This window comes from Schistocerca gregaria, chromosome 2 (assembly GCF_023897955.1).
Source record: "Schistocerca gregaria isolate iqSchGreg1 chromosome 2, iqSchGreg1.2, whole genome shotgun sequence".
Taxonomy (NCBI): Eukaryota; Metazoa; Arthropoda; class Insecta; order Orthoptera; family Acrididae; genus Schistocerca; species Schistocerca gregaria.
In genome coordinates this window covers 341400514-342553946 of record NC_064921.1, presented here as the reverse complement: position 1 = coordinate 342553946, position 1153433 = coordinate 341400514, and the positions used below count along the sequence as shown (strand labels likewise).

At 41.3% G+C, this 1153433-nt stretch overlaps 5 protein-coding genes and 1 non-coding gene across 24 annotated transcripts; 3 read left to right on the top strand and 3 right to left on the bottom strand.

The window, feature by feature from the left end:
* Positions 1-29281: 29281 nt before the first annotated feature.
* LOC126337019 (uncharacterized) lies at positions 29282-129212 on the bottom strand. The gene is made up of 3 exons (XM_050001286.1): positions 129125-129212; positions 72581-72798; positions 29282-29830 (listed from the first exon to the last, which is right to left on the bottom strand). The coding sequence occupies exons 1-3, from the start codon at positions 129171-129173 to the stop codon at positions 29666-29668; spliced, it is 432 nt and encodes a 143-aa protein (XP_049857243.1). The 5' UTR covers positions 129174-129212; the 3' UTR covers positions 29282-29665.
* Positions 129213-243157: 113945 nt separating this feature from the next.
* Positions 243158-419524, bottom strand: LOC126337018 (protein nessun dorma-like). Of its 2 annotated transcripts, XM_050001284.1 has the most exons (9): positions 419152-419524; positions 390374-390549; positions 342991-343086; positions 290346-290570; positions 267205-267363; positions 267013-267131; positions 247256-247593; positions 243570-243700; positions 243158-243490 (listed from the first exon to the last, which is right to left on the bottom strand). In XM_050001284.1, the coding sequence occupies exons 1-9, from the start codon at positions 419380-419382 to the stop codon at positions 243382-243384; spliced, it is 1584 nt and encodes a 527-aa protein (XP_049857241.1). In that variant the 5' UTR covers positions 419383-419524; the 3' UTR covers positions 243158-243381. The 2 variants fall into 2 exon arrangements, with proteins under 2 accessions (XP_049857241.1, XP_049857242.1); XM_050001285.1 differs by lacking the exon at positions 290346-290570 and having other exon boundaries at positions 243167-243490; positions 419152-419506.
* A 216-nt stretch (positions 419525-419740) lies between these two features.
* Positions 419741-538653, top strand: LOC126337016 (ADP-ribosylation factor-like protein 2-binding protein). 10 transcript variants are annotated; one of them, XM_050001274.1, is made up of 7 exons: positions 419741-419897; positions 422450-422571; positions 493440-493550; positions 493686-493792; positions 500745-500830; positions 522820-522916; positions 524744-524950. In XM_050001274.1, the coding sequence occupies exons 2-7, from the start codon at positions 422535-422537 to the stop codon at positions 524801-524803; spliced, it is 498 nt and encodes a 165-aa protein (XP_049857231.1). In that variant the 5' UTR covers positions 419741-419897; positions 422450-422534; the 3' UTR covers positions 524804-524950. The 10 variants fall into 10 exon arrangements, with proteins under 10 accessions (XP_049857231.1, XP_049857234.1, XP_049857232.1 ...); XM_050001276.1 differs by lacking the exons at positions 419741-419897; positions 422450-422571 and adding exons at positions 464859-465000; positions 469776-469878; XM_050001277.1 differs by lacking the exons at positions 422450-422571; positions 524744-524950 and adding an exon at positions 538438-538653 and having other exon boundaries at positions 419741-419933.
* On the bottom strand, positions 529850-717741 carry LOC126337015 (nuclear pore complex protein Nup93-like). 3 transcript variants are annotated; one of them, XM_050001270.1, is made up of 18 exons: positions 717615-717732; positions 717366-717418; positions 700381-700554; positions 699210-699390; positions 689285-689413; positions 677795-677965; positions 677573-677712; positions 635589-635816; positions 628247-628384; positions 617481-617647; positions 616554-616745; positions 610243-610369; positions 609994-610144; positions 585244-585336; positions 584885-585121; positions 541010-541164; positions 536462-536522; positions 529850-530080 (listed from the first exon to the last, which is right to left on the bottom strand). In XM_050001270.1, exons 3-18 carry the CDS (start codon positions 700548-700550, stop codon positions 529961-529963), a joined length of 2460 nt encoding a protein of 819 aa, XP_049857227.1. In that variant the 5' UTR covers positions 700551-700554; positions 717366-717418; positions 717615-717732; the 3' UTR covers positions 529850-529960. The 3 variants fall into 3 exon arrangements, with proteins under 3 accessions (XP_049857227.1, XP_049857229.1, XP_049857228.1); XM_050001272.1 differs by lacking the exon at positions 717366-717418 and having other exon boundaries at positions 717615-717741; XM_050001271.1 differs by lacking the exons at positions 717366-717418; positions 717615-717732 and adding an exon at positions 716031-716235.
* A 407-nt stretch (positions 717742-718148) lies between these two features.
* Positions 718149-1077679, top strand: LOC126337013 (protein PALS2). 7 transcript variants are annotated; one of them, XM_050001265.1, is made up of 12 exons: positions 718149-718669; positions 863822-863943; positions 1012592-1012744; positions 1025250-1025402; positions 1030315-1030551; positions 1037607-1037705; positions 1041411-1041569; positions 1047695-1047905; positions 1067431-1067633; positions 1068396-1068524; positions 1075559-1075633; positions 1075752-1077679. In XM_050001265.1, exons 1-12 carry the CDS (start codon positions 718552-718554, stop codon positions 1075926-1075928), a joined length of 1836 nt encoding a protein of 611 aa, XP_049857222.1. In that variant the 5' UTR covers positions 718149-718551; the 3' UTR covers positions 1075929-1077679. The 7 variants fall into 7 exon arrangements, with proteins under 7 accessions (XP_049857222.1, XP_049857219.1, XP_049857223.1 ...); XM_050001262.1 differs by having other exon boundaries at positions 718196-718669; positions 1030315-1030605; XM_050001266.1 differs by lacking the exon at positions 718149-718669 and adding an exon at positions 719007-719214.
* Positions 727139-727213, top strand: Trnas-cga (transfer RNA serine (anticodon CGA)). The gene has a single exon. It is a non-coding gene; the product is annotated as a tRNA-Ser (tRNA).
* Positions 1077680-1153433: the final 75754 nt, after the last annotated feature.

Here is a 1153433-nt window from a genome sequence, read left to right as displayed (position 1 = left end):
GTATTTTATTTTATCGCGTCTATAGTTGCAAATCTTCGTCCTGTCAACATGGTTTTGAGCTTTGGAAATAAGCACAAGTTCGCAAGGATCGGGTATGGAGGGGACAGGGGATGAAGCAGCACGATGATGTTCTTTTTTATGCAGTAATCACGCAGCAACAGGGGTGAATGTGCGGGTGCGTTATCGTAATGCAAGAGCCATGAATTGTCTCGCCGTATTTCAGGTCGTTTCCTTCTCGCATTTTCTGGTAGGTGTTACATTCTTCTGCAATCTCTCGGATAATTAGCCTTCGATTGCCACGCACAATTTCGTTGGCGTTCCTGACATTAGCGTCGCCGGTAGACGTCGATGGTCGTACTAAATGAGGTCATCTTCAACTTCCGTTCGGCCACCGAGTACAGCTTAAGCACTCGTCGTCGCAGGCTTCCTACATCATTTTATGTGTTTCTGTAAATGTTTTCTTCAGTTTCACGCAAAATTTAAAGCAGACGCGTTGCTCCTCTAACTCTGCCATCTCGAAATTCGCGAACGGTGTGCCACAACGTTCTACTCAATACAGCACGAACAATAACAAACAGATAAACAATAATGAAACTTCCGGCAGTTGCAAATTAAACACAGGCGGGTGCAGGGATGCAAACAGCATTTCGCTCCAACACACCATTGGCGCGAAATTACGAATGATCTGAATTTTTTTGAACAGATCTCTGTAAGTGTTACGTCTCCAACCAACGCACGATGTGTTACGAACTAAAGTCAAGAATGTAAGTGTCGAGGTCCGGTGTGCCGGCCAGTCTGTGGATGGTTTTTAAGGCGGTTTTCCATCTGCCTCGACGAATATGGGCTGGTTCCCCTTATTCCGCCTCAGTTACACTATGTCGCCGACTTCTGGTGGTGGTTGTTGGGATGTGTAAGGGGGACTAAACAGCTAAGGTCATCAGTCACCCATTCCAAACACAGGCGAGACGAAAATTTACGGAGCAGATAAAACCCCAAGGGGGGAGGAGACGCCTCTAACCCCAGTCACTGAAAGAACACCAATGTGGCAGCGAACACTAGAGACAAGAAGAGTACAGACTAACACCGGACAGAAACGGAAGAAAAGAAGAGGGCCGGAGACCGGTTGTCTGACCATGAGAACAAAAAAAGGGAAAGAGTCAACCATCCGAATACACACTAAAATCTGCAACCAATGAGAGACTCGAGGACAAGAGACACAGAAAGGGAAAGGGGCAGGACCCCCCTAAATGGAACCATAAAAAGGACTACCACGGATAAAATTTAAAACGTCGTCAGCCATGGAGGCATCGTCGCATAAAACCAAAGGCAACGTGCCCGGGAGATTAAAAGACTGCCGGAGGGTGCGCAGTCGGGGACACTCCAACAAAATGTGGGCGACCGTCAACCGGGACCCACACTGACACGGGGGGTGGGGATCCTCCTGACGCAAAAGATGTCCGTGCGTCAGGTAGGTATGGCCGATGCGGAGCCGACACAGGATAACAGAGTCCCTGCGAGAAGCCCGCAGGGAGGACCGTCACACATCGGTCGTCTCCTTAATGGCCCGCAGTTTATTCGGCGAAGTCAGGCTACGCCACTCGTCATGCCACATCCCAAGCACCTTACGGCGCATCGCCAGCTGCAGATCACGAGCCGGGAGGCCGATCTCCAAAGTGGGGGCGTCGATCGAGCCCTTGGGCCAGCCTGTCGACACGTTCGTTCCCTGGGATGCCAACGTGACCTGGCGTCCAAACAAAGACCACCGAACGACCAGAGCGGGTAATGGCAAAAACAGACTCCTGAATAAAGGATACCAGAGGAGAAGAGGTATAGCAGCGGTCGATAGCCTGGAGGCTGCTCAGGGAGTCACTGCAGATGACGATGGACGTACCTGAGCAGGAATGCATATGCTCAAGAACGCGCAATATGGCCACCAGCTCTGCAGTAAAAATACTGCAGCCAGCCGGCAAGGAGCGCTGTTCAACATGGGCAGCGTGAGCAAAAGCGTAGGCAGTACGATCATCTACCAGGGAACCATCAGTGTAGACAGACTCACAGCCTGAAAATGAGGCGAGGAGCGCAAGAAAACTGCGACGGAGGGCCACAGGCGGAACCGAGTCCTTGGGTTCCCGTGCCAAGTCCAGGCGGACGGACGGTCGCGGCATACACCAGGGAGGCGTGGGTGCACGGACCCGGAAGGGTGGCAGAAGAGGGAACGACCCTAGTTCCGACAGCAGGGACTGGACGCGGACAGCAATGGAAAGCCCAGACCTAGGTCGCCGGTCGGGCAGAGGGAGGACCCTGGCAGGGAAAAGCAGGCGATGATTGGGATGGCCCGGTGAGCAATGCACGTGGACAGCATAGTCGGCGAGCAGTCGGTGGCGGCGAATCCGCAGCGGGGGAACCCCGGCCTCCACCAGCAGACTATCCACGGGGCTCGTACGGAAAGCGCCAGTTGCAAGCCGAACCCCACAGTGGTGTATGGGGTCCAACAACGTCAACACTGAGGGCGATGCAGACCAATAGGCCAGGCTCCCATAATCAAGCCTGGACTGCACAAGGGCTCTGTACAATCGCAACAGCGTGCAGCGATCTGCACCCCAATACTCGTGGCTCAGGCAGCGGAGGGCGTTGAGGTGCCGCCAGCACTTTTGCTTCAGCTGAGTAATATGAGGAACCCATGTGAGCTGGGCATCAAAGACGAGTCCTAAGAAGCGGCTAGTGTCCACCACTTCAAGTAGGTGGCCGTCGAGGTAAAGTTCCGGATGAGGGTGGACCGTCCGACGCCTGCAGAAGTGCATAACTCGAGTCTTGGCTGCAGAGAACTGAAATCCATGAGTCAGAGCCCATGATGCTGCCTTGCGAACGGCTGCTTGCAGCCTGCGTCCGGCGACTCCCGGAGTCGTTGAGCTAAATGAGATGCAGAAGTCGTCGGCATACAAAGAAGGAGACACCGACGACCCCACGGCTGCAGCCAGACCATTAATGGCCACTAGAAATAAGGAAACGCTCAACACCGAGCCCTGCGGGACCCCATTTTCCTGTATATAAGATGAACTAGAAGCGGCACCGACTTGCACCCGGAAAGAGCGGCGCAATAAAAAGTTTTGAAGAAAAGCTGGGAGCTGACCACGAAGACCCCACTCACGCAACGTAGCAAGGATGTGATGCCTCCATGTTGTGTCATATGCCTTCCGCAGATCCAAAATTACAGCAACGAGATGCTGACGGCGGGCAAAGGCCGTACAGATAGCAGATTCCAGCCGCACCAAATTGTCCGCAGCAGACCGGCCCTGACGGAAGCCACCCTGGGATGGAGCGAGGAGTCCGGGCGACTCAAGGACCCAACACAAACGCCGCCCCACCATACGTTCGAGCAATTTGCACAAAACGTTGGTGAGGGTAACGGGACGATAGCTGTCCACCGCCAGAGGGTCCACACCGGGCTTCAAGATGGGGACAATAACACCCTCTCGCCATTGCGACAGGGACACGCCCTCGCTCCAAATGCGGTTAAAGATGGTGAGGATGTGTCTCTGGCAGCCCCTGGAGAGATGCTTCAGCATCTGCGCGTGGATGCAGTCCGGTCCTGGTGCTGTATCAGGGCAATCGGCGAGGGCAGCGAGGAATTCCCTCTCGCTGAAAGGTGCATTGTATTTTTCAGAACGACGTGTGTGGAATGATAACGGCGTCCGCTCGGCGCGCTCCTTCAGAGAGCGAAAGGCGGGAGGGTAAGTTGCAGTCGCAGAGCTCGTAGCAAAGTGCGCGGCAAGGTGGTCAGCAATGGCGGCAGCGTCAGTGCAGACAGCGCCGTCCAGGGAGATTCCAGGGACACCCATAGGGGTCTGATATCCATAAATCCGCCGGATGCAGGACCACACGAGCGACGGGGAGACACGGAAGCCCAAGGATGAAACATACGTCTTCCAGCACTCCTGCTTATGCCGTGCAATAAGACGACGGGCCAAGGCTCGGAGCTTCTTAAAGGCGATAAGGGTCTCCAGAGACGGGTGCCGCCTATGACGCTGGAGAGCCCGCCTACGGCCGCGAATAGCCTCAGCAATCTCCGGCGACCACTAGGGGACAGCCTTCCTCTGAGGGAGTCCATAAGAGCGGGAGATGGCAGCCTCGGCCGCAGAAATAATTGACGTGGTCAAGACACGGACCACCTCGTCAATGTCACCCTGTGGGGGAGAAGCAATGGTGGCAGCGGAAGTAAAAGCCGGCCAGTCAGCCCTGTTGAGAGCCCAGCGGGGCAGGCGCCCAGAAGAATGACACTGGGGCAGTGACAAATAGATGGGAAAATAGTCACTACCACACAGGTCAGGATGCACTCTCCAGTGGAGGGATGGGACAAGTCCAGGGCTGCAAAGAGAGAGATCGATGGCCGAGAACGAGCCATGGGCTACACTGAAATGCGTGGGAGCACCGGTGTTCAAGAGGCTACGGTCGAGCTGAGCCAACACATGCTCCACGGCATGACCGCGGTCATTGGAGACAGTCCCACCCCATAGAGGGTTGTGGGCATTGAAATCGCCCAGAAGCAGCAATGGTGGTGGGAGTTGAGCCAGCAGCGCAGCCAAGACATGTCGGGGGAGCTCCCCATCCGGAGGAACATAAATAGAGCAAACAGTAATAGCCGGCGAGAGCTCAAGCCTGACAGCGACTGCCTCTAAAGGCGTCAGAAGGGGTACTGGCGAGCTACAGACAGAGTGGTGAACAAAGAGGCAAATTCCACCTGAAGCTCGTTGACAGGCAGCGCGGTTCTTATGGTATCTCCGATAACTGCGAAGGGCAAGGGTCCGCATTGCTGGAAACCAAGTTTCCTGAAGAGCAATGCAGAGAACAGGGGAAACACTCAGAAGCATCCGGAGCTCAGGCAGGTGGCAGAAATAACCGCCCCAATTCCACTGGAGAATGGAAGCAGGAAGGGACTGGGAGGGCGTGAAGGCGACTAAGAGGCAGACGGCGCCTCAGAGCCAACGGCCGCCACCGGGCGAGAGTCAGCTGCATCCATAGGAGAGGCCCCCGAGGGTTCCGTGAGGGCGAGATCCGCGGCAGAGGCGAGGATCTCCACCTCATCCCCAGAGCCAGAACTATGTACAGCAGGCGGTACTGAAACCGACGGAACGTCCTTCTTCTTGGACACGTTCCGTTCCTTCTTCTCGCGTCTGTCCTTTGGGTTAGAGGGCTGGGAAAGTTTTTCTGAAGGAGCGTCGGAGGCTGACGACGACGCAGAAGCCCTACGACCAGCAGGTGGCGGAACCTTCAGCCACTGGCTGACATCCGGCTGGGTAGGAGAAGAAACGGAAGAAGGGAGGGCCCCAAGGGACCCCTTCCGCGAGAAAGGAACTAGCAGAGGCAACGCCGGCGGAGAAGGAGGGGAGGGGGAAGGATCGAGCCCCCTGGTTTTTGAGCAGATGTCACTCCCGAAGCATGTGTGGGGGGAGTGACAGAAGAGGGTTTGCCCCCAACTGCTAAGGGGGCAACAGAGGAAGGCTTGCCCCCAGACACGAGGGGGGCAGACAGAGATGTACGGCCCCGAGGGCCCACTTAAGGCGGCACAGATGAGGCGACAACTGCCGCCCGCGAGGGCGACGGTAACGTGGCTGCAGCATAGGATGTTCGAAGTGGGACTGGATACAACCTTTCGAATTTCAGTTTTGCCTCGCGATAAGTAAGCTGGTCCAGGGTCTTAAATTCCATTATCTTCCGCTCCTTATGAAGAACGGGGCAGTCCGGCGAGCATGGAGAGAGGGGCGTCCGCAATCTCGACATGTGGCGCTGGATGGGCAACGGGAGGACATTTGCCCAACTTCCAGCACTGGAAGCACCGCATCGGGGGAGGGACGTATGGCTTGACGTCACAAAGGTAGACCATTACCTTGACCTTCTCAGGCAATATAGCACCCTCGAAGGCCAAGATAAAGGTACCGGTGGCCACCCTGTTAGTCTTGGGTCCTCTATGTACACGACGGACAAAATGCACACCACGTCGTTCCAAGTCGGCTCTCAGCTCGTCGTCGGATTGAAACAAGAAGTCGCGATGGTAAATAATCCGCTGGACTATATTTAAGCTACTGTGGGGAGTGACGGTAACAGGGACGTCTCCCAGCTTATCACACAAGAGCAACGCCCGTGACTGGGCTGGGGAGGACGTCTTGAGGAGGATGGACCCATTCCTCATTTTAGACAACCCCGCCACTTCCCCAAACTTATCCTCCAGGTGTTCCACAAAAAACAGAGGCTTTGTCGTAAGAAAGGAGTCACCATCAGTCCTGCTGCAGACAAGGTATTGTGGTACATTAGGCTCCGGCTAGGAACTAGATCTGCGTCCCTCCCAAGGTGCAGCCAACGAGGGGAACGACTGAGGGTGGCAGTGCGACCACCAGCTTGGTGAGATTTATTGCGCTTCATTGCGCCACATCCGCCCAGACGTCACCTACTCCGAACGAGGGCTCTCCCCTTGGGCGCCACCCAGCCAAAGCAACAGGTACCTGGCCGATATCCCGTTACCTGGAGTCCCCGTGCCCCAGACAAGATGGGCACATACTCCTTGACATGCATGGGGAGGAAACAGCTCTGGCATCTGTAGTGCGATCCCTGCGTGGTCAGGGGGCTACCACCAAGAGGGTACATGACGACCCCACCACAACGGACTGGCTACCATGCTGGATTTTAGGTGTTGAAAGGGTCCACAGTTGTCGTGGGCGCTAAGAAGGGGATTGCGCACAAGATGAGAAGGAGGCAGCCCAGAAGACATGGGGTGTAAATCCCGCCACACGACAATAGATAGCATGCAAGATGGTGGTGCACGATGGACCAATAGAAAAACACCACGTAAGGCGTCCTTCCCCAAATGGCACGCACTAACAACGGAAATTTTGAAAATTGGAGGTCAAATCCAAGAGGGCGAAACGTTTGAGACTCCTTTTAGTCGCCTCTTACGACAGGCAGGAATACCGCGGGCTTATTCTTACCCCCGAACCCGGGGGGGGGGGGGGGGGGCGATTTCACGCAAACACTTTGTCCACGTGCGCGTACGCCATAATTACTCTCCCACGCAAACACTCGTCTGGTGTGAAACGTTCCCGGGGGGTAGGGGTGGGGAGGGGGGTGTCCAATGTGGGCCGAACCGCACAATAACCCTGGGTTCGGTGTGGGGCAGCGGTGGGGTGAGTGGACTGCTGTAGCCTGTTGTGGGGTTGTGTACCACTGTGGGCTACGGCGATGACGAAGCCTCTCCATCGTTTCTGGGTCCCCAGTTTAATACAATACAATACAATACAATACAATACAATGTCACTCATACGTGAATCAGGCAGACTGCTACGTATGAAACAAACACGTTCTAGAGTTGTCTTTCAAATTCTGATTCGGTCTGTTAAACCGGATTTCAATGCATTACCTAAAACAATAGCCAAACTGTGTTGTAGGTACTTACACGTTCGGGAGAGCCCTGTCCAGAGGTACCACTGCAACCAAAATGCATAAACATTCTTTATTCCACACGCCTCTAGGAATGAAAAGAGAAAATATTTGTAGCCAAGAAATATCGTTGAAACTACAAGAGATTCAGGCAAGCAACGTAACGTGTTGAACAAAGATCCTAGTGCGGTGGACTCCTGCGCTCGTAACTCGTCCACAAGGACCTAACGATTCCACGTTCCTATGATGGGGCGGGAACTGGACAGCGTGTGTCGCTTGGGTCAAGTGTGGCTGCGAACAGGAAACAGCCGGTCGAAATGTGGAGCACAAGTGTAGTAGGCGCCACTTCCAACATGCGGACAGGCCGACACGACGGCTTCGCATTCTAAAGCGCGTGTCCGCTGCGATCGCTACTTCAAACGTTGTACAGGCAAGTGTGCTGTAGCTGTGTCGTTGTGAGAGCAGTATAAAGTCAATGAAAGGAAAAAAGTTCAAAAAGCAGCACACGAAAGATCGGCAGATGCCGCGTCGTCTGACAGTAAATTCACTGTGACAGACTGTAAATTGGCCGAGAGTTTACTGGCGGCCCACAGAAAGCAGCCAAACTCCTGAGTAATTCTCTGGATTGTTAGCGCCTATACTGAGCCTATTATAGTACCCAATAACACTTAGGAAAGCAAGAACAAACCGCAAAAGACAAGAAGAATGTTGGAAGAAACATGATGATGGACGAGAATACTACCGCTTCAGCAGTGCCAGTGTCAGAGCCAACACTCGCTATTCTTAATGCGTTGCTGGTGACACGCCAATGCAGTCATATCCAACGCCAACAGAAACGACGCAGATGATAATGAACTACTCATCAACAATTATGCTTAACGTTTCACTCAAAACGCTCTCGTTGTTCATCCGGATGACTAACAGCTCGCAAACTGAATATAAAATTATAATGAGCACGGAAACGATGCAATTAATCAGAAACCTACAAATTTGTGAGACAGACCTGCTGGCTAATGCGCACCTTAAAGAGGGGGGGGGGGGAGGGGTTATTTAGTGCTGCCAATAGACATGAAAGTACAAACACTATCCTAGCTTTCGGAGCTATTCGTTCCTTCTTCGGGGAGAAGAGAATGGTAGGTTAGTGAGTCCCTCTCATCCTGAGGTATGTGCCCTTCCTTTTACCTTCCCGAATCTATCATTCAGTCTTCCCTGGTGAAGAAAGTAATACGAGGGTGTCAGCACAACCTCGTATGTCTCCGAATTTTTTATGTGCAAACTCTTGAAGCTTTTTAAACAAAAAACTTGACTAATACATTGCATCTTTGTTCTTCATGTCTACATATTTATTTCTCAACCTAGCCACCATGGCGACGAACACATTTCTCTGAATGAGAGATCGATTTGTTCAGAGATGTTCTTTAAGTTTCGGAAACAGATGAAAATTGGATGGTGCCAAATTCGGGTTGTATGGAGGATGATCTATGACACTGAACCCATACCAGACGTTGGATTGTTGAAAATGTCGCATCGCTCGTGTGTTTGGCTTTGTCATGCTGAAGGAGAGGGTGCTGCATGTGTGGACGAACTCTTCCAGTTCGCGGCTTCAGTTTTCTAAGAGTCTCACAGTACCATGTAGAGTTTGTGGTGCTACCTTTACGCATGCATTTCAAATGCAAAACTGCTTGAACACCCTGGAACGCCGTGAGCTGACTTTACCTGCTGATCTCACAGTTTTGAACTTTTTTGGCGCGGTGGCTCTTCCCTTGTTTTCGTGGTCAAAATGGTGAACCCAGTTTTCTTCGCCTCTCACATGTTGTTAAGGAAGGTGTGTGTGTGTGTGTGTGTGTGTGTGTGTGTGTGTGTGTGTGTGTGTGTGTGTTGTCCTTAGAGTAAGTTCGTTTAATTTAGATTCAATAGTGTGATTGCGTAGGGACCGATGACCTCAGTAGTTTGGTCCCCTAGGGACTTACCACAAATTTCCAATTTTCTGATGAGTTCATCAACCCGATTTTCATTAGTCTTGTCGTACGCGGTCATCCATTCCAAGCTCTACCACACGTGTTGAGGTTAGCCCCCACGGTTTCCTTTATTACTAGCACCAACAACCCAACGCTGTACATTACTGACGTCGATACAGTCATCGGTGTACACAGCTTTCATTCTTCATCAGCGAAGCGGAAAAGTCCACCGAGTAATACCTCAACAGATATTTGAAATAGAATAAAAAAAACCATAGGCATTACTTTTCACCACGCCATCCTAATTCCAAATGTTAATAGACCGTCGTGTGTTTTTATAAACGTGTACTGGCAGTATTGGATATTTCAACCTCTGAAGGAGTTTTTTCGAATAAGTTTTCCTTGTGATATGAAGAAGTCCTCTGACACGGAGGACATACGCATGTTATTAAACGCAATATCAGTACTATGGAGTATCAAACAGTTCGTTCTGGCTTTTACTCAAAACGGAGATCGGCTTTCATGTTTGAAATCCGCTTTAAATCAAACGATGTAAGTTTCGATAACAGTCAGTGGCATAACGCTGCAGTCTGATATTCGTCTGAGGCTTGACAGCGATTAATTTTTGCGATGCCTTCCATTTGCTGTTGCCATAAGTGGAAAGCTTTTCGATTTATGCTCTTTCGCCTATAAGCACTTAAGAGCGGATCCTGTAATCCTTTATTATCGGCGGATTACAGACAGTGGCATGGTGGTGTATGTGCGCACGAGATACGGACAACAGCCTTACATTGCGGTTACTCCCTGACGAAAATAGCTGCCAACCAATAAAAATCTTTGAAAATTCGCCCACGGAGGAAAAAACCATACAGGTAACAAAATTGACTACAAACTGAATCATAATCTCTTGAGAGCTCCAGAGGGGTGGAGGCGTGGGGGTACGGGTGCGGGCAGATCGATAGCACATCCACTTCTAAGAATAAATCACCCTAAAAAATTAAAATAACTCAGGATTAATGTAAAACATAGTCATAGGAATTTGACATCAGGTCGCCATTTCTCTATTATTTGTTACCGTCAAAACGAGATATAGCAATCGTCATCCATAAAAGATTGCAAATAAGTAAAGGAAATAAAGCTTACTTCGAGAAACTATTTTCAAACTACAGTGATGGAGTCTTTTCTCATGAGTGCTAACGAATAATACACGGTTAACAAATAGTTGCACTGTATCAGACGCCTACAGTAATTCGCAGAGCGTAAACCCAGAAGCAGAACGTAACCCATCACTATAACCGGCGCTTCAGTCCTCATTGCTCTACATACCGACCACAAAACTGTTATTGCGGCAGGCAACGAGACAAGTATGCAAGGTCCCAGCAGCTGTAGGAACAGATGCAGCCGCCACGATTAACTCAGCGGGCCCACACCAAGTGTACTGTCGCTTTGTCAGTACTGCCAGTGCTGCTGCCTGTCGCCTGCGGATAGTGCACGTCATTTTGGAAGTTACCACTGTGTCACTCCTGAGAAGACTTGGCGCTGACACAACACAGAAGTCACAACGATCGACAGTGTTTCACACCTAACGTAGTGGCCTTTTTTTCTGAAGACCGTGGGTTCAAACGTATTCCGTTCGAATGTTCTAGACAAACTTGTAAGGACGAATTTTATGTTGAAGCTCACGTTGTCCACCTCTACTGGAAACTGGAAGAATCAAAGTCAGCTCTATAATTAAAAATGTCAATTAGTGCAAAAACAGAGTAAAAGTAAAAACCTCTCAAAACAGCACATTTTTTTGTTCCTTGCGCTGACTGCCTGAAATAAACACCAATTTTGTGGGAAATAATGGCACTCTCTTTTTACAACTTTCATTGTGTACTTTCTGGGCATTTTAATCCCCTGTAGCTATGATTTTTAAAACACAATCTATATTTTAATTTAAAAATTATTAAAAAGAAACTGGGCAAGGAAGGAAGGGCACATAGATCTTTGTTTGGAATTACAGGAATTGGGGTTCGTGGAACTTCCCAGAAATTCCTCGCTACAAGCGCATAACATGTATGACTTCTGCAGTAATAATGATTTGAACTAGTTGTTGCGTAATACGAAGCCATCTAGTGTCAAAATCGTGGACAGTTAAGCAGTAGCCGAGCTCTCTATACTGGAAAAAGCACTTGTCAGCACTAACTGCCCAGCTTGCCACTTTCAAAATGGCTCTGAGCACTATGGGACTTAACTTCTGAGGTCATCAGTCCCCTAGAACCTAGAACTACTTAAACCTAACTAACCTAAGGACATGACACACATCAATGCCCGAGGCAGGATTCGAACCTGCGACCGTAGCGGTCGCGCGGCTCCAGACTGTAGCGTCTAGAACTGCTCGGCCACTGCGGCCGGCTTGCCACTGGAGGAAATTCTTGTCTGGCTGCTGTTTAAACAGGACTCAGCAATGACGGTGCACGCGCGCGCTCGACACACACACACACACACACACACACACACACACACACACACACACACACACACACATAGAGAGAGAGAGAGAGAGAGAGAGAGAGAGAGAGAGAGAGAGAGAGAGAGAGAGGGGGGGGGGGGGGGGTTGGGAGGGGAGGGGAGTTAGCGGTACCCGTTTGGTTACTCACATTAATACAGCATACAGCGGAACAGCATATAATGGAAAATACAAGTTAGCATATTGTGTCGTACCCCTTAGGCTAGGTAAAGTCACACACTCCTGCCTTCTCGGAGGACAAGCATCCAAATTGAAACGCTGGCCACAAAAGGTTTGTTTCACTGTTGCAAGCAGATGAAAATCTTACGACGTAGGATCTAGTATTGGCGATGCTCGTAGTTGCAAGCTCTTGAGATGGAGCCACGCTATAAAATAGATGAAAATATATTTTTCAATAATGCATTACAGAATTTTATATCAAGAAGCATTTCAAAGATGTTCCGCGGGGATTTGAAGAATAAATAAACATTTTTGAACACCTGACATTAAGTGAACTTTTTCCAACAGCTAGTCTTAAGGCTGTGCCTTGAAATCACTGTTAGCTCCTTGTAGCAGAGGTTTGGAGACGTGGCTCCTCCACAGTACAGCTCCTAAAGGCTTCTAGAAGGCTTAATAAGCTGAGGCTACGCGAGTCGTACCAACCGATGGTTTTCGCCTTCTGTTGCATACAACGAAGGAGAATCAACAGAGTTCGCTCTCTAATTCTTGTCTATGTATCTCTCAATTATTCTTCGATGTACCACTAATCGACGTTTAATACTAAGTCGGGATCGTGTTACTCCTTTACCTCTGGCATTGGCAATTCTATCCACTGTAGCAAAGGGATGCTACGACAGCAAGTCGGAGCAAGAGCGCACTAGGATACGGCAACGTGTGTCCAACTAGCGTTCCGAACGATTACATCAAATTAGAGAGCGAAACATGTGTCGTTATTTTCAGTTGTTACAAAGAACTTTGCTTGGAAACACTATTTGCTTCTTAATGTGGGTTATTTGCATTTTTAATTTTTTTTTTACTTTAGGTATCTTTTAACGGTTTTAGTGTGCATCGGATGGAACTGCGAAAAACACGTATTTTGAGAGACGACTGCTGAGGACAAAAAATTCATAGTACTCTCTTGCAAACGAGAATCTGACCAAAAGCGGTAACAGTTCACACCTATTCCCAGAATGGAAATATGGAAATCAAGAGCCGCGACTGGTCTAGAATGTACTTATGTCCGAGAGTTAAGCGAAGTCGGAAATTGAGGAAAAAGGAAACGAAGCAAGTGAGCAATCACTGTAAATGGCCGTCAGTATTTCCTATAAGGGAAAAAATTTGTTCTCTGTGAAGAAAGAGCGCCCCCTACTTCGAATATACACATTCAAGAATGACGAAAAGAATTATATTATATCCATAATGCTTGAGCCATGTTTGCACTGTCCTTGTACACACAATGTAGAGTCTTCGTGGAGGTCTTAACGTAATGACACAGACCTTGTAGCAGGTAAGAAAAGACCTCCAACTCAGCAACCTTGAATCCGCTGTAAAGTGTCATTCATAAAATTGAAGATGGTTACGAGACACTGAAAAAGCTCGTCAACACGCAGTAAAAGCTCGACCAAGAGTCAGTGAAGCACGGAAGTTGGCTTCCATAGTTTGCAAGCAAAGTTATTCAACTACTGCAGCCAGCTACACACCAGCGAATAGTAGCAGTGCGAACACAGCAAAAACGACAAATTGTTCCATATATCTGGATCGGCCGGTGGTCGCCTGCGTAGATTCGGTGTGTTTTTATACGTTCCTGTAGGTGGAACTTTTTCTTTTCATATGATTTTGTTCGCCAGTCCTGCACTTAGAAATACGGTTGTCATGGTCTAATGGAAATGTTATAGAATGTACGAATTCAAGTATACGAAAGATAGAAAACGGTGCTCATATACTAATGAAAAATACTAGTGAGGGCATGAAATGTGGAAATTTATGGACTTGACTTCTGAGGGTTACCATAGTTAGAATATCACAGCATCTCCCAATTCCTCAACTTCAAGCATCTGAAGAGGGCTGATGTTTTCTTCGACATTCATTCTTTTAAGTGCTACCTATTTAAAAACAAAAACAAAAAAACTATGCAAGAATTCAACTGACAACTGATTCAATTAAAATTACAAAAGCTTCATTCTATTTTTTCGTCGATGCATCATAGTCTGTTCAGTTAGATGCGACATTTTACTTCGGGGAAACCAGGAGCTTTTCAGCGCCGCAACTTGTGCTGGTGTCGGCAGATGTTCTTGCAACGAAGCCACTTTGGAGATAATCACAGCCGTGCGTGACCTACGCAGCCCTCCTGTCCGCCAGAAGTGCACAGCCGCGCCGCGTGCACGATGACTGGCTCCAGTCGCAGCTGTATAGTGCCAGAATCCCAAATCAGAAACACTTCACAAGGTGCCAAGAACACTGCGGAGGATGACACTATGCAGGGCGCTACCGAGAGAAATCACGCTACAAGACGGGTTATTTTGAACATCGAGATCAAACAGCGTGTGCAGGGCTGTAGGGCCACAGCTGCAATAACGTACAACTGTTTATAGAGTGGCCGTTTCCTAAAGAATCGTACATGAGCAGCAAACAGCAGTAGGCCTATAACATAACATGTCCCGCTCATAGCAGTGCGGCGAAGATCCAGATAGTGGTTGCCCGTCCATTCAAACGAACGTCATGGAAAGAGATAAGTTTGGTGGTATACTTTTGGAAGTCAGCCGACCAAAACACTCAGAACCAAATAAAACACATACTGCTGGATATTAGATAGAGGAGTGTTATTGAGAATGTAAAATCCCAAAGAGGTACGAAACCAGGATCAGATCACTATCTTGCGTTGAAAACTACTCGTCAAAGAATAGAATGCAGTAGTTGCAGGAGAAGAGAAGCAGACCGAAAAATAAACGCAGATCTGCTGGAAGATGACCACTTTAATGACAGATATGCAATCGAAATTGCTAACAGGTTTGCTGTCCTGGAGATGATGTACACAAGTTATGGTCCAATCTCAAGATCGGAGTCAAATAAGCCGCAGATGAGGTGCTGAAATCATTGGAGAGGAGGAAGACGAGGAGGAAGAGAAGCACACGACGGTTCAATGATAGATGCGGAGATGCTTTCATTAAGAGAAAAGCGCCTAAGAGTGTTTTGGCTGACAAACGGAAAGCACAAGGTAGGGATTCATGGAAGCAGCTAGACAAGCAAGGAAAGTCTTCCGAAGAGTAAAGCGAGTATGTATCAAGAGCAAGACAACACTGAAAAAAGATGATCGAACAACAGGCAATACGGAAGATTTTTGGAGGGCAGATGAAAATTCTTTAAGAAAGGATATAACAGAAGGACTGACATAAGGTCATGCAGGAGAAATAATAACAGATGAAACGTAAGCTACGAGAAACGGGAAAATACTTCGAAAATATCTTGAATGTGGACGTTGCGGCAGAATAAGATGATGAAGAAGAAGAAGAACAGTATAGAGAAAACAGAGGACATTATCAACAGGGAGAAATGTACTACCGAGCATGGAAGAGGTAGAAATAATAAAAATACAAAAAAGAGGAAAGGCATCAGGAATAGATGGCATACCTGCAGAGATGCTGAAAGAGGGAAGAGGTATCATACAAGAGAGAGTGCACCACTTCCTCTATTTAATTTGGAAGAGAGAAATGATACACGCAGAATGAAAGAAATCTGTCATCTGCCAGATATTTAATAAACGAGACCCAATGAGATGCAGCAGCTATAGAGGAATTACCTTACTACGTTATAAGATCTTGAGCTTCTTGTTGCTAAAAAAAAAAAAAAAAAAATAAAGTTCAAATGTGTCTGAGCACTATGGGACATAACTTCTGAGGTCATCAGTCCCCTAGAACTTAGAACTACTTAAACATAACTAACCTAAGGACATCACAAACATCCATGCCCGAGGCAGGATTCGAACCTGCGACCGTAGCGGTCGCGCGGTTCCAGACTGTAGCGCCTAGAACCGCTCGGCCACCCCAGCCGGCGAAACGGCTCACATCATATATGACGAAGATGTACTTGTATTCCAAAAAGTAGCTTTTCGAGAGAAAAAAAATCAAGGTAGACCAACTATACATAATAAAGCAAGTGCTATCAAAGAGCCAGGAATTTCTCACAGATGTTCGCTGTCTTCTTATGTACTTCCTTAAAAGAGTATGATAGCGTGAACATGCAAGCGATATGGCAAGAAATGGAGAGCTCGCAGGTTTCCAGAAAACTACCAAAATTAACACAAGCATGTGTACATTATACGAGAGACAACGTGCACGGTGAAAGTGAGTAAGAAGGTTTCAGAGAAGTTTAATCTGGTGCTAGAAAATGCACTGAGAAACATAACAAGCCTACAGCTAGGCAGGAGGATCAACACCCTGGCCTATGCGGTTGATATGGTTTTAATAGCAAAACGTAAGCGAGATACCGTTCAGGTGGCAAGAGTGTTAATAGAAGAGGCAATGAGAACAGACCTGAAGATGAATATGGATAAGAAAAAATACTTCATAGAAAACGATGACACCCGTTGGAGATGGCTGGTAAAATCTTTGAAAGGGCAAAAGCGTAAATATCTTGGGGAAGTACTCACTGAAAGTAATGTATAGACTAGCGAATAAGGGCGAGGACTTATGCCCTCGTAAAGTTGCCCAAGTCCCGGCTTCTATCGAGATCCAAGAAGATTAGGATCTACAGGACTGCAATACAACCACTCATGACTCTAACCCAAACCATAGAAAGAAAACTGCTCTGAGACGTCAGTGCAGGATGGAGTCAACTGGTGAAAAAAGAAAAACCGCGAATTGCAGGGGTTGTACAAATTTCTGGACATTGTGGCTGTGATTAGAGAGAGGAGACTGAAGTGGTATGGGCACGTAATGCGTCGAGAAAGTCAGCTCATCAAGTAAGTAGTGGTAGAAGACACCATATGCAACAGACAGAGGGTAAGGTACGGCTGAGATGGATTGACGCGATCAGAGAGGATATGAGTATGATGGCACTAGATGCAGAAGAATGCATGGACCGAAGGAGATGGAGCAGGCTGATTGGCGAGCCCAACGATCGCCTGCTTTTTGTGTGCCCAATCTAGTAAAAGTAACGTTCCTTGTGTGGGGACGCATCGTGTTGGACTGGTGCAGGGAGCTACATATTCTTGTTTGTGGTCGAAGGAGTACAGTTGACAGTCAGAAGTAAGAAGATGAGGTACCACAACCAAAAGTAGGATTTTTCAGAGACCCAATCGATTCTTACCACCTCGTTACGGACGATGACAGCCCGTATTGAGATTTTCTGGTGGGTTTATGACTTGCAGGTGAAGTTAGCCATCGCCTTAACGGGCCAGTGAGGTCTCTGAATCTGAATAATGTAAAAAAAGTGATTCCTAAGCTGAGGGCAATGACCACCGAAGAGGAAAATAAAATTTCCGACCAGTAAAAACTAAAATGATTCGAGTAAACTTCGAAGTACTTTTTTTTACATACTCACATTTCGTTAAACTCTAATACTCAATAGCTTGTCACATCATCATTCGCCATTTGACATCTACTGCCGAATGCCACCCCTACATTTACAACGCATTATCATCTTTAATTAGACACATCCACATTGCACCCGGACGTTTTCCAATGTTACCTACCAACTTTTCACTCCGTTTCGTTCGTTCCCTATCGCTTAGCATCACACGTCGCTTGGATACATGTCCCATCCACTTCCATTTAATTTTAATTGCGGTGACAAGGACGTCTTGGAAATTAACTCTGTTTCCTAGCCCATTTCTTTGTTTTCCTCTCTCTACCGGTAATTGCCAACATACATCTCTCCGCTGCTCCTTAAGTGAACCCTAGTTTCTGTAAGGTTCTCCCATAAAAGACCACGTCTTTCGATCAAGCCAAAACTAGTGCTACATGTAGATTGTAAGCTTTCCTTTGACACATCGGAAGCTTATCTTTACAAACTCTATGCAAACTGATGTGCAAAACTTGAGGACAAAAGTAGCTTTCGCTTGGTGTGTCATTAACAAGCAACATACAATATGGACGGCTATTGAAAGAAATACGCCATGAGACAAACAAAAATGACACTTTCATGCAACGACAATAATTACATTTAAGTTCCTGTGTTGATTACCTGGACATTACGAAAGTCTGGCCATGGTTCTTAATAGGGTGTAATATCACCACGGACAGCAATGCACGCGGTGCAACGTGCTCCAACGCTGACCACGTAGTTAGTAAGGAGTTCTTGTGGTAGGACTTTACATTGCTCCTCAAGTGCGGTTGGCAACTGCTGGATGATGCTTGGGGCATGTGGACGTGCTACAGTAGGTCCCCCAAACGCATACAGTAAGTACCCGCCGCTGTGGCGGAGCGATTCTAGGCGCTTCAGCCCGGAACCACACTGCTGCTACGGTCGCAGGTTCGAATCCTGCCTCTGTCATGGATTTGCGTGATGTCCTTAGGTTAGTTAGGTTTAAGTAGTTCTAAGTTCTAGGGGACTGATGATCTCAGATGTTAAGTCCCATAGTGCTTAGAGCCATTTGAACCTTAAGTGCTCGATGGGATTTAAGTCGAGAAAACGGGCAGGCCAGTCGTTCGCCGAGTATACTCTCTTTCCAAGAGCTCCTCCACCTGTACGGTCCGATACCGTCGCGGACTTGAAAATGAAGTCAGGGCAGAAAGCAGCCCTGATAAGAAGCACATGGGAAAGCATAACAGTGCCATAATGGCGTTGGCCGGTGAGTTTGGCCTGTTCAAAAATTTGGAAGTCAGCATGCCCATGCAACATTATGCCTTTCGACATCTTAACACCTGGACCACCAAAGCGATCATATTCGACAACATTCCTGGATGCATTACGTGTTCCCCCCTCTCGCCACATGAGGCAACGTCCAGAACCATGTCGATCGTTTTGGTGGTCCAGGTGTTATGGTATCGGAATTCATATTATTGTGTCCGCGTTTTGACCTCCAAATCTTTCAACATGATTCAGTGGTCGACGTTATTGTGACATTGTACTCCTTCCCTATGTGCGTCTTTTCAGGGGTGCATTCGGGCCTGACTTCATTTTTATGGGTGACAATGTGAGACCGCATCTACTGCGCAGGTCGAGGAGCTCTTGGAACGACAGGATAGTCGGGGAAAGAATTGGCCTGTCCGTTCCCCCGACTTAAATCCCATCGAGGCTGTGGGGTTGCGATAGGGAGACGCACTGCAGCACGTCCACATGCACCAACGACTATCCGGCAGTTGTTGGACGACGAATGGAATCCCCCTACCGCAAGAACTCCCTATCAACCTTGTGGCCAGCAGGTGAACACGTAGAAGAGCATTATTGCTATTGAGAAACATGTCCAGAAATTTTAGAAATGTACATCAATCAGTCGCTTATAATCTCTTTCTTGCAGATCTAACTAGAGTTCAGCCATTGCGTGGCTATTATCAGTGCGCTAAGACGCAAGACAAATCGCCATTATTGCTTGCATCTTACCATGATAGCTACACAGTGGTTAATTGTAGGTAGATCTACAATAGAGAGATTATTAGCGACTGACTGCTGTACATTTCTCAATTTTAATAAACACTGTCGCTGAGGACACACCTCACACATAGAATTGAACCTGATAACCTTACGTAGCCTCTTGTAATGTCCAAGGGGTCATCATAAATCGCGGTGACTTTAGTCTAATTATGTTTTTGAATAAAAAGTGCCATTTCTGTTCAGCTCTGTAGCAGTTCTTTCTATTTATAGTCCAAGTTTCATTGAGGTATGTTACTTGGGAGTGACACATCATGCGGAAGTTACTTCCGTTCTTAAGTTCTGAACATCTGTATGGTTTTCAAAAAGCACACCGCACAATTCTTAAACCCTTGCTTGCTTACTTCTTGTACTGTACAATGAGACAATAAAAGTCACGGATATTTCCTACATCGTGTCGGACCTCCTTCGAACGGCGTATTGAGCGAATTCGTACAGTGATTAGCACACTGGATTCGGATTCGGGAGGATGACAGTGCAAAACCCCGTCCGGCCATCCAGATTTGAGTTTTCCCTGATATCCCTCACTCGCTTCCGGCACATGCCGGGACGCTTTCTCTGAAAGGGCACGGCCGATTTCCTTCCCCATCGTTGACACAATCCGATCATGTGCTCCGTCTCTAATGACCTCGATGTCGGCGGGATGTTAAACCCTACTCTCTTTCCGTCCTCCCTCTCTCTCTCTCTCTCTCTCTCTCTCTCTCTCTCTCTCTTTTTGCTGGTACAGCGCACCAACTCGGCGCGTCATGGTCTCAAAAAGTCGTTGGAAATCCGCTGCAGAAATACTGAGCCATGCTGCCTCAATAGCAATCCAGAAATGAAAAAAATTTGCCCGTGCAGAATTTTGTGCACAAACTGACCTCTCGATGATGTCCCATAAATGTTCGATGAGATTCGTGTCGGGCGATACGGGTAGCAAAACTATTCGCGCGAACTGTCCAGAATATACTTCCAACCAAAAGCTAGCATTTGTTATCCGCATTTGTTATCCGGTGACATGGCGCATAGTCACCCATAAAAATTCCATCGTTGTTTGCGAACGTGAAGTCCTTGAATAACTACAAATAGTCTCAGTTGGTTCAGATGAACCAGAGGAACCGGTCTATTCCATGTAAACACAGCCTACACCATTATAGAGCCACCAGTAGCTCGTACAGTTTTTTGTTGACAACTTGGGTCCATGGCTTCGAATTAACGACACATTTCGCCGCACTGTCCTAACTAATACGTACGTCTCACACTGATTTCCGCAACTATTTCAAGCAATGATGCTTGTCTGTCAACACTGACATCTCAACGCAAACGCCGCTGTTCACAATCGTCCAATGAAGGTCGTCGGACACTTCGTTGTCCGTGTTGAGGGGTAATGTGCCTGAAATTTAGTATTCTCGGCACACTCTTGAGACTGGGAACTCTGAATACTGAATTCCTTAACGATTTCCGAAACGGAATGTCCCATGGTTCTAGCTCCTACTACCATTCCGCGTTCAAAGTCTGTCAACTCCCATTGTGTGGCCACAATGGCATCGCAAACCTTTTGACATCTCCGCCAAAGCAGGGCCCTTTAGTACCTTGTGTACGCAATACTACCTCCATCTTTATATTTGCATATCGTTATCCTATGACTTTTGTCACCTCAGCATACGTTCTGTAGCAGCAGTAAGCATCTGTCGTAAATGGTAAACTCTATTAGTAATTACTTTTTCTTCAGTTGGAAAATCATCAAATAAATACTTGGACTCGAAGTATGTTCCAGTGAATGAAGGACTGCTCTCAGATTTTGAATTTCGAGTCTAAGGACAATATCCTGGGTTCCGCGGAGGCAAAACACTGAAAATAGACTGATGAAACAATATTAACATGGCAATATTTTCATGAATGATCAAAGAAACAAAAACGGGAATATGCAGTACCAAACGTCTGCAAAAATATGACTTTTGTTCTTTAAAACTTTACCTGCGAATTATTTGACTTTTGTACTCTTAAAATGGCAATTTCTTTCTTCAAGTAAAGTTCCATGAACACTGAATTTACCGATATCACTCATCTGCTTTGATACATGACGTTATCTAAGCGGTCGAAATAAACCACATCACAGTCGTTGCCTTCACCAACACACAAACAAACTTTCACAATTTAACCTTACTTAGACATCGGGCTGAGATACTGATTAGTCTGTCGCCATTACCTACATTCCTCTGGCTAAATAAATGAGCAGCTAGATGCCAAATAAACACAATAAAGAAAAGTACATTCCAAAAAATAAATTGGAATCGGAATTACTAGTCAGCATTCTGTTTGTGCAAGTACGACGTCACATGTCAAACGGACCGAAGCCGACGTCTGGGATCAGTAGGTTGAGTCAGCCCGACAGTTTCTTTAAGTTCCTCACTTTGCTGGGTTATTCGCTGGTATTGTATTTTGTCCAGGGGTAGAGGTCTCAGAAAAGTTGGGAACAGTGGTTCCCACGTACATTGGGGAAGCGACTTACAGCTTCTCGCAACCACTTTTCAGGACTGGGGTCGACTGATAAAAGGACTTCGTAGAAAGCATGCTATCTCTCAGCCAAACTAATGGACTGTTTTGTTAATTTTTTAATTTGAACATTCGGTTTCAATTATTATGGAAATATTTGTTTCCAATGTGTTGTATACCAAATACCTTGATATTAAGTTTTAACAATTTCGGTAGCCCTTCTGACGTCCTATTCCCATGTTATGTTTCACTTTTGTAGACCAGTGTAGCTGTTTGTCATTGACGTACAGTACATTTGTGTGAATCATCATCCACTGTCAATATTTCAAATGCAGATGAGTGCTGGGGAAGCTGAGTGAGTGAGTGGTTTATAGCACGCCTAGATGAGCGCGTCTTCTACTTTTAAGATCGAGTACGACTTCTCTTGACACTACATGCGGTGGCACCCAAAGTATGCCAATATACGAAAGTGGACATTGCAAAACTGAAACATATTCCTGGGAACATCCGATTAATCTTGTTTTCATCGAACTGATAGACACTGCTTCAGACATTAACTAGTGTACTATAAACTATCAATGACACTGATCTGTGGAATGGGTAGAGTATTGAACTCGAATTGTCGTGTTGCGTGGTGTAAGTGCAAGTGGTGTGCTTACTCTGTGTTGTTGTTAGCAAAACTTGACACGAATTAATTGGTCAATGCAACTTCCAATACCAATAACGAAATACAGTTACTGCAAAATACATTCAGCCCCTTATGCACCGAATCATCTGGCCCTGTTCAAAATTGATAACTTTGGTCCCTGTGCACGTAACAAATAAATTAAATTGTCTTATCTCTCCAGCAGAAACGGTGGAACGCGATATAATCTGGTCTCTCATTATATGTATAATGAGGTACGGCCAAACTTTCAGGAAACATTCCTCACACACAAAGAAAGAAAATATGTTATGTGGACATATGTCCGGAAACGTTTACTTTCCATGTTAGAGCTCCTTTTATAACTTCTCTTCAAATCACATTAATCATGACATGGAAACACACAGCAACAGAACGTACCAGCGTGACTTCAAACACTTTGTTACAGGAAATGTTCAAAATGTCCTCCGTTAGCGAGGATACATGCATCCACCCTCCGTCGCATGGAATCCCTGATGCGCTGCTGCAGCCCTGGAGAATGGCGTATTGTATCACAGCCGTCCACAATACGAGCACGAAGAGTCTCTACATTTGGTACCGGGGTTGCGTAGACAAGAGCTTTAAAATGCTCCCATAAAAGAAAGTCAAGAGGGTTGAGGTCAGGAGACCATGGAGGCCATGGAATTGGTCCGCCTCTACCAATCCATCGGTCACCGAATATGTTGTTGAGAAGCGTACGAACACTTCGACTTAAATGTGCAGGAGCTCCATCGTGCATGAACCACATGTTGTGTCGTACTTGTAAAGGCACATGTTCTTGCAGCACAGGTAGAGTATCCCGTATGAAATCATGATAACGTGCTCCATTGAGCGTAGGTGGAAGAACATGGGGCCCAGCCAAGACATCACCAGAATGCCTGCCCAAACGTTCACAGAAAATCTGGGTTGATGACGTGAATGCACAATTGCGTGCGGGTTCTCGTCAGCCCACACATGTTGATTGCGAAAATTTACTATCTGATCACGTTGGAATGAAGCCTCATCGGTAAACAGAACATTTGCACTGAAATGAGGATTGACACATTGTTGGATGAACCATTCGCAGAAGTGTACCCGTGGAGGCCAGCAACTGCTGATTATGCCTGTACACGCTGTACATGGTACGGAAACAACTGGTTCTCCCGTAGCACTCTCCATACAGTGACATGGTCAACTTCTCTGACGCTGACATTAGGGTTATCGTCAACTGCACGAAGAATTGCCTCGTCCATTGCAGGTGTCCTCGTCGTTGGAAGTCTTCCCCAGTCGCGAGTCATAGGCTGGAATGTTCCGTGCTTCCGAAGATGCCGATCAATTGCTTCGAACGTTTTCCTGTCGGGACACCTTCGTTCTGGAAATCTGTCTCGATACAAACGTACCGCGCCACAGCTATTGCCTCGTGCTAATCCATACATCACATGGGCATCTGCCAACTCCGCATTTGTAAACAATGCACTGACTGCAAAACCACGTTCGTGATGAACACTAACCTGTTGATGCTACGTACTGATGTGCTTGATGCTAGTACTATAGAGCAATGAGTCACATGTCAACACAAGCACCGAAGTCAACATTACCTTCCTTCAATTGGGCCAACTGGCGGTGAATCGAGGACGTACAGTACACACTGACGAAACTAAAATGAGCTCTAACATGGAAATTAAGCGTTTCCGGACACATATCCACATAAAATCTTTTCTTTATTTGTGTTTGAGGAATGTTTCCCGAAAGTTTGGCCGTACCTTTTTGTAACACCCTGTATATCGCGTTACACCGTTGCTGCTCTAGAGATAAGACAATTTAATTTATTTGTTGCGTGCACAAGGACCAAAGTTAACAGTTTTGAACAGGGTCAGGTGATAGATATATGCTACCTACAAGCTCAACAGTTTGCAATGCTGGTCATACTACTTTCAAATGAACATGAAATTCATTTGCCTGATAAACGAGAACACTTATGAAAAATCCAACTTCTCTGAAAAACATATGACCTGGACAGGGGGGCGGTATTGATTATGGTGAATTACTAACACTGAGTTCTTTTTGGCAAAATTATATTGCAAGTTAAGTTTATCTTTTTCAAAAACATCTCACAAATGAAGTTACAATCTTCAAAATTGATTCACAAACAATGAGATTTAAACAGTAAGTATTATCTAACCTCATTAAACCAGTATAAATGCAAATCATCACATTACATATAGCTGTTAACAAATCTTAGAAGCATTAAAAAATGGACTACCTAACTAGCCTTTTCACCGAAACAGTCTACGTACATTCTGAGGTTACTCAATAGTTACAAATTATGAGCCAACTGATCTATGCTAACGCGCTGGGAAAAACAAAAAATCATAATTGTTTAACATCTTTAACTCGCTTTCATGAAGACTTCCGCTTCCAAGTTCAACAATATTGACATACCTAAATTAGTCTACAACACACCACAAAAACTGTCCACACCATCGTCTTTCCCTCACAAACAGCTTCCTGCAACCATGCGCCCAGCTCTCTCTTACTCCAACACTACAATCTCAGACCGGAAGCAGTATCTTTGGCTCTACGGTCGCGCACTGTCAGCGACTCGCATTATCGAGCCTATCAGAGACATTAATGTTTTAGTATATTCGTTTCATTTTAATTTATTGATATTCTTATCTTATTCTGGTGCCACATACAAATGTGCCCCAGTCGTCTTCTTTCAGTGTGTGTGTGTGTGTGTGTGTGTGTGTGTGTGTGTGTGTGTGTGTGTGTGTGTGTGTGTGTGCGTTTGGGCACGCACGTTTTCTTAAGCAAGCCGTCTGACACTACCTACATCAAAATTCACTGCCCGAGTTCGATCAGTCCAATTCATCTGGATCGGAACGCCAATGTAAGTGCCTGAACTCCGAGTAAGCAAACTGAACAAATTTGGGTACCTCTTCCTCAATATTTTCCTTACTTGTCTACTACTTCGCTGTGACGTATTTCTATATGATATTGAATAAACATTCCCACGTTAATATCTCGTAAGCTACAATGCATGGTAGAACTTGTATTAGCGTATTCCACAACTGATGTAAAAACATCGCCAGAATTCCCAAAGCATGGGACAAAATAAGTGAAACTTTTTGCTAGAAAACGATGAGTAGCGATGATACAGTAGTGTAATATCACCATGTGATTTATATACAGGTGTCTACAAGCATTTCCGGAGCAGATGAGAGCACGAAATGGTAAAGAAATACTGCAAAATCCAACTCAAGGGGCCAAGCGATGGGAGTGTTTCACACTGTCCCCAACGCTAATTTGCAGTACCATGTAACCCTATATTACAGAACGACATTTACAAAGTAAAGGATAATTATTAATATATTCTACAATAGGGTGCTTAGTTCTTTGCCTCAGCATTGTGTAACAGACGGCACTGAAGATGTACTAAGAAATAAGAAATGAAGAGGAAAATGCAATGCGCATGGTAGTTAATATGGCTAGTTACGTTGGGATTCTCTTAGCGAGGGTAGAAAACGCATATAAAAATGTTGCGGCCATATCAAGGCAACGAAGCCACATAAACTTACCACAGAAACGTCTGTACTACGTGGAAACAGCAGTGGCGATGGAATGGAGAATGTGAACGAGTGAATATAAAATCACCTAAAATTGCGTCGGACAACATAAGAAAATATCCAGTGATTGTCTATCTCATCCTCTTTATAGCCGTGTTTTGATAGAAACAGTAAAGATCTGGTACGAAAAACTCAAAGAGCATAGATTATTACCTAATCAGCTGGACAGAAAAACAAAGGTGTTGCAGCCTACTGCCGTGCATATGCCTTTATACACACTCTGGACTTCTACAAGTTCAACGTTACACAAATAAATGACAGAGATGATTTTAAGATCTAGACGGAGGAAAAAGAATATAAAACATCAATAACCCACATACACAAAAACTTAAAAGATGAAATAAAATGTTTTACATAAATCTGCCACACAGGGGAAAAACTACACACGACAAAACATTTTAATCGAAAGAGCTCAAATTAGAAGTCCCAGATATAGTAGTGAAACTAAGACAATTATATGTGAGCAAATGTCTAGTACTAAATTATAAATACGGTCAATTAGAAGTACTGGTAGGAGAAGTCTTGAAAATTAAGAAGTTATGTTGCTACGTATCAGAACACACATAAATATGATAGAAATCATGCGAAGGCATAGTTTATGTTCCTATGTCTATAGCGAGTCGTAGTTAATCAAACGGATTTTTGGACGCATTTAGGTAAAGAAGACAACAAAAACAACAACTACCTTGAGACAAGAGGCCAAGAAAAATTTGAAAAGGCAGAGTAGAAAAGAACAAGGAACGACAGAAGAATAATTTTTTCGAATAAAATCTTGAAAAGAATTCAAGGTAGGAAGCAAAAGAAGACTAACGCAAAATTGTCCAAGAGGAGAAAGATAAGAAATATTAGAGAACAGGAAGGGAGCAACACGGACTTACGTATTGAAATTGTATGATTTTGATAGAACATTTAAACGCTAGAAGGAATGATATAAAATAATGTTGTGTTTCTGTTCCCTCAATCTCAGTTCCTACCTGGATAAATACACAAGATGTTGGCAGCTGCAGAGCGTAGAGATCGTATTTGTGATAGGTTGCCGACAAAATGGAAGGAAGGAAGATTATTATTTGACGTCCCGTCGATAAGCGACGAACCCGGTGACATAGGCAGGAAACTGTTATGGGACAGCGAAACATTTTCTTAGGCACTACATTTGATACACTCTTTTGGCAGACAAAAATACATCTACCAAAAATGGCTGTTGCAGAGAGCAAAATAATACACAGCTGGTATCCAGCGCGTTGCTGGAACAGAAGAAATAATTGTGGAAATGTCGTCTGAAATTTTAAATAGTTCTCTTGTTTAATTAGGAATGAGAGTAAGAACGACATTTATTTTATTGTCGATAGTGAACACATTTACAGACATTGAATGATATGTATAAAGGAGGAATATAAGAGATGTTCATTTCACTTTTGTTGATTTAATAAAAGAGCTTTAAGGTAGTTTACGCACGTATCTCCAAAGAAGCGATGTTCTGAGGCAAGGGTTGAGCTCATCAGCTGGTGTTGATGTAGATGTCACTGAAAGGATTTGTCTAAGCTCGTCAGATAATATAATGAGAGCGACACCGAAAAGCTGTGCATCTGATCGTAAGAGTTCGATCAAAGCTTCAATTGATTTCTTATAAGCCATGGCGCATTCGTCCCACACAATGAACTTGCCGAGTTCCATTACTTTAGACTTTCCATATCCTTTCGAAATGTTACATGTTGAAGCTTCTGAGAAACGCATATCCAATGGGAATTAGGGCGTAAAGTTCTCTACTCGTTCACCATCTAATCAAATAACCGCAATGCCTGATGAAGCAAGAGCCAAAGCAATTCCATTTTGAGATCGAATGTGAGACGACAGCAAACAGATGAGGGACGTTTTTTCAGCGTCAGCAGGCACATCAAAGAACAAACCACCTCTGCCATTTGACACGGCATTTGTAATTGTGTCGTAGGCCAATTTTTGTTCCACAAGCAAAGTTTGTTCGTTTGCTTCAACAAATGCACGCAGATCATTATCACTGTACTGTCGTTCTCTCACTACTCCGCAGTCATAAAGGTCTGGTGCACAACATTTTGGAGCAATCATGCCAAGAGGGATGAGTTCTTTGTTGTTGACGATTTCGATCAGAGATAGATTGAAAATATTGTCCAAAAAATCCCTGGAACTTTTATTGCTGTTTGCACGAACATGGCGCAAAATGTCTTCGCTCAAATCCTCTCTGAACTTTTCGCACAAATCTTTAGGGCTAGATGGCGAACATGAGGTCAAAATGATGGCAAATAATGTTCGAATTGGGTAGTGATGACCTCAGTTGTTGAGTCCCATAGTGCTCAGAGCCAATGGTCGAATTTGTCGCGGATGCCAGCTGGCACATGCATCCGTCAATGATGTTTCCCAGCGTTCGTCACTTTCGAGCAAATGAAGATTGTGACGTAAGCTTCTCTCTACGTAAAGGCTCGTTTACGCTGGGGCAACATGATGCAACATTGTGGCATCGTCTTGTAGTATGCTACACAAGGCAACATCTTACAGCCTATGTTGCACGCGGCAGATTAATTTATATCAAAGCAACAGAATTTGTTAACACCGAGTCGGTCCTGTAGGAGAGTGGGTGATAAAGTGATTGCGGCGGCTACTTGGTCATCGCACTCGCCGCTAACGATGGAAATGAAAATAAACGAAAAAGAGACGAGGGTGGAGGAGAAGAATATTTAAAGAAGGCCCACGAACGAGTATACTAGATCTTGCAGCAGATGATGGTGCATTATTTAGTAATTTTATGAGAAAGTCCAATGAAGACTTCAATTATTTATTACAGTTAACTAGCCCTTTTTAGTCCTAAGAAGGATACCAATTTCCAAGACAGTTTTTCACCAAGAATTCGACTGACCATCGCATTACGAATTTTAGTCACTGGGGATTTGTACAAGTCACTAATGTACTTATTCAAAGTATCATATTCTGCTATTTCCCTCATAGTGAAATTTGTGAACCTATTTCATCAGTGCTTAAGAATTACCAAAGTACACGACGTTCAATACTCGCTTTATTTAAATAATTCATTTTTAAGTAGATTATAATTGAAATTAAATAATTGATACGAAGTAATTCACTTATTTTTTAAATCGCAAAAATTGATGGAGCTCTTCTGATGTGCCTGGTACTTCAATGAATTCTTCACTCTCACCAGTGTCATTGTCAACGTATATAATTTCGCAGTTAGCTTCTGCAGTTTTCCAATATGGCAACCGCTATTGGTGTGATGCTGGGAGTTCGCTTCTCATACTCCCCGAACGCTGCTCTGAATAGCACATTCCCTATGGTGTGTTTCACAAACGTGTGTGATGTGAGGGAAAAATTTCTCATTTCATTGGCGATGAACTCTCCATACACACTCCATTCATCTCTGTTGCTAACAGTTCTTAAAATCTGATAACTTTCCTCAACTCCAGCATCTCTCACCATTTTCTGAGCTGTTCTTTTTTGCGTCTAGTAATTCTCTTTCTCTCTGTTTCCTTAGAAGACGTAGCTGATGTCTGAGGCACATTGTCTTCAGAAGGCTGACTTGAATCTTCATCTTTTGTTCTGTGTCCTCTGTGTCGTCATTCTGAAAAAAATAGGGAAAGTAATGATAATATTTTACTTTTCAGTCTCTGAAGGATACTGAAGAATGGAAGAATGTTGCCAGAAATTTCGAAGTGAAGTGCAACTTCGCTCACGGTGTAGGAGCCATAGATGGCAAACATGCTCAAATTATATGCCCTGCCAACACTGGAAGTGAATATATTAACTACAGAAAAACATTTAGCATCGTCCTTGTGGCGATTTCAGAGGCAAATTACTGCATTCAATATGTACATGTTAGTTGTCACGATCGCGTATCAGATGGAGGAGTTTTTAAGAACACTTCGTTTCATAAAGCGTTAACGGAAAATGAATTAAACATTCTTCCCCCAGAATCTCTTCCAGTAAGAAAATTTGACACCATAAGTTTTAGTAGCGGAGTAGGCATTTCCATTGACCACAAATGTAATGAAACCGCATGCTGGACAGTTACCAAGATCGGAGGAAAGAATATTTCATTACCGACTTGCTCGCGCAACACGTACTGTCGAAAACGCTTTCGGAATAATGTCCTCCGTTTTAAAATGTTTAGGAATCCAGTTTTACTTAAAGCTGAGAACGCTGAAACAGTTACAGAAGCTTGTACGTATCTCCATAATTTTTAAGGCAAACTGCAACGTACAGAACTATTCACCTCCAAATAGTTTGGACACAGAAGACATAGATAATGGTGTAATTAGTCTTGGAGAGTGGATAGAAGATACCCGCCACTATACAGGTTTAGTGAGTTTATCAAAGGTACCTCCAAGACCTTACTGTGATGCACAGGCAAGACAAGAGGAATTCAAAGAATATTTTATGACACCCACATGGAAAGATAGAGTGGCAAGAGTGATGCCAATAGCATTATCCAGCACCAATATATATTAATTATGTTCGTACTGCACTGTATATTCATTTACGTAAATAAATAGATTTATGTAGGTGAACTCTAACTGTTTAGTTACTTTCTTCCTACAAATTTGTTTGTGCGGTCCACTATACCAAAATGTATTTTTAAACTACTCATTTACTCGATTACATTCTTATTCGAATGCATTTGGTAGAAAGTACTATATGTAGCAACAATTTTGCAAATATACTTATAATTTTGTTGCCCTGGACTGATATACTACAGCACTCAGTTAAGAAATATGAATAGTTATTGAAATCGAGATACTTACAACTGAGTTCTCCAGTCCTGCACGTGGATCTGTCACATCTAAGATGAATTTCAATGAGTCATATTCGAAACATTTTTTTTTTCTCGTATTACGCTCTGAGCCGCTTTTTTATTCGTCACACGCGTGTGTTCGCCATGAAACGCACTTCTCAGATTTTTCATCTTCTTCGCCACAGCATTGTCATCGATTTCATATTTTGAAGCGAGATTTCGTTCAACCTTTATTTTCTCCGTATTATTTTTATAATTACTTTCACGTACATTCCACAGAACTTCAGCTTATCTGCAGTTCTCTATGAATGCTAAATGCTTCTTGTTCGACCACTCCATATTTTCAAATTTACCGCTGCCGCACAGAAAATGTCGCACACGGAACCACTCAGCTCGGGGGCTAGCTACGGCACATTGCGGCAGCTTGCGACATGACGCACGATGTTGTCTCTGCCGCATGAATCATGCGACAACGACCGTCATGTAGCATGCATCATTGTTGCATGCCACAGTGTTGCAAGATGTTGCCCCAGCGTAAATGAGGCTTACGGCACTCTGTGTCATCAATCGCTCTAAAATCTGCAAACGAATTAGGACATTTGACACAAGTCAACAACATTCTCGAATAGTAACACCCGGCGTTATTTGGGAGTAACGTACAAATACCGCCCAGTGCGTCAGAGGAATACAGATTTTGACAGCCATCAAACATGCATGCCTTGCTTACGTCGTTGGGATTTCTTGGATGCAGCATTCCATGTACAGTACTTTGAAATTTCTGATTAAAACAATGCCTTGGCATATACAAATTCTTCACGCAGTGCAAAAAATGCTCTACGTGTTGCGTGCGCTGGTTCACTGAAAAAATAGAAAAAATACTGTTTGCACTGGCAAATTTCGATTACATGTAAATCACATTTATCGGCATCGAAGTGAGTATACAAAAGAAAACGCTGATCTGTATGTTTCTGTCACATTCAAACATCTCACTACTTCCAAGCTCTTTCAAATACACTTGGCGGTACGACACGCGCGACACCTACTGTAAGTTAATCGCACTATGCTTATAACCTTCGCGTTGACGAAGTTTTATCGCAATCGCATGACGTAATGGCAGCGCATAAAATACAAACACACATTGATTTTTATATATTAGATGTAAGCAGCGCCCTTAGGGTTAGGCATCGGCTAATAGTTCATCTCCATGGAGCAACGTTATTGACGTAATTCCCAATGCATATAACATCTGCATAATTTAGCATGCAGCGTCACGTCTCGCCGCAAACCTACCCATGTCGCAGGTCAAGATGCTACACGATATTCAGGAAAACATAGCTTGCACCGCCGATTCTAGGAAAATAAAAATGTACACCAATTTTCAACTGTGACTTTTTTCGGAACAATATGATTTAAAAAAAAGATATGGTGTTTCTGACACTGTACGTCCCGAACTTCGTTTTTTTCTGGCGATTCTAAGTAAGATAACCTTGAAACAATGTGAATTACAACACTGGCAGCTATCCTAAGCTTGCGAAATCATGTACACGTGTGCTTGGAACTATATTTTGACACTGGACGTTCGACCTAGGGTATCAGCATCTAATTACGGTTCGTGTCGTCCTGCTTTCCGATGACAACTCCAATCAAACAGGTACACTTGTAAGTCCTGAGCGCCAACAGCCTTTTTTATTTTATTTTTTTCTAAATGAGATATTGGGTAGACATCAACGTAGACCCTTACGATCGAAACTCCTATACATCGAACAAATAATCAGTAGGCATATAAATTAGCCCTCACGTGGGTAAGTCCTGTTTTAGTTAGCTCTTCTCCCGGTGACTGCACAATGACTGAAACATACAAGATTCATCTGTGAGCATAACTACTGACTGCAGATACGAGGTTTGTCCGGAAAATACGTATAAAAGTTGAATAATGTCTTTATGTTACAAGTTGCAGTAACCGCCAGGTGGGACTACTGCAGTAATCAAACCCATCAACGCTCAGTTCGAGTCAGAGCACTCTGCGTGAAGGTGGGAGTGTGCGGCAGCTTACTGACAGTTACCTTTTTCACCTGCAGTCGGCATGGAGCTCTCTGATTGAGGAACAGAGCGTCAACATCAAGTTTCTTCCAAAGCTAGGCAAGAAAGGCCGCGAGATTTTTGAGTGTTTGAAACAGGTTTACGGAGACAATTCCCTGAAGGAACCAACCGTGAACAAGTGGTTAAAAAGGTTCCGGGATGGCCGAGAAGAAGTGAACGATGACCCTCGACCAGGACGCCCGCCGACATTGAGTTCCGATGCAAATGTTGTAAGAATTCGGGCTTGTGTTCTTAAAGACCGTAGATTGACAGTCAGAATGATTGCTGACGAGCTGTCATTCCCCAAAAGAATCGTTCAAGAAATCCTGACACAAAAACTTGAAATGAAGAAATTGTGTGCGAAAATCGTACCGAAGTTCTTGACGCCAGAACAGAAAGCAAAGACGGTTGAGTGCTGTGAGGATTGGTTGGAAGCAGAGGAACGAGGGGACTTTCTCAACCGAGTCATCACTGGAGACAAGTCCTGGTTTTACGAATTCGATGTGGAGCTCAAATCTCAAAGCAAGGAATGGAAACTAGCAGGAGAATGGAGAACAAAAAAGTCGCGACAATCAAGGTCCAATGTGAAGACAGTGTTATTGTTTTCTTGGATTCTAGGGGCATTGTTCCCAAGGGATTTCTCTCTCCCGGCCAGAGTGTGAACGGAAATTTTTACGTTGAAGTTCTGACACGTCTCAGAGCTCGTGTGGCCGGAGTTCGACCGGAGTTGGCAAAAGGGGGCAGGTGGATCCTTCATAACGACAATGCGCCCGTTCACACGTCGCTCGTTGTGCGCGAGTTTTTGGCCCGAAGCTCATTCACCGTGACAGACCACCCGCCTTATTCATCCGATTTAGCCCCGTGTGACTTCTTCATGTTCCCGCAATGCAAAATGGTGCTTCGGGGGCGGCACTTGGGAGATGTGGAAGCCATCAAGGCGGAAACGACACGGCAACCGAACAACATCACAACTGAAGACTTTCAGCACTGTTATCAACAGTGGAAACGGCGTTGGCAGAAGTGTATCGCGTCTCAGGGCGAGTACTTTGAAGGAGACCATATTATAATACCTGAATAATTGTAAAATAAAGTTATTATTCAACTTTTATACGTATTTTCCGGACAAATCTCGTATGTTAGCGGCAAGAACGCCCTTGCAACCCACTGCAGCGACAATGTAACGTACAGCAGGTAACGGTTCAAAAATACTCTGAGAGGAAGGCGACCTCACTTCGCTCTAAAAAAAATTCCAGTTGTAAAGTTCTTATGAATCCTACGCAGGCCAATGAACGCCATCCAGCAGAAATTTTCCCCACAATCTCATGATCCTGTGGCTTAGTTTCACATACCCATGTGACGCAGTGCTTAACTTCAGACAATACTCGCACGTGTTCTTCCCGGGTAGATACACTACCATGGTAACCAAAAGTACGCTCCTCGCGCCATAACGTCACGTTGCTACAAATAGGTAGTCAGTATCGAGACAATGCAATTGTTTGGCGATGGTGGCGACAAAACTCGGCGGACGAAACAGAATTTCTATTTCAAAGCTTTTCTCTGGAGCTGTGTAATTCAGAGGAGACAAAAGGGCCACACTAACTTGTCACACTGTTCGCTCACAATCTTTATACGTCGGCAAGGTGTAAGTTCTCGATCTGGCTCAGAGATGGTGTTGTTATGACTATTATTTTGTGGTACATTTTACGCAATAACTTAATTGTCAGCTTGATCTATAGTACTATGTGTAGTGTGTTTCATCCAGACAGATAAGCTTAATTATCGTGCACTCATAAATAATTTTGTCGACGGTGCACTTCCAACGACAATTCATCCTTAGTTGGCGAAGGCTGATAAGAAATTTGCTTTAAAACAATTAGGAAATGAGAGACTGAATTCTGCTGAACACCGGACATCAAAAACAGGCTAAGTGCCAAAATTTAAAAAAAATAGTTAAGACACATAAAACAAAGTTAAATGCCATCGCTAACAACAACAAATGGAAGCTAAAGGCTGCAACCACAGATAAGTGGTGTATATAAGGCGTGGAAGACTGCAGGAGGTGTGTGTTGCCCCACTCGTGAGGCTAAAGCGCGCGAAGTGCCACGAAGCTCTTACAGTTCATCGTGAATGCTGACAACGACTATAACACCCCGAGAATTCAAACCTTATTCTGTTATTAAAATCTGTTGATTGTGCCTTCACTTTGTTGTTTTCAGTTTTTTTACACATTATTGTAATAAAAACGAAATGAAACAATGAGAGAGAGAAATGGAAAATCAGTTTGCTAAGAACAACAAAGACAGACACACACACACACACACACACACACACACACACACACACACACACACACACACACACACACACGAGAGAGGACTCGAACCTCAGGCGGGAGGTGCAACCTTAGACATACACACTTTATGTATATTTCCGTACGGGAGAGACATTTTTAATTGGAAGTCGCTTGCCCGGTGTCGGCGGATAAATAAGATATTGCAGTGCCTGCGGCCTTCAGAGATACGATGCTATGTTTATCCGGGCATGCATGCATGTCCGGATAAATACCATATTGTAGTGCCTGTGTTGTTCAGAAGTACGATACAATGTTCCTTCGGACATGCATGAATTATTTTCAACGGCTCCTACACACTGAAAGACAATATGAAATAAAACTCCTTTTTGATGGTTTTGATGGCCACTGATTCTGCAAAAAGGTGTAATGATGAGAATGATGTTGCAAGCAGACGGCTAACTATGGTTTGTTATTCGTTGCCAGGTTGGATGGGTAACATTGTAGAAGCTTGTAAATGAATAAAAAAAGAAACAAAAAGATAGATAGATAGATAGAGAGAGAGAGAGAGAGAGAGAGAGAGAGAGAGAGATCCCAGAAAAGCTGAGTAATGAAAGTTATCATTAATATAACCAAGGACTTGGTTTTACCGTCACAGCCACGTGAAAATAAATTGTCTGCTCAGAAAAGTTACCTGCAACAGATGCTATCTTATAAGAAGGAACGTAATAGAGCATTCTTCGAAGAATTCATCAGTTAAAATAGCTTAAAGTAAAAATAAGATTTCAAAATAATTGACAGCATGAGGATGTGCTCGAAATTATTGAAAGCTTGGCATTTTTTTCAAGGATATTTACCTCGTTTTTGCCGATAAAAGTAAGGCACTTAGCACTTTCTACTTTTTTCGGAGTAAAATATTACTTTTCAATCACAAGAGAAAGGAAAGAAACCGTAATCCAGACATATAAATTAAAAGTCCCAGGCGCGTTTATCTCAGGTAGTAGTATAATTATTTTTACACGCTTTTCACTGACAGACTGATTCATGCAGATGGTTTGTGTATTTCTCTGCCTGCCTGTGAAGGATAATCTCAGGCACTTCTGTACAGATTTTGGTAGGGTTTTCACTAATAGACAGTGTGACGCACGAGGAAGGTTTGTGCGTATAATTTATTACCGCTACGACAGATAAAGTCGTCCGGCCTTAGATACTTCGTGCTACCCGTGTGAAGCCAGGGCGGGTCACTAGTAGTGAAATTAATCTCGTCCTAGATAGAGAAATAAATAAATTGTTTCATGTTTCTTTCTCAAACGATTATGGAGAAAACAAATGCAACTGAATATTAGTCTGTTTCCAGATGTTCTGCCGAGTGGTTTTACCATTTTATGCACAATATTTCGACGACTCATGCAGCCGCTTACAGGTGCTCTGGGTGTTGCTGTTATGTGTTCTCGCTGCCTGGACTCCAACCAGACTGTCGGGTACTGTTCGTCTCACGCCGCTATCTACGACGCCCACTAAGCATCCGGCGAAGGGTCTACCCGACGGGAGGCCCTAGCCACACGACATTTATTTATTTTACTACTCTCTTTGACGTTCTTTCGTTTTTCAGAGCTTGCACTGATATTACGTGAAACGCAAATTCTCTCAGCGTTTTCTATTTCTGATGGATGTGATAGACGACGACATTTTAATAAATTGAGTGCCCGACCCAAAGCCTCGTTTAAACTGAACCTTCCATCCCTGTTTACTAGGTTCTCCGTTATCTTTATTCAGATAAGACTTCTTAATTATACTGTAGCAGAAAACTGGCGTCTGCACCACTAAACTGGTTTCATGGTTCGTGGAGGTATGTGCCGTCTATGCAACTAAATGAAGGCAGTTTGTTTGTTGCCATACGCGTTTCGCTTCATTTATTTGGGAAGCATCATCAGTGGCCTGAAATACATGTTTCTTTTTATATATACTATAAGCGTATTATCTGCTAGATATAATAAGTTGATATATTACATTTTGTCGGGTTTTTTAGGTTAGAAGCAACTTTGTAGGATGAAGACCAGCAAATACATCTCCAGAAAGACATACATGTGTTAGCAGTGCTGGAAATCGTAAGTAAAACGAAAGATACATCATTTTACGGAACTTGTGCTACAACAGTTGCTTCTAACCTAAAAAACCCGACAAAATGTAATATATCACCTTATTATATCTAGCAGATAATACGCTTATAGTATATATAAAAAGAAACATGTATTTCAGGCCACTGATGATGCTTCCCAAATAAATGAAGCGAAACGCGTATGGCAACAAACAAACTGCCTTCATTTAGTTGCATAGACGGCACATACCTCCACGAATTTAAAGCAACTAAAGGATAAGACGGAAAACAGTAAAAATGACGATGGTTTCATGGTATTTCATTTTACGATTATATTTGAGGCAGTGCTCGGCGACAGCTGATTTGCTCGGTTATTTTAGTCGGGTATGTCGCTGATGTTTCTTGCATTTCTCCTCGACTGTTCTGATAGCACGCTCCACGTTGAGACATGCCATATTCGCATGGAATGCGATACACACCCGGATTGCGATACACACACAGATTTCGGAGATCTAGATAGTCTTTGACATTGCAAATAATATTTATTATCTTAGTGAAGGGAGCAAAATACAACACATCACCACATGCTACGTTTCCAGAGTCTACCCATTTTCCGGATGTTGGCCCAGCGTAAGATAGACAAGCGATTTTTGGCTTCTCTTCCTCGGTCTCAGTCTCAACTTCTTGCTCGTTTTTGATTTTGACTGCATCGCCCGTTCAGTTTGATGATCCGCGTACGCTTCCTTCGGAACACTGTTCGCAGGTGGTGTAAATTTGTGGTGAGTTATTATGGGACCAAACTGCTTAGGTCATCGGTCCTAAAGCTTACAGACTACTGATCTAACAAACTAACTTACGCCATGGACAACACACACACCCATGCCCGAGGGGGGACTCGAACCTCCGACGGGGGGAGCCGCGCGGACCGTGACAAAACGCCTCAAACCCCGCGGCTAAATCGCGAGGCGCAGGTGGTGTAATTTTTCGGCGTGGCAGTCCTTGTCTGGAAGTGTTTGAGCTCTATTCATCGCCGAAAAAGTTCTGTGAAACAATCGTCGAACTCTTCCGCGATTAGTTCCAAGGGCACTGACAATGGAAGCCTCGTAAAAAGGGAGACTACACCGAAACTGGTCATAATATCCTTATGCTGGGGCCGCAATAGATCGACACAGTAAACTAAGTCAAAGCAGTTGCGGATGAGATGTTAGCACTTCCCCACATATTCTGCAAGAACGCGTTTCAAGTATTTTTCCAGGTTGGTGCCTAAGTTCGTAGCGTTTTTGTTATGCCTGTTGGTACTCCGGCTGCTAGTGGTTTATTTAACGATTGTCATTTTTTATCTGTAGTTCACTGTTGCTATCTGAGTTTACATATTGTTATTGTGTCACATGAAGACAGTGAGTGGAGCTATGGGTGCTAGAAAATTCAGTGCTAAGCGGAGAAATCGGAACATTTACGACGTATTCTTCTGTTTGAGTTGAACAGAAGGGTGACAGCAGCGGACGCAGCCAGAATCATTTGTGCCATGTATAGGGATAATGCCACTGGACAGAGCATGGAAGTAAAATGGCTTTCTTGTTTTGAGGAGGATTGATTTGACATTAGTGACTCTCCATCGCAACGTAGTGATGCGCGCCAGTTCAACAGCTGCTCAACAGATGTCGCCTTCGGCGGAGGAACTACCTTGGCCGCATCCCCCGCAGACGCCAATCCGAGACTATGAGGACATCACGTGGACGGGACAGTCAACCGGCGACGAGATTGCTATCCCCGATAGCGGCGACCAGTCACGCCACTCCAATGTATTCATCCACACGGTGATATAACCCATGACCGAGGGCTGCAGAAGCAGTCTCATCACGTAGTCGCGACTGGTAGTTCTTCAGTGACAGTGGACTAACTGGGACGCCGTAGCAATGACCAACTATTATCGTAACCAGAACAGTCAAATACTGGATCTCCATTTGGACGTAGCCTCAGGCACAGATTGTCTGGCTGGAAGCACAGGATACATGTTTCAGCATTCTATTCAGTTATATTTAAAAGTAGAGTTACTGAACTTAGACTAACTTATTGTGTAATGATTCCAGAACGCTACACTGGCGCCAGCAGAGTGACATACTTCACCAGCCAGAGAGCAAATCGCAAAACAATCGAGTCCCAAGAATCTGTTGAAAGTTTAGCCGACATGACGTAAAATGGAGATGATTAAGCGCTTTTGAAGTGTCATTTAGCATTCGTCGGTTGTCACGGATTCTCTCTCGTACTAGAGCAAGACACGCATGGCCCCTAATCATATTTACCGCTGGGATGTTAACGTGACGGTCTCTTTTTAGCGAAACTACTAATTGTTCTTCTCGACACCTTTTTCGGAAGGTTAACGTACTAAGAAATCGACCTTCGTTTTGACGCAAGTTATCCAACTTGTGTACCTTGCACATCATCTCCGAATAGAGAGAAGTGAAGTGATCTCCCTCTGTTTTTTCAGTGTGATTCATTAATAATGTGCTCCTAGGTGTTTCGCCGAGTTGTTTCCATTTTCTGCACAAAATGTCGACGAGAGACCCAGCCTGAGATCTACTTTTTCCCTATCCGATGGAAGATATTATGAACAAATCAATAGCGTGGCGATGAATAGTCAGTCTGTTATCGCTTGTCGTGGCAGTCGTCTATATAGAACACTTTCAGTCATAGGCATTAGAATCCACCAAGTCGAAAACCAACTTGTTTCTATGAGAATGTGGACGATGTATTTGCAGTGTAGCCACATGTAGGAGAAATGCTTCAAGATTTCCTGGACATTTAAACTCTTATTCATCGTAATATAAAATTCACGATGGAATTTGAAAAAGAGGGCCAACTACTTTTCCTCAAAGTTTTAGCTAAGAGAAAAACGGCCAGATTCCTGTGTCACGGTGTACAGCTTATCTACTTTATGCTGGCCCCATGTCTGGAAACTGTAGACTCCTACGGAACCCTGGCATCCCGTGTATTTCGTTCCCTTCAACTAAGACAAAAAAGTATTCTTTGCAATGTTGCAGACGACCTAGGTCTCCGAAAGCGGGGTGTGTGTCGCAGTCCATGTGAATGTGGCATGTTTTATATGAGTCAGACTATCAAAACAACTGAGGAGACATCCAAGAAACGTCAGTTACACACCTGACTAAACCACCAAGCACTGCCACGAATATAATCATGAAATGAAATATGATGAGAATATTATGGTGCAAACGCCAAGTTTCTTGGGCACCCTACTATGGAGTTTATCGAAATAAAAATGTTGGCCGGCCGGAGTGGCCGAGTGGTTCTAGGCGCTACAGTCTGGAACCGCGCGACCGCTACGGTCGCACGTTTGAACCCTGCCTCGGGCATGGACGTGTGTGATGTCCTTAGGTCAGTTAGGTTTAAGTAGTTCTAAGTTCTAGGGGACTGATGACCATAGAAGTTAAGTCCCATAGTGCTCAGAGCCATTTGAACCATTTTTAAAGATGTTGAAAAACCTAATAAACAGGGACAGAGGATTCAATTTAAACAGGCTTGGAGACCAGCACTCAATTTATTAAGATCTTACTGGCGATGACATTCCCCAGAGCAGGGAAAAAATGAGACCATATGAGCTTCACAGAATGTCAGTACAGGATTCGAAAAACTAAATTGGAAACACGAAACACACTATTAATCCATCGCGCCGAGAAAACCTCAGGGATGAAAACTGAATAACTCAGGTTCAAGTTTTTGTTACTCAACCCAATACTTATGTCCAGTCTTCAATGATGATCGTACGGTTTGATAATGATCGATGTCAAAGACACCCCAAAAGTGAACCACAGCTGAAAACATTGAGAAAGTGAACGATGTGTTATTCGTGATTGGGAACTGAAGGTATATGAGATGACTGATGCCACAGGTTCAAATGGCTCTAAGCACTATGGGACTTAACATCTGTGGTCATCAGTCCCCTAGACTTAGAACTACTTAAATCTAACTAACCTAAGGACATCACACACATCCATGCCCGAGGCAGAATTCGAACCTGCGACCGTAGCAGCAGCGCAGTTTCAGACTGAAACGCCTAGAACCGCTTGGCCACAGCGGCCGACCGCACTCAAAGGGTCAACCCATATGTAAGGTACAGGTACTGATCCTAGGGCAAAGTAGCAGATGTCACACATTTTTTACGGCCGCTGTGGCCGAGCGGTTCTAGGCGCTTTAGTCCGGGACCTCGCGACTGCCACGGTCGCTGGTTCGAATCCTGCCTCGGGCATGGATGTGTGATGTACTTAAGTTAGTTAGGTTTAAGTGGTTCTAAGTTCTCGGGGCTGATGACCTCTAAGTCCAATAGTGCTCAGAGCCATTTTCACACATTTTTATGGGAATTATTCTGGTAAGTTTGAATTCTATATACCACTAGCATTATTACGTGTTGTGAGTGTGGGAAAGAAAACTTTCATTTGCCCAGAGTTCCTCCAGAGTACAAACAGTCTATGAATAATGAGACTATTACTTACTAAAGAAGCAGTACAAAGGATTAGAATAAAGAATAAAATATTCACGTACCATGGACACCTGGAGTTTACGATTGGAGACCTAAGGTTAGTCCTCACGACGCCTAGATATAAAGAGAGTTGACTCCAACACTTAGTGAAATACTCCCATTTAATAATCAAAGTGAAGTCCTCGAAGGTGTTCTTGTAAGTTTTGGAAACAAATGCAATCGGATGGGGCCAAATCGGGACTGTGTGGAAGATGATCGATGCCAGTGAATGCAACGAGTCGAGTTGCTGCATGCGTCGCAGTGCTCGTGTGTGGTCTGGCATTGTCGTGCGCAAGGAGAAGGTGCTCCATATGCGGACGAACTCTTCCAATTCGAAACTAGATTACAGCGCGTTCTTTCTCACGCAGCGCGTAGCTGCGTTACACATTTTGTCACACGCTACAATTCGGAGCCCTCTAGCGGCAGACGTCTGCAAATATGTACATATGAAAAATAAAGATGTAGCATGTTAATAATGTTTGTTTTATTCAAAATACTTTATGAGTTTTCACGTTAAAAACTCGGAGGCATTAGTTTTCAGCACGCTCTCCTACAACTGGTCATCGGAATAACAAAAGTATTCAAGTACATAATAAGGAGTAATAAAGAAAGCACAACAAATTAAAAAGCTCAATTTAAAATTTCAAGTAGTCTGCTTCCTCGCTGTCCCTAGTTGGATGATATTCTTAACTAAGTCACTTATTTACTGGCACACATTTGTACATACTTCACAAAGTGAAGAGAACAAACAATTGGTACCACGCGTTGAGAGACGGCACTTTCGTTTTTCGCGCGCAGTGGGTCTAAGTTATTAGTTACTAGCATGAATAAGAGGTCTTCTCCTATACTGGCTTTTGTAAGATCAAAGGGAAAGTAATACAAGATATTACCTCCGCACAAAAAGAAGAATACATCACGAATAAAACATCGAGTGACAACGAAAAGTAAAAGACATCGAGCAAGATCGAAAAGCAAAAGAATATATAAAGTTCTCTTGTGAAGACTGAAATACTCTGAAAGATGAAAGCAAATAATATGATATGCAAATGCAATTCAAAGATTCGTGTGAGGTGTAATATCTAGAACCACATGGCGATAACAAGAGATGAATGAAAAACACAGATGAAAAATAAGTAATGCCAGATCCCAAAGGTACTTGCAAAATTATTTACAGTACAGTAATGAAAGAAGACATTTCCGCAGATGTGGAGCAATGCCATAATTATTCTATTTTACAGGAAACGGATCAGTCAAAATGTAGACGGCTACAGACCCGCAACCATCCACTTTGCACGATACACATTACAATTTTCACAAACCACATAGGAAAGACATTGTATTGTAAACCGGTAAAGAAATATGCGCTCTTTATAAGGTTATATACTACAATGGAGGATTTGAAAGTAGTGAACAAAAATACACAACGCAGCAAAAAATACGAAATACCACTTTTTTTTGTCAGGAAGAAAGGGATTCTGGAAAAGTTTTTTTCTCAATTTCAATAAAATCTGTACTAGCAGCCCTTGAGAAAGCAGGCATCGATTCAACTTACGTGCTTATACTTAAAAATGCAAAGGGTGTTCCATAACCACAGAGTCAAGGCTCCAGAAACAGAGTATTTTGAGACGGGGCTTCAATGGTTGAAATCAATATTCCAGGGAGTAGTACATACTGAATAAGCAATGTGTACGAGACAAGTGTTATCAAACTGCTGATGTTTCTACATAAACGTTTGTTTTGCTAACTTGATAAACCAGAAACAACAGTTTGAAAGGTTTCCACAGTGAAATGTCTTTTCTTCGAAATTACATGAGGGCGCTAGGGTAGGAATTGAAGAGGAACCTAGTTATACTGTCCTAGCCAGTCAGTTTCACTGAAGTAAAGTCGGGTCTTGTGGATAGTGGTACAGCGCGTACCTGGAAACCGAAACGTTGCGGGACGAATCCTGGCTGCAAAACGGAATATTTCAGCTGGCTTCAATCTAGCCTTCACCTCTCAATTTGCGAAGATTCTACAAGAGCGACACGTGGTTCGGATTCGACGTTAAACAGTGGATGTCGTTTCTCAGGAGAATTACCGTGGTAGATCAGGGACACGTAAGTAGCAGAAGTGGCATCTAATCGAAAAACGTGACCAGACCGTAGAGTTAAACGGAATTATTGTTGCCGAACGAAAGACGACAGGAATATGGCTCTGAGCACTATGGGACTTAACTGCTGTGGTTATCAGTCCCCTAGAACTTAGAACTACTTAAACCTAACTTACCTAAGGACATCACACACATCCATGCCCGAAGCAGGATTCGAACCTGCGACCGTAGCGGTCACGTGGTTCCAGACTGTAGCGCCTAGAACCGCAGGGCCACTCCGGCCGACGACAGGAATATCTGGCAAAATTGTATGTGCCGTTGTAATGAGTGTACTGAGGTTGACGACCATCACTTTGCACAGTTGCTGCAAGCTACGTTGTTGCTACAAGATGTAACTTGTTTCTGTCAATTAAAAAAAACTAGATATTCATTCACAACTATTAGTTCTTAAATCAATATACTCAAATCACGAAACTCTTCCAACCACGTAATTTTGGTCCTAAAAGTGTGAGCACGTTAGATCCGTCAATACTACAGTTTCCACTGGGCTTCTTCAGGACGGTGGGAAACGCAGACTCGAAATAAAAACTAAACAGCTTCCTATCCCTATATCTGTACTACGCATGGCAGCCCACGTTGTGTGGAGGAGGATACTTGTGGTATCACTATCGTTTCCTCCTTCGCTGTTCCGCTCGTGTATGCTGTGTGTACGAACAATTGTGTGCAAGCCTCCGTACCAACTACAATTGTTCCCTTTTTTCTTCCTTGCATCACTTCGCGAGACGTATATGGGACGAAGTAATATGTTGCCTGAATTTCTACGGAACATATGCTCTCGGAATTTTAACAATAAACCTCTCTGTGATGCACAGCGCATCACTTTTACCATCTATCCACTGGAAGCTGCTGAGCATTTCCGTAACGCTCCCTGACGCACTAAACGACCCTTCGACGAAACGTGCCGTGCCTCCTTGGATATTCTCTCTCTCTCTTCCACTAATCCAACCTGATAAGGTCCACAGACTAACGAGCGACACTCAAGAAGGGGTCGGACGAAATTTTTGTAATGCACTTCCTGCTACGGCGAATAACATTTCCATTATATTATTCCAATTAATCTAAGTCCGGCATTTGCTTTATCCAAAACTAATTCATGTGATCATTAAACTTTTAAGTTGCACCGGACGATTACTCCTAGGTGGCATTTCACGGCTGTATTGTTTCCCTTGATTTAACGGCAACAGCTTATCAATGGATTTATTCTCCTATCTATGTGTAAAATGATGTATTTATTAACGTTCAGGGTCAAAGGCCAGCCCCTGCATCAGTCATCGGTCTTCGCAGCCTTGCTACATTCCGCTAGTCTTCTGGTGCTGTACCCATCCTATTGACAACACCATCGCCTCCGAACGTCACAGCGCTGGGCGCCCCACAATCCAAACATCCGAAAGTCACAAAGCATCCAACGTTGTACAATAGATAACTTACGTATACTATGAACAGTAATGACTCTTCTTTGTGGAACTTTCGAAGTTAATTTTGCGACAGGTAATGATGAAGTTTTAATTGCAAATTACGTTATTAATTTTTTTCTTTGTTTGCGTATACATGTCTGCAGGCATGGTACACAATGAAATCCCTACGCCACAGAACCGTAGCACACGGCCAGAGAAACCTTAATGGTGCGGTCCGTTGATAAAGTGAGGTATCCTGAGTTCTTAATCTTTGAGTAAAGATAATGAGGTCGTTCTGTAAAATTGCGGATAAAAAGATACGAACTTAATCTCGTTCTGCACTGTAGAGATTCCCGACCTCTTGTTTTTATTCTGCCGGGAGCTTACTTTTTCTCCCTAGAACAAGAAATCAAAGTGTGCGTAGCAGCTAAAAGTATTTCTTGCGTAATTTCAGATCACTTCAAACTGATTTTCACCATTAGCCGCAAACGTCATTGTGGAAATTACAAATTCTTCAAAGGGGCTCTGGCAAGACGTGTAATTACCTGCTTTACACAATATTCTTACTGCTTTGTGATGCTGAATCAATACTTCATTCATTTAAGTTTTATTAATATGTAAAGTAATGCCACTGCATGCTTGTTAGCGAAACTAAGCAGATTTCGCAGGTGCCCCGTCTTGCGCAATCCCCTTAATTCCAAAACTAGCGTGTGTAATTTATGTACGAATTGATTAAACTCTTTTACCTGTTCTACTGAACTCCAACGACTCTTGCGCACAGGTTTTCTACTAGCGTTTTCACCACTGAAGTCTGTTTGCACCACCTATAGGTCTCTTTTTTTGTTATTGTTTCAAACTACGCAATGGGAAATTCCGCGAGATTTATACTGAAACTGTTTTCTGTGAATGACTTAAAGGGCTAGTTCAGTTATCATGGTTTTCTTAAGGGTGGTTGAGTTTGCGGTCTTTATTGGCATGCTTATGTTATCACTTTCGAAATGTGGTGCTACACAAGAATGCTGAAGATTAGATGGGTAGATCACATAACTAACGAGGAGGTATTGAATAGAATTGGGGTGAATGAAGAGTTTGTGGCACAACTTGACCAGAGGAGGGGATCGGTTGGTAGGATATGTTCTGAGGCATCAAGGGATCACCAATTTAGTAAAATTGGTAAAAATCGTGGAGGGAGACCAAGAGATGAATACACTAAGCAGATTCAGAAGGATGTAGGCTGCAGTAGGTACTGGGAGATGAAGAAGCTTGCACAGAACAGAGTAGCATGGAGAGCTGCATCAAACCAGTCTGAGGACTGAAGACCACAACAACAACAACAACAACAACAACAACGTTATCATGAAACATCACAATTCGCGAACAGTCCCTTTAAGTTAGTGCATGTTGATTTATATGGGTCATATGGATAAAGAACGGCATTGAACCTTGTGGGGTTTAATACTTTATGTTCCCCCAGTCGAGATTTGGTTTCGGTTTTGTGGAACGGTTTGTCAATGTAGTCCTCCGCTTCCTGCTATGGAGTTAAAACTCCACCCATGGAAAAGGGATACTATTTCCACCTACCATCCTAGTTCCATAAATAGAATCTTACAATCGATATAATAAAAAAAATCAATGTAAAGAGTGTTATGTAGCTGAACCATACCTTCATTCATGTGATGATACACTTACATTGCCTGTGGAAATTTCTTTACACCGACAAAAACAATAGTTAACAAATTCTGTTCGCAAGAATGGATCGGTATACAATTGGAGGTTAGTTCCTCAATTTTCCTGTTTAACTGGAAACAATTAATTGTTCTGCAATTGGATGTGAAGTTCTTATCTGCGTTTTTACCGATAGGTGTTACTACTGAAGAGCTAAGCATGTATGGAAATATATCATGTTATTTTCTAATTGCAAAAATATTTGAGGGTTATCACCAAGAAGAGGACCGACACTGTTGTAGAGGGGCACTGCATTGGTAGTGGAGGCGCTACCACGTATCACCAAAGTTGATTAAACAATGTCCTTCAAAATGGAATAGAAGATTAGAGAAGTGTATTGGTGCAAGTGGAGAGTACTTTGAAGGGGATTGAAGGTTTATGCTTAAAATGTGGATAAACAGGTAAAACAAAAGCTCAGTTTCTTTCGGGTACCCTCTTTTAGAATATTAAAATACAATGAACCAAGTCTTAAACATTTAATCTATACAGAGAATAAATCAGTACCCACTGACGAATCAGATGTTACAGGTGAAAATATAGCGTCGCAGTTTGATGTACAGTACTTCGGATTGGGTTGGATGCAAGTATAGGTTGATATCGAGATAAGGGTCGACCAAAAATCTGGCAACGAGGTTTTTCGTGAGGCAACGTGTAATCGCTTTGGGAGTACATGCACAGCTGACCTGAAAGCATTGACAGTGCGATGCGTTTCCCTTAGTCACCATTGTACTTGTTCACTGCAACGTCACCTCGTGTTTCTGATAATGGCCAAGTGCAATAATATCGTGGTTGAGTATTACAGTAGTGTGTTAAGTGAACTGAAAATTATAGTCTTCTAGTGAACTGTAAGACCTGGTGTACTTCCTCAAAACTGACGTTATTTCAAATTTTGCGTCTATCTTCAAATGTGGCACAGTTTCCAAATCGTCTAATAATGACAGTAGTGAATGCTTGTCAGGGTTATCTACTTCAGGCTTTGATGAATTTTGTCTATTGGTGTTTGCTGCAAGTACATAAAAGTCTTCTCCTCTGTCATCCCCCCCCCCCCCCCCCCCCTCTTACGAGAACTGGAGACAACTCCACTCTCAAGGTAAGGATCATTTGTCTCATCCGTATGAGCTGCTTCCAACTCTGCTGGTTTAACGGCCATTACAATAGACGGGAAATTTCGCATACGAGAATATAGGAATTTTTGTTGTGATGTTACACCTAGCGGACTGGACTGTCCTCGCCAACTAAACACCAATGTGTGACTGGCTTTGTAGGCTTCCAATTGTGTTGCCACCTAAGCTGCACAAAGCATTGTGCCTGCCATTTCTCAAGTAGGAATCTTTTACGCACGCGAAAATATCGCCTATTTTAAGTAAAATACGTAACTCCAGCCCTATACAAAATTAAGACTACTTTTTGTAGGTGCTTACACGTGCAAGAGGCATCTATACCGTAAGTGAATTCGAAAATATTGACGAGCTTTTTGTAGGGGATAGAGACTTTAAACTTCTTACCGCTTACAAATTAAATATTGACAAAATTGCAACAAAGTTAAAAAATAAACTGTCGCTAGTCGAAGCCTATACACAACAAACGGAATGTGAAAGCAATTTCCAACATATCCAACGGCGAGCGACGTATTTTGGTAAACAACTACACAAAAGTATTTCAATGAGTTCAATAATTTTGAAATACGAAGTGATACGTTTGATACAGCTCTCCACGCTACTCTATCCTGTGTACGCCTCTTCATCTCCGAGTAACTACTGCAAGATACACCCTTCTAAATCTGCTTACTGTATTCATTTCTTCGTCTCCCTCAACGATTTCTACCCTCCACGCTCCCCTCCAGTACCCTCGATGCCTCAGAATGTGTCCTACCAACCGATCCCTTCTATTAGTCAGGTTGTGTCACAAATTTCTCTTCTTCCCAATTATATTCAGTAACTCCTCATTAGTGACGTGATCTACCCCTCTGATCATCAGGATTCTTCTGTACCACCACATTTCAAAGGCTTCTATGCTCTTCTTGTCTAAACTGTTTCTCGTCCATGTTTCACTTCCATACATGGCGACACTCCATACATTTAGGAAAGATATCGTGACACTTAAACCTATATTCTATTTTAATAAATTTCTTTTCTTCAGAAACGCTTTTTTTGTCATTGCCAGTCTACATTTTATATCCCCTCTACAGGTTATTTTGTTGCTCAGATAGCAAAACTCGTCTACAACTTTAAGTGTCTTGTTTCCTGATCAGCATCACCTGATTTAATTCTACGCCATTCCACTATTCTTGTTTTGCTTTTGTTGTCTACTCCACTTAGCTGGTCTTCCAAGTCCAAGACTGTCTCTGACAGAATTACAATGTCATCGGCAAACCTCAAAGTCTTTATTTTTCTCCCTGAACTTTAATTCCTTCTACAAAATTTTATTTGGTTTCCTTTACTGCTTACTCGATGTACAGTTTGAAGAACATTGGCGATAGGCTACAACCCTGTTCACTTCCTTCTCAACCACGGCTTCCCTTGCACGCCCCTCAACGCTTGTAACTATCATCTGGTTTCTGTACAAGTTGTAAATAGCCTTTCCCTCCCTTTCAGAATTTCAAAGACAGTATTCCAGATAACACTGCAAAAAGCTTTCTCTAAGCCTACAAATGCTAGAAACGTAGATTCGCCTTTCCTTAATCTATCTTCTACGAGAAGTCGTAAGGGTCAGCGTTAACTGACGTGTGCTCAAATTTCTCAGGAATATTCCCCGAGGTCAGCTTCTACCAGTTTTCCATTCTTCTGTAAAGAATTCGAGTTAGTATTTTGCTATCATGATTTAATAAACTGATAGTTCGGTGATACTCCCACCTGTCAGCACCTGCTTTCTCAATAGCTGAAAATGAAGGAGGCGGCTTCTTATACATATTCGTGAAATTTGGATGAGTTTCTGCTGTCGAGACACATACTAAAACAAAGATTTGTACAACGACTCGGTATTGCAGGCTACACTACTGGCCATTAAAATTGCTACACCAAGAAGAAATGCAGATGATAAACAAGTATTCATTAGACAAATATATTATACTATAACTGACATGTGATTACATTTTCACGCAATTTGGGTGCATAGATCCTGAGAAATCAGTACCCAGAACAACCACCTCTGGCCGTAATAACGGCCTTCATACGCCTGGGCATTGAGTGAAACAGAGCTTGGATAGCGTGTACAGGAACAGCTGCCCATGCAGATTCAACACGATACCACAGTTCATCAAGAGTAGTGACTGGCGTATTGTGAGGAGCCAGTTGCTCGGCCACCATTGACCAGACGTTTTCAGTAGGTGAGAGATCTGGAGAATGTGCGGGTCAGGGCTGCAATCGAACATTTTCTGTATCCAGAAAGGCCCGTACAGGACCTGCAACATGCGGTCGTGCATTATCCTGCTGAAATGTAGGGTTTCGCAGGGATCGAATGAAGGGTAGAGCCACGGGTCGTAACACATATGAAATGTAACGTCCACTGTTCAAAGTGTCGTCAGTGCGAACAAGAGGTGACCGAGACGTGTAACCAATGGCACCCCATACCATCACGCCGGTTGATACGCCAGTATGGCGATGACGAATACACGGTTCCAATGTGCGTTCACCGCGATGTCGCAAAATACGGATGCGACCACCATGATGCTGTAAACAGAACCTGTATTCATCCGAAAAACTGACGTTTTGCCATTCGTGCACCCAGGTTCGTCGTTCAGAACACCATCGCAGGTGCTCCTGTCTGTGATGCAGCGTCAAGGGTAGCCGCAGCCATGGTCTCCGAGCTGATAGTCCATGCTGCTGCGAACGTCGTCCAACTGTTCGTGCAGATGGTTGTTGCCTTGCAAACGTCCCCATCTGTTGACTCAGGGATCGAGACGTGGCTGCACAATCCGTTATATCCATGCTGGTAAGATGCCTGTCATCTCGATTGCTAGTGATACGAGGCCGTTGGGATCCAGCACGGCGTTCCGTATTACCCCCCTGAACCCATCGATTCCATATTCTGCTAACAGTCATTGGATCTAGACCAATGCGAGCAGCAATGTCGCGATACGATAAACCGCAATCGCGATAGGCTACAATCCAACCTTTATCAAAGTCGGAAATGTGATAGCACGTATTTCTTCTCCTTCCACGAGGCATCACAACAACGTTTCACCAGGCAACGCCGGTCAACTGCTATTTGTGTATGAGAAATTGGTTGGAAACTTTCCTCATGTCAGCATGTTGTAGGTTCGCCACCGGCTCCAACCTTGTGTGAATGGCCTGAAAAGCTAATCATTTGCATATCACAGCACCTTCTTCCTGAATTTCGCGTTTGGAGCAAGTCATCTTCGTGGCGTAGCAATTTTAATGGTCAGTAGCGTATTTAAAAAAGCGATATGAAGAGAAACACTCCGCAGGTCAAGTATACAGTTGACTTACGCAACTGCGCAATACGGAATAACACAACAAACCTGAGACATCTCTGATACGAATGTCACCTCTGCGCCGCGCCGAGAAATTTCAGCCTGGCCGCTACAGATGCCGGAATCGCGAGCCGGAATGTTTTTTAATTATTCGCGTGCCTGTGGGAGCGCTCGACCAGCCCGGGAAACAGCGCAGGCCGCGACAATTACCGGCCTGCGAATAGTCCGCAGTGCGCAGCGCAGCGCCGGCCGCCCAGGTGCCGGCGTCGTTAATCACTCCGTGTGCTGCGAACATCTGGCCTACTGAAAAGCCGCCCCACTCTGTATTTTACCCTAGAGATATATGACGCCCTTTTCGCCGTGCGTACAATGTAAGTGGCAGGATTAACTGCACCACCGGAGTATTACTGCTAGCCGTAGAAACAGTTCCCTAAATGTGCTGTACGAAGAATCGCCATTTCCCTTTCTGTCTCTACTCCTATTATCCTGACCTTGTGCAGCATTCTACATAATTATTTCTCTTTCTCGCGTATTTCCGTCCCGAAATCGCTTCTATTAGCATAATATTTTTCGCAGTTCTTACATGCTCAGTTTTTGGTACTGGACGAAATAATTGACCATCCGAATACTTCTAATAGGAAAAAAAGAAAAAGAAAAAAAGCACGACGTACCAGGGAGAAATTATTCGAATGGGACGGAAATCGGTAGATGTTATGTACATCTACTGACAAACAAATCACTACAATTTCAGAAAAAACTGGATGATTTATTCAAGAGAAAGAACTTCACAAATTCAGCAATTTGGTCCACTTCGGCACTTATGAATGCAGTCATTCAGCTTCGATGTTGCATGATGTTATCTTGAGGGGTATCATGCCACATTCTGCCCAATTGGTGCGTTAGAGCGCCAGAATTCCGAGCTGGTTGGAGGGTGGTGTCCATAATGTTCCAAAAGTTCTGAGTTGGGAGGAGATCCGGAGACCTTCCTGGCCAAGGAAGTGTTTGACAAGCAGGAAGACAAGCAGCAGAAACTCCCGTCGTACGCGGGCGGAGATTATCTTGCTGAAATGTAAGCCCTGGATGACTTGCCATAAAGGAAAACGAAATGGAGCGTAGAATATCGTCGACGTACCACTGTGTTGTAAAGTTGCCGCAGAAGACAACCAAAGCGGTCCTGCTACGAAAGAAATGGCATCCCAGACCATGACTCCTGGTTGTCGGGCCGTTTGGCGACAATTAGGTTGGTATCCAACTGCTATCCGCAGCATCTCCAAACACGTCTTCGCTGTTCATCGGAGCTCATTTCGAAGCAAGACTCATCACTGACGACAATTCCATTTCAGCCAACCAGATTCCAGGCCGAAGACGTTTCTGGAGCCGCCCCGGACAGTGGTGTGATACCGACCCTAACTGTCGCCCTCCAAGCGGTCCGACAACCTTGAGTGATGGTCGGGGGTGCCATTTCTTTTCATAGCAGGACCCCTTTGGTTACCATCCACAGCACCTTTACAGCACAGCTGTGCGTAGACAATATTCTACGGCCTGTTTTGTTGCAATCCATGGCAATCCTGGGCTTACATTTGAGCAAGATAATGCCCGGCAGCGCACAGTGATAGTTTCTACTGCTTGTCTTCACTCTTGCCATACCATATCTTGGCCAGTATGGTCGCCGGGTCGCTGCCCAGTTCAGAACGTTTGGAGCATAGGGGCATGGCCTTCCAACCATCTTGGGATTTTGACTATCCAACGCGCCAACTGCACATAATTTAGCACGATATCAGTCAGGATGACTTCCAGCAACTCTGTTAATCAATACTAAGCCGAATAACTGCTTGCGTAAGACCCAGAGATGGACCAACGTGTTAGTGACTTTCTCGATTTGTGAACCTCTTTCCCTTGAATAAACCATTGGATTTTTGTGAGACTGTAATCATTGGTTTGTCTGTACATGTACATCGCATCTATCGCTCTCCGTCCTATTCGGGTAATTCCTTCATGATGTGTTTTTTTTTTCTAAGTGCATAAAAACCTAATTTCTAATGTTTGCTTTACAACTTACCTGTAACTCACTGACATTACGTTTATTTTTCCTCTCGTACTACTACACTTCGGAGATGGTGTAAGGTTGGCGACAGATTAAAACTGTGAGCCGGACTTAAATCCGGATCCTTCTCTTTCGGGGGTAATTTTTACTCTATCCATTGATCTATCTGTTGTGTCTGGATAGACCAATGGGGAAGTAGAAATCACCCACGAAACGTAAGGATCCGGGTCGAGTTTCGGTCCGTCACATAATTCTAATCTGTCAGGAAGTTCAAAAACAGTGTCCGACTGCTGTGTCAGTTAACCCGCCAGTGAGAGAACCGCGAGTTCCTGTTGCTAAAAAGGCGAGTACACCGTTTGTTTATTAAATATTTCTACGAACTTCAATCAGGAGCGACTTCTTTTCAGTTACCTGTGTAATTACTAGTACATTTTTGTAATTTCTTGCGTGTTTAAGTGCTTACTAGGAGCCACCTTTCATTTCATTTTAAAAACAGTGTAGCGTACAGTGCCGTCGTTGCTATCGACCGTTGTATCCTCCATCGTATCGTACAGGCTTAGTGTAGGTTAGGCCGTCAGTGAGAGAGCACCGCGAGTTCCTGCTGCTAATAAGGCGGCTACACCATTTGTTTATTACATATCTTTACGAGTTTCAAACAGGAACGAGTTCAGAAACGGATAGGTATTGTGATCGCTGTGTACAGATGCGAGCTGAGTTGGTGACCCTTCACTCACAGACGCAGGCAGTGTTGGCTTCCGTCACACAGCTTGAGGCTGCTGCCAAGGGGCTTCACCGTGGGGAATCGGACGCGGGAATGCGGGGACGTCGAGCACGAACCACTTGTCCCCAGACCGATACACTGTTGCGGCCTGCACTGAGGGTGACCCCTCAATCCGTGGTCGAGTGGGAGATCACTTTGTTTGACCAACAGGTTTCGGGCGTTATCTGTGGCTGACGAAGTCTCTGCGCCGGATGCAGTCGTCCACGCTGTTCCAGAGGAAGCTTATCGGCCCGCAAGGTCTGGGCTTTCAAAGAGTGGGTTTGCTGGTAGTTGGGAGCTCCAACGTAAGGCGTGTAATTGGGCCCCTTAGAAACAAGGCTGCCAAGGAGGGGAAAGAAGCCAGTGGGCACTCCGTGTGCATACCGGGGGGAGTCATTCCGGATATGGAAAGGGTACTTCCGGATGCCATGGAGAGTACAGTGTGCAGCCAACTGCAGGTGGTAGTCCATGTCGGTACCAAAGACGCGTGTCGCTTTGGATCGGAGGAGATTCTCGCTGGTTTCGGGTGGATAGTGGAAAGGGTAAAGACTGCCAGTCTTGCTTCCGAGATTAAGGCATAACTCACCATCTGCAGCAAAGTCAACAGAACCGACTGTGGTCCTTTGGCGCAGAGCCGAGTAGAGGGTCTGAATCAGAGGCTCAGGCGATTCTGTGACCGTGTAGGCTGCAGATAGATTCCTTGACTTAGCCATCGGGTGGTGGGTTTCCTGGTTCTGCTTAATAGGTAAGGAGTCCACTACACACAGGAGGCGGTTACTCGGGTAGCGGCGGCTGGGTGGAAGGCACTGGGCGGTTTTTTACGTTAGAGGGGAGGGTCTCAGGAAGGGTCTACAAAGGGGCAGGTAAAACACAGTTAGGTAGTTGTAGAAACGATTGGTATTGTAGTTGTAAGTAGTCGTAGCTGTGTTGGGAAAGAACCAGAGCTCCAAGCCCTAATAGAAAGCACTGAGCCCGCATCTCGTGGTCATGCGGTAGCGTTCTCGCTTCCCACGCCCGGGTTCCCGGGTTCGATTCTCGGCGGGGTCAGGGATTTTCTCTGCCTCGTGATAGCTGGGTGTTGTGTGATGTCCTTAGGTTAGTTAGGTTTAAGTAGTCCTAAGTTCTAGGGGACTGATGACCATAGCTGTTGAGTCCCATAGTGCTCAGAGCCATTTAAACCATTTGAAAGCACTGAAACTCAAATAGTTATAGGTACAGAAAGCTGGCTAAAGCCGGAAGTACGTTCATCTGAATTTTTTTTTTTTCGAACGATCTAAAACTGTTTAGAAAGGACAGATTACATACAGTTGGTGGTGGAGTATTTATTGCTGTCAGAAGTATATAGTTCCTGCGAAATAGTATGGGTAGAGGTTACACTTGACAATCGGTCTAAACTATTAATTGGATCGTTTTACCGACCCCCTATTCAGAAGATATAATTGCTGAACAGTCCAAAGAAAACTTTAGTCTCATTTCAAATAGGTACCCCACTCATACAATTATAGTCGGTAGCGACTTCAATCTACCCTCACTACAGTGGAAAAATTTTACGTTTAAAACCGGCGGAGGCATAAAACGTCATCCGAAATTGTACTGAACGCTTTTCTACCTGCTGCCCACTTCTGTATCTGTGTTAGCAGTAAAATTTTCTAACCGCTCACCGATTCCACAGTCATAGTGGTTTATTGAGTAGGGAAGTAACTTGACATATTTTACAAAACAAAGTTACAGAAACTTAAAGCATATAGTAATAATTACTTACCAAATACTTCACGATAATATTTTATGAAAACCTAAGGAAAATATTTTTAAAATCCCTACCGCCCACCGTCCAGCAGAAAAGCTTGAACGGCCACTCACTGACGGTAGAGACGAGGTTGACTATCAGAGTATTAAGGTTTCTTCCCATATGGAACGTGGGAAGAGTAAGTTTTCACAGCTTTGTGGAAGCCATTAAACTGATTTTATTTTCATGATATGTACCGGATAAATATGCAGGGAGCTGCAGGAATATAAGTAGTTTTCGTCCCGAAAGTCAGTTCCTACGAATTTTTAAGCCAAGTTTCACAGGGTATATAGCGTCTTTCCTCTAGTTACGCCAGTTTGTCTTTTTTAAATATTTCTGTTCCATTTTCACGCAAGTTAAGCCATTCTTTGCATACCCTCGACGTCCCCTGGTAACGCGGCCTGATTTGAAGACCGTGCAGTATGAGGGCAGGATCTGCCAACCCACTGTCCCAGCCCTCGAGTCAGCATTTTGGCGAGCGGCTACTGCGTAAGTAATGTTCGAGTATGAGCCATACAAATGTTTTGCAGCCACTCTCTTTTGTGGACAAACTGCAATTCCCCAATTGATGAATCGAAGCCTGAAATGTTCTCAACTGAGCGAAAGAGTCATTCCACTTATTTTAGACATTGTTATTCACGAATAAACTTCTCGAAACGAGATTTTCACAGTATCTGTATCAGTAAACGTTTACGGGCTTATTTTGAAGGGGAACAGGAAATGACAGAAAAAGCCTTAAGGGGAAAAAATAAATAAAAATTTAAAAATCACACAACAACGTAACTGTCAAGATTATATAAAAAAAGAAAACCACAAAAATAGAAGCGTTCGAAAGTGCGCGTTTTTGCAAATCTGCTGCTTTGAGTATCGTATTGCCCCATCCCGTGTATTGTGACATGCATGGAGGCGTCCCACCTAAGTGTCGGGGATAAGGGGAAGGAGGGAGACGACAGAGGAGGCTTGGAGGGGGACTGGCGCTGCTGCAACAACGCACCGAAAGTTTCAACTGGTACATGCTCAGTCGGATTCATGTCAGCAAATACCATTGGCCATTCCAATACGTCGATTCCTGCCGACTCAAGGTGAGCTCGTGAATTATCGACTTGAAAGACGAAACTTTCGCCAAAATATTGGCTGCTGGACTGGAACAATGAGCGTGGTATCGCCATAACAAAGCCAGCATCTCGCATCGATACCACAGAAGCTTCCGATCTCTCGCTGCATTCCGCAACGACGAATGGTAAAGCCGCACCCTCTCTCCCAGCGCCGCAGCACCACCACTCGGAGGGCGAAATATAACAAAAAGAGGAAGGCTCGGCCACGGTTTGTGGTCTCCGGTCAAAAAGACAACATCGACTAGCTAGAGTCCATGTGTTACTCACGTCTTACATAGAACTGTACTTTTGAACTTTGTACTTCGAGAGAAGCGTTTAGTACGTCGATTGTAGTTTTGTCAAGTCATAACAATGAGTTGGGAGAAATTACCGTCGACAGCTATGAAGCAATGAGATCAGCCACCACCCAGACCTGATATAGGCCCAAAACCTACAAATTCACCTCCTTGCTGAACACATGGAACGATGTACCTAAGATGTGCAATGGTAACTAGGTGTCTTCATGCTATTCTTCAGTGATCATCAAACGTCAGTCGTTGAAGATAACCTTACACCAAGGATCCATACTCCAATCAAGGTATTCATTTGCTCACATTCTACGCCCACCGTGATGCTGGAGAGGGGTAAGGGGGTTGTACTGCTGTCAACAATGGAAGCCTGGAGATCAAACTGATCGTGTGGAGAGGTTGGGTACTGTCTGCGTAAACCCAGTACACCCACCTCACTCCAAAACGGCATCGCGCAGATGTGTTGCCTTGTCGTCGGTGTAGCAAAGAATCATAATTAGTAGGTTGCGGTTATTGACCGTGGGTGACCATCATGTGACAGATCTTTAACATTTTGAAACTTCCTGGCAGATTAAAACTGTGTGCCCGACCGAGACTCGAACTCGGGACCTTTGCCACTCGCGGGCAAGTGCTCTACCAACTGAGCTACCGTGGCACTCGGTAGCTCAGTTGGTAGAGCACTTGCCCGCGAGTGGCAAAGGTCCCGAGTTCGAGTCTCGGTCGGGCACACAGTTTTAATCTGCCAGGAAGTTTCATATCAGCGCACACTCCGCTGCAGAGTGAAAATCTCATTCTTTAACATTTTGTCTCTCAAATACAAACTGCATCTTCGAATGTGTCGCCGCGGCGTACATAATTTGGTGGGCTACTTCCTGTGATTAAAACCCTCACTGCCATACAATGACAATGAAATGATCCTTCGAGTCATGTTAACACACTGAAAACTGTACACTAGAAGCAATATCCCACTGCCGGTTTAAGAGACAACGCACTCTACAGAGCACTGAGAATATAAATTTATTTTCGCCCTCACTACACACATGGTAATCGCCAGTAACGATTTACAGCGGCCAATAACAAGTACTGAGAAAATGGTTGCCGATCAAAAATACAATTGCTATGGAAGTCGTGACGCTGTCGTAAAATCTAGTTTGAGCAGTCTATCTGTATGGTGCAAATGACTATATTTATGACTCATTAATCCTGCAGTCAAAGGCTAACACATTCGTGAAGTGGAAAACTTTATATTTTTCAACATTATAGGCTAATTGTAAAGCCTTTGCAAGAGACGAACATTTTTCGAGACTGAAGTGGATATTACAAAAAAAATTTATCCAATACAATTTCATGACAAAAACTCCCTCATTTGTGAAACGTTTAGGTTGCAACTAAGCGTATTATCCGCTAAGTCATTACTTTATAACAGAGACAGTAGTGGTACTGTTCCACTTCGCTGGAGGGCACCGGATTTTACCGAAGCGGCTGTAGATAAAAACTGTGTGCTACCTCCCACGACTTATGCTGTCTATTTTCTCCGATAACTCTGAAAAACTGTCACAGGAAAAAGGAAACATATCAAAAGTCCCTGTTCTGATATGCTAGCGTATATGTCCTAAAGGCGCAGCCTATGAGGAAAGATGTTTTATGAATAGAATTTGAAAGACAGAAAACAAATACGTAGAAATTATAGTGAGAGGGCATTTTTCAGTCCTCTTCGCTGTCTATAAAAATTATAAACTATTTTGTTTATAGTGTTAACATTTAATTGCCAATCTTTGACTGCATGCTACTAAATGGCTCTGAGCACTATTGGACTTAACAGCTATGGGCATCAGTCCCCTAGAACTTAGAAATACTTAAACCCAACTAACCTAAGGACATCACACAACACCCAGCAATCGCGAGGCAGAGAAAATCCCTGACCCCGCCGGGAATCGAACCCGGGAACCCGGGCGCTGCATGGTACTGTTAGGTATATTTTAAATACGATTGTTTTACGTTATTTTCAATTCTGAACAATTCGTAATTGGATTATATCAGTACTCTGGTTGTCAGCTTGTTTATAATTTCTGCACATTGTTGCACAAGTACCCACTTCTCAACTGTGGGGAATCTAACTTTTGACATGTATGGTATTTTAGATTTTCTAGAGCATTACCTCTGTATGTTTGAGATATCTGAAGATGTTAATCGCTGAAGGAAATTAATTACCTGGACTTTGAAAATGCTATGTCAAAGACTATGAATAAAATACTTTAAGCATTATCAGGATCACTGTCAGCTGTTGGCGACAATGTTGCAACTTAAGTTTCAAAAAATTGAGCTTATATGTAAACTTGAGCACGAACTCTGAACAGTGATAGGGGTTGTTACTTAATGTGCGATCACAGCAGATTTCGGACAGTTGTTGCCAACACTTCCCGCGAGTCTACCACTTCCTGTAAAATGAATTTGGTATGCACAATCTCATAAATATCAGCGGCAAATCAATGAGCAATGTAGAAGTGACAAAGCCAATTTGTACCTAACTTACTTGATCTAAGTCAATGACACAGTATTTATCCGTTAATACAAATGCATTAGACAGTATCGTGTCTATAGCCTTTTCCAAATCAAAACAATCATAACAAACTGCCGATAAATAGCGTTCTTAATATACTTTTCTGAAAAATGGCACAATAATTAATTTTTGTGGATAGTTTGGTGGCTGGTAAATATGACCAGAAATACCCGTGGATTCCGGCATGCCGCACACGTCTCTCAAGGCGACTTCTACGCCAAGCAGCAGTGCCGGCGGCAAACCAACTGCGTTATTACATATTACATCGAGATCGATGTGTAGCATGACGAGATTTGTGGGCAAACTGCCTGTGGCAGTCTCGACAACATCACCACGCAGTTTCATGTGCTGCACTTTGCGGCAGATATGAAAAATACATTGTTGGACAGTACAGAAAACCTTTCCCAAGTTTTTCGGTTTCACTTGCCACTTAATACAGAGTATTATATGATCCGACGTAATGAAGCTCAAAGTTTGAAACTCCAGTCACAATAGAGACTGACGCCTCCCTAGAAAGGAAAACTTGATGTTTACGCCACATTCGGCGGAGATTGAAGTGGAGCAAACATGCTCGTTCAACAATTACCGACTAATAGTAATTTAGCTGCTCTCCTATGAAAAATTAATACATTAATTTTAAGCTAATAATGAAATTCTTAAATAAATGTAGCTTTATCCACGAAACACCGGGCAAATTCCTAACACAAAGATACAGACATGGCTACAGGGCCTTCAGGGCAAAACAAGATAAAAGAATATTCTTCGCAGCGCGCCTTGTAAGTTTCTTTCGTGATTTCTTGTCAGAGCAACAAAATAGTTATCTTTGATATTCTTGTGGTCTTCAGTCAACAGGGTACTGTGATGCAGATCTCCATGACAGCCCATCCTGTGAAGCCTCTTCATCTCTATATATACCGCAACCTACGTCCACTTCAACCTGATGACATCGGAATAAGTGTCCAAGGAATAGAAAAGCAAACTGAAATCACTCAACAGAGGAAAGTCCACTGGACCTGACGGAACACCAATTCTATTCTACACAGAGTACGCGAAAGAACTTGCCCCCGTTCTAACAGCCGTGTACCGCAAGTCTGTAGAGGAACGGAAGGTTCCAAATGATTGGAAAAGAGCACAGGTAGTCCCAGTCTTTAAAAAGGGTCGTCGAGCAGATGCGCAAAACTATAGACCTATATCTCTGACGTCGATCTGTTGTAGAATTTTAGAACATGTTTTTTGCTCGAGTATCATGTCTTTTTGGAAACCCAGAATCTACTCTGTAGGAATCAACATGGATTCCGGAAACAGCGATCGTGTGAGACCCAACTCGCTTTATTTGTTCATGAGACCCAGAAATTATTAGATACAGGCTCCCAGGTACATGCTATTTTCCTAGACTTCCGGAAGGCGTTCGATACAGTTCCGCACTGTCGCCTGATAAAGTAAGAGCCTACGGAATATCAGACCAGCTGTGTGGTTGGATTGAAGAGTTTTTAGCAAACAGAACACAGCATGTTGTTATCAATGGAGAGACGTCTACAGACAAAGTAACCTCTGGCGTGCCACAGGGGAGTGTTATGGGACGATTGCTTTTCACAATATATATAAATGACCTAGTAGATAGTGTCGGAAGTTCCATGCCGCTTTTCGCGGATGATGCTGTAGTATACAGAGAAGTTGCAGCATTAGAAAATTGTAGCGAAATGCAAGAAGATCTGCAGCGGATAGGCACTTGGTGTAGGGAGTGGCCACTGACCCTTAACATAGACAAATGTAATGTATTGCGAATACATAGAAAGAAGGCTCCTTTATTGTATGATTATATGATAGCGGAACAAATACTGGTAGCAGTTACTTCTGTGAAATATCTGCGAGTATGCGTGCAGAACGATTTGAAGTGGAATGATCACATAAAATTAATTGTTGGTAAGGCGGGTACCAGTTTAAGATTCATTGGGAGAGTCCTTAGAAATATAGTCCATCAACAAAGGAGGTGGCTTACAAAACACTCGTTCGACCTATACTTGAGTATTGCTCATCACTGTGGGATCCGCACCAGATCGGGTTGACGGAGGAGATAGAGAAGATCCAAAGAAGAGCGGCGCGTTTCGTCACAGGGTTATTTGGTAACCGTGATAGCGTTACGGAGATGTTTAGCAAACTCAAGTGGCAGACTCTGCAAGAGAGGCGTTCTGCATCGCGGTGTAGCTTGCTCGCCAGGTTTCGAGAGGGTGCGCTTCTGGATGAGGTATCGAATATACTGCTTCCCCCTACTTATACCTCCCGTGGAGATCACGAATGTAAAATTAGAGAGATTCGAGCGCGCACGGAGGCTTTCAGACAGTCGTTCTTCCCGCGAACCATACGCGACTGGAACAGAAAAGGGAGGTAATGACAGTGGCACGTAAAGTGCCCTCCGCCACACACCGTAGGGTGGCTTGCGGAGTATGAATGTAGATGTAGATTGGTTTTCCTCTACAATTTTTTGCTCCCCACCCCCTCCCCCCTCTCTCCATTTCTAAATTGTCACTTCTCTTATGCCTCAGGGTATGTCCTATTAACCGATTCCTTCCTTTAGTAAAGTTGTGCCATAATTTTTTTCCTCAATTCAATTTAGTAGCTCTTCAAATGTAACTCTATCTACCCCTCCAAACGTCATCCTTGTTCAATGCTATCAAATTTCAAATCGTTCAATTCTTTTCTTGTTTGAACTGCTTATCGTCTATATTTCACTTCCATATAAGACTACAGCCAGACCAATAACTTCAGAAAAGGCAACCGAACACTTAAATTTATATTAGATGTTAATAAATTCCTCTCTTTCAGAAATGCTTTTCTTGCTGTTTCCAGTCTGCTTTTTATATGTTCCCCATTTTGGCCACAGCCAAAATTTTGCTGCTCAAATAACAAAGATCATTTAGTACATTGGTATGAAAAATTTAAGGACGAAAGTAAACTTCGCGTGTTGTGTCATTGTTAAGTAACACAGTTCGACGGAACTAGGACCACGCACACAGTACTGTACAATACAGAAGGCAATTGAAAGAAGTACGCAATCAGACGAACAAAGTTGCCACTTTTACTCAATAAAATAATGACATGATGTCATCGCGATTCATGATGGTCCCCTGGACAATACAAAACGCGACACATGTGTGTGTGATCACTATGGACTGCAATGCATGCTCTGCAACCTTTTCCCTTGTTGGCCACAAGGCTGATAAGGAGGTCTCGGTAGGCCGTTCCATTCTTCCACCAGCGTGGTTCACAACTGTCGGATGGTCGTTGGTTCATGCGGACAGGCCGCAATACGTCTCCTCGACACATCTCATATGCGCTCGGTGGAATTAAAATAGGGGGAATGGTCAGGCCCATCCGTTCACCGAATATTTTCTCGTTCCGAGAGTTCGTCTAACTGCGCTGTTTGATGAGACCGGACACCGTCATCAACAAAAATTATGTCAGGGTCGAATGCACTCCCTAAAGGAGCCCATAGAGAAGGAGTACAGAGTCACAATAACGTTGACCTATGACTGCAACGTGTTCAGAGATTTTGAAGTCAGTGCGCCCATGGAACATTATACCTCCCCACACCCTAACATCAAATGATAATGTTCGAGTATGCTGGACGTAGCTGCATATAGCGAGAGGTGGGAACATATAACGCACCTACGAGCACTGTTGAACAAGATTATTTTGGAGGACCAGGAGTTATGGTGTGAGGAGGCACTATACTGTATGGGCGTTTTGACCTCCAAATCTCTGAACACCGTACAATCACCGATCAACGTTATTGTGAAACTGTACTCCTTCCCCATGCGCGTCTTTCCAGGCGTACAATCGGTCCTGACTTAACTGTTATGAATGACGACCCATGACCGCATGGAACAGCGTACGTGGAGCAGCTTTTGGACAGAAAGGCTAACTGGCGACTGGACTAGCCTGCCCGTTGCCATCGAGCATGTGTGGGATGCGTTGGGAATCCGTTTTATAGCACGACACATGCACCAAAGACTAGCCAGCAGTTGTCAACAACGCCACAAGAACTCCTTACCAGCTACGTGGTCAGCAACGGGAGCACGCTGCAGAACATGCATTACCGCCCATGATCATCACACACACTATTAAGAGCCACGCCTTGCTTTCTGTAACGTCCAGGAGATGAATCGCGAGGACTTCGGTGTAATAGCTGTCTTTGAATAAAAGTGACATTTCTATTCGTCTCATAGTGTATTTCTATCACTTACCTTTTGTACTATACCGTAGCAATTCTTTCCATGTAAAGTCCAAACTTCATCAAGTTATGTTGCATGGCAGTGACACATCATATGAATATTACTTTTGTCCCAAGTTTTGCAGACCAGGGTACTTTTAATGTGTCATTTCCCAATCTAATTTCTTCAGCATCGCCAGATTTACTTCAACTACATTCCATTGTCCTTCTACTACTTTTATTAGCTGGTGTTCATCTTATAATCTCTTTTCCAACACGCTGTACATTTAGTTCATCTGCTCTTCAAAATCTTTAACCGTCTCTAACAGAAAATGCCGTCGCCAAACTGCAAGGTTTTTATTTCTTCTCTCTGAATTTTAATTCCCATTCTAATTTTCTCCTAGGTTTTCTTCGCAGCTTGCTAAAATTACAGACTGAATAACGTCGCGGATAGGTTACAACCCTGTCTCCCTCCCCACTAAACTACGGCTTCCGTTTCATGTCCTTTGACTCTCATAACTGGAAGCTGGTATCTGTGTAATCACTTTTAGTTCCCTGCATTTTATCCGTCAAAGTTTCGTAGAGTGTAGTGTAGTTCACTCGACACCGTCAACGGTTTCTCTAACTAATCAAATACTATAAACGTACTTTTGTCTTTCTTCAACCTATCTTCTATGATAAATCGAAGTATTAGTATTGCTTCGTCTGTTCCTACATTTATCCGGAAGCCGAATTGATCTTCCCCATGGTCAAGGTCTACGAGATTTTCCATTTTCCTGTAAACAATTCGTGTCAATATTTTGCAACCATAAACTGATGGTTCGGTTGTATTCACTCCTGTCAGCTGGACGCGCAAGTCGTCGCAGTGTCATCAAATACAGAAGAAAGAGTTGCACCATGCAGACCAAGAATCCCAGTCGGCTTCAGTGCATTGTGAAACGCTGCATTGACGACCAACAGCCGTATTCAATTAAGAATGAACTAGCAAACTGCGATTATGGTTCCACATCACCTTTACAATATATCAGAATAAATGTAAATTTGTGCCAGAACGGTACATAGCAAATCAATGATGAGAGAAAAGAGTGTGTCACCCTGCACGGGAATCACGGTAATACAGTGCGAGAATGAGAAATTTGGGCGGCACCTGGACGCATGCTACGATAGCGGAAGTGGTTATGGCGACCGCTCACGAAGGGGGAAAACCGGGTTTGAGTCCAGGTCCGGCACAAATTTTCATTTGTTCTGTAATATTCTACAGCTGGTGCAGAGCCATAATAGCAGTCTGTGCCCCAGGCCAAGATATTCCGGCCAATAATGCCACATGATCATTTCATTCTTTCTACATGTGTTAGCACCTGCCTTCTAAACAGTTGCCTAAGTGAATTTATGGTATAAGGCATCTGTTGTCTCTAGTGGATAATTGCATATCGTTTGATTTCTTAGCCCCATGTATTTTCATATCTGAACGGCACTGGAAAAAATATTTTCAGGCAGTGCAAATTTCGACAGTGTATAATTCGTCTTTCTTGCAAACAAACTTGCTCCATTCGCTCACGGCACTTGCTGTTGGCAACTTTACTCTCAGCCCTGAAGCACTTCGTACGGCAACGAAAGAGCGACGACAACCACATCAGAGTACTTTTGCACATGTGTTTTGTGACGTGCGTTTTGGTGATTGTATTATTACAAGATTTTTCACAATCGCCAAGGTATTTTCGCGGACACAAAGATATCTGGCGTAAGAAACCGAATAAAATATAATTAGTTCATTACTCTGCAATAAGCCACCGGAGACCATTGGTCTCTTATATCAAAATACTCGGAAAATATCTCTGAATAGCCTCTGAAATTTTCTCGGTGTAATTCACGTTCATCCTGCATAAATGGAGCTGTACTGCAACGGTGTTACTTGAGAAAGCCGTTGCAAATTTTGAAACGGATGCAAACTTGAGCGAGCAAAACTTCCTGTATAGCATTTTTCTTAAAACAGCACAGCAATGGGTAAATAAAATTATAAAAAAAACACTACACACAATGTTTAATGTCCACTCAATAAAGCCCAAAGTGAACGAGCTCCGTATTCAAGTCACAAGCAGAAATGTGAACGTGTTAGGGTTCCTGTGAAGGTCGGGCTAGGAATGTGTCAGCCATAGTGCTACTAAAAGTAAAGGAGTTTCAGTTGTTCTTGCCGACTCTTCCAAGGTTCTCATGTCGTCGTTCCAGCACTTCTACAGTGGTCGTTCGCTCAACAGCAGGCGTATGACTGTTCATCTGCTCAACTCTCTTGCAGCGCGCAAGACAATCTCTAAGTCATCCTACTTGAGCAGAAATGTTTAGCAACGATCATACGAGGAGCGAACATGAATTTGCATTATTAAAGGCAAAAATCAAGTATAAATTCGAGCTTTGCACGGCAAGACAATCACTTGTCCCTAACTAGCCCGCTGCTTACGGTTTATGCTGTTACTCATTTGTAGAGCACCGCCTGAGTACAAAAAAAACTCGGTGCAAAGTCTTGAGAATATGGAAGCTAGATCAGTGACTCGTTTTCCATTTTTGAAAGAGAAAAACGCTTAAACTTTATGTGGGATTGTCGCCGTATTTACAGACGATACCACTAAGTATGACACTGCGGTTAGGTGGTAATGTACAAACGAGTCTGTGTGAGACATGCATTTTAAGTGTAGAAGTCTGTAATTAGTGTTTATTGAATTTGCGCCGTGTATGTGTGTGTGTGTGTGTGTGTGTGTGTGTGTGTGTGTAACACTGTGCGTTACCGACCTCGCCCCCCCCCCCCCCCCCCCCTCAAACCCAATCCCGCCTCTTCTGTACAGCAGTTATTCGTTTTAAAAGCTTAAAAGAGACAATTTCATACTGCTTCGGTCACACAGGAAGTCACATACTTCCTCTATTAAAAAGTAAAAGAAATGGAACTCATGACGTGGTGTATTAGTGCTGTTGGTTTGAAAACCACACTGCTTTACAAAGTATTCTTCTTTTGATGGTAGTCATGTCCTTGCCTTCACACCACCTTTGAACTGACATACCCAACCATTTACAGGGTAACTTACAGTTTAACATGGACTTCGAATCATGGCGCAGTCCGGCACGTTCCACATTAATAAACAATTCCAAGCGTGAAAGAAATGATAAGTGACGGTTAAAAATCGTAGATCTGACTTAATCAGTCTTTTTTCCAACTTCATTTTACTTTACACAACTATCTCACTTTTCATACAATTGCGTTTTTATGAGCAACTTTAAACAATATCAAAATTACGATTTATAAATAAACTTCTTGCACGATGAAAAAACAAAAATAGTGTTGCTTTCAACGAGAAGCCATATGTAACTTGATCGCTAATTACAACTGGCAATTGCAGCTTTCGTACAGTAAGGACTTCCTTCGAGACACACACATGAAAATAAACTGGTAAGTGGGGTATTTACACTGTCACTCTTATCTGGTGGCATTGCTGTATCTCTTGTTTCACCTTCTGAGATTTCTCTTATAAGTTAGCAAGCCGTAAATAATCATTCTACAGTTCTTGATGCGATCGACTGCGGCTTCTCTGGAGTACAAGCTGTCAGCAGAAGAAGTCTCGAATAGTAATTTTCAGTTTCATCTTTCCCTACTTCAGCCTCTAGCACCATCTCTCGAGAACATTTATGAATCAATTTCCTGCCTTTTTTCAACAGGATATTTATTCGTTGAATGTGTTTACCATTCGACTTTTCAGCTATTAAAATGCATAGTTTATTCATTTAAAACATTAGGAATGCTGGGTGGCACTTTTGTCTCATTTCCGCCGACATCGTGAAGCTCGCACATTTTCCATAATTCTTGGATTTGGCATTCATACGAGGGTCACTCCAAAAGAAATGCACACTATTTTTTTTAAATCCATCTGTTATTCTACATGTTTGATAGTTTCACAGTTTTTAGATACATCCTTTAGGAACAATATTTTCATTTCTCCACATAATTTCTATCCCTCTCAACTGCCTTACGCCATCTTGGAACCAGCGCCTGTATACCCACACGGTAAATTCCAGGACCAACCTGTTGGAGCCACTGGTTGGCAGCGTGCACAAGGGAGTCTTCATCTTCAAACCTTTTTCCACGAAGAGACTCTTTCAGTTTCCCCAAGAGATGACAGTCACATGGAGCCAGGTCAGGGCTGTAAGGCGGGTGCTTTAATGTTGTCCATCCTGAATCCACCTGGTACAAATCTTTTTTAACGCCAACACTTTCAGTATTCCCCAAACACTTCCTTCCCCTATCCCAACGTAGCGTGACAGTCTGTTCACTGTGATGCGTCTGTCAGCAGTCACCAATTCGTTAACTCTCTGCACATTGTCTGGAGTGTGCAGTACCAGGCCTGCCGCTGCGAGGACAATCCTCAATATTGCCGTGCCCGCTTTCATCACATAACTTGCTTGCCCACCGACTAACTGTACTGCGATCGACAGCAGCACCACCATACACTTTTTTCAACCTCTTGTTGAGTTTCCTACTGTCTCGTTTTCACAGCACAGGAATTCTATGACAGCACGTTGCTTCTGACGTACGTCAAGTGTAGCAGCCATCTTGAAGACCTGCTGTGACGGCGCCACTCACCGCAACAGGTTGAACTAAGTTTGAAAACAAGCGGAAAGGATGTATCTACACACAGGAAAACTTTCACACATGCAGAATGAAAACAGTATGTTTACAAAAATAGTGCACATTTCTTTTGGAGTGACCCTCGTAATTTTGGCCTAATCTCACGTTCTCTGGTAGAACAACACATTTTTTGACATGAAATACGGCAGAATATAGCGACACTGGTGTCTGCATACGTACACACATTCCGCAAAAATGGTTGAAGTGGCTCTGAGCACTAGGGGACTTAACTGCTGAGGTCATCAGTCTCCTACAACTTAGAACTACTTAACCTAACTAACCTAAGGACATCACACACATCCATGCCCTAGGCAGGATTCGAACCAGCGACCGTAGCGACTGCGCGGTTCCAGACTGTTGCGTCTAGAACCGCTTGGCACACATTCCGCCATGAGGATTTAAACGACTAATATTGGTCCCATACTTAGTCGTATTTTAGCCGGCCGCTGCGACTGAGCGGTTCTAGGCGCTTCAGTCCGGAACCACGCGGCTGCTACTGTCGCAGGTTCGAATCCTGCCTCTGGCATGGATGTGTGTGATATCCTTAGGTTAGTTAGGTTTACGTAGGGGACTGATGACCTGAGATGTTAAGTCCCATAGTACTTAGAGCTAATTTAACCATTTAGTCGTATTTTACTTCAAGAAGTGTCTTCGTCGGCGGCTGATACTAGTATCCGAGTTTTCATTTCTCTCCTGAGATTTCCTTTGTCACGGTTCAGGCGTGAAAGTGTCGTTGATGGCTTAGCAGTCCAATCCTAGCTTGGAACAGGCGGCCACAGAAATTACAGCTGATGGAAGGAGGAAGACTTGGCTGAGCCTGGAAGAATTTACGTCTCCGGCGTTTGTCATTCTCCATTCTTCCATGTTCCAGCTCAAAATTTTGAAGAGCATTTGAGGTAACTGAGCGCCAGCGACTTCGATCTTCTGCTATTGCGGACCAGTTATTCGGATCGTTGTTCAAGTTTTTCAGATTTTTCTTGTACTGATCCTTATAACGTTTGAGAGGGGAACATCGAGGCCTTTTACCTGTGCTCACTTCGCTGTCAGTGGAAGTCTGTCATTTTTCAACCGCTGAACATGTCCGACCCATCTGAGTTGATGCCCAATGATAAGCGCTTCCATGCTATACATTTTTGCTTTCTCAAGAACAACCGTGTTGAATATGAAGTCATCCCATTTCAGGTTCATGATATATCTTAGCTTCTGTTGGTTGAAGTGTTCTAGTTTCTTCAGATCACAGCAATACAACGTCCAGGTTTCGCAACCATATAGCAGGGTGGAAATGACTACAGCTTTGTACACCATCAGTTTGGTGTACAGTGTTAGGTCTTTATTTAGGAAGACACGCTTTGTAAACCGTCCAAATGCTACATGGGCAGCACGTAATCTATTCTCCGCATCTTTTCCAGATGAGCAGTTAGATGACAGTATGCTTCCTAGGTAGAGGAAATGGTCCACTTGTTCCAAGGCTGTATCATAAATAATACGCTGAAATCAGGAACGGAGGAGCCAGGAGTTGGCTGAGCCATCACCTTTGTCTTTGGAATATTGATGGAGAGACCAAATCGTTCGTACGCCCTGCTGAAGGAATCAACTGACAGCTGCAACTCTGCAGGTGAATGAGATGGAGAAGCATTGTCTTCAGCATACTGCAGCTCTGTCACACGAGTGGTACTGGTGAACCTTTTTGAATGGAGTCTGGACTGGTTGAATAATCCTCCATCGAACCTGTACTTTAGTTCTATTGCTGCATTGTTTACGGATGTCTGGTAAAGCATAGCTGCCAGATATAATGCAAATAATGTTGGTGCAAGAACACATCCTTGTTTAAGCCCACTTGTTGTTGGGAATTCACCAGCTGTTTCATTCTGGCAGAGGACCTGTCCAGTCATATCATCGTGGAGAGATTCAATCAAGTCAACAAAACGTTCAGGGCAGCCGAAGCATTTTAAGACCATCCACATGGCTTCTCTGGGAACTGTATCAAAGGCCTTTTCAAGACATGTACAGTGCTAAAAACCAACGTGAGATTAGGCCCAAAACGTCAGTGCCAAATCCAGGAATACCTGGAAAATGTGCAAGTGGACGACACTCACTGACCTCGGCAGAAATCATACAAAATGTCACCACTGACGACCTTTTAAGTCAATAAGAAGAAACGCATTTCGCAATACAGAAACGATTTTTTAGCTTGAAAACGTATTTTAAATATGACCACACAAAGGAAAAATTTACTTTATGTCTTTTTGTTTTAACTTCGCATATCAAATAAAAATATGTATTCAACTTCTTTGTGGTTAACTTTTAGAAAGTTAGGGTATCCGGTGTTGATGTTGAAGACATACCCAATAATTAATATATTCGCCCAGCGTAGGAAACGAATTAATGACTCAGATTAAGTCTCAAGTGCTACTGATTTTGTGTATGAGGGGCAGTAAAATGAAAACCGAAGAGTCGGCACAATGGGATCACGAAAGGGTTTCATTCAGAAGCAATCACCACACGCTTTGACGTTTATTCCAGTAGGAGAAAGACGATCAATTCGTGTTTCGTAGAACGCGGTCGGACACTGATTCATGTACATCCGCACGCACTCTCGCACTTCCTTATCCGACTGAAACCGACGTCCTCGCTTGTCTTTCTTCAGGTCGCCAAAGATGTGAGAAATCACACAGTGAACGTTCCGTGCTGTGCAGACGAAGTTGCAGTGTTCCCCAGCCAAATCGCTGGAGCGTAGCCTTCGTCCGATTGGCAGTGTTGGGGCGGCCGTTATCGTGTAACATGATGATTTCGTCCCACAGGATTCGTGGGCTTTTTGACTTTATGACGCGTCGCAGTTTCTGCAAAGCGTCTTCATAGCGCTGCTCATTAACTGCGGTTCCACGTTCGGGGATCTCGACGAGCGGAGGGCACCTGCGGTCGAAGGAGGAGGCCATCATGATCTTAGTGGACCTCGAGTGGACAGTTTTGGATTTCTTTGGAGAGGGAGATGTGAGATGTTTCCACAGTTGGCTTTGCAGTTTGCCTAGGGCTGTCGGACGGAATCGCTGAATAACACTGCAACATCCTCTGTACAGCCCGGATCTTTCACCGTGTGATTTTCACACCTTTGGCGACCCGAAGTATGATACGCGTGGACGTTCGATTTCAGTCGGATAAGGAAGTGCGAGAGTGAGTGCGGATATACATCAATCAGTGGCCGACCGCGTTCTACGAAACACGAATTAATTGTCTCGACTCCCAGTGGGATAAATGTCTTAGCGCGTGGGATGATTACTTTTGAAATGAACCATTCCAGGGTTCTATTGTGGCGGGTGTCCATTTTTCATTTGACTGCCCTCATATCTGGATGGGTCTAATTCTTATGTTAAAGTACAGACAACTGTTTCTACTTGGGACGTAGTCCGGAACACCTGAGCCACAGAGGACGGCAGCAGCAGCTACGTACCTGCAGAGCGTCGTCGTCGTCGTCGGCGCCACTGTGAGCCTGCTCCGGCGGGGGCCCTGGTCCTGGGGAGAAGGCGCGCAGCACCACGATGCACTCCACCTGCGCGTCGCCCACCGCGCCTGTCTGCGTGCTCACCTCCATTATCGCGGGCAACAGCTTACCGGCGGACTGCACTAGCTTGGCGTTCTTCGCGTTTCTCGACACGACTTCAGCGACAACTGCCAAACAAACATAGCGAAATCTCATTATACTTTGTGGGAAGGCAACATCGCTAACGCCACACTGTAACCTCACCACCCACTTTTCGATTGTTTATACTGTGTCTTGGCTGGAATAGCTGTGTAAGACAGTCTCCATGTCACATGGAATAAATGTTGCCACTCGAGGAACATGCTTTGTATTGTTCCTCAATTCAGAATTTCATATTATTGTGTGGTGGTATGCTGTGTGAGTGTCTGCTGTTTTTAAAGGTGTTACTTGCGCAGGTATGGAAGCCGATTACTGGATATCAGTTTCGTGATGTCGTTAGTTGACATGAATACTGAACAATATCCAAACTTTTCTATGACAAACACACATTATCACACTATACGTATATATCGGGAGTGTTCCGCATGGGTCGTTAGGTGAGTTTTCTCTAATGTTTCGACAGATATTTGTAGTTTTTTTTTCGCAATATTTATCTCGTGTCAGGACAAACAACTCCTGCTCACCACGTCCTCCATGCGACACTCACCGCTTTGTTTCCATTTACAAATAAAATAATTTTTAAATCGTAATTCGACGTCTCGTGCGTTCAAACTGACGCTTTCCACTGACGCAGGGCGTCGCATGAAAGACGTGATAAACAGTATTTGTTTGGGGCTAACTAAAACTACACGTTGCAAAAAGAAAACTGCTTCTCACATCTTCTAAAAACTCCAGACTGCCGCCCCTAAATACACAACACATTTACAGTACTACGCTCAAAGGAAAACTGACCACCACACTGAAATCACAACACGAACGAAAGGTGACAGAACGACACAGCATGACAGCAGCACTGCAGGCAAAATAGTAGAAAATATACGTGTACAGACGCACTGACGGCACAGAAAATTTAAAAGCTGTAAAATGTACGTACAAGTGCTCAAAGAACAGTCGACTGATATGTAGAAATCAAACAACTGTTCCACTGCAGCAGATGCTGAAAAATTTCTAGCTTTCTTTTTCTTTTTTAAGGTTTGGTTCCGCTGACAATATTTTCACCAAGACTGTACATTTGCTGAGGATGTAATTTATACTGCTATTCGTCAGTTGTGGTTAGTTATTTTCAAATGGACTTGACACTGGAAGAGGACGAATACAAGTCATGCGATATATGAAAACCAGGCAGCGTGGAGGGGAGTATGTTACATTCTTGGTTTCGTATACTAAAGATTATATGAGTTTTGTAGCCTCTGTGATACACAGCGTGATTAGATGCCATGGTTGTTTACGTGTAGCTGTTTTGGTGTATGAGTGTCATAATTTATTACTTCAATCCCAGGTCTTGTACAATCAACTCCATTTGAAAATACCTCTATCACCGAAATTGACTAATTGTAGCATTCTCAACATATGTACAGTTTTTGCGAAAATAACAAAGCCTTTCAAAAAAAAATTTAAAAAGCGATCATACAAAGAAGTAACATTGTTTATAAGCGTCAGAAAAAATTTGACAAACTATAACATCCTATTGTAAAACTGTTCAATACTTTTGAAGTGGGTAGACATCAATATAGCTATAAAGATTGTGGGGAAGCGGCCTGAAACGTTACAGGAGAAGAAAACGACGTAGCGGAGTTTTTTGAATGTGTCGGGACACAGGATAACAATAGTTGGTTAGCTTGAATGGTGAAGACAATGAAACCATTATTTCCGTTCACAAACATTTTCAATTGGGAAGTTTTGATTATTTCTCTATAAGTTTATTAAAAATATGGTTCAAATGGCTCTGAGTACTATGGAACTTAAAATCTGAGGTCATCAGTCCCCTACAACTTAGAACTACTTAAACCTAACTAACCCAAGGACATCACACACATCCATGCCCGAGGCAGGATTCGAACCTGCGACCGTAGCAGTCGCGCGGTTCCAGACTGAAGCGCCTAGAACCGCTCGGCCACATCGGCCGGCTAAGTTTATTATTTGATGGATTTCTTACAAATGTAAGTTCGTCCTATTTGTAGTAGTATGTCTACTGTAGGTCTGCTGGATTTTGAGATTGCGACAAATATTAAATTTGTGCGTCAGCGTGTAGAATGACGCAGGACTGTGTTGTTTTGCCCTGCTCCTTCGCACGCTCTATCGATGTTCAAATGCAGCATTCCTTCTTAAAAATGGACATTTACAATTTAAAATAGTAACTAGCAACTACTAACACTATGTTCATGTCTTTCTGGAACATTTTTTTGGAGGCAATGGTGAATAAGAAAATACCGATTTGAGATATTCATGGGATGAAAGTAACATGAAATCTGTAGTAACCCTCGTAATAAAGTGTAATTTGGGATGACTTATGCCTCTTTGAGTTTCAGAAAAGTGATGACGAACGAGAAACTCCAGACGAGTCGGTGTGAAACTACGTTTGGCTATATTTTCACCATGTGATGAAGTAGAAGTAACACATACAAATATTTTTACTGGTGATGAAGACTATGCAACTTCTATTTACTGCTACGATTTATTCGCCTGATGAAAAGGCTGGGGAGTATGGTTGAGGTGCACGAGCTGTTCAAAACAGAGCCAGTAGATTCTGCTGTAGTTTCTAAGCAGACAGACAGATAGCCGATCAGGCAACGACTGACTCACTATCTGTATCGACAATACTATCCAGGCTGATACTTTAAATCTGACATGTCAGTTTTTTAAGTTCCCAGAGGTAACGTCACATTTTAAATTTTGTTAATGAGCGTTGTTCCGGAACCGCGCGACTACTACGGTCGCAGGTTCGAATCCTGCCTCGGGCATGGATGTGTGTGATGTCCTTAGGTTAGTTAGGTTTAGGTAGTTCTAAGTTCTAGGGGACTGATGACCACAGAAGTTAAGTCCCATAGTGCTCAGAGCCATTTAAACCATTTTTTTTAGCGTTGTTACTTTGTTAGGGATATAGTTCTAATCTTTAACCCAGATACTATTATAGTTCAATTATTTTATCTTGGCGGCTCGCGCATGCTCGCCCAGACGCGGGAGATTGCCGCGTTGCCAGTTGAAAACGACGCACGCGCCAAGAGAAGCAGCGCCATAGTACAGTATACTTTAGCTCTCAAACTTACGTTAGGGGGGAGCGCGCGGTTTGTGAAAGTAAAGCCACCACGCCCGCGTTAACCCTTTCGCTGTTAACAGAGACGTGTTCCCCGCATTCGGCGCTGTGCGCGATTTTGTCATCACTGCACTACTCGCCTGTGCTAACGCATGGTGTTCCGACTGCTTTGACACACTTATCATTCGATTTCACAAAAACTATTTGGCCCAAAAATTTCATTTTTACAGATCTTCTTGACTGATACCTTCTCCCCATAAATGACCTAATTTTGTTTCGATGTTCAACGCAGTTATTGTGCAGCATTAAATGCAGAAAACAATTGCACGAAATGTTGAAGAGTTTGCAGATGTGAAAGTCCATAGCGTATACTTTCTGTATGGTCGATTTTAGTTGCCACAATGTTGAGAATGAAATGTGGACAAGATACTTAAATTACATATAGAATTTACTGTATAACAATGTCTCATTTAATTTAAGTACCAGATAGTTGTCGTATATAATACTGAGAAATATTCCGCTCTTGCGACTGCAATAAAAGTTTTATTTATACCAGAGTCATTTCGCTTTTTTCTAAAAAGTTCTGATTAAAACAAAGTTGGCTAAGTACACAAAACTGAATTGTGGACATTATAGAACATAGAAATTGAAATACATTGTCAGTGAGACGCAGTCGGCAAACAATTTGTGTTTGTCACAACGGACAGCAAATACTTGCCAAAACATAGATCAGTCGACGAAAACATTGAATATGATGATGATGCCAAAGCAGCGAAGCAAAGAATTGCGTTAGACAATCAAGTAGCTCGACAACATACGAGCCGAAATTCTGCTCTACATAATACTTTTAATACTGTCGCAAAAGAATATACATCATCATCATCATCATCATCATTTAAGACTGATTATGTCTCCAAAATGAGATCGACAGGAAGTGCAAAATGACTAAGCAGGGATGGCTAGAGGATAAATGTAAGGATGTAGAGGCTTATCTCACTAGGGGTAAGATAGATACTGCCTACAGGAAAATTAAGGAGACCTATGGAGAAAAAAGAACCACTTGTATGAATATCAAGAGCTCAGATGGGAACCCAGTTCTAAGCAAAGAAGGGAAAGCAGAAAGATGGAAGGAGTATATAGAGGGTCTATACAATGGCAATGTACTTGAGGACAATATTATGGAAATGGAAGAGGATGTAGATGATGATGAAATGGGAGATATGATATTGCGTGAAGAGTTCGACAGAGCACTGAAAGACCTGAATCGAAACATGGCCCCGGGAGTAGACAACATTCCATTAGAACTACTGACGGCCTTGGGAGAACCAGTCCTGACAAAACTCTACCATATGGTGAGCAAGATGTATGAAACATGCGAAATACCCTCAGACTTCAAGAAGAATATAATAATCCCAATCCCAAAGAAAGCAGGTGTTGATAGATGTGAAAATTACCGAACTATCAGTTTAATAAGTCACGGCTAGAAAATACTAACGCGAATTCTTTACAGACGAATGGAACAACTAGTAGAAGCCGACCTTGGGAAGATCAGTTTGGATTCCGTAGAAATACTGGAACACGTGAGGCAATACTGACCCTACAGCTTATCTTAGAAGCTAGATTAAGGAAGGGCAAACCTACGTTTCTAGCATTTGTAGACTTAGAGAAAGCTTTTGACAATGTTGACTGGAATACTCTCTTACAAATTCTGAAGGTGGCAGGGGTAAACATACAGGGAGCGAAAGGCTATTTACAATTTGTACAAAAACCAGATGGCTGTTATAAGAGTCGAGGGACATGAAAGGGAAGCAGTGGTTGGGAAGGGAGTGAGACATGGTTGTAGCCTATCCCCAATGCTATTCAATCTTTATATTGAGCAAGCAGTGAAGGAAACAAAAGAAAAATTCGGTGTAGGTATTAAAATCCATGGAGAAGAAGTAAAAACTTTGAGGTTCGCCGATAGCATTGTAATTCTGTCAGAGACAGCAAAGGACTTGGAAGAGCAGTTGAACGGAATGGACAGGGTCTTGAAAGGAGGGTATTAGATGAACATCAACAAAAGCAAATCGAGGATAATGGAATGAAGTCAAATTAAGTTGGGTGATGCTGAGGGTATTAGATTAGGAAATGAGACACTTAAAGTAGTAAAGGAGTTTTGCTATTTGGAGAGCAAAATAACTGATGATGGTCGAAGAAGAGAGGATATAAAATGTACACTGGCAATGGGAAGGAAAGCGTTTCTGAAGAAGAGAAATTTGTTAACATCGAGTACTGATTTAAGTATTAAGAAGTCGTTTCTGAAAGTATTTGTATGGAGTGTAGCCATGTATGGAAGTGAAACATGGACGATAAATAGTTTGGACAAGAAGAGAATAGAAGCTTTCGAAATGTGGTGCTGCAGAAGAATGCTGAAGATTAGATGGGTAGATCACATAACTAATGAGGAGGTGTTGAATAGGATTGGGGAGAAGTTTGTGGCACAACTTGACTAGAAGAAGGGATCGGTTGGTAGGAGACGTTCTGAGGCATCAAGGAATCACCAATTTAGTATTGGAGGGCAGCGTGGAGGGTAAAAATCGTAGAGGGAGACCAAGCAGATTCAGAAGGATGTAGGTGGCAGTAGGTACTGGGAGATGAAGTGGCTTGCACAGGATAGAGTAGCATGGAGAGCTGCATCAAACCAGTCTCAGGACTGAAGACCACAACAACAACAACAACAACATGCCTTTCAGCGTTCAGTCTGGAGCGTAGCCCCACTTATAAAATTCTTCCATGATCCCCTATTCAGTGCTAACATTGGTGCCTCTTCTGATGTTAAACCTATTACTTCAAAATCATTCTTAGCCGAATCCAGGTACCTTCTCCTTGGTCTGCCTCGACACCTCCTACCCTCTACTGCTGAACCCATGAGTCACTTGGGTAACCTTGCTTCTCCCATGCGTGTAACATGACCCCACCATCTAAGCCTCTTCGCCCTGACTGCTACATCTATAGAGTTCATTCCCAGTTTTTCTTTGATTTCCTCATTGTGGACACCCTCCTGCCTTTAATCCCATCTACTAGTACCTGCAATCAACTTAGCTGCTTTCATATCCGTACCCTCAACCTTGTTGATAAGGTAACCTGAATCCACCCAGCTTTCGCTCCCATACAACAAAGTTGGTCGAAAGATTGAGCGGTGCACAGATAACTTAGTCTTGGTACTAACTTCCTTCTTGCAGAAGAGAGTAGATCGTAGCAGAGCACTCATTGTATTAGCTTTGCTACACCTCGCTTCCAGTTCTTTCACTATGTTGCCATCGTGTGAGAATATGCATCGTAAGTACTTGAAACCGTCCACCTGTTCTAGCTTTGTTCCTCGTATTTGGCACTCAATCCGTTTATATTTCTTTCCCACTGGCATTACTTTCGTTTTGGAGATGCTAATCTTCATACCACAGTCCTTACATTTCTGATCTAGCTCTCAAATATTACTTTGCAAACTTTCAATCGAATCTGCCATCACAACTAAGTCATCCGCATATGCAAGACTGCTTATTTTGTGTTCACATATCGTAATCTCACCCAGCCAGTCTATTGTTTTCAACATATGATCCATAAATGATATGAACACCAGTGGAGACAGGTTGCAGCCTTGTCTTACCCCTGAAACTACTCTAAACCATGAACTCAATTTACTGTCAACTCTGGTAACTGCTGCCTGACTATCCATGTAAAGACCTTTAATTGCTTGCAAAAGTTTGCCTCCTATTCCATAATCTCGTAGAACAGACAATAACTTTCTCCTAGAAACCTGGTCATATGCCTTTTCTAGATCTATAAAGCATAGATACAGTTCCCTGTTCCACTCATAACACTTCTCCATTATTTGCCGTAAGCTAAAGATCTGGTCCTGACAACCTCTGAGAGGCCTAAACCCACACTGATTTTCATCCAATTGGTCCTCAACTAATACTCGCACTTTCCTTTCAACAATACCTGAGAAGATTGTACCCACAATGATGATTAAAGAGATACCTCTGTAGTTGTTACAATCTTTTCTGTTTCCATGTTTAAAGATTGGTGTGATTACTGCTTTTGTCCAGTCTGATGGAACCTGTCCCGACTCCCAGGCCATTTCAATTATCCTGTGTAGCCATTTAAGACCCGACGTTCCACTGTATTTGATGAGTTCCGACTTAATTTCATCCATCCCAGCTGCTTTATTGCACTGCAATCTACTGACCATTTTCTCCACTTCCTCAAATGTGATTTTATTTCCATCCTCATTCCTATCCCATTCTACCTCGAAATCTGAAACATTGCTGATCGTATTTTCACCTACATTGAGCAACTCTTCAAAATATTCCCTCCATCTGCCCAAGGCATCCACAGGAATCACCAGCAGTTTTCCTGACCTGTCCAAAATACTTGTCATTTCCTTCTTACCTCCCTTTCGAAGACTGCTAATTACACTCCAGAATGGTTTTCCAGCAGCTTGACCCATAGTCTCCAACCTGTTTCCACAGTCTTCCCAAGATTTCTTCTTGGATGCTGCAATTATCTGTTTGGCTTTTTTTTTCTTTCTTCAACATATCTTTCTCTGTCTACCTGAGTTCTAGTATGTAGCCATTTTTGATACGCCTTCTTTTTCCTTTTACAGGCTGCCTTGACTGTGTAATTCCACCAAGCTGTTTGCTTCATCCTACTTTCACACACTACTGTTCCAAGACATTCTTTAGCCACTTCTGGTACTGTGTCCCTGTACCTTGTCCATTCCTTTTCCAATGACTGTAACTCACTACATTCAACTAACTGGTACCTTTCTGAAATCGCTGTTATGTACTTGAGCCTGATTTCATTATCCTGAAGTTTCTCCACTCGTATCCTCCTACATATGTACCTGACCTCCTGCACTTTCGGCCTCACAATCCCAATTTCACTGCAGATTAAATAATTATCAGTGTCATCAAAGAATTCCCTGAATACACGTGTGTCCCTCACAGCCTTCCTCAATTCCTGATCTGTTATTATATAGTCAATGACAGATCTGGTTCCCCTGCCTTCCCAAGTATACTGGTGAATGTTCTTATGTTTAAAAAAGGAATTTGTGATTACTAAGCCCATACTGGCACAGAAATCCAAGAGTTGTTTCCCATTCCTGTTGACCTCCATATCCTCTCCAAATTTACCCATAACCTTTTCATACCCTTCTGTTCGATTTCCAATCCTGGCATTAAAATAACCCATGAGCAGAACACTGTCCTTGCCCTTTACTGTAACAACTACATCACTGAGTGCCTCATTAAAACTATCCACCTTATCTTGATTTGTCCCTTCACAATGCGAATATACTGACGCAATCCTAATTTTCTTGCTCGACACTGTCAAATCTATCCACATCAGTCGTTCGTTTACATACCTTACTGCAACTACACTGGGTTCCATTTCTTTCCTGATGTAAATCCCTACACCCCATTGTGCTATTCCTGCCTTGACTCCTGACAGGTAGACCTTGTATTCTCCCAGTTCCTCTTCTTTCTCACCCCTTACCCGAATGTCACTAACAGCTAAAACGTCCAGCCCCATCTTACTTGCAGCCTCTGCCAGCTCTCTTCCCAGGGTAGCCACCATTGATATTAATAGCTCCCCATCTCATTACCATTTGTTTGCCAAGTCGTATCTTAGGACTCACTGGTTCGTCAGTTAGAGGTGGGACTCCGTCACCTCCAAAGGTTCGAGGCATTTTGCTCTGATTGTTGCCAGCATCATATTTAAAGTACCGAGTCCCATTGGGTTTTACCGCTAACGGCTGAGGGACTAACTGGTGGATTTGGTAGTCTTTGCCGTATGAGCACAAAGGTGACCACGACTCAGAATATGTCCGAGATGCCCAGCCTTATTCCTAAGTAACTGGTATCCCGACTGTTGGGACCACTTACTTGGCCACTCATACGTTGCCCGTGGTTCATCAACTAGGACACGACTACAGGAACCCACACCATGAACCACATATATCTCAATATGAATAGTAAAACAGCAACTGAGGAAGAGAAGATATACAAACAAAGCTGATAACATGAATATTGTAAGTGTGCCTTTTCATTGTTTTTAATTGCTGCGAAAAGAAATATTGGAGGACAAAATTAGAAAAACAGAAAACTTATTATGATTATAATGAAGAGACAAAGCAATCGAAATTTCAAAAAATTACATTCGAACGAATAAAATTCATGAAGTAATACACTTCGATGTTATTTTTGAATAACGAGATCTGTTCAAAAAATTCCGGAAAATTCGTAATTTCCCGTCAAAGGTGTGTTGGAGCGAAAGCAGTTGGCATCCTTACACAAGACTGTTTAATGTGTAGCTGCCGGAAGTTTCATTGTTGAATGTCTGTTATTTTTCAGTGCTGTATTAAGAAGAACGATGTGTTGCACAGTTTGCGAACTTCGAGACTGCAGAGTTACAGCAGCAACGTGTCTGCATTAAATTTTGCGTGAACTTCAAGAAAACCTTTACAAAGACACACCAAATGGCTCAGGAAGCCTATAGTGATGATTGCCGTACTCGGGGCTACGAATGGTTCACACGGTTTAAAAAACGGCCGGACGGAAGTTGAAGATGACCCACGTTCAGGACGCCCACTGACGTCACCTACTACGCTCATGTCAGGAACGTCAACGAAATTTTATGTGCAAATCTAAGATTGATTGCAGAAGAATGTAACATTTCAGTTGGATCATGCCACGAACCAAGTTCGTGCCACGGCTCATGAGTCAAGACCAGGAATACCTTTGCCTCGCAATTTGTGAAGAGCTTTTGGATCGCGCAAAAGAGAACGAGATGTCCCTTAAGAGAATCATAAGTAGTGATCAGACGTGGCTCTTTAGTCAGATGTTGAGACCACGGTTCAATTTTCACAATGGGTCGGGAAAGGTTCACCAAGACCAAAAAAGGCTCGTCAGGTCATGTCCAATATCAAAGTCATGCTGATAGTTTTCTTTGACTATGAATGATTAGTTTATCATGAACGTCTAACGTGCCTAAGAGTCCTTCGCCATATTAATACGAAGAATAAAAAGTAAGTAACTGTCAATGCTTCATTACATTAGCCATGAAGAAACCGTCCCATGGGTGACGCAATACAGCACTGACAGTGGCTAGCTGGCTGTTACCTCCCTGTTCCACGGGACTCTTCGTCACGTTCGACGCCTCTGTCACGATTAGCAAGAGGCGAAACGCCTCACGTGTGAAGATTAAATAAACTTATCTTGTGCACCCAACACCGTTTTTTTCTGTTCTAAAGAATAAATTTGAAGTCGAAATACTAACAACCTAATCGACTAGAGTAAAGGGATAGCTAAAAACTATCACTTCCCCTTTGAGAGATGGCGTAAAAGGTTGAAAATTGAATTTCCTTCGCCATATTAATACGACGAATAAAAAGTAAAAAGCGACCTACAGCTCATGCTGTATTTGCTAGAATATCTGGTAATTCAGATGTCAAACACACACTAAAATTTAAACGGTTATAAAATCAGCGTCGGATCAGAAAATAACGCACTTTCAATGGTTGCTTGCATTAAGCAGAGGTTCGAATTAACAAATGACGGTGACTGAAACAACAAAGTTTGTTCCCATATACAGAAGATCAGCGTTCATGCCACAGTGACACAATGGTCCTACGTTCACCAACACAGAGATCATCTGAAGGGATAACATAGCTAAAAGACCTACGTAGTCGGACTGCAGCCTTGGCAGCAGCATCATTCTCCAACACTCCGAAGTGATCAGGGACCCACATGAGCATCACGTTGGCTCCATTATCAGCGTGTAAGTGGAAACATTCTTGGATTCGTTGTACTAAAGGGTATGTGTATGCCACACAGAGGCTCTGGAGGGTACTAAGTGAATCGGGTCATAACACACAACTGGGAAGCCTGTGTCGTCAGACGTACTGGGTGACCTATTAGAGGGTAGAAATCTGCAGTAAAAATCGAGCACTCTTCTAGAAGTCAGTATCTGAAATGTTTGTTGCCAGAGACAAAGGCACATCCGACACTTCAGTCAGTCTCAGACCCATCAGTGTAGACGAAGGTGCTGTCTCCAAGTTGTGTGCAAAGTTCGATAAACTTACAGTGATACACTGAATCTACAGTAGTGTCCTTGGGTTGGGAACTAAGTCCAAGATGAATGCTGGTCTCTACATGAAGCCGAGGCAGTGAAGGGCTTCTGATCCGTTGAGAACATGGCAGGTAACGTAAGGTTAAGCTCCCAAAGCAATATACAAAAGCGAACTCCAAGAGCCAACAAAGAAGTTGTGCTCACCCCGTATTGGCGGCCAACGGAGTCATCCAAAAAGGGGGCATAGGATGGCTGGTTGGGCATAGAAGACAGACGGCACGTGCATCTGCTGAGGAGAACGTCACGCCAGTATGACAGACTCTTGGACAGACTAACTGGGATAGTGTGGAAAGCTCCCGTGAAAAATAGATGGTCATGCAGATGGGTAAACGAGACACCTGTAGTCCATTTTTGATAGGACAAGGGATCAGAACGAGTGGAGGAAGATTTTATGATCTCCTCCCCATGACGTACCATTTGAAACAAGTAGGATATTTAGAGATTGGCTGCTGCCAGATATGATTTGTGGGAGAACACACAGTTTCCTATCGAGCGTAAGTCCCAAGGATTTCGTGGTTTCGACAAACGGAAGAGGAACCGGGCAGATATGTAAAGACAGTGGAGGGATAAACTCCTTACTCTGCCAGAAGTTCAGACAGATAGTTTTTTTAGTGGAAAAGTGACAACCGTTGTTGTTGATTAAAACGGTCTAGACATCACTGAAGTCATCACTCAAGTAAACAGGTCCAACGAGACCTGCAAGTAGGTAGTGAAGTCATCAACAAAGAGGGAGCCTGAAATGCCTTGCGGAAGACAGTCCCTGATAGGGTTAATTACTATGGAAAATAGGGCTATGCTAAGCATAGAGCCTGCTCCAGAATAAAAGAGTTCGACAAAGCCCAACCGACAAGTACGTTGAAAACCTGGTCTTTTAAAACTCCGAAATAAAATGGGGCAGGCGGTTTCGAAGCCGCACATGTGCACTGTAAAGAGGAAGCCCATCCTCCTGGAGGTTTTATAAGCCTTTTCTAAATCAAAAAACACAGCTACAGTCTGGCATTTCTGCAGAAAATTGTTCACAATATGGGTTCACAGGGTGACAAGATGATCAACTGTACAGTGGTGCTTACAAAATCCACATCGCACTTTTTTTACCAAATTCTGAGACTCAAGCCACAATACCCGCTGACCACTGATCATGTATTCGATCACCTTGCAGACACTGCTGGTGAGAGAAATTGGGCAGTAGCTGGATGGAAGATGTTTGTCCTTGCCAGGCTTGAGTATGGGAATTACAGTGGCTTCGTGCCAACATCTGGGAAATGCGCCATCTGCCCAGGTGCGATTATAAAACAAAAAAGGAAGTGCTTGCCGTCAAGACATAGGTGCTGCAACATCTGAATGTGAATAACATCCAGTCCTAAAGTGGAAGATCACGACAAAGTGAGACCACGTTCGAGCTATCTCATAGTAAAAACAATAATGTAGCATTCGTGATTCTGAGAGGGGAAAGATATCTCCTGAGACATCTCGTTTCCAAGATAGGAAGGTGGGATCGAGATATCTACAAGGTATCGACCCAATGACATCGTTCGCTACAGCCACGACAGGAATTGGTAGCTGTACCTTGTTTCCAAAAATCAATGTAGGTCACACAAAACAACAGAAGAGAGAGTAAAACGGTTAAAAGAATTAGTAAAAAGAGGTCCCAGTATCTTTTCTGCTATCTCTGATAATACGATGACATTCTGTGCACAACTGTTTACAACGAATACAATTCTCCTTTGTGGAATGACGTTCAAAGACACGGAGCGTACCTCTCGCTGTGCAAATCGCATCACAGCATTCCTCAGCCCACCAGGAGACTGGGACACGTCATGGTAGGAAACATGTTCGGGGAATGGAATACTCTGCAGTTGTAAGTGTAACATTCATATGGTACTCCTCCTGAGCATCACTGATGTGGAAACGTTGTTCGTCGAAAGTTGGCAGTGAAAAGTAGAGCTTCCAGTCAGCTTTAGAAAGCTGCCACTTGGTCTTGCTCACCGATTGGACATGAGTTATCAGACGAATTATGAACAGGAACTGGTCGCTTGAGTATGAATCTAAGAGGACGGACCACTCTACATGACGAGCGAGCTGTGCAGTACAGAACTGGTGGGCAAGATGTGTAGTACAGAACAAGAGATCCAGGTGCGAGAAAATGAGTGTGGAATATGAAAGAAATGTGGTTCACCAGTCTCGAGAGAAATTAGAGTAAGCTGTTAAGAATATCTGCCAGGGTCTCAGAGAACCCGAAATGGGATAGTGGGCACTAAAGTCGCTGAGCAGCAGAAAGAGTTGTGGGAGCTGAGCAGTAAGCTGCAGTATGTCTGCCCTGGTGAGAACAGATGACAGCCGTATGAAGAGTTTACAAAAAGAAATGGTATAACTTGGGAGAGAAAGACAGACAGTAACAGCTTGAGCTGGGTGCTCAATGAAGTGGTTTGGCTATCGTCCTGAATGACCATCGTGAATGAGCGAGTTCCTTCCTCGGAAGGAAGGTCAAAGGGTAATGTGGAGCCTTAGAGGTCAAAACAGTCTTGAGAGATGTAATTTCGTTTCTTGGAGGCATAAAACAACTGGGCACTGTGATCGCAATAGTAGCTTACATCTACACTGTGTGATCTGATGCCATGAATGCTCCATTGGAGAACAGCCATATTAGATGATATGAGATATTTCTCTTATACGAGACAATTACTTCAATGGTTGTGAGAGCCAATTTCGGATGCGTACTACTACAACGTTCTGAGGCTGGAGGATACTGTTCCATTAATGCTTCGAAGGTACCAGTAATATCCCTAGTTCGATCAGTTGACTCCGGGGTGTAGAATCAGTTGGTGACTCGCAATGGTGAAATGGAGGTTGGCTGGACAGACATTTCACGCGGTGTCACTGGTACAGAGGACCTCCAAGTTGGAGAAAGAGAAGAACGTTTGGCTTTGTTCGACTTCTTAGGAATTTTGTGTTTGTTAGACGAGGACCCAGATGTTTGATGACTTGAAGTGCACAAAAGTTATCTTGGAAGTATTCCCTTTTAAATTTCTGTTCTTCTGTCTCATCACAGGTGACTTCACGGGCGTAGACAAACGTTTAGGCGTGTTGAGCAACTGTAGTGGACAGAGGTGAGGATGTCACCTTAGCACTAGGCCATTTTACAGCCATATAACTGAGCCAGAGGTCGCAGGTCAGTGTGGCCACATTTTTCGTGGGTTGTGGCGTAACAACAAAAGTGCTGAAACTGCCAGATGGTGGTATGCATGCTATTAGCTGGCTAACATTTTGCGAACAACATTGTGCGGTACCTTTTCCTTCACCTGGATCTCCTGAGATACTCGCCCACCAAGGTATATGGGGCATCTGTGGGCTGAAGTGGCACAGTTAACAGTGCAGTTGATGCAGCAATCTCTCTTATGAACATCCTTGTTGCAAGTTACATATTTGGCTGCCCTTTTACAGGGCATGTGAGTGTGTTTATAATGCTGACAATGGTAGACTGCCTTCGTCTTTGATGAGAACTCCATTCGATCAAACACTAAGGAAAGGTTGCAAGCAGATGCTAATTCTGCATGAACCCTCTTCATAACCCAATGGGCTGTGGTTACGCCCTGATCAGGGAGGTAATGTTGTGTATCTCCCTCAGTTACACTATCAAGCAGTTGAGTATATATGACGCCATGCAAAGAATTCAGGGTTCGATGAGCCTCTACATGAACAGAGTATCTGTGGAGGAGCATAGCTTTAAACAGTCTTTGGGCTGGAGAGGCACTGCCTGTTTCTATAAGCAGAATTCAATTGCGTAAGCGAGTGAAAAACATTAGTGGGCCTACAACAGTATCCAAATCTTTCTGAATGACAAACTTGTTCACTGAAAAGAAGTTCTCACCTTTTTCCAGAATGAGATTTTCACTCTGCAGCGGAGTGTGCGCTGATGTGAAATTTCCTGGCAGATTAAAACTGTGTGCCCGACCGAGACTCGAACTCGGGACCTTTGCCTTGCGCGCACAAGTGCTCTATCAACTGAGCTACCCAAGCACGACTCACGCCCCGTCCTCACAGCTTTACTTCCGCCAATACCTCGTCTCCTACCTTCCAAACTTTACAGAAGCTCTCCTGTGAACCATGCAGGACTAGCACCCCTGAAGGAAAGGATATTGCGAGACATGGCTCTCATTCATTAAAAGCCTTTCAATCTGGGAAATCAGTCTAAATTCCAGTCAAATTGAGTACTTCAATACCCCTCACGATTTCCTAGTAGAAATTCATTTTACTACGGACGAAAATGTCAAGAATAAAATCAAGGAACATTTGAAGGGATTTGAAAAATTTCAAACACTATTTCCCCGCTCTGTATAGTTGTAACAACTGGATCCGCAATCACTTGGAAAAGTCAGTTTTGAATCTACATGAAATGTAAATTAAAAAGAACAGCTAATCGAATCTTCCAATGACTAAGTTACAGAAAATAAACATTTGTCACCCATAAGTTTCTGCTTAAGCTTAAAGATGGAGTTTCCTATGCTGTCAAATAAGCGATAACAAGTTTATTACCTAGCGTGTCCATATACCAGTGCAAAAAAGGCTTTTCCTTCTTAACGTATAAAGGGTGTTACAAAAAGGTACGGCCAAACTTTCAGGAAACATTCCTCACACACAAATAAAGAAAAGATCTTATGTGGACATGTGTCCGGAAAGGCTTAATTTCCATGTTAGAGCTCGTTTTAGTTTCGTTCTTCCACCTACGCTCAATGGAGCACGTTATCATGATTTCATACGGGATATTCTACCTGTGCTGCTAAAACATGTGCCTTTACAAGTACGACACAACATGTGGTTCATGCACGATGGAGCTCTTGCACATTTAAGTCGAAGTGTTCGTACGCTTCTCAACAACATATTCGGTGACCGATGGATTGGTAGAGGCGGACCAATTCCATGGCCTCCACGCTCTCCTGACCTCAACCCTCTTGACTTTCATTTATGGGGGCATTTGAAAGCTCTTGTCTACGGAACCCCGGTACCAAATGCAGAGACTCTTCGTGCTCGTATTATGGACGGCTGTGATACAATACGCCATTCTCCAGGGCTGCATCAGCGCATCACAGATTCCATGCGACGGAGGGTGGATGCATGTGTCCTCGCTAACGGAGGACATTTTGAACATTTCCTGTAACAAAGTGTTTGAAGTCAGGCTGGTACGTTCTGTTGCTGTGTGTTTCCATTCCATGATTAATGTGATTTGAAGAGAAGTAATAAAATGAGCTCTAACATGGAAAGTAAGCGTTTCCGGACACATGTCCACATAACATATTTTCTTTCTTTGTGTGTGAGGAATGTTTCCTGAAGTTTGGCCGTACCTTTTTGTAACACCCTGTATAAAAAATAAATCCGAAACAAACTTCACAGCGAGAGTAATTTGAAACCGTGTTTACCTTCTGTCGTTCCTGATTTTAAAGTTACGTCACGTTCAGAGCAGGCGGATCCTCCCCTCAACGGATTCCGAGGAAGGGTTTAGCCAGTCAGTTCCATAGTGAAAACTTTTAGATTAACAGAAAAGTGTGAAACACATTAACATTGCATACCAAGACCTAGCCATTGTGCCAAAGCTTCATCAGCCCTTTTGATGTGGTGCACGTGAAACGTAAAGAGTTATAAAAGCATTAAGGGTATTAAAACATTTGTTTGAATCCAATTACTTCCGTGCTACAGTAAGTACTTCTTTGTGTTGCATCCGCCATTTTACATTACTTGTTATTTTTCTTTGTAAAGGATCAAGAACGCCCTGTTCCAAGCACATCAAACCTTCATAATTCTCAAAGGAGTGCAGGGGATTCAGAAAGCAGATTCACTCGCGAGTGGCAGGTCAGTCCCACCTTCCCAGCGCTGCCTGTTTCCCGGTTGCACTGAGCCCTGTTGACACCCGGGGCCGGCCGAGAGTTTCTAGGCGCTTCAGTCTGGAACCGCGCGAACGCTACGGTCGCAGGTTCGAATCCTGCCTCGGGCATGGATGTGTGTAATGTCCTTAGCTTACTTAGGTTTAAGTAGCTCTAAGTCTAAAGGACTGATGTCCTCAGATGTTGAGTCCCATAGTGCTCAAAGCCATTTGAACCATTTTACACCCAGGTTCGGCCGGGTACCCGACGAGCCATAGGCCTCGACGGTGCGTCGCGGCTCGCGCACTCAGTTGAGCTCAGCTACCCGTGGTGCGGGTAAGGGGACGGAGCGATCTGCCGCTATTGGGCTCGGGCGGGTAAATGCACAGTAGGTACCACAGCGAATTTTTTTTAAGGATGCAAAAATCGCTCAAGCAGTCACACTGCAAGGATCGACATGCCAAACATTTTAAAGTTATGATATGTTACTTCTTGGCAGATTGAAACTGTGTGCTGGACCGAGACTCGAACTCGGGACCTTTACCTATCGCGGGCAAGTGCTCTACCAACTGGGCTACCCAAGCACGACTCACGCCCCGTCCTCACAGCTTTACTCCTGCCAGTACCTCGTCTTCTACCTTCCAAACTTTACAGAAGCTTTCCTGCGAACCATGCAGAACTAGCACTCCTGAAAGAAAGAATATTGTGGAGACATGGCTTAGCCACAGCCTGCCTGGGGATATGATATGTTGTGTGCACTGCAACAGTGATAATTATCACAATCTGGATAAAAACATTAGTAGTAGAGCAATGAGGCGGCCACCCCATTCTCCATTGTTGCCAAAATTATTCAAGATGGCGGATCCAAGATGGCAGCGATAGATATGACAACATCGCAATTACGTCATGGTTGGAAATTCGAATTTTGGCAGGAAGATAGGTCATTTTGGCTACCTCCACTAACCTACCCCCTCCAGAATATGGCGGGAACTTCAGAGTCCAGCAGGACAATTCAACACACCACAGCTACCTCCAATAACCTAGGAAAATGGCGGGGAAAAAGGTCACTTGGGCTAGCTCACTAACCTAAGTCATCCGACCCGCACCTCTTCCTAGGAATTGGCAGAAAAAGGACTCAGCCTATGCTGGGCTGCTGGATAGGGTTGACCGAAATCTTTATTTAAACAATTAGAGGCAGTAGCACCATCCAGTGTGTTCACCACGAGGCCCGGAGTCTAACTGACCTACTACACAATACTGCCACCAGAGGGCGCCGTCGCCGCAACCCGTGACGTAGTCCAAGATGGAGGTCGGGGGTGTGGGAAAATAGCGGGAAAAAGGAGTGTACTTTATTTAATTCTGAACAATCTATTAACAAATGGATTTGACATGGGATATTTATTAAACTGATACAAAACACTCACCCTGATTTGCTTGGGCTCACAGTAAAAGGTCTGCAGACCTGCAAAAAACCACGTAAACTGTCGAAATAATGCAGTACACTGATGGACAGACACGCAAACTACTCGTAAATTACCGAAATAATGAATAGCAACCCTGCAGACCTGCAAACTAATCGTAGATTGCCGAAATAATGCATGGAAACGCTCTGCAGACATGCTTGCTAACTATAGCCTGTTGAAATAATGCATTGCACAGCCTACAGACCTGCAAAGTACTCGTAAATCACCAATATAATGCAGTTTGCTGATGTGCAAACAGGAAAACAACTAGTAAATTTCCAAAATAATGCATGTAAAACGCTCTGCAGACACGCTCGCTAACTATACACTGTCGAAATAACGTGTTGCACAGCCTGCACACCTGCTCATAAGATAATGCAAAAATCACGAAAAAAAACTTGTAAATGGTCAAAAAATAATGCTAACGGAACATGTGAGCTATATCACCACGAAATCTTCACACAGTGACCAGGACCTGTTTACGAAAATAGCCCCGAATAACACCGATTACATTCTTCCTGATGGTCCTAACTAGACATCACATGTTCACTTCCTGGAAATCGTGACGCCCTGCTGTCAACATACGTCTCAGAAACGTTAAACATTCTCACCACTAAAAGCCTTTGTCATGTCTGTGTATGCTTGATAAAACACTGTTAATCATAAGAGCATTCTTAATGTTTGGGAAGAGAGCACTGACTAAGCACAGGCGGGCAGGCGGGAGGGGAGGGGGGGGGGGGGGGGGAGGTCGGAACAATTACGCAAACAGAATTCGAAGCACTGTGCTACAGAAGGGAAAAATGGTGGGAATTTTCGGTACCTTACAGTTGGAGATATCCTAATGCCACATTGGCAGATGAGTGACGGCATCCCTGCCAGTGAAGGATGGTCTGCTTCAACTTGTCTTTAAACACATGCTTTCTCAGAACTTTCTGTAGACACCTTGCCTCCATCTTGTTTGAATCGGTTTGTAGGGGCTCCTATGCCCCAGCACAAAGGACATCTTGTGAATGAATGGAGTGTTCTGATTGGATCTTACTGAACTTACCCTCCAAATAACTGATGTGACAGGTGTGGAAGCACTGTCTGTCTTTTTTTTTTCTTTCTGTAGATGAGACTTTTAGCAGCAAAAATATTTTGTACAGATCACCATATTGCATTGACAATTGAACCCTGCAAAGTGGCCTACAGATTGTCAAATACAGAAAAACTCTTACTCACTTACACTGTTCTGACACTGAGGACAGAAGCTTGAATATTAGAGGGAGAAAACAATCTCCAACCCGACAATATACCACCACGTACCGTGTCGATGTAGTAAACATACAATTCATATCCTGCACCATAGAAAATCGCCCCTTTTGCATCATGGATATAGTTATCGACTGCCAGACACTTGTACATATAAGGCAAACACATATAGCATAAGCATGTGCACCGTAGTTATACTCCTCGCTGCACTAGATATTTCCCACGAGGTCGGGCGGCCATCCCCCACCTAGAGTGACCACAGCACACTCAGCAGATGGAAGTCACTTTCAGAACTGTTGTACAAAGGCTGAGTCAGTTCCCGTCGGGACGAGTCATCACATTTTCTGCTTCCAATCTGCTTGCTTGCTTTCTACACAAATCTCCAGATCCTTGGATTACAAGAATACATGTATTTTCACACGGTTTGCCAGAATATTATACCATTTACACGATACTTCTCTATATCAACCACATACTAATATCGCTTACATAGCAGTACCTCTACACACCTGAAATTTTAGTGAGGAGGATTGTGCTGTAAACCACTAAGTAACTAGAAACTTATCTCGCTTGCAAAGACCTTTACATGATAACTCGAAAAAATAGAGGAAACTGATATTTCCACTCATGCATACCAATGTCGGTGATGTAACAGCTTCCAAATCATCCCTATAATTTACATAGTCAAATAAGGTGTTTCTCATGTCTAGAGAACCAGCAAACGTGCCTTTCACCTGCTAGATGCACAGACCACAATCGATGTTCCCTCAACTAAATAAAGGCGCAAAATGTGCAGCAGCAGTCAACTGGACATTTTACATGGGAGGGAATAATGGTCCAGTGCAAACACACGTCCATATTGAATCTTCTTAAATTTTCACGCTATCACGAAAGCTGTCAAACACATACTAAGTATTAGTTCACTATTCGGCCCTCTAGGGAACGACATGGTTACGTCAGCTACATTCCTACACCTCAACATGCCTCTCCATTTGGACAGCTTCTACCATTAGCTGGAAACATGAATCATTCCCGCCACAGGTCACCAGCCGCTGCCCACCAAGCACGCATAGACAGAATCGTCCTAGAAAAACCGGCCACATATCTATTTTATCCTTGTATTTACAATTAAATATTACAATCGCGGTCTCAATTGGTCGACATTTGACAATAGGCGAAGTATCAGAAATACACCATGCTGATGGATGTGGCTCTGGAAATAGAAATATCTGTACCATTCTTATGACTTGACATACTCTTCCCTTTGCTATCACAGTACATGTGAAATCCATACCTTCCTTACGACTGGACGTAGTCATTTCCTTTGCACATGTCGGAACAGAAAGACATATTTTAAAAGCCTGATGCTCAAGGTGAACCTGTCATACATCCCCTACTAGTAAGTGTAATACTTGGCCAATAACTGACTGCCTGCGATACGAAATAATACTGACCAAAAATCAGTGATTGGTGGACATGTGTCATAAGTTTTCTTGCGAGTTGTACCACTGTGCTTAGAGAGGCATAATCATCTTACAAACCACCAGATGTTAAAAAACAAGATCGCAATGATCATATTACTATCACAAGCGGTGTTGATTCTACAGGTGCATACATATATCCATGTTAAAAGCTATACTGGCTTTATAAATCGAGGTATGGCATTACCTCTGAATGAAGTGGTTTTATCCAGACAAATACCGTGACACTGACTATAGAAGGTGATCGCCGGAGTGTATACTATCAGACCAGCAGTGCGGTTACACATTGCCGATGGTGCAACCTCGTAATAAAATTACCGAATTTAGAATGTGATTCTGCTAAGGAATATTGTATGAAACCGTTATTTGCACTCCCTCACACCACCGCTCGATATAACTCTCCAGTATTTGTAATGCATTCTATCTCGATGCCACGTCAGATGTTCGGTGATATATCGACTGGGTTATAGGGAGTGGTTGACTGAGAAGGATCACAAACAGTAGATGGTGTGCTGATTGAGGTCGTAAGAAATGCACATTAGCTTTCCAGATCTCTAGTGTAACACTCGCCAGTAGAAATGCTGTCTGGGATTTGGAATCAAATCTTTCCATTCAAACATACCTGCGTTGAATCCTATGGAAAAATCCTTTAATGATAATAGCCACTAGTGAATCATATTTCTGGCACTCTCATATCCTGAAACAGTGTAATTGAGTAAGACTCCTTCCGTATTTGACAATCTGTAGGCCACTTTGCAGGGTTTACTTGTCAGTGCAATATGGTGATCTGTACAAAATAGTTTTGCCACTAAAAGTCCCATCTACAGAAAGAAACAAAAGGCGGGCAGTATTTCCACACCGGCAGCAGCAGTAATTTGGAGTGTAAATTCAGTAAGATCCAGTCAGAACGCTCCATTCACTCACAAGACGTCCTTCGTGCTGGGACGTAGGAGCGTCTACAAACAGATTTGAACAAAATGGAGGCAAGGTGTATACAGAAAGTTCTGAGAAAGCATGTGTTCAAAGAGAAGTTGAAGCAGACCATCCATCCTTGGCGGGGATACCGTCTCTCATCCGCCATTGTGGCATTAGGACATCTCCAGACCAGTAGCTGTAGGATACCGAAAATTCCCGCCATTTTCCTCTTCTGCAGAACAATTCTTCAATTCTGTTTGTGTAATTGTTCCGATCTCCCCCCCCCCCCCTCCCCCACCACCACCACCACCGGCTGTAATTATACAGTGCTCTCTTTCCAAACAACAAGAATGCTTTAATCATTAACGATGTTTTCGCGAGCGTGCACAGACGTGTCAAAGGCTTTTAGCGGTGAGAATGTTTAACGTTTCTGAAACATATGTTGACAGCAGGATGTCACGATTTCCAGGAAGGGAACACGTGATGTCTCGTTAGGACCATCGGGAAGAATGCAATCGGTGTTATTCTGGGCTATTTTCGTAAACAAGTCCTGGTCGCTGTGCGAACATTTCTCGGTGATGCGTCAGCCACGCTGGGCAGGTAAGCATGCGTGCACGGCTAGACGAAGCTCACATGTCCTGTTAGAATCGCGAGGGAGAAAGCAGTCGATGTTAGCCTGGAACAGATTTCTAAATTGCGACCTGTGACGTCAATATCCACAGGTGGAGAGATCTCGCGCCAGCAACGGCAAACACGCGCCCGCGGGCCAGAGGCATCTCGCGTATGAGACCGGCGTGGGCGTGCCGCCTGGCGTGCGCGCCTCCGAGTCCTGTAGGGGGCAGTTTGCTGATACGTCATGGCTGACGATAGTTCTAAAGTAATTTTACGTCCATTGAGTGTTTGTGCACTGAATTATTTTCGGCTGTTTAAACGTTGTGAGAGTGTTTGCATAACGTCACACATGAAATGTTTTTTGACGATTTACGAGTTGTTTTCGTGTCTGTTGCATTATTTTGTGAGCAGGTGTGCAGGCTGTGCAATGCATTATTTCGACAGTTTACAAGTTGTTTGCGTGTCTGTACATCAGTGTATGACATTATTAAGGTAATTTACGACTTGTTTGCGTGTCTGTACATCAGTGTACTGCATTATTTCGACAATTCACTCTTTCCTCTCTCCAGCAGCCCAGAGCAGGCTGAGTCCTTTACCTGCCATTTCCCCCCACCCCAGACCTCCATCTTGGATTACGTCACGTCACTGTGTAGTAGGTCAGTTGGACACTGGGCCTCGTGGTGGTACTGCCTCTAATTGTTTAAATAAAGACTGTCTGCAAAATAAAGACTTGTGCCCAACCTATCCAGCAGCCCACCACAGGCTGAGTCCTTCTCCTAACAATTCCTAGGAAGAGGTGGCGGTGAGATGACTTAGGTTACTGCAGGTAGCCCAAGTGACCTATTTTTCCGCCATTTTCTTAGGTTAGTGGAGGTAGCCGTGGTGTGTTGCATTGTCCTGCTGGAATTTGAACTTCCCGCCATTTTCTGGAAGGGGAGAGGGGAGGGAGTTAAGTTAGTAGAGGTAACCCAATTGACCTATCTTCCTGTCAAAATTTGAACTTCCCACCATGACGTCATAACGACGTTGCCGTAACTGCTGTGTTGAATGAATTTGGAAACAATGGAAAGTGGGGTGACGTTCTTGTTATTCTACTACTAGCGTTTTCACTTACATATGAATTGTGAAACTGCAAACATGAAACAAACAGCAGTATAATTTCTGTATGTCATAGCATAGCAAAAAACCACTCCAGGCAGAATTTAGGGATTAGTTGGTACATGAAAAAACATACTGTGTCATTGTGTGCGTGCGTGTGTGTGTGTGTGTGTGTGTGTGTGTGTGTGTGTGTGTGTGTGTGTGTGAGAGAGAGAGAGAGAGAGAATCATTAAAACCCTTTTTGCAGGTGACATAATTTAGTATCCTCAAACAGTAAGACAGTCTGATTCTTCACTGGTCAAAGTAATGCTTATGCTTTTGCACACAACATACAATGTGAATGTCAGTGAAATTAAATGGATTGTTGTCAAAATGGCATCAGAGAGTCTGTTCAATCTAGTAACGGCATTGCGACAGTAGTGTGATATTATACAGTAATCAGTGGGCTCCATCTAAACAATAATTCAATGCTAACTGTAGCCATTTTCAGCAGAAATACTCTAACTCCCTTAGTGGTAATGGATGGCCATGCTATCTGCAGCATGACTTCCCATAAGCAGTGAAGATACACACTTAAGCGCCAAAGAAACTGGTATAGGCATGCATATTCAAACACAGATATATGTAAACAGGCAGAATACAGCACTGCAGTTGGCAACGTCTATATAAGACAACTGTCTGCGGCAGCTGTTAGATCGATTACTGCTGCTGGGTCATTCCATGTCAATGCAGTAAAGTAACATTTTCAACTTGACCATCTCAGATTTCTTTCAAATTTGGTGCATTCAATGACCCATAAACGAGATGGAAAAATACCAGCTTGCAGGTGTGTGTTACAAAAGTGAAGATCTGTTAAGTTTGGAATTAGTGTGAAATTTACACGCATCTGTCATAACATAAATGACTAATTCTGGTTCTAATTGAGTTACAGCACCAAAAATGGTACCATTGGAAAGCTAACGAATAGACCTTTACATTGATATCCTACATTGCAAGTTTCTTAGAATTTTCATACTAAAGGTCATTTGATCTTGACTGAGTATCTCATAACACCCCACCATCAATTTTTTTTAAATATATATTTCATTGCTCTAGTAAGTAAATATGTAATGGTAAATATCAAGATGGCACACCAAAGGCATCATGCACAAAAAATTATTTTGACAGCATCAATAAACTACTGAAATGAATAAGGTAACACACATACTGTATATGAAACACAAATTATGATAAAGTACAATCCGTAAGTAATATTGTACAAAAATATTATTATAGTGGCATTACGAATTATTTACATTACATTGCATTATTTACATTACAGTTGTAGTGAAAAGGCAATGAAAAGTTGTTACATCTCTCCTCACAGTTGGTGTCACTGGATCCACTCTTGTGATAATGTCACATTTTCTGATAACACAAGTTTCTGGTTTGGCAGGAAACACAAATGACAGAGATGGTCCATGTGGATGCAAGGAGTTGACCTTTACTTCATCTTTTTCTTCACATGTTTGTAAGACATATTCAACCCACCAATGACTGTCATACATACAGACAACAAATCCATGTATATTTGTTAACAGCAATTCATTCACCATAGCAATCACTGACTCCTCTCCACTCTCTAAAGAGGCAGAATATGTCTCTGTCTTTAATAAACCTTTGTTAACAGGTATTACACAATGAAGCTCATGGGTACCTGGAATCGTCCTTGTATTTTTCAAACATTGTATGAGCTTGGCCGTATTTTCATCATGATGGGAAACCAATGTATAATGGAACACACATGAAGGAATATTTTCCTTGCAGCACTTGAACAACTATTGTGATGTCAAAGTATGATTTTCATAAGGTCGTTTGAACCTGGCAAGTTTTGCTAATCTCTTTACAGTCCCTGCTATCCCATCATAAGGTAGCAAAAAAATGCCATTCTGCTGTAACATCAAAATCTTCTTGATGGTACGACAGATTCATGAAGTTCTTTCTGTTTTTGTATTGGGCAGCACATCCATTCGAAAGGTAATAAATGTGCTTTGGATTTGAAAACTGACCCTAAAGGGGTCACTTCTCCAGATTTTGATGTTACAGCAGAATGGCATTTTTTTGCTACAGCACATGGTAAATGACCTTATGATGGGATAGCAGAGACTGTAAAGAGATTAGCAAAACTTGCCAGCCTCAAACAACCAGGTAAATAATTGAAGAGGTGTTAGAATGTGACCTTCTGTAGGGTGCTGCAGACTAGCTCGTGATACCAAGCGCTTAATGGTAGCACCAATACCATCACATACATTTTTACCACGACTTGCGAAAAAATTCCATTCTGCGTGAATCTGAAACTCATGGTAATGCATGCATACATTTTTGAGATTTTTACAGTTTTTGTACTGACTAGCTGCCCCATCACTGAAGTATTTCGCAAAATGTATGTGAGGCAGTTTGTTTTTCACAAATGCCGTGACAGTGCGAATGTGGGAATGAACTGCAATGGAATCATGAATTAAACAGTCACTAAAAATGCACAGGTTCATGACAGACACATCACCTGATTCACCTCTGTAGTAAATCGCAAATGGCTGGAGAGTTGCTTGACTGTTCTCCCAATTATATCCTTGGATGGCATCTTGAACTATAAATGCATAATTTTCAGAAAAGTCTAGTATTACTATAATTTCATCTTGTTTCAAATTATCCTTACAAAACTGGATATAAGCTGATTGTGCTGTTGCTGTGAAGCTGTGTGTGGTCAGTTTGTCAGTTTTTTGACAACACATTTCAACAAAATCTTCCACTGTACTGTGCTTTGTTTCAAGACTTGTGCGATCCATGTGTGTCCATTGTTTACAAGAAACAAGTTCATTGTCAACCATAAGGAGTTAACCATACAGTTGTTTATTCATGTGTTTTACAAGATTTGCCTTACCAGGACACTTTTCACACCAGTGTATCATGCACTGGTAGGAACTGATGTCACACACTAGCAGCTTCATTGCACCTTTGTAATCCAGACCAGAATCCTTTATAGCAGCAAACATCAGCTTAGCATTTTGTGGGTCTCATATACACAAACATTGTGTGTGCTCCTTGCACTTACAGGCATAACCCATTTTGGCCAAAGATTGAAAAAAGATAATAAACCTACTTTGGTATTGGTATACTTTTCCTTGAATTCTACATATAGTTCTGATATGTTGCATAGCAACAGTCTTTTTTGCATCTGTACACATACATTTCCCATTTTCACTGTTACATTTTTTTTCTTTCTTTCTTTTTGCCTGGCATTATTCGGCTGTAGTCATTATTTTCATAAAACTCCGACACTAGCAACTTTATTTCTGAACTCAATTGCTTACCCTGAGCCTGCCGACGTTGTGGAAGCACTCCTTGGGTTGCTTTTATTTTCCTAGCTTGCTTTACCATTCCTGAATTCCCTTGCAGTGTAGTCAATAGAACAGCTGGAAGGTGTAAGGGTAAGAATAATTACTTTTTTATTGTGTGCAGATTTGGCACATTTTTCTTTCGAATCATGCACAATTTTGTCCAAATCAGAGCATTTCTGGCATGATTTCTGTTACTTTTGAGCAGATAGTTCTTCCTCTTCCACTATTAGTGTGTTAGCTATTTTGTGTTTTAATTCCAATTGAGCTTCTTTTAGTTTGCTTCTACCATAGCTGGGCCTGTCTCTTTTTCCCAACTTTGTGTGTCTTCATGGGAGACAAACCAAAAGCAGTCACTGAAGTATTTATTGATAATCCACTGTGGTTGTAGGTGGCTGATACTCTTTGTCACTGTCATGTAAATTATCAGAATATTCTTCATTTTTTAACAGTGTAACACACCTGGAACATAACTTTTGTCCAGGTCTCATGTTAAGTCCCAAGCACTGATTCACTTTTAATACTGATTTTATATCCGTTTCTCTGAGGCTACACTTCACTGTCTTCTTATGAATCCAAAATGGATCAAAATAACTTCTTTGTAGGAAAGAATACTTATCCAGAAACACTTTCATATGATGATAACAAACACTAACGTTTCCTGGAACTGTACTTCTTGTGCCCACAGGGTGTATCCCAGATCTCCATAGCAACAAATCTTGGTCCGATCCATCCAGATCATACAGTACAAAGCGAATGCCACATTTTGTTCCATATGTTTTTTTATGACATTCAGATGCTTGTGAACTACCAATACTGCAACTTGTTTGAACAAAAGCACCACTAGTACACTCTTCTGCCTCCATACAGATTTTTCACAACAGTACTGACCAGTCTGAACTAGAATCTTAAAAACATGAGTAACCTGTGATTGTGGCTTGTTTCCTTTGTTGTTCCTGCCTAACAATGATTCATTCTGTCCCTGAAAACTACCATTGTTTAACTTTCTGTTGCCTAATGGTTCCCAACAATTGCTGCAGCTTTATCTGAAACAAGCTGTCTGCACTATTACTTGCTAAATCATGTTAAAAGAAACATAACCGAATACATCTCTGTCAACTTTTATTGTACACAAATGCCTTGCAATAACAAGTTGAAATTTGCCACATATTATGGTCTACTTATGCAGTGTTTGAAATTTGGCTTGGATACCACTTGTCCCTTGTGCTACCATACTTTGAAAATCCATGTTTTTCAGGTAATTTTTCAAATTGTTGTATTTTCATGTGCATGTAACTCAGTTTTTGTGATGGATATGGGCATGATGAGTTCTGTGTGTGTTTAGGACACATTAAGCTTACCACAAAAAAATTTATACCCTTTCTGAGTGAATTATATTTGGCATAGAGGGCACCAACAATATGTACCTTTTAACGTATTATATTTTTTTAATCACATTTTGGAATTTTTTATTTTCCCTCAGAAATATGTTTTTGGTGTTTTGATTCATAGAGTGTGTTCTCCAAGTGGATGTCACTGGGTTGTAAAAATTTCACTTGGCTGTGCAGAATAGTTGCTAAGTTATTAAGACCTGAAGTTGGGTCTGAAGATAGAGTGCCAGATGCGGGTTGCAATTTCCAGGTCACGTCACCTGCTTTCACAAGCCATAATTCTGGAAGTAATTGGCAGGGGAACTTAAAATTTTGTACATTAGTGTTGCACACTTGGTAGCATTGGTGTGATAAATTTCAGCCACATCTGAGACTATCAGCTGGAACTTTTTCACAAATTGGTTGAATTGACATGGAATAACCCAGTTAAAACTTGTGTTTTGTCACATGTACGGTCTGAATTGTGAAACTTGTCTTTCAGCTGGGTGATAATTTCACTTTCTCCATTTTCACTCTCTTCTTATTCCCATTGTGCCACATAAGCATGCTCCAACACAGAGACCTTTTTTTTCAGTTTTTGCTTTGGGTTCTTTTTCTCACTCTGAAGCCTCTTTTTCTTCACGGGAGATTCTCCTAAATACTGAAGGCTACTATTTAAAGCATTGGGTGGCAGATCTGATGCTACTTCATCTTCACTTAAATCTTCTCTCGACGTACAACTAAGGCAATGTCTGCAGTGATTGTTGGGTTTTGCAATATTTTTTCTACATTTGCTGCAAATTTTTCCATCTAACAATACATTAGGATATTTGTTTATCATCCACTCCTGAACATTCCTTAAATTCTTCTACACTCTTACATGACCTCCTTCCCTAAACGGAGGGCTTGAAATAAATTTTTTAACTAAATGTTACTTTACGACACTTTTACAATGCACTTTGTTAACAGGCCACAGCCATAAAACATATGAAACAAAATTTGCATAATATATAGAGATCAGTGGACTACTGGTTACTAGTTGAAATAAGGGTGTCTCTGATTGACTGTTCACTAAAACAGGCTAATGTTAATTGGTTGAAATAAGTGTCTCTCATTGGCTGTTCACAGCTAGAAATGTTAAAGAACTGGTCTGAATAAAACTAACTGCTATTGGCTGGTGTTATGGAAAAACCTGGATACATAGCTGCATGTTGACGGTGTACTTAAGTTGACAAAATAATTTTTTGTGCATGATGCCTTTGGTGTGCCATCTTGATATTTACCATATTTATAGTAACAAACTGTAGCAATTTTATATATATATGTTTAATTGAAGCTGCGGTATTTCGAGACATTCAAGGTCAAAGGTCTAGATCAATGACCTTTAGTATGAAAATTCTCAGAAACCTGTCATGTGACATATCAATGTAAAGACCTATTTGTTAGGTTTAAAATGGTACCATTTTCATTGCTGTAACTGAATTAGAACCAGAATTACAGTAATTTATGTTGTGACATACGCATGTAAATTTAGCACAAATTCCAAACTTTCCAGATCTGTGACTTTCTTCATAGCTGTAATACACATCTGCAAATTGGTATTTTTCCATCTCTTATCTGGGAGATTGAAGGAACCAAATTTGAAAGAAATCTGAGCGGGTCACGTTGGGAGGTGCGTTGAAACGACGTGGAATGACCCTGCTACAACAGCAGGTTATCAAGATTTAAGTGAGTTTGAATGTGGTGTTATAACCGGCACATGAGCAATGGGACATTTCTAAGGTAGGGAGGAAGTGGGGACTTTCCCGAACAACCATTTCACAAGCGTACCGTGAATATCAGGAATCTGGAAAAACATCAGATCTCCGACATTGCTGCAGCTGGAAAAAGATCCTGCAAGAACGGGACCAATAATGACTGAAGACAACCGTTCAATGGGACGGAACTGCAACCCTTCTTCAAACTGCTGCAGATTTCAGTACTGGGCCATCAACAAGTGTCAGTGTACAAACCATTCAAGGAAATATCATCGATATGGGCTTTCAGAGCTGAAGGCCTACTTGTGCACCCTTTATGACTAAACGACACAAAGCTTTACGCCCCACCTGGGCCCGTCAACACTGACACTGGACTGTTGGCGACTGGAAGCATGATGCCTGGTCGGACGAGTCTCGTTTCAAATTGTACCGAGCCGATGGACATGTACGGGTATGGAGACAACTTCATGAATCCATGGACTCTGCGTGTCAGCAGGGGACCTCTGATATTTCTAGGTATTACTCTGACATGTGACACATATGTAAGCGTCACGTCTAATCATATGCATCCATTCATGTCTATTGTGCATTCCAATGGACTTGGACAGTTCCAGCAGGGCAATGCGACACCCGACACATCCAGAGTTGCTACAGAGTGCTCCAGGAACATTCTTGTAAGTTTAAAAACTTTCCTGGCCACCAAACTCCCCAGACATAACATTATTGAACATATCTGGGTTGTCTTGCAATGTGTTGTTCAGAAGAGATCTCCACCTCTCCTACTCTTATGGATTTATGGACAGCACTGCAGGATTCGTGGTGTCAATTTCCTCCAGCACTACTTCAGACATTAGTCGAGTTGCAGCATGTCTGCATGCTCGTGGAAATCCTACATGATATCAGGCAGGTGTAACAGTTTCTTTGGCTCTTCAGTGTATAATGATACAGGATGCATTCGTTTACAGAAATATACATGTGAGAATCTAATGTATGTGGACTATGCAGTCTAGCATCTGTTGATGAATGCATCAGCTGGCAGCCATATGTATATGATGATAATTATTGAACTATAAGGAAAAAAAACCTATATTAGTTACAGACAATGGCATGCACACATTTTTTTCAACATGTAAACATCACTACAGATATTTGGAATTAGATTATGACATGTTCGATATGCCTGCTATTACTGGTGACAATGTGGCACAAACGAATAGTGAAATTCTGTATGATTCACTGAAGTGTCAGAATATCAATGCTATTGACGACCTTCTGAATGGCTGTTCTATCTAAGCAATGCTTTTAGGGTTATTGCTGTACACCTTGTCTTTAATATAGCCCCACAAAAAGGAGTCACATGCGTTCAGATCCAGAGAATATGGCGGCCAATCCAGGCCCATGCCAGTGGCCTCTGGCTATCCCATGCCATCCCCGAAGTGCTCCTCCAGGGCATCGAACACCCCCGAATCGATGCTTTTGAGGTCAGCCTTGCATGAACCACATCTTGTCGAAATTAGGGTAACTTTGGATAATGGGGATGAAATCATCTTCCAAAATCTTCGTGCACCATTCAGCAGCCACCGTACCATCAAGGAATATCGCACCGATTATTCCTTGACTGGACATTGCACACCACACAGTCGCCCATTGAGAGTGAAGAGACTTCTTGATTGTGAAATGCGAATTCTCAGCCCCCCGAAATGAGCTAATTTTACTTACTGATGAACCCATACAAATGGAAGTGGGCTTTGTCACTAAACCAAACCATGCATGTGCATACTAATTCCCATCATGCCTGACAGCCAACCATGCAGTTTGAACGTCCTAATGCAAGCCATTCAGAAGTTATGATGATTTTATTTCATATAGTTCAATAATTGCCCCCCCCTGTAAATAGCTTCTATGAGAGGCTATGGAAGAATTTGGTGGAGCTTTCATGTCAGAATGTACATGGCTGGCAGAAGAGGTTGTTCAGCATTATGACATATTCTGTGCATCATCAAATAACAAAATGTATTATTCCAAATGTATGTATGGGACTACATCATTTTTAATCACATTCATATCTATCCAGCCACATGCAAAGCTTTATAACATATCCACACACAATAAATAAAAAGGTTTACATCATGTTTCTTTTCTTCATTTTTCTCTTATAAAATCCCTTATCTGCTTGCACAGGTAATATCACGCATAGATGGATGAAATGCTTGCTTTGCAATAACTGACTTGCCTGCAACACTACAGGAAAAAAAGACTGGTCCACTTCTGCCCTACAATACATGATCTGTAATTGTGGACCAATCAGATCGTGGTAACAGGAACATTATTGAGATAAAGATAGCTTCTAACATGAACATGTATTTTGAAAAATATTATTTCAGCCCAATTAGCCACTATTATAAGTGATATTGTCAAGTACTGATGGAGTAACATACAATATGTTTCATGAAAGTGATGCTGTTCTATCACCGAAAGGACAGAGCTGAATATTGTGTTTATATTTGATGATGTTGCTGTGGAAAGTAAGGAACAGAAAATTTCTGAATTGGTAGTCAAACAATGCTAGCTCTTTTTCATTTTAGTCAAACTTATTTGTGGATTCCAAAACAACTTTTAGAGATAACACAAACCTTACTGTCAATTTTGAATAAGATGACCTGTATGTGGAGTTTGCAGATATCACACAAAGTACAAAGTTTTCGTCACTGATAAAACATGACAGTTGAATGAGGGGTTATACATATGAAACTTCCAGTTAAAAAAATAATAATAATAATAATGCAACTATATTTATGGGTGCATAGAGTCATATGGTGCAAACTAACAATTGACTGTACATAACCCTCAGAGTTTAATTAATTAATATACTTATAGATGTACACAAAAATATGAAATACATTGATGCAAAGCACAAAATCAGCACTGGAAACATATGGCAGAACTTTGTATGTTAACAGATTGGGTGATGGACCTTGAAGTTGTGAAAATTGAAATAATAATTGTCTCACGGAAATAAATGCCCATCAGAAAGCCACACTAGGATTGTTAACACAAAATTTGAGTGGAACGTTCAATAGATTAACATAAAATTTGCTAAATTCTGAGGCACAACCAATATGTTAGCTGCAAAGGCTGTGGTACTTGAAAACATGCCAACAGAGATGAAAGAAATAAAAATAAAATATACAACTACTCACAGAGTATTTAAGCTGCATACATGTCAATCATGATGACAAAATGCAAAGTCACCACTGCATGTAAAGCAGTTCGACGCAAATTATGATTGCTAAGAGCAGGACAGCTGGAGAGAGAACCATGTTCCAGACAAACGTTTAAGCCTGCTACTGAAACTAACATTACCAACACAAATGACTAATATAAATGGTGAAGGATACACAACTGGTGATTTCATTACTTGTCACAACAATATCTAGGTAGATATAACATATGGACTCCGCACGAAGAATCACATATGTTGGTGCCTTATCTGTAGAAGTAACCAACAACACAACATACATGATTAATATTTTGTGACTAACACTGTCTAGATCACTTATTAAAATTTCTTTATTTCCTACACTACCTCAGTTACTACCATCATTAGGCATCAAAAAGCTGAGATTTTATTAAAGAATGTTCTTTTAAAAGTTCTAAGCTTTTTGTTACTTGATCATGACAGCAGCCAAAATGTCACAATAAACAAAGAAATGTTAATAAGTGATGTACACAATTATATTCACAAAATAACATACAGTGCGAATAGAGTATACCTGGTTTTCTGCATTTAACATTGTTAAAAACTTCAAAACATTACAGGTATTTAGTGAAAGAATTAGGAATGTATACAGAACTACAACTACAAGTAATGTACATATGGAAGACAATTCCCTCATAGCATAAGTAAAAAGTCCACACAGTATTAAACACAAAAATATTATTAAACCAGCTGTAGAGGAACATGGTGGAAGTCGTGTTATTGACATTCAGCATAAAAATGGACAACTAATCTCAGTAAAGTATATATACACGCAATATTACAACAAGCCGTGGAACATTTGAATGGAACAATAAAAACCCACATGCCAATGTGTTTTAACTTTGTGGGTCATAAGAATAGACTAATATCCTTTGACAAATAATAAACAAACATTACAACATACACATTAAACCACTTGACGTTTGAGATAATGAGCTTCTAAATACTGTGTACAGTCATATTAAAATGGTGAATTTATGTAAATAGTAACTTAATGTAGGTGATTTGGTACATATTTCACCATACAAGACTGCATTTGAGAAATCATACTTAACGAACTGGTCAACAGAAGTGCTTACAGCACCAATGTACAGCAGACGAGTCTGAAAAAATACACACATCAAAAAGAGCTTTGCATCACCCCAGTTCCCAGAACTCCTGAAGACAGATGTTAACGGTGGATATTGGATCACGACGGAGGAGGTTCAACAGCCGATCAGTTCCAGTCATTCCATCAGGAAGGAGGTACACGGCTCCTGTTGTCTGTAGGTCAACCATGGGTAGAAGGTCAATACTGCTGTTCAATCATGTCCACATTGTTACTTTGTGGCAGGAAGGGCTCTCAACAAGGGATGTGTCGAGACATCTCAGAGTGGAACAAAGCGATAGTGTTCGGACATGGCGGAGATACAGAGAAACAGGAACTGTTGATGACAGCCTCGCTCAGGCTGCCCTTCCAAAGGGCTGCTACTGCAATGGATGGCTCGGAGGAACCCCGACAGCAACACCAACATGTTGAATAACGCTTTTTGTGCAGCCACAGGATATCGTGTGACAACTCAAACTGTGCACAATAGGCTGCACGATGCGCAACTTCACTCCCGACGTCCATGGCAAGGCCCATCTTTGCAACCACGACACCATGCAGTGCGGTACAGAGGGCCCAACAACATGATGAATGGACTGCTCAGGATTGGCATCACGTTCTCTTCACCAATGATTGTTACATATGCCTTCAAACAGACAATCGTTGGAAACGTGTCTGGAGGCAACTCAGTCAGTCTGAACACCTTAGACACGCTGTCCAGTGTGTGCAACAAGGTGGAGGTTCCCTGCTGTTTTGGGGTGGCATTACATGGGGCCAACATACGCCATTGGTGATCATGGAAGGCAGCTGTAATGGCTGCACAGGCTGTACGATATCCTCCAACTGATAGTGCAACCATACAGGCAGCATATTGGCGAGGCATTTGTCTTCGTGGATAGCAATTCGCGCCCCCATCGTGCACGACTTCCTCCAGGATAGCGACATCACTCGACTAGAGTGGTCAGCATGTTCTCCAGACATGAAGCCTATCGAACATGCCTGGGATAGATTGAAAAGGGCTATTTATGGAAGACGTGATCCACCACCCACTCTGAGGGATCTACGCCAAATCACTGTTGAGGAGTGGGATAATCTGGACCAACAGTGCCTTGATGAACTTGTGGATAGTATGCCACGACAAATACAGGCATGCATCAATGCAAGAGGACGTGCTACTGGGTATTAGAGGTACTAGTGTGTGCAGCAATCTGGACCACCACCTCTGAAGGTCTCGCTGTCTGTTGTTACAACACGCAACGTGCGGTTTTCACGAGCAATAAAAGGGGCAGAAACGATGTTTATGTTGGTCTCTGTTCCAATTTTCTGCACAGGTTCCTGAATTCTCAGAACCAAGGTGATGCAAAACATTTTTTGATGTTTGTACATTTGAAAGGATAGCAATGATAATGAAATACCAGGAAGTTTTTACACTGAAGAATTATAGAGAAGCATCATGGAGCAAGTGTTTCTCAAAGAGCATGCCATGAGATGTTGAGGGAGCAGTGTGTTTGTCCAATGGCTAGATTTCCCTTTACCACAAAATAGTTGCATGGTTGTCAAAGAGTTTGTACATAACAATACCTGAGAATCCTCAAACCACAAAGTAGCACAGCAGACATAACAGTCTGTGCATCATACTCTTACGTGGTAGTGGCAGTATTACCCACAAACTATCTGTAGAATTATGCATTCCAACATATAACTATTCTGAGCCAGAAGCAAAGCTGGAAAAACGGGTAACACATGGTGATAAAGAAATTGATCTGTTGAATGAAGTTTGCAGTGAACCTGATATTGCCTACACAACAAGTAAAGATCAAGCAGAAGAATTTTAGCTGATAAAGCTATGCAAATATGTGCAGGAAGAGAGAACTGGTATAGGACAATGTATTGCTTCATTTACTGTTGATAAAATAATGTGTCTAACTTTAATTGTATGCAGGATAAAGTTTCTGAAAGTTATGAACACCACTCAGTGAGCACTAAAGAAAACCCAAAAGGGTTTAAAAAATATGCGTTCAATCATTGTCAGCAGTTGAATGTACCATGAAGCAGAAAAGAATGAGACTGGTTAAAATACCATGGCTTCTACTGACACATCAGACATAAGGTAGAGTCCTCCCATTCATAACCCTGCACTGGCATGACTTTCAGCTATTGGGTCATTAGCTAGAGGAAGTGCTGGAGGTGGTAGCCATGTGTACGCAAGGTGTGCTTGCTTTGGCCAAAAGTTAATGTGTGCATATCTGCAACTCTACTTGTGATTTTTACAGTGAGCAGCAACCTCTCTTTTCCTTACATTGTTGGTATTCCAACCTGGAGTTTACATTCATAAACCCATCACACAAAACAAAACAACACAATACAACACAACACAACACACACACCTTTATAACTGATCAGACCAACTTTTTAAATTAATAGACCCCTTAATATAGCATTAAATATTGACATACCTCTACCTATGTCACCATCTCCGTACCAACCTCCCCCCCCCCCCCGGCCAGCACCCACCCACCCACCCACACTCAATTCCCATTCCCCACTAATACCTACTCCCAGTTGCTCTGCCTATAGACAGTGTTTACACACTTCATAATAACCACACAAAAATGTATTACACCCTGCAATTCCAAACTCTAAGACACGGTTTCTGCTTCTATATGTGGCTATTGGGAGAAGTATATATACAGGTTGATTTTACTAAATGGTTATGATGTTTGGTTTTGTGGGGCACTCTACTGCGCTGTCATCAGCACCTGTACAAAGTCCCAATTTTTTTCACAGTCCAAATTTTTTTTTTTTACACAATCCAACTGAGCCAATGTCATGAATGATGATGACGGGCATGAAATGATGAGGACAACACAAACACCAGTCCCACAGCAGAGAAAATCCCTAATCTGGCCAGGAATCGAACCCGCAACCCGCTGATCCAGAGACAGCAACGCTAGCCACTAGACCATGAGCTGCGGACTTACTAAATGCTGATAACATGCAGGAAATGGTTCTTAAGGGGATAAGGAGAAAAAGAGGTCGTACAGACAAAATGCATTGTGTCTCTGCTTCAGGGTATTTATTAAATCACCATTCCTGTATAATACAATGTCATGCACAATATACTGTGATGAGAAAGCCATTACACACAATGTTTGAAGTAGCTCCCATGGCCTTCAAGCAATTGTGCACATGATACAACAGTGACTGATGCAGAAGTTCAAACGTACCATCTTGCAACTGAATGGCATCACACAACTTCTTTCATGTGCCCCCCCCCCCCCCCCCCCCCCCCCCCAAAGCAGTAATTTAAATGGTTGATATCTGGCAATTGCACACCAAGGATAGGTTAAGCATACACAACTTCTTTCAAGTCACTCCAAGTAGAAATTTAATGGGTTGAGATCTGGCATGCTGCTGAGCGACCTCCTACGATCCCTCAGCCAGGTCAAAATGTGTCTGGATAGAACACAGAAGAAAGGTGGAGTACAGATATGCCCAGTGTGTGAGGTATTGTGGAAAGATGCCTGGTCCCACGAGAGAGTCATCAATAATTTCTACCCATACACTGAGGCTGAACTGCGTTTATAGTTCACTGATCTCCTGTAGGTCACAGGTGGATGTTGGAAAGGTTGATGATACCACCCATTCTAAAGGTAGTGTCATCTATGGATAAAATGCATGAGGGAAATCCTAGCACTGTGGTGGCCTGTGAAATGAACCAGCAACAAAACTGTTGCTATGGAGGCAAGTCCATAGGCAATAAGGCCTACATGCATTTCAAGTGGTACCGATAGTAACAGCCGTCATGGAGAATGTTCCATACGGATGTCTTACATACCCCATGCTGGCAGGCCACCTATATCATGTAAACAACAGGGTGATATTCTAGTGTTCAACACCTGCTTCTGTAGGGCCTGTGTACATATCACACACACCTGCCTAGAATAGTAGCTCATCCCCATAAATGAGCCTGTTTCACTCAAAAAACAAAACACTGCTATAAACAGTTATGTTGCAGCTGTGTCAGCTGAGATACCTTTACTGGTACAGTTAAGCTGCTGCCCAACCACTGCCATTTGCCTGTCTTTATGCATGCAGAAATCATGTCAGCCTGTTTCTGGTTGGTTTATCAGACCATTGTCTCCTAGTGTTGCATTACATGACATGTTCACACCAGAGTGAGTCAGCAATTTGTGAAGATGCCACTGTCATGGACGAAATTACTACCCTCTTGAGTGTGGGACTAGTGTAGTATACAAAGCTAGTATAGTGGTATGCACAGGATATTCCGATTTGCTTTGCATGTTCTCATGTATGATTTCAATCATTGAAATCTACATTGTCAAAGATCTTTTATCTCCATCTTCAAGTTTGTGTACCTCCCTTGGAATGTGTTTCCAGCCATATGTCCACATGAGCTGTTTGCTACTTATACTCTCAGGGAGTTTGTCCCCATTTGGCAAAGTCACCTCATATTAACAAACTTACTTCCATTACAAAATTAGGGAATACACATTTTATATGATGTCCCAGTCTATGATCTGTAAGCAGTAGTTACAGCACATTTTGTGATGAGAAGTATGCTATGGAACATCCATGGGTAATGTGGATACACATATAATGCAGAACAAAGTATAAGCTTTTTCTCTAAACCAGACTAAAGATTGGAAAATAGCGTCATTACTGGACAAAGGCCAACAAACACTCTTCCAATTACGATGGGACAGAATTAAACACTGTAATTTAATCTGTCATTACAATTTTCACCAAAGAGCAACTATCAGAAGCAGTTTCATTTCATTATGATAATTTCTTATCATTTCAAAGAGATTTTGAGAATGAATGACAACATCCAGAGACTGTATCTATCAGTTTTTCTCTTCTTCTGTAAACAAGCCTTGATTCGGTACGCAAATTAAGAATTAAATATTTCTTTAAGGTGTAAGCATTTTGGGTCCTCAGCTGCTGTGCCAAGGAAAATGTGTTCAAATAATGGCTGAGTCTACAAATCAGTGGAATTGCAACAACAGTTTCCTTTTTTTTTTTTAAAAAAAAAAAAAATAATCTGCTAGAGTCTGGAATGCAACCTGAATTAGATCTTCTATAACAATGTCTTTGCTCACCAAGGACTTGCCCTGGCATCGTAATTGCAAAGCCTGCGAATTCTCTATGGTTGCAAGATCAAATCGGTGGAAGTGAAGTGTGTGGGACTACTGACGGTGCAAAATTAGGAAATGATACTGGTAACGTATACAATGACTCAAAAAAAAACATATGAACGGAGAAAGAACACTCCCTGCATAGTTGGCATGTTGAGTTGCTGACAGGCATACGAAAAAAAGGATGAAAGCTTTGCTACCTTTCAAACGAAGCATTTAACAAGCTACCCCCCTCCCCCCCCCCCCACACTCTCTCTCTCTCTCTCTCTCTCTCTCTCTCTCTCTCTCTCTCTCTCTCTCTCTCTCTCTCTCTGCCACTATTATGCAGGATGAGCACACAATGACTGCAATTCGATAGATAGGCGGAGGTGTGGTTTGCGTCAAATGAGGTGGGTAGGCTTGGGAAAGGGTGGCTGAAAATTCTGAAGGAGGCAGCAAGCATGCAAGAGTCATGCAGGAGAAAAAGGCAGCAGATGCACAGGATAAGGATGGGCACTGGAGTCAATGAGTTTGTGCTGTGGAATGACGATAATGTGATGGAGTGGACAGAGAGGATGCAAGACAGAGCTAGTATGACTGTTGGGTAGATGACTGTGGTTGCTGAGATCGAGACCAGGAGGATTACATAAATGAAAGATGTGTTGCAAGGGTAACTCCCATACATGTTGTTCAGAAAAGCTAGTACTGGGGAAAGTAATGAGATGCCACTGGTTCTGAAACAGTCATGGAACCGAAGCATTTTCTGTCTAGAAGTGTGTTCCACCACTGGGTTGTCAGCTTCACTCTTCGCCACAGTTTGGCAGTGGCCCTCCATTCTGATAAAATGCTAATTTGTGGTCATTCCACCATAAAATCCTGTGAAAAAAATTGGTATATGACATGGTTGCTTTCACAGGTGGCCCTGCCTCTACTGGGATAGAATACGCCTGTGACAGAATTACAGTAGGATCTTCCACAGGGTTATGACCACTGTGACATGGGTTTGGGAGTGAGAGTGGCATTAGAATAGACCAGGACATTGTGTACATTACGTGGACGGTAGACTAAAACTTTTGGAGGGACAGGAAGGATTGTGCGTATGATGTCGCTCATTTCCAGGTGCGACAGAGTGTCAAAACAGTGGGTAAGGGTATGGTACAGTTGCTCTAGTGTGGAGTGATAATGGTGACAAGAGGAGTGCTTCTTAGTAATTGTTTCTTGGGATGTAGTGAGGATATAGTGCATAAACCTGTTTGTGGACTAGGTTTGGGGGTTATTGCTTTTCTGTGAAGGTCTTTACAAGACCTTTAGCATATTGCCATATGGGCAACCATGGCCATTCTGCGGATTTGTTTGTATCTCTTCCCATCAAAGCAGTGGTTGTGTGTGAGGTTGTAATTGGTTAGATGTATAAAGAATGATGTAGCGAGTTTGCACTCGGGAGAATGCTGGGAGGGGTACTGTTCCATGGAAGCAGTTTGGCAGTTCATTGAAAGGGCCATGCAGTCTCCTGAAGATCCACAACATGACGTCTCTGGAATTCATTTGTCATGAACTGCACTTACAGACACCATCACGCTTGGATATTTTCATATCCAGATAAGTGACACACAATTTGAGGATAACAATGAAAACAATTATTTATAAAATTATTTAATTGGATAGATAAAAAATCTACTCACCAAGCAGCAGCAGAACACATACACAAAAGACCACTGTGATTGGCAAGCTTTTGGAGCCACTGGCTCCTCCTTCAAGTGAAGGTTGAAGGGGAAGTAAGAAGGGTGAAGGTAAAGGATTGGAGAGGTGTAGGAAAAGCGGTAAATTTTGGGAAGGTTATCCAGAACTGTGAGTCAGGGGAGACTTACTGTACAGGATGAGAAGGAAAGACAGATTGTTGGGGACTGCATCAGACAAGATTTGATAATCTGAGAACTTAAAAGCGGAAGACAGGGTAATATGCAAGACAGAGATTACTACTAAAACATCATGTTCGAGCTACTAAGTGTGAGAAGCTAAGTTCATTGTACATAGCAGAGGTGAGAGGGGGCAGTGAAAAATAGAGGGTAAATAGAATGAAACTTGTAGAATACTAAACGGAGAAAAGCTAAAAGTAATTACAGTGAAGAAAAGCAGAGATGGAAGAAATTAACATAAATCAAGGCCAGGTGTGTGGCGAGAACTAAGGACATGTTGTAGTACTAGCTCCCACCTGCAGAGTTCTGAGAAACTGGCATCTGGGGGAACAATCCAAATGACGTGTGTGGTGAAACAGGCACTGAGGTCACGAATGTCATATTGCAGTGGCAATAGGAGCCATAGGATAAGGAGATGTGTGCAGAAGGGGCATAGGGTCTGACAAGAATATTGCAGAGACCGGGAGAGCGATAGAAAGCTATTCTAGGTGTGGTGGGCGAAATTTAGGACAGGATGGATCTCATTTCAGGGCATGATTTTAGGAAGTCCTAGCCCAGTCGAAGTAGCTGATTAACACATTCCAGACCAGGATAATACTGAGTCATCAATGGTGAGCTCCAAAGTTCTTTTGTGGAGGGGTCAGCAGTACCAGGATTGGATGTGATGGTTTGGGAAATCTGCTTTTTAACTAGGCTGGTGGGGTAATTACGAGCAGTTAAGGCTGGGGCGAGATTGGTGGTGTATTGCTGTAAAGAGTCTGCATCTGAACAAATACTTTTGACTCAGATGCCAAGGCTGTATGGGAGGGAATGTTTGACACAGAAAGGATGGCAAGTGTCAAAATATATGTACTGTTGTTTGTTGGTAGACTTAATGTGGAGACGGAAGTGTGTACCTGGCCTTCGGTGAGGATGAGATCAAGATCAAGGAAAGTGGCATGGGATTTGGAATAGAACCAATATCAACATCATCATCATCTAAGTGTCAATAAAATTCCAACGTTTCGGCGTCTGTTGCAAGACGCCGAAACGTTGGAATTTTATAAATGACAATGCGGCCTCTAACCCAGAAGAATTTTATTGACATTGACAACGGCCGCGGAAGCCTACGGTTACATTTATCATCATCTAAGACTGATTATGCCTTTCAGCGTTCAGTCTGGAGCATAGCCCCCTTATAAAATTCCTCCATGATCCCCTATTCAGTGCTAACATTGGTGCCTCTTCTGATGTTAAACCTATTACTTCAAAATCATTCTTAACCGAATCCAGGTACCTTCTCCCTGGTCTTCCCTGACTCCTCCTACCCTCTACTGCTGAACCCATGAGTCACTTGGGTAACCTTGCTTCTCCCATGCGTGTAACATGACCCCACCATCTAAGCCTGTTCATCCTGACTGCTACATCTGTAGAGTTCATTCCCAGTTTTTCTTTGATTTCCTCATTGTGGACACCCTCCTGCCATTGTTCCCCTCTACTAGTACCTGCAATCATCCTAGCTACTTTCATATCCGTAACCTCAACCTTGTTGATAAGATAACCTGAATCCACCCAGCTTTCGCTCCCATACAACAAAGTTGGTTGAAAGATTGAACGGTGCACAGATAACTTAGTCTTGGTACTGACTTCCCTCTTGCAGAAGAGAGTAGATCGTAGCTGAGCGCTCATTGCATTAGCTTTGCTACACCTCGCTTCCAGTTCTTTCACTATGTTGCCATCGTGTGAGAATATGCATCGTAAGTACTTGAAACCGTCCACCTGTTCTAGCTTTGTTCCTCGTATTTGGCACTCAATCCGTTTATATTTCTTTCCCACTGACATTACTTTCGTTTTGGAGATGCTAATCTTCATACCATAGTCCTTACATTTCTGATCTAGCTCTGAAATATTACTTTGCAAACTTTCAATCAAATCTGCCTTCACAACTAAGTCATCCGCATATGCAAGACTGCTTATTTTGTGTTCACATATCTTGATCTCACCCAGCCAGTCTATTGTTTTCAACATATGATCCATAAATAATATGAACACCAGTGGAGACAGGTTGCAGCCTTGTCTTACCCCTGAAACTACTCTGAACCATGAACTCAATTTACTGTCAACTCTGGTAACTGCTGCCTGACTATCCATGTAAAGACCTTTAATTGCTTGCAAAAGTTTGCCTCCTATTCCATAATCTCGTAGAACAGACAATAACTTTCTCCTAGAAACCTGGTCATATGCCTTTTCTAGATCTATAAAGCATAGATACAGTTCCCTGTTCCACTCATAACACTTCTCCATTATTTGCCGTAAGCTAAAGATCTGGTCCTGACAACCTCTGAGAGGCCTAAACCCACACTGATTTTCATCCAATTGGTCCTCAACTAATACTCGCACTTTCCTTTCAACAATACCTGAGAAGATTGTACCCACAATGATGATTAAAGAGATACCTCTGTAGTTGTTACAATCTTTTCTGTTTCCATGTTTAAAGATTGGTGTGATTACTGCTTTTGTCCAGTCTGATGGAACCTGTCCCGACTCCCAGGCCATTTCAATTATCCTGTGTAGCCATTTAAGACCCGACGTTCCACTGTATTTGATGAGTTCCGACTTAATTTCATCCATCCCAGCTGCTTTATTGCACTGCAATCTACTGACCATTTTCTCCACTTCCTCAAATGTGATTTTATTTCCATCCTCATTCCTATCCCATTCTACCTCGAAATCTGAAACATTGCTGATCGTATTTTCACCTACATTGAGCAACTCTTCAAAATATTCCCTCCATCTGCCCAAGGCATCCACAGGAATCACCAGCAGTTTTCCTGACCTGTCCAAAATACTTGTCATTTCCTTCTTACCTCCCTTTCGAAGACTGCTAATTACACTCCAGAATGGTTTTCCAGCAGCTTGACCCATAGTCTCCAACCTGTTTCCACAGTCTTCCCAAGATTTCTTCTTGGATGCTGCAATTATCTGTTTGGCTTTTTTTTTCTTTCTTCAACATATCTTTCTCTGTCTACCTGAGTTCTAGTATGTAGCCATTTTTGATACGCCTTCTTTTTCCTTTTACAGGCTGCCTTGACTGTGTAATTCCACCAAGCTGTTTGCTTCATCCTACTTTCACACACTACTGTTCCAAGACATTCTTTAGCCACTTCTGGTACTGTGTCCCTGTACCTTGTCCATTCCTTTTCCAATGACTGTAACTCACTACATTCAACTAACTGGTACCTTTCTGAAATCGCTGTTATGTACTTGAGCCTGATTTCATTATCCTGAAGTTTCTCCACTCGTATCCTCCTACATATGGACCTGATCTCCTGCACTTTCGGCCTCACAATCCCAATTTCACTGCACATTAAATAATGATCAGTGTCATCAAGGAATCCCCTAAATACACGTGTGTCCCTCACAGCCTTCCTCAATTCCTGATCTGTTACTATATAGTCAATGACAGATCTGGTTCCCCTGCCTTCCCAAGTATACCGGTGAATGTTCTTATGTTTAAAAAAAGGAGTTTGTGATTACTAAGCCCATACTGGCACAGAAATCCAAGAGTTGTTTCCCATTCCTGTTGGCCTCCATATCCTCTCCAAATTTACCCACAACCTTTTCATACCCTTCTGTTCGATTTCCAATCCTGGCATTAAAATCACCCATGAGCAGAACACTGTCCTTGCCCTTTACTGTAACAACTACATCACTGAGTGCCTCATTAAAACTATCCACCTTATCTTGATTTGTCCCTTCACAATGCGAATATACTGACACAATCCTAATTTTCTTGCTCGACACTGTCAAATCTATCCACATCAGTCGTTCGTTTACATACCTTACTGCAACTACACTGGGTTCCATTTCTTTCCTGATGTAAATCCCTACACCCCATTGTGCTATTCCTGCCTTGACTCCTGACAGGTAGACCTTGTATTCTCCCAGTTCCTCTTCTTTCTCACCCCTTACCCGAATGTCACTAACAGCTAAAACGTCCAGCCCCATCTTACTTGCAGCCTCTGCCAGCTCTCTTCCCAGGGTAGCCACCATTGATATTAATAGCTCCCCATCTCATTACCATTTGTTTGCCAAGTCGTATCTTAGGACTCACTGGTTCGTCAGTTAGAGGTGGGACTCCGTCACCTCCAAAGGTCCGAGGCATTTTGCTCTGATTGTTGCCAGCATCGTATTTAAAGTATCGGGGGAGCAGGTTGCTAGCCTTACTTGCCCCGAGTCTCATTGAGTTTTACCCCTAACAGTTGAGGGACTAACCGGTGGATTTGGTAGTCTTTGCCGTATGAGCACAAAGGTGACCACGACTCAGAATATGTCCGAGATGCCCAGCCTTATTCCGAAGTAACTGGTATCCCGACTGTCGGGACCACTTAGTTGGCCACTCATACGTTGCCAGTGGTTCATGAACTAGGACATGACTACAGGAACCCACACCATGAACCACGAATAGAACCATGTGTAATTTAATTGGGAGAAGGTATTCAGAGATTCCAGGAATTTTAGCAGGTCAGGCTCACCATGAGTCCATATGGTAAAGATATCATCAATGTATCTAAACCAAACCAGGGGCTGGCGACTTACGGATCCCAGGAAAGCCTCTTCCAAGCAATCCATGAAAAGGTTGGCACAGGTAGAAGCCATTGTGGTTCCCATGGCCGTACCCCTGATCTCTTTGTATGTCTGCCCCTCAAGGTGAAGTAGTAGTTGGTCAATATAAATAAAGTTAATTAATTAGGAAGTATGTCATAGGTTTTTAATCAAGTGGGCACTGACTGAGGAAATATTCAGCAGCAGACAGACCATGTATGTGTGGGATGTTGGTATAGAGGGAGATGGCATCAATGGTGACAAGCACTCCCTTCCTACATCAAAGATACCAACCATTTCCTAGATTGTCTGAAGTCCGTGCCTATCCCACTCCCACCACACACATTGCTTGTCAATTCTACCCCTTTTCCTAGACCTCTGCAGTCCTTTCCCCTCACCCTTCTTCCTTCCCCTACAACAATTCTGCCTGAAGAAGGAGCCACAGGCTCCTAAAGCTTGCCAATCACAACTGTCTTTTACATGTATGTCCTGCTGCCACTTGGTGAGTAGATTCTTTATCTATCCAATTAAATAACATAATTTGAAGAGCTGTTCAATACAGTACTCATTTTTTTTTACTTTCTGTTTTACAATAATATGACATTACCCTTTATTACTTGCAATACATTAACTTCATTTGTATACTTCTAAAGTTATAATACATGAATGGTTATTTACCTCTATGTAATGGTAGTAATATAGAAAAGGCAACATTGAATAAATAAAAAATTTAAAAGCTATAAATAAATAAGTTATGTTCAATCTTACACAACATTTCAAATGCTCAAAATTGATGTTAACAGTTTGGTACACATCACATAGTGCTTGGGATACCTAAATCACAACCTATGATGCACAACAACTGCCTTTTCTTTCCAGCTGCTATAATTTTTTGTCTATCTGACTTCATTTTAATTACAAATAATGGAAAATACAGGATGGAATAATGATAATATTACGTTACTCATCATATGGCAGATAGGCACAACAAAAAGACAATATAACACATTAACTATCAGCCAGAAGACCTTCTTCCGAAATAGACGACACACACACACACACACACACACACACACACACAGACACAGACACAGACACAGACACAGACACAGACACAGACACAGACACAGACACAGACACAGAGAGAGAGAGAGAGAGAGAGAGAGAGAGAGAGAGAGAGAGAGAGAGAGAGAGAGAGAGAGAGAGAGAGAGAGAGAGAGAGGAGGGGGGGGGGAGAGGGGGGGAGAGAGAGAGAGACCCAGCAGCCAGAGAGAGAGGTCACATGTGTGTGAGGTGTGTGTGTGTGTGTTGTCTCTTTCGGAAGAAGGCCTTCTGACCAGAAACTAATGTGTTTTAATAGTCTTTTTGTTCTGCCTATCTGCGACTCAACATCTTCATTTTAGTTGCAGCATTTAGTCAGATTCAGCATTATAAAGTATGTGTTCAAAGCTAAATATATTGATGACAAAAGAAGTGCTTCCTATGTGGCCAGCTGGTAGGCCTGTTGATAAAATATCAATACATCAATATTTTTTCCAAAAAAAAAAATATCAGTACATATTGGTGATATTTTTTCACCAATATATCAATATCAAGTGCTGATATTTTTATTTTGAATTAAATATTTTTAGCAATTTTTGGTAGATATTTGAAATTGTTCTTTTGAAAATGTAGTGGAACATAATTTTACTTTCACAGTGTGAAGAAGTCTTACTACACTTTCAGCTTTCATCATGTCCAGTCTTTCTCCTTCACTGTGTGAAACAAGTTAGGCGACACAAAGTAGTAGTCTTATGGCACTGAGGAGAGTGGAGGTGGAGGGAGGGTGAATGGAATAACAAGATTTTTGATTTGAAGAAACAGCACACCAGAAGTATTAAACAACAATTTTTGAATCAACTAGTGTGCTATGTCTTCATATTGGCATTCTTCAAAAACAGCTGCTGAAAATGATCAACAAAAATCTAAATGACAAGACTGGTCATTGCGGTGAGCGGAGATGCATGAGGGAAAATACTGACATAATCAGTGCTCGTCACTACCAACAGAAACTGCAACATTTAACTTAACCGCACAATTCTGAAACTACAACTTCTAGTTTGCTGGCTTTTGCAGAAATTAAAGAACAGGAAAACCCACATGAAGTGTTCCGAACAAATCGATATGTGAGGAAACTGAACGCTGGACCTACTGGACACCTTTTATTGTGCCATTTACATGCAGTTGCTGTTGTTAGCAAAGTGGTTATCGCCAAGTGTGAAAGTGCGTCATTTTCCTTTCAATTATTTCTCTAAAGGGGGATAAGCAGGCTGCTAGCTTGTTGATGTACAGAATATCTAATAACAACTCAATACTTAAATGTACGTTTACAATGTGCAGCCAATATTTTTATGGGCCAGTAAATTGATATTTTTTCAGTCGATAATACCAAGGGCCGATAATGGTATTTTTTTAAATACTGATATATCGGATTCCAAATATTTTTCAGTGTATCAACTGTCCTACCAGCTGGCTCGTGTGCTCCTTGCAACTGACTGAATGTTTATTTTTGACATTAAAATTACAAAGATTGTGACTAATTACAACTGGTTCTTAACACGACACATTTTTTGCAAATTTGTCCTGTCAGACATGGTGCCACATGTAACATAGAAGGTATGATGGATCTATGTGGACGTAATTTATCAGCTACTAAAAAAACCTTTAAACTGCATATAATGTTGGAGCAGCTCTTTCTCTATACAAGTGTTTCAGGACATATTTTCCCAGGCAAATGATAAACAGAATTCAAGCAAGATGAACTAGCCATTAAAACATTATGGGGAAAGACAGGATGCAAAATGTACAGCATCACCAGAAAGTCAAAACCAATGTGCACAAATAAACAACGAGAGGGAAGCCAGCAATACAAACAGTACAATGGGAGACCATCAGCTGTTGCCACTGGCAAAAATGATCAGATGCAGCTCACCAAAAATCCTGTGCTCATAGTCTCTGATGTGATTGTTTTTAACATATCTTAAAATTCAAGACAAAGCAAGAAAACCATAATTTGTTGTTTTGCCCAAAAAAATTCCTTGTGTGAGACAAATACCTACAAGGATGACACCTCTGTTGACATTTTTACTTATTGCTGAAATGCTGTATCTCCGAAGTGGTATTTGGTATTTTGGGAAAAACATTTTTAATTGTAATAAAAATATGGGTAGCTACAACAAAAGAAGGTTGATTCATCTTTCCAAAATGGGGATATTTTAAACAGAAAATGTCCGCCCCGACAGCTGAGTGGTCAGCGTGATGGATTGCCATCCTACGGGCCGAAGTTCGATTCCCAGTTGGGTCGGAGATTTTCTCCGCTCAGGGACTGGGTGTTGTGTTGTCTTCATCATCATTTCATCCCCCTCTGGCGCAGCTCGCCCAATGTGGCGTCGAATGTAATAAGACCTGCACCAAGGTGGCCGGACCTGCCCCCAAAAGGGGCCTCCCGGCCAATGACGCCATATGCTCACTTCCATTTCCAATCAGAAAATTATAACCTTTCAAATGAAAATAAGTAACATTGTGAAGCATTCCATAGACACAACATTTCAAATTTACATGCACGTGATGGATATTGTGTGGGGCAACATCTTCAGTGTTCTGTAAAATTTTATGGACAAAATAAGAAGATAATAGTTTAATACTTTCTCTTGCATTTTAACACATATTAAATTCAATGATATCTGAGACTATAAAGGTAAGACTTTCATTTTCTTTACTTGCCTGAAATGATACTGATGACTATGGCATTAGTAAGTGGGTGACAGCTTGATTCATGCAGATAGGCATGTCACAAATTTGTGAGCTAGCAGCAGAATAAAGTGACCACAATGAAATTCAGGTGATGATGCAAAACTAAAGGGATTGGGAATTTCATGGAAAATATGTACCTGAGGACTGGATGCTGATTGAAGGGAGATAATGGTGAAGTCTATTCAGGTCTGCTTAAAATGCTTGAAGTCTATCATGATGCTTTACCTCCTGACCTTGTGACACAAATACAAATGGAGACTTACCTTTATGATAAAAAAATGAAGAATCAGTCCATGGAATGCTTAACATCTCATCTGCAAAGCCTCAGAAATTTAATAGAAAAAACAGAAAATATCACAGTGACTGTTTTGTTTGGGAGAAGAGACAACATTAGAGTGAGACAGCATCCAAAATTTACTATGATGATGTGTGAAATTGCATCACCGTGTCCCTCGCCCATTGCACAGCCTAGATGTGCTGCCCTCTGATCTGTTATATTTAATAGTCGTTGGCCAAAATGATTTCGTGACAAACTATGAAACACTGGCAGGAAAGGAGAGAATATATGACGGCACACACAATATTATTTTTAATGATAGTTAGAGAGATGGATTTAACAATGTTGCAAATGTATTACTTTAATGGAGAGTATGTTGAGTAGGTATTTTGTGTACAGGAAGCAATGCCAACTAAATTTGCAATTTTGACCCTCTACACAAAGTAGTAGAGAAGTTGTGACTTTGTGGGAGTTTCAGTAGTTACAGCACTTCTTTCTACGTGAAAGACATGTGGAGGAGGACTTTGGGGCAACAACATCCACAACAGCATCTCTAAGTATCCATATACAGACATCAAGCTGTCCATGCTTGCACTGGAATGTCTGAAATATTTGTCTATGAGATAAGCACTGTACGGTGGGGTGATAACATGTAGTATGAAATTGTCACTTGCTCAACCAGTGCAAGAGGATAAATAAGCATGAAGGTCATCACTCCTTTGGTTTTCAAGAGTGAATGTAAAGTGAAGCTCCCACAGGAACTCCCAAGACTAGATTATGTTAATTACAGCACACACAGAGGCATTTAAACAGATATTGTAGTCATGCTCCACACGTGAATGGAATGGGAAAAACCCTAATATGTTGCACAGTGGGAAGTATCCAACCCCCCCCCCCCTCCCTCATACAATAGAAGTGGTTTGCAGAGTATGGATGTACCTGTGCACATTCACCAACACCTTACAGAAAAATAAAGAAGTCTGTACATCCACCGAGATATATAGGGTGTCTCACTCAAACCTCCCCGATTTCAAAGACCCAGGGGGGGGGGGGGGGGGGGGGGGGGAGAAACCCGCAGTGCATACGACAATGAAAAATGCGCCACATTATGGAGCATCTTAAAGAATTTATTTCTTTATCATCAATACACAACATGTGAACCATTTGTAGCACAAAGAATATCGAGTCTATATTAAATTTCTTGCCAAGTTCTTTGTAACATTTCCTCTATTATTGTTGCAATCGTCATTAGTGATACGATGTCGCAATGTAGGAATATCATCCACTATGGTCGCATACACTTAATCCTTCACGAATCCCCACATGAAGAAATCAAGTGGCATAATGTCGGATGAACATGGTGGTAAGGCAATGGAGCCTCTACGTACAATCCAACAATTTGGGAACTTCCTATCCAGGAACTTGCAAACAGCCATTGATCAATGCGGCGGAGCTCCATCTTCTTGAAAAATGATGTTGGGTTGAAAGTCTTGTATCTGAGGGTACACAAACTACTCCAACACGTCCAGATACACTGACCCATTCACAGTTTGTTCCGCAAAGAAGAACGGTCCAACAATCCTGTCATGCATTAGCCCACACGAGATGTTTAGTTTAGAGCTATAGCGAACACGTTCAATGACAACGTGCGGATTTTGTGAACCCAAATCCGAACACTATGCCTATTAACCCTTTCTGATAGATGAAAGGTTGCCTCGTCTGACAATAAACACCTTTCATGAAAGCTGGCATCCATATCAATAGAGTGCAGCATATCTGCAGCAAATTATTGTCGGCATGGTTTGTTGCAGAATTTGTACTTTGCAAGCACACACACGAAGACGCTGGTGAACTACATGATGCAATGTTGATCAAGGTGCATCAAGTTGCCTAGATGCTTGACGAATTAACTTACATGGGCTTCTGAGAAACATTTGTCTGATCTCCTCCACTGTATCTTCTGAAACTGTAACATGTACTGCCAGAATGTTTCAGAACACTTGCTGTTGCCAGAAACTTCCTATACCATTCCTGTGGATTCTTTGCAGAATAATCAGCAATTTTGTTTCTGCAAACCACACTACTGCTTGCAAGCGCTGCTGTGGAGTCGTCATTTTCACTTCATGCGACCACGCTGCACTCTAGTGATGATACTTGGCACTTCTGACACGGGAATATAAATTCTTTGAGATGCTCTACAATGTAGTGCATTTTTCATTGTCGTATCTACTGTGGTTTTTCTCTCCTGGGTCCTTGAAATCAGGGAGGCTTATGTGGGACAGATTCTGAAGGTATGTATACAGTGAATGTCTAAGGATTGTGTTCAACATGGATTCCAATGTTGTTACGAATGATAAACAACATATTCTTCTGAGAACATTACACTTTGGTAAAAATAACTTCACGACTGATGTTTCAGCAAGTGAAGTGATGGGGGTGTCCACCAACCACAGTTCTCCTGAGGACTCCACGTGCTTGTCATTTTACTTGTTTTGTAGATATGTGCAGAGTATTGGAAAGAGAGGCAGGCTACATAGGGTGGAAGGGAGACATTCAAAAAGAGGAGTTTACATTTGTAGTTGGAGTACAGGTCATCAAGAGCACCCATATGCAAGAGCAACAGGGGTGGCTGTGACAACCCTCCCCCTCCCCAACCAGCTCTCACGGAAAGGAAAATTCATAGTGTAGTCACACGTTTTAATTTTAAGAAAATGATTTAAAAGTCGGTGTTACAAAGGTTTATAAAAGGTCGTAAATGGAACTTTTTATGGCTTCCTACAAGTCACCATTCATCTTTCTAGATATCAAAAATACTATACAACCCACTAGGTCCCCACCTATAAACTATCATATCAACATCCTTGCATGTAATACTCACATGCTATATGGCAACATTGCCACCCCCCCCCCCCTCCCTCCCACTGAGCAGAGAAACATATGTCAACAACAAAGACATAAGGTAACATTCGTAGTATTATTTAACTCAACAGGCCATCAGTTATAAGAAAATCTATTATGCAGAAGGTAAAAGTCAGTATTACTTTAGCACTAACACAGGTTATGGTTGGTATCATAGATAACAACCTTCTGTTATCATTGACATGTGCATACTCAATTAATGGCATACAATTGTAGAGAAACATATTTAAAGATAGGAATTTCATCCCCTAAAACACCCATACAGCTGGAAAAATATGACCACTTAAAACCCTTAAAATTTCAAGTACATGAGAGTATAGCCTGGAAATGTATAGGAACACACTGGGCGCACGAGGGGGACGGGGGCACTCCAGTGACAATGTGGATTCATTTAGAGGAATTTGCCGTATTCACTTGGCAAAAATAAGGCAATATGTTAGTACAACAATTCATCTATACTTACGCAGCAAGAATGTACTGGACTATTCTGAAGCACTGTTTTTTAATAATAAAAAAAGAACATTTGCCACCATGCAATGCAGTATTGGCAGCTCGACAAAAAAATTTCATTACTTGTGTGTTGCATGTACACACCACAATTTATTAATATCGTAATTTCTGTTATTACTGCATGTTCCAGGTTGACAGCTTCTTGCCACAAGAATGTAGCAACAAGGACAAGAGTCACTCACAAACACAAAAAATACTGGGAAGAGCAGCAGAAACATTACATGGCTGCTAATAGAGTGGCAGTCTACCAGAAATTTTAGTTTCAAACATAATGAAACAGACAACTGGAAAACTCACACTACAAGGCAAACTCTCACATTTTGTAGAAGCTTAAGCAAGAGGTACTTTCATGAAAAAAGCCAGAAGCAAAAGTTGTTCGAACAGTGTACTGACTTCAGCCAACAAAAAGCACCTATATTGCGAGTATTTGTCTTAAGAGACTGGAGATAGGTTTTCAGGCAATTTCTCAATTACCAAACAGGATACAAAAGTTGCCAGTTTCCACATGTCTGTCTGGCATTTATATTGAGCTTTACAGTATAGATACAAAATAATAACCCAAAGACATACACAGTTCTTTACTCCTTCCTTTCCTTTCAGTTCTATCCTCATTCACAGTAATTATTCATATTACTGATAATACATTTACATACAAACATCCATCTCCAATCTATCCAGAAATGAATTGTGATAACATGCAGTATCATGGATATTAAATATAGCAGACAAACCAATAATGTAGCAAATGTATAACCCTAGAACAGGTGCCTCCAAAACATCAAACACTACAATACCCATGAAATTTAACAAGCAGCAAAATGTTCAAATGGCTCTGAGCACTATGGGACCTAACTTCAGAGATCATCCGTCCCGTAGAACTTAGAACTACTTATACCTAACTAACCTAAAGATGTCACACACATCCATGCCCGTGGCAGGATTCGAACCTGCGACCATAGTGGTCGCGCGGTTCCAGACTGTAGTGCCTAGAACTGCTCGGCCACCCTGTCCGGCTAACAAGCAGCATGCACTTGACACAAAGTGGTGAGAAATGAAGTGTTATTCCTATTAAATAATATGGTGCTTCAGTAGCTAATTGGTGATCAGTGGAGGTGACAATAAATTTTTACAACCATACTCTACCATTTTTTGACTGAGTCACTAGGATGTCAAACACAGTAAGGCATATCCCATTTGATTTACAGCTACGTGAGATCTAAAATTTCTTGTCACATATTTTTTAAAATTAATGTACTGTCACAAATTCAGTTGCCTGGAGTAGTTTCAGTTTATGTCAGAGCAAAATAGGCCCACCTATCAAATCTATCTCCATTTCAGTATCATATGCTGATAGTTGATGATTTCATACCACTTAACAGCTTTAGAGGTATTTCTCAGTTAAAACCAGTCAAAAGAAGATGTGCAAAACAAACAGAACCTCTTAAAAGGTAATAAAATTAATAGTCTTTGAAACGATTTGTAGACTCAACGCTGACATTTTTCCTAGGTTGCACTTTGGTTTGAAACACTATTTACACTTAAAAAATTATTCCAATGTCAACATTCGATCTTATTAATTATTTGAACTATACAGTGATAAATGTTACTTTGGATAAATCATGGCATAGCCTAATTTTTTTTATTTCAAAAAATCCTTCACTACAGGTTCATTTATTTCGTGCCACAGAAATCTTCCTAGCTAGCTGATTGGAAGGGCACTTTCTATGAACGTATCAGAATTTTAAAGGAATACGTTACATCTTACAAATGTAATAACATGGAGGAAAATGTGTTTTTTTGGATGACAGCACTCTTTAGTGTACTATTTACTTTTTGCGTAGGCTAAAAGGAATTCTTTCCAAACTTTCTATTCCACAAAAGCTATGCGTAACTACTAATGTCTCTGTACTCTGATAAAAGAAACAAGTGGGCAAGGCTTATAACACGTCTTGAACGAAATGTAAATAACAATAACATTTACAGACAAGTAGTTGCACACATTCTTCGTCTGTGTTGCATTGAACTGCCGATATGGTTCATAGAACAGTACGTATATCAGCTGACTGGTTACTGAGCCTAAAGTGATCAACAAAACAAAAACAGATTTCGCCGCACTCAATCGCAAAAGGTGACGGCTTGATGCCCCTACTTTAATTTAATTCATTTCACAAAAAGAGGAATTTTGTAAAAGTAACGAAGCGTCCTCCTGTAATAACAACCATAACACTTCAAGTCTGCATTATTCGAGACATTTGAGCAACGCCTGCTACTGCTATTACACCCTGTATGATAAAGCACGCCGGTAAACAAACACATAACCTCAACGACACCGTGTTATAAATATAAGCTCTGTACACGGTAACACCTGTTTTTCTGTGTTTCTTCTTAGCTATTGTCAGTCTTAAAAACTAAAATTAAAAAGAAAAACAAAACTTACAACGTGATTTGCGACAAAAAGCTGTAAATATATTCCATACAACTGCCATCTACAGTACCAAACGCCAAGCACTCAGACGCGCATACGGTATTTCATATTTCCCCCTCTGATGAACGATCAACGAATGTTTCGATTCTTTCACTACATCGACTACTCCAAGCGTTATTTCCTTGCGGTTCAAACTAGCCAGCTCCCACTATCAGTTGCAGATGTAAAGCGGATAATAATCAGTAGAGTAAGTTTTGTTGATAAAGGTTAGATAAATTTTCAACAAGTCTTCGATCAATTAGGCAACTTCATTAATGTAACTGCTGAAGAAAATAGGCCTTTTTCCTTCCTGGATTAGAGAACATCAATTTGTTAATCACTTGTCGATATGATTAACTTCTTTATTTGAAGGCAGTATTTTAATTGAAAATCGTTCGTTGCACTTCTTGTTTTCTTTCGCCAGAACAATCATTTTTGTGGTGTCATTCATTTCTTGCATTGTAACTTATGTAAGAGCTAAGACAAGCTTAATTAGTCTTGACTGCCCAACTATATGCATGTCTAATTATCGTTTCTAATTTTATAATAAATACCCATCAAAAATAAATTTTACCACTAAATAATCGCATCTATCATGCTACACACAAAAAGCTGGTGGTCGTCTTATTGCAGGTAAGTGTTCGAATAACAATGTTACCGAGTCTGAAACTGCAGAGTTAGATGCAGGTGTCCACGACGACGTGTAATAATATGGACACATGTAATGACTATGATCTTTCAAGAGACACAGGATTGGAAAAGAAATTTCAATATATGCATCCTTCCTCTTCGAAACTCTGTGAAACAAATGGCAAAGGTTACATTCCAGGATATCACCTATTACTGTTTCGTCCCGTCCAGTTCACGTATGAAGCCTGGGGCAGAGAGAAAACTTAAATGCCTCTTTGCGCGCTGTATTCTGTCTTATCTTGTCTTCGTGGTCTCTGCGGATGCTATATATAGGGAGCTGTAGGATATGTCCAGATTCCCCAATTCATACTGGTTCTTCAAACGTTGTAAATAGGCAATCGCGAGATAGTATCTCCAAGTGTCTGCCACTTAGGCTTTTTGCATAACAATTATGCACTCCCGTGAGTAAACCTCTGACCATCTGTGCTGCCCTTTTCTTATGAGGTCAATATCCTTTGTAGCTACAGTTTAACAGTGCCTCACACACTTGAGCAGTATTTTAGGGTTGTGTTGCATGAACATTTTGTACTAAATCTACTACGTAGACTGATAACATATTCCTAATATTCTACCAATGAACCACAGTCTGCTACCTGCTTTATCTACGGCTGAGCCTGGGTGATCATTCTATTTCATATCCCTAAAAACTGTCAAACCTAGGTATTTGTATAAATTGACTAATTCCAGTTGTGGCTTACTCATATTACCTTTTATGGACGTGCAGTTTTAGGTTTTTGAAAATTATAGGAACTTGCCACACTTCGAAATCTCAAATCAATCTGACTCGATATTCATGCAGCTTCTTCCACTTAGTACGGTACTTCATTACACAGGCGTTGGACAAAAATATGGAAATGCATGCTTGAACGTAAATGCAGATGCTATCCAAAACAGAAAATTGCACTCTTGTATTTGACTACAAACGGCACCAGTGCATTGTTCTCAATACACTGCAAGTGTCAGTCGTGGTCAGAACACTGCTCTGAGTAATTGTGAGTTCATTATATCGAGATACGTGAATTCGAACATGGGTAAGTAGTTGGTGCTCTTACGGTGGATGCTTCTGTAACCAAAGTAGCGGGAGCGTTCGGTGTTCCAAAAGACACTACTGAAGATTTATATCACATCAGTGAAAGCGAAAAATATGATCCGCTAAGTTACAACGCGGGCTACAATGTATGTTGAGTATCCTAAGAGGCGCTCATTGAAGAGGATTGTGAAGAAAACAAGTACCGATGGAACACGGAGGGAGTTCTAGAAGTAGGGAATTGTGTGGCTATCTGGAATTACAAACCCGCACATTAGTGATGCAGATGGCGGTAACAGAAAACGTAGCGCCGATGCTATAAAACCTCGACTATGGAGCAACGAGAGAAAGTATTTTGACAGTATGAGGTATGCTGCATACTGTTTCCAACTTCTGGGCCAGTTTATGTTCCCAAAAGTGAAACATAGTGGGCGTTCGATGACGATTTGGGCAACCATATCGTAGTACTCCATGGCCATACGTGTTATTCAGCAACGTCACAATACTGCCAAAGATTATGCTATCATTTTGGCTGATCAGGTCCATTACGTAGTGCAATGTTTGTTCCCCAATGGTGATATTGTGTTCCAAAACGACAGGTCCACTGTCCGCAAAGCTCGCATAGTTCAAGACTGGTTTTGTGAGCACAAAGATGAATTACTGCGTCTTCCCTTGCCACCATAGCTACCAGATCTCAATATTGTTGAACCTTTGTGGTTTACTTTGGAGAAAAAGGTGCTTGATGTCTGCCCACCTCCACCATGATTACTTGAACTTGCCATTATTTTGCAGAAAGAATGATACGGTAGCTATATCTATGTATTTTGAGACGACTGGAAGCTGTTTTGAGTGCCCAGTGGTTTCTTGTGCCATATATGCGTAGTAATGTGTTGTGTTTTTGGTGTTTCGATTTTTTGTCCACTCCCTCTAGATAAGAGCATCACAAGCAAATGTGTGAGGTCGCTACCAATAGAGCTAGAGTGAAGATAAAAGAAAATATGATATCTAGGTAACCCACACACCATTTTACTCGGATCTATCTGAGTCTTACGACACACCCCTCAGAGGTATGTTTGCACAATATAAATTACTTTGTTTAGTTGTTGTAGAGATCACTTCTATCTCTACCATCAGATTGTAATATTATTTTTGGCTTTCAATCTATGACTATATGACTAAGTGGACTCTGACCAAAATTTATTGGTTATGAACTGTAGACTAAAACTGAAGAAACTGCAAAAAGGTAGGCATTTAAGAAGATGGGAACTGCATAAACTAAAAGAACCAGAGGTTGTAGAGAGTTCCAAAGGGAGCATTATGGAACGATTGACAAAAACCGGGGAAAGAAATACCGTAAAAGAAGAATGGGTAACTTTGGGAGATGAAATACTAAAGGCAGTAGAGGATCAAGTAGGTGAAAAGACGAAGGCTAGTAGAAATCCTTGGGTAACACAAGAGATATGCAATTTAATTGATGAAAGGAGATAATTAAAAACATGCAGTAAATGAGCAGGGGAAAAGGAATACCAATGCCTCAAAAATGAGATCGTCAGGAAGTGCACAATGGCTAAACAGGAATGGCTAGAGAACAAAGGTGTTGTAGAAGCATTTACCACTAGGGATAGGATAAATGCCATCTACAGGAAAATTAAAGAGCCTTCTGGAGACAAGAGAACCACCCACACTATGTGATCAAAAGTATCCAGACACCTGGCTCAAATCACTTACAAGTTCGTGGCACCCTCCATCGGTAATGCTGGAATTCAATATGGTGTAGGCCCACCCCTTAGCCTTGATGACGGCTTCCACTCCCACAGCCATACGTTCAATCAGGTGCTGGAAGGTTTCTTGGGCAACGGCAGCTCTTATTCACAGAGTTCTGCACTCAGGAGAGGTATCAATGTCGGTCGGTGAGGCCTGGCAAGAAGTCGGCGTTCCAAAACATCCCAAAGGTATTCTATAGGATTCAGGTCAGGACTCTGTGTAGGGCACTCCATTACAGGGATGTCATTGCCGTGTAACCACTCCGCCACAGGCCGTGCGTTATGAACAGGTGCTCGATGGTGTTGAAAGATGCAATCGCCATCCCCGAATTTCTCTCCAACAGTGGGAAGCAAGAAGGTGCTTAAAACATCAATGTAGGCCTGTGCTGTGATAGTGCCACGCAAAACAACAAGGGGTGCTAGCCCCTTCCATGAAAAACACGACCACACCATAACACCAACGCCTCCGAATATTACTGTCGGCAATACACACGCTGACAGATGACGTTCACCAGGCATTCGCCGCATCCACACCCTACCATCGGATGGCCACATTCTGTACCGTGATTCGTCACTCTACACAACGTTTTTCCACTGTTCAATTGCCCAATATTTACGGTTCTTTCACCAAGCGAGGCGTCGTTTGGAATTTACCGGCTTGATGTGTGGCTTATGAGCAGCCGCTCGACCATGAAAACCAAGTTTTCTCACCTCCCGCCTAACTGTCATAGTACTTGCAGTGGATCCTGATGCAGTGTGGAATTCCTGTGTGATGGTTTGGATAGATGTCTGCCTATTACACGTTACGACGGTCTTCAACTGTCGGAGGTCTCTGTCAGTCAACAAACGAGGTTGGCCTGTACGCTTTTGTGCTGTATGTGGTCACTTCACATTTCAACTTTACTATCATATCGGAAACAGTGGATCTAGTGATGTTTAGGAGTGTGGAAATCTCGTCTTCCGAGTTCATTTATATTCTTTCTCCAGTACTTTGGGGCAGATTTAGTTAAAACTACATAATTCAAAGAAATCTGATACAAAGCTAAAATTAAAAAAGAGCTAAGATATGAAAATCAAGAAACTCACATCTTTTCAATATTGTATATAAACGAATAAAATATATCGATGGAAGTGTCTAAACTAATGTGAGGAATTTACATGTGTAAAATGAAAGCCTTTCAACTTTAAAATGTGGAGTCTATCTCTCAAATTTATCCAATTTTACGGGAGGTGCACTGAAAATGAAACTAGCACAACAGCGTGCTCCAATGCATACACTAGTTCTACATCTACAGCTACATTTATACTTCGCAAGCCACCCAACGGTGTGTGGCGGAAGGCACTTCACGTGCCGCTGTCATTACCTCCCTTTTCTGTTCCAGTCGCGTATGGTTTGCGGGAAGAACGACTGTCTGAAAGCCTCCGTGCGCGCTCGAATCTCTCTAATTTTACTTTCGTGATCTCCTCGGGAAGTATAAGTAGGAGGAAGCAATATATTCGATACCTCATCCAGAAGCGCGCCCTATCGAAACCTGGCGAGCAAGCTACACCGCAATGCGGAGCGCCTCTCTTGCAGAGTCTGCCACTTGAGTTTGCTAAACATCTCCGTAACGCTATCACGGTTACCAAATAACCCTGTGACGAATCGCGCCGCTCTTCTTTGGATCTTCTCTATATCCTCCGTCAACCCGATCTGGTACGGATCCCACACTGATGAGCAATACTCAAGTATAAGTCGAATGAGTGTTTTGTAAGCCACCTCCTTTGCTGATGGACTATATTTTCTAAGGACTCTCCCAATGAATCTCAAACTGGTACCCGCCTTACCAACAATTAATTTTATGTGATCATTCCACTTCAAATCGTTCTGCACGCATACTCCCAGATATTTCACAGAAGTAACTGCTACCAGTATTTGTTCCGCTATCATATAATCATACAATAAAGGATCCTTCTTTCTATGTATTCACAATACATTACATTTATCTATGTTAACGGTCAGTTGCCACTCCCTGCACCAAGTGCCTATCCACTGCAGATCTTCCTCCATTTCGCTACAATTTTCTAATGCTGCAACTTCTCTGTATACTACAGCACCATCCGCGAAAAGCCGCATGGAACTTCCGACACTACTAGGTCATTTATATATATTGTGAAAAGCAATCGTCCCATAACACTCCCCTGTGGTACGCCAGAGGTTACCTCAACGTCTGTAGACGTCTCTCCATTGATAACAACATGCTGTGTTCTGTTTGCTAAAAACTCTTCAATCCAGCCACACAACTGGTCTGATATTCCGTAGGCTCTTACTTTGTTTATCAGGCGACAGTGTGGAACTGTATCGAACGCCTTCCGGAAGTCAAGGAAAATAGCATCTACCTGGAGCCTATATCTAATATTTTCTGGGTCTCATGAACAAATAAAGCGAGTTGGGTCTCAAACGATCGCTGTTTCCGGAATCCATGTTGATTCCTACAGAGTAGATTCTGGGTTTCCAAAAATGACATGATACGCGAGCAAAAAACATGTTCTAAAATTCTACAACAGATCGACGTCAGAGATATAGGTCTATAGTTTTGCGCATCTGCTCGACGACCCTTTTTAAAGACTGGGACTACCTGTGCTCTTTTCCAATCATTTGGAACCTTCCTTTCCTCTACAGACTTGCGGTACACGGCTGTTAGAACGGGGAAGTTCTTTCGCGTACTCTGTGTAGAATAGAATTGGTGTTCCGTCAGGTCCAGTGGACTTTCCTCTGTTGCGTGATCCCAGTTGCTTTTCTATTCCTTGGACACTTATTTCGATGTCAGCCATTTTTTCGTTTGTGTGAGGATTTAGAGAAGGAACTGCAGTGCAGTCTTCCTCTGTGAAACAGCTTTGGAAAAATGTGTTGAGTATTTCAGCTTTATGCGTGTCATCGTCTGTTTCAATACCATCATCATCCCGGAGTGTCTGTATATGCTGTTTCGAGCCACTTACTGATTTAACGTAAGACCAGAACTTCCTAGGATTTTCTGCCAAGTCGGTACATTTTACTTTCGAATTCACTGAATGCTTCACGCATAGCCCTCCTTACACTAACTTTGACATCGTTTAGGTTCTGTTTGTCTGAGAGGTTTTGGCTGCGTTTAAAACTTGGAGTGAAGCTCTCTTTGCTTCCGCGTAATTTCCTAACTTTGTTGTTGAACAACGGTGGGTTTTTCCCGTCCCTCGCAGTTTTACTCGGCACGTACCTGTCTAAAACGCATTTTACGATTTCCTTGAACTTTTTCCATAAACACTCAACATTGTCCGTGTCGGAACAGAAATTTTCGTTTTGATCTGTTAGGTAATCTGAAATCTGCCTTCTATTACTCTTGCTTAACAGATAAATCTTTCTCCCTTTTTTATATTCCTATTAAGTTCCATATTCAGGGATGCTGCAACGGCCTTCTGATCACTGATTCCCTGTTCTGCACTTACAGAGTCGAAAAGTTCGGTTCTGTTTGTCATCACTAAGTCCAAGATGTTATCTCCACGAGTCGGTTCTCTGTTTAATTGCTCGAGGGAATTTTCGGATAGTGCACTCAGTATAATGTCACTCGATGCTCTGTCCCTACCACCCATCCTAAACATCTGAGTGTCCCAGTCTATAACTGGTAAATTGAAATCTCCACCTAAGACTATAACATGCTGAGAAAATTTATGTGAAATGTATTCCAAATTTTCTGTCAGTTGTTCTGCCACTAATGCTGCTGAGTCGGGAGGTCGGTAAAAGGATCCAACTATTAACCTAGCTCGGTTGTTGAGTGTAACCTCCACCCATAATACTTCACAGGAACTATCCACTTCCATTTCACTACAGGATAAACTACTACTAACAGCGACAAACACGCAACCGCAGGTTGGATGCAAACTATCCTTTCTAAACACCGTCTGTGCCTTTGTAAAAATTTCGGCTGAATTTATCTCTGGCTTCAGCCAGCTTTCTGTACCTATAACAATTTCAGCTTCGGTGCTTTCTATCAGCCCTTGAAGTTCCGGTACTTTACCAATGCAGCTTTGACAGTTTACAATTACAAGAGCGATTGCTGCTTGGTCACCACATGTCCTGACTTTCTCCCGCACCCTTTGAGGCTGTTGCCCTTTCTGTACTTGAACGAGGCCATCTAACCGGAAAACCGCCCAGTCCACGCCACACAGCCCCTGCTACCCGTGTAGCTGACCGCTGAGTGTAGTGGACTCCAGACCTATCCAGCGGAACCCGAAACCCCACCACCCTAAGGCGCAAGTCGAGGAATCTGCAGCCCACACGGTCGCAGAACCGTCTCAGCCTCTGATTCAGACCCTCCACTCGGCTCTGTACCAAAGGTCCGCAGTCAGTCCTGCCGACGATGCTGCAGATGGTGAGCTCTGCTTTCATCCCGCTAGCGAGACTGGCAGTCTTCACCAAATCAGATAGCCGCCGGAAGCCAGAGAATTTCCTCGGGTCCATAGCAACACACATCATTGGTGCCAACATGAGCGACCACCTGCAGATGGGTGCACCCTGTACCCTTCATGGCATGGCATCCGGAAGGACCCTTTCCACATCTGGAATGACTCCCCCCAGTATGCACACGGAGTGCACATTGGTTTTCTTCCCCTCTCTTGCTGCCATATCCCTAAGGGGCCCCATTATGCGCCTGACGTTGGAGCTCCCAACTACCAGTAAGCCCACCCTCTGCGACCGCCCAGATCTTGCAGACTGAGGGGCAACGTCTGGAACAGGACAAGCAGCCATGTCCAGCCGAAGATCAGTATCAGCCTGAGACAGAGCATCAGAGCCTGAAACCGGTTCGTCAGACAAACTGGAGAGGCCTTCCGTTCAGCCCTCCGGAATGTCTTTCGCCCCCTGCCGCAGACGACCTCTCATTCTACCACAGGTGAGAGATCAGCCTCAATGTGGGCAGTATCCCGGGCAGTCACAGTCGTAGTCCGATCGGGGGATGCATGGGACGAGCTGGCCATCCCCGACAAACCCCCATCCGGACTCCCACAGTGATGCCCACTGGCAACAGCCTCAAGCTGTGTGACCGAAGCCAACACTGCCTGAAGCTGGGAACGAAGGGATGCCAACTCAACCTGCATCCGAACACAGTAGTTGCAGTCCCTATCCATGCTAAAAACTGTTGTGCAAAGAATGTGTGAACTAATCTACAGAGAGCACAAACAATTCGCCACAAAATTTAAACTGTTATTAAAATACAAGATTGCTTAATAGATGCAGTAATGCTGCTACTTGCACACTGCTGACACACTGCTCGGCGGCGGAAGGAGACTACACGACATTACACTATTCAGGTACTAAAACGCGATGCTACACTCTCAGATATTATAACACGCCCGAATTTTATGAATTAAACAATGAAAGTACCAAAAACACGCAAATAAATGAAGAATTAAACTATGTAACAAATAAGTGAGTTAAGAGTATACGACTTGCTGTTGCAGCTGCTTATCCAACGGCGGCAGGGAGCCCACTGCATTTTTTCCAGTAGCCAAGTGATAATAGCTGTACAAATGATGGAGCCAAGAAAGTGGCGACGCGCACAGTTTACTAGTATCTGTGGTCCAAGGACTTCACTGATTATTTGATCGCTGATAGTAACAACTCGCTTTACGGTACTCCCACGTCACAAATATTTGCACGGAATTTTGTTGTAGCTAAATAACGGTAGGAATGGCACCACCATTAATAGGCCAGTATGCAGCCAATAACCGAGAAAATGCGACAGGTGTGCCTGTGGTGGTATAAGCACATCAACAAATTTTCTTCACAGTCTCACCGAGGATCAGGAGAGATACTGATGAAATGTTGCAGACCTACGCCCAGAAGACATGTTATCGAAAGAAAATGCGAATTTTGCGAACGGAGGACAACTCAACGAGGAAGAAGGAGAAGAGGAAGAAGATTATAAAGAAGGAAAGACTGCGAGGAGATATGAATTTTTTTATTTTTTATTTTACACATCTAGTTCTGTAGGACCAAACAGAGAAGTAGTCTCCAAGGTCACGGAATGTGTCAGTATGTAAATTACAACATAACAGTGATAATAGATAAATTAAAATGTTTATGAACCCAAAAAAGAGAAGCTATAAATTTATGTAAATGCAATCAACAATATAACACAAGAATCAGCTTAACTTTTCAAGGAACCCCTTGACAGAATAGAAGGAGTGACCCACAAAGAAATTCTTCAGATTCGATTTGAAAGCGCGTGGATTACTGCTAAGATTTTTGAATCCTTGTGATAGCTTATTGAAAATGAATGCAACAGTATGTGCATGCCTTTCTGCACAAGAGTCAAGGAAGTGCAATCCAAATGCATATTGGATTTCTGCGTAGTAATAACTGAGTGAAAGCTGCTAATTCTTCGGAATAAGCAGGTATGGTTAACAAGAAACGAAATACGACAGCCAATGTCAGAATACCCATACTAATGAATGTGGGTCGATAAGAGATTCGCAAATTTACACCACTTATTGCCCTAATCGCCCACTGCTGAGCCAAAAACATCCTTTGAGAATGAGAAGAGTTACCCCAAAACATATACAATACGTTATAAGCGAATGAAAATAAGCAAAGTAGACTACTTTTCATGTCAAACTATCACTTATTTCAGATACTGTTCGATCAGTAAAAATGGCAGCATTAAGTCTTTGAACAAGATCCTGAACGTGGGATTTCCATGACAGTTTACTGTTAACTGAACTCCTAGAAATTTGAACTGTTCAGTTTCATTAATCAAATGCACATTCTGTAAAATTAAAATGTCGGGTTTTGTTGAATTGCATGTTAGAAACTGTAAAAACTGAGCCTTACTGTGATTTGGGGTTAGTTTATTTTCTACAAGCCATGAACCTGTCTTGAACTGCACTATTTCAAACAGTGCCAATCTTGCACTCAACATCCTTTACTAACAAGCTAGTGTCATCAGCAAGAACAAAAATATTTTAGAACAGCTAGTAATACTAGAGGGTATATCATTGATATGAATAAGGAAAAGGAGTGGCCCCAGCACTGACCCCTGGGGCACACCCGATTTAACTGTGCCCTTCTCAGACACCATATGATTGTGGAGAATGACCTTTTGCTGTATGTTATTAAAGTAAGAGGTGAAGCAATTCCACAATGCTTCAAATTTTGGAGAAATATTTTGTGATCAACACTATCAAACACCTTAGTTAAATCAGAGAAGATGCTTAGCATTCGAAACCTGTTGTTTGATCCATCCAGTACCTCACAGAGAAAAGAGCATATTCAATTGTTAAACCACTTGTAAAACAGTACTATACATTTGATACCAAATTCTGTGAAACAAAATGATCAATTGTCCTTACATACACAGTCTTTTTAATAACTTGAATACCTTTCTCCCCTTTTATAAAGCGGTTTTACTACTGAATACTTTAATCATTCCGGGAACTGACCACTCTTAAAGGAAAAATTACAAATATGGCTAACATGTGCAGCACAGCACTTTAATATTCTACTAGGTACTCCATCATATCCATGAGAGTCTTTAGCCTTCAGTTATTTTATTTAATTATTGACTCAGTCTCTCCCTTGTCAGTATCACAGAGAAGTATCTCAGACATCAGTCTCAGAAAGGTGTTTTTCAAGAGAGTCATATAATTCCCTCTAGAAACTAAGTTTTTAGTTCATTCACCAACAACGATCAGAAAGTGATTGTTAAATACTGTCATATATCTGAGTTAACGGTAACAGAAACATTTGTGCTATGAACTGACTATCATCGACATTGTGCTGCTGACCAGATATTCATGACTGACCATGAATTCTGTGAATACTATTTGCTTACCACATACTTTTTGCCTTCCTGATAATGTTTTTAAGCACTTTACAATACTGTTTGCAATGGACTACTGTAGCTCAATTGCCACTTCTTCTAAAATTTTGATGCAATGCCCACTTTGTTCTACATGATATCCTAATCCCGCTAGTCAACCACGCAGGGTGCTGTTTACTGCTAGTTCGCTGTTTAGAACTTTCTAGTGGAAAGCAATTTTCAAAGGATATGAGAGATGTGTTAAGGAAAGCGTTATATTTGTCATCTATGTTATTGGCACTATAAACATCCTGCCACTTTTCTTCCTTAATGAGGCTTAAAAAACTCTCTTCTGCTATTGGGTTAGCTTCTCGACATAGTTTGTAATTATATGTAACATTTGTTTGAGTACAAAAATCGTTTAGTGTTAAAATTCCTACATCATGGTCTGAAAGGCCATTCATCCTTTTACTAACATAATGCCCATCTAGTAATTAAGGATGAATAAAAATATTGTCTATGTTTGTGCAACTGTTGCTATTCCCTCTCACCCTCGTTGGAAAAAACACAGTCTCAAACAGATTGTATGAATTTAGGAGATCTTCCAACATCCTTTTTCTTGCACAATCATATACAAAATTAATATTGAAGTCTCCACATATAATTAATTTTTGGTACTTCCCATAAAAAGAACCAAGAACCCTCTCTAACTTGAACAGAAATGCTCTGAACAAAGAGTTAGGTGATCTATAAATAACAACAATTAGAAGTTTAATTTCACTAAATTCAACTGCCCCTGCACAACATTCAAATACCTGTTCAGTGCAGTGCTGTAATATGTCTACAGTCTCAACTGGAATACTTTTCTTTATGTACATGGGCACTCCCCCACTGTGAAAAGAGCTACTTGAAAAACAGCCAGATAATCTGTATTCTGGTAAAGGAAGCCTCTGAATTGTCAAATTATTAAGTGGTGCTCCAATACACCAATAATGTGAGAGTCAACATCGATAAGCAGTTCACTAACTTTAATACCTCTTGTATTTTGATGAATTATGCTAATTCCTTCTCTACCTGGAAACATTATATCCTCTGAAGGCGAGCCCTTAGTTAGAGGGAGTTCCTTTAAGCAGGCATACCTATCAGCTCAGTTGGTAGAGCACTAACCCGTGAAAGGCAAAGGTACCGAGTTCATGTCTCGGTGCAGCACTCAGTTTTAAACTGCCAGGAAGTTTCATAATAACGCACACTCCGCTGCAGAGTGAAAATCTCATTCTGAATACCTATCAGCTGACTTCAATCTAAAAAAAGGTGCAGCTCTAACACCAACTACTACAAGAATTTTTCCATGAGTGATCCCACCACCACCCATTACACTGTCACCTATAAGCTTTGCCAGTCTCTCCTTCCCATATCTATTGAGGTGCAGGCTATGTCTAGTGAAACCTGCTCTATTGACAGACTCAACTGGCAGCACTGCCGTGTGAGCCAAGCCCTTCACCATCAGTTCCTTCTCCAGCCCTGCGTTAACACGCCTAACGGCAGCATTTAAGATGAGGTCGATCCTGACGCTAAAACAGTTGCACCAAGTGCACATTAGTGCTACTAGTGTGAGTAGCTGCCTTTACCAGTTCATCACTTACAACAAACTCCTCGTCCCTGTCCAGACTGTTCCCAGCTCCTCCCACAATCACTAACTGATCCTCTTTCGTAAAGTTACTACGTAACTCCCCTACGTTAACAGTCACCTGAGCCAATCCTGCACTATGCTTCACAATGCTGGTGACCTGATACTCACTGCGCTACACTTCCTACATCTGCTGGCCCACACCTCTGCCACGCGAACTACCTACCTGCAGAACCTTCTTGTTTCTGTTAGAATTTGCAGCTGACTTAGGCTCCGTAACTGCTGAGGCTCCTCCTAGGTGCCTTCTTACCAACTGCCAATTCACATTCCCCAGTGCCCTTCACCCTCCTCATCCTATCTTCTAGTCCCTCCTTTGCATTTTGTAACTGGGTCTGAAATGAGACGAACATAAAATTAGTAGTAGGCATGGCTAATGGAAGACTAAAATTTGTTGGGAGAATTATGAAAAAGAGCGAAGCATCAGAAAATTAATCCTTTTCCTTAGGGTGATGGCAATTTTGTTGCTGTCTTGCGGTGAAGCCAGCTGTGTGACTTTGCAGAAATAGAATCCGCTAACATCTGTCAATGGGTCATAAAACACACACCAGAAAAGGATGCCTACCCTTTTCCGACACAAGAGTGACTATGGTACTACACCACCACGTCCAGTACACAAGGACACCCCTCTCCCCTGCCGCACAACGTTATCGCAGTAGTAGTGTACTACCTTCGATTCATCAAGAAACAAATCTCGCGACGGCTTGCTGAGACTACATTCAGCTTTAAACGGCTGAACAATTTTAGTAAACCTTGAAGAAAGTGCTCCGTTTATACTGTAGATGTGGTCATCTGTACTTCGTCTCTGGATACAAGCGCAACAGAAGGGAATGAGAAAATGCCAGGTTTTGAGGTGGAAACGAGAAAAAAAATTATGAAATGACACGATCAAAAGATGGCCTCTCCAGAATGTGGCACCTTTCCGATCCCTATGGGAGGCAACACATCGCAACATCCAGACTGAGAATTACGAATTCTGTAATCCCGTTGCATGGCTGCAAGACAAGGTGTCAATCTGAGAAGACGGAGATGGACTTTGTTCAGTCCTGGGTGTTAAGAGTGGGCTCTGCAGGCAAACTTGAGGGCGATTTTGGGAGGTTTCTCACATTCAGCTACTCGAAAGTTAGATCTGGGGTGCACTTTACACAAATAACCCAAAAATGTAGTTTCTAGAACTTTCAACGATGCCAGTTGACATTTTAGGAAAAAAGAAGACATAAAGCAATAAGTTCATTAACATGATCGGGTGTTGACCTTTGTAATCGAAGTAGTGGCAGTCTTGAAAATGCTGTTTTTAAAAAGAAAGCTTACTTCCCCTTTCTCCACTCTGAGGGATACTAATCAATGGCATTTTTTGCTCGTTACTTTTTTAAATATCCAATAGGACTGCCTCAGTCACTTTGATTTTTTTTTCTATTTCTGCCAGTGTCAACGTGATAGCTTTGTTTCCCAGCTCTTTGGATACACTGGATTTAATCGGATAATGTTGTAATTTAGCCTCTTTAGCTCCAAAAAGATAAGATTCGTAATCGCATTGATACTATAAAAATTGGCCAGGTGCGAGCAGGGCTCTCGCTCTGAGGGTTCCTTACAAATATAGTTACTTATATAGATAAATCATCCATCCTGGAAATCGAGAATCTCTTCGATTTTTGCGTGTTATCGATACTAATACTGGCAAGGTATACCTCCCAGGACCCCAAGACTTTCGAAAATGTTTTAATTTTAAGACTGATATCGAATAACAAATGACAAAAAATTTCTTCGTATTATATAATTCAAAATTAACGCTTCTCGGATTTATTTTCCCTGTAATTGTACTGTTAAAGTTCGCTTCTTGCCAAATTTCATGATTCTAAGTCAATGGGAAGTACCCATAGGTTTTGATGAGTGAGTTTGCGAGAGTCAAAATACGTGGCATTAATGACTGTAGGGACTGTAGACTTTAGTATGTGACATAAATTTCAACTTGCTGCGTCTACCCGTTCCTGAGGAAATGGTTTTTTATCAGTCGGACAGACAGGCAGACGGAAAACAAAGTAAGCCTTTAAGGGTTTCACTTGTACCGAGTGAGGTACGGAACCCTAAAAATGATGTACTTGAACCACCGTAATGAAATATGTGTAGCTTTTAGGTATCAACATTATCTATCTTAAGAAACTATTGTCTGGAACCCTACAATTCCTTTGAGACAGAACGAGCTTTATGTATCGCTAGGAAAATACAGTTCTTGGGACAAAAGAAATCTTCTACCAATTAGTTACATAAAAAAAAACAATTTACAAAATCTTGCCCCATCTTGCGTAAATTTCTTCGGACACCTAAGAATTGGGACAACCAATTCTAGAGTATTACTCAAACATCAGACATCGTTATCAAGCTGCATGATATTAGGCATTAAACTAATTCACAGTTAATCTCCTTGAAACACCACTGTATCCCAAATGGAGGTTCACATTATGGAGATACGATGTTCAACAAGATAAGCGGTGTGAACGGCGATCTGATGCAGAAACATCCCACATTGTTGGAGCGCTTAGAAACACAGGGGAAGCGACTTAACTGGTTCATGCTGGGACGACAGCAATAAAACGCCGATATATATCTCTGTCGCTTTGATTGACGCAACAGGGTGAGCTTGTCCGTGTTTTTCGGAAAGCATTTTTTTTTTTTTTTTTTTTTTTTTTTTTTTTGCTGTTGCCCATATTTACACCGTGGTGACAGAAGTCATGGAATACCTCCTAATATCGTATCTCATTGACTGGAATACTCTCATTCAAATTCTGAAAGTCACAGGGGTAAATTACAGGGAGCGAAAGGCTATTTACAATTTGTACAGAAAGCACATGGCAGTTATAAGAGTCAAGGGACATGAAAGGGAAGTAGTGGTTGGGAAGGGAGTGAGACAGGGTTGTAGCCTCTCCCCGATGCTATTCAATCTGTATATTGAGCAAGTAGCAAAGGAAACAACAGAAACGTTCGAAGTAGGCATTAAAATCCATGGAGAAGAAATAAAAACTCTGAGGTTCGCTGACGGCATTGTAATTCTGTCAGAGACAGCAAAGGACTTGTAACAGCAGTTGAACGGAATGGACAGTGTCTTGAAACGAGGGTATAAGATTAACATCAACAAAAGCAAAACGAGGATAATGGAATGTAGTCGAATTAAGTCGGGTGATGCTGAGGGAATTAAATTAGGAAATGAGACACTTAAAGTTGTGAAGGAGTTTTGCTTTTTGGGGAGCAAAATAACTGACGATGGTCGAAGTAGAGAGGATATAAAATGTAGACTCGCAATGGCAAGGCAAGCGTTTCTGAAGAAGAGAAATTTGTGAACACCGAGTATTGATTTAAGTGTCAGGAAGTCGTTTCTGAAAGTATTTGTATCGAGTATAGCCATGTATTGAAATGAAACATGGACGATTAATAGATTAGACAAGAAGAGAATAGGAGCTTTCGAAATGTGGTGCTACAGAAGAATGCTGAAGATTAGATGGGTAGATCTAATAACTAATGAGGAGGTATTGAATAGAATTGGGGTGAATGAAGAGTTTGTGGCACAACTTGACCAGAAGAAGGGATCGGTTGGTAGGATATGTTCTGAGACATCAAGGGATCACCAATTTAGTAAAATTGGTAAAAATCGTGAAGGGAGACCAAGAGATGAATACACTAAGCAGACTCAGAAGGATGTAGGCTGCAGCAGGTACTGGGAGATGAAGAAGCTTGCACAGGATAGAGTAACATGGAGAGCTGCATCAAACCAGGCTCAGGACTGAAGACCACAACAACAACATCGTATCTCATCTCCTTCTTCCCGGCGTAGTGTAGCGACATGTCGTCGCACGAACTCAACAAGTCGTCGGTAGTCCCCGGAAAAAAAAGAAAAAGAAAAGCCAAGCTGCTTCTATAGCCGTGGATGATTGCGAAAGTGTTGGTGGAGCAGGTAGTTGTGCACGAACTGGTCTCTTGATTATGTCACATAAATGTGTGACGGCATTCATGTCGGACAATCTGGGTGGCCAAATGATATGCTAGAAACGTCCAGAATTTTCTTAAAACCCAGCGCGAACAATTGTGGCTCGGTGAAATGACATAGTAGTTTGGTAACAAGAAGTCCATGAGTGGCTGAAAATGGTCTCCAAGCAGTCGAACATAACCATTTCCGGTCAATTTTCGATTCAGTTGGACTGTTCTACGCAAACACAGCCCACACCATTATGAAGCTGCCACTATCTTGTACAGTACCTTGTTGACAACTTGGGTCCATAGCTTCCTGGGGTGTGCTCCACATTCCAAGCATACGTTTCCCTTACCAACTGAAAGAGGGTCTCACCTAACCAGGCCAAGGTTTTCCAGGCGCCTAGGGTCCAAACAACACGGTCACGAGCCCAGGAGAGGCGTTGCAGACGATGTCGTGCTGTTACCAAAGGCACTCGCGTCGGTCGTCTGCTGCCATAGCCCAGTAACGCCAGATTTTGTCTGTGTCCTAACGGATACTTTCGTAGTATATCCCATATTGGTTTCTACGGTTATTTCACGCAGTGTTGCTTGTCTGTTAGCAGTGACAACTCTACGCAAACGCAGCTGATCTCCGTCGTCAAGAAATAATACCTGAAATTTGGTATTGCTACAACGCACTCGATACTGCGGATCTCAAATAATAAAATTCCCTAAAGATTTCCGAAATGGAATGTCCCGTGTTTCTGGCACCAACCACCATTCCGCATTCAAAGTCTATTAATTCCTCGTGCGGTCGTAATCACGTCGGAAATCTATTCACATGTATCACCTGAGGACATATGACAGCTCCACCCACGCACTGCCCTTTTATGCACTGTGTACGTGATATTACCGCCATCTGTATATGTGCTTGTCGCTACCTCATGACTTTTGCCACCTCTGTATATTGTTATACTTTGAAGTAAAACACTGTGCATATTTTAAAAGTTTGCAGTGAAAAATGTTGTCACTGCCCAGTTTTTATTTGGTGCACGTTAGGGCACATATTGCTGCGTAAGAAATGCAGCTAACGTATCGAAATTGATTTTAATGTAGGAAGGAGAGTCATGCCTCTTTCTAGTCTCGACTAAATAGGTGATACATTTCGACGTTCGGCTGCGACAAGCTACCACACTTAATGAATGCCCGGTGACTGTTCTTTCGAACATGTCCGAACGAACAGACACCATGCGGAATCCGCAGCTGTGATAAATGGTTCAAATGGCCCTGAGCACTATGGGCATCTGAGGTCATCAGTCCTCTAGAACTTAGAACTACTTAAACCTAACTAACCTAAGGACATCACACACATCGATGCCCGAGGCAGGGTTCGAACCTGCGACCGGAGCGGTCGCGCGGTTCCAGACTGAAGCACCTAGAACCGCTCAGCTACACCGGCCGGTGCAGTTGTGATACATTTGATGTAAATTTAAGGTGCAGGTGGAGTAAAAGAAAGGGAAGGGAAGGAACTCTTGTTGTCAGCTGCATTAGGACTTCAGGCGGAATGAACGACAACGAGTGAAAATGTATGGTGGACTGGGATTCGAATGCAGCATTTTGTGTTTGCTAGGCAGTTGCATTAACCACTGTGCCAACTGCACACAGCGTTTATCGTAATTGTGCGAACTATCTCGGGGCGCCTCCCAGCCAACCTTCGGCCATAGATACATCTACATCTACATCTACACCCATACTCCGCAAGCCACCTGACGGTGTGTGGCGGACGGTACCCTGAGTACCTCTATCGGTTCTCCCTTCTATTCCAGTCTCGTATTGTTCGTGGAAAGAAGGATTGTCGGTATGCTTCTGTGTGGGCTCTAATCTCTCTGATTTTATCCTCAAGGTCTCGTCGCGAGATATACGTAGGAGGGAGCAATATACTGCTTGACTCTTAGGTGAAGGTATGTTCTCGAAACTTTAACAAAAGCCCGTACCGAGCTACTGAGCGTCTCTCCTGCAGAATCTTCCACTGGAGTTTATCTATCAACTCCGTAACGCTTTCGCGATTACAAAATGATCCTATAATGAAGCGCGCTGCTCTCCGTTGGATCTTCTCTATCTCTTCTATCAACCCTATCTGGTACGGATCCCACAATGCTGAGCAGTATTCAAGCAGTGGGCGAACAAGCGTACTGTAGCCTACTTCCTTTGTTTTCGGATTGCATTTCCTTAGGATTCTTCCAATGAATCTCAGTCTGGCATCTGCTTTACCGACGATCAACTTTATATGATCATTCCATTTTAAATCACTCCTAATGCGTACTCCCAGATAATTTATGGAACTAACTGCTTCCAGTTGCTGACCTGCTATTTTGTAGCTAAATGATAAGGGATCTATCTTTCTATGTATTCGCAGCACATTACACTTGTAGACTGGCCTTGCTGTGCAAAAGCTATGTGGCTGGTGTGGCTCCAACATAAACCGCGTGACTGTTGGCAAAACGTGGCGGGATTTCAAATCAGCGGTCTGCCATCCTATGTTTTTATTTTACCCATATTTCTCAGTTGACTGCCAAACGCTTCCAACAAAAATTACTTTTTTATTTGCGAAAAATTATGTCAGAACTACATTTGACTTGGATTTGTTCACAGTACTATTCATAAAATCTAACAAATACATCGAACGCCCCTCTGGTGGGCAGCGGAACGAAATTACTATAAACTATCAATTAAAGTAAAATGTCGTTAAATTTCTTTTAAACAGTAAGAGTGGGCTCGTGTCAAAACTTTAAACATTGGATTCACCGCGTTTTGAACTCTAGTCACTTATAAAAGAAAATGGGATATGGGAATTATGCCAGCTATAGGTGCCAAAATTGTCGACTTAGGAGCAGGTCCATTTTAGAGTATCAATTTTAGGTGCATTTGAAAGGTACAGGTCCTACTATTTTTACAAAAGTTTAAACTATCATTTTTTAAAAATATATATATTTTAGATGAAAGGTGAGACTTTGAAGTTTCAGAAAATAATTTTGGAGTCTACATTTATTTAATAGTATTAGAAGGTAGAAAAAAATTCTCTTCACGTGCCGACTATAGGTGCTCTTACCTTATTATAATTTCATTTGTATATACAAAAAGGAGCGTATGTGCAGATGGCTTAAAGTTTTTCCGTTTCAGGGCCTGTATCCAAAGCTGCCTTCGGTTTTCATCCTTAGGGAACCTTCTTACTTCTGTAACCGAATTATCACAGATAGTTTCCAAAATGTAATATGAGTCGGACTTTATAGGCACCACTTTCAACACTTTAATTTGCGTGATACTCTATTTCAAATGTAAAAACACGTCAGCAGATTTCAATAAACGCATCTGTACTATCATGGAAACACTTACACGTACAATGTCATGCCACGAAAATGACGTCAGGGGCAGTCTATTATATTTATGGTCGAAGCAGCCAACCCACATTCCCACGTGGCGCCACCGACCCGCAGTCCCTGTCCACGTCCTCTAAGCTCGCTACTATGAGGTTCCCGCAGGAGGTCAGACGTAAACGTGCATCCGCACTTAACCTGGTGGATTCATTGCCTATCGAGGCAAATCAGTTATATGAATGCGTTCCATCTGTTCTTTCAGGCATTGAGTGAGAATGTACAATAACATTCGACCTCTTACGGGAATCTCAACGTAGCGAGCATGGGGGATACGGACGGGGACTGTGGGCAGGTGGCGCTAGGTGGGAATGCAGGTCGGCCGAGGCAGTCCGCCAGTTGCAATAAACGCTGTGTTCAGATGGCGCAGTGGCTGAAGTAAATGACTAGTAAACACACGAACACCTTTAAAACATGGACCTGGCTGATTAACCCACTTGCCCGGCATGCTACGAAGTAAACACCGACTCATCTGTGGGGACGCGGAGCAGATATACCTTGTAGCCGGATTTTAGCGTATATCCAACGTGCAACGCCGCACCACATCGGCCCACACATGATTCTTCTACCGAATGAAACATTGTACCCCAGGGCTCGGACGAATGCCTTCTTGTGGATCCGCGGGCAGGCCACGAAATATCTCTACCGTGATGACGTTTTTGATTTCTGGTGTTATAACCATAAGCGCCACCATACCATTGTTCGCCACCCACAATAGGATCAGCTTTTTTTTAAATTTACCTTTGGAGTGTCTCGTATCACTCACGGAATAGCTGGAACGTCTACATCTACAGCCACATAGATACTGTGCAAGCCACCGAACGGTGCGTGGCGGAGGGTACTAGAGTTCTGCATGACCGAGTAAGCGAGCGCAAAATACGAGATAGGGCGAGCACACCCTAACTGGATAGGCTGCCCGCACTAATTCTAGTGACCGAGCATGGATGTCGTGACCGAATACGTAGTATGTAACTTCAAACACATTACACGTGTCATTATCCGTGTGAGACTGCAGCCAGTACGGGCTTCTCATTTGTGGTGTCTCTCTCTCTCTGTAATCATGCAGCATGAGGAAGACAGTGCAGTAAGACGTAACATTGAAACCAATGTTTACACACTGAAGAAACGGGAAGGTCTAAAAAGCCAAGTATGGAGTACATTTCTGTTGGTTGTAGACGAAAACAGTGCGTCTCCAGGGTACATATCGTGCATAAACTGCTGCACATTATTGTGTTTCCAGTCGGGAACCACTCATTTAAAGAAACACAGTTGCAAGAAACCTCACAAAGATACAGCTCCTTCAGGGATACCGGCAGTAACAAAAAAATAGTATTACAGCAAAGTGTGTTGAAGTGTGTACTAAAGATATGAGACATTTTTATTCTATTTCCGGTGAAAGTTACAGGGAACTAGGCCATGGATTAATACATCTAGCTGGGCATTATGGAGAAATTAACGTGGTAGATGTCATGCCACATCTCTCTACTATAAGCAGACATGTCAAAGAACAAGCTCATGCAATACGAAACAGCATAATGCCTTCTGTTATTGCGAGTTATTAATAAAACATGTGCTGCGACAGTTGATATGCGGACTGATTCGTACAATCAGGTGCACTGTTTGACGATAACAACATATTACATTAACACAGATTGGTCTCTTGTGAACAATCCCCGGACGTTAATATTATGAGAGAAATCGACGAGAGAATGGCTGAATGGGACATTTCGCCGAACATGTTGCACAGTTTTGTTTTTGTCTCCGACCAGGGTGCCAATATAATAAAGGCTTTGGAAAGTCACGAAAGGATTCATGGTGCTGCTCGATAAAGATAACTTCTTGTTAAATCGTGCTCCGAACATCGCATCAACAATAAACACTGCAAAATGCATTCTTAGGTACATTAAGAAAAGTGTCCTCTACTCGTCTTTGAAATCATCGCTGAAACAAGAGGTCTGCACACGCTGGAACAGCTTGTACACAACGCTGGAATCCTTACACACTCAGTAGAACGAAGCTCCTGCTTTGCTGACGGAAGAGGTCTATGCTTACAGATTGCAAGGATATGATACTGAGCTTGAAGGAAAAATTGCGCATTTTCTGAGACCATTGAAAGAGGCCACAGAAGAATCAGAAGGCGAAAAAGAACCAACAATCCAGTTAGTTCTTCTTTGGTTTCACAAACTGCAACACGTTTTCAGTGTCAATGAAGCTGACTGTCAGGTGAGTAATTACTGCTGTTAAAAGCACTGTTTGATTATGATACGCATAGATTTATAATTAACCAGCGTAATTGACGTGTACTCACAGATGTACTTTTTTTTTAACGGGAGGTACAAAGGATTAAGAAATCGAGCCTTGACTTTCGTTTGTGAGAAGATTGTGATCACTTCCAGACATAAAATTGCTACGTTTCTTGGGCCGTCTTTCCGTGATCTTAATATGCTTTAAATAAATGAAAAGCAGGAAATTCTTAGCAATGTGCGACAAATGTGTGCTACTTACGCAAGTACAACATGCAATCATTAACATAGTCGTTTTTGCAGAGTTAGTGGATATTGTACTATAGAGAAACGGGAACGTTATAATTCTTAAAATATTTCATGAACGTAAAACACCTCGTTTTTACGGGAACGTTTCGAGGATTTCCACATCAGTTCTGTATTACTTGTCTCTTTTGTTTATTAGATCCTTCAAGTACTGTGTCACACCACCAGAAAAAGGGATCGTTTCAAGGAATGGAGGAACAACTGATCATCCACAGCATATGGGGTAGATCTCTACATTTTAATGCATCCCGAAGATGATGATGACATCTTAAAAGTGGTGGAGCAGACATGAAACAGATCTGCCAGGTCTGCATGCAGTTGCAAGACATATTTTATGTATCCGAGCAACAAGCGCACCTAGTGAAAGATGCTTTAGTAAAGCCGGCATGTTACTAACAAATCGCCGCAGCCATTTAAATCCGGGGCGCGTTAGTGATTTACTGCTGATCAACAATAACTATAATGTTGTTTCTGTTGCAAACAAGTGAAAAGTATGACAAGTTACATCTGTAAATGTTTAATGTTCTTTGTATGCCTTCTTTATGAAGATGGTTGTCTTCGAGATTACAGGGACAGCACGTTTTAATGTTTTTCTATTAATGAAAGGAAATATATATCTTCCGTTTGGAAATGAGACTCGTCTTCTATCCGCTATTGTATTGAAATATCATTTCACTTTCCAAGTACTTTATGAATTTATCTGTGTCACGTACCCGTTCTTGGAGACTTTACTTTTGTATTAAAATAGAGAGAGAGAGAGAGAGAGGACACAGATAAATACATTGTGTGTGTTTGTGTGTGTGTGTGTGTGTGTGTGTGTGTGTGTGTGTGTGTGTGTGAGAGAGAGAGAGAGAGAGAGAGAGAGAGAGAGAGAGACAGGCAGGCAGACGTCAGATTTGTACAGTACAGTGCAGCGAGCCGGGGCGAGGCGAGGTGAGATGTCAGCGGTGACCGGTCATGCTCGGTTATCCGCGTGTCTGGAATCCGGACAACAGACATGAGGCGAGCACTTGACCGAGCCGAGTCGTATGGGGCCGGACACGAGCGGCTCGGTTCCCGCGTCAACAGGAGAGCCGTGACCGGTCAAACATTGAGCGTTGCAGCGCTCTTGGTCTAGAGGGTACCTTGTACCACTACTTGTCATTCCTTTTTCTGTTCCACTCGCAAATAAAGCGGGGAAAAAACTACTGTCTGTATGCCTCCGTATGAGCCCTAATTTCTCGTATCTTATCTTCGAGCTTCTGCCCGACATCCTATATGCTGCCCCTTTTACAGATGAACCACTCTTTCCTAAAATTCTCCCAATAAACCGAAATCGACTATTCGCCTTCAAAATTCATATTCAAATGTTTGTGAAATCTTGTGGGACTCAACTGCTAAGGTCATCAGTCCCTACGTTTATACTATACTTAACCTAAATTATCCTAAGGACAAACACATGCCCGAGGGAGGACTCGAACCTCCGCTGGGACCAGCCGCACAGTCTATGACTGCAGCGCCTTAGAGCGCTCGGCTAATCCCGCGCGGCCATTCGCCTACCCTATCACAGTTCTCACATGCTCGTTTCACCTCATACACAGTCGTTTAGTCCTCCCCCTCCAACTTAGCATGGAGTACCATAGATCTTCCCCTTTGGTTCTTCATGTATAGATAGAAATTTTAAAAAGCAGATAAAAGTAAAAAAATGAAAATAAAATACAAAAAATAAAATAAAATAAAAAATAACACAATTGTTGCTCTATGGCTGTATTACTTTATTTGTCTTTGATTTTCGTTTTGCCGCATACTTCCCTTCTCTCCCTTTTTCTTACGATGTGAAATCGTGTCCAGGCCCAGGTTGCGACCCCTGCACACTCTACACATGATCCCTTTCCATATGCCCCAGATTGGGAAAAAAAGCGGTTAAGGCGACAGCTCGCGATAAGTGACTAAAAAAAGAAGAAAGTAAGCAGCAGATCCGAGGTTCGAGTTCCGTTTCGGCAGACATTTTCATTGGTCTCCGCCGATTCTGCATAAGGTCCAGTTGCAGGTGAATCAATAGTTCCTTCCCCTTCCTTTCCTTTCGCCCTCCTCCATCTTCAGTTCACATAAAAATAATTGCTGCTCACGTCACACTCAATGCCGAGTCTGTGGCAACATTGCCACCGCGTGGGTGGTTGGTTAGTGTCCGTTCCGTTCGTGTTACGTATATGCGATGGAAGGCGGAATCCACTGACGTTCGCGTTCGGTTGGCGAATTCATGTAATGGTATCGGTTTCGGTGTTAATGGCTGTGATCGGTCGTTACTGTGATAATGGGAGACGTATAAATACTCTTACATCGGCTGCGGCGCCGTCACACCGCCGGCTCCGGGGGCATCGTCTTCGGCGGCGGAGGCGTGTGACGTCAGCGACTGCGGAGACAGCAGAGGCGTCAGCCAGCAACAACGGTGTCTGGACGTATACGTGAGTCCCAACACAGCAAGGCCTAGCTAGGTATCTCATCCTCACTTTGTGCAATATGGATGAGGCAAAAAGCGACACGAGAGTGCAACAAAGCCCTCCACAAAAACTTCCGAGCACTCAGAAACAATTGATGTACAGTCGGACGAACCTGAATGCATAATACAATACACTGATGAGGGATTGCGTGTAACTACAGAGGTTACTGCCGCAAAGTTGAAATACAGACTCACTCATTGGGCAATACCACACACAAAACTGCTTTGGCGTAGAAAATAATTAGAAAAGAAAAGGAAACGAAAATATGACGGTCCGTTCTTTCGCTAGTGCTGCAACTATTTCTCCATTCTTTCAGACGGTCGCCACAAAATCGAAGACTGAGACCCCACAAGCCAAGCACGATAGCACACTATTCATCAAATTCAAGGACAATGTTCTTGGAGCGGGAAATACAAAGAACCAAATATGGATTCTGCACCATTGTGCAATTCTCTGGCAAGCATCACAGTAAATACGAACGCAGCAGATACCACGTCGACAATCGAAGAAGGTAAAACATTGTCCAGGAAGAGAACTATTAAACCCAAGCCCACTGATATAAAGGATTATAAAATTACCTGTCATCTTTGTAAGAAACGGAAACCTCTATCCAAAATAAATAGATATTCTGGTCCAATGCGAAGGGCAGAACGAGAAGAGACACAGCGACACAACCCGAAAACGTGACTGACCATATAGACAAGGGCAATAACGAGATGGACAATTGAAAGGCCAATAGTATGAAAAATGGAGAGGAGTGCAGTTTTTGGAAGTGGCTAAGAAGAAAGGAAAGCAAGGAGCAGACAGCATGTCCTTCTCTGGACAAGGATGACTTAAAGAAGAATATATTATCGAACTCATAAAAAGTTGAAAGCGCAATAAGTTCAAGGTGTGACCGCATGCAACACGTTGCAGTAACGAAATGTGATGACACGCAACAGCTAATGGAGAAAAATTACGAAAATACACAGATCATAGAACCCACAGATGACAATGGGAATTATGAAATGGATATAAACAATGGTGGACATGGCATAAAAATGGAGAAACGTTTATGCCAGACGCGCGGTCTGTTCACTAAATGTTTGAAAATGCAATGAGACCGGCTAAATTAGAGGATATGCACGTGTTAATCGTAGCAATAAGACATAAAGTTAGGCACAGTCATCCAAAAGGCTGTACCATAAATTTTCCTGACACAGAGGAAGTTGATCATATTCATCTCAGTGTCAACAACTTGTCTATAAATGCGAAGGAACAGCAGACTCTACTTGATATCTTAAAGACGATACAAAAGACATTTTATATGGAGCATCTGTACAGGCAATTGGAGATGACACGTGGCCTAATTGTATATGATCACAGGTTACACTGGTCCCATGGCTGTGTATTCACCAGGTTCCCGTAGCATTCACTTACAATCAAATCTCTCCGTAACGACAATGGAACGGAGACAAATGATTAAAATCGGCCAGATTAATGCGACGCGCCGTGCCAGGATGATGCAAGAACTCGGGACCCTGTTAGAGGAGTTGGTCCTACAAATACTACCTGTACAGGAGCCACATTTCAGAAACGGGGCATTACCCCACATACCAGTTACAGCACAGATTATAATATCAGGTCCATATCCAATGGCCGCGATTGTGGTGCCAGATAAAGACGTAACAGTGACAAAGATACATCAACTCTGTGAGGAACGCCTGCGACAATAGAGACTTAGGAAAATTTTACACAACTGATCAATATTTTCAGCACAATCAGGTCGTGCAATCACACATAGAAAACTTAAAAACAGCAACGATACAGGGTTGAAACAACAGTCGTACGAGTATTGTCGTAAAGTACGCAAATCCAAAATCAACATTGTTGTATAGCAAAGTAACGGAAGAAAGAGAACTCTACCTTCAGGACACTATACAAGTACTTGTCCTTCGCGTTATAAACAGGCCATCCATCTCGCATACTTTGCGACAGCAAATATAAATATCACCCTCGTGAACTCGAAAGTCAGTGACCACACTGCTAACTGGAAGGTCTGTGACGGACTTACAAGTCACCATAATCTCATTTACTTCACAATTCCAAACGCAGATAATGATTTGTACACTGACATCCTGCCCGTGCGACTATACAATCTACGCAAAGCGAATTGGGAACTTTTAAAGGCAGAATTCAAAATACAACCACTGCAAGAAAGCAGGTTTGATGTTGACGCCAAAGCAGATGAATATCTGTGCGAGCTCTGCAGATAGCGCAAAACAAGGCGATCCCAACATTTATTAGAAAGTCAAAAAGGTTTAAATTTCGCTGGCGCCCCGCTCTACAGTCTTTCAGACAAAGAGCAAGGCAGGTGAGGAGGTACTACCAAAGATCTTTAGGAGAAACATAATGACAAAGCAGGCTGATTTTCTATCGAACAAACAACTGTTAAAGAACTACTACACCAAACAAGAGTAGACAAACGGAAGGCGTACATTATGGACCAAATGGTGTAAGTAGGCTGTTTAGGTTTTCTTATTGGTAACGCCACGTACCGCTCCGTATGAAAATCACTGGCTGTGCTGTGTGCTGGTTGGCATTTTTGTAAAACTAGCCATTGTAGTGTTGGGCAGCTGGACGTTAACAGCGCGTAGCGTTGCGCAGTTGGAGGTGAGCCGCCAGCAGTGGTGGATGTGGGGAGAGAGATGGTGGAGTTTTGAAATTTGAAAGAATGGATGTCATGAACTGATATATATGACTATTAAGGTAAATACATTGTTTGTTCTCTATTAAAATCTTTCATTTGCTAACTATACTTATCAGTAGTTAGTGCCTTCCGTAGTTTGAATCTTTTATTTAGCTGGCAGTAGTGGTGCTCGCTGTATTGCAGAAGTTCGTGTAACCACGATTTTTGTGAGGTAAGTGATATGTGAAACGTATAGGTTAATGTTAGTCAGGGCCAGTCTTTTGTAGGGATTTTTGAAAGCCAGATTGCGTTGCGCTAAAAGTATTGTGTGTCAGTGTAAGCAGAGCCCTGTACAATTTTTCTAAGGGGATATTTCAATGGTAACAGATGTTTGGGGTTTTCTATACAAACTGGCAACAAATAAGGTTCAATCTCCCACTATATTATCAACCCTCAGAAGATCCGACGGCACGATGACAACATACTGGGAAATATCATTGCAGTACCTATTCAGAACTTTGTTGCTCGACGATACAACTATTGAAGACACGGAGTTCCAGTAGCATCTTCGCCCTGAATTACTACAGCAGAATGTGAATACTAGTGTTGTGATTCCGTTTTCCCGGGAGGAAGTGGGACAGGCAATAATGAAGTTAAAGAAAGAGCAAGTACCAGGACTTGATAGAATACTGGCAGAAGTATCGCATCAGCTAGTGCACAAAGTTGTGCCATATATAATATTGTTATTAAACGAATGTCTTTTCCAGGGTCGGATGCTCAGAATCTGGAAGGTCATGAATATCGTTATGCTAAAAAAAGGGGAAGACAAAGAGCCACGAGAATTGAAATCTTACAGGCCGATTTGCTTGGTAAATGGAAAATCGACGAAAAGCAAAACTTTAATGCACAGGTAGAAACCGTCTGCCAGAGAAGTAGTAAAATCCTAAATAAAGTAGCAACAACTGGCCAAGAAGTTTTCAGCTGTCACTATGTGCAGCAAGAACGTACCAGAAAGCAATCTTACTCGCTATAGTGGGCCACTGATCGAGCGTTTTGGTTTGTAGAGCTAGACAGACAAGGACAGCACAGGCTCTATGGGGAGCACACAGGAGTGTGCTCCTGCGCCTGACAGGTGCGTATGAAACAACACCCACGGAGGCTTGATGGTGATATTAGGCTTGCTACATCCAGACCTAGCAATAAGAAAAACAGGTGCACAATATTGGCTCAAACATCGCGAACACGATAAGGTAAAGGACATAGCATGAGCCGCATCGAAAAAGGAAATAAAAGCGTGCATTGACATAGAATGGCAAGAAATCTCGCACAGACTAGAATCAGGGAGGAGAACCTACCACTTCCTTCCTGACATAAACGTAAGGGCAAGAATGACGTACTTCCATCTGACCAAGGAAGCTGTACACTACCTGTCGGGATATGGTCCGTATCCCAGGTACTTACTAAAAATTGGACAGCACACCACAGACACTTGTGAATGTGGAGCAACGGTACCCGTAGCACGTCGTCTGGGGGTGTGCCGTTAGACAAGATGTTACAGTCCACGACAGGAACCCATTTGGAAATGCAGCAGCCTATAATACAATAAGGAGTGAGGAGCTGTGGCATAAGCTGAACTCGCTTACAGCTAAGATATCAGCCTATGAACTAAAGTCCTGCATGGCTGAGAGACAACCAAGAAGAGGCCTTACATCATGATTATAACGAGACCCGCCATGCAGAAGATCCCCATCTACAACAACCTCCTCGAATGAGTGAGAAGATGAGCCTCGGGAAGAAGCAGGAAGGACTTCCTGAGACCCCGACAACCTGAAGTTTCCATAATGGGTTTCGAATCCAGTCGTACTCGTCAGTATTGATGGTGGAAAAATATGAACTCAGTTTCTCTTCTAAACTTATTAAATGATCTACTTCTATTGGAAGTGTTTCATTTGTGCCGTGCTCCTTACCAACGGGAACATTTCCAAGTTACCTTGATCAGCTTTTCTTTTCCATATTTGTAGTTTTCTATGAAACGCTTTAATTTTGTCGGTGTATTTGAGGACATTTTCTTCTTTCTCTACCATGCTAGTGTTCAAAAGATTGAACTGCTGAAATATGTTGGCCCAATACTGCAATCTGGCAATCCAAAATTTACTCTGAAGGAGGTTGCAAAAATGTAAATGTTTTATTTCTTCGAAAAACGCGAGAAGTTCTTGTAGTAACTCATGCACACGGATAAATACTTTCCCCCTCGACAACCACCTGACTTCTGTCTGCTAAAGTAACGGTCTGTGTTCTGACTGCATATCGATACAAAGTTTTTTGAATAAACGGGTTTTGACAGGATTTGTTCTAATAAAATTTACCATTTGAACAACTTGCTCTAAGACTTCTCTCAATTTTTCACCCAATGTTTTTGCTATTAAGGCGTCCATGTGAAGAAAGCAGTGAGCTACGATAACATCTTCGTATTTATTTATTTATTTATTTATTTTACAGAAAAATAAGGTCCTTGTCCTTACTATTGAAGGGGCGCCATCTATACAAATGCCTACACACGACTTCCATATTAACAGCCACTTATTTAGTTCATCATCATCAGTTATCTACTATATTAGCAGGTCCTTTGCTCTCCATTTTTTGCGATCCATTGCTTCCTTCTTAAGGCTGCTGTATGTTGTACCATCCCTCATGTCGTCCAGTATCTGGAATCTCTTCCTTCCTCGCTTCCTTTTCCCTTCTACATAACCTTCTAAAACTGTTTTTATCAGTCCATCATTCTTTCTTATTATATGCACAGTCCAATTTCTTTGTCCGCAGCTCGTGGTTGTCCGCGTTCTCGCTTCCCACGCCCGGGTTCGATTCCCGGCGGGGTCAGGGATTTTCTCTGCCTCGTGATGACTGGGTGTTGTTTGATGTCCTTAGGTTAGTTAGGTTTAAGTAGTTCTAAGTTCTAGTGGACTGATAACCATCGATGTTAAGTCCCATAATGCTCAGAGCCAGTTGAACCAATTTCTTTTTCTTCTCTTTATTACATCTTGTAACTGTCTTTTCTCTCCCACTCTTCCCAGTACCTCTTCATTTTTTACTCTGTCCATCCAACTTATTCTTTCCATCCTCCGCCATGTTCAGATGTCAAAAGCCTCCAGCCTTTCTCTGTCTTTCTTCCTCATAGTCCATGTTTCAGCGCCATATAGAGGAACACTCCATACAATACATTTTATGAGTCTCTTCCTGAGTCCTCTGTCCACACCGCTGCAGAAAATTCTCCTTTTCTTATAAAAACGCCTCTTTTGCCATTGCTATCCTTGTTTTAATTTCTGTGGTGCACTTCCAGTCAGGGTCTATCCTGCTTCCAAGATACTTAAAATTTTGCACCTGTTCTAGTATTTCTCCATTCAGCATAATTTTTATTTCCTCCTAGTGCCAATATTTTTGTTTTATTTGTGTTAATTTTCATTCCATATTTTTTCCGTTAGTTTCAATGGTGTCCACCAAATCCTGTAATTCTTTTTCCCCTGTGGCTAGAAGGACCATGTCATCAGCAAGCCTCAAACACCCTACTCTACTTCATCCAATTTCTACGCCTTTGTCATCTAATGAGCATTGATCAGTCATGTTTTCCAAGTAGAGGTTGAAAAGAGTAGGTGACAGACAGCATCCTTGTCTTACTCCTTTTCCTAGCCCGATCCAGTTTGTACTTTCTCTTCTCACTTTAATTGAAACTTTTTGATAAAGGGATAATGAGTTTACAAGTCTTCTGGTTTTTCAGTCCACTCTCTCTTCCCTCATTATAGTCGCCAGCTTGTTCCAAACCACATTGTCAAATGCCTTTTTTAGATCGATGAAGCACATATATATGTCTCTTCCTTATTCAATAAACCTTTCACCCACGATTCGTAGGAGACCTATAGCATCTCTGGTACCCGTATTCCACCTAAAACCAAACTGCTCCTCGCCAGGATTCTCCTCCATTACTTTTTCAAGTCTTTTATTAATTATTCTTAACATCACTTTGGGTGCATGTGAAATGATGCTGATTGTCCTGTGCTTGCTGCATTTCTTGGTTCCTGTTTTTTTTCAGTAATGAAATCACTACTGTTGTCCGAAAGTCTTCAGGCCATTCACCACTGTCATATATTTTATTACATAATCTCAATATTTCTCTTATCCCATCTTGGTTCAAGCATTTTAATATTTCTCCCGGTATCGTAATTGTATCTACCGCTTCGCCATTTTTCATTGCAGCTATGGCAGACTTTACTTCTTCCATTATGATGGTTGGTCCTTTCTCGTCATCACTTACACTGTTGTGTGATTCAAGTTCCAGAGTTTCTGGTTTGCTATTTGTGTCATATAGCTCTTTTAGATATTCTTCCCATCCCTGGAGGACATCGTCACGATCTTTGTACACTACCTCTTCGTCTTTACTCAAAATGTCCATAGTAGCACTTCCTGCTCTGTTTTGTTCCCAAGTCGTATCTTCCCTTCCTATCCAGTTCTTCAATTTCATCACATTCCTCTTTTAGGCATTTTTCCTAGCCTGCTCTGTTTCTCTTCGCAGTTCATTATTTAACCTTCGGTATATCTTTCTTGCATTTTCAGTGCTCTTATTTTTCAATTTTCTTCTCTCCTCCATCTTGGAAATCATTTCTTGTGTGACCCATGGTTTTTTTGACCTTTCGCATTTTCCATATTCTATATTTTGCTGTCCTGCTTTAATGATTCCTTCTTTCAGCATATTCCAGTACTCGTTGGCATTATCAGGTGGTTCTTTGTCTCGTAATGTGTTTAGAAACTCCCGAGACAGCGTTTCTGTAATTTGCTCTTTGTTGAATCTTATCTTCTCTAGATCCCAGTTCTTCACCATGGTCGCCTTCTTTAGTTTTTTCATTCTTATTTCTATTTCTGCCATAAGTAAGTTGTGGCCACTTTTAATATCTGCACCTGGTAATGTGTATCTTTCTTCTACCAGTATAAAATCGATTTGGTTTCTGTATTTATCCCCTAGTGGTTTCCAAGTGTAGAGCCTCCTCTTGTGGTTCTTGAACCATGTGTTTGCCGCTATCAGCTGACTTTCCCTGCAGAAGTCAATTAGCCATTCTCCTCTATCATTTCTCTTTCCAAGACCATGACTGCCTACCATGTTTCCCTCTTTCCTTCTTCCCACAATGGCGTTCCAGTCTCCCATTACTATTTTGCAGCATTTTTTATTTTCGACCATTATTCTCTGTATTACATTGTAGGTTTCCTATACAGTTCGGTCATCATGTTCTGAAGTTGGCATATACACCTGGACAATCATTAAATCTTTTTGTTCTCCTTTCAGCCTTACACCAATAACCCAGTCATTTACATAGTCTACATACTCCACACATTTAGCAAATTCCTTTATCATAATCATACCTACTCCATTCATTCCTTTTACTTCTCCTCCTGAGTAGTAAAACACATATTCATCTGACTGCAACTCTCCATGTCCATTCCATCTTACCTCAGCAACTCCTACGAGGTCCATATGATTCTTTTCCATCTCTCTTTTAAGGTTTTCTAGTTTTTCCGCATGTAGCAGAGTTCTAACATACCAGGTACCAATTCTCATTTTGATTTTTTGCCTCCTTTCAAGTTGTCCACCCCGGAGATCCGAATGGTGGACTATTTTACCTCTGGACACTGATTCAACATGAGAGGAAGCCATTTTTGTGCATAAAATGGAGAGGGAGTAACACCTAGTGATTACATGGCTGGCGACCACGGGGCTCCGAGCTGAGTCCTGGCATTGCTTCCACTTACTTATGCCAGGCTCCTCACTTTTATCTTTCCCATCTGGCCACCCTTGGCCAGCTCTTGTTCTTTTCCTACTCTGACACTATGAGGTTTCGAGGGCTAGGGCTTTCATTTTCCAACAAATACTTCTTATGCAGCGTTTGACCCAGGGCGGGCGGCTGCAAAAGGCGTATGTATCCCATGTTAGAGGCGGCCTCCACAACTGCGGAAGGCAGCGGAGTACCACCGCAGATTATCTTCCCTGCATAATATAGTCTCCATTTTATGCACTTATTAAGTTAATCATTTAAAAAGTTGAGAAAGACCTCACCTTTAGAAGACACATTTAATTCTTTGCAGAAAAAGTAACTCATTGACTATTTGATCTTGATTAATGAAACGCGCACAAATGCTAAGAGTTGCGATTGGTTGATAGTGTCAGCTTGCAACGCAAAGTTTGAGTGCTTAAGTTTACTACTGCATACATTTTTCTCAATATCAGTAGACATTTCTATAATACGCCTGCGAACTGTATCATTCGACAAAGGAATCTTGCTTATTTTCATAGCTGCTTCGTTTCCTGGCATCGTCATGAACCTTTTTTTTATGCGAACAGGCAAGCTAAGTGATGTTATGAGCTTTCATACTCTTTGCTATTAGTTCAGAGACTTGGTTGGAAGCGACCAGAACTACATCAGGCAATCTCTGGTTTATTTTGCTAATGTGAATGCATTGTTTGAAAATGTTTGCTCAGTTTACTTGGAAGCAGAGATTCATTTGCCATTTTATACACATATACTAAGGATGGTGGGAAAGGATAATATTCACTCCGAGTCCAAGTGAAACCACGGCTTAAGAAGCTTTCATTGTACTTACGAGTAGGCCGCTGTTTTGCATTTTACTAGCACTTAGCGTTTGTTCACTTCCAGAATCGGATTCTTCGACGGCATGCTTGTTTTTCAGAAATCTGTCCATTTCATTCGATTGTATTTTGCATATTAGATTCACTTCTAGCGCTTTGAAGATAAGCGGTCACAAAACAGAAGTCCCACGTACGTCAACAACAACTCACTGACATGACGGCTGAAAGCTCTGCGATAACGTCAAACGCACAACAATGCAAACGCGTCTTCATTCTGGGCCCGGTTTCTTGTGCCTCCATGGGTTAACAGTTCTGCCAATGATAATTTTCAAGATCTGTTAACCTTGCTGGAAACTTCTGTCACGAATCCGCTGGATCACTAAACTGCAGTGGAAATGACGCTCAGAAGTAGCAAGGCTTCATGAAAAATGATTATCATGTTAACGTGTCCTACTCATCTCTAACAAAGAACGTAAAATGAAATTATTTTAGTCACGGACAGCTCGAGGTCAAACAATAAGCAACTCTCATAGTTAATTTCCTATCCCAATTTTTCTTTTCAATAATATTTTTTGACAACATAAAGATATGCATTTTCAATAAAATATTATTAAAAAGTACCTGGTTGTGGATGTTATTTATAGTTTTTCGATACACTGTCGCGGTACCTAAATATGTCATAATGTCCAATAATAATAACATGCAATTCACTTCCTATGTGCTGTTGCAGTGCCACTCAGAGTTAGGTGGAACAGGTTCGCAGTCATTGGGAACGACACAAAACCTCTCGTTTTCTGTGGACAAGCTGTGATCACATGGCTACCATCATAAAAGAAAAACGATCAGACAGTATGCGTAAGAGTTTCAGTCGGAAAAATCCGTCAGTCGTCAAATATTTTTTCACCGTTTTCTCCTGATTCCGGACTTTTGAATCTGATGAGAAATCCATTAACGTTCGACAGCACTGTGGATTAACTCAATGTTTATTACAAATTTTAAGAGCGACACAAGTGTCGTACAGTTTGGTTACGGAAATAAGAAACAGAACGAAAAAAATTTGCACCGCGCCTACAGGACGAAGGGTGGTGAGAGAGAGTGATGGTTTGGATAATTCTACTGCCAGTGCTAGTCATCCACGGATGCCTATGTGCCTGGTACCGACCGGCGACTAAGATAGTTACATTTTACACCCAAAAGTAAAAAGCGTAGGTAAAATCGCATTATTTCTATCAAAAATTGTGAAATTAAGGTAAGGCTGTTGTAATGCAGTTCTAGTGCAAGGAACTGAACATAATGGCATTTGAGGCATTTATTAATTATGAATGACCATGAAGCACTATGTTGTAAGAAACTAGCAGTCCATGGTTGCAATATTGGATTGCAAGCTTCTTACAACATATCAAATAAAGCACAAGATTGCATGAGTGATACTGAGAAAGCATTTGGCCAAAGGCTTGAAATTAAAAAAACAAACAAACAACCAAAACTTAATGAAATGAAAAGAAGCCTTGAGTCACCAGCTGATAATCCTGACTCGGTGTGTTTTCAGTCTACACTCACTGCTTTCAAGAAACTTAGGGACAGTTATAAAACAGCTCTTAAGGGCAATAATCCTTTTACTTTTGATCATTATCTGGGCGAAACCGAGAAGACTAACAATTTTCTTCTTCGTTATGGGTTCCTTCCATATCAAACACATTGTCTACCTGTATACAGAATTCACCAGCTACTGCTACAAGATCAGTGGTGACTTGTCTAACTTCAAATCCGACATTTCTTGATAATACATCTGAAGCTGAACGACATACTAAGTTTAGTTATAGAACAGTTGTAGATTTTTAACTTGTAACCATTATTTGTACATGTATTTCAATGAATAAAGTGCCACTAGATGGTCTTACCAAAAATAATCTTTTGATGGTGGCACGTCACCTACACATTTCACCAACTTACCTTCTCAGCAGGAGAAACAGCAGTTCGAAAATTTGTATCCTGGTTTTATCAGAGTATCTGATACATGTGGCTCCACAAAGTGGAAATTGTCTGAACTCGTTCTGTAGAATTCATGGAATCTGTGGACGTGTTGAGAGAACTGATGAAACACCAGAGCTGAATTACGTATGATATTAATAGCTTAACTTAATCATAGCTTAATCATAGCTTAATCATAGCTTTACTTAGTCATAGCTTAACTTAATCATAGCTAACACTTGGTTCAAGAAACGTGAAGGAAGGTTGTATACATGGAAGAACCCTGGAGATACTAGAAGGTTTACGATAGATTATATACTGGTAAGAGAGAGATTTTGGAACCAGATTTTAAATTGTAAGACATTTCCAGGGGCAGATACGGACTGTGACCACAATTTATTGGTTATGAACTGTAGATTAAAACTGAAGAAACTGCAAAAAGGTGGGAATTTAAGGAGATGGGACCTGGATAAACTGAAAGAACAAGAGGTTGTACAGAGTTTCAGGGAGAGCATAAGGAAACAATTGACAGGAATGGGGGAAAGAAATACAGCGGAAGAAGAATGGGCAGCTTTGAGGAATGAAATAGTGAAGGCAGCAGACGATCAAGTAGGTAAAAAGACGAGGGCTAGTAGAAATCCTTGGGTAACAGAAGAAATACTGAATTTAATTGATGAAAGGAGAAAATATAAAAATGCAGTAAATGAAGCAGGCAAAAAGGAATACAAACGTCTCAAAAATGAGATCGACAGGAAGTGCAAAATGGCTAAGCAGGGATGGCTAGAGGACAAATCTAAGGATGTAGAGGCTTATCTCACGAGGGGTGGGATAGATACTGCCTACAGGAAAATTAAAGAGACCTTTGGAGATAAGAGAACCAGTTGTATGAACATCAAGAGCTCAGATGGAAACCCAGTTCTAAGCAAAGAAGGGAAAGCAGAGAGGTTACTTTTTATTTATTTATTTATTTATTGTTGCGTGGGATCAAATTAAGGAGACGTCTCCATGGTCATGGAACAAGTCAATACATGAAATTATAACACGATATTAGAAACAGATAAAAAATGTAAAAAACATATTCAGGAGACAAGTAAGTTTAAATAAAGAAAATCAACAATGTAACACAGGAATTTGCTTAATTTTTTAGATCTTCCAGGAGCTCCTCGACAGAATAGAAGGCGTGAGCCATGAGGAAACTCTTCAGTTTAGACTTAAAAGAGTTTGGGCTACTGCTAAGATTTTTGAGTTCTTGTGGTAGCTTATTGAAAATGGATGCAGCGGAATACTGCACTCCTTTCTGCACAAGAGTCAAGGAAGTGCATTCCACATGCAGATTGGATTTCTGCCTAGTATTAACTGAGTGAAAGCTGCTAACTCTTGGGAATAGGCTAATATTGCAAACAACAAACGACATTAAAGAAAATATATACTGTGAGGGCAATGTCAGAATTCCCAGACTATTGAATAGGGGTCGACAAGAGGTTCTCAAACTTACACCACATATAGCTCGAACAGCCCGTTTTTGAGCCAAAATACCCTTTTTGAATCAGAAGAATTACCTCAAAAAATAATACCATACGACATAAGCGTATGAAAATATGCGAAGTAGTCTACTTTTCGTGCTGAAGTGTCACTTATTTCAGATACTGTTCTAATAGTAAATAAAGCAGCATTTAGTTTCTGAACAAGATCCTGGACATGGGCTTTCCACAACAGCTTACTATCTATCCGAACACCTAGGAACTTGAACTGTTCTGTCTCGCTTATAATATGCCCATTCTGTCTGATCAAAGTATCGGTTCTTGTTGAATTGTGAGTTAGAAACTGTAAAAACTGAGTCTTACTGTGATTTAACATCAAATTATTTTCCACAAGCCATGAACTTATTTCATGAACTACATTATTTGATACTGTTTCAATATTACACACAAGATCCTTCACTACCAAGCTGGTGTCATCAGCAAACAGAAATATTTTTGAATCACCTGTAATACTAGAAGATATATCATTTATATAAATAAGAAACAGCAGTGGGCCCAGCACCGACCCTTGGGGAACGCCCCACTTAACAGTCCCCCATTGGGACTGAACATCACTACCACTCTCAATATTGCGGAGAATTACCTTCTGCTTTCTGTTCTTAAAGTATGAGGCGAACCAATTGTTACCTACTCCTCTTACTCCACAATGGTCCAACTTCTGCAGTAATATTTTGTGGTCAACGCAGTCAAAAGCCTTCATTAAATCAAAGAAAACTCCTAGCGTTCGCAACCTTTTATTTAATCCGTCCAAAACCTCACAGAGAAAAGAGAATATAGCATTTTCAGTTGTTAAACCATTTCTAAAACCAAACTGAACATTTGACAGCAAATTATGTGAATTTAAATGCACCAGTAACCTTGTATATACAACCTTCTCGATAACTTTAGCAAACTCCGATGGTATAGAAATAGGTCTATAATTGTCAATATTAGCCCTGTCTCCCTTCTTATAAAGTGGCTTCACTACCGAGTACTTTAATCAGTCAGCAAACCGACCACTCCTAAAGGAAAAGTTACAGATATGACTCAGTACTGGGCTAACATACATAGAACAATACTTCAGTATTCTGCTAGATACCCCGTCATATCCATGAGAGTTTTTGGTCTTTAGTGATTTAATTATTAACTCAATCTCCCTCTTATCAGTATCATGGAGGAGCATTTCAGGTAACAGTCTCGGAACACTTTTTTCTAAGAGCGCTATATGATTCCCTGTTGGGACTAGGTTTCTGTTTAGTTCACCTGCTATATTCAGAAAGTGATTATTAAATACTATACATATATGCGACTTATCAGTAACACGGACATTCCCACTACGCACTGATTCTATATCCTTGGCCTGTCTCTGCAGACCAGCCACTTCCTTTACTACTGACCATATGGTTTTAATTTTATCCTGAGACTTAGTTATTCTATCTGCATACCACATACTTTTTGCCTTCCTAATAACATTTTTAAGCACCTTACATGACCGTTTGTAATGGGCTGCTGCATTTAGATTCTGACTGTCTCTAACGTATTGATATAATTGCCACTTTGTTCTACAAGATATTCTTATCCCTCTAGTCAGCCACCCAGGCTGCCTGTTTGTGCTAGCACCCTGTTTTGAACGTTCTAACGGAAAGCAACTTTCAAAGAGCCGAGAAAAGTATTGAGAGATGCATTATATTTATCGTCTACTGTATCAGCGCTATAAACATATTGCCACTCTTGTTCCTTGATAAGGTTTACAAAGGTCTCTACAGAAACTGGATCAGCTTTCCTAAACAGCTGGTGACTATATTTAACACGTGTTGCAGAAGAAAAATTTTTTAGAGTTAAAATTTGTGCATCATGATCTGAAAGGCCATTCACCTTTTTGCTAACAGAATGCCCTTCTATTAACGAGGAATGAACAAAAATGTTGTCTATGGTTGTTCTACTGTTCCCTTGCACTCTCGTTGGAAAGAATACGGTTTGCATAAGATTATATGAATTAAGGAGGTCTACCAGCATCCTCTTCCTTGCGCAATCACTTATACAATTAATATTGAAAGTCACCACATATAACTAACTTTTTGTATTTCCTATAAAGTGAACCAGGAACCTCCTCTAGCTTTAGCAAAAACGTTGTGAAATCAGAATCTGGGGATCTATAAATAACAACAGTTAGAAGTTTAGCTCCATTAAATTTAACCACACCTGCACAATATTCAAACACCTTTCCAGTGCAGTACTTTGAAACATCAGTTGACTCAAATGGGATTCCGTTTTTCACATACATGGCTACTCCCCTACACTGCAAAGAGCTCCTCGAAAAGCTGCCAGCCAACCTGTATCCTGGTAATGGAAGTCTCTGAATTATATCCTTCTTTAAGAAGTGTTCAGATACACCAATAATTTCAGAGTCAACATCTATAACAAATTCACTAACTTTATCTCTAATACCTTGTATATTTTGATGAAATATACTAATTCCCTCATTACTCGGATACCTAAGCTTTGTCAAAAGTGGTTCCTGTGTTAGAGAGACTTCCCTTAAGCAGGAATACCTATCAGCTGACTTCAATCTAAAAAAGGTGGAAGGAGTATATAGAGGGTCTATACAAGGGCGGTGTTCTTGAGGACAATATTATGGAAATGGAAGAGGAGGTAGATGAAGATGAAATGAGAGATAAGATACTGCGTGAAGAGTTTGACAGAGCACTAAAAGACCAAAGTCGAAACAAGGCAACGGGAGTAGGCAACATTCCATTAGAACTACTGACAGCTTTGGGAGAGCCAGCCCTGACAAAACTCTACCATCTGGTGAGCAAGATGTATGAGACAGGCGAAATTTCCTCAGACTTCAAGAAGAATATAATAATTCCAATCCCAAAGAGAGCAGGTGTTGACAGATGTGAAAATTACCGAACTATCAGTTCAATAAGTCACATCTGCAAAATACTAACGCGAATTCTTTACAGACGAATGGAAAAACTAGTAGGAGCCGACCTTGGTGAAGATAAGTTTGGATTCCGTAGAAATATTGGAAAACGTGAGGCAAATCTTAGAAGCTAGATTAAGGAAAGGCAAACCTGTGTTTCTAGCATTTGTAGACTTAGAGAAAGCTTTTGACAATGTTGACTGGAATACTCTCTTTCAAATTCTGAAGGTGGCAGGGGTAAAATACAGGGAGCGAAGGCTATTTACAATTTGTACAGAACCCAGATGGCAGTTATACAAGTCGGGGGGTATGAAAGAGAAGCAGAGGTTGGGAAGGGAGTGAGACAGGGTTGTAACGTAACCCCGATGTTATTCAATCTGTATATTGAGCAAACAGTGAAGGAAACAAAAGAAAAATTCGGAGTAGGTATTAAAATCCATGGAGAAGAAATAAAAACTTTGAGGTTCGCCGATGACATTGTAATTCTATCAGAGACAGCAAAGGACTTGGAAGAGCAGTTGAATGGAATGAACAGTGTCTTGAAAGAAGGGTATAATATGAACATCAACAAAAGCAAAACGAGGGTAATGGAATGTAGTCGAATGAAGTCGGATGATGCTGAGGGAATTAGATTAGGAAATGGGACGCTTAAAATAGTAAAGGAGTTTTTCTATTTGGGGAGCAAAATAACTGATGATGGTCGAAGTAGAGAGGATATAAAATGTAGACTGGCATTGGCAAAGAAAGTGTTTCTGAAGAAGAAATATTTGTTAACATCGAGTATAGATTCAAGTGCCAGGTAGCCGTTTCTGAAAGTATTTGTATGGAGTGTAGCCATGTATGGAAGTGAAACGTGGACGATAAATAGTTTGGACAAGAAGAGAATAGCAGCTTTCGAAATGTGGTGCCACAGAAGAATGCTGAAGATTAGATGGGTGGATCACATAACTAATGAGGAGGTATTGAATAGAATTGGGGAGGAGAGGAGTTTGCTTCACAACTTGACTAGAAGAAGGGATCGGTTGGTAGGACATGTTCTAAGGCATCAAGGGATCACAAATTTAGTACTGGAGGGCAGCGTGGAGGGTACAAATCGTAGAGGGAGGCCAAGAGATGAATACACTAAGCAGATTCAGAAGGATGTAGGTTGCAGTTAAGTATTGGGAGATGAAAAAGCTTGCACAGGAAAGAGTAGCATGGAGAGCTTCATCAAACCAGTCTCAGGACTGAAGACCACAACAACAACAACAACAACATTAGGTGAGCGTTAGTCTGATGGCCATTGCCTAATTGTTAATCGTCTAAGTGCCTTATCAGCTTTTTCTCTTAACTTTTCTGTTGCTGTGTCCATAATATTATTATAATTGAAAACTGCAACAAGAACCCGAAATATCGGAACTCTCGGCGAGGCAGCCTGGAAGAATATACGAGAATACTACTAGAGTTCTGGTTTCTGCGACCCGTTCTGATTAGTCATTACTATAAAATTGGAACAGTATCAGCCTCAGTACCGTCCCCCGAGTGACTCCTCCGTTCACATTTGCAAAATCTGAAGTTAGGGAGACCTCTATCCTCTCACACTAGTGACAACATACAAATTATTTGCAGCCCTCCTCAATCCCATATTTTCTATTAGATATATAGAAGTTATTTGTGATTTATTGAGTAACTGACCTCTACGACGATTACTGCTTCACGTTTCTGTTTACCTAACCCTAATAAAAGCGGTTTTGTAAACGTTATGTCAACAATCTCTATTTCCTTTCCGCCCTTGAATGCTAAATGCTCTTCACGCAAAACGTGGCATATGATAAAGTAATCCGTAAGTCTATTTATCACAATAGTTTGCATTATTTTTGAAAAGAAAAAAAGACTATAAAATCTGGCATACATTTCCTACATTTTCTCTGTGACCTTTTTGTGGAGAGGAGATAACTATTTTGGAATATCTATATACAGGGGTTAAAAAGCCCAGAAAGGCTCAGTATGTTGTATAGAATGGAAAATTGATAAGTTTTGAAGAGAGAAGCTTCCGCCGAATTGGTAAGTTTTGAAGAGAGAAGCCTTCGCCGAAATGTATCTTGTCGGCTGTGTTGGGCGTATAAGTCTGCTAACAGTGGTGCCAAGGCTATTTCAGATTATCTTAATTAGTTACGCAATCCATTAGCTATTAGAGTAAATTTGATGTACTACTACAACAAAACTCTTAGAATGTTAAGCAAGACTGATCCTATGCTCGAAAACTCATGGTTTGGACTCTGTGGGGCGTCAAAGTTAAAGACCGGTTTGGACACGGTGATGGATAAATATTCCATGTTTCGTTAATTGTCCCAGCAATAGCATCATTCTGTACATGGCATTGCCGAAGAGATTTTAAATTTTGACGTCCAATCTCATCGCAGAAACGAGATTGGTGAAACAAGGAAGCTCATTATTTCAGTCACAACATTGATTCGCCTGATACAGTCCGCACCATTGTCTTCATAGCAACCCACATACAATAACCAATAGATGCAAAATTTGATGACTTTTGATGTCATGGAATAGGTGCCCCTAAACCATTCCGTCGATTTCGGCGTGAAGCGTCAACTTTATTTAAACAAATGCCACGCTAATCCCTGCCTCTGTAACCACTGGAGCCGTTCGTGGCAGAGAAGTTCCGGGAGCGAAGAACCAACGCGCCCTACCTTGCTCGTGCGCCAGCTGGTGTCAGCCCCGTACACACGACTGCCGCAAAATACCTCATGCTTGCAGCCGTCTTGACTGCCAGACGCGACGTGCAGACTGCGATCTCCCGCACCACAACACAGTACACATGCACTAAGTTAAAAATTGCAGGCTATTCAAAATTCCAAGATAGCAGTTCTGATTTATATTTATGATGGTGCTGTAGTCATAGCCCACGTGTCCTAAGTTAAAATGATGGGAAAGTTTCAAAATACTAAAAAGGCACTCTTTATCTCACACTGAAAAATAGCCGGAAAGCACAGATTCTCCTCAGATTTAGATGTGCACACTTACATCCCGCATCACTGTGTTATTGCAGCTGTCCATGCAAGAAATTCAAAAATTACCGTTGCACTCTTGTCCTTTGTGTAGGATGTGTGCAATGGCTCATTCGCTGAAAGGTTCAGGTACTATGTTTTTAAAATTCAGCACAAAATGTTTTGGTGCTAGAGGGTGACCACTCTTAAGTCTGATGAAGTAATAGCCAGCTTCCAGAAATCTGCTTCTTTTTCCCTTTAATCCCCCCCTCCCCCCCACCCCCTGCCCCAAATGGGTGAGGGGGGTGGGGAGAGGGGCTGTCAGCGGTACAATATTCCACTCTTCAGCCAAACGAATGTATAAAAATTTTACAATGACAATTAGCAATTAGAAACAAAATAAGAGGCTGTTTCTACTATAACTAAAAATAAATAAAGACACATCGCATTAAATTGAAATTCGTCTGTTAAAAAACATTGAAGCACTGCATTTCCACTAAAAATCTGAAAGACCTGCACAAGGTGGGAAATGTCAGAGGAGAGAGTATGTTCCATAGGGCTGAGCTGTGTAGGTAAAAAGATTGGTGTCTGTTAGGTAAGAAAATTATGTAGATGATAGGCAGGAGTTGAGGTGGATAGTGGCAAATACAGAGGTGAGGAGTCGTGTGGTGTGTGGTTACAAGAGGAAAGGGATAGGGATGGGTGGCGAGGGAGAAAGGAACCCTGATGAGATCTATGAAAACACAAAGCATCTGGCATTTTCCCTCTGCATTTGAGAACGGAACATAATTTACGAATTGAATCGCCACTATCTAAAACGCTACAAATACAAGTGTCGAAAAGAAAGACACATTACAAGAGTAGCACTTAATACCCCAATTGTGCAAAGCATTCTGAGATAAAAACTTTGGCGCCATTAGCGGAAGAGTGCAACGCCACCTAGCGGATGGATGCTGAGGCTGTAATCGGGAGCAGCCAAAAGAAACTCACACGAGAGTGCCTGACTATTCACATACACACAGTGGAGGTATCCACGACTGCAGCCGAGCGGCACCACAGGCGGCGTCCTGGTGCTGTGGCAGAACAGCAGACAGTGGCACGACTCGTGTCTGGTGTCGCACTCGGACTGCCAATAACACAGATTTTTTTCTGTATATACCTTTTACATCCAATACATCATATGTTTTCGAAATTGTCGCCGGATTGCAGTTCAGCAATTACGTTGTCTCCGGAAGGACGTGACCAAACAGGTGAAGAGGTGTCACTTGTAGCACCTAAACGTCATCTTGGTACCTGTAGTGTGCGTACTGTAAGACCTTCAGTACACAAACCATCATATTATTTGACTTGTCGCTCTAACGAAGTAGGCGAGTGGCAGCAATATGTCTCGTGGTCTTATCGGGGTGTGTATATCTTCTGCCGTTAGGTCAGATGATAGAGATGCCACTTGCACACTTAGAGGAGCAGATTGATGGTGACCAACTTTAAACAGAACTTGATTAGTTTTTCACACACATTTACTAAAATAATAACAAGCATAAAAATTACTAAACTTGGTTATGGATGCTATTTACAATTGACAATCTGAAGTTCCTTTGGTTTTGGGTACGTTAATCTTATTCTCACGTACATCTCTGATACTTGCCAAAAATGTCTATACATTTATCTTCATGGCTATGTACAGGAATATGGTACTCTTATTAGGCGCAGACTGAAACTTGACTATAGACTGGTACAGACTAATGTAGACTGGGACAGACTAATGCAGACTGGTGCAGACAAATGCAGACTGAGTAATCGGAGGTCTGTACACTCGTTATAATACCTCGCGCGTTCATGTATCACTGCGCGAGTGTGATCCGTGAGGAGAAAAGGTTCTACGTTAGCAGCAATCTCATTGGCTGCATTACATATTAATACGCAGATAGGCGGAAGCAGAATTTGGTCCGCCTCTAAGACAGCGCCATCTCGTAGTGGGGAGACGGACGAGCGCTGCGCCTGCGCTGTTGTGCTTAGCGGGGCGCGCTCTAGTGAGAAAGTTGTGTACGCGCTGACTACGCGGAACATGTACACAATACTACCCTTACAGACGTGAGCCCAATTGTTACGCATGTCCGTATTTGCGGTTGGGAGTGGGACTACTATTTGCTAGCAAGGTGTGTTTTCGGCGAGCTTACATGATAAGCACATATTTAAAATTTTCTTAACTGCTGATGACATTGCTACATCTCGAATATGTCACAAAACGTAGAATCCATCCTGTAATGCTTAGTATTGTCCAACAAGAACTGTAATTCGTGAAGTCAAAGACAGATTTCTTGGTGCTTACAATTAGCACACTATGTTTGAAAAATGCACGCTTAGTACAACTAAAAATGAGGCAGAAAGATTCAGGGCGTTGAAATACGAACATCTGGATGGAGGTCAAACAAGAAAAACAATTGTCCAAAACGACAAAAGAGGAAATGGACACACACAATAATACCTTAGCCCAGTCCATTTTGCGTCGGAATCAGCGCATTTTGTGTCGAAATCACTGAATTTTGTGCCAAAATCAGCTAATTTAGTGTCACACCTTTTTGTCAGTTCCAGGTTTACTCAAGATTTATTGTTGCAGCAGGTCATATGGAGTACATGAAATGATTACAGTTACAGATCAACAGCAAAAGCGGTTTTTAGGTACCAGGTATCAACCCACAGTGCAGTACCGATGATATTAATGCGTGGTGTAGTCTCCCTGGGCGGAAATACAGGCGCTGACTCTGGCATCCAGTCGATCTTACAGATGGCGAATGTTGTCCTGAGATACTTTATTCCAAGCCTGCTCTACCTGCTCACGTAGTTCTGTAAGAGTTGTGGGTCGATGAGTCGTGTGAGTCACTTCTCGTCCCATCATCCCCACAAGTCTGGAGATCGTGCTGGCCAGGGAATTTGGTACACGTCTTGCGGAGCACAATGAGTTTCACGGGCAGCGTTCGGGCGAGTATTATCCTCTTGTAATAATATATCACCTTCCTGTTGCAAGAAAGGCAGCATTCTGCATATACCGAGCGGTGGTCAGCAATATCTCCAGAAATACCAAAGACGTACGACAGTTGCGGCTTATCACACTCCAGACCATAAGGCCTGGGGTAAGACCAGCGTGTCTTGGACGAACGCACTCTACGGGACAATTTTCATCAGGTCTACGTCGTACGCGCAAACGACCTCCGCTTGCGTGTAGGCAGAATCTACTTTCGTCGCTGAAGGCCATAGCACGCCATTCTATCTTTCGGGTGACCCTCTGTCTGCAGCAGTCGAGCGATGCACGTCGATGCTGTGGCTAGAGACAAGAGGTGTGCGTGCTCGTAGCCCCGTTGCTAGTAACCAGTTCGCAACAGTTCCTGTGGACAAGTCTGCTCTCACAATCCCTCTTATCTATTATTTTGAAGAATCAGCCTCAGTTGTACAATTAATATTTTGAAGAATTAGTCTCAGTTGCACATTAGTCTACCACAGTTGCTGATGGGGCTGCAATATGCTAAAAAAATTCCTCCTATCTTGTAAGACGTCGTGGTCTCCTGACCTTCATTCCGCCCTCACAATCATATTCCGCACATCGAGACACTTAATTCGAACCCGAACTCGATAAGATAAAGTCAATGTTGTATGAATTCATGTAAATGATATGCAAATAACAAGTGAACACCGGGGTTGAAATACTCGAGGCTGGTGTACAGACATACATTCCAGACACGACGGTCACAGAAATTTTTAGTTCTTGGTCTAAATGACGCTTATGGGATCCAAGGTTAGTTTCTGTGATGAGAAATTTGCTCAGTGAACAATAGAAAATCAACGCAGAAGCGAAACAATATCCGACGCGTTAAGTATGAGTGTCTGAATCGAGTAGGGCTGTCAGATAGCGAATAATGTTATCTTTTGGTTGTTATTCACTTATAAATATGGACATATTTAATAATAGCAAAGTTATGTGAATCGCATGACCACTACTACACAGAATGTATTTACAGACACCGAACAACTGGCTTTAATGAAATTTTCATGTACAATAAAAAAGTCTAACATTGAAAGAAGAAATGCGTGCAAAAATAATACTGTCGTTCAAAATTTGATAATTCACGGAGACATTGAGTAGTCTGTATCTGCATTCGGTCGGGATGGATAGTAGTCATCTACTTTCACAAGCTGCGACATGGTCGAGAATACAACAGTGACCCAGAAAGTGTAGAACAAATTTCTTTATTTCCGTCTATGATCACAAATTTGTTAGGTCCTCAGACTACCGATTTCGGTCAGCAATGACTATCTTCAGATCGGGTTTAAAAATATGTCCTAATATTATGGAGTCATATTAGAGTCGTCAAAACACAAACACCAAATCAGCTTAGCATCGTAGCACGTTTGTAAAATATGGTATGTACTTGAATCGTCTCGTTAACAGCGCTGCTGTTCATAACAAACTGCTGCTGTGCTCAAAAGTCGCAGTTTCCGACAAACTGTTCAAGGCTCGGAACATTAGTCTGTGTGCCAAACACGCAGCTCTGTGTATCTCGGTCTCGGCAGTGCAGAGATGTGCTCGTTTACTGAGAAGTTTGCAGCATCGAGGTTGGAACGTACATGAGTGGATCAAAGTGCGCGTTGCAGTTGAACCCACTCAACACCTTGCAAAGTGATCGAGCCACACATTCATCTGGAGGGAAAGATCAGTTTCTTCTTAGAGGATCTTGGTACGTTGAGTCGTGATGTTCGTGTATTGAGCTTCCCATCTTCACTGTTTGTCATAGGATCATTGTTAGCCTCCAGAGGAACAGAGATATGTTACTACAAACATGTGTGCGACATTTCAGAGGCGTAGTTGGCCCAGTTTTCCCCTCGTGGACGGTAATACCTACCTACCCCGAGCTGCTCTTGAGGATGAATTTCATGTAGGAGAAGATATTCATTACTTGGGCTGGTATAAGGCCTCCAGGCCAGTACCTATAAATCATGCCCAAGGTGCATTGGGGAGACGAAGTGAAGACCATCAGCCGCTGTCAAGGGCTCTCCAGACCTAAATGCAGCTCTTCTTCACGAATGAAATTAACTGCCAATAGAGCTCTCGAAGCAACTCTTAGAGAAAAAAAACCAACATCGAATTAGCTGCAAGCACATGTGGGAGTTAAAGTAAGCATATTCTATTGTGACGTAACTGCTTACTCACATGTTGATAAGCGAGCATAAATACTGTTATTGCTATTGTATTATCCGAAATTCTCCTGATGGAGGAACAGGGCTTGTGAAGTCTGGAGTATTGAACAAGTTGAATTCCCCATTGCTGGAACGGAGTGAGAACGGCCAACTGCAAACTTAGGCCCTTGGTTGGCCGAGGAGCGGACTTCTGGGTCGTTTGCCTGATTTCCCTCCAAAGACGCTAGAGCCGTGTGTGATGGTTGGCAGGGTGCTCCCAGGGCGGAGTACCATTAAGCGCCTTCTCAGCTCTGTGCGAAACGCAAGTGATTCCTGGGGTAGCCAGAAACAGTCTCTGCTTTTCCTAGAAGCATACGCAGAGAAAGAGCCTCCGCCATATTACGGTCCACACAGAATAGGAACGGGCTGCATATTGCGCCCAGGTGAATTTTCAGCAAATTGGGGTGAAAAGCCATCCAGTAGCAACATCTAGTCAGTTTATGGGAAAACAACAAGTGCTTTTGGAGACAATTCTGCATGCTTCCTCTGTAAGTTTTAGTGCGTGGTGAAGTTCCCGGCTGTCGCGGTGGCAAAACTCGGGACTGGTCCCGCTCACTGGTAGCGTTTAGAAGCGGTGAGGAACATAGGAGAGGACGGTCAGAAGCAGTCAGGTTCGAGGACCTGGTGTGTGTGGGCTGTTCGAAGATACGCGAAGTGTCGGGCTCTGCTTGGCGCTTCTTCGCTGTTCTTTTTGAGTAAATGTCGCGGTTAGCAACTGCGTTTCGTTTTGCCTGAGAAACTCATAAATTGCGTTTTTATTTCGCCACGTGAGTTCCCGTTTTGTGGTGGATTTCTTATTCTGGTACAGTCAGTCGATCTTCTCCAGTATCACTACATTTGTGAGCTGCTCGGAATTTGAAAGGTTATTACCTTGTCGAGTAGCGTTTTATTATAGAGCATTCAGGTGTCTTCAGCATTTATTCAGTGCGGTCAATGTAGACAGGAATTTTATCTCATTTCTGGATGATATCTTTCTGTTTGTAGTTGCATGCATAGTAATTTTTTTATTCATGACGTGATGAATTGTCACTGTAGTTTCCCTTTGTCTGTGAATCATTTTACTTTTGAAGCAACAGATTAAAGGCTAAATTTAACGAATATAATTGTTTTTTCTGTCCTACAAGCATCTGAAGAGACGACCGTTTTCTCTAACTAGATATCAACATGCGGCTCTGAACGTCTTAATTGTGCACTTGCTGTGTCGGCATTCCAGTGTAAAGCAGGGGCCATCTTTATCTGGAATATTTTTAATTAACCAGGTAAGATAACTGTTTCATTCTTTTCCTGTATGAATTTCTGGAGGTTTATCTGTTGGAAATTAAAGTTCACCTGCTTCTGCATTGATCAGCGCGAGTGGTTATGAATGACAGCGTCGTTCTGTGGTGTTGTAAAGGTACCAGGTGTCGAACAGCTGTCGAATTAAACGTGTTTTGAGTCCGCAACTGTGACAGGCATTTGCATTCACTATTGTCGAACCCCATATGGCTAACACGAACCTTGAAGCACTACAAACGCGCCAATACCACAACATTAAACTTTATTAAATATTATGCTGTGTGTTTGTATTAGGATAGAAAGCCTTTGCATTGTTCTGTACCCTTTACAATGTACTATTCAGGAAATATACTATAATTTTTGACGGCTTACACATGAATACTAAACTGCTCGAACAGTCGTAATACACAACCCCGCTGCGCCGTTGTTTGCAATACTCATGGGTACGACGGAACGCCTGCCTCTCAGGTGCACATTTCCACGTTCACTCTGTTACAAATGTGTCCTTAACCTTTAGCGTTAAAACGATATATATAGTACAGGATCCTGAACTTACTACCGAATGATTTATAACTAGCGGTCGGCAATGAATATTTAGGTTTTACTGACGTAAATGATGTCACGTAAGAGCAAAAACTTAAGCTAGTCTGACTGCATGCATTATAACGGCTTTTGCCACTCCCTAGCTCACTAATGATGCGGTGGATCTGGTTTGTATTATTTACTTAATTATTTATTAGACGGCACCAGGTGAATAAAGCATTGTCATCTGTAACAACCAGATACTGTTCAGTATCTACTGCGGTTCCATAGCCGGCCGCTGGTGGCCGAGCGGTTCTGGCGCTACAGTCTGGATCCGCGCGACCGCTACGGTCGCAGGTTCGAATCCTGCCTCGGGCATGGATGTGTGTGTTGTCCTTATGTTAGTTAGGTTTAAGCAGTTCTTAGTTCTAGGGGACTTATGACCACAGCAGTTGAGTCCCATAGTGCTCAGAGCCATTTGAACCCATTTGATTTTTTGCGGTTCCATACATCGACGACTTCACGCAAAACACTGGAAAAAGAACGAAGTGTGTAAACATCATCGGCGATTGGGTATTATTTTTCTATGTAGTGCGACAACCGTCGCTGTACAAACATAAACAGTTTAGAGCAGTGGTCGTCAATCTTTCCTGCGCAAGAGCCAATACCGACAGTGTTGAGTGGCATCTTGAGCCGCTTATGTACCGATCTTATTATCACTTGTGAACTTACATAAATTAACATTTTTGAGCCCCCGATACACTCCATACAGTAACAGCGTGATGTGTTCGCCACCGGTCCCACGTCCTGATCGTTACAAGTCGGTTCACTCTGTGTCGCCTGTTCTTTGTTTCAAACTGCTGCGACAATCAGCGACCCTAAAGTTGTGACTCCGTAATTGCCTGACGAGGTGTTGTGCTCTCTCTGTGAGCGGATGATTAAGTGATTAATAACAGTAATTGTACTTACATTGTGCGATATAAGAGGCGATCACAAATCTTTACTAGGTGTTTTGAATGTCATCTTTCGTCGTATTAGAAAAGAGGGTAATCTCCCAACAGAAAATATAATTATAATGTTCACATTTAGTGTAACATCCCAACAGAAAAATCTTTAGTAGGTGTTTTGAATTTAATTTTTCGTCTTATTAGAAAAGCGTGTAATCTCCCAACAGAAAAATAATTATAATATTCACATTTAGTGTAACCTCCCAACAGAAAAATCTCGTTTAAGTCCCCAATAGAAAAATTTCTTTCCAATAATAAAATTTCAAGTTTTAATGTGACCTTCCATTAAAGACTGACTGCATATCGAGATTAATAAGTTTTGACGTTATCAGCGCTGCGTCATGGCCCTGTGAAACCATCCTGAATAAACTGAAAAATTCTTACCCCACAATGATGTCGCTGAATAACGCCATCTATATATCTGCTCCTATAAGAAATTTTGGCACAGCTCGGTGCAGTGCTGGCCACTAGATTTTCATTTGTAGGAATACAATTGATTTTATTTTGCTTAATCAACATGAGTATGCACAGAAAAATTTCGTAAAATCTGTAAACTCAGATAAACGACTGGCAAAGAAGTTTTCTTCAGAACAAAAGTTATTACTGAAACATTTCTTCAAGGAATTACATGGGACTTTAACATTACAATTTTGGTTAAATCAGTTGTGGCACTTAACATATGTGCGTGGCAACAAAGAACAATATTTTTTTTATTACCTTATACTACATCGCTCAGGCACCGCCATCGTTCTGCACGACCGGCCCAACACAAGTCAACCGCTGCACTGCCCTGTCCGAATTACAGAACTCAAGTGCTCTGTGCGAGCTACAAAACACGACTGCTCTCTGCGAGCTACTAAACTCGACTTAATGCCAACACTGCTCTGACGTTCGATTCTATTGTAGCGTAGATATTCCAGGCAGCGCGTGAGCAATCCATCGAAATTACATCTGCTCAAGTGCGCTAGCGAATAGTAATGAACCCCTTACAAGCATTAATTTTATTTCATATTTCTTGCTACAAGTAAGTACCTCATTTGAAGATGAGCGTCTCTGTAACACAAATGGACGAATCCACGTTACTTCTGTTTGCAATTTATGCCGCAGCAGATGATCCGTACGAGTCGCCCACGCCCGTGAGTTGTCGGTAGTGGAAGACAAACAGTAAAACATTCTCCCTCTCACATCCTCTAACCAAGCAGTGACCCCACGCAGATTTACCACTCTGTCCCAGAGGTAAACGACCGACTTTACTTAGCTCATGGCCAAATTCACGAACGTCAATTAAAATTAACCCGATCTTAAAATACTACTGCGTTTGTATGTTGTTTTTTTCCTGAGCAGGAAAGCCATACTCTTAAGAAGCTCTCACAGTTAGTTGAAGGTTTTGGATTCGACTGTTAGCTGCTAGGTACACATTATTATAAAATAGTCTGAGAACCGCGAGACGCACGAACATTTGATTCGGGCTGCACGTGCGCAGTTCGACGGCCACTGATTTTGAAACATGTGTATAGGTACCCATTCAGGCCGTCATATCACCTGATGTGCTCCTTTCTTGTCTTTGGTTCCTTAATTCAAGAACATCCAGCGTCTATACAACTTTTACTTCAAACTTGCAGGACACCCTGTAAGTAGTGTGCATTAGTTACTTCTTTTCTTTAAGTAGAGACCTTCCGTTTTCTACAAGGATAGTGGCGAGACACAGGCAATCCTCTTATTTTATGAGCGTAACAATGAATAAAATCTACTTACGTAACTGTACCAGTGGACAATGCTGGGTTTACGTTTTTTGAGGCCCTGGACGCAACAATAATCGTGCCCCACCCAAGAGAGAATAAAAAATTACGGCATATTTTATTCAAATATTTAAACACTTGAAATATTGTGTAATATTTATGATTTACCTAGAATAAAATTTGAGTTTGATGTTTGTATAATTTATTTTCTTCTCAGCGTCTGTCTTATTTTAGAGGAGGATCAGCTTGTTCAAATGGCTGTGAGCACTATGCGACTTAACTTCTGAGGTCATCAGTCGCCTAGAACTTAGAACTAATTAAACCGAAATAACCTTAGGACATCACACGCATCCATGCCCGAGGCAGGATTCGAACCTGTGACCGTAGCGGACGCTCGCCTCCAGACTGTAGCGCCTAGAACCGCACGGCCACTTCGGTCGGCTCAGCTTGTTCAGACATTAAGTTTCCATCCTGCGCAACGTTCGTCTCCTTGAGCGGTAACTCCCACTGTGCTCATGTCGTTCCGTTGGAGATCAAGCCGTCTCTTCCTTTGTAACGTAAATAATGACAGCATAATAATAATCACAGAGTTTCGAAGTAATAATTGAACAGAAATAGACATCGTGCTAAGATCCGTCATCTCTGTTGTTTTATGAAACCTGAGTTTCGTAACTTTAACGCATAGTTCATTCTAGAATCAAAACACCACTAATACTAAAACATTGTTTCCAAAATACGACTTACCCCAGCACGTGTTGCTGCTGCTGAAACACTTGCTAAACAATGCTTTCTAACGAGAATGTTCACACAACGATTATGAAGTTCAGCGATTACGGCGTATTCTTTGGAGTTTTTGACAATAGAGTAGTTCAGTGGTAAAAGCAGCGAACACATGCCAAAAATATCTGTACCTGGTTTGTACACAGAGTTTATTTTAGTCATTTCTTGCGTACTCCTGTGAAGAATAACGTCTATTTTTTCTGATTTTTAAAATTATTTTTCTGTTAGTGCCTGTAACTGACAGCGTTGTTTAAGCTGACTTTGTACTGCTGTGCTCCAGGCGTGTTCACAAGTAATACGCAGCAACAAAAACAGCAGTACTTAGTTTGCACTGATCGCATACTTTAGTCGTTGTATTACAGGCTTCTACTTCGAAGAGGGCAGTACCTGTTAATTTATTGTTTGCGTTGAATACCGCTTTTCATTTCTCCATTGCTAGCGCATTTTCGGAGCGTTAGGGCGGCATTTTCTGACTTTGTAGTGTAGTTTCAAACGGTCCAGTCCTACAGTTGCCTGACTAAATTTGCTTTTACGGTCGTTCCTAATAGTAGTACACCAGTCCTTGCAGAGTGAGTGATAGCCAGCAGTGATTAGCTTGTATTAGGTTGCTAGAATACGCTGATATGACAAAAGTCATGGGATACCTCCCAATATCGTGTCGGACCTCCTTCTGCCTGGCACAGTGCACGGACTCGACTGAACAAATCGTTGGGAGTCTCGTGCAGAAATACCGAGTCATGCTGTCTCTGTAGCCGTCCATACTTGCGAAGAGTGTTGACTGTGCAGGATTTTGATCTCTCGATTATGTCCCGTAAGTACTCCATGGGATTTCTGTCAGCGATCTGGATGGCCGAATCATTCCCTCTAATTGTCCAGAACGTTCTTCAAACCAGTCGCGAACAACTGGACCTGTTTATATAGCGCATTGTCATCCATAAAAATTCCATCGTTGTTTGGGTACGTGAAGTCCACCAATGGCTACAAAAGGTCTCAGTTGTTTCAGCTCGTCTAGAGGATCCAGTGTGTTCCACGTAAACACAGTCCACACCGTTATGGAGCCACCAGAGCTTGCACAACGTCTGGTTGTCACCCTGGGTCCATGGCTTCGGGGAGTCTGTACCACACGAGCACTGCCATCAGCTGTTACCCAGGACTCATGTGACGAGGCCACGGTTTTCCAGTCGTCTCGGATCCAACCGATATGGTCACGAGCCCAAGAGAGACGCTGCATGCGATGTCGTGCTGTTAGCAAAGGCACTCGCGTCGGTTGTCTGCTGCCTTTGTCCATTAACGCCATATTTCAAGCCATTGTCCTAACAGATACGTTCGTCGTACGCCCCACATTGATGTCTGCGATTATTTCACACAGTATTGTTTGCCTTTTAGCACGCAAACGTCGCTGCTCTCGATTGTTAAGAGAAGGCCGTCGGCCACTGCGTTGTCCGTGGTGAGAGGTAATGCCTGAAATTCGGTGTTTCGGCGCACTCTTCATGCTGTAGATCTAGGGATATTGAATTCGCTAACGTTTTCCGAAAAGGAATGTCCCATGCTTCTGGTTCCAGCTACCATTCCGTGTTCAAAGTGTGTTAATTCCCGCTGTGCGGCCATAATCACCTCGGATACCTTTTCACGTGGACCACCTGAGTAGAAATGACAGCTCCGCCAGTGCACTGCCCTCATGTACGCATACTACCGGTATCTGTATATGTGCATATCGCTATCCCACGGCTTTTGTCGCTCAGTGTATTTCTTGTTGTGCAGATGAAAGCGGGTAAACACGGATAGGGACTGCATCTGTTGTTGCAGGGGAACTGGCTACGGTCTGCAAACAATTGGAAGCCACACTTGCCACGCCCGACAGGCGTCGGGTTACTCGAAGCTCTGGTGGCAAAAGTGTTTTGATGCTCCTCACGTGGCAAATCAGAGTGAATAGCCATTATCCACGACCGACAGGCTGCGCGCAGCTGCGGTGGCCTATACCCGGATCAGATTAATAAAGTGATTGACAGCGAAGAACAGTTGAGTGTGGAGGAGAGCGATATTGTCGAATTAGCGGTGTGTGCGCGCACGTTATTGCTGTGAGCTGTGCGGTTCCTTACTGGACTATCTTCTCACGCCGCCTTTTAATGTGCGGTATCGAGTTCCCTTCACATGCTCATTATATCCTTGTGGCTTAAAAAACGCACTCCCGTGTATAAAATGACACCGTGTTCCTATTATTTGTATATCTCAACCAAAGCAATAGGAACAGCACCGTGCCGGCCGCTGTGGAAGAGCGGTTCTAGGTGCTTCAGTCCGGAAACACGCTGTTGCTACGGTAGCAGGTTCGAATGCTGCCTCGGGCCTGGACGTGTGATGTGTCCTTAGGTTAGTTAGGTTTAAGTAGTTCTAAGTCTATGGGACTAATGACCTCAGATGTTAAGTCCCATAGTGCTTAGAGCCATTTGTACCATTTGAAAAGCACTGTTTTTGCAATAATCAGAACTAATCACGTTCAACTGTCGTATTAGATACGTAAGGGGTGTTAAAACGGATCTGGATGTAAATACAGTAACTAACAACATGAAAATAATATAAACTGATTGAGTAATTAGGAATCACTCTACTGTGGATGCAGAGTGTCGCACTTGTGCAGAGGAGTCTTCTTTCATAATGAGATGAGATTTATTGTACAACTGCAGTACACACCATTCAGTCAAAAATACGAAATACAAACAAGACGAATTAAGGCAAAGGGTTAATGCCACTTAGTTCAGAATCACTTTCTTCCTCGCTACTGTAGTCATCTGAGCTCTGGTCCGTGGACGAACCACTGGAATTGCCCAAGGATTTCATTATATTTTCTATATTACTCTCGACACTCAATTCGCTTTTCCACACTTCTTTAAAAACCGTTTTTGTACGACGTACATTTCTCCACTTCTCTGGCGTTATTTGTGCCATTGCTTGCTGTAACAGTGAATTTCTGACACAGTTAAAGTGGCAGTGGTATGGCAGAAGTCTACGAACCTAGTGACCATGTTCTTAACCTACCTCGCCCAGTTTCTGTTGAAACTGTGGCTGATTTTTCTTTACTATTTCCATGAGCTCCACCTTACATAAATCGTCCTGAATTTTCATGTTGTGGCGTTTCAACGATTCAACAATATAAACTTTTTCCGTTACCACTGTTGGAGCTTTATCTTCAATAACTGAATGATATGGGACATCATCCATTACAGTCCACAGACGGCCGATCTAAGTTTTCTGGTAGGTGCCCCTTGAACCACCTCAGAAAACTATCATGGTTCATCTCCTCGTGGCAGTCGTTTGTTTTCCTCGATTTGTAAACGAGGAGACAGTTAGGTACGAAATCAGATGTAATTCCAGCATGCATGACAATAATTCTTGTGCCCTTTCGCACTGGAACAGCATAACTTCCACATACACTGTCATCTGTCCAGTCTTCTCTGACAGAATTACGCGCTTATCCTGGTTTCGTCGGGCCACACAATGTCTTCAAACGGCAATATAACGATAGTTCTTAAAAATGGACAACGCCGCACTACGAAGTCGCCTCTCTCCATTTTAATTCTACGTCCATCAATTTTTTATACCGAAAACCGAGGGCTCTGACAACCGTTAACAAAGACGTTTTGCTGCCACTGGATAACTTTGCCTCGCGAAGAGCAACGCACAGTTTTTAAATAGTTGTATGTCCTTCTCTCTCGTAATATCCGTACTTGTCACGCCGAACAGCATCTTGTTGGAAAGCGTCCAAATTTCTTACATGTGGTTCTGTCCTTCTCTTCTTTCCGGGTGTCCGCTGTTGGATGGACCAGGCTCTATCCCTTCTGCACAGTATTTCTTCTTAAAAATTCTGACGACGGTATTTTTGTGTATCTTCAAGGCGTCTGCATTTTTTTTCGACCTTCTTCGTTAGAGGCAATAGAGTTGCATCATCATCGCTCTCTTTCTCGAAATATTCTCGCACCGAGCACACAGACTCACGTGTCTGACCATGCAAAATGTGAGTAGATCATTGAACTTTCCGTTTAGCACCCACACTTTTTTGTTCACTTCCACTACGAGCTTCAGACCTGCTGTAGCAAAATAAACTCGCCAGACAGGGAAACAAAGCACACAACGAAACGGACGACAACTAATAGCTCTGAGCACTATGGGACTTAACATCTGAGGTCATCGGTCCCCTATAACTTAGAACTACTTAAACATAACTAACCTAAGGACATCACACACAACCATGCCCGATGCAGGATTCGAACCTGCGACCGTAGCAGCAGCGCGGTTCCGGACAGAAGCGCCTACAACCACTCACCCACAGCGACCGGCGGACGACAACTGTTTAGGTTACCAGCCCCTAGGCTCGTCCAGTACTGGCCGCTACCTGCAGTGGAAGAGAGATTTGACAACGGTGAACGGAACAGGAGGAGCGGCCAAGCGCGTTCACTGATTGGCTATTGCTGTGGTAGCAGCCCTGTGAACAGCTAGACGTCAATCACTTTGTTATTCTGATCCGGGTATAAAGCCTTGATTACAGGACGACATTGGGTTGCGCGACTCGTTGAGTGGAATGAGTCGCATGCAAGTGGTTTCATATATGACTGTAGACACGGCGACACCAGTATACACTTCAATTTCGTCGTTTTGCGGGTCCCTCAGTCATGTCTGAAATGAAAGTTTTGGCAGCTGCACGTCGCACGAGTTGTGATGGAGTTAAAGCTTGTTGCGTGGAATTACTGCATAAGAAAAAATAAGAAACGTGTTTCGATTCGTGACTGGATGAGGAAAAGACGTCAGCTCGGTTGCTCAGCATCCTTGCTGAAATGATTTATGACGGAAGATCGAAAAAGTTCTTTTAGTTACCTTAGACTGTCACCAGAACTGTTGACGTTTCTTCTGAATAGAATTAATTATGCAATAAGGAATAAACGTAATGTGATACATGAAGCATTGTCGCCAGAACTGAAATTACACATTGAAAGGTCTCTGTTCGATTCCTTTCATGTTAATTTCTTAAATATGTTGTCATTTACAGCATAAATTCCTCTTATAAATTTACTGTGGTGTTTCTGACTATCTGGGAGGAGACTGAGCAGTGAAACGTGTTACTTTTGCACATAAACAAGAACGATCTGTCACACTACTACACTTTAAAACACAGTTTATATGTAAATCATGAACCATGGACCTTGCCGTTGGTGGGGAGGCTTGCGTGTCTCAGCGATACAGATAGCCGTACCGTAGGTTCAACCACAACGGAGGGGTATCTGTTGAGAGGCCAGACAAACGTGTGGTTCCTGAAGAGAGGCAGCAGCCTTTTCAGTAGTTGCAGGGGCAACAGTCTGGATGATTGACTGATCTGGCCTTGTAACAATAACCAAAACGGCTTTGCTGTGCTGGTACTGCGAACGGCTGAAAGCAAGGGGAAACTACAGCCGTAATTTTTCCCGAGGGCATGCAGCTTTACTGTATGATTAAATGATAATGGCGTCCTCTTGGGTAAAATATTCCGGAGGTAAAATATTCCCCCATTCGGATCTCCGGGAGGGGACTGCTCAAGAGGATGTCGTTATCAGGATAAATAAAACTGGCATTCTACAGATCGGAGCGTGGAATGTCAGATCCCTTAATCGGGCAGGTAGGTTAGAAAATTTATAAAGGGAAATGGATAGGTTAAAGTTAGATATAGTGGGAATTAGTGAAGTTCGGTGGCAGGAGGAACAACACTTCTGGTCAGGTGACTACAGGGTTATAAACACAAAATCAAATAGGGGTAATGCAGGAGTAGGTTTAATAATGAAAAGGAAAATAGGGATGCGGGTAAGCTACTACAAACAGAATAGTGAACGCATTATTGTGGCCAAGATAGATACGAAGCCCACACCTACTACAGTAGTACAAGTTTATATGCCAACTAGCTCTGCAGATGACGAAGAATTTGATGAAATGTATGATCAAATCAAAGAAATTATTCAGATAGTGAAGGGAGACGAAAATTTAATAGTCATGGGTGACTGGAATTCGGTAGTAGGAAAAGGGAGAGAAGGAAACATAGTAGGTGAATATGGACTGGGGCAAAGAAATGAAAGAGGAAGCCGCCTGGTAGAATTTTCCACAGAGCATAACTTAATCATACGTAACACTTGGTTCAAGAATCATAAAAGAAGGCTGTATACATGGAAGAAGCCTGGAGATACTGACAGGTTTCATATGGATTATATAATGGTAAGACAGAGATTTAGGGACCAGGTTTTAAATTGTTAGACATTTCCAGGGGCAGATGTGGACTCTGACCACAATCTATTGGTTATGACCTGTAGATTAAAACTGAAGAAACTGCAAAAGGTGGAAATTTAAGGAGATGGGACCGGGATAAACTGAAAGAACCAGAGGTTGTACAGAGTTTCAGGGAGAGCATCAGGGAGCAATTGACAGGAATGGGGGAAAGAAATACAGTAGAAGAAGAATGGGTAGCTTTGAGGGATGAAGTAGTGAAGGCAGCAGAGGATCAAGTAGGTAAAAAGACCCAGGACTATTAGAAATCCTTGGGTAACAGAAGAAATATTGATTTTAATTGATGAAAGGAGAAAATATAAAAATGCAGTAAATGAAGCAGGCAAAAAAGAATACAGACGTCTCAAAAATGAGAATGACAGGAAGTGCAAAATGGCTATGCAGGGATGGCTAGAGGACAAATGTAAGGATGTAGAGGCTTATCTCTCTAGGGATAAGATAGATACTGCCTACAGGAAAATTAAAGAGACCTTTGGAGATACGAGAACCGCTTGTATAAACATCAAGAGCTCAGATGGAAACCCAGTTCTAAGCAAAGAAGGGAAAGCAGAAAGGTGGAAGGAGTATATAGAGGGCCTATACAAGGGCGATGTACTTGAGGACAATATTATAGAAATGGAAGAGGATGTAGATGAAGATGAAATGGGAGATACGATACTGCGTGAAGAGTTTGACAGAGCACTGAAAGACATGAGTCGAAACAAGACCCCCGGAGTAGACAACATTCCACTGGAACTACTAACGGCCTTGGGAGAGCTAGTCCTGACAAAACTCCACCATCTGGTGAGCAAGATGTATGAGACAGGCGAAATACCCTCAGACTTCAAGAAGAATATAATAATTCCAATCCCAATGAAAGCAGGTGTTGACAGATGTGAAAATTACCGAACTATCAGTTTAATAAGTCACAGCTGCAAAATACTAGGCGAATTCTTTACAGATGAATGGAAAAACTAGTAGAATCCGACCTCGGGGAAGATCAGTTTGGATTCCGTAGAAATGTTGGAACACGTGAGGGAATACTGACCCTACGACTTATCTTAGAAGCTAGATTAAGGAAGGGCAAACCTACGTTTCTAGCATTTGTAGACTTAGAGAAAGCTTTTGACAATGTTGACTGGAATACTCTCTTTCAAATTCTGAAGGTGGCAGGGGTAAAATACAGGGAGCGAAAGGCTATTTACAATTTGTACAGAAACCAGTTGGCAGTTATAAGAGTCGAGGGACATGAAAGGGAAGCAGTGGTTGGGAAGGGAGTGAGACAGGGTTGTAGCCTCTCCCCGATGTTATTCAATTTGTATATTGAGCAAGCAGTGAAGGAAACAAAAGAAAAGTTCGGAGTAGGTATTAAAATCCATGGAGAAGAAAATACAAACTTTGATGTTCGCCGATGACATTGTAATTCTGTCAGAGACAGCAAAGGACGTGGAAGAGCAGTTGAACGGAATGGATAGTGTCTTGAAAGGAGGACATAAGATGAACATCAACAAAAGCAAAACGAGGATAATGGAATGTAGTCGAATTAAGTCGGGTGATGTTGAGGGTATTAGATTAGGAAATGAGACACTTAAAGTAGTAAAGGAATATTGCTATTTGGGGAGCAAAATAACTGATGATGGTCGAAGTAGAGAGGATATAAAATGTAGACTGGCAGTGGCAAGGAAAGCGTTTCTGATGAAGAGAAATTGGTTAACATCGAGTATAGATTTAAGTGTCAGGAAGACATTTCTGAAAGTATTTGTATGGGGTGTAGCCATGTATGGAAGTGAAACATGGACGATAAATAGTTTGGACAAGAAGAGAATAGAAGTTTTCGAAATGTGGTGCTACAGAAGAATGCTGAAGATTAGATGGGTAGATCACATAACTAATGAGGAAGTATTGAATAGGATTGGGGAGAAGAGAAGTTTGTGGCACAACTTGACCAGAAGAAGGGATCGGTTGGTAGGACATGTTCTGAGGCATCAAGGGATCACCAATTTAGTATTGGAGGGCAGCGTGGAGGGCAAAAATCGTAGAGGGAGACCAAGAGATGACTACACTACGCAGATTCATAAGGATGTAGGCTGCAGTGGGTACTGGGAGATGAAGAGGCTTGCACAGGACAGAGTAGCATGGAGAGCTGCATCAAACCAGTCTCAGGACTGAAGACCACAACAACAACAATGATAAGATACTGTCATCCCCCTTCCTTTCTGTGTGAGAGGATGAATGAGCAAATGTATTTATAGTTGCATGCTTGATTGTAGAAGACAAGCCTGTCTGCTAGATAACAGTAGGACCAACGTCGGAACAGGTAGCTACGCTTTCTAAAAGCAGAGAGGTTTCTATTCTTAGTATGGTAATGTCCGTCCCTTGTCATGTTGGTATAGGAAGCTGCCTCTCTGGTCACTTCCGTATGTATCTGTTAAGCACCCTCGGTAGGGGCCCAGTCAGTCTGTCCGCGGCGAATGTCTGAAGTGGAAAGATATCCTGCTAAGCGCGTCTCTGCTAAGTCCGTAGGACATTGGATTTCTTATGTTCAGCCTAACTGAAAATTTAATCACCTTTATTTCAGGTTTAGTTCTAAAATATCTAATGTTATCTTAAATTGCAACGCAGTGTTATTCGAGTGTGAAGTTCAGAATATCTTCCGGTAGTTGCTTTGTCAGTACTTTGTGAGTAAAGTGGAACAACGTGTTGATCAGTAACTCTAAGATCATCAATCTTAAATGCGAATGTGCGTGAGATTATAACGTCTCGTCTTGACAATGTTTTTTAATATAGCAACTTTTCTTTATGTTCAACCCACGTGGGGTGTACTTTGTGAGACCAGTACCACGTGCTTATACAATTGTTTGACCCATCAGGTTAATAGTAAGACGATAGTAACCAGTTCGAGGATTTTCTTTTGTAAACTGCGTTTCGATGTAATTTATTTTAATTATCAAAATTATTGTGGAGTTACACTCTTTGTGTAAACCAAGTTGACCACGTGAAGCATGTGTTGTAAGCTTCAAAGTAGCCCTCTGTTATTCTTTTTGGGAAGATTTCACATAGAGTTAGTATGAATTTAGTATACCAGTGTGTGGTAATTTCATTACAGACAGGATTGCGCTATGAACGTAACTTCTTTGGGTGATAATTGAATCGCTTGTTTGTGGTTAATTTCCTCTTGGATATGTGTCAACGTTCTTCGTCTGTTATTTTATGAATGCAGTGTTGTGTGTAGTCTCCCAATCTAGGCTCCCTATTTGATGTGTTCCGTAAGATTACAAACTCACATTTTCACAATCCTAAATAAGGCACCAGTTTAGTTATGAATCAAGTTTGATATGCTGAAATTTTAACGGAACAATTACCAATGTTAAAATAAGTGTCTAAATATAAACTGATTTATTTCTTTTTATTTAAATTGTCTTTTTTATATATAAATCACCGGTTATCGTAAGATGAGTACTAAAAGATTATAATTAATATTAGTCTGGTTGGAAATTTGGTAAGCTAGGCTGGATACCTGGAGAAACAGTTGCGCAGTAATGCAAGGTTAACTTCCTCAGATAGGTCACTGCTTTTAACCTACTTTTATGGTCTTGAATATCAGCACCGCTTATAGAACAATTTAATGCAACAACATTACATCATATTGCGTTCATTGCAATCGAGAACACTCGGCGTGCTGTAAGATACGGTTTTAGTTGGCGATGATGCTATTTCATTAACACCAATAATTATTAAAATTAACAGTAATAATTATTAACATTAACAACAATAATTACTCGAAGCAGGCCGCATTGAGAAGAGAATAGTTTGCAAACTACTCTCTTCAAGAGAGATTTTTACAGAGGTAATATTTTAAAATTCTAACATATGTGAACGGGGAGCACTGCACCGAGGTTTTAAATAGATGAATGTTGAATAAAGAATGCAGCTTTTTGAATTTGTACAGCCTTCCCTCCTGTCAACAATATTCCTTAACAAAGAGTTAGCCAAATCGAACGATGGTATTTTGGTCTTGTAGACGAGAGCATTGCCACAGCTAGAATTATACTTGCTTGTATTTTTCTTAATTCAGTTGTATATGTGCTCCTAACTCAAAAAATTTTGCCCTGCAGCTCAGATATTGTCAAAGCATCTGTGTTATGATCGCGCATGGCGGTCTCAGGGGCAGCAATATGTTGTTTATGTTTGTAATCAGCATCACTGAAATCCCACAAACACGTAAGCAAAGCATAGATATCCAAAAAGCGAACATATTCTCTCATCCTCACTTCATATTTCAGTTTGTCTACACTCTACGAACACACAGAACCTCAAAACTCATGCAACTAGTGTCGCCAAAGTTGGAACACGCCGAAAGTGTATAGTTTCACCAACGAGTTTCGCAAACGTGCGGCGCGCATGCGCAGTGGCCGGTAGCGCAGTTGCCTACAACCTAGTGTCGTGTAAACTAGGCCTGTGCTGGCGTGTGAGAGTGAATGGCGAGCAGTGTGGGTTTGTGAATCTCTGGGCGAAATGCGACTGGATAATGGTTATGCGTTTGTCCCTTTAAACCTTAAAAACGTATTTGAGGTTATAAGGCAACGGAATGATCCAGTGCCGACCTGATCTCGTTACGTTACACTGGTTGACTTAAAGTGTGTTAGTCAAGAGTGATTAATCCACTAAATTTCGGGCATGCGGCCACGAAAATGTTACTTTTTCCGCTGATATTTCGACAGTGTACTGCCCGGCTAACCTCAGAGTGAGTTACAAGGCTGACAGCAAAGTATTTTTTTTGTTTTTTTTGTTTTTCTTTATTGTTATTTCAATTCCCCACAATTCGGCCGGCTGGCACAGGCCAAAAACCGCCCTTCAACCGAAGATTGCAAAAACTGTATTTAAAAATGGTTAAAATATATCAAGGGTGACAATAACAGATGATTTTGTAAAAACATACATAGGGTGACGATACTGACGATTTTATACACAAATAATTGACAATGAATGAAGATTTGTAAAATTCACATAGGTGAAAATACTGATGGTTTGTAAAACTAGTTTGACGATTTTACATTACAGTGAAAATACAGTCACTCTTGAATGTGAATAATGCCATGGTGTAACGTTGATGCTAGGTGATACAGGAAAAAATTGTCATGATGCAACGGCAAGGCGCCAAGCACGGCCTTACATGCTCCACCGCAGTGGTATTGCGCATGTGGATCACAGATGCTGGTAGGCGGCAAAGATGTGCCCTTATACATACCCCACCTGTGGTGAAAACGTTAACATTCAATTCGCTTATCGATGTGTGTTCGGCGGCGGTAACATGTTGATGACTACTGTGCAATTTAATAATACCACGAGCCGGGTTCCAGGCCTTATACAAATTAAAGTTATTACTTAATCTAATTTCTATGGCTTCTTTGAAAATAGAATCCCAAATGGGAGAGGTGGATATTGAAATCTTCATGTCACTGTAGTTCATCGATTGACTCTTATCTATAAAATGTTCTGCCACAGCTGACTTACCCGGCTGTAGTAAGCGTGTTATCTTCGGCGTCCCGTGCACTTCTAGTGCATGGTGTGTGTTGTCTGACCTATTATGGCGTAACACAGTTCCTGCAAGGAATCTGATACAAAGTCGCCTTACGAAGCAATAAATCATCCTTCACAGAACCTAGTAAGCCTGCAATCTTGGTAGGAAGCTTGATGATCACCTTAACAAGGTGTTTCTCGAGTATACGGCTTATCTTAGAGGAAATAACACCCACATAAGGCGAAAACGCTCTTGATCTGAAGGATTTGTTGCACCGTCGGTTCCTTAAGACCTTAGTGCAAAGGGTGCAATGTATAACCGACAATGATAATTTATAAGAAGATCTCACATACCACAAGAGAATTTTGAAAGCGAATGGATATTTCCAGCAATAATGTGAAAAGAATTTAGTTAAATTTATTGAGCCAGCCTGTGTGGCCGTGCGGTTCTAGGCGCTTCAGTCTGGAACCGCGTGACCGCTACGGTCGCAGGTTCGAATCCCGCCTCGGGCATGGATGTGTGTGATGACCTTAGGTTAGTTAGGTTTAAGTAGTCCTAAGTTCTAGGGAACTGATGACCACAGATGTTAAGTCCCATAGTGCTCAGAGCCATTTTAACCATTTTTGAACCAAATTTATTGTGCAACTCAAAAGCAATAAAAGCATACTCAGAAGCACAGAAACCAGGATCAAGAAAATTAAATGGATATCACTCTCTGGTATTAAATACAGCTGTTCCAAGTACAGAGTACCACTGTTGGCGAAAAATAAGTGTACACTCGGTCTCTCTAAAATGTAATGACCCGCCCAACTCTTGCAGCTCCTATAATATTGTAAATAAACCAGTCCCAAACACGTGGACTCCAGCTATCAGTTTCAAATACAGCGAGAGCTACAGTTCTCTACCCATCAGAACAAAGCATATTTATGACAGGTTCGCGCACACCCCGCGTAGTGGAGATTTGCAAATTTGCTCACATGAGGAGGTTATTTATTTATGAAGCGAAAAACCGCAATCTGCGAAACGTAGCAAGTTCACTGAATGAATGGGAGCACGCGTGACCACTATTTTACAGATTTAGAAAATAATTGTAAGGCGGGATATGGAGCGAACACTACATTTTCATGTCAGTGCTGTTGCGGTTAACAATGCTGTCGATCTATAAGCTGGTTTCACAAGACGCCACGAACTGCTACTCCGACCTCTACGACGCCGTGTTCCAACTCCGTCAGAGAGTCTAATGAGGACACCTTTCTGTTACTGAACAAGAAAATTTAAAAGAAAATTCAAGGAGCACCCATTTCAAGAAGGAAGAGCAACTAAGAGTCTGTTTTATACCTTTTATGATGTCCTTCAACGGTACATCGGAAGTTTTTTTCTGTGTTTCGGCAAATCTCAGGATCATTTTAGGAACCTTTCCCTGTAGTTCACGCTCGTACACAGTGAACAAGTATTAGTATGTGACCTTGCGTTCCAGCAAATTAGAAACTTGCTTTCACGTTACCGTAGAAACAATTACACAATCAAATACATATTTTGATACAAATGGTTCAAATGGCTCTGAGCACCATGGGACTGAACATCTATGGTCATCAGTCCCCTATAACTTGGAACTACTTAAACCTAACTAACCTAAGGACATCAAACAACACCCAGCCATCACGAGGCAGAGAAAATCTCTGACCCCGCAGGGAATCGAACCCGGGCGTGGGAAGCGAGAGCGCTACCGCACGTCACGGGATGCGGGCTTGATACAAATGACATATAAGTAGAAAGCGTTATCTTATTACGCACATTATTCTAAATTTATTTCTGTAGACATATTTGAATTAGATTTGCTGGATGATAGTTCGTAATGATGTGAGTTCATGTGTGGATCTATTTTGGCTGTCAAGAGTGAATTGGTCAGTGGGTAGCGTGGGGAATTTCATGTTGATCGTGATGTTGTATGTAATATCCTTGATGCTGAAAAATAGAACTGGAAAATTTGAGTACAAGCTACTCAGTCCCTTCTGTTTCTTGCCATTTCTATAACCATTAAAAATTTCGTCCACTGTGTATAATTTCACACGTTCAGGATGCGTTTTATGCTTAGGCACTAAAGACAACATGAACAAAGTATCTTCATCTTTCTGTTCTTTCGATTTGCAACAGCCATAGAATATAGCTTTAAGAGTTTCAGTAAGGTCGTCTGTTTCTGCACGCTCCATCGTACGTTTCTTCTTTTAATTATGCATAGGAGCCGCATGCTCTTCGGTCCCTTCGACTTATGATGAGTCGTGATGAGGATCATCTTCAATCTGCTCTTCGACACTATTAGATGTTGCTTTACAGGAATTTCAAAAACTCGTTAATTCTCAAAGAAACTACTGTTTTCAACCGGAATCTGCAGAACCATACTCCTCTCCCTTCTTTTTTACATTTCTCTGGTGTAGGAATCTCTTAAGCATTTCCAGTTTTCTTGAGAAGTGGCTGTTGAAAAGAAACAAACAAACAAAAAGTCCAGTTATCTGGGAGCACTGTAGTCTTAATGTTTTAGTGTAGTTATGGATTTGGAAAAGCAAAGGAAATACTTCTTGAGGGTAACTGGTATTTGTCGTTTTCAGTTACTCTGGAGCGAGAAATACGATGACAGACCTACACCTGCAATATCGAATTTACCTGTCATTCGTATCTGGTATAATACGACAGTATTTGAGACTAGTCTGCTTTTCCCTTATGGCAGTAAGTCGACTTCTAGAATCTGTCACAGCCTTTGAAAGGACAGACAGTTTCCACAACTGTGTCACTGCCATAGGTGGTAGATATATATGTGTCATCAATGCAGTTGTCAGTGGATCGCTTTATTACTATTACAAAAAAAAATTGTCTCCATATTCTTGCTAACCATGTGTGATTCCCACTACATATTCACGCTCACTTGGTCCATATGCAAGATCGTCAGATTCAACGATTCTCAAGAATTCATTCCTTCATGAAAAGTTAATTAAGAACGAAGAATCAGGCAGTTGTTTCAAGGCTCATAGGCCCCGATTTCTTCCACTTTTTAATGGTTGGTGGTGTTTTCAGTATGTAATAATTCTCACAGCGTTTATACGGAGGTCAATCGTATCAAAAAAAAAAAAAAAAAAAAAAAAACCTACCGTCTCTGTAAGCCCGCCCGGCTAGCTGCCCGGTCTCACGCACTGCTTTCCGAGTGGGAAGGCGTGCCGGTCCCCGGCACGAATCCGCCTGGCGGGTTAGTGTTGAGGTCCGGTGTGCCGGCCAGTCTGTGGATGGTTTTTAAGGCGGTTTTCCATCTGCCTCGGAGAATGCAGGCCGGTTCCCCTTATTCCGCCTCAGTTAACACTATGTCGGCGATTGCTGCGCAAACACGGTCTCCACGTACGCGTACACCATAATTACTCTACAACGCAAATATTTGAGGTTACACTTGTCTGGTGTGAGACGTTGTCGGGGAGGTCCAGTGGGGGCTGAACCGCACAATAACCTTGGGTTCGGTGTGGGGCGGCAGGGGGTGGGTGAACAGCTGTGGCCTGTTGTGGGGTTGTGAACCACTGAGGGCTACGGCGGGACGAAGCCTCTCCGTCGTTTCTTGGTCCCCGGTTTAATACACACTACACAATACAATACCGTCTCTGTAGGTCTAGAAGATATGCTGAATGTATTTTCGGAATTCTTCCTAACAAGTGAAGAATATTTCATCCACCTTTGAACATATCTCCATAACTTGCAGAGGATACCATAAAAAAGGCGTCTGTGACATAATTTTGTACGTGATGGAGAGGGATACTGTGTGTGCCAAAACGCACGGGGTACGTTCGCCCTTACTGGTGCTGAGCGTCTTGCGTGATAAATCAATGATAACACCTGGTGGTCACGATAATATATGTGTATGATGTGGTAAAACCCAAATCAAATTGTGTTCTAGATGATATGAGAGCGTCTACGGAATAGCAGGTGGCGAGCATGCGCGACTGCAGCGATATACCATATCGCCCTCGCTGCGTCCAGAGACGCCTCCTGAGCGACGCGCAGCAGCCGGCCCCTATTGCGAAGAATCGACAGCATCGATGATTATTACATTAATTGTTAAAAGTTGGCGTGGCGTTGATTGTTTGTTCGTTTTAAATGGTTCCTATTGTACAACGAAAAGGTTTAGTTAGTTCCCGGATAGACCTCTCACCGACCAAGTGATGGTAGTGGTGTATATCAGGTCTGATCTTATAGCGTTTCAGTGCGTGGTGTAGTGAGGCTACTCAGTTGACACCTAAGTCTCGGGAGAGTGCACGGATTTTTTTTATTATAGTTGTGGGAACAGTTTCGTTCGTAAAATTTGCTGGGGTGAGACTCGCGTGAGCCTGATTTAATTGAGAGATCGATTTGTTAGGTGCTGAGATTTGTGGAATCGGTGTGACCGATATCCCATCTGCATTGTATGTTGATTGGTCGCGACGCGCCCAGAGATAATTTGGGTTGCTTGTCGTTTTTATTGAGATGGTTTGGGAATTGTGCGCGTGTGTATCGAGAAGGGAAAGCCTCGAACACGTGTTGGTAGTTGTATTTTCAAGGCCACTAGCTTGCAGCAGACATAGAACGAAGAACTGTTTCACTATACGGTGATGGTGTGCACGTATCACTGAGTAGCCAAGCGATAATAAATGGAAGGAACCATTTAACGAGCTACACGTAGCTAAACCATAACTTGATTCATCCTGAAGAGGTCAAGATTTGCTTTTAAATTGTAACTTAAGGTTAGTTGAAAAGTGGCGGTGACATTCAGGATTTATGTTTGATATTTTTATTACTTGTTTCCGTATTGTGGGGAATGATAATATATTTGCTGGCACTCGTTCACTGGTGATAACCAACGTGTATTGAGATACCTAGAAGGAAAATAAATCCAATTTTATTGGGGTTAAAGGAAACCTTCCAGTCTATTTAATTGGTTTCTAGTGTGAATATATCTATATCATTTTCGGAAATATAAAAGAGTGTAATTCAGAGATATTGATACAGTGGAGTCGATATCACGTATAATGTGGTGTTTTTAAAAGTGCTTGGTATAAGGTTCCTGAACGAATGAAATTATAAATAATCTACTGAAAGTAGTTCTTCTCAATATTAAAGAAAAGATTTCAATTTAGGGAAAAAGTTTTCTAAATGATGAATAAGTTTAATTGAAGTAATTGAATTATTTACGGAAAGGCCAAAGATTTTGCTACTAACAAAGATTCGTTATTCTGTGACGCATGCGAAGTCTCATCGTTGCGTCGAGTTGGAAAAATATTTAAAGGAGAATTAAAAATGTTTTAATTCCTAACAGTAGTGATGGAAGTGTCCATAAACAGAATAATCATTTCAAGACGGTAGACAGATTGGTGTTTTAGTACAAGTAAATAAAACAGTACCGAGTTTATGTCAGAGAGTACGTCCTGCGTTGTGAAAAGCTCGTTGCGAAAGATAACAATTGCTAGTTGGATGTCGCATTTATCGTCACGCAAGATAATCAGGTACTGAAATTAAAGTAATTTGCTGCTCTGACGAGATCAGTATCGTAGACAACGAGAGTGGTTCATTAAATAGGCCCATTTATTCACTACTGCTTAACTTCAGTAATCATTGGTGTGTGAATATTGTTAAGTGATTATTCGTAGTTCTGTCATTGCTTGGTACGATTTCGGCGTCGTGTCTAGGCAGGGTGTTGTTCCCTTTATTTTGCAAACAGGATGTTTGCATGGTCAGCGGTTGAGGTGGCTGCAATATTAATTGTACTAAGGCTGATTTCGTGTCCGATTAGTTCATTGCCAGTGTGATTGCGGCGTGGGCTAGATTCTTGTCGTCATCAGAGGCTCCTCTCCAACTGGAATCTTCTGCAATTAGATAGCGTTCTGCAGTCTTAACATATATTTAAAAATAAGAAACTGTACCTAATTAATTGTGTGGTAGTCGACTGGTGGCCTAAGTACTTTGCGCAACAGGATACTCTGCAATAACGGTACGATCACTTGTCTTTCTCAATCGATCTTGGGTACTGCCAGGCACGGACTAGTACAATACAGGTTTGAAGGCACTATAACTACTTGTGGTTTGCATGACATGTCAACACACCCAGCAAGTTCCATGGCATATATATGAGGCCACGATGCTCAAAATCTCATTTAAAAGTAGTACATTTTGTATGCTCGATCGTTTAATAAAATTTTAGTATATGTCCAGTTCGTTAGTTATGGTATTATGACACTCTCCAGTTTTTTTCTTCTCTGTAGCACTTTTGCCTCCAAAATCCGGTGGAAACTTAGAGGTGAGTGCCTCCCACATATTAATCTTCTCCATTTTATCTGAATACTCATCAGACTCCATGTTCCATATCGATGGATGTTTTTCAGCTTGACAGATGAAATCTATATTGATTACCGTCTCTAGTCAACAGCGTGACCTACACGATTGTACCGCCAAATAACAATGACCAGGGGTCCCCAGAAGTCACGTGCTGTCAGTTGGTGTGCGGTGCTACCTGCTGCTCGGTCTATCAGCAGCGCCGCCGTTTGGCGTCGAGTGAAGACCGTTACTAGTTGGGCAACGCGATTCTTTTTCCCGATTCCATTCCTACGATTCAATCTAACATTGCGAATCGATTCCTACGATTCGTTCACGATTCTTTCACGATTCAATCTAGTCTGCGATGGCATGATTCTTACGGAATGCAAAAAGTTCTACATCTTACTCACAGATAGCAGGACATGTCTGAAATAGACAATGGGGTTAGAATCGAACTGTGTTATGCTAAGATTTGCCAGAAATAGTTTATTTATGAGTAAACATGCATATGACGTTACAAGTGTGATTCTCGATTTATACGTGTAATGTCATAAGTGATGAAAGGTCACTTTTGATTTGATTGCATCTATTGTTTTATTTCAGTATGCCAGGAAAAAGGAGCCGATTTGTGCGAAAGGTGGTATGCCAGTTTGGTTGTGTGGCTTGAACGTATCTAACCACAGACGTCTGTTTTATAGTAACAAAATCTAGCAGTGAGGCAGACGTGGTTTGGCACATATCATGTTTTTCTGTTATGCTATGTTTTCTCATAACGGAGATGATAGCCCTCCCACACAGCAAATTTAGCTCAACTTTCATTTCTTCTAAATACAAAGCATAGGTATTTTGCTTTTAATTTGTCTGAGAACTTGCCGCTGCCACTACTATTTACGCGAGAAGACGACATACTTCTAAGCAGTAGGATTCAATCGTTGTTGTTGTTGTTATGGTGGTCTTCAGTCCTGAGACTGGTTTGATGCAGCTCTCCATGCTACTCTATCCTGTTAAAGCTTCTTCATCTCTCAGAACCCACTGCAACCCACATCCTGAATCTGCTTAGTGTAGTCATCTCTTGGTCTCCCTCTACGATTTTTACCCTCTACGCTGCCCTCCAATACTAAATTGGTGATCCCTTGATGCCTCAGAACATGTCCTACCAACCGATCCCTTCTTCTGGTCAAGTTGTGCCACAAACTTCTCTTCTCCCCAATCCTATTCAATACTTCCTCATTAGTTATGTGATCTACCCATCTAATCTTCAGCATTCTTCTGTAGCACCACATTTCGAAAACTTCTATTCTCTTCTTGTCCAAACTATTTATCGTCCATGTTTCACTTCCATACATGGCTACACCCCATACAAATACTTTCAGAAATGTCTTCCTGACACTTAAATCTATACTCGATGTTAACCAATTTCTCTTCATCAGAAACGCTTTCCTTGCCACTGCCAGTCTACATTTTATATCCTCTCTACTTCGACCATCATCAGTTATTTTGTTCCCCAAATAGCAAAACTCCTTTACTGCTTTAAGTGTCTCATTTCCTAATCTAATTCCCTCAGCATCACCTGACGTAATTCGACTACATTCCATTATCCTCGTTTTGCTTTTGTTGATGTTCATCTTATATCCTCCTTTCAAGAGACTATCCATTCCGTTCAACTGCTCTTCCAAGTCCTTTGCTGTCTCTGACAGAATTACGATGTCATCGGCAAACCTCAAAGTTTTTATTTCTTCTCCATGGATTTTAATACCTACTCCAAATTTTTCTTTTGTATCCTTTACTGCTTGTTCAATATACAGATTGAATAACATCGGGGAGAGACTACAACCCTGTCTCACTCAATTCCCAACTACTGCTTCGACTCTTATAACTGCCATCTGGTTTCTGTAGAAATTGTAAATAGCCTTTCGCTCCCTATATTTTACCCCTGCCACCTTCAGAATTTGAAAGAGAGTATTCCAATCAACATTGTCAAAAGCTTTCTCTAAGTCTACGAATGCTAGAAATGTAGATTTGCCTTTCCTTAATCTTTCTTCTAAGATAAGTCGTAAGGTCAGTATTGCCTCACGTGTTCCACTGTTTCTACGGAATCCAAACTGATCTTCCCCGACGTCGGCTTCTACTAGTTTTTCCATTCGTCTGTAAAGAATTCGTGTTAGTATTTTGCAGCTGTGACTTATTAAACTGATTGTTCGGTAATTTTCACATCTGTCAACACCTGATTTATTTGTGAATGGAATTATTATATTCTTCTTGAAGTCTGAGGGTATTTCGCCTGTCTCATACATCTTGCTCACCAGATGGTAGAGTTTTGTCAGGACTGGCTCTCCCAAGTCCGTCAGTAGTTCCAATGGAATGTTGTCTACTCCGGGGGCCCTGTTTCGACTCAGGTCTTTCAGTGATCTGTCAAACTCTACACGCAGTATCGTATCTCCCATTTCATCTTCATCTACATTCTCTTCCATTTCCAAAATATTGTCCTCAAGTACATCGCCCTTGTATAGACCCTCTATATACTCCTTCCACCTTTTTGCTTTTCCCTCTTTGCTTTCAACCAGGTTTCCAACTGAGCTCTTGATATTCATACAAGTGGCTCTCTTATCTCCAAAGGTCTCTTTAATTTTCCTGTAGGCAGATCTATCTTACCCCTAGTGAGATAAGCCTCTACATCCTTACATTTGTCCTCTAGCCATCCCTGCTTAGCCATTTTGCACTTCCTATCGATCTCATTTTTGAGACGTCTGTATTCCTTTTTGCGTGCTTCATTTACTGCATTTTTATATTTTCTCCTTTCATCAATTAAAATCAATATTTCTTCTGTTACCCAAGGATTTCTAATAGTCCTGGGTCTTTATACCTACTTGATCCTCTGCTGTCTTCACTACTTCATCCCTCAAAGCTACCCATTCTTCTTCTACTGTATTTCTTTCCCCCATTCCTGTCAATTGCTCCCTTATGCTCTCCCTGAAACTCTGTAAAACGTCTGGTTCTTTTAGTTTATCCATGTCCCACCTCCTTAAATTCCCACATTTTTGCAGTTTCTTCAGTTTTAACTGACCAATAGATTGTGGTCAGAGTCCACATCTGCCCCTGGAAATGTCTTACAATTTAAAACCTGGTTCCTAAATCTCTGTCTTACCATTATATAATCTATCTGATACCTTTTAGTATCTCCAGGCTTCTTCCATGTATACAGCCTTCTTTTATGATTCTTGAACCTAGTGTTCCCTATGATTAAGTTGTACTCTGTGCAAAATTCTACCAGGCGGGTTCCTCTTTCATTTCTTAGCCCCAGTCCATATTCACCTACTACGTTTCCTTCTCTCCCTTTTCCTACTACCGAATTCCAGTCACCCATGACTATTAAATTTTCATCTCCCTTCACTATCTGAATAATTTCTTTTATTTGAGCATACATTTCTTCAATGTCTTCCTCATCTGCAGAGCTAGTTGGCATATAAACTTGTACTACTGTAGTAGGTGTGGGCTTCGTATCTATCTTGGCCACAATAATGCTGCCCCCATGAACCATGGACCTTGCCGTTGGTGGGGAGGCTTGCGTGCCTCAGCGATACAGATAGCCGTACCGTAGGTGCAACCACAACGGAGGGGTATCTGTTGAGAGGCCAGACAAACGTGTGGTTCCTGAAGAGGGGCAGCAGCCTTTTCAGTAGTTGCAAGGACAACAGTCTGGATGATTGACTGATCTGGCCTTGTAACAATAACCAAAGTGGCCTTGCTGTGCTGGTACTGCGAATGGCTGAAAGCAAGGGGAAACTACGGCCGTAATTTTTCCCGAGGGCATGCAGCTTTACTGTATGATTAAATGATAATGGCGTCCTCTTGGGTAAAATATTCTGGAGGTAAAATAGTCCCCCATTCGGATCTCCGGGTGGGGACTACTCAAGAGTCTTTCTGCAGAGCTAGTTGGCATATAAACTTGTACTACTGTAGTAGGTGTGGGCTTCGTATCTATCTTGGCCACAATAATGCGTTCACTATGCTGTTTGTAGTAGCTTACCCTCATTCCTATTTTCCTATTCATTATTAAACCTACTCCTGCATTACCCCTATTTGATTTCGTGTTTATAACCCTGTAGTCACCTGACCAGAATTCTTGTTCCTCCTGCCACCGAACTTCACTAATTCCCAGTATATCTAACTTTAACCTATCCATTTCCCTTTTTAAATTTTCTAACCTACCTGCCCGATTAAGGGATCTGACATTCCACAGTCCGATCCCTAGAATGCCAGTTTTCTTTATCCTGATAACGACATCCTCTTGAGCAGTCCCCGCCCGGAGATCCGAATGGGGGACTATTTTACCTTCGGAATATTTTACCCAAGAGGACTCCATTATCATTTAATCATACAGTAAATCTGCATGCCCTCGGGAAAAATTACGGCTGTAGTTTCCCCTTGCTTTCAGCCGCTCGCAGTACCAGCACAGCAAAGCCGTTTTGGTTATTGTTACAATTTCCAGATCAGTCAATCATCCAGACTGTTGCCCCTGCAACTACTGAAAAGGCTGCTGCCCCTCTTCAGGAACCACACGTTTGTCTGGCCTCTCAACAGATACCCCTCCGTTGTGGTTGAACCTACGGTACGGCTATCTGTATCGCTGAGGCACGCAAGCCTCCCCACCAACGGCAAGGTCCATGGTTAATGGCGGGGGGGAGGGGGGGGGGAGATTCAATCGTATACAGAAACATTAGTTCACTAAAATTTAATATGAATCTGAACACGATAACGTTCGAAAACTCGAACTTGAAATTATTGAATTAAAAAGCTTTTGTTTAAAGACGTTATTACACGCCGATCCGCCAAGAAAGGTATTGGTTAGAGAGCCTATACTCTCTCTATATGGGCTCTGTAATTTTGGTCTAGTGCGACAGCCATTTAGTGGCAGCACTGGTGGAACTAAGAGAATTAGCAAATTAGCCGTGAAGTAATGTCGCCTGTACACGATTGTATCCTACACTTTAGAAGTACGTCGTCTTCTCACATAAACAGTAGTGGCAGAAGCAAGTTTTCAGACAAATTAAAAGCAAAATACTTATGCTTTGTATTTCGACTAAACAAAAGTTAAGCTAAATTTGCAGTGTGTGAGGGCTGAAAGCTGCTTTATTATGAAATATAAGGTGCTGTAAAATTGGAAAGAGCACAGAAAAACGTTTGGTTTTCACGAGTAATATTACGTCCCACGAACTTCGTTTGATCCTTCCGAGCTTCCTTTGTTCACACACATCCTCCATTTGACTGCCATCTGGCGGTCGTAATCATTCGGCATGATTCGGAAGTTGCCTTCGAAGCATAGCGTATTAAGAATCGATGAATCGTTGAAGTTGGAATCGTCACGACTCGGAAACACGCAATCGTTCTTACGATTCTTTGAAACGACGATTCGTCCGTATCACGATTCGATTCTTACGATTCTTTATTTAGAGTTGTTCAAATGAACGACTCATTCACGAATCGCCATAACTCTAGCCGTTACTAGAAGCAGTTCCTCTTCCCCGTCAGTGACTGCGCTGCACGTCTGCAGGCGCCCATTTAGACCAATGCTTCGTCGGCGAAAGCGTCACGAAGCACATATCAGTGGCTCCTTGTTACGGGGCCCTAATGCGTATTACAAGCGGAAACATTTTATTTTTAAATAAGAAACCTGTAATGCATGATTTTTGCAGTTGAAAGCCCGATCCTATTTAGCAGTCTGTTTCAGAAATACACTTCGCTAGCACCCCAACTCGTTGCAGGATTCCAAGACAGTATGCCGAGCGTGACGCTGCCTGGTTTTGACGATTCGGCGTTGAAAATTAAGTCTCCAGATCCATTATACAGGATGGTCCATTGATAGTGACCAGGCCAAATATCTCAAGAAATAAGCATCAAACGGAAAAACTACAAAGAACGAAACTCATCTACCTTGAAGGGAGAAACCAGATGGCGCTACGGTTGACCCGCTAGATGGCGCTGCCATAGGTCAAACGGATATCAACTGCGTTTTTTAAAATAGGAACCCTCATTTTTTATTACATATTCGTGTAGTACGTAAAGAAATATGAATGTTTTAGTTGGACCACTTTTTTCGCTTTATGACAGATGGCTCTGTAATAGTCACAAACGCATAAGTACGTGGTACCACGTAACATTCCGCCAGTGCGGATGGTATTGCTTCGTGATGCATTACCCGTGTTAAAATGGACCGTTTACCAATTGCGTAAAAGGTCGATATCGTGTTGATGTATGGCTATTGTGATCAAAATGCCCAACGGGCGTGTGCTACGTATACTGCTCGGTATCCTGGAGGATATCATCCAGGTGTTCCGACCGTTCGCCGGATAGTTACGTTATTTAAGGAAACAGGAAGTGTTCAGCCACATGTGAAACGTCAACCACGACCTGCAACAAATGATGATGCCCAAGTTTTAGCTGCTGTCACGGCTAATCCGCACATCAGTAGCAAACAAATTGCGCGAGAATCGGGACCCTAAAAACGTCGGTGTTGAGAATGCTACATCAACATCGATTGTACCCGTACCATATTTCTGTGCACCAGGAATTGCATGGCGACGACTTTGAAAGTCGTGTACAGTTCTGCCACTGGGAACAAGAGAAATTACGGGACGATGACAGATTTTTTGCACGCGTTCTACTTAGCGACGAAGCGTCATTCACCAACAGCGATAACGTAAACCGGCATAACATGCACTATTGGGCAACAGAAAATCCACGATGGCTGCTACAAGTGGAACAGCAGCCACCTTGGCGGATTAATGTATGGTGCGGCATTATGAAAGGAAGGATAATTGGCCCCCATTTTATAGATGGCAATATAAATGGTGCAATGTATGCTGATTTCCTACGTAATGTTCTACCGATGTTACTACAAGATGTTTCACTGCATGACAGAATGGTGATGTACCTCCAACATGATGGATGTCCGGCACATAGCCTCCGTGCGGTTGAAGCGGTATTGAATAGCATATTTCATGACAAGTGGATTGGTCGTCGAAGCACCATACCATGGCCCGTACGTTCACCGGGTCTGACGTCCCCGGATTTCTTTCTGTGGGGAAAGTTGAAGGATATTTGCTATCGTGATCCACCGACAACGCCTGACAACATGCGTCAGCGCATTGTCAATGCATGTGCGAACATTACGGAAGGCGAACTACTCGCTGTTGAAAGGAATGTCGTTAGACGTATTGCCAAATGCATTGAGGTTGACCGACATCATTTTGGGCATTTATTGCACTAATGTAGTATTCACAGGCAATCACGCTGTAACAGCATGCGTTCTCAGAAATGATAAGTTCACAAACGTACATGTATCACATTGGTACAACCGGAATAAAATGTTCGAACGTACCTACGTTCTATATTTGAATTTAAAAAAAAAAAACCTGCCTGTTACCAACTCTTCGTCTAAAATTGTGAGCCATATATCACAAAGCGAAAAAAGTGGTCCAACTAAAACATTCATATTTCTTTACGTACTACACGAATATGTAATAAAAAATGGGGTTTCCTATTAAAAAAAAAAAAAACAACGCCGTAGATATCCGTTTGACCTATGGCAGCGCCATCAAGTGGGCCAACCATAGCGCCATCTGGTTTCTCCCTTCAAGTTAGATACGTTTTGTTCTTCGTAATTTTTTTGTTTGAGTCTTATTTCGTGAGATATTTGGCCCGTCACGATCAATGGACCACGCTGTATATCTGCTGCATATAATGATAAGTCTCTCAGCTGTCATCAGGAGCTTTATGTCGTGTCATGTCAAGCCGGCTCCTTACTTTTGGGCACGAAATTTCCGGGAAATACCTCGTCTTGGGTTCTGAGCTACATGGCAGTGGCCTTCCAACAGAAGCAAAATTGTGACTGATGGATTCATCACACCACGGTTTTGTGAGTTGTCACTTGAGCAGTTTAGCATATCCGTGAGATACCACAAATCCAATCCTCGATAAGTTACAGGAAAGGAAATCTCCGTGTAAGACCGTGCAAATCTTAGAGGAACAGTGGCATGCGAAGGATAATGTCTTATTAACTGCAAATTGATATCGGTGGCCCAATTACGCATGAAAATGTGGGTACCACACCTCACATGAATATATTAATAAAGGATTCATCAAACGACAAAATGGAACTAGTGGTCACTATAACAGTTTGTTTTATTGCCATTTGATATCAAACAAAATGACTTACCAACTGACTCAAGTATGAAAACATTTAATAACCGGATAAGATACTGAAAATACGAACTATAGCCTTAGCGCAGGTGGGTGGACACATGAAAGCACAATATGAAACTACACATCATTAATGACTTCGAAAGTAGTTATTGATGTGAAGAATGATCCCCAGAAAAGCAAGCATGTACATCAATATTTTCACCAGAGTGCATGATGGGTGCAACTAGTTGGCTCTGAGTGTTAAATGTGCACAATGAAACCCTGTTGCAAATTAACCAGCTTCACATCTCCCTCTCAGTGGCTGCATTGATAGCACAGCCGGCCGGGGTGGCCGAGCGGTTCTAGGCGCTACAGTCTTCAACCGCGCGACCGTTACGTCGCAGGTTCGAATCCCGGCTCGGGCATGGATGTGTGTGATGTCCTTAGGTTAGTTAGGTATAAGTAGTTCTAAGTTCTAGGGGACTGATGACCTCAGAAGTGAAGTCCCATAGTGCTCAGAGCCATTTGAACCATTTTTTTTTATACACCACGTACTTACCATTCTTGAACAGTGCAAGTGTGGAAGATGGCTGCAGTAGGGGCTAGGAATTTTGATACCAGCTTGTCCTCTTTACTTTTCTCTAATTCAGGACACCTCTTTCTGCGAATATCTTCAGTAGCTGCCTAAGGTGAACTGCATTATCGACAGCGACCCTGAATCAAGTGCTGCTGACGTAACTATATCAGACTTGGCTGGTTCTGTCAGCGTCAGAATCTCGGCAGCCAATTGCAGCACACTTTGCGAGTTCTGACCAACAATAATTATACAAACAAGTTTAACAATTTCCTGCTCATGGTTGAGCAATAATGGTATGGCATGGAAAAGACGGCAGAAAATATCTCCCACAACACAACAGACTTACATCCATGGACAACCAAAAACCTTGCGAGTAGGCATGTCCCTTCTACCTCATTAATCACTGGGAGCCAGTCACAGAACCCCTTACTAGAATTTTAACGAACATTCCTGAGTGGCTTGGCAGCGTACAACAACTGGTCTCTCTTAATACTGTTCAGCTGTCGTCAGGGCATCATGTCGTAAAATTATCGTCTGAAAGAGTGCACAACAAGAGTTACGCAGAACAGACGTATTTATGAAGTACATTTGACTATGAAGTGCCCTACTCTGTGACGACTGGAAAACATATGAAGTTTAAAGAGTGATACTATACAGTTTAGGGTTTATTCACATAAAAAACCACAGTGCTCGCAATGTTTAAATCTGAACGCCCAGTTCACACTTTACTCAATCACTTTCTGTCTAGAATGAGATTTTCACTCTGCAGCGGAGGGTGCGCCGATATGAAACTTCCTGGCAGATTAAAACTGTGTGCCCGACCGAGACTCGAACTCGGGACCTTTGCCTTTCGCGGAATTCGAGTCTCGGTCGGGCACACAGTTTTAATCTGCCAGGAAGTTTCACTTTCTGTCTGTAGTTCACACGATATAGTGTAAATATTGAGTTACACAGTGTGTGTGTGTGTGTGTGTGTGTGTGTGTGTGTGTGTGTGTGTGTGTTTTGACAAATTTATGATACTTATCACTAAATCTGTTATACACTATGTGATCAAAAGTATCCGGACACCTGGCTGAAAATGACTTACAAGTTCGTGGCGCTCTCCATCGGTAATGCTGGAATTAAATATGGTGTTGACAACCCTTAGCCTTGGTGACAGCTTCCACTCTCGCAGGCTTACGTTCAACCAGGTGCTGGAAGGTTTCTTGGGGAATGGCTGCCCATCCTTCACGGATTGCTGCACTGACGAGAGGTATCGGTGTCGGTCGGAGAGGCCTCGCACGAAGTCAGCGTTCCAAAACATCACAAAGGTGATCTATAGAATTCAGGTCAGGTCTCTGTGCAGGCCGATCCATTAGAGGGATGCTATCGTCCTGTAACCACTCCGCCACAGGCCGTGCATGACGGACAGGTGCTCGATCATATTAAAATATGCAATCCCATCCCCGAATTTCTCTTCAACAATGGGAAGCAGGAAAGTGCTGTGATAGTGCTACGCAAAACAACAAGGAGTGCAAGCCCCCTCCATGATAAACACTACCACACCATAACTCCACCGCCTCCGAATTTTACTGTTGGCACAACACACGCTGATAGATAAACGTTCACCGGGAATTCGTCATTCCCACACCCTGCCATCGGATCGTCACATTGTGATCCGTGATTCGTCACTCCACACAATGTTTTACCACTGTTCAGTCGTCCAATATTTACGCTCCTTACACCAAGCTAGGCGTCGTTTGGCATTTACCGGTGTGATGTGTGGCTTATGAACAGCCGCTCGACCGCGAAATCCAAGTTTTCTAACCTCCCGCCTAACTGTCATATTACTTGCAATGGATCCTTATGCAGTTAGGAATTCCTATGTGACGGTCTGGATAGATGTCTGCCTGTTACACATTACGATCCTCTTCAACTGTCGGCGGTCTCTGCCAGTGAACAGACGAGGTCGGACTGTAGGTTTTTCCACTTCACTATCACATCAGGAACAGTGGACCTGGGGATGTTTAGTAGTGTGAAAATTTCGCGTACAGACGTATGACACAAGTGACACCCCATCACCTGACCTCGTTCGAAGTCCGTGAGTTCCGCGGAGGGACCCATTCTGCTCTCTCACAATGTCTAATGACTACTGAGGTCGCTGATATGGAGTACCTGGCAGTAGATGGCAGCACAATGCAGCTAATATGAAAAATGTATGTTTTGGGGAGTTCCGGATACTTTTGATCACATAGTGTATCTCCTAGCTCTAATAAGTGGCAAAAACGTGTACTTTCCAGCGCCTGGCATAGGCTACCCAGCATGTCAGGCATATTATGGGAGTAGATCGGCTTGCTTTATTGAACTATACTGTAACACTTGCAGATACGCATGGCTGGGGACCGGGTTGAGATGGATAGAGGAGGGGTATGGAGAGTGCGACGGGGAGGAGGAAGTTGACAGAGAGAGGTGAGAAGAGGAGGGATGCATAAGGCCAGTGGAAAGTGTTGGGCAGATGGAAAAGAAAGAGGGAGAGTTGGAGACGTAAAGAGAGGGGGAGAGGAAGAAATGGTCAAAAGGAGAAGGAGGAGGAGGAGGAGGAGGAGGAGGATGTGGACATAGGGAGGGGCTGGAGGAAATGGACGAAGAGAGGGAAGAGCAGATGAAGAGACAGGGAGAATGGGCAGGAGGAGAAAAAAATGTTCAAATGTGTGTGAAATCTTCTGGGACTTAATTGCTAAGGTCATCAGTCCCTAAGCTTACACACTACTTAACCGAAATTATCCTAAGGACTAACACACACACCCATGCCCGAGGGAGGACTCGAACCTCCGCCAGGACCAGCCGCACAGTCCATGACTGCAGCGCCCCTAGACCGCTCGGCTAATCCCGCGCGGCTGGGGAGGAGGAGATAGACAGATAGAGATGAGGTGGACGGACAGAGGGAAGAATAGGTCAATACAGAGAGGGGACTTTCAAGCAAAAGTATTTCTATATGCTCCCCAGAGCTATAACTTTGCAAAGTCTTGCCCACTGCTGAGAGTTCATTTGAGCCAGCATGGGAGGTTCCTCTAATCTTTAAACTAATGCCTGGAGGAGGCTGCATTACATCTGTTTGCTGTACCAATAAAGAAGGTAGTTAATAAATTCCCGTTCGACAGTTGCCACAATATTTAGTATTGAGCCCTTAACAGATAGGACTGGGAAAAAAAATAAAAGTAAATGATGACAGCATATGTTTTCACTCGTTCGTGCATTTAGGGGCAGTTCGAGAACATTTTCCCACAAAAGTGACATGTCTTCTGATACCCCCTATGCATCCCCTCAGACATTAGTTGCCTTTTGGTAAGACCTTTAAAAATATATCTACTAGCGATTGCGGAAATGTGTTTCTAAATAAGTAGTGTAAAGATATTCCTTTGTAACAGAAATAAATTTTTGAATCTTATCCCAGCACTAAATCAATATTAAAACAAGAAACAATTCAGTTCTGTTTAAGGTAATTAATGAGGTCTTTCAAAACTTTTAGTGAATACAGAAGGCACTAGACCTATTATATTGTTCTAGTTTCAATAAAAATGTGCTACCTGTCAAAAGCTCAGGAATATGATACATGCACAATGGAGCACAAGCACTTTTTTTGGTTCATGTGAGATGCTTTGATGTAATGCTCCAAAACGGCCTGGGACGGATAGGTACTTTGACCTCCAAGATCATGTGACCTCAGTACGCTGGATTTTTCTGGGATCACTACAAAAGTTAATAGTACAGCACTACTGTTAAAATGGTTGAAGCAGTGGAACAGGTTTCTCAAGATTTGCTAGAGAATCCAGGGCTGTTTGAAACAATTTGTAACATACAGCAGAGATGAGTGCGTTATTATCTGAAAATATGAGGATTTTGTGTCTGTACAGGAGCGCCGACGTCGCAAAACCGTCCTATCGGCACAAATGTCGCTACTCTAGTCTATCCTTTTAAGTAAATTAGAATATTATAGTGTAACAGGAAATGCTGCAAAATGGTTCAAATCTTGTATCTCTGGCAGGAAACAAAGGGTGTTATTCGGAAAGAGACATGTCTCAAGCTATCAGGCATCATCCAACTGGGATCTAATTACATGTTGGGGCCCCTACTTTTTCTTGTTTATATCAATGACCTTTCAACAGTAACATTACCAGATGTCAATTTCGTTTTGTTTGCTGATGATACAAACATTGCAATAAATAGCAAATCAAGTGTAGTCTTAGAAAGATCAGCCAATAAAATATTTGTGGACATTAATCACTGGTTCCTAGCCAATTCTTTGTCATTAAACTTTGAAAAAACACACTACATGCAGTTCAGAACTTGTAAGAGGTGTCCCACGAGCATATGTCTAACATACGATGACAAGAAGATAGAAGAAGTGGACACTGTTAAATTCTTGGGATTAAAGCTTGATAATAAATTCAACTGGGAGGAGCACACCACAGAACTGCTAAAGCGTCTTAACAAATCTCTGTTTGCAATGCGAATTTTGTCAGACATAGGTGATATAAAAATGAAAATGCTGTCATACTATGCTTACTTTCATTCCATAATGTCATATGGGATTATTTTTGGGGTAATTCATCAAGCCAAGATAAAGTTTACTGGGCACAAAAACGTGCAGTAAGAGTTGGATGTGGTGTGAACTCAAGAACATCTTGCAGAAGCCTGTTTAGGGAACTAGGGATACTAACTACTGCTTCCCAATATATTTATTCCTTAATGAAATTTGTCATTAAAAATATATCACTTTTTCAAACCAACAGCTCAATTCATGGAATCAATACTAGAAATAAGAATAATCTTCATAAGGATTTAAAGTCACTTAGTCTTGTACAAAAAGGTGTGCATTATTCAGGAACACACATTTTCAATAACTTGCCAGCAGCCATAAAAAGCTTAATAACCAATGAAATTCAGTTTAAGAGAAGCCTAAAGGATTTATTGGTGGCCAACTCCTTCTACTCCATTGATGAATTTCTCAGTAAAACCAACTGATTTGTATATAAGTACAATATAACTTGTGCTCAATTTCAGTGCAGTAATGTGTTAATTGAAAATTTGTGTGTGTGTGTGTGTGTGTGTGTGTGTGTGTGTGTGTGTGTGTGTGTGTGTGTGTGTGTGTGTGTAAGTACGATCTAACTTCTGCACCATTTCAGTGCAGTAATGTGTTCATTGTAAATAAGTATTATAGTAGTTCTATTACATGTTTATTACCTTATAAATAAATAAAAAAACTTTTTTATTTTAAATTCAGTGCATTAGTATTTGTAAAATGACTCTTTCATATAGTGTTCATTAAAAAATGACGATCATTCCACTTGGGACCTGTGGAATGGTACATTAGCTTATTTGTTTTAGTTGTAAATATTTGTCATGTTTTGTTGTTTTTCTGACATGTTCCACATCCTGAAGGACCTCCTCACTACGGATCAATTGGAATGTAAGTAAATCTAATCTAATCTACGTGACCAGGAAACCACGGAGCTGGGATCCGAGAAGGTTAAACAAAGTCTACGTGTCGGCCGTCGACAGGGGAGCAAGGAGTCTGAACATCATATAGAGTCAGACATGGAGAAAAGGCACAAACACGAGCAGTATTAATGGCAGAAACAAATAAGCACACGGAACCAATAGCATGGTGCGATGTGGAAGCCAGGTCCGACCTAGTCGATCTCACAAGGGGACTGCGCCTGCCCGTCATAATCGATTTCGTCCAAATTTATGGTATATGCTGGGCATGACCATAAATGAAAATGACGGAAGCGGGAGCTCCAAAAGGTCAAGCGTTTAAAAACATTACATTTTTGGCGTGTATAGGGCGAGGCATGAGACGTTTAAGTTAGCCTAGTTTCCAGGCAGCTGTTGGGGCAACGGTAAAAGTACATAACGGTAATCTGAGGGTCGAGGGGGCGAGTCCCTGTGCGAGAACATTTTTATTATTAGTTTTTACGTTGCTTACACTACAAATCAACCTTAATGACCCTGAATATAGTATGATTATTCATATTTTCGTAAAAGGTATCAAAAAGGAAAGGCGAAGAAAAATTTGAGATTGCAAATAAATTTCCAAGAAAGGATTGAAGCTAAAGCGTCCGATTGAACAGGTAAATTGAGAATTGTTATTCTGCGATATCATTCTAGATACTATTTTTGACATTACGTATAATAACATATTTTCATTCGTTTGTTCTCTTTCGAGGTTGCCAGTACCAGTCAACTTGCCACGCGGGGAACTGCGCGGTCTTAACGGCGCCTTGCCACGGTTCACGTGGCTTCCCCGGCCGGAGGTTCGAGTCCTCCCTCGGGCATGCGTGTGAATGTTGTCCTTAACGTAAGTTAGTTTAAGTTAGATTAAGCGGTGAGTAAACCAAGGGATCGATGACCTCAGCAGTTTGGTCCCATAGGAATTTACCACAAATTTCCAAAAGTATCGGTCAGCTTATACCCCAACTCTGGACCATTGGGGGCAAAAGTAGTTCTTGTGAAACACAGGATGTGAACAAAGTAACACATTCGCACAAAGCGCATTATGCTGTAACCCTTATTTGTCAATAGTATACTTAAGACTACAAGACAGTCAAGGTTCTTTTGGACCGAGGATTTAAAAAACGCGGAATGAGTACACGTCAAAACTAGTTTCTAGTTCATGGCTGGATACACAACATCGCTGTTACAAGAAACGTGCGAAAACCTGTTCATGAATGTTGGCCACTGGTGAATCGTGTATACGGGTGGAGTTTACCCCATCAGCGTCAGTCAATTCCTGAAGATTGCGCGCTGAAACTGGTAGCCATATAATAAATAACATCGTAAGGACCGTTGTAGATATTGCATTTCATTACATAAGTGAACGGCCGATGTGTCCCAACCCTCCAGTCACAAGGATGGATATATAAAAAATTTACAAATGTTCTCATCACTTAATCAAATTCTGGGAAACTTACAACAGCTTTACGCAATATTTTTTTGACTAATGTGATGAAGTCCTACGTGCAAGAGAATAAATTACTTCTATTAACTGACTCGTGGGGAGAACATACAAATCCATAATTACACGACGAGATTTTTCAAGATGGAGAAGGATTGCCATAGTGCATCATTAAAATAGTTCCGCGAAAATGCACTCCCCTAATTCAATTCTGCTATGTCTATTTTTATTGTCGGGTAACGAATTTGATCGAAATGCTTCAAAATTGCTCTTATCTCGCCGAGAGAGAGAGAGAGAGAGAGAGAGAGAGAGAGAGAGAGAGAGAGAGAGAGAGAGAGAGAGAGAGAGAGAGTGAGTGAGTGAGTGAGTGAGAGAGAGAGAAATTATCTCCCGAGAATACTGTATTATTGTACATCAGCAGCTATCCTTGCCAATATTTTGCGAATGGTATGTTACATATGGTTTGCTGTCAAAGTATGCGATGAGAGGGAACCTTTTACGAATGTAAACCAAGTCTGTTTTTCTATACAAACTTCAAAACAGCCATCTTATTGTAAAAAAAGTGGCGTCTATAACGTGTGACGTATGCCAAGAAAATTCCTGCGTCCCGTATTTTTACGATGAATAGTACGGTCGATACGGTTTATAGCGATGCCGTTATTAACAATTTATTGGCTACAACAGTGAAATATAACTGTTCCCTCTAAATCCTGTGTAAGCACTGTATTGACAAAATCGCTTAGTACGACATTGTTAACTGCAACTTACCATATAAAACGATATATTTGTAATTACATTTTCGGAGAAATATATCGGCCTTAACGTCCAATGTTCGTTTTTGTTCGTTGGGTATCTAGGGATTACCAACAACAAAGAAACGCTTCTTTTCAGACTCTTGTTTTCTGTAGACTATTCGTTTCAAATCAATATTTGTGTTAAACAGTCAATGTAAGTATCGCAAAAAAAAGAGGCATGTATTTAATATTGATGAAAAGTCACACATGACAGAAAGTGGGGAAACAAACATCAGCATTGCGAAGGAACTCCCTGTCCCACAAACCGATTTCTACTTATTTGGAAGGAGCGACAGAAATTACGGTCTCAAGATCAAATAATGTACCGATCAATGGGCCTATTCTTCAAACGAAAGCAAATGAATTTGCGCATCTGTTGGGATATATTGTTCTTCATTGTGGATACAACGTTTCCGGGCTCGCCATAATATTATTGCCGGGAAAATTTGTGACGGAGCTCCCGGTGTACCTAATAGCGTAACGGAAGAGTGGCTAACAAGTGGCCTGTTTTGTGTGAAGCTTAGGAGCCAGATGATACATTCAATGCAGATGAAACTGGCTTGTGTTACAACATGACCCCCAGACGAGACAATGAAATTTAAAGGTGTACGTTGTTCAGGTGGGAAAACGTCTAAGGCATGAATCACGATTATAGTTGCTATCATATAAAGAAAAGCTTTTGGTGGTCGGAAAATCGAGAAAACCTAGAAGTTTAAAAACTATTCACTCCCTGTCTGTAGTTTATGAAAACAATACAAAATCTTCGATCACATCTGACATTTTTTTAAAAGTTTTTGCGTACGGGGACACTCAGCTGAAATCAAAGAAACGAAAAATTACTCAAACGAAAGGGAATTACAAACATTGGCTGCGAGGAAAGTTTAAAATTTGTGGCGGCCCAGGATTTGAACTCGGGTTTTCTGTTTTTGTTTTTTTTGTTTTGTGATCCCATTTCGTTTGTGATTGTTCCTTGCATTTGTTCGGGGTCGACGTCCCCTGATACCCGTTGAAGTTCACTGTTGATACATTCACTGTTACCGTGCAGTCTCTGACCACAATGGTCATCCCAACTGTACGGATTACCATTGCACGCCTCCTATCAGATTCAAATTCTCAACTTATCCACACACTAAAAACAGAGTAGAGCCCCGTTTCGAACATATCCAAGAGAACAGGCACCACGTATACAGAAAAATTATCCTCTTTGGCTGATAACTGCACTGCTCAACCAGTAGTTGACGATCTACAGTGCGTAAGGCTTGTCTTTCTTCCTCCAAACGTTTCTTGAGTTCTGCAACTTAAAGAGCAGCGAGCTATAAAATCTCTGAAAATGCATTACAGAAAGCTTCAGGTGATGAACATATTGCAAAAAATTGAAGAAGGTAAAGAAACAGTTTTTAACCTTCTTGATGCAATTTTAGTGATATCAGACGCATGGTAAAATGTCATTCAAAAGACGATTGCCAGTTGCTGTAAGCATGCAGAATTCAGAAATCTTTCTGCATCATTCCACCGTGAGGGCGACACGTTTTCATGGTGCTCATAATGAAGGTGAGGACGACATTCCCCAAACGGAATTCGCGCGAGAACTTTGTCCGTCTTTATGAACTCTTGAAATAGGACTTCGTCCAGGTAGACAGTCTTACCGTGTGCGTCACAGTAACAGTCTTACCGTGTGCGACACAGCGAGTGAGGAAGAAACTTTAGCTGCCATCCAAAGCAAGAACGTGATTGACGAACATGAAAATGAACAAGAAGAACAGTTTGTTGAGCCATCACTTAACAAAGCTCTCTTGGCAATGAAGATTTTTACTAACAATTCTAACTTTCAAAGAAGCGTTCAGTACAAATGACAATAAGAAGGAGTTAGAAAGATTGCAGGGTAAAACGCAAAATGCACACGGTCATTTGAAATGGATAAAAACTGATTACCTTAATTAGGGCAGTATACAGTAGTATGTGTTGCTGTATTGCAGTTTAAAGTTAAAGCAACTGGTGAAAAAACTAAACGATACTGTCTTTGCTGTGGTCATAGAAAACTAGAAAATTAAATTCCAATATATATTATTTTTGTCAAAGTATAGAATTGGAATAATACTGTATTCGTTACTGATGTTTTGTGGTTGTGTAGGCCTTCATGTAATTTATGTATAGAAACCTGTCTTTTCATTTCGGTACCGTTGATTAATTTTTGTAATACAGTAAATGGAACGCCTTTCAACTGTTATACGAACTATCCAGCACTTAAGGTAAGTTTTAAACATGCTCAACATTGTAACTCATTCGTAATCCAAGATTGTGATCGGCAATATTGAATAAATTATATTGCTGCTACTTCTTTCTTCATGCATTGCAGATTTTTACATTTTGCTGGCATGTTATTGTTATAAATACTACACGACAGAAGAAAAATTCCTCTTCTGTCGCCGGCCGTGGTGGTCTAGCGGTTCTAGGCGCTAAGTCCGGAACCGCGCGACTGCTACGGTCGCAGGTTCGAATCCTGCATCGGGCATGGATGTGCGTGATGTCCTTAGGTTAGTTAGGTTTAAGTAGTTCTAAGTTCAAGGGGACTGATGACCTCATATGTTAAGTCCTATAGTGCTCAGAGCCATTTCAACCTCTTCTGCCCCTCACCACAAAAACAATATTGTAAGTACTGTACGTGTACTGTAGAGCTGTAGGTTAATTTGATTGGAAACTGCAGTCTTTTAAATTGGAATGGTAGTTCAGGAGAAATCTGGAGAGAAATCCTGTGTCCTTTCTACTTTCCAGTCAAAGTGCGGCTTCGATGATGTAATTTGACAACTGTTTGACGATCATACTTGTTCTATTACATAGTTTTGATGAGTTGAGATCTCTGAGTAGTATTATCGGAGATCCTGTTTTAAGTCAAGGCAGTGTAACTGCATTCCTTGGAACCAGTATTTTTTGTGATGCTAGCAGAAACATTTACGCCTCCAGAAACAATAGCAGCAGCAGGAACAGCATAAAAACGTAGTTGCAGGTGGTGCTCAAATAGAATGCGGACTTGCTCTGCTCCCACACGATACTGGTGGTGACCAAGACACCACCAGAGAAGCCTTCTGCTCCTCTGTCCCTGAAGCCGTTTACTCTCGATGACGACTCTATGGAAAGATGGAAGATTTACCAGCCCCAGTTCTTGCTGCGCTACCAAGTAAGGCATATCACCGATCCAGCTGATAAGGCCACTTTGTTGTTGTCTAGCAGAGTGGTAAGAAATTGTGCAAAATTTGAAGCCCTCCACCGACCCAGAGAAGCTTAACTTTGAGTAACTCTGTGCGCTGCTCACGCAGTATGTTGGACATCAGACCCATGTGGTGGCGGCCTGATTTCAGTTTAAGCAGCACTGCAAGTGTCCCGAGTAATCCTACAGGGCCGCGATGTGCATGTGTTGATTTCAGTGTCCATATTGTGCAACGTCATATGCGGACTTGATGATCGAGAACCTGATTGCCCAGCTTCTAACCCCAGAGGCCCGGTTAGGACACTGGCCTTGTACAACACTTCTGTAACCAAAGTTGCTCAGATTGCAGAATCACATGAGTCTACAGCAGTGGCAGTGGACGTACTCTCCGACAATTAGCAGGTGGCAAAGTTAAATACGAGTGGTAAATAGATGCGCTGCCCCATGAGTTTGGCCAGGTGACTTTCACTTGTGCTGTGTCTCCACGTGATACTGCTGTCGACAATTTGGCTCTGGTAATTTCACAGAACTACCCATCTTCGCCCAAGGCGAGCTCAGTGGGCACCTGTAAGTCGAAGAATCACGATCCCTGCTCGGGACTTTTTTGGGTCCTGCCTGAATTTTCATTTGGTGCATTTTTGCTAAGATTGTCTGCATATCTATGCCTTGTTTGGGGCATGCCAGAAGGCAGGCCATTTGGCATCATTTTTGTGACAGTCAGCGAGGCACAGGCTGGCCATCAGGAGCCTCAGTGCCTTCCCTGGACTCAGAGGCTGCTTTCCCAAAAACACTGCCCCACCATATTCTGCTAATGTTGACCGTGGACGTCAATCGATTGAGTTTCAGGTCGACACAGGGGTGACAGTCAGCCTAATTAACTTAGATGTGAACACACTTGGGGGCTGTCCTATCTTGCAGCTGCTGCTACATCACATTGTATCTTATTTTGTTGTGGGGGAAACTGTCAGTCTTCGCACGCTATAGGAATGTCGAATGGCAACTTAAATTGTTAGTGGTCAGTTTACTGTTGGCGAAAAATATTTTTGGGCTAGATGCCTCTTTTGTTTTTGGACTCCAGATCGTTGACTAAGTCCATTTAGTGTCCCAGTTGTGCCCCTTTCAAGATTTGGGCTCTTTACTAAGGTCATACAACCATCTATTTGCGAGTGCCTGGGTAGGCAAAAAATTTCTAGACCCATGTCTCCTTTAAGCCATCAGCAATACTTAAATTTTTTCACGCCTGCCCCATACCCTTTAAAATGCAGAACAATGTCATGGCCAAAATGAGTGTTGGCAGAATATCGGCGTCGTTTCTTCTATTTCGTCGAGTAAGTGGGCCACTTCTTTTTTTGTTATCAGAAGCCAGACGGCACTGTATACTTTTGTGGCAAAATTATCAGGGGGGGGGGGGGGGGGGGGGTCAGTGTTTTTCACACACTAGCTTGTGTTACACTCAGAGTTCCTTACTGCTGAACACACCCTTCGAGCTTAACCATTTTAATCGTTTGTTCTTTGGAATTTCGTCTGAGCCAGGAATTTAGCAAAGATATTTGGAGCAGTTGATTCAGGACACTTCCTGTTGTGCCAACTACTCAATGACATCTGCAAGTGGTTTTCCAATGCCTTTTGGAGAATAAGTTTCGTTGCTAATTCGAAACCGCAGTTTGTTTGCCCGCAGAGTGTATTTTTTGGTCATGTACTTCGTAAAGAGGGCTTCGACCTCAATAACGAGCCCTGAAAAATCAATGTCAGCTTACTAAAACCTGAAGGAGCCCCACTCCTTTCTGCGTAAGATTTCTTATAATGCATTCATTCCCCAGGACACGCACATATGTCGTCCTCTTAAAGTGCGCTCTGACACAACAGGCTTTTCAGTCCTTCAATCGGTATTTATGTTCCACTCTCTGTATAGCATTGTTTACACCAAGTAACTTGTTAATCCTGACCGCTGGCCCCTCCCACGATGGCATTGCTTCAGTCCCGTTACATTGCAATTTAGGTGGTTCTGGGCAGTCCATCGCTTATGCATAGAAGACGCTTTCACAGTAGTGCAAAGTACTTTCGAATTAACTGAACGCTTCACGCATAGCCCTCCGTACGCTAACTTTGTCGTCGATTAGCTTCTGTTTGTCTAAGAGGTTTTGGCTGCGTTTAAACTTGCAGTGAAGCTCTCTTTGCTTTCGCAGTAGTTTCCTAACTTTGTTGTTGAACCACGGTGGGTTTTTCCTGTCCCTCACAGTTTTACTCGGCACGTACTTGTCTAAAACGCATTCTACGATTGCCTTGAACTTTTTCCATATACACTCAACATTGTCAGTGTCGGAACATAAATTTTCGTTTTGATCTGTTAGGTAGTCTGAAATCTGCCTCCTATTAGATTTGCGCTTACAGAGTCGAAAAGTTCGGGTCTGTTTGTTATCAGTAGGTCCAAGATGTTATCTTCATGAGTCAGTTCACTGTTTAATTGCTCGAGGTAATTTTCGGATAGTGCACTCAGTAAAATTTCATTCGATACTCTGTCCCTACCATCCGTCCTAAACATCTGAGTGTCCCAGTCTATATCTGGTAAATTGAAATCTCCACTTAAGACTATAACATGCTGAGGAAATTTATGTGAAATGTATTCCAAATTTTCTCTCAGTTGTTGTGCCACTAATGCTGCTGAGTCGGGAGGTCGGAAAAAGGAGCCAATTATCAACCTAGCTCGGTTGTAGAGTATAACCTCCACCCATAATAATTCACAGGAATTATCCACTCCTATTTCACTACAGCATAAACTACTACTAACAGCGACAAACACGCCACCACCGGTTGCATGCAATCTATTCTTTCTAAACACCGCCTGTGCCACTGTAAGAATTTCGGCAGAATTTATCTCTGGCTTCAGCCAGCTTTCCGTACCTATAACGATTTCAGCTTTGGTGCTTTCTATAGCACTTGAAGTTCTGGTACTTTACCAATGCAGCTTCGACAGTTTACAATTACAATAGCGATTGCTGCTTGGTCACCACATGTCCTGACTTTCTCCCGCACCCTTTGAGGCTGTTGCCCTTTCTGTAATTGCCCAAGGCCATCTAACCTGAAAACCGTCCAGTCCACGCCACACAGCCCCTGCCACCCGTGTAGCCGACTGCTGGGTGTAGTGGACTCCAGACCTATCCAGCGGAACCCGAAACCCCGCCACCCTAAGGCGCAAGTCGAGGAATCTGCAGCCCACACGGTCGCAGAACCGTCTCAGCCTCTGATTCAGACCCTCCACTCGTCTCTGTCCAAAGGTCGGCAGTCAGTCCTGTCGACAATGCTACAGGTGGTGAGCTCTGCTTTCATCCCGCTAGCGAGACTGGCAGTCTTCACCAAGTAAGATAGCTGCCGGAAGCCAGAGAGGATTTCCTGTCATCCATAGCGACACACATCATTGGTGTCGACATGAGCGACCACCTGCAGATGGGTGTACCCTGTACCCTTCATGGCATCCGGAAGGACCCTTTCCACATCTGGAATGACTCCCCCCGGTATGCACACGGAGTGCACATTGGTTTTCTTCCCCTGCCTTGAAGCCATATCCCTAAGGGGTCCCATTACATTACATGCCTGACATTGGAGCTCCCCACTACCAGTTAGCCCATCGTTGAATAACCATCGCAACTTACATCCTTCCGGATCTACTTACTGTATCCATCTCTTAGCCTCCCTCAACAGTTTTTACCCCATACACCTCCCTCCAATACTACATTGGCGCTTCCTTGATGTCTCAAAATGTGTCCTATCAACCACAGATTTCTTTTCTCCCCATTTCTATTCAGTACCTCCTCATTAGTTACATGATCTACTCATCTAATCCTCAAAATTCTTCTGTAGCTTCACATTTCGAAAGCTTGATTCACGTTTATACGCCATAAACCTACCTTCAGAAAAGACTTCCAAATACACCTATATCTGATGGTAAGAAATTTCTCTTTTTTTCGGAAATGCTTTCCTTTCCATTGCCAGTCTATATTTTACATTCACTCTACTTTGGATATTGTCAGTTATTTTGCTACCCAAAGAGCAAAACTCATCTACTGCTTTCAGAGTCTCATTTCTTAATCTAATTTTCTCAGCATTACCTGATTTAATTTGACTACATTCCATTATTCTTGTTTTCCTTTTGTTGGCGTTCAATTTGAATTCTTCTTTCAAGACACTGTCCATTTCGTTCAACTACTCTTCCAAGTACTTTGATGTCTCTGACAAAATTTTTTATTTCATCTCCCTGGATTTTAGTTCCCACTCCAGATTTTTCTTTGGTTTCCTTTACTGCTTGTTCAATGTACAAATTGAATAACAATGGAGATAGGCTGCAAACCTGTCTCACTCCCTTCTCAACCACTGCTTCCTGTCTGGTTTTTCCACAAGTTGTAAATAGCCTTTTGTTCTCTGTATTTTACCACTGCTATCTTCAGAATTTCAAAAGGAGTATTCCAATCAATATTCAACGATGTCAAAAGCTTTCTTTAAGTCTACAAATGCTATTAACACAGGTTAGGCTTTCCTCAACCTTTCTTCTAATACAAGTTGTAGGGTCAGTATTAGTTTCACAAACTCCACACTTAACCAGATAATACCTTACATAAACTACATCACACATCTCTGCAAAAATAATTAAATACTGCTAATGTATGACAAAGTAGCAAGAAAAATTATAGGAAACACAGTACAAGGACTCAAAACATAGGACATATGAGACAGATAGGAGCACTGTTTGCATTTATGAGTACATACAACTATTCCTCAAACCAAAATACACACATCAAAAAAAGTTTTGCATCACCCCAGTTCCCACAAATCCTGAAGACATTGACTGTGGATATTTTATCAGACACACAGTCCCTTTGACTGTTCAGAGATGTCACTAAACCCACCCAAAGATGTGAACAACGATGCTTGAGCAGCGCCTATTAGACAGAGGAGGTACAACAGTGGATCAGTTCCAGTCATTCCACCGGGAAGGAGGTACACGGCTTGTGTTGTCTGTAGTTCAACCATGGTTCAATCATGTCCGCATTGTTACTTTGTGCCACGAAGGGCTCTCAGCAAGGGAAGTGTCTAGGTGTCTCTAAGTGAACCAAAGTGATGTTGTTTGGACATGGAGGAGATACAGAGAGACAGGAACTGTCAATGACATGCCTCACTCAGGCCACCCAAGGGTTACTATTGCAGTGGATGACCGCTACCTACGGATTATGGCTCAGAGGAACCCTGACAGCAACACCACCATGTTGAATAATGCTTTCGTGCAGCCACAGGACGTCATGTAACGACTCAAAGTGTGTGCAATAGGCTGCATGATGCACAACTTCAATCCCAACATCCATGGTGAGCGCCATCTTTGCAACCACAACACCATGCAGTGCAGTACAGATGGGTACAGATGGGCCCAACAACATGCCGAATGGACTGCTAAGGATTGGTATCACATTCTCTTCACCAATATGTGTCGCATATGCCTTCAACCAGAAATTCGTCGGATACGTGTTTGGAGACAACCCGGTCAGACACACTGTCCAGCGAGTGCAGCAAGGTGGAGGCTCCCTGATGTTTTGGGGTGGCATTATGTGGAACCAACGTACGCTGCTGGTAGTCATGGAAGCTGTAACGGCTGTATGATACGTGAATGCTATCGTCCGACCGATGGTGCAACTATGTCAGCAGCATATAGGCGAGGCACTCGTCTTCGTGCACGAGCGTTCGCACCCCCATCTTACACATCTTGTGAATGACTTCCTTCAGGATAACGACATCACTCGACTATGGTGACCAGCATGTTCTCCAGATATGAACCCTATCGAACATGCCCGGGATAGATTTAAAAAGGCTGTTTATGGATGAAATGACCCACCAACCACTCTGAGGGATCTACGCTGAATCACTGTTGAGGAGTGGGACAATCTCGACCAACAGTGCCTCAATGAACTTGTGGATAGTATGCCATGATGAATACAGGCATGCATCAATGCAGGAGGACGTGTTACTGGGTATTAGAGGTACCGGTGTATACACCAATCTGGACCACCAGCTCTGAAGGTCTCGCTGTACGGTGGTACAACATGCAATATGTGGTTTTCATGAGCAATGAAAAGGGCGGTAATGATGTTTGTTGACCTCTATTCCAATTTTCTGTACAGGTTCCAGGACTCTCAGAACCAAGGTGATGCAAAAATTTTTTTGATGTGTGTACTACATCAGGTGATGAAGCATCAGTCTGATAGTTCCAGTTCTGTAGGTTTTTTTAATGATAGGAATTATAACTTTATTTCAGTCGACAACATCACTGGTCCTAGCAACATGGTTGATTCATATGCTGTTTTGTATTTTCTACAACACTATCACATCAGCAATTCACAATTCCACAACTGGTTTCAACCAGCCAGTGGTCATGTTAAGGCTGTCAAAAGAGAAAAATAGGATACAAAGAATCGTTGTATACTCTCTAAAATCTGCCAAGTAGCTATCTACATAATCAGAACCTTCAAAGGAATAAAATCACACCTACAACAATGCCATGAACTGCATGCAGCTTCTGCTGCATTGTCGGCAATACTGAAGGCAACAGTAGGTAGATTGCGAGGTTTTGCAGCCCAAGTCATAAACAACAACTGAGGCAACAACTGCGCCATACGGTCACAGCCATGATCACATTTATAATCTTTCAGCAATTAATACCGTTCGTACTTTGCTGAAAATGTAATTACAATACATATAATCATCATACTTAAAGACTTATGGTGACAAATAATTAAAAATTTTTTTTCTAAATTTGTTAACATCATTTTACAGCTCTGACTGGTCTGACACGTATATGTGACACCTTTTGTATTATTCACATATCATTTTATTTTGTGAAATTCCTGACTTACCTTGAGATATGTGGAAGGTATTTGTGCTTCTAATGACTTCACATCACTTAGATAAAACTCCTAATATGCAGATCAAGAATAACTCTCTGGTGTAACTCAAAGCTTTTTCAAAGGCATTTTCTAATTTTTCCATCCATATAGTCACAAACTCTTTTGCATGTCATGTAAATCTGTTTTTAAAAAACAATTGTATAAAACTGACTTCACTGACAGAAATTGGAAAACATAGACTAAACTGACCAATACAAAAAATATGACTTCTGATTTCACTGATCATTTACCATCTCAGCAAGTTTATACTGTATATGTTTACACTGAGTGAACAAATCATTAAACCTGTTGGAGGTGTCACCACTTAAATGATACCATGTGTGCAGCATGAGATAGAGTACTGTTTGGGAATTGTGAGTGTCACCAATTATGCTCACATCAAGTTAATTAAATGATGTTACATAGGACTTAAAACTTTATGAATGTGTGCATGCATGTATCTAATTCCGTGCCGATGTTGATATTAACTATGGGATTCCAGCCACCTCAAATAAGGGAAAACATCCTGGCCCACTACGTACATGCTTTTTTTTTTTGCAGTTTGTCTAGTAAGTATAAAAATTACTACATAGGCTATGTTTCCAAAATTATTATTGACACATTAATTTGTTTTCTGATTCCTATGGGACAATGCTGAGATTATTTATTCTACACAAGAACTAGATAGTTTAAAACAAAGATTCCAAGACCTACCAAGTGGGAAAGCGCCGGTAGACAGACACAATAAAATAACACACAAAATTTCGAGCTTTCGCAAACAGCGGCTGCTTCGTCAGGAAAGAGGGAAGGAAAAGGAAAGATGAAAGGATGTGGGTTTTAAGGGGGAGAGTAAGGAGTCATTCCAATCCCGGGAGCGGAAAGACTTACCTTAGGGGGAAAAAAGGATAGGTATATGCTCGCGCTCGCTCGCACACACACACACACACACAGTATCTCTCTCTGTGTGTGTGTGTGTGTGTGTGTGTGTGTGTGTGTGTGTGTGTGTGTGTGTGTGTGTGAGTATATACCTATCCTTTTTCCCCCCTAAAGTAAGTCTTTCCACTCCCGGGATTGGAATGACTCCTTACCCTCTCCCTTAAAACCCACATCCTTTCATCTTTCCTTTTTCTTCCCTCTTTCCTGACAAAGCAGCCGCCGGTTGCGAAAGCTCGAAATTTTTTTGTGTGTATGTGATTTTATTGTGCCTGTCTACCAGTGCTTTCCCGCTTGGTAAGTCTTGGAATCTTTGTTTTTAATATATTTTTCCCATGTGGAAGTTTCTTTCTATTTTATTTACAAGAACTAGATAGTTAATATTTCCTTGTGAGATGAGATACAAATTCTGCCACAGCTAATAAACTTTTTGGCGTATTTTCCTAAACTGATTAAAAGTAATATTTTTCCTGATTATACAATTGTGTGCAATTTTTCCTAGTACACTATAGTTTTGAAGTTATTTTAATTTGTGACTGTCACTGCTTATTACAAAACAAGTAGTAATAGATACTGCTTAAATTATGCTCCAAGCTAGCAGTATGTGATTAATTAATATTTAAATATGTAAATGAATTACTGCTGATCTCAATGAATGTGTTAATTTTATTATGATGTTAACTGAAAATACTATAGCATAAAATGTATGAAACGAACTTTTTTCCATACATTTGGAAGTGTTACCTGTAGGAATTCCAGATGAAAACTCCTCTTCTTCCTCTCTTTTTTGCCATTGGTAAAGTCAATAATTAGTTTATAGGAACTGTCTTTGGAAACAAGTTGTGGCCAGAGTGGGCAGTCACATATGAATATAGGATGAGGAACACTCAAAGCTCACTTACATGGCGAAGCATAACACCATCCAAGCTCAGTGGAAGTACATTGTTTTGAAATTTACTGCACTATATTGCTTGCTTCATGATTGAAACTTTTTGTGGACTTTGTAACCAACTTGCTTCATTCAGACAAAGAAGCTCTAAAAAAATATTCAAACTGGGATCATTTTATGTATGAATTAATTAGTTTTATATTTCTGAACTACAGAAAAACAGCGATACTCCATCTATAATTTTACATAACTGTACTTCCTGTTTCCTTTCAGTATTGTCTGTATGTTGTTAAATTTTCCATAGACATAAGAAAGTCACTCTGTATATCCAGTACAATGAAGGGAGGTAAAATGGAAATTTTTATAGAGTACTGTTAGGAACAGCAAGTAATGCTCTGAATGTACTTCACGTGTAGCACACTTAACTATGTTAGCTACGTTCCCAGGTTCGAATCCTGCCTCGGGCATGGATGTGTGTGATAGCCTTAGGTTAATCAGGTTTAAGTAGTTCTAAGTTCTAGGGGACTGATGACCTCAAATGTTAAGCCCCATAGTGCTTAGAGCCATTTTTAACTATGTTAATTAACTACATGCACTCTGTGAACTGTAATGTCTCAATAATTAGTAAAAGCCTTTGTGATGTCTCTAGCCAGAATTATTCATTAGAAGCACATGGCAGGAAATTATTGTTTTAGGATGGATTAAACTCTTTTAGTGAGTTAGGTTTTTGATTATCATCAATTACGAGAAAAGGTTGTTGCACAAATCAAATTTTCAGAAACGTTTACTGTGGACTGCAAAATTTATTGAAATAATAAATTTGGATCATAACTGAACAGTAGACTCTAGAACATTATCAGGTTGCAACATTAAGATTGTAACAGCATGTTTAATGTACAGCAGGCATCCTGGAGAGATGTGGCCTTTGGGTAGAGGCGTATATCATCTGCATATATAGTTTAAGGTTTTGTGGTGTACAAGTTTCAGTGTTATTTTTTGTTTAGTATCAGTCTTCCGATTGGTTTGATGTGGCTCACCACAAGTTCCCATCCTGTGCCAACCTTTCCATCTCTTGCAACTTATGTCCCCAATTTTTTGCTGTATGTATTACCATCTCTGTTTTCCTCTCCAGTTTTTATCCTCTAAAGCTCCCTCTAGCACTGTGGAAGGTACTGATGTGTTGACAGATGTCCTTTCATCCTATTCCTTCTTCTTGTGAGTGTTTTCCACATATTCCTTCCCTCTCTGATTCTGCAGAGGACCTCATTGTCATTCCTTACCTTATCAGTCCACCTTATTTTCAGTGTCCTCCTGTAGTACCACATCTCAAATTCTTAGATTGTCTTGTTCTGGTTTCCCCACAGTCCATGTTTTACAACCATACAATGATGTGCTACAAATGTACAGTCTCAGAAATTTCTCTAACTTAAGGCCTATATTTGGTACTAGTAGACTTCTCTTGGCCAGGAATGCCTTGTTTGCCAGTACTAGTCTGCTTTTTATGTCCTCCTTGCTCCATCCATCATAAGCTACTTGGCTGCATAAGTAGAATAATTCCTTGCATTCATCTACGTTGTGAGCTCAATCCTAAAGTTAAGCCTCTCACTATTCTCATTTTTTCTACCTCTCGTTATGTTTGTCTTTCTTCAACTTACTCCCAGTCCATATTCAGTACTCAGTAGACTTAATTCCTTTCAACAGATCCTGTAATTCTTCTTCACTTTCACTGAGGATAACACTGTCATTGGCTAATCTTATCACTGATATCCTTTCAGCTTGAATTTTAATTTCACTCTTGAATATTTCTTTTACTTCCATCATTGCTTCTTTGACGTATAGATTAAACATTAGGGATGAAAGATAACATCCCTTTCTATCCTTTTTAATCTGAGCATTTCGTACTTGGTCTTCCACTCTTATTATTCCCTCTTGGGTCTTATCCATGTTGTACATTACCAGTCTTTCCCTGTAGCTCAATCCTATTTTTTGCATAATTTTGAACATCTGGCACATTTGACATTGTCGGACACTTTTTCCAGATCAAAAAATCCTTTGTATGTGTCTTGATTTTACTTGAGCCTTGCTTCCATTATCAACCACAATGTCAGAACTGTCTTTCCATTTTCTAAAGCCAAACTGATCATCATCTAACAGATCCTCAATTTTCTTTTCCATTCTTCTGTGTATTAATTTGGTCAGCAACTTGGATGCATGAGCTGTTAACCTGATTGTGGAATAATTCTGGTAGTTGTCAGCTCTTGCAGTCTTCGTAATTGTGTGGATGACGTTTTCCCAAATTCTGATGGTATACTGCCAGTCTCATACATGCTACACATCAATGTGAATAGACTTTTTGTTACCACTTGCCCCAATGATTTTAGAAATTCTGATGGTATGTTACATATCCACTCCGCCTTATTTGATCTCAAGTCTTCCAAAGCTCTTTTAGTTCTAGTACTGCATCTCTTCTCTCATCCCTATCGACTCCTGTCCTCGATCTACTCTCTGCACCTATCTGCTCTCTCCTCTGCATCTAGGAGAGGAATTCCCATTCCACTCTTAATGGTAACACCCTGGCTTTCAATTTCACTAAAGGCTGTTTTGACTTTTCTCCACTCTGAGGCAGTACTTCAAACAATCATTTCTTTTTCGATTTCTTCACATTTTCATGCAGCTTCTGTGCACTTTCTGTTTATATCATTTCTGTATTCCTGAATTTCTCTGAACATTTTCTGACGTCCTTCATTTGTCGATTGATGAATTGCTTTTTCTGTTACCCATGGTTTCTTCGGAGTTACCTTCCTTGTACCTATATTTTTCTTTTCAACTTCTTAGATTGCTCTTTTTGCCCATTCCTCTTCAGTTCAACTGATAACTGAGCTATTCATTATAGTAGCATCTAAAGCCTCAGAGAGCTTCAAGCATATTTATTTATTTCTTAATACTTCCATATCCCACTTCTTTGCACACTGATACTTCCTGACTAGTCTCTTAAACTGCAACATACTCTTCATTATTACTAAATTGTGATCCGAGACTGTCTGACCATAATGTAATCTACTTGATACCTGAAACTCCCTGGCAGATTAGACCTGTTTGCCCAAACCGAGACTCGAACTCAGGACCTTTGCCTTCCAGAAGTACTAAAGCTGCAAGGTTCGCAGGAGAGCTTCTGTGAAGTTTAGAAGGTAGGAGATGAGGTATTGGAGCTGTGAGGATGGGTCGTGAGTCGTGCTTTGGTAGCTCAGTCAGTAGAGTGTTTGCCTGTGAAAGGCAAAGGTCCCGAGTTCGAGTCCCAATTCGGCACACAGTTTTAATCTGCCAGAAAGTTTCGTATCAACACACACTCCACTGCAAAGTGAAAGCTTCAATCTGGTAACTGATATCTGCCCGTATTCTCCCGGCCCTTTCCAAGAATACCACCTCCTCTTGTGAGTCTTGAACAGAGTATTTCCTATTACCAGCTGAAATTTATTGCAAAACTCAATTAGTCATCCTCGTATCTCATTCCTGCTACCTGGTCCATATTCTCCCATGACCTTTTGTTCTACCCCTTCCCCTACAACTGCATTCCAGCCCCCATGACTATTAGATTTTCATCTCTCTTTATGTACTTAATTATCTGTTCAACATAGCCATATACTTTCCTTATCCCTTCATCTTCTACTTGTGATATCAGCATGTATACCTGAACTACTGTTATCAGCATTGGTTTGCTGTCAATTCTGATGAGAACAACTCTATCACTGAACTGCTCACAGTAACACTCTCTCTGCTCTACCTTCCCACTCATAACATGTCCTTCTCCTGTTATACCATTTTCTGCTGATGATATTACTCAACTGACCAGAAATCCTTCAGTATTAGCAGTATATAACATTGGGCAGAAAACTGGCCCTTAATAGAGATACAGCAATAATCTACGTGGGGTCTGCTATCTCACTTCTTAATGGAATGTACGCCCAGTATGTCTGAAGAACCCTGTAAATAAATAAATGTATTGAAGGCATCTGGAATTTTAACTTACAATTAGCATAGGAGTTAGTACATTATCATACACTGCTGAGATATTGAAGAAGACTGTGGGGAGGAAGTTAATGCAGCAAAGATTTTGATCAATAATATTGCCCAATTTTACAATGTGGCTCCTGCAAAATCATGTACAATATCACTAAAAGTTTTTGAACATTAGAAATACTCCTAAGTCAGATTAGGAATAATCTTTTATTGAAACTAAATAAATGCAGTCTAATTTTGCTCTCCTCAAAGTAGCCACCTTTAGCTTTAATCACTGCTCAGCACACTTGAGGCATTCTTGCTGTCAGCTTTATCACGATTTCCTCTGTGATATGCCATTGGTCTTTTAGAAGTGATGAACATTGGTAACAGGCCTTGATTCAACTTGAACCAAGTGGTCCCAAACAAGTACAGTAGGATTACAGTTTGGTGGCTGGGGTGGCCAGATCTTATCTCTCAGTTCCTTCGTTTTTTCTAAATTTTCCAAATACGCTTTACACATTTTTTAAGTGTGTTTAGGGTTGTTATCTTGCTGTAGAACAAACCTCTTGCCAATCAAACATCTTCCACATGGCTTTGCATGACCATGTGGAATGTGATGTTAATCCTCTTTCTTCATTGTTCTGTTTATTTGTACCAGATCACCCGAGTTACCATCTCCAAAACATCCCCAGACCATGAAGGAACCCCATTCATGCTTTAATATTGGAGATACACATTGGTGTAACACTCGTTCACCTGGCAACCAGCGAACGAACTTGTGTCGCTTTGTGCCAGAGACCTCAAATTTGGATTTCTCGCTGAAAAGTAACTTCTTCCACTGATTTATTGCCCAACTTAAGTCGTCTTGCCCAGTGTAGTTCATTCTGCATATGAATAGCTGTCAGTAATGGATCCTTAGCCACCACATGCCTGTCAGGGTTCACTGCCTGAAGACATCTTTTAACAGTACTTACACTCACTGACTTTTCCATACTATGGTTGTGTTCTGCTGCTTAATCTGGCACTGTTTTGAAGTGATCATGATTACTTGTGACTACTATATATTTGTAATCACTTTTTGATGTGACCTCTGGTCTACCCTTTTGAGGTCGGTCCATATTCTGGCCAATACCCACATGCCTCTGCAAGGTATAATAGACACATCCCAAAGAAATACGTTTTTGGTGTGCTATTTATTGCATATTAAGACTGGCTGCATGTAAAGACACAATTGCAGAACTTTTTTCCGTTGGAAGCTCCCATCTTCTTCCCATTATCGATGTTTACACTGAGCATTCACTGAAGTTCACTCTTTGATATCTTGTGCATAACTAAATGCTCCTTTCTTACCTGTAAACATGTTTACAGATTAGTTGATATCCCATGAACACCATCTAGAGAGGAAAGATTATATTACGCTGTCACAACACAAAATTAGTGGCACGAAATGCTGGAACCTCAATAGCATAGAAACAGAAAGTTAAGCTTTGAATGATTTCATATTTAAAAATGTGGATTACTACTCTTAAACACTATATTGTGCATAACAGTGGGGAAATGATATCTCCATTTGGAAACGATATACTATGGAAAAATTCTTCCTGCCTTCGGCTTACATGATATCTCATACTTTTTAACCTTCATCTAGCCTCTGTAGCTGGTGCTGGGTTGGTATTTTATATTTAACAGTCGTGTTGTGATGATATGCAAAGGCCAAGTAATTTACAAATACTACCACACATTGTGTTTACATCTTGGTTGGTGAAATGTTAAGAGTCATCAATCCAGTTGGACAATAATCAAATTGACATATTACATAGCTCAGTGTGTATACATGGACAGGGGAAAAAAATTCCCCTATTTTTCCCAGTCAGAAATACACGGGTGAAAATACACCCTTCCCATGTTAAGTAACAGAATACTTTCCCTAAGAATTGTATAACTTATCAATCTTTTGAATGGTTAAGGTTTTATACACTGATGTAGAACTTTCTGGTGCTTTAGAAAATGAGAAACATATTTTGGAAAGATCTTTGATGTACAACAACATGTACACTGCATATTTGTATTTGAGACATGCTGCATATTATCATATTACGAAAGTAGACATTCGAATTCCACCAAACACAGCACACCAGTTTCAAAAGCATTGAAAGAGTTGTAATGCACTTCTAGGAGCCAATAATAGCTCATGTCACATACTCTCGCTAGCTGATGATAGCAGATATTCAGAGCATAGGACATGTGATGAAGTCAGCCAATAGCAACATCACTGTTAAGTAGTGCAAACACACATATAGGGAAAGTTAATAGTTTGAATTAATATACATAGTGTAGCTACAAGAAAAGCTAAGCTTTCACTTATAATACTGGTCTTTCTTGCATGTGTTTCATTTTAATATACAACAGACATATGTGCCAGTAAAATTTTAAATAATGACATAAATGTCTGACCTTCTGGGCACGAAATTCTTCTATGTGGCAGTGTTAAGTTTTGAATGAGAATCAAACTTTCTATGGTTTAAGAAATTCATAGCACGTTCGCACACGTAACATAATTCATCTTGCAAAAAATGAAATTTACTTTGAAAACAACGCTTTTAAAACCACCGTCCACAGTATTTTTCTGTGAGCTGTTAGAATTCATTTCAGAAGTTATCAGATAGTGCCAAAAATAAGCGTTACTGTGCTTGTGCAGCTACGATGATGTAGGAAGCCCGTATGTGTATAGCATTACAAGATCTTATATTATGTCATAAACAAAAGAGGACATCACACGATAACTCCAACAGCATCGGAATTTCGTAAACCATACTAAAGTGCATAATTCGGCTTAAAGTGATCATTCATAAGTACAGATTCACAAAGAAGTAGGCCCCAACCTGATAAAACGCTTTTCAGTGTGGTTTTTGGGATGCAAATTTTCTTGGAGTACCAGTACTGTATTATCTCATGTTTTGACTTTGATGGCATAACGCCGTACGTGCCAGAAGATAAAAATCAGCACTTGAAATTCAGCGAACAGTTGACACTAGCCAACAGTGTTTCAAAGAAACTGACTGCCTCTGCAGGAAAGATTAATAAAAGCCAAATGTATTTTGCAAATTGTCAAAAATATCTTCATTGTTCTGCAAGGCAATTAATGCCTGACTGCCAAAAACCTGGAAATAATATAAAATCACGAAACTGAAACTAATAACATATTTTAGCCTTCCATAATTATGTGAATGCATTTTAATTCAGCTGAGAGCTCCTGGTAACAGAAGACCATTTTGTTTTCATTTGATATGAGGGCTGTACACTAAGAGAAACAGCAATATCACTAAATGTAAGCAAGTGTCATGGGGAAACTACACACGTCCCCACTATAACTCAGACTGCTCTGCACATATCTGGCAGCTTTGGCACACCAGAAAAAAACTTCAAGTAGCCCCAAGCAGGAGAAGGTACAGCTATTATGCGACTCAGGTGTGCATGTGCATTAGCCAGCTGGTAACTGCTCAAATGACCGTAATATAAACTCATCAGAAGCAGTTTGTTGTTATGAAGTATTGCATTGTATTCATCCCAAAGCCTTTGACATATTTTGCTGTTGGCAGACGCTTCTGTGTGCATGGTGTTTTGACGTTGTAATTGGCGCATTCCAATGCAACTTAAGTTTTATTTAATTTTCTCTCTCTCTCTTGTTCATGTTTTATTTCTGCAGCAGTGGAGTAAAGTAAAAAAAGAGTATCGGTTCTTACCAGTCAAAACTACAAAAATTTAACTAAAAACTAAAACAATGAAAAATATTCAGGTTTTCCCTGGATTTCCCGGTTGTCCAAGGGTGTATACACCCCTATAGCTTCTCTGCACTAAAGGTATGCTTTTATGCAGCACTAAGAGAATAACTGCTGCTTTGGTTAAAGAAATTGTTATTGAATAATTTAATCTCAATGGTTTCCTCCGTGATAATAACTTACTAGTTACTACTAACTTATTAATTACTATTTCTACTGCACCTGCTCATAAATGTAGTAATGTTTTGTTCTGACCTCGTTATTGTCAAAGAACCCTTCTTCTTATTGTACACTACACGCTTTGAGAAAGACCAAAGTGGCACTGACCTAATAGTAAACAACCTTGCGGTGGTACATATACAGGGTCAACATTAATAAAACCAACAAACTGCTGGGACAGATTCTTGACTTGAAATGTAGGAAAAAGAGCCAACGAACATGTTTTTGGAAATGCATTGTTGCCACGATAGATGGCGCTGATTATTAGCAGTTCCTCTGACTGTTTTTTGTATGTTCCTTCTGTGTTGCAGGTGATATGGATAGTAACGGTTGTCATGCAAGAACCAAATAATTGTACTTTAGCTTACACCATGTTGGAGGACCACTTGCCTGATGCATGTACTGGCGTTGTTCTCAATATCCTGTAGAACTGCTCCTACAATACTGGTAAGTGCACAGTCCACCACTTTTCTGCATGTCTGTCTGTCTAAAAAGACACACAATCACACAAACATCCAAAAAGGGGCTTGAAATGTTGTGAGATGTGGTTTGTGTCTGTGAGGGTACTTGTTTCAGTATAGCCATGATGCCTCTTGACCATACGCAAACACCATCTGTTTGTTCCTTACAGTATGCTGTGTCAATCACACAGCCTGGAACATATGGCACATGGTCAAAGGAACCGTCATTTGTCAGTGCCCTCTACTGTGGCAACAATGCATTTCTTGACACATGTTCAAAGAACTTTTTTTCGTAAATTTCTGTCATTATTCTCTCCCTGCAGTTTGTCGGTTGTACTAATATTTACTCTTTAGTTTAATCCCACTACGTTAAGGATACAGGGTACTTTTCTGGCTCAATATTATGTAAAAACCAACACCTATGTCTTTCAGGCACTGTTTATTATGTAAATGTTTTACAGATTTTTTTAAATGTCAGGTAATGCATCACACGTTCTAAATAAATTAGAAGTATTTTGAATATTTTTGAACCTACTTAGGATTATAAAAAATACTACAAAGAAATTTATGCATTTTTATCCCAAAATCCTTCCTCAAATTGAGGTACAATTTAATCCAATGTTACACATTTGAAGGAGACCGTTTTTTACCAAATATACATGACATGATGGCTGAGGTACTACATCTATTTAATTCCACCTATTATGTATATTACAAGGTTAAAAAATATCACATCTTACATTTTAATTTTTATAATTTTTTTCCTGATAAAAATGTTATTTTTTCTATAATTTAGTTGATTCTGCAATAAAGCTTAGGTCTACTACATAAGTATGGGGTATTGCAAGTTAAAGGAAAAAATTAGAGGAATGCTTTATAAACTTCAGGAAATATTTGTACCTGAATTCTGAAAAATACAACTTGCAGGAAATTGCAAATGAAGATATGAGTCCAATTAAACTGTGCCTCAGAACATTTCTGAAGCATAGTCTTCATCCTACAGTATTTCTTCGTCTTCAAGCTTCCTATTATCATTCCTCTTAGCACTTCATGCTTCTTTGGTAACTTGAAGAGTGAATTTTTCAGCTTCATGCACCCGTTGTCTGTCACATGCAAGCAATTGATCTTCCACATTAGAGCTACATTTTATGCCTAAATTTCTCAGGACTTCCAATTTTCCTATCACTCCATCATTGAAACATTACTGCATCTAGTACACCAACTTTTAATGTATTTACTCCTACAAAAACATTCTTGGGTAATCTTTCCCATATGCAATGGTTGAAACCCTCATTTGTATTCTGAGTGCCCCTATTAAGACATTTACTAAGCAAAACAGGGTTACTCAGGTCTCTTAAAATTGATTTTATTTCATTCATAACAGGCTCAGGAAGAGAATGCTTATGATGGTATATTTTATCATTTTATTTTGTTTTTTGGTAACCACACCAAGAATCTGCTCCTTTAAGACAGAGTCCGTCAACAGGGTGATCATCTGTGGACAACTTAAAAAAGTAGGTGGCCCATACAGCTTTTCTTATTGCTGTATCATCATACAGGAGTGTAGTTTGCCTAATGACCAGTCCATAACAACTCTGAAGGAGGTCTATTTCAGTTTCTGTCTATCTGCCTTGGCCACAAAGAGATTTTCCATCAGATAGCAATTTTCATTTCTCTTCGTAGCTTCCTCAATGTAGCACCCATCCTCTTTTGCATATGTCCACAACACTCCAGTTTTGTTACCAAGGTATTACCATAAACACTGAACTCATTAATTTTATTGAGAGCTTTAAGTCCCCATCATCTAGGTACTTCGTTATAAATGGGCACAGACACCCGAAATATTTTTAGAGCTCAATCACCCTCCGTACATCCACTGTAACCATCACAATCCTTAGAACACTGATGTTCAGTATGTCCTTCAGAGCTACCATGGCAGGTGTGGCAATACTTAGATAAGCACTCAACAACAACTTTTCCATTCTACAGTGAAATAGCACCTACAACACCAATGAAGGAACGAAGTCCTCAACCTCACCATGTTCCATCAAGTGCAACAGCAATGTCCCTGGTTCCACTAATATTCACAGTTTCTTCTTCTGCACATTTCATAGAAACAACCGTCAAGGCACCTAAAATTATTTTTACGTACTTGCTAAACCTACTGCGAGGAGGAGGAAGATCCATCAAACCACAAGACGTTTGAGCAGCCTTTTTTCCTTTTCCTATTGCACACGTAGCATACACTAACTTCAAATTCGCCATCATATGAATTATGCACAATGTTCAAAGTCATTTTTGAGGTATATTTATTGCCGGATCCACACAGAACAACTAATTTTGATGCTAAACCCTTCCTGCTACTTTGTTGTTCAGTTATTTCAGACAGCCTACACCATCACATTGTTTACATTTTGCCACTTCCTTTACCAAAGATGATAAGATGAACACATCAACAACAAAAAATCCACTACAAACAGTGTCATTGTTAACACAAAAAAATTTAAATCACCAGGAGGCGTGCCATGTGGGAGTTTCTTCCCTGAAAAACTGATACATGGGTTACTTTCAGCAGTGTGGCTTGTTTTGTTTGCGAATTTCCTTTTATTGAATTTCTTGATGCGTGGCATAGTTCATATTTATAGCATACTAAAGGATATGTACTTCCACAAATATATGTAACACTTGGGCAAAAAACATTCAGTAACACGTGAACAAACTGCTTCAGTGAAACAAAAGTAAATACTAGCAAAAATAATCATTTACAGACACTAGAAACCTGTACTGTAACCAACATATACAATATACCACACGTATAATCGCTGCAAACCGATAGTTCACAGCTCTTTTCAAAATAATACTGGTTTCTGTAACAGAAATAATGGGAGTGTGACACATGACAGTGACTTTAAAATTTGGTATGTATAGGTCAATTTTCGTTTGAAACCCTATAAACGACTATAGAATTTAATAAAGTCATAAAAAAATTTCGATTTTTCCACCATTTGTAAGTACCCTGTATCCTTAAATGTGTACAAGTATACTTCACCTGTAACACTGACATAGAGTTGCTAACTAAAGCAATTAAAAGTAATCAATAAAACTGCTAGGATGGAGGTGGCCAATAAACCTGTACACAAAGTCAATGAGCTGCTTCCATTAATGGAAATCAAACTGAAGAAAAATAATAATAGTCTGTGAAATAGTCGAAATTAGAAGCAAAGCCAGGTGCGTATTTTTTTAAAGATAGCTTTACAAAGGTACCAATGTGGTAATGAAGACAAAAAAAAAAGAAAAAAAAAGTGTGTTTTCTTACCTCCTACACATTCTATTAAAGGCAACGTGCAGCAAGGACAAAAATACTGGTTTGTATTACAGCAAGGTATGGTCAGACATTCAGAAGGATTTTATTGCAGCTTTAGTATGTTTCAATAACACTGTAATTCCAATAATGAGAATCAAAGCTCACTGCAACCCACTGCAGTCACATTTCAATTCCTAGTTGTTTACGAGTTCCAACTGATACCACAAAGGTGCCTTTATATTTAAGCTATGATGTGCAGACTGTACTTCACACTGACAAAGGAAGTTTCGATTTCTGAAATAATTATTAAAATTTGAGCCAAGCCGTACACTTGTGCTGAGAATGAGAAATAAGAACTTCAATTATTATATATCAACCAATAAAATTCAACTGTTCTTCTCTCACCCAAAAGGTAATTGCTACAGGAAAAGGGATCTACACGAGTCACCTCTGCACTTAAATTACAAGCTCCTGATTAATGTGGATCCAAGACTACAATGATAACAAAAAGGACTCTGGTAATTCAAATACATACGTTCTTACATATGTTGCTGCTATTTATTATGCTTATGAAAACATTCTACATGTAACTTTTGAAAGCCCACTGCATTAATAATGTGTTACTCATCAGAAACTGACTACTTACTTACAAAATTACGCTTTAAACTAACTTTGTATATGATTTCAGTTCAGTTTCGGGAAATAATCTTAAATTTTTTTCTGTTTCTGTTCTTCATTAACTTTTTTTTTTTGAGATAACAGGTATAATTTTCCGTAATGTCAAAAGAATTTTGTCCTGCATACTTTACTAACAGATCAATCCATTTCAATGCCTCGGTGTGTGTGTGTGTGTGTGTGTGTGTGTGTGTGTGTGTGTGTGTGTGTGTGTCGTCAGTGAGAGAAAGACTTCAGGTTCAGTTACTATATTTTCTTAAATTTCTGAAATATGCACAGATAATCCAGAAATCCACATCAGGTAACTGAGAGTTCATTTTACTTAAAATTGTATCCTTATCTTTCCAACAATGAAATGGGCTAAAACTGTGGAAGAAACAATTACTGTTGTTAATGAAGTATTTTATTGCACTCACTTTAATGTTCATTTTAATTGTTATCCAATACAAGTAAGTAACAAAAATAAAGCACTGTTTATTAAATATATTAAAGTATTTATGAAAAATTAAAGTGTATGAAACTTTATGGCACTAAGTAGAATTATATTCCAGTAAAGCAGATTGCACATATGCAGGAAGAATAGCACAGCACACCTCAATGTATAAATTTACACACAAAATTCTTCGTATGGAGCTAAATCTCCACTGTGAATTACTATGACCTCATCACCAACTGTGCTTTCAATAGCTAAGTTGTTGCTTTTAATCCCACAGAAACTGAAATAAAAAGGGTGCCTATTAATTTCTGCAGCATGTTAAGAAATATGTAAGTAATACTTCATTTCCCTCCCCTTACCTAGAAACGATGTCAGTTGTCCCACTACTTTTTTCACGGTTTTCTTCCTTAATGCATTCTATCTTCATGGCACACTCTGTGGATTTAATAATTTTCAAACCATCTGTTACTAAGATTGCATCATCTGATATCTGAAAGACACAAATGTAAATCATGTATGTACTCTCCTTATGGTACATTTTCCCTTTATATCTAATAATTACACACACATTCTTTTAAGTAAGAAACAACCTACATGTTTTTAGACATTTGTTCTGGAATTTAGCTGGGCATTGACTTACTGGAAGTTAATCTATTTTGATTGAATATTTTTGTTCTATTGCAGAAAGCTAGGAACAGCACCCCGTCTCGGGTGCAACCTCTCCTTCTATAATACCCTCATCTGTTCAGATTCCACCAGTCCTTAAATCTCACCAACATAGTGCTGCAAAACTATATCAATCAAGTCCAAACTTCCTTGCAATATCTTCTTTCCATCCATAAGATTCTCCTGCTATGCAATACCAAATTCCTGAAACTCTTAACACGCACTGAAACTCTTCACCTCGAGGAATTAGAGCAACAAGCACACCACCATCTCAAATAACTCTCCACCCTGTTCACTTCCTCCTCCTGCCTTTGAGAACCACTGTTCACCACCTCTACAACAACCTCCTAACCTCCCCTATGTCGCCTCATAGCTGAAAAACCCTTTCTTGCGGCTACATTTAACCTACTATCCAAAACTCCCTCACAGCACCCCACAGAATCCAGAATCTAAAGAGACTCTAAACATAGTCATGAACCTTTCCTCCAAAATCCTTAGCACTAGACATATAACAATCCTTTCCAAAGGCCTCACCTTTTGCCCCATTCCCAAATTCAACCACGCAAGATTATTGTTGAACTATTAACTTTCCAGAATTTCTTAACCTTGAACCTTGCCTGACTGTCATTCCCCAAATCCCTCAACATGCAAACTAACCTTACATCCACTTTTTATCCACAATACACCATCTAGAAACTGATCCTGACCTTTTAATCCTATCTGCGGACAAAGATTCCACCACTGTTCTTTTCAACTGCAAAAGTTACTTGGCAGAAGGACTCTGCCAGCTGTCAGATACATACACTTACAAAAATTGCCACAGTGACCCCGTTTGAGAAATCCAGCAGGATCTTCAGTGTCTCCCCAGAGTCCATCTCTCTGCTCACTCCTACCACTCCCACACTCCTACATGCTTCCTAAAGTCCATAAACCCAACCACCCAGGACGTCCCATTGTGACCAGTCACTGTGCTCCCACTGGGAGAATCTCTGCTCTTGTAGACCTACATCGTCAGCCTTTTACCTGGAACCTATCCTCCTCATATAAAAAATACCAACCATTTTCTCCACCAACTATCCACAGTTCCTGTTCTTTTATCACATCGTACACTGCTCGTCACTTTTGATGCCACCTCCCTTTACACTAACATTCCCAATACCCATGGCCTTATCACTTTTGAACACTATCTTTCCAAACGTACAATGGATTGCAAACCAACAATCTACTTCCTAGTCTCCATGACCAGCTACGTCCTCACCCACAATTACATCTCCTTTGAAGGCATTACCTACGAACATATCCGGGTTACAGCTATGGACACCTGCATGGCACCATTCTATGCCAACACATTCATGGGCCAACTAAATGAATCCTTCCTACACACCCACAATCCTCAACTCCTCACTTGGTTCAGATTCACTGATGATATCTTTGTGATCTCGATCAAGAGTGAGGATATCCTATCCACATTCCTCCAGAACCTCAAAACCTTCTCCCCCATTTGCTTCACATGGTCATACTCAACCCAACAAGCCACCTTCCTAGATGTTGAACTCCACCTCAAAGATGTCTACAATAGTATCTCTGTCCACGTGAAACCTACTAACTGCCAGCAATATCTCCAATCCGACAGCTGCCACCTGTTCCATACCAAGAACTTCCTTCCATACGGCCTAGCTACCCGCAGCCGTTGTATCAACAGTGACAAGCGATTCCTACTGAAATATACTGAGGGTCTCACTGAAGCCTTTACAGACTGTAATTATGCTCCGAACCCTGTACAAGAACAAATCTCCTATGCCTCATCTTTCCAGTCACCTCTCCCCTCCCAGTCTCACCGTCCGGCCACAGAGGAGCATTTCCCTCCTAACTCAGTATCACCCTGGACTCGTACCAACTGAGTTACATTCTCTGCCAGGGTTCTGACTACTTCTCGTCATGCCCTAAAATGAGAAATGTCTTGCCCACTATCCCTCCTACCCTTCCCACAGTAGTATTCTGCTGCCCACCGAAACTATGCAATATACTGGTCCATTCCTATACAAACCTTGCTCTCAACCCCTTACCTCATGGGTCATATCCCTGTAGTAGACTTAGATGCAAAACTTGTCCCATACATCCTCCCACCACCACCTACTCCAATCCTATCCCATAAAAGGCAGGGCTACCTATGAAACCAGTTGTGATCTACAAGTTCAGCTCCGACCACTGTGCTACTTTCTATTTGGGCATGACAACCAACAAGCTGTCTGTCCACATGAACGGCCATCGAAAAACTGTGGCCAAGAAACAACTGGACCACCCAGTTGCTGAGCATACTGCCCAACACAACATTCTTCATTACAATGACTGCTTCACACCCTGTGCAATATGGATCCTTCCCACCAACACCAGCTTTTCTGAATTGTACAGGTGAGAACTCTGCCTACAATATATCTTGTGTTCCCATAACCCTCCTGGCCTCAACCTTTGTTAGTCATTGTCCTCACCCATTTAACCTCTTCCCTGTTCCCATTCCAGCACTACACAGCCCTCTATCCCACCAACACACACAGTCTTTCTTCTCTCTTTTTCGCCATTTCCCCCGGCCTCCGTCTAACATCCCGACTGCACCTAGCTGCTCTACCCTCTCTCCACCTTGTCCCTGCATGCTCCCCAGCAGGACTTCGCCCCTACCTTGCTACCCCTCCCCTTCCTTACCCCCACCCAGCTGTCTCTCCCATCATGCACTGGTGCTGCCACTCATAGTCTGGCTTCAGCTGCCAGAGACTGTGGTCATGTATGTGTGCAAGTTGTGTGTGTGTGTGTGTGTGTGTGTGTGTGTATTTTTGACAAAGCGCTTGGCCAAAGCTTATCTTGTGACAGTCTTTTTGTTGTGCCTATCTGCAACTCAGCATCTCTGCTATATGGTGAGTGAAATTATCCTTTTCATAATTTTGTTACATTCCATCCTAGATTTTCCACTCTTAATTTATTTGTTGTTTGTAAATAATCAGAAAAATGCTCTGAACTTCACCTTTTTGAAAATTGGTTTTGCTCATTTGCGATATAATTTTATTTTGCAGCAAAATACAACTTAGTCAACAGATCTAATACAATCAACAATAGTCAGTTTCCCTGAATTTCAAATACACAAATACAAGGCAATTTTCCTCTTTTTCCTTAAACTTAACAGAAGTTTGTCTTGTTCTGCTAAGTGATATCATCTACACAACCAAATAAAACCTTTTCAAAATTATTGCATGCATAGGAATTACCTCTCATCTATGTTGTTACACAAAACACTCAAGGAACTTCACGATAATTATGCAAAAGAATGGGCATTTGCAACATCTCTTAAGTATTTCAAACACAAAATATATTAAAAATGTAGTTTTACCTGTATTCCAACAGAACAAGAAGAAATTTCACTAGATGCAATATGCACAACTGCACCTGGACATATAATTAAAGCAGTTCCAAGATTTGAAAAAACAGAGCTGTCAATTTCAACATGAGCTCCTTGTAAAACTATGATGGCGGGAGAGTTATATGACCACTTTGTCCCAAAGAAACGACAGTTACGAATTTTTAGAAATCCACTTCTAATAATGACAGATGCTGTGTTGTTTTCACAGCTTATGATTAGGTCCTCCAATGCAAAATTGCCCCCTGGGCAGTCTAAGATGCAGGATCCCTCAGCAACTAATGTGCTGCTAAGAGGATGACCAGCAAAACCTGAAATTTATTCACAGAGAAATATATGAATATTAATTATTGATTAGAAAAGGTGACTAATGTATAAATTTACAATAAACAGATATTGAGTCTTTTCCACTGAAAATCTCAACTCAGGTAATCGAGTAATTTTACACAAAAAACGATTGCTCACAAAGAATAACATTCCAACGATATGAGGATAAATCAGTCAACAACTACTTTTATTATTATTTGAGCAACAATGTGATATTAGAAATCCTGACAGCTCCCACAAGTGGGTCTTATCATCACCATCATCATCATTTTATTACAATTTTTTCTCACATGGTTCCAGTGCATGGCTTCAGATAAAACTTACTGCCCAAACTGATTTGTAAAAGTTACTAAAACGCTTAATTTCCATGTTAGAGCTCATTTTAATTTCGTCAGTATGTACTGTACTTTCTCGATTCACCGCCAGTTGGCCCAATTGAAGGAAGATAATGTGGACTTCGGTGCTTGTGTTGACATGCGACTCATTGCTCCACAGTACTAGCATCAAGCACATCAGTACGTAGCATCAACAGGTTAGTGTTCATCACGAACGTAGTTTTGCAGTCAGTGCAATGTTTACAAATGCGGGGTTGGCAGATACCCATTTGATGTATGGATTAGCACGGGGTAATAGTCGTGGCACGGTACGTTTGTATTGAGACAGATTTCCAGAACGAAGGTGTCCCAACAGGAAGACGTTCGAAGCAATTGATCGGCGTCTTAGGGAGCACGGAACATTCCAGCCTATGACTCGCAACTGGGGAAGACCACGAACGACGAGGACACCTGCAATGGACAAGACAATTCTTTGTGCAGTTGACGATAACCCTAATGTCAGTGTCAGAGAAGTTGCTACTGTACAAGGTAACGTTGACCACATCACTGTATGGAGTGTGCTACGGGAGAACCAGTTGTTTCCGTACCATGTACAGTGTGTGCAGGCACTATCAGCGGCTAATTGGCCTCCACGGGTACACGTCTGCGAATGGTTCATCCAACAATGTGTCAATCCTCATTTCAGTGCAAAATGTCCTCTTTACGGACGAGGCTTCATTCCAACGTGATCAAATTGTAAATTTTCACAATCAACACATGTGGGCTGACGAGAATCCGCACGCAATTGTGCAATCACGTCATCAACACAGATTTTCTGTGAACGTTTAGGCAGGCATTGTTGGTGATGTCTTGATTGGGCCCCATGTTCTTCCACCCACGCTCAATGGAGCACGTTATCATGATTTCATACGGGATACTCTACCTGTGCTGCTAGAACATGTGCCTTTACAAGTACGGCACAACATGTGGTTCATGCACGCTGGAGCTCCTGCACATTTCAGTCGAAGTGTTCGTACGATTCTCAACAACATATTCAGTGACCAATGGATTGGTAGAGGTGGACCAATTCCATGGCCTCCACACTCTCCTGACTTCAACCCTCTTGACTTTTATTTATGGGGGCATTTGAAAGCTCTTGTCTACACAACCCCGGTACCAAATGTAGAGACTCTTCGTGCTCATATTGTGGACGGCTGTGATACAATACGCCACTCTCCAGGGCTGCAACAGCGCATCAGGGATTCCATGTGACGGAGGGTGGATGTGTGTATCCTCGCTAACGGAGGACATTTTGAACATTTCCTGTAACAAAGTGTTTGAAGTCATGCAGGTACATTCTGTTGCTGTGTGTTTCCATTCCATGATTAATGTGATTTGAAGAGAAGTAATGTGGAACTAGTTTCAAAGTTTATACGAAACTAGTCAACTGACATTTGGAATCCTTAATTAAGAAGCTTCTATCAAATACTAAAGATAAGGAAACTATTTTCTGTCACATATAAAATTAGTGCTCATAAGTTATCTGATAACCTTCTATCACTAATATTGTCATCTCTAACCGCTTGAGCTCCTTCAAAGATGTCTCTGTCGCAACTACATACTTTCTTCTGCAATTATCATTTGATAATTATGATCAAGACTCCATATTTCATCACTTTCATTCCTATTAATAACTATTTCGCCACTAGAATGTAGAAATAAGTATGGAAGATTAGAGTTTAGCAATCCAATTGCCAATGAGTTCATTATAAATGGAGCACAAGCTTGGTTTGGGAAAAGATCACAAGGGAAATTGCTTGTGTCTTTTTCAAGGGACCCTTCCTGGCATTTGCTTTAAGCAATTTAGGAAAGTACAAAAAAATAAATGGTCTTGACTTGACTTGAATTGACATCATCTCATTGCGCCATTTCACTTAATATGACATGTTGAAGATACAGTAGTCTCTTACTGACCACTTACAAACCATTTCTCTGGTGTTTCCAAATTGCCTTACACTGATTTTGAAATTTTAGTGATAATATATTTACATCAATATACAATATATAACTTAAGATTTTATTTTAGGACATTACTATCTTTACAGTTAAGATGTTCCATGATGTCTTCGTCAACACTATACGCATGACCTTAAGAAACAGCAGAGGTAATTCCTCTGATGGCATAGTGATAACATCTTATTAAACAGCCACTCTGTCAAGCTGTAACTATCTTGGCACATGCCCTAAAAAGAAATTCATACTTATTAATATTCTTCCCATTACAGCAAAAGGAGAGGATTTGCACGCAATATATTCACAGCTGACCGAGCAGTCTTCTGCATGTGCTTCGAGCATTAAACTGCTGCATGCAGGCTGCCTGGATTGCAACCAGACTGTGAGCTTTCCTTGTCTGCTTGATATTAATAACCACCACAAGAGGTCTTTGAAACTGTAATCTATATTTCCTGAAAATGAAAACATATGTAACTGTTCTCATTTGTACACTTATCTGATGCACCTACTTTTCTTGATCATTAGCTACTCCTAACCATTCACAAATGAGAGCACTTGCACTATATATTAACTCATGTTTAGGCACATTTCACAACTGTATTAGGTAAAAATGAAGTCTACAGTCAACTGTCCATATTGACAAAAATATATTATCCTGCTGAAGAGCTTGTTCTGCAACTTTAACAGGGAGTTTTGCATTTGTCTTACCACAATAATTACTTCTAGTATTATTTCACAACTTTACAAGCAATAGTCACACCACAGAATACTGTTGTTGTACTCACGTTTATGCCTTGGACTCTTTCTTCCATATAATTTTAAACTCTGTCTCCCCCCCACTACCTTTTGCTATTGCAATTGTCATTTTTACTCACACTCTTTTCTTCTCTCAGAATTTTCTCTCTACTTTTACGTATTATGTTACATTTTCTCTTTTCTCCACTGTTTAGTCTCTCTTTTTCCATCTTTCTTGTTTGCTTATATACATCTTTCAATTGCCAACTTCTATCCGGTTGAATGTCTCATTATTCCTGGTTCTTCAAAAACACTTCCACAAACCTTGGTGACAGGTTCCATACACCAAAACAAGAAAAATTTTAATTTAAATGTATGCCCAAAAATCCTCAGTTTCAGTGGCAGCTCATGCTCACTTTCATTGGTGGGACCTAGATAAAAAGTTAGTGAACTTTATGACAGAACTGTTCTGAAATGTTCATTATATAACCTTCATTTATGTCATACTGCTTAAACATGTTCTAATGGTAGTGAATGTGCCGTTATAAATATAATCCATGAAATACTGTAGTCAATAATAAAATTTATTGACTAACTGTTGGTGTTTGGAGCTCTCTGGATTTAAACCGAAGTTCACCAGCTCTCCTTCTTTTGGTGTTTATACTTATTCTAGTTGTGTTTCTGTAGTCTCTTTGTGGCATAAAAGGAAAAATGATGCAACTGTGGGAGGAAGCATGTAACTTCTTTCCCACTGGGAGTACACAAAGGAGCAAATGTAGGGACCATCGTGGTTTTTATCTTACGGCCAAAGGTAAAAACTCTGGAAAAAACCTTGGCTAGGAGTGGTTTCACACATATTTTACCCAACTAGCACATTGAGCAATGAGGTCCCTATCCTGGCAGGTTGTAACACTGGCAAAAAGACACGCACACACAAAATTTTTTGTAGGGCCTGGCTCCTTGGCCTCTTAGAAGGAACTGCTCCTGCTCAGTTTATTAAAAGAGCTTGAATAAAAGTTTAATGGAATGTAACATTCAACACATCATCAGCTTTAGCATGTCATCAAATCAGAAAACCATAATAAATACATAAAATTTTGTCTTCTTGCTTCCACATATTTATGCGCTTTTCGAATCATAGACTATTGTACTCTTTCAAATACTGTACTCAGTGACAGTGTTGAATGGTTTCACAAGAGTCTTGAGCTGTTGATGAAGAGTTTCTCCATTCAAGTTGGCTGTAACATAAACCAAATGTTTAGTGTCCCCAAAGATAAAAATCTTTGATGAGGTTGAGAGAGTGTGGAGTCCATGGAACTGGTCCTCCTCTACTCTGTCATACTGTATACCAGTTAGTGCATTTCCAACAGTGAGATTAAAATGTGCTGGAGTACCATCATGCATAAACGATATTTTTTTGTTGTTTGCACGGGCACAGCTTCTAGCAAGTCTTAGGGAGTGTCTGGATAGTCCCCTTAGATAGCACCTGCAAGACATACAAGGACAATGTATAGGTCTACCTGCCAGTCACCTACACACACAGTTTAAAACCAATGCTAGCCTGATCTGCAGCATATGAGTTCAGATTAATCCGTAAGTGCTGGTTATGGAATTTTTTATTCCATGCCTTCTAAATGTTGCCTCATGTATAAGCTTTCATAAACAACCTCAAAATGAAAGATTTTCGGACTGTGGTGTGAAATGTTGATTCTGCAGATTAACATGTTCCACTTCTAACCACTCAGAGACATCATTTAAGTTCTATTAAGTATATATACTGTTGTCTATGCTGTATGCAGATTACTGCCCACAGCATGTAGGCAATTTACCAGAAATATTAAGAAAACTAGAAGAGTTATCTAATGATGTTGAAGCCACCAAAGAGGAATTGTTGAACAGTGTTACAACCCTAGAGATTTAATTGAAGAAATAGGAATTTCTCAAATTTAAAAAGGCAAGGGGAGGGCATAGCTAAATAAGTAGATAAACTTTCTAATATAGAAGTGATCTTGTTAAAGTTACCTAAGGAATTACAAACAGACACAAACAATGTGATTTAGTCTGGAATGAAATTGAAGAACAGTATAAAGAGGTAAATGATTAGATGTGACAAATAGAGAAACTGCTAACCTATGAATTTGAAATTATATAATCGAATCTCAGAAATACAAGGCCGAGTAGAGGTGTTAGAACAAAGTAGTGAATCCGGTGAAGTAATAAATGCACCGAACACTTTGACTAGTTTGTAGAAGCATCTGCAGGAGCTAGTCGAACAAGAAGTACAAGAGAAGGCTGAGGCTACAAGCACTAAATATACTGTGGAACACCAGAAAGAGTTGCAAACATTGGAAGAATGAGAAAGCGATTCCAAATTCAAAACATTGAGTCAATTCAATGGGGGCTTTAAAAGAGAGTTAAAGTATCCAAGTGAACTTAGGTAAAGTGTGTGTTTGAGTAAATCTAAGTATGACAAATATTTAACTTGTAATGAATAGGGGAATGAGGATTTGAAATCTGATTTCACTGATGGGCATGTGAGTATGCTTGCCAGTAGGGATATTCAGTCTGTAATGGATTTAAATTTTGTAGTAATAAGAGTGTAAACATCAATGGGTATTTAAAAGAAACTGAGCTATGAAAGTGCATTTCTTAAGTCATGTGATCTACTGTCGGTTGGGAAACCGCAGTTTATTAGTAACGATGCTGTGTAGTGAGACACATTACAAGCTATGTACTGTTGTTGCTGCTGCTGCTGCTGCTGCAACTGGAGGGCGCTCAACATAACGTTCATCAGCGCCCTTACGCTGACCGTGGGGGGCGAACAGGGCTACAGCACACAAAAATGAGGATAGCCTAAAATACAACTTTCCCTTGTACTCTTTTTTACATGAACAAACGCGAATCCTCTGAACGTTACAATGGAGCAAGCGAGTCAAGCAGACGATTGCAAACAATGATTTCTGATCTGGACAGCCACTATGAGGCAAGTCCAGAAAAGAAGAATGGCAGATCATAAAATAGTAATTGGATGAGCCAGTTGTTTTCTAACACCCTGAAAGCTTCGACCCAGGAGTAGGTCGAAGGAAGACAAAATACAAATTGTAAAACGCATGCCAGCTTCAGTTCATTATCACCTAATATTGAGGGCAGGTCTGTTGGTAAACCAGCTGCAAGCCTCTCGTCATTACATAAAGTACAGTCAGCTAAAATGTGGTGAATCATAATCAGCACACTACATGCATCACAAACAGGCAGTTTTTCAAGTCTGAGAAGGAATCCATGGGTCAGGGGGCTGTGTCCTATTCGAAGCCGGCCGGAAGCAGGTGCGCCATGGTCTCTTGGTCTGTTTTACATATCGCAACTTATTTTCAGTCATGCTCAGCCACCCTCCCTTCCAAAAATGCAAGATAGACCTTCGCACCAATGAGAGCGCAGCGAGCAGAAGGATAGGGTAGTCAGTTACATTGGGAAGGGTACATGCCTCCTTGGCTGTGGTATTGGCCAACTCATTCTCACAGATACCCATGTGTCCTGGTACCCAACAGAATGAGACCTCCTTTCTTTGTCTTTGCAAGCGCAGGAAGGCACTGTGGATGTTCTGGACAGTTCTATCTGCTGCGTACATAGACTGGATTGTCTGCAGCACACTAAATGAGTCAGAGCATATGAGGAATTTGGATCCACAATCTCATTTCTGATCTGATTCACGGCCTGTAAAATCGCATAGAATTCAACGTCAAATATAGTAAACACACAGGCAGATGGAACCTAAAGCCAAAGACAGGAAAAATGACAGAACAATCGACAGCATCCCTGTCTTTGGACCCATCTGTGTACACCACGGTAGTGTGCTGGTACTCATTTAAAATGGTAATAAATTTATTCATAAAAATGTAATCTGGAATGAACAATTTGTTGCACTCTGTCAAATCTAAAATTATTCTAGGTTTCAATAGCAACCAGGATGTAGATTTGCACCAACATCCCTCTGTATGTCTGATGGAGACAGTCCCAGATCCATTAAAAGCTGCTTTGCCCATATACTGAATGGTTCATTCGTTGTGGACGAGTGGAACACAATCATTCTAAGGATTCACAGATATTAATAGCTGCAGGGAAAGCCAGCAGAGTTGGAAACGAATAGAGCTTGAGCACAAGAAACCACTGCCAAGCAGCGAATGATGGCTTCCCTGCTTCTGCACACAAGCTCAGTATAGAGCTCGTCCCATAGGATCCTGTGACCAATCTGATACCCTTGTGGCATATGGAGTCCAGCATCTTTAAATACGTTGGTCGTGCTGAGACACAGATCGTATAACCATAATCAAGACATGATTGCATGAAATCCATATCGAACTGTGTCAAGCAGGATCTATCTACACCTCAGTTCTTCTCATTCATGCACTTCATGATATCCAGTGTTCTTGTTCTGATCTCCTTGAGATGTGGCAGCCAAGTAAGTTTGCTATCAAATAAGAGACCTAAGAACCACATCATCTCCTTAAAATGTATAGCAGTGTCTCGCAGCCTTAGTTCCGGAGGTCACAAAAAAGGACGATCACAATTAAAATCAATATATACTATTTTCTCTGGGGAGAAATTAAAACCTGTCCAAGCAGACCATTCTTCCACTCACTCAAGTGTCATCTGTAACTGATGAGAGGCAGATATGGGACTAGAAGTGGAACAAAAAATAGAAAAATCATCCACAAACAAGGAGCACTGCAGCACAGGACTCCTCACTGTAGACGATATGCCATTGATCACAACTGTGAACAAAGTCATGCTTAACATGCTCCCCTGTGGGAGACCATGGACTTGAGGAAATCTACTGGAAAGAGGATTCCAGACTCTGTACCAAAAATAATGTTAAGCAAGAAAGGACCACAGGAAAATAAGGAGGCAGCCACAAAAGCCCTATTAATGTAGCTGAGAAAGTATATTGTGTCTCCACGTAGTGCTGTATGCCTTTTGAATGTCAGGAAATATGGATATTAAATGCTCCTTCCATAGGAATGCCTTCTGTAGAGCCGGATCCAGTAGGGTGAGATTATCAAGAGTGGAATGATATCTTCTAAATTCACACTGGAAACGACTGACGAGATTGTGAGATTCCAGTGTCCAGACAATGCGGGAGTTGATCATCTGCTCTAGCATCTTTCCTACACAGCTGGCAAGAGCGACACTCCGATAACTGCCTGGAAGTGTGCGGTTCTTTCCTGGTTTAAGAATGGGCACCATAATGGATTCCCTCCAAGGGACAGGGCATTTCCCATAGAGAGCAAGTAAGATTTATTTAGATTCAGGGTCGAGGTGCCGTAGCATACCATTATGTATAAAGCCTGGCCCGGGAGCGGCCTCATGAGCTACAGCTAATGCTGGGTCCAATTCTGACATGGAGTACGGGAGGTTATAGGCTTTGGCATTGTTGGAAGCGAAAACAAGACGTTTCCTTTCCCAAACTTCATGATAGTCCTGGAAATCTGGAACTGTACTTATGGACGATGTTACATTGTAAAAGTACCACGTCATGGTGTTATCAATATCTGCAGGCGTTACTTTCAGGATTCCATTGTCCTTTACGGCAGCTGATGGACATGACATCCTTTTCCCAGATTTCTTCCTTATGGATTCTCATACTGCAGTGACAGAAGTTGACCAATTAATGGACTTCAGAAGCTTTTGCCATGATTGCTTATTGCTCTCCTTTACTGTCCGTCAGGCTTTGGCTCTCGCTAACTGGAAGGCTCGAAGGTTCTCTGCTGTTGAACAATGCACGAAGCTGCGCAATGCTGTCCACCTCTCCTCTACAGTGCAATGACACTGATCATTCCACCAAGGAACAGGTTGCCTTCTGTGACAGCCTCATTATTTAAATATAGATATATCAGCGGCAGTATGGATTACACCGATAACGTGACCCACAGAGTTGTGGATGCTGTCCCTGCGCTCAAGCACAGCCAGCTGCGTATAAAGAGTCGATTCCACCTTGGATAGCAGCCACTTGGGTGGTTTTTCCCTCAAACTCCATTAATTGTAAAAGGCAGACAGTAATAAGAAAGTGGTCACTGGAGTGGAGGTCATCTGCCACATCCCATTCCAAAGAGTCTGTGAGAGCAGGAGAGCAAACTGACAAATCAATGGTGGAGAATGTCCCTATTACTGTAAAAAAATGTGTCATGGAGCCTGTATACTGACACGTGGTGTCAGATCGTAATACACTTTCAACCATTTGTCCCAATGGGAGGTGGAGAGACTACCCATAGAATCCCCTAAGAGTACAAACAGTCGCAGAAGCTAGTCGATCGACTCGGAAAGTGCCTCATCATCCAGTGGTGCCTGTGATGGATGGTAGAGGGAACATGCTATCAGAAAGGACACAAAACACAAATTGACAGCAGCTGCCTGCAGTGTGGTGACTAGGGATACAGGAGAGGAGTAAAGTGTGTCATGGATTAACACTGCCACTCCTTCCTGAGCTCTGTCGCCATGAAGGGCTTTTCAATATAGACAATATCCACTAAACACAGGGGTATCCGATTCTTGAAATGTGTTTCCTGAAAACACTCTCTCTCTCTCTCTCTCTCTCTCTGGTCTTTGTGAGGAACATTAATTCACCCACACATACTCTGAAGCCGTTTAAATTCCACTGCAAGATATCTGTTATCTACTGGGAAAGTTTGTCTTCCCTTTCTCTTTGCACCTTTGTGGTGGACTAGTAGGACTAGGTGGTGGATTGCTGATGGGAAGCACATCCATTGCTGAGTCAGCAGTAGCAGCCAGTTTCGCTGCACGTGCTTTAGGTACTGTTCCACTGGATTTTGACTTGGTCTTTGTGGCAGTGTCTTTGGCATGTGCAGCAACAGGGGCATGTTTTAGCAGTGGGAGTCACCACTTCCATATGTGCCAGGTGTCGTCACTCTAACTTCAGCTACGGGCTGTTTCAGAGCTGATGCAAACGAGCTAACATACGATGGGGGCTGCATGGATTTAAACACAGCTTCTTTGCTTCGGCATATTACACGCAACATGTAACTTGAAGTGTTTGAATTTTTTTTCCATCCCTATAGATGGGGCACTCTACTTTAGACTGGATGTGAGTTAGAGCAATTAACACACTGAAGGAGATGAATATTCCATATCTGGTTCATGAGCTGCTTGACAACAGTTTCCACATGTAGCACGACCATTACACGCAATGACAGTATGAGCAAATTTTTGACACTTGAAACTCGACATGGGATTTGGAGAAAAAGGGTGAACTGGTAAGCCTAAGAAAACTGCCTTAACATGGCTGGGCAGGTCTTATGTGTTGAAAGTTAGGACGAATGTAGGTGTTTTGTCAAGATGCCCATTCACTCTCCTTCACATTTTGAACTTCCGTAACACCTTCGGCTGCCCATTCCTTTTGTAAGACACTGATGTCCTCATCCATGAGCTCTTACCATGTCAACATCCCGTGGCTGGGATAAGAGGTTTTATGCAGTTCAACAGTAATAGGGTATTCACCCAATGCTGTTGCTTCCACAAGTGTCAGTACTTGCCCTGAAGAGGCTGTTTCAATAATCAATAAACCATTACAAAGCCTTTTTACTGTCTTTAGACCACTTGTAATACCATCTAAACCTTTTTGAGTGTATAAAGAGGACACCTTCGCAAAGGTGCCCTCAGCCCTTTATCACAAAAACATTTTGACACACCTGTGTCCTGTTACTATAACTGATTCTTCACTTCTGAGGAGCATGCTCACGAGAGGTACCCTCAAGGCTTCTCTTATTGGGATGGGCAATAGGGCTCACTAGTGGCCCACCCAATCCACTGGGACCAGTTTTTTAAGAATTAAGAGGCTCAATGATCGTCCCATGAGCAGCTAGGGAATGGACGTCAACCCAGACAGAGCCCGCTTGCCTGGGTAAACCTTGTACAACTGAGGTGTGGCAGGTTCCCCAGGTTGCCTGCTAATGACTGTTTCAGCTCACCTCAACAACCATGCATCATACACAACATTCCACCTCTGTGCTACACAGTGATCACTGAAGCATGTCCAGAGCTTACAGTGACAGAGGACTGGTGGTGTTTTCCAGTTCCCAGCACAGAAGCTGCATTCACTAAGCCCGCACTCAGCAAAACAAATGCTGAGCCCCTGAGGGGATAAGCTATATAGGGGAGAAGTTTATACTTAAAAGAAGTGAATGGTTTTCTGGAGAAGCAGGAAGAGATTTAAGGTGCATCTTTTTTCCTTACCCTGGAGGAGCTGATCATATATTGTGCCAAGGGCATATAAAGATCATTAAAGATATAATGTGCCTCAAATTAATCAGTTATTGAACTGTAGAAAGATCTAAGGTTTATTTTAAAGCTGTGGGTTGAATTTTTACAGTTTTATTTATTTTTATTAGATAGATGAGGCTCTATAGCATTATTACCTACTTATTTAATGGTTGATGTTACAATACATCTCAGGCATGTCACTTGAACAGGGGTAAGAAGAAGAGAAAGGAAACCATTCCCTAAATGGAGTATGAAGGGGTAACATGCTAGCAAAGAAGCAACAGTTTGGTGAGTCAGTTGTTTTGCTGCCGTAGCTGAGACTATTGTTATCTCTGGTGAAGGAATGGTAATTAACTGTTCAACAGCTGATGCACAAAAATAATAAAAATGACTAGTTATATCTGATGAGAGAGCACTAATGAATAAATGATTTAAGGGATGTACTTAAAAAATGGCTCTGAGCACTATGGGACTTAACATCTATGGTCATCAGTCCCCTAGAACTTAGAACTATTTAAACCAAACTAACCTAAGGACATCACACAACACCCAGTCATCACGAGGCAGAGAAAATCCCTGACTCCGCCGGGAATTGAACCCGGGAACCCGGACGCGAGAAGCAAGAATGCTACCGCACGACCACGAGCTGCGGACTAAGGGATGTACTTATCAGTGTCTTAGGTTAATAGCCGTCATACCAAAAACTGATGAATTATTAATTAGATGTCTTGTATCTGACAAACAGAATAGAAATTAAGAGTAAACTTAGAATTATTCTCAACAGTACTCGAGAAGCTACCTTTTTCATATGCATAGCAAGCATTCCTCTATAGAAATGAAGAAAAAACATGTTTCATGAAGGTAAACATTCAGTACTGTATTCTTGGACTGTTTTGATGTGAGAGGAATGTGATTGCTTTAATCATAAAGAATAAAGTTAAACTTTATAACCTAGTAGCAACGAATAGATCCTTGGCGGGCAGTCATTGACAACAAGTATATATTGGAAGGTGAAGACCTTCGAGAGAAGCAAGCATGGATATTATTAGCAACAAATGATAAAACAAAAGTAGGAGAAATAACATGAGAGAAAGTTGATTGTTAGGTGAATTAATAGAATATTTATATACGTTAAGGAGTTAGAAGCATAGGTACAAAGATAAGAAAGAAGGGAATAGGGAACATATGTTTAGTGTAACGAGGCAGAGTTGATATGCTATGGAGGAACTTCATCATTGAGATGCATAAAGATAACGGACAGAGGCTGTGCATACTGTTACAGATTTGTGATGGAGCATATATTATTTTATATAGGTAGTGAAAAGGAGAAGAGTAAGCAAATCCAGGGAAGAGGTGATCTAATCCTTGGTCAGGTGAATCCATAGACGGAATGCAGACCCATTTTTTTTTTATAGAGGGCATAATAAAGTGGTACTCGCATCACCAAGATAAAAAGGTAACACCACTATCTGACTGCTGAAGAAAGTCGAAGCACAGCTCTTACAGAGGTAGGAAAATGTACAGTGACTTGTTAGTCACACTGTAGAATTGTTCTGCAAAATAGTTAAAGGCTAATAGACTTTCCTGGGCAGTGATGATTTTTGAATTTACATCCGCACATGTTCAACTCACCACAGACCTGAGATCTAACATTGTGGAGTGGTGAAGAGCTAAATGTCAGCACGTAACTCCTTATAGGAAAGATTAACTTAACAAAGAGTAAGAGTACTGTAATAGTGATACAGCCTGATAAGAAAGCACAAATATCTCTCGTTTTTAATCTATGAAAATGAAAGTAATAGTGATACAGCCTGATAAGAAAGCACAAATATCTCTCGTTTTTAATCTATGAAAATGAAAGTGTATGTATAGAATAATTAGATGATAGCACAAGGGAAATCCAGTAGAAATGGAGCACTGAAACAAGTAATGTGAAAGTCATTTACTAGATTACAGCATGCAATGAGCAACTGAATGTTTGAAATGATGAGTTGAGACATAGTAAATTAAAGGCAATGTAGATGGTAACTGTTAAGTTTCTCCTTGGAAAGTATTCATCAATTAAAAGGGCTGAATGAAAAGAAATATACTCTTACAGGTTTCATTGTTTCAGGAAATAGATATGGGTTTGATCCTAAGTGACATTAAACACAGATAATAATAATAATAATAATAATAATAATAATAATTCAATGAAAGTTAAAACAACTGTTACTTGGCAGACATTTTTCAATGTTATGTGATCTTTGTAAGTAGTTAAGTAAATTGACTTATATGACATCTTTTGTCTCAGCAGTGGCATCTGTGGTATAACATGTTGATACTACAGCAAAACACGTTGTTTAGCTAGGTGTTAAGTGTGGAACATTCCACCGTGCATATGCTGGTTTGCAATATAAGCAGCCGGGTGTAAAAGATGTCAGTTCAGAACACAGACAAGCTGTGACAGCGAGTGAGTGTCTCCATCTGCTGGAGAGGGCTGTGTATGCTTTGGTATTGTGGCTTGGTGTTGCTTTGGACTTCACAGAGCAAAGGCCACAGGCGGTAATTTGAATGGTGGTAAAACTGAAAATTACACATGGAACTGTCAATCTACAATTATGGAAAGGATAGATTACTATTCACAGTAAAGACGCCATGCTGAGTTGCAGACACACATGACGAGATGACTGTTACACATTAAGCTTGCAGCCAAAGCCTTCATCAGAAGATAGAAACACACACACACAGCAAGCACACCTCACACACATGATTGCTATCTCATGCTGCTGAGGCTAGACTGATACCAATATAAAATCTGAGCTATGACTACAGCAGAGCTGGTACACAACGTGGCTGCTTTCACAGGTGGCTCGGCCTCTGGTGATGTAGGATAAACCTACAATAGTACTGGAATAAGAAATGCTAGATGGGTGGATTGGGAGTAGATTAGGTAGATCTGGCACCTGGGTCTTCCACAAGGATATGATTCCTTTAACAAGCAGTTGGGATTGGGTGTTGCATAGGTATGGACAAGGATGTTGTGGAGGTTGTGTAGGCAACAGAACCCCACTTCAGGAGGGGTGGGATGTCAGATAGTGTGCCCCTCATATCAGGGCATAATGCTAGATAATTGCAGTCCTGGCAAAGGAAGTGGTTCAATCGTTCCAGTCTTGACTGGTATTGGGTGACAAAGAGGGCACTCCTTTGTACGTGGTTCTGGGGGATGGTGAGAGGATTTAGGGTGTTTGGGATGTGGCATGGGAATGTTTGAGGACTAGGCCTGGGGGATAGTGGCTGTCTACGAAGTCATTTGTGAGACCTTCAGCATACTGAGCAAGGGGGCTGCTGTAACTGCAGAAACTGTCCCTGAATGGCTATAATGTATGGGAGGGATTCTTTGGCGTGGAAATGATAGCAATGGTCAAAATGCAGGCACTGTTGGTATCTGGTGGGTTTTATGTGGACAAGGATGTGTATGGAGCCTCAGAGAGGAAGAGGTCGAAGTCCAGGGAGGTTGGATTGGTAAGGACCAACTGAAGTGGATGGGAGAAAAGATAATGAGGTTGTAAGGAATGAAGATAGTAGGGTGTCCTGACCCTGAGTCCAGACCATGTAGATACCATAAACGAACCTGATGAGATCAGAGGATTGAGAGGTTACAAAATTTTCCTCAAGATGGCCCATAAAGAGGTCAGCATAGGAGAGTGCCATGTGTGTGCCCATGGCTGTGCCATGGATTTGTTTGTACACATTCCCTTCCAAGGAGAAGCAATTGTGTGTTAGGACAAAGTTAGGAAGCTGTGTTAGGGAGAGGTTGTCAGCCTGGAGTCTGAAGGACATTGGGAAGAGGTAGTGTTCAATAACAGCAATACCATGGGCATGAGGGATGTTGGTGTATACGAAAGTGGTATCAACAGTGATGAGTAGTGGTCCAGGAGGTAAAGGGGTCAGGGTGAAATGTTGATGAAGGAAGTGGGAGGCTAGATTTTGGGCAATAGGTTGGACGTGTTGGTCAAGGTGGGTTGAAATTTTTTTAATGGGAGCACAATAACTAGCTACAATAGGGCACTCAGAATTGTTGAGTTTGTGGATTTTGGGAAGCATGTAGAATGGGGATGTGCAAAGTGTCATGGGGGGTGAGGAGGAAAATGGATTCAGGGAAAAGGTTTTGGGAAGAACCAAATGCTTTAAGCAGGGATTGAAGGTTATGCTAGAATTCTGGGATGGGATGGAGAAGTCAAACAATTGGGGAGGCCTTTTGCCAGGTATTTACTGTGATTCATGACAACAGTGGTGAAAACTTTGTCTGCCTGTAGTATCATTAGGTCAGGATCTCATTAGAGGCTGTGTATAGCTGTCCTCTCTTCTGCTGGAAAGCCAATGTTCTTAGGAAGGAACTGGGGAAGGATGGTGACATCAAGTTGTAGGTAAGAAATTTCTGGAAGGTGACCCATGGGTGGTTAAGTGGAATGGGTGGAATATCATAGTTGTATGGTGGTATGATTCAAAGTTAGGACTAGGTTGGCTTTGGCTGGAAGAACTGGTGGCAAAGAAGTTTTTACATTGCAGTGAATTGTCAGTCTGAAATTTCAAATCAGTAAGTCGATACATGTTGTGAACTACTGTGAGCTACATGTTAAGAGAGATCTGCTTCACCTACATACAATTGTAAATGAAGTTGTACAGTGTAAACATTTTGCTTATAACAGAGAAGAGTTATCGTAAAAAGTGACTACACCATTTTGGTAGCTTAAATAGATTGGAGCTCTCTTTCCGCACTCACCCCTGCCAAGGTGAAAACGTCCATTGTCAAGAGGACACATCACATTTAATGGATTGACATAGCACGTGCAATACAACAAATTACATCAATAACAGTGACCACATGATATATGTAAGGTCAAAGTTGCCATAACGTCAGCTGGGTGACAGATTGTGTACTGAATGCAACCCATCATATAGGATGTATGTATGTGGCGTTGCAGGGTGGGGGATCTTGACAAGATGGTATACTCAGTGATGAAACAAAGCAGTAGGCTTCACCAGAAATATAGACCCTCAGACAATGTGTCTAATAGTGTATTTTAAGTACAACAGTATGCCATCTTAGGCACTGTATAGCACTTAAAACACTTGATAATGACACTTTGAAGCCGAAATCAAGATAGTGTAAGTATAAATGTAACACTGCAAATAAACAACAGTCTAATGGTGGTACTGACTTTAAAGAAATATATTATGATTGTGGCCCCGCATTATGAAAAAATTATTATTCCTTGACTAAGTTTCCTAATTCTCAAAATATTCCATTAGCCAATTCCACATTACAGCTTGCTGGACATTCTCCAATATCCTGTGAAGTAATGTCTACACTGCTCACTGAACACAACAAGTCTTCAAATGAAAATCATATTAAAAGGAGCTGTAATACCAACTCTTGGTGTCATTCATGATTTTCAGTCATTTATAGATAGTGTTTTGCATATATTTTGTTACCATTTATATTTATTTCTGATTTGTACAAAATGTGAACCACTTCTATACACATAATATAATCTGTGAAAATACTGTTTGGTTTCTGCGCAGTTAAAAAAAAGGGGGGGGGGGGGAGGAATGAAAGCAAGGGAAAAAAAAGATATTTCTTTAATATTTACATCTGATTTTTTTTATTAAAATTTCGTCCATCAGAGTAAGACTGTTTCAGTGCAAAAACAGTGTCATAGATAACAGTACACATGAATGTGCACCTACAAATGCTAAAGAGACTCTCTCTGGATAAAACAAGTGGAAAAGCATTTTCAGATTTTTCTAGAACAGAGTCTATCCTTGTCTTTTCTTCTTACCGACAGGTTAACATGTTTGCTGGGATATGCGGACAGTGCTGTGTGTTATCAGCCATGTAGTAAAACAAAGCTCATTTATAAATAGCCTACTCCGCAAAGAAATTGAAAGTATCTGTTACTTTAATGAATAATATTAATGAAATTGTACTATCTTTCTTCCCATTTATGATGTGCACCACAGGCATAGCTACATCATCCAATGCAGTGTAATTTTATGAGTGGAACAGGAACAATACAGTCCAAATATTTGACAAAATTCAAAATTTTCTGAATCAAAAACTATCTTTAATAAAAATTACCATTTCCTTTTTAACAATATTAGATGGTCGAAAACTATAATTGAGTGAATCTTTCTGTTGTGCCTATCGTGAGTCAGCATCTCCGCTATATGGTGAGTAGCAACTTTCCTTCTCTTATTGTTACATTCCATCCTGGATTTTCCTTTCATTTTAAAAAATGACATTATAATTGCTCCAAATATGGGGTTGACAGAGTCTCAACGATAGAATAGGAGAAGCAGGAATGAAGTCCCTCTATGTGGAGGAGGCGAAAGTGTACCAGTGGAAATGATGGAAAGCACATCGAGCTTATGTCAACTGAGGACAAAGCATTTCAGTAGTCAGCCATCATAGTAGATCTTGGATCATACATGAGGCTAAAATCTATACAAACATATGGAAATATTGCCTTGGATGGTCACTGGCTCATATATTAAAGATGTGGAATGCCCCATGGCAATTGTTGACTTGACGAAGAGTCGTGTGCGAGCATTGTAAATGCCACTGCTAAAACTGCATATTATACCACACTGACTTAGTGCTTGATATTGTCAACTTCAGGAGATGTATGGTTTTCTTTAGCACCGTAAATCACAGGGGCCAGTATATATCGTGTAGTCTTTTATCAATAAATTTTTAGCTTAGCGTAATAATTATAAAGAGACTCTAAGAAATTTGTCTTACCTTGAAAAGCCACTTAATAATTTACTCTAGTTAAAAAGGATTCCAAATTTGCCTGTTCTCATCATGAAAAGCCAACTGATAATGTATAAGTAATCTTATTCTGATGATATTATTCAACAAACATTCAAGACAAACCACAATTTTTTTGTTTAGGATTTCATTGTTTGTAGAGTGAGTGACTAAGTTGTTGTGCACAGTCTGGCCTCAGCAGCTGGAGACAATGCCGTGTGTGTGTGTGTGTGTGTGTGTGTGTGTGTGTGTGTGTGTGTGTGTGTGTGTGTGTGTGTTTGTTTCAATTTTAGAAGCTCTTTGGGCTGAAAGCTTAAATGTATAGTAGTTTTTTGGTTGTGCCTGTCAGTAACTCAACATCTCCTCTATGTGGTGAATAGCACACTATCTTTTCATAACATTGTAGTTATTTCGTCCTAGATTGTCCACTGTTTAACTCTGGCAACAATTATATTAAGACTCAAACAAATGAGATACTAATGAAATGCCGATCAGATTGATTCATTCTTGGGATACATTTTTATGTACAGGTTTCGTGTTCGATACTGGCATTTGACAGAAGCTTGATGTATATGTTGAAGGACAAAATTATTGTATATATATGATTTTCATATATTATTCAAGAAAAGCAGAAATTGCAGTGTTACATTTCCTAACAACAATAATCGAGCAAGAAGGAGACAAAGTCTTTCATCACTGTCTTTGAATAAATGACCAAGCAAACCAAAGGTCAGGAAGAACAATATGAAACCTCGACTGAATAAATCGAGTCCAACTCAACCAGAATTTGATAGCAGCAACTTCTATTTTAGGAAATATTAATTTAAATGCTGCATGTGTTAACATATATGGTTTCAAGCAAATGTTTATCTTTTCCCCCCATACCAACTCTGCTGTTACATGGTATTGTTCCTTCTGTGACTTGAGCTTCTGTACTTTTTAATTCATTAACAATCAAACAATGACTATACTCATATGTATAATTTTAAAAATAATCACCATAGTGGTTGGTAGAACCAATACCTCCACATTTTAAAAGCATTTTTATTTGGTTTCAACTGTTTGGGATGAGGTATTCTGCTTGTTAGAATACAGTGAAAGGCAAATAATAATTTTAGAGCTGCACAGTTATTTAGCTCACAAAATATAACAATTACAGAGCTTTCTTTTGTAGATATAATCATAAGCGAAACATTACTCCCTTCTCAACTAATAAAATTCATGCCACATTTGGAAAAATTACTCAACTTCGAACAGAAAACGTAGTTACTCACCTCTCAAGACGCAGCAACACTGAATATCCAAGTTGCTCATTTTATGAAGTCCTGGGCAAAGTACAATTACTTTATTTTTGGATGAACTCTCCAATGCACGCTGCACTGTTGAACAAGAACTGAAGCAAAAAGTTTAATTAAATTGAGATATTTATACAGTAGGTCACAGATAGCTCTGAGAATGGAACATACTTGACATATGTAGTGGATGGGAAATAATTTAGGATTTTTACTATCAGTTCATTAATGTCCTGAACAGATTGGCCCTGGAATACAATCCATGTACTTTTGTTGCCGATACTTGCTCCTTCATTTGCTATGGCTGTTTTCTGCTTTTGAGTCAACAGTTTCCTGAAAGAGTAAAACGTAACGTAAGGAACTCTTACAAACATTTATGTTGGTGGTCAGGAAACAGCTGTTAGTGCGTACTACTGCTGTTGACAACAAAATAATAATAGACAGCACAGGATGAACTAAGAAAATGTGCTGATGGTTCTTTAAAGTGATTCTAATGGTACTTCTATAAATGACCTACCAAAATCTTAAAATTTACAAATTAAATTAGTCATTTAGAACAATCAAATCTTCTCAAATCATGAAAAACACATACTAGTGTGTTATTTTTCATATCCATTAACTCAAATACATGGTAGTCACATTAATGTGACGACTCCCTATGTTCGATTTCAATGTGCAATAAACACACACATAAGGCAGGTGGCAGCACTTGCAGTGAAGATTATAAATGAAGTGTCTCGGAAGGATGCAGAAAACAGTGCAGTCGTTATCATGTGGAGCAATGTATCTGACATCCAAATGGGCATGATTATTGGCTTTCAGGTCAAGTGTGGAATCATTACCCAAATGGCTGAGTCGTAATTGTTCGTGTGCCACTATGGTTAAAATATACCATGCATGGAAAAATGACGCTATCCAAAACTGGTTCCAAGGCAACTCTGGTGCACCACAGGCTATAGACGACATGGAGAACAATGGCTGCAGAGATGTGTACAGGTAAAATGAGTGGCAACTGTTGAGCAACTGACTGCCAAGATGAACCAAGGGACTAATGGCAGGGCTCCTCAATGACTATTCACCAAACAGATGGCGCCCGGTACACAGTGTAACGACACATCGCTCTGCCACAAAAAGGAAAAAACTATCAGTTCTTTGTGTAAGCAGTGTAACAAGCGTGTAATGAAAGGTATCTTATGCGTAAAGTGCAATTTCTGGCTGTACGAAAAGTGCGCAAAAGTAAGTCTAAAACTCATAAACGACGATTCTCCGTGGACGTGCCCAGCATGTTTACAAAGTGAAACAAGCTACCTATAAAATACGATCAAATCAAAGTACGAAATAATCAGACTGCTGCAAAGTGATATTTAAATTGCGTAGAAGTGAAATTCTCTCTCTTAAGGAAGTAAATGCGAAGTTACAAAGTGATTTCGCACCCTGTATTTGTGGGAATCCAGTACCAAACACGGAAAAAAAAAAAACTGTGAAAAATTCTAGTGTGTAATCTACGAATCCTGTGCCTAGTGTGGAAAGGAACAGTGAAAATTATCATGGGCAAAATACAATTGAAAAAGACGTAGGGTTTTTAAACTGTGGAAAATCTGCATGTAAATACAGCTGGAAAACAGTGACATATAGTAAAAGGGTGAAACGTGAAATTGCCTCACAAAAGCAGAGTAATGAAAAGGAGTTCTTTGTTATTGGTGATTCTATATTAAAAAATGTAGTTTCACCAAACTGTGAAATAGATGTTCGCCCTGGTATCTGACCTCATCAGCTCAACAAACATTTTAAAAATCTCTTAAGTGCAAAACAGTCTACAACTAAAAATGGAAACAATCCAAAGACCAATTACGAAGGTGTTTTTATTCATTCTGGGATGAATTCAAAAAAAAGTAGCAGTCAGGGAGAAATTGTAAGTGAGACAAGAAACATCATTTTTTCAGCCAAAGCATTGTACACAAAATTCAAAACTGGTTATAAGTGGAATTCTGCACAGAAGGTCAGTAAGCAGTTCTTATTTAAGGAACATAAACAGTGCTATCAGGGAACAGTGCGATGAACACGGGACAATATTTGCTGACCCCAACAAATTTTTAAGTGACTAATGCCTGGGAAAGGGCGGCGTGCATTTAAACAGACTAGGCTCAATGAATTTCAGGAAAATGGTTACAGACATCTGTAAAATTGTCAAGAACAAGGGAAACTGATGCCGTGTGGAGGGGGTGAAAATTCAAAAGTGAAAATAAAAAATATCTTCCAGGCAGAAATTCCAATATAAATATAAGTACTAAGGATAGTAAGTTTCAGAACTCATGTTTAACTCCAAACCTGACGGTATTTCATCAAAATGTACAATTCCTATCCATCAAAGTAAACGAATTTCAAATTTTGTTGGAAAGTCACATGAAAAACACCTCTGTCTTATGTTTCACTGAATATTGGCTTGAGAAAGAGAAACATCATGTGCTATGCATTCCAAATTTTGTATTGGGTAGTATTTTTTGTCGTAAATTGTATAAACATGGTGGTAGTTGCATTTATGTTAAAAATAGCATAAATTTTAAATGTATGCCGTATGTAGAAAAATTATCCATAGAGAAAGATATTGAGGTAAATGGAATTGAAATCACAGACGAAAAAATTGCTGTAATTTGTCCATACAGGGTGCCAACTGGCAATATTAACATTATGTTAAAGAACCTTGAAAATATCTTGCACAAAACTACACAAAAAATAGAAAACTAATTATATGTGGGGATTTAAACATTGACTTTGCAAGTGAGTCTAATCAAAAAACTGCTTTACTGAACCTCTTAGCAACTTTCAATTTAAAGGCTACTATAGAAACGCCAACACACATCACAATAACCTCAGCCACAATCCTTGATCAAATATTTACAAATGTGCCCTTGAAACATACAACACAAACCCACAATACAGGGCTTTGGGGACCACACAGCCCAAGAAATTAGTATAAGATTAGGAAAACCACTTAGTTCAACTGAACTACATCTAGGAAGTATAATGACCAAAATATACAACATTTCTTTAACTATCTGCATAAAGAAACTTGGGAAGGCATGTACGAATGTGAAAGTACAAATGTAAATTCAATAAATACCTAAATAGTTTTACCTATTATTTTGAACTTTGCTTTCCACTCCATAAAAAGACAGTCACAAAAAAGGATCTGAAAATAAAATGGGTCACAACAGGGATACAAATATCTGTGAAGAAAAAGAGACTACTTCATGAAATATCTAGACAGCACACCACATCCCCAGAATTTGATTCATATTTTAAAAGATTTTAACTAAAGCCATAAAAGAAAAATGGCAAATAGTTCCTTCATAGCAAATGCACAAAATAAAATGAAAGCCATATGGGAGATTGTAAGGCATGAAACAGGAGTAAAACAGATAGAATACAATAATATCAAACTTAATGAAAACACTTCTGTAATATCTGATCCCCAGCAGATAGCAAATAATTTTAACTCATATTTCTCTGAGGCAGCTGAGATTCTGGTGAAGCAAAACTTTCAAACTGCTGTCACTGTAAATCACATTAAAACTATCCCTAGTAACAAGTCTCTCTTCCTACACCCAACAGATGAACAGGAAATGCTAAAAACAATAGGGGAGCTAAAAATCTAAATTTTCCTCTGGTACTGACAACATACCAGACCATATCATTAAAAAATGTGCACCCTTAGTAGTTAAGCCCATGGTAGACATATGCAATAGTTCACTTTCTCAGGTAAACTTCCCAGAAAGGCTAAAAATAGCTAAAGTGAAGCCATTGTTCAAAAAGGGTGAAAAAACAGATATAACAAATTATAGGCCAGTTTCTCTACTATCTGTTTTTTCTAAAATAATTGGAAAAATCTTTTATAAAAGACTCGTAGATTTCATTGAAAAAAAATAAACTTTTCTCAGCTACACAGCATGGTTTCCGAAAATGTAAATCCACTGAGACAGCTATTATCGATTTCTTAAATGAAGCTTTAAATGCATAGATAAAAAAGAACACATAGCAGCAATATTCCTAGATCTTTCAAAAGCATTTGACATCATTAACCATGGTCTTTAGCTTAGAAAGCTAGAAAATGTTGGTGTCAGAGTCCCAGCCTATGAATAGGTAAAGTCATATCTACAAAACAGACACCAAATAGTTGAAGTCTTGTACAAAGAAGGAAAAAATTTAACTTCCTATCAGTCAGAAAAACAGTGTGTTAAATACGGTGCGCTGCAGGGTTCCGTACTGGGATCAATCCTGTTCTTGCTGTTTGTAAATGACCTGGAACCATCCAGCCTTAACTATAAGTACATTAAATATGCCGATGATACAAATATACTTACCAAAGGAAAGACCCAAGAAGAGCTCCAAAATGAAATAAAAAAGAGCGCTACACATGTATCAAAATGGTTCGCAATGAACAACTTAATAATAAAGACACATAAAACAAACACTATGCATCTACACACATCTACTCACAGTGCAGAATAAACAGCCTTTAACTGCAACCATAGAACTGTTAGGCAAAAGACTTAAAATTGTAAATAGCACAAAATTATTTGGAGTTTGGATCCAAGATGACCTAAGATGGCAGAAACACATACAACATCTATGTAGTAAATTAAATACCATTTGTTATAGTACAAAAATTCTTGCTGGATGCACATCTATGCAAGCCATAAAAATGTGTACTATGCCCAACCAGCATCATTACTAAGATATGGTTTAATTTGCTGGGGAAATTCACCACCCATCAAAAGCTGTTTTATTGCACAAAAAAAATTATAAGAGCCATGGAAGGCTTAGCACCTTGATCTCCATGCAAACCCTCATTTAAAAAGCTTCATATTCTTCCATTACCATGCCTATATATCCTAGAAACAATAATGTTTATAAGGAAAATCGTAGATGAAAATAACAAGATTGCTCCAAAAAACCAAAATATCCATTCATACAACACAAGAAATAATCAAGATTTACATATGCAGTTTTACATACAACACTAAAACAAAAAGGACCCTTGGAAGCAGGAAAAAACTGTATAAAAAACTACCTAAAGAAATTAAGGCAATAACTGGCATGCATAAATTCAAAACTGCAATGAATTGTTACTACAGTGTTGATGAATTTTTATCTACAATGTAAATATGTGAAAAATTTAAATAGCTTATACAATTAAGGCCAAAATAAGAAATGTGTACGTTAGATTTATCTGTGTATTATATGTGGTCTATTACATATATGTATGTGTCTGTATAATCAAGGCCAAAAGTATGAAAGGTGTGTGTGTAAAATTTATCTGTGAAATGTTATTCCCATATGTTAGAGTTATATTGCTATATACTGAAAACCATACAACAGCTTTTTCTGTTAAACTTTATTGCAAATTATTTGACTTGTCCTATATCATTATGCACCCATGTACAGTGTATGATTCACAGGACCAATAAATATACAATACAATACAATACAATGCTGTGCAGGTGTCTCTGCAGCAGGCGTCTAGTTCATGCACCCACAGTGACTGCTGTTCATTGGTGACAAAGACTGGAATTTGCACATCAGTACCCAATGAGTGGCAGCAAGTGGCTTTCTTTTCGATGAATCACATTTTATGTTCCAGCAGACAGATAGCCATTGATTTGTATGGCCCTGCAACAATTGTTGGAAGGGTCTGGGCCAGAAAATGCAGCATTATGACCTGTGGAATGTTTTGCGGCATTCCCTGGGTGATCTCTTCATTCTGGAAGGAACAATGGGTCAACACAAGTATCCATCTATTGAGAGAGAACATGTGCAGCCCTACATGCAGTTTGTTTGATCTTTGGCAGATAATGCAATATGTCACACAGTTCTCAGTTTGTGTGTGTGGTTCGGAGAGCACCAGGATAAGTTTAGCATAATCCCCTGGGCACGAAACTCCCCGGATTTAAACCCAGTCAGAAATGTGTGCAACCACCTCAATCGGGCTGTTCATGCCATGGATCCTCAACTGAGAAACCTAGTGCAGCTGGCGATGGTACTGGAGTCAGCATGGCTCCACATCTCGTTGACGCCTTCCAGAATCTCACTGACTTTCTTCCGGCATGTCTCAGGCTACTGACATGTGGTCACATTAATGTGACTGGACTGTGTATCTATGGACACACATAATTACCGCACAGCAAATCTCCATCTTAGGAAATGGGAGTTTGGGAAAATAATAATAGCTATTTCCAATACATAGTGCCACAGAAGTGCATATATTAACATAAAATGTTATGAAAGACAAAAACTACATGTTTACCTAAAAAACATGAAATTTCTGAGCATGGCTGCAAAGAAAAATTTCATGCTCTGCAATACAGATTTTATACAACTAAGTTTTATGTTTAGTGAAGTTGCCATCTCTACATGCATACCAATTCTTGTTACACACTGCTGTTAATTTGGGTCTTAATCTGATCTGACAGCTTTGTCCCATGTAAATGGTTACTGTCACTGGTGGCAACATCAAGATACATAAAGGTGAACTCAAAATACATTGATATTATTAGTAAACGACTATTTCCAGTAGAGCAACATCCCTGCCATGATAATTAATGCTAAAAATAGTTTACCATTCAAATAGTTCATTTATTCACAGAAAACAGCATTGATATAGGTATGTATTTATTTTTTAATTTTGTACTTAAAGTGGAGAACATTTCAATATGAGATGTGTTCAAAAAGAAACCAAACTTTTGAAATAGCATGTCAGTCAACAGGGGGATGCCATCACGCTGGATATATATTAGATCTAATGACAACAACCAGCTCTGACATCTTTGAGAAAGTCCACATTGAAACTGATATCAGTGATCGTGAGGCAGTTATAGCAACAATGAATACCAAAACACAGAGGGCAACTAAAACACACAGAAATATTTATATGTTCAGCAAACTAACATCTCAATGAGGAAACATGGATCAAGTTTAAAAGAATGCTTGACCATGTACCTGACAACTATGAACTTGGTGGAGAAATTTATAATGGGAGAGATCCTCCATGGTATAATGCTACTGTAAAGAAACTTCCAAAGAAACACAAACTGCACAATTAGGTACGAAACAAAGTATAGGGCTATAGGTACAGAAATGCTGAATGAAACTTATTTGGCAGTCATGAGAGCAATGTGTGAAGGCATCAATAATTATCACAGCAAAATAATGTCAAATGATCTTTCACGAAACCCAAATAAATTATAGTCACATGTAAAGGCTGTTAGTGGCATCAAAGTTAGTGTCCAGTTACTGATGTATGAGACAGGAAATAAAATTGAGATTAGCAAAGCAAAGGCAGAAATGTTGGAACTCTTCTTCCACATGTTTCTTTACAACGAAAATCTCAAGAGTAATGCCCCAATTTAATTTTCATACCACTGAAAAGATAAGTGAAGTAGGTATTAGTGTCAATGGCATGCATAATCAACCAAAATTGTTTAAACTGAACGCAGCCCTAGGGCCCAGTGGAATCCCTACCAAATTCTGCTCTATCCTGCTACTAGTGCATGTGTGTTTAGCTCTGTATTTGTACTTAAATCACCCACCAACTATATCAGTGTGAGGTGGCCACTTGAGGTTGCGTGCAGGAATATTGCACACAGCACGGTCTCCGCACCGTCTACCAGCGACTCACGCCTATATACACGTAGAGCACCTCTGGCTCACTCTCACTACGTTCTTTTAGTTTGTACCACTCGCATCAGTTGTTCTGTATATTGCTTCTGTTGCACATTCTGTATGATACTTTGGTCTTGTTACCTGTGGAGTAGTCACAAGAGGGTTATTACCAATACTGTTGGAAAGTTTATGAATAAAACTATACTTGTGGTACTTGGGTTGGTTTCTTCTATTACTTGGTTACTACAAGTTTGGCAACAAGTTAGGAATGGTTTCCGCAGGTGCAGTCTTTAAGTGCAGTTTAGTCAATATGGATACAGTGCTACCGGCCCTGATTGAACAGATTATTTCGGCAGTGACCACTTTGTCGGCTTCCCCTAACACACAGGATAACGTTCCATTGGCCTATCCATCCATTTTTCCTTCATAAGATGTTTCAGCTGAGGATTGCGAGCTTAAGAAAAAAGATTCAGGCAGCATTTTTTGGCTTTCATTGTCACAGACTCGAATTTGTCGAGAACCTTATTCCTCACACGGATTCCACCTAAGCTGTATCACAACTACTGTGTCAGCTTGCCCCTTTACAAGAACCGGCAGCTCTTACTTTTGATCACACATGCAGATTATTGTCCGACTACCATAGCGAATGATCACACACCATAGCAACGTGAGTTGAATTCTACTGATGCCACAAGAAACCAAACGAGTCATAGAGGGCCTGGGCAGCCCAACTTCATGGCCTTAGTCGTTAACGTCAATTCATTACTGACGCCCATAACAATCCTTATGCAAACTTTACAGTGCATGACACAATTATATGCTTAGCTAGGGACAAGGAAGTGCACCAGAAGTCTTTACTCCATGGAGGCCGCTGTTGACAGAAGTTTTGCAACTAGCACAGTTTTTTGAAGTTTCTCGGTCAGATGGTGACCAAACTGCAGTGCAGGGCTATATGGTGGTAGCGTCACAAGATATGCCAACTAGGACTACAGGTAGCTTGCATGAGGAAACGGTAGTAGTGGTGATTAACATGTGGATCCAGTGCCAAGCAGACCGAGGCCAGCCCAAGCAGCTGTGACCACCACAGTAGCAGCATCAGCGTTCTCTGTTTTAGAGCCCAAGCCCTAAGTGCTGGGCTACTTGCAATGCTTGCCAGAGGAAAAGTCACACTGCCTCTGGTGTATCGTTCGCCGAAAGTTGTTCAGGATATCCACATGTACGTAAACTGCGAGGCTCCAATGCTTGTGACTTCTTCCAAGTTGTTTATAGAGTTAATAGTTTTTGCAAAGTGATGAGACTTCAGATCGACACAGGTGCTGCAATGACATTATTGAATTCTCAAACTTATGTGAGTTTAGGCTCGCTGCTGTTGACACCGGTCATGCTGAAGCTGGTCAGTTATAACAAACTGTTGGGACAATTTACTGCATCTGCCTCTTACAAGTCAGTGGTTCGTTCCATTACATTTTTTGTGGCTGCTGATGCCAGTGTTGAGAGCTTGTTCAGAATGGATGCATTTCAGGCATTCGGATTTTGTTTATCACCAATGCTGTTCACTTGTGTTTAATCGGGTACCGTATTCTCAATTGGGGACGTGTGTGTTTTTGTAAGGTATAGGGTGTGTTACGTATTTTCTGTACATATTTCTTTGAAATCCACAGCTCAGCCTCACTTTTGTCGTGCATGTCCTATTCCTGTAGCCCTGAAATATCAAGTGAAAGCACAATTGCAATCTATTATGGGTAGTGAATGATTGTCTCTGCTGGTTCTAGTCCGGAAGCCATTAGGGAAACTTTGCTTCTGTACAAACTTCATTACTACTGTTAACACACGGTCGATTGTGGATATGTACTGTTGGCGATATCTGCAGCTTCCTGTGGATGAAGTGCCTTGGCGAGTTCTGGTTTTGAATATTCCTTTCGGTCTCTATCAATATTTGCGCCTTCCTTTTGCTGTGGCTAGCACTCCTGCTATTTCCAATGATTTTTGGAGCAGTTGACATTGCCTGTCCCATGTTGCCTTCATTACATGCATGATATTGTTGTCACAGGCTCCTCCATGGCTGATCACTTGAAAAATTTGTTCACTTTTTCTGTGTGTCTTTCTGCCTTATGGTGTAATCTCACAAAATCTCAGTTTTTCAACCTTCTACTGTTTATCTAGGGTTCAAGGACTCGTGGGATGGGGTTTGCCTTCTGCCAGACTACATCTGTTGTTACTTCTAAGCCTCATCCCTCGTTCACGAAGGAGCTTTAGGCTTTCTTAGGGAATATAGTCTCCTAATATAAATTCCTGCTTGGGGCGGCCACACAGAACCACCCACTGCATGCCTTGTTATGCAAGAATGTACCTTTTTGCTGTGGCCTGGAATGCAAATGTGTTTTTTAAAAGTCAAAATTCAATCTACTCTCAGTCCCTTGTTTAGCTACATTCTCTCTGGGCCAGCACATAGTTTAGGCAATTGACACCTCAAAGTACAGCCTCGGCGCAGTCCTAGCACACTGACAGATCTAAACAACTGGTTGCTCATGCCTTTAAATAATTCACTCCAGCCTAGCAGCTTTACTCTGCGATGGAAAAAGAGGCTCTTGTCATACTCAATGCTGCCAAGATGGCTCCAAGTTTCACATTATTACTGACCATAAACCCTTTGTTTCCTTGTTAAACCCTCACACCTACAATGTTGGGTGCTGTTCTTGTCTTACTACAATGACGAAATCCATTTTCAACCTATGACTAAATGTGCCAATGTGGATGCCTTGTTCCGCCTTCCTGTGGGTCCTGATCCTGACTTTGATCCTGAAGAATTGCTTTGCTTCCATCTTGATACTGAAACACAGGTCGTGGTCGAGGGTTTCCCTATTACGAACTCGCGCACAGCACCTGCCGTTGTTGCCAACCAGGTTCTCTGCCATGTGGTTCAGTTTGCTCAGCAGAGCTGGCCAGATAAACCACCAGGTTGGGCTTTGGACCACTTAAGCAACTGTTTTTCCTTATGGTATTGCCTCTCTGTTTCTGAAGGTGTTTTGCTGTTGTCCATGAAAGTCCTCTCTCTCAGAGTAGTCACCTCCACCACGTTACAGTGCAAGATTCTACATCTTCTCCTCCACAGTCACTGGCAGGTTTCAGGCACTGATCTATTAGCTACAAGACATGTTTTCTGGCCAGGAACTTATAGCAAAATTGTCTATTTTGTCTCGGCTTATGAAAAGTGTGCCAGCTCCCAGGGCACCTCTATCCCCCTGGTGCACTCAACACCACCCAAAGGAACGGATTCATGTAGACTTTGCAGGTTCCTTCTTGAATTCCTATTGGCTCCTGGTTGTAGATGCATTTTCCCGTTTTCCTTGCATTCTCCAGTGTGCATCAGCGTTGGCTTGTGTCACAATTTGTAAGCTTGAGGGTTTTTTCTATTAAGGAGTTGCTTTATAACTTAATTTCTCACACATTTTGGTTTTGTTTCTGCCATGGCATTCACCACGTTACAGCTCTTGTCATTCCACTCTCAATGCAATGGTGAGGCAGAATGCTAGTGTGAACATCCCAAATGAAAAAGTTTGTTGTGGATCCTTCGCCTGATGGCACCCTTCTCTGTTTTCTGAGCATCTATCACTTCACGCCTACGGGGGAGTGGAGCCTGGCTGAGTTGCTTCACGGCCAGCAGCCACGCATGCTACTCCACCTACTGCGGCGTGCACAGCATCCACCTACTGCAGCGTGCACAGCATCTGCTGTAGTCGATTTTATCTGGCAACTTCATGCCATGATCACTGGTGTGCGCACGAGGGTACGGTCGCTGGCCCAAATGGATACTGGCCACTGTTGTCCACTGTCGGGGATGCCGTCTTCGTGATATCCGTATGTGGCATGTCACTTTCATCAGTTGTGTCCGTGCTCACCGCCACAAACTACAGGTTCATGAGTGTGGCTGCCATTGCTGCAGCCTGCCCATTGCCCTCTGCTTCGAGCCAGTCGTTGCCTGCCAAGGAGTCCCATTGACTGCCTCCTCCATGTGCATTGTGCTGGAGTTCCAGCTCTCCGGCGCTAGGTGCCGGTCCATCTCTCTGCCCTCGGGTCCATTGCTGCAGCTTACTGTTTCGGTCACACTGCTCCACCAGCCCCTTACCATCATCGCCTTAGCCACTGTCGTCTTGGGTCCAGCCCTGTCTCCTCTGTACTGGGACCTGCCTGCTGATGACGACACAGAAATGGTGATAGCACCCTACTCCCCAGTGCTGTCGTCAGGTGCTGTGCAAGTCCACTGCCTTCGGGTGTGCCCACATCTCCACATGTAACAGCCCTATACTCCGGTGCCCGTCCGGCACACCGTCCTGCCCCGCTGTTGGCACCACCTGCTGCCATTATAGATCTGATGGATGTGTCTCTCGTTGTACCGCTGGTGTTTCCTCCATCATCTGGGTTCCCTCTTTGCATGAGGGAGAGGTGTGCTGCATCCGGTTGCCACACGTATGTACTTACATCAGCTGCCAACTGTATCAGTGTAGACCGGCCACTAGAGACTGCCTTTGGGAAGTGTGCAGACGCAATGGTCTCCGCCATGCTGTCTAACAGTGACTCATGCCTATATAAGTGTGGAGCAGTGCTGACTCGTTCTTAAGTTCTTTTAGTCTGCATTGCTCACATCAGTTGTTCTGTGTATCACTTATGTTGCACCTCCTGTGTGATTCTTTTGTCTTGTTATGTGTGGAGTCACGAGAAGCTTATTTCAATTACTGTTCAAAGGTTTATGAATAAAGAAATATTTGTGTTACTTGGATCCGTCTTTTTTATTACTTGCCTACTACAAAGCCTGCACCCAATGCACAGCTGAATTAGCCTCTCCGTTAACTACAATCTATTGTAGACCACTTGAACAATAAAACAGCACCCAGTAGCTGGAAGGAAGTGCACATCACACCTGTTTATAGGAAGATGAGAAGTGATAAAAAATAACCTACTGTCCAGTATCTTTGATATCGATCTTTGTAGAATCTTAGAACATATTCTGAACTCAAACATAATGAGGTATCTTGAACAAATGACCTCCATATCAACCAGCATGGATTTCAAAAACACAGATCACATGAAACCAAACTAGCACTTTTCTCATATGACATAATGTAAGCCATGGACCGAGGCAGTCAATGTAAATGCAGAATTTCTCAATTTCCAAAAAGGATTCTGATCAGTACCACTCCTGTGGTTATTCTCAAAAGTACGATCATACAGGGTATCAAAAGAAATGTGAGACTGGATTGGGAATTTCTTGGTAAGGAGAGCACGGCATGTTATCTTGGATGGAGAGTCATTGACAGATGTAGAAATAACTTTGGGTGTACCACATGGATTTGTGTTGGCTTCCTTGCTGCTCATGTTGTACAATGTGATCTTGTGGATAATATTAAGAGTAAGCTCAGACTTTTTGTAGATGATGCAGTTATGTACAATGAAGAACAGTCTGAACAAAGCTGTGGCAATACTTGATAAGATATCAAAATGGTGCAATGATTTGAAACTTGCTTCAAATGCTCAAAAATGTGAAATTCTGCATTTCACAAAATGTAAAATATTAGCATCTAATGAATACCATATTAGTGAGTCACAGCTGGAAGCTGCAAACTCATGCAAATACTTGGATGTAACACTTAGTAGGAACATGAAGGGGAATGATCGCGTAGGCTAATTTGTGGGTAAAGCACGTAGCAGAATTTGGAATATTGGTGGAATACTAGGCAAATGCATTCAGCCTACAAAGGAGTTATTTACAAATCATTCATGACACACATCCTAGAATTTTGCTCGAATGTGTGGGATCTATATCAAATAGAACTAGCATGTGATACTGAACGTACAGTGTATAGAAGTAGAAAGTGTGATCTCTTGTCTCCAATAACATGGGCTGAATAGGGTTAGTGTGGTGATCTCCCACTGCACAGCGCTGTGATCGTTTGGCGCTCTCTGTTGTCTATGTTTATAAATGCTGTAACATGTGCTTTGTTGCCGATTTGCAAATATTTTAGTTATATATGTGCAATTATGCAGTAGTACCGATTATTAGTGGTACTTGATCATAAATTAAACAAAAATACATGGTTGCCAAGCAAATATTTCAATTGAAACTAATAGTTGGGTCTGCAGTCTCCTAAACTGAAGAGACGACACCTTCCTGTTTTGTGCCTGGTTGTTAGTAAGGTTACAGAAATTGCAAAGACGTAAGATGCATTTTCTAGCCCCCAAAAGATGTAGAAAATTTTAACAAATGGAAAAAAGTTATCCCAGGAGAAGATAAGGAGCTAATAAGAAACTGATATTTGTGATGCTCATTTTGCTGAAAATTTAATATTAAAACACAAAAATTCATTATTGATGGAAAGGAAGCAGAACTGCCCAGAATTAAACCAGATTCAATGCAAGCAATAAACTCAAATCAGAGAAGGCTAGAGTAATTGTGCTGCAGGCAGAAGTAAGTAGACTAAAGAAACGGAAATGTGATGAAATACAATAGTGAATTTCTTCTAGATAGTTTTTTTATTACATATAAAATCTCCTAAGGGTTAAAGCACTGCTTGAAACATGATCTGTTACCTCTTTCTTCAGATGTGCATTTGTGGAGATACTTGAAAGGTTTCAAATGCACAGATGATATTAACAACACAGTCATAGACGCTATTAAAGAGAATTTTAGAGAAGAGACTGATGAAAATATAAAGACAATTGTAATTATCTTTGATGAGATCTTAGGGAGAGAGGATATTCAAATCAACAGCTTCTCTTTATTCATAGATGGATTTGTAGACTTTGGCAATACACCGCCTGCCAGCTAAAATAGAGTCTTAGCTGATCCTGCCCTTGTTTTAATGTACCTCTGCTACACAATTGGATACAACCAATTGCAGTCTATGCCAGAAACAAAGCAACTCCTGGAGAACTGTTACCAAAAATTTTAATTCAGGTTGTAATACAACAAGAGCAGGCAGATTGTAAAATTGTAGTGTTTACATGTGATGGCAGCCAATCTAACAAACAAGCCCGGAAACATTTGCAAATATTAGGAAAGAAGGGGGATATTAAATGCTATTTTCAAAATCCTGTTGATGAGAACAGAAAAGTTTGGCCTTTTTCAGATGCAGTACATAATTTGAAATGTATATGTAACCTCCTTCATGATATACATACTGTGCTGCTTGCTGCTGACATCACAATTTATTTTATGAACGTGTTTATGAAGTTGACAATTCACTAGAGTTTGCTTGTGTAAAGGCATGTAGTACACTGACATATTTACACATACACCTGACCTAATTTTAGTGATGAATGCTAGCCTTACTTTCCAGTTGTTTAGTACCAGCATGGTGAAAGCTATAAATGTTTTTGTAGAAAATGGCATTGTGGGATTGAAGATAGTAAGCCAAATGAAAAATTTACTCAGTATATAATCAACATTTTCAATGCTCTGAATTCAGAAACACCATCATGTGGTAAGAGAAATGATTCAGATTACCGTGAAATTCTGCAGAATATTTCTCATATTCTGACCACCTCAGACAGTACTTTTGCTTCAAACAGAACATTGGAATTGCTCAGAGTAACAGTACAGAACACGTTAGAAATAGCTGAATACTTGTGGAATAAAGCAATCAAATATGTATTGATTGCCAAGTTCAATCAGGATCTGCTGGAGCGATGTTTTGGTATTATCAGATCACTGACCTGTGATGACCACCCTTCATCAATAGATTTTCTACAGTTACACATGCTCCAGTTGATATATGTGCTTGTCAAGAATGTTTTATCCAAGGCAGGGAATTGTGAATCAGGGACAGAACCCACTGTTACATCCTATGTCAATCAGATACGAATCTTGGCAAAGAAGACTAAGAAGGAACACACTAGGGGAGGGGGAATCTGTGCTGGAGAATATAGATGAGAAACTTACCACCAGAAATGCTAGTGAAAGTCATTCTGAGTGGACAGGCAATGAGCCCCCCAAGAGTGTTCTCGATAAGGCAAAAAGAACTATTATACACAACATAGCAGGTGACATTGTGCACCAAACCTCAAAAATCACTAAATTTTGTGCCTGCTTAGATGCACTAAAGAATATGTCCGTTGAAAATCATCCTTTTTCACTTTTCACTAATGTGAAGGACAATGGTCCTCATCAAGAACAAAGTTATTTATGTCACCCTTCAGAAGCACTGTTAAATATTACAATTGCTTACTGGAACACAGGTCAACTTGTTGCAGTGGGTGGACAATGTATCTCCTCGTCCAAAAAAAGCATCGTATAGAGGTGGTGTTAAACAAGGAAGTCTACCTGGAAATCCCAGCGTGCATGAGGGATGCTCGGACATAAAAGAGGCCTAACCTGTACGAAAACCTGACTTGGATGTTGCATCATGACAATGCACAGGCTCACACGTCGATCCTTTTCCTCAGCTATCTAGCAACACATCACATCCTGCTGTGTCCTATATACTGTATTCTGTGGATATAGCCCCATCAAACTTTTTCCTTCTTCCCAACCTTACACTTTGAAAGGACGACATTTTCAAACCCAGAAGAGTGTCAGGACAATGCAACAAGATACCTGTACACCATCGCAGAAAATGCATTCCAGAAGGCTTTCCAAAAGTGGAAGAAATAGTGGGAATGGTTTATTGCCTTAGAGTGAGCTATTATGACGGGGATGTATTAAGATGATGTACAATACACAACAAAGGTTTTATAGCATAAGTTCAGGTTCTTTTTCAACAAATCTTGTTTGCCTGTAACTGGGTCTACCTCGAGGACGATTCTTGACAGTGGCAATAGACAGTGACTTTTACAATTGTGTGCTTTAGCTGGGAGCCAAACACATATCTCTTCTTTGACATTAATTTACCTATGGCAATATAATATTCAGAAACTATTTTTGTCATGGCTTGCTTGTAGACTATGATGGGGTTGGATAGTGTTATATTCATTACTGAACATTTCAATACTTACCCATATTAGCTGTTTAGACAGCACACATTTTCTTCATATACTGGTTAACATGTTATGGCAATAAAATTAATAGCAGATCTAACTCTCAGTGTTTAAACTATGTCCATTAAGCAATACATTTTTCTTTGACTGTAATGCCCATCTATCAACTGACCTTCCTGTTATAGCAGCCAATATACTGTCACTATTAGTCTTCTTCAGCTGACATTTGTCAATCGCCATTAATTCTAGTTTAGTCTTCTGTTTTACTTACATAGTCATTACTAAAATTTGCTCTTTACACTTAATTTCTTTGCTTCATCAAGTGTAAAGAAAACATTTTGTAGCAGTATTGAAGGACTGCATCACACATGTGTGTGTGTGTGTGTGTGTGTGTGTGTGTGTGTGTGTGTGTGTGTGTGTGTTGTCCACCATTTGCCTATGACGCCTTGCTGGCCGTACATCACATCACATTCTTAGTTCCAAGTGAATAACCTCAGGCTCCAAATCACTGCTGCAAAGCCATGCTCTATGTCACTAACTAAAAAATGGGGCAAACAAATGTCAAAAACCATAGGAATTACTGCAAGCTCTCCACGAGACTTTACTGACTACAGTGAGCATTCTGCCCTGGTATCATGTCCTGTTACATAACGTAGTGTATCATATGGTTTATATTCTAAAATGTATTTAAAATATGCACGAGTGTGCACTTCATGCGGCAGCAATACCTTAGCTTCGTGCACCTGCCATCTGGAAAAGCTATATTACTTATCAATGTAGGGATTGCATGTTGCTTATGGCATCCACTCGCTGATTCCTTGCTTATCATAAAATGAATTTTAATACGGCTTAAGAGCTCTATCACCAACTCACTCATTATCTATCTCTCAAATTATTGTCAGCTGACGATTGCTCGTTTAGTTCAGGTACGGCATGCTTTATGATACAAAAAAGTTATATCTTGCACATGTGTTCTCCTTGAACAACTGAAATTGAACCACTGGAATTGAACCACGACCTATAATTAAAAGATGAACTTCAGATCCTCTTTTGTGATGTATGCAGTTAATTAAGAAGCTTTCAGCTACACAATTGCGATGTTAATTAATAAGCCTTCAGCTCTGTTTACAAGTACATTTTTAGTGTGACCATCATCATGTTCTTATCTTGTGTTTTTCAATAAAAACTAAATCCAATCATATGATTGTTTTCCCAAGACAAAATAGAACCTGCATTTTCACTTACGAAGCCAAATTATCAACTTTATTAGCATTTTAAACATTATCAGCACTAGAGAGTATGGGTGAGGTGAGGTGCAATGTAATAACAGCAGAATGCTGGGTCATCTGGTTACCAACATACAATTTTACAGATCCATAACTTTGAACATTTAAAGTAGCCAGTCAAATTATATTTTGGTCTGTCAGTACTGGTATTAAACTAAAACTTATTTTCATCTTTTCCTAGTTCCTTTCTTCAGCTTATGTTTTTCTCCTTTTACATTTTGTTTTTCACTGATAGTTTCCCTTTACTTTTGACACCATTTCTGATTTTGTTTGCTATTTATAAACATTTCTTGACTAAGGTGTTGTCCAAGCTTTTTCACATTTTTTAACATCACCTCTGACTTCTTTTCAGTTTGTAACCTTATCTCTGATCTATAAATTAATTTTACCACCAGCTCATCACTAGTACGGAATTTTATCATATATTTTGCTGTCCATTATGATGCACAACATTTTCTCATGAACACTAGGTGAATCTCTTGATGTGGGGTTGTCTCTAATTCTCTTCCTTGCACCAAATTTACATTCATATTTTCAAATCAGTTTCCAAATACATTTTCTCGTGAAGAAACAACTTCTATCACCAAAAGCTTGATACTGATGTCTGTTTCTATTTCTACATCGTACTGTGCTTTTTCTTGGTTAGGCAGTTGATAAGGTGACTCCTTTTGCGCGTACCATCTGTTTCTTTCTTCCATGTTTTTTGAGCTAATATAATGTCATGTTGAACCACAGTCAAGTCCACATCCAAAAGCAGAATCATCAATGAAATACAGCACTTAGAAATGCAAGTTTATTATGAACACTAATGTACTGCCAGTGCAGAACTGAAATCCTGGACACATAATGTAGTTATTTACACAAATACACAATGTGATCAAAAGAATCCGGACACCCCCAAAAACAAACATTTTTCATATTAGGTGCATTGTGCTGCCACCTACTGCCTGGTATCCCATATCAGTGATCTCAGTAGTCATTCGACATTGTGAGAGCAGAATGGGGCGCTCTGCGGAATTCGAATGTGGTCAGATGATTGGATGACAAGTAACAATTTCCGCCGTACTGGATTGTATTTCCTCTTACACAATGCTCCACTTATTAACTGAATTTCTCTGTTAGTTGGTTCCTCCTCCTTCAAGGCACCTATTGTTTTGAGCAGCGCTGGATCTTCTCTCTGTTCAGCAGCGATTTCATCTAATGCAGCTTGTTGATGGTCCAGATAACTACAAAGCACTTTTTTTCAGTTGTAAAATAGTTTATTTTGAATATGGGGAGCACTCTGGAAGTATAAGCTATCACATGTTCAGCAACAGCCTCAATTTGTATTAAGACAGCTTGTATCCCTAAACTGCCAGCATCAGTGTGGAGTACTGTCTCAGCACTCACGTCACACAGTGCTCCCATGAGCCTTTTATTTTCTCTAGATCAGACTGGACTACATTACCATCCATTAAGTGCCCCAAGATTTTTATCTCTTGAATGACGACGAGGCACCTTTTCTGATTCAGGTAAAGACCTGCAGTGTAAACGTGCTTCAACACAGTTTTCTGCAACTTAGATGTTCATCTAATGTCTGAAGGAGGCTGTCCATCGCTCATTTTAAGGTGGCTGGAGTGCTACACAGCCCAAACAGCATAAGTTTGAATGCATCAGGAATTATAAAGGCAGTCTTTTCCCAGTCAGCATCATCAACCTTGATATGCCAGCTCAGAAGTCTTCATGTCCAAAGTTGAAAAAGATTTTGCTTCTGTCAAGCAGTTTAGGTTGAGATCAACGTGCAGCAATCAACATAAATCTTTCTTCGTGTTTTTGACTGACTGTGTGTAGTTCACACAGAATCCCCAAATGCTGCAGTTCTTCAGGAGGACTATAGGAGAGAACCACAGACACTCTGAAGGTTTGATGATTTTATCTTTTAGAATATTCTCCACTTCCTCCTTCCTCCCCAGTTATCCATCATTCACCTGGCGACACATTATATGAGCACTGGCTAATTGGCTGATGATCCCCAGTTGGGATACAGTGTTTTATCATGGGCTGTTTGGTGTCTCTTTTCCCAACTCCAGATCTGATGCAGAATGGCTATCACCACCATCTTGGTCAGGCTAGATTTTACTGGCAGTTCGATAGTGGTTATCTGCCCTGTATTGTCTGTTGTGGTAGTGGGTGGAAGTCATGGAGGGTTCAATAGTAGATTTGGATAGAGTTTGAGTATGGATGCCTGACTCAGTTTACTCCTACAGCCAACTGTGATCCACCCAGCTGCCCTCCTGCAAAGTTTCCAGAATTTTCTAACTCTAACCTTGCCCAACCATCACTCTTCAAATCCCTAAACGTGGAAACCAATCCCACAACTGCAGAATTACCCACAATTTACCACCTAAAAACCGATTCTAACATTATAAAACTACCAGCCAACTACAGCTCCACCACTATGGTTATGGACTACAGGAATTAACTGGGGGGGGGGACTCTGCTGGCTATCAGATACTTCCACCTACATATCCTGCCACAATGGCCCCATTCCCAGAAATCCAGCAGGATCTCCAGTCTCCCATCAAATCTTTAGGTTCATCCCAGAACCTCTTCCGCCCAACTCACCCCCCATAACTGCCCACACACCTACCTTCTACATGCTTTCTGGAGTTCATAAAACCAACCACCCAGAACACTCCTTTATTTATGGTTACTGTGCCTCCACATAGAGAACATCTGCCAAACACCCATGGCCTTACCACTATTCAACACTAACTTTCTCAAAGCCCAACTGACTCCAAACCTACAACTTTCTTTCTAGTCACCATTACCAACTATATCCTCACCCGCAATTACTTCTCCTCTGAAGGCATTACCTAAAACAAATACGTGGTAAGGCAATGAGTACGTCCATGGCACCATCCTATGCTAACCTATTCATGAACCATGTAGAGGAATCCTTCATAATCTCCCAGAATACCAAACCCTATGCTAACCTATTCATGAACCATGTAGAGGAATCCTTCTTAATCTCCCAGAATACCAAACCTATCATCTGGTTCTGATTCACTGATAACATCTTTACAATTTGGACCAAGAATGAGGACATCCGATCCAAATTCGTCCAGTACCTCTACACTTCCAGCCCTATTCGCTTCACCTTGGCTTCCTCAGCACAAGGGCCATCTTTCTCGATACTCCCATTCACCCCACCTCAAGGATGGCTACATCAGTATCTTTGTCCACATAGAATCTACCAACCACCAAGAATACCTCAATTTTGACAGGTGCCACCTATTCCCACACTAACAAGTATTTTCCATACAACCTAGCCACTCACAGTTGGGGCATCTGTAGTGACAAGCAATCTGCCTCCAAATAAGGCAACAGTCTCACCGTGGCCTTCACAGACCAAAATTACCCACTCCACTTCGTCCGGATACAGATCTCTATCCTCCCTACCCCTCCCACAGTGGTATTCCGTTGTTCACCAAACCTACACAGTATTCTCGCCCATCCCTACTCCAGCCGTGTTCCTAACCCCTTGCCTCAGGTCTCATTTCTCTGTAACAGATATACATGCGAGGTCTGCCTACTATCAACTACTTCAGTTCTGCCACAGGCACCTCCTGCCCCACCAAAGTCAGGGTCATTGATGTCAGCAGCCATGTGATCTACAAACATAGCTGCAATCACTGTTCTGCATTGTATGTGGGCATAACAACTAACAAGCTACCTGTCCACACGAATGACAACCACTAGCTGTGGCCAGAGGCCAACTGGACCACCCACTTGATGAAAATGCTGCCCAACACAATGTGCACTGTTACACAGAATGTGCCATTTGGATTCTTCCCACTTACACCAGCTTTTCCGAGTTGTGCACGTGCAAAATCTTGCTACAACATATCCATTTTATTAGTCCCTATCCTCTTACCTGGGCCTTTACAGCGCGCGCGCACACACACACGCACACACACACACACACACACACCCCTTCTATCTCGCCAATACCCCTACAAGCCCATTCCTCTTTTCACTAAGTCTTCTCCCCCCCCCCCCCCCCCCCATCTCCCAAAACACTCTTGTGATGCTGCACCTAATAGCCCTATCCAGTCACCATTACGTCCCTGCAAACTTCCACAGATAGCATCTTTCTGAACCTCTGCCCTGCTGTCCCTTCCCCTCCTCAACCTATGCCACCTCCTTACCCTCACCACCCACCTTAGCATATTGTTGCTCATGTAAAACTCAATTGGGCCTCAGCAGTCAGAGACAGTAGTAGTGTATGTGCACAGGTGTGTGTGTGTGTGTGTGTGTGTGTGTGTGTGTGTGTGTGTGTGTGTGTGTGTGTTCTGAGGAAGGATTTTGTGCAAAATATTTTGTATTTCTAATATCCTTTTCACTGTGTGTTTCTGTGACTCAAGACCTCATATGTGAAATGTACTGTATTGATTGTATCAAACTTAATTTTCGGAAGGACTGCATTTACTAACAATATTTTTCTGATTAGTGTACTTCTGGATAGATGAAAGTTGTAGAGATGTTTAAGTTTATTAATAGTGAACATCTTAACCAACACAGTCTACATTCAAGGTAAGTGTTGAAATAGAGCTAGAATTTGGTAATCTAAGATTTCTGTCACCACAGATGGCATATAGTGCTTTGAAATAACAATCCATAATAACAGAACAGCTTGTGTATTATTATTATTAGTAGTAGTAGTAGTATTATCATTATCCAACAAATGAGATAGGACGGTAATGTCAAAGCTCCAAAACTATATCTTGAACAAGCAACTGTATGTTCAGTCTCAAAGTTTTCTAATTACCAGATTTGGACACTGTTGTATGCCGAAGTCTTTAAATTGTCCCACTACCCTCCCACAAATTGTTCAGGAAATATTCTCAAATTTTTCAATTACACATCACTTTTCAGCACTGATGTAGCATACATGAACTCTGTCCGCAACAGAATTCTTTTGTGACCACCACATACTTTCAGAATGAATTGTTCACTCTGCAAAGGAGTGACCAGTGTTTTGGAACATACAGACAGATTAAAACTGTGTGCCACATCAGGGTTCAAGTCCCAGTCCAGCACACAGTTTTCATCTGCCAGAAAGTTTTAATATCTGTTTTGCTTTCAAAGGAAATGTTTATTTTTGAATCACATAATAACATTTTCCTTTTGCTGTTGCAATTATACAATTTTCTCTACGTTTTTCAAACCTATGCTTTTTTACTTTTTCATTTACAGAACCATGATGTATGTACTTTCCAGTGATCCATAAAAATTACTTTGTGAAAAATCAGATGAGCTGAGGAGACAATTTTGGCATTAACAAGAATCCTGGTTCTATACATGAACATTATTCAAATACTAATTCATAAACTTCAATAATATATAAAACTACCAAACCTCGTTACAGGATTTTCAAAACTTTCAACCTCTTTCTTGATTTGTTTCAATCGCAGATAGTATTTTGTAAGTGAGTAGGTAACTTCTACAGGAACTTCTCCATCTTCTGTGAGTTCAGAGTCAAGAGATTCCATATTTTGTTTTATGTCTTTCGCTTCTTGCAAGAGAGCCCGTAAGTATTCCCATTTCTCACGGCATATGGCATCGGACTGCATTACTTCAAGTCTGAAATAAAATATCCCTTTTGTTCTCATATGGTAAAGTAAAATTTTACAAAATGAAACAGAGATAGAAAGGAAAGTAACTTTGCTAAGTGCCACTTTGAGGAAATTAACAAGGACAAACAGATATTTAACATCTCCAATTAGTTTTCTTGTAAGTTCAACTACTTTGTGTGAATCAAGGAGGAAAATAGAGTACAGGATTTTGACACTTGCTCATTGTTATGAGAATTGTGGAAGCTTTGTGGGGATTCATAAAAAATATAATTAATGGGCACAGGAAAACCTTGGTCAGTTTGAGTTAGTAATGATGGGAAAATATATGCTTACAAAATTTAATATACGACTCTGCTGTTAGCTGTTCTTCCATCATTACTTTTAAAAACTACGGTGATGTGGGAACTAGTACTCCTACTAGCAACTAAATAAATGGTGGGCTATAATGGGAAGAGATTGCAATGTCACAAGCCACTTTACTGATGATAGTAATACACGAGACACAAAAAATTCATGGGTGTACAGAATATATATCAGCATATCACTCATATGAAGAATATACTCACAAAAATGGAACTAATTACATTGGTCGACAGCATTTTTGTCACAAAGAATGTGAATGGTATTTTTAGCTAATTCATGATTATTGAATTAAAAATCAAAATCCATTTTTGCCTATTGAACTCCTACTGTATCTATAAAATAACTTGAAAATGCTGGGTGTTGGTTACTTTGGAATTGCTTGATTACTTTGTTTTTAATTTTTTTGGTGGATGTAACTGTTAGTAAACAAACAAAATATGTCCAAGGAATTCCACACGATCCTCAGTTCCGACATTTACTACTAGATTATGAAGGAGGTTGATGCGTCATGCTTAGGTTGCATCGCACTGGGTCGTGTTTGACGCAGTCTCAGTAGTGAGAGAGCCCTTACCTCATGAATTGAGTTGCTGTAGGTTCTTGAAGATTTGTGTTTACTGCAAATTCAGAAGAAGAAATGACCCATACCTATATAAATAACCCAAATTCTTTTTGTTATATCTATGGTGAGTTAACTACGAAATAGAAAAAATGAAAACTTAATCTTCTTTCGAAAAGCATATGAACTTTATTCTGAGTGCGAGGTTGGTGACTGGACAAAAAAGGGCCCTGCTGTTTGACCTGTGTTATACTCCTGATAGGCTGCTTAAAAGCATCATGTCACGTATTCTTCGGTGCCCCATGATTTGGAGAGAACCAAAGGGTCACATAAAAGACTTATTTTTGTGTGACAAAATAGCTAGAATCACCTCTAAAACAAAGAAAACTGTCAACATATTACAGTTGTTGAACTACCTGCTGGATCTTATAAGTAAATGTTCCTGAGGCAAAGTATCACAGGAAGTCAGGAAGAATTTATTATTAGATATGTTTATTCACATTTATTTACTCTTTTGTTGATTAATTTGTGTACTGATACATGTTTTTGTTTTCCTATGTGATACATAGGCTGATGTGATCATGTACAGAAACCAGTATCACTTGGAAACTGAGGCAGGTACAAAAATTCTGAAATTACATCTGGAATTAGGGACAAAATATCTTCCAGAAACAGTGCGGCTTGTTTCTGTCACTGAAAAAAAATTAATTGTTTGTTGAACAGTGAGTTATGGGTTATAGAAGATTTTCGATCGGGTACCCATGCAAGATGGACTGTAAGGTCAGAAGGAAGAATTTCTGACAAATATAAAGAACCAAAAATTACAAAGGATGATGTCCTCATTATGTATTAGTCGAATATTCCAGCACAAAAAAGATTAATTAATTGTGACTTCCATGTTTTACATCAACCATTTACTGATTTACGGTTTCTAGTATTCTATGTCTATGTAGCAACAGCACAAGAATTGAAGTAAGCTGATGCACATGGTGCTTTACTCCACTTTTAATTGCTCGGAATGCACAATCAGGTCATGTAATAAAATTTTGGAGAAGTAAGGCTCTCAGGTTTCTGACTTTCCTTTGTCCACATGTGAAAACAAGACATAAACAAAAAGTAAGGTACTATCAATGGTGATTATATATTTTACATTGAGCACTCACAGGCATTGAATGGGCAAAATAGGAACTAGCTGGACTTTATTCACCGTACACTCACTGGCAGATATGTAATTTAGTTGCTCTAGTTTAATAGTACTGAGCGATTAAAGGAGCGCTCTTCCTGTGCCTGACCAGCAGGAGTGGGAGCATGTTACAGGTATATGGATATGGGGCCTGTGTGACCTGTCTTGGGACAAGGTTGAGACAGTAGTTTAATACAAATACCGCAAAAGTTCAAATTACTAACTCTTCAGGCTACCATGTCCCAGAAGACTATACCATAATAGTCCTGAGAAATTTGGTTTCAGTCTGTAAAGGCCTTGGCTAGGTCTTCAGCATACTTTAAGAATAGTTGTTTGCTTGGATTGAAGCATACCCTCCCCATTACTTCCAAAGTGGATTTTGCAAACCACCAATCACAGCTCGAAAATAACTAACATTCATAATTGTACTACCAGAAGGAGAAATTATTTCCTTTATCTTTGACTCATCTTTAATGTAGCACAGAAAGGAATGAGGTATCAAACAACAGAAATCTCCCATCACCTACCCAGGGGTGCAAATAATTTAGTAGATAATAAAATTAACTTCAAAAACACAAACTGAAATTATATTTGCTTCACTACTCTGTGAGGGTGTTACAGACCAGGGAAAGGAATGAGTTTGAGTCTAATGTTGAGGGTTGCATACCTCAGAATTCAATGTACTGCTGTTAGGTCACTGCTATACTGGCTGCTTCATTCGCACTGTAGTTATGAGAGTATGACGAGTCTGAGAACAATGGCACTGCAACTGTTTCCCACTCGTTAACCTGTTCTCTCTTACTGAAGGTGCACACGTGTAAGGCAACTTATGACTTAGTAAGTAAGTTGAGTGCATGATCTTGCTGTTGCAAGGTGGCATGGACAGGGCAAACAACATGATTACTGGTACCAGGTGGCCTGTAACTAACCTGTGTTCTGCCAGGCTGTGGAGGTTGCAGGCTGTGGAGGGTGCAAGACAAAAATTAAGTGATGTAGTGTATACAACTGCAAATGCGCTGCAATACAGGAAGAGTAATGTCTGGAAAAAGTTCAGTGTTGTAGTCCACTCTTCAGTCAAAAAAATCTATAAAGTTTGTTCACTGCAAACGAAATAGTTGTATTTTCACACTATCACGAGAAAAAATATTTGCTCCAATGAATGAATACAGGGTACAGAACAATGTCATTTTTATGTCCTGCAACCAAAAAGCATGCTACTTGTTCATACTTTAGTCTTTTGTCAGCTAATAGAAAGTTGTGTCACTTATCATTCTTTCCACTAACTGTTTCAATTTTTTTTAAAATTATTAATCACCATTCAGATAATGCACTTCATCCCTGTGTCCTGTTTCCTTGGTATTGTCATCATGTGCTTGGTAACATCTCAGAAGTTTATGTTAATGTAATTGTCAAACATTCTCTGAATAGAGAATAAGTATTCTTAAAAAAATTATAGTATTCCTTAAAAAAGTTTTACACACACACACACACACACACACACACACACACACATATTCACACAGATATATATTCACTTACACATATACAGGGTGATTCAGCTGTCCTCACCACTGTTATTTTATGCCAACCACAATGTCTTAGCTGCCCTTCATAATCCACATGTGAGATTTTCATATCCCCTCACTCACTCCTCGCATACTATTAGTCCCAAGTAATAAATGAGCAGGACTTTTTTGTACGAAATTCAATGTAGGCCTAGTTAAATTTTGTACTATGATACATTTTCACTGGAGGCTACAGTTTTCGTGTTATTCAAGGAAAATGTACAAAAGTGACCTTCAAATGCACCTCCACCCCGCACTCATCCCTCACCAGCCAGGATTTCTAATACGTTGTTTGTGGCACTCCCTCTTACTACTCTACAAAAAAATTTTTAATGCAAGAACTATGGTATTCCCGATATTCAACCTCTTTTTGGTCTCAGCTGATTGGGCTGTTACACCACCAGCATAGTATGCTACTTTGTTAACATTAATTTTTAATGTTACCGTGAGGACCATGATCAAAAAACTACTTTTGCGAATGTCAGACTAAAGGTTATTACATTGACAGTTCAATCAAAATTTAACGTTTAGAAGCACAGTAGTTCTATAGGGGTCAGGTCAAATGTATATAATGATGTAAATTTTAACTTTCTGCTGTTATAATTCACAAAAATGTTAAGTAAAATTTACACAAATGTTAGTTTTATGATTTGTAAGTCCACAACTAACCAATGATATAACTAGGCCAGTCAATGAACATAAAAAAGGGTCATATGTGGGTAATAATACGTGCAACCGCAAACATTTGTACAGTGGTAGGAGGGAGTGCCGTGAACAACATACTATAAACACTAATTTTGTGTGTGTGTGTGTGTGTGTGTGTGTGTGTGTGTGTGTGTGTGTGTGTGTGTGTGTGTGTGTGGTGGGGGGGGGGGGGGTTGAAGGTCACTTTTGTATATTTTTCTCCAAGAACTCAATAACTGTGACATCTGGTGAAAATGTACTTGAGTACAAAATCTAACTACATTACATTTTCTATACAAAGGTCCTCTTCAGTTTTTTCTGTAGGACTAATAATTTGCACGTAGCGAGTGGGAGATACGAAAATCTCATGCGGGGCTTATGAAAGATGAAGGCCTTCTATAACATTGCCGGAGGCTTGAAATACCAGTGGTAGGGGCAGCTGACAACCCCCCCCCTTCCCTCCCCACATACACAAAAAAAAAACTACCACTGCCACCAAAAGTGACAACTAAAAACTATACCCTGGATCCATCAGGTCAAAAAGGACTTAGAAAAGGCTCATGTAAGTCCATCATCAAACCTTTAAACAGAAACTCTGAGGCAAAAAATTAGCAAATGGGAAGTACTGCAGGAATGTAGTCAGTGTCTGGCCAGGACCTACAGGACTGAAGAAAGAAAATGAATCGAACATGAAAAAATGGGAGCTACTTAGAAACACCAAAGACTGAAACATAATAGCTTTGCATAACATCAGATCACACCTAATAATACTAAAATAATAATTACAACAACAACAACAACAACAACAATAATAATAACTAATAAACAGAAAAATATTTACTACTAACTAGTCAAGTCATTGTACTGGTATGTAATCATCATCATTCTCAACAATTGCTAATGTAGCACCACAGCCTCGAGTCCTCTGTTATACTTGCAAACTCATGTGCTCACTCTCATTTCTACGATGGTAGAGTTCATTTGCATCTGACACAAGAAAAGTAATGAGTTTACAGTTATGAATAGGCAGTGGCGAAGACTTACGAGTTGAATCTCCAAGCGCATGGAGATGGTGATTTTGGAGATGACATTGTCCACAGTCTAGAAAGGTCACAATTATGATCTGCAGAACAAATGTACAGCTAAATAACTTACTATTCTAGCCCTGTCACTGGAATTCATACCCCACTGAGGCTAGTGACGGGAACAACGGAATGAAATCCATTCGATTCATTTGGTTGTTGGGAAACAGGCGACTCATTTGGTTGTAGTTTTATGTATAGTTGAATTATTCATTCACTTTTTTGAGTGAAACCAGTCTGTGGGAGCAACCAACGAAAACAGTTTATCAGTTAGTCAGACTATTCATTCAATCATTCTTTCGAATGAACCAGTTTGTGGGAGCAACCAAATGGAAACAGTTAAGTCAGTCAGTTTTAACTTTGTGTGTCCATTGGATTATTATTCATTCTTTCTTTTCAAGTGAAAATAGTCAGTAGATTTTCTGTCAGTTGAACCATATATCCATTATTTCAACTGAAACCATCTTTGTTCTAGATGACTCAGCTATTCAGTCATTCTCCTGAGTGAAATCAGCCAGTAGTATTTTCATTATTTGAACTAAAGCAGTGCTACATTATTCTGCCAGAGGGTAGTCCTACCCCCTAGTGTAAGTGAAGACATCTCAGAGGGTACACCAAATTTAAAATAAGCATTGTACATAGTCAATTAATTACGCAGAGATGAGGACAACTTTTCTTTTCATCACTTAACCTTTAACTACACGGGTGGGGTCTCAGCAGACGCCACGCTACATTTTCGGTTTATAATTTCCATTGTTGGCGCACTCCATTGATTGCTGTGAGTTACGAGCTTACCTTGGATTACTTCTGTTTACATCGATATTCCAAGTTACATCATGAAAATGTTATACCGCTACGGGCGACTGATTTTACTGGAAGAGACATTTTTCGAGGTGTAATGAGGATAAACATATTTTTATTCATTCATTTCAATGTAACCTTTGATAACATCAGCATTCAAGAAGAAAGAAAATCTACAGATAAACTGGCTTTGATACGAGGAATTTTTGAACAGTTTATTAACAATTGTAGCGCGAACTATTCTTGTTCAGAATATTTGTGTGTTGACGAAATGTTGGTAAAATTTCGAGGAAGGTGCTCATTCAGAATGTTTATCAAAAGTAAACCTGGAAAATATGGCCTGAAAATGCAGTGTATTTGCGATGCGATAACTCATTACGTACATAATACGTTTATATACTCTGGAACACTGCTTACCCAAAGAAATATCCCTTTCGCAGTGCCAACACAGGATATCCTAAAACTTGCAGAGCCATTTTATCGAACTAATAGGAATACCACTGGAAACAGTTGGTTTATGTCTGTTGAGTTAGTAGATGAATTATTGAAACAAGGACTAACATACATGGGTACTGTATAAAAAAACAAACGAGAAATTCCTCATCAGATTTTGCCTGATAAAAGAAGACCCACTGAATCATCATTATTTGGATTTGTTCGGGACAAGACCTTGGTATCATTCGTTCCAAAGACGTATAAAAGTGTACTTTGATTTTATCCATACTGGATGAGAGGTCGTGGTTGTGAATGACAATGTTAAAAAAAATATATCGGCTCAACCACTTGTTTATAGTGCCGAACACTAAGATCTTAGTGTTTTACACTGTAAACAAGTGGTTTAGCCGATATATTTTTTAACATATAAAAGTGTAGTTTTACTAACTTCCATGCATCACAACGTGTCTGTAAATCAACAGTCGAAGAAACCTGCAATTATAGACTTTTACAATGTGACTAAGGGAGGAGTTGATGCCTTGGATTTGATATAAGTTTAGTGAGAGGTTAGTATCTGTTGATTTTTATGCCATTTTAACTGAGCTATATAAACAGAAAACCAAAATGACATGTTTTTGTAAATGGCTTAAAGTTTCTGATAAGACTGATTAATGTAAGCACAACAAACAACTGACATAATAAATATGTTAGAGGGGCTGGCCAGTACGTACCTCAGCTCAGTACAGCTGATAAATACACAAAAAACAACCGAAAATTTACATTCCTAGCTTTCGGAATAAATGTTCCTTCATATCTTTGGCTTCCCTCTGACAACCATGCCTCCATCCTTGCTACCCTCTACATCTACATCTACATCTACATCTACATCTACAGCCATACTCCGCAAGCCACCTGTCGGTGTGTGGCGGAGGGTACCCTGAGTACCTCTATCGGCTCTCCCTTCTATTCCAGTCTCATATTGTACGTGGAAAGAAGGATTGTCGGTATGCTTCTGTGTGGGCTCTAATCTCTCTGATTTTATCCTCATGGTCTCTTCGCGAGATATACGTAGGAGGGAGCAATATACTGCTTGACTCTTCGGTGAAGGTATGTTCTCGAAACTTCAACAAAAGCCCGTACCGAGCTACTGAGCGTCTCTCCTAAAGAGTCTTCCACTGGAGTTTATCATCACCTCCGTAACGCTTTCGCGATTACCAAATGATACTGTAACGAAGTGCGCTGCTCTCCGTTGGATCTTCTCTATCTCTTCTATCAACCCTATCTGGTACGGATCCCACACTGCTGAGAAGTATTCAAGCAGTGGGCGAACAATCGTACTGTAACCTTTATATGATCATTCCATTTTAAATCACTCCTAATGCGTACTCCCAGGTAATTTATGGAATTAACTGCTTCCAGTTGCTGACCTGCTATTTTGTAGCTAAATGATAAGGGATCTATCTTTCTATGTATTCGCAGCATGTTACACTTGTCTACATTGAGATTCAACTGCCATTCCCTGCACCATGAGTCAATTCGCTGCAGATCCTCCTGCATTTCAGTACAATCCTCCATCGTTACAACCCCTCGACACACCACACCATTATCTGCAAAAAGCCTCAGTGAACTTCTGATGTCATCCACCAGGTCATTTATGTATATTGTGAATAGCAACGGTCCTATGACACTCCCCTGTGGCACACCTGAAATCAGTCTTATTTCAGAAGACTTCTCTCCATTGAGAATGACATGCTGCGTTCTGTTGTGTAGGAACTCTTCAAAACAATCACACAATTGGTCTGATAGTCCATATGGTCTTACTTTGTTCATTAAACGACTGTGGGGAACTGTGTCAAACGCCTTGCGGAAGTCAAGAAACACGGCATCTACCTGTGAACCCGTGTCTAAGGCCCTCTGAGTCTCGTGGACGAATAGCGCGAGCTGGGTTTCACAATGACTGTCTTTTTCGAAACCCATGCTGATTCCTACAGAGTAGATTTCTAGTCTCCAGAAAAGACATTATACTCTAACATAATACGTGTTCCAAAATTCTACAACTGATAGACGTTAGAGATATAGGTCTATAGTTCTGCACATCTGTTCGACGTCCCTTCTTGAAAACAGGGATGACCTGTGCCCTTTTCCAATCCTTTGGAACGCTTCGCTCTTCTAGAGACCTACGGTACACCGCTGCAAGAAGGGGGCAAGTTCCTTCGCATACTCTGTGTAAAATCGAACTGGTATCCCATCAGGACCAGCAGCCTTTCCTCTTTTGAGCGATTTTAATTGTTTCTCTATCCCTCTGTCGTCTATTTCGATATCTACCATTTTGTCAACTGTGCGACAATCTAGAGAAGGAAGCACAGTGCAGTCTTCCTCTGTGAAACAGCTTTGGAAGAAGACATTTAGTATTTCGGCCTTTAGTCTGTCATCCTCTGTTTCAGTACCATTTTGGTCACAGAGTGTCTGGACATTTAGTTTTGATCCACCTACCGCTTTGACATAGGACCAAAATTTCTTAGGATTTTCTGCCAAGTCAGTACATAGAACTTTACTTTCGAATTCATTGAAAGCCTCTCGCATAGCCCTCCTCACACTACATTTCGCTTCGTGTAATTTTTGTTTGTCTGCAAGGCTTTGGCTATGTTTATGTTTGCTGTGAAGTTCCCTTTGCTTCCGCAGCAGTTTTCTAACTCGGTTGTTGTACCACGGTGGCTCTTTTCCATCTCTTACAATCTTGCTTGGCACTTACTCATCTAACGCATATTATACGATGGTTTTGAACCTTGTCCACTGATCCTCAACACTATCTGTACTTGAGACAAAACTTTTGTGTTGAGCCATCAGGTACTCTGTAATCTGCTTTTTGTCACTTTTGCTAAACAGAAAAATCTTCCTACCTTTTTTAATATTTCTATTTACGGCTGAAATCATCAATGCAGTAACCGCTTTATGATTGCTGATTCCCTGCTCTGCATTAACTGATTCAAATAGTTCGGGTCTGTTTGTCACCAGAAGGTCTAATATGTTATCGCCACGAGTCGGTTCTCTGTTTAACTGCTCAAGGTAGTTTTCAGATAAAGCACTTTAAAATATTTCACTGGATTCTTTGTCCCTGCCACCCGTTATGAACGTTTGAGTCTCCCAGTCTATATCCGGCAAATTAAAATCTCCACCCAGAACTATAACATGGTGGGGAAATCTACTCGAAATATTTTCCAAATTATTCTTCAGGTGCTGAGCCACAACAGCTGCTGAGCCCGAGGGCCTATAGAGACATCCAATTACCATGTCTGAGCCTGCTTTAACCGTGACCTTCACCCAAATCATTTCACAATTCGAATCTCCGTCCATTTCCTTCGATACTATTGCACTTCTTATCGCTATAAACATGCCTCCCCCTTGATTGTCCAGCCTGTCTGCGGTATACATTCCAATCTGAGTTTAGGATTTCATTACTGTTTACATGTGGTTTCAGCCAACTTTCTGTCCCTAGTACTATATGGGCGTTGTGACCGTTTATTAATGAGACCAGTTCTGGGTCCTTTCTATAGACACTCCTGCAGTTTACTATTAGCACATTAATATTGTTATTCCCTGTTGCATTTTGCCTACTCCTGCCTTGCCGCGTCTCAGGAGGCGTCTTGTCGGGCCTAGGGAGGGAATTCTCTAACCTAAAAAAACCCCATGTGCACTCCACACGTACTCCGCTACCCTCGTAGCCGCTTACGGTGTGTAGTGCACGCCTGACCTATTCAGGGTGACCCTACATTTCTCCACCCGATAGCGGAGGTCGAGAAATTTGCACCCCAGCTCTCCGCAGAATCGTCTGAGCCTCTGGTTTAAGCCTTCCACTCGGCTCCAAACCAGAGGACCGCGATCGGTTCTGGGAACGATACTACAAATAGTTAGCTCTGATTCCACCCCGCGAGCGAGGCTTTCCGCCTTCACCAACTCTGCCAACCGCCTGTACGAACTGAGGATGACCTCTGAACCCAGACGGCAGGAGTCATTGGTGCTGACATGAGCAACAATTTGCAGTCGGGTGCACCCAGTGCTCTCTATCGCCGCCGGTAGGGCCTCCTCCACATCTCGGATGAGACCCCCCGGCAAACAGACACGAGTGAACACTGGCCTTCTTCCCCGACCTTTCCGCTATTTCCCTAAGGGGCTCCATCGCCCGACTAACGTTGGAGCTCCCAATAACTAATAAACCCCTCCCCCCGTGTGCCTGCTCGGACCTTGCTGAAGGAGCAGCCTCATGTCCACTCACAGGCAGAGCGGGCGATGGCACACGGCCCTCCCTGTTTTCCTGTCCCTGTTGCTTCATAACCTGGGTTGTGAGTAACTAAATCCACTTTCCCTTCTTCCCTTTCCATCCCCTCTCTCCTCCCTGATGAAGGAATATTTATTCCGAAAGCTAGGAATGTAAATTTTCGGTTGTTTTTTGTGTATCTATCAGCTGTACTGAGCTGAGGTAAGTACTGGCCAGCCCCTCTGTCCCTTTGTTAGTATTTGTTTCACATCTTTATACGAGATTTTCCATTAATTATAATAAATATGTTGTTTTTTATTATGTAAATATAAAAATATCTAAGTTATTTCCAGTAATTACTTGTAAGCATACCTACACTGTTGGGGCACTTCTAGACTCCACACGTGACTGTACGTTGTATTTGAAGGTTAAAACTAATTCACATATTGTTGTGGATTAAGTTGTATCAGGTGTCATTAACGGTTAACCAACTAAGGTGATTTATCGCCGGGGTAGACCTGTCGCCATTTAGATTGCCGATCCCAGACAAAAACTTCAAAAACCCCAGACATCTGGGTCAAATTGGATTAGTTTTCCAGGCACACACTGTTTGTAGATGATAAGTTTACCACAGGGAACATTATACAGACATTCACATTCAAACACAGTACTAGTTTGCAGTAAGTAATATGAACATAAATTAAGTAAGTGTTAATTCAGTTTCTCGAGTAGAAAGCAAATGACATTTAAAATATTTAGTTGCCTGGCAGGCAGGTTAGCACTGCAGTGCATGTGATCGCTAATCGTCAACGGAGTTTCATTGTCTCAATAAATAAGTATGGAAAATACGTGGTGTTCCTAAATTAACTTCAAAAATGGGGAGAGGTAGAAACATGGGGTTTGTGACATATTCCTACACACTTAGGGTTCTAGCAGCTGCTTAACAGAGTTCAGTGTTTTGAAGTAACCATATTTTTCTAGAAAAAGTTGGGAAATATAAAAAAGTTTGATACTGCAAAGAAAGCCTTTATTAAATGTAATGAATGCAAACTATCATTTTAATTTGTTCCAAAAAGTACATTAATTTATGTTTTATTAGCAACTACTAATATGAGGAGTGTGAGCATACAGTATTTATCAGTGCTGTAAATATTTTTCAGTGTGTCTGAATTCTTCAACAGCATATGAAAACATTCAACTCAAATTTCATCATAATTCACTCATCACCAACACTGCTTTTGTAGTTTCTACAACAGACTTTGTTCTGTAACTGCTCCATAAATTACTTATTTGGGAAAATACCCTTTCAGTTAAAGCATACCAATACACATAAAATGAACCTCTAATTTGGGATAAATTGCTTCATAATTTTTAAATTTGTAACAAATAGGTGCCTTAAATTACTTTGAAAATCTTTGAGACACAGATAAAAATCTTGATTGTCATGAAAGGTGGAAGATGGAACAGGTGGGGGGGTTGGTATGGTCTCCTTGCACGTGTGTGCCATCTGCAACACAAAGGATATCTAAGTGAATTTCCAATATTATGTCTGGCCTAGCAAGTGCTCATTAGTGTTTGCTGTTGCTGCTCTGATGTGAGCTCACAGTTCCTGCAGGTCCCACCCAAAGGGGAAAAAAAAAAAAAAAAAAAAAAATGTTCCTAATGGAGTTTGCAGCACCTGGGTATCAGATCTGGCTGTACCAAGCATTCTACATACTGTGCCAGCTGTTGTGGATGACCAATCAATAACTAACAAAGGAGGGAAAACAGCTTCAGGTGTGTGTGAGCATCATGCCACAAACTGCACAGTTCTACCTATTCCCGTTTCTGAAATACACCTGATCAAAGTTGTAAAGAACATTTTGGGATGTATGTGTAAGCAAGCTTGCCTCTGGGGTTTTAATGGACTAAAACAAATAAACTACATAGATCCTAATACTGATTTAAGGTATTTTAACTGAGGTTTATTACAATCTATTTATTTCCAATCAACTGAATTTCCCCATATATGAAAAAAGGTCGAGTTTACCCCCAGACAGTTGTATTAAAATTTCTACAGCATACTACTGGATGCACTCAACACTAGAACCAATCCAGGGGAATCCAATGTTCCAAAATTATAAATTTACATTAAGCTAATTAAAATTTGTACTCATTTTAACATTGAGCAAACACGCTCACAATGTATCTGAACATGGGTACAAGATATTATAATGTAATTCAAATGGGCAATTTTATGGTATTATTTTAAAAATGTGTCTGCTCACTGTGTAAATAATTAATGGAAAATCTCATATAAAGATGTGAAACAATACTAACAAAGAGATAGAGGGGCTGGCCAGTACTTACCTCAGCTCAGTACAGCCGATAGAAACACAACAAACAACCGAAAATTAAAGGTCCTAGCTTTCGGAATAAATGTTCATCAGGGAGGAGAGAGGGGAAAGAAAGGGAAGAAGGGAAAGTGGATTTAGTTACTCACAACCCAGGTTATGAAGCAACAGGGAAAGAAAAACAGGGAGGGTAGCAAGGATGGAGGCATGGTTCTTTTCAGGGAAAGGAAAACAGGAAGGGTAGCAAGGATGGAGTCATGGTTGTCAGAGGGAAGCCAAAGGCTTCAAACCAAAGAGGATGCATACAGAAGTAAAGAGGTATATAGTATAAAGATGTAGGATGAAAAGATGCATGAATGGCTAAAGAGGAAAGGGAAAGAGGAGAAGACTGAAGAGTAAATGAGAGTGAGGTTGTTTAACGTAGGTTCAGTCCAGGGGAATGGCAGGATGAAAGGATGTGCTGGAGTGCAAGTTCCCATCTCCGCAGTTCAGAGGAACTGGTGTTGGGTGGGAGAAGCCAAATGGCACATACGGTGTAGCAGTTTTGTTGTCATACCAATGTAAAAGGCTGTGCAGTGCAGGCATGTCAGCTGATAAATGACATGTGTAGTTTCACACGTGGCGCTGCCTTGAATTGTGTATATTTTACCAGTAGCGGGGCTGGAGTAGGTGGTTGTCGGGGGATGCATGGGGCAGGTTTTGCAGCAGGGTCGGTTAAAGGGGTAAGAACCGCTAGGTAGAGAAGGTAGTCTGGGAATATTGTAGGGTTTAACAAGGATGTTACGGAGGTTAGGGGGGTGACGAAAGGCAACTCTGGGTGGTGTGGGGAGAATTTTGTCAAGGGATGATCTCATTTCAGGGGTTGACTTGAGAAAGTCATATCCCTGGCGGAGTAATTTATTGACGTATTCGAGGCCAGGATAATATTGGGTGACAAGGGGGATGCTTCTGTGTGGTCTGAGGGTAGGAACATTGTTGTTGGATGGGGAGGAATGTATTGCTCGGGAGATTGTTTGTGGACAAGGTCTGCAGGATAGTTGCGGGAGAGGAAAGCACTGGTCAGGTTATTGGTGTAATTGTTGAGGGATTCGTCACTGGAGCAGATACGTTTGCCACGAGTACCTAGGCTGTAGGGAAGGGAGCGTTTGATGTGGAATGGATGGCAGCTATCGAAGTGAAGGTACTGTTGTTTGTTTGTGGGTTTGATATGGACAGAGGTGTGGATGTGAGCTTCAACAAGATGAAGGTCAACATCCAGGAAGGTGGCTTGGGGTTTGGAGAAGGATCAGGTGAAATTCAGATTCGAAAAGGAGTTGAGGTTATGGAGGAAATTAAGGAGTGTTTCTTCACCATGAGTCCAGAATACAAAGATGTCATCTATAAACCTATACCAGGCCAGGGGAAGCAGCTGTTGGGTTTTCAAGAAAGCCTCCTCCATGTGGCCCATAAAGAGGTTGGCATAGGACGGAGCCAGCCTGGTTCCCACGGCAGTTCCCCTGATTTGTTTGTAGGTCTGGCCTTCAAAATTGAAGTAATTATGGGTGAGGATGAAGTTGGTAACTGTGATAAGGAACGAGGTTTTTTGAAGATCTTCGGGTGGGCGTTGAGAGAGGTAGTGCTCAAGGGCAGAGAGACCATGGGTGTGTGGGATGTTTGTGTAAAGGGATGTAGCATCTATGGTGACAAGAAAGGTTTCAGGTGGGAATGGATTTGAGGCGTTCTAGGAATTGGTTTGTGTCCTTGATGTAGGATGGTAGTGTGCGGGTGATAGGTTAGGGGTGTTGGTCTACCAGAGCTGAGATATGTTCTGTTGGGCCTTTGAAGCCTGTAACAATGGGACGGCCAGGATGGTTCTCTTTGTGGATTTTGGGTAATAGGTAGAAGGTAGGGGTACGTGGCTCAGGTGGAGTGAGTAAGTCTATGGAAGCCGTTGTGAGGCCTTGTGAGGGACCTTGGATTTTTAGGATTTTCTGCAGCTCAGTCTGGATGGAGGGAATGGGATCCTGGGTAACAGCTTTGTAGGTTGAGGTGTCGGAGAGTTGACGCAGTCCTTCTGCCATATACTCCACACGGTCAAGACCACAGTTGTGGAGCCTTTATCCGCTGGGAGGATTACAATAGAGCGGTCTGTTTTCAGCTCCTTAATGGCACGGGATTCAGCTGGGGTGATGTCGGGGGTTGTTGGGATGTTCTTCAAGAAGGACTGGGAGGCAACACTGGATCTGAGGAAAGGAAAAGAAAAGGAAAACAGGGAGGGTAGCAAGGATGGAGGCATGGTTCAGGTCAATTCCCTGTTGCTTTGAATTGCTTCTGCCAGCCAGCCTGAGTGTGGTTTTTTACTCTGTTCCATGCCTCCATCCTTGCTACCCTCCCTGTTGCTTCATAACCTGCGTTGTGAGTAACTAAATCCACTTTCCCTTCTTTCCTTTCTTTCCCCTCTCTCCTCCCTGATGAAGGAACATTTATTACGAAAGCTAGGAACTTAAATTTTCAGTTGTTTTTTGTGTTTCTATCGGCTGTACTGAGCTGAGGTAAGTACTGGCCAGCCCCTCTATCTCTTTGTTAGTATTGTTTCACATCTGCTCACTGTGTGCCAGACTTGTGAATATAAGAGCCATCTCATGTCAATTCCCTGTTGCTTTGAATTGCTTCTGCCAGCCAGCCTGAGTGTGGTTTTTTACTCTGTTCCTCCACGTTTATCTAGTTGAATGCTGAGGTCATTCACCATTTCAACCTCATGTACATGTTACAGAAACGCTTACAACATGAAAAACATATCTACGTATTAACACTATTAGGCAGACACATTTCGATGCAAATAATACCTTTAGAGGTAACTTTGGGTTACATAGTCAAGACAATTGTGTTTTGAATGTTGTAATAAGCTGCAAAGTTTGGAATTTATGAATGTACTTTGTTCATATGTACTGCTTAAATGGAAACAAATAATATTGCAAGTGTTCTAATGAACTGAAAGCTTAAGCATTACATAAATATATGTATACATGGATCAGAGTTTTTATATAATAGAAGAAATCACATGAGTGAGTAAGATGTGATCCTCAAGATAAATACAATGTGATATACAATATCTGCAAGGATGATTCATATTATAAACTATATTAAGCAAAGAAATTCAAAGGAAATTAATGCATGACAACAAATATTTTTCGTGAAGAAATCTTCCCACATGTGGCAGTCATCATCATCATTATCATCATCTAAGACTGATTATGCCTTTCAGCATTCAGTCTGGAGCATAGCCCTCCTTATAAAATTCCTCCATGATCCCCTATTCAGTGCTAACATTGACGCCTCCTCTGATGTTAAGCCTATTACTTCAAAATCATTCTTAACCGAATCCAGGTACCTTCTCCTTGGTCTACCCCGACTCCTCCTACCCTCTACTGCCGAACCCATGAGTTGCTTGGGTAACCTTGCTTATCTCATGCATGTAACATGACCCCATTATCTAAGCCTGTTCGCCCTGACTGCTACATCTATAGAGTTCATTCCCAGTTTTTCTTTGATTTCCTCACTGTGGACACCCTCCTGCCTTTAATCCCATTTACTAGTACCTGCAATCACCCTAGCTACTTTCATATCCGTAACCTCAACCTTATTGATAAGGTAACCCGAATCCACCCAGCTTTTGCTCCCATACAACAAAGTTAGTCAAAAGCTTGAATGATGCACAGATGACTTAGTCTTGGAACTGACTTCCTTATTGCAGAAGAGTAGATCGTAGCTGAGCGATCACTGCATCCGTTTATATCACTCAATCCGTTTATATTTCTTTCCCACTGACATTACTTTCGTTTTGGAGATGCTAATCTTCATACCGTAGTACTTACACTTCTGATCTAGCTCTGAAATATTACTTTGCAAGCTTTCAATTGAATCTGCCATCACAACTAAGTCATACGCATCTGCGAGACTGCTTATCTTGCGTTCACATATCTTAATCTCACCCAGCCAGTCTATTGTTTTCAACATATGATCAATAAATAATATGAACACCAGTGGAGACAGGTTGCAGCCTTGTCTTACCCCTGAAACTACTCTGAACCATGAACTCAATTTACTGTCAACTCTGCTGCCTGCCTATCTATGTAAAGTCCTTTAATTGCTTGCCAAAGTTTGCCTCCTATTCCATAATCTCGTAGAATAGACAATAACTTCCTCCTAGGAACGTGGTCATATGCCTTTTCTAGATCTATAAAGCATAGAGACAATTCCCTGTTCTACTCGTAACACTTCTCCATTATTTGCCGTAAACTAAAGATCTGGTCCTAACAACCTCTAAGAGGCCTAAACACACACTGATTTTCATCCAATTTGTCCTCAACTAAACTCGCACTTTCCTTTCAACAATACCTGAGAAGATTTTACCCACAACACTGATTAAAGAGATACCTCTGTAGTTGTTGCAATCTTTTCTGTTTCCATGTTTAAAGATTGGCGTGATTACTGCTTTCATCCAGTCTGATGGAACCTGTCCCGACTCCCACGCCATTTCAATTATTCTGTGTAGCCATTTAAGACCTGACGTTCCACTGCATTTGATGAGTTCTGACTTAATTTCATCCACCCCAGCTGCTTTATTGCACTGAAATCTATTGACCATTTTCTCCACTTAAATGTGATCCTATTTCCATCATCATTCCTATCCCATTGCACACTGAAATCTGAAACATTACTGATCATATTTTCACCTACATTGAACAACTCTTCAAAATATTCCCTCCATCTGCGCAAGGCATCAACATCATTCACCAGCAGTTTTCCTGACTTGTCCAAAATACTTGTCATTTCCTTCTTACCTCCCTTTCGAAGACTACTAATTACATTCCAGAATGGTTTTGCAGCAGCTTGACCCAAAGTCTCCAACCTGTTTTCAAAGTCTTCCCAAGATTTCTTCTTGGATGCTGCAATTATCTATTGGGCTTTGTTTCTTTCTTCAACATAACTTTCTCTGTCTACCTGAGTTCGAGTATGTAGACATTTTTTATACACATTCTTTTTCCTTTTACAGGCTGCCTTGGCTGTGTCATTCCACCAAGCTGTTTGGTTCATCCTTCCTTTGCACACTACTGTTCCAAGACATTCTTTAGCCACTTCTAGTACTGTGTCCCTGTACCTGACATGACCTCCTGCACTTTCGGCCTCACATTACCAATTTCACTGCGAATTAAATAGTGACCAGTGTCATCAAAGAATCCCCTGAATACACTAGTGTCCCTCACAGCCTTCCTCAATTCCTAATCTGTTATTATATAGTCAATGACAGATCTAGTTCCCCTGCCTTCCCAAGTATACAGGTGAATGTTCTTATGTTTAAAAAAGAAGTTTGTGATTACTAAGCCCATACTGGCACAGAAATCCAAGAGTTGTTTCCCGTTCCTGTTGACCTCCATACCCTCTCCAAATTTACCGATAACCTTTTCATACCCTTCTGTTCGATTTCCAATCCTGGCATTAAAATTGCCCATGAGCAGAACACTGTCCTTGTCCTTTACTCTAACAACTGATCAACTCACCAATAAAAAAAATTGTATTGTATAAGGTTTATGTTCCAGTCACCTCAGCATTTCCCGAAAAAGAATTATCAATGATGAGAGCTAACTCATGAGAAGTGGGAGATAAAGAGTCAATAAATTTAAATTAAAAATAATTATTTAAGAAAAAAATTTAATAACACTTTTTAAAATTGACTATAATGCATTTAATAATTTCTCCTGAATTGGTGCTTCTCAATTTTTAATAGCTTTGACAAATCATGCAAAATTTAAAATGGAAGATCTTGGACACAAGCAATACATCATTGATGCACAACTATTTCGCCTATGTCACTATCAATTTTATTGCATTTCAAATGAGGTGAACTTTTCTGCAATTTTTCTGAATGACAGTTACCTTCTACAATTGTTATTACTATGTGTGACATGTGCACCACATTTTCCAATTTCAGTTTTACAGTTATTGCCACGGCTACTAAAAATTCACAAGCACAAATTTTCAGGATTGTCTGTATGTTGTTAGGAATCTCTATGGAACTAGGAGAGATTAATCCCATTACTTCCAATTTATACGAGGGAGTCTGGCAAGCCCCCCCCCCCCCCCCCCCCCAAAAAAAAACACCATTGCCATGGGCAGAGCTTGTGTAGAACCCATTTCTTCCACTAGGTGTGTACAGTGCAATTCATTGCCAGCTGTCTTGTTCTTTTCATCTAAGGTGATTGATTTTGCTAGTACTGCTTTGTTCTTGGTTTGTTTTACCTGATGGCAGGTTTAAGTGAACAACGTGAAGGTCAGACAATCAATCAAACTTTTTAATGGAAGTTTTAAGAAGATTGCTTAATAGTATTTGTCAAAAAAGACCCAATTTGTAGCAGACAGGAGACTGGTTCTTCCACCACAAAAACGCACCTGCACACACAGTCATCTCTGTTAGACAGTTTTTGGCTAAAAATGTCACGATTCCATTGCTTCTTGCACCTTACTCGCCTGACCTGGCTCCGTGTGATTTTTTTCTTATTTCCACATATGAAAACGGCATGAAAGGCCACCAATGTCGCAACACTGAAGAAGTCAAGAAAAAAGCAAGGGAAGAGCTGTCAACTATTTCTAAAGATGAGCACAAAAAATCTTTTGAACAGTGGAAGCACAGGTGGAACAAATGTATTTGTTGTAATGGAGAGTATTTTGAAGAGGATAAGGTGGTTTTGCAAACAATTTGAAAATATAGACCTTATTTTAAAATGTAATTCTGTTTTTTTGGCTATCCCTTATATTAAAAAGTTAGTTATTTAAACAGTTATTTTCTATTCTTTGTCTTGTGTGTGTGAAATTTTTCAACTGCTTTCAAGCATTTTGCTAAGATTACAACAGAGATCTGTGTTAAATTTCAGGTTTATTTCAAATGACTGAACAAATACTCCTTTTTATATACCTTTCAGAATTTTTTTTACAACAAAAAAACAGAATGTATGCAACAGGTAATTGATGCAGGAATAGTTCACTTAAGTTGTTAACAATTTTGCTAGGATATTACTCTGTGACAATGAGAAATCTATTTTACATGGTCATTCAACTTAACCGACATACTGAGTTTCCATAAACTTAAAACTTTGACAGGAGAATGAGATGGAAGAAGATATTAAACTTTTAAAACCAACCAAAAATTGATATTTAATGCCCCAAGTACAAAAATTTGTATGTAAATATGTACATTTTGAAAATACTTTAATTTTTGAAACATATATTTTTTCAAATTGGGTCAATCCATGTGAAGTGTTCCAGTGATGGCTACTTGACCATTTTTAAATATTTTAATTTTTTCATATGTGATTGCCCTATATTTGAGAAGTTCAAACCAGTTCTTTAAAATAATTTATCTTGCACCTTTATTTGTATTTATTCGTAGGCGTGCAACAATTTTTCAGTCTGTAGACATTAGCGAAAATTGGAATATCTCTGCACTGGGTTAGGTTACAGCATTGCAATTGACATGATTGTTTTTAGAAAAGTGTCCTCTTCAACATTGTCTGTTACACAAAATACCCTCAATTCAAAAGTAACCAGTTAAAATGACCTCCAAAGTTTGGTATCCAAATTTTCCAAAATCCGATTTTTAGGCCCAAAAATAACAAACAAGGTGTGATTTATGAGAGTCTATTTTTTCCTGTAGTTAGATATCATCCACTACTAGTCTAATATAAAGCAAAAACAATTGCAGATGTTACCACCATTTATGAATTTTCTAAATTTGGAAATTTTCATTTTTAGTAAAGTTTTGGGTTAGTTATCTCAGGTGGGACTGAATATAAAAACATGATTTTTGTGCAGTTTGTACACCTATATATTAGTAAGATGCTGTAAAATTTCAATACTGATATGTGACTGCAAACAAAGATATGAATTTTTGAAAATGAGGAATAATTCACATTATTCTACAACTGATCTTATGATTGTTGCCTATTTAAATGGTTTATTGTTTCATTGTAATAAAGTTTAATTGTGACATATTTAGTTAATACTATCACACAATATTCATTTAGTTAGTTTATTTTTAATAATGCAATATTAAACAAAAGGCACTTTCTCTTTTGTTCTATCATAATAAAAATGCCCATTTACGTTTAGGTTTATTGTCAGTAAAGAAGTACATTATTGCTGGGTGTGGCATTGTAGAAGTACATTATTGCATTGCTGCTGGGTGTGGCATTGTAGAAGTAAATTATTGCTGGGTGTGGCACTGTTGTAGTCAGTCTGTTCTGAAGCCTCTGTTAGACTGGATGTACATACTTCATCGAGAGTGTAGAATGTGTTATGTGCTTTGTACTGTGAGTAATTTGTAACTAATTTTGAGTGATTAACTGGTATTCAATAACATGGATGAACAGTGCTCTGTTGTACAGATAGCAAGTGAAGTGTGTGATTGAAGAAGTTAGACAAACTTTGTTTAAATTTTCAGCAAGTTCTTCTGTAACATCAGTGTGTGAGCATCACAAGGAGAAATATATTCTTAAGTACAAATACATTTTTGGAAGAAAGCACAACTTCATGAAACTGAATGTATTTTTGCAGAAAATTTTACTTTTGTGAATCAGGTTGCAATACAAGGGTACCACTGGGTCAGTGACCACAGGCAACAGTGCATCCATTTATTCTCTACTTTAAAAATGAGAAAGATGTTTTCTGTTCTTCAATTTGCATTCTTAGCAACTACTTGGAGCACAACACTTTGGCTGCACATGTGTTTCAAAAGTATGTAATAAATTACATAAAAGAAAATTTTCCCAAGGCTGAGAAGCTGATATACTTTTCAGTTGGAAGTGGTAGACAGTATAAGAACAAAAAGAATTTTTCAAATCTGTGCAACCACAAAGTAGACTTTGGGATGGAGGCTGAATGTCACTTTTGTTGCATCTTGCCATGGTCAAAATGTAAGTGATGGAGTACGCGGTACAACAAAATGTGAAGTAAGTAAAGCCAGCCTACAAAGACCAACCACAGATCAAATTCTCACAGTACAGGACATGTATGTCTTTTGCAAGTATAATATTAAAGGCATTACCTATTTTCTGATCAAGAAAGAAGAAGTGATTCTGCACATTAAAACAACACTTCAAACCAGACTTGAAAACTGTATAGCAGTAAACGGAACAAGGCATTTCCACAAATTCCTTGACACTGCAGAAAACTTAGTTCGATGCTGTGTAACATCAGAAGCTGAAATTTATGAGGATCATTGTTTCAGTAAAATTACATCTCTGTCTTTGACGTTGAATGACAGTGTCGTGTGTATGATGGACAGTGGTGGCTTGCAGACGTTGAAAGAATGAGGTTGGAAAACAATGATGTTTTTGTGCATTTCTACCACCCTGCTGGCCCAAGAACATCATTCAAGAAATCTACTAGTGACAAAAGTTTGGATATCAATTAAAAATGTTTTAAGGAAACTTTCACTGCTTGAACTTACCACAGCAACTGGGAGGTCTTATTCTATATCACAGAAGCTGTGTGAGGAAATAAGTGTTCTTAACATTCACCACCAGGTTTAGGAACAGTTGCACCTGGAAGGATGTTAATTGAAAATATTTATTTTAAGTATGTCAAAATAAAAAAAATGTTAATTTCAGTGATGTTTCCACTTTTGTATATAATTCAGTATCTTACTTCAATAATAATTGATTATATCCTACCAATATCTCACATCAATAGGCAACAGCAATAAGATCAGTTGTCAAGTAATGTGAATTATCTTCTCATTTCCAAAAATTCATATCTTTGTTCGCAGTCAGATATCACTCTTTAAATTTTTACAGTACATTGCTATCATATAGGTGTACAAACTGTTCAAAAATCATATTTTTACTTTCAGTCCCACCTGAGATAACTAACTCCAAACTTTACAAAAAATGAAAATTTTCAAATTTCAAAAATTCATAAAAAATTAAGGAAACATTTGGAAGTGTTCTTGCTATATATGAGGCTAGTAATGTATGATATCTAACTATACAAAAAAACAGACTCTCATAAATCACTCCTTGTATGTTATTTTTGGGCCTAAAAAGTGGATTTTTGAAAATTTGAATACCAAACTTTGGAGGTCATTTTGACTGGTTATTTTCGAATTTAGGGTATTTTGTGTAATAGACAATGTTGTAGAGGACACTTTTCTAAAAACAATAATGTCAACTGCAATGTTGTAAGTTAACCCAGTGCAGAAATATTCACATTTTTGCTTATGTCTCTAAACTGAAACATTGTCGCACGCTTACAAACGAAAATGGTCGCCATTCAGTAAAGGTGAAAGGTAAAATTATTTTAAAACTTTTTTGAACTTCTCAAATATAAGGCAATCACATTTAAAAAAAATTAAAATTTTTAAAAAGGGTCATGCGACCAAATTAATTTTTATTGGACCACTTCATTTGGCTTGGCCCAATTGTTTACAAAACAACCTTATCCCCTTCAAAATACACTCCATTACAGGAAACACATTTGTACCACCGGTGCTTTCACTACTCGAAACATTTTTTTTAGTCATCTTAAGAAACAGCTAACAGCTCCTTCCTTGTTTTTTCTTGACTTCTCAAATGTTGTCAAATCAGTGTCCTTTCACACCCCTTCTCATGCATGGAGGTAAGAAAAAGTTGCATGGAGCCAGGTCATGCGAGTAAGGTGTGTGGGGCAATGGAACCATGCCATTTTTAGCCAAAAACTGTCCAACAGAGATGGTTGTGTGTGCAGATGCACTGTTGTGGTGGAAGAACCAGTCTCTTTTCTGGCACAAATTGGATATTTTTTGACGAAAACTGTTGTGAATTCTTAAAACTTCCAAGTAAAATGTTTGATTGACAGTCTGACCTGACGGAACAAACTCTGAATGAACTACACCCTTGGCATCAAAAAAGAAAATCAGCATTATTCTGATATTTGATTTGTTTTGACGACATTTTTTTGGACGAGGTGACGATGACGTCTTCCACTGGCTTGACTGTTGGTTTATTTCTGGGTCATAACCATAGCACCACTACTCACCACTCATCACCAATAATGACCTTTCAGAGAAAATCTGGATCAGTTTCAAGCTGCTGTTTCAAAGCATGACACGTTTCAATTCGATTTCATTTTGATTGTCTATCAGAACAAATACTTTCATTCCCAAATATTCGGTTAAACTTCAGTGAACTGAACTCCAAGATAACCCACTAATCTCTGACAGTTTATCAATTGTCTGTCGATGGTCTGTGAGCTCAAGCTCTCAAATGTTTTGAATATTTTCATCAATTTGGACAGTTGATGGACATCCAGAATGAGATTTGTCTTCGATCGACTTGTCGCCATTTTTAAATCAAGCAAGCCATTCATACACTTTAGTTTTTCCCATAGTGTTATCTAGGTAAGCTGTTTTCGACATTAAAACAGTTTCGGTAGCATTTTTACTGAGTAGAAAACAAAATTTCACAGCTGCACACTGTCCAGTTTTTAAGTTGCATTGAAAAAACGAAACGAGGGCAAAACAGCACTAGCAAAAACAATCACTGCAGATAGACAGAACAACCATGGCCGACAACATAGGCGGCACTGAACGGGCACAATGAGTTGCACTGTACACGCCTAGTGGCAGAAATGCATACTACACAAGCTCTGCCCACAGTAATGTTATCCCCCCCCCCCCCATTTTTTTTTAAGGTGAGGGAGGGGTACCCCTCGTATTTGTCTACAAAAAAGCTGTCTATCCTAGTAACGGTATACAAATAAAACCACTCAAACCCGGGGAATGAGTGAAAACATTCATATAATGGTAGAAACCAACACTCTGTTGTCTCGCACTGAATGAAACTATTCAAACCCAGTCAGTGAGTGAAAATATTCATTAATGGCTCCCAAATGACAAAAGGCTTGTTTCGATTTGTTGTCTCACATTCAGTGAAACTACTTGAGCATGTTGAGTCAATGGAAACATTCATGTAGATGATATGGCCAAAGAGACTAGTTCTATTCGGTTGTTTTATTTGACTGAATGTAAAAACAATCGGCTGATCAATCAATGGTTAAAAACAGTTGGTTGTTCAATCCTTAACACAATACTGTTTAGGCGGCAAACTGCAACATATATGTCATTTCTGTTAGCCAATTGTTCTGTCTTTAATACTCCACATTCTCCACCAGTTTATCATTCCTTGTCTCGTAATACCACATCAGCCCCTTGCCACCTTCATTATTTTTCTTCTTCACTCCTGCTTCCTCACTAGAATCTCTTTCTCCTACCACAAATCCTACATCTTCTTCATTATTTTCCCCTTCCCTCGTGTATATGATCCCCTCATCATTCCTCTATGCAACACCTGCAACAGCTACTCGATATCAATCAGCGTGAACTTTCATATTCTCTCTCTGCTCCATCCCTCCCCCTCTCCAATCTACAACTTTTTCATTTTCCCCCTAATGCACCACAGCCAATTATGCACTTTACACCAGTCGAGTGGCAGCTTCAGGAGAAAGTGGTGGCCTTGTGTCTATGTGTTAACTTCAAAGACAGACTCTATCCAAAAAGGTACACATGCTTTTCAATGTCCAGTGTCTCCATTATATTGTGAGTAGTTATTTCATATCATATACATACATGACCTCAACCCGAATTTTTCATTAACAAACATTTTTATGGGGCATCCTATTGTTCTTAACTAGAAGGTAGGTATGTGATACTTCAGTTTGCTGTCAAATATGTTCAATAACTACAATGATAGCCTCCTGAGATCTGAGACCGAGAGATTCAGTTGGCATTATTGTCGGAATATTGACCTGTGACAATGCGAAGGCTATCGTGCTTGGCCATTCAACTTTATTTCCTTACACTTAAAAATTTGTTGGCAGAACAAGATGGAAGAAACATCAGTTGGCTATTTAAATGCTTACCAATTATGTTTCAAAAATGAATTTTGCTAAAGAAAAGCCCTGGCACAAAGCAAATATTTAAGGAAAAAAGGCAACAACTGCCAGGACAGGAATGTGCTAAGAATGGCAGTATGTTCTATGACAGGAATGCAGGAGCATGTGCCAAGATAGGAGTGCAGGAGGGAGAGGTAGTATGTGCCATGATAGGAAAGTGGTAGGGAGAGATGGCAGGTGCCACAACAGGAGTGGAGGAAGGGCAAGCACTGGGTGCTAGAATAGGATGTCAGAGAGAGAGGCAGCAGGTGCCAGAATAGGAATGCACAAAAAGATTGGTATCAGGTGCCAGGCTACAAATGTGGTAAAGAAGGTCACAGCATGTGCCAAGACAGGAATGTGGGAGGGGAGGTGGCAGGTCCCACTATAGGAATGAGGAAGAGAAAAGCACCATGTGCCATAATAGGTTTAAAGGTGGGGGGGATCAAACTGTGAGGTCATCGGTTCCCTGTTACCAGTAGAACAATTACCCAAGGGAAAGAAGAAAACAAAGAAGATGTACGGCACAGTAACAGGAGAAAGGAAGAACCAGATGAACGACAGAGCGACAACAAACACTACAATGGACAAACCAGGACAATAAAACCACAGAGACGCAAGAAATGGGGAGAAGAGGTTAAAAACAAGAAAGCAGATTACCATGCCTGGCTGACCATGAGAATAAAAAAAAGAGAAGCCAGCCACTCTGCAACACATTAAAACCTCCACCCTAAAAGCCCTAGGGCCGAAGGCAGGGTACTGGGAAAGTTTAACGTATGCCGTAGAGCAGCTAAAAGCGGGCAGTCATTTGGGAGCCACAGCAATACTGAGGTGGGTCCTGGCGACAGAGGAGGTAACTATGTGGGAGCCACAAATGGCCAATGAGGAGCTGACAAAGGACAACTGATTCCCTGCGAGAAGCCTGCAGGGAAGACTTCCACACATTCGCAGTTTCCTTAATGACACGCATTTTGTTGTGCATACTGTTACACCACTCTGTCTCCCAGAGCCGAAAAACCTTGCAGTGTAAGACACAGTGCAGGTCAGTTTCAGTGATGTCTAACTCTAGGAGCGGTTTCTGCATAGCCTGTTTGGCCAGCCTGTCAGCGAGTTCGTTGCCTGGGATCCAACCTGTCCTGGGGTCCACACAAACATCACTGAATGACTGGACAGTTCCAGGGCAGAGATGGAATCCTGGATGTTCACTACCAAAGGATGGCAAGGGTAGGACTGGTTGATAGCTTGTAAGGTGCTCACGGAGTCAGAACAGTGAAGAAATGGCTCACCAGAACAGGAACGGGTGTACTGAAGTGCATGAGATACGGCCACAAGCTCTGCAGTGAATACACTGAAGCCAGCGGGCAAGGAATGCTGTTCACTAGGCCACTGTGGACACAGGCGAAGCAAACATTACCATCAGCCATCGAGCTGTTGGTGTGAACAACTTCAGAGCCCTAGAACACGTCAAGAAACGAGAGGAAGTGACAGCGGAGAGAGGCGAGGTTAACGGAGTCCTTAGGACCACGCGAAAGGTCCAGACAAAGCCTTGGCCAAGGTGTACATCATGGAGGCATACGTGAATGGACCTCAAGTACAGGTGGTAAAGGGAAGGACGTTGTGAGCCCTGACCTGGACCGTGGATGAGGGAGATGAACTGGCGCGGTTGGGAAAAGGAGACAGTAATTTGGATGCTCAGGAGAACTACGAATGTGTGGAACATAACTGGCGAGCACACATCGCATCCACAATGGAGGGATTCCAGCCTCCACCAGGACACAGGGCACTGGACTCGTTCTAAAAGCTCCCGTCGCTAGGCAAATGCCACAGTGGTGCACTGGGTCGAGTAAACACAACGCTGAGGGCGCCGCTGAACCATAAACCAGACTCCCACAATCCAGGTGGGATTGAACAAGAGCTCTGTAGAGCTGCAGCAGCGTAAAGCGATCTGCACCCAAGTTTGTGTTGCTCAGGCAGCAGAGAGCATTGAGGTGCTGCCAGCACTTCCACTTAAGCCGACAAAGGTGAGGTAGTCAAGTCAATCAGGCGTCTAAAACTAGTCCTAAGAATCGATACACCTCCATTATTGTGAGAGGATAGTCATCAAGATAAAATTCAGGTTCCGGATGAACGGTACGACGCCGACAGAAGTGCATGACACATGGCTTTGCGGCTGAAAACCGGAAGCCGTGGGCTAGAGCCCATGACTGTACCTTGTGAATGGTTCCCTGTAGATGCCACTCAGCAACACCAGTACTGGAGCAATATAAAATGAAGAAGTCATCCGCATACAGAGAAGGGGGAGACTGATGGCCCTATAGCTGCTGCTAGGTCGTTAAAGGACACTAAAAATAGAGATACACTCAATACGGAGCCCTGTGGACCACCATTCTCCTGAATATGGGGGGAACTATAGGAGGCACCAACTCGGAGATGTAAAGTACGGAGCAACAGGAAGTTTTGGATAAAAATTGGGAGTGGGCCCCGAAGACCCTTCTCATACAATGTGGCAAGGATATGATGTTGCCACATCATATCGTATGCTTTACGCAAGTCAAAAAAGACAGCAACCATGTGTTGCCATCTGGGAAAGGCTGTTTGGATGGCGGACTCGAGGAATGCAAGATTATCAGTGGTAGAGCAACCCAGGCAGAAGCTGCCCAGACATGGAACCAGTAGGCCACATGACTCCAGGACCCAACCCAACTGCTGACACACCATACATTCCAGCAGATTACAGAAAATGCTGGTGAGGCTGATGGGCCAATAGCTATAAACATCAAGTGGATTTTTACCCGTTTTCAGCACCGAAATGATGGTGCTCTTCCACTATTGCGATGGAAAGACGCCATCGCTCGAGATGCGGTTGAAGCTGACCAAGAGAGATGTTTAATCATCTGACTTTGGATCCAATCCAGCCCAGGAGCTGTGCCGCAGCAATGTGCAAGGGCGCTGAGGAGCTCCCTCTCTGTCAATGGGACATTGTAGGGTTCGCTATGACTTGTAGTGAATGAGAGGACTTTCCCTTCCATTTGCCGTTTGAGGGTGCGAAAGGCTGGGGGGTAGTTCTCCGATGCAGTGGTTCAAGCATAGTGCTCAGCAAAGTGTTCAGCAATCGCGTTTGCATTGGTAGAGAGCACACCATTGATGTTAACGCCATGGACACCTGTTGCGGTCTGGTACCCAAAAAGACATCTAATCTTTGTCCAGACTTGGGAAGGTGACGTATGGCACCCAATGGTTGACACGTACCTCTCACAACACTCCTATTTACATTGTTTTATAAGCATACGAACCCGGGCATGGATCCGCTTAAAGGCTATTAGGTGCTCTAGGGAAGGGTGCCATTTATGTTGCTGTAGAGCTCGCCGACACTCTTTAATTGCCTTACCAACTTATGGTGATCACCAAGGGACTGACTTTCGCCTGGGTCACCCTAGAGAATAAGGGATCACATTTTCTGCTGCAGAAATTATTGTTGTAGAGACCTGCTCAATATCACAATATCGATGGCAGCACATGGGGGAGATTCAATGGTGACAGCAGAGGTGACGTCTACCCAGTCTGCCTGGTTTAAAGCCCATCTGGGTAGGCGTCTGTGGGCATGACGCCAGGGGGGAGAGAGGAAGATTGGGAACTGGTCACTACCACACAGGTCGACATGTGCTCTCCAGTGAATAGATGGGAAGTCCTGGGCTGCAAATTGATAAATCAATGGCTGAGTAACTACTGTGAGCCACACTGGAATGTTTGGCGGCCTCAATATTTAAGAGGCAGAGGTCCAGTTGGGACAATAAATTTTTGCCATCTCTGTCACAGCCAGTACGCATGCTGCTACCCCATAAGGGGCTTATGTGCGTTAAACTCTCCTGAACGAAGGAAAGGTTTAGGGAGTTGATGAATCAGTGCAGCCAATATGTTCAGGGGTACCGCACCATCTGGACGGAATATACATTGCAAACAGTTATTTCCTGTGTCACCTGTATCCTGACAGCCACAGTTTCAAGAGGAGTTTGAAGGGGCACAGGGTCATTACATACCGAGTTCAGGACATGAATGCAAACTCCATCCGACACTTTTATATTCGCTATGGTTCTTGGAATATCTCCTGTAGCCGTGAAGGGCATGGGTCTGCATTGCCTGGAACCAGGTTTCCTGGACGGCAATGTGGAAAGCAGGTGTTAAGCTTTACAACTGCCGTAGCTCAGCCAGGTAGTGGAAAAAACCACCACAATTCCACTGGAGGATGATATGATCATAAGACTGGGAAGGCATGAAACACTCAATGAGGCAGTCTCACCTCAGGGGACACCTGCTGCCACTGACCCATTTCCTGAACAGGCTATATCCATTGTGTCTGAGGGTCTGGCGAGATCTAGGTCCTCTGTGGATGCCAGAATCTCCACCTCATCCTCAGACGCAGAGCTTGTAGGCAGTGGTGGTGTGAGTGCCACTGCAATTCCCTTGATCTTGGGGGTCTTCTTTCTGGATATCTCTCACTGATTCTTGGGTTTCTCTGGTTGGGAGGGATTCAATGATTCAGTCTCCGTGACTGAGGATGATCGTGAAGCCCTAAGACCAGCTGCTTTTGGACACTTCAGCCACTGGCCGGTGTCATCTTTCCTACTAGCAGAAACCTGGGAAGGGAGTGACCCAAGGGATGCCTTCCTAGCGAGTGGAGCCGAAAAAGATGTAAGCTTCTCCAGCTGAGAATGGTTGGGGCAACAGTGATCCCGTGGTGTAGGTGGCACGGGAACAAAGGGAGTGCAGTGCCCCCCCCCCCTTCCCCCCCACCATCAAGGGGCAGGTGTAGTCTTCCAGCTCTGAGAGCTGACTGGAACTCGCAGCACTGATGGGGCTACAACTGTTCTTGTAGCGGCGGCATAAGAGGAGGTCATACCCACAGGATGTAGGTGCTCAAATTTCCTCTTGGCCTCAGTGTAGGTCAGTTGGTCCAGGGTATTGTATTCCACGGTTTTCCTTTCTCGCTGTAAAATCAGGAGAGGAAGGGGAATGATACTCTCCGCAGCTGACACAAATGGGAGGCAGGGAACATGGAGAATTGGGATGGGATGGACGTCCACAATCTCGACAAGTGATGCTGGAAGTACAGCGGCAAGACATATTCCCGAACTTCCAGCACTTAAAGCACCGCATTGAGGGAGGGATATATGGCTTGACATCACAGTGGTGGAACATCACTTTGGCCTTCTCGTGTAATGTGTTATCCTCGAAGGCCAAGATGAAGGCACTGGTGGCAACCTGATTATCCCTCTGACCCTGATGGATATGCTGGATGAAATGAACTCCTCGACGCTCCAAGTTGGCGTGCAGCTTGTCTTCAGACTGCAAAAGAAGGTCCCTGAGGAATATAATATCCTGGACTATATTTAAGCTCTTATGAGGTGTGATACTAACAGAAACATCCCCCAACTTGTCACAACCAAGTAATGCCTGTGACTGGGCAGAGGATGATGTTTTTATCAAGATTGACAAAGAGCGCATTTTGGACAAGCCCACCACCTTCCCAAACTTGTCCTCCAAACGCTCTACAAAAAACTGAAGCTTCGTCAAGACAAAGGAGTCCCCATCAGCTCTCATACACACGAGATACGGGGCAATTAAGGTCCACTGCCATCCTTAGCCTGGAGTTCCTCCCATGGTGTGGCCAAGGAGGGGAATGATTTAGATCATACTTCCTTGCATTGTACTGAGACTTAGAGTGCTTAGAGACTGCTGGTGTTTGATCATCAGCAAGTGATGATATGGTATGCTTCATCGTGCGCCATCTGCCCTGATGCCACCCACTCCAACGAGGGGCCGTCCCCACGGGTGCCACCCATCCGCAGCAAAGGCCACCAGGCACTATGGCCACTGCCGGGAGTCCCGATGCCCAAGGATAATGGGCATCTACTCCTTGGCATACGTGGGGAGTTAATGGCGCAGGCATCAGCAGAGTGATCCCTGTGTTGTCAGGGAGCTACAACCAACAGCGTACATGGTGGCCCCACCACAATGGAATGGCTATCGTGCTGGATATGAGGTGCAAAAAATTCCGTGGTCATTATTGGGGCAGAAAAGGACACTGCATAGTGAATGGAAGAAATCGCACCCAAGAAGGTGTCATTGCACAAGAGATGGAGAATGAGTGGGACTGCAATGCCACAACGAGAAAGTGGGCTAAAGATCTCAATGCTCAATGGACATGATGCATCAAATAAGGTGTTCCCCAATTGGCTCACTCTTTGGGAAAAGTTTGAAAAATGGAAATCAAACCCTACAGGGGACCATCATATAAAGGCCGAAAGGTGTGAGACTCCTTTTAGTCGCCTCTTACGACAGGCAGGAATACCTCGGGTCCCGGAGCGGAGGGGGGGGGCATAATCAGAATGAGATACTAAGCAGTGTGCGCCCTGATGGGAATGCGGTAGGGAGAAGCAGCATGAGCCATTACAGAAACGAGGGAGGGAGAAGCAGCACGTACCATTACAGGAATACGGGTAGAAGAGGTAGCACGTACCACGATACGAATGAGAGATGCAGAGGTAGCAAGTGCCAGGGTAGGATTGCAGGAGGGAGAGGCAGGAGATGCCAAAATAGAAATGCTAGTGGGAGGGGCAGCAGGTGCCCGAATAGGAATGCAGAAAAGAGTGGCAGCAGGTGACAAGATGGGAATGTGGTTAAGAATGGTAGCAGGTGACAAGATAGGAATGTGGTTAAGAGTGGTAGAAGTTACCAGGAAAGGAATAGGAGAGGGAGAAGGAGCAGATACCAGGAGAGGAATGGGAGAGGGAGTAGGCACCATGAGAGGCTGAGGGAGGGAGAACGAGCAGGTGACATTACAAGAATTCAAGAGGGTGAAGCAGCATGTGCCATAATGAGAAAGTGGGAAGGAGTGGTGGCATGTGCAATGATAGGAATGCAGGAGAGAGAGGCAGCATGTGCCAGAATAGGAATGCATAAAGGAGTGGTGCAGGTGCAAGGATAGAAATGTAGTAAAGAGAGGCAGCAAGTGCCAAGAGAGGAATGGGGGAGGGAGGGGTGGCAGGAGTCTGGATCAGATTGCGTATACGGGAGGGAGAGGCAGTATGTGCCATGACAGGAACGCCAGAGAAGACGTAACAGGTGCCAGAATAGGAGTGCAGACAGGAGTGGTAGTACGTGTCAGGATGGGAATGTAGTAAAGAGAGGCAGCAGATGCCAGGATGGGAATGTGGTAAAGAGAGGCAGCAGATGCCAGGATGGGAATGTGGTAAAGAGAGGCAGCAGATGCCAGGATGGGAATGTGCTAAAGAGAGGCAGCAGATGCCCTGAGAGGAATGGAGGGAGGGAAGGGGTAGCAAAAGTCAGGATGGGTGATGTAGGGGCAGCATGATCCAGGATAGTAATACAGGAGGGAGTGACAGCATGTGCCATGATAAGAATGCAGGAGGGACAGGCAGCAGGCGCAGAATAGGAATGCTGACAGGAGCGGTAGCAATACCAGGACATGAATGTAATAAAGAGAGGCAGCAGCGGCCAGGACAGGAATGTGGTAAAGAGAGGCAATATCATGATAGGAATGTTGGAGAAAGAGGGAGCAGGTGCAAGGAGGGGAATGGGGGCAGGAGAAGTAGTAAATGCCAGGATAGATTGCACGAGGGAGGGGCAGCAAGTACCAATATAAGAATATGGGAGAGTGGGGCAGCATGTGTGAGGATACACATGTAGAATGGATGGCAGCATGTGCCATGATGGGAATGAGGGAGGGAGAGGAAGTTTGTGTCACAATAGGAAGGCAGGAGGGGAAGGTGACACATGGCATTGCCATGTTAGGAAAGTGGGAGAGACGCTGCAGATGCCAGAACAGGAATGCTAGAAATACATGTACCTGGACAAATGAGATAAGATAGGCAACATGTTCCAGGATATGAATAGGGAGGGAGAGGGCTGACAGAACTTCTTTTTGGTGATAAAAGATATTTTCTCTTGAAATTCACTTCACTGTACTTCCGCTAATACTGAGACTTTCAGAAATTCTCTTTACTGGCTGCAGTATGGCACTGCTTGCGACCTGATCACCATAAGACGTTTCAAAACTCTGTAAACAGGGTGTATACGTGGACAAGAAAAAAAAATTCCCAGATTTCCCGGTTAAAAATACACTTTCTCCCGGGTGAAAACATAATTTTCCCCTGTTAACTGACAGTATATTTTCTCTTGGAGCTGTATAAGTCCTTTGAATGATTATGGATTTATACACAAGAGTAGAATTTCCCGGCACTTTATGAAACTAAACACAGGGAAAAAAATACGTTTTGGAAAGATCTTTGATGTGCAGCAAAATATACGCTGCATATTTTCCTATTATGAAAGTATAAATTCAAATTCCACCAAACACTGCATGTTACTTTCCGAAGCACTGAAATCGATATTGCAATGCGCTTTTGTAGGCCAGTCAAAGCTCATGTCACGTGATCTCGCCAGCCGATGACAGCAGGTCTTCAGAGCTTAGGACACGTGATGTAGTCAGCCAATAGCAACATCACTGTTAAGTAGCGCGAATGCACAAACAGAAAAAGTTAATGGTTTAAATTAATATACATAGTGTTGCTACACGAAACGCAGAGCTTTCACATACAACATTGGTCTGTAAGATTAATACGCTGCAAGAGAAGCTAAGCTTTCACATACAATGTTGGTCTTTTATGCGAGTATTACAATTTAAGACATATCACACAAATGTGATCGTAAAATTTTTAATAATGACTTAAATGTCTGATCTTCTGCGCTCGACAATTCATCTAAATGGCTCGTCATCAAAGAGTTGATTTTTAAATGAGAGCCAAATGCTCTGTGATTTACGAAATTCATCGTACATTATCGCACATAGCTCCGTTGTAACTGCCAGAATGGTACTTTGATGGTAACGCTTTTCAAACCACCATTCGGAATATTTTCCTGTGACCTGTTAGAAATAGGTTCGTTTCTGCAGTTGCTAGAGAGCGCCAGATGAATGGTGTTACCGCACTTGTGTAGCTATGATGTCGCAGAGAGTCCGTACGTTCGTACGTGTAAAACATCAAAAGATCGTACATTATGTCATAGAAGAAACAAAACATCACAGGATACACCAAAAGCATCGGAATTTCGAGACCAATACTAAAATTTCCACATTTAAAGTGCACATTTGTATGTCCATATTCCCAGTTAAGTAGGCCATGACCAAATGCACATTTGTATGTCCATATTCCCAGTTAAGTAGGCCATGACCTGATATTAAGCTTTTCAATGTAGTTTTCGGGATGTAAATTTTCTTGGGGTACTAGTACTGTGTTATCTCATGTTTGGTTCTTTATTATGGCATAATGCCATACGCGCTAGAAGTTGAAAATGTGCATTTGAAATGCAGCGAACAGTGTGTGGAATTAAAAAGAAAATTTCTTTAGCAAACCGACAAAAAATAACTTCATTGTTCTGCAAGGCAATTAATGCTTGACTGTCAGAAAGGTGGAAATCAGAAATCTGTTTTGCTTTCATTTGACGTGGAAGCAGTAAACGAAAACAGCAAAATCACTAAATGTAAACACGGGTCACGTGGAGACTACCCACTACCCCACTGTAACTCAGACTGCTCTGCGCATCAGTCCTGGATCTACGATATTTCCGAACCGGTGCAATACCCTGCCACTCCCTCGAGTGTTTGAGATAGGAAGTCAAAAATTTAAAAAAAATATAGTTTTCAAAAATATATGCATTTTGTAACGCACATCTTTCTGAAGAGTCTGATGCATAAAACGTGTGTTTGAGGAAATGTAAGACATGTTATTTGGTCATAAGTGTGCCGAAGGGCAGTGCCTCGTCTCCTCACACAGCATTCTTCTATCGTATGCCAGTGTGCTTCGCTCTGTGGAATTGTATATTTTGTAATGGATGCCATCAAACCATATTCAGGACAGTGGAAATTAAAATGTCCTGTGGTGCCTCTCCTGCTTACAATTGGTTGGTTTGAAATCTGGTCCCTCTTTACAAAAATTGCACTCTTTATTCCCTATCAGCTAACAACTTGCTGCCCTGTGTGACATAAAATTAAATATAGGATACATAAAACCAGTAAAGACATGAGTCAAGCAAGACAATATACACTTCTTCAATCCTTAGCTCCTAGAATTTTTTTCTCTTTAATCTTGCTACAGCGTTACATGGCGTACTTTCCTTTCTGCGAAAGAACCTATTACCTCATCAAGTTCGTGAAATATTTTGCTACATGAAAAGTCGAAATGTCGTTGTCTAATACTGAAAAAGCTGTTAATGCAAACAGGACCCAAGACTGGTGTGGTTTCCTGATCTGATTACATCTATTTTGTCACTCTCTACTAGATAAAATGAAATATGCCTTTCTAATACCGCAACAATTGTAATACACACCAAATAAATGAGATTGTTTTGGCACAAACGGTCTTTTTTGTAACGACGGAAAATAATTCACGAAGTACCAATATCAAATGCCTATCAGGCCTACTACATGCAAAAAGCCTTACGTTAGGAAGTAGTTTCACACTTCATTCATACGCTCCAGTTTGTCAAGTATGAGATTGAAAAGTAGTAAGACAAAATTTTTATACAAACTTGGAATCGTCATATTGTTCCATAATTTATATGATGTCCCCGTTTCGTCTCCTTCCTCGTTCTAACAAACTGTCTTGTTAGCACTAGTTCTACAACTGTTCCTGCCAATGTCAAAGCTTATTCACAGGTTAACTCCACTAATTCTGCTAGAATCACCGGTTTAGTTATCCCACGGTTATTCTCCAGCTAGACATTGCTACATGTTCGTACAACGCGTATTTTCCGCACTTCTTCCAGAATAGAATTTAAAGCGGCTGGGGACTGTACAACTGGCCCTTACTAATATAACGATCTGCCCAAAAATTTTCTGTCAAAATTTCATTTTCTTGGATACACCGAGCAGGTAATATGTCATATTTCTTACCTGTTATTCGTTTATTTCCACTCCTGTAGTCTGAACCTATGGATTTAGCTAGTAATTATAACAACGCTCATCATTTGCAAACCCAATCAACCACGCAATCAGACAGCGGTTGTCATTCATTCGTTCAGCCTTACTCCGCTCAGCTCGTATAGCCCCTTTTGTCTGTAGGAAACTTTGTTTCTACATGGGACGAGGATTCCCCTGACAGAGACATCATGTACACTATGCACACATTAACAAATCAACTTATGATTGATTCAGAAATCAACTTTGAATGTTTTCAAAAATGTTCAAAAACTGACAGGGATGAATTTCGAAGTCATATGAGTAATCGATAGACTAACGTGCGCTGGATGCTAGTCGCTTTGTGAAACAAGGTTTCTTCCCTCAATAGTATGAATTTGCCCCCCACCCCCATCCTAGAACTGGGCCTGCTGCGCATGCAAGAATATAGCAGCTTGGGCACTTCAGTAAAATTTTTCCCAGTAGCATCTAGCTGCTTGCTGCTACTGCTTATTACACAGCCAACATCCACATTTCTGTAGCCAGAAGCGGGAAAAGGGTACTACTTAACTGTGTGATCCCGCCCGTAACTGCTAAAACGAATCTAATGTAAGCTGGCCGGGGTGGCCGAGCAGTTCTAGGCGTTTCAGTCTGGAATCGAGGGACTGCTACAGTCGCAGGTTTGAATCCTGCCTTGGGCATGGATATGTGTGATGTCCTTAGGTTAGTTAGGTTTAAGTATTTCTAAGTTCTAGGGGACTGATGACCTCAACTGTTAAGTCCCATAGTGCTCAGAGCCATTTGAGCCATTTTTTAATCTAATGTAAACAGTTATGACGTCACATTCAACAGAGGCAATGTGTTGTTGTGGAACATTGCATAGTCTTCCAAAAGCCTTTGACACATTTTGCTGTTGGCAGACTCTTGTATGAGCACTATGTTTTGTTGCTGTATATCACGCATTTCCTTTGCAATTTAAGTTTTATTTTCGTTTTTCTGTCATTCATGATTTATTGTTGCAGTATTATTCTGAAATAGCCGTATACAATAATATCCTTTGTTATAGTATCGGTTCTTGCCAGTCAAAATTACAAAAATTTAACTGAAAACAAAAGCAATGAAAACTTCCCGGAATTCTAAAAAATTCCCGAGTTTTTCCCGGTTTTCTCCCGGATGAAAAAATTCCCGGGTTTTTCCCGGACCTCCCGGTTGTCCCGGGTCGTATACACCCCGGTAAATGATGCATGGTTTCATAAAAGTACAATGCAACTAATTATGGTACAAGCACTGTCTCACATGAATACACAATGGGAGCACGATTATTTCCTATATGACAGGAAGCTGCGACGTCAACAATGCAACAATGAGATGGAAATACTGTTCAGAGGTCTAGCAACATAGCACACGTGGGCACAAAGTGCACAGAAACACAAAAGCAAATATAAATTTGATACTAACATTTTATGTAGATTTACATGCATAAAAACATAACAGTTGTGAAAGGCAACAACAGAGCTTCCACTTACACTTTTCATCTTGTTAATATGTATCTTTAAACTTTGCAAAGGAAATTTTTCTCCTACTTGTGGTGTGACTTCTACGACTCCTCAAATTTGATATGCATCAAAACATGGTCTCAAAAGTATGCTTTTCCTTAAACATTACCATGTATGGCAAATACAATGTTCATTCACCAAATAAAAGCAGACTTTTCCATGATTCCAGCAACATATAACAAGCCGATGTTCGTCACGCTATGTGACCAGAATATGAACTCAAAGCCAGGGGTCACTCATTATAAAATGGATAGTAAATTCCTGGTACAGGATTCTTCGAACCACTTTCAGACTATTTCTCTCAACCATCCCATAGGAAAAATGAACACTAAATCTTTCCGAATGACTTCTAAGTTCTCTTATTTTATTAGATTGTCTTATCTTCCTTGGTAGGCTGTTTTCAATAAAATATTTTCACATTCAGAGGGAAGGTTGATAACTGAAATTACATGAAAAGATGTTGCCACAATGAAAAATGCCTTTGTTTTAATGATTGCCACCTCACTTAACACATCCACAACACACACTCCGTTTTTCACGATAATACAGAACGAGCTGCCCTTCCTTGGACTTTTTCTATGTTCTCCATCAATCCTATCTGGTAGGGATTCCATACTACACAGCAATACTCTAGCAGGTGATGGACAAGCATACTGTAGGCAATCTCTTAATAGATCTGTTGCATTTGCTAAATGTTCTGCCAATGAAACAGAATCTTTGGTTTTGCCTTCTCCACAACATTATCTCTGTGATTGTTCCAGTTTAAGTTTTCAACAATTGTAATTCTTAGATATTTAATTGACTTGACAGGCTTTAGATGTGTGTCATTTATCATGTAACTGAAATTTAGTGGATTCATTACAGTCTTCAAGTGGATGGTCCCACACTTGTCCTTATTTAAAGTCATTTGTCACTTATTGCACCATAAAGATATCTGATCTAATCATTTTGCTACAGATATCTGGTCTAAATCATTTTGTAATTGGTTTTGATCTTATGAAAACTTAATTAGAAGTAAATGAAAGAATCATCTGCAAGCAATCTAACATGTCGGCTCAGATTGTCTCCTGAATCACTTATACAGATTAAGAATAGCAGAGTGCCTATAACACTTCCTTGGTGTATGCCAGAGATCACTTCTATTTTACTCTATGACCTCCCACGGATTACTATAATCTGTGACCTTTCTGGCAGGAAGTCGGGAATCCAGTCACACAGTTGAGATAATACTTCACACAAGTGCAATTTTATTTGAAGCCTCGGCATAACTTTGAACTTACAGAGGCCATTACGAGTTATAAAGGGAGCTTTTGACTAGACTAATCAACCTCGATCTGCCAGTAGCCATCTGCATGGCCACAGTGTAGAAATACTTTGTATCTTTGAAGCAGCCCACGGTGTCATAAACATGCACCAATGGATAGACATTTTTCTTCATGATTTTATTCACTTCTCAATTGTTAGCGCAGAAGTGCCTTGTGCCACCCTTCCTCATAGGGACCAATGGAGAGGAAAAAGGATCCTCTGGAAGTTCAACATCGTTGTCTTGCAGCATTTTCTCCACTTCTGTTCTGATTATCCACTGTTCAGTTGGTGACTATCTAAATAAGCACTGGCTACTTGGTGGATGATTCCCAGTGCTGATAAATCATGGGCCGCATAATCTGTTCTTTCTCCATTTCAGATTTGAAAACATCCGAAAATTGATGCAGAATGACTTACTGGACAACGTTCCTCAGTCAGACTAGGTCCTATTGACAATTCCATAGTAGCTTCCTTCTCTGCTTTGTCTGTAGTGAAGCAAAATTCTTTGTGATGACCCTAAGCTGCATTTCCTTGACAAGTTCAGCTGTCCTGACGTGCATATCTTTAGGAATTAGTTATGGCTGCTCATGACAATTAGTGTTCCATAAGTTTTCCTTTATCACCCATAATATTTGTGATTGTCACTGGCATGTAGATTCCTTTTGTGATCGTGAGTAGCTTCTTGTAATCGGCAAAAGCTCCACAGTTTAATTGCGCATCTTGACTGACGAGTGGAACTCTTCTATCTGTTGATGGCAGCGTAAAATGTTTTCAGTGGCAAACAACCATCCAGAGCAACGTTTGTTACATATGCTTGTTGGAATAGCTTCGTTGATTTGGAGCTCTGACCTTCCACAGTCTAAGACTGCTTGTGAAGTCTATAAGAAGCCTCACTTGACAATAACATAATGACTATGTTCTGTTAAAATACGAAATTCTGAGGGCTAGTGTTGTATATAATGATTCTTGGGATACACCTTCCTGTCAGCTGGATATATTTCCCATTTCTGATCTGCACAATCACTTTGATATCACGAAGATAGTCTTCGTTAGCTGGCAACAGGAAGTGTTTGAGATTAGAAATTTAGGAATCCACAACTAGAGCAGTGTCTGTCCTGATTGGCAGTAATGATGATGAAGAGATTTCCTGTCATCTTGGAAACTGTCATACATAGAGCTATGTGGGAGCCTCATCTCTAGACTAGACTAGACTTGCTTAGTTACCTGAATTCGACAACTAGACAAGTGGCTGATACTTCTGTATGGAAAAGACCAACGCCTATGGCTGGTTGGAAAGCAACCTAATCTGGGGTACAGCAATGAGCTTCAGCTCACAGGTTGACTATAATTGTCTGCAAATGTTCGATGTGAATACGACTGTTGTGGTGGTTATTGTCATCCAATACTCATCATCTTTCTCTGTGTCTTGTCCTCTGTCCTCCAAATGTCTGTTCTTCTGCTTGACATTTTATTTGGTAGAGAAACTGGTTGTATTCGCTTTGGATGGACAGTGGGTTGTTATTTGATGGTGATGGCGTTAAGTCCCAGTTAGCTGAGTCCATTCTTGACTGCGTGTTCAATTGGTGGTGGAAACTAGTGCCGAAGATGTATACACTTGTCCTTCGACATTCTCTATCACCTCCTGATGTGCAAGTTCAAAATTCATGGCTGCCTTGTACTACTGTATCTTCCCTCTAACTATCTAGGACATGAGTCAAGCTCAAGGTAGTCTTCCATAACTGCCATAGGAAAGACATTTAGCAGCTGATCCTAGAACTGCCACAGGAAAGACATTTAGCAGTTGGTCCTACCTCTGTCACATGACCCTTTTCTGTCAGATTTCTTCAATTCGCTTGCACCACTTGATGAATTTATTTGTCACTGTATATTTGTTTATCAGAAGAGCTTGATAGAAGTCCCCCTCAACCCCTTTCATGAAATATGACTTGTCAGTGTCTGTCATGTTCATATACATAATAGAGGGAAAAATTCCATGTGGGAGAAATATATATAAAAAACAAAGATGCTGTGACTTACCAAATGGGAAAGCGCTGGTAGATAGACACAATAAAAAACTCTCAAACACACACACAAATTACAAGCTTTTGCAACCCTCGGTTGCTTCATCAAGAAAGAGGGAAAGACGAAAGGATGCGGGTTTTAAGGGAGAGGGTAAGGAGTCATTTCAATCTCGGGAGCGGAAAGACTTAACTTAGGGGAAAAAAGGGACAGGTATACACTCGCGAACATACACATATATCCATCCGCACATATACAGACACAAGCAGACATATGTAAAGGCAAAGAGTTTGGGCAGAGATGTCAGCCGAGGTGGAAGTACAGAAGCAAAGATGTTGTTGAGTGACAAGTGATGTACGAGGGGGAAGAGAGGATATATTGAAGGGCAAGTTCCCATCTCCGGAGTTCTGATAGGTTGGTGTCAGTGGGAAGTATCCAGATAAGCCGGACGGTGTAACACTGTGCCAAGATGTGCTGGCCGTGCACCAAGGCATGTTTAGCCACAGGGTGTTCCTCATTACCAACAAACACTGTCTGCCTGTGTCCATTCACGCGAATCGACAGTTTGTTGCTGGTCATTCCCACACAGAAAACTTCACAGTGTAGGCAGGTCAGTTGGTAAATTACGTGGGTGCTTTCACACGTGGCTCTGCCTTTGATCGTGTACACCTTCCGGGTTACAGGACTGGAGTAGGTAGTGGTGGGAGGGTGCATGGGACAGGTTTTACACTGTGGAGACAGTTACAAGGATAGGAGCCAGAGAGTAAGGAAAGAGGTTTGGGGATTTCATAGGGACGAACCAAGAGGTTACAAAGGTTAGGTGGACGGCAGAAAGACACTCTTGGTGGAGTGGGGAGGATTTCATGAAGGATGGATCTCATTTCAGGGCAGGATTTGAGGAAGTCGTATTCCTGTTGGAGAGCCACATTCAGAGTCTGATCCAGTCCTGGAAAGTATCCTGTCACAAGTGGGGCACTTCTGGGGTTCTTCTGTGGCAGGTTCTGGGTTTGAAGAGATGAGGAAGTGGCTCTGGTTGTTTGCTTCTGTACCAGGCCGGGAGGGTAGCTGCGGGGTGCGAAAGCTGTTTTCAGGTTTTTGGTGTAATTGTTCAGGGATTCAGGTCTGGAGCTGATTCATTTGCTACGAAGACCTAACCTGTAGGGAAGGGACCCTTTGATATAGAATGGGTGGCAGCTGTCATATTGGAGGTACTGTTGCTTGTTGGTGGGTTTGATGTGGACGGATGTGTGAAGCTGGCCATTGGACAGATGGAGGTCAACATCGAGGAAAGTGGCATGGGATTTGGGGTAGGACCAGGCGAATCTGATGGAACCAAAGGAGTTGAGGTTGGAGAGAAAATTCTGGAGTTCTCCTTCACTGTGAGTCCAAATCATGAAGATGTCATCAATAAATCTATACCAAACTTTGGGTTGGTATGCCTGGGTAACCAAGAAGGCTTCCTCTAAGCAACCCATAAATAGGTTGGTGTACGAGGGGGGCATTCTGGTACCCATGGCTGTTCCCTTTAATTGTTGGTACGTCTGGCCTTCTAAAGTGAAGAAGTTGTGAGTTAGGATGAAGCTGGTTAAGGTAATGAGGAAAGAGGTTTTAGGTAGGTTTAAGTAAAACCCACATCCTTTCGTCTTTCCTGATGAAGCAACTGAGGGTTGCGAAAGCTTGAAATTTGTGTGTATGTTTGAGAGTTTTTTATTGTGTCTATGTACCAGCGCTTTCTCGTTTGGTAAGTCACAGCATCTTTCTTTTTAATATATTTTTCCCACGTGGAATGTTTCTTTCTATTATATTCATATCATTAATTTGAACCCAACAATTATGTTTGTTATTGTCACTGTAGCATTTCGAAATCTTTTCTGTTATCTTACTTTCTCTTTTTGTTTGTGCAAGTAGTTTCACTTTGTATTCACCTTCCCTTTTTTTCCGTAAGCTATCATACAATTTATCCTGCCTATATATACTCCCCCCATGAACCATGGACCTTGCCGTTGGTGGGGAGGCTTGCGTGCCTCAGCGATACAGATGGCCGTACTGTAGGTGCAACCACAACGGAGGGGTATCTGTTGAGAGGCCAGACAAACGTGTGGTTCCTGAAGAGGGGCAGCAGCCTTTTCAGTAGTTGCAGGGGCAACAGTCTGGATGATTGACTGATCTGGCCTTGCAACATTAACCAAAACGGCCTTGCTGTGCTGGTACTGCGAACGGCTGAAAGCAAGGGGAAACTACAGCCGTAATTTTTCCCGAGGACATGCAGCTTTACTGTATGATTAAATGATGATGGCATCCTCTTGGGTAAAACATTCTGGAGGTAAAATAGTCCCCCATTCGGATCTCCGGGCGGGGACTATTCAGGAGGATGTTGTTATCAGGAGAAAGAAAACTAGCGTTCTACGGATCGGAGCGTGGAATGTCAGATCCCTTAATCGGGCAGGTAGGTTAGAAAATTTAAAAAGGGAAATGGATAGGTTAAAGTTAGATATAGTGGGAATTAGTGAAGTTCGGTGGCAGGAGGAACAAGAATTCTGGTCAGGTGACTACAGGGTTATAAACACGAAATCAAATAGGGGTAATGCAGGAGTAGGTTTAATAATGAATAGGAAAATAGGAATGCGGGTAAGCTACTACAAACAGCATAGTGAACGCATTATTGTGGCCAAGGTAGATACGAAGCCCACACCTACTACAGTAGTACAAGTTTATATGCCAACTAGCTCTGCAGATGATGAAGAAATTGAAGAAATGTACGATGAAATAAAAGAAATTATTCAGATAGTGAAGGGAGACGAAAATTTAATAGTAATGGGTGACTGGAATTCGAGTGTAGGAAAAGGGAGAGAAGGAAACATAGTAGGTGAATATGGATTGGGGCTAAGAAATGAAAGAGGAAGCCGCCTAGTAGAATTTTGCACAGAACACAACTTAATCATAGCTAACACTTGGTTTAAGAATCATGAAAGAAGGTTGTATACGTGGAAGAACCCTGGAGATACTAAAAGGTATCAGGTAGATTATATAATGGTAAGACAGAGATTTAGGAACCAGGTTTTAAGTTGTTAGACATTTCCAGGGGCAGATGTGGACTCTGACCACAATCTATTGGTTATGACCTGTAGATTAAAACTGAAGAAACTGCAAAAATGTGGGAAATTAAGGAGATGGGACCTGGATAAACTGAAAGAACCAGAGGTTGTAAGAGTTTCATGGAGAGCATAAGGGAACAATTGACAGGAATAGGGGAAAGAAATACAGTAGAAGAAGAATGGGTAGCTCTGAGGGATGTAGTAGTGAAGGCAGCAGAGGATAAAGTAGGTACAAAGACGAGGGCTGCTAGAAATCCTTGGGTAACAGAAGAAATATTGAATTTAATTGATGAAAGGAGAAAATATAAAAATGCAGTAAATGAAGCAGGCAAAAAGGAATACAAACGTCTCAAAAATGAGATCGACAGGAAGTGCAAAATGGCTAAGCGGGGATGGCTAGAGGACAAATGTAAGGATGTAGAAGCTTATCTCACTAGGGGTAAGATAGATACTGCCTACAGGAAAATTAAAGAGACCTTTGGAGAGAAGAGAACCACGTGTATGAATATCAAGAGCTCAGATGGCAGCCCAGTTCTAAGCAAAGAAGGGAAAGCAGAAAGGTGGAAGGAGTATATAGAAGGTTTATACAAGGGCGATGTACTTGAGGACAATATTATGGAAATAGAAGAGGATGTAGATGAAGACGAAATGGGAGATACGATACTGCGTGAAGAGTTTGACAGAGCACTGAAAGACCTGAGTCAAAACAAGGCCCCCGGAGTAGACAACATTCCATTAGAACTACTGACGGCCTAGGGAGAGCCAGTCATGACAAAACTCTACCAGCTGATGAGCAAGATGTATGAGACAGGCGAAATACCCTCAGACTTCAAGAAGAATATAATAATTCTAATCCCAAAGAAAGCAGGTGCTGACAGATGTGAAAATTACCGAACTATCAGTTTGATAAGCCACTGCTGCAAAATACTAACGCGAATTCTTTACAGACGAATGGAAAAACTGGTAGATGCAGACCTCGGGGAAGATCAGTTTGGATTCCGTCGAAATGTTGGAACACGTGAGGCAATACTGACCTTACTACTTATCTTAGAAGAAAGATTAAGAAAAGGCAAACCTACGTTTCTAGCATTTGTAGACTTAGAGAAAGCTTTTGACAATGTTGACTGGAATACTCTTTTTCAAATTCTAAAGGTGGCAGAGGTAAAATACAGGGAGCGAAAGGCTATTTATATTTTGTACAGAAACCAGATGGCAGTAATAAGAGTCGAGGGGCATGAAAGGGAAGCAGTGGTTGGGAAAGGAGTGAGACAGGGTTGTAGCCTATCCACGATGTTATTCAATCTGTATATTGAGCAAGCAGTAAAGGAAACAAAAGAAAAATTTGGAGTAGGTATTAAAATTCATGGAGACGAAGTAAAAACTTTGAGGTTCGCCGATGACATTGTAATTCTGTCAGAGACGGCAAAGGACTTGGAAGAGCAGTTGAACGGAATGGACAGTGTCTTGAAAGGAGGATATAAGATGAACATTAACAAAAGCAAAACGAGGATAATGGAATGTAGTCAAATTAAATCGGGTGATGCTGAGGGAATTAGATTAGGAAATGAGACACTTAAAGTAGTAAAGGAGTTTTGCTATTTAGGAAGTAAAATAACTGATGATGGTCGAAGTAGAGAGGATATAAAATGTAGACTGGCAATGGCAAGGAAAGCGTTTCTGAAGAAGAGAAATTTGTTAACATCGAGTATAGATTTAAGTGTCAGGAAGTCGTTTCTGAAAGTATTTGTTTGGAGTGTAGCCATGTATGGAAGTGAAACATGGACGATAACTAGTTTGGACAAGAAGAGAATAGAGGCTTTCGAAATGTGGTGCTACAGAAGAATACTGAAGATAAGGTGGATAGATCACGTAACTAATGAGGAGGTATTGAATAGGATTGGGGAGAAGAGAAGTTTGTGGCACAACTTGACTAGAAGAAGGGATCGGTTGGTAGGACATGTTTTGAGGCATCAAGGGATCACAAATTTAGCATTGGAGGGCAGCGTGGAGGGTAAAAATCGTAGAGGGAGACCGAGAGATGAGTACACTAAGCAGATTCAGAAGGATGTAGGTTGCAGTAGGTACTGGGAGATGAAGCAGCTTGCACAGGATAGATTAGCATGGAGAGCTGCATCAAACCAGTCTCAGGACTGAAGACAACAACAAACAACATATACTCAATAATACGTAATTTACTTCCAAACCATAAAAAAAAAGTTTTAACGCTTTCAACACTACCACTGCTATAAAATCCACCATTCCCAGTTTACAAATATTTCTCGTGTAACCTCGTGAATACTATTCCACAGCTTTAGTTCCTTTCACCTATTAAACAACCATTTCAGCTAGTTCTAACAACTTTCGTTTTATTTCCATTCCCGTTTTTCCCACATAACCGATCTTTTTTTAGTAGGTTTCCACAGGTTTTAACGTTATTATTTCTTCATCTTACAATTGTTAGCCTAATTTTCATAATCTGCAAACACATAACCAGTCCTCTTAATACATTTACAAGCATTTTTTTTCGAAATTTTCCCGTATTTCTCCACCCTTTAACGTGTTTTGGAAGCAACACAACTACCTGACTTTTGTACACATCTTTGTTTACCAAACTAAGTTCACCACAGGATCAACATAGCTGAGCTTAAACCAACACTTTTCCGACTTTTTTCACATCATAACTCCAGTTGCTTTCTAGTTCACCTTTATATTTTTATTTTCACTTTAGCCTCATGTTACACTTTCCACCTTCTAATACCATGTCACCCTCACAACATCCCCACAACGACCCCACTAAGTTTTATTTACATTCCCTCCACAAACATGCCTTCGCCCTAGCCAGATTACGTTCCCATATATTATTCACTCAGGCTTGACTGACATTTGGCATTACCCCCAAAGGCTTCACACTCAAAGTTCCCATCTCTAGCTGTAACCCTTCTTTCCCTCAATCCCTATACCAGTTCCAAACTGAACTATCCATAGCCCTCACCCGCCTAATCCTTCACCAACACATCAACTCAGCCAATGAACACACCCGTCAACTCCTATACCTAATCAAAGTCCTCAATCTTTCCTCTCCCACATCCACACCGGCTGTTCAGAGCATCCTCCTACAGGCCAACCGCAAATTAGAACAGCATGCCATCCTCCACCTCAAAAAACTATCCAATCTCCTGATTTCCCACCTCTGGAAAGGCAACTTGCTCACCCTCCACAACCTTTCCAACAAACCTCAACCTCCTCTCATTGCACACAGACCCAGTCTCTCCCATCTACTCATCTCCCACTTCCAGCTCCACTCCCCCCAGAACCTCAAAATTTTAGTCAACACAATCTGGAACCACAACACCCCAATTCAGCAGTAAACCTTTCCTCCAAACCTGTCTCCCAATCCGAAACCTCTGTCCTATCCAAAGGCCTCACCTTCAGCCCCACTCCCAGATTCAACCAAACAGCACTCGTCGAAGTTTTACTGTCCTACACTCGTAGTCTCTGCTGGAAATATCATTTGCTACAAAGAAAAATAATCCTAATCCTACTCCTAATGACACAACTCCCCAAGACACGATCCAAATTGAACCCTGCCTGGAACAGTTCTGTCCTTCGTCACAGTGGGACCCAGCTCCTCTTCATCAAAATCACCCTCTCCAAACCTTCCAGGAATTTCTCACTTCCAGACTTGCCTCTCAATCTTTCTTGAAAAATCTCAATCCTACTCCCAACATCACAACAGCTGAAGCCCAGGCTATCTGTGATCTGAAGGCTGACTGATCCATCATCATTCTTCCGGCTGACAAGGGTTCCATGACCGTGGTACTTGATCGTCAGGAGTATGTGGCTGAGGGACTGCGTCAGCTTTCAGACAACACTACATACAAGGTTTGCCAAGATAATCCCGTTTCTGATGTCCAGGCAGAGCTTCAAGGAATCCTCAGAACCTTAGGCCCCCTACAAAACCTTTCACCTGACTCCATCAAACTCCTGACCTCAACGACACCCCGCACCCCTACCTTCTACCTACTTCCTACAATTCACAAACCCAAACATCCCGGCCGCCCCATTGTGGCTGGTTACCAAGCCCCCACAGAACGTATCTCTGCCTACGTAGACCAACACCTTTAACCCATTACACGCAGTCTCCCATTCTTCATCAAAGACACCAACCACTTTCTCGAATGCATGGAATCCTTACCCAATCTGTTACCCCCAGAAACCATCCTTGTAACCATTGATGCCACTTCCCTATACACAAATATCCTGCACGTCCAGGGCCTCACTGCGATGGAGCACTTCCTTTCACGCCGATCACCTGCCACCCAACCGAAAACCTCTTTCCACATTACCTTAGCCAGCTTCATCCTAACTCACAACTTCTTCACTTTTGAAGGCCAGACATACCAACAATTAAAGTGAACAGCCATGGGTTCCAGAATGCCCCCCTCGTACACCAACCTATATATGGGTCACTTAGAGGAAGCCTTTTTGGTTACCCAGGCCTGCCAACCCAAAGTTTGGTACAAATTTATTGATGACATCTTCATGATCTGGACTCACAGTGAAGAAGAACTCCAGAATTTCCTCTCCAACCTCAACTCCTTTGGTTCCATCATATTCACCTGGTCCTACCCCAAATCCCATGCCACTTTCCCCTCGATGTTGACCTCCATGTGTCCAATGGCCAGCTTCACACATCCATCCACACCATACCCACCAACAAGCAACAGTACCTCCAATATGACAGCTGCCCCCCATTCCATATCAAAGGGTCCCTTCCCTACAGTTTAGGTCTTCATGGCAAATGAATCTGCTCCAGTCAGGAATCCCTGAACCATTACACCAACAACCTGAAAACAGCTTTCGCACCTCGCAGCTACCCTTCCGGCCTGGTACAGAAGCAAATAACCAGAGCCACATCATCATCCCCTCAAACCCAGAACCTCGCACAGAAGAACCCCCAAAGTGCCCCACTTGTGACAGGATACTTTCCTGGACTGGATCAGACTCTGAATGTGGCTCTCCAGCAGGGACACGACTTCCTCAAATCCTGCCCTAAAATGAGATCCATCCTTCATGAAATCCTCCCCACTCCACCAAGAGTGTCTTTCCGCCGTTCACCTAACCATCGTAAACTATTGGTTCATCCCTATGAAATCCCCAAACCACCTTCCCTACCCTTGTAACCGCCCCCGGTGTAAAACCTGTCCCATGCACCCTCCCACCACTACCTACTCCAGTCCTGTAACCCGGAAGGTGTACACGATCAAAGGCAGAGCCATGTGTGAAAGCACCCACGTGATTTACCAACTGACCTGCCTACACTGTGAAGTTTTCTGTGTGGGAATGACCAGCAACAAACTGTCGATTCGCGTGAATGGACACAGGCAGACAGTGTTTGTTGGTAATGAGGAACACACTGTGGCTAAACATGCCTTGGTGCACGGACAGCTCATCTTGGCACAGTGTTACACCGTCCGGCTTATCTGGATACTTCTCACTGACACCAATCTATCAGAACTCCGGAGATGGGAACTTGCCCTTCAATATATCCTCTCTTCCCCCTCGTACATCACTTGTCACTCAACAACATCTTTGCTTCTGTACTTCCATCTCAACAGACATCTCTGCTCAAACTCTTTGCCTTTACATATGTCTGCTTGTGTCTGTATATGTGCGGATGGATGTGTGTGTATGTTCCCGAGTGTATACCTGTCCCTTTTTTCCCCTAAGGTAAGTCTTTCCGCTTCCGGGACTGGAATGACTCCTTACCCTCTCCCTTAAAACCCACATACTTTCGTTTTTCCCTTTCCTTCCCCCTTCCTCATGAAGCAACCGAGGGTTGCGAAAGCTTGTAATTTGTGTGCGTGTTTGAGAGTTTTTTATTGTGTCTATCTACCAGAGCTTTCTCGTTTGGTAAGTCACACTTTTGTTTTTAATATATTTTTCCCACGTGGAATGTTTCTTTCTTGTTTGATGTAAGTAATTATTCCTTTGATGCTTTCCTTAGCAACATCTGATTTAACTCAACTATATTAATACACTAGTTTTATTTTTATTGTTTTCCATATCATAACCTCTTTCCAAAAAACTATCCTGCCCTTCAATTGATCCTTAAATCTTTTACCATCTCCAACAGACTTACATTGCCATTGGCAAATTTCAAGGTTTTTATATCTTTTCTCTAAACTTTAACTCCCTCTCTAAATTTTGTTTAGTAGTTAAAGAAATAGATCACTCACTGAAATGTAATGTAAAAAGTACAGTGCAACAAGGGATGTACTGAAAATGAAACTAGTTGGCGTAAACATTGTCACAAAGTACAAGTGGCACAGATGATACACCAAGGAAGTAGGAAGTAGAAATTCCTCATAAAATAAGGACTAGGCTCAATATTTTGTCAGCTTGAAGCAAAGCAGCCAAAGTAACAGTACATCAGCAAGAATATTTAGAAACGGCAGCAGTTAACATTGAATTATTACAAAACTACAATTAGGTGAAAAAATAACTGGTGGGGATAGTTCAAGGAATCTTCTTTATTGTTGATAAATTACACAAGTTTGGTGTACTCTCATTTTGTAGTGCTGTTTGTTTCCATATGAGAGAACGAATCAGTGAAACTGGGTGTAGATAATAAGCTCATAATTGCAAGAAAAAGTAACAACAGTGGCATAGGCTGAATAATCTATCAAATACGTAGTGACTGTACAGTCTATGAAACAAATTCCTATTACACTGGTAGAAGCCAAGACCACCAAGGGACTCTGTTCTGATATTGTTTTAAGGTTGCATTATAAACAGAATTTCTCTAATAGTGAGTGTAAGTAGATTTATGACTTGTAACTTGGAATGATTGTGATGTGAGAGTGTAGGGTGTGGTTTGGTGTTCATGTTGTTAATGACAAAGGATTATTTGAAACCTGGAGCCAACAGACTACTACTATTGAAAAGTAAGTTTTGAAGTGCCAGGCTTGGTGTCCCCAACAAGTAGTACTACTCAGCTACAGCCCTGTAACATACCTTGTTTCTCCTGTATTTGCTCCTGTTAAGGGTAGGATCTTCATACGTCCTTAAAATACCCTTTTTATTAGACTAATTTATGACTCTCTCATCACTCTGATATGCTATAACTCCTGCAAGTAAATTAATTTGCCTTTATCTGTTTAAATACATGACAGACCGCACAAAAAGTTGTTTAAAAATACTGACTGGTTAATTGTGTCACTATGTCATTGTCATATGTTATTCAAATGGAAGAAATGAACTGTTAAGTGCAATACTTACAGATCTATGCGTTGTTGAAGATGAGTTGCTGGCCAATCAGACTTGCAATATTCATTCATATCATCCCATGGGCGCCACAGATGATTGTAGAAGAACCTTTAAGGGAATGCAAATTGTTTCAAATGTTTTGGCACAAATGCGAATGGAGTAAATTTTTTCAGCTAAGTATTTGCTAACAGGCAGAACACATGTGCCCACAAAGTCATTTATGTCAGGAAGTCTAAAGACTAGTTTAGAGCTCAAGACTGGAGAACACCGCTGATTTAGTGTCGCTTGCCGGACAGGATGAGGAAAATTATTTGTCATTTATGCCCTATGCCCAGGAGCATGTAAACATATGCTTTCAGAAAGACAAATAAAATTCACCAGAGATAATATCAAATATTTTCAAATGTCATGAAGCATAAACTGCAGATTGTCGTGAAAGCCAATGTTTCACTGTTGCAACAGTTGTCTTAATGATTTGGCAGTCTGAATATTGAACGTTTCAGTCTTTCCAGCAATTTTTATGTCCTCCTTATGTTAATATCCACTATCAGTAAAACTGCAGCATGCTAAACCAATTTCTGCTTGGTGCTACATCGTCTTCATTTTAACATCACAATGATGATGATATTGGGTTCAATACATTAAACAATATGCTTATCTTCTCCCTTGCAGAATACGTATTAAATGCTTAGTGAAAATAAAAGTTTTTCCTCATAACTAATCTTTTTGGGACAATTTCTCGTGGACACACATTTGACATTTGAAAGACTGTCTGCTAATGACAACAGAGTGTGTTGGTTATCTATACATTAAAAGTGACACCAAAAACATCATCCATGGGAGAATGCACGTCTGCACGCATGTCCATGCCCTTTCCACATGCAGAAATAAAACTATAATACAGTCATGACAGAGGACTAAGTAAAATGAGAATTAGCTGGTGGTGGAGGGGGGGGGGGGGGGACGCTAACAGTTATTTCCATGTATATGTGGCTGTCTAATTGCTAATACAAACAGGGAAAGAGCCAATCATTGTGACAATGAGTAAGTGCTGGGGTTAGTCCTATACATGGATGTTGTACCCACTTAAATGCAAAACTGTGCCCCAGTTTGTACTGTATTGTATTTTACTGATCCAGGCAATCATAGTATTGTAGAGTTGTACATATGATATTGGACAGGTCAAGAGAGCATACCGGTATTTACAAGTAATTTTAACAAACTGATTTTTACATTGTTTTGTAGTGAGGAAATTATCTATCTTAAACAAAACAGTCAATACAAATCATAGAATTGTACAGTTGTACATATGATATAGGACAGGTCAAGAGAACATATTTGCAAATAATTTTTAATAAATTGATTTTACATTATTTTGTAATGAGGAAATTATCTATCTTTAACAAAACAGTAGATACAAATGTAGTGTGGTAAAATACAAACAGCCAATACAAATGTAATAGTAAAATAATCCGGTATATTTCATAGACATGCACAGTATATAATTTTCAGACCTAACTGAACATTTACTATAAAATTGTTTACAGTTTTAACCCCTTTCAAAAAAATGATCAACTGCATAAAAGCATTGGTCCAAGAGAGATTTTTTTATCTTATGTGTGAAGGCTCTTGGGTTCTTTGTTGCTTTGATTTCATTTGGTAAATTATTATACGTTTGTATCCCAACATGTAAAATACTTTTTTGGTAGCAGGTAGTTCTGGATTGCATCATATGTAGGTCAGATTGCTGCCTTGTTGCATAGTTATGAATGTCTCTATTGAATTTTAATGTGCATCCATTGTTTAACAGGTATGACTTGACAAATGAGACAATGTTATAAATGTAAGCAGAGGGCAGTGTCATAATGCCATTTGTTTTGAAATGTTGTCTACATGATTCATTATGTCTTAGGTTACATATTATGTGTATTGCCTTTTTTTTTGCATTTTGAAAATATAGCTACCCCCAGACGAGTTCCCCCAAAACATGATTCCATACTGTAATGTAGGGTTTAAGTAAGCATAATATACATGTATGAGAACAGATTTTGTGACTGATTTTTTGAGTATCCTTAAAATGTAACACACAGTTGATGGCTTTTTTTAGATATAATTTGTGAGAGTTTCCTACTTAAGATTTTCTTCAAGCCATATGCCAAGAAACTTGACAGAGTCCACACCCGTAAGCTCTTGGTTATTTAGAATCACATTGGGCATTTTTTGTTTTTGGAATGAGAGTCTGAAGTTGACATCACACACATAAAGATGTGACTTACCAAACGAAAGTGCTGGCAGGTTTATAGACACACAAACAAACACAAACATACACACAAAATTCAAGCTTTCGCAACCAACGGTTGCTTCATCAGGAAAGAGGGAAGGAGAGGGAAAGATGAAAGGATGCGGGTTTTAAGGGAGGGGGTAATGAGTTATTCCAATCCCGGGAGCAGAAAGACTTACGTTAGGGACGGACACACACACACACACACACACACACACACACACACACACACACACACATATATGTGCAGATCTGCACATACAAGGACACAAGCAGACATTTGTAAAGGCAGCACTTTATATATATAAATCGGTTTTTTCTTGTTGAACCATTTGCTGAGTGATGACATTAGCAGTTTAATTTTTGGTTGTGGTCGTCTGTGTCAGTGCCTGTAATTAGTATACTCGTGTCAGCGGCAAATAGTGTGATATGTTCTGTAGCAAGCTTCCTGCTTATGTCATCAATGTATAGAAGAAACCGTATGGGTCCCAGGATTGAGCCTTGTGGCACACCATATCTAATAGGCATTGTGTCAGAGGAGTGGACAAGTACATTGATGGGTGGTTGTATTCTTTTTCTCAAAATTAATTTCAACTTTTTGTAATCTGTTTGAGAGGTAAGATTCTAACCATTTGTTTGCAATTCCTCTTATACCTTTATCTACTAGCTTCTTAAGGAGTATGGTATGGTCAATTACATCAAGGACTCTGTATAAATCGAAAAAGATACCAGTAGAGATTTCCTTATTATCCAGTGCTTTTAAGGTTTTGTTGAGATACTCATAAATAGCTGTGTTAGCTGTCTTTTGTTTTCTAAAACCATGCTGGTGTTTTGTTAATAAGGATAGTTTATTAGTAAAGTCTTCCAATCTGGTATAAAATAATTTTCAAATATTTTTGACAATGAACTGAGTTGTGCTATCGGCCTGTAATTGGCTACATCATTTTTAGGGCCCTTTTGGTGAAGTGGGGTAATTTTAGATGTCTTTAGTAGGTCAGGGAAAACTCCATTTGTAAAGGATGCATTTATTATGTGGGTTAGGAGTTCTACAATGGATTCTCCACATTTCTTTACAATTAAATCATGAATGTTGTCATTGCCACTGGAGTACTTAATTAGTCCTTTTATAGCTGGAAGTACTTCAGTAGTGGAGACTTTGTGAAGAAACATAGATGCCTGTACGGGTATGGCTTCCATTAGTGTTTGGTGTTGAGTATTTGGTCTGTGTCAGTTTTTGTACTATTTTGCTCAAGTAGTCATTAAAACCATTTACTATTTTGTGGGGATCTGATATGACTTCATTATTTGGGTTTAGTTTTAATGTTTTGTTTATAACATGCTGCTTATTGTTTGTTTCATTTTTTACAACTGTCCACAAGTCTTTCATTTTATTGTTAGATTCCTTTATAAATTACAATTTTAACAATACCATATACGTTAAAGGAAAAACGGACTAGTCAAATTGCAAGACTGTTTCAAACAATCATGCTGACTTGAACATTGACTGAAAATGATGAACCAGCCACTGCGACAATTCAAATAACCTACCCAATAATTTGACATAGCATCCCAAAAACACACAAATCCGGCCTTAATGTATTCTGGAGGAGTAAGCGAATTGAAAGTTGGAATGCAAATGGTAGTCTTCTGCAACTCTCCATTCACATTCTTCATCATATTTCAAACTTTTGCTATGACTTCCATCTGCCATTCTTTTTGCAGTTCAGTGATGATTATGGCCTTGATATCTCTACGTCTTATGACACCCTTACTGAAGTTGAGTGTCATGAATTTCTACTGCTACAGTATAAGGACCACAAATGTTACAATTCAGAGGTATGATCACTTGACGATACGTAGCAGTTTCAAATAAAAGCATTTTGTTGCGAATTTGTTGGACTGAATTGATAATTTAAGCAATATTTCCAATGTTTGGTTGCTGTGGAATGGAAATACTTTATCAAAAGACCCCTCTTCCTTCTGTGTAATAAGGTCATTCCAGCACTGTTATGCGCTTTTCAAATCAAGGTTTGATTTTCCTAATGGAATTCCAGTGACAGTACTCTGTCAAACCCTCTTAGTTTTGTGTATTTGGTGATATCTAATGGCACACCTATACAGTTTCGTATCTGTGATATTCCACAGTGCTCCTGCGAACAGCTAGTGATGTATACACGAACAGCTAGGGACATATAAATCCATCCAGACAGAGCCCTGTTTGCCTGGTTAGGTCTTAGGGTGCACACACAAAGAATGCACGTTGATTGCATAACAGAGACAATCGTAAGGCAGCTTGACACAATGCAAAGAATATCCATGTGTAATCTAATGGGCAGCATACAGTGGCAGCTGGCCGGCAGCACCAACCACAGCGGGCAAGCACTACACTGACAAAACATAGGTGTGCGATAGTCTACTTCTCTGCTATCGTCCTCAAATGATTTTGCAGAAACTATCAGATGAAACATTTTGATTCTTTCAAGACTTATAGCCTTATACATCTGCTTCATGATGAACTGCCTATCTCTGTTATAGCGACTGAGATTTTTAGGCATTGTGTACACCAGCACACAAAATTCGAATAGAAATGAAAAATAGGAGTCACTATGAGTTCAGGTTTGTTGCATGTTAGATCATATATTTCTGCTCACAAAATACAGAGTGATCAAAAATTCCGTATAAATTTGAAAACTGAATAAATCACGGAATAATGTAGATAGAGAGGTACAAATTGACGCACATGCTTGGAATGACATGGGGTTTTATTAGAACCAAAAAAATAGAAAAGTTCAAAAACTGTCCGACAGATGGCGCTTCATCTGATCAGAATAGCAATAATTAGCATAACAAAGTAAGACAAAGCAAAGACGATGTTGTTTACAGGAAATGCTCAATATGTCCACCATCATTCCTCAACAATAGCTGCAGTCGAGGAATAATGTTATGAACAAAACTGTAAAGCATGTCCGGAGTTATGGTGAGGCATTGGCATCGGATGTCGTCTTTCAGCATCACTAGAGATGTCCGTCGATCACGATACACTTGCAACTTCAGGTAACCCCAAAGCCAATAATCGCAAGGACTGAGGTCTGGGGACCAAGCATGACGAAAGTGGCGGCTGAGCACATGATCATCACCAAACGACACGCGCAAGAGATCTTTCATGTGTCTAGCAATAGTGTTTTTTTTTTTTTTTTTTTTTTTTTTTTTTTTTTTTTTTTTTTTTTTTTTTTTTTTTGTAATAAAACCCCATGTCATTCCAGGTATGTGTGTCAATTTTTACCTCTCTATCTACATTATTCCGTGGTTTATTCAGTTTTCAAATTTATACTGACTTTTTTGATCACCCGATATAGCTTAACATTCTGAATTTTCCTTCAAACTTGGGAGAGTTCTATATCTACCTCCAATCTTGAGAAAATGGATTTTATGCAATAAACACACTTCCGTCTCCAGGTGCAAACAATACAGTGCAGGTGAAATACTCGTAACATCCACTGTGTTTCATAAATTGTTCCAGATACTGAATCGAGTTTCTGGCCAATGACAGGACAAAAAGAGAAGATTATTTAGCATACAGATATTGCGCAAAACTTTCTGTATAATTCACAGTAGAAGTAACAGTAGATTTTTTCAATGAAATAATGTTTTGTAAGGTCTATTGAAAGCTGGCGTATGCAAAAATTGTATGGGTGTGCAACAACATAAGTGAAGATATTACATGTTTATACCAACAATGCACTATATCAAAAAAAAGTTGATCTGTTTTGTCCTCAGCCCTTTTGTTTAATAACAGATTATGATTTAGCATTCTACGAGGGTGAGTCAAATGAAAACCTTAAATTTGTAATAACAAATCGAAATTTCACGCCATTATCCTGTAAGTTGGTAAGCGTGCTACAAACAAACAGTGTGGAGAATGGCCTGTAGGTGGCAGCATAGTGCAGATGCACACACACCATCACAGTATCAGTATAAAGATGGCCGCCCCACTTGCGACTTGCACCAGGGAATAAGTGTTCTGTTATTCAGTTTTTGCGTAGTAAAGGTGTGAAACCCATTGAAATTCATCGACAAATGAAGGTTCAGTATGGTGATGCATGATTGTCACAGCAGCAAGTCTACGAATGGAATAGGAAGTTCACAAATGGTGTGACTTCAGTGGAAGATGCTCCTTGTCCAGGTCAGACACAATGAGTTGTGACTCTACAGAACATTGCAGCAGTTGAAGCCATAAAGAGTGCCGAGTGACACTGAATTATGTTGCATCATGTTTATAGATTAGTCATGGGTCAGCACACCATGTTGTGCATGATGTGCTCCAGTTTCACAAAGTGTCTGAAAGACTGGTGCCACAGCAGCTGATTCCTGAAATGAGAGAACAACATGTTGATGCTTGTGAAGAACTTCTTCGGCACTTTGAATGAGAAGGTGATGACTTCCTTGCAAGAATCGTTACTGGGGACAAACCTGGGTTCAATTCCATCAACCAGAAGTGAAGAGAGCGAGCAAGGAATGACGCCATTCCTCATCACCAAAACCAAAGTAGTTTCGAACAGAACCATCAGCAGGGAAGATTATGCTGACACTCCTTTGGGATGAAAAAGGTGTCATTTTGGAGCATTACATGCCTATAGGGACCACTGTCACCAGTGCATCGTATACAGATCATCTGCGGTCTGCAATCAAATCAAAGTGACATGGATTGCTGTCAGCTGGTGTCCTTTTGCAACATGACAATGCAAGGCCCCACATTGCCTGTACAACAGTTGCAACAATCACAGACCTGCATTTTGCGTGTCTTCCTCATCCACCGTACTCACCAGACCTTGCCCCCAAGTGATTTCCGTATGTTTGGACCACTCAAAGATGCAATGGGAGGAAAAAAGTTCCGTTCTGATGAAGAGGTATGACACGCGGTGCATGAGTGGTTGCGCGGACTACCAAAAGAATTTTTTTCTAAAGGAATTTATGCAATTTTTAAGTGCTGGAGGACTTGCATTGAGCGAGGGTGAGATTATTTTGAAAAGTGATACAGCTTTGTAACACTTCCGCACAGTAAATAATATTTAAAAAATATTTATGGTTTTCATTTGACTCACCCTCTTATCACAACTGTAACAGCACTAGCATTTTGTACACTCTGCTGTGTTATTGCAAAAGAAGCAAAACTTTAACTTTGTAGTCAACTGTGTTCTGCACGTTATCAGTGTGTTCACAGCTTTAAAGCTATGAAACAGTTGTGTTGTCTCAACAAAAATTACTATTCTGGAGCTGGAAAGCCGCATAGTTCTATCTGGGGGACCCGAGTACACAGTGTTGATGCCTATATTCCTTTGGGTAACGGAAAATAATATTATGGAAACATGCTGGTTTTTATTCTGTGAGCTATTTGTGACTAATTATCCCAAGAACACAGAGACACACACACACAAGTGGAAAAGTTCAGTGCTTTACAAAGAATGAGGATGTGAATAACGTTATGGTAGACCTTCGGTAAGTTGCCACTGCAGCTATTCTTTATTAAAGACACGCTAGGGTACAGGATTCCATTGAATTTGCAACAAAGGTGGTGATTTATTTTTGTCCAAAATTTAATATTTTTCTTCTTTCAGAAAAGTGCCATCAGTGGCAAATTATAAGTAATGCCTACATTGCACTTGCTGTCATGCAAAATGTGGCCTCTTTTAACAAAGCATAGTAGAGTTTATACAATTTAACTTCACTAAAATGCTAATGCTGTTGCAACTGTGATGGAATGCTAATCAGAGTCTTTTATTAAACAATGAAATGAAGACAAGACTGGGTAACAGCTTATATAAAGCTCATTTCAAGACAAGACTGGTTAACAGCTTACATAAAGATCATTGCCTGGTTTTTTAAGAGCCCTTAAAAATTGTGTTATTCTGTTGAAAACCCCTGTAATGACTTTTATCCATATGTTCAAAAATTTGCACGACTAACCAAATGGCTATCCTGCTATCATTTGCCAAACACTTTGTTTCTGAAACTGTTTATGAAATATGATGGATTTTGAGTAATTCGCATATGCTGTATTGTTTACATGGGTGGGAGCACTAGGTAAAATCCATTTTCTTGAAATTGGAGACAATATAGTACCAGTCCCAGGCCTCAAGAAAAATTCAATATGTTAGCTTTACTTCACACGCAGCAATCTGTAATCGAATATCCACAAAACATAATCTCATCGCAACTCCTATTTTCCAGTGCAAGCTATTAATATTTTGTGTGGTGGGGTACATAATTAAGAAATATTACAATAACTATGACCATTAAGTAAAAGGTAGCAATAATTCATCAGAGTAGTTTGGCCCAGAAGAATGTGTAGACATTACAGAGTTCAGCCACATAAAGAGCCCAAGCACAGTATTACTTAATATATATGTAATAATTGTGGGGAATGGGATCATCACACATGCCAGCTGATGGATATCTAATATGGCTCAAAAGTTTGGTTTGAGTACAAATGTTTTGAGTCTATGGTCTCTTATGGCTAGTAGCCACAAAGAAGTCCTCCATTCAAGTTGTTTCAGTTAATCAGTTACATGTCCCATTGAACAATTCTTTTATTGAAATAATGTAGAATAGTCGGTGTACAAGATATACATAAATGATTAGTGTTAACATTAATGAACACATTATTATTTTAATCCTACGCATGCAACTATACTTAACAAATTTTTCTTTTACTGGTTACTAGTTCTTAAGCAGAAATATGTCAATAGAATAGGAAGAGTTGTACAGGAGAAATGATTTGAAGTTACAGCTATAATTTGCTTTGCTACCTATCATACAGTTTTTATTATTGGGCAAATTATCAAAAAGTTTAGTTGCTGTATATTGAACACCTTTCCAAGCCAATGACAGATTTAATAACAGATAATAAACATAATTTTTTTCTAGCAATCTCAATTTGTAATAGATTATTTATGACAAATTTCATTTGTGAGGTACCTACATGACATCTGTGGGTGAACACCATGTGTTATTCTTACTGCTCGCTTTTGTGCAATCAATAACTTCTTTCTAATTGGTGAGATATCCCAGACAAATTATTCCGCATGACATTATTGTGTGGGAATGTGCAAAATATGTCAAGAGGTTGATTCATTTGTTTCCAAAATTAGCAATTATACAAAAAGAGCAAATATAGCTAAACTTAACTGCTCGAGAAGTATAGTAATATGCTTTTTCCAGTTCAAGTTGTCATCAGTATGTACACCTAAGAATTTGGAGCATTCTACCATAGTTACTAACTCTTGCTCAAGTACTACAGCAAGTATTACTGTTTTATTCTGCACAGTTCCCTCAAAGGTTTGCAATGAGATACAACATGTAGATTGTCACGCAGTAACATGGCCCATCCTTGCTGTTGGTGTTGTGGCTTGGATGCCTCAGTGACATGGATAGCTGTACCATAGGTGCACCCACAATGGAAGGCTATCTGCTGAGAGGCCACACGAACATGTGTTTCTGAAGAAGGGCACACAGCCTTTTCAGAAGTTGAAGGGGGCAACAGTCTACGTGACTGACTGATCTGGCCTTGGAACCTCAACCAAAATGGTCTTCTTGTGCTGGTACTGCAAATAGTAACTAAGGAGATGGGACCTGGATAAGTTGAAAGAACGAGAGGTTGTTGGGTTTCAGAAGGCGTGTTAGGCAAGCATTGACTAGAACAGGGTAAGGGAATACATTGTAAGTTTGTTCATTGTGTGATTAAAGGAACCAAACTACCAGGCCAGGCCATCAGTCCCTTCTTCCTCGAATAGACAGGTCTACACAACTGTTGGTCAGAGATAGCCTACTGCACAAAACCCAGGTGAAGAGAACACCAAGGTCTACGAAAGTTCAACAAATGTTAGCCAAGGGACAAAAAAAGAAAGGGAGACAGAGGAAAGAAGGCAGGTAATGTGCTCCATCTACGGAACAGCCGGAAGCTCACAAAAGCCGAGTGTAATGACGGGCCATAAATCCCCCAGCCCTGTCGTTTACCAGAGGTACACCACCCAGAAATTGCATAGGAAATACTAGAAACACAGACACAGCAAGAAAAGCACACAGACAAAAGGTGAACAAGTCTAACAGACCACACGGGAGGGGGGGAAAGAGGAATAAAAGAGCAGGTAGGGTAGGGATCGGGCTGGTCCACCATGCACAGACAGCTGCAGCCTGGTCTGGGCAGAGGAGGCAACAAAGTGTTCTGCCAACCCCTCAATAAGATTAAATGGCCCTCCCTTAAAGAGAGTGGTAAAAGCCCCCTTCATGAAGGAAATGTAAAATTAAGTCAGCCACTGAGGCATCATCTACAAACACCAGAGATGGCGAGTCAATGAGATTAAGTCCATCGTAGGGTGGCTAGGTTGGCCCAGTCCAGGTGTACCACCATCAAATGGGAATGACAACGACAGAGGGGTGGATCCTCACGTTGGAGGAGAGGAACCATGAGTCAGCCAAGTATGGGCACACAGAGCCACAAAAGAATGGTAGATGCCTTGCGAGAGGTCTGCATGGAGGACCTCCACAGGTTTGTGGCCTCTTATCATCCATAGTTTATTTGGTGAAGTCAGAGTGATCCATTCAGTATTCCAGATTCCTAAAACTTGATGTGGTAATACCAACTGGAGGTCTGTTTCCAGGACAGTTCATTCCATGGGATCCCAACTTGACTTGGGGTCCAGATTAAGGTTACTGAGCATCCAAATTTTTCAACGGCATACAGGGAATCCTTAACAGCATTAACCAAGGGATGGCGAGGGTAACACGGGCCGAAAGCTCACAAACTGCTCAGGAGTCACTGTAGGTGTGTGTGTGTGTGTGTGTGTGTGTGTGTGTGTGTGTGTGTGTGTGTGTGTGTGTGTGTGTGTTGGGAATTATGGGCACTCAACATCGAGGTCATCAGCGCCCTGACAGACATTAAAAGGAACAAATGTGGAAAGACTGAAGAAAACTGAAAAACACACTCAAAGAAAGCAGGAAAAGAAGGAAAATACTACATAAGAAAGTAAAACCGAAGGAAAGGGAAAATATAGCAACAAGAATGCCACACAAAATTGTCATTGGCTGGCCACTTACATAAAATATGGGCGAGCTTGTCACACAGTGAGCAAATTAAAATCCTCTCCCTAAAATCTTTGTAAAAACATTTGACATGGCACAGGACTTTAAAACTTTAGCCACATTCATCCGAGTGTTGCCTAAAAGAGATGGCAGGTCTGCCGGCAAGTCAGCCGCGGCCCGCTGCTCAGAAAATAAAACACAATCCAATAAAACGTGGCGCACAGTGACCTGAAAGCCACAAGCACCACAAATTGGAGGGTCCTCCCGCCGGAGCAGGAAGCCATGCGTCATAGGGCTGTGGCCTATTCGAAGCCGAGTGAGGAGAACCTCATCCCGTCAATGGGGCTGAAAGGAAGTACACCACACACGTGTTGTGGGCTTGACTATACGGAGCTTATTGTCAGTCACTTCCAGCCACTCATCCCACTGTAGATGAGAAAGGACCTACCGGTTCAGGAACAGATATGCTCAAGACCATGAGAGATGGCTACCAACTCTACAGTAAAAATGCAACAGCCATCTGGCAAGGGGTGCAGTTCAGTATGTCTCGTGTGAGTATAGGCAAAGTCCATGTGACCAGCAACCATCAAGCCATCAATACTGACTACTTTTGAGCCCTGTGATGTGCCATTGATGAAGAAAAACTGGTGGTGAAGGTCAAGAAAGCAACCAAGTCTTTCAGACAAAGCTGTGGCTGAGGGATGCACCATGGAGGTGTACATGAGTGGGACCAAAGGAGAGGTGGAAGTGGAGACAACTGGAGTTCAGAGAGGAGGGACCAGATGCATATTGTGATCTTAATCCTTGACCTGGGTCGCCACTATGGGAGTTGGATTTTCATGTTTGAAAAGAGGAGGCAGTAGTTCAGATACTTAGGGGTGTTGTGAATGTGGGTAGCATAAAAAGGCTCCTGTCTCAAGTCGAGCCCCACAGTGGTGTATCTGCAATGCAGAGGGCAATGCTAAACCATACGACAAACTCCCATTATCATGATGAGATTGTATCAGTGCTTTGTAAAGCTGCAGAAGGGAGTGCAATCTGCACCCTAGCTGGGGTTAATCAGCCAGCATTTTCGCTTAAGCTGGTGAAGGTGGGAAGTCCAATTTAGCTGAGAATCAAAGACCAGTCCTGAAACGCAACAAGTCTCCACCACACTGAGTAGTTGGCTATCGAGATGAAGATCTGGTTGTGGGTAAATAATACCACATCAACCGAAGTGCATGACGTGAGCCTTGGTGGCTAAAAACCGAATGCCATGGGTGGCGCTTTGCAGTTGACATTCAGCGACAACCACACTAGAGGAGCAGTAGTAGAGCCAAAGGTCGTCAGCATTCTCTTGACATGGGCAGTACTTTGGGAATCACCAACTTGAACTCACAAAGTACGTTGTGACAAGCAGTTCTGGGTAAAAACTGGGAGCAGATCCCGGAGATACCACTTGTGTAAGGTACCAAGAGTGTGGTGCTGCCACAGATTGAAGAAGATGGCTATAATGTGCTGACATCGTGTAAATGCTGTTTGAATGGCAGACTCAAGGTAAACAAGATTATCGGTAGTGGAATGGTCTTGGCGGAAACCACCTGTGGATGGAGCCAGAAGACCCTGAGACTCAAGGAGCCAACACATCTGGAGCCAGAAGACCATGAGACTCAAGGAGCCAACACATCTGATGGCTCACCATGCATTAAAGCAACTTACAGAGAACACTGGTGAGATTAATTGAGCAATAACTGCCCACCTCTAGAATGTGCTTACATGGATTCAGTACTGGATGATGAGGCTTTCTTGCCACTGTAATGGGAACTCGCCCTTGCTCCAGATGTGGTTAAAGATGGTAAGGATATAATGTTGACAATCCACTGATAGGTGCTTGATCATTTGGTTAAATGTGGTCCGGTCCTGGGGGCTGTATCAGGGCAGTGAGCTAGACATTGACAAATTCCCAGTCACTGAATGGAGCATTATACGGCTCCAAGTGGCGAATGGTAAAAGATAAATGCTTCTGCGCCACCCGCTGTTTTAGGACATGAAAGGCAGGTTGATAATCTTCAGTTGCAGAGGCTCAAGCATAATGCAGAGAAAAATCTTCGGTGATGGCGACTGGGTCAGTGTAGATAGCACCATTCAAGGTAATAACAGACACACCTGCATGTGTCTGGTATCCATAGAGACATCTCATTTTTGCCCAAACCTGTGAAGGGGAGGTATGGTCTGATGGTTGAAACACACCATTCCCAGCATTCTTGTTTCCATCCTTTCATTAGGTGGCGGACTCAAGCACGGAGCCATTTAAGGGCAATGACGTGGTTCACCAATGGATGACACTTATGGTGCTGGGGAGACCACTTACAATCTCTAGTAGTCTCTGTGATTTCTGATGACCACAAAGATACTGTCTTCCATCTGGGTAGGCCCAAGGAATAGGGGATTGCCAATTCAGCTGCCAAAAGAATGGCTGTAGTTGTATCCTGGACTGCTTCATCGATACTTCCATGCGGCAGGGATCCAAGGGCCAAAGTACCCCAGTCAGCACAGAGGAGAACCCACCTGGGCAGGTGTCCACTGGAGTGACACTGAGGGACAGGAAGATTGGGAAGTGGTCACTACCACACAGGTCATTATGGACTCTGCAGTGGATGGATGGGAAAAGACAAGGGGCTGCAAATGAAAATATCAATGGCCAAGAAAGTACTGTGAGCCATAATGGAAGGGCATGGGGGGTACCAGTATTCAAGAGCCAAAGGTCAAGTTGTGCCAGTAAGTTTTCGAGGTCTTTACTGCAGCCAGTGATCGGAGTTCCATCTCTCAGAGTTAAGGGTGTTGAAATCATCAAGATTAAGAACAGTGGAGGAGGTGAGGAACCAATGCAAACAACATGTTCTGAGACACAATACCATCAGGAGGGAGGTAAACATTGCAGATGGTAAAATTCTAAAATGCCCTTACCCAAACAGCCACAGCCACAAAAGGTGTATTGAGAGGCACAAGTTCGCCATATAGAGTGTCCAGAATATATATGTAATCTCCACCCAAAACCCTGCATAGGTAGCATGATTTTGGTAATATTCCCAGTATCCACAGAGGGCTAGGGGTCCATGTTGCTGGAAACCAAGTCTTCTGAAGAGCAATGCAGAAGGCAGAAAGTGCTAAAAAGATGTCATAGCTCAGCCAGGTAGCGAAAAAAAAACAATGTTGCAATTCCACTGGAGAACAATGTTGTTGACTAACTGTGAGGCCATGAAGCGACCAAGCAGGCATGTTATGCCCAGGGCGCACCTGCTGCCACTGGTTCAGGGGTTATGGCACCAATACATACAGGTTCCGCATTCCATTGTGTGGTGTGAATCAGGGAATTATGGCTAGTGGGAATATCCGCCTCAGCCACAGGAGGGGAATAGGCAGGATCTGTGGGTGTGGGCGGGTGGGGGGGGGGGGGGGGGGGGGCGCAATTTCTTCTTCTTGGGGGAAATCTTTTTATCGATCCTTTCCTTAGAGGATTTTGAGGATTGTGAGAGCTTCTCTGAATCAGTTTCAGATAAAAATGATGTTGAGGAAGTCCTGGCTGGTGTCCAGTTGTGGAATGGCAGAAGCCTTGGGAAGGAAGTGTCCGGAGGGACCCCTTCCTGACAAGAAAAGCTAGAGAAAGACAAATTGTCCTTGGTGGGTGGGAAGCAATCGATCCCAAAGCACCTGCGGGGGAAGCAGCAAGAGGGGAGCCCCCAACCATCAGGGTGGACATGGTTGAGAGGCCCTGAGGGCCCACTGAAGGATGCGTAACGGGCAGGAGCACCACCGCCAAGGGGAGTCAACTATGTTGCAGCTGTAGCATATGGCACTGTTTTACCTGCAGGGTGCAACTGCTTGTACTACTTCTTGGCCTCTTGATACATTAATTTGTCCAGAGTCTTATTCTTTTATTTTCTTCTCTATGGGAAACAGTGCAATCTGGTGAGTAGAGAGAATGATGCTTTTCACAGCTGACATACATGGGGGGAGGGACACAAGGAACATTCACATGTAGCACTCGTCCACAATCTCTACAGATTGCAATGCAAAGATATGTGCCTGAATTTTAGACACTTGATGTACTGCATGGGGGGGGGGGGGGCATACGGTTTAACATTAGAGTATTAGAGTGGTGTACCATCACTTTGATTTTTCAGGAAATGAAACACCCTCAAAGGCTAATAGGAAAACACCTTTCACCCGCAATGTACATGACGAACGTGGTGTACACCCAGTTGCTCTAAATTGGTATGTAACTCATCAACAGATAACAACAGATAACAAGAGCAGGTCTTGGTGGAAAATGATGCTCTTAAACACATTTAGACTACTACAAGGAATGACAGTCACTGGTATTTCACCCAGACTGTCACAAGTGAGCAGCACCCATAAATGGACAGGGGATGCTGTTTGGCTCAAAATAGACCCAATTTTCATTTTAAAGATGGCTGCCTCTTCCCCAAACTTGCCTGTTAAGTTATCCACAAAACAATAAGGGCTTTGTAGCCAAGAAGGAATCCTGATCAGTCCTTATGCATACTAAGTATTGGGAGGAATATTTCTCTGCTTGCCATTTAGCCCCGCGTTTCTCCCATAGCACTGCCATGGAAGGGAACATTTATGGGTTATATCTTTCTGCATTAAAAGAGGACTTTCTTTCCACAGAGACTGTGGGGGCTGTATTGCCACCAGCGGAAGGTAACTGCATATGCTTCATTTTCAGCTCATCTGCCATGATGCCACCCACTCTGAATGGGGGCTCTGCCCATGGGCACCGCCCGGCCTCAGAAATGGCTTCCAGGCCAGTAATCCATTGGTTGGAGTCCCCGAGCCCCAGTCATGATGGGCACACACTCCTTGGCATACAACAGGAGCTTTCAGCTCTAGCATCAACAGTGCAATTGAGACACTTAAAGTAGTAAATGAGTTTTTGGGAGCAAAATAACTGATGATTGTCGGAGTAGAGAGGATATAAAACGTAGACTGGGAATGGCAAGAAAAGCAGTTCTGAAGAAGAGGATTTGCTAATATTGTTGATATATTAAAGTGTCAGGAAGCCTTTTCTGAAAGATTTTGTATGGAGTGTAGCCATGTATGAAAGTGAAACATGGGCAGTAAATTGTATAGACAAGAAAAGAATAGAACTTTTGAAATGCAGTGCTACAGAAGAATGCTGAAGATTATATGGGTAGATCACGTAACTAATGAGGAGTTTCAGAAAAGATTTGTGGCACAGCTTGACTAGAAGAAGGGATCAGTTGGTAGGACACATTCTGAGGCATAAATGTATGACCAATTTATTATTGGAAGGAAGTGTGGATGGTAAAAATCATAGAGGGAGACCAAGAGATGAATACACTAAGCAGAATCAGAAGGATATCGGTTGCAGTAGCCACTTGGAGATGAAGAAGCTTGCACAGGATAGAGTAGCATGGAGAGCTGCATCAAACCAGTCTCTGGACTGAGACCACAACAACAACAACAACGACAACATATTTGAAATGTTTTCTGTACATAAAGTTTAGCATAATAACAGACCATGCAGCATTAAAATGGCTGTTGAGGTTGAAGGACCTTTCTGGTAGGTTGACGTGATGGGTGGTAAGACTAAGTGAATTTGATTCTGAAGTCATGAATAAACCTGGGAAGAATTGGAGGCAATGAGCATACGGAATGCCATACTGCACAGAAAGCGGATTATGAGTGTAAGCACTATTTTAAACAGTCACAATTTTGTATACAGGATGAGTCGCTATGTAGAGAAACAAAGTGGGACTGTGGGTAGTGGTACAAGTGAAGTTAAAGAACAGAGTGCTACAAGAAGCTCATTATCACATCTTAGCAGGTTGTGGAGGTTGCGTATCTGTCAACAGAAGAGTATCAAAAAGGTATTGATGGAGGCATAAGTAAATGGATGTAAACCAGTATGTGCATAATTGCATACAGCGCACACAGAGAGCATTCAAAGTTCTGCAGAGCAATGTTTAAGGTACATTCAATGAAACACCTACAGGGAATACGTTCACACTCACAGTCATAGATCATTTTTCAAGATACATAGAAATAGTCACGATGCCAAACCAGCAGGCAGCAACAGTGGCACAATCATTTGTGAATTATTGGATATCCCCCCTGCGGGTACGGAGGTTGGAATAGGCCCGTGGTATTCCTGCCTGTCGTAAGAGGTGACTAAAAGGAGTTTCACATATTTCAGCCTTTATGTAATAGTCCCCTGTTGAGTTTGACCTCAATCTTTCTAAATTTTCCCAAATAACGAGCCAGTTGGGGAAGGGGGCCTTACAAGGTGCATTGTGTCCCTTGTGTATTGAGATCTTTAGCCCACATTCTTGTCATCACATTGCAGTCCTGCCCATTCTCCATCTCTTGGGCGGGGACACCTTCCTGGGTGCGTTTTCCACCATGCACTATGCAGTGTCACTTTCTGAACCGACAATGGTCATGGACTTCTTAGCACCTCATATCCAGCACGGTAGCCAGTCTGTTGGTTGCAGCCCCCAGACAACACAGGGATCGCTCTGCTGATGACTGCACTGTATGCCATGGAGTAGATGCCCATCTCCCTGGGGCATCAGGACTCCTGGCAATTGCTATCCTGCCAAATGGCCCTTCCTGAGGCTAGGTGGCGCCTGTGAGGAGGGCCCCTGTTTGGAGTGGGTGGCACCAGGGCGGATCACACGCAATGAAGCGTAGTACATCATCTCTTGCTGGCGGTCCGCCACCAGCAGTCTGTTACCGGGCAAAGTCTAACTTCAGTGCTAAGAAATATGACACCAAATCATTCACCTCCCTGGCCACACCATATGAGGAACGTCAGGCTAAGGATGGCAGTGAAGCTTAATCGCTCCGGTACCTCGTATGTACGAGAGTTGATGGGGAATCTATCATGTCCATGAAGCCTCAGGTTTTTGTGGAGAATTTGGAGGTCAAGTTTGGGAAGGTGGTGGGCTTGTCCAAAATGTGCTCTGTGTCAGTCTTGATAAAAACAGCATCTCGCTTGTGACAAGTTGGAGGACGTTTCTGTTACTATCACTCCCCATAAGAGCTTCAATATGGTCCAGGATATTATATTGCACAGGGACTTTCTTTTGCAGTCTGACAACGAGCTGTGTGCCAATTCAGAGCGGCAAGGTGTTCATTTCGTCCGGCACTTCCATCAGGGTCAGAGGGATAATCCTCCCTTCTCTTCTCCATGGATTTTAATTCCTTCTTCTTTTTTTTTTCCTTTACTGCTTGCTCAATATATAGATTGAATAACATAGGGATAGACTACAACCCTGTCCCACTCCCTTCCCAACCACTGCTTCCCTTTCATGTCCCTCGTCTCTTATAACTGCCATCTGGTTTCTGTACAAATTGTAAATAGCCTTTCGCTCCTTGTATTTTACCCCTGCCACCTTCACAATTTGAAAGAGAATATTCCTGTCAACATTATCAAAAGCTTTCTCTGAGTTTACAAATGCCAGAAATGTAGGTTTGCCTTTACTTAATCTATCTTCTAAGATAAGTCATAGTGTCAGTATTGCCTCACATGTTCCAACATTTCTACGGACTCCAAAATGATCTTTCCCAAGGTCGGCTTTTACAAGTTTGTAAAGAATTCGCGTTAGTATTTTGCAGCTGTGACTTATTAAACTGACAGTCTGGTAATTTTCACACCTGTCAACACCTGCTTTCTTTGGGATTGGAATTATTACATTCTTCTAGAAGTCTGAGGGTACTTCACCTGTCTCATACATTTTGCTCACCAGATGGTAGAGTTTTATCATGTCTGGCTCTCCCAAGGCTATCAGTAGTTCTAATAGAATGTTGTTTACTCCCGGGTCCTTGTTTCGACTGAGGCCTTTCTGTGCTATGTCAGACTCTGCACTCTCCTATTTCATCTTCATCTACATTCTCTTCCATTTCTAAAATATTGTCCTCAAGAGCATCGCCCTTGTGTAGATCCTCTATAAACTCCATCCACCTTTCTGTTTTCCCTTCTTTGCTTAGAACTGGGTTTCCATTCATACAAGTGGTTCTCTTATCTCCAAACGTCTCTCTTATTTTCCTATAGGCTGCATCTATCTTGCAACTAGTGATATATGCCCCTACATCCTTACGTTTATCCTCTAGCCATCCCTGCTTAGCCATTTTGCACTTCCTGTCGATCTCATTTTTGAGTCATTTGTATTCCTTTTTGCCTGCTTTATTTACTGCATTTTTATATTTTCTTCTTTCATCAATTAAATTCAATATCTCTTCTGTTACCCAAGGATTTCGACTAGACCTCGTCTTTTTACCTACTTGATTCTGTGCTACTTTCACTATTTTATCTCTCAAAGCTACCCATTCTTCTTCTACTGTATTTCTTCCCCCGTTCTTGTCAATCATTCTCTAATGCTCTCTCTGAGACATTCTACAACTACTCGTTATCTCAGTTTATCAAGGTCCCATCTTCTTAAATTCCCGCGTTTTTGCAGTTTCTTCAGTTTTAGTCTATAGTTCATAACCAATAGAATGTGGTCAGAGTCCATATCTGCTCCTGGAAATGTCTTACAATTTAAAACCTGGTTCCTATATCTCGGTCTTACCATTATATAATCTATCTGAAACCTTCCAGTGACTCCAGGACACTTCCACGTATACAACACTCTTTCATGATTCTTAACTTATGCTCTGTGTAAAGTTCTACCAGGCAGCTTCGTCTGTCATTCCTTACTTCCATTCCATATTCACCTACTACTTTTACTTCCCGTCCTTTTCCTACTAGTGAATTACAGTCCCCCATGACTATCAAATTTTCGTCTCCCTTCACTATCTGAATAATTTCTTTTATATCACAATACATTTCTTCAATCTCTTCGTCATCTGCGGAGCTAGTTGGCATATATACTTGTACTACTGTGGTAGGTGTGGGCTTCATGACTATCTTGGCTACAATGATGCGTTCACTATGCTGTTTGTGGTAGCTTATTCACGCTCCTATCTCTTTTATTCATTATTAAACCTAGTCCTGCATTACCCCTAGCTGATTTTGTATTTATAACCCTGTATTCACCTGACTAGAAGTCAGGTTCCTTCTGCCACTGATCTTCACTATATCTAACTTTAATCTATCCATTTCCGTTTTTAAATTTTCTAACTTCCTGCCCGATCAAGGGATCTGGCATTCCACACTCAGATTCTCAGAATGCCTGTTTTTCCCAATGACGATGTCCTCCTGAGTAGTCCCAACCCAGAGATCCAAATGGGGGACTGTTTTACCTCCGGAATATTTTACCCAAGAGGATGCCATCATCATTTAACCATACAGTAAAGCTGCATGCCCTTGGGAAAAATTATGGCTGTAGTTTCACCTGCAACTACCTAAAAGGCGGCTGCCCCTCTTCAGGAACCACATGTTTGGCATCTCAACAGATACCTCTTCATTGTGGTCACACTTTGGTATGGAGATCTGTATCGCTGAGACACGCAAGCCTTCCCACCAACAGCTAGGTCCATGGTTCATGGGGGGAGGATTTGAAATATGGGATTCTATAAATAATGCTTAACATCTCTTTCTCTGTACTGAAATAATTTCTTCCTGCAAAATTTAGCTGTCTTCATATGTAATCTACCGGATGTTCTATGCCTTCTACCTCTATTGACAACACACAGCCAAATGCATGATTTGGTGCACCCATAAAAAAATTCTCTATTAAAATCCAGAATTACCAATCTTGGACTATGTTAAAGCTTGTTTTGGACTTCAAAAGCATGCTGGCACTCCTGACTACACTAAGAGATAAGGGATCAAGTATTAGGATTAGAAAGCAAGAGAGCTTTGGAGGACTTCAGGTCAAATAAGACAGAAGGAATAGACAACATTCGATCAGAATTTCTAAAATCATTGGGAAAGTGGTAGCACAATGACTATTCACGCAATAAGCTGAACAGCTCACTCATTTAAGTTAGAATAACATACAGAAGAATGGGAAAGAAAATGGAGTGTGTGTTAGATCACTATCAGTTTGGCTTTAGGAAGGCACCGACGAGGTGATTCTGATGTTGCGGTTGATAATGGAAGCAAGACTAAAGAAAAATCATGATACGTTTATAGGATTTGTCGACATGAAAAAAGTATTCGTCAATGTAAAATCAGTAAAGATGTTCGAAATTCTGAGGAAAATGGGGAGGGACAGGTAATATACAGCATGTACATGAGCCAAGAGAAAATAATAACAGAGGATGACTAAGAACAAAATGGTTAGATTAAAAATGGTGCAACACTGGAATGTAGCCTTTAATCGCTATTGTTCAATCTTTATATCAAAGTAGCAATGATGCAAATAAAACAAGGGCTCAGGAGTGGAATTAAAATTCAACATGAAAGGATATCAATAATATGATTCGCTGACGACATTGCTACCCTGAGTGAAAGTGAAGAAGAATTACATGATCTGCTAAATGGAACAGTCTAATGAGTAGAGAATATGGATTGAGAGTGATCAAAGAAAGACGAAAGTTATGAAGGGAAACAGAAATGAAAACAGCAAGAATCTTAAAATCAGGATTGATGATGGTTACGAAGTTAAGGAATTCTGCTACCTAGGCAGCAAAATAACCAATGACAGACAAAGCAAGGAGGACATCAAAAGATGTATGGTAGTGAAACATGGACTGTGGGAAAACTGGAACAGTAGAGAAGCAAAGCATTTGAGGTCTGGTGCTACAGACGAATGTTGAAAATTTGGTGGACTTATAAGGTAAGGAATGAGGAGGTTCTGCGCAAAATTGGAGAGAAAAAGAATGTGTGGAAAACACTGACAAGGAGGAGGGACAGAATGAAAGGACATCTTACATCTATTAAGACATCAGAGAAAGACTTCTGTGGTACTACAGGGAGCTATACAGGGCAAAAACTACAGAGGAAGACACAGAGTGGAATACATTCAACAAATAATTGAGGACATACATTGTAAGTGCTTTAGTGCTACTCTGAGATGAAGAGGTTGGTACAGTAGATGAATTCATGACAGGCTACATCAAACCAGTCAGAAGACTGATGACACCCCCCCCCCCTTTCCAGAAAAAAGGAGGAGGAGGAGGAGGAGAAAAAGAAGCAGTAGCTTAGTGTTATACCACCCATCTTATTTGCCTGACCTAGCACCATGTGACTTATCTATTCTCCATGACCACATCTGCATTTAAAGGAACAAGATCTCAATAAGCTGAAAGAGTGAAAGAAAGAGCACCATGCATCATCAAGGAGCTCACAGAGTAAGGCTTCCAACTCTGTTTCCACCAATTGAAAATTCACATGGTGTGTTGCAGAACTAGAGGATGGGAGCATATTGAGGGTGACAGTAACTAAGTACGTATGTTTTTGAAATAAAATGTTTTATAGTAATAGCCCCCATTATTTTATAGTTACACCTCATATATGCTCCTGTTACCAACCTAATCCCCACATGCTGAGCAACTTTGATAATATCATTTTAAGATCGGTAGTTTCCTTATGTGTGAATAATGTGTAAGAACAATTGATACAATCTAAAAAACTCATCATAAACAGTTGCTTAATGTACTGGAGGCAGAATGACAGACTCTCTCAAAGGTGAGGTCAATATATTTTATGCTAAATGGTAATAAGTGATGTAGAATCCACAGCTAATGAATGTATGAAATTTTGCAGCTAATCCAGATCCAATGCTTCTGGAATGATGATAAAAGTTCATGCATTGGCTGAATGTAATTCTCTTTCCTGATAACAAAGTAATGAATAATGTGCACTTGTGTGATGATGCTGCTGGGATCACAATACTAAGTCACAATTATGTTTATATAGTGAAGTAGTTTTAAAACTAGAATTAGGCCATATACAAAAGTATAGTGTCAATAAACTAGAAATTATTATCAGTAAAAGCTTGTGTTAATTAACTCTACTCCAATCAATACAAATTCCATGTCATGTAATTTCAGTTGAATAATTAAGTGCACACAGAGTTTGTTCACTGCTATTCCTACATCAACAAAATGATACTAATGTCTATAATGGCTGCCATAATATCAGTTAAATGTTCATTGTTTTCATTTTTACAAGGGCAAATCTGAAAGTATTTTTTTAGCAAAATTTCAACTGTAAACATGAAGTCAACATATATATCCACAGAGGTGGACCCTTCTTGGACCAGCACATCCATATCTGCCAGAGGCTTCATGGCCTGGCACTGCTATCAGTCGTTGAAAATGGTGGTTGTGCTCCACAAGCTCACTGTGTATGAGTAACGAATCTTGATTCATTTTGTATGGAGAAAGGGATGAACACTCACTGAAATACAGCCCACGTGCGGGGAAAAGTATCTCGTTCTTGGAAGTGTGATGTGGTGGTGGTGGTTGAGATGTGAATTCACAAAAGGCCATAAAGACTTGCATGACAGAATGTTCGGGGAGGCTGTATTTGTTGCTGACAGCAACATTTACCATGTGCATGCAGTGGTGAAAGTTGATTTGAGTGTGCATCTCACGAACTTTTCTGGGGATACTGGCATTTCGTGTGGGACTGTTTACAATATTGCTTACGGGTCCTTAGGGTACTAGAAGGTTTCATTTCAATGGGTGCCTAAGCAGTTGGATGACATGATGAAAGGCAAACAAATAATTGCTTCACTGAACAATGTGCAATGGTATGCCGAGGACAGTAACAGTTTCCTAGACCTTTCTTAAGGAAACTGCATTTCATGCAGAAATCGAAGTAGCAGAGCACGGTGTGGAAACATACGGGCTCACATGTGACAAAGAAATTCCATTCATTGCCATCTGTTTGAAAACTGATGTTAACAGTCTTCTGGGATCACCAAGGACCACTCCTCCTGCTGGATATCGTGCCAGTAGGTGCAACCATCAATGCTGAAAGTTATTGTTCCACACTGTCATGCCTGCAGGCTACCTCAGAACAAAGTGCCAATGGATTCTAAGTGTGGAAAATGTGGTTATCCTCCATGACAATGGAAGGGTACCTGTGGCAATCTTAACTGCCAGCAAGCTCTGGTAATTTCACTGGGGAAATCTGGACCACACACCATACAGTCCATACCTCACCTCTAGTGATACGCATTTTTTGGCATACTAAAAAAGTTCCTGGACAGCAATCCAAGTGGAACAATGAGACCAAGACAATAGTCCTACGGCAGTTCCACAGTTGTCCAGCCGAATTTTACCACAGTGCCATCTCAAATTTAGTGCCATGATGTGACAAATATTTAAACTGGTGTGGAGTATAGTGGAGAAATTGTTATTTAGAATAGTATGAATATTTGTAATTACCTGTACGTACCTTATTTCAATCAATAAAAAATAGGGCAAAGGCTTTCTGATTCACCCTCATACATACATACATGCACAGTATGTGCGAGTTTATGACAACAGTTGCACGTTTCATGTTTGAATGTGACCCTTCTGTCCTGCTACACTCTCCATAGATAGGTGAGTTAATTATTACAGTGACAGCACATATCCCTCTCCCTTTTATCACAGTCATGTCAGGGAAGGTCCACAAATTAAACACGATAGTGTGGTAAACTGTAGGCCCTAGTTTTCTTTTTCAGTGTCATTTATGTATCCACTATGGTCCTGGTTACTGCATGTAATGGTTCTCACAACAGTGCGATATTTATGGTCAATTAAAATTTCATTCTCAAGTAGGGAAAACCCAGCATGTACATATATATGGTGATTGTTGGTAGATATGATATTATTTATCAGTTTCCTGAGTCTTGCAAAGTTTTTAGTTCAATTTCAGTCAAATTTCAACATGTCGAATTTTGATAATGGAGACACAGTGCTTGCTTTAAAGCCATGCAGCAGGCACAGAGATGCTTGGTGGGAAGGAAAACATAATAATGGGAAGGAAAACATAACACTAAGAAATACAATCATGTTATCATGGGAAACAAATCACGAGACCATATAAGAGATCATGGACAACACGAGTGATCAAGAAGACATCCAACCTAATATAAAGATATTAGCAGATGTGACCATAAAGCAACACATCACACAATGGGGAAAAGAAGGAGAAGACACCATAGTGATAAACTTTAAATGAGAGTATACACACCACTCTCATAAATGAAATTCAAAATCAGATCTGTTGAATGGATGTTGTTGCCCTACAGGGGGTTTTAAAAAAAAAAAAAAAAAAAAAAAAAAAAAAAAAAAAAAAAAAAAAAAAAAAAAGTCGGCAAACTTCACTCTCCATCACATAACAGTGAAGTCAGGACCTAGCAGGATATGTCCTACCAACAGAGGGACATCATAATGGATCCTCTAGTCTGAGGATGTGACCATGAATGTACCAGGTGTTGCCAATACATGTCCAGCAAAGGATATTAGATTCTCCTCGATAGGGGCGAAGGGAAGATCAACATGTGGTTGTGGATCCCCCTGTGGTACGTAGTTTGCCCACAGTGGTCCGAGTGAGCTGTTCCATGTCCCAAGCATCCAAAAGCTTAAGATTTAGTGTTGGTTACACATCTGATTCCAGTATGCTCATAACAGGATTTTCATCTTGATAGCTTCCTTTGCTGACCAGTCTGTGAGATAGTTTCCTGGAATCCCTACATGAGCTGGGGTCCAGAGGAATACAACTGAGCTTCCAGAATTGTGGACATGAGAAAGAAGACCATGTACAATCAAAACCAACTGCATTACAGTCAGCAAAGCTGTTTAGAGCCACTACAGACCAGGAACTTTTTGCGAGTGCAAGCATAATGGGGGTCTTGGATAATGGCCACTATTTTCTCTGTAAAAACACTACACCCAGACAACAATGAATGGTTTTCATCTCCCTAAAAATGTGTGATGATGTAGTCAACATGATCATTGACCCCTGAGCCATCTGTACAGATGACTGTTGAAAGTTCATCATGAACTGAGAGAAGCTGAAACGCAGGGTCTATCAGATCCTTCAGCCCAATGAAATTGTCTAGGTGTATCTCTGAGTTTGCAAAAGTAATCTGAGAGTAAGAGAAAAGAGACTTCATTTGAACTGCTGCTTTGTGGGTCCATTCTGTCCGACACTTTGCCCACCACACCTAGAAGAATTTTTTATCGCTCTCCCAACCTCCGCAATATCCTTGTCAGACCCTATACTCATCCTGCACCCATTTCCCTACCTTATGGCTCCTACCTCTGTGACCATCCCCACTGTAAGATTTGCCCTATGCACCCTCCTACCTCCTCTACGACCTCTGTAACTGGAAGTACATACATTATCAAAGAGAGAGCCATCCGTGAAACGACATGTCATATACCAGCGGTTATGTAAACACTGTTTTATCTTTTACATCGGCACTACTGCAACTGAATTATTAGATGGGATGAATGGGCATAGGCAGAGCATGCTCTGTGCCTCTTTCACCTCACATGTCATCTGGATTCTTACCCCAAATACCAGTTTCCCAGAATTCCATGGCTGGAACTGGTGCTAAAACACATCCTGAGTTCTCGCCACACATCTGGCCTTAATTTATGTTAATTTCTTTGGTTGCGAACTTTCTTTACAATAACCATAACTTTCTTCACTCCCTTTCAGTTTCTTACAACTCTCATTTTCTAACATCTCTATTTTTTGCTGACCCCTCTCACCTCTTTCACGTACAATGAATTTAGCATTTCACTCCCACTCACACAGGATGTTTTAGCAGTAATCTCTGTCTTGGGTGCTACCCTCTCTTCCACTTATAAGCTCTCAGATTTCCACATCTCATGCAGTGCAGTGCCCAACAATCAACCTTTCCTTCTCTTCCTGTGGAATAAGTCTCCCTTGACCTGTAGTTCTGGGAGACTTTTCCGAAATCTACCCCTTTTCCTAAACCGCACCAGTACTTTTCCTTCATCCCTATTCATTCTCCTTCAACTCTTCTGCCAGAAGAAGGAGCCACTGGCTCTGAAAACTTGCCGACTTTAATATATTTTATATGTGTGTTCTCCGCTGCCTCTTGGTGAGTAGATTATTTATCTAACCAATTACATTATATTTTCAAAAAATTTATTGAGTAGCATAGAAATTCACCAAGGGCGTGGTGGTGGTGGTGGTGGTGGTGGTGGTGGTGGTGGTGGTGGTGGAAGGGTGGGGCAAGGCAGTAGTTATTAATTTTGCCAGATCTAAAATTAAAACATTTTAGTGGCAAAAACAGTAACTACCTGGACCTTTTAGCAGCCTGTAAAGTTTGTTTTCCCAAAGGGCTGACAGGCAATGCAAAATTGAAGTTCACAAATGTGGATGAATCAGAATGCAACTTTATTCTGTGATTATGTCACATTTGAAGTACTACTACTGAACATATACTGGGCGTAGGAAAGTAGTTGGATAGTAGAACACTTCTCATTTCTCTGTAGTCATGCTATCACAATGGTAGCGGAAGTATGCACGAGTTCTACCATGACAAACTGCAGGAATTTGTACACTTAGTTAAGTCATTAAGAATGTCAAAAGAGATCATCACTCTAAAGAAACACCTACTGGAAAATCTGCAGTGGGATTCAGTCCATAGGCCCACTGAATTGGTGGGCAAGTTAATCGATTTCGTGGAGGGCATTGAAACAAGTGAAATGGTTCACAAAGAAATAATGAAACAACTGAGCAGAAAGGAATGCAGAATTAAGGTACGGATTGATTCCAGGGGACAGGACTAATTATCAGTCACAGTCCAGCAACCGTAACAGCAGAATAACACAAAAGCAGATGACTGCAGGCATCATGGGAATGGGGAGCAGAGTAGTGGCCAATCGAGACAGCAGCTGGGAAAGTAAATTCTCTCTTAACTGAGTTCTGAGGAGGAAGCAGGACTAGTTACCATAATATAATGAGAAGATGGCACACACATTTGCTGTGGAGGCTGTATTAGGCAAGGAGGATTTACAAGGAGGCTGGAGACAACACAAACATAAATGCAAAAGAAGGGACAAGCAAAATAAAACATCAGTAGATGTATTTTAGTTGTTTGTTTAGTAACAAAGATCAAGAACATGATTCGGTGGGGCTAGCAGCATTAGAACTGGACAATCAGTCAAATGAGTTGGCGTTGATATCAGACAGCAAAGGCTGTCTTGATTCTGGTGTGGCACAGTTGGTTGATTGGTTGGTTGATTTGGGGAAGGAGACCAGACAGCGTGGTCATCGGTCTCATCGGATTAGGAAAGGATGGGGAAGGAAGTCGGCCGTGCCCTTTCAGAGGAAGCATCCCGGCATTTGCCTTAGAGTGATTTAGGGAAATCACGGAAAACCTAAATCAGGATAGCCGGACGCAGGATTGAACCGTCGTCCTTCCGAATGCGAGTCCAGTGTCTAACCACTGCGCCACCTCGCTCGGTGGTGTGGCACGCACAGTGACAGTTCTGGAGCCACAAACATTAGCTGCTAGCGAACAGGACGTGGACCTGTGACAGCAGATAAGAGTCAGGCATACAATGGAACATGCATGTAGTGAAGAGAATAATATCACTGTAAAGCAAGTTGCTGCTGTGAACCTTGTTGTGGATTCAGCAAGTGGCAAGCTGGGATCTCTCAAGAAAATTATGTAAACACTGCTGTTCCCTGTGAAGAAGTCAAGCCTTTCTCATCGTAAACAAAAGTGAGCAGTTTGTTTCTGATGACAATCTACACACTGGTTGGCTAAGCAAAGATGAATGTGATTAAGAACCTAGTGATTACAATGTGCAAGCTAGAATGAAAATATATTGGTACCGCAGAGGTGGGCATCATCAGAGAAGTTAAGGTAATAATTAAGTTACGAAGCCTCGGAAAAAAATCAGAATGGTTTGAAAGAAGAGTTTGATATCATTTTCTGCAATAGTGAAACTGAGCCTCCCAATGATATTTATGTAAAGATAAAGTATATTGATAGTTTTAAGGAAATTGAGAGTGATCTGTTTGATGAGGCAGAATTAATGAAGAAGCCAGAAGTAAAAATTCAGCCTGTTATAAATGTTACTGCTAACAATGTTGAAGTAGATCACTTAGTTAACACAGGCAATGGTGTGTTATGTGTCTGAATCAGTTTTCAATCACGCCCGAAGTAAGGAAAGGGCTGTTTAATGTACAACAACTGTCAAAATTAAAACTGTAAGTGGTAGCTACAGCAGACCAATGAAAAGTGAAGTCATTTTTGAAGTAACACTTGATGGAATGATTTATGTACCAGTACACAGATTTTTCATCATTCCAAATTAGCATACTAACACACTGTTAGGAACAGATTTCCTGACAAAACAAGTGAACAACCTTAGTTTAGAAAAAAAAAAATCACTCTATAGAACTGAACACTGGTGGATACAGCAAGCACATAAGGTTTCAAGGAGCATTCACAGGAGCTACAATGGTAGCAAGTTTGTGTGTAGATGGTATTAGTAATTATTTTATTATATCTAAAAACAAAGATTATGTGACTTACCAAACAAAAGCGCTGGGAGGTCGATACAAACACAAACATACACACAAAATTCAAGCTTTCGCAACCAACGGTTGCTTCTTCAGAAAAGAGGGAAGGAGAGGGAAAGACGAAACCCACATCCTTTCGTCTTTCCCTCTCCTTCCCTCTTTCCTGAAGAAGCAACCGTTGGTTGCGAAAGCTTGAATTGTGTGTGTATGTTTGTGTTTGTTTGCGTGTCTATCGACCTGCCAGCGCTTTTGTTTGATAAGTCACATCATCTTTGTTTTTAGATATATTTTTCCCACGTGGAATGTTTCCTTCTATTATAATTATTTTATTATGTACATATGATAGTTACTCCACTGGTTAATATTGGTACAAGCATGTGGTGCTAGATTCCAAGTGTGTGTGTGTGTGTGTGTGTGTGTGTGTGTGTGTGTTAGCATAAGGTGTAACTTAGGTTTGTTGTTCTTTTGGTTCAATGAAAGGTTAAGACAGCTGATGTGTTACCTATAGCAGGAGATTTTTCACTGACACTTGCAGTGTTGTGGTCAGTGTTCTTTTGTTGTGAAGACATAGGAAGAGTGCAGTTGTGCTCGGAGGGGTACGTGATCATGGTGACGGGCCAGAGGGCCCGGTGGAGGCACTGCTGACAACAAAGAAGGCTTTTATTCAGTCTCAATACATGCTTTGTCATGGCTCAGCGAAGTAGAACAGGCTTCACTCTGCTGACCCTGACCGGTGCTGACACACATGTGGCACTGGTGAGAGGATGCTGCATAAGTGTCCCACAGTGCCGACAGCTGGCCCATGGGCAGTCGGTACCCTCTGTAGGCCATTTAAGCGACATTACGAGCGTGCTACTGCTCCATCGACGATAGTGCGTGGGATGGCCCCTCGGCTCTGCACATCACCACTGAGGCGGCGTGTGAAGACTGCTTTGAGCAGTATTTGACCCACTGTTTCCAGGCAGATATTGGCTGACAGCTGGTGCTGTAACACTACATTCTGGGTAAGGAACTCAGTACTGGTGGCGGGAGGGGCAGAGGGCAGGTTGGCGATGCTGTGGCATTAAGTTCCATGAGGAACTTAGTACCGGTGGCGGCAGGCCCAGCCCGTCTTGAATCCACAACTCCTGCTGGCAATGCCCAGCTGTCACATTGTCTGGCATGGCCCTTGCGTCGTGGTGGTGTTGCTGGTCCTGGTGACGTGAAGTGCTTCTGCTCCAAAAGTCAGACATACTTATTTCTCCCTGACACACATTTTTTTCACTAATACCTGGATCCTACTCATGTCGCTCACAACAAGAGACTTGCTCTGGTGTGGTAACACTGACCCGCTTGCTATGGTCATTACCACTGTGTAATGCAGGTTTCCACTTAGAGCGGCTATACTTGTCTCGCAATCCCATCGTGTTTATGTTAATCTGATTCATATTTCGCCACACTGTGGATATGGATATCAGCCTGCAGCTGTTACTGCAATACTTCTTGGGGGGCTTTCTCACTGCTTCTTACTACTTTTACTAAAAGACTGATAAGGGGACCCTCCATACTGTAAATCATCGATTTTGATGCGCTTCAAATATGTTGTAGTGGCACTTACCCTGAGTACCAGGCTATCCGGTTTTTTAGCAACGGGCCTTGGTTTTTGAGAAAATTGATTTTGAAGTCCTTTGCGTGCTTTGTGTACTGTAACATTAGATGTAACTCGAGCAAGTCAGCGTAGCACAGTGGTTAAGGTGCATGGCTACCGCGCTGGAGGTACCGTGTTCGAATCCTGCTCTAAAATGTTTTTTATGTATACAAGACCGTCCGGAATATTTGATCCTAATCTTCAAAAAAGAGTAGACGAATTAACTGGGAAATACAGAAAAGTAGTCGTGTCCTGCAATAAATGCGGGAAATTCACAAAACTGGTATATGAACAATTTTTGCATTCTGTAATTCTTCCGTACGTGGGAAACAAAAAAATTTTCTACATTAGCGTTTCATGGGGAGGGCAAACCGATTGAACTTTATACGATATTCACTGATGAAACAAAGGCGAGCACCTGCACCCTTAAAGTGGTCCCACAAAGTGCACTCCTTACTGTCAGCCTGGCGAGGTTTATTTTTACCAACAGGTGAAAATTTTCACGAATATTGTTCAGAATGGTCTCAACTTGATGGAAGCAAATAGGGAGATCGCTTCTGGGGAACATTCGATAAAATTACATTCGCTAGTCCTACATCGATTCAGGGCACCTAATTTTGAAAGCATGCTTAGTTACGCATAATTCGCATCGAAATTAGCAGTTGAAAGAGAAATCTTTTTGAATGCAAAAGAACTGTTTCCCGGTATCACTCATGATGAAACCGTATGCCTGCAAGACAGTTGCTTTCATAAAATGCGTGTGGTGCTGCGAAAATTTGTGCTTCGGTTGTTTCTATGATAAGTATCACTCACAATTTTGTTTTGGCACATCAAGCAATGTGGATGATGAAAAATAAGATTTTGTAATATTGTAAGACAGAAAAAATTAATAACTGAATATATCTTTATAATGTTGCACACCTTACATTGTTTGTTGATAATCTTTGAAATAAAATTGAAAACTGTGGTCGATTTTGAAGAAAAGGAAAAAAAAAGTAAACCAGCAGGATTTGAACATGGTACCTCCAGTGTGGTAGCTGTTAACCTTTACCACTGCGTTACGCTGAGTTACTTGGAATATTCCTTATGTTACGGGTATACAAAACACACAATGAAATTCAAAATAGATTTTCTCAAAAGCCAAGGTCTGTCGCTAAAAAAACAGATAGTCAGATACTCAGGGTAAGTGGCTCTACAACATATTTGAAGCGCATCAAAATCTGTGTTTTGCAGTATGGAGGGTCCCCTTGTGAGTAGCAAGACAACATATGGGTCACATCAGCAGAAGCATAAAGTCTAATTTTATTATCCATTTTCCGCACAGCAGTTGCCAACACTATTTGCTATCTTAACGATTTCTTGTCACACCTATCTGGTCTGCCATGTGTGGCTTCATATAGCTGTATCTAGGGGCACTACATTGTGTTTTTAGTCAAGTGGCTCCTGTTTCTTTGGTAGTGAATGGTCTGTCTGATACGACAAGGATGATGATGTAACAATGCTGAGTGCACTGAGGCTACCGCCATCTGAAGAACTAGAGCACGAATATCAGATGTGGTGTTTCATAACGTGTGTAACCCTTAAGACATATAACAGCAGCATAAACACAATCGGTGAACAATATACACATAAGACAGAGAAGAGGGCACTTGATGCTGGGTAATGCAATTTTTTGTGAATTATTCTGTTCACTTCTTTGACCAGCTCAGTTTGTACAATTTTGAGTGCAGATACTGAGAAAAATTGAACTTTAAGACCTGTCTCTCTAATTAATCTTTTTCCTTGTTCATAAAACTTTACGCTGACACACACAAAAGGTTACACACAAGGTTAACTGTTTATTTGCACAGGTTTTTGTATGAGAACATGTTGTTCTACGTAGATTTAAGAATGAGACTCACAAATTTAATACTTGTTTTATAGTATAAGGTAACAGAAAGTGTCATAAATGACGACTGTGCCAGTGGCTAAACTGTTACACATTTGTTTACATTATTTTTTTAGTGATGATTCTATGGTTCTCTTCTGGTGGGATTTAGTATTTTGTTATTTCTCTGTCTTATTCACTGCTTGAAAGCTGAAGTAAGTGCAGGTACTTTAACGCCACAAACAGTAAAGAGGTCAGAGGTGGCATTTAAGTGTGGCAGCATGTCTGCGTACCTCAAGCATGGTAGCTTGACCAGCACACTGCTGGTCTGAAATTTGACAGAAGACTGAGGAGGCTTGAGGGGGGTGGGGGACTAGGTCATGTAGTCATGCTCAGTTCACAGGCTTCTGTCAAATTCACCCAAGCCTGGATGCGACGTCGTGCAAGCGGTTACAACTCAACTCACACACAGATTAGATAGCTTTGCACACATTTGCATATGTAGTGCATAAACCATACAACTTACAGCGGAGCGTAATACACTGACTTGCAGACCACAGCAGGGCAGTTCAGCTGATATAATGACTGACTAGGCAAATAATATATTTAATTAGTCATGTAGCCAAGAAGGTATCTGTAGCAAATGTTCACCATATCTTTAATAACAACTGTATTAACTACCATTCAAAAGTGCACATCTTGATGCACTGAGTGAGCTACCTACATGGTTACTTACATACTTAATTAGCAAATGAGAATAGACTGAACCACATGTTTAGTTAGTCAGCATAATTAACTACTAGAGTCAGTTATGAACATCGTGGTATCATGTGGTGGTAAACGTAACTACATCTCATGAAAAACAGATCACAAGAATTTTAGGTTTGATCAATAATTTCAATTAGTTAATCAGAATTTATCATAGTTTTGCCTGTAATTCAAACAACACTAATGACATATTAATTTAGATAGTAGCAATGGGAAGAGATACCTTTTCCTACATAACTTATGTGTCATTAAAGTGTGTATTGTTAGCGAACTACATCACCTAATTTTTACTGTAATAAACCTTTAAATCAGCTCTTCAGTACACTTCTGGTGACACATCTAGCTTTAAGATTGCATTTCTGTATCTGAAGTTTTAACTTGCACCCATAATCTCTCTAATCTGCTGAACAGCATAGATTCTCAGAAATTGGAGGGGCAGGAGAACTACCTTGTAAAAGAGTGCCACCACCTTTAGTTTGGAGCAGTTGTCCAGGTGCAGATGAAGAGGCATGAGCCATGCTTGTCTGTGTAGGAGGCAGGGACAATTTGGCTGCACCTTTTCACAGACTTAAAAAGTTTTTTTTTTTTTTTTTAGTGACAGCAAGAGTGAAAAGTTAGTATTGTTTCATCAGTGGAACTCTTAATTTTCCAATGTGTGGCGGTCTGGACATAGAATAACACCACACCGGATAAAATTCTACCTCAATCAGCTGAATTAGGCTCTGAATATTTTTACTTCAGTTGACACTTATAAAATTTTGTCGAGCATTTGACATACTCATATTTGTTATGAGCAGATCTAGTTTGCTTTTAGAATAATCTCGTCAGCAGTGGGAACTCTAAATTTTGATTGTTCAGTGGGAACTCTATTGTACAACTGTTGACACTTAGGATAATTTCATCATGTGTTGAATGGACCTGTGTTTATCACGATTAGTGTGAATCTGGACACAGAACATTTTGGGACATTACATTCACGCATTTTATTTTGCAGTGTTAATGGATTTATTTTAAAAATCTATAGTGCATTTCAAACCACTATATGGGGGTCAAGTTATTTTTAATCTGTGTAGTAACAGTGGAAAGAATTCGCCAGTATACCATTTAATATGCACATCTGATGAACAAATTGTGTTTGGTATGGAACTTTAGACTCTTTGTTGGGCGACATTATTTGCATGCTGCACCTACAAACCATTCTGATTTTCTGTATCCGGATAATTAATTTGAAATTTATTTCTGAATAAATGACATGTACAGTTTCTAAAGCTTACAACAGTGGGGGACTGATGACCTTCGCTGTTTAGTCCCCCTTAAACATCCCAACAACCACCACCTACAACAGCGATATAAGGGAAAGACTATACGTAATTTTATTACCGTGCAGTCGTACCATTCACTGAAAGGAACGTTATTTGGTTGCAGATGTTGAAAGGTGATGGATGGGTTTCTAACCTCTGCTTGTCTTTTGCGTAGACAGATGGGCAGTTATCGTAGGCAGATGCTTGAGTGAAGCATGCCACAAGGTATTCTGCAGTTACTGTAGGACTAAATTAATAATGCTATCTAAGAGGATACTGTTAATACTGGCTGCTATCTGGCAACCACAAATGTAATAAAACTTGGTCGATAGCAGCGAAGAGGAGGTATACGATCTTAAAGTAGCAACATACCTTTCCCTAGATTCGTTTTTCTAGTGTTTTATATGGTAGTGAAACCGGGCATTTTTAATGGGAATAACGGCATCCACTAATGGGTGGTACTTTTGTTGTTAGAGCTGCTGCTTGCAATCTTTGATTGTGTTAGCAATTTTTGTGTGTCCACTGTGGGATTGGTTCTGATGAGATCTTCTTGAAGAAGGTGGGTTGATTAATTCTGCTGCTTTTAGCACTGACGTAGTAGCATCCTGTAGTGCGGCATCAATATTCCCCTGTGGAGTAGCACTGGATTTGTAGGGCAGTTTTCAAAGCATGCCAATAGATTTTCTTGAAGGCTCATCATTGACTGTCACTAATGGGGGGAAAAGGTATGTGGGGGTCATGACAATGAAAAACTGGTGGCTCTTGTATACGCCATTGTGTACCTTTCATTAGATCTAAGTACAAACGTGGGCTACAAACGGACACTACTGCTCACGGTTAAGACATAAACTGACAATGTTTCAGTTTAAAATAATGCGAATATTGCAATTTCAGCGAAGATTCTTGTAAAATTTAAAAGTTTTTTGAGCAGGAAATGATTCCATTATACAGGGTGTACATTTAAGTCCAGGAACACTTTCAGTTATTTATTGCACAAGAACTAAACAGCGTACAGACGACACACATATTTCATTTTGAAGAGAAACCCTGAAAGTTGTTTTTACAAACATTCGATATGTGAACAATGCGTGACCCGGCAGACGTCAATACGGTAACTGAATTCTTGCCATACCCATCCCAGCATGGCCATACCCGTCCCATCATGGCATCGTCGACTGTGGCAGTCGCTTCCCGCATTTTCTCCCAGAGCTCTGCTACATCACATGGTAGAGGCGGTACATACAATAAATCTTTAATGTGACCCCACAGAAAAAAGTTGCACGGAGTGAGATCTGGTGATTGGCGAGACCATTTCATGAAACAGCTCGCTCTGCACCTGAACTCGCCATGTTTGCGACTAGCGCTGACTATCGGCAAATTATCGAACTCCGTTGTGGCGGTATACATGAAAAAAAACTTTCAGGATTTCTCTTCAAAATGACATATGTATGATATCTGTACAATGTTTGGTTGTTGTGCAGTAAATAATTGAAAGTGTTCCCCGACAAAGTACACCCTGTATTGCCATGAACTACGGCACAGTGTGGCGTAGTTGTTAGTGTCGCTGGCTGGCATGCTGTGGGCTGGTGGTTCTTACCAAACCACAAGTAGTTATTTTGTATTTATCACTTCTGGAAGGTTGTTGAAATATTTTATGTTTGAATATCTGGAATATCTATTGGTTGTTTAAATAATACCATTCTCGAATATATTCGATGTTTGTATAAATAACTTTACTCTTTGTCCAGAAGATCAGTTGTGTTCTGGTCGTGCACTGGTATCAGTAACAAACTTGCTTTCTGTTCTAAGTATTGTGAAATACTTCACAACTGATCCTGCCTTCGGATTTGAACTGGATTTTGGTTTCGACATGACACTGTTTGGTGGAGACCAGGTAATTCAAAACATCTGCATCACTGTGGCTCCAATTAGGTAATGTAAAAGTCATTGCCTACATGGACATGAACGTCTAGCATCCATCAGTGTTTTCCAGAGGTTGAGACGCCAATAAAATGGAGGAATGGATTCAACTAAGTCATAAAATATAACAGGAGGGATGATATATCATCTTTGTCAAACTTATACTTTTAGTTATTCAACACAGCCCAGCACTGGTTCGAGAACAACGATGAGAAGCTCAATAACCAAGACCAATTTCCAGGCCAAGCTGAAGAAAACATTTAGTGATAACCAACAGCAAGTCCACTTAGCAGAACAATTTAATAATAAGGTTCAAAACTTTACGAACTTTTACATAACTTACAGTAGAGATGAAGTTACATTAAGCTCTGCCTCCTACAATTTTAAAGCCACACAGTAAGAAGTTTTTAAAAACACAGTTGTCAATTTTATTTTTATAGATTAATTTTTATGAAACAACTGTATGCTATTTTTTAAGAAATGACTAAGTTCTACTTAGTAGATCCTACTTTAAGTATTAGTTGGCACGTCCAATTGCACATTATGCCACCTTAAAGATCACAGACTATTATTTAAGATAGCTTGGCTCACTAAACTGCACTAATTATGGTACATGTGTACTCGTGAACTGACAGGATATAGTATATGAAGATTTTAAATGTGGTGTGTGTTCATTTTGTTTTACACAATGTAATATTGAATTTCTGGTACAAATGTTACTTTTCATTTTTCTGTTTATCTGGCAGATTCTGATGATGGGTATGGTTGAAATGGGTTAAGGTGCATGTTTTTAAAAAATAAAAAATATAAATAGTGATCGAGACAGACAGTTATATTCAACAGATATAATAATCACCAACCGTTACAATTATTTTATTGTCATTTTCAGGAAGAACCAAATTTATTTATTTATTTATTTTTTAATAAAAGAAGCTCTCGTTGAAAAAATGATAAAGTTCATAGGTGCACAGATTCCAATCAAAGTACTGATCACAGAGACATCATGAAACAACTTCACTTTAAATTTTCATAGAAGCATTTTCACCACTACCACTTAACTCATTCTTCAGTTCTTTGAAGTAGGTAAGTGCAGTAATCTTACTCACAGAAATCTTGACAGAAACAAAAATGTGAGAGCAGATGATGACAAATGCAAGCACACATTTATTCTTATTTACTCATTTCTGTTTATCAGTTTTTTACATTGTGAGAGGGTGATTTGATTGTATGGACAAATGTGTCGAAAACTGAATTTCATTCTATCCTACAAAAATATGTGATTTCCATCAGTTAGTCATTTCTCAATTTGAAAATATGTGACAATTTAATGTGCATTGTCTCGTGCACACTCAACTCAGAGAGACTGCATGTCACAGTCACGGAAATTTTCAAATTAGGATTCAAGAACTAGGTCATAGAGCCACCAGCAGCTTGTATGTTTTTCTCGCAAAGTTAGCCTCAGTAGCAGTGCCTCTGTCAAAACTGGCTGAAGAGTTGGTGGTGGAAACTATCTACTGTAAAAAATTTAATCCATATAAAAAATTGCAGTTCAAATGCTTTACTTGCAGTTGGATGCTGAATGAGCTACTGTTCATGGCCAGTTCGAGACTCAACTAATTATGCACCAATGAACAAGTAACCACATACTGCACTCAGTGAATGTTGTCTGAATGCAGTAACTTAACCATAATGTAATCAATCACAACTGTTCCCTTGAGACAAGCAAACCATTAACACAGTTACTCTGAAGTCATTCCTTACACTGCCCTTCCAAGCAGATACACATATCACAATATGCAATAGGCACAGTATCAGTCTTGAAAATCAACACTCTTCATGACCTAGTTCTAATGTCAGAGTTGGTGATAATCATTACTGAAATTTGACACAGTCCATGAGAATAATTATACACCCACATTCCAATTAACTATCTAAAAAAAGTCACTAAATTACTGAATGAACTACGGAATACAAAATTTAGATAGATGGTAGGAGATGACAATTTATGTTGGATTGGGACTGGAACCCAGATCTCCTGCTTAACACTAGCAGCTGCTTTAACCACCTCAGCCATCTACTCACGCTCCCTGTCCAACTCGAATTCTTAACTTGTCACATGCTAGTAGCATCCACTGTCCATGCACGTACTTGCTCGCAGCAAGTCCTGTATTCCCTAAACAGGCTCAGACCCTGTTGTGCACCCGCAGTGAAGTAATGATGGCAGTCACGCAGGCACGTGCACACACACGTGGGCATGCACAGAGTGTCTTCTTCCTCTTGTGGGAACACAGGACTCGCTGTGACCCAGTAGATGAGTGGGCACTGTGCACTACTAATGTGTGGCAAGTTGAGAATTTGGTTCGAATGGGAAGTGTGTCCAGATAGCCCAGGTAGTTAAGGCAACTGCATGTGTTAACCATGAGATCTAGGTTCAAGTCCCGGTCTGGCGCAAATTTTCAACTTCCTCCATTGACTTATTTTGACGTCCAATTGCAGCTGGTGTTAGTCTGTCCTCCGTAATTTGATATTTATGGTTGCTGTATCAACAACAATGTGGTGTCTGCCCTGTTGGACATGTCTGACAAAACAGATACCCCATACACAGTATGTCTACCGATGCAATTGCCTTAACTTCAGTGCAGATGCAAAACAGGGTCTGAGCATCTTGCAGGAATGTAGGACTCGCAGCGAACAAGTGGGTGAATGGACTGTGAATCCACTTGCACATGACAAGTTGAGAATTCGGGTTGGAGAGGAAGCATGTCTGGATAGCTGAGGCAGTTAAGGTAACAGCCAGTGTTAAGCAGGAGATCTCGGTTAGAGTGCCAGTCTGGCATAAATTTTCAACTCTTACCATGAAATTGTCTCCCACAAGTTCAACCCCTCGTTCAAGTCATGTGAGATGGACAACGACATCAAGCAGGGGATTGCCTGTAGGAGCAAGGTACATTGGGGACTGCGTGTTCCCGAGACTGCTACGGTAACTGTGAAGGTCCTACAGGAACCCTGAAAAGTGACGGCTAACAGGGCACTGGTGACGTTATGATAGGCCCAGCAAGCCAGTAGTGGATTATGATTTCTGCTTTCAAAAATATAACGGGCCTCGGAAAGGACAGATTTAATCGACGACAAACTGGCTATAAACAAGGACTAAGATTTGGAACATTAAATATACAAACATTGACTGGAAAGGTGGAGGAGATTGTAGACATGATGGAAAGAAGGATGTTAAACCTTTTGGGTTTAGCTGAAATGAGATGGAAATGCGAAGGAAGGAGAGAACTGAGGAAAGGCTACCAACTGTACTGGAGTGGAAATGAGGAGGGAAGGAGAAATGGAGTCAGAATAGTAGTAAGAGATAGATTAAAAGAGGAAGTGAAGAGAATAAGTGATAGGATGATGAAGACCTAAATATCACTCAAGGGGACGACCATAGAGGTAATTCAAGTGTATGCACCGCAGGTGGGCTGCACTTCTAAGGAGAAGCAAGAGTTTGAAGAGGAAATGCAGAAGCAGACGGGAAGGAAGAACATGATATTAATGGGGCACTTAAACGCACACATTGAAAGAGAAAGACAAGGCTGCGTAAGTGTGCTTGGGCAGAAGTTGCGGCTGCCGAAATGAGGAAGATGAAAGACTTTTGGAGTTCTGTCAAAGGAATGGCTTGCTGGTTGGGAACTCTTGGTTCAGGAAAATGGAGAGCTACAAGATTACCTGGAACAGTCAAGACTTAAAGAGGAAGTCAATAGTTGACTATTTCCTGTATAATAGTGAGATGAATAGGAACACCATTGACATTAAGGTATTACCATCAGAGGCCTCTGATAGTGAGCACCGTTTGCTGATAACAAACCTGAGATAGACTAAGAATAATAAAGGGACAGAAAACCACAAAATATGTATAAGAGTATGGAAGTTGAAGGAGAAAGAAAGCATGCTGCAGCAACTACAAGTAGTAAAGGAAAGCATCCCAAAGGACGAACCAAAAACGGTAGAAGAGGAATGGGGTAGATTCAAGGGAACATTTGGTAAGTGCGGAGGAAAAAAAAAAAAAAGAGATGGAAAGAAACATCCCGGTGGAATGATAAATCAAAGGATATAGCACAAAAGAAGAATAGAGCCTTTAGAGTATGGTTCCAGAAGAGAAAAGTAGAGACAAGGGAAGAGTATCAGGTAAGAAAGAAAGAAGCAAAAAGAGTGGTGGCGGAGGGAAGAAGGAAGTGGATGGAACAGTGGACCAGAATGACGGAGAAGGATAGTGAAGGTGTTAAATGGGACGATGAAAAGTAAGAGGAAGAACGATATGACAGATTATGCTCAACAATATAACAAAAGTGGACAAGATGCAGAGAATAAGGAGGAACTCACGAATATGTGGAAGAAGTATTTTGAAGAAGTCCTGAACCAGAATGGGGACCTGGATGAGGAGGAACAAGCCGAGGAGAAAAAACAGGAGGAACAGCAAATAGAAAAAGATCTTACATGGGGAGAAGTGGAAGAGGCATTGGGCAAGATGAAGGGACGGAAGTCACGAGGTCTGGATGAGCTGAGTGTAGAGATGGTGAGAACAGCAAGAGAGGAGGGGACACACTGGCTATATCGAGTAATAAAAATTGTGTGGAGACAGAAGATGATTCCAGAAGACTGAAAGAAGGGAATAATTGTCCTGATGTTTAAGAAGGGAAATAGAAAAAGAGTTCTAGAACTATCGGTGGATAATATTGGTGAGTCATTTTGCAAAGATTCTTGAGAAATTTTTGGAAGCACGAATTCAGGCAAAATTGGAAGGAAGAATGAGAAAAGAGCAACATGGCTTCAGACCAGGAAGGTTCATGGTGGATCTAATTTTTGCTGTAAGACAACTGCAGGAACAGCACTATGAATATGGAATAGATCTACTAATGACCTTCCTGGACATTGGAAAAGCATATGATAGTGTATGTAGAAGCAAAGTGTGGAAAGCCCAGAGAACAGAGGAGTAGCAAAACAGATTATCTGGAGCATAAGGGAAATGTACCATGAAAGTGTGAGCTGTGTGAAAGTGGGAGGAGAGAGATCAGTGTGGACTGAACACAAGAATGGCTTGAGGCATGGAAGTGCACTTTCACCATTACTCTTCATTGCAGTGATGGATGATATAATGAGTACAGCAGCACAAGTAATTGGTGACAGGAAGATTAAAGTTATGGTGTTTGCAGATGATCTGATGACTTGGGGGAATAAGGTGGAGGAAGTACAAGTTGGATGTATGGGAATGAACAGTACAAGAATATGGGATGAAATTCACTATAAGTAAGTGGAGCAATCGAGGAGAGTGGAGAGTTTCAAGTACCTAGGGAACCTGATACAGGAAGATGGAAAAAATGAGCGAGGGAGAAAAGCATTAGCATTTCGGAAGTGTGTCAGAAGCCTGATATGGAGCAAGGATGTATCTCAAATCAGTAAAAAGGTTATATACCAGTGATACTATGTCCCAATCCATACATATGCATCATAAACCTAGGTTAGGAAAGAAAGAGAAAAAGGCAAAGTACAAGCTAGTGAGATGAAATTCTTGAGAATCAGTACTGGAGTGACAAAGATAGACAGGTTAAGAAATGAGAGGATCAAAGAGTTAATGAAGGTGGAACCATTACAGGAGGAGATAAAAATATCAAGGCTGACAAGGGGATCCTCCATACTGTAAATCACGGATTTCGATGCGCTTCAAATACGTTGTAAAGGCACTTGCCCTGAGTACCTGGCTATCCGGGTTTTTAGCGACGGGCCTTGGTTTTTGAGAAAATCGATTTTTAAGTTCTTTGCACACCTTGTATATCCCTAACATTACATATATTTCAAGCAAGTATGCATAGCGCAGCGATGAAGGTTTACGGCTACTGCACTGGAGGTACTGTGTTTGAATCCTGCTTGTGTACCTTTTTTCCAAAATCAACGAATTTTTCCAATTTTATTTCAAAGAATATCAACAAACAGTATAAGGTGTGCGAAATTATAAAGATATATTCAGTTATTAATTTTTTCAAATATTCATTTTGTTTGTGGTTTGCATCATATTCTCCCAATTCATGTTCTTCGGTGAAATCTATCAATTCATCATTAATAATGATATGTCTTTTGATCAAGAGATCCTGTATTGCGATACATATCTCATCGCCAATTGCAACGTAACTGGCAGAGATCAAGCTAGGCGGTGTATACGTTAAAGAGATTCAAATTTCGGAATAGATTTTCGGCGTATTTAATGGCATTTGTGATTACACCTTTCGATTCTTCGTTCAACTCCTCTACTGGTGGATCTTCTGCTGCCTGCACTACTGCAGAAACACTTGGTTCTCCCATTTCAGAGAATTTTTCTAACACACGGCACTAGAGACTCTTTGCAAGCAACTGGCACTATAGTTAGATGCAAACGTAGAGAAATACAACTCCCATCCTCACTGGCCTAGTAGCTGGGTTTCCCATTATGGCTAACGGTATTCATGGGAGAGGGGATAATAATGGGCGGAGATCGATTTCAGGCAATACAAGAAGCGACCGTTATACATACATTTGGGACTCCAACTGCGAACCACAAATGGAATGAATATTTGAACAAATTAATAACTGAATGCATCTTTATAATTTTGCACACCTTACACTGTTTGTGGGTATTAGATTGGGAAATAAGACACTTAAAGAAGTAGTGAAGGAGGTTTGCTCTTTGGGGAACAAAATAACTGATGATGGTAGAAGTAGAGAGGATATAAAATGTAGACTGGCAGTGGCAAGGAAAGTGTTTCTGAAGAAGAGAAATTTGTTAACATTGAGTATAGATTTAAGTGTCAGGAAGTCCTTTCTGAAAGTATTTGTATGAAGTGTAGACATGTATGGAAGTGAAACATGGACGATAAATAGTTTGGACAAGAAGAGAATAGAAGCTTTCAAAATGTGGTGCTACAGAAGAATGCTGAAGATTAGATGGGTAGATCACATAACTAATGAGAAGGTATTGAATAGAATTGGGTGGAAGAGGAGTTCGTGGCACAAATTGACTAGGAGAAGGGATTGGTTGGTAGGACATGCTCCGAGGCATCAAGGGAGCACCAACTTAGTATTGGAGGGCAGTGTGGAGGGTAAAAATCATAGAGGGAGACCAAAAGATGAATATACTAAGCAGATTCAGAGGGATGTAGGCTGCAGTAGGTACTGGTACTGGGAGATGAAGAAGCTTGTACAGGATAGAGTAGCATGGAGAGCTGCATCAAACCAGTCTCAGGACTGAAGACCACCACAACAACAACAACAACAACAACAACAACAACAACACTGTTTGCTGATATTCTTTGAAATAAAATTGAAAAATTCAGTAGATTTTGGAAAAAAAATAAAAAAAGAAGAAGAAGAAGAAGAAGTAGTACACGAGCAGGATTCGAACACAGTACCTCCAGCGCGGTAGCCATGAACCTTTACCGCTGCGCTACACTTACTTGCTTCAAATATATGTAATGTTACAGATATACAAGGTGCGCAATGAACTTATAAATCGATTTTCTCAAAAATCAGATGGCCAGGGTAAGTGCCTCTACAACATATTTGAAGCACATAAAAATCTGTGATTTACAGTATGGAGGGTGACCTTGTGAGATGGTGTGGACATGTTAAGAGAATGGAGGGGAAGGGGATACCCAGAAGGATTCACGAGATAAAACTGGAAGTAAAGAGACCAAGAGACAGATAGAGGAAATGAGTAGAGAAATGCATCCAGAAGAAAAGAGAAGACTGGACCAAGGTGAAGACAGAGAGATAGTGGCAAGACAGAAGATGATGGAGGGCCTATGTTCCATAGAGACCCGGCCAGAGGCTGGAAACTGTCCAAGATGATGATGATGATGATGACCATGAAATTATTACAAAAACACACACACACACACACACACACACACACACACACACACACACAACACATACCTGTGTTCTTTTCTAAGTTTACAATAACTGAAACTTAACACTTATTTATCCCAGATTTCCATCAAAAATTTAGATTTCTGAATAACTGAACATAGGATGGAGATTTGTTTGAACATGAACTTTCAGACACAGTGACAATTTCTATTTAGTTATATTGAGTTATTTGCACAAATCTGCCATTCTATTTCAGTAACACTGTTTTACCCAAGGATATTAATTATTTTGGAATTAAATGGGCGCAGGTTTTGCTAATATATCTTGAGCACTTGTTGTATGAATACTTTATTTATTTCTACAGATTTTTCCTCTGCTGTATCAGGAAGTCAGTAACTGTGTACACGTTTATTTATGAACAAAGCTTGAAATTACTGATATTTTTAGCTGATGTGGTCTTTAGCCAAACTAACTTATTTAGAATAACTAATAGAATGAACCATATAACAAATTTGAGTTGAATTAGGCTTCATTCTGGAACTCCAGTTTTAATGTCCCTAGGACGTATTATATCCATGGTCCTATCTAAGATGTAATAAACTTGGGAAAAAATTATTTTTTTTATTTTTGGAAGGAAGAAAACGTAGCAGATGGGTATAGCTGCCCATCTTGCTGCATCTCACTTCCATTCTTTTTCTTTTCTTTCTACCTTGGGTACCCACAACAAAGATCACGAACAATACACGGAGACACCCACACCTGATGCTATATTCAAAGCAGTGAGACATGATGAGCCACGGCAGTGCATTTGACCAATTCATCAGTATTTCAACATACCTCCATGGCTCAGAGTAGCTATTAGCTTCTTTTACATTATCACTTAAGGAAAAGGTAAAGGTAAAGCAATTTGTGGTAGGGCTGCAGGTTAATAAAACTGCTAAATATATAACAAAAGAAATCAAAAATATTTAAACCAAACTTACTCCCTTTTTGAAGCAGAAGAAATTAAGTACATGCTAGAAATGAAATGATGGAGTAATACTTTGGACTACATTTGGAAATGTGTACCAAAATGTTGTGCAAGAAAAATCTCTCAGAACGACATAGCAGCTACTCCCGATCAGGAATCATTTTTTTTCTCATTCACTGATGAACGTATTAACATCAGACAGCTAAAAATCTATAATACTTACATGTTCTCAATCTAGTGTTGCGGACATTCATCACTATGTATGAATACAGCAGTTTACACAAAGACATAGATGAAGTTTACGTGAATGTAGTTGAGCACAACTAGGTATAAATTTTGTTTCATATGTTGAAGTCTTAACAAATCTTCTACCGCAGTTAGGTTTAATTTTATTAGTACTTAATATTCATTTATATGAGTATGGTGATGAGCATAGTGTCTCAGGGGTAAATCTTGTATGTTCTGTACATTTTCTTGAGAAATCCTATACAAGTATCCTGACATGGATGCTGAACAAATACAAAATAAAACAAATTTAGTGTCTTCTATCAAACATCAGAAGTTTTATTAATAAATATGATAAACTTCTCACGTCCATGCAGCAAAATGAAATGTAGGTGGAATGTCATTAGATGTACTGGGCATATCACAACATTACAAGGAAACCACTGAAACTAGATAGATTCATTTTGATGAATACAGACTAATATAGCACTACAATAGAGTCAGTAGGAATACAAAAGGAGTGGATATGAATGGAAAAAAATGCAGTAAAAACCAGACCCTTTAGGCTAATAAATTTTGTGTTTAACAACTACGAGTGCTCTACAAAGAGTGGTTCAGGAAACAAACAAGTTTCTGGTAACGAAAGTTTACTTGCCACCAGTAGGAACTATCTCACACTCCACAAAGCAGCTGGAGACACTTTAATACGGTTTTACAGATGTAACTGAAGGAACATTGTTTGTGGAGACTTTAATGTTTATTTCATGCCAGGTAGTACTATCTAGTGTTTTGGACGTTCAGATTTGCATTATCTGCCACAATAGACATAGTAAAACTCCCAATGACAATTTGTTTCATGGCTCCTACTACCTTCTGTGAGTTGGATACAAAATTAAGTGAGAATGGTTTCTTCCTCGTTATTTTCGTTCCAAGAACTACAAAATTCACACCACAGCAGCATGGGCTCGATGCCAAAAACTGTTACATCTGATATTATGACAACTAGAATTACTGCTAAAATAACTGCGGATGTAATAATAGATATACCTCAACTGGTCCAAACATTCAGCTGTTTCTTCTATTTTAAGACAGTTCTTTCTCTGTTGTTTTGTTGGGTACAGGTGAATCAATGGAACTCTGTGATACAGTGGCAAATGGATATCGTCTTGAACAGCATTCACCTCAATTACAGCTGAAAGTTCTGTGCAGTCAACTCCCAATACCTGAGTAACAGAATTTATTATTAACATTTAATTGAAAGGTAAAAGATGAAGAAACATACCAGAAGTAAACAAATCAACTGGTCACAGACACATTTAGATATCATACTTTTAATTATACTGAAATTAAAATTATTCACTCTGATTAACTTGTGCACGATGTTTTAATAGTAATCTCTGTCTTCCAACAGAACACAGCCCCAGGTCTTCAAATCTCGCCCGATGCACTCCCCAGAAATCAGTCTTTCCTTCTCAAATCCTTTTCCTTCACCCTTCTTCCTTCCCCTTCAACCCTTCTACCTGAAGGAGGAGCCACTGGCTCCAAAAGCTTGCCAATCACAATAGTCTTTAGTTTGTGTTCCGCTGCAGCTTGGCGAGTAAATTTTTTTTATCTATCCAAATAATGTTATCGTAATTATATTGTTATCACATGATTACACATCATGTTTGCTGTCACTTAATATATTCCAGTGGAGATGTATCGACTCAGTTTATGTATGAATGATTTATTCATTAGTTTTAAGTTTCCAGTTTTCATGTGACACATATATGGATGGATGATGCACGTCCTTGAGGTGCGATGGCGATCACAGTAGTACAAGTTGCAGTACCTGAGTTATTCTTGTATAACCTTCATGAGTTGGTGTCCCAGTATGGAGTAGCGGGGCACGCCTCTGTGTAAATGCATGCGTCGTAACTATGTTGAGGGACGACACAATGGAATATAAGATGTCGTAGGAATTATGAAAAATGTCATTCGCCTGATGTGGGTTTCTAATGTCCAATCTCAAACTGTACATTAAACCAACATTCCCTGTTAATGCTGTAATACAAAAAGTGATTGTACATTGGTATACACTATACGGTGTTGCTGAAAGAAGAAACACTTCATATTCATTTTTAGTCGAAAATTGGCAAAGAGTATCAGTTTCAGCACAAGCACAACTGTAGCAATAACAATCAAGTTGCATGCGAAGAAAATTTATTTACATGTGCAGCAGGTAAATACTGCAAGTTTCCCTTTCTTCAATCTATCTTCTAAAATTAGTTGTAGGTTCAGTATTGCCTCGGTCGTTCTTAAATTTCTTCAGAACACAGTCAGATCACCCCCAGATTGGATTATATCAGTCAAACTGTTCTTCTGCAGGTAACTGGTGTCCATATTTTGCAGCCATTACTTCTTACAGTGACACTCCATTAATACACCTTTCATCACCTGGCTTCATAGGTATTGTATTATTACATTTTTTTTAAATGTCTGGTGGCATTTTTGGTGTATCATATATCCCACACACCGGGCAGAACCGTTTTATTATGGTCAGTTCTTCCAAAGATCTTAACAATTCTCACAGAATGTCGAGTACATCACGTGCATTGTTTCAACAAAGGTCTTTCAGTGCTCTAATAAATTCCTGCAGTATTGGGTCAGTCCATCTCATTTTCATATGCCACCTGCATTTCCTTTCCATAATACTACCTTCAAGTTTCTTTCCTTTATAAAGCCATTCTATATATACTGATCTGCCAGAACATTATGACCACCTACCAGTGGGTCAGTGTGTCCATCCTTGGCACGGATAACAGCAGGGATGTGTCATGGTATAGAAGCAGTGAGGCCTTGGTAGTTTGACGGAGGGAGTTGGTACCACCCTTGTCCACACAAGTCTTGTAATTCCCGTAAATTCTGGGAACGGGGCTGATGAGCTCTGACGCCACATTCGGTCACATCACAGAAGTGATCGACTGGGTTCAGAACTGTCAAGTTGGGGGGCCAGCACATCAACTGGAGCTCGTCACTGTGTTCCATCACACTTCTGGCCTTGTGACACAGTGCATTATCTTGCTGAAAAAGGCCACTGCCATCCAGAAACATGATTGTCACTAAGGGGTGCACGAGGCCTGCAACCAGTGTATGATACTCCTTGGCCATCATGGTGCCTTACATGAGCTCCACTGGACTCATGGATGCCAGCATGAATATTCCTCAGAGCATAATGGAGCCACCGCCAGCATGTCTCTGTCCTGAAGTATACTTGTAAAGGAGCTGTTCCCATGGTAGATGATGGATTTGCATGCTGCCATTGGCAAAATGAGGAAGGTATCAGGAGTCATCAGATCATGTAATAATCTATCACTGCACCAACAGCCAGCGCCTATGGTCATATGTCCATTTCAGTTGTAGTTGCCGATGTCATGGTGTTAACAATGGCACATGCACGGGTGTTAACACTGGTACACGTATGGGTCATCTGCTACAGAGGCCCATTGTTAGGAGTGTTCAATGCACTGTGTTTTCAGACACATTTGCACTCAGCGCAACATGTTAGTCTGACGTTAGTTAACATTTTAGTCTGATGTTAGTTCCGCCACAATTCTCTGCCTGTCCTGTTTTACCAGTCTGCCTAGCCTACAATGTCTGACATCTGTAATGGAGGATGGTCACCCAATGTCACAATATCTGGATGTGGTCTCACCTTGGTTTCACCATGTACTGAAAACATTCACCACAATACTTCTCTAACACCTAACAAGTTGAGAAAATTTCCGAAATGCTCATGCTGAGCCTTCAGGCCATCACAATATATCCCAGTCAAACTTAGATAGATTGCATGCCTTCCCCATTCTACACATGGACAGCATGTTCACTGATTTTACATACAACATGCATGTGGCTGACTAATACAGTCATTCTTCACCAGGTGATATTGCTGTCACCTGGACAGGTTTATTTTGATAGTAGATCGGTGGTCATAATGTTCTGGCTGATCAGGGTATCTACCTGACAGAATGGTTTGACTCCTCCACCTATAAGCTTTGCCATAGTGATCCCATCCCAGAAAACCAACATAACCTCCAATCCCTAATGTAATCCTTAGGAATTACTCCTCTCAATTCATCCCTCGCCTCACCTTAACAACATCCCAAACACACACCTTCTACACACCGCCAAAAATTTACAAACCCAACAAACCTGGGCCACCACTTAGCTGGTTATTGTACTCCTACTGACTGAACGTCCGCCCTTGTTGACCAACACCTACAACCAACTGCCCAAAATAATAACCTATTTCCTTCAATCGCCCCTATCCCTACTTGTCACTGTTGATGCCACCTCCTTATTCACCAACATCCTTCATGGATATGGCCTTGCTGCTATCGAACACTACGTCTCCCAATGTGCTGAGTGCTATTGAAAAGAGATTTCAGATCGATTCCATATTCCTGGTTTTCAGGAAGGCTTTTGACACTGTACTACACAAGGGACTCTTAGTAAAATTTGCGTGCTTATGGAATATCGTCTCAGTTATGTGACTGGATTTGCGATTTCCTGTCAGAGAGGTCACAGTTCATAGTAACTGACGGAAAGTTATCGAGTAAAACAGAAGTGATTTCAGTCATTCCCCAAGGCAGTGTTATAGGCCCTTTGCCGTTCCTTATCTATATAAACGATTTGGGAGACAATCTGAGCAGCCATCTTTGGTTGTTTGCAGATGGTGCTGTCGTTTATTGACTAATAAAGTCATCAGAAGATCAAAACTAACTGCAAAACGATTTAGAAAAAATATCTGAATGGTGCGAAAAGTGGCAGTTGGTCCTAAATAACGAAATGTGTGAGGTCATCCACATGAGTGCTAAAAGGAACTCAAACTTTGGTTACACGATAAATCAGTCAAATCTAAAAGCTGTAAATTCAACTAAATACCTAGGTATTACAATAACACACAACTGAAACTGGAAAGAACACATAGAAAATGTTGTGGGGAAGGCTAACCAAAGGCTGCGTTTTATTGGCAGGACACTTAGAAAATGTAACAGACCCACTAAAGAGACTGCTTACACTATGCTTGTCCGTCCTTTTAGAATACTGCTGCGTGGTGTGGGATCATTACCAGGTAGGACTGATGGAGTACATCGAAAAAGTTCAAAGAAAGGCAGCACGTTTTGTATTATTGTGAAATATGGGAGAGAGTGTCACAGAAATGATACAGGATTTGGGCTGTAAATCATTAAAAGAAAGGCATTTTTCGTTGCGACTGAATCTTCTCACAAAATTCCAATCACCAACTTTCTCCTCCGAATGCAAAAATATTTTGTCAATGCCGACCTACATAGGGCGGAACAATCACCACAATAAAATAAGGGAAATCAGAGTTCATATGGGAAGATATAGGTGTTCAGTCTTTCCGCGCACTATACAAGACTGGAATAATAGAGAATTGTGAAGGTGGTTCGATGAACCCTCTTCCAGGCACTTAAATGTGATTTGCAGAGTATCCGTGTAGATGTAGATGTCCTGAAGTTTCTAAACCCAATACCTCATCCTTCATCAACATTACCAACTATATTGTCACACACAACTACTACTCCTTTGAGGAGCAGGTATATAAACAAACCTGTGGCACGGCTTAGCACCCTCCTATGACAATCTTTTTACGAGTCATCTAGAGAAAACCTTTCTGGTCTTCCAAAACCCCAAACCCCTTATCTGGTTCAGGTTCCACCATCTCCAAGAATCAGTTACGTGGGAGCACTCCCCTTGTCACCCAATATCACCACAACTGGAAAAAATAACCATATCCTTAGCCAGGGCTTTGATTGTCTATAATCGAGCCTAAATCTTGGGACATCCTAAGCAAGCTCCTTCTCACCATTTGTAAAGCGGTAATCCATAGTCCACCCAACCTACACAACATACTCCTATTCCCAAATCCTTGCCACAGGGTTCCTAGTCCTGTGGAAGATCCGGATGCAAAACTTGTCAAATTCAACCATTCAGCATTTCCTATTTCAGTCCTGTCATGGGCTTATGCTATCCCATCAGAGGCAGGGCTAACTATGCAAGCAGCCCTGTCATATACAAACCCAGCTGCAATTGCTGCACACCAGTTTATTTCTGCATGACAACCAACCGAGTACCTGCCAGAGTGAATGGTCACTCCTAAACTAAGGCCAAAAATATAGTTGCTCTCCCTCTGGCACTACATACTTGTGTTCAATGGCTGTTTCAAAGGATGTGGCATGCGAATATTCCACTCTAGCACCAGCTTTTCTTAACTATGCAGACGGTAGTTAGCCTTCCAGCAACTCTTTCCCTCTCACACCCTCCATTCATTAGTTTCCCCTTCCTTCGAACTGTCACCCCTTCTCAATCCACAACTCGATGTCACTGTCATCACATGACAATTCATCAGCACCGTTATCTGTGTACCACATGCCTAGCCTGCTCCCCTGCTATCCCTTCTTACTGCGTAACTAGCCAGCAAACCTGCTGCCTCCCTCCAAGCTACCCATCCCCAAACAATCTTCCTGGTTCTTGCCCTCTACCCACCCGATCTGATTAAAGCCTCACCCCACTGTATACCAAAAACGAGTTTTGTATACTCACTTTAAATTTGCCAGTTGGTCCTACAATGTCATCTTGGAAGTCACTGTTCCTGTATAATCCAAAATTAACTACTGCCCATTTAAAACAGTAAACTTATTGCTGAAGTCTTGTCAGGTACAAGTGAACTCTAGCAGCATAGAAAGGAGAGAGAGTACGCCAGTTAGTAACTGAACGCTCATGGTATTACTATTACATTAGCAACCGTTGGGCATTATGATCATTATATACCAATACAATGAGTGGCTGGTTTGCAGTGAATACAGGGCTAGCCTAAATGATTCATCAGTTTTCAAAGCACTGTAATTGACAAACATACAATGTACAAAGACAGTTTTTACATGTAAAGTAAACACTCACCAAGTTTAAAAAGCCCACCTCATGGCTCATGTGCACGCTAGATGGCAGGTCTGTGACAGCACTCTACAAGATAGTGGCATTGCAGGAGAAGAGTTTTTGTGTCTCAGAATATGCAGTGTGTTCGTCAGTTACAAGCATTCAGTGTGCACTAACACAAATACATAAAGCTGCACCTGGCCACCAGAACATTTTGCATTGATTTCACCAGTTTCAAGACAATGGTTGTCTGTATAAAGGGAAAAGCACAGGACAACTGCACGTCTCTGAGGAAATCATGGAGAATGTGAGACAGGGCTTTGTGCACAGCTCACAACAACCAACAATTCTTGCAAGCCACAAATTCGGCATTCTGCAGCAAACAATGTGCAATGTTTTGCAGTGGCATTTGCATTTCAAACCCTACTGTTTGCAACTGTCACAGCACACGACTCCTGTTGATTATGTCCACCAATTCGAGTTTTGTAACCAAAATGCAGCAAGCTGTGGAAGATGATGACAACTTTGAGGGGAGCTTCGGTATTCAGTGACGAGATAGCTTTTAATCTGTAGGAAAATGTCAATCGTCACAATGTGAGAGTGTGGGGGTACCGAATTACCATATGTCTATGTGGAGTTGGAAAGAGTTTCAGAAAAGGTGAATGTTTTCTGTGTCATAGCCAAGATAATGGTGTATGGCCCTTTTTCTTCACTGAACAGTTGGTAACAGGTTCTGTGTACTTGTATGTGTTGCAGTTGTGGTTATGGCCACAACTGACTGTTGACTACTCGACTTTCTCATTACGGTAGGATGGGGCTCCACCTCACTGCAGCACAACTATCCGTACCTTTCTCAACAGAAAACTGCAATATCCCTGGATAGGGTGCACTGGTCAAGATGATATTCCTCTGATACCCTGAATCCCCCCACTACCCACCTAGGTCACCACATCTCACACCATGTGATTTCTTTCTGTGGGCTTATGTTAAGGATAAACTTTTTGTACAGGTAACTTCATGTTTTTTGGTTTTGTTTTGCTTTAGGATCCAAAAGACAACTGAGGTCATATGCGCCCAAGCCAAAACTATAAAACACTAAGAGAGAGAGAGAGAGAGAGAGAGAGAGAGAGAGAGAGAGAGAGGAGTTAAAAAATGACTATATGAGTCCCAACTGACACAATAGAAGACAACTAAAAACTGTCACATGAAAAAAGAGAGCTAAAAAAGGCACCATACAGAAACAAAGGTCCAAAACTGCTTTGACGAATGAAAAGTAAAACGCAGTCACCAGAGCCTGTGCGTTATTTGCCAAAACGGCCGATAACTCAGACGGCAAACCCAAGCGGGAACCTGAACAGTTAAAAAATGGGCATTCCTTCAGGAGGTGGCAGACAGTTAAAACTTGGGCACAATGTGTACAACACGGTGGGGTAGCGCCATTTATCAAGTGACAGCAGCTAAAAAGGCAGTGCCCAACACACAGACTAGATAAAATGACCTCCTCCCAGCAAGAAGCCGAAGGGAGGTCGTCCAAGCCGCTGGGAGAGCCTTAATAAGCCGCAGCTTATTCCTATGAAGGAAGGACCATTGGCGATGCCAAAGGGACACCACCTCCTGACAGTCAGCAACACAGAGATCATCAGAGGGAATATAGGCACTGACAGGCTGAGGTACGAGGATTGCAGCCTTGTCACCAGCCTCATTTCCTGGCAGACCGACATGCTCAGGAACCCACAGAAACACCACACTGGCTCCACCAAGAGTGAGCAAGTGGCAGTTTTCCTGGACCCACTGCACTAAGGAAGGGGCGGTGTACAGTGCACATAGACTCTAAAGGGCACTAAGTGAGTCTGAGCAGAGAACACAATTGAAAAGGCTGCATCGCCGGATTTACACTGTGGCCTGACACAGGGTGAAGAGCTTGGATGCAAATACTGAGCAGTGTGCTGGAAGCCGATATCGAAAGACATGGGTGCTAATGTCGAAGGCACACCTGACCCCACTGTCAGTCCGAGAGCCATCAGTGTATACAAACGTACTATCGTGAAGTTCCATGCGAAGGTCATGAAACTAAAGGCGATAGACTGAGGCTGGAGTAGTGTCCTTAGGAAGCGAATGAAGGTCAAGGTTAACATGGGCTGCTTCAGGAAATCAAGGTGGTGAAGGATTCACATTCATCGGGAAAGTTGCAGGTAGTGTGAAGTTAAGTCACCGTAGCAAGTGTCAAAAGTGGACTCCATGAGGTCCCAGAAGAGGGACGCGTCCCGTACTGGCGATCAAAGGAATCGTCAAAGAAGGTGCCATAGGATGGATGGCCACCCAAGGCAGACAAACGGCATGCATACCTGCTGAGGAGAAAGTCACGGCAGTAGGACAATGGTAGTTCAGCAGCTTTAACACACAGACTTGCGATGGTGGATAGCGTTGAGACAGTGTAAGAGGGATGGGTGTGCAAAGACATAAACAGAGCATGCACAGTTGAGTTTCAAACGGACAAGGGAGCGGTACAAATGGAGGAGGGTGGTTCGATCAGCATCCCAGAAAGTTCCAATGAGGACACTTAGGAACCGTGTAATAGGGCTACCAGGTAACACACATGGTAGGACCAAGAGAGCTTCCTATTGAGCATGAGCCCAAGGAATTTCGTAGTTTCAACGAATGGAAGGGCAACAGGCCCAAGGTGTAAAGATGGTGAGAGAAACAAATTGCATCACCAGAAATTCATAGCCAGTTTTGTCAGTGGAAAATTGAAAGCCACTGTCGACACTCCAGGAGTAAATATGATTAAGACATCACTGAAAACTCTGTCTTTCAAAAATGTCTGAAGGAAACAGGGAAGACAGCCATGGAAGCTCCACATGTAAAGAGTACGAAATATACCAATTCTCCAGCAGGTGTCTTAGGCCTTCCCCAAATCAAAAAACATGGCCACAGTCTGCGATTTCCAGAGAAAACTGTTATTGACATAGGTGGACGCAGTAAAGAGATGGTCAACTGCAGAATGCCACACTCAAAATCCACATTGTGCATTCATCAGTAAATGGCAAGACTTGAGCCTTCATACCAGCTGGGCACGAATCATATGCTCCATCACCTCGCAAATGCAGCTGGTAAGAGAGACGGGGTGGTAGCTAGAAGGAAGGTTTTTGTCCTTACCAGGCTTAGATATGAGTATGACGGTGGCTTCATGCCAGCATTGGGAAATGTACCCTCTGCCCAGATGTGGTTGTACGTGATAAGCAGAAAGTGCTTGCCCGCAAGAGAAAGATGGTGCAACATTTGAATGTGGATGGCGTCTGGCCCTGGGGCGGAGGATCGAGATGAACTGAGAGCATGATCTAGCTCCCTCATAGGAAAGGCGGCATTGTTGCACTCACGATTCGGAGGAGAGAAGGGTATTGCCCAAGCCGCCTCCACTCATTTCTGATGGAGGAAGGCTGAATGATACTTGGAAGAGCTCGAACTTTCGCAAAACGACGGCCCAAGGTGTTGGAGATAGCAATAGTGTCCATGATGAGATTGTCTGCTACTGTCCGGCTAGAAATTGAGGAATGGATCTTGGTCTCAGAGAGCCATCGGAGGTTAGTCCACAAAACAGAGGAAGGAGTGGAACTGCTAGAAGAACTAGTGAATGAAAACCAACTAGTTCTTTTGCTATCCTGAAGAACACGACAACATTTTGCACACATCTGTTTATAATGAATGCAGTTTGCCATCGTAGGACGACAGTTAAAAACATGGAGGGCACGCCTCCGTGCGTGAATTGCATCACGGCATGCCTCAGTCCACCAAGGGACTGGGACACAACATGGTAAAGAGGAAGTGCGAGAAGTGGAACGTTCTGCAGCAGTAAGGATAACATTTGTGAGAAATTCCATCTGGTCATTACAAATGGGCGTGCACACGGATGGGTAGGAGTCAGCAAACGGATATCACAAGGGAAATTGTTGCTCTAGGCAGTGTCAGAAAGAACGGGCCACTCAAGACTAGGGGCAAGCTGTGCAGTGTGTAAGGATAGGTCCAAATGGGAATAGGTGTGTGAGGAGTCTGAAAGGAAAATGTGTCCTCCGGTGTTAAGGCATAAGAGGTAGGTTGGTTAAGGTCAGCCAACAGGGCACCTCTCTCTCACAGGCCCTGGGAGAATCCCAAATGGAATAATGAATGTGAAAGCTCAAAGTGATTTTGAGGGCACAAGTTAGTTTCCTGAATGCAGAATACAAGGGGATGCTGTGATGCTAAAAGAAGCCATAAATCCTCTTTGCAGGACCGAAGGCCGCAAACGTTCCATTGGAAGAGAATCATTATGAGGGAGAGAGGAAGGGGTGTCACCTCGGCAGCTGCCGAGTGAAAGCTGGTGAAGAGTCGCTGCTACAGGGCACAGAAGCAGGGGGCTCCTGCTCTATACGGGTCCACAAAAGCATCGGCTTGCATGTGCTGTCGGTCTGTGAAGTTCAACGCTGAAAAATGGTTTGTGGTGCGCACTGAAGACATGGAGGCCGGCTGGGCTAAGGTATCACGTGGTGACACTGTCGAAGAGGATCTTCGAGTTGGCGAAGGAGAAGACTGTTTGCCTTTGGTGGACTTTTCGGGTTAGAGGAAGACTCGGGTGTTATTTGGCTGGAGGGACGGAGGAAGTCTTCTTGGGAGTACTTCTGTCCTTTCCAGCATACCGGTTGTGAAGCTGGTGGCTTCACCCCATGAGGCATGAGTTTGACAGCTTGTTGCACAGCTGGACGGGGGGATGGCAATGCTACCTTGACACTGGGAGATTTCACAAACTCAAGAGCAGAATTGGAGGTTGCATGTCTGCGTGGCCATGTCCATTGTGGAGCAAGGGGTAACAAGAACAGAACTATTGGAACCAGATGGGAGAACGCAGGGTTTGCGACTAGCCAGTAACTTGCGAACGACTGGGTAAGGCACCTTCTCCTTTACCCGGATCTCTTGGACATCCCGCTCATCAAGGTATATGAGACAATCCCAAGAAGAGGTGGCATGGCTGCCATTGTAGTTGATACAGCAGGGAGAAGGAGGTGGACAATTGTCCTCATAAACATCTCAACCACAGGTTACACATTTGGCTGGGTGTCGCCAAGACGTTCTAGTGTGGTTGAAACAATGAACTGATAGCAGCACATCGGGTTTGGAATGTACGGCTGGACTGTGATGATTTCATGGTCAGCTTTGATCTTGGACGGAAGCACCACTCTATCAAAGGTGAGGCCTCGGTTAGACGGTCAAGCAGCATGGTGTGAATTACACCACAGGAAGAATTCAAAGTTCTATGGGCGTCGACACGAACAGGGTAGCTGTGGAGAAGCGAAGCAGCAAGCAGTTGTTATGCCTGAGAATCAGAAATAGTCTCCAAAAGAAAAATGCCATTCCATAAACGAGAGCAGGATTTCACAGGGCCGGCAATTGCATCAACACCTTTCTGAGCAACAAACAGATTTGCCGTGGTGAAGGACTGACCATCTTCAGTACATGAGACCATGAGGAACCGTGGTGCAGTGGGAAGGGTCTTTGAATCATTACCCTCATTATGTTTACGTTTCATAGGCGTTGATTGGGAAGATGATTGACTCATTGTGAGGAAATCCTCCATGATTGCTAGCATCTCCGACGGCACACTCCTTCCAATGGGGGCCCCCTTCACAAGGGGACGCAACTGCCTTGGGTGATTGTTCACACCTCCTGAACACCTGACAGAGGGATCAATCGGCAATTTGGGAAGGTTGCAGCTCAGGCAATCACCCCTCCATGGGCCTGGCCTGTACCAGGAGGTACGTGTGGACCTTACCTGTCGATCTGGGGCTGGGAATTGCGCGTTACCCAGTCACCTGCTACATGTCAGACACGTGGGCCGGTCTTCATGAGCACACAGGTAGGGAGAAGAAACAGAGGAACCTAAAATGATGAAGCGGAGGAACGAGAGGAGGAGAGAAACAAAGAAAGGAAAAGGGAGTGACGAACAAAGGTGAGACTGTTCTTACATCAGCGCCAGACTATGCAAAATATTCCTAATAACACCCCAGACATGTTCCCCAAGGGAGGGGAAAAAGAATAGCAAGAGGATAGACATGCAGTACGAAAGGGAAAAAAATGCTGCAAAGACTAGGGCCCCATGATAGTCAAGCATTAATCCACCAAAGAGTGGCGAGTCCCCTTAGGGGTGTCTCCATGTCAATTCAACACAGAAAAGTAATGCTTCCAACATGACTCTAGTAACAGACACCAACAGTGACATAGAGCTGTCGCAGTTGTCAGAGATCGATCCATACCTCCAGCCCGCACCACTGGTGGTGCCACAATCTACAAGTTGTCTCCATGGGAAGTGCTCTGGGAAGAGGCCATGCCCCAGAGTTCACATCACATCACATCACATCACATCACCTGGCAGGATCCCACGACCTCTGCCACACAGAGGACTCATTCTCTTGTGTGCTCGCTTGCTGGAATATTCGCTTACTGTCCACTATCTGTTGATGACTTTATCGCTTAGACTACATATGGACTTTAATATTGGCTGTCTGTCTTCGGTTTATGCAACACCAAACTTATATGCTATTGTCTTTACTGTGCTTCTATTGTGTCAGTATAATGAGCCAAATAGACTGTGTTCACAAATACAGACTTTTACAGTGGCAAAGAGTCTTTTCGAGCTCTCAATACTTCAAAATATTGGACAAAATTGACACTGAATTTATGAACCAGTGGCTCCAACAACAGTAGGAACAGGGACTTCTTAATCAGCAATTACTATAACAACAGCAACAAGCATTTGGTCTTGCTAATAGCAACAAATAACAGCACTGTCTATCAGGATGCGATGACTTCACAGTTGCAATGTTTTCCTTGTTTCTGGATGGTGTTGCCGAATTGGGAAACATACTAAAAATATAATGATTCAAACTGGCAACAGTCATTTATTCTTTCATGGTCTTTGCACAGCATGCACATTCTCTTCTCTTATGAACAGTACAACCTATCTTGCGTTGGGTTGTCCTCTGCTACCATCTTTTTGTCAGAAAGCAATGGCATACAGTGACCACGATATACGTGTGAAAGGTGTTTTTGCTACAGAGGTCTCCTATATAAATGTTTCAAGGAGACTTTCCTTTTTGGTTGTTACTTCTGACAAAGCAGAAAATATCTTTGGGTTAGACACTATCAGACAGCTAGTGTTTTCCATTTTGGAGAATGTGTGTTTGCTTTCCATGGTGATTCCATTTTGTTCCATTGATGACTTGACTGCCTCATATCTAAATATGTTTCCCTTCGGTAAGGATGGATTGCAAATGTTGCTGTAAAAATTCATTTAAACCTGGGGTCCATACTTGCTGTTCATGGGTCCACTCTACCCTACACATCCTCTGGGATGTGGTCAAGGTGGAATTAAGCAGATTGGAGGCCCTTGAGGTAGTAACCCGTCTCATCCAGCCAATGGGTTTCATCCCTTGTAATTATGAGAAAACTAGATGGTCTATGTGGTAATTTTAAGGCCGTTAATGCCCATGTTGTCATTGATACTTTTCCCATTCCCTGCCCAGAATACTTGTTTTCCAAGTTGCAAAACAGTGCCTGTTGTGTTAAGGTTGATTTGTTGGAAGCATACTTATAGCTGCCACTGCATCCAGAATCTTGGGGTCTGGAGGAGCTCAACATGCTCTTTGGCCCCTACAGGTATAACAGACTGCCCTTTAGTATTTCCAGTGCACCAGCAGTCTTCAAGCGTTACTTGGAGCAGCTGACACAGGACATTCCTTCATGCTACAGTTATTTGGATGACATCATAGTGACAGGGGGCAACACCTTCAGATCTTGCAATCTCTATTTTCTCGATTAACCGTGCCTAGCCTCAAATGCAACCTCCAAAATGGCTGTTGAGTACCTAGGTTTTATCACTATCAAACAGGGCATCTGTCCTAACAAGCAGCATGTCCATGCTGTAGAAAACATGCCCAGCTCCCAGAACCTAAAGGAACAGCAATCCCATATGGGAAAAATTACCTATTATGTCCATTTCAATATATTACAGAAAAAAAGTGTTCCATTCCAAAGGTACCCAGAGGGCGAAAGTTTTTTCTGCACTTAAATAAGCCCTCCAATCAGCACTGTGCTTTGTTCCGCTTTCACCGGGGAAGCCGCCTCCTCTTGCAACACAAGCCTCACAGCATTGGGTCGAGGCAGTCCCATCTCACAAAGAGGCAGATGGCTCTTTGACATCCTAATGTGTTCATTTTCAAGACACTCTACACTGTTCAATGCAGGTACTTCCAGATTGAAAACGAAGCAATGGCCAACATTTGCGCAGTTAAGAAATTTGACACCTATCTGTACGGCATCAAATATCATCTGCTTACTGAGTGTAAGCCATTACTTGCATTCACAAGCTGCGACACTGTCGTGAATAAAACAGTGACTTGTATACAGAATAAATTTCCTTTACTTTATGTCTATAGTCACAAACTTTTCGTCAACATATTACCAGTTCCGGACTACAATGGCCATCTTCAGATCTGCAGCAAAATATGGGAAAACATAAATACACTAGTAGACTGTCTACAGTTTAAAACAATAAAATAGTCTATAATGAAAAGTACTTCTGACATACATATACATATGAAGAGGCATACCTGTTACATAAAAAAAAACAATGTCCTAATGCACTGCAGCCATAGTGGCATCATCAAATGTTAAATGCAAAATCAGCACCAGCAAATGTATATAAATAGCAGTGTATGCATGAGTCATGTTGTCAGCATCACCACTGTTCAAAACAAACTGCCGTACAGTAGCCACAAGATGTTTGTGTTGTAAGTTCACCAGATGTCACTACTGTAGCCATACATAAGTCTTCAATGGTTACTTGAACAGCGTAAAATAAAGGGGGTATACAATTGGTAAAGTCTGTAATGGGCTTATAAGGTATAAGAGGCATTACAGTAATAAAAAGTGATGAAATAGAATGTGACAAAAGTTAGATTGCAAAAAGAGGAAGAGTTAAGAGAACAATAATTAACATCTGCTCAAGTACCAATATTCTAGAAAATGACATAAGAAATAAACAGCTCACATAGTGCATGGAATAATATAAAAACGATAAAACAAGTAGCTAAAGAAGCCACAATGAGAGGAAACATACTGCTACACGTAATCAGCGCCCTCTGTTAGCGCTAACCCCAGAATTACACACAGGCGAGAAGTGGTTAGAGAAATGTGACCTCCTCCTTCCAAAAGGCTAAGCCTTGTCTCTGCATTCACAGCTTCCTCTCTTCAGCATCTTCAACTCCGTGTATGGACTTCCCATTTCTCTGATCATATTTTTTAAATATGATTTCTCAGTTATCTCACCGTTTTCTTCCCGACTACCTTTCCTTGGAATCTGTTTTGTAAAAGAATATCACATCTAATACGTTTTCCTTTGTGATGGCATATAACTATCAATAGTTCTTTCTCCTCTCCAATTTCCTGTGGAACCATCCCACTCACACACACACTCTCTCTCTTTTCTTTCTTTCTTTCTTTCTGTCCAGCTGGTTCTTGTGCTTCTCCTCCAGAACCACATTTCAGCAGCTTCAACGCAAACTTTCTCCAGCTTTGCAAACAACCACGATTTTCAGCCATATGTCACACACGTGACACTCCACACACAGGTCTTAACAAATCTTTTCTGAGTGTGGAAGCTAATGTGCTTGTTCATTCAATAGAAGATTGTTCTTATTTTGGAAGGCATTCTTGGCCAGTGTTGTTATTATCTAAATTCCTTGGGGCATCTGCTGTTTTTCTCCACAATGCTGCCAAGACAGTTAAATTCAGTTACTTCCTCGAATTGCTCACTCCCTATTTTTTGGCAGTCTTACCTATAGGATCTTTCTAGTCTATAACCACAAATTTTATCTTCTTTTGTTATGTCTTGATTTAAGACTTTCAGCTTTTTTTTTTAGTTCTTTCTCTTACTCTGCCACTATTGCAGTGTCACTGGCAAATCTAAAGCAATGAATATGTATACCATTAATTTTGATTCCAGTCATCTTTCCTTTCTTTATTGTTATTGCCTCCTCAATGAACATATTTAATTCATAAGATCATAGAGGGAAGTCCTGTTTTACTCCCCTTCCGATTTTTGCTCCTTTCTTGCTACCATTAATATCCACTTCAAGACCAGTACTTTGACTTTTGCATTATGTTGTTGTGGTCTTCAGTCCAAAGACTGGTTTGATGTAGCTCTTGATGTTACTCAATCCTGTGCAAGCTTCTTCATTTCTGAATAACCAATGTAACTTACATCCTTCTAAATCTGCTTATTGTCTTCATCTCTTGGCCTCCTTTGACAATTTTACCCCCCCCCCCCCCCCCCCCATACTTCCCTCCAATGCTAAACAGATGATCCTCTGATGTCTCAGAATTTGTCTTATCAACAGATCCTTCAATCAAGTTCTTCCACAAATTTGTTGCCTCCTCAATTCTATTCAGAACTACCTCATTAGGTACACGATCTACCCGTCAATTCTTCTGCAGCACTACATTTGTAAGGTTCTATTGGCTCCTTGTCTAAACTGTTTACTGTTTATCATCCTTGTTCCACTTTCATACAAGGCCATATTACAGACAAATACCATCAGAAACAGACTTCCCAAGATTTAAATCCATATTCAATGTTAACGAATTCCTCTTCTTCTGAAATGATTTAATTTGACTACATACGTTTACCCTTGTTTTGCTGATGTTAATGTTCACCTTGTATCCTCTTTCTGAGACGCTATCCATTCTGTTCAGCTGCTCTTCAAAGTTCTTTACCATCTCTGATGGAATTACTACGTCATCAGCAAACCTCACTGTTTTTATTTCTTCTCTTTGAACTTTAATTCCTTCAGCAAACTTTTCTTTGGTTTTCTTTGTTGCCTGTTGAGTGTACACATTGAGCAACAATGGGGAGCAACTGCAAGCCTGTCTTATTCCCTTCTCAATCACTGCTTCCGTTTCTATACAGATGCCCAGTTTCTGTCCGAATTGTAAATAGCCTTTTGTTCCTTATATTTTACCCTGTTGCCTTCAGAATTTCGAAGAGTGTCTTCCAGCCAACACTCTCAAAACCTTTCTCTAAATCTACAAATAGTGTAAACATACGTTTGTTTTTCCTTAACCTATCTTCTAGGAGAAGTCATAGGGTCAGTATTGCCTCGCACATTTCAACATTCCTTCGGAACCAAAACTGACCTTCCCGGAGGTCGGCTCCTACCAGTTTTTCCACTCTTCTGTCAATAATTTGTATTATTATTTTGCAACCACGATTTATTAAATTGATAGTTTGGTAATATTCACACACATCAGTACCTGCCTGCTTTGGAATTGGAATTATTACATTCTTCTTGAAGTCTGAGGCTGTTTCACCTGTCTCATACATCTTCCCCACCAGTTGGAATACTTTTGTTAAGACAATCAGTAGATCTGGCAGAAAGCAGTCCACCCCAGAGGCCTTGTTTCTACTTAGGTCTTTTAGTCTTCCGTCAAATTCTCCTCACAGTATCATATCTTCCACCTCGTCTTCATCTAATTCCTTTTCCCTTTCTTAGTACTGTCCTCATGTTCATTTCCCTGTACATGCTACTACCTCCTTTCTGCTTTTCTTATTTGCTTAGTACCGGTTTTTCCATCCAAGCACTTAAAACTCATAAAGCTGCTTCTACTTTGTCCAAAGACCTCTAATTTCCTACAGGCAGTGTTTACTCTTCCCTTGGTGAAATATGCTTCTATATCCTTACATTTGTCCTCTAGACCTTCCTGCTTAGCCGTTCTGCTCTTCCTGCTGCACTGTCTTTCACCTGCTACATTTTTACACTTTCTTCTTTCATCAATTAAATTCAGTGTATCCTGGGATAAATAAGGATTTCTGTTAGGTCAGGTCTTTTTGCCCATTTTTCTTTGTACTCGCTTCCTTTCCCCTGTTCTAGTCACTCGTTGCCCAACACTCCCTCTGTAACTCTCCACAACAACCTCTTGTTCTATGAACTTACTCAGGCCCCATTTCCTTGATTTGCTACCTTTTTTTCAGTTTCTTCAATTTTAATCTACGGTTTAGAATCAATAAATTGTGGTCAGAGTGCACATCTGGCCCTGGAAATGTCTTACAATTTAAAATCTGATTCTGAAATCTCTGTCTTATCATTATATAATCAATCTGTAACCTACCGGTGTCTCCAGGTCTCTTCCAAGTATATGATCTTCTTTCACAAGTCTTAAATGAAACAAGTTAAATTATGCTATGTACAAAATTCTATGAGGCAGCTTCCTCTTTCATTCCTTTCTCCCAGGACATTTCATATATGTCTTGGATATGATAATGAGTTCGCTATCCTGTTCACTATAGGTTACCCACATTCCTAATTTCTCATTCATCACTCCTAGATGATTTGCATTTACAATCATGTACTCATCCGACAAAAAGTCTTGGTCCCCCTGCCACGTTATTCACTAATTCTATATCTAACTTCAACTAATCCATTTCCCTTTTTAGATTTTCTAACCCAACTTCTCGATTAAGAGAGACAACACATGGAGTTCCTGTTTTATTTTTCCTGATGACGACATTCTTCTGCTTCCGGAGATCTGAATGGGGAACTATTTTATCTCCAGAATATTTTACCCAAGAGGATGCCATCATCTTAATTTAACCATACAGTAGAGCTGCACACCGTCTGCAAAAATAATGGCTGTAGTTTTCCCTTGCTTTCAACTGTGAGCAGTACGAACACAACAAGTCCATGTTGGTTGATGTTACGAAGCCAAATTAGTCTATCATCCAGATTGTTGCCCCTGCAACTACTGAAAAGGCTGCTGCCCTGCATCAGGAATCACATGTCTCTCAACAGACACCCCCACATTGTGGTTGCACTGATGGTACAGGTACCTGTTGTCTTTGAGGCATACAAATGTCCCCACCGTGGCAATGTCCTTGTTTCATGGGAGGAGGGTGTATGGGGGGGATTTAGTATCTACTCAATTAATTGCCTGTCCTTCCAGTGAAATCCTACTTTTTCAGTGCTTTAAATAGTAACTTGAATCAACCATACCAAATACTTAAATTCTATGTCAATAAATGCTATTTATGCTTTCCTGTTTACTTCTAATCTTCTTTCCAAAATTTGATGTAGTGCCAATATTGCTTCTTCCATTTCCTTCCCTGATCTGAAGTCAAACTAATCACTGGCTAATTTCCCATCTATTTTCTTTTTTCAGATCTAGAGTATGAAAAAGAGTAATGGGAAAGTACATCTCTAAGGATCTGGTAGCAGTCTTCACTGACTTTAAGGAAGTCTATGATTTGGTCAACTGGAAAATATAGTTTGATATTTTGTTAGAATTTGGAGTGAACTTTCAGTGGAAATTATCAAGCAAATTCTACTACATGCACTTTCAAAAGTAAAACTCATAGGACACCTCTCTGAAGAGTTTTTCATTAAAACTGCGACATGAAAGGGTGATGGACTTTCCTCAAGTTTTCTTTAAGCGTATGTAAGATGATCAGCTAACAACGGGAAGATGAATTAGCTAGGAAAGTTTTAATGAACAAAGTTCACTCTGGAGGTTCAAAGAGCAATGATAAGAGTCAACTGCCTTGCATCCTGTGATGATCTGGCGATCCAGTCACGAAACAGACAGCTGTTTAACAGTTAAATAGATTGGAGGAAGAAGCAGAGAAAACTGATCTCCAAGTTTCTTTTCAGAAAACAAAATATGTGGGTGAATGAGAAGTCTTTGTCCTTTTCTTATATCTGTAATAAGGTAAATGCAGCTAATTATACACAAGCATACTGTTTACCTAACTTACACAAGTTTTCCACATAGTCCTCACACCAATACAAACATTTATCCCATTGCAGTACTAAATTTGAGATACTCCTGAGGTAGAATTCATCCAGTTGACTGTGGAACCATCATTGGACTGCTGTCTTGGCTTCATCACCTCATTTAAATTGCTGTCCTACCAGGAACTGCTCCAGCTGACCAAAAACATGGAAATCACAAGTGAAGAGGTCTGGACTGTATGGCAGGTGGTTCCACTTCTCCCAGTGATATGACAGAAGCTTCTTTGCAATTCTGAATGCTACATGTTATCTCACACTGTAACGGCGGATAATCACATTGTGCACATCGAGAATCCCTCGACACTTCGTTCTGATAGTATCCGAAGGTGTGACAGTATAGAACAGTAACTGTTGGCACTGATGGATGCACCTAATGACGTGAAAAGCAGAAGCAGTCCACGGTGATCCAAATATTGCCAGTAACAATGTGGTCCAGGAAACTCTCACCCTCCTCAGCATACATTTGCAAAAGATTCAGTGAAGCAGTCATTTGCTGTCAATGTCATCCGATTGCTTTGATACCCATTGACATGAAAGCTTCTGGTATTCTATGGAACTGTGAATGATGTCGCAAATGCCAAGCTGTAGAAAAATGTTCTTGAGGTACACATGACAGTCCACTTTCACCATTGCGTGCGCAATGGAAATATCAGTCAGCAACAATGCGGCCACCCCAAAAAACTTACTGATTGATAAAAAAATAACTGAACAGCATATGATCACCCGGCGATAGAGTAAAGTGAAATATAAAATGTGGGCAGCTTCAGATATATTGGTGAAACAGTGCAGACGAAATCTATTGGAAAAGGAGTGAACAACAGCAGGAGACTATGGATGCTGTTTTTCGCAGGGCAGATGTTCAATACTAGACAAAGACAGTCTCAAGGAAAGCTAAACTCAGGCACTATAACACAGTGATTAAAACTCGATGTCACAAGCAAGTGAATTCCTCAAAATGACAGGAAAAGATGGACTGAGAGAAGCAGTAAAGTTTGAGTGCAAGATCCTTTGAAAAATAATGTACTCGTGGTGTGAACTATAGAACATCCTACAGAGGCCTGTTTATGAAACTATGGATACTGCTTCCCAACATATTTATTCCTTAATTAAATTTGTCATTAAAAATAAACTAAGACAAAACAAATGACCCACCACAAAGCAATTATCTGAATGGGGCAGAAATTTGTACATGTGATATACATGCACAGTCAAACAAATCATTAAAATTTCTGAGAAATTGAATGATTTATTCAAGACAAATGGTTTCAAAAACTGAGCGTGTCAATAATGCGTTGGTCCACCTCTGACCTTTATGTGAGCAATTATTCAGCTTGGCAATGATCGACTGAGTTGTTGAATTCCTCCTGGGGAATACTGTGCAAAATTCTGTTCAATTGGTGTGTTAGAATGCCAAAATCCCAAGTTGTTTTAGGACCCAGCCCATCATGCTCCAAATGTACTCAACTGGGAAGAGACCCAGCGATCTTGATGGCCAAGGTAGAGTTTAGCAAGCACGAAGGCAAGCAGCAGAAACTCTTGCCACATAGAGGCGGGCATTCTCTTGCTGAAATGTAAGCCCAGGATGGCTTGCCATTAAGGCTACCAAAAAGAGGTGTAGAACATCATAGACATACCATTGTGATGAAAGGGTGCCATGGATGGCAAACAGAGGGGTCCTGATATGAAAAGAAATGGCACCTCGGACCATCATTTCTGGTTGTTGGGCCATATGGCAGGTGAGAGTCAGGTTGGTATCCACCACTGTCCGGGGCATCTCCAGACCTCTTTGCTTGCCACTGGGGCTCAATTCAAAACGAGACTCACTGAGGAAGAAAATTCTACTCCCGTCAACAAGATTCCAAGCTGAATATATGACTGTAGATGCCCCAATCAGTGATGGTATATCAAACTCACTGTTGCCCACAATATGGCCTATATGGTGGTCGACAGGTCTGGGGTGCCATTTCATTTGATAGCATCCACAGAACACTTACAGCACAGTGTTACCCTGATGATATTCTATGCCCAGTTTCGATGCCCTTCACGGCAGGCCATCCGAAGCTTACATTCAGCAAGAGAATGCAGACAGCGAATGGCAAGAGTTCCTACTGCTGGTCGCCTTGTTTGCCAAACCCTACCTTGGCCAGCAAGGTCACTGGATCTTCCCCCAATTTATATTGCTCCTCTGCATAGAGTGAGTTTCTATTACTTGTCTTGATACTTACCAAACCCTACCTAGGACAGCAAGGTTACTGGATCTCTACCCAATTGAGAATGTTCGGAGCATTATGGGCAAGGCTCTCCAACCAGGTCGGGATTTTGATTATCAAATGCACCATTTGAATAGAATTTAGCTCAATACCTCCAAGACGGCATCCAATGACTCTAATACTAAGCTGAATAACTGCTCGCACAAAGCCCATGGATGGACCAACCATTATCGATTTGTTCAATTTGTGAAACTCTTTCTCTTGAATAAACCATTCAATTGTTGTGAAATTGTAATAATTTGTATGTCCATACATGTACTTCACATGTACCGACTTCCACCCCATTCGGATAATTCTTCCTTAGTGTGGCATTTTTGTGTGTTAGAGCATGTATTTATTTTTCAAACCAACAACTCAGTTCATGGAACCAATACTGGAATTAAGAATAATCTTCACAAACATTTAAAGTCCTTACTTTGGTCCAGAAAGGTGTCCATTATTCAGGAACATGCATTTTTAATAGCTTGCCAGAAGCCAAAAAAAGTTTAATTACTTTTATAGATCAGTTTAAGAGGAGCCTAAAGGCATTATTGGTGGTTAGTTACTAGTACTCCACTGATTAATGTCTTAGTAGAAGCATCTAACCTGTATACATTACTAATAGTATGAAATAATGCCAGTATTAGTACAATGTGACTACCATAAAATTCAGTGCAGTAATATAATCGCTGTAAATAAATGTTGTAAAATGACGCATGGCTACAACAGCCTAAGACTTACCATATATAGCTCAGTGTATTTAACATTTGCATGTTTTGTCACCAATTATTTATTACCTTTTAAATGAAAGTATGTTTAAGATTTCAGTTTTAAGACTTTAAGATTTGGCAATCCAGTGCGAGCTGCTGAAGAAGGTGGCCGTGTGAGTGTGAGGTAGAGTTTTCACTGTTTAAGTATATCTAAAAAATTTTGACGTATTCCACATACGCAAGGATCATTTCACTTGGGATCTGTGGAATCCTCAACATTTTAGAATTTGCTAAAATTTGTAATAGTTATAGTCAGTGCTGAGACTAAGGAAAATAACAAATATAACTTTTTATCTCAAACTGCTTCTGAAATACAACTATGCAAAGTTTCCAAAATATGACAAAAAATGCATGAACTAATTTTTTTAAAATACAAATTGAAGTTTTGGTTTGTTTTTCTTCCAAAAAGTACATAATTTAATATTTTCAAAATATTGTCATAAATACTTAGTACTATTGTAAGTCGCATGTCAAAAAATAAATATGGAATGATGATGGCTTCAATGCAAAAAATTTTCCTAACTTCTTTTCACTAACATCTCAGTGTAGACCAAACCTACCTTCAACAAATAGGAATGTAATTAAAATAGGCAGAAAGTAAGAAGACAACTATCAGAAATATAAAAATATCATCTTAAAATAAAACCAACCACCATATTCTATAATTAAATTAGGTTGATTGCTTACTTTGATTTTATACAATTTATACCTATTGTCTATTAATTGGTAAAACAAAAATATTGAACGTGGGACCTATAACTACAAATTTAAATTAGGTATGGAAAAAAAATTTAAGTACTGATAATAGTTCTGGTCCATGATGCTTGGATCAGAACAATTTAAAAATAAATAAATAAATAAAAAATACATATATGATGCTTGTTTTTGAGTAATAGGAACTTATATATAGCTAAATGTAGCACAATAGGTACTAACGATAATTTTTAGACAACTATCTGCAAAATATAAATTAAAACTAACCCAAGGAAAAATTAAGTATTGAGTTGAAAGCAATTTTCCAAATAATTCTTGGATTTTTACATATTGCAATTGGGTTTGGCTTACATCACTTTCAACAACAGTTTATGTTCTCCCAATTGGAGTAAACAGATTTACTTTTGTGAGAATGTGCACAACTGACACCCACAGAACATCAACACGTGTAGGAAAGGAGAATGATGTAGCTGGACCACATGGATGAAGAAATTTTCCATTTCATCAAGTTCATTTTTTTAAATGTAATGTACCCAAGCCACAAGTTTTTGTCATACACAGTGGTGACGCAGCCCGACATGTCTTCTTGTAACTTCAATTTGCTGCGTTAGTTTGATTATCCACACTTCTTCAAGCCGGCTTTTTAAGAACATTTCTGAAGCAGCATAATAATCTTGAGTGGAACAGGTAAAATCTGGTTTTGTTATGTTATCTATGGCCCACTCAAACAGCTCTCCTAGGGTTTGGATCTGGTTGTGGTATGGCCATTGCAAACTTGCACAAGCTGCCAGTCTCTTAACGGAACTCACTACTCCTTCGAAGGCCCTTTTCTGTGGGCCATAGTTGGAATGTGCCACTTGATTTTTATGTTGAAGTCTTCATCATGAAAGCACAGGTTCAGAAAGTTTGTCTTATTTTTGTATTGAGCAGCAGAAATAAAAACAGTAAAAGGTCAATCCATATGAAGTGGTCCAGTGATGGTTGCTTGACCATTTTAATATATTTTAATTTTGAAAAAATGTGATTGCCGTATATTTGAGAAGTCCAAAACAGTTTTTTAAAATAATTTATGTTGCACCTTTACTGGATTGTGGCCATTTTTATTTATAGGCGTGTGACGATTTTTCAGTCTGGAGACATTAGCGAAAATTGGAATATCTCTGCACTGGGTTAAGTTACAACATTGCAATTGACATGATTGTTTTTAGAAAAGTGTCTTCTACAACATTGTCTATTACACAAAATCCCCGAAATTCAAAAATAACAAGTCAAAATGACCTCCAAATGTACAGCTGATACCGAAAATGTGTTTCCATCTACAAGTAAATTTAAGACTCCAGCTGTTAGTTTAGTTTTTGGGACTATAATGCCAAAAGTAGGCCCAAATTCTCCAATAACAATTCTGTGATGTCTAAAACTGGGTGAAGTAGTTGTATCCATGAAGGGAAGTCCAGTGATGTTGAATGCTGCCACAGAAGACAATCCAACTCTAAACATTTCAATGGCCAACTGAACAGTAATGTTCATCCTTCCTCAAAGAGGTCTACGAACTGCTCAGTTGCCCCAGCAAATGGATCCTGAAACTCAAGAAAACCTAAAAGTGATATGGGAAAATTTGAAGGATCTTATTGGACGTATAGAAACTCCTAAATCTTGATTTGTCATTAAATGTGTTTTAAGAAATAAGACAATGTGTGAAAGAAAGGATACTGTTTAATATTTTATTAAACAGTAATATTTTATTTTGTTAACTTGCATATGAAGTGCATTTTGTATGTTTTGCACATTAAACATAATCAGTAACATGCCGAATCAAAGATAACATCTTACTACAGAACAAATCTATAAATGCTTCACAAGTTTTCTGTATGATTTCCAGATTACAGGGGTCAACTGACACTCACTGGTGCAAAGAACTCTCAATTAAATTTTCACCATGAAAATCTCATAAAATTTTACATATTACGATTTCTCCTGGGAAATACTCGCCATTTCCCAACTGATGATGGGTTGCAAAGCACTTTTTCAATGCATTGTTTGTAATTGTTTAAGATGGCACTTGTTATTTTATTTAGTTTGGCATTAATTTTATGTTTCAGTAATTTGTGCACACATGCAGGAAGTGCATGCTACTCTGTCCAGCGAATACATAATGTTTTGGTCTCAACTGAGCAAATTTATAGAGAAACCTATTTTTATGTTAGGAAACTTGTCTTTAAAATGTTTGCAAGTTTTTTTTTTAATTTTGCACAGAAAAGGTATTTTTGATATTCTTGTTTTACTTCCATTTGGTTTTGTAACTATCATGCAATCTGTAATACCTGGAATTGCCTGTCTGACTTCATCGTTTTCATAAAATGAATGCACAGTTTTGACTGTTTCTACTGGTGAACATATCCCTGGTTTTTGGTTTGGACCTTCCATAACTCTTTTTACTAGTTTTTTCTTTCTTTTTTTGATTGCCAGACAATATAATTAGGAGCATTAAATTCACTCATTATCTTCCCGATACTCCTCGGGTAAACTTTTAGGAATCATTGAGTGTTTTTTTTTTTCCCCTACTTGTACAGTTAAAAAAATTAGTTTTGAGATTTTGGAGAATAGGTTCATCAGTATCAGTTTCTTTATCTGGTGAAATAGTTTCAGCAGCAACAAAATGTTTGTTTCATTGACAAGGAGATTTTGTTTCGCTTTTTATTTGGCATAGTCCTTAAATGTAATTTTTTTCGTATCAACTGGGGACTCAAGAAGTTTTTAAAGTGATGTGTTAAGTTGCTGAGAATTTTTCTGGGTTGTATGGCTGTGGTCCATGAAACTCTTCTATCCCTGAAGATAGAAGAGTTCCATGGACCACGGCCATACAACCCAGAAGAATTCTTGGCAGCTGATACATCTGTTCGTATGATGTGTTAAGTGTTTGAACAAATACTGAAGTTACAGAGTTAAGTCTAAGTCTTTATCCGGGATGATTATCTCTAATGAAGAAGAATCTTATCTTCAGTATTTTTTATCATTGATTGGCTCTGTATTTTTCAACTTGGTTACGTATTTCCTACATTGATCACAAATCATGGAGCCATTAGGTATTTGTGGAAATAACTAAATAACTCAGGCTTCCACACTGTGACATTCCTCTGTTTTCCTCCACCTCAAATAAAATGATTTCATGTCCTCAATGGATTAAAGCTCTTACAGCACTGCGATTTTTCACTATGTTTCATACTGATATAAAAATCACTGAAATACACTCCTTCCATTTATAGTTTTACTTGCAAATGAACTACCAAAAAATACCAGTGTCCACTAAAACATATTAGATAAAAAATTGTTCAAATTGGGGGTAATAACTGCTTTACACTAATACATGGCTCACTAAAATGGCTTATGGAACACCAATGTAAAAGGTTTAATTATCCATCTTGGATTATCCCCTCAGCAAAGGCTCTACTCACTGAATGATTGTACATATAGTAAGTGCATGGCTGGACACAGACTGTGCCTTTTTCAATTTGTTCACAGCCTGTGTGCACATAGAGGAACCAACTTCCGCAGCTTGCATACAGTGGTTCAAGTCTGTGGAAATGGAATGCATATTTTGATCTACTTGGATCATAACTATTTCATCTCTTATAATCTTTTTGTTCAATATTTTTTTAACCAGTTGATAGGATATTAGTTTCAATGGCATAAAATTAAAGGATGCAATCAACTTAATTTACTTACAGAATATCAATGGTAGGCAATGAAAACCATATAATTCCATTTTGTTAAATTTCATAGGAGAAGCAAAAATGATTTCTTAAAAAGTAATATTAAGTTTACAAATAAAGTTGCTTCATGTGTAACTATATAGTAGAGGCCTAGGTATTTACAGATTAGACAAATCTCTCTTTGATAGCAGAGTTATTGATTTCTGGAATTACAAGGCTTTCACAGACTGAGCTGTGAGATTTTAATTGTGCACCATTGACACGCTGATTAGTTTTGTTTTAAGATGATGACATTTTGATATTTTTAGTTACCTTCTGTATGTCTGAATTAAATTCCTGTTTGTTAAGGTGGGTTTGGTCGAAATGGGACTATCAGTGGAAGGGGGGGGGGGGGGGGGAGAGTTAGGAATAATATTTTTAACACTGAGGCCATCACCATCCCATATTTATATTTTGGCATACAATTCACAACAGGACTAACGGGGGGGGGGGGGGGGGAGAGTTGGGAATAATATTTTTAACACTGAGGCCATCACCATCCCATATTTATATTTTGGCATACAATTCACAACAGGACTAAGCATTTATGGAAACATTTTGAAAATTTTAATTACATACTTTTTGGGAAAAGTTTCATCAAAATTTCAGTAAGTAATTTGAAATAAAAATTAGGCCTACTTTAGAACCAATCATTGGAAAGAGCATAAAAATGGTCTAAAATAACACCTTTCCTGGTTCCCAGCTCTCTAGCTCAATTAGCATACCTCCTAGAACGGAAGTTCATTCATGCTTCTTTGGCCAGGTTTCGAAAATTTTACATAGCGATACTACAAATCGAATTGAAAATAAAAGAGAAAAAAATGGTATTTTCCTTCGTCTCAGCACCACCTGCCAGGATAGCAAATTTAGCAAAATCTGAAACGATGAGGTAAAGTGGGTGTGTTGTTTTGACATAAAATAGTCCATTATCATATTTGTTTTTCTTTGTAAATATTAACTGTATACTCCCGACTCCTTCTACATCCTGAGAGATATCTCACTATGCATGTAATGGAACGGAAATAGCGTCTAATCTTATCATGATAAGTTATACTGGCATAATGAATGGCTGATAAAGTCAATAAGGAAACGGCTGACGCGGATTTTTCATGTACTGTGCAAAAGGTCTCATGTAGGTCTATTCGATAAATACATGTAGGTCTATTCGATAAATAGTCCAAGAAAGTAAACAAGGTCATCAAAAGAACTGCGTGCAATCAAGAAGGCATCACTAACTGATGATCTAAATCCACAGCACAGGTCAACAACTTTAATGGTTGCAAAAGCAAAATGATCGCAGGGTACAGGAGGGAAGGCTGGCGAAAGAATCCAAAGACTTTAGGCTGCATATAGCTACCAAAAATTCTTTTTTTAAGTAGCATAAATTGTGAAACATATCAGCAGAGCCTTTAAATAACAATCCAGTAATTTGGTGTTGTGTTTCTCGTTAAACTGTACACCGGTGATAAAAGCAAGTACATTCTCTTATACTGTTATTCCAACAATGTTATTACAGGAAGAAAAGGCTGCACTTACCACGACGAAAACTACAGAAGGAAAACCAATACTGTACTTCTCGCAAGTTTTGCGGCATATCTTCCAAATAGCACTCCATCCGTTTCCTTCAATCAATAGCTGTAAGTAACTACCCCAAACCGAACGAATTCTAGGTCCTGGCAAACTTTCTTTATCAATGGATAAAATTGTTTGGTATTCAATAAGACGCTCATTTAAAGTTTTTTCAAAAGTGTACACATCTGAAGCCATCGTCGTTCGTTATTCTCTCCGTTTTTGACGGTAGACTATTGGTAAAAGTCACGCAAATGAATGTGTTTTTATTAAAATCTCTTGGCGTGTATACATAACGTCACAACATCAAACTTAATAGAAATGCCGCCCTTCTGTTGCCAACGTAATGTTTTAACTTCTGGGTTCTAAGTGTGATATTTTACTTTCATGAAACGATATTTATTTAATTAAATTTTATTTGTACACAAAAACCTTGAGATTATTCGCAACTAAAATAATACACTTAAAGTATATGTTTATTTTCGTATTTTTGTAATGAAAACGCCTGTTCCTCACATATTCTCTCTGGTCATAACTGAGTATTTAGAAACACGAAGTTGTCGTGCCTGAAGCGTCGTTGTTAGGTTTTTACAACCATTGACATGTCGTTAATAATTTTTGGCAACAATAAATCGGCGAATTTATTATAATGATTTACGTTTGATTGTATATATAGATACTGTTGAAGATGAGCGATTATTTTGAAGACTTTGGTTGGTACTCAAAAAGACAAATCTCCGTTAAAGCACGTAACTTCCGCACAAGGCACTTAATAGACTAATAGAACATGGAGATATTTAGTGTAGTTATTCATTACTTGTGATTTACGTTTTGTTGTATCTTGGTGACAGATAAATTTGAAACCTTTTTCATGTGTTTTGATGCAAAATGAATACGTAGACATCACATATGAATACTAAAACTATGCGGTTATTATTAATGACGCTGCCATTCACCCTATTACATGTGCATTGTTGCATTTGCGAATTGAGAAAGCAAAATTTAGACGTATGTACAATCATAGCATTCCGAAAATTTCATTCCATGCGCTGTTTTAATGACTTGTTTCTTGCTGGTGTCATAGTCAAATGCTACTTCATGCAACAATCCCTCAGTTGAATGAAGTAAAAGTAATGTTTTCATTCAAAAGAAGGACATTTTGCAGTAAAGTTGTTATTGTTGACACAGTCAATCATGCATTGAATGGTATTACAATAATTTATACCTACGTACATACATACATACAGCCCTTTCGAATGTTTGTGTGAATACTGGATCTTTCTTTCTGAAGCACTGTGTGTGTGCTGTATTGAAACTTCGTGGCAGATTAAAACTTTGCCACTGGGACTCCACGCCTTAAGTCTTGCATTTCACGGACAAGGTTGCCTTGTAAGGCTAGATTCCTGCTTTGAACCCTGATCCAGCAGGAGTTTTAATCTGCCAAGAAATTTCTTGTGAGCAGTTGTTGCAGAGAATAAGATTGGTTCATTGTAGGAATAAGTAGTTGAGTACAAACATGTAAATGGCCTGCATGTAACCATATGGACTTTGACATTCTTTAGTAGTGAACTCAAACTTTAGTGAAGTTGACACATTTCTGATCATAATGTATATTGTGGACATCTGTGGAACATGGAACCAACTAATAAATGCGATTAAGATTGAGTTGCTACTCACCACACACAAAGAGAAGGTGTTGGCTGGCACACAGGCACATTTAAATGGATGTTATTCAGCTATTGGACACAGTCCTTTGGGGAAAAGGAGGCCCCACACATAGTCAGACACACACAACTAACACACATGGTCACTGCCACCAGCAGGCAGTGGGTACTCATTCAGTTGTACTAATGGTTTGATGTGTACAACCTGTTGGTAAATGAACTCGTTCAATGAAGTAATGATACCCAATTTTTTAAATATATTTCCTGCAATTTCAGTTGCTATTCTGATTGAATTATTCTCTGATTTGGAATCTGCCTTAATGTTACATTTCCTGGAAAAGACCATGTATCTAAACATTGGCAGTAAGTGTAGGAATAGTGTCTTGCTGAAGGCTTGCTGTTACACGCTGATGGAAGGGAAAAGCATTCTATAACATTATCTTTGGCAGTATTTTTATGTATTCATTCCGCATCAATTGACAGTTAATATATATCATTAACAAAACTTTGCGTCTGCTATGCAGTCTACAATGTAGTAACCCATATGTTATAACACCTTTCATTGTGACTACTGTGGTGCGAATCATGCAGTTTACATAATGTTCCATGCGGCTGGCCTAGGCCCTCTCCAGAAGCCACTGACCACTGTCCACGGTCCTGATATGTTCTTGCGCTGGCCCTGACCAGCAGTCTCTTAACTGTCAACAGTCTGTACATATCAACAATAGTACCTGTCAGACTGTAAGCATTAATATATCTGTACTAGACATATTACTGTATGTGTCTCTGTTTATACTCGTGTGTATCTGAAATTTATGATGTCACTCCATGACCTAATCTGTTACGCTCTCCCTCTGTGATCTAATAAACTGTGGATTTCTCATAAGCAAGTTCTCCATTGTGTTCCAAGTCACAACAAATAGATTTATTATTTATATTCCGTGTAACAGAACCACTTCTGTTAATTACTTGTCATATTAATCCAATGATTAAAGATTTCTGTTAGCTGGTGCATGAATAGCAATTGAATGAAGCTGTTGAGGAAGGAATTCACTCCTATGCTTCTTTACACTTTACTATTAATTTTGATATGTGGAAATTAGATATAGGGACAAATAGTGGTTCGTAGTTAATTGCTACTTTTTCTGCCTTCAGAAATGGGGCTTATTGTCTGTTCCAGCTTCAGTCCATCTCTTTGTTCTGGTTCTTTCCTTATCTTTACACCTATAATGCAACTACCTGTCCCAACCTGTTCTTTGCATCCTTTGTGATATGGTACAAGCACTTTCTCTGTATTTATTTACTTATTTTCTGGCACTTTTAGCATTTATTTCTACCCTAATTCACACCTTATATTATCACTGTGCTCTTGGTTGAAGTGTGGTATTGGACGCCCCCCCCCCCCCCCCCCCCCCTCCCCTGTGGCAACAGACTGATTTGTAGTGCATCCCACGTTCTAGGTTGCATTGAAACATGTCAATTTTGTTGTGAGATGGCGAAGGTAACAAATGTGGAAGCATTTAACTCCCTGTTTAAACTTCATTTCCACAGCTTCAGTTGTCATTGTACCATTTACCATGTAACATTTGTTCTTGCTCCAGGAGTCACCAGTGGGTATGCATGTACTGCGTACAGTGATAAACCGTATTCCATATTATAAATCGTCTGGTGCAAACTGTTTATTTTATGATCGGTATAACACTGTACTGTTGGGACCAACCAGGTGAGTCGTTAAGATACTGATCTCATATTCAAGAGGATGGAGTTTGTTTTTCTGGTCTTCTTGCTTTAGGTTTTCCAAAATTGTTTTAGGTTAAGGGGATCCCGCCCGTCTGCTTTGACCCATGATGTCACAAATATGACGGAAACAACCATAAACCATAATTCCAATATGGCAAATATAAAGTCGGTACGTACACTATGAGGACGAAAATACATCGAAAAACAAACACACACACTTTCCACAAAAAGCCTAATGACACTAATGGGACAAGCGCGGGAAATTGGGTGTTTTTGGGTGGGGGCAGACTAAATATAAACGAATTTAGACACCCACCCCCATACAACACCATGAAAAAAACCGACATCACAAAACTCCCCAAATACCACTAAACACATCATTTGGAATCAGACACTTCCCTTGACCTATATAGCTCAACAGCAGCTCCCGATCCCATAAATCAGGATCAAACACTTCCCTTGGCCTATATAGCTCAAAAACATCTCCCGATACCAATATCAACATACACAGCCACACATTGGGATCGAACACTTCCCTTGACCTGCGCACTGTTAATTTTATCCGTCATATCCATTCCTGAACAAAAACAACAACCGATTAATTTTATTAAAATTACCACACGATGTACAGCGAACGACACTAAATTATCCTTCACACAAAATCGTTAACTAACTGAAACAAATTCCACTACAAACGCAGCCGACATTCGAACAGTTCTGGATAATGAGCAAAAGCAAACTGAGCCCATTACACCACACAAACTAAAACCCTGAACATACCACCAGAGAACACAACAAACCACAACACGACAACATCTACAAACACGCCACACTCACAAACCAAACTCCGCGCCGTCATGATGTTACACACTACAACACGTTTACGTCACGGGTCAAAGCCGACACGTGGGATCGGACGCTTATGTCGACCCAGTAAAGGGCAACGCAGCTCCCTCAGCAAGGACAGAGCCAGCCGTTTATCCTGTCATCGAAACCTACTTTTAAATTGTGTGTGTGTGTGTGTGTGTGTGTGTGTGTGTGTGTGTGTTTGGAGGTGTCAGTTTTCATAGTATTAGGGTGACAAATCCTATCTCTGAATCAATAAATAAATCACATAAAATCTTGCTGCTCTGCAATATACATCATAGAACACCAGGAGAGTATTCTTCTGTGCCTACTTCTTAATTTTTCTTATTACATTCTCACACTAGAACTGAAATATTTTAATTTTGCAGAGTATATTTTGTCTTCTTTACTTGCTACTGCACACCCTGCATATAGTCATTTTCTGGTAATATTGCTGATGTGTATATTGAAAAGAGTTGGAGACTGGTTGCCTAGACATATCAAATGCCTATTAAAAACTTTTTCTATCTCTATAAAGACAAGACACATCTCTTTGTGATACTCATTCATCTGCTTCTGTATTAATACAGTTGTCAAATGTTATTCTGACCTGTCTGAAGCCTTATTGTTCATCAATTGATGAGTAGCTATGGTATGATTCTGCCATTTATTATTGTTGCATGCAGTGTTGTGCAAGCTTATTCCATGGAGATTCTCACATTGCTCTAGTTTTCCTCTTTTATGTATGGGTACTACAGAATACTATGTCCGTGTGTGTAATAACATTGCCAACATTCATTCATTAAAAAAGCAGTATTCCAAATTGAGAATAACATCTGCCATATTTTAATAGTTCAACATTTATATAAAGTTCCTGGTGCCCATGGAGTTCAGGCAGGTTCCGATTATTCCATAATCAGTGTCTGATTTGGCTTCTCTTTGTTTTCAATTCATTGATTTCAAATGTCTGATTTGGCTTCTCTTTGTTTTCAATTAATTGATCTCATTGTTTTGTATGCTATATTTTTGCTACCAAGCAGACGAGTCTGTGTCATTTTTACAAATCTGTCCCAATATTTTACATGAATTCTCCTTTAATTTGTCATTATTCTTTGCTGTATATACAAGTTTCGTTTTCTCTGTTCACTCTGAAGGTAGTTTCGGTAGGCACTTCTTCTTGTGTTTGATGGAATAGAATGTGGTATCAAAGAATTGTCGTAAGAACAAATCCCATCAGATATAATTCAGAGATGCTGATGTAGGGTAGGATCCAGATCGCATAGTTGTAAAGTAGTCATTGAAGTAAAGCATATTGCATGCAGCAGCTTGTTCTGTCACTTAGTGGTCAGCTTTATCATGGCCACAGTTTGACTATGGTGGCACATTTGGGTGAACAATAGGTTGAAGCCTATGCTCACATGAAAGGTGGTGCAGAAGCCACAGCAGCTGGGCAGAGTGGCTAAGCGGTTCAAGGCGCTACAGTCTGGAACCGCGTGACCGCTACGGTCGCAGGTTCGAATCCTGCCTCGGGCATGGATGTGTGTGATGTCCTAAGGTTAGTTAGGTTTCAGTAGTTCTAAGTTCTAGGGGACTGATGACCACAGATGTTAAGTCCCATAGTGCTCAGAGCCAGAAGCTACAGCAGAGATGGCACATGAGATGACTGCTTTCACAGATGGCCTGCTTTTGCTGGGGTAGGATAATATGGGATAATTCCTGTACCTGGATCTTTCACTGGTATATGATCCATGTGGCAAAGGGTTGGGTTTAGGTTTGGTATGAACTTGAACCAGGATATTTCAAAGATTGGGTGGGCAGTAGAATATCACTTTGGGAGAAGAGGAAGAATTTTGAAAATGATTTCCCACATTTCAGGATACAAAGAGAGATTACCACAAGTATTACAAAATGTTTGGTTATGTTGTTCTAGTGTGGGGTGATATTAGGTAATAAGGGAGGGTAAGCTTTCACACTTGTTCCTTGGGGATGGTTGGAGAATTAGGGGCATATGTGAATATATCATGGGAGATGTGTGTGTGGACTGTTGTTGGAGGGTGGTTTTGTCTGTAAAGACCTTAGTAAAACTTTCAGCATACTGAGCAAGCAGTTGCTCTTTCATACAAATATGCCATCCACAGGTAGCTCCATAAAAACCTGCCTATATCAAGCTCACCAGCTGTCAAAATTACAACTAATTTGGCAGTTGCCACTAAAAAGTTTCTCCCAAACAATGTGCTCGCAACCCCCTTCCCCTGACCCCACACTGCTCCTAAGAATAGATCTTTCGCCTCTCCTTCCCAGCCATCGGTCTGTTTTCCTTCCATTCCCCCTCACTATCTGCACAATCCCTCATCTCAGTAGGGCTGCAGTGCTGTAACAATGTAGTGAGTGAATGTGTGTGTGTGTGTGTGTGTGTGTGTGTGTGTGTGTGTACACACATTTCACTTCTTCCATTATTTGAAACCACGTCAACATCTATTTCATTATTGTTTTGAATCATCTAGTGATGTATATGTTTCTTCCCTAAAAAATATTTTGTTAGTTTCAATGAGTGAAAGGTGATAAATTATTGTAAGTCATTTCTATCATTCATCACATTTTCACCATAAGCAGTCAGGCTGCACTGGTTTGATCTCTGGTTTCAAATTTGGCTGTCTTGTTTTTAGCATATGTCACTAATGCATAGATAGAAAAATTTATCTCAGTCAGTATTTTGATCTAGGATGGCAGTGTTCCATTGGACCAACCTCACACTTTATGTAGCATCTTTTTCTGGATCAGCAGGACATTACTGGGGTGATATAAGTGACCCCATAGCAACAGCCCGTAATGTGGTGTTTGTAATTTATTTTGGAATCAGTATATATTCCAAGCTGTTACAAATTTTCCTTTTGTGTCTTTAGCTAGTCACAGCTGCAGGTATCAATTTTTTCTGAATTGCACAGCAGTTTGTCAGATGAGAACAAGTTCAGTCTGTGTTGGCTGGTGCAACCCTGACATAGATCAATCTGTGGCGAGTAAAACTTTGTAGAATTCGTGGATTGTTGGCGGGTTTATATTTTCTGGTGCTTTTTTTGTTGGGGTTTTGTGCCTACTTGTTGAGGTTTGGGGGGATCTACACAATTCAGTAATTTGCTAACTATGTCTCCTAATATTTCTGTATTTCCTCTGTTGCAGTGGGCTATCTTATTATTTTTATCTTTTAGCTTCTTTGTTGCTGTCTGATAAATATTTTGTAGTAAACTCCTGAGTTTGTTCCTAGCTATTTGTCTCTGTCATTAAAAGTATATCAGTTTGGTATTGCTTTTTAACTGTCCGTATTATTTTTTATGATATATTTCTTTGATATGTTAGATCCAAGTGGATTGTAGACTCTTCTGCCCCCCCCCCCCCCCCCCCCCCTCCCAATGACAGAACATGAACATATTGCTGAACCTAGTTGTACACTGCATTAATGTTAAACTGTCACTATACTGCTTTGTGGTAACCTACCGGACTACCACCTAGGTGTCAGGCACCGGCCGATGTCTCCAACACCAGCTGCTATGGGGATGCGTGGCAACCAAGCGACAGTGCACAATGACTGTGCAGGCACATTCAGTGCCCCCTGCTACGTGCGTCTATGTAGGAGATTGCCACCTGGTGCTTGCCCCCATTCAGCTCTGGCTCCACACCCAATTCACTTCATAATTGAACTGTTTGTCACTGTCTTGCCACGTGGTTCCCTGAACATTTTACTTCTTTGTTAAATTTTACTTCTTTGTTAAACATTGTACCTGTGATCATAGAATTCTAGTGGTAATAGTGTGTTTTTATGTTGTGAGTTGCAGCATAATTGGCAATGGTAATTGGACATTTTTCATCTTCATTTTGTAACTTACAGCATAATTGGCAATGGTAACTGGACATTTTTCATCTTCATTTCGTAACCATGAACCCTGCACCCCAGGCTACCTTACTGGGTGTGTATTTGGAACTTGGACTGCCACAGTCTCTGCAACAGCAGCTAAAGGGACAGAAACATCAGAAGGCCTTGTTGCTCACATTGCTCTCCCGGCAGTTGGCTGTGAATCTGCTGCCATTTCCACATACGACAAGTCGGCAGAGGAGTGGGAGGCATACGAGAAATGCATCTTACAGCATTTCGCCCCATTCTGGGGAATGGATCCAGCTGTCATCAGATCTGTTTTCCTGTCGTGGATCTCACCCTAGTACGTACCAGGTTTTGTGCAAACTGGCCCCTGTCACGGGACCGGTGCACCTCATCTTTGCTGAAAATTATACTCTGTTATTTACGTACTTTCCCTATTATTGCTATTTTGTTGCATCCTCTGTGATTTTTTTTATCAGTGTCATAAACAATCAGACCAATCATACTGCACACGGGTGACTGAACTGCAGGGACTAGGTAGGAAATGCCATTTCGTCACCCCTGTACGTAAGGAATCATTATGCTGTAGTATTGATTTGTCACGCAATTATCACGGGGGCCCTGGATAAAGAATTTTACTAGAAAGCTCTATCATCTGAAAACACTTCTGGGAGGGCGTTTTAAAATTAGTACAATCCTTCTAAGTTTTGCGGGCTGTCAGTTAGTTTCTGGGGGTGAGGTGACGGCCATTGCTTGAGACCTGTAAGAGGGATCCAACCTAGCCAAAGTAGCAAATGTGTCAACAATAGGAAACAAATACCGCTGCCCTCCAGCTCAGTCTAGTGAACAAGGAAAGCAGTCTTAACCCTCCCCCCCTGCCCCCCTCCCCCACACTACCACCATTGATTACTGCTTTTGTGTGCGGAATGATTTCAGAAACACGCCGGAGACAACTGCCCTGAAAGGTGGGCACAATGCAAGGCATTGGGAAGGAAGGACATCTCGCATCAGTCTGTTGTGCTCAGGATAAACGACACATGCCTTGCCACAAACTGCCTGGAATCCTCAAACCCGGGAGTGCCCCATCAGAAACTTTTCATCACACTCACTTTCTGCAACTAACAAGTTTGGTTATAAGTTGACACAGGCGCATTCCTGAAATCTACAGCTCTCTGCTATGGGGGTTGTATAACCAGCAAAACTTTCTACTTAAAGGACAAATCATGATTGCGGCATTGTACAAACAGACTTTGCACCACCTCATCTTTCTTGTGGTTCATAACATGGATGCATAGAATCTTTTTGACCTCACTTTTTTGGCTTTCAGGTTTGTAGTTAAGGACCTGTCCAACTGGTTTTGGAACAAATACTGTTTCAAGAATTGGATGACATCAGTGAGGAGTACTCTGATATCTTCTCTGCAGTTATTGGCAAAGTAAGAAATTTAAAGAGGTCAGCATGCCCCCAATTCTTCTGTACATGACCCATGCCCCTTGCATCACAGGATTTCATAAAAAATTGTAGACTGGTTGACAGCCTTGGACACCATTGAACCCATGTCTTGAGAGAGTGGGCGACATCATTAGTTACTGTAGTAAAAACTTTGGGAAAACTACACTTCTATGGAGATTTTAAGGTTACAGTCAATGCAGAGATGGACACGAACCCTTTCCAAAAGCTGATGAACTTTTCTCTGCACTCACAGGATGACAACATTTTCCAAAAATCAGCCTCTCTGAAGCTTGTTACAAATACCTCTGGACGAAGAATCACAGAAAGTGCTTGTACTCAACATGCCACATGAGTTGTTTAGGTTCAGATGTTTAGTTTTTGTAGTGGTCACTGCCCCAGACATTTTTCAAAGATTTCTTGAACAACTGATGGAGAGTGTCCCATGGTGCATAAATTACCTTGATGAAATTGTGGTGACAGGCCACACAAGGCAGAACACACAGCAAACTTGCAGCTGCTGTTTGAAATTGTCCAGTCTGCAGGCCTGAGAAGTCAGGTCTTTCCTTTTTTTTCCAATTGTTGGTGGAATACATATGGCACATTATCTCCTGCAGTGATATTCAACCGACACAGAAGGTAGTCGAAAACAACATCGCACTTCCTCACCCCAGAAATCTTAAGAGAGCTCCAATCTTTCTTGGTGAAGATCACATACTACAGCAAATTCATCTGGGATGTAGTATTGGTTGCACCCCCTTAAATGATCTGCAGAACAAGGGTGTTCCTGTTGTCTGGTAAAAAGCATGTGAACAGGCTTCCATGGCTTTGAAGCAGGCCTTTGTGTTGGCCCCATGTCTTGCCATATTTCAATCAGGGAAATGGCTGAAAGCACAGGGAAACTACAGTCACAATTTTTCACATAGGCCTGCAGCTTTACTGTATGGTCCTCCCGCATTCAGATCTCCGGGACTACTCAAGAGGATGTCAGTATTAGGTCAAAGAAAACTGGCACTCTGTGGATCTGAGCGTGGAATTCCAGATCCCTTAATTGGGCAGGTAGATTAGAGTGTTTAATAAGGGAAATGGATAAGTTAAAGTTAGATATTGTGGAGATTAGTGAAGTTCAGTGGCAGGAGGAACAGGATTTCTGGTCAGGTGAGTACAGGGTGGTTGTTGTTGTTGTTGTTGTCTTCAGTCCTGAGACTGGTTTTATCCAGCTCTCCATGCTACTCTATCATGTGCAAGCTGCTTCATCTCCCAGTACCTACTGCAGCCTACATCCTTCTGAATCTACTTAGTGTATTCATCTCTAGGTCTCCCTCTACAATTTTTACCCTCCACACTGCCCTCCAATACTAAATTGGTGATCCCTTGATGCCTCAGAACATGTCCTGCCAACTGATCCCTTCTTCTAGTCAAGTTGTGCCACAAAATTCTCTTTTCCCCAATTCTATTCAACACCTCCTCATTAGTTATGTGATCTACCCATCTAATCTTCAGCATTCTTCTGTAGCACCACATTTCGAAAGCTTCTATTCTCTTCTTGTCCAAACTATTTATCATCATGTTTCACTTCCATACATGGCTACACTCCATACAAATACTTTTAGGAACGACTTCCAGACACTTAACTCTATACTCGATGTTAACAAATTTCTCATTTTCAGAAACGCATTCCTTGCCATTGCCAGTCTACATTTTATATCCTCTCTACTTCGACCGTCATCAGTTATTTCGCTCCTTTACTACTTTAAGTGTCTCATTTCCTAATCTAATTCCCGCAGCATCACCTGACTTAATTTGATTACATTCCATTATCCTCGTTTTGCTTTTGTTGATGTTCATCTTACATTCTACTTTTAAGACACTATCCATTCTGTTCAACTGCTCTTCTAAGTCCTTTGCTGTCTCTTACAAAATTACAATGTCATCGGCGAACCTTAAAGTTTTTATTTCCTCTCCATGGATTTAAATACCTACTACGAATTTTTCTTTTGTTTCCTTTACTGCTTGCTCAATATACAGATTGAATAACATTGGGGAGAGGCTACAACCCTATCTCACTCCCTTCCCAACCGCTGCTTCCCTTTCATGCCCCCTGACTCTTAAAACTGCCATCTAGTTTCTGTACAAATTGGAAAGAGCTTTTCGCTCCTTGTATTTTACCCCTGCCACCTTCACAATTTGAAAGAGAATATTCCAGGCAACATTGTCAAACGCTTTCTCTAAGTCTACATATGCTAGAAACGTAGGTTTGCCTTTTCTTAATATAGCTTCTAAGATAAGTCATAGGGTCAGTATTGCCTCACGTGTTCCCATATTTCTACGGAATCCAAACTGATCTTCCCCGAGGTTGGCTTCTACTAGTTTTTCCATTCGTCTGTAAAAAATTCGTGTTAGTATTTTGCAGCTATGGCTTATTAAACTTATTGTTCGGTAATTTTGACATCTGTCAACACCTGCTTTCTTTGGGATTGGAATTATTATATTTTTCTTGAAGTCTGAGGTTATTTCGCCTGTCTCATACATTTTGCTCACCAGATGGTAGAATTTTGTCAGGACTGGCTCTCCCAAGGCTGTCAACATCTCCAGTGGAATGTTGTCTACTCCCGGGGCCTTGTTTTGACTTAGGTCTTCCAGTGCTCTGTCAAACTCTTCACGCAGTGTCATATCTCCCATTTCATCTTCATCTACATCCTCTTCCATTTCCATAATATTGCCCTGAAGTACGTCGCCATTTTATAGCTCCTCTATATACTCATTCCACCTTTCTGCTTTCCCTTCTTTGCTTAGAACTGGGTTTCCATTTGAGCTCTTGATATTCATACAAGTGGTTCTCTTTTCTCCAGAGGCCTTCTTAATTTTCCTGTAGGCAGTATCTATCTTACCACTAGTGAGATGTGCCTCTACATTCTTACATTTGGCCTCTAGACATGCCTGCTGAGCCATTTTGCACTTCCTGCTGATCTCATTTTTGAGACATTTGTATTCCTTCTTGCCTGCTTCATTTACTGCATTTTTATATTTTCTTCTTTCATCAATTAAATTCAATATTTCTTCTGTCACCCAAGGATTTCTATTAGCCCTCGTCTCTTTACCTACTTGATCCTCTGTTGCCTTCACTACTTCATCCCTCAAAGCTACCCATTCTTCTTCTACTGTATTTCTTTCCCCCATTCTTGTCAATTGTTCCCTTATGCTCTTCCTGAAACTCTGTACAGCCTCTGTTTTAGTCAGTTCATCCAGGTCCCATCTCCTTAAATTGCCACCTTTTTGCAGTTTCTTCAGTTTTAATCTACAGTTCATAACCAATAGATTGTGGTCAGAGTCCACATCTGCCCTTGGAAATGTCTTAAAATTTATAACCTGGTTCCTAAATCTCTGTCTTACCATTATATAATCTATCTGAAACCTGTCAGTATCTCCAGGCATCTTCCATGTATACAATCTTCTTTTATGATTCTTGAACCAAGTGTTAGCTATGATTAAGTTATGCTCTGTGCAAAATTCTACCAGGCGGCTTCCTCTTTCATTTCTTTCCCCCAATCCATATTCACCTACTAAGTTTCCTTCTCTTCCTTTTCCTACTATTGAATTCCAGTCACCCATTGCTATTAATTTTATCGTCTCCCTTCACTATCTGAATAATTTCTTTTATCTCATCATACATTTCTTCAATTTCTTCGTCATCTGCAGAGCTAGTTTGCGTATAAACTTGTATTAGTGTAATAGGCATGGGCTTCGTGTCTATCTTGGCCACAATCATTTGTTCACTATGTTGTTTGTCGTAGCTTACCTGCACTCCTATTTTTGTATTCATTATCAAACCTACTCCTGCGTTACCCCTATTTGATTTGTATTTATAACCCTGTATTAACCTGACCAAAGGTCTTGCTTCTCTTGCTATCTAACTTCGCTAATTACCACTATATCTAACTTTAACCTATCCATTTCCCTTTTTAAATTTTCTAACCTACCTGCCCGATTAAGGGATCTGACATTCTATGCTCCGATCCATAGAACGCCAGTTTTCTTTTTCCTGATAATGACATCTTCTTGAGTAGTCCTCATCCTGAGATCTGATTGGGGGACTATTTTACTCCCGGAATATTTTACCCAAGAGGCTGCCATCATCATTTAACCATACAGTAAAGCTGCATGCCCTCGGGAAAGATTACGGCTGTAGTTTCCCTTTGCTTTTAGCCGTTCGCAGTACTAGCACAGCAAGGCCGTTGTGGTTAGTGTTACAAGGCCAGATCAGTTCATCATCCAGACTGTTGACCCTGCAAATACAGAAAAGGCTGGTGCCCCTTTTCCATATGTTTGTCTGACCTCTCAACAGATGCCCATCCGTTGTGGTGCCAAGGGGCACGTAAAGGAAGCACTGGTTTAGAAGGGAGTGAGACAGAGTTGTAGCCTATCCCTGATGTTATTCAATCTGTATATTGAGCAATCAGTAAAGGAAACAAAAGAATAATTCGGAGTAGGAATTAAAATCCATGGAGAAGAAATAAAAACTTTGAGGTTTGCCGATGACATTGTAATTCTGTCAGAGACAGCAAAGGACCTGGAAGAGCAGATGGACGGAATGGACAGTGTCTTGCAAGGAGGATATAAGATGAACATCATCAAAAGTGAAACGAGGATGATGGAATGTACTCTAATTAAATCAGTTATGCTGAGGGATTTAGATTAGGAAATGAGACACGTAATGCAATAGATGAGTTTTGCTATTTGTGGAGCAAAATAACTGATGATGGTCGAAGCAGGGAGGATATAAAATGTAGACTGGCAATGGCAAGGAAAGCATTTCTGAAGGAGACAAATTTTTTAACATCGAGTAGGGATCTAAGTGTCAGAAAGGCTTTCCTGAAAGTATTTGTATGTAGTGTTGCCATGTATGGAAGTGAAACATAGGCAGTAAATTGTTTAGACAATAAAAGAATAGAACTTTTGAAATGCAGTGCTACAGAAGAATGCTGAAGATTAGATGGGTAGGTAATGTAACTAATGAGGAGGTACTGAAACGATTTGAGGAGAAGAGGAATTTATGGCACAGCTTGACTAGAAGAAGGGATCAGTTGGTAGGACACGTTCTGAGGCATAAATGTATGACCAGTTTAGCATTGGAGGGAAGTGGGGATGGTAATGAATACACTGAGCAGATTCAGAAGGATGTAGGGTGCAGTAGTTACTCAGAGACGAAGAGTCTTGCACAGCATAGTGTAGCATGGAGAGCTGCATCAAGCCAGCCCTGGCACTGAAGACAACAACAACAACAACAACAAACAGGTGATGGTGACTGACACCTCTCAATAGGGCCTGGGGGCCATCCCAGTTCATTTGAGATGCAGATGGCATGGAACATCGGATGGCTTTTGCATCAAAGACATTTAATGCTGCACAAAAGACGTATTTGCAACGTGAAATAGAGTCTCTTGCAATTATCTTCACACTGAAGAATTCCCATATTTTTGTTTACAGAATGAAGTTTCACTGTTTTACAGATTATACCGTTATTCTCCCTCTTCAATCTGGCAACAAAGCAGCCTGAGAGTATTACCCACTGCGTCCAGCATTTGGAACTTTTTCTTTGCAGGTGCCATTGTGAAAGATACTTCTGCAATACCTTGAAAATGTGGTCGCTCTTCCATCTCACAGTGGGACCCAACCAGAGTTTGACTAAGATGAGGTCTTGTGCTTCCATTTGGACAAAGAGGCTCAACAGGTGTAGCAGTACATCCAGCAGGACTGGCCTGACCACAAATCCAGTCGGGACTCCAACCTGCTGCATAATTATTTCCACCTTTGCCTCTGGCTCGTCATAGTGGGCAGCTTTATCCTTCTCATTACAGACCAGCAGTATCCCCGGGTGGTACCACCAGAACCTTTGTGCCTGACAATACTGTGACTCGTGCACAAAGGTCACAGGGGAGTCTTGTGTACAGCACAGCTCACCTGACACCGTTAGTACTGGTTGGACATAGACCAACAGTTCCAGTGTTTGTATGCAGCCATTTTTTGGATGAACAACAGCAGATGGCACCTCACCGGGTGTTCTCACCCTGGGGACTGCAGTTCTGTTCCGAGGTTTTCAACGAGTTCTGCTATAGCAACAGCACCACCTGCTGTCATTTCCTTTCCACCTCATGTCAAATGCGAAGACCAAAAGGCTCATGCACACATTCAAGACACAGACATGGAAATACACGACCAACACTGCTCCGGATGAGGCCCTTACAGTTGTTTTTTGAGTTCATACAGGTCAACTCTGATAGGGGATACGAGTGTGGTGGAACTATCAATGAAAGTGTTGCTAAAGCAGATTTACTAAACACAGATTTCCGAAATTCCTTCACCAAAGAAGGTGAAGTAGATAATATTCCAGAATTTGAGTCATGAACAGCTGCTAACATGAATAAATTAGAAGTAGATATCCTCGGTGTAGTGAAGCAGCTTAAATCACTTAATAAAAGCAAGTCTTCCAGTTCTGATTGTATATCAGTTGGGTTTTTGTCAGAGTATGCTGATACAATAGCTCTGTACTTAAAAGTCACATACAACTGTGTACGTGACGAAAGATCCATAGCCAAAGACTGGAAAGTTGCACAGTTCGCACTAATATTCAAGAAAGGCAACACGAGTAATCGCCTAAATTACAGGCCCACATCATCAACGTTGATATGCAGCAAGATTTTGGAGCATATATTGTATATGAACATTATTAATTACCACAAAGAGAACAGTCTATCGACTCACAGCCAACATGGATTTATAAAACATCATTCTTGTGAAATATAACTAGCTCTTTACTCACCTGAAGTGTTGAGTGCTATTGAAAAGGGATTTCAAATTGATTCTGTATTTCTATATTTGCAGAAGGCTTTTGACACTATCTCACAAGAGACTTGTAATCAAATTGCATGCTTGTGGAATATTATCTCAGTTATGTGACTGGATTCGTGATTTCTTATCAAATAGGGCAAAGTTAATAGTAATTGATGGAAAGTCGTCAAGTGAAGTAGAAGTGCTTTCTGGCATTCAACCAGGCAGTGCCATAGGCCCTCTGCTGTTCCTTATGTATATAACTATTTTAGGAGACAATCTGAGCAGCCATCTTATGTTATTTGCAGATGATGCTGTTGTTTTTCGTCTATTAAAGTCATTAGAAAATCAAAACAAATTGCAAAATGCTATCTGTATGGTGCAAAAATTGGCAAATGACCCTAAACAATGAGAAGTGTGAGGTCATCCACATACATGCTAAAGGGAATCCGTTAAACTTCAGTTACCTGATAAATTGATCAAATCTAAAGGCCATAAATTCAGTTAAATACCTAAAACGTACAATTACGAGTGACTTAAATTGGAAAGTACACACAGAAAATGTTGTGGGGAAGGTGAACCAAAGACTGCAATTTATTGACAGAACACTTAGAAGACACAACAGATCTACTAAAGAGACTTCCTACACTTTGCTTGTTCGACCTCTTTTAGAGGACTGCTGTACGGTGTGGGATCCTAAATGAAACACATCGAGAAAGTTCCAAGAAGAGCAGCATGTTTTGTATTATCAAGAAATAGGGAAGAGAGTGTCACGGACATGACATAGGATTTGGCGCAGACGCAATTTAAAAAAAAGGCATTTCTCGTTGCAGCAGGATTTTCTCTTGAAAGTTCAGCCCCAACTTTCTCCTCCGAATGCGAAAATACTTTGTTGCCACCAAGGTACATGTGGAAAAATGATCCTTATAATAAAATAAGTGAAATCAAAGCTCACATGGAAAGATATAGGCATTTGATTTTGCCGTGTGCTGTTTTAGAGTGGAATATTGGAGAATTATTGTGGAGGTGATTCGATGAACCCTCTGACAGGCACGTAAGTGTGATTTGCAGAGTATCCACGTAGATGCCTTCATGGCCATCAGCGGTGCATGCTTGACCTCATGTTGCCATTGCCTTTGGGGCTCTACATGGTGCCTTCTCCTCATTGCTTGTGGGCACAGGGGTGCGAACACCAGCCAAGTGGATTCCAATGGTCATCTGAAAGCAGTGCGTCACCGTGTGTTCACTTTGGCTACAGGAAACTACAGTGTCGCACCATCAAAATCAGCTTTGCCTGCGGCAGCAGCCTGCTGTTCCCTCCTCCGGACCTTCTGGTGGTCACCCACCATAACATTCCCACTGACCTACCTTTCTCCTGCACTGCGCCCTTTTCTCCCTCCTATTCTGTTCATAGGCTGTTCCTACCTACAGGCTCACAGCCCTGTGTGCCACCTACACCCCCCCCCCCCCCCCCCCAAATACTCTTCCCATCTGTGCAGGGGTCCAAAGATGACATTGTAGGGCCATGCTTCCTGCAGCAGAGATGCAGCGATGCCAATTGTGCTTCCCAGTGGGGTTTTTCTGGGCATACACTCCTTTCCATGCCGAACGGGACGTGGTGAAGCAGGAGAGGCTTTACGGTGTTCCTGATAATTTCAACCTGATTCAAGGCATTGCCGAGATGCCTGGCAAGACATAGGTTGCTGTGCCTAGATGCATCTCCCTGCTCCCCAATGGACGAAGGCGTGTTGTAAACCACTGGACTACCACTTACATGGGGGGGGGGGGGGGGGGGGGGTACTGACCAATATCTCTGACAGTGGCTGCCAAGAGGAGACACAGTGACCAAGTGACACCACACGGTGGCAACACAGGCGTATTGAGTGCCACCTGCCACACGCTTCTATGTAGGTGACTGCCACCTGGCACTCACCTTCGCTCAGCTGTGGCTTCGGGTGCAGTTCACTTTATTATCAAACTGTTTGTACCCCGAACATAGTACTTGTTCTCAAACCATGTACCTGTGGTCAGAGGAAGTACTTGTTATAGCAGTGATGGTGTGCTTTTATGTTGTGAGTTACAACGTGCATAATGTTATTTGTAATTATGTGAGTGGTATGTAACCTAGTAAATTAGGGAAAAGTTCCTCTGAAAAAGACATTGCTTCTTCCTCAGTTATATTAAACAAGTGATATTGTAGTTAATATTTGCTTGATTACATTGGTTGTTCTGAGAAGAAAATCATTACATAGCTCTGTTGATGTAGAGTCCTGTTTACGTTACATTATTACATGTCAAGCAGCTACAGCTATGGAACTAACAGATCTTTTCAGTCTTTGAAGCTAGAAATTCAAATAATTTGTAGAAGGACCAGCCAATGAGGTTTGTTTCGATTTTCTTTTGAATTGGTAAGCATTAAGAATTTCTTAACTTATCTTAGGTGGGAGCTTGGAGAAGTCCACTGCAACTGACTCCACTCTGAACCCTAGACAAGTAGGCAAAGTCTTCATGAAAGTTGTTTGTGTATCTTGTATGTTAATGTGCAACTCACAGTTTTGCTGAAATTGATTTTTGTCATCAGCAAAACGTATTACAAAGGAGTAAATATACAGGAAAGTGAGTGTGAGACTTTAAAGATGCCTCTATGAGATGAGCTCGGTTACTGTCCAGCTTTTTTGGTAGTCAAGCAGTAGAGTTTATTTTATCTGTGATGAGAAAAAATTTCTTTTGTTGACTACAGCCATTATTTCCTTTTTTACTGATTAAGTTCTTCCACTAGTGAATAATACATGACTGTTCATAGCATCTGACAGTATGGTATATTAATATTGAGAGGGAACAACTTCAGTTGGTGGCGACTTGTATTGATGGATATTTAAGTGAGGAAATAGGCGAAAAAGTTGCTGTGTGGATGATGTTGATTACAATTCCTTCATCCTACCACCACATTCAATGCTTGCACCAAATGAAGTCACATAACACTACACAAACTCTTGTATTTTTTGTGACAAGGAGAGCACAGGCCAGATGAATATGATAATTATCATGCCTGATGTCATTCAAATTCCGAAATAAGGTGAGGTGTGTTTACTCATATTTTATTTGTATTGGGTTCGTGCATAAGTTCATAGCCTTTTTCCGTAAGTTTAATAAAGACACGTAATAAAGGCTGTAGTCATCAATAACATATTCTCTTGACCTCTTACAACTGTCTGCCAATTTGCGACTATAGATATTATGTGGTTTTGATGTAGAGAACCCTATGAGCCATGTTTGGAGTGCCTTTTCATCCGGAAAGTAAGTTTCTTGAAGGTTCTTCGATAGAGAATGGAAAAAGTAAAAAATCGGGGGCGCAAGGTCTGGTAAATAATGTGAGTGTGGAATAACTTCCCAACCCAACTACTATATAGTATTTATGTCAGTCTAGCAAAATGCAGGTGGGTGTTATCATGGAGTAGCATCACTTCATGCAGTCTTCTGGGTCGCCATTCTTGGAGTGCATGTGCAAGACGTCTCAGTTGTTAGAATAATTGTCAGCAGTGATGGTTACACTTTGAGGAAGCAATTTGTTGTATGCCACACCACTGTTCCACCAGATGCATTTCATTATATTTTGTGGATGTGTGCAGTATGGGGAGTCGCTGCTTTGGGCTCAACCATTCATTTCTTTTCCTTATGCTGGCATAAAGGCAACATTTTTCTCACCAGTAACAGTACATCCCCCTGCGGGTTCGGGGGTACGAATAGGCCCGCGGTATTCCTGCCTGTCGTAAGAGGCGACTAAAAGGAGTCTTCAAAGTTTCGGCCTTATGTGATGGTCCCCACTTGGGTTTGACCTGCCATTTTCAAAATTTCCGATGTTAGTGCGTGCCATTTGGGGAAGGACGCCTTACGTGGTGTTTTTCTATTGGTCCATCGTGCACCTCCATATTGCATGCTATCTATTGTCGTGTGGAGGGATTTACACCCCATGTCTTCTGGGTTGCCTCCTCGTCTTGTGCGCAATCCCCTTCTTAGCGCCCACGGCAATTGTGGACCCTTTCAACACCTAAAATCCAGCACGGTAGCCAGTCCGTTGTGGTGGGGTCGTCATGTACCCTCTTGGTGGTAGCCCCCTGACCACGCAGGGATCGCACTACAGATGCCAGAGCTGTTTCCTCCCCATGCATGCCAAGGAGTATGTGCCCATCTTGTCTGGGGCACGGGGACTCCGGGCAATGGGATATCGGCCAGGTACCCGTTGCTTTGGCTGGGTGGCGCCCTTGGGGAGAGCCCTCGTTCGGAGTAGGTGGCATCTGGGCGGATGTGGCGCAATGAAGCGCAATAAATCTCAGCAAGCTGGTGGTCGCACTGCCACCAGCGTCTCTAAGCGAGGCAAAATTGAATTCGATGCTGCACAATATGATCCTCAGTCGTTCCCCTCGTTGGCTGCGCCATGGGAGGGACGCAGATCTAGTGCCAAGCAGGAGCCTTATGTACCACAATACCTTGTCTGCAGTAGAAGTGATGGTGACTCCTTTCTTTCGACAAAGCCTATGTTTTTTGTGGAACACCTGGAGGATAAGTTTGGGGAAGTGGCGGGTTTGTCTAAAATGAGGAATGGGTCCATCCTCCTCAAGACGGCCTCCCCAGCCCAGTCACGGGCGTTGCTCTTGTGTGATAAGCTGGGAGACGTCCCTGTTACCGTCACTCCCCACAGTAGCTTAAATATGGTCCAGGGGATTATTTACCATCGCGACCTCTTGTTACAGTCCGATGACGAGCTGAGAGCTGACTTGGAACGACGTGGTGTGCATTTTGTCCGTCGTGTGCACAGAGGACCCAAGACCAACAGGGTGGCCACCGGTGCCTTTATCTTGGCCTTCGAGGGTGCTGTATTGCCTGAGAAGGTCAAGGTAATGGTTTACCGTTGTGACGTCAAGCCATACGTCCCTCCCCCGATGCGGTGCTTCCAGTGCTGGAAGTTTGGGCATATGTCCTCCCGTTGCCCATCCAGTGCCACATGTCGAGATTGCGGACGCCCCTCCCATCCCGATTCTCCATGTGCGCCTCCGCCTGTCTGTGTCAACTGTGGGGAACACCACTCTCCATGCTCGCCGGACTGCCCCGTTCTTCATAAGGAGCGGAAGATTATGGAATTTAAGACCCTGGACCGGCTTACTTATCGCGAGGCAAAACTGAAATTTGAAAGGTTGCATCCTGTCCCTCTTCAAACTTCTTATGCTGCAGCTACGTTATCGTCGCCCTCGCGGGCGGCAGTTGTCGCCTCCTCTGTGCCGCCTTCAGTTGGCCCTCGGGGCCGTCCATCTCTGTCTGCCCCCCTTGTGTCTGGGGGCAAGCCTTCCTCTGTTGCCCCCTTAGCAGTTGGGGGCAAACCCCCTTCTCTCACTCCCCCCGCACATGCTTCAGGAGTGACATCTGCTCCAAAACCAGGGGGCTCGATACCTCCCCCTCCCCCTCCCCCTTCTCTGCCGGCGTCGTCTCTGCCGGCTCCTCTCTCGCGGAAGGGGTCCCTCGGGGCCCTCCCTTCTTCCGGTTCTTCTGCTACCCCGCCGGATGTCAGCCAGTGGCTGAAGGTTCATCCACCTGCTGGTCGTAGGGCTTCTGCGTCGTCGTCAGCCTCCGACGCTCCTTTAGAGAAACTCTCCCAGCCCTCTAAGCCAAAGGACAGACGCGAGAAGAAGGACCGGAACGTGTCCAAGACGAAGGACGCTCCGGCAGTTTCAGTACCGCCTGCTGTCAATAGCTCTGGCTCTGGGGATGCGGTGGAGATCCTCGCCTCTGCCGCGGATCTCGCCCTCACGGAACCCTCGGGGACCTCTCCTATGGACACAGCTGACTCTCGCTCGGTGGCGGCCGTTGACTCTGCGGCGCCGTCTGTCTCTTAGTGGACTTAACGCCCTCCCAGTCCCTTCCTGCTTCCATTCTCCAGTGGAATTGCGGCGGTTATTTCCGCCACCTGCCTGAGCTCCGGATGCTTTTGAGTGTTTCCCCTGTTCTGTGCATTGCTCTTCAGGAAACATGGTTTCCAGCAATGCGGACCCCTGCCCTTCGCGGTTATCGGGGATACTATAAGAACCGCGCTGACTGTCAACGAGCTTCAGGTGGAGTTTGCCTCTTTGTTCACCACTCTGTCTGTAGCTCACCAGTACCCCTTCTGACGCCTTTAGAGGCAGTCGCTGTCAGGATTGAGCTCTCGCCGGCTATTACTGTTTGCTCTGTTTACATTCCTCCGTATGGGCAACTCCCCCGACATGTCTTGGCTGCGCTGCTGGCTCAACTCCCGCCGCCATTGCTGCTTTTGGGCGATTTCAATGCCCACAACCCTCTATGGGGTGGGACTGTCTCCGATGACCGTGGTCGCGCTGTGGAGCATGTGTTGGCTCAGCTCGACCTTAGCCTCTTGAACACCGGTGCTCCCACGCATTTCAGTGTGGCCCATGGCTCGTTCTCGGCCATCGATCTCTCTCTTTGCAGCCCCGGACTTCTCCCATCCCTTCACTGGAGAGTGCATCCTGACCTGTGTGGTAGTGACCATTTTCCCATCTATTTGTCACTGCCCCAGTGTCATTCTTCTGGGCGCCTGCCCCGCTGGGCTCTCAACAGGGCTGACTGGCCGGCTTTTACTTCCGCTGCCACCATTACTTCTCTCCCACAGGGTGACATTGACGAGGTGGTCCGTGTCTTGACCTCGTCAATTATTTCTGCGGCCGAGATTGCCATCCCTCGCTCTTCTGGACTCCCTCGGAGGAAGTCTGTCCCCTGGTGGTCGCCGGAGATTGCTGAGGCTATTCGCGACCGTAGGCGGGCTCTCCAGCGTCATAAGCGGCACCCGTCTCTGGAGACCCTCATCGCCTTTAAGAAGCTCCGTGCCTTGGCCCGTCGTCTTATTGCACGGCGTAAGCAGGAATGCTGGGAGAGGTACATTTCATCCTTGGGCTCCCGTGTCTCCCCGTCGCTCGTGTGGTCCCGCATCCGGCGGATTTATGGATACCAGACCCCTATGGGTGTCCCTGGAATCTCCCTGGACGGCGCTGTCTGCACGGACGCCGCCACCATTGCTGACCACCTTGCCACGCACTTTGCTACGAGCTCTGCGACTGCAACTTACCCTCCTGCCTTTCGCTCTCTAAAGGAGCGCGCCGAGCGGACGCCGTTATCGTTCCACACACGTCGTTCTGAAAAATACAATGTTCCTTTCAGCGAGAGGGAATTCCTCGCTGCCCTCGCCAATTGCCCTGATACAGCGCCAGGACCGGACTGCATCCACGCGCAGATGCTGAAGCATCTCTCCAGGGACTGCCAGAGACACATCCTCACCATCTTTAACCGCATTTGGAGCGAGGGCGTGTTCCCGTCGCAATGGCGAGAGGGTGTTATCGTTCCCATCTTGAAGCCCGGTGCGGACCCTCTGGCGGTGGACGGCTATCGCCCCATTACACTAACCAACGTTTTGTGCAAATTGCTCGAACGTATGGTGGGGCGGCGTTTGTGTTGGGTCCTTGAGTCGCGCGGTCTCCTCGCTCCATCCCAGGGTGGCTTCCGTCAGGGCCGGTCTGCTGCGGACAATTTGGTGCGGCTGGAATCTGCTATCCGTACGGCCTTTTCCCGCCGTCAGCATCTCGTTGCTGTATTTTTTGATCTGCGGAAGGCATATGACTCAACATGGAGGCATCACATCCTTGCTACGTTGCGCGAGTGGGGTCTTCGTGGTCAGCTTCCAGCTTTTCTTCAAAACTTTTTATTGCGCCGCTCTTTCCGGGTGCAAGTCGGTGCCGCCTCTAGTTCATCTTATATACAGGAAAATGGGGTCCCGCAGGGCTCGGTATTGAGCGTTTCCTTATTTCTAGTGGCCATTAATGGTCTGGCTGCAGCTGTGGGGTCGTCGGTGTCTCCTTCTTTGTATGCCGACGACTTCTGCATCTCATTTAGCTCAACGACTACGGGAGTCGCCGAACGCAGGCTGCAAGCAGCCGTTCGCAAGGCGGCATCATGGGCTCTGACTCATGGATTTCAGTTCTCTGCGGCCAAGACTCGAGTTATGCACTTCTGCAGGCGTCGGACGGTCCACCCTCATCCGGAACTTTACCTCGACGGTCACCTACTTGAAGTGGTGGACACTAGCCGCTTCTTAGGACTCGTCTTTGATGCCCGGCTCACATGGGTTCCTCATATTACTCAGCTGAAGCAAAAGTGCTGGCAGCACCTCAACGCCCTCCGCTGCCTGAGCCATGCGTCTTGGGGTGCAGATCGTAGCACGCTGTTGCGATTATACAGAGCCCTTGTGCAGTCCAGGCTTGATTATGGGAGCCTGGCCTATGGGTCTGCATCGCCCTCAGTGTTGACGTTGTTGGACCCCATACACCACTGTGGGGTTCGGCTTGCCACTGGTGCTTTCCGTACGAGCCCCGTGGATAGTCTGCTGGTGGAGGCCGGGGTTCCCCCGCTGCGGATTCGCCGCCACCGACTGCTCGCCGACTATGCTGTCCATGTGCATTGCTCACCGGGCCATCCCAATCATCGCCTGCTTTTCCCTGCCAGGGTCCTCCCTCTGCCCGACCGGCGACCTAGGTCTGGGCTTTCCATTGCTGTCCGTGTCCAGTCCCTGCTGTCGGAACTGGGGTCGTTCCCTCTTCTGCCGCCCTTCCGGGCCTGTGCACCCACGCCTCCCTGGTGTATGACCCGTCCGTCCGTCCGCCTGGACTTGGCACGGGAACCCAAGGACTCGGTTCCGCATGTGGCCCTCCGTCACCGTTTTCTTGCGCTCGTCGCCTCGTTTTCAGGCTGTGAGCCTGTCTACACTGATGGTTCCCTGGTGGATGGTCGTCCTGCCTACGCTTTTGCCCACGCTGCCCATGTTGAACAGCGCTCCTTGCCGGCTGGCTGCAGTATTTTTACTGCAGAGCTGGTGGCCATATTGCGCGCTCTTGAGCATATGCGTTCCTGCTCAGGTACGTCCATCGTCATCTGCAGTGACTCCCTGAGCAGCCTCCAGGCTATCGACCGCTGCTATACCTCTTGTCCTCTGGTATCCTTTATTCAGGAGTCTGTTTTTGCCATTACCCGCTCTGGTCGTTCGGTGGTCTTTGTTTGGACGCCAGGTCACGTTGGCATCCCGGGGAATGAACGTGTCGACAGGCTGGCCAAAGGGGCGGTCGACGCCCCCACTTTGGCGATCGGCCTCCCGGCTCGTGATTTGCAGCTGGCGTTGCGCCGTAAGGTGCTTCAGATGTGGCGTGACGAGTGGCGTAGCCTGACTTCTCCGAATAAACTGCGGGCTGTCAAGGAGACGACCGATGTGTGGCAGTCCTCCCTGCGGGCTTCTCGCAGGGACTCTGTCATCCTGTGTCGGCTCCGCATCGGCCATACCTACCTGACGCACGGACATCTTTTGCGTCAGGAGGATCCCCCCCTGTGTCAGTGTGGGTCCCGGTTGACGGTCGCCCACATTTTGTTGGAGTGTCCCCGCCTGCGCATCCTCCGGCAGACTTTTAATCTCCCGGGCACGTTGCCTTTGGTTTTATGCGACGATGCCTCCATGGCTGACGACGTTTTAAATTTTATCCGTGGTAGTCCTTTTTATGGTTCCATTTAGGGGGGACCTGTCCCTTTCCCTTTCTGTGTATCTTGTCCTCGAGTGTCTCATTGGTTCCAGATTTTAATGTGTGTATTCGGATGGTTGACTCTTTCCCACTTTTTGTACCCATGGTCAGTCAACCAGTCTCCGACCCTCTTATTTTCTTCCGTTTCTTTCTGTCCAGTGTTCGTCTGTACTCTTCTTGTCTCTAGTGTTCGCTGACACATTGGTGTTCTTTCAGTGACTGGGGGGAGGGGCGTCTCCTCCCCCCTTGGGGTTTTACCTGTTCCGTAAATTTTGTTTCGCTGGTTTTTTTGGAATGGGGGACTGATGACCTTAGCTGTTTAGTCCCCCTTAAACATCCCAACAACAACAGTAACAGTACAGGATAGGAATGGTCAGTGTTGTTCACACGCCAATTGATGACAAACAAGCAGAGGTGCACAGATGGCAACCCACTGCATTTTGGAGTACCAACTGCGGGCAAATGTGCATGACAGTGAAATGATCACAGTTCATCACATTTGAAAGTTCTCGAGTACACTGACATGCACGGTTGTGAGGTAATGTATCTGAATGATCTTCATCAAACCCTAAGGTCTCCCTGAATGCGGAAACTTCCTAATGTCAAAACGACCTTCCTTAAAATTAGAAAACTATTTTTTTGCTGTGCTTTGTTCAGTGGCATTATGCCTGTACACAGTGTAACTGTTTTTGGCTGCCTCCACTGCTGTCAACATGGTATTGAAGTGAAGCAGAAGAATATGTCGGAAATGTTCTGATTTCTCTGCACCCAGAATACGAACATGCAAAACAAAAATCTACGAACATATGCTCCAACCTAATAATTTCAGTATTGATAACTGAGCAGAGGCAGAAGTGTCACATGTTCGTACTGCAAAAAGAGATGTTGTAGGTGTGTTTGCATAATTTGAGATGCTCAGTATCTCATGAAACTTCCGTAAATTCCTGTTTGCTAATGTTCTTATGGCATGGTCATGTGTGTTTATTTACTTTACACATATTCTTACTGCCCACTTCTGTTGAGTAAATGATTTATGTAATTTGGGTGAAATGCACTAGAAGGGGATTCGTTAAAAATAGTGAATGAAAATATGCGAAGGAAGCCAGTATAATCATTAATTAGTTACTTTTTCCATAGAGCATATTCACAATAAACATTATGATGGAGGGACACACACACACACACACACACACACACACACACATACATTGGCCAGTAATAGACCAGTTATTTAGAACCTCAGACAGAGGTATAATTGTTTTTTCTCAGAACTATCACGCATTGGTTGATGACCTGCCTCTGTTTATTTAAAATCAACCACTTGGGTTGTGAATTTTGTTATTAGACGGGATATTTTGCAGTATTGACCAGGAGCCTGAAATGTTCTCTGTCCTGTAGGGTGTCTTCTCTGACGTAAGTTTTCTCAAGTGCTTTCTTGTTTCTTCCAGTCATCTAGTGGTGTCTTTTAATTTGGAAATGAAATTAAAAGTTTTCTTCATTAGCATATTGTCATTCATTCTGTTAATATGACCATAAAACTTTAGTCTCCTCTTTGTCATTGAGTCTACATCTACTTCTACATGATTACTCTGCAATTCACATTTAAGTGCTTGGCAGAGGGTTCATCGAACAACAATCATACTATCTCCATACCATTCCAGTCCCAAACAGCGCACGGGAAAAACGAACACTAAACCTTCCTGTTCGAGCTCTGATTTCTCGTATTTTATTTTGATGATCATTCCTACCTATGTAGGTTGGGCTCAACAAAATATTTTCGCATTCGGAAGAGAAAGTTGGTGACTGAAATTTCATAAATAGATCTCGCCGCAACAAAAAAGTCTTTGCTTTAATGACTTCCATCCTAACTCGTGTATCATATCTGCCACACTCTCTCCCCTATTACGTGATAATACAAAATGAGGTGCCCTTTCTTGCAGTCTTTCGATGTCCTCCATCAATCCCACCTGGTAAGGATCCCACACCGCGCAGCAATATTCTAACAGAAGACGAACGAGTGTAGTGTAAGCTGTCTCTTTAGTGGACTTGTTGCATTTTCTAAGTGTCCTGCCAATGAAACGCAACCTTTGGCTCCCCTTCCCACAATATTATCTATGTGGTCTTTCCAACTGAAGTTGTTCATAATTTTAACACCCAGGTACTTAGTTGAATTGACAGCCTTGATAATTGTACTATTTATCGAGTAAAAAAATTCCAACGGATTTCTTTTGGAACTCATGTGGATCACCTCACACTTTTCGTTATTTAGCGTCAACTGCCACCTGCCACACCATACAGCAATCTTTTCTAAATCGCTTTGCAAATGATACTGGTCTTCGGATGACCTTACTAGACAGTAAATTCAGCATCATCTGCGAACAACCTAAGAGAACTGCTCAGATTGTCACCCAGGTCATTTATATAGATCAGGAACAGCAGAAGTCCCAGAACGCTTCCCTGGGGAACACCTGATTTCACTTCAGTCTTACTCGATGATTTGCCGTCTATTACTATGAACGGTGACCTTCCTGACAGGAAATCACGAATCCAGTCGCACAACTGAGACGATACCCCACAGGTCCGCAGCTTGATTAGAAGTCGCTTGTGAGGAACGGTGTCAAAAGCTTTCCGGAAATCAAGAAATATGGAATCGAGATCCCCTGTTGATAGCGGCCATTACTTCGTGGGAATAAAGAGCTACCTGCGTTGCACAAGAACGATGTTTTCTGAAACCATGCTGATTATGTATCAATAGATCATTCCCTTCGAGGTGATTCATAATGTTTGAATACAGTATATGCTCCAAAACCCTACTGCAAACCGACGTCAATGATAGAGGTCTGTAGTTCGATGGATTACTCCTACTATCCTTCTTAAACTCTGGTGCGACCTGCACAATTTTCCAATCTGTAGGTACAGATCTATCGGTGAGCGAGCGATTGTATATGATTGCTAAGTAGGGAGCTATTGTATCAGCGTAATCTGAAAGGAACCTAATCGGTATACAATCTGTACCTGAAGACTTGCCCGTGTCAAGCGATTTGAGTTGCTTTGCAACCCGTAAGGTATCTGCTTCTAAGAAACTCATGCTAGCAGCTGTTCGTGTTTCAAATTCTGGAATATTCCATTCGTCTTCCCTGGTGAAGGAATTTCGGAAAACTGCGTTCAATAACTCCGCTTTAGCAGCACAGTCATCGGTAACAGTACCATCGCCACTGCGCAGCGAAGGTATTGACTACGTCCTGCCGCTTGTGTACTTTTCATACGACCAGAATTTTTCAGATTTTCTACCAGATTTCGAGACAATGTTTCGTTGTGGAACCTATTAAAGGCATCTCGCATTGAAGTCCATGCCAAATTTTGCGCGTCTGAAAATTTTAGCCCATCTTCGGGATTTCGCGTTTTTCTGAACTTCGCATGCTTTTTCCGTTGCCACTGCAACAGCGTTCAGACCTTTTTTGTGTACCATGTGGGATCAGTTTCATCTCTTATCAATTTATGAGGTACGAATCTCTCAATTGCTGTTGCTACTATATCTTCGAATTTGAGCCACATCTCGTCTACATTTGCATAGTCAGTTCGGAAGGAAAGGAGATTGTCTCTTAGGAAGGCTTCTAGTGACACTTTATCCACTTTTTTTAAATAAAATTATTTTGCGTTTGTTTCTGGTGGATTTGGAAGAAACGGTATTGAGCCTAGCTTGTGATCACTAATCCCTGTATCAGTCATGATGCTCTCTATTAGCTCGGGATTGTTTGTGGCTAAGAGGTCAAGTGTGTTTTCGCAACCATTTACAATTTGCGTGGGTTCGTGGACTAACTGCTTGAAATAATTTTCGGAGACAGCATTTAGGACAATCTCGGAAGATGTTTTCTGCCTACCACCGGTTTTGAACAAGTATTTTTGCCAACATATCGAGGGAAGGATGAAGTCCCCACCAACTATAACCATTGAGTGAGGTATTTATTTGTTACGAGACTCAAATTTTCTCTGAACTGTTCAGCAACTATATCAACGGAGCTGGGGGTTGGTAGAAGGAGCCAATTATTAACTTAGTTTGGCTTTTAAGTATAACCTCCACCCATACCAATTCGCACGGAGTATGTACTTCGACTACAAGATAAACCACTACTGACAGACACAAACACTCCACCACCAATTCTGTCTAATCTGTCTTTCCTGAACACCATCTGAGACTTCGTAAAAATTTCTGCAGAACTTATTTCATGCTTTAACCAGCTTTCTGTACCTATAACGATTTCAGCTTCTGTGCTTTCTATTAGCGCTTGAAGCTCAGGGGCTTTCCCAGCACAACTACAACAATTTACAACTACAATTCTGACTGTACCTTGATCCAATCACGTCCTGTATTTGCCATGCACCCTTTGAGATTGCAGCCCACCCCATACTTTCCCGAGGCCTTCTAACCTAAAAAACCGCCCAGTCCACGTCACACAGCCTCCGCTACCCATGTATCCGCTTGCTGAGTGTAGTGAACTCCTGACCTATTCAGTGGAATCCGAAACGCCACAACCCTATGGCGCAAGTCAAGGAATCTGCAACTAACAGGGTCCAAAACTGTCTGAGCCTCTGATTCAGACCCTCCACCCGGCTCTGCACCAAAGGTCCGCAGTCAGTTCTGTCAACGATGCTGCAGATGGTGAGCTCTGCCTTCATCTCGTAAGCAAGACCGCCAGCCTTCACCAAATCAGATAGCCGTTGGAATCTAGAGAGAATTTCCTCAGATCCAAAGTGACACACATCATTAGTGCCGAAATGTGCCACCACCTGCAGCTGGCTGCACCCTGTGCTCTTCATAGCATCCGGAAGGACCCTTTCCACATCAGGAATGACTCCACCCAGAGTGCACATGGAGTGCACACTGGATTTCTTCCCCTCCTTAGCCACCATATCCCTAAGGGGCCCCATTATGCGCCTAACACTGGAGCTCCCAACTACCAATAAGCCCACCCTCTGTGATTGCCCGGAACTTGATGACTGAGAATCATCCCCTGAAACAGGGCAGGCAGCTGCATCTGGCTCAGCCAGAGACAGTACCTGAAACCTGTTTGTCAGACGCACCAGGGAGGCTTTCTGATCAGCCTCCGGGGATGTCTTTCGCTGCCTGCCACGCCTTGGAACGACCTCCCAATCAACAACAGGGGAGGGCTCAGCCCCACTGCGGGCAACAACTGGGGCAACCAGACCGATCTGGGGACAGACCAGATGAGGTTGACATCCCCGTGATACCCAAGTCCGGCTCCCCACAGTGGTGCTCATTGGCAACAGCCCAAGCTGTGCGACTGAAGTCAGCACTGCCTGTAGCTGTGAGCGAAGGGTGCCAACTCAGCCCTCATCCTAACACAGCAATCACAGTCCCTGTCCATTCTAATTGATGTTGAATAACAGTTACTGAAACACAAGTCAGTGCCTAGGTAACACAAGGGAAAGACGCAAAGAATGTATGAACTAACCTGTACAAATGCCTAACGACTGCGCCACAATCTAACTGAATTTACGATTTCAGTAACCAAAACTCGAAATTACACCTCCTATACGAAACTCGCATGCAATTTAAGTAAGAATCTACGAAGTAAACACAGAAAAGAAGCTATATACTTATCTTTCTGCGCTGTTGATGTGCACCAACTGGGAGCTCAGGCCACACTGGCCTCTGAGAGCCTACTAGACAGACAAGTGCCACTGACGTACCAAAACAAAACAAATGCCTAACGACTGCACTACAATTTGCCTGAATTTACAATTACAGTAACTAAAACTCGAAATTACACCTCCTATATGAAGCTCACACGCAATTTAAGTAAGAATCTACGAAGTAAACACAGAAAAGAAGCTATATACGTATGTTTCTGCACTGTCGATGTGCACCAGCTGGAAGTCTGTGGTTGTTTGTGTGTTTCTGTATATATCTTCATTTCTTCTCTTCATCCATTTGTTATCTTAGTTCTTTTGTGGTCCTAATATTTTACTGAGTATTTTTCTTTCTTTCTCTTCCAGTTCTTCTTGTTCACCCGTTCTGTCCTGTTTTAGGCATTCAGATCTGTAAAATTAATTTAATTACTGTAATTGTGTAGTGTTTGATTTTTGCCTAGAATGATGCTGATGGACATTATTTATATTGTACTTGGTTGAGTTTTTATGCTAGTTCCATTTTCTTCAATCCTTTTTTCACTTCTGGTGTTACGTGACCCTTTTGATTCTATAAATTCTCCCATATGCTTAAACTCAACAACTCTTTTGACGTTCCCTTGTTGTGTTTGTATATGTTTTTCTCTTTTGTGTCTATGTTCAAATTATTCCATTTTTTCAAATAATATTTGTAATCTGGTTCTAGTTGCAATTTTTTGAAGAGTTTCTATCATTATCTCTGCATCTGTTTAGCCCTTTGAAATTATTGCAATATCGTCAACAAAAGCAAGACATTTCACCTCAGATCCTTCTCTTCCTTATCCTAGATGGATTCCTTTAATGGTTTCTCTTGTAGTTCTTTATCCCACTCTCTCATGACCTTGTCTGAGACCAGACTAAGGAGAATCAGTGATAGCTCATCGCCCTGGTGAACACAGGTGTTAGTTCTGAAGGGTTCAGAAGCTTCTCCTAGACATTTAACTTCTGAAGTTGTGTGTGTGAGTGTCTGTTTGACTAACTGTCTGGTGGTTTTGTCTATACCTGCTTCTTCCAGTGCTAGGAATAGTCACTCTGTCTGCCTGTCTGCCTCTGCGGAATCATAGGTGTTTTTGAAATCATTGAATGTAATGACTATGTTAATTTTTCACATTGTTCTGATTGTGAGTATAGTTTTCAATTTAAAAATTTTCTCTGGGCATGATCTGTTTTTCTCTGAACCTGTCTGGTACCTGCCAGTTGTGTGTTCTGCTTCGTCTCATTCAGTAGAGCTGAGGATTTAATTTTGTCGGTGGCTGGAAGCAGAGATATGCCTTGGTAATTGTTGGTGTCTGTCCTGTCACTGTTCTTCTTTAGTGAATGGATTATGGCTTATTTCCAGCCATCCACTACTCTGCCTTTGTTCCAGCCAACTTTAATAACTTCGTAAATGGTTTCAGCTGCCTGCTTCCCTCCCAGTTACCACATCTCAGCTAATATCCTATCTTCACTGGCACAGTGTTGTTTTTCAGTTGGTCAATGTATTGTTCGGTTTGATGCAGTAACAGAGATTCTAAAGGTATGTTTTCCTTTTGAGGCTTTCTGAAAATTATTAGTTGTGTTGGTTTGACCCAGTTTACATGATTTTTGAAGTACATAGTCGTCTGTCTCATTGGTAATCAGTTTGTCTATTGAATCTTTGAAGTGAAGGCTCATCGGCTTGTACCGTGTTATTTCTTCTTTGAAAACTTTGGAGAAGATCCAAGTGGTGTTCTGTCTGAAATTTGTATTAATTTCCTCTAATCATTTTTTGTCATTATACAGTTCCTGTGCATGAATAATTTTTGATGATTGTGTTCCAGTCTCTTTCCACTTGCTGGAGTTTCATTTTTTCCGACCTCTTAGTGCATACTGTATCACTTTGTCACATATCTTATTCCATCACTTATGTTGCCTTCTTCTTTGTGGTTGTTCTAGTTCTTTCACCGTTTCTACCATTGTTTCTCTGATTTAATTTCAATTTCCCATCTTTTTTGTGTGAAGCTTTTTAACGAATTTGTTCATGTTGCTTGGACTTTATAAATTTTGGGTTTTGGTTTTTTAGGGTGCAATTTGGCTTTGATTTCTGTTAAAAAGTGGTCTGAATCTATACCTAGTCCTCTTCTGACCCATACATTGATGATTTCTCTAGATTTCATGTTATTATTTCCACATGATCCAGTTGATGTGAGCCTAAGTGTATATTAGGAGACTAGGTCTTGTTTCTTCTTGGTGATTTTCTGAAAAAATTTGACATTAGTTTTAAGTCACAATGTCTGCAGAAGTTGATGAGCCTATGTCTATTCTTATCAGCACATTTGCGTGCAGGAAAATTTCCTACTATTGCCTTGAATTTCCCTTCTGTGTCGATCTGTGCATCAAAGCCTCCTACGAGTAGTTTATGTGTTGCTTTGGTATTTTTGATGCCTCATTTTTTTAATGCTTCCCAAAATTGTTTGATTTTTTCTGGATTTTATCTGTTGTCATTTTTGGTAGGTGCATGTGCATTTATGATGGTATAGTCCTAGTTTGCTGATCTAAATGAGAGAAGTGATACTTTGATGGGGATGCAAAATTTGATGTGGATTCTGTTGAGTTCCATTTGAACATGAAAGCAGTTCCAAGCATAACGACTTTCTGTGTATTCTCTATGGCTGGTTTTCCTTTATAAATCCTATACCCTTCTGATTCAAATGTGTTGTTACCACCTTACGTGGTTTCTTGATGTGCTAGTATCAGCTATGTTTTATATGTTTAACACATCTGTCAGTTGCTTTAAGTTTCCCAGTCTTTAGTAAAGTGTTGATGTTAACATTTCTAGCAGATGTTTTTTCTTGGGCCGCATGTGAGAAGTTAGAAGCCCTGACTCTCCCATACATGATGTTCTAGGCTCTCCATAATCCAATGACCTTGTTGCATCACTGTCTCCAGTGATGAAGGATTTTTACCTCCTGGAGTACTTTTCCATTCAGTGATCGCTATCATGTTTACTAGACTTTGTGTGTGTGTGTGTGTGTGTGTGTGTGAGAGAGAGAGAGAGAGAGAGAGAGAGAGAGAGAGACCAGAATAGTGTCGTAACACCAAAACAAGAAAAAAAGTGTAGTAAACAAGGGCTCTAAACTGCATATGTTAAAAGATTTGAGCACTTGTTTTTCTTTGATACTATGAAACACATCTATTCTACTACAAGCTGACTCTCCCATACATGATGTTCTAGGCTCTCCATAATCCAATGACCTTGTTGCATCACTGTCTCCAGTGATGAAGGATTTTTACCTCCTGGAGTACTTTTCCATTCAGTGATCGCCATCATGTTTACTAGAAGACTTTGTGTGTGTGTGTGTGTGTGTGTGTGTGTGAGAGAGAGAGAGAGAGAGAGAGAGAGAGAGAGAGAGAGAGAGAGAAACCAGAATAGTGTCGTAACACCAAAACAAGAAAAAAAGTGTAGTAAACAAGGGCTCTAAACTGCATATGTTAAAAGATTTGAGCACTTGTTTTTCTTTGATACTATGAAACACATCTATTCTACTACAAGCTATTTCCTTTTCATATTTTGGGAGGAGATAGTATGGACCAAAACAAGGTAAAATGTCTAGTAAATATGGGGTGTAAAATGCATACTTTAAGAGCTATGAGCACTTATTCAATAATGGAGATGTGTCTCATGTAGCAAAGATGAACAAATGTTCATAGCACTTAAACAGTGTGTCACAAGTTCTAGAAATCAGGGAATATCAAGGAATTTCAAATGTATCAGGGAAATTAAAAAAAAGACACTGGAAAAAGTCTCATATCTGTTTCAGTAGATGAAATGGTTTCTTTACGAAGATGTCATGCATCGTTGCTGGCTGGGCGTAGCTGAGTATGCACGTCACTCCCCTACTTCTTCATTCTTACTGCTTCTCCTCTTCCTAACACTCCCCTCAGCTGGCAGTCGCTGATGCCATCGCTTCTTGCCACCAGCGTAACAGCTGCCGATGAGAGGCAGGGAGGCGTAAGGACTGGTTTGTTTGGATCTGATTATCAGAGATTGTTGATGCAGTGGCCGGAGATGGCGGTCATGTGTATATGAGATACGAGGTGTGATTGTGTGTGCGCGCCTCTCTCTTCCCTCTTCTCTCTTCCCTCCCTCAATTTAAACTCTTTATCCACTGAACCACAAGGAATTTGACACACGGTGTTCCATTTAGTATTTACTTCTGGTGCTAGCAGCTATGTCTTGCTTGTTTGATAATGCATAAGATGAATTTTTGTGAGATTCAGATTGATGTGCGATCTAGCTGTAGACCTTTTCAGCTAACATCCTAGTTCTGTATTATATGGATGAGTTTGAATTCTTGGTGAGCTTGCCTATTTCATCAGCAAACATTGCAGTTTTTGTACTGTGTTTTAAAGTCATTGGAAGATAATTTATGTAAGTGAAGAACTAGAGAAGACGCAGTACCAATCCTTTATGCTACCCACAAGTTATATTCCACCATTCTGATGCTAGTTTCATTTTCATGACATTATTGTCAGTGTAACCCTCTGCTTTCTGTTATGAATGCAAGACTCAGTCCGTGAAGACAGATGCCATTAATGCCATAAAATTTTCGTTTCTCAATTAGAATTTTGTGGTTCTCACTGTCAGACAGATGCCATTAATGCCATAAAATTTTCGTTTCTCAATTAGAATTTTGTGGTTCTCACTGTCAGGCTATTGTAATATTGTAGAATTTCTTTATTAGCTCCGCAGGAATTCATTCTTGAGTCTTGTATTTTGTCCCCAGGGACAGTTGTGTACAAAAACCAAACTAGCAGGTATTTAACAACCTCTGCATCTACATCTGTATACTGCGAACCACCATGAAGTGCATGGCAGAGGGTACGTTGTATTGCACCAGTTACAATGTGTTTCTTCCCACAAGAGGATGATTGTTTGAATGCCTCTGTGCCTGCAGTTATTATTCTAAGCTTAGCCTCATGATCACTATGTGAGCGATACGTAGGGGTTGTAGTATATTCCTAGATCACCATTTAAAGCCAGTTAATAGACTTTCTCAGGATAGCTTACGTCTATCTTCAGGAATCTTCCAGTTTGTTTCTTTCAATACCTCTGTGACATGACACTTTGCCACAGACCAAACAAACCTGTGGCTATTCATGCTGGCCTTCTCTGTATATTTTCAATAGCCCCTGTTAGTACTATTTAGTTAGGGGTCCCAAACACTTGAGCAATATTCTAGAACTAGTCCCACAAGAGATCTGTAAATAATTTCCTTTGTAGACTGATTGTACTTTCCCAGTATTCTGCCAATAAACCAAAGTTTACCACCTGCTTTACTCACAACTGAGCCTATGTGATCATTCCATTTCATATCTCTAGTCTTACACCCAGGTATTTGTAAGAGTTGGCCAATTTCAAGATACTGATTTACACTCATAGGATACTACATCTTTTCGTTTTGCAAAGTGCATAGTTTAACGGATGTGAACATTTAAAGCAAGTTGCCAATCTTTGCACCACTTTGAAATCTTATCAAGATCTGACTGAATATTTATACAGCTTCTTTCAGACAGTACTTCATCACACAGAACTGCATCATCTGCAAAAAGGCTGATGTAACTATTAATATTGTGTGCAAGGTCATTAATATACAATATGAACAGTAAGGGTCCCAACACAGTTCCCTGGGGCACAGCTGAAGTTACATCTGATAGTAACACTCCTCCCAAGGTAACATGATTCATTCTCCCTACTAAAATATCTGCAGTCCACTCACAAATTGCACTGAAACAACATATGATCGTACTTCTGACAATAAGTGTAAGTGTGGTTCTGGGTCAAAAGCTTCTTGAAAATCAATTCTACTGCCCTTCTTTTAGATAGGTGTGACTTGTGCTTTTTTCCAGGAACTGGGCACAGTTTTTTTTGTTCGAGGGATCTACGATAGATTATAGGTAGAAATGAGGCTAACTCAACTGCAAATTCGGTACAGAATCTGAGGAGGATTCCAACGGGCCCTGGAACTTTGTTCAGTTCAATGATTTCAGCTCTTTTTTTCTTAACACCACTGACACAAATACTTATTTTGTTTATATTTTCAGCGGCCTGAGGATTAAATTGGATCAATTATCCTGCGTTTTCTTTTGTGAAGGAACATTTGAAAACAGAGATAAGCATTTCAGCTTTTGTTTTACTACTCTCAATTTCAGTTCCTGTCTCATTCGCAAGCGACTGGACACTAACTTTGGTGCCACTAACGGCCTTTACTTATGACCAGAATTTCTTTCGGCTTTGTGAAAGATCATTTGACAATATTCTGCTATTCCCTCCCATTATTCTTTTAAACTTGAGCCATAGTTCCTCTACATGCTCCTGCCCTGTGCTGAGTGTTTCAAGTTCCTCAATGAGATATGACACTACTGATTTTTTATTTAGTTTGTTGAACATTGTATATCTTTCTGCTTGTTTTAGTTGTGCTTTGGTAATCATTGTTGGCACAATCACATCAGGGTCATTCCATGTCAGTTCAACCAGGGGCTCCAGCATGAGCTCAGATTTGACTGAAATTCAGTACACTAATTCTACCATGTCTGGAACACTCGTGTACAAAGGATTAGTCTCCCCTGCCAATTAGTTCCAGAATTATGACTTGTGAAAGAAGGTAGTGTGACCCGGAAATTGCAACCCACATCTGGCAATCTTCAGACCCAAATTAAGGTCTTAATAACTTTGGAACTATTCGACACAGTCCAGTGAAATTTTTACAACCCAGTAACATCCATTTAGAGATCACACTCCATGAATCAAAACACCAACAAGACATTTTTGAGGGGAAAATAAAAAATTCCAAAATGTGATTAAAAAAATGTAATACGTTAAAAGGTACATATTGTAAGTGCCACCTATGCCAAATATAATTCACTCAAAAAGGGTATAATTTTTTGTGGTAAGCTTAATATAGTCTAAACACACACACAACTCATCATGCCCATATCAGTTACAAAAACTGAGTTACATGCACACAAAAATTTGAAAAATTACCTGTAAAACTCGGATTTTCTAAGTGTAGTAGCACAAAAAGGACAAGTGGAATCCAAGCCAAATTTCACACAATGCATAAGTAGACCATAATGATATATATCTCAAAATTTCAGCATGTTATTGCAATGGAAGTTAACAGATGTATTTGGTGATGTGGCCATTGTTCAACAACACAAATTTGTAAAAACATATCGTCAACTGTTCTGCCTCTTCTTATCCTCTCCCACAACTGTTTAATCACTAAGCAACAACATATAGACAGATTAACACAATCTATCATTAATGTTTAGTGCATGTTATCTGCTAAAAACCAGTCGATTGTGCTTCGAACAGAAGTTCTCCCACACTTTAGCTACTGTACTCTGTACATTGAGTGGCAAATTGCACTGTCTTCCTGACACTGTGGTAGGAACTGGAACTGTCATAAGAATATGTTCAAAAGGAATCCAAGACCTGTCTGCCAAACGTGGCCAATGAAATGATCTTGCTGGTCCTGCTGGTGCCATGAAGTTCACAAATACATCACCTTCTGCTTCACAGCACTCGGCAACACATCCTAAGTACCATTTGTCATCATAAACAGCAATAACATAGCAACCTGGTTGTATGTTGCTGCTTTTGCTTCCAAATCCTGAGTCAGACACACTGTGAAGACATGTTGTGCATGAACCTATAGTTATAACCGGACAGTCTGCTCATCTGCACATTGTCAGAGTTCACTGGAGAGAAGTGATGATGGCTCCTTGTGCCTGCAACTGTTTTAACGTGTTCTAGTCTGTTGTTTAGCAACTTTTTGACTGATTTCACCTCATCTTTTGAAACATAGAATGATTGTATGCCAGAGATATTTTTCTGTACCCAGGTAAATAATTGAAGAGGTGTTAGAATGTGACCTCCTGTAGGGTGCTGCAGACTAACTTGTGATGCCATGCGCTTAATGATAGCACCAATACCATCACACAGATTTTTACCATGACTTGTTGCAAAAAAAATTCCATTCTGCATGAATCTGAAAATAATGGTAATGCATGCATAAATTTTTTGAGATTTTTACAGTTTTTGTGCTGACTAGCTGCCCCATCACTGAAGTACTTCGCAAAATGTATGTGAGGCAGCCTGTTTTTCACATATACCATGACCGTGCGAATGTGGGCATGAACTGCAATGGCATCATGAATTAAACAGTCCCTAAAAATGCACAGGTACATGATAGACACATCACCTGATTCACCTCTATACTAAATCGCAAATATCTGGAGAGTTGCTTGACTGTTGTCCCAATGATACCATTGGATGGCATCTTGAACTATAAATGCATAATTTTCAGAAAAGTCTAGTATTACTATAATTTCATCTTGTTTCAAATTATCCTTACAAAACTGGAGATAAGCTGATTGTGCTGTTGCTGTGAAGCTGTGTGTGGTCAGTTTGTCCATTTTTTGACAACAAATTTCAACAAAATCTTCCACTGTACTTTGCTGTGTTTCAAGAGTTGTGCGATCCATGTGTGTCCATTGTTTATAAGAAACAAGTTCATCGTCATCTATAAGGAGTTCACCATACAGTTTTTTATTCATGTGTTTTACAAGATTTGCCTTACCAGGACACTTTTCACACCTGTGTATCATGCACTGGTAGGAACTGATTTCACACACTAGCAGCTTCATTGCACCTTTGTAATCCAGACCAGAATCCTTTATAGCAGCAAACATCAGCTTAGCATTTTGATGGGTCTTATATACACAAACATTGTGTGTGCCCCTTGCACTTGCAGGCACAATCCATTTTGGCCGAAGATTGAAAAAAGATGATAAACCTACTTTGGTATTGGAATACTTTTCCTTGAATTCTACATATAGTTCTGATATGTTGCATAGCAACAGTCTTTTTTGCATCTGTACACGTACATTTCCCATTTTCATTGTTACATAGTCTTTTTTTCCAGGCATTATTTGGCTGTAGTCATTATTTTCATAAAACTCCGACACTAGCACCTTTATTTCTGAACTCAATTGCTTACCGTGAGCCTGCTGAAGTTGCGAAAGCACTCCTTGGGTTGGTTTTATTTTCCTAGCTTGTTTTACCATATATGTAGAAACATTGAGTTCCTTTGCAGTGTAGTCAGTAGACCAGCTGGAAGGTGCAAGGGTAAGAATAGCTACTTTTTTCTGGCGTGTTGATATGGCACATTTTTCTTTCAAATCATGTACAATTTTGTCCAAATCAGAGCATTTCAGGCATGATTTCTGTTCTTTTGGAGCAGATAGTTCTTCTTCTTCCACCATTAGTGTATCAGCTATTTTGTCATCAGAATGAGATTTTCACTCTGCAGCAGAGTGTGCGCTGATTTGAAACTTCCTGGCAGATTAAAACTGTGTGCCGGACCGAGACTGGAACTCGGGACCTTTGCCTTTCGCAGGCAAGTGCTCTACCAACTGAGCTACCCAAGCACGACTCACGCCCCGTCCTCAAAGCTTTACTTCCACCAGTACCTTGTGTCCTACCTTCCAAACTTTACAGAAGCTCTTCTGCGAACCATGCAGGACTAGAACTCCTGTAAGGAAGGATATTGCGGAGACATGGCTTAGCCACAGCCTAGGGGATGTTTCCAGAATGATATTTTCACTCTGCAGCGGAGTGTGTGCTGATATAAAACTTACTGGCAGATTAAAACTGTGTGCCGGACCGAGACTCAAACTCGGAACCTGTGCCATATCCTTTCTTTCAGGAGTCCTAGTCCTGCATGGTTCGCAGGAGAGCTTCTGTAAAGTTTGGAAGGTAGGAGACAAGGTACTGGTGGAAATAAAGCTGTGAGGATGGGGCGTGAGTCGTGCTTGGGTAGCTCAGTTGGTAGAGCACTTGCCCGCAAAAGGCAAAGGTCCCGAGTTCGAGTCTCAGTCCAGAACACAGTTTTAATCTGCCAGGAAGTTTCAGCTATTTTGTGTTTTAATTCCATTTGAGCTTCTTGTAGTTTTTTTCTACCATAGCTGGGCCTGTCTCTTTTCCCAACTTTGTGTGTTTTCATGGGAGACAAACCAAGAGCAGTCACCGAAGTATTTAATTGCTCATCCGCTGTGCTTGTAGGTGGCTGATACTCTATGTCACTGTCATGTAGATTATCAGAATATTCTTAATTTTTTAGCAGTGTAACACACTTGGAACATAATTTTTGTCCTTTTGTTTCATGTTAAGTCCCATGCACTGATTCACTTTCAGTACTGATTTTATATCAGTTTCTCTGAGGCTACACTTCACTGCCTTCTTATGAATCCGAAATGGGTCGAAACAACTTCTTTGTAGGAAAGAATACTTATCCAGAAACACTTTCATATGATGATAACAAACACTAACGTTTCCTGGAACTGTACTTCTTGTGCCCACAGGGTAATACCCGGATCTCCGTAGCAACAAATCTTGGTCCAATTCATCCAGACCATACAGTACAAAGTGAATGCCACATTTTGTTCTACATGTTGTTTTATGACATTCAGATGCTTGTGCTCTACCAATACTGCAACTTGTTTGAAACAAAGCACCACTAGTACACTCTTCTGCCTCCATACTGACTTTCCACAGCAGTACTGACCAGTCTGAACTAGAATCTTAAAAACGTGAGTAACCTGTAATTGTTGCTTGTTTCCTTTGGATTTCCTGCCTAACAATGACTCATTCTGTCCCTGAAAACTACCGTTGTTTAACTTTCTGTTGCCTAATGGTTCCCAACAATTGCTGCAGCTTTATCTGAAACAAGCTGTCTGCACTATTACTTGCTAAATCATGTTAAAAGAAACGTAACCGAATACATCTCTGTCAACTTTTATTGTACACAAATGCCTTGCAATAACAAGTTGAAATTTTGCCCCATATTATGGTATGGTCTACTTATGCAGTGTTTGAAATTTGGCTTGGATATCACTTGTCCGTTTTGTGCTACCACACTTAGAAAATCTATGTTTTTCAGGTAATTATTCAAATTTTTATATTTTTGTGTGCATGTAACTCTGCTTGTGTGGCTGATATGGGCAAGTTGAGTTCTGTGTGTGTTTAGGCCACATTAAGCTTACAAAAAAACAAAAAATATACCCTTTTTGAGTGAATTATATTTGGCATAGGGGGCACCTACAATATGTACCTTTTAACGTATTACATTTTTTGAATCACACCCCATTTTGGAATTTTTTATTTTCCCTCAGAAATATCTTGTCGGTGTTTTGATTCATAGTGTGTGTTCTCTAAGTGGGTGTTACTGGGTTGTAAAAATTTCACTGGACTGTGCGGAATAGTTCCAAAGTTATTAAGACCTGAAGTTGGGTCTGAAGATAGATTGCCAGATGTGGATTGCAATTTCTGGGTCATGCGACCTTCTTTCACAAGCCATAATTCTGGAACTAATTGGCAGGGGAACTTAAAAATTTTGTACATGAGTGTTCCTCACTTACTTGGTATGCTAAATTTCAGCCAAATCTGAGACTATCAGCTGGAACATTTTCTCAAATTGGTTGAATTGACATGGAATGACCCATCATGGTCACTGATACCAATTTCGATGTGGACATACTTAAAGAGGTCAAGTCTGTCTGCTGCCATTAGATACAGTTTGTTTCTATCATGCGTGGGAGTTCCTAGCTATCTGTTAGAGGTAGTTTTTAGAGAAGACATTTAGTAATGTTTCAGAGGATTTCTTATCATGGTCTCCAGTAACAAAACTGTAATTTTCCCATTGTTGAATGAGTAATGTCTCCACCAGTGATTACAGTATGATTGGGGATCTTACATACAAGTGAACTGAGGTTTTCTCCAAAGTTTTCAGTTACATCAGGAGATGAATCTGGTGGATGATAGAAGAAACCAATTATCATTTTATGTCCACCCCCATACTGAGTCTTGCCCAAACAATCTCACATGCAGCTTCAATTTCCATCTCAGTGGATTTGAGTTTTTTGTCTACTGCAACAAATATACCACCTCCATTTCCTATTTGCCTGTACTTTTGATATATATTCAAATTTAGCCCAAGAAACTCACTGCTATCAGTTTCATGTCTCAAACCACTTTTTGTACCTAGTATTAAATGATTTTCACTGCTTTTCAGGAACAGTTCAATCTCTAGCACTTTCTTGTGAATGCTTGTCCAGTTAACCATGCTCAGGTAAATGTGTAAGTATTCTACCATAGGTGACATTCTCAGGGACTGTGGAAAAAACAGGAAGCAGAGCTACTGATCTATAATTGGAGTTGATTTGCTTATTGTGTATTGGTATGTGGTACTACAGGACATTGAACTCTATCGGGGAGTATATAATGAGGTAGCTGAAGGGTAATCTTAAAAAGTTAACACAAGATTTTAATATTCTACTATAAATGCCATCATAGACAACAGGATTATTGCTTTCGTAATTTTCTTGTATTTTACATTTTTGAAACTAATGCCCCTTGGTGGTACATGAAGTACCTGCAGAAGTAAACTTAATACATTTGTATTTGGTTGTTTATTGGCTGCTGCATTGTTTGCTGCTAACATTAACCACAGTGCTGCATTGGAAATGTTACTTAACACATAATATGAAAATGTTAATAAAATACACGTCACTTGGTTTTACCAAGAAATTTGTCAGTGGAATAGTTTTGGTGCTATTTTTGTTTCTTTGTTGTTTAGTAATATTAAGAATTGTTTTCACCTTGTTCTTTGAGTGTTTTATTTTTTGAGGGTAGTGTGTATGTTTCACTTTCTCAACAACAGACTAGACGATTTTACAGTTAGTTAGTTCTTGAATACAGTTTGTCCTCTGAATTAGATAGAGCTCTCTTTTCATAGCACAAGATACTTCTATCCCATGAGTTATCCATTCTTTGTTCCTGCTTTAGTTCAACATTGTTTGTTTTAGGGGAAACCAAGACTCAATGTACTGGAAGAATATGTTAAAGAGTTTTATTTGCTATTTTCATTTTATGCCTTTCTCATTAGTGTCCTTTTTGTAATTTCTCTCTAAACACTGTGAATGAGTTATTGTTTATGATTCCATGTTACTTTTTGTATATGATCTGATAAGTGGTCAGCATGTCTTGTTGTTAACACATGACTATCATCGTTAGATAAGCCAGTGACTTATCATTATTACTATCATTGGCTGTAGCATGCTCTATTAAACTGTGAGTCTTTCAATTGCCACAGAAAATTTTACTGTGGCAAGTAATGCTGTGTGTTATTCAATTCCTTTTCAGTGTAATAGAAGTGAAGAGATTGAAGAATGTTTGAAAAATAATCAAACAAAATCAAATTACATTACATTACAGTACTAGGCAATTTTAATGAAGAAATATAAATGAAGTTGAAAATCAATATATAATTCTTCAATTACACTGTAAACAGAGAAAGAAATGAGCGAATGACATTGAAAATGAGAATATTGTGTTCTAACAGTCAGTAAAACTATTTTGCATAGTTTATGTGTTAAACTATGTCCAGATCTTTAGTGATTGTTAGCCAGTAAAGTACACATCACAACATGTCCTCATAATTGTTTACATATTCAACTCAAAATTACTTCCAAACTATAACTTCTATATTAGACTCAACTCTTTATTGCTGACCCTGTATGTGGGAATGAGTGGCTCAGTGGCTGCGTGCTGGACTAGAGATCCAGGCAAAAGTCTGTCATTCATTCCCTGATTGACCCTATGATTTTTCTGTTGCTTATCACTTTTTCACCTCTGAGAGTGGCTTGTGTACATTAAAATACCAAATTGCACTGTGATTCAGTATCGATGTTAAACTTTAGGTCCCCTTATAACTGTTTGGGTAACTCAGTTTGAAGACTGGAGGCAGATGAGGGCATACCACCGTGTATAAGACCTTTCCTAGTAAAGCACTGGGGTGTTGAAACCATCCTTTAGGTTGATTATACCTCGTGAGTCAAAAATAACATTACAATTTGTGGTATCACACAACCTCAATTTTACGTTTGTTTCTGTCGGCAGTGTGGAATAAGAAATAGCTTAAGAAAGTGAAGTGTAAATAATGCGACACAGGAAATATTGCAGAATGCCAAAAACTGCCAAGTGAAAATGTAAAATGAAGCCTTTCGACACCAACCGCAGCTAGCGAGCAGGGAAGGAGCAGAATAGGTAAGGAAACACCAATAACCATGGAAAATGCTTTATAAATAAAAGCGAAACACATCTGGTGTAATTCCTTTTAATTACATTGCAGTCAGCTCAAGACGGATAACCTATAATAACAGAACCTCAACTTTGATTCATTCAGTACACCAGTACTTCATTCCACCTCCAGGAGTCAGCGCAATGCTCAGTTTAAATGGCTGTGGTCTCTGTTTGAGTTTGATGAAATGAACTCTGCAACAACTGTTTCATTAAAGACAGGGTGTATGATTCTTCCATATCAAACAATTTAGCTGATCTGAAAAATCAAATATACACTGCAAGTTAATGCATTTTTTGCTGCAATATGTGTAGGAAGAAATTGATTACTGCATCACAAATGGTAGTCAGATTGAATCAAAATGACGCTTGACATTTTTCTATGAAACTTCAGGTTGATTGCTAGAAAGTGACACATCTATTGATTCTGTAAGTTATCTCAATTAATTTTTATGTTATTCCAAAGCTGTGAAGTCCGTATGTGCATATACGTACAATATCAAGTGCCTGCCAATCATTTTCTTGAATATGCTTCCCAGCATTTCCATGCCACATGGATATGATGCAAGTTCTCACAAGGATTACATCCCAATGAAGGTTTATGTTTTCCCAAGGGCACGTTATAATTAGCTGAAACTTGATATTTGTGGATTGTTAAATCGTAAACTTCATTTATACCGTTGACTGTTCACTTGACATTTCGTATATATCCTTGATGGTGTTGAGCATTCATTCTCGGAGTGTCAGAAACTTGCACTTTGTGTGATAATGTGACTTTATACTACACAGAAGTAGAAGTAGCTTCAGGCATGCCACAGGTTGAGACCATTGTTGTTCATATTGAATGTTAAAGATGTGGCAGATAATATTAATGGTAATTTCAGATTTTTGCAGATGGTGCAGTTATCTATAATGAAGTACTACATGAAAAATACTTCATGAATATCCAGTCAGATCTTGATAAGATGTCAAAGTGGTGCAAAGACTGACAACCTATTTTAAATGTTCATAAATGTAAAATATTGCATATCACCCCCTCCCTCCAAAACAAGAACAGAAATGTAGTATCCTGCGAAAGACAGGTGGCAAACTTCACTTACTGGCAGAGTATGGGAAATGAATCAGCTCGCAAAGGAGACTGCTTACAAACCACTTGTGCGTCCGATCTTAGAATACTGTTCAAGCATGTAGGATGCATATCAGATAAACAAGGGGATATGAAATGTGTACAAAGAATGGTGGCACAAATGGTTTACACTTGGGATAGTGTCACAGCAATGTTTAAAAACTTGAACTGGCAGACCTTTGAAGGTAATAGATCCCATAAAAGCTTACTGTACAGAGTTTCATGAACCAGTGTTAAGTGAAGAATTCAGAGGTATTGTTCAGCACCCTACATATCACTCTTATAGTAATCATGAGGGCAAATTTAAAGTAATTATAGAACACAGAGATGCATTTAAGCAGTCATTTTTCACACACTTCATGTGTGGTTGGGAGGGGAAGAAAAGCTAACATATGATGCTGTATCTTGATGTATTACTCTGCCAAGACTATGAATTTCTCAATTCAAGTCCTGAAATTACGTAATCTGTCTCTTATATCCGTCTTACACCACCCATGGTTGTCTGTCATCACCCTTCATTACTCTGTAACATCTTCAAACCATATGACATTCTCAGACCATCGTCCCTATTCCAAAGTCCCTTCAGACAACTGCAATCCTTCCTGCTCTAAGATTTGCCCTTTGCATACACCCACTACCATTTACTCTATTCTCATACTGGAAATCCTACAGCAACAAAGGCAGAGCAACATGTGAGAAACCATTTACATTGTTTACCAACTTACATGTGTTCACTGTGTGACTTTTTACATAGTAATGACTGCTACCAAACTGGCTCAGTGCTTGAAGATTCACAGAAAAATTGACTGTAATGGGAATGCCCAGTACCCTAGTTTCTGAGCACTCTGTATAGCATGAGTCAAGGATCGTACAGGGTGTTTCAAAAATGACCGGTATATTTGAAACAGCAATACAACACTGTGTTCTAGGCGGTGGAATTCCAACACCAGAAAAATCCTCTGTTCTAAGGAATAAACCATGTTGTCCACAGCACACTTGCACGTTGTGAACAGCACACTCTTACAGCAGAAAGACGACGTACAGAATGGCGCACCCACAGACTGTGTTGTCTTCTATATCTTTCACATCACTTGCAGTGCCATCTGTTATTGAAAATTGTAACTACTGTAATTTCGAAAGTTTGTCTGCCTGAAAATGTACTGTTGTCCCAAGCATATTGCAACAAACGGTGTATTTCTATCGCTGCTCGTTTAGTTTTTATTGCCGTTTCAAATATACCGGTCATTTTTGAAACACCCTGTAAGTGCTTACTATACCACAGAAGTGGTAGGCTCCTTCCTCCCAGCAGTAGTTTCCCTGAAGTTGGTAGCATGCTATCTAACATATTCTCTCGTCCCAGCCACCATTCTAGACATAATTACTGTTAACATCTTCTCCCCACTCCCGCACCTCCACCCTGTCTATTTATATTTTTCCCTTTCTAGGATGTCCTTATTCTCTCTCTCCCTCCTTTTTTCTCCACCCTTTCCTCTCTCTATTCTTTTCCTTTTCTTATTTATTTTTGTATTGACCAACTTGGACCACAAAACAACTTCAATTCCTCTTCTTTCCTTGTTGTTGTTTCCTGTTTTTCCTGTACTCTTTCATTTTCTGCCCTGTTGTCTTTGCCTTTCTGCTGCCCCTGTTGTTCACAATTCCTTATTTCTTCTGCATTGAAAGCCTTCCAAATTTAGTAATTTAGGCTTAAAAAGGTTTCTGGTTGTTATTTCTGATTATTGATGTCATTTGTTTCTAGTTATTTCTTTATTTCTATAATCCATGCTGTTGTCAATTTCTTCTTCCAAAAATACGGGAATTTTTGTTTTGTTACCCTGTTTTTGTCAATTCAGTAGATGTGTTCAAAATAGATTATTCTTCTTTTAGCCATTTCTTCTAATATTTTCTCTGTATTTTTGTAGATCTCCTCATTACTTCTCATTTTCCAGTTGGTATTGCACCCATTATTTTTCTAATAATGTCTTTCGAGAACCTCTATTCTGTCCTGTTTATAGTTGATCGTTAGGCATTCACATCCATGTAAACATTCTGGTCGTACCACTGTGGTGCAGTGTTTTAGTTTTATTTTTCTATATCCACATTTCTTGTAGTAAATATTCATTATCAAACCATATGTTTTCTTCATTTTGTTAATTGTGACATCTGCTGCAAGTTTATCCAGTCCATTCTGTTGTATAATTCCTCCATGATACTGAAATTTATCTGCTTGCTTTGTTTTACCTATCTGTATTTATACGAATTTTGGTGCATTTTTATGTTTTTCATTAATTCTGTTTTTTCATCTGAATTTTTGAGATTAGTTCTATTTGCTATTTCTTCCAGAAGATGTATTTGAATAACTGTAGGTCAGAATTTCTGAAAGAATTGCTAAGTCATCTGCTAAAGCCAGACAGTTTACCTTCCTTGAGCCTACAAGGTGGCTTAGTGGGTAGCGCAGTGGTCTTGCATTCAGGAAGGTGATGCTTCAAACCCACACCCGGCCATCCAGATTTAAATTTTCAACGATTTCCCTAAATCACTCCAGGTGAATGCCTGGGCATGGCCGATGGGGAACCATCCTGGACACAATCCGAACCTGTGCTCCATTACTAATGAGATTGATGTCGATGGGACATTGACCCCAATCTTCCTTCCTAGAATTATTGGTTCAATTTTGTGATATTTTAGCTCCAAATCCTTACAATTTTTTTAAGTACATCGTTAGACAGTAAACGTGATAAGCCATCCCTTTTTCTAACACAAGGTTTTGTTTCAAGTGGCTGAGATACTTCTCCCGTAGATTTCACTTAAATATTGCATTTGTTACAGTTTCATGAATTATGTTCGCTAATTTTGCTTCAACACCAAATTCTCTAATGATTTTGTCTATTGTTTCTCTGGCTACCGAATCAAATGCTTTCTTGAAATCAGTAAATGATACTATTACAGATTTTCTGGTTGACATGCTGTGGTAAATTATTGACTATAAGTAAAAAATCTGTTCTTTGTGGGAACTTCCATTTCACAAACCATCTTGGTATCCTTCTAGTTGTTTGTCTGAAGTATGTGCAACTCTATTCAGGGGAATTTTTCATAATATTTTGTATGCTGCTCCTCTGTCCTTGTTTATCTCCCTTTTTATGTAACAGGTGGATTAATGCTGTTTCCCATTCTTCTGGTATCGTTTCAGTTTTCCAAATGTTTTCAAAAAGCAGTTTTAGATATTTTATAGTCTTTGGTTCTGACCATTTCAATAATTCTCCTGTAATGAAGTCTTCATCACTTAATTTGTTGTTTCTGAGTGACTTGGTGGCTTCATGAATTTCTTACTGTGTTGGTGGGTAAACTTCCTCAGATTTTGTTATAATGCCGGAAGTACAGTTTAACTGTTAACACTAGACTGTTTAAGGTGCTCGAAGCCATTTAAGTACGTCTTTAAAAGCCTGGTAAAAATTTCTAGTATTATTTTTCATAAAATATTCTTGTATTTCCAAAATCTGAGATTTTTCAGAGGCTCATTTGATTTTCTAGATTATTCTCGATATTTTCTTTTCTTTGTCATCTGAATTATTCTGGATGTTTTTCTCTTTTCAACATATCCATTTTCTCCATTTTTGAGGTCTTAATTCTTCATCCTCTTGACAAGGAATCTCATCCAAATGGCCAGAAGAATCTATTTGAGTTCCAGAAAAATAATATGTGGAATTTTGTACAGGAGATCGGTGAGTGAAAGCTATGTGCAGAGAATAAATGCAATAAACTAGAAGTCGTTTTCATTGATCCCAACAAATTCCTAAGTGCAAATTGTCTTGCCAAAGATGGTCTATATCTGAATAGGTTGGGCTCAAAAATATTTGGTAAGATGTTCATAGATACTTGCCAGGTCATAAAAAATAAGGGAAACTGATAAGTAGTAATGGGGGTGAAAAAACTTGTGTAGCTTTAAGAAAGACAAAACCAAACCATTCTCTGGCAAGAAATGTGCTAAAGCCCATAACTAATAGTCAAAGTAGGTATGTTATCCACTGGAATATAAATGGTTTAAACACTGATGTTTCTAACAAAAAAAGCTCCAAAATAATTGAACTGGAAATCATTTTGTCAGAATGTACAAATATTAGAGTTTTTTGTTTAAATTAACACTGGGGAGGACAATTCAAATTCTAAACAGAATAGGGAACTTCAGATTAGCAAGTAGCTTTTTCAGAAGAAACAAGTCACGTGGAGGCTCATGTATACTTCTACATAGTGATATAAATTATGATGCCAGAAACTGTTTTAATTATTTAAATGAAGAATGTGTGTTTAAGAGCTGTTTTTTAGAAATAGTGGACTCACTAGCAAATGTTATAATAATCTCAATATACAGAATTCCAGGGACGTCAACAACAGAACTATTCTTATCTGCCGGCCGTGGTGGTCTAGCCGTTCTAGGCGCTCAGTCTGGAACCGCGCGACTGCTACGGTCACAGGTTCGAATCCTGCCTCGGGCATGGATGTGTGTGGTGTCCTTAGGTTAGTTAGGTTTAAGTAGTACTAAGTTCTAGGGGGCTTATGACCACAGCAGTTGAGTCCCATAGTGCTCAGAGCCATTTTTTATTCTTATCAAAGCTTCAAATTATGCTAGAAGACCTTTGCAGAGAAAAAGAAGAAAATTGTAATAGCTGTTGCTTTTAATATTGATATCACATGTGATAGTAGCCGCACTTCAAGATTCACTGACTTAGTAAAGAAATATGCTTCCAAATTGAATTTCTTTGAATCTACCAGAGACAATGGGCAGTCAGCAATATGTATTGACAATGTTCTCACTAGTTATGTGTATAAATTTTGTCCACATCTAGGTATTTCAGATCATTGTGCATTGTTCATTGAGCTGCCACTGACAGACAGGAACGTTTCACATATGAGAATTCACATGAGCAGGAACTTGCTAACATTGAGTGAGAAGCTAAAAGAGAAAAGATGACCTTCTGATCATTGTAACTCAAGTGACGAAAACTTTGAGAAATTCCTAAATAGTTTTCTTGGTGTCTTTAATGAAACATTTCCATCTAGACGCTGCAGCAATACAATAACAAATAAAGTAAAGTGGATTACCCAGGGCATAAAAATTTCCAGTGTAAGGACAAGGGAACTGCACAGAGAACCAAAATGTAATAAAGATGTTGATTTCATTAAATATCTTACACTCTATAAAACCACATTTAAAAGAGTTGTCAGAGCAGCAAAACAACTGGCAACTTTTAAATCATAAAAATAATACAAAGGCTGTGTGGTAAGTCATTAAATCTGAATTTCAAAAATTGACGTTGAAGGAAATACAATTTTAAATCCAACTCAAATACCAGAGTATTTTAATGATTTTTTTATAAATGTAGCAAAGTCTGATGTAGATGTAACAGATTATCTTAACAAAGTAAATCCCTTTCTCCTAGGTGAAAACTCTGAAAACTTTACAAAATTGTTAAACATTTCTGTGGAGGATGTAGAAAATGCTGTTCTAACATTAAGAAACAAAAAATCTGCAGGTTGGGATGGAATACCCACCAAAGTTATTAAAGTGGTACACAATAGAATTGCAAACCCACTAGCTCAAATAATAAATCAGTGTTTTGATGAGGGCTGTTTCCCAGAGGTACTGAAATATGCTGTAGTCAAACCACTCTTCAAGAAGGGATCAAGAGAGATCATGGTAAATTATCATCCTATCTTGATTCTCCCAGTCCTATCTAAAATTTATGAAAAACTTTCTGTTGCACAAATCTAAAACTTTGAAAAACTTGCTGTTGCACAAATCTAAAACTTCATTGCAAAATATTATGTTATTCTAAACAGTCAGTTTGGCTTTCTGCAGGGGAAAAACACCATAGATGCAGCAAACAGTCTCATTGAGAAAATAAGTACATCAATAGACAAGAGAAATAAGGTGGCACGAATTTTCTGCGACCTCACATAGGCGTCTGATTCTGTAAACCATGCGTTGCTTGTTTACACACTTGAAAAGTATAACATTAGCGGCAGTGCCCTACAATTGCTTAAATACTACTTATCCAACAGAAAGCAAAGAGTTAGCATTTCTTCAAATGGCGCATATTATTCTTCTGACTGGGGGGGGGGGGGGGGGGGGGGAATCTTTCAGGGTGTTCCACAAGGCTCTATATTAGGCCCAGTCCTATTCTCTTTTATGTTAATGACTTACCGTTAAATATCAGCTCCTCATCAGTTCCGTTCTGTCTTAGTTGAAGATCAGGATTCGGAAAAAAGATTCAGAAAAAAAATCCCAAATCTGTGATCAGTATCCTCAGTACCTTAGAAACTTGGTTTCAGCTAAATGGGTTGAATCTAAACGTGTCTAAGACTCACATGATGCACAAACTGCTTATTGGCTTCTGTCTTGGGTTCTTCGGCCAATGTTCATCTAATTAGAAGATCCCGAGACAGAAGCCACTAGGCAGTTTGTCAACAAGTGGCCACAAAAGCCTTAACAATTTTGTATCACATGATGCAGTTCACAACCGAACAGTCAAAATGTAAGCAGATTAAGACTGTACACAACAACCAAGGTATAGAAGAAGTTGACTCAGTCGAATTTGTAGGTTTAAATGTAGATAAAAATTTGAGCTGGTGGGCACATGTTGAACACCTGGCAAACAAACAGAGCAGGTTTGCATTTGCAATGCAAATATTATCAAGTGCAACTGACATTGACACATTCATTATTAGGTATAGTATTATTTTTTTGGGGTAACTCGCCAAACATAGTGTGGATACTAAAAATACAGAAAAAAATAATTCGAAATATGTGCACTGCAAATCACAAAGAACCATTATTTAGAAAACTTAAAATATTAACTCTGTCATCCTTATACGTATATGAGATTATTCTATTTTTGTACACCAGACATGAATTATTTGAAGGAAACCATTTTATTCATTCTCCCACCCACCGCCTAAAACTGTATGCCCAGGGGCCTCAATACATGGGAATGAAAATTTGTAATAAATTAAAAGAGAACAAGTTGATGCAGATGAATTTAGGTTCACTTAAAAGAAAGCTATATGAGGTACTGACACTGAAGTGTTACTCAGTGGATGAATTCATGTGGGACAAACTGGAAATTTGAGCTGGATACAATGTGTTGCACATTCCAAGAAATATCCTTATAGTGTTATTATTTAATATACTGCTATTATTTATTAATGTAAAAATCATTCTAATTGTATTACAAATTTTTGACATGTCTCCTGTATGCAAACCAAATGGTTTGCAAATGTACGTCATGTATGAATAAAACACTATTCATAACACAATTCACAAAATTCCTTAAGTTTTTTCTGCTGCGTTAGGAATTTGAACCTGGGGTTAATGCTGTTACTGTCTTTTGGCATCTTAATTTCTTATTTAATTTTTCTATATTTTCTGTTGTAATATTAGCTGTTGTAGAGTTGTATCTGATTACTTTCTTGGTTGTGTTTTTTTGTTTTAGGTGGGAGAAATTATAATTTAATAATTGATGGATAATGATTTCAATCAAATTCACCATTTCTGATTAACTCAACATTCATAATTTCCATGATATTCTTTTTAGATATGACTGAGTGTTAAGAGTTGAATTCTACTAGGTTTGAACTTGTGGACATCCAAGTTTTGGCTTTTCTTGGTAGATTGTGAAAATGTGTGGACATCAGCTTTAACTGGAACATTTTCTGTCTCTCATCATTTCTGTTTGTTTTTAAGTGTCCTGTTTATTCGCCTACAATATTCTTAAATTTCTTTTCCTTCTAAACTTGCAAACCGAAGTCACCAGAGAGTATTTTATTGTTATTTTTAGGTTTGTTTGAGATTTCTAAAAGGTTGCAATACTGATCTACTTTCTCCAGATACCTTGTGTTAGCATCATTTATAGATACATGGTGATTTTTAATGGTATAGCTTTTATTTTTGCACTTTATCATTAACATAGACATTATTTCTAGTTTTGATGTACATTCTGTTGTACTGTCTATGATTTTTTTGTTTACGGAAAATGCTGTTTCAAACAGTGACATGTTTTGCATTATTCTCACTGCTGGTTCTCTTTATAAATTCTGTAATGTTGTTTATCAACTACATTCTCATGTAAGAATCTTGTTTATTTACATTAACTATCAGCTGGGTCAGTTGAAACGAGTTTTTTTTCTCTCTTTTCCTTTTGTTTTCTTATTTTTCATTTTTGTCTTCATCTTACGTCTCACTCTGTCCTTCTGCGATATCTGGACAGAAGCTGACACAGTGCTTACCAGTGTACTACCTTCGAACTGCTACTCTTCCTGGTGTCATCTCCTTTACCTTCGTCAGATCTCCACATATTCTCATTACAGGTATGTCCATTTCTGACTGACCTGTCCCTTCTTATCAACCTATCCGTCATTCTTTCCTGATCAAGGAACTAATGGGTATTTACGGTAGTTGACTGTATCAACTGAAACATTGTTCACAAGCTGTTACTTTCATTAGATTTGCTTGTAGGGTTTTGAGGTAATTTTTCTAACATGATTCTCTAGTCATATTTGGACCTCGTTTTAGTGTAAAAGATAATAAGCAAAAGATTAGGTTCTACCTTTGTACATATTTGTTATGGGTGTATATCTGAGAACCAAGCTATAATCGTAAGTTTAATGCCACAGAACATAACTTTAAATTCAGTCTAGAATGTAGAGCACAACTCTCTGTCTTCTTCTTCTTCTGTCCATACAAATTCTTAATACCCTAGATATTATTCTGAAATATTAGCTTCTGTCGTAACATTTTTAACTAATTCAGTTGTTGTTGTTTTAAGAGTGTCTGTCGGCAGTTTCAGAGGCAGTAATATGAAGTTCTTTTTTCAGAAGTTTCCTTCCACATGCTTACAAATTACTTTTCTCCAAAGTACTGTACTTTTACTAATACACTGCTCCACAAAACGTAAGGACGAGATAAATGAAGTAACATAACATATTTTACAATTCGGCAGAAGTGAATGAAAGTACCGGAGCAAGTTAAGAGAGGTCTCCCAGTCATGCACAAGAAGCTGAACATTACATTACGTGAGGTCAGCGTGACTAAAGTGTTAACTTAGAATGACAAAGTGTGAAGAGTGTAGCCCAGGAGGTTGTATCACTCACAGCATTGTTTCACATGCATGGGGAGAGTTCTGAATCGCAGGCATTGCTGCCAAAAGGAAGGGAGGTTGTTAGTCATGGTTAGCTACAGCAGCAGATGACTGCTGCATCAGGCAACAGGTAAGTAGTGACCAACATCAACTGCAACTGCAACCATGTGCAACAAGACTCAAAGCCATGCAATGTCACACTCCACAGTGTTGCAGCAACTACATGGGAGTGGTGTCTCTGCCCAACGATCAGTACATTATCTTCTGTTGACAGCAGAATATTGGCGGCACTGTTTGTGATTGTGCCAGGAGCGTAGGGACTGGACCAGTGAGGAGTGTGGTCGCATGTTCTTCTTGGATGAGAGCAGACTCAGTCTGAGTTATGATTCAGGACATACCCTCATATGGTGAGAAGTAGGAGCATGTAGTGCACTCATGAACATTGTTGAACTTGATTGTTTAGGTGGTCCATGCATTCTCTTGTGGGGAGGCATAATGTTGTGTGGATGTACAGGCATCTAAATTTTTAAACACTGTTTATTCATCAGTCAGTGTTATTATGACACTGTACTCCTTCCCCATGTGCATCTTTTCAGGGCTGCATTCGGCCCCAACTTAATTTTTTATGGATGACAGTGCATGACCATATTGAACATCACAGGTGGAAGAGCTCTTGGGACTAGAGGATATTTGGCAAGTGGACTAGCCTTCATGTTCCCCCAATTTAAATCTCATCAAACATATGTATTGGGGAGATGTATCGCAGCATGTCCACGTGCACCAACAACTATTGAGCAGTCGTCAAACCCACTAGTGGAGGAATGGAATACTCTACCACAGAAACTCCTTACCAATTTTGTGACCGATATGGGAGAACATTGCAAAGCATGCATTGCTGCCCGTGGTGATTATGCACCCTATTAAGAATCATGTCTTGCCTTTTGTAATATCCAGGGGACCATCAGAAACAGCTCTGACTTCGGTTTAATTGATGTCTTTGAATAAAAGTGTCATTTCTGTTTGTCTCGTTGCATATTTATTTCACTTAACTTCTGTACTTCTTTTCTTGTCTACCTACCCTATTAAGTACTCTTAACACTCCAAGTTTTGACCATAGAATGCCAGTTTCTTTCTTTCTCCCCCCCCCCCCCCCCCCCCTGGTGACATCATCCTCCTGGTTAGTCCCCACACAGAGATATGAATAGTGGAGTTTTTTACCTCTGGAATACTTTTCATTAGAGGATGCAATGAGCGTTTAATGAGCTTTGCATTCTGGGGAAATACAGTGATAATTGTTTTTCTTGCTTTCAGCCTTGCACTGTACCAACATAGAATGTCTATTTAGTTCAGCGGAACAGCTCTGTTGTTCTTGTCCATAGTTTACAAATAGTAAAATTTTCCTGTAACAAACTGTTTCCCATATTTTGTTGCAGATTAGTAGCAGACTGAGCAAGTGCAATGGACTGTTTATTTTCCAAATACAAAAAAATTACATGTTTTTATGGACAAGTTTTTCATCCAGGTGTAGGACAAGTAGTTTACAGCCTTCATAATATGTAGAAAAGATCGCACGTGTATACCTTTTTGTTTCACCTGGTTTGAATGTCAGTAACTGTGTTTTTATGGAATTGACTGAAATTATGATGACAGTTGGGTAGATATAAAATACTTGTTGAAAACATTATCCATTGTTGTTGGGTGTATCAGTTTACACTCATATCTGATATTTATTCCTCCCGTTTCTGTGGTCCTGTGTGTTTTGCAGTATTTCTTTATGAGATCCCAGGTAACATAGCTAACATTTTATGCTTGAGATGCTGTGTCACTGGAGTTTGTTTCCTAAAATTTGGAAGTTCTGTTCTGAAAGTCAGTTTGGCATTTGAACAATTTTTTTTTTTTTTTTTTTTTTTTTTTGAAATGTGGTGTCTCAATAATTTTTCTAATACATAAAAGTTTATTACAGGCCGTCTTTGATTGAGTTGGGTGGTAGTTGTAATCTTAATTTATTTCTACATGAGCTTTGGCTACAAATGTTTTTATAACATTTGTGCATAACTGTTACAACATACATCCAGTTGAATCTGTGTACTGTTGTCACTCTTTAGTCTCTCCCCCCCCCCCCCCCCCCCCCCACACACACACACACAAACATAAACACACCTTCTTCCATTTACCATTTGATACCCCAGTTCGTGTCCTAACGATTCATCCATTCTTTGAGTCGAGATATGACATAAATTTCTTTTCTCCTCAATTTAATTCAGTCCTCCTTCATTAGTTACCTGACTGATCCATCTAATTGTCAATATTCTACTGTAATACTACATTCCAAAAGCTTGCATTCTCTTCTTGTCTGTACTGTTTATTGCCAGTGTTTTGCTTCCATACAAGGCTACACCACATATAAATACCTTTGAAATGCTTTCTAACACATTTAATTATTTTCAGTATTAATGAATGTATCTTTTTAGATATACATAAAAAACAAAGATTCTGTGACTTACCGAGAAAGTGTTGGTAGGTAGACACAATAAAAAACACACACACAAATTTCAAGCTTTTGCAACCCAAGGTTGCTTCATCAGGAAAGAGGGAAGGAGAGGGAAAGATGAAAGGATGTGGGTTTTAAGGGAGAGGGTAAGGAGTCATTCAAATCCCGGGAGAGGAAAGACTTACCTTAGGGGGAATAAAGGACAGGTATACACTCGCGTGTGTGCGCGTGCGCGCGCGCGCGCGCGCACACACACACACACACACACACACACACACACACACATTTGCACATATACAGACACAGACAGACATATGTAAAGGCAAAGAGGTTGGGCAGAGATGTCAGTCGAGGCAGAAGTACAGAGACAAAGATGTTGTTGAATGACAAGTGATGTACGAGGGGCGGCAACTTGAAATGCCTGTTTCTGTAAATGTGCGGATGGATATGTGTGTGTGTGTGTGTGTGTGTGTGTGTGTGTGTGTGTGTGTGGGAATGTTTACCTGTCCTTTATTCCCCCTAAGGTAAGTAAGTCTTTCCGCTCCCGGGGTTGGAATGACTCCTTACCCTCTCCCTTAAAACCCACATCCTTTCGTCTTTCCCTCTCCTTCCCTCTTTTCTGATGAAGCAACCTTGGGTTGCAAAAGCTTGAAATTTGTGTGTGTGTGTTTGTGTGTTTTTTATTGTGTCTACCTACCAGCGCTTTCTCCTTTGGTAAGTCACAGCATGTTTGTTTTTTATATATATTTTCCCATGTGGAATGTTTCTTTCTATTATATTCATATCTTTTTAGATATGTTATCTTCCTATTTGCAGTCTACATTTTATCTCCTCTCTGCTTCTGCCATTGTCAGTTAATGTGCTGCCCAAACAGCAAAATCTGTTCTGCTACTTTCAGTGCCTTATTTCGCCTCTAATTCCCTCCTTGTTGTCTCATTTTATTCATCCATACCCCATTTACTTTTGATGATTATTATCTTCCAAACTTTTTTCAACATGTTGTCCATTCCATTCAGCTGATCTTCCAAGCCCTTTGCAATCTCTTGACAGATTTACAATGTTGTAAATAAATCATTTGTTTCTTCTCTATGCGCCTTGATCCATTTCTGAAATTATCCTGTTCATTTCTTAACTTTTCCGTAGTTTGCTGTAAGGCTCACTCATTGTAAAGGTTGAATAGCATAACCAAGTGCAACCTTGTCTCATTTCTGTCTCAGTTTCTCCCTCCCTTTCCCATTCATTGACTCGTAACTGCAGTCTGGTTTTTTTTTACAAGTTTTTCTTTTTGTTTCTGACAACTTGAGTATTCCAACAAGTGTATTCCAGTCAAAATTGTAAAGAGCTTTCTATAAATTTACAGTGCTATAAATGTAGGTTAACTATTTTTATCATCTAAAATAAATCTTAGTGTAGGTATTGCCCTTCATGTTCCTTTGTTACCTCAGGCCAACATCTCCAGTCCTTCAGTTCTTTTGTAAATAATTTGTGTTAGTATTTTAGCCACCAAGCGGTGTGTGGCGGAGGGCGCAATTTGCATCAAAGTCATATTTCCGCCCCCCCCCCCCCTCCCCCCTGTTCCACTCGCGGATCTTCTTACATACAAATGTATTCTACTAAACTATATTCAACTTCAACTTATCTGTTCCACTTTTCAAATTTTCTTGTCTACCTACCTGATTAAGGGCTCTTAACACTCTAAGTTTCGACCATAGAATGTCAGTTTTATTTTTCCTGGTAACATCATCTTCCTGGGCAGTTCCCACACAGAGGTATGAATGGTGGAGTTTTTTACCTCTGGAATACTTTCCATTAGAGTATGCAATGAGTGTTTAATGAGCTTTGTGTTCTGGGGAAATACAATGATCGTTGTTTTTCTTGCTTTCAGCCTTGCCACTGTACCAACATAGAACGTCTTTGTTGGCTATATTGCAAGGCCAGTCACTAATCTGAATTGTTGGCCCTGCAACTACTGAAAAGCCTGCTGTCCCCTTGCAGGAGCCTTTCTGGAGTGATGGACTGCATATGTAACTGAATACACTGCATGTATACGAAGAACAGAATTTTAGTAACGTACTTGGAATATTGCTTCATACTGTATGTCATCCACCATGGTGTAGAAGCTATAGTTGGTTGCTGGTGACATACAGGTCACCAGTTTGATTCGTGCCTCCTACAATGATTTATGTTTAGCTTGTTTGATTCATGGAAGGTTCTGGTGCTTACTTGCATATCGACTCCTTTAATTTGCTGGAACATGTCGTGTTTGTTTAAGTAAGAGCACACACTGCTGAGACAGGAAGTTCAGCTCTGTCAGTACATTCGTGTGTGCTCATCGAACATACTCTAAATGTGAGGTGCTAGTTCTTGTTCATGACCCTGGTCTTGTGATTGGTACTCAATTCTAGAGTCTATGTGACATAGTTTGGTGGAGACGTGAGGTATCTCATTGTCATGGCTTAAATAAGGCAACTCATAAACTGTCACCTTATCAGGCAGAAACATGAATACTAACAGTACATCCCAGTCTGCACTGTCAAGGCACTATTGTATACAAAGATGACAGTGAGTCAAATCCTCACAATATATCCAGCAATGTGTTTGTGTGACAATAAAATGGCTGAAGGAATTTGTCCATGTTGTTAACTGCAGCAGACAGGATAGAATGATATGTCTTAGCAAAGCATATTTTTACTATGACTTGAAAGCCCAGTAGTTGTTTCAGAACAGTGAGAAAAAATTCCGAGCTGGGACAAGCTTCAGATGGAAATTAAGAAAACGTTGGGCAACAGGCAGTAACTGTTCCTCACAGTCATAGGACAACTGAGGAACAGAGCCCAATACAATGAGGGAAGATACAGTTTTATATACCAAGTGTTTTGATACCATGTTAAATAGTGAACCCAGATGTGATGGAAGATGACAAAGTATGACACCTCATGATTGGCATGACAGAGGATGTGTAACAAGAGTTCCATTTGAAGGAAGTAGCAACAGAGGATTTCATCAAGTGGTGCCAACACATTGAGGCAATGTTAAGAAAGAGTTCACCAAAAAGTTTTCAGCAGACTTCCAAATATCATGTCAGTGGCTGTCAGGGAGGACCATAAGGAATGGTCCTCACTAAAACAGCAAACTGAATGCAAAACCCAGCAAGGAGAGTGTAGCATTGTTTATTCAATAAGTTTTTAGTTGTTGGCAGTTACCTCTACAAGGGAAATCAAGACTGAGGAATGGAAGTGGAAAGTTGTGCTTATGCCATTACTGACAGACAACATTCTAGATTCTCAACTTGCTACCTCACCAATTTAATTCCTGTTCAGAAAAATAGACATTTCAAGAATGAAGGATACTATGCTCGCATGTTTCTATTGTGGAAAATCTATGCATGTCGTGTTATAAAGGAAGATGAAGCTGTTATATGTCAAATTATGGGGCAGTTGTATGCATGCCATGTGACAGAAGGTGACTATAGCTGACTTGAGGGATAAATCCCACTGCTGTACTTCGGCTGTGGCGACTCTCCAATATGCTGCATTCATTCCCCATCAGCACACAGAGGTTGGGGTGTCATGATGTGTGTCATTGAATGCTTGTTATTGCCAGATGAAGAAGATTATTCCATATTTCAAAGATCATTGTGCGGAAGATTGAAGCTGGGAAGTACGTCGACCTTACTGCAACCTGTGTTGTAACAATAACTGTCAACAACAGAACACAGTCCTTCGAATTAACTGTTTTACAAGAATGCAGCTATAATGTTATCTGTGGATGAGACCTCTTGCAGGCAACACAAGCAGTCATAGACTACTTAAGATTGATAATGCTAGTCCAACAAGTTTATGTAACAATGATTATTTTGGGTGATTTTCAACCACTGAGGGCAACTTATGTTACTGGCATCACCTTGATAAGTTATAGTCAGTAGTGTGGATTCTCAGTTTAATTGTGGAACTATAGTCAAATGCAAAAAGGTAGTCAGTCTTACAAAAGAAATCTGTATGCCAGTGACAGTCAGCACTATCACAACTGAAGAAAGGGAGCTCTCGGTCACTAGATGATATGGAGAGCTGCAACTTATTCCTAAGGGTACATGCATAGTCACAGCTGAACCATTCTAGGAAGGTCAGCTCAGTGCAGTTGATGGAGAACCTTGCGACACTGCCATTACCAACCAAACACTGGAGTACTCTACTACCCAGTTGTCAATAGGTTGACTGAGTAACAGTGTTGGAGGGTGTTAGCTATCCTTTGTCAGTTATTCAGTGCATTCAAGTCTGGAGTCTTGATAAAGTAGACCAGGCAATCCAATGTGAAACACCATGTCGACAATGGGGATCATCCCCCCTTAATTCAGCACTCATATTCAATGTCTCCTGCTGATCAACTTCTTTCCTTCGCACCCCGTCCGATAAGTCTCCCCTGACCTGGGGTTCTGGGTGACATTCCCAAACTTACTCCATTTTCCTAAATCTCTCCAATCCTTTCCCTTCAGCTCTCTGCCTTCCCCTTCAACCTTTCTGCTGTAGGAAGGAGCCATTAGTTCTGAAAATTTGCATACATAAAATCCAGATCATGCAACATTAGTTGGAGGTACGTTAACCTACCAGATATAGGCTGTGATGTCTGTGGATTCATTGAACATGGTATGGACAGGTAACCTTGTGAAGAACTTTTGAACACATTTTCCAGAAACTATCTTGAGCAGAAGGTCCAGCAGTCCACATGCAGTGGAAATATTTTACACCTTTTAGCTTTAAACAGGTCTGATCATATCAATAGTGTAAACATGGAGATCATGATGTCTTCATAGTGACAGTGGTTACTAAAGTTAATAAATCCATCAAGCAGATAATTGAATGTTAGCATCCCACTTAGTTCCAGTATGACAAATATAGTGGAATTATGGGCAAAGCTTAATCACATTGTAAGTTGCCCCTGAAGAAATATGTGCCAAGGAAGTGGATTAAGGACAGAAAGGACCCACCATCGCTTAATAACAAAATACAGAAATTCCTGAGGAAGCACATACTGCTGCACTCTCGATTCCAAACAGAATTCGCAAATTATGATAGCCAAAAATTCATAAAAAGATTGGTGCCTGAAGCATACGACTACTACCACCATAATACCTTAGCAAAAGATTTTGCCGAGAATGCAAGAAATTTTGGTTCTGCAAAAAATTTGCTAAGTGAATTGTAGGCTTTTACTCGTTGACTAGTCGATAGTGGCAGTAGAAGATAGCAAAATGATAGCCAAAGTTTTAAATCTTGCATTTAAGAAATAATTCACGCAGAATTTTGCTAAGTTTGATAGAATCAGAAGCAGATATTTTTGACCAGGTTTCTATAGCTCTATGAGGCATTATGTAAGACACTGTAGAGAGTATGAACAATGGAAGTATATGCCTCAGTTACTGTGAGGACATCTACCAATTCCTCCTTTAATACTCCATTTCACTGTATTGGAATTTTGCTTATGGGGAGATTTCTGAAGTTGACAAATGGAAATAAAAGGATAGTAATGTACAGTGGTGACCTCACCTGCTACGCAGGTAACAAAGCTGTACTGACTGCTGGAGCTCTGGAAATTGACAGTATTTTTTTGTTGAAGACATAATTAACAATCTTGGAGTAGCATGTGTAAAGATCTTTGATCATGGAGAAGTGTTTCAATTGAGACTAGTGTTAGAAGTCATTCTGCAATGCAACATCTTTCACAGGATGATAACTGGAACCTGCAGATGAGTGGCATCACAGAATGTTTTAATAAGACGTTTTCAGACATTTCCTTGGTGTGTGATCATCTTGAACTGGGAGACTGGAATGCAGTACTGCCTGTAGTGACATTAGCACACAACACACAAAGCAAGACATTACAGCTTCCATGCTGTTTTTCCTGAGCTAGTAAAAATTAAGTACAATTACTAGAAGCAGAGATCAGAGAGCATGAGACTCCATGTGTGAAATTCCCAGGCATGGATAACAAACTGAGGTGACACCAGCACAAAGATAAGTTAACTCTAAAGCTCGGGTCTGCTTGCTTTGCAATCTGAAAAATCACACTTTGTGATGACCCCCACATGTGACTGCTAACAAATTTAATGTTCATAGTCTTTACTGTCCTATAGCTTACATATCCAGGGCATACATCAGGCAGGAAATCAAAAAATGCTCAGATATTCAAAAACAAAATTAATGAATACCTCATTAGCCCCTTTCCTACAATTTGTCAAAATATTTGAACTTGGGGATGTAAGTTCTACACAATTCCAATGTTTATCTTAAACAGATCTTAATTTTGCTAGTAGTTAGCGGGTAGTGGTCTGTATGAAGATAAGTAAATGCTTAGTTTGATGTGTTAGAAGCAGTAGAATAGAAGAAGCATTGGCTCATTTTGGAAGATCTGGTCTACTAATATTCATAAACACATATAAAGTAATTTAAAAGTAATCCCATAATTATCAGTATGTAGAGATTAACACAAGTCGTAATTTGTTCTCATGTACTTTGCAGAAGTAACCTGCAGTGGCTGTTTCTATCTAACAATATATAAGTTAATAGTTCAGCATCCCTGAAGGTTGTCCTCAAGATGGGCTTTATGGAACATGATGTGTGAATGAATTAATCAGTTATAATAGCTTCTTCTGTTTTGCTTCATCTGTTTCATGTGGGTATTATAGCAGAAAAGACATATTAGTATCATACTATAATAGGCAATGGTGAGATGCATCAGAATGCTTTTGGAAATCGATTACAGTTTTCTGTCAGGGAAACCATTCAGAATAGGGCATATGTCCATATGAGATTTTTGGTTCAAAAGATAGTTTCTCTCACACCCCTGAATATTGACTGTTCCTCCTGCAACATCTTGTATTTTCTCTACGTCCTGGCTAGCTATTCTCTCATGTATAGCCTTAACCATACTGGATTTCATTTTCATTAAAGAGGTACTGATCATTTTTATATGTATTATATCTATGCAAAGGAAATAACATGAATAATTTTTATTTCGATCTCAGGTACCAAATGTTTAAATTCATAGTTTTAATGCACTAGATTGTGAATTCATATTAATTGTCTTTACCTTTCTCCGTGTAATGATGAAGGGCTTTCAGTGCCTTACAGGTACTCCACTTGTTTCTGCTGCTTACGATTGTGACAGTTTAATGATCCAACAGTGGTTTATCTTATGATGATTGCAGCTCTAATTTTCAGTTTAATACAAGTTTTTATATGAGAAGGCAGGCTTTTTCATGGGTTTCATTTTGTAATGGAATGAAATTTCCATGTTCATTAGCTGAGCCAAATTAGCAACTTTCCAAATTATATCTCCAAAGTCATTTACTTCACATGAGGAGTACTGAAAGAAATTATACATATTAATTGCTAATATGTGTCATTTTATTGTTTTGCCCAAGATTCTTTCAAGCATACATAGTAGTTTGCATTCTGTCATGGCATCTCAGAGCCATTTTCTTGGCAAGTAGCAAATGATGGATACTGACCACTAATCATATTGTAGAAGAGTCCCTAAAGAGTACCTAGAATTAATATTCAAAACTTACCCCTAATAAAAAAGCTAATGGCCCTGGTATCCACATTTGTGATATTTAATGCATTGGAAAAATTGCCTGGAATTCTTGTTGTGCCTCTCTGCTTCAACTTGTCTAATAAACCGGTTTGATATAATAATTTCTCTGTTCTCAAGATTTGCTTTGTCTCCTTTCTGATGTTGAGAGAATGTTACCTCTTCTGCTCATTCTCTGTCAGCCAGTCAGTCCTCCCTCATCTTCCTTCTCTTTTCTCAAGCCTTGTGGCATGTCTGATTGAACTGTCCTGTCTTCTTCATTCTCTTCTTTCTTGTAAATATATTCTCTGCTATACTTAGTACCGTGACCTTAATGGCTTCCCACTTTTCTTCTACATTCTCTAATGGTTCTAGGTTTTTGAGGGCCCCCAAAACAGTTTTTGATTTCTGTGCCCTATTGTTCTTTAAATGCAATTTCTCACAGTTTCCCCGACATTCAGAGCAGGTTCTGCTGTCTCCCTCTTCTTCCTATACATGTAGATGATCATCAGTTTAAGTCTACACACAATCAGAAAGTGGTGTGATACACAGTTGGCTTCTGGATACGACCTGATGTCTCTGTCTCTATGGCTATAGTGATTGTCCATTAACATGTGATCAATCTGGTTGGTAGCTCTTGCATCCGGTGAGCACCACACTCCCTTATGTATTCTCTTATGTTTGAAGTCAGTCGGTCTTACTCTCAGGTTCTTTGAGGTAGTCAAGTTGTTCACCCTCTCACCATTCTCATTGGTAATGTCGTGCAAACTGTGCCTTTCTATAGTTGGTGTATAAAATTCTTTTTTCCCTGCTTTTCTATTAAAATCACTCAAAATCTCTTGATATTTCTAGTTGGTGTGCTCTCAGTTGTTTGTTCTAGTTGTTCATAGAATTCTTTCTTTTCCTCATCTGTGTTATCCTCTGATGGGGCCTGAAGATTGATAAATGTGATGTCTGTTACTTGGTTTCTGAGTACTGTGTAGGATATTCTTTTGTGAACAGCTTTGAATTCTGTAACTGAATTTGCTACTTTGTCATGTGTCACAACACCAGTGATGAATTCATGTTTATCCACACACCCACCATAAAATAGTACATATCTATCTTCTTTATGAGTACCCTCACCCAGCCATCTTGTCTCTTGTATTGCCACTGCAGTTTTGCTTGCATGTATTTTCAAAAGACCACATGTGCAGCAGTGTTAGATCATCTGCAGAGGGCTCCTCAGGGGTGTGTGTGTGTGTGTGTGTGTGTGTGTGTGTGTGTGTGTGTGTGTGTGTGTGTTGTGTGACAGAGAGAGAGAGAGAGAGAGAGAGAGAGAGCTCTATTTATGACTAGCTGAACTACACTCAGCGTCGTTCTATACGTGTATTCTATACATGTATTGCTACAGCTCTTTGTGTACGTAATTGGTTCCTGCTGAATGTCACTTAAATACTGTGTTCAAGTTGTAAATGCTTCCACAGAACGAAGTTGTGTTCAATCCAGTGGTTGTGTTGTACTTATACTTAACTACAATGTGATTGGCGAGGAGTGTGATCCTGTTCAAAATACTACTGTAAGTGCATCCATGTTATTGCATCCCTGATTGAGTTTTACCACGGTAGGAAACAAGAACATCAATCCTATCAATTATGGGCAGTTGAACTCCGTGAGTTATGTCATTGTCATTTTGTATCTGATGTGCATAAAGAGTATGCTGATCAGATGGTGAGAGATGCTATCACTCATTTAGCTCTGGATCGTGAGATGCAAGGGTATGCTCTCCAGTGTGAAAATCCATCCCTCTCTTAGGTTCTAGCTATTGGACAGTCGTTTGAGGTGTCGTGAGCTGTAGGTAAGTAAATTGAGTCATGCAATCCAATCCTCTCGTCCACACCAAACTTCAGATAGTTTACTGGGGAAAGACATGGTTTTGGTGGTCCGAACATGATCACAGTGTCAAGACGATCAGCTTCGATCCCAGCAGTAGCCAGAACAACTAAGTAAACATGCCAGTAAACAGCAAAGTACATGTTCCATGCTCCCATCCTGCTCTTATTGTTTCATTTACCATGAGTGCCCAGATTACCCAAAATGCTTTGCTACCTGTCATAATTGCAACAGTTTTTTGTAATGCAGTATTTCAGAACAACAGTCCTGATGTGGATATGGATGTAAACATTGCATTGGCTCTTCATTGATGATGTGTTTTTTCGTAAAGTTCTGCACACGCAGATGGATACAGGAGCTGTGGCAACCTCAGTAAACTCACAACTTATAAGACTCCTCTCTGCTTCTCCCTGTGTCCCAAAAGATAGTAAATTACAATAAACAGGGTATTCCTATCCTCAGCCAATTCTCACCCCAGTGACCTACAAGTCAGTAGTCCAGTCACATTTCTTGTTGCAGATAATGCATGTATGGAGAATCATTTTGGGTTAGATGCTTTTAAGTTGTTTGGTTTTACCATTTCAGATGAAGTGAATTTATTGCCTGAATAAGTGCTGTGTACACAATAAGGTGCATTGTGTTCTGAGTTTTTCTCTTTATTCTCTTCTGGCTTGGGGTGTGCCAACAGTTTCCAAGTGTGCATTACCGTGAAACCTTCTGCTCAGCCTCATTTTTTTCCAGGCTCGTCCATTTGCAGTGGTACTCAGGAACAAGTCAAAGATGAATTAGATCACCTCAGGGAATCTGGCATTGTTCAACATATTGCATTAAGTGAATGGTCTGCCCCCTTAGTTATAATAAAGAAACGGTTAGGCCAGTTATGCCTTTGCGGCGATTTTAAGTTTTCTGTGAACACACAGTCTATAGTGGATACATACTGTGTTCAGACCAACTCTTTGCAAAGTTGTCAGGTGATCAGTATTTCTCACAAATTGACTTGTCTGGTGCCTATCTATTACTTCCTTTAGCATCGGAGTCACAATGTATGTTAGTTCTCAATATCCCTTTTGGACCGTACCGATACTTGCGATTGCCTTTTAGAGTCGCCAGTGCTCATCCTATTTTTCAATGTTTTTTTGGAACAACTTAAAGCATCTGTGCCGGGTTGTGCACACTGTTTGGATGACATTGTAGTTTTCCATGCCTCCACTGAGGAAAATTGACCAAATATCTCTCTCTCTCTCTCTCTCTTTCTCTCTCTCTCTCTCTCTCTCTCTCTCTCTCTCTCTCTCTCTCTCACTTCCCCCCCCCCCCCCCCCCTCCTTAAAAAGCGGCCAGGTTGAAGTGTAATTTAGAAAAATGTCAATTTTTTTCAACCTTCAATTGTTTATCTTGGTTTGAAGTTTCTCGTGAGGGTCTCAAACCCCTGAATCAATATGTTTCTGCTATTGTGTCACTTCTATGCTGTATGTCAGACAGAGAACTTCAGGTTTTTTCCAGGCAAAGTTGCCTGCTACCACAAATTTTTACCTGGGGCAGTGACAGTCGTGCAGCCATTACCCGGGTAGCTGTGCAAAAGGACTCAGTTTTGCTGGTTGCTGGCTATCAAAACTCCATTTTCCACCCTTAAGACCATTTTGCAGCCTACACCCTGCTTAGTGACATACCAACCAGACCTCCGCTTGGTTCTTGCAATGGGCACTTCACAGTACGGTTTGGGGGCAGTACTGGTTCACATGTATCCCACTGCCTCTGAGCAGCCTATTGCTTATGCCTCACAAATACTGATTACTGCTCAAGCTAGGTAATCTCAGAAAGAAACGGAAGCTTTGGCCGTTGTTTCTCTTTATGGTATCAAATTCTACCTTGTCACTGATCATAACCTATTGGTTTCCTTGTTCAGTCCTTCTGTGTTGTTACCAGATATAGCAGCTCATTGCAGATTTGGTTCCACCCTATGAATCAGCATGCAAATGCATTGCTTTGTCCAACCTGCTGGCCTGTCTGGACCCAGGATTTGATCCGTGGGAATTGCTTCATTTCCACATTGATGTTGTTACACAGCTGATGGTTTTCCTGTAACTAGCTCATGGATCGCATAGGCTGTGGCTTCGGATCCCGTTGTGTGGCAGGTAACACATTAGTACAACATGATTGGCCGGATTCACCACCTTCTTCCGTGTGTACAACGTGCTCCATAATTATTACATCTTTTGATATCGGTCCTCTGTTTTGGATGGTGTTTTCTTTTAGGCACGGATCACAAAGTCGGTCAGGTAGTGATCCCCCTCAGTGCTTCTTTTGAAGGTTCTCCACGTATTCCATAGAGAATTTACAGGTCATTGGGGTGTATCACACACAAAAGTTTTGGCCCATTGATACATGCTTTGGCCCGGCTTGGAAGGTGACGTTACCCACATGGTTGCCTCCTCTTCACAGTGTGCGATGCACCGAGCAACTTCCTGCATGTCGTCGTCTCTATTTGACCTGACACTGTTACCTGCATGGGACCTTATACATGTGGATTTACTGGCTCCTTTCACAATATTTATTGGCTGTTGCTTGTTGTTGCATATTCTCATTTTCCGTATGTTGTTTGTTGTGTTTCTACATCCGTAACAGCCACCATCACATCATCATCATCATCATCATCATTTAAGACTGATTATGCCTTTCAGTGTTCAGTCTGGAGCATAGCCCCCTTATAAAATTCCTCCACGATCCCCTGTTCAGTGTTAACATTGGTGCCTCTTCTGATGTTAAACCTATTACTTCAAAATCATTCTTAACCGAATCCAGGTACCTTCTCCTTGGTCTTCCCTGACTCCTCCTACCCTCTACTGCTGAACCCATGAGTCTCTTGGGTAACCTTGTTTCTCCCATGCGTGTAACATAACCCCACCATCTAAGCCTGTTCGTCCTGACTGCTATGTCTATAGAGTTCATTCCCAGTTTTTCTTTGATTTCTTCATTGTGGACACCCTCCTGCCATTGTTCCCATATACTAGTACCTGCAATCATCCTAGCTACTTTCATATCCGTAACCTCAACCTTGTTGATAAAGTAACCTGAATCCACCCAGCTTTCGCTCCCATACAACAAAGTTGGTCGAACGATTTAACGGTGCACAGATAACTTGGTACGGACTTCCTTCTTGCAGAAGAGAGTAGATCGTAGCTGAGTGCTCACTGCATTAGCTTTGCTACACATTGCTTCCAGTTCTTTCAATATGTTGCCATTCTGTGAGAATATACATCCTAAGTACTTGAAACCGTCCATCTGTTCTAATTTTGTTCCTCCTATTTGGCACTCAATCCGTTTATATTTCTTTCCCACTGACATTACTTTCGTTTTGGAGATGCTAATCTTCATACCATAGTCCTTACATTTCTGATGTAGCTCTGAAATATTACTTTGCAAACTTTCAATCGAATCTGCCAACACAGCTAAGTCATACGCATATGCAAGACTGCTTATTTTGTGTTCACATATCTTAATCTCACCCAGCCAGTCTATTGTTTTCAACATATGATCCATAAATGATATGAACAACAGTGGCGACAGGTTGCAGCTTTGTCTTACCCCTGAAACTACTCTGAACCATGAACTCAATTTACCGTCAACTCTAACTGCTGCCTGCCTATCCGTGGACCTTTAATTGCTTGCAAAAGTTTGCCTCCTATTCCATAATCTCGTAGAACAGACAATAACTTCCTCCTAGGAACGCGGTCATATGCCTTTTCTAGATCTATAAAGCATAGATACAATTCCCTGTTCCAGTCATAACACTTCTCCATTATTTGCCGTAAGCTGAAGATCTGGTCCTGACAACCTCTAAGAGGCCTAAACCCACACTGTTTTTCATCCAATTGGTCCTCAACTAATACTCGTACTTTCCTTTCAACAATACCTGAGAAGATTTTACCCACAACGCTGATTAAAGAGATACCTCTGTAGTTGTTACAATCTTTTCTGTTTCCATGTTTAAAGATTGGTGTGATTACTGCTTTTGTCCAGTCTGATGGAACCTGTCCCGACTCCCAGGCCATTTCAATTATCCTGTGTAGCCATTTAAGACCTGACATTCCACTGTATTTGATGAGTTCTGACTTAATTTCATCCACCCCAGCTGCTTTATTGCACTGCAATCTATTAACCATTTTCACCACTTCCTCAAATGTGATCCTATTTCCATCATCATTCCTATCCCATTCTACCTCGAAATCTGAAACATTACTGATCGTATTTTCACCTACATTGAGCAACTCTTCAAAATATTCCCTCCATCTGCCCAAGGCATCCACAGGATTCACCAGCAGTTTTCCTGACCTGTCCAAAATACTTGTCATTTCCTTCTTACCTCCCTTTCGAAGACTGCTAATTACACTCCAGAATGGTTTTCCAGCAGCTTGACCCATAGTCTCCAACCTGTTTCCAAAGTCTTCCCAAGATTTCTTCTTGGATGCTGCAATTATCTGTTTGGCTTTGTTTCTTTCTTCAACATAACTTTCTCTGTCTATTTGAGTTCTAGTATGTAGCCCTTTTTGATATGCCTTCTTTTTCCTTTTACAGGCTGCCTTGACTGTGTCATTCCACCAAGCTGTATGATTTTTCCTACTTTTACACACTACTGTTCCTAGACATTCTTTAGCCACTTCTAGTACTGTGTCCCTGTATATTGTCCATTCCTTTTCGAATGACTGTAATCGACTACATTCAACTAACTGGTACCTTTCTGAGATCGCTGTTATGTACTTGTGCCTGATTTCCCACCATCACAGCCGTGTCCAAAATTTTTTCACTTGACGGCTTGCCCACAGCATTGGTGCCTGATAATGGTCCACATTTTTTTTTGTAAGAGTTTGTGGCATTTTGTGATTCCCATGGTATCCGTCACATCCTTGCCCCGCCATTCCATCCACAATCTAATGGTGAGGCAGAACGTCTTGTGTGAACATTCAAAATTCAGATGAAAATGTATGTTTCCAACTGTTCATCTGATGTTGCCTTAGATCAGTTTATCAACCTGTGCAGCTGCCGCACATCTTCCAGGATTCCATCACCCATTCCTGAGCAACTGCTGATACAAGTATCAACAGCACTGTGAGCAACATCGCCAAAGCCGAAGCCCGAAGTCAACATGGAAACAGCCCCAGAGTTGAGAGTGTTGCCAGTGTTGCCATATTATTTGCCATGGGAAGGTAGGCACAGAATGTATCTGCACTCGAAGCACTTCTGAACAAGGAGTGAGAGGGGGGGGGGGGGGGGGGGGGGAGAGAGATCACTGTCAGAGTCTGCCATGGCCCTAGTTTATTTAAGGCCAGCCAAGCTACGCTCAGCCTCTGTTCTCTATGTGTATCGCTACAGCTTTTTGTGTACATAATTTGTTCCTGTTGAATCATACGTAAATACTCTGTTCAAGTTATTAGTGCTTCTGTGGAATAAAGTTGTGTTCTGTCTACTGGTTGTGTTGTACTTATACCTAGTTACAACAGCAACCAAGTCCAGTTTCTATCATTAAATTTTTGAGACCATAGTCTGGATGTTTCCCGGTCTATGTAGGCTTTGAACATTTCATAACCCAGAATTTACATTTACAAATTATAGGCTGTTTTTCCTGCGCACATTTCATCTTCCATTGTATCTTTCCATGTCTGAGGCAAGTTTATGTTTCCTAAAATAGACTTTTTTATGGGATTAGGTTGTTAGCTCACCTTAATCCAGCTTGGAAAATGCAATGGCTGTTCTAAGGTAACTGACCCCAGGTGCAATTTTTCTTGATGTACTATAAACAATTTAAGGGGTAAAGATAACAACTCACTGAATAAAGAATGCGCACTCCCCTGTGCGTCTGCTCTCACACACACACACACACACACACACACACACACACACACACACTGCTATAGCTACATTGTACTGTACTTAAATCGCACATGAATAATGTAATAATAAATTTAAGAGTGTAAAACATGCTGCAGTGGTGTGGATATGATTACAGCAAAAATTCTATAAGGACAAGGCAGTATGAACCATTTCAAATTGGAAATCTGCATTAACTGTCAGTGCTACAGAGTTTAGTAAAAGCTATTGATTGTGGTAATTATTGACTGATGTTAGACCTCTCTAGGTACATATATTTAAGTGTCAACATGATGTAGTTTAATTCAACATATGTAATGTTTTGGATTGGTTGCTAACACTATGCACCTTCATTCAGGTGTTCCAGATGATTGTGACACTCTTGAATTTGGTTGTAACGATGACAATATGAAGCCTGAGGACACATTTTTTGATGATGTGATTGGGCATATTGAAGATGTGTTAGTGGGTAATGAATAATCTGATAGTATTTTCTTGGCTTACAATTGTTTTAATTAATTTTCATGGCTTGTGTTTTAGATAGCAGGCATTATGAATATATATGGCACTAGTGTTTTGACTATTTTTGTTTTTAACATTTCAGACCAAGAATTTCAAGACATGCAGAAATCATTCATGGAGAAATATTGGCAGGAATTTCATGAGGGAGAGGAAAACAAACTATGTTACATGGATATTTTTAAAGAATATGTAAGTGAAATATTTTCTAAGTCTAAAATCATTTCTGGAATGTTTGTTGGTGAATGAATGCATCTCAATTGAAAGAATATCACAATTAGCAGAAGATATTGTATGGGAGTTTTCTTGTGTTATTAAAGTGAATTAGTTTGTGTACATTTGTGTTATTTATTTTTAATACAGTTTGATGTTCTTTGACACACAATTTTCATGCTGGGAAAATGGCAGTTCATATGATAGTCGTTACTGTGCCATTCTTGTTGTACCTGTGCACAGTGATGGAAAGAAATGTAACACATTTATTTAATTTTCATGCCCGTCATCCAATTTTGAAAAGAAAATGGTAGAAACAGCCTGTGGTGAGTTTATTTTCTGAAAAGAGAATGTGTTAGCAAACATTTCAATAGCAACTCATCTCATTTGTCCAAGGAACCTCTGAGAAGACACATTTTATAATGAAAGCTAGGGTAATAACTTTAAAAGGAAGACTGAAGTTTATTGAGTTGGCAAGACTTTGAAACAAATTAAATTGTCCTGTTATTTCTTTCTATAAGGAAACCAGAGAGATTACTAGTTTGGTGGTTAACATGTTGTTCCTGATGAGCAGCAGCAACTTTTTCAGTAGTTGCAAGGGCAAGAGCCTGGATAATTAAGTGATCTGACATTGTAACAGCAGCCAACATTACTTTGCTATATTGGTATTGAAAACAAGTAGAAACTACAGCCATTATTTTTCACGAGGACATGCGAGTCTACTGTACGACTTAATTATGGTGGCATCTTTGTGGGTAAAATATTGTGAAGGTAAAATATTTCCCCAGTCAGACTCTTAGAGGTGACTGTGCAGGAGGAGGTCATCATGAGGAAAGATGAAACTGGTGTTCTTCAAGTTGGAGACCATAATTGAATGGGTAAGTGGGTAGAACAACATCAAAAAGAAAAATTGATAGGTTTAAGTTAAAACAGTTTGGTGTCAAAAAGAACATGATTTATGGACAGGTGAGCACAGGATTATCGACACAAAATCAAATTGGGGTAATGTCAGAGTAGGTCTGACAATAAATAATAAAAGAGGCGTGTAGATGTGCTATTATGAATTGCATAGTACAAATATCATTGTAGCCAAGATAGTCTCAAAATCAGTACCCATCACTATAGTGCAAGTTTATATGTCTACTATCTCCAAACATGATGGAGAAATTGAAAGACTGTATGAACATTTAATTGTTACGTGGGACTGTTACTTAATAGTTGAAAAAGGGAAAGCAGTAGGAAATATGGCCAAGGGCAAACCACCTCATAGAATTGTGCACTGAGTGCACTTTAATCATTGGAAATACCTGGTTTAAGAATGTTGAAAGAAGGGTGTATATGTTAAAGAGACCTGGAGACACCTGAAGTTATGCATATATTGTATAATTGCAAGACATAGATTTCTAAACCACATTTAAATTGCAAGAACTTACAGGATAAAAGTGGTCCCTGGACATATTTTTTTTTTTTTTTTGTTATGAACTGCAGATTAAAACTAAGGAAATTGCAAAAAAGGGTATTAAGTCATGATTAATTGAAACTGGGAAAAGGATTACAATAAAAGATGAATAGGTAGCATTGAAATAGTGAAGGCAGTAGAAGATCAAATAGGCAGGAAGACAGAGCCTAGTAGAAAAAGTTGGATAACACTTTAACATATTAAATTGAATTGATGACAAGGGAAAATATAACAATGAAACACGGAAAAAGAGATTACATAAGTCTGAAAAATTACAGCAACAAAATGTGCAAAACAGCAAAGCAGGAATAGCTAGAGGAGAAACCAAAAGCTGTATAAACATGAATAACTATGGAATAGTCGGATGCAATCTATAGGAAAATTAGAGAGAAAACATTAAAAACTTAAATGGCAAACCACTAGCAAGCAAGGAAGTGGCAGCTGTAAAGTGGAAGGAATGTATAGAAAGGCTGCACAAAGGAAATAAACTGGAAGACATTATTAGCAGAAAGGGATGAGTGAGTAGATGAAGATGAGATGAAATATATGATACTGCGAGAACAATTTGATAGAGTACTGAAAGGCTTGAATCAAAACTAGGTCTTATATGCAAGATACACAAAACATATGAAATATCCTCAGTCTTCAGCAAGAATGTGATGATCCCAGTTACAAGGAAGGCTGGTTCTTGCAGGTGTGAATATCATTGACCTATCAGTGTAACAGAGCAGAACAATGGCAAAAGTAGGTAGGAGCTGACCTCATGACAGTTCAGTTTCATTTCCAAAAAATGTGAGAACATGCAAGGGAATAGTAAGTTATGACTCAGAAAATAAGATGAAGCAAGGTAAACCTCCTTTATAGCATTTGTAGATTTAGAAAAAGTGTTTGACAGTGTTGACTGGAATAAACTCTTTGAAGTTCTGAAGGTAGCAAAGATGATACAGGGAGGAAATGTTTATTTACAACTTGTACAGAAACCAGATTGAAAAGGATATGAAAGGGAAGCAGTAGTTGAGAAGTGAATTTGACAGGGTTGTAGCCCATCCCCAGTGTTACGCAGTCTGTGCATTGAGCAATCTATGAAGGAAATAAAGGATAAATTCGGAAAGTGAATTAAAGTTCAAAGAGAAGAAATAAAAACATTAAAGTTTGCCAGTGACACTTTAGTCAGAGATGGTGTAGTGATGCTTGGTCAAGTGTAAATGTGACTGCGAGTCTTCTTTAGCATTAGACCGTTTGAACTTACTTGTTCTAGCAACGACAAATACTTGAATGTCTTCTCTGATCTTCAGAGGGTTCCTAGAATAAAACAGTAACACCGACCAACGTACAATATATTTATTACACATATGCTCTTGCGTACTTCTCTTTAAATAAGCAGCTGTCACCATTACTTCTGTCTGATCATTCAAGTATTAACAAATACATTCTATGACATGTTTAAAACATGACTGCTTCCAAAGCAAGTAACAAACTAGTCAGTTTTTGTTCTGTAAAATTTCGGGAAAACGCCCAGATGTCTGTAACTTGCTGGTACAATATTTCGATGCAAAGTCTTCCGGTCATCTTCAGGTGTAAATGCAAGCAGTACACAGAGATCCCCTATTTAAGATCCTTGTAGCATATGCATGGTGTCTCGGGTCGAATTGCACATGCTTTGCTTGAGTGCATGTGCTTCTGCTGTAAGTCTGTGCACTGCTCTGCATGGGCTCCTTTGTCAAAGCTTGCCTCTTTGATAAGAAAATGATTGTCTTTGCACAGTATGATCTCAGGATGACGCCCATTATGCAGAGCATAAAGTTTTTCTATAATTGGGTCCCATACAGATTTTAACTGGTAACTTTCATCTTGATTCAGACTGTTATATTTCCACTGATTCATTGATAATTGTGTGCCAAAATTTTGATGTACAGGCCACATTTTTTTTTTCTTTTACTGTAGTCCTCTTGTGGCAGGAGGACAGTAGCATTACCTTTATCCAACATACGTACTACCACATCCATGTCTGCTCCTAAGTTATGGAGGGCTGCCCTCTACAAATGTGAGATGTTGCTCCTCGATGGTGTGGTTCTGATTAGCACACACAAGACTCCTGACAAATTTCTTCTACTGCATCTATTGTAAGACATTGCAAAGCTTCTTGAATGGAATTGACAAAATTTACTAGTGGTGGTGAATCTGGTGTAGGAGCAAAATTGAGACCTCTTGCCAATGCAGACTCATGTGTAGGTTTCCCCTTCAAGTTGATTTTGGACTGTCAAGTAGGCACTTGTTGTGGTACCCTTGTCAAAATTCAGTAAAAATTTGCAGGTGAATACTGATGAGCAGTATACTCTGCTCCCCTATTTAAGATCCTGTTGGTACATGCGTGGTGTTCTAGTTGGTATTGTGCGTGTGTTGCTTGAGCACACGTGCTTCTGCTGTAAATCTGTGCACTGTCCTACATGCCTCTTGTGGTGAAAGCTCACTTCTGGAATATCAAAACAGTTGCTGTCGCATGGTAAGAACGCAAGACAACTTTGATTACACGAATTTTTTCTGTAGTCGTGTCCCATGAAAAATTTAACTCGAAACTACCGTCTCTACTCGTAATGAATTCAGTCAGTCATGCTTTCACTGATTAACTGATGATTTAGCTCCAGAAGTTTGAGATATGTGCCACAATTTTTGATTCATTGTATTTCATTGAATTATCAGTGGAAATTCAGTGTTCTGTGAAAGACGACTTAGAGCTGCGCAAAGCGGGTGTTTACAGAAGTCCGTATGAATGCAGCAAATCTTATACATGGCAAACAATGCATACTGTGAAGGATCGTACAATAAAACATCAGTGGCATACTCACCTTCACCAAACAAATAAGATGACTATCCCTGAAACTGTATTTCCACTGGTCATTTGATGAAATATAATAATAAAAAAACATTGTGGCCCATATGTCAAACTTTTGGAGCTCAATCATCAATGAATCAGGGGGGGAAATATGACTATCTGAATCCCTTATGAATTGAGACAGTGGTTTCCATTTAAATTCTGCATGGAACCCAATTATAGAAAAACTTCCTGCTCTGCCTTACCGACTGAAGACAATCGTTTTGATATTGAAGATTCAAGCTGACACCACGGAGGGCATGCAGAGCAGTGCACAGACTTACACCAGAAGCACATGGGCTTAAGCAATGCATGCACAGTGCCAACTAGGGCATCACGCATGTGCTGGTGGGACCTTAAATAGTAGAGTTCAGTGTATGGCTCGTCAATATTCGCCTGAAGATGGCAACAGGCTCTGTGGTGAAAGATCATACCACGAAGCTACAGACGTACAGTAGTTATGCTGAAATTCTGTAGAGCCATCTGTACACTGGGAAAGTTTTAAATTTCACACAGTCATTTCTTTTCTTATCCATCCTCTTGATATTATTGCTTATACATACTCCAACCCAAGAACACTGTAATCTATTGCTCGAACAATTCACACAATTTGAAGACAAGGTACAATACAATTAGCAGTACACAAGCAGCCGATGGTGCCTTGTGCTTTGGCCTATATGTTCATTAGTCCCAAGCACAAATTTCATGCATAAACAATGAAACAATGCCCTCCTCTTCCTCTGCGAAGAAGTGAGCACTGTGCTTATGTCCATTTCTTCTGTGGTCTTTGCAAGTTGTTGAGTCATGCAACGTGCTGCCACCAGTGTGTAAGGCCAGAAGTGGCGTGATTGTGAACAGGTGCGGCACCTGCTGCCCCTCCCCTCCCTTTGTGAGAGGTGAGAGACCATACGGTAAGACAGGCAACGCTAGCATAGATGCGCTTCCATGTCTGAGTCCAGCCACAGGAAAGGAAGTTGCAGCAAAGGCAGTGGAACAGGTAGCACCAGCTGGTGATGGAGGCAGCAGTGGCAAAGGTGTTAGCTACAACAGTGCAGGAGTGGGGGTCTTACTGTAGCTCCCAACAACTGAAGGGGCCACCCACAGCAGAGGGGACCATCGTGAAATAGTTAGCAGCAACATGTTAAGTGGTGTGATTAAACATGCTTTGCTTCAGTGTCCACGGGAAGAATACCTAATTTCCTTATTTGATCTTCCAATTGTTCCAGATAATATGTTCTTTCATGCTTCTGTTTCAATAAGCAGCTGTCACAAATATTTCTTTCTTCTCCTTTAATTAATTGTGGTGACCTCTTTCGAATGTCTAAAGGGATAGATGATACATGAAAATATTGTTTGTGAATTTAGAAACTGCTGCATGTTTTCTTTTATGAGAAAGTGGAAAATTGCAGTGCCTTTGTACCAAATTAACAGTGAGGATTTGTGAGCATACCTCTTATGGCAGTGATTGTTGGTCAGATGTTGAATTCAAATAAATTTTCAATGTCTTTGGGAAGGTTGTAATTGCAGGTCTGAGAAAAGTTGAGTTCCAGATTCTCCAGTGTCATTTTACGGATGTTCTTCTTGTATGGGGTGCACTCATGTGATCAATAATTACAATTCTCCTACACATATTAATAAAACATAATAAAACACAATAGAATACTCCAGCAGAACTTTTGCACCGTGCATTCCATATTATGACATTGACATTATACTGAATTGACATTCCATGTGTCGAGTTGCTGCAGAGGTGTCATAACACGGACATTGGGCAGTGTTCTGATGATGATGTCAGCTATGAAATAACACCTGCAGTAAGTGCTAAAGGTGTGTGCTTCAGGTTGTAATAAAATAAAAGCAACCTGAAGAAGAAAGTAAATACACACACAAACAGGAAACAACAAACAGCAGGACAAATAGTGAAGAAGCCATTTGAAAGAAATGGCTGTAGCACCAGATAATTAAGAAAAGCAGAAAACATTGTCAGATTTGAATAAGCAAAGGTAACAAGGCTATCACTATTTCTGAGAAATGCAAAAAGACTGTAGTGAAAAATGTTCATAAATAGTGTCAATAATATGCTTTAAGTTTGCTTTTGATGATTAAAAAAATAAGTGAAATAAATGGATAAATATTAGAAACTTTGAAAGTAGGTCACATTCCAGGATAGACATACAATATTTGTCTATCAAAAGCATTAATCTACTAATAGTATTAGAATTCTGACATAAGGCATTGATCAAAATGTGTATATGCCATATAAATGAATGGAAAAAATATAGGTCCTGTTTTAACCAGGTGGATTTTTAAGTCAAATCTCTTTAGTGGCCAAATGATCCCTTCCTGTAGTTCTGGTGTTTACTGCTCTCCCCCTCCCCCACCCCGACCACCAGACTGCGCGCGACCCCCCTCCTCCTTCTACAAATGTGAAGCAAATCTGATTATGGAATGAGTGGCATAACCCGGGGAAAATTTATTGGTGTTGTGTATAATGTATTTATTTGATAATGCCATATCATTATTATTTGTGGCAGTACAAATTATGTTCAGAAGTGTTATTCATGTTCCCAGTTTAAAATATATATTTTTTGTTTGTACAGGGAGACTTGATTGAAAATCATATCGAGAACTATTTGGCAAACAGGATACCACATTTTTCCATGCAAAATTTTATTGAAGAGTTGCAGTAAGTAGCTCTCAATTTTTTAAAGAGATATTTTGAAAAACTAAAAGCAAATGATTACTGTAGTAAAATAGATTGTTATTTAATTCGTATTCTTGCCATTTAAGTAATGGCTGCAGTCACTTTATGCAGGAGTGCACTTTGAATGATCCTGTTCCTGTCAGATAATAATAGTAATAATAATACTCATCATATAGTAAAGATGCTGAGTCGCAGGTGGGCACATCAAAAAAAGATTGTCACAGATAAGCTTTTGGTCAGCAAGGCCTTAGTCAAAAGTGGACGACATGTGTGTGCCCCCCCCCCCCCCCTCCCCCCCCCTCTCTCTCTCTCTCTCTCTCTCTCTCTCTCTCTCTCTCTCTCTCTCTCTCTCTCTCTCTCTCTATCTATCTATCTATCTCAGCTAACGCCCCCCCCCCCCCCCCCCCACACACACACATTCATGCAAACACAGAGTCATGTATGAGCGAGTTGTGTGTGTGTATGTGTGTGGGTGTGTCATCTATTTTTGAAGGCCTTGCTGACCGAAAGCTTACTTGTGACAGTCTTTTTGTTGTACCTGTCTGTGACTCAGCATTTTCGCTGTATGGTGAGTAGCAACTTTCCTTTTCATAACATTGGTACATTCTATCCTGGATTTTCCATTGTTTCAAATAATAATAATAATAATAATAATAATAATAATGTAACTCTTTCGATGTCCCCATCTTGTATTATGAGAAAAAGGTTTTTGGGCAAATAACCAATTTTTTGTGACACGCATGTACAGTGCTTTGACTCCGAAGTTTTCATAATCAAGTACTTGATAAGCTAAAGCAAAGAGGGTGTAATGCTCTCCCTGTACACTTGAAAACAGTATTCCACAGCAGTGGGTATATTGATCAACAGATTCAGCACTGGCTCTGACCTGTACCAGTGGGCTTTTGGAACACAACCTAAGATGAGGCAGAGAAACAGTAGTGTCCTGTGGACAGCAGGAAAGAACTAACAGTCAATTTGACCACACTTTATTATAATTAAAGAAAAACATCTTCTTGACTTACACTAAGTTTTAAACACAAGAACAACAAGAAAAACCCACAACTCTTGTGGTGGCAAACCAGATAAGGAAACAAGACAGTGGAAGAAAATACTGACCAAAACCTACTCTACCAATTACAAAATACAACGTGCTACTAGAAAATAAAATAGGGGTAAGGCAGGAGTAGGTTTAATAACAGATAAAAAAATAGGAGTTCGGGTAAGCTACTACAAACAACATAGTGAACAAATGATTGTGGCCAAGATAGACACGAAGCCCATGCCTATTACACTAATACAAGTTTATACACAAACTAGCTCTGCAGATGACGAAGAAATTGAAGAAATGTATGATGAGATAAAAGAAATTATTCAGATAGTGAAGGGAGACGATAAAATTAATAGCAATGGGTGACTGGAATTCAATAGTAGGAAAAGGAAGAGAAGGAAAAGTAGTAGGTGAATATGGATTGGGGGGTAAAAAATGAAAGAGGAAGCCGCTTGGTAGAATTCTGCACAGAGCATAACTTAATCATAGCTAACACTTGGTTCAAGAATCATAAAAGAAGGTTGTATAAATGGAAGAAGCCTGGAGATACTGACAGGTTTAAGATATATTATATAATGGTAAGACAGAGATTTAGGAACCAGGTTTTAAATTGTAAAACATTTCCAGGGGCAGATGTGGACTCAGACCACAATCTATTGGTTATGAACTGTAGATTAAAACTGAAGACACTGCAAAAAGGTGGGAATTTAAGGAGATGGGATCTGGATAAACTGACAGAACCAGAGGCTGTAGAGGTTGTCTTCAGGGAGAACATTAGGGAACGATTGACAGGAAGAGGGGAAAGAAATACAGTAGAAGAAGAATGGGTGGTAGCTTTGAGAGATGAAATAGTGAAGGTAGCAGAGAATCAAGGAGGTAAAAAGATGAAGGCTAATAGAAACCCTTGGGTAACAGAAGAGATATTGAATTTAATTGATGAAAGGAGAAAATATACATGAATCAGGTAAAAAGGAATACAAATGTCTCAAAAATGAGATCGAAAGGAAGTGCAAAATGGCTAAGCAGGCATGGCTAGAGGACAAATGTAAGGATGTAGAGACTTATCTCACTAGGGGTAAGATAGATACTGCCTACAGGAAAATTAAAGAGACCTTTGGCGAAAAGAGAACCACTTGTATGAATATCAAGAGCTCAGATGGAAACCCAGTTCTAAGCAAAGAAGGGAAAGCAGAAAGGTGGAAGGAGTATATAGAGGGTCTATACTAGGGTGATGTACTTGAGGGCAATATAATGGAAATGGAGGAGGATGTAGATGAAGATGAAATGGGAGATACGACACTGCGTGAAGAGTTTGACAGAGCACTGGAAGACTTAAATCGAAACAAGGCACCGGGGAGTAGACAACATTTCATTATAACTACTGACAGCCTTTGGAGAACCAGTCATGACAAAACTCTACCATCTGGTGAGCAAAATGTATGAGACAGGTGAAATACCCTCAGACTTCAAGAAGAATATAATAATTCCAATCCCAAAGAAAGCAGGTGTTGACAGATGTCAAAATTACCGAACAATAAGTTTAATAAGCCATAGCTGCAAAATACTAACACGAATTTTTTACAGACGAATGGAAAAACTAGTAGAAGCCAACCTCGGGGAAGATCAGTTTGGATTCCGTAGAAATATGGGAACACGTGAGGCAATACTGACCCTATGACTTATCTTAGAAGCTATATTAAGAAAAGGCAAACCTACGTTTCTAGCATATGTAGACTTAGAGAAAGCGTTTGACAATGTTGCCTGGAATATTCTCTTTCAAATTGTGAAGGTGGCAGGGGTAAAATACAAGGAGCGAAAAGCTCTTTCCAATTTGTACAGAAACTAGATGGCAGTTTTAAGAGTCGGGGGGCATGAAAGGGAAGCAGCGGTTGGGAAGGGAGTGAGATAGGGTTGTAGCCTCTCCCCAATGTTATTCAATCTGTATATTGAGCAAGCAGTAAAGGAAACAAAAGAAAAATTCGTAGTAGGTATTTAAATCCATGGAGAGGAAATAAAAACTTTAAGGTTCGCCGATGACGACGTAATTTTGTAAGAGACAGCAAAGGACTTAGAAGAGCAGTTGAACAGAATGGATAGTGTCTTAAAAGTAGAATGTAAGATGAACATCAACAAAAGCAAAACGAGGATAATGGAATGTAGTCAAATTAAGTCGGGTGATGCTGAGGGAATTAGATTATGAAATGAGACACTTAAAGTAGTAAAGGTGTTTGCTATTTGGGGAGCAAAATAGCAGATGATTGTCAAAGTAGAGAGGATATAAAATGTAGACTGGTAATGGTGAGGAAAGTGTTTCTGAAGAAGAGAAATTTGTTAACATCGAGTATAGATTTAAGTGTCATGAAGTCGTTTCTGAAAGTATGTGTATGGAGTGTAGCAATGTATGGAAGTGAAACAAGGACAATAAATAGTTTAGACAAGAAGAGAATAGAAGCTTTCGAAATGTGGAGCTACAGAAGAATGCTGAAGATTAAATGGGCAGATCACATAATTAATGAAGAAGTATTGAATAGGATTGGGGAGAAGAGGAGTTTGTGGCACAACTTGACTAGAAGAAGGGACCGGTTGGTAGGACATGTTCTGAGGCATCAAGGGATCACCAATTTAGTATTGGAGGGCAGCGTGGAGGTTAAAAATCGTAGAGGGAGACTGAGAGATGAATACACTAAGCAGATTCAGAAGGATGTAGGCCGCAGTACGTACTAGGAGATGAAGAAGCTTGCACAGGATAGAGTAGCATGTAGAGCTGCATCAAACCAGTCTCAGGACTGAACACTACAACAACACAACTACAGTGCTACGGTGAGTGTGTACAATGCTAGGGCTGGCACCCTTTCAGCACAGTGGAACATAGATGATATTCTCCACCCCATTTTGTTGTCCTTCACGGCAAGCCATCCTGGGCTTACATTTCAATAAGATAATGCCTGCTGGCACACAGCAAGAGTTTCTACTGCTTTTCTTGGTGCTTGCCAAACCCTACCTTGGCCAGCAAGATCACCAGATCTCTCCTCAGTTGAGAATGTTTGGAGCATTATGGGTAGGGCCCCTGAACCATCTTGGAATTTTGATGGTCTAATGCACTAGTTGTACAGAATTTGGCTCAACGTGCCTCAGGAGGACATCCAACAACTCTGTCAATTAATGACAAGCCGAATAATTGCTTGCGTAAGTATCAGAGATGGACCAACACATTACTGACTTGCTCAGTTTGCAAAGCTCTTTCTCTTGAATAAATCATCCAATTTTTTCTGAAACTGTAATAATTTGTTTGTTTGATGATTCCTGTCCCATTCAGATAATTCCTTTGCAGTGCATCCTTTTCTTATTTCTAGCAATCTTTTTCATTGTGCCTGTCTGTGACTAAGTGGCTCCTCTATGCAGTGAGTAGCAATTTATTCTTTCCATATTATTATTCCACCTTGGACTTTTCATTGTTTGATTTTGCCTGATGGCTTCCCTTCCATCCCTCAACCCAGTGTTGTTTCCCTTTGTTGTAATCCTCTAGCACATTACAATGCTCAAGGTCCATTCTTTTCTTTGTGTACTTCCTATGTCATCTGCTGAACTGAACAAACTCTGACTTATGAACATGCTCTGAATGTTTCTTCTGTGCACAACACACAGCTATGCATCTGTGCAGATTGCAGGTGCAGTGTCTTGTGTCTGACATTCTTCCCACCAGTATAATTATTCATGGATCTTCAAATTAATTACGCTACATCCCTTCACCCTTGCATATTTTTGCATATTTTTTACATGATGTAATGAACTCACATAATCCAACTACACCTGCTCCCTCTCCCTACACACCTATACACCCATCCACACCTGTACACCCATGCACCTGCCCCCTCCCCCCCTCCCCGCTCAATATTACCAACTTGTTTTACTTATTTTTTCACTTCGATCTCATCCTGCTTTCAAGTTGATTTTATTTCATTATCATTTTTCTCTGTAGGTCATACTTATTTTGTGTTTTATAATTTTTTACTATACATAATCCATTTTGTCATTTTGCGCTTTTTCTCATGTGTATTTACTTAATTTTATGTATCTTTTACTTTTTTCACTTGCACTATGGACTCCTGCTCCATCGATCTGTGCCAATACAGATAAATTTCCTTATCGCAGGCGATAACCCAGTACTGTTCCTTCATTGAGCCTAGCTCACAAAACCCTTTTGAATGGTCTGAACATCAAATTACTCATTTCCAGATGCAACTCCTCCTTCCACAAAAACCTTTATCTATTCAATTTCTGTTAGTTCATAGCGCTCACCAGTCTAGGCCTGCAAAACCATATCAATCAGGTCTAAACCTCCTAGCACTAGAACTAGAGCTGCATGTACAAAGAACCAAATGAAACTGTGCAATCTGCTCATGTCAGACTCCTGTTTTGGACAATCACTGTCTGCCACCACAAGAACCACCATCAAACTTTTCTGGTTCCGTCATAGCTGCCAAACTCTAACTTGCAGACCTACCAAGTTTATCACATCCTCAGAAATTCCACCTTACACCATCCAGAGCTTAAACAGTCCTGCAACACAGGCAAGAACCTGTCCTCCAAAAGCCTCAGTCGTACAAAGTATCAGTCCTTTCCAAAGGCCCTACCTTTCATCCCACTCCCAAATTCTGTCATAGACCTTCTGACCTTCTCCCAGTCCCTACAGTGGAAACACTTTTTTGGCACTAAGTATACCAATCAGACTCAATTCAAAACCAATATTGAACCCTGCCTGACCCCAAATCTCTCAACATGGAAACCACTCTTATATCACCAGAAATAACCACAGCCCACCATTTAAAACCTGATCCTATTCCCAGTCCTAACTGCCTACAGCTGCGGTTAAGAACTGCAGGGATTACCTGCCAGAGGGACTCCACCAGCTGCCAAATATGTCCATCTACAAGCCCTGCTACAGTGACTCCATTCCAGAAATTCAGCAGTGTCTCCAGTCCTTCCTTAAATCCTTAGGTAATCTCAGAACCACTCCTCTCAATCTCTGTCTCTCCTCTACTGTGCTCCGGCAGTGAGTGCTCTGCCTATTACCCGTAACCTACCCTCCTGTATGAAAGATAGCAGCCTTGTCACCACCAGTTCTCCAGTGTTCCTCCTCCTCCTTTCCAGCACAACAACCTCTTGATTACTTTCAATGCCACACACCTCTACATTAACATTGCCAATGCCAATGGCCTTGCTGTTAATGGGCACTACTTGTCCCAACTGACTGCAAACCAACCACCTCCTTTGTGACCACAGTCATTAATTATGTTGTCACTGGTAACTACTTCTCACCTTTGAAGGCATCACCTCCAAAAAAATCCATGGTACAGGAATGGGTTCCTGTATTGCGCCATCCTATGCTAACCTATTCATGGGCCATCTAAAGGAATCTCTAACCACCCAGAGACCTAAATCTCAGAACCCCAAAGCCCATCACTCCACTCAGATATTCTTTGATGACATCTTCATGCTCTAGACTCGAGGTGAGGATGCCCTATCTACATTTCTCCAGAATCTCAACATCATAACTCCCATTGGTCTCACCTGATCCTCCTCAGCTCAACAGGCAACCTTCCTTGATGTTGGCCTCCCCCTCAAGGATGGCCACATCAGTTCCTCCATCTACATCAAACCTACCAAACACCTAAAAAACCTCTACTTTGACAACTGCCACCCATTCCACTCCCAACTCCCTTCCATATAGCTTAGGCACGGTGGTTGTTGCATCTGTAGTGATGAGGCATCAAAATATGCCAACAGTCTCACTGAGCCCTTCACAGACTGACATTATCCTCCCCACCTTATCTACAAATAGATCTCTCATTCCATGTCTCGCCATTCACAGGCCATCCCCTACATATTCCCAGTCCAGCCAGAAAAGAGCACTCCTCACTTGACTCAGTACTACCCAGGACAGGAGCAAGTCAATCACATTATCCTCCAGGGTTTTTACTATCTCTTATCCTGCCCTAAAATGAGGATACCCTCCCACAGTGGTATTTCACCATCCACTCAACCTACGTAATATTCTTGCCTGTCCGTATTCCAGTCCATGTCCCAGTCTCTTGCCTCAAGGCTTGTATCCCTGTAATAGACCCAGATGCAAGACCTATCCCATACATCCTCTCACTACCATCTACTCCAGTTCTGTCACTGACATCTTCTACCCCATCAAAGGCAGGGCCCCCTGTGAAAGTAGCCAAGTGAAATACAAAGTTAGCTGCATCTACTGTGCTGCATTCTACATCGGAAAGGCAAATAATAAGCTGGTTCTCCTCATGAATAGCCACTGCCATATGGAGGCCAAGAGACAACTGCACATGTTGCCCAATGCGGTACGCTTAACTTTAACTAATGCTGCACAGCGTTTGCCATCTGAATTCTTCGTACCAACAACATTTTTTTTTATGAATAGTGCATGTAACAACTACCTGTACAACATATCCTTCATTCTCATAAACCCCCACCCCTCACCCCCACCCCAGCTTCAACCTTCTGTAGTCCCTGTCTCCCTCTACCCATCTATCCCTTCTTCTTCCACTCCATTACTACATACATCTTCTATCCTACCTATACACCTACACAGTCTTTTCCTCTTCTGAACTTCTCCCTTTCTCTACTCCTCTTCTTTCACTTTTTTACAATTTGTACAGAAACCAGATGGCAGTTACAAGAGCCAAAGGGGCCTGAAAGGGAAGCAGTGATTGGAAAGGGAGTGAGACAGGGTTGTAGCCTAACCCCAATGATATTCAATCTGTATATTGAGCAAGCAGTAAGGGAAACGAAAGAAAAATTTTGATTCGGAATTAAAATCCATGGAGAAGAAATAAAAACTTTGATGTTTGCCAATGACAATGTAAATTCTGTCAGAAACAGCAAAAGACCTGGAAGACCAGTTGAATGGAATGGACAGTCTCTTGAAAGGAGGCTATAAGATGAACGTCAACAAAAGCTAAATGAGAATAATGGAATGCAGTCGAATTAAATCAGGTTATGCTGAGGGAATTAGATTAGGAAATGGGACATGTAATGCAATATATGAGTTTTGCTATTTGTGGAGCAAAATAACTGATGATGGTCGAAGTAGAGAGGATATAAACTGTAGACTGGCAATGGCAAGGAAAGCATTTCTGAAGGAGAGGAATTTATTAACATCGAGTAGAGATCTAAGTGTCAGAAAGTCTTTCCTGAAAGTATTTGTATGTAGTGTAGCCATGTATGGAAGTGAAACATGGACGATAAATAGTTTAGACAAGAAGAGAAGAGAAGCTTTCGGAATGTGGTGGTACAGAAGATTAGATGGGTAGATCACATAACTAATGAGGAGGTACTGAATAGAATTGGGGAGAAGAGGAATTTGTGGTACAATTTGACTAGAAGAAGGGACCGGTTGGTAGGAGATGTCCTGAGGTATCAAGGGATCACCAATTTAATATTTGAGGTTAGGGTGGAAGGTAAAAATCGCAAAGAGGCAAGACATGAATACACTAAGCAGATTCAGAAGGATGAAGGTTGCAGTAGTCACTTGAAGATGAAGAAGCTTGTACAGGGTAGAGTAGCACGGAGAGCTGCATCAAACCAGTCTCTGGACTGTAGACCACAAGAACAACTTTTAACTTTATGAACTTTATAATCCAAGGTGGAAAATGTGCAATGCAGGACTTTGAATATATGCATTTCCAGTAACAGTACTAGGAGTGTTACTTTTGTATTCACATTCAAAGAATTCAGAAACTGCAAATGATTTCTACTGTCTTTCTCCAGAGAGAGGGTGTTCTTTTTGTAAAATCTAGGCCTCTAGTTTGTAAACGCAAGAATACTGCTTGTTGGAACAAGCTTCACTTGGAACTCATTAACTTTTGAACTTGAGTTTTCAGTCAGTTAAACGAATTACTTGGTGTGATACACCCTGTCCCCTTGAGGAATTGCTCTGAGACAGCCAGAGGCTTGAAAAACCTTATGATAGCATGATTCCTTTTTTTTTTTTTTTGTTTTTTGCCTGGGAGAACCATCTGAAAAGACATCCAAATGTTTAATGGTTTTTGGGATGTTGTTTGTGATGAAATCTAATAAGAATGAACAAATCTCATTGGGGGTCTTCTTTGCTGTTCCTTCATGGTAAACATAGGATTTTGTTTCACCAGCTTCTGGTACTGTATATTAAAGACATTCACAGTAAGCTGATGACAGTAGTAGACCACTTGAACTGGTATAGTTGGTAGGCATAGATTCTGTATGAAGTCAAAAGCAATTCCCTACTTTCTCAGTGCATTTCCCCTTAATTTCACTAAGTGAGGAGAACACTTATCTTCCCGTCTCTTGTGCATGACGAGTTATACAGAAGCTACCCATTTCACTGTGTCATTAAGCATTGTATTTATTATTTTAGTTGACAGTTCTTCACATTTACCACATGTCAACCTGTGGTCTTCCATAACAGAGTCAAAATCTCTCCCTGAATATTCTCAGATAGCACTCATATTTCACAGTCATGTTGGGATATTTACCTTGGAACTGTTCATGCATAATTTTTACATGGAGCTGTTTGTGCAAACAATGGCACTCTCAAGAGACATAGTGTTACTTTTTGCAGGTAGGAGTTAATGTGGTCAACAATAGCATTTACCTCTCTACCACTTTTTGCATTGCCTGAACGATTTTTACCGCTTTGATCGGTAGGCAACTTGCCGAGTGTGAGTAGTTTGCTATTCTTTGTAGTCTCATCTTCATTTTGCTCTACCTGCATAGGAATGCTTGCTTACATACTTCCACTTTTGCAGTACTTTAATTCACTGAATACATGAAGTTTTGCTGTCTAGGTTTCTTGTTAGAATTATTTTCTTCTTTTTTCTAACACCTTCCTCCAATGCCTTCAACAGTAATCAGTCCTGGAGATAACAGTCTTGTGCATCCTTTGAGCCCATATCTAAAACATGTGTGAAGATCTCTAGCATGGTGATTTCATTAATTTTCTCAAAGCACCATTGAAAACATCTATGAAGTGCATCTGTAAAGTGAGATAAATATTCATTGTGTACCAGAAATACCAGCAATTTTTTCAATCACTAATTGATGCAAAAAATTTGCTTAACAGTGTATAATGGTTTAGAGGACCTACTTGCAATCATCACCAGTTTTTTTGTTCGGTGCTATTTTCCCACTGACGCTTTTGTACTCCTGCCCTTTAGTGTGCAGCCTTTTAATCTCCTCACATTGATATTCCACATTCCTCACTCCCTTCTTTTGTTTTAATGTTCTACAATCTCGAACTGATTCATCAGAAGACATGTTGCACGATAATAAACTACATATGGTTTACTCTCTTCGCACGCAAAAGAATCAATGCAAGAACTCGTATGTCACTTATTCCACTTCTACTAACATTGCATATTGAAACAACACTTCTCCGGGAGAAGAGATTTTTTCCATGCTCACTGTAAATTTTGTCAGTCCCAAACTCCCATATTGAGTGTGGGACAAGTGCTATTTCTCTTACCAACCGATAGAGCTACCTCCACAGAACAGTGCTGCACCCTTAATTCAAATCTGACAATTTATGGACAAATGTTTCTGAAACCAGCAACTCACATAGAATTTGCGAAGCATGTGTTGTTATTTAGACTCCCCCCCTCCTCCTCTCCCTTATGCAAAAAATGCCTTTGAAACCCATATAAAAATACACTGATTAACCAAAACATTATTACCACCTATTTAATAGCACATTTTTCCACTTTTCAAACACAGTACAACAAAGGATGGATTCTACAAGTCCTTGACAGGATGCATCTGTGGCACAGTGCATGTTTTGTGCAGCTATTTGCCTGGATAATGGTGTGTAAGGACCCAACCATTGACATGATGTAACAAGAAATGCAATTCATTTGACAGGCGACACATTTCTGTTGATCGATGGTGAAAACTCATTGATGCTGTGCTCACTGCAATCGTAACTGATGATGTTGTTGGGTCAACACAGGAGCACATTGTGGTTATGTGATATGGAGCTCCATATTCAACAATAGCCTTTGAATGATGTTCTCCAAAACACTTGTGCCTGCAGCAGCATTGTACTCTTATCATCAGATCTGCCACAGATAACTGCCTATCCTAAATTACACAGTGGGGGATCCTCCAACCTCTACACTTTATAATGATACATGGCTGTCCAATACCATTCAGCTGATTTTATTGTTTCACCATCCTTCAACCACCTCCCATAGGTGTTAACAACAGTAGTACACCAACAGGCGAACAGCTTTGTCTTTTCAGAGACTCTCGTTTCTAGTTGCCAGTGTGCCCATTGTCAAAACTGCTTACATCAGTAGATTTCTGCATCATCTTCACTATAATGACTGCCCGTTTGTCTTTCTTCCATTTACATTCTTTCTGTACTGCATCGCATCCCTACAACACCACCAAGTGGGCATGGGCAGTGGGCCGTTGTCAGTGGTCATAATATTTTGGTTCAACAGTACCTATTATTGTACTATCTATTTAAAGGTTGTATATTGTTCAAGAATTGGGTTATTGACTGAAACAAAATTGGTGTGAGTGTGTGTGTGTGAAATTAATGTTCATTTCAATTAAATGAACCACCAGAATTCAAGTTCATAGTAGCTATCATTTAGAGCTGCCCTTTGATAGACACATGCTTGCTTTCTTTAAAACAATCTGGGTAGAAGGTATGGAAATTCTGGACCTACACAGTTGAGAACGATGGCTATTACCCACACTTTCTTTACCTAGTGAATCAGTAGTGTGCATTGGACCTGCTCCTCATTTGCAGTTGCATTATAAATGAGACTTCAACAGAAACAAGCGTAACATCAGGTGTGTCCCAGGGCAGCGTAATAGGTCTGCTGCTTTTTACAATTTACATAAATGATCTGGTTGATGGTATTGACAGCGGTATTAGACTGTTTGCCAATGTTGTAGTCTACAGGAAAGTAGTATCATATGAAAGTTGTAAACAAATCAATGAGGATTTGCAGAAAATAAATGTGTGGTGTAATGACTGGCAGTTATCTCTCAATATTAGTAAGTGCACCCTACTGCGTATACAAAGTGAAAATCCCCATTAATGTACGAGTACAAAATAAATGTGCAGTCTTTGGAAGTGGTAACATCTGTTAAGTATCTGGGTGTGACTATTTGAAATGATCTCAAATGGAATGATCAGATTACACAAATAACGGGTAAGGCAAACTCTAGATTGCGGTTTATTGGTAGAATCCTGAAGCGATGCAGTCCTTCAACAAAGGAAATTGCTTACAATACTTAAGTTCGTCAAGTCTTAAGAGTATTGTTCGTCTCTATGGGACCATTACCAGTCGGTTCTAATTTAAGAGATTGAGAAGGTCCAAAGAAGAGTGGCAAGATTCGTGACTGGTACATTTAGCCATTGCAAGAGCGTTACAAATCTCATAGAAAGTTTGAAGTGGGACACACTTGCAGATAGATTATGCACTAAACGGAAGGGACTGCTCACTCCCAAATCTGATCTTTGCCTAGGATGTAGAACATGTATTACTATCACCAGTTTTCGTACCGCGCAATGATCACCATTCAAATGTATGGGAAATTAGAGCTTGTACTGAGGCATTCAGACAGTAGTTTTTCCCTTGCATGATCCACGAGTGGAACAGAGCGAGGGAAATATGACTTCGGCGCGAGTAGTGCCCTCCGCCACATGTCACTCGGTGGCTAGTGGAGTATATATGTACATGTAGATGTAGATGAAATGTATGTGACACAAGCCATTACCATTAAAATTACAGTGTGCAGTTATTACATGATCAAACACATTCAATAGGCGTGTCAGCATGATGTTAAAGAGTGCCTGGTATGGATTTTATCACTGTTATTCCATCCCTCAAGTCATTCGTCTCACACCTTTGATTCATACTTTCCATATGATGGAACTTTGCCATTAAATAATCTGGCACTGATAAACAAAAAGCTGAATCAGTGCTCTCAAAATATTATGCAACAAATGAAAATTAATAAAGCCCCCACACCACCGCCCCTAAATCTTATCATTCTCTCTCTGCAAATGGTCGTTTAAGGAAGGTCAACCATTGGAAGACTTTTCCTTCTTTTCGCTGGCAAAAACTGCAAGAAAGTCATATATTTTCGGTTTCTTCTCTTTTCTGTAAGTTAAAATTACATTTGCAATGTGATGAAGGGAAACATAAAGTTTACCCTTGCCCACATGTATACCGGTAGCCAATTAGTATTCTGTCATCTGTAAGTCTGCTTGTGTCTGTGTGTGTGCGGTTGGATGTGTGTGTGTGTGTGTGTGTGTGTGCGCGCGAGTGTATACCTGTCCCTTTTTCCCCCTAAGGTGGGTCTTTCTGCTCCCGGGATTGGAGTGACTCCTTTCCCTCTCCCTTGGAGCCAACATCCTTTCGGTTTTCCTCTCCTTCCCTCTTTCCTGACGAGGCTGCCACCGGTTGCGAGGGCTCGAGTTTTGTGTGTATGTTGGTGTTTGTTTGTGTGTCTATCGACCTGCCAGCGCTTTTGTTTGGTGGGTTGCATCATCTTTGTTTTTGAATGTATATTTCCCACATGAAGTGTTTCCTTCCACATGGGAAAAATATATTAAAAACAAAGATTCCAAGACTTACCAAGCGGGAAAGCGCCGGTAGACAGGCACAATAAAATAACACACAAACACACACACAAAATTTCAAGCTTTCGTAACCAGCGGTTGCTTTGTCAGGAAAGAGGGAAGGAAAATGAAAGATGAAAGGATGTGGGTTTTAAGGGAGAGGGTAAGGAGTCATTCCAATCCCGGGAGCGGAAAGACTTACCTTAGGGGGAAAAAAGGATAGGTGCGTGCACACACACACGCGCACACACACACACACACACACACACACACATCCATACACACACATCCATACATATACAGACACAAGCAGAATGCTAGCATTCAAGACCTTTTGTTTAACCCATCCAGTACCTCACAGAGAAAAGAGAATGTAACATTTTCAGTTGTTAAACGACTTCTAAAGCCGAACTGTAAATTTAATAGCCAATTATGTAGTTTAAAATGATATATTATTGTTACATACATATCCTTTTCAATAACTTTAGCAAACACTGGTGGCATAGAAATAGGTCTAAAATTGTCTTCATTATCCTTTTCTGTAAAGCAGCTTTACTACTGAATACTTTAATCGTTCAGGAAACTGACCATTCCTAAAGGAAAAACTGCAAATATGGCTAAATACAGGGCTACATGTGTGGCACAGTACTTCAGTATTCTGCTATGACTTTATATTGTTGTGCTGCTGACCAGATAACATTTTTAAGCACCTTACAATACTGTTCGTAATGAGCTACTGTAGCTTGATTGTAAGTAGTACTAATATTCACTAGTCAGCCACTCAGGCTGCCTATTATTGCTAGTACCCCATTTAGAACATTCTAATGGAGCATGAGAAATGTGTTAAGGAAAGCATTATATTTATCATCTATGTTATTGGCACTATAAACATCCTGCCACTCTTGTTCCTTGACAAGGTATAAAAAACTCTCTATTGCTGTTGGATTAACTTTCGTACATAGTTTGTAATTATATGTGACACTTGTTTGAGTACAAAAGACTTTTAGTGTTAAAATTTGTGCATCATGGTCTGAAAGGCCATTCAACCTTTTTCTAACTGAATGCCCATCTAGTAATGAAGAATGAATAAAAATATTTTCTATGGCTGTGCTACTGTTTCCCTGCAACCTAATTGGAAAAAAACACAGTCTGCATCAGATCATATGAATTTAAGAGATCTACCAACATCCTTTTTCTTCCACCATCATATACAAAATTTATATGGAAGTCACCACACTTCAGTCTAAAAAAGGGTCAGCTCTAACACCAACTACCACAGGAATTTTTCCGTGAGTGATCCCACTACACTGTTACCTGTAAGCTTTGCCACCCTCCCCTCCCCATACCTATCCTACCAATCTATGAAGTACCCCTTATCTATGAAAACACCACAACTCTTTGCAATAGATAATGTTAACTTTTTTAGCCAGATTATGAGATACTTTACGTCAGTAAAACAGTTTTTAAGTTTGTTCTTCTAGATGTGATTATAATTGTTCCATATTATGTATTTAGGTGTGATTAACTGATTCATATATATTATCTGGATTAACCTTGCCAGTTTATTTTAATTGTAGATTCAAGCAAGAACTCAAAAGATTGACCAATTCCACTAACCCTCCTGGCACAGTATGTTTCTGTTCTATTAGCAGTCACCAATAAACATAAATTACACTTTAATAATCAGAATTATTATGAAACCTGTTTGCCTTCCATGAAGCCTTTAGCTTGTATATTGATGTTACAGTTTTAGAAGTCCTTTTGAATTTGAAGAAGTGTTTCTCTGCTCATCACCAAAACTTAATTTCAATACATTTTACTCCTGTCACACAGTTTAATTTGAAAGAAAGCATTCTATACACTGTGGGATAGAGCAAAACAGCACCATGACTGCAAAAAAATACCTGCAGAGGCTTCCCCAAAATCACACAAGACAGTGATTTGAACATTTTCGCTATATGAACTTCACTGAAGTTGGCCGTCCTGTCAATACAATCATCACGCTCACCTGTTGGGAATGAGTGGCAACTCTCAAATGATTCCATTCAATAAAAATTGGAGCTAGATGGATTAATAATAGGAATAGTAGCCTTCAGTTATACTGCCATCCTTGATTTTAATCACAACATCTGCTATGCATGATTTTCAAACTCATCAGGGTAATTTTTATCATGAATTGCACAGTTTTTTTCTCCATATATGCTTAAAGCTCATCATTTCCATTCAGTTTGTTCTGCAGTAAAGCTGAAGATTCAGAAATAAAAGTCTTCTTCTGGCTCAAAAAGTTATGCAAAAACTCATTTGCATAGTTCTCCACTTTAATCCAGTGAGATTAGGAGAAAAAACATCTCCCATGAAATTCCATAACAGCAAACATTACAGCATTTATCATATTCAAAAGTTGCCTTTACAAAAATTAACTTTGACATATAATAACTTCAACTAAAAGATAAGACCTTTGTTACTTGTGTACTGCCTTATTTCCATATTCGTTCCTTCACATCTATTCCCTCATTGACAAAGGTAGAAATTTTTAACACCTTTCATGAATAAATTATCAAATGATTATAATACATTATTAGTGCTACAACCACTACCAGAACCACTGTTGTTGTTGTTGTGGTCTTCAGTCCTGAGACTCGTTTGATGCAGCTCTCCATGCTACTCTATCCTGTGCAAGCTTCTTCATCTCCCAGTACCTACTGCAACATACATCCTTCTGAATCTGCTTAGTGTATTCATCTCTTGGTCTCCCTCTATGATTTTTACCCTCCACACTGCCCTCCAATATTAAATTGGTGATCCCTTGATGCCTCAGAACATGTCCTACCAACCGATCCCTTCTTCTTGTCAAGTTGTGCCACAAACTTCTCTTCTCCCCAATCCTATTCAATACTTCCTCATTAGTTATGTGATCTACCCATCTAATCTTCAGCATACTTCTGTAGCACCACATTTCGAAAGCTTCTATTCTCTTCTTGTCCAAACTATTTATCGTCCATGTTTCACTTCCATACATGGCTACACTCCATACAAATACTTTCAGAAAAGACTTCCTGACACTTAAATCTATACTCGATGTTAACAAATTTCTCTTCTTCAGAAACGCTTTCCTTGCCATTGCCAGTCTACATTTTATATCCTCTCTACTTTGACAATCATGTGTTATTTTGCTCCCCAAATAGCAAAACTCCATTACTGCTTTAAGTGTCTCATTTCCTAATCTAATTCCCTCAGCATCACCCGACTTAATTCGTCTACATTCCATTATCCTCGTTTTGCTTTTGTTAATGTTCATCTTATACCCTCCTTTCATGACACTGTCCATTTCGTTCAACTGCTCTTCTAAGTCCCTTGCTGTCTCTGACAGAATGACAATGTCATCGGCGAACCTCAAAGTTTTTATTTCCTCTCCATGGATTTAGAGACCTACTACGAATTTTTCTTTTGTTTCCTTTACTGCTTGTTCAATATACAGATTGAATAACACCGGGGAGAGGCTACAACCCTGTCTTACTCCCTTCCCAACCACTGCTTCCCTTTCATGTCCCTCGACTCTTATAACTGCCATCTGGTTTCTGTACAAATTGGAAATAGCCTTTCGCTCCCTGTATTTTACCCCTGCCACCTTGTTCAATATACAGATTGAATAACATCGGGGAGAGGCTACAACCCTGTCTTACTCCCTTCCCAACCACTGCTTCCCTTTCATGTCCCTCGACTCTTATAACTGCCATCTGGTTTCTGTACAAATTGGAAATAGCCTTTCACTCCCTGTATTTTACCCCTGCCACCTTCAGAATTTGAAAGAGAGTATTCCAGTCAACACTGTCAAAAGCTTTCTCTAAGTCTACAAATGCTAGAAATGTAGGTTTGCCTTTCCTTAATCTTTCTAAGATAAGTTGTAAGGTCAGTATTGCCTCACGTATTCCAGTATTTCTATGGAATCCAAACTGATCTTCCCCGAGGTCGGCTTCTACTAGTTTTTCCATTCGTGTTAGTATTTTGCAGCTATGGTTTATTAAACTGATTGTTCGGTAATTTTCACATCTGTCTACACCTGCTTTCTTTGGGATTGGAATTATTATATTCTTCTTGAAGTCTGAGGGTACTAGTACAAATCATTTGGATATAGTACACAGTCCTCTTGATCAGAGTACCTGTGAACAGAATCTGCTTTATACAGAGTGTATCAAAAAGGATGGCGCAAACTTACATGGCTGAAAGTACATGACAGTAGAAGCACAAATGTCCCAGTAAACGCTGGTCCACAAAAAAGCTGCTTGCGAGATAATCACAACTGTATAGTTCCAAGCCGCAACTGATGTCATTGTAAACATTGTCCCAGTTAATACACATTAATTTGAAATGTAGACTTTACTATTGGGTTGTACGTTAGAATTAGTTCACACTTCGCATATGGGGTACCTGTTAAAGGAGGTGTTTGAAGTGTTTTCCTTGCATGTGGTGCAATACTGTGTTTGTTGCTGCAATGAATTTCGAATCCTTTTGAAAACCCCTGGATCATTCTGGAATTCTTGACAAGCATGTACAACTCTCTGCTCCAGTTCTTCAGTCGTGTTAACGGGTGTGCTGTACACTTTGCCTTTGAGGTGACACCAGACACAAAAATCTGAAGGATTTAGATCAGGTGACCTTGGAGGCCAAGGTACAGGTCCACTTTAACCTATCCATCTTTGGCCGTATCTGCGTGTTAGATGCCATCTCACACCAGCAGCAAAATGTGCCAGAGCTCTATTATGCATGTACCACATACTCTTGACACTGCTGAAGGGGAACGTCCTCAAGCAATCCTGGAAGATGACATCACAGAAAGCTAAGGTACCTCCGTCCATTAAGTTGTGGTGAAAGAATGTGTGGCCCAATGAGTTGATTGCCTACTACCCCTAACCACACATTCAATGAGAAACGTTGCTGATGTGGTGACTTATGAACAGCATGTGGGTTTATTTCACACCGCAAATGTATGTTATGATAGTTAAACACACCATCGCATGTGAATCCTGCTTCATCTGTAAATGAAATGTTACATGCGAAATGAGGGTCAACTACAGCCTCCTGTTGCAGCCACTGACAAAACATCACTCTAGGAACAAAGTCTGCATCATTAAGACATTGAAGTCATTGGACGTGGTAAGGGTACAGTAAATTGCGATGTAAAATTCTCCATACACTGCTATGGCTTAGTACAGGCACTTGCATGGCAGTTCTTCTCATTGAGGTTCCTGGAGAGTGCTGTACTGCTTCCAACACCATATCCTCAACCTCAGGTGCAACGTGAGCAGGTCTACCTCCTGCTCTACCATGTGCAAAACCCCCATGTTCTCTCAGGCGCTGATAGACCCTTGTAAATGTAATGACTTTCTGGATGTCTTCGATCAGGATATGTTTCTTGGTACAAGTGTGCAGCCTCTGTGCATTGCCGTTAGCACTACTGTACACGAAATGCATATCTGCATACTCTTCGTTACTGTACAGTTCCATTGTAACTAAAACACAGCACACATGGCACTCCTCTGATGCGTCTGGTACCCTCTGAGAACGCGTACCGTTTCCGTCCTGTACATTCTGCGCGTATGGCTTGATTCTATCTCCACCTCTTGGCAATGTTCCATTGTGTAAACAGCAAACATAGGACAGCCTGAAGTACGCAAGGGGGAAACTGGACATTGTTACAAATAATGCCATCAGTGGCGGCGTGGAACCGTACAATTGTGATTATCTCGCAAGCGGCTCTTTTGCAGACCTGTATTTACTGGGACATTCGTACTTCTATTATCATGTACTTTCAACTGTGTAAGTTTGTACCATTATTTTTAATACACCCTGTATTTATGAAATAGACTTAAACTGGAAAAGAGGATACAAGCTTCAATGTATAGTAACCATGCTCATACATACTAGTGCTTCTAGTTTCTTCTCTCTTTGCTCTGAGTTCTTGTCGTTACCTTTTTGTGGTACATCGAGTCGTTTTTGTGTTGACTGAGCCACATACGTACAAAGTGCCTCTGGCATACAATAAACCAAATTGCATTTGACAACAAACATGTAATGCAGAGTTTTTGATTATTCCATCACCATTGATTGTACAGGATGTTTCAAAAAGGACTTCACAACTTTGAAAATTCATGTAAATTAATTCATAGTACCTGCAGAGGTTATTTTAGTGTCAATTTGTAGGGAAATACATCAAGTTTTGTCTTGTGTAGCTCTCTAGTCCAGAATCACACTGTAAGGAACTCTGGCAGCAGTTGCATTAAAGGTGGCTGCCTTCACTGGACCCAAGTTTGCTAGCTGTGTGTTTTGGTTTGAAGAAAAGTCGGTGACAACAGTTCAGTGTAATTTCAGTACCAGATACGCTAAAGATCCTCCTAGTAGGCCTACAATTTATGAGTGGCATAATGTTTTGTAGAAATAGGGTGCTTGGTAAGACATGGGAAATCATCAAGTTGTCCAAAAACGTGTGGCAGCGTCGTTGAGCGAGTGAGACAATGTTTTGTCAACACCCCTATGAAATTGATCCAGCCTGCATCTCCTGAACTGCAAATCCAACATACGACTGTTTGGCTTGTGTTGAGGAACCATTTGCATTTGAAACCGTACAGATTGATGATTGTACAAGCAATAAAAATTCTGATAAATTGCTTGCAAGAAGTTCTGTGCACTTATGTTAAATCGATTACATGAGGATGAACATTTCTTGCACAAAATCACTTTTTCTGACGAGTCAACCTTTCAATTAAATGGCAAGGTTAACACACGTAAGTGTAGGATTTGGGGCAGTGAAAATCCACATCAAATATTGCAAAATGTTCATGATAGCCCCAAACTGAACGTTTTTTTGTGCACTGAGCAAGAACAAAGTGTTTGGCCCTTTCTTTCTCTGTGAGAGAACCATCAACGGGATAGTGTACCTGGATATGTCACAACAATTTTTGATATCACAGATCGACGAGGATGACCAAGAATGAAATGTTTACTTCATGCAAGATGGTGCACCACCCCACTACCAGGCTCATGTTCGGGATTTTCTCAGTGACTGCTTTCCAGGGTAATGGATTGGCCGTGATGCGCCAATTGCATGGCCACCACGTACGCCAGACCTGACACCACTCTTTTTTTTGTTTTATGGGGATTCATCAAGGATATATGTTTGTACCTCCTGTGCTGGCTTCTCTACCTGAACTTAGAGAAAGAATTTACACCTCCACTGAGCAAGTTACACCTACAGTGCTACAGCAAGTTTGGAAAGAAATTGACTTTTGATGGAATGTGTGCAGGATAAACATCTTTAGTTTAAGGTAAAAAAAAAAAAACTTGATGTGTTTCCCTAGAAATTAACACAAAACCCAGCTCTATATCTTCTTTCAATAAATTATTATGAATTAATTTATACGAATTTTTAAAGTTGTAAAGTTCTTTCTGAATCACCCTACGTTATGAGTCAGACCACGAGAGATCAGGCAATGATAGCTAGATTTGGATGTGTATGTTGACTACACTTGATGTGCTTGGGTTCCTTAGATGAGACTTGCACACCCAACTATTGCTGGAAATTCAGATTGAGTTTTTGTCTCATATACTCGAAAAATTTCACTTCACTTGTGACGAAAGTGATGATACTACTGATTACTTTTCGAATCTGTTAAATAACAGACAAGACCAGTATATTTTTATGCTAGCTTTATATGTCTTAGTGCTTCCATAAAAAACAAGATACTTGAAACCAACCACACTGTGCAACAAATTCATGACTACATAAAAACTGCGTCAGTGGCACAAGGGATGCTCATTAAGGAACTGAAAGTTTACACTCTATTTTAAAAAAAACTGAAGAACCTTTTATTCGTTTAGGTGATGCTGGACTTTAAACATAACCATATTTGTTAATGCTATATTTGCCACTGCATATTATGATATTAAAGCAACAAAGTTACTTTGCAATTTTCAAATGACAGTCTTTAAGTTGAAAAGTGCAAACTTCAGAGGCAGTTTGCGAATGAAATACATAGCTCAAATGGGACAAAACCAGAGAATTTCCCAATAGTGTTGCATTTATGAGGGCTGTAGTGATGACCTAAACCACAATGACACCAGGAAATTAAGATAAGGCACCAAAATGTATGATGGCATATAAGTTTCACATCTGTTTTATTGCTTGATAATTGAATACATTGAAGCAACATTGTCTAAATTTCATTCTGAATGAGTTATGTGAAATGTAGATTAACCTTTTAAGAACAGTTCTTTTGAAATAACTTGCAGGAGACGAAAGTGCAACCTGGATGGGGAAGTGTTTGAAGTATTGTATACCTTTACAGATTTCAGTGCATTTAAGGAAATGTTCTTAGATTATAAGGCAGTAAGTATATTTCAGCTGTATTATTTTATTTGTAGTTGCAATTTTCAACAACCGTAGTATATATATTTCAGAATAAAATTCAATTGTTAGTTGCAAAAATTTTTATTTCTCTTTATCGATTTCGACAAATTAATCTCTCTTCTTCAGAAGATTGCAGAATTAGGAATATTATAAGTCTTTAGATCTTGGCAATACATTTATGTAAAGTGTAAGAATATAAAGACTCTACATTCAATAAAATTGTCCTGAATCACATTTCTAGGTGACATTACACATACGGTACAGGTACTTTGTTTAAAAAATATGAACTCACTGGGTCCTTCACCACTGGTAATTCCACTAATTTGCTCTTTATGCATAATGAGAAACATCCAACTGACAAATTTCTCAACTCTGAGGTATATAAAACACATTGTAGTATGTCAGAGTTTTTATATAAGACAGGCAGGGAAGTCACTTAAGAGCCACTTTCGTGAGCACTTGCTCAACAAAGACTGTGAGAATTCATAATGACAAGTTTTGCAGAACATCTCAAAATTGAGAAACACACTTTCCCTCCTCAACGTAAAATTTTTGCATGTAGTTGACAAGCACTACAAAATGAACCTTTGAGAAGAATTAGAAATATTTAAACTTTCCCACCAAAATCCAAAAGATTTGTTGAATGAGAAACTTATATTAAAAATAGACATTGTTTTGATTGCATAACATCTCTTATAAAATGTGAAAATCAGCTCATTCCTTTTATATATTAGAACTGTGTGTCATGATTTTCAAATGTATTATATGTAAGTACATTATATGGCTGAGTTATACTTTTTATATACATATAACTGAAAAGTACTGACTGAACTGGAAAGGCCAGTCCAACGTATGTCTAATGGTAGAATAACTAAAAAAGCAATGCAGTATAACCCAATCAGCAAGAGGAATGTCAGACATCTCTTAAAGAGGTAGTGTGAACAAATCTGAGGCGGTACAGGCAAAAAGCATTAATCCTTAAAGATGACAATGATATTTGTTCCTTGCTGCTGGCAGAACAGCTTGACATGTACATAGGTCTGACTGAGTTACTGTAAATTATCAATGTGTGTTTACAATAATGTACATTTTTTGGACATATCGAAGAAGAAGATCGTGACATCTACTAAACCAATACTCTTCCATTAGGAATGGGCCAATGATTGTAATATGGCTTTCAAAATGATGGAGCACAGCAGTCAGTCATCCTTTCCTTTTAGGTTTTATTGAAGCAAATAGAGATTTCGGCTAGTGCATAGACATTATCAGTGCACTATTTCATAGTTTCAGAACATGTCCTAGTACGTCAGTGCCCTGTTGTTCAGGCTTATGTCACAGTTCATTCAAGACTAGTCTTGAACGAACTGAGACAGAAGACCGAACAACAGGACACTGACATACTAGGACATGTACTGAAACTATGTAACAGTGCACTGATAATGGCTAGGCACTAGCCATAATCTACACTGGCTTCAATAAAACCTGAAAGTAAAGGTCAACTGATTGCTGTGTTCCATCATTCTGAAAGCAATACCAAGTAAGTTTCTGTGATATACATCTTATACTTTACACAAATGTACCCAAGGAAAGATTTATAATATTCCTGGTATTGTAATCTTCTGAAGATGACAAACTAATTTGTCAAAACCAGTCAAGCAAAATAAAAATATTTGCAACTGACAACTGAATTTTTCTGTGAAATATTTCAGCATTCTGTAAATTCTTTGACATTGCTATGGATTGATAAATGGATAATATTTGTGTGTCACTGTTGATCTTTTTAATAACTGTTTACTCCTTTCACAGGTTAAAGAAGGAACTGTGGAAAATTTGTTAGTGACTGCATATGACTTGCCTTCTGCATGAGACTGAATTTATTCGCACTACGTAAATTTTTCTTTCGAATCATGAATTTTGTTCCAAACAATACTTTTTGAGAAATATTTTGTCAGGTAGTATGTACCAGTGCACTATAGACAAATAAAATTCTTATTGAAACCTGTGTAAAATACAGATGTGAAAACGTTTTCTCAGTTGTTAATTTGTACCTTGACTGCAGATTTGACTACATTAATTTTCAATCCAAACACTACTACTTTGAATTAATACTAAGCAGGCACTTGATATGAGTTCATTACTACAAAGCTGACATCAAGAGACTGAGTATTCATTCCATTTTTATTTTTAATGAACAACACAGTGTACAAAGAAACATAATTGTGATATTTCTTAATGTTCTGGTGGTATTCAGCAAGCCTTCTTGACACTGTCTTGCAGCAACCTGTCCTCTGGTTTGACATCCTCTATTAATATGACTAGCACCTTCCGAGGTTGTGTCATTTCACTGCTGTCCAAAACAGAAATAACTGCTCCAAGTATCGGCCTCATAAACACCACACTATACACGAGCGTGACTCATTAATAAGAGCACTTGTGACAAAATTTTACCACACAATGTTTTTATCCCTTCATACATCATTCCTACAACCGAGTGAGTAGTGCCTGTCACCAAATTAAATCTGCCCCAGTTTAAATTTACTTGGAAACAATGTCCATTTCTTCCCAAATATTAAACACTAGTAATCATCGGCCATGTGACATTACTGATGACTAAAGGCCTCCTCTTAGCTCCTGCATACACCCATGTTTCTCCTGCATGTTGTCTAATTCCAACCACCCACCTTGCATTATGCCATTGTTTCAGTTTATCATCATCTCCTGAAATCCAACAAAGAATTTCATTGGTCCATGTACAATCCATTTGTCTCATTACAAGTCCTGCCTGTGTTTGTTTAATCTCTGTTAGTGTTATAAGCATGCCTTTTAGTCTTATCCATTTCTTTGGTTCCTTATCTCATAGTAATTCCCAACATGCATCTCTCCTGTTCCTTTTTTCTTCGTTAAAAATCTCTCTCTCTCACTTGCCACGAGTCAAAACTAGTAGTATACATTCACTGTAATTTTCCATTTCAAATCCATTAAGAAACTTAGGTTTGAAATCTCTGGTTGCTGTAACAAAAGCCTTCACACCATTTAAATCTTATGTTTATTTCCTTTGATGTCGGTCCAGTCATTTTCATCTTTAATTGCTGTATACATAAGAACTCAGCCACTGATCCAATGGGTTCATTGTTAATTTATTCAATTTCCATTTAGACATGTCTATTTTTCCATTTTTTTTACTTGACTTAATTCCTTTTACTCTGATGTGAAGCATAGGGCCCATATTAGAGCTCTCCATGTGACCTGTTCATTGCCATCTTCTTGATGTTACTACTCCAGGAGTGACCAACAGCTGCCACCTCAGCTTCAACTGTCCTGTGCCAGGTCGACCTTGATCTGCCTCTCCTCCTTGCTCCTTGAGGGTTCCATTCTAAAGCCTGCTTTGGAATATGTTGCGGGCCTCTTCTCAAAGTGTGTCCAGTCCATCTCCATTTCCTTTCTTTTACGTTTACCTCGACTTTCTGTTGTTGGTTGCATTGCCATAATTCGTGGTTTGAAATAACATTTGGCCAGCGTACTCACGGTATAGTCCTTGGACATTTATTGATGAAGGTTTGTACTCTTGTTTTAATTTGTGCTGTCACTTCCCACATATTGCACCCGTAAAACAGAACAGATTTTACATTTGAGTCAAAGATTTTAAGCTTTACCTTCAACGATATTTCACAAGATGTCCAAACTGGTCGCAGATGGGCAAAGTCCCCTTTTGCCTTTTTGTTCCTACTTTCAATGTCTTCTGTTGCACCCCCCCCCCCCCCCCCCCCCCCCCCCCCATTTTTGGAAACAGTACTTCCCAGATAACAAAAGCTCGCTTTCCACCTGCTCAATCCTCAATCTCCTCTTCTTTCACGGCTAGTGCATTCATGTGCTTCTGTTTATCCTAAGCGCTTTAGTTTTAGCTGTGTTTATTTTTAATCCAACTCTTTGAGCTTCTGTTTCCAATTCCTTAAGCTTCTCACTCATGTCCTTGAAAGTGTGGGACAGACGGCAGATGTTATCTGCAAAGTCCAGGTCCTTCAAACAATCATATAGTCGGTTTACCTTCTTCATGACATCTAATGTCAGCAAAGACAGCAGTGGTGAAAGCAAACAACCCTGCCTTACTTCAGAGTTTAAATTGAATGGTTCTGGAGATTTCCATCATGTTTCACCTGGCAAGTATATTCTCTGTACCTCATCTTCAAGATACTGATGATCTTTGGAGGTACTCCATAATTCTGCACTGTTTTCCAAATGGCGTCACACTCACCCTATCAAAGGCTTTTTCAAAGTCAACAAAAGCCAGATACAAAGGATACCAGTATTCCATGGATTGTTCAGTAATGATGCTCAAGGTGTCGATTTGGTCTGTGCATGATCTGCTTTCTCTGAAACCAGCCTGTCCTTTCCTGAGCTTACTGTTCATGGGCACTCTGAGGCAGTTTAAAACAATCCTTGAAAATACTTTATTGGATATTGACAAAAGTGTGATGCCATGCCAGTTGTTGCACATTGTCAGGTCTCCTTTCTTGGGCAACTTGATAAAGATTCCTCTCCTCCAATCTTCTGAGGTGGCTTTTGTATTCCAGATTTGTTGGAACGGGCAGTAAAGTACCTGCTGTTCGATCATAGTCTACCTTGAGCATCTCTGCCATCACACTCTCAACACCAGGTGCCTTGATAATTTCGCTCTTGCTGGGAGGGTGAGTATTGATTTGCAGTGCAGGTGTTTCCTGTTGGTCTAGTTCTTCTTGATGGATCAGGGTCATGTTGAATACCTCACTGAAATATTCCTTCCATTGTTTTAGCTGCTCCTCGCTGTTGGTCAACAGTTCACCCTCTTTCGACTTCACTGGCTTACTTTCATTAAAGCTTTTCTGGGACAGCTGTTTGGTTATATTATACAGCTCTTTCAAATTGCCCCTTTCTGCTGCCTCTCGAGTTCTTTTTGCAAGTTATTTTACCAGATTTCTGTTATCAGATCTAGTGCTTCTCTTCATTCACCAAGGAACTTTTTGTACCTTGCTCTAAGACATTCTTTTTGTTGATTGTCCCTACACTGGTTGATCAAGGCCTTTATTTCTCTACTTTATTCAATCTTCTGCCATGTATGATCAGATTTCCATGGCTTCCTTCAGGTATCCAGGAATCCTAATACCTTCCCATTGGAATTTAGGAAGGTTTTCTTGATTTTATTTCATTTCCTCTCCACTTGTTCACTTGCCCCTTCCACACTTCAATCGTCCACCTCCTACTGACTATATTGTTTCGTCAACTTCAGCACAAACTCTTTTCTAATGCCCTTGTTTTGAAGTTTTCTAATATTAAATCTTTTCTGTCTGCAATTTGCATCTTGATGACCAGTAGCAGCAGTCTTTAACCATGCTTCAGGTATTACAAGATGGTGATCACTTCCGCAGTCAGCACCCCTTCTGTTTTGAACATCAAGAAGGGAACGCCTCCATATCTGGCTAATTGCCAGTACCTTATGCTGTCCATATTGGACTATTTTTTAAGGAAACTGCAACTGTTTTGACAATAAAAGTTGAAATAAAACAATTTATCACTTTTTATTTTCTCCCACAAGGTTTCAAGAGTTTATAGTCCGATCTTCAGTTGGATACTACACTTTGTTAGAGGTGGATTTGAGCCATTTATTTGCTATAAATAGATGCATATAGAACAACTGCCTATTGGACAGAATTTTTTTGTATAAATATTTGATCTCTGCATGTAACAACACTTTCCTGTCTTTTTTAAGATTAGGGAAGTGGTTTCAGAATTTCCACAAGTAGTGATTTTAACATATTTCTGTACAATCCCACACTGCAAGCATACTTTGGTAAATTTAATACTAGCAAGAGTCCTGAAAAGTTTCTACATGGATAACATAAGATTATCTTTGCCTAGTGAGGCTGTGAAGGAAGTTATGAAATACGAAAACACAAAACAAACTTTTCAGGACTCTAGCTAGTATTAATTTTAACAAAGAATGCTTGCAGTGTGGAATCATACCGAAATATGTTAAAATTACTAAGTGTGGAAATTCTGAAACTGCTTCCCTAATTCAAAAAAAGCAAGGAAATGTGGTTACATGCAGAGATCAAACATTTATACAAGAAAAAAAGATCTGTATAATAGGGAGTTGTTCCATATGCATGTATTTGTAGCAAAGAAGTGGCCCCAAATTCACCTCTAAACAGTGTGGTATCCACCTGAAGATGATGGTATAAACTCTCAAAACGTGTCATAGGAGAAAATAAAAAGTGAATGAGACAGGTACATTGTTGTATTTAAACTTTTACTGCCTAGGTACTATTCACGGGACTGTGAAAATATTCATGTGTCATCCAATTCATATACATGCAACAGCTTGGTTTGATGGGGCCTGTGGAGCGACCACGTCATTGCCAGGACACTGCTACTAGAGAGCCAAAATGAAATGTTTATGACCCTGATGGCACTTCCACGAAACACACACACACACACACACACACAGTGTACTATCAACTGTATGTCTAAGTATTTCCTAAAAGTCAATGCAGTGTTACTGTTTACAATCACATTACATTCAGTTAGTCTTTGGATTTCTGTACTGAACTTTCAAACTAGTGAAGTAACAGAGTATGACATATTTGTAATCAATTTCTGCCAGAGATAATGATAATATTTACCTACTGTAGAAACAGAAAAATTGTAAATGCCAAAAATTCAAAATAAACGGCCATGAGGAAAACAATTTTAGGCCTTCACTTAGTATAATCTGCCCAACATAGTTGTGGCCTCCCTGAGGTCTCCACCCATTAACTGCAGTGTGGTGTGTGTGTGTGTGTGTGTGTCAGTCACATGTGCCAACTGTTTTTCTCTTTACCTTAGCTGTGCATGATGCTATATTTGCAAGAAAGAAAGGGAACTACATTATAAAAAAAATGAAAATTCATCAATTTTATTAAAATAATAAATATTACATATATAGTATGGCAGTGTATTTGGCAAATAAATGAAATTACAAGGATCTCCTAACAGCATGCTTTATATTTATTAATGCATGAGAATTTCAGTCTGTACAAGTCTGCTGTTTGTGTCACCAGGCATATGGTATGGCACCGATCCTGCAAAACTTGTTATGGCTCGAGCTTTCTCTCTCAGATATGACAGTTGCTGCAATCAGAAAAAAAACAACACACAATTAAAATCTGTGTAGTCACAAACAAAACAATCCTTAGTTGAGAAACTTTTCTCTGAATAAATTGATGTGTAAAGAAGATGCAAGACTCCAAAAAACCCCACCTAAACAGAGCTCAATGGGGCAATTTTTCTTTGTAAATTGGCAGTGATATTCATTTTTGTTATAGCTGTACTTGGAGAATAGGAATACAAATGAATGAGATCAAGGCGAATATTTCCTTTCAAAGTATCATATGAAAACATAATTTCTAATTTGCACAGGTATAGCCTTCTACGTGAGCTGCTTCAAAGGCTCATGGGATCTGTGTTGGTAAAGTCCTAAAAGTGGCTTTTTTTTATCTGGGTAAGATTCAAAGATGGTAACGTTACTCGTGTCAGCTTATGGTTGGTTTTAACTCTCTTTCACTCCAGCAGTGACAAGTGGCACTCTACATTGTGAATTTTGTTTTTGAGACCAGCCACAAGGCACACTTTGTATTTTTTATACTGACCAGTTTTGGTCTTCAAATGAACAAGAGCATCATTAGAATGTACACTTTAAAAGATACTTACATTGATGTTATGTAAAGTACATATTCTACTTCCGTATGGAGGCTTATGTTTAATCTGTAGAGCTGTCAACCAACTTTAAAATGGCTATACTAGAGTACTTAAACTTTCACCTCTTTTAGGGGTATGTGTGTAGGCATCTCATCTGTAAATGTCTGCTATCTTTCAAAAAAAATATGAGTACATCAGTAAAAATTAAAATATCTTTCAAAATACATGTTTAACAATATCTATACAAAAATGCATTCAAAACTACTGTTTAGAATAATATGGCAGGTATCATATTTTGGTTGCTTATGTACAGCACTTCATCAAATAACTGGAGGAACTGCTATAAATTAAATTATTTTTGTGGGTTTTTCTTCTTTTCTATGAAAATTTCCAATTCTTCCAAAACATTTAACAGAGGACCTTTATATGTGGTGCAGATAATTTTCGTACTATATTCTATCTCACCTAATGTATGTTTGGTTATTCTCAAATGTTCATCCAATGCTGTAAATTTAAATTGCAGTATTCCTTATGATGTCTTTTAAACATTCTTCCAGTTTGGCCAATGTATGTGTTTCGACAATTTATTTAATATACTCCTAAATTATCATATTAGTTCTTATGTGCATTCTCCTTGTGTATTGGCGTGTGTCTAAGGGAGTTGCTAGTTCGAAACACTACTTTCAGTTCCTGTCTTGGGAAACATCTCCCAGTATGGCCTGTTATAAGACCTTCATATGTGAGTGTAATATACTTTTTCTTTTCTACGGGGTTGTCTACGCTATTTTTTCTTTTTTTGTTTAATATTTTTCTGCATAGTGCACATTACTAACATCCCAAGAGGTGAAAATCACATCTTTTGGGATATTCATATTTACTACATTGTTAGGAAAATGGATGCTATTTTTATGCTAAAAAATTTATCATATTTGTACATATTTTTTTTTGAGTTTTCTTTTTTTTTCATCAAGAATGTAATGTAGTTCACTACTGGGAGCATATTCATTATTATTATAACTCTAACTGGCTTGTCAGATTTATATATTTTAATCTGAGCTCTTGCAGTAAGGAGCCTTGGATTCATTAACTTTAATCTACGTTTTTCTAATGAGTCAAATAGAAATTTAGAGGGATCAATTTTTTTCTTTCTACCTCAGTTTGGAACTTATTGAGCAGATCTTTACTAATTTTGTTTTATGCCATTCTATTCAAAATACTGTAATGTTTTTTGTGTAATCTTTTTCACGTAATAGCGCTGCTGTGTTACCCTTATCAGATTTTACCACTAAAGCTCCTGCATCTAGCAATTTTTGTTTAAAGTTTTTGGTGTGGAAATTCCAGTATATTAGAAGTATTTGCAGTCAATGTTTGTTTGTAAAGCAACTATAGTTTCTTCATTTTTATTCAATTTGGCACAAATACAAGCTATGTCTATCTCAGAAATTATTTCTTTAATCTCTTTCTTCAATAAATTGTGCTTCAAGTTATGCTAGAGTCCATTCTCTAATAAGTCTGCCTCACTCTTGTTGAGCTCCATATTTGTTAAATTAACATGCTTATTATAGAATTTAATTTGTGTTTCTGAGTAAGTTATGTTACCATCTGTAGCGAATAGTGTGTGTGTGTGTGTGTGTGTGTGTGTGTGTGTGTGTGTGTGTGCGCGCGCGCGTGTGCGTGCGCGCGCATTTTGACATCGTATCAAGGCAACAGCTGAAAGTGTGCCCAGTGTGCAATCATGGATCAGTGATTAGTTGTGAGGCCATTTTGTCAGTCAGTGTTGCTCAATTAAACAAGTCCTTGTTGTATATGAATATCAACATGCCACTCAAGTTCACCCATGAAGAACACGCAGCCATGTTTTTGTACAGGTATTGTAATGGCAGTACCTGTGTGGCTGTGACAGAAAACCGGAGACAAACCCCCTGTGCCAGCTTATTTCCCAAGGTTTCATAAACATTATGTGAATCCAGAACAATACCTAGTGTATGTAACATCAGAACATGAGGCCATCCAGTCAGTTGAGGAAAGGGAAGATGTAACTACAACGGTATGGTACAATGGAGTCCCACCATCAATATGGCGCATGAGCCATCAGCTCAACATTCCACAAAGGTGAGTGTGACTAATGTTGCATTCCGACGGCTTGAACCCATTCCATGTTCAGCCTGTGCAACATCTGCTACTGGCTGGCTCTGAGCAATATGGGACTTACCTGCTGTGGCCATCAGTCCCCTAGAACTTAGAACTATTTAAACCTAACTAACCTAAGGACATCACACACATCCATGCCCGAGGCAGGATTTGAACCTGCGACTGTAGCGACACGCGGTTCCAGACTGTAGCGCCTAGAATTGCTCGGCCACTCCGGCCGCAACATCTGCTTTCAGGTGCCTCAGTAAGCAGACAACAATTTTGTGAATGGTTGGCTGCACACAAAGACTGCATGAAATACACTTTATTTACAGATGAGGCTATGTTTGCATGCAATGGCATCATGAACACCCGCAATTCTCATGCATGGGGGATGGAGAACCCAAATGATACTAGAGGAACAAGATTCCAAATTAGGTTCTCAGTGAACATCTAGTGTGGTATGACTGCTGACCTGGTGATAGAGCCTGTGTTCCTGATAAACTGAATGACAGCCACAGCATACACAAGTTTTCTGATTGAAGAATTACTTGCACTTTTGGACGGCCAATGGCAACTGTACCTGCAACATGATGGATTACCGATTCAAAGTACCAGACAAGTATCCCAGTATCTGAATAACACACTTCCTCAATGGTGGACACATTAACTGGCCTGGCAGATCACCCAATCTAACTCCAATAGACTTCTTTCTATGAGGTTGATTAAAGTGGAATGTGTACACTACAGTGGTGGACACACATGAGGAACTTGTCCCTCACTTCAATGACATTGTTCTCACAGTCAAGCCCACCGAGATGATGATCAGTGTGCAACACAACACACACTCCGATGCATTGAGATGGGTGGAGTACATTTTTGAACACCTCTTGTAGGATCTGTCCCAACATTATTCTGTCCACCACAGCACCTACACAACATTTTGTTAAGTAAAGTTTACACTTGTCTTCATAATCATTCATGGATGTGTGTAGTTCTGTAGATCAAAAATCGGACACATGGTCACAGGACATGTAGAATCATCTCACAAATTATGTGACATTATCCTGAATCACCCAGTATACATAAAAGTAAATATTTATTACAGGCCACTGAAGATGTTTCATAAATAAAAAAAAAGTTGGATATGGAAAAAACAAAATGCCCTTCATTTAGTTGCAGATACGGAACATACCTCCGTGAATTCTGAAGCCATCATCTAGTACATACCTGGTTCAGAATCCATACACATCAAAAAAAGTTTTTTATCACCTTCCGGTTCCCAGAACTCGGGAAGACTGACGTTGATTGTATCGCAGTCCCTTTGACTGTTCAGCGATGTCACTAAACCTGCCCAAAGATGTACGCAACCATTCATGAGCAGCACCTATTAGACAGAGGGGGGACTCCAACAGCCGATCAGTTCCAGTCATTCCACCAGGAAGGAGGTACATGGCTTGTGTTGTCTGTAGTTCAACCATGCCTAGATGGTCAATACCGAATTGTTACTTTCTGCCTCTCAACAAGGGTAGTGTCCAGGTGCCTCAGTGTGAACCAAAGCGATGTTGTTCGGACATGGAGGAGATAAAAACAGACAGGAATGGTCTATCATGCCTTACTCAGGCCTCCCAAGGGCTACTACTGCAGTGGATGACTGCTACCTGCGGGTTATGGCTCAGAGGAACACTGACAGCAACGCCACCATGTTGAATAAAGCTTTTCGTGCAGCCACAGAACGTTGTATTACAACTCAAACTGTGCACAGTAGGCTACATGATGCGCAACTTCACTCCCAACGTACATGGTGAGGTCCATCTTCGCAAGCATGACACGATGCAGCGCGGTACATGTGGGCCCAACAACGTGCCGAATGGACCACTCAGGATTGGCTTCACATTCTCTTCACTGATATGCCTTCAACCATTGGAGACGTGTTTGGAGGCAACCTGGTTAGGCTGAACGCCTTAGACACTGTCCAGCGAGTGCAGCAAGGTGGAGGTTCCCTGCTGTTTTGGGGTGGCATTATGTGAGGCCGACATACACAGCTGGTGGTCAGGGAAGGCACTGTAATGGCTGTATGATACATGAATACCATTATCCAACCGACAGGGCAATCATATTGGCAGCATATTGGTGGGCATTTGTCTTCAAGGACGACAATTTGTGCTCTCATCTTGTGAATGACTTCCTTCAGGATAATGACAGCACTCGACTAGTGTGGCCAGCATGTTCTCCAGACATGAATACTGTTGAACATGCCTGGGCTAGATTGAAAAGGGCTGTTTGTGGACAACATGACCCGCCAACCACTCAGAGATCTATGCCGAATCGCCATTGAGGAGTGGGGCAATCTGGGCCAACAGTCTCTTGATGAACTTGTGGATAATACACCACAATGAATAGAGGCATGCATCGCAAGAGGACGTACTACTGGGTAATCGAGGACCACCACCTCTGGAGGTCTTGTTGTTATGGTGGTACACCCCGCAATGTGTGGTTTTCATGAGCAATAAAAAGGGCAGAAATGATGTTTATGTTGAGCCAAAAATGATGTTTATGTTGAGCTCTACTCCAATTTTCTGTACAGGTTCTGGTACTCTCTGAAACGAGGTGATGCAAAAGTTTTTTTGATGTGTGTATTAATGAACTTCTACACCAGTATACCTACAAATGTTGTGGCCTGAAATGAAACTGTTACTCTCAAACACGGATCCTAGATTTCTTAAATTAACCCACTACCATCCACCACCACCACCACCACCATTTTTAAAAAACTCGTGTCCAACTCGTATCTAAATTGCCCTTACGTATGTTAGTAGTCCCATTGTAAACTTGCCACATGCTTCCTACCAGTACCATATACATCACTCCTGCTACCGTAAAACACACATAAGAAAGCAAAGGATAACCCACGGATGGAAGTTTTGTCCAGCATTTGGCATGACAAGTACTATGCTGACAGCAGAATTACTGATGAATCACTATCTGTTCACACTAGTTAACAGACAATATGTTTGTTATTGAACATGTTGTGGAACATAATAACAAGAGACCATCACTCACATCCATGGATTTACAAAGAACACCAGTGCTTCAGAGCTCTGACTTTTTCTATTATATTTCTTTTCGCATTCTCTGTCTGTGTTATCAGTAAATCTTCCCCTCTTCTCTTTTCTATTTCTTATTCTTTCAAACAATGGAAAACCCAGGATGGAATTATGAGAAGAAATGTTGCTACTCACCATATAGCAGAGATGCTGAGTTGCAGAGAGGCACAACAAAAATACTTTCACACTTAAAGCTTTCAGCCAATGGCCTTTGTCCACAAGCAGTCTCAGGCAACTCAAACCACACTCATATTTAAGTGTGAAAGTCTTTTTGTTGTGCCTATTTGTGACTCATCATCTCTACTGTATGGTGAGTAGTAACTTTCCTTCTCATAATAGTATTTCTATTCCTTTCTTTTTCAAACAGTATCCTTCCCCACTTGCTCAGTTTTTTTCCTGCCTTCCAGTATTTTATTTCCAATTTTATCCTAATATAAATTTTGTAAAACTGCCATCACACTTTGTCTCTCTTTTTTGAAGGTGGTCTACACACCATATTAATTAAGTCAAATTTAGTTACACTTTAACAATATCAGTATTTTGCATAATAACCAAGAACAGATCAATGTCTTCATACCTTATCTCTCACACTGTCTTCAAGCCTCTTCACACCTGGACTACTGATGCCATCACCACCTCTGAAAAAAGCAAAATTGGTATGAAATGGGACCATTGAAAAACTTGATAATTTGAATCTTTATCCTTAAAAAGAAAATACTTTCAAAAATTTGTTTTGGTGAACTGTGTGCAGCAGCAGGAGGAACTCATATGAGCCAAATTTAAAATCTGCTCAGTGTTGATTAGCACATTGCACATCACATAAATCTTCCAAATCAGGAGATGTACAAGCATTAACAAAGAAGTAGAGATAAGGCAAATCATATTCAATTTATATTTAATTGTACTGACTGTGATTCATTATGATTTCCAAATGAAATATTGTGTCATGCGAGTTATGTGGGCTATCGTGGCTCTGATGTCTCTCTTATTTTCTCAATTTTAGTCATTTGCCAGTAGCATATCATTAATGGAAACGAATAATTTACTACAAAAAGGGCCATTTCAATTACTTGCATGCTAACAACATGAAACAACCTACATGTGTGTCCATGCGATTCTCATCGTTAAAAACCGACCACCTAGAGGGGAGCTGGGGTTTAGAATGCCGAATAGATACAAGTATCACACCATACACTAATCAAGGCAACTGGTATTCCCCCTCTAGTTTTTTTACACACACACACACACACACACACACACACACACACACACACACACACAAATTGTTCCAATTTTCTTTGGTGGGTTGTTTTAGTCACCTCCAGGACAATTGCACTTGGTAATGGGAAGTCCTGGTGGGATGTAAATAATGTAGGAGTAAAGGTGATCCAGGTACTGGGTTGTTGAAACACACATAAACAAGACGAACAGTTTTCCAAGTTCTAGACTGATCTTTTTTTCGAAAGGAGGTGGGGAGTAGGAAGGAGAGTTTGGGAATGATGGTTGAAGCTTGAGGAGAGGGAGCTTGTGAACAGAATAAGAATACGACATGGGCAATGGCACCAATGGATTTGTGCGGTGAACAATGACAAGGACGTGGAGGAGTAGATTGTGAGGAAGAAAAAAAACAGAAGGAAGAAGAGGTATCGGGGAAGAATGAGTGAGTGAGTATATGCTTGGATGTGCATTCGCTGGCTGTACTGTATGTTATAACTTCCCGTCTAAGAGTGCTCCAAGCTTTTTGGTGCTGCACCTTTCTTAAAATGGCGGGGGTCTTCTAATGATAAATGAGCTTAAAAATATTTATAGTGACATAATGCTATATCTGACATCATTCAAATACAATATTGCTGTGTTTCCTTCAACACCTGTTAGCAAAACTTTTAAGAGAAGGTGTAAGAAAATTAGAGAGAGACAGAAAAAAAATCACTCAGAATGGCAAAGATATAGCACAAATCAGAAAACACTCCAGGAAAACAGTTGCAGTGAACTGGTCATATAGAAAGAATTATACGTGAAGAAAGGCAAATAAGTAACCAAACAGAGAAAGCTGCAGAGCAGAATAAGCTAAAGAAAAAAGTACCCTGTTGGATAGAAACTAGGAGAAATCAGAAAAAAATAATAAGGAAGTGATTCCTTGGAGCAAAAGGTTACATAATAATTTAAAAAAGAATGGAATTGGAAGAACTGAGAGGGTCGATAATTGAACAGGTAAGGATGTAGAAAGGCAAATGTGATCAATTTAGCTTTCTTTGTGGTAGTAAAATTACAGTAATGAGAACACAATTTTTCTATTTATCTTTTGTTCTAACTTATCTGCAATTGGGTTTGGGAACAAACAGCTTATGTCTTCCAAGTCTTTTGCAGAAGTGTGCAAGAATAAAATTTTATTTGAAATGATATGGTTTGAATACTGAGAAGATTTTATTCATGTACTAATATCTTATCAGTCGTTCATCCTGTGTCTTTGTGGAGAAGAAATTAGTTAATGATCGTTGCATATTTATTTCATTTTTTCTTTTACACTTATGAATTTTCATTTTTTTCTTTCAGTGATCAATACATTGTGTGGGCATCATGGAAATAGCAGACTGAACAACTGATGCTCATTACTGAGCCTGCATTGCTGATGCTTTCATGTTTTATTCCTCTTGTAGTATTCTGCACCCGAGTATTTCTTGGTTTGCTTACTGTAACTAACTTTTATTTGTAAGATTTATTATATGAGATGTACAAACTTCATACTTTTGGATGGGCTTAGTATTAATAAATCTGCATATTTACAATATTTGTTAATGGTTTTTGACAATGTAAGAGTTTGTTACCCATTTCCCAGTTCTGCATTTTCTCAAGCTAATTTAATCAGAAACAAAATCTGGTTATTACGGTGAACAACAAATTTAATGTAATATAGGAAGGAAATGAAATGGAATATTATTATAAACAAAGCAGAACCTTGGAGTGTCCAAGGATGGAGAAGTAAAACTGTAGTGTGCATTTCAAATAGTTACATTAACTGAATTGGGAACATCACAAAAGATCTAAATCTGGACAGGCTTGAATCCTCCTGGATGCAAGTTTAGTGTCACCACATTTGTTTCAGTATAAAAGTTAGGGATTTTAAAAGCTGCTATTGCACCACCTAACTGCTTTCAGCAATTTATAATCTAACTTCTGTCTCTGCCTTTACATTTCACCACCATCTTTAGCAAGCAATATTTGGTCACCATTTCCTTTAACCAAGAGTTCTGAATGTTCTCCCCTTCCCTCCAATCTACAGGGTGCATCAAAAAGAACCATACGATTCAAAAAATTCATAACTATTATGTTATTTGAGATATATGCATGAACAATGTACTGTTGGAATGAGCGAACTTGAGTTTTACATGGTTTCCTCTACGTAGCAGCAGTGTGCGCCCACTTTAGCTCTAGTAAAAATGTTCAGGATAACAGGAAGCAGTTTGTGTCCTATGTTTTGCACAGAGCAGGTCAGTAATAAATGTTCAGCATTACTTTAGTACTAGGTATGGTGTGGATTCTCTTACAGCACAGAGCATTAAAAAATGGCATGAATAATTCCGAGAAACAGGTTGTTTGTGAAAAGGCAAATCACTGGGCTGTCGAGTGTCTGATACAGGCATCAAACACATCCACCATAGTTTCACAAAGAGTCCACAGAAATCTGTTTGCCGTGCAGCTCGACAGCTGAACATGCCTCCGATACCTGTCTGGTGTGTGTTGTGTCGACGTTTACACATGAAAACATACAAAACTCAGCTATTGCAAGCTCTTCATGAAGGTGACAAACAACAGCATGCGAAGTTTAGTAATTCTGTTTTTGCCAAGATGGAGGATGACAGTTCTTCCACACTTGGTGTCTAGTGATGAGGCAACATTCCATTTAAATGAAAAGGTGAACCGTTATAACGTTAGAATATGGGGTACAGAAAAGATGTATGGTCCATTTTTCTTTGTCGAGAACACTGTCACGGGAAGCACATACGTTGATATGATTGACAACTTTCTTTCCCCACAATTGGAGACTGATTTGAATGACTTCATTTACCAATAGGATGGAGCACCGCCACACTGGCCTCTGGAAATGCAGGAATTTTTAAATCAAAGGATTACTGAATGATGGATAGGTTGCACTGGACCAAATGATTCAGCCTTACATTACTGGCTTCCAAGGTCATTGCACCTCATTCTATGTGATTATTTTTTGTGGGTGTTTATAAAAAGACTCTGTTTATGTGCCTCTATTACCAACAACAATGAATGAACTGAGACATTGCAGAACAGCAGCTGTGGAAGCTGTAACTCAAGACATGCTTGCTGCAGTGTGGGGGATTTCGGACATCTATGAAAAGATATGACAAAAACTTTTCGAGTTTTCTGTTCATCAAAAACAAAATTTGTTGTATATGTTTATTAGTTTCAGAAATATAGATGTGCCAAATCAGATGATTCTTTCTGATACACCCTCTACTATACTCGCATGATAAAAGAAACTAAAACAGTGAGAAAAATAGCAAGATTTTTTTATTTCAGAACCTAATGATACACTACTGCTTCTGGGGATTCGTTTTTTTGTATTGGAGATTATCATACTTGATCATTTAACCATTGCACACCCCTAGAAGTAGTTCAGATGGTGCAAGAACAATGATTAGATTTTTCACTATGAATCGACAGTACACTTATAGAATTATTTAGTTCACAAACCATAATTTTAAACTTTTGTCATTGTAATTATTCACTACACTATATTTCAGTTATACGGCTAGTTGATTCTTACTTAAAGTCATTGTATATGAAAGTAAACAAAATATCAAATGACTTGAGTATTCAACTGTGGACATAATTTAACTACTTTTATCAATAATACTATTATGCTTGTATGCAAAGCGTAAAATTACATTCAGTGTCAAGACAGTACCTACCACAAAAAGAGTAATTAACTGGATTCTAAAGGATAACTATGATTGTGTAAATCAATCTATTGCTACAGCAAGGCAGCAATGGCACTGATTTCTAATAATTACTTAATGGAAGAATTAAATGAAAATATTATACTAAATTGGTACCAGCATAACTATTAAGGGAATAATAACTCTGAACGTACTTTGCTTTGATGTATAAGCTGTGTAAGATATTCATTGTTGCCAAGAGCACATTTGGTATAGTTCGATTGATCTCATCTCCTAGGCGTTTGAACGCAGTAACTCGTTCTTCCACTTCTTCAATGCTCAATGGAATCAATTTTGACCGTGATATAGTCTGAAACAGGTGACATACAGCATTTATTTAGATTGTGTCCTTAAACAAAAGGTTTACATAAACAGTAAGCAATTCTTTAACATGGGGTATTACCAAAAAATTTCTAACATTCATCTAAGTACCAGAGTACACACTTCTTTATATCATAGTTCATACTGTACAATCCTGTCCAAAACCTTGCCATATGTAACAAGTCACTACTACTAGGTACTTAAGTATGATCACCTTTAACAAGTACAACATTAAGAAAATACCAAGAAAACACAACTTTTAGATTGATTCTACTCAAAGTAAGATTTTATCAATACAACATTCTCACTTAAAACTTACTATGTACAATACAATAGGAAGGGATTTTATAGAATTCTTTTGCTTGCATCAGTTGGGTTCCACACATACAGCAACACTTCAAGATTTTACGGGAAGAATTTATTTAATAGTCCACATACTTACTCTTCATTTGTCATTATACCTATCTACCACAGCTCCATTGTTGCTAACCCTTCAAACTAATATTCATTATGCTGTGTCGTACAGCGTGCATGATACATGAATGATACAAAGGTAACTTCGGCTGCATATGGATTGCATAACAGGCCTGTAAAATATCAAATAGGCATGCAAAGTCTAAAAATTGTCTGCACCTACAGTGACAGTTCACAGATATGTATACAATCCAAATGTAGCTTAGGTTCAAATGGCTCAGAGCACTATTGGACTTAACATCTGAGGTCATCAATCCCCTAGAACTCAGAACTACTTAAACCTAACTAATATAAGGACATCACACACATCCACGCCCGAGGCAGGATTCGAACCTGCGACCGTAGTGGTCGCGTGGTTCCAGACTGAGGCACCTAGAACCGCTTGGTCACACCCCTGTAGCTTAGGTGCTCACTCACTTGTTTGTTAAAATTCAATAAGGACTTCCGTCACTAGTAGCAACTGAAATGGTTAATTATTGTAAAAGTATTATCTGACATGTAAAAATGCCCGAGAGTTTGTAAAACTTTCAACGTTGAAACCAAGTCTATTTTGTACCAACAGGTGTTCATTCCTTCCAGGCATACAGTATGAATCATCATCATCATCATTTAACACACAAAAAATGAGAATGATCCAGCACTCAAACAGCTGTTTAGCTATTTTATGTTTGCTACACATTGCACAGTATTTAATTTTCAACACTTATACAGTACTAACAAACAAAATGAAAGGGCTCATTTTTCTTCAGTGACACAAAACTTGTGCCCCAAAACTGCAGAGGTGATGTGGTAGAAGGAGTAACCAGAAAGTGCAACTTCTATTGTTGTTGTGGTCTTCAGTCCGAAGACTGGTTCGATGCAGCTCTCCATGCTATTATATCCTGGCAAGTCTCATCATCTTTGATTAACTACTGCATCCTATATCTTTCTGAATCTGCTTACTGCATTCGTCTGTTGGTCTCCCTCTATGATATTTACATACACACACCCCAATACTAAACTGGTCATCCCTTGATGCCCCAGAATGTGTCCTATCAATCAATCCCTTCTTCGAGTCACATTGCGCCACAAATGTCTTTTCACCCCATCTAACCTTCAGTACTCTTCTGTAGCACCACATTTCAAAAGCTTCCATGCTCTTATGTAAACTGTTTATCATCCGTGTTTCACTTACATACATGGCTACACTCCAGACAAATCTAGATTAGTCGTTAACACATTTCACTTCTTCAGAAATGCTTTTCTTGCCACTGTCCAGTCTACATTTTACATCCTCTCTACTTCAGCCGTCATCAGTTATTTCAAATACCAAAACTCGTATACTGCTTTAACTGTCTCACTTCCTAATCTGATTCTCTACTATGAACTGATTTAATTTCACTACATTCTATTAAACTCATTCTGCTTTTGCTGATGTTCATCTTTTATCTGCCTTTAAATACACTGTCCTTTTTTGTTTTACTGCTCTTTGAAGAATTACATCATCGATAAACCTCAAAGTTTCTATTTATTCTTCCTGAACTATAATTCCTACTCCAAATTTTTCTTCAGTTTCCTTAACTGTTTGTTCACTGTACATACGGAATAACATCAGGGATAGGCTGCAACCCTGTCTCACTCCCTTTTCAATCACTGTCTCTCTTTCATGCCCCTAGACTATTCTAACTGCAATCTGGTTTCTGTACAAGTTGTAAGTAGCCTTTCGCTCCCTGTATTTTATCCCTGCTACTGTTAGTATTTCAAAGAGAGCATTCCAGTCAATATTGTCAAAAGCTTTCACTAAGTCTGCAAATACTATAAATGTAGGTTTGCCTATCATTAACTTATTTCCTAAGGTAAGTCGTAGCGTCAGTACTTCCTTTTGTGTTCCTACACTTATCCAGAATACAAACTGATCTTCCAAATATCTGCTTCTGCCAGTTTTTTCGTTCTTTTGTAAAGAATTCATGTTAATATTATGCATCCATGACTTACTAAACTGCTTTCCATAATCATCATATCTGTCCGCCATTGGTTTCTTTGGAATTGGAATTGCTATATTCTCCTCGAAATCTGAAGAGTATTTCGCCTGGCTCATGCATCTTGCATACCGGATGGGAGAGTTCTATTGTGGCTGGCTCCCACAAGGCTATCAGTAGTTCTGACAGACTATCGTCTACTCCTGGAGCCTTGTTTCGATGTATATCTTTCAGAGCTCTGTCAATTTCTTCTTGCAGTATTGTATCTACCATCTTATCTTCATCTATGTCCGCCCCAGTAGCTGAGTGGTCAGCACGACAGAATGTCAATTCTAAAGGCCCGGGTTTGATTCCCAGCTGGGTCGGAGATTTTCTCTGCTCAGTGAATGGGTGTTGTGTTGTCCTAATCATCATCATTTCATCCCCATCGTCGAGCAAGTCGCCAAAATGGTCTCAAATCGAAAGACTTGCACCCGGTGAACAGTATCTTATGGGAGGCCCTAGTCACACGATATCTCTCTATCTAAATCTATGTCCACTTTACATTCCATAATATTTCTTTCAAGTTTGTCTCCCATGTATAAGTCCTCTATATATTCCTTCCACTTTTCCCTTCTTTGCTTAGGACTGGTTTACCATCTGAGCTCTTGATATTCATACTGCTGCTTCTCTTTTTCCCAAAGGCCTCTTTAATTTTCCTGTAGGCTTGTATCTGTCTTTCCCCTAGTGAAATATGCTTCTAAATCCTTACATTTGTCTTCTAACCATCCCTGCTTTGCCATCTAGTTTGTTAAATGTCAGTATTCCCTTTCACCTGTCCTTTGATGCATTTTTAAATCTTCAATTCAATTCAACATCTCTTGTGTTATCCAAGAATTTCTACTATTGCCATTTTAGTTCTGTGATCCTCTGCTGCCTGCACTACTTCATATCTTAAAGCTACCCATTCGTCTTCTACTGTAGTCCATTCCCCTGGTTCTAGTTAATCACTGCCTAATGCTCCCTGTGAAGCTCTCAACAGCCTCTTGTTCTTTCAACTTATCTAGGTCCTGTCACCTGAATTTCCTGCCTTTCCCCCAGTTTTAATCTACAATTCATAACCGATAAATTGTGGTAAGAGTCCACACCTACCCCTGGAAATGTCTTAACAATTTAAAATCTGGTTCCTAAATCTCTGTCTAACCATTACATAATCAATCTGAATCTTTCCAGTATCTTCAGGTCGCTTCCACATTTGCACCCTCCTTTTGTGATTCTTAAACCAAGTGTTAGCATAATTTAATTATAAATCATGCTCTGTGCAGAATTCTGCCAGGCAGCTTCGTATTTCATTCCTTTCCCCCCAGTCCATATTAACCTAATATTTTTCCTTCTCTTTCTTTTCCTACTATCGAATTCCAGTTCCCCATCACAATCATTCCTTCTGCCACCGAACTTCACCGATTCCCATTGTATCCCAACTTCAAACCCATCAATCTCCCCTTTTAAATTTTCTAACATACCTGTCTTGTTATGGGATCTAACATTCTACATTCTGATCCGTAGAATGTTAGTTTTGTTTCTCCTGATGATGACATCCTCCTGAGTAGTCCCCACCTGAAGATGTGAATGGGGGTCTATTTTACCTCCAGAATATTTTACCCAAGAGGATATTGCCATCATTTAACCCTACAGCAGAGTTGAATGTCCTTTAGAAAGTGATCCCTTACTATTTAAAAAATCTTGATGACATTAAATAACAACTGCAATTTCTATTAGAAATAATAATTGCTATTTGAAGTCACCGATTATCTTATGTAGTAAGGGATCACTTGAATCAACCAAAAGAATTACAGAGACAAATTAACATACAAGGAAAAATCACCAGTACGACATAATTATATTTTCGGTGTCACTCAATGGACGTATACAAGATGGCATTACTTAAGTAGGGCAGCTTAGCTCATTTAACAGTGGGTAGACAGTTATTATTCACTTTTAACTCCATATCTACAATAATTTCGCTCTACGTGTTCTCATACAGTGATTCACAGAGCGTGCAGGGATTAGAATTTTTTTTTTTATTTTTTTTTTTAATTCCTGTTCCATTTCCAAATCAAATGGGATGCTGGGAATGGTTACATAGGCCCAAAATTTCTCTTATTTGAATACAAATTTAAAGGAGAAAGTGAAATGGTTCTTGACTTATAATGGGAGATCTAAAAATTTTGAAATTGTGTTTTCTACACTGTTTCACATGTTTCTTGCAACATTTCTCGCTTTAGTTAGTTCAGAATTTCCCTGATACTCTTGCAATGACTGAACAAAAGGGGTGCTAAAACCTTTAGTTCTGTTTAAAATCTTATACAAGCAATGTGCCGAACATTTTCAGAAGCTCTTAAACCAGAAGTCTGACAACAATGGAATTATTTCAGTTTGAATTAGCACAGCTTTCAGATCTTGGAACTTGTGTGCAGCAGTTCTCCATCACTAGATTTCAAAACTTGCTGTGAATGGTGAGTGAAGATGCAGGCAATGCTGAGTCACAGTGTATGACTATAAAAACAAGTTAAAAACAGATGAAAGCCAATTTTCTCAGGTTTATGTTTTTGGCGAGTCTGCAGCTTCCAGGACCACCATTAGAAAGTGGTTTTTTGAATTTTCAAGGGGTTAGAAGTCTGTTGACAATTAACCTCGTCGTTGTCACCCAGCAATGGTAATGACTCCAGAAAACGATGGAAACGATCGTCATATAACATTCCGTAACACTGAAATAACCTTAAATATTAGATGAAACATGGCAGGGACCATTGTCCGTGACCATTTAGGCAAACCAAGAGATGTGCCTGCTGAGTGCCATATTCCCCGACAGAAGCTCAAAAATAAGAATTGAGTGGCATCATTTTATGTTTGAAAAATTCGATGAAGGCAGTACAATGACTTACCTTATTGCCACAGCTGACAAAAAATGGGTGTACCATTATGATCCCGAAATGAAGAGTTAAGTACTTTCCAGATGATGAACCACCCATAAAATTACACAGAAGTGAAGAAGAAGCAATAAGAAGATTGGTGGCCACTTCCTTCACCAAGATAGGTCATCTCACTTTGGACACTCAATGATAAGAGGCACGTGACAATGTCAGCTGAAAGATCTCACCACGAGGAGGTCACAGCACACACAGTTAATGAGTGGGCACCTTCTTCTGCATTACAACAGTGCCTCAGCACACATGTCTGCCAGAACAATGGACTTATTGGAGAAGAAAAAATGCGAGTGTTACTGCACCGACCTTAGTCACCTGACCTGACATGTTTGACTTCTTCCTGTTCCCAAAGATGAAGGGAAAAAAAATTCATGGGCAGCATTTTTCATCTGATGAAGAGGCTAATGGGGCATACAACAGTGATCCAAGTGGTTTCTCTAAAGAAGCTTTGACAGACATTTTCAAAATGGTTTCAAAGGAAGGAAAGATGTGTAAGTGCTTGTGGAGTGTATTTAGAAAAGTAGTAACAATTATATACATATTATAAAAGGGGATTTTGTGTGTGTGTGTGTGTGTGTGTGTGTGTGTGTGTGTGTGTGTGTGTGTGCGCGCGCGCGCGCGCCACATCATCTCCTAAACCACAGGATCGATTTGAACTCAGTACACGGATATGTTACTGTCTGGAAAGAAACTCTGTTGGGGTAAGAATCCCCTCCCTCTTAAAGGTGTAGGGTTAGTTGGTTTGTTTAAAAGAGGAGGGAAGGGACCAAACAGCCAGGTCATTGGTCCCTTGTTCCGAATAAAACAATGCCACAAGGGTGAGAATAAAACAAGCAAGACTAACAACACAGAATGGAGAGAAAGGAAAAACTACAAGAATGACGGAAGGGCAACAAACACTTAATGGAAAAAAGTGAAGAAGACAACCACAGAAATGCAAGAAACAGGTAAAAGAGATTAAAATGACATAACAGATTACTATGGCTGGCTGACCATCGAATAAAAAGGAGAAGCCAGCTATTCTGCAACACATTAAAACCTCCACCCTAAAAGCACTAGGGTGGAGGACACTGAGGGACAAAGGACATGCGCTAAAATTTAGATCAAATGATAAAAGCCACCCTAACGAATAAAACTTGAAACTAAATCAGCCGATGACGCATTGTCAGATAAAATTAGCAGCAACGAGTCCAGTAACTGAAGATTTCATCTCACGGCAGTCAAAGTGGGAGAGGACAACAGAATATGGGCCACTGTCAACCGGGCACTGCATCGACACTAAGGCAGTTCTTCACGGTGCAGGAGGTAGCCATGGTCACCCGGCAGAGAGCCACAGAATCCCTGCGAGAGGCCGGCATGGAGGACTGCCACACATTCGTAGTCTCCTTAATGAAACGCAGTTTGTTGTTCGTACTGAGACTGCCATTCCATCTCTCAAAGCTGAAAAACCTGGTGACGTAAAAACGAATGCAGGTCAGTTATTCGAATGTCTATCTCCATAGGCGGTTTCTGTGTAGACTTTTAGCAAGTTCATTGCCTTGGATTATTCCAATGTATCCTGGGGTCCACACAAACACCACTGAACTACTGGACCGTTACAGGGCACAGATGGACTCCTGGATGGTTGCTACCAAAGGATGACGAGGATAGCACTGGTCAATAGCTTGTAGGCTGCTCAAGGTGTCAGTACACGGAAGAAACAACTCATCAGAGCATGAACGGATGTGCTCAAGAGCACGAGATATAGCCACCAGCTCTGCAGTGAAAGGAATGCTGTTCAATATGTCCTCCATGGACACACCCGAAGCCGACGTGACCATCAGCCAACGAACTGTTGGTGTAAATCACTTCATGGCCTCGGTACACGTCAAGAATCGAGATGTGAAGTGAAAGCTGAGAGCCGTGGGGTGAACTGAGTCCTTTGGGCCATGTGAAAGGTCCAGGCGAAGCCGTGGCCTAGGTGTACACCATGGAGGTGTATGCAATTGGACCTTGAGTACAGGTGGTAAATGCAAGGACTTTAGTTCAGATAGAAAGGGTCAGATGCGAACTGCAATTGTAAGCCCTGACCTAGGCCGACGATGCGGGAGATGAACCGCTATGGATGCGAAAAGTAGACCGTAATTCGGATGCACAAGAGAACTACAAACGTGTGCAATGGCGAGCAGTTGTGCACGCCTGACCTGCAATGGGGGAACTCCAGCCTTTGCAAGGACACTGGTCACCAGACTCGTCCCAAAAAACTCCCGTCGCAAGTCGAATGCCACAGTCGCACACTGGGTCAAGTAAACGCAACACTGAGGACGCTACCGAACCATAAACCAGACACCCATAGTCAAGGCGGGATTGAACAAGGGCCCTGTATAGCTGCAGTAGCGTAGAGCGATCTGCACCCCAGTTGGTGTTGCTTAGGCAGCAGAGGGCATTGAGGTGCTGCTTAAACTGACGACGGTGAGGCAGCCCAATCAATGGGGTGTTGAAAACCAGTCCTAAAAATCGCCACTACAGTGAGGGAGTCATCAGTAAGTTAAAGTTCTGGTTCTGGATGAACAGTACGATGCTGACAGAAGTGCATAACACACGAGTTTGCAGCCTAAAACTGAAAACCGTCGGCTAGAGCCCATGACTGCGCCTTGTGGATGGCTCCCTGTAGGTGCTGCTCAGCAACACCAGTACTGGTTTAGCAGTATGAAATTCAGAAGTCATCTGCATACAGAGATGGTGAGACGGACAGCCCTTACAGTGGCTGCTAGACCGTTAATAACCACTAAAAATAGAGACACACTCAATACAGAGCCCTGTAGCGTCCCATTCTCCTGGATATGGGGGGAACTATGGGAAGCACCAACTTGGACACAGAAAGTACGAAGCGACAGGAAATTCTGGATAAAAAATCGGGAGTGGGCCTCGGATACACCACTCTTATAATGTGCCGAGGATATGATGTCGCCAGGTGGTGTCATACGCTTTTCGTAAATCAAAAGAGACAGTAACAAGTTGTTGGCGCCTGGAAAAGGCTGTTCGGATGGCAGACTCGAGGGACATAAGATTATCAGTGGTAGAGCGACCCAGGCGGAAGCCGCCCTGGCATGGAGCCAGTAGACCACGTGAGTCCAGGATCCAACCCAACCGCAGACATACCATATGTTCCAGCAGCTTAGAAACAATGTTCCTTAAGCTGATGGGTTGATGTTTATCCACATCAAGCAGGTTTTTGCTAGGTCTGAGGACTTGTATGATAGTGCTCTCCTGCCAGTGCGATGGAAAGATGCCATCGTACCAGATCCGGTTGAAGATCATGAGGAGATGTTGCTTGTAGTCACACAAGAGATGTTTAATCATCTTACTGTGGATCCGATCAGGCCCAGGAGCTGTGTCGGGGCAATGTGCAAGAGCACTGAGGAGCTTCCACTCTGTAAATGGGGCGTTATGGGGTTCACTATGGCGTGTAATGAATGAGAGGACTCTCTCTTTCATCCGCCGTTTGAGTGTGCAAAAGGGTGGGAGGTAATTCACCGAGGCAGAGGCGTGAGCATAGTGTTCACCAAAGTACTCGGCAATCAGGTTTGCGTCGGTACATTACACGCCATTTATGTTAACAGCAGAAACACCTGTTGGGGTGTGGTACCCAAAAGCTTGTTTCATCTTTGCCCAGACTTGGGAAGGTGACGTACCGCACCCAATGGTCTACACGTACCTCTCCCAACACTGCTGTTTCAGCCTTTTGATAAGATGATGAATGCAGGCACGGAGCCATTTAGAAGCTATAAGGTGCTCCAGGGAGGATGCTGCTTATGCCTCAGAGACTTCTGGCAACCATCAAAGGACTGTCTTTCATAGAGGGCATCCTAAAGAACGAGAGATCATGTTTTCCACTGCAGAAACTATCGTTGTAGTTACCTGCTCAACCACCACATCGATGTAACTTTGTGAGGGAGATTCAACAGTGACAGCTGAGGTGAAAGTTTCCCAGTCTGCCTTGTTTAAAGCCCATCTGGGCAGGCATCTGTGGGCCTGACGCCAGGGCAGTGACAGGAAGATGCACAAGTAGCCACTACCACACAGGTCGTCACATGCTCTCCAGTAGATAGATGGGAGAAGGCCAGGATTGCAAACTGAGAGATCAATGGCTGAATATGTGCCATGTGCCACACTGAAAAGTGTGGTGGCCCCAGTATTTAAGAGGCAGAGGTCGAGTTGCAACAGTAAATTTTCGACATCTCTGCTTCGGCCACACCACAAGAGTGCATTAAAATCTCCCAAAATTAGGAAAGATTTAAGGAGTTGATCAATCAGTGCAGCCAGTGCGTTCAGAGGTACTGCACCATCTGGGGGAAGATATACATTGCAGACAGTTATTTCCTGTGTCGGCTTTATCCTCACAGCCACAGCTTCAAGAGGGGTTTGAAGGGGCACTGGTTCACTTCATACTGAGTTCAGGACATAGACATAAAACTCCACCAGACACTTGATTATACTTGCTACAGTTCCTGTAACATCTCTTGTAGCCACGGAGGGCAGGGGTCCGCATTACCGGGAACCAGGGTTCCTGAAGGACAATGCAGAAAGCAGGTGTAAAGCTTAACAGCTGCTGTAAGCTCAGCCAGGTGGTGGAAAAACCCGCCGCAATTTCACTGGAGGATGATGTTATCATAAGGCTGGGAAGGCATGAAGTGTGCAAGGAGGCAAGTTATGCCTCAGGATCACCTGCTGCTTCTAACTGAGTATTTGTAGCCACTTCTATGGTGGATGAGAGATCAGTGAGATCCAGGTCCACAGGAGACACTAAGATCTCCACTGCATCCTCAGATGCAGAATTGACAGGGAGTGGTGGTGCTGGGGCCACCAGAGGGTCCTGTTTCTTAGCAGACTTCTTAGTTTGACTGCTCTCTCACTTTTCTTTAGGGGCTTGCTGGGAAGATTTCTCCAAAGCAGCATCAGGCACGGAGGAAGACCGTGACGCTCTTCGTCTGGCAGTTTTTGGCTCCTTGAGCCACTGGCGAGTGTTCGCCATGGCATTAGTGGAGACCTTGGAAGAGAGGGCCCCAAGGGATCCCTTCCGCATGAGAGGAGCTGGAGGAGGCTGTTGCTTCTCTGGTAGGGGGGAGGGGACTGATGTCCCCTATGTTTGGGGGGGGCCTTGTTCCCGAAGTAGGTGCTTTGGGAGCAACAGAGGAAGATTTGCCCCCTGCCACCAAGGGGGTGGATGTATTCTGGTGGCCCGGAGTGCCCAGTGTTTGTGGCACAGAGTGAGGAACCACTGGCACTTGGGATGGCAATGGTGATGTAGCTGCAGCGTATGTCAACATCAACCGAATGGGGTGTAATCTTTCAATTTTACGTTTAGTTTCTGTGTAAGTCAACTGGTCCAGGGTCTTGCACTACATCATTTTCTGCTCCTTTTGGAGTACTGGGCAGTCTGGCAAGCAGGGGAAGAGGTGCTCGCCACTGTTGATGCAAGTGGGAGGTGGCGCACATGGAGTATCTGGGTGCAGTGGAGGTCTGCAGTCTCGACATGTGGCGCTGAAAGTGCAGTGGGAAGACATGTGCCCGAACTTCCAGCACTTAAAGCACCGCATATGGAGAGGGACGTATGGTTTAACGTCACAACGGTAAACCATCACCTTGACCTTTTCAGACAATGAATCACCCTCAAAGGCCAAGATGAAGGCACCAGTAGCAGCCCTGTTGTCTTTGGGTCCCCTGCAAACATGCTGGATGAAATGAATACCCCGCCATTCTGAATTGGCACTGAGCTCGTCATCAGTCTGCAAGAGGAGGTTACAATGGAAAGTAATCTCCTGGACCATATTGAGGCTTTTATGGGGAGTGACAGAAACAGGAATATCACCCAGCTTGTCACAGGCGAGTATTGCTTGGGATTAAGCTGGGGATGCTGTCCGAATCAAGACTTTGGCGTTTCCCATCTTTGACAGCACTATCACTTCTCTGAACTTATCCTCAAGGTGTTCAACGAAATGTTACGGCTTCGTCAGTGGGAAAGAGTTCCCATCAGTTCTGTTACACACTAAAAACCAAGGCGAATATTGCTCCCTCCATTATGTAGCTCTACGTTCCTCTCACGGTGTAACAAGCGAAGGAAACGATTTAGGCTCATACCTGTCAGCATTGTATTCTGTCTTGCCTTTCTTAGAGACTGCAGGTGCCATATGGTCACCAGCAAGAGATGACTTAGTCCACTTCATTGCAGGTCATCCACCCTAATGCCACCCACTCCGATCAGGGGCTCTCCCCTCGTGTGCCATCCAGCCACAGCAAAGGCCAACTGACATTATGGCCATTTCTGGGAGTCCTGATGCCCCATATGCCTTGGCATATGTGGGGAGTTAACAGCTCAGGCAACAGTAGTGTGATCCCCGTTTTGTCACGGGGCTACCACCAAATGGGTACATGATAGCCCCACCATAACAGACTGGCTACTGTGCTGGATATTGGGTACAGAGAAATCCAATATTGTCATGGGGGCGAAAGAGGACAGAAGACAACAGAAGAAGATGACGTACCCCAGAAAGTGTCCTCACTCAAATAGTTGAATTGCAGGTGGAGACGCAAAGCCATGACAAGAGATTCAGGAGATCGAATCTTAGGGCGCTCGTGCATCACGTAAGACATCCTTTCCCATATGGCCCGCACTTCTGTAGAATTTTGAAAGTGGCAGGCACATGGACCACACTCCTGTAGAATTTTGAAAGTGGCAGGTCAAACCATAGAATAGGACCTGAACTCATAGGGCTGAAAACTGTGAGACTCCTTTTAGTTGCCTCTTACGACAGGCAGGAATACCTCGGGTCAATTCTAACCCCCGGACCCGCAGGGGGGGGATATGGGGCTGATAAAGTATTGCAGCTCATAATGTGCAAATACCCAGACTGTATTCATCCAGTACTTGAGAATAAGAGCACTTAGTGACTTGCAACAAACTTTACATTACTTTCATACCTCTGCAAGACTTTGCACAACATAAAAACACAAGACGACACTCCAGAAAAATTATATTTAATGATCTCACTGGACAATAATTCATAATGGATACAATGTATGGCATAGCACATTGCAAGACAGATACAGCACAGTTCTAGCTAGGGTAGTAAACTGCACAATGAGGACTAGCAGAGTTGGGTGGCAATCACACATGTAGATGGCATGTTGTAGGTGGTGCTGGGAGACACCTGTGCAGCTGTCACTCAAGTCACAATGTCTCTCCCTGGTGGCAACACTTCGCAATAGTAGATGGGAACATCATATGTGCCAGTCGTGTGATGACGAACCCAAATTCTATAAGGTAGCCAAGTGGGTTACCATAGCTACATTTTTGTTGTTCACGTAGTAAAACTTCTGTGTCAGGCATGACCTAATTTGTTACTTCTTTACTACTAACTCTATTCGCAACACATTTCGCAGAAAGTATCCACATATACCACTGGATGTACATGCAAAATTATATCACCTTCAACACAAAATTCAGGAAACAAGAAGTCTTAAACATTGAGCTACGTCAAAATGAAACTGCAGGGCGAAATTTGCTAGAAATAAAGTGAAAAAGTGTACCAATGTGTGTGGAATATACGTGGAGCGTGCGTCACATGCGCGTTTGTGGGCAAAGCCCAAACCTCTGAACTGATTTCAAACAAACTTGGTACACATATTACTTATTATCTGGAAAAATATAATGTGGGGATAAGAACCAGCAACCTCCTATAGGGTTACAAGTAACATGGAGAGAGAAGGGAGAAGGAAGAGATGAACAGAGACAGAGAGAGGGTGTAGTAGCAGATGGAGGAGGAGGGAAAGGGGGGGGGGGGGGTAGAGGGGGCCGGGTGGCAAGAGGAAATGGACATGGGGGAGGAGGAGTTGGACAGAAAGCGGGGATAGAAGGAGATGGACAGAGGGGAGAGAAGGAAATGGACAGATAGGGGGATGAGGAGATGGACTAATAGAACTGGAATAAATACACACCGAGGACTAGTTTTAAACGAAAAAAAAACTCTCAATTTCTCCAGAAAACTTTTGGCATAACCTTCAGATTCCCTCTACACTTGAGTGATTAATAATACTTGAGAATACACAACGCAATGGCTTCGTTATTAGACTCTTTCATACAATTACTGATTTACCATTCTTTGTGATTTAAACACTAAATTTCCTGTTGTTAAAACTAAATGGACTTTCCACTTGCTTTGGTAACAGACTGAGCAAAATGCATGACACAAAATTTGTCAAACTTCAGTTAAAGAAGATGGAAAATTGAGGAGCAATGATAGGAATGGTGAAAGAACTAGAACAACCATGAAGAAGAGGGAAACATAAATGGAATAAAATATGTAACAAAGCAATAAGGCATAGACTAACAGCTTGTTCAGACTGTGGGATGAAACACTGTTTCTTGTGACTCAATACGCTACCGATGTATATTCAACTTTTTTTCTTCTTAATAAAGAAGTTTAAGTGGGTCTGAATTAATGAGCTCATGGTTATAATAGGTATACAAACTAAAACAAACGAAATGGCTGTTAGTGCAAATGTTCTATAATAAATTTAATGTAAGAAAGAAGACCTTTCTTCTCCTAACACACATTTAGGTTCATATCAACTGGAAAATGTGGCAATAACCAAACAAAACCACTGAGAAATTATAAAAATGTGGGTCAGAAGAGAACTATGCATACATTCAGGCACTCTTCTTAACAGAAATCAGAGCTTCAACTTAAAAAAAACCAAACCTCAAAATTAAAGAATTGACACAAAATTTGTCAAACTTCAGTTAAAGAAGATGGAAAATTGAGGAGCAATGATAGGAATGGTGAAAGAACTAGAACAACCATGAAGAATAGGGAAACATAAATGGAATAAAATATGTAACAAAGCAATAAGGCATAGACTAACAGCTTGGAAGATAATGGAAAGAGACTGGAACACATTTGCAGATACCATAAAAAAAAGACATAAAAATTATTCAAACAAAGAAACTAAAATATGGCAAAAAAATAAATAAATAAATTAGAGGAAATAGATACAAATTTCATAGAGAATGACACTAGGGTCTTCTACAAAGTTTTCAAAGAAGAAATAACAGGGTACACGCTGGCGAGCCTTCACTTAAAACATTCAACAAACTGTTTACCAACAATTGTGATTTATTAGCAAAATATAAGGAGCACTAAAATGAAACCTGGTTCCTAGTGTAAAATAATGGGAAAGATTTTATCAATTCAAAAATGTAGCTATACACAGTACACACATTCAATTATAGTTACCAAAACTTTTGGCACATTTATCCCATCGCGATGCTAGCTGGTCGATTCCATCCTTGGGGAAGCTAGTAGGCTGGTGTCCGATCCAGGCCTGGACCCAGTCACACACTTCATTGTCCGTTGTGAATCAATGTCCGTGAATAGCTTGTTTTAGAGGTCCAAACACATGAAAGTCACTGAGGACTCAAAAACAGTGCCATTTGAATATTGCACTGTTTGGCGGCCAGCAGGTGGGGAACCCACTGCACACAGATTTTTTTGAAAGTTCAAGTGTTGATGCACTATCGTGTGGGCAGTGCCCTCTCTAATACCCAGTAACCGATGGATCTCATCCATAGTGATTTAGCGGTTGTCCAAGACTAAAGCATTCGCTTCTGCAGTTATTTCCAGTGCGATGACATGATCAGCCTGTCCAGGACGAGTATTATCTTCCAGTGACTTGCGCCCCTCAAGGAGTCGTTTGCACCATTCCACAACACCTGACAGACTCACACTGTACTCATTGTGCACAGCCTTCATTCATCGATACATTCCACAGCCTCCAATTCCCTCCGCTGCCAAAAATCTAATCGCTACTCGTTGTTCCTGCTTACTCGGTTGCATGTTCAGTAGTGGACAATAACTTGTGTGATCACCTTCTTTTCGGTGTGAAACCACACTGGCGCTATGCAACATCAAATGGTGTGCACACGTCAGTCTCTCTACCAATAAATGGCACCACCATACCCGCAGTTATGTGGTGCTACCTTACGTGTAAAGCAAGGGTAGACGCAATGACCAGGTTTCATTTGAATGAACCTCATACTTCAAAAAACTTCTAAATTGCATGGAACCAACACATCAGACATCTGCTTGTGTCTGTGTATGTGTGGATGGATATGTGTGTGTGTGTGTGTGTGTGTGTGTGTGGGGGGGCGAGTGTACACCTGTCCTTTTTTTCCCCCTAAGGGAAGTCTTTCCGCTCCCGGGATTGGAATGACTCCTTACCCTCTCCCTTAAAACCCACATCCTTTCGTCTTTCCCTCTCCTTCCCTCTTTCCTAAAGAAGCAACCATCGGTTGCGAAAGCTAGTAATTCTGTGTGTATGTGTGTGTGTGTGTGTGTGTGTGTGTGTGTGTGTGTGTGTTTTGTTCATTGTGCCTGTCTGCCGGCGCTTTCCCGCTTGGTACGTCTTGGAATCTTTGTTTTTAAAATATTTTTCCCATGTGGAAGTTTCTTTCTATTTTATTTACATAAATATAGTTACATTAGCATGTGTGTTAGACTTGTGTTAAATAAGGTAAAACAAAGTGAAAATATTTTCTTCTCATGCCTGCAGTCATAATTTTTTGGCCTTTCAGCCAAAACTTTAACTGAGAAAATTATATGGCAAGAGTATCATAAAAATGTGTACCACTACATCTATTGTTTTTCTTTCATTGTATCCATTGTTAAAGGTTTATAAAATCAATCAGCCATGTGTGACAAGTGTGGATAATGCTACAGGTCATTTACACAGGAAGTGTTTTGTGAAAACTGTGGGTTATAGTTTCACTGGGATGATTTCAGTTGGAAAGGGAATGCATTGCTCAATGAGGCTCTTCCATGGAATTGCAGAGTATTCCAAGAACACCGTAAAATCAAGAAACAGGATGCGAAGATATGCACCATTCCTGCTATGCTGGAAAACATGAAATGTACTGAATGGGGAAAATGAGAAGGGTTGCTGGGGAAAGCTGGTAAGCAAAGGGCAGCTGGGGCAAACTTTTATTAGCAAATTCAAAATTTAGTTAAGAAATCGAGTTTGTCTTCTACTAGAATTAAGAGATGGAAGAGCCTCATACAGGTGTAGAAAAATGCAGGGCACAGCAAAACAATGCCAGGAAACTAGCAGATAAAGCCGGATCAAAAACATTTCAGTAAGTGAAGAGTTTTGCTGCTAGGTAACTGTCGTGGGAGTGGTGTATGCCAATAGCCACAATGATATTCCTAGCTACATAACAGAAAACAGTAGGGATATTAGGAGACCTGTTGTCGATAGCTACAAGAGTTGGAAACAGTCTGGCTAAAAATGAAAAATGCAAGTTTTGGAATGATCTGGACGAAACAGGGCTAGTTACTGAGCATATAAGTATGAGTTCCATGAAGGTTTTTTGGTGCCACGACCATATCTGGGTTAACTCTCCCGTAATGGGGGCTCTTTTGGAGGGATGTAAAATTTCATATAGTTACAGGAAGATGAGAATATACCTGTCATGACTTTTACATAACATGAGGGCTAAGTAAAAACTAGTAAATGTATTGGTGGAAAACACAAAGGGGATCACCAGCCCACACAGCAAATCCCTGTGGTGGTTGGGGTCAGATGAGACTCCCTCTAGATCAGATTCAGACAGACATAACTAAAAAATAAAGTACCCGAGTTCTTAATGTGTGTGGAAGATGTTTGTAGTTGGACAGGGGCCGATAGGTACTGCATAAGCAAAAATTGATTTGTAAGAAAGGTCCAGAACCTGAATATATCTTGTAAAGCAATGTTTTTCAACATTTTTAATATGTGACTCCTTTCCAGGTAATAATATTCTGGCAACCCATAGAACTGTAATAAAAATTTATCTATTGATACTGTACTGATCAAGAAATAAAGTGCAATGTGGGAAGAGGTCGCAGTGCTCTTCGAGCAGAGAGATAATTATATTCTTTGCCACAGTAGAAGCGTGGAGGTGAGAAGGTGTCAGCGAGGGCATAGTCGCGCATTTTTGTTCACTACAATCAGCTGTTCAAGTATGCCAGCAAGTACGGACGTGATTACGACTACAGCTATTTGAAGTATGGTTTTACTGCCATGAACGATAAACTTCAAGGGGTAATTTGCATCGAAATATTGTCACGTGAGAGTATGAAACCATAAAGCTTCTGCGTCACCTCTCGACTAAGCATTCCAAGGAAGCTTATCAACTTCCAAATTTCTTCGAAAGGAAACTGAAAACACTTAACCAGCAACAAACTACTATGATTCAGGTAATAAAATAGTAATGTTATTTGTTGGTTTAAAATAGTATTGATGTCTCTGATTTTATATTCATTTTTCTGATTGACAATATTTATCGGATTTTAGATATCCAGTATCAACGATAAAGTGTTACTCAGTAGCTACCGAGTCACATTCCAAGTTGCTAAAGCAGGGAAGCTGTATAAGATGCAGAGAATCTTATTTTGCCAGTTGCCCTGGATATGGTTGAAATTATGTTAGGTGAGCAAGAGGCAAACCAAACTAAGAAGCACACTTTCTGATAATACCACTGAATGCAGAGTAAACGACATGGCCGGTGACATTCGAGAAGAGTTAGTCAAAAAATTAATGAAGAGCCCACAGTTTGCTTTGCAGTTGGATGAATCTACTGACATTTTAGATTGTGCTCAATTTATAGTGTTTGTGCACTCTGAAGCAGATAAAAGTATCATGGAAGACATTTCATTTTGCAAAGCACTCCCTGCGAACACTACTGGCGAGTGTTTACGTTACATGCTTTTAGAGAGCACTCGCAACTACGATATTGATTGGACAATATGCTTCACTATTTGTAGTGATGGTGCTAAAGCTATCACTGGCAGTAAAAGTGGGCTTGTGGTGAAATTAAAATCAATAATGCCAAATTTTTCATGGACACACTGCTTTCTTCATCGACAAGCTACGATTTTAACTTCCAATTTAAATGATGTGCTTAACCCTCCCATTACCAAGCTTTCTCACACCTGTTTTACCAAGTGGGGTATTTGGACTACCGTAAAAAGAGTTTTGTGTTTTATTGAAATATTTGCTCTCAGATTTTGTTATTTCCATTGAATTGGTTTATTTAATATTGAAAAAAAAGCTTTTCAAGTTATTAGAAGTATTTAATCAGATCAGAGATACAAAGTAAAAAAAAAAAAAATATATCTTTCACTAAATTCAGTACTCAACGAACAGAAAATTAATAATCTATGTACCTCAACAGTTGCTGCAGTAAAATAACACAAGACTTTTTCAACTTTTCAGTCAAATACATTTTTGCACTGCATGCACTTCACAGTAAAAGTTTTCTCTCTGTGTATATTACGAACAGGTTTCCTGCACATTACACAACAGAATCTCGTTTTCCGATCTTCATTTCTCTTGCAATCTTGACATTGTGGCTTTGGTAAACTAGAACACTGGGTCTGGATCACTGCTGTAGGAATTGCAATACCACAAGCTTTCAATGCATCTTATACATCTTTATGAACTCCGTTGATATTTTTGTCTTTCCTTTCATGTTGCTTTGCTGGGTCCAAATGCCAGTTCAGTCGTGAAGAGTTTACGTTGGCTTCAGATATTCTTCTGCCATACAGGAAATCTTTGAGTGTACAGAATATATGCATTCAGTGCTGCAATATCTATCATTTTCCATGAAGATTCTTAGTGGCCACCGCCTCATTCCTCTAACACAACTGTATTCTCTTGTCATTTCATCCCCATTATCTACAGCACCTTTGGTTTTGTCGTAGTGCAGTATGATTTTGGGTTTGTGTTCACTTTCTTCACCATTCACTTGGCTCTCATTATGCTCAGTAGAGAGTAGTATTATTGCCTTTTTCCTTCTTTGGAACATAGGAAAATAAGGTCAAGTCACTTGTGAAACCAAACATTGAAGAGTGAACTTCTCTCTTTCTGTTTGGCAAGCATTCCTTCGGAATCCCTTTCTTATTGGAACACAAGGTAGCAACCAATGTCGTGTTTCATTTTAGTAGTTCAGCAGCCAATGGAAAACTGGTGAAAAAATTATCAGTTGTTACACCATGACCGTTATTCAGAAATGGTTCCATCAGATCCAAAACAACTCTCTGTCCTTGACTGATTTACAGAGTATTGTACACCATTCCTGTGTACATTTGGATCCGTAATAAGTAAGATGTCTTCACATCAGCACAAACCCAAATTTTAATGCCATACTTGCCAGGCTTGCTCTTCATATAAACCCTAAAAGGGCAGTTTCCTCGGTACATTGCTAATCGTTCATCAATAGTCACATATTCATAAGGATAGAAGTTCTTGCACAAGTTAGACTGAATTTTGTCGAACACTACCCTGATGGCTTGTAGCTTGTCCTTGGTTTCTTCAAGTCTCTGTGCTCTTGTGTCTCTGTTGTCAAATCGCAAGAATTGCAGTATAGACAAAAATCGGTTTCTTGATATGGCAGCAGAAAAGAATGGTTTCCGAAAGGCAACATTACCTTACTTGTGCGATGTCCATGAGTTCCACCAGCCCCCAATAGAACTGCAAATACAGCATACACTTCAGTTGCATTTGTATCTCTCCATGTCATTTTGTTCAAAGAATGAACTGCATTCCAAAGAAATTACTCATTTGGCTTCCCTGTTTGTTTCTTATACAATAATGCTCACGATTTTCAATGAAATAAATAATAAAAATGACTTATTGTTTTGATTATTTTTCCATCATTCACTGGGCCAGGTGTTACATTCAAAATGTTGCGACGTCGAAGCCGCCCACCTTTTGGGGGTTCACTAGAAAATTGTAGTCCACTTCTAGAAACAAACAAATCTCCAGTTTCCTTCTTCTTCTTCTTCTTCTTCTTCTTCTTCTACTTGTTCATGTGAATTTGTAGTGTCTTCTGATATTTCATCACCAGCTTCATCTGATGCTATGATATGATCTTTGTCAAGAGGTTCCATATATTCATTCAGTTCATTATCAATGTCCCATTCATTTTCATCACCACTGACATCAGAATTGTATAGAATTTCAATGATCTCTTCGCTAGAAAGTCCTTTGGACATCCTTACTTGCAGTTGAAATACCCACTCGTGTAATGTCAGCTCAACAGTGAACATCAAATTCAACTCAACAACAGTAAACAGCAACAATACCAAACATTGAATCTGTGGCAAAACTCAACAAAGAAGTTTAATGACATATATATTTCCCAAAATCTTCCTTTTCTACAAATAAGAAAATAAGACATTTCATACCAAGCGGGGTAGTCTCTCAGTCCCACAAATAAATGACCTGAATACAAGGTTGTAAACTCTATTAAACGTAAAGCATTGCAAACTCGACTGTTTGGGATCATTTGTGAAGATATAGGTTCTCTCCATCAAAATCTCCTTTATCACAAAGAGATCAGGTGGATTTCCAAAGGAAAGGAATTGACACGAGTTCTGGAACTTAAAGGTGAATTGTTAATGTTCTTACAAGATCCTAAATCTGAATATGCAAATTACCTTTGTAACCCTGTTTGGCTATTAAAATTAGCAGTTCTCAAAGATCTTTTTAACCACCTAAATATTTTGAACAAGAGCCTTCTCCAAGGGAAAGAAGAAAACATTATAGCAGTTAAGGATAAAATCAAAGGATTCCTTGCAAAACTTAGTTTGTGGTCAATGATTTTACAAAAGATAATTTTTGAGTCTTTCACTTGTATTCAGATGATTGTTGAAGAAATTGCAATGGACCAGTTGGTGGTACCAAGTTCTCACATTCCTTGCATGATACAGAGCTTGCATAATTTGGAAGAGGAACTGTTAAGTTACTTTCCAGAGCTGAACTCTTGACGCTGACAATGGTCACAGGTGAATATTAAATCCTTTTTTGTATATGTCAGTACAACTGGCTGATCTGAGCACGATGACGAAAGATACACTTATATAAATTTAGCAGCTGACGGGATGCTTAAAATGGAATTTAATTTGCAAAAGATTGACACCTTCAGGATGAAGAGAAAAGAAGACAATCCACAGCTGGCAAAGGAAGCTTTTAAATTATTAGTGTCATTCGCCACTTCCTACCTTTGTGAATTAGCGTTCTCTTCAATGGTGAACATAAAAACTAAGAGGAGAAATAGACTTCAACTAGAACATGATTTGGTGATTTGTATCTGAAAAATAGAACCATGATTTGACAAATTATTAATAAATAAACAGGCACAGACTTCTCATTGAAACTGTTTTATTTTTATTGTAGCCTAAAATAGGGTTGCCAGACGTCCCAGTTTTCTGGGACAGTCCCAGTTTCGGATTTAAAAAAATGAGCATCCCAAAAATTGGTTTCGGGACACTAGTTTAGTCCCGGTTTTGTGATGCCGAAGAAATACTGTCATACCTTCTATTTCTTCCCAAATACTGGTGTGGATTTTTATCTGTCACAGCAAAACTACGATTTTTTTCCCCTCATTGTTGCACCTGAAAACATCTACCAAGGGTCTCTTTATTGGGAATAATGCTTCTTTCTATTATTAACTCTTGTCTTGAGATTCAGTTCAGTTAAGACGTTGCAGTTACGTGTTTCCCTGTCAGAGGCTTATTGTGCTTAGTTCATATTTGTTTGTGTGTGAAAAGATCTCCAAATGATAAAGCGAAAGTGTTCTTTTCAATACAAATATACAGAACAATGGTCTTTCATCACAAGAGGAACACATGACTATGGAGTGGAATGTGGAATATGTAAGCCGTGTGTTTCCATTTCACATAGAGGAATGGCAGATATTGCAGATAATTTAGCATCGAAATTCAGACTGTCAGTAACAGCAGTGGAATTAACAATGTGTTATTGTACCATTAAACAACATATGTCTTTGAAATCTGTAGACTGTACTCCTAGGCTAAGCTCCAATCTTTTTAAAGATTCTGTCACAGCGAAGAGTGTGATACTGGGTAGCACCAAAACAACAGCACTTTTGAAAGCAGTTTTGGCACCTGACGCTGTCAAACAAATATGTTATGACTTTCAACTGGTCCACTGTTATTAAATAGCTACAGATGCGAGTAATAACAAGGCTGAAAAAATATTTCCATTAGCTGTTCAATATTTTACACCTCAGATTGGTACTCAAGTGAAATTGCTTAAATTAGTTTCACTGCCAAATGAAACTGCCTCTCTACAATAAGTGCATACAGCATTACTAGAATATCATATTGATAAGCGTAAGTGTTTGCATTTTGTGGTGAAAATGCTAACACTGATTTTGGACGAGTGTGGTGAGCAGGTACAAACAATGTATTTCTACAAGGAAAAGTGAAGTAAACTAAAACATTTTAGGAGTTGGCTGTCCTGCACACAAACTAGACAATACTGCCAGGACAACCTCTGATGTGATGAGTGTTGATGTAGACACCTTTTAATTACTTTTCAATTACTTCTCCACATACACAGTACAAACGGAGCGTGTCAAGGAGTTTTAAATCATTCTTCCTCTTAGACTAAAAGGTATCTAAATTTCTGACAACCCTCTTCCAGTATCCATTAACAAAAGCATATCTGTGGTTCCTGGATAGTCAGTTAAGTGAGTTTCACAGACAAATACTTAAACTTGAGAAAGCAGACAGCAGTATTATAGAATTAGCCACAATTTTGGAAAATACTAGCAGAATCATAAAATAGTTTTAGTCCACTCAAAGTGACATCTTGCTTGCAGAACGGCAAGGTTGCATTAGCTAATGAAATTCAAAAGTTTCATGTTGATGGAGAAAAGTTTTATGAAATGTGTACAGCTTATTTAGAAAAATGGTCAACAAATCTCACTACATTCTTACAAGGTAGAGAATTGTCTGTTTATTATTTGACCAGTTTTCTTTATTCAAGCAGTTCACTGAATCAGAAGTCAACAAAAATAGTGATAACTGGGATTGTAAATCATGTCAGGAGAAATGGACCTATTTCTTTCTGCAGACTGGATGCAAAGAACAGTATCCTCAGTTGCCGAATCTGTGTGAATTCGTCTTCAGTATTACAGTGCATAATGCAAACGTGGAGTGAGTAATTTCACTCATGAATGTGAAATGGACTGAGGAATGAAACAGATTACAAGTACCAGTGGCCGAAGCATAATTCAATTCATTTTTAATCAACAAATGAGTGGCTCTCAGTTTTGTGAATACATCATACAGCAGAAAGATGATCTCTCCGAAGCTCAGAATTCAGATAAATATGAGGTGTAGGATAACAAATTTTGTGAACTTTGTACTTCAACATATAGTGCTTCAGTATACAATTTTGTATCTCGTACCAATGATTCAAAATAAAAAATTCATGTGTTACCAGTACCAATATTGTAGAATGTTATTATTACTTCAATGCCATCCTTTGTGTTTTGTTAAATTAATTACAGTATAATATATTAAAAACAAAGATGCCAAGACTTACCAAGCAGGATAGCGCCGGTAGACAGGCACAATAAAATAACACACAAACACACACACAAAATTTCTAGCTTTCGCAACCAATGGTTGCTTCTTCAGGAAAAAAGGACCAATTTTTTCCCCCTACGGTAAGTCTTTCCGCTCCCGGGATTGGAATGACTCCTTACCCTCTCCTTCCCTCTTTCCTGAAGAAGCAACCGTTGGTTGCGAAAGCTAGAAATTTTGTGTGTGTGTTTGTGTGTTATTTTATTGTGCCGGTCTACCGGCGCTTTCCCGCTTGGTAAGTCTTGGAATCTTTGTTTTTAATATATTTTTCCCATGTGGAAGTTTTCTTTCTATTTTATTTACATCATTAATTACAGTATAAAGTATTCATTTATTTATTTCACTAAATCAATTGAATACACCAGTAATTTGCACAAATATTTCACTTCTTTACCGTTAAGAAAACTATTCCGTAACGTCCCAGTTTATGATTCACAAATTATGGCCAGTTTTAGTTAATTTTAGAGAAACGTCCCGGTTTGCAAAATTAAATTCCAACAACCCTAGTCTATGACCTATAACCCTTGCTTACTTTCATCTGGCTAAGTGGCACCCATGGCAGATATTGCTGGTGTTGCCCTATGAATAAAAACTGTTCAAAACAATAAAATCTTAACAAGTGTCAAGTATGCTTTCTAAAAATACCAATGAGAGACATTAGTCACCATCAGGCATCAAATTACATTTATGCCGATAAAGCGCGGTGAATTTGTGTATAATCGCTGTATTGTAATATTATTGTTATAGACTTTGCTCTTGACGGTATGGTTTATGCACCGCAGGAAAGAAATGAAAATGAAATAACAGAAAACGCAGATGAAAAAAGAGCATGATTTACATCAGTGTTGTTATTATTATTATGACAAACAAAGTACATTAGACGCTCTGACGAAGACAACGCTGCTGACAATACAGTATTCAGCTGTACTGTTAGTGACAATACTTGCGTTGCAATTAATGTAACCTATACATCCGCTAGTGTCTCCTCGATGATGTTGCCAAATTCACTGTGATGGTGTTGAAAGCAAGACATATGTTACTTCATGGCCTTGAAATACCTCTATATGAATTCCATTTTAGATATGTCATTGGTTGAATTTAATAAAGCTGCACATTAACAAATACGTAGGCAGATGTTTCATTCAGTTTGTCGTCTTCTGTGTTTATGACTCATTTTGAAGAGAAGGTGAAAACAAATGTCTTTATAAGACTTCTAGCAAAAAAGGATGTACATTTTATAAACTGTTTTAGTATTTTATTGGAATGGAATGCATTATTGTTTTTGTAGGTTGATTCTAACAGAAAAATATGTTTCGCACAACAAGTGTTCTCGCAATGCAGGTAAGACTCAGAAGTGAATTATCCTCATTAAGCGAGGTCCCACTGTATAGACAATTTGTAAACAAGATCTTTTTCTAATCTTTCACAGTTACTTATTGGATCCTCTTCATTTAGTTATTGATCGGTTCCTGAAAACAGTTTTGCATTTATTTTTCATTAACACGGTGTATTTATTATAAAACAATCTACATTATGCTCAATTCAGAATTAATGTTAAACAGGGAATTGTGTAATTTTAATAAAAAATAAATACCGTTTTCCATACGCCTATGTTTTTGTATTACAGAACCCGAAGTTTTGAGACATGTAACAGGATGGTTATTTCATTTACTTTCATTCCATTTCAAAAGAAGACAACATTTCTTTTTAATTAATTTTGAGAATATGTAGTATACATTTTAACAAATGATGGTATAGTTTTTTTGTAAGAGATTTTTCAACTCTTTTATAAAGCACTATGAAAAAAACAATGGTTCACTTCACGGCAGTCACTAAAATTAACTACATGAAAGTAATGAGAAATTAACCAGGTGACAAGCAACGACGAGTTTGTGGGAATCCCAATGAAGCCACAGAACTAGGAAAACAGAAACAACATCAACATGCAGTGTGTGAATTAAACTCTAAATTGAGCAAAGGCAACCTAGATCGGCTCAGTAGAAATTGCTGTACTTCGTGCTTTGTCTCAATGCTGCGAATCCTCGCAATTTATTGTTTGGTTCAAAGCTTGTTACTGAAATGCATTCTGCATTCTACATTCTAGTAACCGAGGTGTCAAATCTTGCACATGAACTGTGTGAATGTTCTTGTGGCCATTTTGTAATACATTTGAAAGTTAGCATCTTTTAAATGCACTTTCATAAACTGTTCTCATTCTATGTGATACTTTCATCACAGCAGATGATAGGCATGTAAACTAAGTTGTCAGTAATATGCAAGATGTTGACACTGCACCATCGTTCCAGCCCGGATGTTGATGTGTCCTTTCCCTCTCCCTGCAAACCTCTCAGAGGTATCTGTACAAGACTTATTTATCTCGCCTCCCTATTTCCATTTTGCAGAAGTGGGAAGGGATTGATAGTCATCATGTTGCATCCCACTACTGCAAGTGTTTGCGTATTTGATCTCTTCAACAGGTTTAAATTAAATTCGTATTCATTATTATAAATAACTACTAGATCTGAATGTGAGCAAATTTGCGAAGGTGCTTTCACAAAATTTTGTCACTTCCGTGTGACATTTATACCATAGCAGATGATCGTCATGAAACATACATTACCAGCCATGCTGCAACTGCTTTCTCCTGCGACCGCGACTGCCCAGGGGGCTGCGACCCACAGGTTGAAAAGCACTGTTCTAAAGCAGCTATTTACTGAATGAGACATTTATTGTGGAAAGTCGCATCATCTACTACTACGTACTTAAGGAAAATCTCAATTAGACTTAAATTTTTGGCTCAAGTTTAGCTAAAAAGAAATTTTAAATTATAGAAACTGGTAGCAGAATTAATCAAAAACAAATATTTTCTTCAAAATTTTAAAATATAAAGAACACAACTAGATTACAATGTTTACAAAAGGCCTACCCCAGTTGTTCAAGACTGTAGTACTATTATAGATAACGTATTTAAAAAAACAAGCAGAACTCACAGAGAAATATGTCTATCCTGTGGTAAACAGATTATCAGATTATAATGCACAGTTTTAGTTTTAAAAATGTTGTTTGGGGTGAAGTTATCAATGAGCCTAATGCTGCCGCTACATTCAACACATTTCGTGGCGAGTTTGAATCTATTTCTGTATGTAACTTACTAAAAAGATGATTAAGTGCAATACTTGGATATCACTACAGAAATCTTGGATCACTACAGATATTAGGGTGTCTTTACAACAAGAAAGGACAAGTACAAAAGAGTAAGAACAAGTAATGATCCAGAAATACTTTCTTATTATAAACAGTACAATAACATATTAAGAAAAGCTGTAAAAAAAAATTAGGTGCATGTGCATCTTGTCTGAAATAGATCAGACAGTGAAGTCAAATCAAAACTGAATACACAGAAGCAGGGAAAGAAGCCTATAAGATGACATTTTTCTGTTGGAGAAGGGGATCAAGACAGTTCCCGTGGCAGATATATTTAATAATGTACAAGCTCAGGAAGGAATAACAACAATATGGAGATGATGGATTCCAGTTCACCAAACAGATGAGGTATTGAGTCACTGACAGGCACAATGAAAAAGAATGCCATCAATGTTCAGTAGCTTTTGGACTACATCCTTCATCAAAAATAGAAAACAAACATTCAGCCAAGCACAGCTCACACACAACTCCTCTTCAGGCACCAAGACTCGACTGCAACTACAGCTGAAGCGAGCAGCAATTTAGCTGGATAAGGTGATGGGGTATGGATAAGGCAGGGGAGGGATAGCAAGCAAGGCATCAGGAAAGATACTAATGCTGTCTGTGAGTGTGTGGCAGGAATGTTTGTTAGCGGGAAAGAAAGTGTGTGTAGTACTGGAGTGGAGCAGGGAAGGGGAATAGGCATATGGAGCACAGGGACTAATGAAGGTTGAGGCCAGGGAGGTCACAGGAATGAAGATTATGCTGAGGGAAAATTTGTGCCCGCACAACTTAGAAGCTCTTCTGAAGAGAAAAGTAGCATTCGGCAACTGACAAACTGTATTATGACAACTTTTCAAGAATTTGGAAAAGCAGTCACTGATTATTATCTGAATGGGTTGAATCGAACTATTACATTTTGGTTTTCCTGGATAAAAATGACCTCATAAAGGCAGTGAGTCTGTTTAGGAATCATCTATGGTAATGTAAATCAATTGAAATGCATGTGGGCAAACACTAAACTGCAGATAAATGATGAGTAATTTGCAAAAACACACTTAATCTCTGGTACTTTTTCTTTTGCTCTACTTACATCAGAAAAGCATCTAATCAATCACGGACCTGCTGCATTGCACATAACGTTTTCCGTACACAGTGGTAGTGCTTCGAGAATTTCTGTATAAATTCTAGAAACACTCGTCCTTCTACTGTCTTGAACACGATACTTTAAAAATAAGTGAGAGAGAACGCACATACTGCACGACACATGTTTACGTGTGCAGGCTGGAAAGGAGTCATGAGCACAACGTATACATGATGGTCGAACGGTATCGACAAGTGTTTGCCGCTTGCGCCAAGGAATGTTTATGTATCTTATGGTGTTTTATATTGTTGATTATTATAACGAGAAAAAGAAGAACAGTTGAAAAATTATTAATTGTACTTCATGTGTTGGACTTGCTAGAAGCAAGACATGTTCATATATTATGTAGTTGTTAAACCAAATATATTGAAGACGTATTTAACAAGTTTAACCCAAGATGAATTGGTTGACCTGTAACCATTTGAATATTAATGTGAGAAATGGTGAATATGTTACTTGTGGAAGTTGAAATACACTCCTGGAAACTGAAATAAGAACACCGTGAATTCATTGTCCCAGGAAGGGGAAACTTTATTGACATATTCCTGGGGTCAGATACATCACATGATCACACTGACAGAACCACAGGCACATAGACACAGGCAACAGAGCATGCACAATGTCGGCACTAGTACAGTGTATATCCACCTTTCGCAGCAATGCAGGCTGCTATTCTCCCATGGAGACGATCGTAGAGATGCTGGATGTAGTCCTGTGGAATGGCTTGCATGCCATTTCCACCTGGCGCCTCAGTTGGACCAGCGTTTGTGCTGGACGTGCAGACCGCGTGAGACGACGCTTCATCCAGTCCCAAACATGCTCAATGGGGGACAGATCCGGAGATCTTGCTGGCCAGGGTAGTTGACTTACACCTTCTAGAGCACGTTGGGTGGCACGGGATACATGCGGACGTGCATTGTCCTGTTGGAACAGCAAGTTCCCTTGCCGGTCTAGGAATGGTAGAACGATGGGTTCGATGACGGTTTGGATGTACCGTGCACTATTCAGTGTCCCCTCGACGATCACCAGAGGTGTACGGCCAGTGTAGGAGATCGCTCCCCACACCATGATGCCGGGTGTTGGCCCTGTGTGCCTCGGTCGTATGCACTCCTGATTGTGGCGCTCACCTGCCCGGCGCCAAACACGCATATGACCATCATTGGCACCAAGGCAGAAGCGACTCTCATCGCTGAAGACGACACGTTCCATTCGTCCCTCCATTCACGCCTGTCGCGACACCACTGGAGGCGGGCTGCACGATGTTGGGACGTGAGCGGAAGACGGCCTAACAGTGTGCGGGACCGTAGCCCAGCTTCATGGAGACGGTTGCGAATGGTCCTCGCCGATACCCCAGGAGCAACAGTGTCCCTAATTTGCTGGGAAGTGGCGGTGCGGTCCCCTACGGCACTGCGTAGGATCCTACGGTCTTGGCGTGCATCCGTGCGTCGCTGCGGTCTGGTCCCAGGTCGACGGGCACGTGCACCTTCCGCCGACCACTGGCGACAACATCGATGTACTGTGGACACCTCACGCCCCACGTGTTGAGCGATTCGGCGGTACGTCCTCCCGGCCTCCGCATGCCCACTATACGCCCTCGCTCAAAGTCCGTCAACTGCACATACGGTTCACGTCCACGCTGTCGCAGCATGCTACCAGTGTTAAAGACTGCGATGGAGCTCCGTATGCCACGGCAAACTGGCTGACACTGACGGCGGCGGTGCACAAATGCTGCGCAGCTAGCGCCATTCGACGGCCAACACCGCAGTTCCTGGTGTGTCCGCTGTGCCGTGCATGTGATCATTGCTTGTACAGCCCTCTCGCAGTGTCCGGAGCAAGTATGGTGGGTCTGACACACCGGTGTCAATGTGTTCTTTTTTCCATTTCCAGGAGTGTATATCATGACTTAACTGAAAATAATCTTCAAGCACTAAATTATTTCAGAGAGAGAGAGAGAGAGAGAGAGAGAGAGAGAGAGAGAGAGAGAGAGAGAGAGAGAGAGTCTTATAAATTCCTGTAACCAGCATTATTCTTCAGAGAAGAAGGTTTTGCAGATTGATGAAGCCGGCAATCCAGAAAAGAAGATTGGCCATGCAGGTTAAGTAAGTCAACTGATGTGAGAGATGTGTGAATTTTGCAATCCAAATTCACATTGTTTCTTATCTTCAAACATTTTTACAACATGACAAACAACAGGAAAGACTTGGCGGGGGAGTGGGGGGGGGGGGGGGATTTTGAGAGAAAATTGAAGCAAAAGATATGATGTGTTGCCATAGCAAGCAGGTATAACAAGACAAGAGAACTGTTTCATGGAATTGGATTCTGCCTAATAAGTGCAAATGGTGAAAATTAATAAACACAACACAGTGAAAGACATATGAAATTAATGACATTAAAAGAATGGAAAGAAGACCTCGACGTGTTAGATTAAGAAGAAATATGACGAGAATAATTCATCGAAGAATCCAGTGTGGGGAATACGTGGCTTTCACTCAAATTGCGGGGATGCAGACATGAAAACCTGCCTAAGTCCGACAATGCTGGCGCCAGTCGCTGATAACCATTGCTGATTCCACATATGCTCGCCAACGCCGAAACCAACATTCGACGCTGCTAGTGCCAGTGCTATTCACTGGCGCTGATTATGCATCTGCTCACCAGCACAGCTAGAACTCTATGCTGGGTGAGTGCAAAACAACAATTGTTTGGGTGTAAAGTTAAAGAAACTGTTGAATAACAGACCGTTAGTATAGTTATTATACTCAATGTGGATTTTTTTAATGATCACTAGATCAAAAACTAAGAGAAATATGGATAATACACAGAGAATTGGGTAAACTTCAGAATCAGCCATGGCAATGAAAGTGAGAAAGGAGGTGCCAGACTGGGCTGAATTATGGAATTTGATAAAAACTTTCAATAATAAATAACCAAAGTGCAGATTCAGCGGCTTTATGAAAGGAACTAAGTCTTTAATGTAACTCAATACATACTCAATTAAATGATAAAATAGATGACCAGGATGCTTCTTTGACAAATGAAGCAAGTGCAACTTTAAATGCCAAACTATAAACCCAGAGTTTACAGTTACATGAAACCTTAAATTCTCGATTGGATGAACAAAATACAACTTCAAATGCTCAAAGTCTTAAATCTGATTCAGTGAATACTCAATTAAATAATAAATTAGATGTTCAGAATGAAACTTTAGGACTGTTAAGTGCTAAGGTAGATTCACAAAGTAAAGACTTTAGTAATTTATGCGAAGGTATGGGAAAGTTGAAGACTGAATTTGACGCTTTAACTACTACAATAGAAAATTTTAAAATATATTTGAAAGAGGAATTAACTATTATGTTACGTAGTCATGTAAATGAACTGTTCACTGACTATAGTCGGACATGGAATAACCAATTTCAGGACTTAGCTAAAAAGTTAGAATTGGGTATTGAACATAAATATAATCATGTAGAAGCTGCACTTTGTGAAAAATTAGGATCATTTCAAACAGTATGTAATGTTACGTTTGATACTGTAAAACATAGATTACACACTTTAAAAGAGAATGTTGAGAAGTAGGACAAGTTATTACCAATAGTCCAATCGCAAACTGCAGGCATCAATACTCGAGTAGATAGTGTGGAATGAAAATTTAAAGAGAAACCAGCAGCTTCAGATATGATAAATATAAGTAGCCTGGAGGAACAGGTAGAGGAAACGATAGACCGAAACGTGGCCGCGAGAGTAACCTCCAACAAGATGTCCCCAATTTGTCTTCTGAACTTAACGATACTAAGAGAGGTAGAGATAATTTATGGAAGGAATTCAAACTTATTCAGGACAAAGTAGATAATAGGATGACTCCTCCTAATGTGGTATTAACTAGTGAGGTAATCGTGGATTTACAATGGGGAGTCAATTTAGGATTATCTAGGCAATTCCCTAAGTTTAAGCCAGACCGGGAAGTGCATTCTACCCATTTTTTGAAAAGGTTCAACCAAGCCTTGCTCAAGAACTGGTAGGATTCGAAAAGATTGAGTTTCCTGTGGGGTATCTATTAGGGTAAGCCTCAGAGTGGGGTACGGTAAATAACGAAAACTTTTCTTCTTGGGAAGATTTTCAAAAGAATTTTAAAGAGAAGTATTGGTCAGCAAGCGCCCAGGAAAAACTTATCAGAATTGAGGTACCCGAAGTAGTACATGGGGAACAATGAGAAAGTATTTCGATTGGCATTTAGCAGGAGCGAAATACTTAGGTAAGCCAATGGAGGTAGAAGGGTTAGTTCAAATTTTAATAAGAAGATTGCCATTGACACAAGGAAGGATATATTATGTAGTGGGTGGAAAACAGTTGAAGAATTATTATCCTTTGTGGATGCACTGGATGACTTAAATAAGGACCGCAATGAGAGCGTACAGCAGAACGAAAATCAGAATTACAAAAGGATTAGTAATAATAACTTTAAAAGACATGAGGCTAACTTAGCTAGAGTACACCAGTGTAACAGGAATAATAACAACAAGAATTATCAGAAGAAGCATTCACCTTTGAATTTAGGTCCAGTAACTTCACAGGAAATTGCACTAAGTAATAATAGAGCACAAAGTGGTAATGCAGTACTCTGATTAACCAGTGATTACTAGTAACGAGGAAAATGTAGTGTGATCTGGATCCAGGGCCAGGGCCCAGGTCGTGGAGATACATTAGGCGGCCTGATTTGTAATAAGTATGTCATTTTCACGCACAAAATTTTGACAGAATGGTTGTTACTGGAAGAACCAAACTTGACTACCAATAATCCACAACCAATAATAATGGGAAACACGGAGACTTCTGAAGTTAACATAGTTATAGATTCAGGGAGTATATCATATTTTATAGCACATTCTTTAACTTATTACAAACTAAACATCACCTACCTCTGTTACCAGTAACTGGAGTTTACATAGTTGATATAACAGAAACGAAGAGCAAAATTGTGAAACGTGAAGCCCATGTGAATTGCCACATTGGAAATAATTTGTTTTGTCAGGCATTGTTAATAGTAGAAAATATCAATAAAGATGTATCATTTGGGTTAGATTGGGTATTAGAATTTAAAGTCATTTTAAATTTTGAGGAAAATCATCTATGTTTTGGGACAGGCGACAGCAGATGTTGGGTACCGTTTGTGACAGACAGCTACATTAGTAAACAAATGACAGAGTCGATATCTGCGATTTAAACAGCTACAGCACAACTATCGCCGGAGATTGATAATGTAGACCGATTAGCACATAGAACTGACATACAAAACAAAGTAAAAGAATCCCCAATATTAACCAATGCACAAGAACTAGGTTTATATAGAAATCTAATGGAATATGGAGAAGTATTTTCTGATGGTCCCAGTGATATCAGCGATTACATATGCAAGTTTAAAATCAAAGATGACACTCCATTTTTTTTGTAAGTCATATACAATACCAGTAAGTTACAAAGAAGTGGTTAAGGAGGAAATTGACAAAATAATTGACAGCAATATAATAGAACGTAGTTCTAGTGTCGTGAATAATCCTTTAGGTGTGGTGAAAAAAGGTTACAGGAGGTGTACGATTAGTGCTAGATGCGCGTACATTGAATAAGCATATAGAAACAGAGTGAGACAGACCAATTGACATCGATGAACTGTCACCCAAATTTGAGAAAGCAAAGTTTTTTAGGACAATGGACCTGACTGATGGATACTGGCAGATTAGGTTACATACGGAGTCAAAAAAGCATACAGCATTCCTGTTTGATGGTAAATCTTATAACTTCAATGTGTTACCTTTTGGACCAGTATCAGTATTTATACATTATCTGGACGAAGCATTAGGAAGAGATTTATTGAAGGATTTAATAATATATGTAGACGATATTCTCATAATCTCAGCTACCCGGGAAGAACATTGCCTAATGTTTAGTAAGACAAAAAACTTAAAGAAAAAAGTATTGCAGTGAGTGTGTCCAAGTCGCACTTTGCGAGGCAAGAGCTTAAGTTTTTAGGGTATCTTGTAGGGGTACAGGGGATTACACCGGATCTTGAGCGCATAAAAGCTATTAAAGAATGTCCACCCCCTAAAAATGTGAGACAATTGAAGGGATTTATCGAAATGGCCCGGTACTGTGGACGGTTTATTAGGGGACAAGAACTAAATGACACAGGAATTTTATGTTTGTTAAGAAAGTGAATACCGTGGGTTTGGGACCAAGAGGCAAATAATGTGTTTGAAAATGTAAAAAGAGCACTAGTAGAAGCACCCATATTGCATCATCTGAGTATGGGCGAACCATTTAAAATTGCAACCAACGCATCTGATTATGGGATCGCGGCAGAAATATTGCAAGGAGAGTGGGGTATAGATATTGTAAATCACAGATCTATAGCTTTTGCTAGCCGTAGTCTTAATAAACATGTATTAAACTACACAGCTACTGAAAAAGAACCATTAGCAATAGTACGGAGTATCCAAAAATTACGAGCACTAGTATGGGGGTCAGAAATCATATCTACACAGATCATCAAGTTCTCTCTTATTTGATGAATAGTCATTTGTTACATAGTAGAGTAATACGATGGATGTTGTTCCAACAAGAATATGACATTAGAATACAGTAAGTAAAATGTTCTGAGAATATTGCACCAGATGCTTTGTCTAAGTTACCTATAGGTATGGAAGAGTTAAAATGGACGGAAGGACCCAGTGTACTTTTTGCAATTAATTTTCTGACAGGAAAGTATCCACACACCAGGGTACAAGAGATGGCACAAAGAGTACCAGAGATCATACATCATGATCCCTATTTTGCCAAGATGTTTGCTTTGTGTATTAGGAATTCCTTGCCTTCAAATCAAGCAGGAAAGTAGAAAATTATGGGTCATAATTTATTTTGGAGAGATAGTATAACATCGCGACAGTGGCGTTTATGCATTCCAAAGTTTATGGAAGACGAAATTCTGTGGTACCTTCATACAGGGTATGGACACTTCAGAATAAAGGAATGTATAGCTTATATGAATAAGTTCTATTACTTTAAAAGTCTAGGACATAAAGTAGCTTCTTTAATTAGAACTTGTGAAACCTGTCAGAAGGTGAAAGAGGGTAACAATCATGTTAAATACAAAATGTATCCAATCATTCCTAAGTCTACACACGATCTTACAGCAGCAGATTTCTTTGGACCAATTCCGATAGGTAAGAGAAGAGTTTCGTACATTTTAATCCTCATAGAGTGTTGGTCAAAGAATGTTAAGGTGTATCCTATTAAAAAAGCAAATATACCAATTGTGATACACTGTTTGCAACACTATTTTCTGGAGATAGGCAAACAGAAACGGTTTCTCTCTGATAATGGACCACAGTTTGTTAATAATGATATCAAAGAATTTTTAGCATGGGAAGGTATTCATTAAGTATTAATGTTCAACTATAACCCGTCCTCAAATCCTTGTGAACGGGTAATGAAAGGGATTGGAAAATTATGCCGCACTTACTGCCATGAAAAACATACTTCATGGATAACGAAGGTCAAAGACTTTGAACTTATTTTAAATGAACTACCACATTTATCAACAGGATTAACACCTTTAGCAGTCATAGGCAAACCCTTTGTAGGAGAACCTCTTATTAAATGTTTCATTTAGCGTGAACAGCCTATTGAAGATTATGAACCTAAACGGGAAAGGGTTTCTAAACATTTAGTTGAAAAGGCACAACAAAGAGTAAGTAAACATAACGAGAAAGTAGTTGAACCTCAATACAAGGTCAATGACCTAGTTCTGGTAAAACAACATTCTCAGAGCTCTGCTCTGAAGAAGGAAACACATACATTTTTTCAGAAATATGAAGGACCTAACCGAGTACAAACAGTAATCCATTCCAAAGCGTTGTTTTTAGCAGATCCTATACCTGGATTAGAAAAAGGAAAACACAATGTTAAGGACATTAAGTTGTATATCCCCCAGGGACGTTAATGTTCTGTGTTATCGGGCAGAGTGACGACCATCAGATCCCGAGTTGTTTTCGGTGTTTCTTCCAAAATAGTTTTTCTGCACCAAATTCCCTTCAAAACTTCAACTATTCTGTAGTCTATTACTGAATTCTTAAACTATCCTACAATTTTAGTCTACAGAACAACTATTTCATAGTAGTGTATAATTTTCTATTCTGTATATAATATTTTATACCTTTGATGTAAATAAAATAGAAAGAAACATTCCACATGGGAAAAATATATTAAACATAAAGATTCCATGACTTACCAAGCGGGAAAGCGCCGGTAGATAGGCACAATAAAAAAAACACACAAACACACACACAAAATTTCTAGCTTTCGCAACCAACGGTGGCAAACGAATCTGCTCCAATCCTGAATCCCTGAACCATTACACCAACAACCTGAAAACAGCTTTCACATCCCGCAACTACCCTCCCGACCTGGTACAGAAGCAAATAACCAGAGCCACTTCCTCATCCCCTCAAACCCAGAACCTCTCACAGAAGAACCCCAAAAGTGCCCCACTTTTGACAGGATATTTTCCGGGACTGGATCAGACTCCGAATGTGGCTCTCCAGCAGGGATACAACTTCCTAAAATCCTGCCCCGAAATGAGATCCATCCTTCATGAAATCCTCCCCACTCCACCAAGAGTGTCTTTCCGCCATCCACCTAACCTTCGTAACCTCTTGGTTCATCCCTATGAAATCCCCAAACCACCTTCCCTACCCTCTGGCTCCTACCCTTGCAACCGCCCCCGGTGTAAAACCTGTCCTATGCACCCTCCCACCACCACCTACTCCAGTCCTGTAACCCGGAAGGTGTACACGATCAAAGGGAGAGCCACGTGTGAAAGCACTCACGTGATTTACCAACTGACCTGCCTACACTGTGACGCTTTCTATGTGGGAATGACCGTCAACAAACTGTCCATTCGCATGAATGGACACAGGCAGACAGTGTTTGTTGGTAATGAAGATCACCCTGTGGCTAAACATGCCTTGGTGCACGGCCAACACATCTTGGCACAGTGTTACACCATCCGGGTTATCTGGATACTTCCCAATAACACGAACCTACAGAACTCCGGAGATGGGAACTTGCTCTTCAATATATCCTCTCTTCCCGTTATCCACCAGGCCTCAATCCCCGCTAATTTCAAGTTTCCGCCACTCATACCTCACCTGTCATCCAACATCATCTTTGCCTCTGCACTTCCGCACACTAGTGTATACCTATCCTTTTTTCTCCCTAAGGTAAATCTTTCCGCTCCCGGGATTGGAATGACTCCTTACCCTCTCCCTTAAAACCCACATCCTTTCCCTCTCCTTCCGTCTTTCCTGAAGAAGCAACCGTTGGTTGCGAAAGCTAGAAATTTTGTGTGTGTTTGTATTTTTTTTTATTGTGCCTATCTACCGGCCCTTTCCCGCTTTGTAAGTCATGGAATCTGTTTTTAATATATTTTATACCTTTTATTAGATATGATTAGAGAGGAGGGCTTTTATCAATTTTGAAACGAGTGGTAATGTAGATAAAAGCATGATTTACACGAACACACAATTCATGGCTAACACTAAACACACATCACACCTTTCACACAACCCTCGCAAACACGTGTGCCTGATTCTTCACCATTTGGCGTTTCCATAGGGTTGCTAAGATTTACTTCAGGGACCTCAATGGTGAAGGTGAGAATGTCCATTCTGTAGGAGACGATTTAACAACAAAGTACCTCTGGCTTCCCACTCAAGTACCTGCGAGGCAGGGACCCTGGGGAATAGTTGAGGAAAGGGTTTCTTGTCTTTGGAGCTATCTTCTTTCTCTTCTTCGATCTTAGGAACCATTTCTCTTTTTGCCTTTCTTACTTCTTGTTTTGAGGACCTATCTATTTCTCCCTCTTTCCATATTCATCTACTTCTATCGCAGAAGTCCTTCCTGGTTTCCAATAACCTACAACTTATCTTCAGATAAGAAGGCCAAAGAATCAGGCTGCACAAACACATCAGCATACACACAAAGATAAACGGGTAAGCAAACAATGAAACTAAGGACTATAAATCCGTCAAAAGGTGAGAATCATCAAGTGTTGGAGGGGGAAGGTATGCGTACATTGAGAAATATGCACACATTGTTGTTTATTGCGACAGTTCTACAATGAACGTATGCATAGGACACACACACACACACACACACACACACACACACACACACACACACACATCCATCCATACATATACAGACACAAGCAGACATATTTAAAGGCAGACATGTTTAAAGGCTCCTAAATACAGTCTGAATCAGTAAAAGTTGACAATTATTCTTACAGCAATAGTAGCCGAACCTAAATGTTTTAGATTGTCTGCTACATGGTTTTTCCAGATAAGTTTTAGTAAGTATGCACTGCTAAGAACTTACAACTTCCTACCTTGCTTATTATTTCTGGTTGGTATACTAGTACGAAATGAGATAGTTTTGATGGCACAAATTTGGCTGAACTGTGTTTTGTGAAGTTAAAAGCTAGCTCCCCGCTCCCCCCCCCCCCCCCCCCCCCCCCCCCGTTGGTGTTTCTTTGCTTGGCTTCAGAACAATGCTATTACTATATCATCTACAAACAGGACAATAATGACCCGATTCAAATAAAATGGCAGATCATTAACATAAAAGGAACATGCTTGTGATTGAGGCCTGTGGGGCTTCCATTGCAATTCCCCACTTCAGATGACGTGGGATCCCTCTCTTTATTACTCGATCAGCCTAAACAAGTAATAAACCAACCATGTGCCAAACTATGTATTCGATAGAAACTTAATTTCACGAAAAGAATATTATGACTGACCCAATCAAATGCATTCAATAAGTCACAGAAGATCTGAACTCCTGATATGCCACCATTTAAGGGATTTTATTATGTGCTCCATAGAAATATAAATACCTGTGTCAGTCGAGTGGTTCAATTTGAAATCCAAAGTGCGATGGGGTATGAATCCCAATACTATGAGGTAGGTGACAATCCCAAAATACACTACTGGCCATTAAAATTGCTACACCGGGAAGAAATGCAGAAGATATACAGGTATTCATTTGACAGATATATTATACTGGAACTGACATGTGATTACATTTTCACGCAATTTAGGTGCACAGATCCTGAGAAATCAGTACCCAGAACAATCACCTCTGGCCGTAATAACGGATTAGATACGCCTGGGCTTTGAGACAAACAGAGCTTGGGTGGCGTGTAGAGGTAAAGCTGCCCATGCAGCTTCAACACGATACCACAGTTCATCAAGAGTAGTGACTGGCGTATTGTGACAAGCCAGTTGCCCGGTCACCATTGACCAGACACTTTCAATTGGTGAAAGATCTGGAGAATGTGCTGGCCAGGGCACCAGTTGAATATTTTCAGTATCCAGAAATGCACGTACAGGACCTGCAACATGCGGTCTTGCATTATCCTGCTGAAATTTATGGTTTCGCATGGATTGAATGAAGGGTAGAGCTACGGGTTGTAACACATCTGAAATGTGACGTCCACTGTTCAAACTGCCGTCAATGCGAACAAGAGGTGACCAAGACGTGTAACCAATGGCGCCCACACCATCATGCCAGGTGATACACCAGTATGGCGATGATGAATACATGATTCCAATGTGCGTTTACCGCGATGTTGCCAAACACGGAATTGACGATCATGATGCTGTAAACAGAACCTGGATTCATCCGAAAAAACTACATTTTGCCATTCGTGCACCCAGGTTCGTCGTTGAGTACACCATCACAGGAACTCCTGTCTGTGATGCAGCAGCAAGGATAACCGCAGCAATGGTCTCCGAGCTGATAGTCCATGCTGCTGCAAACGCCGTCGAACTGTTCGTGCAGATGGTGGTTGTCTTGCAAACATCGCCATCTGCTGACTCAGGGATCGAGACGTGGCTGCACAATCCGTTACAGCCATGTGGATAAGATGCCTGTCATCTCGACTGCTAGTGATACGAGGCCATTGAGATCCAGCACGTCATTCCGTATTACCCTCCTGAACCCACCAATTGCATATTCTGCTAATAGTCATTGGATGTCTCTCAACGTGAGCAGCAATGTCGCGATACGATAAACCACAATCGCGATAGGCTACAATCCGACCATTATCAAAGTCGGAAATGTGATGGTACGCTTTTCTCCTGCTTACATGAGGCATCACAACGTTTTACCTGGCAACGCCAGTCAAATGCTGTTTGTGTATGAGAAATCGGTTGGAAACTTTCCTAATGTCAGCACATTGTAGGTGGCGCCAACCTTGTGTGAATGCTCTGAAAAGCTAATCATTTGCATATCATAGCATCTTCTTCCTGTCAGTTAAATTTCGCATCTGTAGCATGTCATATTCGTGGTGTAGCAATTTTAATGGATAGTAGTGTACATTACTTTCTACAAAATTTTAGAGAATGTTGTAAGGAATAACATTTGGTGATAGTTGTTGACATTTGTGGAGCCACCCTTCGCATAGGGAGGCCTTAATAATGGTGTATTTTAATCTGTCTCGCAAAACATCCTGAATTAATTATGTATTGCGTACGTGACTCAGAACATTACATACTATAGGGCTACAACTGTTTGATCATTGTGGAGTGTTTATTCACCTCATATCAACTTTTACTTTTTAAAAATACGACAGTTTTTCTTATTTTAACTGGGGACATGACAATTTTTATGTCCTCTTTATTGCTTCTTTGGTGTACTGTTTTGTTCTTTCTTCTATTGCATGAATTTCCTCGCCTATATCAAGAAGTAGTTATTAAAAATATCTATAATACGGAAATGATGGATTGCTACTCGCCACATATAGAAGGTACAATGAAAAGAGATTGGAATTTTCTGGTATTAGTAGAGAACTAAGAAAGTACTAGAAATTAGCAATAGCTTATGTCATTGAAGTGAGTTTGTGCGAATTACTCATCATTTGTATGCAGCTTAGAACTAGCCTATACCCATTTAGATTGTTTCCAACCTGGAATTTTCATTACCCTAAAAAAAATTACCAAATAGACTCATACTGTTGTTCAGTAATTTGTACGCAAGAAAACCAAAATACATGTTCACACAGAAAAATGGGAACATTTCCACAATCCAATAAAACTAGAAGTGACGAAGGAAAGAAATTGCATTCTTAGTAATTGAAACCTTACAACTTGGCCATTTACGAAACACTGATGGCATTTATCATTTTTAACGTCCTTTAGATGGCGTCCTCCGGTACGAATATATTTGTGAAGCCTGCTATTGAGTGTCCTCATTGACCGCTGCAGCATCTCAGCTGGGATACTGTGAATTGTATCCCGAATTCTCTGTTTTAACTCATCCGGGGTTCTTGGTCAAGTCATGTAGACTTTGATCTTGAGGTAGCTCCACAAGAAAAAAAAATAACGGATAAATCTCGCAGTCTAGGGGGCCAGGGAGTGTTACCAAATCGTGAGATTCCAAGGTTGCCAAACAATTCTCACATATATGCCATTGATTGCCGTGCAGTGTGCGATGTCTCTCTGTTCTGTTGAAACTAGGCTTCTTAAATGTTTGGAAAGTTGTTCCATGTAATGACCGGTGTTAACAGTTACTGTGTTTACTGTTCATTTGCAAAAAGATACGGTCTGATAATACCATGTGATGAAACACCACACCATTCTGTCACTTTGCTAGCACGTAAAGGGCGCTCATGACCGTCATTAGGATTTGTGTTTGTCCTCTAACGGTAGTTCTGTTTATTCATATAACCAGAGATGAAAATGTGCCTCATCTAACATACACAACTTGTTTAGAAATTCATCGTCATTGTTTATTTTTGTTATCATTTGTTGACAGAATCCTAATCATAACCGGTAATCGTTGTGCTTCAATTGTTGCATCATCTGTAGTTTGAATGGATGAAATTTTAAATCAAGATGAAGAATTCTGCAAACACACTCCTGGGACATTCCAACCACTGCTGCTTTCTTACGAATTGAACGCTGTGGGCTCCATAAGACAGACTCATGTACAACATCAATGTTTGCTGGAGAACGCACACTTGTTGGTCATCCTGTTGGTTTCTTACTGATGGAAGATCAAGTCAGTTCATAGTTGTTAATTCAACATTTTATCGCATGTTTCGATGGAACAGTGTAATGACGTCCTAAATTATAAAAACGTCGAAACTCCCCCTGCCCCGCTATCAAACTATCATTGTTTTTATTAAAAAAATTTAAGGCTGACGCATGCTGTTGTCCATTCCAATGATCCATGATTACTGAAATGGTGGACTCTTTACTCACTGTAACAAACCCGCAGTCCTGCCACTAGTAATTTCAGACATTCCCCTTTATACTGTATCACCCTGTATCATAGTTGATTCCACCCATGGCTTTATTCAAATAATTAACAGACTACCCAAAATAAGAAAAAAATCACATGTTGAGAGCTACTTCCACCGATGATGAACAGCAGATCTACAGAATGCCTTTATCTCTGGATCATCTGCTCTGTCTCTGTGATGGATGTTAGTAGCACAATTTTGAAATTAGAACAAACAAGTTCTCTTCCAGACACCATAAAAGTTACTGTGATAATACAATTTAAATCAGCTATTGCATGTTACTTATCTATTTTCTTGAGCATGGAGCAATGGCACATGCTATGAAGACATTTCATGAAACATTGCATAATAATCCTAAAGGACCCTACTTTTCAATGGCATTAGATTTTTCCCAAATAATTAGTGTTGGTGCACCTACTTTTTACATGTGTCTCAAGAGTCTGCTTGGGGAATGCCTCGTCACTCAGTTCCCTGTACATGTGTTTTGTAACATGATTTTGTGGTTATAGATATCTGACAGATTTTCCTTGGAGAAATTTTGAAATTGAAAGTGACATGTGGCACTGTTCAATTGTGGTTCAATTGGTGGATTAAAGGCTTCACAAGAAGTGGAAATATTCAGTTTCATCTCTCATTATAATAAATGTCAAATATACGAGAGGTTTTTTTTCCAGATAAAATATTTTCTCCAAGATAAATATGGCTACAGTACCTGAGCTTCATATGAATACCCCATTCTCAGTTAAATCTGTCTTAAGATTAGAAAGCAATGATATATGCACCTATTGAAGTTTTCAATCGTCTACAGAAGAAACTAGGTTGTTTGTAACATAATTTCTAACTACAAAGAAGTACTGTCTCACTACCCATCATCCACTAACAACATGTTTCAAACAGCAATTTCGTTTTACAGTGACACTGATACAATAGAAAAGATATTCAGCACATATGTTTTGCTTAGCAAAATATACAATGCCACTGATTAAGTCAAAATATCATGGTTGCGAGTCCACATTAAGTTTAAATCTCCTTATAATTAGCCAAGTTGTCAAGTAAGACCATACTTGAGAACGTACTATAATGCTCAGACCAGTCACAAGTTTGAGAACAACTTAACATTGAATGTGAACAGCAGATAATTGGATTACTTACCTCTAAAGCTTGCTGATGTTCTTGTGCATGATATTGGTCAAAAAATGTCAGAAGATCCCTTAATACAATAAATGTTGATATAGTATCAGAAGCACAGGAAAATGGTTGTCCTGCATAGCGATTTGTTATACTATATGCATATTCTTGTAACCTGCTTCTCAGTGAATTTGGTTTCTTAACTTTATGAACCACTTGACTTAACAGTGATGACATGAGGCTTAACACTTTCTCTTGATTCTTTAAAAAAAATAAAAATAAAAAAATAAAAAATTAATACAAGTGATTATGAAAATATCATGAAAAAAATTGTATAAGAGCAAATTTATTAATGAAGTGTGCTATAAAAACATTTTACTTACAGCTGCTAAGTCGTACAATTTTATGGCTTCTTCAAACAAGCCTTTCCTCTCAGCCTCTGCTGCGACCATTTCTATTACATCCTTTACATCCATCTGTAACAATGGAAGTACCAATGAAAAAGCAACAGCAATTATTATGAAACTGAGATCACACCATAATGTGTTTTGAAGTTAATCACAACTAACATCAGCATAACATTTGTAATAAGGGAATGTAATTTATGCATGAATCTTTTAAGTCCTTTATATCAGACCGTAATTACATTGTACGTGTCTTATGACCAATGTAATAGTCACAAGTGACAGTCTGTAAAATTCTAAATCAATTCCATTGAACATTGAGGTGTAGGGATGTTCAACATAATGATGTGTTTAGCTTTCATTTATCTCGTTCTAAGGTTATGATAACCTGATCCACATCTACACCTGTACTCTGCAGACCACTGTGGGCAGCAAGGCAGAGGATATGTCTCATTGTACTACTTATTACAGCTTTTTCTTGTTCTATTCATGTATGAAGTGCAGGAAGAATTAAATGCCTCTATGCATGCAGTGGTTAATTTTGTCCTCACAATCCCCGTTGGAGCCATATGTAGGAGGCTGTATTATATTGTTACAGAGTCATTATTTAAAGCTGATTGTTGAAACTAAGTAGGTTTTCTCACAATACTTTATTTCTATCTTCATGACCCTGCCAGTTTAGTTACTTCAACACCTGTCTGACAATATCCCATGGGTCAAAGAAACCTGTGACCATCTGTGCTGCTCTTCTCTGTAGACGCTCAATATTCTCTGTTAGTCCTATTTGGTTGAGGTACCACATACTTGAGCAATAGTATAGGACTGTTAAGCAATCTCCTCTGGAGACTAATTGCATTTTCCTAGTATTCTAACAATAAACTGAAGTCTGCCATCTGCCTTACCCACAACTGGGCCTTTGTGATCATTCCATTTTATATCCCTACTAAGTACTACACTCAGGTATTTGTATTAGTTGAATGCTTCCAACCATGCTTCACTGGTACTGTAGTCCTAGGATACTATGTTTTTTTTTTTTTAATTTTTTGAGTTGCACTGTTTTACATTTATGAACTCTGTGCCTCTTTGAAATCTTATCAAGATCTGGCCGAATATTTATGCAGTTTATTTCAGACAGTACTTCATTACATATCACTGCATCATATGCAAAAAGACTGAGGTTACTATTAATATTGTCTGCAAGGTCTTGAGCAGCTAAATCGACAGCCAACGCGTAATGGAAATATTTTAGATCTGGTAGCCACGAACAGACCAGACCTCATCGACGGTGTCAGTGTTGAGACAGGCATTAGTGATCATGATGTTGTCATTACGAATATGGTTACGAAAGTTAAAAAGTCAGTCAAGAAGGCTAGGAGAGTATTCTTACTAGAAAGAGCAGATAAGCAATTGTTAGCATTCCACTGAATCGACTTCATTTACTTCCGGTACGATGGACGAGGAAGAATTATGGGCAAATTTTAAACACATTGTAAATCACACATTGGACATCGCAGTACAAGAAATATCGGGAGAATGAGGACAGGCAAAAGTTAGTAGAGATTCGTGCTGCTGTAGAAAGAGCGATGTGCGAAGCATTCAACCACTACCACCATCATACCTTAGCATAAGATCTTGCTGAAAAGCCACGGAAATTCTGGTCTTACATAAAATCGGTAAGTGGGTTGAAGGCATCCATCCAGTCACTCACTAATCAGTCTGGCCTGGCAACGGAAGACAACAAAACGAAAGCTCAAATCTTAAATTTAGCTTTTGAGAAATCTTTCACACGGGAGGATCATACAAACATACTGCCATTTGCGTCTTGTACAGATTCCCATATGGAGGACATAGTGATAGACATCCCTGGGGTTGTGAAGCAGCTGAATGGGTTGAAAATAAATAAATCGCCAGGTCCTGATGGGATTCCAATTCGGTTTTACAGAGAGTACTCTACTGCATTGGCTCCTTACTTAGCTTGCATTTATCGCGAATCTCTTGCCCAACGTAAAGTCCCGAGTGACTGGAAAAAAGCGCAGGTGACGCCTGTATATAAGAAGGGTAGAAGGACGAATCCTCAAAATTACAGACCAATATCTTTGTTGCAGGATTCTCTAACATATTTTCAGTTTCAATAAAATGAATTTCCTTGAGACAGAGAAGTTGCTGTCCATGCATCAGCACGGCTTTAGAAAGCATCACTCCTGCGTAACGCAACTCGCCCTTTTTTCACAATATATCTTGCAAACCATGGATGAAAGTTATCAGACGGATGCCATGTTCCTTCACTTCCAGAAAGCGTTTGACTCGGTGCCCCACTGCAAACTCCTAACGAAGGTACGAGCATATGGGATTGGTTCCCAAGTATGTGAGTGTCTTGAAGACTTCTTAAGTAATAGAACCCAGAACGTTGTCCTCGATGGTGAGTGTTCACTGGAGGCAAGGGTATCATCTGGAGTGCCCCAGTGGAAGTTGTTTTCTATCTACACAAATGATCTTTTGGATAGGGTGGATAGCAATGTGTGGCTGTTTGCTGATGATGCTGTGGTGTACGGAAAGGTGTCGTCATTGAGTGACTGTAGAAGGACACAAAATGACTTGGACATTATTTGTGACTGGTGTAAAGAATGGTAGCTAACTCTAAATATAGATAAATGTAAATTAATGCAGATGAATATGAAAAAGAATCCTGTAATGTTTGAATACTCCATTAGTAGTGTAGTGCTTGACACAGTCACGTCGATTAAATATTTGGGCGTAACATTGCAGAGCGATATGAAGTGGGACAAGCATGTAATGGCAGTTGTGGGGAAGGCGAATAGTCGTCTTCGGATCATTGGAAGAATATTGGGAAGATGTGGTTCATCTGTAAAAACACAAATACAAGCTATTCTTGAGTACTGATCGAGCGTTTGGGATCCCGATCAGGTCGGATTGAGGGAGGACATAGAAGGAATTCGCAGGCGGGCTGCTAGACTTGTTACTGGTAGGTTTGATCATCACGGGAGTGTTACGGAAATGCTTCAGGAACTCGGGTGGGAGTCTCCAGAGGAAAGGAGGCATTCTTTTTGTGAATCGCTACTGAGGAAATTTAGAGAACCAGCATTTGAGGCTGACTGCAGTATGATTTTACTGCCGCCAACTTACATTTCGCGGAAAGACCACCAAGATAAGAGAGATTAGGGCTCGTACAGAGGCATATAGGTGGTCATTTTTCCCTCGTTCTGTTTGGGAGTGGAACAGGGAGAGAAGATGCTAGTTGTGTTACAAGGTACCCTCCGCCACACACCGTATGGTGGATTGCGGAGTATGTGTGTAGTTGTAGATACGAGCAACAAGATCCCAACACACACTCCTGAGCCACACCCATAGTCACTTGTGCCCTAGTTGCTCTTCTACTCACTCCTGTCCTAAGCTGAAAGTTTCAAGTTCCTCATCGAGATCTGACCATACTGCTTCTTTGTCTAGTTTGCTGGACATCTAAATCTTTCTATTTGTCTCAGTTGTCCTTCATACTTCGGTAATCATTGTTACCACAACCGCATCATGGTCACTGATACCAGTTTCAATGTGGACATCCTCAAAGAGGTCAGGTGTATTTGTTGCCATTAGATCCAATATGTTTCCAGTAGTAATCTTAAACAGGTTGTCTTGTCATGCCCACCACTAACATAATTGTAATTTTCCCGATTGATTACTTGTTAAAGTCTCCACCAATGACTACAGTATGTTTAGGGAACTTACATACCAGCAAAGTAACATCTCCAAAGTTTTTGGTTACAACAGGAAGTGATTCTGTTGCTGGTCAACAGAAGGATTTAATTATCAATTTGTGCTCACCCCTGATACTGAGTCTTACCCAAACAATCTCACCTGCAGCTTTAGTTTCTATCTTGGTGGATGTGAGCTTCTTCCTACTTGAATAAATACACCACCTCTACTTCTCGTTAGCCTATTCTTTGCGTATATGCTTAAATTTTCTCAAAAACTTTCAATTTCAGGTTTTACACAGCTTTCTGTACCTACTATTATGAGAGCTTCACTGCTTTTGAGGAGCACTTTAAACTCTGGAGACACTAGGAGCACTTCAAACTCTGGAGCCACTAGGATGTTAATCCTCTCATCTGTTGATTTCTTTGCTCTTACATGAATACTTCTAGGTTACCTGCAGGTGTTGTTATCTAGAGTGCAAGCTAATGAAAAAAATCCATGTGTGTACCCCATACACAGTCAGCTACCTGGGTGGCTGTCTCTGATGTGCAATGCACACCTGACCCATTGACGGGGACACTACAATTCTTAACCCTTTTAGCATGACTAGGAATTCACAGTCTAACTTGTCACACAACCTTCACAGTCTCTGGTTCAAACCTTCCACTCGACTCAGTTGGCTGCATCTCATTCCATCAATGGCTGCCAGAATAGCCTCTTCAACATTCTGAATTGATTCAAATAGCCAGATCCTTCTAAGGAGGGAGTGACAGCTGATTCAGAAAAAAATGGAGGTAGCTCATCGCTGGTGGCTGTAATGAGCACAACGAAAATTGTCTGGTAGGCTGGTGCATTGGATCACCATGCCACATCCTAAACAAAACGTTTCCCACACTACGAAAAAATGTGTTATAGATCATGTGCACATGTTGATTTCCTCATTCACGAAAAACAACAGAAGATAAAGAAACCTCCATGGTCACCCCCCCCCCACCCCCCCATCTCCCTCGTTGGGCCATAGCCATTCAGCTATCTCAACAGTTATGGCGCAAAACTAAGCACAACACATCGCACCACTTAATGCCCAACTGGGAAGAAGGGGGGGGATCTAAAATCTTTAGCCCACCTGAGAATCGCCTCAGGTCCCTCCACTTAGCAATCCTCCATGCTGACTGCACAGCTAATGAGGGAATGGCTCTTTAGAATGGTACATTAATGTAGAACACACTTCCAGAATCAAGTTTATCCATTTCATTTGAAAATAAATGCCTCAAATTTCAGAAGCTCAATAAGTGTTTACATGCTTTTGGGTGGGATGTTACTTCTCATCTTTTGACTTAGCATCATACGTGGAATGGCGTTCCCTGCAATAATACAAGCTCTGGTCTTCAGCCTCTGTGTGCTAGGAGCGTATCGCAAGGTGACGCACGCATCACTCACCTCCCAATAGCTTGGAGCTCCCGTCGTTCTCACTAATCGGACCATAAGCCGTCCACTAGCTCACTGCTCCCCACCAGTTGAATGGACCAGATCACAAGATAGCTCACTTCTCCCCACCATTCTTACAGGTCACACTGAAAGGTAGCTCGCTGCTCCCCACCACTCTCAAGGATGAATTTACATGGAGCAGATCACATGGCGACCTGATTGTCACTTTTTCTCTGCATTCTTGGCACTGTGATACAACTTGCAACTCCCTTTCTTGACTAAACACCTCTCCATCTGAATTCAACTTCTTATAAAAATAATGGTATGTGTAACACAAAATTATTTTAAGTAAAATTTATGATAGTCGATGTATATGGGTTGTCTCAGGAGGAATTGTCAATATTCAGGGATATGACAGGAATGATTATTTGAAGCAAATAACAAAATTTGGACATATGCCATATTCAAAATTGTTTCTGAAACAGAACACATTTAAAGTTACTTTTGTAGGTGTTCTTGAATAACTCGAAATCTAAGGCCTGTGGCGAAAACATGTCACAGTAAAAATTGCACTACATCACATTTCCTATAAAAAGGTCCTATTCATTTTTCCTCTAGGACTTATAGTTTGTGTGAGGAGAAAGAGAAAATAAGGAAAATCTTGCACAACACGCAGGCACTGAGATGTAGGTAGGCTTTTTTTTAAAGCCAGTTTGTGGTACTTTCCACATTTGATATCCCACTTGTCCTATATCAAATTATTTGTCACAACTTTACCTAAGCAACTGTGGTACATCGTAAACAGTTGTAACATGCACGAGATACATTTTTGGCTACAGTGCGACGAGAGGAAATTATGCCTCTAACAGTTATAAACATTATGTATTCGACGTATGAAAAAAACAGTGAAAACGTATAAATATTAATTATTTATATAATATTCTATGATGTAATTAGACATATTGATGTGTATCATACAAAGACAATGATAATTGTATATTCCTTTTATGATTTGCGTTTGCCTTCCTTTGTTTTTACCTTTTGTTGGATGGCTTTTGTAGACTGCGGACACATATCAAACTGAGGTCTGTGAAGAAACTGTATTTATTAATTATTACTTGAAAATAGAGTTCATTATTATTATACGAGGGTCGGTCAAAAAGTAATGCCTCCCATTTTTTTTCTACTTAAAAAAATTAAGTTAAGTGAAAAATTTGAATTTGGCGCCATTCCTCAAACCTTCTTCTGCAATCCACTGCAGTAGTAACTTTCTGTGTCAACAGGTGGCAGCACAGCAGAAGTTTGTAAGATGGCCGACATCGATGTTCGTTTGAGACAGCGTTGTGTGATTGAATTCTTGAATGCAGAAGGTGAAACGCCCATATGCATTCATGAAAGACTGAAGAAGGTGTATGGTGTTGTGACAGTGGATGTCAGCACTGTTAGACGATGGGTTCGTCGTTGTAAGGAAGCTGAAGGGCAAACACCGTTGACTGACGAAAAGCGGAGCGGCAGGCCGGTGAGTGCAGTGACTCCACACAACATTCAGCAAGTTGATGACATCATTCGTGGTGACCGTCGGGTGACTGCAGATGAAGTGTGTCGCATTAAAGGCAGTGTGATCACGATTATTAAACAATTGGGGTACTCAAAAGTTTGTGCACGGTGGGTTCCAAGAATGTTAACCGATCAGAATAAAGAGGCAAGGAAAACAATAGCCTCCCAACACTTGCAGCGCTTCCGTTTGGAGGGAGATGAGTTTCTGAAAAAAATTGTGACCGGGGACGAAACATGGGTGCATTTTTTTGAACCCGAATCAAAGAGGCAGTTAATGGAGTGGCGTCACACAAGCTCACGAGGAAGAAAAAATTCAAAACTGTGCGATCGGCAGGGAAAGTTATGGCAACAGTTTTCTGGGATACAGAGGGTGTGATTCTGGTTGATTTTTTGGAGCAGGGATGCACAATAAATTCTGTTCAATACGTCACAACCCTCAAAAAACTTAAAGCACGTCTTCAGCGAGTTCGCCCAACAAAATCAATGGCAGATGTTCTTCTTTTGCATGACAATGCAAGACCACACACCAGTCGTCATCTCTGTGGCTAAACATGCCTTGATGCACGGCCAGCACATCTTGGCGCAGTGTTACACCGTCCGAGTTATCTGGATACTTCCCACCAGCACCAACCTATCTGAACTCCGGAGATGGGAACTCGCCCTTCAGTATATCCTCTCTTCTCGATATCCGCCAGGCCTCAACCTCCGCTAATTTCAAGTTGCCGCCGCTCATACCTCACCTGTCTTTCAACAACTTCTTTGCCTCTGTACTTCCGCCTCGACTGACATCTCTGCCCTAACTCTTTGCCTTTAAATATGTCTGCTTGTGTCTGTGTATGTGCGGATGGATATGTGTGTGTGTGTGCGAGTTTACATCTGTCCTTTTTTTCCCCTAAGGGAAGTCTTTCCGCTCCCGGGATTGGAATGACTCCTTACCCTCTCCCTTAAAACCCACATCCTTTCATTTTTCCCTCTCCTTCCCTCTTTCCTGACGAAGCAACTGCCAGTTGCGAAAGCTCGTAATTCTGTGTGTGTGTTTGTGTGTTTTGTTCATGTGCCTGTCTGCCGGCGCTTTCCCGCTTGGTGTATATATATATATATATATATATATATATATATATATATATATATATATATATATATACGGTAGTACTGCCTGTAAATAACGACTGCAGAGACACTTTAATTACAACTATGTTATAGTTCTTATATCAATCAAACAATGGAAAATCCAGGATGGGCTGTAACAATATTATGAGAACAAAAAATGTTATTCACCATATAGCAGAGATGCCGAGGCACAGGTAGGCACAATAAAAAAAATTTCACACTTAAAGCTTTTGGCCAATGGTCTTTGTCAACAATATACATACACACACACACACACACACACACACACACACACACACACACACACACAAGAATCTTCTTGTGCATATTCGTGTGTGTGTGTGTGTGTGTGTGTGTGTGTGTGTGTGTGTTGTTGACAAAAGCCATTGGCCAAAAGCTATAAGTGTGAAAATCTTTTTGGTGTGTCTATCTGCAACTCAGCATCTCTGCTATATGGTGAGTTCTTATATTGTATTTTTTTCAATAAAAGTATCAAAATGTGACAAGAATTAGTCTTTATTCTTAAAATTTTTTCACTTGATAAAAAAGATTTGGGATTTTGTTGTAATTTTTATAATTTTTACAGCAGATAACAAAACTTTTTATATCTCAAAATTACTAACACAAAATTATGAGTCCTATTTATATGTTCTTTCAAAATCAGATAAAAATACAGGTTTAGTGACATGGATTAAAAAGGCACTGTGCCTTCATTTAACTTATTTTGAGAGTGAGTATTGAGTCATGAAAAAGAACTAGTTCATTCCAGTGAGCGACCATTTCTCATCTGATTTCTGAAAAAGAACATTTTTGCTTATCACTACTGATGTGTGGTAACCAGGTATGCTCAAAAATCAGATGTGAGGTATAAAAACCTATATTTCTTCAGAACTGAGATCTATGTCCCTCATCTTCAACCTACCTAAGTTCAAAACAGAATGTGAAAAGTTAAGAGACACACAAAGGTTTCTCAGTTGAGAAATTGAAACCTCTCTGCTCCATCCATTCCTACAACCATCGAATAGTCAGCTGCGACCGACAGGTTTTTGCAATGAGGAACAACAGACTGAGAAATTGTCCACAAACAAAGAACAGTGGACAGGACTTTTAACTACTGATGTTGTGCCATCAATAGCTACAGCAAGGACAGTGACACTAACACTGCCTTGGGAGAGAGAATTCAACAAAAGAAACGACCATACACATGTACAAATATGTCATCAAAAACCCCATTTATGGAACTGTTCTATTATATTAGGCCTCCACCATGTAGTATCACAGTTCTTCTCGATGTCAAAAAGACATCCATTAAGTGATGCCTGCAGAGGATATGTTGTATGGCCACTCCAGTAGGGCAAGGTAATAAAAGGTGATACCTCCTGAATCCACAGGAAAAACATTTGACCTGCCTATTCTAAGATGCAGACAAGGCAGCAGTTGGCCATTTGATCCATGGTTTTGCCCTGGCATCTACGGAGGGCAGCAGTACGATAAATACACAGAACATGTACTCTCCTTCTCAGGTTTTCAAAGTGGAATTAAACTGCTTCCCTCCAGGAGTCAGGAAAGTGCCCTACACTCAAGTTAAGAAGTATGAGGAACAATTCTTTGCTTCACCCTCTGAAGTGCCTTAACAGGCTTTAATTAATTCTACTGTGACGAGATGATACATCATGAGGCAGAGACAATTGAGCTCCCCCACAGAAAAGGGGCAGCTGTACTCGTTATCATTGATGGAAATGAAATCCTAACTGTCCCTCTCAATGAACACACTTCAGTGTCACGAAACTGGACCCTGACTGGAAGTGGTAGTAATTCTGACAAAATATTCTGCCACTGTCTGGGCAGTGTCTCATAAGTTGGCCTGCAAACTTCCATTCATCATTATAGCAGCCACTGGGCACCTCCCAAATTTCCTGGGAATCCAACTGATGGTCTTGCTTAGAATTGCACTTTTAGTGGAATGGTATATTATCAGCAACTATGGTCACAAGCTCTTCTAGCAAAATTTTGCCATTATTACCAGGAAGTCGTTGGGGTTCTCTGCAGCTGGACAGCACTTGAATCATTGCATCTCCATGTAGAAGGTGGATCCAGATCAGGCAGCAATCACGTGAGTGCAAATCATAAATGACTTTGCACTGAGCAGTGTGTGCAAGGGCTGTAGAGCACACAAAGATCAACAGCAGAAAACAACACCTCTGGAGTTCTTGTCTCTATACCCTGATCAACAGATAAGTGATGACATTAGCAAGTTCTCAGTTGCTCTAACACTGGAGGAAGCGGATTCTGAAACCCAAAGCCCACTGTGCGCATTACAATATCCACATAGAAGAAAAGTTTTGGGGAGTTGCATAATGAGGTTAGTGAGAACCTTTTCCACCACGCACCTAATGTGTGGGCAGGCATAGGAAAAACACAGTCAATCTATGATGCACATGCACTGATATAGTGACTACTTGTAGGCTGGTAGTGAAAGGAAGAGTCAAGGAGTCATATGCATTGTCCTCTCTACCTCTCTCTCTGCTATCACCATCTTTTTTTGGTGAGGATGTTGTAGTCACATCACTCAGGATCATCTCCTGAAAACACACACAGATTGGTCTTCCCTTAGTTCCTCCACGTGTATCCTGAAACCATTCGTATTCACTGCCATATGGAAGCCACCATCTTTGTGGGAAGTTTTTTCTGTCCATTTTGTTGCTCTGTTGTACGGGATTTTCATAAGAAAGATGATTGGGATCGGGGGGGGGGGGGGGGGGGGGGGGGGGGGGGCGTTGCTGTTGTTTGAGTGTCTTGGTAGTTCCATTAGGTAGTCAACACACACGAACCATCATCTTGAGCCATAAGACAGTATCGAAGCCACATGGTCTGATGGTTTTGGACCTAATCTTTTAGATTTTTTCCTCCCCTCCAGCCCAGTTTGGATTTGAGGACAGTAAAGCTAATTTTTTTAACAGTAACATTTTTCTGTTTCCCTTTTCTGTATGCTGTTAGTGTTACATGCTTTTGGGTGGTAAACTGCGGGGGAATCAGTGACCTCTTCTGGAATAGAGACAAAACTGGTTAAAATATATTAAAACAATAATAAGTTCTAAAACCAAGCTCCATCAACAAACACAGCACAATAAAAAAATACTTTAAAATACAATTGACTTGTCTGCTATGAGCTGTATCATTCTTTCTTACTGCTACAATTGTTAAAATTGTAGGAAAATTTGCCAGTGTAACTAGTGAGACAGTTTTGTTGCTACATTTACAGCTGCAGGTTTTGTACTGAGCTCAGCTGTCAATATCAGGATGTCAACGTCTCTGTTACAGGCTGCTCCAATGGTGAGGAGTATGAGTTCATGAACATAGGTGGTTGTGTGGCCCTAAACACGTTCTTCGCCTCAAGAGTATGAGACTTGTTGCGTAACCTTTACCTCCTACATTTTTTTTTTCTTTTCCTGGAATACGGAACATTTTTAGCTCCATACTGACTGGTTTTGGGAGCAACTGACACACTTGTCTGGGGCAGTGCATCGAATGCCGTGTTTGTGGGTAGCCTAATTACATCATCAGCACGCAGCCTCATCTATGTATACCAAGTTGGAGTGAATCGAGCATTGAAACTGAAGGCGATGCATAGGGACAGGCACATGGTACCTAGCTTGCTGCTACGTACTCAGTTTTGGTAAGTGGAAACTGAAAAGATGTCCTCGTGAGCTCACAATGAACTCTTGTTATAATATTATTTACTCCAACAACGGAACAGCTTCACTTACCCATTACTTTTGCAGTTCTTTGGTAGATATACACATCAAAACAAGTTTTGCATCACTCCGATTCCCAGAACTCCTGAAGACAGATGTTGACTGTGGACATTGTATGATAGACAAAGTTCCTTTGACTGTTCAGAGATGTCACTAAACCCGCCCAAAGATCTACACAACCATGCATGAGCAGCACCTGTTAGACAGAGGGGTCCGACAGCTGATCAGTTCCAGTCATTCCACCAGGAAGGAGGTACACGGCTCGTGTTGTCTGTAGTTCAACCATGCCTAGACAGTCAATACCGCATTTCGATCGTGTCCGAATTGTTACCTTGTGGCAGGAAGGGCTCTCAAAAAGTAAAGTGTCCATGTGTCTCGATGTGAACCGAAGCGATGTAGTTCGGACATGGAGGAGACACAGAGAGACAGGAACTGTCGATGACATGCCTCCCTCAGGCCTCCCAAGGGCTACTACTGCAGTGGATGACCGCTACCTGCGGATTATGGCTCAGAGGAACACTGCAGCAACGCCACCATGTTGTATAATGCTTTTCGTGCAGACACAGGACACTGTATTACAACTCTAACTGTGTGCAGTAGGCTACATGATGCTCAATACCACTCCCGATGTCGAATGGCGAGGTTCGTCTTTGCAACCACGACACCATGCAGCGCAGTACAGATTGGCCCAACAACATGCCACATGGACCACTCAGTATTAGTGTCGCATTCGATTCACTGATATGCCTTCAACCAGACAATCATCGGAGATGTGTTTGGAGGCAACCCGGTCAGGTTGAATGCCTTAGACACACTGTCCAGCGAGTTCAGCAAGGTGAAGGTTCCCTGATGTTTTGGGGTGGCATTATGTGGGGCCAACGTACACCGTTGGTGGTCAAGGAAGGCATCGCAATGGCTATACGATACATGTATGCCATCCTCCAACCGATAGTGCAACCATATCAGCAGCATATTGGCGAGGCGTTTGTGTTTGTGGATGACGATTTGCGGCCCCTCGTGTACATCTTGTGAATGACTTCCTTCAGGATAATGACATCGCTTGGCTAGAGTGGCCAACATGTTCTCCAGACATAAACCCTATCGAACGTGCCTAGGATAGGTTGAAAAGGGCTGTTTATGGATGACGTGACCCACCAACCACTCTGAGGGATCTACATTGAGTCACCGTTGAGGAGTGGGACAGTCTGGACCAACAGTGCCTTGGTAAACTTGTGGATAGTATGCTATGACGAATACAGGCATGCATCAATGCAAGAGGACATGCTACTAGATATTAGATGTACCGGTGCGCACTGCAATCTGGACCACCACCCCTGAAGGTCTCGCTGTATGGTGGTACAACATGCAATGTGTAGTTTTCATGAGCAATAAAAAGGGCATAAATGGTGTTTATATTGATCTCTATTCCAATTTTCTGTACAGGTTCCAGAACTCTTGGAACAGAGGTGATGCAAAACTTTTTTTGATGTGTGTGTATCTATGACGTCCTGGCAGCTAAAATTCACTCACAGCAATTTAGTGCAGTGTGCTGCTCACTTGATGGCACTCTCTTCAAGTAATTTGGCATTGTTTATATGGGTAGATTTTATTAACTCAGCCACAAATCTACTGTTACAGAGCATCTTAATGTGCTACTGTTTGTCAAAATTGCAACACCCAGAAGGAATGATCTACATCACAGAAATGCTCTGAACCACACAGGAGTCAAATGGAATGTAGAACAGTGAAAATCATTAAACCGACTAAGATTACAGAGAGATGATGTGTATAAAGGCCCAGCAGTGCCCTCTTTCCTGTGACTGGACAGGTCAAGCCTTTAAACATGGAAACGTGCAAGTAAGTGCCTATGTGCTTCAACAAAGTCAGAGGGTGCAATATCAGCATGCAAGTGAATTTTAACAGGGTGGAATTACTGGTCTGCAGGGAATGGGTCTGTTGAACTGTGACACTGCAGTTTGTACAAGGCACAATGTTACAACATACTGGACTAACAATGTGACCACAGTGTCGGATGATCCCTTTCTTGTGCACATAGCTATAATTGACATAACAGCGTTATCCACAGACATGGTGGAGACATGTCTCTGTTGACAATTCAACATTATCTCATGGTGGCACAAATAACACTGTGTTGGCTTCCAAAGACAAGACTGTTACGAGCACATGAAGACTGTCATTGGCGTGCTGTGTTTTCAAGCATTCCATTGGTCCTACAGTGACAGCTGTGTACAAGAAAGACACTACAATGGTGAACATAGTCAGTGAGACCACAGTGCTAAATGGCATAGCAGACAAATGCCAAGTGTGATGGCTTGGGGTGCCACTGGCTAAAACATGTGATCTCACTCCCTATGTATTAAAGGTAATCTGAATACCAGTCCTTACATCAGGGAGTTTTTAGAGACAGAGGCACTGCCCCTCCTGCAAGCAGCTCCATATGCCATATTTCAGCAAGACAATGTCCCATTACATATGGCAAGGAATACGCAAGACTTCTTTAAAAAATGTTAGCTACCACTGCTTTCCTGTCATTTTTGCCAGTCACACGCACTTGGGATATGGCCAGTCGGCACCTTGTTTATTCCAAACCTCCTGCAGCCACTGTCAATTCCTTGTGGCTGCACCTACAAACCATGTGGCAGTGTGTTCTGCATCACATCCATGGCCACTTTGAATCCATGCCACAGGGTTTAGTACATTGTACAAGCACATAGCTTACATAGTATCTTTAAAGAAGAGTAAACTCTTTTTCAGAAAACAATTACCTACCACAATCTAACATACCTTCGTGACCACTCATCCTCAAATTTATGCAACAGAAGCAAACCAATTTTGCAAGGAAGTCCGACTGTTGACTATGGCATGTGGCAAATGCGAGTTTTTTACATGGATTTTCCACATGTTTTTACAACATGAATGTGTGTGGTGAACAAATTTTAGAAACAATAAAAAGACACCACAGTGATTATTTAAAAATGACACTGGAAGGTCACCAGGTTAGAGAAACCAACCATTAAACAGTGATAAACAACGAAACCACATGTTCTGTTCATACCCTTAAAACAATTAAAACTGTAGCATTTTCCAGCCAGTTTGTTGACATAAACTTATTTATTTTTGACACAATATTTACAGCTAGTCTGTTGGTAATACAAAAAAATGAGCATATAAGTCCCCATTCTGTCTACAAGGTTATATCACAAGGAGTTTCTGCAAACTTTCAGAACATTGTAATGATACTTTCACAGCCCAATCTTTAAATCGCTGCAGACATAGTGCGTACACATCAAAATAGTTTATTTATCATTAAATCTATTAACACTGTATTAATTTAATTTGATAAGAAAAACTACTCATCAAGCAGTGGCAGAACACACACATAAAAGAGGGTTGTAATTAGGCAAGCTTTCCGAGCCAGTGGCTCCTTCCTCAGGGAGAAAGGTTGAAGGGGAAGGAAGAGGGGAGAAGGAAAAGGACTGGAGAGGTCTAGGCAAATCAGTAGATTTTGGGAAAGTCACCTGGAATCGCAGGTCAGGGGAGACTTATTGCACTTCCTAGACCTCTCCAGTCCTCCTTTGTTGAGCCATTATGGACTGTGGGACAACAGCTGGCATGTATTTCTTGATGCAATAATTTACCAACAGGCATATGTATTGTAGAAATTTATTTTATGAACTTCTTATGTGCACATAATAAGTTCATAAAATAAATTTCTACAGTACATACGGCTGTTGGTAAATTATTGCATCAAGTCTCCAGGCCTTTTCCTTCACCCTTCTTCCTTCCCCTTCAATCCTTCTGCCTGAAGGAGGACCCACTGGCTCTGAAAGTTTGCCTAATTACAACCCTCTTATGTGTGCGTGTTCTGCCACCACTTGGTGAGTAGATTTCTTATCTATCCAATTAGATTATTTTGTCGTAAATTGATTGTTTTTGTTGTTATATTAACACTGTGTTAAGATATACAGGGTGGTAAGATACAGTCTGAAAAGTTTGTAAGGGTGTTTCAGGGTGAGTTTTGATGAGAAATAATTGATAAGAACAATATTTGATAAACTGCACCATTTCTCATTTCATCAGTATTGAAGTTAGACAATCAGGTTATTGTGTACACAAATCCAAGCAGCCTGTTGGAGGGAGTGTTGCAAAGTGTGCTCTTCTTCGGGTGGCAAAAAGGGGAGAGGGGGGGGGGGGGGGGGGGGGGGGGAGAGCAGGATCACAGGATGATATTGAGAATCTAAGCTGCAGCCAATAGGCCAGCAGTCCAGTGCGCTATCACTTATCTTATGGAAATAACTGACACTGACTGTATCAACTTGTGTAGTGGATACGGAGAACAGAAAGAGTGAGTAGAAAAAGAGCATTGCTGTTAACCTGCATTAGCCCATGCCCTCAAGCAGATGTTGACGTTTGGTTTCAGGGTACCTGAAATAGCCAATTTGTGTTTTTAAATGGTTATTTCCAATGCACATTCTCAGGAACAGGTCAATCTCTAAAACTTCACTATCAAAACAATGTACCATATTATTTTAGACAATCATTAATTACAAACCGTACTTGGAAGTTCTAAAATGGGGTACTCCACAGAAAACTATGGGTCCGTAAGTTGCAACGCATTCAAATGCTAATTACCACTTAAAATGTGCCTGTTTCAGATGTGATAAATTAAGCTAGGAGAACAAATGCTATATTTCAGAGCTAGGCTAATTGTCATCGTTGCGTTCTTCAGTCTAAAGACTGGTTTGATGCAGCTCTCCTTGTTGCTGTCTCCTGCGCAAGCCTCTTCATCTCCAAATAAGTACTGCAATTTACATCCTTCTGAATCTGATTAGTGTGTTCATCCATGGTCTCTGTTTACGATTTTTACCTCCCATCGCCTTCAAAATTAATTATTGAATTATTCATCACATCACCAATCTCACACCAGTATTCTCACGTTTCTGGATTCTCTATATCCAGGCAGTATCCACTCTAATCATTTTGAGTTGCAGTTCACCATATGAAACAAGCATCCTCTCAGAACACAAAAAAGGTGAGAATGCATCTCTTTAAAAGACAATTACAGAAAAGTAGGGAGTCGGTAGCTTCAGTTCTCATTCTACACCGATATTCTGCAAATCACCATGGGGTTCATTGCACAGGGTACATCCTTTATCATTTATTAGGGTTTCTTTCCAGTCCATTCACATATAGTGTGCAGGAAGAATGTTTGTCTGAATGCCTCTGTGCACACAGTAATTATTATAATCTTGTCCTTATGATCCCTATGTGAGCAACACATAGCAGTTTGTAGTATGTTCTTAGTGACATAATTTAAAGCTGGTTCTTGAAACTTTGTTAATAGACTTTCGCAACATAGTTTATGTCTGTCTTTAAGACCCTGTTCCTTCAGGGATTAAACAAATCTGTGGCCATTCGTGCTGCCCTTCTCTCTACAGTTCAATATCTCCTGTCAGTTCTATTTGATACAGGTCCCACACATCTGAGCAATATTCTAGGATGGGTCAGATGAGTGATATGTAAGCAATCTCCTTTGTAGTCTGATTGCACCTCCCCAGTATTCTACCAATAAAGCGAAGTCTATCACCTGAGTTACCCACAACTGAGCATATGTGATCATTCCATTTCATTCCCCTACAAAGTGTTTAGGTATTAGTGTGAGTTGGCTGATTCCAACAGTGGCTCATTGATATTATAGTATAGGATACAACGTTTTTTCATTTTGCAAAGTGTGTAGGTTTACGTTTCTGAACATTTAAAGCAAGTCGATACAATTTCAAAGTGGTGCGAAGATCGTCAAGACCTGACTAAATATTTAGGCAGCTTCTTTCAGATAGTGCTTCATTATAGATGACTGTGTCATCTACAAAAAGCCTGATGTTACTATTAATATTGCCTGCAAGATCATTAACATACAACATAAACAGCAAGGGTCTCAACACACCTCCCTGGGGTACAGCTAATGTTACTTCTACATGTGACGATGAAACTCCATCCAAGATATGCTGCGTTCTCTCAACCTAAATGTCCTCAATCTACTCACAAATTTCACTTGATGCCCTATATGAATACTTTTGGCAATAAGTGTAAGTGTGGTACTGTGTCAAATGCTTTTTGGAAATCAACAAATACTGCATCGACCTGATTGCCTTGATGCAAAGGTTTCAGTATGTCATGTGAGAAAAGTGCGAGTTAGGTTTCATATGAGCTATGTTTTCAGAATTTGTGCTGGTTGGCATTGAGTATGTCATTCTGTTCAAGATACCTGATTATGTCTGAGCTCAAAATATGTGCTAAGAGTGGACAACAAATCGATTTCAGGGATACTGGATGGTAGTTTTGTGGATCAGTTCCACTATCCTTCTCGCAGACAGCTACGAACCTGTGCTTTTCTCCAAGAACTAAGGACGGTTTTTGTTCAAGGGTTCTACAATAGATTCTAGTTAGAAGATGGGCTAACTCGGCCACAAATTTGGCACACACAGATAATGATTCCATCAGGTCCTGGAGCTTTGTTTAATTTTCATGATTTCAGCTCTTTCTCAACACCACTGACACTAATACTTATTTCATTCATCTTTTCAGTGGTACGAAGATTAAATTGGGGCAATTCTCCTGGTTTTTCTTTTGTAAAGGCACATCGAAAATGGAGTTAAGCATTTCGGCTTTTGCTTTCGTACCCTCAGTTTCACTTCCTGTCTCATTCGCTAGGTACTGGACACTAACTTTGGTGCCACTAACATCCTTTAAACAAAATCAGAATGTTTTTGGGTTTGGTGAAAGATCATTTGACAATAGTCTGCTGTGGTAGTCATTGAAGGCATCACACATTGCTCTCATGACAGTCAAATGCATTTCATTCAACATTTCCTGTCTATAACCCTATGCTTTATTTGGCACCTATTATGCACTATTGTCTGTTTCCTTAGAAGTTTCTTACAAGTGACTGTATAATATGAAGGTTCCCTCCCATTATAAACTGTTCTATTGGGTATATATCTATCCAGTGCATAGTCAACTATTCTTTTAAACTTAAGCCATAGCTCCTCTACAAGCTCCTGTCCTGTGCTGAAAGTTTCAGGTTCCTCAATGAGATATGACAGTACTGATTTTTTATTTAGTTTGCTGAACATAATGTGTCTTTCTGCTTGTTTCAGTTGTTCTTTGTACTTTGGTTATCATTGTTGCCACAACCGCATCATGGTCACTGATACCAGTTTCGATGTGGATGTCCTCAAAGAGGTCAGGTCAATTTGTTGCCATTAGACCAAATATATTTCCATTGTGAGTGGGGTTCCTGGCTATCTGTTCTACGTAGTTTTCAGAGAAGGCTTTTAATAACATTTCACAGAATGTCTTATTGTGCCCACCGTTAATAAAGCTACAAGTTTCCCAATTAAATGATGGATGATTAAAGTCTCCACTGATAACTCAGGGTGTATACGTGGTCAAGGAAAAAAAATTCCCAGATTTCCCAGTTAAAAATTCGCTTTCTCGCGGGTGACCGTATATTTTCCCTTATCAATCCTTTGAATAGTTGTGGTTTTAAACACGGGCGTACAATTTCCCGGCACTTTAGAAAACGAAACTCAGAGAAAAAGAAATGTTTTGGAAAAATCTTTGATGAGCACCAACATGTACGCTGCGTATTTTCGTATTACAAAAGCATACATTGGAATTCCACCAAACACGGCATGTTACTTTCCGAATCATTGAAATCGGGATTTCGATGCGCTTTTGTAAGCCGTTTGTAGCTCATGTCATGTGATTGCGCCAGCCGATGACAGCGGATATTCAGAGCATAGGACACGTGATGTAGTCAGCCAACAGCAACATCACTGTTAAGTAGCAAGAACTCACAAACAGGGAAAGTTAATAGTTTGATTTAATATACATACTGTTGCTAAAAGAAAAGAAAAGCTTTCACATATAATATTGGTCTCAAGCTACAAGAGAAGCCAAGCTTTCGCATATACTGTTTATCTTTTTTGCGCGTGTTACACTAAGGTATATCACACAATGTGCCAGTAAAATTTTTAATAAGGACATAAATGTCTGATCTTCAGGGTTCGAAATTCTTCTAAATGGCTTGTCATCAAGGACTTGATTTTTAAATGAGAATCAAATGCTCTGTGATTTAATAAATTCGTGGTACATTCTTGCACATAGCTCAACTTACGTAAAAGAATATTTATTTTGAAAGTAACACTTTTCAAACCACCATTCACAATATTTTCTCGCAACCTGTTACAAATAGGTTCATTTCAGCAGTTGCCAGAGAGCGCAGATAACAGGCGACACCGCGCTTGGGTAGCTACCATGACATAGGAAGCCCCTATGTACGTACGTGTAAAACATTGAAAGATAATAAATTATGTCATAAAAGAAAGAAGAGCATCGGAATTTCGTGAACAATTTTAAAATGTGCACATTTAAAGTGCATACTTAAAGGGCACATTCGTATGTCCAGATTCCCAATGAAGTAGACCTCGACCTGATATTAAGCTTTTCAGTGTGGTTTTCTGGATGTAAATTTTCTTGGTGCACCAGTACTGTATTATATCATGTTTGGTTCTTTATTATGGCATAATGACATACATGCTAGAAAATGAAAATGTGCACTTGAAATGCAGCGAACAATTGAAACTAGCCAGTACTGTGGAATTAAAACATTTTGTTTCAAATACATGGACTGCCTCTGCGGAAAAGGCTAAAAAAAATCAAATTTCTTTAGCAAACAGACAAAAATGTCTTCATTGTTCCACAAGGCAATTAATGCTTGACTGTCAGAAAGGTGGAAATAAAATAAAATCTGAAACTAATGACATATTTCAGCCTTCCGTAATTATGTGATGTGTTTTAATTCACTTAATAGCTCCCGGCCACAGATATCCGTTTTGTTTTCATTTGACGTGAGAGTAAACGAAGGGAAAAAAAACAGCAACATCACTAAATGTAAACACAGGTCACGTGGAGACTACCTACTATATTTCTGACTGCTCTGCGCATCAGTCCCGAATTTACAATGTTTGCAAAATGGGTCAATTAAAAAAATCGAATTTTCAAAATATGTCCATCTTGTAGCGCACATCTTTCTGAAAAGTCTGAAACATAAAACATATGTATTCAAGGAAATGTAAGAAATATTATTTGGTCTTAAGTATGCCTACATGCAGTGCCACACCTCTTCATAAAGCATTTTTCTACTGCACGTCCAAACTATATTCAGGAGAGTGGAAACTGAAATGTCCTGTGGTGCCTCTCCTGCTCCGAGTCGGCCAGTTTGACAGCCTGCCCCTCTTTAAAAAAAATCTTGCAATTAATAATGGATGGGATTATTTGTAATCGAGAGCACAAGAACTCTTCAGAAAATCTGAACTCTTTATTGCCTATAGTTAATAGTGACATAATATTAAATATAGCATATATAAAACCAATACTGACAAGAGATAAGCAAGAAATTACACATTTCTTCAAACCTTAGCTCCTAGTATTTTTTTTCTCTCTGATCTAGCTACACCTTTACATGGCGTGCTTTCCTTTCTGGGAAAGGATCTATTACCTCATCAAAGTTCATCAAACGTCTTGCTACATGAAAAATCGAAATGTCATTATCTAATACTGAAAAAGCTGTTAATACAAATAATACTCTAGACTGGTGGGGTTTCTCGATCTGACTACATCTATTTTGTCACTGTCTGCTAGATAAAACAAAACAGACCTTTCTAATATGGCAGCAGTTTTGTAACATACCAAATAAACAAGGCTGTTTTGGTACAAATGGCCATTTTTATAACACGACAGAATATAATCCAATAAGTACCAATATCAAATGCCTTTTAGGCATACTACAAGCAGAAAGCTTTATGTTAGGAAATAGTTTCACATTTCATTCATATGCACCAGCTTCTCAACCATGAGATTGAAAAGTAGCATTACAAAATTTTTATAAGAATTTGGGATCGTCTTGTTCTTCCATAATTTGTGTGATGTCCCCATTTATTCTCCTTCCTCGTTCTAACAAACAATTTTGTCATCACCAATTCTCTAGCTACTGCTGCCACTGTCAAAATTTGTTCGTCGATTAACTTCACAGGTTTAGTTGTCCCACGATTATTTTCCGGTTAGGTGTTATTACATGTTCGAACAACATGTTTTCCACTTTACTTCCAGAATAGAACTTACGCAGCTGCTAGCCGGGGACTGTACTACTGGTCCTTACTAGTGTAGTGATTTGGCCAAAAATTTTCTGTCAAAATTTCATTTTCTTGGATACACCGAGAAGATAATACGTAATCTTCTCACCTGTTATTCCTGTCAGTTGTTTATTTCCATTCGATTTCGCTAGTAATTATAATAATGCTGATCATTCGCAAACCCAATCAACCACATAATCAGACAGCAATTGGCATTCATCCGTTCGGCTTTACTCCCTCAGCTCATATAGCCCCGTCCCCTTTTGTCTATGGAAAGTTTATTTCTAGATGCGATGAGGATTCTTCTGACAGATACATCACGTACACTATGCCTGCATTCAAAAGTCAACTTATGATTCATTCAGAAATCAACTCAAAACGTGTTCAAAAATGTTCAAAAACCAACAGGGAAGCGTTTCAAAACCATATGAATAATCCATAGGCAAGTTTGCGGTGGATGCTAGGTGCTTTGTGAAACAAAGTTTTTTTTCCCCTCAAGAATATGAAGTTGGCATCCCCTTCTCCCGGTAGCATCTAACTGCTTGCTGCGACTGCTTGCACAGCCAACAGCCACATTCCTGTTGCCACAAGTGGGAGAATCTACTGCTCAAAGCTTGCGCATGAGCCCGCTCGTAACTCCTAAAACAAGTCGACTGTAAACAGTTGCGACTTCATGCTCACTGGAGGCAATTTGTTGTTATGAAGCCTTTGACACATTTTCAATTGGCAGACACTTGCATGAGCACTGTGTGTAGTTGTTGCATATGGCGCATTTCCTTTGCAATTTAAGTTATTTTCGTTTTTTTTTCTTGTTTATGTTTTATTTTTGAAGTATTATTCTGCAGTAGTGGGATACAGTAATATCCTTTGTTAGAGTATCGGTTCTTACCAGTCCAAATTACAAAAATTTAGCTGAGAACTAAAACAATGAAAAATTCCCGGAATTCTAAAAATATCCCAGGTTTTTCCTGGTGTTCTCCTGGATGAAAAAATTCCCGCGTTCTTCCTGGATCTCCCAGTTGTCCCAGGTCGTATACACCCCGTAACTACAATATGATTGGGGAACTTAGAAACAAATGGACTGAGGTATTCTCTTAAGTTTTTGATTACATAAGGAGATGAGCCTGGTGTTTGACGGAAGGATCCAATAACCACTTTATGCCCTCCCCCAATACTAAGACTTGTCCAAATAGTATCACATACAGTTTAGATTTCTGTATCGGTGAATTTAAATTTCTTATCAACTGCAACAAATACACCACCCCCATTTCCATTTTGCCTATCCTTTTGATGTACACTTAAATTTTACCCAAAAATGTCATTGCTACCAATTTCAGTTTTCAACGAGTTTTCTGTACCTAATATTACCAGTTTACAATTACGATTTTAATACTCTCACCTATGGGAGGCATTTCTTTCAATCTTACACTGATACTTCTGGGTTTCCTACAGTTATTGTTATCAGGGTTGGATGGAGAGTCACCTAATTAAAAAACTCTTGTGTTCACCTGACACACAGTCAACTACCTAACAGCAGCCTATGATGTGTAGTGCATGCCTGACCCATTTAGGGGGCCCTACAGCTATGGCGCAAGTCCAGGAAAATGCAGCCTAGCTTATCACAGAACCTTCCAAGCCTCTGGTTCAATTCTTCACTTGTCTCAGAACCAAAAGGCCACGATCAGGTCTGGGGCAATACCGCAAATTGTTGAAACTATGTGCAAGGCTGGTCTTCTCAATCTTCTCTGCCAGTTACTGAAATGATACAAGTATGGTGTTGGGGCCGCCGATGACAGACATAATTTGTTCCAACGTTTCCCACAATCTGCAGTTAGCTGCACCCTGTTCCCTCAATGGCTGCTGGAGTAGCCTCTTCAACATTCTGAATGAGGCCTCCAGGCATTCACATTGAGTGCACCTGGTGTTCCTTTCTGCAATTTCCTTAAGGGTTATTATAATTTGCATATGTTTGAACTGCTGACGATTAAATACACCCCTACCATTCTGTGTATGCCTCCTCTTGATACCGGAGAAACAAGTTCCTCCAAAACTGGTGACATGAGTCCCACTTGCTCAGTTTCAGTTTTAGTGATAGATAGCACCTCAAACTTGTTAATTAGGGCAATCAACAGAACACCCGGAGTCCAGCAACGTGCAAAACTTATACAAAACAAATCCTGAGAGGTCAGTAAAGACTGGACAGTTATACATATATATAATGCAGTCCCCAACAATCAGTCTTTCCTTCTCAATCCGTCTGGTAAGTCTCCACTGACCCGGGGTTCTGGGTGTCTTTTTGTATCCCTTTCCCTAAACCGTTCCAAGTCCTTTTCCTTCATCTCTCTTCCTTCCCCTTCAACTCTTTGGACAGAATAAGCCACTGGCTCTGTAAGCTTGTAAAAGTTAAACCTTTGTGTGTGTGGTGTTCTGCTGCTGCTTGGTGAATAGATTTTTCATCTATCCATTTACATTTAATTTATATAATCTGATGCATTTACACATTTTGATGCCTATCAGGATGTGTTGAAAAGTAATGCCTTGGAAAATTTTTTAACAGATGAAGACTGGATGGAGCCAATTTGGGACTGTACTGAGGGACTGTAGTGATGATTATTGATAACAGTGAACCAAAAGAATCTGATTACTGCCGTTATTGTAGATGTCACATCATCCATGTGCAGTCTGGCATTGTCATGCTGAAGGAGAAGGCACTCCATATGTGGATGAACTTTCTGAATTCGAAACTCAATTACAGCTGTTTCTCATGCACCAAAATAGTTACATTACACATTTTATTTAAAAAGCTGTAAGAGTTTTCACATAAAAAATTTGAAAGCATTACTTTTCTGCACATGTAAGTAAATTATGTGTAGAAAGGATGAAAAATAAATATTACGCTATTCTTATGGGTGAAAAGCAAAAATGATGATGATCTGATTGACATTCTACATTACCTGAACTCCGTGGAAGGAATCTATGTAACCAGGTTTCCGACAACCATCAGACTCCAGGTAGCCCAAAACTTCATCGAAATTTCTTGCTTCCATGACCAGATCACTAACGCACAACATGAAGAGATTCTTGCCATCTGCATTCTTCATATTTCTGTATAAAATTCACCAGATTAAAATCTAAGGAATGACAAAGTTGGCTCAAGTATGTGAGGACTTCATGTATACAGTTATGTTCCATGTAGTGTTTACCTCAAAAAGTAGTAGTACTGGAGAGCCTCCAACGGATTTGTAGCTTCAAACTTTCGGACATAAAGCATTATTAGTCGTGCTAAATTTAACCTTCTTGCAGGTGGATCATCATCAGGTTCTACTGACACTATAAAAACAATTTTTTCAGTATGCAAGACTAGTTCAAGAATCAAATTCACAAGTTCCTTAAACTAAACCAGGAACTCTTAAGAGGTCTAATCATACAACTACCAATGACACCTTAAGTCTAATTAATTTAAACCTTCACATCACTACTTAGAGGCCTTTAAACTGCAGTCCTCAAGACATTTTTTAAAAATTTTGACGCTGATTTGTATATTTTATTCGCTTTTTGTAAATTTATTATATTACTACAGATCTAAGCCAAATAATGAGCTTCAACAATGTTATTTCAAATTCTTAATCTTCTACACAATTCAATGCATAGTAAGCTGAATGTGCAACCCCCAGCCCCTCCCCCAAAGAGAACACTCATCATCACTGGCCACTGCAGTGTAGTTAGTAAAAATTCTGATGGTGTGAAACTGCATCTTCCGAATGTCGTCATTATTAATCCTTCCTGTTGTTGTCACTAAGCTCTAATTCTGTTCTAAGTGGTTGTTAAATTTTTGTGAGGCAAACTAAATACTGAAGCACATGCTTCATTTGTTAGCGAATTGCTATGCCTATTGAAATAATAATTGTCGAGCAACATTCTATGGCATTCCTTAGGGCTCTATAATAAACATGCCTCCATCTCACATGTCCCAACATACAAATACAAAAACTTTTTTTTGTCATGGTACTGCACTTGTAAACCAACTGGTTGGCGCAATGCAAACACTATGAGTTTACTGTTTTATTCATGCAGCAATCATATTTATATTGTAATACTTTTGAAGATATAAAACTTTGAAATGAACTAGTCATTTGTAGTAGCACCGCACATATTGAAGATGGTGTAAGATTGCCATGTTCTGTATGTCAGACAAAAGCTAATCTTCAACATAGTGCATTTAGAAATATGAGATAAAAATCTGTACGAATATGGTTTTGGTTTTCACTGACATGACAGATAGTCGGCCACTGAGTGACGCACGTTTCTTCGGTTCGCGAGTTTTTCCGCTCATTGAAGGTGTTACAAAGAAGTGCGGCAGTCCACAATGTGTGCATCCGACTAAACAAGTGTTACTTGCCGTGGTGTATTGTTCTCTGTTGATTACCAAAAGTGATAAGTGATAAGTGAGTGAAAAATGGGAAGAGCACGAGTAAGCGGCAGCAGGCGAGGCTACAGGGGCGCAGGCAGAGCGAGCGCCCGGCCTCCGGCGGCAGGTGAGGCCCCGCTTCCCAACATCGGGGAGCTCGTCCGGTCCCAGGTGAATGCAGCACTGCACAGCAAAGACACACTAGACGTAATCGTCCAATCCATCACAGACTCTGTGACGGCCGCGGTCATGGACAAACTGCAAGAGTCTGTTGGGCGCAACAGCACCGAAATCCAGTCTCTTAGAAAGTCCCTGGCCGCACAAGAGAAAAAAGCCGCCGACCTAGAAGCTAAACTGTCTGCAGCCACCGATGAAATTGAGCAGTATCAGCGAAGAAACAGCTTGCGCTTGTTCGGGGTAGCTGAAAACGATCGCGAAAACACCGACGACCTGACCATTAGCCTCGTGCGTGAGAAACTTGGCGTGCAGATCGACATGGCCGATATTGACAGAAGCCATCGTGTTGGGCGCAGGATACCAGGTGCCATGAAACCCAGGCCCATAATAATTAAATTTGTGTCTTACCGGAAAAGAGCTGAAGTGTTTGCTCAGAAAAGAAAACTAGCCAAGAGTGGGGTTACCCTGAGGGAAATCTGACGCGCGAAAGACTAAAAGTTTTGAACGCTGCGATCACACAGTTCAGCCTTCAAAATGTATGGACCCAGGATGGCAGGATCGTAGTCAAGACGGAAGGAGGGAGGAAAACGGTGACGAACATGTTCGAACTGAAAGACTGAGCGAAATCTTGCGAGACACAAAGTCTCATATTGTAATCTGTCTAATATAAGTTAATTTTTATTATTTCTTTTCATTTTTTAGCTTAAATAATGCTCCGTTATTTCTATAAGTACCATAAGTACTCTATTTGAAATCAGTCAATTGTTTCACAAAAATATTGTTTCTTTAATTGCCTATCATAAGTGCTCATGTATATTCATATTGTCAGTCGTATGGGAATTAACATTCTCCGTTAACAGGAATCTCCTTACAATCGCCTTTTTATATCTGTTATTTTCATCTTCGCCACCGCCGCCGCCGCCGCCACCACCACCACCACCGCCACCACCACCACTGCTACTACTACTATCTTTTTCGTAACCACTACTGTCACTTTCCATCTTTCTTTTCGCTCCCTTCTCCAATACTTCCAGCGTGTTTTTCACCTTTAGTCCACAGACGCTTGAGTCAGTCACGACCTTGGACACACCTGTAAATATGTCTTCCCCCGCGAAATCCAGCTTTTGTCCCTCTTCCAGCAAGCAGGTAAACGGAGCACGCTCGGTCCTACAGGCGGCCACAATGGGACGGACCAGTTCCGGCGGCGGGCTCTTTGTGGCCCACGCGAACGCGCAGTCGCTAACAGCTCACTTCGACGAGTTCTGTGACCTGTTCTGCCAATCGCTGTTCCAGATTATCCTCGTCTCTGAAACTTGGTTGAAACCAAACATTTCTTCCAACGCTATCCGAATCGCTGGTTACTCTCTCCTAAGGACAGATTGTGAAACCCAACGCGGGGGTGGTGTGGGTGCCTATGTTCGCTCTGATCTGACACCTACTGTACTATGTACATCGGATGCAAAGGGCGAAGGAGAAGCAGAGTTCTTGTTTTTTGAAATAAATACATCAAATCAGAAACTGCTAACTGGAGTAATATATAAACCTCCAAACGTCGGTGTCATGACCTCCTTTCAGTTTGCCCTGTCCTCACTCGTCACACAGTATGAACACATGATTATTATGGGCGACACAAACATAGACTTACAGTTAAAATCTCCCTCTGCCGAAAAACTAAGGCGACTGTTCCACTCCAATGATATGAGTTTAACACCGCTGGACCCAATTCATCACACGCCACACAGCCACACACTCATAGATATAATAGCAACAAAGCGACCAGATAAAATAATCCACGCCAATCAGACATCCGCTCCGGGACACTCTGCTCATGACGTGATATTCTTAAATTACTCAATGCATACTACCAAAGAAAAATCTCACCTGGTAACCTACAGAAACTTAAAAAATGTTAAACATGACGCTCTTCAAAAGGATTGCTCAGACATCCCTTGGCATGATATAAGCAATGAACTGACTAGACGGAAAAATTCGGCAATTATGTCGCAAAATTATTGCACTGTATGATAAACATGCTCCTCAACGCACTGTCAAGGCAAAGGGAGCTCCCGCTCCGTGGCTCACCACTGCATTACGCCAGTTAGTGAATAAACGTGATGCTGCCTTCAAGTGTAACCCAACTCCCGAGGTGTACAAAGCTTATAGGAAACTCCTAAACAGAACCAAGCAAAGCATGAGGAATGCCAAAATCAGACATGCCCGCTCTGTCGTATGCGGCATATCAAAACCTGCTGCACTGTGGAAAAAGCTGCGCAGTTTTGGTATAGGGAAGCGAAGATCTGACGCTGTTTATCAAGCGTCTGCAGAAGAATTAACGATTTCTTCTCAACAGCTGTAAACTGCCACGCAGCGACAAATTACCAGCCCCAAGATATCAATCTCTCAAGAGACAAGTTTTTCCTAAAACATGTCACTACCGGCACAGTACACAAGGCAATTATGAGAATCTCTTCCAAGGCAGTAGGAAATGATGGAGTGAGCATTGACATGATTAAGAACGTTGTAGACACTATTATTCCAGTTATCACAGACATCTTCAACCTGTCTCTTGTCAGTAGTACATATCTTACTGAGTGGAAGCAAAGTTTAATTCAGCCTATACCCAAGACTGACAACCCTAAGTCACCAGGTGACTACAGGCCGATCAGCATACTACCTGCAATATCTAAAGCCCTAGAATACATCGTCCATGAACAGCTGACGGATTACCTCAAAACTCATAACATCCATGACGAATATCAGTCAGGCTTTCGAAAGCACCATAGTACAGCAACTGCATTAATCAAAGTAACTGATGACATTAAACATGCTATGGACAGACGTGAAACTACTATCCTAACACTGCTTGACTTTAGCAAGGCTTTTGACACAGTTGACTTCGATATATTACTAATTAAAATGACACAGCTGAATTTCTCAAACAGCGCAATACACTGATTCCACAGCTACCTCAAAAACAGAAGTCAACAAGTCATTCGTTGGTTGGAAAAGCGTGCACTCTGGAGTTCCCCAAGGCTCCGTCCTTGGTCCACTACTCTTCTCACTGTACATTAATGATATTTCTTCAGTGATTCACTCCTGCAACTACCATCTATATGCCGACGACATCCAACTGTACATAAGTGCAAGCCCCAAAAACATTGCTGGCGCAGTAGCCAGTATGAACGCAGATCTTTGCTCTGTTTCTCGATGGGCACAGAATCTAGGTCTGAAACTAAACCCCAAGAAATCCCAGGTCATACTTATATCTCATCCAAAGTTAATCAGCCGGTACTTTTGCGAAACAGTCCCTAAAATACTCCTCAATGGTACCCAACTACCATACCAAAAAACAGTAAAAGACCTTGGAATAATCTTGGATGAACACCTAAACTGGGAAGAACAAACAGTCACAGCTTGCCGGAAATCGCTCTCCTCCCTAAATGCAATTCAAAAATTTAGAAAAATATTTCCAACCCATGTTAAACAAAAATTAGTCCAAACACTAGTCTTGTCTAATCTTTACTACTGCGATGTAGTTCAACACGGCACAAATAGTGAAAATTCTAGCTGCCTCGAGCTAGTGATGAATGCTTGCGTTAGATACATGTGCAATATTCGGTTGTATATCTCCATATGATGTGCTTACTTCATCGATTTCTTAGCCACTGGTGCCCCCAATACTTATCTTCTCACATGAAACACCTATCATCATTCCACAATCGCAATACCAGATCGGATACGTCTAGCATCTTGGCTGTACCTTTACATAACACAAAATCTTTCTCCGTGTCATTCTCCATCTCAGCCATACGACTTTGGAACACGCTCCCCTGTGATCTGCGTCTTATCCAGAACTACTCAACATTCAAGAGGGAACTCAAAACTTACATATTAGGGACGGTATAGCCACCATTGTTGTGCCCCTCTCATCTCTTTCTTTCTCCTCTCCATCACAGCTTCGAATTTTACCTTTCTATTTCTCTTCCCCTAACCTATCTACCTCTTATATATCTCTTTCACCCCATTCTATCATCTTATGTCTCTGCTCGATGAGAATAACTCACAAGCTGCAAGAAAATTCTCAACTAACAATGGGACTGACATTCACAAAAGAAAAGTATGTTTACTTTCATATACATAGTCACTATAATCATCATCATCATCATCATTATTATTCTTGATTGTTATAATTATTTTTTATTGTTATAATTATCATTGTACTACTGTTATAATCTCTATTTTTTTCTTTAACATCAATACTGCATAATACGTTATATGTCCTTAATGTTATGTAGAAACTGTAACTCGTTCAATCTGAGTATGCCTGGTTAGGTGTAAGAGAGAGCCTGAAGGCCCTAATCTTGCCAGGTAAAATAAATGCATAAATAAATAAATAAATAAATAAATAGTTAAGTGCAACGGGCTATGGGAAACCTAGCCATTTCCAACAAAACCTAGCAATTTTAAACACTAATCAAAAAGAATGAACCCAATAGCCAGAAAATTAATGGTCCTGTTGTCTATGAACTACCCCTTACAAAACTTGGAAGAACAAGAAATGCTCAATGTGTGTTATTCTTCCGACGTTTAAAAGACATTCAAAGAAGTTGGAATAATCTTCAAAGAAAAATCACACATGTTGTGCCTTCTGCGTAATATCCAGGCTGTTCTGGGAGTTATAAGATTATAAGGGGAGGAGCAGAGGGGGAGGAGGGGAAAGGGGGGGGTACAGGGGGAGGGGGAGAAGGAGGAGGGGGAGGGGAAGGAGAGAGAGAGAGAGAGAGAGACTTATGTGCACATACACTGCTCAATATATTTGCTTTATGATAATTAGTAAGCTCTTCACTATTAAACACAACTTATACTTTACTTTCTGTCATTGTCCACCTACAAGACAAACAATTGAAAATGTATATATAAGTAACTCACACAATGGTGTCTGTATACTTGGAGGAGCAGCAAGTATACTTTGTTCATTAAGAACAAGGGCGATGTGAACTGCATGCACCTTCAGCTTATCTGTTCGAGTAAGGAATTCAATAGCTGCCTCAAACTGTCCAGTAAGGAATAACATACTGAAGTAGAGCATTGGCTGTTCAGAGGCATTATAATGACTTTCACCTGAAATAACAGAAGTCTTTATTTACAGTTACATCACAAGTCTTGAGAAGTTCTAACTACAACAAACATGCTGCTTCAATCCAATATGTTCACTGATACATAGAATACAAATCACAACAAAATAAACTTCATATTAAGCTACACAACCATGGAGAAATTATTTTTCAGTTCTATGGCATATAAAAATTCTTTCACATCACTACATGGACTATGTATGTTTAAAATAAATGAGAAAGACAGACCAGACACAAGCAAACAGTGTTTACTACTAAAATCGTGATTTTTATCTTTTGCTTATATCATCCATCTACAAAAACCGTCTGGCTCTCCTGAGGAAGCAAATGCTTAGAGAATTTACAATGATTCAAATGTTGTAAATATTAGTAAAAATATTAGTAGTTGTAGGAAGAAGGGACAAAGAGGGACAAACAGAGAAGGGAGGGAACTGGTAAGATGAAAAGGTGAAAGGGAGTTATAATTATTATTTGTAACCAAAATTACAGTAAGACTGCAACAAAAATACTGTCACTTTTGAGCAAGCATCAACATATGTAAGCTATGAGAAGTTGGTTTATAAATGAGTCAGTTACATCAATTCATGTGTCCTGAATTGAAGGGATTCTCTACAGATTTTTGTGTTAACCAGGTTTGAAATACATCATAACTAGAATTACTTATAAGCTTTAAATAAATAAACTATCATGATAAAATATATTGATAAATATAGGAATGTACCTTGTTCTTCCAAAATCAAAGATTGTAATTCAGGATAAGAAAATTTTGTCCCATCTGCACTATTACATATCTGAGACAATTTCATCCATAAATAGTCATCTGCTGTTTTTATAACTTCTGAATGTTCCTCCGAAATATCACATGCTCCAAGTATTCCAAAAACGGCCCTGTAAGATTTTACATCATATTCAGAGCATTTCATCAATGAAAACAAAAAACTTCACAGAAAACAAATGAAGCATTCTGCAAGCACATTTTCTGTGTGAAAAGTTGAGATATATTAAGCTCCCAGAATTAAGAGTTCTACCCTTTGGAGTAATGCACAAAACTGATTAAACATTTCGCCTGTCTGCTCCAGCTCCATGTATAAAAACCTGACACACATAAAAGACCATGAATACTGCACTGAGAAGTTGGAGAAACCAAACATCAACCAAATGACATCCCGTACAGGCTTTATATTTTTGTTTAGCAAAGTGACTTAATGATTCTCTGGAACATGTCGGTTCTATTTTCCTGCAAGATATCATCAAACTTTTTCATGCATGTCTTGTCACAAGCTATTTCATGCAGAATGCAACTTCTATGAACAGCTGGAAGGTGTTGCCATCGGTAGTCTACTTAGTGTAGTGATGGCCAACTTCTTCATGGAACATTTTGGATTACAGGTGCTGGACTTGGTATCTTGTAAACTTACGGCATGGTACAGATACGACTATGATACCTTCACTATGTGGAGCCATGGTGAGGAACAGCTCGGTTACTTCGTAAGACACCTTAACGCTCTCCATACAAACATAAAATTTATCATGGAAGTAGAAAAGGACCAATAGCTACCCTTTTTCGATGTTCTGGTCACAAGGTCAGCGAAAACCTGGGACAGAACACGTATCAAAACCAATCACACATAGGCCACTAGCTGCACAAATGATCAAATCACCACCCGAGCCAGAAAAAGAGAGCAAGATGAACATGTGACGTGCAGCACCTCAGATATGAGATGCAACACCTGGAAAACATTCTGAGGAGCAATGGGTACTCTCACCAGTTACACAAAAAGTTTCACAGAATCGAACATTCAGGAAAGTGACACATCAGAAAAAGAAATGTCGGATATGGCCTTCCTGCCATATATTCCCAGAGTGATGGACAGACTCTGCCGTATATTGTGCAAGCATGATGTAAAGACTATTTGTAAACCCATGAGGACAATCAAAGAACATCCCAGGTTGGCAAAGGAGGAAAGTGACCTACATGGACCCACTTGCAATGTTACGAATATACTGATTACCATGTACAGGTGGAAATGTCAACGCTGGAATGACTGGACGATCAAACAACAGCAGGCTCACCAAACATAAGCAGCATTACACGCTGCGTCAGCTAGAGGAATCTGCCATGGTGGAGTACATGCTGTGTGAAACCGACCACATAGTGAAATTTGCCGACATGGAGATTCTTGCTGTATAAAAAAGCTATTAAAGCCACTTGTTCAGGAAAGTGCCAGAAATACACAAACATGACAATAGGTTCAACATGAAACAAGGAAGCCTCAAGGTGAATTGATCGTGGATTCCTGTCTGCAGAGAAGGACCACTCAGGGGAGAACCACAGCGGAAATGACAAAGAAAACTCCTTGTACATTGGTGCACAAGGTACATATAGTACTAACAAAGAGATAGAGGGGCTGGCCAGTACTTACCTCAGCTCAGTACAGCCGATAGATACACAAAAAACAACCGAAAATTTACATTCCTAGCTTTCGGAATAAATGTTCCTTTATCGAGGGAGGAGAGAGGGGAAAGAAAGGGAAAAAGGGAAAGTGGATTTAGTTACTCACAACCCAGGTTATGAAGAAACAGGTAAAACAGGGAGGGTAGCAAGGATGGAGGCATGGTTGTCAGAGGGAAGCCAAAGATATTCTGCTGTAAATGGGAGTGAGGTTGTTTAACATAGGTTCAGTCCAGGGGGATAGCGGGATGAAAGGATGTGTTGGAGTGCAAGTTCCCATCTCCGCAGTTCAGAGGGACTGGTTTTGGGTGGGAGAAGCCAAATGGCATATACAGTGTAGCTGGTTCCTAGGTCCCTAGAATTATGCTGGAGGGCATGCTCCGCTACTGGGTATTGGACATCTCCTAGGCGGACAGTTCGTCCGTGTCCATTCATGCGCTCAGCCAGTTTAGTTGTTGTCATACCAATGTAAAAGGCTGTGCAGTGCAGGCATGTCAGCTGATAAATGACATGTGTAGTTTCACACGTGGCCCTGCCTTGAATTGTGTATGTTTTACCAGTAGCGGGGCTGGAGTAGATGGTTGTGGGGGGATGCATGGGGCAGGTTTTGCAGCAGGGTCGGTTACAGGGGTAGGAATCGCTGGGTAGAGAAGGTAGTCTGGGAATACTGTAGGGTTTAACAAGGATGTTACGGAGGTTAGGGGGGTGACGAAAGGCAACTCTGGGTGGTGTGGAGAGAATTTTGTCAAGGGATGATCTCATTTCAGAGGCTGAATTGAGAAAGTCATATCCCTGGTGGAGTAATTTATTGATGTATTCGAGGCCAGGATAATATTGGGTGATAAGGGGGATGCTTCTGTGTGGTCTGAGGGTAGGAACATTGTTGTTGGACGGGGAGGAATGTATTGCTCAGGAGATCTGTTTGTGGACAAGGTCTGCAGGATAGTTGCGGGAGAGGAATGCAATGGTCAGGTTATTGGTGTAATTGCTTTTGTTACACCAATAACCTAGGAACGTAAATTTTCGGTTGTTTTTTGTGTATCTATCAGCTGTACTGAGCTGAGGTAAGTACTGGCCAGCCCCTCTATCTCTTTGTTAGTATTTGTTTCACATCTTTATATGAGATTTTCCATTAATTATTAAGGTACATACAATCTCAGCTGTGGGCTCAACTCCAGTCTATCACCAGCATGGAGGGTTAAGCTTTGAGTACGCCAGCCACTCATGCTGGCGAAATGTCAGAAAAATTATCAAATGTCAGTCAAACAACCTGAGACAGAAGCCAACAGGCAATTGGCTGTAAGAAAAGAAAACAGTAAGAAGAACTGGAAATATGAAGTCTTTACCTCTGGTTCATACAAAGCAGCAGCTGTAACAAAAGTTGGTAATGAGTCCAACGACCAACATTCAACAGGAAAGAAGCAAGAAGCAACATTATATTTCAGCACTCTGTCAAGATAGACAATTTCAGTGACTGGTGAAGGCTGCACACCAAAACCATTCTGACTTTCGCAGGGATTTAGATTGTCCAAAAAGAAACCAAAATTTGAATTAATCAATTTCAAGATGTAACATAAATAACTATGTTCATAGACCTTAACTCACCAAATGAAATGGCCATGTGGCACTCTTGTTTGGGAGACTCCGTCAGGGGTTGTCTATTTGACACCACTTCAACGACTTGTGTGTCGATGAAGAATGAAGATGAGACTAAATTATTATGACAACACAAGCACCCAATCTCTGACCCATACAGGAATTGAATTTGTGATCTAGAGACCACAAAGCTAACCACTAAAACCAAGTCAGCGTAAGCTGATCCCTGACAGCTGCAGTGGGCTGGGTGCAGCAGCTTTGCATGTATATCTCAACCAATAAAATAAAGTGATTTTGAGAACGTCTCTATGGCAATGCCTCAGTGTTTTCACAGCTCTACAGATGGCTATCTTTTTCACCAGCAGCCATTCACACTTCGCAACTGATAGCTGACAACAGCACTGCAACCCGTCAGGGATCATTGTCTCAACTATTGACAACAAGCTGAGAACAGCTCCCAAAATAGCCAGACTGTAGACACATATGAGAAAGTGTGGTTCTGATGTGGCTAAGAGTGCATCCGTGTGTGTGGGGCATGAAAGCATGTGCTTTGAAAAAGAATACTGTCTTAAAGCTAAAGCTGTTAGCTGCAGATGGCAGGAAGTACATATTATATAGTGAGTTCCAGGAGGAATGGTCAATATTCAGGGATACGAGAGGAACACTCTTTTGAAGCAAAACTTCAGGTGGACACATGCCTTATTCTGAATGTACGTTTGTTTTTGGGCTAGTGGTACACACACGTGTCTTACCTAAATCACTGTATTGTTTGCATTAGTACAATTAACAAGCAACTGAGATCACCAGACTTTACACCATTAGATTTTTGTTTATGAGACTGAAGGAGGTGCACAAATTAAATGTGAATAAGCAAGATGAACTGCTTGGTAGCATCACTGACATTGCTGTCCTTGCTATGGAATGTGCAGAGGCACTCACAAGCAACACAACATGTTCTCCCATAAACACACCAAACACATTGAAGTCAATGGTAGGATATTCAAACGTTTATTGTGAACTTTACCTCCCCCATGAACCATGGACCTTGCCGTTGGTGGGGAGGTTTGCGTGCCTCAACGATACAGATGGCCGTACCGTAGGTGCAACCACAACGGAGGGGTATCTATTGAGAGGCCAGACAAATGTGTGGTTACTGAAGAGGGGCAGCAGCCTTTTCAGTAGTTGCAGGGGCAACAGTCTGGATGATTGACTGATGTGGCCCTGTAACACTAACCAAAACAGCCTTGCTGTTGTGGTACTGCGAACGGCTGAAAGCAAGGGGAAACTACAGCCGTAACTTTTCCCAAGGGCATGCATGCAGCTTTACTGTATGATTAAATGATGACAACGACCTCTTGGGTAAAATATTCAGGAGGTAAAATAGTCCCCCATTCAGATCTCCAGGCAGGGACGACTCAAGAGGACGTCATTATCAGGAGAAAGAAAACTGTTGTTCTACGGATCGGAGTGTGGAATGTCAGATCCATTAATTGGGCAGGTAGGTTAGAAAATTTAAAAAGGAAAATGGATAGGTTAAAGTTAGATATAGTGGGAATTAGTGAAGTTCGGTGGCAGGAGGATCAAGACTTTTGGTCAGGTGAATACATGGTTATAAACACAAAATCAAATAGGGGTAATACAGGAGTAAGTTTAATAATGAATAAAAGAAATAGGAGCGCGGGTAAGCTCCTACAAACAGCATAGTGAATGCATTATTGTGGCCAAGAGAGACACGAAGCCCACACCTACTACAGTAGTACAAGTTTACATGCCAACTAGCTCTGCAGATGATGATGAAATTGATGAAATGTATGATGAGATAAAAGAAATTATTCAGGTAGTGAAGGGAGACGAAAATTTAATACTCATGGGTGACTGGAATTCGATAGTAGGAAAAGGGAGAGAAGGAAACATACGTGAATATGGATTGCGGCTAAGAAATTAAAGAGGAAGCCGCCTGGTAGAACTTTGCACAGAGATTGACTTAATCATAGCTAACACTTGGTTCAAGATCCATAAAAGAAGGTTGTATATGTGGAAGTATCCTGGAGATACTAGAAGGTACAAGATAGGTTACATAATGGTAAGACAGAGATTTTGGAACCAGGTTTTAAATTGTAAGACATTTCCAGGGGCAGATGTGGACTCTGACCACAATCTATTGGTTATGACCTGTAGATTAAAACTGAAGAAACTGCAAAAGGTGGAAATTTAAGGAGATGGGACCTGGATAAACTGAAAGAACCAGAGGTTGTACAGAGTTTCAGGGAGAGCATAAGGGAACAATTGACAGGAATGGGGGAAAGAAATAACAGTAGAAGAAGAATGGGTAGCTTTGAGGGAAGACATAGTGAAGGTAGCAGAGGATCAAGTAGGTAAAAAGACGAGGGCTAGTAGAAATCCTTGGGTAACAGAAGAAATATTGAATTTAATTGATGAAAGGAGAAAATATAAAAATGCAGTAAATGAAGCAGGCAAAAAGGAATACAAACGCCTCAGAAATGAGATTTACAGGAAGTGCAAAATGGCTAAGCAGGGATGGCTAGAGGACAAATGTAAGGATGTAGAGGCTTATCTCACTAGGGGTAAGATAGATACTGCCTACAGGAAAATTAAGAAGACCTCTGGAGAAAAGAGAGCCACTTGTATGAATATCAAGAGCTCAAATGGAAACCCAGTTCTAAGCAAAGAAGGGAAAGCAGAAAGGTGGAAGGAGTATATAGAGGGTCTACACAAGGGTGATGTTCTTGAGGACAATATTATGAAAATGGAAGAGGATGTAGATGAAGATGAAATGAGAGATATGATACTGTGCAAAGAGTTTGACAGAGCACTGAAAGACCAAAGTCGAAACAAGGCCCCGGGAGTAGACAACATTCCATTACAACTACTGACAGCCTTGGGAGAGCCAGCCCTGCCAAAACTCTACCATCTGGTGAGAAAGATGTGAGAGACAGGTGGAATAATCTCAGACTTCAAGAAGAATATAATAAATCCAATCCCAAAGAAAGCAGGTGTTGACAGATGTGAAAATTGCCAAACTATTAGTTAAATAAGCTACAGCTGCAATATACTAACACACATTGTTTACAGATGAATGGAAAAACTGGTAGAAGCCGACCTCGGGGAATATCAGTTTGGATTCCATAGAAACGTTGGAACACGTGAGGCAATACTGACCCTACGACTTATCTTTGAAAATAGATTAAGGAAAGGCAAACCTACATTTCTACCATTTGTAGATTTAGAGAAAGCTTATGACAATGTTGACTGGAATACTCTCTTTCAAATTCTGGAGGTGGCAGGGGTAAAATACATAGAACAAAAGGCTATTTACAATTTGCACAGAAACCAAATGGCAGTTATAAGAATCGAGGGGTACGAAAGGTAGGCAGTGGTTGGGAAGTGAGTGAGACAGAGTCGTAGCCTCTCCCCGATGTTATTCAATCTGTATATTGAGCAAGCAGTAAAGGAAACAAAGGAAAAATTAAGAGTAGGAATTAAAATCCATGGAGAAGAAATAAAAAGTTTGAGGTTTGCCGATGACATTGTAATTCTGTCAGAGACAGCAAAGGGCCTGGAAGAGTAGTTGAACGGAATGGACAGTGTCATGAAAGGAGGGTATAAGATGAACATCAACAAAAGCAAAATGAGGATAATGGAATGTAGACGAATTAAGTCGGGTGATGCTGAGGGAATTAGATTAGGAAATGAGACAAAGTAGTAACGGAATTTTGCTATTTGGGGATCAAAATAACTGATGATGGTCGAAGTAGAGAGGATATAAAATGTAGACTGTCAACGGCACGTAAAGTGTTTCTGAAGAAGAGAAATTTGGTAACATCGAGTATAGATTTAAGTGTCACGAAGTCGTTTCTGAAAGAAGTGAAACATGGACGATAAATAGTTTGGACAAGAAGTGAATAGAAGCTTTCGAAATGTGGTGCTACAGAAGAATGCTGAAGATTAGATGGGTAGGCCACATAACTAATGAGGAAGTATTGAATAGAATTGGGGAGAAGAGGAGTTTGTGTCACAACTTAAGAAGAAGGGACCGGTTGATAGGACATGTTCTGAGACATCAAGGGGTCACAAATATAGCATTGGAGGGCAGCACGGAGGGTAAAAATCGTAGAGGGAGACCAAGAGATGGACACACTAAGCAGATTCAGAAGGATGTAGGTTGCAGTAAGTACTGGGAGATGAAGAATCTTGCACAGGATGGAGTAGCATGGAGAGCTGCATCCGACCAGTCTCATGACTGAAGATTGCAACAACAACAACAACAACATCATTGTGAGCTGTACAACTGCTGTCAATCAACATGTAAAACAATGCTTAGAAATGAATGTGTTAAAAATAAATATTTTTCAATTGATACTTGTAAAATACATGTTGTAATGTTTACTAACTATTGTACATGTGCAGATGAGTAAACCTGACAAGGTATTGAATAACACAGAAAATAAATAACGGTGTACATTGAATGTGTCCTATCACAAAACCATTCAAAATAGGGCATATGTCCATACGAAGTTTTTTGCTTCACGTGATCAATCCTGTTATATCCTCGAACATAGACCATTCCTCCTGGGACACACTGTATGTTATGAGAGGAAGATAAATAAAATCAAACAAATCATATACACAAAAGAAAGTAGCAAAGGACTGACGAAAGAGATCAGAAACAAATTACGTGGAAGGAAAGAGAAAGGTGAAATTGAAGGAATTCTCAGGCACAGTAACTGAGATGAGAGAGAGAGAGAATGAACAGTTGAAAGTATTGGCCAATTTGATTATATATTATGTAGGTGTTTGATAGTTTGGGTATTAGGACTAGTTCTAAAATATCATGGGACAAATGTGGCTAAAATATTTTAATCTTTACATGTAGAAAGTAAAATCATTGTTAAAGTTTAGTCCACTCTGAGTGTTCTTCATTCAAAAAGAATCATGCAACAATGAAGCACAATAAATTCACAAGAATGCAAGATGTATGTGTATTGTTGGCAATTAAAGTGTAAAGTTATATCAAAGAGAATCTGAAAGAAACATTTCCCTGCTAGCTAGAATTATTTCCTTTCATTTCAATAAAGCAACTTATCTGATGCCCTGTTAGAGTCCAATGCCTGGATGTGTTGGGGGCTGTATGAACAACAAGGGAAGGGGTATGACGACTCATGATGTTTCAACATCCACTGACAGCTTTTCCTGTTAATTAGAAAGCAGAGTCACAGTGTTCAGATCTCTCTAGACTACATCCCAGATCTATTCTAAAAGTTCATAGTTAAAAAGTGGTTTTTGGACACAAGAAAGTATTCTTCTGTCTACAGAATATTCTTAATGACAATTCTGCAATGACTGGGTGGTATGCAGTCTTGCTAAAAATGTGTGTCCACAGCAGGAGGCTAAATCTGCCTGTGATAAGAGATGGCAGATATAACACTGGTCCTATTTTGTCTGTTATGAGGATACCACAAGTACTTAACTGTAAGAGGTGGATCTTGGCATCTTTTAACTATTGGTCAAAACATTTACAACTAACAATAGTATTACTAACTTTTAGAACAGTCCTATTTCAGGGAGGAAAATGAGATTGTTTGGAAAAGGTTAGAGAGGGGGAAGGATGGAGTGAGGGGGGACAGGTCATTCAGGGTCTGTACAGAAATATGCAGTCCTAGAACTGGGAGTACATTATAGCCTGTTTTCTTTTAAATGTTTTTAAGGACGAGGGTAATCCCAAAAGTAAGGTCTCTTTTTTTTCATAAGTACAGAACTCTATTTGTGTGGCAGTTGGTCAAACTGTTGTGAAGAGGTGCTTCACATGCTGTGTGTAAACATGCGCACTCCATGCTGAGGCACTCAGTCTTGGCTTGGTACCCATTGAGAATGGGGCTCCCGTTGGATGTTACCACCAAGTGCAAATTGCGCACAGTTATTCAGTTTTTGAACGCAAAGGGCACCGCACCGATTGAAATCCATCACCAATTGACGGAAATGTATGGTGAGTTGTGTATAAATGTCAAAAATGTTTGTAAGTGGTGTAGAGTGTTTCCAGCTGGTCGGACCGAAATTCACAACGAACAAAGGAGTGGGAGACCATCAATTTCTGAGGAGACAGTGTTGAAGGTTGAGCAAAGCATGCGTGGAGATTGGAGGATCTCCCTGGATGATCTCTGCATGTTGGTTCCTGAGGTTTCCCGAAGCACTGCTCACAGAATTTTAACGGAAACATTGAACTACCAGAAGGTGCGTGCAAGATGGGTGCCACGCATGCTTACTGAGGACCACATGCGGCAACAAGTTGATGCTTCCAGCGCATTTCTTCACTGCCTTGCAGCCGAACAGGGCAACTCAATTGTCACGGATGACAAAACCTGGGCATACCACTTTACATCCGAAAAGAGGTTCAGAACTTTCTGAACAGCATGGCGGCGAGCTGGTGTGACATGGGCATACAAAAACTACCACATCGTCTACAAAAATGCATCGACAAAAATGATGATTATGTCAAAAAATAGCTAAATGTTCAAGCTGTAAACTGATGTAAACCATTGTATAAATAAACAGGTCCATGTACTTATAAAAAAATAGGAGACCTTACTCTTGGGATTACCCTTGTATTTTGAGTTGTATCTAATGAATGTAAGTACTGGCAGTCTTCTTATCTCTCTGTAATTTTAATAATTTTCTAAACCGAATTTTTGTTATACAAAAGCTTAAATATGGCTGGAGAGTCTTGTAACCAAACAACACTGGATTATCAGAAAACAGGGAGCAGATATACATAAGACTGCGGATGGTCACAGAATGATTCAACTTATGATGAGAGTGATGCACTAAGTTAAAAATTCTGTATCTGAGATAATTCAAAGAAGCTAATTACTCTTAATTTATCACATAAAATTTTAAGAGAACAGAAATAATGTCCCACCCCAGGTATTGTGAAGGTATAACATGGGGAGCAATAAGCAATAATTCTTTCCATTGTTCACAGTTGAATGCAGCAGGAATAGCCCCAAAACAGTGCAACTGTGACAATCCTCTGACACAAGCCAACAATGAATGGGTAACTAAAGCGTTTCCTACTCATCCTGTTCAGTAAGTCTCCCCTGATCTGGGGTTCTGAGTGACTCTTCTGTAACACTTTCCACTTCCTATACCTTTTCCTTCATCCTTCTTCCTTTCCCTACAACCACTCTGCCATACTAAGGAGCAAACGGCTCATTTCCAAATGTTTAGTGTGTTTTCCTCCTACAGCCATTTGGTAAGTAGATTTTTTTACCTGTCCACATCATATTTTCAAATGTTAATGTATTGGTGACTATAAATAGTTATTTCAAATCATAAGAAACTAATAAATTATATAAATTTTTCTGCAAATAACAATGAAGATCCTGTATATTACAGTTTCACTACCCTTAATTCTAGGAACTTACTTTTTATAAAAGTCTGGACTCTTTTTAATTTGTCGCTGATAATTGAATCTGAAGTAGGAGTCAACTCTGCTACTGCGTCTTCCTTCTGGTGTTCTAATCACTTCTTCCAGAATAGAGCAGAATTCCTCAAGTGCCGGGCTGAAAGACATTTTTTCTCAGCTGTTTCATTAAAATAACCAATCAAATGTATTCAAACAAAATTACATGTTTTAATTACTACCTGACTGTATTAATTGAGTGTCACACAAGCCATGTAAATACACTGCCTGACAAAAAGTAAGGCATCATCCAGAAGTGAAAGAGGAACTAAAATGAAACTTCATAGGTTCAGAGGGTGTGTGGTATTATAGCAGTGATTACAAAACTGAGTCAAACTGACGCTTAAATTGACTGAATGGAGTTACACCTCCCACTGGCCTGACTGTATGCACTGACTGATGTAGCTGGGAAGGGTGTCATACAGCTGTTGTACCCTCTCCTGAGGCAAGCTAGCTCACAGATTTTGTAACTGGTCCTTTAAGTCCTTGATACTAGCACTGCGATGAAGTTGTCATCTGAGATGGTCCCATAGAAGGTCTACTGGGAACAGATCCGGGGATCTCGCTGCCCAAGGGAGTACCTTAATATAACAAAGATAGTTCAAAGACACACATACAATGTGACGCTAACCATTGTCCTGTAGAAAAATGGCACCATGATATTGTCACATGAGAGGTAACATATGAGGACACAAGACATCCATGATATACTGTTGTACCATCACAGTTCCCTTAATCACTACCAGCTGTGCCCTGAAGACATACCTGATGAATCCCTACACTGTTAACCCAGGAGTAACACCACTGACGCTCTTCAAAACATATAAAGTATGAGGTTGTCATCATTTTCACCAATAATGGTCACCTGGGGTAGTGTAGAACCACGATTCATCACATTGTGACATCATTCATCATCAATCCACGACTCTCAGTCACAGCACCACTCCAATGCAGCTACTTTGTGTTGTAGAATTAATAGCAGCCTACACATGGGGTGGTACATTCTTTAGTCTGGCTGCTGGTGCAGGATGACACATTTGGGCAGCGATTCCATTATTTGTTTTTACTTGGCAAACACACATACAAATGGGATACGTGATTAGCGTACTATATTGTGATCCTCCCTTGTGACTGTCAGGTGTGGTCAACCAGATTTTTTATGAAAAAGATACCTGCACTCATGCTCTGATGCAATTCAACATTGGGCCATTGCACGATTTGACCAGCTAGCCAAACAGAGACAAAGTGGCCCTTTCAAACTCTGTCAGATGCTTGTAACACTACCTCACATGAGAGAGATCTCCATGTCTTTCATAGTGACCACTCAACACCCTAAACTGATCACGCCCCTTTTATATCACACCATGCCTGGCAACAACACTAAACACAAACTACACTACTGCACCCTTGCAGCCATTCTGTCATGGGACTACAACTCTAATCATTTAAATATCTGATATGCCATTGGTGTGTATGTATGTATTTAAATTTATATTTGAATCCAACCATGTCTTCTGGGCACTTTGCTATTTTTGTCAGGCAGTATATTTTGCTTACTGAAAACATTTCATGCATTTCTGTTGATATGGGTTAAGAATGTCCATTCACCAAATAACAGGAAGTTCAGGTTGAATGCCGAATGTACAATTATTTCATATAACATGATGTGCATGTCACAGCCCATCTTTACTTTTAAAAGTAATGTGAGTTAAACACATGTAAAACACGCTTAAGGAAGACTGAAAAGTAAAGTGTGGTCATCAATGAATAAATATGTGATGCTATGACAATTAGGTGTTAGTCTGAATTCACTAAATAACAGAAGATGGAAAGTCCCAAAAAGTATGTCATAAATATAGAAAAAAATCAAGCAAGTTTTATCTCATTGTAATCTGTTTTCATTGCTTGTGCTTGAAGGAATAAAGTTTTCAAATCATTCAAAAATAATTAATATTTTATTAACAGTAAACTATTCAAGAGGATATCAGGAAAACCAATCTGGCATTCTGTAGAGTGGAGTATGTAATGCTAGAACCCTTAATCTCATAGGTACATTAGAAAACTGAAAAAGGGAATGGACAGTCTGAAGTTAAGATATAGTGGAGATTAGTAGTAGGATGAAAAGGACTTTTGGTGGGGTGAGTACAGGTTTCTAAACACAAAATCAAGCAGAGGTAATATCTGAAAAACATGTAATACAAAATAAGGAAACAAGAATGCAGGCAAGCTACTCTGAGCAGCATAGTGAATGTATTACCATAACCAAGGCAGACACAAAGTGAACACCAACTACAGTAGTAGAACTTTATACGGTGAAAAACTTTGCAGAAGAAGGGATTCAGGAAGAGGAAAATTTAATTGTGATGGGAGACTAATTTGATAGTGGGAAGAACAGGAAGTAAAGGAAAAAATAGTAGGAGAAAGTGGGCTGGAGGAAAGGGATGAAAGAGGAAGCCACCTGGCAGGACTTTTGCACAGTGCACAATTTAATCATCGCTAACACTTGGTTTAAGAATCACCAAGGGAGGATGTACACGTGGGGAGGGGCCTAGAGACTCTGGAGGGTTTCAGGCTCATTATGTAATGGTACGATTGAGATTTTAGAACCAGATTTTGAATTGTAGTACATTTTCAGAGGCAGATGTGGACTGACCCTAAGTTAGTTAATGGTTACGAATTTTAGATTGCAGCTGAAAAATTTTATGAATAACTTGAAGAAACTGGAGGTTGTTCAGAGTTTCAAAGGGAGCATTATGCAACAATTAACTGAAACAATGGAATAGAATGCAGTAGAAAGCAAATGCGTAGCTCTCAAGAGTTCAAGAAGAATGTAATAATTCCAATTTCAAAGAAGGCAAGTGGTGACTTGTGTGAATGTTATCGAACTGTCAGTCATGGTTGCAAAATACTGACAAATTCTTTACAGAAGAATGGAAAAATTGGTGAAAGCCAACCTCGTGGAAGGTCAGTTTAGACTCCATAAGAATGTTGCAACATCCAAGGCAATACTAACCGTACGACTTATCTTGGAAGATGGGTTAAGGAAAGGCAAACTTACATTTACAGCATTTGTAGACTCAGAGAATGTTTTTGACAATGCTGACTGGAATAAACACTTGAAATTCTGAAGACAGCAAGGGTAAAACACAGGGAGCAAAAGGCTATAAACAATTTGTACAGAAACCAGACAGCAGCTATATGAGTTGAATAGAAAAACAGGGGGGAACAATGGTTGAGAAGGGATTAAGACAGGGTTGTATTCATCCCTGATGTTATTCACTGAGAAATGAGCAAACTGTGAAGGAAGCCAAGTAAAAATTTGGAGAGGAATTAAAGCTCAGGGAGAAGGAACAAAAGCGCTGAGGTATACTGATGACACCGTAATCCTATCAGAGATGCCAAAGGACTTAGTAGTTGAACGGAATGGGCAGTGTCTTCAGAGGAGGATATAAGATGAAAATTCACAAAAGAAAACCAGGGTAATGGAAAGCAGGTGATTTAAATCAGGTAAAGCTGAGGGAATTAGAATGGAAAATGGCACGCTTAAGACAGTAGGCATGTTTTGATATTTGTGCAGTAATGGCTGAAGTAGAGAAGATAACTTTAGATTGGCAAAGGAAAACAAAGTGTTTCTGAAGAAGAGAAATTTGTTAATCATGAACATTAAATTTAAGTGTTAGGAAGTCTGTTCTAAAGGGTTTTGTCTGGAATATATCCTTGTATGGAAGAGAAACATGGACGAAAAGCAGTACAGAAAAGAACAGTAGCTTCTGAAATGTGGTGCTATGGAAGAATGCTGAGGACTAGATGGATATATCATGTAACTAATGAGGAGATACTGAATAGAATTTAGGAGGAAAGAACTTTGTGGCATAACTTGACTAAAAGAAGGAATTAGTTGATAGGACACAGTCTCAGACATCGAGGGGAACCAATGTAGTACTGGAGCGGAGGGGGGGGTTACAAATTGCAGAGGGAGACCAAGAGATGAGGATAGTAAGCAGGTTCAAATGGATGTGGGTTGCCGCAGTTATTTGGAGACTAACAGGCCTGCAAATGATAAGATAGCAGCACCAAACCAGTCTCCGGACCGATGACCACAACACAATAATAATTACAATTATATTAAAATCAAATACAAGCAAACCCATAAAAAATTTATTTACCAGGTGTCAGGAAGCATGTAGATATGAACACAATGTCGTACTAACATCAGGTATGTAAGATCCTCATTGAAGAAGAGAAAATAATTAGTTGGAAGAAAGGTAGCGAGTGATTAAGTAGAGACGTCATCGAGGCCCCCTTATCAATGGCTGACCAACTGGACATGATGAGAACCGAAATGAACAATCAAAAGCCACAAGCCACACTGGTAGCTCTTCCTGTGAGAGCAGAAACCCACGTGACTAAGGGTAGTGCCCGGCCCAAAGGCATGTTGACGTGACTTTTCTCTTCTTCACAGGTTGATTTTTTTTTTTTTTTTTTTTTTTTTTTTTTAAGTTACTGTGCAAATCATTTTTTTTCTGATTTTAGATTTCAGTTACTTGGCACAGCTTGTTATCACAGGAATGGTTAATTCTCCGTTTTTTTCAATGAAAATTCAACTGTAATTTTAATTACAGTAACTACAAAAGAATGATAAAACACATTACCAGAGCATCAGAATCTCTGTAATGCTGTTCACAGATAGTCGTCCTGTATAATGAGAGGTTGCAATGCCAGAAGACTGCAATGAAATTGGTAAGACCTGAAGAGGAGATCAACAATTGGTGTAGTGGATGGTAGTTGTCAGTAACTTTCATATACAAATTTTCACTTTCACCTGACACACTATTTCTTTCTTCGTGAAAAGATTGGCTTGTACGAGGGTGGTTTGAAAAGTTCTCAGAACGGAATACAAGAAAAGTACTTACATCACTGAAACTTTTTTTATTTTTCAATGTAGTCTCCTTTTAGATTAATGCACTTGGTCCAACGATGCTTCAGTGCCTTGATCCTATCTTGAAAATGACTTACCTCCAGGCCTGGAAAATAGTTGTCAACTCCAAATATCAATTCTTCGTTTGAAGTGAATCTTCATCCACCAAGAATAATTTTCAGTTTTGGGAAGCATCGCAAGTCTGATGGAGCCATATCAGGTGAATAAGGCAGGTGTGCCAACAACTCATTCCTTAGTTTATGTAATTTTTCATTGGTGACGGCACATGTGTGCTGGCACCCATTGTCTTAATGGACGATGACTTTCTTCCTTGGTACAGCTGGCCTTCTTTGCATATCTTTTGTTGCAATTTGTCCAGGAGGTTACCATAGTATTCTCTAGTAATCGTTTACCTAGTGGGGAGATAATTTACAAACACATTCCCATTCACATGCCAGAACACTGGTACCATGACCTTTCTCACAGAAGGAATTATCTTTGCTTTCTTTGGTGGCGGAGAATCAGCATGTTTCCACAGCTTTGACTGTTGTTTTATCTCTGGGATATAGTAGTGCACCAAAGTTTCACCTGGGCCACAAACCGGCACAAAAAATCTTGTTCGTTTCTCCTGGGTCAAACATTGTTCCGACATGTCCGCTCTCATGCGTTTTTGATCCAGCATCAAGAGTTGTGGCACCCATTTTGCAGATAATTTTTTCATTTCTAATTCTTCAGTTAAAATGTGATATACCCTTTCAGAGGACATCTGGCATGGGTGAGCAATTACATGCACTTTCAATTGGTGATCCTCCATGATCATTTTGTGCACTTTTGCAATTATTTCTGGAGTAGTGAGTGACACATCTTGGCCGACCACTGCGAAGGTCATCGTCTAAGCTCTCCCGACTAAATTTAAATTAATTTGTCTACTTGGCAACACTGCTTCACAAATCACTACACAGGAACAACAGAGCCTCATCACCGCCATAGTTCTCTTCCAAGAGCACTGCCGTGGCATGTGTTTACAGGCAACAGTCCAATGGATATTATGCGAACAACTCGTTGCGCTAGTGCTGACCTCTTGTGGTGATTCCGAGAACTTTTCAAACGATCCTCATAGAATGCTGTCTATTTCCATCATCTGAAGCCTTGACTCAAGAACTGCTTTTCAACACATAGAGATACATATCAAGCAAAAACATATGTTGTGACTGTCCATGCTTTAACATTTATGTGGCTAACTGACAAGAGTCAGTATTTGATATTGTTTATTCAACAACAATATATTCCAAAGTAACATACACATTCAATAATTACAAGAAAAGATTCTTAACAAATTTTCATAATTAATCTTTGTGTAGGAAACATATTCTTTGCGATTTTGCATTGATATTTTTACCAAAACATTTGTTCTATAAAACCAGTGAAAAAAAAGTCTAGATCATTATGAATATTTTATTAAAATGACTGGTTTCAGCCTAGGCTTAGCCCACCCTCAGACAGCACTATCATCTGAAGTTGACAATGCGCAGAACAGTCAACTGACCTCAGTTGCTGAATGCAGTTTCAGTGACTCAGGTCAACTGACTGTTCTACGCGTCATCAGCTTCAGCTGATTGTGCCGAGCGGAGATGGCCTGTGCCTAGGCGTAAACTGCTCATTTTAATAAAATAACCATCACAACCTAGATTGTTTTTGCACTGGTTATAGCAGCATCAGCGACTGTGGTCAACGGACTGTTCTACACGTTACTGTCTCAAGATGGCTTAAGCCTAGGCTGAAACTGGTCTTTTAATAAAACAAATGTTGCAATCTATACAGTTTTTTATTGTTTTTATATAGCTTACAAGATTGTTGTTTCACAAAAATGTTACTAAAATATTTGTTCTGTTGCCTAATTCTTTATTGTTTATTAAAACAGCTGCAACTATCTTTGCCATTTCTAACTCCAAAATGATTTTTCGTTAACACATACAAACTCACCACTTATCCGGGCAAACAGTGTCTTTATAGGTACTGAAATGTTTATCAACTACTTCTAGTTCAACACTCTTCCCTCTTTGACTTTCTTACCAGTAATCTGCTGTAGAATATGATAGTTTTTTCCTGTTTGTAGTTATTCAACATTTTATAAATATTTTTTAGTACTGTGACACCACATGTGAGTCAGCCATTTTTCCATTGCCTTGCTGCCTGATTCAATTTTTAGTTACAAGTCCCTTGTGTATCATCATTTAACCAACATTCCTATCTCTCCTATATGGCCTACAGTGTTCCCAATTACTGCAATTTCAGTCCTTTTAATTTTTGTTGTACACATTTACAGAACAAAAGAGGTTTCTTTAAATTAAAGCATTTACTTCACAAAAGACATTATAGTACTTACCTTTTCTTGACACAGTGCAAAGCTGCAGCAAGATCACCACAGCGAATGCAATTGTAGACAACCGCCCAAACAGGGAATCCATCAACAATTTCAATTTCTTCAGCATATATATTAATATTCATATGCACTCTTAAAAAGCTTGTGACAAGTGGATATGTTCCTGGAATTGCTCCCCTTCGGGCTTGTGCCAGATTTGCCTCCACCATGGATGTCAGAAACAATCTGTATCTTTTTTTAAAAAATAAGATAATTAATTATTAGTTTTATTTTGTATTTGCTTTTAAATAAATCAACAAAAGTATTTAAAATACATGATAAATGAGAATTATACACCTACAAAAATTTCTTAGTAACAACTGTCACAAGATATAAAATCAGGTGAAAAGCCCTTACTTACATGTCACTAAAATATAAAAGGCAATAGCAGGGTTTTCAGTCCTGCTATGATTAGGAAAACAAAAGATGGTCTGAATCTCTAATTTCTACATCTTATACACCACTTCCTTCATCAAGAAGAAGAAGAAGAAGAAGAAGAAGAATGTGAACTGGAAACCAGACAGAGTCCTACAGGTGCAATGCACCCTCCCACCAACACACACACACACACACACACACACACACACACACACACACACACAGTGGTGTAACATTTCTATCCTACGGAATAACGTGCACTTCTGACCAATCAGGCAGATGAAAGACATTTGTGTGAATTGGAAACGTTTAATGCAGTTGTTAAGTGTGGAACATCCCACTGTGCATGATCTGCTTTGCTATATTCACAGTTGGGGTGTACAAGATGTTGACTCTGAACAATGACATGACACGATGGTGAAAAAACCTCTCCATCTGCTGTGGCAGAGCACTTTTTCTTTGGACTTTGCGGCTTGGCAGGGCCTTGGAGATCATGGAGCAAAGGGTGCGGTCAATAACGTAAACACCTGAACAGATGAAGACGTACAGGAGATCTGTCTCTCACTTTGAAATGTAATGTATATATACAATATGTTGTGACCTATTGAAAGCTACACACTGCAAAAGACCTGTTTACTGCAAATCGTAAGCAAGGTTGTAAAGAATTAAAATTCTGCTGTAAATAGTGTTTACAAAAAAAATGAGTTCATCATTTAATAGCTTGAACAATCAGAGCTCTCTTCTAGCACCTGCACATCGCCACATGCTGAAGTCCAATGGCATGGATAAGGTCCACTACAATGAATAATTTCAAGAATGGAAATCAAAGATATTTTATAAGGTAAAAGTTGACATACAAATCTGAAAGGTGACAGATTGTACACAGAATTGGCATCTTTACACCTGAAAACCACAAACATTTCATTGCATTTTGGTGAGAGTGACAGTGCGCAAATCTTAAGAGCAAGTAGAAGGAAGCTTTAATAATAATATTTATAATAATCAAACAATGGAAAATGCAGGATGGAATGTAACATTATTATGAAAGATAGTCGCTACTCATCATACAGTGGAGAGGTTGAGTCGCACACAGGCACAACAAAAGACTGTCACAAAGCTTTTAGCCAACAAGGCCTTCGTTAAAAACAACCCCACACACACGTGTGTGTGTGTGTGTGTGTGCGTGTGCGTGTGCGTGTGCGTGTGCGTGTGCGTGTGCGTGTGCGTGTGCGTGTGCGTGTGCGTGTGCGTGTGCGTGTGCGTGTGCGTGCGCGTGCGTGTCCTTATCTGGCAAGGCCTTTGGCTGAGAGCTAATGTGTAAGGGTATTTTCATTGCGCCTCTCTGCTACTCAATGTGTCACCTTTACAGTATCAATCTAACTTTTCCATGATTTGAGTTTATGTCAATGCAGTCAAATCTATGGCCATTTATGTCACATATTTTGATGCTTGCTTGTATGTTACTTGCTTGTCACCTGGAATAATGAAATTTGGCAAGAAGCAAGGTTTCACAGCACAGTTGGAAAGCCTCTGCAATGCTGTTCTAGTTTAGGGGGTATATCAAGTGGGCTTAGGTGTGAATGGGAATTTGGATTGAGGAGGAAGTTGTGCTAGGGTGGTCTGTGCAGTTGTGCAAAGCCATTGTACCAAGACAGCATAGTGGTTAGTCCATCTGCTTCACACAAGCAAGCACACCTCTTGCACACATGATTGCCATCTCCAGCAGCTCAGACCAGAATGCAACTGTCATGTCAAATGGAAGCAGCAACCTGGAGGAGGCAGGGAAGGGGAAGGGGAAGGGGAAGGGGGAGGGGAAGGGATAGCATGGTAAGAGTGAGGGGAGAGAAGAAAAGAGCTTATTATCATTGTCATGCTCTGAAATGAGGGATATCCCATCTAAGATCCTTCCCACCACTCCTAAAGTGGTGTTCCATTACCCACCTAACTTCCACAGAATCCTAGTCGATCTCTATCCCAACTCCTTGCCACAGGGATCATATCCCTGTGAAACACTCAGGTGCATGGCATTCCCAATCCACCCATCCTGCACCTCCTATCAGCCCATCAGAGGCTGAGCCATATGTGAAAGCAGCTAAGTCATGTACCACCTCTGCCACCATCATTGCACAGCTTTTTATAAGGTATGACTACCAGTTAGACGTCTACCAGAATGAACAACCACCGTCAAACTGTGGCCAAGAGCAAAGTAGATCACCCTGTGGCACAACATGCAGCTGAAAATAAAATGCTCGATTTCAATGACTACTTCACTACCTGACCCATCTGGATCCTCCCCACACCACCAGCTTTTCTGAAATGCACTGATGGGAGTTATTCTTACAATGCATTGCCCACTACCGAAATTATCCTGGGCTCAACCTATGGTAACTTACTGTACCCAACCCTCATCCAACAGTTTCCATACCTCTGTCCTATCACCTGCTCCCTCTTCTCATCTCCCCCCCTGCCAACGCACACGACCATCTTTCCCTAACCTCTCCTCCCCTTTTTTGCTCTCCATAACCCCCCCCCCCCTTTTTCCTTCCAGCGCCCCATTCCAGAGGCTCCTGATGCTGTGCCTGTTGGCATTCCAGTCTCTCCATGCTCCACACGACAGTGCTCTTCTCCCCCCGCCCCCCACCATCTGCTATCTCTTCCCCTTCCCCACTTCCTCCAGATTGTTGCTTCCGCTCTACACGACAGTTGTATTCTGTCCTTTTCTTATTAAGGCTTTGGACAAAAGCTAATATGTAAGTGTCTCTTCGTTGTGCCCATTTGCAACTCAATGGGGCATTTTTCATGAGTAATAATCTATCTTTTCCTTACAATGCTGATATTCCAACCTGCAGTTTTCATTGTTTGATAAATTTCAACTTGATATGACTACTAGTTCCTGTGAAATAGGGTCCTTAACAGTCAGTCAGACTGACAGACAAACAAAGCAATCCTATTAAAGTTCTGTTTTTACCAAATGAGGTACAGAAACCTAATATAAAACAATATAACAGTGGCAAAGATTGTGTATACAAAAATGGCAGTAAATTTGAATTAGGTGAAGAAAAATATCCCTAATCTGGGAAGCGGCTACAATGAAGTATCTATCAAAACATCCTTCAACTATAAAACAAGAAACAAGGAAATGAGTAGGGTGTAAGAGAGCATTTGAGTTAAGAGCAACAATGTTTGAACAATCTGGGGATTACACAGCCAAAACATTTTGTCATCTTGTGATGTCAGCAACAGGCACTCCCCTGGATCTGTGTCCTCCACTTCTTGTAATTAATGAATTTTTAACTGCAACTCGCGAGTATTGTCCATGATGGCTCTGAAGCAATCTACTTCCTGCTGTCTGCCCTGCTGAGTGCGTAAGTCCTCAGAATAAAGCTTTAGCCAAAATGACATGTAACTGGATGTCCACTGAAAGTGGTCTCCTACTAGACTAGCTGGGCAGATGCCGTTCATAAACCGTAAGAGAAATGACCAGTGAGAATGTACCATTGCTGGGCCCCTAACACTTTGGGTCCTGAGCCATTGCGCGCGGGTGTCTACCATAAAGACTGGCTGATTTTAACGTATTTTAAACTACTACCCAACTCATGAAAGGTCTCAGTCATAGAAATAAAATTACTCTTATTGAAAAACCTAGACTTTCTTGTTTAAAACCATATATAATACCTTTCTCTTGAATTAATACATACTTTTGACAAGCGTTATTATTATAACATTGTTTTTGAAAAAAGGAAATATTGGTCACTGTATTTTCTAGAAGGGAATTTTTTTTATTTTACACAAAAATTGTAATTATGATGGATACAGTATGTCTCATATACAGTAACCTCATGTAACTATTTTAGTATGCAAATTTGCTCTGTGTGTGGTAAATTTTGAAACGCGGCATTTTGCACAACGCTACTTCGCATTCACTACACTGGTAGCTTCTCTCTTTTCGCCACACTTTGCCAGAAACTTCCTTATTTTCATCAGTGTAACTCCTTTCCACTTTGATAATGAGCAGGTGGGTGAAAGGGAATTTGTGCTTCGTAATTTCCTGATGCATTGTTGAGCATACAGATTGTTTCATCATACTGTCTGTCAGAAAATATGAAAAAAATTCTAGAGGTGCAGTGTTCTGGTCTAAACTGACAACATTGCATATTCCAAATTGTCCTGAGAATAGATCGATATCTGGTGCACGATCAGTAGTCGTCCAGCCTTCCTCAGAATCGGTGTGGCGCGCACGTCTCGGGCTTCCCCCTCGCCGTTAGTCTCACTCGTTCTTCAGGCACAATATCGATGGAATTACTTGCTGCTGCAGTGCTTGGACACCTGCTCTCCTCTTCTGAGTCTATCAGAAGAGTAGTATTTGCAAATAAAATCATAATTACGTACTGAGAGTTTTTTCAGTGAAAATCTGAACAAAAATTATAGATGTTTTGTTGTCAGAATTCTTTACCTTAACTGCCAGGAACTTGAGAATGAGATTTTAACTCTGCAGCAGAGTGTGCGCTGATATGAAACTTCCTAGCAGATTAAAACTGTGTGCCTGACTGAGACTCGAACTTGAGACCTTTGCCTTTCACGGGCAAGTGCTCTACCATTTGAGATAACGAAGCATGACTCACGCCCGGTACTCACAGCTTTACTTCTGCCAGTATCTCATCTCCTACCTTCCAAACTTTACAGAAGCTCTCCTGCGAACCTTGCAAAACTAGCACTCCTGAAAGAAAGGATACAGTGGGAACATGGCTTAGCCACAAACTGGGGGATGTTTCCAGAATGAGATTTTCGCTCTGCAGTGGAGTGTGCACTGATATGAAACTTCCTGGCAGATTAAAACTGTGTGCCTGACCGAGACACACACAGCACTCACTCCGCTGCAGAGTGAAAATCTCATTCTGGAAACATCCCCAGGCTGCGGCTAAGCCATGTCTCCACTGTATCCTTTCTTTCAGGAGTGCTAGTTCTGCAAAGTTCGCAGGAGAGATTCTGTAAAGTTTGGAAGGTAGGAGACGAGATACTGGGAGAAGTAAAGCTGTGAGTACCGGCCGTGAGTCGTGCTTCGGTAGCTCGGATGGTAGAGCACTTGCCCGCAAAAGGCAAAGGTCCCGAGTTTGAGTCTCGTTCGGGCACACAGTTTTAATCTGCCAGGAAGTTTCATGCCAGAAACTTCTTCTTGAACATAGTCCACATCATCACCAGAGTCATCTACAATATCTTCCTCTGACAAATCAACGTCAATTTCTTCTAAATCACGATGTAACTCGCGAGCAATTTCTTTGTCCGTGAAGCCACATTTTGCCATGTCAACGCTACTGAGACTGCGCGGGACAAAATCGCTGCTTACAGAATCTGACAAATAAAAAAGGAAGCACACCCTTCCACAGCATGCTCGCACTATCTAGTGCCCGATACTCGAACTACAGTCCGTGCAGTGCCTCCCAGACAAGCGGGAGCCGTAAGAACACACAAAGGAAAGAAGGGGAAGAAATTCGGGCACGTCGCGCACGCCCGTATTTTTACGGGTGTCGGCATCTAAGTGTTAAGTAACTTTGGGCCTACTAAGAAAACAAGAGATCAATTAAGTTGGCTCTATTCTTTGTAGCCAACTGAAAATGATGTTAGTAAAAAAAAAGAGAGCCCTGTCCAACACAAGTTTAGAAGAATGGAAGATGTTTGTCAGACCGCCATAACCCTACATTTCAGCAGGATAATGCACGTTGCAGGTTCTGTATGGGCCTTTCTGGATACAGAAAATTCCCTGGCCAGCACATTCTCCAGATATCTCACCAACTGAAAAGTTTGGTCAACTGGCTCGTCACAATATGCCAGTCACTACTCTTGATGAATTGTGGTATGTGTTGAAGCTGCATGGGTAGCTGTACCTGTACATGCCATCTGAGCTCTGTTTGCTGAATGCCCAGGCATATCAAGGCCGTTATTACAGCCAGAGGTGGCTGTTCTGGGTACTGATTTCTCAGGATCTATGCACCCAAATTGCGTGAAAGTATAATCACATGTCAGTTCTAATATAATATATTTGTCCAATGAATACCCGTTTATCATCTGCATCTCTTCTTGGTGTAGCAACATTGATGGCCAGTAGTGTATATAAAACTCTATCCTATCAAACAAGCCACACAGTTATGGTAATAAAATGTTTATGAGATTATTTTAAAGATTTAGATAAGCCTTGTCGACTCCTCATAGATAATGGATTTCAATTTACAAGTAATAACATCAAATAAATTTTAGAATGGGAAACCATAAAACATGTAGCTATTTCAAAATATCACTCCCAGTCCAACCCTTGTGACTGGTAATGGAAGACGTTGGATGTCTGTCTAGAAAATATTGTTTCAACAAACATACCACGTGGGCTCAGTTTATTACTGAGTTCCAACCTATTTTGAGTGAGGTACCCCAAATAATTACAGGTTTATCACCAGTAGAAATAATGAATAAAACTTCACTGGTAAACCACTAGTAAAGTTGTGTATGTGGCCACATTCAATAGCAACTGAAGCCAACAGAGCTATAGAATGCTGTGAATTGAAATTTACAAAAACGAGGAGAAAATAAATTATGAAAATTCAATGAAAAAGCAATTATATCTGCATTTCAGATTAATGACTTAGTGTTAGTTAAGGATTTATACCCTATTCCAACTTGAAGAAGTAAACAAGCAAATTTCTTCCATGCTACAGCGAACCCTTCAGGTGCTGCGTATATCGCATCCAAAAGCAGTATTTTTAACAGAGCCATAGATTAGTCAAGTAAAGGGGTTATACAATGTTGAAATGTTAAAGAAATTCATATACTCTTGAGAGTCTGCCATCCATGCAGCTTCAACAAACTGATGTTAGCTGCTTTTAACTTTCATACTTCATTTTTTCTAGAGCAGGTTCTACGTTTTCTCTCATGCTATCTTTAACCTGAATCTATCTTTTATGGTTATACACTAGTTTTAGCAATAAAACTAGCTGACATTGTCAGTATCCTATTGAATACACACATTTCTAATAAGCACACAGAGCAGGTGAATAAAACAATACAAACAGGACCAGTTACAGTAATGGTACATGACATTGTACATGGCATTGCCAAATATACACTCCTGCAAATGAAAAAAAGAACACATTGATACCGGTGTGTCAGACCCACCATACTTGCTCCGGACACTGCGAGAGGGCTGTACAAGCAATGATCACACGCACGGCACAGCGGACACACCAGGAACCGCGGTGTTGGCCGTCGAATGGCGCTAGCTGCGCAGCATTTGTGCACCGCCGCCGTCAGTGTCAGCCAGTTTGCCGTGGCACACGGAGCTCCATCGCAGTCTTTAACACTGGTAGCATGCCGCGACAGTGTGGACGTGAACCGTACGTGCAGTTGACGGACTGAGCGAGGGCGTATAGTGGGCATGCGGGAGGCCGGGTGGACGTACCGCCGAATTGCTCAACACGTGGGGCGTGAGGTCTCCACAGTACATCAATGTTGTCGCCAGTGGTCGGCGGAAGGTGCACATGCCCGTCGATCTGGGACCGGACCGCAGCGACACACGGATGCACGCCAAGACCGTAGGATCCTACGCAGTGCTGTAGGGGACCGCACCACCAGTTCCCAGCAAATTAGGGACACTGTTGCTCCTGGGGTATCGGCGAGGACCATTCGCAACCGTCTTCATGAAGCTGGGCTACGGTCCCGCACACCGTTAGGCCGTCTTCCGCTCACGCCCCAACATCGTGCAGCCCGCCTCCAGTGGTGTCGCGACAGGCGTGAATGGAGGGACGAATGGAGACGTGTCGTCTTCAGCGATGAGAGTCGCTTCTGCCTTGGTGCCAATGATGGCCGTATGCGTGTTTGGCGCCGTGCAGGTGAGCGCCACAATCAGACTGCATACGACCGAGGCACACAGGGCCAACACCCGGCATCATGGTGTGGGGAGCGATCTCCTACACTGGCCGTACACCTCTGGTGATCGTCGAGGGGACACTGAATAGTGCACGGTACATCCAAACCGTCATCGAACCCATCGTTCTACCATTCCTAGACCGGCAAGGGAACTTGCTGTTCCAACAGGAGAATGCACGTCCGCATGTATCCTGTGCCACCCAACGTGCTCTAGGTGTAAGTCAACTACCCTGGCCAGCAAGATCTCCGGATCTGTCCCCCATTGAGCATGTTTGGGACTGGATGAAGCGTCGTCTCACGCGGTCTGCACGTCCAGCACGAACGCTGGTCCAACTGAGGCGCCAGGTGGAAATGGCATGGCAAGCCGTTCCACAGGACTACATCCAGCATCTCTACGATCGTCTCCAAGGGAGAATAGCAGCCTGCATTGCTGCGAAAGGTGGATATACACTGTACTAGTGCCGACATTGTGCATGCTCTGTTGCCTGTGTCTATGTGCCTGTGGTTCTGTTAGTGTGATCATGTGATGTATCGGACCCCAGGAATGTGTCAATAAAGTTTCCCCTTCCTGGGACAATGAATTCACGGTGTTCTTATTTCAATTTCCAGGAGTGTAGTTGATGTACTATGTTGGATGATTTAAAGTAGGAAAACAAGTGGAGCAACACAGGTACAATGACAAAATACTGGTGATAATAGGTGAGATGGACAAGAAACCTTTTGACGTGTAACTGGTATTACAGTGTATGTTAGGCACATTAGAAGAACAAAGTGAAGGATGGGAACGGAAACTCTTCCCTAAGTGAACACACATACAAAGTGCTAACACGTAAGGAAAAATAAAGCAGCAGTCTAGCGAGTAAAATGACAGGTTGCTGTAGCCAAGCATTTGGTTATATCCGGTGAAAGTACAAAAATAAATTGTTTCACAGTTGACGTATAGAAGTGATATGGAAGACTCATGTTATCTCTGATCAAAGATCACTACTGAATACATGATTTGAGTGAGTGCAATAAAAAAGACTATTGTTATTAATATAGCACTATAAAACAGAGGGATTGGTTAGCTATTTAGTAGATGTGTCTTGTCTTATATGAACTAGAACAATTAAACGGATATTAAGATCAGACTTAGAAGTTTTCTCAAGAGAACTTGAAGGCAAGTACTTGTCTGAAAGGATGGAAAATTATGTTTCCGGTCATTCATAACAAACGCTTACGGGAAGGTGAAGATTACTTGGAGAATTGCCACAATAACACAGAAAGAATAATATAAGAAAAGGACTATTATTAGATGATTTTATACACATATGCTATGCATTTACAAGAAACACAGATAGAGAGGTACGAATGGAGGAGCCAGGAAAAACATATTAGGAATAACCAAGAAGGTTAAATAGGCCACAGAGAAACCTCAGTAGTGGGAGTAAAAAGAGGCTGCGTATATAGTTGAAGATTTAAGATGGGTGTACCAGATTTTCTGTACATGCTGGAGAGGAGGAGGATAGATGAACCCAAGGAAGGGACGGTCTATTCCTTGGTCAGCTGAACCCATGCATGAAATGATCTGAACTTGTATGTGTGTGTGTGTGTGTGTGTGTGTGTGTGTGTAGAGGGAATAAAAATGGGGCACTTGTACCGAAACATGATAACATGTGTACACATGATCAGCCCATAGGAGAAGGTGTAAGCGCAGCTCCTATGGAGGCAGGAAGCTGGACAGTGAAGGTTAGTCAAAGGAGTGACATAATCTCCAAAGTAGTTAAAGGTAAATAAGCTTACCTGGGCATCGATGATTCTGTGAACTGACATTTCTGCACATAGTTGACTTACAACAAATTGGAGATTTGAAACTGTGTACAGTCAGCATGTAGCTCCTTAGGATAAAGATAAACCAAAACAAGTTTTATCTCAATAAATTTGAGAAACTTATGCAGTCATGACCAAAGATTTAAAAGAAATTATAAATGTAATGATAGCCTCATTAAACAAGGCAAATACCTCTCAGGTTCTGATCTACAAAAATGAAACAGCGCACACATAATTAGATGATAGTAAAAAAGGGTAGTCTCCTATAAAAGAGCACTGGAAAGCAAATGGGTAAAACTATTTACTAGAGGACAGCAAGTAATAAATGATGTAATCATTAAATAGACATACACGCATATTTTGAACAAAGGTTGCTGAAAAAGAAGGAACCTACTGTAAAGACACTACCTTTTAGCTAAGCAATCAGAATTATGTGATATATATTTACATACAGTGGATAAAGGAAACATGAAGAGCTAGGCTCTCATTAAGTTTAAAAGAAGAAATTTTATGTAAGACTTGATGAGTTAAGATATATATTGTTATTTGGTTGACCGTCTGTCCAATGTTGTATGATGTTTGTGATTAGTTAAGTAATTTGGGCTCCACGACATCTTTCAACTAAGTAGGAACCTGTGGTATAGCATGTCTATCCTATGGGAAAACATGTTCCACTTCTGACCACTCAGGCCGACAAAAGGTGTTCATGCAAAGTGGAAATGTTGTTTAATGTCATTGAGAAGTGTGGAACACACCACAGCGTGTGACCTACTTCGTTCTATGTGCAGATAGGGTGTAAAAGAAGTCAGCTCAGGACATCTACAAGGTGCAATGGCAAATAAACCTCCCCACTGCCGTGGTAGATTTTTTTTTTGTTTTTTTTTTTTGCACACTCAACACAAAGGGCGCACTCAACAACGTACGGCAAACGAGCGAACAGTTGAAGATGTAGAGGAGATCTGTCTCACTTTCAGATGTCATGTCAATACACATACATGTTGTGACCTATTAACAGCTATCATCACGAGCCCCCCAGCCCTTCCCCATGTATGCACGCCGCCCCTTCCACACACAGACCCCTGTAACCAGTACTTTTATATTCTGAATGTGATGTAGTCAGTATTTCAGTTCAATTTCTTAAGGGGGATAGGACGTCAAAAGGGCCGACTTGGAGCACGACTGGCACCACAGGACATTTTAACTGCCATTGTCTACACTTTCACAAATAAACTTTGACGGCATGACAAGGAAGGATTCAGGATTCACACTCATAGCAGTGGAAGTTGAAAAACAAAACAAAATAATTTTTTTACATGTGAAATTTCATTATTTTTTAACTTACAGCTGCACTGGTTGCTATAAGTACACTTTTCTTCATAAGTAAGAGAGATTCTTTGATGAAATGAAATGAAATGTCGTGTGACGAGGGCCTCCCATCGGGTAGACCGTTCGCCTGGTGCAAGTCTTTCGATAAATTTTATACTTACACATGTGTGAAACTCAACAATTTTTCAGAACTATTAAAAATTGTCGTAAAAGTTGAGATAATTAACTATAAAATTTGAGTTTTTTTTTTTTTAACATGAAGTTTAAAATGTACCAACTCACTCATTTTTCATAAATTAAATAAAATCTAGAGTTTTATACACCTGTAACAGCTATCATCACACGCCCCCCACCCCTTCCCCATGTAAGCACATGCAAGCGCACCCACACGCACACCCGCACCCGCACCCGCACACAATTCATCGAAGAATTTCTCTTACTTATTAAGAAAAGTTTACCTACAGCAACAAATGCAGCCAATAGTAAGTGAAAAAAATGACGAAAAATTTCATATGAAAAAAAATATTATTTTGTTATGTTTTTGAACTTCCATTGCTATGAATGTGAATCCTAAATCCTTTCTGGTCACAGTGACAAAATTTATTTGTAAAAGTACAGACAGTGGAAATTAAAATGTCTTGTGGTGCCTCTACTGCTCCAAGTCGGTCTGTCTGACATCCTATGCCCCTTAATTTAAATCCTGGAAGCTCTCCAAGAACCTGATGGCCTGACAAATGTCTTTTGTTCTCATTGTTCAATTATGGAGAAATTCTAAGCCATACTTCTAAGCAGTAATCAGTCTGCAATCATTTGTGACACTAAATGGGTTAAGTTGCAGGGAATCAAATAGAAGGCAGGTAAGAATTAACCTCTACATTTCAAGAAGACAAGGCATTTTGTTCTTGGGGTTGGAAACTGCTCCTAAAGGCAGACAAACAAATGACTGATCCAAAAGCACATGATGCACTGAGGAATTGAGACACTACTGCATTAAAGACCTTCAGGATGTGTCCAGTATGTCTTCATCCTGGGGGATGGATGATTTGTAAGCTTCTTAATAAAGAAGACAAGGCAAGTGCGGTGAAATGAGACAGGATGTTAGTATGAACAAAGGTATGAGTGAGTGTAAGCCCTACCAGTTTTTGGATAAGTCACAAAATAAATGCTATTAAGTAAAAATAGCTGAGCCGAAGTTATATTTTTATTGTGAATTTGCAGTGATTGGGAACTGTTTTACTGAAGATGATTGGAAGTATGTCATGAACACACTTTTATTATACGTAATCTAGGTTTTCATATCTATAGCTTGACCATCAGGTAGTCTTTCCTTGGGAATTTTTCTTCTGTAATATGTTAACAAGTATGTGGAAGGGTTTGAATCTATGTAAAATTTCATAGATGACAATTCAAACATAACCTTCCCTCCAGTTTGAAAGTAGGAGTACCACTTAAAGGGCCCTCATATGCTTAAAATTTATTGCACAATGCTGAGCATCGCATCAAAAACCTGGTGGGGCTTACACTAACTCATACCCACATTCAAGGTAACATCATGTCTTGTCTTCACACTGCAACATTCATAGAGGATTATCTCATTTTATCACACTAGCCTTCTCAGGCTACATATTGTTTCCAAAACGTTAATCCTTAACATATTTTACTGTACAATACAAGTCAATTCCTGTCGAGACAGAGAGAAATTCAATAAGCTCCTAACAAATTTCCACAAAGTACTGTAACCAGTAACTGACAAAATATTGGTAAGTATGCTGAAAGATGTACATGAAAGCACCATGTGGTACTCTGAAGAAATGAAGTTCCTCATTGATCACGAAACACCAGGTACCTTGTTTTCCATAGCAACAGATGAAACCAAAGGTACTGGTGTCATGACAGTAAGCAAAAATTTTGATTTTACGTATAGCAGTTCTCAGAATTCATAAGAAAGATCAGGTCAGTCGTCCAGTGAATGTACATGTTAATTTTTCTTCCAAAAGTGGTCACAGTACAGACATAATATCATGTAAGCTATCAACTGGCAATTCTGTGTATTTCATTTGCAACAGTTGTTACAGTAGAGAAATATCCAGAAAACATTACACGTACAAAATAAATAATGAAGACCACTTTTTTATTTTGTAATTAGTTATTGTAGTTTACAAATCTATGGTGAAATGATAAGAGTCCCTGATCTACTGAAATGTTCACAGAAGGCTTCTTAGACTTGTTTTGCCTGTCATGCATTATTTCTGCTTGTGTTCTGCAAGGTAAGCAACTCAATAAGAACAAACATCCACATTGTCGAGTGCCAATATGTTCACTATGAAGGCAAAGTTCTAACTGAAGTGCCCCAGACGCACATACTGGGCAACAATATCGTCTCATTCTTGATCACACACTTTAGTGCAAGATACTGACCATAATATTATGTCAATAATACTGAGTACAAGGGCCACATTATAATTATTATTATTATTTCTTTCCTTTCTCAGACATTATGTCTGGTTAAAAATGGAAAGTGACGCGGACCTTGATCAAGCGTGACTTCCTTTTAACTGTATGGCATATGTTACATTGCATTCAGGAACGTTCGGGTAATTGAACATGTATCAATAATTACAGATTTCTGTAGTTGTATATATACGTTTGGATGTAGCTGTATTGCACTGATGTACTGGTGGATACTGTGTGGTATGACTCCTGTAGTTGATAGTATAATTGGTATAACGTCAACTTTATCCTGATGCCACATGTCCTTGACTTCCTCAGCCAGTTGGATGTATTTTCCAATTGTTTCACCTGTTTTCTTCTGTATATTTGTTGTATTGGGTATGGATATTTCGATTAGTTGTGTTAAATTATTCTTTTTATTGGTGAGTATGATGTCAGGTTTGTTATGTGGTGTTGTTTTATCTGTTGTAATGGTTCTGTTCCAGTATAATTAGTATTCATCACTCTCCAGTACATTTCGTGGTGTGTTGTTGATGTGGCAAGTTGTTGATGTATTATTTTTGCTACATTGTCATGTCTTCTGGGGTATTCTGTATTTGCTAGTATTGTACATCCGCTTGTGATGTGGTGTACTGTTTCTATTTGTTGTTTGCAAAGTCTGCATTTATCTGTTGTGGTATTGGGATCTTTAATAATATGCTTGCTGTAATATCTTGTGTTTATTGTTTGATCCTGTACTGCAATCATGAATCCTTCCGTCTCACTGTATATATTGCCTTTTCTTAGCCATGTGTTGGATGCATCTTGATCGATGTGTGGCCGTGTTAGATGATACAGGTGCTTGCCATGTAGTGTTTTCTTTTCCAATTTACTTTCTTCGTATCTGTTGATGTTATGTGATGTAAAGGGTTGTAGATGTGGTTCTGAAATTGCAATAGTGTAGCCGATGTATTTATATGAGTGATTGCTTTGTGTATTTTCTAGTTTCTGCTCCTTCTATAAACAATTTTCTTAAATTGTCTACCTATCGATAATGTAGGTTTTTTATGTCGATAAATCCCCTTCCTCCTTCCTTTCTGCTTAATGTGAATCTTTCTGTTGCTGAATGTATGTAATGTATTCTATATTTGTGGCATTGTGAACGTGTAAGTGTACTGAGTGCTTCTAGGTCTGTGTTACTCCATTTCACTACTCCAAATGAGTAGGTCAGTATTGGTATAGCATAAGTATTTATAGCTTTTGTCTTGTTTCTTGCTGTCAATTCTGTTTTCAGTATTTTTGTTAGTCTTTGTCTGTATTTTTCTTTTAGTGCTTCTTTAATATTTGTGTTATCTATTCCTATTTTTTGTCTGTATCCTAGATATTTATAGGCATCTGTTTTTTCCATCGCTTCTATGCAGCCATTGTGCTTATCCAATAAGTAATCTTTTCGTTTCTGTTCCAAAAGCCATGTTTATATCATTGCTGAATACTTCTGTTATCTTCAGTATTTGGTTGAGTTGTTGCTGCCAGTAGTTTTAGATCATCCATATATAGCTAATGTGTGATTTTGTGTTGGTATGTTCCAGTAATATTGTATCCATAATTTGTATTGTTTAGCATGTTGGATAGTGGGTTCAGAGCAAAGCAGAACCAAAAAGGACTTAATGAGTCTCCTTGGTATATTCCACGATTAATCTGTATTGGCTGTGATGTGATATTATTTGAATTTGTTTGGATATTGAGTGTGGTTTTCCAATTTTTCATTACTATGTTCAATTTAGGATCTACTTTGTATATTTCCAATATTTGTAGTAACCATGAGTGGGGTACACCATCAAAAGCTTTTTGGTAATCAATGTATACGTAGTGTAGTGACCTTTGTTTAGTTTTAGCTTGATATGTCACCTCTGTACCTATTATCTGTAGCCCTTTGCATCGTCGTGCTCCGTTGCAACAGTCTTTTTGTCCTTCATTTATAATTTTGTTCTGTGTTGTATGTGTCATTAATTTCGGTGTAATGACTGAAGTTAATATTTTGTATATTGTTGGTAGGCATGTTATGGGGCGATATTTTGCTGGGTTTGCTGTGTTTGCTTGATCTTTAGGTTTCAGGTAAGTTATTCCATGTGTAAGTGTATCAGGGAATGTGTATGGGTCTGCAATGTAGCTGTTAAATAATTTAGTTAGATGTGAATGTGTTGAGGTGAACTTCTTGAGCCAGAAATTTGCTATTTTATCTTTTCCAGCGGTTTTCCAATTGTGCGAAGAATTAATTGTTCGGGTGACTTCATGTTGCAAAATTTTCACTTCAGGCATTTGTGGTATCATCTTGTATTTGTGTGTTTCTGCTTGTATCCATGGTGCATGTCTTATGTTGTACCAGGTTTGACCAAAAGTTGCTCCAGAAGTGTTCCGTGTCTGTTATGTTTGGTGGATTGTCTATTTTAATGTGTGTGTTATCCATTGTGGGTTATTTGGTGGTCTATGCAAGAATGGTCTAATGCCTGTTATTATTATTATTATTATTATTATTATTATTTAATGTGTACAAGCTACTGAGATAATGTAAGGAAATTTTTTATTTATACAGAGAAGTAGTGACTGCACACTTTTACTTGGCCCATGAGTGGAATATGCTGGGAGCAGATGCTTCCGATTGGCTTGTAGAACATTGGCTGCTGAGACAAGCCCTGTCTTCTCCTTCCAGAGCAACCATCTTACAGCTTATAAAAGATAAGAACATGGATTGGATTCATGTGTCGCAGAAGTGACACAAATATTGATGGCAAGTCGCTAAAAGGAACAGGTACAGCATTTTTGCACATTTCTGTAAGTAATACTAATAATTACCATGCACAACACCGCACATGGATCAACACTATATCCACAACCGTTATTTGTTGTTACAGTGCACAATACTGTTATGTAGCTAGGGCTGGCAACAAGCACAAACATTCTGCAGTGGCACAAAGTCGGCTACTTCCACAGATTACAAAGGGACTAAGTAAAAGTGTGTGATCATTAAAGATGAAGTAGTTTTAAAGGTTAACAAGAAAAAAATGAATAACTGAAATGTCAAGATACAAAAATAAACAGAAAGACAAAAGACAATAGGACAGATACCATGCTGTATGGGTTATTTAAGAGAGATATGGGCAATGTTGGAGGAACCAATAAGTTCTCCATATTTAACTTAGCATGACTAAGTCATAGAGTGCATCTAATTTTCTAGACAGCAGCTAACATTTATTTGTGTTGTAAAACCCCAACCACAGTTTTCACCTTCACATTTTCAACTTTTTAAAACTATTTTTCAGTCACTCCTTTTGTCTTCCAAACATCCAACAACAAAATCCTCTTCATTTCACCTCCACCGATTTCAATTATACTCTACTGTAGTCAGATCAGTTGCCTAGCCACTACTACTGCAAGTATATACATACGCAGCCAGCGGACTGCCTTACTCTAGGTGTCACCTGCCGAAGCCAATCCCCACGCAGCAGTCCCAATTCTGGCCAAACATGAAGCATGCATACAAACAATTGCAAATGATAACAGCAACACACTTATCTGTGTATATGCCAGACAACAGCAACATGTCACTGTGTTCACGTCAGACAGCTGCAGGCTCCACAATAAGCAACAGCATCACCTGCCAGCAGTGCAAACATCCATAGCCGCGACACTGTGTGATGGCACTACATCGCATCTGGATGTCACGTGAAACCTCACTTAAATCTCTCTGCCACATTATTTAAGATCTAGTGTGACCACTACTTGACAGCATTAGCTGACACACTGGGCTGCATGCCAGATGGGCACAGCAGCCCATCTATTGGTAGCATTCATCAGCACCAGTTCCAGCACAGCACAGCTCAGGATTCTGACAATGTCAATCCTGAGTGGCCTGGGACACCCAGCTGGACTCCAACCTAGACATAAAACAAACACTGCCTAGGGCATCATCGCCTGGCCAAGCCCATCAGTACCTCATGTCCTGGTGGCCACCATTGGTTCGAGGACTGGTCTCTCACCAGCTGCTCGCACCCTCCCAATGTCCTACCAGCAAGCCTGTACCAGACCGAGTTGGATACCAATCTGGGTACTATTTACGTCATCAACCACATGCTGACCAAGGACCTTGGGCTGGATTCGAGTTAAGAGACTTATCATTCTATTAGAAAAGGCTATTATTTTTTATTTTATGTCAGAACTGTGAACAGTTAATTTATGCTTGCCAATAACTGTGTTTCTTTCATTCTATCCTGGGAGCAGACTTTATTACATGTTGCCCTTGTCACCACGTAAGGACATAAAACTCTTCTTTGCTCTAGCAAAACTTCAAGCACACATACTTTTTCTGAAATCTTGTCTGGCACAGTGTGGACGTGAACCGTACGTGCAGTTGACGGACTGAGCGAGGGCGTATAGTGGGCATGCGGGAGGCCGGGTGGACGTACCGCCGAATTGCTCAACACGTGGGGCGTGAGGTCTCCACAGTACATCGATGTTGTCGCCAGTGGTCGGCGGAAGGTGCACATGCCCGTCGACCTGGGACCGGACCGCAGCGACGCACGGATGCACGCCAAGACCGTAGGATCCTACGCAGTGCCGTAGGGGACCGCACCGCCACTTCCCAGCAAATTAGGGACACTGTTGCTCCTGGGGTATCGGCGAGGACCATTCGCAACCGTCTCCATGAAGCTGGGCTACGGTCCCGCACACCGTTAGGTCGTCTTCCGTTCACGTCCCAACATCGTGCAGCCCGCCTCCAGTGGTGTCGCGACAGGCGTGAATGCAGGGACGAATGGAGACGTGTCGTCTTCAGCGATGAGAGTCGCTTCTGCCTTGGTGCCAATGATGGTCGTATGCGTGTTTGGCGCCGTGCAGGTGAGCGCCACAATCAGGACTGCATACGACCGAGGCACACAGGGCCAACACCCGGCATCATGGTGTGGGGAGCGATCTCCTACACTGGCCGTACACCTCTGGTGATCGTCGAGGGGACACTGAATAGTGCACGGTACATCCAAACCGTCATCGAACCCATCGTTCTACCATTCCTAGACCGGCAAGGGAACTTGCTGTTCCAACAGGACAATGCACGTCCGCATGTATCCCGTGCCACCCAACGTGCTATAGAAGGTGTAAGTCAACTACCCTGGCCAGCAAGATCTCCGGATCTGTCCCCCATTGAGCATGTTTGGGACTGGATGAAGCATGGTCTCACACGGTCTGCACGTCCAGCACGAACGCTGGTCCAACTGAGGCGCCAGGTGGAAATGGCATGGCAAGCCGTTCCACAGGACTACATCCAGCACCTCTACGATCGTCTCCATGGGAGAATAGCAGCCTGCATTGCTGCGAAAGGTGGATATACACTGTACTAGTGCCGACATTGTGCATGCTCTGTTGCCTGTGTCTATGTGCCTGTGGTTCTGTCAGTGTGATCATGTGATGTATCTGACCCCAGTAATGTGTCAATAAAGTTTCCCCTTCCTGGGACAATGAATTCACGGTGTTCTTATTTCAATTTCCAGGAGTGTATTTTACCACCCTCATACACACATAAAATGAAAGCACTCAGGAAAGTTCATATTTTTAGGCATAATTTGAGCCTTGGCATGTTTCCGAGAGAAGAAATTGTCCACTTGACCTAAAAAATGAACAGCACAAGCAGTTGGCCTATTTAGAAAGTTCTGGACTTAATGCAACACACCAAAGAACTTATAAAAACAACACAGATATATTATACAGAATTTTAAGTAAAAAAAGAAATTGTTGCTGAGGAGACTTGATCCTACAATAATACAAATGACAGAAGAGCACTTCATCTCTGTGAAACATAGACACCATGACTACATGCTTGACAAATGTGTACTGGCATTGCCAGGACAGTGGACACTATTATTGTGATGGATAGGAATGGTGAAGTGAATGTCAGCGATGTGTCGGTAAATAATGTGATAAAGAAAACTGCCAGGAAGTGGACTAATAACGAAGTTGTGCTTTTAATTAGTGTATATCATGAAAGCCCAACATTATCTAATGTACTGTTACTGGATTACAGGTGACAAGATAAGAAGCAATGTTTTTAACATCTTCACAGAAGAAATTCACAGGAAAATCCACAATATAACACTTTGGAGACTGGCCACTTAGAAGAATATTGGATTTAGGAAACCTGCCATCTACGCCGTTATTTAAAGCACTACTGGCAAATATGTAATTGACGTGCCTTCAAGAGTAATACTGAAAAAAAAAAGAAGAAGACAAGTTACTGAGCAATTTCTTCCTTTTGAGCTTTCAAAATTTCTTGATCACTCACCAAACGTGACAACTGCAGCAGAATTACAGCTAACTGTGGTGAAACCTAATGATTGCATACGCGAAATTATTTCAATGTCTTCGTACTGGTTCAGACATTTGCAACAGCAGCTGTTACATTTGCTAATGTTTCTCGGTTTGGTTTCCAAAGTGTTAGCAAATCAGATAAGGAAATTTTACAACATACATTAAATAACATGGAGAAACATGTGTCTTACAGCCTCGCCACCCATGGATGCTGTACCTGCAGTAGGAAGCATGAATTGTCACAATATTTCTATACACTTATCAGAACCTTTATTGACATACAGTATCATATCCAGCTAATTTATAAACAGATTACCTCTCTGACACCCGTAAACCTGTTAACCAGCCACCGACAAGAACTCCTCTGATCACCCAACGCCATAATGGTCTTGAGAATCCCAACCAAATCCTTCACCAGTGCTTTGATTACCTCTCATCGTGCCCAGAGATGAGAGATATCCTATCCAAAACCCTACCCGAAGTAGTATTCAGATGCCCATTGAACCTACAGAATATCGTTGTCTATTCCTACTCCAAACCTGATCCCAAAGATGAACCCCACGGGGTCTTCACTTATGGCCGACATAAGTGCATTATCTGCCCCATACACCCACCCACCCTCCTACTGCAGTCCAATCATAGGCATCATGCCCCCAATAAAAGGCAGGGCCAAATGTAAAAGCAGCTATGCTACATATCAGCTATGATGCAATTACACATAGTATCCTACATGGGCATGACAAGTTACCAACTGGCTATTCTCATTAATAGTCACTGCCAAACTGTGGCAAACAGGAAATGTGACCATCCGATCACCAAACATGCCATGAACCACAACACAAATGACTCCAACAGCTGCTTCACTACATGGGTCGTTTGAATACTACCTTCCAGCACAAGTTTCTCTTAACTACACAGGTGGGAATTGTCCCTCCAGCATATCTTGAGCTGTCATAATCCTCCTGGCCTAAATGCCCACTAAGAAGTTCCCAACTGCCCTAACTTACCTTTTCTGTTCTCTCTTCTGTCCATAGCACTCCTACCCCATCAAGATCACTGCCTTGTCCCCCATCTCTCTCCCTCCCCTCTTTTTCACCCATATTTCTTTCTCCCTCTTCACTTTGACCTTCCTCTCCTCCGTCCCTCCCCTCTCCCTCTCTACATCCCTTATCTGCTCTACTCTCCAATCCTATTATTTCTTCTTTTTTTGCTGTGCTGCCACTCAGTCATCTGTCAAAAGAATTGCCTCATCCTATCCCACTACCACCTACCCAACTCCTTCCCCATCTCCGTCCGCCCATGCAATTGCTCTCAATGAATGGTAATTAATAAACAGTCTCACCGCAACTGAGGGAGTGCGCACTTGGGTGACTGTGTCATATGTGTACTTTTACAAGAGAAAGAACTAGAGCTCAAAAGCTAGTGTGAGTATTGTTTTCTGTTACATGTTTCAGTGTGATAGAGATGAGTACGTCATAGGTGGCTGCCTTCCCCTTATTTAAAGTATTCGATGTCTAGTATTCCGATGCAAATGAGGAGGCAATGTAACATCCTATTTTTTTATAAAGAGTTTCTTGGAACAAAAACCTCGAGCCGTCAGTCTTCTGACCGGTTTGATGCGGACTGTGACAAATTCCTCTCCTGTGCCAATTTCTTCATTTCAGAGTACCATCTACAACCTACATCCTCACATTCTTCTGTAACACTACATCTAAAATGCTTCAATTTTCTTCTGTTCTGGTTTCCCCACAGTCTAGATTCACTATCATAGAATGCTGTGCTCCAAATGTAAATTCTCAGAAATTTATTCCTCAAAATAAAGCCTATGTTTAACACCAGTAGACTTATCTTGGTCAGGATGCCCTTTATGCCAGTGCTGGACTGCTTTTGATGTCCTACATGCTCCATCCATTACATGTTATTTTGCTGCCTCAGTAGCAAAAAACCTAAATTCATCTACTTTGTGATCATCAATCCTGATGTTAATTTTGCTGCTGTTCTCATTGCTGCTATTTCTCATTACTGTAGTCTTTCTTCGATTTACTCTCAATCCATATACTGCACTCATTACACAGTTCATTCCATTCAGAGATCCTGTAATTCCTGCATTTTCACCGAGGATAGCAATGTCATTAGGGAATCTTGTCATTGATATCCTTTCATCTTGCACCTTAATTTAACTCCTGAACCTTTGTTTTATTTGTCATTGCTTCTTCAATGTATTGATTGAACAGTGGGGGTGAAAGACTGCATCCCTGGCTTACACCCTTTTTAATCTGAGAACTTTGGGCTTGGTCTTCCACTCCTATTGTTCCCTCTTGTCTCTTGTATATATTGTATACTACCTGCCTTTCCCTGTAGCTTTTCCGTATTTTCCTCAGAATTTTCTACATCTTGCACCATTTGACATTGTTAAATGCTTTTTCCAGGTTGACAAATCCTAAGAACATGTCTTGATTTTTTCTTTAGTCTTGCTTCCATTATCAACAGCAAAGTCAGTATGGCCTCTCTTGTGCCTTTACAATTCCTAAAGTCAAACTGATAGTCATCTAACACATCCTCAGTTTTCTTTTCCAGTCTTCTGTATATTATTCTCGCCAGTAAGTTGGATGCATGAGCTGTTAAGCTAATGGTGCGATAATTCTCGCACTTGTCACTTTGTATTGATGATGTTTTTCTTGACGTCAGATGTTGTATTGCCAGAATCGTATTCTGCACACCAACGTGAATAATAGTCATTTTGTTGCCACTTCCCTGCAACGAGTTTAGAAATTCTGATGGAATGGCATCTATCCCTTCTGCTTTATTCGACATCAAGTCTTCTAAAATTCTTTTAAACTCTGATCCCAATACTGGATGCCCTCTCTCTTCTATACTGACTCCTGTTTCTTCTTCTATCATGTCATCAGACAAGTCTCCTCCCTCATGAAACCTTCAATATACTCTTTCCACCTGTCTGCTGTCTCCTTTGTATTTAACAATGGAATTCCCACTGTGCTCTTAATGTTACCATTGATTTCACCAAAGACTTGAAGATTAATTTTACTTTTCTGTATACTGAGACAATCCTTGCGACAACCATTTCTTCTTTGATTTCTTCACATCTTTCATGTAACCAATTCACCTTTGCTTCCCTGCATTTCCTATTTATTTCATTCCTAAGTGACTAGTACTCTGTATTCCTGAATTTCCTTATATATTTTTGTATTTCCTTCTTTCAGTGATCAGCTGAAGTATTTCTTCTGTTACCCGTGGCTTCTATGCTGTTACCTTCTTTGTACCTATGTCTTTCTTTCCAATTTCTGTGTCTGCCCTTTTCAGATATGTCCACTCGTCTTCAACTGGTCTACCTGCTGAGCTATTCCTTATCACAGTACCTATTGCCTTTGAGAACTTCCAGCGTATCATTACTTAGTACTTCAGTACCACACTTCTTTGCACACTCATTCTTCCTGCCTAGTCTCTTGAAACTTCAACCCACTCTTTGTCACTACTAATTGAGATCCGAGTTTATATCTGCTCCTGGGTATGCCTTACAATCCAGTATGTGATTTTGAAATCTCTGCCTGACAATGATGTAATGTAACTGGAATCTTTCCACATCTGTTGGCCTTTTAGAAGTGTACCTCCTCCTCTTGTGATTCTTCAACAGAGTATTCGTTATTACTAACTGAATTTTATTGCACAACTCAATTAGTATTTCTCCTCTCACATTCTTAGTACAAAGTCCACATTGTTCCATAATGCTTTCTTCTACTCCTTCCCTTACAACCTAAACTGTTCACAGTAACTTACTCTCTGCCCTCTCTTCTTATTCATAATAAATCTTACTCCCGTTATACCATTTTCTGCTGATGTTGATATTACTCTACACTCATCTGACCAAAAATCCTTATCTTCTTCCCATTTCACTTCACTGACCCCCACTAAATCTAAATTGAACCTTAGCATTTCCATTTTCATATTTTCTAGCTTCTCGAGGGCATTCAAACTTCTAACATTCCACACTCTTTCGTTGGTTATTCATTCTTTTTTTCCATAGTCACCTCTTCCTTGTCCGTTCCTCCTGGAGATCTAAATGCGGGACTATTCTGGAATCTTTTGCCAATGGAGAGATCATCATGACTCTTTTTCAATTGCAGGCCACATGCCCTGTGGACACAATTTATGTGGTTCATGGCAGTGGTTTCATTTGCCTTCTGCATCTTCATAGTGTTGATCAATGCTGAATCTTCCACCTTTAGGGACAGTTGCCCACACCACGTGCCTTGAACGTCTGCCCACTCCTCCCCCCTCTTTGACAAGGCCATTGGCACTCATTTCCAAGTTGCCATAATGTAAGGTATGTTTTAAAGAAATTGTCTATAGTCCTTCATTTCAAAACAGAATCTCATTTTTTAGCAGCAATGTCTCACCACCTTCTAAGAAGCATGGTGTCAGTTGGAGTAGTTTCTGCCTGCTGCTCAATATAATACAGTCCCACATCTAGTGCTGTCACACCCTTGATGTGAGCGATCACCAACACAATTTCTCCAGGAAATTCCCCATTGTCACTGTCTTCAGCAGGTTTATTAACCATTTCAACAACTGTAAGATTGGTCACTTCAAACAGTTCATCCATTCTGAAACATCACTTTCATTCGCATTTTCACATTCAGCAAGCTTTTTCATTAGTTCTGCCAAGGGTAGGTCATCTTTGTCTGTACTGTAGGTATCCATTGCTTTCCAGTGAAATCTGGTTACACGACTTTTTCAGTATCTCCGTATTTATTTCAGACCATTAATTGGCTATCCGTAAATTACGCCTTTAATTCTATGCTTTTTAAGAAATTCTTTGATGGCTCCTTCACCTTCTGTTGTTTGTAGAAAAGTCTGAAGCAAACAGCAATAACAACTTTTTTCAAGCACTGTAAAATGCCTTGGTTCATACGCCGTATTAAAACCCGTCATGTTAAGGGCTAAGAACAAGGCATGAATACTGTCACATTGTAATTCTTCAGCAGGGTGTGAACCAGTGTTGTCAAGATTCAAGATTGCTTTGGAAGGCGAGCACTTTTTCTTTAGCTATCTTTCGGTTTCAGGAACAAAATCTTCAGAAAACTACTTCCTGAAAATATTTTTGTCCATCCAAGCAGATTTTTGGTGGACCTGTGCAGAAGCAGTGATATTTTTTAAAGCTCTGCTATTACCAGCAGCTTCTATTTATGGTCTCCATTTGCATTCGATGCAGCAAGAACTGTTAACCTCTCTTTACGTTGTTTATAGCCCACAACAGTCTGTTCTTTTGAGGCTAGAGTTTTAGATGGAAGCACTTTATAATTTAGCCCACTTTCATCACAGTTTTACAGCTGATTAGAAGTAATATTTTCTTGTTGTATAAGTTTTCTTAATTGTTCACGGATTTGTGTAACAGTTTGAGAATCTGCAGTCGTTTTTCACCACAAGTTGTGAGATTCTTTACGCTGTATTGCTTCCTCCACTTATTCAACCATCTTGAATATGCAGTAAAATCGCCCTCACCTTCCTTTAACTCATTTCTAAAAAATACAGATTTTTCTTGCAGATTAGTTGCTGAAATTGGATTTTTTTTGAGTAAACCAAACAAACAAAGCTTTGCTTGTTTTTTCATTCTCAGATTTCTTCACTGACTTCCATTCAAATGACAAAAGAGAATGCTTGTTTGATGAAAACTTCGCAATTTTGTCTCTGTTCCTATGCCAATCTTCAACTGTCACTTCACTGACTCCTTGCTCAGCAGCAAGCTTTTTTCATTTTTCTCCTTTGTCTAGACTTTTCAAAGCCTTCAGTTTCATATTCAAAAGCACAAATTTGCTCTTACTCCTCCCACTCATTGTAATGCACAAATTAAAACATTAAGAAACACACAGTTATATATGACAGTACATTGTATATACATACAACACTTTAAAATTAATACGTCATCGGCAGGCTCACTATAGTACAGATGTTACTACACAACCAATTACAGTACTGTTGTGATAGTGCCACGACATTTAACAGTGCCGCCACGACAGTACGCACAAACGGCGATAGAGGCGCTCCGCAAATCAGATGAGCGCGGGAGCGCCACCTAGCTACGAACGGCACCGGCCGCATGTCACGGCACAGCAGTCGAATATGAGAGACTGAGTTGTAATCATGTGATCAGCTATTGTTTCTAAGAGAGAGTGTGAAAATCCACGCAATTATTGTGATTAAAAGTTATAACACTTTTTGGCGACGAGGATGGGATATTTTCACCGCGTTGTGGATTTGCGTGTTCGTGACGGGGCAGACATGGAACAGCTTATGCAAGCGCTCATTGAACAACAAACACAGCTGACGGCAGCGATTCAGGCGTTGTCGACGTCGCTTACTCATCGTCTGTCTTCCTCTTCTCCGCCTCCATTCCCTCCTTACGACGAGGCCGCTGAAGACTGGGAGAATTATGAGAAGCGTTTGCGGCAACACTTCTTGGCTTTCGGCGTTGTCGACGCTCCTATGTGTAAGTCGTTATTTCTATCTTGGATTTCCCCTCGGGTCTATCAGCTGCTATCTCAGTTAGCCCCTCTGCGGGAACCAGCCTCCCTGTCCTTCCAAGAAATGTGTGACTTATTGTCTGCCTATTATCGAACAAACACCCACGTCGTTGCCGCCCGCGTGGCGTTCTACCGGTGTCGTAAACAGCCCCATCAATCTTACCGGGCTTGGGCGGCGGAACTACATGGCCTGAGTAGGAAATGTCAGTTTGTCACGGACACTCATCACGAGTCTTATGCGGATTCAATGGTTAGGGATGCTATTCTGCGGCTTGCTCCTGATAAAGAAGTTCGGCAACGTGCCCTACAACTGCCAAACCCGTCGTTGTCGGAAGTTCTAAGCATCGCTCAATCCTTTGAAGTGTCTCACGCTGCTGGCGCGCAAATAGACGCGTGGTGTGATGTAGGCGCTGTACAGTCAACTCTCGACAAGGACAATTTGCCTGTTGCACAGGAGAACGAAGATGTGGCGGCGGTTCACTCGCGTAAACAACGTCGCGTTGGGCCGCAACGCTCGCAGCGAAACCAGCAACCACAGAAGCCGGTTCGTTCCGCGCTTCCTTCTTGCCCCCGTTGTTTCGTACAGCACGACAGGGCAGCGTGTCCAAAACGTTGGGCCACGTGTAATTCATGTAGGAAAAAAGGCCACATTGCTTCTGTGTGTCAGTCCCATAAAGTTCCTGTCGACGAGGACGAGGCGTCGGACATGGATGTTCACTGTGTGCTTTCTCAAACAAATAAGTTGTTTGTTACTGTTCGTGTTCTGAATAAAGACATCCGCATGCAAGTGGACACTGGCTCTGCAGTAACTCTCATTAATTCTCGCACGTATTTGGCGTTGGGCTCCCCTCCTTTGTCTCCAGTTACGCGCAATCTGAGGACTTATAATCAGCAGAAAATTCCTATCATGGGCCAGTTTGATGCTTCCACTGCCTACAAGTCTGTTGTTCGGCCCCTCACGTTTTATGTGGTGGATCATGCGGGCACTGAAAACCTGTTCGGTTATGATGCTTTCCAGTTGTTTGGGTTCTCCATTGATGATGATGTGCACCTCATATCTGAGGACATTCCGTATCGACAGCTTGATGGATTGTGTTGTGAATTTTCGTCCGTGTTCTCTGTTGGTCTGGGTTGTGCCAAGGATTTTGCAGCCCACATTACTCTTAAACCTACGGCTCGCCCTAAGTTTTTCCGGGCACGCCCTGTTCCAGTGGCGTTGCGTGCACCTGTCAAGGCTGAGCTAGACAGGTTAACAGCTTCAGGGATTCTCCTTCCGGTTACCTCCAGCGAATGGGCATCGCCGATCGTGGTGGTTTCTAAACCAAACGGGAGTCTGCGATTGTGTGGTGACTTTAAAGCCACTGTCAACGCTCAGAGCGTCATTGACACTTATCCTCTTCCTCGTCCTGAGGAGTTGTTTACCAAGCTCGCTGGGGGCCAGTTCTTTTCCAAACTTGACTTATCGGAGGCGTACCATCAGTTGCCGTTGGACGCTCCTTCCAAGGAATTTCTCGTTATCAACACTCCTTGTGGGTTGTATCAGTACCAGCGATTACCATTTGGCGTCGCTAGCGCACCGGCCATTTTTCAGCGGTTTTTGGAACAGCTCACGGCTTCCGTTCCCGGCTGCATAAACTATCTGGATGACATTGTTGTCACGGGAGCCTCCACTGCGGAGCACCTTCGTAATTTACGTTCACTGTTTCGGGTTTTGCATTCGGCTGGGTTGAGGTGCAATCTGGACAAGTCACAGTTCTTCCAACCCTCCATTGAGTATCTTGGTTTCCAGTTGTCCCGTGAGGGCATACGCCCTCTCCGTGAGCACGTTGCGGCCATTAACGCTCTACCCCGGCCGTCTACGGTCAAAGAACTGCAGGCGTTTCTAGGCAAGATTGCTTATTATCACAAATTCATTCCATCCGCAGCAGCGGTAGCTTATCCTCTGCATCAGCTGTTACGCAAAAATGTCCCCTTCTGTTGGTCCGACGGGTGTGAGCAGGCTTTTGTCCGCCTGAAGGCTCATTTGCAGTCGGCGCCTTGTCTTGCCACATTCCGTCCGGGTCAGCACTTGGTTCTGGCGACTGACGCGTCACAGTATGGCCTAGGGGCTGTTCTCGCCCATCGGTATGAGGATGGGTCGGAACGACCCATTGCCTATGCTTCCAAGACCCTCAACGAGGCGCAATGGCGTTACTCTCAAATCGAAAAGGAGGCGCTCGCTATCATTTATGCTCTAAAAAAGTTCAGCGTTTTTTTGTATGGTTCTAAGTTTCACCTCATCACCGACCACAAACCGCTGGTCTCTCTGTTCAGCCCCTCGGCGTCACTTCCGGATAAGGCAGCTCACCGCCTGCAACGTTGGGCCTTATACTTGTCTCGTTTTCATTATGAGATTCACTATCGCCCCACGGCCCAGCACGCAAACGCGGATGCATTGTCGCGATTGCCGATGGGCCCCGACCCTGTTTTCGATCGCGATGAACTCCTCTGTTTCCACATTGATGAGGAAGAACGTCGTGCAGTCGAGGGCTTTCCACTTACAGGTTCGCAGGTCGCGTCAGCTACTGCGCGGGACCCGGTCCTGCGTCGGGTGATCGGTTTTGTTCAACGAGGTTGGCCAGACAGGACCGGGGGCCGGGCATCGGATCCCCTTCGCAACTACCATGCCTTGCGCCTTCGTCTGTCTGTTCGTGACGGTGTTGTTCTTCTGGCCACGGATGGCGCATCTCCACGGGTCGTGGTGCCAGCCTCTCTTCGCAAAGATGTTCTCAAACTGTTGCACGGAGGCCATTGGGGTATTTCTCGGACTAAGTCCCTGGCCCGCAGGCACGTTTATTGGCCCGGCATTGATTCGGACATCGCCCATATGGTTGCTGCATGTGGCCAGTGTGCTCAACAACTGGCGGCACCTCGTACAATGCCCTCTCCGTGGCCTGATCCAGCTCAGCCATGGGAACGGGTGCACGCCGACTTTGCTGGCCCCTTCCTCGGTACTTATTGGCTCCTGTTGATTGACGCCTTCTCGAAGTTTCCATTTGTTGTTAGATGTCCGTCGCCCACCACTGCGGCGACGACGCTGGCTTTGTCCAAAATCTTTGCGCTAGGTCTTCCATCCACGATCGTCACGGACAATGGCCCTCAGTTCTCTTCGCAGGCCTTCCGTGATTTTTGTACTGGACAAGGGATTCATCATGTTACCGCACCTCCCTTCCATCCGCAATCGAATGGGGAGGTCGAGCGCCTTGTCCGCACTTTCAAATGCCAGATGAAAAAATTCCTTAGTGATTTTTCCACAGATGACGCCCTGCTGCAATTTCTGAGTTCTTATCGCTTCACGCCTCTGGGTGATCGCAGCCCTGCTGAACTCTTGCATGGCCGCCAACCGCGCACTCTACTGCACCTGCTTCACCCTGTCAGGCCTTGTACTGTGTCCCCTAGTGCGGGAAAATACTCGGTGGGCGCCGACGTGTGGGCACGAGGGTATGGATCTCGCCCTAAATGGATTCCAGGGGTGGTCAAGGCTCTTCGCGGCCGCCGGCTTTGTGAAATCCGTACGGGCGACGGCACGGTTGTTCGCCATTACGACCAGATGCGCCCACGAGTGGTGGCCACGCCTGTGCCACCGCCCCATCTTTCACCTCCACCAGCTCGAGACGCCAGTCCTGTCGCTGCTGCCGATCTACCGTCAGTGTTGATGCAGCCGCCGTCGCTGCCGCTTCCAAGTACTCCGGAACCGGCCCCAGTCGCGACGCCGCCTTCTCCGGGACCCATCTCGCTGGAGCACACTCCCAGGTCAATGACACCTATGGATGCTGCTCCGGAGTTTTCACCCATCATCTCATCCAGGAGGCACGTTCCTCGCACGAGCTTCCGTCCTGGACATTTTCGACCATACTCCCGTGTCTCTGCGCGGGATCTCCTCGGGGCCTCACAAGAGGCCATGGATGTCTCTGCGCTGTCCATGTCTCCAAGGAAGTGAGTGTTTATTTTTTTCAAGGGGGGAAAAGTGTTGTGATAGTGCCACGACATTTAACAGTGCCGCCACGACAGTACGCACAAACGGCGATAGAGGCGCTCCGCAAATCAGATGAGCGCGGGAGCGCCACCTAGCTACGAACGGCACCGGCCGCATGTCACGGCACAGCAGTCGAATACGAGAGACTGAGTTGTAATCATGTGATCAGCTATTGTTTCTAAGAGAGAGTGTGAAAATCCACGCAATTATTGTGATTAAAAGTTATAACAAGTACATACAACAAAGGTCAGCCAATGTTGTAAAATGTGTTCTATATCGTTCGTTAGGCATACTGTATTTTAATGTCCACTATTGCTGAGTAGGCACAACAACATGGGTAACAATAAGGATGATACACACTGCACAACTGATTGTCAGGTGGTCCCAATTAGTGAAGGGTGGACACACAAAGGGTAAGCATATTCCTCGGAAACTAATAATAGACTGTTAATGCATTTCTATTGTAGATGGACAGCTGAGGCTACGGTTATTTCTGTGCATTATGAATGAAAACCCTAAGTGAGACAGTTTTACCCTTATTGTACATGAAAAATTAAAAGAAAGTTCAAAATGCAACACACGAAAGTGCATAAAACATACATGCAGACAACATATAAAAATGTTGTTTTAATCTAGTTTAATGTAAAATTTTAATTTTCTGAAGATCAGCTCAAATTACACAGAACCTCTAAATACTGGGGCTCTACTATAAATCATAAAATAACTTGGCTACAACTGGCACATAATTCAGTTGACATAATAATGAAATGAACTTCTGTAAGGAGCTCTATTCGTTTAATTCTGTGGAATTAAAAGAGTTGTCTATTGTTTGCTGTCTACAGATATAGTGTATTCAGTGAACAGTCACACATTCATTTTGTGATAACATGGCAAACTACAATGACATGTCTACCCGAAGTTTGAGTGTGCAGCATCTCAGCTTTTTAATTTGTGTACTGTATTTTTGAGATGAGATTAGAGAAGAAAGATCACCCCTGAAGTGGAAAATGAAAATTCTCTTTGGTAGGGGAAAATTGGTGTCTTCAATTAGACATTATCTTTAACATTTTTTTTAGGGCAGCTATGAGACAAAGGCGATTGGTAGAAATGGGAAAAGAATAATTTTATCACTCAACAAAATAGCAAAGCTGAATTTTTAATACATAGCAACCACCAATCTTATATCGAGGATTTTTTAGGCAACATGGCCTAAAAGTTATATTTTTGGTTCAATCTAGTATTTTGATTTGAAATGAAAACTATTTCTCATTACAACACTATGTAGGTTCAAATGTTAAAGAACTAAATTAAATTTGCCCACAAGTAACTGGTTTAATTTTAAATAAAACAACAATGTTAACTGAAAATGCTTGATTTTCCAAAAACACGACTTTACATAGATGATATGTTTATTAATGAAATGATAGATACTAATCCGTAAAAAATTAATCTGCAGTAAAGAATCTCCAACACATTTTACATTCTTGCAACAGAATCACCTTCATTTAAATGTAAGTAACAGTTTCTCCAAAAAATCTGTCAGTTTTTCTAGGCTGACAAAGTTCAGTTTTAAGAAAGTGTTTCGTACAGAAAAGTAAAATCCCATGATTGCTTGTGTGGTACTTTGATAAGAAGAGTGCAGCAAATTGGAATACTATTGCCACTCAATGCAATAACATCACTTGCATGCATGATATGAGTAAAATAACTTTATGCAACAACATTGAATATTAAAGAGCAAATTACAAGGGTTGCCCAGAAAGTAATGCACCACCAATGCACTGGCCATATAAATGTGTATATAGGGGGTTGTGAAAAGTGAAAGTGAAAGTAAAAGACAGTGAACCGCAACTGTGCATCTGTCAGCTACATTATTTACAGTAGTCAGTGTCCAAATTACAAAACCCATTTTTCAGACAGTTTAGCAACACAGTACGTCGACACCGAGGACAACAAACGAAAAATTAAACAAAGCAGGCAGAGCCGCAGCAGCACAGATCAGGCATAAAGGATGTTAGGAGCCAACGTGGAGCTGACTGTAATTCAGAACATCATGTAGTGAGAATGTAGGCAAAGTATCTCACTATTGAGTACACAAAAAGGTCACAAACAGAAGAGTTTTAACATTAAGAAAGTAAAGTCAGAAGAAATACGAAGAGCATATCAGAGGAAAATAGAAGAGGGGATTAAGAATGATACCAACACATCAAATAAACATTTAGAAATAATGTGGAAACAATGTAAGACTGCAATCCTTGAGGCAGTTGGGGAGGTTCTGTGAAGTTCAAAGGAAGGCAGACTGGTTTGATGAAGAATGTATGAGCAGAATTGAGGATTGTAACATAGCACGAATAAAATTATTTCAGAGAAGAACTAGATCAGACCTTAATGAATATAACGAGAAGTGCCGTGTAGCTAAGAGGGTTTGCAGAAAGAAGAAAAGAGCACTAGAAAAGAAGAAATTGAACAGCTACGAGAAGAGAAGCAAGTACATGAAATAAATCAAATGATTAAAGAAGGAAAAGCTGGGTTTCAAGCCAGAACAACTATATTTAGAAATAAAGAAGGGGATCTGAGAGGCTAGAGTAATAAAGTATTTGACAGATGGGCAGAATACTTCCAAGAGTTACTGAATCCACAAATAGAAGGATTAGAACAAGGACTGGTGGAATTAACTTATTATGGACCAGAGGTCTTAACACCAGAAACCACAGGGGAGAAAGTGGTACAAGCCATTAAGACCTTAAAAAATAATAGGGCACCTGGAGATGATCAGATGCAGGCAGAATTTCTCAAGTATGGTGGGAAGCAATACATACAGTAATACTGAACAACTGGCAGGAGGAGAGCACGCCAATGGCGTGGAAAATGGCTATTATGTGCCCCATACATAAAAAGGAGCTAAATTAAGCTGCCAGAATTACAAGGGAATATCCTTGTTAAATACTACATACAAAGCATTCTCCAAGATCCTATCTAGGAGGCTTACTCCCTATGTGGAAGAGAGTAGTGGAGACTATCAGAGTGACTTTAGAAGAAATAGGTGAATAACTGACCTAATATTCACATTACGCATACTACTTGAAAAAGTTATGAACATCAAATAAACATAAACCAGCTTTATATCGATTTTAAACAAGTCTATGATAGCATCTCAAGAGTGGCATTGCAGAATGTGATGGAAGAGGCTGGAATAGTGGCACTGTGAAATGTGATGGAAGAGGCTGGAATACCTAACAAGCTCGTTGAACTTACTACGATGATTCTCAGTGGAACCAGCTCTAAAGTAAAAATTCAGGGCGAAATCTCCAAATACATGGAAATGAAGAAGGGACTGAGGCAGGGTGACAATATCTCTTCACTGCTATTCAACCTTTGCCTAGAAAAAGTCTTAAGTCAGATAGAGATAAATAGAGGAGGAACCAGTTTTAATTGTTTACTGCAGTACCTAGCCTATGTAGATGATGTGGCATTACTCACACGAAACACTGTTATGCCGGCTGATGCCTTTGAACAACTGGAGAGAGGTGCAAGGGAACTGGGCCTGGTAGTCAATGTCGAAAAGACCAAATATATGGCAAAGACCAACCAGCAAAATCCACCAAATCTCAGGATAGTCGACAAGGAGTTTGAAAGGGTGAGAGATTTCAGGTACCTTGAATAGATTATCACAGAGACAAACAACATCAGCAGCGAGGTGAAAGCTAGAATAGCAGCAGGCAACAGATTCTACTCTGCCACACTACCCATGCTTAGGAGCTCACTTCTATCACGAAATTCCAAAATCCTCAGTTACAAAACAATTACAAGACTAGTTATGTATGGTGCCGAGACATGGACCATGACTGTGAATGAGGAAAGGATCCTTAGCATTTTGGAGAGAAAGGTTCTGCAGAAAATATACGGACCAATATACGATCAAGAAGGTTGACACATATGTATGAATGCAGATTTAGAACAACTTTTTGAAGAGCCTGACATTGTCACTATCATTAAAATAAGAAGACTGCAATGGGCAAGACATGTTACAATTGAGAAAGATAGAACATGTAAGAAGATTTTTGATGGCAAGGCTGGAGGCAGACAACGGAAGGAGGTGGATGGAATCGAAGAAGACATGAAAAAGCTGGGTGTCAGATGACGGAGATGGCAAGCCATGGACCAGTTAGAATGGCAGGATATTGTGGTGCAGGCCAAGGCCCTTCAAGGGCTGTAGAGCTGAGTAGGAGTAGTAGTAGTAGTAGTAGTAGTAGTAGGTAAAACTGCTTTCTTTCATTTGTGTAATTCTCATTATGTTCAACACAGAAGTGAAGGGAAAAAATGTGGTGCATTACTTTCTGGCCAACCCTTGTAACTAGCAATCTTTAATAATAATAACAACAAGCACCATCTAGATCCCATGACTTGTTTCTGTCATTTATCAATGAAATATTTAAAATAATGATATGTAGTTTTTGTCTAAGTCACTAACCAAACACATCCGCAAAGCTTAATCATGATGACCTGCTGAGTTAATGTTGCAAATGAAAAATGAAACTGAAAAGGGAACAAAACATGGGGGAAAGGTCACTCAGATTCTGGGTTGTGGGAGACCCACCTGTTGTGAGGATGGGGAAAGAGAGAGCTGAAGGAAAAAGACAGCAAGAGAAAGAGTAGTAAAGATGATGCAAGGGGACAGTGAGAAATTACGATAGATTAAATATGAAGATAAATGACATCAGTTAGGAAATGGAGTTAATCTACCAACCACCAATAGCACTTTTATTTCAACAGTCACCATCCCTTCCTCACTAAAAAGTCCATCCCATAGAGCCTGGCCACCTGGGGACAGCATGTCTGCAGCAACAAGAACTCCCTTGTCCAGTATGCTGAATGGTCTTCACAGACAGGCACTACCTCCCAGACCTTGTTCACAAACAGATTTCCCATGCCATATCTGTACACATCCCCAATCCTCCCACCAGCCTGAAGAACCAGCTATAAAAGAGCGACCCCTTTGTCACTGACTATCATTCCTACTGCAGTCCTGTCACAGGCTTATCTAACCCCCCTCATAGGCTGGGCCACCTGTGCAAGTAGCTACGTCATATACTAGCTCTGCAGCAATCATTGCACAGCTTTTTCTACTGGTGTGACCACCAACCAGCTGCCCAGCAGGATGATCGGCCATGGACAAACTTTGGTCAAAAGCAAAGTGGACCACCCTGCGGCACAACATGCGGCTGAACATTACATGCTTAATTTCATTGGCTGCTTCACAACTTGGGTCACCTGGATCCTCGCCTTCACCACCAGCTTTCCTGAACTGCACAGATGGGTATTATCATTCAACATATCCTCTGTTCTCTAAATTATCCCAGCCTCAACCTACGATAACCTGCTGTCTCCACACAGTCTGTATCCATTACACTGCGGTGAACACGTATTATCCAAGTCTACACATTTGATGTGACAATTTGCTGAAGACTTTAACTGCCAATATATCATTAACTGACATTTAATTGGAACCCATTGTACAATCTTCAATGCGCCATTTACTGCAAAATGGCATACTACCACATATCACAGATTGTAATGTTGTTGTTGTGGTCTTCAGTCCTGAGACTGGTTTGATGCAGCTCTCCATGCTACTCTATCCTATGCAAGCTGCTTCATCTCCCAGAACCCACTGCAACAAACATCCTTCTGAATCTGCTTAGTGTAGTCATCTCTTGGTTTCCCTCTATGATTTTTACCCTCTATGCTGCCCTCCAATACTAAATTGGTGATCCCTTGATGCCTCAGAACATGTCCTACCAACCGATCCCTTCTTCTGGTCAAGTTGTGCCACAAACTTCTCTTCTCCCCAATCCTATTCAATACTTCCTCATTAGTTATGTGATCTACCCATCTAATCTTCAGCATTCTTCTGTAGCACCACATTTCAAAAGCTTCTATTCTCTTCTTGTCCAAACTATTTATCATCATGTTTCACTTCCATACATGGCTACACTCCATACAAATACTTTCAGAAATGACTTCCTGACACTTAAATCTATACTCGATGTTAACAAATTTCTCTTCTTGAGAAACGCTTTCCTTGCCATTGCCAGTCTACATTTTATATCCTCTCTACTTTGACAATCATGTGTTATTTTGCTCCCCAAATAGTAAAACTCCATTACTGCTTTAAGTGTCTCATTTCCTAATCTAATTCCCTCAGCATCACCCGACTTAATTCGTCTACATTCCATTATCCTCGTTTTGCTTTTGTTAATGTTCATCTTATACCCTCCTTTCATGACACTGTCCATTTCGTTCAACTGCTCTTCTAAGTCCCTTGCTGTCTCTGACAGAATGACAATGTCATCGGCGAACCTCAAAGTTTTTATTTCTTCTCCATGGATTTTAATACCTACTCCAAATTTTTCTTTTGTTTCCTTTATTGCTTGCTCAATATACAGATTGAATAACATCGGGGAGAGACTACAACCCTGTCTCACTCCCTTCCCAACCACTGATTCCCTTTCATGTCCCTCGACTCATAATTGCCATCTGGTTTCTGTACAAACTGTAAATAGCCTGTCGCTCCCTATATTTTACGCCTGCCACCTTCAGAATTTGAAAGAGAGTATTCTAGTCAACATTGTCAAAAGCTTTCTCTAAGTCTACAAATGCTAGAAACATAGGTTTGCCCTTCCTTAATCTAGCTTCTAAGATAAGTCGTAGGGTCAGTATTGCCTCACGTGTTCCAACATTTCTACGGAATCCAAACTGATCTTCCCCGAGGTCGGCTTCTACTAGTTTTTCCATTCGTCTGTAAAGAATTCGTGTTAGTATTTTGCAGCTGTGACTTATTAAACTTATTGTTCGGTAATTTTCACACCTGCTTTCTTTGGGATTGGAATTATTATATTCTTCTGAAGTCTGAGGGTATTTCGCCTGTCTCATACATTTTGCTCACCAGATGGTAGAGTTTTGTCAGGACTGGCTCTCCCAAGGCCGTCAGTAGTTCCAATGGAATGTTGTCTACTCCGGGGGCCTTGTTTCGACTCAGGTCTTTCAGTGCTCTGTCAAACTCTTCACGTAGTATCGTATCTCCCATTTCTTCTTCATCTACATCCTCTTCCATTTCCATAATATTGTCCTCAAGTACATTGCCCTTGTATAGGCCCTCTATATACTCCTTCCACCTTTCTGATTTCCCTTCTTTGCTTAGAACTGGGTTTCCATCTGAGCTCTTGATGTTCATACAAGTAGTTCTCTTATCTCCAAAGGTCTCTTTAATTTTCCTGTAGGCAGTATCTATCTTACCCCTAGTGAGATAAGCCTCTACATCCTTACATTTATCCTCTAGCCATCCCTGCTTAGCCATTTTGCACTTAATGTCGATCTCATTTTTGAGACATCTTTATTCCTTTTTGCCTGCTTCATTTACTGCATTTTTATATTTTCTCCTCTCATCAATTAAATTCAATATTTCTTCTGTTACCCAAGGATTTCTACTAGCCCTCATCTTTTTACCTACTTGATCCTCTGCTGCCATCACTACTTCATCCCTCAAAGCTACCCATTCTTCTTCTTCTGTATTTCTTTCCCCCATTCCTGTCAATTGTTCCCTTATGCTCTCCCTGAAACTCTGTACAACCTCTGGTTCTTTCAGTTTATCCAGGTCCCATCTCCTTAAATTCCCACCTTTTTGCAGTTTCTTCAGTTTTAATCTACAGGTCATAACCAATAGATTGTGGTCAGAGTCCACATCCGCCCCTGGAAATGTCTTACAATTTAAAACCTGGTTCCTCAATCTCTGTCTTATCATTATGTAACCTATCTGATACCTTTTAGTATCTCCAAGCTTCTTCCATGTATACAGCCTTCTTTTATGATTCTTGAACCAAATGTTACCTATGATTAACTTGTGCTCTGTGCAAAATTCTACCAGGCGGCTTCCTCTTTCATTTCTTTGCCCCAGTCCATAATCACCTACTACGTTTCCTTCTCTCCCTTTTCCTACTACCGAATTCCAGTCACCCATGACTGTTAAATTTTCATCTCCCTTCACTATCTGAATAATTTCTTTTATTTCATCATACATTTCTTCAATTTCTTCATCATCTGCAGAGCTAGCTGGCATATAAACTTGTACTACTGTAGTAGGTGTGGGCTTCGTATCTATCTTGGCCACAATAATGCGTTCACTATGCTGTTTTTAGTAGCTTACCCGCATTCCTATTTTCCTATGCATTATTAAACCTACTCCTGCATTACCCCTATTTGATTTTGTGTTTATAACCCTGTAGTCACCTGACCAGAAGTCTTGATCCTCCTGCCACCGAACTTCACTAATTTCCACTATATGTAACTTTAACCTTTACATTTCCCTTTTTAAATTTTCTAACCTACCTGCCCAATTAAGGGATGTGACATCCCACGCTCCGATCCGTAGAATGCCAGTTTTCTTTCTCCTGGTAACGACATCCTCTCGAGTAGTCCTCGCCCAGACATCTGAATGGGGGACTATTTTACCTCCGGAATATTTTACCCAAGAGGACAACATCATCATTTAATCATACAGTAAAGCTGAATGCCCTCGGGAAAAATTACAGCCGTAGTTTCCCCTTGCTTTCAGCCGTTCGCAGTACCAGCACAGCAAGGCCGTTTTGGTTTTTGCTACAAGGCCAGATCAGTCAATCATCCAGACTGTTACCCCTGCAACTACTGAAAGGCTGCTGCCCCTCTTCAAGAACCACACGTTTGTCTGGCCTCTCAACAGATACCCCTCCATTGTGGTTGCACCTACGGTCTTCTGTTGCCCCTTTGAAATTTGATATGTCTGAACCGTCTTTCACACTTTGGAATACTGGAATGTGAAATTCCACACTGTGGCATCGCAAAGCTCCACGTCCATGTATAGTTTCACGTCCCATGTGAGGATGGCTTTTACAACTGGCACATCCATGCATCTCATGAGAAGACTGGCGTAGGACATGGCCATCTTTGTTCTCACGACCACCCCCTAATTTGTTTGTAGGTCTCGCACTCAAAGGTGGTGCAGATAAAGGTAAGGATGACACTGAGTAGTGAGGTTTTTGGGAGACTTTCATGCAAGCATGAGGAGTAGCCAAGTGTAAGTGGGATATCTGTACAGAGCCAGTTTGCACTGATGGTAAGGAGGAGGATTTCCAGGTGGAAGAAGGCATAAGAAGGGTTTTGAAACAATCCAGGAAGTCGTAGGTGTCTAATGTAGAATGTGAGGCTCCACACAATGGGTTCGAAGTACTGGTGTGTTTATGAGATGCACTTAAGTGGTGTTTTTAAATCTTCTATGATGGAATGCTGGGATGGTTGTTTTTGTCAATTTTGGAAAGTGGACAGAAGGCAGGGGTGCATGGGTAAGGAGGGACTGGATTTCTACAGAGGCAGTTCTGATATCTTGTGTGGGGCTCAATATTTTTAGGATTTCCTGTGGCTCAGTCTTACTGGAAAGCAATAGGAGCATTAAGAACAGTTTTTCTTTCTTTCGAGATGTTAAAGTTTATGAAGGTCCACATGACATACACCTCAAACTTAATCTCTATTCACAACCCTCCCTCCATGCATTTTTCCCCAAGGGTGGGATTTATTTGTTTACTCATTTACTTGTTTTGAACCTGCCTGTGTGGTCTAGTGTGTCAGCACACTGCTCCAGGGATTCAGAGAGGTATGCTGAACCCCGATCGAATCTGTCTAGAGGATTATCAACAAGGAACAATGTGCTGGAAAGTCTAGATGTGGATTTTAGGTGGTTTACCACATCTGACTCTGCCAGTATTCTTGTCCACCTCATCTAGTTGCTCCCAAATATTTACAGGGCGAAGTCCTAGGAGCAGCACCCATTTTTGAAACCATCGATACATTTTTGTAGGTTATAGGGTCCCAGGTATCACACCTTAGGATCATACATGAAAGTGGGTGCTAGTTTATGAATAATCGACGAAGAAGGATTTTGTACGATGCTCTGAAGCTTAAATGCAATAGTGTCATGCAGAGCAATGGTGTAGAGTAATGGTTAAGGTACGTTCCTCACATGCAGAAGGTTGTGGGTTTAACCACATCAGGTATTTATTGAAAGGACTATTTTTTCAGCTAATTTTTTTTATTTATACTGTTTTGTAATGAATGCAATAACATGGACAAAAATATAAAATAGAAGAAATTAAATGGAAGTTAACACTTGAAAAATAAATAAATTTACATGAACAAATATTCCAAAAGGAAAAAGAATGACAGGAAAAAAAAATTAATGGGAAATAAAAATGCCAACACAATGAGAAAAATTATGTGAAAAAGAATAGAGTAAAACAAATTACATCTAAAATAATTAACCAAATAAAAATTAGTAAGACACACGAAACCACTGTTTCCACTGTAAGGCTTATTTTTTAAGTCACTGCTAGTTTCACAGTAACAAATGCCCATCATTTTACACCGTGCTCTGCGCTCGTTTGTGGCGGTTATCTCCACTCACGCCATTCTCGTGGTGTGCAGGGTCACAGCACAAGAATAATAGCACCTGATAATGGGCATTTGTTAGCCTGAAACTGGTGATGACTATTAACAAATAAAAGCCTTACAAATGAAGTGATTTTCATGTTGGTTACAACATTCGGTTTCGGGTGTTAACTCAACAGGGTTGTTTGTCAAAAATAATAGTCATTTCAATAACAATTTCAAAAAAAATTTTCAAAGCACCCACTGAGATTCAAACCCACAGCCTTCTGGATGTCAGGAATGTGTCACAACCACTACGCTACAACATTGCTCGGCATAACACTATTATATTTAAGTGTCTTGAGCTACACATGAAATAATTATTTTTCATCAATTACTCGAAAACAAGGTCCCACTTTGATGAATGGCTCAATACTGAGATACCTGCACTCTTGCCTACACGGAAGGATCATATCTTTGCTAAGATTAACATCTCGCCCCAAAACAAATAATGAGAAAATAAGTAGTGCCTGACACAATGTGTGGGGACTGCGAAACTTAATAAAACTACTTTAAAAATACTTTGATTTGGGTTACCATTACTTGGAAAGTAAATAACAGCTGTACCACACTTTTGGTATGCAATTTTAAACATCTTGTTTTCAGTTTACTAATTACTCAGTTTCAGAGTGATTTTGTAAAATGTTCTTGTAATTAACATCACTTGGTCTTACCTTTCTTCTAGGTGCCTCTTGGCTTGAGTGATAAGGGTCTGCTGGAATGTTGCACTTGATCGCGAATGCAGAGGTCCATCTGTTACTTGTGGTATAATGTGTGTCATGTGATTCACCATTTCCCAAATTTCTTTTGCAGTCTGTAAGAATGAAACCTCTGAATAGCTAACATTTTCACAGCCTTTTAAAAAAAAATTTAACAGAAGAAAGAATAAGCCGCACCTTATCTGACTGAATTTCAGGCATCTCCAAGAACCTTGACAGCAACGGCAGTTGCACCACATCTTGTACCACATTCTTGTTATACTCCGACACCACTTTTGCATAAGCCATTTCTAGATGATCCAATAAACTTTTGGAGCCCGTAAGTAATGACTCATTTACATCCGACATCTGAAACAGTTTGTCATCAAGAAAGTATTTATAAAGATAACACAGAAGTTAGTAACAAGAATGAGTAATCTGTACTAAAGGACCACATTTAATCACAACAGATGCAGCAATAAGCCATAATAAGGTTAAATCAAACAATGGAAAATCTAGGATGGAATAATGACAATATTATGAAAAGTACAGATAGTTACTCATCATACAGCGGAGATGCTGAGTTGCACACAGGCACAACAAAATGACAGCTAAACAAGTGAGCTTTCAGCCAAGAGTCATTCTCCTCAAGTAAACAACAACACGCAAGCACACACCCATGCCCATGCACATGCACATTCACACAAATGAGCTGAGCTTGCATGAAAGTATGTGTGTGTTTACTTTAGAAGCATTTTAGGCCAAAAGGTCAATTGTTTAGAAGGCTTTTTGTTGTGCCTGTCTATACTTCAACATCTCCACTATATGGATTAGCAGTCTAGCCTTTTCATAATCTTACCACAGTAAGGTTACTTTTATAATATCTATATGACACAACACAACTCAACTGTTTTACAATGAGTGAAAACTAGCATATCAAAAGGACACATCTAGACAGGTGATTCATGAAAGTGTTGTAGTACCTCCTCAACAGTGTTATGTGGAAAGCAGAAGATAATTTACATAACAAAATATGATAAAGTTTCTACACTGGGATAGTAGCAGGGAATGTGGAGCAAGACAACAGGCACTGGTGTGACGAAGGTCGGGTCGCTTGTGTGATAGGTCACAAAACACACTTGTGTTAAACTTGAGGATGAAAGTAACTTTGGCACAAAGTGTCACTGTGAAGAAACACAGCACAATGAAACTTTGATTTTACATAGCCAGCACTGCTGGAATATAGTACAGAAGGTAACAAAGGAATATGCAATGAGAAACAGAAATGACACTTTTATTCAAAGACAATAATTACACTGAAATCATCACTACTTATGACGGTCCCCTGGACATAACCAACGATGAGATATGGTTCTTAATAGGGTATGTGGCTGCCATGTATGGCAATGCATGCTCTGCATTCCACTCACATGCTTACCTTGAGGTTGGTAAGGCCTTTTGGTATGGTATTTCATTTGTCCGACAGCACGGTTGACAAATGCTGCACGGTCACTGGTGCATGTCAATGTGCTGTAATAAGTCTCCCCAATGCACCTCACAGAGCTAGATGGGATTTAAGTTGGGGAACAGGAGGCCAGTTCATTCATCAAATATTCTCTTTTTCGAAGAGCTCCTCCACCTGCACTAATCAATGCAGTTGCACACTGTCACCCATAAAAAATAATTCAGGGTCAAACGCATCCCAGAAAAGACACATGGGGAGAAGGAGTACAGTGTCAGTACAATTAACTGGCGAGTGTACCGTATTCAAAGATTTGCGATGGTGGCAAAGAGCATTGGGACTGGAATAACTACGAGTGGAATTGCATGCTTTTCTCAGATGCTAACAGTTTTAATCTGAGCAGAGATTCAGGACGTGCCATCATACAGTTTCTGGTAGGAATATGTATGTACCAGGAAGATTGTCGGACACGATCATTTTGGTGGTCCAGGGGCTACGGTATGCGAAGGCATAATACCGTGTGGGTGTACCGACCTCTAAATCTTTGTACAAATTACGCTCACATGTCAGTATTATTGTGAGACTTTTACACCTCTCCCATGTGCATCTTTTATGGGCACAATCTGTCCTGACTTCATTTTATGGGTGACAATGCACGACTGCGTTGAACAGTCCAGGTGGAACAAGTGGATATTTGTCCAAAGGACTGGACTGGCCTGCCCGTTCCCCAACTTAACTGCCATCTAGCAAATGTGGGATGCATTGAGGAAATGTATTGCAGCATGTCCATGAGCTGTCAACTGTGCAACTGGAGGAATGAAACTACCTACCACAAGACCTCCTAAACCATTAATAGGGCTAACCCCCCATTTAGTGTGATTAGTTGGTTCAGGACAGAACTAATGAAGCCTCGGACGAGTGCTGTCATGGTCGGGGATGACGCTTGAACCCTATGCCCATCCACAATGGTAACGACACTGCTAGCCATATGGAAAATGATTTAAATCCAAATAGAGGTGTTTTGCAGGATATGCTTCCTGCAACCACTCTAGAAGGAAAACAAAAACAGAGGATAAGATGGTCAGATGAAGTTAAGCGACACCTCATGTTCTTTTATTACCAAGCATCAAACTTAGGAACCAACACAACTGGATATAGATCACAAGTATACACAACCTTTATTACCAGATACCCAGAATTAAATTTTTTAACAGAACAACGACTAGTTGATCACATCCGTGTAATAATCAAAAATAAAAAGGTACCCCAGTCAGAATTAGAAAATATCAAACAACAAGTACAAAAAATACAGGAACAAAATAATGTGCATTCAGAAGAAGAAAATACAGTAATGGACTCAAACATCCCAGAGCAGACAAACAAAGAACAACACACATCAATTAAACAATCAGAAGCAAATGAAATCTTAAGACAGCAACCAGAACAAGCACAAATAGATCATGAAGTGACACACATGTTAGATATAAAAGAAAAATTTCAGCTGACATATAAAGAATACAAAGACACAAATACAGACATTAGACCATTCTTGCATAGACCACCAAAAAACCCACAAGTCGAACCAACAATAACAACTATCAACACAATCATACACAACAAAATAAATGAAAATACTACTATGGAAGAGTTACAACTACTGGTTTATATAGAAGCACTCACTACACTAAATATACACACCAGTCAGACATCAGAAACAACCAACACACAGAAGAAACCCACAAAACCAGCATGGCAACACAGGCTACAGATCAGAAAAGAAAAACTGAGAAAAAGACATCGGACAGCTAACACAATTTATAAGAAATGAAATATCAGAACAAAAACGAAAAAGGTTAGGTAAAATCTCACAAGAAGCAGTGATAGAGCAATTAGATGAAAAGAAGCAGAAAGTACAAGCATTGGCCAAACAACTTAGAAGATACAAAAAAAATTGAAAATAGAAGGAAACAAAACCAAACAGTCAACACAAACCAAAAGAAAATTTACCAGACAATGGATAACACACACATTAAAATAGACAATCCACCAAACATAACAGACATGGAACACTTCTGGAGCAACATATGGTCAAACCCGGTACAACATAACAGACATGCACCGTGGATACAAGCAGAAACAGACACATACAAGATGATACCACAAATGCATGAAGTGATAATTTTGCAACATGAAGTCACCCGAGCAATTAATTCCACACACAATTGGAAAGCCACTGGAAAAGATAAAATAGCAAATTTCTGGCTCAAGAAGTTCACCTCAACACATTCACATCTAACAAAATTATTTAACAGCTACATTGCACACCCATACACATTCCCTGATACACTTACACATGGAATAACTTATCTGAAACCTAAAGATCACGCAAACACAGCAAACCCAGCAAAATATCGCCCCATAACATGCCTACCAACAATATACAAAATATTAACTTCAGTCATTACACCGAAATTAATGACACATACAACACAGAACAAAATTATAAATGAAGGACAAAAAGACTGTTGCAACGGAGCACGACGATGCAAAGAGCTACAGATAATAGATGCAGAGGTGAAATATCAAGCTAAAACCAAACAAAGGTCACTACACTACGTATACATTGATTACCAAAAAGCTTTTGATGGTGTACCCCACTCATGGTTACTACAAATATTGGAAATATACAAAGTAGATCCTAAATTGAACATAGTAATGAAAAATTGGAAAACCACACTCAATATCCAAACAAATTCAAATAATATCACATCACAGCCAATACAGATTAAGCGTGGAATATACCAAGGAGACTCATTAAGTCCTTTTTGGTTCTGCTTTGCTCTGAACCCACTATCCAACATGCTAAACAATACAAATTATGGATACAATATTACTGGAACATACCAACACAAAATCACACATTAGCTATATATGGATGATCTAAAACTACTGGCAGCAACAACTCAACCAAATACTGAAGATAACAGAAGTATTCAGCAATGATATAAACATGGCTTTTGGAACAGAAACGAAAAGATTACTTATTGGATAAGCACAATGGCTGCATAGAAGCGATGGAAAAAACAGATGCCTATAAATATCTAGGATACAGACAAAAAATAGGAATAGATAACACAAATATTAAAGAAGCACTAAAAGAAAAATATAGACAAAGACTAACAAAAATACTGAAAACAGAATTGACAGCAAGAAACAAGACAAAAGCTATAAGTACTTATGCTATACCAATACTGACCTACTCATTTGGAGTAGTGAAATGGAGTAACACAGACCTAGAAGCACTCAGTACACTTACACGATCACAATGCCACAAATATAGAATACATTACATACATTCAGCAACAGAAAGATTCACATTAAGCAGAAAGGAAGGAGGAAGGGGATTTATCGACATAAAAAACCTACATTATGGACAGGTAGACAATTTAAGAAAATTCTTTATAGAAGGAGCAGAAACTAGAAAATACACAAAGCAATCACTCATATAAATACATCGGCTACACTATTGCAATTTCAGAACCACTTCTACAACCCTTTACATCACATAACATCAACAGATACGAAGAAAGTAAATTGGAAAAGAAAACACTACATGGCAAGCACCTGTATCATCTAACACGGCCACACATCGATCAAGATGCATCCAACACATGGCTAAGAAAAGGCAATATATACAGTGAGACGGAAGGATTCATGATTGCAGTACAGGATCAAACAATAAACACAAGATATTACAGCAAGCATATTATTAAAGATCCCAATACCACAACAGATAAATGCAGACTTTGCAAACAACAAATAGAAACAGTACACCACATCACAAGCGGATGTACAATACTAGCAAATACAGAATACCCCAGAAGACATGACAATGTAGCAAAAATAATACATCAACAACTTGCCACATCAACAACACACCATGAAATGTACTGGAGAGTGATGAATACTAATTATACTGGAACAGAACCATTACAACAGATAAAACAACACCACATAACAAACCTGACATCATACTCACCAATAAAAAGAATAATTTAACACAACTAATTGAAATATCCATACCCAATACAACAAATATACAGAAGAAAACAGGTGAAACAATTGGAAAATACATCCAACTGGCTGAGGAAGTCAAGGACATGTGGCATCAGGATAAAGTTGACGTTATACCAATTATACTATCAACTACAGGAGTCATACCACACAGTATCCACCAGTACATCAGTGCAATACAGCTACATCCAAACGTATATATACAACTACAGAAATCTGTAATTATTGATACATGTTCAATTACCCGAACGTTCCTGAATGCAATGTAACATATGCCATACAGTTAAAAGGAAGTCACGCTTGATCAAGGTCCGCGTCACTTTCCATTTTTAACCAGACATAATGTCTGAGAAAGGAAAGAAATAGTAATAATAATGTTTATTTGTCCATGTTAACTTTACAGTCTTGGACATCGTCATTTTTTGTAGAATTATATCAATATCATGTCATTCCAAGAATGACTCTATACATCAAATAGCATATTGTATATCATTCCATGCAATAATGTTATTAACACATTAGCACATTATATATCACTCAATACATATAATGATTATATACATCAATTAGCCAATTATAACAATACCACCACTAATATACTGCAGTATGTGAAAGAATAAACCAACAGTACTGCAGCTCAGAATTCTTTTAATGAATATAAACATCTATCTATTAACAAATTTTTCAATTTACCCTTGAAAAGATTGCCTTGGAGTTGCTTTTTTGGTAACTTATTACAGAATTGTCTCTCAGTTACATATGGACTGTGGTCTGTAGCTTTCTTGTTAGTCCGTATCCTATGACAGTCACTTTTGGCTCGAGTATTGTAATTATGGGTGTCACTGTTCTTTACACTATTTTCTTCGTTCTCTTTTACAAACATTATGGTCTTACATACATACAAAGAGTACACAGTCAGTAATTTATAATTTTTGAAATAGTCCCTACAGGACTGGTGTTTGCTTATATTAGCAATAATCCTAACTGCTCTCTTTTGAAGCCTGAAAATGCGATCCATATACATAGTGGGTGCCCCTCCCCAGACCTCGATCCCATATTGCAGATGTGAGTGTATTAACCCTTAACACACTTGTTTAAGGACAAGGGGAGCAATTATATTTGAAAGACGTTTTAGCAAGTAAATATTACTAAAAACCTTTTTACAGGTGGAGCCGATATGCTCTTTCCAAGTGAGATGCTCATCAATCAATATGCCTAAAAACTTATGTTTGTCAAATGTTTCAACTGTAGAAGGTGATTGAGTACGAGTATTATTAAAATGTAGCAAGTACTTTATTACTACAGTCTTGTCCTTGTTCAGTGTAAGCTTATTCACTGTTAGATATTCTGTGATCATTTCAAAGTTCTCTTTGTTGCTTTGGAATGCTGTCCGCTCTGTACAGCCGCAGCTAATAAAAGATGTATCCTCAGCATAGTTCCCTAGTTTGGAGTTTCGTGGTTGTGTTATATCAATATATACTATAAACAAGAATGGTCCAAGTATACTTCCTTGGGGAACTCCCCAACTGAGAGTTCTGTATGCTGACTTTACTGTTTGGATCTTACTTTCATTCTTATAATTTAGTTTGTGCACTGTCTTCTATCACAGAGATAAGAACTTAGCAATTTTAGAGTTACTCCTCTTATCCCATAATTTTCTAACTTGAATGACAGTACTGCATGATTCACAGAATTGAATGCTTTAGACAGACCTAGGAAAGTCCCTATAACTTTGTTTCCTTCATCCAGCCTGTTCAGTAGTTCATGGAAAGAAGTTGCTAATGCTGTTACTGTAGATAGTCCTTTTCAAAACCCATGTTGTGTTTTGTTTAATAGTTTGTATTTACAGAAAAAGGATTCCATTTGATCTAGAATCATTCTTTCAAGCAGCTTGCCAAGAGTTGAGGTCAAAGAGATTGGCCAGTAGTTATTTATGTCTGTGATAGCCCCCTTTTTATAGACTATTAAGAACGATGTCCTGCCTTTTCTAATGGCCAGGCAACTTCCGTTTAATTATTGTCCTTGAATAAAAGTATCATTTGTGTTCGCCTCATTGCATATTTCTTTCTGTTACCTCCTGTGCTGTACTATACTGTAGCACAGCTTCTATATGGTCCAAATTTCAAAGAGCTTTGTTACTTTGCAATGACCCATCAAGTGAAAGTTACTTTCTTCCTTAAGTTTTGCGCACCAGAGTAGTAAAGGCTGTGCTATGTACTTCAGCCCTATGAATTCTACACAATTTATTTCAGTTATATAACACAATGCATGTGGTACCTAACGAGCAGTGAAAATTTGAAAGATATGACTACTGTCAATCTGAAGTACGGTTTTAACACCACATTGCTTTACTAAGCATGGTGCTACTGAAGGTGGCATGAGTAATAACTTCAAGTTGAACAAATATATTTCAAGGAAGACGCAATACATGAAAGTAACAGATCAAGTAAACAGAGTAAGACATGTGTACACTTTAACAGTCAAATCATAACTGAGTCCAAGTCTAGCGGCCGCTGGCTGGCTGGCCGCTTAGGCGGAGCTGCTGCTGCATGGCTGGCAGACAGCGCCGCATGTAGAGGAAGCGCGTAACTGCGCGACAGCACTCTGAAAGATGGGCGAGTCACAATACTTTCCACCCTTTGAATTTTTTGCACAGGTCTTGATGGAGGTGGCCTGTAGGTTGCTAACGTCCATAGGTGTTGTTGGACTGGCCATAAAGTCTCGAGGAGGAGGCTTCCCGCATGGACGGAAGTGTCCCCGATGATAACGGGTTGAGATGACAGGAGACGTGGGGGTCGAATCAACTGGGGCCCTGTGCACCAATCTGCCCGTTGCAGCAAGTCCGGTTGTTATAACAGGAGACATGGGTGATGTGTCCGTGTCCGTAGGAGAAGGAGGCGAGTAGAGTTGCTATGACAGATGATAGTCACCTGGTTCCTGCATGGGCACATCCTCTGGTGGCGTCAGTTCTTGTGCTGGCACCGATATGATGGTGAGAAGACTGCGTTGTGAGTAATGAGAGATTCCAGTATCCCAAGTGTTAGGTAGAGCCGAAGGTGGTGTAGTGGCATCCAGAACAGGGGTTGCTGGCACACGAGGCCGAAGCTGGTCCGAAAGACGCACTGCAACACTGCATTTCATACAGGCGTCGGCCACGGCATCTTAAGATGCGGCCAGGACACCATTTTGGCCGCCTGCCATATCCCCATACCTATACAAGGTCATCGTCGGTGAACCGGCCACGCAAAGGCACCCGCGGCCATAAGGTAGAAGGCCGCAGAAGATGAAGTAGCGTGCGGGGGTGTCGGCCATGTAAGAGCTCAGCCGGTGAAACGGTAAGAAGCCAGAAATTGGAGAAGCGCATCATCAGCGGAAGAAGTCAGGAGTTTCCTCATCAGAGCCTTAAATGTGTGGACCAGTCATTCAGCCTCACCGTTTGACTGTGGATGGAGCAGAGGAGCCGTGACACGCATGACACCGTGACGCACACAAAAATCCGCAAAATCTGAAGAGGCAAATTGCGGATCATTATCAGTAACAAGAATAGAGGGAAGGCCTACCAAAGAGAAAATGCGATCTAGGGCATTGGTGGTTGCCGCGGTGGTAGGCGACGGACAATGAAAGGAAAGTTAGAGTAGGCGTCAATAACGAGAAGCCAGTATGTACCTAAAAAAGGTCCCGCGAAGTCAGCATGAAAATGCTCCCAGGGCTTCTCAGGCGAAGGCCATGGTGACAAAGATGAATTCGGGGTGGCGGCCTGTGACACCCAAGGGCCGCAGGCAGCGACCATGTGTGCGATTTCAGAGTCAATGCCGGGCCAGTACACATGACAGCGCGCCAGAGGTTTTGTGCAAGAGACACCCCAGTGCCCTTGGTGAAGGAGGCACAAGACTGAAGCACACAAACGCGGCGAAGCATTTTCGGTGGAAAGGAGGATAACACCATCTCTAGCCGTGAGGCGGTAATGCAAAGCGTAGTAGTTCCGCAACGTATTAGAAGTCTTACTGGATGGATGATCTGGCCAACCCTTCTGAATACAGCGTAAAACCTGGGAGAGGGTAGGGTCAGAACCCGTAGCAGCCGCCAGCCGGTCCCCGGTGATGGGGAACCCGTCCACAACCTGCTGCTTGGCAACATCCAGGTGTAAACACAAAAGTTCGTCCCTATCAAATTGACAGACAACACAAAATCAGAATCAGTGTCATGTTCATGAACATCATGTATGTGGTCGGGTTTGCAAACAGATGACACATAACCCTTTTTTTTTTCCTCTTCATTTGTGACACACGGCCCAACGTTGTGGACAATCTTCTAGTGAATGTTTCGTAAAACACTGTGGACATGAAGGAAGTTGCCATGGGTTTTGCTGCAGTTTCTTAGAGGTTTTTACGGTTAGGCCGAGGCTGCACTTGGGAGCGTACTGCGGTCACATCGGCCGGCGGGGACATGCCACACGCGTCTCCCCATGCCTCTATTTGCGCTCCAGCAGCGTGAGAAATTTCAAAAGATTGAGTGATATGGATAGGACTTCATCTAGAGTCGGATTTGCCAACTGAAGGGCACACTGCCCAACTTCTTTGTCGCGCGCCTACCAGGTAATAGCATCCCGTACCATGGAATTGGCGTAGGATTCTTTGTGAATGTCAGTAACAAATTGACACTTTCTACTGAGGCCGTGAAGTTCAGCAGCCCAAGCGCGATAGGATTGATTCAGTTGTTTTTGACAACAATATAAGGCAACACGAGAGGCTACCACATGCGTTTGCTATTGAAAATAGACCGACAGTGCACATTTCAGCAAAAGACAAAGACGCAGGATCTTACAAAGGAGCCAATTGCGACAACAACCGATACATTTGAGGTTAAATCCATGAAAGGAACAGAGACTTACATGTTTGTTCGTCTACGACATGAAATGCCAAGAAGTGCTGTCGAAGAGGTTTTTCATAATCAGACCAGTCTTCCGCCGTCTCGTCGTAAGGGGGACAAGTAGGTAGAGACAGCGACGAGAGACGTCCCGCATTTGATGCCGCGACGAAATCACGAATCGCATTTGTGAGAAGCGTTTGCTGTTCTATGAGACCTTGCAATAGTCGCCAATTGTAATAACTTCAAGTTGAACAAATACATTTCAAGGAAGACGCAATACATGAAAGTCACAGATCAAGTAAACAGAGTAAGACGTGTGTACACTTTAACAGTCAAATCATAACTGAGTCCAAGTCTAGCGGCCGCTGGCTGGATCGCCGCTTAGATGGCACTGCTGCTGCTGCATGGCTGGCAGACAGTGCCGCATGTAGAGGACGTGCGTAACTGTGCGGCAGCACTTTGAAAGATCGGCGAGTCACAACAGTATGCTTTTGACTTCCTGTGACCTGTTAACTGGCATACCCAATCAGTTAGATTGACACCCGCAATTTGATGTGGGTTCCATTTCACAATGCAGTGTAGCAATTTGCTATTAATAAATCACTGAGGTGGAAGAAGATAAACGAGAGAAAAAAATCTGATGACTGGTTATAGAACCGTAAAACAGTGTTATAATGTTTGACAAAGGAAACAGAGTCGTTTCTTATCGATAACTGGAGCAAGGCTGCCAAGTCAACATACAAAAACCACCAACAAATGTTAAGCACAGCTTTTGGAATCTGAAAAAGTTCCTTCATCAGGAAAATGTCATATGGCACATCAGAAAAAGTAGAAGCAAAAAACTGAGTACTAATAAAAATAAATTGGAGCAAAATCAGATGTTAGCAGAGTTCACAGAGATATCTGAGACAGATTACACTTCCACTAATGTGTGTGACTATGATCACAGGGGTACGTAATGAATTAAGGATAGAAGTTTTGAGGTTTGAGCCTGGGTCAGTCCTACGATATTTATCAGTCACATGCCACTTTTTTTCTCCTCTAACTAGTTTTGTAAACGTGAAAAACCCATCTATGTTTGAAGTTGTTCTCTTTACTTTTACCATTTCCCTTATATCTTTACTTTTATATGACTCCAAAATACAAGGCTGACATTTGAGTCATGATTAAAAATGGAACTAACATTTTAAAAATGAAAACTTTACTCTGTCTTGTCAAGATCTTAATTCACACAGGACATGTTTTGACGTGTTGAAATTCAAAAAATATGTTATACAACTTACCTCTGCTCTTACTGAGAAATCCAAATATTCATCTGATGCACACAGCAAAGAGCTGAAAAGTTTTTGTTTTTCCTCCCTCCATCTTTTCTCTATGTCTTCCCACATCATCTTCTCAGTGTTGTAAGCACACTGAAACATGTATGATTTACAACAGTATAAAAATAAGTAGCATTAAGAAATCCCTAAAACCTAAAAACTGCACATATGAACAACAACAGGAACAAATGAGTTCATCTAGTTGTCAATTTAAGTGAAGATGGAAAATAAAAATATGAGCTTCCTATTATAGCTTAAAAATATGACAATCATCTAAGTGGCTACTTTTATAAGCAGTGCAACATATCAAACTTCCATTCAAATGGCAGGTACATTGAGATGAAACGTTTTACTTATAAAGTATGTATTACCATCTGTAGGCTGTTAGAGGACAGGATACTGTCCACAGAAAAGATGTGTGTGTTAATATTTCAGTCTAGTACAAACTCTTAACTAGTCACTATGATTCCATGATGACTTTTCATTAAGTGTAACAGTGCTACTTGCTATTAACAAACAATACTTCTGCATACTAATCTATCAGCTTCATTGCCTCTTATCAGTCTTTAAAATCACACTATCTGCTTTGGCCAAGTGTTTTCCAGCAGCTAGCTGAACACATCCAGCACCCCATAACTGCTTAATTTTTTTGCTGCGGGAAAGGAGTCATCCTACTCTCAACGGAAACTTCAATTCTGGGAACACGGCATGCTCCCATGGTGTAAATTCACAGCTATAATTAGTTTGTCAACAACTAATAAAGAGTGCTGCACCTAAACAGTAATTAAAATATTTTACCTATATGACAGAGCATTTTTCATGGCGAAGGAGCCAACTGTCATGTCTCAGTGTTAGACTGAGTGCCTCAAGCATTCTTGTGGTGAAGGAAGCATATTCTAAGCATCACTACTTAGTGACTATAAAATGTAGCCACACATTTGTTCTGCCCTCAGAAAAAAAATCTCCATCATTCTCTTCTTCAAATAAACGCAGTTTCAGAAGCAAGAAAAGCACCATCATTATCAAGAACTTTCTTCTTTGTAAAGTTTTCACCACGTTTCTTGATGATATGTTTTTGGGTAACTACTGGGAGTGATGAATCCATTTTTGTATGAACGTGGCTGAGATCTTGAAGAACATACAATCCATTCACTTCTTGTTTTGGAAATGGTTAGAACATTGTTCACTTCTGCCGATGTTTGTTAAGATGTGCTGTGGTGTGCCCGCGATAAAGCACTGACAGACGACTATCTACAAGCCGCAGCATTTCAACTCCCTCAACGTCACACTACCAGCAGACAACCTTCAGACCACAACAAGAAGTTTGCTGGCAGGCCATCAGATGGTAATACTAATGGCCACACCAAGATGGCAATCGACGAGTACACCAGCCAGCAGCACACGCTGACTGGACTACATTATACATCCCCCAAGAAGGAAATCAGCCAATATGAAAGTTGAAGCCATCTGCCTGGCCAGGATTTAGGACTATGCTCTGGCTGCAATGAGCAGATCATATTCCCGCTGAAGACTGGTGTTTATTTCCAAAGTCACCGCCACTGCTTCTACATTGTCCACCACTATGTGTTCGCCTTCAATTCACTCTTCTGGGGACGGGTCCTGCTCAGCATGACACTTTCGGACTTTGAGAAGTTTTCACCGGTGACTATTTAACTTTGACAAATTTTCATATCCCGAGCTGGACACGGGCTTTAGCTCAGAACCCAGGTAGGACAATGACTTCACCTACCCCCCCCCCCCCCCCTCTCCTTTCCCAGTATTGTTGGAGTTTCCTGCTAGAAACTGACAAATCTTGTTCTCTGGATCTGGACACTTCAAGAGGAAGTTAACATTTGGCTGAATATTCGAAAGAATTTTGTTACCCTTTTTGATTCATATATCAGATCAATTTTGTCCAAAGTCCTTTCAAATTGTGTGTTAATAAAAGTGTTAAGTGACAGAGTTTCCTGTTCCCAATTTTTGGGAGACTTTTTACGTTGAAACATGCAGAGTTGCTCCACAGTTCAGAGCCCACATTACACTGCAGGCCCCTTAACTGGCTGGGTCAGTCAGTTCGAAGGTCAGAGGAATGCAAGGGCATACCACCTCCAGTAGGACAACACCTAGTACAGCACTGTGGTGTTCATCCTTCAGCTTGATGCTGCCTTTACTTTTTAATAATAATAATATATTTTGTTGTTCGAAATAATGGTTCTTATTCATATAGCAAGTTAATTATTTTTAACATTCAATTGCATCACAACACACATTCTTCTGTTTACTCTGTTTTCCAAGCAGTATGTCATACACACAAATCACTTCAAAATGATCTGATTTGCCAGAACGATGTGGATTCCAGCTGCAGACAGATTCAAGTATTAATCAATCTGATTACATAGCACAAAGAGGTCTTCCTCTACCAATTTCCATAAGCATCAACATTCTGTGTATTGATCAAAGAGACCGGCTAGCATATGGAGGAGTGTACTCAAAGCTTTACGTTGCCCTTTGCAGTGCACTGAAGCGTTAGAATACAGTAGACAGATGTTTACAGTCATTTTCAAACTACGTAAATCTTTCCACTATTGCACAGAGAAAAACTGTGCTACTAATCTGACAGTCATTTCTCAGTCTTTCTTAGGTAACTGATCAACAGTTGTAGAAAAACTGTTACAAGCAGCTTCAATTCTTAGCTTGAGTATGCCTGTAAGCAGAGCAAAGATCCACAGATGTAGGTTGTGACTTGTCTTCATACAGCTTCACACTGCATACCTCCAGGATCCCCTGCATTAATTCAAAGTACCAGCAACAGTAGTCATCAATACATATTGTATATCAGTATTTTAAAGTCATCAACATGTTATGTTGTTGCTGAATGTATTTAATGTTTTGCATATACAATAGACTCAACTACACGGATTGTGACTATCTGGTTTACTTAATTAATATCATAATAATCCTCCTCCTCTGTGGTAAAATGAGGATTAATTTTTTTGTATACACCGTACTTTTCCAAAGCTTTAGCAAGGGGGTGCTGGCTATACTGCTATGTGGCTTTTCAAAATATATTATGCATCTTTTGTGCTTCTAACATATCCACAGTCACATTTATAAGGTACACACTATATTGTTAATACTGAATAAATGACCAGAACCACTCTTCAACAAATGATTTTTAGAAGACCTCTTCCAGCACTTCAAAACGATACTGGCAACCTCGTGCTGTTTGTTTCTTCGACTGCATATCAGACGTCCAAAGTACGTGTGTTGTTAAATTGTTGTTTGGTGTGGCCCTTTGTGCTTTTAATAAAAAGTCTGAACTGGGTAATACACAAAAAAAAACTTGTAATAACTATGGATCAGGAGCTAAGTGCTGAAATACGACTGGATTCTGGAGTAGCAGCCAAAATTATTGCTTTGCAGGTAGTGGAAGAAATAGTACTATTGGAGACTGTTACAAAATTCGAGCAGAAACTGAAAAGTGGTGTGCTTCCCAAGCTAGTGGAAGTGGAATAAAAGTAAGGAAGACAGTTTTGAAATGTAACCATTAGGCTTTAGCCACTGACAAAGAGGCCGTGCCACTTGTTTAAGGACTATCTGTTGAAGTTAACTAAAGATGAGGGAATTCCTGGTGAATAGTTGTACAATTACGATGAGAGTGGTCTGGATTACAAGATGCTCCCTGAAAAAAGCTTGCTTCAGAAAAGGAAGCTGTGGCATCCAGATACAAGAAAAGTAAGGATCAAGTTACCACACTTGCTTGCAATAATGTAACTAGCAACCACAAGCTTAGGTTCCTTCATAGGGAAGTCAGAAATCGCCTTCCCATCCTGCAGGTGACAAACTCACACACAGAGATATAAAGTATTATTTCTGCTACGAAATGTGATTGCTGTTTGTCAGCAAATTGACCAGGGCAAACTTGAAATGCCAAACAATATTGCCATTGGCTGCTCAGTTCTTTATATCAGTAGCTGATGATAATGTGTACTCCATATAACGATTCCAAAGATGGTTGACCTACTAGGTGTCATAAGTGGTTGGCTGAAGCACGGGAAGATATTCCAAACATATCACTTGTAAAGTCTTTGAAAATTCTTTTAGACCATGAAGGTGGACATTTTAACTTCCACATATGAAACTGAAGTAAAAAACGGAAATATGATATTGTTTCATTGCCCAAAAATGTACCGAGCTGTGAGGCTGTCTGTGCAGAGGAAGTCACAGATTTAATGGCAAATGATTATGTTGATGTACTAACTGACAATGATATTGTGGAAATGGCAATGCAGGAAAAAGTAACACATGACGAAGTAATGCAGGAGGAGGAGGCAACCTCAGATGACAGGAGAAATCTCATCTGACATTCTGAAGCAGCAGAAAAGACAGTTAGGAAAACTAAACACAAAACAGGAGGAGATGGATAACAGAAGATTACGCAAAAATGCAGCTCAAAAACAAGGAAAACCTGAACACAGAAAAGTTAGGAACTTAATCAATAGAGAATCCAGGGAAGCAAAAGAAAGAAGAAAGCTTTCTTGAGGAAATGTGCAGAGAAGTAGCAAAAAAATATGACAAACTGGTATATAATACAGAATCGCAAACAAATTTTTCAACACCACAAGGGGAAAAAAAAACGGGGGGGGGGGGGGGGGGCGCTTATCAGGTACAGCAGAAAAATTGGGGAAAAAGTGCTGTGCTGTATGGTGAAGAAACTGAAAGAATACGCTGAGGAACTGTACAGCAGATCATCTTTGTCAAAGGATGTAATAGGAAAAGAGGAAGGCGATGAAGATGACAATGGGGATGATGGCATTGTCAAGAAGAATTTAAGTAAGCTCGTAAAGACCTAAATGAGAAGAAAACAATGGATACTGATGATATTCCTGCACAAATAATCAAGAAGGCTGGCAAGAGCATGAAAATGATGCTGCTGAGACTGATCAGGACCACCTACAACACAAGAAATATACCAAGAGACTTCCTGGAATGTACCATACAGTGGCTAAACTAATGGATTAATTGTGGGTAGGCTTTTCTTACATCAGAAGATCCATGCACTGAGTCTTCTTGGCAGCAAAGTTATCAATCTTGTTATCTTTAAATTTCTAATCACTTTTAAGTTGTTTAACCAGGTGTCTTTTTTCCCCTATCTCCCTATCTCTCTCTCTCTCTCTCTCTCTCTCTCTCTCTCTCTCTCTCTCTCTCTCTCTCTCTCTCTCTAAGGCATAAGGCAATTGTGCAGTGAGAACTTAAATAATCATTTATCAACAAAAATAATCAATTTTTGGAAATATAATTTAATTGGATACGTCAAAAACCAACTCCCCAAGTGGTGGCAGGAAAACACAAGCTTAAAAAGTATGAATTACAGTTTGCAACCCTTCGGAGCCAGTATTTCTTTCTTCTGGCAGAAGGGTTGAAGGGGAAGGAAGAGTGATGAAGGAAAAGGACTCTTGAGGTTTTGGTAAAATGAGTAGAGTTAGGAAAAGCCACCCAGAACCCCAGGTCATGGGAGATTTACCAGATTGGAGGAGAAGGAAAGTTTGATTGTTGGGGATGGGTGGAAGATTGGGAAATATGAAAGACAGACATTTTACAAAATGATTCTTATCTAGCAACTCTATAAACTTAATATTATTAAGTTCCAAAACACGTTTCTATTTGCAGTATCACACTATCTAAGATCTCACATGATGAGATCTTATGTGTATGGAAGTCACGCTCACTTCCACTTATTTCACTGTGAAATCTGTTGTCACAGCTTTCAATACACGAGGTCACAGTTTTTTATGATTTCATATGCTGATGTTGATTTTGATTTCAGGATTCCACATACCAATATCATATGCAATTTTGTTTTTAGGAAGTGCATAGAGCTGGACAACATATACAAATATTTCTTTGTAAAGGCAAAGCAGAAAATGAACTGAGTTTTATTACGAATGCTAAGCAAGAGAAGCACTGCTGACTGACTCTGCATCCCTGTCTTTTTCATCTGTGGTGGCATTTTGGAAAATGTTTTTCAGCTTGTGGTATTTAAGACATGTTGTCTGAACACATCAAGAACTGAAATTCTTGCTGTGTATCACATGTTTCAGGTAATCTCAATCCTTTATTTTCTAGAGTTGTGTTCTCTCCGAGAACTTGCTAAAAGACATGAATGGACTGCTAGAAGATTGCAAATGGAAAGCCTAACTGCTTTTTATATTTTTAGAACAATGTAACAGCACTAGATTAAGTTTATGAGCATATCAGTGTGAAAATATAGCTCACAGACATTTTTGTATAAGAAATTTTTGACACCTCCATGTTTATGTGCCATTACTGAGGCTCCATCATATGTTTGGCTCATTATTTTGTCATGAACTCCCCAAACAAAGTGCACGAAGTACAATTTCTGAAAAATCCTGAGCAGCTTTGTCACTAAAAGTATTGTGAAAGCCAATGAATTTTTCCATGGAACAATCTTGTGTACAAACCCTGAGAATAATACTCATTTGTAACTTACAAGACATATCCAGGGCATCATCCACTTTCACTCCAAAAAAGTCACATGACTGTAACTCTTCTCTAATGGGATCATTAATGATCTTTGTAACCAGTACAATTAATTCGTTTTGAATTGTGCTTCGTATTCCTCTGAAACGAAACATGCTCTGCAAGTGATCACGAATAAACTGTTCTTGTCTAGACAAAAGTTCCAATAGTTCAAGGTAATTCCCTTTGCTGTTGGAAATTTCATCTTCAGTGTCCTTTGAATACAAGCTCTTCCTTGCCCAAGAAACAAACAACATGAATAAGTTCTCAGTTACAAATCTATTTTGTTTCACAATTGCTTTATGTTTTATGGTTAGAAGTTTGGCTCCTTCAGAAATTGAATGTTCAATTAGTCCATGACCCAACCACTGAAAACATTCTTGATCCTCAAGGTGCCTTCTTGAATTCTGGTTTTTTCTGCCAAAATGTTTTGTCTGTCATACTCCGAAAGAAGCAGACATCCATTATTTTTCCAATCCCAGAACCACCAAACAAAAGCAATTTATTTGTCACAGAACAACCTTTAAGCCAAGGATGCTTTTTATACTAACAAAATTGAAATGTTATGTTTTGTATCTCCACCATCTATTTTAAAGTCTTGAAATTAGTTTGTTACCTAATTCGTGAAATAAAGACAAGTGTTCCCCTTGCCCAAGCCATAATATACCCAGTTAATTACATGCACTCATGAATTATACTACTAAAACAAGTTTTATTAAACCAGGAGTCAACAGCACACAAAGTAACACTCAATTTTGCAGTTGAGGCAAGCCCTGTAACATATGTGACTGCTTGCCGCCCTGCCAGCTGCCACATGGAAAACAAGAGGCTGTTTTTAGAAGCCTCCAGTGAAATGTTAACTAGGCCATCAGTAAAACAAGAGAATCCCTGGAGATTTGGAGCAACAAAAGGATGATAAAGAGGAGCTGGAGGGATTGAGTTACCATGAAAAGGGGCTGAGATGAGTATAGGAAATCAGATCTCTCTGGAGGCACATGCAAACAAGAGGAGAAAATCGTAGAACACATTCTAAGGCACAATAACATCATTAGAACAATAGCAGAAGGAGTTACTAGGGAAAGAAATTGCCAGGGATGACTTAGAGGGTCATACGTGCAACACATTACATGTGATGTGCAACCCAATATCACAGATGAACACTAAGCAAAAAACAGTGTCGTCTCCTCTTTGTATCCCAAAAAAACTCTTGGGCATCCTGAGTGGCAGTAACATCCACCCCTGAGCAATGACTGGAATCTTGTTCCACGTCTGATGCTATTACATCTTGCATGGCACAGATCCCAAATAACTTTATGGCACTCGTGAGGCTCACAAAAGCCATTCTCATGTTGAGTTGAACAAACCGATAAAATGCAAATAAACGTGAATCAGATAAGAAGCTACACACTGAATGCAACATGAGTTGCAACTGGATGGGCAATGATGACCCACCAGTCTCAATGCACAATCTGGCAATGGGACTCGGGCTGGTGGTGCAGAATGAATCCAGCCTAATGCCGAAATGATGGGCACTATCAGTGGCATTTTGATGTGTAGATTTTGCTGATCCCCTTGCAACCCCTAATGAAACTCTATTGCCCAAAGACTTAATAAAACTGGAGGTATCCAATAGCAGATCCCAAGGCTTTTTAAGATAACCTCTTGAATGGTGGAAGCCTGAAATTGATATGGTACATCCATTCCTCCAATCTCTTGATGATCACTTGCAATTTCTGCTTGCTGTTGTAGGGTAGAAGAGGAACAAAAATTTCTTCATTGGCCATGAATAGAGACGACTGCACAGGTTTCCTGATCACAATAGTAACAAAAGCCTGCTCCATAGCCACCTCCAGCAGGGTCAGATCATCAATGGTGGTGTGACATCAGATGAATCCATACTGGATGTGACTACAGATTAGTCCAGATTTGAGTACCCTGACTAAGTGGCGATTTGCCATTCACTCCAAGGTCCTTCCTATTCAGCTAATAAGGACACTGCTATGGCAACTAATAACATCCTTCCCGTTTCATAAGGGATGCAGGATCAACCATTTTCATAAATTAGGAACGTGTCCTGTATCCTAATTAAGTTGAAGAGGATGACAAAGATTTATTTCTCTTCCACTGTCAGATACAGCAACATGATGTTTGGAGAAAACTGTTGCTCATTATGCTATGACAGGGCATCTTCCATCTAATCACGTTGGTGGTAGTCTTCCATTTAATGCAGATTTTGCGGAATGGCTTATAATGGTTCATGAAATTTAGAACTCTCACCACAATCTCTTCTTACTATCCTTTATTTAAACCTCAATACTCTACAGGCTGCAAGAATAACATTGGTTAGCTATGAACCACTGAAGAGCTGCATGCCAGCCATTGATTGCAGAGTAGGACTCTTCACTACAATGAATATAGAGTCTTTATAGGTGCCTTAGGACTTTGGAATGCATGTTGGTGTATCACATTCTAGCCCCTTCTGGATGCTGGATCAGTGTAGTAATACAGAGAAGAGGAGCAGGAGCAGGAGATTAATGTATAACAACGAGGTCATTTGAGACTGAGCACAAGCTCGGATTACGGAAGGAAATTGGCCATGCACTTTCAAAGGAACCATCCCGGCATTTGCCTGAAGCGATTAAGTAAATCACAGAAAACCTAAATCGGGATGGCCGGACGCAGGTTTGAACAGTCGTCCTCCCGAGTGCACTAACCACTGCGCCACAGCGCTCGATGATAAGACAGCCATTTAATGTTACAATGGCACTGATTGACTTGATAACTGTATCCAGGTTGAGAAGTGTTCACTTCAGTGCATATCATTTGTCTTTTCCAATGGGCAATGGCAGTCACGGTAGGAGTGTGTATTGAGCGATCTGCATTGAAGAACAACCAGTTGGACAATGAATTGTAGCAGTGCTGAAGTGCATGACCAGTCCCACATTCAAGAGGGAGATTATTTTCTCCATATCAGGCTGCCAATTGCTCTGTCCTAAGGGAATGTGGTTGAGAAGACAAATACCACATTTTTGTGCATTAAAATAGGTAAGTAAGTTGTGTGATGACATTTTTGAGGCTGCCCTCATCTAGAACGGGCCCATAAATAGGGATAAGGACAAGGAAGTGGGAAGACGGCAAAGAACTGGGAAGTGTGCAACAGGGAGATGGGTGGTATGAGGCGGGAGGGAGGGAGGGAGAAATAGGTGGAAGGGTCGTTTCACTAATCACAAAATAACAGAAAACAATGGAAAACAATGACAGACTTGTTCTGTAAGATAAACAATCTTTTTTGGAAATACACTGGAATCAACAGACCAACAAAAGAAGGTAAAGTAATTTTTGTACTTACAGCTTTGTTACTTTCCTCTATTGTCGTTAAAATTGCATTTTCTAAAGTACTCTTAAGATATGTGTGTATATCTGGTTCTTCATCAATTTCTATTGGTTCAGCTGTTGTTTTGGAACTCAAAGTTTCAAGCTTTTGTGTTATTTTAGGCAAGTTCACACCCTTTGAACCCAACAGTAAGTGTCTGGAAACAAAACAGATTGAGTACAACACTTTGTATGAACAGCGAACTGTTGTTAGGAAAATGAAAGAAGAACAGAGATCTCAGAAAGATAGGACATTTCAAGAGTTAAAAACTGAAATATAGATATAAAGAAATTTCAGTGAAGACACCTAATAAATTACAAGACAAAATTTCTAGACACTGCTTCTCTTCAGGATTTGTTGTTGTGGCCTAGAAGGATTGCAGTAACTAATTAAAACAGTAACCAGCCAAAAGTATGGCTTAAAAGGATTTTTGTGAGTCACACCATGCCGGGTTTCGGGTTTCTTACCATCTACCTTTGGATAATTGTTACTAGCTTCATTGTCTTCTTGCTGGGCCCTCGTTTCATATTCTTTATTGGTTTGCTGCACTAGGATAGACAGGAGTTCTTTGTCCACCATTTGGTAAAATTTACTAGATATTTAGTTCTTTTGACCTCTATTAAAATATTTAAGAAAGACTTTTAAATTATTAAAACATGAAATATGTGCGTTGAAATCACTCTGTGTTCTTGATATTAATTTTAAAATCTACACATTAGTGGACATGTGCTATGTGAGTGCTGTTCAATTCACTGGAAAACACTTTGCATCACACCAGTCCCCATTTATTGGTAGCATACATAATAAACATTTACCAAGTATGGTCCAGCTCCACATCAGTAACATAAACAGTATTTTCGAAGCTGTTACCATAGTAAAGATGTTAGATTATGGATGCTGTGACAGTGTATGGGTGACAATTAACATTTCTTGAATGCATGTAATATTCTCATTACCTGGCTAAGTAAGCTTAATGCTATCATGTTGAAAATTTACAATTTCAGAAACATGGCCGTAATATACATATACTGTGATTTGAAGTAATACCATCAGATACATCTGCATGATCAAATGGTATTTTTACCTTGTTTTTATATTTGTTAACACTTAAACAGCTTCAAAATCAATAACCCGACAAACAACTTACGCCTGAATGTCCTGTGCTCCATTCTGTGCAATACGGGACCACAATTCTGTAGATGCATCCAAAACCTGCCGTAATGACCTATCCACTTTTGGCAGCTCTCCTGTGCCATCAACCTGAGCTGCCAGTTGCTCCGCCGCGTGGAGTAAATCATTGAAATCTGACTCTGACATGATGCTGAAAGCCAAAGAAGAAATCCCATAACTAAACAATGTTCAAAACAGTTTTAACAATTTCACTGTGAAATAAACAATACTAAAACTGTAAAATATTTGTCACCTTTTACTGAAAAGAAGCACGATAATACAAAAGAATGTTTTACTTTATTACAAAGAAGCAAGCGCACTACAGCTACGAAAGTATACATCAACAGAAAAATATTAAATTTCATATTTAACACATAGCACTGACATGAAAATAGGTATATTAATTTGACAAAATGACGATGGATTCTGGATCCATTCTCTAGGTGTTTGTCAAGAATTGATGAGAGAAAGAAGACTGTGGATGCAGGGCACTGAACATTATGGTCAATGAGCCATTCTCGTGGGGGAGGGGGACATTCACGGCTGTTCCCACAAGCGGAGTAGATTATAAAGCCTTACAGTCTGCCTCCCCTCCCCAACACTTTTGGGATGAGGTCCGACAGTTCATAAAATTTCCAAACCCTTGTAACATTGGTGTCAGTGACGGCAAGGATGGGGGACAGATCTCAAGCCAAACTGAGGGCTCCCTGATGTTAGTGTATATGACATGTGTAGCCAAAATAGCTCAACTGAAAGTGGCACACCACAAACTTCACAGAATGGTCATCCTCCTGCCATAGCAGGAAACTGTGTGTTAAAGGGGAACTGTGAACAGAAGAGAAATCTTGTATTGTGATACCTGTGAATTCAGCCCCGCACTGCCATAATGCCACATAACTCCGCACTGCAATTGCAAGTTCTTCCTGAATGCACACTTTGAAATCCTATCAGGGAAAACAAATGACCAACTGAGGGCATTCTCTTGCCGGGATCCATCCACATAACCAAGGATAAAACTGCCATATGTACTTAAAATGGAAGAAAACAGAGTGTAAAAACTTACTCTAGAGTACAAGTTTTTTTATACTGCAAAAGCTTAAAATCACTTTTGACCTCTGAAGATGACATGGTGGCAATTTGGCATCCCTCAGTCAATTTGAACAGCTTGGTTGTGTGGGGCTGAATCCTAAACAAAAGCTCACAGTTGGGGTGGACTGCCGCACTAAATACCAAGGACTGAGGCAACACTGAGATTTTCAGGTCCTTTCAAGCCACAAGGAGTCAGTGCCAAATCCAGAGTAGGGGTTCACCAGTCTCTGTGCACAGACTCTGAACTGGTTGGTTTGTGGCAGTTAAAGAGACCAGACTGCTACGGTCATCGGTCCCGTTTTCCAAATACTAAGAACAACCACATAGAATAAAAACGATCAACAGACGATAAGACAGACGACACAGAACAAGAGAAACGTAGACAAAGACCAGACAAGACAAACTAAAATCACACAGAGTGTGACGGTGGTTGGCCGAACATACAAACAAAAAGGGAAAAGCCAACCACCGAGAAACACATTAAAAATCACACAAATCGTAGGCCAGAAGCCAGAATCAACACAAAAAACTCACACACTTACATTAAGCGATAAAATCCCCCTGCCCGAATAAAACGCAGAACTATGTCCGCTATGGAAGAGTCGTCAGATAAAAGCGCAGAGAGCGTATCAGGCAGCGCAAAAGTCTGCCTGAGAACAGTTAAAAGGGTGCACCTCAACAGAATATGGACCACCGACAAGGACGCCCCACAATGACAAAGAGGGGGATCCTCACGACACAGTAAATACCTGCGCGTGAGTAGGGTGTGGCCAATGCGGAGCCGACAAAGGACGACTGATTCCCTGCGATTGGCTCGCATGCATGACTGCCACACAGTAGTCGTCTCCTTGATATGGCGGAGTTAGTTTGGCACGGGCAGGTTGTGCCAATCAGTGTCCCATAAATCGAAAACTTTGCGGCGTAATAGTGCCCGCAAATCAGTCGCCGGGAGGCCAATCTCCAGAGATGGTGCACTAGTGGCCTCTTTCGCCAGGCGGTCAACAGTTTCATTTCCGGGTATCCCAACATGGCCCGGGGTCCAAACAAAGACTACAGATCTGCCACAATGGGCAAGAGTATGCAGGGACTCCTGGATAGCCATCACCAGACGAGAACGAGGGAAACACTGGTCGAGAGCTCGTAAACCGCTCAGGGAATCGCTACAGATAACGAAGGACTCACCTCAGCAGGAGCGGATATACTCTAGGGCACGAAAGATGGCGACCAGCTCAGCAGTGTAAACACTGCAGCCAGCCGGCAATGAACGTTGTTGAGAATGGTCCCCTAGAGTTAGTGCATAACCGACACGACCAGCAACCATCGAACCGTCGGTATAGACAACGCCAGAGCCCCGATACGTGGCCAGGATGGAATAAAAGCGGTGTCGGAAGGCAACCGGAGGGACTGAGTCCTTCGGGCCCTGTGCCAAGTCCAGCCGAAGGCAAGGGCAAGGCACACACCATGGGGCTGTACGCAGAGGGGCCCGGAAAGGAGGTGGTACAGGGAAACACCCAAGCCCGCAGAGAAGCTGTTTGACGCGTACGGCGATAGGACAACCCGACCGGGGCCGACGTTCTGGCAGACGGACGACTGACTGCGGGAACAGGACACGATAATTTGGATGTCCGGGCAAGCTAAAAACATGGGCAGAATAAGCAGCCAGCAATTGTTGGTGTTGTAACCGCAGTGGAGGGACACCTGCCTCCACAAGTATGCTGTCCACAGGGCTGGTCCGGAAGGCACCAGTGGCAAGGCGTATCCCGCTGTGGAGGATTGGGTCCAGCAGCCGCAACGCAGATGGGGACGCTGCGCCATTAGCCAGACGGTACTGGATCAACGCCTGGTAAAGCCGTAGGAGAGTAGATCGGTCGGCGCCCCACCTGGTGTGGCTCAGGCATCGCAGAGCATTTAGATGCCACCAACACGCCTGTTTAAGCTGCCAAATATGAGGCAGCCAAGTCAACCGGGCATCAAAAACCACCCCCAAAAACCTATGTAACTCCACCACTGTAAGATGCTCGCCGTCAAGATAAAGCCGCGGCTCCGGATGAACAGTGCGTCGCCGGCAGAAATGCATAACGCAGGTCTTGGCTGCGGAAAACTGACAACCATGCGCTACAGCCCAAGACTGCGCCTTGCGGATTGCGCCCTGTAGCTGACGTTCAGCAGCTGCAATGCCAATAGAGCTGCAGTAAAGGCAGAAGTCGTCAGCATACAGGGAAGCGGAGACAGAATTTCCCACGGCCGCAGCGAGCCCGTTAATGGCTATTAAAAACAGGCAGACACTTAAAACAAAACCCTGTGGCACACAGTTCTCCTGGACTTGGGAGGAACTATATGAGGCTGCGACGTGCACGCGGAAGGTACGATATGACAGAAAATTGCGGATAAAGATCGGCAGAGGGCCACGAAGACCCCATCCATGAAGTGTAGAACGGATATGATGACGCCATGTTGTATCATACGCCTTCCGCATGTCGAAAAAGACAGCGACCAGATGCTGACGGAGGGCAAAGGCAGTACGGATGGCCGACTCCAGGCTCACCAGATTGTCGGCGGCGGAGCGGCCTTTACAGAACCCACCCGGAGACGGAGCCAGAAGGCCCCCAAGACTCCAGGACCCAATTCAACCGCCGGCTCACCATCCGTTCAAGCAACTTGCAAATAACGTTGGTGAGGCTAATGGGACGGTACCTGTCCACCTCCAAAGGGTTCTTCCCCGGTTTCAGAATGGGGACAACAAGACTTTCCCGCCATTGCGACGGAAACTCACCCTTGACCCAAATGCGGTTGTAAAGGTCGAGGAGGCGTCGCTGGCAGTCCACTGAAAGGTGTTTCAGCATCTGAGAGTGGATGCTATCTGGGCCAGGAGCGGTATCAGGACAAGCGGCGAGGGCACTGTGAAATTCCCACTCACTGAATGGAACATTGTACAATTCAGGATGGTGGGTGCGAAAAGAAAGACTCCGACGTTCTATCAGCTCTTTAGTGGAGCGGAAGCCCAAGGGGTAGTTGGCAGAAGTGGAATTCAGAGCAAAGTGCTCTGCCAAGCGGTTTGCAATGACGTCGGAGTCAGTACAAACTGCTCCATTCAGTGAGAGCGCAGGGACGCTGACAGGGGTCCGATAGCCATAGAGGCGGCGAATCTTGGCCCAGACCTGCAATGGAGTGACATGGAGACCAATGGTGGACACATACCGCTCCCAGCACTGCTGCTTGCGTTGGCGGATAATGCGGCAGGCTTGAGCACGCAGCCGTTTGAAGGCAATAAGGACATCGCTTGTAACACTGGGGCGCCCGCCAGCAAGTTTTAATCGCTTCAGCGATCTCAGGCGACCACCAAGGCACAGTCCGCCGCCGAGGGGACCCAGAAGAACGGGGAATGGCAGATTCGGCAACAGTAACGATGCCGGTGGTGACAGATTGAACCACTGCATCAATGTCATCGGTAGAGAGGCTCAATAGCGGCGGTGGAGGAGAACAAGTCCCAGTCAGCCTTATTCAGAGCCCATCTGCTAGGGCACCCAGAAGACTGACGCTGTGGCAGTGACAGAAAGATCGGAAAGTGGTCACTACCACAAAGGTCGTCATGCACTCTCCATTGGACAGACGGTAAGAGGCTAGGGCTACAGATCGAAAGGTCAATGGCGGAGTATGTGCCATACGCCACACTGAAGTGTGTGAAGGCACCATCATTTAACATCGAGAGATCAAGCTGCGCCAATAAATGCTCAACGATGGCGCCTCGGCCTGTTGCCACCGACCCACCCCACAGATGGTTATGGGCGTTAAAGTCACCCAGTAACAAGAAAGGTGGCGGCAACTGGGCTATCAGAGCAGCCAGGACATGCTGCGCGATATCACCGTCCGGTGGAAGGTAAAGACTGCAGATGGTAACAGCCTGTGGCGTCCACACCCGAACAGCGACAGCCTCTAAAGGTGTTTGGAGAGGTACAGACTCGCTGTGAAAAAGAGTTCAGGACATATATGCAGATGCCACCAGACACCCTTTCATAAGCTGCCCGGTTCTTATAATAACCCCGGTAGCCACGGATGGCGGGGGTTCGCATTGCCGGAAACCAAGTTTCCTGCAGAGCAATGCAGAAGAAAGGGTGAAGGCTGATAAGTTGGCGGAGCTCAGCTAGATGGTGGAAGAAACCGCTACAGTTCCATGGCTGAGAAAGGCGTGACAGGACTGGGAAGGGAGATTACGCCGCTGGGTCACCTGCTGCCTCCAATTTAGCACCTGTGATAGTGCTTTCCATGGCGTCTGATGGACCGGCCAGAATCCCCACCACATCCTCAGACGCAGAGCCGGAAGATTGCGGTGGGATGGCTGCCACCGCGAGTTTCTTGGGCTGAGAGCTCTTCTTGGGTTTCTCATGCCGTTCCTTGGGTCGTACCGACTGGGAGGGCTTCACCGATTCAGTCTCCGGGACGGAGGAGGATCGTGAAGCCCTTAGACCAGCTGATGGCGGGCACTTACGTCACTGTCGGTCGTCAGCCTTCTCGCTGTTGGAAGCCTGGGAAGGGAGGGACACAAGGGATCCCTTGCGAGCGTGAGAAGCCGAAGAAGTTGGAGACTTCTCCGGCTTAGAAGTGGGGACGGACGTCCCCGATGGGTGGGATGGTGTTGCTTCTGAGGTAGGTGGCGCAGGAGCAACCCGATGGGTAGAGCCCCCCACTGGCGAGGGGGCAGGAGGAGTTTTACTACTCGTCGATCTGGCCACAATTGGAGAAACAGACGGGGCTAGCACAGGTGTTGTAGCAGCAGCGTAGGAAGATGTCATTCTCACAGGATGGAGTCGGTCGTATTTCCTCTTGGCCTCAGTATAGGTTAGTCGGTCCAGGGTCTTGTATTCCATGATTTTACGCTCTTTCTGGAAAATTCGGCAGTCTGGAGAGCAAGGTGAATGGTGCTCCCCGCAGTTGACACAGATGGGAGGCGGGGCACATGGAGTATTGGAATGTGATGGGCGTCCGCAATCTCGACATGTGAGGGTGGAAGTGCAGCGAGAAGACATATGGCTGAACTTCCAGAACTTAAAGCACCACATCGGGGGAGGGATATAGGGCTTAACGTCACATCAGTAGACCATCACCTTGACCTTTTCCGGTAATGTATCCCCTTCGAAGGCCAAGATGAAGGCACCGGTAGCAATCTGATTTTCCTTCGGACCCCGATGAACGCGCCGGACGAAATGTACACCCCGGCGCTCTAAATTGGTGCGCAGCTCTTCATCAGACTGCAAAAGAAGATCCCTATGGTAAATAACTCCCTGGACCATATTTAAACTCTTATGGGGTGTGATCGTAACGGCAACATCCCCCAACTTGTCACATGCGAGTAACCGTCGTGACTGGGCAGAGGATGCCGTTTGTATCAGGACTGACCCAGAGCACATTTTTGACAAGCCCTCCACCTCCCCAAACTTGTCCTCTAAATGCTCGACGAAGAACTGAGGCTTTGTGGAGAGAAAAGACTCCCCATCAGCCCTCGTACAAACTAAGAAGCGGGGCGAATAACTGCTACTGCCATCCTGAGACTTACGTTCCTCCCACGGTGTGGCCAGGGAGGGGAACGTTTTCGGATCATATTTCTGAGCGTTAAACTGAGCCCGAGAACGCTTAGAGACTGCTGGCGGCTGGCCACCAGCGAGAGACGATGTACCACGCTTCATTGCGGGTCATCCGCCCTGATGCCACCTACTCCGACCAAGGGCCCTCCACACGGGCACCACCCAGCCACAGCAAGAGCCACCTGGCAGGATGGCCGTTTCCGGGAGTCCCGATACCCCAGGAGGATAGGTATCTACTCCTTGGCATACGTGGGGAGTTAACGGCGCAGGCATCAGTAGAGCGATCTCTGTGTTGTCAGAGGGCTACAACCAACAGGGTACATGGCGGCCCCACCACAATGGACTGGCTACCGTGCTGGATGTTAGGTAACATGTGGTCCATGGTCGCCGTCGGTGCAGAAAGAGGCACTGCACAGTGCAAGGTGTAATCTGCATGCAGAAACAGAGTCATGCCCAAGAGATGGAGAGCGGACAGGACTGCAGTTCAACGGTGTATAAGCTGGCGAAAGGTCTGATCGCAAGATGGACACAATGCACCAAGTAAGGCGCCCTTCCCCAATCGGCTCGCTCTTCGGAAAATTTTGAGAGATGGAGGTCAAACCCAACAGGGGACCATCATATAAGGCCGAAAAGTTTGAGACTCCTTTTAGTCGCCTCTTACGACAGACAGGAATACCGTGGGCCTATTCTAACCCCCAAACCCGCAGGGGGGAGACTCTGTACTGGGTGGTCTGAAATGCTGCAGCCAGTATCTGAATGCTGTCATGGTGGAAAGTGTCTAACATCTTGTGGTAGGAAACACAGGCTGATCCATAAACCATGCTACTGTAATCTGTGATCAGACAAATGCCCCATAAAACTGCAAGAGATGATACCTGTCAGCTCCCTTTGCCTTTTCGCTGAGGCTTTTCAAAATATTCAATTATTTGAAGCCCTTTTGTTTACAGCTGTTTCAGGTACGGGTGGCAGGTTAATTTCCAGGCAACTAACAGCCCCAAGAAATGCTCAGTGCCCTTAAAATTAAAATATTGTCCCCCACTGTGTGCTCTAGTGAGTTAAAACTTAAAACTTAGACAGGCACTGCTGAAATTGACACACACAGTCTTCTCTGGTGAGAATCTAAATCTAGCTTTATTAGTCCAAACTTCCAACCTCCTGAGGGTCAGCTGCAGTTGCCATGTTGTCATTGAAAGATCAGATGACAAGCATAAGATTACAAAGTCATCCACACACAAAAAGCATTTAACAGAGCTCCTGACTGCAGAGGTGCCACTGATAGCAATTGCAAGCAATGTGACAATGTGTATACTGCCTTGGAGGACTCCACTCTCCTGGACACAATAATCTAACAAGGCACCACCAACAAAATATCGAAAGCACCGGTCCTTGAAGAAGGTTTGGATAAGAAGAGGCTGACATCCTTATAGTCTCCATTCATGAAGTTGGAGAAGGACGTTTTATTATCAAGTGGTATTGTATGCTTTTTCAAAATGGTTTCGGTGTAAGAAGTAGTCCTGTATCGCCATCACCAGTAGAATTAAGTTGTCAAGGGCTGAACAGTAGTGCCTGAAGCCGCACTGAGTGTGGCAAAGTTGTCCTCAGGATTTGAGGTGCAAGTTGATCATGCACTTTAGAGTCTTACCCATACAACTGGTATGTCCTACACTTCAGTAAATGTTACGGTCAGTACAATCCTTAACTGGTATCCATATTGGAATTAAGATTGCTTCCTTCTACGTCATGGGGTACTGTCCATGAAACCAGATCTGGGTAAAACAAGACAGGAACTTGCCTTTGGCTACAGGGCACAAATGATGGAGCACGACATAATGAATATGGAAGTCTCAGAGCAGTGTCTCTCTCCACGTGGATATCAATATCCTAGACAGTAAACTCACCACTGGAAAGGGAGAGTACTCGCCAATTGTGTGGAGGCATCACACTTGTAGTCTGATTAAAATTACTTGATAGTTGACACTTCACACGTTGACGGCATCTTTCTCCAATCCGAGTGCTCAATGCAATGCCCAAATTGTCCACTGTTGCCAAACTTCCACAACAAACAGTCATTTCACTTCCAATTCCTTGTCTGGCTTTTCTTCTTCTTCTTCTTCTTCTTCTTCTTCTTCTTCTTCTTGTGTTTGGGTCTCAAATCCTGGGTCCTTCATCACGCATAAACACATCCAGACAACACACACAAAATGATGGCATCGAAATAATGCAAATTTCGTACATACCAATAGCCAAAGACTACCGCATTCTTTCGCACAAGATACAAAACTGTCATGTTTTTGACTTCACATATTCAATTATTATCATCACATATTCAGCCATCACCATCATCATAAAAGAGATCAGCTTGTAGTGGTAAACTTCATGTGACATAGCCTTAAAGTGAACTTTTTGAAAACAACAACAAATGATAGCTGCATCTCATTCTAGACATAAATAAGTGTAACAGTTTAATGCAAAGGGATTCTGTAGCACAGTGGTAAAGTTGCAGTTTGAGATGGAGAAGGTTGTGGGGTTTGAATCAAGTTGGGTGACAATATTTTTTTATTTTTAAATCTTTATTAAAATGACTTATTATTATTATTATTATTATTATTATTATTATTATTATTATTATTATTATTATTTTCAATTAATTCATTTTAATATAATGTTTTATTTTTAATCTTTAACGCATCATTTTCATCATATTTGCTTTCTTATTTGCTCTTAGTTTTCTTCCTATCATTCTTCATTTGTTTGGAATCTGCCTGTGGCACCTATTTACCTGTATGCGAGTCCCAACAAGGACTGCTCACAACTCGGTATCGCATCAGCTCATGCAGCAAATGTGAAGTGTTACCCCCCCCCCCCCCTTTTTTGTCTAGAGTCTGCTTGCATAGGTCAGCTTTAATCACATCATGCAAAGCAAGTGTGATTAATAGTTCAGCTACAGGTTGCTGACAGCCGTTTTCTCAGACACATTGCACATCAAGAGGTTGTGATTACATTAGGACATGAGTGTAAATTCTGGGCTACAAAATACGGTGGCTGCCACAGTTCAGTCATTGGTCATTTAAAGTCAGTTGTGGACACAGCACCTCACATTCCTGCCATACCTTTTGGCAGCAGCTTCCAAAATTGCTCAGCATAACATGAACAGCATTTCAGCACTTGTGAAGTTATCTGCCATATTTGTGTGTCACCTATAACTGAGTGGTATCTGATGTGGCAACACTGCAGCACCAGGTGGCAGATGTCAACTATGAAGTAATTTAAAGTGACGGGCTTCTTAAGGGCCAATGCAAAAGAAGTAGCAAACAAAGGAGGTTGCATAGCTTTGTAAGCATTTTTAGCTTCAACATACGGCATGGATCTCTTACCTTTCAGTTCATGAATTTTCCTTTTGTCATCATAAACCTCACACTTCCTGTTCCATACCGGGCGATTCCCAGAGCAATTTATACATTTCAGAGGAAGTGTACAATAATCATTTGATTAGTGAGCTGAGCCTTCACAATTTCAACACAAAGCCTTCCTTTATATTCCTTAGTGGTATAAACAAAACGTTGACATTTGAAGCATTGTACTGGGTTAGGAACAAATGGTCGTACCTCAAGATGGATGCAGCTTGCAAGAATATGTTCAGTTAGTTTCGAAGTGTTGAACACTAGAATAAATGTTTCAATTTTTCCAGTGTGCCATTAACTCTCCTCCTAAATTTCTGCTCTTCATTGAAATCCATATTTTTCTATTCTTCACATGTTTCATCAAGGTTCATTTCCATTACATCAGAGCAGGTAGCCACACCTTTACAGAAGTTATGGGTGTTAGGCACTTTAGTCACAACAGAGTAACCGCATTAACACTTTTTAAGGACACGGCAGTACCATCCAATGCCTTGTCAATGAAGGTGTTATGACAGACTAGTGCCCTGTTGTTATAATTCTGAAACTACTACAATGGACAGGCCAACCTAGCTCTCTGTAAGATGGGTAAAGGTAATACCGGCAAGTACACTTGTCCCTGGCAATAGTAAAAGTGAACTGAGGTCATTCCCTAAGGCTCCCACAATCCACTATTGAAACAAATGTCGACCCAGACAGAGGCCCACATGCCTGAGCAAGCCTTCTAGAACTGTGAGAGGGAGGGGGCAGCAGGTGCCGCAGAGTTGCCCGCTACAGACTTATCTCAACAGCCATTCACCTATCAGCTTGTAGCACATCTTGAGGTTGAGTATTCTTTTACGTAGTTGTTTACCTTCCTCACGGTCCAAGCAATGAAGCCCAGGGGCCTCATTTTCCAAAAACTGCTGTGCTTAACAGTGGACCCTGATGTAAACACCAGTTTATGGTACAAGAGGTATGCTGATGACACTATCCAGTCCCTGGCTCAGGAAACCCAGTTTTTCCTTACCCATACCCAACAATTGCTGGCAGAGTTCCCTGCAAAAGACACAGCCATCCCCTTCGTAAGTTGGCACACACACTTTATAAGGGTTCTCCGCTTAGGGCTGTCAGCAGACTTGAATGAACCTACCAGTAGCTCTGCTACCGCTGGCACAGTCCTCAGCATCATTGACACACGCAACCCCCTACCACCTGACACCGAAAGGGCCTACTATAGAAGAAACTTGTAATTTACTACATATCATTCATTATCTTGATAATTCTGTATTTGATGCCATCTCAATGTTACATTTTTGCCAAAGCCGCAGCCACCCCCGGTGAAAGGGTACGAGAGACAGTCCAGATTTTGGAAATATTACATCGAGGCTTTGACGAAAATGCAACAGTGAGAAGGCAGCAAATACAGAATTACCAAGGTAATAAACAATACATTTTAAATTACAAAAATTCTGTTTCAAAAGATTAGAAAGGATGATGCACTCTTTATAAGCAGCAAAGTGATGAAAAAAGAAGAACTGGATTTTTAGTTCACTGGACAAATGCCACTAAAGGCGCTGAACAATCCAGTATCTACACTGACTACTTGATATCTTTGCACCAAATACTGAATCAACAACAGTACACCGTAACAGTGCCCATGCAAACAGCATGTGCCACTTAGCAAAATACTCAATTAAAACTGATCTGAGAGTTGAAATTTAATTTTCTTCTTGTGCATTCATCACACTTTACACATAATTTGACTTTTTCTTGTTTCTGGTACAAGCATATACATTTTCCATACAATATCCACAGAAAAATCACTTCAGTCATACCATAGTCCCAAATAGTGCTTCAAAATCGTTTCCTTGATACTGGCATGTTACCTTTAAGTTTTAGATGTTTATTACCTTATCTGTATCCTAGATCTATTACAGTTTACAAATTTTTACCATTGACTTATAACCAGTTACATACAAGACAAATTCCTTACAGTCACTGAGGACTGAAATCCCAGTTTTTGGATTTGGTTGACAATAACCAACTAGGCAACCAAGACACCATACTCAAAACAAATAACAGAAACCTGTTGTTGGCAGTAGAGCCTGTCATTCATGTCAACTCACAAAAAGGTAGTTGCAGAGCTCTTTAAGGGTGATGGAAGGGTATTGTACAGAAAAATTCAGTAGAGGGGAGTGATTTTAGTTAAGTGTCTCCTGGCTGAGAGAGTTAAACATTTAAAAATATTGATCAGGAATAAAGAAAGACTTGTGTGAAATTTCCCAATTCTATTTTTTTCACTGTTTTATGAGGCTGTTCACACATACACTTTTGTCTCATCACATATCATAATTAATATAAAATGTTTGGAAAAAGACTTATTTTGATTTTCTAACAAAGACACCAGATTAACCAAACTGTGAGGAACAGCTACATTAAAGACATCATAGCCATGGTTGTTAGAAAGTGCACCCTTCTGTTTTACATTACCATGCTGAATACAGAACAGATCCCCAGAAATATGTCTCTGTAGAGCTATGTGATGAGTGGACACAGAGCTAGGAACAAGGCTAGCAAATATTTATGATGGGTCAGAGAGCAGAAATTTGTAAACTATCCTTTTCTCCTTCTTTTATGAAGAGCTTTAAAACTCATCCAAATTCCCTACATCACTCATTTAGGTCAACAGAGGGGTCTGATCCCACCCGACGGCTTTGACCCGTGACAAAATGGTGGTGGTGTGTATGACGTCATGGAGTTTAGTTCACGAGTGTGTTGTGTTTGTAGATGTCGTCTTGTTGCAGTTTGCGGTGTCCTCTGATGGTTGGTGTGTGTGTGTGTGTGTGTGTGTGTGTGTGTGTGTGTGTGTGTGTGTGTGTGTTTGTGTTATTTGATATATTGGGTTCATTTGGGTATCGCTGCTTGAAGTGTGCACTTATTGGTCGTGACTGTTATAAAAGAACAGAAATTGGTTCCAGTGAGTTAACAATTAAGTTTCTGTTGTGTTTATGTTATTACGGTGTTGTTTGTCGTATAGTAAGTCATTTCATTTAATTTGTGGCTTCTTTAGTTAGGTAACAATATGACTTCTAAGTATAGTAGTGCACGTCTGCAGGCTCAAAGGGGGGACGATATATTGTCCCTCATTAAGTTCCTGCAACTTTTTGGGCTTGTGGGAGAGATTGTGAAATGCAGCGTATGCAAGCACAATATGAGGTTGGCCATAGTTCCGGCATCTCGGACCACGGACTGTTACATGTGATGGTGCCTTAAGGGATAACCATTGGCACTCTAAGGTGTCGTACTTGATTCGAGAGGTCTAGGTCGGCCGTGAGAGAGAGTTTTGATGACATATTATTTTTGTTATAGATCCTCCCATAGTTTTTATGCGTGTGATACTGGCGTGAGTGAGAGGACAATGTTAGAATGGTTTTCATTTTGTAGGGAAGCTTGTTCCGAATAAGTACAGGGATAAGTTGAGTGGGCCTGGGGTGGTGGTTGAGGTTGACGAATCACAGTCTGGGAAGAGGAAATACGGGAGGGGTAAGTCTCCAGTTGGTTTTTGGGTGTGGGGGGGGGGGGGGGGGGACGTTGATTCTGGGGGATGGACTAATACAACAGAGAGGTTTTGGGGGGCATTTAAGTCAGTTATTTGGAGGGGGAAGAGGCGTTCTTCCAACCTTCAATCTCATTTAGATGAGTATTGCTGGTGGACAAGCTTCCCTGAGAACTAATGCATTTTTCACCTTTTTTTTTAGGGCTATTAATAAAATGAATAGTCCAAGGGTGGCGAGTTTCCGTTTTGTGATGGTGGGGGGGCTGCAGCTCGAGCGGGGGCCAGTGGTTGTTCTATGATTATGTTGCGAAGGATCTGATTTGTTGCTGTTGTTTTTCAGTTGTAGTGTGTGATCAAGTTTCATTTATTTGGTGTGTGTGTGTGTGTGTGTGTGTGTGTGTGTGTGTGTGTGTGTGTGTGTGTGTGTGTGTGTGTGTGTGTGTGCGGATGACCTGGTGTGTAGAGGCAAACTTTTTTCTGTGGTAAGTAGTCGTTTTTTGGGTGTATTGTTCGCGTGTTATGATGTTTGGTGGCGTTTTTGTATGTTGTTGGGTCGGTGTTATTTACTGCATTTGTTGGTGGTTGACATTCTGGTATTGGCACTTGTGGTTGATTTCTGTATCTTACTGGAAGTACTCAATTACAATTTTTTTGGTATCGTCAGTCTTATTTGAGCCATACAGTTCATGGGAAGTGTCGGATTTCAATTTTGGTCATAGCAGTGTGTGTTTTGGTATTGTGAGCTGCTTTTGGCCTCTATATGTCAAGCGAAGTATCAGATTTCAATTTTTGTTGGTTTTGTGGTATCAATAGTTGTGGAGATATTTTAATTTTTGGAGTTGTCGGTTTTTCTTTAGTGGTACTGACAATTGTGGTTGAACTATGTAGGTGAAGGGAAGTGACCAATTCCTGAGGATATTGTGAGTGTAGTGGAATTTGGTAATTCTGTGTTGTCATTTTGTGTGGTTTGGGATTGTTGTGTGTGTTTGTATATGTTTATATTTAGTTTATCCCCACCTAAAAACACCCAAATTCCTGTGCTGGTCCCATTAGTTTAGTTATATTTTTGGAGAAAGATGTGTGTGTTGATTTTTAATGTATTTTCATGTTTGTTGTTGTGTTTATGCATAGGCACCATAGTGGAGATGTTGACAGTTATCATTTCCGTCACACTTGTGACATCACTGGTCAAAGCAGATGGGTGGAATTTTCTCATATTGATGACTTTCATTGAGATGAAGTATTTTACAGGGAATATTTATGGAGAAGCTCAGCCTCTTACTTTACAATATATGAAAGGCCAAGAATAATAGTGTTCCAGAGAATCAATTGCCAATAACTGGTAACAGATACATCGTATTAACAAATATATTAAAACTTATTTTCTATGTTTATATGCAACACGAAATGTGCATATAAAATTTAACATGTAAGCTACATGTTTCAATTCCAAGTGACGCAGCACAACGACAATACTTGACAGTATGCGTATGATACTGAGAGGTTAGATTCGACGAACTCTATTATAAAGCACACAGTGTTAAATAATTTTAGTCAGATTAGTTAGACAGTCACAGATACCAAAATCACACAGGTTGTAGCAATGGAGAATAGTAATCTATGGAAAATAAGATTATCCCATATTGGGTTATGATTAGACTACATGTTAATTCTAAAATGCTATTGACAGTTGCACTGATTGCAGTTCTTCTCCATCATCTCCCAATACTTTTCCTACCATCAGCTCAGGAACACCTGATTCAGAAGCAAAAAAGCACCTCAATAGTAGAATATATTCTCTCTCTGACAAGCCCCATTTGCTAATGTCATCTTGCTAATTTCTTTGGGTTTCCCACACTATACTCAACAGAATATAACACCATTTACGAATTTTTTAACAGTAAAAAAGAAATTTCTAAAATGCAGTTACAGTGTACTGCATGATGAATAGTGGGAGGTGGCTAACCATTTTTGTATTACATATTGAGAGTGTACAGAAAATTTGATATAGTAAATGACTGACCTGTAGTGAAGCCCCAGCCTGAGGTTAGGTTGGACTGTGATAATTTGGTTTTGAGTTGACGAAGCCAAGAAATCTCAACACAAAAATTGGTTGATCTGCCATGTTTACTTCCAACAATTCAATGCAGTTACTGGCTGCAGCGAGCAATGAAAGACACAGGGAAACCGTAACTACACTTTTGCCGAATCTTAGATCTTATGGACATTTTCTCTGAAACACAAATATCCTAAACTGTTGAGAAACCACAAGAGAACCCACACCAAATGACTGCATTCACTATCTTTTTATTATTTTCAACACACCTTGACCAGATACAACTAACCTTACCCTAAAAGTGAACTAACCAAAGCATCTTCCTAATATGATCCCAATTAGTTTAGTTAATAACGCAACACAATCTTAAACAGAGATGCAAGACGACTGTAACTCCTGTACACACAACTACTGGTACCCATTATAAAAACATACAGTTTACAATATGTTAGGATTTCTCTCAAGATGAGATGGTCATATTACAGTACCTGTGTGTTCTATGCCATGCTGCTTATAGTACCTGTAATTATAGAGGTGGAGTATAGCACTACACATAGACATTGTTAATTACTTTGTCAACCAAAAGCACACTTTAAAGAAACCAGTAAAATGGAAACCATAGATGACAAAAAATATACCTACAGCCTCAAAAACATTGCTTTGTGCTAACAGATGACATTGTCAGGTAGCCCCCCTAGCTGCTGCAGAGATCATGAAATGAAATTATAAGATTGCTCTCTGTGATTTTTAAACATTAGTAGTTTACCACATAAAAATTAAGCTTCCTTGAGAATTTAAATAGGCCTATACAAATCTCTTAGTGAAGGTCGTGGCAGTTTTGTTTTTGAGTTATCAAGGTTTTGGTATCATGTTTACCCACTATATTCTTTGATCCGTCCTACATGACACTACATATATTTTACAGATATGAAAGCACTAAAACAGATTTCCTAAACGCGTTAAGTGAGCTGTAGGTGATTAATTTTAAACTAATTTGCATTGTGGTAACATAACAAAGGTGTGAATAACCCCCCCCCCCCCCTTTGGGTTCAAAATAGGGTATACTTATTTACAGTAATGAATATTACTTCACAAATTACAGACTGTATCAACCTATGTGCTATATTTAAGAATTTCAGTTTCTAATACTTTTTTTGATTTCTATGTGCCTTATTAGTCGTACCCACTGATGACTTCTGTACCAAAGGCTTCTTTACTTGAACAAAAATAAATATTTATTCAACAAGTGTTCCAATCTACAATTAGTTCACTTCAATAACATATCAAGGAATTAATGTTCACCTCTAATAGACACAAGTAGCTTTGGCCAGTAGTTTCTTGTTGGTGTATAGAATCTGTGAATCAGGAACACCGACAATTTCAATTACTGCGAATAATGTCCGATTTTAAAACTGAAAACTCAATTAGAAACAAGCATTGCAGGCAGCAAAACAACTTGTTCCTTGGCACTTTGATACTCTTAAAACATTAAACGCCGAAATGGTTTAACAAACATTGAGATTTGGAAGAAAAATATTTTTATATACACACACTTTACAGCGCTTGTCCAGCTTCAAGCACAATCAAATAATAGAACACATTCCACTTTCAAACAAGTGCTTCTACTCGCTCTTCCCGGCAAACATTGAAGTCGAGTATTTTTATCTCTGGATTTGTTGTTTGCCATAGACTATCTTTCTATCGACTCAACGAGCCACTCAACAGAATCGTGATTCCTTGCAACTTTTTGAGATAATTATTTCTAACTAATGTAAGTTGTAATGGATCATAGCTTACGAACAATGTAACGACCTGCTATTAAAAACTGCATTTATTTAGACATATAACTTGAAAATACCAGAATGAATATTTTTAATACGGTGACAGTAATGATGTGGTCAGTCACGTTCAACAGCGCATGGTGATTACGCTGCTGATCTTAAAAGCCAATGTTTCTGTTCCTCACCAAATATGCAAATATGTTCATCATTTTCTAAATTTACAGAATATAAATGGTGTGGTGAACGATTGGATTTAGAAGGCTCTGCCGACATTTAGTTCTCTTCAGAAACGACAGATAACGCGACGCGTCATAGCAGAAGATATAGGTTGTGCATTTTATTCGCGCAGTAGATATATTTCTCTCGGCGGAGGTAGTATAATACCCGAAGATGAATGGATACAAAGCTTTCTGACATGGCTGCACATTTAATAAATGTTTTCGATTCTCTGTGATCGATTAAATAAGTGTTTAGCTGCATACAAAAACTGAAAACGAAATGTAGTTTGAGTTAATCTAGTTTTATTTATCTTAAAGTGGAACATAAGGTAGAATGTAACATAATTCCATCAAAAACGTTCAGTTATTTTATAGTAAAGTCCAATGGCAAAAGTTTCTGATGTGCCATTGTAAAAGAGCAAAAACAGCTATAGGCTATAACTTAAATGTAATGCATAAAGTGATAATCAATACGAGAACAACGGCGTCATGAAATTCTGTCATAAAATGCCAGACGACAATAATGGTGTACTCCTTGATACAATCGTTCTGCAATGCGGTAGAAGTCAATCAAGTGTGCGTGGATTTCAGAGCAGAACTGGAATCGGTGAGTTTATTCGCTCCTCGGTAGCAACGAGCTCTAGTTTAGAAATTTAATGTATTTTATTCTTTCTATCCCTCTTACGATTATTACGTTTTTTGACCGTGTGCCTAAGGTAAATAGATCTGGCGTTCTATATGCCAGAACTACCGTATAACCACTTAAAACAACATATATTGCATGTTTCTTTCTGTGCGTAACTATCTGTTTGCCTAGGTTTGCACAATTTGTAAAGATATTATAAAAGCAAAAGTAAGGACTACTGCAATTTCAGCGGGATGCGACCCACAGGTCTCATTGGATTTTGAAAAAGGTATGCGCCGTTTGATTGGTTACTGTCCAGCAGCAGGCGGGAGGAGAAGGGGGGAGCAGCAACAGCAGTGGATTTAAAGGATACGTTTCTCGCGTGTTGTGTGTCTCGAGACGCTGTTCGATGCTTAAGAGGTAGCAGTTCGTTAAAATGGTGTTGTTTGGAAGGACAGAAAATGTCGAGCGTCGCGAGCTTTTGGCCAGCATGGAACAGATGGGTTTAGGTAAACCGATAGACAACGGTAAGTCTTAAGGAACGATAATTATTTATTGCTGTCATCTTATTCTCAAACCATAATATAGTACTCGTTGCCGAAATCCTCTTTTTCATTTCCAGAAAGGCTGATTATTATGCTACACTCGTCGTAAATTTATTTACACCGTAGCTTCGTTACACTTATAGACTCTGCCAGATTTATTTTTTTTTAGTTTAGTAAGTAGAGGAAATATTTCTGATCAGCTGTGAGTAATGTGAGCATATTGACAACCTGTTGATAATGCGTACTTTATTGATCTTACACTGTGCCCGACCCACCCTACTGCGCTCTTCCAAGCTCGCTTTCGCGGAGATCCTCATATTTGAAATACTACCTTCATGATTTCAAACAGCGTTTTAACAACAATGGAATACAGAGTTTGCGTCATAAATTATCTAATTAAGCAGACTGAATCTTCGTTCAGAAGTAGTAGTAAGCGACGGTCACTTCATCGTCCTGTTAATCACCCTCCTACAAGAATCACAGTATAAGGCACTCACGTGATACTAATTGTAAGTAGCGCAGTGTTTACAAACAAAACTCGGTGGTGAGTTTTCGTATTCGGGTCCATGTTACCAATGCTGCGTACAATAACGTATGGCGTGGTTTGTAGAACAGTATAATGAATAAAATTTGTGATTTTTTTTAAAGAAAATATTAGAACCATGTATAGCGTAAACGAAATAAGCCAAAATTACAACTGTTATCACAGCTAATTGTAGTCGTCGATTGCGTTATATTAATTACCTGAAAATGGTCTATATTGATTTTAGTAACCGATCGTAGAAGTAATCTGATCTTCCTTTGTTTCCGTCTTCTTCCGAAGATAGTTACCGTTTTGCTTTCTAGTAAATTTATCGCCAATATGAAAATGTTTAGCATTAGTTTGAAGTACGTGAGCCGTGGCATTAGGACCTCTGTCCCTTGCGCGCTTAGCTATCATACGACGAGGGAACAGAGACACGCACCAAACTAATCAGTTGAACTTTTATCAACAGCAATAGTCCATGCGGCCTATAACTGCATATATATGTGAGAATTCAACGAGAGCGAAAGTGCTAGGGTAAATTTGGGTAGCGATAGGAAGAAACGAAAAAATATCATATCTTTTTTTTTTAAGTACGTTTCTAGTATTTAAATCCCCGAAAACGGAATGCCAGATAATACTATTCGTATTACAGCATTGTTTAACTGTCTAGTGTTCTTGCTGTTCATTTGAGAGATGAGCCTTGGGAGAAACGAGTACTTCGATGCTGCCGGTATTTTTTTAAATTTTTTATTCCATTCCTCCACTGAAGCTCACGTTGACATTGTGAACGCCCAAACCAAAAGTTGCTGAAAAATTAAATGAAGTTTTTGTAACCCTGCTGCCAATCAATAGCAGGAGGAGATCATCATCATCCATGAAGAGACAGCAAAATTCAGACTTTTAGATTGTAGCTTAAGACAGACTGATGGTGAAACAATTTTTCAAAACAAAAATAAGTAGTGGAGGCGGTGTAGAGGTGGGGAGGGCGGGTTATAGGGATCCATGGGTAGTGCTGACGGGAATATGGAGACCTCAGCGCCAAACAACACTATGAATCTCTATATCGTACGTCTAGTGAAATATTAATTCAGGCTTAGACAAGGAAAACGGTTAAACATCTACTTATTGTGCTACACTGCTTGGAGCTGGAGGGAGTTGAGCCACAAGCAAATAGTGTGACGTGAAATGAGACCGGCGTTCATATCTTTGATCATGGGCTGAAAAGACGGGTAAATGAAATGGCATCGCACAAGATCACCGAAGGAGGATAAAGAAGCAGAATTGTGCAGTCCCCAGGGAAAGTAACGGCTAGTGTCTTTTGGGATAAGTAGAATGTGACCCTTTTTTGAGAAGCCTTTCACTGTTTTGTGTATTTTTGAGAAACCTCTCATTATTGTTTTGTGTAATATAGTATCAATTTGAAAAAAAAGGAAACTGAAACTATATCTTCACTGTTTAGCTTTTCAGTGGCAATGCAGAGTCGCAAGTACGACTCCTGAAATTGTGAATGTTGAGGGATAGCGCCATACAGGTCACCTCTAGAATGATAAAATAATCTTTTCGGACTGCTTACAAGGCACCGTTCATACTGAGACGATACCATATGCGATGCGACACGTTGCACTGAAACTCATCGTTGTCGTCACTCTGAAGATTCAGACACTTTAAAATTTCTTATGCCAGTCGCTAGGAGGCAGAGACAGTAATTGTTACTGCGAAATAATATATCGCCTTGTTGAAAGATTTTTGAAAATGAGGCACATTACACTAAAAGGTGAACAATTTCCCACGTCTCTCATCTGGAAAGTAAATATAAGCAAAATATGAACTTATAGAATATAGGATCATCTGTGAGATTTGATTCAGGACTTTCTAGCTGACAGAACTCAACGCGTCGTTTTTAACGGAATAAAATGAACATGTGTGAAAGTAAGTTCTAGAGCACCCCAAGGAAATGTTCTATCGCCGTTATTATTCACGTATATACAGATTTCTGGTGTATAACGTCGGAAACTCCATTGACCTGACCACAGGTGATGCTGTTGCATACAGGAAAATCGCAACGCCAGCAAATTCTAATGAAAAATAGATAGACATGCAGAGCATTGACACCTGGTTCAAGAGCACGTAATTTACCATCCTCAAAAATAAATGTAAATTGTTGCGCATAAATATGCTTTTGCTTGTTGATTTCGAGGCGTATTGTGTGGGGCATTACAGAATATAAACAGGTCCATTCAGAATAAACATAGGAGCATGCTGTTCGCAGACGTGGTGATGCTGCACGATAATGCCAGAAACCGTGGTGACGTGTCACCTCAGCAACTTTTTGAAAAATTCAAATGAGAGGTGACGGGTCCCCCCTCTCTTCAATATTTAGCACAAAATGGTTTCCACCGTTTCCTGGAAACGACAGAATGGCTGGCTGCACGCAATTTCAACTCAATCGAGAAAATGCATTATTTAAGTACCGGATAATTCAAAAAGAAAGAACAGATTTCAGTTGTTTATTGTAGACAAACTACAACACATTGCACATATCACTACATAGAGGAAAGTTCAAAGTTTTGATACAGCTGCGCTGTTGTGTATTTGTAGCAACATGGTGACTACACCACAAGAGAAATACCTTAGTATGTTGGAATTTTCGTGAATTAAAAAAAAAAAAGTCTCTAAGCACTATGCGACATAACTTCTGAGGTCATCAGTCGCCTAGAACTTAGAACTAATTAAACCTAACCAACCTAAGGACATCACACACATCCATGCCCGAGGCAGGATTCGAACCTGCGACCGTAGCGGTCGCTCGGCTCCAGACTGAAGCGCCTAGAACCGCACGACCACTCCGACCGGCTCGTGAAGTCAATCCACTGTTGTGCAACGTGCTTTGCGCCGTCGATTCAGAAAGACACCGCCTCTGCTAAAGTAGGTTTTGTGACTGGCGTAAAAAATTCCTCGAAGTTGGTTGCATTTGCAAAGAGAAGAGCAGTGGTCGACCACCCACGTCAGATGAAAATGTCGAGGGGTGTCCAAGATGCGTTCAGCACGAAGCCCTCGGAAGTCAGTACGGGCAGGCCACAATAGTGAGGCGTGTTGTGAAGCGATGCCTGCATGTGGTGCCTCACAAGTTACAATTACTGCAGGAATTGGATCCCGGCGGCCATAACAGCAGGTGCGAGTTTTACATTTCAGTTCTCCAGCATATAGCAGAGGGCACTTTTACGAACGACGCATCTTTTCGGGCGAATCGACGTATCATCGATCGGGTAAAAGAAATCGCCGTGACGTAAGCATTTGGGGTGTCACAAAATCCTGGCGTTGTCGTCGAACATGAAAGAGACTCACCGAAACTGAATGTGTTTTAAGGTGTTTCTGTTTACAAAGTTTATGGGCCTTTCTTTTTTTTTTCGGAGGAAACTGTTGCAGGAATGTCGTACCTGGAAGTGTTGCAAAATTGGTGGTTTCCTCAACTTCACGAAGATTCCAATGGTCTCATTTTTACGCATGACAGCGCCCTCCTCACTTTCACCTTGAGGTGCGGCGTTATCTCAACAACAGCATCCCACAACGTTGGACTGGAAGAGCGGGCAACAAGATCTTGTTCATTGCTTTTGGCCTCATACTTGGCGATTTTTTCTTTGGATGTACATAAAAGATAGTTTTTGTCCCCCCTATGGCAGCTACTCTTGAAGAGCTGAGAAACCGAATTGCTGAAGCTGTCGATTAAATAAACGGGGCCCTGTTGATTCGTGTTTGGAACGAAATGGATTACCGTTTCGATGTTTCTCGAGCAACGCATGGTGTTCATGTAGAGTGTATGGTATAGTGTCTGTGCGAACATAAAACTGAACTTTCCTGTATCTAGTGGCATGCGTAATGTGTTTCTGTCTTGCATGCTATGTCTGTAATAAACAATAGAAATCTGTTCTTTCTTTCTGAACCCTCTGCATATAAGACGTTGAATTCCTGCGGTGGATCCCCCGTAAGACTGATCCAGAATTGCGAAAAATGTAGGTGGACGCATACACTTTACTTAGGCCAAATATCAAAATAAATATTGTGCGTACAGCAGTTGTTGAAGTTACATTTTCGTCCAAGAAGGATGTATGTGGCTGCCGTAAGCAGCGTTAATTCGTACTGCGGTCAGCAACCAAGAGCCGTTCTAAGGCGCGAGATATTTACGACGGAATTTCTAAAGCGTGATAATCTTTCCTCTGGCTCTAAGCAAGATTATTTTACAAAGCACTTACTGTGGGTGTTTTTGGCACGATTACCAGCACCTAGAATTACACATCTATACATATTCCATAATACAGGCGCGGACGTTCACTCGCTGTTCACATACATTCTTTCACAACGGATCGTAACACAAGCCTTCGGTTGTAACACACACACACACACACACACACACACACACACACACACACACACACACACACACCAGACATTGATGTTTTAGATTGATAAAAAAAGTGATGGGGAATCAGCTGAGGAGGCCGCAGTCGTAGAGCCATTTTACTGCAGCAGATGAGAATGCCCCTAACAATCAGCAGCGCATTGGCCCTCCGATTTTAGTGCTGAAACACAAGGAATATTTGATTGATAGAGCACAGGACGGTGAATGTTCCACACAGTTGAAAGTAACACCGGGTGTGCCCCAAGGAAGCGTAACAGGACCTCCATTGTTCTCAACATTCAGAAACGATTTATAAGATACTATCATCAGTACTACAAGATGATAAACTGTTGTCTACATGAAAGTCGCGTTGTTCGACCCTGGTGAGATATTGCAGAAATACCTTGACAGAATGTCTGCATGGTGTAATGAATGCCTGCTTTATTTAAATGTGGATTAATGTAATATAATACCAATAGCAAAGACAAGGACCTATACTAACTTGTTACATGATTTGTGGTGGACATGTTGAGCACATCACACCATATACAGGCTGTTACAAAAAGGTACGGCCAAACTTGCAGGAAACATTCCTCACACAAAAATAAAGAAAAGATATTATGTGGACATGTGTCCGGAAACGCTTAATTTCCATGTTAGAGCTCATTTTAGTTTCGTCGGTATGTACTGTACTTCCTCGATTCACTGCGAGTTGGCCCAGTTGAAGGAAGGTAATGTTGACTTCGGTGCTTGTGTTGACATGTGACTCATTGCTCTACAGTACTAGCATCAAGCACATCAGCACGTAGAATCAACAAGTTAGTGTATATCATGAACGTGGTTTTGCAGTCAGTGCAATGTTTACAAATGCGGAGTCGTCAGATTCCCATTTGATGTATGGATTAGCACGGGGCAATAGCGGTGGCGCGGTACATTTGTATCGAGACAGATTTGCAGAACGAAGGTGTCCCGACAGGAACACGTTTGAAGCAATTGATCGGCGTATTAGGGAGCTCAGAACATTCCAGCCTATGACTCGCGACTGGGGAAGACTTCCAACGAGGAGGACACCTGCAATGGACGAGGCAATTCTTCGTGCAGTTGACGATAACCCTAATGTCAGCGTCAGAGAAGTTACTGCTGTACAAGGTAAGGTTGACCACGTCACTGTATGGAGAGTGCTACGGGAGAACCATTTGTTTCCGTACCATGTACAGCGTATGCAGGCGCTATCAGCAGCTGATTGGCCTCCAAGGGTACACTTCTGCGAATGGTTCATCCAACAATGTGTCAATCCTCATTTCAGTGCAAATTTTCTCTTTACGGATGAGGCTTCATTCCAACGTGATCAAATTGTAAATTTTCACAATCAACATGTGTGGGCTGACGAGAATCCGCCCGCAATTGTGCAATCACGTCATCAACACAGATTTTTTGTGAACGTTTGGGCAGGCATTGTTGGTGATGTCTTGATTGGGCCCCATGTTCTTCAACCTACGCTCAGTGGAGCACGTTATCATGATTTCATACGGGATACTCTACCTGTGCTGCTAGAACATGTGCCTTTACAAGTACGACACAACATGTGGTTCATGCACGATGGAGCTCCTGCACATTTCAGCCGAAGTTTTCGTACGCTTCTCAACAACAGATTCGGTGACTGATGGAATGGTAGAGGCGGACCAATTCCATGGCCTCCACGCTCTCCTGACCTCAACCCTCTTGACTTTCATTTATGGGGGCATTTTAAAGCTCTTGTCTACGCAACCCCGGTACCAAATGTAGAGACTCTGCTCCTATTGTGGACGGCTGTGATACAATACACCATTCTCCAGGGCTGCATCAGCGCATCAGGGATTCCATGCGACGGAGGATGGATGCATGTATCCTCGCTAACGGAGGACATTTTGAACATTTCCTGTAACAAAGTGTTTGAAGTCACGCTGGTACGTTCTGTTGCTGTGTGTTTCCATTCCATGGTTAATGTGATTTGAAGAGAAGTAATAAAATGAACTCTAACATGGAAAGTAAGCGTTTCCGGACACGTCCTGAAAGTTTGGCCGTACCTTTTTGTAACACCCTGTATACGTACTGGAGGATAATACTAAGGAGTGATCTGAAGTGGGACGATTGTCTCGTCCCAGCACAGGCCCTGTCACCAGCTTGGGGCAAAGCTGTGGCCTGTATGGTGCAATCAGGACGTTGTCGACAACGTGTCTGAGGTCTACTAAGTTACCTTGCGTAGAGTGATGCTTAGCACAGGTGATTTTGGAGTGGAAAGGAGAAGCTGGCTTTTTAGGGTGTAAATAAGTTTGCAAACACTTAAGGATACAACTTAAAAGCAATTTATATCCCAATAGTTCAATCTTATTCAGAGAGGTGTCCTACAGTGGCTTCATATCTTCGTACATCAACAATTACACTCTACCACCCTATATGTTGGCCCTTTCCAGCAACTTCTGGTTCCTGAGTTCTACCTTTCGCTATCAGAGGCAAGCGCTCTACTAGAAACTCGTTCCCACAATAAACAAATACTCTAACCGCAATAGGAGACAATTGTGAGATAGTGCTTGTTTCTCTGTATACTCTGACATACAGAAAATACTAATTACCATTCGTTGCGACTCACGCAGTTAGATACCTTATTCACATTAGGAGACAAGTGCAAGACTCCGCTTGTTGGTCTGTATGTTCTGATACACAAAAATACCATTATTTGTGAGCGACTCACGCCATCATTCACAATAGAAGACAGTGATAGTTTGCTCCTATATTTTGAGACACAGAAAATATCAACTATTACTAGTCACTACTACTGGAGACAAACTCTACAGAAACTTCCTGGCAGATTAAAGCTGTGTGCCGGACCGAGACTCGATCTCGTTCTAGTTCTGCAAGGTTCGCAGGAGAGCTTCTGTAAAGTTTAGAAGGTAGGAGACGAGGTACTGGCAGAAGTAAAGCTGTGAGGACGGGGCGTGAGTCGTGGTTGGGTAGCTCAGTTGGTAGAGCACTTGCCCGCGAAAGGCAAAGGTCCCGAGTTCGATTCTCGGTCCGGCACACAGTTTTAATCTGCCAGGAAGTTTCATATGAGCGCACCCTCCGCTGCAGAGTGAAAATCTCATTCTGGAAACTCTACAGAGATTGTTCCTCATTAACAGGCAGAAAACTCGAGATACGAGGGGCGGTCAAGAAGTAATGCGACGCACTTTTTTTCTCTGCCTACTTCTGTTCAAAAAATGTGGAATTTGTTGTGGGACATCGAGTGGAATATTCCCGCTTCGGCCCCCGTAGTTTCACGAAGATCCGGTGGCGCTATACATAGCCTTCGGAATGGCGTCTGTGACAGAGGTGCAGAGAGCTGTCATTGAGTTTCTTTTGGTGGAAAACCAGAGCATCGAAGATATTCGTAGGCGCTTGCAGAATGTCTACGGAGACCTGGCAGTGAACAAAAGCACGGTGAGTCGTTGGGCGATGCGTCGGTCAACAGCGCAACAAGTGGCGCATACCTGTCCGATCTCCCACGTGCCGACCCACCGCACGTGCAGCCACTTGCATCTGTCTGGCCGAATGAACAACGATCGACGCAAACGTGGGAAGCAGTACGTGGATGACTGGGAGGTGGGTGCTGCAGCAAGACGTGGGAAGCAGTACGTGGATGACTGGGAGGTGGGTGCTGCAGCAAGACGTTGGCTCCGGCGTCGACCAGTCGAGAGGTGCCGTGTGGACATCCAGGCCTTGCGTTGAACGGAGGTTATGTTGAAAAACAGAGTTCGTAGCCAAAAGAGGGAGGAATGATATGGTGTACTGAAATCGTGAATGAAACTAACATGTTTTCAGAAAAAAATGTGTTGCATCACTTACTGAAAGCCCCAAATAACTGTTGCCAAATACTTGTCGGAAACTCAGTTCTTCTGCGTCGAATTTATACAGACTTCCTCTAGTTTTTTTACTGCACCAGTGTCAAAGTGTGACTCTATGCGACTGCTCTCGATGACTCGGCTGTTGTACCAGCTTCTTCCTGGTAATCACTCCGTGACACAGATACTGACTGCGACTGCTTTGCTCGTGAGTGCGTTTCTCTAGGAGCATTCCTTTTCCACATGTTACCGAAGGTGTTCCTGATTTTTTGGAGACGTACAGTCTCGGTTGAAAATGTTCTCAAACACGGCAGCCTCGCCATTACTTCCGTGTTCGCCTCTACCTCCTGGCTGCGGTTTTTTGCTATTGTATACAGGTGTGTCATCACCCCAGTGATGATCGTGGTTGTGGCACATCACTTTCGTTTCTGTGTGTCGACAGATATGCTTGCTCTGCTTTCCACCGACCGCATGCTACACACAACACGCGTCTCCTTACATTATTAGAATTTGACAGCCATGACACTTCTTACATTAATAACATTTCATAACTATGACGTGATCATGTAAAAGGCGAATAAAAACAGATTTGTTGGAAGGGCCCTGGGAATATGTGAGAAAATGCAGTGCATCTGTAAACAAGGTCATATACAGGACTGTAGTGCGACCGACTCTAGAATTTTGTTTCAATGTTTGGAGTGGGAACGACAAGAGACATTAGTCGAATTCAGAAGCACGCTACCGGCCTCTGTGACCGAGCGGTTCTAGGCGCTCCAGTCCAGAACTGCGGTACTGCTACGGCCGCAGGTTCGAATCCTGCCTCGGGCAAGGATGTGTGATGTCCTTAGGTTTGTTAGGTTTAAGTAGTTCTAAGCCTAGAGAACTGATGACCTCAGATGTTAAGTCCCATAGTGCTTAGAGCCGTTTCCACCATTTGAAGAAACGCGTCGTTACGATTGTTACAGGTAGGTGTTGCCCATACAAAAGTGTAACAGAAATTCGTCAATCTGAATTCTTGGAAGAAAGGTAGCGTAGATTAAGCGAAACTCTGTCGGGTAAATTTAGAGAACCTGCGGTCGAAGAATCCTGTACGGCTATTGCGCTGCCGACACCGTATATCATGGGTATGGATCATGATGAGAAGACACGAGAGATTAGGGCACTCATTTTTCCTTTGTTCAGTACGCAACTGTGGCAGGACAGAATGCAGGTAATACTGCTATGCTGTACCTTCCGCCGTGCGCTGTACAGAGGCTTGTGGAGTATACATGGTGGACCGGAACTCCACCGACAAACTTTCTGAGGTTGTTCAGAGACAATGTATGAGGGACTCACGGTTTCTGGCAGCTTGTTGCAGAATTATTGTAATTCGTTTGGTTTCTTGCCCACATTAGCTTTGTATTTGTAGTGCACTGAAATTAGTGCACAACAGTGCGGACGTCGAAGGTATCCGTTGTTCTTCTTGTTTCCATCCTCTCACGGTAGCTGTTGTTGGCAACACTAGTACCCATTTTACTCTTCATCTTCAAGCACTCCTCTGTCTTGGGCTCGGTTTTTTTTTTTTTTCGGCAGTGTTGGTTTTACATTAACAACGATACACAGCTGTGTGGATAGGTTTTCTGGCGAGTGTTCACTGAATATAATGGAAGAGTGGCACGACAACACTATGCCGAGCTATTCCCGCAGCAATAGGAACCACGTCACAGTTCAGGGTTGTTGCATTACTCTGTGATGTATGGTGTACATTTCGGTTATAGCCTATTACAGACCTCTTCCCTGTTGTGAAGGTATTTGTACAGAAACAAGGACGATTGGTGAAACAAACCAAACCAAATAAATCGTAATTGCGTTACTAGTCTGTAACGAGCCGCTGGAGACCAGGCGACCCTATACGCCGGCCGCAGTGGCCGAGCGGTTCTAGGCTCTAGAGTCTGGAACCGCGCGACCACTTCGGTCGCAGGTTCGAATCCTGCCTCGGGCATGGATGTGTGTGCTGTCTTCAGGTTAGTTAGGTTTAAGTAATTCTAACTTCTAGGGGACTGATGACCTCAGAAGTTAAGTCCCATAGTGCTCAGAGCCATTTGAACCATTTTGAACGGTATATCAAATATTCAGAGGGCTGCCTGAACAACCTCTGAAAGTTTCTCGGTGGTTTTCTGGTTAACGCTGTACATGTACATCAACAATGTTGACCTGCCAGAGGAGAGTAGTCACAGCACGCGTCATTGTCGATGGAACGAAGTAAGGCGGCATAGTGGTTACAGCAATGGACTCGCATTCGAGAGATCCCTGTCTGGTCATCCAGGTTTATGTTTTCTATCGTTTCCCTAAATCACTTAAGGCGAACGTTGGGGCGATTCCCATGAGAAGGACGCGACCTGTTCACTTCCAAAAACCGCTCACCGATTGGTTCCCGTTCGTCTCCAACGCCTTACCTTCCATCAGTGCTAAAATGATTTTGCTGTTCTCAAAGTGCCCATTCTTGACAGATGAACGCCCAAATTAGCTCTGTCAGATATCGTGATGCAAGGTGTCATTGGAAAGGGCAAAAAGGGGGGGGGGGGGGGGGAAGGTCGTTGATTTCGGCCTGCTCCTGTGTAGCAATTGTATGGACGACTATAGTAATATGACGACAGTGTAGTGTCACAGACAAATGTGCCATAACTCTATGTACTGAGGGAGGTGACTTGGTGGTTTGGACACTGGACTCGCCTTTAAATTCGCATCCCGCCATCCAGACTTACGTGTCCGTGATTTCCCTAAACCACTCCAAGCGAAAGGTGGGACGGTTCTTTTGAAAGGGCACGGCCGATTTACTTCCCCATCCTTAAAACATTTCCAGCCTGTGCTCGACCTCAGTGTTGACTTGAAACTTAGGTTTGCCCACAAGAAATTTTCTTCAAATGAGAATGTGAGACGAGTATTTTGCAGAGTTTGACAGAACCTATTTTTCCCATGGGATAAAAAAAAAACTGGAGGACCGCTGGACCAAATGTATATTCCTCGAAGGAGACTATGTCGAGAAGGAAGGTGAGTTCTTTGCAAAACAAACATTTTTTCTTGCTTTTTTACCAGACTTGCCAAATCACACTCGTACTTGAAAAGTCGATACTGGAAGACAGATGATAAAGATAGAGAATTCATCAAACCAGTGAATGAAACAATGGTCACTATAAAGCCCTATTTATTACCAGTCCTTATAGACTCCACGTTAAACACAACAACAAAGAAGATTTACTTTCATGAAGTATCAATACAGGTTACAATCGAATTAAATTGTCAACACCCTGACAAAGGCCAAATAAGGGATCCGGAATGAGTAAGTTTGAACCAGCGCATTTAGGGAAGCAACTAAGTCTGCGGAAGCCAAACAATGATTGCCGATTATTAATCTAGAAGAAAGAAAAGAACAACAGAAGGAATCATGCACGCACCTACTGCGTTGAGTGGATGTATGTAGAGCCTGCAATTGCTAATAAGAGTAATTGAAATAAAAATGTGGAAGTCCTAACATGGATCGGAAGCCTTCACATACATACTACAGCTCGGCCTGTGAACGCTACTGTTTCTCGCTATACTTAAGAGTTACCAGTGCCTGACTGTTGTGAAGGCTACAAGACTCTAAGTCATCTGTCCTGCATCGAAGACTGCTCTCCTTCAGAGCCCAGAGTCGAAGTCCATCTCCTGCACAAAGTGCCCCCTGCCGAGTCTCGGATGGAAGAATTCTACTGGCACCCCCAAGAAAGAAGTGAATGTGTACTTTCACTTTGTGAGTGTGAGCCATGTGCATGAAAATTATCGCCGATGACAGTGGTTCTTCTAAGTGCCAACCCATCAGATACGTTCTAGCAAGGCAGCAATCTACCTCCCATGCTCAGTTTTAATATGATTAATCAACAATAGGGATTTTTAGCGCTGCAGCTCAGAAACAAGCAGCATTTGACTCCCATAGTCTGTGCTGTTTCTTGTTTCAGCCAATAAGGCTTCCCCAACATACACAAAGGAGAGCTCCATTCTCACACTCCAGAATTTATTCATGTTAACCAGTGGTGGCTGCTCATACAGTTTCTTAGCAAAAACCCAACAACCTCAATTACGTTGGCCAGCCCGATAGCTGATGGTGCCATAGTGCCAAACACAGAGTTGCAGGACGGCCTGTTTTCATTCCATCTCTTAGATCTTATCTCTAAACTGTCCCTTGCCCAGAATTTCCCAGAATGCACGGATCCCGCAGAGCTTAGTTCTCTAAATCTCTGCACACCCTATTGCTGTTAGCTTATGGGAAAAATTCACGATTCGGACCTGTCGTTGGTGGACGCGCCATTTTAAAAACAGTCTTTTATTACTCGTTGCCTCTCGTCACTTAGAACGCAAGTACTATTGTCATCCGAAAGAGTCCGGCGGGTGTCTGCTGACACACAATACGCCGGGCCTAGCAGCTTCCTGCGTGGCCTCTAGTCTCCCGCGGCGGTCGTGGCACGTGCAGTTCGAAAAGGACCCGTAGCCCCTCGGGACTAATGGCTCGTCAGTGACACTCCCGTCTCTGCTCTGCGAGGCTTCACTCAATTCAATAGTACTCTGAACTACTCATTTAAGCGATCATCCACAAAACTACACTACTGGCCATTAAAATTGATATACCAAGAAGAAATGCAGATGATAAACGGGTATTCATGGGACAAATATATTATACTAGAACTGACATGCCATTACATTTTCATGCAATTTGGGTGAATAGATCCTGAGAAATCGGTACCCAGAACAACCACCTCTGGCCTTAATAACGGCCTTGATACGCCTGGTCATTGAGTCCAACAGAGCTTGGATGGCGTGTACAGGTATAGCTGCCCATGCAGCTTCAACACGATACCACAGTTCATCAAGAGTAGTGACTGGCGTATTGTGACGAGCCAGTTGCTCGGCCACCATTGACCAGACGTTTTCAATTGGTGAGAGATATAGAGAATGTGCTGGCCAGGGCAGCAGTCGAACATTTTCTGGATCCAGAAAGGCCCGTACAGGACCTGCAACACGCGGTCGTGCATTATCCTGCTGAAATGTAGGGTTTCGCAGGGATCTACATCTACATCTACATCCGTACTCCGCAAGCCACCTGACGGTGTGTGGCGGAGGGTACCCTGAGTACCTCTATCGGTTCTCCCTTCTATTCCAGTCTCGTATTGTACGTGGAAAGAAGGACTGTCGGTATGCTTCTGTGTGGGCTCTAATCTCTCTGATTTTATCCTCATGGTCTCTTCGCGAGATATACGTAGGAGGGAGCAATATACTGCTTGACTCTTCGGTGAAGGTATGTTCTCGAAACTTCAACAAAAGCCCGTACCGAGCTACTGAGCGTCTCTCCTGCAGAGTCTTCCACTGGAGTTTATCTATCATCTCCGTAACGCTTTCGCAATTACTAAATGATCCTGTAACGAAGCGCGCTGCTCTCCGTTGGATCTTCTCTATCTCTTCTATCAACCCTACCTGGTGCAGATCCCACACTGCTGAGCAGTATTCAAGCATTGGGCGGACAAGCGTACTGTAACCTACTTCCTTTGTTGTCGGATTGCATTTCCTCAGGATTCTTCCAATGAATCTCAGTCTGGCATCTGCTTTACCGACGATCAACTTTATATGATCATTCCATTTTAAATCACTCCTAATGCGTACTCCCAGATAATTTATGGAATTAACTGCTTCCAGTTGCTGACCTGCTATTTTGTAGCTAAATGATAAGGGACCTATCTTTCTATGTATTCGCATCACATTACACTTCGCTACATTGAGATTCAATTGCCATTCCGTGCACCATGCGTCAATTCGCTGCAGATCCTCCTGCATTTCAGTACAATTTTCCATTGTTGCAACCTCTCGATACACCACAGCATCATCTGCAAAAAGCCTCAGTGAACTTCCGATGTCATCCACCAGGTCATTTATGTATATTGTGAATAGCAACGGTCCTATGACACTCCCCTGCGGCACACCTGAAATCACTCTTACTTCGGAAGACTTCTCTCCATTGAGAATGACGTGCTGCGTTCTGTTATCTAGGAACTCCTCAATCCAATCACACAATTGATCTGATAGTCCGTATGCTCTTACTTTGTTCATTAAACGACTATGGGGAACTGTGTCAAACGCCTTGCGGAAGTCAAGAAACACGGCATCTACCTGTGAACCCGTGTCTAAGGCCCTCTGAGTCTCGTGGACGAATAGCGCGAGCTGGGTTTCACACGATCGTCTTTTTCGAAACCCATGCTGATTCCTACAGAGTAGATTGAATGAAGGGTAGAGCTACGGGCCGTAACACCTCTGAAATGTAACGTCAACTGTTCAAAGTGTCATCAATGCGAACAAGAGGTGAGCGAGACGTGTAACCAATGGCACCCCATACCATCATGCCGGGTGATACGCCAGTGTGGCGATGACGAATACACGCTTCCAATGTGCGTTCACCGTGATGTCGTCAAACACGGATGCGACCATCAAGATGCTGTTAACAGAACCTGGATTCATCCGAAAAAATGACGTTTTGCCATTCGTGCACCCAGGTTCGTCGTTGAGCACCCCATCGCAGGCGCTCCTGTCTGTGATGCAGCGTCAAGGGTAACCGCAGCCATGGTCTCCGAGCTGATAGTCCATGCTGCTGCAAACGTCGTCGAACTGTTCGTGAAGATGTTGTTGTCTTGCAAACGTCCCTATCTGCTGACTCAGGGACCGAGACGTGGCCGCACGATCCGTTACAGCCATGCGGATGAGATGCCTGTCATATCTACTGCTAGTGATACGAGGCCGTTGGGATCCAGCACGGCGTTCCGTTTTACCCTCCTGAACCCACCGATTCCATAGTCTGCTAATAGTCATTGGATCTCGACCAACGTGAGCAGCAATGTCGCGATACGGTAAACCGCAATCGCGATAGGCTACAATCTGACCTGTATCAAAGTCGGAAACGTGACGGTACGCATTTCTCCTCCTTACACGAGGCATCACGACAACGTTTCACCAGGCAACGCCGGTCAACTGCTGTTTGTGTATGAGAAATCGGTTGGAAACTTTCCTCATGTCAGCACGTTGTAGGTGTCGCCACCGGCGCCAACCTTGTGTGAATGCTCTGAAAAGCTAATGATTTGCACATCATAGCATCTTCTTCCTGTCAGCTTCGTGGTGTAGCAATTTTAATGGCCAGTAGTGTAAATTAATGTGGAATTCTAGTGGTTAAATACGGCAATTTTGGCGCTAACCTTTTCACTACTTGTACTTCCGTCTCTCGACAGAAATTAATTAAGATTAGGTGGTTTTATCAATTTAATAGAGTCTGATTATGATGCATGGCAGTTTTTATAAAAATGGTAGGGTACTATAAGTTCTGGAGAGACTACTTTGTTTTGGGATCGTAATTGACCTTGAACAGGCATTTTGCATTTATGGCGATCGTATTATATTAAATGAGCTTACAGTGTAATAGTTTGTTTCTTTGACTTACTACCAAATCATTGCCCAATACAGTATTTCATAAATGAGTCGTGTCGCACTCTCTATCGTAGAACTGATTACAAACACTCGTTACAAACGAAATCGTGCAAGTGAGGGAAGAAAAAGTTCAAAGCTCTGTCGATGACAAGGCGTTGCAAACGAACCCGACATTTTGTGATTCAGGGAAATCGTAGAAAACCTACATCTGGTTGACTGGACGGGGATTTGAACCACTGTTTTCTCGAATGCGAGTCCAGTGCTTTACCTCAGTACCATCTGAATGGGTGTCACGATTGAGTGGAGCCAAGATAAATCCTGAAGGTTTGTCGCTTCATCGACAAATGACGTGTGAGCAGAGCTAACGTTGGGAATTCAAGAAGACAAGGTGACATCCTGAAGCGTCCCCTTAGAAAAATTATAAAAGACTGTGCTTAAACTGACAAATATTTTTTGCGCAACGCAATCTGACTTTTAATAATCCCTACAAAAGAATGGCCCTGACTTACATTAACCTATATCTTTCACAAATCACTTACCTCACAAAAATTTTCGTTACTCGAACTACTGCAATACAGCGAGCGCCACTACTGCCAGCTATATAAAAGATTCGAACTACTGAAGGCACTAACTACTGATAGGCACAGTTAGCAAATGAAAAATTTTGTAGACAACAAACAATGTATTTACCTTAATAGTGTTCAAAAGTTTTATATATATATATATATATATATATATATATATATATATATATATATATATATAATCAGTTCATGACATCCAGTCTTACAAATTTACTGCCTCTGATGGACACACGTCCAGATCATCCGCTCGTAAAACTCCGCCATCTCACTCCCCCACTCCCCACATCCACCACTGCTGTCGGCTCACCTCCAACTGCGCAATGCTACGCACTGTTAACATCCAACTGCCCAACACTACAATGGCTAATATTGCAACAATGCCACCCAGTCACAGACTACACACAGACAGTGATTTTCATACGGAGCGCTACGTGGCGTTACCAATATAAACCAAGACAGCCTACTTACAATCCTTGTTGGGGAACACCATATTCATAATTTGAGGCTCTTTGTTACCTAAATAAACGGTCCTCCGCCTATGTTGGACGTCAGCATGCAATACTCACTCACAGACGGCAGGCGGCAGCATTAGCCGAAACGGCTAAGTTCGTTAAAGTAAACCGTGCACAGCAAAATGGCGCCGAGACAACTGTGATGCACCGTGGGCCATAGAAGAAAGGAGTGAACGACGGCTACGTAGATGTGTATGGTTGAACAGACACGCACATATTGAGCAATTGACTACCCGGATGAACCGAGGGGCTACCAACAGTGTCTCCTCGACGACAGTTCAGAGAACGTAAGGGCCTCGGAAGCAGGTGGCTGGTTCCTGCACCCATGCTGCCCGCTGTTCATCGGAGACGAAGGCTGGAATTTGCCCCCTGATACCGCAACTGGATTCCACTGAGTACCCTTCTCAGATAATTCACATTTTATGCTCCATCGTTGGCGTCTAAGGCGTGAAACGTCTGAAAGCAAACACTTTGCAACCAAAAGGGAGCGTTATGATGTGGGGAGTGTTTTCATAGCATTCCTTCAGTAGTATCGTCATTCTGGAAGGTCCAGTGTCTATCAACCCTGCCACAACAAAGGTCAAAAATTAATTATGATTGTAGTGTTGCTCACGCTGCTAAATATTGCACTTTCGGGCAACAACAAAGTTATGTTATGTGGCAAGTGTCGTTAGAGCACAGTTAATAAAGTCATTTCTTGAAATAATGCATAAACTAGGCACTCATCGTTTCGTGTTTCCCACGATGGTCTCGTTGTGAACTCGTGGCTCAATCGTCGAAAATTTAGGTAGCGATGATTCCAAAGGTGCAAAGAGGCCTAGGTGTTATCCTGCCATATACAAAAGTTTTATAGATGTGTTTCATAAACAATTCTTGAAGATTAAACTTTTGCAAGTTAGGACAATCGTGATGTAAAATCAGCACTCCGAATTTAAGTTACACTTCTTTTTTATTACTTTTGTTGCAATATCACGTAACTCGTTCCAAAACATCACTTCACAATATGAAACATACTTGAAAATATCTTCCTCACTGTTAAACTTCACATTTCATAAACTGACTACAATTTGCGTCTTTTTAACATGGCGACCAAAACTTGACTCTCTAATAACCGCTTACGCGCCCAAGAATCAGAGTTACAAGTACGTCAAAAATCATAGTGACAAAAGAAAGAATACACAAGAATAATATCATTGCAATATATACATATCGATGTATCGAAGTACCTCTACGACAGAACGACAGAATAACACAGGACTATGGCCACGTCGATGTAACAGGCCAGACATGGCGCGTACCGATTAGCTTCGTGAAGAGCGGACCGACTACAGTGCACCGTTCAGCCAACTTTATGTTCTGGTCTCTGTCAGGTAGTTGCCGCTACTGCAGCCGCCTTTTGCGCTCCTTAGGGTAGAGGCATCAATCCTAGGTCACTGTCGCTTGCAGATGTTTTCAGTATCTACATTAATGAAATCAAATCTGAATGTTGTCACAGAAATATGTTAACTATTTTACAGAAACACAGCAGAATGTTGCTGATATCGAGAGGTTGAGGTGAGGTGCCGTATGTTGTTGTTATTGTGCTCTTCAGTCCTGCGACTGGTTTGATGCAGCTCTCCATGCTACTCTATCCTGTGCAAGCTTCTTCATCTCCCAGTACATACTGCAACCTACATCCTTCTGAATCTGCCTAGTGTATTCATCTCTTGGTCTCCCTCTACGATTTTTACCCTCCGCACTGCCCTCCAATACTAAACTGGTGATCCCTTGATGCCTCAGAACATGTCCTACCAACCGATCCCTTCTTCTGGTCAAGTTGTGCCACAAACTCCTGTTCTCCCCAATCCTATTCAATACGTCCTCATTAGTTATGTGATCTACCCATCTAATCTTCAGCATTCTTCTGTAGCACCACATTTCGAAAGCTTCTATTCTCTTCTTGTCCAAACTACTTATTGTCCATGTTTCACTTCCATACATGGCTACACTCCATACAAATACTTTCAGAAATGTCTTCCTGACACCTAAATCTATACTCGATGTTAACAAATTTTTCTACTTCAGAAACGCTTTCCTTGCCATTGCCAGTCTACATTTTATATCCTCTCTACTTCGACCATCATCAGTTATTTTGCTCCCCAAATAGCAAAACTCATTTACTACTTTAAGTGTCTCATTTCCTAATCTAATTCCCTCAGCATCACCCGACTTAATTCGACTACATTCCATTATCCTCGTTTTGCCTTTGTTGATGTTCATCTTATATCCTCCTTTCAAGACACTGTCCATTCCATTCAACTGCTCTTCCAAGTCCTTTGATTTCTCTGACAGAATTACAATGTCATCGGCGAACCTCAAAGTTTTTATTTCTTCTCCATGGATTTTAATACCTACTCCAAAGTTTCCTTTACTGCTTGCTCAATATACAGATTGAATAACATCGGGGAGAGGCTACAACCCTGTCTTACTCCCTTCCCAACCACTGCTTCTCTTACGTGTCCCACGACTCTTATAACTGCCATCTGGTTTCTGTACAAATTGTAAATAGCCTTTCGCTCTCTGTATTTTACCCCTGCAACCTTTAGAATTTGAAAGAGAGTATTCCAGTCAACATTGTCAAAAGCTTTCTCTAAGTCTACAAATGCCAGAAATTTAGGTTTGCTTTTCCTTAATCTAGCTTCTAAGATAAGTCGTAAGGTCAGTATTGCCTCACGTGTTCCAGTATTTCTACGGAATCCAAACTGATCTTCCCCGAGGTCGGCTTCTACTAGTTTTTCCATTCGTCTGTAAATAATTCGTGTTAGTATTTTGCAGCTATGGCTTATTAAACTGGTTGTTCGGTAGTTTTCACATCTGTCAACACCTGCTTTCTTTGGGATTTCAATTATTATATTCTTCTTGAAGTCTGAGGGTATTTCGCCTGTCTCATACATCTTGCTCACCAGATGGTAGAGTTTTGTCAGGACTGGCTCTCCCAAGGCCGTCAGTAGTTCTAATGGAAAGTCGTCTACTCCTGGGGCCTTGTTTCGACTCAGGTCTTTCAGTGCTCTGTCACACTCTTCACGCAGTATCGTATCTCCCATTTCATCTTCATCTACATCCTGTTCCATTTCCATAATATTGTCCTCAAGAGGGTCCTCTATATACTCCTTCCACCTCTGTTTTCCCTTCTTTGCTTAGAACTGGGTTTCCATCTGAGCTCTTGATATTCATACAAGTGGTTCTCTTTTCTCCAAAGGTCTCTTTAATTTTCCTGTAGGCAGTACCTATCTTACCCCTAGTGAGATAAGCCTCTACATCCTTACATTTGTCCTCTAGCCATTCCTGCTTAGCCATTTTGCACTTAATGTCAATCTCATTTTTGAGACATTTGTATTTCTTTTTGCCTGCTTCATTTACTGCATTTTTATATTTTCTCCTTTCATCTATTAAATTCAGTATTTCTTCTGTTACCCAAGGATTTCTACTAGCCCTCGTCTTTTTACCTACTTGATCCTCTGCTGCCTTCACTACTTCATCCCTCAAAGCTACCCATTCTTCTTCTACTGTATTTCTTTCCCCCATTCCTGTCAATTGTTGCCTTATGCTCTCCCTGAAACTCTGTACAACCTCTGGTTCTTTCAGTTTATCCAGGTCCCACCTCCTTAAGTTGCCACCTTTTTGCAGTTTCTTCAGTTTTAATCTACAGGTCATAACCAATAGATTGTGGTCAGAGTCCACATCTGCCCCTGGACATGTCTTACAATTTAAAACCTATTTCCTAAATCTCTGTCTTAGCATTATATAATCTATCTGATGCCTTTTAGTATCTCCAGGGTTCTTCCATGTATACAACCTTCTTTCATGGTTCTTAAAACAAGTGTTAGCTGTGATTAAGTTGTGCTCTGTGCAAAATTCTACCAGGCGGCTTCCTCTTTCATTTCTTAGCCCCAATCCATATTCACCTACTACGTTTCATTCTCTCCCTTTTCCTACACTCGAATTCCAGTCACCCATGACTATTAAATTTTCGTCTCCCTTCGCTATCTGAATAATTTCTTTTATTTCATCATACATTTCTTCAATTTCTTTGTCATCTGCAGAGCTAGTTGGCATATAAACTTGTACTATTGTTGTAGGTGTGGGCTTCGTATCTATCTTGGCCACAATAATGCGTTCACTATGCTGTTTGTAGTAGCTTACCCGCATTCCTATTTTCCTATTCATTATTAAACATACTCCTGCATTACCCCTATTTGATTTTGTATTTATAACCCTGTAGTCACCTGACCAGAAGTCATGTTCCTCCTTCCACCGAACTTCACTAATTCCCACTATATCTAACTTTAACCTATCCATTTCCCTTTTTAAATTTTCTAACCTACCTGCCCGATTAAGGGATCTGACATCCCACGCTCCGATCTGTAGAACTCCAGTTTTCTTTCTCCTGATAACGATATCCTCTTGAGTAGTCCCCGCCCGGAGATCCGAATGGGGGACTATTTTACCTCCGGAATATTTTACCCAAGAGGACGCCATTATCATTTAACCATACAGTAAAGCTGCATGCCCTCGGGAAAAATTACGGCCGTAGTTTCCCCTTGCTTTCAGCCGTTCGCAGTACCAACACAGCAAGGCCGTTTTGGTTGTTGTTACAAGGCCAGATCAGTCAATCATCCAGACTGTTGCCCTTGCAACTACTGAAAAGGCTGCTGCCCCTCTTCAGGAATCACACGTTTGCCTGGCCTCTCAACAGATACCCCTCCGTTGTGGTTTCATATGGTTTCACCTACGGTACGGCTATCTGTATCGCTGAGGCACGCAAGCCTCCCCACCAACGGCAAGGTCCATGGTTCATGGGGGGGGGGGGGGGGGGAGGGAGTGTAATGCCGTAATGGTTACGTAATTCAAGTACCATTACAAGTGGAAGAACACAAAGATGCATCTATCCTCGGGGACTATGTGCAGCTCTACAAGCAGCTTTTATTCCTCGGCACAATGTCATGTACCAATAAGACAATACAACGTGTCACACAGATCACATTGTACATGTGTGGATCGGAGAGCAAGTGGCCATTAAACTCCCCGAATTTAAACTCAATCTAGAATCTGTAGGACCACTTCGATCGGGCTGTTCGCACCTCAGCCGAGCAGCCTAGCGCAGCAGTAGACAAGGCTCCACATCACTGTCGGTGCCTTCCAGAACATCGCAGACTCTCTTCCTGCACGACTCGTAGTGGTCTGCGCTGCAAAAGGTGGTTGTTGAGGCTTTTGACAGGTGGTCACATTGATGTGACTGGACGGAGTAGTTTAGTAGAGTATGAGAACGCAAAGTTTGGATTGACGAGCGTGAACACCGGAGCTGCATACGCTGTGAAAACTGGCCTGGTAGTCGGAAACTGCGTCAGTCAGTGACCAGAGCCCCACCATTCGGAGAACCAGATCGGGAAGTCCAAGTCGCGGTGTGCCAGCAACAGAGTTCCACTGGCGAAGGACTTCGATTAGAATACTCTCTTTCAAATTCTGAAGGTGGCAGGTGTAAAATACAGGGAGCGAATGGCTATTTACAATTTGTACAGAAACCAGGAGGCAGTTATAAGAGTCGAGGGGTACGAAAGGGAAGCAGTGGTTACGAAGGGAGTGAGACAGGGTTGTAGCCTATCCCCGATGTTATTCAATCTGTATACTGAGCAAGCAATAAAGGAAACAAAAGAAATTTCGGAGTAGGTATTAAAATCAAGGAGAAGAAATAAAAACTTTGAGGTTCGCCGATGACATTGTAATTCTGTCAGTGACAGCAAAGTGGCAGCTGAACGGAATGGACAGTGTCTTGAAAGGAGGGTATAAGATGAACATCTACATCCATACTCCGCAAGCCACCTGACGGTGTGAGGCGGAGGGGACCTTGAGTACCACTATCGGTTCTCCCTTCTCTTCCAGTCTCGTATTGTTCGCGGAAAGAAGGATTGTCAGTATGCCTCTCTGTGGGCTCTGATTTTATCCTCATGGTCTCTTCGCGGAATATATGTAGGAGGGAGCAATATACTGCTTGACTCTTCGGTGAAGGTATGTTCTCGAAACTTTAACAAAAGCCCATACCGAGCTACTGAGCGTCTCTCCTGCAGAGTCTTCCACTGGAGTTTATTATATCATTTCCTTAACGCTTTCGCGATGACTAAATGATCCTGTAACGAAGCGCGCTGCTCTCAGTTGGATCTTCTCTATCTCTTCTATCAACCCTATCTAGTACGGATCCCATACCGCTGAGCAGCATTCAAGCAGTGGGCGAACAAGCTTACTGTAACCTACTTCCTTTATTTTCGGATTGCATCTCCTTAGGATTCTTCCAATGAATCTCAGCCTGGCATCTGCTTTACGACGATCAACTTTATATGATCATTCCATTTTAAATCACTCTTAATGCGTACTCCCACAAAATTTATGGAATTAACTGCTTCCAGTTGCTGACGTGCTATTTTGTAGCTAAATGGTAAGGGATGTATCTTTCTATGTATTCGCAGCACATTACACTTGTCTACATTGAGATTGAATTGCCATTCCCTGCACCATGCGTCAATCCGCTGCAGATCCTCCTGCATTTCAGTACAATTTTCCATTGTTACAACCTCTCGATGCACCACAGCATCATCTGCAAAAAGCATCAGTGAACTTCCGATGTCAACGACAAGGTCATTTATGTTTATTGTGAATAGCAACGGTCCTATGACACTCCCCTGCGGCACACCTGAAATAACTCTGACTTCGGAAAACTTCTCTCCATGGAGAACATCAACAAAAGCAAAACGAGGATAATGGAATGTAGTCGAATTAAGTCGGTTGATGCTGAGGAAATTAGATTAGGAAAAGAGACACTTAAAGTAGTAAATAAGTTTCGCTATTTGGGGAGCAAAATAACTGATGATAGTCGAAATAGAGAGGATATAAAATGTAGACTGGCAATGGCAAGGAAAGCTTTTCTGAAGAAGAAAAATTTGTTAACATCGAGTATAGATTTAAATGTCAGGAAGTCTTTTCTGAAAGTATTTGTATGTAGTGTAGCCATGTATGGAAGTGAAACTTAGACGATCAGTAGTTTAGACAAGAAGAGAATAGAAGCTTTCGGTATTTGGTGCTTCAGAAGAATGCTGAAGATTAGATGCGTAGATCACATAACTATTGAGGAGGTATTGAATAGGATTGGGGAGAAGAGGAGCTTGTGGCACAACTTGACTAGAAGAAGGGATCGGTTGATAGTACATGTTCTGAGACATCGAGGGATCACCAATTTAGTATTGGAGGGCAGCGTGGAGAGAAAAAAATCATAGAGGGAGACCAAGAGATGAATACACTAAGCAGATTCAGAACGATGTAGGCTGCAGTAGGTACTGGGAGATGAAGAAGCTTGCACAGGATAGAGTAGAATGGAGAGCTGCATCAAACCAGTCTCAGGACTGAAGACCACAACAACAACAACAACATGGCCACGTCGATGTACGATGTAACAGGCCAGACATTGCGGGTACCGATTAGCTTCATGAAGAACGTGCCGGTTACAGTGCGCCATCTGCCAACTTCATGTTCTGGTCTCTGGCAGATCGTGCCGCCTTTTGCGCTTCTTGCATTAGAGGCATCAGTCTTAGCTTTCTGTAGCTCGCAGACGTTTTCAGTATCGACTGTATCACGCTGTGGTGGTACAAGAAATACTACGTTATCTCTAACACTAATTCATCTTTGACATATTACAGTGCAATTAACGAAACTACGATTTATACAATCACAGTGCCGTCTACGTCCTTAAGGACAGGAAATACGTAGCCCTACCCGTAAAACCATACATTACGCGGAAAGTGATTGGAAACTGGGTAGCCAACTTACCGACCCATAGTTTTTTCTTCCACTCAATTCCTTCTTTGTTTACGTACATGGTCCCTGTAACATATGTCCCGTACTAACCTTGTTCTCATCGTGGTTCCACACTCTAAGTTACCCCTCGGATTTATGTGTTCAGTTGCTGCTGTTCAGTTCGGAATGTTTTTGCAGCAACGTGTCGCTAGCGATGCTCACTCGTCTCTCATAAGTTTCAGGGTCGTATGACAGTTTACTTCAATGTTCGGGGACCCCAGCCACCGAGGAATGGTTTTCATTCAGTGATGCTTTTTCGCGCATGTCATTCCACGAGTCATACAAGCCGAAGTCGCTTGAAGTCTCGAACACACTTGCCGACACCGTTTCTCTGTTGAAACTGAGTAGTCACTCATTTTGCCTGAAGAAAGTATGGCCACAACTCAAGCAAAAGCGTAATACGTCGCTGCCGTACTAGCTACTAAACCACTCCCCTGCAGCAATGGTGGCGCAGTGGTTAGCACACTGGACTCGCATTCGGGAGGACGTCGGTTTAATCCCGCGTCCGGTCATATTGTTTTAGGTTTTCCGTGTTTTCCCTAAAGTCGCTCCAGGCAAATGCCGGGATGGTTCCTTTGAAAGGGCACGGCCGACTTCCTTCCCCATCCTTCCCTAATCCGATGAGACCGATGACCTCGCAGTTTGGTCTCTTCCCCCAAACAACCCAACCCAACCCTGCAGCAATAAGCGACTGTCACAGTAGACGAAGGAACTGTTTTAATGCGCACAAAGGAGATGCATTCCAAAAATGAGCTGTTTCTACTTCGAAGATAACCAGACGCATGTGATTTATCCTTTACTTCGTATCTATCGACTATCACCCACGTTTTACGCTCCTGCGATACGCATTAGCCTAACAATGAACAGCAAGTACTGCGTTAAGGGGGGTTCAGTCCTTGTCCGTAGGTTGACGCTCTATTAAGCGTAGGAGTATAATCGTGACAGAGTAGAGAGCGTGTACTGCTACGTTCAGCAGAGCGTCTCATTATTGTATGAAAGGCAGAGCAGCATCAGAACTATGAGTTCATCTTCCACAAATGAGATCATCGGGATAAAAAGAGGTCGTTTAATGTGTTGGAAATAAATAGTAACTTCAGATTTCTGCGTATGGAAAGCTCATAAATAAATAAATGTATGTTTCTTCAGTAATGTTCCGAAGTATAGCACTGCCAGAGGTGGCAAATGTGGGGAGATAATGCAGTGGAATGGCTGTTTCATTCGTCATATGTGTAAGGAGCCGAACTACAGATGTGACATAGGGGTGAAAAGAGCACGATTGTCTTCGGACGTACTGTCTTTCCGATTTTCTGTTAATAGCAACCATACCGTTCTACAAGGAATTCGAGAGAATGGCGGCCCAAAATACTTTATATGGATTCAACTCCTTGTCTACAATCTAGCAAATGTTTCCAGACAGTCTTTCAAACGGCAGTGGAGAGCACGCTGTTAAGAAACTTGCTAACAGACTGAAACCGAAACAGCCCTTCTGAAGACAGCTCCATCCTGTGGCTAGGTGCTCCTCCATCATATCCTTTCTCTCAGCAGTGCTGTTCCAGCAAGAGAGCTTCTACGAAAACTGTAAAGTACCAGTACTGTCAGTGTCTTGCCTGGAACAATTCTGTAAGAGCATTACCCACGAATGTTAAGAGTGCGGGGCCGGCTCGAAACATGATTTAATCTGTCAAGACGTTTGAATCAGGTGTTGCAGCTTGCCCCTCGTTTTAAAGGTGACCGTAAACGTTACCCGGCTTTTCTTACGAATTGAAAATATGCATATCAACAGGGCTCGGTTACGATAGTGATTGTCCGACTTAGGAGACACTCAGGAACAAATAGAGAGCTTCATTGATTTGAACAGCAGCCTAGTGTTCCTGGACCGCTTAGGACAATGGCATTCCGTTCCCGATAGCAGTTTTTTCCATCTTTCTCAAAAACAACGGAATATATTTTGCGCAGGTCATTCCCCACAGATTGTATGTATTTGATAAATGGTATCTTTCAGCCGCGAAGAACTTTTGATAAATAATTCTTTATTTACAACGGTTTCGCTCTTCAGATCACCTTCATGTATCATAAAGTTATTTACAAAAGCCTACATGACAATATTATTACTCTGGCGTGAAATAAAATAAAAGCCATCCTGCTCCACTGCCGTCAATACTAAAATAAAACTTCCTGGCAGATGAAAACTGTGCGCCAGACCAGGACTCGAACCTGGGTCCTTAGCTTTTCGCGGGCAACTGCTCTCTCTTCTACCAACTGAGCTACCCAAACACTACTCATGACCCGGCACACATTTTATCCACCAGGAAGTTTCGTACGAGTGCATACTCCACTGCAGAGTGATATTTCATTCTGGAATCGTAAAACAGTTTATACAGTCAATAGCAAACTGTACTACCATAGTTAATCAGTCTTCGTCTACTGTTATAATTAGGTCTGATTTTTACGGTAGAGGCACTCTACATATTGACAACAGCACAGCTGATTTCTATTTGTTGATTAAACAAATAAAAAAAGTAACGGTGTTGTCGTCAGTTTCTCCACACGAAAAAGTAAAAATATTGCCATTTAGGCTGCTATAAATAACGTTCTGGTACCTGAAGATGATCTGAAAATCGAAACCGGTAGTAATTAAAGATTTAGTTATCAGTAGGACTTGTCGGTTGGAATACGACGGTTTTTAAACCACGGAAGAATGCCAGTTTTTGTCTTCCTTAGCCCTGGTCGGGCTGTGGGCGTGGCCTACTTTTTCGGTCTCTTCAGGAGGCGAGCACCCTTGTTTCCTTTGTACCGTTCCGCGATCGCCCGCGGTGAGTCACACGCCCCAGGATTTCCCGTGCTCGGCGACGTGCCGCGGTAGCGCCTACTTGACCCCATCTACAGGGTTAAGCACGCTCAACAAGCCGCCTACCCACGCTGCGTCAAACTCAGTTGTTCGCACCAGTTCGTCTTCTGCAGACATATAAAAATTTACTCTGCGTTAAATGTTGCTCGATCAAGCACGTGGAAATAAGAAGTGCTGCTATCAAGCGAATGCAAGGAACGGAATAATGTAATGCACTATTCCTGTGCTTGGTGTTTCTGCAACGATGGTGGTCTTTCCAGATAGAGGAGGGTAAATCTGTCAGACTGAGATAGTGACTCCTTGTCCGGAAACTGAGCCCGGAGTAGTAACCGAAAATCAGAAAATTTTAGGTTTATACAGTTGGTCTGCTTCCAGACAAAAAAAACGTTAAACACCCAGGAAGGAAGAGGTAACTAGATGAAACTTAACTGGTATGTAATGTTTTTACAGTGATGACAATATCGAGTCTAAATTACAAAGAACTTGGCAGTTAGAGCCCACTTAACATTATGACGATTCACTGATTCGGTTGGGAAAGTTGTCATAAAATCCTCTCCTGAGTCAATATGGCCCACAACGATTGTAACTGGTCTATGATATATACGCTGTTCGCCCAACCAGGCCTATTAACAAAACCAAACACGAGCAACATAAGTGGACTCCGGTGGCTGTCCTACATGTCTTAGAGAATTGTCAACTCTTAATTGTTTACATAACCGCCTGTGGAGTGTATGTGCATGAAGTTTCATTGATATCCAAACATGTCTTCTGCATGATTTCTTTCAGAGTATTCTGATGCAATAGATCCATACTTAACAATCATATACAACCGTTCGCTCGACGAAAAATCCTCACCCAAAGACCGGAAGGTTGCAAAGGTCACACCAATATTCAAGAAAGGTAGTAGGAGTATTCCACTAAATTACAGGCCCATATCATTAACGTCGATATGCAGCAGGATTTTAGAACATATATTGTGCTCGAACATTATGAATTACCTCGAAGAAACCAGTCTATTGACACACAGTCAACATGGATTTAGAAAACATTGTTCTTGTGAAATACAAGTAGCTTTTTGGTCACATGAAGTGTTGAGTGCTATTGACAAGGGATTTCAAATTGATTCCGTGTTTCTAGATTTGCGGAAGGCTTTTGACACTGTATCTTACAGGTGGCTTGTAATCAAATTGCATGCTTATGGAATATCGTCTCAATTATGTGACTGGATTCGTCATTTCCTATCGAATATGTCAAAGTTAATAGTAATTGATTGGAAGTTATCGAGTAAAGTAGAAGTGGTTTCTGGCATTCCACCTGGTAGTGTTATAGGCCCTCTTCTGTTCCTTACCTATCTCACTATTGTAGGAGACAATCTGAGCAGCCATCTTAGGTTATTTGCAGATGATGCTGTCATTTATCGACTAATAAAATCATCCGAAGATCAAAACAAACTGCAAAACCACGTATAAAAGATATCTGTATGGTGCGAAAACTGGAAATTGACCCTAAATAACGAAAAGTGTGAGGTCATCCACAAGAGTGCTTAAAGGAATCCGTTAGACTTCGGTTACACGATAGATCAGTCAAATTTAAAGCCCGTTAATTCAACTAAATACCTAGGAATTATTATTACGAACAACTTAAATTGGAAGGAACACACAGAAAATTTGTGGGGAAGGCTAACCAAAGACTGCGTTTTATTGGCAGGACGTTTAGAAAATGTAACAGATCTACTAAGGAGATTGTCTACACTACGCTTGTCCGTCCTCTTTTAGAATACTGCTGCGCTGTGTGGGATCCTCACCAGATAGGATTGACGGAGTACGTAGAAAAAGTTCAAATAAGGGCAGCAAGTTTTGTATTATCGCGAAATAGGGGAGAGAGTGTCACTGAAATGGTACAGGATTTGAGGTGGATACCATTAAAGCAAATGCGCTTTTCGTTGCGGCGGAATCTTCTCACGAAATGCCAATCACCAACTTTCTCCTCCGACTGCGAAAATATTTTATTGACTCCGATCTACATAGGAAGAAACCATCACCATGATAAAATAAGGGAAATCAGAGCTCGTACGGAAAGATATAGGTGTTCGTTCCTGCCGCGCGCTATACGAGATTGGAATAATAGAGAATTGTGAAGGTGGTTCGATGAACCCTCTGCCAGGCACTTAACAGTGATTTGCAGAGTATCCATGTAGATACGACGTGCATAACTTTTTGTCATGCAGTATTTTTGTAATAAATGTATCCATTTGCACAAGACTCTGCATTAATGACAGTTAATCAAAATGGCACCAGCTAGTATACCCGTATGAGTCATCACAGAGTGCTTGTCATACCCGTCCGAACAACTGCGGTAGTATTTGAACAGTGCCGCTTGTAGCTAGTATTTTTAAAAGGAGATCTTCTCCAGACTCGACACACATCTTATATGTAAGACTTTTGTCATGACCCAATATGAAAACATCAAGGGGTTAAGATCAGGTGGACGTACTGTATGTGAAACAAGGGAACGTCTGATGTGGGTATTCACGGGCAACATGTGCAAAGTGAATGTGGGCTCCATCTTGCTAGAACCACTTGCATGCGCGAAGCTCATGTGGGATACCTCTCAACATGATGAGGAGTATATGTGTCTGTAACACAATGTGCACTGGCGCAGTGAAATGAGGGAAAATCCTATACATGAATCATCGATATATCAACCCTCAAGTTTGTTGCAAATCTGTGTTGATAAAATGTGTGTGTTTGAAATCTTATGGGACTCAACGCTAAGGTCATCAGTCCCTAAGCTTACACACTACTTAACCTAAATTATCCTAAGGACAAACACACACACACCCATGCCCGAGGGAGGACTCGAACCTCCGCCGAGACCAGCCGCACAGTCCATGACTGCAGCGCCCCAGACCGCTCGGCTAATCCTGCGTGGCTCTGTGTTGATAAGTTTTCACAGTTGTTGCGCGGGAATACTCAACGGCCCATACATTAGTACTGTTGTATCACTGTGTGTGCTGTTGCGATGTCTTGCACGAAACAACCGTAGGTCGTTTCGTTAGTTGTTAATTCTTTGAAGAAAGTTTGTTGTATATCGTTCATGTACCTACCAGAAGTAGTGGTATGTTTGGAAAAAGATGCGCCCAGTAGTTGATGTTGCACTCATTTCACACCACCCTTCTCCTTTCACATCATACAGAGGCTCTTGAGAAACTGAAGAGGATTTTCAGAACGTCAATCTCGATAAATCGAGTCATGCTTAATTAGTAAATAATTCATTTCCGGTTCAGTCTCCCCACAGGCTGCAATAGCCAGCTGTGGTGCTGTCGTCAAGAGACAGTATCTCGGTCAGTCGATAGTCATTGCTTTGTAAGGCTCCATTTTGCCTGCAGACAGCTCTGCGAGAACATCATCTGGCACACCAACCTGACGTGCTAAATGGTGGGACGATTCTCTCGGACTTATTTCCAAGTACGCTCCTAATCAGTTAAAACCAATTCGCCACGTGCCACACTGTCCGAGAAACGGGCCGGGACAAAATGCGATGATCGCGGTCAGCCCACGGAGGAGCTTGTATGTAAAACATTCTGTACATCTTTTAGCGAATCCATCGTGCATCAGCGTCAGGTGTATATTAAACGTCAGGTCAGGCAGCTTTTCACTCTCAAGCTGCCGCCAACGATAGACTGCTTTGCTCGCTTTTCACCTTCACTTGTATTCCCACACATATACCGAGTGATCAAAAAGTCAGTATAAATTTGAAAACTTAATAAACCACGGAATAATGTAGATAGAGAGTAAAAAATTGACACACTTGCTTGTAATGACATGGGGTTTTATTAGAACCAAAATGCAGGATGGCGCTCCACCTCATATTGATAGACGCTTGAAAGATCTCTTGCGCGCGTCGTTTGGTGATGATCTTGTGCTCAGCCGCAACTTTCGTCATGCTTGGCCTCCCAGGTCCCCAGACCTCAGTCCGTGTGATAATTGGATTTGACGTTACCTGAAGTCCCAAGTGTATGTCTAGGGATGCTGAAAGACAACATCCGACGCCAATGCCTCACCATAAATCCGGACATGCTTTACAGTGCTGTTCACAACATTATACCTCGACTACAGCTATTGTTGAGGAATTATGGTGGACATATTGAGCATTTCCTGTTAAGGACATCATCTTTGCTTTTTCTTACTTTGTTATGCTAATTATTGCTATTTTGATCAGATGAAGCGCCATCTGTCGGACATTTTTTGAACTTTTGTATTTTTTTTATTCTAATAAAACCCCATGTCATTCGAAGCACGTGTGTCAATTTGTACCTATCTATCTACATTATTCCGTGATTTATTCAGTTTTCAAATTTATACTGACGTTTTGACCACCTTGTACATAACCAGGTAACATCGGAAGAAACTTTACTACGACTCGGTCGTGAGATGCACTGTCTGATCAACAGTATCCGGACAGCCCTATGTAGTGCAGAATTGACCACCAGATGCCACAACAGGCGGATTCGTCGGTATAAAATGAGAAGGGGAATATTACGTTGTCAGCAGAAAAGCAGTAGCGACAGACTAGGCCATTCAGGAGAGCTCAGTGATTTCGAACGAGGACTAGATGTCACCCGAGTAACGAATCCATCACGGACATTTCTGTTGGTGATGTGAAGTGATCTGATAGGGGAAACGCGAGGGAACGGTCACAGTCAAACGAATAGCAGGCAGGCGTACACTGACAGACAAGGACAGTTGAGCACTGCGGAGGGTGGTTGTAAGAATCGAGCGAAATCAACTGAAGGAATTTTTGTGAGTTCCAACGTGGTACTAGCAGTCCAGCTAGTTCAATGACTGTGAGTGGGGAGTCAAAAAGAATGGCGTACTGTGATCTAGCAGCTCCTCATAAGCCACACATTTCAGTAATCGATGCTAAGCGATGCTTGAGGTGGTATAAAGAGCCACGTCACTGGACAGTGGACGACTGGAAACGAGTGCAGCAGGTAGCACACTGGTCTGGCTTTCTAAACGACGACCGTTCTAATTCGCTTCCGATATCCTGATTCAGATTTTCTGTGAATTTCTTAAACCACTTAAGACAAACGTCGGGATGGTTCCTTTGAAAGCAGACGACCGACTTCCTTCCCCACCCTTCCTTATTGTGGGCTTGCACTTCGTCGAATGGACGTTAATTGCTAACATTCCTTTCACTTTTGGAATCGAGTGATTTGGAGAGGTGCTGGGGTTTGAGTTTGGCGAATTTCTGGCGAACGTTAGTTACCGTCATGTGTAGTGCCAACAGTGAAGTACGGACGAGGCGGTGCTACGTTCGCGGGTGTTTTTCGTGGTTAGTCCTTATTGCACACGAGGAAACTCTAAACGCAGAAGGATATGACGGCGTAGTACAGCACTAGATACTGCAAACAGTTGAGGAACAATTCGGAGACGATAATTGGTTGTATCGGCATGGCAATGCACCCTGTCATCATGCAGCATCTATGAAGCAACGGTTTGTGGTCAACAACATTCCCGAAACGGACTGGCTTATGTAGAGTCTCAACCGGAGCCCGATGCAACTGCGTTAGGTTGAGTTAGAAGTCGACTTCGCTCCAAACCCCAGCGAACAACATCATTACCCTCTCGGTTCTTGAGAAAGAACGGGCTGCCATTCATCCACAGAGATACCACACTGGAAGTGTCCGCAGCAGAGTCCAAGCCGCAGTAAGGGGGAATGGTGGACTCAGGCCATATTAATGTCCATTAACAAGTGCCTGGTTACTTTTGATCAGATGACGTAGAATAACATCGATTCTAACTAGAAGCTTGATTGAGTGGACGATCTGTAATCACTTCACTACGAGGTAGTCTTGAATCACGCCTTTTAAAGGAAGTTACGAATTTATTACACCATTTAATGTGCTGTTACCTGGTTAATAAGCTGGTACACCCCAGCTCATGACCTAGATATATAAAATCGCTTGCAGATGAGACAGCACTCCGTCGGAGACATGGTCATTAACAACAACGGTTATGAAATCTACACGAATCTAGCGTATTTCCAGAAAGAAAGATACTCCTATTAACGTCTGCGTCGCACAAGTCCTATTATCAAAGGGACGTGTAACTAGCTTTCGGTTTTTGAAGCGTACAGTCTCTACCGCCACTCACGGATTAGACCGTAGGCGTGACTGCTATCTGCAAGGCAGTACGAGTAGCAGTCTATGAATCTGGAACGTGGGATCAGAATGTCGCCAGACCCTCCAGCAGCTATTGCCAGTACTGATCCTGATGACGCCGCTGCCTCTTCATGCAAGCAGCTCCGCACCAGGGCTCGCAAAACCAAGAGGATCCCCTTCCATACCTCCCTAACTCAGAAAAATTCGAGGAAGGTTCCGGGAATGGAACTCTTATGCTTCTGCACTTCCGTAGCCAAATGGTTAGCGTCGCTGCCTCCGGTGCTAAAGTAGCCGGGTTCGACTCCCGGTTGCTCCTCGAATTTTTATGGGACAGGCAGGTCTGGAACGGGATTCATTCGGCTTGGTGAGGCCAGACGTTGCACTGCTTGAATAAAGAAGAAACGGCGTCGTAATGATCGTGATCCTGGCAATAACGGCTGGAGGGACTGACGACATGGTCATCGCATGTCCCACGATCATAGATCGCTCCCTGTCCGCAGCAGTCGGCCAGTCGGAACGGATCTAACATCTAATCCGTAGGTCATGTTTACGTTTTTTTACATTCACTAACTCCATTTCTCTCTATTGGGACATTATTCAAATTAACAATTGCAATATTTTAAGATGAATGAAAATTGCATACTTTGTACACAACTGGAAATGGAAAAAAGAACACATTGACACCGGTGTGTCAGACCCACCATACTTGCTCCGGACACTGCGAGTGGGCTGTACAAGCAATGATCACACGCACGGCATAGCGGACACACCAGGAACCGCGGTGTTGGCCGTCGAATGGCGCTAGCTGCGCAGCATTTGTGCACCGCCGCCGTCACTGTCAGCCAGTTTGCCGTGGCATACGGAGCTCCATCGCAGTCTTTAACACTGGTAGCATGCCGCGACAGCATGGACGTGAACCGTATGTGCAGTTGACGGACTTTGAGCGAGGGCGTATAGTGGGCATGCGGGAGGCCGGGTGGACGTACCGCCGAATTGCTCAACACGTGGGGCGTGAGGTCTCCACAGTACTTCGATGTTGTCGCCAGTGGTCGGCGGAAGGTGCACGTGCCCGTCGACCTGGGACCGGACCGCAGCGACGCACGGATGCACCTCAAGACCGTAGGATTTTACGCAGTGCCGTAGGGGACCGCACCGCCACTTCCCAGCAAATTAAGGACACTGTTGCTCCTGGGGTATCGGCGAGGACCATTCGCAACCGTCTCCATGAGGCTGGGCTACGGTCCCGCACACCGTTAGGCCGTCTTCCGCTCACGCCCCAACATCGTGCAGCCCGCCTCCAGTGGTGTCGCGACAGGCGTGAATGGAGGGACGAATGGAGACGTGTCGTCTTCAGCGATGAGAGTCGCTTCTGCCTTGGTGCCAATGATGGCCGTATGCGTGTTTGGCGCCGTGCAGGTGAGCGCCACAATCAGACTGCATACGACCGAGGCACATAGGGCCAACACCCGGCATCATGGTGTGGGGAGCGATCTCCTACACTGGCCGTACACCTCTGGTGATCGTCGAGGGGACACTGAATAGTGCACGGTACATCCAAACCGTCATCGAACCCATCGTTCTACCATTCCTAGACCGGCAAGGGAACTTGCTGTTCCAACAGGACAATGCACGTCCGCATGTATCCCGTGGCATCCAATGTGCTCTAGAAGGTGTAAGTCAACTACCCTGGCCAGCAAGATCTCCGGATCTGTCCCCCATTGAGCATGTTTGGGACTGGATGAAGCGTCGTCTCACGCGGTCTGCACGTCCAGCACGAACGCTGGTCCAACTGAGGCGCCAGGTGGAAATGGCATGGCAAGCCGTTCCACAGGACTACATCCAGCATCTCTACGATCGTCTCCATGGGAGAATAGCAGCCTGCATTGCTGCGAAAGGTGGATATACACTGTACTAGTGCCGACATTGTGCATGCTCTGTTGCCTGTGTCTATGTGCCTGTGGTTCTGTCAGTGTGATCATGTGATGTATCTGACCCCAGGAATGTGTCAATAAAGTTTCCCCTTCCTGGGACAATGAATTCACGGTGTTCTTATTTCAATTTCCAGGAGTGTATTTTACCATACTTGATTCAGATACTTCAGATAAGGATATCTAAAACAGTGGTCGGAACAGTACAAGTGGTTTGGTTATACATTTCCCATATTCAGTAGACTTAGTATATCGTATGCTGGAAGTTACAGTCATCGACAAGCTTCCATCACTGAGTGATGAGCATCTTTCATCCTGATCTTTGAAAGCTCTCACGTACAGCGAGATGCTAGGTGGCTCTGGCTAGAGAACTCAGCAGCGTCCGGGATGACAACAGGACAGATTCTGAGCACCGTGTTCACAATGTAAAAGTGCTTTGTGGCATCTTGAGAATTTTGTATACCAGTATTGATACATCAATTAAAAGTATGCTTATTTTCTAGAGCTCTCTCTCTCTCTCTCTCTCTCTCTCTCTCTCTCTCTCTCTCTCTCTCTCTGTGTGTGTGTGTGTGTGTGTGTGTGTGTATGTGTGTGTGTAGTACCTATTCTTATCCAGTCTGGCCTATGCCTCATTTACAATAAACTCGCTACGAAAGGGATGTGAAAGCCTAATTGAACATAAATTTTACGCAGTAATTCGCGTGCAGTATACACGAATAAATTTCAGTCTATCTTTCCCTCTGATCACGAGACAATGTTGTTAACTGTTGTACCGGACGAATTAACACTCGTCAGTACAGTGATGAGCTCCTAGCTTTACTCCTGGAGGAGACCATGTTGATACTACAACACACAAAATATTAGATCACTTCACTACAACTCGAACAAGACGAAGTACTTAAATTTGTAACAATCCATGTCCACAGAAATATCGCGAGAATTTATTACATTAACGTATCAAATGAAACTAATGGTTCCAAAGGCAAAAAGATAGGCTACTAGTCTCTTCTCACACAGTCAATTGACCGCAAACATTTATGCAGAGTTGAATCTAACACAGTCGTCGCTCAGCTGGCTCGGTAGAGAGACGATTCTGTCGTCTTAGGCGATGACGAGTGCTGACCGCTCGTTCTTCGTGTGACACCACATTAATACTTCCATATTATAACATGAGAAACCTTCTTTCGTCACTATCAACTGATCTTTAGAAACAAACCATATTTCATCTCTTTTAAAAAAAAAAAAGCAAACCAACTGCGACTGATCCAAAGCAGACTGCGTTGCTACTTACACCTACGAACGATTGCAACCCTTTTCTGTAGAATCTCTACAGTATCGTCCTAACCCCTAAACCCAACAAACTCAGCAGAGTTGCTTCGTCCAAAATCCACAGACATAGTTTGGCTTTATCCTTACCGTTATTAATTTGAAGAACGTGCAGCAATACTTGCCGTTTCCCACGTGTCTTCCACTACTCTCTGCGAACGAATAATTTTGTAAATTGGCTAACGTTCATTACATTTCGTTAATTAATGCATATACGCCATGGCTCTTTCCATGCGCCTTCGAAAAGGAAATATACGTTTGAGTATGCTTTTGTTAGCTATTATAGATCAAGTCCGTGCATTGCGAGCCAATTACAGACGCTTCGCTTTCTAAACTCGCTTCAACTTCTTTAAGCCTTGCACATATTTATCAGTAGTCGCTGGTTTTCCGTTACTTTCGGTATTGATTTCAACATTCCTTCTATCCCGTTCTTTCTGTAACATATCTTTTTACCGAAACAGCAACCCCTTTGTCTCATTCATGAGGGTCTATCAGTGCAACTATTGTTGTGTTCTCTAGAACTATTTTACTACATGGTGTAACCAGTGACCCCGAAACAAAGGCAGTAATTCATTTTGCTAACACAGGTATACTTCAAGGATTGTCACTTGACATAGAGCGCTTTAGACTCATTATAGAAAGACAAAAAATGTGTTACTATCCAAATGTAATGAAGAGATACAGCGAGTCAGGTGTCTTCTGCAGCCTCGACACCTGTGAATCGCTGATCTCAACCATGTTCATTTATGTTACGTACTTTATGACCGACGAAACTTCACCACTTTTTACAAATCACGGATTACTATTTTTTTGCCAGGTACCACACACGCCTTCCTCTCCTTCCGTAACAAAATTCACAAAATTCTCACCATTCGTTGTATATTTCAAACGCCTAAATTTCTGTATACTAAATTATGAGTGTTTGCGCACACACTGACTATGGTACAGCCTTTCTCAAGACATTTGAAACGACTCGCAGTGACAAGTGTGCCAGTACTTACCCTATTCTTAAAGCTCAGGCTTCATGCTGTCCCCTAACGCATGACTTTTTACTCTGGCAAGAGGTCCCCCCTCCCAGTCTGTGATACCTGTATGTAAATCAATTCACATCACATTTTCACTGAGTGCATTTCATAGCGTGCTAAGTGTGCAGAAACAAATTTAGGTGGGGATCTGCCCTCTGTTTCAGCTGACGGCGAGACGAAGTGGTCAAGCATTTAAAATTTTATGTTGTGTGTGGACCCCGCGCTAATCTTTTCGGCTGGAGACTTCAGTCTGTTGCAGAGTGGCTGGCTCATCGGTTTTATTCCACTTGTCAACCAGATGCAGCTGGCTACAATTTTATTTTAATTGTTTCTGCTGCTATTTACCTTTTTACTGGAAGTTTTAGACCTGACGACGTGATTTTCATAAAAACCGACAAACTCTCGGCTGTTGTAGGAGACATCAAAACAAATACTTTTCGCCAAAGTCATTTTTTCCTATGAGGAGTATTTAAACCGATAGAGGAAGATTTCTCTGGCGGCATATTAATTAAACCAACAAACACTTTTCGATTATTTATGACCAAGAGACGACAACTAGGTAGCAGATACGGCGCAATTAAACAGTCCCCAACACCGACCCACACATTAACGAAGAACCGCACTTGATGAGCGCTAGTAACTGCGGCATGTGGGTTATCCTCACTCCAAACATGCGAATTGTGCATGTTGAAGACTCCATCACCCCCAAACGTTGCTTCATCGGTAAACAACACAGAGGATGGAAATGTAGCATGCATTTAACACTGTTCCGGATACCACTGAGAAAACTGTCCTCTGGGTGGATAATCAACTGGTTCCAGGTTGTGGACACGCTGTAAGTGAAATGAACGTAACAATTGCTCTCGGAGGACTGTTCTTACATTCGTCTGATTCGTCGCCATGTTACGTGCAATTGCACGAGTGCTGATTGAAGGATCCCGCTCCAAATGCTGCAAGACAGCTTCCTTAACTTGCAGCGTTCTTACCGTGCGACAGCGTCCCTGTCCAGGTAATCTGCAAAATGACCCGGTCTCAGGCAGACATTGATACACAGCAGCAAAGGTCGTGTGACGCGGGATACGGCGATTAGGTTATTGTTGTTGATAAACCCGCTGTGCAGCTCGTCCGTTGTGGTGCGCTACGTAGTATGCACCAACCATATCAGTGTACTCACTCCAGGTGTATCGCTACATTAGTAATGCAATGCAGTACTACACTGATGGACAGCAGTTGCCAACAACTGAAGAACGTAATAAGCCCTCTAACAACTGAAGATCTTAATACGGTCTCTAACAACTGAAGAGCGTAATACGGCCTCCACCGGTTTAAAATAATCCTCATAGGAAAAAATGACATTAGGGAAAAATATTTGTTTTGATGTCCCCTACAACCTCCCAGAGTTTGTCGGTTTAAATACTTTTCACCCTATATATATATATATATATATATATATATATATATATATATATATATATATATATATATATATATATGTGTGTGTGTGTGTGTGTGTTCTTGATGTTTTTCTTTGCGGTTCATGTTTACTTATTAAACGACATATATCCTTACGGGCGCTAAAGACCTTGCTGTCGTGCGCCCGCATCACCATATGGTCGTCGCTGGCATCATCATCATCCTAAAACAGTACGACGCACGTCTCATAAAAATCGACTTTGAACGTTTCCAAGTGTCGTTATTGTGTTTGAGATGGGCGTCGTACTGCTTTCGGGAACTGATGTCAGTGCACTGACCTTGTACTCCTGTAAGTATGAAGGAAAGAAAGGATGAGGGTAGAACAGTTCTGTATTCGCGAGAGAACACCACGGTTTATGTTGATCAACCAGGCCACGTGCGGTGTAGCGTCGCTGGTTACATTAGCGTTAACGTTTGTGTAACTTAGCTGCGCGGTTAGAAGCGAGCCTGCTCGCGGACTCTCCGGCCCCAGCAGGGCAAACAAACAGACGGCAGAGGAGGAAGCGCGCAGCTATGCAGAGTGGCTTCTCGACCGTTCCGTCCCGTGGCGGCGAGGAAAGCCACAGCCTGCTGCCTCAAGTGGGCCAGCCAGCTACGCTCTCGTGGGTCGCCGGTGACTGCGTTTCACCTCATCTTCTGCCGAGCGGCTCTCACAACTCCAGCGTTCACAGGCGCGGATCTAAGAGGGGTTGTGGGGGTCATGCTTCACCCACTAAAAATTACTAGCATCAGAACTAATAGCGTACAAAATGGCGCCCAGTGTTGGAACTTATGAGCTACTTTTAAGGCGGGATACTCTTCAACTGCTTTCGTAACGGCCTGCTCACATGCGTAGTCTTGCGGCGTGACCGACAACATTCCAACCCTGGCTGAGATACACTCAGTCGCAAAAGTATTCGGACAGTGGGAAGTTTCACAATGAGTACTCGAGAAACACTGACTGTGAAACCCAAACATATTTATTAGCAATATATATGCGTAACAACATTAATTACAAAAGAATTATTGTATCATTTCGTTTCCAAAACATAAACAGAAAAATTAACAACAAAAATGAAACATCCTGCACACCCTGCTGCTACAAATGTATTCCGATACTGTCCAATAAATGTTCATAAGTTGTACGACGAAAATGTCAGTACCTTGTGGGTCCACCTTTCATTTTCAATACCTCCTCCAATCTACTAGGCGTACTTTCCACGAATTTATTCGTGAAATCTGGGCCTATATTTGCCCATTCTTGGCGCAGTTTCTCTTTCAAGGTCTCAGTATAGATGTTGTCCGCACGGAGGGTCCGTTTCAATTTATCCCACAAATGTACGCTTTGGTTAAGGTCTGGTGATTGGGGAGGCGGGTGCAATACTGTCGGGCAATTGAAGAGCAACCACATTTGTACAATATGCGCGGTATGCTTGGGATCAGTATCCTGATAAAAATGAAGGTTGTTCGCAATACCTAGATGTCGTGCACTCTGCTTCAAATGTCCTCGCAGTATATTCAAATACGCTCCCTTGTTCATCGTATCGTCAATGAACACTCAGTCACCCACACCATTGCCGGACATGCATCCCCACACCATGATACTCCCACCTCCAAACTTTACTGCTGGTTTGAGGTTCCTGGAATTCAGCTCTTCATCGGTCTTTCGCCACACGTTTGTCTTTCCGTCGCTTTGCCATAATGTAAATTTACATTCGTCGCAACATATCACCCGATTCCAACAAGCCTGATCGTATTCGGCGTATTCCCTCGAAAACTGCATACGTTTTGTCTGGTTCACTGAATTTATGAATGGCTTTTGCCGTGCCACTCGACCATGGTACTGCGATCGTCGTAGTACTCTCCGCACGGTTTCGGGATGAACTTTTATACCAAGGTATCCCTCCACCTCTCTTGCAATTCGTGTGGCAGATATTTTCGTATTCTATTGCAGCTTTCGCACAATCACACGTTAGTCTCTCTGTGAAAACGTAAGTGGCCATCCTGTACTGCAACGGAATTGCAATCGGTCTGCTTTCTCGAACCGTTTAATAATGTCGTGAACTGTAATTTTTTTCATGTTCACTATTGCGGCAATTTCCCTGCAGTTTTCCCCTTGGCGTGATGATAAACGACAAGTTGCCTTTGCTCGAACGTAGAACACTTCCCTCTGCGTCTCATCGTCGACCTGCACAGGCTCGCGATACGTGTGTACTAATCATCGCTATCGTCTCGCGCAAATGTCGGACACACTGCAGTCGCTTCACCCTCTGTGCGTCTCAGAATGAAGTATTCTCTCACGTTGTCCGCCTTTGTCCGAATACTTTTGTCGCACCTTTCCATACCGTTTTCAGGAAATATTACGTAACAGACACATGTCCAACAACAATTCTTCGTATTTGACGCGTGTTTCACGTTGCGACATCGTACCCAGAGTCCCAAATACATTACGAAGTGCAATTTCTGTATTTGTTCATGCGGCAAACTGCAATATTATGCGCCGTTACGTGCTGTCCGAATACTTTTGCGACTGAGTGTACCTGCTCTCAAAAACAAATCCGACAGAGTTTGTGAATCCACAAATCCACATGTAGTCTGACACTCTACTCCTTTTCACATTCTTCAGGCATCACGAAAAACTCCGTGTGAGTGCGTTGACGAGACTAGAATGAATTACTGGGGGTAGGAGTGGACCCTTATCCTACGACAGAGCACATTGGTGTTTACCTGTACAAAATTGGCTTAATTTCTGCCTTGTAGTCAATGAAGCACACCGGTGTTCATAAATTGTGACATGACAATTTTAGGACAATTGTCAAGATAACGTAGTACGCCCTGATTAGCAGAAATAACGCTGAACACAACAATATAAAATTTAAATAGAAGGATCTCTACAAGTTTTTCCTTACCTCTAGCCAGTAAACCACTGTCTGAGTTGGTTAATATTACGTCAAATCATCCTATTCCGGTTTTAAGTTCGGTACTATTTAGTACGGTAGTCAAGTCTACTGAAGATGGTTAGTTGTTGAGACAAGATATGCAAAAGATTACTCAAAGTTGCTCGTGTTCACCATGGACCCAATCCGGTGATCCAATAATTTTACACCTCTGCCAGCGGCATTTACCTTTAGCTGCGACGTGTTGTTGGCTGCATGGCTGCTTTCGCCCTCTGAAAATCCTATAGAAAGCTAATCAAAATCTTTACTGATTTTATGAGCTGAAACTGCCCTATGTTTATCATTAGGCGAGAAAACATGCAGTCATCCGTAGTCTGGAAAATATGGCGATAAGCACGCACAGAGATGGAGCAGCATGTATACTTCAACACCCTCTCCGTTCTTGCAAGAACAATTAACTACGTGGCTGTTTTGTTTCTCCACTGTCAGAGCGCAACGACTCTTTAGCTAATTTCTAGCTGAATGTCAGCCAAAAAGGAATGCAGTGTTCACACAAAATTCCTCTTTCGGCGTTGTGCAGAGTGCGATGCGCCCTGTTCTACACTTGACGCTGGTTCAGAGGAGAGTCCTCGAAGTTTTTGGTATTCCGTCTTTCGTAGCAAACTGCCCCCTCTCGTCAAAACTACCCGCGCCAATCGCAAAGGGCGTACCTACGAACTGCGCCGCTATAATCTAGCCACTTCTACTCCTTCCGAGTTTATTTCAACTAATTGGACATTTTGTGCCCGCTACTGACACCTAAAAGTCACATGCGTACATCACGGGAGCACCACGGACCTTTCAGGTGATCAGTAAGTGTGACTCTCTTTTGATTGCGTCTCAAACCTGTTTTTATCCATCTGGAAATTCTCCAACGCAATTTGCTAAAGAATTTCTCCATCACAGGCAGCGCTGGGCTATCACCTGCTACCTATGATGTATCGCCTGAAGCATTCATTGTCTCCCTCGTTGCGGGTCACCGTATGTGGGGCATGGTTGTGCAACCCGAGTCCGTCCCAAACTAAAGTGTCTCCTCTAGCAGCTTTTTTCACCTTTTGCTCACTGACATGCAGGATTTGAGTTTGGCGTGTTAATACCGTCGAATCGAGTGTCATACCTTTTTGCATTACATACTGTACATTTTGATCGGGAAACCTGCTCACTATCACCAAAGTATCCATCTACTCGTTACGACGTATAAAATCTCATGTAAGGTGCGAAATTAACATTCATTCAAGATGCCGCCTTACTGTAAAACTGGCAAACTAAGGGAAAGGAGTGACAGAAAGGAAACCCCCTCCCCCCCCCCCCCAAAAAAAAAAAATTAGATGGAGTAATTGACTTTCAGAATAGACTTAAGAAACAGCGTTCCCTCACTTACACGCTTGTAAAAACCCGATTTCCAGACCAATGTTTAAACTCTAGTGCGTAGTGACATATTAATAACTGTCAGTGCAACATTCGATTTTTATTTAAAAAAGATAAAGTATGTGGCGAAAGCCAATGACCAGGCTACGGGCTCGAATGTAAGTGGAGTTCATACTTTCGCCGCCGTGATACTGGGAGGTGTGTGGTGGCGGACGAGCCATACCGGCTACTTTTTACCCTCGGGGAAGAACCCCGGTACTCAGTTTGACAGCAGACCTGGAACCTCCAGTTTTAGTGCGTATTTTGCAGAGCCAAAGTACACTTCCGTCTTAGGCGGTGTTCGCAAGACGACTTTCATGTTATATTTTCAAGCAACCTCACAATTTTGACTGAGAGCAGTCACAAGTAAGGAAGGAAGGATGGAAAGTAAGTTTCCTGTCTTCTGCCTTCTCTCTTTAGATAACTGCATCTTTTATTTTCTTAAATTCCCTACTAATCTTAGTACTTCATTGTATTCACTGTACCTGTTTTGCAGAACGATTAATTTAAGTGTTGTAGCTCAACGGGAAGGCTTTCCTTATCCGAAATGATTTCCCCCATATGTACCAGCGTGGTAAGTGCTTTCTGCCCTTGCGCTGGATGGCGACAGATCGTTGCATGCATATACGTATCTGTATGGGTCTTCTTCATATGGTACCATAGGCCATGCAATATACAGGGTGTTACAAAAAGGTACGGCCAAACTTTCAGGAGACATTCCTCACACAAAAAGAAAGAAAATACGTTATGTGGACATGTGTCCGGAAACGCTTACTTTCCATGTTAGAGCTCATTTTATTACTTCTCTTCAAATCACGTTAACCATGGAATGGAAACACACAGCAACAGAACGTACCAGCGTGACTTCAAACACTTTGTTACAGGAAATGTTCAAAATGTCCTCCGTTAGCGAGGATACATGCATCCATCCTCCGTCGCATGGAATCCCTGATGCGCTGATGCAGCCCTGGAGAATGGTGTATTGTATCACAGCCGTCCACAATAGGAGCACGAAGAGTCTCTACATTTGGTACCGGGGTTGCGTAGACAAGAGCTTTAAAATGCCCCCATAAATGAAAGTCAAGAGGGTTGAGGTCAGGAGAGCGTGGAGGGCATGGAATTGGTCCGCTTCTACCAATCCATCGGTCACCGAATCTGTTGTTGAGAAGCGTACGAACACTTAGACTGAAATGTGCAGGAGCTCCATCGTGCATGAACCACATGTTGTGTCGTACTTGTAAAGGCACATATTCTGGCAGCACAGGTAGAGTATCTCGTATGAAATCATGATAACTTGCTCCATTGAGCGTAGGTGGAAGAACATACTGACGAAACTGAAATGAGCTCTAACATGGAAAGTAAGCGTTTCCGGACACATATCCACATAACATCTTTTCTTTATTTGTGTGTGAGGAATGTTTCCTGAAAGTTTGGCCGTACCTTTTCGTAACACGCTGTATATTGCATATTGCATGACCTATGGTACCATCTGCCTCTCCTCTATTTCTGTACCAAATGCAATGTTTTGATAGATGTTGTTAAGGTGGTCCAAAAACTCCTCCAGAGCCTGTTCCCTATGCTACCACACCATGAAAGCGTCGTTGACATAGCGGAAGAATTGCTTGGATTTTTGACAAGTGGTTTGAAGAGCCACATCCACAAATTGTGCAATGTAGATATTGCGATCCCAGAAGCATGGGGACTGCACGTCCTCTCGATCCAACTGTCATAAAACTCTCTTGTTACACTTGAAGTAGGTGGTCGTCAGCCCATGTTAAAAAATATTATTCTTGAAGAATCAAGTTTGGCAACATCGCTAGTACTTATTTTTTATTACTATTACCGGTTTCTGTAGATCCACACTGTCATAATCGGATCTGTCGATATCTGTTATAGAAATAAAAAGAATTATTAGCGATCACAGAAAACTTGATTCTTCAAGAATAATGTAGCCTTCAGATCGCCCCCAGCGATTGATGCAATGTCAAACACTTATAACATGTTCAAAAAGTTGAACTATTTGTGTCTTGAAATGTTGAATATGGAGGACCAATGATAGCAACACAACATCGAAGCTCGTGAGTATGTCATACCTTTGTAGTCATGTGTCCTTAAGTACCTTCACAAAATCGGCTGAGTTTTTCATCTGGTGGGTGCAGGATCCCACAAGTGGTTTTAGAAGGAACGCCAGATATTTGGCCAGTCTGTAACTGTGAAAGTTAATGCTGTCAAGTACTAGCAGCAGAAGCATGCCTTCCTGGAGGATTTTTGGATGTCTATTTAGACGCGGTGTCGCTGGTACAGACTCCAGGACACACGCTACCACTACCACTCCAGCCTCACCCCTTCCCCGCCCGCCAACCAGACAGTACTCAGCCACCAGCAGCTAGGTGGAGGGGGCGCACCGCTAGTATAAATATTACGACATCCACAGTATCTTTACGCTCCTCTGGCATCCAGGACCGGTGTCTAGTCCTCTAACTGCCAGAACACAACAATCACCCTTTGATTGTATATTGTGTTAATTGTGTTATTATCACACATAAGAGACTTCCTGTTATTATATTTCTTAAATTACAGGGGTGATATGAATTTAAACCTTGAAAGTTCTATAAATTTTCGAAAGTCGTATGATGGAGTTGATAGGTGGCAGTAGTATTCCTTGAGGTTCAGAAAGTAACCGACAGGTGCCAGAGTGATACTACGATGCAGGAGAAGGCAGCAGCGCCCACAACAAGATGGTCGCCCCACTGTGAACTTGCACTGCGACTGAGAAGCGAACTGTGATGCCTTTTTTGTGTAGTGAAGGTGTTAAACCAATCGAAATTCATCGCAGCATGACAGCACAGTATGGTGATTCGTGTCTGACGTTGCAGAAAGTGCACGAATGGTGCAGAAAGTTTAAAAGCGGTGTAACTACCATGAAGGATGCCACAAGATTAGAGAAGGCTCACTGCGTAGTGCCAGACAAGAACACTGAACACTGCGTTAGTGGAGGAGCTTGTAAAGGAGATCGGACACATAACTACAAACAAAATAGCCACCAGCCTGGAGATTAGTATTAGTTCAGTGCAGAATATTATCCAAAATGTATTGTACTTGAACAAGGTGTCTGCAAGTTGGGTGACACGTCAGTTGATTGCCGAATTGAAAGACAGTCACGTCGATGCCTGTGAAGAACTTTAGCGTCATTTCCACACTGAAGGTGATTCATTTCTGGGAAAATTTGTTACAAGCGATGACACCTGGGTTCACTATCACCAACCTGAACCAGAAAGGTCAAACAAGGGACGATGCCATAGCTCATCACCGAAACCAAAAATAAAAAAAGCTCCACACTCAATTGTGTGCTGGAAAAATCATGTTGTTCTTTTCTGGAAGAAAATGGAGTAATTTTGGAGCATTAAATGGATAAGGGGTTGACGGTAACCAATACTTCTTATTCAGACATGCTGAAAATTGAACTTCATCCTGCAATCAGGAGCAAACAACGAGGACCTCTTGTTTCGAGGACCTCTTGACTTGAGGAGTATGGCTACAGCATGACAATGTGCGAACGCATACAGTGTAATACAGTTGAGGCTATTCAGGAAATTAAATTTGAGTATTTGGTATATCCTCCTCATTCAGCAGACGTTGGTGCTAGTGACTTTCATCTGTTCGATGCACACAAAGAAGCAATAGGAGATAGGCATTTCAGATTTGACAAAGAGATGAAAACTGTAGTGCATGTCGGGCTACACACACAAACAAAGGAATTCTTTCTTCATGGTATGTATACACTTCTAAAGCGGTGGAATGCGTGCCTTCACCGTTAGGGAGACAAAATCGAAAAATGACATGTAAGTTTTTTGTTCATTTTTATAATTAAAATATTATAGCACTTTTAAGGTTTTTATTTGAATCGTTCCGGTAATTGCTTCACACATGTACTCAAATTTTCAGAGCTATGCTTTTTAAAGGCTATATTTTCTGAATTGCTATTTCGCAAGTGTTATGCTACAGTACTATACTGTTCACTGATGTAAAGAAGTTATTATTATTATATTAAAACATTTAATACATGTTATTGTTTCTATTTAGATTATACATACCTGTAGCTTATTTATAGGAGGGTGAAGGTAAGTTCCCTTGGGTCAGGAGGAAAGAGGGAGGGAGGGGGAGAGAGAGAGAGAGAGAGAGAGAGAGAGAGAGAGAGAGAGAGAGAGACAGTAACGAAAAGGGGCCTCCCCCCCCCCCCCCCCTCCCCCAGGACATTCTATTTATCACGGCAATTCTCTGGCTGGTGATACAAACATTGACTCAGGGCAGCATTTAGCAGTGGATTCTGGTAAATCTATTTCTCATGCTACGGTACATTTAGAATTTCCTATCTGGAACCGTGCCAACACCTTTCTGTTAGTAAAAATACTTCCTGCGGGCTGTGTGAACCACTATCAGTATGGAACACCAGACAACTCTCCATTGTATCTTATAGAGGAAAAAAAAATGGTTGAAATGGCTCTGAGCACTATGGGACTTAACTGCTGAGGTCATCAGTCCCCTAGAACTTAGAACTACTTAAACCTAACTAACCTAAGGACATCACATACATCCATGCCCGAGACAGGATTCGAACCTGCGACCGTAGCAGTCACGTGGTTCCAGACTGTAGCGCCTAGAACCGCTCGGCCACTTCGGCCGGCTCTTATAGAGGAATTCCTCACTGTAGGGAAGAGCAAATACAGAGATATGTAAACAGGCAGAATACGGCGCTGCGGTCGGCAACGCCTATATAAGACAAGTGTCTGGCGCAGTTGTTAGATCGGTTGCTGCTGCTACAATGGCAGGTTATGAAGATTTAAATGAGTTTGAACGTGGTCTTGTAGTCGGCGCACTAGCGATGGGACACATCATCTCCGATGCAGCGATGAAGGGGGGATTATACCGTACGACTATTTCAAGAGTATACTTTGCATATCAGGAATTCGGTAAAACAACAAATCTCCGACATCACTGCGGTCGGAAAAAGATCATGCAAGAACGGGACCAACGACGACTGAAGAGAATCGTCCAGCGTGACAGAAGTGCAACCCTTCCGCAAACTGCTCCAGATTGGAATGCTGGGCCATCAACAAGTGTCAGCGTGCGAACCATTCAACGAAAATCATCGATATGGGCTTGCGAAGCCGAAGGCCCACTAATGTACCCTTGATGACTGCACGACACAAGGCTTAATGCCTCGCCTTGGCCCATCAACATTGAACTGTAATGGTGTGGGGCGTGTGCAGTTGGAGTTGTGTGGAGCCCCTGATAAGTCTAGATACGTCTCTGACAGGTGACACGTTCGTAAGCATCCTGTTGATCACCTACATCCGTTCATTTCCATGGTGCATTCCGACGGACTTGGGCACTTCCAGTAGGACAAGGCGGCACCCCACACGTCCAGAACATCCATAGAGTGGCTGCATTAAAGCTCTTGGTCACCAGACTCCCAGATATGAACATTATTGAGCATATCTGGGATGCCTTGCAGCGTGCTGTTCAGAAGAGATCTCCACCCCCTCGTACTCTACGGATTAATGGACAGTCCTGCAGGATTCATGGTGTCAATTCCCTCCAGAACTACTTCAGACATTACTCGAGTCCACACCATGTCGTGTTGCGGTACTTCTTCGTGCTCACTCGGGCCCTACAACGGTATTAGGTAGATATACCAGTTTCTTTGGTTCTTCAGTGTATGTCACATATTTTGATAATCGGCAGCTCTTAAATATCCCGCCCTACCGTACGGCAGGTATCAGTTTACACGTCGGACCTGGTGGTCTAGCCTTAAATACGTGTGCCTGAAAACCGAAAGGTCGTGGCGTCGAATCTCTTTCGGACCACGGACTTTTAGCCTTCGTTTTCATACAGCCTTAACCTATCGCCAGAAACAACACATAATACAGATTCCACGTTAAACTCTAGGTCCTGATTGCCCGGTTGCATAACTGGCGTAGGATAGGGACACGCAGGTCACCGAAGTGGCGTCCAATAAAAAGCCTTGCACCAGGCCATGTAACCACACGAAATCATTCTTATCTGTACACATAATTAAGTTTGTACGGAACCGTCAGAACGCGAATCCTACCTACACTTGTCTGATTTCTCATTTTTTGCGGCAGTATCCACCATCATGATATCGACCGGGGTGTCTGCGAATCATGTGCATGCAGTTCTGCACGTTTTGTTATGTTTCTGATTAAACAATATGGAACAAGTGAGGCATTCAAGTAAATATGCGTGGGAAGTCGTATGAAACATTCTCCTTCGCGCCTTTTCGATTCCCCATCCCCTCCCAGAATGACCAGTATACCAAAGCAGTGTTTGTTAATCCGACAGACGGGTCGGATCCGCGATTGATTCCACCTCCCTTAAAAAGCGCACGATTCGTCATTATTATCAACGATAATTAATTAATAATCAAGATGCGAACACACAGAATGTCTTCGCAGAGATGTCATTTACTCGGGCAGTATTAGACTATATAATAGGACACAGAGCGTTCTGAGGACGGCAGCTGTACTACTACACTACAGAACCGAAAGAAAGATTGGATGTGCCCGAACGAAGCGTAGTAGGACCTCCAGTGTTCTCGATACGCTTCGACGATTTGTCAGAGGGAATCAACACCGCTGAAATATTGTTAATTGACATTATTGTCTACTAAAAAGTATCGTCGTTGGGGGCGTTCTTAAGGAATTCCAGAAAGACTTGGACAAACTTTCCACTTGCTGCGATGACTGGGAGGTCTCTGTAAGTGTGAATAAATACAAGATAACGCCCATACGTACATACTTACATATCCAACTGTCACGTGTCCTGCAGACCATAAACTGGCTCCTTTCCTTTCTGTTTTGTGCTCGGTTACTCCAGCACACTGGACTCGCACTCGGTAGGACGACGGTTCAATCCCGCGTCCGGCCATCCTGATTTAGGTTTTCCGTGATTTCCCTAAATCGCTGCAGGCAAATTCCGGGATGGTTCCTTTGAAAGGGCACGGCCGACTTCCTTCCCCATCCTTCTCTCACCCGACAAGACCGATGACCTCGCTGTTTGGTCTCTTCTCCCAAACAATCCAACCTCCAGGTGTCTTCCTTCAATCGCCAACTCTTCCAGGTCCTGCGCTAGGTTGTCCATCCAGCTCTGCCTTGTCCGTCCTATGGGCAATCTGGTGTTTCGTTTCCCCCCAAGTGCTCTTTCTTCTGGCATATGGGCTACATGGCCTGCCCACTGAATTTTTTTTTCAGCTGGTGTAATATTGTTGGTTGATGTATCAAGAGTTAGTTTAACGGTCCCCATATCTTTCTCATTACTCTTCTTTGAATATCAACAATTATTCCTTTTCTCGTTTAGTCATGCTCCAGGTTTCTCAACCGTACTCGACTGCTGGATATATCACTGTCTTCTTCTTCTTGTTTCGAATGGGCCTACTGTGGTCGGCGCTTGTTGAGCTGTTGGGCTTTGACCTTTGCCCAGTACTGTCACATCCTCTGCCGATGTAACCCCTGCCTTTCTTCTGTCCAGGGAGCACCTTTCCTTCGGGGCTTTTCCTGAAATCCTCGGAATTCCTTCAGGATACGTCTCAAGGATTGCCTGTTATCGAGATCAGTTATTCCCAGTTCTGTTCTATATTATCATCTCAGCATTCGCTGAAATTGATTTTTAACTGAGCGTCGCCCGAGGGTATACACGTATTTCATTCCCACTGCTATTCTTTCCTTGTGTCCATTTCTATGCTCTTGTTGCTAGTAAACTAACATTCCATGTATCTGAAGTGGTGAGCTCTCTTGAACCTCATTCCATCTATCTCAAGAAATTTTTGCTGCTCTTGTCTTCTTCTGAAATGTGTGTCTTCTTAATTGCAAGAACTCCGTTTTGTCTTGATTTACCTTTTTCCCGACCTTCTGTGCGAAATTGTCCATTTTCTGGTACGTTTTTTCCAACTCATGGTTTGATCCACTTAGCAGTATTATATCATTTCCATATGCGAGACAATTAAACTTATCATCCATCTGTATTCCAGCCCTTTCCTGTTGTAGTCTTATTACTTTCTCTAAGGTAACTTCTATAACAAGCAAACCAAACAATGGTATCAGATTAAAAGATTAGTGGTGAATGTCAGTTGAAAAATTCCAGAGTGCGTATCCAGAAGTCTCAGTTGATCCCCGGTCAGTCCTGTTGTTTGTTACTCATCACTTCTTTCACCTCTGGCAACGTTTGTTAATATGAAAAATGTCGCATCGTTCTGCAAAGTCCATGTCAGATTGTAGATTTCCCTGTAACGTTCTTGGTAAAACATTTCAAAGGTCGGAAGAAGGCAACGGCGTATCACTTCCAATGTGATGAGGCCTAAGAAAGGACTGTGGTGTTCTGGGAAAATGCAGTGAGTCTGTAGACGAAATTGCGTACAAGACGCTAGTGCGACGTGTTCTACATTTTTATTCCAGTGTTTGGTGTCCATATCAAATAGGCACGACAATAGATATCAAAAGAAGTTCAGAGATACTGAAGTATATGGGCAATGCTCGGGAAAGTTAAATGGGAATCCTTGGAAGGAAGAAGGCGTAGTTCGCGCGAAGCCCTGCTGTATAAATTTAGAAAAGCTATATTAGAAGAAGACTTTGCTACCATTATGCTGCCACGTTCATATGTCGCGTAGGGATCGCGAGAATAAGGCAAGAGACATAGGGGAAGATACAGAGGCATGTAGTCGGTCACTTTTCCCTTGCTAAATGCGTGAATAGAATAGGACGTAAAATCTATAGTCTTCCTCCGCTTCTTTTGCCTTTTCCCATTTCAGCCTCGTGGTCGACATTGTTATGTGGGCTGAGGCAGCGATTCTCAGTCTGTGCCCCCCCCCCCTCCCATAGTGGGGTATGATAACACTAAATGGGAGACACGAACTTATTGACAAAAAAAATATCAATTCAAAACGGCATTAATTTTCTGAAAGAAGAGCAAAGATAAATACATTTCAGACAATAAAAAATTAAAAATCACATTTACACTAACATAATGCACTTATGAATAATACCACACAACGCATTTAAAAGTTAATTTTTCAATACTAAATTGAAAACAAGTTTAATAATTATTATTCATACTTGGCCTGGCTTGCAGAGCGAGATTTTTGGAAGGAGGATTTAATATTATAAATAGACGATCTCAGTTCTTTTTGTATGTTTAGCTGAGATGTACATTTTGTCTTCAAAGCAGCCAACTCAGAAAATAAGGTTTTTCAAAGACAAAACGATAAAAATGGTAATTGTTCACAAACTGTTCTTGTTTTATGTCCAGAAAACGCATGAACCACCCATGCACAAAATTCAAAGAGTGGTTTATTAGGAAACTGTCTTTCGATTTCTACCCTTGCCATGAAGTCTCTGAATATTTCTACATCTGTAGTTGAGAGACCTTCGGGAGTATTTTCAGCTACTACCGGAAAGACAGAGAGCAATAGATAGCCACCGATTCTGTTTTTGACAATGTGGCATATCGGTGTTGCGAAATAGATGTAAATTTACTTACTCTTGGTAATTTGTACCTGTAACTGTATAGCTTTGGCATCAAAATACTCAAAATACATTATGCATGTCCTTATCGTATGAGGAGAATGGTGTTAGGGTTGCGATGAAAATTTTGATTGAAAATTGGGTCGCGAATACTGAAAGATTGAGAAACGCTGGGCTGAGGCTATCCTGTTAGTGGTAGCTGGTGGCCGGAGGTGCTTTCGTGACGCCACCACTCTCCCCTAGACGCAATCTGTGTACGTCGCCTGTCAGCCTCTACAGTAAACCTATGTTCAGGTGTGAGAACATTTTCTAAATGTTTGCGTGGCGTGTATGTGAGACGCGACACTGATACCAGCCCGGTATTTACCTAGTTGGATGTGACAAACCGCATCCAAACTGGTCGGATCACCAGCCGAAGGATTCCATCCAAGGAAGGCCCGCCTTCCGATACCGCAGAAGCGACGCTTTAACGCGCTCGCCTGTCCGTGCGGGTCAATCGATAGTATTGCTGCGATATATCCACCGCTGTGCACTGCACACTGACTTGCGGAGTACATATCGTTTCCATTATTCTAATGCTGGATCTATCGACATTATTTTCTGAGTCAATGCCGCAAGAATAGGGGCGCGAGTAATCTTGCTAAGGAGACAGCGTGTACACCGCGCTCGTTTCAGAAATGCCTTGTCATCGCAGGGAGGCCTTGAACGAATAGCCGTGGAGATTGATATTTTTAAACGAAGCAGAAGGAGTAGCGGTGGCAGCAGTGTGTGAAATCTCAGAGGGTAACCGGATAGCTCTTTGGGAGCGTGGCGGCCGTCAGTCATCTCGGTGGGAGGCCTATATTTAACAGCGACAAGGCGCAGGTGGTGACGCACTCTACTCCTCTCGACTGCCGCGTCACACATTCCACGGATTCCTCTTCCACTTCCTATCAGCAGGGGATCGTCACGGTGATGGGCCAATACTGAACCTAGCTGATTCGATACCCTCAGTTACAGCCGATGGCGTCCAAGCAGCAAGCCTAGTCTCACAATATATCTGAGTGCGGCTTGTAAAATCCTGTCAACAAAGTATTTTCACAAGTTGAGGAGAACGTTGGAGATTGAAATTTCGTGAAAATATCTCGCCGCGACGAAAAACGCCTTCGTTTTAATAATTGCCATCCGAACTCGCGATCAGTGAGCTGTCCTTCTTTGAACTTTTTCAATGTCTTCCGCGGGTGCCATCTGTTAAGGACCCCATACGCTACTCGAGCAGAGGGCGAACAGGCGCAGATTAGGCAGTCTATTTAGTAGACATGCCGCTTCTTCTAGAAGTGTTCTGCCAATAAAACACAGAGTTTGGTTTGCCTTCCCCACAACATTATGAATGTGATCGTCCCAATTTAAGTTCCTCGTTGGTTGGTTCGTTGTTTTAAGGCAGGGGTCCAAACAGCCAGGTCATCGGTCCAATCGGACTAGGGATGGACGGGGAAGGAAGTCAGCCGTTCCCTAAAGGAACCGTCGCGGCATTTGCCTGAAACGATTTAGGAAAATCACGGAAAACCTAAATCAGGATGGCCGGATACGGGACTGAACCGTCGTCCTCCTAAATGCGAGTCGAGTCTGCTAACAATTTTGCAAACTCTCGGTAAAGCTGTTCGTGATTGTAATTCCTAGATATTGGAATTGACAGTCTTTAATTTTCTTGATTTATCATGTAACCGAAATTTAACGGATTCCTTTTAGTACTCATGTGTATGACTTCATACTTTTCATTATATACGTTCAATTGACACTTTTCACACCATACAGATGCCTTGTCTAAACCATTTTGCAATTAGTTTTGATCTTCTAATTATTTTAGTAGATGGTAAATGACAGCATCATCTGTAAACATTCTAAGATGACTGCTCAGGTTGTTTCCTAAATCGTTTATATAGATTAGGAACAGCAGAGAGACTATTACACTTCCTCGGAGAACGCCAGATACTTCCGTTTTACTCGATGATCTTCCATCTGTTACTACACCAAGCCAAGTGGTCGGCACACTGGACTCGCATTCGGGAGGATGACGGTTCAAACCAGCGTCCAGCCATCCTGATGTAGGTTTTCCGTGATTTCCCTAAATCGCTTCAGACAAATGCCGCAATGGTTCCTTTGAAAGGGCACGGCCGACTTCCTTCCCCATCCTTCCCTAATCCGATGGGACCGATGACCACGCTGTTTGGTCTCCTCCCCAAATCAACCAACCAATCAATTACTACGAACAGTAATCTTTCCGAAAGAAAATCACAAATCCAGATGCTCGACTGACACGATAGGCACTAAAGTTGAATTTTAAGCCGCTTGTGAGGAATGCCTTTTGGAAATCTAGAAATATGGAATGAATCTGAGGTCCCCTGTTTACAGCACTCATTACCTCGACAGAATAAAGAGCTAGTTGCGATTCACAAGAAATGTATTCTGTGAATCCGTCCTGACTGTGTGTCATCATATCGTTTTTCTCCAGGTAATTTAACGTACTTATTACTACCATTTTATTGACCTAATTATGTCGCCAGTTCTTTTTATGATTGGGGGCGAGCCATTTGGGCGCCAAAGTGTTCCGCTCGCCACGTGACACGTCCCGAGAGCCTTGTTTCTGCCAGCCTGCTTCCCTACGTTGCAGTACTTTGCCTTTCCTTTACAGCTAGTTTTATACTTTCCTTCCACTACTTCCATCCTAGAGAATCATATTACTTTTCATTTTGGCTGTCTTGTTCCTTTAGAAGAATTTTGATGATTAGACTTTACCAGGATGGAGGGACTGATCAAAAAAAAATGGTTCTAATGGCTCTGAGCACCATGGGACTTAACTGCGGAGGTCATCAGTCCCCTAGAACTTAGAACCACTTTAGCCTAACTAACCTAAAGACATCACACACATCCGTGCCCGAGGCAGGATTCGAACATGCGACCGTAGCGGAGAGGGACTGATCATCCAGTAGTTTGGTCCCCTAAACCAATCAACACAATATAATTATTATTATACATTTTGCTGTTTGGGAAGCAAAATAACTCATGATGGTCGAAGTAGAGGGGATATAAAATGTAGACTCTCAACGGCTAGGAAAGCGTTTCTGAAGAAGAGAATTTTGTTAACATCGAGTATAGATTTAAGTGTCAGGAAGCCGTTTCTGAAAGTACTTGTATGGAGTGTAGCCATGTATGAAAGTGAAACGTGGACGATAAATATTTTAGACAAGAAGAGAATAGTAGCTTTCGAAATGTCGTGCTACAGAAGAATGCTGAAGATTAGAAGGGTAGATCACATAACTAATGAGGAGGTATTGAACAGAATTGGGGAGAAGAGAAATTTGTGGCACAATTTGAGTAGAAGAAGGGATCGGTTGGTAGGACATATTCTGAGGCATCAAGGGATCACCTATTTAGTACTGGAGGGCAGCGTGGAGGGTAAAAATCGTAGAGGGAGACCAAGAGATGAATACACTAGACAGATTCAGAAGGATGTAGGTTGCTGTAGGTACTGGGAGATGAAGAAGCTTGCACAGGGTAGAGTAGCATGGAGAGCTGCATCAAACCAGTCTCTGGACTGAAGACCAGAACAACTACAACATTTTGCTGATTACTTTTTACCAGTAACTGTAATAACCGGAGCATACGCATCAGGCACATACGAGGAAATGCGGCTGGCATGTCCCTGATATTTTGTTTCGTCATGTCCTCACACAACCTTATTTCGTCCATGTAGGACTGTTTTAATGGCAACATGCAACTGTCGGTCATATAAAACAACCAAAATTATCTGCGTCTTTCACGATTTTTGAACAGCCATAATGCATTTCGATGGCTGTCATCCTCGTCCATAGGTGGATACGGTGGTTTGCTTATGTAATATTGCTTCCTGCAACCCAGTCGTCTTCTTTGAGTTTTCTTCTGAAATTGTTCCGTAGAGACCAGAAACGAAATGAGTACTAGTCTAATGTTGAGTGTAGCATGCTTTAGAAATCAAGGCGCAACTGTTACATCAGAAATGTATTGGCTTCTTCCTTCCCACTGTAGTTCCGCGAGTACGAGTCCGACAACGGTGGCTTCCTACTGGTCAACTAGTTTTATCTTATTCAAGTGTGCAGAAGTGTAAGGCAAGTTGCGACTTACAGTTAGTACGGAAGTTGCGTACACAACTTTGCTGTTGTAATGGATCACTAACAGAGCAAAATGACCGATAGTCGGGATGAGATGGCCTCTAACAGACCTGTGTTTTGCCACGCAGAGGATAGTGCAAGACGAAAAATAAATGATGCGGTGTATACAATTGTAAATGTGCTCCACTACAAGAAGACTGATGTCTGGAGAGAGTTCGACCTTTCGGACGAAAAACATACAAAGTTCATCCATTGTAAAGAAAATGGTTGCAATCTTGTTCATTGCACCATTGCACCTCGACCGTGAGAAACCGTATGTACTCCGTTAAAAGAATACAGGGCATACGGAAATATGACTACTAACTCTCTATAGGCGGAAGGGGACGTTTATACCTCGAAACACATTGTTTCATTAAATAATCTAAATTGTAAAGTTTCGTGGTTGGTATCGGTCTCTGAAAAATTTAATATTATAATATTACACTTCTAGTACTATTTTGTAAATAAAGATAGTTAAAACATAGATATGAACGGTGAAACCGTATATCCAGACTAACACCCTACTGGAGTAACGAAAAGATAAATGAGAAATTGCTGCAAGACTTAACAGAACGAATGATCCTTCTTGGACAAATTCTCAGCATAGTGCATTGGCGTGCAACCGTTTTGTGTCCAGCAGATTCACTTATTGAGGAATAAGGAAAGTCATCCATCAGTAGACGGTAATCAGATTCATATTTCAAAATTTTCTTGTGTTATATACACCACTGGCCATTCAAATTGCTGCAACAAGGAGGAATGCAGATAATAAACGGGTATTAATTGGAGAAATATATTATACTAAAACTGACATGTGATTACATTTTCACGCAATTTTGGTGCATAGATCCTGAGAAATTGGCCTTGATACGCCTGGGCATTGAGTCAAACAGAGCTTGGATGGCGTGTACAGGTACAACTGCCCATGCAGCTACTACACGATACCAGCACGGCGTTTAGTATTACTCTCCTGAAACCACCGATTCCATATTCGGCTAACAGTCATTGGATCTCGACCAACGCGAGCAGCAACCTCGCGATACGATAAACCGCAATCGCGATAGGCTACAATCCGACCTTTACCAAAGTCGGTAACGTAATGGTACGCATTTTTCCTCCTTATACGAGGCGTCACAACAACGTTTCACGAGTCAACGCCGGTCAACTGCTGTTTGTGTATGAGAAATCGCTTGGAAACTTTCCTCATGTCAGCACGTTGTAGGCGTCGCCACCGGCGGCACCCTTGTGTGAATACTCTGAAAAGCTAATAATTTGCATATCACAGAATCTGCTCCCTGTCGGTTAAATTTCGCGTCTATAGCACGTCGTCTTCGTGGTGTAGCAATTTTAATGGCCAAGAGTGTACAATACTCAGTGTTAGTTACTAGATAGAGTTGTTCGGAAATTCGACTGATAATGGAAATTTTTCTTTTCCTTTCAATGAACCAAAAAAATTGGAGATTATTTATCTGGTAGCTCTGACGGTAGTAAGGTGAGCTAATTTTGTTCCCGAAAAACTGCGGTAGCTTTACCTGAAGGCAGAGTGTAAGCGATGTTGCTTAGCTGAACTTTCACGTTTCTGAGTCGCTAATAACGACGTATTAGCACATTACCGTTACCTTCGTCAGTTGTGTCCTTGGTGTGCAACTTTCTCTGTCAGGATGGTGAGAAATTTAGAAATGAAACAATAGTCAGAGAAGGAGATTACGTATGAAACAGCTATTCTCAGCAGCTCAGAAATAGTTTTCAGTTTCTTAAATTAACAAAATAGGGAAGGAATATGTGTTAGTGGAACATTTATGACTTTAGCTGCGTTTGGAACAACTGATAACAAGCGTGAAAATCGGCCCGAATGGCCATGGTTAAAGTAATGCAACGAGTTGATGAGTTTGTTCTTTTTAAGGACAGTTGAAGACGACTAAGTGGATGGCAGAAGAAATAAACAGAGGAGTAAAAGTGGTCTAACTGGTGTTTGTAAACTAAACAGCTTCCGTTGTGTCCAAAAATTAGAGTTTGCAATCAGTGCGCGTTACTAGCAACGACTTACGGCAGTGAGAAGATTTCTTAATGTGAAAACCATCCAAAAAGGAGGGTTACTCTGCAAGCAAAGAATAAATGAATATTGGGAATTACTGGTAGAGACAGTGGTAAAAAGTGGAAAAGAGAATCAGGGAACAAACTGAAGTGGAAGATGCAACTCCGAACGTATCGAATGGGCAGAACAGACTGTATGTAGCCAGGTAAATCGATGACTGATGCATCAAGCAAATAAGAAAAAACCGAAACGACGGCCTCATGGAGGAACAGTATGGATGCTCACAGCTGATGTCCGTGACGTCTGAAAAAATGTAGACCAGGCTTTAATGCAGCGGCGGAAGACAAATGGCTGATCACAATAACATAGACTTGACTGGTAGGAGTAAGCCGTAAGCAGCCAGACTGAAGCTTACTGCACGGCGCACGGATGAGTATTTTCCTGCCGCTTTCCCTCTGACAATGTGAACGTTGTCGTTGCTCTCGGGAAGAGGTGTGCGTGTTTGTATGGGGCTGTGTATGCGCGCTGGACATGGTACGCAGTTACATGCCTCCGTCCTTTCCAGTCTCATAACGAGCTAGTTGTAGGGGGACCAGCAACGTAGCATGGACTCCAAACAGTACTGCAGTAGTGGAGAAGAGTACATACGAGGACCAAATTTAAGGTCGCGCTTTGACCTGGTAACCCGCCCACGCCTCTTGGGCACTTGTAACCTGATACCAATCGTGTATTAAGATAATGTCCCCTTCTAGAGCCCATTACTCTAGGGCTACGGTGCGACTATAAAATGGCGGGAAAAAGAAGATCACCCATTTACTGGAGACCTACAAGAACCAAAATCCCGTGCCCCACTGAAACAGGATAGTAGCAGTCAACTTGGTATCTACCGCCCACTAGCGGACGTTCCAACTTTCATGGTGGGTGGTAGGTAGTATAGGTTTAGCAAATTATTATTATAAGTCTTTACTTGCAACATTGCTTTATAAATTTTATAAAGTAACCTCCTTGCTTTAGGAGTCACTGTTGCTGTCAAACTGGTGGCTGATTAGAAAATGTTGCTACTAGCAGATTTCCAAAAGTGGGCGGTAGGTATGAAAGATTGAGTACCAATGATCTATGCTAATACGATGACTTAAAAAATGTCGGGAAAACAAGACCCCTCCCTCTCCTCCTCTTTCACTTGTCCAATTGGGTGAGCCTCGCCATTTGAAGTCTTGTGCACCATAGTGAAGGATCATCAGAGAGAAGAGGTACAGACTTATCCTGCTTAAAAAATGGCGACAAATATTATGGTAATTTAAGATCCAAAATTACGTAAGCTACTTTAATATTTCATTGTGTTTCTGGGTAATTCGAAGGAATGCAGCACAGTTACTAAAATTTAATGACATTATAGTTTTGTCTGTAAGTGCTCCTACTTATGACTGCCTCCCAAAGCTATTTACAATTTTAGGGTAATTTGTTTTACTGTCATTGATTTTCTCCCACTTTTCAAAGTCATCATCCTAACACACACCTAAATACGAGAAATTTTAAAAAAACGATATCCCACGTTAAACAATTAACACAGTGCAATATTTTAATAAATGGACTGACACCTACATTAAATGGTTAACACATTCCAACAAATACAGTCTTAAAAATGGAGTTCATAGTGGATTAAAAACAATGGCATCACTAGCACTAGACATCAACTAGAGGAGTCAACCATATTTCCGTGGACTTGTAAGGGAAAATTTGCTTAGGCGTGTTTCTACAAAGAAATATTTTACACGAAAAAACGTGCGCTAGACGTGAAACAGAACGATAGAGGCATATAATTAATTTGAAACAAACAAAAAAAGTGTTGAGTCATTCACTCCGTAACAACACACGGCCTCTGCGCTGTCGGTCTGCACTGTTCCCCCAAGGTCGCTGTCCCTCCACCACATTCCTGGTTACGCTGCAGGAGTGTGAATTAGAGATGAGGAATGGCCGCTCTCTGTTGCACAGGCAGAAGCGTTCCACACACCTGATACAGCTAACGCTTGCTGGAGAGAACGAGTGTGATGTCCTCCTGGGCACATTTTGTCACACGGGCGATAGTCATAAGTGTCACACACTCACCTGATAACGCTGCTAGAGGGTGTGAGTGAGACTGTGAATGGCCTATTGTGCGCTCTCTGTCACACAGGCAATCGCCATGAGCATCCCACACTCTTGATACAAGACCAGCAGGACATTAGTATTGAAATGTGGCTATCACCAGCGACCTCGATAAGACCGAAAGTCTGCAGCTCGAGATCACAGACACAGAATGCAAGCTCTATTAACCGATGTAATATTTTTTTATTACATGTCCCTCTAACTCTCAGGGATATTTTCAGTAATGAGCTGTTATTAACATTCGATCACCTTGGCAAAATGTTCTCTAGCAGCGCCTGCACAGTAACTATTCCTACGTCAGCTGAAATACATACTAAAACTCGTCATTCCCTGATTTCATCATACTCAAAACCTTTACTGGGGACTGGTTTAACTCTAGCAATACCAACTTATTTTCCATGATATGCAGTACCAAGAAAGATGCTTTACTCCCATCTTAAGAAAATTAAACATAAAAGAAAATTTATTAATTGTTGTTGACTTATTTTATAATATAATGTTTAAAGATACATTGATCTGTAAGGTGGGTCCAGAACCTGAAACTATCTTTTAGCACACTCTAACCAATATCAACGCACTTGCAGTAACATGTACTACCAATGGAGGGGTGGGCAGGGTAATTTATACTCATCCAATAAAATTAAACACTTTAAGTTTCGTTAGTTGCTGTTGAATTTTACTCATAACATATTTTTAGAGAGATGTTGATCTTTAAGTAAGGTCCTGAACCTGAAAATATTGAATATGACGTACAATAGGATAAGTGATACCTGCTACTGAGACCTAAATTTTTTGGGTTGCTCTTAACGGAAAAATTTAAAACAGTTATAGAATCTCATGGAGAATTAATTGAAGACAATAAATATTTTTATAACTTCAAAAGGTAAGTAATTGACAGGCTTACAAAGTTTTAAAAAGATGGGTATAAAGTACCCCCTCCCCCTTGGTATTGCGAGGGTTAGGTCTGCATGATACATTGGTTCTCTTAGGTATCAACTGTCTCAGTACAGAATTTCGATGCAAAGTATATCTCTTGAACAAGGTCATGGGTGCGTAGAATATTTCCTATAGGTGAAGTATAGCGCCATACGCTATCTGATCAAAAGTGTCCTGACACCTAGCACTGCCTTAGCTACTGGAGATACAGTGTGTCGCTCGTAAGATTTTTTTTTTATAGACATCCACTTCTACTTGAACCAGCTTAAGAAAGATGGATACATTTTATCTAAATGTGTCGGACTATATATTGGACATCTTACGAGAGAAGAGCCTTTTGCAAAGTTAAAAACTGACAGAAAAAATATAATTAATGGGCATTTTTCTACAGAAATAGTTAACTTTAAGTTTTATACGGAAATTTCACAAGAATGTGCGGTGGAAGAGCTGCGAATGCACATCTAGGAAGATGTGGAGAATTTCAGGAATAGTGTAATGGAGAAAATAGGAGGCAGAATAAAAATTTGTAAATGCTCTTGGCTAGAAGAGTTGTAAGAAGAAGATCTAATTGTTAAAGTGGCAAAGAGATATTTCACAGGAAAAAAATAGATACATATTAGAATTCGAGGATATACGTCCTTTGTACACTCCTGGAAATTGAAATAAGAACACCGTTAATTCATTGTCCCAGGAAGGGGAAACTTTATTGACACATTTCTGGGGTCAGATACATCACATGATCACACTGTCAGAACCACAGGCACATAGACACAGGCAACAGAGCATGCACAATGTCGGCACTAGTACAGTGTATATCCACCTTTCGCAGCAATGCAGGCTGCTATTCTCCCATGGAGACGATTGTAGAGATGCTGGATGTAGTCCTGTGGAACGGCTTGCCATGCCATTTCCACCTGGCGCCTCAGTTGGATCAGCGTTCGTGCTGGACGTGCAGACCGCGTGAGACGACGCTTCATCCAGTCCCAAACATGCTCAATGGGGGACAGATCCGGAGATCTTGCTGGCCAGGGTAGTTGACTTACACCTTCTAGAGCACGTTGGGTGGCACGGGATACATGCGGACGTGCATTGTCCTGTTGGAACAGCAAGTTCCCTTGCCGGTCTAGGAATGGCAGAACGATGGGTTCGATGACGGTTTGGATGTACCGTGCACTATTCAGTGTCCCCTCGACGATCATCAGAGGTGTACGGCCAGTGTAGGAGATCGCTCCCCACACCATGATGCCGGGTGTTGGCCCTGTGTGCCTCAGTCGTATGCAGTCCTGATTGTGGCGCTCACCTGCACGGCGCCAAACACGCATACGACCATCATTGGCACCAAGGCAGAAGCGACTCTCATCGCTGAAGACGACACGTCTCCATTCGTCCCTCCATTCACGCCTGTCGCGACACCACTGGAGGCGGGCTGCACGATGTTGGGGCGTGAGCGGAAGACGGCTTAACGGTGTGCGGGACCGTAGCCCAGCTTCATGGAGACGGTTGTGAATGGTCCTCGCCGATACCCCAGGAGCAACAGTGTCCCTAATTTGCTGGGAAGTGGCGGTGCGGTCCCCTACGGCACTGCGTAGGATCCTACGGTCTTGGCGTGCATCCGTGCGTCGCTGCGGTCCGGTCCCAGGTCGACGGGCACGTGCACCTTCCGCCGACCACTGGCGACAACATCGATGTACTGTGGAGACGTCACGCCCCACGTGTTGAGAAATTCGGCGGTATGTCCACCCGGCCTCCCGCATGCCCACTATACGCCCTCGCTCAAAGTCCGTCAACTGCACATACGGTTCACGTCCACGCTGTCGCGGCATGCTACCAGTGTTAAAGACTGCGATGGAGCTCCGTATGCCACGGCAAACTGGCTGACACTGATGGCGGCGGTGCACAAATGCTGCGCAGCTAGCGCCATTCGACGGCCAACACCGCGGTTCCTGGTGTGTCCGCTGTGCCGTGCGTGTGATCATTGCTTGTACAGCCCTCTCGCAGTGTCCGGAGCAAGTATGGTGGGTCTGACATACCGGTGTCAATGTGTTCTTTTTTCCATTTCCAGGAGTGTATTTGTCAAACTGCTGGTTGAAGAACAACTTATGTAACATAGATATAGATTTAAATTATAAGTTAATAATTAAGCTGTATGTTAGTAAAATTACACCAAGCAAACATAAAAATAGAGTTGTATTCTGTGTGTCAGTGTACAGGCAAAAATTAATAAAGTTATTGTACCCAGGTATTTTGTTTCTTATTTCCTACCCTACCAAACGAATCCTGAAAGGTCTATTTATGGTGATCTACATATCTTTTGTGTGGTGAGAATAGTGGAACATCAGTTCTTGGAGGGAGTGCTCCCTGTTAACACGATGTCATGGTAAAAATAGCATCTCTTCTACATGAGAAGGATAATGTGTAGCAGTGACAGATAGCTAAGAAATGTATAGCTATAGGTCAGCAGCGAAGTATATTTGATCATTGCTCTGGGAATCTGTTAATGTGCCTCCCTCTATATTCTCGACTTTAAAAAACTATTGCCTTCGAGATATACAGTGTTTCTATGTCTGTCAATTTTACATCCCCATTTAGTGATCGTCCAAAAGTACACCCATCCCGTACATGTCATTGGCTACTTCACACCTCAAAACTTAGTACAGTATATTGGCAGCGATAATATCCGACTAACGACAAGAAACTAATATGTTAACAAAACAGTGGAGCATTGTAGGAGGTTATACTAAGAAATGCGAAGGTTACAAAAATATTGCTTTATAAACAAATCATTTTGCTTATAACGGGATACTTCAGCCAAAAATTAAATAAAGAAAGTACGAAACTGAGCGTACTGATCGGACAGTTCTCGCGAGAGACGCACTGTATCTCCGATCACTCAGCTATCTGTATTATATTGATCCAATAGCGTATGGTGCTGTATTTTAGCTGGGAGGAACATATCTTTTATCATCATTCTAGGACCTTGTTAAAGTGATGTACATGCATCAAAATTATGTATCCAGTTGGATAATACCCAAAAGAAACCATCTGTCAAATAGACTTAACCATTCCATATTAAATGTTTCGAGTATAATGCCATCAGAGAATGGCGAGTTTTAGTATATATTTCAGCTGACGTAAGGATGGTTATGGTACTGATCATGTTACGGGAGAATATGTCACGGCGATTTAATATTAATAACGACTGGAAGAATTACAGAGACATGGAATAAACAAATTTTAGAATGGTTAATATATCTTGCATTCCGTGTCCGCGATCTGCGGACACGGTTGGTGTTGTTGAGGTTGCTATTGAAGGCATGTTTCCCACATCTCAATACTAACGTTCAGCTGGTCTTGTGTCAAGCATGTAGGATGCCTATGGGCATTGCCCGTGTAACAGAGAGCGGACAAGAGACGATTCTGCATCTCACTTGCTTGCCCCAATAACGTTGTCATATGTGTGAGGCACTTATGACCATTGCCTGTGTAACAGAGAGCGGCCAAGAGACCATTCTCCATCTCACCCGCTTGCCCCAATAGCGTTATGGGGTGTGTGGGACACTTATGGCCATTGCCCGTGCGACAAGGAGCGCCCAAGAGGCTATCTCACTCTCTCTCTCTCTCCAGTAGCCTTATCTGTATCAGGTGTGCAACAGAGAGAGGCAATTCCCCGTCTCATTCACACTTGTGCACTGTAACCAGGAGGTTTGTGGAAGAACGGCATCCTGGGAGTACGGTGCAGATGGACAGTGCAGATGCCGAGCGCAATTATGGAGCGGTTAATGGAAGAACTTTTTCTTTGTTTTAAATAAAATACTTTACTCTACCATACCTAACCAATGCCAGTCGTTCCAGCAACAGCACTGGGGCGGGAAACTGTTTACAGTGCCATTTGACAGTGTCTTTTGCCTGTTCTTTAACGTAAAATGCTTGTCTGTGTAGAAGCGCTCCTAATCACATTATCCACCGTTATTTACATGTCTACCGTAATCTTGTAGTGTCTGACTGCTGTAAGGCATCCAGTTAGAGATGTCATTGTTTTAACCCACTATGAAGTCCATTGTAAGAGTGTATTTGTTGCAATGTGCTAATTGTTTGTTACAGGTGTCAGTGTGTTTGTTAAAATATCGTAATGTGCTAATTGTTTAATGTGCGATATCGCGGTATTTGTTAGAATATCGCAACAAGCAACTGTTTACATGGAATATTTTTTTTCATTTGAAGTCTCTTAGGTGTGTCTTAGAATGATGGTCTTGAAAAGTGTGTGAAAATCGGTAACACTGCAACAAATTACTCCAAAATTGTAAATTACAGTGGGAAGTGGCTATGCATTGAATTGTTATAACCCACTATGACGTCACACACTTTAATGCACGGATGAGTTTCCCGTAAACTTGGTGCTTAGCGATAACTTAATTTGTTTATATAATGCACTCTGTGGCAATTTTTAAACATCAAAAGTCTCATATTAGCGTCTGTCTTTGAATTATGACTTTAAAAGCTGGTATTTGGAATACTTCGGGGGGAGGAGAGAGGGGGGCGGAAGGGTCGATGGGGAATGGCCAAAAAATGTAACAAATCGTAAACAGCAGTTGGAGCCGGTCATACGTTGGAGCGCTTTACGGAAAATGCTATGATATCGTCAAATTATAGTAAAGTAGCCTCACCCCTTCGAATTCTCAGTTACGCTCTGTAATCCTCCTTTGAATTCTCAGTCATACTCTGTAATGTCAAAGTAACTTACGTAATTTTGGATCATAAATTACGACGATATTTACCGCCATTTCTTAAGCAGGATAACTCTGCAGCTCATCTCTCTGAAGATCCGTTCCACTGCGATCTACAGACCTCGAAAGGCGAGGCTCGCGCATTTGGACTAATGAGGGGAGAAGGAGGTGGAGATGTACTTGTTTCCCGCCGTTTTAAGTCATCCTATTGGCACAGAGAGAGAAGGGGGGGGGGGTACAAAGTATTTTCCCACCACTTTAAGTCATCCTAGCGACCTAGATCAGTGGGGAGAGGCTGACTTTGATTGCGGACCACGTAGATACCTAGAGGATGGGTGACCTCCTTTTTCCCGCCATTTTTCGTCCCACAATTGCCCTAGAGCATAGACTGCTACGGTCGTAGGTTCGAATCCTGTCTCGGGCATGGATATGTGTGATGTACTTAGGTTAGTTTGGTTTAAGTAGCTCTAAGTTCTAGGGGACTGATGACCTCAGATGTTAAGTCCCATAGTGCTCAGAGCCTAGAGCATAGGCGGTGGAAGGGGGAGGGGCGGGCATATCTTGACATGTGATAGGTACCACTTTGCATCCCAATCTAGAATTTGATCCAGGTATGTATCCCTCTCTAGTATTTACTGCTTCTTTCTCATATAGAAATCGTTGCCATAGGTGAAACGAGCAATCAATGTCAGAGATTATGCTGGAACCGACTGAAGTTCGATACTCGAATCTGTACGTTTGTTATCTGCCATTTATTCACTTGGGCACTAAACCACACTCAACGTGGTAATTTGTCTGACATAGTTTGGATCTCAGTAAATAAATGTCCCTGTTTTCTGTAAAAATGCGTTGTATGGTGAAATTTATTTATTCGTTTCTTTATTGGGCAGCCTCTAATCTAATACTTTCATAACTTTATTTAATACCCTCTGTGATAAACAATATGACAGTCTTAGTACCTCCCAATTGAATGCTGTGTTTTAGCAGTCGTTTCTAAATGTGAGAAGTAAACTGCTCCTATCTACGTTATTAAGTGCTTATAACGTGTGTAAGGTCATGTACAAGAAAAGTGTGGCACTTGCTTAGAGAGAATTGAGAAATCGTCACACTTAGAGGCTGCGAGCAGAAAATCGGTCACTTCCAAGTAACTGTTCAAAACTGGACTAATATCCCTCGCCAGTCTCTACAAACGAGCGCTAAAGCGGTCGGATAACTAAATGCTATCACAAGAAATAATTTTACGGAATCTCACAGAAGGAAAGCTTATGCCTCAATCAATGTTATCTGATTGTTTCGCGACATTAAGGATGGAACTGGCTGCGTATTCAAGCCACTGTTTCTCTCGGAATCGTGCAACACAGGTTATATTGTTACATTTTTCTAAGGTCAAAGACAATGTCGTTGAGCGCGAGAGGACGTCGGCTTGGTGGTCTAGTGATGAAATGTGGGCCTGGTAGCGGAAACGCGGCGGGATCGACCCCGATGCGACAATGGAATTTTTCAGATCGTCTCTTACCTGGTCTTTATCTCCCAATGATGTAAAGACTCGCGAGAAACAACACGAAGTTGTAATACAACATTAAACTGCAGGATCCGTTTACCGGTAGGTTTGATGGAGTATGGCAGGGACACGTAAGTCGTCTAAGTGATGTCTCATCGATAAACTTGCACCAGAACGTTAAGGCACATATAGTAATCATTACTATTAGTGCCGGGAAAGGTGCTTGAACAAACACACTAAAGTCCGAAATACACCATGGGACAGAAATGTGCACCGTAGCTTTGTTATTCGTATTCTCTAGTGTGGTTTTCACGTGCTTGTTCAAAAGTTTTGATTCCTTTGCAGTCACGAATTGCTTTACGTAGTCCTTCGCCAACAGTGAGACGTTTTCAGAAAATACAGCGACATCCTCAGTAACTCATGAATCGAATAGAAGGAGACAAGTCTGCACCCTGGTTCTACTCCCTTGGCCCCTACACAGAAATATATTCATTGTTCTGCATCATAAATATTCAGTAAGTTTGTAACAGGCGCAAAAAAAGTTTAGGACGAAGTTTACATTTGAAGAGCTTAACGTGAAACTTTATTTATAGTTCCCCGTCCTATCTCGACAAAAACTCCTGCCAGTAACCTCGAATGTCTACATGTTATCTCTTTCGGAGGAGTTCCGTGACAGCGAGTTTGATGTTTTTTTCCGTATTTGCAACCACATGTGTCCTTTGTGAAGGTAAGTAAGTAGCACATTTCTGTAAACCAGATAACATGTGATAGTATCACTAAAATTTTTACTTTTGTTGTCAAAGACTGCAACTGCATCTGAATACCTGATTATATTTTTAGAGCGCCAATATCTAGGCTGATAAGTAGCTAATACGTTTTTGGATACAGTTTTCGACTTAGTATCTCATTTTCATTCTTTGAATAACTTTGGAAAAAAATGATTCAAATGGATCTGAGCACTATGGGACTTAACGTCTATGGTCATCAGTCCCCTGGAACTTAGAACTACTTAAACCTAACTAACATAAGGACATCACACAACACCCAGTCATCAGGAGGCAGAGGAAATCCCTGACCCCGCCGGGAATCGAATCCGGGATGAATAATTTTGTCGAATGATATAAGGACAAACATAACCACGAGACTGATAATGAGTCTATTTGAAATATTTTCCTCCTAATGTTAATCACTGCGCAGGCTAAATTTGTTGGGGTAGAGATTTGTCTTCAAGGTCATTGTTTCCAGACAGATGATGATGGCTTCGGTAAATTTAGAGTCACTTATGCAATCATTCGTAAGGAAGTGAATCAAAAGTCTTATTCTAATCAATACAGCAAAAATGATAAGTGTTTTGTGAATGTAATAAACTGAAACTTCATGAGTTATGCTGAAATTTTACTACATGAACAGCAGAAAATAATGTGGTAAGCGATAAAAAGTTCTTTTAAAATTCGTTATCAGTCTCTCAGTGCTATCATTCTCAAATACTGCAAGGATATAGTCTGAGTATTTGCACGCGGGTGAGTTACGCTGCGTCAAGAGATATACACGCTTTCTAACAGTAATATTTACTTTACAGTGTTTATTATGGAGATGAAAGAGGATGTAGATGAAGACGGAATTAGAGATACGATACTGCGTGAAGAGTTTGACAGAGCACTGAAAGACCTGAGTCGAAATAAGGCCCCGGGAGTAGACAACATTCCATTAGAACTACTGACGGCCTCGGGACAGCCAGTGCTGACAAAACTCTACCATCTGATGAGCAAGATGTATGAGACAGGCGAAATTCCCTCATACTTCAAGAAGAATATAATAATTGAAATCCCAAAGAAAGCAGGTGTTGACAGATGTGAAAACTACCGAACAATCAGTTTAATAAGTCACAGCTGCAAAATACTAACGCGAATTCTTTACAGATGAATGAAAAACTGGTAGTAGCCGACCTCGGAGAAGATCAGTTTGGATTCCGTAGAAATGTTGGAACACGTGAGGCAATACTGACCTTACGACTTATCTTAGAAGCTAGATTAAGGAAAGGCAAACCTACGTTTCTAGCATTTGTAGACTTAGAGAAAGCTTTTGACAGTGTTGACTGGAATACTCTCTTTCAAATTCTGAAGGTGGCAGGGGTAAAATACAGGGAGCGAAAGGCTATTTACAATTTGTACAGAAACCACATGTCAGTTATAAGAGTCTAGGGGCATGAAAGGGAAGCAGTGGTTGGGAAGGGAGTGAGACAGGGTTGTAGCCTCTCCCCGATGTTATCCAATCTGTATATTGAGCAAGCAGTAAAGGAAACAAAAGAAAAATTCGGAGTAGGCATTAAAATCCATGGAGAAGAAATAAAAACTCTGAGGTTCGCCGATGACATTGTAATTCTTTCAGAGACAGCAAAGGACTTGGAAGAGCAGTTGAATGGAATGGACACTGTCTTGAAAGGAGGATATAAGATGAACATCAGCAAAAGCAAAACGAGTGTAATGGAATGTAGTCGAATTAAGTCGGGTGATGCTGAGGGAGTTAGATTAGAAAATGAGACACTTAAAATAGTGTAGGAGTTTTGCTATTTGGGGAGCAAAATAACTAATGATGGTCGAAGTAGAGAGGATATAAAATGTAGACTGGTAATGGCAAGGAAAGCGTTTCTGAAGAAGAGGAATTTGTTAACATTGAGTATAGATTGAACGTAACGTGTATTCACAGGACATGTGGCCTGTAGTTGAAGAAGTGTCATGATGATCTCTCCATTGGCAAAAGATTCCGGAATAGTCCCCCATTCGGATCTCCGGGAGGGGACTGCCAAGTGGGAGGTGACCATGCGAAAAAGATTGAATAATCAACGAAAGGATAATGTTCTACGAGTCGGGGCGTGGAATGTCAGAAGCTTGAACGTGGTAGGGAAACTCGAAAATCTGAAAAGGGAAATGCAAAGGCTCAATCTAGATATAGTAGGGGTCAGTGAAGTGAAGTGGAAGGAAGACAAGGATTTCTGGTCAGATGAGTATCGGGTAATATCAACAGCAGCAGAAAATGTTATAACAGGTGTAGGATTCGTTATGAATAGGAAGGTAGGGCAGAGGGTGTGTTACTGTGAACAGTTCAGTGGCCGGGTTGTTCTAATCAGAATCGACAGCAGACAGAAGACCAACACCGACAACGATAGTTCAGGTATACATGCCGACGTCGCAAGCTGAAGATGAACAGATAGAGAAAGTGTATGCGGATATTGAAAGGGTAATGCAGTATGTAAAGGCGGCTGGAATGCAGTTATAAGGGAAGGAGTAGAAGAAAAGGTTATAGGAGAATATGGGCTTGAGACAAGGAATGAAAGAGGAGAAAGACTGAGTTCTGTAACAAGTTTCAGCTAGTAATAGCGAATACCCTGTTAAAGAATCACAAGAGGAGGAGGTATACTTGGAAAAGGCCGGGAGATACAGGAAGATTTCAATTAGATTACATCATGGTCAGACAGAGATTCTGAAATCAGATACTGGATTGTAAGGCGTACCCAGGAGCACACGTAGACTCAGATCACAATATAGTAGTGATGAAGAGTAGGCTGAAGTTCAAGACTTTAGTCAGGAAGAATCAATACGCTAAGAAGTGGGATACGGAAGTTCTAAGGAATGACGAGATACGTTTGAAGTTCTCTAACGCTATAGATACAGCAATAAGGAATAGTGCAGAAGGCAACACAGTTGCACTGCGTACTGTATATATTCTTGTGCCACGAATTTCGACGCTCTCTGTAACTGCGTGCTGTACATGTTCCTGAACCACCGAAAACGGCACCCTCTTGAACTGCACGCCATACATGTTCTCAAGTCACGAAATTCGATGATCTCTTGAACTGCACGCCGTACGTGTTCTCAAGTCATGGAAAATGATGCCCTCTTCGACTGCTGTTGTGCGTCGTCCTGAACTCTGAAAACCGACACATTCTTGAACTGCGCTATACGTGCTCCCGAGCTATGAAAATCGATACCCTTTTGAACTGCACGCAATAGGCGTTCCTGAGTGAGGAAAAACGACGCACCTTTGAACTGTGCACTGCACTTGTATGCGAGACACGAAACACGACACTCTATTGAACTGTGTGCATTCGGATTATCTTAAAAGTCATGGGAGGTATAATAAGGTTGTAGTCTATTACAATAATATCTATTACATAAAAGAATCATAAAGAACCATGAAACATCATGACTAAGGACAGTAATTTGTGCATTAAAAGGTTCCTCGGCAAAAGATACAGGCAAAAGATATACCGAAAAATTAGAACATGGGCTGGAGACGCCACTTGCCATTTGATGTGTTGCTTCACCGATGACGTATGGAATGGCAGTACAGTCTGTGATGTTCCTGCAGACATTACAGGATGCACATCGATTCTTCATGCTGTGTATCAAGCCGTTAGCCATGTGTTAATAATCTCCCACTGCGAGACAACGGTGGTGGCCGAGTATCATGTGCTAATGTCCTACAACATACTGCGAATATCGCACTAAAAATACGGTAGTTCTCTTCGAACACAAGGCATAAATTGCACTAAAATTACGGCATTTCTCTTTCAATGCATGTTGGTATGCAAATAAAACGGACGAAAACATATTTTGCAGCGCTCTCTCCGTGATAACTAGAAAGCAGTGCCGAGTACTCAAATTATGTTCAGCTGCACTACGATCAACTAAAAAAAAATGTTCAAATGTGTGTGAAATCTTATGGGACATAACTGCTAAGGTCATCACTCCATAAGCTTACACACTACGTAACCTAAATCACCCTAAGGACAAACACACACACCCATGCCCGAGGGAGGACGCGAATCTCCGCCGGGATCAGCCTCACACATGACTGCAGCGCCTGAGACCGCTCGGCTAATCCCGCGCGGCAACGGTCAACTCACACTAGGGATGTAGCTGTACGTTTTCGACTGTGCATGGTCTGATGTGACGTCATCCCTTCCTGCACTTCGACAGCTTTTCAGGCGTATCAACATTAATGTACGAAACTTTGTCGGAAATCGTCGTACTTTAGTACCCATAAACATTTGGTTACACTATGGTACGTTATCAATCCGCTTATTCCTGCACACATAGCTTCCTGAACTAGAGTACGTTTATATCGTGTGAGACACGTTTTGGAAGATTTTTAGCATGCATCACTTCCGGTTTGCAGATTATACTGAACGGTGTTTTCAGAGCTATTGTTTGTGTGCCGTTCATCATTTTTTTACGAATTGCTTACAAATTTCATCTGACGTGTTGCCGTTATGCCGTGAGTGTGTTTTTTAAACCTCAAAATTGCGCGATAAGTTAGATCCAATCACAGAACACATTAACCGGAAGAACACTTACTGTAATGTCTACATCCATTTTAAGCTTATGATGAAAAGAGTGTATTTCACCAACTTTTCAAATCAAAAAAGAATGTGCTCACTCATCCATTTCAAAGCAGCTTGTACATGTGTGCAAATATAGTGGAATAAGAGTCCGTATGGCACGTTTCGCTCCCTCTCAGATGACGAAAATGATTTAGTACAACAAAACCAATAAGAAAAGAGGCTCACGCAATGGATACGTAGAATGAATTGGACATCGATGTATCGAATATATCGAAACATTAAAAATCATCAATGCATATTGTCCAACTCGATGCCAAGTGCAGATATATCCCAGCTTCCACGAAAGTGACAAATTTAGAGGGAAAATGTCTTCATAAGAGTGTAAGGAAGATGGTTAATAGTGTGGTCTTCTCTAAGAAGCAAAAATTACTCCAAGAATTAGCAAAAATTGAACAGTACGCCTGTAGTACGTCAGTAGAATCTCTGGGAACAATGCCTTCATGGTACATTCTTTTCAGAATAAAATCATCAGGAGGGAAAAGGCCATATTCTCAGCAGAATAACCATTCCACAACTTAGATATGGAACCCTTGTGAAGTCGTCTCCTTTTATACTGGAGCGTCCTCCTCTGGTGACATCTAGTACAATAAAAAGGGGAGAAAATTATACTGGTATGCTATGCATCCCCTGCTCCCCACCCTGTCATTATTACGGCTATAGATGTCAGACAATGGAGGCACAATGGGGGAGGAAAAAACATCGAGGAAATAAAGCGCCGGCCGCGGTGGTCTCGCGGTTCTAGGCGCGCAGTCCGGAACCGTGCGACTGCTACGGTCGCAGGTTCGAATCCTGCCTCGGGCATGGATGTGTGTGATGTCCTTAGGTTAGTTAGGTTTAAGTAGTTCTAAGTTCTAGGGGACTAATGAGCATAGCAGTTGAGTCCCATAGTGCTCAGAGCCATTTGAACCATTTTTTTTTTGAGGAAATAAAGTTGGTATAAATAACTATACCAACTGAAATATCGTGGGCATAAAGAGAATTAGGACAGCCACCAATTTACTAAATCACAATCTTTCTCGAATGTATAGAAAAGCAAATACTGCTCCTTTAGCCGTATTCCATTTCTTACGTGTTCGTCATAGAAACGAAACTCTTGAGCGGAGTTATGAATTGTAAAAATCAATGGCTGGCAGTGTAGTAAATGACGTTTATTTGGCGATGGCATATAGGAGCCAAGAAGAATCATTTCTAAGTGATATTTACAAACATGTGCCAGGGTACGAGAGGAAATGTGTTATGGTATAAAAATAGGCGCAGCCCGGTTCGACGAGTTCTGGAATGCTGCCCACAGAGAGGGCATTGAAAACAATAAGACAGGCCAAACTATTTCGGAATGCTGTCACTTTAGCCGGGGAAGTGATACCTTTCAAAACAGACAGGAATAATGGCCGACGTTGAAGACAAAGCGATCAGCAACTGCACTCACAAACTCTGTAGAGCGAAATACTCTGTATTCCTGTTGAACATGTGGCATGATTCTGCAAAAAGGAATTGTGTTAGAAAACAGATGAGTGAGTTGGGACACGCAATGAAAGGAATCTGAGAGAGAGTCATCTGCGAGACGCAGATAGGAGTGTCATACGAGGGCCGGGAAGATACAACAGAAAATTTTGTAACGCTTCTTTGCTTACGCAAGTAAGATGAAAACAGGAAAGAAGTTTTTTTTTATTTTCTCCAAGTATAGTCCTATGTTGATTATTTCAATGTCACTTTACCGACAGCGATTTACTATTGTCACTATGAAAATCTGGGCGTGGGTACAGGAATAGACAGCTTCAGAATATTTCTCTCAACTATTGATCATATACGTACTGTGTAAGGAATGGTCAGAAGCTTCCTCAAACGATCTAACTATTTCTGCCGTGTGCGCTCTTCCTTGTCGTCGGTCGGGCTCTGCGTATTGGTACCTTCACACCTTTCGAATCTGTACAGTTGTTCAGCATTTTCTAGGGGGCTCTAATTCGCAGAATCGCCAGTTCATCATTCACGTAGTCTAACAAAAAGCAATGTACTATTTTTGAACAGTCTGATTGTCTGATCAGTCAGTTCGATGATGCTCTGCGCCCGATCTGTGCATAGCGTCGTGTACTGTAACATCTTCAAACTTTTCAAGATGCCTAATAGCAAGTCACGCAAATGCGCGTCAGCTCCTTCTTCACTCATAACAATGGATTTTACACAAATAACTAACGAGACAATTACTTGATGGTGATCCAATGCGAAGGCTGACAGTGGCGGCTCACAGCTATCTTGTACACATACATTTGAAAAGTGTAACCTATAAAATGTTTTCTTGTTGTTAGTCATATGAGTTATACATTAATGATGAAGGGTAATTTCTAACACAGATCGAAATAAGATAATCTGTCTACAAGAAGGGTGATTCCACAAATATCAAGAAATATCGTTCAGCATCTTTCCTTAATCGATTAACTACATGTTTCAAGTTTCAATAGATTATGTACTAAAGAGCTGCAGCGAACGTGTAAAATAATCGGATAACTTGACCACTTATAACCGGCATTTCAAGTACGCTCTTCTACTGATCCAGCTATTTGACATTCACAAAACACACAACAAAATTACAAAATGAGGAAGAACCAAAGATTGAACTCTCTACAATCTACCCAAGACACTTAATTATGTGAGCAATTATAATGTATTGTTGGACGAGCTACGCTTTTTTTGTGGAATACCTGGCACAGGAAATGACTGATTTAGTTTTGTTGAAATAAAAAAGATTCAAGGAGCTGCTCTAAGATGTTTTGCATATGGCACTAATATTGCAGCAGAGCAGAATTTACGAGGATTGGAACTTAAATAATGGCAACTATTTATTCACAACCGATACAAAACAGTTACATTTTTGCACCTGTTACTGTTCTTCAAAGTAGTCACCAGCCTTGTGTAGAACCCGTTGCCAGCGATGTGGAAGGCATAGTATACCGTTATCTCACGCCATGTTTGGAGAGCAGTTGTTGCTCCAGTTTGTCTCAACATAGTAGCTTGCCGTGTCGATTTTACACGGCTGTAAACAGTTCATAAGTAGGTTCCCATTTTTTTCCCAAAAGACGACTCTCAGCAACTTGTCTGCTGATCTCCGTGTTTTGAACTTCTTTGGACGTGGAGAACCACTGTTTATCCATGCTTTGGATTGCTCTTTGGTCTCTGGATCATCTACATGGTGACGATACGGTCCAAAAATCCCACAGGATTCCGGCGAACTTGGACTAAAATGAACTGTGAAGCAACTACTCACTCATACTTTCGGTTTTCTCTGAAACATTTGGGAACCCATTTAGCTGAGAGCTTTCTCATGTCAAAAATCTCATGAACTATATGATCCAATTCGCGGGATGTGCCCAGGATCTCTGCTATAATTTTAGCAGTTAACCTCGGATCATCTAGGATCATGGGATGAACAACATCCACGGTTGACTTGGCCTTCCACTCCACTCTTCATCTTCAGTGCTGAAATGCCCTGTTTTAAATGCAGCAGCGCTATTCTTGATACTGGAATAGGAAGGGCAGGTACCACCCAGTGTATCAGACATTCCATCATAAATTTGTTTGGTTGTATGACCTTTTTAAAAGAAGATACTTAAATACAGCAAGACTCTCAATGTGAATTGTCTACTCTCTTGCGCTATGTTCACTTCAAACCTGCACAGAAAAATAAAAACCAACGTTACTGCTATGCAATTACTATCACATATAGTGTAAAGAATAAGGTTTAATATCAAAACATCAGTGTTAATTTACATCAGTTTTAACCAGCAAAAGCCAAGGTTTAAAAATCACCTCTACGTACAAGAAACAGTTTACTAAATTTTATAGTATAAGGCGGGCATGTTATGATAAGATAAGCTGGAAAGACTATTGATATATCTGTAATTTGCGTAGGTTCAAATTCTTTTTCGCAAAAGAATCAATTGTGAAATGTCCATACTTACACTCATTGGTGTCCTACGGAAAGATACTTCGGGATAACTTCTCACTTACACAAAACGTGTTATCTGTAAGGAAGAAATTATAATGACGTGACCAAGCAAGGTGTCGCAGTTGTTAACACTTGGCACTCGCATTTGGGAGCACCGGGTTCAAATTTGCTTGTGGCGATCCGAATACAGGTTTCCCGATGTTTCTTTAAATCGCTTAAATCACATTGTGTCCGCCCCTGTAGCTGAGTGGTCAGCGCGACAGACTGTCAACCCTAAGGGCCCGGGTTCGATTCCCGGCTGGGTTGGAGATTTTCTCCGCTCAGGGTCTGGATGTTGTGTTGCGCCAATCATCATCATTTCATCCCCATCGACGCGCAAGTCACCGAAGTGGCGTCAAATCGAAAGACTTGCACCCAGGCGAACGGGAGGCCCTCGTCACACGACATTGTTATAATCACATTGTGGCAGGACACGGTCAGTCTCTCACGCAATCCGACCTGCAGCTACAGCTCGACTGACCTCGAGACGCGGATATAAATCTTGATATTGCTTTCCACTCTGTAGCGTTCACATATGCACATACTGTCGGTATCACTTTAGAATATGAGAATTTCAACTGCAGCTTCTCTGTACATTTATTCACCGATGAAATTCGTTGCTATCAGTTCATCTGAATTGGATAGTAGTAAAGGGTTTTATAAGGCGTTTGAATACAGTAAGCATATTGAAATGGATGTACGATGGCTGTTTTTATTTTTTTGTCGCTGCCCGAAGGTCACGACATTAAAACCACTGTGAAAGTCGAATGAAGCCTTGCGCATATATGTTGCGCAATGTCTCTAGTATGCTCGTCGTTCGAGTCACGTCGCACTTGTCAATTCTGAGCTCACAGTGAGCACGTAAAGATGCCTAGAAAATGGTGTCTCCCACCAAGTGTGAAATCTTCATGAGTGGCTCAGGAAAGTGCAGTAGGACCGCTATTATTTTCTGCCTTTCATGAAAAAAAGACTGGTACACGTGGAAGAACGATGTCGATCTTGATCCGATGACGGAAAACATCACCTGGGGGATAGTAGACGTACCGACAACGGTTTCTGTTTTGTTGGCAGAAGAGCCAACACCGTGTTACTAGTAGAGGTCGAAATGCACGCGTTTTAGCTCACGCAGGCTGGCGTGAGGAGGGAAGGACTACACTGACGTGAGGTCTAGAACACGACAAGAAATTAGAATTCAGAAAGCGGACGTAATTAGTTTTATACTTAACATTAATCCATTAACGATGAACGTCGCTCTTGACGGTACATGAGTCAGGATATATTATCTGTTCAGAAGACATAGAAACTGAATATGGCGCCTCGCTAGGTCGTAGGAAATGACGTAGCTGAAGGCTATGATAAACTGTCGTCTCTGCAAATGAGAGCGTATGTAGTCAGAGAACCATCGCTAGCAAAGTCGGCTGTCCAACAGGGGCGAGTGCTAGGGAGTCTCTTTAGACTAGACCTGCCGTGTGGCGGCGCTCGGTCTGCAATCACTGATAGTGGCGTCAAGCGGGTCCGACGTATACTAACGGACCGCGGCCGATTTAAAGGCTACCACCTAGCAAGTGTGGTGTCTGGCGGTGACACCACAGTTTCAAAGCCGTCCGCCAACAGACAGCGTAGTGACTTTGTTAACAGAGAGCAATCTGTGTCTACCCTTTAACAGGGGATGCTCATAGCCAGAAGGCTCAGTGTGATGCCAACGCGTGAAGCAAGTAGGCAACCGTGCCACAGAGACGCTTCCTACAGCCAACTGAGCGAGTTTGAAAGGGGTCGAATTGGGGCGTTTTGAGTGGCGGGATGGTCCTTTAGAAGAATTGCCACACAAGTTGGTCGTGCTGCGTCAGTTGTACAACGATGCCGGTATCAGTGCTCACGTGAACATTTTCGCATCTGTAGACGGGATTCTGGATGTCCACGCAGCACAGACACCCGCCAGCAGCAGCAGACCGTACAGCTGCCACTGCACAGGCGAGAGGGCTTGTGAGCCCAGACGTGCCATCACGAACTTGTGCTAGCAGTGGGACTACAGGCACGCACACCTCTATCCCGTCTTCCACTCACGCTACTGCATCGACGTGTACGGCTCGACTGGTTCCATCAGAGGATCACTTAAGATGGAATGGCGTGCCGTGGTCTTCAGCGATGAAAGCAGATTCTGCCTGCACGCAAGTGACTGTCGTTGGAGTCTTCGACGTAAGCCTGGTGGGCGCTACCTCGTAGACTGCATTCGTCCAAGGCTAACCCTAGGCCTTACAGCCTTTGCTGTTTCAGGTGGGCATGCTAACCATCTACATCTACATTTACACTCCGCAAGCCACCCAAAGGTGTGTGCCGGAGGGCACTTTACGTGCCACTGTCATTACCTCCCTTTTCCGTTCCAGTCGCGTATGGTTCGCGGGAAGAACGACTGCCGGAAAGCCTCCGTGCGCGCTTGAATCTCTCTAATTTTACATTCGTGATCTCCTCGGGAGGTATAAGTAGGGAGAAGCAATATATTCGATACCCCATCCAGAAAAGCACCCTCTCGAAACCTGGACAGCAAACCACACCGCGATGCAGAGCGCCTGTCTTGCAGAGTCTGCCACTTGAGTTTGCTAAACATCTCCGTAACGCTGTCGCGCTTACCAAATAACCCTGTGACGAAACGCGCCGCTCTTCTTTGGATCTTATCTATCTCCTCCGTCAACCCGATCTGGTACGGATCCCACACTGATGAGCAATACTCAAGTATAGCTCGAACGAGTGTTTTGTAAGTGACCTCCTTTGTTGCTGGACTACATTTTCTAAGGACTCTCCCAGTGAATCTCAACCTGGTACCCGCCTTACCAACAATTAATTTTATGTGATCATTCCACTTCAAATCGTTCCGTACGCATACTCCCAGATATTTTTCAGAAGTAACTGCTACCAGTGTTTGTTCCGCTATCATATAATCATACAATAAAGGATCCTTCTTTCTATGTATTCGCAATACATTACATTTGTCTATGTTAAGGGTCAGTTGCCACTCCCTACACCAATGCCTATCCGCTGCAGATCTTTCTGCATTTCGCTACAATTTTCTAATACTGCAACTTCTCTGTATACTACAGCATCATCCTCGAAAAGCCGCATGGAACTTCCGACGCTATCTACTAGGTCATTTATATATATTGTGAAAAGCAGTGGTCCCATAACACTCCCCTGTGGCACGCCAGAGGTTACTTTAACGTCTGTAGACGTCTCTCCATTGATAACAACATGCTGTGTTCTGTTTGCTAAAAACTCTTCAATCCAGCCACACAGCTGGTCTGATATTCCGTAGGCTCTTACTTTGTTTATCAGGCAACAGTGCGGAACTGTATCGAACGCCTTCCGGAAGTCAAGGAAAATGGCATCTACCTGGGAGCCTGTATCCAATATTTGCTGGGTCTCATGAACAAATAAAGCGAGTTGGGTCTCACACGTTCGCTGTTTCCGGAATCCATGTTGAGTCGTACAAAGTAGATTCTGGGTTTCCAAAAACGACATGATACTCGAGCAAAAAATATGTTCTAAAATTCTACAACAGATCGACGTCAGAGATATAGGTCTATAGTTTTGCGCATCTGCTCGACGACCCATCTTGAAGACTGGGATTACCTGTGCTCTTTTCCAGTCATTTTGAACCTTCCGTTCCTCTAGAAGCTTGCGGTAGACGGCTGTAAGAAGGGGGGCAAGTTCTTTCGCGTACTCTGTGTAGAATCGAATTGGTATCCCGTCAGGTCCAGTGGACTTTCCTCTGTTGAGTGATTCCAGTTTCTTTTATATTCCTTGGACATTTATTTAGATGTCAGCAATTTTTTTCGTTTGTGCGAGGAGTTAGAGAAGGAACTGCACTGCGGTCTTCCTCTGTGAAACAGCTTTGGAAAAAGGTGTTTATCATTTCAGCTTTACGCGTGTCATCCTCTGTTTCAATGACATCATCATCCCGGAGTGTCTGGATATGCTGTTTCGAGCCACTTACTGATTTAACGTAAGACCAGAACTTCCTAGGATTTCTGTACATGCAGAATGTTGTTAGACCACTTCCTTTGCAGTTTTTGCAATAGAAAGTGATGTTCCAACAGCATAATGCTTGGCCCACATACTATCCATGAAACTCAACGTTCTCTGCAAGACATGCAGCAACTTCCCTGGTCAGCACGATCTCCGAACTTGTCGCCAATCGGGGGCGTGGAACGAGAAGTGAATCGTGCGACTCGTCAACCAATAACTCTTACGGAATTACGTGAACAGGTAGCGCAGGCGTGACATAACGTATGCCAGGACAGTATTCTCAACTGTTCGATTGTCTGGATGTCAGAGTCAGTGCCTACATCGGCGCCTGTAGAGGCTACACCACCTACTTATACGGGTATTTCAACATGGGTCGATACCTGGTACTTCAAAACCTCTTGTAAATATAATCATTTCATGTATTCCATATGCATTGTTGCAACAATAAATCTTGAGTGAACTGGAAACCTCTAAAAGGGCGTCCTAATTTTTTTCCGGCATTGTATAAACATAAATGATCTGGTGGACAGGTTGGGCAGCAATCTGCGGCTGCTTGCTGATGATGCTGTGGTGTGTGGGGAAGTGTCATCGTTGAGTGATTGTAGGAGGATGCAATAACACTCAGCCAAAATTTCTAGTTGGTGTGATGAATCGCAGATAGCTCTAAATGTAGAAAAATGTAAGTTAATGCAGCTGAGTGGGAAATACAAACCCGTAATGTTTGGATACAGCATTAGTAATGTGCTGCTTGATGAGGTCACGTCGTTTCAATGTCTGGATGAAAGCTATATGAATGGGACGAGTAAGTGAGGATAGGCGAATGGTCGACCTCAGTTTATTGGGAGAATTTTGGGAAAGTGTGGTTCATCAGTACAAGAGATCGCATACAGGTCGTTAGTGCGACCTATTCTTGAGTAGTGCTCGAACGTTTGGGATCCTTACGAGGTCAGATTAAAAGGGAGACGAAGCAGTTCAGAGGCGGGCTGCGAGATTTGTTACCGATAGATTCGAACAATACGCGGGTGTTATGGACATTTTTCGGTAGCTGGAATGGAAGTCTCTGGAGGGAAAGCGACGTTCGTTTCGAGGAATACTATTGAGAAAATTTCGAGAACCAGCATTGTAAGCTGACTGCTGAATGACTCTTCTGCCGCCAACATACATTTCGTATAAGGAGCACGAAAATAAGATACGAGAAATTAGGGCGGATACGGAGGCATAGAGAGAGTCGTTTTTCCCTCGCTCTATTTGCTTGTGGAACAGGAAAGGAAATGATAGTAGTGACATAAGGTACTCCCCACGAAGCACTGTACATTGGGTCTCGGAGTATGTCTGCAGATCTAGACGTAGAAGTGTTTGCTGTCATTCGATTTCTTCATGCTGAGGGGTGCAATGCAGCTGAAATTCATCGACGAATGACTAATGTGTACGGTGAAAATTTCATGAGTGACAGCAAAGTGCGACAATAGTGCAGCAACTTATAAGCAGGACGCACAGAGCTCATGATGCAGGCAGTCGGAGAAAGAAGCGAGTGTCAACCGATAATCTTGTTCAGGGAGTGGCTCAGGCGACTCGAGAATGCCGTCGACTCACAATTTCAAGGGGAGCTCTCTATACCATTGTGAGTGAGATACTTCATTATTGCAAACTCTGTGCGAAATGAGTTCTTAAGATGCTGCCTGACAATCACAAAACAGCGCTAACGGGCGTAGCCTTAAGATTTCTCCAGAGCTACCATGATGAAGGAGAAGATTTTTTTTGAACAAAATTATCACAGGGGACGAAACATGGGTCCACATCGAAAATGAAAAAACAAAATAGCAGTCCAAACAGCGAATGCATTGTCATTCCCTGGGGAAACCAAAGAAGTGCAACCGCACATCCTCAATCAGAATATGTATTGCTACTGTGTTCTGAGGCTGAAAAGGAGTTTTGTTGGTGGAACTGATGTTTTACGACCACCGGTGCAGCCTCATACAACGTCACCACGTCAAGGGCAATTCAGAAAAGCGACGACGAACGTTGTCATCAGACATTGTCCTTCTTCGAGTCAATGCTCGGCCGCACACTGCTGCTGCAACAAAGAGGCTCCTGTAGCGTTTTCGATGGGAAGTGTTTGATCACTCACCACACAGCCCGGACTTGTCTCACTCTTTCATCCCTTTGTTCACATAAAACGCTGGCTAGGAGGCCAGCATTTTGACACAACGATTTGCAGGCCAACGTAGAAATTTGCCTGAAGGCACAGGCGGTTGTCTTCTGACACGCGGGTACTGAGAACTTGGTACCAAACTACTATAAATATCTAAATCGGACGGGGTCGACTATGTAGAGAAGTATCTGTAAGGAGTAGCTAAATGTTCCAAATAAAACAATTTTAACTGTCACTGTGGTTTAGTTTTTGCGACTGAAAAGGTATCCTTCGTAGGTTACGGGTTTTCTGCAGAGATGAAGAGGCTTCCACATGATAGACCAGCATGAGAGCTGCGATAAGATCATAACAGCAGACAGGTAATCACAAAATATCCCAGTTGGAAAAAATGTAATGTCTGACAATAGAAATAGCATTTTCAAGTATAGCTACAAGATTAAAACCGTGCGACGGACCGGGGCTCGAGCTCTCGCCTTTCGCCGGAAACGCCGTTACCGAGCCAGCTGTCCAGCACGACTCACAGCTTTACTTCCCCGGTACCTCATCTCCTACCATCCAAACTTCACAGAAGTTCTCGAGCACACCTCGCGGGACTAACACTCTTGGACCACAGGATATTGCGGAGAAATGGCTTAGGCACAGCCTGGAGGATTGTTTCCAGAAGGAAATTTTAATTCTGCAGCAGGGTGTGCGCTGTGTTCAAACTTTCTGACAGATTAAATCTGTGTGCCGAACCGGGACGCGTGAGAGCTTTTGACGCTAAAGGCTTACAGTTTTAGTCTGTCATGAAGTTTATAATCAGCGTATATTCCGTTGCAAAGTGAGGGATCCTTGAATTTAAATAATTATTCAGTTACAAACACGGAAATGTCGAGTCAGCGTATATTCGTTGTATGAACTGTGGAACCATTTATAGTGAACCGATTTATCAAATTAGAGGTGTTTTCATCATAATCAAATACTGAACAATACTGCTTGCAATTATAGAGGCAATTACAAAGCATCGCACGTGTGAATCTTAGCTTGGCCTTTTCTCACATGATGTCCTACAAGTCATGGATGGAGGGCCACAAGCAGATTCCACATTCCTAGATTTCCTGAAAGCATTTGACCCGATACCCCACTCCAGACACCGAAGATACGAGCATATGGAAAAGGTTCCCAGATATGTGAGTAGCTCGAAGCCTTTTAATTAATAGAATCCAGTACGTTGTACTCGACAGTGAGTGTTCATTACAGACAAGGGTATCGTCAGGAGTGACCCAGGGAAGTGTGATAGGGCGAGCAGAAATTTACGGCTGTTTGCTGATGATGCTGCAGTGTACGGGGAGGTGTCGTCGTTGAGTGACTTTAGGAGGATACAAGACGACTTAGACAGAATTTTTAGTTGGTGTACTGAATGCAAGCTTGTTCTAAGTGTAGAAAAATTTCAAGTTACGCGGATGAGTAGGGAAAACAATCCTGTAACGTTCGAATACAGCATTAGTGGTGTGCTTCTTGACTCAGTCATATCGATTAAATATCTGGGCATAAAGTCGCAAAGCGATATAAAATGGAATGAGCACGTGACGTTGGTAGTACAGAAGGCGAATACTCGATTTCCTTTTATTGAGAAAATTTTAGGAAAGTGTTGCCCATTCTTCAGTATTGCTCGTGTGTTTGTGATCCCTACCAGGTCGAATAATAGGGCATCAAAGCAATTCATAGGCGTGCTGCTAAATTTATTAACGATGGATTCGATCAACATGCGCAAGTACTACGGAGATAATTCGTGAACTTAAATGCGAATCCCTGGAAGGATGACGACACACTTTTCGCGAGGCAGTATTGGAATTTGAGACCGACTGCAGTACGAATCTGCTGTTACCATAGTACATTTCGCGTAAAGAACACGAATATACGAGAGAAATTACAGCTCCTACAGGGGCTCATAGACAGTCATTTTTTCCTCGCTCTATTTTCGAGTGGAACAGGAAAGGAAATAACTCGTAGAGATACGTGGTACTCTTCGCCATGCACCGTACGGTGGCTTGCGCAGTACATATATATAGATGCATATGTAGACCAGATTTATAAAATAGTACTTCACCTATTGCTAAATGCGAAGATAACCTGTTACTGACTGTGAAGCGAAAGGCGATGATAGCCCAAAGTCATAGTTGGTAATCCTGATGAATCACGTCGCTCTGCGCACGCACAGTGTTCCGTTTTAATTATCATCTATAAAAAAATAAAGTACCGAATTTATTTTTTCTTCGTACGCATGTACTTGTCTGCAGTATTAGTACACATGGAAGCCCCTGCTTCGCAGTAACGTAGCACGCTGCTACAGAAGCCTAATAAAATGGCCCAGCCCATTGACAATACTTGAATATCGTGCGAGAGTTCGTTTTCTGCACTTAAAGAGGAACAACGCTGCAAGAATCCATCCTGAGTCGCTGAAAATGTACAGCAAAACGCACGATGATATGACACGGTTGTTCGGTGGAGCAGTCGCATCTATGAGGGGCATTCCAATGAAAGCCGAACACCCATCATAACGGGCCCATGGAATGGTCCCATTCAAAAGTAATCACCATACATACTAAGACATTTATTCCGCTGGAAGACGAGACGATCAATTCCTGTTTCGTAGAACGCGATTGGCACCTGACGGATCCACAGCCCCAGCCACTCTTGCACCTCCTCATTCGACTGAAACCAATCTTCATTTATCTGCAGATTCGTCGAAAGGCTTTTTTTCATCTCTTCACGTACGTGCAGTTACATCATCACTATATGCCAGCACCAGAGCTGATTCGTACTAGTCCCTCTTCTACTGATAACCATGTCTCTTATAAACTTTTCGAAAGTTTCATTAAACAGAAGGCAGGATAGTGAATCTCCCTATCTTAATTTCCTATGGTCACAGCAGTTGATATATTATTTACGTTAATTTTACTCCTGGTGTTTTCCATAGTGGTTTTCACTAAGGTGATCAGTTTATTAGGATTTTTTCCTATATGCAGCTCCCTTCTGTCAGTATTGTCATAGGCTGATCTGAAGCCTGTAAAGAGTTCAGGCGTATCAGTCCAAATTTCTTTATATTTTTCTAGTATTTGTCGCATCGTGGAGATCTATCAACAGTAGATCTTCTGTGGCGAAATCCAGGTTGATAGTCACCAAAAGCATTTTAACTTATGGTACATGCCTACGAAAGAAGATTTTGGATAATACTTTATATGAAGTAGGTAACAGACAAATTCTCCTACAATTAGAGCACATCATGATATCGCCGTTCTTGTATTTGGGCATGTGATGCCTGTAATATATTCCGTTCACCAGGGATACTTCCATTTACCCAAGTCTTAATTACGAGTACAAGCTTGTGAAAATGTTTGATATATTCCTTTCCTGCATTCCATCCTTCTCCCCCACCCCATTTCTGCATGTATTACACTCATTACTGGCGCATAATTATTCCCCAACTTCTTGAGGGCAGCATCCACTTTTTCAGCAGCCGGTGCTGGTTCCTCTGCTTCTGAATTTCTTGTGTTTACAGAGAGCAAGATTCCTTTCTTCTCAGCTAAACACTCTGTCAGCAATTCATCGAATTTTGAGCCCATCTTTCGCATCTTGTTTCATCACTACTCAAAACTGAGTATCTGTACTTCTACAGAAATTCATCCAAGGCTGGAAATCCTTCCAGCCATTATTCAATTTCTGACTCGCACTCCATTCATCCGTTTCAGCTGTTCTATTTCTTCACGTTCTTTTCTTCCATACTCTCTCTTATTCTTTTTGTGCAGCCTCTTTTCTTCTCCTTCGCTGCTCTATAATCTTCGAAATATCTTCGGGTATAGTTTACCTATTTCAATCTTCTACAGACCTCATTTTTAACTGCTGTTACACACTTCATAAAACCACCCGTTGTGTATGGATCGATCTTCTTACAGCTTTGTAAGCAGATTTTGTACGGATGTCTTTTAGATTCTTCCATACTGAATTTCGTCGAGTGTGTCAGGTTTTCCTTGATTCGATTAGAAAATCTTTGCGCGGTTTCTGGCTCTTTGAGCTTATCAACGCGGATTTTTTTTGCGTGAGATCTACACACTTTTCTTGCATTAGATATTCGGCTTCTAGTTGTTGCTACTGCAAAATAATGATCAACATTAGTACTCCCACAGCTTTGACCATAAATTTGCTTGGACAGATGTCTTGCAACTATTAGGAGATGGTCGATTTACTTAAAAGTTTTACCAGCTGGAGATTTCCACGACATTTTATGCGTATGTTTGTGATTGAAAGTTTAGGTAACCACTGCTACATTTCTCAACAAAGCTAAGTGTGCAAGTCGATTCCCATTATCATCCGAGCCATCATACAGACTGCATTCTGCAGTACAATACTCGTATTCATCTTCTTCGTTTATTTTAGTATTCATATCTCTAAAAAAATACTTTACGGTCTCCTCTTGGGCACTCACTGAATACGTCATCTAACTCTTCATAAAAAGCGTCCATCTCTTCATCACTGCCGGCCGCGGTGGTCTAGCGGTTCTAGGCGCTCCAGTCAGGAGCTGCGCTGCTGCTACGGTCGCAGGTTCGAATCCTGCCTCGGGCATGGGTGTGTGTGATGTCCTTAGGTTAGTTAGGTTTAAGTAGTTCTAAGTTCTAGGGGACTGATGACCACAGCAGTTGAGTCCCATAGTGCTCAGAGCCATTTTTTTTTTCTTCATCAAAAAATGGTTCAAATGGCTCTGAGCACTATGGGACTCAACTGCTGTGGTCATTAGTCCCCTAGAACTTAGAACTACTTAAACCTAACTAACCTAAGGACATCACACACATCCATGCCCGAGGCAGGATTCGAACCTGCGACCGTGGCAGTCCCACGGTTCCGGACTACGCGCCTAGAACCGCGAGACCACCGCGGCCGGCTTTTTCTTCATCACTCTCTCTTCAGCTTGGGCATGAGCACATATAAGACTATGGTTGAGGAACTTCCCTCTAGATCTGAGTTTGCGTAATATGTGTGATTTCACCTGGAGGTCCACAATAATATGTTTTGTCCTCTTATTCACAATAAAACCAGTACAAAATACGTATCTTTCTTTTGGCAATGTGGAATATCATGTGCTACTTTTCCATCACGCCTTCACCTAACCCTATCTCTAGAATAGCGGTATATTCAGTCGATGCTCATCCAACTGATCAAGTAATTTCGCCAAAGCTCCAGCTTGATAGAAAGAATATTCCATGATCCCAATCTCAAGTCCTTTAGACGTCTACCAGTACTTCGGAAACAAGTTAGACCCGCTATTTCTTCATTAGGTTTCCTAACAATTTGATTTTTGCAGGTTGTGTTGTCAGCCCAACGCGAACCGCAGCGATCTTTGAGTTACGACGTTTTCTGTTGGGGCTAACTCCTTTAAATGGTGGTTCTCCATTTCAGAGCGTCGGGAATTCGTTTTTTCGCCTTTGCGTGACTAACCGGCATTAGAAGGAGCTATAAAGTGCAAAAACAGTAGAGGAAGTCGAAAGTTAGAGTATATCCGACAAATAACTGAGGACGTAGGAAGCAAATGCTACTCTGAGATGAAGATGTTGATATAAGAGAGGAATTCGTGGCAGATCACATCGAACCAGTCAGAAGGCTGAAGATAAAAAAGCTAGCCCTCTACACAAACTGTACCCGTTGCCCAAGGGCCGTAGCGTAGGCGTACATACATCAGACTTTGTAGGAATTCACAGAATTTTCTGTGATTTATTAGTACATTTCCACCAGCAGGAAATTAAACTATATTGGAATAATTTTCTAAGACTCTGCTAGTAGTTTCAAGTACGATATGATTGGTCGTAATTCATGATAGCTCTGCTTTTAACTACTTCGAGGACGTGCTGAAAACTAATGCCTATGAACTTTTTACTTGAAAGTTATTAAAGCTTTTTATACAAAACAAACTTTGTTCACATTCTACTACTTTATTCTTGATGTCTACACACTTATTTCTCAACACAGTCATCTTGGCGATGAACACATTTCTCCAGCGAGAGACCATTTTGTTGATACCGTCACTGTAGAATTTTGACTTTGTTGGCAAAGCTACAACCTCACTTCTGCTTGCGCCGCTTCACCACTATCAAAACGAAGTCCTGGAAGGTGTTCTTTAAATTCTGTAAACAGACGAAAATCGGATGGGGCCAAGTTGGGACTGTGTGGAGGATGATCGATGACAGTGAAGCCAAGACGTCTGACTGTTGGTAGACGTCGCTGCGCTCGTGTGTGGTCTGGCACTGTCATATTGGACGAAAGGGTGCTCCATGCGTGGACGAACTCTTCGAATCGATTACAGTACGCTGCTTCTCACGCACCGAAACAGTTATGTTATACACAGCCGCGTTACACGCTATAGTTCTGAACCTTCTAGTGGCAGAGGTTTGTAAAGATGTAGACGTGAAGAATAAAGATATAGAATGTTAATAACATTTGTTTTATTTACAAAGCTTTACGAGTTTTCACATAAAAACTTCGGAGGCAGTAGTTTTCAGCCCGCCATCGTAGAATTAACAAAAATATTCCGGTCATAAATGCTGTCCCTCCGCACTCGTACGGCGCATGTAGTACGCTGAGCGCACAAAGTCATAAATTTGCGATTCGCATCTGCAGCTCAGCGCGAGCGCTTCCACAAGGCAAAATTATTGGCTTCGCATCTGCTCTCGTGGAAGTAAAGCTTACGCTGCCTTTTATCGTCCCTGCTATATCGTAAATATCAGACCATCTGTACAACATAACGAACTAAAATAGATTCTAGTATGCTATTATTAACTGACCTTATATTCCGAAGCAAATGTAAGCAGAGCGGGAGCTGGGATCTCTCGTTTATCACCCATGACGATAATAATGTTGACATTGAGCTGTTTTTGTCGCTTCCTAAAAGAGGCGGTTGGTTGTGGGCGTTTCATGGAACTTATGGCATGTAGACGTGTGTTTTTGTTTACGGGTAACTAAGTGGGTCCTAACGTGAGAACAGTCTGCCCTTAGCCGAGCTGATTTCCAAAAGATTGCAGACTCCGACAGATAGCAAGAAGTAGCCCTTCTTTCTTTTAAAGGTTATTTCACTCCCTGTTTTCCCTCATTACTTTTGGTTTTTTTTAAGTATTCTACGTCGAGTCATATCAAGGGCTATCTCATGTAGCCTGATATGTAGAGGGGAAACTTAAGCACACATACCATTTACTGACAGACGCATCGAAGAATGTGGCACAGTGCTTACGTATATATGCTCTTCTTTTACACAAAAAGTAAAACTATATACACTTTGTGATAAAAAATATCCGGACACCCCCCAAAACATATATTTTTCATATTAGATGTATTGTGTTGCCACCTACTACCAAGTACTCCATATCAGCTATCTCAGTGGTCATTAGACATCGTGAGAGAGCAGAATGGGGCGCCCCGCGGGACTCATGGACTACGAACGTGGTCAGGTGATTGGGTGTCACTTGTGCCATACGTCTGTACACGAGATTTCCAAACTCCTAAACATCCTTAGGTCCACTGTTTCCGATGTGACAATGAAGTAGAAACGTGAAGGGACACTTACAGCATAAAAGCGTTCAAGCCGACCTCGTCTGTTGACTGACAGAGACTGCCAGCAGTTGAAGAGGGTCGTAATTTGTAATAGACAGACATCTATCCAGACCATCACACAAATACTATGACAGTTTGGCGGGAGTTGAGAAAACTTAGATTTCATGATCAGGTTGCTGCTCATAAGCCACACATAACGCCGGTAAATGCCAAACGATGCCTTGCTTGGCGTAAGGAGCGTAAACATTGGACTTTTGAACAGTGGAAAAATGTTGTGTGGAGTGACGAATCACGGTACACAATGTGGCGGTCCGATGGCACGTGTGGGTATCGTGAATGCCCGGTGAACGTCATCTGCCAGCGTGTGTAGTGCCAACACTAAAAATCGGAGGCAGTGGTGTTATGATGCGGTCGTGTTTTTCCTGGAGTGGGCTTACGCCCCTTATTGTTTTGCGTGGCACTCTCACAGCACAGGCTGCATTGATCTTTTAAGCACCTTCTTGCTTCCCACTGTTGAAGAGCAATTCGTAGATGGCGATTGCATCTTTCAGCACGATCGAACACCTGTTCATAATGCGTGGCCTGTGGCGGAGTGGTTACATGACAATAACATCCCTGTAATGGATTGGTCTGCACAGAGTCCTGACCTGAATCCTATAGAAGACCTTTGGGATGTTTTGGAACGCCGAATTCGTGCCAGGCCCCACCGACCGACAGCGATACCTCTCCTCAGTGCAGCACTCCGTCATAAATGCGCTGTCATTCCCCAAGAAACCTTCCAGCACCTAACTGAACGAATGCTTGCGAGAGTGGAAGCTGCCTTCAGGCTAAGGGTGGGCCTACACCATATTGAATTCCAGCATTACCGACACAGGACGCTGCCGGCCGGAGTGGCCGTGCGGTTCTAGGCGCTACAGTCTGGAACCGAGCGACCGCTACGGTCGCAGGTTCGAATCCTGCCTCGGGCATGGATGTGTGTGATGTCCTTAGGTTTAATTAGATCTAAGTTCTAGGCGACTGATGACCTCAGAAGTTTAGTCTCATAGTGCTCAGAGCCATTTGAGCCAACACAGGGCGCCACGAACTTGTAAGTCATTTTCAACCAGGTGTCCGGATACTTTTGATCACATGGTGTAGATGATGTTCCAGCATTACTCAGGAACTGCACATACTTGTCATTTTGCAGTTGTGCGAATGTCACGTAGAACAGGTTGGAGCGATCAATGTGTTTCAGTGAATTAAGAAACTACTCATTGGGTGTGAAACACAAATGTCGACTCGTTATTGCCAGTGCTCCATTTTAACAATATTGTAGATGAATATTCATGGAGCTATGGCGCAACAGGTATGTTGCATTAGAATATTGATGGAGCTATGGCCCACTAGATATATTGCATTATTAATCTGAGAAATGCATATTTCCAATTTTTTTTATTCATATTCAATTTTCACCGATCCTTCATAAGCAAGGGCCAATGACTTGCCGCAGTGGCAAGTTGAGGAGCTACTTGAGAGAGCTAGCGGCTCCGTTCGCGAAAACTGACAATGGCCGGGAGAGCGGTATGCTGACCATTCCACATCCGCATCCAATGACGCCTATCAGCTGAGAACGACACGACGGTTGGTCGGTGCTGTTGGGCGTTTCGAGCCCTGTTCGGACGAAAGAAATACACGCTACTTTTTTTTTAAATCCATCTTTTATTCTACATGTTTGAAAGTATTACAGTGTGTAGATACATCCTTTAGGAACAATATTTTCATTTCTCCACATAATTTCCATCTCTCTCAACTGCCTTGCGCCATTTTGGAACCAGCGCCTGTATACCCGCACGGTAAAATTCTGGACCAACCTGTTAGAGCCACTGTTTGGCAGCGTGCACAAGGGAGTCATCTTCAAACCTTGTTCCACGAAGAGAGTCTTTCAGTTTCCCAAAGAGATGATAGTCACATGGAGCCAGGCCAGGACTGTAAGGCGGGTGTTTCAGTGTTGTCCATCCGAGTTTTGTGATCGCTCCCATGATTTTTTGACTGACATGTGGCCGTGCATTGTCGTGCAACAGCGAAACATCCTGCTTTTGCCGATGTGGTCGAACACGACTCAGTCGAGCTTGAAGTTTCTTCAGTGTCATCACATATGCATCAGAATTTGTGGTGGTTCCACTTCGCATGATTTCCACAAGCAAGAGTCCTTCGGAATCGAAAAACTCCGTAGCCATAACTTTTCCAGCAGAAGGTGCGGTTTTGAATTTTTTTTTTTCTTGGGTGAATTTGCATGATGCCACTCCATTGATTGCCTCTTCGTCTCTGGTGAAAAATGATGGAGCCATATTTCATCACCTGTCACAATTCTTCCAAGAAATTCATCTCCACCATTCTCGTACTGTTCCAAAAGTTCGCTGCATACGTTTTTCTTGTTTCTTTGTGAGCCAGTGTCAACATCCTGGGAACCCACCTGGCACAAACCTTTTATAACGCCAACACTTTCAGTATTCCGCAAACACTTCCTTCCCCTATCCCAACGTAGCGTGACAGTTTGTTCGCTGTGATGCGTCTGTCAGCAGTCACCAATTCGTTAACTCTGTGCACATTGTCTGGAGTGTGTGCAGTGCGAGGCCTGCCGCTGCGAGGACAATCTTCAATATTGCCGCCGTGCCCGCTTTCATCACGTAACCTGCTTGCCCGCCGACTAACTGTACTGCGATCGACAGCGGCATCTTCATACACCTTTTTCAACCTCTTGTGGATGTTTCCCACTGTCTCGTTTTCACAGCACAGGAATTCTATGACAGTACGTTGCTTCTGACGGACGTCAAATGTAGCAGCAATCTTGAAGACATGTTGTATAATGTGATTCAGAAGAAGTGACTATATGTGTACTCTTTGAAGCCGCAAAGATAATAACGTAACATTGATCTGTGTATTTTGCGATTCCTAATCTGTTCTATGTCTGTGTCAAATAACGGTCCTTGAAACTGGTATACTATGAGCAAGTAGCTGCACGGTCGGAATTCAACACATTATTACGTGAATGGAATATAAAAGATTTACTTCAGGACAAAAAACTTGTGTTCCAGGACATAACCTTGAAGATTGACCGATTTTATCAGTCTAGTATGCTATCATTGTTGCATGATATAAGTCGTGACGGGATTTCTAACACTTAATGTCTATATGTTTACGCAGTGAGGAGCTTTTCTCTTATTTCTTTCATCAGGCATTTCCCATCCCCGTGGCTAGTCATCACTTTTACCACCCGGTCTCGGAAGTTCCAGATCAGTTCAACTACAGTATTGTGGCTGTCTAAAGGCGTCATTGTTTCATATTTCTCACTTAAGATTTTAATTTCATTGTTAGGATCCCCGTTACCAGTCAAAGTGAAACTGGCTGAACACGTTTATTATTGAAGACAGTGAATTAGCACCACAGATTAACTCGAAAGATGTTATTACTTATTTCCACAGTTGTCAATCTGAACCTTCCTTTTTATAGAGGAAGCAATATGAAGTAATATCGTATGTTGGCATTTTTAAGTTTTGTTTACAGCAAGGTCATCTAAGACGGAGTAGTAGCTCATTTGGGCAACGATGGGGCAGCAGATTTGTCGTTGCCTTAACGAAGGAACCGCCACAGCATTCGTTTAAAGCGATATAGGGAAACTAAGGACACCGTTTGAGGCTGTTGGGAGGGAGGAACATCAGCGTTTAAGTTACCTTTGCTGATAGGGTTATTCAAGACAGAGAATAAGCTCCCGAGTGGAAAATCATGGTAACAGAAATCGGAAGCGACTTTTCAAATGATTTATCCCGGCATTCACAGTGATTAAAACCACGGAAAACCCGAATCCGGGTGGCTAAACGGAGATTTAAACTCCCGTGTGCTGTACATTGCTCCAACTCCGTCGAGCAGATGCTTAGACAACAAATAGCATAAACAGTTATTGTCCACCTCAGCAGATCAGTGGTCCAATAGTCGGATCTGGCGATAACGCTCTGATATGAGAGCAATCTGAAGTTAAAGATAACCTGAATATTTATATTGTAACAACCAATTCAGAGACCTCGAACATATTAGAAAAATACAGAGGCAATTGCGAGGATGGTCAAGAAGACAGAACAATTTCAAATATACATTTAGATGGAACTTGTTCCCAGCTTCAAATAATTGGAAGTATAATATACAAGAACAATACAGTGAAACACCAAATACGCAAAGAGGCATTAAAAGTTTCACAATTCTATGGCAAAGTGAGAAACATACGGTGATATAACAAAATACCTAACAAAGCAAAATGAGCCTTATTCCATATTTCCTTTGTATCCTTTTGATCTATAGATTGGAAGCACGTCGCCTTCTAGATAAGGACAATAGCGAGGAAATTCATCAGAGGACTAAACTAGGTAAGATTAAAAATAAAACGCACTGGAACGAAAATGATGTGAAATTGGTCATTATTAATGTTGCGCGAAAGCGTAGACTGTAGTGGTTTGGACGCTTGATGAAAATAGACAAATGGAAAACAGCTGTAAAATACTTCGACACAGAAGTACCAGGGAACGACCAAGGGGAGGAGCGCTGACGACGTGGTTGCAGACACTGAAGCCGAAGTTGGGGGACAGAAGCTGGAACTCGGCATGTGGGTTAGAGACAAAAATGTACAGTGACAGCCAGTGGTGAGCGACTATGCACCAAATCTGTGATGCTAGAGGTGGGAAGTCTGGTGATGTTGATGTTGATACATTCGCATCAGGAATCTATTTGAATACAAAAAAGATTGCTACGAGTCTCATGTTAGTGGTACAAGGAAGGCGACTATCTGAACGCTCCTCGAGGCTAGTGACCCTAGGAGGAACTGTTTCACAAATCAAGGAGTGCCGGGAGTTGATCTGGGTTGACAGTTTAATTTTTTGCTCAGTGACAGCGGTGTGTGACTACGCTGCGAAGCGAAATCGCGTGCAACACGCGTCGCCGGCACCACGCAGACGTTGCCTGCGTCCTCTCACGACTTCGCGACGGCGCAGTTTCTACTTTGACTCTTAAAACTAGGGAAGCAACGTAATAAAGTCGGTTTTATTGGAACCAATGTCGAGGCCCGAGACCGCGCAGTAGTTTTGTTAACGCGAAGGCGGAGCCGGGAGCGGTGTTGACGTAATTATCTTTTCTGAATAATAGCAGTACTGTGTCAAATTATCAGTTTATTACTACGTAAAAATTAGTTTATCTTAACTTAATTGTATAGTCAGTGGTTACAGGAAATAATGGAAATCAGCGTATTGAAAATAAAAGGAAATGGTTTCACCTTAACTGCTTATTTGACTTAACAAATTGCATTACGCGTTGAAAGTCGAGACCCTCCATGAAATTAAAAGGAAGACCTTGAAGTACAATCGCTTCAGAAATGAACATTTCAATTTCGTTTGCTCAAGTATTGGGCGTATCCTATTTTTGATTTTGCGTCAAAGAGATCTTTTAATACTCATCTGTTTCTCAGTTTTTTGAAGCGCAGCTGAAGTGGCGAGTGGTTAAGTAACCCTTCTTTTATGTTCAAGATTGTCGAGTACTTCATACTCAGCAGCTGGGAAGATTTTAAATATCAACTAAAGAAGTAATTAAATGCGCTTTTCTTGGATTGTTTTCATCGCCTGTTTACACTTCGCAGTACTTGAGTGGACTTCACTGAAGTAATTCCAAACCACATTTCTCTTATGCTTCATTAGGACTACTTTTCAGCTTCCGGGACAGACTATTATACGCATACTACCTTACAATCGAAGTAAGTACACGAAAAAGTTTTCAGGTCTCTAGTTGTCACCCAAAAGACTCTTCTGCGGTGCTCCTAGTTTGCACATCCCGAATACTCTTCTCTTTAACTGAAAGTTCTTGGGAAATTCGAATACGTAGTACTCACCACAGGGAAAATATGCACGAGGCGATTCGTGGCATTCGTTTTCACTGCGCGGATACAAGAGGGGAAGGGGAAGGGAGTCACGGAGGTCATAAACCTCACATCCCCCAAAGAATAGTTAACTGAAAGTATTTACATTTTACATATACCAATCTTCACATATTTTCTCCAACTTTCGAAGATTGATGAGGTAACATGAAACGTTTTCCCTCGAAAAGAGAAGGAATTCATGAAGATAAAAAGTAGGACGTTGATTAACAGAAGACAGAAAGAAAAAACCTCTCAGCTATGGAAAAAATAAAAAAGTGTGACTTTTCCAAATAAACGAAGAAACAGCCACAAAGCATGCCATAAACAGCACTCCCCACCATACACAAACTCGCACAGCCCTAGTCTGCAAAAAAATGGCTCAAATGGCTCTAAGCACTATGGGACTTAACATCTGAGGTCATCAGTCCCCTAGAACTTAGAACTACTTGAACTAACTAACCTAAGGACATCACACACATCCATGCCCGAGGCAGGATTCGAACCTGAGACCGTAGCAGTCACGCGGTTCCGGACGGAAGAGCCTAGAACCGCTCGGCCACCCCGGCCGGCTCCCCTAGCCTGCAGACTGCAGACGTGTGCTCAGAATAGTAGTGCTAAGTGAAATGCTGATAATGAGGAGGGCACACTTCGATTTTACGTCATCACATTGTCAAAGTTTTCAGAGTCTGTTATTATTATTCTTTTTAAATGAGATGCATTACACATGAATTTCAATTTTTTGGATAAATGCTTTTCTCTGTACTGCACTGATCTAAACAAATTATTATTATATTTAAACGTATTGTACTGGATGGTAACAAGGAGTCAAAAAGCTTGTAAAGGTGTTGCAGGGTAGGCTGCGCTGAAAAATAATTGTCAAAAAAAAACCGGATAGTTTGCGCCGTCGCTCTCGCAGATTCAACCGGTCCGCCAGACACAATTGTGTCAGTTGTTCTCATGGACCCAGATGGTTACATTTACGGTCTACTCCTATTTCTTATATATGTGAATGAATGACTTTCCACTTAACATTGAACAAGCAAAATTGGCACTTTTTGCAGACGATACTAGTGTTATAATTAATCTCATTAGAGAGAAAGTAAGAGAAGAGTTAGTACATGATATTTTCGAAACGATTTTTGAGTGATTCTTTGAAAATGAAGTCCCCTAAATATTGAAAAGACGCACTAACTTCAGTTTCCACAACAAGCTGAGTCATACCAACAACTGATATAACATATGAGCAGGATACACTTGTCCAAATGTTTGGGTGTACATATTGATGAAAACTTGGACTGGAAGGAACGATTAAGTTCAGCTGTTTTTGCTCTTCGTATAATTGCTAATCACGGAAACAAACGTCCTCCTGACGTATTTTGCAATTTGCACTCAGTAATGTCGTACGGTGTAATTATCTGGGGTAACTCATCACTCAGAAAGAAAGTATTGGTCGCATAAAAGCGAGCAGTAAGAATAATATGTGGTCTTCACTTACGGACTTCATATAGGAACCTCTTCAAGAACCTAGGCATTTTAACTGTGCCGTCACAACAAATATTTTCGTTAACGAAAATTTGTCGTACATAATCCATCACATTTTGAGAACTGTGATGCAAATACCTACAGCACTAGAGGAAAAAAGGATCTTTACTATTGTTAAGGCTGTTAGTGACTCAGAGACGAGCTCAATATGTAGCAATAACATTATTGATTATTTGTGCTATACTATAAAAATATGTGGCAGGTAGCGAAGCAAGTTGTAAACCTGACTGAAAATAATTTTTCCTGGGCAACTCCTTCTATGCTATCGACGAATTTATACTTTAAAACTTGTAGACAGTAAAAAAAAGTTGTTTTTAAGTATAGTTACATGAGTAAGAATAAAATAATGTGTTCATTAATGTTAAAACTAATTATGTATACTTATCCTGTAACTGACTCGTTCCACATCATTTCGGTAAAAGAATCGTTTAAATGATGTATGGGACGGGTCACTAACTAACGCGTTTGGCGACACCGCCTCTGGCGGGCCACTTGAATATGCACGCACAGCGAGCGGCCTGTTTGTTTAACGTCATTACTAAATAACTCGAAAACGGCGCAACGTTTCGAATGCTTTTATTTCTGTTATTTATTTATTATTATTTATTTCTCAGCACAACCTACCCTACAACACCCTTGCAAGCTTTTCAGTCTCTTTTTGACCATCCTGTATATTTTATTGTTACATTATTAAAGTCGTAGACATCTGTTTCATGTTAAAAGTGAGGATGATAGCAGGTTTTGTTGGGGGGGATGGAGTCGTGGGGGAGGATGAAAGGTGGCTGCACTGAGTCACAGCGCCAGAGATTGCGCCGAAGATTTTTATTCCGCTGCCTCCACTGGTGCAGTTGTAGTTCAGAGGTTGCCGTGAGCAGTAGTTGTTGAGAGGATGTCGAGTGCAGTTGTTCTGTTGGCCGAGCGAGTAGATGCTGTTCGGTTGGTGTAATGTATAGATGGAAGATGTTGCGATGATCAGAGTGTATTTTTCGTCAAAATATATTGAGGTATAAAAAAAATTATTTCACATTTCTTTAATGACAATGCCTCTTGGTCACAGGTTCAGTCGACAAAGAATCTGGCTCGTGTTCATGTATTAGACTTGTAATTCTGGCTTCTACGTGCAATTACAGTATTTCTGGTTTTTCAATTAGTTCAATGTAAATGGTGTTTAAAATATCTTGTCGTATTGAGGAAGAACCGTGCCAGATACATGTACGGTGAGTCACACTGCCACGCTCAGAACAGTTACACTTGTGCTTTGTTGTTTCGTAGTTGCAGGGGACTTAATTAATTAATTGTCTTAATGGAAATTTCTTGTCATTCTTTATTGTTATTTCATGCAGTCAGAATGCGTCCTAATACTACTCAGGGCCAACCGGTTACGAGACTTCGCAACCTGTCACACAGCTACTAAAATTATTGCATTTTAAATAAGCCCCCATGCCAGGATTAGATGCAGTAACAAACTGTGATCCACCCCAGAATCAAACCCCGGATCTGTGGCTGTTCTTAGTGGGCCAAAGCAGCACTGTAGACGCAGACGTGTCTCGGCCGCCTGGGCTGCGCGGCTGTGTGTTGTTGTCATTTTACGTTTTGACTGTGGAAGTTTTGAGTTCAAACGTTGAACCTTACACTTTCGATTTAAAAACTATCTGTTTCGGGAGCGGATTATGAGGTGCAATTTCAGTCGGGTGTTCAGACCTTTCGTGGTCGGAGCCAAAGCTCCAGTACACCCCAGTTGCAACTACTCGCAGGTGGTGGGAGAAGAACCACCCGAGTCAAAAACACGTTCTGTTTGCTGCCCGCTGATTACGCTCGGCTTTCGCTGCTACGAACGGCAGCCGCCTGCGGCGCGATGTATTATGAACGCCGTGGGGTTGCGCGGCGCGGCGGGCGTCGATATTGCGGCGCTGGGCACGCAGACACGTCTGGCCCCGGCGCCCTGCGTGGGCGTCGCGCGCGCCCCCGGCCGGGCCTGCGCCGGCGAGGTCGTCATCGATCAGCTGACGTCACAACTCCGCCGCCTCCGTCACCGTCGCCGGCTACGTAAACATTTGCCGATACGGCCGGCCGTAGTGCGTCCACGGGAGTCGCTGCGAGTACCCGCGAGCCACGGCTCCGAGCACACCCTCGCCGCCGTCTTGCGTCACGACAGCGCCTGCGGGGAGCGCGGTATGCGCGGCCATGGGTAAGCCACAGCTGCGGACGCGGCGCCGACGGCGGGGTCGTGTGTTGCCGCTGCCTGCCTCACGAGTGACGATTCTCTCACCGACAGAAGAGCTCCTCTGAAACCAAACATTTTGATGATACACTTTTCGCGACTGTGTAAAGCGAAGATGGAAAACCGAAATCAGTCTCAGCTTAGTTCATAAACTCTGTACGATGCTTTTCAAAATTTAATATCTTCTTTGCTCGGAAATGTTGTGAGAGTGGATGTCTGAAGTGATTTCTTGCTCGGAAATGTTGTGAGAGTGGATGTCTGAAGTGATTTCATTGAGTAGCTCGCGAAGCAATCGCAAAAAGTGCGCCCTTTCCAAATGCCATAGTAACACCTGCCGACGTTTACCAACCCAGACATTTTAGACCACATTACCTTTAGACCACGAAACCCTAGGTACGGCGTTAATAAACCAAAGTCTAGCTAGCTATAGTTACAAATCTCCTTTTTTTTTGTATAAGTGCTTCTATTATAATTTTTCAAGCTAGTGGCTTCCGGATAAACAGGAATGTACACTACATTCTTGTCATGCCTGGTACATGTCTTCCGAAAACACTGAAGTCAAAATACTGTTCTTAAAAGTGCTGAGAGACTCTTACCGTCCCGATATCTATCGAATTCGATGGACATTGCCAGCATTCCAGGAGATTTAGTGTGCGTCAAATCAGATTCCGGTCTGCGGCGTTTTCACTGCATAAGCAAGAAACGAAGTCATGTGTTAGTTCTTAATGTGACTCTGAATTTCTGAAACACTCACTGTTCGAACTACTGAATTATTTTACTGCTTGTCTGTGGGATAGAGGACAGAAAGTGGAAGGTATTTGGTAGCAGCAGCTACAGGAAAGGAGGAAATACATTAGTCTGTCAGCACATACCAATATGTAGTTTGCATAATGAATGTGGCAGTCAAATTAGTTTGTTTAGAGCATAAGTTGGAGCGTACAAGTAACCATTCTTCACGCACTTCATTCGCAAATGTAAACGGAAAAGGGAGAAAGTGATACTAGTACACCATGAACCCTTTCCAAAACACGGTCGATTGGTTTACGAGGTGTAGATATAGACTAAAATCTGTTTGAATGTTATATTATATCGTATAAAAGCATCTCCGGTGCTATGTCAGTAATGCGCTGAACGCCAGACCTCTGTTCACGTGTGTATCTCTAAGGAACTTCTCCGTACTTCATAAATATTTTTTCCAGTCGCGTCAGCATTATGTTACATACTATAAAATCTGTAGAGTAGTTGATTATGGTTGCTTGCCCTAGTTCTTAGTCTGGAAGTGAAAGGAAATAGTTAGATAAGAATGTGCCGTTTCGCCGAAGTCAAACAAGAAATGACAAATCAAACACGTACTCCTATGCTGGTAGGGAATGGCCGACCAAATTTTGTTTTTTATTTGGATACATGATTATGGCGCGCTGTTTTTAGAGTATGACGAAAACCACCGCCTACTGACAGCGACGGTACGGAAACTGCTCCAGCTGCGCAACAAGTAAAATTCTTCGCAAGGACTGTTCGTTTTTAGACGGCCCCACGCAACACAGCTGTTTCTTAGTCACGCGAGTGGGTTTCTTCTCACGAAACATTTTGGCAGCAAATTACTTCTTTTTCCCACGTAGTGATTCACTGCGATTAAACACGTAACCAACGAGGATTATTTAGACAATGGCACGGCTTTTCTTCTTCTCGATCGTTATCATTTTTGAAATGTTGCTCGGGTATTAATGACTTTTGTCTAACAAAACCAAGAGTTAAAAATAAGGCGATGATTTCTTATTTAGAAAGAATACATCAGTTCACTCCATTGTTCGTTTTCAGCGAATGTGTAGTTAATGTTTGGTTACTACCCGTCACTAAATTCAGTATGAAATATTGTCCTAGGTAGCACGACAATATTATAAATGTAAACTTCTGGATTAAGTATTCATCTAACTGGGCTCAGATTTCACGTATGACGTATCCTACTTTCTGCAACATTAACGATTGTACAGGAGTTGGACAAAAATATGGAAAAATAGCCAGAAATGCATGCCTGAACACGACTAAAGGTAGTAGCCAAGGCTGCGCGTGGCACTGTTGTGTTTGACCATGAACGGCACCAATGCTCCCAAGTGTCTGTCGTCGACAGAACAGTGTTCTGTGTAGCTGTGAGGGCATTATGTCGGTGCTAAGTGAATTCGAACGTGGGTTAATTGTTGGTACTGACGTGGCGAGTGCTTCCGTAACCAAGGTAGCGGAACTGCTTAGTGTTTCAAGAGGCACCGTTCCGAAGTTTTGTACCACATACAGGGAAAGCGGAAAACGATAAGTCACAACGCCGACGAAAGTGTGAGGTGAGTGATCGTGACGGACGGTCATTGAATATGATTGCGAAGAAAAATGGCAACAGCTGCAAAAGTCATTGCAGGGAATGGTAGGGCGACCTGCAATTCCAAAAGCGCTCATCAGTGAGACAAGCGTCCGTAACAAGAAAATGTGACGCCCAAGCCATAAAACTTGGACTGTGGAGCAATGAAGGAATTCAATTGGCCGGATGAGTCTTGTTTCACGCTTTTTCCAACTTCTGGCCGACTGAAACGTGGCGGGGAGGCGGGGGGGGGGGGGGGGGGGGGGAGTCGGTGATGATTTGGCTAGCCATATCGTGGAATTCCATGGGCCCCATGGTTACTCTGCAAGATCAGATTACTGCTAAGAATAACGACTTTGGCTGTTCAGGTCCATTCCACGGTACAGCGTTTCTTCCCCATTGGTGATGCCATCTTCTAAGACGACAGAGCCCCTGTTTACACAGCTCCCATCGTCTAGGTCTGTTTTGGTGAGCACGAGGATGAAATGTCGCATCTCTCCTGGCACCACAGTCACTACAGATCTCAGTATTATAGATCGTTTGTGGTCGACTTTGGAGAGAAGGGTGCGTGATCGCTATCTACGTCCATCATAGTCATCTGGACTTGCCACTATTTTGCAAGAAGAATAGTATAAGATTCTCTTGAAAACCGTACAGGACCTGTATTTATCCATTCTGAGACGTCAGGAATATGTTTTGAATGCCAACACTCTTCCTGCACCATGTTAGGCATGGTAATGTGTCGTGTTTTTGGTGTGTCCGTATTTTTGTCTCCCCTCCCTCTTTCTGCATTACATGCGCGATGGGGCACAGGCATATTTTGCTACTGCTATGGTATTTAACTAACCAACATGGTTCTGAGACACCAAGGGATTACAAATCTAACATTGGAAAGCAGCGTATAGGGTAAAAATCGTAGAGGGAGACCAAGAGATGAATACACTAAGCAGATTCAGAAGGATGTAGGTTGCAGTAAGTACTGGGAGATAAAGAAGATTGCACAGGATAGACTAGCATGGAGAGCTGCGTCAAACCAGTCTCAGGACTGAAGACCACAACAACAACAACAACAACAACAACATGGTCGGAGATGGACAGATAGAGCACAGATTGTAACCTTGGTATCTAAGACCGCCTGACCTCAATCCTTTCAACTTTTCATCTACAATCGTTTCAGAAGTCAAGTGTACAGCGCTATCATTAATATGGTTGTAGAACTTGAGCTGCGAATTTCTGTACTTTTGCTAGATTTACGACGTGATCCAGGGGTGTCTGAAAGAATCTGCAACTCACTGCAGAGTCGACTGCTCTATTACCTTCAAATATGAAGGAAAACCTCCTTCAACAGGCACGAATGTATGGTAAAGTGTGACACGTGATGTATTGAAGTGGTACTGCATTTCTTGTTACGGTAGATCTTGTCTGAAATTTGAACCCAGTTACGTGGGGGCCTAATCGAAAAGTTTACAATACATTCGCACTAACTAGGACAATATTTCATACTGAGGTCGGTAGCAGCTTGCAACCACGCATTCTGACTTCGATTGGGGTCCCATGTTTCCTGTAACATTTTTCTTTCTACAATTATTACCGTACACTTTTACCCAGACCCGTTTTCGCTGCTGATTATGGTAGACCTTGTATAGAAATTTTGCATCTGAACTTCTCTGGCACTCCTGTCAGCTAGGCGTCCCAGACGGCCGCTTGTTTTGCTTGAGCCTTAGACCAGACATGGAGATTGGTGATTAATATTTTCGGCATTTAGTGTCTATAGCACTTCGTTTACTGCTAAGATCGTATATAACGATGATTCTGTTCATGAAGTTATGGTGTGGATGTCATTTTCGCACTTTTAATGTAAAACTAACTTTTCAGAATGTAGCCAGTAGCGACCGAGCATAAGTTCGTATGGACACGGATGAGCCAGAAAATTAACCACGACCTTTTCAAAGGACATACCATGTTTGAAACTGGTTTCAAATAAATCTTGGAAAACGTATGCTTAGTTAGCTGGCTGGAGATTTAACCTCTGGTCCTGCCGTATATGATACCAATGCCTTAAGTACTGCGCCACCTCGCTATGTATTGTATCAAACAGTGGGTCTATTCATTTACTTTCGTAGGATTTAGCAGGTAGTAAATTTTCACGAAATTCTTCTGAACTCTATAACGCGCCAGGTATTAAAATTATCTACAAACTTTTCGGCCACTGTTGTAAGTGGTCATCTTCGAGATTTGCAACAAAGATTTTTTAAATTTTTGTATTATGCAAGGAGCGACAGTGTTGAGTATTTTGCATGTCAATTATGAAATTAAAACAGTATAAATTACAATTATCGGCAGATTCGTTCTGTCTACTGATTCCTTTCTGATCACGTCGTAATCAAGCCAGAAGCCTCCAGTTTTGATTCTGAATCAGATTTCTCAGTTTAGTTAATTTACCATTTGTCATATTTTCACTCACTGGAATAGGGATACTAGCCAATTACGACGGAGAAGGAAGTGAGTGAGGATAATTCGTAGCAAAGTCGACGATTATACGGAGAGCATGCATTAGTACAGAACTAACAGACCATTCTGATTGATCGCCTGTAGTGTCGTCGTAGCCTCGGTTGGTCGACTTGTTACGTAATGTAGATCGAATATAGACGAAAGGCTTCCTTAATTATGAAGGCGAGCTACAGTTTTAGATTACGGTCGACTTGTCCTTAAGAATGACTACACTACTGCCCATTAAAACTGCTACACCAAGAAGAAACGCGGATGATAAACGGGTATTCATTGGACAAATATATTATACTATAACTGACATGTGATTACATTTTCACGCAATTTGGGTACATAGATGCTGAGAAATCAGTACCCAGAACAACCACCTGTGGCCGTAATAACGGCCTTGATACGCCTGGCCATTGAGTCAAACAGAGCTTGGATGGCGTGTACAGGTACAGCTTGCCATGCAGTTTCAACACGATACCACAGTTCATCAAGAGTAGTGACTGGCGTATTGTGACGAGCCAGTTACTCGGCCACCATTGACCAGACGTTTTCAATTGGTGAGAGATCTGGAGAATGTGCTGGCCAGGGCAGCAGTCGAACATTTTCTATATCCAGGAAGACCCGTACAGGACCTGCAACATGCGGTCGTGCGTTATCCTGCTGCAATGTATGGTTTCGCAGGGATCGAATGAAGGGTAGAGCCACGGGTCGTAACACATCTGAAATGTAACGTCCACTGTTCATAGTGCCGTCAATGCGAACAAGAGGTGACCGAGACGTGTAACCAATGGCACCCCATACCATCACTCCGGCTCATACGCCAGTATGGCGATGACGAATACACGCTTCCAGTGTGCGTTCACCGCGATGTCGCCAAACACGGATGCGACCATCATGATGCTGTACACAGAACCTGGATTCATCAGAAAAATGACGTTTTGCCATTCGTGCACCCAGGTTCGTCGTTGAGTACACCATCGCAGGCGCTCCTGTCTGTGATGCAGCGTCAAGGGTAACCGCAGCCATGGTCTCCGAGCTGATAGTCCATGCTGCTGCAAACGTCTTCGAACTCTTCGTGCAGATGGTTGTTGTCTTGCAAACGTCCCCATGTGTTGACTCAGGGATCGAGACGTGGCTGCACGATCCGGTACAGCCATGCGGATAAGATGCCTGTCATCTCGACTGCTAGTGATTCGAGGCCGTTGGGATCCAGTACGGCGTTCGGTATTACCCTCCTGAACCCACCGATTCCATATTCCGCTAACAGTCATTGGATCTCGACCCAAGCGAGCAGCAATGTCGCGATACGATAAACCGCAATCGCGATAGGCTACAATCCGACCTTTATCGAAGTTGGAAACGTGACGGTACGCATTTCTCCTCCTTACATGAGGCATCACAACAAAGTTTCACCAGGCAACGCCGGTCAAGTGCTGTTTGTGTATGAGAAATCGGTTGGAAACTTTCCTCATGTCAGCACGTTGTAGGTGTCGGTACCGGCGCGAACCTTGTGTGAATGCTCTGAAAAGTTAATCATTTGCATATCACAGCATCATCTTCCTGTCGGTTAAATTTCGCGTGTGTAGCACGTCATCTTCGTGGTGTAGCAATTTTAATGGCCAGCAGTGTAGTATTGCCGGAAATAAAACGACAGAGAATTGTAAGCCGCCACGAGGCTTTGTGAACTGCAGCGGTGGCTGCAGAGAGGTTGCCGAGCAGAAGAGGTTCTTTGAGCGCGTCGTTAGCGCTCAGGTGCGAACCCATTAGGCTGTCGCTAAATTGGTCCGGGAACGCATTTGAAATAGCAAATTCTTGGACAGGGCTTTGTTTTGGCGCTCTAAATTAGCCTGCTGTGACGAGGCGGGCGGGCGGAGCCGCAGTGCTGGCCATGGAGCTGCTGGAGTGCGTCTGCTGCCCGCCGCCAGGTGAGCCCGCGGCGCGCTTCCTCACAGCCCGCCAGCTGTCTTCCTAGCCGAGGACTGCAACTGCGGCACTATCTGATCAAAAGTATCCGGGGTGTGTCCACTCATCGCCTTTATGGTGGCTCGAACTCTGTTGAGGACACTTTGAATGAGGTGTCTATTCTTACTCAAGAGGCGAACTGGAGAAGGTAATGACGCTGGACGCTGCGGTCTGGAACTAAGTCGACTTTCTCTCTGATTTGAAAGATTCTCACAAAATATTTGATCAGGCGAACATAAGCAACTGAGGAACATATTTGTAGAATAAAAATCCGCTTTAGTTGCCAGTAATTTACTTAATTTATTCCACGGCCAGTTATGAAGATTAAAGTTACATCTTCAGGTGCCACCAACTGCGAACAAGAGAAGGGATTACTAACGTACAAGTACTATGTGGTTGACATACTGAAAATGAGAATTAGAGCTGAGGAAAGTGTAGCGCTCACATAACTATGAAAACATAAACTTGTGGCGGTCGGGCCAGTCAGTCATGGGGGATCGCACCAACGTCAAACAAACGCGTAGGTCTGGAATAAAAACGCTAATTTTGAGGAGGGTTCCCCCGGCGCGGTCAGTTGGCTTCTTGGCCGTCTGCACTAATCACTTCCGTATCGTGCTGTCCGGGCAGCTGCTGTGGCTGCTGCTCCTACGTATGAGTTCAGATACTTAATTGTTTACAATATTATTGAGTTCATTTCTGTTTGGAACTCTCTCCAAAGTTAGAGTTTTTGTTCCTGTCCCACGAATTTGTTTGGCATGGGTGTGATCCCTCACGACTGACTAGCCCGACCGTTACATGTTTATGTTCTTATGATTATGTGAGTATGCCACTTTCCACAACTGTAGCTTTCATTTTAGTATGTTAACCCCATAATACTAGTCAGTTCAAATGGTTCAAATGGCTCTGAACACTTTGGAATTAACATCTGAGGTCATCAGTCCCCTAGAACTTAGAACTACTTAAACCTAACTAACCTAAGGACATCACACATCCATGCCCGAGGCAGGATTCGAAACTGCGACCGTAGCGGTCGCGCGGTTCCAGACTGAAGCGCCTAGAACCGCTCGGCCACACCGGCCGGCACTAGTCAGTCAGTAGCAGTTGGTGGAAACTGAAAATGAAGATTTAAGCTTTGAAACCGGTCGTGGAATAAATTAAAAAAAGTTGCTGCCAATTGAAGTGGATTTTTATTCTACAAAAATGTTCAAGTTAGAACTCTGGGCAGGTCAGTGGGGATGTTGTTACTCACAAACCATTCCCCCATAGGTGATGCTTTATGATATGATGCATTGTCATGTTGATACAATCATGACGCCCGACTGTTACTCTACAGTGCACAGTACTACAAACTTCTTTAAGATGTCTTCAATTTTTTCCACAAGTAGCGTTTGCTTAGGAACAGTAACGGGAGGACACACTAAACACGAAAAACACCCCAATACCGTAACATCACTTCCTCCATACTTCACTGCTGTTATTTCACATGATGGCAGGTAATATTCTCCAGGCATTTGCCGAACGCGAACCCTTCCATCGGACTGCCACAGGGTATAGCGTGATTCATCACTCCAGTCACCCACTGTCCAGTGGCGGTGTTCGACTGTCTCTGTCCGTAAGTACGTTAGGTCTGTCTGGTCTAGGTTGGCTGTAGTTGACCTTCGCGTTTCCACTTCACAATAACTTTACATGACTTGTGGAGCTTTAGAAGGGTTGAAATGTCCCTGGTGGATCTTTTACTCAGGTGTCATCAACATAGCCCACGTTGGAAGTCAATGAACTGTTGTCACTGATCCGTAAAGCAGATGCTGCTTTTCTACTGACAACACAATATTCCTCGCCTCCTTTTATATTGGCAGGTCCGCCTCTCGTGACACCTAGTGGTTAATTCCGCGTCACATAGGGCTGTCCGGATCCTTTTAATTAGATGGTATGCCTGTAGGAGTACTTACATACAAAATCTGTGTATCCAGGGAATCTGTATGTGAATCATCGCGATTTACACAGAGATCTAGGAGTTTCCATGTCCTCCTCGAAGTTTTGCGAGGCATCTCAAGACTTTTCGCTTCGAAAGATTTCTTCCACACTTTTGCGAAACTCATCATTAGTCTTCTATCGGCGATGAACTACATGGAACTTGATTATAACCCGAAATGAGTTGTCTGTCAGGGTAGCGTCTGTATTTCGTACTGGCCATTCCGGTAAGGCTGGAGATGTTGCTGAACAATGTCCAGTCCAGCGACCTCAAAATTGTTCATCAAGGAACTCACAGGCCTGAATAGCAACCTTCTCGTCAAGCCGAGTAATTACCCACGTTTGCAGGACGTCAAAATAAGAATTTCACTTCACGTGTCTTTCAGTAAAATAAACTCAAGTGCGGTACGGAGATTTCCCGGACGCTCTGCACTGTGCATGGCTCTTGTGTGCTGTCAAATGTGGTATGCTCGAATATTGATGATTTAAATATGTTCGTCGTGATGTGAGTGTTCAATGCGCCTGACTACAATGTGGGTGACGTGGGTTCAATTCCCGCTACAGCCTCGGATTCTGCGCTAGTAGAGTAACTAAAACGATGTGCATACAGTTTAGTGAGGTCAGTTGAGAAACTATTTGTACGTGGAATGCCGGATCCAAGGTTGAGAAAGGTGACAACGGCTGGGAGAGAGCTGTGCTGACTACAAACGACACCACACCGCCAGAGGATGGCACGGTGGTCGGTTAGCATCGCGCGGTCTTCTGGGAGCTTATAGGGCAGGTTGCGTCGTCCATACGCTGTTCACTAGGTTGCGCGAGTGGCCCTCTTCCGTGCTCTGAATAGACCTTGTCTCTGCCAGCCACCGGAGAACCGGTCCAGGATTGTATTTACTACCAAGAATTTAGCCTTGCTGCGTGGGACTACAACAATTATCTTGACGACAAATGGGCAAATACTTTAAGGAGATATGAAAGCCGACGTTAACGGCCGAAGAGATTCTGCCAGCAACGTACCTCTCCATACAACCTCCCAAGTGGCGCCATGGGCATATAGATGAAACATCGCAGTCAATCTGCATCGTGTGGCCATCTGAGCCTCTAGCGAAATGTTGCCTCAGTTTTTTAGACTGTGCGTCAAACTGATGGTGACCTGTCAGTCGAATGAGTACATTAAACTCGATAAACCCCTTGATACCATTGGAGGGAGGTAAGATACACACTGGCACCGAGTTTTACCCTTCTCCTTACTCCGATTTCCATAACCACCTACAGGCATTTATCACAACCAGTCTCTAGGCTTAGGTTTTCAGCAGACGTTCCATAACGGATTACAGAAAGTCAATGACCAATACATCCCATTTCGACCTTATTCAGAATAACACTGTAGGATTCGTGCAATGTCTCCGCACTTATTGACAAGCGTGCAGGTGAATTTGGCTTCGATTGAATGTATGTAGACATGGAAACACTCACACTCACGAGGAGTCTCTCCTCGTCAACCATCTCAGATTACACACCGCACGAGCGGCTAGATTATGACATTAAGTCGTAGTGAGAGCGCTGGGAACATGTATGGCATAAAAGCCCCGTACAAGGCGGAAAGGAGATAACGGCATGTGTCTCAGGAGGCTCACCAGTTGGGTGTCAAATGGGTTATAATGGTCTCCAGGAACTGTTAAATATTGCTTGGACAACAGCCTCGAAAAAATTTCTGACAACACGTTCCACTAACCATGAAATGCTTACACGTATTCACAGAACGATCGTGTAGTGACGTCACCACACCGGTCACCGTGGCTAAAGGTAAATACAGGTGAGCGTACGTCCGTGTGACGTCAGCATTGTAGTTTTCGTGGCGAACGATAAATACTTATCAAAATGTTTGACATTGTAGTTGGTACTGAGGAAGTTCTTATGAAAGATATTTGATAGAAGCTAGGGCGAGAGCCTAACTTTGATTAAATGCAGCAGATCTTTCCATGTACCTTTTTATCTTCAGATGTCGTGACATTTATGGCTCTCGGACCCATTGCTTTGTTCCCATATATCACATCGCAGTCGGGAGAAGATAATGCAGCAGATGTACGGCGTCATACAGTAGATTGTGGCAAATACGACAGATGCTGTCACCTGAATACACCACCCGTAGGAAACTGCGTCAAGTGAGCCGACCTGCGTCCTGATCGGACGCTGTAATGAAACATGAAAGAGATTATCGTCTGGCCTGAGCACCGAAACCCTTGTTTTCGATTATTAATTATTGAAACGTCCCCTTGAAAAAATTAGTGAATTACTGTGCTGATAAACCTCTACGTTATTTGATTTTCAAACAGCTGAGCAGAACGGAACGTTCTCAGACATTTCTCTCTTTACTTATTCTGATCAACACTAAACTGACACACAATATTTTTAGCGCAACGCAATCTGACTTTCAATAATCCCTACATAAGAATGGCCCTGGCTAACATTAACCTACACCTTTCGTGAATCACTTACCCCACAAAAATCTTTGTTACTCGAACTACTGCAATATAGCGAGCGCCACTAATGCCAGCTAAATAAAAGATTCTAACTACTGAAGGCACTAACTACTGATAGGCATAGTTAGCAAATGAAAGATTTTGATAAAGAACAAACAATGTATTTACCTTAATAGTGTTCATAAGCCGTTCTTGACACCCAGTCTTACAAATTTAGTTTTTCTGACGGACACATGTCCAGATCGTCCGCTCTCAAAATTCTGCCATCTCTCTCCCAACATCCACCACTGCTGGTGGCTCACCTCCAACTGCGCAACGCCACGCGCTGTTCACATCCAACTGCCCAACACTACAATAGCAAATTCCAACAATGTAAACCAGCCACAGACTGGACACAGCACAGTCAGTGATTTTCATATAGATCGCTACATGGCGTTACCAACATAAAAACCTATACAGCCTACTTACATTATCGGCGAAACATGCTCCCATCGGAGGACAAAAAAAGCAAATCTGTCCCTGTTTAAAAGACACTGACTATTTAAAAGACACGACTGAAAAGTGGGGTACCAGCTGCCTCATTCTACTTTCCTCAGCACCTTTAAAAAATTCCTCAGAAATTTTGGCACGCAAACATATCCGCGCTCTTTTTAACATGCAACTCACCTCTTACTCCCGCAAGCTTCCCCAACTGCATCCCGCTCACAACCGCCAGTCCATAGATGTAAGTCGCTCAAACCCAGCCATTTCACTTGCCCATTGTCACTCACTCATTCAGCGCAACTCTTTATTATCTCTTTGTGTCTCTGTCAGAGTCTCCTGTCTCACAGGCACAGCTCCTATTACTGTCACTGTCTCCTTCTTGCTCTCTCCATTAGTGTTACTATCACATTCCTTTCTTCCCATTGCTCCTGTCTCTTCCCACTGTCACTATCTCTCTCCTCCTCGTTGTCATTTACATAGACTCTGTCTCTCATTATCACTGGCTCTCACTCGCTTCCACTTTCTCCTTCTCTTTTTTCCTTTTCCATTGACACTGTCTCCTCCAATCTTGTCCTAACACTGTCCTGTGACTGTCAACTATGTTTCACTGCCACTGTGTCCCTTTCTTTCTCTCACACTGCCATTGTCCCATTCGCTCGTTCTACACCACAACCTCTATCTACTATCTTCCAGTATTTATTACTTTTCATCGTTTTCTCACTGCCACTGTCTCCTATCTCAGCATAAAAAAGCGCGAATATGGTGCCTGTCAAATTTCTTAGGAAAATATTTAAAGATGCTAAGGAAGGTAGACTGAAGCTGCTGGTACCCCACTTTTCAATCAGAGTATTTGCACCAGGAGCATATTCGCCTTTTTGTGCTCCGATAGGAGCGTTTTTCCGCTGGTTTCCTCCTTTTTTTCTTCTGCAGCAGGGCATGTCACTCATATGAAAAGAATTTCGTGTGTCAGTAAAATGTTCATAGTTTGCTTATGTGAAATTCATGTGACGCAAAACTAGTTTTACACCTCATATCGGACTTTACCTGCACAAAAGTTTTGAATATACTTCAGTACTGCAACATGAGGTTACCAGAACCCTTCCGATGTTAACGGAGATACATTACAGTATGTTTGTCCGTGCTACGTCACTTTAAAATCTACATTTTAGCCTTCACGTACGTATTTTACGTGTAGAGATAGGATAGCTTTGAACCTCTGTATCTCGTAAATGGATAAAGATACAATGAAAATTTTCAAGAATGTTCGAGATCTGGATCTTAGGAATATATCGTAAAAATAGCAGCCATTTTTTGAAATCCGCAATTCGGTTTTGGTAACCAAAATCATGTTTTGGGGTGTTTCTCGATAACGGCCAAAAATTTTTGTTTACAGAAAGATAGCACTTCTAGATAAATACCGACAGAATATTGATGTTAAAATTTGAGCAACTTGCTCTCGTTAGTTATTCAGATACCCTCTGCTAACGCGAAGAAATGGTGAGAAACGCTTATTTCTGTTTTTCTTAAGAATCTTCCATGAACTAAATGGTGCTTCCGTAAGCCCCTTACGACGCACAGTACATCACATCTAATGTAAAAAGAGCCAACCGATTTGCTGCATTTGCCTAAGCTGAAAGAAGTGTATAACATTCGAGCTTTGACCCTGTACTGTAGAATAGTTACAGTAAGACGATACTTGTGTTGGATGTATAAGTACTTCCTAGCCGAAAGGGTATCCAAATCACTTGGCCCTGCCTTTCTATCGTCAATAGAACCCGAGGTACGACCCCGGAAAAATTCCGTTTCAATGCACGGCGTTCCGGAACATAGTGGTAGCGCACGCTGCCGCATGCGTGCCAAATAGCTTGATTCATATTCGGAAGTTGTTCAAAACAATATGCGGAGAACCTTTCATTTCTACGCTGTCATTGCGTAATTAAAACATAATTTTGCTGTCAACTTCAAGCAAACGCTGAATTGCGAGAGAGTACTGAATCACCTTGTGTGTCATCGGCTACGTCAGAAATAACCGACAGGCAAAGTGGTTTACAAATAGAAAATAGCAAATTTACTTCGCTAGGATGCATGGGTCTACTGATGTCGCTTTGTGTAGTAAAAAGCTTAACGACATTGCTTGGCTTCTTTCGATAGGTTTTATTTGTATTTTTTGCTTGGATACACGTATTTATTAAGTTTTCTTTGTGAGGTGCCTACTCGTTACATTTTGATTTTCTTTTGTTTATGCATAAAAATGCCTAGAAAACAGCTGGATCTCTATAAACACGCCAGAGCACCTAAAAGACTGAGGACTGTGCGGTCTCAAGAATTGGGTGAAGATCATGAAGCAAAACATGTTGCCGGCTTTAACTCACTCCATGGAAACTCCTTCCGAAAGTGAGGTGTGAAGTAATTCTTATCGAAGTCGTCACGTATTATCTCGTCGTAGGAACCCTGTACTCACAGAACCTCAAGTAACATCATCGAAGAGGACATTTTCACGGGAAGTGGCGCAGGCGAGTGAGTTTTTATAGCCCGAATCCCATTTTTTCCTCACAATTTACCATTTTACTTTAAACGTGTACAATTCCTATTCCACCATGGCCATAAACAAAGTACAAGGCCAGACATTGTGTGTTGCATGCTCGGATCTTAGTGTCAGCTGCTTTTCACACAGCTATCTCTATATGGCTCTCTTCTGTGTTAGTAAAACGAAGAAGGTCATTGTTCATGTCCCAATCACTAAAGCATTATAAGTAAGAAATAAATTCCACACATAGGAAGTCTCAGGCGCAGGTATAAATTTATACCCAGGCAACGCGGGGTTTCCCAGATAGTTATGAGTAAACATGCACCCTCGCCCGCAGGGTGGAAGCAGAGCTGTCTTTTAGCAGCCTCATTCCCATAACCGATCGTTCACTCGATTCTGATGGAGAATTATAGGGTTTCCCTTAATGGACCATGCATGTACAGAGTGACACAGAAAAACGGGAACATTTCCACAATCCATTAAAACTAGAAATGATGAAGGAAAGAAATTGCATTCATAGTAACTGAAACTTTACAACTTTGCCATTTACGAAACATTAATTACATTTATCATGTTTTAAAAATCACGTCCTTTAGATGGCGTCCTCCTGTACGAATACATTCGTGAAATCTGCTGTTGAGATTCCTCATTGACCGCTGCAGCATCTGAGCTGGGATTCTGTGAATTGCATCCCAAATCTCTGTTTTAACTCATCCAAGGTGCTTGGTCGAGTCGTGTAGACTTTGCTCTTGAGGTAGCCCCTCAAGAAAAATCTGGCGATTTAGGGGGGCAGGGAATGTTTCGTGAGATCACACGGCTACCAGACAATTCGTGCAGATATGCCATTGATTACCGAGCAGTGCGTGATGTCGCTCCGTCCTGTTTAAACCAGGGTTCTTGAACGTTTGGCAAGTTGTTCAATGCAGGTGTAACGAAAGTTCGTAACATCTCTGCATAACGATCGCCATTGACAGTTATTGTGTTTCCCTCTTCATTTGCGAAAAATTACGGTCCGGTAATACCATGTGATGAAACACCATACCACACTGTTACTTTACTAGCGTGTAAAGGGCGCTCATGAACATCATTCATTAGGTTTTGTGTTTGCTGTGAGATGAAAATGTGCCTCATCTGAAATCTAAAACTTGTTTCGAAATTCATCATATTGTTAATTTTGTTATCATTTGTTCACAGAATCCTAATGGTAACCGGTAATAATTGTCCTTCAATTGTTGTACCATCTGCAGTTTGCACGGATGAAATTTACAATCAAGATGAAGAATTCTGGGAACACTTTCCCGGACATTCCAATCACTGCTGCTTGCTTACGAATTGAACGCCGTGGGCTCCGTAAGATAGACTTGCTACAACATCAGTGTTCGCTGGAGAACGCACACTTCTTGGTCGTTCTGTTGGTTTCTTCTTGAGGGCAGATCCAGTCTCTTCAAAGTTATTAATCCAAGATTTTATCGCGTGTTTCGACGGAACGGCGTCTTGACGTTCTAAATTATAAAAACGTCGAAACTGTGCGCCGCTACCAAACTATCATTGCTTTTATAAAACATTTTTACGGCTGACGCATGCTGTTGTCCATGATGACTGAAGTGGTGGACTGTTTATTAGCTAACTGTTACGGACCCGCATTGCTGCCACCTGCCCATGCCTGCCACTACTTATTTCAAACATTTCCGTTATTTTGTGTCACCCTTTACTGCACGCAAGAAGCGGCTACTGGGATAGCAGAGTACGTGTTCTGGCGTGCACGTATGGGCTTTTTACTCTGAAGGCCTGATAAGATGTGTTCTGATATCAGAAAGGGCAGCATTTGTCATAGCAGTTCGGAGAAAAAAAATGAGAACACAGTATTAGTTAACTGCAGCAGCGTCTGTCGAAAGGTCCCGGAACCAGTCACGCTTACAAATGGTAACAATGGACAGACAGAAAATTTGCTGAAACCAGATGCCAATAGCAATGGAATTCTAAATTGCGATTGGAATGTACCTATAAATTGTAAACATAAGTTGAACGCTGATGGCGGAGGCGTGTTTACAGCGATAAAATATACGATAATATCTAGTGAGTTTAATACAGATACTGAATGCGAAGTAATTTGGTGAAGAAAAGTGTTAAATGTGGATCAAACTTGGTCGTCGAATACTTGAATAGATCCTCTGCGTGAGGAGCAGTAGTGACAGAACATTTGAGGGGAAGACTAGGGAATTCGAAAGTAAAATTCTGGTCTGCCGACTTGACAGGAAATCGTAAAAAGTTTTGGCCCTATGTTAAATTTGTAAACGGATCGAAGCCTTCTGTCAAGACACTCCTTGACCATAATGGCTTTGAAACGGAGGACAACACAGAGAAACGTCTTTTTCCAAAACTGTTACACACAGAAAAATCACATGTAGTGTCTCCTATCAATCGTCGCACGGACTAAATAAGGGCTAATTTCGAAATAAGAGAGCAGGTGACAGAAAAGCAACTGAAATCGCTCAACAGAGGGAAGGCTACTGGATCTGACGGGATAGAAATATGATTCTGTACAGAGTATGCGATGGAACTTACTCTTCTAGCAGCAGCATACTCTTATAGTAGGTGTTTGGAGGAACGAAATGTTTCTGACGATTGAACAAAATGCATAGAACATTCGCATTTTCAAGAGTAGTCGAATAGATGCACAAAACTATAGGTATCTCTGATATCAGTCTTTTGTAGAATTTTGGAACATGTTTTACGCTCGCGTGTTATGACTTTTCTGGAGACCGAAAATATCCTCTGTAGCAATCCACATGGGTTCCGAATACAGCGATCGTCTGAAACCCAGCTCGCTCCGTTCGTCCACGGAAAGCAGCAGTTACAGGTGCCCAGGTAGATGTGTTCCTTGACTTCCGGAAGACGTTCTACACATTTCTGCACTGCCGTCAGATGAACAAAATGTGAGCCTACCGAATACCGAATACGTGGTCGGACTGAACAGGATATACATGCCAACAAAGGAAGTAGCTAACAAGATACTCGATCCAACAATACTTGGATATTGCCCAATATGGGATTTGTACCAGATAAGATTGATAGAGGAAACAGAGAAGATCCAAAGAAGAGCAGCGCATTTCGCCACAGTTTCATTTAGTAAACACGAAGCGTCATGGAAGTGCTCAGCCGACTCCAGTGGCGTTCTGCATCAGGATGTGGTTTATTGTCAAGGTTCCAAGAGCGTACCTTCCCAGAAGATTCGACCAGTATATTGCTTCCTCCTACGTACATCTCGCCAAAACATTATCAAAATAAAATTAGATAGACTGCGACTGGAAAGTGGTGGGGAAAAAAGTGACAGTGGCTTGCGAAGTATATATGTAGGTTTAGGTGACCACGCAGCAGATAATGTGAAGGAATTCTGCTAGCTTGGAAGTAAAATAACGTATGATGGAGGCAGTGAGGAGGATATAAGAAACAGGTTAACGCAAGCAACTAAATCATTAGTCGCTAAAAGAAGGGTACTAGCATCAAACATAACCCTTAATCAGCATAAGTAGTTTCTGAGAATTCACTGCTGGAGCACAAAACTCTGTAGAAGTGAGTTATCGACTATGAGAACACCGGAAAAGAAGAGATTCGAAGAGTTTCAGAAGTGGTGTTACTGAATGGTGTTGAAAATTATGTGGACTGATAACGTGAGAAATGAAGATGTTTTCCGCAGACTCAGCGACAGAAGGAAGATGTGGAAAACACTTAATAGAAGAAGGACCAGGATGATAGGACAAGTGTCGAGACACCAGGGGATAATTTCCATGGTACTAAAGAGAGACGTAGAGGATGTTGTGGGCGCTGTTTCAAGCAGTCAGGGATCTGAAGCAAAATATGCAAATATGAATCCTTTCTAACAGGTTTGTCATTATGGTTTTGTTTTTATGTACAATAAAGCTAAGTTTTTAGTTTCATAAGGTGTGATCTTTCGTTTCCTTGGAGCTAAACCCACAAATGTCCGCAGATATGCGCGCGATGCGAAGCTGTGTTTGAGTAATTTATATACAGAAAAAAGGAATGGAGGAACGTGGAATATGACGACATGGGAAGAAGATGAAAGAATTTTAGAATATCAGTAAATGTCAGAACGGTAAGAGGAATTTAGATTGGAATCTGTTCCCAGTTTTCAGTACGGACGTAAAAGTAAAACAACATTTTCTTACAATGACGTTGGGAAACAGCTCTGGTTGGATGGTATGGTGTTGTACCGGCGAGATTACTTGGCCTGTCTTCCGATTTCACATGACTTGCTAACTCAACAAGAAGCGAGCATTTTATCGGAAATGTTAACTGATAAGCCACTTACTAGAAAGATGCACCAGAACAACTGCTTATAATAATGTTTCTTAACGACAGATTCTTTCGCCATTTATCGCTATTTTTAAGCACCTACGAATAAAAACATGAAATTCGGAATAATATAAACCATAAATTGCTATTAAATGATGCTATGGCATTAAAAGCCGATAAATGGAATAGATAAGGTCATGTCCTTCCTTGAATGTAATAATATCACAGAATTGTTCCACAGCCCTAGCAATAGATTTGCAGTTAAAATAAAGAGAGTCATTAAAATGATAATATCATTCTCATTAACCAAGGAAAAAGAATATTTATAGTAATAAATCCAAATAATGGAAATCTATAAACACACGAGAAAACAACCACAAGAAATATTAAACGAGCATACAGAATTTCGACACAAATATGTTATTGAACTTTTAGAACGAAAAAAAAGATATCTATAGGAAGAATACCATTTCTGAAAACGTTATAAATGCCAATGCCTGTCGTCCAGTGACGCATAAACTAGCATTTTTCTATTCAGTGATTAACAGATTAAATAGCCTACAGTCAGAAAAACCAGCAATTCAATAAGAACTTACCACGTCTATTCAAATGAATTTGACCCCTACATAATCTCAAAATTATACTACATATGTAAAACACCAAAGAGGAACGCAATGCATAATGAGATAGGCCTAACTCGAATACATCACCCAAGCAAAAAATAAAATACGTACCAACAGTCTACCTTGATAGAATATCCAACAAAATTAATGTACTTTTTAAAGCCACAAATATTCAGCTTGCCTTTCGAACCAAAAACAACCTTTCAACAAAATTACGTTCGGCCGTCTGTAGAACATCCGAATATGATACCCCAGCCATATACAAAGTCACATGTAGTAATGTATTAACTTTTACCTTGGCCAAACAGGAAGAAATTTTAACGTCAGATATAAAGTACACATCAGAAACAGCGAGAATAATCAGTCGAGCTTCTTTCTACATTTGAAAAATCTAAGTCACACTGCTGATACAATCGAAAACACACTCCAAATCATGCACAGAATACGAAAAGGATTGGAATGGACTTTCTTGAAGAACTGGAATTCTATGTACGCAAGAGAAAATAGCCACGAGAAATATTAAAAGAGCATACAGAATTTAGACAAAAATATTACTTGAAGTACTTGATTGAACTCTTAGAACACGAAAATTGAGAACTCGGAAATAACATATACAACAGTCGTGAAAAAATTTAGTTAACCAAATAATATCGTCGTTGATCCGTATAATCTTTGTAAACATGTAACGTCGTAAGAGAAGAATTGTCAAACTACTGTCAAACCATAATTAACGTATCATTTTCAACACATTTACGTCATGTACCATCTAATCAAATCACTGACAGTTATAAGGCAGTCCTCTAATCGCGTATTACACTCGTCACATCATTCTAGATGTGAGTACAATGTAGTCACTTTAATATAAATGACATTCACTTTTATGCATGGTCTCACTAAAATTGTATTCGCAGTTACTTGACAATGGCCATAAATGCTAATATAAGTCGGTAATAAAGTGGTAGCGCGACCTCCAGACCAGATGAGAGGAAGCACAGATCACAGCAAATCGTAAGTAATTACTTTTTACATAAAAATTGCTTCATGATCTGTTTCATAATCTAAAAATAACAAAACTGTATCTTTAAAGATACCACTGATGATGCGTTAGAACAAGAAAAAGGCGAAACGTGTGTAGGAAAAGTAAATCATGTGACAGCATGAAACGGCTGTTTTATTTACAAAACAGTCTGTCGTTAATAAAGTTTAATTATTATAAGCAGCTGTTCTGGCGTACCTTTCTAAGAATCATGTCATTATCTTATATACATTACGCTGCTGGCCCTAAAGAAGAAGAAAAATTGATTATCCTCCGTTCAAGCGAACTACTTTCAAATACAAATTAGTGTCTGAAATCCTTCGCTGCTTTGTCTGTCACTTGCAGAACAGGAATTCCGAATACGCAGGTGCCGTGTGCACTGCAGCGGTAGTGTTGAGGGGTTCCGGAAGTCACGGTAGGCTGTTCATGTGTCTACGAGACCGAGCGCGACTGGGAAGAAACTGTAAATAAACGAGAGTAATTTGTAGCCGTGGCTGACAGAAGGGCCGGGCTTTACACAACGTGTTTATTTTCGGTCGCTGCATTTCGGCAGCGATATTTGAGGGTAAGGCCGCGCCAAGATCGGAGCGGGCGGGCGCCAGATATACGCACCCGGGTCGATGCCGTCGACAGGCACGCCGCGAGCTGGCGGCTCCTTAGCGGCAGCGCCACGCGGCCCTCGCCTTACCCTCGCCTTCTGCTTTTCTCTTCTCTTCTGTTGTAGTGAGAATCTCTGCATGCATTAACTCTCGGTACACATGAAACTAAGATAAAACGGTAGTCCGTCCCACTGGCGACAAGAGCCTTAACACAATATACAATGACGGGAAAAAATCGCAAAAAAGGAGAAGCTCTACGACATAAACAAAAGTTGGTAGGCGTGTTTCCTACGTCTGAAAGATACACAAGCGGCAAGGCGCAGTCAGTACCTTCGCTGCGCAGTGCCGATGATACTGTTACTGACGACTGTGCCGCTAAAGCGGAGTTGGAGGAGGAGGAGATTAGTGTTTAACGTCCCGTCGACAACGAGGTCGTTAGAGACGGAGCGCAAGCTCGGGTGAGGGAAGGATGGGGAAGGAAATCGGCCGTGCCATTTCAAAGGAACCATTCCGGCATTTGCCTGAAGCGATTTAGGGAAATCACGGAAAACCTAAATCAGGATGGCCGGAGACGGGATTGAACCGTCGTCTTCCCGAATGCGAGTCCAGCTAAACCGGAGTTATTGAACGCAGTTTTCCGAAATTCCTTCACCAGGGAAGACGAATGGAATAGTCCACAATTTGAAACACGAACAGCCGCTAGCATGAGTTTCTTAGAAGTAGATACCTTAGGGGTTGCGAAGCAACTCAAATCGCTTGATACGGTCAAGTCTTCAGGTCCACATTGTATACCGATTAGGTTCCTTTCAGATTACGCTGATACAATAGCTATCTCATCGATAGATAAGTACGTACAGATTAGAAAATTGCGCAGGTCGCACCAGTGTTTAAGAAGGGTAGTAGGAGTAATCCATCGAACTACAGACCTATATCATTGACGTCGGTTTGCAGTAGGGTTTTGGAGCATATACTGGATTCAAACATTATGAATCACCTCGAAGGGAACGATCTATTGATACGTAATCAGCATGGTTTCAGAAACCATCGTTCTTGTGCAACGTAGCTAGCTCTTCATTCGCACGAAGTAATGGCCGCTATCGACAGGGGATCTCAAGTTGATTCCGTATTTCTAGATTTCCGGAAAGCTTTTGACACCGTTCCTCACAAGTGACTTCTAATCAAGCTGCGGAGCTATGGGGTATCGTCTCAGTTGTGCGACTGGATTCGTGATTTCCTGTCAGGAAGGTCGTAGTTCGTAGTAATAGACGGCAAATCATCGAGTAAAACTGAAGTGATATCAGGCGTTCCCCAGGGAAGCGTCCTGGGACCTCTGCTGTTCCTGATCGATATAAATGACCTGGGTGACAATCTGAGCAGTTCTCTTAGGTTTTTAGCAGATGATGCTGTAATTTACCGTCTAGTAAGGTCATCCGCATAACTTAACCATAGCTAACACTTGGTTGAAGAATCATAAAAGAAGGTTGTATACATGGAAGAAGTCTGGAGATACTAAAAGGTATCAGATTTATTATATAATGATAAGACAGAGATTTAGGAATCAGGTTTTAAATTGTAGGACATTTCCAGGGGCAGATGTGGACTCTGACCACAATCTATTGGTTATGACCTGTAGGTTAAAACTGAAGAAACTGCAAAAAGGTGGGAATTTAAGGACATGGGATCTGGATAAGCTGAAAGAACCAGAGGTTGTACAGAGTTTCAAGGAGAGCATAAGGGAACAATTGACAGGAATGGGGGAAAGAAACACAGTAGAAGAAGAATGGGTAGCTCTGAGGGATGAAGTAGTGAAGGCAGCAGAGGATAAAGTAGGTAAAAAGACGAGGGCTGCTAGAAATCCTTGGATTATAGAAGAAATATTGAATTTAATTGATGAAAGGAGAAAATATAAAAATGCAGTAAATGAAGCAGGCAAAAAGGAATACAAACGTCTCAAAAATGAGGACAGGAAGTGCAAAATGGCTAAGCAGGGATGGCTAGAGGACAAATGTAAGGATGTAGAAGCTTATCTCACTTGGGGTAAGATAGATACTGCCTACAGGAAAAATAAAGAGACCTTTGGAGAGAAGAGAACCACGTGTATGAATATCAAGAGCTCAGATGGCAACCCAGTTCTAAGCAAAGAAGGGAAAGCAGAAAGGTGGAAGGAGTATATAGAAGGTTTATACAAGGGTGATGTACTTGAGGACAATATTATGGAAATGGAAGAGGATGTAGATGAAGACGAAATGGGAGATAAGATACTGCGTGAAGAGTTTGACAGAGCACTGAAAGACCTGAGTCGAAACAAGGCCCCCGGAGTAGACAACATTCCATTAGAACTACTGACGGCCTTGGGAGAGCCAGTCATGACAAAACTAGTACTATATGGGCGTTGTGACCGTTTATTAATGAGAGCAGTTCTGGGACCTTTCTATAGACGCTCCTGCAGTTTACTATTAGCACATTAATATTGTTATTCCCTGTTGCATTTTGCCTACTCCTGCCTTGCCGCGTCTCAGGAGGCGTCTTGTCGGGCCTAGGGAGGGAATTCTCTAACCTAAAAAAAACCCATGTGCACTCCACACGTACTCCGCTACCCTCGTAGCCGCTTCCGGCGTGTAGTGCACGCCTGACCTATTGAGGGGGACCCTACATTTCTCAACCCGATAGCGGAGGTCGAGAAATTTGCACCCCAGCTCTCCGCAGAATCGTCTGAGCCTCTGGTTTAAGCCTTCCACTCGGCTCCAAACCAGAGGACCGCGATCGGTTCTGGGAACGATACTACAAATAGTTAGCTCCGATTCCACCCCGCGAGCGAGGCTTTCCTTCACCAACTCCGCCAACCACCTGTATGAACTGAGGATGACCTCTGAACCCAGACGGCAGGAGTTATTGGTGCCGACATGAGCAACAATTTGCAGTCGGGTGCACCCAGTGCTCTCTATCGCCGCCGGTAGGGCCTCCTCCACGTCTCGGATGAGACCCCCCGGCAAGCAGACAAAGTGAACACTGGCCTTCTTCCCCGACCTTTCCGCTATTTCCCTAAGGGGCTCCATGACCCGCCTAACGTTGGAGCTCCCAATAACTAATAAACTCATCCCCCCGTGTGCCTGCTCGGACCTTGCTGAAGGAGCAGCCACATGTCCACTCACAAAAAGAGCGGGCGATGCCACACGGCCAGCCTCCACATTCACCCTCCGCCTCGTGCGCCGCGAACGCCGCTAAACCCGCCACTCCCCTGGGGGAGAGGGTGGCCCAACCGCGCCCGGTACCCGCGAAGATGTCTCGACAGCAGGGACAGTGGGTGAAGCATGTAACACCTGGGGTGTACCTTGCGACGCACCAGACTCCCCACTGCCGCTACACTCCGAGGCAGCAGCCTGAAGACGGCTGACCGCGGCCTTCAACACGCTCAGCTGTTCGCGAAGAGTGGCCAGCTCCTCCTGCGTCCGTACACAGCAGTCACACATCCTATCCATCCTAAGGAATCAATTTACTGAAAAGACTTAATCAACCTTTAATATAAGGTGGATAGATCACGTAACTAATGAGGAGGTATTGAATAGGATTGGGGAGAAGAGAAGTTTGTGGCACAACTTGACTAGAAGAAGGGATCGGTTAGTAAGACATGTTTTGAGGCATCAAGGGATCACAAATTTAGCATTGGAGGGCAGCGTGGAGGGTAAAAATCGTAGAGGGAGACCAAGAGATGAATACAGAAGGATGTAGGTTGCAGTAGGTACTGGGAGATGAAGAAGGTTGCACAGGATAGAGTAGCATGGAGAGCTGCATCAAACCAGTCTCAGGACTGAAGACAACAACAGCAACAAGGTCATCCGAAGACCAGTATCAGTTGCAAAGCGATTTAGAAAAGATTGCTGTATGGTGTGGCAGGTGGCCGTTGACGCTAAATAACGAAAAGTGTGGGTGAGCCACATGAGTTCCAAAAGAAATCCGTTGGAATTCGATTACTCGATAAATGGTACAATTCTCAAGGCTGTCAATTCAACTAAGTACCTGGCGAGCCAAAGGTTGCGTTTCATTGGCAGGACACTTACAAGATGCATCAAGTCCACTAAAGAGACAGCTTACACTACACTCGTTCGTCCTCTGTTAGAATATTGCTGCGCGGTGTGGGATCCTTGGCAGGTGGGATTGACGGAGAACATCGAAAGGGTGCAAAAAAAGGGCAGCTCGTTTTGTATTACCACGTAATAAGGGAGAGAGTGTGGCAGATATGATACGCGATTTAGGATGGAAATCATTAAAGCAAAGACGTTTTTCGTCGCGGCGAGATTTATTTACGAAATTTCAGTCACCAACTTTCTCTTCCGAATGCGAAAATATTTTGTTGAGCCCAACCTACATAGGTAGGAATGATCATCAAAATAAAATAAGAGAAATCAGAGCTCTAACAGAAAGGTTTAGGTGTTCGTTTTTCCCGCGCGCTGTTCAGGAGTGGAATGGTAGAGAGATAGTATGATTGTTGTTCGATGAACCCTCTGCCAAGCACTTAAATGTGAATTGCAGAGTAATCATATAGATGAAGATGTAGATAACGTCTATTCCACTTTCAGGTTTGCTTTAAATACGCGCTGTAACTGTCGTGAGGTTAGTTACCATTGAGGTTGGACGTGGTGAGTTGGGTGTTTATCGAGAATACCTTTAAGGCGGCAAAGACGCCATTATCAACACCTTACTCAGTTTGACTGAGGTCGTGTGATACAGCTAAGAGAAGATGGATGTTCCTACTGCGGGATTGCAGGAATGTACCCATTGTACTTGATTGCTAGCAGCCGTGGTCATGAGAAAGTACGGTCCCAAGAAGACCGGGCTTCGGACGGCCACGTGGCACTACCGAGAGGGCAGACTATCTTGTTCGGCCTATGACTCTGGCGCATCGTACTGCATCTGCAGCAGCAATTTAAGCCGTATGCTGGTACCACAGTGATACAATGAGCTGTTACAAATCGATTACTTCGAGGAGAGCTTCGAGCCAGACGTCCTCTAGCGAGCGTTCCACTATCCCCAAACACCCGCCATTTGAGACTTTAGTGGTGTTAAACGAGAGTTCATTGCAGGGCAGGGTGGAGGTCTGCTGTGTTTTCTGATGAAAGCTGGTTCTGCCTCGGCGCCGGTGATAGCCGTGTGTCCGGCGGAGGAGCGAGTCCTCCCTCGGGCATGTGTGTGTGTGTGTGTGTGTGTGTGTGTTTGTCCTTAGGATAATTTAGGGTAAGTAGTGTGTAAGCTTAGGGACTGATGACCTTAGCAGTTAAGTCCCATAAGATTTCTCACACATTTGAACATTTGAACAGCCGTGTATTGGTTAGAAGGAAGGCAGTTGAGAGCCGGCAACCAAGCTGTCTTTGTGCTAAACACACTGCACCTATACCAGAAGTTATGGTCTGGGGTGCGATTTCGTGTGACGACAGGGGTACTCTCATGCTTAAGCCACACACCCGCACTGCAAAACTGTACATCGGTCTGGTGATTCGACCTGTTGCGGCTGCCATTCATGAGCAGAATTAGAGGGGGTGTTTTCCAACAGGATAACGCTCGCCCAAATACCGCTGTTATAACCTAACATGCTCTACAGAGTGTCGGCATGTTGCTTTGGTCTGCTAGATCTGTCTCTAGTCGAGCAAGTATGCGACATCATCGGACGAAAACTCCAGTGTCATTCGCAAACTGCGTTAACCGTCCACGTACTGATCCACCAAGTACAACAGGGACGGAACTCCATCGCACAACCTGACATCCGGCACCTGTAAAAGGCACTGAATGCACGTTTCCATGCTTGCATTCAACATTCTTGGGGTTAACCATACCATTAGTGTACCACCATTCCACATTTGCAATGGCTTATCTCTCTCTTACTTTAACCTGTATCTTGCAATGTCAATAGCTTAAATATGTTGCCTAGACAAATGTATTCCCGAAATTAATTATTTTTTGCTGTTGCGATTTTTTCCCGTGAGTGTACGTTACTCCATTAGGTTTCCTTTCCTAGGGAAAGAAAGTTTACATATAGTTGTGGACTGCGTAAAACTAAATATAATAAATATTTTGTAGAGGACATAATTCGAACAAATCAGGCTAGAACCGGATTAAGTTCATACCACTTTATTCCTACATGCAGGCCTTCACGGCCAGCATTTGCGTTCTTGGTTATATATGTTTTACGAAACAGAATTTGTATTTAATGGAAACGTTAAATGAATAGTTGAATCTTTTGTTTTTTATTCACTAGCATTTTGTTGAATACCGTATTTTCGCGGATGATGCAGCTGTCTATAACGAAGTACTGTCTAAACCTAGTCGCATAAGTAATCAGTCAGATCTTGATAAGATTTCAAAGTCGTGCAGAGATTGGCAACTTGCTTTAAATGTTCAGAAATGCAAAACTGTGCTCTTTACCAAACTAAAAAAGAAACAACTAGTATTCTAAGCGTATAAATCAACGACCCATAGTTAGAGTCGGTTAACACACAAAAATACGTGTGTGTAACACTTTGTATGGAATGATCACATAGGCTCAGTCGTGGGTAAAGCAGATGGCAGTCTTCGGTTTATTGGTAGAATACTGGAGAAGTGCGATCAGTCCACAAGAGAGGCTGCTCACGAACCGACTCGTGTGACCCATCCTAGAATATTGCTCGAATGTGTGGGACCCGTACCAGATAGGACTAAACGAATGTTAAGAGCTTTGTTTGACCCATTGGAGTGTGTCACAGAGATGCTGAAGAAAGTGAACTGGCAGACTCTTCAAGATAGACGCAAGCTATCCCGAGAGAGCCTGTTAACAAAGCTTCAAGAACCGGCTTTAAATTACGACTCTAGGAATGTACATCAACTACGTATCTCTCCCGCAGGAATAGCGAAGACAGGACTAAATTAATTACAGCGCGCACGGGGGCATTGAAACAATCATTCTTCCCGCGCTCCATACATGAATGAAACGGGAGAAAAACAATAACCGTTGCAATGGGACACTCTCTTCTATGCGCTTCACAGTGGTTTGCAGATCATAGGTGTAAATGTTAGACATTTTTCATTGATGTCATATGTTTACGTGTGGTCACATCTATTAAGTATACATGATTCGTGTACCTGTTAATTTATAATGATGAAGTATTTAACCATTGTTTTTTTCCTATTTACTACGACCCTTCTTCATTGATTAATTTAACACTGAAAGTTTATGTCGCCATAAATCACCAGGCGAAATTTATTTTTTGAGGTGCGGGGATCTTTGAGGACCCTGTATCCTCCGGTACCGATATATTTGTTATTCTTTGTGACATTAGTCGTAAGTTTATGGATTAGCATAATTGCAGATTATGTTTTGCAGCTAGCCAAGACCAGCAATGTTGTAAAATAAATGCTTTCGATAATCATGGGGTTGCAAATGGATTTCTTCGAAATGTCTATCGGGAGGTGCACTTTCAATTGCTATCGAAAAGTAATTTACAAATACATCGAGTATCGACTTAAAGTTAAATGTTAATGAATGAACGTAACGTATAAAGTTGCTCCGAAGGACTAAAAGGCGTTATGTTTTAATATACAGGTACTGTGGACTATTGTCTGTTATGTAATGTTACACATGTACATTTAACAAAATCGACTTCATTTTGCTGTTAGTGATATAACGGTACATTAACTGGAATCGGTCGCTAAACTCATTTTCAAGGGATTGTAGCACGAGGTATCCATCAAAACGCGCTCCTCCCCGCGCAGATACTGTCAAACAAAACTATAGTACTGTTTTGAATAAAGCACGTTCAAAATCCGGATCCCTTATTAAAGATAAAATTTATCTATCTATCTAGGTCAGAAAAGCGTTACGTAGTTTTCTCTGAAAGGTTGTTTCTGAGGAGCTGAAGCTTACGTTCAAAAGCTTTTATTTCGTCGACCATATTGTTGATTAGATTATTTTCTTTTCGGAGTTTCAGACTTAAATCATTTAGGGGGGCCGTAATGTCTGCTAAAAATCCTAGATCAGCTGTCCATACAGGGTCTTGCAAAAGTGGCTCCGGATGTCCTTTGTTTTCCAAAATCTGAGCCAAGGCGTGACGTAGTCTAAAATCGGGAAAACACTTTTCCTTTGCTCAAACAGCGTACCTCGGCGTGACAGAGGATATCTGGTTACTTCTTTTTAGATGAAATAAAAAAAATGTTTGAACTGATGATGAACGGTCCCCTAAGAACGAATAGTGATCACGATGTGCACTTCTACGTTAATCAAGACCGATAACTTTTGCACAAAGAGTCTCTTGCCGTGCAAAGCGATGTACGGAAGGCAAATTTTGGCATGTTTAACTTTTTTCCGCAGCAGGCCGATAAACCCGTTTATTTACCGCGAATTTCTGACGCCCCTACTGTGGTTACGGAAAACAGGTTTTCGCAAGTGAGTTCAATTTCTTCAGCTGCAACTTCAACCATTTCTAAAATATTCGCCCCTGTAGCTGTTTCCTTCCGGAGCTTATCCGTTACGTGTTTGTCGTCGCCCATGCCACACAAAAAAATGGCTAACTGATCAGTGTCGCTAACATCTGTGGACACATCAAGTGTTATGTAACACGCTAGGAGGTTCTCAATTTTGGCTGCCAGTTTTTAACACAAATTCCCGACATGTCGCTGATTCACCGAGATAGTGTCATACTGGAAAATGGTATTCTGCTGCATGCGGGAGCTGATGTGGTATACGTTGTCCCTACCATGTCCAACAAGATATTCTTCGTTAACGACCCTTCCATAAGCCGGGTGCAACCGGTGCTAGACGTAGAGCAACTTTATTACTATCTCTGAGTCCTTTCGCAACTCCCTTCAACTTCTTCGTACTAAAATAGGGCCGGCCACTGTGGCCGAGCGGTTCTAGGCGCTTCAGGCCGGAACCGCGCTGCTGCTACGGTCGCAGGTTCGAATTCTGCCTCGGGCATGGATGTGTGTGATGTCCTTAGGTTAGTTAGGTTTAAGTAGTTCTAAGTCTAGCGGAATGATGACCTCAGCTGTTAAGTCCCACAGTGCTTAGAGCCATTTGAGCCATTTTTTGAACCTAAATTACAGTAAAAATATTTTGTTAAGAATAATACAAGCGAAAACGAATACACCTTCGAGAGGAATGTAAAAAAACTTCAGTTCGTTCTGCAGGACCTGTAACCAAAATAAACATGCTAAAGTATCGATACAAACCTCATTTGTGAATACAGAATTCTCTTCTGGAGGAGTTTGTAACTTCCTTAATTCTTCCTCTATGGCGTGCCCTATGATTTCACCATACTTTTCTGAATACAGCTTGCTGTAGTGTCTTCCAGCAGACGATTTACTTACTCACGTAATTACTATACCGCAGATTAGACATTTGGCTTCATCGTCACTACCAACAAATAAATAAGGGGTTCTCATTCCGGGTTAAATGGACGATTCGAAATCTTTGCTGTTTTCGGAGTAGGTTGTTCCATTATTCTAGCAAATGTCTTGCGCTTACCTGTTTCAGTGTTGAATAAGCCGTCTTATCAACGCATTCGGCAGTGCACCGCTGCGGCTTGCAAGCCGAGTTGAGGCGAATTAAGCCCAGTTGTAGCGACGTCCGCACAGACATTCTCTGCGCCTAGCTTTGCAAGCGCCCGATTTTCCGTGTCTAAGAAGCCCTATTTTATATTGATAGGTGTCTGTCTTATATTTTTCCTGCTTTATAGGAAACTTAAGGCCAATAAAAAAGTAGGGGACGAGCAGAGAGTAGGTCTACTACTGCATTCAAGAGTAGTGTGGCTGTCGACTGATATCTTCTAGCATCAAAGGGACTAGCTGATTGCAGACAGTTCGACCTGTCTGTTGCTGCAGTGCTGCACCAGCAGCTTATGGCTGCATCTAGTGTTACCAATGAGACGAAAGATTCGTAACCAGTATAACAAATGGTAAAGCGAGACTCGCTTTCTAATTGGTATGAGCTTCTGATAACTGAGAGGAGTGCCACAAACCTGGCCGAGACCAGGCTCCGAACCAATTCGGAGCAGTTTCACACCTGCTAGTTTTTCACCCCGACTATGCGCAATTGGCATTTTACCACACTTTCTACGTCCTCCTCAACTCTGTATAAAGTTAAAATCTCAAAAGTTTGAAGATAAACACAGATAAAAACACCAAATCCGGATAGCACATAGTTTGACAGGCTGTAGGACCTCCATGTTAGATACTGCTGTCCATATAATGCGATGTGCCGTAACTGGTTCACTTCGGGGAATGTTTAGCGTGCACATCTTTTCCATTCTATATTCCACGGATTTGTGCCTTGCGATACAAGTCTAAAAAGGAGAAAATAAGAACACAAAATTCCAAGGTAAAAGTGTCTCTGGTTGGAGAGCCAGAGTGACATGAATATAATCTCATCCAGCGTATTGTCAATAGGCGAAATTTGATGTTATCGGTTTTTGAGGTGTATGTGGACTATGCAGCCAGTCAGACTGAACGTTGTAGTGTTTTACTAAGCACGGTTTTTTTGGTGATGGTACACTTTCGCCTCCCTCCCGCTTTTGAACTGTCGTATTTAGCTGGTTATAGGGGGTACCTACAGTTTAATCTGAGACTCCAAACAAAAGTGCAGCGGGGCAGTTTTCACATTAACGAATCGTTGCCATGGTGATAAAAAGCAACAGACGAAATCATAGGATCGATATGAAATCGAACCGTGGCCGTCTAGACTCGTGTCTTGCACTGGCAGCCAAATACACAGCCGTGCTCCTTTGTTTTCCACTCACATCAGTGACGTATACCTCATCGCATTTTGCACGTGGCTTATTCTCAACGGGCGGTTTGCCTACTCACGGTACAATGTCACCACAGAAGTACACACAGTGCGCCGCTTAAGAAATTCTACCACGCTCACTGCGAAAGCTGTTAATCACTGTTTTCTTTGACTGTAATAGATCGTTCGTTTTAGCCACGATAGCAGCGAGTGGCATATGTGCAGAAGGGCTTGTCACACGTGTTACAGATTACAGCAGCATACCAGTTTATTGCACACGAAATATTTTATGAGCTGCGTATTCCAGATGAAAAATTTAATTAATAGTCACGAAATATTAGTGAAGCTTATAATTTCGTCCACTCTTTTTTTTCTAAGTTAAACATTCGTTTTCCGTAACGTTTGTCTCACCCCCGCCAGGGTCCACTAATGATGTATAATTCGCCTAACCAAGACTGCATGTCTGACAGGTAAAAGGCTGTAAGTCCATCTCACGAGGCTATAGGTAATTATTGTGAATGTAGTAACTACGTGCTACTATTATCTCTTTGCGGAACGGCGTACCGGTAGGGAGGCGGCCATATTGTCGCGCCAGCGTATGAGCGTACGGGTACGTTTTCGCTTTTTTGTCTTGTTTATCTGCCACCGCATCGGAACGATTGCTCCCTTCTGTGAATGAATTGTGCTGAAATCTGTTGCGAACATCTGGATCTACCTGCGTTTTAAGGAGGTCTAGTATGCATTCGATCTGTGGGAACTAAAAACAGTTATATTTTCGTGTTTGATGATAATGACTCGTTCGAAAGGTTTGAATGACGATGAAATTAGAGAAATACTGCTAAATGTGGGAACTTGGTAGTAATTTCGAAGGCCACAAAGACTCCAAGGTATTATCAAGAGAAAGTGAAGATTCATCGAGTGACGTTGAGATTATTCACCAACCGGGCCCTTCGCATGTGAGAAAGAAGGAAGAACTCGGAAACAGTGAAAATAGATGGTTAACAAATGGCGTGTTTACACCTCAGAACTGCGCTTTTTCTAACGATAATTCTGGAGGGAGTCTTCAAGTGGACTAAGTGAGTAACCTGGTGAAAAGGAATCTTTTGAGATTGTTTTGGACAAGCAGTTACGGATACTTTATCAGTGAAACAAACGGATTTCGCAAAGTCGTGAATGAACGCTGCCAAGGATCTTCCAGGGGAATACAGTGGACAGATACAAGTGCAAACGAAATATGTGAGTTTTTAGCAGTCTGGGTGCTGATGTCTCACGTAAAAAAAGGATAGAATGAAGGACCTTTGGTCTACAGACCCATTGACTGAAACTCCTTTCTTTTCGAAACAAATGCCTAGGTACAGATTTCTGACGTTCTTCGAATGTTACATTTTAGTGATACAGGCGGTTTTCGAGACGCGGAGAGGACGAACAGGCTTTACAAAATAAAGTGTATTGTGAATTTTTTGACAGTGAAATTCAAGTCAATTCTAAATCCATAAAGTCTCTAATTCTGTGGAAAGGTAGATTTGTTTTAAAACAGTATGTACCAAATAAAAGGAACAGATTTGGAATGAAATTGTTTATATTGTGCGATGTTGAACCTAGATTTATTGTAGATATTAAGTGTACCCAGGAAGAGGAACAGAAATCAAAACCACTTGTGGCCGTGGTCTTTCTGGCAGTGTTGTAACTGCTCTGTTGAACGCTTGCCTCAACAAATAATTTTATGCTTCCATGTAGTACTTATCAACTAATTAAATACAATAAAACGAGTTGACTGGAAAATAACAAGCCAGTAGCTTGTTTCACACTGAAGAGCCAAAGAAACTGGTACACCTGCCTAATATCGTGTAGGGCCCCCGCGTGCACGCAGAAGTGGCACAACATGACGTCGCATGGACTCGACTAATGTCTGAAGTGCCCGCCAGGCAACCGAGCGAGGTGGCGCAGTAGTTAGCACACTGGACTCGTATTCTGGAGGACGATGTTTCAATCCCGCGTCCGACCATCCTGATTTAGGTTTTCCGTGATTTCCCTAAATCGCTCCAGGCAATTGCGGGGATGGTTCCTTTGAAAGGACACGGCCGACTTCCTTCCCTGTCCTTCCCTAATCCGATGAGACAGATAACCCTGTTGTCTGGTCTCTTCCCCCAAACAACCCAACCCCCCGCCCGGCAAGCCACGCGGTCTAACCCGCTGCTTTCCGAGCGGGAAGGCGTGCCGGTCCCCGGTACGAATCCGCCCGGCGGATTAGTGTCGAGGTCCGGTGTGCCGGGCAGCCTGTGGATGGTTTTTAAGGCGGTTTTCCATCTGCCTCGGCGAATGCGTCCGGTTCCCTTTATTGCGCCTCACTTACACTATGTCGGCGATTGTTGCGCAAACACTCTCTCCACGTATGCGTACACCATAATTACTTTACCACGCAAAAACTTGGGGTTACACTCCTCTGTTATGAGACGTTCCCGAGGGTATCCACTGGGGGCGAAACCACACAATAACACTGGGTTTGGTGTGGGGCGGCGATGGGGTGCGTGGACTGCTGTAGCTTGTTGTGGGGTTGTGAACCACTGAGGGCTACGGCGGGGACGACACCTCTCCGTCATTTCTAGGTCCCCGTTTCAATACACACAATGTCTGAAGTTGTGCTGGAGTGAATTGACACCATGAATCATGCAGGGCTGTCCATAAATCCGTAAGAGTGCGTGGGGGTGGAGATCTCTTCTGAACAGCACGTTACAAGGCATCCCAGATATGCTCAATAATATTCATGTCTGGGGAGTCTGATGGCCAGTAGAATAGTCAGAAGAGTCTTCCTGGTGCCACTCGGTAGCAATTCTGGACGTGTGAGTTGTCGCATTGTCCTGCCGGAATTGCCCAAGTCGGTCGGAATTCACAACGGACATGAATGGATGCAGGTGACCAGACAGAATGCTTACGTACGTGTCACCTGTCAGAGTCGTGCCTAGACGTATCAGGCGTCCCGTATCATTCCAAGTGCACACGCCGGCCGCGTGGTCTCGCGGTTCTAGGCGCGCAGTCCGGAACCGTGCGCCTGCTACGGTCGCAGGTTCGAATCCTGCCTCGGGCATGGATGTGTGTGATGCACTTAGGTTAGTTAGGTTTAAGTAGTTCTAAGTTCTAGGGGACTAAGGACCACAGCAGTTGAGTCCCATAGTGCTCAGAGCCAAGTGCACACGCCCCACCCAATTACAGAGCCTCCGCCATCTTGAACAGTTCCTTGATGACATGCAGGGACTACGGATTGATGAGGTTGTCTCCATACCCGTACACTTCCATCCGCTCGATACAATGAGAGTCATCCAGCCAGGCAACATGTTTCCACTCATCAACAACTTCGGTGACCTGCGTGTCCCTAACCTGCGCCAGTTATGCAACCGGGCAATCAGGACCTAGAGTTTAACGTGAAATCCGTATTATGTGTTGTTTCTGGCGATAGGTTAAGGCTATATGAAAACGAAGACTAAAAGTCCGTGGTCCGAAAGAGATTCGACGCCACGACCTTTCGGTTTTCAGGCACACGTATTTAAGGCTAGACCACCAGGTCCGACGTGTAAACTGATACTTCATCTATTTCTATTTAACCCTGCCGTACGGTAGGGCGGGATAATTAAGAGCTGCCGATTATCAAAATATGTGACATACACTGAAGAACCAAAGAAATTGGTACATCTAACTAATACCGTTTAGGGCACGCGTGAGCACGAAGAAGTACCGCAACACGACGTAGTGTGGACTCGAGTAATGTATGAAGTAGTTCTGGAGGGAATTGACACCATGAATCCTGCAGGACTGTCCATTAATCCGTAGAGTACGAGGGGGTGGAGATCTCTTCTGAACAGCACGCTGCAAGGTATCCCAGATATGCTCAATAATGTTCATATCTGGGAAGTCTGGTGACCAAGAGCTTTCCTGCAGCCACTCTATGGAAGTTCTGGACGTGTGGGGTGTCGCATTGTCCTACTGGAAGTGCCCAAGTCCGTCGGAATGCACCATGGAAATGAATGGATGCAGGTGATCTACAGGATGCTTACGAACATGTCAGCTGTCAGAGACGTATCTAGACTTATCAGGAGTCCCAGACCACTCCAATTGCACACGCCCCACACTATTAGAGAGTCTCCACCAGCTTGAACAGTTTCCTGCTGATATGCAGGGTACATGTATTCGTGAGGCTGTCTCCATACCCGTAAACGTCCAACCGCTCGATACAATCAACAGTCCATTGTCAGTGTTGACAGGCCCAGGAGAGGCGTGAAACTTGGTGTCGCGCAGCCATCAAGGCTACGCGAGTGGGCGTCGACTTCGAAAGCCCATATTGATGTTGTTTCGTTGAATGGTTCGCACACTGACACTTACGGCCCAGCATTGAAATCTGCAGTAATTTGCGGAAGGGTTGCACTTCTGCCACGTTGAACGATTCTCTTCAGTCGTCGTTGATCCCTTTCTTGCAGAATCTTTTCCCTGCCGCAGCGATGTCGGAGATTTGATATTTTACCAGGTGTCTGGTATTCATGGTCCACTCGTGAAATGGTCGTGCGGGAAATTACCCACTTCATCGATACCTCGGATACGCTGTGTTCCATCGCTCGTCCGCCAACTGTAACATCACGTTCAAACTTACTTAAACTTGCCATTGTAGCAGCAGTAACCAATCTAACAACTGCGCCAGAACCTTGTTGTCTTACATAGGCATTGCAGACCTCAGCGCCGATTCCGCGTGTTTACATATTTCTGTATTTGAATACGCATGGCTATACCAGTTCGTTTGGCGCTTCAGTGTCTTTAAGAAACTTATGTAATTCGACTGTGCCAAAATACATCGCTCCAGAGAAGCAGGTACTAGTCTTCAAGGAGTTAACTGAACCCAGACATGCATAGTAGCAAATAATTGCTACAGTTCAATTAAGGTAGCCATTGTATGCTTGCTACTTAACACTTGTTTGGCTCTAAGCGCTATGGGACTTGAACCTCTGAGGTAATCAGTCCCCTAGACTTAGAACTACTTAAGCCTAACTAACCTAAGAACGTAACACACATCCATGCCTGAGGCAGGATTCGAACCTGCGACCGTAGCAGCAGCGCGGTTCCGGACTGAAGCGCCTAGAACCGCTCGGCCGCAACGGCTGGCTTGTATATTTCGTGTTATTTTGTTTTCTCTAGCGCGAAGTGCGAAGTGCCGTAGCATTCCACAAGGCACTGTGTGTTAAATGCTTGGAGCAAGCACAGTGGCCTCCTCTCTTGCGGCTCCCATAGCTCCCTCTGTTCACTCGGGTTTCCATTTGAATACAGTGCTGTCGCACTTCTTTAGGTACATATTTAGCACCTGCAAAAATCGTTCATATATAACCAGAAACGATTAAACTTACTTACAGTTTGCCTTTCTGTGTTTGTTACATTAGCCCCTAGCGTAACCTGTGATTGTACTCATAATACTGCTGTTTGTAAAATGTTTTAAACAATAAGATCGTACAAACATGCATAGGTATATGCGTAAATACCACACAAAATTCTTTTCAACCCAAACCCCTTCAGAATCGACTCATTTAATATACATAACTAACCTTATGTAATGGACAAATTGGTTGCGTTAACTTACTCATTTCGAAGGGACACCTTCTCTCCGTGAAATAAGAGACGAAGCGCATGCGACTACATTGGCTTGTACTGTCGTGAATCACATAACAGATTGGCATTTCCGACACCACGTTTTCGCTTTCCTTTTTAACTATGTACGTACTTCCGTGCGGCATCTCTGTATGAAGCGACAATGCAGTGTCTGTGTTTTTCTGGCTACGATGCAAGTTCCTTCGGCAGGTCCATGTTCAAAGGAACTTTGCATCGTAATCGGAATAGCACAGGCATTACAAAATCGTATTTATCCGCCTACATTGGGCAAGTGATTTCCAGTAAAATGCCTCTCCTGTACAGGAATATACATAATGGCTGTACCAATACTGATTATAGACGCATGGTTGACGACATATGGAAGTTTGTGTCTGGCAGGGAGTCGTGGACGGATAGCCAACAAGATGTATTTGGAAAATGAATTGGAGAAGATACTTAAGCATCAGAATCGAATCATAAATATGGTGACATGCTCCGAATTGTCTTCAATAGAATAGGTATAGGTTAGGAACACGTGGATTCCTCGTGGAGAGGAGATGGATTGAGTCACGTTCCCGACCCTAACCTCACCTGCTCACACATGAAAAATAAATCAGTAGTACAGCAGATACAAGAATATGACGGCGAAAATCTGGTGCCTGTTATAAAGGAAAATTTTGAACTCCCTAAGGATGCGTTCCCCCCCCCCCCCCCCCCCCCCCCCCCTCCCATGAACCATGGACCTTGCCGTTGGTGGGGAGGCTTGCGTGCCTCAGCGATACAGATGGCCGTACCGTAGGTGCAACCACAACGGAGGGATATCTGTCGAGAGGCCAGACAAACGTGTGGTTCCTGAAGAGGGGCAGCAGCCTTTTCAGTAGTTGCAGGGGCAACAGTCTGGATGATTGACTGATCTGGCCTTGTAACATTAACCAAAACGGCCTTGCTGTGCTGGTACTGCGAACGGCTGAAAGCAAGGGGAAACTACAGCCGTAATTTTTCCCGAGGACATGCAGCTTTACTGTATCATTAAATGATGATGGCATCCTCTCGGGTAAAATATTCCGGAGGTAAAATAGTCCCCCATTCGGATCTCCGGGCGGGGACTACTCAGGAGGATGTCGTTATCAGGAGAAAGAAAACTGGCGTTCTACGGATCGGAGCGTGGAATGTCAGATCCCTTAATCGGGCAGGTAGGTTAGAAAATTTAAAAAGGGAAATGGATAGGTTAAAGTTAGATATAGTGGGAATTAGTGAAGTTCGGTGGCAGGAGGAACAAGACTTCTGGTCAGGTGACTACAGGGTTATAAACACAAAATCAAATAGGGGTAATGCAGGAGTAGGTTTAATAATGAATAGGAAAATAGGAATGCGGGTAAGCTACTACAAACAGCATAGTGAACGCATTATTGTGGCCAAGATAGGTACGAAGCCCACACCTACTACAGTAGTACAAGTTTATATGCCAACTAGCTCTGCAGATGATGAAGAAATTGAAGAAATGTACGATGAAATAAAAGAAATTATTCAGATAGTGAAGGGAGCCGAAAATTTAATAGTAATGGGTGACTGGAATTCGAGTGTAGGAAAAGGGAGAGAAGGAAACATAGTAGGTGAATATGGATTGGGGCTAAGAAATGAAAGAGGAAGCCGCCTAGTAGAATTTTGCACAGAGCACAACTTAATCATAGCTAACACTTGGTTTAAGAATCATGAAAGAAGGTTGTATACGTGGAAGAACCCTGGAGATACTAAAAGGTATCAGATAGATTATATAATGGTAAGACAGAGATTTAGGAACCAGGTTTTAAGTTGTAAGACATTTCCAGGGGCAGATGTGGACTCTGACCACAATCTATTGGTTATGACCTGTAGATTAAAACTGAAGAAACTGCAAAAATGTGGGAAATTAAGGAGATGGGACCTGGATAAACTGAAAGAACCAGAGGTTGTACAGAGTTTCAGGGAGAGCATAAGGGAACAATTGACAGGAATAGGGGAAAGAAATACAGTAGAAGAAGAATGGGTAGCTCTGAGGGATGTAGTAGTGAAGGCAGCAGAGGATAAAGTAGGTACAAAGACGAGGGCTGCTAGAAATCCTTGGGTAACAGAAGAAATATTGAGTTTAATTGATAAAAGGAGAAAATATAAAAATGCAGTAAATGAAGCAGGCAAAAAGGAATACAAACGTCTCAAAAATGAGATCGACAGGAAGTGCAAAATGGCTAAACAGGGATGGCTAGAGGACAAATGTAAGGATGTAGAAGCTTATCTCACTAGGGGTAAGATAGATACTGCCTACAGGTAAATTAAAGAGACCTTTGGAGAGAAGAGAACCAAGTGTATGAATATCAAGAGCTCAGATGGCAGCCCAGTTCTAAGCAAAGAAGGGAAGGCAGAAAGGTGGAAGGAGTATATAGAAGGTTTATACAAGGGCGATGTACTTGAGGACAATATTATGGAAATGGAAGAGGATGTAGATGAAGACGAAATGGGAGATACGATACTGCGTGAAAAGTTTGACAGAGCACTGAAAGACCTGAGTCGAAACAAGGCCCCCGGAGTAGACAACATTCCATTAGAACTACTGACGGCCTTGGGACAACCAGTGCTGAGAAAACTCTACCAGCTGGTGAGCAAGATGTATGAGACAGGCGAAATACCCTCAGACTTCAAGAAGAATATAATAATTCCAATCCCAAAGAAAGCAGGTGCTGACAGATGTGAAAATTACCGAACTATCAGTTTAATAAGCCACGGCTGCAAAATACTAACGCGAATTCTTTACAGACGAATGGAAAAACTGGTTGATGCAGACCTCGGGGAGGATCAGTTTGGATTCCGTCGAAATGTTGGAACACGTGAGGCAATACTGACCTTACGACTTATCTTAGAAGAAAGATTAAGAAAAGGCAAACCTACGTTTCTAGCATTTGTAGACTTAGAGAAAGCTTTTGACAATGTTGACTGGAATACTCTTTTTCAAATTCTAAAGGTAGCAGGCGTAAAATACAGGGAGCGAAAGGCTATTTATAATTTGTACAGAAACCAGATGGCAGTCACAAGAGTCGAGGGGCATGAAAGGGAAGCAGTGGTTGGGAAAGGAGTGAGACAGGGTTGTAGCCTCTCCCCGATGTTATTCAATCTGTATATTGAGCAAGCAGTAAAGGAAACAAAAGAAAAATTTGGAGTAGGTATTAAAATTCAGGGAGACGAAGTAAAAACTTTGAGGTTCGCCGATGACATTGTAATTCTGTCAGAGACGGCAAAGGACTTGGAAGAGCAGTTGAACGGAATGGACAGTGTCTTGAAAGGAGGATATAAGATGAACATCAACAAAAGCAAAACGAGGATAATGGAATGTAGTCAAATTAAATCGGGTGATGCTGAGGGAATTAGATTAGGAAATGAGACACTTAAAGTAGTAAAGGAGTTTTGCTATTTAGGAAGTAAAATAACTGATGATGGTCGAAGTAGAGAGGATATAAAATGTAGACTGGCAATGGCAAGGAAAGCGTTTCTGAAGAAGAGAAATTTGTTAACATCGAATATAGATTTATGTATCAGGAAGTCGTTTCTGAAAGTATTTGTTTGGAGTGTAGCCATGTATGGAAGTGAAACATGGACGATAACTAGTTTGGACAAGAAGAGAATAGAAGCTTTCGAAATGTGGTGCTACAGAAGAATACTGAAGATAAGGTGGATAGATCACGTAACTAATGAGGAGGTACTGAATAGGATTGGGGAGAAGAGAAGTTTGTGGCACAACTTGACTAGAAGAAGGGATCGGTTGGTAGGACATGTTTTGAGGCATCAAGGGATCACAAATTTAGCATTGGAGGGCAGCGTGGAGGGTAAAAATCGTAGAGGGAGACCGAGAGATGAGTACACTAAGCAGATTCAGAAGGATGTAGGTTGCAGTAGGTACTGGGAGATGAAGCAGCTTGCACAGGATAGAGTAGCATGGAGAGCTGCATCAAACCAGTCTCAGGACTGAAGACAACAACAACAACAAGGATGCGTTTAGAAGGCAGTGAAAGACTTTGCGATGTCGCTGTTTGAGACTGCTCTCCTGTCCACTTAATTTACCCTGGAAGAAAAACACATCAAGGATTTATTGAATGATTAATTTGGGTCAGGGAAATGATGATGAGGAAACTCAGGCTGCAGAAGAAGAAAACGTGCATGCTGAACTGCCACCAGTTGAAGGTGACAGTGAAGGTGCTAAATGTGTGCTATTGCTAAAGACTGAATATCATTCCTCATTCTATCAGTGCTGTAATTTATGACTGCAATTATCTGTCTGTTTATTTATGTCATTTGATTGTAAGCGTCCGCAGCTCATGGTCGTGCGGTAGCGTTCTCGCTTCCCACGCCCGGGTTCCCGGGTTCGATTCCCGGCGGGGTCAGGGATTTTCTTCTGCTTCGTGATGACTGGGTGTTGTGTGATGTCCTTAGGTTAGTTAGGTTTAAGTAGTTCTAAGTTCTAGGGGACTGATGACCATAGATGTTAAGTCCCATAGTGCTCAGAGCCATTTGAACCATTTTTTTTTCATTGCAAGCTAGCTATTTTTCTTACTGTTTTTCTGGAATTTAAAAAAATGGATAAAAAATGGCAAGGCGACCGCTCGCGATAAGCGGGAAATCCGGGTTCAAGTCCCGGTCCGGCACAAATTTTCATTGCCATGATTCCATTCTGCAGCTGATGGTTGTCCATATTCGCAATTGCTGATTTATTTGATCTGTATATATTGTGTTGTGAATCGTGTCAACCTTGCTTTTCTCTTATCTGTATTAACACTATTTGAATGTCGTTTTTTTTTTGAAGTGGCTACGGAGTACTACAATATTTTCGTAGATTAGTGCTTAAAACCGCTTAAGAACGATATTCTTGACCTGACCGGTATTCCAGGTACACATCTCGCTCACCTACCTGACAACGCTGCGCCTTAACTTACAGCGCGGATCGACATTAGGTGTTGGCAAAACGACAGAAAAGTGATGTCTCACCGATACACGGTGCTCCGGTTAGACGGGCAGCTGGATGTGTAATTAACTTTAAAGCGAATTGCTAGATAATTTAGATCATAAGCAGAATCATAACAGTAACCCAATCCCTCTGATCTCTTGCCAACTGGGACGCGGCTCTGCTCGGCTGCTGCTGTAACGTGGCCCTCTCCTCTTGTTGCAGCGGCCTTCCAGCACGTGCGGGACAACATCGAGGAGCTCAACGGCCGCGTCGGTGCCAATGACACCGACCTCATCTTCCTCAAGGGCCTCATGGACAGCCCCGTCATGCGCTCCCTCGTCAAGGTGAGTCACACTCTCCTCTTTGTTCCTGTTTCTAGGTTTATTGCGCGCGTCATGTATTTCCTCACGTATGTTGACGAGTCTTTGGTCACTACCGCAGAAAATCGGTCGTTCAAACGGAACCAACGAAACAAGTTGTCATTTAGTGTTACGGCATTAAAATGTGCTAACTACGTGTAGCAGGCACCTATAAGTGGAACGTGGGCGGTACAAGAAAGAACGGGAGAATGAGGACAGGCAAAAGTTAGTAGAGATTCGTGCTTCTGTAAAAGGAGCGATGCGCGAAGCATTCAACCACTACCGCCGTCATACCTTAGCAAAAGATCTTGCTGAAAACCCAAGGAAACTCTGGTCTTACGTAAAATCGGTAAGCGGGTCGAAGGCTTCCATCCAGTCACTCACTGATAAGTCTGGCCTGGCAACGGAAGACAGCAAAACGAAAGCTGAAATTTTAAATTTAGCATTTGAGAAATCTTTCGCGCAGGAGGATCGTACAAATATACCGCCGTTTGAGTCTCGTACAGATTCCCGTATGGAGGACATAGTGATAGACATCCCTGGGGTTGTGAAGCAGCTGAATGAGTTGAAAATAAATAAATCTTCAGGTCCTGATGGGATTCCAATTCGGTTTTACAGAGAGTACTCTACTGCATTGGCTCCTTACTTAGCTTGCATTTATCGCTAATCTCTTGCCCAACGTAAGGTCCCGAGCGACTGGAATTATATAAGAAGGGTAGAAGGACGGGTCCTCAAAATTACAGGCCAATATTCTTAACATCGGTTTGTTGTAGGATTCTCGAACATATTCTCAGTTCGAATATAATGAATTTCCTTGGGGCAGAGAAGTTGCTGTCCATGCATCAGCACGACTTTAGAAAGCATCGCCCCTGCGAAACGCGACTCGCCCTTTTTTCACATGATATCTTGCGAACCATGGATGAAGGGTATCAGACGGATGCCATATTCCTTGACTTCCGGAAAGCGTTTGACTCGGTGCTCCACTGCAGACTCCTAACTAAGGTACGAGCATATGGGATTGGTTCCCAAGTATGTGAGTGGCTCGAAGACTTCTTAAGTAATAAAACCCAGTACGTTGTCGTCGATGGTGAGTATTCATCGGAGGTGAGGGTATCATCTGGAGTGCCCCAGGGAAGTGTGGTAAGTCCGCTGTTGTTTTCTATCTACATAAATGATCTTTTGGATAGGGTGGATAGCAATGTGAGACTGTTTGCTGATGATGCTGGGTTGTACGGGAAGGTGTGGTCGTTGAGTGACTGTAGGAGGATACAAGATGACTTGGACAGGATTTGTGATTGGTGTAAAGAATGGCAGCTAACTCTAAATATAGATAAATGTAAATTAATGTAGATGAATAGGAAAAAGAATCCTGTAATGTTTGAATACTCCATTAGTAGTGTAGCGCTTGAACCAGTAACGCCGATTAAATATTTGGGCGTAACATTGCAGAGCGATATGAAGTGGGACAAGCGTGTAATGGCAGTTGTGGGGAAGGCGAATAGTCGTCTTCGGTTCATTGGAAGAATATTGGGAAGATGTGGTTCATCTGTAAAGGAGACCGCTTATAAAACACTAATGCGACCTGTTCTTGAGTACTGCTCGAGCGTTTGGGATTCCTATCGGGTCGGATTGAGGGAGGACAAGGAAGCAATTCAGAGGCGGGCTGCTAGATTTGTTACTGGTAGGTTTGATCATCACGGGAGTGTTACGGAAATGCTTCAGGAACTCGGGTGAGAGTCTCTAGAGGAAAGGAGGCGTTCTTTTCGTGAATCGCTACTGAGGAAATTTAGAGAACCAGAATTTGAGGCTGACTGCAGTACAATTTCACTGCCGCCAACTTACATTTCGCGGAAAGACCACAAAGATAAGAGAGATTAGGCCTCGTACAGAGGCATATAGGCAGTCATTTTTCCCTCGTTCTGTTTGGGAGTGGAACAGGGAGAGAAGATCCTAGTTGTGGTATGAGGTACACTCCACCACGCACCGTATGGTGGATTGCTGAGTATGTATGTAGATGTAGATGTAGCTGTTTTAAAGGGACCTTGATGTCCTGACTATTGTATTAGACGCCTGAGTTAGTCGTACACAAGTTCCGTCGGGGATGGACTGGAGGGTCTTGCTGGCCAAGGAGTACCTCAACAGCATGCAGCTAGTCCATAGAGACATGTTCCGTAGGAGGACGGGCGTTGCCCTGTTGAGAGATGGTGCCTGTACATTGCCTCATAGGAGATAATACATGAGGACATATTGGTGTGCTGTCAGAGCTCTGTGAATCTGCCAGAGGTGATCTGCAAGTCAGTCCAGATGGCTCCCACAATACGATTCTAGAAACAACATCAGTGCGTCTTTCCAAAACAATGGCAGAACGTGTATGTCACATATCAATTCTTTACCTCTGACATGTGAAAAATATCAAGCTCTGTCTTGCTTTGGATACCACGTTAAACTGAAAGTCCCTTACAACCGGCTTAGGTAAATCACAGGAAGGCAATGGAATGCTACTTCCAACAATACCATGCCTAATAAAATGCTGTGATGCTCAAACGTATGCTGGTGAAATGCAGACTTGGAGCAATGCAAATAGCAGGGTTTACCGGAGGTTTAATCTCCGCTGCCAAGCCGTCGTGTCTTAACATCAACAGTACATTAGGGACGTCCACATGTTCAATATTTATTAACAATACTATGTTGTCAGTTCTTTATGTTGAAGCCACCATCACAGAAGAAATAGTTATGTCAGTATTTTCATGTGGCAACACGATTTCAAGAAACCCAGATATCGAAGAATGATTAAGCATTTGTTGCTATTATATTAACTACTAGCTGTTATACACTGCTGTACTCACATGTCAGCACATTTGTTATTGTGAGTGGTGGGAAGTAAGTACGCTGCTATATGTGCAATAACATCAGCTGCCTTCGCGTGCCTGCCTGTTCTGGTAAGCATAGCTCGTGATGTTCGTCCCCTTCTCCCCCATCGCAAGCTGTTCCAGTGCTCGATGCATCGGCATGCACAGCACCGCTGCCGAACAATGCGTACTGAGGAGCATTGGCAACAGCGCGCATCTATGGATCTGCTTTGTGCTATTGAAGTAGCTGTACATTATACAACGTATACATTTTGCGACAAATAGTGAGGAAGTATGGATTAAACGCGTTGAAGATTGTATAAACATTGTATTCATTACTTTGAATCATATCACGTAGCACTCAACCAATAAAAGCATTTTCACAAATATGATAAACACCGAAAGTCAATGAGTATATAGATTTTTCAGAGAGTAAATATTTTTCCCTAACTCGTGTTTACTTCAAATCAATAACTTTCTTGTACCACACTCTCTAAAATGGCTTACTCGGGGTTCAAGATATCTCCATCCTAAATTTCGTCGAAAGTGATTTAGTTGTGAAAAAGTAACACACAGAGCTACTTTCGTATATATAGTTATAATATGGATACATTTTTAATTACGATATTTTTTTCGTGATCCGATTTCGATGAAATTAAGCCTACATGATGCCCCAAGCTATACTCAAGTTACCTGTGAAAACCCCATGAAAGAGACGATCGTATTCAGACAGAAAGATTTGAGCTTTTAGATGAAACATTAAATCATGAGATTTTTTCCCCAGAACCAGTTTAAATGAAATTATGCCTATACGGTGCACCAAACTATACTCAAGTTACCTGCGAAACCCCATGAAAATTCGTCAAGTATTTTTGGAGACGCATGTTCAAACAAACTTACACAACACTTTCGCAGATTTATTAATAGTGTAGATGACTGCCCAGTAATAACAAAAGATAAGAACTGGATACGTGAGTGGTTGAGGAAAGAAAAGACATGTTCCATGTTAATTTGCTCACTGAAATTCGGTGTGTCTAGCGGTTTTTGAAAAATTATTAATGATGTCACGGGATAGAATAGAGAAAGAAAATATGGTTACTAGTGGAGAAGTTGCGGCTGCAAAAAAGGTTAGGAATAACTGAAATTTCAGGAGACAGGAAGATAATTTGAGTGGTGTTTAGTGTACTAACATCAGCAAACGCCAGCAGTATAGTTGTCATGGAAACCAGGAGAGCAATTGTGTCTGCTGCGCTATAATGTTTCTAGTTCAGTAAACTCATTTTACTAAGGTTTGAAGCTTCTCTTGATGTTCTTCCGTGCTTATAATTTAAAATTGGGTTGTTTTGAAATTCAGCCTTATGCAAACACGATTTGTTTTTGTATTTCCTCGGACATGTTTCGACACCTATGTGTCATCTTCCGTGAGTAACATTTTTATTTTGTATAATCTTGAATTTGTTGTAGAGCTTCGTGGGAAATGCTAGGCCTGGCTCTGAGATACTCATTTTACTAAGGTTTGAAGCTTCTCTTGATGTTCTTTAGTGTTTCTGATTTATAATTGAATTGTTTTGAAAATAAACCTCATGCTAACACAATGTGTTTGTTTTTGTATGTAGTTAAGTAAAGAAAAGCAAAGAAAATTTTTTAGTTTTTTGCGATTATTACTTCGTATGGCATGAAGATCAGTGCTACTGTATAGTAACACAAAAATATAAACAAAAAGGGAGAAATATCTCAAATATATACAGATTTAGATTTTTATCTGCACCTAACTAACTATTGCTATATCTGGAGGTCCAGCTTACTTAATGACTTGTGATAATTTCGGGTGACTGACGTGCATTTTAGAGACTGCGAACTACTATACAAATACGATTTAGTTACTGTTCGAAGCAGGAGCTGTCTTCCGCAGTTTCGTTAAAATGAAACCAATGACGCAGAGAGTCATCTGTTAACCAGATTGCAAAATGTTAAATATAATTATTATTGTGTAGACTCAGGCTGCTTAAGAATTTTGTATTGAAATAGTATTCAAAAAATTCAATCTGAGGAACTGAGTTTTTCTTTTGTTTCAAATATGTGGTACTTTGACATGAATGGATGCGTATATTGTTGTTTCACGTATATCCTGAACAACGCTTTCTGCTTGTTTATTGACTAGCAAACATTACCTGTTATTTGAATAATTTATTTTTCTTATGTTGAACACCACCATGTCATTTTTGGTAGCAATTTCGCAATGATAATGATTCTCTCGATATATCTAACTTAGTAGATAAGAAAGCAGTTTGAGATTACTGCCCATGAGTAACAACTATTTTTGTCCAGCGCGTCCGAGAGGCTGGTAAAATGGTTACGGTAATCATCACTATGGACCGGGTAAATTGTTTCGTGAACCAGTTGTGTCCGCCAGTTTCCATATCCGTATATCTCAGGACACCCTAACTTTCTTATCTGGGGACAACTTTACTTCTTCTATATCTCTTTTCCGAACAAAAATGACATGTTTTAATATTTGTAATTGAATTTTATTATGTTCTGTGAGATTAAGATTTAAACTGTTTGAAATGAGTTTTCGGCGCATTCAGCAATCATATGGGCTGTGCCAGATACACTTGAGTTCGATCCGTCGAGTACCTCATAAGTTGCTCTACTGGTTTCACGTCATAGGACGCAAAGGTTATTGTAGTACAGGGAGACTGCTTATGGGCGCTCGAAGGTGCGAAAAGATGAGGTGGATCGATAAGACCAAACTCCTGTCGACGCTCCCTGATAAGAATTCGAGTAAGAAAAGTGACGGAAGTAATCTATCCCTTGTGACAACACGTTACACGTCAGGCTCGTGATTGTCTCTTTGGGTAGCGAATGTTTACGCTGCATGTAATGAGACCTCTGTTTATGTCTGGCTAAGTCCATCAGGCGCTTAGCTTAGGAAGCTGCTGACAAGTCGGATGACTTCGTTTGTCCGCCTCCGGCGCTACGAAGGGGAATGCAGTAAGGTAAGCTAGCGCCACAATGCTATGGAGCTGTGACATAGTGCTTCGAGGACTACACGCATATAGATTATCTGATGGTATATTTTCGGATTTTCAGCTGAATTGACTACCCCATTTTATTTCTACAATATTTCAACGACCGGCCTCGTCGACATCTTCCGATATTCACACATCAGAATGCCTATCAAAACGCCGTATGCAAGCGAGTAGGTCAGTCATAGAAATATTTCGTACCAAAGTGAGATCGTCATGTCGACTGTAAACCCTGAAACATTCCGTCAGTATATTACCCCGAAGCACCTTCAGAAATAACGTACGCGAACTTATGCGATACACAATATCATCAGTATGGTTCGCGTAGGCAGTAATTTCTACAGTATCACACGTTAAGGTCAACGGCTTTGCCATATGTTCGAGCTCTCTGTAACGTTATTCTTCGACAAGATAATGCAAGATCGCGTCTTACCCGTCCTGCCGCGATCTACCTTGATGCAGAGGGTGTTCTGTGTGACCTGGCCAACATGTTCTCCAAATCTCCCAGCCACTGAAAATATAAAATCGTGGTTTGCCGAGAGCCTTGCATGCCAACATTTGCCACTTGTATTGTGTTGAACTGGGGACCTAGAAACGACGGAGAGGCTTCGTCCCGCCGTAGCCCTCAGTGGTTCACAACTCCACAACAGCCCACAGCAGTCCAACCACACCCCCGCTGCCCCACACCGAACACATGGTTATTGTGCGGTTCGGCCTCCAGTGGACCCCTCCCCCCCCCCCCCTTACCCTGGAACGTCTCATACCAGATGAGTGTAACCCCAGATGTTTGCGTGGTAGAGTAATTATGGTGTACTCGTACGTGGAGACAGTGTTTGCGCAGCAATCGCCGACATAGTGTAAGTGAGACGCAATAAGGGGAACCAGTCCACATTCGCCGAGGCAGATGGAAAACCGCCTTAAAAACCATCCACAGGCTGCCCGGCACACCGTATCTCGACACTAATCCGCGGAGACCGGCACGCCTTCCCACTTGGGAAGCAGCACATTAGACCGCGCGGCTAGCGGTTTGTGCTACATTGTAACTGACTTTAAGTTACTGCATGTGAGAAATATTTCATTGAAGAGAGGTCACCTTATTTTACTTTTGAACCACCGTCGGTGGCCTCTTGAACCAAGAATCGATCAGACGTGGCGGTAAGAACTGCTCCCATAAATATTCGAAGAGAAGAGAACATTGCTGGAAACATTCCTCAAAAAAGTTGTGTAAACCTTGCGCAGAAAAAACAGGGCTAGAGGATCCACAAGAAACTGGAATTAAGAGTTCAGAGAAGAAGGAAAATAAACAGAAGTCACGTGAATACAGTGCCCTTGGGTACAAGCAGAAGATGGTGAGCTCTCGTGCGCTGGTTACTTAGCGCAAGCACCGCGCAAGCAGTAATAGGGTGCCAGTGGCGACATCTGGTGTGGAGTTCAGGCAGAAAGCTTTTAACAGCGACCCTTCCTGGTAATGGCAACAGCAGCTAAGCTGCGCTATAACGTTCAAAATAACTGAGCGTAGCCACTCCTCTGTATCCACCACAAAGAGCCAAAAGCTCCCAAGTACTTCCACCACGTTTACGTTACAGAGCGCGTCGCCCCATGGACTTTAGCAGAAGATTGCTCTAGGAAAGTAGCAAGCATAATCGTAATCCTCTGTTCGTATAACGCAACTGTGAGTAAGTGCTTCTGCAGCAGAGCTGGATGAAAATGTGAACAAATACCACAATGCAGAGCGAAAAGTATCACTTAGTTTAGCTGTAGTGACGGTTTCAGCAATATGCACAAAACCGACGACCAAATGAGACATTTACTTGCAAATTTGTTCTCTTGATTTGTACTGAAAGCGTATCAGATAAGAAATTAGTCACCGCAGGAGACGTCAGCCACAGACCTCGAAACATCACCTCGTGCCTCTGTAGGCCTCAGTTCGTGAGGAAGATCCTCTAGATATTACATATATGACATGTCCAACTAAAGCCGGTCGTTATTGATTATATACCACAGAGATACCAAATTTCGGGCATGTCTCTGGTACGTTTCACCCACCGTTCTAAATACTCTAAATAGTCTCAGGTCGAGTGAGTTAGGGGACCAGAAGAAGTGCTTGAGCATTTTTCAAACAAGGGATTTACGTGCGCAGCTCTGTGAACACGACTGCTGTCATCTTAGAAGGCGGGAATATCCGCAGCATTCTCATCATGTAAATGAAGGGGCAGCACTTAGTGACGGATAATGTTGAAATATCTTTATCTCTAGGGTATCCACAGTCGAAATATTCCATGTCGAACTAGGAGGGTTCCTGCGACATTTAAAAATCTTTACTCGAAGAAACATCCTGTTTCGGAAACTATATTTACATCATCAGCTGTTTATGTGTATAAGGTTGTATAAAACAACTTATTATAATTTTGGTAATGGCAGGTAATGGAAAATAAATTTGTGTCTACTTACAGTCAATCCATAAAAACGATCTGTTTGCAAGCGGGAGACAGCGCGTTCCCAAACATACTCATGAAGGCATTTAAAACTTCTAACTCGCTAATGTACGAATGTCCATAAATAGGAAAAGGGTCAAAGGCCATCGCGAAACGTAAAAAGGAACCCGGTAAAAAGTAAAAAGCGGGAACGTAGGTAATACAAAATAAATAATTTATACAGATATTCTGTTAAAGAACCGCGTTTGAAAAGTTGTTGGAGAAACGACTGTTGGACTGATGTTACATCTTCCCTCCTGGGGAAGAAGCGTTGCTGTTGCCAGTATTAAACTAACCATAAGCTATAGCGCAGTCTACACGAAAAGTCGTGCATGCGCATTGTCGCAAACAATGTGTAATTAGGGCCTGTCTATACATTTTTTTAACTATAATAATCAGAAACAATAAATCCTGTTTCTGAGTCAAAATTACTGCCACAATTTATTTTTAAACATTTTAGATGCTATTACATTTCCTGCATGGCATTAAAACCCGAAGCGATACCCTCGCAGTTAATAGATGATTACACGTTGTTGAAATAGACATCGTGGTTCATTTTCACGATAACCTGATTGACTGGGCCGTAGTCATAGTACGAGAAACCCCTGCGAAACCTCATTGAACAACCTGTAGTCTGAACTTCATTCCCCTAAACGCTACTGGCTAGACGCTCCATTGAGATGCCGGTGCACTCGACGCTTTTCGTCATTTGAAAAGAAGCAAAATTGCAAATTGGCATTCCACTGTACACGTCTCCAGTCAACTACTATCCAACATCTTTCTTGTTTGGCCCACTGAAGACGAGCAGTGTTGTTGTTAGCTATGATCTTCTGCGAAATACCCGACTCCTTGTGTTCATTGCATTCGCTGTGCTGAGGTGGAAACTGGTTGAGACAGACCCGCAATCCTAATATTTGCAGTTACTGTCTGATTTGAAACCGATTGTCAGTGACGTGGCGTGACACTTGTCATCATTCCTTGTCTGTTAGGAGCTTTTTGCAACCTCTGTTTTTTAGTAGCCAGTGGTAGACCATTTCCTGTAGGCACGTTGCACTGTCTGCGCTGGTACACTAACAAATCGCATGGTACTGGACACGTCTGAACACGGTAACTCCCTTCTGGTATTCTGTTCTGCCTCCACGATGACGCGTCTTACTGCGCTCATTCCATGCAACCGACTGCCGGACATACACTTCACGACTGTGACATGCCAGCGGTGGACCTGATATGATCGTCTGGTACCAGTTCTGCATCGCGATCCAAATCGACCAGTGTGCTCTTTGAAATAAAATGGTTCAAATGTCTCTAAGCACTATGGGACTTAACATCTGAGGTCATCAGTCCCCTAGACTTAGAACTACTTAAACCCAACTAACCTAAGGACATCACACACATCCATGCCCGAGGCAGGATTCGAACCTGCGACCGTAGCAGCAGCGTGGTTCCGGACTGAAGCGCCTAGAACCTCTCGGCCACAGCGGCCGGCTCTTTGAATTAGAAGCAGTCTTGGTTGCACTTATTCTTTTATTAACAAACGCGTTTCACCTTCGTAGGGTCCCTTCAGATTATCTTAATTATCTTAAAATTTTCCTTTTGCAACATATGTTGGTTGATGGGGGGTGGGGTGGGGGGGGGGGGGGGAGGGACCAAACAGCGAGGTCATCCGTCGCATCGCATTAGGGAAGGATGGGGAAGTAAATCAGCAGTGTCCTATCAAAGGAACTGTCCCATCATTTGCCAAAAGCAATTTAGGAAAATCACGAAAAATCTATATTAGAGTGGTCGGACGTGGGTTTGAACCGTCGTCCTCCCGAATGTGGGTCCAGTGAGCTAACCAGTGCGCCAGCTCGCTCGGTGTAACAAAACCGTTTTATTGTTTTGTGAAAGGAAAATTTTAAGATAACCTGAAGATGCTCCACGAAAGCAAAACGCGTTATTAATAAGAGAATGAGTTGCGACCGAGACTGATTTTAGTTCAACTATTCTACGTACGGTTGCTGTACCAGATTACCTAAAGGAGTGGAAGGAATTTTACATTATACTCTTTTTATGCTGTGATTAATATGTTGTTCGGCGAGCTTATTATACGTCTGAATGGCATTTGAAAACACTTGGATTACACTACATACACTCGGTGATTAAACCTACGGGGACTTTTCTCCGCGTATCTACTCCTCTTTTTGAAGTATCTAACTTTCTCATGTGTAAGTTTGAACTCTTTCGTTAATTGTGTTGTTTCTCTTACTACACGATAGAGTAAAATCCAGAAAATTCGCTCCAGTATCTGTTCCTGAACCACAGCTAAAAATGTAATCAACGTTTATCGTAACGGGATTTGTTTCTACTTTTCGATAAGCTCATTTTTCCTAGTCGCTGTTAGGCTTCGCAGCTGACATTTATAACAGGTGACTTCTTTTATATAATTGTTTTGGGCATGAAGTCATCTTCAGAAGTTTTGAAGTTCCATTTTCCTTTATTTTAATGTTGGTAATTGAAATTCGTTCCTATGTAAAACGAACAGCCTTTAGATTTTATATATGAATTAGTGGCAGAGGGAGATAGAGTAAGGGAAGGAGGGTGAGAGGAAGAGAGAGAGAGAAGAGGTAGTTGAATCTGTGGGCATTAACCGAAAAAAAATGTGCATTTATCTGATGGCCAACACAAGAATTACTGAATTAGGCTGCATATTATCCTTAGTTTTTATCCAGTGCATTATTATGATGAGATGTTGTCGACCAGTAGGTCAGCGGTGAGCAATATGAGCTGTTGGTGAGGCCGAGGAGCAGATCGTGAGATAGATTAGGCTCCCGTGAAGGTCGAGAGTACCCGTCTCACTTACGAAGGCCGCTGCCGGGCGCCGCCATAACGAAATGACGATGGCTTCCGCTTGAAGCTTTCCGCTTGGTAGTCCAATTTCTTTCGTGATGAGTTCACTGTTCGTTCCAGACAACTGCCCTTAACGGAACACGGTCTGCGCGCAAGAGGTATCACTTGAAAGAGTTGCTGGCATCAGCGCAGAGGGACCGCTTTCCCCGCTTCCCTGCTCGTCCTTCTTCTCTCCTTCTCTCTTTCTCTCTCTCTCTCTCTCTCTCTCTCTCTCTCTCTCCTCCGTGTACACTCTTAAGCCCCTTTGACACAATCGACTTTCGTGTCTCAATTGGCTACTCGAGACAAGTTCGTCTACTGCAGTGCCTCTAACGTTTTATTCCCGTACTGAGTCTTGTCTGTTTTGAATGGCCATTTTCATTTAAAAGGTAGCGCCAAAATAGCCGGTGTTGTGAGAGCTATCTTCTATGCAGTTTCGCATCTGAGCGAAGGACTATCGTTTCTAAGGAAAAATCAAGTAAAGTAATAAAATGTAAGAACAAGCATGGACAACAGGGTTTAGTAATGTCCAAAGCAGAATTCATAGTGGAAGTTCTTGTCACAGATCGTGTTTTAATTAATCTCACCGAGCTTCTAAGAATAGGAAGCGTGTCATCCAAGAATTTCAGAACGGATACGTGTATTTGCTCGAGAAAATATATACTTGCAAACACGTCAGACAATATGCTTCTTACTTTATCTTTTGTATCTTGTTTTCTTGCTAAGTGCCAAATGACAACAAAAATTATTTTTCTCATCCTATAATTCTGAATTTTTCACTCCTGGAATTATTTTCGTTAGAACAAAAATGGTTTAAATGGCTCTGAGCACTATGGGACTTAACGTCTATGGTCAACAGTCCCCTAGAACTTAGAACTACTTAAACCTAACTAACCTAAGGACATCACACAACACCCAGTCATCACGAGGCAGCGAAAATCCCTAACCCCGCCGGGAATCGCACCCGGGAACCCGGGCGCGGGAAGCGAGAACGCTACCGCACGACCACGAGCTGCGGACTTTCGTTAGAACACCTGTATCTGTTTGAGTTCTTTTTTAAACATAGTATAGGTTTTTTCTCTGTAAAATTTAAATCCTTTGTTGCTTTCAGATATTTTGTCTCTTGTATAACAGTAGTAGGAAAAAATATCAGTACTTCTTCTGTGGTATTCTGTAATTTGGATACAGTCGTTTGTACATTTTTCTATTGTTTTGGAATAGAAACAGCGATTTCTTTATAAAGTTGGTCTGCAAGCTACTTAGGCGTTTCTTTACATAATCTGCTCCCTCCCTTCTTGCTAACAGTGAGTGGTGTCGACAGGTTTCATTTCACATCTGCACTTGGCAGTTCTTTTGCATTTTTCGTTATTTCGTGCGCTGCACTATTTGCAATTGGCTTTTTTAACTGCTTTTAATTCATTACTGCCACAGTGTTTATGCCTCTTCGTCTGTTTTCGTTCACGTTGTGAGTGTTGCCAACCTATGAAACGATTTTGTTTGTGTATGAGAGTATGAGAGAGAAAGAGAAAGAGAGAGAGAGAGAGAGAGAGAGTGAAATTGTCTTGTAAGTAGGTAGAGACGTTAAGAGGAGCGGCCTTCTTTTTTTTTTTTTTTCAAGTGGGGTGAGGGGGAGGGGGGAGGGAAGGAGGAAAGACAGGGATGGCCTGAACAGTGATTATAGGGCAGAACTGGGAGGAAATGGTAGCCTGTCGACGCCAACCACTGCTAGCAAGAAGGGAAGGAGCACATTGTGTAAAGAAACGCCATAAGCACCTTGCAGACCAACTTTATAAAGAAATCGCTGTTTTTAAACTAAAAGAATGAAAAATGTACAGACGTATGTATCCAATTTACAGAATACCACAGAAGATTCTTTGTAAATGAAAGCGAAACACATCTGAAGTAATTCTTTATAATTAGATTGCAGTCACCTCAAGACTGATAACCTATAACAACAGATGTTAACAGCTGCTGCGGGAGATGGCCGCTTAAACAAACGTATAATCGACCAGAATAGGTTATAACTTCAGTGCGCATGAGCAGAGTGAAGCATACTCGAAAATTTAGAACTTCACACTCGGCACAATTTATAGATCACCGACGTCACAGTCACACTTGTATCGTGGTTGGTTGCTGGTTTACATCGCGCTTTAGTGTTTACTTGGTAGATTCGTATTTAAATTGCGTGTGAGTTTCATATAGGAGGTGCAATTTCGAGTTTTAGTTACTGTAATCGTAAATTCAGCAGATTGTAGCGCAGTCGTTAGGCATTTGTACAGGTTAGTTGATACATTCTTTGCGTGTTCCGCTTGCGTTATCTAGGCACGGACTCGTGTTTCGGTAACTGTTGTTAAACATCGATTAGAATGGACAGGGACTGCGATTGCTGTGTTCGGATGAGGGCTGACTTGGCATCCCTTCGCTCACAGCTGCAATCGGCGCTGACTTCGGTCGCGCAGCTTGAGGCTGTTGCCAATGGGCACCACTGTGGGGAGCCGGACTTGGGTATCACGGAGATGTCAACCTCGTCCCGTCTGTCCCCAGATCGGTCTGCCGCTGTGGTTGTCCCGGTTGCTGCCCGCAGTGGGGATGAGCCCTCGCCTGTGGTTGATTGGGAGGTCGTTCCAAGGCGTGGCAGGCAGCGAAAGGCGTCCCCGGAGGCTGATCAGAAAGCCTCCCCGGTGCGTCTGACAAACCGGTTTCAGTCACTGTCTCTGACTGAGCCAGATGCAGCTGCCTGCCCTGTTTCAGAGGATCATTCTCAGCCTTCAAGGTCCGGGCAATCGCAGAGGGTGGGCTTACTGGTAGTTGGGAGCTCCAATGTTAGGCGCGTAATGGGGCCCCTTAGGGATACGGCGGCTAAGGAGGGGAAGAAATCCAGTGTGCACTCCGTGTGCATTCCGGGAGGAGTCATTCCTGATGTGGAAAGGGTCCTTCCAGATGCCATGAAGAGCACAGGGTGCAGCCAGCTGCAGGTGGTGGCACATGTCGGCACTAATGACGTGTGTCGCTTTGGATCTGAGGAAATTCTCTCTGGATTCCAGCGGCTATCTGATTTGGTGAAGGCTGCCGGTCTTACTTACGAGATGAAGGCAGAGCTCACCATCTGCAGCATCGTTGACAGAACCGACTGCGGACCTTTGGTGCAGAGCCGGGTGGAGGGTCTGAATGAGAGGCTCAGACGGTTTTGCGACCGTGTTGGCTGCAGATTCCTTGACTTGCGCCATAGGGTGGTGGGGTTTCGGGTTCCGCTGAATAGGTCAGGAGTTCACTACACTCAGCTGGCGGCTACACGGGTAGCGGAGGCTGTGTGGCGTGGACTGGGCGGTTTTTTAGGAAGGCCTCGGGAAAGTACGGGGTGGTCTGCAATGTCAAAGGGTGCATGGCAATTACAGGACGTGCTTGGATAAAGGAACAGTCGGAATTATAGTTGTAAATTGTTGTAGTTGCGCTGGAAAAGTCCCTGAGCTTCAAGCGCTAATAGAAAGCACAGAAGCTGATATCGTTATAGGTACAGAAAGCTGGTTAAAGCCTGAAATAAGTTCTGCAGAAATTTTTACGAAGTCTCAGACGGTGTTCAGGAAAGATAGATTAGGCAGAATTGGTGGTGGAGTGTTTGTGTCTGTCAGTAGTGGTTTATCTTGTAGTGAAGTCGAAGTAGATACTCCGTGCGAATTGGTATGGGTGGAGGTTATACTTTACAGCCGAATTAAGTTAATAATTGGCTCCTTCTACCGACCCCCAGACTCCGATGATACAGTTGCGGAACAGTTCAGAGAAAGTTTGAGTCTCGTAACAAATAAAAACCTACTCATACGGTTATAGTTGGTGGGGACTTCAACCTACCCGCGGTATGTTGGCAAAAATACTTGTTCAAAACCGGTGGTAGGCAGAAAACGTCTTCCGAGATTGTCCTAAATGCTTTCTCCGAAAATTATTTCGAGCAGTTAGTCCACGAACCCACGCGAATTGTAAATGGTTGCGAAAACACACTTGACCTCTTAGCCACAAACAATCCAGAGCTGATAGAGAGCATCATGACTGATACAGGGATTAGTGATCACAAGGTCATTGTAGCTAGGCTCAATACCATTTCTTCCAAATCCATCAGAAACAAACGCAAAATAATTTTATTTAAAAAAAGCGGATAAAGTGCCACTAGAAGCCTTCCTAAAAGACAATTTCCATTCCTTCCGAACTGACTGTGCGAATGTAGACGATATGTGGCTCAAATTCAAAGATATAGTAGCAACAGCAATTGATATATTCGTACCTCATAAATTGGTAAGAAATGGAACGGATCCCCCGTGGTACACAAAAAAGGTCCGAACGCTGTTGCAGAGGCAACGGAAAAAGCATGCGAAGTTCAGAAGAACGCGAAATCCCGAAGATGGGCTAAAATTTACAGACGCGCGAAATTTGGCACGTACTTCGATGCGAGATGCCTTTAATAGGTTCCACAACGAAACATTATCTCGAAATTTGGTAGAAAATCCGAAGAAATTCTGGTCGTATGTAAAGTACACAAGCGGCAAGACGCAGTCAATACCTTCGCTGCGCAGTGCCGATGGTACTGTTATCGACGACTGTGCCGCTAAAGCGGAGTTATTGAACGCAGTTTTCCGAAATTCCTTCACCAGGGAAGACGAATGGAATATTCCAGAATTTGAAACACGAACATCTGCTAGCATGAGTTTCTTAGAAGTAGATACCTTAGGGGTTGCGAAGCAACTCAAATCGCTTGATACGGGCAAGTCTTCAGGTCCAGATTGTATACCGATTAGGTTCCTTTCAGATTACGCTGATACTATAGCTCCCTACTTAGCCCTCATATACAACCGCTCGCTCACCGATAGATCTGTACCTACAGATTGGAAAATTGCGCAGGTCGCACCAGTGTTCAAGAAGGGTAGTAGGAGTAATCCATCGAACTACAGACCTATATCATTGACGTCGGTTTGCAGTAGGGTTTTGGAGCATATACTGTATTCAAACATTATGAATCACCTCGAAGGGAACGATCTATTGACACGTAATCAGCATGGTTTCAGAAACCATCGTTCTTGTGCAACGCAGCTAGCTCTTTATTCGCACGAAGTAATGGCCGCTATCGACAGGGGATCTCAAGTTGATTCCGTATTTCTAGATTTCCGGAAAGCTTTTGACACCGTTCCTCACAAGCGACTTCTAATCAAGCTGCGGAGCTATGGGGTATCGTCTCAGTTGTGCGACTGGATTCGTGATTTCCTGTCAGGAAGGTCGCAGTTCGTAGTAATAGACGGCAAATCATCGAGTAAAACTGAAGTGATATCAGGTGTTCCCCAGGGAAGCGTCCTGGGACCTCTGCTGTTCCTGATCGATATAAATGACCTGGGTGACAATCTGAGCAGTTCTCTTAGATTGTTCGCAGATGATGCTGTAATTTACCGTCTAGTAAGGTCATCCGAAGACCAGTATCAGTTGCAAAGCGATTTAGAAAAGATTGCTGTATGGTGTGGCAGGTGGCAGTTGACGCTAAATAACGAAAAGTGTGAGATGATCCACATGAGTTCCAAACGAAATCCGTTGGAATTCGATTACTCGATAAATAGTACAATTATCAAGGCTGTCAATTCAATTAAGTACCTGGGTGTTAAAATTACGAACAACTTCAGTTGGAAGGACCACATAGATAATATTGTCGGGAAGGCGAGCCAAAGGTTGCGTTTCATTGTCAGGACACTTAAAAGATGCAACAAGTCCACTAAAGAGACAGCTTACACTACACTCGTTCGTCCTCTGTTAGAATATTGCTGCGCGGTGTGGGATCCTTACCAGGTGGGATTGACGGAGGACATCGATAGGGTGCAAAAAAGGGCAGCTCGTTTTGTATTATCACGTTATAGGGGAGAGAGTGTGGCAGATATGATACACGAGTTGGGATGGAAGTCATTACAGCATAGACGTTTTTCGTCGCGGCGAGACCTTTTTACGAAATTTCAGTCACCAACTTTCTCTTCCGAATGCGAAATTATTTTGTTGAGCCCAACCTACATAGGTAGGAATGATCATCAAAATAAAATAAGAGATATCAGAGCTCGAACAGAAAGGTTTAGGTGTTCGTTTTTCCCGCTCGCTGTTCGGGAGTGGAATAGTAGAGAGATAGTATGATTGTGGTTCGATGAACCCTCTGCCAAGTACTTAAATGTGAATTGCAGAGTAGTCATGTAGATGTAGATGTAGATGTACGAAAGGCGCACGCACTTCGAGTAGTCGATTTCGACCAAAAAGTCGCTCGTGTAAAACGAGCTTTGCCTAAAAAAATCTGTTTCTTCACTGAGGTTTCCAAACTCTAAGATGAATACTGCCCTGGTGTCTATCCAGATTCAGTATCCAGGTAGACAGTTGACTGTTGCAAAAATTGGGTAGGGTTCGTTTCATAAAATAAGACTGACATTGCACCCCTCCCATAAAACATTGTAAGGTAATATGTCGTGGAGAGTCTCATCCGTTTCTAAAATACTACCTAGAAAATATCTTTACGTGACAATGAACTTGTTTTGTTCTGAAATGATACAACAGTGGCGTTTTGTTTACTGTGACTGCACTTCATTATACTTTATCCGAAAAATGGACAATATTAAATGTACATTAATGTTTATTTATTAGCCAACAAAATTTATATACCAGAAGTCTTCCAGATGGGAATTTTATCATGTTTGAATTTTCCTAAATACAGGCAATCATAGAAAGAAAGAAATAGACCCCGCCCTCACAGCGTTGGCACCAGTCAAGGGTGTACCCGAAATTATGAACCGTAAAATCTGTGAATTCGGCATCCTCACTTTTGAGGTCAGGAAGTTGCCTGGCCCTTTGTCTGTAACTCTCCACACATCAGCAGAGCAAGCGAAACAATACTATTTCTTTGTCCTACGACTCTGGGGGCAGAGGCTCAATTCCCCGTCCGGCCGTTCAGCTTTAGGCTTCCCGTAAATCGCTTAAGGATACTCCCTTTTTGGATGTGACAAAATAGAAGCTAAATTGGCTGCTGTTTATTATAGTGACCCTACTCTTCTGGGGTTAAAAGTTATAAATTGGTTCAACGGATTTAATCGTGTCGAACATCTGTTTTTGATGAGTGTGATCTAGGACGCTCAGCAGCTGTGGTTATCAAAGAAATACTTGAAAAATTCCACGACATGATTCTTGCTGATAGTTGAACGAAACAGCAATCAATATTTTGCATGATTCATTGGCGGGGGAAAACTGTCGGCCCGATGAGTGCCGCGATTGCTGACACTGGTCAACAAGAGTTTTTAATTCGAAACTGTGTTTGGAGCAATGTAAGCGACATACGAATGAGTTTCTGCACTGAATGTAGGCTGATTTCATCATTACATCCCGGAAACCAAGCAATAATCAAAACAACTATTTGTCTGGGGTTAACATGCTCCAAAAACGGCGAAGACTATCCCATCGGACGTACAAGATAGAGCTCGACAACTCCTAATTTTTGATGGGTTAAAAAAAGACCTGGACGTTGGCCTGTTAAAAAATGAATAATTCGTTTCCGAAAAAAATAACTTTTACATTTCTAACAAGGGTATTTCCTGAATCGCCCCCGGCCTTCTTGATGAAGTTTTACATTCTTAACCACAGTTATCCTGTCTACGTGCAACTAAGTCCAGAAGTTTTCACACTTCGTCTCCTTTGCCGTCTTATCAACGTACGCTTCATATCTTTCCTCTACATTAAAGCTGATGTCTAAACCTCGCAACAGAAACGCTTGTCCCCGTCAGAGAAAAATTTTTTCTATTCCACCCATCGGCCGTTTTCCTTTACAGTATTAAGAACTCGTCAAATGGCTCTAAGCACTATGGGACATAACATCTGAGCTCATCAGTCCCCTAGACTTAGAACTACTTAAACCTAATTAACCTAAGGACATCACACACATCCACGCCGGAGGCAGGATTCGAACCTGCGACCGTAGCTGCAGCGCGGTTCCGGACTGAAGCGCCTAGAACCGCTCGGTCACAGAGACCGGCGAGACGTCTGGAATGTAGTCCAGGACACTGGTGCAAAGACTGGTGATCAGGAAATGTACGTCTCCACCTGTCCTCACCTTTCCGCCAAAACCTGGCGCTGAAAATTTTACATCACTAGGATTCGAATCGGCTTACTTCAGAGTCGAGTCCCACCGCATAGGCGTGCGTTCGCAGTATTGGCGTGGAGACGGGTACAAGCATTCAGATACTGTGTCAAATCACTTTGACTTCTATAAATACTATTTTATTAATGTGCATCATACTGAAATTATTGTCATGTCTTAAGTAAATAAGAAGGGAGCATCACCTTCTCGACCTCATATTTTGAGGCGGAAAAAGCGCACTTTAAGGATGTCAGACCCAGAAATCGAACCCACACGAAAATTTGAACCATTTTCTGATCGTACGCTCTTATGGTCTGAAAATACAGCTTTTAAACTTCTCGGCGCACCTATCGCTTGTCGCTCTTGCCGCGCCACTGCAGCCGCCCAATGCCCCAGTGTGCAGTACTGTGCAGTGGAGTGGGTGAGAGGTTTGTGAAATACTCTTTCGATATTGGTAACATACTTTGTTCATTGTGTAAAGTGCACGGATTCCAACCTGTAGCTGGTGCCAGAGATCTCTTTGGTTTTAACATTTTTATGCTGCGATTCAAAAGTGCAATGTGAAAGAAAGAAATGAGTTAGCGTAGCGCTGTTTCATTATCAACATCGTTGTTGTGCGTTATTTTCTTTTGATTTTAAAGTTAAACTAAACTAAAACTAAACACCGTCCGAAAGGCCTTGGAAGGCCCACGGTACCGTTCGGCCGCCGTGTCATCCTGAGCCCACAGGAGTCACTGGATGCGTATATGGAGGGGCATGTTCTCGGCACACCGCTCCCCCGGCCGTTTATCAGTTTACGAACCCGGAGCCGCTACTTCTCAATCAAGTAGCTCCTCAGTTTGTCTCACAAGGGCTGAGTGCACCCCGCTTGCCAACAGCGCTCGGCAGGCCGGATGGTCACCCATCCATGTGCTGGTCCAGCCCGACAGCGCTTAACTTCGGTGGTCTGACGGGAACCGTTGTTACCAATGTGGCAAGACCGTTGTGATTTTAAAGCTGGCGTGATTAAATTGTAAACTGAAAACCATTAGCTTCATTTCATGAAAAGTCTTCCCTTACTTTGGTTTATTAATTTTGATATCAAGGTGTATGTTTAGTTGCAGAATAACAATGGGAGAATGTTTTTAAAGTAATATTGAACGTATATATGTGTCATGTTGACATATTACGTGCTCATATTACTTACTAACTTTTGCGTGACGTGATTCTTCTCGAACAAGATTTCAAAACACGTGGGGCAGAAGTGTCCAGATCTCCCCTTTTCTTCCTCCGCCTGCAACATCCCGTGATCAGGGGGGCTCTGGTTGTCACTCTGCTGTACATGACTTCTCGCTCGAGCATTAGGTGGCTGCAGTGGGGCCGAAAGAGTGACGAACAAGCGGTGCGCACCAAGATTTGAAAGCTGAACTTTCAGAAAGTATCGGTAACTACGTACTGTCAGAATTATGGCCCAAATTCTCACGCGGGATCGACCACTGGGGATAATATTTCTTTCTCCTTAATATATCAGGTGAGGTTGGTGATGTTTCTTTCTAAGTTAAACAAAGAGGTGACAAAAGTCGTGTAAGACCTCGTTTTGTCCGGCGCAGTACTGAGTACAGCAACTCGATGTGTCATGGACTGCACAAGTCGATGGAAGTCCCCTGCAGAAATATTGAGCCATTCTGCTTCTATAGCCGTCCGTGATTGCTGAAATGTTGCCAGTGAAGGATTCTGTGTACGAACTGACCCCTCGATTCTGTGCCATAAGTGTTCGATGGGATTCATGTTGGATGGCGTGGGCGGTCAAATAATAAGCTCTAATGTTCAGAATGTTCTTCAAAACCAATCTTATTGTGGTGCGGTGACATGGCGCATTGTCGTTCACAAAAAATCCCTCGTTGTGTAGGAACATGCAGTCCGTGAATGGCGGCAAATGCTCTTCAAAAAGCCGAGCATAACAGAGGACCAAGTCCATTGCGTGTATACACAGCCCACACTATCATGAAGTCACCACCAGCTCGCACAGTGGCTTGTTAACAACTTGGGTACATGGCTTCATGGTGCGTACACTACACCCGAACCCGACCATCAGCTCGTACCAATTGAAATCGGGACTCGTCTGACCAGGCCACGGCTTTTCAGTCGTCCGGGGGCCAACTCGGTAGTCACGATCTCAGGAGAGCCACTGCAGGCGAATTCGCGCATTAGCAAAGGCACTCGCGGCGCTCTACTGCTGCAATCGCCCATTAACGTCAATCTTCGCTGCAGTGCCCTAACGGATACGTTCGTCGTGCATCCCACATTCGTTTCTTGTCTCTTCACACTAGATTAGATTAGTACTTGTTCCATAGATCATGAATACGACACTTCGTAATGATGTGCAAAGTGTCAGGTTAATAAAAGGTGTCTATACAAGATATTACATTACACAAAATATTACATGACACTTGATATTTTTAATTTTTTGTGGGGGTTGGGGAAATTACCCACTTACTATATCCAAAAATTCATCTAATGAGTAGAAGGAGTTACCATTAAGAAATGCTTTTAATTTCCTTTTAATTGCTATATGGCTATCTGTCAGACTTTTGATGCTATTAGGTAAGTGACCAAAGACTTTCGTGGGAGCATAATTTACCCCCTTCTGAGCCAAAGTTAGATTTCATCTTCAGTAATGAAGATCATCCTTTCTCCTAGTGTTGTAGCCATGTACATTGCTATTACTTTTGAATTCGTTCGGATTGTTAATAACAAATTTCATAAGTGTGAGGCTACAGTGAAGATCTCTAGCTCTTTAAATAAGTGTCTGCAGGATGATCTTGGATGAGCTCCAGCAATTATTCTGATTACACGCTTTTGTGCAATGAACACTCTTTTACTCAATGATGAATTACCCCAGAATATGATGCCATACGAAAGCAGAGATTGAAAATAGGCATGGTAAGCTAATTTACTCAGATGTATATCGCCAAAATTGGCAATTAACCTAATAGCATAAGTAGCTGAACTCAAACATTACAGCAGATCCTCAGTGTGTTTTTTCCAGTTCAAACCCTCATCAATGCATACACCTAAAAATTTTGAATATTATACCTTAGCTACCGATTTCTGATCGAAGTCTATATTTATTAATGGTGTCATTCCATTTACTGTGGAAACTGTATATACTGTGTTTTGTCAAAGTTTAATGAGAGCCCATTTACAGAGAACCACTTAATGATTTTCTGGCGTCTCTGTGCACACGTCGCTATTCTGGGTCGTTAAGTGAAGGCCGTCGGCTACTGCGATGTCCTTAGTGAGAGGTGATGTCTGAAATTTGGTATTCTCGACACAGTCTTGACTCTGTGGCTCTCGGAATACCGATTCCTCTAACGGTTTCCGAAATGGAAAGTCCCATGCGCCTAGCTCCAGGTACCAGTCCGCGTACAAAATCTGTTAATTCCTCTCGTGCGGCCATAGTCACGCCGGAAACTGTTGCACATGCATCACCTGAGTACAAACGACAGCTGCGCCACTTCACTGTCCGCTTATACCTTGTGTACCCGATATTACCGCCATCTGTACATGTCCAAATCGTTATCTCACGACCATCGACACCTCAGTATAATAGGTAATGATATATACAGCCCTGGTCGCATGTAAGAGGGCCTGAAGTCCCTAATCTGATGATGTTAAATAAATAAATACATTTCATCAATTGCACTAAATCAACAAATCCGGTAAGGAGAAGGAAATCGCTCATAATCTGTTGAAATAAAGCACCCAAACGTTGGTCTTGAATGATTTAAGCCGTCGGCACACGGACTGTGCTGTCGAACGTTAACGTTGAGCGTGCCAAGTTCAACGTGCTGCTGAACGCTCAGGAACGATGCGTCTTGTGCATACGGTACGTGGGCCCCAACGTGGTATACGCGATCGCAACGCCCTCCAGCGGCAGTTGAGGGATGTTTCTAGCTCGTAAATCACACTGTTTACTCAAATCCCACGTTAGCTGTATTAAAACGCACATTTCCTCCATCGCCCACGAAAAGGAAAGTACTATGTCCAATCAATAAGGACATAGGCTTATAAAACTTCCATTACAAACAGTACGGTACAAATTTGGAATACTTCACCGCATAAGAATAATAAATAATGTTTATTATTTCATCATTCCCACATTTTAGTAAACCCCCAAGGTCAGTCTTACTTGATCACTGTTCCTGCCCAGTTGCAGAATCTTTGCAACATGTGAATTACGAAGCGTAAAAGAAAAAGGAGCAAAATATCTTTATACAAGTAGCGCAAGCTGTCTAGTAGATTAAGTCAATCGAACAGTGACACCTAAAAAAAAAAAAAACTGAACTTATATTTACATAACATCAAATATTATAGTGTATACTTATATTAAACTAGTAATATAGTATCAACCTAATAAAAACGCGAATGTTGGGAAATAAAAATTTGGAAGTGTCTAGACGCGAACTACCGCCCCGACAGGTAACTCATTACAAGCCGGTGATTCTACTCATTACGCTAAACCAACTACAAATCTCTGTTTTTAATGGTAGTGTCTTATTGCATGCTGAAACGTTAATCGTAGCTAATTACTAATTGAAATTTAATTTTAACAAATTGTACCACGAACAATGCGTTTTGGGTGGATCTTCAGTGTACCGCTGCCTTCAAATAGCCAACTCTCATAATGCGCAAGTTGCAATAATTCTTTCGCCACGAATATGATATTATTGCGGTAGCGTTCTCGCTTCCCGCGCCCGGGTTCCCGGGTTCGATTCCCGGCGGGGTCAGGGATTTTCTCTGCCTCGTGATGGCTGGATGTTGTGCGTTGTCCTTAGGTTAGTTAGGTTTAGGTAGTTCTAAGTTCTAGGGGACTGATGACCATAGATTTTAAGTCCCATAGTGCTCAGAGCCATTTTTTGATGTTTCTCATTATTTTATTTGAACGGGTCACACAGTTAACAACGGGTTTTCCAGTGATTCTCAATTTTCTGGTGCTCAGAAACGGCGTATATACATGTAGGCTTGAAATGAATGCCAATATGGCGCCTCACAACTCTGTACTGAAGAGAGACGGCGTGCGTGAGACGTAGGTGGCGATGTGCCATCTCATTGGTCAAAGCTCAGATGCACTCTCAGAATATCTGACATGCCAGATATTACTCTGCACGTTCGGAAAGACTCCCGAACGTGCTATTCCACGCTATGACGGCAGAAACTCGGCACGCTCAACGCTCGGATGCACGGTCCGTGTGCCGACGGCTTTAGGTGTAACACGAAAACGAGTACTGCATGTACGACCACGATTCCAGTGGCACCTCCTCCTTGTCTCGCCCCCCAGTCTGCCGAGACGCGCGCACGCTGCGCCAAGACTGCGGGGCGTGGCCGCGGCCGGCTAATTGGCTGATTAGGGCCCGACCCGTTCTGACCCAGAGCCGGCTACTCTGCCGGCTGTGCTAACAAGCCGCCAGCCGGTGCTTCCGGCGTCGCCTCCCTCGCGGTGGAGGTCGCGCTGTGCCGATACAAGCTCGTCTCTAGTGGCTCACTGTGTACGAGTAATTTGGTTTTGTTGGAGCCATTCATCTGTCAGTTCTGACACTCTCTTTTTTAACAACCAAAAACGAGACGGTAAACGTGGAAACTGTCAAGAAAAAGGCGGACGGGACGGCGGACCTACCACCCACCCCCTCCCAGTGCCGCGACGAAGAAAGGCTGCACTCTGCAGGTAGTTAGGCCAGTAGCCCCGTCACGGGCTGTGCGCCACAGACTTCACGTTATCACGTGAAGTGAAGATGGAAGGGGAGAGAAAGGGAAGGAACTAATGACATCGGGACTTCGTCCGGAACAACTGATGGCGGGTGAATATGCGTGCCAGACCAGAACTCGAACCTTGGATCTCCTGCTTCCTAGGCAGTGAATTCCAACATCTCGTAAGCTGGCTTATTCCAGCCAGAACACCACTTCTGTTCATGTGTCGAATGGCTCGGTTAGAAAGCTCTTCCAGAGAGAGATAACGTCGTCACACACAGGTTTTTTTAACTTCAGGAACAAGTCGAAGTCTCGTGGACTCATTCCTGGCTGTAGGGAGGATGCGACAACGTTTCCCATCCGTATTCGCGCAGTTTCTGGTTATTACAACATTACCTATATGCGGGCGAGCATTTTAGTGCAGAATGAGTGGCCCAGCCCTTAGCAAAACACACTGGACTCTCATTCGGGAGAACGACGGTTCAATCCCGTCTCCGGCCATCCTGATTTAGGTTTTCCGTGATTTCCCTAAATCGTTTCAGGCAAATGCCGGGATGGTTTCTTTGAAAGGGCACCGCCGATTTCCTTTCGCATCCTTCCGTAACCCGAGCTTGCGCTCCGTCTCTAATGACCTTGTTGTCGACCGGACGTTAAACACTAACCACCACCACCCTAGCAAAAGCAGTCGAGTTTGTGCATTTTTCTGCGCAGTTTTGCATGAAGCCACGATTATACATTGCTGTGACACTGTTCCACATGAGACTCTACCTGACACGACGATAATTTGGGCATCATAAGCAGACATCATCATTTGCTTGAGCTCTGACTGGGCATGTCGAAAATTTTTTGAAAGGTCTCCACTTATTGGACAGTGATTTCAACTCCGATTCAAAGTCTCTAATTCACAGTTCATCAATACCGCAATTCGACACAACTATCCTTGACCTTCACCATAGAATCGCCGTTTGAACAAGGTTACAATGTCCAGGCATCTCTGCTTCTCTTCAGCAGTGTGGGACCCTTCTCGTAGAAATTTACCTCTTCTTCAAATCGTTTATCAGAATGCGAAATACTGATGTCGGGGAAATTCCCATGGCCTTAGGGTGTTCCTCACAAGTCACACAAGTTTCACATTTCCTTCATCTCTTGACGTCTTTGGCCTTCCGTGTCTTGATTTATCGTCTGTGTTCATACAATCATCAGGAAAACGATTAATTCAACATGAAACTGTACTACGGTCCACTGTAAATTCACCACAAACTTCACTTGGCGCTTTGTGCATTTCTGTCGGCTTTTGGCTCGTAATGTTTAAATTTTGATGTACGACCTGGGGTCTTAACAGTCACAGTACCCGAGACCCCTGCAGAGACTATCTCTCGTCAATTTTATGTTAGAACGCACAGCGAAAAAGTGAAAACATATGGTTCTTTCTCAAGCTCCCAGCTGCGTATGACGTAATTTTCATTGTTGTTGTATGAAACAATCCACAGCTATACCAACCTGTGCATTATTTATGAAACGTCCCTCGTAGCCAAGTGCGCGGACTTCCTCAGCACGCTCCCTGGCCGACTCATATTCCCACCTGTCCACAGCCCCGTCTATATCCTCCATGCCCGTTAATTTTGATTCCCGCTGGAGGTCGAACGTAAATGTGCATCCGCAATGAGGGTTATGGATTCATTGCCCATCAAGACGAACAAATGATATGAGGGCGTGGTGTCTGTTCTTTTTCACTTGGAGCTGATTAAATAATATGCGCTACGACAAAGCAGTTTGCAATCGCAAGAAATTATTATTTGCAAAATTGATAGGAGAGTTCGATCTTGTTTCGATCAAGAAAATAAATAGTTTTTAGGTCATCGTTACTATTATTACTAGGCTATTTTTGCAAGCATGCAATATTGATTACGCAAGTTACCCATATCTACATTTTTGTATCTGCTTGACATTTTTCACCTATGTAGGCGATGTAGATTAGTTAGAAGTTAGAAGTGAAAACTTCAGCCAAGATCGCTAGAATACAGCATTTATTTTGATTAACGAGTTTAGCAGTCTCGACCTTGTGCACACTGTACCGCGTCACATCATTAAAAGACGTTTCAAATACATAAAAACCTTAGTACATGGATATGTAAAGTATAAAACAAACATTACATAAAATGCCATGCATATCGCACCGACTATACAAGCTCATATTCGTATAGTTACTGAATAAAGACCCAGAACCTGTGCACATGGTCGAGATTCATTGAAGTGTATTGCATAAAATCCAGAGTTGGTAACATAGTTTAGTGAAACCGGTGATCAAAATGGATTCTGTGCTGTAGCGATCTTGGCTGTTTAAACGTAAAAATGTCAATTTCATAACTACATTTTTCTTCAAAGTAATAGCATTAAAGTGTGACACAATGTGATGTGTGAAAATCTCCCTTCCGATGTCTATCCACTACACTGATACTTTGTACATTTCATCATGCATCTATGACATCTGTGGCAGTTACATTGAGGCATATACGTAACATATGATTTAATGTCTGATGAAAATGTCTTTTCCGAATTGTAGATAGTTGCTGCAAGGGATCAGAAATTGATTCATATGAATTTTGCCAATAATAAATGAACTAATTGACAGGACATTACAACTGGCTACTACACTGCTGTAGGGCATACACAGTTATTATTATTATACGTTTTTACCCTTCGACCCTTCTGCCAGCAGAAGGAGCCACTGACTCGGAAAGTTTGCGCATTTCCAATTTTTTTTTTCTGCTGCCCTTCGTTGAGTAGACTTTTTATGTATCCATATTTTTAAACACTGATTACTTTTGTTGATAATTCGTATTGTTGACAAGAGTTAACACAGCAAACCGGTTCATTATGCTGTACTTCAGATTTTTATCACTTGTCGTACACCTTCCAAGCGTGAGACTACGGGGTTTACCGGATAATGCATTTTGTAGTTGGCATATGGATATTTTATCAATGATATTGGTTTTCAAGAGCACACTAAGATCTTTTGGCACTGCTCCCATTGGTACTATTATTATTACCCTCATTATTACCATTAGTGGAAGTCGTGAGACACAAAGCATCGGCAATGCCGTTCTCTTAATGTGGATAGCTAGCTTTCTTTCGTGAGACGGAGTTTTAATTAGCACTCGCGATCACCCAGAATCGCTTCATCATTCTACGCAAAAATTGTTAGAAATAAACAGTACGAATTGTCCTATTGACTCATTAGTTCGTGGTCTAATAAAACACCGGCGCGTTTCGTCACTGGTTCGTTCAGTAAGCGCGGGAGCGTTACGGATATCTTTTCAAGCTGTTTCTTCGGACGATCATCTCTGTTTCTTTCCTCAACTGTGATGAAAGCAATTCTCCGTCTTCCGACATATACTATCTGCTCAAATGCATCCGTATACCCGTATATAATGCGGATTTGACCACTAAACGTTTCGAGATGAAGAGTCTCCTTTATAAAAGGAGGCGAGGAGTACTGTGTTGTCAGTAAACAAGGAGTAACAACTGCATAGGCTGGGCAGGAGAGCACCTTGGCTTCCAACGCGGGCCAGTCATTGAAGTCACCTAACTTGTGAGTAACAGATCTATCAAGGACATTTCAACCCTTCTTAAGTTGCCCAAGTCGACTGTTGGTGATGTGACTGAGAAGTGTAAACGCGAAGGAACAACCGTAGTTAGACCAAGATATGGCAGACTTCATGTACTTACGGTACCGTCAAGCATTGCGTAAAAAATCGCATGATATCAGTGGAAAGAATCACTCGGGAGTTCCAAAGCTCTATGAACAGCTCAGCCAGCACAATGACTGTGCTTGTGGAGTTAGAAAGAATGGGGTAAAATGACCGAGAAGATGGCCACATGTTTCTGCAGTCAGTGCTAAGTGGGGTGTGAGATGATGTAGAGAGCGACGGCTCTGGACACTGGGTGCTTGAATCACACTATAGCCTGTGCTAGTCAGATGGAAAGGTTTGCGTCATGCGTAGTACACAGATGTGGTGTTACGGTATGTCGGTGTTTCCTTGTCGTCAGCGTGTAGTCGCCTTATTGCGCTTAAGAAAATGCTAAATACGGAAGGATATGGACGCATTTAACAGCAGTATGTACTGCGTACAATAAAGGACCAGTTCGGAGACGATGGTTTATTGTGTCAGCATGAAAGCGTACCCTCTCGTAAAGCAGCATCTGTGAGGCAATGGTTTGTGGACAATAACATTCCTGATACGAACTGGCCTGCCCAGATTTCCGACGTAAACACAGTGAAAAGCCTCTGGAATGCGTTGGAACGACGACTTCTGTTCAGAACGCAGCGTTCAGCACTGCCACCTTCTCGTTTTGGGCCCACAGCCATTTGGACACCACACTGAGCGTGTCCGCAGAGTTCAAGCCCTCATAAAGCCGAACGGTGATGTACTATGCTGCATCAATAACCAAGCACGATGAACGAGTGTTGCGTGTAACTCTCTGCAACCCCGTACTTGAATATAAGCAATAATAATATACGTATAAGCACTGTTAAAATTAACGCATCTGAATTTCTTGCTATCAGAAAGGATTCCCTACTTCTTAAGGAACGTTCATAAAATGCCTGAATTTCAGGGTATAGGGTAATAGTATACGGAAGCAGTCACAGACAGCTAGTGTGTTACAAAAAATGTAGCGAAACGCAAGTATCTACCTGGTAATATTATTTCCAGTGGGTGGAATTAATTGCATCGATAAACAAGACTTAAACCGCTTTAAAGTTGATCGCACTTGGACATGTCTAATGTATACTCTTATTAATAAATCATGCTGTCTGTACTGGCCAATACCCTTCAAAATTAATATTAGATTGTATACTGTAAACAAAACCTGTCGCTTAGTGATAGTGTATCGCTTTCAATAGTAACGTTACTTACACAAACTTGTTACGCAAAAAAAAAAAAAAAAAAATTAAACAAAGCGAAAATCAAACACTTTTGTTGCTACAGTTCGATCTGAGATTACGTTACAAGCAATGCTAGAGATGTAATTCACCGCCTATACTGGATTTCTTTCATTTTTCGGTTGAGATCATAAAATCTAACTTTTTCTACTTTTGTGTATCTTTGCTTTTAAGGAAACTGTTTATAATATATGAATGATTCTAACAGAATATCTGAAGCTATGGTTCTCAGTTTATTTCTTTTAAGTATAACAGTTTTTCTTGTCACAACTAGATAGTTGTAACTTCATTAAATTCTTCAGCGCAATTACGACTACCTAGCAGTTATTGACCCGTGGGGTAGCAGCCCGGTCCAGGCGTCTTGCCACGGTCCGCGCTGCTCCCCCCGTCGGAGGTTCGAGTCCTCCCTCTGGCATGGGTGAGCGCGTTGTCCATAGAGTAAGTTTAAGTCAGTTTAAGTAGTGCATAAGCTTAGGCACCGATGACCTCCGTAGTTTTGTCCCATAAGACCTTACCACAAATTTCCAAAAATTTAGCAAATGTTGATTACATCTATCTTACTTAATAGGATTTTTCCAAATAATATATTATTTGTTTCAAATACGCATAAGTCGCAGAAGAAAATTCTCTTGGGAATTATAAGTCGGGAACTAATTTTTTTCTTTTGCTGAAAGTAGTTTTATTTTTGCATTTATCCCGATACAGTACAGCCAAAATCGTCGTAGTGTAGGAGTGCCAGCAACAATCGACAATCCTGCCGACGGACAGCATTAAAAAAAGTAAACAAAAACTCTTGTTGCCATGACCACTTTTAGCCAAACAGTTACACATCTGTTCAAAGCTCATAGCCTCTTCAGGTGTTGGCGTTATGCGTCCAGCTACTATCCCTAGCCTGAATGGTCCATCGACGCAATTAATAATAATAAGCGATAGCTTTGCTCTACATTTCCTCCTTTTAGTGACTCCTTCAATGTTCTTGGTCTAGCTCTAACAGTGCTAGGGTAGATCTTTACTGAAGCACGGACAAATTAACGCTGTAGGAACAAGTCAAACTTCCATATACGTTCACTAGGGTCTATCACAATAATGAATTATTACGCTCAAGACGCAAAATACCAATTCACCATCAACAAAACAGCCACAATTCTATTACCGCAGAGTGTGAGACGTGACCCATCATCCACAACTCAATTACTTTTGAGTGAAGTTGCCGAGTCCCTAGATTTACAGCACAGACGCATACGAATCCCAGTCTGCTATCCCCAAACCAACAAACACGAGCTTCAATTCTTGTTCCTTACTGCTCGTCAAATACTCCTCTATCAATAAACAATTGCAAGCCCAGCAAACTATAAACCATAATGACAGATCTCCCAGCATAGCTATACCTATTAAGCAAGACCTAACTTGCCAACCGCGAGACCAGCGAACCAGATCCTAAAAAAATTTCTCGTGGCAGGAAACTTGATAACTCACACATGTCCGGTGGTTTCTTACCTTACGACCACAGAACACATTAGTTCGCTCCCGACTCGTGTACTCACAACTACGCCTTTCTCAAGACGAATCGACTTCTCGTCCGGTACAAATGGTGCTGCCTGTCTTCTGCATGTAAAAGGATGAGAAACATTAAATTTGGCACAGATGTACGGCACCACTATCCATTGTAACAATTTCAGTATTGTTGGCGAAGGTTGTCGGCTGCACTCTCAGCTGCCGGACGGAGTGACCGAGTGGTTCTAGGCGCTTCAGTCTGGAACCGCGCGACCGCAACGGTCGCAGGTTCGAATCCTGCCTCGGACATGGATGTGTGTGATGTCTTTATGTTAGTTAGGTTTAAATAGTTTTAAGCTCTAGGGAACTGATGACCGCAGAAGTTAAGTCCCATAGTGCTCAGAGCCATTTGAACCTTTTTTTTTTTTCACTCCCAGCTGCCAGCTACGATTGTGGGCTTTTGTTACCCCTCTGGACTGCGGAGCTGACAGATTTTCGCGCACCGCAGCGAGTCACGGACAAGCATTCTGACGTTATGACGTCTATAACGTAATTACAAAATAAACGTTAAAAAATTTAAAGACATCCGTATGAACATTTCCTGGGTTTTAACACGTATCCAGATGTTACGTCTGAATAAGGAAAGGCGACAAAAAAGTGCGTTGTCCTATACGACACAGCACAGTGGACACACCCCATGTTAATGTCCACTGATAGGTGTCCGGATACTTTTGATCAGACAGCGAATACGTAATCAGTCTCTGGGTTGATGATTCTACGTTACCGCCGTTTATACCCGATTCACAAGCGACATAGATTCAGATAGATGACTCTGTTGGGACTAGAAGAGCATCTAAGGGCATAAGAAATGCGAAACGTATAATGACAGCAGGACAACAAAAGGAACGATGATGAGCTCAATTCAGTGCAGGACTAATTTCTTCGTTAGTGAGGCTTGTGGCTGGCCGAGAGAACAGAGCGTAATTGTGTCACTTCCAAGATAGCGAGACTCAGGAAGCGAGTGTAATCTCGCGGCGACATCGTGGCTCGGATGGAGAGGCAACACCGTAGCTCCTGATGACACACGCAATCAGGCCGGAGCGCTCCCGAAAGTGTGCGTTAGAGGCTCCTGCTTCATTTGCTGCCCGGCAGTGGAGGAGGCAACACCGTGTAGCTGCCTGCTCATCTCCCTTGGCTGCTGTGACGTAAGTACGGTGTACGCAGAGATCGGCTTTCCCTTTCTCTGATAATATCTGCGCTGTACACGTGCGTGTCAGACGGTATGTGCCATTGAGCCATACCGTCAACCTGTTTCCCATTTCTGTTACGAAACGAAATACAACAACTGCGCAGTACGAATAATATAGTAATTAACCTATTATCTCACAGCTTCAACTCAGATGGTGTGTTGTTGTAGGCAAAACGATATTTCCACTGTAATTCTCCAGGAAAAGCTAATTCTTGACATACAGTAAGTAGATTTTCACGACATAGATCCCTTTGTCAGACATTTACCAGTCTGTTTTTACCTTTCTTTCTTTTTTTTTCCATGTGGTGGCCAAACCTTCGGAAAGATTAGTTGGTCTCAATATAAATTCAATATCCTCGTTAGTCCAGTCACAGAGTAATTCGGTCGAGCTGTCTACTGCCACAACTTATGAAGCGCACCTACTTACATTATGTCTTCCAGCATACAGAATTTCCAAAGAAAAAATAAATGAAAATAATTTCAGAAATTCTTTTACAGAGTGAAGGAGTTGTCAAATAGATATGATTTCAGTTTACGTTCGAAGTTAATATTAAATCTTTACATCACCTGCTAAGTGATGAACGTTTTTTTTTGCGATATCACGCGTGTATCACTTCACATCCATAGTGTTGTGAAAATTATGACATCCGATGGTGGCTGGATTGAGTGATATCAATTATACCATTGTAAGTGTTTACAATGGTAAGTGTTTACAACGTACTGCAATGGTGTAAGTGAAGTCAAGATGATCAGAAGGATATAGGTTGCTTGTGGTCTACAAGCTGGGAAATAACCTCAAAATTGGTCTACAAAAGGCAACTTTATTACACCGCAGGGGTACTGTGCGAGATTTTGACTAAGATCGTCATATACTATTAAAGACCACTTGTTCTTGCACTATACAAAATGGTAAAATTGACGCTTGTCTTAATATTATCTCATAATAATGTGAATTTGAATTAAGAATTGAATCGTTTTGTTTGTCTGACCTTCTACGAAACTACTGTGGTTCTAACGGTTGAATTCGGAGCGAATTGTAATTATTTTTGCATCACGTTTACAAAAGTCTGTCTTTCTTTTATTACCCTCACAGGGAAGTTTAAACAAATAATGTTAACGAAATGACGACCAAGGCGGTTGTGTAAGATAACAAAAGGATATTGAAAACCTCGCACTGCATGCAAGCTGTGTGCTTTTTGAGGCTTTTGTAGGACAAGTTGAGGGTATTTTCAGCCTTGATAGTCCGCAAACGTCTTAAATCAAATTGTTGTTCTCAATTTACACCACAACACTGTGGTACGCTTACATCCTGTATACCAATATCTTATCAGTGCATCAAGGAATTGCACCCTTTATTTCATGCAGTTATAATCCACTTTCTAATAGCAACAGTATATTGTGATTAAATAAATAGCGAACTGATTGTCTCATCTCTTTCTTGAGAGGACTCTGTTGCGTACCACTGCAACAGTGATTATTAGGAAGGTGCCTGTCAGATCCTGACTGTTTAACCGATTCAAATCTACGTCTTTCGAGGTGGCATAAGTGCTTGAACTATTCTGTACTGCATTTACCAGTGCTGAAAGCCAGTATTAGATAGCTTTCTTACCTTCGGTATAGCAGGGCACACATTTATGGAAGTTCTTCACCTAACGACTGAACAACTGAATTGCTATTATATTTTTACTATTTCGTCGAGTTCCGTACATGTTATATCGCTGAAGATCTCTTCAAAGACCCTTTCCAGCGCCACGGAAAAAGTTTATAGTTCCATTTGTTTTAAAAATGTCGGTGTCATAAATCAGTATTTGTTGTTGTTGTCTTCAATCCTGAGACTGGTTTGATGCAGCTCTCCATGCTAATCTATCCTGTGCAAGCCCCTTCATCTCCCAGTGCCTACTGCAACCTACATCCTTCTGAATCTGCTTAGTGTATTCATCTTTTGGTCTCCCTCTACGATTTTTACCCTCCACGCTGCCCTCCAATGCTAAATTTGTGATCCCTTGATGCCTCAGGACATGTCATACCATCGATCCCTTATTCTGCTCAAGTTGTGCCACAAACTTCTCTTCTCCCCAATCCTATGCAATGCCTCCTCGTTAGTTACGTTATCTACCCACCTAATCTTCAACATTCTTCTGTAGCACCACATTTCGAAAGCTTCTATTCTCTTCTTGTCCAGACTATTTATTGTCCATGTTTCACTTCCATACATGGCTACACTCCATACAAATACTTTCAGAAACGACTTCCTGACACTTAAACCTATACTCGATGTCAACAAATTTCTCTTCTTCAGAAACGCTTTCCTTGCCATTGCCAATCTACATTTTATATCCTCTCTACATCGACCATCATCAGTTATTTTGCTCTCCAAATAGCAAAACTCCTTTACTACTTTAAGTGTCTCATTTCCTAATCTAATTCCCTCAGCATCACCCGACTTAATTCGACTACATTCCATTATCCTTGTTTTGCTTTTATTGATGTTCATCTTATATCCTCCTTTCAAGATACTGTCCATTCCATTCAACTGCTCTTCCAAGTCCTTAGCTGTCTCTGACAGAATTACAATGTCATCGGCGTATCTTAAAGTTTTTATTTCTTCTCCATGGATTTTAATACTTCTTTGAATTTTTCTTTTGTTTCCTTTACTGCTTGCTCAATAGACAGATTGAATAACATTGGGGAGATGCTACAAGCCTGTCTCACTCCCTTCCCAACCACTGCTTCCCTTTCATGCCCCTCGACTCTTATAACTGCCATCTGGTTTCTGTACAAATTGTAAATAGCCTTTCGCTCCCTGTATTTTACCCCGGCCACATTTAGAATTTGAAAGAGAGATAAGTCGTAAGGTCAGTATTGCCTCACGTGTTCCAACATTTCTACGGAATCCAAACTGATCTTCCCCAAGGTCGGCTTCTACCAGTTTTTCCATTCGTCTGTAAATAATTCGTGTTAGTATTTTGCAGCTGTGATTTATTAAACTGATAGTTCGGTAATATTCACATCTGTCAACACCTGCTTTCTTTGGGATTGGAATTATTATATTCTTCTTGAAGTCTGAGGGAATTTCGCCTGTCTCATACATCTTGCTCACCAGATGGTAGAGTTTTGTCAGGACTGGCTCTCCCAAGGACGTCAGTAGTTCTAATGGAATGTTGTCTACTCCCGGGGCCTAGTTTCGACTCAGGTCTTTCAGTGCTCTGTCGAACTCTTCACGCAATATCGTATCTCCCATTTCATCATCATCTACATCCTCTTCCATTTCCATAATATTGTCCTCAAGTACATCGCCCTTGTATAGACCCTCTATATACTCCTTCCACCTTTCTCCTTTCCCCTCTTTGCTTAGAACTGGGTTTCCTTCTGAGCTCTTGATATTCATACAAGTGGCTCTCTTTTCTCCAAAGGTCTCTTTAAGTTTCCTGTAGGCTGTATCTATCTTACCCCTAGTGAGATAAGCCTCCACATCCTTACATTTGTCCTCTAGCCATGCCTGCTTAGCCATTTTGCACTTCCTGTCGGTCTCATTTTTGAGACGTTTGTATTTCTTTTTACCTGCTACATTTACTGCATTTTTATATTTTCTCCTTTCATCAATTAACTTCAATATTTCTTCTGTTAGCCAAGGATATCTACTAGCCCTCGTCTTTTTACCTACTTTATCCTCAGCTGCCTTCACTACTTCATCCCTCAAAGCTATCCATTCTTCTTCTACTGTATTTCTTTCCCCCATTCCTGTCATTTGTTCCCTTATGCTCTCCCTGAAACTCTGTACAGCCTGTGGTTTAGTCAGTTTATCCAGGTCCCATCTCCTTAAATTCCCACCTTTTTGCAATTTCTGCAGTTTTAATCTACAGTTCATAACCAATAGATTGTGGTCAGAGTCCACATCTGCCCCTGGAAATGTCCTAAAATTTAAAACCTGGCTCCTAAATCTCTGTCTTACCATTATATAATCTATCTGATACCTTTTGTATCGCCAGGATTCTACCATGTATACAACCTTCTTTTATGATTCTTGAACCAAGTGTTAGCTATGATTAAGTTATGCTCTGTAGAAAATTCTACCAGACGGTTTCCTCTTTCATTTCTTACCCCCAATCCCTATTCACCTACTATGTTTCCTTCTCTCCCTTTCCCTACTCTTGAATTCCAGTCACCCTTGACTATTAAATTTTCGTATCCCTTCACTACCTGAATAATTTCTTTTATCTCATCATACATTTCATCAATTTTTTCGTCATCTGCAGAGCTAGTTGGCATATAAACTTGTACTACTATAGTAGGCATGGGCTTCGTGTCTATCTTGGCCACTATAATACGTTCATTATGCTGTTTGTAGTAGCTTACCCGCACTCCTATTTTTCAATTCATTGTTAAACCTACTCTTGCATTACCCCTATTTGATTTTGTATTTATAACCCTGTATTCACCTGACCAGAAGTCTTGTTCCTCCTGCCACCGAACTTCACTAATTCCCACTGTATCTATGTTTAACCCATCCATTTCCCTTTTTAAATTTTCTAACCTACCTGCCCGATTTAGGGATCTGACATTCGACGCTCCGATCCGTAGAATGCCAGTTTTCTTTCTCCTGATAACGACGTCCTCCTGAGTAGTCCCCGCCCGGAGATCCGAATGGGGGACTATTTTACCTCCGGAATATTTTACCCAAGAGGACGCCATCATCATTTAACCATACAGTTAAGCTGCATGCACTCGGGAAAAATTACGGCCGTAGTTTCCCCTTGCTTTCAGTAGTTCGCAGTACCACAACAGCAAGGCCGTTTTGGTTCATGTTACAAGGCCAGATCAGTCAATCATCCAGACTGCTGACCCTGCAACTACTGAAAAGGCTGCTGCCCCTCTTCAGGAACCAGACGTTTGTCTGGCCTGTCAACAGGTACCCCTCCGTTGTGGTTGCACCTACGGTACGGCTATCTGTAAGGCACGCAAGCCTCCCCACCAACGGCAAGGTCCATGGTTCATGGGGGAAGATCAGTATTTATGGATGTTAAAAACTACTTGCGCACGTCAGAAAAGAAGCTACATTGTACACTCTAACTTAGCAGACACAGCAACTGTATGTACATTCTAAGACAAAAAAGCGACGCACTACGAAGGAATTATCCGAATGGGACGGAAATCGGCAGATATGATGTACATGTACATTGTACAGACAAAGAAGCGATTACAATTTTTAAAAAATAGGATGATTTATCCAAGAGAAATAGCTTTACAAATTGAGCAAGTCAGTAACGCGTTGGTCTACTTCTGGATGTCCTTCTGTGGAATACTGTGCCAAATTCTGCCCCCTGACCCGTCAAATCGTCAAAATCCCGAACTGGTTGGGGATCCTTTCCATAACACTCCATACGTTCTCAAGTGGGGAGAGATCAACCTACCTTGCTGGCCACGGTAGTATTTGACAAGCACAAAGAAAAGCAGTAGAACTCTTGCCATGTGCTGGAGGGCATCAACTTGCTGAAATGTAAGCTCAGGATGGCTTCCGTGAAGGGCAACAAAAGGGCTTAGAACATCTTGGACGTACCGCCGATGACAAACAGAGGGGTTCTGCTATGAAATGAAATGGTACCCCTAAGACAATCACTCATGGTTGTCGGGCTGAATGGCGGGCGACAGTTTAGTATGCAGCTGCTGTCCAGGGCGTCTCCACGCACGGCTTGACTGTTCAACGGGGCTCAGTTCGAAGCGAGATCCTTCACTGAAGACAGTTCTACTCCAGTCAATGAGATTGCAGGTCGAAGGCGCGTCTGAGGACGCCCCGGACAGTTTCTCTTTTTATGATCATAATATAGGCCGCTAGTCTCACAAGCGTGTCAGATAGGAGTCAAAGACCAATCAGATGGACGTGCACGATACTAGCCCACAGATTTATGGTAGATCTCTGTTGACGGTGAAATACACAAGTTCACTTAGGATTTTTGAACTCCCAGACACGGTGTTCAGACTGTTGAATACTCCTCCTCCTGTGAAAGCAGCTTTTTCAGTAAACAAAACACACGGTAGTTTACAGTTTGATGCAGATTCAATCTGTGGAATTCCACACGCCGAGGAAAGACATCAGCTGATAGGTCCTGTAGGTTCTGAGTGTGGAATGGATGGACGTTTGTCTCGCGCGTGACTTTCGTCACATTAATGTTGGAAGTATTTAATTCCTTGGCCATGAGTGGCGTGCTGGCTCTGGGGCTGTCCCCAGTTCGCTGGACCGCAACTTCCTCCAACTGAACAGTACGCACAGTGCGAGTGCTAGCACTTCCCCGTCGATCTAGCCTAAGGAATCCTGTTTCACGAAGACAGCCAGCAAGTCTCTGAAATGAGACATGGTTTGGTGACCACCTCCCTGGAAGTCTTTCTGCGAACAGGCGCCATTCCGCTCGACTGTTGCATCGTACCTCCCCAGAAATAGGGTGTCGCCAGTTCCTGGTCTAGTGCTGAGTGTCGCTGCTTCTAGATCGCGGGGTCAGGGGTTCCATTCCCGCTCGGGAACTGGGTTTTTGTGTTATCCTAATCGTTTCTCCCACCACAGGGACCTGCAAGTCGCCGAAGTGGCACCAGAAGAAGACTTGCATCAGTCGGCGATACAAACCCAAAAGGTATCTCCCGGCCAATAAGCCTTACCATCATTTCGTTTCATAAATGAGACGGATGCCAGCTAACTCGGTTGGATTGCAGTCAGCTATCAAGATCCTGTCAGCTTCAACAGAAACTTCCATGATTTTGTTGCAAGCCAGAATCCGTTGTACACGTGTAGCATGCGAAGCAACCAAAAAAATTGCGAACGTTGGCCTGAGTCAAATACTCCAAGAAACAATAGTGCGCAAACAGTGCAACAGTGTTGTGTGCGACATGATAAAAATGTTTCTTTTCAACTCATCTGATAATTCTATAAATTTGTCTACTTTGTTTCTTACCACCTGAGTAGGGCCAGATGCCCTCACTGACGCGGACTTTAACCCACAAAGTAATTATTACGGCGCACAACTGTCGACATATCGGCGAATATCCGCATCCGCACAGACCCCTATCCACTATCTGATCAAGTTTTCTGGGCACCTGCCAGTGGACATTATTGTAGGGTGTGTCCACTCTTCGCCTTTATGACGGTTTGAACTCTGCTGGGGACACTTTCAATGAGGTGTCTGAATGTCTGCCCATTCTTCCTCAGGAACCCAAACCAGAGGAGGTAGTGATGTTGGAGGCTGGCCTCTGGAGTGAAGTCGACGTTCTAAATTCTCCCACAGGCGTTCCGTTCGGTTCACGTCGGGATTCTGGTGAGGCCAGAGTATTTCAGAAGTGTTACTGTCCACAAACCATTGCCTCCAAGATGCTTTTTGTAACAGGTCACATTGTCATTCTGACACAATCATCCATCGTCTCCAAAATTTTTCTCTACTGTACATACTACAGTGATGACTGGGTGTTGTGTGATGTCCTTAGGTTAGTTAGGTTTAAGTAGATCTAAGTTCTGTGGGACTGATGACCACAGGTGTTAAGTCCCATAGTGCTCAGAGCCATTTTTTTTTGTATATACTACACTACACAATACTGTAAAGTGTGCCTTCGCCCTTTCGCATTTAAATTGTTGTTTACGATAATATGATTACACCTTAACCGAGAAAAACGCCTTCATACTGCAATACCACCATCTCTATGCTTCACTGTTGGTGCTGCACGTAATGGCAGGTAACGGTCCTGCAGGCACTCCCCAAGCCCAAACCCTGCCGCTGGACTGCCACGGCGTACAGCGTTAATCATAACTCCACACTGCTCGTATCCAGTCACTGTGCAGCGGCGTCTCTCTATGCACCAGTTAACGCCTGGCTTACCACTGACTACAGAAATGCGAGCTGGCCTATCATTCTACTCCACTCTTTTTAGCTCGCTACGCACAGTCATTCTGCTAGTTGGACTGCTAATTGCTCTTTTGAATTCACGGGCGATTCCGTCCGTTTATTTCATGCGATTTTTTTTACAACCACCTTGCGCAACACCCGACAGTCCCTCTCCGTCGGTACATGAAGTCTTGGTTTAGCACTGGTTGTTCCTTCGGTTTCCACTTCACAGTCACTTCATCAGTAGCTGACTTCGGCAGCTTTAGAAGGATTCAAAAGTCTATAATGCTTTTTTCACTCAGGTCACGTCCAATTTCTTATCTACGAAATGTTCGAATGTGTGTGAAATCTTATGGGACTTAACTGCTAAGGTCATCAGTCCCTAAGCTTACACACTACCTAACCTAAATTATCCTAAGGACAAACACACACACACACATGCCTGAGGGAGGACTCGAACGAACCTTCGGCGGAAACAGCTCTACAGTCCATGACTGCAGCGCCTGAAACCGCTCAGCTAATCCCGTGCTGCTCTTGTCTACGTTCGAAGTCACTGAACTCTCCTTGAGCGACCCAGTCTGCTGTTACTGACACTCTCCGCGTCCTTTTATACTGGCGGGTCTGCCTGTCGTGATGTCTAGTGCTCAATTCCGCTTTGCATTTGGGTGTCCGCATATTTTTGATTAGATAATTTACATGACCATCACAAGAACCATGGTGTTGTGTAAAAGACGTTAGAAATAATATATTTTTTGTGAAGCAGTAATGCCCAGAGATGCATCTGAAAAAAAAAAACAGATGAACTTGAATGGTGCTGGATACTTGCATTAAGCTTCAAAAATATTGCGGCTTTGGAGGTCAACCCGGTATCAGCAGTATTGTTGAAAAGTATTGTCGAACATGGAAATCAGATTGAATTAAGTTTCTTACTGTGACTATAAGTGGATCAGTTGAATGTCAAATCCGTTATTCAGTTAAACTGTATTGCTGAATCAATTTACGGGAAACTGCCATCAACCATAAGTTTGATTTTGACACCATAGTGCTCTACTAGGCACGGTCCTGGTGGGCGCGGCACGCCGAAGCCTTTCTCCGACCTTTGGACTCGCTTATCCAACCAGCTGTAGGGGACCTATACTTTAACGTGGATTGGATAACGTTCGGGGAAAGGCTATAACAATGATGACACATACTCCATATGTTGTCAGAAGTGTCTGCTCAGATCACGCTTCGCCACATTTCGTGAAAGTGCATGTGAGGTGAAGTAGTGAGTGGAAATTTGTGAAAAACTGAGTGAAAACAATGCAGTAAATAGCAGTTGATCGAAACAGTAACCAAAGACACGAAACAGGACGAAAAATTTTGCGGATGATTTGCTGTCAAAAGAACAACGAAAACAAGCACAAAAACCGATATAATAATACAGTTCAGTTAGCGATGTAATTTTAAGAAATAAAAATTTGACCCACAAAAGATGACACCTAGGTGTCGAAACACGTCTGGGTAAATATAAAAATAAACTAATTGTGTTTGCGTAAGACTGATTTTCAAAACAACCCAGTTTTCAAATCGCAAACACGGAAGAACATAAAGAGAAGCTTAAACCTTAGTAACATGAACGACAATGATGTCTCATTCCCTTGTCTACTACTACTTCCCCAAGGCTTGACTTCAGTAAGCACTTTCAAAATTATGTAGGTTGCAGTAGTTATGCAGAGATGATGGAGAGCTCCATCAGATCCGGTCTGAAAACCACAACAACTACCTCAGAAAAATGCATGTTAAGTCCACATCACATTTACTTCTGCACCTCATAGCAAAATACGAGGTTATTCTAAATGATGAACCCATTTTCAAAACTCCGTATTTATTCAAGTACAAATCCAAAACGGACAAGCTTTATAGCAATGAAAAGAGCAAGTTTCAAGGTTTTTTAAAAACCTTTGATACCAATTTAATAAATTTAGTAATTTGTAATTAATTATTTTTAATAATTAGAAATGTGATAAATATTTTAATTGTTTAATGTGGCCACTGTTCGCTGCACGACAAACATCGAAGCGGTAGCTAAACTCGTCCCACACGCGAAAGCGTATCTGCTGGTACTGAGTGCACGGCAGCAGTAATCCAGTTCCGCAGTTCGTTCAGAGTGGTTGGTAGAGGCGGGACGTAAACAGCTTCCTTCACGTAACCGGCCTTCTGAAACCATCACCGCCCGCCAAAAGCTGCGAAACTTCCTTTTTTTCCTTGATATAAAACTTGTTCCTTTTGGATTTGTACTTGAATACATACGAATTTTTGGAAATGAGCCCATAATTTAGTTTAACCCTGTAATGTAAAAAGGACATCACTCAATAATCTTGTTATATGTTGTGGACCCAAATCAAAGAAATTAATAAAATAATTGTTCCGAGAAAGTTCTCACTATTGGATCATAGCGTACTGCTACTTTATATTTTGAGTTCGTCGCTATCTCTAATTGGCACATACTTTCAGGTTTCGATATATACAGGGTGAGTCACCTAACATTACCGCTGGATATATTTCGTAAACCACATCAAATATTGACGAATCGATTCCACAGACCGAACGTGAGGAGAGGGGCTAGTGTAATTCGTTAATACGAACCATAAAAAAATGTACGGAAGTGTGTTTTTTAACACAAACCTACGTTTTTTTTAAATGGAACCCCGTTAGTTTTGTTAGCACATCTGAACATATAAACAAATACGTAATCAGTGCTCTTTGTTGCATTGTAAAATGTTAATTACATCCGGAGATATTGTAACCTCAAGTTGACGCTTGAGTACCACTCCTCCGCTGTTCGATCGTGTGTATCGGAGAGCACCGAATTACGTATGGATCCAAAGGAAACGGTGATGGAACTTAGGTACAGAAAAGACTGGAACAGCACATTACGTCCACATGCTAAAACCTTTTTATTGGTCATTTTCACAGACGCACATGTATATTACCATGAGGGGTGAGGTACACGTTCGACGGGCGTTTCATAGGACGTGGAGGACGCATAAATTGGCCTGCCCGTTCTCCAGATCTTACACCTCTGGACGTCTTTCTGTGGGTTACGTTAAAGGAGAATGTGTACCGTGATGTGCCTACAACACCAGAGGATATGGAACAACGTATTGTGGCAGCCTGTGGCGACATTACACCAGATGTACTGCGTCGTGTGCGACATTCATTACGCCAGAGATTGCAATTGTGTGCAGCAAATGATGGCCACCACATTGAACATCTATTGGCCTGACATGTCGGGACACACTCTATTCCACTCCATAATTGAAACGGAAACCACGTGTGTACGTGTACCTCACCCCTCATGGTAATGTATTCCACTCCATAATTGAAACGGAAACCACGTGTGTACGTGTACCTCACCCCTCATGGTAATGTATTCCACTCCATAATTGAAAACGGAAACCACGTGTGTACGTGTACCTCAACCCTCATGGTAATGGACATGTGCGTCAGTGGAAAAGACCAATAAAAAGGTGTTAGCATGTGGACGTAATGTGCTGTTCCAGTCTTTTCTGTACCTAAGTTCCATCACCGTTTCCTTTGGATCCATACGTAGTTCGGTGCTCTCCGATACACACGATCGAACAGCGGAGGAGTGGTACTCAAGCGTCAACTTTAGGTTACAATATCTCCGGATGTATTTAACATTTTACAATGCAACAAACGGCACTGATTACGTATTTGTTTATATGTTCAGATGTACTAAAAAAACTAACGGGGTTCCATTTAAGAAAACGTAGGTTTGTATTAAGAAACATACTTCCGTGTATTTTTTTATGGTTTGTATTAACCAGTTACACTAGCCCCTCTCCTCACGTTCGGTCTTTTGAATCGATTCGTCAGTATTTGATGTGGTTTACGAAATATATCCAGCGGTAACGTTAGGTGACTCGCCCTGTATTTTTAATTTAAATCAAATAATTTATAATACATGAATAAGGGGTACCGAAAAAACGTATTAAGCAAATGAAGTTCGAACCTCCGATAAACGTATTGATTGCGACGTCTGACAGATTATTAACGAAGGAAGGCTGAGGTTTACCGGCGGGGGGGAAAGGGGGGGGGGGGGCGACGAGGTCCTCAGACATGGTGGAAGCATGGAGGATCGATTTAGGGAAAACCATGGAATACCTAAACCTGGATTATCGGAAGGCTAGGTGAACGCCGGCTCTCCCGAAAGTCAGTCCAGCGTGTTATCTGGGAAAATTACTTCAAGTTTGCAGCGAAGAATATTATTTTGTACTACTTAATATTTCTTCATTGTTAATAGTCTCACTGAATTGTGCTTGCATTGAGCCAACAGTACAGTCAAGTGAAGTCGTCCAGTATCGTGTACTCAGACATGGAAGGTTATTGCCACGGCTTGCCAGTATCACAGTACCGGGGAACAGCCTCGGTAGTTTAAAGTATGATTCACAGTGCGGTGGTAGACGCGCTATTTGAGCGACTGGCGAGCACGGGCTGTCACTTTATCGCTGCGTGTTCAGCCAGATTACCTGGCGCACACAACGAATACCGGAAACACAGCCTGGAAGATATAACTGTTTCAACACTCAAGTGACTCGGAGATACCAAGTGAAAGACTACCGGCAGCCTATTTGCAATGTCTAATTTTGTTTCTACAAACTTCTTCATTCCTAACCTCTATGGTGGCGAGTCCGATTTTTGTATTGGTTTCAGCATTTTTTTCCCTGTGACCTGACATAATAATCACCGACCCATTATCAGAATGAACTAAATTTTCTTCGAGAGTGGATGTGTAGATAGAGGGGTCGGAGGGAGGTTGTGACACTTGTTCGCCATTTGCCTACGAATCGTATAAATTGTGTCCAATGTGTTTTATATTTTGCCTATTAGCTGTTGTGCTCTTGAGGCTGGAAGAAGATACATTGCAGAACTGACCTCGCAGATGCCATCTCTCTCTCGCGGCCACGACCATAACTCGCACTGTAGGCGATGGTGACTAACTACGCCCAGAAACATTCCGAGGTGCTACCATTGGATTGGAAGTATGCACCGCTAACAGCCACTACCCCGCCGCCAGCTAGTTCCTTGCTTCTTCCGCAGAGCTCTTTACAAAGACAAAACACGGCAGCATTTCAAAGCAACCTACGTCGAGAAACAAGGTGCAACCAAAGCAATTCGAGTTTTAACGAAACCAAATACAGTTTATTAGCTTTAATTAACCCTCGCCAAGTCCATCTGTTCCACCAGCGACCACCTCCAATTGGTGAATAGCTCCTTCCGAACAATCTCGCGTACACACAGAAAACTGCAAATACTCTCTCACGAAAACAGAAAAAAACTGACCAGAATTCCATGTGCGCGCACTGGCAATGCACTAAATTTCGCAGTACAGTACTTCCAGCTTCAAAGGGCCAAACTTCCCCTCAACAGTAGTGCTAGCTCGCTCCTTGATTTTTTGAGCTACCAACAACTCCAGAATTGTTTAAACATCCCGGACTTTCAGTCAGGAGATTTCAGATGCAGAATGCAGTCATTTACACCAGATCCCACTTCTCAAAAGAACTCTTCTCAATGGTGTTGTTGCCTCCTGTAAGTCTGTGGATTAGAGAAACATCAGTAAAACCCAGATTCTCTAAGAAATCGAGCTCCCATTTATACAATAGCTTCAGATGTCTGACTGCTTTACAAATGAATTCAGATGTTAAATTTTCGACGTTAAGCATGTAAGTGAGAAACAGTTTAGAAGAAATTTGAAATTATATTGGAAATGGAAATGAAATGAGCGTATGGCATCGTTGGCCGGGAGGCCCCATCCGGAAAAGTTCGGCCGCCATGTGCAAGTCTTTTATTTCAGTCGACGCCACATTGGGCGACCTGCGCGCCGGTGATGAGGATGAATGGATGATGAGGACAACACAACAGCCAGTCCCCGAGCGGAGGAAATCTCCGACCCGGCCGGGAATCGAACCCGGGCTCGATTGCATGGGAGGTGAGCACGTTACCACCCAGCTAAGCAGGTGAACATTATGTTGGAAGTGCCCTCGTTATCAGACGCTAGATAAGTATAGAGTGAGTGGCATGTGCTCTGTATTGAGTAAAAGCTAATTTTGGTGCATCTAAATGTTTATGACGTCATGTCTCCTGAACCGGTTCGTACAATGACGTAATTCTGAAGGTAGGTTCCATGATGTACGTGGATAGTGTCTGCAAATTGTTTTTCGAATATAGTGAGCCGTAAAGAAGTACTGATCTAAAATATCATGCTTGATGCTACAGTTTTACTCTGTGCATAGCGAAAAGGTAGTACGTAATTTTCCTTTCATCATTTTGTGGGTGGTGTCACCGAGGAAAAGTTTATGAAATATTTGAAATTATGCGTAATGTTTGTTGGAAATAGCAAACTGCTCTCATTCTCCAGTACTGTGTGAATAAAGTGTGGGTATTCTGCACGCCGAGAGTAATGCTGCGTCTGGAGATATACGCGGTTTCTAACTAGAACACTTGTGTTACTATGTTAAACCTTTAACACACGGTTACAGCTCTTAACGAGCAGGTTATTAAAGCATTTTAAATTTTTAAATTTGGTCTCTAACACCATGAAAAATTGAAAATCAAATTTTTGTTGCCCCTTGAAGCCGTTAAATATACAACCTGCAACTAGGGCTTGGTTACTGTGTCCCGAGTTAGCCGTTGAGTAATATACAGGGTATTCAGAAACATTCTGAAAAGTTTGTAAGGGTGTTGCAGGAGACGTTGTGCTGATGCTGTGAAATAATTGTTAGAGAAAAATTCGATATGTTGCGCCGTTTCCGAGTTACTTTGCATTGAAGTTAGCTAATCAGGTTGCTGTGCGCGAAAGATCAAGCACTTGCACGCGCTAAAATGCCGCAGTGCACAGACATCCCTGGGTCCGTCAGTGACCACTTGTTCAAATTCTCATTACCGGTAAAAATGTGCCTTTTTCGGAAGTGATAAATTTAAGCTAGGTGAGCAAAAGCTACGTTTGTTCGATTTGAGGAAAAGAAACGAACCACTCTTACAAGCTTCTCAGTCTGTTTCTAACTACCTTGTATGTAAACCCATCATCTCCCTGTCTTGAGCTCTAATGACCTCAGCTCTTTTGTGCCCTAAAGCTGAAAAAAGGGAAAAAACTCTTTGGGCTGTCTGATGTCGGCTCTTAACGTCCACATGGCGCTACCGCTTGTCTGGTCAAACTGGAAGGGAATAAGATTCTTGTCCTATTCAAATCCAAATCGGATAACTCTTCTTCTCAACAGAATTTGAAATAATTCGTTAAAATGTCTGTAAGTCCAACGATTACTGATCGACGCGCAGATATGTACTGGGAGCGGCTTATTTCCCCATCTCGCAGTCTAACAGGGGGCACTTCACACCGAAACCGCTTATATTCTTGACAACGCCGAACTGGCTTCACACCATAATTCTTAGCCGATGATAAAATGTAAGCAACTGATCAGATTTCTAAAATCCATGCGGACTATTTAACAGCTAAGAAACATGGCAAGAAAACCAACGGTAATTTTGAAACGTCCCCTTAGAAAAATTATACATGAATGTGCTTAACCCAGATCACCCTGGCGTCCTCCTGGAAGGACGACGTAACTCACTGTTGAAGTTATTTATTTGTGCGAATAATGAATTGTTGCAAAGGACTGTGACGCATTGTTAGATGAAGTAGGCAGAGTCAGTTGCGCCCTGCGACAGTAAGTTTGACGCTGTCGTTCATAGTGAGTGAGAAACTGTGTCTTGAAAATAGGGCCGCTTTTACCGTGGCCGAAATGACTGACCTTGTCATTGATGGGTATGTATATTTTCTTTCATATTGCGTCAATAATTCTGAAACTTGTCGTATAATATCTTAAAGAATTAACCTACATTATTTATGGGCTCATATTACGATTGAAAGTTTTCATCAGTTGTAATTCAATAATGTTTTCAACCGTCCTTCCAGAAGGACGTCAGGGTAATATGTTGTCATTTTGTATTCACAGAAAACGATGTACACTTATGGAACTTTTGGACATGTTCGAATCAAAAGATGAGGAAATACCGAATACTGGTGTAAATGTAACATTACACCCTCCTCTAAATTCAGACGAAGATTCGGGTGCTGAAGAAAATCCAAGTCTAGATAAATTACCAGCAAGTCAGCTCAATGCTACTGCGCTAGATGACCTAAAAGAGAGGGGCGTGGAAGCTACAGGAACAATAAGAGGAAACAGAGTTAAGAATTGTCCTCTATACTTTGTAGATAAAATGATAAAAGAAACTAGAGGATCATATAAAATTTGTTCTGACTCAACATCCGGGATTTCCATTGTACATTGTAATGACAACAAGGTTGTTACTGTAGCCACCAACTTTGATAGAGTGCAACCACTACGCTCTGTAGCAAGATTTTCTAGGGAACGAAAGAAAGGGATTAGAGTGCTTCAACCTAGCTTATTACACTCCTACAATACTAATATGGGGGGCATAGATCGAACTGACCAAAATGAATCCCTATATTGATGCTCTATAAGAGGGAAAAAGTTGTATTTCCCGATCATTGCACTTTTGTAGACACTGCAGACCAAAATGAAGAACCCATAGATCACCTGATATTTCGTCGTCGAATTGTCACTGCAATTCTTAAGAGTAACAGAAGAGTCACTAACAGCAGAGAACATCCTAGTAAGAGGGCAAAACTATATTCTAGATTTGATGGAAGAGAACATTAGGTTGCTGGATTACCAACGGACGAGATAACAAAAACGAAGAAGCAGCTGAAATGTCGAAATTGCCACCAAAAAAAACTACTACTATGTGCGTAAAATGTCACGAACCACTTCATGTTTTTTGCTTTTTGTCTTACCACACTAGTGCCTAAAATATGTGTATAGATTATTTTCTGTGTTTTTTTGTATTTATTAGCTGTTTTTGCCCATAATTCAAATTTATTTATGTTTATTTGAAAGTATAAAAACCAAAACAAGTTAATTTTGCAATGTCATATACTCTAAAAACATGTTCCCTTATTGTCCTGACGTCCTTCTGGAAGGACGCCCATTTTTGGAAATACTAAATAAAAATAAATACTCAAAATTGTTTTCACTTTCTTACTTACAACCTTTTGAATGAATGTAGATAAGATATAAATCAATTTTTGAAAAACAAATAATTCAGGACTATCTGGGTTAAACTGACACACAGTATTTTTAGCGCAACGCAATCTGACTTTCAAAAATCCCTACAACCTTGCACAAATCACTTACCTCACCAAAAATCTTCGTTACTCGAACTACTGCAATACAGCGAGCGCCACTACTGCCAGCTAAATAAAAGATTCAAACTACTGAAGGCACTAACTACTGATAGGCATAGTTAGCAAATGAAAGATTTTGATAGAGAACAAACAATGTATTTACCTTAATAGTGTTCAAAAGTCATAATATATATAGCAGTTCATGACATCCAGTCTTACAAATTTCAAAACTCCACCATTTCTCTCCCCACATCCACCATTGCTGGCGGCTCATCTCCAACTGCGCAACGCTACGCGCTGTTGACATCCAGCTGCCCAACACTACAATGGCGAGTATTACAACAATGCCAACCAGCCACTGACTGCACACAGCACAGTCAGTGATTTTCATATAGAGCGCTACGTGGCGTTACCAATAAGAAAAATAAACAGCCTACTTACAATTTCTACAACGGAAAATTATTTCATGCAGGAGTAAAATCCAAACGCCTAAGGGAAAAAAATTTATTCGCTGAAGATAAAAATGTAAGGAAAACAGACTCTACGCAGATGACGTACTTCGTTCCATGTTCCAAAAAGTGAATACGTAACAAACTACCGAATCCAACTCCGTCATCTTATCTCCTTCCGCGCTGCTTTTATCTGTTGTTGACTTTTCTTGTCATTGGGACTCTAGCAATATGCAAAAGAGGGCCAGTCTCTTTTTTTAAGACGAATGGCGAAACAGATGGCGGTTCTGCTATGGTGTAATTTTTGTTGTAAGACGTAAAAAATGGATTATTTTGAGGAGGCGACGATTTACAGCATGTAAAAACTAATAAAAGGTGTTGGTTGCACGCAGGATCTTCTACAGTATATTGCTACCGCTGTAGCGTATGTGTAGTGTACGAGGCCCCGATACTAAAACTTTTTATGAGATGTTCATCATCATACGTTCAAAATTCATGTTGACATTCTTAATTATAGACTGGATACAATTGGTGTTTCAAATTCGTATGCTGTTCTTAACCTTAATTCAGGAAACTAACGTACGCCTGCCCGTGTGGCTTCTTGTCTCGGAGCGAAGAGCGACTTCAGAGCAGCAGAGTGCAAATTCTCGTTCGGACATCTAGATTTAGGTTTCTTGTGGGTTCTCTGTACCGATTAATGCGACTGCAAGGATGGATGTGACGACACAGTCGATTTCCGTGCGCGCCCTTCCTCACTCACCTCGTCGCCGACAAGGTGTTAAACCGTATTCTCCCCTCTTTTAGGTTTTAACAGGAGATCTAGCTTTCCGCCGTGCAAAGTACGGGGCTCTACCAGAGCTAGTTTGTGAACACCTTGAACGCACTGGCCGTGGCACTCCAGGTAATAGCTCACGGTCACAGCACGGTCAGCCACTGCGCGCATGTCGCTATATTAGCCCGGTGATATAGATCCGTATCTACGAACATACTCCGCAAGCCACGGTACGGTGCGTGGCCGAGGGTACCCTGTACCACTACTAGTCATTTCCTTTCCTGATGGACTGGCAAATAGAGTGACGGAAAACGACTATCTATATGCCCTGGTTTCTCCTATCTTTGTGTCCCTTACGGGACATTTGTGTTGGCGGCAGCAGAATCGTTCTGCAGTCAGCTTCAAATACCAATACTCTACATTTCTGCTCTACTGTCTCGCGAAAAGAGCGTCATCGTCCCTCCAGGGATTCCCATTTGAGTTGTTCGAACGTACCGGTAACAAACATAGCAGCCAGCCTCTGAATTCTTTCGATGTGTTCCTTTAATACGACCTGTTCTGGATCCCAAACACTGAAGCAGTACTCAAGTACACTAGCATCCTATAGGCGGCCTCCTTACAGATGATCCACACTTTCCCTAAACTCTCCCAATAAACCGAAGTCGATCATTGGCCTTTCCTACAATCCTTACATGTTCGTTCCATTTCATATTGTTTTGCAACGTTACATTTTTCTACATTTAGGTCTAGCTGCCATTCATCACACCATCTAGAAATTTTGTCGAAGTCCTGCTCCTGCTGCTACTCAACTTCGACGCCTTCCTGTATCCTGCAGCATCATTAGCTAAATAGCCGCAGATCGCTACCCACCCTGTCTGCCAAATCATTCATGTATATAGGGAATTGTAGCGGTCCTATACCGTTTCCTGGGACACTTCTAACGATGCTATTGTCGCTGATGAACACTCGCCAGCGAGGACAACGTACTGGGTGCTATTGCTCAACAAGCCACTCACATATCTGGTAGCATATTCCAGATGCTCGTACATTCATTAACAGGCAACCATGTCAAACGCTTTTCGGAAATGTAGAAATATGAAATGTGCCTGTTGCCCTTCATCTATAGTTCGCCTTATACATAGTGAGAAAAGAGTTTTGCACAAGCGATGTTTTCAAAAACTGTGCTGATTCGTGGGTAGAAGCTTTCCAGTCTCAAGAAAATTTATTGTACTCGAATTGAGAACGAGTTCAAGAATTCTGCATCAAATTGATGTTAAGAACATTGGTCAGTAATTTTGCCGTTTTGTTGTTTTACCCTTTTTATATACGGGAGTCATCTGCGCTTTTTTCTAGTCCCTTGGAACTTCGCGCTTCACGGGATATATGCGATATGTGCAAGCTAAGGAAGAGGCCAGTGCCGTGGAGTACACTTTGCAAAACCGAAATGAGATACCTTTCGGAAGTCGCGACTTATTAGTTTTCAACTCGTTCAGTCGTTTCTCTACGCCATGGATGCCTGTTACTATGTCGTCCATACGTGGCTCCATGCGATGCTCAAATGTTTGTACGATTCTCTTGCGTGAACGATTTCTTAAACGTTAAATTTAAAACGTTGGCTTTCATTTTGCTATCTTCTGCTGCGACACACACTGGTCAACGAATGACTGACCTTAGACCCGCTAGCGAGTTAACATAGGACCAGAATTTTCTGGGATACTCGGCCAGATCTTTTGTTAAGGTATGACGGCAGCTGTATTCTTCGTGCAAAGATCTTTTTACAGACGCACGAATCCCTACTAAAGTAACGGGAACAGCATATCTTGTGACGTGACCAACTCAGATCCCGCCCCACAGTAAGAGGGTCAGCGCCTGGCTGCAGCGCCTGCAGCCGTCCCTCGCGCCGCCGAGGTCAGTCGCCCCTGGAGTGGGCGCGTGCGGCCGGCCGCCAAACGCACGTTCCCGTGCGTGCCGTCTAGGGGACGCCCACGCCGCCAGCGGCGACACACCTCTCACACCGGGACCACACTCCCGCCGCCTGCGGTTAGCATTTAGCGTTCAGCAGGTCATTCGAGAACAAGCACGAAGTTAGTCCGGGCAACGGTGGGAGGAAGGACATTGGCGTGTCGTATCGAACGAAATCATCCCGACATTTGCATCAAGTGAGTCAGGGAAACCGCAGCAGTTCTAAATCTGAATGACAGCGGGAATTTGACTCCCAGCTCTGTCGAAATCTATTCCAGATCCTCAACAACGGCGCCACCCCGCTCTGTAGCATGTCATACATGGACCTATGAGATGCATGACTAAACGTATGTGCGGGTGCGGAAAACGCTGTCCCCATACACACTGCATCTGTAAATCACTTTAAAGCGTTCGGTTCACCGCAGCTCTGACAGCAGGAATTTGTTGCGCCTGAATTTTTGACTGCTGAAGTCGGACCCCGTACTATACATTCCATTTACTAATAAAGTCCTACCGTGCACAAATTTAAAACAACAAAGCGTAACCTGTCATGTTCTTGATACGTTTCAATTCCAAAATTTTTCTGTTATAATTGCTGAAATCAATTGTCTGAATTTTTCTGCAAAACATTTCCGCAATATTGCGAGGTTAAATTAAGTCACTAGCAGTTGTCTTTTATTGCATACTGTTAAATGTTTGTGATGCACTGTAGTTACTTTACCAAATGTACCTTGATTCACAATAACTTTAAACCATAATAACGGGATACACTTTTCAATATAATAAGCATTGCAGTGTGTAGTTGTAAATATATGTAAGAAAAATGAGAAATTCACTTCTTTCATGACGTAAATTGCTCATGTTTATGACGTATGTGAAAAACAGGTGGGTCCTACAAAACCCTTCATGTCAGTTTGTGTTAGCTTTCGCTAAAGCGAAAGTGACAGCTATTAATGTAAAAGAAACGGGAATGATTCAGACATAAAGGCAACTGCTGGTATGTCGGAAATAGGACATAATAGCGACCCGGCCTGACTTCGTATGTATAGCGTCTTCTGTCTTCGGTCGGAATACTTGTCTCGTGTATGGGTAATAAATTAGATAGACAAAACTTCTTTGTCAATACACTATCAAAAACCCCATATAGTTCCTGAGACTACCCTTTACATACAGGCAGACAGTTCAAGATTCGACTATACAAATCCCTGATCGAGTCTGCTGTTCCATATGGCTGAAAGACATTGAGTATCCAGAAACAGTCTAACATTCTGGGTGGTGTCTGTTTGTTCTATATCGTGTCTCCCTACCACTTTCGCGCAACGACGCTCTGAGCGTGTTTTTTAGGGAATGGACTAGTTTGAACCTGGGACCTGTTGCTGGTAAGGGGACGCCAGACCACACATGACATGTAGAATTCAGAAGAGTTCAGTGAGACTAGCGATGATATAACCAAATACTTAATGATTTCAGCGTCAGCTCCACTGCACTGCCTGTAAAAGAATCTTAATACTAACTAAATTTAGTGAAAGGGGTTCAAGGCTTTCCTATTTTTAGTTAGCTGGTAAAACAACATCGGAAAATCAGTTAAGTTCACCATTGGAAATTTTTATTCTACTCACAAAACATTGTTTATAAATTGCACTATTGATAAAAGGAAGTGTTTTAATACAGGATGGTAAAAACCAACTGCGTTCAATAAAAATGTGAACGAATATTCCCTGAATGGGTTTCCAAGTTCTACAATGGATCGAAGGATGACCTATGCCATATCACATCTATAATCTAGGTTTAAATTAAGTTTCACAAAAGAGAAAACTATCAAAATGGTCTACAGTGACCGTTAATTACTTATATAACTTGTCGTAAATTACAGTGGCTGATAAGGCTTCTCAATAACTATATAACAGAAAAACCATCGCGTTTCAGATTTTTACTTCAAGTGGCAAATGTGAACACCATGAGCTTTAATTGACGATCGACACTAGTATTACGCAAAAAGGGGGTGTAAGAGATGAGACTTCTGCAGCTCTGAGTGAAGCTTTATGCGCTCTTATGCGGCATCGCGTGCGTTCATTACCTTGTTGGTGTTCGTCAGGGGGCGGCGGCCGGCGCAGCAGCCATCCAGCTCGCCGTCTCGGAACTAACTAACTTCTCCTAACTTCTCCTTACTACCATTTACCGAAGTTGCTTTAAAAAAACTATCTGGCTGTGTTTTCATCTGACCAATCAGGGTCTCAGTGTTAACCTTAAGCTCCGCCTACAAAAATTCTGTCTATCCAATGAGAAACGTTATACTTTTCGTGGTGGGGCAATGTTTTTAAAGTTTGCAACGTAACAGAGACGCGAAAAAGTCTCACGCTAAAACTTGCAGCTGGTGTGGTCCTTTTAGCGTTATCGTAAGATCTATACTGTTCTTCTGGAGGGCTCTATCTTTTAACATGGGCTGGGGGGTAGTCCTAACGTAACAGAGACGCGAAAATGTCTCACGCTATAACTTGCAGCTGGCGTTGTCCTAGTGGTTAGCTGGCGACGTGGGTGTCCAGTCCGTCCCTTATCGTAGGGCCTTATAGCTTAACACGGTTCTGCTCTCAGCTTCTGTTCTCGTTTCTCTCCTCGGAACTGCGTCTGTCTCACGGTGGGGAGGTATCACATGCATTCATGTGTTAGTCTGTGGTATTCCATTTGCTCACTCGTTACTCGTATTACTTTGGTTAATTTAATGTCACGATTTATTCGGAGCTATGTGACATACTACTGGATTTGCTTATCATGTCAGGGTTTTCATGGAAGGTGTTGGATTTGCCTGACAACTTACAACAGGACTTCCATAAACTCCTCGGTTTTGAGAGAAAAATGCTTCGGAAGATCTTCGGTTTGGTTATGGATGCCGACGCAGGGGAATGGAGGCTCAGACACAACCAAGAGCTTGAGGAACTATACCAGCAGCCGAACACACCAGGAACTGTCACAGCGAAACGAATGCAGTGGGCCGGCCATGTGGCCCGGACGGAAGATCACAGATGGCCTCGGAAGCTCCTGGATATCACACCTACAGGAAAGAGAGACCAGGGAGACCCAAGAAGCATTGGAGGGATGGACTCCATGAAGATTTAAACCAAACATCAATAGATGTGGACGGATGGCGGATAGCAGCAGTGGACAGAATACAGTGGAGGAGGAAACCTGTACCAGCGTGCGGTCCACTGGGCCTCATCACATACAAGAAGATCCTTTACATATAGACAGAAAAACGCGGCGGGGATATTTATTTTAGTAATATGTATAGATGTGTAATCGCGGGAAAAAGCGGGACAGGCGGCATGTTGAGATTTTTAGTCTTTGCAGATGTCAATAATGCACCTACCCTCTCCAGCACATAGCATAGCGGCACTCCGTTCCGAATGGGTAATGGAAGTGGCTTAGTATGTATTAAGCCATGGTTTGTCACATCTGAAATTTTATACAGTGCAACGAAATCTATACTCGCTAGGTATTTCAGAATGTTCAATTTGCATGTGATGTGAATCGAACATAATACTAGTTGAAGACTTGCAGCCGGCTGCAAGTGTAACATTTTATTCCCAGAACTTGCTAGATGTGTATGTCGTTGGGAAAAGTATAACTAATGGATAAATTAGGTTATTCATTCAAGCTACTTCCTCTCTGTCACCTGCACTTACAAGTGAACACTAATTTGCAAACTACACGAATCTACTAGTAAGAAGAGGAATAAATGTAAATGTTTTGTGATCCTAATCTGCTGCATCAGCGACGGTCCATTGCCATTCAGGTAAGGATCAAACATGTTAACTCAGCACCATATATTGAAGGAAGATACATCCTTATCGTTCCGTTGTAACCTCGCTCGGTCATATCAACGTTACTAGCAGAAGACTGGTTGGTTCACAGTATCTCCAATCGAAAATGTCTGTTCCAGTAGGATTAATCAGCTGTACATATTTTGTTGGCACAGATGTATTAAGGACTGATTGATTTTGTAGGCTATTCAAACTGTAGACCTTCCTGAGAAAAGAAGAAACGTTACAGTTTAATGTCCTGCCTATTAAGAGATCTTCAGAGTGAGAGCACATGCTCTGAATCTACAACTATGGGCAAGGATATGAGCCGCTTACGTTTCAAAGCTGCCATATCCACATTCGTCTTAAACTGTATAGCAAAACCGCGGATATCTGATTTTGGATGGACGGACTAGTCAAGTGTCTCGCCATTAGACCATCTCGCTCTTTGAAAAGCCACAAAGGTTGTTTAAGACACACAACCGCCACTTCGTCTGAAATCGTAGATTAGCTCTGCGGCTAACCTTCTGGCATTTAATGTACAAAATACGAGGTTACAGATCGGATTAAGAATTTTCTAAGAGAACTCAACATCAATACGTTGTTGTTATCGGCAGGAAATTGGTAGACGTGAAGATGGTTTCGGAAATACGCCAAAGCAGTATGATAGGGCCGTTGCTCCTGACAATATAAGTAAACGAACTAGTTGAAAATTTGGAATCTCCGTGAGGCTATTCGCAGACGTTGCTGCTGTCTACGGAAAAAGATGAAGCGCCATAAGAATTTAGCGCAATGGAGGACGACATGCAGATGATGAAAAATTGGTACAGATACTGGCAGTTGATCCTGGACGTAAATAAATGTTGCTTATTGCGCAGAAATAAGCGAAGAGATCCACTTCTGTTCGATTAAGCTGTTGGTGATAAACCACCGGAAATAATACAAATATCTAGGAGCAGCCATCTGAAGCGGCATAGAGAGTAACAGTAATTCTAGTAGAAGCAGATACCAGTCTGAGAGTCATTCGAAGAATCTTAGAAAATGCATGTCATTCGCGAAAGAAATGACTTACAAAACACTTGTAGGACCCATTCTTAAATACTGCTAGTCAATTTGAGATTTTTACCAGGCTTGATTAATAGATGAGAAAGATGGAGAGAGAGAGAGAGAGAGTCAAGTGTTCTTTCAGTAAGCGCAAGGGAGATACGAAGATGCTCAACAAACTGCAGTGGCTGACGCTAGAAGAGAGGCGTCGTGAATTACGGAGAGGTTTATCGTTGAAGTGCCGAGAGCGTGCGATCCAAGAATAGTCAGGCAACATTCGCCTGTTCTAACAAATGTCTCGCAAAATGACCACGACGAGATAGCCAGAGAAATCGGAGCTCATGCGGAGCTTTATCGTCAGTCGCTGGTAGAACAGAGAAGGGGAGGAATGATAGTGGTGCCAGAAGTACTCTCCACCATACACCGTAAGCTGCCTTCGGATCATAGACGTCAGTCTAGATATATGGAAAGCGTTTGTGAACTGACAAGAACACTGCACAATCTCTCCGCTTCACGAAATGTCGATGCAGGGTTGGATAATAGGGATTTGCCTACTCTGCCGCATTACGAACAGCGCTCTCGGGAAACGATGTAGCAAACATCGACGGTAAAATGCGAATGTGCTTATTTCACTGCATCAGATACGTTAGGTGGAGGATGTAGCTAGTATTTTGTCAATGGCGTAAAGGAAGAAGGTAGCATTAGTTAAATAGGACCTTGAACAGGTTCATGTTTTTCATTTATCCTGAAAACACATTTATTTGTTTTTAATTGTATGCACATAATTTACTTTCAAGAGGATTTCATACAAATACTATTTGCTCTATGATATTGGGCCAGGCAGACTTTTCTTAAAAAAGTATAACATACATCTTCAATGGTATAGACTGTATAGAGCTATACCCAAATGCACAATTAAATATTTCTTTATTTGGCAGTATGAAGACTTCGCTACATTGCCAAATGAATTAAAATTCGAACATAATTTACTGCCTCTTTGCTAACAAAACGCAGCGTAATTTTCTAATAGACGGTTCACTATTGCGTAGCAGAAGAATCTTTGTGTTGGGTTGAAAAACTTACAAAGTTAAACGGGTTCGAATCCCTTTTGGCAATAGTTGTTTCCTACTACAATCTTGTTTTAAAATTTACGACTTATCCCAAACCAAGTCGGAATTCCTTTGGCCCATCAAAGCATCTCAACTTCCTCAATTCAGTCTCTAATTTTATTAAAGTATCTTTCATTTCAATAAAATTCTTCAGTTTCCTTAAGTGATCAAGAACTTTTTTTAAATTTATTATTCAAAAGTTAACTTGAAACTATAGCAAACAAATTTGTTTATAAAACAAAACAGAATACACAAATGCTATGAGCTACAGTTTTGGGATCTTAACAGTGATTCATACATTGATTTCAGCTAGGCTTCTAATGTATTCTACCTTATTAATGAGTTTACTTTTATCCATTAAGATATGGTTACACAGTCTTTGATGCTAATAAATATACAACTTACATTGTCATTCATATGATGTTTATTCACAAATACATTAGAGCTGTGACAGTTGGATTCAGTGTTGCAATAACATTACAAACAAGACATCTCTCAGTAGAACATCATTCTTACAGTAAAACTTGAGGACATTATACATCACTATTCCACAAGTGAACCATATTTATTCACAGATACATAGTACAAAATGACGATTTGTAGCCACATTCCTATGTAAATATCACTGAACTACACATATTGACGAAATCTGACTCAAGCCACAATAAAATTAAAAACTACCTGCCAAAGCAATAAATAACTATTCCCAAAATAAAGATAAGCGCTGTTACAAAAATAACGAAAAAAAATATTTTTCATACCATTGTTTCCACTGTTTAAAAACATTACAGTTAGAAGATATGAACAGAACATTTGAAAAAGATTGAACAATGCTTTACAAAAGAATACAACTAAAAATAATTAATTTGAAAAGTTTTCAATAGGTCAAATCAATATTTAATCCATCGTTCCATCAGTCAAATCGTTATGTGAATATCTTATATATCAGTTATATTTCCTTGATAGCAAGGGGTAAATTATAAACTGAGTTAACCAATTTAACTAAAAATATTTTATGTAGTGCAGCAAAATGAAAATATAATTTCTTTATCTGTATCATATAAAATGAGAGTATTTATTGAAGATTTGATAGGTCTGTCAACGAAACAATCATTTGTTTTACATGAAAGATACTCTTACATAATTATTTAAAATGTATTTGTTGTAGTTGAAATTTGCCACTAATTTTCTTAAGTAACATTAAGTACCATAGAATTTACTTGTTTTCTTTTTCCTTCTATTTTCCATGACATTTAAGACATTTTCCACTGTAAAAGGAAGACGATTACGTACTGACATTAACGCCAGTCCGGTCACTCTTTCATTTCCCATTATGTTCCACAAGTTTTCACTCATTTTACTATGGAAAATGAGGTCTCAGCTTCACATGCTGGTATTGGTAGGATGCAAGTACACATAAAAGATATCTCATGCCTGGATATTGTCACAAGTATCAATAACCAACATAAGTTTTGTCGGTAGGAGATACTTTTCTTGATAACACTATTTCTCATACCATAATGTGTACTCTGCTTCACATTTGCTTTGAGGTACCCTATTCCCAAAGTAAAATTGCAGTTTGTATAGCTTATCTGGCAGTCAGCGTGTAACAATATTTCGATTGAAAATAAAAAATCCTTGATCCAATGAAATCTCTTGCTGGCAAAAAATACTGATGTTCTGTAAGACACTTCAGGAGAGTCGTTTGGATAGTTGCCTCTTTCAGTTTATTTCTTCACCCGTCTAGGTACCTCGATAACAGATTCAAACACTTACTCAGCTAAGACTGATGAAATTTCAAATATCTTGTGATAATCAAACTCAATCTTCAGCATGATGGTCTTCAAATTTCTGAAGAATTTCGTTACTAAACTGAAGAGCTGAGGACAAAGTATGTTGAGAGGATTTTGAAGATACGTTGAAATCCTCAAGGTAAAGCTGAAAACTGTGAAGCTTCCATTTTCCATAATAGCTAAAAATGTAGATGCAGCACTCGAAAAAGTTCTATTCAGAACAGAAAGTTCTTGAAGACTATGAGTAATCACAGGAAGATAACAATAAAAACATTAATTACAGCTTGATGCTCAATAAATCTGATATAACAGATACCCAATAATCTTGACTTTTTGGTATGGGTTGGATATTTACTATATTTTCTTTCAAAAGATCTCCAGCTTGAGTATCATGCATAAAAATATTCGAGTCTTCTTTTACAACATCAAGACTTCTTTTGTGATTGGAACTTTAAGACAGTGACTGAGAACCAGATTCAAACAATGATTTGAATAATGAAAATACATCGCTTTTCGACGAAGCTCTCATATCCCAGTTTATACTATTGTATTACACCTACTCACTGTTGTAACTCCGTCATATCCTTGGACTACCAGTTTCTCTAAATCAAGCCCAAACCATTGCATTTGTCAAGAATATTTGAATAAAGATCCTTTGCTCACAGATCTGTTAGTGGAAAAAAGGTAACAAAATCTTCACTAAATGTAGAAATTCCGAATTATTCTTCTTTTACATATCGTATACATAATAATAACTACTCCTGACCAGAAACATTTTTATCAACAACGGCAGAAAAACACTCAGATCTGTTAATATCTTTTACTAGTTTCTTTTGAATCAACTGGCCACATATGTTTATAATATTGTTTTGGATTTCTGGTCTTACATAAGTGGCATTTCTTGAACTGTTTAATAGTTGATTTTTTAATACTTCACCATATTTTGCGTATCGTGTTAAGAGTTGAGAGGGGTAGTTTGGAGGGGTAGTTCATTCTCTCCGCAAAATATAATTGCTTTTATGATAGGGACTAAAGCAGACCTGTTTGTTCCTTTTCTGTCCTGCTTTTGTTGTCCAAACAAGTAGCAATATTCTCTGTTTTACAACAGCTTCCAGAAAAATGTCAGCAGAAACTACAACAGAAATATGGTATCTTTTCTATTAATGCCCTTCGAATTTGTCGACTTCATCTTTCTAATTTGTGAAGGGATTATCTATGAATGAAGCATTTCTCAATGAGTAGTCACCTTTTCCAAGACATTCTGGTGCAAAAACAATGCAGTGCTTACAAAAAGTTCCATCGCTTATCTTTGTATAAGGCAGCCTTTCCCATCTTTGAATCCACCAGTGTTGGACTCTGATTCTTTTTATTGTATTGAGTTGAAGGAAATTTCAATGATGTAGCTGGTACGAGAAGTTCTTTGAGTATGTGGGAGTTACCTAGATCATTAGTCGTAACGGATGTAAGAGATTCGTAGATACTCTTTGCAATTGTTCCTATTTCAGCTTGTGAAAGACTTACTTTCATTTGAGGAAAACATCCTGATTCGTTTAGCAGTTCTGAATGGAAAAACTTTTTACTTGGTTGCTGCTCCACAGGACAAATGTTTAAAAGAAGCGGAAGTACAGTTTGAGAGCTGGTAGATGCTTCACATTCCTCATAAGAACTCTGAAAGAAAGATTTAACGACTTCTGAGGCAAGACCAAAATATAAAAAAACGCTAATATAAAAATCTCAAAGACCAATTCTATTTAAATTTATTTATTCAAGCCTGGTCTACACTGTAGCAGGGAAGAAAAAAATGTTCAGTGTAGGTTCTGAATCAACTTAAATCTATTAAAATGTGAAATTTCGTACTGATCCGCATAGCCTGTGTTTTACTTGACGATTTTGTCAAAAGATAGAAGTTTAACCCCTTTCCCTCATAGAACGAGAAAGTTATATTTGTTGGAACGACCGAACAGTAGAAAAATAAATCTTTAAAGGGAGTTTTCAGTAAAACCCAACTACAAATCGAGATTCTCTATGTTTTATACCATGTTGTTCGGTGCCCCACCATGACCCTGGCAGTTTTTCGATCATGGCTTGATTAGCCGTACATATAAATGCAAAAGACCTTACTTATCACCACACTTCGCATTTGAGGTAATAACCTGTTTTATTCTGTAAATGATATGTGCATAAACTTTGCATATAGACCTACACACTTAAAAATGGCACTGGCGCGATTAAAAGAACTAAAAAGTCTGTTTTGCTGACATAGCCTAATTTAACATATTTTGTCCTCAAAGAGGCTTTTTCCAAAACTTTTTAATGTAAATTCCACAATAGACCAAGATTTTTTCTTTCAATTTTTACTAAGTTTCATCTCAGACATACACTATATGTCACACAGCATATTTGATGGCCTTATCCTGATCGGTCGGGGTATAGAGTAGGAAATGAATCAATGAAATGTTGCTTTACCGACTCCAGGTTATTGACAAAAGATAAAAAGTGCTACCCCCTTTGTTTGGTGTCTATTCATCTGTCACCAACAACACATCATGTTTAAGTTCTCAAAGTTTAAAATGGAGTTTGTGCATCGTACTGTGAAGAAAATTGATTCTGCAGGTAGTTCTCAAATACGCCAGTGTACACAAGATTTTTTGATATTTTACGACCGATAGACGAATAATCTATTGTCAAGCAAATAACAAGTGGTTCTAATGGCTCTGGGCACTATGGGACTTAACTTTGAGGTCATTAGTCCCCTGGAATTTAGAATTACTTAAACCTAACTAACCTAAGGACATCACACACACCCATGCGCGAGGCAGGATTCGAACGTGCGACGCGTGGTTCCAGACTGTGGCGCCTAGAAGCGCTCGGCCACCCCGGCCGGCAAGCAGATAACAAATAGATCAGCACATGGATATTGACATAGTAGTGTTCAAGGATGTCCCTGGTATCCATCCGTTGCGATGAGAACTTAATGTTTGACTACAATCGGCCAGATGTTTTGATATGCACGGCTTCTTCCCTTTGAAACGATATTTAACAACCACCAGTTATTGTGTTTGCAGCTGGAAATGTTAGTGGCAGAGCGGAAAGTTGAATGTTTGGCCGGCCGGTGTGACCGCGCGGTTAAAGGCGATACAGTCTGGAAACGCGAGACAGCTACGGTCGCAGGTTCGAATTCTGCCTCGGGCATGGATGTGTGTGATGTCCTTAGCTTAGTTAGGTTTAAGTAGTTCTAAGTTCTAGGGGACTGATGACCTTAGAAGTTAAGTCCCATAGTGCTCAGAGCCATTTGAACCATTTGAATGTTTCTTCGTTCTCATAAATTTTCCGTCATCGAGTCAACAGTTGGTAATCTTGTTTACTTACTTGAATTGCACAAATAGTACTTAAAATTCATGAGTGATAGATAGTTGCGAATAAATGTAAAAAAAACATTACAGTATTTACAGCGTAACCTGCCATGAAACTCACACCGGTTATAGTCATTATTAAAGCAGGGATTTCTTAGTAACTGCATGTTTTCGTATATGTTTCACACTTTTTAGACCCTGTTATCATTCATTTCATGGCTTAATAATACCAAATAAACATAGTTTTTCCGTGCATATTCAGATATTTTTACCTTCTGGAAAGTAAATCCGTGCACATTGCATATTTCGATTTTGTTATACTTAATGTGACATATTTTGCGCTTTAATCCTGCATATTAACCATCTTTTTCTGTCTTTAGTGCATAATATTGTGCTACTGTGCATAACAGAGTCTTTTCTAAATTTTGGTCCAGAAAATACAGATTTTCCATAAAGGACGATAAAACGTTTTATTCGACAATGATCTAGGAGTTTCACTAAGCAGAGATATAATATCGTTAGTTGGGTGTGCGGTGCTGTGGCAAATAATTTTACACTGTTCTTCTTTCAGTCTGGATTTGAGATGAGAAAGTGATCAACAGTGGACAAGCGCGATTTTTTTTTTTTGACACCGTGATTATTACCGCTAGGGCTGTTGGAAGAAGCAGAACTGATATTATTCTGCTCGGCAGAGACGCTAGAACAATTTTTGTGTCGAAAATGCGAAGTATCTGGAATTATTCTACCTTACACTTCTCAAATTTCCTCATTTGTGTAAGCAATTGTCACTTCTTGCACTGTAGAAAGATCATTTTCTGCATCAAAGAATGTCCCTGCAGTGAAATGCATGAGTCTAAATGAGAAGAATTTGGATTGTTATATATTTATCGTATGGAGTTTAGTGCTGGGTGTCTCCCAAGGAGAATCTGGAATTATCCAACCTTAAACTTCCCAAAATTTCCTCATTTATGTATGCATCTGCCATCTCTTGCAACGTAGAAAGATTATTTTCTGCATTAAAGTATATCCTTTCACATAAATGCAGCCGGCCGGTGTGGCCGAGCAGTTCTAGGCGCTTCACTCTGGAACCGGGCGACCGCTACGGTCGCAGGTTCGAATCCTGCCTCGGGCGTGTCTGTGTGTGATGTCCTTAGGTTAGTTAGGTTTAAGTAGTTCTAAGTTCTAGGGGACTGATGACCTCAGATGTTAAGTCCCATAGTGCCCAGAGCCATTTGAACCATTTGAACATAAATACATGATCATAAATGTTAAGAATTTGGATTGTAACTTATTTATCGTATGGCTTTTAGTATCGGGAGTCTGAAGAGTTGTTCGGCTTGCCTTCGATGCAGCTCTTTTCATTTAAGCAGAAATCCTGTATCTAAGTAAATGGAATCTGTCAGGAAAGAAAGGAATTTAGAAGGAATTGGCTGTGACTGTAGTAAGGAGCCAATCCCGACATTTACCTTAATTGAAAATGGGAAATCAAAGAAAAACATTTTCATGGTTGCCAGTGGAGGGTTTCTAACCATCTCGCCTCCTAAATCCAGTGACTGTTAGCTCTGAGTCTCAACACGCAGAGCTATCCCCGTCGGTGGAGAATTCTGAAAAAAAGGTTGTTGCACATTATTTTAAAACAAAGTACAATACATCGCAACACAAGATGAGATTTTGATCTGTTTTCCTGTAATTGTGAATATCTGGTTATTTGATAGTGCATGAATGCATACATGTTTTAAGGTTTAATTGTGCATGGTACTCCTGGCTTCAGATAGTATAGTACAATGTGTCCCTCATAAACCCGGTACGCCTTGCGTAACGGTTAATCATCTCTAGTCGAACTGCTTGTGAAATGGCAATACTGTCTCAAAATTTGGCTATACTGCATTTTATCGGAAAGACAAGTACAAATGTATGTTCGTGCGTCAGTTGTTAGACGCTCTTTTTGTTGTTACAGAAATGGGCCAGTTTGCGTTAGAACGGCAAACTGAAATTGTGGAGTGTTACATGAAGACAGCTCCATCAAGGAATGTAAAGAAATGTTTCAAGTGAAGTATCCTAGTAGGGTATTCCACGCCACCAACACAATTCAAATCCTGTACAAGAAATGGACGACTGTAGGATCCGTTCAGAATGTGCAGAGCAATAGGCGACCGAGAGTGGGGACTTTTGAACTTATAGACATAATTCGCATGGACATTACGAGAAGTCCTTGCAAGTTGGTGAGTAGGTTATCGCAACAGATTGGCGTATCTCGTACATCGTGTCATCGTGTACTAAAAGATATCAAATTAAAAGCGTATCGTATGAGTGTGGTGCAAGAGTTGAAATTTGAGTATCAGGAAAAAATTGTACATTATTGTAAGTAGCTGTTAACATCAACTCCTGACGGTTACTTGGACACATTCCTTTACTTCATACCAGATGAGGCCTGATTTCATTTGTCAGGTTAAGTAAACTCTCAGAACTGCAGACACAGGTCTGCATCAAGAACCTCTCCACTCAGAGAAGATAGGTGTTTGGTGTGGGTTGTTCAACACTGGCATTGTTGGCCTCATAATTTGCGATTACATGTGCCAGATATCTAGAGATTTTTGACTCTTTCTATGCACAAATAAGTGATGCAGAGAAGCTATATACATTATTCCAACAAGATGAAGCAACCCTTCACACATCCAACCAAAGTATGGACTACATCACCAACGTGTTCCCTGAAGCCGGACTTGTCAGTACAGGCCTCTGGCCCCGAGCCCCAGACTTAACGTCATGTCATTTTTATGTATGGGGCACACTAAAAAGCAACGTGTATGCTGACGGTCCTTACCAAATATATGATGTTAAAAGGAACGTTACTAGAGAAATTAACATCGCACCTGCAGAAGTACAGTGTTGCTGGTAACGTCATAACACGAAGTTAGCGATGCGTGGATTCCCATGACCACCACTTCCAGCATCCCTTACAAACAGGTAACTACATATTTTTTAACGTCACTGTTGTCTATTCGTTCTTAGTCAGTTCATTGTTACCTGAATCTCTGGTGTGAGGCGTACCGGTTTTATGCAGGGCATCCTGTAATACGAGAGAGTAAATAGGTTTTAGAGGAAAGGGAGGGGGGAGTGTGGAGGACGTAGTCAGATATTTTGGCTGACCGATGAAAGGGAGGGGGGAGGGGGACCGATGCGATTTTTGCGGGACACGGGCAAATCCAAGTGTATTTTTGTGCACCGATTTTAATGTAATGTTATTTGTAAAAATGTTTACCGCTCTGCTGTCTTGTACAATACTGAAACATTTCAACACATAAGCTCTACCTGTCTCCAAATAACTTAAGTGCTAACACTAAACTGGTATAGAAAGGTGATTAGACTGCTATACAAACATTAAAAAAAGTTTTGCGGCACCTTGGTTTACAGAGTTCCGGAACCTGTACAGAAAATTGGAAAAGAGATCAACATAAACATCATTTCTGCCCTTTTTATTGGTCATGAAAACCACACATTGCGCGTTGTACCGCCATTCAGAGAGACCTTCAGAGGTGGTGGTCCAGAATGCTGTACACACCGGTACCTCTAATAGCCAGTAGCGCGTCCTCTTGCATTGATGCATGCCTGTATTCGTCGTGGCAATACTATCCACAAGTTCATCAAGGCACTGTTGGTGCAGATTGTCCCACACCTCAACGGCAATTCGGCGTAGATCCCTCAGAGTGGGTGGTGGGTCACGTCGTCCATAAACAGCCCTTTTCAATCTACCCACGCCATGTTCGATAGGATTCGTGTCTGGAGAACATGCTGGCCACTCTAGCCGAGCGATGTCGTTATCCTGAAGGAAGTCATTATTCACAATATGTGCACGATGGGGGCGCGAATTGTCGCCCATGAAGACGAATACCTCGCCAATATCCTGCCGATATGGTTGCACAATTGGTCGGAGGATGGCATTCACATATCGTACATCCATTACGGCGCCTTCCATTACCACCAGCGGCGTACGTCGGCCTCACATAATGCCACCCCAAAACAGCAGGGAACCTCCACCTTGCTGCACTCGCTGGACAGTGTGTCTAAGGCGTTCAGTCTGACCGGGTTGCCTCCAGACACGTCTACGACGATTGTCTGGTTGAAGTCATATGCGACACTCGTCGGTGAAAAGAATGTGATACCAATCCTGACCGGTCCGTTCAGCATGTTGTTGAGCCCATCTGTACCCTGCTGCATGGTGTCGTGGTGGCAAAGATGGACCTCGCCATGGACGTCGGGAATGAAGTTACGCATCATGAAGCCTACTGCGCACAGTTTGAGTTGTAACACCGACGTTCTGTGGCTGCACGAAAAGCATTATTCAACATGGTGGCGTTGCTGTCAAAGTTCCTCCGAGCCATAATCCGTATGTAGCGGTCATCCACTGCAGTATTAGCCCTTGAGGGGGGGCGGGGGGGGGGGGGGGCGTGGGCGAGGTATGTCATCGACAGTTCTAGTCTCCCTCTCTATCTCCTCCGTATCCGAACAACATCGCATTGGTTCACTCCGAAACGCTTGGACACTTCCCTTGTTGAGAGCCCTTTCTGGCACAAGATAACAATGCGGACGCTATCGAACCGCGGTATTGACCGTCTAGGCTTGGTTGAACTACAGACAACCCGAGCCGTGTACTCCCTTCCTGGTGGAGTGACTGGGACTGATCGGCTATCGGACCCTCCGTCTAATAGGCGCTGCTCATGCATAGTTGTTTACATCTTTGGGCGGGTTTAGCGACGTCTCTGAACGGGCAAAGGGACTGTGTCTGTGATACAATATCCACAGTCAACGTCTATCTTCAGGAGTTCCGGGAACCGAAGTGATGCAAAACTTTTTTTGATGTGTGTAGTAGTGCGAACATATTTTTAACTTACCAAAACGCTAGAGGACGAATCAAAATCGTTGTTCCTTTTCTTTCTTGTTACAAATTTATCGATAATCGGAAACAGTCACAACAGCATACAGCACGAAAGCAATAAACAGCAGCATTTACATTAAATTCAACTGCAAGGAAGAAATGAATTGATCAAGAAAACAACGACTGAACTCAGGTAAGGTCAACAATGTTCAGTAATTGATCCTGGCTTAAGTAGGGATAGGCGATAGAAATAGTACTATCGACAGTTTATATCAGTCGATTGTCTTGTTTAACGTTAGTGCGTACCCTTTTTATCGTCGTCTGATTGAAAATCACAATATGATTCAATTTCACTTCACGGCAACTAGATCATGTTGGCGATACGTCCTTGGAAGTGAACTGTACACTCGTAAAACCAGCGAGCTGCTTGGACACGAATTATGGGAAACTGAAGAATCATTATTAGGACGCGGTGATATTTGTAGTACGTTCGTACGCAATTACGTGTAAACAGAGAGAGTCAAGTGCTACCGTACTTCCAAAAGTTTTTCATTATCGCAGGAAAAGAACACGAAAATTAATTTTCAGTTGTGTAGTAGCATAAAACACGTAATAAACCTGGTGAAATTAGCATATTGTTTACGAAGTGCAAACAATGAGAGGTATTACTAAACCACCCTTCCACGACAATAATTATAAAAACCGTCATTGTCGGTAGTATGGGCCACTACAGTCATTACTGTACTAGTCTTAGTTCTTAAACTGCACGTTGTACAAACACTTTAGGAAGACTGTTACTAAAGTCGGAGGTTGTCAAATACAGGAAAACAGAAAGCTTTTCGCCGTTCGTGCAGTCAGACTGCAGCATCAGCGTAACGTTTCAACTTAATACATCTTTACTACAAACTCTATTCGTAACACAGTTTACAGGCAGCATCTGCATATATCACTGAATGTAGCTGCAAAATTATATCATTGTATGACACATAGTTCAGTAGATATGATGTCATAAATATTTAGATGCGTGGAAAACTAGCATTTACTTGAACTGGAAAGCAAATAACCAAGTTTATATTCATCCAGCTCTTCGTAATGAGAGCACTTAGCGACTTACAACAAACTTAAGCATAATTGCAAATCTTTAGCTCATTTGTAAAGCAATGTGACGTTCGAAGCTTTTTTAAACATGAGACTTTGATTCTTTAAAAAGTCGGGGTTTAGTGGTATATCCAGAAATTCATTAAGCGCAAGAAACGGAAAAACAGGTTGAACTACTTTAGAATGAGAAATCGTTACTGATTATGTGAGTGCCAGTGTACTTTTTGTGACAGCAAAATTACAACATACTTTCTACCGAAGACACTTCATTAAATGAAAACACTTTTTTTAACCAGTTACATTTTTGTATTATACTTTTCACTGCTCGCTCCCCAGGACTATACTTCTATCATTAGATGGCTTTATGTCAGTTAGTAAGGTGTGGATATATTGTATGAACGATTTTTGAGTAGCCTGTGGCACAATCTGTCAGTGATCACAGGATGCGGTGCATTTACTGTATAGCGCGTCGCAAAGTAAAATGCCGAGTGCGAACAATTCGAAGCTTGGTTTGAACACAGCACTTTCTTGGCACCCACCTATTGGAGGTGATGTGCCATTGAACTTAGGCGCTCATTACACTGTCAGATTTCTTTGACAATGGTGTTTGCTCAAAGCCCTTTGGTCAAATCTTCGACAGTGTGCTAGGGGAGCCTATATCAAAGATATCTTTGATCAAAGATCTTTGTTTAAAAGTAGAGCGTGGTCCTAGCCTTTATTCGCTTCGGTTACCTTTAATACGACATCAGAGTTTTCTTGGTGTATGGCTAGCACCGCATTGATAATTTTTATTTATTTATTTACATGTCAAGTTCCGTAGGACCAAATTGAGGAGCCAATCTCCAAGGTCATGGAACGTGTCAGTACATGAACTTACAACATAAAAGTAATAACAGATAAAAATAAATGTTCAAGAACCTGAAAGAAAATCAGTCCATAAGTTTAAGCAAACGCTATCAGCAATACAATGAGAATCAGCTTAATTTTTCAAGGAACTCCTCGACAGAATAGAAGGAGTGACCCATGAGGAAGCTCTTCAGTTTCGATTTGAAAACGCGTGGATTACTGCTAAGATTTTTAAATTCGAGTGGCAGCTTATTGAAAATGGATGCAGCAGAATACTGCACACCTTTTTGCACAAGAGTTAAGGAAGTCCGATCCAAATGGAGGTTTGATTTCTGCCGAGTATTAACCGAGTGAAAGCTGCTTATTGTTGGAAATAAACTAATATTGGTAACAAGAAACGACAATAAGGAATATACATATTAAGAGGCCAATGTCAAAATACCCAGACTCGTGAACAGAGGTCGACAAGAGGTTCGTGAACTCACACCACTTATTGCCCGAACCACCCGTTTCTGAGCCAAAAATATCCTTCTAGAATGGGAAGAGTTACCCCAAAACGTAATACCATACGACATAAGTGAATGAAAATAAGCAAAGTAGACTAATTTGCGTGTCGAAGTATCACTCACTTTCGATACCGTTCGAATAGTGAAAATGGCAGTATTAAGTTTTTGAACAAGATCCTGAACGTGGGCTTTCCACGACAGCTTACTATCTATCTGAACACCTAGTAATTTGAACTGTTCAGTTTCACTAATCATATGCCCGTTCTGTGAGATTAAAACGTCAGGTTTTGTTGAATTGTGTTTTAGAAACTGTAAAAACTGAGTCTTACTGTGATTTAACGTTAGTTTCTTTTCCACAAACCATGAACTGAGGTCATGTACTGCACTACTTGAAACCGAGTCAATGTTGCACACAATATCCTTTACTACCAAGCTAGTGTCATCAGCAAACAGAAATATTTTAGAGTTACCCATAATACTGGAGGGCATATCATTTATATAGATAAGGAACAGGAGCGGCCCCAACCCTGATTCCTGGGGCACCCCCCACTTGACAGTACTCCACTAAGATCCCACATCACAGCCGTTATCAACATTGTGAATAATGACCTTTTGCTGCCTGTTGCTAAAGTAAGAGGTGAACAATTTGTGAGCTACTCCCCTTATTCCGTAATGATTCAACTTCTGGAGCAATATTGTGAGATCAACACAGTCAGATGCCTTTTTTAAATCAAAAAATACGCCAAGCGTTCGAACCTTTTTGTTTAGCCCATCCAGTACCTCACAGAGAAAAGAGAATATAGCATTTTCAGTTGTCAAACAACTTCTAAAGCCGAACTGTACATTTGATAGCAAATCGTGTGATGTAAAATGATCAATTATCCTTACATACACAGCCTTTTCAAAAACTTTAGCAAACACTGATGACATACAAATAGGTCTAAAATTGTCTACATTATCCCTTTCTCGCGTTTTATAAAACAGCTTTATTACTGAGTACCTCAGTTGCTCTGGAAACTGACCATTCCTAAAGTAAAAGTTACAAATATGGCTAAATACAGGGCTCACATGTGCAGCACAGTACTTCAATATTCTGCTAGGCACTCCATCATAACCATGAGAGTCCTTAGTCTTCAGTGATTTAATTATTGACTCAATCTCCCTCTTGTCTGTATCACAGAGGAGTATTTCAGACGTCAATCTTGGAAAGCCATTTTCTAAGAAATGTATATGATTTCCTGTAGAAACTAATTTTTTATCTAATTCACCAGCAATGCTCAGAAAATGGTTGTTAAATGCTGTACATATATCTGATTTATCAGTAACAGAAATATATTACTGCGAACTGACTTTATATAATCAACCTTGCGCTGCTGACCATATGGCTTTAATTTTATCCTGTGAATTAGCTATTCTATTTACATACCACATACTTTTTGCCTTGCTAATAACATTTTAAGCACCTTACAATACTGTTTGTAATGGGCTACCGTAGCTTGATTGTGACTACTTCTAACATTTTGATATAATTCCCGCTTTGTTCAACATGATATCCTTATCCCACTAGTCAGCCAACCGGGCTGTCCATTACTGCTGGTACCCCATTTAGAATGTTCTAATGGAAAGCAACTCTCAAAGAGCATGAGAAATGTGTTTTGGAAAGCATTGTATTTATCATCTATATTATCGGCACTATAAACATCTTGCCACTCTTGGTCCTTGACAATTTTTGAAAAACTCTCGATTACTGTTGGATTAACTTTCCTACGTAGTTTGTAATTAAATACGACTTTGGTTTGAGTACAAAAATCTTTTAATGTTAAAATTTGTGCATCATGGTCTGAAAGGCCATTGACCCTTTTACTAACAGAATGCCCATCTAGTAATGAAGAATGAATAAAAATATTGTCTATGACTATGCTACTGTTCCCCTACACCCTAGTTGAAAAAAACACAGTTTGCATCAATCATATGAATTTAGGAGATCTACCAACATCCTTTTTCTTGCACAATCATGAATAAAATTAATATTGAAGTCACCACATATAACTACTTTCTGGTACTTCCTACAAAGTGAATCAAGAACCCTCTCTAGCTTAAACAGAAATGCTCTGAAGTCGGAGTTAGGGGACCTATAAACAACAGCAATTAGAAGTTCCAAGTATGAAGAATACGACGTTCTCCATAACACCAAACACACTGATTATAAAAACCACAGTAAAAGGCTTGACTGTCATAAATAAACAGCAGCAGCCACCAGCTGTATTCGAAGTACCCGCTCTGTCAGTGATATAAAGAAGAAATTAAATGGATTTAGGAGTCGATGGTTATGTAGAAATACAGATGTTGTCAGTAAAGTGTGTATAAGTGAAATAAATGTATTTATTTGTTGCTCAAAATAACGTAACGTAACTCTCATAAATTGCTCCTCAAGTAGATTTATGTATTCGTTCAGACGTTTCTGGAACAATATGTGAGATGGTACACTGTGGGAAGTACTATATTGCAAGCTCGAATAGCTTCTGTCTGATGATAAGAACCTAAACATAGCCATGACACTATCTTTAGCAGAAATCGCGCGTGTTAAATGAGTGTCTTGTTTTTCAGATTTGAGGGGCTGCTTTCATAAGCCCACACTAAAATGTTTGATCGTACATTCTCAAATAATTTCCGCAGCTCCTTGTACGCCAGCTGTAGCTACGCTACGGTCGCAGGTTCGAATCGTGCCTCGGGCATGGATGTGTGTGATGTCCGTAGGTTAGTTAGGTTTAAGTAGTTCTAAGTTCTAGGGGATTAATGACCTCCGGTGTTAAGTCCCATAGTGCTCAGAGCCATTTGACCTTACCGAGCCAGTGACATTGGGATGTACAGTTTAACGTGGACTCAAAATCGCATATCGGCATATTTCACACCAACAAAGACCTCGAGAGCTGAAAGAAGTAATACGTGACAGATAAAAGTCGTTGGAATGATCAGGGATAGAACCTGAGACCTTTGAATGTGTAGTTTGTCAATTTACCTCTGAAACATCAGAGCCTATAGTATGTGATGTTATTTTTCTTTAATTGGTGAACTCGGCGCTCCGTCCTGGAGGACCATTCAGTGCCGACAGGCAGCCTTGTCATCCTCCGCCACATGCATCATTCGGATATAGTTTGGATGCCACTGCAGGACAGTGCCACAAATTACCCAAAGATCGTACATACAATACGTCTATTCCTTATTAACTGACATAATTCCTCTTCATGATGGAGATATAACAACTTCGAAAAGAGTAGTGGAGAGTACACTGAATTGGCAAAGGTCATGGGATAGCGGTATGCACATATTAAGACGGCGGTAGTATCGCATACTCTCTCTCTCTCTCTCTCTCTCTCTTCTCAGCGATCACAGGGCCTGTAGACCACGCGCTGCATTAACTATCTGCTTCCACCGCCTTCTATCTCCTGCAGCCTCTCTCCACTCTGCGGAAATTCCTAATGCTACGATGTCCTTCTCTATGTCATCTTTCCACCTGGTACGAGGTCGGCCCAACGGTCTTGTTGCCTGGAGAGTTCCTTCAAATGCTTTCTTGGTGATTCTGTTGTTTTCCATTCTGGCCACATGTCCAGCCAGCCCATTGCAGTCTCCTACTTTTTCATTTCTGGATGATAGTTGTTTGCTTCATTAACTGATAAATTTCATTGTTCTTTCGAACTCTCCATACGCCATTCTCCAACACAGGTCCCCAGATTTTTCTCATTACTTTTCTTTAAAAAAATTCAGTTATTCTCTTTCATTCTTTATAAGCGTCCAACTTTCTGAATCGTACAGTACTATGGGGCAGACAATAGTGTTGTATATCTTCATCTTTGTGGTGATTGACAAAGCTTTAGTTTAAAGTGGGTTGCTTAGTGGGTACAGACATGTTGACCCTGAGGCTATTCTTTCGTTTTATCCATCGTTATGATATTTTTATTGTTGAAACGTGATCCAGGGGGTTATGGCCGTATGACGGGAATTAACAGACTTTGGACGCGGAATGGTTATTGGAACTAGACTCATGGGACTTTCTGCTTCGGAAATCGATAGGAAATTCTATACTCTGAAATTCATAGTGTCAAGAATGTACCGAGAACATGAAACTTCAGGCGAAACCTTTCTCAACAGACAATGCAGTGGCCAACGGCCTTCACCTAACGACCGAGAGCAGCGGCATGTGCGTAGCGTTGTCAGTGCTAACAGAGAAATAACCCTGCACGAAAAACCCGTAGCAATCAGTGTGGGACGTACGACGAATGTATCCGTTAGGACAGTGCGGCGAAATGTGGCGTTAATGGGCTATGGCAGCAGGCGACTGACGCCAGTGCCTTTGGTAACTGCACGACATCGCCTGCACTGCCTCTCCTGGGCTCCTGACATGAAACGAGTGGAAACTCGTGGCCTGGTCAGATGAGTCCCGATTTGCGCTGGTAAGGGCTGATGGTAGGGTCGAAGGGTCGAGTGTGGCACGAACCCCACAACAATATGGATCCAAGTTGTCAACAAGGCATTGTGCAAGCTGGTGGTGGTTCCGTAATGGTATCGCCTGTGTTTGCATGGAATGTACTGGGTGCAAGCTGGTGGTGATTCCGTAATGGCGTGAGCTGTGTTTACGTGGAATGTACTGGGTCCTCTGATCCAACGGAACCGATCATAGACTGGAAATGGTTATGTTCGGCTACTTGGAGACCATTAGCAGCCATTCATAGACTTCATCTTTTTGAACAACGATGGAATTTTTATGGGTTACACTACGCCACGCCAGAACATTCTGGACATTTCGAGAGAATGATTTGGCACCCTGGTCGCCAGACATGAGTCTCATCGGTCATTTGTGGGACATAATCGAGAGGTCCATTTCATGCACAATGTCCTTCACCGGCAACACTTTTCGCAAGTATGGACGTCTATGACTCAGTATTTCTGCAGGGACTTCCAACGAATTGTTGAGTCCATGCCACGTCGAGCTGGTGGACTACGCCGGGCGATAGGAAGCCCGACACACGATGATAGGAGAGATCCGATGACTTCTGCCACCTCAGTGTATCATACTATAAAGGCCCTCGGATGAATGTATGCATGGGCTTTGGCTCGTTCTTTTGAGGTCGAGGTTTTACGAGGTACGCCCGTGTTCCAGAGCAACGGGGTCACTCGAGTGCCCCGCGTAAACTGATCCGGACGGGAGTAATTCCGCGCTCCGCATGCCAAGCGGAGCGGCAGCAGCGGCGGGAAGTAGTTGCAGGGGGGCCGCGAGAGGTCTCCGGAGTGCTAGCCACTCTAGAGCAGGGGCAGCGCCCGCGCGCCTCGAGTGCCATAGTGGCGCGCGCTGGCCCCCGGCCGCGATATTCAATAACGCACCACCAACTCCCCGCGCCCCCTGTAACGCCACACCGCGCCGCTTCCTGTGAACCAGCAAAAGTGCGACTACAGGTTCGCAGGAAATTCGTTAACTGTCTCGTTCTTCAGCAGCTAAACCTAGAGATGTTCTTCAGTAAAATACAAATAAAAAGAAGCCTTTGGTTATTCACGATACTGCAGTGCCTGTGTTGTTAAGAACATGCGTCGTTCTCCTTAACAGCTCAGACACTGCAATATCACGTTCATCCGTTGATACTGGCAAGTGACTTTCAATTAAAATGTCCTCCTCTACAGGGGAATTACATAATGTGTGCACGAGTACCCGTTGTGACGTAGCAACTGTGGCCTGTGGAAGTTTGGGCCCGGCCGCGGGTCGTGCACCCGCACGGTAGCTCAGCGTGTTCGATCAGAGGGCTGCCTGGTCTCTGTAATAAAAAAAAATGAGTCAAGGAATCGACGATCAGATTGAACGGATGTCTTGTGACGTCCGCCCAGACCAAACGCAACGAACTGTACCGGACATTAAAAAAAAAAGCGAAGAGCTGGGTGGCCTCTCCAATAAAAAAAAACTGAGTGGAAGGATCACCAAACGAACTTTAACGGATGTCATGTGACGTCCGCAACGACAAAATAAAATTAAAAAAATTATGCGGTTGAGGCGACCGCTTGCGTGAAGCGGGAAACCTGGGTTCAACTCCCAGTCCAGTATAAATTTTCATTGCCATCATTCCATTATACAATTGATGGTTGTTCGTATTCGCAGCTGCAAATACATTTCATGTAGTATACTTTTATTTTTTTTTTTTTTTTTTAATTTGTAGTCCGTCGCTACTTGTTTCCTACATCAGCACTTACATGTCTTTAATTATTTGTTATATGCATGCATATTTCTCTCTTCTCCTACAGTTTTTGCGCTCGAATACTCTATTACTTATTCCCTGGGAGCATAACACATGTCCCGACATCTTACAGTTTCTTTCTAGTGGTTCAATTTTTTTTCCAATTGAAAAGAAATTCACTGCATATTTCATGCTTTGTGTGGATTTCTGTTTGTTGTTTTCCATGAACGTCTGGTTGTAGTTCAGAATGGTTCAAATGGCTCTGAACACTATGGGACTTAACAGACTGTAGCGCCTAGAACCGCTCGGCCACCCCGGCCCGCTCTGTTTGGAGTCCTGGTGGTTTTAGCTCGTGATCAAAAGTATCCGGACACCTGCCTGAAAATTACTTACAAGTTCGTGGCGCCCTGCATCGGTATAATGCTGGAAATCAGTACGGTGTCGGATCACCCTTAGCCTTGATGACAGCTTCTACTCTCGCAGACATACGTTCAATCAGGTGCTGGAAGGTTTCTTGGGGAATGGCAGCCCATTCTTCACGGAGTGCTGCACTGAGGTATCGATGTCGGTCGGTGAGGCCTGGCACGAAGTCTGCGTCCCAAAACATCCCAAAGGTGTTCTGTAGGATTCAGGTCAGGACTCTGTACAGACCGTGCTTTATGAACAGGTGCTGGATCGTGTTGAAAGCTGCACTCGCCGTCCCCGAATTGCTCTTCAACAGTGGGAAGGAAGATGGTGCTTAAAACATCAATGTGGGCCTGTGCTGTGATAGTGCCACACAAAACAACAAGGGGTACAAGCCCCCTCCATGAAAAACGCGACCACACCGTAACAGCACCGCCTCCGAATTTTATTGTTGGTACTACACACGCTGGCAGATGATGTTCACCGGGCATTCTCCATACCCACCCCCTGCCATCGGATGCCACATTGTGTACCGTGATTCGTCACTCCACACAACGTTTTTCCACTGTTCAGTCAGCAAGCGAGCCTTCGTTTGGCATTTATCGGCGTAATGTGTTGCTTACGACCACCCCCCCCCCCCCCATCATGAAATCAAAGTTCTCTCACCTCCCTCCTAACTGTCATAGTACTTGCAATGGATGCTGATGCAGTTTGGAATTCCTGTGTCATGGTCTGGATAGATGGCTGCCTATTACACATTACGACCCTCTTCAACTGTCGGCGGTCTCTGTCAGCCAACAGACGAAGTCGGCCTGTACGTTTTTGTGCTGTATGTGCCGCTTAACGTTTCCACATCACTATCACATCGGAAACAGTGGACCTAGAGATGTTTATGAGTCTGGAAATCTCGCGAACAGACGTATGACACAAGTGACACCCAAACACAAGTGACACCCAATCACCCGACCACGTTCGAAGTCCGTGAGTTCCGCGGAGCGCCCCATTCTGCTCTCTCACGATGTCTAATGACCACTGACGTCGCTGATATGGAGTACCTGGCATTAAGTGGCAGTACAATGCACCTGATATGAAAAACGTATGTTTTGGGGGGTATCCGTATACTTTTGATCACATAGTGTATTTGCTCCTTTATGGCATATGTCAAATTATACCTGAAGAAATTCTGCAACAGTGTTTATTGCTATAATAGTTATCTAGATTTTAGCATGTCAGATACAGCATTTCGGATGTAGCCATGAACTGGAAGCCGAGGTTAGCCATTATCCTCTTACACTCATGTAACAAAATTTCTTGGCTCCTGAATTCAGGTGAAAAGATATGGCTTAATGTTGGGAGACGAGCTGAGATCATATACAATATTATAGTGAATCGGGTGTCGAGCTTGCTGATGTGGTTGCCGTTTGGCCACACAGGAGCACAATATTCCGCTAAGCTGTACACAGCCCCAATGCACAGCTGTGGAGCTTTGTAGCTGTTTATCCCCGAGTGATACTGCGCCTCTTGTGGTGGAAAATGTTCCTGGGGCGGACTTCGGCTGTAGCATTAGTCAAGTGTGTCCCATAGGGCAAGGATCTATCAAACGTGACAGCCGGTTTCTTCTTAAAGAGATTTGTGGTCTACGGTTGGCCTCTCTGCAATTGAGGTGGGAGCACGAGCATTTTGTTTTACTAAGATTTCGATTCTCTTCAGTTTCGGTCTTCGTTTTTCTCACAGTGCATGGTTATATGTCTGCGTGGATATGGATGTCTGCAGATATACGCACTATCACGAATTTCATCTAGTTGCATTACATACGATCGATTGTGATAATAATGTTGTTGTTGTTGTTGTTGTGGTCTTCAGTCCTGAGACTGGTTTGATGCAGCTCTCCATGCTACTCTATCCTGTGCAAGCTTCTTCATCTCCCAGAACCCACTGCAACCCACATCCTTCGGAATCTGCTTAGTGTAGTCATCTCTTGGTCTCCCTCTACGATTTTTACCCTCTACGCTGCCCTCCAATACTAAATTGGTGATCCCTTGATGCCTCAGAACACGTCCTACCAACCGATCCCTTCTTCTGGTCAAGTTGTGCCACAAACTTCTCTTCTCCCTAATCCTATTCAATACTTCCTCATTAGTTATGTGATCTACCCATCTAATCTTCAGCATTCTTTTGTAGCACCACATTTCGAAAGCTTCTATTCTCTTCTTGTCCAAACTATTTATCGTCCATGTTTCACTTCCATACATAGCTACACTCCATACAAATACTTTCAGAAATGACTTCCTGACACCTAAATCTATACTCGTTGTTAACAAATTTCTCTTCTTCAGAAACGCTTTCCTTGCCATTGCCAGTCTACATTTTATATCCTCTCTACTTCGACCATCATCAGTTATTTTGCTCCCCAAATAGCAAAACTCCTTTACTACTTTAAGTGTCTCATTTCCTAATCTAATTCCCTCAGCATCACCCGACTTAATTCGACTACATTCCATTATCCTTGTTTTGCTTTTGTTGATGTTCATCTTATGTCCTCCTTTCAACACACTATCAATTCCGTTCAACTGCTCTTACAAGTCCTTTGCTGTCTCTGACAGAATTACGATGTCATCGGCGAACCTCAAAGTATTTATTTCTTCTCCATGGATTTTAATACCTACTCCAAATTTTTCTTTTGTTTCCTTTACTGCTTGCACAATAAACAGATTGAATAACGTAGAGGATAGACTACAACCCTGTCTCACTCCCTTCCCAACCACTGCTTTCCTTTCATGTCCCTCGACTCTTATAACTGCCATCTGGTTTCTGTACAATTTGTAAATAGCCTTTCGCTCCCTTTATTTTACCCCTTCCACCTTCAGAATTTGAAAGAGAGTATTCCAGTCAACATTGTCAAAAGCTTTTTCTAAGTCTACAAATGCTAGAAACGTAGGTCTTTCCTTAATATTTCTTCTAAGATAAGTCATAAGGTCAGTATTGCCTCACGTGTTCCAACATTTCTACGGAATCCAAACTGATCTTCCCCGAGGTCGGCTTCTACTAGTTTTTCCATTCGTCTGTAAGGAATTCGTGTTAGTATTTTGCAGCTGTGACTTATTAAACTGATAGTTCGGTAATTTTCACATCTGTCAGCACCTGCTTTCTTTGGGATTGGAATTCTTATATTCTTCTTGAAGTGTGAGGGTATTTCGCCTGTCTCATACATCTTGCTCACCAGGTGGTAGAGTTTTGTCAGGACTGGCTCTCCCAAGGCCGTCAGTAGTTCCAATGGAATGTTGTCTACTCCGGGGGCCTTGTTTCGACTCAGGTCTTTCAGTGCTCCGTCAAACTCTACGCGCAGTATCGTATCTCCCAATTCGTCTTCATCTACATCCTCTTCCATTTCCATAATATTGTCCTCAAGTACATCGCCCTTGTATAGACCCTCTATATACTACTTCCACCTTTCTGCTTGGGGTACTGACGACCTTAGCTGTTTAGTCCCCCTTAAACATCCCAACAACCACCACCACCTTTCTGCTTTCCCTTCTTTGCTTAGAACTGGGTTTCCATCTGAGCTATTGATGTTCATACAAGTGGTTCTCTTATCTCCAAAGGTCTCTTTAATTTTGCTGTAGGCAGTATCTATATGACCCCTAGTGAGATAAGCCTCTACATCCTTACATTTGTCCTCTAGCCATCCCTGCTTAGCCATTTTGCACTTCCTGTCGATCTCATTTTTGAGACGTCTGTATTCCTTTTTGCCTGCTTCATTTACTGCATTTTTATATTTTCTCCTTTCATCAATTAAATTCAATATTTCTTCAGTTACCCAAGGATTTCTACTAGCCCTCGTCTTTTTACCTACTTGATCCTCTGCTGCCTTCACTACTTCATCCCTCAAAGCTATCCATTCTTCTTGTACTGTATTTCTTTCCCCCATTCCTGTCAATTGCTCCCTTATGCTCTCCCTGAAACTCTGTACAACCTCTGGTTCTTTTAGTTTATCCATGTCCCATCTCCTTAAATTCCCACCTTTTTGCAGTTTCTTCAGTTTTAATCTACAGGTCATAACCAATAGTTTGTGGTCAGAGTCCATATCTACCCCTGGAAATGTCTTACAATTTAAAACCTGGTTCCTAAATCTCTGTCTTACCATTATATAAGCTATCTGATACCTTTTAGTATCTCCAGGCTTCTTCCATGCATACAGCCTTCTTTTAGGATTCTTGAACCAAGTGTTACCTATGATTAAGTTGTGCTCTGTGCAAAATTCTACCAGGCGGCTTCCTCTTTCATTTCTTTCCCCCAGTCCATATTCACCTACTACGTTTCCTTCTCTCCCTTATCCTGCTACCGAATTCCAGTCACCCATGACTATTAAATTTTCATCTCCCTTCACTATCTGAATAATTTCTTTTATTTGATCATACATTTCTTCAATTATAATAATATAATATAATATAATATAATATAATAAACAATAATATTAAAAAAATAATAATAAATTATTTCGAGCCACTATTACCACCCATTCAGGGCGGAGCGCCACTGTGTTGGTTGGAATGCGCAGTGTCCTAGAGACGGTAAGAACGTTGTTGAATTTGCATGGGCTTAAGATGTCGACATGCATTTCTTCCTGCTTTGCCACGCAATTACGCGTACCTCCTGTTCCCGTCGCCCCAGCGGCTGCCTTACTTCTGAGTCACTCTTGTGTTAACTACTGTAACGTACGTATTTACCGAAAGCTGCCACAAAGCGACATGAATGGTTTTGTAAAGTTTCCCACCGCTTGAAACCTTCGCTCCAGGGTTTGACTCTTGCTTGCGTTTTAGGCACGGCATTTATATATAACCTACGGTTTGAAATCGGCGAATCTGTCGACATTTCTCTTAATTATGTTTACAATCGTACACTACAGTTCTTATTACAATGAAAAGTATATCACTTTAATTCGGTGTACTGTTACTGTGAACTAACCTACATTTGGTAAACGAACTACATTACAAACATTTCATAGTGTGCAATATATGGCATCCCTGCCTTACGCCCTTTTTAATCTGAGTACTTCTGTCTCGATCGCCCATTCTTATTGTTCCCTGTTGGTTCCCGTACATACTGTATATTACCCGCACGGGTACACTTATTTTCGTAAAGGACTGAAAATGTTCTGTCCCTGGTGATTGCATCAATTACCGCTTTTTGTGTTTGATGTCTGGCGTCAGCTGCCAAGCGTATTCGAAAAAGTCAGCTTCCATCGGTAGCAACGGCGCCGATATTACTCACATGTGTATCTGAATAAAATCTTTCGAACTACGCTCCTTTTTTAAGAGATAAAACGTTCAGATCCTTAACATTTCTCGCAAAGTGCGTAAAAATTAATGATCAATAAATGTGTTGCTTTAGATTTTCTTACGATGAGCTCTTGACTAATTCTGTAAATGATGCCTAGACAGATTATAAATTAAAGTTCCTCGCCGCGTTTTTCTGTCTGCAAGTGAAGGCTGATCTTAGGAAGTTCTGAGGGGTTTTGGCATTGTTTCACCAATAGACAATCTGATAACGAAGAAGTTGAAATGGCTCTAAGCACTATGTGACTTAACACCTGAGGTCATCAGTCCCCTAGAACTGAGAACTACTTAAACCTAATTAACCTAAGGACATCACACATATCCATGCCCGAGGCAAGATTAGAACATGCAGCAGCGCGGTTCCAGACTGAAACGCCTAGATCCACTCGCCCACACGACCGGCTGATAACGAAAAAGGTTTGTATATATCTATACAGGGTGGTCCATTGATCGTGACCGGGCCAGATATCTCACGAAATAAGCGTCAAACAAACAAAACTACAAAGAACGAAACTTGTTTAGCCTGAAGGGGGAAACCAGATGGCGCTATGGTTGGCCCGCTGGATGGCGCTGCCAGAGGTCAAATGGATATCAACTGCTGTTTTCAAAAATAGGAACCCCCATTTTTTATTACATATTCGTGTAGTACGTAAAGAAATATGAATGTTTTAGTTGGACCACTTTTTTCACTTTGTGATAGATGGCGCTGTAATAGTCACAAACATATGGCTAACAATTTTAGACGAACAGTTGGTAACAGGTAGGTTTTTTAAATTAAAATCCCGAACGCAGGTACGTTTGAACATTTTATTTTGGTTGTTCCAATGTGATACATGTACCTTTGTGACCTTATAATTTCTCAGAACGCATGCTGTTACAGTGTGATTACTTGTAAATACCACATTAATGCAATACATGCGCAAAATGATGTCCGTCAACCTCAATGCGTTTGGCAATACGGGTAACGACATTTCTCTCAACAGCGAGTAGTTCGCCTTCTGTACGTAATGTTCGTACATGTATTGAGAATGCGCTGACGCATGTTGTCAGGCTTTGTCGGTGGATCACAATAGTAAATATCCTTCAACTTTCCCCACAGAAGGAAATCCGGGGTCATGAGATCCGGTGAACGTGCGGGCCATGCTATGGTACTTCGATGACCAATCTACCTGTCATGAAATATGCTATTCAGTACCGCTTCAACCGCACGCTAGCTATGTGCCAGACATCCACCATTCTGTCATGCAGTGAAACATCTTGTAGTAACATCGGTAGAACATTACGTAGGAAATCAGCATACATTGCACCATTTAGATTGCCGTCGATAAAATGGGGGCCAATTATGGTTCAAATGGCTCTGAGCACTATGGGACTCAACTGCTGTGGTCATTAGTCCCCTAGAACTTAGAACTACTTAAACCTAATTAACCTAAGGACATCACACACATCCATGCCCGAGGCAGGATTCGAACCTGCGACCGTAGCAGTCGCACGGTGGGGGCCAATTATCCTTCCTCCCATAATGCCACACCATACATTAACCCACCAAGGTCGCTGATGTTCCACTTGCCGCACCCATCGTGGATTTTCCGTTGCCCAATAGTGCATATTATGCCGGTTTACGTTACCACGGTTGGTGAATGACGCTTCGTCGCTAAATAGAACGCGTGCAAAAAAATCTGTCATCGTCCCGTAATTTCTCTTGTGCCCAGTGACAGAACTGTACACGACGTTCAAAGTCGTCGCAATGCAATTCCTGGTACATAGAAATATGGTACGGGTGCAATCGATGTTGATCTACACCGACGTTTTTGAGATTCCCGATCTCGCGCAATTTGTCTGCTACTGATGTGCGGATTAGCCGCGACAGCAGCTAAAACACCTACTTGGGCATCATCATTTGTTGCAGGTCGTGGTTGACGTTTCACATGTGGCTGAACACTTCCTGTTACCTTAAATAACATAACAGTCATACATCAACACGATATATACCTTTTCCGCAATTGATAAACGGTCCATTTTAACACGGATAATGTATTACGAAGCAAATACCGTCTGCACTGGCGGAATGTTACGTGATACCACGTACTTATACGTTTGTGACTATTACAGCGCCATCAAATAAAAGATTCATATTTCTTTACGTAGTAAACGAATATGTAATAAAAAATGGGGGTTCCTATTTAATAAAACGCAGTTGATATCCGTTTGACCTATGGCAGCGCCATCTAGCGGGCCAACCATAGCGCCATCTGGTTTCCCCCTCCAACTAGACGAGTTTCGTCTTTGTAGTTTTTTCGTTTGATGCTTATTTCGTGAGATATTTGGCCCGGTCACTAATAATGGACCACCCTTTATATAAGTATATAGTAGTTTTTTATCGCTACGGCTGACAAATCGTTCGGACGTTGATACACAGTGCTACCCGTGCGAAGCTGGGGCCAGTTGCTAAAGAACGGTATTTCAAGAACATTGAGTGTTGCCCTGTTCATCCATAATTGAGTTTAAAAGCGACCGTTTCACAGCTGTTACATCCGTTGCGCTGCTTGAGTACCACGGTAACTGAAGACTAGTCATTAAAAGAAAAATAACGATATCAAACTCCCACAAGCGAAAGTAGTTTATGCTTACATATAAGGAAACAATTAATCAAATCTTTGTCTATAGTGTTTTAAGCTGTGATTCTGAATGGTGGACGCTTGGGAAATAATAAAGGAGAAGAATTAGAAGCAACAGAAAAACGGATGTGCAGGATTTACAAAAACACCTTGAATTGAAAATACTATAAAAGAGCATACTCAAAGAAATAAACTAAAACAAGATATAATTAACGTCACACAGACGTGGAAAACCAAATCAGTGGAACACCTAATACAGCATAATGGCTTCATAAATGCACGGAAGGAAGTGGAAGGTGTTCGTCATGAAGCCCTATCACTCTGTTCTAACTTGGTGCCAATCATCTTTATCAGTAAGACTGACCCCCGCGCCATTCGTTGTGACGTGGAAGCAAACACCTGCGAATGTCATTTTGAGGAATTTCTCGTCGTGCCTAAAACATATGCTGTGTCGATTCATGAACATTTCTGTCTTGAGGCAGCAAAGCTGTAAGGGTGACAGGTCAGGGGGCTGGGCGATCCGAGCCAAGGGTCTGTAAAGTCCTTGACGTGTCTGCGGTGTGAACTGCAATGTGGAGTACTGCATTATCCTGTTGTAATGTGCCATTTGGTACTCTGGTCAAGAAGAATATGGCAACAGGGTGTATCGTTACTGCGACGTACTGGAGATCATTTAGCCTCCCCTCAACATTTATCATATCAGCCCCGTTGTCGAACCCAGTTGTTCCCCACAGCGTGACTCCAAGACGTTGAGCGGCATGGGGCTGGAGAAACGATGCTTCCTGCGGTCTTTCGGCTGGTCGTCTGTGGACTCACTCGCATCGACCTGACCGCCACAAACATAAGCGAGACTTACAATCTAGGGAAGCGGCCGTGGCCTCTCAGCCCGAAAGTCTGAACTGCAGAAGCGAGACTCATTGCTGAACACCACAGAATGCCACTCAATGTAACAGATGGCTCTTGCCGTAAGCCATGCAAGGTTCTTGTTTTCTGTGGTTCGTTAACGGTAAACGACTTACGGCGACCCGAGATCTGAATCCAGTGTCTACCAATCTTTTCTGTATTGATAATAAGTTCGCGTCAGGATGAAATTTTAGTCAGCGTATCCCGGAAGCAAGGAACTTTTAGAGTATCATTTTGGTAGTGTTCGGCCAACGAGTTCATGCCCGTTTACGGCAGTGTAGTTTCTTCGAAGGAAAAAGCCTTATAACACAGCCAAGAGACAGGCCCAGAAAAGACAGAGTTCAGCTTTTAAACTGCGACAGTTACAGTCGAAGCGCAAAACCTGCGGGAGATAGGGAAGAATGACTCTTTCAACGATGCGTTGACTTTAGGGAATGATGATGATGATGATGATGATGATAGCGGAATGAATAATAAAATATAATTCAATACACGATAGTGGTTACATAGCTCTGATCGAGAAGTGTTACTTGCTGGCGAAAAAAAGGATAGGTGCTCCCAGACCATTTTCTGAAGATGAAACTCTTGTGACGACCGCGCTAACGAGAAAACGTCGAAATTTCGACGTACATTAATTACGAAGGGCAACTAAGAACTGCAACATGACGTCCCTCTATCGAAATATCTGCTTTGACGAGCCAAGTCTCAGCAATGAAATTAGACACGGTTGCTCCGTTTCCAATTGATTACGATTCAGGAAATAGCTTATTTGTCCGTTCTTAGGATCGAATGCGTCGGTCTCACCTTGGTGGATATAGCACGCACCGAAGAACAATAAACGCGAGTTTTGCCTTGACGAATGAATGCCGGTTTTAGTCAATGCCATATTGTCTGCGCTTGGTAGACAAAATTAGTGAAGTGTTTTCCATCTAGGAAGTCATGTGCACAGTGCAAAGGAAGGGCGTCAGCAAAAACGTACAGTACCTAACGCACAACCTGGAAACTGATGTGATTTCGTCTTCCTATGAACAACATGGCTCAACAATTCCTGATGAGTACGATACAGAATGTTAATTCAAAGGGACTTCAGGAAGACTGCATCCATAAACCTCTGGTTTATATTGTGCGAAAATCTACCACACTCAGTTGATTAACTAGCTTGATCGACAAGAAACCGTTAACGAAATTCAAAATGAGCCTGTCTTATAATATGATACGGACGACGAAGCTACATTGGTATTCCGCAAGACACTGTAGAGTGCACGGCAGAGGATACTCTGTACGAATATTATCGCTCTTCCTTGTTCCAAAATTGATTGTTTATGTACCTCCTTTTGCACTCCAACCTTTATTTATGTCTGGTTCTTGCCGGAGACACACGACGGGGTGCTGTGTCTTCCTTGAATATCGGACCTATAAATTCACGCAAAACAATATTACGAGAGCAATTGCAGTGATTCCTACCCACGTCCAATCACCATCACTGTTACACTTTAGTACGACCTACGCTAACTACGGTCCTATCTACCTCACTTTTTCTTTCGACATCTTCTGTCAGACAGAGCGATGTGGATCCCAAGTAATATAGCAGTACCTACTCAAGAGTATGTCGCACTAGTCCTTTCTGTGCTTCTCTTTTGCGAGGACCTGTTTGCACTATTTCATTTATTCTCGTATTTTTTACATTTTATTCAGTTTTTTTACAGAGCACGATATGTGTAGGCATTGTGCTTGTTGTGAGGGGACACAAGGAGAATTGGTCGCTGCCCGTAAATAGCTGGAGGCCGCGTCAACCACGTTTCACTAGCTTCCGGCTGCTGCTTGGCTGCAGCGACATCAGGCCGCCGGTGCGAGTTCGTGCTTGGCTGCCACGGCGCCCCCAGTCTTTGTAGCCCCTCCTTCCTATCCGTGCTGCATGTCTGTCCTCCTGCTGTTGTCTTTCTCCTCCCTCGGGAACGTGTCTTAGATACACTACCGGCCATTAAAATTGCTACACCAAGAAGAAACGGGTATTCATTGGACAAATATATTACACTAGAACTGACATGTGATTACATTTTCACGCAATTTGGGTGAATCGATACTGAGAAATCAGTACCCAGAACAACCACCTCTGACCATAATAACGGCCTTGATACACCTGGGCATTGAGTCAAACAGAGCTTGAATGGCGTGTACAGGTACAGCTGCCCATGCAGCTTCAACACGATACCATACTTCATCAACAGTAGTGACTGGCGTATTGTGAAGAGCCAGTTGCTCGGCCACCATTGACCAGACGTTTTCAATTGGTGAGAGACCTGGAGAATGTGCTGGCCAGGGCAGCAGTCGAACATTTTCTGTATCCAGAAAGGTCCGTACAGGACCTGAACATGCGGTCGTGCATTATCTGCTGAAATGTGGGGTTTCGCAGGAATCGAATGAAGGGTAGAGACACGGGTCGTAACACATCTGAAATGTAACGTCCACTGTTCAAAGTGCCGTCAGTGTGAACAAGAGGTGACCGAGACGTGTAACCAATGGCAACCCATACCATCACGCCAGGTGATACGCCAGTATCGCGATGACGCATACACGTTTCCAATGTTCGTTCACCGCAATGTCGCCAAACATGGATGCGACCATCATGATGCTGTAAACAGAACCTGGATTCATCCGAAAAAATGACGTTTTGCTAGTCGTGCACCCAGGTTCGTCGTTGAGTACACCATCGCAGGCACTCCTGTCTGTGATGCAGCGTCAAGGGTTACCGCAGCCGTGGTCTCCGAGCTGATAGTCCATGCTGCTGCAAACGTCGTGGAACTGTTCGTGCAAATGGTTGTTGTCTTGCAAACGTCCCCATCTGTTGACTCGGGGATCGAGACGTGGCTGCACGATCCGTTACAGCCATGCGGATAAGATGCCTGTCATCTCGAGTGCTAGTGATACGAGGCCGTTGGGACCCAGCACGGCGTTCCGTATTACCCTCTTGAACCCACCCATTCCATATTCTGCTAACAGTCATTGGATCTCGACCAACGCGAGCAGCAATGTCGCGATACGATAAACCGCAATCGCGATAGGCTACAATCCGACCTTTATCAAAGTCGGAAACGTGATGGTACGCATTTCTCCTCCTTACACGAGGCATCACGACAACGTTTCACCAGGCAACGCCGGTCAAGTGCTGTTTGTGTATGAGAAATCGGTTGGAAACTTTCCTCATGTCAGCACGTTGTAGGTGTCGCCACTGGCGCCAACCTAGTGTGAATGCTCTGAAAAGCTAATCATTTGGATATCACAGCATCTTCTTCCTGTCGGTTAAGTTTCACGTGTGTAGCACGTCATATTCGTCGTGTAGCAATTTTAATGGCCAGTAGTGTAGTTTCGGGAATTCTTGCTGAAGTTCGACTGCCCGACATCGGAACAGTCCCTCGTCTGATTTTTCTTTCTTTCTTCGTCCCCCCCCCCCCTTCCTCCGCTTTCACGTTTGAGGTTTCTCTTTTTGTTTCTTTTTCCTTCCTGTGCGCTCCTGAAGGCCGGACCAAACGTTTGACGCATAACAGATGACTGGGTAACGCGTAATTCCCAGCCCCAAGTCGATAGGTAGGGTTCGCACATACCCCTGGTACACACCAACCCAGGGAGGGGTGGCTCCCTGAGCTGTTACCTCCCCAACTAATAATTGGCCCATCTGTCTGGAGTTTGGGAGGTGTAACCTGAGGTGTGAACAAACTCTGAGGTAGCGTCCAGTTGGAAGGAGCGCACCATTGAAGACGCTGCATTTTTTCGCAATGAGCCAATCACAGTCTTTCGTCTATTAAATGTAAACGGAATGAGGCTAAAGATCCAAATACTCCGCCAACTACACCTCGGTTTCTCGTGGCATCATCTACTGAAGAAGGTCAGTCCTTTGTTACGATTAATCCGTTTATTATTCAAAAAGGTGATGATGCACTTGCAGGCCCTGTGAAATCCTGTTCTCGCTTACGTAATGGGACTTCGCTTCTGGAGAGGAATTGTGATTTTCAAGCCCAACAACTGCTTACAGCTTCGCTCTTCCATGGCTATCCTGTTCATGTCGAGGCCCATCGTATGCTGAATTCTTCACATAGTCAAACTGCCTATTGGCTTCGGTGCTGGGTTCTTAGGCCGACGTTCGTCTGGCGATTTTACTGACGTTTCGCCAGCACGAGTGGGGTTTCGCAGGAATCGAATGAAGGGTAGAGACACGGGTCGTAACACATCTGAAATGTAACGTCCACTGTTCAAAGTGCCGTCAGTGTGAACAAGAGGTGACCGAGACGTGTAACCAATGGCAACCCATACCATCACGCCAGGTGATACGTCAGTATCGCGATGACGCATACACGTTTCCAATGTTCGTTCACCGCAATGTCGCCAAACATGGATGCGACCATCATGATGCTGTAAACAGAACCTGGATTCATCCGAAAAAATGACGTTTTGCTAGTCGTGCACCCAGGTTCGTCGTTGAGTACACCATCGCAGGCGCTCCTGTCTGTGATGCAGCGTCAAGGGTTACCGCAGCCGTGGTCTCCGAGCTGATAGTCCATGCTGCTGCAAACGTCGTGGAACTGTTCGTGCAAATGGTTGTTGTCTTGCAAACGTCCCCATCTGTTGACTCGGGGATCGAGACGTGGCTGCACGATCCGTTACAGCCATGCGGATAAGATGCCTGTCATCTCGAGTGCTAGTGATACGAGGCCGTTGGGACCCAGCACGGCGTTCCGTATTACCCTCTTGAACCCACCCATTCCATATTCTGCTAACAGTCATTGGATCTCGACCAACGCGAGCAGCAATGTCGCGATACGATAAACCGCAATCGCGATAGGCTACAATCCGACCTTTATCAAAGTCGGAAACGTGATGGTACGCATTTCTCCTCCTTACACGAGGCATCACGACAACGTTTCACCAGGCAACGCCGGTCAAGTGCTGTTTGTGTATGAGAAATCGGTTGGAAACTTTCCTCATGTCAGCACGTTGTAGGTGTCGCCACTGGCGCCAACCTAGTGTGAATGCTCTGAAAAGCTAATCATTTGGATATCACAGCATCTTCTTCCTGTCGGTTAAGTTTCACGTGTGTAGCACGTCATATTCGTCGTGTAGCAATTTTAATGGCCAGTAGTGTAGTTTCGGGAATTCTTGCTGAAGTTCGACTGCCCGACATCGGAACAGTCCCTCGTCTGATTTTTCTTTCTTTCTTCGTCCCCCCCCCCCCTTCCTCCGCTTTCACGTTTGAGGTTTCTCTTTTTGTTTCTTTTTCCTTCCTGTGCGCTCCTGAAGGCCGGACCAAACGTTTGACGCATAACAGATGACTGGGTAACGCGTAATTCCCAGCCCCAAGTCGATAGGTAGGGTTCGCACATACCCCTGGTACACACCAACCCAGGGAGGGGTGGCTCCCTGAGCTGTTACCTCCCCAACTAATAATTGGCCCATCTGTCTGGAGTTTGGGAGGTGTAACCTGAGGTGTGAACAAACTCTGAGGTAGCGTCCAGTTGGAAGGAGCGCACCATTGGAGACGCTGCATTTTTTCGCAATGAGCCAATCACAGTCTTTCGTCTATTAAATGTAAACGGAATGAGGCTAAAGATCCAAATACTCCGCCAACTACACCTCGGTTTCTCGTGGCATCATCTACTGAAGAAGGTCAGTCCTTTGTTACGATTAATCCGTTTATTATTCAAAAAGGTGATGATGCACTTGCAGGCCCTGTGAAATCCTGTTCTCGCTTACGTAATGGGACTTCGCTTCTGGAGAGGAATTGTGATTTTCAAGCCCAACAACTGCTTACAGCTTCGCTCTTCCATGGCTATCCTGTTCATGTCGAGGCCCATCGTATGCTGAATTCTTCACATGGTCAAACTGCCTATTGGCTTCGGTGTTGGGTTCTTAGGCCGACGTTCGTCTGGCGATTTTACTGACGTTTCGCCAGCACGAGTAGCTGGCATTGTCAAAGTTTCACCCTGCATCACCACCGGCTACGGAGGGTGAAGCTTTGACAATACCAGCCACTCGTGCTGGCGAAACTTCAGTAAAATCATCAGACGAACGTCGGCCGAAGAACACGAGACAGAAGCCAATAGGCATTTGTCAACAAGTGACCACGAAAGCCTTAACAATTTTGTATCTTCACGTGGTGTTATCTACACTGACTGCTTGATGGTATGACCGAGGGAGAAATCCAAACTTAACTCTCTGATCAGGGCATCACTGTGGTCCATCGAGTAATGAAAAAGGTTGATGTAAATTTTGTGCCTATACGCACTCTCTTCCTCACATGTGATCGAGTAGTGCTTCCGTCGAAGATTAAGGCATGGTATGAAGTTATCACAGTCCGACCGTACACTCCAAGTCCGATGTGTTGCTACCAGTGTCAACGTTATAACCTGCCAAATCACGCCCACATGTGTTATTCGTGGTACAGATGCTCACGAGAGCGATTGCCTGCCTCCTTCTCCCCGCTGCATAAATTATAATGGCGACCATGCCGCCTCATCCCGTGAATTTCCCATGTGTCTTGACGGGCGGGCTGTGCAGGAGATCCGGGTGAACGAAAAAGTATCCTACGTTGTCGCTCGAAAGCTTTTTGCAAACTGAAAGCCTTGCATTTTACTATCTGGCACTTAAAGTACCGTTCTTGCTGTACCTCACTCCATGAAGGACAAGGCCACGTAGACTTGCGACCTCAAATTCAATACTGCAGTTGTCAAATCGCGTAGTAGCACGTAGTATCCCTGTCTCATTTTCCTACAGCCATGCAACAAGTCACCAAATCAGATTACCTTTCATTCAGAAGGCTGTTGCACTCAGCGACTGTTATATTGACTTGTAAATAATAGATTTCAGCCATCAGTCGTCCTTTTTAAATTTTATTGGCAGATCTACATTTCGGCTAGAAACTAGCCATTCTCAATGCACTATCATTTTTGATCAATGCATGTCATGCCTGTTGGTCGGGCTTCATCCACAGTTCATTGAATATTGGTAGTACTGGTAGTGTTCAATGAACTATGGATGGAGCACGACCAACAGGCATTACATGCATTGATCAAAAATGATAGTGCATTGAGAATGGCTAGTTTCTAGCCGAAATGTAGATCCGCCAATAAAATTTAAAAAGGACGACTGATAGCTGAAATCTATTATTTACAAGTCACCACATCTACGCCCTCGGCGGCGAAATCGCCTGCTACACAACCAGCAGGCTGTAAAGGACAAAAGGAATACTCCCATAAAGACTTTTTACATCCCTCCAACCACCAAACTTCTGTCTTCGACTGACAGCTGTAAAGGCTCTAATAAATCAACCAAAGGCAAATGGTCTTCTCCTCCCCCCACTAAGTGAACCTCTTCAGCGGTACCGTCACGTGATATCCTCACCCAGATGACCTCCGTTTCGCCGGTGTGCAACGCCTACCGTTTTTCTGCCCTGAAATCCGCTTGCCGATCCAGGAAGAATGCCGACGCCTCTGTAGATTTCATGGAACAGGATCCTCCAGCTCCTGAGACCTGTAGCAGTGAGGCTTCGAAGGCAGGCACTTAGCAGCTTCAGAGATGACTACCCTTCACTTGTTCCCTCCTCCTCATTCCCTGTTATGACTCTTTTCCAGTGGAACATTAGAGGCCCCAGGTTCCAACAGGGAGGAATTATGGCTGCTCTTGGTTCTTTTTTAGCTCCACTTGGTTGTTTTCTACCTCCAAGAAATAAAACTTGCAACCGCTTTGACCTCTCGTGTTTCCTTCTGGCCACTTTGACTTTCCTGTTGAGGACACCATACCATATCATGGATAAGTCATGCTGCTCATCTGCGATGGTGTTCATAGCCAAACCATCTCATTGAACACCCGGCTGCAAGCTGTTGCAGTTTGCATTTTCCTTCCTCATTTCACATTTTCCCTTTGTAACGTCTACATCCCTCTGTCATTCCCTGTCACCAGAGCAGCATTACTCCAGCATATTGATCAACTCCCTCAGCCCTTTTTGGTGCTCGACGACTTTAACGCCCGCCATCTCCTATGGCGCTCTTCGAGAACCCGCCCGAGACGTTCCCTCTTGGCTGACCTCAATCAACTCAGCATCATCTGTCTTAACACTGGAGCACCCGCGTTCCTTTCAGACTCCATGCACACGTATTCCCAGTTGGACCTCTCGTTCTGCACTGCCCAGTTTGTCCGTCGTCTCGAGTGGTCCGTTCTTTCTGACACATACTCGAGCAACGATTTTCTGTGCATTATCCGTTTGCTGACCTTCGCAGCGCGAGGATTACATAGGGGCCTGAAGATGGCATTAATGAGATGCTGAAACTGGTCATCTAATCAAAATAACATCTGAAAACATAGGGATGTTTGGCGATTTTTCTGTGGTAAATGTTTTTTAACTATGTCATATATGAATGTTTCTGTTTTAAAAAAGATTTAACGATGTATGAAGCAGTAATGACACCAACGCTAATCAAGAAAGATCTGAAGATGGTTAGATTGTTAGACGAAACTAGTAATCCATTCCGATAAAGAAGATTCCATGTGCGATCTTGACTTCATCGATTCTCAGTACCTAACATACGTAAAAATTTACAACAGATGGTGTATGTCCTGGTTGACAGTGCCAAAAAACTTGTCTCAAACTGGATGGTCACGGCCTTGCGTATCGTCTCTATCCAGGCGAATGTTGAATCCTAAAAGGTAACTTTGTGATGGGCAGAGAAAAAGTTGTTAGTGGACAATTTAGAACGGTATGGAAGAACTTGTCTTCTCTCCAGCATCTACGAGTTCTACGTGCAAAGTATAATGTGTGAAAAACTATTCCCTGCAACCATTTACTAATGTGGTCCATTATCCGCAAATGATACTGTTTCAGGTAAGATGAAATTTTTAGTACTGATTGGGCTATTATAGAATGGAGATTTATGCCCAGTATGTAGCTGCAGTTCAGCGCAATACATCGATGAAAGTTACTTTTAGAAACTAGACCACAGCCTACCTTTCTATTTACTTAATATTGTTAAGCATTGTTCCAACACATATTTCACAGAAAAGCAGGGTTAACCAACTGTGAGGAGAATGAAGATTTTGATGGAAAGGTCTCCATGTCTCAAAAATGCAGTTTCCCGTATGTGAATGTAAACTGTAAAATTCCTAAAAATTCTTTAAGTATTGCCAGGTGACATGTGTGTGTACACAGCATTATCATTTCATTTACTTACTCCTTGATTTATTTGACTATTGGCAGTTAACGGCCATTTAGCCAGCTAAAAGTTAAATAATTTACGAGCAGTATGAACCATAAGTTGAAGATATAATGTAAAATCACAGGGAACAAGTATAAGAGAGGACTTCACAAGCCTGCTGCTGACTGAAATGCATGTAAGATATTTTACAATATGTTTTGGTAATTTAAAGGGAAAGATGAAATAACAATATAACAACACTAATGATTAACAGTGGTGTAGTGGCAAAAATGCAAAATAAAGGTACAAGTACACGTTTAAAAAAGTGATAGACACCATGCGTAGAAACTTTAAGCGATAATTTAACAGATTTAATTGTTCTGGCACCATAAGCTAAGAACTAAAACGAACAGAATATGAGCACTAGAAATACAAATATCCAGAGACTAAACTTAAATAACTGTACATGTAAAATACGTGGGAACGCTGAAAAGTAAGGCCGCCGAATTTTTTATTCTGCTCTCAGTATCGGTTGAGATATTACGTGTCATGCATATTACACAGTCAACTTTCGCGCTTCGCTGATGCAATTTGCAACCCTCTCTGCCTGTAGAGAGCTCCGAAATGTAACATGGAAACATGTAATGTAACCAGTCTGCGCGTGAGAAACAGTGTGCTGTTACTGAGTCTGGAATTTGAAGAGTTCGTCCGCACATTCAGAATGTCGGAGAACACATGAGCGCTGTAAGATCTCCCACAATCCGACGCCTTCGAGGACTTCACTTTGATAGTGATAGCAAGTAGAGGTGCGGTTAACGATTCTGGTACAGCTAAGGTTACCGCATAAACAAACCAAAGTTTCCTTCAGTAACTGAAACATTGTTAAGACTTATATTTGTGGACAGCAAGTTCCGTGTGGCTAACTACATTTTAAACTCTTCATGTAGTCTAGCCAGTCTGCACTTACTTTCTGAAGAAACAAAGCGTCTGAGATGTGGTGTTACAGAAGTATGCTGAAAACTAAAATTCCGTTTGAACAGGCCTAAGAAGCGCCAGCGATTCCGACCGATCACCGTGTCATCCTCAGTCGATAGGCATCACTGGATGCGGATATGGAGGGGCGTGTGGTGAGCACACCGCTCTCCCAGCCGTTCTCAGCTTTTGTCCATCTAGTAGCTCCTCATTTGGCCTGACAAGGGTTGTGTGCACCCCGCTCGCGAACAGCGTTCGGCTGACCCGGACGGTTACTCATCCAAGTACCAGCCAAGCCCGCCAGCGCTTAATTTCGGTATCTGAAAGGAATCGGTGTTACTACAGCAGCAAGGCCGCTGGCGTACGCTGAAAATTTAGTGTACTGATAAGATAAGAAGTTAGAAGGTCCTCCACAGCATCAGAGATGTGGAAAACACTAACGGAAAGGACGAAATCATCCATCAAAGCATTAGGGCATAACTTCCATGGTACTACAGGGAACTATAGAGGGCTAAATTCGTCGCAGTCGAAGCATATACAACAAATAATGGAGGACGCTAGTTAAGGTGAAGAGATGGGCACATTAAACAAAATCATGTCGCGCCACATCAAATCTGTCAGAAGATTGATGACACAAAAAATGAAAAGAGGCATGTTTAGGACTCCTTTCATTTTGTACATCTCAAACCCACGAAGGTTGGCTACCATGATGCGTTGCACCAAATCAGTTTTCTGTAGCTGATGTGAGCTGTTTTCCCCTTGTATGTATTACCTGTGTCTATGATTTGACGTCCAATTAATTTTTGTTGAAGTTATACTGTTGATTTTTAGCTGGGTCTTGAGAGTACTCACGCTAGCAGTAATGCAGTATTTAAAAAACCTGTACTTCCTTTAACTACAGAGCAAGAGTAGTGGTAGTTGCACGTTTTTGAGGTACATTTCCTGTGCCGTGTAATAAGAGTTGCTCGTATAGCATAACGCCCAGTGCGCTAGCTTGCGATCAGCGAGGCTAGCCATTACCCGCAACGAATCCGCGCGGTGTACTTACGACACTTTGTCTAGTACACGGGCCAACTTGAGGTTATAAGTGGTGTACCATGCTCGTTTAGGCAAGTAATGGAATGGTCCCCAATGACCGCTGCAGAAAGTACGATACTCAAACAGTTAAAGATGATAAAACACAGAACAAAGTTTGTACGATTCACAGACAGAGAGGGCCTGACGACTTCCCTCCCTTAGGTTAAGTGAAGACTATGGAGACAGGAAAGGCAACGGGGTCCAAAACAAAAAATAAAATAAATCTGCCAAGTCCTGAAAACAGGGGGATAAACGCCAGCCAAAGGTCGAATATCTTTTTACTTTTAATTACGTTACTTATCCTAAAGCTGATACTGTGTTTTAAAGTCCAAAGTGCAATCCTTTTAGAAACTTAGCGGCTATTAATAAAAATAAAGAACTATATGGAGCTGAGCGGCAAGCATTTTCATCCACTAATGTAAATTGTTGACAACTGCGCTAGAAATCCTTTCATTTTGCAATCGCGTGGCAGTTAGTCGATCTTTATACAGCAGCAGTAGACAACACTCGTAATACCACCCACTGTCTTACACAGGAAGTAATTCATCGAAACGGAAAGTCTGGTCGTGATATCGTTTCAGCTCTGTTTCCACTGCCATATTTGTATTTCGAAGAATCTCCAAAACATTATGAGGAGAAGTGGCAACTACATGGATCGGTGAAATGTTTCTAATTGTACTGTTCCCTTAGAAAATTACCCTGTCGCTCCTATTGAACCATCCCCCACGTCACTAAATCGCCCCATTTATTAAACAACGCCCCCACTTACCTGTCGAAGGTTGGGAACTTGTAATTTAACTTTCATTCGAAATTGCTGTTACCCAGAAGATACTATTGATCAGATACAATAGGATGAAGGTAACAAATCGAAGGCTCAAGATATGGCTTTAAAAAGCAAGCATTTTATTATTATAAAATTGTTGAACGTTGTTTGTTGGCTTCTATCTCGGGATCTTCAGCCGACGTCCTTTTTTTATTTTTTTTTTAAATCATTTTCCTGACTTTTCCCTCTGCACGAGTATCTCACAGTGTCAAAGATTCATCCTCCATTACTACTGACAGACAGGAGTTGAGCCCGCTACCGTGGACTATATGTACCGGAAGCGTCAACCTCTAATAGCTTTTCCCTCCTCATTACCGCCATGCTTCTCCCCCAGTTACCTGCACATACTAACGAGATAGTAACATTAACGCTAGTTGACCTCGATTTGCTCATATTCGTTTTTGATCCAGGTTCACATCATTCCTCGTAATCAGCATTTCGAGATGGGTTAACTGTTGATCCTTTTCTGCCTCCATATTAAATTTAATGTTGGCATGGAGACTGTTGAGATGTCTTAGGAAGCCACGAGCTGTTCCTCATCATAGCGCCATGCGATGGACAGCTTAGGTTTACAAAGTGTCAGTCAAGTCCAGCGCCTGTCTTTCGAAATGCTCCATAAAGAAATTTGCAACTGTCAGGTTTGTGGGCTAACGATGGCGACGCCTACCAGCTCTTTCAATCATGTCTTACCACGAACTACTTTATGTAGAATGGCGATTTCTACGAATAACTGGAAGGTGTCACAATGGTTCAAGTTTCTTCGAAAGACATGTATTGGAATTGACACCTAGTTAATCTAAAGTGCGGCACAAGTGAGTCGACATCTCCTTCGTGTGGAACCATGCAAGGAAAGCTCGGCGACTTTCGAAGACAGCTCAACAGTTTCCACACCAAAATTCAATTTTCTCTGACAGCAGAATAGGACCAGCAGCTATCTTTTATAGATGTGCTGGGCGGCAGGAATGACGAGATAGTGGTCAACAGCGTGCATCGAAAACCGACACTCATGAACTGTCACTTGCGCAAGCTTTCTAGTCATAGTTCGAGCCAGCAAAGGGGAATAATAAACACAGTCAAAACGTGTGTGAGATGCCGCAACACCTAGGGGGCGAGATGAAACATCTGGAATGCGTTGTGAGAACCAACGGTTACTCCATCAGTTGCATAAGATGTGTCACGAAAAGTAACACCCGGCGAAGTGACTCGTCGGGAGAAGTGCAGAGTTCGACCTTTGTGCCACTCATCCGCAGAGTGAAAGAGAGAATCGGCCGTATGTTGCGCAAACACAGCTTAAAGACTATTTACAAACCGACCAAGGATATCGAAGAGTGCCGTAGACCGGCAAAGGACAAAGGGAACCAACTCGTAACGCCGTGAGTACACCGCATGCCGCGTACATGTGGAAATGACTGGACGATAGATCAGTACCGCTATCACTGCACGCAAATAGTATTTCCGATAGAAGGCGAAATCGGCCGTGGTGGAGCACGGACAGTTTGGAACCGACAACATACCAAAATTCGCCGACACGCAGGTTTTCGCCATGGTAAGACCTATCGTGTCCGTTTGTTCAGAAACGACATAGAAATACACAAACGTGACAATAGTATTAATAAAAAAGAAAGAAAAATGCAAGGCAAACGGATCCTGTATCGCTGCAGCGAACGACCATTGTAGGAAGCAAGGGCAAACCACAGCAGCGGTGACCAGGGAGAGGCCCACAGACATTGGCGCAAGTACAGTGGGTCTTTGGTACTGGGCTCGACTCCACTCGTCGGTAGGAATGGAGGCTAAAGCTTTGCCAGAGAAAGCCACTCGTGTGGCTAAACATCAGAGAAGTCATTACACAAGCATCGGCTGGAGATCCCAAGACAATAGCCAACAGGCAATACGTCAGCCTTGTTACTGCCACCAATAATTTCGATCTTCCATCTTCCGAGAGGGTTGCACAATATTTCTAATCAGCAAATACGTATCGATATGAAATTACAAAAGGATCAGCAGTCAATTGATAAAATAACGCCGCGCAGGATTAGCCGAGCGGTCTAGGGCGCTGCAGTCATGGACTGGGTGGCTGGTCCCGGCAGAGGTTCGAGTCCTCCCTCGGGAATGGGTGTGTGTGTTTGTCCTTAGGATAATTTAGGTTAAGTAGCGTGTAAGCTTAGGGACTGATGATCTTAGCAGTTAATTCCCATAAGATTTCACACACCTTTTTGATAAAACAACAATATACACTCCTGGAAATGGAAAAAAAGAACACATTGACACCGGTGTGTCAGACCCACCATACTTGCTCCGGACACTGCAAGAGGGCTGTACAAGCAATGATCACACGCACGGCACAGCGGACACACCAGGAACCGCGGTGTTGGCCATCGAATGGCGCTAGCTGCGCAGCATTTGTGCACCGCCGCCGTCAGTGTCAGTCAGTTTGCCGTGGCATACGGAGCTCCATCGCAGTCTTTAACACTGGTAGCATGCCGCGACAGCGTGGACGTGAACCGTATGTGCAGTTGACGGACTTTGAGCGAGGGCGTATAGTGGGCATGCGGGAGGCCGGGTGGACGTACCGCCGAATTGCTCAATACGTGGGGCGTGAGGTCTCCACAGTACATCGATGTTGTCGCCAGTGGTCGGCGAAAGGTGCACGTGCCCGTCGACCTGGGACCGGACCGCAGCGACGCACGGATGCACGCCAAGACCGTAGGATCCTACGCAGTGCCGTAGGGGACCGCACCGCCACTTCCCAGCAAATTAAGGACACTGTTGCTCCTGGGGTATCGGCGAGGACCATTCGCAACCGTCTCCATGAAGCTGGGCTACGGTCCCGCACACCGTTAGGCCATCTTCCGCTCACGCCCCAACATCGTGCAGCTCGCCTCCAGTGGTGTCGCGACAGGCGTGAATGGAGGGACGAATGGAGACGTGTCGTCTTCAGCGATGAGAGTCGCTTCTGCCTTGGTGCCAATGATGGTCGTATGCGTGTTTGGCGCCGTGCAGGTGAGCGCCACAATCAGGACTGCATACGACCGAGGCACACAGGGCCAACACCCGGCATCATGGTGTGGGGAGCGATCTCCTACACTGGCCGTACACCTCTGGTGATCGTCGAGGGGACACTGAATAGTGCACGGTACATCCAAACCGTCATCGAACCCATCGTTCTACCATTCCTAGACCGGCTAGGGAACTTGCTGTTCCAACAGGACAATGCACGTCCGCATGTATCCCGTGCCACCCAACGTGCTCTAGAAGGTGTAAGTCAACTACCCTGGCCAGCAAGATCTCCGGATCTGTCCCCCATTGAGCATGTTTGGGACTGGATGAAGCGTCGTCTCACGCGGTCTGCACGTCCAGCACGAACGCTGGACCAACTGAGGCGCCAGGTGGAAATGGCATGGCAAGCCGTTCCACAGGACTACATCCAGCATCTCTACGATCGTCTCCATGGGAGAATAGCAGCCTGCATTGCTGCGAAAGGTGGATATACACTGTACTAGTGCCGACATTGTGCATGCTCTGTTGCCTGTGTCTATGTGCCTGTGGTTCTGTCAGTGTGATCATGTGATGTATCTGACCCCAGGAATGTGTCAATAAAGTTTCCCCTTCCTGGGACAATGAATTCACGGGGTTCTTATTTCAATTTCCAGGAGTGTAGTTCTAAAATAAACTCTAAAGACGGAAGGCTTCATTGTGTACATGTGTCTCATCGAACTGCTTAAGGTACACTGCAAATTTTACATCTATTTAATTCGCCAAAATATAAGCTGCAAGAGGGGCCAGTTGACGTCATAGAAGGCGCATTCAGCTAGTTGCAAAAAAAAAAAAAAAAAAAAAAAAAAAAAGGACTTCCGCGTCATGGCGTCTATTGACCAGGAACTTTGCATAGACAACATAGACGCTCTCGACGAGCTTTTTGTATATTCCGTAATGGCGTGTTCTCCTTTGAACGGTATTTACGCAACGGCTCCACGGTCACAATATCTGAACCGAAATACCCACACCTTAAATTTAGGTCAGCAGGCCGGAAATTTCCCTGTGTTGACGGTATTTATGTAGAGGAACGTCAGCAGTGTAAAGGTGTAAAGTAATTTTTCCACGCTACCTACCACAATTAACGACAGTGATGCCCTCCTTTCTTTATGGCGTACTTGAAACGCACCAAATGAAACTGCCACAAAGGAGCGGCTCTTTCTCAAGAATTAAATACGAGTGGGACTACCTTGCCAGCTGTTTCGTCCCTGAAACGTCTCGTCAGTTTAAAACTGTGCGCAGGTACAGGACTCCAACCCGGCGCCTTGCTTTTAGCGGGAACTGCTCTTGTCGACTGAGCTATCCATGGCTGACTGCCAGCCCGCCGTCGCACCCTCAGTTCTGACCATACGTCACACCTGTGAGGGCGGGTCGTGAGTCATGTCTGGATAGCACTGCCCGCGATAAGTAAGGCTCCGGGTTCGAACCCTGTTCCAGCACGCAGTTTTAAGTTGCCAAGAAATTTTAAATAATTCTAGCTTCATTCTTCTATTTTGGTTCCTTGTAGAAAAGTGCAGTGAATAGCTTGGACAATGCTGAGCTGTTGTGTAACACGTCCCGCCATTCAGCTAAAGGGATACGGAAACCTATAACAGCTCTGACGTCGCATGCGATCCTTTGTTTTCCGCTGCCGCAGATTCTTGGGGACAGCCGCATGGCGTGCGTGGTCTCCTAGTTTTCCAGATACCAGCAACGACACCATCTTCTGAGTAAGTTGTTGAAGACTAAATTTAAAACATTGATTTTTTTTATTTCTGCCTTTTCTTGTAAAACACATGTTCTATGAAAACTTCTCCGCAAAAGCAGTTGTGTACGTTGCTGGCTTTAAACGATATTGTAGACGCGCTATGTTTGTCTTTCTTAATTACATAAATTTATAACTATCAAATTCACGGTCAGAACTCATCATTTGAAAAAGTCTATTAGAAACCGCTGAAGTTTCTGATGCGCTTGGAAGTTTCGTTTCGTTCGTGATTCGTTATTTTCTTTATTTACAAGTTCGTGAAGTATTTGCGGCCCCTAAGCAGCCATAGGCACAAAATTGTGTGGTTCTGTATGAAGCAACAACGAAGGGATAAAATGCGTCACGAAAGACAGCAGATACGATGATATTGTACATTTTGCTATGTGATTTTCATTCAGAAGAAAACAGAAGTGCATTTAAGGGACGACTTTCTGTAGGTATCAGTAAGATGGTGCTTATCGTTTGCGTACTTGACTATCGTCGACCAAAGACTGCGCTGATGTAGATGGTATCGGATCAGAAACTTTGTAACCACCATCTCGACCGTCATCGCATCTACACAATACAGCAGCTGGGACCTCGAGCCATTTAGTGTGTCACTATACATCGACAGAAGGGTGAGACAGAATTGTAACCATAATCAGGGCAACAGGTTCTAATCACTTATTAGATGTGAATATGGAGAGACCCACTGAAACTGATCATAACTGAAGCAGAATTCGAACCTCCCATCTTTCTATAAGCATTAAGTAGATTATCTTCTGCGAAAGTAATTTTTGTGGGGTCCAAATGGGTTACTTCCCATACTTGACTTCTACATCTACATCCATACTCCGCAAGCCACCTGACGGTGTTTGGCGGAGGGTACCCTGAGTGCCTCTATCGGTTCTCCGTTCTATTCCAGTCTCGTATTGTTCGTGGAAAGAAGGATTGTGGGTGTGCTTCTGTGTGGGCTCTAATCTCTCTGATTTTATCCTCATGGTCTCTTCGCGAGATATACTTCTAGTTGAAACTATTTTTGGTTGTCCCCGTTGTACGTAACACAGATGAAAGCTGATTATTTATGACGCATTCTTGCTGCTCCAACGTACTGACGAATTATACATCAACATCGTTTTTTTGGTAATTTGTGTGTGTGTGTGTGTGTGTGTGTGTGAGAGAGAGAGAGAGAGAGAGAGAGAGAGAGAGAGAGAGAGAGAGAGTCTGTAAGTAGTATTTGCTTGCATCCCGATGCTCCGATGATTAAAATGGCAAATTAACGTTCCCCGTGTAACGTGAAATACTTGTAAGTGAAAGTAAAGATATAAAAATGGATAACATGGTTTAATTAGCGAAAATTGATCTCTAATTTGAAATCCTGGCGTACAGTCCTGATAGTACAAGTAATAAGGCACTTGGAAGCTACTGAAATGTCCAACATGACGTGAATTACCGTCCCTAAGGGATGAATTCGTGATCTCTAGTGCAATCCTAGTTGAAGGAGTTGATCGGTCACTTTTCAAATTAACAGAAATTACAGAAAAAATAATCACCCAAATTACCGCCTCTTGCCGTTGAACCAACGATGGAGCGCAATCCCGATATAAGTAATGAGGTGTTTGTGGAATACGGGGAAATTCTAGAAATTGGACCACCGCAACTGCTGCCAGGACATATCAGGCGCGATTCCCAGTGTGACAGGTCTACCACCCATTTGTACGTGGGACAAGTGACCTATGCTCGGCGATCTGAATTTTTGCATAGCAAAAATGGTCCCTCTTCACCATCTTAATTTTTTTCCCGGCAAAAATTTTGCAATAGAACATGTAGAAGGGAGTTATTATGATCAGTTGTCAGCTACTACGCTTTCCGTATGTACCTATCCACATGTATCTTAATTATCAGATTACGTCATACGTAATATGGACCTGCGTGGTATGTCATCACCAATGTCCTGCACTTTCTGGCGTAGCATCACGCAGGCACTTTCGATGGTGACTCAGGGGTCCAATGCGAGAGGCCACTTGGTGCTCACAGATGGGGCAAGTATGTATCATCCCAAAGGAGGGGTTCGTCAGTGGCGCATGTCTACAAGCTCGTTTCAAAACTAAGTCGTTGAGCCAGGCGCCGTCGTTGAACTTGCTGCCAACCTTGACGAATTTCCTCCATCTGCAGTAGTCTTCGGCGAGCTCCTCCCATTTGTCACATTCAATATTAAAAGTATTCGTATCGCGTTTGACGCAATCTGTAAAGCGCAGTAGTGTGCGTCGGGGAAGACGAATGTGATTCATACGACGTAAGTGCCTTACCCACCGCAGGCGACGTTTAGTGACGATAATACTCGGTAGCTTCGCAGTATTCAGGACCATCTCATTTGTCACATGGTGCCTCCATGTTATGACAAGAGTGTTTCGTGCGCACCGTAGATGAAAGTTTTTGAGCTTACGTTCTTGTTTAGCGTATGATGTCCAGGTCTCAGCGCCTCACAAGAGGGTGCTCAATACACATGATTGTTAGATGAGCATTTCTGAGGTCGCTTAGAATGTACACCAAAGGTGAAAAAAGAGTTCCGTACGAACGTAATTATGTATATAGACAGATTACCCATTTTGCGAATCGGGAACCTAGACGATTTTTGCCTGTTCTCGACATTGATGCTGCTTACACATCAGTCCCAGGAATTCTAACTTTCGAGAATGTTTTAATTTCATGTTCAAAGTCGGATAACAAATGACAAAAGAAAAAAATTCGGATGATATAATTACAAATCAATATTTTTCTGATTTTTTTTCCTTCACTTGTGCTGTGAAATCTTTCATATTGCCAAATTCCATGATTCTACAAGGAGAAGTACCTCACAGATTTTAATGAATGAGTTTGCGAGTTTAAAAATATGTGACATAAATGGCCGTACCTTTTGATTTATTGACTTAGAAGCTAACGTTTATGTGGACAATGGAGTACAGACTTTAGTATGTGACGTAAAATTCAATTTGATAAGTCTAGCTGTTCCTAAGAAAAAAAGGGTCTTATTTTTTTTTTTTTTTGCTCCTATCTATTGTGAAACCTTTCTTCTTGCCAAATTTCAAGATTCCAGGTCAGCTGCAAGCACCCTATTGCTTTTGATGAGTGAATTTTCGAATGTCAAAATATGTAATATAAATGGCCGTATCTTTTGACTGCATTGACTTAAAAGCTTACAATTTTTACGCAGCCAAGGGACCCTAGATCTTAGAATGAGTCACAGATATGAACGTGATACGTCTACCCTTGGTAATTGTGCATAGGGAAATGGAGCGGGCGGCAAATAATGGTGTAGACAATGAAACAAGTAGTGAACAGGGAACAATTATCGATCGATCAGTCGGCAACAGCTCGCCTCAGGAATCCGAAATGACAGAACACAATATTGCAAATACTGTAGACTTAGGTTATGGGTCCTCACCGTTTTCTCAAATGAGTCAAGACACATTTTCTGCCTGTCAAAATGTAAATGTTGCCGGTGAAAATGCACTGCCAAAAAGCATAGAAAAACAGATTCCAGACACTAATACATTATTATTGCAATTAATGCAACAAATGGAACAAAATCAGAAACAAATGGGACAAAATCTTCAAAAGTTAGACACAATGGAACAAAATCTTCAAAAGTTAGACACAATGGAACAAAATCTTCAAAAGTTAGACACAATGGAAAAAAATCAGAGACAAACACAGCAACAGTTGGGCACAATGGAACAAAATCTTCGGAAGTTAGACACCACACTTGAACAAACACGTGAAGATTTAACTACTGAGTTACATAATATTGAATCGAAATGTCAAAAAATCTGTAATGACGTAAAAACACAAATTTGTGAGCCTTTTCAACCTATTTTTTCGCGGCATGAAAACGCATTACGGAATCACGAAGCAGCCATAAAAGAACTGCAAACAATTGTTCATGAAAATCATGAGACCTTGCAAGCTAAAATTGACTCAGTTGCATCTACCGATTCGGTTACGCAACTTGCAAAAACTCAAGAAAACTTAAAGGACACAGTAGATACTCTGAAAATTGGTTCAGAAAGACACATGGAGGACATTAGTTCATTATCAGAGAAAGTAGTTGAACTTTCGGATCAGCTAAATAATTTATCTACGAAGGTAGATGATAATCTGAATGACACAAAACCGGTAGTCTTTAATGACACAGAAGAGTTCGAACAAATTAGGAAATTCAAAAAAAATCAAAATCAAATTAATACGCAACACCAAAGAGAAATCCGGGAAGTAAAAGATCAGCTGACACAGGTAATACAAGAATTACGTATTTCAGAGGACTCTCGCACACCAATACGGGAAGAGGGACATAAAAATACGGAACCGCCACAAAATAATAACACAGGGCACTTTGGAGATTATGAAGAAAAATTGGCAGAGTACACCTAATTTTGAGATGGAACCGCCAAAACGACGTAACAATGACCGACATGCAACCCGCCGACACGATGATTTTGACTATAAGCTGTTCATTACTACACGTAAATTCAAAACATTTAGGAATTCTGTCAACGACATTCATCCACAAGCGTGGCTTCATCAATTCTCTCATTGTTTCCCCCCCCCCCCCAACTGGTCATTAGAGCACAGATTAGAATTTATGTGTGGCTATTTAGAGAATGACCCAGCTGTAAGAATGCGATCGGTCATTCACGATTGCCTCAGTGAAGGAGAATTTTACCACGCCTTCCTCTCAAGCCACACAAGACCGAGTAAAACATGGCATCATAATGATGAAAAATTTCGAACAATCTGAATTTTCAAGTCTTGTGAAATATTTTGAAGACATGTTACATAAGAATCAGTATCTTTCAAACCCATACAGCCCGTCAGAACTCATCCGCATTTGCTTAATCAAATTGCCTGGACTTTTACGGCATATTATTTTGACAGGCCGTTGCAAAGACGACATTGAAGCTTTTCAGGGAGTCTTACAAGAATTAGAAATTGACACTGACAATCGCGGAACGCGAAAACAGGAACACAACAATTACAGGTCACATCCGTCGCAATTCCGCGATGAAAGAAATAATAACTGGACACGACAAGGCTATTCTCACAACACAAATCGTGACCAAAACAGACACCACCCGTATGACAACCGTTGGCAGAGTAGTAATAATTACAGGGAAAGGTCACCTCTCCTCGGTAGTGACTATCGCAGAGACAATCAGAGAAACAAACAATATGGAAACCAAAATAATTATTATCAAGGGAGACAGAATAACTTTAGACGCAACGGTCCAGCGCGCAGTTACGATACCAGGAGGAATTCTCCACCACATGACCGACAAACAAGAAACTTTGTAAACTACCGACATAACGACAGACCTGAATTGCATCAGAACTGGCGGGATTCAAACAGGGCAGGGCCTTCTCGTCAAGGTGAATTTGCAGAAGTTAGGTCTCCTAATCCCAATAACGGCGCGCGCCAACAAAGAAACAGACAATGACTCCCACGGCAGGCAGCCGCGTGCGCCGGCTGGCTCACAGAAAAATAAGTTAGACGCTAACCTTGAGAAAAAATTCCAGTATTCTTTGCCGACGTATACCACATAACAATCGCGTTGAAGTTGAAACTCTGCGTACTAGGAAGAGTAAAGGTTTACACCACATTTTACATGTAAAACCGTTTATTGAAAGATAATCTGCTTTTTAACTTTGTCTTTGCCATAAAATTTTTCACTTCACGCTACTAGTACAATTTGTCAGACTTAGAATCTGTTAACATGCAACCATGTTTGAAGTTAAATATCCAGTCAAGAACCAAGAGAACTTATTTAAACAGAAATTACGAGTGCATTGTTATAGTGAACAGACATCACTGTGTTATTTCGTGTGTACATTCTTGCTTGTTAGTTGCACGATTACGTAACGACTATAAGGCTAACATACTTAGAACATTTACCAGTATTGCTAATGAGATTTTAATGCAACATTTTGGTTTACTTGAAAATACATTCTGGATTTAAAGTACTTTCTGTGAGATACCAGATGATACAGTGGTTAGTTTATGTGACAGCTACACGATTTTATCACGACGCTACTAATGAGTGACAATTTACAATGTTGCTTTTGCAGTTTATCTGTTTTATATCTGCACAGTTTTTCTGAATTTTTCTGGAAAGTAAAACATGTTTTAGTAGTAACGTTTGTGGTATAGCTACAATGAGACAGCCTTTTCTGTAGCACAACAATACGTACAGTACAGTACTTACTTCATCACGGCAATAAGCGTAATAACTAAGATATCTATACGCAAAGCATTTCAATTTCGTTTATCATGAGGTAAGTACATTGACTTCTTCAGAACTTAGCTTTCGGAGGACAATAACTACGACACTTCCACAGAGATTGTCTTACAGCAAGACGCACATTTAGCGCTACAGGACACGCATTAAACTATTTATTTTTCAACATATTTGAATTACAAAGAAAGTTTTCCGTGATACATTTCATTCCATTGCTGTAATCTGTAACACCTGAGGATATAATTACATTAATCCTCAGGGGGGTACATGCTTACTTTGTGTACCATGTGTTTGGCAAGCACAAGGAGCCCTAGCTAATATGGTATTTGCTTATACAACTTTACACATCGGTACCATATTTCTCTAACACATAAATTACACAGCTATCTGGTCATTTAACTGAGAGAGACAAACATTTATTTTACTACATCAGTGACAGATGTTTACGTAATTACACCGTTGGATAACGTCACACTTATGAAATTGTATTTGTCTGTACTTTGTTAACTGTTCATATTTTTTCGGAACCATTGTTATACTATGAGAGCTTTGAATGATGTATTTGGTATGGGATCATGATTTTTAAAGTACGTTTGAGGTAGATGACACTTTTGACATGAGCAGAGAATATTTTTTAGGTTTTGAAGTTATTGGAGGAAGCTACGACGATTTTGAGATTTGGCTGAGGTTTTATGATGTTATGATGACGATGTGTATTACGCTGTTGCGGTATGTTTATGATCAATAAGCTGATGCTATATGAGTTATTTGATTACGCTACATATCTTCGTGATGAAATATTGATGAAGTGTCGACGAATAATGTAAGGAATAATGAGTAGTGATTAGGGACTCTGGTTTATGAAAAAGGTGGTTGGGAACCAAGAATCTTACTTTAAGAGTTATGAAATGTATGTAAATGCGTGAATGTATTACAATGCCGACGGAACTTTTTTGGACACTGTTATATCAATAGGATTTTGTTTCTATAGATTTGTAACGCAAGTTCTTGACCTGTGAATTTTTTTTATATGAGACTGCCACTGTAGCGGAAACTGGTGTCGTAAATATTTCGATAAGACAATTAAGTGACCACCTGCACGTAATGCGTCGTGGGCACCCAGCTGCGCGACACCCACCTGACAAAAGAAAGCCAGTGTGTGCCTGTCAGAGACACAGGTGGAGAAAAAAAAAGAAGAAGCCATTATCCTCGCTATTGACATTCCTTTGTAGAAAGCATAGTAAGTACGACACCCTCAAACTTGAAAACATGATTACACTGTAGAGTTCTTAATTTATGATATTTACTGAAATGAAATGATGAGCAACGTTTCATGTCTATTGTGTTGCTAGTTGGAAGATTGTTTACTGCATTATGAAATGCCTTATGGCTAGCGAATGGCGTTTCACGCCTTGCTTAGCCTATTTTGTTTAATATCTAGTTTCTAGCTGCACTGCAGCATTGGTTAAAATAAAATTTAATAGATGTACTAATATAGTTATTTTATGCCTACAGATCCAGTAAAAAAATTATGATCTACTTCTAAGAAAACGAGGGAACATAAATAGACATTTCCCTTCACAGGAACTGCATAAATAATTTTTTTTATGATTTGGTAATTTATCTGCTAGCGTATGTTCTCGTGATGCATCACTCTAGTGTTAAGATGTGACATAGGTATTACACATTTTTACTGTAATATTTTTTCTGCTTCAGCTTTGTCATGTTTAGGTATAAGTTATTACATTTATTGCTGCTTGCTTTGCTTACTTGCATTTTTTTTATCATTGCTATTTGTATTAATTGTTTTGTGCTGCTGCATTGCCTCGTCCCTTAGTTAAGCATCTGAGCTCAGTAGATTTAAGTTAGCTTAAGAGGGGGGAGACTATATAAGAAACTAACTATGATGAATTGGAAGAAAAGCATTGAGAAGCTATAAGAAAATGGTTTGGCCAAAACAGCAGTGTACAGTGGAGAAAAACTATTTTTGAAAGAGGATGTGAACAGAATACAGAAAGAAGGTTTAGATAGGACTTTTTGGGAATAATGATGAACTAAGGGAGATCTCTATGCAAAATACTGCAGTAAAACAAACCCTGTCCTTTCCTTGTGTTATCCCACTATGTGTTTGTGTACCCTTGTGTATATGTTTTCTTCCTGTCTCTGTGTGCTGTTTCATAGAATTTTTTCTCTTCTAATACTAAGCTACATTCACTATGATGAGGCATACTGTTATCCTCAAATATAATTTGCGTTAATAACATGTTATTTACTTCATAAAGATGTTTACACATTATTTATTCTGTTTTGTTCTAATGCTGATGTGTGAAGTTGATGTTTCAAAAGTTATTCTGATCTTTTATGTATTTACTTATGTCATAATTCCTGTAACACTGATGTATATGTTATTTCGATTCTTTTGTAAAGCCTGTATTACTGCAAATGTTATCTGTACTATTATGTTCTTTAATGATATACTTTGTACCTTTGTTATTGTATTCTCATGTTATAAAATTGTAATTGACACCAGTTCATCAAATTAAGTAACTTGTAAATTACATTTCACTGCACACGTTTCTGTTGGTCATAGTATATGGACAATATGTGAGAAGTAGGGACTGATAGTGTTTGCACGTGTGTTAATAATTCAGTAAGGGACTGGATAACAGCATTGCTGGTTCTAAGGACATTTCAAAAACAATTTTTGTGAGTGCACGAGTGGTGGTTATGGACTTGCTATATTATCCGCAAGACTCTTCAATGGTGATTGTGCGCCTTCACAGTGAAACAGATGGCTGCTGGCCATCTCTACAAGGACTACAGCGAGTCTGAACCTTCGATGGCCCACCAATACCATAATTTCTACAAGGACTGCAGTGGGTCTGCACCTCTGGTGGCCCACCAATACCGTAATCTCTACCAGGTCTACTCTGTGACAACCTACCTACCAATATTCTTTAAAACTTCGACTGACTCTGCTGTGGGTTTGCTCTGTTGTGGCCCATTACCTGTCTGCATGTCAAGAGTCAGCACTGTCTTTCGTTGGAAGGACAACATTACTTCTTCAAGACTGCTTAGAAATCCATTACTTCCAAGTGCAATTTGTTTTATTGCTCAGACTTTGAGAAAAACACTGCAATTTTTACTTTGATGAATGATCAGGACTGTCTTTATGGACTGTGAGAAAATTTTAGCTTTTGACCAACATTGTATCGATAAGTGTGTGCATTTCATTTCTTTGTTATTGTAATTATGAAAAAAATTTTCAAATCTGTATTGGCCACTGCCCAAAACAACTTGTAAATTTTTTTTTGTGGGGAGCATGGGGGCTATGTAAGTAGGCTATTTAGGTTTTCTTATTGGTAACGCCACATAGCGCTCTGTATGAAAAATCACTGGCTGTGCTGTGCGCAGTCTGTTGATAGTTTGCATTGTTGTCTGCCATTGTAGTGTCGGGTAGCGGCAGCTGGATGCTAACAGCGCGTAGCGTTGCGCAGTTGGAGGTGAGCCGCCAGCAGTGATGGACGTGGGGAGAGAGATGGCGGAGTTTTGAAATTTGTAAGAATTGGTGTCATGAACTGCTATATATATTATGACTAGTGAGGTAAATACATTGTTTGTTCTCTATTAAAATCTTTCATTTGCTAACTATGCCTATCAGTAGTTAGTGCCTTCAGTAGTTTGAATCTTTTATTTAGCTGGCAGTAGTGGCGCTCGCTGTATTGCAGTAGCTTGAGTAACGAAGATTTTTGTGAGGTAAGTGATTTGTGAAACGTATAGGTTAATGTTAGTCAGGGCCATTCTTTCGTAGGGATTTTTGAAAGTCAGATTGCGTTGCGCTAAAAAACATTGTGTGTCAGTTTAAGCACAGTCTTGTATAAATTTTTCTAAGGGGACGTTTCAAGGTCTTGAAGGAGAGAGATGTGATAGAGATGGAACCTGTCGATGGAGAGTGAGTAGGACACTAGCGTGACTCACGCCACTTCCTCATGCGATTGCAGGGGTGCTAACGTGCAGATCAAGTGCGACAGCAGCAAGAATTTTAATTTCACCTTCACTTGGTTCCTCCGTGTTACACTACCACTCTCACGAAACTGGTTGAAGAGGCTGATAAATAATTGCTGAGGTTGCTGACTCCTGTTGGGATATCTTTCCCATACACCGTACAAGAACGAACTGCATTCTTCCTACACTCTCCGTATACCACGAGCTTGTCGGCTTTTCCTGCACTGGTAAATTCTGTCGTCCAACCACGACCTATTGCTTGAACTGTACGCACTATAACTGACTATCAAGTCGCAGTGCGTTCAAGGAACACACAAGCACACGTAAGCAAACATATAAACATCGTACCTAACAACTACGCAGGTTGAATGGCACAAGAAAGCGTCAGTGTGGAAATTTTTCAAAATACGATACTGCCCCAACGACTCGCACTAGACGCCTGCTATAAACATCACTGACATTCTAATGTACACTACCTTTAGTTTGTTAATGTCAGTAGGCATTGTTCTATTTAGAAAAGTGTCTGTTTGCTCAAACAATACACTTTCTAAGTATTATAGCCAGTGCAAACATACAGAGCTCCCTTTCTGCTTTCCACAAACGAATTAGTAATTTAAAACACAAATTTCATTTCAATAAACACAGTGACGAAAATCTCTTTGCCTCACAGGTTAAACACACACACACACACACACACACACACACACACACAAAGTTCATCGACTAGAATTTATTACACAAGGTCCATCGACTACAATGTATGTCAACTAGCAGAAATTTCTCGAGCAGTTTATAAAAATCTATATTGATTGGACCCAAGAGCGTCAGCACATTAGAGGGAGCGGTTGTTTCAATCATTCAGCTCTGTAAGTAGCCAGTCCAATTCGCTTCTGTGCCTAGGGAAGCAAAAATATGGGTTAACATCCTGGATCTGCCCATAAACACACTGTAGTGTTGGTATGACGTGAATTCTACGGAGGTGATGTCAGTAGCAGCCGTGGCCTAATTTCAGTCAGTAAGTGGCCATTACGAACCACTTCCTGTTCGCTTTACTGGTGGAGTTACGTTTCATTTTCTACTTTTCAGTATGCGATTGCGCCTTCAGTATATGTAGGTGCCTACAGCAAATGCCATTGTGCACATCTTCAGTCTCCCAGTCCTTGTTCAATTCGCACTTGGTTACATCTCTGACTACAGCATTTAGATACCCAGATCTAATGCAGCTTTTTCGTGTTCCATTCTTTACTCTATTCGTTGCCAATTACTCGGACTTCTCATGCCTCTGTCTCGTCATGCCTCTTGGTCCACACAAATAATACGTACTGTTTTTTCGTGGTTCTGATACAGTATGAGCTGTTTGGTATGTTAAAAGGAACTCACGAGCTGACGTTAGCAGTTGCAGTGAGGAGAGAGATGAGGTTAGTAATACAATACTGTCAACTTGGTTCACCATACTCTACCTTAGCACTCTTTCAATGGCAAGTTTACCCTTGTAAATTGACGCTTCTTTCGATTGGCGGATAGTCCACTACCTTTAGTTTTTTGTACGTACACACGCACTGAGTCCTGGTACTGTTACTGCTCGAGGCTGCCCCACTGTTGGATGGTGGTCTTTAAGTCATCCAGTCAGTGACGAGGGTTGGTTCATGAAAGCAGATGTTACAATCCAGCCCATTCGATTAATGCCTCCTGGATGATGGTGTTTGCGAAGTGGTTGCCGTGTGCTTTTGCGTTATCGTATCCAGAGACAAGAGTTGGCCACAGGACTGGGCAGTACGGAAGAAGATCCTGTCCTGATATGGCACAGTCGACGAATTAACTTCAGTGACGAGGACGTCACTTCTCTGTAAACGATACTGACGCAAAACATGACTGACACACCTTCCTGCTGAACTCCGGATATCCCTAAGATGTGTCTTGATGTATGGTCACGTCGACATTCTTCTACGACGATCTGACATCAGGCAAATTTTGCAGTCTTTGGTGGGTTTCCAAGCCAGAAGTTCCCTTGCTCACTTTCTTCGCGTTCTGCAGTGGTGGGTAGTGGAGGTGGTGGTGGCGGTGGTGATGATCATGATGTGGAGCACTGTTGAATGTTTGATTTGATTGCTTAGTGGGTGTTTGTACTGTTGTTCGAAATTATGCATAGGATGATTGATCGCATGGAAACTGTTGCGTACTGTATGGGTCGACACAGCCCTTCCAGTTGCCTCTAGAAAAGTAATGCACAGTTCTGCTGCATTTTCCTTGGCATACCTGCGGCCCGCAATTAGTAGGCAGTGGTCGTCAGCTGGTGTTGTGGAACGCGTACGACCACCACAAGGCAGGTACTTACTGTTTTCCCTCTCGTGATAGTGATCGAATGTTCCAACGATGTCCGATGTCGCTGTGGTAAAAGCGAATTAAACGGAAAACACAAGTTCCTGTGCTGTCAGACATACTTGCCTTGATAATGAACACCTCGACGCTTCAAAAATCCTTCGAGACATGCTGAAAGAATTAACAGTGTGACCCGATACGTTTGGAGGGACAGGAGAATGTACGTTATGTTCATTACCTAGGTACGCGGCGATTTCCTGTGGTCCATGCAGTATATATGGTTTCCCAGGAGGAATGGCCATATTCAGGGATATGACAGGGACGATCATTCGAAGCTAAAAAGTCCAGTAAACTTGGGCTCGATTCCCGGCGGGGTCAGGGATTTTCTCTGCCTCGTGATGGCTGGGTGTTGTGTGATGTCCTTAGGTTAGTTAGGTTTAATTAGTTCTAAGTTCTAGGGGACTGATGACCATAGATGTTAAGTCCCATAGTGCTCAGAGCCATTTGAGCCATTTGAAACTTGGGCTCTACAACACATACCTTAGAAGCTATGAGCACTTCTTCAACTTTGACACAGTGAAACAAATCTCTTCTACTGCAAGTTCTTTGCTTTCCTTATTTTAAGAGGAGGTAATATGGAGCAAAACAGAAAAAAAGTGTCCGGTAAACATGGGCTCTAAAGTGCATACTTTAACACCTTGGACACCAACCGCTTCGAAGAATACTGGGCCTAGGAAACCGGTCATTTATGCCGCTTTTTAAAGCATTCCTGGCAGATATGTAACTGATCTATCTTCAAGAGTAAAACATACTAAGAAGGGCCAAGTTTCAAGATTTATTTTTAATTTTAACTTCAGTTCTTGGATAGATTACTGATTTTAAAATAATGATGACAGAAGGTATAATTTTCCTCGAAAGAAAAAAAGCAACGTGAGTTATTGAGCAATTTCTTCCTCTTCAGCTTCCAAAATTGTTTACTCACTCAACAAAAGTGACGTATTTGTAGCAGAATTACAGCAAATTGCGAAACCTAACGAATACACGCACGAAATTTGATCAGTGCTGTCATATTGGCTCAGGCATTCACGACAGCAGCTGTTACTTTCTGCGCGAACACGCCTAAACTGACTGCCTCAGTTTTCGTATCTCAGACGGCCCGAATAAAAAGAGCTTGCCCCAGTTGGTGGGAGAGAGAAATATTGGTAGGCCACCTGGCTCTCATGTTATTTTTCTCCTCAGTATCAGACCGTGGGAATACATAGACAATGACCCTACTTCTAGGAAGGCACTGATATGAATGGATACTGGTAGAAATCGCAACATAAATAAAAGGTATAGAAAGTAGCTCTAAACAATCACTTAACTGAGGGCAGCCTCTACTGACATAGACACATTCACAGAATGACATGCAGAAGTAGCATTGATCTATAGTTTCACACGTTTAACCGAGAACACTTCGAAGAGAGAATACCGAACAGTGGAACTAGGTTTCGGCAACAAAACGTGAGGGGGGGGGGGGGGGGGGGTGCAGACAGAAGTCGGTGGCTGTTCTCCCGTAGTATCGCGAAATACTCGCGATCGCCAAACCAACACCGGCCGCAATGCCCGAGCGGTTCTAGGCGCTTCTGTCCGGAACCGCGCGACTGCTACAGTCGCAGGTTCGAACCCTGTCTCGGACATGTCTGTGTGTGATGTCCTAAGTTTTGTTAGGTTTAAGTAGTTTAAAGTTTTAGAGGACTGATGACCACAGATGTTAAGGCCCATAGTGCTCAGAGCCAGAGCCAAACCACCGAGACGGCAATCGAATCCGAGCATCATTATTAGACTGTGCCCGGAGTCACGAACCGTAAGCTTTACCGTCGTATGGGCGGAGCGTGTCTGTAGACAATAGGCGGCCGCGGGGGAGACAGCAGCTGGTGGAACTTCCGGAGGACGTTCCAGAATGGGGTTTCGTTAGCTGGTCGGCACCTCACACTAATGTGCTGATGGCTAAAAATAGCAGTTCAACTTGCTGGGTGGTTAAGGGTCTAGCTGCCGCCTCCAGCACCATAGAACAGGCCGCTTCCTTTTTGCACTAGAAGTTTCCTAACCTGGCGCAGTCTCTCCTGTTGGGACGGCTAGCCTTTCTGGGTCCGGGTGCGCCTCAAGACCAAGAAGATGTTCGAATCTGTTTACAGATTTCGGTTCCTCTGTGTGCCGCAAATTGTTATTACAAGGTTTCTTTCGCTTATGTAATTATTTAGATGCTTCAATTCGCGACTGAACCTTTAGATACGTCGAAATAAGACTGACGTGTAAACCGTGGATAGAGTAGCGATTTGTTCGTGACAAAAAGATCCCGAATCTGTCAGCTAGTTCTTATTCTTTAATTATTTCTCGACTCATCCTTTGTTTCCAGCCTTGTGCGGCCGCCCGCGCGCTCATCACTGCACTTTGCGTTGTCGGAAGGTTTCGTAACACGATGTGTTGTAGTTTGCTAATGTCCTTTCTAAACAATTCTAAAAATTTACAAAAGAAGGCGGCACCAGCCAAGGGACTGGTTTCAAGACGTCCGTACATTGTTGTCATACGAAATGAGTCCAGTTTTCGAGCGCGTCGAGAAAATCACGGTCCCACCTATAGCCGCGCGCGGTCTTTTTGACACAAAGTTGGGGCTCGAGCTATGTGAATCACGCTTCTTCTGCTGACAAGTACTAATAACTATTGAGGAATGCATTGTAGAGCCATGTTTACTAGGCTTTTTGCTTCGAAAGATCGTCATGTCCTTGAATACTCACTATTCCTCCCGGGCATCCTGTAGAGATAAAAAAAGACACAACTAAGTGAGTTGTGAGACTGGTGCAAAACATTTTTATTAATGATGAGGTCTTGTTGGAAGGAACCACGGAACGGAAAAAAAATGCCAATAGTAGGGTCCTCGATTACGAAGTCATTAGAGACAGAGCAGTTGCTCAAATGGTTCCAATGGCTCTGAGCACTGAGTTCATCAGTCCCCTAGAAATTAGAACTACTTAAACCTAACTAACCTAAGGACATCACACACATCCATGTTCGAGCCAGGATTCGAACCTGCGACCGTAGCGGTCTCGCGATTCCAGACTGTAGCGCCTTGCACCTCCCGGCCAGCAGTTGCTCCGACTAGGGGATAATAGGGAGGTGTCCTTCTAAAAGGAACCTTCCTAGCATTTGCTCTAGGTGACTTAGGGAAACAACAGAGTACCTACATCTGGATGGCTGGGCGGGGATTTGAACAACTGTCCTCCCAAATGCGAATGCATTGTCACTGTGGTACCTCTCGCGATGGAGCATTTGGAACATTCAGTTATGCCTTATATTATGTTGGAGAGCTAACGGCTAAATGGAAAAGAATTTGGTTGCAGCAACGATTTCGGCTAATTCCGATTAAACCGGATAAACTCCGTTGTGTTGTTTGGAAACTAAACTGTTCATATTTAAATGACTCTGGACATTTTAACTCCCTTCATGAGCTGTTTGTCCACTGATAGCGCAGGAAGTTTGATTCATACCAATAGGGTGCTGAATGGAAACGGCATGCGTAACATATTGTATCTGCACGGTCCAGTAATGGGATCTGGGGTGTTCATTTGTGCAATCAGATAGTAACAAGGCACAAATTATTAGTGAAGGAGTGGTTAACTACTGCCTTAAGGATCAGAGGATCAGAGCAAGGTTGGAGGCCTTTATTAGAACAGTCTAGTGAACATAATAGTGGAGGAAGTGAATTCAACCATGCTAATAAAAATTTATTTTTTCAACTAGGGAATGATTACGGGGCCACACGTAGACGACGACTAAGAGCTTGTTTTCTGCGAACATACAGACCAAAGAAACACTTCGAGTTGTTTCCTCTAAAAGTCTTGTTGAAAATCAATTGTAACGCTGCAGGCTGCGGGCAATCTCTTACCCCAGCCTCGAGCAACATTGTCAGCTAGTTTGGAACTCGCAGATGATTCAGAGTGTACATTGGAGCGTCCCTGTCACAGCCGTGTTCTTCGTTCGACGAGGAGAGCAGTGGGAACACTGACACCTTGAGCAAACTTCGTCAGCTAATTAGCTGGGGGACAGCTCGTATCTTCCCATCGCTGCGTGGCGTGGAGGCTCCCACGTGCCACGTCACACAGCAACCCGCCCGCTCCCATGACCTCGCCAGGGCAATATTGCTTGTCACTAGCAGCTCCGCTATTGCAGTTGCTCAAGGAACGGTTTGGTAGTTCACAGATATGAATTTTGACCCTCTGTGGATCCCAGCACAGTTTCTTCGTGTACATATATTCCGATATATTCTGCAACACAGGCCTGTTTTCGTAAGAAGTACCATTATATTGTACCTCAAGTGTTTGAGGGGAACAAAAACAATAGAGTTTTCCGAATTTTCGTAGGCAAACGAAGAGTGGGAAATGGACAAATTGACCACCAAATTGACCAATGTGAGATCTAGTTTCGAAGAAAAACTTCCAATTTTTTTGTGAAATGAGTTCTGTAAAACTAAGGAAATAGATTTCGCAACAACATTAAAAGACTGCTTTTTTGAAACCCCATCTTTTTTCCCATTATGGCGAAGAATTTCGAAATTTGGCTCGAAGGTGTCTCCAATATTCTCCCACTGTAATTGGGCAAAAGGGTGGCGCCCTGCGACGTCACCGTCTGACTCGGCGGTGCTTCAGGCAGCAAAGTGTCGACACGAATGAAGAAAGGCCAGAGCTCAGAATTTCAGGTGACGTGTTAAAGTGGGTTAATGATGAGACGCATTGGTACCATATTCTAGCACAATTCCTCTCAACGCCACCGTGGACGTGATACACCGTGGGAAGGTCGTCACACCTCTCCTTACCAACGTCTCACCCCTCTCTTGGCGCGTCTGTGATGGAGGTGAGAACAGCGATGCCCAGCGTTGAAATCATGAAGTTCTATTGTGGGCGGCCGAGGTCAACATTTCGGACAAATCACTGCTCAGAACCGACACGAGGTGTAATAAAGAGCGTGAATCACACTACCCCTTCCCTTGCAACCATACTGTCCACATATTTCGCGGTCGAAAACGACAGTTTGCGGTATAGTGACCGACAGGACAACGTTTTTGAAAACCTTTGACGCTGTTCATACCCTCCAAACGATGCAGCCCTTCTCTAAGGACACTGCAAGCCTGCAACCCTATTGAACATGACCACACCCCTTAGGAGGGCAGCGTGACCACAAATTTTGCTCTAGTTCACTGAGTGGAACCACTTTAGAACATTCAAAACCATTCGACGAAATTTAAGCAGAAAAGGGTGTTTTCAACCGTCTTTTTTTGCGCCCTGCGGCATGTGCTCCGGGGAGAGGGGGCGGGAGGGGGGGTGACATTGACACACATGTGAATATGTGAATAAAATGTCAAAGGGTCCCTCTAAGACATCCCCAGCCCCCAGTTACTCAACACCCTCGGTGCCAAACGTGCACCTTTGTCGGGCACCTTAAAAATGTCCCTTCACAAAGACAAGCCATTCACTAATTCCTAAGCATTAGCGGGATAGGTAACCCTTCGCACTTCCTTCGTAATTTGCATGCAGCCAGCAAACTCTAGTGCAGTGGTATCATTGACTTATTTTGTTTTTATGCGGAAGCAAATCATTTTCAGGGCAAAGAAAGGAATACGTTCTGATTTTTAGTGACGTCTTTATTGATTTAAATGAATTGTGAGGAACAGATGACACTACCTGTATTGTTAATGACAGCCTTGCATCTGCGGATATTGTTGTGGATCAGGGAATTTATGTAAGCCTGGTTGATATTGTTCCAGATGTTTTGTAATGCATCAATCAGTTCCTCAACAGTACCTGGTTGGGGTGTGTGTGCTTATGCCTTCAACCCATGAAATCCTAGACATTTTCAATTGGATTTAAGTTGGAGCTGTTGCAGGCCATTTCATCAACAGGATGCCCACTGCATTGAGACGATCCCTGATAAACTAGGTGACGTAAGGCCGAATGGTGTCCTGCATTAGTGTGAAGCTCAGTCCAAATGCTACAGCCTCTGGAATGATGTACAACTCAACTATCTCACAATAGTAAGTGGCACTACAATAAGGGAAGTTTTGCTGTTTAGCCTGATGCCTCCCCAAACTGACGGATCTGCCCCCAAATGCGGTCTGTGGGGAAATGACGTCTGGATAATTTCTCACCTCTCCATCGTGATGCCAAACATGGGTTCTACCATAATGGCTCTCCATGGAGTAGCGTGACCTATCTGTGAAAAGTACCCAACGCCAAATGTTCCATACTCCACTACACGTTGTCCTGTAGCAAACTGGAACCTGGCAACACAATGTGCACATATCAAGCTGGGCACTTTCATTGTCGTGTGTGACTGAACGTGCAGTTTCTACAACCCTCGCTGCACTGTTTGCGCTGACACTACATGGCTAGTACCATCAGCAGCAACATGGCAGTTGTCTAGATTCCATGCTGTTGCTTGCTGATCCGTCCATACTGTTGCTTGTTGGTCCCGGAATTGCTGCTGCCCAATAGCATGACGTTTCCACAGTGTAGTGCAACAATGACCGACCCTGACCTCAATGGTACACGTTAAGGCCTGTCTCCCAGTGGTGTTAGAGCACCCTTCCTACTACACTGTGTGACAAACATCAGCTTATTCGCCATGTATTTCTATGACTATTGCTAGGCTAAACTCACAATTATGTTAAATGACGCCGGCCGGGGTGACCGAGCGGTTCTAGGCGCTACAGTCTAGAACCGCGCGACCGCTACGGTCGCAGGCTCGAATCCTGTCTTGGGCATGGATGTGTGTGCTGTCCTTAGGTTAGTTGGGCTTAATTAGTTCTAAGTTCTAGGGAACTGATGACCTCAGAAGTTAAGTCCCATAAGGCTCAGAGCCATTTGAACCTTTTTTTTTATTTATTTAAATGACACAAACATTCCTTGTCTTCTGTGCTGATATAAGCCAGAGCTTAAGGCATATACAGTTTGCATATCAAGCAATGAAAACAATAACTATAACATGAGAAAGAAGCACACCACACCATGTTAGAACTATCTGCAGACTAATTTTATTGTGCCTCGAAACAAAACTGCAGAGTGCTCCTACACCGCTGCACTGGCGTTTGCTTTTTGCATCTATGGTCTGAGGGGTGTAGAAAGGGTTGCGCACCTACTGGCGCTTATGAATCACTGAATGGCCTGCCTCTGTACAGGGAAATTTTTAAAGCGCCCAACAAACGTGCATGAGTGACACCGACGGCGTTGCCGAACTGGGAGATTTTAGAGGAAGCCTTTGCCGTTTTATTCACTAGCTTGTCACTGTCGTATCCCAATGTGTAGACGCCACAGAAGTGCGCGAAAAAAGAGGGATGAAAACGCATAAACACCATTTTCTGCTTCGGATCACGTCTGAATTTTGTCGAATGGCTTTGATCGGTCCCTAGTGGTTCCACACTGTATACCGGAGCAAAAATTGTGGTCACGCTATGCTCCAAAAGGGTATGATCACTTTCAGTAGGGTTGCAGCCTCAAGATGTCCACGGTGGCTTTGCTCAGTATTGTGGTGAAATATGGTTTCAATGTGGCATCATTGACCCGTCTCACACCTCATATGAACTTCTGTGCTCTAGTCTTTTTTTGCTCGTGTCGACACCTTGCTACTTGAAGTTTCGTCAAGCCCACGGGTGGCGTAGCAGGGCGCCAGGCTTTTGTACAGTTACAGAGGAAGGCTATAGGCATTTTCGAGCCAGATTTCGAACATATGCATCGCAATGGGAGAACATGACGGGGTTTCAACGAAGTGGTCCTTTAATTATATTGCGCAGAGCAGATTAGAAAACATTTGACACATCTTTGAATGACACTCGAAATCACGAACAACAAATGAGGCGTTGAGTGAGAATTTAAATTTAAATGTTCATCTTAGCCCCTTAGAATTTTTAAAGAGTAGTAGAGAAAATTTATCCAGTGAAAAAATGAAATTGGCACCTCATTTTCTGTGCGTGATTTCGAGCATTATTCAAAGGCGCATCAAATGTTTCTCTGATATGTTTTGTTTATTATTTTTAGATAAATCACTTTACAAAAATTTGACTTTTTTGCTAACTTTCTTTTTTAAATATGGCTTTGCAGCGCTACAGTCTGCGATTCGCGAATGCTCATTGAGTATTTGCTACCCACATACAAAATGACGGAAACATTAGCACGTGTTTACGTTTGTTTGTGCTTCTTTAAAATCTTCAATTAACAGAAAATCTTGCCGAGTATTAAATACATGCATTGATCCGTTTTCTTCGTACAAAAGACTTGATAGCGATAGCGATCGTAATTCATCGGCAGATTAATGAAGTTTAAGGGGAATGCTATGAGTAGTGGAATACTAAGCGAGTTGGAGTACTGAAACGTGTCTTTAGTGATGAAATATAAAGTGGGCGACCATCTGTCATTACTGAAGACTTGGTGTGAAAAATTGAAAGAAAAATAGCTTTATTCGAGAAGCTCCTTAGTTCGCATCATGATGTTAGGTGGACCCCGTTTCAGACCTCAACACCTCAGAAAAAAATCCCGGGTTCGATTCCCGGACGGGTTGGGGATTTTCTCTGCCTGGGGACCGGGTGTTTGTGTTGTTCCCATCATTTCATCATCATCATCATTCGTGACCGTGGCTAAAATTGGACTGTGTAAAGACTGGGACATTGTACGAGCGGTGATAACAGCGCAGTTGAGCGCCCCACAAACCAAACATCATCATCATCATCATCAGAAAATGTGAGAAGATAACAGGAATCGTACCCCAAACCTCCCGCACCGAAGATAGCGACACTAATTAGCTTTTTTCTTTCTGTCTCTATATCCGTCGTATTTAATCAGCAATTGTGTGCGGCTTTCGCACGATATCTCTCAAATTCCATCAATGAAAACTTTATTCCATTTTTTTTTTTTTTTTTTTTTTTTTTTTTTTTTTTTGTTAGCTACCGAACACACTGAACTACCGTGCGAGCACAATTTGTTAGTCAACAGCAAGTGGGGTAGCCAAACGGATATCCATCCAAGTACTCACCACACCCGACGTTGCTTAACTTCAATATCTGACGAGAACTTGGTAATCAACGAGGCAACGCCGTTGGCAACAGTTCGGCTAAAGAAGTTACTGTTAATAACGTTCAAACTGTTTAGTAAAATTGTGTCATACTAATAAGAGTATGTAAAAGTCAGCAAGCGGTGTTTGATCATGGTTTTATTTGAATGCAATACGAGGTCTCCTAGATTTAATGTTATTTCCACAAATAAAAGCGATCCAAAAGTTTGCGTTCGAAGGCCATACAGCCCTGAATCGGTACGCCAATAACGCAAAATCGCCCTGAGCATCCCATCAACTAACCAGGTTGAAGATATCCGTTTGGTGAAACACCGTGTCCTGCAGCCTGATGAGGTCCTTAACTGCCTGCTGAGCATTCTCGTCCTACAGGAATCGTCGATCCTTCAAGATCATTCTTAAGGGACTGAAGGCGTGATACTCGCATAGGGAGAGGTCAGAACTCAATACGCCGGGGACTCGGAGTCCTTCCCAATTGAGTTGGCGTAACTTCTGCGTTATATTTGTGATATGGGGACGTGCCTCATCATTAAGCTGCAGCATCCCTTGTCGCATTTTTCGGGACGTTTCACCTTAATTGCCCTGTACACTTTCTACATTCTCCGATGGATGTGTACCGGTGTTAGTTCTTCGGCGGTCAAGGAAAGAATAATACGTTGGTCCTGTTTGGACGCGATTGGTAATGACGTCGCCACAGTATTTCCTCATTTACCGCACACACGTCGGATAGCCACGATTGTCATCTAATCCCTTGCCTACATGTCGGTGCTTGAATACCCGTTGGAGTGCCGCTACGTTGCATGTACGCTGCAGCAACGCCATCAAACGGAAACTTCTTGATCCCCTTATAAATATTTGCTGGATTGGTTGGTTGACTTGGGGGTGAGGACCAAAGAGCGAGGTCATCAGTCCCATTGGATTAGGGGAGGAGGGGGAAGGAAGTCGGCCATGACCTTTCAAAGGAACCATCCCGGCATTTGCATGAAGCGCTTTAGGGAAACCACAGATAACCTAAATGAGGATGGTCGGACGCGGATTTGAATTGTCGTCCTCCCGAATGTAAGTCCAGTGTCCTACCACTGCGCCACCTAACGCGGTTATGTGCTAGAATAAAACGTTGTGACACTTCTGTTAATCTTTTCGTCACTGTGCAACAAGTCGTTTCTAAAACTAAATGTATACTCTAAGACAAAAAAAAAAAAAAATCCCCACGTAGAAATCATCCGAATGGAACGGAAATCGGTAGATGTGATGTACGTGTACAGACAAACAAATGATTAGAATTTCATAAACAATAAGTGATTTATTCAAGACAAAGACCTTCACAAACTGAGCCCTTATGAAAGCAGTTATTCGGTTTGGTATTGATTAATAGAGTAGTTGGGTGTCCTCCTGAGGGATATCGTACCAAATTCTGTCCGACTGGGGAAGTAGATCGTCAAAATCCCGGTTTGGTTGTAGGGCCTTGCCCATAATGCTCCAAACGTTTTCTAATCTGGGAGAGATTCGGCTACATTTGCTGGGCAAGAGAGAGTTTGGCAAGCACGAAAACAAGCAGTAGAAACTGAAATGTAAGCCCAGGGTGGCTTGCCAGGATGCCGCGGACTGCAGCCAAAGGGGTCCTGCTATGAAACGAAGTGACACCACAGGCAATCACTTCTGGTTGTCAGGCTGAATAGCGGACGACAGACAGGTTGGTATCCCATCGCGCCGGTCGGGGTGGCCAAGCGGTTCTAGACGCCACAGTCTGGAACCGTTCGACCACTAAGGTCGCAGGTTCGAATCCTGCCTCGGGCATGGATGTGTGTGATGTCCTTAGGTTAGTTAGGTTTAAGTAGTCCTAAGTTCCAGGGGACTGATGACCTCAGAAGTTTATTCCCATAGTGCTCAGAGCCATTTGAGCCATATCCCGTCGCTGTCCGGAGCGTCTGCAAACATATCTCCGCTGGTCATCGCGGCTCAGTTCGAAGCGTGTCTCCTATTAATGGTTCTTGTGATCAATGAAGAACAAGTTGCACGTCGGATCGATGAATCCGACTCTCTCTGAGGATTGCTCGGTCCTCACATTTGTCGTCCCTCTAGGTCGACGGCTCCCTTCTTCACGCTGTGTTCGGCCAAGGTTCACCCATTGCTGCCAACATCGCTGGATAGTGGCATCGCCACTACTCAAATGTCGAGGGATTCGCCAATTATTCCAAGCGGCTACTCTGAGCCAAATTACATGTCCTCTCTCATATGCGAATATTGGTCACGCGCCTGCCTGCGAGGCATAGTTACTGCCCTGCTATCGACATGTCCCCTGTTTACTCTCCTTGCCAGCTGTGCTGTGAAATTGCGCTGCGGTGTCACACTTTCATCCACTGGACGCCAATGTTTTAAATTTTGCGTTTTCCGTCGAAACCTGTATGAATATCAATTTGTGACCATTTTGCGTCGAGTTTTATTTTTTCTCTTCATAGGGTGTAGTTTGTAGTACGATAACTGCAATAAGTGCTTTGTCTGACAACTATGGTCGAATGATAACCGTAAAGTATTCTTACCGGAACACTCCTCCTCGAGTGTTTCAAAAGATTTGCAGCTTTCAATCAGGGACAGATTTGTGCAGGCATTTGTTTCATATACCTTCGTGATTATAATTTACTGAGGGCGCAGAAGCACGTGTTTTACATCAATGTGACTGACTCCAAAGTGTTACTGTTGCTGTACTTGAACGTTGCTGCTATTCTTTTACAATAAATTTTCATGCTTTTCATCTAGCATCGGTTTTGACTGATAAATACATCTGTAGAAAATAAAATGAAAAAACCTAGATATAAACAGGGTGACTACTTTTCTCCTGATAGGCTGCTATCTGCTCGGCGTCGCTTTAACATACAGGTGCCGCTGACCGTGTGTGTGGGCCCGCGCCTTGCGGGAAGATCGTGCGGAACGGCGCTGGCAACCAACGGCCGTCTGCGAAGTCGCAGCCGGTCGTCCTTGGGTCAGGTAATTACCGGCCACCACTTCCCAGCTCTGCCATCATCGCTCGAAGCATTTCAAATTTTTTAATCGAACGCTACCACTTTAACGGTACCCGGCGCTATGCGTTTTTCTCCTAATTGTTGACAACAGGAGACTGCAGAAACTATTGTCCATACAAAGCGGAGTAATCCAGCAAATTCATTCACTACTTTCAACAAATTGTTGTTCTTCCGATTCTTCATGTGAGCCGATTCCTCGTGTGAGAATTTGATTCGCAGCTATATACTCCCTTAAAAGTTGAAGAGCGGGTAGTGTGAGAGATAGCTTGACTTTATCGTTAGCTAAAGGAAAGAATGACTAAAAAGAAGAAACGCAGCAAAAAGACACTGCTCTGATAGCAGACTGACCAGGTAACGTAACATACTATCAACAAGGCACAAATGAATGAGAGAGTGGGAGCATGTTTCCAGAGGTCTCCCAGCCTCGCGTAGAGAATTGAACAGCACATGGCGTGAGGTCAACGAGACTTCAGTGTCAACGTAACACGAGGCAGCCGAAGGAACGAGAAAAGAAAGTGTGTGTCAATCAGCGAACAGTTACCGTGTACTGTGGTGGTGTTCTTCATTAGTTACAACATAGCCTGGATACAAATTTGGATGACTTCACACAGAGAAGAACCGTCGCGAAACTGGAAGTAAAGTGACGAGTGTAACTCAAGAGTTTGGTATTGCTTACAGTATTGTTTCACGTGGGCGGGCCGACATGTTGACAAGGTTGTTTCGACTATACTGCAGAACTTTCGCTGGAAAGCCCGTACACATACTCCATACAGTTCCGATCTCTCCCAATCTATTTTCGTATTTTTAGAGCCCTGAAAAAAAGACATTCGTGGCCCTCGATTTGCTTCGAATGAAGAGTTACACGCCTGGCTACAATCACGGTTACATAGGCAACCGATTTTCCTATGAAGGCATTGACGGTCTTGTCTCACAGTGGGATAAATTTATGAACAGTTTACTTACTTCTTAGGACTGTGTACCTCAATTGGTGAAAATGAAACCCTCGTAGGATCATTTTGCTGTCCGTCTGTTTGTCTGTCCGACTTTTCAGAACAGTTTTTCTCGAAGATTCAAATTTATATCACATGTTAGTCTCCGGTCCCTTGGCGATACAAAAAAAGTGAAGCTTCTAAGTCTATACAATCAAGAGATAGAGCCATTTATGCCACATATTTTGATACTTGCAAACTCAGTCATCTAAACGTCCGTGGTACTTCGCGTTAGTCTAAAATCATGAAACTTGTCGACAAGCTAGGTTACTCACTACGACCAAAGGAAAAAAGCCAGAATAATTGTTAATTTTTAATTATACCACACGAAAAATTTTTTGTAATTTATTATCTATCTGTCCGTCCATATTCTTTTTTTTATGGGACGGAAAAACGTATCAGGTTGAAATTTATGTCACATACTAACGTACATGGTCGCTTGGCGATGTAATAAATGTAAGCTTCTAAGTCGATGAAACCAAAAGATATGGCCATTTTTTCATGTATTTTGATACTCATAAACTCACTCATTAAATCTTACGGGTACTTCCCCTTGACGCAGAATCATGAAATTTGTCGAGAAAAATGGTTTCTCATTGCAGGTGGAGGCAAAAAAAAACTCAGAAACTTGCGAATTTGTAATCACATCACACAAGAAGTATTTGTTTTGTCATTCGTTATCGGACTTCAAACTTGGAATTAAAGCATTCTCGATAGCCTTGGAATCCTAGGTCATATGTATAGCCATTATTAATGTCGAGATTCCAGGAATTGACGGACTGTCTGTATACATAACTAAGATTGTACGGAATCCTCAGTGCGTGAGTCCTACTGGGATCTGGCCAATTTTTTTCCCATCAGTCTCGTTTTCATTTGACTGCCTCTTATAGATGAAGACGGAGTGTGATCTACATGGCGATTCTATGAGTATCCGCGCAGGGCTTATATTCACGAAACATCTGATGTTTTGGACTGTATCACACATGATCAGAACAGTGTTCTAAGTGACTTACGTACGATTCCAATTACGGTATTGAAGTGACGAGATTCGCAAGTACAGTGTTGCAATGACTGGAGAAAATGGGTTATGTAAAGTTGCAAGATTTTCCTTTTTTTCGGCGACACATTCAATGTGAGATGTGCAGAATGTAGCAAAACCGAAACGGATGACCAAATTCCCAGGACAAGTCTCTCGCACATACAATATGAAAATAGATGGAGACGAGCTCGGAAACGCTTTATTTCGGCTCTTCAGGGTTCAGTAAGAACAGAAAAACACCTGAACGGAACGTACCAAAATCCCCCATGAAACTCTCTCTTACACGAAATTTTCGAAGTACCCTCTTGGGTACGTCTGGTTAAATTGCATATCTTAGGTTCACCGCTAGACTATTGTTTCCATTACAACGAAGGTAATATTGACACGCAACTCAAGTCATCGTCACGTAGCATCATCGTCATTACACGTAGCATCACGACTTGGCGAGCCCAGCTCTTAGTGTCCAAGACGAATTTGGCATCCGATACGGTGGACGGGGAATATACACAAATCGTCAGATTCGCTTTTGTTGTATGGATTCGCGTGTGGTATTGACGTGTCACTGAATATATGTGTCGGGGGAAGTTTCCAGATCGAAGGTGGCCGGGAGGACAAGGATTGAAACAATTGTTCGTCGTCTTAAGGAGCGTAAGGCGTTTAAGCTTTTAATATGGCGACTGTGGAAGGGCTCGACGAGGTGGCTGCAACAGTAGGAGGCAGTTCTTCATGAAATTGATGGCCCGGATGTCGACGTAAGATAGCAGCAACAGGTAATGTTGACCACATGGCTAGATGGCGAGTGTTACACGATAACCTCTAGCATGCATACCATTTTCGATGTGTGCAAGCGCTATCAGCGGCTGACTTTTTTACACGGATACACTTCTGCAAATGGTTTACTCGATAATGTGTCAACCCGATATTTTTATTCAGCTGTGCTGTTCACGGATTAGGGATCGTTATAAAATGATCTGATTGAAAATTTTCACAACCAGTGCAAACGGGTTGACGTGAAGCCCCAACTGCACCAACTAAGGTTTTCTGTTAGTGTTTGAGCCGGTATTGCTGGTAATTTCAGGGCGTCATGTTATTCCATCCTGACTCAGTTGACGAACTACTATTACGAATTACGGTTTTCGTAAAGCGATTTAATAGCAGTTTTGGAGCTGCGGCTATAGTTGCCAGATTTCCTCTTCTACAGTCTAATTTTTCTCCCATGCAAACGCTTGACCGTTTCTGCAACGATCCCGCGTTGTCAGGCTCCGTATTGTTTTTAAAATGTCAGCTGATATGGACAGAATAACTTTTATGCATCGAAGGGGGAATAGGAATATTAGGCTGATCTAGAAATTATTTGCCTCCCGTATTTAACTGAAGAGAAGCACTCATAGTTCTGGCTAAATAGGGGTTTGGAACAGCTGATTTCCAGAGATAATTTGTGTAAAACAATGGTCGAGTGGAAAACCGATATTTGACTGGGGTAGAAAATTAGATTCATCGTCGCTGAAGCCCGTAATCCACAGATTCAGACCTAACATGTAAACACTACAGTTTCCGAAATTTAGTTTGTCTCTTGCGGAATTAGAATCACATGTGATCACAACAAATGTTTAATTGAATAATAAGCTACCTGTTCTGCAAGAAGATGTGCATTTAACACTTTTACGAAATATGTCTAGGGGCATGATTAATAATAATGCCTCCGAATTTTTTATGTGTAAACTCTTAAAGCTTTTTAAATAAAGCAAACTTTATAAATGCTACATCTTGATCTTTCACGGCTACTTATTTGTTTCTCAACATAGTCATCCTGACGACCAACACAGTTCTCCCAAAGAGACCCCAGCTTGTGGATACCGCCAGTACAGAATGTCTGACTTCATTGATGCAGTCTTAGCCTCACCTCTATTTGCACCGCTTCATCATTATCGAAATGAAGTCCTCGAAAGGTGTTCTTTAAGTTTTGGAAACAGATGAAAATCGGTTGAAGCCAAGTCGGGACTGTACGGAGGATGATCGATGACAATGAACCTGAGGCATCGGATTGTTGCAGGTGTGGTCCGCCATTCTCATGCTGAAGGAGAGGATGCTCCATGTGTGGACCAACTTTTGGAATTTGTGCTTTCAGTTTTCTCGCGCACCGACATAGTTATGTTACACACGTCATGTTACACGCTACGATTCGTAGCCGTCTAACGGCAGAGGGTTGCAACTTGCGCCACCGAAGTAGGAAATAGGCTTGTCGTGGAATGTCTCAAGCGATATTGAGAACAGAATTTTAAAAAAATCGCAGGCATTACATTTCAGCACGTCCTCGTACTATTAGGTCATGTACGATGGAGCTCCTCTGCATTTGAGCGGTAATGTCCTTAAGACTCTAAATAACAGATTCCGTGGCAGATGGATGGAAAGATATGGACCAGTTTCCTGTCCTCCGCTTTCTCTTGGCATAACGCTACTAGATTTTAATTTATGGAAGTATTTGAAAGCTCTTTCGTATCTACCCCCGGGTACAAAATGCGAAGTATCTCCCTGTTTGTATCGGGGGAGGCTGCTAAACCATACTTCGTTCTCCATGCAAACGTTAACGCATCTGGGAGATGGGGGTCATTTCAAGAGTTGGCCATCATGAAGAAAAGTGATATGCTCTTCAATTCTAATCTTGTGTGTTTACCAGGAATGAGTGTTATAAAGAGTTATAGAAAATGATTGCTAACCTGAAAATAAACCGTTTCCGGATTCATGTCTATATCACAATGTACCTTGAAAGTTTAGTGGCACATTTTTGTTATACCCTGTACGTACTCTTTTGTGATACCCAGTGAGTAAGTAAATAAATAAGACCGATAGTGCACATGGCTTGTCTCATAGAGGTAGAGTAAGGTGACTCCAGGGCGACAGAAATAACTAACAAAATAACCGAAATCCCTTGATTGGAGAAAGGGAACGCTTATGAAAATGGCAAAAATCGAAACTTTGGTAAGAGGTGAAACGACACACCTGATGCAAACGCTACTGAAAGTTACAGTATGTCTGGGATCATTGCAAAACCAGTATCCTACCTGTCTTTAATAATTAAAAACAAAAGAACGAAACATTGTGCGTTTACTTCCGCGGAGGGCAGAGCGATCCTCTGATTGGTGGAAACCGGGTGAGCCTAGATCGTGCGCCGAAGCGCGGGCTCGCGCTGGCATTCCAGTCACGGCCCTGCTGGGAGGGAAAGCAGGCTTGTCGCGAGCTGGTACGCCGTTAAGCCTGTCCCCGAGGGTCCGCTCTGCGAAAACAGAGAAGCGCTGAGGCGTGTACACAGCGCTACGCATGCGTGTTTTCAGCACTGCGGAAGCGCTGCCAGCACAAAAGCTGCGCATGCCTTGTGTATAGCTACCGTGACGAGTTGATGTCCGCTTCGGAGCTGAGTTGACAGTCATGGATCACACTTCGTTATCAGTTTCGTGTGTGAACTATTTCTTCCAAGGTACTGATAGGTACCATTTCCTTCAAATGTCTGTAAAGTATGAAGCAACACACATCTACGTTTAAACTTTCTGCCCCAATGTACGTGCTTCGTTGTAAGCTTATCGTATCCTTGGTTGCGATTACTCAACAATATTGCGCAGACCGTGTTTGCACAAACATAGTGTATGGACACACTTCATTTTTGCCGATATTCACAGCTTTTGGACTACTGGACTTTCGAAGCAATGGATGGCAACTCAAAACCAACTCGAATAAGTCCGAACATAAACACCGTAATTGAGATCATCTTATGTTTATTGTTTGGCATTTAATCGATCTTAGACCTCCCTCCCCCCCACCCCCACCCCAAACCGGCCCCGCCCTCCCCGCCATTAGAAGAAACCGAAATCCACAACTTCTAGTCGATATTTCGTCCAGGGTGTTTGTGTATTCTTCATTTTCAGCATGAATTAGAATTGCTGACATATGGCTGCCATCAGTGTTGGTGTAATATCATTGCTTAAAACAAAAATATAGTGCCATCGGAAGTGAGAAACTGCCTGTCGGACCAATCAAGGCTATTCTGTAACAGACCAACCCAAATAGATTCTTTTGTAACGGTGGCTTGTGAGTTATTACGAAGAGTCTTTTAACTCAAATTATCTTTTATATGTTTTCAGCTTATATGGAAGATGTTTTTATAAACATAAAAATCTTTGGTCCTTGAGAGATAGCAGATCATGTTTATAATACACGTGTAGTGGTTGAGTTGAGTTGACATGGAATAGAAGAGCTTAAAACATGCACAACTTACTAACTCAATTGCTTCATAAGTATGTTTCGTGCTCTCGTTCCAGGCTGGGTGGGAATGGTTCATAGAGACTGTTCGACACATTTTGAGATTCAGTAAACGCTAGTAACATTATCCATTATTTCTGAAGAGGAAACAATCAGGACTGATAAGAGTAAAAACAAGTAAAATGAAGTGTGAAAAAAGACGAATAATTCAAGCAATTTTATGTTGTAACTCAAAGAGTCTGTTACGTTGCCTCAGAACCAGCTTTTACTACGTGAAAAATGATGTTGCTATGAAGAAAGAGCAATCGCTTAGCTGCTGACGGTGTGGTTGTAGTCATTGTTAGACTGATAAAAATAGAGATGGACAAACTGAAACCCGTAACTGTTTCGAAACAAATGAAATAGTACAATGTAATGTTTCGATACGCTGTTTCGAAACAGTGAAACAGTTTGTGTTTTGTAATCTAATATCCCTGCACATTTATCTTGAATGTCTACTGTATAAGTATGTCCATATAAACACAAATAAGGTGCGACAGCGCAAATCATGTCACAGAAAGCATGAAACTATCACTTAGGCTTCTTGGCAGTTTCGTATTTCCTGCAGCAAATGCGCTGCTTTCATGACGGGTGACTTTCATACTTTTCAATTGGCTGAGGACAGCCAGCCATAGCTGAAGACAGAAGAACCACCACGAACTGAACTGGAGGTGGGAGCAAACTGCAGAAACAACGGATATGCTACTGGGATTTCCATATTCTGTTAGTATGGGTAATGTACCCATCCTGCTAATTTCCATTCACACAAAGGGAATCATTATGGATAACAGGCACAGTGACTATATACTCACAAATAACGCCAAATAATTCGAATAAATAACAAAATATAACAGAAAAAAATTTGTCTTATAAGGTGTTTCGAACCGTTACTATAAATTCACCATGCTTCGCAGCCCTTCCCGCTCACCATTACACTATCAGTGATATGTCAAACAGATTGCTTGCAATTATACCTACATCAAATTTATGTATATGTCTAATAACTGTGACTACGCCTTTTTTTATTCAAAATGTTGTTGGCTTACTTGAGTTTCTTAATATGATTACTGTACATGAACAGAGAAGCGTATGTTATAAAAAAGTGTAATTTAACTGAATGATTTTCACATATTATTTTGAATGTGAATAGTATGCGTTGTTTAATTGTTTGGTTAGTGTTTATAAAGGAGATGTTACGCCATTTCGGAATAGGACAGTCAGCTAGAAACGAAGCTTTATTTTCGGATATCTTAAGCTTCATGCTATTGCTTGTCAAAAAGACTTCGACACTCTTGAAAGCGTTTCATGAAGTGGTATATTGTGTTTCAGTACCTGTGCCGAGCCCAAATCACGTCCGACACAGAGCGGAATGAAACATCACTGTTTCGATACAATTAGTCCGTTCCAAACAGCCTTATTTTGAAACAACGATACAGTTTCTGTGTCTGGCTCGAGATGAAATCTGGTGCGGTTATCCGAAACAGGGGCGGAATAAAACACCACGGTTTCGAAACAGTGAACCACAGCCGTTCAGAAACACTGAAACAGTTCCACGTATCGATACACTGTATCGAAACATAGAAACAGTGGCCAAGTCTAGATATAAAGAACGGAGAACTCAGCGGGACTGTGTTACATACTCATCACAGGCGTCGCAACGAGGCACCGTTTCGGCCTGTCCGATTCCGGATTCCTTGATGTTTCAGAATGTATACTATCAACTGATCTATACTTTAATCATGCTGTGCCACGCCTGTCACTTCAGCTCAGTTCTATTCAGTACCTTCTCATTTGTTGTGTGATATACCCATCTAATCTTCAGCACATTTCTGTAACACCACATTTGAAAAGCCTCTGTGCTCTTCTTTTCTGTCGCATTCGGGAGGACGACGGTTCAATCCCACGTCCGCCCATCCTGATTTAGGTTTTCCGTGATTTCCCTAAAAATCGCTCCAGGCAAATGCCGGGATGGTTCCTTTGAAAGGGCACGGCCGACTTCCTTCCCCGTCCTTCCCTAATCCGATGAGACCGATGACCTCGCTGTCTGGTCTCCTTCCCCTTCCAACCATTTTCTTTTCTGAACTATTTGTCGTCCACATTGCATTCCATACAAGGCTACGCTCCATACATTACTTCAATCTGTATTCGATGTTGTCAAATTTCTCTTCGTCAGAAACGCTTTTCTTGCAATTGACAGTCTACATTTTATATCCTCGCTACTATGACCATCGTCAGTTGTTTTACTGCCCACGCAGCGAAACTCGTCTACTATTTTTAGTGGCTCGTTTCATGATCTAATTCCCTCAGAGTCGCCTGATCCAACTCAACTACGTTCCATTATTCTTGTTTTGCCTTTATTGACGTTCATTTTATATTCTCTTTTCAAAACGCTGTCCATTCCGTTCAACTGATCTTCCAAGACCTTTGCAGTCTCTGTCAGAATTACAATGGCATCGGCAATTTTTTCAAAATTTCAATTTCTCTTTACCGTACAGACTGAATAACATCGCGGATAGGCTACAAGCCTGTCTTACTATCTTCTCAACCACCGCTTCCCTTTCACTTCCTTCGACTCTTACGACTGCAGTGTGGTTTCTGTACGAGTTGTAAGTAACCTTTCGCTTCCTGTATTTTACCAATGCTACCTTTAGAATTTCAAAGAGAGTACTCCAATAAACACTACAAAAAGCTTTCTGTAAGTCTACAAATGCTGTAAACGTAGGTTTGCTTTTCCTTAACCTGTCTTCTAAGAGAAGTCGTAGGGTCAGCACTGTCTCGCGTGTTTTTACATTTCTCCGGAATCCAAACTGATCTTTCCCGAGGTCGGCCTTTACCAATTTTAGCTTTCTTCTGTAAATAATTGGTGTTAGTATTTTGCAACCATGACTTATTAAACTGAAGTTCGTGAATATCCACACCTGTCAGCACCTACTTTCTTTGTAATTTGAATTATTCCGTTTTTTCTTGAAGTCTGAGGGAATTTCGCTTGTCTGTTCCATATAAAGTGGATTAGTTTTGTCGTCGCTGTTTGGGATATCGGTAGTTCTGGCGGAATGTCGTCTGCTCCAGGGATATTGTTTACTTAAATTACCTGTATCGATGTAAAGAAAATTCAATGTGTCTTTACAGTAAATAAATTACAAATTGAATAAATTTTTTAAAAATGAAAGTGAAACCAAATCTTGTTTGTGGCAGTTACTGTGCACTATAAGAACAAAATTAAAGAAACGACTTTTTTTTGCTCTGTATAAACTTTAATAGTGCATAAATTATTAGTTAGAAATAATAGAAAATAGGCTATAATTAAGAGTTGATAACCTTTCGCATTCCAGGCCAGGCGTTTTCCACGCTTGAACGAGGCTACCTAGCATATTTGCTTCAGCATCTCCGTTGTTGAACACGAGAGCGGCCTAGAGGGCGGCTGTGTGGGCAGCCTGCGGTACTGTTTGCGCATAAGCCGTGTCAGCTGTAGAAGTTTGTCAGGTAGCAATCGTTTCTTTATAAAGCTACTTGGCCGAAATGACACTAAGACAGCAGCGTGCGTTACAATCGCTGACCGAGGGAAAAGCTTTCTTAGTGTTGGCAGAGGATAAAAACACAAAGCGCAGGACAACTCGTACTTAACGTCTCTCGGGTCATTCTTAAACCGCGTTTCTTCGTTGAGTCTTTTGCACCCCCTTTGTGGCTGCGCCCTTAGCTGGGACCTGTCTCGTCACTCCCTCGCTACGGCCCTGCGTTATTCACACAGTAATTACACAACGTAAATGATAAAACCCAACAAGTTGTCAAAAGGCAGAGTTTCGATGACAGCGGCAAGGGGGCTCTCTTCACAGCAACCTTCGCGAGTTGTCAGTGCACTGCTTACAACGCGGCCGCACGTCGTCATCGTCTAGTGGGTAGCTTCGATGCCTATGGCTTGCGGGATCCTGGGTTCTGTTCCCAGCTGTGATAGAGATTTTCTTCGTTCAGGGACTGGCTTTTTGTGTTTGACCTAATCATTTAATTTCATCTTCATCACGAAGATACACAAGTCAATGAACTACCGTCAAATAGAAAGACTTCTACCAGGCGGTCTAACAACCCCAGACGGAGTCTCCCGGCCAATAATATTTACGATCATTTCAGTCATTTCAGTTTTCATCCCCGTATCTCCTACAATTACTGACCAGATATTCGGTCAGTGTACAAGGATTGGACAAAAATATGATAACACAACGATAAATGCATGCTTGAACGTAAATACAGATGCTAGCCAAGCCTGCACGTTGCTCTGTTATATCTGACCACGAACGGCACCATTGCAATGTCCTCAATAGGTTGCAAGCGTCAGTCGTGGTCAGAACAGCGTTCTCTATAGTTGTCTGTGCATTACATCGGAGCTAAGTGAATTCGAACGCGGGCAAAATGTTGGTGTTTGGTGCTTCAAGAGGTACCATACCGAACATTTATGCAGCATGCAGAGAAAACGGAAAAGCATCATCCTCTGTGTCACAACGCTGACAAAAGAATGTGCTGAGTGATCGTGGCGGACGATCGTTGAAGAGGAGTGTGACAAATAATAATAGGACGACAGCTGCAGAGGTGGCTGAAGAATTGGATGTCGCACTCCCCAACCCTGTCACCACCAAAGCAACACGAAGGGAGCTCTATACGCAAGGAGGTGCAGGGCGAGATGGAGATCCAAAACCATTCGTCACTGATGCAAATGCCCGTAGCTGGAAAATGTGGCACCGAAGCCATAATAACTGTGCTACGGAACAGTGGAAGAAAGTCATTTGGTCAACGAGTCCTGTTTCACACTGTTTCCAACTTCTGGCAGAGTTTGCGTCCGAAGAGTGAAATATGGCAGGGATTGGACGATGATGTGGGGGCAGCTATACATAGTACTATTCCGTGGGTCCCAAGGTTACTCTGCGAGGTTGTATCACTGCCAAGATTTATGTGACCATTAGGCCTGACTAGTTACATCCCGTGGTACGGTATGTGTTCCCCAGTGATGACACTGGTTTCCGGGATGACAGGGTCACACAGCTCGCATCGTCCAGGACTCGTTTTGTAATCCCGAGGTTGAATTGTCGCATCTGCTCTGGCGACCACAGTTCGCCAGATCTCAATGTTATCGAGCCTTTGTTGTCTGCTGGGAGAGAAGGGCGTCTGATCGCTATTCACCTACATCAGCGCTACCTGAACTTGTGCCGGCCGGAGTGACCGAGCGGTTCTAGGCGCTACAGTCTGGAACCGCGCGACCGCTATGGTCGCAGGTTCGAATCCTGCCTCGGGCATGGATGTGTGTGATGTCCTTACGTTAGTTAGGTTTAAGTAGTTTAAAGTTCTAGGGGACTGATGACCTCAGATGTAAGTCCCATAGTGCTCAGAGCCATTTGAACCATTTTTGAACCTGAACTTGTTACCAGTCTGCAGGAAGGATGGTATATGATTGCCTCTAAATCCATATTGAACGTGTATTTATCCATTCCGTGACGGCATTTTGAATGACAAAGGGTTTGCTACGCCGTGTTAGCCATGGTAACGTGTTTCCCCCCGTATGTTGAGTCATGACTGCTGTGGGCCCGTCTCTTTTCCCATTCCTGACGAAGCCGCTTGTTAATGACCTGACATGAACCGCGGAAAGAGTATTTAAACACAGGAATCCCCTGTTAATCAAGCAGAATTCTGTTACTCGGATGATGACGTGAGAGGTCCGCGAAACAAACGACGGCGGCCTTGGCGGGTCGTCAGCAGCACATCCCGTCCCACGGCTCCGAGGTCTTGGGAAAGGACATTCTCCAGCGGGGAGGCGACCTGCGGTTGATGTCCTGCTGAAGGCTGGTGACTGCTGGAGCAGTGGTTGCGCCCAGCGCCCGTGCATCAGCAGGCGCTGTTTGGCGTTGGCTGCACATTGCGCATGTCGCCGCGGTCACGGTTTTCATTGCGTACACGGTGTCCTATCTGATCACTTCTGTGAGTGACGCGAAAGTCGAATTTTTTGCAGCTACCTGACTTTACAAAAGGTTTCTGACTATACTATACCCCCTGGGATTCTAAAATATTAGACACAATGCAGAAAGTAAAAGCTCATCTACAACTTACACGAAAACCAGGTTTCAGTTTCTACATCTACATCCATACTCCGCAAGCCACCTGATGCTGTGTGGCGGAGGGTACCTTGAGTACCTCTATCGGTTCTCCCTTCTGTTCCAGTCTCGTATTGTTCGTGGAAAGAAGGATTGTCGGTATGCCTCTGTGTGGGCTCTAATCTATCTGATTTTATCCTCATGGTCTCTTCGCGAGACATACGTAGGAGGGAGCAATATACTGCTTGACTCCCCGGTGAAGGTATGTTCTCGAAACTTCAACAAAAGCCCGTACCGAGCTACTGAGCGTCTCTGCTGCAGAGTCTTCCACTGGAGTTTATCTATCATCTCCTTAACGCTTTCGCGATTACTAAATGATCCTGTAACGAAGCGCGCTGCTCTCCGTTGGATCTTTTCTATCTCTTCTATCAACCCTATCTGGTACGGATCCCACACTGCTGAGCAGTATTCAAGCAGTGTGCGAACAAGCGTACTGTAACCTACTTCCTTTGTTTTCGGATTGCATTTCCTTAGGATTCTTCCAATGAATCTCAGTCTGGCATCTGCTGTACCGACGATCAACTTTATATGATCGTTCCATTTTAAATCACTCCTAATGCGTACTCCCAGATAATTTATGGAATTAACTGCTTCCAGTTGCTGACCTGCTATATTGTAGCTAAATGATAAGGGATCTTTCTTTCTATGTATTCGCAGCACATTACTCTTCTCTACATTAAGATTGAATTGCCATTCCCTGCACCATGCGTCAATTCGTTGCAAATCCTCCTGCATTTCAGTACAATTTTACATTGTTACAACCTCTCGATATACTACAGCATCATCCGCAAAAAGCCTCAGTGAACTTCGGATGTCATCCACAAGGTCATTTATGTATATTGTGAATAGCAACGGTCCTACGACACTCCCCTGCGGCACACCTGAAATCACTCTTACTTCGGAAGACTTCTCTCCATTGAGAATCAGAGGGCATGAAAGGGACGAGACAATTGCAAAGAGAGAGAGAGAGATGGGGTGGAGAAGTATTGCTCGTGTTGTTTATTCTTCTGACGAAGCAAGCAGTCCAGCATGTTAAGGAGAAATTGAAAAAAAAAGAAGATTGAAGCTCAAAGGAAAGAATAAAACATTTCAGGTTTGTCGATGACACTGCAATTCTGTTACCGCGCTGTTTTCGGCGCCATGTCACGAATTGCATGGCCCCTCCCGCCGGAGGTTCGAGTCCTCCCACGGGCGTGGGTGTGTGTGTTGTTCTTATCATAAGTTAGTTTAAGTAGTGTGTTAGCCTAGGGACCGATGACCTCAGCAGTTTGGTCCCTCAGGAACTCACACACATTGGAACATTTCTGCAATTCTGTTATGGACGACGAAGGGCTTGTAAGATCAGTGGAACGGAACGGATAATGTCTTGAAAAGAGGATACAAGGTGATTATGGATGAAGTAAGATAATGCCATGAAGTGCAGCTGAATTAAATCAGACGACGATGAGGGAATTAGATTAGTAAAGAGACTCTGACAGTGGTAGAAGTGTTCTCTTATTTGGACAGGAAACTAACTGAAGACGGCAAAAGTAAGGGAGATTTAAAACATAGAATCACAGTAGCAAGAATAGCTTTGCTGAACTTACGTCGGGTATAAATTTAAATGTAAGAAATTCTTTTCTGAAACTATGTTTCGAACGTAGTCTTATATGAGTGTTAAACAGTACAGATAGGAAGATAATAGATTTTCAAATGTGGTGCTACGGAATAATGCCGAAGATTAAGTGGGAAAATCGAGCTAACTGAATGGAATCCGGGGGGGGGGGGGGGGCAGTAGGGAAGAGCTTTACTGCAAAATAAGATAAGACACATCTTGTAAGGCGCAGTCAAACCAGTCTTCAAGGTGATGACAATAACAACAACCGCCTTTGTAAAAACAAGTTTATCAGCTGACTGATTTACAGCTATTGCCATATTATTACGCTTGCGTCTGCGTAGCTATGATGTTTGTCACACACCGGCGCGTACAGCATTACGAATATTCACGCAACTCAGATCTGTGCTGAAAGAAGGGACAACTGGACTCGGAAGATGTTATTAGCTGAAAAACAGAAGACCTGACCTACCCCGACCCACCGTTCCTCATCTGACAGAGCCAGCAGCAGTGGTCCATTGGAACGTGTGGCCTGTGGCCGAAGTTGCTTGCACAGACCAGTACAAGGTTTCGTCAGCCGTACTGTGAGGAGGACGATATCACACAGACTATCAGTCACAACACAGTGTCCCTGTGTCGTTCTTTTATAAGCAGTTTCATACATTGTTTTTCTGCTGTAACATATCAAAGCAGTGTATGACTACAGCTTTGTAAACCACCCCTAAATTTGGTTTTTCCACCGTGACTTTGAGATCTGCGTTACGTGCTAAACCGACTTCAATATGTTTCGATCCATTGGCTCTCGCAGAAAGCTGGACATCGCATGGTGTAAAATATGCTGCTCCCACAACACACAAGATGGTTGAAATAAAAAAACAGATGCGGTGTTTCTTATTGACAAAAATGTGGAGAACATCGCAACATATAAAAACTTGAAGAGGTTACAGCATTGTGGAGAGTTTCCAAACAACTGTCCGAAGGTGGTGAACTCTATATTTAATCTCATCTTCCACAGTGACAGGATAGCAAGCGTCTCAGTGTTTCATTTTTGAAAGAGACCCCAAGCATTGATTCGTCATATTGCGCGCAGGTAAACTGTCATTGTTTCAGTGTCATAGGTGGTAGTCATCCTGAACTCCAAATCTTTGGACACTACATCTTTCATTTTTATCAGTTACAGTGCAAAAAGGGGTAAAAGGAAAAAGGGGGTACTTATAGCACCCATAGAATACGGATAGTATGCACCATCAGCTATCAATCCCAATGATGGAGGAATGGAATGATTTCGTACGCGCAGGTGAATATGTAGCTACCCTCACCACTCCAATTTTTTTGTTATATTTTTGTCAATATTACGTATTTTCCATCAATTTCGTAATTTTTCCAGATTTTCCGTAATTTCAACACATTTTACTCAATTACCACCACTCTCGATGAGTTGTCACGTCAACAAAATGTCTCATTGCGTCGATCTCGTGATGCTATCAGCCAATGACACTGCAGCATGGTTGTCAATTTCTGTATCATTGCTAAACCACCCACTCTATTACGTTGCAAGGATCATATACATGTGGATATATTGTGAACCCTGTTACGTAGCTTACATAACATGGCACAAATACCGTTTCGTAGTGTAGGAAATAGCCATGAGCAGAGATGAGGTGCAAAAACTACGTTCCTTGTCCGAACACTTTATAAATTCAGGAAGGTTTTATTACCATTTGACATCTCCCCCTATGTAGATGGAGCCACAAATATTCTCGCATTCCTGGGATAAAGTTGGAGATTCAAACCTCTAGCACTCAGCCCTCTATTTCGAGTTGAGCTACCCTTTTGTTGAGCCTTTAGACTAAGGACCCTGAGCAAAACTCTATCTGGCGTCTCATTATGCATCTCGTAACTCTTCCTCTGTCTTTAAGCAACCCTCCCTGCAACACTGTATCTGATTTAAGTTGAAACTGACCAGAAGTAGGAGGGTGCTATAAACGCTACACTCAACATCTCATGAAGGAACAGAACGAGCTCAGTTCCACGTAATCAATAAGCTTCGATATTTTGCTTTTGCAAAGAGTATAACACCTGTTCCAAAGTATTGATCACTGCTAGTGATAGAGACCGGTTTTCTCATTCCAACATTGTAACTGCCGTTCTGCAACGATTGATCCATATCAATCTTACTCACGTTACCCATCCAATTACACGCGATCTCTCTAGATGCTTGCATGTTGAGGACTTTAGCGCTCTTTATTGGGGTGTAGTAGATACGAGACTGATACATTTGAGAGTGTTGTGGTGATATAACAGTCGATTAAGGGGAAGAAGAAGAAGAAACATTTGAGTTATGCATGATGGAGCTCCAGACAGAAGGAGTATGACATATTTTACGTAAATCACTTGTGCTGTCAATCCTGTAGAATTGCTGTAGCGACTGGGTTCCATATCAAGAAAGTGCTTGGAAGAGAGAAATGCTCGTAGAACATAAACACAGACGCATAGCAACGGTGTTTGATATGTGAAATTACACACCATGTTGGACTGACGCTGTGAAAAGGACAAAGTCTCTTCCACACACAACATTTATCAAGCGAATGTATACACAGGGGTTGCAGTATCTCACAAAACTCTACCACTAACTTAGAATCACTGCAGTTATGAAACCGAAGACTCGATTTATGGTCAAGATATTCGCTGTTAACGACTACAGGTAGACACAGCGCTCTATGTCACACACAGAACACGCAGTTGTATACGAGTCGATACTTCTTGTGTCGCTCTCGACACTCCACGACACGGCAGACAGCTCAAGAAATAAACACATTCTTAGCCGGCCGGAATGACCGAGCGGTTCTAGGCGCTACAGTCTGGAACCGCGCGACCGTACGGTCGCAGGTTCGAATCCTGCCTCGGGCATGGATGTGTGTGGTGTCCTTAGGTTAGTTAGGTTTAAGTCGTTCTAAGTTCTAGGGGACTGACGACCACAGCAGTTAAGTCCCATAGTGCTCAGAGCCATTTGAACCATTCTTGAACACATTCTGACATTTCGGGGGACGTTGTCCACTCTGTCGCTCATGCCTGCAGGGGTAGCTCGTTTCTGGTCCACCAATATCTTCCCCCTGCAGAAGTTTCCAAAAACTGCTGCTGTTTCACTTTAATTCCAAGTCGAGCTGAACTCAAACGCACCTGGAACTCTTTCTTATTTTCATTGTTTCATGATTGTTTGAAGACAGTTGTAGCGAGAATCCAATGTTAGTTAAATACTGGTAAGGACGTAACGAGCGACGTATCCTTTGTGTGTGTGTGTGTGTGGTTTGAGATTTTCGGGCGCTAAACAGCGTGGTCATCAGCGCCTAGTATCCTTTGTTATCCACTTACAGTGCACGCCGAAAACGATTAGCTACAGAAAATAACCAACCATCATTACACGTTATAAAGGTAATTAGTATCTCAATGAAATATCCACGAAGATATTGTATAGTCTGTGTGTATTTATATTGGAGCTATTTATTTTCGTGTTATTATGATAACAAAGCCTATAGCATCCTAAGATGATCCCTGGATGAATAAATAAATAAATGAAATTATTTAACGCTAAACTGAGCTTCAGTGTAACATGACCATGGTGAAACCTAATAATAATCCTTTTCAGGCAACATATAATGTGTCATAAATTTCAGGTAACAGTCCATACATAATAATTAAGGATTCGAAAACAGTTACACATATTTCGGAGGATTTCATTTTGCTAGGAGATCGAAGTTTGGCTAAGAAAGATAATAGGAGAAGTACTGAAATTGAATACTGACACCAGAATTGAAGATGTGGTAAGAGGCAAAAACTAAATTGTATATACCGTTCGAGATTTGCTGGCGTTGTGCGAAAGAATCTGGCTAGTTATTCGAACGTATTTCTGGGAGAACGAAGCATGAGAAGTCGTTCTCTACAAAACTCTACGTTTCCCTAGAAAAACTTTTTAATACTTTTGGGGATGGGTAACGATCTGATATCAGGAAAATAATTGGACCATAATTGTGCATAATGTTTGTTCTTCATGATGTTTTCTAGCGGACATTTGGTTTCCCACAGAGAAAACAATAGAAAATTGTGAAGTGACGCCATGTAATCACACGTTTGGACTCATTCAGGCAGAGAGTAGGCATTATGATTTGTAATAATTTGGTTGTTGAACGCCAGCTTACAGTAGTTTTTGTCCCCTTAGGGTACGAGACAGGAAAATTAAATTATGCTTCGGGTGATTGTTCCTACACCATAGTTTGGATAAATGTGGTTTCATTGTACTACGTAGCATACCATGGATTTTAACGTCCAGGAAAGTCCATATCCTTCTGCAGTACCTAAATTGACGCTTCTACCCTTGTTCTATCTAAGCGTGTGCCCATCACAAAAATAATAAATAAATAAATAAAAAGCCCTAAAAGGCCAGAATGCGGCCATACGAATGCTATTTTTTATTTAGTTGTAAGTAATTATTTTATGTTTGCTGTGCTGACGAGATCCACATCATAACTTTTGTCGCGAACAGGGAACCAACTAACTAATAGGCTGTTGAATTCTATCTTCTCTTTTTCCGGACATCTGAGTCTCGTACGTAACCAAACGTCTACAGGCTATTGCATTACAGCACTCATTTTTGTAGTGTGGTACCAAAAAGCAAAGAGTGGGAGTTTATGGAATATAAGGTCACTTTTAAATAATTAAAAGAAGACGATGAGAATTTTTTGATGTAGAATCATTTGTGATTACAAGAAGAAAGCAGTCGACACTCCCAGCCAAGCAGATCATTGTGTGAGTCTTGTTCCTTGCCTTTTCCCAATTATATACGGGGTTGGAATTTTTATATGGGTTGAGGCAATGTTATTGACAGTTGGCGGCCGAATGCACTCCCTGACTCCATCACCCCTGCCCACACCCCTCACCGGGACGGAATCTGTGTAACTCATCTGTCTGAGTCTAGAATAAACATCTTGTTCAGTTATGAAAAAGCTTTCTAAATGGTGTTGGGTGTGTCAGAGGTGGGACGTGAGTGCCAACCCGATATTTACATAATTTGGTGTGTCAAACTGCTTAAAAATTACATTCAGGCTGGCATGCTCACCAGTCCTCCACGTTAATTCGCTAGGCCGATTCGATTGGAGCCGGCTCGCCTCCTCGTATCACGGAAGCGGCCCGCTAACGCATTCCGCTTGATATAGTTTGATTATTGCAGTTTTTGACAGTCTGACGAAGCGATAGCCTCCAGTTTTTTTTTCATGGCTATTGCGCTACACTCTTCTGGCTGCTGTGTCAGCCATGGGTGTGATAGTACAATTGTTAGTAATTACAACTGTAAATATTTGATTGTATGCATTATTTCTTTGTGACGTTGCTAGTGCATGCGCTAGTACTTGATTAATTGTATTTTGATGAAGTAGTTTGGGGGAGGAGGGGGGGGGGGGGGGAGAAGGAGAGGGGAAGCACTCGCGCAGCGTTCCAGGGACGCTAGATCCTGCACCTGCGGCGTGGATCCATGCTTGTTACATAGCAGCGTGTAGCCAGGTGCCTCGCTGAGTTTGTGAGTGATGAGTCAAAGGAGAAGATTGACAAACTGTTCAATACGTAAAGCGTGGACTATGCGTATCTTGTAGTATTCGTGGCTGGAGTGTATTGTGAAATAGCAGGTAATGTTAACGTATTTAAGAAGCTCTGGCTAAATATGCAATGAAAGCTATTATATTTTCTTGTAAGTGGTTTACGGACGTGGGTGCGGCCCTTTCTTGGGAAGTAAGTTTGCGGCGGGAACTTACGTCAAGTTGTTTGAATATGAAAAATTTTATTTCTCTCCTTGACCATTTTTTTGTGCTTACTATTGGAAGCTTATAAACGTACGCGTACCAGCGTTCGGTCGAATAGCCGTGCGAAGAATGTAACTAGTTTTAACCAGTGTGATCAGTGTTTAGCACGAATACGTCAACATATTTAAAGTAAGGAAAAAATATAGTGCGCGAGACCAAAAGTACTTTAGTTCAAAACAGCGTTCTGTTTAATGATATTTGCGTTGATTTGTTTCAGGTTCAGGATAGACTCGAGGATCCTGAAACTCCTGCTCAGCCAGTGTCTACAAGTGGTTTAAAGCTTGCCACCGACGTAGCAAAGAACTGCGAATCTTCAAGAAGCAGAGATGCACAAGAACTGTCCAACATACTGAAAAGCGCACACTTTAAGGTAAATACATCAACTTACCGTATCTGTTCCAGGCAATGCGGAGAAATAAGTTTCTCCTAGCTTCTTTTCTCCAAGGCAATGAAGTGTACATGCTCTTTGACACAGTAAGAAGCCTAGTAAACTGTGCTTGATTGAAATGTGTTCACCCACAGTAGGAATAACAACACAGATTACATCCAAATACCAGGTAAGAATATGTTAATACACTGCAAACCAGTACGTGTGAGATTCATATGTACAGTTTGCATGTATTCATAGTAAAATGTATGTTGTTTTTATGCAAATGCTATTTCAGTTCTGTGGTCTAAGGTACGTTTTTATGTATCAGATCAGGAACAATGTTAAGTAGAGATAAACTGTGATTCAACTGAGTTGACAAATTGAAATGTTCATTGGATACCTTAGTAACACTTTTCTGATGTTATGCTGTATTATTTAATGATTGCATGGAAAACTGTGATTGTTTTGGTTTAACAGAAATGTAAGCTTTTCCCTCGAGACAGATTACAGTGTCAGGCTACTTCACTAAAGTACTTGTTTCTTTCTCTCCATCCTTGGCCTTATGAACAACTTCAATAGTTTGTTACTGTGTTCTACACAACCACCTATAGGACTACTTAACGTCTCAAAAATTAACTTCCCCTCTCTCCCGCCCCTACATCAGATATGGAGAAAAACGGATGTAATTCTTTCAGCCTCTTGATGTTGGCGGAGCTTTTGAACTGTGCTTTATCAGCATAAATGAGTTATTAGCTGTTATTAATACTGATTAATTTAGGAACAAAAATAAAATTGATAAATTGGTCAGTCGAGCCAAAGAAAACCTGTTATAACATCAGTCGCCGCTATGGCTTTGTGTGTTTGTGGGGCAATATTTGAATTCTGAAACCCCCCCCCCCCCTCAAGACTTATTTTCTAGGAAGAGAAACAATGCAATAAAATGGATAATAAATAGTTTAGACAAGAAGAGAATAGAAGCTTTGAAAATGTGGTGCTACAAAAGAATGCTGAAGACTAGATGGGTAGGTCATGTAACTAATGAGGATGTACTGAGAATTGGGGAGAGGAGGAATTTGTGGCATAACTTGACTAGAAGAAGGGATCAGTTAGTAGGTCAGTCATAAAAAATTTCTAGCAGGTTCAGGCAGATCTGAAATGGGAGGTACACCTAAACAATTTAAATAAGAGACTGAATTCACTAGCATATATTGTTAGAGTCCTCACTCAAAATACAAGATGCTCATCAGTGCTGACAATATATCATTGCAGTATACAGTCGCTACTTACATGTGGAATAATTTTTGGGGAGAATTCCACAAATACTACAAAAACATTCAAAATACAGAAAAAGATTATCAGGGTGATAAAAAAAAACTAAATGTGAGGATTGCCGTGGACCCCTTTTTAAAACTCTGAAAATATTGCCACTGTCTTGTTTGTATATATACGGAATACTAATTTTCACAGAAGGGAGCATCTTAAAAAAAGAAAATCTCTTCAAACATAGTTATGATATAAACACACATGAAACTAGAATGAAGATGAGCCTACACAGGAACACAGTAAATACAAATTTCTGCAAAAGAGGAGTGTATCATTCTGGATCTATGTTATATAACCATATGACTTCTTACCTAAAATGCATACCAACATTAAATGCATTTAAAATAAAGTTAAAACAGTTCTTGCTTGACCACTGCTTCTATTCTGTCACATTTATGGAACATCATAATAAGTAAACCTCATTTACCAAATTTCAGTAATTGTCAATTCATAATATAGTTTACATTGTGCTTATCATGTAATCTCACGTAATAAATGTTATTATCACATGTAGAAGCAATGTAGTACACCAGCCTACATTATTATGCATTTTTATTATGTCAACAATGTAGTCAAAATGACTACTGTATTGTAAACTAATTAGGTTTACCTCTGTCCTATATCACATGTGCAAACAATGTACGAAACTGATTCTTGGACCAACAAATAAATAAACATATTCTTAGGCAATAATGGATTACCAGTTTAGTGTGGAAGGACGGCATGGAGTGTAAAAATCTTATAGGGAGACCAAGAGATGAATACACTAAGTAGATTCAGATGGATGTAGGTTACTGTAGGCACTGGGAGATGAATAAACTTGCACAGGATAGAGTAGCATGGAGAGCTGCATCAAACCAGTCTCTGGACTGAGGACCACAACAACACCATGTACAATGAGTCATGAAATTTTGCGGTTTGTTGTTTTTTTTCCGGACATTTAGAATTTGCTCTTCTGTTCAGTGTGTGTCCACTGTTGATAACTCTATTGAAGCTATTTTGTCTGTGGCGTGTTGAAACAGTTTCATTCTCATGAGAACTGACTCATTTTATATCAGAATAAGTAGTAACAATAGTTCATTGGAATGATGTCACAGAGTGGGTTTAGTTCCCCTGGCAGCTATAGTTTTGAGTGATTATACCTCAGGAGAAAAATTTAGTTTATTAGTATGTTCAGTAGTAGATCTGATATTGTTAAAAATTTAACAATGCAATCATGCACTTCCCTATCAATTGTAAAAACCATGTTCTCCTGTTTATTTCTAACTAAATATCACCTCAAACAAAATTATCAGGCCTAAATCTCTGCAGACAGTCTGCTTAGGAACAGATTTCAATCATTCAATATAGCTAACTGTTTTTAAGACCATGTTGTATGATGCATCTGACCAAGGGGCTACAGAGTATCAAAGTTGGAGATATTGTAAGATCAGGAAGAGCCCTGTGAAACTGCTTGATTACAAAATGCGCAAAGCACATGGAAAATAAAATTTTATGCTTCACTTCACAATCTCTCTCTCTTTCATCCCAGAATGTAATATTTCAGTACGATGTGATAGGCATTGAGATTAAAGCAAGGTAAAGCTATTGGTTTTGATTCCTATATTGCTGACTGTACTTTTAATCCATATACTTCTGTTGTTTAAGGCATGTTCATATGATACTTTGCGTATATCAATTTTTTATTTAATGTCCATTATGCAACTGTAGCAGCTGTATATCTTTTTTTGTTACAAATTTCTTCACTGTTGCTTTGTTTACATATTATTTTCCTACTGAGCAAGTGGCAGAAACATCAGTTCAAATTTCTGCTGTTCCACAGAGCATGTGCATGATTTGATAGTGTGGAATGTGCTAGAACTATTAAGTCACTATAACAAGCCAAAAAGTCACTGTGTTCTTATTCATAATCCCTTAACATACTCAGATAATCAGATGCAGTGTGTTCACTGTTGTCCTTATGATCAATAAACTTTATTTCTAAGTTTTATTATCGTGGAATAAAATGTGCTCAGTTATAAAGGTTCAGAAAAAATATCTTATAAGGTTAGAGCAGCATAGGAGATATCAAATTAAGTAAAATTTGGTTCTTCAGATCCAGGTGGCAATTGATCTGAAATGCAGTTGTTGTGCATCTACAGTCTTAAAATGACAGCCAATCTGTGAAGAGTATGTGAAAGTGTGTGCTGTAACCCAACTTGTTCCAGTAAATATATTGTATGCTAAAGAGCACAGCTACCAGTAAAATTAACTCGAGGTAGTTTTCAAGCTGATCAGTCAAAATTAGGCAAACTTTAAATTTTTATTCTTGGCTGGTTACTTTACAGTTTTTGTGCGATGTTTGTTGGCTACTGCATGACTGTTAAATCAAGTACACTGGAAGTATTCTAATGCTATTAATTTGTTCGGATAATAAGCTGAACTTAAAAACAGTAAGGTACCTGACAGATTCTTTTGTGGTGTCCAGTGTTTTTAATAACAAAATTTGAAGCCCAGATATTTAATTTTTTTCTAATATTTTGAGAGGGCAAATGGAATTTTACTCTAACTTAAATAATTTTCTAGGGCTAAAGTACACTTAGGTTGTCAGTGGCTCTAAGGATGTGTGCTGCTGTTGGTTGTAGTCAATAGGGTGATAGCCAGTGAGAACTGCTGAATCTAATGCCTTCTTTCTGCAAAAGGTACAAATTAATTACTTTTGTTTTTGACACCAATAGCATGAGCTTGGCAGTGATTGATCTCGTTATTATGGATTATAAAGTTGACTACTGGTTTTCATATGCATTTCTTGTTTTGTATGTTTCTCCGAACATGGCAGGGTTGTTTAGTATTCCAATTTTATAGTGTGGCTGTGAGTTGGTGAAGCCAATGAACGTGCGTGTATGAAAACTGGTTGTGGTGACAGACTGAAGTGTAGCATAGCCCGAGGTATGGGTTAGGTGGAATGTTACAGTTTGGTTGTGAGTTGGCAAAGCCAACAAATGTGACTGGAGGAAAACAGGTTGTGGTGGCAGGCTGATCTCTAGCATAGCCGAATGATTGTTTCAAAAACTTTGAGGGTATTTTCGAAAGTATCTATTTCCATGGTTGTGGTAATCCAGGAATGTAAGAATACTGTTTAAATTCTGCAGAATATTCTGGCAACATTCTGTACAGTGTATTCCATTATGCTGTCATGTAATTTCATACACTATACATATTATTGTGCTAACAGTTACCAACTGAAAGCAAGCAATGCAAAAGCCCGCTGACACTGTAAGTGCACTTTTACCATTTTCCAGCATGCAGGCAGTAAGTTTGGAAACTAGTGGAAGTGAAGCTGTGAAAATGGGTTGTGAGTCATGCTTGGATAGCTCAGTTGGCAGAGCACTTCTCCTGTGAAAGGCAAGGATCCCAGGTTTCATGTCACTTACCAGCACATATTTTCAATCTGTCTGGGTGTCTTAAGTAATTTTTCTTGTGGCCCAAGTTTCTTTATTGGCATAAAAATCGAGACTAAGTTACTAGGTCTGTAACTCACTGGTTGGTGCTTTGTGTAGAAGTGGTCAGTGTCTGTTGTTATAAACGTCTCAGTTTTGTTGTAGGCATGGGGACCTACCAATATCAAAATTTGCCTTTGACCAGTGACATAATGATGAAGTAGCATGTAATTTCATATAGGCATAAACAGAACACTGATAATATTTGTTTTGCATGTTTATTGTTTTACTTAATGAACTTGGCTTAACCACTGTCTTGCTTTTCTAGTTTTGCTGATACTCATGGATTGTTGTGTTAAATTGGCCATCATTCAATTGAAGCAGAAAGAAACAATGTATCCAGTTTCATTTTGGTCTTCTGACCATGTAGCAGGAAAAACAGCACGAAACCGTTAATAACTTACATTTCTGTACTGTTTTTGACTGTCATATTAGTCATTATGTACCGAAATCTCTATCATCCGTAGCATTCTATTAATTTCATCAGCAGGTGGTAGGCACCTTTGGGTGATGCAGTATGAAATTATTGCTGACTCAGCTTTGTCTGAAACTTTCTTCCCACAATCTAAAATTATTTTATATTGTCCTCCATCTTTCAAAATTATGTCACCCACAAGAAACTATAGATTTCCAGAGCTTTGACAGTCAGTATAACCTTATTGGTAGTGTGACGGGTGAGGTTTCTAACACTCATTGTTATGCAACAGTACCCATGTTTAGAATTTGTGAACCTACCCCTCAGGTCAGTGATCAGAATCCTCCTTTGACTCCTTCCTCCCACTCTAAGACATCTGTAGTCTTCTTTATTGGATCCTGAACTGTTGAGTAATGATGCACAATGCAAGGATGGCTAGGTGTCATTGCATTAGTCCATGCCCTCAATGGATTCCTTGAAAGACATTTGGTGTCCTTGTGTTTGTGTCCACTTTGCATACCACTGTTATGCCACACACCTGAAGCCTCAGTTTAGTACTGTCAGTCTTCTTGACAGATCCTTCAGGTATGCCAGCTAGCATTTAGGACTATTGGTCTGTTACAACAGTGATCAATCTACAAAGCAAATATGGTCGGAAATTACTCATTGTCCTAAGGACTGCAAGGCATAATTTTTGTCATATGATAATTTTTCCCAGCCTTGGGGAGTACTCTGCTGGCATAAACAAAAACTTTATAATTAACTTCTATATAGTATTCAAATTGTAACTATTGTGGAACTGCTAACATCAGTGTGCAGTGTTATCTAAGCATACAGTCCCATGACCGGGCACAATGTCAGCATCTAGAGAGTAACAAAAGAATCTTTCTTGTTCATCACCGCAAGAAAATTTGTGTGTCCTTGCAGAAATCCATGTAGTGGTTGGAGAAAATTTCTTATTTTTAGAATGTTATGTGGAACAGAAACTGTTTCGAATTCAAGTGAAGTCCATTTCAGCATGGTTGTCAAGTGGCTTTAATGGTTTTGAGATGTCACTGAAAAAATGACCTTGTTATATCACTAGAAAATATGCCATGTGTTACGAGGTATTGATGCAAGTTATTCATTGTTGTTTTTGAAGTATCTGACGCACTGCATAGATAAAATGGTACAACTTTGAATTCATGATGCTCATTGGGTGCCATGAAATCGGTATCTTCTTGTTCAGTCTTGTCAGCCTTGTTTGCCAATTCTCTGTCTGTGAATCTATGGCAAGGAATGTTCTGCTCTCTTCAAACAGCACAGGGTATAGTTGTTTTGTGGCAAAAAGTAGACACTCTTTTTCTTGTGATTTGGTTGGTTGTTGTAGACAGACACAGCATGCCATGTGCTTGATTTTTTTCCCCATTGGAACTACAGGAAGAAATCTGGGATCCTCTGGTATGATGCATTTTCCCCATTTCCTCCTGAACAATCTATCATTCTGCATTACCTGTGGCTAATGAACTCAGAAAATTGCAGCAGAATGTACAACACTTGCCAATATTGTTTCTTAATCAAGTCATGGCATTTTGGTGGTGGAATAGAAATACCCTCAGCAGTGTTGTCCATAGTGATTGCCGAGAACAATTCTTCATCAGTGACATTGAGCCTTGCTGAACTAGTTGGCTGTTTCTAAGATAATAACCTTAGAACTGAGTCCCAGTTGTTCAGCATGATTGGAAATTTGAATTTGTGTGTGAGAAACTTTTATTGTGCAGAATGTTTTTATTCAAAATTACTGGAAAATTTTGATTCCTTGGTCAGATGCTAGAGTGATAATAAATACAGCTTATGCAGGAAAAATGGTCTCATTCAAGAAACTTATTTTGACTGTTGATGCAAGTATGCAAAAGACAACTGATCTGGGTCCTCTTTGAAATCTAGCGATAACTATGATCCTTGTTTTCATTTAGTTTTCCTTGTAACTTATTATACCTGACTCCAACACAAGACCAATGACATGAAAATAGTGTATTACATGGAAAAAACATCCAGGCTAGTATTTTTTTTTACTGGAACTTGTTGAAATAACTGCATCTGTCACTGGGCTCCAGTGCTTGATAGTTTACAACCACCTGTTGTATATGCAAGATGTCTGATCCCATGTGATGGCAACATTTCATTTCACTTCATTCATTTATTCATTCAGTTATAATCTTACAATGATATAGAATTTGTTGCAAAAACAATGAAAATAAATATACATTTATATAAAATATATAAGTATGCTTAAGGAGGATAGGGCAGATGGCCGGCTATGGCCTTGATGACGGAATCTTCCCAGCATTTACCTGAAAAGATTTAAGTAAACTAGATCAGCATGGCTGAACAGAGAAAAACGTTAAAGGTGGAGTTCATGCTTGGTTATTGTTATTTATCCTCATACTAAAGATGCATTATCAGCATCCAGCGAACATCCGGTTTGTCTTGAAATAGTTCTATTTAATTTGCAACTTAATAAATGTGTGATAGCACAGAAAAAAAATCCGCTGAGCTAATAGTACTGCCCAAACAGATGGTGTGTGGATGAAGACATTGGTGTGTTTCCTCAACATCTTGCATACTGTCATTGTGGGATTTTGTATGGAGATGGGGAGAAGCTGTGATGTATTGAAGAGTGAACTTGGCCACGAAAGTGTAATGAGTTTTTCCTTCAGTTTGAATGTATACATATGAAATTATGTCAGATTGTTGGTATTACTGTGTTTGTTGATGTCTTGTTGCATAATACTTATAGAACACTCTTCTTCTTGAAACTTCCTGACAGATTAAAACTGTGTACTAGATTGAGACCTGAACCTGCGAGCTTTGCCTTCCATGGGCAACTGCTGACATGGATTAGCTACAGCCTAGGGAATGTTTCCAGAATTAATTTTCACTTTGCAGAAGAATATGTGCTGGTTTAAAACTTCTTGGAAGATTAAAACTGTGTCCTGGACCAGGACTTTACCTGGGTCTTTTATGGCATGTGTTCTACCAACCCTCACAACTATGCTTCTGTCTGTATCTCATTTCCTGCATTTCAAATTGGCAGAAATAAATCTGTAGGGGCAGCTCATCAGTCACACTTGGATAACCCAGTTATTAGAACTAGAACACTTGTCCACAAAAAAAGGCAAAGGTCCCATGTTTGAGTCCCATTCTGGCACATGGCTTTAATCTGCCAGGAAGATTCAGGTCAATGCACACTCCACCACAGAATGAAAATTCATTCTGGAAGCTATCTTCTGTGGCAGTAAAATATGATTGCAAAACATGTTCGAAGTTGGAACATATCAGTGTATTGTCTGACATCTTCAACCATGCTGTTTAAATTTGTAAAGTGGTTGGCTGCACAGCTTCTTGGAAGTTGCAGAAGCTTCTTCATGTATCTCAGATTTCTTGCACTTGTCTGTAAATATACAGTTACACCCTGATGATACATGTGATTAAGAATTAAAATTAATTTAGGATGAACTGGGAATTTAACAACCATAAGTCTAGAATTTGTTCATGTTTTCCATATTGGTGGAGAGCAGCAGTGAATACATGTACTGTAACAATAAAGTTATTACAAGCAAGTACTCACATAAGATATTTCATTGTCTATACTGGCTTTGAGTTATCAGATTTGTAGATTCTGAAGGCTCTGTAGTAATGGCATCATGTGCCTGACATGTCTTGTATGAGAGACGCACATCTGCTCTATGGCAGGTATGAGGAATGTATAATTACAATACTCACATAATGTCCTAACACTCCAATGCCTCAGCAACACGAGCAGTTAAGTTCCATGGGGACAGATGTTTGTGCCTGTCTCAATATGAAGAGTTAAGTAATAGGGCGAAAATGCAATGACAAAATATACACCAATAAATGTAAAATGAGGTGGAAAGTAAAAATTAAAGAAAATGTTAAAAGAAGGATAAGACAGTGGCAGAAAATAAGGGAAAAAGAAGGTGGAAGATAGTGTCTACAGCACTGTGATTTATCGTATTGCAGGGCTGAATAATGGACAGGAAGCAAGCACATACTGTGGAGCAGTTTCCTATCTGCAAAGTTTTGACTCACTTGCATTAGAAGCAAGGATCCAAAGTACTCATATTATGGGCAAGATTTGAAGCTTACTGATATTGTGATTATATGCTCTGCAACGTAGAATGTATGTTACCAACACAGACTCAGCATCTGTGTGTGTTCAGCCTTAATGATGACCTCATAATATGAATAATGCTGCATGGTATGTGTGCGTATTATTATTATTATTATTATTATTATTATTATTATTATTACTACTACTACTACTATTAATATTCTTATTAATCAAATCAACCACAATACCATCAAATTCTATTCTTTTAAATATTGATGTGAATTAATTGTCCTTCAGTTTTAATTTACAAATCTTGTAAATTGTAAGTCAATAGTAGTGTGAACTTATCTCGATTTTGCTTTCTTTATGCCATTGAGAATTTAGTTATATTCTTTTTCTTCCACCATAAGTACTTCTCATTTTTGACCATGAATACAATACTGATTTTGATCGGACCCTCTTCAGATGCAGACAGCTACAGTGACATGACAGCATAATGTGCGGAAGAAAAGAAAACTTTCATGGTTTTGCACTAAAAAGAACTCTCACATTTCATACCTCCATCAAAATTATTACTCAGACAACACAGTGTACACTACACACTTCTCACAAAAAAATATGTCCTCTCCCTACAAGAACTAAAGACAGAGTCTATGTAATAATTGACAAGAGAAAATGAATGAGGCTTTTATCATTTGTCATTCACCTTCCAGCGTAGCAAAATACAGCTTTTCCGATGCTTACAGAGGTTGCGCTAGTGTTTATTATCATTGCTTTTTAGCTTTCGTCATAGCTTGTTGGGAATTTTCCTTATGTACCTATACGAATGTTACTTTATTTATCCACTCGTGAGCCACTGAATTCAGAGAACTGTGTTGTTGAAGACAGAGCACTCTCATCACTATAGTGAGTGGAATTGTTCAACCTCTTACTTGACTGTAATGTTATCAGACCTTTTATAGGTAGTAAGAATGACAATGTAGAGTAGGATGGGGAAGATGGACAATATCTTTATATCTGATGGTGAACTGATAGTAGGTTCCCAACATGCAGTAAAATCCATTTCTTTGTTGGGCAGCCCCTCAGCTTGTCACATGGTACCTTATCAAGGGCATTCTGTGTGAAACACAATTTATGGAAAACTGCCTCTGCCTGGGTAATAATGTGATGATGACTGGGATTGTCATTGACTGTTGTGGGTTTTAGCAAAAGGACCAAATTGCAGTAGATGACTGGTCAAAAAATGGCTCTGAGCACTATGGGACTTAATATCTATGGTCATCAGTCCCCTAGAACTTAGAACTACTTAAACCTAACTAACCTAAGGACAGCACACAACACCCAGTCATCACGAGGCAGAGAAAATCCCTGACCCCGCTGGGAATCGAACGCGGGCATGGGAAGTGAGAACGCTACCGCACAGATGACTGGTCAATTTAGTGTTAGGCAACAACCCCCATCCCTGAGCACCCATACCATCCAGTACCACTTGGAGCTACAGAAGGCACCATTCAACACATGTTCCTCTGCTTACTCGGCATAGCAGTGTACAGAGATCAGCATAGGCATAAATCCAACACCACTGAATGCTTAAACCACAGAGAAGTTTGGCTGGACTAATGATTTGCAAAATTTGTTGGTATTTATTGATGTCATAGTAAGAGTATGTCAAAGACAGTGTGTCAGTATTTTTTCATGTAGCGGTGCTTATATGTGTTGAAACTGAATTCCTGGTAAGTCTCAAAGGAAGGATATAGAAACCTACTGTCAAATAACTTGTTTCCATTTCTTCGCCTTAGAGCCCCACTGGTGTTCTGTACCTTTAACAAGAGCTATCTCTGCAAATTGATTAGGTGTGTTTGTGTGCATGAAAAAAAAAAATATTAGTTGTAAATGATAACTGATAGGTCATGGAACCAGAATGATGCCCAGTGCTTACAGTGGTTTGTGGGATGCATCTCATGATGTTCTGCTATTGTCTTCAGAGGGAAATAAGGGGTACACATTACTGGGTAAGTGCAAGTAAGTAAATTGCTCATGAGTGTACCATGGGCCCTCTCACAGCTGGCAGTGCATTTGGTGAGGAATGTAGTAGTGTTAGATGCAGAAATGTGCAGTGGGAGTGGTCACATGTATAGAAAATACAAACTGACAAGGAAATTGTTAGAACTGGTAAAAGTAGCTTGGGCAGGATATTGCAGCCAGAGGCTGGGAAAGTGACAAAAATCTTCTCTGGTGGTAAGAATCGATATTTCTGGTAGCAACTAAACTTTTACAGTCAATCTCCATGTGACAAAAAGTGGAAAGGATTCTGCTCTCCATTTGACCAACTTCTTTTTTTTAAACATTACCAAAAAGATTCTGAAACTGGTATGGTTTCTGGGAATCAGTCATATCAATAGTCACAGTAGCTTCAGATATTTTGGAAAAATATTCTTTGATCAGGCCAGTATGGCAAAGAAGACGCTAGTTCACCTGTCAACAATACTTCATCAACAGAAGCATTTGTTTAATACAGTGTACATGTGTGAACACTTCCAACTCACTGTTGAGTCTATCTTCTATGCTGCAATTTTTTTCCCCATTGAACAAAGTATACTACATTCAACATGGCACAAACACTCTCTCTTAGTCACAGACCACTTTTACTGAGCCTTCTTATTGACTGCTGAGGCAGTGTTCTCAAGTATCCTACAGTGCTACAAAAAGAATCTTAAACAAAAATTAACAGTAGAACTTGTGTTCATACCCCGTGAACTTGCAAGACATGAAGATAGTGGTGCGATCAGACGTCAATTTGTGTGGGAAATCAGTTACCGTATCTCTGGCTTACCAGTCATCTGTTCTGCATATTTCCAAAATTTCCAACTCAAACATATCTAGCTGTCACAATTTGATTGGTACTTGCCTTGTTGTTTCAGTAGTACAGTGATAAAATGAAGTCAAATATATGTAGAGTGAAATGGTATTGGGATGGTAATATAAGAGAGCAAGAGTTCAGAACTTGTAATCTTATAATCTTGTATATTTGTGCCCTGTTTCTTACAGCTAAAATCCACTATGCTTGACTGGCTTTGGTCACATGAAATTGGATAGAACGTGTTTTACATCAACTACTGTTCACTATTGCTGGCATTGCCTTGTATTAGTCTATATGCTCTTGTTTTCTTCCAGGCTCTTTTGGAATCTCATGATACTGTAGCTGAAAAAAGTTTTGAAAAGCCTGAAGTGGAATCTCAACCTCAAACTTTTGAATTTCCAGCAAGTGAGATGACAGCCGATACAATTCGTATGGTTGGCCTCAGGAAAAGTCCAAAGGAACCCCTGGTACGTAACGATGTGCAGTTTTTTCCATAATTCAAATTTAGGAAAGAAAACTTAATAATAATATCACGGTTATGCAGTAGTGGCTAAAACAGTGAGAATTTATTTACAAGGAAGAATGTAATCAATAACCTGTTGTTTTAAGCCCATAGAGTTTTTTTTTACTTTTGAGGAAGATAGTGTAGCAATGAAGAATGCAGATGCAGTTTTAGGCTGACACTTTTTGTTGTGTGTGAGACCTGCTTCAGTAGGTCAGGTCATAAAGTACAAGGAGAAGAAAGTCACCCAAACATTTCTAATTCTGGTCTGACATGTATTTCTAACTTGTGACAAACATTAAAACACATTATTTTGAGGAGGCAGTGATTTGCAGCTTCCAGAAATATTTGGAAAATCTTGGCTTGTGCACAACTGTATTGGCACTTTATTAAACAACCAGTTTTGGTCATAAATGTACCATCATCAGGTATAAGGTGACATAATCAGATGCATGACAGACTATAACTATTAGTGAACAGTATCACTTTGTCCAATATTTATTCTTTTCATAGTTGGTTTACAGTTCTCAGTAAACCTTAATGTGAGATCGAATTTATCTAATTTTACAGCTACAACTGTTACATGTGATACATGTGGCTGGCCATAGTGTTTATGAGCTTATCTTGGAACATACAATGTCAAGGCAAAGCATGTCTTTTTTTTTTCTTCTAAGGTCTCCCTCTGTAATTTGGTGGTGAAGTCTGTCACAGTCATCCTGACTAAACAGATTGATAATAAAATGCACAGGTCTTCTGTTCTCTCTCTCTCTCTCTCTTGGAATGGCCAGATGATTTTGACACCACTTATACTGAAAGTTATTACAGTATATTGACCAGTGCGCTACCATTCTCAGTCTGTCTCTTGGAGCACTGCTGAAGGTGTATCATATTCTACCTCCATAGTTCTTAAACATTTGCTATACCTTGGGCTATATGCACATATTCTTTTGTTCGCTTTAATCCTTTTGCCTAATTGAAGACATTTTCAACCACTATGGTATCATCACTAAATATAGTGAATGCCAATAGCCAGCTGAATGTTGTTTCATTTTGGACTTTTTTAAGTTAGCCAAGTATGTGTGAGACAGCATAGAAGTGAGTGCCAGCTTCCAGTGTGCTATATTCAGCATATATAAATCAGTGAATTGTCTTATGTTCAAAAGTATAACTGTGCAGTATGGGCAAACCTAGCTACCACTAATTGTTGTGATCTCAACAGTAAGTGTTGCCAATTAAACAACAGCCTGTAATCTATTTCTGGAGGTGCAGTTTACCAGGTCCATTTGTTTTTGCGTGCAAGACTGTATGATAAATACTAGTTCTGCCCTGGCCTAAGTTGTCTAGAAAGATGCATGTTAGGAAAACTCTTCTGCAATAAATATAGTCAGCTTGATAAATTCTAGTTCTACCCTGGTCTACAGCAGTCCAGAAATATGCATGTTGGTAAAAGTCTTATACAATAAATATGGTCAACTGGTGACATAAGTTTGCAGCAAAAGTATAAATGAATGATATATTGTAAGTAATTGAATGATGCAGTTATCATGATAATAGTTGCATACAAACTGAAAGCTAATATAATTATTTTTAATGTTGTAAATAAAATAGAAAGAAACTTCCACATGGGAAAAATATATTAAAAACAAAGATTCCAAGACTTACCAAGCGGGAAAGCGCCGGAAGACAGGCACATGAACAAAACACACAAACACACACACACAGAATTACGAGCTTTCGCAACTGGCAGTTGCTTCGTCAGGAAAGAGGGAAGGAGAGGGAAAAATGAAAGGATGTGGGTTTTAAGGGAGAGGGTAAGGAGTCATTCCAATCCCGGGAGCGGAAAGACTTCCCTTAGGGGAAAAAAAGGACAGGTGTACACTCGCACGCGCACACACACACACACACACACACACACACACACACACACACACACACACACACACATCCATCCGCACATACACAGACACCATGGTCTAGATGGCGTGGATACTTCACTCCAGACTTCTTGTGGCCAACGTCACTGGTGCCAATGCAGTAGCAAAGCAAGTATGCATCGAGCCAGTGTAAATAATCCTAATTTTTAGTCAAAGTTATTGCAGGCTGGCTGCCACCATCTACAAGCAAAGAGGTCTACTCTGGCCCAAGAGGTGACATTGTTCTATGAGCAACCAGACTTGTTCTCCACTAACCACAGGCCTACTGCTGGCTCTAAGTACGATTCTGTGGACTTGACACCTTCCAGCTAGCGGGCCACCTGTGGGCCTACTACCAATCATTGCCAGCCTTCTGCCCTGTAGGGCAGCTGTTAGAGACTAGGGCGGTGCAGCCGCCTGACTAGCTTTGCCCGTTTGGGTGTACTGTCACTGCATGTCTCCGCTTGCAGAGGTGAACACTTCTGCTGGGGTCCGTCTTCCTCTGAAAAGAATGCAGCCTTTCAGTACATCCTACCCTGAGCTGCAAAGCTGCAGCCAGATGCCACAGACACTACAATTTAGCCACTGGTATCACAGCAGCGTACCGTGTCACTCAGTGCCTACAGCACGAGCCCAGTAGGGTGTTGCCACCATACAATGCCACTGAGTGTTCTTCAATAAAATGTGTGACTGCTAGTGATGTTTCTCTGAAAAATGTCATCAGTCATCATCCTGACAACAACCCACTGCCTCTACTCAACCGTGCTACTGTAGATACCGATCCCTAGGCCTCTACATTTCGGTGGCAGAAGTGGGTGCAGCAGTGTCAACCACCACTAAGATGGACGTCTATAGCTGGATCTGACATCTCATTTCAGCTGTAGTTGTTAACATAGAGACATGCAGTAGGTTGAATGTGGAGTTCTTATTTTGACTACAAGTATTGTGGAGAGTCAAATAGGCTTTTGCTGGATGTTTAATTTTGCATTTATGTACGAAATGCGGCAAGTAAACTTAGTGTTTTAAAGAGATGTTGGTAGGACACATTCGGAGGCATCAAGGGATCATGAATTTAGCATTGGAGGTCAGCGTGGAGGGTAAAAATCGTAGAGGGAGACCAAGAGATGAATACACTAAGCAGATTCATAAGGATGTAGGTTGCAGTAAGTACTGGGAGATGAAGAAGCTTGCACAGGATAGAGTAGCATGGAGAGCTGCATCAAACCAGTCTAAGGACTGAAAGACCACAACAACAACAAATACGAATGTTCTTTTTCGCCTTATTAGAATGGGCACTATGTCTTGTCAGGAGCAATGGCTGTGGCTCATTGTCTAGAAGTGTATAAGGTGTTAACCATGTGTAGCAATTCAGGAGCTGAAGCTAAGTTTTGTCGAAGTATTATGATACTGTTAGAATTGTGTATCCTACTCATCATTTGATTTTATTTTTCCTGTTGTTGATATTTTATTGTATTTATTGAATACGATTTCCGTAATGTCAGAGTCTGATTACAGGGAAAATGTGCTACTTTGTGCCATTTGAAACTGGCAGTGAATTGTTTTTTTGAGAAAGGAGTATATCTTATTATCTTTAAGCATATAAAGTAGTAGTCATGGGTTGCCACTTAGACAGAGAATTTACAATGCTCGGATAGTATTATGTTTAAATGTCATGTTGTCCTTCTGTTTTGTTCTTTTCGTTGTTGTTTGTGTCATTGTTGATACCAGAGGGTGATACCCTAGTAGAAGTGATGTGAATTTTAGCAGCTGAGGTGGCTTATTTGCAAGCAGACAGTGTATTTATCCTGAAAGAAATAAAGGCTGTGGCAGCAGACCAGACAAAGTATGTAAAGGTTGGGGAACAGAACTTTTGCGCAGAAGAATTACTCCAGAATGAAATATTCTGCAGCAGATTGTGCACTGATGTGAAACTTCCCGACAGATTAAAATGGTGTGCCAGTCCGAGACTTGAACTCGAGACCTTTGCCTTTTGCGGGCAAGTGCTCTACTATCTGAGCTACCCAAGCATGACTCATAACCCATCCTCATAGCTTTAATTCCACCAGTACCTTGTCTGCTACCTTCCAAACTGGACAGAAGCTCTCCTACGAACTTTGCAGAACTAGGGTACACTCCGCAGCAGAGTGAAAATTTCATTCTGGAAACATCGGCCAGGCTGTGGCTAAGTCATTTCTCCACAGTATCCTTCTTTCCAGGGGTGCTAGTTCTGCAAGTTTCACAGGATGGCTTCTGTGAAGCTTGGAGGGTAGGAATTAAAGCTGTGAGGACAGGTTGTAAGTCATGCTTGGGTAGCTCAGGTGGTAGAGCACTTGTCCACAAAAGGCAAAGGTCCCGAGTTCGATGATGTTCCCCTGAGCAACCATCGGTCACCATCCTGACAACAACCCACTGTCTCAGTTCAACAATGCCACTGTGGAGGTTACTCACCTTGTACTTCTACAGGACTCTGCTGTCAGATATTCCACAGACCCAACCTATTCTGCTTTACAGAGTGGGCAAGCCTCTGACATCAAAGTTCTGAGAGGAGACATGGATGTCCAACATTTTGTCATCTACTTGTAGTTTCACCATTGTGCTTCTCTTTCCTCTAGATGCTCACAACAGTAGCAAAAAGTGTCCCAGCTTCACTATTTTTGAGATGTTCTTTCCTGTATATCACACCATAGCACTGCGTACTTTTGCCAAAGTCACTTGTGTCAGCGGACTTTCCCACCTTCAGCCTTTATCATCATTTGAACGATTCCCTTTTCAACATTAACTACAGCATAATGTGCCCACAGCATCTCCAGGCAGCATTCATTTTCATAGTTGCAGTGGTCACAATGATTTGGTTTCTCAGTTTATGTACCAGCCTTTATATCTTTGGTGAATTATTCAGAAATATTAAATAATTGGTAATTTGAAAGTAAAAATTTATTTGTCACTGCTTTCTTTTTTTAATAGGGTTTAACAGTCCAGGTGGATGAGTCAGGGAATTTAGTGATTGCAAGGATATTAGCTGGTGGTATGATTGACAGACAAGGCCTACTCCATGTTGGAGATGTGATATTGGAAGTGAATGGTGTTCCTGTTTCAACTCCTGAAGAACTCCAGCATCAGATTTCCCAGTCAGATGAATCAGTGACTCTGAAAATAGGACCTGGTTTTGAGGATATCCATTCTCAGCTGAATAGTGGCCAGGTAAAATCACAGAGGCTCAGGAAAGATCCAGGAAATGGTGGATATTCATTTGTGGTAAGTGGTTTCACAGTGTTCAAGTGACATGATAAGATCAGAGTTTTTATTTTTGATTGGTGCAGTTAAAACTGAAGTAATGTTTGTGTACTTCTATTCTTCCTAAAGGTGTATCTTTTTTAACTTGGAATTATTGTTCATTGATTATCAAATAATGGTCAATGATCAGTTATAGTAATAAGAACATGAAGAAAAAAGCTATTTTTATTGATGAAGAAAGTAATTCTTCATTTTGGTTTGCAATTTTCCCAAGCAGACAAAAAAAGATGATGATAGTGAATTCCTAATATGTTATGCATAACACATGTGTTACTTAAAAAGCACGAGAAGAAAAAATAGTTCCCTGCTCTTCTGATTCCCAAGAAATGAAAAGTCAGTGAATAAGCAGAAAATGAAGTAACCTTTCTTAGAAACCTTTAGCAAAATGTGCATAATCTTTTAAATTTGCCCTGATCCTTCTAGAGAATTTTTTGTGAAACAAGACCTTAGTATTGTAGTACAGCTGCTGGTGCATTTAGCAGTGAGTGTTGTAAAAGTTATGTAACATACAAGCAATATGTACAAACTAGTGATTACTAGGCATGTGTCTTGAAGTGATAGAGTATGGCAGTTGTTGAATGTCAAAGAAAGGGCAAAGAAATGGAAGGAAAAGGCTTGCAAAGTTACTTTGTGAGCTGTGTATACTAAATATGGCAAATGAACTAAAAAACTGGGAGCATTGTAAAGCTGTACAGGTATTATTCCCAATGTTACAGGAAATCCACTATGTTGAAATGTTTCTTACATTTCTGATGTGAAGAAATCAGATTCTCATGTCAAAACAAGTGTCAGCACACCAACAAGAGTTCATTGTCAGTTTATAAACTCAGAGACAATGACAATCACTGCATCATTTTTATGTGTGTTTCTGTTTAGGGATAAGCTCCCTGTTGTCAGTGGATTGTTGCTGAACTAATGTAAACATAGCATAATATATAGGGTAATAATAGAAATGTAGGACAGTAAATCTCTGTGGCTGTTATCATTTACCATTAATTAAATAATCATGTGAGGTGCCATGAAATTTTTAGTGACTGCGCTTACACACAGCTAAGGATATGCTTGCAATGTTCCCCTATTTACAGATATAGTGTACTCATTCACAACATTTTCCATTATATCCTGCTAGCATGGTGTTCCACAATGTAAGCAAAATAAAACTTACTTTGAAGTCTCTATTCTATGCACATTTTGTATAATTCATGACCAATAGACTGATAATGTTGATGCAGAATACATGTACAAATTTTGTGGAGTGAAAGAGTTTCAGTATTATTTCATTTTCATGATGCAATCAATGAAAAATATGACAGTAAGCTGACTGTAGTTGGGAGGGGGGGGGGGGGGGGGAATTGCAGGATATTTCCAAAAGATTAATCAAATTTCATGAGACTATATCTTCTACATGAGTGAAAATAAAAACTCGGGGTAAATTTTAACTTACTGGATTGACCCCTGCTGGGCTGGCAACCCCTACTATTTCATCAGGATGCACACCACGGACCTGCGCAGTGTCATTATATGCAATAAAACAGTAGTCTAAATGATGCCATTTATTACTGAAAATATAAGTTGCTGCTGCTCCTTCAGCACTGACCTGTGACTACATAATCTGCTGAATCCAATAGCGGATTCACAGTTGCATCAGCTTTGAGTGGAAGTCAATGATACTCTAGTGTGGTGGTTTTGCCATCCACTGGTGTGGTAGGCATGCCCCATCAGTAGCTCTGCTTTTAGGGAAAACGGTGACAGTGACGGGTGTATTTTGATTCACATGCCGTTTCGGGGAGTTTCCCCTCATTGGATAGCAATGTCAGATGCTGTGTAGTCATGCTGAATGCTAAACTTGACCTGCCAATACAGTAGACCTTCAGACCTGTGCAACACTAGAGTTAAGGGTGGCTTTTGCCCTGGATTGGAGTTGTGTTGGTAGAACCTCAGTCTACACATTGGTGCTGGTTGCTGTACTGACAGCATTATTGGATGCAGAACTGCAGTCCATGGCTTCAGATTGCTGATCATCTTGTATGGCATCAAGTGGAAGACCAACACTAGAACAATCTTACACATGGGAAGTTACCAATCATAACCAGAGAATTGTGACATTGATGCCATTGATCCTACTGGTCAAGTGCTGAAAGCTAGTGGGAGTGGAGTATTTATGTCACCAAAGGGTGTCTATGCTGAATGACATTATTCGTAATGAGGAAATTAATTGTGTTCTTCCTGAGACATCAGTGGTCTTCAGTTCTGCTACATTTGCATAGCTAATTTGTTACAGGATCTTTGCTACTTTGTCAGACTTCTGCTAGTCATTGTCGTGTCCTACCTGTGGGAGTAACAAAGGAGATTTGGTGTGCACTGTTCTAAACATTTTCAGATCAGTTGCTCACAGTTTCTTTTAAGAGTGGTGCTGGCAGTTGGTGACACATCTGCATGAGTAAAGCTGTTGCTCACAGTTTCTTTTAAGAGTGGTGCTGGCAGTTGGTGACACATCTGCATGAGTGAAGCTGGCTGTTAGAACTCAGAAAAAATTTTACTCTCACATTTCATTATAAGTTTTGTCATGTAGCATTACAAACAGAACTACAAAGTTTTTATTTTCAAAAGAGTTGTTCATGCACACACAACCTGGGGTACTTTTTACTAATATGTTTAGGATTACACTTATCAGTTACCTTTCACAAATGATCAGTGTACCCTCCACAGGATGCATGACAAACATGCATACAGTTTTCAGACTTATCCCATACTTTTGGAGCATGTTTGGAGTTACTGAATTTGCAGCTGTTGCTTTGTGGCATCACAGTTCACTTAAAGTTGTTGGGAGGGGAGGCATCTGAATGGAGAAGGTGGGGTTCAGGTTAGTGACGCTTAAAGAAAAACCTCAAGGAGGGGGTGCTAAAGATATCTTGAGCTACCTCTACTTTTACCATAATAAAAAGTAATCAAGTCACCTGCAAAGTTTAAGAATGTTTTATTTAAACTGATTATGCACCATATACAAGACAGTGCCATCTTATGATATAAAAAAGTTAAAATTGTGGTTCTCTACCTTAGATGATCTTATGTTTTTCTGAAATGGTCTGATCAGCATTTAATGTATCTGGTCCTCAAGGATTATTATCTCAGTCTAAATGTGATAAGTCAGTTCTCATTAAAAGCTATATTGTACGAATTGGCATAATGGATTGTGTTATTGCCAGTTATCAGCAGAAAAAGTGTGACTTGGGTCCATAACATTAGTTTTTCTTTTCTTTTTGAGATGAGCAACAACAGTAGCTGCTGCAAGATGGTTGCTTCATTCTATTTAATATAGAATCCTTAGTGAGAAATGTTGCGTAAGACAATTGCCTTCCTTGTAGTAATTGATAATGTTTATTTTTACTTGAATGAGCCATAATGTGATGTTTATACAGGGTATTTGACTGTTATGAGTACAGATGAAAGTGTTGAGTAGAGGATAGTGAAACAAACAAAATAGGTCCAGAAACCAATGATTTCCCCAATACAAAATATGGCCTGGTGCAGCCATGCCAGTGTTACAGCACTGTTGATGTCTAAGGCTACATTTTAAATAAGGTTTATTGTTGTGAAAGGCTGAATTTGTGGTTTCATGCATCATAGTGCACTGGCACACTTTCATGTGACTGTTCAGGAATATGTAGCACTAATCTTTCACAACAAATGTTTCGATCATGGCTTGCCAGTACAGTGATCACCCATGTCTCCCAACATGAACCTGTTGTTTTATTTTTGTGTGAAGATATTTAAACGCTTTGGTGTATCCAGGCCCTGTTGGTAGTGTCAATGAATTCCATGACTGCATTGGGGATGGTTGTCAGTGCATTCGGAACATACCTGGGGTTTTGAAAGTGTATGGGCACTGATGAGAGGAAGTACTGAAGTCCGCCTTCACATAAACAGGGGTCGTGTGGAACACTTATTGTAATGTCTTTATCCTCAAGCACATATCTCTAGTTCAGGTCTTCGGAGGTTCTATTATAAGGCATTCATGTACCCAGTTGTAATACAATATGTTGGGAAAACCTTTGCTTTCTGGACCTTCAATAGGATTATTTGCTTGTTTCATTGCCCTCTGCTTGTCACTTTTGTTTATACCTGTAATAGCCAAATATCCTGTATATGTGGTAGATTGTAAAATGTTGTTTTTGGATTTGGCTACCCAGTTAATGCCAGAAAAGTTAAGACCTAAATGACATTTGGTATCTCCTACAGATCAGCTTTACAAAGATGTCTGATATATTCTTGTTTGTTCTAGTTCTGTGATTTTTCTGATTGAGGATAACTTATATGAGAGTATAAAATATATATTACCCAATTCTTGTACAAGTTGTGCAGAGTTGGTACATTCTTCCCAGATGCATAAAAATGTAGTTTTCATTGTGAAGTCACAGTGATGTAAACCACCCTAACATATCAAATTTCCCTCTTATGTACTGGTATCCATGAATTAAGGTTTTATGGGCTCACATAAATGGATTCATATTGAAATTAAAAAGAAAAAGACAGTAGGACTGCATCCATATCAAGCTTTGGTAGCTTAGAGTTTTCTGAATTGTTTCAGGTGATGACCAGTTAATAACTACAAATATTCATAAATCAGAACATAATGTGTTCTGCCTCTAATGACCTTGCTATCTATAATCATAAAAGGGGAGATGGGCTCTCAAAATCATTAATGTAAGGAAAAACCTATCTTATTATAGGAAATTATTCCTAATATCCTTTGAATGTCTAATTTGTGCTTGCCTTGGTTATTTTGCTCATGTTACCTTCCACATCTAACACCATTTTTGAGCTTTTGTGCCTATTCTTGTTGTTATATTATCTAAATGTATTCAGTTTTAGAATATTTTGTAATTTAATTTTTTAATTTTCTCTGATCTTATCTACCATTTGATATATACATTACCATTGCTGTTCCTGTCAAAATTTTTACATATTGGCTGTTTACTTTCCTACATGGAGGACTTATCCATGTAGCTGTGCTCAAATGGTGATGGCATTGTCATTTAAACACTGTGACAATAAGTCTTAATAGCCTCCTTTACATATTTGGGAAATGGTGGCAGTAGTTGTGGTATTAAAGGTATTCCTGTACGAAGGTAACAAGCATGATTTATTTCATGTTATGTAATTTAATGCTAGCTGTTAATACAACGTTGTATTGTGCTAAATGTATTGAAAAGCACTAGCATGACAAATTACATGCTTCTGCCACAACACACCACCACCAAATTGCACTCTCTCACACTCTCTCTCTCTCTCTCTCTCTCTCTCTCTCTCTCTCTCTCACACACACACACACACACCACACACACACACACACACACTTTCTCCACTGGCATTAACTATATATATAAAGTAACATGAATAATTACTTCATCTGAGCTTACAGCTGCATGTTAAGACAGTAAAAACAAATCTCATTTATATTGTTTTCTTGGTTTGTCTCTCATAATAAGCACAGTGGGTAAAAGCTGTGTCTTGCTTATAACCACACACTTAAAACTCTTGCTGAAAACAGTAATCTATCAGATTGTGAGTCAGAATGACTGGCCATTAACCACCTTCTGAAGTCTGAATTCTTAATACTGCTGGCAGTTACATATAAAATTATGAGAAAGTGTCCTAGGTTTTGGAACTCCTCTTGCCTGTACAACAGGCAGATTCCTCTATTGCTGAAGTCTTGAGTGACCTGCCCTTCCATTCAGCTTTCCCCAGCCTATCCCTCTTTTTTCTGAAAAAAGAATGGTAACTGTTCTGAAAACCAGGATACTTTTATGTACTTTTATGTGTGACTGTTATCAGTATGTACTAAGAATTTCACTCCCTCTAGGTAAGTAGTAGGTAGCCATTCTGTTTGATAATTTCATAGTTTTCTCTAGTGAATTTCCCTTTCGTAAATAGTAATCTCTCTGCTTAATACCTCAAAAAGCAAGTAGCATATATTTTTCATGAATTAACTGTACTAACATTATCCATTACTTTTTGCTGCATTGTTAGTGTGAATAGAAACATAGCCATTACTGCATTTCTGGCACAAATATATTTTTAAGATAATGGTAAGAGAGCAGTGAGCTTTTTTCTTTGTCATCTTGCTTCCTTCTGCATTGAAATCTTTGTCAGTAATGTCAAGCTATGTTGACAGTATCTTACACAGCTGGAATTAGATTCCAAGCAAAATATTAAGAGCACTGACTGAACATCTTCTGCATAATGCAGTGTAAGTGAAACAATGTGTTAATATTTGTAGTGGTATTTTGAGTATATTATAGATCAGTTGAACCAGCATTAAAACTGCATGATTTTTAAACTATTTTTGTTAGTGTGGATTTGCACAACAGAAAGATGGTACACTTTCGAGCACTGCTGTAAATATATTGGTGAAATGTGAGGAGACAATTGTATATTATACAACAAAAATTTAGATTTATAGCTGCAAAAATTAAAGCTGAAAAATTAAAAAAAAAGGTTGTACCTGACAAATTGCAGCAAGAACACAAAGAAGTTTGTACTGAACCCCAAGTTTTGACAAGGCACTGGGTCTTTATGATTGGAGGTTTGTAAAAACCAGAAAAGGAAGAAAGGAGAAAATAAGAGGCAAAATATAAGTTCCATTTCTATAAATTTTCAGTCTGTGCTTTCAGATAACTGTCCTTCCCTTTACAAAATTTACCACCTTTGGCAGAAACCATAGATTGAAAACTATTTGTGTGAGTTTGTGTGTTACACACTCGCAATTCTGGTTTTAAATGGGTACAGCCTTTCATTTGCATAACACAGTTTTCAGATGTTAAAGTTACTGAGCTGCGCAGTCAAGACATTGTCCTTTTTTTTATATCTTTCTTCCTCTCCTCCTCCTCCTCCTCTCTCTCTCTCTCTCTCTCTCTCTCTCTCTCTCTCTCTCTCTCTAAATTGTTACATTTCTGTTCCAGTGTTACATGAGAGCATTATTCAACTATTCTCCAGATGATGATTCTCTTCTTCCTTGCAAAGAAATTGGCCTTGCCTTCAAACATGGAGATATTTTACAGGTAAGAATTTGTTCTATCTCGCACATCAATATGAAATATTCAAAGTATACACACATGGTAACTACTATGTTTTGGCTATGTCATTGGCCCTGATATGTTCTAGTTAAACAGGAATTGTCCTCATGTTTGTAATGTAGTACAGTGGAAGTAAGTATGGCTTGTAGAACATCAATCATAGGAAATGCCAGTATGTGTATGCTACTTGTGTGCTTTCTATACATTTTTAATTTTTCAAAGTACCTGTGTGAAATACTCCTTTCACATAAAGTTGTGAATATTTTCAGTTGTGGACATGACATTCTCTTTTCCATTTAGATTAAATCATTGTTGAAATTCAAATATTATTACCAGCTCATTAAGAGAAACTGACAGTTTAACAGTAATAGCCCTATTTTATGCTACATTATACTTATTGTTGTTCAGCAATGGATTCATGGAAAGTGAACATTGCTGTGATTACAGCATGTTATTGCTAATCACTTTTTGACAGCAACATAAAGAAGGAATTGCTTAACACCTATGTAAAATACATATATATTGTATTGCAAAAGTATCAGATTATAGGCTGTAAGAGGTGGAGAAGACAGTTATCTAAAGATATTCAGATGTTAGAACTAACTGTAGACGAATAAATCATAAACAGTTGTTGTCTTGACTGAAGCTACTTATAATACATAATTATAGCTGTGGCTCTGTCATCCTGTGGGAAACACAGACAGAATGAATTGTGTTTTAACTGAAGGTGCAATTGACAAAATTGAAAGTGAATATCTTTTGTTCACAATATCCAGACTCATGTCCCAGGTCATGTATGAAACAGATTGACTGTCCACTTGCTCTGTCAGGCAATCCTCATCAGGCAGCAATGCCATCACACACTTACTTGTGCCAGAACTCTGTTTAGTGAAACTTGTGGCAAACTTGCCCGAGCACAAGCAGCACCAAGTCACATGCCACTCCTTGGCCTCTGTGAAGGGTAGCTGTTTCTGTATGGCATCACCAGTGAATTGAGTCATCATGCTAAGTGCCTGCAATTGCATCAGTTGAGGAAAGATCAGGCAGACAAGTCCTGGAATAAAAATGTTCTGGTTTCCCATCCAAGATGAAGAAAGGTTTACAGGAGCTGAATTTAGGTGAGTAAAATGTTAGTGATGAGTAACAACTAGTAAAGAGTGCTAAGCACTTGATCATATCTAAATTTTGTTGATCATAGGTTTTGATATGATCCAGCAACCATGCTTCTTGCACAGGAACCATATAACACCATATTTAAATGTAATCATTGCTGCCAGTTGACTGTGTTTTTTTAAATCATTACAGGCCCAATAAAGACAATGTCAAGATAAATATTTATTTCTCTTTTCCTTTCTCTTCCTCAAAACCTCATTCAGTTCTCAGAATGAGCTTTTTTCCTCTCATTTGACTGTTTGGCACTAGTTGTTTTTCTGTTTGTTTTAGCTTCCTAGAAACTTTAAATTTCTTTGCTTCTAGTCTAAATTTGTCTCTGTTGTCTGTGTTTCTAATTCTTACTTCCCCACTCATTTTCTTCATCTGTTTGCCTGTTTTAGAAGAATGTGTGGATCGTCTTTGTTAATCTGTCTTTCTTTGTTCTCTCTAGATGTTCGTAGAGTGTAACACATCATTTCCTGATCTCGTTTGTTATTTTAGAGCAGAATGAGTGTATTTCTTTATTTGGTCTCATAACCCAATTGCCTCCTTTGTTCTTGATTGACCTGATATTTTTCTCAAGATTCTTCTTTATATTTTTCTCCAAATTTTCTAACAACCTTTTGCATCCAGATGAAGGCAATGTTTCTGACCCACAGAGAACTTCTGGTTTTACAATGGTCTTATAACGGCTTAATATAAAATGGTTAGAAAAACCTTTACAGTTGTACAGATCTCTCACTTTCATGTACGCTCTTTTCATTTTTTCAGTCTTGATTTTAATTGCTCCTTTTTCATTTTGTATGTTTATATTTTCATCTACATATTTGAAGTTGCCTGTTCTCTTGATGTTATCACACTTGGTTTTTAAATTTTTTTATGTGTTACATCATTGTTGAATGTTTTCTGTCTTTTAAAATAATATTTGTTGACATGTCTTCTCAGCTTTTACCTTCAGGAGTTCTAGTCTTTTATTTGCATTGTCTGAGCTGCCAGCTGTTGTTATGAGATAGTCTACAAAGGCCAAAAATGTATTGTTTCTTTTGATCTGTCCCATGTTTTGTTTTTCTTCCTCTATTTTCCATTCTCTTATAACTTTTTTTCCGGCACACAGATGAACAACCATGGTGACAAGCCGTCTCCATGTGTGACTATTGATACAGTTTGGAAGGGAACAGAAGTTGTTCCAAGAAATTTAACTTTAGATACTAAAGGTGTTTAGTTATTTGCAGAATTTTCCTATCTACAGCAAATTCGTTCAGGGCTTTAAGAAGGGAGCCTTTGTCTATTGAATCATATGCCTTTTTAAAATCAACAAGTATTTCACTATCTTTTTATTTGATGTTTTCATATACCTAATTGTTTGTTTAAGGCTTAGAATTTGCTCTGGGCAGGATTTGTGTCTCCTAAATCCAGATTGACGGTATCCTATTTGTTTATCTAATTGAAATTTAATATGTCCAGAAGAGCTTTTGGTAAGATTTTGTATTCTAATGGTAGCCATGAAGTTCCAGTGCAATTACTGATGTCTATTTTGTCCCCCTTTTTTTTATGAAGTGGGTGAATTAATGGAACTCTCCAGTTTTCTGGAATTGTTTCAGTGTCCCATACATTATCTAGTCTTTCTTTTATAATTGTGCCACCTAGGTCTCCACTAGCTTTTAGAATTTCTCTTGTGATGCCATCTTCACCTGGGTCTTTGTTGTGTTTTAATTGGCTTCAAATGGCTCTGAGTACTATGGGACTTAACTGCAGTGGTAATCAGTCTCCTAGAACTTAGAACTACTTAACCCTAACTAACCTAAGGACATCACACACATCCATGCCCATGGCAGGATTCGAACCTGTGACTGTAGCAGTCACATGGCTCCAGATTGTAGCGCCTAGAATCGCATGGCCACTTTGGCCGGCTGTGTTTTAATTGTTTAACTTTTAATCACATCAATGTTTGGTGGTCTTAATTTTCGTATGGAAGATCATCAAGGAACTCCAGTTGTTCAGGTGGTTTCTTCACAGTTCAATGGTTCTTTGAAATCTACTGCCAGTAACTCATAGTTTTCTTCATTGTTGAGTGCAAGTTTTAACTTTTTTCCTCGATGCATAGCAATTGCAGAATGTATCCAGACACAGAGATCTTGAATGTTTTGTTTTGTATTATTTTTAAAAAATGTTGTCCTTTTCAAAGCATCTCTTTTATGCCCTAATAGTTTAATCTGCTCACTTCTTCTCAAACTGACAGATTTTGCAATTACTTGTTGTTTTTCTGCTGTACCACTTATTCCAGGCTTTCTTTTTTTGTCTGCTTCTCCACATTTAAATTTTCATCTCCCGTAACTGACTGAATAATTTCTTTTAATGAATCTGACATTTCTTCAAAAGAAATTACTCCCCTTAAATTTTACCCATCTTAAATTCCATTTTAATTGTTCATAGAAAATTGTATTTCATTTTTTCCTCGAAGGACATCAGTTTTATTATTCAGCTGTTTGTATTTAAGTATTTGTGTTACTTGTTGTTAAATCATTGCATTGTATACAGGTACTAAATCAGAAAGATCCTAATTGGTGGCAAGCAAAATTAGTTGGCTCAAACGGCCCTGCTGGACTTATACCATCGCAGGAGTTGGAAGAAAGAAGAAAAGCATTTGTCAAACCAGAAGCTGATTATGTCCACAAAATTGGCATTTGTGGTGCAAGGGTATGAAATTCTCAGTGTCTATGTTAGCATATTTTTGTTCTGAATTTCACACAGAATCAAAACTAATAACTGCAAATGCCTTGAGAAACCCATATAAATAACAATGTTGTTTTGCATGAAGTGTTCGCAGAATGCTCTATTTTTTATGACGAGAGTATCATCTTTTACATTAGCAGCAATTGTGCTGTGTCGGTTTCCAAATTTTTTTGACTGCTGGTAAGTGGAAAGAATTTTTTGCTGGATTTTGTCTGTGTACAATAGTGCTTTCTTTTAAATTCTTTGGTTGTCTGGGAGTTGTGTAGGGTCAATCAGGATGACTGCATGAATTCTTGTCTGAATCAGTTACCAAGACATACAACCTGTACTCAATCAGTGTTTCAACTTGTTACATACAACTTGGTGCAAAACTTTATTAGAGACAACAGAAGAATGTTACTCTGTGTTTTTGTTGTTCTCCAAAAGTAAGCTAATAAATAATCAAATATGAGCAAACAAAACTCTCCAAACTGTCATAAATATATTTTCATAATTTTATGAATATTTTTGATCAGGAAAAGGGGATTTTGATGCTATTTTTACAATAGACTTGGATGCTTTTGTGGACAATTTTTGTGTTTTCTCATTTTCAGGTTTCTGAGAATGCTTGTGGCTTTCATTGGTTTTATTTTCATTCAGCTTCACTTCTGTTGTCAAAATTAATTCATTTCATTTCTCTTTAAGTAAGTTAACATGTGTGGTGGAATTTTCTTGTCATAGCTCTAACAGAATGAAGATCTTTGGGGAACACAGTTATCTAGATGTCATGTAGAAAATATGAAAGCTTATTATTAATTAAGTTTTGTGGTTTAGCTGTGAGCACAGAAAAGACAGGGGAAAAAAACCATTACAGATTAAATTAGTGATGTGAGAACTATAATGGATTTATGATAGTAATAGCTGTTATTTCCCACTTTGTCCTGATGTCTCTTTCCACTTTTTTTAAACATGGATTTGTTTACTTATCTACTTTAACAACTGTTAAATAAAGTACAAAGAAACATTCCACATGGGAAAAATATATTAAAAACAACGATTCCATGACTTACTAAATGGGAAAGCACTGGTAGATAGGCACAGTAAAAAAAACACACAAAATTTCAAGCTTTCGCAACCACCGGTTGCTTCGTCAGGAAAGGGGGAAGGAGGGGGAAAGATGAAAGGATGTGGGTTTTAAGGGAGAGGGTAAGGAGTCATTCCAATCCCGGGAGCGGAAAGACTTACCTTAGGGGGAAAAAAGGACAGGTATACACTCGCGCGCGCGCACACACACACACACACACATATGCATCCACACATATACAGACACAATGTTAAGTAACATTACGTAAGGACATTAATGTTAAGGCCACATAATTCCAATACAACTTTATTTCTTTGTGTGCTGAGTGTCAGAATTTTACCACAAGCTCTATGGAATGATAACTCTCACAGAAAGTATCAGATTTTGTTAAGCAACATTTATGGAACCACACAATGTGCCATATACGGTGGAGTAGCTTAATTTCAGAGCGACAAAAAATTGTTCATGAATATTATTAAAAAGCCTTTCCTAGGAAGCAGTGGATATTTTATACGAGACCTGTTGTATGTCTAGAATGATCATGCAGTGTAACACACTTAGCATTCATTCTGTTCTGTTAGGCATATGGAGAGTGAAGTGTGTGTTACCCAATTTGACTATCAGTTGTGTTGCAATAAATATAATAGGTTTTTGGCATATGCTTTTAATAACTTCCATGAATTCTGCACAGTTGTGCTCAAGGAATGGACAATTAATTTAACTCCATCTCTGTTATCGTTTTGATTGTTTCATTGTATGATGTGTTGATGAACATACAAGGTGTGGCAATAAAAGAAAAACTGGACTGATGCTCTAACTCTTTATTGGCAAAACTTATGCTACTGAAGTGTTAACTCTTTCAATGTAGTTTGCTCCATGATCCCTCCACTGCTCCATATAAATTTTCCACTGTTAAACAGTGCTGCAAGTCATTTTCTGTTATGGTATTCTGGAAGCTCATCACTTTTTTCTTCATTGCATCCACAGTCTTGAACCTGGTTCCTTTGAGCACAGACTTCAGTTTTGGGAAGAGAAAGAAGTCACATGGTTCTAGATGAGGCAAATATGTTGGATATTCCATCACTAGAATGTTGTTTTTCACCGAAAATCTCTTCACAAACATCGTGTTATGCGCAGGGTGTGTTGTCCTGATGAAGAATCCACGAGTGATTCTTCCGTAGATCAGGTCTCCTCCATTGCACATGTTCACAGAGTAACTACAGAAAAGTTACGTAATTAGGTTGATTGACAGTCTGACTTTCAGGCACCCATTCAATGTAGATAATCCCTCAGATATTGAAGAAAAATATCTTCATTGCTTTGAATTTTGATTTGCTCATGTGTACTTTCCTCTTCCTATGGGATAGAGGGCTCTTCCAATGCATGGATTATCACTTAGTCTCTGGACTGTATTGGAAAATCCATATTTCATTACACATAATTACAGTGCTGAGGTAATCAGGCTCATTTTCAGTATTTTGAAGAATGTCAGCACAGCAGTCCACTTGATGTTGCTTTAGTTCGTTTGTGAGGTTTCTTGGCACCACTTCAGCACAAACCTTAGTTATGCCCAGATCATTATGTAGAATCTGTCTAATGGTTTCTTTATTGATATATTAAAAACAAAGATTCCAAGACTTACCAAGCAGGAAAACGCCGGCAGACAGGCACAAGAACAAAACACACAAACACACACACAGAATTACTAGCTTTCGCAACCGATGGTTGCTTCTTCAGGAAGGAGAGGGAAAGACGAAAGGATGTGGGTTTTAAGGGAGAGGGTAAGGAGTCATTCCAATCCCGGGAGCGGAAAGACTTCCCTTAGGGGGAAAAAAAGGACAGGTGTACACTCGCGCGCACACACACACGCACACATATCCATCCGCACATACACAGACACAAGCAGACATATTTAGGCAAAGAGTAAGGGCAGAGATGTCAGTCGAGGCGGAAGTACAGAGGCAAAGAAGTTGTTGAAAGACAGGTGAAGTATAAGCGGCGGCAACTTGAAATTAGCGGAGGTTGAGGCCTGGCGGATATCGAGAAGAGAGGATATACTGAAGAGCGAGTTCCCATCTCTGGAGTTCGAATAGGTTGGTGTTGGTGGGAAGTATCCAGATAACTCGGACGGTGTAACACTGTGCCAAGAGGTGCTGGCCGTGCACCAAGGCATGTTTAGCCACAGGGTGATCCTCATTACCAACAAACACTGTCTGCCTGTGTCCATTCATGCGAATGGACAGTTTGTTGCTGGTCATTCCCACATAGAAAGTGTCACAGTTCAGGCAGGTCAATTGGTAAATCACGTGGGTGCTTTCACACGTGGCTCTCCCTTTGATCGTGTACACCTTCCGGGTTACAGGACTGGAGTAGGTGGTGGTGGGAGGGTGCATAGGACAGGTTTTACACTGGGGGCGGTTGCAAGGGTAGGAGCCAGAGGGTAGGGAAGGTGGTTTGGGGATTTCATAGGGATGAACCAAGAGGTTACGAAGGTTTGGTGGACGGCGGAAAGACACTCTTGGTGGAGTGGGGAGGATTTCATGAAGGATGGATCTCATTTCGGGGCAGGATTTTAGGAAGTCGTATCCCTGCTGGAGAGCCACATTCAAGGTCTGATCCAGTCCCGGGAAGTATTCTGTCACAAGTGGGGCACTTTTGGGGTTCTTCTGTGAGAGGTTCTGGGTTTGAGGGGATGAGGAAGTGGCTCTGGTTATCTGCTTCTGTACCAGGTTGGGAGGGTAGTTGCGGGATGCGAAAGCTGTTTTCAGGTTGTTGGTGTAATGGTCGAGGGATTCAGGACTGGAGCAGATTCGTTTGCCACGAAGGCCTAGGCTGTAGGGAAGGGACCGTTTGATATGGAATGGGTGGCAGCTGTCATAATGGAGGTACTGTTGCTTGTTGGTGGGTTTGATGTGGACGGATGTGTGAAGCTGGCCATTGGACAGATGGAGGTCAACGTCTAGGAAAGTGGCATGGGATTTGGAGTAGGACCAGGTGAATCTGATGGAACCAAAGGAGTTGAGGTTGGAGAGGAAATTCTGGAGTTGTTCTTCACTGTGAGTCCAGATCATGAAGATGTCATCAATAAATCTGTACCAAACTTTGGGTTGGCAGGCTTGGGTAACCAAGAAGGCTTCCTCTAAGCGACCCATAAATAGGTTGGCATACGAGGGGGCCATCCTGGTACCCATGGCTGTTCCCTTTAATTGTTGGTATGTCTGGCCTTCAAAAGTGAAGAAGTTGTGGGTCAGGATGAAGCTGGCTAAGGTGACGAGGAAAGAGGATTTGGGTAGGGTGGCAGGTGATCAGCGTGAAAGGAAGTGCTCCATTGCAGCGAGGCCCTGGACGTGCGGGATATTCGTGTATAGGGAAGTGGCATCAATGGTTACAAGGATGGTTTCCGGGGGTAACAGACTGGGTACAGATTCCAGGCGTTCGAGAAAGTGGTTGGTGTCTTTGATGAAGGATGGGAGACTGCATGTAATGGGTTGAAGGTGTTGATATACGTAGGCAGAGATACGTTCTGTGGGGGCTTGGTAACCAGCTACAATGGGACGGCCAGGATGTTTGGGTTTGTGAATTTTAGGAAGTAGGTAGAAGGTAGGAGTGCGAGGTGTCGGTGGGGTCAGGAGTTTGATGGAGTCAGGTGAAAGGTTTTGTAGGGGGCCTAAGGTTCTGAGGATTCCTTGAAGCTCCGCCTGGACATCAGGAATGGTATTACCTTGGCAAACTTTGTATGTAGAGTTGTCTGAAAGCTGACGCAGTCCCTCAGCCACATACTCCCGACGATCAAGTACCACGGTCGTGGTACCCTTGTCAGCCGGAAGAATGATGATGGATCGGTCAGCTTTCAGATCACGGATAGCCTGGGCTTTGGCTGTGGTGATGTTGGGAGTAGGATTAAGGTTTTTCAAGAAAGATTGAGAGGCAAGACTGGAAGTGAGAAATTCCTGGAAGGTTTGGAGAGGGTGATTTTGAGGAAGAGGAGGTGGGTCCCGCTGTGATGGAGGATGGAACTGTTTCTTTATTGATGTAGACAAGTTTTGAAGTCGCTTGAATGCTCAGGCGGTGGTCTTCTCAAACAATTCTACTGACCCTCTCCACATTCTCTTCAGTTTTTGAAGTGGAAGGATGGCCCGATTTCAGGTCGTCATTGACGTCCTCCCTACTATCCTTGAACCTCTTAATCCACTTGAAAACTTAAGTTCTAGATGGACACTGATCACCATAAACTTTTTTCAACAAATTGTAAGTTTTTGTAGCAGATTTTCCATGTTTTGTGAGGAATTTGATGTTAATGTGTTGTTCCATTTTAGAGGGTAGTGTAGTTCTGACGGAGTTCAGACACATGACCTGTTTCTCTGAAGGCTTAAAGCTACCACAGTGGTGTGAAATTTTGTACCTGTGTCGGGGAGAATCCAAGGTTATTCCTGCACTCTTCTCTTAGTCATCAACAAAGCTGGAAATGGGCACAACTAGTCCACTTTCTTTATTGCCACACTTTGTACTTCTGACAAGCTGTTATTTTATTCATTCATTCAGTCAGTCACTTACTTTCTAAAGAGGGGGAATTTGACCTCACAAACTCAGTTCTAGTAGAACTAAAGTAAAGAAATTACCCTCTTGTCCTTTTTACATTCCAAGGCTTTTGATTGTGTGTATTATAACATTTTACTGGGGTAGCTAGAACTTCTATGATGAAGACATTCCCCTTGCATGGATGGAGTTATATCTTAAAAGCAGAGGGCCTGAGTGACTAACAGAAGGAAAATTGTGCCTTAATGATGTGGGTGTGCACATTTAAAAAGCTGTCAACGTTGTTCTTTGCCAAGAAACACGCTTGAAACCATAAGTGGCTTGAGTTCCGTGTGTTAATTTTTTTATTAGTGCCCTAACATATGTGCTAGTTAGGTTACCTCGGCAGAGCTGTGGTATATTTCGTGAAAATTTTGGTTGACAGCAAGTGAGCCCTTCGAGAATGTAGATTCAGCAATGTGATACTAATGAGTCTGCATATTATTTGCAGGTATCCAAGAAGAAGAGGAAAACAATGTATCAATCAAAATCAAACTGCGAATTTGACAAGGCAGAATTGCTTTTATATGAGGAAGTTACACGTATGCCACCTTTCAAAAGAAGAACACTGGCATTGATTGGGTCACAAGGTGTTGGTCGTAGAACTCTCAAAAATCGTTTGATCAACAGTGATCCTGAGAAATTCGGTGGAGTTGTTCCACGTAAGTACTGATAAGAAAATCATCTTCTATTCAGAGAATATCAGACCAATGTAGATTGTACATTTTTCCTTCAGAGGGAACCTATTGGTGATGAATCCTGTGAGTGTGTCGATTTTTCTCAAGTATTGCTTCAATAATGAAGCACACCAGAACTGTCTCTCTGGTGTCTTTACCTTTCCTAGAGTCAAACTGATCATCACCCTCAATTTCTATGGCTATGACCACATTAAACGATCCTGTCTGAAATTCATGTGGTCGACTTTGGTTTGTTGGGAGAATTTTAGGAAAGTGTGGTTTTATCTGTAAAGGAGTCTGCATGTAGCACACTGGTGAGACCTATTCTTGAATACTGCTATAGGGTGTGATATCCTTACTAAGTCAGATTGAAGGAGGACATCAAAGCAATTCAGAGGCAGACTGCTAGATTTGTTACCGGTAGGTTCAAAATGCATGTAGGTATCACAGAAATGCTTTGGGAACTCAAATAGGGATCTCTGGAGGGAAGGCGGCATTCTTTTTGAGAAACACTATTGAAAAAAGTTCAGAGAGCCAGCATTTGTAGCTGACTGCCAAATGATTGTACTGCCACCAACATACACTGCACGTAAGGGCTGTGAAGATAAGGTACGAGAAATTAGTGCTCATCCAGAGGCATAGAGACAGTCACTTTCCCCTCACTCTATTTGCAAGTGAAATAGGAACGGAAATGACTAATAGTGGTTCAGGCTAATCCCTACCACACACCGTATGGTGGCTTGTGGTATTTATGTAGATGTAGTTGTAGATACATGAAATGATTCAAGGGAACCATTTGTTAAATCTACATTAATATGGCAAGGCAGATATATGAAACTCACTTCTCTCAAATACAAATCCAGTGTTTCAACTGTTATGCCAGTTTCTTCTGTAGTCAGAGTGTGACGTATCATAGCAAAAAAATGAAAATAATGGTAAATACATCCAGTCTATAAGTATCTAAGATTAACTTTCTAATACTGCTATTTACTGTCGCATACTGTCAAACATGTACACAATCTGAATGTTGATTTGCAGTGAATTGAAATTTGTGTTTTGCACTGGAACTACTTTAGTTGCCAGCATTTGGCTTTATGCCACTTTTGCACCTCCAGCTACTCTGATTTCAATAACTTGCAGGTCAGAAAACTAACAGTATTTTGTGATCTGTGTTATATTGCTATGACTTGATAAGCTCAAACATCTGTAGTGTTTAGTTTCAAGGAAGGTAAACGTCTTGAACTTATTTTTCTGGAACAAGGGAAAATAAATACAAACTACCCAAAAAATTAAATTTACTCAGGTTTCTTCGGTGTTGGCATAGTCTGAAATTTAACAAAACATTAGTTTTCTACATCTGCATACTGACATGTACAACACAATCTAAAATGCATTAACCCATTGTGACTGAGGTTTTGAATTTAGTTCTAGCTGAAATTAAAGTAAAAAGGTTTTGTTGTGTGTTCTCATGAAATGTTATGTTATATATTATCATCATTTAACTGAAAAGGAAAACCCCAGGTTTTTTTTTTATTTTTTTTTATTTTTATTTTATTTTATTTTATTTTTTTTAAATAAATAGGGTAAAGTAGTAGCACATTGACCGAGATATCCAGCAGATATGTAAGTTAAAATGGCTTAAAAACTAAACAGTGTTATGACTGAAGACTGTCACCATATAGAAGAATGTTGGTCATTGTAACTTAATTCATAATTTGTTACAACTGAGCCATACCACAATCAGAGGAAGATGATCCAGGCTGGAATATACATCACAAGGCTAGGCTGGATGTCAGTGGTTGCAGGATATTTACTGCTGCAAAGAAGTCAACACTATTCAGAGAAGCTATTATATGAGCCTAAATGTAAATAATAAGTGAAGGTGTGGCCTACCCATTACCTGTACAAATGCGCCCTCAGAAGTCGTGCCTCTGTCAAAATTGCCTGAAAAATTGGTGGTGGGGACAGTATTCTTCTAATAATGTAGTCCATACTGGAAATTTGCAGTTCAGACACTTTACTTGCACTTAGGTGTTGAATGAACTACTATTTATGACCAGATTGAGTCTCATCTTCATAAATAAAAGTTCAGGCTGTGTATATTTGTGCTCTTCTTCTCTTCTGTAGTGGTCAATCCAAGGATTGGTTTACAACAGCTACAATGGCAGCTTCTCTCCATTCTGTGTGTCTTTCAGCTTTTCTCTTCATTTCTTTATAGGTGTTACAGCCCACATCTTTCACTATTTGATCCATGTACCTCAGTTGTGGTCTTCCGCTTGGTCTTTTTCCCTTGACATATCCCTCTATGATTGTGTTCAGGAGTCCTTTATGTCTTAATAGATGGCCTGTAATTTGCACTCTTCTTTTAACAATGAAATTCCAGAAGCTTCTCTTCTCACCTGCTCTTTCCAGAACCACTTTGTTTGTGACCTTGTCGATACATTTTATTTTGAGCATGCGTCTATAGCACCACATTTCAAAAGAATTTAGCTTCCGGTCTTCCTTTGTCCCAAGAGTCCGTGTTTCACATCTATAGCATGCCACACTCCACACATATGATTTCAAAAATCTTTTCCTGATTTCAAGGCTGATGCTCTTAGATGTTAAGATGTTTTTCTTCTTGATAAAAGCAGCCCTTGCTTGAGCAATTCCACTTCTCACTTCTGCCTTGCTCCTTCCATCCCTGGCAATATTACTGCCCAGATAAGTAAATTTATCAACTTGTTCAAGCAGTTCATTGTCTACATGAACTTGGACTTTCACTTGATCTTTTTTGTTGTATGCCATTACTTTTGTTTTTGCTTTATTAATTCTCATATTATATTCTTCTCCCATAACTTTATCCATTCTATTAAGTAGGACTACACGGTCGTCTTCACTTTCATTTGTGCTCACAAAACCAAAAAAGGTGTTAGTTGTTTGCTTTAAAATTTCACACAATGATAAAATAGAAGGAAACTTCCACATGTGAAAAATATATTAAAAACAAAGATTCCAAGACTTACCAAGCGGGAAAGAGCTGGTAGATAGGCACAATAAATAAAACGCACAAACACACACACAGAATTTCGAGCTTTCGCAACTGGCGGCTGCTTCGTCAGGAAAGAGGGAAGGAAAAGGAAAGATGAAACGATGTGGGTTTTAAGGGAGAGGGTAAGGAGTCATTCCAATCCCGGGATTGCCTTTAAATATGTCTGCTTGTGTCTGTGTATGTATGGATGCATATGTGTGTGTGCGTGTGTGTGTGTGCGTGTGCGTGTGCGCGCGCGCGCGCGATTATATACCTATCCTTTTTTGCCCCTTAAGGTAAGTCTTTCCGCTCCCGGGATTGGAATGACTCCTTGTCCTCTCCCTTAAAACCCACATCCTTTCATCTTTCCTTTTCCTTCCCTCTTTCCTGAGGAAGCAGCCGCCGGTTGCGAAAGCTCGAAATTCTGTGTGTGTGTTTGTGCGTTTTATTTATTGTGCCTATCTACCGGTGCTTTCCCACTTGGTAAGTCTTGGAATCTTTGTTTTTATAGGGGAAATGTTGTTACTAAAAATCTTGAATTTTTTTACCAAGTTATTTCAGATTTTTACACGATACTATTACGAACATTCGGATGGGCAGAGGCTATATATTTTCAATGTGTATAATATATAAATATACAGAGTATGTAATGTATAAAGGGGAAACATAGCTATTAAAAATCTCAAAAAGTACTTGGCCAAAACATTGAGCTGGAACATGGAAGAATGGAGAATGACAAATGCCGGAGACGTAAACTCCTTCAGGCTCAGCCACGTCTTCCACCTTCCATCAGCTGTAAAGTCTGTGGCCACCTGTTCCATGCTAGGATTGGATTGCTAAGCCATCAATGACACTTACATGCCTGAACTGTGACAAAGGAAATCTCAGGAGAGAATTGAAAACTCGGATATGAGTATCAGCCGACTAATACTGACTCACCACGTAGAGGAGATGTTGAGTTCCAGAGAGGCACAACAAAAAGACTGGCAAACGTGAGCTTTCGGGCAAAATGGCATCTTTTAAAGTAGACAACACACACAGATTCACACAACCAGAACTGATGCACACATGATCACAGTCTCTGGCCACTGTGGACGTGCTGTGAGCAATTTTGCATGATGGGAAGAGCAGTGGGGGTGGTGGGGGTAAGGAGGAGGTTTGGGTGGTGAGAGGGAGGGATAATGGAGTAAGGGTGAGGGACAGTTCAGTGCTGCTTGTGGGACATGCCTGGACATGATGCGGCCAGGGTAGAGCAGCTAGGTGCACTTGGGAGGCTAGATGGCAGTGGTAGTGGGGATGGAAAAGGATAGAACTAGAGGAGGGGGAAAAGGGAGAATGTGAGTACATTATTGGAACAGAAGTCTAATGATTGTTTGACACATCTGTGCATCCAGTAATTATTGTAATCTTATCCTCACAAATCCCATGTGAGTGATGCATAGGGTGTTGTAGTATATTCCTAATATAATAATTCAAAACCAGTTCTTGAAACTTTGTTAATAGACTTTCATGGGATAGTTTACATCTATCTTCACGAGTCGTAGGATACTACATTTTTCATTTTGTGAAGTGCACAGTTTTCCATTTCTGAACATTTAAGGGAAGTTTCCAATCTCTGAACCACTTTGAAATCTTATCAAGATGTGACTATATATTTAGGCAGCTTCTTTCAGGTAGAACTTTATTGTAGGTAACTGCATCATCTGCCAAAAGCCTGATTTTATTATTAATATTGTCTGCAATGTCATTGATATACAACATGAACAGCAAGGGTCCCAACACACTTCCCAGGGTACACCTGATGTTGCTCCTACATCTGGCAATGATTCCTTACCCAAGACAACATATTGCGTTCTCACTAGCAAAAAGTCCTCATTCCAGTCACAGTTTTCACTTGATACCCCACATTATCATACTTTTGACAATAAGTGTAGGTGTGGTACGGAGTCAAATGCTTTTTGGAAATCAAGGAATACTGCATCTACTTGGTTGCCTTGCTCCAAAGCTTTCAGTATGTCCTGTGAGTTGGGTTTCATGTGATTGAAGGTTTCAAAGTCCATGCTGGTTGGCATTGAGGAGGTCATTCTGTTCAAGATACCTCATTATGTTGTGAACTCAGAATGTGTTCTAATATTCTACAACAAATCAATGTCAAGGATATTCAACAGTATTTTTGTGGGTCACATCTACTACCCTTCTTGTAGATGGGGTGTGACTTGTGCCTGTTTCCAAGAACTGGGTACAGCTGTAGTTCAAGGAATCTACAATAGATTATAGTTAGAAGAGAGGCTAACTCAGCCATAAATTCAGTATAGAATCTGGAAGGGATTCCATTGAGGCCTGGAACTTTGTTCAATTTTAATGATTTCAGCTGTTTTTCAACACCACTGGCACTAATACTTTTCTGATTCATCTTTTCAGTGGTACGAGGATTAAATTGCGGCTATTATCCTAGGTTTTCCTTTGCAAAGGAACATTTGAAAACAGAGTTAAGCATTTCAGCTTTTGTTTTGCTGCCCCCAATTTCAGTTCCTGTCTCATTTGCTAGGAATTGGACACGAACTATGGTGCCATTAACAGCCTCTACATACAACCAGAATTTCTTGGGGTTCTGTGAACGATCGCATGATAATATTGTGCTACGGTAGTCATTGAAGGCATCATGCATTGTTCCCTTGACAGCCAAATGCATTTCATTCAGCATCTCTCTATCTTTAGCCGTATGCTTTGTTTTATACCTATTATGCAGTAATCTCTGTTTCCTTAGAACTTTCTTTACAGTGACTGTGTATAACATGGAGGTTTCCTCGCATTATAAACTGTTCTACTATGTACATATCTGTCCAGTGTATGGTCAACTATTCTTTTAAACTAAAGCCCTAGTATCTCTACATGCTCTTGCCCTGTGCTTCAGAAGTTTCAAGTTCCTCATTAAGAAATGACTGTACTGATTTTTTATCTAGTTTCCTGAACATATGTATCTTTCTGCTTGTTTTAGTTGTCCTTTGTACTTTGGAATCATTGTTGCCACAACCGCATTGTGGTCACTGACACCAATTTCAATGTGGACATCATCAAAGAGGTCATGTCTGTCTGTTGCTATTAGATCCAAAGTAGTTCCATCATGAGTGGGTTTCTGAATTATGTCTTCTTCAAAGAAGACATTTAGTAATGTTTCACAGGATGTCGTATCACACCCATCCCTAACAAAACTGTAATTTTTGGATGATTTATGTCTCTAACAATGATAGCAGTATGAATAGGGGACTTATGTGCAACTGAACTGAGGTTTTCTCTAAAGTTTTTGGTTACATCAGAAGATATGTCTGATGGGCGATAGAATGATCCAATTATTCTTTTATGTCCACTCCTGATATAGAGTCTTGCTCAAACAATCTCACATGTAGCTTCAATTTCTATCTCGATGGATTTGATTTTCTTGTCTACTGCAACAAATACACCACCTCCATTTTCCATTAGTGTAACCTTTCAATATACATTTAAAATTTCCTCAAAAATTTCACTGTTATCAATTTCATTTTTCAACCAGCTTTCTGTACCTAATATTATGTGAGCTTCACTGCTTTTCATGAGCACTTCAAGCTTTGGCACTTTGTTGTGAATGCTTCAACATTTTAACATTAGGATTTTAATACTCTCACCTGTTGGAGCCATTTCTTTCAATCTTACTCTGGTAATTCTGGTTTTCCTACAGCTACCATCATCTGACTTGGCTGGAGAGTCACCTAATCTAAAAAATACCTTTTGTGTACTCGTCAGCTGCCTGAGTAGCAGCCTCTGATGTGTGCACGAATGACCTATTTATGGGGACACTACAGCTCACAACTCTATGGCACAAGTCCATGAAGTCGCAGCCTAGCTTGTCACAGAACCTTCAAAGTCTCTGGTTCAGTCCTTCCACTCGACTCGGAATCAAATGGCAGCAATCAGTTCTGGGGACAATATTGCAAATTGTGAGCTTCGTTGACACTCCATGTGCAAGGCTGATCTTCTCAACCTTCTTTGCCAGTTGCTGAAATGGCCCAAGAAAGTCATCAGAGACCAGATGACTAGCATCATTTGTTCCAATGTGTACCAGCTGGTTGCACCCTGTTCCCACAATGACTACTGGAATAGCCTCTTCAGCATGTTTAATTAGGCCCCCAGGCACACACACTGAGTGCACCTGGTGTCCTTTGCTGCCATTTCCTTAAGGGGTACCATCATTTGCCATAAATTTGAATTGCCGACGATTAATAGACCCTTACCCTTTTGCATTTGCCTCGTCCTGACACAAGATGAAACAGGTGTCTCCAAGAAAGGTGAAGTGAGTCGGAGTAGCTCAGTTTCAGTTTCACTGAAAGATAGCACCTCAAACTTTGGTTAGGATTATCAATACAACATATTTATTCCTCCCTGATCCCTTTACACCCTGTATAGGATGCATAGATCTACCACTGTTTGAGAACAGCATTTACAATGGGGCTGCATTTTAGCTGGTGCAATGTATTGCAAGGCTGTAAACAAATAACTTTATATCAAGCCTGTTGATTATCTTTTAACATGTTGAGGTAAAAAGTTGATAATTCCCTATAAAAATTGAAGCAGGTACACAAAACGTGATTTCTATTAAGGCAAATCAAAAAGTGTGGTAAAAATTACTAATGTCCTGAAACATTTTGATGTTAATTATAGTTGTTAGCAAACTCTAAAACAGAGTTAATTTATGACAGACAATATACAGGGTGACTTTTTCCACTGTACAAACTTTAGTGATTGATTGACGAGAGGATACAGAACAAAAGAATTCCAATGAACTTATGTCCAGGCATGCATAGTTTCCATGCTAGAGACCATTTATTCAGTCATACTGTGTTACAGAGACTGCAGTCTAATATGTACTGTACCATGCAGCAACAGTTACAGTATGCATGGTTTCCTTGTAGTGAATGATATTGTTCCTCATATCATGCCCTAATGCCCTCTCCTGCCATAGTAAATGGTAATGTTGTGTCCTGTTCACTTATCTCGCTCTCTCACCTTGTAGTGGATGTTCCACATTCAAATCAAGAGCTTGCCGACATGGTGTTTACTTACAGAAAGGCAAATGGAAATGGCCAGCGGGCAGCAGGGTGGTAACAAGAGCCCTATCCCTGCCTAAAACAATCACAGCATTCAGTGTTTGCAACATTGTTTCACTGCTTGTCTGAGGCAGGGTCATTTCAGGAAGCAGGAAATCATTAAGGATGTACCCAAAATGTTTGGACAGCAGAGTTGGAGGACAATGTGATTAACACTGTGGAAGGTAACTGACATGTCAGTACCAGGCAGTTGGCCTGCCAGTACTGTGTTGAACATTCTTCATGACAGTTGTTACTACCCTTACCATTTACAGGGCGTGCAGGGCTTACTAGCAACAGACTTTCCACATTGGGAGCAGTTTTGTCACTGGTTTCATCACCAAACAACCACGATTCCAGCATTTGTGTCATCCATCTTATTCACAGATGGGGCCACCTTTATTTGGAGTGGTATCTTCAACTTTTATAACTGGTATCCACGGCATAGTATGCAGAACCCCCGTGGTATTGTGACAGTGAACCATCAGCATCATTGCAGCTGGAAGGTGTGGGCTGGAATAATTGGCGATTGTGTTTTGGGACCAGTATTCCTTCCCCTTTTGCCAAACAGTCCAGAACGATTGGTGTTTCTTGTGGGTGACTTTGCCCCTCCTGCTGGAAGAAGTGCCATTGATGGTTCAAAGGGTTATGTGGCTGCTACATGATGGTGCTCCAGCCCACTTCGCCATTGACATCCAGACGCATCTCAATTGTGTCTTCTGTGGTTGATGAGGGGGTCCAGTTGCATGGCCTGCTCGTTCACTAGATCTCAACCTGTGGCTGCATGGTACAGCATGTATTAGACCGCAGACTCTGTAACAATGTATGATTGAACAAATTGTCTCTAGCAAAAATCCATCCATTTCCTGACATAAGTTCATTAGACGTGTTTTGTTTTGTATCATCTCATCAACCAATCCCTACAGTTTGTATATGACGGAGAAAAATAATCGTGTATAGGGTTATTCCTCTGTAAGGGAAAACTAGATGTAACACAAAATGTTAGAAAATCTGCTACAGTAATGAGAGAGTATGCTTTCTTGTTTTTATTTCCTGTACTTTGCATTCCTCAAAAACTATTCTGCAGTTCCTAATTCAAACATGGTGGTTTCCAGAGCAGTTTATACATTTGTTAGTAGATGAGCAACCAATTCCGAGTGGCCTTAATGCAGTCGCCACACATCACTTCTCCCTAATGCCCTAGGGTTGTATGCCCAGCGCATTGGCATTTAAAACAGTATGTTGGGTTTGGGACACATGGCTGTACTTAAAGGCGAAGAAAGCCTGCCTTGGTGTGCTCTGGGAGTTTGTTGGTTTTGAAGGTAAGAATGAAGGAGTCAGATTTCACCAGGCCTCCATCCACCCTTTTCATAATGTTATGAACATCAACAATTCCTTCTGGAGCCCACTCACTCTACAGTTCTTTTATAGGAATATCAGCTAGGTCCCTACAGGACACAACACCTTTTCTGAAGTTCAAGGTGCTGTGGATATCTGTGTCAGTGGCATATTCCCCCCACTTAGCTCTCTGTAGGTTAACAGCTTGTTGGTAACTGGATGTTTCAATCAACATTGTCTCATTTTGCAACTGCTTTACAGATTTTAGAGTCCTGGCAATTCCTTCTAAGCCCTTCTGGATGTAGAAAGGTGAGACTTGCTTGAAACTTCCTTCTTTTCTTTTTATTACTTGAAGTCACCCTGATTATCAGCCTGTGGTCTGTTACTCATTACTGCTTTGTTCTTATTTATTCCTGCATCTGAAGGGTTGGCTATCAGAGCACTCTTACTAGGTTGGGTGCTGGTACCTTCCATCAGCCCACTGTGTGGAGGAAAAGAAAATTTTGGAGGATATATTTTGGTCCCAGGAGCAGGTAGAGAAGAAAGGGTCCACCCAGACAGAGCCCTGCATGCCTGAGTAAGCCTTATACAACTGAGGTGAGGCATGTTCCCCAGAGGTTGCGCTTTAATGACTGTTCCACCTCAACAGCCATGCATCTCATAGTATGCAGCACACTTTGAGCCTGATGGGTCATAGAGGTTTATTTCATCCTCACAATCTGGGGAAATAGACCCAGATCCCCAGTCCGTGAGACACACAATGTTCCATAGCTGTACCGTATGGTTGTTACTGAAACATCCCCAGAACTTACAATGACAGAGGACTGATGATGCCGGCACGGTAGCTCTGCGTGTTCAGTCAGAGGGTAATGTACCCTCTATGATAAAAAAAAAAAACAACTGAGTTAATAGACCAACAATGAACTTAAATGGATGTCTTACGACATCCGCTGGTGCTTACCAGTCCCCAGATCAGGAACCCCAGGGTCACCAAGCCCGTACCCAGCAAACGAATGCTGAGACCCTGAGACCAAAAAGATCTACAAGTCCATGCAGCCTCCCACATTTGCATCAATCCTTCAACAAGCCTATTCTAAACCTGATGCCTGTACACAAATGGAGATTGCAAGTGTCAGTTCTAACACCTGCATGTGTCAGTGCACTTGGATGACAGCAAGTGTTTCGGAGCGTGTAGCTCCGCTAGAACAGCAGAAAAAGGTACAGTGGCCAATCTAGTAGAGCCCAAGGCACCTCCCATGGCCGAAGCTGTTCAGAAGCCCAGCTCCAGCTAAGCCCTCAAAACAGTGAAAAGCTAGTACAAAGCAGCAACAAGAGGTAAAATCAAGTAGTAAACCGTTGCACTGTGTCAACGTGATTCTACCTGATACTTCATCTGGCTCTTCCCCAGAAATTATGGAGTATGAGGTATGTGGGGGGCATTCATCTTGCCCCACAACTGAAGCTCTACCCACTTCAGTCTCCTCACCATAGTGGAGAGGCAGGATGAAGGTGCTACCCATGTGATTGATGGAGCACATACTTCAGTGGAACTTGTAGGGATTCAGGACGCATGTGGAGGAACTTCGTCTATTATCCCAGGGCACACCACTGTGTCTGTGTCTTCAGAAAACTAATTTCACTCAATCATTCACCCCTGAGCTTATAAGGCTATGTATGCCACAAAAAGGATGACCTAAGAGGAGAGAGAGCTAGAGGAGGGGTAGGTATTTTCGTCAGTACCAACTTCCAACCCTTGGCCCTTTCCCTTGCAATTAATTTACAAGCACTTGCCATATCAATGCATGTGAATCATCCATTGACAAAATGTTTCCATTACCTGCACCCACACGATGCACTCAATAAGGATACTCTCAATGATCTTCTTACACAGCTCCATCACTCCTTCATCCTCTGTGGTGATCTTAATGCACACAGTGTGCTTTGAGGCTCAGCAACTACCTGCCCCAGGGGTAGAGCAATTGAGAAGCTTCTCATGTCATCATGTGCATATTTGCTAAAAATGCAACTGAGTACTGACTGCTGCACTGCAACTGGGTCGTTCTCTGCCTTCCATCTTTCACTTTGCTTCTTTAGCCCTCATTCTTACTGCACAATGGGAAGTGCATGACAACTTGCACGGAAGTGATCACTTCCTGATCTGGATTCACCTGCCAGATAGAATTGAACCCGATGGGAAACAACCGTGATGTGTGCTCAGTAGGACAGACTGGACACTTTATAGTCAGCTAGCCCAGTTTGAACATCGTGTCAATGTTGATGTATGGGTGGATCATATTACCAAAATAATCCATCGCATCACTGAAGCATCCATTACAGTCCATGCGACAACTGAAGAGGGACCACTGAAGCATCCATTCCAAAGTCCATGCGACAACTGGAGAGGCAGCCTGTCTCGGTGGAGCAAAGAATGCTGCTCTGCCATCAGAACTAGGTGTGCGGCTCTGCATAGGTTCTAGTGCTGGCCCACTGCAGGGAATCTTGCAGTCTTTCAGGTGGTGAGGGCAGAATGTCACTGGATTATTTAAGAGAGCAAGAAGAGGTCACAGCAACAGTTCCTGATCACCATTAATTGTTCCATGAAGAGTTCTATGGGAAACCATCAGGAGAATTTCTGGGAGAGGAGGGAGGAGCCTCATGGCTGCTGTAATGGAGAATGGCACTCTCTAAACCAGTCCACAAGACATTGCCCAGACTGTGGTGGCCTATTATGCCGCATTTACTGCAAGCACAAGGCAGGATCCAGGTTTCCAGACCCACAGATTGGTTGCTGAGAGGAGCAGTTTGGACTTTGGTCCACCACTGATGACGATTACAACTGGCCATTTACCATATGGGAGCTAGATTCTGCATTTTCTGCAGCCTGTGACACATCCCCAGGTCATGAAAGAATCCATTACAGTATGTTATGGCACCTCACAAGGTTAGCGGCAATTTTAATTCCTCTTTTAAAACCTGGGAAAGACTGTACATGCCCAAGTAGTTAACATAGTGTTGCCCTCACTAGCTGCATAGAAAAGACCTTGGAGCAGATGGCCAGCCACCACCTTGTCTGGATCTTAGTATCAGTATCCAGTCAGTTCCTTAGTCACGTTCAGTGTGTGTTCCATATCTGAGAACCTGGCCCTCCTGGAGGTGACTATACAACAGTCTTTCCTTCTCTGGCATCACCTTCTAGGTATAATTTTTGTCATTGAGAAGGCCTACAACACTACTTGGAGGCATCTTATCCTCGAGCAGCTTCACATATGTGGTTTTCGTGGATGTATTCCCATTTTTATTCAGTCCTTGCTCCCGCCATGGTATTTCCAATACAGAGTCGGTGATGTCCTGTCTGATCACTTCAGAAGAACCATGTCCCTCAAGGTAGTGTTAGGTGCAACTGTCTTTGCCATACCTGTTTATAGCATTACATCAATTGTGAAAAGTACTGTCCAGTATTCTTTGTTTGTGGATGACTTCTCTGTGTTTTGCTCTTCTTCAAGCCTTGCAATGACAATACTCTGGTTGCAACTAACTGATATTTGGATGAATGAGTACAGAAGAGTAGTTTTCCACTGAGAAGTCTGTGAGAGTTCTTTTTAACCATTCTTATTCCATTTTAAACTTTCATGAGTTGAGGATGAGTGAAACTGTTCTTAATTCTAAGATGCAGTGAAGTTGTCCCATGAGGCTCTAAGTATTTTAAAATGTCTTAGCCACAGTACATGTGGAACAGATAGGACTTTTCTGCTCTGGTTTTACAGAGCCTTTGTGTTATCTCGGCTAGATTATGGGTGCACGGTGTACGGGTCTGTGAGACCCTCTTATTTAAAGATGTTGGGTGTGATGCACCATGAAGGAATTTGTTTGGCCACTGGGGCATTCAGAATGAGCCCCATACCAAGACTCTGTGCAAAGGCTGGTGAACTGCCACTTCACATCAGATGATGACTACTTACAGTGTGCCAGGCATGTAAAACACTGTCCACACCATACACACATGCATACCATATTGTTGTTTGGCCTCCAATGGAAAGACTTTTTTGTAACTGACAAAAAGCAATGAGGTCCTATGGGATTCGCATGAAGAATTGTCTTTTCTAGATGAGTGTGGCCGGTTTTAATGTTTTACAGCATAGTTGGAGATTTCCCCCTTGGTTCCTCCAGAGGCCCAGACTTTAGACTTGACCAATTTTATGAAAGATAGTATACCATAAAATACATTTCAATCTATGAGTTTTAACATTTCAGATATACATCATGGTTTCACAGTAGTGTACACTGATGGCTCCAAACAAAGGGACTTCTCTTGGCTACTCTGTAGTGTTCCCCAACCATGTCACCAGGCATTGGCAACGAGTATATTGTTTTCTTAGTGGAGCTCCAAGCGATCCTAAAGGTACTGGAGCAGATGCAATGTATTCAGGACAAAAATTTTCTCATCTACTCTGATTCCCTGAGTGCCTTACAATTGTTACAGAACCTGTACCCAGCTGATAAATTGGCGCAGCTGATATTTGACCTACTATACTTACTCCAGCAGGTGTCATTCTGCTGGGTGTCAAGGCATGTGGGGATACAGGGCAAATGTGCCGCCAAGGAGGCCTGCAGAGGACAGTATGTGGTACAGTGTCCTATTCCCCTGCAGGCTGTCATTTCTGCACTGCATAGGAAGTCCATGCAGTTGTGGGATGAGGAATGGCTGGCAGTAACAGACAGTAAGCTGCGGTTGGTAAAATCAACTATTTGGCCATGGCATTCCTCTTGCCGGTTGCTCAAGAAGGATGAAGTGACCTTCACACATCTTCAAATTGGGCTCTGCCCTATTACACATTTTACTACAGTGAGAGGATCCCCTGTTTTGTTATGCTTGTGGTGTGCAAATCTCTGTACGCCATATTTTAACAGAGTACATTTTATATCATGATGCAAGGGCTGAAGCAAATATCAGTGCAGATTTTCCATCTATTTCAGTGGACAATGAGATGCATGTGACTCAAGTTTTAAACTTTTGTGATGTGTCTGCACTATGGCCTAAGCTTTTAGACTGGAGGTTGTAGTGCGTTACAGAGTGGCTGGTTCATTCTTTTTTATTCTTGTAGTTAGCCAGCCGTGTCTGTCAGCTCTATTATTTTAACTGCTTATACCACTTTCTTCCTGTTTAGTTAATGTTTTAATATTTGCATGATACTTCGTTTCATACTTCTGTGTTGGTACACATATAGTTTTCCACATTTTGTTCCTTTAAGTTTCTGTGCTGTTTTATAATCCTGTTTAGTGTATTTTACTAACACTTGTTTCAAACTGTTTTTGTGCAGGCACTGAAGGCCTTGCTGTCATGCGCACATATCAACATACCCATCCAGCCTCCATCCTGCTAAAGTAACTAAATCACAGACACTGATTTGCTACAGATTGCTCATAGATTATGCAAAGGACAGTGGTATCATCCAAAAATTCTCAAAAATGCTTGTTATTTGTGTTGATATACTGTGAAATTCAGGGGTAGTGTATTCTTTGGCCAAACTGTGACCACAGATGCTGATTTTCTATGAAATAAATTAGGTATTCAAAACACTCTTACTGATAACTTACAGAAATATTGTTTTGTAAGCACCCAGAAATTGTCAATCTAACCTATTTCTTGTGTAATTGAAGAATGAAATTAGAGAACCATTGTTCTGAAAGAGGATAGGTTTACTGTTCTCAAAAACTTTATAAGTGAACAATTTGGTTTGAGCCTACAATTGACAATAACAGTAGTAGTTTATTGTGGCACTAATGAATGTTCAAAATTTTATGATATATCACAATACAAATGAGTATTGATACAATCAATGAAAGATTATGCAGTAATGACACTAACAGGAAAATATGTGAATATAGAGCTGTAAGTTCATCTCTATCAAAATCAATATAATTTGCGGCAGCAACAGAGCATGTCTTCTGCCTGTTGCAGCTAACATTGCAGCACTGAAGTGGTTAGTTCTTGGGAGGGTAACTTTTGGGAGGATCAACAACTTCGACTCACTCCCTTCTCAGTTTCTGCTTCCCTTTCACATTGTTCAACTGTTAGAACTGCCATCTAACTTCTGTACCAGTTACATTTAACATTTTGCTCTCTGCATTTTATTCTTGGTACTTTCAGAATTTCAAAGAGTGTCTTCCAGTCAATATCATCAAAGCTTTACCTAAATCTACAAACACCATAAACGTAAGTTTGTCTTTCTGCAGTCTGCCTTGTAAGATAAGTTGTAGTGTCAGCATTTCCTCTTGTGTTACCACTATCCTCCGCAGTCCAAAATGATCTTCCCTGAGATCAGCTTCTACTAGTATTGTGTCAGTATTTTCCAATCATGATTTATTAAACTGTTGTTTCAGTAATACTCACACCTATCAGCAGCTGCCTTTTTAGATGTAGGATTTGTTTACTTTCTTCTTGAAGAATGAAGGTAGTTTGCATGTCATCTTGCGAACCAGGTGGAATAGATTTTTCATGCCTTGCTCTCCCAAGGATCTCAGTAATTCTAAGGGAATTATATCTATGCCAGGTACCTTGTTTAGACTTAGGTCTTTCAGTGCTCTTTCAAATTCTTCCAATTTTATCTTCATATACATCTTCTTCTATTTCTGTAGTATTATCATGTCCGTTTCTCTTATATAGAACCTCTGTACATTCATTCAACCTTCCAGGTTTCACTTCTTTACTTAACATGTTCATATAAATGCTTTTTTTCTCCAAAGGCCTCTTCAATTTTCTTGTAGGTGGCACTTATCTTTCATCTAGATGTGTATGCTTCTAAAGCCTTGCATTTCTTGTGTAGCCATTCCTGTGCCATTTTGCTCTTCCTGTCACTATAATTATATAAATAATGGTTCTCTTTTGCCAGCTTCATTTGATGCGTAATTGTATTTTCTCCCTTCAACAACAGATTCAGTAGCTGTTGCATTATCCAAAGATTGCTCTTGACTTTGTCTTTATTTATTTATTTATTTTTTTTTTTTTTTTATTTGGGTCCCTGCTGCCTTAACTATTCCATCTCTCAAAGGCTCCTATTCTTCTTCTGTCCCTGCCCAGAGATCTGAATGGTGGACTATTTTACCTAAAAGGATGCTGTCATTATTAAGCCACCCAGCAGAGATCAGGAAATATAACATTGCTTTCAACTGTTTGCAGTGCTCATGTGTTAAGGGGCCATGATGGCTAATGTTACAAGACTAAATTAATCAATCAATCAGACTGTTGACCCTGCAACTACTTTTAAGGCTGCTGCCCCTTTGGGGAATCGTATGTTTGTTTTGCCTCTCCACAGATGGTTGTACCCACAGTATGGCTGTTTGTACCATAGAGGCATGAGTGTCATCCCTGCAAGATCCGTGGTGTGTGGGGTAGGAGGGAGTGTTACAAGACCATTACTGCTTACAGTACATATAAATGATCTTGTGGATAATGTGCTGTTGTCTACAAGGAGTTACAGTACCAGACGATTGTGGCAAAATGCAGAAAGACCTGTGAAGGATAGATGATTGTTGTGGGACTAGCAGTTGAGCCTGAATGTTAATGAATGTAATATATTGGGCACAAATAGATGAAGAGATCAATTATGCTATTGGTTATAAAACACTGGGAACATTAATCACCATAAAATATAAGTAGACCTATCTGTCAGAAGCTCCCCAAAGTGAAATTATCACATAAAACTAATTATAGGAAAAACAGATTCCAGGTTGAAATTCAGTGGTAAAATACTAACTAAATTAATTCATCCACTAAGGAAATGGCTTACAAAACATCCTTTTGACCAATCCTTTAGTATTGCTCATCAGTCTAGTTACCTCTCTTACAAGGTTGGATTTACAGAGAAGATCCAGCAAAGAGTGGCACAATTTATCATATAGTCAGGAAGTAAGGTGGAAAGCTTTATGGAGATGATCAGCAAACTCCAGAGGCAGACTCTGCTAGAAAGGTGTTATGTATCACAAAAAGGTTCTCTCTCTCTCTCTCTCTCTCTCTCTCTCTCTCTGTGTGTGTGTGTGTGTGTGTGTGTGTGTGTGTGTGTGTGTGTGTGTGTGTGTGTGTGTTTGTGTTTGCTTAAGAGTCTGGCAGCATATTACCAGGTATGTCTTCCAAAGTTACTTGACAAGAATATCAGAAAAATTAGAAATCATACAGAAGCTTATCAACAGGCACTCTTTCTGTGCACCATTTATGGATGGGACAGGGAAGGGGACAAATTATGGTGGTACCAGACATACGCTCCACTACAAACTGTAAGGTGGCTTGGAGAGTGTAGATGTAGATGTGGACTGGAATGATGGTATGGATACTGTCTGTGCTACAGAAATTATCTGTTGTGTTCTTGAGATGCCATACCTCACCTCACCTCACCTCACCTCGCCTTCGACCCATAAGCATAATGTATTTGTGCATTATTTCTGTTTGCTCACAGTTATACTTTTCAGACATAATAGTATTACTAGTCCTCTTTTTCTACTTGTTTTTTGTTACTGGTGTGAAGTCTACATTGTGCTTCTTTTCAGTTAAGAGCCATTGTTAACTGCTAATCACAATAACTTATCTTGGGTTTTTCATTGTTACTTCAAACCATTCAATGTATATGATATGATCCCATCTTCAAAAAGGCCTTAGGCAATTCTTTTCTTGACATTTATATCGCTGCCTTCTTGTAACGTAGTATGTGGCTCTTCTTTCCAAGAATTTGTTGTTTCCACAACTTTTATTTTGCAGTAAGGTACTTTATAACAATGTTTTATCATCACAAGAAAATCTGTTGTACAGAAACATTTCATATTAGCACATATTAATTGTAGTAAAACAGTTGCAGAAATAGTGGAGCATAACTAACAAGTAGTGACATATGGGCACTTCATTTGTAATGGATACAAAGCAGCAATATCAGAGGAACTCTGGGTAGAACTTTGGTTCTGTTGTGAACTTGTTTAACAGATTACTGATGTGCTGAACCAGTGCTTGGACCTAAATAGAAAGATTTGATTTGTAAGAGAGAAGACTGGTTGCTTTAGGCTGTAAATAATTATTATTCCATGAGAGGAATTGTAGTTACATTGCTCAGTCTTTAAAAGCTCTGCATACAAAATACAGTGATGGGATCCAGTTATTGTCTGGCATTCAGTAATCAAATTTGTTTGCATTTTTGTTGGGAATTAGAAACAAAGTATGTACACTTCTCCACTATTGTCCATTTTTAATGTTATGATTAACATAATACACAATAGTTAATTTGTTTTATTTATTGTTTCCAATAATTAAATATATTAAGTATTGTTGCTGCAGTGTTGTTTTTGTGTATGCCCCATAGGTCCAAAAGTTTCACAAAGAGATTAATAAAATAAAGAGAGAAGTTAAGATGTCATTCCAGTGCTTCAGGTCTTCCTCCTCTTGTGCACAATGCACAGAACAGTCATACAACCATGTGAAACTGACAAAAAAATACTTTTTGGGGTGCTGTTCAACTCGTGTCACACATTGGCATGAATGTCAGATATGTCACTAAAGTGTTGACCCTTCCTGTGAATTTCTGCATTTTGTGGTAGGTTCAAATTGACGAAACCAAGCCTCCACCAGAAAAGAACTATCAACATTTTGCATTTCAATAAAGTCGTGGCAGGGATCCACACATCATTTTTAAAAAGAGTCATGATGTGTGGAGCAGACATTGCATACACTTTCCCCTTCTTCAAAACATTCTGGAGAATGCTTTGAACACTTTATTTAGGGATGTTTCTCCATTGCAATTGGCAACATGATAGCACTGTCTGACTACAGCTGCACTTTTATTAGTTAGCATTGCCTGCTCCCGCTGAATCATCGAATAAGCATTTGTTGTTTACAGTTGTTAGTCCAAACTGCCACCATGGTTACTGCATTGATACCATTTATATGCTAGGAATAAAACTGGTCACAAAACTTTTTGGATGGGTGATGTATATCCCTAAAATGTTTCAGAGCTCTAAAGCCATCATGGATAAAATTATTAATAACTGAATTTTAATTGTACAGATACTTCTCGTCCTCCTCGTGTTCTTGAAGAAAATGGAAAAGGTTACTGGTTTATTGACAGAGAATCTATGGAGGAGGACATCAGGGAGCATAGATTTTTGGAATATGGAGAGCACAATGGTCACCTTTATGGCACAAAGTTGGATTCTATTAGAGACGTCATACGCCAGGGCAAGATGTGTATACTGGACTGCAGTCCAGCAGTAAGTATGCTACTGTATTCCAAGCCTATGAGGCAAGCATGCTATGGATACTTTGTGCCATGGTTAAATGCAGGTTCATATCCAGCTAAGCTCATAGTTCTTTATTTTGACAAACTAAAACAATATATAGCGTGGAATACAAATTCCACGCAGTATACAGCAAAGTAACTGCTTTGCTTTAGTGTGTACTTGATTTGTTTCCCTCAGAGCTCCTTCTCTTTTGGTCCACCCTGACAAAAATATATAGCCTACAGCTTGAGATTTACTACTAAGTGTGACATATGTTCCACAAAATAGTTTTCCCACAGGAGGTGGCTGTGGAGAGGATCTTAATCTATGAACATTGATCTGTTGGATGCAACTTACTATCAAAAGTTAATGAGGTAAAGCTGGTACTATACTGAAAAGGAAGTGAAAAATACAAAGTCACCCAGTAGAAGTGTAAATAGCAAGCGACCAAATAAGTTCACTTTGTATATCAGCTTTCTTTTATTCATGTTGCTTCCGTAGCAATTGACTCTTCTTTACATAACATCTCTGACTATATTCTTAAGAATGTTGTATTTCACCTTTTTTTCTATTTCATTGCCTGCCAATGAGGTTATTACACAAGAGAGATAAAAATTTCTTGATTTATACTATATATTTTTGGTAATAATGGAACATTAAATTTTAAGAAATATCAGTTTCTTATGTTAATGGTTAAAGCTATTATTAAGCAAGTTAATGATTGAATTTCTAACTTTCCTTTTTTTGTTTAAGGCACTGAAAATATTACATAATTCGTCAGAGTTCATGCCATATGTCATATTCATCGCTGCTCCGGGAATGGAACAATTGAAACACTTGTATGGTATGGGTCGGACAATAGGTTCATCAAAGAGTTTGACGGTAAGTTTTGCGTTCGTGAACATGTTTCGTATTTATAGCTGAATGCAGTGATATAAATGTTGCAGCAGGAAGCCTGCAGTGGAATATAAGTAATGGAAGGAGTAAAGGTAACAAGCCACCATATATTTGATGTGTTGAATGGTTGATAGGGATAAAACTAGACTGAAATGTTGCTAAGTTTTTGAGTGATGTCCTTTTTCATAGCTGACTAGTACAGAATACACATACACATACACCTGCATGGCTATTGTCGTAGCTGACTACATTATACTGACAGTTCAGTTTGACAGGATTTGAAATGGCTAGTGTGGTGAAGATGAGAAAGGAGGTGGGAGGTTGTTGCATGGACTTTTGCTGACAGTTGGGAGCTAAAAGCAATGCCAAAGTGAGCTCATCAGTGCCACATACCTATCCTGTGCACTTGCTGCATCCTTAGCTGATTGACAGCATAGAAAAATATAAAAAAAATGGAATAAAATATTTACTGTGACCAAATCACCAGAAGAGACATGATTGGTGGTGTAGGCATACCATTTGGCTAATGCCAAGCACTATATTTCGTATTTAGTGGGTATGAAATATATTACAACACAATTTGTTTCAACATTCTTGAATTTTGACCAAATGCCCTGTCTAATCAGCATTGCTCAGGTGTTGTTGCATGAAGTTCATGGTGCTATAAATGATGATTCAGTATATTGATTTCAAGTTTAAAGGAAGCTTCCTGGAGAACCAAGAATTTAAAAAAAGTTAGCTAAGTTCATATGAATGTGGAAATTCTGCTCACTGTTTTCTTTCATTTTAGTGGCATAGTGTATCACATGTGTGTGGTCACTTTTGAGCAGTACTAGGAAGTTGTGTGCTACTCGGATGAAGCAGTCTAAATTTGAGGTAAATGTTTTGTCGAAAACAACACACTTGCAATGCCTTGGCCTCTGTGTTCAGCAGACATGGCCCCCTGTAAGTTCCTTCCACAACTAAAGTGGCAAAAATAAAGGAATAACTAGAGGAACTACATGTCATATCAAAATTGCTTTCCAGAAGTTCTTTGACTATTGGAAACACTGTAGACTTCAATGTGTTACATTTAATAGGTAAAGCTTTAAAAGTAAGAAATGAAATTAATAGTGATGAATAAATAAGGAGAGTAAAGATAAACAGAAGTCTACATATTTGTGAACAAAACTTGTATAGGCTTTTCAAAATGGAAATCACAAATTCATTCATTAACTCTTTAACTGATATGTGTTTGAGAAACTATGCATATTCTTCAGCTGACATAGTGCCTTGGACTTGTAGGCCTTCATCGTTTGAACATTAACACTGTTAAGTGATTAATCTATAATTTTACACGTCTTTGTCTTTTAATAAATCTTCTGGTAAAGTAACAAAAAGATTTGACTATGAAACTTCCTGGCAGATTAAAACTGTGTGCCTGACCGAGACTCGAACTCGGGACCTTTGCCTTTCGCGGGCAAGTGCTCTACCATCTGAGCTACCGAAGCACGACTCACGCCCGGTACTCACAGCTTTACTTCTGCCAGTATCCGTCTCCTACCTTCCAAACTTTACAGAAGCTCTCCTGCAAACCCTGCAGAACTAGCACTCCTGAAAGAAAGGATATTGTGGAGACATGGCTTAGCCACAGCCTGGGGGATGTTTCCAGAATGAGATTTTCACTCTGCAGCGGAGTGTGTGCTGATATCTGCCAGGAAGTTTCATATCAGTGTACACTCCGCTGCAGAGTGAAAATCTCATTCTGGAAACATCCCCCAGGCTGCGGCTAAGCCATGTCTCTGCAGCATCCTTTCTTTCAGGTGTGCTAGTTCTGCAAGGTTCACAGGAGAGCTTCTGTAAAGTTTGGAAGGTAGGAGACGGATACTGGCAGAAGTAAAGCTGTGAGTACCGGGCGTGAGTCGTGCTTCGGTAGCTCAGATGGTAGAGCACTTGCCCGCGAAAGGCAAAGGTCCCGAGTTCGAGTCTCGGTCGGGCACACAGTTTTAATCTGCCAGGAAGTTTCATATCAGCGCACACTCCACTGCAGAGTCAAAATCTCATTCTAGATTTGACTATGTTTCCAAATCATCTTGGGTAACATGTTTCCTTACAGTATTGTGTTCCTCAATTTACCCTCCCAGAAACCATAAAAATAAACACGCCTTTAAACAGTATCCAAAAACACAGTGATTAGTTATTAATTTTGAGTTAGCTAGAATATTACAGCTGCCTCAAAAATACCCCAGAAAAGTAGAGATGAGAAATTTAAGAAAAAACAGTCGCCAAAACTTACAGATATCTTTTTAAATAGTGAAACCATAAGACTAATGTGGAGAGTAAAACAGGAAAGTTCCCCATAATAACCAAGAAAATACTGAGATTGTCTTAGATGCAATCAGCAAACTTTTAAATTGTGCTGACCCAATGGAAATGTTCCAGGTAAACACAGACATAGTCATTATAACCACCCCTCATCAGTAAACACTGACATAGGCAATATAACCACCCCTCATCAGGTAATTACTCCATGCAATGCATTATAAACCACAGGAAACTAAAGTTACTAGGCAGATGGTGAAGACAATGCAGAAACCTGGGGGGACAGGCAGAAAAACCCAAGATTTATAATTCCCCGCAAACCTCTAATTCAAATATGGACCATGGACAAAATTCTAGACCTAAGGAATAAGATATCCAGTATTTTTTTTTTTTTTTAAGGAGATAAATCCAGTCCGTATGATTTCAATGACAAGGAATAGCTCTTGGGAACAGGACATACAAAATGTAATCCTGCTTAATTTACAGTAGTATAGAAACACTATGTTTAAATTATGAAGAGAGATCACTGCTACCAGTTGCAGTGGGACATTAAGCGGACTCAGTGGCAATGAGCAAAAATGTGCGGTAACCGCTGCGTTGTTGCTGTTACTGTGAACATCAAGATGGTTTGTCAGTGACTTTATTTTGTCGTTGGATTTATGAAAGTGATTGAATCATGTAGGCCCAACTCTCTTTGCTGAGCATATGAAACTTTTTGGCCTCAATTTTAATTGCTTTTCAGTGTGAATATAACATACTTATTTTGTAAGCATTCAGTTGGTGCATAAGTTTATAGAGTTTTTCCATAAGTTTCCTAAAACACATCATTACACAAAACAGAGACTTTAGTCATCAATAATATATCCTCCATCATTATTTACAACAATCTGCAATTGCTGGGGCAAGTTTTTGATTTGATGTGAGTAGAACTCACACGCTTTGAGGTGAATAACTCCTCAAGCCATGTTGAAAGTGCATTTTCATCCAGAAAGGAAATTTCTTGAAAGTTGTACAATAGAGAATGGAAAAGATGAAAATCTGAGGAGACAAGGAAAAGGGGGGGGGGTCTAGAAGGAGTCCCTTACCCAACTCTTGCAGTGTTTTTTGTCACTCTAACAGAGTGCAGGCAGGCATTATCATGGACTATCATCACTTCACGCAGTCTTTCTGGTTGTTGTACTTGGATTGCATCTACAAGACACCTCAGCTGTTGACAATAAATGTCTAAATGTCAGTAGTGATGGTTACACCTCAGGGAAGTAATTCAAAGTACACCACACTGTCGCAGTTCCACCATATGTATAACATTATCTTATGTGGATGTGTGTAGATATTTGCACAAGGAGTTGCTCAACCAGTCATTTATTTCCCCTATGTTAGCATATAGACACTATTTCCCATCACCAGTAATGGTGAGCCTGTAAAGTCAAATGGATCCCCCTTAAAACAGGAAAACCATTTTCTTTTCATACTCTGTCCAATGGCATTATCCCTGTACATGGCACAAATGTTTCTGGCTGCCTCCATTGCTGTTAGTCTTCTATTGAATCCAACAAAAGAATGTCCTGTCAATGTTCCAGTTTCTTCACTTATCATTGCATTTTCTAACATCAACAGCTCCATTACAGTATGTAAACTCAAATAGAAACAATGAACTACAAGTAAAAAAAGGACAGTCGATAAATAAACCCAAAGCAACTGGAATACCGACATAACAAAGGCAATAAACTTATGTACCAACCTAATATTCATTTTAACTGTAGAGCCAATTAGTTTGGTAGTGTTTGAACATGGTTGACCAGGAAGTAATCTGATAACTGACTGTCAGTGTTTGAATAGGATGCCATAAATTTAAATATGTTAAGTGTTTCTTTATTACATTTGATATTATTAGTTGCTATTTTCCTCCAAGGAAAGATGCCCTAAAATTTATTTTCTCTGTCAGAACAGGAGCAATGTTCTCGCTACTCAATATACACTACTGGCCATTAATATTGCTACACCACGAAGATGACATGCTACAGACGCAAAATTTAACTGACAAGAAGCAGATGCTGTGATATGCAAATGATTAGCTTTTCAGAGTATTCACACGAGGTTGGCGCCGGTGGCGACACCTACAACATGCTGACATGAGGGAAGTTTCCAACCAATTTTTCATACACAAACAGTAGTTGACCGGCATTACCTGGTTAAACGTTGTGATGCCTCATGTAAAGAGGAGAAATGCGTACCATCATGTTTCTGACTTTGATAAAGGTCGGATTGTAGCCTATCACAATTGCGGTTTATCGTATCGCGACATTGCTGCTCGCGTTGGTCAAGATCCAATGACTGTTAGCAGAATATGGAATCAGTGGGTTCAGGAGGGTAATACAGAATGCTGTGCTGGATCCCAATGGCCTCGTGTCACTAGCAGTCGAGATGACAGACATCTTATCCGCATGGCTATAACGGATCATGCAGCCACGTCTCAATCCCTGAGTCAACAGATGGGGACGTTTGCAAGGCGACAACCATCTGCATAAACAGTTTGACGATGTATGCAGCAGCATGGACTATCAGATCGGAGACCATGGCTGCGGTTACCCTTGATGCTGCATCACAGACAGGAGCGCCTGTGATGGTGTATTCAAAGACGAATGGCAAAACGTCATTTTTTCGGATGAATCCAGGTTCTGTTTATAGCATCATGATGGTCGCATCCGTGTTTGGCAACATCGCGGTGAATGCACATTGGAGGCATGTATTCATCATCGCCATGCTGGCGTATCACCCGGCATGATGATACGGTGTGTCGTTTGTTACACGTTTCGGTCACCTCTTGCTCGCATTGACGGCACTTTGAACAGTGACCGTTACATTTCAGATGTGTTACGACCCATGGCTCTACCCTTCATTCAATCCCTGCTAAACCCTACATTTCAGCAGGATAATGCACAACTGCAGGACGATTGCAGGACCTGTACAGGCCTTTCTGGATGCAGAAAATGTTCGACTGCTGCTCTGGTCGGCACATTCTCCAGATCTCTCACCAATTGGAAACGTCTAGTCAATGGTGGCCGAGAAACTGGCTCATCACAACAGGCCAGGCACTACTCTTGATGAACTGCGGTATCGTGTTGAAGCTGCATGGGCAGCTGTACCTGTACACGCCATCCAAGCTCTGTTTGACTCAATGCCCTCGTGTATCAAGGCCTTTATTATGGCCAGAGGGGGTTGTTCTTGGTACTGATTTCTCAGGATCTATGCACCCAAACTGCGTGAAAATGTAGTCACATGTCAGTTCTAGTATAATATTTTTGTCTAATGAATACCCGTTTATCATCTGCATTTCTTCTTGGTGTAGCAATGTTAATGGCCAGTAGTGTATATCACTTATTTGGCCAATATCTGTATTATCTATCATGGCACATGTATCACCACTATTAATTTCCCTTTTTAATCATATTCCTGGACCATTTTGTACTCCATATGGTAAATTATTTAACTTCCATGTCAATTCCAAGGCCATCATTGACCAAGTATTTTAGGCTGCCCACAGACAACACCGGTAGTCTCAATAACTGGTGACTGAACATTATAAACAATTAGGATTTGTTTCACTTTTCATGAAGATATATATATTGCAGGATAAACCTCTGACACTGGGTCAAAGGTCTTACACAAACTGTGACAAACCATCTTAAATGAGTGGAGAGATAGTCACCGCGGGACTGAGCCAAAGTAGTTTGGGCAAGAAAAAAGATTTTCTTCATTTGTGACTGCAAAAATTAAAAACAATAGCACTTGTGCCACTATCAACATGATGGCAATTTCAAGTATGTAATGGCTATTGCAAATCTTATGGCAATGTTCATTGGTGTAGTTCCTAGTTCCAATTGATGCATAGAAATTACAGTTAAGAAGAGAGGAGTATTGCTATAGAAATGATCTTGATGTGTTATCAGATAGGTTTCCGTGCTCAAATAGTTGAATGCCAATCATATTCTCAAACTCCTTTCCACCTATACACTTTTCACTACTTCATTGATAAGTTTACACGTATTTCAGAATAATCAAATGCTGTCATCTCATTAATAGGTAAGGTCAAGTTAAATTATTTCCATTATCATTGCATGTTAAATTTTAAACTGACTGACTTGTTTGTTGTTGTAGATTTATCATGATTTGCTTATGGGATTAAATTTTGTGGCATGTTATACAAGTAAAATATTTTGGCTTTGATGATAATAGCTACTGAAAATTCCATACCTTTGTTCTACATAAAGATAGAGAGTGTCAGTATATGTTTTGGCCTCATTTGACATCTAAAACATACCATTTTAATATCGCTTAGATATATTCTACAAACCTCTTTCTACTGTGTCAGGATCTCATCAGTAACTTCAAAATAAATTCCCTTTAGATCCTATTTTTATGAATAATTTGCTGCTGCAGTGAAATTTTGCTTCTGTTTGTAGCATTTACTTGATAGTGATTTATGATATGTTATAATTAATTCCCAACTTCAAAAAGGATTGAATTATGTTTTAGATTTAGAAATGTCTAATTGTACCTGCTTGTGGAATGAGTAGTACTGAATAGATGTCAATGATATTGGCATGAGAGATGTGTGCAACATGCATTTTATTATTTAGCAGTATATGTAAATTATGGCATTTTTGTTTTAAATGTTTGTTGAATATTTTTGTTTCATATTTATGTTGCATGTTCAGTTTGATCGGGCAAGTTCCATTAGGTACAGTTCTCGAAGAGCAAGAACTTTAGAATCGTTAGCTTCACTTTATGAGGTAAGTATCCCTCATGTTATTTATGTAATTTGTCTTATCCTGAGATTAATATAATAATTGTTAGCTACAGTAAAGAGTATAAAATTGTAGCTTTCTGATTCTGTTTGTTTCTTTTAAGGAAGAGGACCTGCGTCAGACTCTGGAGGAAAGTGCTCGTCTTCAAAGAACTTACGAGAAATATATTGATCTTACCATTATAAATGAAGACTTTGATGGTACATTCCGAAAGGTTATTGAAGCACTGGAAGTCCTGAGCACAGAACATCAGTGGGTACCAGTAAACTGGGTGTACTGAAGTATGAAGTATCTGTAATTTCAGAATTTCTTGTTTTTGTCTGTTTTTATTGCTCATACAAACCATTTTGATTGTTAATTTGAGCAAAGTTACACTTGACCTGTTTTAAAACAAGAAAACATTTCGAGAATGTTTGGTGCTTGTTAGTAACAGTGCTTGTGGACAAACATCCAAATGCCTGACATTGTTCGGAATGGTCTGAGAATCTCAGTACCTTTATAAGCAAGATAAGTTATTTGCAAGTGTATTGTAGGGGACGGAATATGACATGAAATGTATCTCTGGTTTCATTCCCTTTTTATTTTGTTCATATACTGCCACATTATTTTAAATTGAAGATATAATGTTTTTTTTCATATTATTGCATTACACTAGTGTCCAATGTAAGTTTTGTTTTCTGTTATTTGATGTGTGCATAAATTTGTCAGAGTTAAAAGCTGTGGTTGTGTGCACCTTCTAAAAGAAAATGGTCTTTCCATGTCACTGACATTTAACCTTTTAGTAACTCCGAAAAAAATTAAAACTATGACCTGAGCCAGGAATCCAGATATGTAAAGTTTGTTCAGTTGGTAGAAATTTGCCTGTGAAAGGTGAAAATAGATCTAGTCCTGGTCTGGTACACAGTTTTAATCTCTGTAGATAGTATCATTACGGCACGTACTCCACTGCAGAGTGAAACATTCTTTACTGTAATGTACTTACCTTGCAATGAACAATAATGTATACAGTTGTGATATTAAAATTGTTGTAAAATTGTTGTTTTGTGAAATTGCTCTTATAGCTTACTTTTTAACACTTCCTTGTTGACAAAAAGGTGTGTCTGAGTCTGACCCATTCTTGACATGAAATTGTAGTGGCACATGTATATCTTTTGATTTCTAATCACACGAGATGTTCATGCACATTGTGTGACATTTAAGTTGCACATAAGCAAATGTGTTCATATGAAAATAAAATTATAAAGTATTCATTCATAAGATCTCTGACTATGTATTATTATATGACATGGCTTTCTGCTTGTTCACATATGTTTATCACTTATAACGAGAGTTAATAATTTCATAAAAGGGATCATTTTCCCACTAGTTTGTATCAAATTTGTGATGTGATACATGCCATCAATTGAAACATTCCATCGCTGTGATATTCATTTCTAGATTTTTTGTAAGATTAAAATGAAGTTTTTTAAGAAAAGTATAACTTATAGTGTCTTTTATCATACTGTTGCTGCATTTTATTTTTATGCACAAAAGATGTTGCAGTGTTTTGTGTGTTGCTCATCTACTGATATTGAAAAAAATTAATAATTTTGTTGTGTGTGTGTGTGTCATTGTTTTCAGATATTTTTATTTTATGATTTTGTATAGTTTGTCATTTAGAACACACACATAATCTATTACTCATCTACTTAGGTACAGTCTTTCGTTCCTTTTACCAAAAGAGAAGAGGAGTTGAGAATAGTTTGCACATTGCTATTTTTATTTGTTGAATATGTATTACTTGAAAACTGTTTGCGTCTGTAGATGTAGAAACAGTAGAAACTAACCCGTCCATGTGTTCAGGGAGAAAAATAGTATTGAAGGTAATGTATTTTATGTGCTTCATTGAAGTGATGTTATTAAGCAGCTACATATACTGTTTTAAAATTACATTAAAAGACATGTTTTATGTAAATTATAGCAGAGCTGTATACTGCAAAAACTGTTCTTATATATATTTAAAATGTCAAATAAAAGTACTTTACATTTTTATCTACTTCTTTTTATTCCAATATAGTAGACATCCCAAAAAGATTATTTTTCCTGTTTTCTATATGTCAAAAAGATGAGAGGAATGGTGGAATAGGCAAAGCTAATCATTACCACTTAGTGAAGTTCTGATTTCTGTGTGTGTGCAGGGAGGAGGAGGGGATGTGTAGCAGTGAGTGCATTCATCTTCTAATAGCGAAAACAAATGTTTATAAACTAAATTGCCATGCTTCAGTTCATATCAAGTGTAGCCTTGTATCAGTGAATGTCTGAACTACATGAACAGTAGTTATCTTCATTCACTACATGGTTAGTATTTCAGGGGCTGATGATTTTTTAGTATTAACAGAGGGACAATATGTATAGCAGGTACTTAAGTGTTTGGAAGTGTATGGGAAGCTCTTGCTGTTTATCAGACTAAAGGGTAGATAAAAAGAAAAGCTGCAGTATAGTCACTGTGAGCATTCATCATTAGCAGCATCAACATTACTTTTTCTCCATGCATTAAAGGGTTACATATCCTACCATGTATTCTAATTTTTTAATTTAAACATTGTTCACTGATCTGTGCTGCTTATTTCACCAAGTGTTAGTAACAACTGAATGAGTAAAGGGATTCACTCACCATGCAGACATAGCAATCTGCAGTGGATAAACCCACAACCAAGAAGATGAATAATACACGTTATTTTGAATGCGTTTTCTTTTTACCACACACCAGTGTTTTCTCTCCTCTCTACAACGTAAGTTTTCCCTGTGTTTCATTTGTAGAAACATAAGTTTATTGATACCATTGTTTATGTTAAACTTGCAGTTCCATAACCATTTAGGCAGTGGTATTATCCACATATAATACTAACCACATTGTATTTCATTAATTCTGTTCCAGCTGCTACATATATGATCAGTAAAAATAGATGTCATGTGACTAGGGCATCCTGTTGGGTAGACTGTTCTCCGGGTGCAATCTTTTGATTTGACGTCACTTCGGTGACTTGCGTGTCGATGGGGATGAAATGATGATGATTAGGACAACACAACACCCAGTCCCTGAATGGAGAAAAGCTTAGAATTGAACCCGGGCCCTAAGGATAGACATTCTGTCACACTGACCACTCAGCTCCTGGGGGCGGACACATCATCAGTGAAATAGTATTGTCAATAAATATACTGTGTTACTTCTAGTTTACACTGAAAGTCAAAGTTACAATTAAACATTAGAAAATTGATTCTGGTATTTTCAGAAGTTTTTAACTCTCATATCTAAGAAAAATTAGTTAAAATCCTCAACTTCATTGTAACAACTGCTGAATTGTTGGGGAAAGAACTGATGATTCAATTGCAATTGCATTACGGCATAGTACATCTCATTATCTGGTTAAAGATTTGTGTTGACTCAAAATCTACATTAACCTTGTTAATTTCAAATTGATAGTCACCCTTTTTACTTTTCAAATATGATTCATATTAGGACACATACATATTTAGAACTCTATTCGCTACAATGTTTTTTGATACTTCATTTAACGTAAGATGCCTCAAACCTTACACATTCGACACATCCATCCTATTGTTTCTAATTTTGAGTAGTTATTCATATTATGTAAGAATTTTTACCTACCATTAAGGTATATCTTGATTTGTCCATTTTGATACACCATACTTACCGGAGTAGAAATGGAATGATCGTGTGGCATAATTGGTAAAGAACCCTGTCTGGGATTGTTTGGCTGCATGATGCAAATTATTTATTTGATGCCTCTTCAACAACTTGCTCATTGATGAAGATGAAATGAAACAGAACAACACAAATGCCCAGGCTCCAAGTGAAGATAATCTCTGACCAGACCACTAATTGAACCCAGGACCTCGTGATCTAGTAGCAGTAGCACTAACCAGAAGACCCTGAGCTCCAGATATCAAAGTGTTAGATAGCTCTAAATATATGACGATAACCCCCCCCCCCCCTCCTTCTTTAAATAACACATCCTGTATGATCAAAATTACAAACAGTTTTATCAGTATAAAGTTTCTACCTAAATAAGTTAGCAATTTGCCATTTCAAAATCAAAACTCGTAAACTTATACCATTTCTTGTCTGTGTAGATTTTGATAATTATAAGGGGAAATAAAATAAACAAAAGCTGGCCGCTGTGGCCGAGCAGTTCCAGGCATTTCAGTCCAGAACCATACTGCTGCTACAGTCGCAGGTTCGAATGCTGCCTCAGGCATGGATGTGTGTGATGTCCTTATGTTAGTTAGGTTTAAGTAGCTCTAAGTCTAGGGGACTGATGACCTCAGATGTTAAGTCCAATAGTGCTTAGAGCCATTTGAACCATTTTTTAAAATAAACAAAAGAAATATTTTACACTAAAATCTTCACTTCCTTATTTGCTTACTATCTAAGCCGGTTGTTGTGGTATCATTATTTTTAACTATCACTATCAGGCCTCACTATCTTCATTAGTAAGCCTACTGGCATCTCTTCCTTGCTGAAACTTCTCTCACACTATCTCACCTTTTAAGTCATCAAAAGTATTGTATTTGCAGCACTTTTTGAGTCATTTTATGATAGATTCACTTGAGATTTTGTCCCAGGCAGTAAAGATCCACTGGCCCAGAATGGATACAGAGGGTTACTGTAACTTCTTGCCTGGACAGAGGGCATGACGTCCTTGAGGAAGCCGTTCATTATAAAGCTGTTGTAGTTGAGCCTTAAAGGGCTGTGCACAACAGAATCCACTACTTCAAGTGGTGAGGTAATGCTGCCAGAATTATCATCAGGTTGTGTTGTCCTTTTTGCTATCAGATCCTTAACTTCCTCGGTGAGGCATCCCCTGAAAGAGTCCAGCACCACATTTTCCTTTTCGTAAGCAAATAACCTGGTATTCTATTCCAAACAACCTTCAACCAGTCTAGCTTCAGGTCAATTGTCATCCACCCCTTGTCATGCATCTGAAGAGAAGTCCTCCTGGCAGTTTTTCTTTTAGTAGGGTTTTCGTTTTCAGAGACGAAGATGGATGGAAAAAAGTTAACAAAGGATGAATAGTTGAACAGAAATTTAATTATTTCCTAAAAATATACGTTTAACAGAATGTATCTACTATTCCTGTACAGTGGATCAGGAACACTGCAGTGAAAACCAAGAGAGAGAGACCAAAATTTGAGATCAAAGTACCTTGTGCATAGAAGAATACTGGTTTTATACACAAGTGTAGCACTTCATGTGTGCTTAGCACAAAAAACTGTACTAAAAGTGATGTGTCTTGGGAACTTTAATTTGATGTATCACTAAATCTGTATGTTTTTGTAATGTGCAACTGCAAATACAAAAACCACCAAATATGCTGTGTTAGCTTCATAAACACTGAAATCAACATGGTGACTGCTCAGTTTGCTTTTGTTCACAGCACAGGACACATCAGTGAGGTGTCACACACTGAATAAAGGGTGTAATAGAATTACATTTTATAAATTTGGGAGATTGTAGAGAAGGAAATTTTTGAAGTTTTGATGTAACTGCAAATGTAGAAGAAATTTCCAACAGCCAGTACTAGGCTGTTGAAAATACATGCATTCCCTGTATTAAAATGTAAAATGTGAGTTTCTCAGGGAACATTTTCAGCTGAAATTCTTGGACATCACCTTATTAAACACCATGTATTATCAGATCACTTGAATGGTGCATAGTATCTGAACTTTCTGGACACTGCTTACCTGAACTTCTGATGGATGTTCCCATGCAAATGTTCACTAGTTTGTGGTTTCTGAAGGATGGTGCTCCAGTGCACTTTGATTGTCGGGCCAGGGCATATCTCACAGACAACTTCAGGCAGAGAGCAATTGAAAGGGGATGCCGAGCCCTTGGCCTGTGCACTGTCCTAATCTCCCCCCCTCTTGAATTCTTTATCTGGTGTTGTAAAGAGTTCTGTATGTACTCAACATCAGTAGGAAGAGTGCCTGAGCTTATTGAGTAAATCTTTACAGTATTCGATACCATCAGAGAGAAGTGTGAAACCTTGCACAGAACAAGAGAAAAGATGGTTCATCATTGCACATTACGTAATTAAACAATGGAAAAACGAGGATGGAATGTAACAGTATTACGAGAAGGTTAGATGCTACTCATCATATAGCGGAGGTGCTCAGGGTAAGGATGGGGGATGGTAAAGCATTGCTGCGGGAGCATGCAGGTACAAGGTGGAGAGAGGGTGGGCAGCTGTGTGCAGTCGATATATTAGATGGTGGGTGGGGGAGGGGAGGGGAGGGGGTAGCGGAAAAGGAGAGAAGTGGTGGAATAGAGGGCTGTGAAGTACTGGAATGGGAACAGGGAGGATCTAGATGGGTAAAGACAGTGAATAACAAATGAAGTTTGAGGCCAGGAGGGTTAGGAAATATAGGATATATTGCAGGTAGAGTTCGCACCTGCCCAATTCAGAAAAGGTGGAATTGGTGGGAAGGATCCAGGTGCCACAGGATGTGGAACAGTCACTGAAATGACTTCAAAGTATGCAGTTTGAGTGATAAACCATATTAAATATCTTTCTAAAATGAGTCAGTCGTAGAAAAGTTTGTTTTTCTGAAGTATCAAGAAATGCTAAATCAGCATGTGAAACCTTTAATCCAAAAAGAACTTAATTTAATGCAGTGAGATAGTTGTAACCAAGACTTGCAGGGGACTGCTAGCAGTTTTGCAAATTTCTTACTGTGTTGTCAAAAAGGCATGGATCAAATGCTATGCACAAAAAATTAAAGCAATGTCAATGTGAAGTACTACTTGTCATGAAATGAATAAAATCCAAAAGGCAAATGATATTCAACTCCTTGATAATTAGAGCCTGGATTTTTATGTAATATCAACATGCAAAATGTATATACATTTATATAAGGAAAATTCTTGAAATATATAAGAAAATATGTAACTGCACAAAAATATTTAATAAGACTTTTAACATAAAACAATTTTATTTGAAGTACATTCCTGCATTACATCACAGCTTACTGTGTTATCTTAGTATGCACTTAAATGTACCAGAAATATGAAAAGTTCGTTAAGAAGGTACATTTTACATTGTTGTTGTGGCCTTCAGTCCGAAGACTGGTTTGATGCAACTCTCCAAGCTAGTCTATCCTGTGCAAGCCTCTTCATCTCCGAACAATTACTGCAACCTACATCCATTTGAATCTACTTCCTGAGTTCAAGCATTGGTCCCCTTTCAGATTTTTGCCTTCCAAAATTTCTTTCCATACGAAACTGATGGTTTCTTGATGTCTCAGGATATGCCCTATCGACCAATCCCTTCTTTTTGTAAGCTTGTGCCAGAAATTTCTTTTCTCTCTAGTTCTATTCAGTACCTCCTCATTACAGGATCAGTACTTCATTTTTATTGTGTAGTCTATACTGAACTAATACATGAACATCATTTACGGTCACATCTGTGTACTAAAGCCGCCTCCCTCACTGTACTATGATACTGTACCTTACCTTTAGTTCTGAAACACAATGAACAGCCAGGTACAGTACTTCTCCAAATTCCCCGCAGTCACTGAATGTTGCTGATTAGAAAAAATGTTTTGTCAGAGGAAAATGATGTCTTCAAATCACAAGAAATTGATGTTGCAAATTTGGGAAATGAAGCATCGCTGGAGATGTGTTCACTGAAGCATTTTCTGTTCCCACACTGAGGGTATTGCAGATAGTAGCAAAAGCTGATTAGCCCAAATTCATGTCAAAACAGCATCAGACTTATTCACTACCCTCTGGCCAATATCACTTCTAATGTTGATTTTAGGTTAAGTACTGAAATAGAAGAGTCTCTTGGAAATTAATCAATCACCGATTACACAGTTTCAAATTGTTCATTATGAAACTGACAGCTACAAACTATGTATCCCACCTTGTTTGGACAAGCTCAGGTGGCAACGCTACTTTTGGCAGCAGTTCTCTAAGAGTGGCGCATGGTGTGGGGCTTTGTCAAACACTTTCTGGATAACTGCCACACACACCTCAGTGATATGCTCGGTGCATTGGGAAAACAAGTGAAGTGGATTAAATGAGGATAGAATACATCTTAGGGCAGTTGCTACTTTCAGCACGATGACTGCACCATCTGAATACATAACAAGAACTTGTTCTTCTTTAATTCCCTCAGGCCACGGCACAGATTGTAACTCACAAAACTAACTACTGTCAAGTGATTTGCGCTTTCCAATATTTTTCAAGAAATCAATAATGGCTTTGTTGGTTCTTCTCCATTGAGTTTTCAACAATGAGACTGCCAATGAAACATCCAGCTACATCCCTTGTTTCATCAACCAATATTGATATGTGGTGGTTAAAAGTGCTGCATATTTTTTCCTTATTATCAGTTCATCAGGAATGTGTTGGCCACAGTACTTTTGTAGAAATGCGAGATATACACACACTTTAAGTCTGTACCATAGAGTATTCCGCTGGCAGTCAGTCAGCTATCATGTGCCAATGTGCTACAGCACATGATAAATATCTCACTAAAATTATGCCCTTTCTCTTTGAATACAAGTCAGAATGCACACTAAATAACACTGTTTCTCTTCAAATGCAAGCCAGAATACATACTAAAACTATGAAGTTTCTCTTTGAATGCATGCTGCTATGCAAATAAAATGGACAAAAATGATCACTGAAAGAAGGGACACAGCTGTCTGTTTTCAATTTTTCATGCTCTGAATCTCATAATCTATTTCAGCAATATGAGTGCTACATTGCCCACAGCACCAGGTCAATATTTTTCTTTGAAAGTGCTTGTAATATACTGTGCAAGTGTAGAGTATGAGGGTCTTTTTAGGGGTAGGTGATGTAATGGGGATGCAGCCAAATGGTTAAGTGCATTCATTGACAGTTCATCGGCTCTGATTTACCATGATTTTCTTAAGATTTTATTTTATACCTCACAATGTTAAACAATGCATTACAAAATTTAAATATATTTAAACAATTCAGGTTATGTATGTAGAATTAATATATTCAATTTAGTTATGATTACTACCCTTGCAAGTCAGAAGACTATAGATGATGGTAAATAAGAGTGTGTGTACAAAGAAATTGAATATGAAAGTGTTTTCTGTAGATGGTATGCTACAGAGGCCCTTTTCCAGCACCTCTTTGAAGGAGAAAGTGAGATGTAAAGGGTTAGGTAGATCTACTACAAATGTAAATCTAACAAAAGGAGGCTGTGGCATGAGGCTCAGTAGTTTGCTCAAACTATGTGAGGAGAAGCATGTATATATCCCTTTCAAGTTCCTTAAATGTTTCACCTGAGTGAGTGGTCGGAAAAGGGGGATCCTGAGCAGAGTTCACATATAGGCATGGTAGCCCAATGGTGAAACATACTGACTGGCAAGTTGTGGGTGCAGCTTTGATTACCACTGCTGCCATAATTTTTTTTATTCTGATAATGTTAAACAATTAGTTAAAAAAATTAAATATATTTAAACAGTTCAATTAATACACATAAAATTATTATATTCAATTTAGTTATGATTAATAGCTCTGTAAGTCCAAAGGGTTTAGGCCACCACATTGTAGCACATTGGTAACCGTAGCACAGCACATAAAACAGGAAAACTAGTTTTTCAAATTTGGAGTCATTTGCGTCTGCGACATTTGCTTCTTAGGCAATTGCACTGCTTTATTCTTTGTGTGCACATGGTTCTGAATCAAATGCTTTGCAGAAATCATAAAATACAGCCTTTATCCAAAACTATCAGTATGCCACGCGAGAAAAGTGCAAGTTTGGTTTCAAATGACTGATGTTTTCTGAATCCGTGCTGGTTGACGTGGAGGAGGTCACTCTATTTGAGCTCACAGTATGTTCTAAGATTGTATAACAAATTTATTGTAGGATATTAGATGGTAGTTTTCTCAATCACTTCTATCACCCTTCTCGTAAACAGATATGACCTATCCTTTCTTCAAACTACTGGGCACAGTTTTTTGTTTGACAGATCTACCATAGATTTTATTTAAAAGAAGACTTAGCTGCAAATTCAATATAGCACCTGATAGGGATTCCAGTTGGCCCTGGAGATTTGTTCAATTTTAATAATTTCAACTGTTTCCTAACACTACTGACTCAAATATCTATCTCACTTATCTTTTCAGTGGCACAAGAATTAAATTGGGGCTGTTCTCCAGGGTTTACCTTTGTAAAACAGAAAACAGAGTTAAGCTTTTCTGCTCATGTTTTCCTACCCTCAGTTTCAGTTCCTACCTCATCCATGAGTGATTGGACACTAACTTTGGTACCACAAACAGCATTTACTACATATGGCCAGAATTTCTTTGGATTGTGTGAAAGATCATTTGACAAAACTCTGCTACGGTACTAACTGAAGGCTTCATGCACTGTTTGCTTGACAGCCAAATATGTTTCAGTCAGGATCTCTTTATTAATAGCCCTATGCTTTTTTTATGCCTATTATGCAGTCGTCTCTGTTTCTTTAGAAGGTTCTTTATGGTGATGATGGAGAGTCCATCTCATTATGAATTGTTCTGCTAGGTACACATCTATTCAGTGCATGGCCATCTATTGTTTTAAACTTGAGCCATAGGTCCTCCGCATACTTTTGCCGTGCGCTAAAAGTTTCAAGTTTCTCACTGAGATATGACACTATTGCTTTTTTATGTAGATTATTGAACAAATATGTCTTTCTATTTGTTTTAATTGTCCTTTGTACTTTGGTAACCATTGTTGCCTTAATTGTGTCATGGTCACTATTACCAGTTTTGATGAGGACATCCTCAAAGAAGTCAGGTCTGTTTGCTGCCATTAGATCTAAAATATTTTCATCATGAGTGAAGTTCTGAACCATTTGCTCTAGGTAGTTTTCAAAGAGGGCATTTAGTAATGTTTCACAAGATGTCTTGTCACACCAGCCACTAACAAAACTGTTATTTTCGCAATTGATTGCTGGGTGATTAAAATCTCCTCTGATTATTACGGTATGACTGGGGAACTTAAGTATAAGTGAACTGAGATTACATCTAAGGTTTTCGGATATCAGGAATTGAGTCTGATGGTTGACAGAAGGGTCCAATTACAATTTTTATTCCACACAAAGACAACTATCTCGTGATGTGACCAACACTGTCATGAGGTAGTGCATCCATACCGAGGAAACATCTTCATGCAACTCTAGAAAACAGACAGATACATAAAACCACAAAATTAGCACTACGTATGAAGTTTTAAGGAGAAAATATAAAAATTCAGTAAATGAAGCAGGCAAATAGGAATACAAACGTCTCAAAAATGGGATCGACAGGAAGTGCAAAACTGCTAAGCAGGGATGGCTAAAGGACAAATGTAAGGATGTAGAGAGGCTTATCTCACTATGGGTAAGATAGATACCGCCTACAGGAAAATTAAAGAGACCTTTGGAGAAAAGAGAGCCACTTGTATGAATATCAAGAGCTCCGATGGAAACCCAGTTCTAAGCAAAGGAGGGAAAGCAGAAAGGTGGAAGTAGGATATAGAGGGTCTATACAAGGGCGATGTACTTGAGGACAATATTATGGAAATGGAAGAGGATATAGATGAAGATGAAATGGGAGGTACGATAGTGCGTGAAGAATTTGACAGAGCACTGAATCACCTGAGTCGAAACAAGACCCCGGGAGTAGACAACACTCCATTAGAACTACTGACAGCCTTGGGAGAGCCAGTCCTGACAAAACTCTACCATCTGGTGAGCAAGATGTATGAGACAAGAAGAATATAATAATTCCAATCCCAAAGAAAGCAGGTGTTGACAGATGTGAAAATTACCAAACTATCAGTTTAATAAGCCACAGCTGCAAAATACTAACACAAATTCTTTACAGATGAATGGAAAAACTAGTAGAAGCCGACCTCGGGGAAGATCAGTTTGGATTCTGTAGAAATGTTGGATCATGTGAGGCAATACTGACCTTACGACTTATCTTAGAAGAAAGATTAAGGAAAGGTAAACCTACATTTCTAGCATTTGTAGACTTAGAGAAAGCTTTTGACAATGTTGACTGGAATACTCTCTTTCAAATTCTAAAGGTGGCAGGGGTAAAATACAGGGAGCGAAAGGCTATTTACAATTTCTACAAAAACCAGATGGCAGTTATAAGAGTCGAGGGACATGAAAGGGAAGCAGTTGTTGGGAATGGAGTAAGACAGGGTTGTAGCCTCTCCCCGATGTTATTCAACCTGTATATTGAGCAAGCAGTAAAGGAAACAAAAAATTTGGAGTAGGTATTAAAATCCATGGAGAAGAAATAAAAACTTTGAGGTTCGCCGATGACATTGTAATGCTCTCAGAGACAGCAAAGGACTTGGAAGAGCAGTTGAATGGAATGGATAGTGTCTTGAAAGGAGGATATAAGATGAACATCAACAAAAGCAAAACAAGGATAATGGAATGTAGTCGAATTAAGTCGGGTGATGCTGAGGGAATCAGATTAGGAAATGAGACACTTAAAGTAGTAAAGGAGTTTTGCTATTTGGAGAGCAAAATAACTGATGATGGTAGAAGTAGAGAGGATATAAAATTTAGACTGGCAATGGCAAGGAAAGTGTTTTTGAAGAAGAGAAATTTGTTAATATAGAGTATAGATTTAAGTGTCAGGAATTCATTTCTGAAAGTATTTGTATGGAGTGTAGCCATGTATGGAAGTGAAACATGGACGATAAATAGTTTGGACAAGAAGAGAATAGAAGCTTTCAAAATGTGGTGCTACAGAAGAATGCTGAAGATTAGATGGGTAGATCACATAACTAATGAGGAAATATTGAATAGGATTGGTGAGAAGAGAAGATTGTGGCACAACTTGATCAGAAGAAGGGATCGGTTGGTAGGACATGTTCTGAGGCATCAAGGGATCACCAATTTAGTATTGGAGGGCAGCGTGGAGGGTAAAAATTGTAGAGGGAGACCAAGAGATGAATACACTAAGCAGATTGAGAAGGATTTAGGTTTCAGTAGGTACTGGGAGATGAAGAAGCTTGCACAGGATAGAGTAGCATGAAGAGCTGCATCAAACCAGTCTCAGGACTGAAGACCACAACAACAATAACATGAAGTTTTTGATAACATAAAAATTGTTATCACTTTCTGGAGCGGCAGCTTTTATAATAAAGAAAAATCTTCCAGCATGACAATGGGCACTAAGCAACATAATTACATACGTACAAAAAAACATGAATATCAGGAAAATCTTATGTGAATAATTTGTTGTCTTGTCAATATGCTTCAAACAGGAACATTGAAATAAAATATACAATGCACTGACCTCTGCTGTGGCAACAGTTGCCAACAGCAAAGCAAAACAATGAATAAAGTCTGTCAAATAAGTAGGTATCGTACACTGAGACACATTACAATCATTTATGGTAAATCTAGTGCTATTTACATTCTGCACATATGACAGAAGCAATGAAAAAATGTGTGCCTCTGATGTGAACATATGATGCTGAAGTTCGATCAAATTGAACTTTGCGTAAACACTCTGAGCGTATTAAGCTATGACTGGTGTGCTATAATTCATCAGAATGCCTTGATCCACAAACTGTTCCTTGCAATGTCCTTAGGGAACCTACATATCATAAACATAGAAGTTTGAAGCCAGTGAGCATAAACATCAAAATAAATAGTCTATACTGAAACAAAAAGTATAATTTTAGCTCAAGTGTTTAGCTAAAATAATAATTGCAAACTTTCCATTTCTGTTGGTGCATCCTTCAGCAACAACTAACCATTTTTACACTAATTTACATTTATATTTCAATGAATAACTCTACAACACACACAAGGCAATGTTTTGGTCTTCACAATATGGCCGAGTATATAAGTCAGTACCTTCGCATTTACAGCATTAGGGCATCTCCAAAGATTCTAACCTCCTTGCTCTTTACCACATGCAATAATGGCTACTACAATGTGTTAACTGTAAGCTGGCCAATACAAGAAGGGGGAGAGGGGGTTCGAGGAGTGGAGGAAGCAACTGGCCTCCAGCTCAATGACTGCCATGGCGTGCAGAGCTGTGGGGAGGGGGGAACAGACCCCAAGCCCTCCCTGCTTCCTGCAGTGTAGATACCTTTTTTTTTTTAGCTTTACCTGTGGTTCATGTTTCCACAAAAGCAGTCATGCAAGGAGCTCAGAACACTTAAATGTTGTTCATAATCAAAACTGAAATTGCCCTATGTATTGTCATGTTCAATAAAGATCCTAACTGCAACAAGTATGTACACTTATTACCAGGAAAAGGAACAGTATGACACAGAATGAAGTACAACACAGTAACAATGACTACTGTACATAGTACTGTCAGCTAGATAACACTGGCTGCAGTCATAAACAAATGAAGAGTGGAAATTACAAACATTCTAAGTGCCAAACACATAGCACTGTCAGCTAGATAGCATTGGCTTCAGCCATAAACGAATGAAGAGTGGAAATGACAAGCACCGTAAGTGCCAAACCTCACATTTGCAGAAGACTCAAGAAACAATGTGCGTCTTCTCATACCTAACTTATTTGTACTCAAAAACTTGAGAACGAATTCTGATACCACAGAATTTTGCTGTTTACCACATGACTGCAAGAAATAATTAGATGTATTAGAAAATATATAATTGATTAAGAATGTTCTATGTAACCCTCCAGGGAACTGACTGGTTCTAAGTGCCAATACTAAAATTTTCGTTTGAAGTTCCATTAACACTGGAGCACTACATTTTATTTAAGATAATGCTCATGTGGAAATACAGCAGTAATATTTTAACTAGTAGATCTGTAGTCATCAAAAACTATTTCTTGTATCTTTTAAATATTTTACAAGAAAATGTCAAAATTAAACTCAAGAAAAAATCTCTTGGCATTAACTTCTTTTTCTTACACAACATCATTCTTAGGATCAGATGTTGCAAATTCTACTGTAACACTTCCTACACTGTTGAGGAATAAATGGCAACATCATCAGCAGATCTTTCAGAAAAAGTATGGCAATGCATAGATCAACCATAACTTTTTCTCTTTCGAATGCACTGACATTTTTTTTACATTGAAATATTTCCAATCTTTTATTTTATATATTAAAAACAAAGATTCCAAGACTTACCAAGCAGGAAAGCGCCAGTAGACAGGCACAATAAAATAACACACAAACACACAAGTGTCTGTATATGTATGGATGGATATGTGTGTGTGTGCGAGTATATACCTATCCCTTTTTTTCCCCTAAGGTAAGTCTTTCCACTCCTGGGATTGGAATGGCTCCTTACCCTCTCCCTTAAAACCCACATCCTTTCATCTTTCCTTCTCCTTCCCTCTTTCCTGACGAAGCAACTGCTGGTTGCGAAAGCTCGTAATTTTGTGTGAGTGTTTGTGTTTTATTTTATTGTGCCTGTCTACCGGCGCTTTCCTGCTTGGTAAGTCTTGGAATCTTTGTTTTTAATATATTTTTCCCATGTGGAAGTTTCCTTCTATTTTATTTACATTCTTTTATTTTGTTATACGAAGTTTTGATAGCTATTTGAGACGGATGAGTGTGAGATGCCATGATGATACTCCATTTGGAGATCTTACACACCTGCATTGATAACAATGTTTCAATAGCATATTTAAAATCAAATAAATCACTTGTAAGCATTGACATGACACGGAATAGGTTCATAGCTTTATCTGACTCATCAATTGTGTGTATAAACCTATGAGAACTAAGACTTCGACTCATGCACTTTGAATTCTAGGGGACAATATTCTATGGCACAAGGACCATGTGGCATTTTGTAATGAATTTTTGTAACATTTTCTCCATTAATTGGCACTTGAAACAAGTCTAGGGACATGTAACAGAGTATCAAGAACATAACAGCACTAAAATGCATTTTGTGAAAAAAATGGCACATAGGATGTTAGACATTTACACTCTTCAAATGTCTGCTGTCTGAAGCCTTCAGATGTCTACCGACTTCTACCAGTTCAAGAATACACAGTTGAGTGGACAACTTAAGGTTAACACACTGTACAATGCTACCTGTGGCTCATGCTTCCACAAAAGCAGTCACCAGAATAGGGAGTTGACTGGACAACTTGATGTTAACACAGCGTACAATGTTATGTGCAGTATTGTTATTGTATTTACTTTGCTTTTGAGATCTAAAATTCTGAATCTTACAAAATTATACAGGAACATCTACTTCACAAATGACTAAAGGTGCAATTAACCATGTTTTATTGTACTAGAACATGTTTTTCAGAGGTAATTTACTACCTATAGTAAATTGTTGAGGTAGGTTAGATTTGAATATTTTTCTAAGGGAGCAACCTGCTGAGGCTGTTGTCAAAATATGAAGCATGGTCAAAAAAGAAATAATATGTAATTTTATGTAGCATAAATTTAAAATATATAAATATGGTATCCTGGCCTGGTATGTTTGAAGACTTGCTGGACGGTATGGACATCAATGATAGGCACAATGTGACACAATAAGCAATAAAGTGACACTGAACATAAAGAAAACTAATGCCATGAATTTCAGTTTGAAGAGGAAAAATGACTTTGTTAAATTAAATGTAGATGGCATCTCTATAAACTGTGTAACAAATGCAAAATTTCTAGGAATGAAATTGATCCTCAGTTGAAGTAGTGTGAACACACAAAGGTACTTGCAAACAGAATGTCATCAGCATGTTATGCCTTTAGAATCCTATCATAAGTGAGTAACATGCAGTGTCTTTTAGTTACATATTATTCATATGATCACTCAGTTCTTAGCTATGGCATTCTTTTTTGGGGAACAAATGCACAAAATATGAACAACCTGCTGAGGCTGTTGTCAAAATATGAAGCATGGTCAAAAAAGAAATAATATGTAATTTTATGTAGGGAGCAACCTGCTGAGGCTGTTGTCAAAATATGAAGCATGGTCAAAAAAGAAATAATATGTAATTTTATGTAGCATAAATTTAAAATATATAAATATGGTATCCTGGCCTGGTATGTTTGAAGACTTGCTGCACGGTATGGACATCAATGATAGGCACAATGTGACACAATAAGCAATAAAGTGACACTGAACATAAAGAATACTAATGCCATGAATTTCAGTTTGAAGAGGAAAAATGACTTTGTTAAATTAAATGTAGATGGCATCTCTATAAACTGTGTAACAAATGCAAAATTTCTAGGAATGAAATTGATCCTCAGTTGAAGTAGTGTGAACACACAAAGGTACTTGCAAACAGAATGTCATCAGCATGTTATGCCTTTAGAATCCTATCATAAGTGAGTAACATGCAGTGTCTTTTAGTTACATATTATTCATATGATCACTCAGTTCTTAGCTATGGCATTCTTTTTTGGGGAACAAATGCACAAAATATGAACACAATTTTCAAAATCCAGAAAAGAGCCATAAGAATAATAACCAAAAATACTAGTCGAGCTCATTGTAAAGATCTGTTCAAAACACTGGGAATTTTAACTGCTCCTTGTGAATACATTTACCAGTCAGTTGTACACATCAAAAATAACATTGGTAATTACTGCACAAACAGCTCTGTCCATGACTATGCAACAAGAGATAGACTCAACTTACATTTACCAAGAAAAAATAAACATAAAACTCAAAACAACATTTTATACTAAGGAATAAAACTGGACAATAAATTACCAAAAGAGATGAAAGAAATTGCAAAAATACACTTATTTAAAAAGGCATGTAAAAAGTACCTGTTATGCAATACATTTTATACATTGAAGGATTACTTAGATAAAACAAAGTAAGGGTTTGATAAAAAAAATATTACACAAATAAATAATAATAATTATTATTATATGGGATTCTGGATGCCGATCATAATATACGTAACAAAGAGTTCCCAAGTTTTGTATATACACATACATTTTACCATGAAGACTGATACACATGAACACTGCATGAATTACAAAGGCAGACTGAATTAAACATGGCAGCTCATTAGAGCAGTTACTGTTCCAAAGATTGTAATTTATGTGGTTGATGTGACCTATCGATGCCACAATTATAAAACATCCAACATTCCACATAATACCTTCACTTTATGTTTCCTTTTCCCTCGTCTTTCCTTTCTAGAAATACTTACCTCCAAGCTATGCATAGCACAATACTAACAAGTCTTCCTCTTCCTGAGCTCAACATCTCACTCATTATGGAGGGATGATGACTCAGTTTTTCAGGGTAGCAAATGGGAATTGCGGCACAGAAAATGGCCCAGAGATCACCAGAGAGAGAGAGAGGAGAGGAGAGGAGAGAGAGAGAGAGAGAGAGAGAGAGAGAGAGTGTGTGTGTGTGTGTGTGTATTAGTGAGTGTAGTGTTATGAAACAATGTGTGTAGTGACTGATAGTGAGATATGAGTGAACAGTGTGGCATTACATTATTTAATAAGTTAATTGTAAAGAAAGTATTGTATACCAGGAGTAAATGTAATGATTGTCTCTAACTAGAAGTCTGTAAATATACGTGTAAACAAATTAGCTTCTTTTAAATTGATCTAAATTTGTAAATACTTTGATATGTCCTATATCCTTGTAAAAATAGATATATGGATGAATAAAACTACTACTACTTCTACTACTACTACTGCAATTGTGGGCATTGCAGTTGCCGATGTAGGTACTGCCATAAGCCATGCTCATGCGGCTGGCCTATCGGGGCTCGCAGCCACTCTTTAAAGGCAGCAGCATCGCTGCTCTATCTGGTAGTTGTGATTTCTCTGCATTACTATATAGATCTCATTACACATTTTTGTCTTGGTTCTGAATTTCCTACATCTTAAAGTCCGTGTCATGTAAGAAGGCAACCCAATTTGCAGCCATTCTGTGCACTCCTCTCCATTTGCCACTGGCAGCTAATGAGAGTCATTATCTCTCCAAGTGGCTAGCCACGAGTTATAACTAGATGGTCAGAATGTCTCTACTGCAGTCTGCACAGTTGCCACAAAAATTCAGGACAACCAAATTATTCATGCAATTGTCAATGTTATTTCTTTTTAGCAATTAGCTGTGTATGTGTGCCTGGACATGTATTAGTGCAAGTTTCCAAATAAATACTTTAGATGAAGGCAATAAAATGTGAAGTGCTTCACAAGCAGGCAAGGAAGATTATTTACCATGTTTATAAGTTTTTCAAATGTGATTTTGAATGTGGCACTCCTACTGTTGACATATGAAGACACAAGAACAGACTCCAGAAGCATGTGGTGTTGGCAAGAGAATTGAAAACCAAAGTGTCAAGAGCTGTAGAAACTTCAGGAAAAGTTGGCTTTGTGTCACCTTGAAAACATAAAAAACTGCAAGAAACATGTAACACAAATCGATGGCTTTGACAACGATATCTTACAGGGCTCCTTGTTAGTTAGTTAGTTAGTTAGTTATATTACTTGTTCCATGGATCATGAACACAATTCTTTCGTAATGATGTGGAACGTGTCAAAGTACAAAAGATTCATTTATCCCAAATAATCTTTGTTAGTCTTATATACGGTACAATTGTTAATACTTACTGTATTTCTTTAGCCTATGTCTAAAAATTCATCTATGGAGTAGAAGGAGTTGTCATTCAGGAATTCCCTCAACTTACTTTTGAATGCCGATTGGTTGTCTGTCAGACTTTTGATATTGTTTGGCAAGTGACCAAAAATCTTTGTGGCAGTATAATTCACCCCCTTTTGTGCCAATGTCAAATTCAATGAACGGTAGTGAAGGTCACCCTGTCTCCTAGTATTGTAGCTGTGGACTGTGCTATTAATTCTGAAGTGATCTGGGTTACTAACAACAAATTTCATTAGGCTGTATATATATTGTGAAGCTACTGGCAATATCCCTAATTCTTTAAATAATTGTCTACAAGATGATCTTGGATGAGCCCCAGACATTATTCTGATAACACGTTTTTGTGCAATAAATACTTTCTTTCTTAGTGATGAATTGCCCCAAAAGATGATTCCGTAAGAGAGCAATGAATGAAAATATGCATGGTAAGCTAACTTACTGATATGCTTGTCTCCAAAATTTGCAATGACACTAATAGCATATGTAGCTGAGCTCAATCGTTTCAGTAGATTGTCAATGTGTGTCTTCCAGTTTAAATTCTGATCAATACAGACACCCAGAAATTTTGAACAATCTGCTTTAGCTAAAGATTTTTCCCCACACTCTATATTTATTTCCAGTGTTATGCCTTTCCCTGTACTGAACTGTATGTACAGTGTTTTTTCAAAGTTCAATGAAAGTCCATTTGCGGAAAACCACCTAATAACTCTTTGAAAAATATTATTTGCATTTTCCTCAGCTGATTCTTGCTTTTTAGGCTTGATTACAATACTTGTGTCATCTGCAAAGAGAACCAAGTTTGCATCTTCATGAATATAATTAGGCAAGTCATTAACATATATTAAAAACAATAAAGGCCCCAAGACAGAACCCTGTGGTACCCCATTCTTGATACATCCCCAGTCTGAATAATCTGATGCCCTTTGTGTACTATGTGGGTTTACTGCTTCAACCTTCTGCATTCTACCAGTTAAATATGAAGTGAACCATCTGTGTACTGAACCATTCATTCCATAGTACTTCAGCTTATCTAAGAGGATTTCATGATCCACACAATCAAAAGCCTTAGAGAGATCACAGAAAATCCCAATTGGTGATGTTCTACTATCCAGAGCATGTAAAATTTGATCAGTGAAAGCATGTATAGCACTATCTGTTGAAACACCTTTCTGAAAACCGAACTGACATTTTGTTAAAACGTTATTCCCACTGATGTGTAAAGTTACTGTTGAGTACATTACTTTTTCAAACACTTTTGAGAAGGATGTCAGAAGTGAAATAGGACGATAATTGTTGACGTCTGTCTTGTCACCTTTTTTATACAAGGGTTTAACTATGGCATATTTCAATCTGTCAGGAAATATTCCCTGATTCAATGAGCTATTACATATTTGGCTAAGAACTCGACTTATCAGGTGTGGACAAGATTTTAGTATTCTATTGGAGATACCATCAGTTCCATGTGAGTTTTTATTCTTAAGTGAATTTATTATTTTCTTAATTTCAGACGGTGAGGTGGGTAGGATTTCAATTTCATTTGTTTGCACTGGGAATGCCTCTTTCATATAGAGTTCTGCCCTATCTGGTGAGCAGCTAGTGCCTATCCACTACATTTATAAAATGATTATTAAAAATATTTTCAACCTGTGATTTTTCATTTATAAGCTTTTCATTGTGCTTAACAGTAATACTGTTGTCCTGTGACCTTGGTTGCCCTGTTTCCCTTTTAACGATATTCCATATTGTTTTAACTTTGTCATCAGAGGTGCTAATCTCAGACTTGATACACATACTTCTGGATTTTTTTATAACTTTCCTTAGTATATTACAATATTTCTTATAATAGTTGAGCTTTTCTTCATCTCGACTTATTCTAGTGTTTTGGTATAGTTCCCATTTCCGGCTACAAGAAATTTTAATCCCTTTAGTCAGCCATGTTTTTTTTTTATCAAGTTTATTTGAATTATGATTCACTAATTTCTTAGGAAAACTGCTTTCAAATATACCCACAAGTTTATCATGGAATAAGTTAAATTTAACATTTGCATCAGGTTCCCGATAAACATCCTCCCAGTCTACCCGTTTCAAGCTTTCCTTAAATTGTTGAATTGTTATATGGTTAATTGGGCATATTATTTTGTTTTTTTTTTCACATTACTGTATGAACAAAGTCATGAATTGAAAGTAGCTGTGCATCGTGATCAGAAAGCCCGTTCTTAATAGGATAGGTGCTTACTTCTTTTAATTTATCTTGGTCTATGAAAATGTTATCTATCAGGGTGCTACTGTCTGGGACAATACAAGTAGGAAAATCAATGACTGATGTCAGATTGTAAGAGCAAAGTAATAGTTCAAGGTCGTTCTTCTTGCTTGAGTCTTTAAGAAAATCTACGTTAAAATCTCCACAAATGATAATGTGTTTTCCTTTTTCTGACAGATAACGCAGCAAGAGATCTAGGTTTTTAAGAAACATTTGAAAATTTCCAAGTGGGGACCTATACACAGTCACAATTATGAATTTACTACTGTCCAATTCAAGCTCACAAGCGCATACTTCAATGTGCTGTTCTACACAGAATTTTACAGTTTCTGTTTTTAAAACCATGTTCCCCCTTAACATAAATGGCAGCTCCTCCTTTCTCCATATTGTCTCTACAAAAATAAGTTGCTAGTTTATAACCATTAATATTTACATTTTCTATTTGTGTAGTTATATGATGTTCAGACAGGCACAGTACATCAACTTCTGTTGTATTTTTAATATTCTCAAAACAAGTTATTAGTTCGTCTATTTTGTTCCTTAATCCCCTGATATTTTGGTGAAATATATTAACACAACTGTTTCCTCTACCTTTATTCGAACCATTTATTTTTTTACCTTTAAGAGCTGCCTGTCTGGACATCTTGTTCAACCTAAAAAAGGTGCCCCTATGCCCTTTCGGGTCACAGGGGTTTTGCCTTGAGTGCTAGTGGCCCCCTTTAGACGACCTACAATTAAATCAGCTAATCTATCCTTCCCTTGTTTGAAATGTATATAAGAGGTGAATACCTGACATCATAAAAACTTGTTACCACTAAGCATGAGAAAGCTGGCATCAATCCAAAGAATTTTAAAACACGTTGGCTACAAATATTTAAGAAGAGAGTTATTAATTGAAAGAAGTGGCACAGGTGCATCATGTACCATATCCCTTACAAAGTTGCATGATACATTAGAAGTAGGTTGCTCAACAGTGTATTATCTTGATGAAACATGGGTGAATCAGAGTCAACCCAGGAATACCTGCCAGAAAATGAGTGGTGATACTGGCTGTTTTTCAGTTCCCATAGGGAAAGGTACTCAGAAAATTATCCTGCATTCTTACTCTTCTTCTGGGTTTGTTCCTGGGAGTTAACTTGTATTTAATGTACAGAAAACAGCAGTGACTATCACTCACAAATGAACACTGTCTGTTTAAAAAAAGTCCACTGGGCAATATTCTTGTCATACCTTGCTTCGAGGTCAGTCATTTTAACAAACCACACTACTTATCAGTCAGCTGTTACAGAGAAAGTACAAACATCAGGAAAGTGAATATTGTGCCCTGTATTAAATATTCCACATAGTATAAACTAGACTTGTGCTGAACTACTGCAGCTCATTAATTTATACAAGTTATGTAACAGAATGTACAAATTAGACTTTCTTGCACATGAATGTGGTCACACAGTTTTGTGTTTACCCACATGTCACTGACACTGTCAGCTGATGGAATTAATTTGGGAACAAGTTAAAGACTAAAGACTACATAGGAGCAAAAAACAAAACATTCATGATAACAGACACTGAATCACTAGTGCATGATGCAACAGACAACATCCCCTTTCAACGTGGGCAAGCGGCATGCAGACAGAGAGGTGAAGATGGTTGTAAGCCTTGCAACTATCATCATAAATTTACAATCAAATGATTCAGACACAGGCTCAGATAACAGTGATGATGGTATTATAATGTAAACTTTGGAAAAAAATAAATTAATAATGTTACCTGGTTTTGAGGACTCGTGGTTTTAAAAAATCTGTCTGTCAACATATCAATTGCCTGCATAGCTTGGTCCTATGATATATGCAGACTACAATGTTAAACATATTGCCCAAAGTGAGGTTAATCTGTTCCATGTGTGTTGTATGCTTTAGTTCACATGGTTCAGATGGCTCTGAGCACTATGGGACATAACATCTGAGGCCACCAGTCCCCTAGAACTTTGAACTACTTAAACCTAACTAACCTAAGGACATCACAACATCCATGCCCAAGGCACGATTCAAACCTGTGACCGTAGCACTCGTGCAGTTCCAGACTAAAGAGCCTAGAACTGCTCAGCCACACCGGCCAGTTATGCTTTAGTATGTTGCAAGAATGCAGATGTATAAATTCGTTAAAAACTCTGATATTTTGACAAGTAAATCGCTGTGATTTTCAAGGTGTGAATTGGAAAATATCTTAAAATGACAGAGAGGATTCCCTGTTGAGCTATTGGTGGTTTTTAGTGTCATTGGTCAACATTCACAGTAAATAGTTAACTGTTTGCCTTTTCAATGGATCACAAATGCAGTCTCTCACTGTAATCTCAAATGAGTTAGTTTACACTCATTTACTCATAATGCCCATTGACAGTGAAAAATATGAAAACGTACTGACCGTTTTTTACGATAGTCTTTTGCATTAGTCTTTGCTACCAGTAATTCTTTTCTGCACACATTGATTTACAACTATAGTCAAACACAGCCACATATAAGCATTATAAACATTTTTTGTTTAAAATTATGAATTAGAAACAGTTGTCAATCACATATAATGATTTTGGTTTGTGTTTTAAGTTAATTTATTAAAAAACTAGAACTCGCCTCGACTGCGAAAAAAGTCCCTAGTGTTTACCTAGGTTTCAGTGTAGATAACTACACCTTCTTCAGAACAATAAACTACAACTACACCTTCTGAAGAAGGTGTAGTTATCTACGCTGAAACCTAGGTAAACACTAGGTGCTTTTTTCACAGTCAAGGTGAGTTCTAGTTTTTTAATATATTAACCAACGACTGCTGACACGCTACAATGTTGAAGGTTCTGAAGTTAATTTTGTTGAGAATTACATTCTTACTTAAATACAGTTAAAATTGCAACAAATAGTAATTATTGCAACCAATTTCAATATCCTTGACATTAGGAAATCAATACTTTGAGAAAAATGGAACTTGGCTTTTCACAAAGCTACGACAGCTGTTCTTGCTTTATGATTTCAAGTGGACTGGAGCTGTGGAGCAATGGACAAAATGTTATCAATATGTGAAATAAGGTTTCTCTCATGTACACGACTGATCAAAATCTGTTTTAAAATTTTTATTCCCCTCATAAATTTGAACATGTAATATGATGTACCATAGACAAACAAATCTGACTGTTGTTCACAACAACACAGTTTGGAAATGCAGACCTATTTTTGCCCACTCTCTGTGCCAGGCATGAGCAGACCCCACCTCCTCCATGCTGCCCTACTGTTCTGGCTCGAAGCAAGCAAGCGCTTTGCTAAATGATGTGGGCTATAGTACTCAATCTTGGTTTCGCCTTTGGACTTGTTATTCTTCCATGCTGTCTCCATTGTCTGTCATTCTCTCATTTTGTCTACCTGTTGTTCTCTGAAGACTCATTTTTGATGCTCCTGGCCAGTTGGCCAACCACCACTAGTTCTGAAATCATTCCTAGACCTGTCCAATTTTGGTCACTGTAACTTGTGAGAAGGTAAAAGGTTAGTGATGTTCCATGAACTGCAAGTGTGTGCAACTTTTGGAACAGCAGCAGCAACAACTGCTCCTGCAGCAGCAGTTGCTACTGCAGCAGTTTCAGCAGCAGCTACAGCAGTTCCATACAGAATTTCAACTTTTATTGGATTACTTATAGGTTGAGGGTTCCCAACCCATCCACAATGTGCTCACTTCCCAGGCAGAGTGCTGTCCGACCATATTTGCACTGTTTAATGATGGAAAAGAGTATTGAGACACATCTTTGGAAGCTGAAACAGCATCTCACTACTTTTAGGTTTCAAATAATGCTCCCCAATGATCGCTCTTCCTTTCTTCAGCTTCTCTGGAGACCATTTTCTTGGTAAAGAAATTGGCTCCACTCTCGAATCCAGTTGCACTCATCTCAAGAAGATGTGGTCATTGCTATCCACTTATTATTCATAAAGATTCCATGTCTACATCTACATCAACATCTACTTAGGTACTTCACAGGCCATTGTACAGTGTGTGGTGGTGGATGCTCTGTACCATTAATAGTCATTTTCTTTCTTATTCCAATCGCAAATAGAGCAAGAGAAAAATGACTGTCTGTATACCTCTACGTGAGCCCTAATTTCTCGAATATTATCTTTGTGGTCCTTAAGCACAAGGTATGTTGTCAGTAGTAGAATCTTTTGGTAGTCAGCTGCAAATTTCAGTTCTCTAAATTTTCTCAATAGTGTTCATTGAAGAGAATGTTGCTTTCCCTCCAGGGACTCCCATTTGACTACTGAAGCATTTCTGTAACACTTACATGGTTTTTGAACGTATCGGTAAGAAATGTAGCAGTCTGTTTCTGAACTGCATCGATGTCTTCCTTCAATCTGACCTTTTATCGATCTCAAACACTTGAGCAGTACTCAAGAATAGGTTGCACTAGCCTCCTATATGCAGTCTCCTTTACAGGTGAACCACTCTTTCCTAAAATTCTCTCAATAAACTGACCATTCATATTCCCTACCAGTTTCACATGCTTGTTTCATTTCATATCAGTCTGGATTATTACAACCAGATATTTAAATGACCTGACCATGTCAAGTAGAACAGTAGCAATACTGTAGCCAAACATTACAGGTTTGTTCTTCCTACTCATCCATATTAACTTACTTTTAACCACATTTAGCCATTCATTACACTAACTAGCAATTTTGTCTATGTTGTCTTGTATCTTCCTATAGACACAACTTTGGCACCTTCCTGTGCACCGCAGCATCATCAGCAAACAACTGCAGATTGCTGCCCGCCCTGTCGGCCAAATCATTTATGTATATAGAGAACAACAACAGTCCTATCACACCTCCTGGGACACTCCTGATGATACCCTATCCTTGTCCCTGATGAACATTCACCGTTGAGGACAACATACTGAGTTCTGTTACCTAAGAAGTCTTCAAGCCACTCACATATCTGTGAACCTATTCCATATGCTCATACCTTCATTAACAGCCTGCAATGGGGCACCATGTCAAATGCTTTCCAGAAATCTAAAAATATGGAAGCTGTCTGTTGCCCTTCATCCATAGTTTGCAGAATGTCATGTGAGAAAAGGGCAAGCTGAGTTTTGCACAAGAGATGCTTTCTAAAACCATGCTGATTTGTGCACATAAGCTTCTCAGTCTCAATAAAGTTTATTGTATTTAAAATGAGAATATGTTCAAGGATTCTGCAGCAAATTGAAGTTAGGGATATTAGTCTGTAATTTTGTGAGTCCATTCTTTTACCCTTCTTATATACTGTAGTCACCTCAGTTTTTACCAGTTGTTTTGGACTTTGCACTGGGTGGAAGATACGTGATAAATGCAGGCTAGGCAGGGGGCCTATGCTGTAGAGCTCTCTTTTTAAAACTGAACTGTGGTTCCACCAGACCTGATGATTTATTTGTTTCCAACTCTCAGTTGCTTCTCTACGGCATGGATGCATTGCGCCTCAAGCTCCGCCAATACCACAAGCAGCCTTATCAGTCATATCACTCTTGTGTGACAGATTTGCAAGGATTGAGCCAACATTCTGATTTCATTTGAGCAAACCCAGCTTGCAGATCAATTGCAGACTCACTGATCTGAGATGTTGTGGTGGAAGGAGCTCCTGATGTGGAAGTTCATGCTGCAGTCTTCAAACTGGACAACCCTTCCTTAGATGATATTTTGAAAATCAAGCACTCTTTTGAGATTGCACAGGCTGCAAATGAATGCCTCATGGCTTGACCTCAGTTAGCAGTGGTCCATCTCCCACTTCTAGGTCAGAATTCTTGTAAGTCTCTTTCCCACTGACGGTGTCAAGATTAATTTGATTTTGGACATCTCCATGGCCTCTGAACAGCCTGTAATGCCTCATCAACATAAGCAGCAGGGTCTCCTGTCGTGTCCTGACTGTTTCACAGCACACCTGCAGGTGGACTGCATATATTGCTGAGAACATTGCATCCATTGTAGGTAAGATGAGTGTCTCTGCACTGTTTACATTCAGCTGTTGATACCACCCACTACTCCTAAATTGTTTATCACCCTCATGATTGCAATACTGGATGTCAGTGGCCAGGTGAACACAGGAGCTGCTGTTTCTTTGATCAACCTCCTTACATATGCTCATCTTGGTTTCTCTGACTTGGCCCCACCCTCCCATATGTTGGTTATCTGTGGTGATAGTTTAATTCCTCTCCATGTTCAGTTCACAGTCAGCACTACATACAAACAAGTTGTCTAGCTGATAACTCTGTTGTTGACAGTCACTCAACTGGCAACATTATTGGTTTTTATGCCTTCTTGCTGTTTGAATTCTCCATTACTGACGAGGTCCAAGTTTTCACTGACATGGTTCCATTTCAGGAGCTCAACAAACTCTGTACTGCCATCATGCCTCTATGTGAACCCAGTCTGGGATGCCCTTATCTCCTTACCTCCAGATGCTATTCCTTATTTCTGTGAGTGTGGCCTCTTCCTGTCTCTTTACAGGTGGCTATTAGGCAAGAACTCATTCACCTCCATGCAGCTGAGGTAATTGAACCTGTCAAAACTATTGCTTGGTCCAGGCCCTTGGTGGTGGTCAAGAAACCCAACAGCTCTCTCCATCTATGTGGAGATTTTAAATTGACAGTCAATGCCCAAGCACAAGTGGAAACCCACAACACACCCCATCTGAAGACCTCCTAATGAAGTTTGTTGGAGGTGAGTATTTCAATAACACAGACCTTGCCAATGCATATTTGCAGATCCCCCTGGGTGAGGAATAACACTGCATTGGGGTCATCAACACTCCCTTTGGCTTACAAAAATACAGACGCTTGCCCTTTTGGATCTCTTCTGTTCAGGAAATTTTTCAGTGTTACCTCGGACAGTTAACTGTGTCCATTCCTGATTGTATTAATTATCTAAATGACCTATTTGTCATGGGCACCACACATCAGCACCATCTGTGGAACCTCTGTACCCTCTTTTTCAGTATAGATGGACAGCTGCTTGTGACCATACTTCCACAACACTGAAACATCTGTTATGCTCGGCACCCTATTTACCCCTTTTACTCCATCCTATCCACTGGTTTTGGCTGTGGATGCTTTCCCCTATGGCACTGGCACAGTAGTAGTGCATATAAATAATGACAGTAAAGAGCAGTGGATTGTCTAAGCATCAAAGACACTGGCCATGGCGAGCAGCTGTTCTGCTTGTGACCGGCACCAGGCAGGTCCTCCCCAATCTTTCACCCCTTGGCCCACACCTCATCACCCCTGCAATCACATTCATCTGGACTTTTCTAATCACTTTCTGGGTTATGTATGGGCCATTCTCATGGATGCTTATTCTAACTACCCACTTTTGGTCAGCAGGGCATTCACTGCAACTAAAGCCATTCTCACTGTTTTTATCCAGATATTTGCTATTGCAGGGCCTCCCCACACCATCATCTTAGACAATGAGCCCCAATTCATGGTGGCAGCTTCTGAACAGTTCTACACCTCCAATGGCATCAAGCCTCTGTTTAGCCTGCTGTTTCACCCTCCTCCTAATGCAAATCAGAGCATATGGTGTGTATGTTTATGCAACAAATGTTGATATTGGTGGGTACTTCCACAGCTGTGCTCCTGTAGTTTTTCAGCACCTCCCAGTCTACCCCTGTCCATGACTTGGACTTAGTAAAGCTCCTCCATTGGTAGTAGCCATGTACTCCTCTCTCTCCTCCACCGGCTGTCACCAAAGCTGACAGAATCCCCAGACCCAGCCCTACAGGGGACTTTCTGCTGGGGACAGCTGTGTTGGCATGCTCATATGGGGCCACAACCTTGTGGTGTGGGGCATGGTGGTTGCCACCCACAGGTGGCATCTTATGACAGTGGACACTCTGAGGGGTTCGGAGCATCGACATACCATCCAGTTCCATCTGCACCTCCAACTGCCCCACAACCCCTGCTGCCATGTCTATAGGTCCTGTATCACCTACCATTGCTGCTTCCATGCCCACCAAGGTACAACTTATGCTCTCAGGCCACTGAAGTGGTTCCTGGAGATGTGGGCTAGGAACTGGAGGTCTCAAGGTCATCTCTACCCTCTCATCCATTGTTATCCACACCGTCCTTGCCCACACCTCCAGGCACTCCAGAGTTTTCCTCAATGCTGGTGAGCTTCTGAGCTGGACTTCAATCTGTGCCACCTGTTCATTTTCCCCAGTATTGGTCAGGATTCTTGCAACCACACATGCCCATTTTAAGAGGGAGGAATCTGGTATCCCAGCCCACTGCAGTTGAAGATCCACTGGGCAGTATAGACATTGATGACAGCTACTTGGCAGCAGTGCTGCAATTGCAGGCACCTGGTCGTTGATGTAAGTGCCACTGTAAGCTATTCCTGCCCACATGGCCTATCAGGGTTCATGGCTGTCCTTTAAAGGAATCAGCGTGTCATCCCTTCCATTAGCTGTGATTTTTCTGCAGTACTGTATAGATCTCACCACACATCATTGTCTTGGTTCTGAATTTGATGTGTTGTATACTCGATCTTGTTTTAATCTTTGGATTTGTTATTGTGCCGTGCTGCCTCCATTTTCTGTCATTTTCTTACATTGATCACCTGTCAGTCTCTGGTGACTCACTGTCAATGTTCTTGGCCAGTCAGCCAGCCAATGATGGTTCTGAAAACATTCCCAGACTTGCCCAGTTCCAGTTACTGTAGTAAGAAATGTAATTATAGTGAAATATGTAATGATAAAATTAAATATATCAATGCTGGGAACATAATTCTTGAACATTTACCCTCTTCAAGAGCTTAAGAAAGAAGGAGAAAAAATATTGGCATGAGAAATGGTGCCTGCAGTAAGGCATAGCAGTTAGCATCACTGGCTGGCATGCAGAAAGTCACAAGTTTAAACCCAATGATCAACAATTATTTGTTATTTAGTATTTATCATTTCCAGAACATTCTTCAAACTTCCTGTGTTTGTAATGTTTGTACATCCTGGAGTATTTAATGTCTGTATAAATAGCATACTCTCTATCCAGGAGCTCATATCTTTTCAGGCCATATGTTGGTGTTTGTAATAAATGTGCTTTCAGTGCTAACTGTTGTACTTCTTTGGTGGCTCTACTTTCTTTGGGCATGAGTGGGGTTATGGTGTGACTGTATGTAATTTTAAAAAAAAAATCTAGGCTCTACTGTTTGAAATAGCTGTTAGCCGGATTATGTTAAATTAAAATTATTTGCCACTAAACAGAACAAATAAAGGACCAGCAGAAGCATATCCATTAGATTTCTTTATATAGGCATTGTGTACTCCACCACGATACATCAGATTTGTCAAATTATTTGTTAGAGAGATCATAAAAATCATTAGGTCATTAGAAAGCAGTAATTCTTCTGGCTATTGTGCTATTTTAATCAAAGAATACAATCTTGTGATGGTTTGGTAGTGCCTTCCTCCTCTCCCCACTCTGAGTTTCTTTTTTTTTTTTAACCAATCAATGAGTCATGAAAGAATGAAGTTTGTGTTAGTAACATACATTTATAAAATTGGAGATAGGCATGAGATCTCCAATTATAGACCAATGACTGTCCTTCTTGTGTTTTCATGAATTTTTGACATGATAACTTAAAACAGAATATTGAAGCACCTCTCTAAGAATAACATTTTATCAGTATTGATGGTGTACTTATGGGTGTTCTGCCAAGTTTGTATTACCATTTTTGCACAATATTTCTATGACCAACCCAGTTGTTGTCTTTAGATGCAGCTAGTTATGCTGTTATGTATAATCACTTCATGGACGGTGAATTATTATTGGTCTCACTCTGCCAGCTGACTGTACGTTTGACTCAGAACCCTGCACTCTAAAGTGTGTAGTGGGACACCCTCCTCTAGCATTACCTATTTTTTAATAGAAGTAGCTGATACCATGATTAATTTCAAATCTCATATAGGTGAACATTATCTTGGCTGTTTCACTAAAAGAATTTCATATGATTCTGTATACAATGTATTATATTTCAGGCTAAAATGTATAAGAAGAAATTAATGTGTTACTATCAATATGTAATAATGGTTAAAATTACTCTTCTATTAGAAATATTTCAAATTACAATATTTGTGGCATACTTAAAATTCATTTTATTAATTGCACAATCTAATGCAAATTATTAAATTTATTTCTGGATTGATTTATAAGATACTGTTATAATGAGGTTTCTACTTTTGTCTGGAAAGCTTGAAAACTCTTTTATTTTGTAAATTCTTTGGAATATTGTGAGTTTGACAGAATGTTAGTAGTAGTGGGCACGCCTCTAATGAAATTAGATGTTTTTCCAAGTTTGTCAATGACAATGTAATTATTAGTTTTTTTAATGTGGAAAATGTAAAGATGGTGGGATATTTAATAATGTGACAAAGAATAAAATTCAAGAAATATACAGGCAAATCTTATCAGTTATTTAGTTCTACAAGAACCCTCAATGTTAAATCAAAATTTCAGCTGCAAGAATTTACCCCTAGACACAATTACAGGGGCCAACAACAAGAAGAGAAAATGAAGATAAGTAAAAAGTTTTTCTTTTGTATATCTTACACCTCTTGAAAATTATGGCTCAAGTTATGGGTTATAAATGAGTCAAAAACTTCACTTATGATCTGTCACCCTGATGCTTTTTGTGATCACCTTACTTTGATTAATTTTTTACAGTTGCCTCTTCATAGTTTATTGATGCTGTGGACATGCTATGCAGTGCCACTGATTGTAGCATGTGATTTCTTTTCCATTTCCAGAGGTTCAAGGGCTGTAAGGAAGCTCACATGCATGCCAACTAATTATAAAATAACATAACCACTCTTAATAAACTCTTCTGCATTTTGCTTCCACCATAATACCATTTCAATGTGGAGTATACATATTGAAATTCAATTATTTTTACACAGCCACACTTATGACAAAAGTTCTCAGAATGTTACCACAAATGTAAATAACAGATTCCAGAACATTCTTCTTTTGTTTTGGGACACAGCCACTATTTCCTGCCTCTCCTGTTCTGTGGCTTCCAAGACACCACCAAGCTGCAATGCCAAAATATAAGCAACCCCTCCATCACAGATGGAGAAACTCAATCACTGCCATACCTTACTGATGCTGTGCATTCACATTTCCCTCCTCACATCTGAATGTAGATTCAACAAATACTCATGCAGAGGGAAGTTTGTTCTATACACTACATATCTAAATAGCTTTCTCCATTACCATCTTTAATTTGTTTAATAGAAAGAATTGACACATAAGGTTATATAAAAACAACATGTTCCACCACAGACCCCCATCCCCAGGAAGAGGAAAGATGTCAGCTAAAATAACGTAGTTATAGGCATCTGATGATATTGAACTGCTCTTAAATTATTAATATTGTATTCTTAAAATTATGGTCTTCACAGATTGAATTCAATTTAATTTCTCATTATAATTAAATACATGTCTGTAATTCAGTTCCTAATCACTTGATTTACCAAGGATAAGCATTCTGGTTTGTATTTCCATTCTGGATGAATACTATCACATAATTCTGCTTGTTGTTGTTGTTATGGTCTTCAGTCCTGAGACTGGATTGCTGCAGCTCTCCATGCTACTCGATCCTGTGCAAGCTTCTTCATCTCCCAGTACCTACTGAAACCTACATCCTTCTCAATCTGCTTAGTGTATTCATCTCTTGGTCTACCTCTATGATTTTTACCCTCTACGCTGCCCTCCAGTACTAAATTTGTGATCCCCTGATGCCTCAGAACATGTCCGACCAACCGGTCCCTTCTTCTTGTCAAGTTGTGCCACAAACTCCTCTTCTCCCCAATTCTATTCAATCTTCTCATTAGTTATGTGATCTACCCATCTAATCTTCAGCATTCTTCTCTAGCACCACATTTTGAAAGCTTCTATTCTTTTCTTGTCCAAACTATTTATTGTCCATGTTTCACTTCCATACATCGCTATACTCCATACAAATACTTTCAGAAATGAATTCCTGACACTTAAATCTATACTTTATGTTAACAAATTTCTCTTCTTCAGAAATGCTTTCCTTGCCATTGCCAATCTACATTTTATATCCTCTCTACTTCTACCATCATCAGTTATTTTGCTCCCCAAACAGCAAAACTCCTTTACTACTTTAAGTGTCTCATTTCCTAATCTAATTCCCTCAGCATCACCCAACTTAATTTGACTACATTCCATTATCCTCATTTTGCTTTTGTTGATGTTCATCTTATACCCTCCTCTCAAGACACTGTCCATTCTGTTCAACTTCCAAGTCCTTTGCTATCTCTGACAGAATTACAATGTCATCGGCGAATCTTAAAGTTTTTATTTCTTCTCCATGGATTTTAATACTTCTTTGAATTTTTCTTTTGTTTCCTTTACTGCTTGCTCAATAGACAGATTGAATAACATTGGGGAGAGGCTACAACCCTGTCTCACTCCCTTCCCAACCACTGCTTCCCTTTCATGTCCCTCGACTCTTATAACTGCCATCTGGTTTTTGTAGAAATTGTAAATAGCGTTTCGCTCCCTGTATTTCACCCCTGCCACCTTCACAATTTGAAAGACAATATTCCAATCAACATTGTCAAAAGCTTTATCTAAGTCTACAAATGCTAGAAATGTAGGTTTGCCTTTCCTTAATCTTTCTTCTAAAATGAGTCGTAGGTTCAGTATTGCTTCATGTGTTCCAATATTTCTACGGAATCCAAACTGATCTTCCCGGAGGTCAGCTTCTACCAGTATTTCCATTCGTCTGTAAAGAATTTGAGTTAGTATTTTGCAGCTGTGACTAATTAAACTGATAGTTCGATAATTTTCACATCTGTCAACACCTGCTTTCTTTGGGATTGGAATTATTATATTCTTCTTGAAGTCTGAGGGTATTTCGCCTGTCTCATACATCTTGCTCACCACATCGTAAAGTTTTGTCAGGACTGGCTCTCCCAAGGCTGTCAGTAGTTCTAATGGAATGTTTTCTACTCCTGGGGCCTTGTTTTGACTTAGGTCTTTCAGTGCTCTGTCAAACTCATCACGCAGTATCATATCTCCCGTTTCATCTTCACCTACATCCTCTTCCATTTCCATAATATTGTCCTCAAGTACATCGCCCTTGTGTAGACCCTCAATATACTCCTTCCACCTTTCTCCTTTCTCTTTTTTGCTTAGAACTGGGTTTCAATCTGAGCTTTTGATATTCATACAAGTGGTATTCTTTTCTCCAAAGGTCTCTTTAATTTTCCTGTAGGCAGTATCTATCTTACCCCTAGTGAGATAAGCCTCTACATCCCTACATTTGTCCTCTAGCCATCCATGCTTAGTCATTTTGCACATCCTGAAGATCTCATTTTTGAGACGTTTGTATTGCTTTTTGCCTGCTTCATTTACTGCATTTTTGTATTTTCTCCTTTCATCAATTAAATTCAATATTTCTTCTGTTACCCAAGAATTTCTTCTAGCCCCCATCTTTTTACCTACTTGATCCTCTGCTGCCTTCACTACTTCATCCCTCAAAGCTACCGACTCTTCTTCTACTGTATTTTTTTCCCCCCATTCCTCTCAATTTTTCTCTTATACTCTCCCTGAAACTCTGTAAAACCTCTGGTTTACTCAGTTTCTCCAGGCCCCATCTCCTTAAATTCCCACCTTTTTGCAGTTTCTTCAGTTTTAATCTACAGTTCATAACCAATAGATTGTGGTCAGAGTCCACATCTGCCCCTGGAAATGTCTTACAATTTAAAATCTGGTTCCTAAATTTCTGACTTACTATTATATAATTTATCTGATACCTTCTAGTATCTCCAGGCTTCTTCCATGTTATACAACGTTCTTTTGTGATTCTTGAACCAAGTGTTAGCTATGATTAAGTTATACTCTGTGCATAATTCTACCAGGTGGCTTCCTCTTTCATTTTTTACCCCCAATCCATATTTACCTACTACGTTTCCTTCTCTTCCTTTTCCTGCTATTGAATTCCAGTCACCCATGACTATTAAATTTTCGTCTCTCTTCACTATCTGAATAATTTCTTTTCTCTCATCATACATTTCTTCAATTTCTTTGTCATCTGCAGAGCTAGTTGGCATATAAACTTGTCCTACTGTAGTAGGCATGGGCTTCATGCCTATCTTGGCCACAATAATGCGTTCACTGTGCTGTTTGTTGTAGCTTACCCATGCTCCTACTTCTTTTATTCATTATTAAACCTACTCCTGCATTACCCATATTTGATTTTGTATGTATAACTCTGTATTCACCTGACCAAAAGTATTGTTTCTCCTGCCACTGAACTTCACTAATTCCCAATATATCTTACTTTAACCTATCCATTTCCCTTTTTAAATTTTCTAACCTACCTGTCTGATTAAGGGATCTGACATTCCACACTCTGATCCACAGAACGCCAGTTTTCTTTCTCCATGGTAACGATGTCCTCTTGAGTAGTCAGCACTTGGAGATCCAAATGAGGGACTATTTTACCTTCAGAATATTTTACCCAAGAGGACGCCATCATCATTTAACCCTGCAGTATACCTGCATGCGCTCATGAAAAATTACGGCTTTAGTTTCCCCTTGCTTTCAGCCGTTTGCAGTATCAGCACAGCAAGGCTGTTTTGGTTAGTGTTACAAGGCCAGATCAGTCAATCGTCCAGACTGTCGCCCCTGAAACTACTGAAAAGGCTGCTGCCCCTCTTCAGGAACCACACATTTGTCTGGCCTTTCAACAGATACACCTCCGTTGTGGTTGCACCTATGGTACGGCTATCTGTATCACTTAGGCACGCAAGCCTCCCCACGAATGGCAAGGTCTATGGTTCATGGGGAGGAAAAAAAGATAAAAAAGTATCAGAGCCTTGCAATATCTCCATTCTTTCTTAACATTATATGTTCAACATGTTAGCGGTTATTCATGTAACATTGATTTTTTTTCTGTATAACAATCTAATAAATGTCTTTCTCATTGCCTATTTTACTGTTATTGTTAACAATGGATTACTTTGCTCATATATTACTGCATTCTTGTAAGAAACCCATGCAAAGCATTTGTCATGATTGATCAAGCTCTTTTATGATTACATTATTCCCAATCAGTTATAATCCCATATGATTAGCTCATAACAACAATACTTTCTCAATTTTATTTAGAAGCAAAATTTTCAAACTCTGTTTACCATAAGAAGTTACATGCTGATTTTTAATCTCCTCCTTTTTCCACTATTTCAAATGTTTAATGAAACGTGTGGAAACGACAGTTCAAAGAATCGTTATAGCACACGTAATTCTATTTGCTTATAACTATGGAGAGTACTTTGTTAGTGAGACCCATAGTCAGTGTACAGATTTGTATCTATGTACTAATTGCACTTGTAACATTGTCTGCACAGATGCTGTGTATATATGTTGCTGTATTTTTGATGTAGGTGTTCCTTCATTTTCCCTTCCATACAATAATGGTTCAGGTCATTCCTTCCTAACTGTCTTGTTATCTATTCTCAAGAGTTTGACTGAGGATAATATTTGGAAATAAACATCTGTTTCATACCTTCCCACTCTAGGAATTCCTTAAAACTATTACTTGTGAATTGCAATAATTGATAATTTTTGTGGGTTGCATATACTGATAAAGTGTTCTCTTAAGCAGTTGATTGTGGAGGCCATATTTCCTCATTTTATTGGATATACATTTATGTATTTAGACCAGCATTGCACAAGGACAAAAATATATGTTACCCTCCTATTCCTTTTCGTAGTTGGCCCAAAAATTCTGCTGCTGTTAGATTGTGTAAAGTTTTTGGGATTATAGGGTACATTTTGTATGGTACAAAGATATTATGTTTTCAACTCTCTGCCTTACTTCACATGTTCTTAATACCTTCCATATTTTTCTGTTTATATTTTTAAAGTAATAGAATTTACTCATATATTAGATACATTTACACATTCCAAAATGCACATATCCTTCATGTATGAACCATATTAAATCATTTTCTACTGTTTGTGAAGTACATAACTTCCACTGGATGTTGTCCTCTTTTAACTTCTGAAATAAAGCACCTTCACCTGTCATCCTCATAGACTTTTCTTATGATAATAGCACTGTCTGCTCTCATTGTTGTAACTTTGCTTTAAAGTATTCATCTATTTTTACATCTTTTTTTATTCATAAGCCTAACCTCTTTACTTGGTTACTGATGTAATCTGAAGCCAATAAACTGGTGGGCAAAATAACTCCTGGTCTTCCAGTTTTTATCATTTCACTCATATCTGATAGTAGTCAAAACATATAGTTAACTTCTATTTGATATTCCTGAAGGAATAACACCCATTGCATTAATCAGCTATGTAGAAACCCACATTCCATAAGGAATGATAATGCCTGACGATCTGTATATAGGGATAAAGATCTTAGATCCCAAAATTAGCATTTGAAACTTTCACATGCTCCATGCAGTAGCTAAAAACTCTTTCTCTGTAACTGTATAGTTGTGTTTTGACTTCTAATATTATCTTGGGATATCATTCACCTTGGAATATTTCACAACCTATACCATATTCAGATGCATCTGTTGCCAATTTAAATGCTTCATTCATTACAGGGTGTTTTAATATAGATGCATCCACTAAAGTTCTGAAAAGTCTCTTATGTACCTTCATTCCATACCTATTTGACTGTCTGTTTTCATAGTGATAATAATCTGAGGTCATTGGTAGGCTGACTTTGTAAGCAGTGATGGTGGTATCTGACTCACTCCAGGAAAGAGTGTAATATTTCATATTTTTCAGTTCAGGACAGTCTGTAATCATACATATTCTTCCTGGGTCTGGTCTTATCCATGGACTGCTACTAGATGTCCTAAAAACTTGAGTTCTTCTCTTTCAAAACGTAATTTTTGTAACTTGAGTGTAATTCCTTTTTCATAAAACTTGTGTAAAGTTGTAATTAACAAAATACGGCGTTCTTCCCAAGTCTTGGACACTAGAAAATATCAAATATATAGATAATTAACTCTTGTAATAACTCGTACATAAGACTTCATCTACTGTTTGTATGAATATTGAGACTGAAATATTCTGTCCAAAAGGCAATACTCCAAATTGATATGACTTGGTGTCACACAAAAATCCTGTATACTTTTGTGAATTCTCCTGTAATTTTTCCTGCCAGTACATCACAGCCAAATCCATTAAGATAAAATACTTCCCTTGCTCTATCTTAGCTAGCAATTCATCTCTTCATATATGTCCATCTCTTTCTGTCTTTCTATGTTCATTAAGTATTCATGGATCTAATAACAAGAGCACACCTCCCACAGCTTTCTTTACCACTAGTAAGGGACTGATACAAATGATTAAACTCCTTTCTGTTACATTATTTTCTACTGTTTTGTTTATTTCTTCATTTACTGTATGTCTTAAACTTGTTGGAATACTATATGGCTTGCAAATGAAATGTTTTAGCTTAAATTCACAGATGTACTCACTGATCACTTCTACTCTATTGGAAAACACACTACTACACTTCAGCGAAATACTATACATATTATGCCTTTGTTCTGCAGCCAGTAGATTACATTTGTATGCTTTAATCCTTATTTGTTCACTTAACTCATCAAAATCCATTGTTGAATCTGCTTGGCACACTACCTGAGCAGTAGCAACTAATAGCATTTTATCTAGTAATGCGTTTTAGCTATGTACTAAATTATTTGTCTTAAATGTCACTACATATTTAGAACCTTCACTGTTCCAATATAATACTTTAACATCAAAAGTATAATTTTACATTATGTGTCAATAACCAAACAATGTCTAATAGTATTTGTAAATTCACATTGGGACTAATAACAGAGTTTGCCTGGTCTTAAAATTATTTATATCTATTGGTAGCCATGTTTCCTCTCTAATTAACTTTTCTTCAGTTCCAGTTGTTCTTTTGATGTAGACTCCAGTCACAGGTATTGTGGGACAAGTATTCTTATTTCTAATCATTTCCAAAAATTCCTGGCACACTAAGGAAATCTCAGTTCTTAAGTCTATATGAATGTCTACACATTTTCCCCCACACTTTTCCTGTTTCTATTGGTTTTGCTTGTTCATCATCTACCATCTTATCTTCTTCCAATACCTATTCACTTGTAGAGATAGTCTACATAAAATCATTTCATATCTCAGTATATGGGCGTATGATTGTGATGTTACATCCTGGATTCTGACCCACATTCCAGGATGTTGCCCATTTTCTGTTACTATAATAGGATAATTATCCATTTTATTTCTTTGTTTAGGAAAAGATACATTAGGTTTTACTACAGCATCAATGGCATTTGTGTTACTGGGTACAAATACCTCTAAATTGTTATTTATTTGATTATTTCTCAATTTGTTGCCTCCGTGTTGTATAATTTTTTTTTTTTTGTATGATGTAAGTTACTTTATCTTTTCTTTTGAAACTTTGGTGTATAATGGTTAACTTTGCTATATTCTCCTTGAGTGAAATCTCTGCTTTAGTGTGTCAGGGGCTTCTATAAAAGTTAACAGATCCTTTACATTAGTCCATCCTCTGTAGCAAACTTCTTTCTGTACGAAGTAAGGTAATCTCCTAATCAGGACTTGTACGAAATGTTTTTCCTATTTCTTGTCAAAATAGTTAGATTTAGTCAAATGACAGTATATTTCTTACAGGTATCTCATGTGCTATTATAGTACTTAGCCTATAGTAATTCCAGTATACTCGGTGACCAATGGTTTGTTTTAAATCTTGCCTGGAAATCATCCCGAGATTTAAATTTTTCAAAATGAGCAGTTCATCATTTCCCTTCATCAACAACTAAATGACTCAGAGAAAAATCTATTTTTGAGGACCATTCTCACTTCTTGGGTAGAGATTGAGAGAATACTCTTAATAAATACTTAGATGTATCTCGCCATGTGGTTTAAATTTCAGAAACTGTTTTGACCAGTTCATCCCATTTCTTATCTTCAATTCTTCTATCTAATTATTTGATAATGCAGAGTTGGATATGGTGGACTTATTTCTGAGTTCCTGCTTGTGTTTTTAAATTTGTAATAGTAGTTGACAACTCTTTTTTTTATCGTCTTTCATACTATCAGATAAATCTACTTTATTCATACTATTTGACAGTTCTTTAAATTTTTTAGTACTTTTGACAGACTGCTATTCATTATGTGTCTGGTGATGGCCATATAGTAATTACAACAATATATATTCTCAGGACAACTGGAATCCTGTGATTTAGTTTTGATACCAACACAAAGAATCAATGGAACATATACGAGGGATACTCAAAAAGTAAAGTGACTTTTCAAATTTCATGGGTAACGTACACTTGCCATAACTTCTGAAATTTGTTAAGACATTTAACAGTATTTTCCATAAAATCAGGTATAGCACTAGTGCAATCTACTTTTTCTTGTACCTTTTGTTCTACTAATACCTGCACAAGCTTCTCCAAAATAGTCTAAGTATTTGGGCCACTAGTTATATCAACAAGTTCTCTATTGTGTTCTAATGCTTCTACTTGATTTAGCAACTCTGAGATTTGATTGTTTATACTTTCAAACTTCCAGGTGGATAGTTCCTCTGTATGTTTTATTTTACCATCTACCTCTTTCAACTGTTCTACAACGTACATTCGTTTATCAAGTTTTTTGTTGTTGTTGTCATGTTGGTACACATGTCCCAAACATATGTTCACAGTTTCAAGTGTACAGCACACTTTATTTGTTTTTGTCAGATAGAAAAATTAAACGTGTTTTAGTGTGCTCAGAAAATTTTGATTATTATAAAAAATGGACCAAAGAATTTTGTAAAAATGTTGACAGTGGCATACAGTGAATCTGCCTAAATAAAAAAGAAGTTTACAAGTGGTACAAGCTCTTCCAAGATGTCTGAGGAGATGCCAATGATGAACCTTGCGCTGGATGCCTCACCACATAAAAAACCGATGATAACATTGAAGCTGCGAAGAAAATTGTTTTGGAGAATCATTGAATTACCATAAGAGAAGTTGCTGCAGATGTTGACATATTGGCCGACTCATGTCATGAATTTTTTTTTGGATGTTCTGGGCATGAGACTAGTGTCAGCAAAGTCTCTTCCAAAACTTCTCTACTTTAATCAGGAGAAATGTCACATGAGCATCACTTAGGAGCTCTCGAATTACATCAATGATGATCCTGATTTACTCAAAAGCATCACAACTGGTGACAAAACATGGGTTTATGGTCATGATGTCAAAACAAAAGCCCAGTTGTCCAAATGGAAGCATCCTGGAGAGCCGAGATGGAAAAAAGCACGCCAAGCTTGATCAAATGTCAAAGTATAGCTCACTGTTTCTATCAGTTAACGTGGCATAGTGCATCATGAGATTTTTCCTCAGGTTGTATGGTCAGTAAGGAGTATTACCTTGATGTTATGCATGATTTATGGGAAGCAATATGCAATAATGTCCAGAATTGTGGAAAAACAATTTATGGGTTTTCCATCATGACAATAAACCTGCTCATACATTGTTGCTTGTGAGAGATTTTTTGGGCAAAAACAACATGACAATCATGCCTATCTACCATATTCACTGAATATTGCCCCCTGTGACTTTTTCTGGTTCCCAGAACTGAGGAAGCCTATGAAAGGATGAATATTTTCAGAGACTCAGGGAAAAAAACTGCATTGCTGAAAGTACTCAAGGCTGTACCAAAAAGGGCTTATGAGAAGTGCTTCAGGGATTGGAAAAAGCATTGGCACAAGTGCATTGTATCTGGGGGGGATTGCTTTGAAGCGGACAACATGAATACTGATGAATAAATAATTTTTTTTCATAAAAATATAAAGTCACCTTACTTTTTGAACACACCTCATGTCTACAGCATCTGAAAAACAGATTGTCAAAAAAAAGGAACAGCTTGGGGCTAGGCAAAAGCTGCTGTGTAGCCATTGCTGAGTCAGCTAAAGACTCATTGTAATGTGAAGCAAAGCTGTGCTATTATCACACTGATTGGTTGCCACCATTGCTGACAGAAATCATGGCTGCACTCATAGGCTCTGAATCAGCTCATCAAAATCTTCTGTTTTGTTGGCACAGCACTGCCTAACACACATTTTGATGGTTTTTTGGTCACATAAATATTTCTTGTTATTGACCTTTTTCTATCATCTGCTAATCTTGTTTTATCCCTCCTACTGTGATAATTCACACTTTTTACCCAGTCACAAAATTATTTCTTCACAAATGTTGTAATTACATTGAGTGACAATACTGTATAGTGTGTGCTCACCTCTATCTTCTTTGTTATTTACTTGGGTTGTTCTAGGCAACATCTTATATCCTTCTGTTATTTTAAACATTCTTTTTATTATCACAAAAGCTCTCTTATTTCAACTACAGCCTTCATCCCTTCATCTTGGGGGCCAAATGAAGTGTTTATAGCCATGTTACAGGTTGTAATTGAGCCTTCAATTTCACTATTGATCTGTCACCCTGATGCTTTTCGTGATCACTTTTAGCTTGATTATTTTCTTACACTCGCCTTGTTGTAGTTTATTGATGCTGTGGATTTGCTATTCTTTGACAGCAATTGCACTCCATGACTTTTTCTTCATCTGGAGAGGGCTGAGGACTGTAATAGAGCTCACACCTATGCCACCCACTCTTAATAAACTCATCTGGCCTTTAAATATGTCTGCTTGTGTCTGTGTATGTGCGGATGGATATGTGTGTGTGTGCGAGTGTACACCTGTCCTTTTTTTCCCCTAAGGGAAGTCTTTCCGCTCCCGGGATTGGAATGACTCCTTACCCTCTCCCTTAAAACCCACATCCTTTCGTCTTTCCCTCTCCTTCCTGAAGAAGCAACCATCGGTTGCGAAAGCTAGTAATTCTGTGTGTGTGTTTGTGTGTTTTGTTCATGTGCCTGTCTGCCGGCGCTTTCCCGCTTGGTAAGTCTTGGAATCTTTGTTTTTAATATATTTTTCCCATGTGGAAGTTTCTTTCTATTTTATTTATATCATCATTAATTTGAACCCAACAATTACGTTTGTTATTGTCTCTGTTGCATTTCGAAATCTTCTCTATCGTCTTATTTTCTCTTTTCGTTTGTACAAGAAGTTTCACTTTGTATTCATCTTCCATTTTTCCGTAATCTACCATACATTTTATCCTGCCTAATTATACTCTATAATACGTAATTTACTTCCAAACCATAACCTAAAATTTTCAACGCTTTCAACATAACCGCTGCCATAAAATCCATTGTTCCAAGTTTACAAACATTTCGTGTAAACTCGTGAATACTATTTCACAGCTTCAGTTCCTTTCACCCATTACACAACCATCTCAGTTTTTTCCAACAACTTTCGATTTATTTCTATTCCCGTTTTTTCCCACATAACCGATCATTTTTTAGCAGCTTCCCACAGGTTTACACGTTATTATTTCTTCATCAAACAATTGTTAGCCTCGTTCTCATAACCTGCCAGTACATAACCAGTCCTTTGAATACATTTACACACATATTCTTCTAGATTTTATTCGAAAAATTTTTTCGAATTTTATTTTTTCGGAATTTATTTTTTCGAAACTTTTTTCGAAAAAATTTTTTTTCGAAATTTTCTTGAATTTCCCCACCCTTTAACGTGATCTGGAGACAACATAACTACCCAACCTTTGAACCCATTGTTGTTCACCAACCTAAGTTCAGCACATGATCAACATAGCTCATCTCAAACCAACACATTTTCGACTTTTTTCACACCTTTATCTCTCCCTATATAAATCTCTATTTACTTTCACTTTAACCGCATATTACACTTTCCACCTACTAATACCATGTCAACCCCACAACATCCCTACAACGACCCCATTAAATTTTATTTACATTCCCTCCGCAAACATGCCTTCACCCTAGCCAGATTACGCTCCCACATTTATAGGCCTTTAAATATGTCTGCTTGTGTCTGTGTATGTGCGGATGGATATGTGTGTGTGTGCGAGTGTACACCTGTCCTTTTTTTCCCCTAAGGGAAGTCTTTCCGCTCCCGGGATTGGAATGACTCCTTACCCTCTCCCTTAAAACCCACATCCTTTCGTCTTTCCCTCTCCTTCCTGAAGAAGCAACCATCGGTTGCGAAAGCTAGTAATTCTGTGTGTGTGTTTGTGTGTTTTGTTCATGTGCCTGTCTGCCGGCGCTTTCCCGCTTGGTAAGTCTTGGAATCTTTGTTTTTAATATATTTTTCCCATGTGGAAGTTTCTTTCTATTTTATATATATATATATATATATATATATATATATATATATATATATATATATATATATATATATATATATATATTAAAAACAAAGATTCCAAGACTTACCAAGCGGGAAAGCGCCGGCAGACAGGCACATGAACAAAACACACAAACACACACACAGAATTGCTAGCTTTCGTAACCGATGGTTGCTTCTTCAGGAAGGAGAGGGAAAGACGAAAGGATGTGGGTTTTAAGGGAGAGGGTAAGGAGTCATTCCAATCCCGGGAGCGGAAAGACTTCCCTTGGGGGAAAAAAAGGACAGATGTACACTCGCACACACACACACATATCCATCCGCACATACACAGACACAAGCAGACATATTTAAAGGCAAAGAGTAAGGGCAGAGATGTCAGTCGAGGCGGAAGTACAGAGGCAAAGAAGTTGTTGAAAGACAGGTGAGGTATGAGCGGCGGCAACTTGAAATTAGCGGAGGTTGAGGCCTGGCGGATATCGAGAAGAGAGGATATACTGAAGGGCGAGTTCCCATCTCCGGAGTTCAGATAGGTTGGTGCTGGTGGGAAGTATCCAGATAACTCGGACGGTGTAACACTGCGCCAAGATGTGCTGGCCGTGCATCAAGGCATGTTTAGCCACAGGGTGATCCTCATTACCAACAAACACTGTCTGCCTGTGTCCATTCATGCGAATGGACAGTTTGTTGCTGGTCATTCCCACATAGAAAGCGTCACAGTGTAGGCAGGTCAGTTGGTAAATCACGTGGGTGCTTTCACACGTGGCTCTCCCTTTGATCGTGTACACCTTCCGGGTTACAGGACTGGAGTAGGTGGTGGTGGGAGGGTGCATAGGACAGGTTTTACACCGGGGGCGGTTGCAAGGGTAGGAGCCAGAGGGTAGGGAAGGTGGTTTGGGGATTTCATAGGGATGAACCAAGAGGTTACGAAGGTTAGGTGGATGGCGGAAAGACACTCTTGGTGGAGTGGGGAGGATTTCATGAAGGATTGATCTCATTTCGGGGCAGGATTTTAGGAAGTCGTATCCCTGCTGGAGAGCCACATTCAAGGTCTGATCCAGTCCCGGGAAGTATTCTGTCACAAGTGGGGCACTTTTGGGGTTCTTCTGTGAGAGGTTCTGGGTTTGAGGGGATGAGGAAGTGGCTCTGGTTATCTGCTTCTGTACCAGGTTGGGAGGGTAGTTGCGGGATGCGAAAGCTGTTTTCAGGTTGTTGGTGTAATGGTCGAGGGATTCAGGACTGGAGCAGATTCGTTTGCCACGAAGGCCTAGGCTGTAGGGAAGGGACCGTTTGATATGGAATGGGTGGCAGCTGTCATAATGGAGGTACTGTTGCTTGTTGGTGGGTTTGATGTGGACGGATGTGTGCAGCTGGCCATTGGACAGATGGAGGTCAACGTCTAGGAAAGTGGCATGGGATTTGGAGTAGGACCAGGTGAATCTGATGGAACCAAAGGAGTTGAGGTTGGAGAGGAAATTCTGGAGTTGTTCTTCACTGTGAGTCCAGATCATGAAGATGTCATCAATAAATCTGTTCCAAACTTTGGGTTGGCAGGCTTGGGTAACCAAGAAGGCTTCCTCTAAGCGACCCATAAATAGGTTGGCATACGAGAGGGCCATCCTGGTACCCATGGCTGTTCCCTTTAATTGTTGGTATGTCTGGCCTTCAAAAGTGAAGAAGTTGTGGGTCAGGATGAAGCTGGCTAAGGTGACGAGGAAAGAGGTTTTAGCTGAAAACAGCTTTCGCATCCCGCAACTACCCTCCCAACCTGGTACAGAAGCAGATAACCAGAGCCACTTCCTCATCCCCTCAAACCCAGAACCTCTCACAGAAGAACCCCAAAAGTGCCCCACTTGTGACAGAATACTTCCCGGGACTGGATCAGACCTTGAATGTGGCTCTCCAGCAGGGATACGACTTCCTAAAATCCTGCCCCGAAATGAGATCAATCCTTCATGAAATCCTCCCCACTCCACCAAGAGTGTCTTTCCGCTATCCACCTAACCTTCGTAACCTCTTGGTTCATCCCTATGAAATCCCCAAACCACCTTCCCTACCCTCTGGCTCCTACCCTTGCAACCGCCCCCGGTGTAAAACCTGTCCTATGCACCCTCCCACCACCACCTACTCCAGTCCTGTAACCCGGAAGGTGTACACGATCAAAGGGAGAGCCACGTGTGAAAGCACCCACGTGATTTACCAACTGACCTGCCTACACTGTGACGCTTTCTATGTGGGAATGACCAGCAACAAACTGTCCATTCGCATGAATGGACACAGGCAGACAGTGTTTGTTGGTAATGAGGATTACCCTGTGGCTAAACATGCCTTGATGCACGGCCAGCACATCTTGGCGCAGTGTTACACCGTCCGAGTTATCTGGATACTTCCCACCAGCACCAACCTATCTGAACTCCGGAGATGGGAACTCGCCCTTCAGTATATCCTCTCTTCTCGATATCCGCCAGGCCTCAACCTCCGCTAATTTCAAGTTGCCGCCGCTCATACCTCACCTGTCTTTCAACAACTTCTTTGCCTCTGTACTTCCGCCTCGACTGACATCTCTGTCCTTACTCTTTGCCTTTAAATATGTCTGCTTGTGTCTGTGTATGTGCGGATGGATATGTGTGTGTGTGTGTGCGAGTGTACATCTGTCCTTTTTTTCCCCCAAGGGAAGTCTTTCCACTCCCGGGATTGGAATGACTCCTTACCCTCTCCCTTAAAACCCACATCCTTTCGTCTTTCCCTCTCCTTCCTGAAGAAGCAACCATCGGTTGCGAAAGCTAGCAATTCTGTGTGTGTGTTTGTGTGTTTTGTTCATGTGCCTGTCTGCCGGCGCTTTCCCGCTTGGTAAGTCTTGGAATCTTTGTTTCTAATATATTTTTCCCATGTGGAAGTTTCTTTTACTGTTGTTTTTTGTTAACAGTATCAGCTTATTCTTAAGAATAAGCATCTTTCACTCAGTTAATACTTGGCAGAAATCCAACCTGCATTTGGATCGGACTTCCTTAACTCTTCTGCAGAAAGGTGTGCAGTATACTGCCGCATCCATTTTCAATAAGCGACTACAAAAACTTGAAAATCTTAGCAGTAATCCACGTGCTTCAAATCGAAACTGAAAAGTTTCCTCATGGGTCACTCCTTCTATTCTGTTGAGGAATTCCTTGAAAAATTAAGCTGAATCTTATGTTATATTGCTGACTTCATTTACTGAAACTTATGGTTTGACTTTTTTGGGTTCATGAACATTTTATTTTTATCTGTTATTGCTTTTATGTTGTAATTTCATGTACTGACACATTCCATGACGTTGAAGATTTGTTCCTCAATTTGGTCCTACGAAACTCGATGTGTAAATAAATAAATCATAATACATTGAGGGCTGGACCCCAAACATTGTTTAAATTGAATCTTCCACTTCTTTTTACTAATTTTCTTGAAGTCTTTGTTTTGATTAGCTCCTTATCTACACTGTTCCAGAAACTCGGCATTTGCACAATAATAGTAGCCTCATTATATTTTGTTTCTTGTTTATATTGAAGGCAGCTCTTGGTGAGAGCTGATTTACTTGGTCATTTAGTCAATTCACTGCTAATGTTCTTTACATCTCTTCTTGATTGTTCCAATAAGCTGCCCCATATAAGACACGTCAGTTTCACATGGAATGTGGACTATGTTTAACATTACAAGGAAGATTTTACCTCTAGTGACAGAAGCAAAATACACTGAATACCATGTTACAAAAAAAGTCTATGATTTTCCAGTTATTGAGCCAAAATAAGGCAGATAAATGATTCTTGGATTATCTCTCTCTGTCTCAGTCTCAACTTGTTTCTCAGATGTTCTTGCCTGCCTGTAATGCCCATTCAATTTGACAATCTGAATACTCAATCATTTGGACTGATATTTGTAATGTTTTGTAACTCTTCATCGAGACTCCCCTTGTCACGAAGAGTTCAAGCTCTATGGAGCAAAGTTTGGGGTTTGCCTAACTAATACCTTAAGAGCTATGATCATTTGTTAATAGAGGAGATGTGTTTCACACTAGCGAAGATGAGCAAGTGCTCATAGCTCCTCAGGTATGCATTCTAGAGCCCATGTTTACTAGACATTTTTTCTTGTTTTGGTCCATACTGCCACCTCTGAAAGTTGTGTACCCTGTGTTGTCAACAACAACTGTATCAATATATGTATTCCACTGTCAGATGCATCAAAATGATTTTTGCTTGCAACAACCAAACAAGAGACCCTTACTTTGAATTGACACATTTACAAATCTCTATCATTCTTGAAAGTCTGTAACATCATCACAGAATTACTTTGTATATACATGCATTTATAGGTGCTGGTGACTGTAAGTTTGACACTCTGTAGTGTCACTGGGTGATGTTTCCAGACATGTGTTCCCATATAAATTTTGATCTACTAAGTCCCCTCTACAGGCTCTAGAAGCATGTAACAAGAATTATGAAACAAATTGTATAAAGTCATTTGTACAAAGAAATGAAAAGTGGTCTGCTGTGGCGTTGCTGAAGGAACTATCCTAATGTTTGCCTAAAATGACTTAGGAAAGCCTAAAACCAGATGACTGGACAGAGTAAACTTCCAAATATATCAGTGTCTTAATAAGTGCATTATGTCATTTAGTTGGTCCCAATTGTACAATGTTCTTTAGTTCATACATAATTTGCATAAGATAACTTATAATACAGAAAATAGTTTTCCATTGATTCTTCCCATCTCTGTACACTATTGTTGCATACACCATTGACACATGGTAGTCACTCCAGGGCTACACACATTCTGCTACACTCCCTGAACTCTCATTTCATCTAAAAAACTGATTCCAAGGCCATAAACATGCTACTATGCCCAATGCACATCTCCATGTCCTGACTTCAGTCTGCTTGGAAATCTGATTCAGCTCAGGAGAACGACAACAAATTAATATTACATATTGTAGATCTTGGGCACTTGATGTTCTTGTAAAACAACATTGCATGAGATAACATATTGTAATGTGACAGGTTAATCTCTGCTCTTAATTCTGTATGTAATCTTTAATTGTATAGTACATATTACTTATGTAGTATGTTTTAACTTCCTCTTTAAGCACATATATTTATGTAACATTTTTCATCTTCTTGGTCAATTTATTATATAGTTTTGTTGAACACCAGAATAATATCACCAGGAACACCAAAAATTTTTTCCCGTATTCTACCTTGGCAACTCCCTGAAGTCAAACCATCTGTGTCAATGACCAGAAGACTGCCAGCTGAGGGTAAATGCTGAGTGAGTTGTGGCAAAGCTATTGCAGCACCAGGGAATGACCAAGTGTCCAGGTCTGCAAGCAAAGCATAATGTCAGCGTGGTAGCTGAGAGACAATGTCACACTTGTGACAAAGCAAAGTGTTGCAAGGAAGACCTAGGCACAAAACAACAAGTATTCAGGTGCCAAACTAGCAGAAAAGAGCCTCTGAAAGGTGAAGCTTCAATAGTTTGAAGCCACTAGGAGGACAGGACACATGATGTCTTTACCAGTCTCACTGAGGCAGAGTGTATGGAAAGTGCCAACATAAATACCCAACTGTTATTAACAAATGTCTCATTTGTTGAGTGTTGACTGCTGACTGCCCAGCACGTAGTCTCAACCCTTTTCTTCAGTGAAAAGGGAGGCTATTGGAGTCAACCCTCGACATGCCTAGCCACCTTCAATCATCTATGGAACCACAAGTCGAGCTAGAAGGCTCAGCCTCTGTCAGCTGCAGTGCCAACTTTCAAGGCAACACTGATGGGGCATAGAGACTACCATCACCCTTCAGGCCTGCTGGAGGCTTGACCTGCAAGAACAGAATGCTGTCTGTCGTCCTTTGAGAGGGAGGGCCACTGCTGCTGCTCATCATGTTCCTCTGGCAGACATCAATGCTGCCAGCTCCTTCCCCAACACAGAGGCTGAGTGCTGACCCCTGTGTGACAGTGACTACTCTAGGTGGACCTGGGAGCATGTCTTCTGAGTGCAAATCTTTGCTATCAATCAGAGCTCTTTGGAGATCAATATGTAGAGCTGGAGGCCACCGGCATGTAAAGGTCAATGGTCACCTGGTAATGTAACTGCCACCAATTGATGCGTCACTGTCCTGGTGGAACTGCAAGTCAAGCACTTGTCAGTTTGGGAGACAATCCTGTTGTACCAATTCACAAATGTGTTATTGTCAATAATATTTTCTTGGCACTCTCGAGCACAGTTAGGCCCTCACCACCAGATCCTTTCCGGCTCTCTGCTGCCAACTGTAGGAATCTGGGACCAGACCCCTATAATTTTTTTCCCTAACTGTTTCTAGTTTTTGTTTGTTTGTCCATGGTATATACAAGTTCAAATGGACTCTTGTTTCATGATTACAAATAGAACTATTTACTAATATTTTCCCTAATATGCACAACAGATTTGTTGATGCACTTACCTGATATAATTAGTATACCCAGTTTTTTAGTTAGTTTTTATAATGACCCCACCTAATTCTTTTATTTGTTATTCTTGTAGTCCTTTTCTGGAGTTCAAAAACTGTGCCCATTTCTGGTGCCTTTGATCCCCAGCTAAGTATCACATAGCTATGTCACCACAATACTTTTGTTGCTACATACTGATCATAGAACCCAAAGAGCATAAAACACTGATGACATTCTTTTTGTTAATATCTTTGTGTGACAGCACTATTAATAACTAAAAACTTTGTGTTTGTTACACAATCCATAGGGGTATCGTCTCAGTGTAAGATCGAAAGAAATGCTCCTTGCAGGTGAGAGTATTAAAATCCTAGTGGTTAACCATTGAAGCATTCACAATAAAATGGCAGAGTTTGAAGTGCTCATGAAATGCAGTGAAGTTCACATAATACTAGGTACAGAAAATTGATTGAAACCTGAAATTGATAGCAGTGAGATTTTTGCAGAAAATTTAAGGGTAGATAGAAAGGATAGGCAAATGGGAAATGGAGGTGGTGTAATTGACACAGTACACAAGAAACTCAAATTCATTGAGATAGAAACTGAAGCTACATTTGAGATTGTCTGGGCAAGACTCAGCAGCAGGAGTGGGCATAAAAGGATAATTGGATTCTTCTATTACCCACCAGACTCATCTTTAAATTTGACCAAAAACTTTAGGGAAAACATCAGTTTGCTTATATGTAAGTTCCTCAGTCATATGGTAAACACTGTGGACTCTTTAATCATCCAACAATCAGTTGGGAGAATTATGGTTTTTTTAGTGGTAAGCATGGTAAGACATCTTGTGAAACATTACTAAATTCCTTCTCTAAAAATCCCCCAGGACAGATAGTTTGAAACCCAACTCATGATGGGAATATATTGTATCTAATTGCAACAAATAGATTTGACTTCTTTGAGGATGCTCACATTGAAACTAGTATCAGTGATTGTGTGATTCTGACAACAATGATTACCAAAGTACAATGGACAATTAAAACAAGCAGAAAAATATCAATAAACTAGATTAAAAATCAGTAGTAATGGAGGAACTTGAAAATTTCAGTACAGGGCAGAGGCATGTGGAGGAACTATGGCTCAAGTTTAAAAGAATAGTTGACCATACACTGGATAAATGACATTGATGAACCAGAACATTATGACCACATGCTTAATAGCTTGTCTGTGTGTCTTTGGAACAAAATACACCACTAATTCTATGTAGCAGGGATCCGTCAGTTTGTTAATAGGTTTTTGGAGGTATACGGCATTATATGTCCACACACAGGTCCTGTTATCATGGAAATAATGGGCCACTGATTTGGATACACAGTGATGGTGCCCGATAGCAACCCAGAGGAGTTCCATTGGATTAACATCACATGGACTTGGTCACTGAGACACCAATGTGAGTTTAGTATAATGCTCCTCAAACCAGCATGGTTCTGGATCTGAGACATGTACAATCATAATGATGAAAGAGGACATCACTGTCAGGGAAGACATCAAGCATGATGGGATGCAGGTGGTTTGCAGCTGTCAGCTTTTCTTTGATTACTACCACAAGCCCCCTGCAAGTGCAGAAGAGTGTCTCCCATGGCATAATACCTGCTCTCACTAGGCTGCATCCATGGCATTCTGCACATTTTGAGCTGCCTTTGACCTCGATGATGGCATTTGAGGAGATGAACAGGGACCTAATGTAGCAAAAATGTGATTCACCCATAGAGCCAACACATTTCCATTGATCGATGGTTAAATCCTGATGGTCCAATGTCCACTGAAATCATAACAGATGATGTTTTTGGATCAACATGTGAATATGTAGAGGTGGTCTCTTGCTCCATGTTCACAATGTACAAGGAATGGCGTGCTCTGAAACACTTGTGCATGTGATAGGATTTTGCTCCTTCAAAAGAGTTGCCATAGATCACTGTCTATCATACTTATAGAACAGACAAGGCCCTGAACTCCATACTCTGTGAAGTGTTATGGACTTTCACCATTTCAGATCTAGTGGTAGTTCCACTGTCCTCCCACCACTTTCCATAGATGCTCACAACAGTAGCATGTGAATGTTTGAACAGCTTTGTTTTTTTTTGAGTTACTCATTCACAGGCTCTGCGTAATAATAATCTGCTCTTTGTCAGAATCACTTATCTCAATAGCTTCCCAATTTGTAGCCCATATCTTTGCTAGGGTGATACCCCATCTATGTTTGCTCCTCTTACATACTTTTCTAACTGCATCATGTACCCCTAATATCAGCAGGCAGCATCCTTGTCACAGTGGGCAGTGGTCATAATGTTTTGGCTTATCAGTGTATGTACCCAACAGAACAGTTCACATTGGAAGGGATCTTCCATGATATACAGTCACCTTAAAGGATCTTTTAAAGAAACAGAGACAACTGCATAATAGGTGTAAAACGGAGCATAGTTGATAGGTAGAGAGATATTCTATGAAACATGTTCGGCTGTCAAGAGAAAAGTTTGTGAATGCTTCAGTGATTACCATAACAGAATACTGTCAAATGTTCTTTCACAAAACCCAAAGAAATTCTGGTCATATTTAAAGGCTGTTAATGCTGCCAAAGTTAGTGAATGAGACAGAATCTGAAATTGAGAGTAGCAAAGCAAAAGCTGAAATGCTTAATTCTATTTTCAAATGTTCCTTTACTAAAGAAATCCCATGAAACACATTTAGGTATCTTGAACAGAAAGACTTCCTCCATGCCAACCAGTGTACAGTCTTAAAACACTGATCATGTGAAACCCGACTTACACTTTTCTCCTGTGATGTACTAAAAGCTTTGGATCAAGGCAGTCAGGTAGATGCAGTACTTATCGATTTTCAAAAAGTATTTGACTCAGAACCACACCAATGCTTATTGTCAAAAGAATGATCATGTGGGGTATCAAGTGAATTTTGTCTGGATTGAGGACTCTTTGGTAGGGAGAAAATAGCATGTTATCTTGGATGGAGAGCCATTGTCAGTTGTAGAAGTAACTTTGGATGTGCCTCTGGGAAGTGTGTTGCAACTCTTACAGTTCATGTTGTGTATTTATGACCTTGTGGAGAATATTAATAGTAACTTCAGATTTTTTTCAGGAGATGAAGTACTGTATGAAAGAAGCTGTATAAATATTCAGTCAGATCTTGAAAAGATTTCAAAGTGGTGCAAAGATTGTCAGCTTGGTTTAAGTGTTCAGAAATGTGAAACTATGCATTTCTCAAAAAGAAAAGAATTTGGTGTGCTATGACTTTAATATCAATGAATCACAACTGGAATTGGCCAACTCATAAGAATACCTAGATGTAGCAGTTAAAGGAATGATCACAAACACTCCATTGTGGGTAAAGGAGGTGGTAGATTTTGGGTTATTGGAAGAATACCAATAACCCAAAGTGCAGTCAGTTTACAAAGATATTGCTTACAAATCACTTGTTTGACCCACTCTAGAATATTGCTCAGTTGTGTGGGACCCTTAAAAAATAGGATTAGTGGATGATATTGAACTGTATGGAGAAGTGCAGCATGAATGGTCACAGGTATGTTTGACCTATGGGGGAGTGCTGCAGTGATACTGAAGAAACTGAACTGGCAGACTCTTGATGATACATGTAAACTATCCTGAGAAAGTCTGTTAATAAAGTTTCAAGAACTGGCTTTAAATGATGACTCTAGAAATATACTACAACCAGATTATGCACTACTCACATAGGGACCACGACCACAATATTAGAATAATTACAACATCCAGAGAGACAGACATCTGAACAATTTTATTCTTCCTGGGTTCCATACATAAATGGAACAGGAAGAAACCTTAATAACTGAGACAATGGGGCATATCTTCTTCCATGAACTTCCTGGTTAGTTTGCAGAGTATGGATGTAGGTATAGATGTAGTGCATTATGGCAGCATGCTCACATGTACTACAACCATTACGGCAGTGATTGTATTTGGTGCCACTGGCAAGAAGCCAAAATAAGGGCATGTGCTTCACTCACTGGTAGTGACATCGTTGGGCAAGAGTTCCTGTTGGCATGCTGCCATTGCAGCCTCACTCTCTCTTGCTTCATCCATGCTCAGTGGAAGTTCCACTCACAGATTGGGAGTGTTACGTGTTATTGTAGGATGAACATTGAATGTGATCAGACTTAATCTGGACTATTATTCTTCAGTTAATGGTCTCTTGTGCTTGTGTACTTCTGGTGCTCAGCTCACTACCATTGTATATTTTTTATGTGTTCTTGTTAATAAAGAAACGCAGATACTACAGTTTTCTGGTTATGAGGTTGTTCATTCTCACATGTGTTCCATGAGTATGATGGCTTTTGTCTTAGTTCAGTTGCTACACCAACAGCAGCAGCAGTAGCTTACTGAGCAGCAACAGTTTGAACAGCAGCAATGCTAGTTTGAGCAACAACAGCAGTTAGATTTGCCCCTCTGCACCATCTTTTCCACCATTTCAGGAACTGAAGGAAGATTGGGAGGTGTACATGCACCATTTGCAGCAGCATTTCACAATGTTTCTGGTGGAGGACATATCTTTCCAAAAATCTTTCCTCTTGTCTTAGACTGAGGCCAAAACATTTAATATACTCTGGGAATTTGCTCCATTAAAGAACCCAGCAGCGCTGCTGTTCCTGAACTGCACGAGCTACTCAATGCTTATTATTTTAACCAAGCCCACATTATTTTTTCCTGTGTGGCGTTTCATCAGTGACAAAAGAAACTGGCCAGTCCTGTCAGTTGTTGGTGGCCAACCTCTGTGGTTTAAGTAGGAAGTACAAATGTATTTGTGCTCATTGTAAATTGTCCAGTGCCAACTCTCTGAAATGGGACATCGTTGGATTTCTTCTATGGACAAGGAGATGTGGCATGAGGGCTTGGATTTAGAATTACTATAGTAGAAAAGAGTCTTTCTCTTGCTTGGGCATTTTAAGTGTCACAGACTGTGGCAGAACAAACTGAAGGTGACATGGAAGTGGCGCCAATCTGCATGTTACTGCAGCAGCAACATCATTCACCAATGCCCTCATCTTGCTCATCTGACTCGTGCAACTTGCCCTCTTGCGTCCTGATCATTTCCATGCACACACACATCTTCACTGCCTACACTCATGGGCATAGTGCGCGGCTTGTCATAAACATGGCCATTTTGCAGCTGTCTGCTGTAGCTGCACCTGCAGCCAATCATTGGTCGTGGACATAGAGTTTTCAGAAGTCCATAGTGTTACACCAGTGCATGGCAAGGAGCTCAGTGTTCCCAGCAAGATATACACATTCAGCAGCAGCTATTCTGTTTCCAGGTCAACACCTGGGCTACTGTGTCTCTCATGAATCTTGAAACCTGTTTTTGTTAGAGACACCCCTCTCTTTCCCCAACAGACTTTCATTTGGTTGGTTATGGGGAGCAATCCATTCCTGCTCATGGCCAGTTCATGATAGACATTGATTATCAGCATGTCATGAGAGCAACCACATGTTTGACTACTGACAGAGTGATGTTGGAAAATATTTTTGATCTTGGTGCATTCATGGTTTTTGGATTTTATATTCAGGTTTCTGTATACCTTGTTTCCAACTGCCCCCTGTTCCAGGCATTGGACAAGCTCTGATGTGACTGGATTGGGTGCTGCAAAGGACTAAAGTGAACATAGTTTATGTTGGTGGCTGAGTTTAGGTTCGTTCTGCACATCTGACGTCACAAAACACAGTCAGCCAATGAACAGAGAACGACATTGCCAGATCTCGACTGCAGTGCAGAGCATGGACGAGTGCCTCCAGTTTTACAAACGTTCAGTCATAAATAAAGTAATAGAACAAAAGCAATGCCTTGATAGCAGACTTTCTTTTATAGAAAGTTTGGAAAAAAATTCTTTATACCAATTGCTTCATATTCTATTAATTAATTAAACCAAACAAGCAATAAGACTCCTAATTCAAGTGATAGCAAGGAAAGGTGTTTGTATCAATCTCACGAACCACTTTTTTGCAATAAAGAACAGTGGTAATTGTTTATTTCCTATTGTACTTTGATGAAGCATGAGTAATTCATAGTCATACCAACAGTGTTTGTCAGTATTTTGTATGACGTGTTAGAGTCCTCATGGAGTTTTACAGCCCAATGAGCTACGGGTACAGTTGGAACAATCGGAACACCATGTGTGTGCACAGGCGAGCAGTGCAGTGACAAAATCGCGCACAGTGCAGAATGCAGGTAGCACGTCTTTGTAGCAGCGAAAGGGTTAATGCAGCCGTGGTGGCTTCACTTCATGAACTGCATGCTCCCCCCTAAATGTAAGCTTGCCAACTATGCTATACTATGGCGCTGCTTCTCTTGACGCATGCATTGTGTGCACTGGCAATGCAGCAATCTGGACGGGCATGTGCGAGCTGCCAAGATAAAAGAATTGAACTATAGGAGGCTCACATCCCCCTTAAACCTATAGCTGTTCCTAGGTTTTGTCAAGCTCAGCCTGCCCATTTTACTTTGTGACTGGCTGTCCAGGACAAATTAGGTAAGTTTCATGGCCTGTGTATCACTGAATCCATTCATTGTAGCCAGTGGGTTATGCCTCTGATTGTTATTCGTAAGCCTATGGGGCCACTTCATTTGTACAAAGATTATAAGTCCACCATTAACACCCACTCAATAGCTTGATAGTAGATTGCTACTCCATACCTGGCACTGAAGAAATACTCATGAAGCTCATGGGTGGTAAGTGATTTCCAAAAATTGACTTGATAGAGGTGTACCTACAGCTTCATCTTGATTCCATCTCTAAACAGATTATGGTCATTAACCCTCCCTCTGGCTCTACTTTTATTTGCACAAGTCATTCAGCTTAGCAAATGCTCCCACCAAACTATCTTGATGACATCATTCTCACTAGTCCCTCATGACAGGAACCTGTCCATTAAGTTGCCGGATGTGAGCTTTAAGGGCAATTTGCAGAATTTGATTTTTTTTCCAGGTGGACATTGAATATCTTGGCCATCCTCTTTTAAAGAATAGTTTCAAACCTGTGAAACAGCAGAAGGTGGCCATTGCCAACCTACCTAAACCATAGAATCTGAATGAACTCATATCGTTTCTGGGTAATATCAGTTGCTATATAAAATTTCTCCCCAACATGGTGGATGTCATTCATCCACTCAACAGCTTGTGCAAAAGAGGTGTTCCTCCCTTTCAGTTGGTGGTTTGTGACAAAGCATTCACCTGCACAAATCACTGCTCAAGTCATCATTGTGTCTAGGTACTTTTACACTGGGTAAACAGCTTGTCCTTTGCCACAGATGCTTCCCTAATATGGAGTTGGGGCAGTCTTAGCTGACAAAAATTCTGACTGTTCTGTAAAGCCTATCACGTATGCATCTAAGGCATTGACAGCTTAACACAATTATTCAAATAGAAAATGCAGCTTTGTGAGTTGTCTAAACAGTCCAAAAGTTTCATCATCTTCCTCTATGGCAATAAATTCCATCTCATAACCAATCATAAACCACTTGTGGCACTTTTTGGCAGCCATTTGCAGCTTTAAATCAGAACTGTACTTGCCCATGGGACCCTACCCAGCCCTACTCAGCCTTTGATAAATATGAGGTTGTCTGTTTTCAGATTGATGATCATGTACAATAAGCAGTGGTTCAACTTCCGTAGATGGCCCATCGCATAATCCAAACCACCTGTAAAGATCCTGTGTTCCGTCAGGTGCTTCAGTTTGTGTGCAGTTGTTGATGCAAGCCAATTGCTTGCCAAGGAGTCTGGTCTGCTCTACACCTATTTCCTCATCTGTTATCAGCTGGCAGTCATCAGTGGCACACTCCTCCTTAGCACTGACTCACGTTGTTGTCCTCTGGTCCTGAGAGCTAACCTACTTGCTCTGCTACACCACGACCAGTGGGATGTGACCCACTTTAAGGTCCTTGCATGGCTATTTGTGGCCCACACACACTCAGCTGTGGGACAGAGTCCACATTGACTTTGCAGCCTCCCCCTCCCCCCTCCCATGTAATTACCTGTGGTTTATGGTAGTTGATGCTCTGTCCAGTTATCTATGTGTCATGTGCATGCACTCCATGACTGCAGAAACTACTGTATGTACTCTCACCCAGATTTTCATGATCAAAGGGCTGCCCCAGACAATCATCTCTGATAATGTCCCACAGTCCACTTCAGCATTGTTTCATACTTTCTGCACCTGCAGTAGTGTTACTCACCTAACTTCCATTCCATTTCACCCACAGTCAAATGTGGAGGGAAACACAGTTAACAACTGTTTGGCAAATTTCACTGCAGACTCAGCACTGCCTCTGCTTCTCAGTACCTATAGGGCCACATCACTGGATGGCTGCATCCCAGAAGAATTCCTCCATGGACATAAGCCCAGGACACTGCTACACTTGCTCTGCTAAATGCCATGACCTCAGGTGCTCTCACATCCTTTGTGTTATGCCCCAGATGACCCTGCCTGGGTGTGCACCTACAGTTGGCAGCCTGGGTGCGTGCTGGAGAAAGTGTGTGCAGCACATAGTCAGCAGATATTTAAATGCCAGCGGAGTACCCCTATCGTGCCATCAGAATCAGCTGCAGCCTCAGTGGGGCCCTGAACCACTGTGTCTACTGCTGCAGCCACAGCAGCTGCTGGTGGGGAGCTGCCCTGCAAGTGCTGACCCCCTTCAGGATTATGGCACCACAGGTGCACATGTGTTTGATGTGCTGTTGGGTGATGGTGTCTGCTGTGGCTGCCTGAATGCTTCCTTTCCACAGGAGCATCAGGCAGCCTCTTCCCCATCATTGTTGGCCCCCACCCATTGCCAGCAACAATGCTTATTTGCACCACAGCCCATTTTAGGGTCAATATCACACCCAGCTCACTGTTTCTGGGTCAATTCTGGCCTTATCATCAACTTTGCTGGATACACCAGACCATCCAGCCCCTTGATGGTGATGCCACTTCAGGTATTGACAAGCCAATGGAGGTGAACACCATAAATCAACAGTTGATGTTGCATTGCTATCACAATGGCCACTGCGGGGTCACCTAGGAGAACTCCGTGGTCTCCTTGGCCATTCCAATCCCTTGTCAGAAGCTCTGCATGGTAGGGTCTCTGCCATCGTACTCTGATGCCTAGGGTGTCGCCTCGCTGGAGTAAGGGATGGATGTGGCAGCATGGCCACAAACCACAACATTCATATTCAATGCTGCTGCAACAAAGCAGAATGATGGTGCCTGCTTCACGCACTGCTATCACCATTCCTGAATGCATGTTCCCTGTTGCACACCGCCAGCATGGACTTGCTCTCTTGTGCTTCAGCACTGCTCCATGAAGATTCAGCTAACAGACAGGGACATTTATGTGTTACTGTAGGATGAACATAGCATGTGATCAGACTTGATCTGGAATATTATTTTTCAGTTAATGTTTTCTTGTGCTTGTTTACTGGCAGTGCTCAGCTCATTGTGCTGCATAATTTGTATGTTATTGTTGTTAATAAAGAACTGTAGATACCAGATGCATGCTATTTGTTTTCCTTATGTTAAGTATTAATTTGTTACACACTGTTGAATTATAAACATCCCCAAGGGTCTCATTACCTTCTCTATTAGGAGATCTGATGTTTTATTAGTAAGTATGATGATGCAATACTGTTATCACTGAAAAGAACTTTATCTCCAAGTCTCACAAACTCTGAAAAGTCGTTGATATACAGGGTGCCCATTTATCTTGACCACCCTAAATAGCTGTTTGTCCAGATGCAAACTACAAAATGTGTGAGGGGGACATCAATGAGCATGATTGGCTTAATTGCAGCTTTGTTTCTTACAAAGATATGAACAGCAGTATGACTTTTCTTAAATGGCACCCTGTATTTTTTATTCAGTCATTCTTTTCCTCTCCTAAAGACCTATTCAAAAACATATCACAGTGTACCATTCACCAAAACACAAATTATTAATTACGTAACACAACATTGACGTTGATGCTCCCAGTGCTTAGTCAGGTACTCGGGGTAATGGAACACATCCACATGCTGATGTTGACAGAGGACAAATGTAAACATAAGTAGAATGCTCACCCATCATTCCATCAACCATTGTTAGTTGAAGAGTTGTGTGAGTAGAATGTGCACCAACAATGAGAAGGTAGAATCCCTACTCATCTATAGCGAATGTAAGTTAACAGAACAGTAATTGCAATACTACTTTCTTGTGTACAGGTACATTTACTTCAGTAGTTTAGAACTTTTAAATACTGTTGTGTAGAGTAGGCATACAGAAAAGTCCGTCCTTCCTATAAACTGCATCGACATAATGTTTCTTTCATTGTTATTGTTGAAGGGAGGCAAAATGCTATGCAGGTGCAGAACTGTACAGAGAGTGATATCCTGACAAGAACCCACCTTCCTGATGGATGTTTTCTCATCTTGTTGTGACACTTCAGGAAACAGGAAGTTTTAACCCATGACAATGCAATCGTTGTAGCACTTGCACAGACGAAGCTGCCAAAGTTACTGTTCTCGCCTCCGTTGCTGTGAATCCACATGTGAGCACAAGACAGCTTGAACATGAGCCTGCCATTCCTAAAACTAGTGTACATCATATTCTTACATATCACCGGTTTCATCCTTACCATGTACAACTACAACAAGAATTACATGGGAATGATTTCCAGAATAATGTACAGTTCTGTCAGTGGGCATAGCAGCAAATCGTTGCCAACCTGAATTTCTTCTCCAATGTTCTATTTACTGATGAATGTTCCTTCTCAAACAAGGGACAGGTAAATACAAGGAATGTGCATTATTGGTCCAGTGACAGCCCACAATGGCTTAGACAGGTGGAACATCACCATCAATGGAGAGTTAACGTCTGGTTTGGGATGCTTGGTATTACAATTATTGACCCTTATTTTCTCAATGGTAGTCTGAACGGCACAGCGTATGCCAAATTCCTCAGAAGAATTCTTCCTCCTCTTCTGGATGAAATGCCACTAAAACCAGATTGCTTATGTGGTATCAACATGATGGATGTCCAGCACATAATGTCTTGTATGCACGTCATGTTCTGAAATGAAGGTATCCTACCAGATGGATTGGTCGAGGAGAAACTGTTATTGGCTTGCTAGGTCTCCTGATTTAAATCCTCTGGAATTTTTTCTTTGGACATGCATTAAAGACATTGTCTATCACGATATTCCAACAACTCCAGAGGACATGCAGGAGCATATCATGCTTGCTTGTAATTCTCTTCAGCAGGCAATGCTGGAAGCAGTAAAAATAATTATTTCATTCAACAAGTGCGCCAGTGTATCAGTGTCCAGCGTCACCACTTTGTGCACCTTTGAATGTTCTACTCCTGGCCAATGGTACAGGTGAGTCAAAGTCAATTTTTTGTTATGTTTTTACTTGGTTTTCATTTGTTTTCTGACAACTCCAGCAAGTGGACAATTTTGTGATCCCTGGCTAAAACTAAATGATGTGTTATGTAATTAATAAAATTGTGTTTCAGTGAATGGTTGTCTGTGATACATTTTTAATAGGTCTTTGAGAGAGGAAATGAACTACTGAATAAAAAATACAGGGTGCTGTTTAAAAAAGTCATACCACTGTTCATATCTTTGTAAAAAACAAAGCTACAATGAAGGCAGTCATGCTCACTGATGTCCCCCTGATGGCTAAAGAACATTTGCTTGAAGCATTTGGTAATTTGCATCTGGATAAACAGCTATTTAGAGTGGTCAAGATAAATGGGACACCATGTATAATAAGTACAGTGCTGGATCCTGCATGCTACCTATCTATGTTTATGTTTCTTGTTTAACAATTGTTTTGCTAAACTGTTTTAGAAAAATTTGTCATCACAAAACATGTGAAATATTTTAACCTTTTGAGCCCTATTTTGCAAGTAAGACTGGAACCATTTGTGTACTATTCCTCTTACACCTAGTGCTTTAGTTTGTTTAGTAGCATTTTATGGTCAAAAATGCCAAAAGCCATCGATAAGTCTAAGACTAAGACTGTAACACAGTCCACTTTTTGAGATCTTTGTTATGGGTGAAACATACTTGGGGACTGATGACCACAGATGTTAAGTCCCATAGTGCTCAGAGCCATTTGAACCATTTGAAACATACTTCTCCTACCTCTGAAACCAAAGTTAGCTTTGTTAAGAAATTTGTGTTTAGCCAGCTAACTAATTAGTCCATCTTTCATGACTGATTGAATTATTTTTGAGAATACTGAGAGTAGTGATACTGGTTTGTAGTGTTTCACAATTCTGTGCTGTGGTTCAGGCTTTGCCCCTGCACACTTTAGGCACTCTGGAAGAATACTTAAATTAAAGGACTCCTTTGTTATGCTTATTGGTAGGGGTTGTACGATGTCTGTGCATGTCTTCAGACAGAGTCTGTAACAACACCTATGTTGACTTCTTAGTTTTTAATTTATGTATTGTCTTCCTAACTTCTAGTTTTGCAAAGGGAAGTTGCTACTCACCATATAGCAAAGATGCTGAGTTGCAGATAGGCACAACAAAAAGACTTTCAAAATTAAAGCTTTAATTGTGAGAATTTTTATGTTATGCCTATCTGTGACTCAGCATCTTTGCTATATGGTGAGTAGTAAGTTCCCTTTTCATAATATTGTTACATTCCATCTTGGATTTCCCATTGCTTGAATTCTAGTTCTGTTGTAGGAAACAACATCATTTTGCTTGCAGCATAATTCATGGCGACTGCTACATGTGTTTTAAGAAATTTTTGTTTCAAACTTCTCCACAATAAGGGAGAAATAGTCGTTTACATTTTTTCAAATTCCTTCTTTGATATGTTTGTTGCTATAATTTTGTCTACCTTACCCAGCTTGATGTTTTATAACATCCCAAACTATTTTGCTCTTATTTTTTGCATTATATATTATTTTGAAATTGAATGATGTTCTGCAGCAAACAGTAGCCTCCTGTATATCTTCTTGCACCTGACACTAATTTAGGAAATGTGGACTGATGTAGTGCTTGTGTAAAGTACTGGGAGTTTTAAGTGTCTGGGAGGACTCTTAATGCCCACAGGTATAAATATGTTTTTCTCTAGCTGCTGTTATTGAAGTGCCTAATTTTGAATATGTCTCCTCAAAAATTAATTTAAACGGTGACCAGAATTTAGAAAAATTAGCGTCTAGATTTTTTCCCATACACTTCAGTTCACATTCGTTTTCCCAATGCCCTAGAAAAATAAATATAATTTTCATTCCATGTAGATCTGTTTGTAGATCTTTAGTTTTGCAGGTTTTACCAAGAGTACCTTAAGCTTTATTATCTGACAGTAATGATCAGAGAGGCCAAGATCTGTTATAAATACTATAAACTTTTCCCATTGATATCTGTAAGACATGGTCTAAGATTGATTCTGAACTTTTTGATACTGCAATAGTAGTGTTTATCATTTATGCCATGCAAAAAGTGTTCATAATGTTTAAGAAGTTATAGCTAATTCCATCCTCAACAGCTGTGTTTATATTCACAACAACATATACCAGTACAATTATATTACATATATTGGCCTATGATCTCTTTAGGGACTATATTTTTTAAACTAATGCCTATTGATGGGGTATGCAGTGTCTGCACAGGTAAACCTAATGCAGTTCTATTTGGTTATTTATTGGTGTGTTCAGTGTTAACTGCTGTTGTGAGGAAGTAATCAGTGAATTTGGTTACAGATAATTTAAAAGTATCACAAGTTCTGCCTGAGCTCTTTTTAAGGGCTCCTTTTTATTTGGGTCACTGTTTCTGTTTGTTTCTTGTTTAGTAATGTTCCAAACAGTTTTTGCCTTGTTCTTGGGACATCATTTTCTTTTAGGATAGTATATGTGTTTTGCTTTTATAATGACAGACTCAAGGATTTTACAATAGATGGCAATGAAGTTTCAAATCTTCTGAAGTAGGTAGAGATCTCTCTTCCAACTCTCTAATAAATGTGACTGAATCACTTTTTCTGATTCCATGATATAATACTTTTCTTCTGTGGTCTGCACTTAATTTAGCTGTAAATTTTAGTGTTAAAATTTGACCATGATTGGCAGATAAATCATTGACTATTGGTTTTACTGTTAAATCACTGCACTTTGTTGGGTCTTCAAACAAATTCACAGTAGCTGTTACATTATTCCTTCAGTCTTCATAGGGAATTTCTATGTAGAAAATGATACACAGCTGGACATCAACAACTGTAAGTGTCTACAGCCAGTATTATCTGACAGAAAATCAACATTACAGTTTCAATAAACAATGATTTGCCAGTTGAGGGGACTTGTATGTGAATAACTGTCAAAAAATTGATTTTTTAATTATTGTCTTAGAAAATCGTCTGTAGTTTATGAATAAGTAAAAAGGAAAACAGATCACAGAAAGTACCAAAATTAGGCGAAAAGTGGCTGCACACACCATGGTGTCCCTATGGTATACAATCAGCTCTGTTCAAAATAAAGTTTTGCTCTCATGTGTTTTGTTTTCATGACTTTTTAGTCCCTTAAGTTGGCTAATCTGTGAAAGCTTTACAGTTGCTTATCTTTGGTTAATATAGAGAGTAGAGGTGGGCCAAACAGTTATTCTGGAGTTATCACAGTTCCAGTTATTCTTTGATAACCGTTATCGTTAACAGTTATTAATAACTGCCAAGTTATTTTTCACTAGCGAATACCGAATACTCCGAGGGGCTACAGTTAAATAACAACATAGTTGGAATCCATCAGTTTAGTTATCAGTATAACTGCGAGTAGTGTGAAGTGGCAGGAATGTCGTATGAATCGTTTCATAACCTTAGCTTATTAACTCCGGGTACATTTTAGTTGATAGTAGAACGATTATTAGTGTTTCATATTATATGTTTGTAGGTTATCGGTTGCTATTAGAAATATTATCTTCGCAGCTACGACAGAAAGTACGCGGAACTTCGCCACAGCACCGTTTAAGTAAAATGTTAACAACGTGTGTTTTTAAGTATGAAGTAATATGTAAACTGAGTACTGTAGGTTAAATTCGAAGCTTAATTTCTTGTGCTGCTCACATAATAGAATATAGTGTACAGCCTTGTAATACAACAAAAAATTTACGCAATGTGACAGATTCGTTTACTCCTGTGCTGTAAAAGCTAGTCCTATTGGGGAAAGTGTGAGTACGCTAATCCAAGTTTTATGTGAGATTTGGAAACTACTTGATTTCTCCAGCTACAGCATGTTTATAACGTATGAAGACATGCAGATCGAAAAGGTTGACAGTGTTACATTTCTGGGACTACAACTCGATAATAAATTCAGTTGGAAAGGGCATACTACATTATTTCATAAGGTAGCATATTCTGTGGTAACTTATCAAACGTAGCAAAAGTTTTTCACGTATAAAAGCGTGTAATAAAAATCGTTTGTGGTATAAATTCAAGAACATCATGTAGGTACCTGTTCAAGGAACTTTGTATTCTAGCCACTGCTACCTAGTATATTTATTCCTTAATGAAATTTGTTACAAGTATTTCCAAACAATAGCTCAATACATAATATCAGTACTAGAAATGCGAACAGCAATCTACATAAAGACCTAAAATCACTACCTTGGTCCAAAAGGGGTCCAATACTCAGGAACATGCATTTTCAATAAACTGCCAGCAAGTCACCAACCATTAAAAACTTGGTTTCAGATAAAGCACGGTTTACAGTGTGTTTGAAAGACTATTTGATACAGAAGTGTCTGAGTCCACCAGTCATCAATATGCTGGAAATAGCTGTTTGAAGCATGTCTATGACGTCACTACATACAGATGGCAACAAACACGAAGATACATATAAATAATACAATAACATATCCCACCAAAAATACAATCAAACCAAAGGGACAACTGCCGGAAGTTGGGGGTTTTAGGGCGAGGACAAGCTAGTAAAAAAAACACACCATGATCCCAAAACACAAAATGAAGAACAAAAAGAAAAAAAAATACAGCATTCTGCTACACCAACAAAAATCTGCAGGAATCGGACACTTCCCTTGGACAATATAGGTCAACCATAGGTGACCATACCAAAACACCAATACCCACAACTAAAAGTACGAAAATTGGAATTGGACATTTCCCTTGACCTAAACAGGTCAACCTCAGATGACGATACCAAAACAACAACACATACAACTATGAAAATGGGAATCGGTCATTTCCGGTGACCTATATAGCGAAAAATAAAACCACAATCCTAAAAGACCACAAATCAATCATCCCTACATAAATTAAATCATATTCAATACTCCATAAATACGCAAAACATCACAGCTGGAAAAAAGAAAAAAAAATTACCACCAGTAAATTCCGACACTGCAAACTAGATCGGCCAGCCCCCCCCCCCCCCCCTCCCCCCACACACACAAAAACCAACTCATAAACACCGTGCCGTAATGACATTCACACACCACAAAACACCTTTACGTCGAAGCAGACGGGTGGAATCAGACGCTTCCATTGACCCCTTCTTCTACTCTGTAGATGAATATCATAATAGAGAGTGATAGACCATCTTAGGTAAAAATTCTGCTATATTTCAGTTTTGACAGCACCTGGTTGCAACAGTCAAGATCGGGTATTCTGTGTATGATAAATTTATTAAAAGTGCGTAACTGTGTTTTATTCTGACAATGTATCAGTTCTGTAAATATTAGCAGTTACTGTGATATATTCACATATTTTGACAATCTCCTGACAAATCATGAGGATAATAATTATTATAATCAACTTTATTATGTTATACTTTCTGAAATGCTATTTGTCATTCGCGATGGCCAGCAGTTATTCCCGAAGAAGTACATAAATATTTATTCGCTCCAGTAACTATCGTCTCTGTAACATCACCAGGGGGGTCTAAGACTGGAGTCACTGTATCAGGAACACAGATATACAGTTATTCCGTTACCAACTTCCAGGTTACCTTTAATGGTAGCCCGATAACTGCCAGAGAGCGAGAACTGTGAGCCAATAACGATAACTGCCAGAGGAAAATACCAATCTCTGACAGTTATTTCCATAGTCGTTTGAATTCCTTATGGTACCTCTCTTTATACAACCCGTCCAAGCTTAATTGGCATATTAGGTGGTGGCTTAAGGGAACGACCGTACTTAATGCCTGTACTGCCGCTCCTACTAGCCACTGCTCAGACATCAACTTTATTTAATTGTTTATGCTAAAAGTAATGAAGGCACACGATATAGTACACAGTTCTTATCAACAGATGGCGCTCAGTCTCACAGTTATTCCCATGGCCTATAGAACGCCTTGCAAATGGTACCCTCTCCTTAGTTCCTAGCCAGATCTCCGATGAGTTGACCGGAAAGCGTAGTACGATCTTTGGTCAACAGATGGCGCGAGGCACTGTTGACATTAGACAGTTATTGAAATAACTACCTGTATCAGAGGAACGGTTATCACAGTAACTGTTACTTTTCAGTAACCGGTTATTTCTATCAGTTACATTATTTTTGCCACCTCTAATAGAGAGTTTAGTCATTGTTTGCTGTTGTTTTGGCGCGAATGTTTTGTTTACAGTGAAGTAATTCTGAGCGCGAGTTTCATATTATGTGCATGAGTTTCTTATTCCACTTGACAGCAATGAGAAGAATTAACAAGTTCAGTGTCAAGCAATGTAAATGTTATGGAAATCAGTTCACCAAATGAATTAACTCTGCTAATACTGAAATACAATGTGATACAACAATTGAATCAGCTTCAACTGCTCCAAGTGTCTTGAAGCTAAACCACTGGACAATGGGCTTGACAGTATTAATGCTGATAATACAGAGACACCAACTATTGATTCATGTTGTGTTATTGTTGAACCCTCTGCTCTCTCTGAACTAATAAATAAACCTTTGCAGTGTAAGGAATGTGGCAATAGTGGTGTGAAGGCAGTTGACGAGATACACGCTAGAGGAGGTTGTGCTTCAAAATTAAGAATTGTTTGTAACTTTTGTGATTTAAGTAAATGTGGTTATACTTGTGGTGTTGCTAAACAGAGTGTGTATATCATGCTGTGAGGTGTATAGGCAAAGGGTACAGAAGTGGACAAATTTCTGTGTTCTTATGGACTTGCCTCTCCGTACAAGATTTGACAGGTACAATAAAATTATTCTACAGACTTAAGAAGAAGTAGCGAATGATAGTATGATAAATGCTGTTGAGGAAAGTGTAGAAATGAATGACAGCAGTACATGTATGTCTACAGCCCTGGATGCATCCTTGCAATGAAAAGGCCATAGTTCCCTAAATGGTGTAGTGACAGCTACCCCCTTGGACAATGGTAAAATCATTGATGTGGAATGTATTACAAAGTACTGTCATGGCAGTACTAATGAAACTGATAAACATGAATGTTTGATTAATTTTAGTGGTTATAGTGGAGGGATGGAATCTGAAGGTGCTGTGAAGATACACACACTCCTGGAAATTGAAATAAGAACACCGTGAATTCATTGTCCCAGGAAGGGGAAACTTTATTGACACATTCCTGGGGTCAGATACATCACATGATCACACTGACAGAACCACAGGCACATAGACACAGGCAACAGAGCATGCACAATGTCGGCACTAGTACAGTGTATATCCACCTTTCGCAGCAATGCAGGCTGCTATTCTCCCATGGAGACGATCGTAGAGATGCTGGATGTAGTCCTGTGGAATGGCTTGCCATGCCATTTCCACCTGGCGCCTCAGTTGGACCAGCGTTTGTGCTGGACGTGCAGACCGCGTGAGACGACGCTTCATCCAGTCCCAAACATGCTCAATGGGGGACAGATCCGGAGATCTTGCTGGCCAGGGTAGTTGACTTACACCTTCTAGAGCACGTTGGGTGGCACGGGATACATGCGGACGTGCATTGTCCTGTTGGAACAGCAAGTTCCCTTGCCGGTCTAGGAATGGTAGAACGATGGGTTCGATGACGGTTTGGATGTACCGTGCACTATTCAGTGTCCCCTCGACGATCACCAGAGGTGTACGGCCAGTGTAGGAGATCGCTCCCCACACCATGATGCCGGGTGTTGGCCCTGTGTGCCTCGGTCGTATGCAGTCCTGATTGTGGCGCTCACCTGCACGGCACCAAACACGCATACGACCATCATTGGCACCAAAGCAGAAGCGACTCTCATAGCTGAAGACGACACGTCTCCATTCGTCCCTCCATTCACGCCTGTCGCGACACCACTGGAGGCGGGCTGCACGATGTTGGGGCGTGAGTGGAAGACGGCCTAACGGTGTGCGGGACCGTAGCCCAGCTTCATGGAGACGGTTGCGAATGGTCCTCGCCGATACCCCAGGAGCAACAGTGTCCCTAATTTGCTGGGAAGTGGCGGTGCGGTCCCCTATGGCACTGCGTAGGATCCTACGGTCTTGGTGTGCATCCGTGCATCGCTGCGGTCCGGTCACAGGTCGACGGGCACGTGCACCTTCCACCGACCACTGGCGACAACATCGATGTACTGTGGAGACCTCACGCCACACGTGTTAAGCAATTCGGCGGTACGTCCGCCCGGCCTCCCGCATGCCCACTATACGCCCTTGCTCAAAGTCCGTCAACTGCACATACGGTTCACGTCCATGCTGTCGCGGCATGCTACCAGTGTTAAAGACTGGGATGGAGCTCCGTATGCCATGGCAAACTGGCTGACACTGACGGCGGCGGTGCACAAATGCTGCGCAGCTAGCGCCATTTGACGGCCAACACCGTGGTTCCTGGTGTGTCCGCTGTACCGTGCGTGTGATCATTGCTTGTACAGCCCTCTCACAGTGTCCGGAGCAAGTATGGTGGGTCTGACACACCGGTGTCAATGTGTTCTTTTTTCCATTTCCAGGAGTGTATTTCACATATCAGTGGAGAAATATGGTGTGATGTATACATATTACCCAGGAGATGGAGACTCAAAAGGATACCAAAAAATTTGTGAATCCAAACCATATGCAGACACAAAAATTGCAAAAATGGAATGGACATGTTGGGCATGTCCAAAAGAGCTTAGGTACAAGACTGAGGAACTTGAAGAGTAATTTGAAGGAGAGAAATTTGCTGGTGGCAAGTGCATTAGTGGATGTAGTTGGCTTACAGACAAAGAAATAGATAGGTTGCAGTATTATTATGGACAAGCCATAATACAAAATAAAAATGACCTTGAGGGAATGAAAAATGCAGTATGGGCTACCTTCTTTCATAAATGCTCCACAGATGACAACTCATGTCATGCACTCTGCCCACTTGGCAGTGATTCATGATCAGGCTACCAGAGGGCTATTACTCAAGGTGAGACCTACAACCATAAACATTCATTGCCATTTGCTATAATGAAAGTTATAAAACCTATATGTAGGGATCTTAGTGACACAAGATTATTAGAGAAATGTTTACATGGTAAAACTCAAAATCCAAATGAAAGTTTCAAGAATTGTATATGGGAACAGATACCAAAAACTGCTCTAGTAGGACTGAATTTTAAAAATAGGTGTGCTAGATGCTGCTCTATGCTTCAATGACAGTGCAGTATCAACACTTAATGTTATGGAATTAATGTGAGGGCCTGGTGGACTAAATATGTATAGAGCACTAATAGCCATTGACTGAAGAAGAGTCTTCAAAGCAGAAAAATCAGTGTAGGAAGCCACCAAACTTAAACAAGAATGAGAAGAAGAAGAAATGTGAAAAAGAGAATGGAGGAAGAACAATGCAAGAAAGAAGGTGAATATGGACCTGGGATGCATTAGTGCCATGCAAGTTCAGTATAAAAAGCAAGTTTTGATTTTAATTTGAATTTCCTGACAGTTAAATTATTTCATGTTCTAGTACGCTTTGGCTAAGAACTATTAAAGATAGAGAGCTGAAATTTTGTGTACTGTCTCAAAATTACTTAACTAAAATGTAGACTACTGTTGTGACTTAACTTTGAAAATAAAATGCTTTTTTGAAGAAAAACCCTGAATTCATTTCCAAAATTTTTGATAATCATACTTAAAATTTCTTGTACCACTATTTATGACAGCACCATCTTTTCAGTAGTTTGCTGTAAAGGGATAGGCTGTCAAATGCATTGACTTGGAGCAGAAGAGGCACCACAGGGCATTATAATTTCCATTGCCTATACTTTTACAAGTAAATTCAAAAATCTTTGTCAGCATGACCAGGAAAGATTCAGGATTTGTACTTATAGTAGTGGAAGTTAAAAAAACATACAAAATAATTTTTTACATGTGAAATTTCATTATTTTTCACTATATTTGTAGCTATAGGTACACTTTTCTTCATAAGCAAGAGGGATTCTTCCATGGATTTTGTGCAGCATACAAACCATACTTACAGGTGTATGCAACTATGGAATTTATTTATGAAAAATGAATGAGATGTTACATTTTAAACTTCATGGTTAGAAAAAACTCAAATTTTATAGTTAATTATCTCAATTTTTGCCATAGTCTTTAATAGACTTGGAAAATTCTAGCCTTTTGCATTAATGAGTTTGTGTTTAATAAGCAAATTTGAAAGTAATAGGATATTTATTTTGGATGTTACATGTACTTAAGTACAGAAATTTGTGTTTTGTGGAAAATGGCCATTATAGTTTCTATTGCTTGTATTTGGCATTCTTCATCCCCATAAGCAGGCTCTTTTTCATTTTCTAAATCAGTTTTCTTCCTTTTTACATTCCTATGATTGACTCTTCTTGACTTCATCACCTCCAAAAATGATTTACCTGCTTTCACTACATGCTCTCTGTCTGTCACATACAAAACTTTGATGCAGTTCACTCCGGGCTTAATTTCCATTTTCTCTAAAGCATATTTCCTGTTTTGTACACCATCATTAAAACATCAAACTGTATCATAAACAGCAATATCAAGTGCATTTCTTCCAACAAAAATGATTTTTGGCAATCTTTTCCATATAGATTGGTTAAAACTTCCATTTGGGTTTTGGGTACCACAGTGAAGACATTCCTTCAAAGAAAGTATCAGCATGAATAGTCCTTTGTTTCACATATGACAATCTCAGGTGCAAATAAACAATTGAATTCTGCAGAGTGAAATACACTTCGTATGACATAAGAATGCTGTGCAAAGGAGTGTGGCGCTGCATTTTGATACATTTCAGATCAAATACCCCCCATGAACCATGCATCTTGCTGTTGGTGAGGAGGCTTGCATAACTCAGCGATACAGATGGCAGCACTGTAGGTGCAACCACAATGGAACAGTCAGGATGATTGACTGATCTGGCCTTGTAAACTAACCAAAATGGCCTTGCTGCGCTGGTACAGTGAACGGCTGAAAGCAAGGGGGAAACTACAGCCGTAATTTTTCCCAAGGGCATTCTGCTTTACTGTACAGTTAGATGATCATGGTGTCTTCTTAGATAAAATATTCCAGTGGTAAAATAGTGCCGCATTCGGATCTCAGGGAGGGGACTACGCAAGAGGATGTCATTATCAGGAGAAAGAAAACTGGCGTTCTACGGATCGGAGCATGGAATGTCAGATCCCTTAACCGGGCAGGTAGATTAGAAAATTTAAAAAGGGAAATGGATAGGTTAAAGTTAGATATACTGGGAATTAGTGAAGTTCGGTGGCAGGAGGAACAAGACTTCTGGTCAGGTGACTACAGGGTTATAAACACAAAATCAAATAGAGGTAATGCAGGAGTAGGTTTAATAATGAATAAAAAAATGGGAGTTTGGGTAAGCTACTACAAACAGCATAGTGAGCGGATTATTGTGGCGAAGATAGACATGAAGCCCATGCCTACTACAGTAGTACAAGTTTATATGTCAACTAGTTCTGCAGATGACGAAGAAATTGAAGAAATGTATGATGAGATAAAAGAAATTATTCAAGTAGTGAAGGGAGGCGAAAATTTAATAGTCGTGGGTGACTGAAAAAAAGGGAGGGAAGGAAATATAGTAGGTAAATATTGATTGGGGGGTAAAAAATGAAAGAGGAAGCCACCTGGTAGAATTATGCACAGAGTATAACTTAATCATAGCTAACACTTGGTTCAAGAATCACGAAAGAAGGTTGTATAACATGGAAGAAGCCTGAAGATACTAGAAGGTATCAGATAAATTATATAATAGTAAGTCAGAAATTTAGGAACCAGGTTTTAAATTGTAAGACATTTCCAGGGGCAGATGTGAACTCTGACCACAATCTATTGCTTATGAATTGTAGATTAAAACTGAAGAAACTGCAAAAAGGTGGGAATTTAAGGAGATGGGACCTGGAGAAACTGACTAAACCAGAGGTTGTACAGAGTTTCAGGGAGAGCATAAGGGAACAATTGACAGGAATGGGGGAAAGAAATAACAGTAGAAGAAGAATGGGTATCTTTGAGGGAAGACATAGTGAAGGTAGCAGAGGATCAAGTAGGTAAAAAGATGAGGGCTAGTAGAAGTCCTTGGGTAACAGAAGAAATATTGAATTTAACTGATGAAAGGAGAAAATATAAAAATGCAGTAAATGAAGCAGGCAGAAAGGAACACAAACGTCTCAAAAATGAGATCGACAGGAAGTGCAAAATGGCTAAGCAGGGATGGCTAGAGGACAAATGTAAGGATGTAGAGGCTTATCTCACTAGAGACAAGATAGATACTGCCTACAGGAAAATTAAAGAAACCTTTGGAGGAAAGAGAACCACTTGTATGAATATCAAGAGCTCAGATGGAAATCCAGTTCTAAACAAAGAAGGGAAAGCAGAAAGTTGGAAGGAGTACATAGAGGGTCTATACAAGGGTGATGTACTTGAGGACAATATTATGGAAATGGAAGAGGATGTAGATGCAGATGAAATGGGAGATACGAAACTGCATGAAGAGTTTGACAGAGCACTAAAGACCTGAGTCGAAACAAGGCCTCAGGAGTAGACAACATTTCGAAAGAACTACTGAAGGCCTTGGGAGAGACAGTCCTGACAAAACTCTACCATCTGGTGAGCAAGATATATGAGACAGCCGAAATACCCTCAGATTTCAAGAAGAATATAATGATTCCAATCCCGAAGAAAGCAGCTGTTGAGAGATGTGAAAATTACCAAACTATCAGTTTAATAAGTCACAGATACAAAATACTAATGCGAATTCTTTACAGACGAATGGGAAAACTGGTAGAAGTCAACCTCGGGGAAGATCAGTTTGGATTCCATAGAAATATTGGAACACGTGAGGCAATACTGACCTTAAAATTTGTCTTAGAAAATAGATTAAGGAAAAGAAAACCTACATTTCTAGCATTTGTAGACTTAGAGAAAGCTTTTGATAATGTTGACTGGAATACTCTCTTTCAAATTCTGAAGGTGGCAGGGGTAAAATACAGGGAGTGAAAGGCTATTTACAATTTGTACAGAAACCAGATGGCAGTTATAAGAGTCGAGGAGCACGAAAGGGAAGCAGTGGTTGGGAAGGGAATGAGGCAGGGTTGTAGCCTCTCCCTGATGTTATTTATCAGTATATTGAGCAAGCAGTAAAGGAAACAAAAGAAAAATTCAGAGAAGTATTAAAATCCATGGAGAAGAAATAAAAACTTTAAGATTCGCCGATGACATTGTAATTCTGTCAGAGACAGCAAAGGACTTGGAAGAGCAGTAGAACAGAATGGACAGTGTTTTTAAATGAGGATACAAGATGAACATCAACACAAGCAAAACAAGGATAATGGAATATAGTTGAATTAAATTGGGTGATGCTGAGGGAATTAGATTAGGAATTGAGACACTTGAAGAAGTATAGGAGTTTTGCTATTTGTGGAGCAAAGTAACTAATGTTGGTTGAAGTAGAGAGGATATAAAATGTAGACTGGCAATGGCAAGGAAAGTGTTTCTGAAGAAGAGAAATTTGTTAACATCGAGCATAGATTTAAGTGTCAGGAAGTCGTTTCTGAAAGTATTTGTATGGAGTGAAGCCATGTGTGGAAGTGAAGCATGGACGATAAATAGTTTGGACAAGAAGAGAATAGAAGCTTTCGAAATGTGGTGCTAGAGAAGAATGCTGAAGACAAGATGGGTAGATCACATAACTAATGATGAAGTATTTAGTGGAATTGGGGAGAAGAGGAGTATGTGGCAAAACTTGACAAAAAGAAGTGACCGGTTAGTAGGACATGTTGTGAGGGATCAAGGGATCACAAATTTAGCATTGGACAGCAGCGTGGAGGGTAAAATTGCAGAGGGAGGCCAAGGGATGAATACACTAAGCAGATTCAGAAGGATGTAGGTTGCAGTAAGTACTGGGAGATGCAGAAGCTTGCACAGAATAGGGTAGCATGGAGAGCTGCGTCAAACCAGTCTCAGGACTGAAGACCACAACAACAGCAATCCCAAGAATTTAACACTGTCCACTTCTTCTGTCTGCTTGTCATTGTATGTTAGACATACACTTGTGGGACACCCCTTACAAGTTCTGAACTCCATTTGGTGTGTTTTTTCAAAGTTTAGTGACAAAGAATGGGCTAGGAACCAGTGACTAATGTCCAAAAATATTTTATTAGCCAATCTTTCTAAGACTACACTTGATTTGCTATTTATTGCAATATTTGTATAATCAGCAAACAAAAAGAACATGGCCTCTAGTAATGTTACTGATGAAAGGCCATTGATATACACAAGGAAAAGTAAGGGCCCTAAAATGGAACCTTGTGGGACCCCACATGTTATTAGTTCCCTGTTGGATGATGCCTGATAGCTTGATACAAGTCTCTTTCCTAATAACACCCTTTGTTAGCTGCCAGAAGTATAAGATTTGAACCATATTGCAGCATTTCCTGTTACACTACAATATTTTAATTTACTTAAAAGAATATTATGATTTACACAGTCAAATGCCTTTGGCAGATCACAAAATATACCAGTTGCCTGTAATTTTTTGTCTAATGAATTAAGTACATTTTCACTGTATGTGTAGATAACCTTCTCAAATCAGAACTCTTTAGAAATACGAACTGTGACTTTGACAGTATGTAATTTGAGATAAGATGGTTATAAAGTTGATTGTACAT

Coding starts and splice junctions, on each gene's coding strand:
- LOC126337019 (XM_050001286.1), bottom strand. CDS start 129,173: ATGGCAGTTGTATGGAATATATTTACAGCTTTTTGTCGCAAATCACGT. Junction 72,799..129,124: donor TTTTTGTCGCAAATCACGTT/GTAAGTTTTGTT, acceptor TTTGTTTGGCAG/TTGTCGCTGAAGTCGTGTCG. Junction 29,831..72,580: donor ACGACGACGACGCTCTGCAG/GTACGTAGCTGC, acceptor TATTTTTTTCAG/AATGACGACACAGAGGACAC.
- LOC126337018 (XM_050001284.1), bottom strand. CDS start 419,382: ATGGCTTCAGATGTGTACACTTTTGAAAAAACTTTAAATGAGCGTCTT. Junction 247,594..267,012: donor GTGTTGCTGCGTCTTGAGAG/GTGAGTAACTAC, acceptor AATAAATTTCAG/GTTTTGCTGGTCATCCTCTT. Junction 243,491..243,569: donor ACAACTGACATCGTTTCTAG/GTAAGGGGAGGG, acceptor TTTTTATTTCAG/TTTCTGTGGGATTAAAAGCA.
- LOC126337016 (XM_050001273.1), top strand. CDS start 419,873: ATGAGCGATTATTTTGAAGACTTTGGTTGGTACTCAAAAAGACAAATC. Junction 493,551..493,685: donor TATTGAAGATGTGTTAGTGG/GTAATGAATAAT, acceptor TTAACATTTCAG/ACCAAGAATTTCAAGACATG. Junction 500,831..522,819: donor AATTTTATTGAAGAGTTGCA/GTAAGTAGCTCT, acceptor AATAACTTGCAG/GAGACGAAAGTGCAACCTGG.
- LOC126337015 (XM_050001272.1), bottom strand. CDS start 700,550: ATGTCAGAGTCAGATTTCAATGATTTACTCCACGCGGCGGAGCAACTG. Junction 635,817..677,572: donor AAGAGGCACCTAGAAGAAAG/GTAAGACCAAGT, acceptor TTTTAAAAAAAG/ATACAGATTGTTTCTGACAT. Junction 541,165..584,884: donor AACATCAGCAAGCTTTAGAG/GTAAGTAATCCA, acceptor CACCTGTTTCAG/ACTATATCACGGTCAAAATT.
- LOC126337013 (XM_050001262.1), top strand. CDS start 718,552: ATGAAATTCTGTCATAAAATGCCAGACGACAATAATGGTGTACTCCTT. Junction 1,041,570..1,047,694: donor TTGGCATTTGTGGTGCAAGG/GTATGAAATTCT, acceptor TATTATTTGCAG/GTATCCAAGAAGAAGAGGAA. Junction 1,075,634..1,075,751: donor CGTTAGCTTCACTTTATGAG/GTAAGTATCCCT, acceptor GTTTCTTTTAAG/GAAGAGGACCTGCGTCAGAC.